This window comes from Apus apus, chromosome 4 (genome assembly GCF_020740795.1).
Source record: "Apus apus isolate bApuApu2 chromosome 4, bApuApu2.pri.cur, whole genome shotgun sequence".
NCBI lineage: Eukaryota > Metazoa > Chordata > Aves > Apodiformes > Apodidae > Apus > Apus apus.
In genome coordinates, this window is record NC_067285.1 from 42,673,426 (window position 1) to 43,826,858 (window position 1,153,433).

Consider the following 1,153,433-nt stretch of genomic DNA (forward strand, 5'->3'; position numbering starts at 1 on the left):
AAGCAGAGGTCATTGCAGGTGTTTTGTTAGGTTTGGTTTTACTTCCTCCAGGAAAAAAAAAAAATAGACAGGTAGCCACAATAGTAGTGATACGAGTTGCTGTTTGAATTAGTGTGGAATAAATGTGGGCGTCAGTTGTGTTTAATTTTCAGTTTTCTGTCTAGAAGGACACACTTTAAAATATTTACTGCTGCAGGGAAAGAAACAGGCCTAGTGGGTCCTTGTACCTTTCCTGATTTCTGTGCCGCTACGACCAAGTGATCATAGTAAAACCATAGACTGCAGTGTTACTTGAGTGTGTGTGAGAGCAGATAGAGAGCTGAATGCCAAGCCTTGACTGACACAATATGCTGCCTGGTGATGTTGTAGAGTCTCATTGCATTTGTTGGTTTTATTCTGATGGAAATGAAGATACCCGAGACCAAGAATACAAGCATAGCGATGTTGTGGCCTCCAGGCTTCTCAGTTCACTTGAGTGAGACACAAAATGTGAAGCTTTTAGTTGCAGGAGGTCAAACCAGGTCCCATTCTGTTACTCTGCATGGTTGTTGGAATGATAACATGGCATGGCATGTTGTCACAGCAGGCAGTGAGATGCCTGTTTCTTGCATTCACAAGCTGTAGTAATACCTTTATGAAGAGAATTTTCTCTATCCCTCTACTTCTTTTATTCTTGAGAAATATTTTCTCCTTCAGCAATTAGACAAAAAAGCTGATAGGGCTGTGAATGTATGAGAATATAGATATGAATGCATGAATACATTTTTGAAGTAGATGGATTGATGTTTTCTGGTCTGTGAGTGTTACATTGAAGTCTGCTAAAGACTGTGAGTTGATGCACTTGTAAAGGTGGCCAGGCTGTTTCTTCCCCCTTTTTACTTCTTAGCACTAATTCCTCAAAAAAACCTCTGAAGTTAAAGGAAGTATCTTGTCAGTGGAGTATTCTGTCCTTAGTTGAGGCCTAGACAGCTCTGTGAAGGGAAAAGTTTATGAAAACAGGCCAAGAAAATTGCTTGTCTGATTAAGGTTCTAAAGAAATCTGGAGGTTCTGGGAATTACTTGGGTACTGCATTTAGTCTGTGTAGGGGCACAACATCTGTTCCACCCTTCTCAAGTCCTGCATGTATATCTCCTCTGGAACTTGTGATATTTGAGTATAGTAGTGCTGAAACGTGTCAAGGTGATCTGCTGCTTCTGCCCTTTTAAGGAAGCTATATATTTAACTCAGCACTTCACTGAACCTGACCACCAGCTCTATGTCTAAGCAAGACACTTTTTGGATCAACCTATTTTTCTTAGTGAGAAGCATTCCCAATTAAATTTACAGGGTGACAAAAAAGACCTGATATATGACCAAAGTAAAAATTTCTGTGAAGCAAAATACCACTAATAGCACTATTAAGTACTCCAAATCTATAAATAACAATAGAATGTCATCCAGTGTGTGAATCATGAAGAGTTAGCTTGATTATGTCTTGTCTTGTTATTGGCAGCATGAAAATCAGTCTCAGTTTTGCAGTGGCTGGTAGACACCTTGATTTTCTGCTTCTTGAATTTTAAGATAAACCCCCACTGTATATCATCTGTGAAGCACTGAAGTGCAGTACTACTAGTTAAAAGCTAAAAGATGCATCATAAGACATTTTTTTTACTTCAAATTTTTTATCCATGAAAAAACATCAGGATTTTGTTATGTTAAATAAATATTTCAATACAGATGCTGGATATTGTCATTCCCTCCTCTCTTGACTCTGCTCTTTGTGGGGCTATTTTTTTTATTCACTGGGGTACAGATCAGCTTTTGTTTTACACAGATTCTCTCCAATCTCTTCCTGCCTCAACCCCCAGCAGTACCTTCTGCCTTATTTTGTTTCATTGACATGACAGGCTGTGAAGGTGGCTTGAAAATAAGGCTTCCAAATGTGTCTCTTGATCTCGGTAAGATTTCACCAAGAGCCACAGATGCAGCTGTGATAGCAAGATTGTAATTTGCCTGGCCACTTTTCAAGGTTATTTTAAAACTTGTCCCTGGGCTTTGGGATTTATTTAGTGTTGCCATATATCCTGTACTGTTTGTAAGCTCCTCAGAGCTAGCAAGGAAGTAGATTGAATGGTCATTTAAGCCTCAAGCACAAAAGGCAATTTAAGACCCTTTCTGTGTAGAGCAGGAGATAGTTGCTGATAAGGAAGGTCCAACAAAGATTTTGATTTGAAGGCTGTATGTTACAATCTGAATTTTGTGTTGTTCCTTTTCTTTTTTCTTTTAAAATCTCTAAGTGTACTTTTGCAAGGCTTACAATCCTTTATCTGTTTTGAGAGGAGGATATGCCCCTTACTATAAATATTCTTTATTTAAAAAAGAAAAAGATCTGTGAAAGACAGGCTGAGGTTGCAGCTAGATAATCTGAGGCTACTGTGTATATTGTTTTAGTTACCATGCATTTCTTTAAACAGATTTCTCCCAGAGTTTGTCAACCAAGTCATTAACACCAAGACTCTAACTTCAGTCACAATTCAAAATCTCAGCCAAAGCATTTTGGAATTATGGTGCAAAAACTGCCCTGATGTCTTAGGGCTGCTCTCGGGGAGGCTGAGTAGTCTTTTACAGATGGGACCCTTCAGTGAATCGACTTCTCCCATCTAACCCTGAGAAAGTCAGTGTGGAGAGTCCTGGTAATTCAAACAGGAGGCATGAAAGGTCTCTCCCATGAATCAGCTTTACAGCTCCCAGTTTATGAACTTCCAGCCATGTGTTGCCCTTGTGGCAAACAGAATCTTAAAATCATGTGATGTTGTCAAAGAAGCTCAATTCAAGATAATTTCTGATACGGATTTTCAGGTTCTTCTGGAAGTCTGAAAACACTGCATGTATCTTAAGGAAGTGTTTTTGAAAACTTCTGATTCTTTTAAGATCCAGTTTCTTCTCAAGCTCCGTTTCACCAAAACACCCCATGGCACAGAAGAATGATGTGTATGTCAAGTACAATAAAAGCAAATATTTCAAAGCGAATGCTGGAGAGTCAGAAAAAACCCTCAACAATCCAAACTCATGTGCATCTATAGTGGGTAACACTGACCAGTGACATAATGCACAAAAACATTTTTGAAAAAATCAATGTTTTCTGACAAGTCTGGCATGAGTGAGGTTCTACAGCTACAAAAAGGAAAAACCTCCTGAAAGGCTCAATCTTGGCTAGTCAAGGTTAAAGGACTGGAGATAGACCACAGAATCATTTAATCATCAGGCAGAAGTAAGTGACTACGAAGTGTCACCTCCATTTCATATTCATTCCATGGCAGTTTAATGAAGCTCCACATACCAGTCTCTGCAGTCACTGACAGTTGCAGGATTTACTGGCATTTCCTTAGATAGCAACTTGTTGAACCACCTGTAAAAAGGTCCAATAGGTTTCTTCCATGCTTGGTGGCAGACGAGAAGTTGAACTGCCTTGATGCTAACTGTGCAAATTGGTCCAAGCTCATTTTGGTCCCTGGACAGGAGAGTAAAAGGCAGGGTGGTGATTTATGGCTGTACCTTGCTCATCCTTTTAATTTCTTCAAGTTCAGGCCTGTCTGTAAGTGAAGTGATTTTCAACACTGATTAATGGTGACACTTTCCAGGATATCCCTGTCATGAATTGGAGTAGGGAAAAAAAAGAAAGATGTTTTCCTTATGGACATAGCAGTCCAGACACTGAGGGCTTGGAGTAAAGTGTGTTCTGTGGTCTGGGAAGAGAGAGAGAGGCTGCAAAGCTGCAGAATCTGGGACCTGGTTGTATAACTGGTCCTGTGAACCAGCTGTAAAAGTGACCTGTCCCAGTTTCACTCTGCTTCTGGTTTCCTCTCAGTTATGCCACCAAGCAATGCTGTGCACATTCTGTTCTTCCCCAGGAAGAGGAAACTCCTTTAGGTTCAAAGCAGAGATGCATGCTTGTTTCACCAGCAAGATTTAAGAGCTTGAATATAGAATTATTGTTTGGTTGAAATTAAGGAAATAAGTGATATAATTTATGTGCTTCATATTGTCAGATATTTTAAAGAACATACTATTTGCATTAATAAGTGCAGGATTATTGTATATCATACTGGAGAACAATACTGGGTTATGGTGTACTTCCACATTTCGTGATATGTTGAAGTTACAGAGTTGTGGAATTATAGAGTAGACTTTATTGGCTTCATGGGTAGACATTGAAGAAGATGGGACAGTTTATAAATTCAGCTAACAATTTCTCCCTCCCAGTTTGGCTCATGTCAACTAAGAAGGCTACAGGCTTCCTTAAGCCATTGCAGTATATTCTGAATTAATGAAGAATACTTGATTGTCTCAGTACCTGTGGAGCAGAATTAAAATACAGTGCTTTGTAAAAGAGCACTTGGTTTTGGATTTCTGGAATACTCAGAAGAATTCCAGGGAACTCTGGCCAAGTTTCAAACAGCCTGTGCAAAATGGTCAGTGAGTGTTTTGTTTCAAAGATGGAGCTTTTAAATGCATCTATGGTTTCAAAGAAATGAGAATACATAGGTTGGAATGTGGAATACATAGGTTTAGTTCACAGAAAGTTAATTGGTAAACATCTTTCTGAATACATTGTAGCTGGTAATGTGTTGACGGGGTTTCTTTGCTTTGTTTTTTTGCAACACAGCTGTAATTTAACAGTGTTGATATTTTAAAATGCTAACAAACTTTAAGAGACTTCTGTAATGTTTTTGAAAAGTATTGTCTGGAAAACCTGAAGCCCAGTCAAAACAATACATTTTAGCATTCCTACCTCCAGCCCTCAGTTCCTTGGCATACCCCACTCCATCCCATCCCTTCCTACCCCTTTCCATCCTATCTTGCACTCTGATCCCCTTCTCTGGGATGAGTCAGGTTGCTGTTAATCACAGCACTTAGTGCAAGGTGCTCTAACACTGCTGTGAATGACAGGCTCAGTGGCACTGAAAATATTTCAGGGGCTTGGAAGTCAGAAGAGTATCTAGTCTTCCTGCCTATTTCGAGTAAACATCTGTGCTTATTAGACGCTTGTTTGGGCTTTGCTATAGAATCTCTTTGAAAGTAAAATAAATGGGGAAAGTATTTTTTTAAAACAACACCCAAGTATCTCCAATCAAAATGTTTGTAATTGTTTGAAGCCTGAGGTTCTGAAAGCATCCTGTGCACACTAAAACAAATGTAACTACCCAACTATAAGCATAATTTTTAGATGTATATATACACCTCAGAGTAAGCAGATGTGATGCTTAAACATACACAAGGTTAGTTTTTCCAGAAGGGAACTTTGAAAGTTAATTTGCACATAACATTTTCTAGTGAAAGTATTCTCATTTTTTTTTAATTTAAAAATATTGAGCTCTCACTGCTTGTGATCTGAGCCAGAACAGAGTTTAGGCCTCAAAGAGTGCTGTGTCTTCAAAGAGCCCTAGAATCCAAAACATTCACATCTTACCTCTAAGAGCTATTGCTATTCTCAAAATTACCAAGGCTGAAACATCTGTATCCTTTCTTCTTTCCTGTGTGTTTTCTTCCCTGCAGTGTCACAGAAGAACTGACAGGCTTCTGAAGCAATGGCCTGTGTTGGGTGTTACATTCCTTTTTAAGGCTGATGAAGCTCACTCTTTAGCTGTTCCTGTTGCTAAAGCCTTTGCTCCTCTTGTCTCCATGTACTGACCCCTTTTGCCGTTGTCTTCTTTCTTTATACAGTGCTGAAGATGCAGGTGCTGCTTAGGTTTAATGCCATAATCTACTCTTTACTCCTTTCCTAATAATGCTGACTTTTTCCTAAGATTTTTGAGCGTTGGTGAACAGTGAGCTGATATTTTTGTGCAATTAGCTGTTATTACCTTCTGTTTCCTTCCTGAGCTGTCTCAGTGCAGCAACTGCCTTTATACACTTAGGTTGGGATTGTTTTTTCTTGTTTCACTTCACAGGGAATGTGACCTGCTCTTTTATTGCCTAGTCAGTGTCCTTCCCCCACTCAGTCATTCCTCAATATCTAGTTACATTTGCCAGTTATTGGCTGTAGTAATCAGCCTCCCACAGAAATGGAAGTTAATTGCAGCATGGGTTCCTTGTGCCTAAGCTATGCACATCTAGGTGGAGTCAGGAGTTTTGGGAAGAGTGGAGTCCCTCTCTACAAGAAAGACATGGAGGTGCTAGAAGATGTCCAGAAAAGTGTAATGAAACTGATGTGAGGTCTAGAGCATGAGCCTTATGAGAAGTATCTGAGTGAGCTGGGGTTGTTCAGCCTGGAGAAAAGGAGGCTGAGGGGAGACCTTATCACTCTCTGCAACTACCTGAAAGGAGGCTGTAGTGACCTGGGACTTGGTCTCTTCTCCCAAGCAGCAAGTGATAGAACAAGGGGAAATTGCCTCAAATTGTGCCAAGAAAGGTTTTGATTGGATATTAGGAAATTGTTTTCATTGAAAGGGTTGTGAGGCACTGGAACAGGCTGCCCAGGGCAGTGGTGGAGTCACCATCCCTAGAGGGATTTAAAAGACATGCAGATGTGGTGCTTTGGACATGCTTTAGTGGTGGACTTGGCCCAGTGTTAACATAATGGTTGTACCTGACAATCTTAAAGGTCTTTTCTAACCAAAATGATTCTATGATTCCAATATTCTTCAAATTTATCTCCTCATACTGTGCCTGGCATAACAGTGTATTTCTCTTCTTGGTGCTTTGCACACAGCTTTTGCTGTTCATTCTGTCACACAACAGGTATTCTGATAGCAGCGTGCACTCTAATTTAAGCCTTGATTAAAAAAATTGCACTTTCTAATGAGTCTTCAGTGGAGTTCCTCTTTAAGGAGGAAAGTAGAAGTGATAATGAACCCAGAAAGTTTTGATCCTTACGTATGTTCAGCAGTTTTACTTCACTCAAACATCCTAAGTATTCCTTAATGCATGACATGCATTTCCACCCATATTAAGATACATTTGTACTAACAGAATTAGGCACAGAGGTTTGGGGATAAGAGTGTTAGATGTATTAATTTTTTTTTATTATGCAGCTTGGTTCATGGGGAGAGTTGGATGCAATACAGTGCATGGAGTTAGCAACGTGTGAAGAGAAAGTAACAAAATAAGCCTCTTTCTCTGCCTCCTGGGGAATTCAGTCATGGTCACACAAATGTGTGGAAGTATGCTCTGACCCAAAGATGGGCTCCCCAGGTCAGAAAGTAATATCTGTCCTTTTGGTCACACCAACCACTACCAAATCGTATTTTAAGTTCAACTTGGAAATGTTTTTTATTCAAAATACATCTTTTAAATCGAACCAACAAAACCACAGAAATACCCCCAACAACAGAAACACAACTCGGAAGGAAAATGTTAACCAGCTGGTGTTTTTCTGTCTAACACATGTAAATCCATGCATTGAAATATTGTGAGGGTCTTCTCTGCTCCTACAACCTCATGTCTGGCAGTACAGGTGTTGTGGACAGATTTCCCAGCAGTGGGAAACATCCACGACTCGATTATGGACTCATACTTGAGGGAACAGTTCTAATGAGTACTAGTTGAGAGAACAGACCTAACAAGTACTCACGAGGCTGCCTAAGGAAGAAACACTCTGAATAGGAAGACTTGTGGGTTTGGATCTGTATGTAATGAAGTCTCAACATAGGGCTACAGTAACAACTTACAGTGCTGAGCTTGTCATAAATATGTTTGCTCTGTTTTTATTTTGGGTTAACGTTAAAGGTAGAAGCGAGATGCTCTACCAGGACAAGACTCTTAATCCAAGGTGTCTTGGCCTGCAGACACAGAGGGCAAACTGGGGACTTGTTCTTCTTCAGAAAACTCCTTCAAGCCAAATTTTTGTGTCTTGGTTTTCCAAGATTTTGATTTAGTGCGTCTGTGGACCTTTTTTTTTTCTTGTTCTCATTTGCTTACAGTTCTTCAAAAATGTGTGTACATATAAGTGTGTATAAAGTCAAATCACAAAGAGAAGGGCTGGTGAAGAACTTGATGTTTTTCTCTTGGTTTTTGTGCTTTTCCCTCCTCTGCCTAACTCCCTGTTCTACAGCTCTGCTTTCACTTTTCATCTGTTGCCTGGGATGTGACCAGGAGAACTGAGGAGTCTGTCAGGTTATCTGGTTTGTCTGTGTTCTGACAGGACTTGTGTGTTTTGATAGAAGGAAGACTTTAAATAAACCAACATATTCTGTTATGTAAATATCAACTCTGTTTCTTAAACCACCTCAGTCTGGGACTTGGCTATGGGGAAATCTCAGTTCCAGACACAAGGATTTATACACCCTTCAAACAGCCATGGCAGCAGTATCAAGTGGATTTTGCACCTTTCAACATTATTTATTATGATTTAATTACCACCGTGGCTTGCATTTGCTTCCTTTTTGCTATTAAATGTGAAGTTCCTAGAGGTAAAAATATGCACAGAAGAGTTAAACAAATATTCAATACTGTAGTTGAATGAATTCATAAATCAGTACCAAGATGACAGCAAATAGAACAGCATCCAAATACTCCAAAATGGGGTTTTTCAGGGAATCTAGGGACCCAGGTCTTACTAGCTTATTTGAAGAGCTCTTTGCACTTTGTGAGCTCCCAGGAGGTGGTTGGTAGCTCTCCTTAATACGGCTGAGTCTCTCTCTTACCTGCCTCTCATTCCCTGATGGTTAGTTAGAAGAAGACCTAAGTATCTAAGAAAGTGTTTGCCAGAGGTGACACTCATTTTTGTTGGCAGCAATACTTCCTTCTTTTCCTTCTTTCTCCAAAAGGATTTCCTTTTTTCCTACTTCTTACCTCTAAATAACTTCTCTGTGCAGGTATTGGCATATTTTGTCATCTTAGTAATTGCACTCAGATTTTTTGCAATATTTAACTATTTCCCTCTCAACCTTGTATTAGAAGTTGATTATATTTTAGAGCTAGCAAAAATAACATTCCCCAAACCCCAAGTGCTGGTTTTCTGTTTTAGTGACAGAATGTTTTTGAGCACTGAAGGGCTAATTAGAGCCAGTGCTCCCAGGTCTAGAACTGCTTTCAGAGAAGTGAAGCTACAGGCTTCAGAAGGATTCAACACACAGAGGGGGTAGGTTTTGGTCAAATCAAACAGCACCAGAAAAACGTAATTAAAGCAGTTTTATGGTGTTTTTCTTTCATAGCTTTATTTTTGATGCTTATAGGACAGGATATGACTCTTGACTTCTTCATGGAATTTAGGGTTTAATAGAAGCAGAGAGTCTGGGATCTCCACAGAGCAACTGTGATCACTGTGCAGTTAGATTTGCCACCATAAGACCCAGTGATGTCCTTTGGGAAAGTGCATAAAAAGAGGCAGTGAACTTAAAAAGGACATAGCTGTAAGCAATTGTCCTGAAGGAAATGGTTAAGAGCAAAATGAAGGGGAAAATGATTTCAGAAAAGGCAAAATGACAGGAAACTTTCAGAGCATCCTAATGGGAGTCACATTAAAACAGGAAGAAGTGTATTTCCCTGGCTAAAATAAAACAACTAATGGGTTTATATAAGGCAAATTAAATTAGCCTTTTAAAAATGGAATAGAATAGAACTGATTATTTCCATTGAAAGGGGCCTACAACGATCACCTAGTCCAACTCCACCAATTGTATACCAGCTACTGCAGACAGCTTCAAGTAGCTTATTGCAAGCCAACCTCATCACAGAGCAGAGTCTGGGACATCAGAAGTAGACATTGTACTGAATATACTGCATTTTGGTCACAGCAGCTCACTGCAGACTGAAGGGGGAAAACTGGCTCCTTTTGGCCTTTCCAGATGACATAAGTGATCCTCTGTTTAGGTTTCTTTTCTGTGCTTTGGTTACAATGTCCTAAATCCAGTATCTTTACAAGACCATCTAATAATTATAACAAGGTTTGAAAATTGGAACTTCAGTGTGTCAGAGAGAAGTCTTTCTTGGTATCATGCATTTCTTCTAGCTCAAATACCCTTGCTCACTTTCCTGTGAGTGTAACCACTTGTCTTTAACTTACTACTTGTGTGGATGACAGGTGGAAGGGAGTACTAAATTACTAGTACTTTGATCACCACTTGAGGATTTTGTTTTGGAGTAATACAAAGAAAAAAAACAAACAACAAAACCAGGAACAGTCATACTGGTAAATCTCCAAAATATAACCTCTGGTGGCAAGAACTCTGCTTGCTGGAGACGAAAGATTAGTGGGTTTTGCCATTTCTTTTAGTATGAGCTCTAGTTGTATTTGGGTGAAGTACCCATGAAGAACTTGCAGAATATGCAGAGGGAAAGGGTTCCATTTAGGGGAATGTGTAGTATGGCAGCTCAATCAAAAGTGAGCATCATGCAAAGGCAGGTCAAGTGACAGGACAGTCTTTGGCCAGAAAATGATGGTTTATTGTACAGGTATAGTGTGTGTGTCTTCCCCTTCCCTGCTTCCTTCCAGAAGATTTTTGTATAGCGAGCCCACTTGCAACTTAGGAAAGAACTCCTCATTTAATGACTTCCATATCTTTTTAGAGAACAATTCCTAGTTTTCAAATAGGAAAGGTGTTGGTTTGTTGCTATGAAGGAGGTGAGCCTGAGGGTGAAACTCCAGGAATCGTCGAACTAAACAACAGTGAGCACTAGCCTACAAAATGCCTGGGTTTTTAAAACACCAGATAATGCATCCTAATCCACCATCTCAGACATATTCAGAATTCAAAGAATGCTAGCAAATAAACCACGACCTCTTCTTGTTATGAAATTCTGAACACTTCAGCATTTTTCTCTGCTGTTCTTGAAAACTGGAAGAATGCTACATGTGATTTCACCTTGACACATTTTTAACAGCTTCATATCCCTATTGCATGTGCATACCTGCTTGCTATGAGAATAGATCACACACAATGCCTATAAAGCATTGAAAAGAAAGGGAATGTATCTTGTGAACCACCATGCCCTTAAATCCTGTCCTTAGAAGCTGCTACCTAGAATTTCAGGAACAAAATTATGCCTTTCAAGCTAAAAAAGCTTAATTCCATATCAAGGCTCATGGTCATTCCCTGTGCTTAACTCTAGCACTGAACTGGGGTCCAAATTCTGGGAGTCATCTCCCTTTATCAGCTATAGAGACAGAGTTGCTTGCAGAGGCAGTTGAGAGTACCTGAATTAACCTTCTCTACTCAGTTGTCCCTGGGAAGTTAGAAGAACAGTTAAAGAAATGAAGCATGAGTAGCTGCTCTAGCTGTTCTCATTGGGGCTGAACTTTAAGTGTATTAATTATGGGTGACACAAGCAGGCAAATGAAAGTAGATAAATTCTGTGTTTACTGATTTTTGCAGAAATACTTCTAGAGATCAGATTCCTCAAACTTAGTGCTTGTTTGGAAAATAATTGAATTGTGAATGTGGTAAAAGCTGAATCAGTAAAGCTTTCTGCTGGAGATGTGGCTTATGACAAGAACTTTGTTTTTCTTGCATAATGCATGGTAGGCACCCAAATGGAGCCAAAGTGAAATGATTTTAGTCAGGGCAATGTAGCTGACAGATGTGTGCCACTGCTTCAGAAAGGGAGAGTATTTACATGGACTTAGGCCAAAGAACTACCTTAGCTGGCTAAGGTAGTTGGGCAGACTTCTTAGGCTGCTTGTGTGGCAAATGAAGAGGGACCATGTTTTCTGAAATGCCACTCCAGATGACCCAAAATAGACAGTTACCTCAGTCCTGCCACTTCCTGAGATGAGTCTAGGGAAAGCAGCAAGATGAACATGGTAATTACCATATTCCTCTTAGAGCCTAATACATAATGGTGTTAAGTTCTGACTTTTTTGCCTCTTGAGTGCTTGATTTTGCAAGCTTAATATTGCTTAAGAGCGTGGCTTGTGTTGTGTTTGATTCTTTGATGCCATGCTAAATGAAAAGGGCAGTAATGATGCAAGGCTTCATATTTTAAGCAGATACAGCAACAAGAGAGAACACTTTATGGTAATCCTTAGCTTTCTAGATGAAATGCAAACCTGCTCAGGCAATCCTTAAAAGGCACCATTGCAAAGGGCGTGATGTGAGCATTGCCTTAACTTGAAATGTTCTGTTGAATGTGTACTGGAACTCTGTCAACATATCTTTCATGTTTCCTTGCCCGTTTGTTCTGCTGCTTCTTTTTAAAAATATATCAGGAACTAAAAAAATCATGTTTTATTATTGAAATGCATTTCCCTTCAGTTATTTTTCATATGCACATTTGCTTGTTGTTAAAGTATTTCTTCAAAAGTGCCAAGCATGTATCTAGGGATTTTTAGGGGACAAGAGGAGTTAGAAAGCATGTTTGGAAATATATAAGGAACTACAGCATAAATAGGTTTGCTTTGAAACATAAAAGAAGAAGTTGCAGACAAGGTGACAGACCCTACTCCTAGGACATGCTTAATCAAGTTCAACTTAGTTCTGCAGCTAAGGTGGTTTTGAAATAGATTTTGATTTTCTATTGTTGGAAAAAGGAAGGAAGTTCATATAAGTAGATAAGAAAGTGCCATGTTTAGCAAGGACATTTGTAAAATGTTCTTCATGAAAGAATATTATTTCTCCAACTAGGAAAAATATCTCCTCTTCTATTTTTGTACCCTTGTAGGGTACTGTTTCATTGTTGTAACGCTGTCCCTTTCATGATTCTGAACTGGTCATTGACACACCCCGATTCCTTCTATTTAGCTGTTTGGAAGAGAATCTGCATTTCCTGCCTTCTTACTACTAAATTGGAGAAAAATAATTTAAATGGGGGGGGGGAAATAACTAAAAGCCTACTATTAAGAAGAATCATAGAATGGTTTGGGTTGGAAGGGACCTTAAACATTATCTAGATCCAACCCCCCTGCATGGCCAGGGACACCTCCCAAAGACCAGGTTGCTCAGAGCCCCATCCAACCTGCCCTTCAACACTTCCAGGGCATCCACAACTTTCCTGGGTAACCTGGGCCAGTGTTTCACCACCACCATAGTGAAGAATTTCTTCCTAATGTCCAACATTCATCTCCCTTGTTCCAGTTTTGATCCATTATCCCTTGTTCTTTCACTACATGCCCTTGTAAGAAGTCTCTCCCCAGCATTCCAAGCTTTTCCAAGTACCAAGAAGGTACATTTGAAAATGTATGTCTTCTAAAAGAACAAGGTACATATATTTTAATCTCTTGGACCATAAAATTGGTCTTATTTTTTAAAAATAATGTCTTACAACGTGTATTTTAAACATCTTTTTAAATTGTAATGGAAGTTTAGGATTCTAGGTGCAAGTCATAACATAGCATCTGATACCTGTGTTCAAATATCTTGAGAACCTGAGGTTCACATTTGCACCTTTGGACTTGGAAGTGTTCATGCATTTTTCTGAAGAGATGGGTCACCTCCTAAGGTGCTGGATGTCAGTGAGGTGATAATGGGTTTGGTGAAGCTCAGAAGGGAAATCATGCATGATCTGTTCAGTTGTAAGGAGCTGTTGTTCTCCATGTCTGATGCCATTCTCTACCACATGGAGACCTTTAGGCCTTTGGTGAACACCTTGGAAGAAAAAAAAGCTCTCCTATAATTTTATTTATTTATTTATTTTAGCTAAGAGGGTGGTATTATTCAGTACAGGGGAAGAGTTGTCTTTTTTGAGAGATAAACAGGAATAATTTGCTCCTGGAAGAAAATGCAGACTTATATTGGTTGTGAATTTTCATCCTGTGTGACATTCATGTTGCATGGGCTTCATGTTGTCTTCTCCATAGTCATCAAGAGAAAATGAGAGCATGCATCACCTGACTGCTTCCATGCAGCATTATCATTTATAAATGTCAAGGTTTTGCAGTTCACTGGAGGTGAAAGGACATCAAGATAGTGATGGATGCCTTGAAACTTGGTATTTAACAGTTACCCATCATTTGACTCTGCTTGTTCCTGAGCATTACAGACAGCTTTTGGTTTTGTACTACAGACAAATAGCATGTTCCTCTGGCTCAGAACTCCCAAAGTATTTCCTTCCTTTGTCTGGAGAAAGAGACTGCCTCACCTGAGCAGTTGTTGTGAGACAAGGGTTGCCAGATTGGTTTTTGTACTACACCTGGAATGAGTTGTCTCTGCTGTGGCCCATGTGCAACACCCAGATGATGGGTAGAAAATATACCACTACCATCACTGAGCTGTAGCTCAATGGGAGAGGTGAATGTTCTATCCGTCATTGTGAGACTACCAAGTTGCAAGGCAGGAGGTTGATCCCACAGATCACACCATTTCTTCTGCAGAAATGATGCATAAACTTGAGTCTCCTGAATCTCAGCCAGCAGGCTTGGACCTGTTGCGTGGTGCTATGCATCTTGCCACCATTAAAATATTGCTCCTTGGTTTCTTTCTCCCCATCATGGCACGTTGGGGAATGTCTTTATTACCAAGTGTCAGTAATGATAATTTATCAGTCTTACTCGGGCAAAACAATTGCTGTGAGGTACAAGCTTCGAAGCACTTCATAAATATACCTTCCTCAAAATCATGTCCTTCCATACACCTCTTTCCCAGGACAACAGAAGGGAGGATAGTGTGCCAGGAATATAGAAAGTTGTCCTACGAGTTGTCATCTTTGTGTGTGCTGCTAGGGAGTGGTCTTGATGTAATTAAATATCCCAGGTCACCAGAGCATTATCACCCAATTGTGTGAATAAAACAAAATTCCTAGCAAAGTAATCCTTTTTTGAAAGGCAGAGAGTGAAAAGATAAACTGCAGTCCCAGGCCAATTACTTTGTTCACATTATTTCAGTCAATTATGAAGCCCAGTGCATATTCCAGATTAATTGAATATTTGCATCCTTAATTAGAGTCACTATTAGGGAGATTAAATGGCTCCGTTTTATACAAAGGACAAGAACATTTTAAACCTGCCTTTGAAACCACCTCTTATTCTTGACCTTGGGGAAAATGATAAACACATATACCATTCACAGCCTGTAGCTGACACAGAGCCCATGCAGGAGACAGGATGATGTGTTAAATATATTGGGGCCATGAAGGGAAGGTAGAAGTGCAGAAATGCAGAGACGAGGGTTTTTTTCTCTTCCTTTTGGTTCAGTGATCAAATAAACAACAACAAAAAACACCAGACCCCCACTCCCCCGAAACAAAACAAAACAAGACCAAAAACAACCCACAACAACCCACAAAAAAACCCCACCCCAAACCCAACAAACTAAGAGGAGGAGTTAGTTTTACCTGAACTGAAATAGTTATTTTTGGGGGACTTGGACTGAAGTAGGAGAAGAAATTACAGAAGAAACCATGTGTTGATCTGGAAAGTTCTGTTTAACTTAAACATAAAGATACTCAGCACCTTCAAAAAAGAAAATAAGTAGCTTTAGAATGAAAAAGTTAGACTTTTGGAAACCAAAATATCAAAAATAGATCTTATTCCAAAATCAGACAGCCTCTGTCAGTTTCTGACCTAGGCTTGAATTAGTGAGAAGAGGAAATGGCTCAGGTTTAGAAGATTCATGCAATGCTCCTTCCTGGCTGCCAGCAGTTTTTCCATCAGTGGCACTGTAAGGTTCCAAATTTCATGTGTGGTCCACAAGCACCCCTGGGAGAGCCATGCTGTCCATCTCAGACACTCTGTGTCCATCTCACTACCCACTTGACCTGGATGTTGATAGAAAGCTCTGTGCAACTGCACCCGTCAACCAGTCCCATTCTCCTGCTGCCAGTGATAAGGGACTTCTGCACCAGTTCCTGTCTTGTCCTGGAAAAAATCCTGGTTCTTTCAGAGAGCCCAAGGACAGGTCCTTGTGCAAAGTCCATCTTGACAATCACAGATTGAAGCCACTTTGTGTACTTTGCAGTACTTGGTCCTCCAAAAGGTTATTTCCCTCTACCACACCATCTTGAAGTTCAGGACTTGGGGATCAAGTGATTTCTTGTAAATGGTTATTTTGGTTTTGAAATCAAGCAGATTTCTAATTTTGTCATGAAGAACAAGCTTTTAAAGCATAATCTAAGCACTACCTCAAGGCATGAAGTTCTCCAAGCCATGATAAAGGAACATGTAAAAGAACATTTTTTTTTTATACATGGTTTGTGGAGGCAAACGGGTGATTTGCTCAAGTTTTATTTTGGGGAGTGTGTTGCTGGAAAGTCAGCAGGTAGAGAACAAAAGGACTTTTTTGACTGGTTGTTCACCAGCAGAGGAAGAAATAGATGCTACCAATACGGAAATCATCTTTGGATCATTTATCTGTACCTGGTTTTGATGTTCTTCATTAACTGCCATTTCAGTTATAAAATTGAATCAATGTGAAGTGATCATTAGTCGAGTCAGGCTACACCTGCCATAACTTCACTGTGAACATTAGGGTTGGGACCTAATACAAACTCCTGGAGAAGACTAGCTTGAAATAAGGTTTCTCTGGTTGAAAATGTTCCCACTTTCTTTTTCATGGTGCGTGGTATTTGGTAGATCTATCTTCATCAAGGAGTATTAGCTCAGGAAGAAAGGACAAGGAAAACTAGGCCAACACACTGATAGTCACAGGCACATGAAATCTTGTGGAAATACTCACTTTCCTTGCAGTTCAGCTGCAAACCAAACAAAAGCAACTGTCCCAGAAGTGTCTGTTCCTGCAGTTTGCTGCCATGGGGCAGGTTAAGCTGGAAAACAAGAATTTCCCTTCATCTCTTGCATCGACTGTGTTCTTGGAGGAATAAAGCAGACTTCAGGTGTTCTACAATCCCCTGACCAAAGTACAGATTTGGGGCCAGAAGAAAATATCTGAAAAATTACTGAATGAGCTCAAGGATAATTGAAGGGAAGATGATGACTGCGAATATATGTGTGTGTGTGTGTGTAGAAGGAGTATATTTTGGAGTGGTGCTACTGGTAAAGACATGAAGTGTCACAGATTTCATTGCTGTGAAGAAATGACATGGATAAATCGTGCTCTGAGCTTGAAAATGTATCAATACAAAAGGAGAAGTAGTCCTGTTTCCTTCAATTGCACCTGTGAAGCCAGACATGGCAGCTCTGATAAACCAGTGAGTTTGAGGCTGTGGTCACCATTAGCCTGTGCAGTGATTGGGTGGAATTCTGCCCACGTGGCAGTATTAGTCACACTGTTCTGATGATTGAAACTGTCAGAAAGGACACACTAAGCCAGCTGAGCGAAATATCCTCACCTTCTGCTATGCTTTTTGTCTCCTTTTGTCAGTATATTTGGGTAGCAACCATGCAGATGCCAGCAAACATGAGTGCATCACCCTCCCAGATGGCATGAGCCAGCTCCATTCCCTTGATGCCAAGAGTCCAGAGTAGATTTACCTGAGCACGGTGGCTGGTTTGCAGAACTTGTTGGTCCCCTGTGAGAATGTCTTGGAAAAAAAAAGTGTTTCAACAACTCAAAAATATTTTTAAGGAATAAGAGTTTTTTCTTTCAGCATGGATCTTAGGAAGGAGCATTTGATGAAAGGAAGAAGCTTAGGAGGAGTGTGAAGGGAAAAGTTCTTTTCACTGGAAGGAAAGGAACAGCTTCTAATTGTTCAAGAATAAATGAAAAAAAAAGTCACTTGGCTTTAAAAAGAATCTTGAAAAAAGTTTTGATGAAGAGGGTCCTTCCTTTTAATAGCTTTTAGGTGTTAAAAAGCTCAGACACTATGCTTTCCTTCCCCTCTACTATATGATCTTTACCCTCACCACTGTTAAGGATGCTCCTGAAGTATTGTGTCCAGTTCTGGGCTCCCCAATATAAGAGAGACAAGGGCACACTGGAGAGAGTCCAGTGAAGCTTTATAAAGATGATGAAGGGACTGAAGGATCTTTCCTGTGAGGAGAGGCTGAGAGAGCTGTTTAGCCTGTAGAAGGGAATGTTTAAAGAATGGATCTTCTCAATGTGTACAAATACATGATGGGACAGTGTAAACAAGACAGAGTGAGGCTTATTTCAGTGTTGCCCAGGACCAGAAGCAGTAGGCACAAACTGAAACACAGCAGAATCCTTCTCAATGTCAGGAAGCATTTTTTCACTGTGTAGGTGGCCAAGCAATGGCACAGTTTGACCAGAGAGGTTCTGATATCTCCATCCTCAGTTATTTAAAAGCTGTCTGGACATGGTTTTGGGGAACTGGCTCTAGCTGGCCCTGTTTGAGCAGGAGGGTTAAACAAGATGACCTCCAGATGTCCCTCTTAGCCTCAACCATTGTGTAATTCTGGGATTATTATTTCTGGCCCCCTCTCCTGTGTCTATTTTGCCACTCGCCAACTCCTTCTCTTGAAGCAGCAACAACCCGACACCAGAACAAATGAGAAACTGAGACAATGGGGTAACACAGACTTGCTGGGTATTTATTATCACACACATCACAATGCCACAGACACATGTACTATCTTAAGGGTGTCAACCTGTTCAAGATTAACCTATTTGTACTGTGGTTCACACATGTGAGAAGATAAAATTTTAGCCAGTTCTGGATTTTGGAAGGCTAGGTTCAGTAAGGGCTGGGACACAGGCTATATCCAGCTGCCACAAAAGCTTATTCTGTGTATGTTTCAGAAAAAAAAAAAAGGTAAAAGATGCTTTCTTTCCCCCTTAAAATCATAGCAGAGCATGAAAAAGTAACTTCTTAGCTATGTGAAAACCAAATCAAGTGGAATTCAGATCAGAGAGACACATTTTAACAAATGTACTTCAATATAGCTTTCAGGACTTCTTTCAGAGGCACTTAGGCTTCTTTGTTTTTCAAAGCAATAAGAGCAGCAAAAGAATCACAGTATTTATTGTATTAGAAACACCTGTCCCCCCACCCAGCTGCTTTAGCTGTAATGATGTGTCCTGGAGGGGGGATATAGTGAGTTGCTAGGATAAAAGACAAGAGCAAAGGAGATATATCCTGCTGGAGAAGGTAAGGAGCTCTTCTCTTAAAGCACCTCTCTTCCACATTGGGTGATGTTTTATTTCAAAAGCTTCAAAGGTCAGAATTGGATGGGTTGGCTTTCTGCTGTGCAGTTTTACCCTTCAGTGAGACAAGTCCTCCTGCAAAAGAACCCTAGGGATTTTTCACCTTCTCACAAGATTGGTTAAAGTCTTTGCAGCTCCTCAGCCCTGCTTTCCCCAAGCATCCAGTAGCAAAGTGACTCAATGGAATCCTAGCAGCAGTTCTGCAGGACTGAAGTGCTAGCCTCCATGAGGAGAAGTGAGCACTCAACCTGAAGCAGACAGACCCTCAGTGCCTTTGGAGACACCATTCTTCCTCTCTTCTACCTCACCTGGCTTCCAAAACAAAACCATTAAAACTTCCTGCTGGCAACTCACTGTGCTCTTTAGACCAGGCTGATGTGTAACATAGGTTTTTATGCTTAACCACTAACAATCATGAGGGGAAATGTGATTTAGAGCCCCAAGTCTTGCAGTTGCATCCCACATCTCTACAGATTTATACTTTGCTCTTTCCAGTCTCTGCATGTCTTGACTGCAGCATCATGGTAACAGCTGGTGGCAGTATTTTAGACACAGCATTACCAGTGCTGAGGCTACTGGAAGCAGCATGTCACAAGAGATCTGGCCTCCATTGTCATGCTGTATTTTATCACATTGTTCCTTGCTGGCATTAGATAGTATAAAAAAAAATTAGGTAGATATCATGGGAAGCAGAAATTTTAAAAGCCCTTATTTTTTTCATTTTATATTTATTTTGAATGAAAAGATAGAAAGGAATACAATTAATGATAAGTTTCACCCAACGTGAGATAAGTCAGGGAAGCTTTGATGCCCAGATTCATAGGTATGTGTCTTTCAAGGGCAGGACTTGGACAGTAGTTTTATAAAGAGGACAGCTCCTTGAAGATAAGAGAACAGCTAACAGCTTTCCCTCCTCACTGCTCCCTCAAGATAAGGAATTATCTTTCTCCTGATCATACACTTAAAACATGGGTGATGTAAAATAGAGGTAAGTTTGGCCTCTTTTACTAGAACAAAAATGCTGATGCAGTTTTGCTTTTCCAAGTGTTATCATGTGTCTTCCATTTACAAATGGTAAAGAGCAGAGAATGAAAACAAAAGGGTGTTCTATTTTGCAGTTCCAAAGAAAGATAATACTGCCCCACTAAGGCTTAAAAGGAAGGTCTTTTTAGTAAATGCTGCTTTTAAGTGGATTCTGAAAGAGCTGATTGGCTTTTTTTTTTAAAGGCCTGTTTTTGTACAAGCTGTAAGCTGAAGGCACTTTACTGCATTTACAGTTTTAGTTTTAAATCTTGAATAACTGTGTATGTACGAGGATGATTAATAAAGATTATGATTAAGTAATTTTTGCAAGCTTAAATCAAAATTGCTAGAATGTTGATCATACCGTGTTGAGTGCCATTGATTTCCTGTAAGTAAAATGTAGTCAAGGAAACTTAAGCTGTAAACAAGAAAAAAATACAGATATAAGTAGTTTTAAAATCTGTAAGAGGATGCAGAGACATCTTTGAATTACTTGCTGTTCAGACTTTCCCACTGTAAAGGGTACAGAGCATTCACTAAGAACTGGGTGTTAATTATGGTGAATTATAGGTAACTAGTTAAAAAACTTGGAAGAGGTTTTTATGTGCCTTTTAATTTTCACTAGAGGGACCTTGTGGAAGATGTTCTTTATTTCTTCCTTTCAAAACATAATCATGATGTACACTAACAAGGGCAGACAGGGCACCCTGTTCCTGCATCAAGAGATGAGATTTGAAGGGTAGATACATGATCCCTGCACTGCAGGGTACAAAGTGGTTGGTTTTAGTGCATTGCTAGAACTTTGGTTTCTTTTCTAAACCAAACAGGGAGGCAGCGGGCAACAAAACCCCTGATGGTCAGCACACCCACCAAGTTACACAGGGTCTTTCAAATGCTGGGGTCTGTAAATGATTTTTCTCTAGAATTTCCTTGCCATGCTGTGACTTCTTTTATTGGTTACGGTTTCTCTTTTTCATGTCACTCACTTGCCAAAGGGGTGGGGGTTGGAAAGGGGGGGAAAAAAAGTAAGATAAAACAGGGCAAACTGAGCTAGGCTAACATGAATGACAGCTGTTGAAATGTGAAACACTAGGGAGGGATCATCAGGGTGAAAGATGCTGTATAAAAGCAGCCTGATTTTTAGCTCAGCTGACAGCAGCTCTGGCTGCAGGAGCTAGGAGTGAGATAGGGAAACTAATATTTGTTTTGGGGGCTTTTTTTCTTTCTTTTTTTTTGTGGGTAAACTTATTCCCAGACAAGCAGTTGAAAGGTGATAGTCTTTTTCTATCCCTCTGGTTCATTTAGGCACAATACCATTTCTTGATTCTTTTGCCTCTGGTCCAGGATTTGCCATAGCCCAGTGCACCCCATCTCTTTGCACGTCAGTCCCCACGCTTCAGTCACACACCAATCACACCAGAGGATGGTTGTGCCTCTCAGCTTGTAACCTCTTCTGAACAACGTGGGGTTTCTGGACACTTTGCACATGTCCAGTGGTCACCTAACTCAAGTCCAGCCTTAAGACCCAACTTGCAGCCCTTTGCATTCTGACTTTGGTGGGTGGGTAGAAAGAAAGTGGCTGTGTCTCTCCATAACTACCAAATGGAGAGCACGTGCATCTAGGGAGGTTAGTGGCTCCCTTCTCTTTCTCCTTTTCTTTTACTCAGTAAAGCCCAGCACTGTCATCTGTGAGGAAGAACGTGTGTCTGAGTTTTCTTATACCCAGGAAATGTTCTCACATATTTCTATGATGCGTGTCTGTTTGGCAGAATATGATGTCATTGATTTGTCAGTCGTGCAAAAACTGCTATCTGGAAATTAGGGAGGAAATGAGATGAATTTTATACTGTTTCGTTTTCCACCTGGAAAATGGACCCAGAGGACTCTATGCAGGTGTTTGTCTTCTTCATGGCCAAATGCACTTGTTATCTTTGCTTTAAAGAGGGGTTTAGATATTTGGGTGCAAGTCACATTTGAAGATTTTGTCTTTTAACTTTACCCTAAACAGCAGGTTGTGGTTAGGAATGATGAACTCTGTTGCCTAGGCTTTTGCTCCTCTCTTCCATGACAACACAGTCTCTCAGCATCTTTCCTTTACCTGAATTCTAGGAGGTAAAAGACTTAAAATTCCTCTGATAAATCCCTACTTTAACAAACTGCCCTGACTGCCCCAAAAACCAAACTGTCTAGACTGACAAGAATGTTTATGACTAAAGTCCTTGGTGAATATGAATGAAGATTGAATCATTAATTATATTTGAATGACATTATTTAGCTCATTATAATTATACAACAAATGAGAAATTGGTTTAATGTAAATCTGCCCAGGGTAACATTTCCCAAATTTCTGGCAAATCTGGTTACTGTTAAATTTCAGTTACTGTGACAATATAAAAAGGCTCTTTTCACTCCCAACTTTTTTCCTAACTTGCTGATAGTTTTTGCTCAATTTAAAAAGTAAAAAGAGAACTTAATTGCAGTGAATATATTGTGAAAGCCCTGTGCCGTGAATACAGAAAGCATAAATCCCCAAGCATAAATCCCTCAACACTCAAAAATTCAGAAAAACCCTTGACCTTTCAGTACTTTTAAGTTGACACATCAGCTTTTCATCTTGAACATAGGTAGTTATTTTTGGATTTCTGCATTCCAATCATCCATGAGGCTTTCTCTCTGGTTTTGTTCATTTCTTAATAAATCTGACTCGTGAATTAAGTTCTGTGGGTTTTTTTGAAATACGAGCAGATTTTCCTGCCAGTTCTGAACAGAACAACAATTTTACATAAACTGATTTCTGAATTCTCAACTCCAGATGCTGTAAAGGAAGTTGCTCTTTCTTAATACTTGCTCTCTGCTCTTCTAAATATAAGACATCTTTGGATGCATCCAAGTATCAGTCTTTTTTAACATAAATTATCTGGGATGTAGGTTTGTCACCCTTCATAGCACAACCCAGTGCTCCTCAAATGTGACTTTCACCCTAATAACTAAACCCCAATATTCCAGATTAAGATAAAAACCAGGATTATGCATACGTTCAGATTTTCATATCTGTGGGCCCAATCAGTGACCTCTTTTAACAACCAGGATTTGTAGTATTCTTAGTTTTGTTTCTAGCTAGGATAGCAAGCTGCTGTTCTCCCTGCCTTGCTGGGTAAGATTTTTAAGTCTGTCAACCACTGTGGTTGCCAAATTTTGGCATAGATGTTATCTCATTTGTTCATCTAAGAGTTTACCCATGTACGTTTCTCTTCATAGTTTCAATTATATGTGAGAGACAGAGTGAACTGTTCTGTTGTTGGTAAATTCAGTGCTGAATAGCTAATTTTTAGCTAACAGGATGAGAGAGCATTCAGTGAAATCCTATCCTGCTACAACACGTATTTTTTGTCTCTCCCCTAAAATCATGTAGGAGCCATGTCTTCAGCTGAGTTTTATAATTTTAAAATGTCTTTTGTAGTAGAACAAAAGGTTTTCATGCAAATCTTCTGTTAAACGTGATGTCCCTCAAGTCGTGCTTTTAGAGTTGAAAAATCTATATATTTCATTTTTGAGGCTATGCTTTGTATTTTTTTATAAATAGAAAGAAAATGCTGAGATGACAAGTAATTACAAAATAGAGGATTAGAATGGTTTGCTCCACAAAGGTCAAAATAATGTGGTTTTGCCTATTTAAACATTTTTTTTCAACTTTCATTTCAAAATAGAATTTTCACAGAACGCTTTGCTTTCTACAAACTGTCCTTTTTATATAAAAAAGATATTGCATAAAAACCCAAACCTGAGTAAATGTGTGCAGCAGTAGAAAGAACTAAAATCTTCACTATTGTCAATCTGAAGATTTGCACTTATGGTTAAGGTCAAAAGAATCAATTAATGCCACTGAAGACAAAGAAGGGAACCACGTGAACGGATTGTTATCTTGGCAGTCATATACATGGGGAGAGGTGCAGACCTGAGGACAGGAGCTGTAGTGAAGTATCTTTGTTTTGAAGGCAGTTTTGAATTTTGAAAAAATAAGATGAAAGTGTTTGCTCTTTTCCATGTTAGCTTTATCTGTCAGGCTGGCAAGTTTAGGTGAGAAACAGCTGACTGATTCTTGCTGTTAGAGTGGCAGTAACTCCTTTATTTACAAGAGGTAGATAAAATGTTAATGTCTATAGCCTTGTTCTAAAATTGATTGGGGGAGCTGACCTAAATATTAAAGTGTCAGTGTGTGTGTGTGAAAGATCCAAGTCCCAATCCTGAATATATCAGATTTATTCTTTTTAGGGGTGGGAGGAGAGGCAGTGATACATAATACTGCTTGGGTGCCTCATTTCACAGTGGCTGTTGGAGAAACTCATAAGAAAGGAATCCTGCTGGACCACTTATACCAGCTGTGAGAGAAGTAGTTGGATCTGGGGACGTGGGCAGTAGTCAAGGAATATAAAAAAACCCCCAAACCCTCAGCTGTGAAAATCTGAGATCCAACAGAAAATATATTTATATATCTAGGCTTTAAAAAAAATTAGCTATACCCTGCATGAGTATTCCAAAAATTCTGGATTCTACTTAGACAAAGTTTTCAGATGTGAAAAAGTCTTTTATGCTGTGCCCAACCTTTTCATTTAGCTATTTAAATGCTATGTGAGGGCCTTCAGAAAACTCTAACACGCTCTAGTGTGATGATTCTCCAGGATCAAACTTGCTCTGAGTATCACCAGAAAACTGGAAACTCTACAGCAGCCTCAAATAACCAAAAAGGAGAAGATTCCCCAAGACTACTGACAGGAGCCATCTTATTCAATATCCACTTTTAGGTATTATTTAATATGAATCTTTTAAGGACTTCAGCCTTTTCATTTTCAGTGTAGGGTGGTGCAGACATTGATATTCAGGAGATATAACCTCACTGTGGAACTTATAGAGAAAATCCCTTGACGTTAGGACACTCAGAAGGGGGTGTATTTTTAAATTTTTGTCATCTGCAGAGTTGTGGGAGGTGATTTGCATTTACAAGATACACACTTTATCTGAATATTTTCACTTTTATAATTATTTGTTTATTGGTGATGGATGGAGCAGGTATCATGTTCCAGTGTTTTCCAGCTGGTTTGACATTTAGGAAAACAATAAATCAAGACAATATTCACATATTTTCATACCAAATATAAAGGGTTGATATGTTTTCGTTTTTTTGTTGATAAGCTTGCAAATGAGAAAGTGAAGCACCACTGTTTTCCTTAAGTTTTCCTTAAAAATATCTGAAATTTTGAGGAGAAAAAAACCAAACCAACAACAAGTATGTTTTGCAGCAGTTCCTGCAGCACAGTTGCAGTGTCTCTGTCTCTCAGCCAGTTTTTTCCAGTGAGATGTGGGCTGGACTGACATTGTACTGTAGGATGCTTTCCCCTGGATCATAGTAGTTTTTTAACAGGTATAAATCACCTTTCAGTGGAATTTTGCCAGCTGATACTAATTTATTTTCATCACTGTGAAGACCTTTTCAACTTGTTATAATTAAACATCCTCGATTCTGTTCATGTTTCCCTCTCTGCTCTGCCCTGAGGAGGCCTCACCTGGAGGCTTGGTGGCTTATGCCAGCTTTGTATTTTTCCATTAAAAAGAAACAGGAAAGGTTGTTAATTTACTCAGCTTATGGTTTGTGGGTTAGAGAGGTTTATTGTCCTCACTGTTTTGACATGTTTGTATATCCAATTTGTTTGATGTGCCTGGGGAGTTGTGACACTCTGCAAATCAAGGCAAATCAATCATATGCTTAGTTTTCATTATGAATTAATATTCCCAAAGATTATTACAACCTCATCTTTCCTTCTTCTCCCACACTATTTACAGCACCATTCTTGGTTGAGTGAGCTGATGTGCTTGAGAAAAACAAAAAGCTGCATGGCTTGAAATCAAGAATAAGAACCTGCAATAGCTGAGATGATGAAAGAAAAGAGTTTTGCCACTAAACAATTCAGAATTGCTATGAAGTGAGGTGAAACCTGTGGTGTATAGTTCAGATGTTGACAGTTTCATTAGGTGGCTTCCTGTTAAAAAGAGAAGTGCTTCAGCTGAGTGTTCATGCTAACAATCCTAAGGACACTTTTCTATTCCATTTAAACTCAACAAAATAGGGATTGTAGTGTATATTTATGGAAGCTACAACTGAAGGCAAGCATGGTGATCTGTTTTCCATTCTGGGAATTTTCAAGGTTTGCTTTCCAGTGCAATAAGATAACCTGCAGAGGTGGAATAGAAACATGAAACTCAGTTAAAAAATATTCAGTTTTTTAAGACTGTTCTGACTTCTGCTCTTAAAATGTGGGGCTTTTGGTTTGGGTTTATTTGGGTGAGTTAACTTCTTTGTGTCATTAATTTGTATCCTTGTGCTCTTTGAAATGCCTTTTCCAAGACTCCTTCCTTTCATTGGAAGGCAGGTATTTTTCTCACTGAGCAAAGACTGAACAGCTTTCCAAGTGGAAGCAGGTTGAAACTTTAAGTCCCAGATCCAGACACTCCCTCAACGCTGTGGTTAGTGAATATTTGAATATTCCTCTTGTAAAGGAACCTTCCATTTTTTATACATTGACCTCCAAGAGGCTTTTGAATGAAAAAAACACATCAATATGCCAGCTGGTTGGAATCTGTTCTTCAGAGAATTAGCATCTACGTTTGAGCATTAAATGACCCAATATAATGGGTTAGCATGATGCTCACTCTGTAGCAGTCCCAAGTCCTGCCAAGTCACAGCAAAAGTGAATTTGCAAAAAAAGGGCTGGTTTTGTTTGGTTCTCTGGCTTGATGGGATATCAGTTTTCCATGGCATTAGGTGGACTGTAGTAGAAAACAAGTTTTCCTCTCAGATTCTGTAGCTGTAGGAGACATCACAAAGGTGGTCTCTCATTACTGCTTTCTACAGAAAAAATCCATGTTGTGTATTCATAAGAGGTTATTCATATTGATTTTTCATTTTATAAACCACTTGAACATTGCAGCACCTTGACAAGCTTACACATTAAAGCACTATATATTAATATTTACTTGCTGCCCAAAAGTCACAAACAGCCTTTCCTTACTGCCTACTGATATTCAAACATGGATGAAAAGAGGTTAAAGAAAGTGACCTTTATAATGCAAATGCATCTGATTTACAGCCCTCAAATGGGAAATTATTGTAGTTGTTGCTATATTCTTTCACAAAAGCTGTCTCAAGTGGAGAGCAGCTTGGTCAGTAGAGACCCATTCTCTGAAATGGGAGAAGTCAGATGAGGGGTCCTTCAACATCCAGCCAGAAGGCAGCTATCACAACTTGGAAAAGATTCCTCAAGGTGTAGAGATTGGGAAGGAGAAGCTGTTTGAAGAGTGCAATTTGTTGTACACCCGTGGGGTGAGAGTAGGAAAAGGTCTTGTTCCCCAGATGTTTGCACGAGATGTGAGCTATGTCTGAAATAGCAGGAACCAGATTTTTTCCAGGGAGCTTGTACTTCACATCTTAGCTCTTGAAGATGAAACTTCACAGGTGCAGTGGGAGTTGGTGCACATAGGGAAGCCAGCCCCAAGAACTGAGGCTGGAAACCCTCTCCCATTATTTTCTGGGGAATCATCTGTCCCTCTCTGTTGGGGGCTGCAGGAGGTTGTTCAGTTTTTCCTTGCTCCGTGGCTTGAAAGATCATGCATTCCTGTCATCAGGTGGTTGTGGCCTGGTGAGTGGAGTGCTGTGGTCTCTTCCCTGCTCCCCAGGATGGAAGCATGGCAAAAATGTTGTCTTTTGCACCAGTGTGTGTGATGAGAACGTCTGCAGGGCCCAACTGTAGAGCTTTCCAAAAGCTTTTTTGGACACGGGCTCAAACTGTTGTTCCTGACCTGGCCACACGCTGCTATTTTAAAATTACTGGTGGACCTATAAGGTTTATTTTGACTCTGTGTTAATCCTTCTGTGAAATGAGTGCTTCACTTGCTGCTTAGAGTATTATGTATGTTCTGGGGAAATGTATGAGTTTATCTTTTTCAAGTATTTAAGGGGTGCAAATGAAGCAGTAGGATTGAGACACTGGTTTGGTCATTTGCAGCTATTTGTCTCCCTACGTTTTCCAAGATATCTGCTTCTTTGTTGATTTTTTTTTTTTAATCAGTATTTTTCCTTGTTTTGTATTCCTTTGTGTAAATGAATGAAAATGTAGTTTTAGTGAAACGGTGTAAATACTATTATGGTTGAGAGAACTGTAAAAGATGTTGGCTGAACTGAAGATAACATTCAGGGTTTGTCAGAGATCTGGAGTGTCTTGACACCCTCATGGTCTGTTAGGGATGGTCTCCCTGGGATCAGGGTTTTGTAAGCCCTTAGAATACTGCTCAAAAGGGGATAAAGCAGCTGGCCAGAGTGTAAGCTAAATCCTAGACAGAGTTGAGACATTCTTCCACACTTCCCTGAGATTAACCCTACCTGAAGCTCAGCTGTCTAAAATGCTAAGTGTAGCTGATGAATTAGAACAAGTTCTGTCCAGAATGCAGTTCCTCCTAACCATGCAAAGAAACTTGCTTTTCTAGAAAGTGAAGGAAACCTGCAAGCTGAAGCTCAGAGACAGGGAGCTTGTGCCACTAACTTGGAAAGCACTCTTGCAAGGCAGGAGGCTGGACAAGAAATAGGCAGTGCTTTTCACTTAAAAAGTCTTTTGTTTCCTTTAAAGCACTTCACAAAAATAGATTATTGTTTTATTTTAACATTCTATGTGCGTATGAAGACTAGAAGCAGTTTGTACAGAAGCTGTGTCATAGTGGATAAAATATGTCAATTAAATTGCAGATCAAGCTCCCATTACCAGTTCTCTCATATTTTTTGCTTCACTTTTGATGGGATGTTGGGGGCCACGTCCCCTGGGAAGGAGGACGTCCCACCAAGGCACTTAAATGAAGTGTTTAATGGTTGCTGCTCATTCCCTGGCAGACAGCAAGGATTTCTTTAGAAGTCTGCTCATGTCATTCTGCTTCCCAAGAAGCAATAAAGTGCTTGCTGACCTGTGGCCTTTCAACTTTTTCTTCTGCTATTCTGCTAGGAAAACAAAAATCTCTGTGGATGGGGACAGTGAGATTACAGGCTCTTATTCCTTCATTAATAGTTAGAGTCAGGTCCACAGGGTTCTCTTATTGAATAAATATTTATTTCTTTTAAATCACTGCAAATACAAGAGTCTTACTGTGAGTGCTGTCAGCACTTTTTCTTCTTCCTGGATGCCACAAACACTCTGATTTTTGTCACAAGTGTTTCAGTCCTGGTGTTTTTCCTTCTGAGAAGGAGATCTTATCCTCCAGCTGCTGAGAGAAGTTACTCTTGACTGTGTTCTGCAGTTACCTCTTTGATCACTAGAGGTTGTTGTGTACATGCAGGCTTAAAAACTGATTGCTCTTCAGAGATGCCATGGAATGCTAAGGAAATGAGGGGCTGAGGAAAGAGAGGAAAGGAATTTTGTTCATCTGGGCTGAGGAATCTTGGCCTCTGGGTGAATGGGTGGTAGTATATTCTGAATGTTGTATTCTTACCCTGGAAGATTGAGAATTCAAGCTCCTTGCCTCTTTGTACACACTTAACTGCATCAGAGCATGAAGAGACAAGTTACAAACTCAAAACTAGCATCCCTGGCACCAGAAGTCCCTGGATTTTTAGTAACTTTGTGGGTTTTGTGGCATTTTGTCTACCCTGCACCTTGGATTGTGGTGTTTCTTCTGAAAAGACTGAAAACATTCTTTACTAGCCACAATTTCTGTTTCATGTGCTGGCCCCCTCTGGACTCGCACGGATCAAGAACATAGATTTGCAGGATGGAAGTGTGTCATTTCTGACCAAAATGGCCATTTTTTTCTCTTAAATGGCCAGCACCTTGAAATGTAAATCCCAATTTGAATACAAACAAACTAGCAACAAATCCCAAGACCCCACCCAGCCTCGCATTCTCATCTCTCCACCCTCAAGTCTACCCCTGACACTCTTAGGAAGCATCTATCAAGCATCATTCTGTAATGGAAACCCACAGGTCAAAACTTAACAAGAGAAGAGGCCTGAATCCCTTAGCGCAGAGTGAAGACAGATGTTGTTAGGACCTGGCATGGGAGTGAGACATTTTCATTGAGATGACAGGTAGAACCTCTCCAACAGGGAGAGATCCAGGAGACAGGTGTATTATTATTGTCTCTTTGAGTGGATCCAATGACAACTTTGATGACCTGCTTACCACTGGTGCTGATGCTACACAGCCTGTGATACTGATTAGGTGAAAAGAAATGGGCTTACTTACCCCTGGTGTTATCTGATCTGTTTCCCTGCAAAATGAGGGGGAAATGCCACTCTTTTCCAAATCGTAGTATTCTTTGGTTCTGATAGTTTTGCTTTTGTGTGTCTCAGAGCTAGGATGCTAAAGACTTGAGGCAAATCTGACTGCAGTCTGTTTTGCACCCTGAGGACCATGCACCCATGGATGCACATGGTACACTTTGTGCTGTCCCACTGCCTGTGAAAGTTCCAGGAGGTTAGATGGAGAGATTCCCATTATAGCTGTCAATCTGGGTGTCTCATCTAATATTGATTGAGAGTGGTTTCATTTCTGAGAGCTCAGCTGCAGCCTCTCTGAAAGATTTTTTTTATTAGATAATAGTTTTGCTTTATGGTTTAATGTAACTAATTTGGATCAATATCTAATGGGGCTTCCTCTGGGTTTCTCCCTGTAAATACAGCTGTGACCCAGTCTGTATTTTGTCCCATCCCTTCTGAGCTGTTCACTTTACCATGTCAGCAAGTAAATTTGTATGCTGCCAGGTCAAACAAACAAAAAAACCCAACCAACCAAACTAAAAAAAACAAACTCCACAACAAAAACAAAGCCTTTAAAAAATTTAGAGAAATGACTAGTTCTTACCTTGGAAAGTGCCATCTCAGGAAAGACCTTTTGTAGTTCAGAAGAGCTGTGTTTGATCTTTCCATAAGCAGTTTTGTCTTGCTTAGTCAACAGGTGTATTTATTTTAATGTTTTAAAATATCTGTTAAAAAAAATACCAACCATCCCAACACTTTGCTATTACGTTTGCTATCAAAATAGAAGCTCCTTAAAGTTCTTTCTGCTTTTAGTCCCTTTATTGTAAGACTGTACCATGAAATGATTTTATAGAAATAAAGCTGGACACTTACGTGTCTGGCTAGCAGCTGAAGACATTTTGCAGCTCCTGCAAGGCACAGAAATGCAACTTTGTGGCCAGCTCGGAATAAGGAAGCCACCTACCTGTCACCAAGTAGTTTGCTTCTTGTAGTCCCTGGGAATGAGTTGAACAAGAATCAATCGTGAGCACCAAGTGTGGGAATTTAGAGAGCCTTTCTGTGGTAATTTTTACAGGAAGGGCAGTGTCTCTCCAGAAAGAACTCTACGTGATGTGCCTGGCTGTCCTTCACAAACTGTTACTGGAATGCCAGATCTGTTAACCTTCAAAATCAAAGAGGGTGCTTTCCAAAACTCTTGGTCTGCTCAGAGACAAAATGAGAGCATTCCATATTCACTGCCTTTTTCCCTCAGCATGGCTCGAGCAAAAACAAGCAGCAAGGCAGCTGTTCTCCCTGTATCTTCCTCTGCCTCCAGTCTTTCTCTGTGCCCACTTCCCCCTGGGTTAGGACAGAAATAGACTTGCAGCATAGACTTGCAGATCTTTCTTTGTAAAGCCCATCTTTGACTCTTGCAAGACTTCAAGGAATCGTGTTAGGGTGGCACAGAAAATCATCTTTCCCATGGTAGAATTACAGGTACTGGGTAACAGGAGGAGTAATCCTGAAGTGAATGATGACTGAAGAATGCCCAGAAAATGAAATAAATGTGGGAATGGAACAGAGGCGTAACTTTTGGTGCCTCCCTCTACCTGCCCTTGGTGAAGCTAAGAGGAAGGAAGAGGAGGCTAAATGGTACTAAGGGACAAAGTAAAATACTGTAGGTTTCAGGGGAGAGATGAGTTTCAACAGCACCCAACTGCTCATTAGGATGCTTGTTTGGAAAATGAACGGGCTGCCATGTGTCATTGTGTTACTTTGACCTTGGTCTGACCAATTGGAGGGAACCACTATGTAACGAAAGACAGATGTTTGCATTGTAAAGCAGTTTACAAACTTTCCCATTACTTTGGCTTTCCTTATAAAAGCCTATTCAGTAGGAGGATGACATGAAAAGCATGACACAATTTAAATGAAAATCCACAATAGTCCTTGTGGAGAAGTGTCTAGTGTCCCAATCTGAGTAGTAAACTACACTTCTAAATTAAGTAAATTCATAGTTAATGTAAAACTATGGGTGATCCTTTTTATTAATGCTCTGAATAAAAAATCCCTCATTTTAATATTTATTCTGTTAGTTCCTACTTGTTTACCATTTTAAACTTCACAGATCTTTTTTTGTGAGGTTTGCTTATATCACTGTGAAGTAGTCGGGTTTTATGTAATTATGAAGTGTTGTATTTCCTTAGAAAACTAGGACACAGATATCCTGAGAGGACTTGGCAAATAATTAAAACTTGAGGAAAAGAAAACACTACAGAAGCATCAACAAACAGGGTTACAGGTCTCTGATACTTGAAAGAGTTTTGATTTGGTTTGTTGCTAAGTATTTCAACTGAGGGATGTTCTCTACTCGACTGTGTGCTGCTCTGTTGGGGTCTGGAAAAGTAGATGCAAGAAGAATTGGACTCAGTGAGTTCTGTTCTGCATCTTCTGAGGTTACTATATGCTTACCTGCTTCACAGTTTGTCATCTGTCTTTTATTCCCTGTTGTTAATGTCTTTGTCCTCCATTTTCCATAAGGCAACCAATATACACTCCACTGTTTGATACCTTCAGTTTAGACAGGACTCAGGAGCCTTTTTCTTTTTAGTGGATGAATTTATTGCTCCTGTCATGGAAAAAGGAGTGTCCTTATCTGTAGCATTCAGGTAAGAATGCTGCTGGTCTTCTGGTTCAGCCATGAAATTTGTACCTGACCCTGTGTGTTACATCTTTTACTTGTCACTCTTCATTATACACTAACAAAATCCCATTTTTTAAAAGGTTTTTGTAGTACCCCAGGTAAGCATTGATGTAACAGCTTGAGTTAAATGTTTCCTATATCCTAATAGTCTTAGAGATTTCCTCCACACTAAATAAAAACCAGCTCATCTTGCTTCCATCCTGAATTACTAATCAATTCAGTGAAAGGCAAAATGGCTCCAACTTGTGTGGAAGGCTGCAGGGCTTTTTTATGCTGTAAGCAGAGTAGAGGGAAATCTGCTCCAGGGGCCTTATCAAATGAGTGCTGATTCACTGGTAGCTTTGATCTGTGGCTGGAAAGGCTGACTTACTCCTTGCAACCATTCTTTTTCATCTCCTTTATCACTCCATTCCTGAAAGTTTGGGTGTGAGTTCTCAACTGAACATAATTGAGTTGTGGTGACTTAAGAAATGTTTGCTTGCTGTGGCTGAGCCTTGATAACCAGCCGTGTGGTGGTTCTGACTTCTCTCCAGTTCCAGAGAAAAATATTATTAATCCTAATGACATCACTGTTTCTTGAGATAAGTATAGACTGAATGTAGGCTATTATTTCCTTCCTTTTGTGAGGACGTGTAACTACACGTATCCTGAGGCCTTCTTTTATGTGACAATAATTGAGAGGCTGTGCAGACCAGGATAAAGAAAGACCTGCTGAACTGCAGGGGGAAAAACACCACTGAGGATGCTTATGGGCTGTTAAGGCACAGAACAGGGTTCCAGTCACTTTCTGCCTCTGCTGGGGGTGGGGGGACATTTACTGCAAGATCCTCATCAGGATCAGGCTCAAAAAGGTTTGGAAAAGACATGGATGTTAATCTGCCTTTAGCACTCAAGGGGAAAAGCTATTGTGTGCTGTGAATAACTAAGAAATTGTCATAACATTGCCTTTTTATTTTTGTTTGCCTGATTTACTGAATCAGAGATGGAAGAGGGTGAAGAGGGTGTGCCAACCTTTTACTTAGCAGCATTCTGCAGAGCTGCTACCTGTACAGGGAGTTTCTTCTCATATATGCCGTTGGAGAGGTGTTTCAAGAGTCAGATTTATAAATCACACACACTGTCAGTGATTGTCTTCTGTAGCAAAGTAAATCTCCTAGAGTCTAGAAGAAATATTTATGAAAATGAAAGCTTTTCTGGAGTCAGAAATAGCTCGGGTAATATCTTCTATGAACCTCTCCACCTTTTGATTGCACAAAACTTGAGCCATTTTTCACCCCACCTGACTGGATTATTTTTTTTTGGAACTCTGCTTTCCCCACGGGCCTGAGCAGTGAAGTGTGTGCCACCTCAGCCCTGTGCAAGAACAATTCATCAAATACCACAAACTACCATTCAGTTACTGGGAACCTCTGTATATTAACTGTCTCCTGGTGTGTTAGCCAAGTCCTGTCAGCAGTGTTAAGCTTTTGGTCTATGTGAGGTTGCTTGTTTTGGGGTTGTCATATCTGTTCTAGCACTGCGAGACCATGAGGAATATATGATCTTGGAATATTTCTCATATGCAATTCAGGCCTGGCAGAATAACTGAGTAAGTAAAAAATACTACCACCACCACACCCTCCAAAGCAAATGTCAAAAAGGACAGGAGAGGAGGGAGGAAAAAATCCTGCAGTTTTGCAACAAAAAAATGTCAAATCTGGGATATTTGTTTGTGGGATCACTGGCTCCTGGAGGAAGAGTGCTGGGAGAAAACCTGCAGCTATTTGTCAACAAATGGCAGCACCTACTAGATTCTGATAGGATGTGGCACAGCTCTTGCTCCAATCAACTCTTTTGGGTTATCTGCATTGTAATGTTTCCATATAATTAGAGGGATGTAGGTCTTATCTTCCTGAGTAGGAAATTTGAGTGCCACAGGAGATGGAAATAGCTTTCTTTATTAAAAAGCTGGTGAGTAATGGTCAGTAGAATTCAGGTTTTGTTAGTGAATGCATTAGTGGAGACAACAGCAGTTTTCCATCTGGAAGAGGTGAGCTTGTCCAGGTATGGTGCAGAGCAGTATCATTTTTGAGGGCAGTGCAATTGACAGACTGGCTGTGAAACTTGCCGTGTCCCTGGCCTGTGGCTTTCAAAAAGGGTAAGGAAAAGCTGTAGCAGTTTCTTATCTCTTTTCTCCTCCTCCTTTGAAGACAGCAAGATAAATCTCTTCTTGCCAATCCCCTCACTCTCCAGAAGTTAGGTTACTCTTCGGTTTGCTTTGGTGCTGTCTGGTGTAGGAAGTAGACACTGGAAAATGGTAGATCTGAGGGAAAAAAATCACTGTGGCCTGAGTAGTGGAACTTAAACAAAAAAAAGGCAGATAAAAAGAAAAAGAAATAATCCAGATCATTGGCAGAAACAGCTGATATTTACTTTAATGCCCAGTGTTTTATCTTCTTGTTCTTGTCTTGTCATGTGGTGAAGACCTCACAGCTGGTCTAATATAATAATACTTCAAAATGGAAGCAGAAAGGGCAAAGAGAACTACAAAGAACAAGTCACCAAATTGTATTAAACTTTCTTAAACGTGTTAGGAAAAAGAAAACAGTCAGGAGTTTTTTATGTTACTTCAGAGACAGCTGAATGAGCAGGTACAGAAGAGGGGGTGGGTTGGTCTCAGCACCTGTTGAATTGGAGGTCCAGTGGCTTGCCTTGAGGAAAGGAAAATTTCAAGCTTTTCCTGCATTGTCTCCTGTTTCCCCTCTGAAGATCTTCATTGCCATTGCTTTTATTTCAAGAGTAGGGATTAAAAGCCTAATTACAGACAATAATGGCAAGTTTAAATATGTGGCAAAGCTCTGAGCAGTAGAAAATGCTACATTGTCATGTCCTTCTGTTGCAACCAGTTTGGAGCTTCAGCATCATGGCATTTGTGGAGGTTAAGATTCAAAGCAAGGCTTTCCACTTGGTTTAGAAAGGAAACTCTGGTCCTGCTGAGATTCACCAAAGCCATTTTGAATCTGTCCAGCAGGCAACAGTGGTGCTTGCAGGAGCATTGATAAATCCTGAGGGTAGTCACACACGGGAACCAGAGAGGTTGGGAAACACATGCCCTTCAAGGTGTCAAAATTTGACTGGACCATTTTTGAGCTACCTGTTTTCTGCAGGAGCTTGACTAGATGACCTCCTGAAGTTCCCTCCAACCCATATGACTGTATGATCTTGTGTGGTGTTTACTGTATTTTGGGGTGGCAGGGGGAAGCCTGGGTATTACATAAATGGGAGTAAAGGCTCAATTAAGGTATGGTCTCCAGAGCAGACAGAACTTAGCAGTGTTACCTCTGGTATCACAGAATGATAGGGACCTCTGTGGTTTTTAATTCTCATGTTTAAGCTTGATTGTAACTGGCTCCTTGTTGTGGTAACACCCTAAAATAAAGGACTTCTTTAGATCTGGCTAAACTGTTCAGGAGCATTCCATTCCAGGCTTGCAGACTGCTGGATGGGGTGAGGAGCCAGCCTTTGACATAGAAGCTTCTACCTTGTCTTTGTCTTCTCCCTTCTTCCCTTTAAGTAAAAACAGAGCAGCATGGCAATGAAAAGGCCAAGCAAACAAGTTCCTTATTTCTCTGCCAGACTAGGAAGGTGGTGATCATAATACAAACTGGCTGTCATATTGTGCCAACCCTGCTTGCACTAGAACTGTTACTGACCTTGCTATCCAATAGTACCTTGCCAGAAAGTGCAGATTCACTCTCCTTTAGAGTTTAAACATACTGTGAACACATTCTTTAACTTGTATTTTGGAGTTCATAAACCATCAGGTTATCCACATTCAGCTGCTGTGTTCCTTCTGTTCTCAGGCTGTCTTCTGCTCCTGTGACTTCCCTGTTCTCTTCTTCTCCTCACCAGTTATTAAATTTTCACCTTTGGTGTTTTTTTTTTTCTCTCCATAAAATATGTATAGTTGTCTACTCACCCTTGTCCCTGGACTCCTGCTTTACCTTGAGGCAGATACTAATGTGCATGTGTAATGCATCCCAGGGCTGAGGTTCCTACAGAGTTGACACTCACAGCTCAGCAGTGTGATTATATGGGGTGCTGACAACTTGATGAGTTCACTTCTGTTTGTGTTCCAAAGCAGTTGCTTAAAATGTGAATTTGACTTGTTTGCTCACAAATAAGTCCTTTTATTGTTTACATGAACCCCTTTTGGAACTTACTGCTACTCCCTCAATACAGGGTGTTTAATGTCTGTCACGGGTTTATTTGCTGTCAGAAAATATCAAAAGAAAGGTACCAGTTCCTTAAAATGACAGAAGCCAAGATTGCTCGTTTCCCACTGCACGTTGCAGCCCTACACTCCAGCTTTTCAGGCACACTTGTGCTTACAAACCTAAGTAATCTGGTTTCAAGGAGGCATTGCACAGGAAAATGACAGTGCACGTGTGGGTGTTGGCATGATTCGGGCTGTGATTAGGTATCTCTGCAACCAGTGTCATTTTATTCAGCTCCAGTTGCTGATGCTGCAGGGAATATGATCTGTTTGAAACCCAAGTAGAGTGGTAGCCGCACAAGGGCTACAGGCTTGTTGTGAAGCAGCACCCTTTACTGGATACCCTTCTTGTGCACTCACCACATTCAAGAGTTATGGAGTTTACCAAGGGCTGTGTGTTTAATACCATCAACAAAATCCCCCTGAAATCAAGGGAAATGATCCCCTGCTTAATGCCAGGTGGGCTGCATTTCCTTGAGTCTGGTACATTAAGGCTTCAAATGTCAACCCACCTTTCATTCAGCAATCAACCTTGGCCACATTGAACACAAGATCTCCCCATGTACCTTTGGTATTACCACGTTTATTATTGTGAATGGTACAGCTCTTTATCAGTAAGAATAATAGAATTGGGTATTTAGTGTTTCTTCTAAAAATAACAGAACAACCACTTTGCATTGTCAAATGTTCTTTGGTAGTTACTGCAAACCAAGCATCAGAAGTATTAAAATTAGGAAGATGAAGCAACATGATGTGAGTTATCCCAAGGCCACCTAATTGCCCCGTAGGACAGATAGTTGTAGAACTGAGGATGTATAGAATATATCCTCCATGAAAGCATTTAGATATTAAACTTGAGAGAATCTATCCCAGGAAACTACGTGTGGTGCACTCCTAAAATGGAACATACACTTCACTACATCTTGTTTTCCTGGCAATACAGAATAAAATGTTAAGATGTATGGGTACGTTTGCCCTCAATAACATCCTAAATGAGATTATAAAAGTAGAAACCTTCTAGAAAAGTGATTTTCCTCTCTAAGGTACAGGAATAAAAGAGTTGGATAGAAGAGTTTTGCTATAAGAGTTGATATTAGAGTTTGGCTGGCACTGTGCTGGTTTTTCTCTCTGCTCCGTATTTCCTTATAAATATTAAAGATTGAGATGGAGGGGGAGAGAGACCCTTGACAAAATCACCATGCTGGGTACAACTGGGGTCATGCAGAATCTGAGTTAAGGTTCCCAGAACTCTGAAAAAAATACCCATCCCTAACCTTGGATAAACTTACTGCTATGAAAATGGGAAAGGGTTAATTTGGTGTTGCTGCATTGGGTCAAATAAACATTGCCTTTCCACACTGCCAGACTCATTCTGAGTTGGATTCTGTGTATCTTTCAGCTAGTGTAAACTTAGCATAATATCTGAAATACTGGTTTGGCTAGCTAACGTCATACTTGGGGTGAATATGTCAGATCTAAATCAAAGGCACCTATTGGATTGTCACAATTACAAAAGGACAATCTGGGGATGGAAAGGATAAAATTGCTTGTTGGCAATATTAATATTTTTTTAAATTGAAAAACAGGTGATTAAATGACTCAGAAATGGCTGATGATGGGTTTAGGCCAGGTCCTAGAGGAATTAGTAAATGCACAGCTTTGAAGTCCTGGAATTATTCCCGTCCTGTCAAGGTACTGCCTCAGGGTGGGTGAAGTAGTTTTGATTCATAATATTTTCAGCATACTAAACACCAGGAACTTGCTGACCCTCAAGTTGGTGAAGGAAATCAGATAGAAACATATACAGTTGCCTGCATGCTCCCAAGTTACCCTGTGCTGCACTAGACAAGCCAGGACATCTCCTCCTGTGCTTTCACAGCCCCTTCACTGTTGAACACACTCTGTCCTGTGTTTTGATTATCCTGTTAGAGCTGTTTGTGCACCTATGTGAAAAACTAGACCCATGAAACAGATGTCAGTGAAGCACAGAATCATGGAATCCACCTGGTTAGAAGGGACCTTGAAGATTATCAAGTCCAGCCATAACCTAACTCCCCCTACCATAACCTAATTTACCCGTTCAGTGCTTAAATCATGTCCCTGAGCACTATATCAACATTTCTTTTAAAGAATTCCAGGGATGGTGACTCCACCACCTCCCTGGGCAGCCTGTTCCACTCTCCAGTGTTGGGTTTTTTTCTGTTTTGTGGGTTATTTTGTTGGTGTTTGTTTGTTTTTGTTGTTTTTTGTTTTACCTGGCTCCACTTTAGGAAACGTCAGCAACATTCCCAACCAAATGTGCAGGTATTTGAGACCACAGCTTTACTAGTTGACAGAATGAGAAACGAGGGGGTCCTAAATGTTTGATCAACTGGAAGTTGAAGATGACTTACAGTCTCTCAGCTCCAAACACTAATTGCTCAAAGCACTTTGCCTATAAAGCATAAAGGATTATTATTTGCTTAGAAAAGGTGACTGACAGGAGGTATTTTAATGACAGTAAACAATAGGAAGGTGATGTGTACACAAATGTAGCTGTTTATAGAAAGTGTACAGGGACCTCTTTAAGCTTCTTTTAGTCCCTCATTAACAGGAGGTAATGGCAGCTCATGCAGTGTTCACACAATGGAAGTGACCATTTGGAGGCAAGCTAAGTCACCTGCAGCTACCATCAACACTAAAAGCAAGCACTTTTTATTTTCTCCCTACTTCTAAAAGCTTAGCTTTAACTTGAGGGGGGAAGAGGTGATTTTGGAAGCTTGTTTAGCCTGCTTTATTTGTGGCTTGAGAGCTCAGATGCAAAGGAATGTGTCATTAAATCCTTGCTTGCAGGTCTTGCCAAATACCCAGGGACTTTAATGAACCTGAGGAGGAGATTACTTTACTTATGAATATGCTCTAATTTAAAAGTACAAACTGGCAGCAGAATTCTGAAGGCTGGGTGCACAACAGGGGGAAGGATCAAATGGTAGAGTACTGCTTCTATCCACAACTGAGGATATTTTTTATCCCTGGAAAGTTGTGCCTGTATGGAGACTTTGAACAGATAATTTTTTTTTTTCCACTGTGCTGCTCCTTGTTTTTTTTCCTGAATGCTGGAGTTAAAGGCTTGCTTTAGTGCTTCTCCATTTTTGTGTATGCTGAGTATTGGAGTCAGAGCACCTTAGGCAGTGTGTGCTTGGCTGCCAAAGCAATGGAAAGCAGAAGGAACTGTGGAAAAATCTGAAAAATAAAAATCACCTCTGGAAATTATCTGCCACATAAGGTTCTTCTTCCTTCTTCCTTGGGATAAAACTGAAATTCTAATCACCTCCTGAGACACAGAGCAAAACAGAGCACTCAATCCTTGCAAAGACACAGGCAGAATCCTGTTGGATTCTGGATTGGAGGCCCAGGGGTGGCTCCTGTGGGGAGCTGAAAAGCTCCCCCAGCTCCAAAGCAGCTGAGCAAGAGACATGAGAGAGACAACAGGGGCGTCTCTGTCATGAATATGTGGAAGAACTGAGATAAGACCTGAGAGCAGAGAGGGAGAAGCCAAGGTGGAGCCTTTACTGCAAGAACTTTTCAAGATTTATGTCACAATTTAGGCTAATGTGTAAATTCTTCCACTTTGATACAAAGAGCCAAGAATGAAAACTAAGTCCCTGATTGGCAGGTTTCATTAACCAGGTCAGAATTTTCAACTGGTCAGTGTTTCCCAGCTAGTTATGGAAGGGAGTGAGAAGACAAGATAAAATCTAAGACATGGATATGGCTTCAGTGACTGGAGAAAATTCAGCAGGACAAAAATCTGAGGTCTTGGAACAGACAATGAAGGAAAATGGGATGAAAGTGCAGCCCCTCTGCCAGAACTCGGTGCTTTTGGCTTAAATGAAGATTTAATTCATAAATGGATGCAATTATGTCTGTTTATTTGTGCATTTTGAAGGAGAATAATTTGGTTTCGAATTAAATAAATACTTTAAGTTTGAAAGGGACAGTGGATGATGCAGAGTATTTTTTAATCTAAACTAGCATAAAATAAGTGGTTATTAGTGTGTTGAGATAGATAAAAAGCTGTTACCAATGAGTGCAGGGAGGAACTGGGGAGCTCTGAATATTTTTTCAGAAGTTAATAAATAGTAAGCCCTTTACTTACTCCCTCTAAGCTATAATTTGAGGCACAAATGAACAAGTGAAGGCATTGGGGAGAAATCTTCATTTCGAGGGGCAAATGTTGTTTCTCAAAGAAGGCTGAAATAACTCTCACTCTATTAAAGTCAAGCATCCTTGGTGATCTTCAAAAGCAGGGCCACTTGCCCTCATCCTGCTGCTAATCATGTTCATGTTGTTTCTGGATTCTGGGCTGAGGAAGAAGTGGGATGTGGCAAAGCAGTACAGATGAAGAGCTGAGTTTTGCTGCTCTTCCATGAAGCATTTCCTTCTCTATGCAGGTCCCCAGGCAGTGTTGAGCAGCCAGAGCCTGGCCTTGATTTGCAGGGTCAAGGTGGCAGTCACCAGCAAGACTTGCTGAGGATGTGCACTTTTTGCAGCTGTTCAATGTTCAGTTTAGTGTTTTGACAACTGAAAGGAGACCCTCTGAATTTTAAGTTGCCTAGTGTAAAAACTGTTTAGGTTGCTACCTCTTTTCCTCAAAGCTAGTGCTAGTTTTTTTGCTTGTTGTTTTGTTCCCCCACCCCCCCTTCTACTTTTAATAGGAGAACATCTAAGTAGTTGCATCAACTGAGGAGAACCAAGATTAAATGAGCCAGGATCATCTGCAGAAGTTATTTCTCTGCAAATTTTCATCTGTTTGATTTCATTGTAGCTTCATTCATTCTCATGGAAAACTAATTCTGGTTTTTACAGTCAAACATCTTGGCTTCCAAGCATCCAGCTCAGGTTGAAAGGCATAACTGAAATCTGCAGTTGAAACATGCTGTGAAAGAAATGCAGACCCACTCAAATAACTCTAGGAAAACTGCCTTTACCAGCTGGAAAGCTTTCCAGTAAGGGCACTTAAGGATTCAGTAGCTGCAAATTCAAAGACAGACGTGAGAGCTGAACTATCTGTCTCCACATGCTTCATCTACAGCCTATTTCCTTTTGACATAGTACATTAGCATCTGAGGTTGCTAATTGTGCTTCAGAAGTGCACATTATAACTGACTTTCCAAAACCGAAGGTATTAATCTCTCTAATCTTCCCACTGGCTGTTTATGTTCCCAGAGTTGTACTGAATTTCAAATCAGCTATGTGTGGCCACAGGAAATGAGGGGATACAGACTTCCAGCAGGGAACTCTGATTTTTTATTATTTTTTTCAGAGGTGAGTAAATAAATAAACCAATCTTTTGTCTTTGAGAACAACTACTAAACCAATTACTGTTCCACAACTTTACTAAAGGATGAGTAGTAGGTTTTATTTCTGTTTTCAACCTCCTAATCTTTTATTCACTGCAAGAGTTGCATGATTTTTCACACAAGTTTATCTTATACTGAGATGGCAGGAAAAACACCTGGGAGTTGAGCATGGTGCTCATATTATCTGTTACTCAACACATGATGGTAGCAGAGTGACTAACATTAACATACTGGGCTGGTGTAATGTCTGCATTCCAATGAGTTTCATAGAATCATAGAGCAAATAATTTAGTTTGCAAGACTCTTTAGATCATTGAGTCCAACCATGAACCTAATACTGCCAAATCCACCACTAAACCATGTCCTTAAGCACCACGTCTACAGGTCTTTTAAATCCCTCCAGGGATGGTGATTCCACCTCTGCCCTGGGCAGCCTGTTCCAGTGCCTGGAACCCATTCAATGAAGAAATTTTCCATCTTTGGACATGCTCCCAGCCCCTCAATGTCCTTGTTGTAGTGTGGGACCCAGAACCGAACCCAGCACTCAAGGTGCAGCCTCACCAAGGCCGAGTACAGGGGCACAATCACTGCCCTGCTCCCAGTGGCCACATTATTGTTGGTAGAAGCCAGGATGCCACTGGCTATCTTGGCCACCTGGTTACACTGCTGGCTCATATTCAGCCAGCTGCTCACCAACACCCTCAGGTCCTTTCCTGCTGGGCAGCTTTCCAGCCACTCTTTCCCAAGCCTGTAGCTTTGCCTGGGGTTGTTGTGACCCAACAGGGGCAGGACCTGGTGCAGGACCTGGTACTTGGCCTTGTTGAACCTCATACAATTGGTCTTAAACTAGCCTATCCAGACCCTCCAGCAGATCAACACTCACTCACAACTTGGTGTAATCTGCAAACTTACTGAGGGTCCACTTGATTGCCTCATCCAGATCATTGATAAAGATTGATAAACAAAACTAACCCCAAAACTGAGCCTTTTCAATGCAAGACAATTGGTGATTCTAATACATGTTTTTAGAAAAGCCAACACACAGTTCTGAGTCACTAGCAACTTGTCCTCAGGATGTTAATTGAGGACTTTTGAAAGCCAAGCTGCTTCCCATTGCAAGTTGGGCTCCATGCCTGTTTGATGGTGGTGTGAGTGTCGAGATCTGCTGCTCCATGTGCTGAGGATGAGCAGAGCTGCAGCACTATAGTTTAGAGTGGGAAATTTCCCAGCATCTGCCAAGTACAGCAGGACCCCCTCCCCACCAAACTCTGTGCTTACAGATCCTGTTGTTTCAAGGATACTAAAGATGCTCACTTCCAGTTTTCATTCTTGTCTTGCAATACGTTGGCAGATTTTACCATGAATTTTTTTTTTCTCCTTGTTGGTTCTTTGACCTCACAGGATCAACCTATTCTACATCTCTCATGCAGGTATTATTTCTTTTTTCCCCACAACTGCTTTTTCCTCACCTAATTTAGAGATCTGCAGTACTAAGAGGCAAATGAAGGAGCTTATGCTGTTATGAGCTCATCTGGTCAGTGAGTATTTAATTCCACTGCTGGAGCTCTCTTTAATCTGCCCTGAATTATGAATACAGAAGTGCTCATGATAAAAATCTTCAACAAACCACAGACAGTTAAGTTTGAGGGCTGTTATGCCCATTTGTGGCATATCTCTATCAATTTATCTATGCTGAATACTTTTACACCTCAATTCAGTTGCACATGTCGTTGCACTCTCCTTTTTTTCCTGTGTATTTCCTTGCCCACCCTGGAATCTGCTTTGTATAAGAAAATATACAGTATCCAGGTCTGTAGTTGTTTAGTTCTTGCAGCATCAAAGAGTTTTTAAGACACTTGGGAACTGTGCAGTCTCTTCCTTTTGTACTAATGGCACAGATAATAAATATAGATGTACATCTTAGGTAAATCTAACCATAAAATGGTGTTCAAGTGGTATCAATAATATACAGGAACAGCCAGTTTTTAGGTGCAGCACACAGTTATATAGAATAAAGCTGCACTTACTGGAGTAATCATGTTTCTTGGTATGACTTAAACCAGGATTAGGGATTTTGAGTGGAGTTTCACGTAGGGGCAACAGTTCTATTAGCACACATTTATTGTGAGTAACTTCCTTAGTTGTAGATGCCTGGGATATCCTTGAGCCCATGTGTTCTGTGGATTTGTAAGGTGGTCAGGGCTGCCTGTGCTCAGACCTCACTTTGCTGTGTTCAATCTATTGCAGGAGAATGGTGTGGTTTGTAGGGTGTTTTGTGTTTTATTGGTGGGTGGTGGCTTGGGGACGTTGTTCTGTTTTTTGGGTTTATTTAGTATAGCCTAACAAAGTGAGGGTTCACCTTCCACCTCCTGAAAAAATGAAAAAATTCCAAGCTTTGCTTTCAAAAGATATTTTTGTTAGCTGCCTTTACAAGTCAGATTTAAGGCTTTATCCAACAGATGTTTCTTTATCGTTTATCTTGAGAACTGGAGGCAGTTTATTGCCTGCTTGTTTAAGAAAGAAAAAAACAATAAATTTAGGAATGTCATGATGTGGCCACTCAACCCAAAATGGGGCTCTGAACATTACTGCTGTTTTTCTGCTGTGTTTTGTAGGGATTGCTTCCATTTCTTTAGTCGTGAGGAGACACTAGTAGAATTTATTGTTCCTGTCTCTATTTTAGGTAGTTCCTTTCTGCAGCAGTTTTCCTTTGTCTTGTACCTGATTTGCAAAAAGCCTTGAACTCTTGTATCCTCTTGAACTTAGACACTAGGTAAATGCTTTGGTCCCTCCTCAGCTAGTTGTGTCAATCCTGCCTTCTAGAAGTTGTTTTTAGTATTTGGCTTCACCTGTTGTTGTGCTGCTTTTAGAGGTGAAAGTTGCTTGGGCAAACAGGGCAGCATTCATGGTGCTAAGCACAGATACCTTCTTACAGTCACTCTTCCCAAGTTCAACTAAATCATTGATGAAAAGTGAGCAACTTCTGAGTTGTAGAGAAGGGCAGCTTAGGGTTTCTAATCTAGGCAGCCAAATGTAGCATGTATAAGAACAGTAACAAAAGACTATATTGAATTCATGAAGAGATGTTATTAAATGGACATTTATCTTAAAAAGGCTGGATACTGAAGTACCATGTCTAATACTTTTCTAGCTAGCACCTGCTTGAAGGAGCCTGTTTGGAGATAGTGTTCTATAGAGTGCATGAAGAGCCTGGTCAAGGTCTAATTTTTTTCCCCAATGGGCAGTATATCTGCAGCTTGATTCTTTGTGGTGTGAGGGAATGAAAGAGATAGTATGTGTACTTTGAGATAGATGGTGTCCTTTGGCTTAGCTCTGACTTGGGAGCAAAAGTGTGGAAAAAGCTCCGACCTGTGACATTTGCTGCTGAAGCTCCTAGGGACTATTCACTGGTTGCTGGTAGTTAAAGGAATGGATCTTCTTGACCTAGGTGCTGCTAAATCAGTTGCAGTTAGTTGCACAGCATAATTAAAATGCAAAACCATATGGCACAGTGTAATTTGTGTGATGGAGGGAGCTTCTTTGGGACTCAGGTGGAAGGTGCTGAAAGTAAGCGCAGGTCTTGCCAAGAGTGAGGAAAGATCCTCAGTTTTCTTAAAGAATCCTGTACTTTGTAGCCAGATATTTCTGGCTGCTATGGGAATACCATCTGGTTCTGTTACCTTAAACTCCCCAGGGTCTTGATGTGAAAGATCAGCGACTTGTTTGAAGATCTTTACATACTCCTGAAGAGGCATGAGAACTGACGGAAGGAGCACTGGATTTCAGGATGGTTAAGATTAATTCCTACCCTTATTGCTGTCCTGCTGAGTACCCAGGTACCTCATCTTTACTTTATGATGCAGTTATCCCACCAAGACCACTGGCAGAGGCATTCTGTTTGTAGAAAGCCTTTGAATATCTCTTCAAAGAAGAGCACCTTCTCAACACCTTGTGTTGCATGCAGGTGATATTGAAGCTGCTCCTTGCATGAATCCTGGCTTGCTCCTGTGGTGTGAAGTCTTCTATGAAAGAGAATGTAGGTGCTCAAATGGGAGCACTGCAGAGCCCACTGTGAGGGCAAGTACAGGCATCTAATTCCAGGGTAGCCATGTTAAATAAGTCATACAGATTTACAGAATGGTTTCAGTTGGAAGGGACCTTAAAGATCATCTAGTTCCAACCTCCCTGCATGGGCAGGGACACCTCCCTCCTACCAGACCAGGTTGCTCCAGTTTATCTCCACTGAGTGGAAAGGATTCTAGAGGACTACAGCAATCATTCCCAAGGCTTTTTGCCAGTATCACCATTTGTATTTTCAATGAGACTTCCCCCTTGATCTAACACTAACACCACTTGTGGTAATTGTTACTGTAGAGCTTATTCCATCCTAACATGAAAGTCTTGCAATAGAACAGAATTCATGGAACTCTGTGCTTGAAGGATCAAAACCCTACCCCGTCCCCTTTTTAGGCTCTGACTCCTGCTGAAGGATAAACCAAATGTGAAGGAGAAATGTAAGATTTATCTTTTTTTAATAATTATTATTATTTTGGAAGGTTAAAGACCAAGCTCTAATAAAATACAGTCAAAAGTGTAATAGTATCTTAGTCTTGGAGGAGGGAATATTTTGCTGTTGTGGAAGTTTTACGTTAACGTGTCCTTAGAGATTTTTTCCTTGTTCATCAGTCCCTTAGAAACATGTGGAATGTAATTTTTGCAGAATGCTGTCTGATGAAAGATGGAGAATTGAGAATGTGTATCTGTGTATGGTCTCTAGGCTGTCGTCTGCCTACCCAGCCTTATGAATTAGTTGTCAAATGGTGCTGCTCTTTGCTGCCTTAGCTGACTTCATTAAGAGAACAGCAGTTCAGCAGACTTCAGTAGGAGCTGTGAATGTGTGTATCTCTGGGAAAATGTTGTCTCTGAGACTATCGGAATCCATTCTGTCATCTGCTCTGTCCTCAAACCAAAATAAGTAAGTGCATCAGGGGCAGTATATACAACAGTACTCCTTTGCTAAGTTTGTGCTCCTTTGCTCAAGTATGGGCTTCAGAAAGATATTACAATCAATTTCTTTAAGTATCTTTTTCAAGAGAGATACGGGTCTTGCATACAGAGATTTTGGGTTGTCTTTTCTAGTAGCTCTTTCTGTCATCACAAACTAGCATTGAAGTTTCTCCTAAATAACTTCAGTAGCTGATTTAAAGGCAATTTAGTAGGAGCTATATTACTAAGGTGGAATTTTTCCCAGCAGTATAATTTTAACTTCACCTGAAGCACAAGACTGCTCCCTTGGGCCTGCTGAAAGCAAATATTGCTATAGTGTTTACTGTTAAGAGAAAAGCAAAGAGAAAGGAAAAGAGAAGAAAGGGAAAAAGGGGAAGGGACCTCACATCAAAAAACCTCAACTTGCCTTTCAGTTAAGTCTTCAAGAAATAGTCTCTGATTTTTATGAAAGTCTGTTCACCTGTGAAGCTTGCTTCACTGCAGACCACTCCAGATGAATATATATTCATTTATAATAAAAAATAACATAAATTGTAACCTTCTCATCCAAATTCTAAGTGTGGATGAATGACAGAGTCTTCTTTCATTATGCCTTGGCTTTTGGTTTCTCATTTTCAAATAAATTTGACAAGGTTCTGTAAATTCAGCTTGCCACATTGCCCCCCACTGTTGACTTGCTGCTTTCTTGCTTGCATGTGATTGTTCTTGTGTCTAAGCTTGAAGATGTCAAGCATTTTCCTTGTTGAATAAACTGGTTTGCAACAACTTAATGAGCATCATCCTCTTACTGATGGTGCATTTGCTGTGTTCTGCTGCTGGACCTGAAGGGACAGATGAGTAGTAAGATAAGCACCATGAAATATCAACTGAAGGTGTTCACCAAGCGATAGTGTTCCTAGGGCTTCTGTTAGGTCATTGCATCAAGAAGTCTTGCTGCAAGCCTGTCCTTTAATGCATACTGAGCAACAGAGAGGTGTTTCTTCTGAAGCAATTTGACTTGGTGAGCAGCCATTGCCTGAACTTCTTAATGTTCAACTTGCATTGCAGAGCTGGGGTGAATGAGGAAGCTCTGACAGACCTAGTCTTGCTGTTAGACCTGGACCTGCAATATGAGAATGCCTATGTGATTACTTAGTGCAGGGTAGCTGGATAATGCTGTCTACAAGTTCATTTTCTTCAAAGGCTGAGAGAGCTGGGTCTGTTAACTTAGAGAAGAGGAGGCTGAGGGGGGATCTCATCAATTATTATAAATATCTAAAGGGGGGGTGTCAGGAACATGGGACTAGACTCTTCTCAGTGGTGTCCAGTGACAGAACAAGGAGCCATGGGCACAAAATGGTAAATAGGAGGTTTAACCTAAATACTCTGAGGGTACCAGAGCAGTGGAACAAGCTGCCTAGGGAAGCTGTGGAGTCTCCATCTCTGGAGACATTCCAAACCCACCTGGATGTGTTCCTGTGTGATCTGCTCTAGGGGTCTTGCTCTAGAGGTCCTGCTCTAGAGCAGGATTGGACTAGATGATCTCCAGAAGTCCCTTCCAACCGCCACCATTCTGTGATTCTGAGATGCCAATTAACAGGCAGCTGACAGGTTGAAGGTGACAGATAAACTGTCAGGGCTCCTGTAGTACTGTGTATGATCCTTAATTCTTAAAGAAAAGACAAAGGAGGTTGTTAATGGAGTTTTGTTGAAGATCCCCAGTGATAACTGTTCTTTCCCCTTTCATCTGTCTTTGGAGTTTACCAAAAAGAATGCAGCATTCCTCTAGCATGTGACAAAGCTAAATCAGGTCAATCTGAAATGGACAGCACTGTTAAGGTGGGAATGACTGCAAAGAACCAGGGCTTTCAGGAGCCATAAAGATACATACAGCAATGTAACTTTTTGCTTGCTGCAGACTCTGGCAAAACCATTTTTTCTAGCCACTGTAACAAACTTAACCCCAGCTTGTGGAGCTTTTCCCTAAGCAAATAGGGTGAATAAGTTTTATTGGGAGTAGCTGCATAATGGCTGTCAAAAGTGCACTGGCAGGTAGAAAGAGAAAAGGAAGGACTGTGCAAGAAAGCTGTTGAAGTAGAATTCTTTTACCTCACGTAGTAGAGTCTTGTTGGTTCTGCATGACCTCTGAGAGAAGAAGGAAGAGTCTTATGGAAGGGCAGGAGGCTGGGAAATCACAGCCTGGATCACAATACAGAGCAGATCAGCGGGGGAGCCTGGAGTGTAGTGGCTGCAGAGAGCAATGAAGGAAGGTTGCTCTGTGCTCTAGCCCTGTAGACATGGTCCACTTGTGGATGACTTTATACAAAGTTATGATCATCACTACCCACTTGCGTTAACGAGCGGGTGAAGCTTTCCTTATGCTTTGCCTTATGGTTTGTGTATTATTATTTATTTATTTTCTGTGATGTTAATGTAATTTCTGTAGGGATTTTAACAGTATGCACGCTTGGATTTTATTAGGGTAAAGGTAGACACTTGCAGGAACCATTCAGAAAGTTGAGGCATAAAAAAAAGCATTTAGAATAAGTCTAGAGATATACCACTTTTGTAAATGCTGGGAACCATCCCAGTCAGTCAAGAGAGACACAGTCCATGAGACAAGACCTTCTTTCAGTCACAGCATGTAACAGCAGCCTGTCATGTACAACGGTTGGCAAGGATGTTTTAGCACATTACTATCTAAAGCTTAAAATATAAGCCAGCTTTTTACTAGAATGACAAGAATACTTCTCATAGATAAGGCAGTAGCAGTGAATTTAGTGTCCTGAAAGAGCCTTACAGGCACAGGTGACTGCTTTCAAACTCACATGCACCATACAGCCTGGCACAGCTTCTTACCTCATCACCTTTCTTAGAAACTCCAGAACAAACATGTCACTAACTTATAGACCTGCTCTGAGGTCAGGGATGAAGTATATTTCATTTAGGACAGGTTCAAGAACCCGAAGTGAGGATTACCTCACTGGAAGGACCCATCAGACACCCCTTGCTCCTGTGAGTCTGAGGGCTGGTAGCTTAAATGCACCAGCAACTGCTGGTTGCTCTGGGACAGGAGGAGAAGAGAGGCAGTCTCCGTAAGAGAAGTAACATTGCTGATAGTGTTGTGTGAAACAGCCAGATGCCAAATGTACACGAGGATTCACTTGCTTTGCAGGTGTTAAGAGGGTGGTGCTTCTCAGTATTTTTTGTGCCGGTGATTCTGGCATTAACCAGCAAAGGAAATCATTTCACTTTTGTTAACCACGAGTCTCTTAACACATATAGATTTCATGTAGTCACTTGGGAAGTGGTGTTTGCAAAAAAGCCTGTATTCTGTGATTTATTTCCCCCTCCCCCCCTTGGAAAATGCCTGTACTTGCTGATTGTTGGTTCATGGTCAGAGATCATCTCTATATTATCTCTTCAATGAGCAAATACAGTTAAGTCCTTTAACTGCCTGCAAGTTTTATATGAGCCTGGATGGATTTTTGTGCAAAATCCTGCTGTGCTCTCAGAGCTAGTTACCTGCAGCAGGAGTTACTGGTTCCTATAGAAATAACTTCTTCTGAAATCTCAGTATTGGGAAAAGAATCATGGATTCATTAGAATAAGGTGATGCAACGTTGCCTTATGATAAAAACAACCCCAAACAAATAAACCCCCCCAAAAACCAATCTGGGATTCTATTTAAGAAACTGCTTGGGAAAATATGCTTTTTTTCCCAATGAATGAGAATCTTATGAATGCTAAGACTGAAGAGGAAGGAGGGACTTGCTTTAAAGTAACATTTTGAACAGAAGTTATTTTTGTTTGAGAAACTCAGATGTAAAAGCTTAACTTCACTCTCCTGTGTTTTACATTATGCTGCTTCTGAACTGTCAGGCTATCAGATGATAAATATTTTCCTTGCTGTGTGCAAGTTTATAGTCCAGAAGGATTTGGTTTTGTCTTTGGGTTGTTTTTAGGAATGTTGCTGACTGAATTGGATAATAAACTTAGATTGATACTGTAGCTTTATACAATCAAATATTGTCTTGCTGAGTAACTTGGGGTAAGAGTAAAAATGCAATAAGTTGTAGATTTCCTCTGGTTTTTGCTTTGTCACTAGGCTATGCTTGAACAAGTCCTGAAGCTCAGGCTGTGGTGTTTGACAGATTGCTTCTAAACCAGCAACTTGAATAAAACCATCCCAGACCTCTCAGTCAAAAAGAGCCCTGGCCACTGGGGGAAACTCTGCTCAGTAAACTGGATAATGTAATCTCACACTGTTCATTGGAGGAATTAGGGAGAGAAATTAGATACCTTCCTGTGTCAAACAGCTTTCCAAAGGGCATTAAAAGCTGTTTAACTGGTTATTGTTCTCTCTTTAGAAAACACGGCTCGATATTTATAACCTTATCACGAAATTCTCCATATTTTTAAGGGTTAGTTTCTCAGCTCTGCCTCCATGCACTGTTGAAGGAGCCATATGGTCAGTCTGGGAAGGCTTTTTGTTTGGGGTTACCATTCGTTGCTGGTATAAGAGATGAAAGAATCAGAGGTTGTAATTTAATCTATTTGTGACGCCAGGCCTTGGATGTACATTCATTTGGATATTCTTGGGAAGATACAGACTGCATCTAACCTAGCATATAAGAGGTTTGAGTCTCATGCAAAATGAATTTCTGCTGTGTTTCCAAATTCACTAATTACCTGCAGGCAAGCTCAGACAGGACTTGAAGGAAACCCAGAGAGAAACCATCAGAGAGGCTGTGTCATTCCAGCTAATGAGGGGTTTATTTCCCTTCTCTCCACTTCCTCTTGGCTGAATTGTGCTTTGTGAATAATGGTTTCAGAAGTGGACCTGTACTCAAGTATATCTTGCCAAAGCTAATCCCACTTAGTGTACATTAAATGCTACCTGTTTGGATGATTACATTTCTTTAGATGTACTCTTTGAAAGTGGAGCAATTACATATTTAACAATCAGCTACTGTTACCTGGCTGTAATTCTATAACTCACTGATGCTGTCCCCTTACATTGCCTGCCTACTTCCCAGCGTGTTACTTTAAGGCAGCATAGAAGACTAATTGATGAGAAAGTTGTTTGGAGTCTTTGATGCTCAAGTGGCACACAGAAAATTACCATAAATCTGTCATTGAAACAGGAACTTTTGCTTTATTTTTTATTTTTGTTTTCCAAAAAGATATCCAATGTTTTCTTGAATTAACTAGGTTTGATGCACTTATTTACTTGGTGGAACAGTTAGTTCCATCACCATTAGTGTTATTCAAAGCACTTTACTGACAATGAAGCAGTAATGTTTGTAGGACTCTGGTGCTAGGTGACTTGTGCATCAGCTGCACTTAGCACACACGCTATGAAATGGGAGCAGATAGGAGACTGTACTGCCTTCAGGGATGCTAGGCTGGAGAGGAGAGTCAATCTGAAGGGTGACCAAGTGCATGAAAACAGCTGTTGCATAATGCAACCGGAGAAAAAGAAGCAAGATGTTTCTTTGCATGTGCCCCAAAACACGGGCACAACATTTGTTCCCAGATCCCTCCTTTTTCTTTGACATCAGTTGACTTTTTCGTGTTTAAATGTCTCCATCACATCAGCTGAGCCTCTAGGCTACACTTTGCAGAAGGGTCCATCTGCTTAAATATCTCTGTCAGTCTGGGCTGTGGGAAACAGGCTACACCACCCCACCAGTTCATGCAGATGAGGCCAGGCATGAAGGGAACCAAGCATATCACTATCCTGATGTGGAGTCTAGGATGTCTGTTGCTGCAGGTACCACAGATGTATCCATGAGGAGGAGATCCCAAACACCCTAATACTTGTTGGCTGTACCTACCATGCAGTAATAATGGCCAGGCACATTTCTTCTTGTTTCTTATTTCCTCACAGACTGCATCCAGCGGCTCCAGCACTGATGGAGGAGTCTGGGAATGCAGCCTTTGTCCCAAACTTCCTTTGTGGCCTCAGGCCTGTCTTGGAGATCCAGATTCTTAAAGTATTTGGAGACTTACAGGCTTGGCAGAATTTTAACTCAGTCTTTGTTCACTTGGCCTCCAACCTGCACAACCAGCCATTGTCTCCCTTTACCTCTCTGGCACAGGTTCTGTGATGCTTACTACCCAGTGTAAACTGGAAGCTTTTCACTGAGGAGGACTCACAACACTTGCCATTCTCTTCTGCTTCCCAACAGACAGTAACTAATGCTGCTGGAGACTGTGCTTTTTCCTGTTGCCTTTGATATCTCCTCTGCCTGCAGTCCTGTGGCCTCCCCAAGGAGGACAACACACAGATGCATGTTGATTTAGCTTTGACTGCAGATTCAAGTAAAAGTTCAGATTACCTGCCTAGTTCCAGATGTAGTGGCTGCCTCCTATTAAAATATATAATCTGCAAATGATCAGTGTGGTATAGAATTGAGTGGGCTGGCTATCAGACAATATAACAGTATCTGCAGAGAAAAAAAAACAAATGAAGTTGTTTAAAGATATTCTGCGGTTGTTCTTACTCTGATATGCTCTGATTCAACTCATCTCTCATGAGGTGGCTGTGGAAACTCTGACCTTCTATTTCTTTAAGCAGATTTCAATAGATAACTGCATGAAAAAGCAGTGCAGAAGGTGGATGGTATTCCTTATTCTGTGTTGGGTCTAAGAAATCAAAAACAGCAGAACCTTTCCAACACATCTTCAGCTAAGAGAAATGGGAATAAAAATGCCCTAAGTTGCTAGGTCTGGAAATCTGGGAGGGATCTGGAGCACTGTTTCATCCCAGCTGACAAACTCAATGCTGAGGAGTAAATGGCCTCTTCTTTCCCTGACGTGAGCGTATGGAGTTTGTAATTCCAGCAGAAGCAGTGGTCAGCTCTTCAAAAGTCTGCAGCTGTATTTGATGATGGTGAGAATAATCTTGTTCTACATAATAGACTTGCCAGTCATATCCTTTTGGGGAGCAAGGAAGAGGACAAGTGTCTCATGCACCCCCACATTTTAGTGCAAAAGCAATATCCATGTAGTGATGTAGCTTTCACTGCTCTCTCCCTCTATCACCATCAGATCAGGTTGTATCTGGCCTTGTAATCTTGTAATGTCAAATGATGCCAGTCTATAAGCTGCTGAAGGGGTCTCACTTGTTTGCTTCCATACAATGCAAAATACTTGAAAATGCATGATTGATTTCTGTGGTCATCTGCTCAGATCCATGAGAAAACCTATAGTCTGGCAAGAAATAACCTTCTCTAGTGCTCAGAGACAGAGAAGGTTTTGCTTACTATGTCAACAACCCTGCTAAATTGTTTCCCACATACATGGAGCAACTGGCAAACTTGGTGGTTTGATGCTCAAAAGAAGTAACAGCCCAGAAGCCCTGTAAGAGTTAGGACTGGCCAGGTGCTCATTTAGAGTGGTTGGTCAAAATGTGACCTTCTTTAGAAATTATTCAGCAGAGAAGAGCACTGTTTCAGAGTATAAATGTAGTTTATTTCAAATCCAATTCTTTCCTTAAAGGAAAGAGAACTTTGTATGGTGTGCTAAAGGTACATTTGGATAATTATACAAATGTATTTTCATTAAATTGCACTGTGACTGAATTAAAAAAATATATATATTAAAAAAATGCCCCTCAGCTTTGTGAATTTAAAAAAAAAAGAATAATTCTTTATAGCATTTTTTAAAGGGCTTGAGGTGAGAGGTTGTGGATAATTAGCTTGATTGTTAACCTCATGTAAATGTTCTGTGGTCACATTGCTGTGCATGAGACAGGACAGGCAAAATCATGCCCTGGGATCACTGGGGGCCCTGGTGAAATGTTTCTATTAGATTTCTTAAATCTGAGTTGCCATTTTAGTCACCTTGGCTGCAGAGTGACACAGCACCATTAATTTCATGGAAGCCACTGAGATGCAAAATGAGAACAAAACAATGATGAATCAGAGCTATTATTCTAGCTAATCAAAGTTGGACTTGATAATGAGTTTAGGAGTTGGGATTTTTTGTTTGCTTGTTTTTTTGAAGGAGCTCAAGAAGTGAGCTCTTCTGGTTAGTCAGGGAAGAAACAAGAGAAGTTGCATCAGACTGTCCTTGTGAGGGTGGGTGGTCACATCTAAATGCAAATTTGAACTAAGGCAGCTATACTGGGCTAGAAAGAGGTGTCACTGAAGCAGTGCAACTCTGCTGTGTGAATAGTCTGAAGCCAGTTTTGAATGTCATCTTGTGATTTTGAGTTAGGCAGTCGGGGAAGGGACCCTTCAGCTGCATGGAATTATCTGTATGACCACGCACCCAGCCAGGGCTGCGTGGCTCAGTTCACTCTTAAAAACCTCGCTTCTTACTAGCAGTTAGTTTGCTTTCTTTGTCTTCTTTTTGTGGCTAAGAAAGCCAATGGCATCCTGGGGTGCATTAGAAAGGGTGTGGTTAGTAGGTCAAGAGAGGTTCTCCTCCCCCTCTATTCTGCATTGGTGAGGCCACATCTGGAGTATTGTGTCCAGTTCTGGGCCCCTCAGTTCAAGAAGGACAGGGAACTACTTGAAGAGTCCAGCACAGAGCCACAAAGATGATTAAGGGAGTGGAACATCTCTCTTATGAGGAAAGGCTGAGAGAGCTGGGTCTCTTTAGTTTGGAGAAAAGGAGACTGAGGGGTGACCTCATCAATGTTTACAAATATGTAAAGGGTGAGTGTCAAGAAGATGGAGTTAAGCTTTTTTCAGTGATGACCAGTGATAGAACAAGGAGTAATGGATACAAATTGGAGCACAGGAGGTTTAAGGTGAATATCAGAAAAAAATTTTTTACTGTGAGAGTGACAGAGCCCTGGAACAGGCTGCCCAGAGAGGTTGTGGAGTCTCCTTCTCTGGAGACATTCAAAACCCGCCTGGACGCCTTCCTGTGTGATGTACTCTAGGTGACCCTGCTCTGGCAGGGGGGTTGGACTAGATGATCTTTCGAGGTCCCTTCCAACCCCTATGATTCTATGATTCTATGAAGAAAAAGAATAACTACTCCTGCAGAATAGGTGTGAACTGAGGGCCTCTAACACTTGATTTGGGAGCCCAGGTATTGCACCTGAACTTTTTTCCCTTTTTATTGAAACTACACCACATCTTAAGCTGAGATAAACTGCCAACAACAGACGTTTAGATCTGGTGTCTATCTCCTGTCTTCTACAATCCTTGGACAGTGGGGTCATTAGGACAGGTTGTGTCTGAAGAGTCAACTGCTTGCTGGTACTTTGAATGGAGCCACCAGCACCCCTCTTCCCCAGCACAGCCCTCAAAAAAACATGGGATCATAATGACTTCACCTCACTAATAACCCTACCTGAATTTCAACCCAACACCCAAAGCTGAAAGGCTTCATAGGCTATTACAATTCACTGACCTATGTCATTTACACACTTAATTTTGCTTTAGTGCTCACACTTCCTGCTAAAAATGTTGACACTTGCTCTATTTATTTGGTTTTTAAGGTGAGTTTACTTAGAGTGGAAAAATATAGTCCAGCATAGGAAAATTGAAAGTCTTTCTGTAGCACTACTGGAAATCATCCCTGTGTTGCTGTCTGATTGGTTTTTAAGTAGGTTCACAAAAAGGCAATTTCTAGTAGTTTCCTTTGAACTGGGTTAGGCTTTGCACCCCAGTCACAGCTCATTAAGCTTGATGCTGCACGTTACAGAGTTTACATACCATTCCATGCCTTGCCATGTTGCTTTGCATGTTCGTAGGTTTTAATGCCTTTTTGGAGGAGGCAGGGTTTTTTTTATGGAATTGGTGGTATTGTAGCTGTCTCAGGACTTGAAAGGCTTGCTGATCTGAGGTGGTTCTGCATTATCACCAGTCCTGGTAAATAATTCAAGTACTTTCCTCTGTATGTACCAGTATGAAGGGGGCTTGATTACTTTCTTTCAGTGGTTTCATCCTGTGCTGTTCCTACCCTGCATTATTCATGTGCAACCTTGCAAATTGCTTCTGACTCTTACATCACTGTTAAAAATCATGGGGCCATTTTCTCTCATGGGTTTCAGCCTTAAACTCCACAGCTTGTTTTCAAATGAAAGCCATGTTCAATTATGGTGATTCGTTTGCTGCACAAAATGTGTCTCCTACTGCCATTTGTAGAGATGGAAAACTGAGATGATATAAACACAGCCTGAGTATTTCTTACTTTTTCTGCCTTCACCCTCCACCTATCACATTTCTAGCTGAGATACAGTCTGCTGGAAGAGGTGATGAGAGTGCTACCAGCAGTGTAGACTGTGATATGATCTGCTCTTGTAAATGACTATAACACACAGCCATGTCTTATTCTAGTCACAGAAGTGGAGAAAAGACACGAGTCTGGCTTATATCTAGCCTATAGAATTAGCAGCTATTCTGCATAGAAAGGAAGGTCATTAGGATCCTGTAATTAAACTTAATTATGTATTAGATATATAGAACTTCTATCTTTCTGTAGACAAGATAGGTATGAGCTTAGCCTATATGTTTCTGTTAAATTTCTGGGTTTGGATGAGCTGTCTTGTTTACATATATATGTATGAATATTATCTCTGTGGGTGTTGATAATCACTTTGTATTAATGTGACTAAAACTGCCAAGCTCCAGCCAGAGAGCTGGAGGAAAACATGTAGGGTGCTAGAGAGAGTTTTTAGAAAACTGAAGGGGTTTTCCATGCAGCTAATTGATACAATCAATTTGTGAGGGAAATAACAAGTCAGACACCATTAATATTTAATGTAGAGTAAAATATGTGGTTTATTATTAAAAAAAAACAGTTGGGTAAACATGTGTCTGCCACTAAACTTTGTTTTCATGGAAATCTTATAATTGCTGGGAAGTTGTTGTGCGTTGATGCCAACCAGCAAAACCACTGCTTGGGGTATCAATCCTGCATTAGTCACAACCTGCTGACACAGCACTACACAGGCTGTGAGGAAGGTTATTTCCCTTCCCAGCCAGAGGAGAAAAACACCTTCTTAAATACTGGGAACTCTTGATGAGCAAGGAATGGTTCTCCTGCACCACCACGTTGCATAACCCCCCACTTCTCAGTGGAACATAGCAGTAGATTGGCCCAAAGTAATTGCTGTCAAGGCAAGTTTCTAGGTTGAACAAAGAAGGAAGAGGGCTCTGGTTGGGCTTACAAACCAGCACTTTGGGTAGCTGATCACTCTAGTCAAGGGTAATGAGTCACCTTACCCTAGGGACACTGGTATGTTACCAGGCAGTGAAATCCAGCCAAAAAAAAAAAATCACACTTTTCCACCAGGATGGATTTAAAACTCAATTTTATCACTCAGATCCTCATCTTGAACAGCATGGAATGAAATTAATCAGTAGGCTGGCCTTCTGGGGAGTTACTGGTGATACAGCCTAATTTGGGGCTCCACTGAGCCCCTTCTCATCTGGGAATCCTGGCTTGACTATGAGGGCTGTGGTGTGCTTTCAGTACCAGAGGCCTCTGGGGGAACAGCAGCTACTCCCCCTGGGAACTGGGTCCTAAGTGGGAGCTTGGCCAGCTCAGAATTTCCCTAAGGAAAGGGAAAAACAGGCATTCCCATTTGATAATGGGAGATCAATATATGTTTGCCCCAGCATCCTGGGGAGATATTCAGCTTGCAAAAGGCGTATCTTAGCATGGAAGTCATGGGTGGGTTGTGGGGGTGAATTTAGAGCACTAAGAGTAGGCACTGTGGGGGAAGAGGTAATTGTGCTATTACTAGTGGAAGCTGGGGATCTGCTCTTCCTAAGCCTTCTGTCTTGTCAGGACACACAGGCTTTGTTTGGAGCCAACAGTTCATAGCAGGAGCCTAGCTCAGAGAGCATCTAAATTACCCACTGTAGGAGTTTTTCTCCCCTCAAGGAAGGAGACACTCTGCTAGGACCCAACTCAAGTGAAAAATCTGTGGTTTATTTGTATTGTGCTGGTTAGAAAGAAGTATTGTGTGGCTGCAGTATTTCCTTGAATATTTTGTGAGATCTCTGACAAAGACACAGCAGCCAGTGCTCCTGAGGGGGGTGTGTGTCTGTGTGGTTGGTTGGTTTTATGCAGTGTTAGTCTTTTCAGAGCCTTTTTTCAGAGAGAATAGTTTGTGAGCTCACTTGACACAATACTTACCTACAAGTGACATTTGGCTCTGGAACTTTATTTGTTAAAATAAGCATATTACTGGATAATAGTACATCTAAACTGAGGTATATTCTCCCTTCACAAAGCACTGATGTCTTCAGCTTTAGACAATTGCCTCTAAAACCAAAAATGTTTGAGTAGGTTCTTCTAATTGAAGGAAAACCCACTTGTCTACCTTCCAATTGGCTATAAAATTTTGCTTCTTTGTACTGAAACAATCACTTCTTGTTGTGTTTTGTGAGAACACTGTTCAGGAAGACACACCTCTATGTACATTATGCTTGTTCTTATATACGTAGTTTCTGAATAATCTCACTTTACTGACCAAGACAAAGACAAGCAGGTATTTCACCATGTCAGGAACTAACAGCTTTGGATTGAGCAAGGATGATAGTTATCTGACTCCATGATTTCAAGGCAGCACGGCTCTTGCATGCTTTCAAGGATTTGTGGTAAAAAATTGAACACAACCCATGTTCTTTAGAAAAATCTGGCCTGTTTCTAGCAGAGAATGCTGGAGACAATAGTTAAAATTCTGCAGTAAACTTTGGGGCTGGATTTTTAAAGGAGTTTAAGGTCAAAAAAAAAAAAGGATTTCCAAAATGTGCCAAAGGCTCAATCCTCTTAGAAAACGGGATGAAGTGCCTGAATGATTTTGGTTATACTGGTAAGTGTTTGAGGGTCTGAATGATTCTGGTATTACTGGTAAATGTTCTTTATCTTGCCCCATATGGTGGCTGGGCTTGCTTGATGTGAGTGCCCTGAAACACAGCAGGCTGTGTGATCAGGCTGCTGCAGTGTCTCCTGCCAAATGAGAACTGCAGTGTTTCTGCCAGGGCTTTGGCAGCCACTCCAGATGAGAGTTCTGCAGTCCTCTCTAACCTTGTCCAGAAAAACTGCCCCCAGGGCCCTCAGCAGATCCCTCAGCACAGTTCCTGTCCTACTGGTGTGACCCTGAACTGTCCTCAGGAAGCTAATGTGATAGGATGAGGGGCAAGGGATGAAAACTAGAACACAAGAAGTTCCTCAACATGAGGAAAAACTTCTTCACTGTAAAGGGTGACAGAGCAGTGGAACAGGCTACCTAGAAATGCTGTGGAGTCTCCTTCTCTGGAGACTTTCAAGACCCATCTGGATGCGTTTCTGGGTGACCTGCCTTAGGTGTGGCCCTGCTTTGGCAGAGGAGGTTGGACTCGACGATCTCCAGAGGTTCCTTCCAACCCCTAACAACCTGTGATTGTGTTATTTTGTGATTGTTGCTGTGAGGAACCATCTCGCCAAACCTCCTGCATTCTTACACGAGGTGGTTGCCGTTTTCAGGAGACACAATCCCCCCTTGCTATCAGCTCTCTTGCACATTCAAGTTCTTGTCAGCTGTTCTGCAGCAGGTCTCAAAGCATCCGTTGCCAAGGGGAGGTGAGGTCTGAACATGAGTCCATTCTCTGGGACTGGCCAAGGCAAGCCAAAATCAGCATGAGAAGGCCAGCTGAAGGAACAGCAGCTGGCAGCACTAGGCTGATGGCCCTGAAACAGCCAAAGCTAACAGCTTGGAAAGAACTTGCTATAGTCCAAAGGATGCAGAAACATCCCTGCACACAAATGCTTCTGGGATGTTTAATGCCATTATTCCACATCATCCTTCTAAGGAACAAAAATTAAAAAGGACCAGTCTAGGAGGGCTGCCAGAAAATTAACATAACGTTTCTGCTTCCTTTATGGAATAGTAACCAAGGGAATACCAGGAAGGCCTAGAAGACAATGGTGCCATTTGATGGCAAGTCCCATAGTGACAAGTTTGTGCCACAGAGCATCACACACTCTGGATCCAAGGCTGCCACAATTAAGAGAGGGATATTAAGGTCCGATCTATTTCTGCAGCACAGGTGGCTTCATGTCATGCCAGTTATGTTGTCATCAGATTTAGTTTCTCTCCAAGGGATGCCACTACGCAGTACACTGGGCCCATAAACACTTGTGAAAAGGTGCTCTACTTTTTTCCCCTCTGTTTTTCTTCCCACTGAGGTTCTGCTTGAGAGGCTGAGAGAGTGTTTACTTGATGGCTGCCTAAGGATACTGTTGTTCTCCTTGTAGACCTCACCGAAAACTGGAATCTTATGCCAGAACTATGAAAACAAATAATCTTCCTTTTATTATATTATAAAACAAATTGTACTAAACCCTTATTTCCTTTAAAAGAAAAGGTACTGTTCTTTATTGCATTTTCCTAGTAAAACCAACTTCGTTAGTTTTATTGCACCTTTTTTCCTCATTAAAATATAATAACATTTGTTGATGAAGCAACAGAAGCTAACTACATTTTTTTAATAATTCAGTGCTAACTTCCTCTAATATATGAAGTTGCTACATTGCTTTCTGGAACATTTTGAGCTGAATTCCTAAAGCTCCTCTTAGTAGACTCCCTTTCATTCTTTAGCTACCAGGTTTTATCCTTCATTTGAGCCTCCCTTTTTTGGTTGGAAGAGTCTTCAGAGGGAAAGGAAAAAGGAAAATGTTGAAGTTCTGTTCCTGTCTTTGTCCTGACTACAAATGCAAATGGATCTCTCCATATTGCTGAAGTGAGGAAGAACAGTAATATCCCCTTTTCTTGTATTAATTGATGAAGTGCTTGTTTCTGGTGATCCACATATTAAAATAATTATTTACAATGGAATTTACAGAGGAGGAGGAGGACACCAGCACATCTTGAACAAAGGAAGGGGTCTAATATCACCAAACCCCTCTTGTCCTGCAGCAGGTAGAATGAGAAGAAAGCTTTGGAAAGAAACAAAGTTTGGGTCCAGCAAGACTATCTGAAACTATTTTTGGCCTCTTTGAACTTCAGAGTTAATTGTTAAAGAAGGTTTGTACAGGTAGTCAGGACAAGGCCTGGAGTAAGAAATAAGAACATGTTCTCACGTGCTAAGGAAAATTTGACAGAACTTGGTTGTGATGGTGGTGGCTGTGCTTTTTGTCACCAAGTCATTTACACTGATCAGGATGTCTTCCTAGTAGAGAAACACTGGCCTCAAGGAGCATTTACAGACAGACTGTTTCATGGACTTTACCGAGGAAAGAGTATGTTGATTTTTCAGGGTGACACTAGGCTACTAACATTGTGTGACTGGAAAAAATGGCAGCTCGGGTGGTATGATCTGCCTATTGGAGAATTTGGTGGAACAGCTCTCCTCTGGAGAACAGCTGAGAGCGTTGGGGTACTTCAGCCTGGAGAACAGAAGGCTCTGGGAACACCTTATACAGCCTTTCAATACTTAAAGGGGACCTACAGGAAAGATGGCAATGGACTTCCTAGTGTGGCATGTTGTGGTAGGAAAAGGGGTAATGGGCTTAAAGTAAAAGAGAGTAGATTTAGACTTGATACAAGGAACTATTTTTCTATTCCTATGAGTGTGGTGAAACTCTGGAACAGGTTGCCCAGAGAGCTTAATAAATGCCCCATCCCTGGAAACATTCAAGGTCAGATTGAACTGAGCTCTGAGCAACCTGATCTAGTTAAAGAGGTCTCTTCTTATTGCAGGAGGTTGGACTAGATAACTCTTCGAGGTCCCTTCCAACCTATTTGATCATTTCTACCACAGCTTTGCTGATGTTAGCAGCTTTCTCACTGTTTTGCTCCACTGTTGCACACCATCTCCAGCAGTGATATTGCAGCCTCCAGATCACTGATTGACTGGCACTGTGGAGGCACTCCCATAATTATGGGCTTCTGTGGATGATAGCAGGTTTTGAAATGGTATCAAAGCAGAATGATTCAGCCAAACTCACCGGGATTTTATAGATAACCTGGGGTTAGAGATGGGTAGCAGGTGCTTTTATTTCAGCTCATTTTACTTTGCAGCAGTAACACAGATTCTACATTAAAGTATTGTTTCTTTCAACCAACCATTGGGACTTCTGGAGAACGTAGTTCATTTTCTCTCCTAGCTATCAAATGATGCAATGCTGGAATTGTGCAATTATTTGAAAGGACATAGATTGTCTACATACAGACTTTTTTAGACAATCACAGCATTAGCTGAGGTCCAAATTTACACTATTCTGGAGTGCAATTGATTATTTCTTATGCTTAAAAGGATTATGTGAAATTAAGCAAATAGCTTCTTAGGGATTTATCTTCTAGCTCTTTAAAGGAATTAAGTTATCTAAGAGAAATAAGAGTAGTTTCTCTACTAAGCATCTTCAAATAAGAAATTATGCACAAATACATCATATTGGTTTAAAAATGTTTTCAAAAATATCTAATTGTTAATTAACTCCCCTTATTAATTTTTTTCATTCATCAGCTGATAAGCCTTAAACTTCCCAACTTTGGCACTTGATGTTTACAACCTTTGCTTGTGTGTGCTGTTAGTTGCATCATACTCAGCTGTGGTGTCTGTTTACAGAACCTGGGTTGCAGTTTGGCAAGATTAGCACAGTGAGAAGTGTATTTTATTTTTTACTTGATGCAGAGCAAACAGGGATCAAAACTGATCCATGTGTGTTTGGATCTGGTTAATGAAGATGATGCTGTTTCAGCTTATCACAGTTATGTTGCAATACATTTGGCCCTGTCCTAACCCACTTACCATGTTTTCATTAGATGATAGCAATACAAAGCTGTTTTATGAACAGGCAAAATGGAGTCTATTTGCTGGGTCCAAAGTTAGTCCTTTAAATTCTGACAAACACTTCAAATTTACAGAAAATGAATTGGTAAAATTGTAAGAATTTAGAGAAACTTGAAGGCCTTCTGCTTATACTACTTAAAGCCAGTGACAAATTACCTTTCTGGCCTAGGAGATAAGTTCTAAGTACTGTGTTCTAGAGTACAGGTAACTCAGTGACTTTAATGAGTAGTTAACTTCATTTTCATGCAGACAGTGTTAGTCCTTCATCAGTGCTTTTGAATACACTCGTTATCTTCTATCTACTTAGATAAATCCAAAGTCTTGTGCACCTCAGCTCTGGCTATCCTGTAAGGATGGTGAAGTGACATTTTCATTTCCGTGAACACAAGTGTCTTTATTTAGCCTGTATGAGGGGGCAAACTGAAGCAATTTGCTGTCTCACCCAAAGACCCTTCCCCAGGTGAGAAGGTGAATCTGGAAGAGGAGAAAAGCCTCATGGGTTGAGATATAAACAGATGTAATGAAATAACAAAACTAATACAAACAGCAAGGTAATAGAGCTAAGTTTGTACCCAGCCTAGCCCTTGGAAGTGGCAGAGGGAGCAGCAGGACAAGGGGGAAGAGACCTAGGAAACAAAGCTCTCCACCTTGAGCATATCTTCCCATTTTACTATGAGCATGACTTAGGTGGTGTGGGTTACACCTGATACTCAACTTGGGGCAGTTGCCCTGACTTAATCTCACACCTGGCCTGGTGCTACTAATGGCCTGCCCTCCGTGGCTGGCCTGTGATTCTGTCCCAGTGAAACCTAGACAACAAGACATGTCAAAAGATCTATAGGTGGCAGTCACTTGCAGCCTAGAAGGGTCCTCCACAAAGCATCTTCAATGGAACGTAAAATATTAACAAAATTATGATGCTGGAATAGCTGTGACACCATAAAAATTGAAGAATTGCATCATAAACTCTATGGCTTTTACCTCAGGCTTTTCATTTTCATTATGAGGAGACCCCTTGAATTAAAATAGTTCTAAATGAACCTCTTCTATGTCCAGAGGAGTAGATCATCTGGAACTAATGACTACTAGTCTACTGGATATTGCTACTGCCAAACCTTTCAGTCTGAACTCTGGGTCTCTTCAGAGTGTATTTTATAGCTGACTGCTAATACGGTGATTGCTTTGCCTGTGGTCCAGATCCAGGGCTTTCTATTGAAATGTCCAACCAACCCTATAAAGGGCCTGCAGATGCGTTTGGTGGTGTTTCTTCCAAGCACAGCAGCACCTTCATATGTTGGCTTGATAGTGCAGAAAGGTTTTATTCAGCATTACTAATGAGAACAGGTATTTTGCCTGAGTTTCCTCTGTTTTCCTTTTGGTTAAGAACAACAATTCTTGTGAATCAGGAAATAAAGGGCTTATCTACATGGCTCTCCCAAAATGCCTGTAACCTGGCAAAAAAAAAAAAAAATCAAACTCTAAAGGTAAGGAAAGAATTTTATTTTTTTTTTTAGCATATATAGATATTTGTCACACAATTTGAAGGACATTTCTACAAAAGTGGTGTTGTCTTAATATTGCAAATCTATATGATCCTTTTCCAGAGGAAGTTGTAAATTGCAGCTTGTGTCTGAAAGCTTTGACAAGGAACCTAACACTTGAGTAAAGCTGAGTATCCTCATCTTAGAGCCAGATTTTTAAGTACAGGATGGTAAAATACCAGAGTGTCTAGGCACAAACCAGATAAAAAATGGGTTTCTTCTTCAGGGACCTTAACAGGTACCAAGTGCTGCTGGAAATGTGGCTCCACTGGGGTTAGTTAAAGCCAACCACATTTGGCCCCAGAGAGATATAGAAAGCCCCATGGGAGATGGGAAAGATAATTTTTTCTCCCTGTGTTTGGCTTTGGGTAAGTACCTGCATTGCTTAGTAATGTACTTCCCACCTGCAGAGCCAGGGCAGGGAGAGGGAAATGACAGTTCCTCCTAGGGATGCTGAGGAGGTGCAGGTGCTCTTGATCACTTGGTGTTTTGGTGCTGTGTCGAAGATGACCTGGGACTCATGACAGTCCAGCTGTAGTTTTGAAGTGTACTGGGCTCTCTGTGTTTTCTTCAGAGAGATGATGTCCTGCAGGGGAGGATGGGAACAAGTTTGAAGCTTGCTGAGCAATGACTCCTTGTGTCCTGTACACGCTGTTCAGGTTTTACTTGGTCTGCTGATTGCACTAGGGATGGACAGCAAAAGCAGCTGCGGCCTTTGACTCACTTGAGATGGGGCTTTAAAAGGAAAATAAGACACTGAGAGAAGGCAGCACCTTCAGTTTGTCTGTCAGGAAGGAGCTAGGAGAGCTTCTGTCAGTGCTTCAAAACATGCAGCGTAGAAGGATGGATACATGGTGAATGTGAATGGAGAGAGTTTGCTGCACTGTACCAGCAGGCTCTGCCAGTTTTGATCTGGAAAGTGCTGAGGACCTAGGCACTGCTGTGCAGGCATATATGAAAGATAAATGAGTGAAGCAAGCCCACTATTGGCAGTTGTTATACTCTGCAGCAATTTGCTTCTTCACTGGAAAAAGGTTGAAGGTTATGGCTGCAGCAGGTACTAGGCAGGCTGAGGAGGGGTCCTGGGCAGGGTCTGGCCTCTGCATGACTTGGTATCTCCACTGCAGACTTCTCATGGAGAGCCCTTACACAGACTATAGCACCCACGTTTTGAAAACCTAGCTTTGTGGCCCCTTCCCATTTCTTCCTCTTCAGAGCATTTGTGGGATTCATTTTCCCACCCTGCCCTGCTCCTCCCCAAACCCACCCCCGGGATTTACTGCCCTTTTAGCTCCTTCCCTGCACTTCTGGGGCCAAAAGTTCCTCGAGCAACTGTCACGGTTTAACGCTGGGCCAGCAATTAAATGAAGGACAGATTGTTCTCCGTTAACTATCCTCCCTCCCCAGAAAGGGAAGGGGGAGGGAATAAGGGAGGGACTCTTACGAGTCAGAAACTAAACTGCACAGCTTTATTGGAACAGTAGTGATGAAAAGGAAAATAAGGAATCGTATACAATCAATACAAAAACCATCACACCTCCCCAGTAACACTCACATCACCACCAAGGCTGCAGGGCAGGCCCTGGATAAATCCTGGACTCCTGGAGTCAGTGGCAGACAGAAGCTGGGTGCAGGAACACAGGGATTCAGGACCATATGAATCAGGATTAAAGGCAGACAGGTGGAATCCTTCCAGGATGTCAGCCGTGGCCATGGAAAAGGGCTTGACCTTGTGATCCCTGAAAAATTATACCAAGTATGACATGTATGAGAGGGAGCACTTCATTTGGTCAATTTTGGTCACCTCTCTGGTCCACTCCTCCCCACTCCTTTCTTGTTTTGGAGCATGAGATGCTTTACAAGACCCAAGCTGTGGGTTGGTTCTGCACACCTTTCTCTAGCTCAAACTATAAACATCAAGCCTTATCAGCCCCAGAAGCAGATGCTGGCTGAAAAATGTGGTTAATTTCAGCAACTGCAGCTCTTTAAAAGAGACTTAACTGAAAAGTAAAATCACTAGAAAGAAAACTGGGTCTATCCTGGCTCAAATCAGGACAACAACAATAGACAAATGTCAGCAAAAAGAGACTGAAAGCACCACAAACGGCTCAAGATAAAACAATTTACTTGTAGATTATTTAAATTACTCCCAAGAGCTCAGGCTGCAGTTGCACACCATTATACTTTATTTTTATTTTTTTTTTTAGTATTTAGACTTTTGTCGAGGGTAAATTTCGATGAAGTCCAGCTGTCCTTTCATCCTTGGAATATTTGGTATACTGGGAAGGTAAGACAGCTCAATGGGAAGTGCTTTACATGACCAGAAGGCACATGTATGAAGGCAATAAACGACCGATAGAAAAATTTTGTCCTTCCTTAATTTGGTCTGGGCACTGGAATATGTTCGGCTGAAAGCTTTTCACACTTTGCAAACCAGATTTTACTGGGAATAACATTTTATTTTTTTTTTATTTAATCTAATGACACGTTATTTGTACTCGAGAAAATTATTTCAGAGATGAGGAGGAGTTTTGGGAGGTGTTGTGTGTGTTTTACAGAGTCCTTATCTTGGCTATTCAAGGAAGTAAGTATTTCACCTGAAAGTGGCATCCTTGTGCTGCAGTATTTCCTAGGAGCTGTATTTCTTTTATGTTCTTTTTTTTTATTGATTCAGGCTTCCCCACAAGGCTGCTTTTTCTGTGTCTGTCTTTGATGCAAATGTCCCATCACTATGACTGGGACTCTGCCTGCAAGGGTCACCCAGGCAAAAGACTCTCCAGCCATCTTGGCTCATCAGATGCTATGTGGCACCTTTTTGAAATGACTGGTTCAATTTTCAAGCTATTTGAGGTTTCAAACTGTCACTGGGAAAAAGAAATCTCAGTTTTCAACGTGGAGAAGCAATAATTATTTTTTTTTTCCCAAATTGTTTTAGTGGTATGAAAGCTGCACAAGTAATTTTGACTGTGACTGCTGTAACTTTTAAAGAGCACTCTAGCTCTTATTGTAGGACCACTGTTTTTTTCTTCTTTTCTTTTCATTTCTTTTCTTTTTTTTTCCCACCTTTCAGAAGGTGTTCTTAACACTCTGTGGCAGTCTGGCTGTTCCAGACTCATCTCCAAGAGATCTTTTTATTTCCCCCTTTAACACAAGCTCATCATTAACTGCAGTCATTTAACATGAAATGCCAGTAGCAGGGTATTTTTCCCAGTTACCATAGCAACATGATAGGGGATCAGATGGTGTCAATAAACAAAAAATTCACTGAAACATATCTTACTTTTGAGCTGTGTCTATTCAGACAGCTTAGTTTATCTAGGATCAGGTGGTGGTGAGTTCAGCTTGTACTCTTGTTTCTTCATATGACATTTGGCACGTTTGTGTTTGTGTGGCCCATAGTGTCTATTGCCTGTCCCCACCTCCCCATCCTTCCCCCAAGGATGGCTGTGCTAAAGTGAGTTTGTAAAGACTTGTCAGTCCCCCTGCCTTTGGGCTGCCTGCAATCACTGCAGTTCCCGTGTCCAATGACAGGGAATGTCGTTGTGAGGGGGAGGGGACATCCAACATTCCTCTCTGCCACTTAATATTTTATATCTTATTTGAACTCAACTAGGAAGTAGCTATCTTTGGACTGCTCCATTCCTTGTATGTCATCAAGTATCCAGGACTCTTTGCCCTTATCCTGACTATGCTTGTCAGGCAGGTGCTCATTTTGGTGCAAGACAAGAGACCTGCTTTTCCTTCTGGCACGTGGAAGAGCAAAGATGAAAACACCTGTATAGTTGTCTATAGTTTTCTTCCCTGATGAGCTACCATCTGGAGGAGGTGAATGGAAATGGGCTATACCTTATTTCTTGGAAGGGTTTGGGACAAAATGTTTTCAGTCTAAGCCACCTGACAGCACGAGTTTCTATACTGGAAAAGCTGTGTAAACATTTACAGATGTGACCTCACTTCTGTCATGATTATCTTCCGTGCCCGTTGACCTGATCTCGTGATACTTAAGGTCCCATAGAAACAGAACTAATTAAAGCAACACTCACAAAAGCCATTATAAATGTCACCTTTCAATGCAAGCCTCTAGTACCTGGATACAAAACCACCTGCAGAACTTAGATTACTACAAAGAAACAGATTTAATTTTAAATTTCTGATATATACGATGCCTGGAAAGAAAATCACTAAGTAACTAAAAATGATATGTGAGTTCTTTATAAACACAACATGTTATTTAGAATAAAGGCTTTTCTTTCCACTGCCAGAGGAAATAATGATGCTCAGAAAACCTAACAGGCCATGAGGAAAACTCACTATAGTTCTGTGTCCACCTGCTCCGAGATATAAAGTAATTCAGTTGCAAAATTGTAATGCTGAGATCATTTCTACAGACTTTTCAACAGTAGTGCAAAACATTCAAATAACTGTGTAGAGTTCTGTCTTGTTTCCTATTTTTTCACTTTGTTTCCTATAATTTATTTATTATCATTTTCCCACCTGGTGTACTTAATTAGCTGTATTCTGAACGTCACATTTTCAGCTCATGTGAAATGTGTACCTTCTGTGTCCACTACCAGGTGTTCATATGCCTCTTGAATATATGGGATGGTGTGATCTCTGAGACAGGATTTATTTAACAGGATGTCTTCTTACTACCAAAATTTTAGCTCAAGATTTATTTTTGTTAAGTCCCCTGAAGTACTGCCTGAATGGGAAGGGTTTGTCCACTTGGAAAAACAAACAATCAGGTTTGTATGCCAGAAGCTGGTCTCAATCTGACACTGATATAAACAGGGAAGAGCTTAAACCGTTTCTCAAAAGCGTGCATAACTATCATAAAATGGGGCACAGCACACAACAATTCTAAAGAAATTCTCACACAGAAATTGGAAACAAATCCTAGTATTTATTGTTACTAAGTCTTGGGGTTAGAAATAATTTTTTTAAAAGCCCATTTTCCATGCTAGCCTCTGGATCCCCTGCGTGTGCTTCTTGTCTGTAGATGTATAAACAAGCTCCAACAGCAAGTAAATTATCATACTGATAAGGTGGTGTCAAAACCCTTTGTTACTGTATAATTTGATCCAGAGAAACGTTCTGAATTCAATGCAACTGGTCACAAGTTGTTTGTGTTTCAGCAGAGAAGTGCAACGTTATAAGCTCAGAAAGCCCCACTGCTGAAAGGCTGAAAAAAATCTGAATTCAGTTCATCGTCTCAATAAAACTCTGGGTAAAACACGAAACACGTTGTTCTTGCCACAGAAACATTAGAGCTGCCAGACTGTTTCTGCATAAGTAGGAACAGACTATCTGCTCAACAGAAGAAGAAATAAGTTCCATTTTTATCTAGGCCAGGACTGAAAGCTGAGCTTTAATTGTTGATGGAGTTAAAGGGACTGTAATTGAATAAAATGATTAGGAATCAATGGCCCACAAAATGCTTGAACGAGTGGTCAGTACCAGCCATGCAAAGATGTAGTAACTTTTTTGGCCAGGATTAGTCCTTCCTGGAGCAGTTAGTGTTTTCTGTGGGATTTACCTCAGTGGACTTGAAGATTTTAAGACTCTTATTTTTGTCGCTCAATCCTAGGTATTCATTTATAAAATTATACATAAATTCAGATAGGACCTTCTTTTAGAAACATGGTTTTAATTAGTGAGGCACCCAGAGATGAAGTTTCATGTTGTCTTGAAGTGATTTAAATAGTTACAAGAGCTTCAAAGGAAAAAGTTTAAGCATGAAAATAATCTCTTATCTAAATCTGCATGCTCTCATCATCAATATAAATGCCTAACTGGAGGTGAAGTGTAGAGTGGGTCGTTTTTCCTTGGCATGTAGAAAGACTTGCAGCATTGAGAGTCATTTGTTGGGGTTGTATCATATAGGTTTTGAGAAATTACCATATTCTGCTCAGGTAGATAGTTATCTTCTGGGCTTCTGGCTCCTCTTTTCAGAACCTCTTCCATCACTTTCTTTTTTTATTTATTTATTCTTTTTTTTCCTCCCAGTAGTTCAACCCAATTGAACGTGATTCCCTCCAAGAATATGATCTTCATATTATCTCAGTGCATTTAAGTAGGTTCAGAATAATTTTGTGAACCATTTATTTTTTCATGGCCTTGGGACATAGCATGAGAATACCTTGGCTCTTTTGAGCCCTGTTTCCTCACTGTGTCTGCTCCTTCTGGTGTGTTCTCCCTTCAGCAGACCTTTGTCACACTGTTCTGCAAGTTCATCCCAGCTGCTTCTAAAATTCATTACAACTTTTTCTGATGAGTAATCTGAGCATAGTGGTCCCATCTCATCATGTGATGTGACTATGATAAGCAATAACATTTCTACATGGACATTTAGTGTTAATTTTCTTGTTGGAGGAGGTGATCTAATGCTCGTGCATGACATGATGGGTGTTGGAGGAGGAGGATGGGGAGAATCTGGTCACTCTTTCTAATAAAGGAAGAGCTAATTTATATAGTGATTTTAAGATGAAAGAAAGGAAACAACTTTTTATGCACAACATATAGTTAATCAGTAGAACCCCTTCCATAATAGCTTAAGAATAAATTGGTCCAGAGCAGTGGATGACACATCCAGTGCCCACGAGCATGATGATCTGAGGCTTTGTCTCAGGATGATAAGAGAGGCTGAGATTACACAGGTGAGGAAGGGTCATTCTATGCTTAGCTTAAAGAGACCATACTGCATTGAACTGGCCTTTGATCTGAACTATGGGGGCTACTCTTGTGTTTTCCCAGCTCAACATGGGCATTCCTATTATTTCTCTCTACCTTGGTCACTGTCTTTTAAAATAGAGGAATGATTCTATGAAAGCAGTAGAGAGAACCACCTGCTGTTGTTTAAAAACACAATACCCCAAGCTATCAGATTTAGACATATAAGGCAACAATTTATTTCCTGCTTTGCATGTAATGTTGCAGAAAAGCCTCTGGATCATGATGCTGCAGGTCACCCATTGTTTAGCTTCCTGGATTGCTCAGGAAGTGCCACCTGCTGTCAGATCTCTAACCATTATGCTGATTGCAGAGATTTGTGTGAACATTAAGACAACAATATTACTCTTTTTGTGATGCAGAACTTTTCCAGGTTGTTATAAAGGATTTCACAGTCAAATAAGAAAGTCCAAGGGAAGACAGAGACTATACAAAACTTAGTTTTCCTATAGGAAGTGCCTTCATTTATTTTGCTAAGCTTATAGACAGTATCAAACTTGACAAAGAAAAGATTAGCCCATCTCTTCCTATCTTTTTTTCAGCCACTTTAGATGAGTGCTGAAATGAATAATTTCAAGAGGGAGACCATTGTGGCTGTTCAAAATTAATCTATGTAGACCTATAATTTACCTATAATTTAAACCTTACTCTGACAATGAATCTAGTTACACTATGTAATATAAAATAATAGTTTATGGTAGCCATAGGGATAGAACAGGATAAGAATGAATATTGTATAAGTAACAATTGCAGACTATGTACCTAAATCAATGTGACTAATTCTTAGCATAGCTCAAGTTATGAAATTACAAAACACCAGAGAGGCAGAGAGGAGTCAGGGACTTTCAGTGCAAAAAGTGGGAAGCAACACCATGGGTGTCTTTTAACCAATTAATCTAATCAACTGAGAATGGAATTATATTCCATTATTTATTACAGGCAACTTTTTGTTGTTGAAGGTAAGAGAGGCCTTACATTAAAGTGCATTTCCCACTTGCAGATGTCTGAACTGTTCCTGAAACTTAGCCATGGAGCCTAAATAGGTGAGGTGGGACTTGTGCTCTAATAGCTCTTCCCCCTGCTACTCTTCTGGATGTCATATTTCATCTTCATTGACTGTCTTTTATTTTCATTCTACATGGGCATGAGCATCATACACACCATGACCTCTCCATGCTGAACATACTCCACATACTGCATTATTCTGTAGTCACTGTATGGTATGATTAAATAAAATTTATCATTTTTGTCTATTATCACGAAGATCCAGTTTTCATGGGTAGTTTCCTTGAAACATCCTGAGTTTTCAGCTATAATATCTGTCCAGGTACTTTGCTATGGTCTATGTGAAAGTATTCCAACAGGTAGGTTAAATATGAATTTTAGGACCTGGAAATATGACTGTGGGTAGCTGTAGGCTCTGGTGGACTCATTCATTATGGTGTGGACCAGAGAGCCAACTTCTTTGGCCCAGAAGAAATATGCTTTGCTATAAGAAGCTCTAAATCTGAATGGAGGTGCCTTCTCTGCCTAAAGCCTCTGAACTCTGCCACATAGTAGCATAGATCTTAAACAAACAAGCAAAATTAAGCCCTGTAAGAAGCAACTATAGATGCTATCAAATGTTACCTCTTGTTGCCTCTAATAGGACACTTTGCTCTCAATACTTAGGTGACTGCTGTGACTCTGAGGCCAGGCACCTTGTGTTCTCTAAGTGGTTTCATTTCCATACTACTTGTGGGGCTCGACTGTCATAAATTCCTCTTTGTACATCTGGGAAGAAGCAGGCTGAGTAAGTTGCCTAAGATCAATGTAGGCTGATGGTGAAGAGAAAGGGCAAAGATTCAAACCCACATCTCAAGGTGTAAGCTGGAGCTTAAAGCATTCACACTTCTGTTTCCCCATTGAGAGCTACCACTTGCCTTTGAGGACAGTCTGAGTTGTATTGAGATTCACCTTTCTGGTTACCCTGGCAAAACATCACTCCTCCTCCATTTACAGCCCTTACATTCTCAGAGCAAAATGAACTTTGATAGAATTTACAACTAAGCCATTAATTAGTTTAGGACTGAAAATTAATTTTAAGTTATGTCTTTTAAGAAATATAGCATCTGTGCTGATAAATTTTTTTTATGTCCTGAAGGTTCTTAGAGAGTAACAAAACCTCTTCAAATTTTTCATGTCATTAAAATTAATTGAAAATGTGTGTGAAACTCATATTCGAGGAAATTAGTTTGCAATTAAGTGAAATTATTGATAATTTCTTGGCTCTGTGATGATGAGGTTTAAGAAATACATGTCTCAGTTATGGGATTTTGTTTGCTTCTAAGTTGCTCTTAGCACTATAACTGCTTTAGCTTTGTTTGTCTGGTAATTGGCACTAAGTGGAGAATTTGGAGTGTGTCATCCAACTGAATTTGCTCCTGATACTTCGTTCTCTGTCCCAGTCTCAGAAATGATTGCAGCACTTCTTTTGGGGTTTGGAGTAAAGCTGGGCTCATCTGCATAACGCTCCCTCCTGCCCTTTAATCCCCTAACCAGCCCTGTGCTGTGAAGCTCCAGGTTCTGCTGGATGTTGCTGTGGAAGCTACTGAATCATGGGCTGGATTTATTTCAAGTAGATTTAACAGCAAAATACACTGCTTCTTTCTGAGCATAAGCAGGGTGGATGACTTCCATGGCAGAGTCCACGGTCAGTGTGTTGATAGTTCTGCCTTGTCCTGCTGTGCATCCTTGGATTAGCTGCACAGAGCATTCAGAACCCTAAACTGAGTCCATATGGCCCCCTTGCACACTGTGCAAGCCAGGTCCTTTCAGCCTGGCATGCTGAAATGAAGGTGGTCTTTTATGGGTTCTTTTCTGAAGAACCTGCCACACAGAGAACAGAGTATGTCTGCTGGTGTGGTCTTCACAAGTCATCATTTGGAGAATACAAAAAAAAACAGGTTAGGAAGGGTCTGACTGTTCCAAATGAAAAGCTTGCAAGGAGTGAAGAGCCTTCTAGCATCTAGGAGGTACAGGTTGAAAGAAAATAAGAGGTGCTGCTCACTTGGGTCCCCCAGCACCATGGAAATATTTTCTCATGAGCTGGGGGCTATTAAGGGCACCAATTTCCTTTGAGAGTAGCAGGTTCAACTGGTTGGTATGGTTGACACTTAGTACCTTCTGCAAGCAATTCTGAGCACTGGCAACTATTTCCAGAATCACATCTGAACTTTACCTTTCCCAATCCACTCTTGTTTCCCCAAAATCTTAAATTATTTTCAGTAAAATCTGTTACAAAGGAATTCAATGAAAAACTTTTGTCAGACTATTTCCCTACAACTGTGTGATTTTGTGCTATATTCTTGATCCAACAACAGTGACACCTTTGAAATTATGACATCAGGTTAAAATCACCACATTAAGGCTATGAAAAATCTTTGTGTGTTGTGTCATATTCATGGAATGGTTTGGATTGGAAGGAACCTTAAATATCATCGAGTTCTAACTTAAATCCATTCTTACATGTCTTTTGTGTTTAGGATTCCTATTTTAAGGAAGCCTAGAAGTGTACATCTGAAATAAAGAAATAAGCCTGTCAAAGAAAGAAACCTGACAAGTTATCAAAGAGACTTCTAGAGCATTCCAAAAACCTCTAAATACTGCTAGACCTGCAATTAAACTGCCATAGGTAGTGACATGGGTTTAGCTTCTTCACTTGTGGTGGTGTTTCTATCAGGTGTCCTTGGCAGCTGTTTCATCTGACAGAGGGAATTTCTGCCACAGAAATGGCAAGTTATGAAAGCCCAGCATGGTAACTTTTGGATGTGAACCAGCTCAGAGCTTAGAGCTAGATGTCGTGATCTAAGTCAACATCAGGAAGATGGTACAAACAAAAGGGGTTTAGAAGAACAAAGCCACAAACAAAAGGAGGTTGCCCACAAGGTTGTCGGTACAGCTGAACTCGCATTTAACTTGCCCTGAAACCTTCTATTTTGGTACAAAGCTGAACCAGATTCAGTTTTGGTTTCACACAGCTAAGTCTGACTAAAGCTCACAAAAGCCAGATGGCCACGAACACTCCTCATTCTTGATATGGCAGAAATAACCTGGAGAAAAATATATTCTGGTATTAGAAACAGACGGCCATTTAAAAATATTTTCTATGCATTCTACCCTATAGAGGGTATTCTTAATAAAAACATGGGAAGTATCTTAGTGTGTAGGGGTTTTGACATGCTCCAGACTACTTTTTCATCTGGAATAAATCAATCTGGCTGCCCTAAATTCAGTACCACAAGCAGATGCAGAAGAGAGTCTTTTGATTCTTTACAGCAGGACATCAAGCTTTCTGTGTATGCTGGAGTGTAAATATATGACTGCATGGAAACGAGGGAATAGCAATGCCAAAATGAAAGGTGGTGTCAGTAATGGTCAATTTGACATCTTCAAGTGGTGTAGAGGTGTATGCAGCTGGCATTAGAGGTGCTTCTTATTTAGAAGCATCAACAATCATTTATTTGTGTAAGAGGGGCAGAAGATTGCTTAAAAATTGCTCAGGAAACTTAACAGAATCAAAGAACTCTTTCAGAAAAAGAAGTGGGTCAAGACTTCCAAGTATTGCAGACCTGAGCCTTAACTATTAAGAAAACACTTCTTTTTGTTGTCTGGATCTGAGTTTGCTGGTAGATCAACCTATGTGTCAAATTCAGTAGCTGGCTAAAAAAAACCCGTCAGTAGGTGGTGTGGGAAAATTTTCTAGAAACAACTAGATGTTGAACTCATTGTCAGGGTTATGATAAAGCTGGTCCTGGTGGTTCTGCTGCCAGATGTCTTCGCAGTGAAGCAAACTGTAAAAAGCTCATGCAAAAATAGGCATCTGAGCCCTTGGGCCTATGGTGAAAGAATTAAAAATAGATACTGAAGTGAATCATCTTCCTTTCAGAGCTGTGAGTGTACAGGTTTAGAATTCACTGATAAGTAATCAGTTTATCAGTAGGAGTGTTACTATTTTTTATTTTTTTTTTTTGGAGGTGTTAAGTTTGGTTCAAGGCTTTTGAAGTACAAGAGCTGGGCAAATAATTGATGCATGTAGACAATGTTCAACTTGTAACTCTTTCAGTGACAATAGTGAGGAAAAGTAATTTGGACTCACCACCAGGCTTTCCTAAGAAAGTGCCAAGAAACAGTGCCAGTTGATAAGTGAGTGTAGTAGCAGCTTCTGTGCTGCTTAAGAATTGTACTAGCTTTGAGAGAAGCAAACTGAGATAAAGCACATTTCTTCTTCTGTCATTCTGACTTCAACATGCAAAGAATATTTTCAGAAGAGATGGAGACTGTGTCGACTGCTTTATCATAAACTTAGTTTTCATGAAGGGTGAATCTGGAAGACAGTATAACATTTTCTAACATAGGACTTAGTTGGCTACCTTTGAACAGCTTTGCCATGTTGCTACAAGAAGTATTTTTCTATAGATGGTGTCCCTGCTATGGTGTGGCACTGTCCTGTGTAGATGACAGAGACAGAGATAAGTGCAGCTCTTTCTTTACTGAAGGAGTGGTCAAACACTGGAACAGGCTGCCTAGGGATGTGGCAGAGTCACCATCCCTGGAGGTGTTAAACAAACATGTAGACAGTTTAGTGGGCAGGCTGACGTTTTCTTGATGGTTGTACCTGATGATCTTGGAGGTCTTTTCCAACTTTCATGATTCTCTGGTTCTTTACATCCACAGGAACTACATTCATGTCAACCATGCAATCAGCCTTCCTGGGCAGTTAGCAGAGGCAAAACTCTTGGTAGGGGCCTTAAGTAATAATTGTCCTGGGAGATTAGACTCACCAGAGCAAAGGACAAGCAAGTATAGAGTGAAACATGGAAGAAGTCTTTGCTGTAATTGGAACAGTAAAATTGTCTTCCCAACCTTTCCCCTCTCCATCCCCTCTCTCCCACCATATCTTAAGGACACTAGAGAAAGGCACATTTTCAGAAGGTACTATGGATCTTGATTTGAAAGGATATCATGCCCTTAGGGGACAGAGACTTGAGTTCATTTGATGAGGTGGATATTTGTGTGTATGAGCTGGTCATCTGGACTTTGTGTAAAAGGTCCTTCTAGTGAATGATTTGATCTCAACAGAAACTAGACGTTTGAATTAGATCAGATGAGTGAAAAGCTAGAAATGTACATTTTTCTTCCCTGACAGCAAAAGCATCTAGATCAAAAGCAGGTATAACTACCTTTTAAACTTACCACATGAAGAAAGACAACTTTCAGCTGCTAAATTCCCTTTCTCTTGAAGGTCAGCATCGCCAGTAGGCCCTAGTGGACCTCAAACTAACCTTATGTTACATTACCAGAGAGGAAGATGAAAAAAAATATCAAAATTTGGACTAGTGTTTTCTAAAAATTACTTTCTGGGAACTTATGTTTGGGCTGTACTGCCACCATAGGAAGTTCTGGCACTGACTTTGCTGGGGTCATTCATTGTCTGTGTCTCTGGAGAGAGAACAAGTGGCCAGCCCTGTCTAATCCAGCTGCATTTAATCTAACTCAGTTTAGCACTGCCCTTTATCTGTTGCCCAACAGGAGTTCAATTCCATAGAGAACATGCAAATTTTATCTTTCACTCCAAAAACAGTAGACAGGGGTATCACACTCCAAGGCCAGACCTGCTCCCCTCCCAGTTTGTTATTATCAATGCTGTCAATATTTTCCAACACATAGTTTACCCGTCCCTGCTGAACTGGAATTAATTTAGAAGAAAAATGATACTTTATTTTTTTTTGTGTAATGAAGCAACTTCTCCAGCACTGCTAAAGCACAAAAAGCGTACAGGGGATTTGATAAAAAATATATCAAGACCAGCAAAACACTTTACTGGACTGAAGAATATGTCTGTGCAGTTTTCTTGGATCACTTCCTGAGTCCAGCAAGTCTAGTATTTTAGTATGGCCAGTCATGACTATTTCACTGTAGTCTCTAAAAGGTGGGGAAGGGCTTATCCCCTGATTGCTGATGGTTTTAATGCCTTGTATTTTTTTTCCTTTTCTGTCATTTGGCCTCACTTCCAATGTTAATTTCCATTCTTGTTCTCATTATAAATAGTGCTGGAATTGGAACTTCTTGTTATTAATACAGGGAAAATGAGCATTCGAATTTCTTCTGAGCAAGAAAAAGGTCCCATAAAGTCTGGCAGATGAGAAAAGAAGAAATTAAACTCCCTTGATAGTTTTTTAGTCAGGAACGGATCCGCCTTAACAGAGTCTCCAGCAAAAAAAGTTCTCAGCACCTCTCAGGAGTTCAGGGACTTGTTGTAATCCTTGTTTTGGAAATGGAAATTCACCTGTTGTTGAGTGGATGGAGAGATCTCTCTTACCTAGGCATGGCTGTCAGGTTTTCCTTCCACCCTACCTAATGAAATTTTAGTGGAAGACAGTGCTGTTTATCCAGTTCTCTTGACCTGGATGACTGTGTTGCCAACCCAGCGAAAACTGTATGGAAAGAATGGCTCTGGTTTCATAGAATTTATTGAGGCTGAGTTTTTAAAAGGAGTCTAATCTCCGGGGTGATTGTCTGGTGAACATAACAAGCAGTAGGGGAAGGAAGGAAGGAAGGAAGGAAGGAAGGAAGGAAGGAAGGAAGGAAGGAAGGAAGGAAGGAAGGAAGGAAGGAAGGAAAGGGAAAGAAGGAAGGAAAGGGAAAGAAGGAAGGAAAGGGAAAGAAGGAAGGAAGGAAAGAGGGAAAGAAGGAAAGGGAAAGAGGGAAAGAAGGAAAGGGAAAGAAGGAAGGAAGGAAGGAAAGGGAAAGAAGGAAAGGGAAAGAAGGAAGGAAGGAAAGGGAAAGAAGGAAAGGGAAAGAAGGAAGGAAGGAAGGAAAGGGAAAGAAGGAAAGGGAAAGAAGGAAGGAAGGAAAGGGAAAGAAGGAAGGAAGGAAAGGGGAAGAAGGAAGGAAGGAAAGGGAAAGAAGGAAAGGGGAAGAAGGAAGGAAGGAAAGGGAAAGAAGGAAAGGGGAAGAAGGAAGGAAGGAAAGGGAAAGAAGGAAAGAAGGAAAGGGGAAGGAGGGGAGGAAGGTGGGAGGAGGGATTAGGGAGGGAGGGATTTGGGAATATCAAAAAGAAGGATGCTTAACTGAGAGTCCTTTTGTCCTGCTTGGCAAAGCTGATCTCTTTCCATAAGCAGGTGACTCAGGGTCTAGAGCAGAGATCTTAGGAGGAGCAGCTGAGGGAATTGGGATTGTTTAGTCTGAAGAAGGCTGAGGGGAGACCTTATTGCTCTCTACAAGTACCTGAAAGGAGGTTGTAGTGAGGCTGGTGTTGGCCTCTTCTCCCAGGCAACCAGTGATATGGCAAAATGCAAAAACTTGGAGTTTCATGTGTAGGCTTCTGAAAAGATGATCCCCTTCTTGGGAAAGAGAGTGAATGTTGAATGAAGGTCTTTTTTGTCACCAAAACAGAAGTATTTTTTACAAGCTTTGTGCCTGTCTTTGGCCAAAAGGCTTTTATGGGTGTTTGTCTTGTTGGCAGCTGGTAAATAGGCTGAACATGGAGAATGCAATTCTGAATGTCTGCAGATCTAGTATTTCTTCCTGTTATTAAACTATTATTTTAGGTCAATTTAATGGAAACTTGATGTGATAAGAGTTTTGTGCTTGAAGATTAGTATTGTTAAACTGTTTGTGGTTTTCTTCTCTTTTTTTTTTTAGACGTTGCTCTTCAGCCAGAAAGACAGAGTTGAGTTAATTTAAACTAAGAGGAACCATAAATACACAGGGGTTATCACAGGTTAAAAGAAAAAGGTGGGGAGAAAAAGTTTTAGTAACTGCATCTACATTGGTGTTTTTTATTGTGCTCTGAAGTAACCCTTCCCAGTTCTACAAAAAGGAAAGAAAAAAAAAAAGGGAAGAGGAGCAACAACAGAGAAAGAAAGCAAGATAAACACAATGAGATACAAGCAAGCACAATTTCTCTAAAGCAAACTGCTGATTTAGATTATTTGCAGGCATCTAGGCATTGAGGCTATCAACACAAATATCATAATTACTTCCCCACAGCTCTTACAAACCACTGCTCCCTTGTTATCTACTTTTTCTTGAAGGCACCTTGTTGAACCTTTTCAAACCAATTTATTTTCTACCAGTTTGGAATTCTTCCCACTTCCCACTTCTAAAAGTAACTCCATTTCCTATAATCGCTTTGCGTTAGTCCAGCAAATCTTTTTTGTTCTCAGTTTAGTTGTTACTGGAGGGGGAGAAACTCATATTTATGTGGTCCCTTCATTAGTCTGAATAAATGAGAATGGTTTTTCTACAGGTGACATACTTGCAATTATTATTTTGTCTGCTTGGAGTTGTCAACAAATCACTGAAAGAACCAGCATGTTGATCATGCAGCCTTATTTCTCCTGCTGAATAAAGGGCTGAACAGAGGAAGTTCTGTTAGTTAAGACAAACCACCATAAAAGGGAAAAAAACACTCCAGTGGAGAAGTATATACATGAAATGTGACTGACACCTATTCTGTTTGCTTAACTGCTCTTCAGTTTTTGGGCCTTGGCTGTGCTGAGTTTGTCTAAAAAAATCTGGCTCCTTTTCTGAGATGAATACACAAGGAAAGATTTCAAAGGGATCTTGGAAGTGTTGTTCAAAATTGTGAAAAAAACATTGTGCTTATTTTGCTGTGTAACTGGAGTGGAATGCTAAAATTTGCTTTTCAGTGGGGCTGATTGAAAAAAATGTTAGCTGTTAATTATCTTTGTATTCACCTGTGTGGAGTCTGTTCTACATGTGAAGAATAACATGCCACATGAAATCCCTCCCCTTTTTTTTTTAACACATTTTTGTTTGGTGCCTTTTTTTGTGAGCAAAAGCAAAAATGTGAATATTGGGCAATAAAAATGGCCACATCCTCAAAAGCCAGAAGAAATTAATCATAATTGCTAGTGGAAACATTGCTCTCAGACTTTACATTAATATAAACATTCATTAAGACTAAACCTTCCTTTAAGATTAAACCTTCCTGCCTTATTCCAAAGTGATGGAAGGCAGTACAATGAAACTGCTGAGGAATGGCACAGCATTGCTTGTCTGTGTGTTGCTGTAGGAGGGGAAACACAAGAAACTTTGAAAGGTTCTAGTATATAAATGATGAATCAGGAAATGCATGTCCTTACAGTGAAATATTCAGAAAAGGCAGATGCAGGAGCTGACAGGAAAATGAGGAATTCTGTTAGAAGACCAAGTGTTTCAGTGCTTGTTTTCATCATAAACATGAGACAGAGATAGCAGAAATGTTGAAATGTTGAGAATGGTGTTATAAATACTTTTGAAACAGAAAAGAAATGACAGTGTTTGGTTTCAGGCAGATTGATATTAACCTAGAAAGGACGGTTTGGCTCCAGTATTTCAGATGGTCAGTAAAGCTGTCACAGTATTTTCTGGTTTTGTATTTGCCTGTTACTCCTTCTTGGTACTTTTTCATTCGTCCTTATTTTTTATTTTCCATTTTAAAATGAAAAAAAAAAAATCATTACAGGAAATAAAAAATTGAGAATGTGATTTCTAGGTGAACATAATATAAAGGCTTTTTTCAACAATTGAGGAGACTATAATACAAAGCTTGATCTTCCTGTCAACAGTTTAACTCTGGATACAGAAGTGTTTGCAGTGGAGTGTTGCGTGGTGAGGTGCTTCTTACCCAAGGCAGTGATATCATAATAAAACAGTGTTTTCATCAAATGAGGCTTTGTCCTAAAACTCAGTACTTTCCATGTGAACAGCAGCTCATAATGTGCATAAAGTATTTCAAACATACTTTGATTATCAAATTCTGTGGTGTTGAAGACCTTCTGTTCATTGAGCTGTGTTGCAACATCCACATCACTCAACACTGCTCTTACTTGGGTGGCAAGTGCAGTGGGTACAAGATTGTTCTTGATTCAACAGCAAGTGCAGTGGGCTGATACAGTCGAGCACTTCCTGCTCTTGCCTACTGGAGCAATGAGCTCAGACAATGGCCCCTGCTAGTCCTAGTGCAAATCCAGCCATTTGGGGTGACCAGGCACTCCCTAACACCACCTGGAACTCTCTTGTTTGCAGAACATACCTGAGACGCCTCCTGCCTGGAGCACAGGCACTCTCTCAGAGCTGCCAAAGATGACCTGACCCAAGTCATGGCTATCATGGAAAAACATAGACCAAAGTCAAACACCTTGAGACCCCATAAATGCTGGTTCTAAGAGGGAGACCCTTTGGAGCTCCGTGGGATCACATTGAGCTGCAGCCCTGCATCTCACATGCCTCATGAAGGAAGCTGGTTCACCCGGTTGGGAAGCGTGAGTACCTGGCCACTTCTCTTGAATACTGGGGAAAAGTCAAGTTACATTAATTTGACTCTGTGGGGTAATCAGGAGTATATTGCAACTTCTTTCAAGAAATTAGGATGCAAAAATTGAACACCTTAACAGGTTAATCTGTACCTCTGTGTGTGTGTATGTGAGCACAATTGAGTTTAGAAACTTCGTTAGACCTTTAATTGAAACTCTGCATTGATTACAACAGGTTTTTTTTGTTATTAAGTTGTTAGAAAACCACATAATCTAATTTTGTGATCTGTTATAATAGCATTAATCAGTCTTAATTTACTGCTATTTCAAATCACACCAGACCCATAGTTACATGTTAAAACACTACACTGAAATCCCTACGCTTAAACCCCTTAGTTGTAAACCATTGACCAAGTCTGGAACTAGGAGTGGATTCAGCTGCACCCAGAGTCTTCTCTGAGGAGTTTGGAAAGCAAAGGAGTCCACTCTGGACCTCAACTCAACAGGAAGGTCTTCCTCATTCTTTTTGCTGATTCATGTGCAACTCACTCCAACCTGTTCCTTACTCAGTCTCTCCTATCCCTGTGTAAATAATTTCCCCTGATCCCCATGCAAGTCACTCCCATTCAATTCCAATCCTTACACATCCCTTTCACATAGTAAGTAACAGAGAGAACCTTGCCATCGAATTCTGCCAAGTCACACTTCCAGAAGTCCATATTAAAATCACCCTTTCTTGATATTTTTGTAAGTGATCCTTTAAGGAACCTTAAGACCTTCCACTCCCATCTTCAACAATGGGTCTTGGCCAAATATAGGGGATTTTACTTTCACCTTCACAACAATTCTGTAACCTGAAAGGGAATGAACTTTAAAGCACTTAAGTCATGTAACCAGGATATGAGGTGGGGAACATCATGTGCATCTGAAACTTAGGTGACTGACTGTACTTCCAGGCACTCTCAGGGTACCTCGAGTAGAACTTTAGGCACAAGATGGTTCCCTTGCCTGTTGCAGCTTTACCTTACCCACATAGATGCAAATGCTTTCTTTGTTATCCCCCACCTTGTCACCCCTGCTCTGAAGGGCTGGTGCTGGGCACTTCAGGTCTCCCTTTCTTCCCACCTGGCCACCTAGGGGGTGTGGAGTGCAAGCCTAGGAGTTTCCACCTGAAAATAGGCTTATGAGGCATCCAGGAATGCCCAAGTGAATGGAGCAAAATTGGCACCTCTATGTCAGAAACAGGATCCTAAAGAGTGGTGCTCATGGTATGAAGAAAGTGGCAGAAGTGCAAGGTTGCTGCAATACCTAAACTTCTTGATAGCAATCTTCCAGGCTTGCGATGGTTTTTATCTCCAAAGTGTTTCACCCATCTGGCTTCTAAACAGAATTGTTACCGCTTTGAAACAGTTCATAGTAATATTCAAAGTTTGCTTCAATGTTTCCAAGCGTTAGAAGTACTTTGTTCAAAAATTTTGAGCCACCTTTTAGTGAAAAGAACTTCTTTTCAGTCCCAAACCATAACAGAGGCCAGTTGTGTTCACTCAAGAAATACTTTTGCCAAACTGTAAACAAACAAACCAACGCCTCCAAACCCAATTTTTCCAGAGCTGAATGACAGCCTTTTTACTTGTTCTCACTAAAAGAAGGCCTGTGGTTCCTGGGTGAATCCCAGCTCTGTTGTGTTGCTCTGTACATGGCACATCCAGCCCTGCAAAACATTTTTCCTACTTGGAAACTGCTTGGATGAGTAGCCTGCATCTCCTCTAACGCACTCAATGCCAATGTCCCACTAGCCCCTGGCATAATTACTGTAGATCAGAAGTGCTTTGAGAATGTTGTGTCCTATAACATTCACTCTGCCAAGGCTTTTGTAGATTCTGTTTGTGGCTTTCAGGCCACTCAGCAAAGGGGAAGAAACAAACTCCTGTTACACGGAGGACTTCTAGAGCCTTGTAGAGCAGAAGTGACTCCCTGGCTTGAAAGGACCCATTCTGCTGACAAAACCCCACCCTCCCATCATCACCGTTTTCCTACCACTACTATGGTGCTGATTTGACTTTTTTAAGCAACTCTTGTGTTCTTAGCATCCCGGACAGGGAATTGAATCAATGCAGTAGAGCAGTGCAAAGCAGCTGAAGTGGCCACAAGTGACTGTCTGGCTCCTAGATCTCTGTGGAGACAGGAGGAGATCCTCAGCAGCTTGTAAGCGGCTCATGATCATGATATCATGATCATCCTCAACAGCTGATGATCTTATCCCTTATGTTCATGTTTTGCCAAAGCGTCGGGCTGTGGGCAAACATGAAGTTTCAACATCAGCTGGTGCCATGTGAGCTCCTCATGTCTGAAGGAAAGCTGGAGCAAGGTTTAGCTGAGGGTTAACGTACAGACAATCCTCCTCAGACCAGAAATAAGGCAGCACTAACCGGGTGTGAACATGGTTGGTTTTGTTCAAATAGTTTGACCCTGTAAGCACAAATGTAATGCCAGATGTTGTGGTTTAGGCCCAGCTTGCAACAAAGAACCACGGGTCCACTTACCCTTCCTCCCACTGTGGGATAGGGAAGAGAAAATACGACTACAAGCTCATTAGTTGAGACAAGGACAGAGAGCATTTATCTCACCAGTTATGGTCAAGGTAAAACAGACTCAGCTTGGGGAAAGAATCAATTTAATTTACCACTAATGAAATTAAAACAGGACAAAGAGAAAACAAAAAGCAATACAGAATCACAGAATGGTCAGGGTTGGAAGGGACCTCTGGAGATCATCTAGTCCAACCCCCCTGCTAGAGCAGGATCCCCTAGAGCAGATCCCACAGGAACATGCCCAGGTGGGTTTGGAATGTCTCCAGGGATGGAGACTCCACAGCCTCCCTGGGCAGCTTGTTCCAGTGCTCTGGTACCCTCAGAGGAAAGAAGCATTTTCTCATATTCAGGCTAAACCTCCTGTGTTCCAGTTTGTGCCCGTTGCCCCTTGTCCTGTCCCTGGACACCACCGAGAAGAGTCTGGCCCCGTCCTCCTGACACGCCCTGGAGATATTTAGAAGCATTGATGAGCTCCCCCCTCAGCCTCCTTTTCTCCAAGCTGAACAGCCCCAGCTCTCTCAGCCTTCTCATAACAAGGCAGATGCTCCAGTCCCTTCAGCATCTCAGTGTCCCTGTGCTACCTCTCTCCAGAAGCTCCTTGTCCTTCTTTAACTGAGGAGCCCAGAACTGCCCCCAGGACTCCAGGTGAGGTCTCCCCAGGGCAGAGGAGAGGGGCAGGAGAACCTCCCTGACCTGCTGGCCACACTCTTTTTGATGCCCCCCAGGGTGGCATTGGCCCTCTTGGCTGCCAGGGCACATTGCTGGCTCAGGGTCAGCCTGTTGTCCACCAGGCCTCCCAGGTCTTTTTCCCTAGAGCTGCTTTCCAGAAGTTCAGCCCCTAACCTGTACTGGTGCACAGGGTTGTCCTTGCCCAGATGAAGTACTTTACACTTGCCCTTGTTGAATTTCATTAGCAATTAAGTGAAAACTACATTTCTGACCACTTTGTTAGTGTCACTGTCCCTTTGGTGCATCCCATAGACAGGAACATTTTGCAGCAGTGTGAAGTTCACGTTCTGGTATTACACCATCACTGATGAGAGCAGATGCAATGTGCTTCTCAGGAGACTGCTGTTCAGCTGGAGTTGATGAGCCCAAGAACAATTACAGCCTTCTGTGTCTTCACCATTTTCCTTGAGATTTTGTTTCCACAAAATACAAGAAGGTTGAACAGTCTTTCAGAATCCTTGCTCAGCTTCTGTCATCCCTCACTCTAACCAGGTATTTCAACAAAGACTATAATCAAGAAAATAGAGTTCATTTGCCTGCTGTAGCTTCTTGTATTATCACATCTCTTCTGTAGATAATAAATGCTGCCAGGGCCTACAGGCTGTTAGACCCCAGCTGTTTCTTTGCTCTCCCTTCTTAAATGGTGTTGGGGCTGATTACAAACCCTTCCCTGGGCTCAGATGAGTTCTCTCTCCTAGCAAAGTGTGAACCCCACAGAGGAAAGAATGTCTCCTGATGTTGCTCTTCAGTGCATCTTTCTTTACTGTTTTGCTGCAGTAAAACTAGTACAGCAGGTATCTGAAAGATAACAAGGTATAGGACAGTATCTACAGAATCTTTTCAAAATCAGCTGCATTGCTTACAGGGCAAGGGTGTGTAATGTTGTTCTTTTATGCTACAAAATCCTATAGGGCTTAGGTGCAATGCTTTTATTATTATTATTATTATTATTCCACCTATATGTTGTTTTGCTGTACAGACTGATTAATTCTCACAGAGGTGCAATTGTTTTCAGAGCAGGGTCCTGACATCAGTCCAGTTATTTTGCTTTGTTCTGGCCAGGATATGGCCTGTTGTTTCTGGGCAGGGGAAAGGAATTGCGTTTTGCACTGACTGGTAAAATTTGGCTTCACTCCAAAGCTGAGAATGTGGCCTGACAATTTTTCAAAGAAGATCTGAGAGTTTTTTGTGGAAAAAATGTAGTAGTTTATGCTTGTCTTACCATATTTTGCCAGCGGTGTCATTACAGTTTTGACTTATGACAAATTCATGTCTGACAAAGGAATCCAAATGAGACTTAAAAATCAATATTCCAATCAACAATTTTTCAGAATGTTTTCTCTCATCCAAAAGAACAAGAGATTGTTTTTTGCTGGATGTTGTTTCAGAAACCTGATGCCCACAGCCTCCTTGTTTTGTGGTTGAACTCTTGGATAGAGAGACGGTTCCACTTTCTGGGAAGTTGTCGTATTACGATTAGGAAGAACTTTCTTTACAGATCATTCCCACCCTCTCTGCCAGCAATGAACCCATACAGTTGGTTTTTGTTGTTGCTGAAGCAGAAGGACTGCAATTTACAGGATGATGCTCAGCTCATCCTGGCTCTGGAGTGGAACAACGTGGTTTCAACCAGGGAGCTCTTCAAATCACCCAGCAGCAGCAGGTGAAGTTCTGGTTGTGTGACTGAAATCTAATGGCCACACTCTGGGGTCTTTGGCTGGTTGGCTGTGTGGGTTTAATATGCTGTGGTCCCCTTTCCTGCAGAGTTTGTCCTCCTGCCTGGGAGTATTTATGTCACAATTTAGGCCAAGCTGGTAATAACCAAGCATCTGCTCATTCACCCACCCCTCCAGCAGTGCCCCCACTGTGGCATAGGGAGGAGAAAATCCAACTAGCAGCTTGTGAATTTATACCATTACAAAGAGGTGGGTTTTTTTTTAACCCTTACCAATTATGGCCATGAGCAAAATAGACTCAACTTGGGGGAAAAAAAATCCATTTATCAACAGCCAAATGAAAACAGGAGGAAGATAAAACAAAACCAGAGGTTAAATACATTCCCTCACCCCTCTTTTCTTCCTCTGCACCAGTGACTTCATTCCTGGTTTCTCTACCTCCTCCCCAACAGTGGCACAGCAGCACAGGGAATGGGTTTTATGGGCAGTTTGTCACACCTTTTCTGCTGCTCCTTCCTCCTCAGAGGGAGGACTCCTCTCAGCCTTCCCCTATTCCAGTACAGCGTGCTTCTCTTGGAAGTGTCCTTCAGGAACTCCTACGACATTAGGGACCTGGGGGTCCTGGTGGACAGGAGGATGACCATGAGCCAGCAATGTGCCCTTGTGGCTAAGAAGGCCAATGGCATCCTGGGGTGCATTAGAAAGGGTGTGGTTAGTAGATCAAGAGAGGTTCTCCTCCCCCTCTATTCCGCCTTGGTGAGGCCACATCTGGAATATTGTGTCCAGTTCTGGGCCCTTCAGTTCAAGAAGGACAGGGAACTGCTGGAAAGAGTCCAGCACAGAGCCACAAAGATGATTAAGGGAATGGAACATCTCCCTGATGAGGAAAGGCTGAGGGAGCTGGGTCTCTTTAGTTTGGAGAAAAGGAGACTGAGGGGTGACCTCATCAATGTTTACAAATACGTAAAGGGTGAGTGTCAAGAAGATGGAGTTCAGCTTTTTTCAGTGATGACCAGTGATAGGACAAGGAGTAATGGATACAAATTGGAGCATAGGAGGTTTAAGGTGAATATCAGAAAAAATTTTTTTACTGTGAGAGTGACAGAGCACTGGAACAGGCTGCCCAGAGAGGTTGTGGAGTCTCCTTCTCTGGAGACATTCAAAACCCGCCTGGACGCCTTCCTGTGTGATGTACTCTAGGTGACCCTGCTCTGGCAGGAGGGTTGGACTGGATGATCTTTCGAGGTCCCTTCCAACCCCTAGGATTCTATGATTCTATGATTCTATGACATGAGTCCTTCCCACAAAGTGCAGTCCCTGAGGAGCAGACTGTTCCAGCACAGGCTTTCTGGAGTCACAGGCTGCTTTGGGAGCAATCAGGTCCCCTGGCATGGGAACCTCTGTGGCTGTGGGTCCACATCTGCTCCACTATGGTCCTTCACAGGCTGCTCCACCATGCTTCTCCATGGGCTGCTGGGGAGTGTCTGCTTGGGCGCCTCCTCCCTCTTCTTCCTCAATGACATTTCTCTTTCTGCTGTGTTACTGCTTTCACCTTGCCCTCTCCTCTGCCCTGTAAGTTTTGTTTTCCCCTTCTTCTATATCTTCATCACAGAGGCTGATCCACCATCACTGATGGGCTTGGCCTTGACCAGAGCTGGGGCTGGATTTTTGGAGCCAGGGGAGCTCCTCACAGGAGCCACCCCTGTAGCCCCCCTTCCCACTACCAAAACCCCACCACATTAACCCAAAACAACATACTTTTGTGTTGTGCTTCCCAACCTATTGCTCCCACTTGGGCAGGACAAGGTAAGGGTTTAATCCCCTACAGTGTGAGCCACCACAGCATATCTGTGGGATCAGGGGATGACCAGCAGACCTACCTCTGCCTGCATTGGTTCTTTCCACCTCTGAAGCACCTGGTGTTGGTCATTCTTAAAAAGAAGGAACTAAGGTGCTAGATGAATGCAGCCTGTCCTGTGTTCCCAGCCAGAAACATTTTTTTAATGAACAAAGCAGGATATGCTGTTTGTTCACTTTTCACAATCCTTCATCATTTGAGGATGCATGTTTCATAGAGAAAAATATTGAGAGCACCTGAGGCATTTAGACAGGCTCAAAACTCCAAAGCAACCTTTTTACTTAGATGTTCTACTAGCTGAATCAAATAGAGTGATAGACATAGTAGATGTTAATTTATACCAGAGGGAGTCCATGAGAGGTTGCCTCCAGGTATTTGGAGAAGCATCAGACTGTTCAATTAAATGTAAACTTGTGTAGAGTCAATCCATACACCAGAATTCTGCAGAGGAGGAGTGAAAAGAAAAAGGGAGCACTTGACTGTGATTGAAGAAGACATGGTTCACTTTGTACATCCAGTGTGCTTTGGGATGTTGTGATGGAAGTGATAAAAGTCTTTAGAAAGAAAACTGACCCTCTCCTGACTTCATGTGAGGCTTTAGCACTCTTTATACTCCTCTGAATCAGGCACAAACCATATGAATCTGGTACATGCTCATACCAATGTTCTCAACAGCCCTGACATTCTAAAGCGCTTTAAGGAATCCCAGGGTTAAGTGAGGTTTGTTTGGAAACTGCAGAATCCACATCCCTGTGTAGCCTCCACCTGATGTTAGGTTAGAATGCTTGCTTGGAGTTTTACTGTCCCAAGGGGTTTTGGGAACTATGAGGCACGTTGGTAGCACAGGCCAGATCAAGATGCACTGGGGGAGCTACCTCCTCCTCCAGGATTTAAAGAAAGAAAGAAAGAAAAAAAAAATAGTCTTTATTGGTGGAGTGACTCATGATTTCTCTCCAGGTCCTAGGTCTGCAGCTTTATCTGTTATAAACAGTGGTAGACAGCTTCCAGTTGTCCATGGATGTGAAGATGGGTGACATGGATGGTTAAGGAGTGATGGTCTTACTTTCAGTCACTGTAAAGAGGTTCTGGTAACAGCAGTAAATACTGGTTTCTGGAGTCCTGCATTCCCAGATCAAGAGGGGGAGAAGGGATCATGCCTCTTGGGAGGTAAGTGCTTCTGTCCTATACACTCACCAGTTGGGTAAAAGGCTCCAAGCATAGAAATCAGAGAGGAGAATGTCCTCATCCTGGAGCTTGTTGACAAATGTGCTGGATGGGTTGGGCTGATTAGTGTGCATCACAGTCAGTTTGGGATCAAAGAGGAAAGACAGATGAAAAATGGAAGATCATCTCAGGGGGAAGTGATTGTTTTCATCTTGGTTTTCTAATTTGGCTTTATTACAGCAGAAGGTTTTACAGTTGTGTGCTGGCTTTCTCATAGTCTGTGAGAACATCTGGATGTTCTTAACCAAGTTCAGCATTTCTCTACAAGGATAAAAGAGCTGGGTTTTGCTACACATAACAACAGGATAGTGGAGATGCAAAGATAAGCAGCATTTTGGAGACAACTGCATGAGGAAAAGGAAGAGCAAGAACATAAGGGAGTGAAGTTTTTTGGACTGAAGCATTTTGCTATTAAAAATGAACAATTCAGCAACGTGGTACATGTAGATCTGGCCACCTTGCCAACTTGTCTTGGATAAAAAAGGATGTGACAAATCAAAATGTTATTTCAACATTGGTTGAACAGCAACTTTTTGGAGTTGTAATAGAGTTGAACCAATGATGATTCAGAGAAAATAGCAGCCAAATCAGTTAAACCTGTGGCACATAATTTGTGTGAAAATGGAAGCCCAGGTGCTGATTCCATTTAAGTATGGTTCTTCTTTGGGGAATCTGGGAAGGCCTGAGGGCCATATAAAAGAGCCCAGGAGTGCTAGGCTCTGGAAAGAGCTCTGAGTGGAGAAACAAACAGCTTAAGGAAAACACGCCAGGCTTCCAAAACTTTTGGTTCAGTATAGGCTACAGAAGAGTTTTGACTCACTTGAGAGTTATGAGAAAATATAAGGAAGAGACTGTGTGATCCTGGCAGAAACTGACTCCATACCTACCCTTTTCAGTAAGGACTCTTCCTCCTGTTCTACTCTTGCTAGCTAGATGATATTAAAAATACATCTATGCATAAGGAAACTTCTGTCTTCTTCTCTCAATATGAGAAACCTTGAAGCCCTGGAAAGGACATTTAATGTATTTTAGAAAATATTAAAAACCTTCCAAGGAACCTGAAGCAATTTTTAACTTGTCAGTGCCTACGGAAGGAGTAAATCTTCAGGTCTTGTTTTAGATTTCCTCAAAATTGCTATCTCCTTGCAGGTAGTCAGAGCTCCCAGCAGGATGAGAACCAAAGTTCAGGGTGATCAAAAGTTCAGGGTGTCATGAAGGGATGAATAGGGATGTTAGAGAGATGGTTAGGGATGATGGCTGATTGGCAATTATGACAATGATAGGGGATGGGTTAGCTGGAATGTAGAGACAGTGTTTCTACTCTCTGGCAAAATCTTGTGGGGCCATCTTCAATTAAATGCCACATAACAGCTGTTACTCCACATGTCTGGCTGACTCACTTTCTCAAGACTGAATTAAACAGCCCTTGGTCTGTGCTTCCCTTTCTAAAGAGCAAGAATATTTATGTTGCAGCTTTCAGACTTGTCTCCCAGAGCCTGTGGGCAGGCTCCCTTTTATGGAGGAGTACTCTTAATCCAAGCAGCAACTCCTGCACCGGGCAAAGAGCAGCCCCCCATGCTCAGGACTCTGCACTCAGGTGTAATCCAATCCTGCCAGCCATGGTAACCCCTCAGCATGTTTGTGCTGACGTGCCTTCTTACCTCAACAGCAGCATCTCCCCAGCCAGGTGCTTAAATCAGAATTTCAGGTAGGCGAGCTGCAGGTGACAACCTAGATAGTGAGGTATTTATGTGTGTGGTTTTTAGGAATACCTTTTGTATGATCCTGCTTGATATGTTGACAGGTTGTCTTTTACCACTGTGAGCTGTTTTTGCAGTGTTTTGTTTCAGCTGTTCTGTCATACCAAGAAGTTTTTTTCACCTGGCTCAAGAGAGACAGGAACTCTGTTTGAAACAATCTATGAGAAACATGCAAATAGCCAGATCCAGAGTTGGATATTGGGTTTCATTGCTCCAAAAGCAGTCTCCTTTCAAACTGAGGCTTTTGCTCTGTCCTTGAAAGAGACAGGAGGTAGCTGCAGAATGCAGATCTGTAGGAATGTTTTCAACATCCTGCTGTGTGATGGCCTATACCTTGGATTTAATTTCAGGTCACTTTCTAGCACTGGGTATTTAATTTCTAGTCTGTCCTACGAGTCCTACTTTACTGTACAACTGCTGATGCCTCTGAAAGCTCTTGCCAACAGTTTGCCATCTGCTTTAGAGTAAAACTATTTTGTTTATCTTGATGTGAGACAAAATTATCTGATAGGAAAATAACACAGTAGGTGGCTAACTTATGTTTGTTTAATGTACAGGAGAACTTACAAATTATATGCAGGGTCTTCATTGATGTTCTGCATCCACAGACCCTTCCAGAGAGTCTTATTTAAAGTTAAGTGCAGCCAGCTCCTAGGTAGATGTACAGGATTCCATCGACCTGGACCTGTGCAAAGTTTTTGACACTGTTCTTTGCAACATCCTGGTATTGAAACTGGAATGATAGGGATTTGCTGGATGGACCACTCGTTGGGTAAGGAACTGGCTGGATGGTCACACTCAAAGAGTGGTGATTAACATATTGATGTCCAGATGGAGGCCTTCCAGCATCTGAAGGGGGCCTACAGGAAAGCTGAGGAAGGACTGTTTTCAAGGGTTTACAGTGAGAGGACAAGGGATAATGGATCAAAACTGGAAGAGAGGTAAGATTTAGGTGAGACGTGAGGAGGAAATTCTGTAGTGTGAGGCTGGTGAGACCCTGGCCCAGGTTGCCCAGGGAAGCTGTGGCTGCCCCATCCCTAGAAGTGTTGAAGGGCAGGTTGGATGGGGCTTGGAGCAACCTGGGCTGGTGGGAGGTGTCCCTGGCCACGCAGGGGGGTTGGATCTAGATCATCTTGAAGGTCCCTTCCAACCCAAAGCATTTTATGATTACAGCTCCTTTTCAGCTCAAGAGATTGTTCTTTCATCATCACCACTGTTCATTTAAAGTACTTGTGAAACTGAGAAAACCTTGTTCTCTTGTTGGAACGGATTCTCAGATTTCTTAATTTGTGTGTCTTTAAAAGGTTTGTTCTTATGCTCTTGAATGTTCCTTGAGTGCACCTGGTATGAATTGAGAGGGAAATGACTGTTAACTAAGTCTCTTGCAGGAGGCAGGTGGAAAACAAGCAGAGAAAGGGGATTCATGTGAGTGGCACTCCTGACCAAAGCTGCACTAAAGAGTTTAGGAGGTTCATGTGGAGACAGGAAAAGTTAATGAGAAGTACACGGTGAGGGTTTCTGAGGCATAAAAACAGGTTGGAAAGCATATGAGAGAAAACATTGCTGCATGTTTGACTCAGTTGTGATATTCCTGCCTAGAATATCTCTTTTAGCCACTCCCAGGATCCTGAGTTCTTTGATCAGAGCTAGCAGGGGCTGGGGATGCAGGATGGGATGAAGGGGGGGAGGCACAGGATTGCCTGTGCTTGTGGATGGGCTGTGAACATCCCTGTTGGACGTGGCATGGAGGGCAGGCATTGATCCTGCTGCTGTAGACACAGTCTGCACTCTGCCTGTGCTGCCATCTGGGCCAAGAAAGATTTCATTTGGATGAACTGACAGTGGCTGCCATGTGACAAAGAAACCCTCTCCAAGCCTTCTTTGATTGAAAGCAGCCTCAGCTTTCAAAAGTGCCTTTCACTACTTCAGGCCATTTTTGTCAAATTGAGGATCTAAAATTGAGGCAACACTGATACACGTTTCAGTTGAGCCGAATCAGCTTGAAGCAACAGAGAAATCATTACTGGTACATCATAAAAGCTTAAAATCTGTGGGAACACTTTTCTGGTGGTGCTGGGTTTTAGCTGAAGCAGTGACTCACCATTTAAAGCACCAGGGGAAAAGAGCTCAGAGCAGATCCCAGTTCCATGCTGCTCAGAACTGTGGATCAAATAGAGGTGCTGAACAATAAATAGGTACCAAAACAAAAGCCCCAAAGTAGTATTGACAGGGTCTGCATTTGATGTCCATATAAAAGCACAACAGGAGTGTAATCTTATTCTCCTTTATCTTTTGCATGCTGATAGTCTGATTTCTCTTTCCTGCCTCAATTCAACTTTCATATTCTATTTAAACAACAATCAAAAAAATGTAGACAGGTGAGTCAGCGACTCACTAACAGTGGATTTGTTGGTTGGTTGGGCTGGGTGTTTTTGTTTCTTTTTCCCAAAGGAAATTTATTATTTTAGTTAGGAAAAACAATCAGAAACATCCAAAGCACCACAGCCCAAGCTGAAAATACAAGCAAGAAACAGAAGGCGCTCTGAAAAATAGACAAATAGCAAGGAAGTTGTCTCTGCATGACCCTTGCAATGCCTTGAATCCCAAGTTATCACTTCAAATTCCTGCAGCACCCATCCAAAAATGGCCATTCTTTGATATTGCACCTTACCTCATTAATTGAACATATTCTCACCTTCTATTTTTGTTCCTGGAATTACTTCTCTTTGTGGTATATTTGTCATTAATGGTCCAAAATATCATTTGATTTCTGTTCTTGGTTCATATACTAAAAGCTTTTTACACTCCTGAGATATTCTCTGTTGCTTAATGATGTTACCTGTTGTTTTTTTCTTTTTTTGAGCTGAAGTGAGTGACTAAACCCACTTTAGCATTACTTCTTCTTCCTCTTCAGAAATCAGAGTCTGAAATGAAAGCAGACCCTTCTTGGTGTAAGGAAATGATCCTTTAAACACTGTTCCACATTGCAAAGCTGTAAATGTTGATCATCCAGCTCACACTTTCTCTGAGAAGCTCCAGTTTCTCCCAGTGACCGATGCTACTGCAGCTGCAGCCAGTAGCACTGTCCTAACACCATGGATACTGTTATTGCACTGAATCACAGAATCATAGAATGCCAGGTTGGAAAGGATCTCAAGGATCATCTGGTCCAACCTTTCCAGGTAGTACTATAGTTTATATGAGGTGGCTCAACACTCTGGAAAAATATTCAAGAATGTATTTAGAAGTCCAACGAACAGGACTCTTTTCTTGTATCTCCCTTGCAACTGCTGTCCAGAAAACATATCTTCCAAGCAAGACTTCTTCCTTTGAAAGATCTTTTGGATCATGATGATGAATGTGCAGCTGAGATTACCACTTAAATGCCTGCTAAGACTATTTTCTCTATGTGTAAATTGAAGGAGCCAGTTCTGCAGTACCTTTTAATTCATTCTGCCATAGTAGCTACAAATGCTCTTTATGCAGTGGGCTTTAGATGAAATTTTTTCTAGCTAGGCACTCTGAAAGCAAAGTGGGATAAAGTAGGAGTGTCCTCAGGATGTGAAGTCCAGCTATTTGCTAACTGGATTTTCAAAGGCACAGCCTGTTCCCAGGCTCACCCACACTGGCCTTGGTATAACTTGTGCTGCACCTCTAAAGCTTGTTGTTTACAGCTGCCATGCCTGATCCCACTGCACACTCAGCATGGAAACAGCTTCCAGGAACACCCAAGCAAAACCCCTCCCATTTTCTCAGCAGAAGCACATTTTAAATAAACAGTTTTGCTGAGGGCATGTGATGAAATCCTTCTCACACTCATGCAACTATTCCTCCCTGGCCAACACCAAGATCATAAGGAGGGCTACATGGTTTTAAACATTAGGGGAGAAAAAACATGTGGGTCCATGAGCTTGAGCTGTGCTTTCTTGTGTCATTCATGACCCAAGATAGGTTTTTCAGAAATGCAGAGGGACTGTGGGTGGTGCTGGATATTCCACCCTTAGAAAACTCAGGTCATTTCTCCAAGATTTCCATGTGGTACTTAAGGAACCAAGTTTCAAGTAGTCTTTGGGATTAGTAGCAAAAATCCCCAGAATTTAGGAGGCTGGTCCTGGTCAGATGAAAGCGAAGCACATACTTGGATTTAATAGGATTGAAAACCCACTTGTGTCAACATGGATGCTTATTTTCATGCTTACATTTACAGAAACCTTCAAATAGTTCTTTTAAGTGAATTGTGATCCCATTAAGAAATAAAAGCTCTCCTTTTGGTAAGTGTGGTAAAAACCCCCTGTGTCTAGATGTTCTGCTAAGGGAGAGGAGTGTCTTTCTGCAGTGTCACTAGCTGGTTGACTGCTAAAAAGAACATGTAATCACTTTAATTTGTAAAATGTCTGTGAAAGCATTAGAGTGAAGACATGTGGGAGAGGAGGGTTTGCTTTTCTGATCAGATCAACACTCAGTTTTCACCTTTCAGAGAAGATGGAGCCAAACTCTTCTTAGAGATGTGCAGCATAAGGACAAGAAGCAAGGCTTACATGTTGCAGCACAGGCTAATTATTACTAGATGTAACAAAAAGGTCCTTGCAGTGAGAGCAGTCAAGCACTGGAACAGGATGTGGAGGCTCCATTCTTGGAGAATTTTGAAACTCATCGGGGCAAGACCCTGCAAAATCACCCTTAATGAAGCCCTGCTTTGAGCAAGTTTGAACTCGAGGCCTCCAGAGATGCCTTCCAGCCCGAGTTATTCTCTGACTGTGATATCAACATCAAACAAGGGAGAACTAAGTGCAGAAGTGTAAGATATTGCAGCAGGGGACACTATAATACCAGAGAAGGTGCCTTAAGTGTAGTGCATTGTTGAACACAGACTTCATTATTGAGGGAAGCATAAGACATCTGAAATTATTAGAGGGAGCTTTGTGAAGACTTTGGACTCCTGAAACTGCACAGTATATGCCAGGTGGGATTTTCTGAAGTACTTAGATGTCTACTGCTGGAATTCAGACCAAGAGGCCCTTTTGCATTTGGAGGCATTTTGAATGCCTTTAAATATATTTAGGAGTTATTATTCATGCAGGGACGTGAGGGAAGCAAATGCATTTTAAAGTCATCAGTCTTTCCCATCATACCATCTTTCTTTTTCCATTTGGAAGCATCTATCCCATCATTTGCTACCCCAATACACTGATGTTGGGCTGGCTGAACATTTTCCTTAAAACTCACTTTTTTTTTTTTAATCAGTCACAATCTCCTAAATAATGTCTCTGTAGAAAACCTGAGCCTGCAAACATAACCACCTTCGCTAGCATTTCTTACCTTCCTTGAAGTAGCTCAAAGCCCAACTTTGATGCAGAAAACCACCAGAGGTATTTTGAAAAATTCAGAATAAAATTTTCTTTGACCTTGTTCACATGCCTTTTTATCTGCTCCTCAGACATAAATCTATACAGATGTTCATAAGAAGCAGGTTTTTAAACAAATACATTTGGCTTGATAACCATCCCAATCTGAGGATAATTAATAATTATCTCATCATTCCATTGGGGAAACAGTATCTGAACGGTGTTACTGTGGTAACTGCTCTGGCTGTTTCACTACATATTTGGGCAATACCACATTTTTCAAATGGCCCTTTACTTCATTTGCAGCCCAAACAATCCTCTTCTCTCCAGTTTTAAAACAAGAAGGTTCTTAATGTAAATATGCCAAGAGAAAAGCTGATGCTACCCTTCTGAAGTGTTCTCCACATCACATCTGGTAGTCTTGGACAGAACTACAAGTGAATGCAAAGGAATGACATGCCAAAATCTTTCCCATCATTCCAAATCATGCCTTATGACAGTCTCTCACTCCCTGCCAGTATGAGCTGGCACACCCTGTGGATGGGGTTTGTTGTACTCTGGCACCTGAAAGAAACTGTCAGAAGATTTTGGAGATAAAAAAGGGAGAACAGGTGCACACCTCAGAAAAGAATTTACCAGCTCTGGGGTAACACTTCTAAGTGTGGTTTTGACAACAAAAATCAGTCTGTGCTCCAGGAGAGGATGGTAGCATTATCCAGAGAGGAGACAAAAATTCAGCTCCCAGACATTTCCCTGCCCTTATTTGTCTATGAGCAAATTTCTTCCTTTTTTCCCCCTCTACTTTACAGCAGTCCTTCCTCTTACTCAATTGCCCTGCAAATCCCTGGTCCTATCACTTATCCCTGCCATCCATCAATGGTGAAAAGAATCATGCCGAAGTCTCTAGAAATCCTATTGATTTTGAAACCAGATTCTTAGCAAACCCACATGCCTAGATGAAGTAGCCATGATCTGAATCATGCAGATAGAGTACTGAGCCTGAAAATCTGCTCATTTAAGTGGACAAACCAGGTGGCAGAGAGCAACAGAGCTGCTTAAAGTCAGGCTCAGACCTTGGATCAGAACTAACTCCTCTGGGGCCCTGATCCCTGTACTGCACAGTCCTGGGAGACAGTTCAGGCTTCAGGCCAAGCATGCTGCAAAGTTAAGCACCCTGCCTAGAAGTGGAGTTGGAGTTACTGAAGGGGAATCCACGCATGTGTTCAAGAAAAACCTTGATCTCCTTTTTGCTTTATATTGAGCTCTGTGCTTCATTTAGTGACAATGGTGTATCCTAGCTCTTGAGCAATAAGACAGCCTGAAGCCCTTGAAGGACCCTAGCATCACCTTCCACAAGGGCATGCTGAGCTTGAACTGTCTTAAGACTGAATACAAGGGCAACATGGTAACAAAGTATATTTGCCTTGCAAGCAAATGACTTTTTCTTACAGTGTAGCCTCCATGTGCACCAGAAACTATTAGTAGTTCCCATCAGTTGCATTCTAAAATCATAGAATGCTAGGGGTTGGAACGGACCTCTGGAGATCATCAAGTTCAACCCCCCTGCTAGAGCAGGATCATTTTGGGCAGGTCATTCAGAAAGGCATCCAGACAGGTCTTGAAAGTCTCCGGAGAAAGAGACTCCACAACATCTTTGGCCACCTGTCCCAGTGCTCTGTCACCCTTATAGTAGAGAAGTTTTTCCTCATGTTGAGTAAAAAGGCTGTCTTACTCGTTTCCACCACAGTCTCTGTCATAGGCAGGCTGGCTCATGCTGTGTGTGTGCTAGCACCTAAGCTTTAGCCCCCTGTAACTTTAGCTTCTGAGGAAATTGGAGGACAGACCCCTGTGTGGAGCAGTCCCCATTGGTACATGCCACCTTTGAAGCCCTGTGTGTGTTCAGAGGCATCTGCAGTTTCTCTTTCTCTAAAGCAGTGTCAGTTATTGTCACTGTCACAGGGGTAAGCCAGCACCAGTAGCAACATTCAGCCACTTCACTGCCACGGCAGCTCTGGGAGACTCCAATGAAGACCACGTTTTCCCTGACACTACCTTCCATCTCGCCTGGTTCAGGCCCCAATTCAGGAAGCACTCTCCAGTTAAAACAGCATATACATGTCATAGCCCGGGGCTTTCTAAATATAGATGCTAGCAGAGTAAAATTACAAAGGAAGAGGTAGTTAAACGTAAAAAAGGCCTTGTATGTATTTTGGCTCAGATCAAGTGGTTATAAAGGAGCATCAGCAGGCACAGATTCTTTCAAAAACAGTTTTTCTGCTTTATGTTTAATACCTGGCAGTGCAGGCACATGCATTTGTGAGGACCAGGTTCCCTGCTTGGCAGCTGTAAGACCTTAGGCAACTCATTTCACCTCTTAGTTTTGATCTATTGAGGGCAAAGATTTTCTTTCCGTCTGTGTTTTTGGAGTGCCTGAGGGACTGCAGGCTTGACCTTGTGCAGGACTGACATTCACACCTATGCAGTGTGTGACTGCTGTTCTGAGAGGAAAAGCTGTCTGGTGTCTTCTAAACCAAGCAGGCTTTCCCACACTAGTGCACCTGTATTAGCTTCTGTGGAAATGCCACAGGTTTCTGTGTGCAGAACAAACTGTGTTCCATTGTTTTTAGTAAGGTGATCAGCTCCTTGCAGTATTGCTTCCTAAAGTAACTAAAATTTTGCTCTCCAAATTGAAGCATCTAGTATGGCAACAGTGATTAGTTGGTTTAACCTCTGTCATGACTATAAGACAGTATGAGCTGTGTTTAAACGTTTTACACTTGATTCATGGTATGTAAGTTCTTAGGCTTGGTAAATAATTTGCTTTCAGTTTAAATTGCATCTCTGCTCATGATCTTGTTTCTCCTCTCTGACACTTTACCACTGATATTTTGCCTGTTGAGGCAAATTTGTCTCTTTCTGGCACTGCTCATCTTCAGCCTCGCTCCCCACGCTCACAGTCACTCAGTGCTGAGTTGCCCTGCGTGTAGACAATGTGTCTGCAACCCTGTTTATTGATGTATTTCTCTGATATGCTGATGATGTGTTATCTTTCTAGGCTGTGTCTATTATTCCAGCCTGTTCCCACAAGGATCGATGACAGCCAGAAACAGGGAATGTCTGCACTCAATCAGGAGAGTGCTGAAGTTAGTCTGTCACTTCACGTGGCTCTGACTCTTGGTGCTTTCTTCTTCATTGAGTATTGGCTTGGAAAACAGTTGCTCTTGACACCCATTGGTACAACAGATGTTACACCCCAACATCTCAAAGAAGGGATTCCAGTTCTGCCAGTTTCTAGCATATGACAGTTCATAGGGTCAAAAAAAAAAAGCTTTTGAAGTGAGGTTCTTTGCCTTCAGAACAGCTGTTGGCTGCAATGACCCTGATGCAATTTTGATCCTTGAGGAGTGTTTGTCCCACACAGCTATAATTTTGGGAACAAGACAAGCAAAGACCAAGCAAGTAGGAACACCCAAGGTGAGGATGTTGTGCTGGGAGAGATGAAGGCTGGCTTTGGTCCTTGTTCCAGGAACGTTCTTTGCAGTTTGAGTGAAGGTCTCTGGGTGAAATGCAGAAAAGGAAGGATTTTCCTGCCTTTAGGTTCAGGATCTCCAGGCTTTCAGTATGGCTCAGGTTCAGAGTCCAGATCATGGACTTGAATGCAGCATCACCCTGTAGGCTACTTCACTCCTACCTAAAGGCAGAAGCCAAGAAATGTTTGGCTCAGGCACCATGTGGATTAGGTGAGAGCTACACAAAGGTAGTTTGTCTGTTGCTAGTCACTAGAGATGGATGGACTTTAGGGAGAAGATTAATATCTGAGGGAAGCAAATCAATGAAGTAATTATAGGGACATTGTTCCTGGTTTTTAAAATCTTGGCATTGCTACTGTCTTCCATGTTTGATTTTGTTGTTTTTTTCCCAGAGTACCATTCTTGGGCATATTTGTTGTGCTGTAGAAGATTTGCTGTGTGGTGTTTCAGGCAGTGAGGCTGTTGTGGGCTGGTTTCCTGCATGCTCTGATGTGATTACTTGCAATGCTGAGCCTGAGGTTTGCAGGCTCTTTATCTGCTTGCCCTTATAGACCCTAGGTGTGTGGCATACGCCAAAGGAGACAGGGAAAAAGATATTTAACATTCTAACAGGCTGTGAAATTCACAGATAGCATGGAAGCAACAGCTCAGACTGAAAGCTCACAAAAACATTGTTCCTTGAAACATCTCACGACCCCACGTTTTTTTAAAAAATACCCTCTACCATTTCTTTAGAAATGATCCTCTGTGCTAGATGTGGACCCAGTCTGTGATAACTGAGTCACTTTTGTTGACTTCAGTCACAGAACAGAGTGTTCCCCTGAGCTCTGTTCTTGTTGCTTTCTGGGCCTCCCTCAGATCTGCAGGAATGCATTGAGACAAATGCATTTAGCTGAGTGTTCCCAGCCAGAGCATGTGGGAGTGTTTTAGCTCTTATTAACACAGGGTGTCATGTTCATCTTCACATAGATTTTCCTCAGCTAGAGAGAGATGAAAATAAAACGGTGGTATAAAGCCTGTACTGCTTTGAAATGCTTCTCTAGATGGTTGATGTTCATTCCATTATAACAGACCACAACCAGGCAATCGTGGTGGTAGCAATTTTCACTGCTTTTATAGAGATTGAAGATAGCTTGGCTTCTGCTCAGAAAAATGCTTCTCCAAACACAAACAGACATCAACTCTTATATTCTTGGTATCAAGAAATGTTCTACAACCTGCCATAAAATTGTAGCAGAGTAAGATTTTTGAGACACTCATTAGAAAGGGCTGTAGATTCGGGGGTAGGAGGTGTTTGGGTTTATTTTTTTTTTACACGTGCAGTGTGTCTTAATCATTAATTGAGTACAGGATTTCTTGGGTAGGGATCTGAAGAAAAGGCAACTAGATAGTGAAAGAAAGTTCTCTTTATGCTGACAGAGCATTAGAAACATGAGATAACTCACAAAAGTATCTATTAAGTCTATTAAGGGGTGACCTCATCAATGTTTACAAATACGTAAAGGGTGAGTGTCAAGAAGATGGAGTTAAGCTTTTTTCAGTGATGACCAGTGATAGGACAAGGAGTAATGGATACAAATTGGAGCATAGGAGGTTTAAGGTGAATATCAGAAAAATTTTTTTACTGTGAGAGTGACAGAGCCCTGGGACAGGCTGCCCAGAGAGGTTGTGGAGTCTCCTTCTCTGGAGACATTCAAAACCCGCCTGGACGCCTTCCTGTGTGATGTACTCTGGGTGACCCTGCTCTGGCAGGGGGGTTGGACTAGATGATCTTTCGAGGTCCCTTCCAACCCCTAGGATTCTATGATTCTATGAAATAATGTCAAGTGATTGTAGAGTCTTGAATTAGTAGAGAACCCAGCCTCCATGTGGCTTGGAGCAGTCCAGGCTCACTGGAACTTCATCTCCTCGTGTTAACTCACATCTACAGCTGCTCTGGGAATGTGAATGAGGGTTTATTTGGCAAGGTTTTGGTATATACTTGAAACATATTTGGAACATACTTGAAAAATATTTTGGTATATACTTGAAATAACTAACCTTGGTGAGGAAATTCTTGCAGCAGGAGGCCCTTTGGATAAGCCACTTGTGAAAACTCCACATCCCCTTCATTGGCTCCTGCTGCCATGGCCTGATGAGAAACCACCATATTTTTCCTATGCCCTTTTGTATTCTGCTTATGCAGTTTAGAACGTTTTGATTGTGTTCAAACCTGACCACATTTCCTCACCAAGTAAGCAAAAGACAATTGCAATTTGTAAAAAAGCTCAATTATAGCAAATTGCCTCTATTTTGCATTTGTTGCAAGTCAAATTGGCATGTTTTTACCTGCTATTATGTAATGCCTTTGTTTAATGAAGACTTTTTTTGTTGTTTATATAGGTGCATGAAAGTTGTCCATGAAAAGTGTCTGAATAAGAAGAAAAATCCGTGTCACAACTGCAAAGAATTAACTCTGGAGTAAATACAGGAATTTTACAGATGCAGATTAATACTCACTAGTACACAAAGCTCTTTGTTCCCAAGGCTGTAATGTGGATTAAGTCCAGAACCTGCTTTTACATCAGTGTATGTTCACATACAATCTGGTCAAGTTCCCACTGACTGGAAAAAGGGAACCATAACCCCCATTTTCAAAAAGGGAAAAAAGGAAGACCTGGGGAATTCCAGGCCAGTCAGCCTCACCTCTGTGCCCAGCAAGGTCATGAAGCAGATCCTTCTGAAGGATATGGAAGGTGAGGAGGTGGTTGGTAGCAAAAAGCCACTAACCAGCTACTCATGGCCCCAAATGGTATCATCAGTTTGTCTTGATTTTCTTGCTGTGTTCATGACACATTCCAAAACTGTGTGAGTAAACTGTGGCCATGACCTGGAGCCACTCCACCTAAACCTCCTGGTTTTGACTTTCTTGATGGCAGGGTGCAGGAGGGCTTTCATCATCAGCTTCCCAAACACACAGGTACCCAGGAATTAGTGGATGAGGCTTGGAAGCAGGCTGATTGGGAAATGGAGGGGTGACTGGGAGTTGTTCTAGCTGGCAGATTGGCCTTGTGTGACATGCTGTCACAAAAAATACCATCCCCCACCATTGTAAATGGGGAGCTTTAGGCTCTCGAGGACAAAGCAGCAGCTTTGGCCTCTTCTGGAGCAGCTCAAATACCTGCTACCTTCCGCTGAGGCCAGCTTCCTATTTATAACCTACTCAGTTCCTCACAAGGTTTGATTACAGTTTTCAGGGAGCAGTATTGAAAGACAGAGATGCTTTACATGAAAATTATCTATGTGCTGTGCTGGGAAGCTGGTTGCCATAGTCTGCTCTCTGACTTCTCAAAGTGGTTTTCTGATAAATTACAGAATCACAGAATTATTGAGGCTGGGAAAGACCTTTGAGATCATCAAGTCCAACCTATCACCTAACACAAATTATTGGTAAAGGTGGACATATTGAGTGATCATTTTACTTTTTTATGCCTTTAAAACAATTTTCAAAGGAAAAATAGTGTTCTGTTGTAACATAAGTTACTGAAGTCAAGTAATTGTGAATAGGATTCCAAACCTTTGGGTTCTGCTATACTTGTGTGTGTTTATATATATATACTGTGTGTGTTTAGTGATGCCACAGAGGACATTACTGCTGCAGAATGCTGTGCTATAAACCAGCATGGAAACGCATATAAAGATGTGAGTATATATGAAGGGAAAAAAAAATTAGGCTTGAAGCATTTTCATTTGTATTTAAGGTTTAAGAATAAAAGCTGAGAACCTCTCATTCCTCCCTAAGGTTTCAAGGCATCACATCTAGATTTACTGGACCTCAAGCTTTTATTCCCAGCAAGTTTCAATCACTATTGGTAACATACAGGCAAGTGGTGTTGACACATTACTAAGAAGGAGTATTTTTATGTCAGTGTTTTCTTCTAAACAAGCACCTGTTTCTAGACAAGAAACAAATCAACATATATCCACAATCTGGTGCACTGAGCTCCTCAAACTAAACAGAGATAAACCTGCATGACTGGGCCTCTTAACTTTTTCAAAAGCTCACACCAGTCACTCAGCTTCCTGTGAACTGAGACACTTCACAAAAACATTTCCTAACCTCTTGGAGGAATCAAAGGCCAGAGGGTGGGCACACAGCTTGAAAGGTATTAAGCAGGATGGACCATGGAGCAGGAAGTCATGGCAGAAAAAAATCTGCTTTCACCTGAAGGGAAAGCCTCCTAGAAACAAATCCTCTTCTGCACTCTTTAGGACACTCTGGTTTTGCCTAGTAAATTGCCAAAACATCCAGGAACCCTGAGACTGCAGCTTCTTTCCTGTGGCTAACGGCTTATTACTGTGGCTAGGGGATCAGGCCCTTTATCATGACCCTTGTGCATAGCTGCAACATGGCATATAGGCAGAGGAAGAACTGGGGGATCTTCCTGCTTAGCGTGTGCAAACACTAACGTATCTTTGCCAAACTTTCTGATTTCTTCATTTTTTTTAATGTTTCAAATTGCATTCTTAGCAGAACGTCAAGGTAAGTTCTTCAGGGATGAGCTCTGAATAAGAAATGCTCTTTTGGAAGGAAATTTCATTTTAAAGAGTACTGGAGGGAATCATTCCAAGACTGTGTTTCTTAAGGCTCTCTTCTGTTCTGCCAGCTCTGTCACAGCTTTGTGTGGCTGCCTCTTGCTGTTGAAGCCAACATCATTACGCCATCGAGTCCAAGTATCCTCAAATTGCCCCTTTGGTGGTAAGAACTGGCATTGACCCCCCCTTATGGAAATCCTTTGAACATATTTTTCTGCCAGCTGAAGTGAGACCTTTCTTACTTTATGCCCAAGGCACTTCCCACAATTATCTTCTGTTACCAGCCAAGACAGAGAGCAATTTTGACACTGTCATCCTGGTCACCTCCCAGCCTGTTTTGCTCGGTAGTCATTCTTGTGCCTTCATTAACATTCATTAGCAGATAATTGTTTCCAAACCAAAGGTGGGTACACTATAATTAAAATCTTTCAGTCAATGAAGATTTCATATCCTCTAATGAGTAGGTAGATATGTACACTGCTATGCTGCCTGCATAAGTATGAGTATTCCTGTCCTGCCACAACACAGGCCAATTAGTTTTGCTGTTGGTTTGGGGTGGGGTTTTTTTGGTGTATATGTGTCTGTTTTAATAATGAAGCCCCCTCCATGAATTCCTCATGATTTCACTTATTGGATGCATGTTTGCTATCATTTGGTTGTAAAACACTCCAGCCTTTATTCATTATCCTGCTGGTGATGCATTTTCCATCACACAATCTGATAGTGCCTCCCATGGTATCGCCATGGATCACACTGGGTAGTTCATGCTGCCTTAGCAAGTGACCAGTGTTTTATGCCACAGTAGGACAGGTGGGAGAGTCACCTTCTCACCTAGAGTCTTATTAGCTGATCCGGACCAGGACTGTGCAACCCAGGGATTTTCCATGTGTAAGAGAAGTGTGTGTGTGTTGCAACACATTCCTTCTCTCTGGCAACAACAAAACAGCCACATAGCAGTATGCTGTGCTCCTGAGCTCCTAAGCCTGAGCTCCTTTTCTTTGTGTCATCAGTACTGAGGGACATGAGGGACAGGAAGGTATTACTGAGTGACATTGTTCCAGCCACTTAAAAATCTGCAGAAACAAGTGGATACAACTTGATTTTTTAATGGGTGCCCCAATACCCTCACATCTAAGCTAGAAGTGGGATACATCATGTACTGGTGTGGCTTAAATTCCAGAAGTATGTTGGATGCCAGTTCAGCTGGTGGATTGAGGGCAGCTGATCCTTTTGAAACCATTCTCAGCACACAAGATCATAGCAGGAAGGCTAAAGTCAGTTTGTGCAGTGTACATAGATGGAGGTGACTTACAGGAAGAAACACTGGAACAGGGAAGCTGTGGCTGCCCCATCCCTGGAAGTGTTCAAGGGCAGGTTGGGTGGGACTTGGAGCAACCTGGTCTATTAAAAGGTGTCCTTGCCCATGGCAGGGGGTTTGGAACTAGGTGGTCTTTAAGGTCCCTTCCAACCCAGACAGTTCTATGCTTCTCTGATTCTGTGATCCTCATTCTTTTGAACAACTTTAAAAAGCCAGTGAAGGGGTGGAGAGGGAATCAGCCTCCTAGCACAGTAGATCCTTCTAGCACAATAGATCCTTCTAGCTACAGATATTCTTCTTCCAACAAAGCACCATCCTCAAGAAACCCAACTTCAGCAGTGACCCTAAGAATCTGTGCTAGGAAGATCTCCATAGGCTCAACGTGTATCAGCTTTGCAAGGCTGAAAAATTATGTTAAAACTTGGAGGAAAACTTCCACAAACTAATTCCCAACACCGCAATAGAACTGCCAGAAGTGAATATCCTTGGTTACGAGACCTTAAAACCCTATGGTTTTGAGTAGTTTAGGGAGAGACAAAGAAAGCAGCTACCTGTGAGAAAGACACCTGTACTTAAAGACGGCTGTAGTTTTGAGAGAGAAGAGTCCACTAAGCCCTAGTCAGATCAAGCAGAAAATTACGGTTGCTTTTTGGGCTCTAAAGGTCTCTTGTTTACAAGGCAAAGGCATTCTGGCTCCCTGCTGTAGCAGGGAACAGGGAATGTTTCCATGTAAAACCCTGCCCATCCCTTTCACTCCAGCACTGAGATCTGCAGCCAAGATCCCCCTCCTGATCTAATTACCTGCTTGTTTTGAACTACATCTGGTTTTGTGCAGGACAGAAAGCAAACAACCAAAGGTAGATGACCCCTCATGAAAGGAGCCAGGAGATCCTCTAGAAAGGCTGTATCAGCCCTATATTTAATCTTACAACTCACCCAGCCACGTCCGTGCTTTTCAACACTGTTGCTTTATTGCTCTTCCCAAGTTTACAATGACTCAGGGAATGTTCATTTCCTCACTGGCAGCACTTCTGGCTGGATTAAGAGACCTGTTTTATGTTCATTGCTTTTCTTTGTTAATTTTCTTTCTAAGTGTTTAAACACTTTATTGCATTAGGAACCAAACTCCACTCCTGCACAGAAAGTTGTCTCAAAGCTTTGGGCTGAAGTTCTAAATAATGAAACTTGTCTGCTTTTAGTGGTCAGGGTGAACCAAAACACAGAGGAGAGAATTGCTCTCTACTGCTTCCCCTCCCAGGGGAATAAGTAAAGGAGACTTGAAGGCTGGAAAGTAGAACTAGAACAGGTTTAATGGAACAAGGAAGGGATAGCAACAAATAGGAAAGTAATGAAAAATATACATATATATACACACACACACACATACACCCAGACACAAACCCCAATGTTAATAGTGTTAATAGAAGGTAATATAAGAGTTTGAAGGTCCCTTGTGGCAGAGCCAACATGGGGAAAAAGGGCCAGGATTCTTCTCAGCAACAAATGGAGTCAGATTCCATGGAGCATGTGGTGAGCTGGAGAAAGAGAGCCAGGAGCATCTTCTCAGGATGTCCACATAAAGAGTGAAAAGGAGCCAAAGGCCCCTTTCCTGTCCTTCTGGCATTTTATAAAGTACGGCAGAAAATGGCAGGGAATACTGGGGATCATCTGACCACTGTCTGTTCTGCCCCCTGGACCTCCCTGAGGTGCTCAGTAACACCTTCTGTCTCTCTTGGGCTCCTTGGCCATTGGAGGTCACTGCATCAATTCCATAACATGAGTTTCTGCTCCCTCAAACCATAATGCTTAATCTTTTCCAGCCTGGTGGGGTGGTCTCCAGGGAATAATGTAAACTGATGACCATTTGGATCACATAAGAAACCAAGCAGATGGATGAGACTGTATCCATCTTACTCTGCAGCTGTGACAAGCCACTGACCCTTAGATAAAGCTCATATATAGAAACATCTTCGTAGTTGTCTTTGTGTTGTTTCTTTGTTAGGGAGTTTTGATGAAAAGGAGCCTTGTAGCAATGCTATTTCTCTCCATCACTTTTTGCAGAAGAACTGAAGTTCTTTTGAAAGCCATTGACTTACAACATTGTTAAAAATTCAATAATTTTGCCAACCATCTTGTGCAGCCTCTGAATATTTTTTGCTGAAAAATAAATACCAGTAGCTCATTTTATGTCAGCTTTGGATTCTCTTGCCTTTTTCTGGAGAATCTAACAAAGGACAGGTGGTTAAAAAACAAGAATAAGTAGGTCTTGCTCATCAAAACAAAGTGAGACATATATAAAGGACTCTCTGTCAATGAAAACTGTTTGTGAAAAGTTTCCAAATCATCTTTGAACTATTCATTTTTCCTACTGTTGTGGTTCAACCCCAGTTGAGGTGGGGGAGAGAAACAGAAGAGTAAAAGTGAGAAAACTGATGGGATGAGATGGAGACTTTAATGGGTAAAACAAAAGCTGCATGCACCAGCAAAGCAAACCAAAGGCTTCATTCTCTACTTCCCCTCAGCAGGCAGATGTTCAGCCTTCTCCAGGAAAGCAGGGCTCTACCACATGGAACAGTTCCTTGGGAAGACAAATGCCAGCATACAGGAATGTCCCCCCCCTTCCTTCTTCTTCCCCCACCTTTATATGCTGAGCATGACCTCATATGGTGTGGAATAGCTCTTTGGACAGTTGGGGTCAGCTGTTCAGGCTGTGTCCCCTCCCAGCTTCTTGTGCATCCCCAGACTGCTCCCTGCTGGGGTGGGAAGCAAAGAAAGCCTTGACTGTGTAAGCACTGCTCAGATATTAAAAAAAAAAAAATCACTGGATTATCAACTCTTTTTTTATGTTTTCAGCACAAATCTGGAGCACAACCCCCATACTGGCTACTATGAAGAATATGAACTCCCAGCAAGACCAGCACACCTGAGATCAGCAGGTGAGAGTTAAAGATTTACAAACTGGGTGACCATGAGAACCTGTTTTGAAATCCACAACAATGACAATGGAGTTATAAACTCGGGTGGCCTCAAAAAAAATTTCATGCTAAAAATCACACCCCTTTGTGAATCATGAGCACACTAATCAGGTCATCTCCCTGCATGTTTTAAGTATGAGTTTAGATGCATATGGACAGTTAAGAGTGGTAGATGAATCATTGGTAACCGATCACGTATTTTGTTGTGATTTTCCTTTGTTACTGGTTTTTATACAAGACCCTACTTGTCTCCCAAAAGGCTGATTGCTAAATGCCCAGCAGTTAAATTCACCAGACTAGAGATGAAGACAAATATCTTAACTCTGTGTGTTGATTGGCTTACTGCACACGGGGTGAAGAACCCATTTTTGGTGACAAGACACTTAGTTGTCCTTTTTGACTATCCTTTTTACCCTTTTCTGCAGTCAGTGAACACACACCAGTGTCTCTCTTCTTTCTTTTAAGCAAAATAAGGAAGATTAATATTCTCAACATTTACCTGACTGATAGATCCTCAAAAGATCTACCTGTCCTGAAGTTTTTAATGCCTAATGTCTCGAGATGAAACAGTATGGAATTTGTTATGGAGTTTCAGGCCTGAAGTTACTAAATGGTCCACTTTTCCTTTATTTTCATATACCCCACAACAAACAGAAAAGAATTCCAAGGCAGAAGTTCTCCTAGATGTCACTGTGAATTACTGCAGATGAACACCACCAAATCCTGCCTGAAATCCATGTCCCTAGAACCAGAGGCAGAATCAGACCTGACTTCAGCCAGTGTTTAGCTCAGTGGGGCAGCCTTTTGCACATCCTACGAATCCCCATCACGTTTGTCAACAAATGATCTCAAAAAGGTTCAACCAGGAAAACCAGGTAAGAAAAGTGTAACTGTGATAGGCACTTACTACATGTTCTCTAGAAGCACTCATAAATTACCTCAAATAGAAAAGGTTTATCTTAGTTTTTTAAATATATATATATATATATATATATATATGTTTTTTGCATGTTTCATGGGCAGCCCTGTGAGTTGTTGGTTTTTTTGTCCACCTCAGAATTCCTAAATGCTAAATGTTTGCATGCAGCCCACTAGTAACTGCCAGGGATATAAGCAACTAGGGAAGCTTTGGTGACTGCCTTAAGAGATAAATTGTGACTCCTTCCTGTGCAGATCAGCAAAATGGCACTGAATTTCTTTGTAATAAGAAGAAATAGCTTGCTTTTTCTTCTCTTGTTTAAGAAGCAGAGGTACAATGCTAGTTTGATTTGTTACAGTCTGTAAACACTAAAAATGTCCACTTTTAACACATCAGTACCTCTCTAATGGCTCACTGTGGAAGGAACTAAATGTACCAATTCATCTTCCAGCAATTTGCTTTGTAAAAAGACAGTTTCTGAGGACTCCCAACAAAGTAGACAAGCTTGTCTTATAAAAGACAGCTGTTGTCCTCTTCCAACTTGCAGGCCAAGTATTTCCTACTGATGCATTTTTATAATTTTTATGACAGTATCGTTACCCTCTGGTGGCATCTTCACCTATTGTGTTCCTTGTTGAGAGTCTATGAAAGAAATAAAGGAGCCAGAAAGAGCCCTTCTCCTATTCAGTCATGGCCTTTTCCTGTTAGGGCTTTAAATAGCATCACCAATATGGAGTAACTGCAGCTCCAGGAGAGTGTTCCCAGGCTTTTGTAGTAATGTGTGTATACCAAGGTGGCACTCACTGCAAGAAAGACATTGAAGTGCTGGAACATGTCCAAATAAGAGCAACAAAGCCAGTGAGGGGTCCAGAGAGCAAGTCCTGTGAGGAGCAATTGAAGGAACTGGGGTTGCTTAATCTGGAGCAAGGAGGCTGAGAGGAGACCTTATTGCTCTCTAAAACTGCCTGAAAGGAGCTTGTAACAAGTTTGGTGCCAATCTCTTCTCTCAAGTAACAAGTGGTAGGATGAGAGGAAATTGCCTCAAGTTTGCACCAAGGGAGGTTTAGATAATTTGGAAAAAATACTTATCAGAAGCACTATTTATCAAGTACTGGATAAGGCTGCCCAGGGAAGTGTTTGAATCACCATCCCTGGAGGTATTTAAAAGATGTGTAGACGTGGTGCTTAGGGACATGGATTAGTGGACTTGGCAGTGTTAAGTTTATGGTTGGACTCAGTGATCTGGGAGGTCTTTTACCACCTAAATGGTTCTATAATTCTGTGATATGACTGTGCTATCTGCACTCGTGTGCTTTCCTGGGCAGGAACTGCCATCAGTTCACAACAGCCCTGACAGAAAGCCAGTTTGACTTAAGTTTTACCCCATGCTAGCTCAGTAGGAGATGCAAAACTAATCCACTGTATCTCACTGGCCTTTCTTCTGGGAACGTGCTGTTTGTCAGTGCTAGCTACAAAGATGGCAGTGTTCATTTCTTTGGGAGATGAGAGGAAGTTGGCATGTTCGTTTATTAAAAATCAGCTCACTCCATCTACTGCTGTAGCTCTATCACTTCATTAGGATTCACATTTTAAATGATCAAGGATCTAATAAGCCAGCAGGGCACCTCATTACCAAGGCTGTACCTTCAGGTCTCTACGTGATGGGAGACTCATGGATTTCTTCTACTTCATATCCCTCAGTTTAAGAACCTGCTGGCTTGCTTTATCTTTGCTTACTCGAAAGCTTCCAGTGGTGTGAATGCAGTTTCCAACTTAGCAAAATGCAAACCCAGAACATTCAGTTGATTCCAAATGGTATGCAAGGAGGAAGATGTGGGTTTAAGCAGCTCTGACTTGCTCAATGGAATCATTTCATGATTTAATTAGCCATTAATCATATATCTCCTTTTGATGACTGGAATCAGGAAGGAACGGAAGGCAAACAATGTTTTGTAGCTTATTCTGGAAATCAGTGGAAACACGTTTGATTCTATTCTTAAACAGCTGCAACAATGTTAGTTAAGGCTCAGATATGAGATGCTGAGAGCAACAGGGGAGGGTAGGACCCTACAATCCTTCTCTCTGTGGAAATCAGGTGCAGGACAATAACTAAGGCATGAAGTATCTTCCTGCTGCTTTCCAATCACCACTCAGCTAATAATGGCTTTCTAGATTCAATAGCAAGTTGCAGTTAAGTGCAACATAAAAGCAATACTGTTGTTTAAAGAAATTAGGTAAACTTATTCAATGAACCATAACATCTCATTCATATTAATCTCCAGCACAGACCTGGTTGTTCTAGTCACTGATTCAATCATTTGTTTAAGTGTTTTACTTCCCTCTCTGCATTTGCTTGCCTAAGTATTTTATTTCCCTCTGGGCATTCTCCATCACACTCTTCCTTTCATCATTCACTTCCTTCCTTGCAAATTTTCCCAAAGTTAAACCCCCAGCTCTCACCTCCCGTTCCTCACAGCAGCATTTGGGAGTGAAAGGGGTAAAGAAAGAAAAAAATAAAAATAAATAAATAAATGTGTACTTACACATACACACATACACATAGATTTATATTAAAAATATTTGCAATGTACCATTAACCTCTAATATCTCTATGTGGCAGAGCTACCCTGAGCTAACATCATGAAAACAGACAAGTACCAAGGCTGGGTGGATGACTGCTGTGTCTCCATGCTTCTCTTGTTAGTGTCTGTGCTTGTGTCCTTAGTGTCTTCAGTTAATGTACTGAGGAAATTTGGGCAGGACATCATCGTCTTCTGGTCAGACAGTAAGACTGGGTGCAACAACATGAGTCTTCTAAAAGGATCATATTCCTTTGAGCAACAAGCAGCCACCAAACTATGGCTCTGGAGGCTCAGTGATGGTGCAGCTCCTGTTAAGAAGCACCGTTAGTCAGTCTGTGCTGCCAACAAGGCTCTGAAATTGCAACTTCACACTCAGAGCAGTGGAAACATAAGAAACATCGACTGGTCATAGCTGTGAACCCCTTTCCTTTGCTGCCTGAGATACCTGGTTTGTATCTTTGAACTCTTGGCCACATGGGGATTTTAACTGCAGTCACAGGGTTGGGAAGATTGGTAATCCTGGGAACAGATATTGTTGAAATGTGAGTGCTTTGAGAAGAACCAGGAACTGTAAGAAAAAAAATATCTCTTTCTGTCCTCCTCCTTTTCACCTTTGTGTTTGTCATATAAACCAAAGAAGATTTTTATTTATTTTTTTCTTTCTAAGAGGAAAGAAATTATACACAAGAAGAAAGAATGACACTAAAATATCAAAGATAAAATATTGTGGGAAAATACAAAACAGGGAGAGAAAGAAATTGTGAGGAAACAGCATAAGAAAACCACCTCTTAGCCTCCTCAGATGCTTTGTGGGAGAAAACCTTCAATCAGAAAAGTGCTGATACTAAATTATCCTTGGATCTGATCTATCTCTAATAATTGAAAACTCCCACTGCTGGAACAGAACCAGCTTGCTGAATGACCATTAGTTTCTCAGACTGGATATTAAGTAGATAAAACTGTTTCATGTATCTGACCAGATTGGTATTTTTATTCCATGACACAGTATGTCCCACACTGTGCAATGATTTAAAATGATGGCAGCTTGCTCTGTGACACCTGCATTTTCTCTAGCACTGAAGCATCTTCTCTTCTGTCTTCACAGCTATAATTTAAAATTTTGAAAGCATATTTTCAGAAAGATGTCCAGATAAAGTAATTTGTTTTCTTATTGAATAACTTAATAAGATTTCCAGCCTCCAGATTTGGTAGTTCTGTGTCTGTAAGAGAACTCAGAGTGCTTTTGCAGGTAAGGCTTGTATATGAAGAAGAGCATTCTTTACTCTTTCTCTCCACTAAATTTTTCCAACATTTTCTCAGATCTTATAACTTATTCCTGGTGGACAGCAAGTTATCCATGGGTCAGCAGTGTGCCCTTGTGGCCAAGAAGGCCAGTGCCTGTCCAGCAAGTCAAGGGAGGTTCTCCTCCTCTTCTTCTCTGCCTTAGTGAGACTGTGTCTGGAGTATTGTGTCCAGTTCTGAGCTCCTCAGTTCAAGAGGGACAGGATTTACTTGAGGGAGTCCAATGGAGGCTACAAGCATGATTAAGGGACTGGAGCATCTCACTGATGAGGAGAGGCTGAGAGACCTGGGGCTGTTTAGTCTGGAGAAGACTGAGAGGGTATCTAATAATACCTGAAGGGTGAGTGGAAAGAAGGAGGGGCCAATCTCTTTTCAGTGGTGCCCTATGATAGTACAAGGGGCAATGGATGCAACCTAAAGCACAAGAAGTTCCACCTCAACATGAAGAAAAACTTCTTTACTGTAAGGTTTACACAGCACTGGAACAAGATGCCCAGAGAGGCTGTGGAGTCTTCTTCTTTGGAGACTTTCAAGACCCATCTGTATGCATTTCTCTCTGATCTGCCCTAGATTCTGCTCTAGGGGGGAGGGGTTGGACTAGATGATCTCCAGAGGGTCCCTTCCAACCCCTAACATTCTGTGAATTTGTGATTCCTTTTGAAGTCTTACTAACAGTTCTTACTCTACATAGTCCATTGTGGTTGTTGAAAATTGTCCAGCATCACCACAGAGAGCTGGATTTATCTCTTGTGTCCTGATTCAGGACACCCATACCAATGCAGATCAGCTTTAAGGTGAGTATTTAATTTTGAGCCTATATTTATGTGGACATCTGACACAGGGTTACCTTGTTGGATTACAATTTGAGGAGTGTAGATCCAATGACATTCTCTGTTAAACCACACATGTGAATCTGCACTGGAAAGAAGTGAGGGAAAGGTGGTGCCAAGAATTAGTGCAATTTACCAGAAGCTTAGAGCTCTATCTCAGTAATTAAGTTTCTGTTGTCTTCCACCAGGCAAAATTCTTCAGTGCTGTCTTACTGATTAACTGGTTCTCTGAGGTGAACCATGCACTTGCTGCTAATCTTACTAGTCTAAGTGGTTGAAACTGAGACTTTATCTCACAGTGCAGCAAGAAGCTCGTGTGATTATTCTTTAGGATCAAAGTTGTTTTCTAGTAAGAAATTATAAACAACAGCTCAAAGCACTGAAAAGGAAGAGTGTCTCTCTCCATGAACAAAAAGGATCTGCTCTTCACCTTGTGCTGTGGAAAAATCCATGCAGGGTCTGTCTGACACTGCACAAAAGTGGAGCTTCAAGCATCTGAAAGGATGTAAGGTTTTCTTTATATTTATGCTCATCTTTTTATTCTATCTTATTAAAACAGCTATTATGTTAAGCCAATTGTTATCAGGCTTTTCTTACTGAGATCCAGGAAAACCATCATCACCACAGAACAACAGGGAAGTTGTGTTTGGAGCACAGCAAATAATTCCTTCATGCTTTCTGGCTCACAGTAGAGATAAAATAAAATTTAACAATCAAATATACTTTTAAAAATAACTGTTACTTGCTACTAAACTTTTATGTCAACTTATACTCTCAAAGGAGTGATTTATGACTCCAAAGACAGCTTTCTGAATTTTTCCACCTGCTCTGCAAAAGCACGTAGTCTAAAATAAGTACCAGGCATAAAAATGGCACAAAGCATTAGCTCTTCTGCCCACAAAGCATGACCCTGTGGATAGGCTTGGGGGAACAGCAAGAATGAACGAGACGGAAGTTCAAGGAAGAGAGGGCATCTTCTTGGTATGACTGTTGCCAAGGAGACTGTGTCTATAGTGTGTCTATAGGGTGGTTGAGAGGTGCAAGAAGCCTTGTCCACTTGTACTGCCAGCCTGTACAGGGAGGCCTTTCTGGCCACGGCTAGTGCCAAACCAGGTTACCAAATGCAAAATGTATTTCCAATACCACCTGTACATCTCTGGGATGTAATGCAGTTCTGTCTGATGGTCAGTGGCTTGTGTGACTGGAAGCCTCTCTCACTGAAGCGTGATGCACAAAGAAGGCAGAGCACAAGGGCCAGATTGTGTATCTTCCATCTTGCCTGAATGCTTAACTCTGAAGATGAAAACATGGCAATGAGAGTAACGAACCTGTGTCTAAAATGTAGGTTCAGGTTATCCCTTTTTCTTGAGTGCAACGGGGATTGTGTTCAAGAGGCTTGTGAAAGTGCAGGACAACCCTTTATGCCGTGCCCTCCATCAGCTCTAGGGGCTTCCAGTGACATTGCAGTGTGTTTGAGCTGAGTCAGGTGGCAGGACAGGAAGATAAATGAGGATGTATACATCTTTCTTGGCTTGGAATTGAACTGAGATGGAGGAACAGCAGCAGGGTGTCAGAAAACTGAGCTGTTTCATCCTGTTCCCTTTTCTGCTCAGTAGACTAAATCTGCTCCATTTTCTATGGCCTCATGGCTGGATGACATGTAGATAATTATCCCTGCTATGAAACTAAAGTAGTCGTTTCAGTCCATACCTGAGGGACATGCTGAGGAAAGGGATAGTGTTGCAGTATGAGCTTCTCCTGTACTGTCAGAGGACAAGGAGGATTCAGAGCTTGAGGTGGTCTTGGACAGCTCAGGATGAGAACAGATGCATGCCTCCCAGGCTTGCCAAGATGGAAACTCTCCTTCTCTCTTATCGTGGTTCAGCCTTCCCCATATGTAACTTGCCAAGGCTGTTCAGTTGCCTGTTTGCCAGGTGGGAGAGGTGAGGCCATAATTCTCTTTCAATCTGTGAAGCCTGATCCAAGGTGTTTTACTTTGGCCAACAGGATGGTAATAGCACAGTCTTCCAGGACAGCTACCATCACAACTTGGTCCATCTGAGCAAAACCTGTTCTGTTTATGGCTCTGTTATGTGCACAAGTTCATGTGGACAGATAATAGGACTGTTTGATCAGCCTGGCTACCGTAGAATTAGCCAAAACAAGGGACTAGTGCAATGAGTCAATCCAGGCTGCAAGTTTTGAGAGATGCTCAACTCCTAATCTCATGTTATGTCTTAACACATGCATGGCCCCTGCTTCAGCTTTGTCCATTCTGCCTGATCCATAAGGTATGTTGGGTCACATTTCCTGTGAATGAGTAGCTAAGCAGGAGGCTAGATTTTTTGCTTCCTAGCAAGCTCCACAGCTCCAAGACAGCCTTCTGTGACTTTCACTCCAGAGATCTCCACTTGCTACAAGGCACGCCTGCCAACAAGCCTCTGTTCCTCCTCACAAAAGGTTTCAGCAGGGCCACAAGTGCTGATTGTTTCAGCTAAAATTAAAAAAATTTTGGAAATGCAAAGCCATTTGGAAATGCAAAACAATTTTCTTCACCCAATGTCTGTGAAGTGTTTAAGATAAAAAGTTTCAGTGATTTTTCTCTTCTATTATTGTCCCAAAAGCAGGTTCTGTTACCTGGTGTGTAAGAAGCACACGCAGTGGAGATATTTGCTTTAATATCTAGTTCTATGCAGAAAAGGGAGCAGGGTGGTATTCCACAAAGCAAGCTCAGTTTCCCAAAACACCAGTGCTACTTTTCCACCCAAAAACGTGAGAAAGAGCTTTATTTCTGACATTATTCTATCACTCACACACATGATCGGTCAACTCATTCCTTGCTCCCATGTAAAGCAGCAGAATTTCACTATGCATGCTCAGAGAGTAAGGGGGGCTTGTTGATAGTAGGGGTCCCTCTTGCTTGTGGGTATTTTGGTATGATAATGGCTCATTAATATATTAATATAGATATTTCAGTTATTCAGTTATTCAGTTAATCAAGAGGAGTTGTGGGGAGTGCTCCTTGCCATCCCCAGGTGTCCTGCAGGCCTGTCTCAAGGTTGGGCCATTGACTGCTTGGGGTATTTTTCTCTAACCACCATCTGGTTTGGGCCAATTCTTGCTGTTTCACTTTTATTTAAGCCCTGTTTTTATTCTATCTCTTTTTTTTTTTTTTCCTCTTTTATGTTTTTTTATCCCCAGCTGTGATTTTTCTCCCCAAAATTTGAATAACTGACATCACTATCAGCTGGAATTCGAACAAGATAAATTTAAAAAAATATTTGAAAAGCTCATTCTCGTACTCATTTTCATCTTGACTCTTCCAAAGGTTATTTACATCTTACATGCATTGTCAGTGTTAATTTTTCCTATGGTATTTTTGAACCATTGGTACCCATCTGTTTCTGGACACTGTTTCTCTAACATGACCTTTGATGTCATGCAGTCTAGTTATGGGAATTTAAGGGAACAAATCTCTGCCCCAAAGCAAGAAAATTAAACCCAAATAGCATTTTATTTTAAAAAACTGTCTTCATGTTCTCAACAAGCTATTCTGCTTATAACTGGGGACATGTTAGACCTGAAAAAGATCAGAATAACCTATTGCCAAATACTCCATGAAAAACGGTTCTTCTCAGGTTAACATATTGATTGAAGTACCAACATAGCTAATTGTGAGTTTGTTTTTATAAATTCAGAAAATTTAAGGTAAGAACTAAAGAAACAAACTCACCTTAGTGACCTTATCTAAGCAGACTTCCTGGACTCACTGATCTTCTGACATTCACTAGATTATCTGGAGAGCAGAGGCCTCAGGGCAACAACCAATCTTCTTCATGGTAGCAGCCCAATATTTAATACAACAGGATCCCATGCATTGCTACAGTATAAATGCAAGAATCAATTTATTACTAGTAATAATTCTTGTAATTATTGATATTACTATGACATGTATACTATAAATCTATCTCAAATGTCAAAGAAGAATTAAAAAGAAATCCTTCCTAATTCTACTGTGGAAACCAGTGAAAGCTACGAAGTGTTGCTTCCTAATCACTTTGAAAATTTCAGACCATATTCAAAAAGAAATCTTGATCACTACCCATGGAGTGAGAGCCCAGAGTTTTAAAACCATTTTGTTTGGGTTTTTTAAGCCCCTTTTTACACTGTAATAATATCTCTGTCTTTAAGTATCTAGGAGATCCCCAACTTGAAAAAAGACCTGCTAGTCCTTTAGAATGCCATGGGCTAGTGACATGAGTTAAAGCAATAATGTGTGGTGATCTGAAAAGTTTGTTTAATGTCAGGTCAGTTTTATATTTCTGTGTTCTACTTGCAACAAAGGATGAATAATTTTTTTGGAGCTTCAGAAATTTGCTTCCAGTGACAAAGGAGAAAAGAGAGTAAACAGGAACTGCAACATGTACATTGAAAAATTATCAGCATGAAAACACCAGAGATCTGTGTTAATCATGGCATTGTCATTTGCAATCAGGACTAACATCAGAATAGTGATAACAAGCAGGTGACAGTCATGTTTTGGTCCTAAATCAAGGGAGGTCTTTTCATGATCCACTGCCAATATTCAGGGTATGATAAGATTGCAAAACTCCATGGATTATTTCCTAGCGGGTTAAGCACTGTCCTGCAGGTGTTTACAGCTGCTAGGTATTCTCACACATCTTTAAACACTCCTGCAGTGCTTGCTTTGAGAAAAGGAGACAATGGTACACACAGAGACACACACCCACCACGTCCTGTTAGAAGGGTTAACTCAAGTGACCTGCATCTACAGGCTGACCTTGCTTCCCACCCCTGGGAGCAGGCTTTGTAACCACAAACACTGGAGTCTCAGAATCTCTGACCCTGATGTGATCCATCTAGAAACCCCTGGAAGTTAAACTGAAGAAGCACACCTCAGCAAACCTTGTTTCACTGGACAAGGAAGCCAAAGGAGACAGCTCTGTACATATTTTCCTGTTTACCTCCATTTTCACTCAACCTGCGTCGGCAACAGGTGACAAATCTCCCCAACAGACCCATGAAAACTAATCAGGATGCTCATTTGTTGCTTTTCAGGTATGTTCTGGCACATTTCCTTTGCAAGAACAATTTCCCAGCTAGGAGCTGAATACTGTAATCAATGTCATAATCAGTGAAAATCACTTGCTTTGAAAATAACAAAAAATGTTATTATAATTGTCAAAATGATGGTTCAGTAATTTAGGAATACTTGTTTTCTTGCCAGGAGTAAGTTGTGGGCCTGATCCAAAGGCCAGGAAGCTCAAGGAGAAGATTTCCAATGGCCTCAGCAGGTCTTGAAATGGGCCTCCCATTAGCATACAAGAAGAAAACAGCCATTGCTGGGATGATGTGCATCAATAAAGTACAAGTGCCAAGGTTAGTGAAGTGGTTCCTGGATGTAACATGTGAAGTGTCAGAGCATCCAAAATGGTACATCAACACAACATCATTACTCCAGCAATTGGCACCTGGGATTCTCAGGTATCTCTACCATTCACTGCATGTGCATTCTGCTTTCTGGTGGCATTTTAAGACTCATTAAATAGAATACTAAACTAATTGTGATAAACGAGAAGCCAGTTTTCATTGTATTCTGGTTAATTGCAAAATCATATCTATCTAGCCTTATAAAAAGCAAATTAGTTGAAATGCAAAGTGTCTTCGCTGAGAAGCCACGTAAGGAAAAAAGCTAAAGAAGAAAGGCAGGAATTAAATCACCTAGTCAGTACAAAAGGATTTAGGTTCACTCTTCTTGCTGTTCTCCAGAATAAAAATGCCTCACCCCCAATTATCAGGGGAATGTATCATCTCTACGTCTGAAACGAGCACTCATTTTTATACTGGGATTGGGTTTTATGACTGCATTTTAATCCAAGCAATTCCTGCAGTGTTGTTCTACTGATCTATGGCTGGACTGCTGTTTTTTTAGTGGAAAGGCATCCTCTTTGGAAATGGTTTTGTCCTACTTCTAAGGAAACAGCAGAAAAATCACACCAAAACCTTGGGGTTGTGGGTTTTTTTGTTTGTTTGGTTGTTGTTGGGTTTTTTTGTTGTTTGGGGAGTTTTTTGTTTGTTTTGGGTTTCTTGTTCTGTTTTGTGTTTTTATTTTCAATTACTTCCTACATATCTCCTCTGCTACTTCATAGAATTATAGCACCACAGACTACTTTGGGTTGGAAGGGACATTAAAGACCCCCAGGTTCCAACCCCCCTGCATGAGCAGGGACACCTCCCACTAGACCAGGTTGCTCAGAACCCCATCCAACCTGCCCTTGAACACTTCCAGGGATGGGGCTTCCACAGCTTCCCTGGGCAACCTGGGCCAGTGTCTCACACTCCTAATGTCTAACCTGACTCTCCTCTTCCAGTTTTAAGCCATTCCCCCTTGTCCTCTCACTACAAGCCCTTGCAAACCATCCCTCTCCAGCTTTTCTGGAGCCCCTTCAGGCACTGGAAGGTGCTCTAAGGTCTCCCTGGAGCCTTCTCTTCTCCAGGCTGAACAGCCCCAACTGTCTCAGCCTGTGTCCAGAGCAGAGCTGCTCCAGGTGTCTAATCATCTTCATGTTCCTCCTCTGGACTCAGTCCAAGAGCTCCATGTCCTTCCTGTGTCAGACCCTCCAGAACTGGACACAGTACTTCAGGTGGGGTGCAGGGGACCAGGTTTCTCAAAGTGAGTCCTGCAGTCTAGGTAACCAAAGCCCTGACTATGGCACCACTCCTGCAAACATTCATTGACTTCTCCAGGTTGGTTGGCCTTTTCCAGCCCTTTCCCTTTGACTGGAAGGATTGATGAGAATACTACCTGTGCTCCTGAGACTTTAACTCCCCCTCCCACTGCTCTACAATCTTTCTGTTATAGTTTTCAGGTTACTCATGTCTGTATCACTGGTACCCACTAGCCCACCTGACTAGCATTTACTGCAGAGTTTGCTTTTATTGAGTTTTATGTGCTGGGATTTTCAAAGTGGCTTAAGCCTATTGACTTTCAATAGGATTTGGGTAGCTAGTTGTCTTTTTCTTTGTACTTCCCAAATACCAGAAACAGCCCTCCTGTGACTTCATTTTAGTCTTTTAGGACTGAGTTTTCTGAAATGTTATAACCCTCTTGAAAGGAAACAAAGCTGAGTTCCCCAGATTTTTATTAATGTAAACCAAAGGAAACAGCTGTCCTTCCTTTAAGTGTCCAAAGCTCTTGGTCTCTTATCTAAGTTAAACAATACACAGGTCAAATGCATTAAGCCAAGTTTCCTTGAGATCTTGACTCCAGCCTGGCAGAGGATTTGAGTGATACAGACTTTCTCAGTTGCCCCTTCTCACTGTGTATCATACAGTGATGGTTTAAAACCTGTTCAAGGGGTCCAAATCCTGCAAATTCAGTAAATGCAATCTTTGGGCAACCCGTTCAGCCACTGTGCTTCTGACTAGAAACGTTGATTTAATTCTTTCACAGAACTTTCACTTCATTCTTTCACAGCCAGTCTGCACAGTTGTCTGCTGGTTGTCAGGTTGGGCAAGCAGCTTCGACCTCTAGCTGTCCAGAGTGTCTTGTCTTTTGTCTTGCTCCTGGTTAGCTATGAGTTAAACCCTGCTTATTGCCAGTCTCAGAGAGCAAAAAGCAAGAGACAGTACAAAACAGCAATAAATCATTCACCTAATGCAGTAGGTCTCTCCACTAACAATAAAGAAAGAAAAAATGAAGGTATTTTGTTATGGTAGCAGAAGTCTTTCAAAGGCATCCAGAAAGCCAGAACAAGGGACAGGAAGAGTTCATGAAAGGAACAAACTGCAGCATAAGCTTTTGTGAACCTCAACAAGTGAATCAGTCAGATGCACAACTGAGAGTTGCATGGAGAAAACAGGGGAAACCAGAAGTTGTAGGTGGTGGAGAAAATGCAGGAGGAGATGGAGAGAAGCCTCAGTCACAGGTGACAGCTTGCTCTTTTTCCATTTCATCTCTGTCTTTAATGACCATGTGGACTGTGCTCTGGCTTCAGGCAACTCCCAACACCTCAGCAAGGGGTGGGGATAACTGTACAGGTGTGCTGTAAACAGTTTGGAAAGTAGTTTGCACATGTCACTAGAAATGGAAAAGGAAAAATAGAAAAGGAAATAGAATATTCTGTTGCAGCTTTTTTTTTCTTTTTGCCCAGCACATTAGTGCTGTGTGACTGTCAGAGGAAACACTAGGACAAAGGCACCTCTGTTGGAATGATTTCAGTTCCTCCCAAAAGGTAATAAATGGAGCTAGCAATTTTGTATGGTCACATTTAGCTTTTGGAGGACTACATTTGCCTAATAAAAGAAGACTAGATTGCTATTCTGTTAATCAAATCACACAGAACCCCCAAGATGATTTTGTGTCAGCCTGGCTGTGTCAGTTTTAAGTTTCCCATTGTTTTACCTTCAAATCCATCTCCAGACACAGGGATCTGCAGAAAAGCTGGTGTACCTGAACCTGTGCAGAGTCAAGGGTATTACCTCTCCTATAACCCAGCTACCATGACAACGTCCCCAAAGGTTGGGTATGAACTGTTTATAGATAAGATTGATTCCAATACTGGCTCCATTTCTGATCCAGGATTCATTAAGTAACATGTCTCAGCAGTACCTGTCATAAAATTTGGAGCCAAAGTTGCTGCTTCTTAGCTTTCCCGGGCACAAGATGTGACTCTTGCTGACTCAGCTATCAAAGGAACTGCTTTAGAGTCTTATGGTTTCAAACCACTGTCACACAGGTTCAGGAAATCACCCTTATTCAGCAAAGCCCTGTAGCCCTTTCTGACTATGTACTTCTTTCTTGCAAAGGCTTAAAGGTGCATCTGCAGCAGGACTCTGTAGTTTGAAATAACAAGCCAACCTTTTTAGGCTGGATTATCACATACATGGAGCTTCTGTGAACTAAACTCTAAGAACATGTTAAATACACACTGAATAGCATTTTACAGACTGAAATTCCTCAGGGTGTTAGAAGCTCATCTAGAAAAACAAAACCAAAAGCCTCAGCAACGTCCCCCTTTACTGTGGCCAGCTGAAAAGTGCAGGCAGGACTGAAGGTGGTGGGGAGAACTCTACATGAGGGTTTTGTTTGGGAGGCTGAGGAGCAGGCAACTGTCACTGCAGGAAGGACCAGTGTAGTGCCACGACAGTGAGTGAGTGGTGTCTCATGGGAGGGGGAAGGGGGAGTGCCATCCAGCTTGTTCATGGCAGGGAAAAGCTTCAGCAATGTTTGGGAAACTCTTGCATTTCAGATAATCATCATGCACCAGCAGGACAGAAAGCTAATAATACATACAAGCACATTCCTTGGTTTTCTGCAGGACCATAATGAGCTATGAGACTAGAAGGAGCTGATCAGCACCTCCTGGTTTGTGCTCATAGCTTACCGTTCCACACAATGCCACTGAAAGTAGTTAATTTTACTAATGACATGACCAAGAGGCTTGTTCAGAGGAAACTACCATCCTTCATAGCCATCTCATCTGCTTCAGTAGCTCAGAGCAGCTCTTCCTGCAGTTTCACGTTGTCTCCTCATACCCATGACAGCTGGGGACAGAAAATACATCCCCACTAACACACTCAGTGGGTCCAGTGACTCCAGGCTGGTCCATATCTATATGTTGGACTATTCCACTGCAGAGCAAATCTGACTCTCAGCCAGTCTGGCTGACAGACAATAAAAGCCAAGGGCCTGAGTGAGTCTATCATCAGGTCTGGAGTCAGCCCAGCCTGCTTCCTTGGGCAGCTGTGCCAGATCCAGCAACTGCTTCTACCACAATTTATGACAGTTCTCCCTCTGTATGTGATCTCAGTATCTCTAACTCCCAGGTTCCAGCAAGTCCTGAAAGGGGCTTTGCATCTGTCCTCTGACTCCAATGGAAGTGTTAAGATGTGGTGAGAGAAGATAAATATTTATTAACAGAAGCTACTGTTTGTCACACTTCATGGTATGACATGAAGTTCAATCTAGGCTGCCTAGAGCTTACAAAATCTGGCATATCTTTAGTCCAACCTGCATTAAGTGAAGGAGAAATTTTGCATTTGTATCAAGTTCAGCCCACGGCCAAAGTGCAGAAGAGGTGACAAAAATTCCTACCATTGGCTAATAACCACATTTTACTTCATCAAAACATGGCTAAAAAGAAATGCATTAATAAATTCTCTCCTGTGTGTTTTCAGCACAAATCCAAAGCACAAACAACAAAATGAAAATCAACAGAATAGCAAATAAAATTTACTGTAGACAGATCTAAAGGGAAACAATCTTAGCCTCACACAGTGATGGCTCTAGGTTGACACCAGCCAGAAACAAGACATTAGACTTGTAGGAGGTAGATAATTCCATGAAAATGTCAGTCTGATCTTTTTTTTTTTTTCATGAAAAGAGCAAACAAGCTCAGCAGCAGTCAAATAAGCAAATCAGTTTTTAGGATTGTTTAGGAAAGCAGTAGAACAGGAAAGATAACTATGCCACCCTATGTATCCCTGGTTCTCATGCCTTTTTAGTACTGCATGAAACTTGTAAATGGAATAAGGTGTGAGGAAGGCATCAAGGGATATTGAGACTCTGGAGCAGCTGCCTGTGGAGAACCACCCATCTTCTCCCCCCAAATAAGGAATGACTGGGTAGATTACATTTCTGCATCCTAGGCAAAAGACAACTGAAGATAATTATTACAAAACCATCAATAACATGGAAAGGACAGAGAGGGACTGACTGATCACTCTTTTCTAGTACAAGCATCAAGAGTTATCAAACAAGGACAGCAAAAGCCACCTGCAGCACAAATTCAATTACCTGTTGCTTCAGGCCTACCTGTTCAACACCCTTCCAAAGACTTTGTGGATGAAAGGTTTGCATGAGTTCAAGGGGGGAATGAATTAAAGACCTGGAAGAAAGAACCATGAAGGCATTTCAAAACAGACCAACAAACAATGTCAGAAAATTCCCTCCTTTGCAAGTAGTCCCAGAGCAGGGAAGTATCATATATACTTTGCTGGAGACAGAACATGGGTCTAGATGGGACCTGTGAGCTGAACTAGTACAGCAGGTCTGTATGACATCATGTCTATTCTGCCCCTGGACAGCTGTCCTGATACAATCAAGGCTACCTGGACTGCTCTGTCTTCCTATCTCTGGCAGTGTGGGGACTAGAGGAGCTCTCTCTATGTTAAGTTTACACACATCAGAGGGGTTTAGGATTAGGTCTTTGTAGAGGTGAACCGTGTGGTTGTGAGTTCTGCATTTCCACTAGAAATTTCCTTTTTAGCTTGTGTGCATCTTTCCAGCAAAGTGTCTGATCTTCTCTGCTGTTCCCTTTTTTTTTCCCCTTGGTGGTGGCTCAAAGGCTCTTTCTGTCCATTTTTCTTTTCCTGTTGTCTTCTGGTTTGAACATACCCAGTCAGTTTTCAGCAAGGAACCCATGTCTGACAGTCCTGGCACATGTACTATTTTAAATTCCCTTTATTCTTCATAACACATAGAATTTCATTAGCCCTTATGGCAGATTAAACCTGGGTATGTTAGCAGAGGGTCATGGTCAAAAGGCATGTAAAGAAGTTTATGACTGACAGGACAATCTTTTATGATAAAATTTAGTCTTACACATCTGGTTGCCTTCCTGATACTGTATTTAAAGCTCAGATTAAGTATTGTATATCTCATTAAGAACTGGAAGCTGGTCATGTTCTGAAGGAATGTTGAGATTTAGGAGCTAATGATATCCATCTACTCTGTTTTCCCTCACTTTACACCACCAGTATCTTATGGTGTTCTTGCACCAAATCAAGCTTCTAGATCTGGAAAAACCATACTACTGAAAAGTTCTACTAATTCTTATGTTAAACTTGCAAAATGTGATAGAAATGTAGTTATTCATCAGAACTGATTCTAAGGGAAAACGAACAGCCATGACATTGCATCTCATTGATGTTCATCCTCGTCTTCTTATCCTGGCTCTTGGATTCAAGTGATTAGTTGGATATATTTTGTTTTATCTGTACAGTTTGTTTGGCATTCTGGTGACAAGATTAAATAAACAACCAGCCCACTGCCACCTAAAAGAGCCCCACCCCACTCCAAACATCAGAACAGAGAGACAATAGAGTCCCTAGTAGCTATTATCCAAAAACCTGATATGCATGGCAGTCATCTTCTGTAAAATGTCCCCAAAATTTACATGTTCTCACAACTTGAAGTGCTTCATCTGTTGTCTTCTGAAAATTTGATGTAGATAAAGTTGCACTTAAGGGGTTTTTTTTGCAAAAACTGTTCCTGTGGATTTTTCTGATGCCTACCTACAGTATTTGCAATGAAGAGAATTTTCTGTGGAGAGAAAAAAAAAGTGCCACCAGTTGTGATGGTGCCAGAATCTGACAACTGAACAGCACAGTGTTGCTTACAAGCCAAAGTTTTTGTAGAGATGGAAGAGTCTTTGATCAAGAAACGTGATGAATTGATTCCGTTGTGACACGTGGGCGGAGAGCGAAGCAGCACATTAGGCCATTAATGAAATGAGACTGTGGAGGTAGAGATGAGGTGGGAGAGAAGAGTAATGAAATCAGGGAAGTTAAAAAAAGGAGGAGGGTGGATGGAGGAAGAGAAGGAAGGACAAACTGTTGCTTACTCAAAAAGATATATGAAAAGAACGGAGGGGGGGGAAACACAAACAGACAACCACCAAAAAAAACCCCCACAAACCAAACCCAAAGGAATGAGGAGAAGGTAAACAGAAAAATAGAAGAGGAATTTACATAACCCAGGTATTATTCTTTTGTATACAATTGATTAAAGGTGACTGAAATTATCAGTTATTTACAATGGGAAATTATTGTTTGGGGAAGATGCTTTCTGCTAGTTCATGTAAAAGCTGAATGCACCTGCAAAAGGGAAGAAACCAGAGGCCTTTTAGTTCTCAAGAGTTTGGGGGTTTCTCGGGATTTTTTAAAAGATTTTGGGGATTTTTTTTTTTTTTTCTCATGGGGAAGTAATAGGAACTATGGGAGTATTTTCTAAAATAGGAGTGTACAAGTTGGAAGTCCCCAGCAGGTGAGGGCACACTTCCCCTGCTAGATGGGTGGACCTGGGGAAAATCAGTGTCCATCCCTCCAAGATGGGACACACTGAGGGACAGTGGCCTGAAACATTCTCAGCAGAGATCTGTTTGATTTCCAGTGAAGCATCTAAAGTGCAGAAGAGTGCTTGAAACACAAGGGCTTGACCCTCAACACAGTATGAAGGGTAATAAAAAGAGTTATGAGGGGATGAAAATTTTATTACAGTCTAAGCCGAGAGAATCTCCTTTCCTAGCTTAAAATAAAGGTCAGGATTTACCAAAGTCTTGAAATGTGTACAAATCAACTAGACAGCATTTATCTCTGTTATCTTTTCTATTTTGATAGTAAGATGGCTGAAAAAGAAAGAAAGCAACACAAAAAAGCTTCCAGAAGAAAAAAAAAAGCTGAGAAAGTCTTATCTATTAAATAGCTTACTGTGGAAATCTGCTCCTATAACTGAACTTATCACATGTGGTTGCATGAAAGCTTATATCTGCTCCATATTCATCAGAGAAATTAAGTCTGTGCTACACACCAATTCAGTGGAATCAAGGTACACAAACAAGACGAAACAGAGTTTCACATACTTTGCTGAATCAGGGCACAGTTTAGGTGTAAAGGAACAGTGGGTTTACTCCCTGTGAGCTTAGTAAATTCAATAGCAGCGTGCAGGTCTGCTCCCTTCCATGCCTCTCAGTCATCATCTGTGGGAATACCATGGTGTAGCTCTGTTCTCTTTACAGAGAACTAATGAATACTTCATGAGACTCTCAATTATTATTTAATCACAGCTTCTTTATGAGTTGGTGGAATTTGTGTTGACTTGATACAAAGAGAAAATGGCACAGCGCTTTCTGAAATAGAATAGTGAAAACAAAGCTAAAAATAAACCCCAAACATTACAAACATGAGAAATAATATGAGAAATATGGAAGAGAAATTGAAAGTGATGGTTGAAAACTAAGTGCAGACATTCTGAAAGACTTTAGCAGAAAGATCAATGCAAAAGCATAAGACCAAAGTGCTCTTTTCTATAGTATGACACTTCATATTCATGTAGATGATAAACTCCTTCCATCAACGTCCCATGAATTTCCCATTTAGTCAGGGCTAAAATGTAGAATGAATAAGAAAAACATGTTAAAATCGGGCCTGAATTGCCTAATATTTATATTTTTTTTAAGTCTATTTTTTCTCTAAGAATATTAGCAACACTATGGAAACTGTAGGTACTCAAAAATGTTTTGTTCTGGTGTTTTGCTTAATAAACTCCTACCATCAAAATGAACAGCCCAATCAAGCTGATAAACTCTAAGGTTAGCAACGTTAATAATTTAGCCATTTCAATTAATTGTATCCAAAATTTGTTCTTCCAGACCATTGTTATGGCCAATATGGATATTATGGTTCCATAATATCCATGTGCCAAGCCCCAATCCACTGTGCTCATACTGCATTATTGGAACTGTTGTAATAGTACCTGGTCTAAAGCCCTTTGAAGTCAATGAGAAGAGACTCCCACTGACTTCAAAGGACTTTGCATGAGATCCAGAGTATCTTCTTTGCAAGACTTTTGTACTTAATCATATCTGACTTGGTAGGGAAAGAAGGTGAGAGGTAAATTATTGGCAGTCCTAGGTCTTTTTCACAGAACTGCTGTGTGTACCTGAGTGTTTCAGGTCAGTCAGTGGTTAACCCAAAACGACAGTTAATTTAATTAGGTCCTGCTGAAGTAAACAAACAAAAATATGTGGCATTTCTTGGCATTTCTTTTGGGCAGCATGCTTAATTTGCTCCCCTCGTGGTAGTATTTTTTTATACTTTGTGCACTACTTAATTGTATGGATATTTTGTTTTATCCAAAAAAGTAATATTTAATGAAGACGAATGCTTTAAAGGCAAAAGTCTGAAAAATTTCATGTCAAGAGTGTCAGACTCAAATATTTTGGAAATAAAAAATTCACTTTGTAAAGACTGAAAAGTTTCAACTATTCAATGAAAATTCATCCCCAGATGTTTTTTACCTGTTTTTTTTTCCACAGGTTTTACTTGGATTTGTGCTAAAGTCTGACCTCCTGGAAACCATATTTCTATTAGTGAGTTTTTACTGAGTGCCAAATATGATGCTTGGCTATAACCAACAACCACAACTGCTGCTAATTTCAGTGGAAATCCAACTTGTCCAATTCAAAGGAACCCTTGCCCCTGTTAATCTTCCTGTCTATGATCAAGATTTTGCAATTGGTTTATTTATACCTGTGGAAGGTCCTGTGTATCAAAACTGAACTTTATAGGTCTGACAGTTCACAGTGAGTCCTCCTTTGAGGCCTTTAGGATGTATCTAGCTCCAGATCTTTGTCTTTTCCTTCCCTTCTTCTAAACTTATGAGCAGGAATGACAGCATATGCTGAAGTATTTGGCAGGTTGCAGCATGAGCTGGTAACTTTCCACCTTACCTCCTTTTTGCCTTATGTGTGGTAAGATTTGTGTCTTAGCAAGAATTAGTAATATTTTACTTCCTGTTTTTTATCCAGCTTGACCCTTCAGAATAATTTGGAGGAGGTTGTTTACCATGCAATCTTCATAAGGTTCTCAAGGACATCATTTTTCATCAGCAATTTTCAGGTCACCAACTTCTTTCCACAGCTGTGGGGATGTATTTTACTTTTTACATACAAAATCTCAAGCAGATGCACATCAGATCTTTCAACATCAGCACAAATAACTTTATCCCTTTAGGTGTGATTTATAATAAGCCTGTATGGTTTCTTTTATTTTACTTTCACTAGATAAATGCCTGAATGAGTCCCTAGTGTTTAGATTAAAGTGCTTCAGTTCAAAGGCTGTGATCCAAAGTGCACTGAAATCAATAAAAGTCTTTCAATTTATCAAAATGGGCTTTTGATCAGAATTTAGCACATCCAACAAATGAATTTCATTGACTGTCAATCTGATGCTATAGATCAAGTTCTCTGATGGGGAAGCTGTGAGCTAACTATTTCAGAGACCAGTTGTTCAATGATTTATGTATAGTTTAGACTGAAACCTTGAGTACAAGGCGTTCCCAACAGGAAGACTCATGGGAATGCAAGTCAAGAAAGAGATGTTGAGTACTTCCTAGACCTATAAAAATAATTGGGATATATTCCCCTGTTTTGCAGGCTCTGGATTCTTCTTCAGTAGTAGGTGCTGTCATTCAGATCAGATGGTTCAATAACCTCAGTAAGATTCCCTCTGGGATCAGGTCTTGATAGCTATATCTACATGGTCTATTTGTCTTGCTGCCTCTTCTGTGCTGCAGCCCTGTCCTCAGACTCTACTACATGAAGGGGCAAGGCTGCATCTCTGCAAAGTAAAATCAGTTCCTGCTTCTATTTATAGCTTTGTGGATCGTGCTGGTCAATTCACTCCATGTTCATGTTCTTTTTTTTCCCTTTTTGCAGTTTGAGGATGAACAGCTTTGGGATATTTGGCTGAAAAGAGCTGAACAACAATATAATCTTTGCCCCACATCTGTCTTGTTTGAATCTAATGTATTTACAGAAGACCAAGTGTCATCAAGGATCTCGGAAACCAACTGTCCATGTCTCTTCCTTCCTACCTCCTGTAGCTTATTGCTTGTGTCAATGTACCTGTAACTAAAGTGTTTGCTAATATTCAACAGTCTATTCTCTTGCTCGTTTATATTTTAAATACAGTTATCATTATTCCTTTTCCTACAGAATTTAGACTTTATCACTTCCATTCTTCCAGGTGCCTGGGATGTTTTTGAAGACATCCTGTCACCCTGTATTGTATCTTGTGTCTTTTTTGAAGAACAAAGTCCAAAACTAGAACAGCACTTAAACTAAGACCTTGCTGCTGCCAAGAAGAATGGAAGATTTACTGGGAATGTTTTCCCTATGACAGCCCTTCCTGGAAGTATCAGATTTCTCCTGCTGATAGGAGAACAAGGATGGAGAGCCTTCAAACTGCCTTGTGAAGGAGCTATGGTATCAGCATGCACCCATACTTTCACACACCTACAAGGTGGGTAGGATGTTAATTTTCTGAAAAAAAAAAAAAAAGGGAAGTTGAGCTGAAGTTGCTTCCCAAGCAGCATGAGTCACCTCTTTTTAAGATGATTCATCCCTCAGAATGTTATAATGAGCTGCACCTCAGTCAGTGCACAAATATAGATCAGCCATCACAGACATCTTAGTCCTTCTTGAAGGAAGGAATGCATTCATTATAAGGCAGAGGATCATCACCCTCTAGGTAGGCTAAGCAGATCAGCAGCAGAGAGCCCAGCCACACAAACGATGTCACACATTAATTCTGTTGTTGTCATAGAGACTACAAGGCTCCAGATAAGTGCAAAAATCATTGTGGGTAAAGACAATGAAGGCAGTGGTTAAAATAGATCAGAGCAGGAACGAGTGCTTGCTTGGTTAGGTGGCTGTTTTCAAAGAATTTCATGCCCAGTGGCAATGAAGCCTCACATCCCTCTGCAATGATACATGAAGATGAGACCCCAGCCATAAAAACAAGCTTGTCTCTGGGTGGGTACATGTATTCAGACATGAAGAACATAGGGAATTTTGGTGCTGATGTATTTTTATATTGTAATGATTTTACTTCATCATCCAACAAGCACTGGAATGTGCATCAAGAGAGAAACAGGAACAGAGTTAAGGAAGCAGCAGGAAGCTGGGCCTGGCTCTGTCAACTTGTAACACACCAAAAAGAGGTGTCTAGGCCAACTTGCTCACTTCCTTGAAAAGAGAATCCTGTAAACTTAATAGTCCACTGTATTTGAGTAGAAGAGGTATTAAGCAGTGCCTCGAGAGAGCTCTTGATATACGGGGGTCCAAAAAGAAAAAGCTTGATTTTTTTTTATTTTATTTTTTTTTAATATAGGCATCTTTAATTATTTTATTTATTTATTTTAAACCTCAGAGCTTTTTAACTTGATGGTGTTTCCTATCCTGGTTTTGGATAGGTTAGAACAACAATCTATTTAACACAAGTAATCCTCTCAGTAGGCATGAAAGGGACTTTGGATCAATCTGTAAATCACACCTGTACATCTCATTGTTTCTGTGCCTTCAAGGTGTGTCCAGCAGATCAATTATTTGCCATCTCTGACACCCCCACAGCTACTTTAATGAGATGACAGCAGCTGAGAAAACAGGTACAACATCATGGAGGAAAATGGCTTTATCTAAAGCTCATTGCAGGCTGTATCGATTTTGTACATCAAGAACCATGCAGGGAACCTTCAGTACTTTTCTCAAAACAGTGTTTCTTTTTTTCAGTCCTAGGTATTTCTAAGTATAGGTTTCTGAGTATAATAAAACTCTCTCAGTACATTTAAATAAACAAATTCCCTCAGTGACTCCTAAAATGCTACACTTTGGCATTACCATTACAAGCCAGTCCTTTGGTGTGCAATTTGATCTACCCTACACACAAACAGTTGAATGCAGAGACTTGGTAGCTTTAGGCTAGTGGTTGGTAGAGTTAGGTGATGGTTGAACTTGATGATCTGAAAGATCTTTTCTAACCAGAACAATTCTGTGATTCAAGAAAGGGCAAACTGTGCCTGACCATTCTGGTGGCCTTCTACATGGGAGTGACAAGGGAAAAGCTATAGATGTCCTCTACCTGGACTTCTGCAAGGCCTTTGAAATGGTGCCCCACAGCATTCTTACTTCTAAACTGGATAGATATGGTTTGATAGATGGACTGTTTGATGGATAAGGACTTGGCTGGATGGCTGCATCCAAAGAGTAGTGTTCCTCAAGGGTCCATACTGGGACCAGTACTATTTAGCCTCCTCATCGGCAGTGAGGTTAAGTGCATCCTTGGCAAGTTTGCAGACAAGACTGGAGGGAAGGGCCATTCAGGGAGACCTGGGCAGGTTTGAAGTGGGCTCATCTGAACCTCTTTAAGTTTTACAGGACCAAGTGCAAGGTTCTGCTTTTGGATCAGTGCAGACTGGGGGATGAATGGAGCAAAAGCAACCCTGCAGAGCTTGACTTAGGGACACCAGTAGATGTAAGATTGGATATAAGCTGGGAATGTGTGCTTGCAGCCCAGAAAACAAATTGTATACTTGCCTGCATTGAAAGAAATGTGGCCAGCAGGTTGAGGGAGGTGATTCTGCCCTTCTACTCCTCTCTCCTTAGACCCCACCTGGAGTACTGCTTTCAATTCTGGGGCCCCCAGCACAAGAAAGACATGGAACTCTTAGAGTAGGTCAAAAGGAGGGCCACAAAAATTATCAGAGGGTTGGAGCACCTCTCTTGTGAAGAAAGGCTGAGAGAGTTGGGGTTGTTCAGACTGGAGAAGAGAAGGCTGTGAGGAGGCCTTACTGCAGCCTTTCAATATATAAAATGGACTTAAAAGGAAGACAGAAGCTTTTTGGCAGGGCTTTTAGTGACAGGACAAGGGGCAACAGTTTTAAACTGAAGGAGGGTAGGATGGACTTAAGGAAGAAATTCTTGACAATAAGGGTGGTGAGACACTAGAACAGGTTGCCCAGAGAAGCTGTGGATGTCCAGTAACTGGAAGTGTTCAAGATCAGGTTGTCTGGGTCTTTGAGCAACCTGGTATAGCGGAAAGTATCCCTGCCCATGGCAGGTGGGTTGGAACTGGATGATCTTTGAATGTTTCCTTCCAACCCAAACCTTTTTTATGTGCACAAGTTTGATCTAGCCCAAGTTTTTATATATCACCTTTTGGAAAACTCCCACCTTCTGCTTCACCCAGATGTATTCTAAGGAACAGGATTTTTAATGAGAAGAACACAACTGACAGATTTGAGTTTGCACTAACCACTCCTCCTCCACAGTGGAGATGGGGACAGTATTTAAGTTACTTTTCTGCACCAATAATTTAGATTCCTGTAGCAGAAACTTAATTTGTCTCTGCTGAAAATAATCTGATACGTATTCCTGGATCCCAGCTGGATTAGCAACAGAGAAGAAAGAAGCAGCAGCACACCTAGATGAAGAAATAGAACACAGAGCTCTTCAAAAAGACAACAATGTATGAATCTAATCAGCTCCTGATGGCAAACATGTCCCTGTTGTGCTAAACATAATACAAGCAAAACTTGGAAGACAAAGAAAGGACAAATAAGTAGTGAGCAGAAATGAGCTATAATACAACACAGGACAGTACAGTGCTGTGCACGGAGAGTGGGTTGAACAGCAGAAGCAGTGTAGCTTTTCACCAAATTCTAGCAAGAATCTCTCCTCTCCTTTTTCATATTCTTATCCAAATACCTGCTGCTGAGCAGCAGCACACAGGATGAAAGCGAGATCAACCTGCTGGATGGATTTTCTGCTGTTGACCACTCTCATGTGTTAGTAAGACCATGTTTCCACTCAGGTGCAGAGCCATGTGTATATGAGTACTCTCCTTTTCTGAGCACAAGCTCAGTTGTCTCTGAATGGTCTTCCTGCTCCCTTCCCCCAGTATAAGTACCAGTCACAGTCACAGTCCAGCTTCTTTAAAAAAAAACAAAAACAAAACATAACTTAAAATATAATAAAATCACACTTGTACTGACAAAATTTGCACTTTAATCTTTTTACCTGAGTGTTGAATCCCAGGTTCAAAACAGGACTTGTACCTGTGAATGCTTATCTTGTTCTGCCAGTCAGAAGATAAATGTGAAGGCAGGATGCTTGGCATTTCTTATTCAAAGCTTGAGTACAAAGCTACAGCTGCTAATACCAGTGGCACACAATTCACTCCTGCAGTGATATCGCCTGATTAACCATCTGCTGCTGCATCAAGAAATTTGTACCTTGAGTTTAACCATGTCCTGTTTCCACTTGATCTGCACTTTGGTTTGTGAAGAAACGTTGTTCCAAAAGCACTAGTGGTTTTTAAAGCTGTTAAAACCAATTATAATTGCAGGAGGAAAGGAAAAAGACAAGTGAAAATATTTTCCTGTTGTCTGCTTTTTGAAAAGAAGAAGAATATTTTTAAAGGTGAAGGTTTCCTAACACCTTTACTTATATTTATCATTGTTTGGAAAGGGGAATTCCTGTTCTTAAAGAAGAGTGACTGAGGTTTCTGTCAAAATCAAGCAAGTTCAGGTATTGAGAAAGGAATTAATTTCGTTCTGATAATATTCAAAAAGGAATGCAGAATTCACACTAGCACACAAGTAAAGACCTTCTGGCAAGGAAATACAGCACAGCTAAAAGGAATCCAAAGAGAACAAGTAAAACTGCCCAGTCTTAAGGAACAGAAATATTAATGCCTACATCAGAGTGAAGTCAACCATTACCATTGGCAGTTTCAGCCATTCTCACATCTTCCTGCCCTTGTTAGACCCTACCTGGAGTCCTGTGCCCCATTCTGGAGACCCCAGCATGTACATGCAACTCCTGGAGGAGTCCACAGGAGGGCCACATGGGGCTGGAGCATCTCTCCTATGAAGACAGTTTGAGAGAGTTGGGGAAAAGAGAAGGCTCTGGGGACACCTTATAGCAGCCTTCCAGTACCTCAAGGGGCTACAGGAAAGCTGGGGAGGGACTTTTGCAAGAGTATGCTGTAGTAGGATGAGGGGCAATAACTTTAAACTGGAAGAGGGCAGATTTAGGCTAGACATTAGGAAGCAGCTCTTGACCTTGAGGGTGGTGAGACACCTGGGCAACAGGTTGCCCAGGGAAGCTGAGGATGACCCCTTGCTAGAAGCGTTCAAGGCCAGGTCTGAGCAACCTGGTCTTCTGGAAGGTGCTCCTGCCCATGGCAGGGGCCTGGAACTAGATGATCTTTAATGTCCCTTCCAACCCAAATAATTCTATGGTTCTACGATCATAGAGTCCAACCTGACACTGCCAAGTCTCCCACCTGAATGCTATTTCCACAGATATTTTAAATACCTCCAAGGATGGTGACTCAAAGAGTTCCCTGGCAGCCTGCTCCAATGCTTGATAACCCTTTTGGTGCAGAATTATTGCCTAATATCCAATCTAATCCTCTCCTGGAGCAACCTGAATCTGTTTCCTCTTGCCTTATCGCTTGTTGCTAGGCGGAAGGGACTGACACCCACCTTGCCACAACCTCCTTTCAGGTAGTTGTAGAGTGGTAAGGTCTCCCTTGACCCTTCTTTTTTTCAAACTAAACAACTCCTGTTCCCCCAGCCACCCCTTGTAAGACTTGTTCTCTAGATCTTTCACCAGTTTTGTGGTTCGTCTTTGGATGCTTGTTGAAGTTTTCAGAAAGGACAGGACCAAGCAACACTATTTGATAAGGCCAGTGCTATCTGAGCCAGTAGTACTTGAAAAATCACTTTGGCACAAGGAGCTCAATGGGCTGAGAAAGCTTTGTTTCAGTAAAGAAAAGAGAACAAAACCCATCAAATATATGTGCACAGGTTTGTGCCTATGCACACATGTTGGAGGTATCTTTGTCCAACACACTTGAAACACAGAGACTGTCTGGCCAGTTACAATTGTTACAAAGCCAATTCTTGATTCTTATTCTTACCACGCTGTCAAATTTTGTTTTTTTCAGTACCCTTGCTACACTGCATTTTTGAGCTCAAGAGAAAATATTTAGAAAAGAGGGACTGCACTGTCTGTGGATTTCCCCCCCCAGCTCTTATTGGTTAATATTCAGGGTTGAATTATTCTTGAGAAGCTGCTGTTAGCACAGAGATAAAATTCCTGGAGGAAAAGATTACCCTGCATGTTACTGGACAGTTCTCCTTCTTGAATTAGTAGTATGGCTTTAAATGAAGCACATTAGAGTACAAATAAGGAAAGCAGTGATTCTCTCTCCACCAGGAAGCCAACAGGCAAGACCCTGGGCTCTCTGCTATCCTTCTGAACACATTCAGACATTAAGTGTCTTCCCAACTTTTAAAAAGTCACAGCAAGTATTTTACAAGTCTCTTCAGCGTTGCTGGATTCCGTACAAGAGCATGGAAGGGGACTTTGCTATGGAGAGATTAAACCCACAGCAACCTGCAAAGATGATGAATTGTGGGATTCTTGTTTTAGTTTATCTTCAGCCCAGCTGAGTTTGGAACATGCAACGTTGAAAATTGAGAGAAGAGGAGTAGAAAGCTGAACAGGTGCAAGTAATCACAGTGAAATTCATGGATATAATTTTACTCTCAGCTAGACTTTCGCATCAACAATAGATTTCTACCAGTGCTGCTAAGCTAAGGTTAATACTATTGCTGGTATGGACTTTCTGGTGTGATCTTGTGAGTACTCACTACCAGTTTTACATAGTGATATTCAAATCCAGTACTAAAAGAAAAAGTCTGGGTCTGGTTTGTCTGGCATGGACAAAACAGATTTTTCAAGTGATATTGAGTATACTAGCAGTAATACCTGAAACCAGAATTACTTTGAACCACATTTCACCAGAAAGGACAGTAGTATTTTTTGACAATACATAGATCTTCTTTTTTTATTTTCTAATACCACCTGGATTTTTTTCTAGGCTAGCCCAAGGCATGAGAAAAATTAAAGCCTGAGCTCTACTTTTCTCGTGTCTCAGTGCAGTATCATAACAAATTATTCGACTGAATTAACAAACAGTCCTTTATTTTTCCCTCTTTGTCAGCTCTTCACAGCACACTGCAGGCATTTTCTCCTAGGCTTGTTGTTGCAAAGGAGGTAAAAGCTTCCTCTCCCAAAGCAAATGCTCATAGATCAGCAGAATATTTATCATGTGTTTTAGATTACAAAGGCATCTACAAAGGCCACTTCCCATATCTGAACTTCCTGGTAGGTATTCCATACAGTGTTGCAAGGAGACTTGCAGAATGCATTTTTAAGCTTTCTAAACTGGATGGCTAAATTCAGACAGTGTGATCCTTCCTCCTTTTCTTTCAACTTCCAGTGTTTACAATGTCATATTGTGATATGGGGAAATACATGGGGGTGTGCAGCCACCAGTGGAGGATCTGGTACAGCACTGAGAAGCAGACCAGCAGAATCAGATGTGGTGAGTCTGACAGTGAAATGTCTCCAGATGTCAGAGGAAGGAAGACCTTGCCTGTGAGAACGAACATACTTATGCACACAACAGTAGTAGCCAGGCTCAAATGTCTGCCTCAAATAGCATCTCTGAGCTACATGGACCATTGGTCTAAGCTAGTGAAACAATTCTTATAGGAATTCTATAGGCAAAAGGTAATAATCCCTAAAATGATAGCTACAAAAGATGAAGAACAAGTCAAAAATATTCTACTGGAAAAATCCAGGGATTTTGCAGTTCTTTTCCTTGAATGTGTGTAAACATATACTTGAGGCCTGTGAAAGATAAAAAAGGATATTTTGGAAGGGATTTATTAGAAACAATGTATTAGTTTGCAGCCACTGGAATTGAAAATTTAGTAAATGCTTATTAAACATAAGGAAAATTTGGTGGAAAGTCCACAAACCACCAAAAAAAATCATCAATAAATTGTTCATAAACTTTGCAAAAGGGCATTACCACTGTTCCTTAGGAGCCACACATTCATTATAGATAAAGATGTCCTCCTTTGCAGCAGGATTTTAGGGAATTGCTCAGATTCCCAGTCCATAAATATTTTAGCAAACACCTCTGTACTATTCCGAGGAGCAGATCACCTTTGAAAACACACAAACCCAGACCCTTACATAAAACATCCATGTGTATCTGATTTCATTTTTGCTTTAGAGGTTTTGGATGCCTGTTCTTGTTGTTTAACTATTTTGTGTACTACTTTCTACTAGACCAGAACATATTTCCTGAGAAAATATCCTTCTGTTCAATTTGACCATCAAATTTATCTTGATACTTTGGCTTGACTTTCTATTTGCAATGTTTGTCTTTCAAGTTACGTGTGAACAGTTAAAAACAAAGTTAAAAATCCTTTTTAAACCTGTAAGCTCAGGCACTGTACAAGAAAGTTTGTGCTTTTATATATGTTATACACTGGATTTCCAGTCATAATTGTTACCATTATATTCTCTGGGTACTTCATGAACATGAGTATATATATATATATATCTTTCACCAGAGATAACAGTAGGTGGCAGTCCTATGAAATTATAAGCCACAGACAACCTGTCTTCTGTGCCATCTTTCAGGACAACTTCATGATGTGAGATGCAAAGACAGACTGGTCCCACCAGGCTTTAAAAAGATGAATATATATCTTTTCTTGAAAAGACTGTCTTTACCTGGCCTGGTCGCTGGACTCTAAATCACATCAAGTCCTGGCAAAGAGAAAATGTGGGACTGAACTGTGTGGAGGCAAAATGCCAAAAGTCTGCTAAGCAGGTAAACGGATCCTTTTGCTGTTGATATTTTCCTCAGGTTCACCTAAATTGTGTTACCAGTTTCCAGGGTTAGAGAAAAATACTGTCCAAAAACTGGACGTTTCCAGCAGGAGAAAATTTCAGATTATTATGGTAGATGCCTTTCTATACTAAGAAGTAATTTACTGAATACATGAGCTATTTGTGTCTGGGTTTGGGGAAACAAATACTACAGTAAAGTGAAACTTCCATTTTACCTCCTCTCCTTGCACCCTCCAAAAAAAGTTGTTGAAGCCTCTGAAGGAGGCTGCTGTCTATCTGACAGTTACAGCTGTTCACTTTTTGACAAAATTGTTATGGGGAGGTTTTTGAAACTTCCTGAGTTTAGTGGAAACATAGTAAAAGTAATGGAATAGAGGAAATAGTTTGCTAAAACCTATTGTGATCCAGTTCTATTGAGCCCTTTCCTCCTTAGCCAATATTGCTTGATAAAAGTTCCATGGGCTGAAAATTAGGGTTGTTTCACTGAGTTGGCTTGGTAAAAAAATGAAAGAGAAAGTAGTTTCAGTCTTGAAAGATTACCTTCTTTTGAACCACAAGCCAGAACATTGCTGGAAGCAATGGTTCGGTTTTTCCTTTTAACATTTTCTGTGAAAAAAAATTGTGATAATTGTGACTACTTCTATAATGTACCCAGTTAATGCTTCTGCACATGGAGTACAGCAGAGTTATGCACTTACTGCAGAAATATCTGTATCATCTGTTACAGGACTTGTGGTCTGCCAGGTAAGAGAGGGCATTAGGCTGGGAAAACTGCAAGTTTCCTAGACATCAATCAAGAAAGACTGTCACTTCTAAAAAGACATCTATGCTGACTAGGAATAATAGCCATTTTAGCATAACTCAGACACTGCTCTACTACTGTCATGTCACAGAATCCTAGGGGTTGAAAGGGACTTCAAAGATCATCCAGTCCAACCCCCCTGCCAGAGCAGGGTCACCCAGAGCACATCACACAGGAACGTGTCCAGGCGGGTTTTGAATGTCTCCAGAGAAGGAGACTCCACAACCTCTCTGGGCAGCCTGTCCCAGGGCTCTGTCACTCTCACAGGAAATAAGTTCTTCCTGATATTCACATGGAACCTCCTATGCTCCAGTTTGCACCCATTGCCCCTTGTCCTATCACTGGACATCACTGAACAAAGCCTGGCTCTGTCCTCCTGACACTCACCCTTTACAGATTTGTAAACTCTGATGAGGTCGTCCCTCAGTCTCCTCTTCTCCAAGCTCAAGAGACCCAGCTCCCTCAGCCTTTCCTCATAAGGGAGATGTTCCACTACTTTCGTCATCTTTGTGGCTCTGTGCTGGACTCTTTCAAGCAGTTCCCTGTCCTTCTGGAACTGAGGGGCCTAGAATTGGACACAATATTCCAGATGTGGCCTCACCAATGCAGAAGAGAGGGGGAGGAGAACCTCTCTTGACCTACTAACCACACCCTTTCTAATGCACCCCAGGATGCCATTGGCCTTCTTGGCCACAAGGCACGTTGCTGGCTCATGGTCATCCTCCTGTCCACCAGGCCCCCCAGGTCCCTTTCTCCTACCCTGCTCTCCAGCAGCTCAGCCCCCAACTTGTACTGGTCCATGGGGTTGTCCTTCCCCAGATGCAAGACCCAACTCTTCCCTTTGGGAAACCATCTTTCATTCTCTGAAGGATCTTCACACCTCCTCTTTCCCAACACACTATACAAAATAATTTGGGCTTAACTGGAGTCATGAACATAACTCTCTTCTAGGAACAATCCCTCTTTTATCCTATTTGCTCAGTAGACTAAATTACTAACTTTCCGTTTTAGGCTCTGAATCAGTTCCCCCTCCTTTTTTGCTTTCTTCCCCACCTCTCCTCCTCCAGCTATCAAACACCTTTTTTTAAGGCTGTCACTGAGACAAAATTCCAAATAGAAAACACAGCTCCAAGATTTTAAGAAGTCACAGGAAGATAAACCACAGAGAACCTGATCAACTTTGTAGTTTAGTCTGAAGAGTCTCCTCTACTCTACATGGATCAGTTGATGAACTGTTACAGCTTTCTGAATGCCAGTTTCATTCTCAGCCAGTTCTGTTTCTATTAAGAGCAGACTAGCTCTAATACTCCATTTAGGTCCTCACTGAGGGGGAAGAGAGATTAAATCAAATCAAAATGTCTTCTTCTGTCCTCAGCTACCTGCTGGCTTAACCAAGATTAAGTACATAGAACTGATCCAGGACATCTAAGTCCTGGGCCATTAACAGCTGTCAGAAAATAAGGCACCTTGGATTCTGGTGATCCATAAATGCAGGACTCAACTTCAGTTCCTACCCTCCTACATTACAACCAGAAACACATATGAACCTTTAACAGCTGTAGACACCCACAAGTAAGGTCTGTAAGGAGAAATTGTACCAGCAGCACACGTTGGATACCACAGAAAGAAACGACGAGTGCCATCCCTAGGAGTTAAGCAGCAGAAGAAAAATCAACAAACTCTGCCACATAAGCAGACTCAAAAAATGTAAGTCATGCAACTTCAAAATAACTGAAGGCAAATCTACTGACAATATTTTTTTTTACATTAGAACATAGACTATGCCTCTGAAATAATCCCAGACTTGCAATTGAGTGGGAATTCTGAAGGACACTGACATTATAACCCATTCACACTGTCATATATGAAGAATTCTCTTAGAGCAGCTTGGGAATAATTTCCACCTTCAATCTTCAGACTCCCTTTGAGGCCTTTCAAACCAGGATCTGTCAACAGCTATCTGTCTTGAGCACTGAAGCACTTGTCTGAGACAAGAGGCATACACTGCAGCCATACAACTTGAAATCCTACTGGTACCTATTGTTTGCAAGGACTGAGGAGATACCTACATAAAGAAGGAGATTGTGAATACACCAGAAAGGAATTATTTTCATAGCAGATATTTGGAAGCGTATTAACTCTCAACTGAAGCAGAAATTTGGAGACCAGAAAAGAACCAAAAATATCTCACAATCATGTCTGTAGTGGTGCAGAGCAACATCAGATGGATTGTTATAAAAAAACCCAAAGAAGTCAACTTTAGATAAAGGGCAAGAGAGAATTGTACTCCTGCTGAAACCATAACAGACCATCTGTCTGTATTATTGATGAAATGAGTCTAGTCCAAAAAATAAATGGTGTTAACAAGACATTTGCAGAGCCTGCTGAATGTGCCTGGTCATTGGCACTACATGAAGATGTAGAAAGTCATACGACTGATGAATGATTCAGTGTTTGGAGAGAGGCATCAGTAAAGGTGCTTGGAGATACACCTGAGGACCTAACAAAAGTACTCATTCCAAGAATATGACAGGTCACAAGAGCCAGATTTCAGCTTGGCCCAACAATACACTCATCTCCACAAATGCATATCTGAAGAAAAAGAAACGAGAGAGGCTACGTGACAAATTTCTAGATGCCAAATGCAAGTTCCTTTACTGACATTTATTCAGGATCACCATGAGTAAAGTGACCTTCCTACATGATCTCATAAAAAGGACACGCTACTGGGTTTGCTGCCTACACCTCTGTAATGGCCACAGAAAAGTAAATCATGGTCATTGCAGAAGGTGCAGTTGCCCATGCCTCTATTACAGCTTTAGCTGGAGTGTGTTTTCCCAACACAACGTGTTACCTGGATAAGATTCACTAAAATTTATGAACAGCACCTTTCTTTGGGATATACCTATGCAAAATACTACGACTGCCATACGTTTTTGGGGTACAAAATGCCAGTTCTGAGGACAATAGAGAGAGCTGACACCCCTAGAACTCATGAAAATCCATTGTGCTTACCAGATATTGTTCAAACTGGGAAAAGAATAGGTAATTTCACAGGAACTCTTTCATACATTGTAGGAATTCACTTGCAATCTGTAATCCCATATGAGAACACCAACTGGTGTCACTGAATGACACTGTCAGTTCCACAAAGATGAAGAAGCTGGCTCTGATCAGCCCCCACCTTGCAAAGGCTGCATATTCTAGCATGTACCAACGCTGCACGCAAGTCATTCAGCGAGGATGCTCTGACATGCCCTGTCTCACAAGGTGTGGCTGGGTGATTCTTGCCAAAAAAAACCTGGATAATCAGCAGGCAGGGACCACCAGCACCTACAGCCATCCCAAAGCTTAACAGATGCAATTCATGTTGGAGCTATGAATAGAAATGTTTTGAAAAAGGGCCAGTGCGTGGCCTGTGAAAGCTACAAAATGGGGCTTGCCAAAATGTTGAGGTTAACTTCTTACCATAGCATATAAGGTCACTTCAATGAATGTTTTGAGGGAGAGATAAAAGAAAATTATTATGTAATGAAAAATAATCCAGATAGGCTGGAATTTATCTCCTTGAACTTGAACATTACACTGTCTTTACAGACAGAATGAGGCATCACCCCCCCAGATGATGATTCATCAAGTCTCTGTTGGGAGGCAATGAGTCAACCTCTGGTTTTAGTGCTCTCTCCACTGATTACAAAGAGGGTCTAGATGATTAGCTTATACTTACCACTCTTAATTACAGGTAAAATTAAATAAGGTGAGTCCTACTCGTTCGGTGTTCCAGATGCCATACAGTTCAGCCAATATTTTTTCAGAATGGAAGAATACTCTTAATCCATGTGAATGTTAGCTGCCTATTGCTAGATTGAAGCTCTCTGGGACAATAAATGTACACTTTAAGCAGTAAATAAGTAATTAAATAGATTTATTACCACATGAGCCTATAAAAATAGGTAACTCAAGATAGTCTCTATTAATTATTATTCTACAGAGTTTATTCTGGCTACTAGAGGTTAATATAGACAAAGCCTTTGAAGGCTTCATGATGGCTTCATCTCAGGTGGTACCAGCAGTTAATATTTTTGGCCTGGGATCACTGACTGCTGAAGCACATCAAATCAATAGTGTTTCATCCACACAGTGAATCTGGAAATCACGAAAGGTGCTTCATCCATAGTCATGGTTGCTGTCTTTCTGGAGGCCATCCTCCTCTTCTGTGTGTTTCATATTTAGAGTTCAAAGAGGGGTTAAATGGAAATATTTCCTGTAGGAAGCTGGCTAACAAGTCACCTGTATTGCTCACTGCAGTCAGAAAGAGAAGTGTGCCTTGGAGAAAAGCAAATTACTTTACCTAGGCAAATACCCATTGGAAAACACTTCTCTGATTTTTGTCGAGTTTCTTCTTCCCTGAGAGAATTGGTCCTATCTCAATATTTTCCATATTTATTCAATCAAGTGTTATTTTATCCAGATTTGTGGCAGGTAAATTAGGTATACTGAGCAGAGTGTGATTTTTTTTTTCCTCATGGCTCAAAGCATTGCTGATTTTTATTATATGCTCTGTATAAAACAATCATCTTTCCATTGTGAACGTACTCAAATACCAGCTTCTAGTTATTTCCATTTTTCTTCTGTAGTTTAGGATGTAGGTCCTCAAAATGGATGACATTAGTGTCTCCTCTTTTATTTTTCCACTCAACCACACCTTCCACAATGGAAATTTGAAACAGCACAGCAAGAAAATGAAGCACAATATCTTAAGTTTCCCTGCTACTTCACCTTTTGGGTGCCTCTCTAATTTCTTTACAAGTGGCAGGTCTTCTGCTCCATTGGTATTATTTAGTGGTTTGTACAGAACAGATTCATCATCTCTGAAATTTGTTCCCCCCAAAAGATATTATTTTTAAAAAACAAACAAAAACAAACAAACAAACAAACAAAAAACAGAAAAAGAAGAAAAAAGAAAAAAAGTCCTCCATTAAAAGCTTTTATATAATTGTTATTCTGTGAGACATCCTGGCACGTCAGTATTTAGGTAAAAACTTTGCCAGCTGTTCCAAAGCTAAAATAACATACTGCAATAGCTGCATCCTATTAAATTCACATGGCCTGAAAGAGGATTTAAAAAGAAATTTAAAAGGCCTAGTTTTGCAAGCAAGATGTGCCATGAAGGTGTTGAGGGAAGGTGGCCCCCACAGATCCTGAGCAATTCTGTTGGAGTTAATGGAGAGGGATCAGTAAAATCATATAAATTGTAATCATTTGAATGAAACAAGAAAAGCAGCAAAGACATGTCTGTTACCCAGCACAACCCAATTCAGTGTGCTAGGAACAGGGTATCCACCCAGTTGCACTTTGCAGCCAAGAATGAAGGTCCCAGGGCCTTATTTCCTATAATATGGTCATTCCTGCAGTTGTAACCCTGCAGTGCTGGATGTACTCTGGAAACCTCCCAAGAGCAGGGTGCAGACTTAACCTTGCTTGAAGATGCATAGACCCATGTTCTCCTTCACAGGTTCTGTTCCATTGGCCTGACAAGTTCAGGCACCTTTTGAAATAATTTGCCCTCAGGTGAGACCAGGAACACATTAGTCAGCAGAAAAGGAATGTTAAGCTTTCCCTCCCGTAGTGGAGGGAAATACTTCAAGCTATGCCTGTACTTTCTGGTCATCAGCATGATGTTGAGGCTGTGGTTCCTCCTCAAGAAGGAAGCTGAAGAAATGACGAGCATGGGCCAAAACACTGGTCGTGCAATATAGCAAGCCATAGCCAGATGGGCTTCAACAGTCCATGGTGAAAACTGGAACTTACTTTCCTAGAATAATTCAAGAACTAAGAGATTATGATGCATTTTCTTCCTGTAGTGGCAAAACTGCATTTCAGTACAAGAAGGAGATCCAATTTGAGTTGCTTGCTGTAGTGTGGATAAATGTGACCCTATGGGACAATAAAGGTTTGAGGCTAGTTCAACATGCCACGCAAGAAAGACATTTTAGGTACAGAACAGCAGTTTAAATAATCTTTAAGAAATCTGTAGAACTGGTCAATAATACCATTACAGAGGGAAGCAATGAATAAATAGCCAGGAGGAAAGAGAATTAGAAATATGTGAAAAAGAGCAAAATATAGATTTTTTTTCAGATAAGATTTAATGGAGACAGATAGGCAGCAAGATACAGACAAGAAGACAGTTAGAGGTAGCCAGTGAAACAAAGGAGAATACTCCAGCCAGAAGTATCCATACTTTTTTTTTCCTTTTACTGCACACCCCAGAATGTTTTTTTAAAGGCAAAAACATCATCACTGCCATTTTGCAGATGGACAAACTAAGGCAGAGTAATATGATGGTACTTGCCAAAAACTGATAAGCAGCTGAGACAGAAGTGAGAGATAGGTTTCCCTGCCTGATTCTTCTGCTGTCATCAAAGAAGAGTATAGTGGTAGGAACATCTGTGACATATGACCTCCCCTTGTCATCTAATTCTATATCTCAGTGCTCTTTTCTTGGACATTTCTCACTGTTGCTAGAAAATAGAAGATCCAGGGCTAAACAGATACTTGATCGGATCCAACTTCTCTTGGGCCATGCTAAGGTAAAGGGGCATTTTTCTACTGCTTTGAGAAATAGGTAGGATTCCTCCTAGACATATCCTTTTGAGAAGACAATCTTTTATTACTTCATAAATTAATGACTACAAATCTCAGAATCTTGAGACCCATCTGTACTGATTTCTGGGAGAATGCTAGTAATCAGCCTGAAGGAAAAAAAAGCACAACAAACTCCCCAGTTACATGAAAGCAAATGTAACCCAAATTTACAATAATCAGTTCCAGTAATGTGACATTTCTCCCTGTAGCTGTTTGTATCTTGTATAAAAGAAAAGGCAAAGAACATTTTTTTTTCTTTATTATTATTTTTTTAATCACCTGAAAATAATAGAGTACAGTCTGATTGTGAAAAGTACTCAATGGTGACAAGTGCCAAGGCACAATATTCTCCTATCAGTGCTGTCAGCCCGCACTTCCACTTTCTGGGGCAGCAGGTGTTGCTTGTTATAGGGATCTGAAACAACTGACCAATCTCTCTGGCCTCATTCAAAGCCTCTGGAATGCCCTCCTTAGTGTTGCTGGTACTTTTGAGCATCTTTTTCAAAGCTAATTTGACAGGTAGGACACTGGGGAGGAGGGAAAGGATCATGGAACTGGTCGTGCTGCTGTAGTAATCCAAGAATCTGACTTCCCCGTGCTACTGAACACCACTGAGTTCTTCTGAAGGAATCACATTTTCCTGAAGTCTTGAAATAGTTCTGAAGAAGCGAGTTCAAGCCTTGAATTGTTGTGGGCAGGTGCACAGCAATGTCTTCTTCAAGGAAATGCATCAATCTTTCAGCATTGAACTCCTAGAGGTGACAGACTCTAGGCTTTACAGAAGTCATGCAAGATACAGGTTCCTCAAGGGGGTTGCAACAAAGGGTTCAAGGCTCTTTCTTTTTCATTTCGGGAACATCTACTTGAAAGCTCTTCAGGTATAAGAAAGTTCTTCAATCCTTATCCCTCTGCCTTTTTAAGGGCCCTTCCAGCATTGCTTCTGAGCTGCTGCAGTACACCTCCCACCCTAAGGGTGGCAGAAAAACCCTACACTTCACTCCATCGACTGCCACCGAAACAGGCTGCATCAGGGGAAACCTAGCAAAGCACACCCTGCCATGGGTTGTTTTTTCTTAAAAAACCAACAAAACAAAGCAAAAAACCGACCAAACAAAATCCCCTCCGCAGCACCAGAAAACTATCAACGAAGTGAGAGGTGCTCATTTTAAGGGACAAGACTGCAGCTGTTCCATTTAGATATGAACTCAGTGCCTAAAAAGAGGCCTCATTTCTCATCACCCCCAAGTTCTAATAAGTGCCATAAAATTGTCAGGCAGTACGTTTGACATAGACAAAGGGGAGGAGGTGTGGTTGCTTGTCTTTTGTTTGTTTTAAACACAATTCTTTCATTAGCTTTGGAGCCCTTGTCGGACGACTTGGCGTTTTTAGCAAGATTAACAAGAAAACGGAGTTGGGATCTTTGTGGATGTCTCCCCATGGTCCATGGGGAATTAAATAAATGTGTTCATGTAACTGACTTAAAGGCAAAAGACTCGCTGTGCAAATACAAGTGTTTGCTTGAGAACCGAGTTAAAATTTGGGGAATATTGTTGAAAATTCACTTTCTTCTAGTAGCAAGTTAAAAAATTTCCTTGGCAAGGTCAGCTTCTGAGTCAACCAAAGCTAGTCATGAATCTCCTACACTCATCCTACGGTTACATTATACAATCTGACAAGTAAAACTAAACTGGAATCAAATCTGTCACCTGATCCTAAAACAGAACAAGCAGCAGTCACAAACTTAAGGTCTCACTACAATAAATCAAATACTTCATCCTGCATTCGTGGGGCCAGAAAAGACTTTGTTTTTCTAACAGAAAAAAAACCCCACAACCAAACAATAAAAACAATTCAACATAAGCAGCTCAGGGATCTGATTTTTTTTAGATCCACCTATGAAGAAATACCATCATCGTTAATTAATTCAAGTAATATTTGCATTCCTCCTGGTATATAAGTTTATACAGCTGTCAAATCAATTGATCCATTGCAGCAGTGACAGGAGCAGCACCGAATTTTCACATCATGGTCAAAATATACTGAGTGCTGATAACATACAAAATTTGATGCTAAGCTTGAGCTATTAAAAGTGTATCACTATAATTTATTCTTCAGAAATGCTGAAAATAAGGTAAAGGACAAACTATGCCAAACTGGTGCTCATTCACATCAGTAAGAGCAGTATGATGCTGCTGCTATAATCCCTGCGAAGACTCACAGGATTCACAAGTAAGATCAAGTTGAAATGTGTTAAACTGGGTGAAATGCAAAGACAGTGTGCAAAATAAATCCTTGTTTTCTTGGATGTGTGGTGCTGCCCTAATGCCCATGCAACAGCTACATGATATGATGAAACACAGACTCATCTAAGAAGTTAGTTGGGAAACAACTTCTGGAGGTTACCTAACCTGACATGCTAGAAATTCCAGGTCAGAATGTTATACTGATTAAGAGTCATATATTTTATTCCTTACAGTTCCTTTTCATCCAGATAATGGTTTCAAAAACATCATCTTCTCTCCTGTTTTTTCCTCCATCCTAGTTTTGACTGAGTTTCTACCTCCCTTTCCGTATCTTGGTTTTTTAAGACCAGAAAAAAAGTAAGCAATCCCTTGAAAATGGTATTATTAAAAAGCAGGTTTGTTAAGTTTATGGCAAGCAGAAGACAAAATTATTACCACAGACAGGAACAGTGGCAAGAAAAGAGCCAAAAGGACAAAACCCCTGGAAAATAAGCTAAAGCATACCTGCTACTGTACCTTGTTTTAGGATCACTGAATAGGAAATAGACATTTGTCTCCAGTCACGGCGGTGGACAGTAACAGCCCCCATGTAATGCCAAGAGCAGGAGAATGTAAAGCTGACATCAAAGAATGCCTCACCCGTGTCTGAAAGGTGCAGACAGAGGTCAGCTCTATTACTGCTGGAGGTGATTTAATACACATGTGGAACCGAAAACACAAATGGGAGCTTGTTTTGTTTGGCTTTAACAGGGTCCCTTTTGAGAATGGTACCGTGGGACTGGACAAAAAGGAATGACACTGATGAACCCTCTGAAGACAGTTACAGAATGGGACAGGGAAGCAAATACAATTTAAAAGGTTGGGACTTAGCTGTGGCAAGAGGCTAAGGGATGAGGATGACAAACAGACCATCAGAATAAGGAGTCATGAGAACAAACACTGCTTCATTTCCCTCACTGAACAACAGTCCAGGTGGAACTTACTTTCTATCCTTGCTGAATAAAGGAAACCTCTTGTGGAATGTCTTAAAATATATTAGAAACCAGTAAATGCACAAGTGCTGTGTTCTCAGCTGGTTGGCAGTGGTTTCAGGAGAAACAGGCTCCAGGAGAGTTTTCTTGCCAGGCTGTAGAAACTCAAGTGCTGCCTGGCAGAATCAGAACACCCAGCACGTGTTCCTGCTCCTGGGAGGTGGGCTGGCCTCTTACATGTAAGAATCCATAAAGCAGCCGACACAACGTGATCCTTAATAAAGTTTATCCTCATGTGCCAGGTACAAGATGTTAAATGCCTTAAGGTCTTAGGGTTTGGAAAAGTCCCATAGCTTTGACAATATGATGGTCCTTTAGAAGTGTCACTATAACTCCCGGTCTTTGCCTTCTTCATAAAGTGACCACTCTCCTTCTAGCCCTTGCTACGGCTGCTTTCAGCTTCTGATGGTCACGAGAAGCATAATCTAATTGCGCATGTTGTGCAGAAACATTCATTTTATCAGAGGGTTTATAGAGTTCTTAGTTCCTCCCTTGTAGAGCAGTTCATAATATTGTGGTTTAATCTTGTCACCTTTGATTGGTTTGGTCATTGATGTTGTTCAACTAAGACCAATGGCAGTTTCAGGAGTACTTTGAACTGCAGCAGTCTCACGCCTAATCTGTAAGCCTCAATTAATTCAACCTCCCTTTTTACAAGCAGTTTTCCACACTCCTATTCATTCTTGTTGAAGCTCAATTAATTCCTTCTTCAGATCAAGTACCCAGAACTGAACATAGCTTTTGAAGTAATGTTCAGCTACTTCTATAAAGAATGGCATCTATAATTGTTTCTGTATTATTCTTCATCCTCCACCATCCTCCTGTTTTGTTGCCTTCTCTTACCAGAGCTGCAAATCAAGCAAAAGACTGTATCGATCTACCAAAATATCTTTTGTTCAGTTGTTTTAAGAGCTCATCCTTCTAACTTTACCTCATAGCCTAAGGAAAAATCTTTGTGATTCTAAATTCTTAAAAGGCACCTAGACAGCACCCATATGTAATATTGCTGCAACATTTATCCAGAAGACAGTCAATAGGGCTGTAGAAGCTAACCACAACATTTTGAAATAGCATCCCTTGTTCCATATGACTGGTGTAGAGGCTGCCAAAGGAGAACAGAGTGTAGGAGGAAGATCTTCCAAAGCTGTTCGCTTTGGATTGAAATCCATAAAATCCTTCGGGAAGCTTTTACAACTAGAAAGTTCTCCGTGTCTATTGCAGGCTTCCAAGAGACTTGAAGAATTAACATGCTGGAAAAGGATTATTCCTCTCCTTGGATTCCTTCCTCTTTCAGGAGAGGGCTGCGTAAGGACAAACCATTTTCAAAATGGACGCTTAACTTGTACCTTCTCAAGGGACCATATACAAAAATGGTGCTTTCTGAAAAGATACTGCTAAAGTCTTCTTTGCTGAGAACTTGAAAGTGGCTGCATTTCAACATGAAGGCCTTCTCCTGCTTTTCCATGAGTGTGAATGTTTGTGTCATATCACTGGAGTACTCTGGAGGGGAAAAAGGGACAGGTGAGTCTTCGATTTATTAGCTTTCTCAAGAGGAGGGAATTCTTCACATTTAACTTCTAATGTGTTTCACTTTCTTTTGACTCATGCTTGAGCTGAATAAATCAAAGTGATGTCCACATTTCTTTACCCATGACAGGGTTTGGAGAAGAAACATCCTTCCCCCATCCCTACTAGGATTTAGTTTTGTAAGCCCATTTGTTTCTCCTGGAAGTTTGAATTTCCTTTTCTCTGCTATGAACTCTATGGTTGTGGTAAACCCTTCCAGTCCAGCATGAGGTTGGAAACTGTTGCTATCATAGTGCCAACTGCTAACTCACCAACGTTAGCACACATGCTTGGCATTCATTTATCAGACAGGGTGGGAATAGAATGTGACAAGATTTCCAACCACAGCCATCTACTGATCCCACCATCTGCTCTATCCCAGCTGCCTGTGCATCTATTCTTTCTCTGCAGCCATGCCATCAGTTTTTCCAGGTATCAGTGAGCCAAGATGGAAAACTTAAGTGCTAGGAAGCACTATGAGAAACCTGTACAACTGCACTTCTTCCTCTTTCCAGGCCCCTTTCCTTCCCCTGGTTCCCCAACAGTTATCCTCTGTTCCCTTCCCCAGCTCCCCTCTTCTCTCCACATTGACCAATAGAAGCCTGTAGGCTAGTTTCCCGCTTCCTAGGAGGAACAAATGAATCTCAGAAAGATACATGCACTGTGAAAAATCCCTATCCTGAAAATGAAAGCTCACTGAAAAAGCCAGCAGAAGGGATATTTCAATGCCTGTGATTCAAAAGCTCTCTGTTGGAAAAGCATAGTTTTCCACGTTTGGTGGATTTGGCCAAGGAAGACTGAAGTGAGTTACCTAGGTCAGAAAACAGCTTCGCATCACACACGAGCAGTTTAAATGGCTTGCAGATATTTCCTTATTGACAATGTAAAATGTTCTGTGCCTCAGAAGTGCCTGAAACTGACCTGTTTGGAAGAAATACCTGTGGTGTTCAGGGACTCTGGTCACATATTTTTCCTTCAAAGCAGCTCCTTTTAGTTCTTGATCATGATGCTCCAAATCCCAAGAGGGGCCTGCCACTGTGATTGTTATTAATTATTATTCATTCATCTCTTTACCATCTCTTGTCCTGATAAAATTGTGGCCCATTACTTGGTGAAAAGTTCAGATGACAGTGCAGTTTCCCAGACAGCCTAGATGATATAATAGTTACCTGAATGAATAATTTATGTACAGTTCCACCTATTTGTAGAATGTTTTGGAAAGCAGAAAGGAAGAAGACAGTTTCTTAATAAAAGACCAACACAAAACCAAACAAAAACTTCCCCACCATTAAAAAATACCACAACAAAGAGTAGCCCAACATATGTCCTCAAGTTCAAGATATTTCCTGTTATTACTATTGAAACAGTAGTAGGTTTGGTGAATTCTTCTGAGTACTTTTTATTCTGTAAACAGCCATTATGGTTATGTGCTAAATTTTGTGATACATTCCAATTAAACAGTCTCTCAGGGGAGTAAAGGGGACTCCATCTTCCTTGGAGGAAAAGAGAATCAGTAAACCAGATTGGAAGTCACATTATGAATCTCAAAGCAAAAATATTGTTTTAAAACCACCCACAATACATATTCCCTGTCTTGGGAGCAACAGCAAATTGAGAACTGTAAGAAATTCATAATATCCCAGAGAAACTGAGCCATTCCTGTGCGTATGTGTTTGACTGTTTTAACCCTATAGAACTAATGTTTAGTTCCTACAGGAGGAAAAAAAAAACAATTTCCAAGTGAAAAAAGGAAGAATTAAAATGCAGAAATGGCCATCATTCTGACTTATGTGATGAAAAACATGTTCATTACATGTCGAGGAGGTCAGTCTAGTGTGCAAGGTTTGGAATAATTGCAAATCTAGTGTACTGTCACTACCTGTAGGGCTAAGACAAAATGCAAGTGAAAAAACCCCTCTAATAAGGAATCTTCTAGCACTTTCTTTATATTACAGAAACAAATAAATGCCACACTAGTTCTCTTTGTAGTCATATTTGTTTGGCGGTGGGGTCAGCAATTGTTTTATTAGAATTTTATTATAGGGGTCCCTATTTTTTTAGTAGTTCACAGAAAAATACTAAAGTTACAAAGGAATTGAAGTATTGAACCCCGCTATAACCAACAGAAAGAGCATCAACATGTCAAGCAGCAATTCTTCCCCAAAGCAACAGTGCTTTGTATAGGAGACACTTCCTATTCAGGAATCGTTTGGACAGCATTTGGGATAATTCCCAAATATCAAAGACTACAAAGTAGGCAGAAGTTGGAGAAGACAGCCAAAACATTTCTCTCTCTTTAACTCTGAGAAAGAATCCTTTGAAAAGTGCCAGGGCAGATTCTGTTCATCCTGCTTATTTTGAATAATACTTTATTCCACTCACCTTACCCATTGAAGTGAAACTGGAAATACTAGGAATCTCCATCAACACTGTTTGGCAGAGGGGACTAAATATGGGAAGAAAGAAGGAAAATGAAAATGTTATAAGATTTAGAAAAGAACAAACACAAATAAGAAATGACTAGACCCAAGATATATAAATTACCTGCTAAAACAAAATTAAATCTTTTTTTTCCTTCTCATTTTTCTTTTCTCCACTTTCTGTATTAGCAGCAGAGGACTCTTTTCAACTCAGAAGTGCCTCTTTACAAAGAGGCACGTGATAATTGTCCAGACATGATTAGACAAGTGTTTTTCCCAACTTGATTTGCCTTTAGGTGGATTGCTATGAATCAGCACTCCTTGCCCCTCCCTTTCCACAGAGTTTCCCTGTGCTGCTTTCCCAAGGCCAAAAGGAATAATGTGAATGGCACTGGCCACACACCTGCCTTTGCTGAGGACCTTCCCACCCGCTGATGTGTGTACAGACTAGATGTATTTTTCTTCCTTTGGAGAAATTAGGACCTATTCAATATTAAAATATTTGGTAGGAGCTATACAAAACATTCTTTTAGTATTTAAAAACAACAGTAGAATTAACAGATTCCTAACAAGTATTTGGGATCATCACCTTGGGGCCTTAAGCAATGCAACCAAAACACAAACTGCAACACCCTAGGATGATAACATGCAATAGATGGAATATGAGAAGCAGAAAAAGAAATTAAAAGAGAGTAAAAACCTATGGAAGAATAAATAGGAGACTAGTGTGCCATGGACCTCCTTCTCATCCTTTTGCAGTACTGTCTCCCTACCAAAGTGGCACAGAAAGAAAGGTATGGGATGGATTTGTGGCATTTGTGAGTCTGCCCCATGAGTTATAGTTACATTAGAGAAACAATTCAGAGGATGGGACAAACAGAAGCAGAGGTGTCAGGTACAGTGGCAGAAGAGATTAAACATTTTAATGGAAAGGAGGGGAAGTAGAAAGCAGAAGAGGTGATTTTTCCTTGCAAAATTCATCTCTGGAACTTCCAGGGGGAAACAGTTTCACCCTACACAGGCTCAGCCAGCCAATGAAAGAACATGGGCTAGGTCTGCAAAGACACCAGAGGCAGAAATATATGCCATGGTCTGATTCTCTAAAAGGCTGAAATCAAATCTAGAGGAAGCTTGGGTCTTGGTTTGGATGACAGCTGACTGCTGCTCTCTTAGAAGCTCAGAGAAGAGCCCCAGGTCACATCCTACAAACTTCAGTGGGCAAGAAAATAAGGACTGTAGTGAGAAACACAGCCAAGCATGGGACAGGGTAGAACAAAATGAGAATAGTAGGGGAACAATACTAAAGGGGAAAGTTCTCAAAGAAAAGAGCAACCAATGTGCTGCCAGGCATCTGTAATGCTGAGGGCAGAAAGAGAGAAAAAAGCTGTGGGAGACCAGCTTCTGTAGAAGTAACAAAAGGCAGCAGCTAGAAGGGAAGAAAAGAGGAGGTATAAAGAGAGAAATGAAGTCTTTGAAATAATGAATTCAAGCTCGGCATGTTGATGTCATTGCTGAGGCCCATGTTACTGACAAAGGCCACAGAGAGGCATCTTTTAAAATGGATTTAGTTTTGTCAGGCTGAAGCTAGCATTAAAAAGCCCAAATATTTTATTTTCTTCCCTTTGTACAACATGATTCTTACCTTCTACTCAGCACTGCTAAGGTCACACCTGGAGTATTGCATCCAATTCTGGGCTCAGCAGCACAAGGAAGACAGGGAATGAGTGGGGACAATGTCCAGCAAAGGGACACAAGGATGGCTGAAGGACTGGAGCATCTCTCCTGAGGAAAGCTTGAGAGAGCAGGGATTGTTCATTCTGCAGAAGTGAATGTTCAGGGGCATCTCATCAATGCATACAAAGGGAGGGCACAAAGAAGATGGGCAAAGAGGTGGTGCCCAGTGACAGGACAAGAGGCGATGGACACAGGTGGAAATACAGGGGTTTTTTTCTCACCCTCTGAACATAAGAAAACATTTTTTCACTGTGGGGTGACACCACTGGCACAGGTAGCCCAGAGAGGTTGTGGAGTCTCCCTCTTTGAAGATATTAATGTCTGGATGTGGTCCTGGGGTGTAACGGATCAGATGACCTCCAGAGGTCCCTTCCAACCTCAACCATTCTGTGATTCTTTTATTCTGTCTTACTGTAATGAATAAACCAATGAAACAGTTATTAAATTTCATTTTAAAGGAAAAGTAGCAATGTTCTTAGAAGCTGTCTTCCTTGTCTCTTTAAGCATGATGTTACTGGACACAGGCTGCCTTAAAAACCATTAATACTGAAAAAAAGACACAAAAGAACGTGTTCAAAACAAGTGAATGTGCTAACACCAATATCCACCCCTGTAGCTCACTGCAATACCTTTTCACATGACAAATAATCTCCTTTGGTTTCACTCAGTATTGCAAAGAAAGTCATAAAGACTTTTGAAGGGTTAATAGTTGATTAGTAGATATATTAGGGTATGTTACCAACATGAGCAGCATAAGTAATAGATGTTTATGAAAATGTCAGCAGGAAATGTTATACACAATTATATACAAGCTATTGACTTCTTAGAACTTTAAAGAATATTTTAAACATCTGTGAGTAATTATTAATTTTAATATGTTGCCTTTTTGAACTCTTCTAGCTTGTAGATCTATCTAGACTTGAAATTTTATCCAACATCATCAGTGATATTATTAATCTCAGGAGTTGCATACTATAGGGATCTTCATAGTTTCACAGGCTGGGCACAGCAATAATTCAAACCTACACAGAATCACAGAATGGTCACAGGTGGAAAAGACCTCTGAGATCACCAAGTCCAATCCTCCACCCTGGGGAAAGGAAAAAAAAATAAAACCTCACACTCTAGAAAACCCACCATGCCCACTAGAGCACACCCTGAAGTGCCACATCTACACATTTCTTGAATACCTGAAGGGATGGGGACTCCACCCCCTCCCTGGGCAGCCTGTTCCAGTGCCTGGCCACTCTTTCAGTGAAGAAATTCTTTCTAATATCCAACCTAAGCCATCCCTGCTGCAACTTCAGGCCATTTCCTCTGGTCCTATCATTATTCACTTGGGAGAAGAGGCCAAACCCCACCTCCCTACAACCTCCTTTCAGGTAGTTGTAGAGACCAATGAGGTTTCCTCTCAGCCTCCTCTTCTCCAAACTAAACAACCCTCAGCTGCTCCTCACAGGACTTGTTCTTCAGACCCTTCACCAGCTTAATTGCTTTTCTCTGGACATGCTCCAGCCCCTCAATGTTCTTTCTGTAGTGAGGGGCCCAGAACTGAACACAGGACTTGAGTTGCAGCCTCACCAGTGCCAAGTACAGGGGCACGATGACCTCCCTTCTCCTGCTGGCCAGACCATTCCTGATGCAGGCCAGGATGGCATTGGCCATCTTGGCTACCTGGGCACACTGCTGGCTCACGTTAAAGCTTCTTTTATTTAGATGTGCTCTTCTTATTTCATGCAAGAGAGTTGAAAGAAGGGTTTCTAACTGGAAAAAGGAACGCCTAAACTGAAACTCTTTTCCCTTATTTCTTTTTTCAGACCTGGTAATCTTATGCTTCCAGGGCAGCCCCAAATCAAACATGACATCCTTGAAAAGTGAAACGCTGCGAGGAAGGAGCAACTGCCTATTACACTTAAGGACAACAGGAAAACATCATGGTAGGTCTTACTCAAATATCTTCTGCTTGGTCTTAAAGGTATATGTTAATTTAGCATGACAACATTGAGAGTTACTGAGATTTTAATGATGCTTCATTGTATTTAAAAAGCTGAGCAAAATGGAAGAGTGTTCAAGCTTTCTCTTTGGTGAACAAGTATCTTACCTGTATCAGCTTTGGAAGCAATAGACCTGTGATTTATTCAATTAACATCATTGGTAGTGACAGAACACAGGAATCTTTGGGGTTGGCCTCATTGATAAAGTGTGATGTTTAAGAGGAAATGACTTCTAATACATGCCATTAAAACCTATAATAGCTCTTTTTCTGTACTTTCTAATCCTGATAAGGACAATGTAATAAAGTGTTGTCTGACCTGTGTCAGGGAAAGGGTGACTGCTCAATACCAGCCCACACTGAGCTAAACACTTGAGCTTGATGTTAGGGTATCCTTGCATTATTGTATCCTGTTTCACATCACCAAAAGGCAGTGCAAGAGTAACTAACCAGAAGTTGCTGGACAAACAGACCAGAATACAGTTGGCACTGAAGAGGTGAAAAAGGAGGTGTGTGGAAGAGGGCAAGGTGAAAGACTGAATGAGTGATCAAATGGAGAGGTGGAAAGTGAATTCAAAGTGTCTGCAGCACATCCCTGTGGTCAAGCTGCACACGAAGCACCAGCTTTTACATGAAGGAAATTGTTAATCACATCGTTTTACGTAATGATATTAATACCACAAAGTTACTGCCTTTCTTGACCAAGCATTCCCAGCAACAGTTGTTCTGGTTTGGGGCACAGGAAAGGAGAACAGTAGTGACTTTGTTATTGCATATTTATTGGGATAGCTCTGCTAAGTCCATATAGCTAGAAGGCATCTCCCAAACTAGGCACTCACTGCCGTGGTTACTTCCTGGAAAAAGTTAAAAAAAAACCCAACAAAATCAAAGCACTGTTTTCAACAACTGATTTTTCTCCAGCAGCAATCAAAAGCCTGCAAGCAAATTCCAGGAGTACAGGGCTTCTCTCTGTTTCTCTACCAAGCAGCAGGCTGTCCTATACCAGCTGGACCTCTCAAAACTCAAAAGTAGATGACTCCTCTACTTCTTGCTCCATAACCAGTGAATGAAAATAAGACAGAAATCTTGTAGAGCAATTGAAAAAGCTTTTCATTGCTTCACATTTGCTCTAATTTTTTAAAAAAATAACTACAGTTTTACTTCTATGTTAATGAATGCTACATAGAGCCCATCCAAACTTTTTTGTAGTTATTTGTTAGATTAACCTAACAAAGAAATGAAACAAGCCAAAGTTCCAAATGGTCAGCTAGTCATCAGTTATCTAATATCCAGGTAGCTAGGGGAGAAGGGCAACATGGACAGATTTTATGCACAGAATCTAAACAGAATAAAACTGATCTAGGCATCATTTTGTGTATTACCATTTCATTCTTTCCTGGTGAGCAGGATAGCTAGAACTCCCTCCAAACTTTGCAAAATAGGACTGCTTCTTTTCTTCAGATATTCAGTACAGATGGAGGTACATGGGGAGAGATAGAGATACATAAATACATACATATATACATACAAACTCACAGAGATAATATGTGATGAAGTGGTGTGAACGTCTTTGATACTATCAGCTGTGATACATTCAGCTGCAGTCTGAGAAAAATATGTATCCTCTACATTTTAGACATCTTCAACTTTGTGACATCTTGCTAATAGGTAACTGTGTGAGCATACCAAAAGTGGTATCTTGGGTGCTGACAGGATCTAAATCATATGCAATGTACTGGTGTGTGGTATATGCTCCCACCACCAATCAGAAGTTCCTGCATTTAGGATTTTGGACTTGCCTCTGTTACTAGGCAAGCTGTGGGTTTTGCATATCCTGGGCCACAGGGAGGAAGGAGAGAAATTGGGTCAAGTAAAAGGAAACTGCATTAAAATTGCTGGGAGGGAAATAGGCTAGGTAGAGTTTAATGAGAAATGTTAAGTGCAATACTTAGTCTGGCCATCACTGTGCCACAGTTTCAGAGTCACACACACGTGCTCTAAACCATAAATGTAAACATGTGCCACATGTGGTTCTTAAAATTCAGCATAATTAGCATTATTCTTACTTTCAAAACTGTGTTAGAAATATTGATGTAGTAAAGATTGCAAAGCAGAGCATTGGAGAGGTCAGAATGGTCAGAACTTGCTGAGATTCATTTTACACGTGAGCAGGACAGTTCCTGCTTAGTACATAGAATCATAGAATGGTGAAGGTTGGAAGGGACCTCAAAGATCATCAGGGTTGCTATGAGCAGGGACACCTCCCAGGCTGCACAAGCCTCATCCAACCTGGCCTTGAACACCTCCAGGGAGGGGGAAGCCACAACCTCCCTGGGCAACCTGTTTCACTGCCTTCCTACCCTCACGGTGAAGAATTTCTCCCTAATGTCTAACCTGAATCTGCCCTGGCTCAGCTTAAAACCATTGCCCCTTGTCCTGTCACTACCCTCTCTAGTGTCAAGTTTCTCCCCATCTTTTCTTTAGCCCCTTCAGGCTGCTATAAGGTCTTCCCAAAGCCTTCTCTTCTCCAGGCTGAACAACCCCACTCTCTCAGCCTGTCCTCATAGCAGAGGTGCTCAACAACGTGTTTGCTAAAACAGCTTGCTAGTTTGCTGGGGAAAAATCACCACCTTTTGGGAAAGTATTGCTTTGTGAGGTGCTTTGTCTTCGGTCATTGAAAGACAGGTATATCAATTACTTATTTCTGCATCTCCCAGTTGTCCCTCCCCACGATCAAATCCGAAAAGTGGGGATGAAATTCCTCCCTGTTTCCCTGCTCGTTGCCGCAGCATCCCCAGGCAGCTCTGCAGAGGAGTAGTTGTGAAAACTGTTCAGCACTGCAATAGCAAGGTGCCTGTTTTGGGCCACTTAGAGGATGCCCTCACTCTCCCTTTATTCTTCCTGCCCCTGGGAGTGCCCAGCGTGTGCTCAGAGCACTGAAGAGTCCTCAAGTGATTTCAGTGCAGCACACAATCCAATCTCTATTAAGCTCTCATGAAAGTTGATTTGTCAGAGGCTTTGAACTTGGACACAACTTAAAATTTGCCTAGGGATGCTGAGACACATCTGTCTTAGAACAGACATCCATGCTGCGAGTTCCATTTGGAGGCAAAAACCCCCACTTTTTCAAGAAGTAGCTATGACTTTCCAGCCAAAAAAAAAAAAAAAAAGGCAAGAAAAAGAGAAAAAAGCCAAAGAATGAGTGCTCCTTAATTTAATTAATCGATTCAGATGAGACTTTAAAATAAGAAAAATGTAATAAAAACATCAGGCTGAGACAAACTGCCATGGAATATGTTGGCTAGAAGTATTAAAAGATGGCAAAGCTTCATGCAGCTGAATATAGACTGTGTTATGGTCTGAGGGAGCAGAAATTCATCTTATGGCATTGATGCAGTGACCTCCAAGGAGCCCAAGAGAGACAGAAGGTGTTACTGAGCACCTCAGGGAGGTCCAGGGGGCAGAACAGACAGTGGTCAGATGATCCCCAGTATTCCCTGCCATTTTCTGCCATACCTTATAAAATGCCAGAAGGGCAGGAAAGGGGCCTTGGCTCCTTTTCACTCTTTCTGTGGACATCTTGAGAAGAGGCTCCTGGCTCTCTTTCTCCAGCTCACCACATGCTCCATAGAATCTGATTCCATTTGTTGCTGAGAAGAATCCTGACCCTTTTTGCCCATGTTGGCTCTGCCACGAGGGATGTTTGACCCTTCTATCAGCTACCATAACCATCAGGTTTTGTGTGTGTATATATATAATATGTATTTCAATACTTTCCTACTATCCCTTCCCTATTCCTTTAAATCTGTTCTATTTCTGATTTCCAGCCATGAAGTCTTTCTTCCTTTTTCCTAGTTAATTTTCCTCTGGGAGCATGAAAGGGGGAAGTAATAGAGATCAATTCTGTTTTCTGTGTTTTGGTTCACCCTGACCACTAAAAGGACACCCAATATGGGGGTCAAATTAACATCAGAAGGCTAGAAACTAAAACTAAATTATGTTCATTGTGCCATTTCTGAGTGACATGTATCATGTTTTTCTGGACTATTCTTAAAAGTTACTGGTTGCAATGCTGTCCTGGCTCACATATACACTTACCATGTCTGGAGTCACAAGAGAGCCTCAAGAACTGACTGTACTGGAGGCTGAAATGAGCCTAAACAGGAATAACTGGAAGACACACCCTATAGTAACTGGTCCAGACGCTCTGTGCATCCTTGGTACAGACTTTCTTGAGAAAGGGAACTTCAAGGACCCAAAAGGGTAGAAGTGGGCCCCTGCTGCAGGAGCTGTGGAGACTGAGAGCACTAACCAGCTGTCTGTCTTGCCTGGCCTTTCAGATGACCCTTCCATGTGGGCCTGATGAGGGTTGAGGTACAACAGGAACCAGTTGCTTCTATTAAGATAAATCACCAGCAACACTGGACCAACAGAGACCCCCTGCTCCCCATGTCCAAACAGGACAGGAAATTAAAACTGTGCTCTACCCTTCAGCCAGGGATAATGGTCCTACCTGGAGCCTCTTTCACTGAGAGATTCTGCTATCCTGTAGGAAATCAGAGATGGAAAGCTGCTGTTTGGAGTGATACAAGATGAGTCATGGAAGCAACTGAGGGCGAAGGTGAATAGAGCCAATGTGCAGAGGTAAAAGTCATTCAGCTGTTCCTGGACATTGCTACAAGGACATGAGGCTGCTACAAGTGAAACTGTAAGCTAAACTGCTGCACTTGTTGTGTGTGTTTATGGCACCACTGCCATGCAGTATTTGGAATAGCTGTTTACTCTGCACTGTTACCCACAGCAGTCTTGGTTCCTGGAGGCCTCACAGAGAGGCTCTGTTTTGGTAAGAGTTGTGCAATGGCTGCGTGGGCACCTGCAGCCTTTCCAATCCTGAAATCTCTTGACAACAGTTCCAATGGAGCAAAGATATTATTATAAGTGAAAGGCTGGTTAAAAATATCTGGAGAGTGACAATCCTCCTTATACCAGCAGCATAGCAATCTCAAAACATGGGAGCTCCCAGTGAAGTAGAGATCTGCCCCATCAAAATGCATTTTTAACAGCTACAAATGCTAAATATCCCCAGCTGCCAGCCCTGCCCCAGTTATTGCCCAGTGGCCACTCCAGCTGTGCCAGCCCTGCCTGCAGCTGTCCCAGGTGCCACCAAGATGTCCCATCCAGCAGCCCAGCCCAAGTGCAGCTCAAAACTAACTGGGCAGAAGTCAGCAGGAGAGGGCTTTGCAGCAAAGTAGGACTCTGGTGGGTTTTTTTCCCCATCAGAGGAGAGTCGGACTTTAGGGCAGTTGTGCCAGATTCCTGCTAGGCTCATGGTCATCCCATCTTGGTGCTTGTGGGCTGGACAACACAGGCACAGGGAACTGGCCACAAGACATGAAGTGAAGGGCAGGAATAAATGGTTTCCTTGGGGAAGAGAGCTAACAGAGGGGAATGCTGGGGTGCTGTGCCAGGGTCAGTCTGACTTAATGCATTTGTTAATTTTCTGAGAAGCTGTGCTAAAGTGACAGGAAGGTTAAAAGCATGCTGAAGCAATTTAATGAAGAGACCAAACAAACTTCAAAGAGTCATTGTAATTATCTCCAACTTAGACATTTTAAATCCAGGAAATTCAGGAGTAAGGTTTAATTTAAAGTAAGTAGGTTGAGGTGTGGAAATGCCTTACACCAACAACATAGAAACTGACTGCTTTTACTGAAGCTGTGCTGTAATAATGCAGTGATGATAATGCATAATAGATTGTGTGACTTGAGATCAGAATACAATTACTTTAAGTGATACATTAGATTTTTTAAAGTTATAATTTTGCCTCATTTTCACTCTAGAGCTTTCAATGGAGTTGAATACATTGAACATTTGAAGAAACTGCATAGCAATATCTTTTCCTGGCTAAAAAAGTACCGAAGCTTAATGCTATAGCTCTAGAAAAAGGCAGTTTTAAATAAGTTTCATCTTCTAAATGTGTTATAAATATGTTTATACTTAGAATTTCATGTAAAGTTCATTCTTTGCCCAGTAAATGCTATCATTACAAAGAAGCAAGATGTAGTGTTCCTCAGTGAAGAGACCAAATCACTGCTTACCATGCAAAGTCATCTCACTGGAATATTCTCCTAAGGGAAGTGGTAGATTCCCCCACGCTGGACAGTTTTAAGTCTCAGCTTAACAGGGGTCTGAGCCGCATCATATAAGGTTGAAAGGTTGGACCAGATGATCCCTGAGGTCCCTTCCAACCTGGCCTTCTATGATGCTGTCATCTCACCTTAGTGAAGAATTGGGACTTATCTAAAATCTGATAAAAGGGATTGAACAGACACATTGAAAAAAGAAAAAAGGAGTTCACCTTCCACTGTCTAAGTCAGACTTTATCAGCAGTTTCAAAGAGACATAAACAAACTAGAAGAACAAGAAAAGCAATGACTAATGAATTTCAGTGTTGACAATGTAATGTAATGTATGCAGTAAGAATAATTTATAGTCTTACTAAGTTTAAAATTTGTTATTTAAACCTAAAAAAATAAAAAAGCTAGACTAATCCTCCTACCCAAGAAAAGCACGGCTACAAAAATTTTAAGATACTAAGGAACCCAAGGAACCTATTCTGAAAATGCTACAGCAGTGATGGTTCTTCAGCAAAGGGGTCACCGAGCACTACATGCCAAACACAGAAAGGGTTCCTAAGAATTAACTCAATGTCAGTTTGAGTTTTTAACTGTAGAAAACAAAAAAGCAAGGCCTGCCATGATAAGGGCACCCACAGAATTTAAGTGTGCTGTAAAGGGAAGCTACTCTTCTTCACAAGCAGAGACTGAAATCTAAAGATGGAAAATTGAAAGCTGATTATGGGAAAACCTTTCCCACCTTACACATTCCCTTGTGAAAATCATTGCTACAGAGTGTTGTTGGAATCAGGAACTCAGAAGCATTCCAAGTAGGATGTGTATGTGGTTAACTGCTCTTGGTTGTATGTGGTTAACTGGGTTTTATACTATATCAACGACTAAGTGTTTTAGGAGGGATACAGGCCTGACTATCTGGTCATTAGCCTTATCTCCCTCTGAAATATCAACTAAAAGCTGCTGTTGAGCTGACGTACAGGCCTGGATGGACAAATCATCAGATTCAGAGCCACAGGCTGGTGCTCACCCTGCCACTTACTCTTCTGCTGTGCTTCTGTGGCATAGTCACTGGTGGCCTTTTAAAAAAACATTCTCCTTGAAGTGTATTAACCTTCTCCCCATCCAAATTTACCTACATATGAGGCTTATCTCTCATATCAATTTCTTGGATTTTGAACATGAAGGCAACAAATCTTCTGTAGTCATCTTCCATCTAAATCATGGCTTTAATGGGATAATGTTTTTCTTGACATGCATTCTAATCACAAATCTGTTTATTTCTTAAGCAAGAAGAGACCATTAGATGATGTAGTGTTGCTTAACTTATTACACAGGCATTTAGCAACAGAAGGAACCTGTTTTGCAGTCCAGTTGTATTTTTTCTTTCCACTGATTGAGACAACTGTTTCACTTGTTCATACAAGAGATTAGCATCTTTGGATCTTGGTTTATATTAATAACAAGCATGTTTGGACAGTTCCTTTTCCTTTGATATCTGTTGACAATGCTCTTCTGAAAGTAATAACTTTGCTAAACAAAATCTATCCATATTTGGAGATTGCTTGTTATGAGGAACTTAGCAGAGCTTTCAATGCTGTGTATGAAAGAAACTTAAATGACTGTGAGAATAGGTACTTGTGTCCAGTTCTGGGCTCCCTAGTTCAAGAGGGACAGGGATTTACTTGAGGGAGTCCAATGGAGACTACAAGGATGATTGAGGGACTGGAACATCTGTCTGATGAGGAGAGGCTGAGACACCTGGGGCTGTTTAGTCTGGAGAAGACAGAGGGGGGATCTTATTAATGTATAAAAATATCTGAAGGGTGGGTGGCAAGAAGGAGGGGCCAATCTCTTTTCAGTCATGTCCTGTGTTAGGACAAGGGGCAGTGGATGCAAACTAGAACACAAGAAGTTCCACCTCAGCATGAGGAAAAACTTCTTTACTTTGATGGTGATGGAGCCCTGGGACAGGCTGCCCAGAGAGGTTGTGGAGTCTCCTTCTTTGGAGACTTTCAAGACCTGTCTGGATGCGTTTCTGAGTGACCTGCCCTATATTCTGGTGGTCCTGCTCTGGCAGGGGGGTTGGACTCAATGATCTCCAGAGGTCCCTTCCAATCCCTACCATTCTGTGTTTCTGTGATTCCCTGCTTTAAATGAAATAAGATTTCTTAGCTTGAGCTCAGAGTTATGCTAATGTGTTCATCTAATCCTCAAGAAGTCTTTCTCCAAGCATGGATCCTCTGAAGTTTTTAGACTAACTCCAAGGCAAATACCCAGTCTTTCACTGATGGTTTTCCCAAAGTCTCTTAGCTGAATGTCAATACCTGCAAAAAAACTGTTAAGCTGCCATTAAAGGGGGTCTCCTGGGAAAAGGCAAGACAAGGACCACAGCACAGCAGTGCCTGGAAAGAAGAGAAACATTACAGGTTTCTTGCCACAGCCTTGTTGACACAATACCTCCTTCTGAATGTCTGTTGGAGCACCCAGGGTTAGAATGAATCAGCACTGCAGCATCAACACCACAGGGCTCTCCCCATTAGTGAACACCTGTTGACAATTTAATAGCCTGAAGAACAGCTGAAAAATTAGACTCAGGCTGGCAGCCAGCACATTTCTTCAGCAGTAAATCTTACCTCTTCAGTGGTTACTCAAGGCATTTGCTCCTACACTTTTGTTTACAATGGTTTAAATCTGTTGATATTTGTGTGTTGAAAGAGCACAAGAATAGGAGGAAATACTTTGCCATCCTAGATAAGAGAAGGCTGCCCACATCCGTGGCATGTCAAAACTAAGATTAAACATACATATATAAAAAAAAAACAACACACAAACCACCCCAAAAAAAACCAACAACTTTGCAAAAATTGTTTCCGTTACAAAAATAAGTCCCTCAAAGATATTTTACATGCAGTACAGAGCCAAGAGGCAAAGCTAGGTACTTCCCATCAAAAGAAACAATGAAGAGCTGATCTAATCCCATTCTAGTCCCTGAGGAGATAAAAGTGGACATCTCTCTTCTACTGGGGCCTTGGATGAAAAGTTTTGAAAGGTCTCACTTCACTTCTAATGTGGAATGAGAGCATATATGAAATAATCTTCAGTTCCTTAGCAATATGGACATTCTGCTTATCAGTTTTCTAACCCTTCACTGATGGGTGAGTAGGGGCCAGAGAAAGGCATATCTTTGAACCATTTTTCAAACCTTTACCAAAGTCACAGTTCCAGTTTCCACTTACAAATCTCAGTAATTTGGGGGACAAATAGTAAAATTGCTAACAACATCATACTTCATGGGAAGCTTTCCACAAATTGTTGTGACACCTTCAGATACATCCCTCTTCATGCATTTCTCTTCGTGATAGAAAGTTTCTCATCCTCTATTCAGAGTATTTCTTTACTGTAGATAGAAGTTTTCCTGAAGTTCCTCATTCCCAAACACCTTTGGACTCTCTCTTTGCCTGTTTGTTCTCATGAAGCTTCTAAAAGGGCCACAAAAAAAAACCCAAAACAACAACAACAACATCAAGTAGTTCTTCTCTGGCCAGTTCTAATTTCAAAATAAGTTCAGCTTAGATTCAGATCCAAGAAAAAAGAATTTGCCTTGAAGGTACTGACAGCATGCACACATTTAAATATGTCTGGCAGTCACAGATGCACTTACAAGGCCATGGTTTTCAAACACAGTTTGCTAAGTTTTGGATTAGACATCTGAATATGTATTTTGTTCATCAAAGGAACAGACCCACAGATTTCACTGTAATGAGGAAGTTGAGAGCTTAAGACAAAGATTAAGTTAGGTAAGACACTCAGCTATGCAAGATCTCTAGAAAAGAAGCAACAGTTCCTTCTTCAGCATGTATCACTTAATACAACCTTTGGAGGTTAATAAAATAAAAAAGCAAGGAGAGAGACAGGGCAGTAGAGACACAGTGAAAAGTTTAAGTAATGAAACATGCAGTCCCTGGTTGACACTTGTAATCATATTTTGAAAGCCATCCAGAGCAGCATGTCTACTCAACTGTAACGAGACCTGATCGTTCAGCTTGGATATATCTAGGGATTATTTGTTGAATGTTTTACTCTGACACTGATGGAGTTATGTTTATTAATCAGTTTCTCCCATGACTAATCTTAGAGGAGGATTTGTGATTTTTTTTTTGTCTTTTTGTCTTTTAACTTGCTTTATTTTGTGTCACTGAATGCTCTAATTGGATGTGTTTCACTAAGTAATACAGAACTGAGTTAGGAATGGATCAGTCAGGGTGAAAATGCTGTGGTAGTCCAGGAAGAAGATCATAGAATCATAGGAGGGTTTGGGTTGGAAAGGACCTTCAAGATCATCTAGATCTAACCCTCTTGCATGGGCAGGGACACCTCCCACTAGATCAGGTTGCTCAAAGCCCCATCCAGGATGAAATAATAACAGCTCAATTTTAACATATTTATGGATATTTTAAAAGAAAAAATATCGTAAAAGTACATTGTAAATTGGTGTCCATCCACAAGATGAGATGGGCCACAGAACGGAGATGGGCCAGTTTTGATAAGTGGATTTTGCTCCTTTCTTTTCCTTCCATGAAGCCACGAAAAATTAGATGAAAATACTTGTCTGTCTTATTTAGCTAGAATTCTGTCCATGGAGTGTGTAAACAGCACTTGTGCCTGGTACCAGCGAATTGCCTGAAGCTACAAAATAAGATACTGTACGTTTTAGTTGGAAGCCAGATTTTTTTTGTAAATCCATGACTTCAGTGGATTCTTGGATCAGGCCACTTGCAAAGAAAGCACACAATTAGGCTGGACTATCTTTGTCTAAGCTAGAGTGAGCTCATTGTCTGCCATTACTTTAAACAGAAGCAAAGAGGAGAATTAGACTGGCAACCAAGAGCTTTTTCAAAGATCTCACTAGCTTTAGCATAATATATAATAAATCCAGATTTTTATAAAACACTGGCAAGTAATTGCTCTGTTTACTTCACAAAAGTAAATACTACAATTTTAAAAGTAACAGTTTAAAAATGCTTTAGAAGACTCTTCATGCAATCTTTGTTCCTTGAAGGTAGGATTCATCTCATCTAAGTTTCATCATCTGAAAACTGATGTTTTGTCTCAGGTGGACACCTGAAGGGTCAGGTAGACAAGGAATTTTGAAAATCCCAGAGGCTGTTCAGCCTACTGAGGTATGATGGATTGTCTGTAAACTATAAAGGGAATAACAGAGGGGAATAGTTGGATAACATGCCTAACATTTTAGACTAATCACGTTAAGCAAAAAGAACCCAGTTCTCCATACAGATGAGAAAAGTAGACTTTAAGGTGCCAAATAATTACCACTGCAGTGCTGTCTTACAGCTATGCAGTTACAGAGTGTCCTGGTTTCACAGGAACAGGATCACAGGTTAGTCATGGAAGGCAGACCCTTAGTAGCCCCGTTATTTTCCTTGACATATGCCTGTGAGGTTGGCTTGTTTGCCAAGTCTGCTCGAGCAGGTTAGGATATGGTGTTAGGATATGGATGCAAAACCAGATTTGAGCAACAAATTGGAGCGATTAGGACTCATCACATCTTCCCTTGACATGCCCAAGAGCAGAGAGTTGCTGGATGTCCTGCCTTTCTCTCATTTCCCTCCTCCCCTGCTGCAGCCAGATGCCTGTGAAGGGTAGACGTGGTCAGACAGAGAGGCTCCATGTGAGTCACAGTGGGAGATGCTCTCGGACTGGGCAATATTAAGGTGGTAGAGCAGGAAACAGAAACAGCAGCTTTAATGTAATCATAATCCCTACATTTTCCCTTGAAGCACGAGACTCTGATCATACTCAGTGATTGCTGAGCTTTCCGTTTCAGAGCACGTCAGGTTTATGGGAATCGCTGTCAGAGGGCAAGTTTAAATTGTGATAAGTAGCCTATATGTAAAAGCAGTATTCCTGCATCAAGTAATAATGCTGTGTTCCCTGGGAAATGGGCGGTTGAAATCCATCCTGTGTCACACAATGCACAATAAATGTAATTCTAAATCCATTACAATCCTGGCAAATACATTAAACAAAAATATACAGAGGATTTATTCACGAGAAGATTTACAGATTTCCTGAATAATACATCATTATCAGAGCTGTCAATTTGCAAATGAAAATTGTCAAACCATCACAGGAACATAATAAAAGCTGTGACAGAAATACACAATAGCTACTAAGTTTTCAACAAATAAAACCCTCAGAAAACCCACTTTACACACAATTGTCACCTCTGTAGACTGCTAAGGAAGCGGTAAAGTACTGAAGGACACTAAAATGACAAGTGTGGTATCTAACATACAGAATATCAGCACCACACCAATTAGTACATGTAAATGTAGTTGAACAGTAGACTGTTCGTAAAATCATAGAATGGTTTGGGTTGGAAGAGACCTTCAAGATCATCTAGTTCCAACACCCCCTGCATGGGCAGAGACACCTCCCACTAGACCAGGTTGCTCCAAGCTCCATGCAATCTGGCTTTGAACACTCACAGGGATGGGACTTACACAGCTTCCCTGGGCAACTTGTTTCAGTATCTCACAACCCTCACACTAAAGAATTTCTTCCTAATGTCTAGCATCAATCTCCCCTCTTCCAGTTTTGATGCATTCCCCCTGGTCCTCTCACTATAAGCCCTTGTAAAAATCCCCTCCCCAGCTTTCCTGGAGCCCCTTCAGATACTGGAAGGTGCTCTAAGGTCTCCCTGGAGCCTTCTCTTCTCCAGGCTGAACAGCCCCAACTGTCTCAGCCTGTGTCCAGAGCAGAGCTGCTCCAGCCCTCTGATCATCTTCATGGCCCTTCTCTGCACTCTCTCCATGATCTCCATGTCCTTTCTGTGTTGGGGGCTCCAGAACTGGACACAAGGCTAGGGCTATTGCTCCATGATTTTCTAGCAATTTAAGTACAACTTTCTCAGCTCCCAGATCTTGCAGGTTGTCTAGATTTATAAATTGACTCACCAAGGACATCTGGTAGTTGAAACCAAACAGGTACCATGCCCACATAAATGATTGTATACATCATTGATGTGGAATCTGATAATATTATATATATATAGTGTTGTCCTATTTCCCTCAGTTACTTCATCGTGCCTGGTCATTCTTGGAAGGCAGGTGAGGATTTCTGAAGGAGCCTAGGAGCATTCACTTTGACATAGCTTTTTCTCTGCATCGTGTAAGCTCTTTTTCCCAAGAAGCCCACTTACTGTTTTGTTCAATGGTTGAGTCAGGTCCACTTGCAACAAAAGCATGCCCCACTCTCCTTCCCAGAAGACTGAAGCCCCTTACTAAAGCCCCCTTTGCCATTACATTTCTAAAATGCTACACCAACTGCTGTTTACAAGGAAATTCTTCTCATGTAGACCTGGTCCCTTGCAGGGAAGATCTGTGCTATTACCATCTCATTGCTTCACTGGGCTTTTGCTTGTATGAGAGTCATTTACTCAATTATTATTAATGTTAATTACTTTACAACTCTTGGTAAAATATCAATGACCACAGAAGTAAAATATAACAGAGAAAGAGTTTACAATTTCAGACTTGGAAGCATAAAGAGAGATCTGAACAGGTGGTTTATTAACAAACTAGGAGGAGACATAATGAACCTTTCTGGCTGAGAGCTGAAGCAAAAGTATCCCAGATTAAAATGAGAGGAAAGTTAACCATTGAAGTAACTTGGCTAGGACTATGATTTCTGTGTTTGATTTGAAATGTGAAGAGCTGAAGGTCTGAAATCTTCATGATTGTGTTGGGTCGCTGTGGCTGGGCTTTGGTAGGGGGGTAGCAGCCACAGGAGAGGCTCCTGTGAGAAGCTGCTGGAAGCTCCCCTGGCTCCAAAGCTGGACTGGCCTGATAACATCTCTGTGATTAGCATATTGAAGAAGGGAAACTGCTAAAAGAGGAAAGGGGAAGATGAGAGCAATAGCTATGCAAATACCAAGGCCAGTGAAGAAGGAGGGGGAATAGGTGCTGGAGCAGAGGTTCTCCTGCAGCCTGACAATGAAAAACTTTCAAACTCCTAAAAGATCTGTGTTTGGCCCTCTTCTCAGGCTTGTACTCTGAAGCAGGCTGGACTGATTATCAGAATATTTCCTGGCTTAAAAAAGAGGAGCTTTACTTTATGGAGGAGTATGGTGGTGGTGTCATTGCAAAACTATTTCAGAGCAACTTGGTATTAGTTTATCATGTTACAACCTTGCAGAAAATCAACAGCAAAATATAGAGAACCATGTGGAGCTTTTCTATTAAACGACGGAGCAGACTGAAAGAAAATAAAGGGAATTCTGTTGGGTCAGTGTTTCTTTACGAGCTTGGAGATTTGGATGTAAGGGTCTTCACTTTGGAACCTAACAAAGGCAGCAGTTAAATTGAACACCTCCACTGAACACCCTGTGTTTGAGAACTGGAGTTTTGAAGTCAGTGCCTAAATCCACATGGGCTGAAATGAAACCTAGTGGAAAGTTTTAAGTATTGTGACACAAAACAGGGATAACTGCAGCAGAGCAAGTTCACTGTGGTTAATATTAATGCATTTTAGATAGTATTTGCTGGTGGCACAGGATGCTGCTGTAGTCAGTTCCTGTGGCTTAGCTGATGCACAGTTTGACACTAAGCTGCAGTAACTTATTTGTGCATCTTCATGCTAAGCTTTTCCCAGCTGTTGGTATATCCTGCCCTGCATATTATTAAACTGCAACAAGCCACCGTCTGTTTGGTTGCAACTTTATCCAGCTTTGTAAAACACTATATTTAGTCTCCTAATACTACATCTGGTTAATGGCTTCCTTTAACAGTGGTACTCTATAAACTGGTTTGGGTTGATGCCCAGAATGTCCTTAGCTGGCCTGGTTATTTATTCTTGCTGGACCTGTACCCCAGACATACATTCCTGTGTGTTTCACAGTTACCTTTACGATATCATCATTTATTATTGCCACTTTGCGGATGGTGAATTGAAGAAGTGGTAGTGAGTGGGACTTTGAAGAGCACAGCATACCTACTCCTGCTTCTAAAAGGAAAACTGAAGTAGGTCTGGTAACAGAATCAAACTCTCTCAAGCACAAACACCACCGAAGGCATGCAAGCCCCCTCACTTATGTTACTACTCTCTTCTGCACAGGAAAATACAAAAAGCTGAAACAATTTTTGCAGTAGCAACACAATTTGGCTTTATTTGCACATTGTTGTCCTATCACTTTTGGAATCCTGGCAGCCAGAGATAGGTGTCCTGCTTTGACTGTGGACATCTGGTCACCCTCGAATGGAGCCAGCAACACTAATTAATTCTAGCAGTACACAATGCCTTGTTCTGCACTGTCATAATTCACAGAAGGAAGTGAAAGCTCTACCCTTCTCTGTGAGGTTTCAAGCAAGCACGTGCTTGGAATTTTCCTCCATATGTATTTCACATTCTTCTTTAGCCCTGATTTACCTCAAAGGAAAGTTCAATTGCTCATAGTAGGGATAAACAGCAGGTTAATTTAGCTTGCTGAATAGACCTTTAACCAGAAGGAAATCTTAATGTTTACTGAAAACATCACCAATTTTGTTTATTGCATTTTAACTGCAAAATATTTTAAATAAACAAGTACCTTATCTTCACTTTCTTGACACCCACCCGTGCTCCAAAACCAGACAAACAAACAAAAATGAAAGCCAGTATCTTTCAGTTCTGGTAAGGTTTAACTGCCTAATAGCCTTAAGTGCCTTTTAAAATACCTGGTTTAATGGAAGCAGTGTTTTATTAAGAGGGGTAAGAAATACTTCACATCAGCAGAAAAACATAGTAATATAACAATTTCAATCTCTCTGTTTTAACAATCTTGGGGTAAAGTGACATTTTAAGTACAGATTCCAATTATTGAGGTATTCAGGTTCTTCCATCACTGGATTCATCCCCATTCCAGATTGTCACAAAGCATGGTTTTAAAAGAAAAGTGCAGCTGATGGAACCAAAAAAGCTGGATGGCAAGACTAAGATGGCAAAGGGAAAATATTATTTCAGTGACAAGAGTGATACACCAGAATGTTGTTGAAGGGGGTAGTGGGGAAGACAACAGGATGGACTCAGTAAATACACCCACAGTCTTAATTCATATCCACACATGATCATGTCATTAAAGCCAATTTACTGCTTTCTAAATTCTCCTGTTGGTGATCACCAAGTAACATGGAGGCAACAGCAAGAGAAGGGTGAGTAATAACTCAACAGTAATTTCCCTAGTGCCTGTAAATAACAAACATTGTTAGCAAATGAGTGATGGAGGTCAACGGGCCATACAGTTATGAGGTGGTTTAATAATATGCTGCAGGTTATCTCAGGGCACAGAGCACTAATGACATTCTCAGCCTTCCCTGCAGCAAATAACCTCTGCAACCTGAGACAAGCAGTCACATTGTACAATACAATACCGTAGCAATGGTCCCAACACGAAAATTTCTCTCTTGTTGGACATATAATGTGCCAGCATCCACCACCACTTGTCCTGAGAAGAGCACGGTCCTTAAATATGGTTTTGCTAACTAAGTAACTATTAAAGGGAAGAAACCAAATGCCCTTAGATGTTTGGCTTATGGGTAGAAAGATAATCAAGTCAGTTGGAGAGTACCTAGCATGTAGCATCTTGTTTTGTTTCCTGGCTGTCGCTTGGTCCTTGCAAAGTCATAGTCCAAGGAGAAAACCAGTATCTTCATACTCTGTGCTGGAGCTCCTCTTAAAAGATCATAGCAGACCCCATAATCTAAAACTCTTTGAGTTTATGAAAGCTGCTGCATCACTTGTCAATGGCAGGTTTTGGAGTAAGATGGTAACCTAAGTTAATCATAGCAGATTTGGCATCAGCACGTTAGGTTGGTATGAAATGGTAAAGTAACTTCAGTGCTACCCTGGACCTGAATGGAACCCAATAGGCCAGGTAGTTAGCCAGGATAGGGAAACACTGATTTTTTTTTCAGCCTGACACTAGCATCAGTAACACCCTACTGTGCACACAGACCCTGCTTTGCCTTGTGCAAACCACATTACAGCATTTTCTCTCTTACCTCTCCTGTGACAGGACTGAGAGGTGACAGTTCAGACCCTCAATTAATATGAATGGGATACAGTAAAACTAGAGCTGGAAGACCATGGAAAACCAAGTCATGAATGACACTATGGTGAAGAAGAGACAATGTATCCCAGACTTGGGGTTTCTCAGGAGAGACACTAACAATCAAAAAAAGACTCACTTGAATTCTTTCATGACAAGGATCTTAAGTACAGGCAGTACTACTATTGAATTGATTTCAAGTAAGTTCAGTGGTTTGATATTTTGTAAAACAGCCCACTGCACACTCCTGCACTCTCAGGATTAGGCTGCAGCACGGGAGGGACTCGAGCCTACCCTGATACTAAAGAGGGACTCAAAGCCCTTATGGTGTTTTCTCCAAATCTACTTAGGGCATTAGTTTGCTGTCATCATTTTTTCTCATACTAAAAAGACAAAACACAGCACTGTACCAACTACTAAGGAAGTTACTAAGAAAATGAACTCTATTGCAGCCTAAGGCTTCAGCAAAATTAGCTACTCATGCTACGTAAGCAAAGCTAAGCAAACAGCATAAATCACACAATATTATCACTCTTAAGTAACTTATAATTAAAACTTTTCTATTTAAGCTAAATTACTAGTGTCTCCCAAGACTGCAAGAGCCAAACGGTGTTTTCCACAGTTTTCCTGATGAACTATATGAGATATAATGGACAAAGTTGTAACACAGATCATCTATTTTTGATAAATGTTATGCTAGAACGTTGCTGGGAACACCCATGGTCCATTTTCCTGAGTTTCTAGAAAGAGGAATGGGGAAAGGAATCTGCACACCCAGCAACATTTTGAGCACACAGAATTCATGAGAGAAGTATAAAGATGACCAAAGTTTAAGTGGAATTTGACTTATAATATGGATCAGACTGATGCATTTGTCAGGCTTTTTGATGAGCAAGATTTCCAAAGGGCTCAGCACTCAATAGCTCTCGTTTAGAATAACTGGAACATTTCACCTTGGTGTTAAATAGTGCGATGAAGTTCTTGAAGATCTCACTGGATTCACTTGGTTTTAACTCTTCAAAAATTTCCTGAAAACCACAAACCCTGTATATATGGGGAGGTGCAAGTGTATGAGTCACACAGTTTGTAACACAAAAAATTAACAATTAGATGAAGGCAACTCAATGTAACAGGAGATATTTTCTAAAAGCAATGGTAAACAATGTGATTTTTAAAACATCAGAACAGTTTTTTGAGGTGATGTTCAGGAATGCCACATGGAAACGAGCTGTTTGGAATACTTTTGGCTGAGTTGCCCTTACCTCATCATTAATTTTTCATTTTTCATGTTTATACACACACAGTTTCCTTGCAAACATCAGAACAACCTGAGCAGAGCCACCTGCTCCCTGCAGTTCTGTTCACGCGGCTGAACCACCTCCACTTGCTGGTCCATGGCCAGTTGTCCCAGCAGAGAGTCAGCAGTGTGGATGTGTCCATTAGCCAGTTGGTGGCATTTAGTTGGCCGTGGCATTCAGATGGCCATGGCCAGTTGTCCCAGAGCCACACACAGATGCCACCAAGCTGCCCCTCACCACACCCCTCGCACACCTCTTCTCTGAGTTGTTTTTTTTTCTGTGGAGCTAACATTTCAGAGGCTTCCAGAGCCATGCCATGGCCTGGCATAGTGAGACTGTGCCTTTGACACCTCTGGGCAGTCAGGGGGGTTCACCTACAGCTGGTGAACACCACAGCAAAATGGACTGAGCCCTTGGAGTGCAAATAGATTGTTCTTATTTTAAAATTCTGTCCACAGCCCTAACGGTGTAGAACAGCCTAAGTTTTTATGAGGTCCAAATCCTGGACTTAACCTGAGTATTCAGCTCCTCTGACTGAAAGGAAAAGCCTTAGGTAGAAGCCTGGCAGAATACCACAAGCTTATCCTTATTGTGTTGCCTCCCTACAAAGCTGAGACCTGTCATATCTACAGACTTCCAGTTTATTCTATTTAATTACTTCCAAGTACCTGCTCTTATTGCTGGAAGAACCCTCTTGTCTCCCTCCTCTTTTTCTCATTAGCTAGATAAAGCATCAAGTGCAAGGCTTGTTTCAGCAAGGCAGATTCACATGATGTTCTGTCATTTTTCACACTTTGCAGGACACAAAGTGAAACCTATTGAAACAGCCATAGCCTGGTGAGAACAGACACAAAAGGGTTTTGTTTCCCAAGTAGATGGCAGCTGTCACTGTGAAAGGAAAGGAGAACAACCAGATGTGGATGACACGTGTATGAGGCAGTAATCCAGGTAGGGCCAACCATTAGATGGTCCTTCTAATGTGGGTGGGATTTGCTCCAATAATTTAATGTCCTGATCTGGAACTTGCTCAGGTTTTTATCAAAGCTTTCTTAGCTGCAGGGCTTAATTAACTGGAATTTTTATTTTGGAGGAGGAGGAGCATGAAGAATTGTCTCAAATGTGAGTCATTCCCTTTTAAAACCTCTCTTACTCTACAGCAATCAATCACATACTTATGTATAATACATTCTGATGTAACTCAACCTTTGGTCTGCACCACACAGGGGAAATTAACCAGCAGAGCTGCTCTGTAATAACTTCCACTATTGCTATTTTGATATAATTTAACTATTCTCTAATAACTCCCTGGTGCAGACATTCAGTTCCAGAATAAAAGTGGTTTTATTCCAGAATTATGTCTCTGCTTCTGAGGGAGAATAATTGTTCCAGAATAAAAGTGATTTTACTTCAGAATCATATATGCAGGGAGTTACCTGGGTGTAGCTCCCTAGTAAAGTCATTGTGGTGCCAGTCTTACTATGCTTACCTTTGTTTACATGTTAATCTGCATAAAATTAAGCTGTGCACATTTTCTTTTTTACCTCGCCTCACACACAGTTCAGGATTTTGTACTAAATACATATCTACTGTGGAGGAAATAAAATATACTTGAATATTTTAATCTATATCAAATTTATGATACGTATTCACTGGCGGTGCAATCTGAAGTTTATTTTCTACAGTTTACAAAAATAGTCAAACCAAGAAACAAGTGCACATGCACAAATGAAACTATTTGGGTTTGGGAATTGACTTGATAAATATGTAAAATTACTTCACAGGCAACTTTAAAGCAATTATATGGAACAGATCCTCCGAGAAGATCCTCCTAGAAGCTATCCTAAAGCACATGGAGAACAGGGAGGTGATTCGAGACAGACAAGGTGGCTTCATCAAGGGCAAGTCTTGCCTGACCAACCAGAGAGCTTTCTGTGGATGGAATGACTCCATCAGTGGACAAGGAAATTGCTACAGATGTCATCCAAGGACCACGGTGGAGCAGATGTGGGCGTGCAGCCCATGGAAGAGTCAACACTGAGCCTGAAGAAGACCATGGCTCTGTGGGAAGCCTATGCTGGAGCAGTCTGTTCCTGAAGGACTGCTCCTCATGACAGAGGAGTTTGTGAAGGACTGTCCTCCATGGGACTTTTTTATACCCAAATTGAGTCTGTTTTGTCCAGGACCACAGGTGGTAAGTGAACCCTCCATGGGACTTTTTTATCCCCAAATTGAGTCTGTTTTGTCCAGGACCACAGGTGGTAAGTAAACCCTCCATGTCCTTGTCTTTTCCCAGAAGCTTTTAATTATATCTTCTCCTCCCCATCCCACAGGGGGAGAGGTTTGAGGGAGCAGACCCTTGGGGCTTAGTTGCCAGCTGGGCCTCAACCACAAAGCTCAGCCAAATCCTGACTCTGGACCAAGATGCAAATTAAAAAGCACTGGGTGAGAATTTTTCAGTTCCCCTAGTTTCGGTGATGGGAAACTGGACATAAAAGCAAGCAAACAAACAAACATGTTACTTTAACAGATTTCTGTCCATAAATTCACAGTTTAAATTAAAAATAAATAAATAAAAAATCTTTTATATAGAAACAATATTGTTTTGTTTCAATCCAGATCAGAAAGCGAAGTTGGTAAACTAGTATTTGTTTGAGGTTAGAAATGTTCCTTCACAGTTATTCTGCTGTCTGTGAAAATCATGTATTTTGAGGACCATCCTGACAGCTTCTGAGCTGCTTCTGGCAGGCACTCAGCACCTGTCAGAAGCAAACCCTTGGGTACTTCTTTTTAAAACGTAGATTTATACGTATTCTGTGTTAAGGGAGCTGGCAGATAGATTAGTGTGTATTTTGAAGCAATAGTAGGTTGTTCTTCCACAGGGTAGTTATAGGCTGCTTTTCACTGTCATTAATCCCTATTTTAAATTTAATCCCTATTTTAAATATATCCAGTTATTTTCTTTTATTTCCATTGGAATGGTAGCTTTAAACTGAAAATTGCCCAGATCATGCTGAAAATGAATGAGAACTTTTCTGTGAAGTCTGAGGAAAGAATATCTAGGATTATTCTGGTATGATGTTAATAAATGTTGCCTGGATTTTGATCAGCTCTTTTCCAGTTCCTTCAAGTTTTCAGTACTATCACCTTGGGATGAGGTGGCTGTATTTGGAGTGCAGAGCTTATATTTAAATTAATTAAGGAGTTGAATTGTATTATCTTTTGGAGGACTTAGCCAATGAATTCAGGGGCATAATCTCAAGCTCTGTGTGTGATGCCTAACTTGTTTTTAAGTGTGTCAAGACACAGAGTACAGTGTTGTCACGTGACGATCTAAGTTGATTCAAAGCATAAAGTCAGTCTTGCTTTGCAGATTTGTCTGGAGTATATCTTCTGCACAACTTCCCATTCTGTGATTAGATTTATTAATTCAAAATCCATCTCAAAACGTCCCACCTGTGAGCCATGAGATATTAAGCTGTTAAAAACAAACACTTTACAAGACAAGGAGGTTTCCTCTACATAATCAGCCTAGTTACAAGAGTATGGAAGAATTTCTTTATGTGGGTATTTAAAACAATTTACACTCTAATCCATTTAATTCAGAGTTGTTTTCATTTAACAGATGGAGGCAGTTTTGCAAACAGTGTTTGCACCTGCAGGGTGAAGTAGCTCTTTTTGGCTATACATTTTGGTGACAGCAAACCTACAAAGTGATCTGCATGACATTGCTGGGCTCTTTCAAAAGTAACATTCTGAATATTAAAAATGAAAATTCTGACTGAAGAGCCTGCTAAAACAATATGATGAGCCACTCTCTTGCCAAGTTTTGTTTTCTGTTCTTCACAATGATGTCTGGAACTGGCACATTTATTCTGACTTTAGCTGTATCGTTCAAAAAATAGCCCATTTATTTTACCTTTTAACTGTTTGGGGTTGGTTTGTTTGTTTGTTTTGCCTGAGAATTTTGCACACCTAATTTCAAACCAGAATGACTTTTTCTATCCAAGATTTCAAAGTCAGCTTGATAAAATGTCATTGTTACTGTAACAATTTCACTTTAAAGCTGAACTACCATTCATTCAGTTTCATAAATCTTTATTTTATAAAGCTTGATGCTAGTTTGCTATACCAGTAAGACAGAGTAACAAAACTGCACATATTGGGTATGTGCTATTCACACAGTTCCCCCAGAATTTTAGGGCAAAATGACCCCCAAAAATCTACAGCCTGTTAAGGGATTTAGGGCTCATTTTAGATGTATGGGTGGTAACGGCCCACTCTGAATAGCGATCCTGTCGCCTGCAAACACATTCTTGCTCTCATGCCTGACACAACCAGTTCACAACTCCTCTCTTTCAGTAACTGGACTGGGATGTTCCTGTGCATTGCCAAAGGCAGCAGAATTGCTGCATCTACACTGCAGATCGTGGTCCTGAAGCGTGGTGCAGCAGTAGAGCAGCCACACATTTTCCTCCTGTGTTTCCTGGCTGGAAGTCACAGAATCACAGAATTGTCATGGTTTGAGAGGACCTCTAAGACGAAAGAGTCCAACCATCAACACAAAAAACACCCTGCCTCTGGGAGCTCTTGGAAGCATAAAGGCACCATAGGTTTCTATGAGTGGTTGACAAGGGAGCATTAAAGGTTGGACAATCCATAGCTTCTCCAGCCTCACCTCCAAAGCCCAGCTGGATACACTATGGGCTGAAAGATGAGGAAGATTCATCAGGTTTGGACACTGCACACTGGCTGTTGGCTTTTTTTCCCCCTTGTATTTTGAAAGGGATGTGCAGGAAGTAAACTGAGCAGCTGCCTGGAGCTACGTTATCCCAGCACTCGGAAACTCAGCACGGACCATCAGATTTTTGTGAACTCATGTCAGGCTTCCTGAAGTGCTGCATCATGTGTGCCTTGTGGGAATGCAGCCAATATTGTCTCAGCATCGCTGGAGCAAATATCAGAACAAAACCTGCTGATGGTTTCCTGTTTCATAATCCTTATCTGCCACCCTGTTGCCGGTGATTTCATACAAGATGAAATCCAGATGCACTGGAGATCTGATTTTGACTTCCTCGCAAGATGCCCTCGTTGCCTGAATCCGATAAATTGCCTGCATTTTCAGGGAGAATTTGGCTAGAATTCCACTCGTATGCATTAGGCATCCCTAAAAAAATGGGGCCTTACTGTGAAGAATTATATTTTTAGAGATTCTGGCCCTGTATAGTTAAAAAAATAGATGCCTCTGACTTGGAACAACCACCTCAAATTGTCCCTTTTCCTGCCTAGTGCAAGGACCTTCCTTTGCAGACTGTCATGCGTACAATGCACCTGCTCTTGCTTCACATCCTGCTTACCCTGGTGGAATTCAAATGCATAATTCCTTTTCTGTATTTCCTCTTAACCTCTCCCCTGCTGTGACACTGTGTCATACAAGTTGAAGTAGCAGCCTGTGTAACAGAGAGTGACACAGAATAATGTGTCATGTCAAATACATGAAGGATTTTAAGACATCACAGACCTGGAGGATTTCAGATAAAAGAAACATTTGTTTGAATCCTAAAAAAAAAAATTATAAAAATCCACAGGGAATCCTATATTTCTTACTGAGCTTCAGTGGTGCCTCTGATTTCTGTTTGATGTGGAGGCATGTGCACAGTTATGATTGCAAAGTTAAGGCTGTAGCAGCCATCAGCTTTTTAAAAGTGTTATTTTGAAAGCTCATACTTAATGCTGGGTGTTTGGGGGATTTTTTCACTCCTTTCTGTCCTATGGGCATTGATGATGGCAGCAGGCTTGAGCCAAAAGATATCACTATCTTCTGGTAATTGAGTCCCTGCAAACTGAGAGTGAAGAAGGATTTTCTTTGGTTTTCATGTCCCTTTAGAATCACAGAATCCTAGGGGTTGGAAGGGACCTCGAAAGATCATCTAGTCCAACCCCCCTGCCAGAGCAGGGTCACCTAGAGTACATCACACAGGAAGGCGTCCAGGCGGGTTTTGAATGTCTCCAGAGAAGGAGACTCCACAACCTCTCTGGGCAGCCTGTTCCAGTGCTCTGTCACTCTCACAGTAAAAAAAAAATTTCTGGTATTCACCTTAAACCTCCTATGCTCCAATTTGTATCCATTACTCCTTGTCCTATCACTGGTCATCACTGAGAAAAGCTTAACTCCATCTTCTTGACACTCACCCTTTACGTATTTGTAAACATTGATGAGGTCACCCCTCAGTCTCCTTTTCTCCAAACTAAAGAGACACAGCTTCATTGGCTCCCCTGATTTTGTGATGCTGTGGTAGCTGGGTACACTCAGTGCTGAGGGCTGGTCTGCAGAGGGGCTGTGAAAAGCTACAGAGAACCCCCTAAAGAAATGAAGGCCAAAGCCCACGTGTTGTGCTCTTAAGTTACAAGGATAGGCCAGAAACCTCCCACAATATCTTGCTCCTTCTTTTTGCCTGAAAATTTATTCCCAGCATGTGCTAATGACAGTAACGATGCTAATTAGGAGACAGAGCCACATTCTTACTCCTTTACATGTTGTTGGGTTTTTTTTTTCTGATTTTTCTAGTATTTAATCTGTTACTCTGCTGAAGACTCATTTTTATTGTGTGCTGAAACATAAAATTCACCTCAAAAGACTGCTGCCTAATTGTAAGAAAGAGAACCACTGGGAAGAAGGGAGTGAGCAGGGGCTCCAGCACAGCTGTAGAAGTCCAATAGCTGCTGAAGTATTTTAATTAATTGGTGTTTGAGATAAAAGGATGAACAAAGAGGACTTGTCAATTTAGCATGAGCAACGCAGTGTCACTGGGTTTGTTTAACAGCCTAGCTGAGGTACGTTAGACCTATTCTTTTTATCAGATGTGGGTCCCAAGATTTCCTGCATGACAAAAAAGAATACCAGCTTTGAGAGGTAAGTTTCATCCATTAAACCAGACAGAAGCAACAGTTTCAGCCTTTGTAAAGGTTCTGTGACTTTTTGGTCACACAAGCAATGTTTTTACAGGGAGGGAAGGTTTGCAACACTTGTAATTAAATGTTAGTTTCTGGAGGATTTCTAAGGAGTCGTATAGAAAAGACTGTTGGAAATTCTTGATTCAAGCTTAGGAAAAAAAATGTAAAATAATGTTAGTCTGCAGGATAGAGACAGATCAGTCTCAACATGTTGGAGAGAAAGCTGAGTGCTCAGTGGACTAGATTACCAAATCACACAGAGTCAAAGTAAAACTGAGAGAGAGTAAGGAACCTTAAAAATTTAGCCAAGACTAGAATAAGGAGCATGAGAGATTGCTTGCTTCCCGTTTTGAGCACCAGCACAGGTAGCATCCAATACTGGACAGAGCTAAAAAAAAAAAATGTTGAATAAAAGCCAAGATTGTTGTTTTTGGAGAAACTAGATGGAGGCTGCAAATATGCCTGAAACCAGGTTTCACAGAGATTAGAAGTCCTGTAGAGGGACAGAAGTCCACATTAAAAATTTAGATAGAAGAAAGCTGAATTAAATGTAAATCTGAAAATAATAAAGGAAAGACAATTTTCCAATATATATGCAAATTCCATGGGGAAAAGTCCTGGAGTAAATATTTTCAGCATAATTAAAATTTTGATTACAGGCAAGAAGGCAGAATGAAGAACACAACAGGATTTTGTACATATAACTGTGCTCAGGAGAACAAAAGATCCACGACCCAACATTGTCAGCGATTTGTATACGTTGCATGAGGATCCTGCAATGATATCCCATCTATCCAGAAAGAATGGTGCCAAGGTTCTGAGGCATGAAATGGGTATTTTCTAGGTAGTGCATATCAGTTATGATAATGTCAGCTAAAGGATTACAATCTTGACAGTTCTGAATCTAAGCATTTTGCAAGGCTTATTATTTTAAATGCATCATTAAAAGTTTAAGACAGCTAAAATCTAATATTAGGAAAATGATGTCTGAATATTTAAAGGATGCTTTTCCTAAAAGGCTGTAAAGCAGAGTTCCAGTCTAGATGACACTCTAGTTAGTCCTACCAAATCACTGGGCAGTAGCTTTGAAATGCACCCTGTCCCGTCCTGAGCTGCTGACAGACAGTTGAGAACTCAGGTAGGAGGTAAAACCATCACTTGTGTGACCATAAAGACTGTTGTTAAGTTTTATAAACAGAAAGAAGCAAGAAAAAAAAAAAATGCCTTTTGATGAAATGAACATGTGAGTTTTACCATGTACCAGCAGCTGGAGTGAAGCATAAGTGGGAATACAGGGACTTCTTCCAGGTATTTTCCTTCTTTGTAGGGGCTGCATTTAGTCCTAAGGAAGTATGTACATTAATCTCTGAAGAGAGGCACCTACCAAACGTCCTTGACAATAAAGGCAGCCTAAAGGACAGCTCAGATTATATGTCTGATATGAGGAAGGGTGGAATTAGCTGGGATGGATCCCATTGAGGAGCTGTGAAGATTCAAACCTCATGAAGTAAGCCAAAGTACCAAACAGCTTTGGCAGAGGCTGCTGACCAGAGAGCAGTACAGGACTAACCCCACAAGGTGCCTCAGGTATCTCCATGATGAAGGAGACCTATAGAGATGTGCTTAAGTGTTCTTAATACACTAAGCATATTGCTTGTGCGAGCTTTTCACTGCAAGGGGTAAGTGTAAAATCACTGCCCTGTTTAAGGCATGAAAGATTTGGGTTTGAGCTTGTAGCTGTCAAAGCTCCAATTTGTTTTACAGGCTCTACAATAAGTAGAGCAGCTGCTTAGTTATTATGAACAAGAACAAATGTCTTCAAACCCAGCAAATTCAGTGTTAAACAGAAAAAAGCTCAAAAACATTAAGACTTAGAAGTGCATACTCTTGGCACTAAAGACATTTTAATTCGTCCCTTTGGAATATCTTCCGATGTGAATGTGATTTCAATAAAAGCACTTGAATACCTTTGACTCAGGTGAAATGAAAATATTTGGTTAAAGACACAGTGGTTTATTTCCCTGCCTTCCACTGGCATCTGCAATCAGAGATTATCTTGCATGGCTGCTCTGATCACGCATGCCCACACCATGAAACTTCAGCTGTGTTTTAAGGAGTTCAGTTTAATTCATTAGAACATGTAAATTACTGGTTTGCTTGTAATGCCTTGCAAAATTAATCCTGTGCCTACAGCAGAAGTGCTATCAGCTTGCAGAGGTTACACTGTGGTTTTATAACCCCAGCCCTTTGTTAAGAACAAATCTCAGCTTTGCGATGCCATGAACAAAGAGCTCCAAAGACCACATGGTTTCTGTGGTCAGAGTCCATTGCTGTGCCTCCTCTCCAAGCCTAATCTGAAAGACTTTCTTTTACTGCTGTTGCCTGCCTGTGTTGTATCTTCATTTAGTAGCTGTGATTTCTGTCAAGTTTATTTACTTGCCCCTGCAGCTTTGAATGAAGAACCGCTTACATTTAATTACTTCTTAATGCAACTTCAATAGTAAATGTGCAGCTGCTAATTGATAGCTCCTTCTCAATGAGGCTTTGTATTTCAGCCTGGTCTGTCCTCTTGGGTGCTGTGGGTAACCTCATTGTGAAGGCTGCTGATTGAAATGGAAATGGCTACAGGAAATTCAGATTCACACTGCTGAGTGTAGCCTAGCAAACCTGATGCACTTCAAACTACCAGAGAGGTGTGTTCAGAGAGGAACAAACAACTGTGCTGAGGACAGAAGCATGTGGATTTTATGTCTAAGAGGCTAGGTTGTCATTGCCTACCCATCCCTTAAAGCCTAATCCTGGCTTAAAATAGGTATGGCTGAATTAACCAGAAGTTCAGCTGAAGACTGAAGCAGATACAGTCTCAACACTGGCCAGCAGGAAGAATATCAACTTTGCCACTAAATCTATTAAAAGTGAGCCCAGGTGCTGTGAACAGAACTGTGAAATGATTTTCCTTTTTTCTTTATTCAATATTAGGATAAACCCAGGCATGACTCCTCACCCAGGAAGCAAATGACTAGTGTTTCCTGCTCTCACCTGGAATGAGAGAGACTGAAATCTAAGGCTCTGTCCTGAATGAGGCCCTCTCAGACAACATGTTCCACTACCTAGAGGAGGGCCCTGACTATGCTGGACCTTAGACTGTTCAGGAGCAGACAACCATCCCAGCAATAGCTCTGGAGGGGGGAAGAACAGTACTGCTCAGACAGAAGGTAAGTAATAATTTAGGGCCCATACAGATGGCCAGCTTTTAGTCCAAAGTCAAATGATCTTGCCAAAACAGAAGTAACCATTATGTATTGTATAAATGGGAGCTCAATACCTGAAGAGAACATCTTTGCTGCAGCAAGCTTGGGGAGTTGTGCAGCAAGAAGCAGTGGCTACTGAGTGATGCTGCTGGTGCAGTCAGCACCCAGAGATTTGCATGAAAATATTCATATGAAATGCTAAAGAGTTGCACTGGGCAACTCTTAAGATACCGTTGACTGCTAAAACAATTTTTCCCTTTGGGAAAAACAAAAAAAAAGGCATATAGAAATTCCTGTACGTGTCACAGAGTGGCAAGAGTACATAGATTATGCTTTTAGTCTCAAGCTTTGCATTGAATATTGATAGGAATACTCTAGGAAAATCAGAAGTGCAACTATAAACCTTTCTAACTATTTCCAGATGGTTGAAGCAATCATTTCACATAGAAAGCCTATTATGAGCTCTTTGTGTTATTATTCCAAGAGATGTAAAATCAACATCATGCTAGGCACTACACTGGAAAGTATTTAAAGTCAATTGTCCAAAGTTACTTGGAGGTTTGGCATAAAAGGGAGGAAGAGAGAAAAGGAAAAAGCTTATTCTTTGTATCATAATATAAGGAGCAGTCTGGAAACGAGATCCTTATGATGTGATTGCAAGCTCCAAATCTATAGTAATATGCAGTTTTGGAATCTGATTCCTGTACTCTGGAAGTACATAGGGGTTTATGCAGCAACCTTTCTTGTTCTGTTTATATCATACAGCACTGCATGAAATATACATTTTTTTTTTAATTCTGGTAAACAAGAGGGAGCTTCTATTTGTATATCAGCATTTTCAGTCTTCTATGCTCCCACAGAGAATATTCTCACTGTATAAGGATTTAATCAGACAGCATTTCCAACCAAAAGCAGTAGCCACACATGCTTGCCAGAGATCGAGATCAGCCAGAAACACATGCACAATTTATGACCATCCTCTCTAAACTTTCTGCCAGTCAGATGACAAGCTGTTCTTCCAAACCTCTCTTTGCTTTGTAGTTTCAGTAGACCTACAACAATTGTGCAGGCACACATGTATTTCTGAATGTGCATCTGTGCTTCTCTAATCACTGTATTTATTTGGTTTATTCTTCCATTTTTTCCTATTTCTTTGCATATCTGCCCCCACTGCAATAGGAATGGCTGCACTTAAACTCTTGTCTTCTTGCCTTTCTCAGTTCATCCTTTTCAGATGACCTTGGCTTATTTTTTTCTCTGCTGCCATTCCTAATTATTTTTTTTCTTTCAAGTTCAACTTTTTTTCTTTTTTCTCCCATCATAATTTTTATGATTGTACACACCTCTTTCTGAGTGTAGGAAGGAGGGAATTGGCGTTGTTCAGCCTGGAGAAGAGAAGACTCTGGGGGGACCTTACAGCCACCTTCCAATACCTGAAAGGGACCTATAAGAAGGCTAGGGAAGAGCTATTCACAGAGCATGTAATGATAACACAAGGGGTGATGGTTTCAAACTAAAAAAGGGTAGATTGAGGTTGGACATTAAGAAAAAGTTATTTACTGTGAGGGTGGTGGATCACTGGAACAAGTTGCCTAGAGTTGTGGTGGAGGCCCCATCCCTGGAGACATTCAAGGTCAGGCTTGATGGGGCTCTGAGCAGTCTGGTCTAGTTGAAGATGTCCCTGCTTGTTGCTGGTGGGTTGGACTAGATGGCCTTTAGAGGTCCCTTCCAACCCAAGACACTCAATGATTCTATGATTCTAGGATCTTGCTACTTTTCTTGAAAATATAAAATGAAAATGCAATTCTGGCCATATAGACAGGAGCCTTTGCATCATTCAGCCCTTAAAGTTGAGGATTTTACAAGTCCTGCTGACAGCCTTTCCTCCAGCTCCTCTGATTTTCAGTCTCTGCTTTCTGGGCTGCTGTGATCACTCAGCCTTTTGTTTTATATTGAATATGCTAATAAGGGATTTCTTTCGTCAATGAATCTCAATCACAGTAAATCCCAGGCATAATCCAGTTGGTCAGAAAACACCTGAATTATGTGAATTCCTTCCACTAGCAAGTACCTTAATATAATGCATCATCAGCACTTGGAACTTAAGTTCTAAGATCACACTTTTTTTGGTTGCTTTCAAGGATCAGATCCGGGTAAATGTGACAGAACATTTTCACTGAATATTCAGTATTTGGAAGGGTGTCTTCTGGTTGTTTTCTGGCATGAATTTATTGGTGACTGATCATGAGAAATGGTGGAACATGGATTGGAGGGAAAACTAAGATTAAATTCATCTTATATTATGGGGTTTTTAATTAAATATTTCTATCTTTTCAGCCACTAGTGAGTTCAAATCATTGCTTGCCCTCCATTAAGACCCTGTTCTCCAAGTGAGCCCACTGGAGTGAATGGATAAATGCAATTCATGCCATGACACAATCCAAAGCAAGTCTGGGGTTCAGCCCCATGTAACACATCCACTCAAAGCAAAGTGCAGCTGCCTGAAGAGTAAATATTAACAAAGATTTTTAAAGAGCATTAATTCATTAATATAGTCCAGAATCTAAATGAATACTTTCTAGTAACCAACAGATCAAACATTACATTTTATAAACTGCTCCACTGCCTGAATGAGTCTTTAGATGGAATCATGCATGGTACTGTACTTCAGAAGCTCTTAACTTTCACAGTTTTATCCAGTGATTGTTTAATGTAAAAAAAAAAATAATACACCCTTAGCCAGGAAGCCTGTGCCCATTCCCCAGGTGCTGTACATTACTTAACATTAACTATACAGGGTGACTGCCCAAACCAGTAGGATGGGTCACACACCTGGTTTCACTCTTTTTCTGGCCAAAGGGTCCACTGCACAAAGCCAAAAAAAGAAGGAAGAAAGAAAAACATTTTTCCAAGGAGTAGAAAATGCTCTTTCACAGAGACTACCACTTTTCTGAAAAGCAGACAGCCTGCTGGCCATGCAGCTCTTTTGGGCAATAAAAGACATGATGCTGAACCCCAAGAGGCAGAACAGTAGTTTAATGTTCATCTACATCTTCTACACTTTGTAGTAACATAAAGACTTTACAGGCATCTGATACTCTGATGTAGTGTGGGGTTTCTTGGTGGACCTCCCCATGTGAACCTTTGTGGAATGTATACAGAGGAGTACCTGATTTCTGGATCAGGTGTGGTTATGAGAAGATAGGTGCCCCATTCTAACAAAATCCACCTTCACTTTCCATGTACTATTGTCCTCTTTTGATTTAGTCCCGCAGCAGCTCTCCAAAGTTCTGGGTTTCCTCCTTTCTTTCCACAGTGATTGGTATTTTCTGGTACGGGAGTTTTAATTGCTGTATTCTCCACTGTCCTGAATCTGCCTCGAGGACTAAAATTTCACCCTATCTACATTGGAAGACTCATTTACCCCAGTAGGGCTGTGCTGTTTTGTGCCAGGTAGGTCCTCATCCACCTGTTAGAAGTACAAGTTGACAGCAGGAACTCTTTTCAGAAAATACAATAAAAATGGCTTCTTTCATTGCTGCAACTGACACCTAAACGTTTAAATTCAACACCTAGTGCTAACACAGGTGGTGATACTAAAAGAAAGACTTTAAATACTCCAGGTAGTCCCTTGGCATAAATCCTTGAAGGCTCGGAGCTTTAATAAATGCAACTGATGTAAATGTATTCGTTCATAAATACTATTTATTGCATCTTTGCCCTCTGTTTGTTTTCCATCCTGTTCCCTGCATGCAGAAAAAGAAGTTCCCCTACAGCTGCTGCAAGCTTTGGTCTATTTTTGCTATAGCAAACTAAAATACTGGAAGAGGTTTGATAGCAGTACATTTTTCAGTTTTGTCTTTACAGTGACAACAAAAACCTTCTAATGAATAATCAAGTAAGCAGATATAAATAATTAAGAGATTTTCTTCTTATTTTTGGAACATGCTAATTCTGGCATATAGAAAAGAGAATGCTTTGTAAAATCCCCTGTTGCATAACAGAAATATTACTTTTCCTTCTCACTTGGCTTTCAGATTCCTATTCTCTCTTGAACTGCAACACAACAAAGTTCACCTACCACAGCAGGTTTTTAATCAATGACTAATTAACCATTCAGCTTCAATTTAAAACTAAATTGCTTCTCAAAATACATATATATTAAAAAAAAATAGATAAAATTCTGGATGAATTCTTCCTTTTACAAATAGGGGATTATTTAATTAAACACCACAGGTTTTGCTTTCCAGGTTTTTGTCATTTTTTTTTTGATATAGACTCACTTACTGTGGTAACTGGCAAGCAATCCTGCTACTGCAAATCAAAAAGTACAGCTAGGTGCCAAAAGAAAACACTTCCAATGTGGCTCTACTGTGTAGCCACATGATTTTAAATGATATTGACAAGCAGTACATTTTCTCTTGGGTGAGAAAATCTAGTTCCTATTGAATGACACACAAAAATGAAAAATAAATGAGAGTATTTTTCAAAAATAAATAGGAAAAAGAAATAAAAAAAAGAAAAAACACAACACTTTTACTTTAGAGCTCCCAAGGCTTTGGGGGTGACCTTTTTTCTACCTTCACACATTCTAACAAGAACACAAAGAGAAGCATTCACCGTTTCTGCCAAGAGGGTGCTGTGGGCAGGGCACATGATACTTAGCAATGCTGGACACTTAATTCTGAGCAACTGTGGTGACTTTCTTTTCAGACCACTGCAGGTCCTTCATTCGTGAGCACACTTTGGCAAAAACGAGATGGTTGAATATATGACATCATTGCTGCTAACCCCAGGAAACAGAAGAGGCACATTTGCATTACAAAGGTGGCTTTTCTGTAGCCCTGAAGAGAAGGAGGGTCATGGGTTCATTCCTCTGTTTGAAGGCCATGGATACAGCTAGAAGCTTACCAAGCTTTGTTCTGTGGGGCTGACAGTCAGAAAATACAGCGCTGGACCCACTGCTGACTACAAAAAGATTGTTATCCCCTGATAACCGTTGGGCTGGCTGGGACTTCTGCATGGCACTAGGAGTTCATTTCATGTTCAATGGCTCTCTGAGAGAAACACAAACCATTCTGCCTCTTCTTTGTATGGGCGACTGCTGCTGTCAGCTAGTCTTCCCCAGACAGCTGCTGAGTTAATTTGACCTCTTCATGGTAGCAAATGCAAAGCACAGGTTGTGCACTAATGAGTAGATCATAGAATCATAGAATGGTTTGGGTTGGAAGGGACCTTCAAGATCATCTAGTTCCAACACCCCCTGCATGGGCAGGGACACCTCCCACTAGACCAGGTTGCTCCAAGCTCCATGCAATCTGGCTTTGAACACTCACAGGGATGGGACTTACACAGCTTCCCTGGGCAACTTGTTTCAGTATCTCACAACCCTCACACTAAAGAATTTCTTCCTAATGTCTAGCATCAATCTCCCCTCTTCCAGTTTTGATGCATTCCCCCTGGTCCTCTCACTATAAGCCCTTGTAAAAAGCCCCTCCCCAGCTTTCCTGGAGCCCTTCAGGCACTGGAAGGTGCTCTAAGGTCTCCCTGGAGCCTTCTCTTCCCCAGGCTGAACAGCCCCAACTCTCTCAGCCTGTGTCCAGAGCAGAGCTGCTCCAGCCCTCTGATCATCTTCATGGCCCTTCTCTGGACTCTCTTCATGATCTCCATGTCCTTTCTGTGTTGGGGGCTCCAGAACTGGACACAGTATTCCAGGTGGGGTCTCATGAGAACAGAGTAGAGGGGGAGAATCCCCTCCCTTGCCCTGCTGGCCACAATTCTTTTGATGTGGCCCAGGACACAGTTGGTTTCTGGGCTGCAAACTCACATTGCCAGATCATGTTGAGCTTTTCATCAACCATCACCCCCAAATTCTTCTCCTCAGGCCTGTTGTCAACCTATTCTCCACCCAACCTGTGATTATGCTTGCCCTAGGACCTTGGGATTGTAAGACCTTGCACTTGGCCTTGTTGAACTTCATGAGGTTGGCACAGGCTCATCTGTCAAGCCTGTCAAGGTCAGTCTGGATGACATTCCTTCCCTTCAGCATGTCAGCCTCACCACACAGTTTGGTGTCATCAGCAAACTTGCTGAGGGTGGACTCGATCCCATTCTTCACATTGCTGGAAAAGATGTTAAACAGCACCAGTCCCGGTACTGACCCCTGAGGAACACCACTAGTCACTTGAAGTGTCCATTTGGTCATCAGGCTGTTGATCACTTCTTTTTGAGTGTGACCATCCAGCCAATTTCTTATCCACTGAGTGGTCCACTCATGGAATCCTTATCTTTTAGATACCAGGATGTCACGTGTGACAGTGCCAAAGGCTTTGCACAGGTTGAGGCAGGTGATGTGGGTTGCTCTCCCCTTCTCCACCAATGCTGTATCCCCATTGTAAAAGGCCACCAAATTTGTCAGGCAGGATTTACCCCTGGTAAAGCCATGTTGGTTGCCACCAACCACCTCCACATTTTCCATATGCCTTAGCAGAACCTTCAGGAGGATCTGCTCCATGATCTTGCTGCGGACAGACATGAGACTGATTGGCCTGGAGTTCCCCAGGTCTTCCTTTTCTTCCTTTTTGAAAATGGGGGTTAGGTTTCCCTTTTTCCAGTCAGTGGGAACTTCACCAGACCGCCACAACTTCTCAAATATGATGGAAAGCAGCTTTGCAACTTCACTGGCCGCTTCCTTCAGGAGCCACAAATGGATCTTGCCCAAAGGGATCAAGTCCCTTGGATTTGTGCACTTTCAGGTTCTTTAGATGGTCTTGAACCTGCTCTTCTCCTACAATAGGGGGATCTCTCTTCTCCCAGTCCCTGCCTTTGCCTTCTGCAACTTGGCTGCTGTGGCCAGAGACCTTGCCAGTGAAGACTAAGACAAATAGATGAGGCTTTGGATCACAGGAGCTCCTCATAATGTCACAAGAACCCCAAATCCAATTTGACATATTGCTTCCCACAGCTCCAGGGGCCCAAAGTATATACGACCCTACATCAACAGGGGACATTTTAGCAATGGAAACATTTCAGAAATCTTTAGTTTATTTGTGTATATTTCTTCTAATACAGAAGTCTTAGCTCATACAATAGTCTTGAAAAATACCTAGGAATTTGCTTTTGGTTTAAGAAAAGAAAAGGATCTGGGATGACAAAGTTATGGATTTCTGAAAATATTTTTGAGTGATTGCACAACAAGGTATTCTTAGCTTCAGAGAGAAAATGGGAAGTGTTCTGCTCCTTGTCATGACTTGTGTGTGCCTAGGATGGAGAGGAGCTCTTTTAGACATGCTCTGCATGCTCAGGAAGCACAATACCTGGTTCTGGAAATAAGCAGAATTTGTGCCATCCCATTCCCTTTCAGCAACATCACTGGATTCCCTGTTATACAAGGTATAGCAAAAGGAATAGGTGAAATTGCAAAGAGCTACATCCAGGCTTCTTCCATAAAGTGACATAGGTAACAGAACGAACGACAGATCCTTATGAGGTTATGGATAACTCCAGTGATATTTCTTTACATGGATATTGAATGGACAGGACTCTTTGAAGTTCAAATCAGGGAGCTTTAGACCATCAAAAGAGTTAGACTATTCTCTTCTTCCTGCCTACTCATACAAGCTGGCAATGTCAGCTTTTTTACTAGCTAGCTGAGCAGAGATCAGCCCAGATCTTGCTGCATCAGTAAAGTGCTCTGAAAGGGACATTGTCATCTTAAAACAAGAAAGGCTGTATCTAAATCAAGAGTCATTCTATTCTAGTGTCTCAATGAAATAAGATCAGTGACTCCTGCCTATGCACAAAAGTCCCAAACGGGCCACAAAATCCACTTGATTTATCACTGCACCTGAGGTGACCCTACCACAACAAACCAGCACATGTTATTGTTGCTGTAATCATAAGCACAGGACACCAAATGCTTCACAGAGCAGGATATTTATATACCTGATGTGTTCAACCGGCTGCTCAAAAGAGCAGCTGAGTACAGCATCAGAAAAGCACTGGGAGTGCTTGCATGATATGCCTGGGTATGTAGCTGACTCAAAACACTCTTCCTCACTTGAACTCAGGCAGTGGCCATGATTTATTTATCTATTATTTATTTAATTTGGCGGCTATTTGACATCCCTCCTCAAGCTTAGAAAAGAAAGCCTCCTGCTTCATCAGTCAGCTCTCTCCCTGCCATATGGTTGCTCTGATTCATCCCAGCCATCAGCTGGTGCAGTGCACAGTTCAGAGATCTTTTAAGTTTTACCATATTTCAGGGCAGGAGGATTGATATCTCGCTCAGCTTTTTTGACGTTCTGGACTCGGATGGGCCAACTCACAGCACTAATTACTGTTGGAATTGAGGCTCCGTTTTCTTCTCTCAGAAGAGCAGTCGATGTGGGAGATAGGAAGGAGAAAATGGACAAGCTCTTATTGATAGGCTGCTTTTGTAAAAGCACTTCAATTCCAATTCTCCTGTGTCCAAAGCTGTGAGACCTGTGGGTGTCGTGTGCCATACTCTCTCTGTCGCAAATTTCACCTGATTCCCTCACGGCAAGTGCAGCTGCATTAAGAAGGAATAGACCATGTTGTGTACGAGCGATTTCAGTTTCAACCGCTGGGGCTTGGTGTTATATTTACTCCCCAAAAAGTTTATCCAATTTTGAAATGTAGAAAACAGATTACATTAGACAGTATTATGCCCTGGCTGGCTCTGTAAGTACTGACAAATCATTCCAACACATAGCTCTACAAAGGGAAATGCAGGCAAGAGAAGCATTTTTATAAAGGGACAAGACAGGACGTTCCCACTGTGGAGCTTTGAAATTCACATTTTTTCCTGCTCCCCAGAGGCAAAAAAACACTCCTCTGCCAAGCCTCCCATCTTGAAGCCCAGAACTAATGCTACCACCAAGGCTAACAGCAGTATCCCCCAAGTAAACAGTAACTAGCAGATAGAACTGCTTTTGTATCCACAGCTGCTTCAGACAAACATTGTGCACACATCTGCCAGCCAGCAAATTCACTGAGAAATCAAAATATAGTCTACCCAATCCATTACACCAACATCAAGTCAGCCATACTGGAGTTTTGACCAGTCACTAAACAAACATCAGAGAAGAATAAGCTGGATCAGAACCAAACAAAGAAGTGCAAACAGTGGAAAAACAAGTGCACTTTCCCTCTTCTTAAAAGCAGAGGCCACAGTGTGCTTTATTCAACTTAACAAATTGTTTTCATGCTCAGAAATAGTTGCAAAGGGAAGAACCGTATTTTCCTTTGAATAAAAACTGTTTGAATGGTCTGACTGGTCACACTGTGTAAAATTTACACAATACTTTTTCATGCATAGAACACGTAAAAGATTTGAGTGTGTTAAATCGCATCATTCAGATATGGCCCTGCAAGCTTTATAAAATATATATAAAATACATGTAGGACAACAATTATCAGTGAATTTTATCTCCTTTAGCCTTTTGGACAGCAGTATAAATATTAACTTTATCATTATCTTTGCACCCTGTTTCAACTGCTGAGGTAAGATACGATTTTGGATGTTCCTACTTCAAAGGATAGAACCTTTTTCTTTCTTTGTCACTGTGTATCCAAACACAGTAAAGATCTCCAGTCTTTTACCATGAAGGATTTACCTTATATAATTGACTCTGTCAAAAAAAATAGGTTTCCTAAGCTAGGCAAGATTTGAAGGAGAGAGAGGTTGTGTTTTTTGGTGTTTGTTTGTTGTTTTTTAATTTCTGGGGTAGGCAAAACAGACAAGCTTTCAAGCATACAAAGTCTTTTTCGGGCTTGAAAGAGAAGCAGAGATCTTCGGAGTTAAATATTAGCTGAGAATAATCAATTTGAATTCGTTAATCAGTTAGATCATTTGAGAGAACAGGCAACTGGTACCTCAGAAACAATGACACCTGCAACAGAAGAGATTGTAAGATAGTTGTCTCCTGTGGGAAAAAGAGATGGGCAATTTATCATCAGTTGCACTTGTGGGAATTAATGGGTGCAGGGAAAAGAAGGCTTTACATGCTAGAAAATAAACATATCTCTACTCAATTCATCTTTTCTGGTACCCAGTAGCATTATGAATTTTAGTTCCCAGGTATTTGGTTTGAAAGTGTTTTGCAGGTTTCCCTTGAGGATAACAACTGCAAAGGTAAAAAATGAAACCCAAGTTTTGTGGAGAATATTCTTTCTCAGATCTTTAAGTGGGTCTGTTTTTCATCAGTTATTCCCTCATTATGCTTTGTAGTAGTAGTTTGGTTTCACACCTGTAATTTTCTTGCAGATAATTGATGTGCTTGTTGAAATAGGTTATATACAGAATGTGTAATGGTCCAGTGGAGGACAAGGTGTTGTAACAGTTAAAATGTGTTGGCATTTCTTACATTTGACGTTCAGCTGCTATTATGGGGGTTGGTTTAGTATGTATTGGTCTATAATAAGAGTGTGGCTATAGTGATATGTTTAGAAAAAATCCACACTGAGAGTTGGAGGGCTGTTGAAGGAGATGTCCCTAGGCAGGGGGACACATACTGAATTTGTAGTTGATTTCAGTGACAGACTTTAGGTGATAAAGGTTTCATTTATATAGTCTTAGGTACAGCATAAGTATTAGCATAAGCACGGTGGAATAGACATCTATCTTATTCAAGGTGGTTCATTAAAAGTTTGTGATATTGCAACACTTCTGTGGGATGTGCCCTCACTGTCAGATATGAAAGCTGTGAGGATGAAAAGAGGTAGGCTGATTAGAATTTCTGAGAAGTAGTCTCCACATGGTACATACTGGTAGTAGTGTTAGAAGCTTCCATGGTGTGAGTCTTCGTATGTGAACGAGTAACCTCTGTCACGAGTAGTTTAATCCTGGTAAATCGGGATTCTATTGTGTGGTTAATGAAGGAAGCCTGCTCTGATCTGCAGCAAGCACATCACTTTGGTGAGCACAGACTGGAGGAGGGCAGTAAGAGTGCAATGAGTGGGAATGCAAGGTTCTCTTGATGAAGTACTGGAGACAGTAAAGGAAATCCTCTGTGCTAGAGGAGACGCTACATAAGATGACAAGAGATGTAGCATCTTCTTCAAGTTTCACCAGCCTGGTGAGTGTAGTATTTGTGGATGAAGCTGTTACAGATCTTTGTTTGTCTGGTGGTTTAATCGCTATATAGGAGCAGTGTTTTGTGCACTGCGAAGGATTGTTTTCAGAAAGAGGTCGATACTGCTTTTTATGTTGGGTTTTTCAATGCTCATTCTTATCCTGAAGGGGTTACTACAACAGCCCAAGGTGGGTTTTTGTCTAGGCTTGTCAGTCAGGCTCTTTCTATAGACCATGGAGAAAAACATTTACCTGCAGAGGCAGAACCATGACATTCTGTCTAAAGCAGATGGGAAGTACCTCTTGGCAATACTTAGGTGCCTGTAGTTAATTGAAAAGACCCTGTTTTCTTATCAGACATTTGCTTTCCAGAGAGCTTCTTCATGAAAAACTGAACTGTTACTCCTTCACAGGTTGAGATTTACAGGGTTTTTTTTCCAACCCATTGCATAAAAATGTTTAATGGTAGCATCCTTCAAGCTTAAAGTATATGGTGTTTCACAAGGAAAGGCAACTCCTCCATAATTTTTTATAAACTAGCCCTTAACAGCCTTCCACCAGGAAGAGGACTGAAGATAAACACCCAGACACAAAATTATGCAGTAAATTCCTTAGGCTTAGCAGTTTCTGTGGGTCCAGAAGAGTAAATGTTTCCAATAGAACTCTTTGATGGGTTGGGCAATCCATCCCTGAACGTTTACTAAAGAAGTGTTAACTGACACTAGTGTTTGGAAGTCAGTCTCTATTCAGATGGTCTTGCTTCAGACATTGGAGCATGGCTGTTGAATTTCTCTTAATTTGCAGCAGCTAGAGTTGAGCTAGGGCAACAGAAGCTTTCTGCTCACTTTTACACCCAAGCTATCAATCCCTGGTCTTGCAGCCTTGGCTCAACTATTCCTTTTTCAGCATCTTCCCAGCCAAGAACTTCCTTTTGTCATGGTCTCTTGGGACTGAGTGACATTCATCTGGAGTGAGGGAGAAAAGGAATGGGCATCTAAGCACAAACAGCTCAATCACCACTCTGTTATCCATGACAGATTATGGCAGTCTGATTCCTGCGAAATACTGCAGCATATGCTGTCTAGCTCTGCCCTGTTATCTTGTCTGTGCAGGTTGGCTGACTGAAGCATTGTCTAGCAGTCCTCTTTGGCCATTATTTCAGGCTCTTTGCAGATTCAGACAGTATCTTGTATGACTAATCTCTATTTTTTAGACTTTCCTTCCAAAAACGACTGAAAAACCTGACTATTTCCTTTCAGTGGGAGCTGAGATGAAGACAGCCATGCAGCCTTAGGAGCTGGAAAATTTTTGAAGGCCCTACTGTCTACCTCAATCCATCTCTGCAGATCATTATCTCTTTTCATAAGTTTATAATCAACCATCACTATTCCTTTAAAAACCTTCTCCCTCCAATCTTGCTTTATATCATGGAAACAAATTATTTTCTCAAGTTCACAATTGAAAACCAAATTAGTTAGCTTTTATTCTCTGCAACCTTTCCTACAATCCTGCAATTGCACTTCTCAAGCAACATTCAGGGAAGATTCTGTGTACAAAATCCTGCCCATATAAAAGCTCAGTTTCCTTTGGGTCACTTTCATAGGACCTGGAAGGTAACATAACCTAAGATAAACCTCTGTGAAATTGCTCTACCTTCCTCCCTGTGCCTCCTGCTTTGTCTGCTCGTGTTAGAATTTAAGCCAGCCCCAAAAAAGGAACAGATACGGGCACAAAGAAGGAGACAAAGGGGAAACAAGCTTAGATGCTCGGGTGGTAGCAGTGTCAAAGAATCCTCAAACAACCTAATCTGTGTCAAGTGCTTACTAAATACCAATACTTTCCAAAGCAGAAAAAAATATACTGTACTGTTCTACATCTTCTGTTTTATATTAAAAAAGTGTATTATTGAAATATACCAGCAGCCAGTAGAAAAGAAAATACGGAAGTAGCTGATGAGCTCCTGACTGCCCCAGTAAACTGGACAGAGGTCTGTGTGGTGGTGAAAAAAGAAAGGTAACAAAACTGCCAGCCACAAACAAATTTTGTCAGTTTATCTCACTATCGGTGATCAAGCTGCTAGTACAACATGACACTTAAGTTAATTAGCAGCAAACATGATACTAATAAGTAACTTAGGCAATTAAAACAAGTGCTCTGTGGTATTGGGTTACCTGCGATCGGCACTTTGAAGGAGCTGGTGGGCATGTATTTCATGCAGTCCATGCAGTAGTGCCAATGATTTTGTTGGCTGCAAAATCCCGTCAGGTCTATGTAAAATTCTGCTGAACAAAGAAAAAAAGGTAGGTGTGTGTTGATAAGAATGGTTTGAAAGCCCGTTAATCTAAAACCCAGATGATTTTTATTCAAAAATTATATTAAAGAAGTAGTCTCAAAGCCAGCACCAGCTGTTAGAGTGAGTCCAGAGGACTCTCTACAACTACCAGAAAGGAGGTAGTAGTGAGGTGGGCATTGGACTCCTCTCCTAAGTGATTAACTAGAGGAAGTGGCCTTAAGTTGTGTCAAGGAAGGTTTAGATTGGATATTAGGAAGAATTCCTATACTGAAAGAGTGGTCAGGCACTGGAACAGGTGCCCCAGAGAGGTAGTGGAGTCACCATCCCTAGAGGTATTCAAGAAACATGTAGATGTGGCACTTCAGGGCATTCTCTAGTGGGCATTGTGGTTTTTTGTGGGTTGTGTGCTGGTGGTTTTTGTGGGGTGTGGGGTTGTGGAGGATTTTTTGTTTGTTTTAATTTGTTTGGTTTTTTTCCCATGGGTAGACGCTTGGACTCAGTGATTCAGAGGTCTTTTCCAACACGGATGATTCTGTGATTTTAAATTTTCTCTAGGAAATAATTGGCTTTGAGAAAAAAAAAAAAAAAATCAAGAAAAAGCAACTTACTGTTCACACATGTCCCTGTAAAGATGTGAAAAGAGCTGGCCTGGTTAACCTGTTTGAGTGGGCTGTAGGAAGTTTGAAACACAGCTCAGTCAATCTTTACATCAAGTGGAAAAGGACCAATTTGCAAAACTGCTTACATAGGTTGGTTGCTAGGGTGCATTCTTCACAGGACTCACATTACATAATGGATCTGTCCCATATGACCACATGGCTGATGGTATGTACTTTTGTACTTTTTCAATGTTGTGAAAAGCATGAGAGCCTAGACTTTGTTTGGTCAAAATGTCAAGACTGTTGTATTGTCTGCCCTTGAAAGGGAGAAAAAGATATTGTGACAGATACAAACACTTTTCTTATGCCCTTCTGTGGTGAGACACTCCTGACCTCGGGTATGGCATGGGGCAGTGGAAGGCACTGAAATGATGTACCTGCACTGCTTGCACAGCTGCACAGACCAACTCAGACAAAGAACCTTGTGATCAACTGCATATGACTATTTGCAGATCACCGTCATTTCTGAGACATGTCCAGCTTTGTATGTAAAGGAAAGTGTCTCTGTCAACCTTCAGTCAGACGACTGACCAGAGAAGGTGCAATCCCGTCAATAAGGCACACGGATGCTAACTTGGGGTAGCTCTCATTGGTTGGTCCAGAGATGGTGCTTGGAGAAGCAAGATGTGCTTATGTGACAGAGAGTATGAGAAGTCAACAATTTCCCTGACTGTTGCTCATCAGCAGCTATGATCAATCATTACAAGTGTTGTATCTTGCTTACACAGCAAGTGAGCTTTCCCCTTTTCCTTTTTGCTCATGCTTAAATTGCTTGCATTCCATTCAAGTTTAATTATACTAATTGATTGTCAACTTATATTATTATAATAAAGTCGGGTGGACTTTGTCCTCTGTTGCCATTTTATCATCCAATATCCAAGGAACCTTTTTTCATGTGACATGCTCCCAGGCTCCACAGGGTTTCTTCACTTCAGAGAAAGTCAGTTGCAGACCCACTCCCAGATTGTTGTCTTGGCAAAACCCAACAGCCCACATGACAGGCAGGCTGAAGGAATGGGATGCAGTAGAAAGCAGTTCTCTGCCCTTCCAGATGGAAAATTAAGCTTTATGTCAAATGCCTGCAATGCTAGCAAAGACTGTGACAGAGCATATGTGCCAAGTACCTGTTCACAGCAGGGAAGGGGACCCACTGTCCACTGAGGTTGAAAACATCTGTGGGGCATTTCAAGGCAGTTAGTGCTGTAAGAGCAAAATTAACTCAGCAGGCAAGAAACATCTGGATGTGGATATTTCCTATGCAATCCCATGTCACTTAGGATGTACATGAGACACTGTCATAGTGTCTGAAATCAGTGTGTTTAAGCAGCTTTCATCCAGGGTCACAAGATTTTAAGTGCAAGTTAGAAGGCCTGCATAGATGACTGGCTTGGCAAGCTGCTTCTTGCCGTTTGTTACTGGATTTATTTTTATAAGAACTGGTTCATTTGCTATTTCTACTAGTCTACCAGGCTTCCAAAAGTTAAATGTAAAATGCTTCTACAGATTTTAAAACATATTTACAAGGTGAATGCAAACTAGTTTCAGATTCCTGAGGTGATAAACTCTGTGAATCAATAAAAGCTCGGTTGCCTGTGCAGCTTTGCTTCATGGAAACTCAACAGTACCTCCATAATTATAAGTCTGCACCTGATTTAAGTAAGTAAATAAATAAATAAAAGGAAAGAGATGGTGTGGGTGGTAATGTGTACTCTTCTATTGAAACTGTTTCCAGGTTGTTGAGAAGGCAAAGTATTGTCTTATCTTGTCACATTATTTACATCACACCAGATACACAGACTCTTTTAATGGGTTTTATTCAGGGTTAAATTGCTTAGCTCTTGCAAATCAACAATTATGAGAAAAAGAAAATCACAGTATTGCACACTGCCTCATTCCATTCATCTGATTGAAGCTACAGTGAACAGATACACAGCATGTGTATATACAGGTCATATGATACTTATTTGAATGGGACACTTTCAACATGAAAACATTCCTCATGCAACAACATTATCACTGCTATAAGGAATGTGACTTATAGAAATGCAATTTACTTCTCTTTTTTTTTTTTAAACTAGGTACATTACCAAGTTGAGAAATCCTATTAAGCAATGTGGTACACACCATCAGCTGCCTAAATACTTGTGCACTGTGTTGTTCTGGTTCTTGAAAGGTATTGAAATGTCTAACTTGCAGTGACGTTGCTAGGACCAAGGTGCCCACATACCCGGGAAGGTTCAGGTTCCTGCAGTGTAAGGATAATATTTTCAAACCTGAGGCATACTTACTGCATACACCCTTTTAAAAAAGATTTGCTCTTCCATATCTGCTGCATTTCACAATGGCTTCTGTGCTTCTAATATTTGCCCCTAACTTAGGTGTAGATTTAACTACCAGTGAAATCAGTAAGGCTAAAACTCAGACCAAAGGTTAAATACATGCTAACCTATTCTGAATGAGAAGAGAGTACTGAGTTATGGCATTACAGAGGGATAACTACCTGGTATGGACTTTGTGGGTTTTCATTTTGCTTGGTGCATTGTCAGAGTGCCCCCTTTGAGAGCTCTGAAGAGCTCTCCTTTTTTTTTTTGCTCTCTTGTTCAAGCGATTGCTTTCATCAGTTCCTGCAGTCCTTTAAATTAAACGAGTGCCTCATTTTAATACATTTGACACAAGAATGCTCTGCAGCTGCACACAGAAGCCACAGTTAAACGAAGCACTGAATTAACAGGCCTCTGAAAACTTTCCAACTAAAAAAAAAAAAAGTAAAAAACCCCACAAAACCCTAATCAAATATCCATCAGTGCTTGATCTTGCATTTACGATACAGACCCAAACAGGTTTCGATTTTCAGTCATTCTGACTTTCTCAAAGGCATTTCATTGATATTTGACCCTTTAGACACACATTTAAAGGCACAAATTACCAAGATTTGGGACATTTCTAAACGACAGGTGAACAGCCCTATTAATGCTCACCCTCACACCTACTTGCCGACTACTCAGATACAGAGAAATAATTTTGGCATGTTAAACAAATAAAATTCACCTTCAGTCAAAACATGAGCCTATGCCAAGGTTGAGGTTCCAACTGAAGCAATATTCCTATATCTAAATATCCTCTTTTCTGTCACTTGAAAGATTGTATTTCTGACCTGAACTCTTCCACAGCTTTTTGTATGCTGCTAAAGATTTCTGAGGTATTTCCCAGTAATGCCTGATTACAGTAATGTCTGAGGTCCTTCAGGATGACAAGTGTGGTGGTATTACAGTAAGAAACTAATTTTTATACATTTTGCTTAAGGAATTGTGTGAGAAAAATTTTTTCAAATTAAAAAATAGATTTTCAGTTACATGGAAACTTGCATTAACTGTATTTTTAATGAAAATACATCAGATTTATGGTAAAAGCCTCACATGTTTCAATTGCAGTGGGCTATGAAAACAAAATAAATTGCTTTTGGTTAAGGCTTTTGAAGAGAAAAAAAAATTACCTTCTAGCTGTTTCTAAATTTGATCTAATATGGAACGTTCAAAAGAAACAAAAGCCAAGAGAATATAATATTTAGCCATTAATTATACACACACGGTGGCCCCACTGGAAGGAGAAATAACCAGAGAGATAAATGTTAGACTAACTTATGCATAAACTTCCCAGCTGTCCCATCAATGGGTGTAACATTCAAGCCCATGTCAGAAATCTTGCCACCCTTGCTGACAGCTGCAGCATTTTCATGCAATGTGCTAAATGAAATTTTATGCCCAGAAGATTCAGTTAACTTCTGAGCAGTGTAGCCTCAGCAATATTTAAAGCTTATTCTGAAAGTCTCCAGCTGACAGTTTCTTTCCTCTCACCAAATGTCTTTCTTTTCCCCATTTTAGGTCAATTTTTGCTTGTCTCTCTGCTGTGGCGGGTTGGAGCACAGGAATCTCTCTCCTTTCCTGACCTTTGCCTTCTGCACCTCCTACAGTACCTGCAGCTATCCCACCAGATACCTTCTCTCCCTTTCCTCTGGCAAATAACCCCTGCTCTGGAGGCCTTTTTCTTCCCAGGTATTGCATCAGTTCAGGAGTTTATTGCACTGTAAAGCAGATGTGGGGCAATGCCTCTGGCATATATTAGGAGGTATGACATGTTTGTACAAAGTCAGTGCTACCCTTGTTGTTGCTCCCCTAATGTGTAGTTTCCTTCATATCTACTTTGTTCATCTGTGTCATATTTGTTGCTGTACTCTTCAGCTACAGGATACTAGGTTATGAGGCACAGTGATAACAATTATCTATACTTCCATGCACATAAAATCTCAATTTCCTTTTGCTTTTCAGAGAGAAAAATTTGTGCCCTACTAGATGTGGGTTCAAATGCATTTCAGTCCCTAGAATCCATGGCTACCTACCCTGGCAGGGTCAATTCATGCCTTTATTCTGCAAATACAGGTAAAGAATGATGAAGGATCTGCCAGATAAGAGTTCAAAAAGTGACATGCTAGCCTCTTTGCATGGATATTAAACTTCTTGTTGAGAAAATAGCAAAGAATGGTTTGAAGTTCTTGCTCAAAGGCTCAAGGCTCAAGTGCAGCAACTGTTCAGCAACTCAGCAACTGATGTGTGCCAGAGTTGCCTGCCATTTTTTTTGCCAAGCAGAACCCCCTGATGCATTCACTTGTTCGGGCTATCCAGGCACTCCATGTAAAGCCTGAGCATATTTATACCGTTGGAAGATGTGGTGGAAGATGTTAAGTAAGTGTGCAACACTTGTGATGACAGTAATGCCTTTAAAATTCCTCTTTAGTTTCACATTTTCACAGGAAATTGATTCATTCCAACAAATGGACTGTAAGGCTGGGATTTTCAGAATAGCTTAGAATTGGCCTGTATCAGCTACCTGAACTCCAGTGGGAGACTTCTACTGATGTCAGTGCCAGCAGAGTCAGGACAGTGCTTTGAAAGACCACACGTACACACACATTCATTCAAACGTATTGTGTAAGGTTAAATTGAAGGTGCATGTATCAGAGGCTCTCAGCAGCCACAACTGGGAGCAGCTTCTTTACAGAATACAGTCCTTGTCTACAGAAATCAATTATCATGAATAATTGTTAGTGCTACTGGAGAATGTTGATGTTCTTTGCCACACCAAATCCTACCCAGTAGGCTCTGCCCGAGCCCTGTTAAAGGTAAAATAACTCCCCTAGCTCCAGTGGCTCAGAACTGCACTCAGAGAAAGACACAGTCTGTGACTCAAAAACCTGATCTAAATAAACAAGACACACAAAGCCTGGCTGAAAACAAATCTGTCAAACTTGTAGAGACACCCAGCACCTGCTGGCTTCTGTTCACTGAGCCAAGCTAAAACAGAGCTCTCATGTGACTACCTGAGTAACTGAACAAGAATTTAAGCAGGTGGCAGTGCATTTATATGAATTTTGTCTGCAGAGGCCCAGAAATATTGCATGTACTCACAAGCCATTAAAAATCATGTGCTAGATATTCCTGAGACATTATTGACCACTTTTATTAGATTGCTTTTGTTTCTTAATATTTTTATTTCAATCTAAGCCAAGCAAACTTGCTTCATCAGAGGCTCCATACAGAACATGCAACAACTGAACTTCTAAACAAAAGTTGTCTGACTGATGTAAGCCCAGCTGAACAGCAGTCTCAGAGCAAGAAAACAACTGTGGATTCTCCCCTATACAGAAATGTTCAACTTTTCAAACCTTAATAAGAAAACTCTCATCTTTTGTCTCTTCTCCCACTTCTCCTTCAGTTTTTTAAAAAATAATTTCTGAGTAAAGAAAGATACCAGAAGAAAATTCTGAGTGTGCACTAAAAGAGAAAAACAAAACAACAACAACAAATAAACCCTAACACAACAAATCTGGCACTGGAGAATGTCTCAGCAGGTGAGGTTTGCTATGAAAATCTAAACACAGAGAAACCAGTTCCTGGCTATTTTCCACATCTGAAGGATAACACACTTGCACTTTTTTGTTCCTCCTTGGGCTCAGGTGGAACAGTTTGACCACTGGTCCAAACCCAGAAATGTGTTTGAGCTTTCATCTTGTGAAAGGACACGTAGAAATATCTCCACTCCCACTTTCATTGTGTAGCAGGATGAGGGGTGGCAGAGGAGGTGAGGATTGGCAAGAAGTGCTGAGTTGGTACAAATCTCTGTTAATAGCTCTTGGTACATCTAGCAAGCTTCCCATTCTTATCACTCTTCTGCTGGCAATGGAAGGAGAGCAAGTCCCCTGAAGGACAGGTCAGGGCAACCGAGGTGAGAACTTGGTCCGAATTGTCCTTGGCAGGAGTCTCCATCTCAGAGACATCCATCCACAGCCCACAGAGGGAGGTGACAGACACTGTCCCTAAGTAGTGACTGTGAATATATTGCTCTCCTAACACTGAGTCCTCATTCAATACCCTCATGGGGTCCTGGGTTGGCTGGACTCACATGTGCCTCTGGCAAATCCCCAAGTCCTCATGAAATACAGACATTGCCAGGGAACTACATCAAGAGGAGAGCAGCAGATACTGGCATTGCACTGTTACTTCCACCTCTGTCTCAAGGCCCCTATGTTATACCAGATCAAATCAAGCTCTTCCTTGAGATAAACAGTCCTTACTAATTTGGTGATATGCACACACAAAAGCTCTGGATTCCTAAACAACTCCTCCAGTCCCCTCCTCATAAGCTGAATAATAACCATCTGTTGAAGTAATATTTTAAAAGTACAGATATGCCAGAATTTGCTTGGCAAGTTTTTAATCAAATTGAAGGAGGCAAACCCACAAACAACAGTCTCCTTCACTCCACAACCTGATTCATCCATAGACACCACCCCTCCTGTGCTCTGGAGGAGGCAGGTGTCCTGGGGAAAAAAAAAAGAACAAAACACCACAGTGTGTTGTCATGGTTTGGGCCTAACAACAAAGCTGGTTCAAGTTTTCCTAGTGAGTTTCAAATTTTTATCCAGTGAGTTTCCAGGAGAATATCAACTATTCAGATTTGGAATACAGATGTTTACATACAAAGTCTTTCTTTGATAGTTTCATTGACAGTCCCATGTGAAAAAGGATTGGTTTGATGCACTTTGGATCAGGTTGGAGAAGAAGCAGTGCCTCTACAAAACGTACACTGGCATCAAGGTCTTATCCCTTGGATTATCCTTGTGGCCCTCTGGACTCTCTCCAGGAATTCCATGTCCTTCTTGTGTTGGGGGCTCCAGGATTAGACACAGTACAACAGGTGGGCTCTCATTAGAGCAGAGTAGAGGGGAAGAATCCCCTCCCTTGCCCTGCTGGCCATGCTGCTTTTGATGCAGCACGGGACATGGTTGGTTTCTGGCCTGCAAACTCACATTGCCAGATCATGTTGAGCTTCCCCTCAACCATCACCCCCAAGTCCTTCTCAGGACTGTTCTCAGTCCAACCTGTAATTATGCTTGAGATTGCCCCAAAGCGGGTGCAGAATCTTGCACTTTCCCTTGTTGAATTTCATGCAGTTTGCACAAGCCCACTTCTCAAGCCTGTAAGATGCTCATATGGTTCCCAATCAACTTCAAAAGAGACAATGAGAGTGCACTCTGGATTTACTTAGCCCTCCAGAGCTGCTTCTACACTCACACAGGCAAGTGTCTGGATTCTTCAGGAATCTTGCCTAAGAACTAGATCCATCCAAGAACTGGAGCTGTTCTATGTTTGTGCAAAGGCCTAAGCATTCCATAAAGATCCTCTAGCCTGGATTGGGGGTTATAGCAATCATCCATCTTCAGTTCATCTGTTCCCTTTCCAGCCAGTATTTACACTACTACTACTGAATGATAGGAAGGCAGCATTCAGCAAATACAAGTGTTAGAAAAGATGTTGTGCTTGGCTGAAAGGCCAAGCCTTTGATATCTCTTTACCTTTTTATCAATTTGCCAGAGTCTGCGTTGTGAGGATTTTAATCTCTTCCCTACACAAGAGAAACAGTATTTAATGTAAGATAGAGGTCCTTCCATACCTCTCCCACAGTAGGGTGTTGATTTCAATGCTGCATGTTAGAATTAATCAATCTGGTTTTATTTCAAGGGTAGCTAAAGGAATTTTATTGCATTTGAGCAGAGAATTAATGTTGCAGAGCAGAAATAGTATATCCACTCAAAGCAAAAATGCTTTGGCCTCTGAAGTTAATGGAGAGCCCTCAGCAGTTGGTTTTCATTGACTGTTAGGAGTTGATTGAAAAATTTACTTCTTTGCCATAAGAAAACTTCTGCTGTGAACTGAAGCAATTACATTTAAGACGTTTTTCCATGGCGTAACTTGATTAGCATTAGTAGCAACATTTGCTGAAGCCTTAGGCAACAAGCTGATAACTTTCACCTAGGTATGTTGAACTTTGACCTGGTTAATTAAAAGAAGGCCCCAGAGCCAGTTCAAGCTGCAAGATAAGGAACCTACAATCATCAGCAGAAGCTGCAAGCTTAGAGATAGAAGAAACAGCCCACGTAGAGACAACGAAAGGACCTAACAAAGAATGGGAAGAGGTCAGACCCTAATGTTACTATTAGTCCAAACTGTCACGTAGGGGGTGGTGTATAACAGGGTGTAATTTCCCAGGGACTTCTTTGTTCAGGGTCCCTCTTTGGAGGCACCCAGCTCAAGCTGTAGTGCTAATAAAAGCGAACTTTATAGAAGAACTTCCTTTTTGACTTTATGGCATCAGTGGAAACCTAGAGTTGAACCTGGTTAGGGTGGCTGGCAGGCATGATTCCCATGACAAAACAGAGCTTCAGGCACTACTTCAGGAGCTGGCTGAACCACCAAGCTGTAATTGGTCTCTGGTTCAGTTGGAAGAATTGCAGTATTATATGCAGCATGTTAGCAATGACGTTTAAATCAGATTTCATAAATATGCACATTTAGTGTACTTAATTGACTGTAAAATATTTTTTCTGTGCTGTATAATTATGCTGTGGCAGGGGGCAAGGCTTCTAAACATCTCAAAGGCAAATGATTACAGGACCAGAATTAAGACATTTTTCTCTCCTAAAATATACTGTAAAGCAGCAAAAGTGTTTTATCTCTACAGTGAGATCTTTGAATCAGACTCGAGGCTGTATTAAGAAGATCTTCTTAATGTTTTCTTCCTCTCATTTTCTACCCTTCCTCATGCTATTTTAATTGAGCAATACAGATGGAAATACACATCAGACCATGAGCAGGAATGAGGATTAAAATCCCCGTATTGCATCAGTGGCTTCAGTTAGAATAGAATATCTAAAGCTTGTCATGTGAGAATTTCAGGTGGTCAAAGTAGGTATCTTCTGAGTGTTGGATGGTGAAGGTGGATGATGTGGCAATATCCCTTTGAACACTGAGCTGTGGACTCACCAGAGTCAAAAATTGCTTGCAGGGAAAACAAAGAATTCTCTTTTCCTCTTCGACAGTTTTAGCCTGAGGCAGCGGGGTTGGGAAGGGGTGTGAGGGTATGTGAGAGGGAGGAAAGATGGGATGGAGAAAGTCCTCTTTCCCTCAAGGCCTCTCACTGATTTGTCTTGCCTATGTACCATGGTGGCTTTCAGGTAAGTGGCTTCTCCTTGTGCTTGGACAGAAGCATTGCTAGGTCTTTTGGAACAGCAGCTGTGCTGCAGACTGAGTTGGGATATACAGGAGCACTTTATGCTCCTATCTACTTTTTGCTGGCTTAGAGCAGTCACTGTGTCATTAATCAAACTACAATTCCTGGTAAGGAGCTGTGCACTAGGGATCAGAGGAAATACACCGAGAATCAGAAAATAAGGTTGTCAAAAGCTTTTTTTGTTCTCCTTGCCTTATTCTCTCCTCCCAACCCCCAGCCCCAATTAGCAGAAATTGCATTTTTCTTTTAAATAGGTTCCTTCCCTTAAGGGAGAAAAGCCAACTGGGAACACCAAGCAAAGTCATCTTTCACAAAAAATGGGAAGGATTAGGAGCCTGATTTCCACAGCCCTCCTCCCTATCTGACACTGTTAGTTTATTGGCAAAAGCATCATCAATCCCAAGCAGTGTTTTTTCACTTAAGTGTTGCCATACTGACTTCTATAAAAGGTTCATCGGGTCTTATATCCTCTAAATGGATGCTTAGGGAGGACCACAGGATGTTGAACAACAGTCATAGTTTCAACTTGCTTTCCAGCAACAACAGGTACTGGGTCTTTCCAGCTGGAAATCTTCCATTGCCTCTGATAGTGTTTCCCAGGAGTCACATTCTATGGACCACATCATTCTTAATCCTGAAAGCTTTTTTTGATGTGATTCGACCTTCTTTCATCATACTGCAAGAAAGACCTGCCCTGTAAGTAACTAGTCTCATGTTCTGCCACCATGGAATTAGAACTGCTTCTGCTTATGATGGGTACATGAGCATCCACGTGCTTTCATCATGTTAAGAAGGCAAAATCAGCATATTGGGCAGTGGGGACAGCTATATTCTAGGTTAGTCTTATCATGATCATCTAGTACCTCTTTTTTTTCCACTCCTGAAAGGCTCGGGACACATCGGTTTATTAAAAGCACTGTTCCTCTGGGATACTCTGCAAAACAGTGTGCCATGAACTAGATGTGATGGAAACAATTATCCTTTTTTGCATTACAGACCACAGCTGGACGGAATTCTTTAGCATTGGACCTAGCATTTTAGTGAAGTCCTGTGTCTGATGTGCACTCAGCTTCCTTGTGCTTCTAGGTGCCTCATCACTGCACAAAAGAATATGACTTGCCTGGCCAAAAGGCCTTTTTTATTATTATTATTTGAGTTTTGGAAGTGGAATACGTTCTCAAAAAATGCAACATTGGGACTGAAGCCTTATTACCATGCAGCTTTCAGCCCTGAACCAGAGAGTGTCTGTCCCTTTTCTAGGGAGCTAGATGTAGAAGTGGTGAAAACTCTCTAAAACCCCTCAGGAGCAGAAACATCTGGAGTTCCATTAACAATGAGATGTGAGAACTGGTATATTAGCAATCCTTTTAAATAGACAAGGATTGCCATAGGAGAGGAAAACCTGATTTATTCTTTTGATTAATAATAAATCATGTTGCCCTTTCAGTAGACATCTTCAATGCTTAGTATTTGTCACATATCTTAGATAACAGAATACCCCAAATATAGCCCATTAGCTTTAAGTACTAGAGGACATTAGCAGAACATATGAAGAAAAAAACAGGAGACAGATTTGATAAATTGTTGGCCATGGAGAATTTGAGCAACCCATCTCCTCCCTTCTCCAAATGTAATATTTTTTTTAAGATCAGAATGTATGTCAAATGGAGTTCTTAAAGTGGAAAATGATGCTATTTACTTTCATCAAACCAAATGCTGTCAAAATTTATGGCTCTGCACCTCAGAAATCTGCTACTGTTTTGTGTAACACTTTAGCAACCCCAACTAATAGGGCTATAAACCAAGTCATGCCAGCAGAAGCTCATTTTTTAAAAAAAATATTAAAAATTAAAAATCCTAAATTCATACTTGGAAGAACTACTCCAACTTTTTACTACTGCAGAAGGTAAAATGGTGTAACTTTTCATAATTAGCAGAGATGGGAATTTTTCCTAAAGTCAGCTAAGAAATAGTACCTCTATCAGGACTGTCATACACCTTGGAATGAGAGATGATGACTTTAAGCATCTTAACATGCAGACACACATATGTAACAGTGACAGAATGGTCCTGTTTCAGTTTTGCCAACATGATATTGAATTGCACTGTACTGGTTGGATGTCTTCCAGAAATAATGAGAGCAGCAACATGTTCTGTATCTCTGTTTCAACTACATGGAGGCAAGCTGGGCATATTGAATCCCCTGGCAATAACCAAAGCTGCTTGGCAGTTACCATGATCTTCGTTCTTTAACTTCTGTTCTACTTGTCCACAACCATACCAATTACTAAAAAAGATGGATTTTAACAGGGGAACATCCAAAAAACCCCCTGCCTACTCAAAAAAGCATCCAGGTTCACCAGATGCAGTCTGTAATGTTATATTCAGTCCTGAAAACAGGCTTTAGAGACTGCTGTGGAAAAGTGCTCACAGCAAAGTGCAGTATTTATAGGTAGGGAATACTGTTCTCTAACTGCTCCTTTTTAAGGAAGCCACAAACTTTTATTCTCTTCTCTCTGAAGTCTGGAAATAGATATGTCTACTGCAGGTGTGCTTTGGCGTGAAGCTGGTTTGCCTCTCAGAAAAGCTTGGCTGCTCTTAGTAATAGCAGAAGCTATGAAATAATTCCCCTGTAAAGGGACAGATGCACAGTGGCAGCTCTCTCTGCATCTATCCACAGATCCCCTTATTGCAAATACTTTGCCTGGAAAACTCCAGCTTGAATACAGGTTCATCTAGTTAAAAATCCTAGGTGTAAGATAAATAACATTGTGGTTTATATTCTGATTTACCTTGATAGATGCAGCAGCCTGGTAAAACATCAGCAGAAGTCCCAGCTAAAAATCTGTGCCCTATATCAGCAGGGTGTCTTAAATATATAGTAATACATTTTTGTGAGGAGTTCAGCTGCAAAGATAGTCATGGCTCTTCTGTGTTTCCTTCTATGCTGTAAGGCAGCTGGACATCCTTGAAGAGCTAAATGATGAGTTGGCTGTTGTTATTACTACCTGACTCTCTGACTGTAGCTCCCATTTCACTCCTTCAATCTATAGTCAGAGTATCCACCCACCATGTCTATGTGAGCAAAAAGCACCAGGCTGGTTTCTGTGACCTGACTTTCTCACCAGTGATGTCTATTGATTTGCTGCAAACCCTGAAATGAACCACCATTTGGCCAAGAGGCAAGAGAAGGCAAACAGAGCAACTTGTACCAATGCAATAGCTTTTCAGTATAAAGCCTTGAGCAGAAGAGCTCCCCTTGAAGTTAAACAAGAACCAAAGCCAGTTAGAAAAAACATACTTTTTCTTTTTTTCCTTCCTCTTAGAACAGTTTGGACTGAGGCCCATTTTCTTTTTCTGTGCTCTAGCTAAGAATTCACAGCATTCTTGCTAGATGAAATACAGGACCTGCACTTGGTACTGCTGAAGAGTCTGGGGAGGGATGAGCCACCAGCTCCACCCACACATACCTACACAAATCCATCTTTAAACTCCCTGTTTAATTTGACTGGTAATCAGAGTGGGTAGCTACTGTCTGATAATTATATGGCATTGAGATGTTGTTAGCCAGATTTCTCCTATTTAAAGACACTTTGTAGAGTTGTGTGAGGACAGGCAAGAGATTACAGCCAATTGTGGGCCAGAGAGTGCATGACATGTCCTCAAAGTCTGACACTTATTGGCAACACAACAGGGAGCAGAACTTCCGATGGGAGCAAATAAGGTTGTGTCCGGAAAAAATGGGCCAGTGTGATGGAACAGCTCTCACATTTCATCAAACAGAATGCTGCCACTAATATTTACAGGTGGAAACTTGAGCTCCGTGGCTCAAGGAAGGACAGCAAATGTATTACTAATCAGAGAAAAGAGCTGTTCATAGTTATGCAAAAGAATCACAGAATCACAGAATCCTTGGGGTTGGAAGGGACCTCAAAAGGTCATCCAGTCCAACCCCCCTGCCAGAGCAGGGTCACCCAGAACACATCACACAGGAACATGTCCAGGCGGGTTTTGAATGTCTCCAGAGAAGGAGACTCCACAACCTCTCTGGGCAGCCTGTCCCAGGGCTCTGTCACTCTCACAGGAAATAAGTTCTTCCTGATATTCACATGGAACCTCCTATGTTTCGGTTTGCATCCATTGCCCCTTGTCCTATCACTGGACATCACTGAACAAAGCCTGGCTCTGTCCTCCTGACACTCACCCTTTACAGATTTGTAAACTCTGATGAGGTCGTCCCTCAGTCTCCTCTTCTCCAAGCTCAAGAGACCCAGCTCCCTCAGCCTTTCCTCATAAGGGAGATGTTCCACTACTTTCGTCATCTTTGTGGCTCTGTGCTGGACTCTTTCAAGCAGTTCCCTGTCCTTCTTGAACTGAGGGGCCTAGAATTGGACACAATATTCCAGATGTGGCCTCACCAATGCAGAAGAGAGGGGGAGGAGAAGGTCTCTTGACCTACTAACCACACCCTTTCTAATACACCCCGGGATGCCATTGGCTTTCTTGGCCACAAGGGCACATTGCTGGCTCATGGTCATCCTCCTGTCCACCAGGCCCCCCAGGTCCCTTTCTCCTACATTGCTCTCCAGCAGCTCAGCCCCCAACTTGTACTGGTCCATGGGGTTGTTCTTCCCCAGATGCAAGACTCTACCCTTGCCCTTCTTGAATTTCATCAAATTTCTCCCCACCCAACTCTCCAGCCTGTCCAGGTAGAAAAGTAAATGAAGTATCTTCCTGCCACCACAATCTTTGACAATAAATAATCATACTTAAGAACAGATATCCTCCAGGCCTTTGTAAACTAATGCTACATGCAGGAATTTTTTTAACAGCTTTTTGTAGTGGACTTTCTCAGGAGCACTAGAGACTAAGACAGGGAAAGACTCAAAGCTCAGCTTATCAGATTGTAACCATGAGAAGTAATTCAGGTCGCAGGGAGCCATTGGCTTGACCTGTACATACTTGGTCACAATGTGCTTCGTGTCCTTACCTGAGAAAACATCGGGAGTGTTTAACATACACCCTCATTTCTCAAATCCAAAGCCATCCATACTGAAGTCAGTGTGGCTATTGCCATATGAAAGCACTTGCACAGTTCAGGAACAGAAGAATGCTGTGATGGGTGTGCAAAACACTACTTGCTTACCTGATGCTTGTCCTGACCCACACAGCTCACCAGCAGACTACTGGCTATGGATGAAACTTCTCCTTGTAGGTCCAGGGTGTTTTCATCTGTACATCACACATTGTGAAACTCCACCCTTTCATATTATTAGTACACCTGCAGGAAATTATTTTTGCAATTAACATATGCTTCACATTCACTCTGACATTTAATCAACTATAAACACAGTTTATTGCTTGATGGGTTCAAGTGCCATGAACATTATCCTTTAAATAGCATGTCTTGTTTTATGGTTTCATTAGTTACTGTTAAAAGACATTCTCTTTTATCTGACCAATTATCTGTATTCATGCTTGTCTAGATTTTCTATTTGCTGAATTTTGGGGCAGAAGCTGGCAAATTGTTTTAAGGAAAAAATTGTAGGTTGCAACATCGAAGTATTTCAACGTATTCTAAAGTAAAGTCTTCCACTTTTCCTTTCTTAGGGCTGTTGATAATTCCAAATCCAAAAAAAAAGGAAAAAGTTGCTTGTGCAGGTGTTCAGAGAAATCAGGTACCAGAAACTGGGTATAACTCTGCAGACAATATGAGTCTGGGCAAATGAATGCAGAGGAAACACCTTTCTTCCTTCTTGCTTTAAATTTCCTCTGATACTAAAGAGAGTGAACCTCATCAATACCTTCAGAAAGCCCCAATGGCAAAGCCATGGGCTTCAAACCATAAACTCCTTCCTGTCTAGTGTCATTTACACAAGTTCACGAAAGATGTCTTCTGCTGATTAACTAGTTTATCACTTAAACCAGTCATTTCATAGTCCACAAAAGTCTGTGATAAAATGCTTTGCCTGAAACTATTGTAATTAGGCATATCTGTCATTTTAAATCTGATTCTGCATGCATCTCCAGAGATTTAATCATTCAAGGTAGATCACCAAGTGGCTGGTTAATTATTTGAATAATCTACAATGTAGAAACTTAATTTTATACGTAGATATTCCCATGTGTGCCTGCATTTTCTGCTCAGGTCCAGAGAGGCTTGGCAAAGCTACAGGGAGGTTTTGCTGTTGGTTGTAACAACAGCAGGTAGAGGCACTGTTAATCTGTCGCTGCTGTGGGTTCTTCCATCCTCTGCTAAAATGGGTTGGCATGAAGGTTGTGGGTCTGGGCAGCACAGAATCAAGGGATGAGAAGCTGAGGCCACCTAAAGTTGAACAATTAAGTTAAAACTTGTACTACCCCAGCTCTTCCTCACTACAGGGCAAACAGAGCATCTTTAAAGTTCTCACGTGTGAAAACGTATTTTTTAACAAGCATTTATTATACCATTTTTCCAAGTGCTGATGTGCAGCAGGCAGTCCTTTAAGAGGTATACTCACCGAATTGAGTGCTTTCTGCTTCCAGTTGAACTACAGTATCATTTAGCCAAAAGCCAGATGTGAACTTACAAAGCAAGGTACGTGGCATTTCCAGCACGTGCCGAGTCCTGCAGCACAAACCCAGAACTGTCTGCTGCAAGGCTGACATGAGCCTGGGAGAAGAACTCCAGCTTGAGCAGTTATGATTTCATTTTCACTGCCTCCTTATGCACTCCTGAGGCTGTGTAGACACATGACTCTGGCCAAAGGCAGGCTTTGCTATTGGTGATTTTACTTTTTCTTTCTTTTTTTGTTTGTTTTTTTTTTGCCAATAGAGGTAGGTTAAAAAAATACACATTTCACCTTCTGTTGAAGCCAGATGTTAAACCAGTTGCATACAGTTGTAAAGATGTGCATCTCTGAAGAGAAATATGAAGAGTAAACATACTGTTTAGCACAAAAAAAAGAGGCAGGAAAAAACAGTTTGAAAAATTATGGCTAAGTGGTAGTTTGAGGAAGTTTGTTGAGCCTGAAATGTTGACAGCACTCTCAGTTTAAAGCCCGATCCTAGGAAGGTGCATTCTTTACAACCACTATAGATCTATGGAAAACTTGTATTTTCTGTCCTAAGTGTGACTGGCTTCTTGTTGCATCTTTACATTTTCTTTCCACTAGGAAAGGGAAATAGAGACTCCAAGGCTGAGATTTTTAAAAAACAGCCAGGATGGGTCTATGTCTGATTCTGCAGAGGCAAATAAAAGCCCTACCTATGATTTGTGGAAAGGAGAAGAGTTACATTAGCATTACAGGGTTTAGAAAACACTACACTGCTGTTTTCGATCAGCTCTTTACAAAATGATTACCTGTATTTTCTGTTCTACTCCTTGTTTCACAGTCTTTGCAAAATGATCAGGAGTCTACCCTTGGAAAAAGCTGACTTGTTTCCAACACAGGAAAGAAATTTACCAAAATGTAGTATGTAAAAACTTAATAATATTTCACATTTCTGTTTGTCTGAGCAGTCAACTGATAGCTGGTCAGGCTCACTAAGTCAAGCACTTATTTGCACATCTGTCTCCCTGGCTAAATCTTCTCAAGCCAGCTTTCCAGGGTCCTTGCCTAAGGAGCTTGAGTCTTTTTCCTGCTTCCAGCAACAGTGACTCTCAGAATAAGCTCAAGGCATTTTTATTCTCCCTAAGTAATGTTTTCAAATTGACAGCCTAATGTCTTTGAAAAAAAAAAAGATTCTACCATATCCTTCAGAGCGCTTGCTCACATAGCCCTAGTCTCCCTAAAGTAGACAATATGTAAGTAAAGTATGTCATAAGCACTAACATTTATTTTGAGATACAGGAAAACTGCCAAGGAATAAAAAAATATTTCTTTGCTTCTGGTCAAGCACAAAACACCTGTTATGAACTTCCGCTTTTTATGTGTGCCAGGCTATTTTTTGATTCCAGTTTTGCCCTCAAAATTATGCATGCAATTCCCAAGAAATGCTAGAGAAAACTGTTGGCTCAACAGGAATCAATGGGCAAGGGAAAAACATCAACCTTTCTAAGAGCAAATGGTCTGATGGGATGAAATGCTGACTTTGTTTCTCAAAAAGGCCAAAAAGGAAACCAGTGTTAAAAAGAAAACTATGCAGAAGAACTAGCCCAGCCTTTGACACATCTTATTTTTTTGCCATCTCCCAAACCCAAACCAATCAACCAACCAACCAAACCAAAATTAACTAGTCAGCCAAATGAGGGATGTAAAAATCTGCAGAGTTTCTGTTGCTAAGAAACTTATCAGCACTAAAGCCAGGACAGTGCATTCATTGGGACCCTGCATTCATTAAGGCATCCTCCCAGTGTCCTGTGCTTTCTGTGCTCTTGTGAACTGGCTGGAGGTTGAAGATTATAAACTGGTTCCATGGTCTGAAGTGGCTGCAAACAGCAAACTGACCATTTCACCTCTTTGAAAGCTCCCAAGAACAGGGCTGGCTAAGTTAGCAAAGTAAAGCTTTAGCTTCTCATGATAGGGAATTTCATCCAAAGTGAACAGAATTGAAAAATACAAGCTAGTTATTTCAGTGTTCTTCAAAAAAACAGTCTTGCAGAATTGAAGTAGCTGTACAGAGGTCCATACAGTTCATTCAATCTAATAGAGAATGAATTTTTTTAAACTGCAGTACCAAATGCCAAAAATGTTGAAAAGAAAAAGCACAGAATGGGCTGTACAAAAGGGTCACTTAAAGGTAATATGATTTCCCCATATAGCACTGATTATTGTGGCACAGGTTCAAGGAGCTAAATGATGCATGCTTGAAGAAGTGACAGCTGATTTTTCCAGAGAGCAAGTGGGATACTAGGCTTTTAAGACTGGAGTGTTCACTTAGATAAATCTATAATTGGAGATAAGCACCAGGGGTTAGCAACCTGAGCACAGGACTGGTCACCAGGAGCACTTGATAAATGTATATTCACTGCACAGCTTTCCCTTAATTGAGGGGATAATCAAGACATTGTGAACAAAAACGCATTGAAAATAACGCATTTCAGCTCACGCAGAGTTTCCCAAGACATCAGTGATGTTATTAGAATGGCTGAAATTTAGACCCATTTCCAATTATTCCCTGCTGGTAAATGTATTGCATTTCTCTGAGGCTGACACACAATGACCTGTACTCCTGTCTCCACAGATGGTGTCCTTTTTTTCGGATAAACCCAACAGCAGCAGAACACCTTCTAACCGGTGTTCTTTGAATGCTAACAAGCAAAGAACATGCTATTAAGAAAATGCAAAATGTGAAAATCTGTCTGTCCTCAGTATGATGAATCTAGCCCATAATTCCTCAAATCAAATCCCTCTTTGAAAGCAACGGTTGTTCACAGATCGATTTGTCTGTGGATTCAGGGTTCATAAAAAATGAACTGCCCAGAAGCTAAACTTTGAGTCCATCTAAATTGAAAAAAACATTCCAGTTGCTAGGTCAGATTATTCACAAAGATTAAGTGCATGGCTTGCTTATGCCTACAGCTACGGATTGGAGTCACCATTTCTAAACACTGCAGCAGAAGGGAGTGCTTGGCACGGCTGGGAAAATTAACCATCACACAAGGAGTTTGCTGTGACCTTTGCTGTCTAGTCAGCTGCAGTCTCTGCGGGCCCCTTACAGCTTGCTCCTTCAGAGATTTCCTTGTAATGGGGTGATTTTCTCCCAGGCTGGGAAGACGACAAGATGGTGTTGCAGTGGTGGGGTCAAGATGCATGGGTGATGATGTTTTTTTCCGAAGGCTTTCCCTCTCCACCCCAGGAAAAACTTCGGATCCCAGGCATCCATACCTATGCTGCCTAAACAGTGCAAGAAGAAAGGTGTAAAACTGGAAGGAGAAAACAAAACAAAACAAAACAAAACACCTTTACAACTTTGCTGTTAGAATTAGCTAATGGGAAACAGTGCCCTGGGTTTGTTCCAGTAACTCTTTCATACAAAACTTAGAAATAACTCCATGATGACAGACAGGAGTTGCACCTTTAACCCCTGAGCACTCTATTATGCCACATTGTTCCCCACCTCTCCTGTGCTGGCTGGTCCCTGAGACTTGAATTCCCTCCTGCTAGATGGAAATCTTCAGCAGCTCAGCTACTCCAGCTCAGATACCCTCTTGTCAAGTGATGAGGAAATGTACCACAGGGTGAGCTTTCCTCTTCTGCATACCTTTATCAACAGCTCTAACCTCTACACTGTTCCAGGAATTATGAACTATGCCAAATTTTTGAAGGAAAGACTGAGCCCCACATGTTATCCTAAGCAGGGGATAGCTTTCCAGTCCATCCTAGCTTTTCAGATGCACCTGACTAAAAAAGCATTTTGCTGTCAGTCCCCTCTCTCCAGTATTTGGTATTAGGTTACATAAGCATTCCTCATCTACATTCTCTGTTGAAAATCCTGTATGAGACGTGCAGGGGTCTTGTCTCTGGATCCCATCTCAACATTGTGGGTGTCTGCTCCCAGGGCCTGGCTATTGAACATTGAGTTGTTATACAAATGAGCAACACAACATTGGAACTAATTTTTTTGTTTGGTTGGCTGGTTGGTTGTTGGTTGTTTTGCTTTGTTCTGTTCTTCTTCAGGATCATCCCTCTTTGAACTCTCGGAGAGGATTTGGTGCATCTTCACACTGCACTAGCCTGTGCAACACCTCTTTTGTCCTTGCTACAGCTGTGACTGAGCATGAACAAGCACCTTCTGGCAAATGTGAAGGCCCCAGATGATACCTGCCTGGGCCAGCTGAGGATCTAGCTCCAGATCTCCTATCTCCCACCTACAACAAATGCTGGGGCCTGAATAGTCCCAGCCAAGCCATGGCTCTTCCTCAGTGCAAGTGTACAACAGCCAGGGTTCAAGCTGAACTGTCACAGGGGAAGTCCTGTCCACTCGTGGTGGTGATTAGCCCCAGAATGATCTCTGGACTTTGTGATGCCTCTGGCACTTTTGAGCATGAAGGGAGGCTGGGAGGGAAGACCTGGCAAGAGGATGGGAAACAGCACTCTGCTTTCTCTATTTAATTGTGACCATATTTTGTTCATTTTTGTCTGCAGTAATCACTTGACTTAATAGGGATACACAGTTCCAAGCAAGAGGGACTCAGGCTTGTATTTCACAGCTCAGGAACCAGTGGAACTGAACACTTAACTTCATGAGGATTTCGCATTGTGCTTGCCAGAAACAAAGAGCAAGAGAACACCCAAAATGAAAAGTCAGTGTCCAATTCAGCCATTAAAATCAGGCAGAAGAGCAGATAAGTTTGTACTGCTAAAAATCAGCTCCTAGAGAAAAGAGAGTAAGGCAGGGGAAAGGAGAGCTGAGCCCTAAGAAGCAGCTTTCCAAGAGCCCAGTGCAACAAGAACACATTAAGGCATAACCTTTTACTAGAGCTAGTAAACAACAAACATGAGTGATGAGGGAAATGCAGGGATTGATAAAGAGAAGACTTGTGAATGAAGACACTAACCTTGTAGATGAAGCACTGGACCTTGTGTCAATCAGGGAGCACAAGGCAGAGCCTTAGAAAAGCACTAGTGAGAACAAAACCAGGACTGCACAAGCTCCAAAGAAAAATAAAAGCTCTTGCAGTAAAATAAAGTAGTAATCTTGCTGAGGGAACACTGTAGGCTTTGAAAGACAGGTCAAGCACACAGAACCAGGAAACTCAATGACTTCCTTGCATCTGTTCTCCCCAGGGAGATTGGAAGAAGTAGGAATAATTTTACTGCATGCAGTCAGGGAAGGAGAAAAATAACTAACAAGAGAGGAAGGTACCCAAAGAGTAAGAAAGGAGTTAGAACAGTCAAATAAACTTCAGATAGCTCTAGTAGGTGACAGAAAAGGATCTTAGGAGGAGTTAGAAACAAAGCACTTGCAGACATTTGTGATAATTTCATTGGTGCTAGCTAGGGACTAGAGAGAAACTAACCTGACACACCTTATTTAGGATGACAATGAGGGAGGAACCATGAAAGCAGAGCCCCTTTACAAAAAGGTTAAACAAGTTTTCCAGTGAAATAATTAGCTGATCTTGCTGTCTGCTGGATGGGAGACTGGCAGAGAGTGTTGCTTAGAGTGTTGATTATCAAAGACAAATTGAACTCTTTATTTTTGCTCTTAAAAATAAATTAAAAAAAAAACTAAAAACACCCCCCCAATAAAAAAATAAAATAAAATTTAAAAGTATAGAAGCTCTAGGTCCAAATGAAGTGATGTATTTTTATTTTTTTTTGCTCAACTGCCTGTCTGTTGTTATTTCAGAAAGCTGGCCTTTAATAAAGATCCTCACTGCTTTCAGCTGGAGGCTGCAGTGAAATCCCAAATCCATGAGGATGACATCAAATTGTTGCTACGGAAACAACAGCCCATGTCACAGATTCAATGCCAGCATTTTGCCAACATTCAGAAGAGCCCAATGAAGGCTGTAGAAATTCCAAATCATATTTGAAAGCATGCCCTTTGTAATCAAGTATATGAAACAACAGTTGCAAGAGAACACTGTCACTGTTAATTGGAGATTAAAATCTAGGTATTTTTAATCTTGATGTCTCACTAAAGTGTAGTAACTGCCTATGAAACATGACAGGGCCCTGGTTGGTCCCTTTGCTGGGGATCATGAACACCACCAAACTTGTGATTGTGCTACAAGGAGAATACGTTTTGCACATCAGATCTAAGATCAGATAGTGCATCTGACACACTGATGCCACTTTTTTGCACTTATGTTACCATATGTGAGATGCTACTTTAAAATTCAGTTCCTGGCAACAAGTGGTTGTATATTAAGATCATAAATTTTGCTTAAAATACGTCTCTGAGGACAAATTTGAAACTATGAACAAGCGTGCCCTGAAGGAAAATAAGGAGATGGAAACTTTAATTTTATGTTCTTTTTTTCAGGACAACAATTTTCTCTTTTAATTCAAGCTCATTTTCTCTAGGGCTAGTTTCTGACTTTTTCTTTGTTATTAACAAAACTGCCTGTGTGAATTCATGCAAAATAGAACTTGACCATTATAAATAAAATACCCACCCTGCTTACTTTCAGTCACCAAGAATAGAAGCTGACACTTCCTAATATAGTTGCTGTAATTGCTGCACACAACTTTGTTGCTTGGTTCTGTCCTGCTGTGTGACTGCTCTAACCTTGGTGGGTTTATATTTTATGTAAAAATGGATATATAAACCAAAAGAATAAAAAAAGCAACTTGGCATGCCACTGAGCAATAAGTACTGCTTTACTTGTAACTTCAGTAAGTAAAAAAAAAAACATCTACACATAGAATCATAGAAAGGTTTGGGCTGGAAGGGACCTGAAAGATCATCTAGTTCTGACCCTCCTGCATGGGCAGGGACACCTCCCACTTGACCAGGCTGGTCAAAGCCCCATCCAATATCACTGTTTACTTTAACCACAAGGACAAAGATTCAGAGGAAGAGTGAGCCTTAAGGTGCTGGTAGATAGCTTTTGTTTTCTTGCTTGCCTGGAGATGGCTGAGCTACCCTGGCCTGGCTTTTCTGCCTGATGTGGAACAACTTGAAAAAACACAGCACAGAGTTCAGCTGTGGATGGAAGTGATGCCGTTTTTAAGCTTTGTTTGCACCTTCCAACTTTTGGGGGCTGCCAGAGAAGCAGAGACAAGTCAGTGCAATTTGGATAGCCCTAGGGCCTCTTCTGAATTATACTGGCTTCCTCTGTAAGAATTTGCACCATCCAAAATCTCTGCAGCACTGCAAGAAGTCATCAGCTGTCTTCTGCAAAGCCTGTCCTGATGGACCCCATAGTGGTCCCACACAGGGTGGTGCAGAGCTACTTCCCACCACATCAGCATGCCTACCCAGGAATTAAGGCACGTTGAGGAGCTCTCCCCGCAAAACTTTAGGAGTGTTGAAGTGGAAAGAGTAATTATTTCATAACAGGTTTGTTATGGAGCTAGAAATACTCTGTGAATATTTGCTTTTTCAAGACTGATGTTCCTACCCTTTCTATCGTATCCTTTGCTGCCTCTGTAATGATGGAAGAGACTATAAAGCTTTACCTTCAGAAACACCAGGTAGCCATAAGTAGCCCTCTGGGAAGAACACCTTCTGGGTTCTAAACACTGCTGCTCCTATTTAAATATTTCAAGCCTTTTAGGAGTTTCAATAAGGATTTGGTGAGGAAGACAAAAGCCACCTACTGTAGCTACACCACACACAGAGCCTCATCCTTTCTCTCTTCTGCTACACCTTTCCAGCCTGGGTCACAAGGACTTCAGCAGTAAAGTCCAAGCCCATTGGGTTTCAACAGGCTGGACAAAGCCCAGGCTCTGATTGTTTTCATTTGTATGATAGTTGTTCTCCATTTCCAGCACTGATACTGCTGCACTGCCAGATACTATTGGCCAGTTAGGTTTGAACCTGTCCATGCCAGTAAATGGTCTAATCAGGATGGCAAGTGGCCATGTGGTCTCCAAGCACACTCTGTCCATAACAGTGCAATTTTCAAATAGACTCCACCTTGTTCCATATATATGGATTCTAATCAAAGCAACAGATTATTTACTCTAACAAGCTGTTATAAAATGCCAGTCTAATTAAGCTGAGGCAGAAAGATATTTTCTAAACTTATTAGACTTGTTTACCAGTTTATATATGGGGAAAAAAAAAAAAAAACACAACAAACTCAGTCTGAAGGCATCTTCTGCAGTTGCCAGTTCTGCCAACCATGCCACTGATGGATGTGCCAGGAATGTATTCCAGCTGTCTATCACTTTAATAAGAAAAAGGGCCCAGACCTGTGAGCTGAGGCTAGTATCTGGCTTTCCTCAGAGTTTATTTAAAAAATAACCTTTATTTGCTTTTCTTTTTAGAAAATATACTATTAGCCCTCAGATTTATTAATTACTGGCTCATCTAGTAGCTTAGACTTGCCAAAGTGAAAACTTTACTCACCAAACTGAAAGGATGTTTTGCAACATCCCTGGCTATGTGTAAAAAGAACAGGAAGACAAAACCTTTCTTTTCTTTTCTCCAAGATTACTTTGAAGAGTCAGCATCTTGACCAGCTTTGGAAGAGGTGCAAAACCAATCATGCACATCTATCAGAAGCTCTAGTCTGCCCCTCCAGCAGTGGCAAAACAGCCAGGCTCTGAATCCTGGAGAGGACTGCTCCATTACAGCCGAGCTGAAAGGATCACGTAAGAGCAAGTGTCAGATCTGTGGGAAAAGCAAAATCAACCAGTACTGACAGAATACAGCACACTGAAATGTGCTGAAACATTGTAACTATTAAATAAAAGGCATGTGCAATTTATTTGAAAATTTCATCTGTAGAAGGAGTGTTCAGCTGTACTAATTTCTCTCAAAGGTTTGCATTTAAGAGTATGTGTTTAACATTAAGTCAGATTTTCCAATGCCAAAGGCAAAAAGTGACATTGTTTCCAGATGTAGATTTTCATACATCATGTGTTGAATAATTAAGGGCTGTCAGATCCGAGCAGGCTAGTAATTGAAGCTGTATAGAATACAATTTATTGCCAAACAATCCCAGACTTTCAGTGAAAGTCTGTTTATTCTGGGAATGAGATGGGAGGTAGGGATTGAAAACATCAGCTTTTTCCTCCAAATGGAAAGGTGGAAACAAACAAAAAGCAGTTCTCAGGAACATTCTGTAGATGTGCTGTATTATGTGTCTTCCCACATTGCTGTGTTCGCTTGTTATTTTCTCTTGGAAGATGTGTACAAGTTGCACACTTTCTCAAACATACTCTACTTGGTCAGAGGAGACAGATCTGAACATTAGCTGTTTGTATTCAGCTCAGTGCTGCTTGAAATACTTTATAGTTGAGTATAAACTGAACTGTCAGGAATAGGATCTCAATCCTTTGAAATGTCAGCAGATCAAGTTCACTGCACAAGCAGGAGCTGAATTTTCAACCCAAAAGATTGCATCATTGTCAAAAGCTCAAGATTATTTAGGTGAGCTGATTTACTAATGCGGCAACTAACAAGATTTGTGCTCCAAAGTTTTATTTATCTTTTGGGTTCATCTTGTCAGACAGACTGTAAATAATATCTGCTAAGAGCAACATTTTAAATGGTCCATTTTCAGTTTGATCAGATGGCTCATAAGCCTGCTGTAAGGAATCCCAAACATCACACCTTAATTTTGCTTAGTTCTGGGCTGCCCTGTAAGGAAGGAAAAAAAGCTACTGGCAAATGGCACATCTGATCCAGCATCTGCAAAGGCTAAGCAGGTATCCCAGCTCAGAGTATCCTGCTTCACCTGCTCCAAGAGCTGGACAGGTCCCTGGTGGAGGGAAAGGACCAGAGCAGTGTCTGGTCTCCCCTTCTTCTCTGTATTGACACCTAGGAGCAGGAGTATCTAACTCTGGTATTGTGACTTCACTGAAGACAATGGCAAAATGATCTTCAGCTGCAGCAGGTCTTTGTTTTTACCCTAGGGAGAATAAAAAGCACATACCCTTCTCTTGGTCTGCCCTATGAAGAATGAAGTGACTTGGGCAACTTTGTCACATCAGTGCTGACCCTAAATCAGAGAGCAGAGAAAGGCAGAAAAGGACTCTTTCTTTTCAAATCCTCTCAGGCAGCTTGACAATGTTGTTCTTTCACATATTCATGGCTTTACTCTTTTATTGTTGACTAAATCTGAATATCACAATGAAAAAAAACAAGGAAGTGTTGAGATGAAGAACCCTTTGGGTTTGTCTTTTTCCTTTCATATTCTAACTCTAAAAGTTTTGAACGTTAATGAATTACTAAAATAGAAAAATAGAAACACATTTTAGAGGCAGTGCATTTTCATAAGGGTTTGGAAGTACAAGTTACAGTTCAGGTACATAACATGAGCTTAAAGTAATGATCTGCAGACAGCTTCCCACTGGGAAATCAGTGCTATATATAACAAAGCCAGTTTGTTATGTATTTGACAAGGTTTAATGCTGGGCCAGCTATTAAAAAAATGACAGATGCTCTCTATTAAGACCTTTTCGTTCCCAGAAAGGGAAGGGGAAGAGAAGAATGGAGAGAGACTCATGGGTTGGAAACTCAACTACACAGCTTTTGTGAAACAATAGTGATGAAAAAGAAAACACTGAAAGATGTTCAAATATATACATATATATATACACAACCACTGCTGCACTCCCCCCAGTAATGCTCACATCACCACTGAGACTGCTGGGCAGCCTTGGGGAAAGTCCCAGACTGGACCCCTGGACTCGGTGGAAAATGGGAGCTGGACTGAGGAACTCACAGATGTGGGAACACACGGATTGGGATCAAAGGCAGAAGAACAGACTGAGTCCTCCCAGGACACCAGACCTGGAGAAAGGAAAAAAAAACCTGACCCTCATGAGCCCTCAGCTTTATACTGAGTATGATACGGATCAGATGGAATACTTCATTTGGTCCATTCTGGGACACATGTCTGGTCTGCTCCTTCCTGCAGGATGGTTGCAGGTGTGACCCCTTTTCCTCTGCTTTGTTTCCAGCATATAAGAAGTTTAGCAGAACCCAGCAGTGACCTTGGTTTCTATAGGAATAAGTAAAAGCAAGAGCTTTCTCCACCAATAACTATAAACATCAAGCATTTTCAGTCAAAAGTGGACACTGACTGAAAACCATGCTCTTGATTTCCAATCACTTGTAAGAGATTTATTTGAAAAGCAAAATTACTAAAAAGAAAATTATTCTGGCCTGGCTCAAACCAGGACAGTAGCTTTCTGTCTTCAGCATGCTTGAATTATAGATGTTCATCAGGGCACAAGCAGAAAATGTAGTGAGGGCAGACAGAGCTAGGCAAAGGGCTGCATTAAAAGGCTGCATGCATGTCACAGGACCATGTATCCCACTTTCTTTTGGACTCAGAGGCTGACTGGGCTAAGCACAGGGTGTGTCTATGCTGCACTTTCATATCTGCACTGGAATCAAGCTCCCACAAAGAGACACCATGTTTATTCAGACGGTCGGCTTCATTGCAGCATCAAGCAAAGACAGGTCCTCCATGCAGCTCCTGGGTGCTGCTGAGATGCAGCAACCTAAGACAGGAGGAGCTGTGTCTCCTCTGAAGTTTGTTCCCGTGCAGTCAAAAGCAAAGCTGGGGCTCAGCATCCCAGCATCTGCCCTGCAGCATCCCCACATCCCAAAACAGCTTCCCTAGCAAACCACAAATCCCTAGCACAAAAGAGGCATTTTAATCTGTGGCATAGAAAGAGATTCTGCAGCTGAATTGACAACTCTTGCTCTTGAGTATTGATTGGATAGCCATTTGTGACAATGATTGCTAAAACAGTCAAGCAGATGCTACAAACACTGCTGTCTTGATTTATGAATGTGGAAACCTCTTTGTCTGCATGCTACAGAAGAATGCAGAGCTTCAGAGCTTTTGTTCCCCAAACAGTGAGGTGTCCATGTAGATTTAATTTTATTTTATTTTTTGACATATTTTTCCCTTTCCTTTTTGTGTTGGAAAAACAGAGTATTTTACAGATCTACAGTGAATTTGTGAAGCCTAATGAGATGGTGCCAAATGTCGACCCCAGATCTCCATCCCCAGTGCTAGGGAAGATAATGACTCTATAGCCTGTAATCCAGGATAGCTCAGCAGGTTTCCTAACTTACCATGTCAACAGAGAGTGTTTATCCTGCACATGTGGGATGGGTTTTTACCTCAAGCAGCTTGGCACAGAGGAGTTGATAAATTCACAGCATGTACTAAAACACTACTTTCAGCAGAGTATTTCCACTTTTATTCTGGGGATGCTCAGATCTGGCTGAAGAAATCTCCACAAGCAGAAGAGGAGACAGGACCATGAAGTGCACATTAAAACAAAATCCCAGCAGAATCATGCATGACCTTTCAGCTGCATCAAACATCAAGGGTCTGCTAATTGCACAGTAGAAGGAGGCAAATGAATGGGGCTGTTAACTTGGATAAAGTTTGGACAACAGTCATGATAATGACTATAACTAATAAAAGGAGGTAGCAGAAACACAAATAAGCAAATTAGCATGGCATTGCTCAAAGCAGCTTCAAAACAGTCCAAGAAAGAAGCATAAGGAAGAGAAAAACAGCATTTCATCATGCCAAACTGATAAAATTACCCCTAAAAACTGAATGTAGAGCTCTAATTGATGGAACTGAGAGAGACAGCGAAGATAATCTGAGTACATAATGACTGTGGTGGGAGCATCACAACTTAATTGTAATAGTGTGGGTTTTTTTTCCACAATGTATCATTGCAACATCTCTGTTGCTCTGAAACAAATACATTTATTTGAATTGAAGCATGTAGATTCTCAAATCCCTTTTTTTCAGGCCAAGACCTGTATGCCATCTCCTGTCATTCTGTCAAGGAGCTGCTGTTGTGTATAGCTGTGGCTGTAGCAGTGTTTGTTTTCAGCTCCATCTCTTATCTGTGCCCCCCAGATCAGGAATTTGCTCAGTCTGTTAACTTCTCTTACCTAGCCCAGGGAGAGCTATGAAGGATGTCCTGCAAGAAAGCATCATATTTCTTCCCCAAATCCAGCTCCCTCGTGTATAACAAAACTTCCTTAATTGAGATGCCTGGTGCCAAACCTCTTCAGTGAAGAGGGAAGCTGATTTTTTTCCCTTCATCATTTAAATGATTCATCTATCTTTTTCATTATGCTTAAAATGAAGACAATGCCTGTCTTCTTCCCAAAGCCATCACTTAGACCCAGATCACTGGCTTCCTCTAAGAGATTCCCCAGATTAAAGCAGAAATCCAGAAATGTATTATTATTTCACCACTATCAAGAAATTACACGCAGTCAGGAGGCAGAGACTGAGGAAGTAGGGGAGAAACAATACGCTTTTCCCTGGCATATTTTTTTTCTGTGCCATATTTTCTATACCTAGTCCTGTCTCTGTTAGACAGACAGCACTGTGCCTGCCATCACTGGTGAAGAGATGTGGTTGAAAAATACCTCGTTTTCTTTTAAGAGGGCTTTAAAAATAGATAGGTAGATAGGTAGATAGGTAGATAGGTAGATAGATAGATAGATAGATAGATAGATAGATAGATAGATAGATAGATAGATAGATAGATAGATAGATAGAGATAGATAGATAGATAGATAGATAGATAGATAGATAGATAGATAGATAGATAGTAAAAAAGAAGCAGACAAAAATGCTTAACCTGCTTTGCTGCCCACAAAGGTACTACTATTAAAATCAGTAGTATGTGTTTGTGATGATGCTTGCTATTTATCATTAGATCTGTGCATGCCTTGCAAACCTTTCCTGTGAATCAATGGTAGCTCCTTCTGACTTCTTCTATCAAATATTATGGGAAAATGGAATGGGATATTATGGGACCAGGAAGCCTCATGATGCCTACTTCATTAATTCCTGGAAAGAAATTATGTCAAAATAAGGACTTCCAGCAGAACAAAGGCATGAATAAACAGAAACAACTTATTTCCATGGAAACAACTCGTCTAAAACCTGGACAGAGGAAGCAGGTGTTTGACTACTTGACAATATGTCATCTTTACCATGAAGCTGAGGAGTTGAAGCATCCACTGATGGGATGTGGCTGGCTCCCCAGAGCAGGAGCACTGCAGTTCCCAGGCAAGGGCAAGCACTGGTGTATGGCCAAGTGTGCCAACATGGGTGGGTATCTCCACCCTAGTGTCCCAGGACTATAGAGGGTGGGAAATAATTTGCTGCTGTAAAATGGATGGTGGCACTAGGAGATTCAGGACAGGGCAGCATGCTTTAAAGATACATTAGTCACTGCAAATCTGCTGGGTGCTTTGCCATAACTATTTTATACAACTGATAGGGAAAGATGCAACTGTATTTATTGTTGCCAAGGCCCGGAGTGAAGATCACAAGAGCATTTGAATTATGTATTTCTTGCATTAGCACTTTTGTTGTTTCCCCCTGAATTGAACTTTTCTGGAAAGCAAGAGCAAACACGGAGCAAATACAATTCATATTGCAAACATGACTGCACGCTGTCTTTGAGACAGAAGGAATGCACTTCTCCTGGTCCTTAAAATAAACTTGAATTTTTAAGAGGTTTTATTGACAGTTTACAAGAGCTGCATACTGGCAGATCCCACTTGGCAAGGGAGGCAGGCTGTCCTATGAAGCCCCTGTGAGTGGCCTGATGAAAATGAGCTCAGATTTGGCCAAGTGACTGAGAACAGCATTTTGCATACATGAGGCATTTTTATTATTTTTTGTATGACAAAAGCATTTGGAATGATTGTGAGCTGTTCTCTGCATGCATGAGCAGCTGACAGGCAGTCGGAATGTTCATGTCTTCAGAGTTACATGCTGAATGAACTATATTCTTCCTTTATTCACTACTTAATAAAAAGCACATGAAGAGCCATATTGCTCCACTTGGATTCCTGCAATTATTCAAAAAAATGGGGTTAAGCAAGCATGGAGGGAGCACTGTCATGATTTAGATGTTGCTAGAGACCCAGAAATCTTAGAAGGCCCTGCTGCTTTCTCTCCAGATCTGCTAAATGCAAGCCTGCAGTCACCCCATACTAGGGCAAGCAGGAGGTGAGAATCCTCCTCCTCTTTAAAAGTAGAAAATAGCAGGAATACCCAAAATCTGGCCTCAAGACCATGGATTGCAGGATTCAAGGATGAACACAGTCACTATCTGGATTCTTCAGGTGGATTACAGAGATGACTGCCAAATGTAGAGGGCTTTAATAGCCTTTCTGTTAAAAAGACTGGGTTGTTGTTATTTTTTATTCCAGTTCTGTGCTGGATGTACCAGAATACAACTTAATCTTTATGAGATTAATACTGTATCACTGTGCTCTTGATTATGTAATTTGTCAAGAGTTACTGCTTAAGGAAAAGCAGGCACTTGGTACAGCTCCTCACCTCGCAGACTTCAGCAGCCAAATTCCCAATACACACATTGATTTTGTGTCAGCTGAAGGTGACCAAAAAAAAAAAGAGATACTTCCCACTTTTGTACTCAGTTTGAAGTGACCAAACTGGTTGCTTTGCAGCTGCCTTGTATTCAGTGGCCAGGCTGCAGATGATACCTGCATGGGGGAATAGGAGAGGAGGGATGATTCCCACAGGGAGGTGCTCCAGAAAGGAGGACTTATAGGTGCTGGACTGGTCTTTGTGTCACCACTTGAGGCTTCTTGGTTCATTGTGCCTAAGGACTTCTCAAGCACCCACAATCCAGATGAGTTTCATTTCTGAGTGCTGCAACCTTTTTTGTAGCAGGGAAGTCAAGAAGAACATAAGAATGGATCCCAGTGGGTGACAACACCTGACAGTGCTAGGACTCAGAAAAGGATGAAGAACTAGTACATTTGAAGGTCATTTCCCTAACTTACCCCAGGCTTTCATACACATCCTGAACAAGCAAGCTGTAGTGGAAAGTAAATGCTGAAAGATAGCATGTTTACTGTGTTTTACTTTCATAGGTTTCCAAGGACTTTTCAAAGAAGAGTGAGCATTGTGCCCATTTGACAAAGAATGTGGCTGGGGCACTTGGAGACTAAGTGGGTAATCCAAAGCATTAGCAGCTATTATTACTGCTTGTTTTCATATTGTATCAGTGTCAACAGAGACTGATTCCTGGGTCAGTTCCTGGTCAGTCCCTGCAGGGTTACAAAGCTAAATGACAGCTTATGCACAAATGAGCTCATAGCCCAAGTAAGGACATGTTTTAACAGATAATGTATTCAGAAAAGCCTTCTGTCTTTTCTGGTTAGCCAGGAAATGAGGCTTTTTTTCCCTCTGTCAAAGGCCTGGCAGGAGTCATCCTTCATTTGGACACATCCATAGCAAACAGCTCTCCCTGAGACTGACCACAGACAGAACTGCAAAAAATGAACCTGGCTGCAACATGGAAAGCTATTTTTGGGGTGCAGGGAAGCAGAGGCATCAGCCTACCATGCTTCTCAGCACTGGGGATGCCAGCAAGGGTTTTTTGAGCTCTAAATGTTGAGCTGCCTCAGGTTCTCCTCTGCTTTCACCTGCCCAGCCATGGTCAGGACAAGGCAAGGAAAAGCCAAAGGGATAGTTCCCTGCAGTGTCTGCAAACAGCATTGCATTGTTTTTTTCTGGAAGTTAGCAGCAAAACTCTTCATATAACTAAATATGCACGTAAGCGTAGGGAGAACGATATCTCAACGAATGTGTGTAATTCTGTCAAAAAGAGAGACAAAAAAGAAATCCCAGGTGGCCTTTAAATCACAGGGTGTGTGCTGCTGAGAGCTTTTAAATTCCTATGTAAAATACTTCACATCCGGAACAAATCCTGTCTAAAAATAGGCCCATGGAAGATACGTGATTGCACTATATGAGTTCACTGCAACACACATGAGAACCACCAAGCAAACTAAAGGTTTCATGCAAGATGCTCCCAGTCATTTAGGTTTTTATGGTTGATCCAAGTTCAGTTATGATCCTGGAAGGGAAAACATTGATAGATCCCACAGTAAAGCAAGTAAATGGAATCCAAACACGAAAATAAGATGGAAGACGTGTTTCCCAGAGCTATAGGCTCACCTAATTACAGCTCTCAGCTGCAGACTCCAGAGACTCTGAATGAATGAGGAATGATATATTACTAGAGGAGGTAAAATAACTCGAGCAGGAAGACAAAGCATAATTTTGTTCTAACAAATTACTTAAAGATATGGAGAGATTATACCCATAGTTACACGATCTGAAATTCTACCAGTGCAACCAGAAACATTTAAGACCACTGCTGTCCTGTCAAGGCCCTGTAAAATCACAGTGTTGCCAAATCACAGAATCACAGATTGGTCTGGGCTGGAAGGGACCTCTGGAGATCCACAAGGCCTGTTAGCTCATGGTCAGCCTGTTGTCCCCCAGGCCTCCCAGGTCTTTTTCCCTAGAGCTGCTTTCCAACAGGTCACTTATAACCTGTGCTGGTGCATGGGGTTGTTCTTCACTCTAGGCTTTGCCCTTGTTGGACTTCACTAGCAGTTAAGCAAAAGCTGCACTCCTGACCCCTTTGTTAGTGTCCCTGTCCCTTTGGTGCATCCCATAGACAGGAACGTTTTGCAGCAGTGTGAAGTTCACGTTCTGGTATTACACCATCACTGATGAGAGCAGATGCAATGTGCTTCTCAGGAGACTGCTGTTCAGCTGGAGTTGATGAGCTCAAGAACAATTACAGCCTTCTGTGTCTTTACCATTTTCCACACTTCTCAGCTCTGGCTGTAAGGAGGCCATGGGAGACAAGTGTCAAAAACCTCGGTGAGGAAGAGGCAGACCAGCCAACTGCCCTCCCCTCCTCTCTCCACCTAGTTCTGCCATCACAAAAGGCCACCAGGCCACCCAAGCCCATCTCCCCTTGCATAACCCACACTGGCTACTCCTGACATCCCCCCTCTCCCCAACTCTGTGGACAGATGGGGAAGAGGATGAGAGAGACTAAGAGCTCCCCTACCAGAACCACATTAGGGTTATTCACATTACTGGCAAAAAAGTCCACATGCCTACACAGCAAAGTTGGGGGGGTCAGCCAACGGTAATTCGAGTGGGTTCCAGGAGCAGGATGGACGTGTTGGTGTGGCACCTGGACCGGGCCCCATCAGGCAGCACTGGCCACCTTAAGGGCCTCTTCATGATGCTGCACTGGGTGATGCAGACATCTCCTAAATAATTTACCCAATGGGAATGAAGCCTAGAGCACAGAAGCTTCAATGTCTTGAAGAGAAGAGATGCCTTTTCATGATGACCTGCTTAATTTTCATGAGCACTCTGTTCATCTTCATCCCGTGGGCCTTTTTATGTCTGCCATCTCTAGCCTTTCCACAGTAACATTTGAACGTGTAGGCTGTTTTCAAGCAAGCATTGCAGAAGTTCAAAAGCTATATGAAAATGCCCATTTTTATTTTATTTTTCCATGCAGACAGAAGACCACCCCATAAGTGTCCTCTGCTGAGGACCACAACATGATCTCAGCCCTGTGATTAGGCACCGCAGGAACCAGGGCTTTGTGTTTTATCATAGAATCATAGAATCATAGAATCTGTTTTACACAGAATGTTTTACGTGTTTCTCCAGCAAAACTCAGAGAGCTGCTCTGAGAGAGATACTTACAATGGCTGCCTTGTGAGACTTCTCCAGCCTACCTTCCCCAACCTTCTAGTTATGCTGCAAAAGCAACAAACAACTTATCAGCCAAGACGATCTTGATAATGTTACAAAACACAGGTAGCAATGCAAAGAATGGCTCACCTGAAATCAATGTGAAATAAAAGTCCAACAAGAAAAACACAGAATAGACACTGATTTCTCCTGACAAGCAGCTAGCACTCAAAGTGGATGGAGTGCTGTCACACAAATAATTAAGAAAGGTATTTGCAGTACAAGGAGGGAGAAAGTAAGTAGATGGAGCTTTAGTCCATTTTAGAGGGATGACCTAAATAAAAAGAAGGGAAGGAAGGTAAATTAAGCTGAAGCTTAAGTCTAAGGGAGAAATGCTGACACTGATCTATAATTAATAGGCTAATACCTTTTAAAACCAAGAGAGACCAAACAGTCATCCAGTGTGATGTCCTGCTTTAGAGCTGCGAGGAGGACAAGATTTGAGACTTTTGACATGTGGCTTTTTTCCTGTTAAGACCTAAAGCTGACTATTTGAAAATTCTCCCTGAGAGAAAATGCTGAAAAGGTTTCTCTAAACTCAATAAAACTGATGAAAAAGAAATAAAATAATAAAATACTGGAAATTTGGGTTGATTCCCCAATTTTATTTGACGGGGGGGGGGGGGGGGGGGTGGGAAAAAGAAGTTCCCTTCCAACTCAAACTGTTCTATGATCCTGTGATCATAGAAGGTATAATGACATGCTTTTCAGAATGGAGAAGTGGGATTTAGCTTTGAAAACATCAGAATTATAAAATTCAGAGTTATGGGAGGTTTTTCCCCTATCACTGAGCATGTAAGAAATGAGCTTATTTGCAGAGCAGTTTGATTCTTATGAGAATAAATTTTCCCATAAAGAATGATACTACTCAGATTCTTCTAGTCCCCTATTTATCCCAAATAGTTCAGGCTAGAATATCCTGCCCAAAGCTCACATCTTTTGGCTGTGCAGAGGTAGACTTTTGAAAAAGATACCTGGTCAGGGCAGAAAAGCATCAAGAGAGACAGAATTCACCATATTCTCTGCATGACGCTGAAAGATTATGTACCAGGCACTTAGGAAACATGACAGGGGACCCAAATAGATTTAAAAAAACAAACCAAAAACTAACCAAAAAAGGGGCAAAATTGTATCAAAAGTCTGCATGCTTTTTAAGAATAAAAAAGACTTTGTAAAGGAAGTATCATGCAGAAGGAGGCAGACCTCATCACAAGGGTAGCACACAGTGAATTCTCCCAGGTGGTTGAGAAGATTGGTAGGCCACAGAGAGGTCTTCTAGTAGAAATGGTTTTGTTGATGGCTGGGCTTTGCTCTGTGTTGTTTCCAAAGTTATGCCAGAATAAGGCAGGGAGTACAGCCTCAGGATGGTGCAGAATTCCAGAAGGGGTAGGTTTGGTTTTTTGTTTTTCTTCTCTGTCAAAGGCCAGGAGTAATAACCCACCCACAAAGTTGTGGAGGTGACTGATGTTAAGTGCAGTTGAATCCCCAAAGCTGAAGCAGCAGGTGGTGGCAAGCAAAGTCAAGAATCACAGCACTGAGTGTCAAGTCATCTAAGGACCCGTTGTGTGAATGAGACACCTCAGGAAGAATCACTTGCAGCAGCAAAGCTAAAAAAAAAAGCTAACCCATTTTATTTTTCACATAAACGAGGAGCTCCCACCCTGGCAAGTCCTGCACCACAGAGAAGAGGGATTTTTAACTCCTAAACCCCTTGAATGAGTTCACAATTGCATACCCAACTGTGCACCCCACCTGCACTGGGTTTTCTGTAGATCTGGAAAGAGTATATGCCCTTTAAAAGCTTTTTTTGCATTCAGCCACTCTTCTAAGTTGCTTTAACACAATAACCAAATAACAACAAAACAAAACAAAACAAAACAAAAACCAACCAAAAAAAAGGCAAAAAAAGGCAAAAAAAAATTACATTTGCACATTGGAGAATTTAGAGGAGTGAAGGATTCTTTAGAGTTTGTTTTTAACCCATTTGATAATTAACTGCAGCACCAAATGTGCTCCAAAATAATTGCAATGGGGTTAGAAAATGTCGGTTGCTCACCTGTGCATCCTAAAGAAATGTCTGGGTTGTGCTTTTAAAGCTGCATGAAAGGAAGCTCAGCTAGAACCTTTTGCAATTCAAAATATTTAGACAAGAAAACTAATGCTTAGTTCACTTTTAGAGATTCTAAAAGATTTCTGACTATCCTGAATGTTCATGATTTTCTTCTGTTCTTTTAATGTAGTGCTACTCTGAAAAACGACTTTGTCAAAAATGTAGTAGAAGCTTTTAGAAGTGGGAAGTGGTTGTGGAGATGCAACCATAAATGCCTTGAAGAGATCTAATGTTTGCAGATGTTTGCTCTTCTCTTTCTCAATTCTACACCACTTGAGGGTGGCATCAAGTCTCATGTCCAAAACTTGAGGTGCTTAGTATCCTTTGGCTCTCTGGAAAACTGGAGCCAGCTTCTACTTGCTTGATGTATCTGTCCTTGATGCATATTTAGTTAAAATCAGAGGCTTATTTCAGACCCTGAAATAAGTTTTACTGCTCCCATTAGCTCCAGAGCCAGAGTGCAGTGGATATGCTGGCTTTAACATGGCAAAATAGATGAACTATTTCTGCTGTTGACTCTGGAGGATCCTGATCCTGCCCCTAGCATCAGCTGGGGCACCAGCTATCACATATCAACAGCAGAACTGCTAAACATCTGCTAAACCCAACAAAAATTTGCTGACATTGGCACTAATTTGTCTCCAGACCCAAAGGCCATATGTAAACTACAGGACCAGGAGCTCCAATCCTGAGAGAGATCAGGGTGGCAATAGCCTCTCATTTTGGCTCTGAATGTCAGAGCAAGGAAGCTAAAAAGTGTGATTGCAGAGGAAAGCAGGGAGTATCCTAAGCCTTAGGGAACCAGCACCTTAGGACATGCCACCAATCACATTCCCAAAGCAATCAGAAGCAGTCCATGAGACTGCTGGAAATTCATTACTACTGATGGTTGTGGGAAAAGGAACAAATTATTCACCTAGAACCAAGGGTGAAGCATCTAAGAGAAAGGAACCCTTTTACTTGTCAAGGGAGTACTTTAGAGACAGGATTAGTAAAATACAATAAACATAGCACTCCATAATGAGGTTTTGGCAGAGCCAATTTTTGGAACCAAATCACATGTTAAGTGGCATGCTTAAGCATATGATGGGTGAAATCAAATTAGGGATGAATTCAAATGGTGCTTTAAAATTATTTTAGTGGCTCTTATTGATGAGGAAATGTAATTTTATAGGATAACACTAGGTATAATCAAAATGCAGTCCTAAAGAAAAATGTCAGGAAATTAATGAGACATGGTCTTTTACCATTACAGTTGTAGCTCACTATAAAGAGTACAACTAAGCATCTTTTCCCAAGCGTGAGCTACTGCTTTCCCTTAATTTTAAGTTAGCAGGAAGATAATTTAATCAAATAACCAGCCTCTTCCCCTTGCTGTGTATATTTCTGATGATATTGCTGGGGAATTTCATGCTACTATCTTCAATATTTTTCTGATTTCATTTTAGTAGAGAGGTGCTAAATTCTGGGGTTTTTTTCACATCTTGCACTGAGCAGTCATATGCTGAATGTATTTGGCTTAACTGTATTAATTTTGAATAATTAACACCTCAAATCTGGGAGATTTCCCAGGTTACAATTCCACCTAATAGGTGCCTCAGCAAAGGTAGTTCTGATTCACAGGGACACGACAGGAATGGCATCACATAGGACAGATCCCTGTGCAACCCCTTTCTGCCTTTATGCTCACATACTCAGAATTTCAGCTGGCATTTCATAGATCCTATTTACCCACTGAAGAGGATGCCCATGTCCTCTGATGAGGGATTCCCAGGAATTAACCTGTTTTGGGACAAAATGCAGGAAAAACACAATCAGCTGTACATGCTGTGGGGTTCAAACAAGGGCAAGGGGTTCAAACTGGCCTAAGAAAGATGGTCCACCTTCTGTCAGCAGCACAACCAGTGATTTTTGCAGATTGCTAGCAAAAGAAAGGTCTCAGAGCAAAAATGCTGGTAAAAATTCATTCTAAACTTCCAGAAATTGTTCATCTAGATGGGTTCTACTTTGGTCCCTCAAGTAGTATGAAAACATCTAATTCAGTAAGGTGAAAATATTTCATTTTGATAATAGCTGAACTACGTTATTTATTATCAAAATGATATGCTGGGTACATGTAATAAAGGCGTTGTGTAAATTCGATATCATGCATATTTTATTATGCCATGCAAGTGGAAATGAACAAAACTGGAAAAGTTCACATTATTGAAATGAAACCTTCATGCCTTATCAAAACAAAACAAGAAAATAGAAATGGTTCATTGAAACATTCTCCTGTCAAAAAATAAACTGAAATTGACATCCTCCTGTGAAGTGTTTTGATTTTAAAAACACTTCCTTCTCTGCCTGGGAAAAGTGTTCTGCAAAAAATAAAAGAGTCTGCCTGCTCTCATTGCCAGATATGCACAATCTATCATTAATTATAATGTTTTCTAACACAGAGATGAGTCCTGATGTATATGACTTGTTCCAAGCCCCCCTGCTTCAATTTGGAGATGCAGGCTGAGGTGCCAGCAGCATCCCTGTGAGAGGTGATCCTTCAAATGTTGTATCTGAACTGGTCAGGCTGTGCACTGTTCTGGTTTGGTTTGGTGGGTTTTTTGGTAGCGGGGAAAGGGCCACAGGAGTGGCTCAGGTAAGAGGCTGAGAAGCTCCCTCTGCTTCTAAAACTGAGCTGAAGAACCATTAGAGGGACAATAGATTTGCCTCAGCGATTCATATACAAAAAAACAGCTATAACACCTGAGCAGAGAGGCACCTCGGGGGAGAAGAGCTGTGCTGGAGGAGCAGAGCAGTGCTGGGGAAGGAGAGCGGTGTTGGTGGTTGGTGAGGAAGAAGGGGAAGAAGATGCCCAAGCAGATATTTCTCTGCAAACCATGGCGAGATGGCAGCTGGTCCCCTGCACTCGTGGAGGAACGTGGTGGAACATTCCCTGAAGGTGCCAGGAGGGGTGAACTTGGCCACTGGACTTGGATTTTGTGGCCAGAGGATTTTCTGCCTGTGGACTCTGATTGCGCAGCTTTGGAAGACCCCGGTGCCAGGGGAGTTTGTTCCCGAAGCAGCCGGGACTCTGTGGGAAGCCCAGGCTGGAGCGGCTCTGGTCCTAGTGGGAAGGACTCATGAAGGAGAGGTTCGTGGAGGACTCTTTCCCATTGGAGGGACCCCGTGGGGAATCGGGGACCATGAGGAATCCTTCTTCTTAAGGAGGAAGGAGTGGCAAGAACCATCAGCCCATGAAGTGACTCTAAACCCCATCCCCCTGTGCCGCGGAGGGGAAGGAGGGAAAGAAACCGGGGACAAAGTGATTTGGGCGGGAAGAAGGGAGGGGTGGGGTAACATATGCAAACCCTGCTCTGTGTGTTGTCTGTGTCCTGTGTTTGATTAGTGTGAAATTAAATTGTTTTTTCCCCACATTGAGTCTGTTTTGCCCGGGACTTTGATTGGTGAGGAACCCTCCTTCTCCTTTGTCTCGACCCAGGAGCTTTGTCCTCCTCATCCCAGAGAGTGTGTGTGGCGGGAGTTGAGTGAGCGGCCACGGGGCTGCTCCTTTGCTGTCATGTTGGGCCCAAAAGCACGACAGCACCCAACAGGTCCTTTGTAAAAAGTACAACAAAAGATCTGAGCATGATGAAATGGTAAATTAAAATGACTGCAGGTGAAGAGCACAGGTGAACTGCTCTGGAACTCCCTGACACTAGTGAGCAGAAGATTTTAACATCCACTCCAAAACATGTTGCTTTCAAGTTAGGGAAAAATTGTAGGGCCTGATTCAAAGCTATTGGTCTGTTGGTTTCTATTTTCTGACTTAAAAGGACTTTTCAATCTAAGAAAACATGATAAAAACATCCATGGTTTTATGTGATGCTTGTACATCCCTCTGCTCTCTTGAAACTGCCTTTTCTCAGTCACATCCTATCAGCTTGATTTCCCCCTTTCCCTGACCCATTAACACCAGCTACTAACTATACTTGTCCAAACACCCAGGCTGAATATCTGAGACAAAAACTCACTTTTCTTACCCCGAGGGTAAATTTCTCCCAGATCTATCCAGAGAAATGTCGTCTGAATAAAAATAAGTAAGAGTACATCTGACAGGTCTTTGTATGAGCTCCATGAGTTGGTTTATTTCAGATCACTTAATGCACTTCAGGAACAGGAAAGACAAATGTGCTTTCCTATCCCTCTGACGGGGCTTGTAGCTACAATTATGAGGGTATTATTGCTGAAGTCTAATTACATTCTTTAAAGTGTGCTGATAAAAGCATGCAAAGAACTGTTTTAAAACTTGATTCCACCACTGGCTCTTTTATCCGTGCTAAACCCAGCCACCCAATAAACAAAATCTGGTGAAAGCAGATCTCAAATGATAGCCTTTTTACTGTTCTTCCCAGCAGGAAATGCAGTGGGAGGGAGGACTGGAGAAGAAGTAGGCAGAATTTTAGATGTGTTTTTGTGCAATTGGTGGTCTGTGTTTTGGGTTTTTTCCAGGTAAAGAGCTTTTTCATTTTAGTAACAGTTGTTTACATTTGTACAACACCCTCAGCAGATGCTACCTGGGTTCATTGCTTCCTAAGCCTCATCTGATGACTACTATTGACGTCCTCTTCGACCCTGCTTTTGTACCCACAAGCATGATCAGATCATGAGCAGTTTGAGACCAGGGCAGCAGGCCTCCTCACTGCCCTCTAGCAAGCAGCAGAAGAAGACTTCACTCTCTGCTCGAGGCTTCCAGCCACTATGAGAGTAGGTTAAGTAATTCACACAGCATTTGCCATCCAGATGGATGGTATTCTGCATGTACATTTGCTTCAGCACTGGTTATTTGCATGCATTTTTCTCACACATACCCAGGGAACGCACTGCAGTTTACCTGTTTTTTATCCCTTGTTTTTTTATTCTTGGGGTTTGTTTTGGTTTTTTGGGTTTTTTTCCTAATCAAGTATTTCTTTGACCTTTAAATACTAATGAAGGCAGATGACAGTGTGCTCAAAATGTTTGTCTTAATTGTTTTGGGTGATGTGGCTTCACTGTGAAACTTCTTCCAGAAGCTTAATTACTCCCAGTGCTGCATTTACAGCAAAGGGAAGGTATCAAATGAGACAATGAAGGGAGTTGAGTGGCTTTGATCTTATTTTCTGAAATCAGGCATTCTCACACTCTTGCCATTTATTAATACAGATCATTTCCTTCCATTTCTCACAATTGAATTGAGTTGCTGTTTGCATGCTGATGGGGCGAGTAAGTGGGGAGCTGCATTCGTTGCTGCCTTATAATGGATGAGAGCCATTCATTCAGAGACAGAGGCAGCTCCTCTGGAGGCTCTGTGATTTGCCAGAATATATTACATTTTTCCAAGATTATTGCACAGCAGATGATTAATCTTGCATGCTCAAATGGCCTTTTCAAGGACTGAGTAGGGGGTGGGAAGGACTAAGAGAGAGCCTCAGAAGACTAATTTCCTATCTGCACATTGTGATAGAAATGCGTAATGGCAAACAGCATTTTGTAACTTCCAGTGTACAAAAGGGAAGCTACTGAGCAATGTGTAGCCAGAGGGAATATATCTTCAGTTGACAAAACCATCAGAGCCCAGTTGAAATCAATGTGGCTCCTCCAGTTTGCATTAGCAAAGAATCTAGCCCAGGAAGCTTAGTAAGGTGAATAGGTAAAGCGGTAGTTTTAGCAGGATGGGGAAGTACAATCCCTAAATCAAGGGCAGCTTGTGGTGTGGACTCTACAGGAATATGCAGCTGGAAGAAGGATGCCTGAAAAAGTTAGGTGTCTGCTTTGCACTAGCAAAGGAGTGTGCTGCAACACAGTCTGAGTGGGAGAGATGAAGAAGAGCTGGGAGCTCTATGCCATGGGCTGTATGGAGTGGATGAAGGGCTTCAACAGTTTCAGGGCAGCTAATGTGAAATGTGTTAAAGATGTGCCTGAGGCTACACTGGCCTTCGTGGTCAGCAAAGAGCCCTGCAAAACCTGTAGCAGGGAGGATGTAATACCAGTGGAAATGCTTTAGTAGAGTTGAATGGTGTAGGTGTAAGAAAAAGCTGTGGAGAACATTTCTCAGCTCTTGCCTCTTGGCTGCAGCTCGGCTCACGTTTTGCCAGTGTTGGAAATCAAAGCTTTGTGCAAATACCCCCACATGACTGAGCAGGGTTTGGACGGACCTTGTATGGGCTCTGTGCTGTTTATGGCTACGGCAGCAACATTTTTATAGCATGTCTTCCACCTTTCAGGCACAAGAACTTGAACCAGATTCAGATGCGAGCCTAAGTAATGTGAGAAAATGTCTTAGCTTATTTACCTCCCCCTTCTTTAGCCTTTCCAGGAGCTGTGCTCTGAGCACTTTTGGCTAGCTGCATAAATCACGACTCAAAATCTGAGAAGCACATCCAAATGGGAACTGGTTCCCCTTCCTTCCCCTCGCATGTCCTCCCAGCTGTGCTAGCTGCAGGCAGGCTGTGCTGTGCCTGAGATGCACAAGTTTTTTATTCCACCTTGTTTTGTCCTCTGATTTCTATGTGTATTTGGCTTTTACTTTTTCCACTCCCTTAAATATGCATACTGCTCCAATGAAGGTTCCCTCTAGGACAATACTGCCAATGTTTTTCTGTCAGAGGGAGAGTGGAGGGGGAGTGGGGTGTGCACACTGTGCTGGTGGATACTTGGGTCTGCAACAAACAGATAAAAAGTTGCATACTACCCTTCAGAGATCAGCCAAAATCTGATCACACCTGGATGTGTGTACTTTCTTTACCAATTCCCTCCTAACCAGTTAGGGTCTGGTAACATCTAAGCATCACCAGTTATGGATTTCCTGTGCTGCCAGCTCTGAGCTGAATGTAAGGCCAGGGAAAATAGTTCAGCTCTCACAGTACTTTGTCCTGGCTTTTCAGTTATGAGTTGAAAAAGGGTTGAATTCTTTCTTGGCTGTGCAAGCAGATTCTTGTTGGGACTTTAGTTTGGCCAGTTTTGCACCCATTGCACACTAAGCGTATTTCTACAGGGTCCTGCCTAAATATGGCTCATATTCCCTCAGGCTTCATAAAAGCAGGCAGCCTAAGGCAAAAAAAGGTGCTCAAATATTTTTGTCAGTGAGGTCACCATACTTGTGAGAAGACTTGGAGGGAGGGTTGGTTTTTTTGGTTTTGGTTTATTCGTTTATTTATTTATTTATTTATTTATTTTATGCTGGGGGTCCTATTTTGTCGAAGAACTATTATTCTGGAAATCCATCTTTTTGTGATTGATTCTTAGCTTACTCATTAGTTCATTGCCCAGGAAGAATGCTGAAAACTTCAGACACTATAAAAAAGACCTAGGAAGTGCTTCTTGTGTTATATGAGTGAACAGTGAAAGTTAGTGTGGAAACCCACGTACCCTGGGACCTATGGCTTCCTGATATTGTTTCTGTATAGCTAAGTATAAAAAAAAAATTAAAAAATTTGGTTGTTTTTTAAAATTCCATGTGTGTAAATGGATCACTCTAAGGCTGTTGTGTTATATCAAGGGTATGATTGCAATCTGGCACAATGGTGGCTTACCTCCTCACCATCAATTACCTGGCAAATATTTGGGAACAGTGGACACTCTCAACAGAAGTTAGATGGGTGAATGGAGGTGGAAAAGGTTATGTCACAGACTATTTATCTGAATGAAAGAATTCAGCTACTTCATAAAACCACTTCTACATCTGGCCCTTTGATTGCTAAACTATTCATACTTTTTAAAGCAACCGAGAAATGCTTATTTGAAGAAACTAAATAAAGAGCTGCTACATTAGAGCAGAAGGCAGATAATTTAAACATGGAAAAGCTGTGATGTCATGGGAGATCATGTACAGAAGCTTTCCTTTGTCCTTCTCCCCATTGTGGGAACAAGCCAAGCCCTAGTTACAAATGTGTGAATTCAGTTTGTAAGGTAGCTCTCATAGGGCAGAGGTTTTCACTGTTGGGTGGGTGCCCCAGAATCAGGATTAAGTCAAAGAGATATTACCATAAAGGGAACACAATTTCCACAGTGATTCTGGTATGTGCAGATCAATAAAGAGACCTTGTTTTTGTCTTATCACTGATGCATGAGGGAGGAGTGTAGGTCCTCTTCTGACCTACACCAGTAAACTGTTTGTGAACAGCACACATTATTTTGTAGTGCGTTTACATAGCTTAATGGAGTTTTAAAAGGTCAAAATCCAAGCAGCATACTCTTTAGAGCTGTGAACTACATGAAATTGTGTTGCTGCATTCTTAATTGTGTCTTCAGGATGATGGGGATTTTTTCTTCTTTTTTTTTTTTTTTTTAACTATGGGGTTTTAGAGACAAGAACTGCTCCTTCTAAAATCTATGAGTTGCAAAGGGGACAACACGCTCCCTAGCTCATCTAGAAGAATGCTTTTAAATCTCTCTCCTTTGTTTGCAGAGGAGGTAGTCATAAATGAAGTGTTCGTCGCCCCAGTACTAATGAAGTTGTTTCAGAGTTTTAGGGTGCCTTTGTTTCAGCTGGGACTTAATTGAAATGGCTCAGGTGGATCTGGATGGGCAACATCAGGGTGAATTTTTTACAGCTTGGTGTGGCCATGGCTCCTCAGGCCATCAAGGAAGAGATGGCCTCATGGTTGTGTGGTGAACTTGACCATGGACACTATCACACAGGTTATCCATGAATGTGAAACGTGCTGCAGTCAAGCAAGCCAAGTAGTTAAAGCCTCTTTGGTATGGAGGATGATGGCTGAAATACAAGTCTGGAGAGGCCTGGCAGATTGATTATATCACACTCCCACAAACCGGCCAAGGCAAGTGCCATGGGCCTACAGTGGTGGAAGCAACCATTGTGTGGTTGGAAACATATCCCATGCCTGTGCCACCACCTGAAGCACTACTCTGGGCCTTGAAAAGCAAGTCTTATGTCAACATGGCACCCCAGAAAGAACTGAGTCAGAAAACGGCACTAATTCCTGAAACACCCTCATAAACACCTGGGCCAAAGAGCAGGGTATCAAGTGGATACATCACAGCCCCTATCATGCACCACCCTCTAGAAACATTGAACAGTTACACTGAGAGCAATGAGTGGTGGCACCTTCAACACTGGGATACACAATTAGCCATCTGCTTGGTCAACGCTAAAGGATCCCCCAGTTGTTCTGGCCCAGACCAATGAAATCTTTTATGTACTGTAGAAGGGGACAAAGACCCTGCAGTGCACATAAAAAATATCCTAGGGAAATCAGTCTGGGTTATTCCTGCCTCAAGAAAAGGCAAAGCCATTTGTGGGATTGCTTTTGCTCAAGGATCTGGGTGCGTTTGGTGGGTAATCTGGGAAGATCGGGAAGTCCAAAATCAAGGGGATTTGATTTTGGATGAGAATACATAAATGGTATAGGATAAGGGTGGATATTGTCCTGGTTTCAGCTGGTACAGAGTTAATTTTCTTCCTAGTGCCTGGTACAGTGGATTGGCTGGTAGAGTATTTTGGATTTGCTATGAGAATAATATTCATACCACACAGATGTTTTAGCTGTTGCTAAGTAGTGTTTATCGTGTCAAGGATTTTTCAGTTTCCCAGGCTCTGCAAGCCAGCAGGTGCACCAGAAGCTGGGAGGGAGCATGCCCAGGACAGTTGACCTGAAGTAGCCAAAGGAATTTTTCCATACCATTGGACATCATGTTCAGTATGTAAACTGGGGGGAGTTGGCCAGGAGGGACAGATGACTGTTAGAGGTCTGGCTGGGCATCGGTCAGCAGGTGGTGAGCAATTTGCACCACTTGGGTTTTCTTCTTTGGCTTTTACTTCTCTCTCTTTTTATTATCTTCTGTTTCATTACTACACCTATTGCTATTATTATTATATTTCAATATTAAAATGATCTAATCTCAACCACAAGCTGTTTTTTTTTTTTCCTCAATTCTCCACCCTGGGAGGTTGTGGAGTCTCCATCCCTGGAGACATTCCAGACCCGCCTGGTCATGTTCCTGTGTGATCTGCTCTTAAGGGATCCTGCTCTAGCAGGGGGGATTTGGACTAGATGTCCTCCAGACGTCCCTTCCAATCCCCCCCCATTCTGTAGTTCTGTGATCCCAGCAGTTCTCACAAGGGGATAAAGTGGTGGAGAGGATCACTTGTGCTGCTCATTCCCCTTCCAGCCATCTTCCACCCCCATGGGTTCCTGCCATGGTCAGAGCACAGGTTGCATATAAGTAGTTGGTGTTGTCTTTATCTGCTTAGCTATTTTTCAAGCAGGAATAAAGATATGTGCATGTTTTACCAGTTTCTCATCACTTGTTTCTTGCTGCCAGAGAATTGATTATCAGTGGGATTTCAGCTGTTTAAAATATCTGATCACTTAGGTCATTGACAAATTAAAAATTAATTTCAGCTGTAGGATTTTGATTTAGTTACTCAGATAACTGTGGGAGCAAAAGGCTGCTTCATCCTTGTTCAGGAAACAGAGGCTAGTTCCTCAGTTCAGGTCTTTGACAACTTATCCAAAATTTATATGGAGGATCTTTGGTATCCCTTGCAACTTTGAATGGCTCTGATGCAGAAAAGGGGCTTCTTCAAGTGTTTTTCCTCAGGGAGAAAATAGCTTGGGAGCAGTCACCGGAGAATAAGCAAGTTTTGCAACAAGTCTCAAGCAGCTCCATGGGAATAACCATCCGGCTTAATCTCATCATGCTCTTGGAGAGGTATGTGGCTTCCCAGCAGAGCTCATTGTGCATTTGCTATCTCAGGGCTCAGCCACACAAACCAGATAAAGCAGCTTATCAAGATACTGTGAATCAGATGAGGTGCAGTAGCTGTGTATGTAGCACCCACAGACCCTGCCAAAAGCAAAGTAATGTAGTTTAACTTAATTCTCATTCCTTGCAGGCTGAGTGAAATAATTTTATTGCATGGGCCATTTGCTAAAGCCATGCACACATGGAGCTCTGTCTGTACGTGGTGTCCTGTTAAGGGGTAGTAAGCTGAACTCTTGGTTAGATCCTCCCAAACTTCTACAGTATATTTTGCAACAGTCTTCACCAGGAAGGTTGCTCTGCAGCATGTAGGATTTCTTGATCTAATGTAACTCTGTAACTTCCTCCTCCAACCAAGTAATACCTGCATTTTACTTTTTAGAAGATGGTGGAGAGATGTCTCATGAACTTGCAGAGTGATCCAGGTGTTGATGAAATGTGTTGCTGTTTTTTAGTTGTGGGGTTGTTCAGTTTGTGTTGTTTTTGTGGGTTTTTTTGTGTTTTGTGGAGCAAAACGGAGCTGGCAAAACAAAATCAAAAGCAAAACACCAAAACAACAAGGGGCAGGAAGGAACTATAGCCATTCAAGTTTGTTTTTATGGGCTTTTTTAAAATACAGATGAAATGAGAAGTTAAGAAAGGATGACAAAGGAGGATAATAGGAGGCAAGAGGTCTGTGACCCTCTTATTCATTCCCCCCACCGGGCTCCCACCATCCAGGCTGCACTGGGAGTCCTAAAGGAGGCTGTAGCACTAGGACATGGCTTATGTGGTAAGAGGTGTTCAGCCTCTGTCCTATTCCTTCCTTCTTATGGGTGCACAGAAAGACCCTGCTGTAGCTCCTTCCTCCTCTTCCTCTTTTTCTTTCCTGCTGATAAGGTGATAATTTTGCCACAGTGAAGAAGTGATGTGCAGAATAACAGGCAGGTCACTCCTTCTGCTGTCTGACATCTAGGCTGGCTTTTGAACCAGGACTTCAAGGCACTTACTCCTGCTGAGTGCAACTCCCTTCTAGTTCTTCCCTTCCCAAATCAGGTGAAAGTCCTCCTCAACTAAGTAAGACCCAAGTGGTGCCAAGTGCCAAGAACTTTTCAAAGCACTCTCCTGTGCAGACCGTACTAGGGAACAAGGTTGTCACTTCAAAAAAAAGATGATTTTTTTTTCTGTTGTCAAGCTGCTGGAACTTCAAAGCTGTTTTTTACTCTCTGTGCTTTCATGCAGTTTGATGCCTGCGTGGTTTATACATTAATGCTGGTTTCAGGCAATCTGCCTGAAATATCTGGCTTAATTTGGTTCAAAAGACCATCTCACCAGGTGAGAGTAGAGAGATAATCAATTCCTTTGCTCCACGAGATGGCAGGAATTAAGAGAAGCTGCTCTTCTGTCCTGTGAAGTAGTCAACACAGCACCCAAGAGGGATAGGGGTAAGAAATGGTACTTTCTGACCTATTCTTAGGCAACAATTATTTTCTAAGCACAAAATAGAAAATGTATCTCTTGGTAGTTCTGAAAACAACTAGTGGAAGTCCTGAATGAATGCAACGTAACGAAGGACAACAGAGCTGTGAAACACATGTCCTCAGATCCCCTCTCAGGAACTTCTTGGAGATCCTAAAACGCTGAAGCTCCAGAGCTTCTTAATGGCAACTTCAGCTTCCAAACCATCTTTGTTTTGACACTTAAGATGTCCTTTTCCTGCTGTCATCTTGCTGTGACTGTGCCATGCCACCATGTCTGAAAGGAGGTGGCACGTTTCCTTTTAAAAGCTACTTTTTCTTTTTAATCCTATGATGTCTGATCAGAGCTGTTCAGAAGAAGCCTTATTTTTTACTCAATGTTTTGCTCTAAGGACAGAAGGAGCTTAAATAAGTGAATGCTCTTCTGCTTCTGGATGTCTCCATGTCATCTCCTCTGAAATAAAAGCAGTGGGTCTGCGTCATCCATGCAGTCTTCCAGTTTCATGCTGAAATCAATGGGGGTACACAGGATAAAAATGCAGCAGTGACTTATTTCAGCAAAAGCTTGGGGTTTGTAGCATCCACCTCTGCAGTGCTCCATGGAGTACATTGCTGATTAAAGTACAGGTGCCATTGCTGCCTTAGACCAGTTTTCAGAACTGCACAGGGGGACAGATTCCTCATGGTTTTCTTGGGATAGTGAGGAAGTGGAAGAGTAAACGTATGAGATTGTTGCAATTCATTTTAAATCTTCCCCCCTGTGATTTATTATCTGAGAAACAGGACTTTCCCCTGAGAGCTGAGATTCTTTGACGTGTCTGTTCAATATTGCTGTTTATTCGTTTAGACCAAGAGATCTGAGCTTTCTGTATCCAATGTTACATTGAAGTTCCTGCAGGCTCAGGGAGTTTGTGAAATGGAAATTCCTCCCCTGTTAAAAGAATTTTGCTTTCCTTGGAGAAAATGTCAGGAACATCTTAGCATCTTTGTTTTGTAAGCACCTTATTTTTATCAATGCCTGTTGAAAACTGTAATGTTTTCATATTCTGAATATTGTTTTTTCAGTCTGCAAAGGTTGAGGGAGCAATCAGGAGTTACCACATCACCAGAAGGTATTAAAAATGTAGAGGGTGATGAGAAGGACTCAGTGTAACTATGAGCAGCATATAAAAATGAATAATGTGCAGTTTAACAGCTTTGATGCTGTTTCCATTAGCCTTATCTATGAAAGCTACAGCAACTACCTGCCCTGCCAGTTAGTCCTCTCATCTACCCCGACTCACTGTTATTTGTCCTCTTGGCTTGTTTGCCCACAATATTCCCCAAAGTATCCTGACTTCCATGAAAAAGGGGGGAAAGAAAAAGAATAAAGGAAGAAAAAAAAAGAAAAAAAAGAAAAGAAAAAAAAGCCTAAAAGAACCCAAGAATGTGGGGAAACTGTTGGAGTTCCCTGTGCAATTCTCCAGCCTTGCAGAGAAATGAGGTTGTTTAGGAGCTTATGTACAGGCTGTGCTTGTTCAAAGATGCTCTGACACCCAGCCCAGGAAGCACATTGATCTAAATCTCTGCCTCTGAACAGCAGAGATGATAGAAATTTCAATGCAAAATGGTTGGCAAATGCAGCCAGATAGCACTTGTTGAATCATAAGTGCAATCCACCAGTATTGCAAGCCTATAGCAAAAGTGACTGGTGATATAATTTTTGTGCCATTTGAGAAAAACTGACTGTGGTACTAATAACATCTCCAAGTAAGTAGTCTTGAGATTGGTCAATATGGAAACAGAAAATGAGTGGTTCCTGGTGAAGTCTCTGCACTAAAATGGATTGCAGGGTGTCAGTAGGTGGCACAGAGCGTGCTGTCCTCATTGCTCAGCTTGAGAGACACAGAAGGTTACTTGAATTAGAAACCGGGTCAAGCCATCAAGCAAGGAGCTGGGAACAAGTGTTCAGTGCAGTCAAAACAAATCTAACCTACTAGAAATATGAGCAAGGTGAGCAGTGATCTTGTCCATTAGTTCAGTGCCCCTCATGGGAAAGAGACACTTCTGAAACCCTTTATCTCATCAAATAGATATTTAAAATATATATCTATATATATAATTATATATAAAGCAGAACCCAATCCTCTAAATACGTGCAAGTAGTTTTGCATTTGGGGAAGAAAAACACCATGTACCAGTACAGGTTGGGGGCTGTCCTGCTGGAGAGCAGTGTAGGTGAAAGGGTCCTGGTAGACAGGAGGATGACCATGAGCCAGCAATGTGCCTTGTGGCCAAGAAGGCCAATGGCATCCTGAGGTGTGTTAGAAAGGGTGTGGTTAGTAGGTCAAGGGAGGTTCTCTTCCCCCTCTATTCTGCATTGGTGAGGCCATATCTGGAATCTTGTGTCCAGTTCTGGGCTCCTCGGTTCAAGAAGGACAGGGAAGTGCTTGAAGAGTCCAGCACAGAGTCATGAAGATGATTAAGGGAATGGAACATCTCCCTGATGAGGAAAGGCTGAGGGAGCTGGGTCTCTTTAGTTTGGAGAAGAGGAGACTGAGGGGAGATTTCATCAGTGTTTACAAATACGTAAAGGGTGAGTGTCAGGAAGATGGAGTTAAGCTTTTTTCAGTGATGACCAATGATAGGACAAGGAGTAATGGATACAAATTGGAGCATAGGAGGTTTAAGGTGAATATCAGAAATTTTATTTTTACTGTGAGAGTGACAGAGCCCTGGGACAGGCTGCCCAGAGAGGTTGTGGAGTCTTCTTCCCTGGAAACATTCAAAACCTGCCTGGACTCATTCCTGTGTGATGTACTCTAGGTGACCCTGCTCTGGCAGGGGGGTTGGACTAGATGATCTTTCGAGGTCCCTTCCAACCCCTAGGATTCTATGATTCTAAACCCAGGTATTATATTGGGAAATGTTAAGAAACATTAACTGAGATAGAGATTTTTAGGGTGGAGCATTCTATACCTAGATGTAGACAACAAGAGTGACCAACAGTCCAAGTGTTACATAAAGCCTTATACTGTGTGTTAGTATGGGTTTTGGCAGTAGGGAAAATATAAATACTATCCCTCTCCCTGAGTAATGGGAACAAATTATTGTAAGCATGAGATTAAAGTTTTGGGTTTAATATTGTCGCAGGTGAGAGTCAAAGGTCTTAAGGTTCCTTAAAGAAAGACCAATGATGGTATCAAGAAAAGGTGATTTTAATCTAGATTTATGTAAGTGCAGCTTAACAAAATTCAATGGCAAGGTTCACTCTATTACTATGTGGAAGGGATGTGTATGGATTGGAATGGGATGGGAATGACTTACAAGGGGAAATTATACAGGGAGAGAAGAGACTGGGTCAGGAATGGGCTGGGATGATTCGCACGTGAATCAGCAAAAAGAATGAAGACCCTTCTGTTAGTCATGTGATTCAGAGTGGACCCCCTTGCTTTCTAAACTCTCAGAGAGGAGTCTGGGTGCAGCTGAATCCACTCCAAGTCCCAGACTTGGTCACTGGTTTACAACTAAGGGGTTTAAGCGTAGGGATTTCGGGGTAGTGTTTTAACCCAAACTATGGGTCTGGTGTGATTTGAATAGCATTAAATTAAGATTGATTAATGCTATTATAACAGATCACAAAATTAGATTATATGGTTTTCTAACAACTTAATAACCAAAACATTGTTATAATCAATACAGAGTTTCAATTAAAGGTCTAATGAAGTTTCTAAACTCAGTTGTGCTCACATACACACATACAGAGATACAGGTTAACCCGTTAAGGTGTTAAATTTTGGTACTTAATTGAGTGAAAACAGTTGCCATATATCCCCAGTTACCTCATGGAATCATTATAACAACCTAATATAATTTAACTTTTCTCTTGTATTCAAGAGAAGTTGCTGGGTACTCACTCTTCCCCAATTGGATGAACCAGCTTCCTTTGTGAGGTGCATGAGATGTGGGGCTGCAGCTCAGTGTGATTCCAGGGAGCTCCAAAGGGCCTCACACTTAGCAAAAATACTTATGAGGTGTGAAGATGGTTGACTTTGGTCAATATTTTTCCATGATAGCCATAATTCAGCTCAGGTCATCCTTGGCAACTCTCAGAGTGGACCATGACAAGTATGTTTTTGAGATATTATATTTTTTCTTGGAGGAGCCCTAGCTGTGTTTCTTGTTTTGTTGTGGGTTTTGTGGTGGTTTGTTTTTTTCTTTAATATAGCTGATGTTGCCAGTACTCTGAAAATGACCTGGAACAATTGAGTACAACCTGACTATTTTAATTTCTGAGTCAAACAAGAAACAATTTTTAATTGACTCCAAGTTACCTAGATTTTTTAAATATCTTTTTATTTGAATAATGCATTTGTTGTTAATGCTCATCATGGAGTTTCCTTTCAATTACATAGATTTGACTCTTTTCACCTGGGAGTTCCTTTGAATTCTTCAGTTTCAATTTGGCCGTCTTCATGTCTCTATTGAGGAACAAACATAATGACGAAAACAGGCTTTGCAGAACCTCTGGGTCTTGGTTTTCTGCCCAATGATACACTAGAGGACTTGGCAGTATGAATGTGTACGTTCTTGAAACATCAGAGATGAAAAGAAATGGAAATCAGCACGTTTAGAGGAGGTTTTTCTTCCCTTCAAAAATACTGCTGTAATTCGATCTCCATTTGTTATGATGCCAGTTGGTATGTGTAGGCTATGTCTAGTTTATTTCAGCTGGCAGATCTGAAGAAGACCTTGTACACTGGAGCTATCCAAGTTCAGCTCCTCAAATCTACAGTGAATCAAATGTAATGGATCAGTAATTTAATCTGATTTTGCAAACATTAACACTGGGGCCCTTTTAGATGCATCTTGAGCCAACATGTGCCTGACATGTTGAGGGTGGGGTCAACTCTGTAGATGGCATAGAGTAGAAGGCAGAGATGGAGTAGATAGCATAAACAGAGACTACTGGGTCAGTCCTTTGTGTTTTAAGATAGTTGTGTTGTTTTTTTTTTCCCCCACAGGATAAGAAAGAATCTTCACTTCAGTTATATTTTCTTTAAAAAGTCCCTCACAGCTTTAACATTAGAATTTTTCCTTTCTACCATCTTTTTGGCGTCCTTATATCTTTTTAAGTTTATCAACATATTGAAAGATGGAGGCTTTGAAGTGTTTGAAGGCTGAAACTACTTTCACTGCAGTTGCTGGGAGCTGGCTGACTAATTTTAGTTGGGAAAAGGAAGGTGAGCAATCCTTGCCAGCTGACATCAGACAGGGAGCTGAGTACCTTCACAATTGCTCATCTGTTGACAGTTCAAGAATATTTTGCCATCTTTAAATAGATCACATAAAGGTTGCTTCTAGACATGCCTCTGAAAACAGGAGGAAACTTGCAAAAAGTTCTCTTGGCTGCTCTGGTTTTGCTTCTTATGTTCTTGGAAAAACTAATCGCTGATTTCTAGTCTATTCTCTACCACTTCTGTCCCCATCCTTCACTCACATGGCTGTGTATGACTAAAGGTCTTTGATCCTCTGTGATCCAGCTCTTTAAACCACAGAAACATTGCATGGAAGGGACTTCTTGAGGTTATTCAGTCTCATCTCTCATTCAGTCTCTCTTTAAACAATATTTGTGCAAGAACCTTAGGAGTATCAATCTTCTTTACCAAGTGACAGCATCTGATGAAAAATTCAAGACATCTACAGCTACATGATCACTCCAATTTAAAGGCTGTTCCTCTTCCTCATCTCTGCTGCTTACCTGTTTCTACAGTAGGCTGCCAAGCCTTTCAGCTGGCCACTTCTACTTTGTTCTCTTCCTTTGTCCCTCTCTCCCTCCCCACTGAGTTGTCCAACTTTTTGTCAGTTTGAAAGACTTACTTCCTCTTGTCTGTCTCTTCTACAAGTTAGTTTGTTTTTTAGGCTTCATGCAGAGCATATATTTTTTTTTTTTTCAAACTGTGTACAAGACTGTTGGGCACACCTGGAAGAAGAGGATAACCAAGCACCATGGAAGATAGGAAGCAGTGCTTTGTTTGCCTTAATGCTGGAGCATTCTACAATAAAAAATAATCTCCTGAGTCATTCAGTACCTGGTCTTCCAGCAGCATATAACAGGATAGTGGCTGCACTGCCTGGTGATTATGGTAATAAAAATAGAGTAAGCAAGCTTACTTGTTCTTTCTACTCATCTCAGATAACAGGACAGTCATACCATGAGGGTTTTTTTACTTGAAATGGCTGCCTCTTTCCCTCAACTGAGGAAGATAAAGCCATGGAGATACTTCCTGGGTTATGTGGGAGGCAGAGAACCACAGGAACAAATGCACTTACTGCAGCTGATGCTGCTGCTGAGTTATTGATGCTGGACAAACACTGTTGAAGCAGGGACTTCAGGTACAGTAGACATGGAGAAAAATGGAGAGGGGGAGTGTGTGCTGAGGTAGTAGGCCTGGGTAAAGAGACTAAAGCAAAATGGACCGTGGGGTCTTTTCTGCCAAGGAGCTGTAGAGCTGCTGGTCTTCCAGACAGAGTGTGATGGCTAAGGCAGCAGCAGAAGCATTCATCAGAATGACCATTTTAGCTTTTTTAGACAATTAGCCTGATAATTATGCCACTTTTTTATTCTAATAGCCTGTAGTTAATGGGTGCTATACAAGAGAATTGATTACTCTGAACTGTTGTAGAAATACCCTGAATATGCCACATTTTGAAATAATAATGCAGAACGTCTGCCCAGTGTTCAAATAAGTTGCAGATTGCTGTGTCAGGGCACCCTGCTGTGCAGGCATGCTGACCACTATTTGAAAGCCATACCTCCTTCTCATCAAGTCAAACATGCATTCAGGAAAAACACTTCTTGCCATGGGGCTGAGAGCTGGAGCCCGAGGTTGCTGTGTGCACTCCCAGAGCAGGGATGCTTGTCAGCTCTGTAGCAAGTGGTGCACAGAGGTCAAGGCCCTGCTGCTGCCTTACTTCTGTCAGCAGCAGGGCAATACGTTGCCTGTCTCAGCCTTGGCTTTTGTTTGTGTCCTGCCTCTTTGTCACATGGAGATGGTGCCTTTGCCTACAGGCTGTGGCAGGCCTGTTGATGATCTGCTCAGCACAGACTGTCAGAGGTGGTTAAGATACCTTCACCCAAGGAAAAACTGGTATTCCCTTGTTATAAAATGAAGGTCATTTGGACTGAAAATACCTCTGTTCCTGGCCAAAGTGAGGGAGAGTTCTGTGTAACTGTCTGCTGAAGCAGGGCAATAGGAGTGGGAAGGGAGCAGAAGCTGGAAGCTAACACAGCTATCAGAGATCATGGTGACTGAGTTTGCATGGGTAATTCAAGGAGCATAGCTCTCCAACCCTTAGCCCAGGTTTCAGCTGCCTGATACAAGGATCCATTTGGTGCAGTACAGCTGTGTGACCTTGCCTGATTTCACTAATGGCCAGTAAGATGTGAAAAAGTCTGTGAGCTAGAAGATGTGCAATATGAGAGATAAGGAGTGTCAGCAGGTACAAGGGTTTCACAGGAGAAGTACAGACTTGATAAATATTTAAAATTCTAAGAAAAAAAAGCAGGGAAGAAGATGGCCATTTGGCAATGTCATTTATCAGCCTGTTCTCATGCAGCAACACAGAAAACACCTTCCCCAAGCACTGTGCTTGAAGTAGCTGCTTAGTTGGGGTGGTGAATGTGCTTGTGTTAACCCCTCCTGGACATACAGCAGCAGAGCTGCTTCAGCAGTTCCTCTACCCCCCCTGCCCTGCCTATACCTGGTAGTAATTTGAAAACACATTTGTTCCCATCTCCAGGTTCCTGTTCATGCTGAGACAGCAGAGAGTAATGAGTGGTCCAGTGGTGGCTGCTTCGTGCCACACTGCTCTTTTCAGAAACCCACAGCCTGCATTGAGTGCTGGAATGTCACATGAACCCACAGTAGCTTTATGGAGCTGAAGGTAGCTCTCAGCCAGGGTGGAGTTTTGGGATGGTGATTGTACAGCTTCTGTGGCCAAGCCAAGACTGAGGCAGGGATCTGTGAGTCCTAACTCCAACAGCTATGCTAGTACTCAGGTTATGCTCAGCAAACACTGGATGATTTGCACTGGTTTGTGTGGAGCAACTTGGCTCCTGGGCAGCTGTGCACCCAAAGCTGCAGTCTTTAATTTCTTCATCAACTGCCTTTATACCAAAGGGGCAGGATGGAAAGCACTTTTATGCATGCCTTGGTTTCGTGACATTGTGCTATATTTTGAAAGAGGGACAAGCTGTTCTGTTCTACAAAGCAGCACCTCCTGAATGAAAGGAACTAGCCAGGTACTTAAAATTAAGTGTGTATGCTTGCCTAATGGTGGCTGACCTCTAATGGACTGCAAACTGTGTAAACCTGACAAATCCAATAACATTAAGGTAATTATGCCTTCTGTACCAGGCATTTTTAAAACACGACAAGGCGTGTTCAGGAAGAATGAAGCTTCAGTGAAACTAGAGGGGAAATAATGACACCCTAGTACTCACAGGACTGTAACAAAATATTGTTTACACTGGTTGTGAACATATCTATAGTGACGAAAATGGATGCACTCTAAACCAAAGATTGCAGAACCATAAAACACGTATTATTATAGTTACAAGGCACATAAAATCTTATTGGATCTCTGATAAATATTTGTGCCTGAGCAATTTTGCTATTTTACACACTACTTTCTCTGGGGATGATTAAAGAATAGAAGGACAACCTATTTATCAATTTTAAAGGCTAGCAGTTCCCAAGACCTATTATGAGTGTGTAATGTACCTGTTTGCATAAATGTCCAATTAATTGTGTAGTTTTATATTAAAAATACTCTTTTTTGACTAAAGCTGCTATCAGGAGATAGATGTACCATCTCTCAGGCAGAATAAGTCCCTGAAGTGATTCTGTTTTGAAATTGAAACCATATATTTAAAAAAAACACCCACGGGGAATGAGGACCCAACAGTGCAGAGTTTAATGGAAACAGAGATGCTGCAGTCCAACACTTTTAGAAGATGTTTGTGAGACTTGGAAGAGGCTGTGCTGCACATTTAGAAAGTGTTTACCTAAAAATGCAGGCATGTACTTTGGTAGATTTGACATGAGGAAGGAGGGGATTTGAAGATAGATATAAGACTCCCTGAGGGGCAATGAAATATTTTCTCCAATCATGTATTTTCAACTCCATAACATCTTATCTCAAATAGTAATTTTTTTTTTTTCTTTTAATCTGGTCTTTTATGCATTTACACCAGGAATTGCTTAGGTATTTGCTCATTGATTGGTCCTGGGTTTAGCATTCCCCCTTCCCCCAAAAAAAAGTCCCCACATTTTATCATGTATGGAAGAAATTATAAATACTAAAACTAAAATAATTTCTGTAGATTACTTTCTCTTTTCCTACACCACTTTTAAATCTCAAGCTTGCTGCTAGCTCAGCTCTCCAAAAGAAGGCCTTACATCCACATTTCCCTAATAATATCTTACCTGCTGACTTCCAGGTTTTGTTCACTAACCAGTGTGAAGGGTTCATCCCTTGTTGTTGGAAACAAGTATTTTAATCGTTCCTCATAGAGATGCTTGCTAAGTTTTTTCAGGCCAAACAGTCTCTGGATGTGGCTTTGTGTGTTTGCATTGAGCTATCAGCGTGGTTTCTGAAAAACTCATTTGGAGGACAAAGTTCCCAAGTCAGCACATCTGATCTGCCACAATTATACTGGGAAGGGGGAAAACCTCTGAGCCTGGTGCAGATCTCTGTGCTGCTGGACACCTGGTTGACAGCACGTAAGAAAACAAAGATGAGTTAAAATGATGTCCATCAGTGTGCAGCTGCAGTGCAAGAGGTTTGGAGGACTGGTGCTGTGTGGTACAAAGAGGTATCAGTATTCCCATCTCTAAACAAGAGAAAACTTGTATCCACCTTCTGAGGAGAGAGCGAGGGAGGGAAGAAGGGAGGGAGTAATATTTTAAGGAACTGATATATCTGTGTGATTCCATGTTGGGTGGTGACAAGATCAGCAATATTTGAAGGAAAGTGTTTCCATATCAGGAGCAAAGCCGGCTGAAAATCTATCCAGAAATGTCACTGTAGCCTGTTGAACTCAGGACATACAGAGGGTTCAAGGATTGTACAGCCCTTTGTCAATTAGTTTAGTCAGATGAACATATATTCTCAAGGTAGCAGTCAGTAGCCAAATGTCTACAGAAGCAGGGAGCAGTGGGAGAGGCAGGCTGCCATGGGTCACTGGCAGAGGAGTTCCATACAACATATGTGTAAATGTTTGTTGCCATCTATGAGCTGTTGCTTGTCCCCCTGGAGCTCTTTTGGGCGTTCTAGCAGAATATTTTGTATTCCTGTGCCACCGCATGTATGTTCTGCCTCTTAATGCTGAAACTGGGCAAAGCAGCAAGTGGATTAAAGGAACCTACCCCTAGCCAAAATGATCAGCCGTAGATGATCCTTTTGACTAGGTTGCTTTTTGGCATCATTAATGGGCACAGCCTCACCAAGGCAGTTTGACCCCCCTGTTGCAGTCAGGTGATTTGGACAGTGAATATGTTTGGAGAGTTAAATGCCAGGGCAGGAAGCTCAGTGCCGTACAGCTGTAAGTAACTTCATGGTATCCCATCTGCTTAAGCATCATTAACTGCCTGATCATTTTCTATTGGTTATCTGGTCAGATCTGAGATTAAATTAAAGTCTTGCAATCCACTGGGACAGCTCTCACAACCACATGAACTTAGAACTCGTTTTTCCACCGGATCACTCTGTGCAGCTCACAGAGGCTGACAAGTACATTCAATTACCAGCTCTCTCACCCCTTTCACTTCTGGGACAAGACTTAATTAGACAAAGAAAAGCATCCGTTGGTAAAGCTGAAAGTCTGGATTTGACTGATCAGACCTGTAGCACATCGCATGGTGTTTATTTTGTGTTGTGCATCATCATTCTGAGCCAAAACAGAGTATTTATTATTTCCTTACTTGTATTGACACAACACCAGGGAAAGTCCTTCACAGAGTCACAGAATGGTAGGGCTGGTAAGGGACCTCTGGAGATAATGTAGTCCAATCCCCCTGCCAGAGCAGGTTCACCCAGAGCTGGTTGCGTAGCATGGCATCTAGACAGGTTTTCAATGTCTCCAGAGACAGGCTCTGAGCAGCCCATTCCAGTGCTTTGCCATTCTCAAAGTGAAGAAGATCCTCTTAAAGGTTAAATGGAACTTCCTACGTTCAAGTTTGTACCCGTCCTGTCTCTGGGCACCACTGAAAAAAGACTGTCCCCATCTTCCTGACACCCTCACTTTAAGTATTTATAAGCATTGATAAGATCCCTCCTCAGTCTTCTCCAGACTAACAAGACCCAAGTCCCTCAGCCTTTCCTTGTAAGAGAGATGTTCTAGTCTCCTCAACACCTTCTCGGTCCTTTGCTGTACCCTCTCCAGTAGTTCCTTGTCCTTTTAGAACCAGAGACCCCAGAACTGGACATAGTGCTCCAGATGGGGCCTCACCAGGGCGGTGTAGGTGGGGAGAAGAACCTCCCTCGACCTGCTGGCCACACTCTTCTTGATGGACCCCAGGATGGCATTGGCCCTCTTGGCTCGAGGGCACATTGTTGGTTCATGGTCAGCCTGTTGTCCACCAGGACTCCCAGATCTTCTTCCACAGGTCAGCCCCTAGCCTGTACTGATACATGGGGTTATTCCTTCCTAGGTGCAGTATCCTACATTTGCCCTTGTTGAATTTCATAAGGTTTCTCTCTGCACAGGTCTCCAGCCTGTTCAGGTCACACTGGATGGCAGCATAGCCCTCTGGAGTGTCAGCCACCCCTCTGCTTTGTGTCGTCAGGTCACTGATTAATATATTGGACAGGACTGAACCCAGCACTGACCCTGGGGAACACCACTTGTTACAGGCATCCAGCTAGACTTTGTGTCCCTAGTCTCAACACTCTAAGCTCTGTCTTTCAGCCAGCTTTCAATCCACCCCACTGTCCATTCATCTAACCCACACTTCTTAAGCTTGCCAGTGAGGATCCTGTGGGAGATGGCATCAAGCTGGAAGAACCATTATCCTCTCTGTTGTCCAGCTTCCCTTGCAGAGCTCTGTACCTATTATGCAGTGGCACCTGGGAAGGTGAAGTAGTTGCTGGGCAGACGTGCCTGTCACATCTGTCGTGCCAGGCAGGAACTTCTTGCCATTGCCCCCTGTCCTCCAAGCCACCACATTTAGTTGGGCAGAGAGAGGACAGGGAGTTCTCTGCAGCAGGGATTCTGTCTGCCTGCTGGGTTTCTCTCATGGGAGGCAGGGTGTGATTCCAAGCATCTATCTCTTTCAGAGAGCAGCCTCTAGCTGTTCTAGACAGATATTTAAAGGGAAAATTTTGCTACTACCTTCATAACCAGAAAAAAGGTAACCAGAAAGATAAACAACAACCATCACTCTCTGTTTCCAGGTCTCTAGTAGCCTGAGGAAACTGCATTTTCCATCATGTCCTGAAAGCCATGAGTCTGTAGCCACTAAGGAGTGATGCAAAATGCTGGGAGTCAGTGTCTATAGTGTCCAAGCTGGAAGATCCTGAAAATTGAAATCTGCATAAGGAAGCAGTTCCTTCCTACATCTCAGTTATCAGGAGCAGGGAGCAGGCTGGCCTCACTTCTCACAGGTTTAACTTGTGTCTGTAGTTCTGCTTTGTGGTATGTCTGTATTTCTTGCAGAGAAAAGCGTCACAATCTGAATTCCCTGAATTGCAGTGGGGTTTAATGTGTTTATTAATTCTGTTCCCTTTTTTTTAAAGGCAGTGGATATTAAGTTGTAAGCTCAAAGGAAAAAGTTGCTTTTCAATTTCAAGACATGCTTTGAGTCAAAATCAAAGACAGAGTGCTAGACCAGCCTTTCATCTGTACAAAATGTAGCAGGCCAGCTTAACTCCTTCCTTACTGTGTTTGATGCAGAGTTCCCTATGCATTGTTTTCAGCAGGAGAAGGCTGATTTTTTTTGCAGGGTGCAAAAAACAGCTTGCTTTTTGACCTGCAGTGGGCAAACAGGCATGTAGCAATCAGTTCTTCAGCTTCTAAAGTCAATAATCTGAATCGATTGATTCAGTAATGGAATACCTCAGGCTAGATCTTTGGTCTGTACCCGAGTTCCAATACAGTCAGTGAAGCAATGCAGATTGCTGTCAGGCAGGGACCTGGCCCCTACCCTTAAAGCTGTGTCAAGCCTAAAATTGAAATGCTGTGCTTAGCACTCCCACCCCTTCCTGCAGGAGGCTTCTTGCTCTTGTACCCTTGCTCATCTAGCATCTGTAGGACAGCATTGGGTACCAGTCCTGCCAACTATTTGCACACTCAGGGGGTGGGTTGCTGTCGTGTTCCCAGTACTGTCTGCAAAGCAGGGAATGTGTCTGCCAAAAATTGGGACAAATATGAGTGTCATATAAAGATGACCAGCTGCTGGAGCAATGCTATCCCATGCTATGTGTGCAACCCCAGCACAGGTGGTTGTTTGAGCTCAGGACATCTCCTGTAGCCCACACGCTCCCCTGGCCATATTGCAACTTTTTAGGCCACCAGGAGATCACCCATGCAAGCATTCATCAGGTCACATGGGCAAGCGAGAACAAAGGCAGGGCATCCAGTATGCCAAGAGGGGCATGTTTCTTCAACCCAAAAGGTGATCACCATGTTCTGGTGTCGTGAAGGTGCGAAATGCTGCTGGTCAGGAAGACATTACTTCAGAGACAGTGTAACTGTTGTCTTTCACCAAGCTTGCAGACAAAATGTCCCACAGGGCTCCAGATTATTGCTGAGATGATCATCAAAATTATATGGCTTCCTTGATGCTATCCCAGCACAACTTTTATTGCTTCCTCTACTCATGCTTTTTCCTACAGCTTTTGATAAAGGGAAGAGCAAACTAGAAAAAGCTAATGAACAGTAAATGATGTGGTTGTGACTATTGCTATCACAAACCCACATCTAGGTCTGTTTTGTTACCACTTTTCTGGGAAATTTCTTCAGCAAGTTAACTTAGTGGGCACTGTTATGGACAAGCTGATGGGAAATCTTGTCCTTAGCATTGCTCTTTCCTCGACAGAAGAAAAGAGTTGTATGGGAACACAGCAAGAAAGCATCTTGGATGCCAGGGACTGAAATTTCTTCCTTGTAGATTATCAGATGTTTCCATCAGTAATCATTAAGCAGAATGCAGGTTATTTTCCTTAATGCCTTGCAAAATAATCATCTGAGTTACCAGTGAGAATAAAGGACAGTCAGAGCCAACACCTACTAGAAGCATGGTGGAAAGATAGAAAACCTGCCACAAAGCCTCATGTAAGAGAGACAGGCCATGGTTAATCAAAGCTGACACAAAATCAAGACTTTTCAAGGCATTACTTGCAGTAAAAGATAAATATTCAGACAATGTCACTCTCTACAAACATCTCCCGGTGCCACCAGGTAAAAAAAAATTACCTATCAGCAATATGTGATTTTTATTCTACTGTACATGTCACCAAACAAGCCTTTCTGAAAACTCAGCAGCAGAAATTTCTGAGAAGAAGTGAATTATCCTGGTATTTTGGTTCCACAATATCCTCTCTGAGGAAAAACTACATGAAGGAGCAATAAGATTAGGAAGGGGGACACAGAAAAAGGCTGAGATACCAGAACATAATTTAGCAAGACAGACAAGGTCAGATTTTATCTTCTTTCTGAAACAGATGTTAACCCAATAGATTTCAGTAAAGCTGATAAAAAAGTGATCAAGAGAAGAATTTGTCCATAGTCCTGAAATATTTTTAAGTCAAAAGCAGGCTGTGGTGTCCAGGGAAGAAGCAGGCAACTCATCTGAAGACTCAACCCAGGAAATGTAAGCAGTCGTAGGCTGTTTGGGGCAGACATAAAATGACTCCTAGAAACTTTTTGCTTTTTGCTCCTGTGTCTCCCAAAGACACATCCTCAGTGCATTGGTGTTTCCTGATCACTGGGTTAAAATCGGCACATGGGCAGAGGGCCAGTTTGGGCAAACAAAGTGCTTGTTTTGTTCAAAATTCTTATTTTTTAAGCACTCTAATGTGTGTTTCACAGGCCACGTGGCTCCACCATTTTCAAAACCAAATCAAATAGACCAAACAAATCCCTTTTGGCTATGAAAAGAGCAGTCCATGTGACCACTCTAAATGCAACTGTGCTTTAGCTCTGTGCTGCTAGACTTATTACTTGGTGCTTTCTGCAAACTTCTCTTTGGCCAGTGCTGCTGTAGCCAAGCTGTTTGTTGGCATCTTTTCTTTAACAGCATGGTAGTGGCAGTCTTTAGCAGTGATTTCTCATGCCCACAGGCTAATTCAGGTTAAGTACATGACCACAATTGCTAGTGTTTTCAAATCACTTGGATAGCATATGCTTTGGGGTGAGGGGTGATCCCACCCTTTTCCCCTAAGATTTTAGGGAGATGACTCTGCCCTACTAAGCAACACAACAAATTGCCTGTGTAAGTGTTGTCTCCTCAAATGATGTCCTGGCTCAATGTCAATCTTAGAACACTTTACTTGTAAATGAAAGTCTTGGGATGTTGATCCTTTCATCAGCTGTGCACTGCTTCTGCTGCCTCTGCTACCTGGCAACTTTGTCCTGGTAGCTTCATCTTGGATCACCATGCATGCTCCTTTTCCAAGTTGGCACATTTTGTTGCAGGGCCTCACTTTGTTTTAGCAATTGCTGCTTGTCTTGCCTTTCCATAGTTGTCCACCAGTCACTGCTATTTGGAGTTATTTCTCAGGGATTTTTTTTTTCCCCAACAGTTTCTTCTTTAATATTAGAGCTTTCTTGCTCATAAACAATTCCCCCTTTTATTAGGGAACTGTTGAAATTTCCAAAGCTGGAAAGCTTCCTGCAAAGAACAGGCTTCTCAGCAATATTATGCAAGAAATTAGTGTCTGTTTTTTCTGTGCTTGCTTACTGTCTTGTTTCCTAGACAAACTCTGTCTGCTGTCTTCTTCAGCCTTGGGTCTAACATATAGGATCATCCTGCTGGCAAAACATTTTGGCAACTGCTCCCAAAAGAACAAGTTCAAACCCCTTCTCATGACATTTTGTCTCTGAAAAACAAAACAAAGCTAGAGTTAAGGAGGTTTTTTCCAGACTTTGTCTCTAGTTAGCTCTGCAGAATTGGAAGGTGTGGTGAAGGTGGCAGAGTCCAGCTGAATCTCATCAGAGACTATATATCCTTGTTCTCTTTATTAACCACATACACCTGAGTGGTAACCCCTAAGTCACAGAGTTTCTCAAATCCCCTTTGTTTTTATTAGCTCACTGATCGGGATATTAACGTGATCTTGCTTCTTGGAAAATAAAGTAGATAGATTTTGATTTTGGAATAAGCACTTTGTACGGCAAAAGGAGCTGATGCTTTTTATACTCTTCCTTCTAGGTAGCACTAGTTTTCTTTCCAAGTATCATGTTTGTTTCTCAAAAGGAACTTAAAGATTGTGTAGCATAAAATTCATGTGATTCACAAACATTTTGCATTTTCCAGCCTGAGTTGCTGAATCTGTGGGTGTGCTGGGGGGCATGCAACGAGTGACTTGTCTAATATTCAGATGTTAGGACTGTCATATCTTATGCTACTTGAGGAAAGAGGTATTTCAGTGGCCTGAGACCATCCTTTGAGAAAACAGATCTCTTTCATCAGCTGGAACAGGAACGTTGGTCATTTCTTTGCACACAGTTATAACCCAATTGACCTGGGATTTGTCCATGCAGTCTCTGCTTAGGGCTTCATTTTAGACCCAGCATCTTAGAAAGATTTAACATTTGTTCCTATTTTTTTTATCGCCACTAACTGGAAATCGTTACACAACACTTGACCCTGGAATGACAATGACCAATGCATTTGCCACACATTTCATCTTCCTTAGATACTTTACTGTGTTGTGGTTTTTTTACTTCAAAAAGTTTTTTGTACCATTTTCCTTCCTCAGGCCAGGTGTCTTATTTGTCTTCATGTTCTGAAAACATGAAGACAAAAAGCAACTTCAGAAATAGTGCAGAAACTGATTAACTACTTGTTTTTTAACAATTATCTCTAAATACCATTTAGAAGATGTAACATACATATTTACAAACAGCAGTGCTTCTGCTAATCGAGGTATTGCTCCATGACTGCCTGCTCAAGAGGAGAGCTGTAGACTTGTTAACAAAATTGGGTTGTGGGCTTGATGTTCTTTCTGTCTTGCCCACCTTTTGCTTTAGAGGAAGTTGTGCCCACATCCTTGCACATCAACAGACTGGAGAAATGTTATTTCCATTCCTCTGGGGAGGAAAAATCTTACAATGCAAAGCATGTATTAGTAATTTTTTTGTTATACAGCACAGCAGTTCTTGGCATGGAAGTCTTCATTGCTAGCCTGTGTCCTTGCTGTTCTTTATTTTGACCTAACACTATCTGGGAAAATACATGGCTTTCTAGTTGTGATCTAGTTCTCAAACAACTCAGAGTCCTATTTTTACTCTTCTCCATTGGTAAACTTGCTCCTACATCCCATGCCACATGCAGTGGCAGGAACTTGTCTGTAGACTTGTAACAAAATGCTGTATGGTGGTCCCTGGGGTGTCGTAAGCTGCTTTTGGCTCTGATTTCGTAATGTAGCTTTCAAATGAGAGCACAAGGGTTGTGATCCACAATCTAGCCCTCAGCCAGCTTCTAGACTTTCCCCTCCACCCCTAGCAGAGAGCATGCTGAAGCTGCGGGCTGTCAGACTGAATTATTTGCAATTAATAAGACCTGCATTTTTCCTAAAAAGAAGCCAGAACACCACCACCAAAAAAAATGCCACTAAGGTCACTTCTTCTTGCTTTAAAATTAGTTTCATGGAATTGGTCTCTCCCCAGGAGATGCGAGGCACTCCTGGAATTACTGCATAATCAGGTCATGTCTTCTCTGGGGACCACACTACTATGAAATCAAATAATGATGTAATCTCGATGTGAAAACCAACTTCAGCCAGCACCTTTGATCTCAGAGGTTTGAGAATGTCACTGAAAGAATGACTTTGAGCCTGATAGTCTTCTGATGAAATTGCAGCAAGCGTTGACTATGATCTCTCCCAAACTTGACCCAAGCAAGAAAGGGCCTGGGTAGGTCTTAATGAGAGGCCTTCAAAAACAGACTGGCATGACAAGAGAGAGGTATTTTAGGAACTGCTGTTTTCCTCAAGGGCTTTCCATAGTTGCAGCACTGCAGTGTGGTTCAGTAACTGCAGAGCTAAAGGGATTACCTATTCCACTGGTGCATGGAACTGAGGTCCAGACCATTTGTGCCTTACAGCAATCCCATGGCCTCATTGTGCTTTTTTTTATTGCTTTGGCCAGTCTTTTCTGTGTTCAGTTTCATTTTTCGTTGGTAACGAAGGCTGTTTTCACAGGCATTTTTTAAGATGAAAAAAAACTCCTATGAAAAATAACTGGTGTTTTTCAACTGCCTACGTATGAGAGTCCTATAAACTCTAACCCTGCAGCTGAGGCTATTAACACATTTTTGGTACCCTAGCAAAGCTGTGTTGAAATCAATAGAGCAGAACATCTTTGACAGCAAGAATGATTATGAGATCAGTGGCCAATTAGACAAAAAGAAAGCTCAAGACTGTTATGATACTGGGAATTAAAGCACCATCTTCTTAGGTAACAGAGATGCAGCACTGGAAAAGAATCCACACGGTTCTGTAGAACAGCACCAAATACCACTTATAGCACATTTCAGTGGCTTTTGTGGAAAAAATGTCTTTTTGACAACTTTTTGCAGTGGTTTCTGAAATTATTTTATCTAGAGAATAGAAATACACCAGGCTTTTTGTACTCAAGTTGATAATGGAATGAGAAAAATATTTGTTGCTCATCTCTGCCAGTTTTATTGCGTGCTATAATTGCCTCATGTGCTCTACCAAGGGACACATTCAGCCTGCCTTGCCAGCTAGCTTCCACTGAACTTATGGGAAGTTTTATTTGATTATCATACTAGACAAAAGAGAACATTTCCATCTAATGTCCAGAAGTGTTTCAGCTGCTTCCTTTTAAGTCTTTTTTCACAAGTGGTTAATAGCAGTTATCATTTGATAACTTTTTTTTTTCTATTTATATTTTAATGTAGAAAAAAAAAGGTGGTGAAATCACCCTGTTCATCTGTTTGTCTTGCTCCCCAACATTTCTGGACCTTTTTGACTCCTCTAAAGCAAATCTGACACTGGGCGGAGTTTTCCAAGCTTTTAATTTTTTTATAGTTGGTGGAAGGAAGCAACTGATCTCTCTGGAAATGGCGAAATGCAGGTGACTTGGGGAAGAGCTGACACAGATCAGGAGGGAGCCATTAGGAATCATCTGGCTGTATTAAAAACTGCCAGTTGCAACTTGTATTTTCTCGGGTAGCAAGGCCAGTTTGCTCTCAAATGCAGAAGCATTAAATGAGGCATGGGACTGCAGAGCCCACAGACAGGACAGCAAATGCTGACAGTATACAACCCATGGGAAAAGGGATCACACTGGGGTTTTGGACTCTCCTGGGCTACAACTGAAAGAGCAAATATCTTCCATGCATAGAGAAAAGAGAGCTTAGAAAGTGATCAGGAATTCATTAGAGGAAGTCTAAGTGTTATTAACTCTGAAGAAGTCATAATCTACTCACAAGACAGTCTGCAAGTACAAAGAGATGAAATATACCAGATATTTTATCTGTTTTATAGGAATCACTTTGTTCTATCCATTATTTTTGCTAAATAATTTGTTTATTTTAATTTTCCCTTTCATACCGTTTCATTCTTTTTAAGTTGACTTCATATCTGTCTTGTTGTTCTTATTGCATTATGTGCATGAAAAAAATGAATACTGAAATGCTTAAACAGCTTGTAATCCTCTGCCTGGGACAAAAATTGTCGTTCAACAGCTCAGAATACTGTAGCTTTATCAATCTCCTAAAAAGCTTGTAAATCACTCGTGTGGGCTGTCTTCAGTTTATTGTAGATCAGGTAAATCACAAACCAGATCTCTCAATGAAATTGTCCAGGCATGTTAACTGTCAGTACAGCTTCTGTCTTCACCCACTCCTGGGGTACAAAGTGTTTTCTCCATAAGTGCTGCTGCTGTGCATCCAGGTTGGAGTTTCACTGAATTACTGGAAGGGGAGAGCGAGGTTTTCCAAGACAGCATTTTATGCTTACAAATTTTATAGGTATCATCTTGTTTGTGAGATATATGCAGGTCTCCTACAATATCTGTGACATCCATATCCTGCCTTATAATCACACTATGCCACAACCATCACAATGATGAAAGGGATTTTTTTATTATTTTTTTTTTTCCTGTGTGGTGAGATTAGAAGAGTTTAGTTAAATGGGAGAAGGGCCATGAACTAGAGCAGTTATATATCATGATCAGTCTCAGGAGGAGATCTTTATAGGAGCCCTCCCTGTGCCCCTGAAGTCTTGAGGAGCAGCATTTCCAAGGCGTAAAGGAGAGTGGGCACCTGTCTCCCACTCTCTTTCTGGGAGAACCTAGTACTGTGTCCTGCTTTTGAAGCAGATCTCAGCCTGAAAAAAGCCTGCAGCTAGGCTGGAAAACCCATCAGATAGATGTGACACAGCTGCGAGGTGATAAAGAACTGGTTTGCTGGCTGCCCTGGGAGGGGCAGTGGCTGCGCCTCACTGTGGGATGGGACATTGTGCCCTGCCAGGAGGCTCTGTGGTAACACACCTCTCTCCATCCCCTTCCACCCGTCTGGCACCTTAGTTCCTGCCATCTAAGGGATGCTGTACCTTTGCTGCCGAACGCACAGCATTTTCTTTACTGTCCCCATTTCTACCCACCTTCCTGTGCTTGTGCTGGCTTTTCCTCTTCTTTGTGTCTGTTTGGTTTTAAACAGTGGTTCGATGGCATCATTTGGTTACAGTAAGACTTGATTGTTATTGTAGTGGAGACAAAAATACCCTTTGTGGATCTTCTACCTATAATTATTAAAACAGGAACTGGGGCTGACTCTGACTCTATAGAGAGAGCAGGGTGGTGGTAAAGATGCACAGCTGCAGGGCCAGACCTGGGCCTTATGGAAGTCTCAGTGACCTCCAGCAAGTCCATGGTTCTGCTGCATCCCTTTGTCTGAAACTGAGGGTTGAATGCACAGTTTACTGTGTGTCTCCTGGTCTGCTGCCCCACAGAAACTCTTCAGATAAGCTTGCAGCTCAAAAGTCACTCCATGTCAGCTTTGTGTATACCACAGCTTACAGACCCCAAATCACTAAAACATTTGTGGTTTGCTTGGAGAGAAAGGTGAAGGGAATAATTTGTGAATAATCCATGTCTATCTTCAAGGTTACCGGAGCACCCAAGACACATCCTTAAGCTCAGAGAGGAAATTCTGAATCACAAGTGCCACCTGGTCCTTAATGTGTCCTGTTTTTCCCAGGCACCAGTATATCCCCCATTAATGTGTGATAGGTGGAACAGATGGGCTGCAATGCTTGAGGAGGGAGGTGGGTTACAGGGAGGCTGCAAGGCTTTGACTTTGACTTAATACTGTTGGTGTTGCTCTAATGCCACCCCTTACCTGTCTGGTTTTGAAGGGCAGCAAGTCCTTGGAATAATGTTACATCCTAAAGTTCTGGACAAGGGGCAACTGCTACGTCGTCTTAGCACTTAGAAAAACATCGTAGCCCTCATAAATAAAGACAGAATGACCCATCCCCTGTTTTTTGCATGTCTGCAGCAGATGGGGATTGCTGAAATCACAGCATCCACTCCTTAAAATCCCTGTCTCACTTTTCTTTTCTGTAACCCTGGACTGGTAACAGCTTTCTGCCTATCAAGGGTGCTGCAAAGATGGATTAGACACTTGCCAGATTACAAGACAAGGTGAGGCATTATTTTTATTCTAAGTAGCACTATTTAAATGATAATGCCCCTGGGAAAAATGTAAGTGGCTCCCTACCATCTTGCATTCACTTTTAAGGTGACATTTACCATCTCACCCTTCTCCCCAGTGTTGCCAGGCAGATTGTAGCTGTGGTTTTCAAAAGCCAATCTCCCAGTCCTGTTGCTGGCCACAGCAAAGGGAAGGAATTTGGCAGGAAAGAGAGGGACCCTTCTCCACTTCCACTCTCCAGCCTCTTTTTCCCAGTTTCCCAGGCAGTTTTGCTGCCTAAACTCTATTATATCCCTTGCGCATACAGAGTGGGCTGCATTTTACATCCTCCTGCTAATGAGGATAGCAGAAAAACTTAGCTATTACCCCCCAGAGCTTTTGAAACAGGATTTGCAAAGCAGCTGTTCTTGAGGGTGGTGGCTCAGCGTTCTCCCTCTCCTGCATGTTGTAAACTTGAAAGCAGTTTCCTATCAGAGAATCACAGAACTACTCAGGTTGGAAAAGCCCCTGGGGATCCCCGAGTCCAACCATCATCCCTACTCTACCAAGTTCTCCCCTAAACCATCTCCACCAACACCACATCCAAATGACCCTTCAACACATCCAGGGATGGTGACTCCACCACCTCCCTGGGCAGCCTGTTCCAGTGTCTAACCACTCTTTCTGTGAATAGTTTTTTTTCCTACTATCCAGTCTAAACCTGCCCTGTTGCAGCTTGAAGCCCTTCCCTCTTGTTCTGTGATTACCTGTGAGAAGAGACCAGCACCAACCTCTCTACAATGACCTTTCAGGCAGCTGTAGAGACTGAGGAGGTCTCCCCTCAGCCTCCTCCTGCTGGCAGCAGGAAGGTTCTCTCTCATCACCAGCAATGCTTCGGCAAACTTCCCTTGGAATTGAAAGGAAGGTGGTTTTAACGTGTGCTTTCAACGACTCCTTTGCAACGAGGCCAAGTTCGGGCTCCGCGATCGTTTTCAGCTGCTCCAGCGCGTTGCCCAGTAGAGGGAGCAGGGGGAGCACCGTCTCTCCACCGACACGTCTGCAAGAGCTCTCAGAAAGCCTGCCCCGCTCCAAGCCATCCTGAAACGTCTCTCCACAGTCCCGCATGTGGGTCAGCGGGGGTTAGTTGTGCCACCAGCTGAGCCAGGCAGACACAGCGCCCAGGAAACAAACAGCCCTTGGGCCTCCCGCGTCCTGCACGGATGCAGCCAGAGAGGCAGAGCATCCACTGCTGGGGTCCACTGCTTTAACACCTTCATACCACCTTGTTTCAGTAATATGGTTGTATTTGAACGTAACATAATTTTACTGTATTAATTAGAATAACACAAAGGAATCGCTAATATATAGTCATTAATAATAGTAATTAATTTAAATTACATACAATAGTAACTGTCTTTTGACGAATTTAGGTTTGATTCACATGGGTCATAGAATCATAGAACGTTTTGGGTTGGAAGGGGCCCCAAACATCATCTAGTTCCAACCCACCTGCATGGGCAGGGACACCTCCCAGCAGCCCAGGCTGCTCCAAGCCCCATCCAACCTGCCCTTCAACACTGCCAGGGACAGGGCAGCCACAGCTTCTCTGGGCAACCTGGGCCAGTGTCTCACCAGCCTCACTACAGAATTTCTTCTTAATGTCTAATGTAAATCTCTCCTCTTCCAGCTTAAAATCATTCCCCGTTGTCACTACTTTTTTGTGAAAAGCCCCTCCCTATCTTTGCTGTAGCCCCTTCAGGTACTGGAAGGCTCCAGTCTGAGGTATCCCCGGAGCCTTCTCGTCTCCAGGCTGAACAGCCCCATCTTTCTCAGCCTGTCTCTATAGCAGAGCTGCTCCAGCCCTCAGATCCTCTTCGTGGCCTCCTCTGGACTCATTCCAACAGCTCATGTCCTTCTTGTGTTGGAGGCTCTAGAATTGGACACAGTATTCCAGGTGGGGTCTCACAAGAGCTGGGTAGAGGGGGAGAATCACCTAGAGAGCAAACAGTGCACATTGCATCATAACCTGCTAGAGCGTGTTTTCTTTTGATCCTAAGGACAATTTCCAGCCTGTTGTATTTAGTTCTGCACACTGGCCAAGGGCTTTCCTGTGCTGAGGCCCTGGTGCAGCTGGCACCTGAAAGCTTTTTCTGCCTGGAGGCTGGGCTTGCTCACTTGAGGTGGGATCACCATCAACAGCTTGCACTGCTCATGCTAGAATAATCCATGTGGAGTACAAAGGGGAACAGACAAAGCAAAAGTGTCAGTTTTGGAAGACAGCACATAATTTTCTGATTATACTTAGTGCACACCTGCCATTCACCAGCTTAGTTGTGACTGAGTAAGCCCATCTAGATTTGTTCTCTAATTAGATTGTGGAAGGTTATAAAGGCCACGAGATACCTATTCAGAATATGACTTTGTGCATTTTGCTAAATATGAGCACTAAAGACAGTATCATGTTTTTCTGTAAAGCAGGCTGGCCACACCAACAGAAACCCTCTCCTGTTGCAGTAATGCCACTAGTGCTATTGTATTTAGGTGAATCAATATGGTCTTTTTTTCTCTTCTTAAAATTTAAGACCATTAGATAATCAAAGGCCATAGTTCTCCTAAAAGAGTGTATGTCACAGTGAACTAAAAACAATTATTTCCTATTTTATGCAAAGACATTGAATTAGCCAAATATTTTTTTCTCACTTGCATCATTTTTGTGGCTTTAGTTTAAAGACATCCTTCCCACTAAAATGAAAATTCCCCCCAAAATTTCAGACTTGCATTTATTTGAAGCAACAAGGAGTGGATCATTTTTTACAAGTCTTTCAATGAGTCCCTTTTTACTTTGAGCGACAGCAAAAAAGAAAAGGTGCAATTAAAAATCTCCCTCACAACAAATATGGAACAAAAGTTTAAAGCCTCCCATTAGGTTCGAGTATCTTTGGATTAGTCCTCAGGGAACAGTCCCTGCTCTGACTTGCTTCTCTCTAATTCCAGAGTGATTTGAACTGGAGCTCCTTCATTCTCTGTAAACTTTAGTAAACAAGCTAATTAATCAGAGAACTAAACGTGGGCTTTTGTTGCTAATTTGCTTATTTCAGCCTAAATACCTGTACATGGTGCAAAGCACTGGACCAGAATAGTTCATGGAAGAGCATATAGAGGAGATAAGCTATGTTTCTATTTGGGTTCACCAGCAATACTTCAGGAGCTTTTCATACCAGAGGCATGCTTATAAATGAGTTACACAGGCTGAAGCAACTTTTGAAATCAATAGGAAGAGCAAGAAAAAAGTCCATGCTACTTCAATTCCAAGAATTACTGGAGAATTAGCCACCCTCTGAAAAAATGGTAGCACGATCGACACATTCCCAAGGTGTATTCTGATTTTAGGTAAGCCTTATCATCTGACAAAGAACCATTTTGTTGGAAATCTTCCTGTTTGTGCTTCGTGTTAGTGGGTGTTGTTTTTTTACTTCTTGTTTTTTTTAATACAGTGATTTATTTATTATTATTTTGCACACCGTGGTAGCTGGAATAGAAGCAAGCGTGTGTTATTCTTCAGGCAGTCATATCCCCTTCAGTGGCTTTCTTAAAGTAACAAGCCACTGTAGCAGTATGAATTAAAAGGCTACACACAGGCACCTCAGGTGGCTCTGATGATTTACAGGAGTGGTGGTTCACAATAGGTAGCTTGTTGCAGTGCCTCGAGACTGCCACAGTTACACTGAGACTAAAAGCAAATATATATGTGTGTGCATTTACAGTTCCTTAAAGATGTATTCGATTTGCAAGGGTTGGCTTCAGCTTTTCCACAAGTATCTGATGTAGGGAAAAAAAAAAATCCTTGTTGGCATCAATGGGAGTGGGGGTGCTTTTTAGTTTGGCTTTTTCCTGGTGCTTTTTGTTTGCAGCCATTTCAAGCCTTGAGTTGTCCCAAGTGTGATCTTGGGTGAGACACTTGGGTGCTCACCCTTGAGTTAATGATTACCTTGAAAAGCTCCACAGAGCTGCTGCCTAGAAAACGTAGAGTTATTAACAGCAATCTGAGATGTAAAAAAGAAGAAACAAAACAGCTCAGTGTAGCCACCAGAGCACTGGCCATTGGCTCAACCCAGGGGCTGAGCATGGGGGATGATCCTTCAGAAACTATGCTTTCTCTGTGGCACAGGGGATTGTTCGGGGCACACGAGACTACATGCACCGTGGAGCCCTGACCTTTACAATTGCAGGAGCTGGCTTCTTTTTTTCATGCTGCATGTGGTTTGCCTGTTCAGAATGTCTGGTGCCACAGATGCAGATGAAAGCTGGAGAGTTTTGCAACAGGGAGTTTTACTACTTGCAAAACACAAACTAGAAAGCTAATCAAGCATCATCAGCCTCCCTGCTTGCTTCAGAGGATGTTGAGCCTTTAGCAGAAATAAGCACTGTTCCTGAGAGTGTAATGGCAGATATTTGTGCAGCTAGAAAACCCTTGGGATCATGAAAACAACTTTGTGAAAATACAATTGCAAGCCTTGTTCTCTGCCATGCGGCTGCTGGGTGCTTCCTATTGTATTAACACACAGTAAAAACACATGTGCAGAAGTAGAACAGAAGGACACAAATAGAAATAAAAGACATGAAGTTACTCAGTGATGAGAACTAGCTCCTGAAGCCAACACACTAAGTTCTAGAAACTACTTGAGTCTTCAAAGCCTAAGCAAAAAAATAGCATAGAAGAGTCTACTGGGGTAGGAAAAGAGTAAATCTTGTAGTTGAGGCTTTGGCTGGTAGTGAGGTGTTTGCCCACAAAATCTTTATATCAAAAAAAAGGCTCTTTATATCAGAAAAATATAAGGAAATTACAGGTAGCAGGGGGAAAGCAAAGCAGCCAAGGGAATAAGATGTGTACTCAGTTTCCTTACGTATTTTTTTTGGAATGGAGGGAGCAAGCTGTCTCATCCAGATGTTCATGGATGCATACTGTTTCCATCAGTAGAGGTAGAGGAGAGCCTGGCAGACAAGCACTGGCAGAGCTTCTCTGCATGCTCACCTTTCCCAGGGGAAAACCCTTGGTCCTGGTCCCCATGCAGGAAACAGCCTCTGAGGCACTGTTGGGGTCGAAGCTCACAGCTCCTCTCTCTCTGAGCTGATACTTCTTCCTTGTTAGTCACAAAAATAATCAAAACCATGATTTCAAGCTTGACAGAGACCCCTGTGAAAACAAATCAGGCATCGTGAAAAACTTTCATTTATTTTTTTTTTCCCCCTCTTCCTCATCTCCTTCTAAATCGACTTCACCTTTCCAGGGGGATTAGGTACAGACAAGCATGTGTGTGATGCCTTGTGTAGTAGATGCAATGAATGTTTCTTTCCCCTCCTTTCCTCTTCATGCAAGCTCCATTAAAAAGCCCTGGAAGCATTACTTTATTAGTGTGATGACAGTTTAATTAGATCAAGACTGCAGCAAGGGGGGTAGCATTAGGATCAGAGGCCATTGTGGATTAGGGTCAGGGTGTTTTCTGCTCAGGCTTCTTCCAGCCCACCTACATAAGGGCAGCTTGGGGGCAGCAGCTGACAGTTTTCCCCACGGGTATTGTGTCCTTTCCAAAGGCTAGTGGTTAATCTCTATTAAATGGGGTCCCATCCTCAGTCATTTTTCCTTTGCTTTTCGTCTCTGAAGCTTATCATGCTAAGGTTTGTGCTCAGCATTATCTGAATGAGCCGTGAAGAATGATGTAAGCACAACCCAGTCATAATCCTAGCCTCACCAAAATTCACAGCAAGACTCCCACTGACTTCAGAGAAAGGCAAGCTCTCACCTTCAACTTCCCATGAGAGAAAGAAGGAAACCTTAAGTTAGGAGGGTTCTGTTTTAAGAACATTTATTCAGGTATGAACAAGGTGCCTTTCCCCACAAAGCCCGTGGCTCTTTAACTTGGAGTCTCAGTCTTTCTTGCAAGACAGATCCACCGTGGCTCTTCTACAGCTCTAACTATTATGATGGAAAGAAATTAAGCTGGTTGCTACAAGTAACATCAGAGAGTAAAGTTTAGGCACTTTGACTCCCAGTTTTCCCACGCATCTCAGATTTTATTTACCAAGAAATCAACAAGATACACTTGCTTTTCAGCACTAGTTTATGTATGAAGATGCACTGGTTCCACTTAAGAATCCCTGGTGGGAGACGTTCTACAGACCTTTTACCAATATCTTTTTAACATAGGCTACTTTTTCTCTGGTTATTTAGCAATCTCTTTTAATAAAACAGGCATTGGCTTATCTGATGCTTTATTTACCATTTGTTACCATTTGCTTAATTCATTTGCTTTACAGTATTCTCTGTTGTCCTGTATTTCTTTTCTAACATTTTGATACATGCATACCTAAAGATTTTTTTAAAGGGTTTGAGTCTGGAGAAAAATCAGAGACAATAACACCTTTTTGTCTGATGCCACCACCACCCACTGCATCATCTCTGCAACACAAGCCTCCCTCCTTGCTGTGCTCCATCTTCCAGAATAGGCATTAGCTAAAATCTTGTCCTGACTCTTGCATTAGAGAGGGAATATGGTACAGAGAAGCTTTTTTTGCACTTTCAGGATTTCCAGCCTTCTATATTTAGGTCACCTTTCACCTTAGCACTGGCTTGCCTGACCTGTAATGCATTGATTCTCAGGGCACCAATGTCAAGCAGAGAAATGCTATGTATTCCATGTTCCAGATGGACATCTAAGTTACAGAGACTCACTTAAGGTCACACAGAACTGCTTGTGGAAGATTAAGGACTTTAACCTGAGTCTTTCACACACCAGCAAACTACCTTCAGGATCAGATCCATCAGACACTTCAATTTGCTGCTGTCAAAGCCCTGCCTGACTCTTACACAACCTCTTCCCATGACATCTTCTGGAAAATGCCCAACTCAGTGCTTGAGGTCCCTCTACCTTCCTCACTAAACATATGGTTGGCCATTTTAAACATCAAGTACCAGAAGAAATCCAGGTGATTTGTGATGCAATTTGGATACTTTTTCAACTGAGACCAGCTGGATTTTCATGCATATATTTGATGTACGTGGCAGGGGGCTGCAGGGGTGGCTTATGTGAGAAGAATCAGGAGCTGCCCCCATATCAGACAGAGCCAGTTCCAGCTGTCTCTATGACAGGCTTGACACTGGTGAAAGCGGAATCCATTGGTAGGCTTGGGGCAATTAATTTCTCCAGACCAAGTCTGTTTTGCCCGTGGTGGTAACTGCTGAGTGGTCTCCCTGTCCTTTTCTTGACCCACGAGCTTTTCATCGTATTTTCTTCCCCTACCCAGCTGAGGTGAGGGAATGACAGAGTGACTTAGTGGGCACCTGGCAGCCAGCCAAGGTCAACACACTCCAGTGTAATTATCACTTGCTTTGGTGAGACTATCCATATTACTCCGTAGAGGTGCTATGGGTGTCTGGGCCAATAACTGCTCTTCTCTGAGAAAAGTTGAAGTCAATTCAATTAACTCATTTGCCACTTAAAAACTGCTAGAACTGAAAGGAGGGTATGGCCTGTTAAGCTGGTATGATTGTCACTTTTTGTCTTTATGCAGAGCTCTTGTTTCTACAAAATATCCCAGCAAAAAATGTAGCCTCAATTCATCTTAAACAGCATCTGTTTTTTAAACCCAAATAGACATGGCATAAAGCAGAGAAGGAAAGTGGGTTACCTACGTGAGTGCTCCAGAGGCATTGAACATCAAGTAGTTTGACTTTGGCACCTCTCTGCCACTGCAAGCCACCCAAATAAGCTTTCCTGTATCCCAGTTAATGATAAATGTGCAACTTTGAAAGAACAGCTTTCTATCTTTAGGCTTCAGCTATGCTTTTCCTTTGTGTGGATAGCCTATTTATGGAACTCTGCTGTTGAACTTGAATGCAAAACAGAAAAGCATTCTTGCCCAAATTGTCTATAAATACTTTCTGGAGGAGCTTAAGGGGTTTTACTGTCTGGGTTGTTGTGAAGCCCTCAGTGTGCTGCTTTGCTCAAGTATTTGTTTATTCCCCATGCAACATCCATCTTCTGTCTTCCAAAAGTGACCTCCTGAAGTGATATCCCATCTCTTGGGATGAGACTGCTATTTTTATATCATCATAAGAATGTCATTGCTGTATGGCCTCCTTGAGGCAGGAATCTACAGAAACATGCACATGAAATTTACCTTATTTGATGTACCAAGGCACAGATGGACATGCAGGTTTATTAGAAAACTAACGGAGGAAAGTATTTTAGTTGAAATAATGTTGTAAATTACTAGGCTGGATCAGGCTCATGTTTGCCTGGATGTATACGAGAATGATAGAAGAAAGTGCACAGTGGAAGTGTTGAAGGATTATCTGGACCTAGATAAAAATTCCTCACTTACTAGGCATCAGGGTTCATGTCCTCAAGCAGAAAGGTTTCAGGTGCTTTTAAAATCCTGGGCTTTGGGTTTGTTTTAGGTTACTTTTTTTGATTTGACATCCTTTGTAACCATCTCACCCTCTTCTTGCTGGGGTATCACATGTCAACAAGTTGTGCAGGCTGATCACTCAACAAATATGTAGATTCTTTCAAGAATTTTGATTCATCTGAGGACTCTTTGAACCTCTTTGGAGCTTGAGCTGGCAGTGGGAAGGAATGGACCCCTTTATGAAATGTATCACTCTGACTTCCCAGTGAATCCTTCACTATATCTTGAAGCAGAGAGGGGCAAGGAGAGTAATAAGACACCCTACAGAATTCAAACCAAGTTGGATAGGGCATTAGAATTGTGGCTGTGTTTCAGGATACTGCTTTTCAGCTACACTGAGGGTGTCACAGTTCTTCCAGAGCTCCCCTGGATACATGGGACAGGAAAGGCTCTCTGGAGTGGTCATCTTAGCTGAGCAGCCAAATCACGGAGTATAATCACCCAGTCTTGGGGCAAAACTGCAGATACTGGTTTTGTACAACACATGTGGAAATGCAAAATGATATTTATACCAATGCAAATGTATGTGCTTTTCCAGGAGGTATCCAAGTAGTGAAAAGCAAACTTTTAATAGACCGAGAGCAAAACAAATTTGCTTTCAAATTTAAGAGGACATTCAAGAGGAGAAACCTACAGCCTACACTGAATCTCATTTGACACTGGAAATATGAACATTGGCCATAGCTTTGGTAGCAGTAGTGCAATATATTTAAATTTGCTTGGGAAGCCAAGCAGAAAATTTCTAAACAGAAGTAGAAAATTGCAAGTTAAAATATGTTAAATTTAACTTTGAATTATCAACTAGCAGCCTTATTCACAGATGATTTACTCTTTTTATCTATTGTAAGCCAGTCAGTTGAAAACTCGAGTCAATACATGTCCTCTCTACAGGAATCTATGGCATGTTGACATTGGGGGGAACACCTAAAAATAAGAAAACTTTGCAACACAATATTTAGAGCTACTCGAGCAGTTTGAGATTTATTTTGGTAATATACAATATGTGTGTATCAATTCTTAATTTACATTTTTTTAAAGTTTTGTAATGTAAAACAGCTTTCAAGGAAATGTTCGTTGCAGGGAAGTTGAAACAAAACAGGATTTTGTCAGACACTAGCAGTGCTTGGACTGATGCAGCTTAAAGCAAAGCCTGAATAATCAGACATCAGCTCCCAAAATGAAATGCCAGTTTTATAAGAGACAGTGGGGAATATGCAATCCAGAAAACAATTCACCCAGTTTTAAAAAGACAAAAATGTTCTCTTATGAAATTGTGCAAGAAGCTAAACTGGTTGATAACACCATCTCTTGGGTAATATTACACTGTGGATTTGTCTGGCTTGGTTATTTTTCTCTTTACCCTACACAGCTCAAGTCCTGCAAGTACTAAATGCCTTGTGAATACTCTTGTTGCTGTGGCACTCAATTCTTCATAAAGTGGGAGGCTGTAAGAAGGGAGGGGGTGTGTGTATGTTACCCCTCTGGGATGCCCAGAATAGAGAAAGGCCAAGTCTACCCTGAGCAAAGGAGACAGTAAAAGTGAGGTTTTAACTGATTTTCACCACATTGTATTTCATGGGGTGCTTGCAAAGTTAGGCCAAAGCTCTTCCTGCTCATGCTTCCTTAGTAGAAGTAGTGGGTTCACAAGACAAATCCTGCCTTCCTTACAACAGTAGGGCTATGCAGGTATAAGTGAGAGCATAAGTAGACCCACTGCTAAATCCTCTGCACAAGTCAAAAGCCTAGTAGACTTTTTGCACAGTGTTTAAGCAAAAGACAGAGTCTTCTGGTTGGCAGTGGAAGTTGTCTGAAGCTTTGTTAATCCTCCCACCGAAAGTGATAATTTCTGGGAAGGAAATAAAGCATTGCATTTATATTCAGAACTCACCATTTTTAAATTCTGGAGGAAGCTCCAGGACTGGAGGACAAATAAACTAGTAGTAATAAATGAAAAGGTGGGGAAGAAAATTGGGGTGCTCGAAATAGCTCTGGGTGATATCAGAGCCTTAACAGTTTAGCTGCTTTCTAATGTGATTTAAATTAGCAGCAGAAGTCAGTCCATCATTTAGATTCAAGCAGCATGGCTGGTGCCCTCAGGCCCCAGTAGAGGTCACGCATTGAAATGCTCAGACAGACTTAGGTTGCCAACTCAAGACCAAGGAAACAAAACTCCTGTCTCGCAGTGGGTCTCTCAGGCGTTTTGTTACAACAAACTTGTTTGTTTTGTGTGAACTGCTTCATGGCTGAACGAGAGGAAGGACATAACCTTTTGGCAAAGGTGTGGATAAATGTATCAGGAACATTTATTTGTGTTTTCAGGGCAGGTGGAAACCAAAAGTCAGCTGCAACCCCTAGCCCCATGCATTTGTTCATCCCTCTTCCGCATATCTCTCTCCTCTCTGAAGTTGTTGGCCATGGTCTGCAGATGTTCTTTCAATGGTTTGATTTGTGCAATTAAGTGTACACTTCAATGTGCATAATCTGAGCAGTAGGATTGATTTAACTGACATCAGTGCAGGAGCATTAGCTTTCAGTTTTCATGGATTAGGTATGCTTGAATTCTGACCCTTAATGCTGTCCTAAGGTAGTTATTTGCATTTAATGACACAGCTAAGCTGGACAGGCCCACCACCTCCTAAACTCTTAAAAGTTTTGGCTCTTTGAGAACCTCTTGCCTAACATATGAACAACAGCTGGTAGGTTTCCCAGCTGAAATGCTGTAGGCTTGATCATGAAAACAGAAGAAACACAGTATCAACAAGATCTCATTCATCTTTTGTCACAGTTTTATGACCATTTCTTCATGTATTATACTCGCTGTATCTAGAGTTGTTGTGGTTTGGGCCTGACAACAAAGCACCAGCCACATGATCCCACTTCCCCCCTTCCACTGTGGGATGGGGAGGACAAGGCCAACTAGAACCTTGTGGGTTGAGAGAAAGGACAAGGAGCGTTAACTCCCCCGTTACAGTTATGGGCAAAACAGACTCAACATGGGAAAAGATCAATTTAATTTCTCACTAATCAAATGCAAATAGGACACAGAAAAAGACCAGAGATGAAATACATCACCCCACCCCTCCCTTCTTCCTGGGCCCAAATCACTTTGTTCCCATTTTCTCTCCCTCTGGTCTTCCCCCCAGCAGCACAGGGGGACAGGGGATGGGGCAGTTCACATTTTGTTGTTTCCTACCACTCCTTCCTCCTCAGGGAGAAGGATTCCTCACAGTCTTCCCCTGATTTCCCCACAGGGTCCCTCCCACATGCCTTCCCCTGCTCCAGCGTGGGGTCCTCCCACTGGAGAGAGTCCTTCACAAAGCTCTCTTCCATGAGTCCCTCCCATGAGGTGCAGTCCCTCGGGAGCTGCTCCAGCACGGGCTGCCTGCAGAGTCACAGGCTGCTTTGGGAAGAGTCACCTCCCCTGGTGCAGGGTCCTCCATGGCTGCAGGTCCAAGTCCACGGGCTGCAAGTCCACATCTGCCCCTCCAAACACCTTCAGGGGATGTTCCACCATGTTCCTCCATGGGATACAGAGGGACAACCTGCTGTCTTGCCATGGGCTGCAGGGGATCATCTGCTTGGGCACCTCCTTCCACTTCTCCTTTCACCAATCTTGGGGTCTCCTCTCCAGCACTGCTCTCACCTACTCTCCACCTTGGCTCCTCTCCTCCCCTCTGCTCTCAGGTCTTATCTCAGCTCTTTCATAGTGGCAGAGATGCACCTATTGTCTCTCTAATGTCTAGGCCTTGCCCTGCTGGTTTGGAGCAGGGGGAGCTTTTCAGCTTCTTACAGGAGCCACCCCTGGGGCCCCTCCCCTGCTACCAAAACCCTCCAAACCAAACCAGCACAAGAGTTTAATAAAAATTCAACAAGGTAAAATTATTTAGTGTTCATAGCAAAACATAAATGCAATAGGATGCATGACAGAATCACCAAGGAGATATCAGGAAGATCATCTTTATCCCAGGTTCTTTACATGTGGGGGTTTTTTTAATAAAATAAAAAACAATGTAGACAGATCTGAAGGAAGATTTCAGAAGCATTTGAAGCAGACTTGTTCTGACAGTGGGGTGCAGTTGAAGTTATCCCTGACTTTGAGGGGCAGACCCTAATGCCTTACATCAGCAGGGCCATTGGTTTCATCAGAACTGCTGCAAAGCAGGAGATGTTATTGCTAGAGGTTTTGGTGCATACAAGGAAAGGGTTGGCTAGTGATCAAGCTTTTGCCATGACATTTAGGGCTTGTGATGCCACAGTGGTTGCTCTCCTGAGGAGGCACAGGGAAGTGCTCACACTAATGCTATAGAAACTAATCTCCTGGGGTGGGAAGAAGGCCATCTCCAGGGAGCAAGGCAGAAATCACCAGTAACAAGGAGCTGAGATTGCTTTTTGGACATATAGCTCTCTCTTAAGGACCTGCAGAAGAAAACAAGGAAGCCTAGTCACCAGCAAGGCACAACAGTTCATTTCCTGGTGCTGCTTGGTGTGGTTGTGGGTATGGGAGTAAGTTCCCATCACCATCAGTACAGGCATCTAGCCAGATGTATATGGAAGCTTTGAAACAGTGGAATAATTTTTTGTCCCATTTAGTGTGTATGGAATCTGGCTTTTACAAATTTCTCTAATTCCAAGAGATTTAAAAATATGTAATTGAAAGAAAAACTAGTCATTTTAATACTATATAAGCATCATTTGCCAGTAGCTGTTCAGGACAACAATAGTAATTCTATTTCCCCTTCAAATTTTGATCTAAACATTTTCAGCTTTATGTCAAACTACTCAGGTCTTGTCTTTGGAAAGTCAGTATCAACAATTTCTTATTCTTAGAATAAGCAAAAAAATCTGGAAAATTTACTTACTTTTTAAAAATTACTTCAAATTAAACTAAACTTAAAAAAAACTTTTTCACACCAAAGGAGCTTTCAAAGTTCAAAAGTACACTGACCCCTGTTTTATGGGGTTTTTCAAGCTTTTGTAATGTCATCTTATTACTTGCAAAGCTGAGTTGCTTTTTAACTTCATAACCACCTGGAAGATCTAAATCTCTCGTAACAAAGAGAGAGATGTAGAGGTGTAAAATGGAAGAAGAAAATACAACTCTCAAACAAAGAATCTTTTGTTCCAGATGCTCTTACAAAGCCAGGATCACCTTTGTGTTTCAGCTACATAGTCCAAACTCCAGTATGAGACATGTTCAACCATAGGTTCATAAGGTGGAATCACATAAGTTAATGTAAATTAATATTTTGAAAGTACAAGACAGAAGATTTTTATGGTTTTTTGTTTGTTTTTTAATAACTGCTGCCACATTTCCTCTCCCCAGTTTCAGGAACTGGTTTTCCTGAGTTTGGAGGTAGTATAATTGCCTTGTGTTGAGTAAGAAGGACGTGGTCTCAGCAAGACAGAAAAACAGGACCAAAAGAGGAAATAAACCAAAGAAAAAGCAACCAAAATGGCAGGAGAGCTACTGAAAATAGCGACTACCTGCAGTCTGTTCACCAAAAGGCTTTGGTTTGCTAGGAACAGTGCATGAAGTGTTGGCACACAGGCAGTGTCAGAGGTCAGACTTTGACAATGATTGGGATTGTGCAATGATTGGGATTGAGAAGCTGCTTCATAAGGAGGCTGTGCATTTTTAAGGAGAAAACCTAGAATGACTGCCATTATTTCAGAGTACATTTTCTCACTCACTGAGTCAAGATTCCCAGGAGCTAGGAAAGGCAATCCTGCAGTTCTCAAGTGATTGGAAATGTCATTATGATGTAAAATGAAGAAAATTTAATCCTACTCATGTTTTCCACAACTGTTTTCCTGCCTGGACAGATGTTTCTTGCCAGCTTCTTGAAAAATATATGGACCATAATACAGGCTCACTGTGGTCACTGCTAACTAGTGGTGTTAGTCTAAGTATTAGTTAAAGGTCAGAACAGGAACGGGAAAACTTTTACTCTACAGATAAGAGTCTAGCTGTCCAAATTCAGCAGAGGGGTATTCTGAAAAACAGGAAACAAGTTAAAAAACATTCTCTGCATAACAGATTGTTCAGAGATGGCATTCAGAGATTATCACGGCCTTTGGAAGAAAGGGCTAAGACAGGGGGTGGGAAAAATAGAGCACTGAATCCCAGTGAAAGGGCCTCCAAAACCCTTCAGTGCTCATAGCAAGGAGCAGTCCAAAGAGCAGGGAAGAGCACAAGCTCCAGACGGGTTAAGAAAACACAAATCACTCTGGTTCAGTTTCTCCTTGGGATTTTAATTTGCTGGCCACAATCACCTTCACAAGGCTGCCTGAAGAGTGGAGCTTGGCATGATGATGTGTGTCATTTTGGCTGTAGTGCTGCTTCTGTGAAATTCTGCTCTTGTCTATTTGCTGCTCAAGTTTTTGCAAAATGCTCAGTTTTGGATATTCTCAATTTCCACCTAAGCCAGCCAAGTCTACCTTAAGAAAAAGAAAGAGTTAAGCCAAAAGCTGGTGTGACACCAGTCCCTCTCTTACAATCCTTACAAATCTGGGGTCATAGTGATCACCTCCCAATAATTTTTATATTTACCATTTTTTCAGTCCACTACTTGTCAGTCTTTACCAGGCAAGTGTTTGCTTTATTTTGAAGATAACAAATTAAACACCACTTGCCCTCAAGCTGGCCACAGGTATTTGTTGCCATACCCATTTTGTGACTCTCCTGCCTCATTTCTCGGGTTAATTCCTAACAATGCAAAGAAGTAGCTTTGTACAATCAGGACGATGAATTATTGTGTGTGGTGTGCATTTTAACTGCATTCATCAAAAGTCATTACCATCCTTGGACTAAGTCAAATAACTTGGGCTTACTCTAATTCTTAGACCACAGGTATTGACTTGTGGAAAAAATCCAAAGCACCACTTTCACAGAGCTCATCACCAAACTTCTCCTCAGAAAGCCCAGGAATGGGTGGCATGGGGAATTCATTTCCCTGCCTGATAAACTGTGGCTTCTTCTAGGTGCTGTGCCACTTTTGGGCAGGTGCAGGGAAGTGGGAAAGTTTGCAGGATTACTTGAGGATAAAGAGTTATTTGCTCTATGAAAAAAAAAGATATGCCTGTAAGTGAGGATCATGTTGCATAAAACAAGCCTGGCAACCTTCCAACCATTGAGGCTGAACCAGAAGTTGGGACAGTCTGCTACCACCTAAGCAATGGATTCATACATCAGGCAAGGTTCTGCCCTGTAATCTTTGGAAAGACTCCTAAAACTGACATGATTAGGATAATCTAATTTCTGACAGATTACATAAGTCTATAATAAATGTATATAAGGGTATGTATACATAGAAGTATAATAAAAATATAATTTCTGCAAGATAGAATTCCTGTAGTAACCCAAGTCTACTCTTCCCTTTGTCATTACAGCAGAGCTGATTTCTCCCATCTGGAATGAATCACTTCTGTGACAAGCCTGTGGCAACAAGCAGGCCTTTCCAAAAGGGAAAAGCAGAAGAAAGGGAAAAAAAAATAAGCGAATAAAAAATAGGAGCCTTTCTAACAACCGAACAAGTTGAAACCTGAATTCCAGACTTAGGGCATAATGAGACAATGTTCCAATTGTTTAAGTGCTACGGGAAGGGAGCGTGAATGAGGGCTACATATAGAGCCCAACCTGAACAAACCTTATAGATAAGGACTGATACATTTTCAGAAGTGATTGGTTGTGAAATGGCAAGAGAAGCAGATATCATCACAGATGGTCCACAGGGGAAACACACTTCTTTCCATTAGCCTCCCACAGAAAGATACTGTCTCGAGCTTGCTAATCTAGGTGTGCTCATGAATGCATTTATAATGTCTCGTTCCTTTAGGTGTCTTTATTTTGATGAATTAATCTTTTGCTGTTAGGCTAACTCTTGACATATTTTTCTCTCTAGTTATTTTTAGCAAGTCCTCAAATTAAAACAGTCTAAAGGGTTACCCTCCCCCCAGTAATTAATTGATGAAAAATTGGAGCTTCCATCCACCCAAGGCTATTCATGAGCCTGTGTCAATTCAGTGAACAGAAACAACTGAAAACATAGAGGAGAAACTTAAATGCAAGCTAGAGAACTAGGAGAAGATGGCAAAGATATCCCTTCTAGTCCAGTTCTCAGAGAATCCAGCATTTTGGTCCATCCACCATATAAACAATTTACCAATATGTAAGAATGTAAGAATCATATCCCAGGAGAACTATAGTGTAGAGGAACCAAAGAATAAGAAAATGCTGTAGCACTTCCACCCATCCCTTCAGTATCCTCCCTAGTGAAATACATGTGGGGCAAGCACAATGCCATGTTTCCTCAGAGCTCTCTCACAGATGCTGCACGGTACATGGCTAGACCTGGGATGTGTTCCTTGACATTTAACAACTCTTAAAGTGTTTCTTTTCTTTGAATGTGCCCCATTGCTTTTTCATGTGACTGTGTGTTGTCAGCAGCTACACCTCTCCATGGCTGTAAGTCTCCCTGTCTAATGCCCACCAGACCAGGTTGCTCCAAGCCCCATCCAATCTGCCCTTGAACACTTCCAGGGATGGGGCTTCCAGAACTTCCCTTGGGCAACCTGGGCCAGTGTCTTACCACCTTCACAATAAAAAATTTCTTCCTAATGTCTAACCTAAATCTCCATTCCTCCAGTTTTAAGCCATTGCTCCTTGTCCTCTCACTACAAGCCCTTGTAAACAGTCCCTCCCCAGCTTTCCTGTAGACTCTTCAGGTACTGAAGCAGAGTAGAGGGGCAGAATCCCCTCCTTGGCCCTGCTGGCCACACTTCTTTTGATGCAGCCCAGGACACGGTTAGTTTCGTGCTGCAAGTGCACAGTGCTGGCTCATGTTGAGCTTCTCATCAACCAACACCCCCAAGTCCTTCTTCGCCCAGCCTGTATTTGTGCTTGGGATTGCCCAAAGACCCACGTGCAGGACCTTGCACTTTGCCTTCTTGAATTTCAGGAGGTTGGCAGGGGCCCATCTTTTGTGCCAGCAAAACCGTCTTTGCTTGAGCTTGTAAAAAACTCCAGGAACACCAAATCACCTCTGTAAGTTAGATGGGGAGATGGGGCAAGAGTGACTATGCCACAGTGCTGTGAGGTGGACAGGAAGAGTTCGGCAAGTTTAAAAGACTACCAAAGAAAGAAAATAACTCTCATTTTATATGCACACACACACATATATATTAAACATATATACAGCTTAAAATATAAGATATAGTTTAAAACATACAGTTTGAAATATTGGAGTGATAGCAACATTAATGCTCCAACAACTTTTTGTCAACTGGGTTTGTCAGTGTGGTTCAAAACAAGCCTGTGCACTATAAGCACATGCACCCTGCTACTGGGGTCCTAAGGCTCCTGTGGTGGGTCACTGGTGTTTCCCTAAGGAGAAGGACTCCCTGCAGCAGTAGCTGTTTATTTTTTTGTGTCTTTTCCAGCAGTTCAGCTGCTTTTACCTGTTTTTGGTTTGTTTTTTTTTAAAGTGTCAGGAACTCCTAATGATTAAAAATACTGAAGGAGGACTAAAAATATTTAAAGGCAGTCTGATTCGAGGTCTGGTTAGCCCATCCACTAGGCTTAATGTAACTGCCTTGCTACTTGTATCACAACAGCTCTCCTGTTAAGGACTCCAGGTTTAAGCAAATAAGTGACTAATGAAAACTAGCAATGTCTTTGAAAATTTTCTTTAGTCATTAAAAACCGGACTCTCCTGGCTTTTCTGTTTCTACACCCTGTGTTTCTCAAAGCACAGTTCCCTTCCAGTTTCTTCACGTACATGATCAAATGCCAAGAATTTGGCATTCTCTGTGGCCAAGAAGAGCCTGGATGGGCTCTGAGACTCAAATGCAGGGGGGGGCAGAGGCAGTGTCTCACTGCCCTCTGCACTGACTAGCATTTAACCCTTTAGGCAGCCATACTGAAACCACTGTCAGAGTAAGCAGAGAGGACAATGTGAAGAAAAGCCCTCGTGCAGCTCGACGGGGAAGGATAAGGGTGGCTGTGGCCCTCCACACACCGAGTTAAGCACCTCACCACCAGCCTGTCAGCAGCCTGGGAGAATGGTTATTTGCACTTTGCCTGTGGTCCAGATCCCCAGCTGCATCCCAGCATGGTCTGCTGCAGAGGCTCAGTGAATCACACCCAGCATCCCTGTAAACATTTCCCTTCAACAACAGCCCTGCAGGTTGCCACCGTGTTTCTGCATTACTGTACAAATACTTGCTGTTGTGAACAATGTAAAAATCATTGCCCATTGTGTTTCAGCTCTTTTAGTGTCTTCTGAAAATGGAACTTACACTGAAGTACTGTAATGTTTTGCTTCAAGTCTGGGTTTGGGTTTTTGTTGTTGTTTGTTTTTTTCAGTTGGGATTTTTTCTGCTCCTTTTTGTGTGTGCTATTTTCATCTTTCAGTGATCTGGTGGGGAAGCATCTGTCACTGCATTGCAACCTTTTGTATTGATATTTCTGCTTCTTAGGCACTTGAAATGAAACATCATCTTCTTAGCAGAAGGCTGGATTTTAGCTACTGGCTGGGAGTCAGAAACTGTTCCACCTACCTGTGAGAGGCAGCCCTTCCTACAGGATAGCAGGGCCACTGATTAGCAGCATGTGACACTAGAGCACTAAAATAAAAATATTATATCAAACTGAAAGTGTGGGGTAAGTCCAGATGGGCTGAGTAGAATAGAGTTCAACCTGAGATTTGGTTTTCCCTGTGTGCCTTGTGTCAGTTTGAATCACAGTGACTTCAGATTTTTTGGTTCACTTAGGAACCAGCTTCCAATTTCACTTGTAATTTTTGTATCTGTATTACTGTAGAAACAAGGATTCCCTTTGGAAATTGTAGCTTCTGTTGCTAAAAATGTGACTGCTTGATAGCCACGTTCAACTCCTATGATGGTGTGTGTGGATTCGTCCCACTTACCCACTTCTACTGCAAAAATAAACCAATCCAGCTGCGTTAAAGCTGCACCTCAAAAAGAGGTATGAAAGCATCCCAGATGTTGCATAAAGGAGAGGCCTATAGAAGATGCAGCTTTGGTGGGATGACTCTGCTTCTCATCTTTGCTCCAAAAGTGCAAGGGGCGAGTAGGAGAACAACAAGCTCCACATGCATACTTATTAATATATCTGCATATATGTATGTATGCATGTATGTATATATATATATATGTATCTATAAGTATGTGTGTGTATATGCACAAATCTATGAGGAAACAGCACCCAGTTTGCATGAAGCAGGGGTCAGGCAGAGATGGAGCAGAAAACCTGCTGAAAAGCCTTGCCTTTCTGCTGCCAGAGCATGAGTTGATTATAAGAAACATGAAGGAGAAAAAAGGTTTCAAGGAAGAGTCCTGGGAACTAAGAAATGGATGGATAAATATTAGAGAAATACAGGCATATACAAATGACTGGCTCTGGATGATCTCAGGGTATTAAACTGATCTCCCTCCCACCTCCTCACTGAAGTAATACAAGAGGAAAAAGAAGCTAATGTAGTTTTTCTGCAAGGATCCTTGAAAAATACATGTTGTTTGATCATTTGAAATCAGCCTTCTAACAAGGACAAAACCATTGACAGAATCAATCCTTAATTTTTTTATGTAAGTAAAAAAAATCAGTTTTTACATGAGTATTTGAATTAAAACAAACCAACCAAAACCAAAACCCACAAAAACAAAACAAACCAACAAAACAAACCAGCCTGATTTTCTACTAGAGCACAGGAATTACTATGTAAAACTCAAAATCAACCAGGGACCCATCAGTAGATTAGTGAAAAGTGAATATGGTATTGATTTTGAGAAAGAAAACAAAAGAAAGAGGTGGAAGTGCTTCGTAGCAAAATAAATCCTTAAAAAAAGGATTGAGCAAATATCAACAGAGTTATCACTGAACACATAAAGGTAAAAGAAATGTAGTGTTTCTGACACATCTCATAAAGAATAAATCTCCATGGAGATATGTATGGGGGTCTGTGAGTGTGTAGATATACATATATATATATGTGTGTGTGTGTGTGTATATATATATATATATATATAAACAGAATGGTGAAATCAGTGAGTAAAATATATTTGGTACCATAAGATGTATTATTTTATGGGCTCCTATTTTAAAAATATAAACTGATTCACAAACCGTAGAGTTATGCACAGTACAGAAGCGAAATCAGTTCTCAAGCATTGACAGACACTTTTATTTTGTTCTTCTGAAATTGTCCTGCAAGATGCCTTTACTAGTTGAGCTTAGTAACAGTTTAATAAATGCTACCCTTTTGTCATGTTATGGTTTCCTTTATTGCTATTAAAATATCCACTTAATGCATAAGGGAGGTGAATCACATGACAGAAAGTATTAGTCTAGAATGTATGAATTAAATTTGCCAGCAACCCACATAATCAAACATGTTTGCATAAAGTGTTTCTTGAAAAATTGCAAGTAAGAAACGAATCAGTAACAATCAGACTGTTCGTATGTACTTCATGAAGGAAAATCAGAGGCATACTCATTAATAAATTATTCACCAGCTCTGCAAGTGTATTGAGAGCTGGCAAAAAGTCCAGGGCAAAGGGTAATGCTAAATAACAGCACATAAAATGGAGAGGTACTATCAGGTAGCATAACACAGAGATTAGTGGCAGGTCTTGACTTAGTCAACATCCTCCTTAATGATCCTAAAGTAAGAGTAAACAGAAACGTAATGAAATCTGTGGATAGCTGGAATGAACTGTGTATGCCAGCATCAAGGAAAGGGGAATAATACAAAAGAAATGAGATGCATGGAAGACAAACAAAATAACACTGCATGCTAAAAATCAAATGAAGACAAATATTCCATGCATGCTGAAGAGGAGAACCACAGGGGTGTCTCAGATTAATTTTCCAACCATCACTAGGAATGGAAAATCAGAGTAGCTCTACAGAAGTCAGTGGAACCACCACTGAAGACTGAGGCAAGCGAGGACCAACTTTCACCAACTGATGAGCACCTTCTTGTTAAGGACAGTGACAGAGAGAGCAAAATGAGGTCTTTGATGCTGCATATTGAGGTGCATTACTTTTGTTGTAGAGAGGCAGCAGCTCTTCTGACATAACCTACAGCCAGTCATAATCCTCTGTAAGCCACCCCATTGATGTTACTATAAGTACTTTAAAAAAAAATCTATAAAATTATCATTCAAAATGGTTAGAGGTGAGGGGAGTGAATAATACCAAAGATACTTTCATAAATCTGTAGACGTGGTGCACCTAAAGGTGACAAATGAGTAAATGACTCGCAGAATGCTGCTTGCCCTGTCTGTCCTGCACCACCTACTGAGAAAAACGTTGTTGCTGAGGCCTCAAAGTGCTGTTTTGCCTGCTGTTTTCATTAGAAGCCATTCATGTTTTATTTAGATGGCTTCAATCAATGTGGATCTCTGTTTTATTTTTCAGTGAAACCCTGCCAGCGTAATCAACCTCGTCTGCAAATTGTTCTGCGTTGTCAGTAAGTGACTGCCTTTCAGTATTGTAAACTTTATGGAGTTAATTGTTCTTAGAGAATAGGGAAATATTTCCTGATAGCAGAGTCATCATTTACATGACAAGCCAACGGGGCTGCGTTTACTTTGAATACAAAACTCATCTCATGCAGTTGGTTTTGGCGTTTTGGCTCTTTGGTGCCCTACAGGTTGTCCTAGTGGGCAAAGCACAGAGAGGGACACATCTGTTGTGATTCTTTGCAAGTAGATGAGGGATAAATGGGAATGATGGATTAATTTAGCTGAAAAAAAACTTGCTCTACTGAGGGCAGGTGCCTGCATATTTTATTGGTTGAAAGTAGAAAGAAAGTAGTAGGAGTTAATGGCTTTTCTCATTGTGGATGGAGCTCACTGATGGAGTTCCTAAAAGCTGTGTGCTAGGAGCTGTGCTGTTCAACATGCTAATAAACAGTCTGAAAAAAGCAAATAGCACCCACTGATAAAATGAAAAGGTCCAATAATTTAACAACCCTCCGCCGCCTCAAAAAAAAAAAATAAAGGACACAAAAAAAAAAGGGAGTGAAAACAAGGGTTGACTGAAGATTTAATACATTTTTTTGGAAGATGGAGAGGCTGGGTAGTAAAATAGCAGGTGAAACCAAGTGGGAGCAAATGTAAAGTGATGCATTTTGGAAAAAGTGATTCAAAGCTCATGAACAGGATGAGCTCTGAGCTGGCTGTAACTGTCAGTAGCGAGACCATGAAGACACCGGTTTAGTGTTTAAAAATGCTTAATAAAGTTGTAGGGGGCTTAGGGAACCGATAGAGAACCAACAGAAAATACTGTTAAACCCCAGTGCAAAACCATAGTTCAACCCCATGTGGAACATTGTATGCTGCTCTGGCCCCTTCACCTGCAAACAAAATGTGCTGAAAATTCAGAAGAGAGTGAGAGAGATTATGAAAGGTATGAGGCAGTTTCTCCATGCAAATGAAAAAGTGGGCTATGACTTTTGCTATGGGTCGGATATGACTGAGAGGAGACGGGTTAATCTCCAAGGACAACACTGGAAGGAGGAGCCAGGCAGAAGAAGCCCACAGGGGTGGGGGGGCTGCATCCTCACCGAGGCTTTTTGAGGGCTGCTTTTATGGGTGCTCAACATCTGCATGGCCTCAGGGGAGTAACAGCATCAGATTGTGCAGCAGAAATCCAGAGAGCATTACTAAATGTGGAAAACAGCTTCCATACATAACGAGAAAGTCCCTGAAATTAAAAATAGGTGGGACAGTGCTGGGGAGAAAGCACGGTGAGTGCTTGTGCTGTTCTTGCTCCTCCCTAGATGTTTGCTTAGGGGCACAGCTGGAGAGCATGTGTGGTGGTGGAGATGGTATGTAAGCTGTGTGCATCCAGAACATGAACCATATGCTGCTTTTAAATCTGTTGAAACTGATCAGCCTTGTCTCCCTGATCAGACCTGATCTTTCAAACGCTGACTGACTTCTGGGACTTCCTCCTGTGCTTGCTTCCTGCTTCTGTGAACCTGAACATGGCTCTTGGGGAGCATGGAGGATTGACAGCTTCAGCAACAACAACAAAAAAAATAGACATGATAATCACTGTCAGAGAATGACTGGAAAGAGAAACTGAGAGCTTAATTATGGCCACAAAGGAACGGGCTCTTTGCACGAGCAATGATAAGATAGAGGGAAGAAAGTACAAAGCATGGGAATTGCACTCAGGTTTTGGAGACTGTTAGCAGTTCTGTTTATGATCATACCAGTACTAAAGCTAAAGATTTTTAAAAGGTGCAGCCTAAAAGGCTGCCAAATTGTGCACCATGCATTCTTTGAGAGCCACAGAATACAAGAGCTTCAATACAATAGCAAGTGGGGATATGTTGCAGTCTTAGCTGAAGTGAGAAATATTAATTTATAAAAATATTGCTGAGATTAGGTGGTTTGGGGGTTTTGTTGTTGATTTTTTTTTTGCTGTTAATGGACATAAGGTACATGCTAACAGATTCAGCATGGCAGCCTTAGAAAGGCAGGAAGGAGACTGTACCATCATGGGCACTGCTTTTCCACTTCCTGAGACTGCCAGATTAAGAATGCCTAAGACAAACAGACATGATCATCAGTGACACAAGTTGCAATTACTTAAAAATTACTTGGGAAAACCGATGCAGTACTTGTACTTTAGAAACCTAAACCATGTCCCTTCCCAAAACCAAGTGTAAAACACAGTGACAGCATTCAGAACTCATTAACAGCTGTATCTGAATTGGATCTCCTGAAAACTTGGATAGCCACTGCAGAGACATCAGCTGAAGTTAGCTGAGGATCAAGCCCAGTGGCACGTTATTTTGGAAAAAAGGCTCATCTTTGTGGTTGTCCTCAGTTTTCAGAAGCAACTGTTCTCTTAAGAGGTCAGAACCTGCTAGCAGCTTGCCTAGGTTTTACTTTGATGACAGAACTGACACCATCTCCAACTCATTTGTAGCTCAGCAGTTGAGTGCTGAAACAGGAATTCGCAGCTTCTGTTTGTTCCTCCAACTGAATGTCTTCACAGGCTGCAGATCTCCACAATGTGAATACTGAAGAGCATAAAAGACAAATGAAAGGCAAATTCCCCATACCATTTTGTTTGGAAAATCAGAATTAACTTCATAGCATTTGGGTGTTTGGTTGTGACTGGTGAAAGAACCTGGTGATACAGGACACATCAATTCACCAGTCCACTTACAGCCACCTGGCATTGGATACAAATCTCCAAAAACTATATTGTTGTGTCACATCTGAAAAGCAATTCCAATGCTTGGACCTTATTCCCTTCCTACTGCTCAAAGCACCTCTTCAGTATAATGATATTCATACTCTCCAAATCACTATGCCGCTCTCATATTTGCTCACCGAGAAGCTCTTGTGTATACTAATCTGTGTGGTGTGTCCTATACATTAGGGTGTTTGGCTTAATTTGGAAATCTTCTTAAAATGCATATTTGAATTATTGACTGTACAGCTCAGAAGATGAAATGCGATAGGATGGATTTTAGAGTTATGAATAATAAAACCCTGCTCAGCCAAAGCTACCGAGTGATGAGTTCAAGCTTCAAGAGATGCTACCGCTATACATTTTATAATTATCAAGCTACCTACAGTCCTTGCTACATGTTTGCTGTTTTTCTAAATAGCCATGCAGAAGTAAGCTTTAGTACGTAAGGGATTTGGAAGCACAATTCCCTCTACCCTGTGGTGAGATTATGCACCTGAAAACCATTTTTGAAGTCTGCTCCCGTTATCGATTGCTGTCAGATTTCCATTTGGCTGAATACGTGTTTTGAAAGGTCCCTGACCCTCTTTTCTTGCTTGTTTGTTGATGACATTTTATAGACCAGCCTGTTATCCTTCATGCAAGACCTTAGGTACACCTTGCTTCCTCTTCTTTCCCTTTCAGGATTTGCTTCAGCAAACCTTTCTCAGCCTCTTTCTTCTCCAGCCTTAATGAGCACAAAAATAATTGGGTTCATCAATAACCGTGCTTATGAACATCCAAGACCATGCAGTACTTGAGCTGCCCTTTTTGCACTATTTTTGTGTTTGTACCTTGGTAATGGGGCACGCAGCATTTCCCACAGGACCCTCAGGTGTTGGTCCACTGGCCCTTTCTGCATTTCAGTCATCACTTCTGACTTGTTCTGTGCCTCTGCTGGTACATCTTTTGTTTGCTTTCTCTTGGGCTGCCAGACACTGCGCTGACTATGTGAAGATTAGATCTCCCATTTGTCCCTGATCATTTTCCTCTGACCCTATCAGAGGAAGCATTAAAAGATTTATAAAATGAATACTTGAAACAAGGATGTGCCAATCAACTCTACAGAAGGGGGGGAAAGCATTATTTCAGTGGCTGCTGATACGAGTTAAAAGAAAACTGAACTTAATAAAAAATCATTCTACTGATTTCTGAAATGGAGCCCAGGAGGCAGAAAGATCATGAAGATCAATTGCATGCCTCTGCACAACAACCTATTTCTTAAAGGCCTGATTTTTTTTGTATAATCCTTTTGGCTGTGTTTTGACCCAGTCTTATTAGATTTGATTTTTTTTTTTTTTTTTCTCATTAATTGTATGCATGAGGTATTCACTCAAGGCTTCACATTAGCCATGTTTCACCAAAGTGAGCTCCTGTTGCATTTGGTAGAAACCACTCTACCTGGTTTATTATTTGAAACCTTCAAAATTTGTCTTTGCATTATTGATTTCTATCTTTTTGGAACATGATTTACCCCTAACCATAGCATTTAGTCTTCAGAATAATAAGGATCAGTTTACCAGTGCAGTATAAGCTCAAGTGAGAAAGTTAATTTCCTCTTCAGTTTAGAGTTTCACCATTAATACCATGAATACTAAATTCATACCACTGGCTGAAGTCCTTGGAAAGCACCTTTAAAGCACCGACTTCTTAGCAGTGATCATTTCCTACTTTTGTTTCACAAATGGCTTTAAATCCTCTTAAAGTGTGGCAAGAAGAGTGGTGTATTCCCTTGGTTTCCTCTCTCAAAACTGCCTTGCAGGAGATAGGTGAGATAAGTGGTTACAGAGATATGAGCATTAGAGGATAGATGCCTAAGAGTACTGCAAAAGCACCATGCCCAGCAGTCCCTGAGGGGCAATACAGTATTTCTGCCAGCAGCTCAAATTTCTCTCAAGCCCAGCAAGCAGTGTAAACTGGAACCTTCCCCTTCTGGACAGCAGCATCATTTATCCTACACACTAACACTGTGATGGATGCCAGGGGTGGATTTTCTCCTCCTCTTTATGGGAGGATTTGGTTTCTTGGAGAGTGTAGAGGCTCCAAGGCCTTGGCTGATGGAGCCATGCTAAGTTGCAGCACCATGCAGCAGATGCCTTCAAGTGCTCTGTAGATTAAAGCCAATACATTGGTTTGCTAAGGAGTATGAACACCAAGTGTTACATGTTATTACGTTGGTTGTTTATGAACGTCATCTTATTTTACTGAATGCCAGAAGAATAAATCAACAAGCAGCCTGAAAATTACTGCCCACCTCTTTGGTCCTAAAAGTAATTCTGCCTCTTCTCCTTCTCAACCCCTGCCTTTGCTGTTTATTGGATTTCTCCTAGTTTCCCCAAAGTTTTCGGACTTTTACCAGCAGCTGCAACTAATAAACCCCCTTGCCTTCAAATGTGCTGCCAGTCCCAGGGAAACCTCTCTGGTGGCATGGCTTATTTTACTCTGCTATTTCTGCTTCCTGTTGTTTCAGCAATAATGATGTGGAGGGGCATTTAATTGCTCCCTCCATTTAGCCTGGCTGAAGCATACTCAGCACACTCATCTGCTTTACCGTGGCTTCTAGGTCAAAATCCCTCCTTTTCCAACAGCCAGTTACATCTTCCAGCCTAGCTTATCCACAAACAAATCAAGGCTTCAGCCTCATTTTGAAAATATAACCAGAACCAGCTCCGAGCATTCACAAGTTCAAATTAATAAGAAAAGAAAAAAAAAACCCAAGCTCTTTAAAGTGACATTCTAGTGACAACCTTTATTTTCTCTCATGTTATTTAAGCAGTGGAACAACAGAGACAGCTCAAGCTTTCCAAACAATTGAAATCACTTAAAATTGGACAAGAAGACTTTACTGTTAGGTTTCAACTAAGCTAAATTATTGATGATTTTTGTGACTAATTGCCTTACTACCTTGACTACAGACAGATTCAGGTCAGTAGTTCAGATAATTCTTGTGCAAGCCCGTTTTGCAATCCACGTTTAAGCCATGTTCACCAGCTCTCTGCAGGTTTGCACAACCTTCCCAGTAGCAATGGCATGGTGAGCAGGGTGGATCTGGACGTGCAAGAACAGCAGTTTGCTTGCCCTGAATACCACACTTTTCAGGGCAACACCCTATTTTCAGTCTTCCCATGTCCCTACTGCCTGCACTTCAGGAAGTATTGAAGCAGAAGCACTGCCTACCAAAAGAGGAATGCAGCAGGAGTATTCCTCCTATTGAGACCCTTCCTACTGACTGTGCAAGGCATTGGGCTGAATTATACAGGCTAAAAGGAAGTGTGTCAACTGCAAGTTAGGGACCAAATGCTCCACAGCACTTTCTGTCCTTCATGATGGTGCCAAGCTACCACAAACCTAGTTTAACCAGCCAGTGCCATGGCTTAACCTACCCCTTAATTGAAAAAGTATTTTTTGATGTTCCATGCTTTCAAAATAATGAAAATATAATTATTTATTCCATGTTGTATGTGATATGGGAGGGGGCTGTCACCACACACCCCTTTGTTTTCTATATGTCTCAGCAGAGCCTTCAGGAGGATCTGCTCCATGATCTTGCCAGGCACACAGGTGAGACTGGATGGCCTGTAGTTTCCTGGGTCTTCCTTTTTTCCCTTCTTGAAAACGGGGTTATGTTTCCCATTTTCCAGTCGGTGGGAACTTCACCAGGCTGCCATGACTTTTCAAATATGATGGACAGTGGCTTTGCAAACTCATCCACCAGTTCCCTCAGGAGCCGTGGATGGATCCTGTCGGGACTCGTGCACCATGCGAAAACATGAGGTGCTTCCCTGCTAGGGAGAGATCTCAGACTGCTCTCCTAAACCAGGGCTGCAGAGGAGATGATGAGGCAGAAGAAATAACACGGAATGTGGAGTCTGTCAGGGTCTAATTCAGCATGACTACCTATTGTTAGTTATTAAAGAAATCAGTGAGCTCCAATTGTAGGGATTTTATGATGGAAACAATGGTTTGGAAGAGATGAGTTTTGCTGGATCTACAGCAGGAAGACCATGCTGTTTATTTCTATCACTCCATAGCATTTGTTTTTTACAGCTGATGTATTTTTGTCATGACAATACTTCAAACTGGGAGAGTAAGGTGAACACCAAACAAGCCACATAAGACTTGATCATGAAGCAAAGAAAACATTCTGAAATATATTTAGTGTGGGAGAATGGGTGAAAAAAAAAAAAAAAGGAAGCTTGAAAAGCATAAATATATACCAAGGAAATGGACTAGATGACATGCATCTCTGAGAATAAGGTAATTCTTTACAGACTGAATCAGTGACAGTGGTTTATGGAAATTTGAGAGAAATCCAGAAATCAAACAGGACACAGATCTTCAGAAAAAGAAAAAGGAGGAAAAAAAGAAAAAAAAAAGAATCAGAATCACAGGCAATTGCAATTCACCAAATCTAATTTTAATCCATCATAAAATAATTAAATGATCATTAAAGCTCTGCATCTACCTGGGGGATAATGGAATAATGAACAGCAAACGTGATGTCTGGACGGTGTGTGTGACAAACCCTCCTGAAGAAGAAAATGGCTTGGGAACACAAATTCTGGGTGAACATGTTCAAATAATACAACTTGAAATGATGGTTTCTTTTTCTTTAGGGGAGAAAGTGTTCCAGAAACCTCCAGGGCTGCAGTTGGGTTCTGTTCTAAGTTCTGGTGTACACCACACTGAATGTGAAGGCCTGAGGGCTGGCTGCCTCTGCAAGCAAAAATACCTGAATGTCGGGGTGATGGATATGGAAAAGAATAGGAGCAGATTATAGAGAGTCTTACAAAATGATAGAGCAGCACAGCAAATCAATGCACGTTGGGGTTGCTGGCATGGGTAAGTTATATCCTTCCACTGCAGAGAAGAACTGCTCTTTATGTAATCACACCTGGAATATGGCATTAAATTGCAATACCCCATTCCCCATCCCTACAAAACACTGAAGATTTTGAGGCATTCAGACCCAAAGAAGAAAAATGATCAGACCCTTGGAAAGACTGATACAAGAGGAGAGATTAAGTAGCTTAAATATATAGCTTATCTAATCAATATTCGAGCAAGGAAAGGGTATAAGGTTTAAAAATATGTAAAAGAAAGGTAATTATTTTGGATGATGCATGGTCCCCATTCAGCACAGTGCTTAAACATGTGCACATGTCCATCAGCCCTGCAAAACACTGACACACACGATTTCAGTGGAGCTTAAGCACACCTAAATTTAAGCTTGCATTGAAATACTTTGATTAATTGGGGCCATAACCACAAGTAATGGGATGAAATGAAGAAACAGAAAAATGTAGGCTGAACAGCAGGAAAATCTTCCAAACAGCGAGATATATTAGACTGGGGAGTAATCACTCAGGGGAATTGGTAGAAACCTTATCCCTGGACAATTTTCAAGTTTCACTGGACAAAGAACTGGGCAAATATCCTTTGGGAATAATCTTGCTGTTGCCTCTGGAGACTGCAACTGCACAACGTAATGCAGCTTTTCTGTTTCTAAGTTTCTCTGGGCTGGCTCCTAGCTTTAAGCACGAGACATTATTTTCATGAGCAATGATAGTGCAACAGGCTGGTGGCCTTCCAAAGATTGGAAGACTGGAAAATTGCCTCCCCCCCCCCCCCCCAGTTCGTTGTGATTTTCCTTCTTCATGATATGTAACACTAGGAGAGAAAAAAACCCAAACAACCCACCACACTTTAAGCCTAGTGGTACTTCATCTTTTTCTTACTCACTGACTAAACATTGATTTCATTCGCACCTCTGCATTAAAATCTTAAAGATATATAGCAAATCTCATTTCAGCTTGTAGGGCTTCGTTTTGTTTCTAGAGAATGTGTTGATGTGTTATAAATTTCATCAAAGTATCTTGGAGAATCTAATCATCCCAGCAGACAATACTAAAGATCTAGGTGTGTTGATGGTTTCTTTCTGTTTTGGTTTGGTTTGTTGTGTTTTTTTTTTTTTTTCTCCATGCTGCCACTGAAAGAAGGGCTGTTGCAGACAAGGATTGTCCCAAGGATGGAGCAGTAGATTCTTTTAGGGCTTTTCTCACTGGGGAGAAAATTTCTGTGAGCCAAATGCAAGGCCTGAAACACAATGGCTTTTTAATTGCTTTAAAACTTACTTCTTCTTAAAGTAAACATTTGCACAAGGCTGTGCATCATTCACTTGGCCATTTGGGGGCATTTTCCAGCCTTGTGGGAAAGGCCAGGTGTTCTCTAACATGACTTTACGAGGTCTACTGGAAACAGAAATGGTAACAGCTTTTAGATTCCTTCCCTGTCCCCTGGATTTCATTGCAGTCAACAGTCTTCCTTTATTTTTGCAGTGTGAGTGAGATGGGCCCGGATTTTATTATTGGGGAAACAGTGTTTCTGTTTATTGGTCTTCATTTTCCATAGCACATCAATGCATCCAAACTACTGTTTCTTAACTTACAATAAACTTCCCTGTGCCTGTTGAACCAGTGATGCCACTAGGAATGCGTGTGAGCATAGCCCTGACTCATGGTCTGAGTTAACAAACAAGAGTAATTAATTCCTTTACCCACTGGAAAAAGATGGTCTTGCAAGGTCTCTGTCATTGGAGATCCTTAAGAGCTTGTTAAAGAAACAGATGGGCAGGAAAATAAATGGAGTAGGTCTTCCCTTGGGGTGGACCAGGTGGCCTCATTGAGGCCTTTCCAGGGCTTCTTGGCCCAGTTTTTTTTTTTATATTCCAAGCCAGGAGCACAGTGGTGTCACTCCACATGGGTCTGGTCACTGAGATAAAGTGTGGCATGTTGTATGTGTCAGCATTCAGGCAACTGGAAAACTGTTTGCATTGCTGTTTTGTTTTTTTTTTTTAAAGAAGGAAAGAAAAAAGAGTTTGATTTCTTTGGGTTCTTCTCTACCAAAACTAAAAGCAAATCGACCACGTGGTCTGGGAGAAAAGTGTTCATCAGATTCCGGCCAAGCACCATTATTTCCAGAGCTCCCTTGTAAGCACTGAACATCAAGAATGTTAAAACAAAGGTAGGCTTCTTGTCCCCTGTCCGGGATGTCCTTGGCTCTCTGCAGATGAGCAGATTCACATTTCCCACCTTCTGGGGGCCCCGGGTCAAGGGGCGGACTGTGTCCCCTTGGCCCCAGGCTGTCATGGGGCTTCCCTGTGCTGGGCAGCGGGGAGAGGGGCTGGGAGCAGCAGGCAGGCTGGGGACAACAGGCCGAGCAGCGACCGGGGAGGTGGGGAATCCAGTGGGGAACGTGTTCCGCGCTGGAAAACCAGGCAGCGATTTGCTCCCTGGGAAGGGAGAATTAGGCAGAGCAGCCAATCGGGAGGTGGGAAAGCAGCAGGTGCTGGGGCTGTGCTGGAAAGGCAGGTTGTGATTGGAAATAAAACCCAAACAGCCAATCAGAGGGGAGGGAATCCAGTGTGGAAGGGTTCCGATCCCGCTGCCCAGGATGCCATTGGCTGCCGAGGATGGCTGGCTGGCCAATGGGGCGCGGGGGGATCCTTTGGGTAGGGGGCTGCGGGGCAGGGGGTGGCGGGGTTGGGTGCCGGGGTTGCAGGGGGCCCGGGGGAAGGGGGTGATCGCGGCGCGCTGCGGGCTCGGGGGGCTCCGGGCGGTGCGGTGCGGTGCGATGCGATGCGGTGCGGACCGGCCGGCTGCCTGCTAGGTGGAGCCCGCGTCCGCGCAACCCAGATCCGGGCCCTCGCTGCTCCCCCGCCCCTCGCCTCACCGCCCACCCGGCTCCGTGCGGCCGCCGCCGGGCAGGGCAGCAGCGCCGCGCCGCCCGCCGCCTCCTCCTCCTCCTCCTCTTCCTCCTCCTTCTTCTCCTCCTCCTCCTCCTCCCGGGGCCGCCGCTCCGCGCTCGGCCCTGCGGCGGACGCGGGTGCTGCGGATCCTACCGCTCCCGTAGCACCTACCACAGCCCCTCCTGCCGTGCCGGGTGCGTGGTGTTGTTGTGCCGAGCCGTGCCGAGCCGAGCCGAGCCGAGCCGTGCCGGCGGGGCCAGCCCGCCCGCCCGCGGCCATGGAGCCCCCCCGCGCCCGCTAGGCACTGCGCGGGGCGCGCCCGCGGAGCCGCCCCCCCCCCCTCCCAGCCTCCCCCCTTCCAGCCTCCTCGCCGGCCTCCGCAGCAAGAGGAGGAGGAGGAAGAGGAGGAAGGATTTGGGGTGCCGGCGGAGCCTGGGGAGCTGAGGACCACCCGCCTCCCTCTGCCTTTGTGTCCCCCAACCCCCCCGGAGGAGCGAGGGGGGGGGGGCGGCGGGCGGGGGAGCGGATGCAAAGAGCGGCTGGTGTTGGAGGGGGAAGAGAAAAAAAAGGGGGATGGTGGAAGATTTCTCTCCCGGTGTTTTGGGGCTTTTTTTTGGTGGTCTCTTCGGCAGCGGCTGTTCTTCCCCAGCAGCGGCAGCAGCAGCAGCAGCAGCAGCACAGGCAATGACTCTGCCGCATCCGAATCGCCTGGCCGGTGGTGCCGGCTCCGGAGACATCACCTTGCTCTGAAGTTGCCCGCCTGGAGGAGGGAAATCGGAGCGGGGCTTTGGTCCGGAGGGATCGGCGACGACGGGGGAGAAGAGGGAGCGATCGCCTCCCCCATCCCCACACACCCTCCGTCCTCCGTGAGGCAGCCTGTGTAGCAGCAGATTACGGCAGAAAAGGAGAGACTTTTTCTTAGTCCTGGATTTTTTTTTTTCTTGGTTATTTTTATTTTTATTTTTTTTTTAATTAAAAAAATAATAATCATCATCTCCCCCCTCCCTCTTCCTCCCGGCTGGGGGCTTTGCTACTGTGGCCTGGTTTGCTTCCTACCCCCACCCGTGGTTTCAATGGCTGGATTGTGGCAGCAGCTCCCAGCTGCAGGTTGTTGAGGGACTGATGGAGACTTGCATCTCAGGAGGTGACTAAAGGTAACTAATCGCACCCCACGGATGGATATTCAGCAACCCTTGCCTGGCCGAGAGCCTCACCCCTGCCCGGTTGCGTTGGGCTGAAGGGTGCCGGCCACCCTGGGCACACGTTTGGATTGAATTATTTCCTCGTAAGGATAGTTCTCCTTCGGGGGGGGCTGGATCCAGGTAACGAGGGAGCGTCTCTCCGGGTATGTATGCTGGTGGGGAGAGGGGGAGGAGGGGTAGCAGTGGGTACAGGAGATCCGCTGCTGGTTGGGAAATGCCTTGCGGGCTCCAGTTGGGTTCGACCGTGGTGAAGGCAGCGGGTAGATGGAGGAGACCTGGTTGGTTTTGTTCTGGCTCTCTTTACCTTTCTGTGAAAGGCACCACGTTGTACCTGTGGGTTTGCTGGTGTTAACGCTGAGGCATTCCGGAGTTTCGTGTGTCCCCTCTGACCTCGTGCCCACCCCTTTGTGAACCTGTGTTTCTATTTCATTGCTGGAGGGTGCCTCGAGGAGCAGTAGCTTTTCTGAATAGCAGGAGGCAGAGGCTGGGCGGGGGGCATGGGTGGGGACGTTGTTGAATTGGGAGGGTGTGTTGAGGGTCGCGTGGGTATGGTTCTGGGGTGGTAGGGTCGAGGTTTGTGTCCAGCCCAGCGCCCCTGGGTTACAGGTAGGCAAAAACAGCTCTTTCCCTTGCAGCCAGAGGGGGAAACGTCTGGTCCAGGTAGATGCATTGCTGGAGATGTTCAGAGCTTCCCACCTCCTGCCTCTGAGATTGCCTTTGCAGGCTCTAACAGTACAGGGCTGGCATTCGCCAGAGGGATTTTTGATCAAGAGGGCCAGTATGTGTGCCTAGAAGAAGAAAAATGTTCTTTTAAAAAAAAATTCTTAAAAATAAATAAATATTTGAACTCTCGGTTTATTTGCTTGCTTAGTTATTTCTCTGCGTTCCCCTTGCAATCATCTTTTGACTGTTGAACTTGGAAATATGGTTGTAAGGCTGATGGTTGCTCCTCGCCAGCAGCCAGAGAGCAGCCCTCTCCTGTCTCCCAGTCTACAGAGCCTACCTCGAGCTGGTGCCCTTGATTGCTAATGAAGATGTAGGTACAGAGCCCCAAACTGTGCGCTGGGTATCCTGAGGGATTGGCTTCAGGGGCTAAGTCTGATCAGCAGCCTTGTGTCCAGTGTTGGCCACAGAAACAAGGTAGCACCCCTTATGCTTTTCGTTGGGTTTTTTTTTCCCTGCCTTTACGCTATAGGCAGGTGGGTGTTTAGTTTTGCGGGAAGGATGGGGAGGCAGGAAAGGAGTCTCTCTTTCCCTTTGCTGATGGGCGTTTGATTCTTCCCTGCGGTGGTTAAAACAACTTGTATACTGCCAAAAGCAATGGTCTGCCTGTAGCATTCCTCCCTTCAACCAAAACAAACCGTCTCTGTTGTATTTACCTTCTTGCTTAGATCACTTATTCTTCCCACTAGCAGTCCTGCTTCCAGGCAGCCAGCTGCTTAGGAGGAGGCTGAGATGCACCAAAAAAAAAAAAAAAAAAAAAGAAGAAAAAATGAAAAAATAAGAGTGAAAATGCTGTGTCTTGACATAAGGCAGATAGGTAGGCTGCTAGGTGCAGTGTCTGTGTTATAGCACTGATTATTCCAGAACATTAGATCAAGACTTTTAAAGCTGACCAAAATAAAAAAAAGAATCTCTTCCCTGGAGTTAAAAATAAATAAATGCCATTTTTGTTGTGGAATGCTGTCTCCTAAACAGCACAGCCAATGCTGCCTGCTTGCTATTGAGTAGCGTGTGTGTTGTAGGGCTCGTTTATCATTATTTCCAGGGGGTTGCAATATGAACAGGCTTCTACTGTGTATTCATTAGGAAAAAGCCTTCCATGGAGGTTTTTTTTTATGGGGCTATACCAGGTGTTGCAGGTTGACACAGGCTGCTGTCGGAAAGTCTGCAGTTGTCTCTTAAGAATACCAGACCGGGAAGGGAGAAAATCTGTGCGCCCCTGCCAGTGTTGGGTGACAAAGTTCAGGTTTGGGCTCTGCTGTAGAGCTGTGTTTTCTTCTAAAGGTAAAATAAACCCCCTCAGAAGGAAGGAATCAAGCCCCCTTGTTGTGGTTGAGGCTGCTGCTGTTTCCACATCTTAAAGAGTACTTTTTCCTTATTTAGGGTTGGAAAGTGACTTGTCTTGTTACCTGCCAGTAAAAAATACAGTGGATACAGATCTCTGGTATGTCTGTTATAAAAACTTCAGTTTTTTGCAAAAGTTAGTGTTGGCTCATAAGTCCTGTATGATTTTTATTATTCAATAAAATACGAATTTTCCCTTTTCTTCTGGAGGCTGTTAGGAAAAGATATGTTTAATTTTGCATTTGATTCCAGACAAAGCTAAATGGCAGTGCAGGCTGACGACAGTGAAAACACCGAGTGAAGCATTGAGACTTTATGTCAAGTTTAAGGTTAGCATGTCCTCACTTGGATGTTTTGTTTGACAAAAGTAGGAGCTGGGTTTTCATTTTCTCAGTGCCCTCCGGAGATGGTGGAGCAGCTTGTGTTTCAGCCTAGGAAATTCACCCCGGAATGTCTGCTGGGTTGTTCCCCCTCCTTTGTTTTCTGCAGTGCTTGGTTGTGGGTCCCAGAGGTTTGGATGCCATGGGGACCATGTCCCTCCCCACAGGGGGTGATCTGGCAGAGGTGCTTGGCTTGCCTGTTCTCGGTGTTAATTGCAGAGAAGAGTTTTTCTTCCCGCAGCAGAAAACAAATTGCCCTGCCTGTTGGTGTGAAAATGAAGCTGGTGCCCTTTTCTGGATGCCAGGGAAACGTAAGCAGGTTTGTAGGTAAAGATGCAGGCACATACTTTGAGCTGGCTGGCTGATGAGCTGGGTGTCTGCATGCTGCCCAGCACCACAGGGCTGTTATAAAACTAAGTAACTGAAGCTTTAGAGGCAGGTAAACCAAATGATCACCCAGGACTGGAGAGGTATGTGCATGGTCTTTAGCTTTGGTCAACACGTCAGTTGGAGGCCCTGATGCTGCTGTCAGGGTTTTCACATTCAGGGCATGAATGTATGCATCATCAACATGAGTAAATGAGATGCACACAGGAGAGTGAAGTCTTTGTAAATGGAGTAGTCTTGGGAACAGGTGATTTATTATTACAGATTTTAATACTAATAGTGTTGGGACTGGTGTAGATTGACTAGGAGACTATTTCATGCACAAAACATTATCAAGGATGGGCTGGAGATTGATGAAAGCAGTGAAATTCAGGGAGCAAGAATGGATCAGAGGAAAGCTGAAACATGGAGGATGGGCACAAGGCTTTTTATGCTTTTTTTTTTTTTCTTTTCTTTTTTTTTTTTTCTTTTAATTGTGTTACTTAGAGGTTGTGGAAACACCCCAATGCTGTGGCTGGAGTGTTTTTGAGAAAATTTCTTACACCGTGGAGCATTCTTGCACATCACTAGAGGTTTGGAAGAACAATTCAAGAATTACTGTTTTGGAAAGGTGGTGATCTGAGAGGCATCACAATATTGATGTACTGCTTGGGCTAATGTTGAGAAACCAGGATGGCCCTGTGAAATAACCAGTTTCCTGCTGCTTTTGATGATGGCTGCTTATTGGGGTGGGATACGCTTGGAGAGCATTCAGGTTTTGAAGAGGTGTTTACCCTAGTTCGTGTAGACTTCTAGTTTTTCCCTGCTGGTCCCTTTCTCATTCAGTAGATGCCCTCCTGCTGGGGTCGGTTTACTAGAAATTCACCAGGATGCCATACTCTGGAGTGTACACACACGCTTCAGTCTCTGCTGTGTCTGTAGGCAGTGGTTTCAGGTGTCTATAAGGTGGAGGGCTAGAAAATGTGTCATTCATACGAGTTCACTCTGCCCCAGGGTACTTCTAGGAATGTTAACTCTCCCAAGCAAGGCAGTCTGGCATGCTGGCCTCTGACTGTGTCATCTCCTGGGGTCGTATCTGCTTTGGCAAATCTTTGTCAAGATCCTCAGCAGCACTTGATATCAGGTTCTTTAATCCCTGTTTGGGATGTGTGTGAATATGTCCTTGTTTTTGTAGGTGCTGAGATGCTCCAGCACTCCCTGATATCATCCTTGTGCCTGCAGGCAGCAGAAGCTCCCAGAGCAGGCTGCTGAAGTAGGATGAGGAGGAATAACTTGCTTTTTAAGTATCTACTTTTAATTCCTGGCTACTTTAATGGCAAGGAAACAATCACTTACTCAAATCTGTGATGTGGCTCTAACAAACGCCTTATCCCGTTGCCTGTTTTTAGCCTCCAAGTTTGTGGTGCAGTGCTTGCTTTATGTTCCTCACTAGATAATCTCTACAGCACTCAGTCTGAAAAGCATGTGTCTCCTGGATGCAAACTAAGCATCCATTTTTAAGGTGGCTTCTCTAAGGACACCTTGGCACTATAATATTCACTTCAGTAGTCTTTTCAGAGAGCCTTCTGATTTTCTGTATAAGGTAGATGCGATTATTGGTCATTGCACCAAGCATCTGTAGCTGTAGCAAGGCAGCCAGTCTTTTCAGGCAATAAAAACTTCATTTTAATTGTGTTCTGGATTGCTGTGTTACTTACTAAGCAGTGCTTAACATGGGATTTTTAATTTTTTTTTTTCCTAGCCTGTCTGAAACCTGTTTTCCTTTGGCAGAGAAATGAAGACTAAACCGTTTTTAAATGGCCTTTTTCTTTGTCTTCCCCCCTCCTCCTCATTTCAAGTGTTTCATCTCTACTGCTTAGGGCCTCTCTTATTAAGGAGGTTATCAGTGCATCCGCACTGGGGTTCCCACTGTGGTCGATGGAGTGCTTCTGTTGGCTTCCCTGTGAGGGCAAGATGCTCAGGAAAGGCAGATGTGGTATCTCCTGGATACTCCAGAATCTCAGATGTGGTATCTTTTCAAAAACATTCCCCCGCTTCAGCATCATGTTTCTAATTGTGTTGCAATGTCTTTGCCAGAGGTGGCATTTCAGGCTGAACAAAGCTGTGTACGCAGGTGAGGACTTGAAATCCCTGCATGCTTCTAAAATCCTCTTAGGAAAACAGTTGAAAATTAAGATCAAGACACTTCCATTTGAGACATGACAGCTTTTTGGTTTCAAGGGTCACGAAATAGATGCTTTTCTGAAGGAAACGAAGAAGTGTTTGGAAGCTGTCCTAATTAGACAATATTAAGTTATATATTTCATTTAAATGCCTAATAGTAATACACTTTTATAGAGCATTCATAGATGTATAGCCTCACACTACTGGGATATTTTTAATTATTAGTATTTTTTAAAGCACCTTAGTCAACACGTAATTACATACAGAATTATTTCAGTGGTTACAGACCTAATGCTTCAGCAATCTGTAGCACAACTCCAGTTCATTGCAGTGGATACCTGACAGAGAACAGCTTTGAAATATTTTGCACAGTGTTTTGAGTAGGTTGGATCATAGCTTTGCTACTATTAATTGCAGTGGCTTTACTGACTTGATTGCAGTTGCATTGATTTATACCAGGTAAAGTAATTGGTTTTGAACATTGCAACAGAGCGATGTGTTTCCAAAACTTACAGTGAAACAGGCATAAATACAAGGGATCAACATGAATGTTTTCTTACAGCAATATGAAATAAAAGCCAAGTGAAATGGGACTCTCTGTGCTTCTGTAGAAGTGGCGCTTAAAATGTAATAATGAATCGCCCTACTAGAAAGTCCTGCACAAAAGTGCCAGTCCTGAACAGCCTGATTCTGAAAAGAGGCCTGATCTAAACCTTGTACCTTTGGACAAGACTCCAAGTGGTTTTATACCAGTGGCAAGTAGTTTGCTTGTCAGTCATCACAGTCAATACATACAAGTTTTTACAGTAAGTCCCTTTTCCGCTCCGTGGGAGCCAAGGATCTATTTGCAGAGGTGAGGATGCTGAATGAATGGACACTGTTTAGAGGGCATAGAGGGATAGAAACAGTATGACTAATGCAGTCTTAGTGTATCCTTTTATTAGATGCAGATATACATATACAGAGAGTTATAAGTAGCACAATTTGGTGAACAGTCGCCGTTCTGATTTTTTTGCGTCAAACTTGGGGAAGTGAAAAAGAGGTATTTAAGGATTGTACCTAGACCCACATCATACCTACTTGTGTGTGTATGTGTGTGCATATACATGGGTTTGTTTGTGAAATGATGCTGATGCACAGGTTTTTGGTTTTTTTTTTTAATTCTGTTGCTAGAAAACCTGTTTTCCCTATTGTTTTTCTGATTCTGAGTTTTTGAGCTGTAGGTGCAGTGATGGACAACAACAACAAAATACTTGGGCAAAGGCCTGCACTTTTAAAATTCTGAGTTGATCAGTTAGCAGTCCAACACAAAAATGAAATTGCCTCATTTTCAGATATACTGAGGACCCACTTGTTTATCAGCGTTGGTGCTGGTCCTTACCTGTTTGTAGCAGCCTGTTCTCAGTCTGGAGTTGCTAATCCCAAACCTGCCTTAAGAGATTTTTTCACTGCCCTCAGAGCACACAAGGGGAATGTCACTGTGGTGCAGAAGTGCTGTTTGTTGCTTTTTTGGGGATGCCAATATTTTCCTTTGAGAAGTGTACGTTAGAGACAGCTGCACTATCTAAGTTTGGGCTGATATAGGTTAGAAGAATTTAGCTCAAACGAGCCCAGCACCAGGAGCTGGGAAGCTATTGACTGGTTTGTGGTTTTTTCTTTTCCTAATGCAGCCACTCGTTGTGTTGGAAGACACTGGAAGAAAAAGGAAGCACTAAGCAGGAGTGACACCCCCGTTTTGTTTCATCGCGGGGGGGTCAGGGGTCTTGCTGTTTACCAGCCCTGCAGAGGCACTGTGCTGCCTTGCTGTTCAGCACCTTGTTGCAAACCAAGCCTTGGCTTAAGTCCGTGAGAATAAGGGAGGGACCCAAGCCCAGTTTTTGATGTTCTGCATGGGTGGGTACCCTGAATACTTAAATGCATTCCAGTGACAGCTGATCCTGTAAGGAGATTTTCAATAGCTCTCTGGGTTGATTTCCCACTTCCCCCCCCCCCCTTTTTCTTTTTTTTTCTTCCTCTTCTTTTTTTCCCCAAAGACTGCTGGGAAAGGGGGAAAAAGACTTGCACCTATCGTAGACATCTCTTTGAATAGGTTTCACTGTTGGAGAGAGTTGAGAATTTCAGGGATCATGTTAACTTGTTTTCTTTCACGCTGCCTTCGCGTGTGTGTTTGACTGACAGATAGGTTGCCCTTTCAGAATGGTGCAGATTCCCATCACTCACTTCAAAGGGGCCAGGTTTTTGGTGGGGTGGGTTTTTTTGCTATGTGCTGCAGGCTTTGTATCCAGAAATATCCACAATGTAGTGTGAATCCCCTTATTTCCCACTTTTGTCTATGTGTTCCTTTGCATCTTTTGGTTTCTGGTTGGTTTCCTCTCCCCCCCCTCCTTTTTTTTCCCCTGCAGTAACAAAAGGCTTTTGGATTCTGTCCTGAATGACTTTTTATGTTAAGGCTATCTGGAGGTACATAAAACTGGTCTGTAATCCTGTAGTAGATGGCTTATCCAGAGAACAGCCACGCTTGTTTCCAGCACACCACAGATTGCTATATTGGAAATTGCACCTCAGCTCAACCTCGTTGGAACTGTGTGCACGAGCTAAAATGTTATTACTTTGGATTTAGGATATTGCAATCAAGGCCTTTGGCAATTTGGAAACGTGGTGTATGTGTCCCGCTTCCTTCCAAGGGAAATTATGATATGACTACTGCGCTCTGCAATTCCCACAGCACAAACTCCTTCAAGAAAATGTCATTTTGGATTATCTTTAATGGGTGCAGGTGCGTGGAATGGCTGGATGTTCTTTTTCCCCTCCTGTCTTTTCCTTTTTTTTTTTTAATTTTTTATTTAACAAGGACAGTAATATTACAATCGCTGCTTGACTTGGTCCAACTCCAAAATGATGGATGTCTCCTTGTGTAAAATTCATCCTGGTAGGTATTTGAAACGTAGTCATTATGCTGCATAACGTGATAACTTGTGACCTTTTGACAAGCGTCCACAATTACAATAGTAATGCACTTTATAGATCTCCTTAAGTAGGTCACCAATTTGCAATGAGTCTTTCTAAAGTCTGTGCATTGCGTTTCTGTTGCAGGAGTGGGGAGTACTTCTCTAGCATGGCCAGTTTTTCCAAGGAAGGCTAAAATGTGACAAGGGAATGGCACCTGTGCGCATATCCTTGTTTTGATGAGAAATACAGGTGCATGTCACTGAGTGTGTGATGATATTCTCATCGGAGCAGCTCTGCCTTTGCAGTGGGGCTGAGATGTTGGGTAGAAATAGAGCACCTGTAGAAGGATGTTGGCCAGTAGACTCAAGCAGTTGTTTATGCCCAGCTGAACCAAAAAGTGCTAATTTTCCCGTTCAAGGGGAGAATCTGGACCTCAGCATTGTTCGTGGGGATGTTTGCTCCATGGAGAACAGGATATGGTGGGGAATATATCTTAAGAGCTGCCTCACTGTTTGTCTTCTTCAGCTTTGGGAGCAGCAGATGGGGGGTTGTCTTCTTCAATGCCTTTACGCTTGATCACTCCCTCATCCCTTGTGCACGAAGGGCAGACCAGCATAACCCATGGGCCCTGCTGTAAGGGGGAGGATGCCAGCTCTTGTTTGACCCTTTTCAAACTGTGAGCTTGAGCACAGCAAGGCTCCAAGGTTCCTCACAAGTTGATGTAATTTAGGGGCAAAGCCTATTGCAGCAGTAGTCATTGTGGTAAAGCTGGCAACTTCAACAAAGTAGTCAAAATTAATAGCCAAAGTATTAGGTAAAAGAGTGAAGAATATAATGAAAATCTGGCCTGTAGCAATATAGATGTATTTTGCAGTAGTAGCAATATAATACTGTTTGTTTGAGCTGGTTTCTCTTCTTACTACAATAAAATATATGGCAAAGCATATGTTGACTGAGGGGTGCAAAGTCCGCTCCTAATTTCAAACTCAAAGAGGCCTCGGCTGTGCTGCAGTAGGAGCTGTAGTCAAACACCAAGCAGATAATCACATATATATATATTTTTTTTCCTTGTAAATCACTGTTCCTTTTATACCATAGACATTTGTGTGGGTGGTTTCTCCTTGACCACAAAGATTTGTTTCTTGTTGTCTTTCATTTATGTTCTCTATTGAATTAGCCGAGTTAGGCAGTTTTGTCTGTCACACTTGGGTGGGATACTGCAATGATTTAATTTAAAATGAAAGAGAGATGTCTTCATTTTAGGAAAAACCACGACTAAGTGGTGAGAGTAAGCAGGTCTAGCCTTTACCAGAAACCCTAATTAAAAGAAATCCCATGTACGGTTGACCTTGACTATTGAGACAACCCTCAAAGAAGAAAGAGCACTAAAAATTAGTATGCTGCCAGCACTGCACTTTTATTATTTGGTGTTATTAAGCAAACTCAGTGTGTATTTCTTTTTTGAAGCATTTGATTAAATGTGTGATCTTATCTTGGTGAAATGGCCCGCTGGGTTGCAGACAGTGGTGATCAGAAATGAAATTTGTTTAGAGCCTCGGAACAGACATTTATTTAATGAGACCTTTCTTGAATAATAGATGTGACAGTGAGATAGCTGTGCACCATGTTTTGGGGGTTGGGCTTTTTTGTGTCTGTGTGTAGAGAGTTGCAGTGTGGTTGGGGGAGAAGATAACTTGAGTGCACAGGAGTGAGAATAGGGTGTATATGTAGGGAACTAGTAATATGTTGCAAAATCAGGCTCTGATTCTGCTAGGAGTTATTTTTGGGTCAAGCTTTGCGTGCTTTGGGACCTCCCTGTTGGCATATTGTTGGGCATATCAAGTGATGCACGTACATATCCAGCTCTGTATCAATGATCTTGTCCTTTAGATAGAGCTTTTAAGACATTTGTATTATGTGGAAATAAAAGAAAAACCCAGACAACCAACCAAAAAACCAACGAAACCACAAACAAAAAAAAACCCAGAGATGCATGGTAGTCGACTCTTGGGGTCAGTGCTGATGTTCTTTGGTTTATAATAGACACATTGAATCAGTGAGACTAAGGGAGAGAGGCTAGTCCATGCATGAGGAAGGCAGGCTTCACCAGAGGGTGTTCACCTCTTGTGTCCAGAGATGAGAAAATATGGAATGTAGGTAGACATTCTCATCTTCCTTGTTTTGTTCATTGGAAGTGCAGTACTTCCTTATTAGGCACAGCTGCCATGGGACCCTCCTCCAGGGAAAAAGTCCCCTAAATGGGGCTTCCAGTTTTGAAGCAATGTCAGAGATGCAATGGTAGGTAGATCTGTTTTTCCAGCAAGGCAGTCAACATCACTATAGTTTCCCATACAGCTCACAAGTGTAAGATTTCATTGAATGTGTGAACTGTACAGGATTTTCAACTGTTGACACATCATTACGTGCCTTCTTTTTCCCAAGGTGAAGCTGAAAGTGAACTTGAATACCTGAACGTGTTTTGGGTTTGTTGTGCTTTTTTCTGACTTTTTCAGCAGTGGACTTAGAAGAATATACTGTGGTGATCTCTGAGGGCAAGAGATGTGAATTTTCTGAGCAGCCCAGTCTTCCTCTGCAAAAGGGCCTTTTTCTATAGAAAGTTTGCTTTTGAATGAAAGGAGTCCCAGAGTACCTCTGTTGTAAAACTGTGTCCACATTTGCCCCACTGCTCCCCTGTAGTGTACGACATCCAGTTAGATGGTGACCTCAGGCACAAATACAGGATGAGGGAAGAATGGCTGGAGAGCAGTCCTGAGGAGAAGGACTTGGGGGTGGTAGTTGATGAGAAGATTGACATAAGCTTCCAGTGTGTGCTGGAGCCCAGAAAGTCAGTTGTGTCCTGGGCTGCATCAAAAGAAGTGTGGCCAGCAGGGCAAGGGAGGGGATTTTGCCCCTCTGCTCTGCTCTGGTGGAACCCCAACTGGAGTGCTGTGTCCAGTTCTGGTGCCCTCAGCACAAGAAAGATATAAACCTGTTGGAGAGGGTCCAGAGAAGGGCCACCAAGATGATCAGAGGGCTGGAGCAGCTCTGCTGTGAAGACACGCTGAGAGAGTTGGGGCTATTCAGCCTAGAGAAGAGAAGACTCCAGGGAGACCATAGAGCACCTTCCAGTGCCTGAAGGGGCTCCAGGAAAGCTGGGGAGGGGCTTTTCATCAGAGAAGATATTGATAGGACTAGGGGTAATGGTTTTAAACTGAGAGAGGGGAGATGTAGGTTAGATATTAGGAAGAAATTCTTCACCCTAAGGGTGGTGAGGAACTGGAATGGGTTGCCCAGGAAGGCTGTTGATGCCCCATCCTTGAAGGCTTTTAAGGCCAGGTTGGATGAGGTTTTGTGCAACCTGATCTAGTGGGAGGGTTCCCTGCTCATGGCAGGGGGGTTGGAGCTTGATGATCTTTAAAGGTCCCTTCCAACCTGAATGATTCTATGATTCTAACTGATGTTTCTAGGGGTAAACCCAAAACCTTCCCTTACAGGAGTTGGGAGAAGATGTGAGCTCCTTGCCTTAGTGGTAGGCCGAAGTGCCAACTTAGGAGTCCTCCAGCATTTGATGCTTCAGTTGCTCATCTTCCCCACTCTTTGGTTAATGTGGTTGTTTTTCTTAAAAGCTGTATGGCTCTTGGGATGTTCTGATAACTAACGCAGAGGTATTTTTCTTTTGTGGAGGACGGCTGATCCTACCAGATGCCAAATGTAAATTCATGAGGCTTGGCTACAAAGTGCAGGAATTCATGTGCCTGGGAGCCCTGAGTATTTTGTCATGGTGCTTGCTTGAGGCTGAGGGATAATTTCTGTTTGCAAGGTGATTTGTGTTTGTGGTATACTGAGGAAAACAGCCTGTAAACATGTAGCTCGCAGGCATCTTTTAAGTGGTTCTTCCCATAGGTCTGCAGCTGGATACAAATTGTCTTTGTAGCAGACACAGCAAACCCAAAGCCAGAGGTCAAAGATCAGCAAGCGTGATCCTCTTGAGCATCCTAGATGGCATCCCCAGGGCTGGTTTGGTGGTGAAGCTACCTGTCATGAAATCATCCCTGTGGGGTGGTGGTGGACAGCTGGCAGAGCGCAGGGGCAAAGAGAGCTGCGTTTATAACCACTGGGTTGCTTGTGCAAGGAAGGCAGGTGATTTTGGCTCTGGCATGAGTTCAGTGGGGTGCTCAGACATACGTCTCGTCTGGGTACCTGCATGGAAGCTAGGTTGTAATCCAGCCTGAAAAAAATCCCAAGTATTTAAAAATTACCCTTTCTGCAGCTGAGACTTGCACAGCCTGCTAGGAAAAGTCATGGTCCCATTATGATCTGCTTAAACTAGAAGTCAGTTGGGAAAATGAAGATGGAAAATTCACTGAAGTCTACTTGACATGTACTCTTCTAACAGAAGTAACTTGATTTAAGTAAATCCATATGCAGTGGTTTCTGAGCTGAGTCTGGTGACTTGTTTCTGAACTGAGAATGGTGACTTGGTATAATTTTTATTTACTTTTTTCTGTAAATGCTGCAGACTTCTGTGATTTCCCAGAATTTCAAACTCTTGATGGGACTCTGAAATGAGAAGAGAAATCCATCACAGATAAATTTCCAGGGTGATTGTTTAAAAATGGAGGTAGCATTTTTAACTAGCATTCTGTTGCTCATAAAGCTAAGCCAATGTTTTACAGAAAAACAAATAAGCACTTTGCACATGCTGGAGGTGCTGGTTGGGTTGGTGCACTCTGAGAAGGCACCACTGATACAAAGGTATATGAGAACAGTGCTGCTCCTGTACCAGGAGGTATTTTGTGGATCCATTTCCCTCTGTGGAAGTCATCGGTGCAGAACTTGAGGACCTTGTGCAGTTGTGTGGGATTTGGGGCTGCAGTTTCTGCTGAAGGCCCCACATGTGCCAGCGGTCTTGGTGGAAAAATTAATGCTATGCACATGCCTCAGGTTTCTCCTTACGACATCACCCTGGGACTGGAGTGAACCCATCCAGCCAGGTGTTACAGAAAACCTATGAGAAGGGGATAGTGCCTGTGCTGGAGACAGAACAAGGTGTCTTTATGCAGCAGATCTTAATTATTCCACTTGGCAACGTTGTGGACTTTGTCCTCATGTTGAAATTTTGCCCATTTTTTATCTAACACACCTAATTTTTGGTGTGTTAGGGAGTGAGGGACTAATCACAAACATGCAGTTTAACTTGAGTGTCCATGCAGTAATAAGGTTCAAAGGTGTAATTATGTTTCCAGCCTCCTTGCTAATTTTCTGCTGGTTGAGGAGAGGAATGACTATCCCTTTGTGCCCCGAGGAGTGCCTTCTCTTCCAGCAATGCAGGGACTGATGCCTGGCTACCCTAGCCTTTTCCCAGGTGTCAGTCTACTCTGTTTTGTTAGTTTCTCCATTTCCATTTCCAGACTCATTAAGTCAGACATCAAGGGTATGGAAATGTTACGGTGTGAGTAGAACTGGCAAATTTGTTGACACGTAGAAGAGGAACTAGAGAGAGGGTCTTTAGTACCCTGAAGGACCCAAGAGGGTCAGAACAGAGAGGGCTCATTATTCTCTTCCACTTCTTGCCATACTGTATAAAAGCCAGGAGAACTGGAAGCCAGCACCTTTTTCTCCTTCACCTTTCTTCCTATTTTCTCTGCTGTTTTCCCCTCAACTCGCCACGTGCTCTGGAGAATCCAACTCTGTCAGGTGCTGTGAGGAGCTGTGGACCCCTCTCCTGAGAGGCCTTGTCACAAGGCACCTCGTGGACCTGTTCTTGCCATCATCAAGATCGGTTTTGTATAAATCTGTATATAAGTTTATATATCTGTTCTTCACCCCACGTGCTACTCCCTTTTCTGTGTTACAGTAAACTTGTTCCAGTTTTGGTTTCCAACCTTGAAGTCTCTTTTCCTTATTCCCCTTTTATCTTCCCTTGCAACTCTGTCCTCTGGTTTGTCGTTCGCCCTGATCACTAAACCAAGAAAGTACTAAACCAAGATGATCTATGTGTATCTACTGATGCTGTTGTAACATGGAGCAATTATTGAAATTAAGGAAGAGGACATCTTTCATCAAAAGGGTGAGATAAAACAATATCAGGAGCTGGCAAGGCACTTCATCTGGAGGACATGCTGAGAGCCACAGATTAATCATGTCGCGATATCTTGATGTTGCCTTCCAGTGTTTGCTCCGTGGTGTTCAGCTCTGGTGCTGATGTTGCATCATGGCAAAAAAGAAACTGGCACGTGCTGGAGGAGGATGAGCAGATAGCCTTGCTGTTGCCTCCATTTTCAGGCTGCAAATAACTTAGAAAGGGAAATCTTATTTACGTTTTAGGATAGCAGGCCAATGAAAAATGTATTTCCTGGTTTTTCATATTGGTATGATTTTCTTGTCCTTATCTCTACACCGTTCTTGTCAGATAAGTGTGGAGCAAAGAGTCAGTTTTTGCTTTTAAACTGAGAAAGAGCTGTTTTTCCTTTACTAATTTGGCTTTGACCAGTGCTCTGAAATCTTCTAAGTGATATGGAAATGGCTCTTAGTTTGCATGCTTGGACGAAGGCCAGCAGAGGTTTTCTTGTGTGGGCTCACTTTGTTTGTTTTCCTCCAAAACTGTGTGTTAATTCAGGCCAGTGGCTGCTCATACAGACTTTGGATATAGTGTTGGGGGCTAATTAAAAATAGCTGCTAATTGAGTGCTGACTGTTGTGGACTTGATTTTTCCTGCACTTCAGCATGGATAAGAGTTTTCCTGTAAAAGTGAAGAGATGAATCTGCTCGAAGAGGCTTGCAGAGATCTGTTGTGTTCAATTTGGAGACACATTTGAGAAGTAACTTTGTCATGATTTGTAATATTGCTCAACCATGTGGGAAATTGAAGTTTCTTTAAAAAGTGCAATGTCTGGTCACTCGATTTAACCTATAAGTAAAAACTTGCAGGTTATTACTTACATATAATTAAGAGGGCCACTGCCTGCAGGTACCAGCAGCAAGGAGTACTGGGTTCAGTTGTTGGAGCATGGCTCTGTGTAACCCCCTTGTGCCACATGATCCATCTGCTGAGCTTCTTGCAGTCCCTGTGCTGACCTTTATCGTGGTGTGTCTTTTCTCTTTAGACAGCTCTGTGTTTGCCACAAATTGAAAACGGTGTTTGAACACTCAAGTGGGAATTTGCATTGTGTACAGTGACTTCACTGAAATCATGGTGTTTCCAGGCTTGGGAATTTTGGGGGTACCGTAGAATTTGTTGCCGTTTTAGAAATAACACCTAATATACATTGGATATGAAAGGAACAAAAGAGAGAAAGGTGTTTGTTTTTTTTTTTTTAATTAGTTTATGCAGAAGTAGTGTGTCCTTGCCCCTCGACATGAGGAGGAAATTCTTGAGTGTGAGGGTGGTGAGACACTGGCACAGGTTGTCCAGGGAAGCTGTGGAAGCCCCATCTCTGGAAGTGTTGAAGGGCAGGTTGGATGGGGCTCTGGGCGACTTGCTCTAGGGGAAGGTGTCCCTGCCAATGTAGGGGGGTTGGAACAAGATGATCTTTAAGGTCCCTTCCAACCCAAACTAGTCTGTGATTCTTTGATTCTGGGCTTGGATCCTACCTGTGTATGTTTTTATACCAGCAAATGCTTTGCTTTTCCTTATAACTGACCTTGGCTTCAAATTGCCTGAGCTGTTTTTTGATGATTATGGCATTCTTTTGAGTTTACCTTTTTTGTTTCTCCCTGAAATAACTGAACAAAATTGTTTGAGCCGGTCAAGTATCTAGAAAAGCATCCCAAAGAGCAGCCTGCCTGCTCTGCTGGTACCTGCCTGGTCACTGGGTTGGGCTGAGCCATGCAGAGAGAGATGCAGCTGGGGAGCATCCACTGGGGCATGTTTGGTGGTGGTTGGCTGGCGGCAGGCTGCTAGCAGATAAGTCTGGGATGGATAACAGGCTCATTAGCAAGCTTTTATTGTAGTGCTGAAGTGTGGTGCACAGGAAGCAGGGATTGTTCTGGCTTGTTTATTTAGCTAATTGTTATTTTTATTATGTGATTATTCTGCACCCCGCTTTTGCTGTGGGATTAGGGTGTGTGGCTTTTGTGGTGTTTTGATTTTGTGGGTGGTTTTTGAGTGTGTTTTGGGGTTTTTTCTGGCTTTTGTTTTTTAAAGGGAGAAGGATGAGGTAGGTTTAGTTTATCTGGCTGAACAGAGATATCTATATGTAAGCTAATATTTTAAACTGGTTTTCTAGCTAATAGAAAGAGGCAGGCACTTCTTGGGCATGATTCCTTTCCTTCTCATGTAGACATTAAAATAGGTCAGATGAATTGCACCCTAAAAAGCTTATTTGTCTCCTCTGACTGTAAAGGAAGCCTACGGTGACAAACTCAGAGCCATTTACATTGCAGATACCTTAAGATGGAGGAGGTGAATCCCACACTAGGAAATTACTCTCCTTAGCTTGCAGTGCTTTTCCAATTTAAATGTGAATCTGCATGATATGCTGCTGGTACCTGGTGCAGCAAAGCTGATCCAGCAGGAATTACATGGAGAGTAATTGAAATGGCCCCTGGTTTTCAGAGAGCTTGTGCCCAGGAGGAGCTGCTGCTTACTGCAAGGAGGACTGGCAAGAGTAGAATTGGTGTGAAGTGTGTACTTTAAATATCACAAAAATAAATGCAGGCATGGTGGAGTACGAGTGTTAGTTTTTGTGCAGCTCTGTATGTTGAGAGTGGGACTCCCACTGTGTGCTTTTGTACCTCTGTGGCTTTTTTTCCCTGAGAACATGTAGTTACCTGCAGACTTGAGCAATTACATGTCTACTCTCCCCTTTTATTTCAAGGACTGAAATGTAAAAGTTTATGAAGATGCTGAAAAGGCAGATGCTGGCAGATGCTGGCAGATGTGTCTGCCTTGGCTTGTATGGGAAGGCATCCCTCAGGTAGGTTCCCTGGGATACAGAGCCTGTTGGTGGGAGAGGGGCTTCCCAGACTGCAGCCCTAAACTCCTGGTCCCTGACAAATTAAGAGTTTATCTAATGAAGCGACTTCCTACAAATAGGGTGTTCATAGGTCCTACTAATCTCTTAAGAATAAATAGAAAATAAAAAATGTCTACCTTCCTTTCTTCATTCTCCCAAGAGCTGCAGTTTGGACAGATGTTTCAGTGCAAGTTTTGGCTGCTTCTCCTCCACCCCCAAATCAAACCCCTTCGTTTTGCCATCTGTTTCTGTGGTTGTATGGGGAACCAGGCTGGGAAATGAAGCTCTAATTTTAAAAACTATGTTGGGTTTGTAGCTCTTGCTGGGCTGTTTTTGCCTGGGATTGGTTTCCCGGCTGGTTTACAGCTGATTTTTTTGTGTAGCTGCGTGGTAGTAACACAAGCTTTGGGATACTGTGGGGAATGCAGAGCTGCTCAAAATGTGCGTGAGGTTTTCTCAGGGGTGTTGGTGGCTCTCCCTGCCTTCCCGTTTCCAACCACAGGTGTTCTGAAGGTTGCTCTCTGGTGTGTTGGCTGAGTCTCTTGCTCTGGGGAACACTGAACATTGCATATATTTATATATTTGTGTGTATATATACGTGTGTTACATGTTTGTGTGTATAGGAATGTGTACATATATACAATAAATATATAAATATAGATATATGTGTATATATACTCATGGTAAATTGCTAAACAAGGCATGTTCTGTTCTCTTCCCCCCCCCCCCCCCCTCTTTCTAATATACTCTAATAACACTAGGCAGGATTGAACCTCACCGTTGTGCAAACTCATTTTACAACTTGCACAGAACTTTGGAGAAAGACACGAGAGCAAACTGTGCCTTGCATCTTAAAAGCAGAGGTATATATGCAGAGCACATGCTCAAACCTATCAGTATTGCAGAAGCATAGCATGAAATTCACTCACCCCGTTCATAATAATTTTGTGCTGATTTCTTCTCTGCACTGTTGGTTTTAATTTTTTTTTAAACAAGTGACTGAATCCTTGAACAGCCCTTCATTTTTGGATCAGATGGAAGTGGGGATTTTTAGGACTGTACTATAGTAGTAACACGATGGTGGCTGGATTGGGTTCTGGTGGGTTTTTGTGTGTGGGTGGTGGTGGTCTTTTTTGGTTGGTTGGTTGGTTTTTTTACCAGCTGGTATAATTTCTGTGATGCCATTGTTTGGATGATTTTGCCCTCATTAGAGGACTAAGGGAAGATTTCTTTTTTCTTCAGTCTTGATGTAAAGTGGCACATGTTACTTTTTCTTAAAAAAAAAAGAGCTGATAGAAGGATTTAAATACAGAATGTCACCTAATGATGGAGCATTTAAAAATGTCTGTTGTTCTGAATAAGTTTAAACCCAAGATGAAAACAAAGCAGATATCACTGAGTGGTTTATTTCACTGCGGCTTAAGAATTCAATTTGTGCTTTACAATCATAATTGTCAGATCAAATTAAAAAATTGAAAGGAAGCCACATGGGGTTAAATCCAATAAAGGACTTTTATGACTCATTGCCTCAAAAAAGAAAAAAAAAAAAAGGATGGGGGGGGAATATTACTTGAAAATTTTAGCCTCCTTTGCTGGACATGACCAATTTTGATTCACGGGCTTGAGAATGTTCTCTTCAGTGTTACCTTGTAGCCCTCGGATTTATGAATTTTGTTTCAAGACACTGTGATGAAGCATCTTTTCTGCCCTACTTTGTCTTATGAAACCACGTGAGTGTTACATTACAATGATCTCTCTGAGATTTAGGACATTTTGTATAGTGTATTTGTGTCTGTTTATCATGTAGTCCTGTTGATTTTCTTTTATTCCAGTTGATGAGGCTTTATCAGTGCATCAAACATTTTTCCTTACTTTCAGGTTAGCATTATCCCCTAACTATAGTGACCGAGCCAAGTGCTGTGGCATAGACCTGTTCCTGAAAATTTCTTGAGGTCACAAAGACAACTGTTGGCATCAAATTAATTTGCCTTAAAAAACCCCAACAACTCTGAGCAATGAGAAGGCCATAACTTTGTAAAGAGATTTAAATGTGATATTTTAGTGATATCTTAGTTTAATCCTATTTTTAGTAATTTTCCTCACATTTTTCTCCTTTTATTGGAGAAAAGTAGGTTTCTGCTTACGGCTCGTGGTTCACTAGACGCTCTGGGCAAACTAGCTTTAGCATCTGCCTTTTGTAAGAGGGAGGTGATTGAGCCTAAATAGTATAGAGGTACAGCATTCAGACCAGCCTTTCTACTGAAAGGCACACTTGACTATACAAGTCCAAGCACCAGCTTCTTTCTGTATGTCATGTATTTCTGCAAATCTGCAAGTCTCTTGTGAGAACCTTAAATATTAATGTGTTCCTTCTGGTTTTACAGCATCTGCTAATACAAACTGTTCATGGAGCTGCTCTGACTTCTGTAGGGTTTGTTTTTTTAAATTATTATATCTTTAAACTTTTTTTTAAGTATGTACATTTGAAACTCCATCAGTAAAACTGGGGCATGGGGATTGGTTGGCATATGTTTGTGAAAGAACTGGCATAGCAAAGAACAAGCTTGTTTACAAAGCAATGAAAATTTAGAGGATGCACTTCAATAATTGGATCTTAGCAAGACATCAGTCTAATTTCTGTAGATTGCTAAGGTAGCGTTTTGGCAGCTTTTTTTGACAGATGCCTCTTGTTTAAACAGCTGAAATTCGGAGTATGGGCAGTCTCTAAGATTCATACTGCTAGAATACCTTGAATATTTTTAATATTTGGCCTTTATAGCTTATGTGTTTATGTGAACAGTGTTTTACACTGTTGAGGATTGTCACATGTGCTTGCTCTTTTCTTGCAGTGATTTATTTTTCGTATTTTCACTCTTCAGTTTAAAAACAAAATCCTTTTAGGATTATGATAATTACCGTTTATTAACCTTCATTTGCCATTAGTTGTATTGAAATCTGGCATCACAAATGCTGTGAGCATGAAGAAACGTTTTAATTAGGTCATTAGATCCTATGTGATTTAGTGATTGCCCAAAGAGAAATGATAACAGGAAGAGATGTAAACGGGCAGAGTCTTAATTCAACAAATTATTTAGGCAGATGCACTAATAGCGCTTAAATCCTTCCTTGCAGTTGAGCATAGGCTTTCCTGGGCTTGAGCCTAAAACAGGTTTCCACCTCAAATGGGGAGGGCTCAGCACCTTGGCAGAAGTTGCTGGTGCAGCAATAGCTGGTGAAGGTGGTGAGTTTTGGCTCCATGGGCACCGTTTCTGCGTTAGCTGGAAGTGGCATTGCACGTTGGGAATGTCTGCCTTGGTACTTCTCCTTTGCTGTGGACTCTTCATTGGGAGTATTGTTAGCCTGTTGGGGAGGAAAAAACAGGAAAAAAAGGAAAACAGAAAAGGGGGGGGGGAGAAGAAAAAGAGTAGGTAGTAAATGAGTAAATTCGCCTTCAGACTGGAAAACGACGTCTTGTTTCTCGCTGCCCTGAGATTCATTGGATGCTTTCACTATGGCAATGTGAGTATGTATTTTTACCAGTAGAACAGAGTCATTCTCTGTGCTGCTCTGTGTGCTGGGGGAAAAAAAAAAAAAAAAAAAAAAAAAAGATTAGTTTCCTGAAGGGTCTATTGACTGCCTGGATTTTCATGTCTTCCCAGTGAATGACTTGTAGCAGGAAATATTGGGCTAGGTTTCAGAAGTCTAAAAAAGCTTGACATTTGTTTGGGGGATGTTTCTTTAGCCTGCTTTAGTAAAAGGGAAAAGCTTCAACATACAAATTTTTAAGAGGTGTTTATGAGCCAGGAAATGTCATATCCTCTGCAATTTGATTTTAATTTTTTTCTTTTTTTTTTTTTTTTTTTTTTTTTTTTTTTAGAAGACAGTCAATGTGATTAATATTTTATCACATATTCTCTTCCCACCTTTAAAAGTGTCTTGCCAGGAAAGAAAGCTTATTTAATCATTGTATAGGTCGATGTGCCCTGTGTTGTGCCCTGCTAACTTTTGATCTTGTTGCTGAATATATGATTACCAGAGGAGGAGAGCTCTCCCATTATTTTCTTCAAGATCTGTGAAAGCTGGTGCCCAGGTTTTTGTAACCTTAGGTTTGTTTTTTGTTTTGTTTTTTACAAGTGGAGATCAGCGAGACCTGATCTTGAATGATGTATTGAGTCTGTGCTTATAGCACCTTCAGTGGGGCTGCAGTCTATTTATACCATCTGAAGTCTGGCTTTAATGGATCGATTTTTGTACCTTTTTAAGTGAACATAAATTATATGAACACTTTGCAGTCCAAAGTAATAAAAAATCTGAATTGTCACCATTTCTTCCTAATCGTACCACAAGACAGATTCCTGAGTGAAGTATGCACATAAACTTTTAGCCCATTGAAATATGCATATATAATTTAATTTGCATACATTAAATTCTTAGTTTCATTAATGATTTAAGATTCTTTTGCAGTTGGAAGGCTCTGTCACATTTTTTGCTTGATTGAATTGCCTATTCTATTTAAATCAGACATTGCTTGTGCGTTACAGAACGATAGTGGTAACTTTGTTAGACCTTTTATCAACATGACTAATTTATAAGTGGCCACAGTGTATTATTAGCCAGAGATATATTACAGTGTAAGACTTCCCCAGAGAGGAAATTTTCAAGTGCAAGTCAGATGACAATTGCAAGTGGTGTTAGCTGGGAAGGTGAAGAAACCTTGGCACCTTACATCAAAAGAGCATTTTCATATTAGCATTGTGAAAAAGGCAGTAAACTCAGTTTGTGGTTTCCTTATAAATATATTAACTACTATAGCAAATTGAAAGAGCTTTTTTTCTTTCCTGTTATGCTACAGGAAAACAGTAGGTGCAGATGATTTTAACTACATTTTCATCAGTAACATGCTAAGTGAGTGAAGAGCCTTATTTTGCTGTTGGCCCAATGCTGGCTTGGAAGCTGCTGTTGCTCATGGACTTTTTTTTTTTCCCTAGGATTGTTTCCTTCTTTTGGAAGTTTGTAGGAGTGTTGCCTCACTAAGACAAGCAGAGTTGGGTTTTTTTGTTTGTTTTTTTGAGGCAACTTCTTGTGCCTCTTGTTTACCAATAGGCATCCTTCTGGCACACAGTAAACATGATTTTTGAAAGGGAGCTGCTGCTGTTGGGATGCCTTTGGATTGCATCTTCTTTTCATCTGCTCAAAGTCTCCAGGTACTACCAGTTTATTTTCCTCTTCTTTGCAACTGGAGTAATCTGTCAGATTATCTGATAACTCAAAAATAGTACCTCTGGTAAAGGCCAGGAAGAGTTATAAAACTGCACGGGGCACATGCTGACCTCTGAATATGTTGTGGTGGGACATAGTCCCATTCAGAGTTGGCTTTCTCATGACAGTGCCTGGGTTTTGTGCTTTTTGGAACTCAGATGAACTTCTAGGAGCTCCTCACCCACCTTCACAACATCTGTGGAGTGAGGCTGGGCGAAGACAGAACTACTGCCAACACCTGCATCTCCTCCTTCACCAGGAAATGCAAATGTATTTCTCCAGAATGGAGCGGTTCTCATTATCCCCATCCAAAATTTAACACAGGGTGTTAGTGTCTGGTGGCCAAAAAAACCCAACAAACCAGGGAGAAAGGCAAGGCTGCAGAACAAACAGAAACGCCTACTTGTGCAACACTCGCCTTTCCAGAAAGAGGAGGAGCAGACTCCCATGTGTAAGAAGGTCCTTGTCTATTTAGAGCCACCCTATCTGTGGAGCACGTGTACCAGGGTTTCCAAACACTGAAGAAGCTAATTTAAGAAGAAACCAGCAGGCAGAGTCTTGGAGGTGGCAGCTCCTTTCATGGAGAAGCTGAAGCTGCCATACAGGAGGACTCTTCCAGGATGAATCGATAGAGGTGCTGGGCAATGGAAAATCTCTTGGAGGAAGAAAAGGACTGGGGACAAAATGTAAAACAACAGGGTTTGGGGTAGGAATGGGTGAACTGGGGAGCCCTGTGAGTGGCACCCAGGGATGTGCAGGCATAAAGCACCCCCAAATGGTGGGGTTTTATAATCTCAATATTTAATTAATGAGGTAAGTAGATTTTGCATCCAGGTTTGCATCCTCATTTTGATCCTTCTTCCCTACCTACTGCATGTACTAAAATGGGAAGCAAATCTGGACTGTCCTTTCTGAGAGGTGGTTGATAGTAAAGGATGTAAATAGGTTGTTATTGCCCATGAGGGCCCTGATCCTGGACATGCAGGTATTAGCTGTAGGAAAGGGTGGTCTCGTTACGCTGAAGTGGGACATCTTGGCTATTTAAATGTACACGTGTATATTAATGTGCTTATAGCTTGAGGTGTTGGTTAGGGCTGGTCCTGAGCTTCAGGGTTGCTGTGATTATAGAGAAGCAAGGATTAAAGAAGGAGTAAGAGAAAAGTGGGCAATTGCTGAGAACTGAGAAATCACACAGCACTGAGAAATTACCTTTTAATGAGTATCAGATTATTTCACAGAACGTACTGACACTTGCTCTTGAGTAGTCCCAGTTTGCACTTTGATATTAATTGAACCAAGGACTACAATTCCTGCTTTGTTGTTGATTGATTATTTTTTTCTTTAAACTGATGAATGTTTTCATTTGAGTAGCTTTGCTGACTCTGCAGAAGATGTGATCTTTTAATTAGCAGATGTCAGGATTAGCATTAGTGTTGAGCTGTAATTAGCATTTGTACGCGTAGCAAAAGAGCCAGGCTCAGCTTGGCAGCAAGGAGAATAAAATTATAGGTAGTGGTGTAACTTGGCACTTCTCTCCATCTCTGTAGTGTATTTTTCTGGAAAAGTGAAACCCACAAGTATTGTGATCAGGGCGTGAAATCTAGTGGATTCATTGCTGATAGAAAAATTACATATAAATTATTGGTATGTGTTCTACTAGTTGAATCGTAAGTTTTGTTGCCCTGACAGACTTTAATCTATCTAATTGTAATACACTGATGCTTTTAAACTGAAGGCTGCCAAGTGGGAATAGTTTCTTGGCTAGGTTGTCTCTGCAAATGTTTTTTTGGGAGTAGAGGAGGCCTGACTGAAGCAGGTGACATTTGGGGCTCTTAGAGCCCCACTTCAGATTATTTAAAGATAAGGCAGTTCAGGAATGGAGGTTTAGAGGTGGCAGTTCTGGTGCTTGGGGGAAAAAAAAAGCAACATTCTCTACAGCACATCTGCAGTAACGGTCATAATGTTGTTATACAAAATGAGTTCGTGGTGTTCCCAGGGCTGGATAGGAGAGCTGGATCCTATTCCCAGCTGGTGTGCACGGGTTGTTCTTTCTGTTTTGGTTTCCTCACTACATCTAAGCCCCATTGTATTGGGATTAATGATTCTGACTGCCTTTATCAAGTGCTCTGAAATTTATCGCTGAGAAGTGCTGTATTAGGCTGATGAGTTGTTTCTGGGTTGTGATTTTTAGACTCTTTATTAGAGATTAACAGGACAATGAAAAAGCCAAGTGTTATATGTATGTGAAGTTATGAATCGGTGCTTTAAAAACGAGAATCTTCTGGGAGAAAGCAGAGAGTTGAGCATCAAATCCCAGTTCCTTTTTTCCCCCTCCCACTTTAAATCAGGATGTGTGCAGGGAGCAAACATTTCAAATGCTTGTAGCTGATGACAGGCTGTTCCCCTCTTGCATTTCCACCAGAGAGATGCAGTAAAGATTTAGCTGTTGTCTTGCATATATCAATAATTTTTTTAGGTGTAGCCACCCCTATCCACCCAAACCAACCTCCTCTTGCATCCAAACCCCTGCTCATATCTGTGGAAACAGCCATGACTGATCCCAGGCACCTAACGTGTGCTGTTTTGGGTGGTTTTATGTGATTGCATTTGATTTTCCCTCTGGTGCTTTATTTTTGAAAGGAAAAAGAGATGGTGTCAAAGGCAGAGGCCTTTCAAGGTGTTGACCTTTCAGGGGAAGAGCCTGGTACGCGTGTAGCAGCGTAAACCCTCAGTGATCATTCAATAAAATAGCATTAAAAGGGATGGTGTGTCTGATTTGTCAAATGAAGAAGCAGTACATTGCACCTTCCAGCTGAATAAATACAGCTCATACTGGAGGGTAATACTGTCATCATAACGTAATTGAAATGATATTGTTCCAATGTACAATTCAATAAAACTAACCACAGTAGTGGAGTTATTGATTTAAACTCGGTTAAAAGCAGTTCACATATTCAGTTCAAAATATTTCTGATGAATATCAGCCCTGGTAATATGATTTCCTTAATTCAGTAGCAGAAAAAAAGAAGTTTTTATCAGCCTGAAAGATCAGATAAAATGTTACGAAAGAATCTGATTTTTGCTCCATTGGCCTGAGCAGACTGTCTCAGTTGTGAGAGCACTGAATTTTATTCAGTGTACACTTTGCTGGTGCATCCTCAGTTATTAGCATGTTTAAAAAAAAACCACACAAACACACACACACAAACACACACACAAAAAACCAAAACAAAAGAACCCCCCCAAAACAAAGATTACTTAATGACACATGTTCAAAGGTGATGGATCTTTCTTTGCTTGAAGCAGCCACCACTAGTTTTAGGCAGGATTATTAGTCATGTAGGTGTCTGGCTCTGACCTCTCCTGAACCAGAAGAGTCTGTGGTAATTACTTGGGTTTTTCCTAGTGTAATTAGCAAGTAATCTGCTGTGACAGCTGAGTACAACATAGGTAGTCAGCATGCAAGTAAACATGTTGTTCAGTGAATTGTAAAGCAATCTTGCCCTTTTTTTTTAAGCAGTGTTGCAGGAAAGCTTTTTGCATGCAGTGGCTCTCAAGGCTGTTTCCCAGATCCTTCTGCCATGTTCACAGAAGAGCAATGAAGCTGGTGATGGTTCTACAGCACAAGCCTTATGAGGAGTGGCTGAGGGAGCTGGGGTTGTTTAGCCTGGAGAAGAGGAGGCTGAGGGAAGACCTCATTGGTTCTCTACAACTGCCTGAAAGGAGGCTGTAGCTAGGTGGGGTTCAGTCTCTTCTTCCAGGTGACGAGTCTTAGGACAAGAGGAAATGGCCTCAAGTTGCTCCAGGAGAGGTTTAGTGTGGAAAAATGTATTAACTGAAAGGGTTGTCAAGCCTGTCAAGCCAAGGGTTGGAACAGGATCACCGTCCCTGGAGGTATTTAAGAGATGTCCAGATGTGGCATTTAGGGACGTGGTTTAGTGGTGGACTTGGCGGTGTTAGGTTTACAGTTGAACTCAATTGTCTTCAAGGTCTTTTCCAACCTGAATGACTATGATTCCACGATTCTAAAAGGTCATTAAAACATGAGGATGCAACAGCGTAGAAAATTTATGCAAGGGGAGGTGAAAATACACACTGTTGATTCAGGTTAGGAAAGGTAAAGCCCAGATGGAGTTAAATCTGCCCAGGGATATCAAGAGTAACAAGAAAAGCTTCTACATGAATGTTAGTGATCAAAGGAAGATGTGGTAAAATATGGGCCTTCTCCAGAAGGCAACTGGAGACCCTGTCATGAGAGATGTGGGGAAGGCTGAGGTAACTCAACAACTTTTTTTGGCTTAGTCTTCACTGGCTAGGGTCTGGCCACAGCACCCAAGTTGCAAAAGGCAAAGGCAGGGACTGGGAGAAGGAGTACCCAATCACTGCAGGAGAAGAGCGGGTCTGAGACCATCTAAAGAACTTCCAAGTGCACAAGTCCATGGGACCTGACAAGGTCCATCTGTGGCTTCTGAGGGAACTGGCAGAGGAAGTTGCCAAGCCACTTTCCATCATATTTAAATTCTTTCCTTGTGTTTTAAATCCCGTTTTCAGATGACAGTATGGCAATTAATACTTAGGAAGATTTAGATCTTGCAGTAAGTCTGCTGGCTTGTTAGTCCTCTCTTAGGCTCAGCTGTCACAAGAGTTACCAACTGATTGTTGGTAACAGCACTGCTCTCCTGTAGGAGAATGAGTCTCAGAAAAAATTGGACATGTCAAAGAAAAGAGGACCTAGTCTGCTTTCTCCCCCCCATTCTTTCAATAATTGTGCTTGCCTCTTTCCATGTTAGGTATCTTTTAATAAAACAAATATTCTAATTTTTTTTTCCCCCTCTGTGTGCTCTCAGTTAGTGCACCCTTGCTCACGCTGCCATACCTGTGCTGTGCTGACGTGCATCCTTCTGCTTTGTGGTGTTTCACAAAACCTCTTGTGGTAGGATTAAGTGAGCTCTGCGCAACCACCTGAGCCAGGCCAAGGTCCTTGCTCTGTCTGAGACTTGTCACCTGAGATGTAGGACATTCCACATTGTATCCAGATGTGATGGTCCTTGTATTTAACTAAACTTTTTTTTCCCCTGTTTGGTTTATTCATAGAGATGCAAACCATTATTATTTTTTTTTTCTTGCAGCAGCACATCTAATTGATTTCAGAGGAAGAAAATAAAGCTGGAGCTCAGGGTCATTATTATTCCTCCTTGAATTGTTCTGAATTCTTTAATTTATTATACTGTTCCAGTTATAAGGAGCGCAGTCCCCTGGAAAAAAACAACAACAAGAAATGAACAGTTTCTGTACCTTTTTATGGCAAGATCTTGTTCATCAGGCTACACCTCATTTTCTGTTATCTGTCATTGCATAAATACTAGCCTGCTTGGGTGAATGGTACCCTGCCTGTTCCAAATATAGCTGCTCCCCTGACTTGTTTGCTTTGCCTAAGTCAGGTAATGCTGTAAATGGCTTGTGGAAGGAGAATTGAAACAACTGAGATAAGGGTTGTCCAGGAGATTGCTCTTGGTTGGTGATTGAAGAGGTTCAAGCCCATCGTCAACGTTGTTCATTCAACTGGCTACGAATGTTAGTAACTTGCAGTTAAGTGTAACTTTGTTTATTTTTATGAATGGTATCTTTGAATAGACTGTTTTGGAAGAGAATCTGCAATTTCATACATGGTATCAGAGGCTGTTATAATTTTTTTACTCTAGGGAACCGTGAAAAAAAGCATTGGGGAATTTTTATGGTACCCCTTAAAGGCAAATTAAATGTATGTTTGTGCTTAAATATATATATATAAAATAATTGAAAATGGATTGGGCAGAGCTGCAGTATACAGTTTTACATGGAAGCTGCAAAGATGCATCAAAACCAAATTCCTTTTATACACTAGCCCCAGCACCAATCCTGAGAGCAGTTGCATGGGGTGGCTCACTCTGGCCTTGGGTCCATCCCCCAGTCCAGCTCTGCTGCCCTAAGGATGACCCTGAGCTGGGGGACCTGAGCACTCTCATTCCAGGATGGCTGCAGGACATACTGAGGCTCTTTCTTATCACCCAAGGAATATTCATTCGCTTACAAGGAGTCCTTCTGGCCCTGGCATTCCTGCTTCCAGCTAGTTTAATCCCTTCCTGTAGTTGGACCTTCTTGCTTTCTGTGCCAGGTCATTCCTTGGTCACAAATTACCACTGCTGAGCAGTTACAATTAGAATTTCATCTTCAAAAGCAACTCTTGCACAGTACTGAGCTGAAGGACCATTCATTTCTTGGGGGAGACCACACTCGATGCTCTACCATCAGTTTTCTTGCGTTCTTCTATCAGGAATGGAGTATAAGACATTGCAGTGAGCAGCCCCTTCATGAGCTGCTGCTTCTTGCCTCCTTCATCGTGGAAGTTGGTCTTTCTCAAATAGATTATTTTTTTTTTTTTTTTTAAGTAGGTTTCCTTTGCTCTTCTCCACTGTACAACCTCTCCTCACTCCTGCGTTAAGATTGGTTACAAATTCTGGAAGAACATTTTTGAAGAGCCTTCTGTGATGCTGCTGGAGGTACTTACCTGTGCAGAATCTCTTGCAAATGTTTCGGTGATTAAAACATACACTCATGGCTGTGCTCAAATGTTGCAAAGTTGCTGAATTTTGTGGAGCACAATTAATTTATTGTCACGTTGGTCAGAGTTTTCATGAAGATTTTTTGGTTTTTTATGAGTTTGAAATTTTAAAGAGTGCAGCTGATGTGCTCACATCTACTGAGCCTGACAACCACACAGTTTGAAAGACAAATGCCTGTCTAGCAGCATCCTTCTCAACCTCTTATGCAGTCATGCCATGATCATGCTGTGTAAAAGCATCCAGAAGCTGGAGCTTATTGAGGTGATAGCAGTAGAAGTCAAAACTGAATGAGTTGTACTGAGGAGAAGCCCTGCTGCAGAAGTAGCAGCACACTCCAGGGCTTCAATGGGTTATTTCAGTGTCCTCTCAGCTTGGTCTTACTTATTCATGTGGGTGTATGGAAACCAGTTTCAGTAAATGAGGGTGGTGAAGCTACTGGAACTGTCTTGGCTTGGAGATGGGATGTGTTGGGAGCAGAGAGCTTGCAGGTACTGTGCTACTGGTATTGTGCAATGTCTTCAGGCCTCCTGCAAGCCCAGGGATGAAAAAGCAGCAGAAATGAGACCTGCAAAAAGAAGCTTGTGTAGGGGAAGGAGAACGGTTCATTTGAGAGTTGATCAATGTGCAGAGGAATTAATGTATTGGACAAGATGAGCTAAGGTTCAGCTCTCAGGGGAGAAAAAAGCTGCAGTGATATAAACTGCATGTGTATAAGCTGCCAGGGTTTGGCTGTTTTCCTCTCCTGGGGCTCAGTTATTTGAGCAGGTGGTGCGAAGCAGCTCTACTTGTGGTGGGGGTGCATGTGCAAATTGATTAGCCTGAGAAAATAACCCCACCTTAATGATACTGGATCTGTATTTTTGAGGAGAAATGATGACCTTTCCTGCGTTTTGGTGTGCTGGCCCCCCTCATAAGAGTAGTCATCTGAAGGGGTGCTGCTCTGCTCTGCCCTGCCAGGCAAGGCTTGAAGGGCTCTTATCTTCTTCCTTCCGCCTCGGTAATAGCACTTGTCATCTTGCCGTGCGTGTGGATTTTTACACAGCTCAGCATGCTTTCTAGCAGACACCAAAATATTAATTATAATGATGTAAAAATTAATTGAAACACAGCATAATCTCTGTTAAGTAAGGTCACTGAAATTGTCTTAAAATAAACCCCTCAAGAAATTAGATGAAATCTCTCGACAGAGAAGCTTGGCAGATTTCCTGTGCCAGTCCTCTTGAGATGCTTCCTATTGCCATTAAAGTGCATTCAGGATTTCTGTACTTTCCCTCAGAGCACCTGCTATTTGGAGCAGCTTTCCTATCCTGCTTCTCTCTGCTAACCCATTCTAAGTTTTTTGGCCTCCCTTGCCCAGGCTGTGGTGCTAGGAGCCAAGCACTAACTGCTGGTATCTTTGTGTGAGCGTTAAATCCTTGGGAGAAGACGTGGACCCGTGGAGGACGTGGATAGAGATCCAGTCTGGTAGTTCTTTGATTCCCACCACAGAACTAATTAGGTTTTAGAGCAGAGTTGGCACAAAACATCTCGTTGTTAGTTACTACCCAGAGCCTAGGAAGCTGTTGTGGCAAATTAGATAGAAGAATATAATCCCACCAGCTTCCCAGTAACTCCAGTCCAACTGTTTTATGATTTTTAGAGATGGTGGCTGTGTCTTTTTCATCCCATTTCAAGCAAGCCAGTATTAAATCTGGTTACATTTGGAAGCAGAATGTATGTTTATGTTAGAGAATTTTCTTATTTCATTGAACTGGCTATAAGTTACACAAATATTATAAAATGGTATGTTTCAGAAAGACTTTTTCTTGCAAGTAGGTGGCTCCTAACTTCAGTACCACAGTGGGATGCAAGCTAGCATTTAAGGAGGTTGCCAGTGATGTTGTTGCTTTTAAGAAATTCAGACTCCCATGCAGTGCTTTAAGCCTTTACTTGCAGAGGCTGAGTGAATGGGATCTCTGACAGTTTGCAATTTTGGCTGAAACCTGCTACATTTCATTTTACTTTAAGGTCAAAGCTTTTCTGGAAAGGTAAAATCACCTCCTGCAGTCAGAGAAGATCTAACCAGACCAAGCAAGCTTCCCGACATGTAATAATAGCGTGACTTTTTTTCAGCTCTGGTTTTCTCTTTTAATGTTGTAAAGTCTTTTTCTCTGACCAGAGAAAAATGGCTGTGGAAATAGTGACCTCCTGTTGGAGGGAAAGAAAAATAAGAAAGAAAAGAAATGGGAGCTTCAGGTGAGCATGACGAGAGCATGGGTGAGGGAGCTGCTGTGTTGTCTGGATGCTGTGACATCCTGTGCTCCAAAGAGGAGCCAAGTCCTTTTCAACTGTGTGGTGGTGGGTTTTTTTTTTCTTTCCTGTTGACAGAATCTGTGGGGGAGAATATGTATTTGTGAGTTTCACTGTCCTAAAGCTAAAAGAAAGAGGTTGCTTGGCTATCACAGCTAGGTGAGAAAAAAGGCCCTGTGTTAGTGCTTCTAAGGTGCTGGCAGCTGCTTATTACAAAAGCACAGCTGGGAAGCAGCTGGAGAGAAAGGGCTTCTGTAGACAGGGCTAGGAAAGAAACATCCAGAGTTCTGCAGGACTGGAACCTGCATGTTTGAAGCAGAAGACCTGGAACACACCTTTAGCGTTTAAAGAGAAATGTAGTCAACTTAATTCATGTCCTTCTTCCTCTTCCCAGAGGGCTGTGAAGGGGCAAGGCTTCACCTGTGGGGAGTGCATCAGTGTACCACGGTGGGGCAAATGTCCTGTAAATGCTGGGAATGGTGATTAATAATGTTGGAAATGGTGATTAGTAGCCTGTGTCCCTTCTCATACAGAGCTGGCAGTAGGTAAAAGGTTATGGGGCTTTAATGGGGGGAGAAGGGAGCTCAGACCAGAGGCAGCCTGTGCTGGGGCTGGTCTCTGCCTTTTTTCTGCTTTTTTTTTTGCTTTTTTTTTTTTTTCAGTTAACATTGTAGTTTCAGAAGGAGCCTCCTAAGGGAGAGAGGATAGAAATGTTGTGTGTGAATTTTTAATTCACTCGTATGATAGAGCTTTAAGAAGAAAACCTGGATGGCTTAGCACTTAAATGTTTTTCTGTGATTTTGGTTGCTGTAACTTTTACGTAGTTTGCTCTCTAGGATGTCACAGCAGCAAGGGAAGAGAATATGTTGCAAATTGCAGCAATTAATCCCAGCAGTTTGTTAGGGTTTGAGGAGGCATGTCTTGCCGTGTAGAAGATGAAATATCCCATTGCAGGCGAAGTCTGAAAATGAGACATCAGCCTTCTCCTAGATTTGGCTTCACACAAGGTATCTGAATTGCCCTAGATCAATCTTGTTAAAATTTGTGGCTAAACTTGGCAAGACAAGAGTGATCAGACTTCATGGTATTGTGACACAGGGTGGATCCAGTCAGTGATTAGAGGCTCAGGTTGTCCCCTGCAACCTCCATGCTGTAAATATTCAGCCCTTCTCTTTACCCTGAAGCCAGCAGCCTATAACCCTTTTAGAGAAGGGATGCAATGAGGTTGTGAACCAGCAGACCATTTGGAAATGTATTCTTCCTCTGCAGTTGGGTGTTACAGCACTAAAAATAAATTAAAAGGCTCCATTGTAGGATATTATTACTAGCTTATGATGCAACTTAGCTGCTGATAGACAGTCTATTATAACCAGTCCTTCTGGCCACTGACAGCTCACCAGGTGCTTGGAAATGTCAGCTGCTGCCCCAGGTTATGTGAAGAGGATATGGTTTAATTCTGAGGTCTTCTATGCTCTCTGTGCGTGGAGAGTAGCAGAGAGTTGGCCCCAGGAGTCTCAGAACCAGTTTGTGTTTCACAGTGTTTCTTTAGCCTACTTGGACAGTGTTCTTGCAGACCTCATTGCTCCAGGAAACTGGTGGGTTTTGGGTGCATTATGGTCTCCTATGCTGGTAGTCCCTTTTTTTTTTTCCTTTATTGAATCAATTTCAATTTATTCATCTGCTGCCACTCCTTTATTTTTTATTTTTTATTTTCCTCTTAAGGAGGGGCCTGCTCAGCATTTGTGGCATGTTTGGTAACTGTGTAATTAGAAAGCTAAAAATAATAGACCGAGAAAGCAGTTTCACAGGAGACATCCCAATTTGGCAGTACTGGGCTCTGACTCACGTTTGTTTTGCTAGGCACCAAGCTGGTTTAAGACAGTGTTGGGTATTGGGCATTGCCTTTCTGAGCAGCTAGTGTTTGCCTCTGTGATACACTGGAGATGAGATCTGGCCATCTAGCCCCAGCTCTTGATAATGCCAGCGAGCTGTGGGTGGAGATTTATTGCACTGTGTGTTTATTTAGGATTTATTAACCCTGCCCAGCGCTCTGAAGTATCTTGGTGTGAGCAGCAATGACACAAATCAAAGAACAAACTTCCCCATCTCTGTCTGACAGCCAGCAGATCTCAGCTTTATCAGCAGTCATGCTTTTAGCCTTAAAGATAGTACTGCACACAGTATTCATTTGATATATTTTAAAAATTATGGCTTTGCTTCCTTCTCTTCAGTGACAGGCCATAAATTCGTCCTTCTCTTGTGCTGGTTCTTCATTATTTATGTGTAGTGTGCTAATTCCCAGAATCTGAACCCACATCAGGACCCCAGTAATACTGGGTCTTTACAGAGCCACCTAAGAAAGGAGCTCTCTGAATTACTGAGAGAGTCTGTTTTACAACCTTCCTTTATCCTTTGGGTATGTGCTGTTCTGGGATAGAGTCTGAATGAAGGAAAATGCAAATAATGAAATAAAGATTTCATAATATGAAATGTGCTGGGTGAAAATCCCCTTGTTGCCCATTTATTGTCATTTTTATTGTGTGTTTTCCAGTATGTGCTCTTTTTCATCAGGCCCCGTCTCTTAGATTTTTGTGGTCCTAAGAGAATCTCAGCATGTTGGCTGCTTCACCTTGTTACTGCCTGGAAAACTTAGTTATGGATCTTAAAAATGATGGCACCCAAATACAAGCAGAAAGACTCCCCGGGTTATTCTCTTGAATCGTCTGTTACTCTGTGAATCACTTGCCTGATCTTCTGGGGGCTGATTAGTGACTTCTAAGCACTGAACAGCTGAGATGCCATCAGGTGGGAAGTCAGGACTGGCTTTCTATCAATTTAAGTGCACAGAGAGCTCATAGGACTTAACTTATTTAGTTATTTATCCCCTTTGTTGTCATTTTAGTCCTCTTTTGGTGACCAAATTCGGTGAATTGCAGAGGAGGGGTAGCTACTTGAAAGTCTGTGTAGTTCTGAACAGTTTCTTTCAAACTTTATTTTGCCTCTTAGGTGAAATAGGGAATAAATTCACAGCTATGGTTTATGAGCCATGTGTAGCTCAAATAATAATAATAAAGAATCACTAAATGTGCTGCCATTGGCATTTGAAAGGAAGCAAAAGCAGCCCAGTACTGGGACCACTAAACTTCCAGCAACTGGTGAATACCAAATAGTGAATAAAAATGCACGAGAAGCAGATTTCAGCTGAATAGTTTTAACCTTCATTAGAAGTGCTTTTTAGAAACTGGTTGGCTTTATATGTAATGCTTTTGGCTATCTTCTTTTCCCATTGGATTGGTTGGTCCAAAGCACAGAAGATTTCAGGTGAGGCTGTAAGAGTAGCTGAGGCCCATCTGCCCACTGGACTGGATGTGGAGATACATCAGAATGTGTATGTACTTGCAGTGCAGGAGGTAGACGTGGACCTAAGCAAGCCCTAAACTGTGTCTGGTTTTGAGTTTGCACTCCAGTGTGACAATGACCCATGCCCTGACCTCCAGCACTGCTGGCTGTGTTGATCACGTGGATGGTGAAGTCAGTGGTGGGTTTTACCACAGGCTTAACAGTGCAAGACTGCACACTGATTTAGGAAAGGCTGGACCCCAAAATGGGGTTGGTCCAGCCTCTGCTATTGAGAATAGGCTGCAGAGCAAAGACCAGAGGCATACAGCTCAAACCCCAGAACCTGGCAGCCCCCTGGGTTGGCTGAGGATGTGGTGTGCAGTCCATGAGACTTTCCCTGCAGGGTGGTGTTGAAGTTGTGTTTTTCTCTGCATTTGGGGCTGAGCTTGCATAGTTACCTTGGAAGGCAAAGTGACTGTGTCTTATCTCAGCTTTAGGGAAGAAAAGGAGAGCTGCTGTGCTCAGTGGAGGTGCCCCAGTGGGCAGGGCTGGGTGCTTTGGATCACTGCACATAGATGAAAACTGGCATTTCTGGCCGTGCAATGGTTTGCCTTCAGTAAGAGGCAGGAGTCTGAATTTCTTCTTGTTGAGTCAGTGAAAGAGAAAATAGCTGGTTTTGGGAGGAAGGCAAAGACGCGTGTGTAGATTTATTTATTTGGGTGGCCATGGGTCACTTGGTTGCCAGAGTACAGGGTGGGTCTGTCATTTATTTATTTATTTGCTAAAAAAAAAAAGAAAAAAAAAGCTAAAAAATTGTAGAGGAAAGGCTGGGGACACTGATTTGGTATCCAGGTACCTTCCACATCCAAGCTGTGAGCAGACATATCCATCTTGTTATCCTGTTTCTAAATTCTGATCCACAATGCTGTAGATGAGATGTGGGATCATAACTGACATTTCAGCTGGCTTCATATTGTACTATTTTTAATCAGAAGCTAGTGCTCAATTTTAAATAAACATTGGTGAGTCAACTTCACTAGTCTCACTGAGGGGTAATAAGGATTGTGATTTTATTCTTGGCAGCATAATTAATCTCAAAGCCTGTAAGTGACATTTTGACCGTGAACTTTTGAGAGTATAAACTCATTTTTTGGACAGTTCTTGAGGAAAAAAAAAAATGACATCCGGAAGCATTTGTTTGTGTCCAGGATCATGTTTACAGGAACCAAATATTTCACTGCCCAGGCTATAGGTGAATTACTGACCTCACAGAAATCAGTGGGGTTTTTATGACTGATTTTGCAGTCTTTGGCCACGCTTGTCCTCCAGAGCCAGCAAGCTCCTTAGGAAGGAGGAAAACTTCAAAAGAAGGACGGTGTCATATCAGAGCTCTAATTACATTTCTAAAACTTGTCCTTCCTACCTTGTTTTACCAAGGAAATTTGTAACGAATCTTTTAGCAGAACACAAAATCTGCAGGCCACCTGCAAGATGGGGGGTTATTTCCATTGAATAATATTTTCTCAGCAGTGATACAAAAGAAATGCCCCGCAGAGTTTATTCTCAATGGATATTTGTGATTAACATGCAAAATGTTACATCAACAGTGTTCCTATGTACGCAGGGCTCCAAGCTCCCCTGCTATTAATGGTATGTGCAGAAGGCATGGTTGTGCAAAGGAATGAAGATGTTATATGCATATATATATATATATTTATATATACCCACCAACTGTATAACCTACATGCTAGACTTTACATAGCACTGTATCAGTTTCATCCTACTGCTGCCTGCAAGACTCCCCTGGACTTAATTACATGTTAGAGGATGTTTGCAGCATCAAGTGGTAAATACATTATTAAAAGGTTGGTAATGGCACAAGCTACAATCAAGGAGTACTAACTACAAAACACTGAGCAGCTACACGTCTTTCCCAAGCTTGCTTCCCACGTGTGCAGCCCAAACCACCCTGGCTGCAGGTGGAAACCCAGCTAGGTCATGGAAGGGAGGATGGATGTGACGCTGCCTTAAGTTTATTTAGATAATAAAGTGTTCCTAAATGGAAAGTCATCCTTAAAAGCTGAGTCCTGGGAGTTTCTTTAGAAGAGAACCTGCAGTTGTTTTTGCCCCCAGGAGCAAACCAATTTGCTTGTGAGAGCTGCTGAACAAGCTGCCTGCTGCTGGCTGTGAAGGAAGCAGCCCTTGGAATTGCTGGTGTTGAACTCTGAAAAAAAAAAAAAAATCACATTTTTTCGTGTCAGAGCTGGGTTTCTTGGATTAACTTTGGCACTGCAAAGCTGCTTTTGCCCCTCCTGCCCCCCCTCCCCCTTTATTCTATATAAAACAACACCCCCTCTGTGAAGGAGAAGAAAAATCACAGTAATGAAACCTCTTTGTTCAGACGTGTTTTTTGGGCTATTTTTTTTTTCCCTTTGCAGTTTTATAAACAGTCAGGCAGGAGCTCTGCTTTATGTGTGTCCTAGGTAGAGCTCTGTAGGTGTCTGCTTTACAGACAGGTGTACCTCTGGCAGTCTCACAGAGCTGCAAGTGTTCCTACATTTTTTTTGGATGCTTTTCTCTGCGAGAGGAGTTACCTGGGTTTGACTCCTCCGACGGAAGGGAAATGTCATGATCTAGCAACTTTGAATGCTTCGCTGCTCTGCTGGTGCAGAGAGTCAGCTCAGATCCCAGCATGGAGCACTGCAACCAGTGTTTGGCTTCCAGGCAGGAGAGAGGGGCCATCCAAATCATCCCACCACCTGCTCTGTGCTCCTGGCTGGCTGCATTTTTTCCCTTGTTGTTCAGCATTCATCAAAACACGGTGCCTGGAGGACGTGTTGTCCATGCTGTGTGAGAGCTTGCTTCAACCACGAAGGGCAGGAGCATCCTGCTCTGGCTCAGCCCTTGGAGGATGATTAGGCTGGAATGCCTGTCAGGGTGTGAGGATGGACCTTTACCTGACACTTTAGAGCCTGGACTCGATGCAGAGAATGTGCTGTCCACTTCACCAGCTTGGAGTGATCAAATTACTGTTTAGATACCTGGTTATAAGCGTTGCATGTGTGTGTGTGTGTGTTTGCAAAATCTGGGTGCCACCAAAACTGGTGTCTCCCTTCCTGGTAATAGCCCCAAATTTGCCTCTTTGCTTTGCAGGTCCCAGAGTGATAACTCAAGGCTATCTCACTTTCTGGGCAATTTGAAATGCTAATTTAAATCAAAAATTTTAAGTGGCTGCTTCTGGGCGAGAGACAGGATTCCAAAGTCAACATTTATCTCTTAAAGTCAATTTTAATTACAACAAAGCCACAGATTGTTCTGACCACATTTCCTTTTTTAAATTTAATTTATTGCTGGTTTATGTCTTTATAATGAACCACATTAATACTTATTTTGTAGAAAGTCTGTTTTCTAATAAATAGATACTGGATTATTTTTTTTTTTTTTGGGGGGGGAGAGGGTTTAGTTGTGCTCAAAATGGAAACCCAAATTCAAGCATAGTTTCTTTTTCTGGTTTTGTCAGTTTGTTTTTATTTTTTTGGTGCAGTCTAATCCTCTTTCTCTTTTTTGTCCAGAAATAAGAGCTTTTTCAGAGCACTGTGCCTGCTTGAAATGCTGTATCTACCAGCTTGACCAGATTCCTCTTCCCTGTCATCAGCACAGATGTCATACACCACCTTTCTCCTCCCTGGGTCCAAGGCTGCACTGATTTTAATGGGTTTAAAGACAACTTCAGCATTAATAACAGCAACATTAATTTCTTTCTATTGCTTCTGACAGGTTATGCAGATATTGCAGTTACTGTAATATTGTGGGTGCTTCAGATATCAGATGTCCTTTGATAATTTTACAAGATGTGTTTTGCCTAATTATTTAGTTCCTAATTAATTCAGGCTGTCCTTGACGTCAGGGCAGTGCAGGGTGCACATGCTGTGGATTCCTGGGAAGGGATTTAAATTCCTGAGCTTGCTGAGGCTTGCAGAAGTAACTTCTCATCACCTCCAATATAAAGCAGCAGCATCTCTGTCTTCTTTGCCCCAGCCAGTCCTGGGGTGTTCAGCTCCTACTCTTCCTGGCCTTGGTGGGGTGGTCCATCTGGCTTTCCCAGCCAGCCAGGAGCGACTCCAGGCAATGCCCTTCTCCCATCCCTGCTCTCCTGAGGTAAATCCTCAGCTTGTATTGCTGCAGGATTTCCCTTGAAACAGCTTGAGGAAGGGAAAAGGTTGTGAACAGACCAAAAAAGTCACCCTTCTAGGGGATTTAATGTGTTAACTGCAATCAGGAGTCAGGCTGTGTTACTCTTACTGCACTAGTTAGGTTATTCTTGTTTGATGCTAGCAAGCATGGTGCAAGTCCCTACATTCCATTTTTTTTTTTGTTGTCATGGGTTTTTTAAAATTATTTTTGTATTTGAGACTACGTAGAACATAGGTTTAATTTAAAATCTTTTAATTTAAAAATGCCAGCAGAAATAAGCAAAGAGTAGAAAATTAAATTAAAATGCAATGGGGGCAGAAGCTAAGAAATGAATCCATTCAAACAAAGGAATAATAAGGAACTTCTAATATTGTTTTTTATTATTGTTTTAGGTGCATAAGATTTAAAATACTGAAAGTGGGAATAGGCAGAAATAACTTCTAAGAAAAAAGCCTCTCCTTTCCAGTGAGGCCAGATGCCCCAGCTGTGCTCCTGGCAAGTTGCTCAGTTTTTCTGCAGGAGTAAAATCTCATGGAAAGTCTGGGCAGAGGGCAGCCTGGGGTCTTTTGGTTTCTTACACCCATGTGAGAAACAAGACTTGGAGCTCTATGGTAATTTCAGGACTGGGGAATGCAGACATGACAGCCAGGGTGTTGGTTTTGCACCAAGTTAGTTTGTAATTGTACAGTACTGGGTTTGCAGAGTAGAGATCATTTACAAGCCAGTTGTGCCTAGAAGCTTTCTGTAAGTCTGTGTTTGTGTTGGGCAGTGAACTGTGTATTTCTTATCTTCTGTATGAGGAACACACCTTTTGCAGGGGTGTTGGCTCCACAGGGAAGACAAGCTTTTCCAAAGCTCCTTCCTGCCATCACTGGCAAGGTGCTTTCATGGAGCAGTTCTGAAAAATCACTCATGCCTTTCACTGGTATCAATGTTGGCCTCTCCTCATTTTATCTTTTCACTGTGTCATCCCAAAAAGGGGCTGCTGCATGCCTCTGATGCCAGGCAGGCAATGAATTGCATGCAGAGGATGGAAAGTTTTGGGAATTTAGATATCTTGCTCCTTCTGGATAGAAAACCTACACTGGCAGGTGAAGGAGACCTAGGTTGGTACCTAGTGAATCTGAACAAGTTTTTTGGGGTGAATCTTGAGTTCAGCAAGACCCTTTGCAGCTTTTTGAACAAATGTAGCTCTTTTTCTGGAATACTGCAGAGTGACTTTTAGGTATATCCCACATTACAAGGTGGTGCAGCTGATGCTGTGGCATCCTTCACTCCTTTTTTTTTCCCCAGCAATCCAAAACTGTTTTTTTCTCAAGTTAGAGACAAGTTATGCCAGTTCTTTCTTGCCAGTAAATGGGTTTATGCTTTATGGTAGCATTAGATGTCACACAGTGTTGATGGTAAATAGCACCCCAAGTCGTGTCCCAGGAGCACTGTGCTTGGGGGGCTGAAGACATGGTGCTTGTTTGCAGCATCAAAAGAAGAATGTTTCTCTTTCTTGCTTCTCAGTTTGTTAGGTTTTGCTTCCATCTGAAGGCTCTGAGATAGGTTGGTGGCTTGGCTGTAAATGAAGTCTGGCTGGTAGGCTGTGCTCTTCAAGTTGCTCTTGAATTGAAGGACACGAGGGTGGTTGTGTGCAGAAACGTTATTTTACGACTAAAGAAAATTGTCCCAATCATACTTACCGAGTTTGTTGCTTTTTTTGGTCAACCTGAAGCACCATGTATCTTTTTAAAAGGCTGAAATTACTCAAAAAAACCCTGGATTGGTACTTTTGCAAATCAGTTGTAAAGTAATTTTGTGATCATTTTGCTGACTGAGACAGCAGCATGTTATATTTCTGCTCCTCTTGTCCTTTAAGACCTTCATAAAATAAGATCTTCTACCTCATGAGCCTGTCAAAATGACTGCATTTTAAAGTAAATATGAAGACACCAGTGAACATAATTTTCTTTGAGTTCAGTGCTGGCCTAATGGCTTTGACAGAACATCTAGTTAATTTTGCTCTAGGCTTCTCCTGCAATCTATCCTAAGGAAATTACCAGGGATGATCAGATTTCTTTGTGAGAGATGAATGCTGCGGGGTTGCTTGCTTGCTTCTTGCTGGTGTGACCAAAGACTGGGGTCAGCTTTCCAGAGAGCTTGCTGTGAGGTTGCACAGGAGTAGAATTCCTTCACAAGGAGGAAGGACACCTGTCCTGATGTCCTCCACCCAGGCTGGCATTGCAGGTGGGTTTAGCAAGACACGGGCTCTCTAAACGTGTGCTTCCTGGCCAGAAGCAGGTGCAATGCCTCAAAGACCTCTGTGAGTAGATTTGGGACTGGTTCCTCCTTGCTCAGCCAAAAAGCCTTTTATTCATCCTTCCAGTTCTTAGGCAACGAGCAGGGCACGTTGCTTTCCTTACCCTGAAATACCCCGTGGGTTAATATAACCCATTAATCATTATCCCGTGAGGCCAACCAGGTTTATCACCCCACAGGCTCATGTGTTGCGTGGTGGAAGGTCATTGTATTTTGCACCCTGGCAGTGCTTTATGTGAACCAGCAGGGAATCTGATGGTGGAGCTTTCCCACCCTGGAAATTTTGTCCAGCTCATGGTTAGGTGTTTTGTTAGGTTTTGCTTCTAACTGTTGGCAAATGGGTGAATGACTCAGTTGCCATGTTATAATTAATCCAAACTGGATTAATTCATTGACTAGCATTTCTGTGCTCTTGGGTGATGGTTTGAAATTTACAGTTTCCTTCAAAATAGTGTTTCCTTCAAAAGAATGTCTTAAACTAGAAGAAACAGGGAGAAAGATGCTTCTCTTAACCAAGCAGGTGTGCACCCAAGAAGCAAGAAAAGTGGAATATAAGGGGAAAGAAGAAATAAGGCAATATCCCTTGCTAACTGGGAGCAAGGCTCATGCAACAAATCCTGGCCAAGACAAATTCTCTTCCTCTTTTTCACTTTAACAAAGCAAAACATGCTGCCTTTTTCTCTCCCCACATTGGTCCTCCTGTGTGAGCTGTAGTCTTGCTCAGTACAGAACACAAATCTGTAAAATTATTCAGTGTTGGTAGGTTTGAAACAGTGTATTTAGAGTCAAAAAGAATATTCTGAATGAATCTGTATAGGGGCTTTGATCTGAAAATACCCTTGCATTTTAAAAGTGGTAATTTTAGATGTCACATCTCAATTCAGTCATAAAAGAAAGAAGTTGTTTAACCTTATAAGGAATAAAATGAAGCACAAGTTTACTACCTAACATCTAATATCTTTGCAGAAGACTTATGTTTTGCAATAAGTGTGGGGTTTTTAAGGTTTGTTTTATCATAAAATAGTCTTTTTCAGTAAATTGCTTAATCAGAAATGTTGGCAGTATAACCTAGATGAAATTTTCTCCAAAACAGATTATTTTATTATTTTTTTTTCCCCGAGAGTATTTATGGAAAAACTGCCAATTTTGTGTTTTCTGTGGAGAGAGGCTTGATAACTGGTTCAGTAAACTATTTCATGCTTTGATTATAGATACTGCTTTTTTAACATTTTAAAATGTTAGACTGAATTTTCTTAAAAATCCAGCAAACGTGGTCGGTTTCCCACAGAGGTAGGTTTACATATTCTCCAAGCTGGTACTTCCTTGCACTAAGCTGAGGAGGTTGAGTGCAACCTCAGCTATACCATTCCCAGATGACTCAAGGATGTTACTGGTGCTGGTCTGAGCCAGCTGGGCTTTTGCTGGGCTTTTGACCTTATCCATCTCCCCGCATATCCTCAGGGAAAGCATTCATCCAGGAATGCATCCCATTTTAGAAACAAAGCCCCTCCCTTCACACCCTCCTCCCCTGGATTTACTGCTGCCATTTCAAGAGCACCAGGTTGGTTTGCATCTGTATCAGACAATCACTCAAGCAGCCTTCCAGGAGTTGAAAGGCTTTCTCTTACTAGTTCTTGAGGTATTTGTTGCTGCAGTCAGTTGTTAGGCAGGATTTGTAGACAGTCCTGAGATGCCATCAGCTGATTTTAAGTCCTCGGGTGTAAATCACAGACTTATCATAAAACCATTCAGGTTGGAAAAGCCCCTTGGAATCCCCAAGCCCAACCATCATCCTTACTCTACCAAGTTCTTCCCTAAACCATCTCCACCAACACCACATCCAAACGACTCTTAAACACATCCGGGGATGGTGACTCCACCCCCTCCCTGGGCAGCCTATTCCAGTGTCTAACCATGCTTTCTGTGATTTTTTTTTTCCTAATGTCCAGTCTAAACCTTCCGTGTTGCAGCTTGAAGCCATTCCCTCTTGTTCTGTTGCTAATTACTTGTGAGAAGAGACCAGCACTTAACCATATAGGTTGTGCTGCCCAGCCAGGTACCTGAATCCTCTCCTGCCCCATTTAAACACTACGTGCTATGACCTGCAGAAATCATGCTTCACTCTCTTGATCTCAAAGAAAAATAAACCCAGCATCCTCTTTTTACGTCAATGTTTCCATTCCTTCTTTAGTGGTTGTGAAAGAGGATGGGAGTCTTGTGTTGTGGGTTTCTGTGTTAATGAGATCAAGTGAGGAAACCCTAGAATATGCAAATGATGGTGCTAGCAGAAATTTCACATGTAGATATTTTGCTAAGTATCTTAATGAGCTTCTTTGTTCTAATTTATCTTTCTGCTTTCACATGATTTTCAATACCATTCTGCAAATCAGTAATGTGAAGAAAAATATTGCTAGAAAAAGAGAAAAATTGGGGGTTTTTTTCCTTCATTTTGTATTATCATTTCCATCTTTTTATTTTCCCCTCATCCATTAAGTGACAGGAGCTGAGAAGACTGGTCATTTACAAATTTTGAAAAAGCCTCCTTTAAATAACATGAAAATTTGATTCTGCATTGCCTTTGGGGAATATTTTTGAGGGTCTGTGGCTAATTCTTGTTGATTTCAGGGGGAAACAGGAGCTTAAACACCTTTTGACAATCTCTTCTGGTAGCACATAGGGCACTTTACAAGTCAGTGGGTTTTGTGTGCTTATGTCATTGAAGCACTTCTGAAAATCCCATTTAACAGCTTTGGAGCCAGACCCACCACTGGACGCAGTGGAGATTTGTTTTACTAAGTTGCTTAGGTGCTGCTGATAAACTGAAATGATTACATGTTTCCTATTTAAAACAAGTTTAAATCCCCTTCCTTTGACCAGTGATCATTTTTCACTGCCTTTTCATGGTGGAAACCATGGAGGCCCTTTGTGTTTCCCAGAGAGGCAGAACACAGGAATCTGCTTTTCCCTGAAGTGATATAGAAATCTTAATTACAAAGAGCAGGGAGAAGAAAAGCATTGTACTGTTAATACAGCGTGTGTTATCACTCCTTAGGCAAGCAGGCAGATCAATTCTTATCTGACTTGGAAAATAAATTTGCACAGAGATTGATCCGTGGCTCTTCTGTGGGGCTGATCTCAGCCTGCTGGCTGCAGAAGGCCCAGCTCAGCTGCTTAAATTCCTGGGTCAGGGTATGTGTCTGCAAAGCCTGGCATGCAGAAGAATCTTCGTTTCAATTTTGGGTGGAGCTTCAAGTTTGACATGCATTTTTTTTCTCTCCTCTTTTTTTTTAAAAAAAAATTATTAGCTTCTTTTATTTGCATGAGCCGTTCTATTTGGAATAGGAAGAGCAGTAAATCTCAGAGCAGCGTGTTTGAGAAGGGTTTCCGTGGAGAAATGCTGGATGTACTTCTGGAAGAAGGAACAGTGCCTTGTATGGGGAACGTTTTCTCCTGAAGAACTGTTCTGGATGAAAGTTACTCCTTCCTAAAGCAAATCCTTATTTGTCCTCTCCTGTCTGCCCTCTGCATGCAACCTGCTTCGGTTACTGACGGGGTCCAGCCAGAGAAATCACTGGAGATTGGTTGTGTGGGAGATGGGTCTTTTGAAAATCTGCCCCTAATGCTAAAACACTTTAAAAAAATATATGTCTGAGAAGCTCTACCAGCTGTAAGTGGTGGTACAAAGCATGACTGCCATTTTCCTCCTCCATTCATTTTCCAATGGGGTTCATCAGGGTACTTCAAGCTAGGGTTACAGCCAGGCATGTGCCAACCCTACCTTGTGCCATTTCCTTGAATCACAGCCTTAGTGTGACAATGATTTACACCTTCCTAGAAGGCTCTGAGTACCTGTAATAAGATTTCTAAAGCATTGCTTTCCTGGAATACAGATGTACCAATGAGATACTGCCATTGGCTTCGTGTGGTGCATCCAGAGGGGGTGGTTTGCAATTAATAGAACTTCATAATAATAAATCCTGGAACAAACTGGGGGGGGGGTGGGGAAGAAAAAAGTGAAAGAAATGAAATGTGGAGAGCCTGCTTTGACTCCTAGAAGAATTTAAATAATTGTTACACCTGAAATTTAGGAATTAAGGTGGTGTTGTTTTTTCTTAATCCTGCTGCCAGCTAGCTAGCATGCTTGGGGATGCTGTAGGAAAGCCTAGGGATTCACCTGCTAAATTTAGCTCTTCTCCACTCCTCAAGACTTCTGCTCTGCTTCTCTCTGAAAGCATTTCTGAACAGTATTTCCTGCCTTAAAATGCAGAGCAATGTAGAACAGATAACATAACCTTCCTAAACGTGCATGCACACTTATCCCCCCTCTCACTGACACTATTTAGAGAGACCCTCCAGACCTCACCAGCCCCTCTGCAAGGTTTCTTCAAAGGGAAGAGCTCTCAGAGACTTAAATGCTTTCTTTGAAATGGTTGTAAAGATAGCAGCTTCTGGAGCAAAGCCCAGCTTTTGCAGGAGTCTGCCAGCCAGGTGTGAGAATCCATGGGCTGCTGGCCAGTGTCAACCCAATGTATTAGGTGTGCTGGCCAGTGTCAACCCAATAGAGCATCTCTGAGGTCTTGAAGCTTTAAAGTTTGGGGGAAATGTCCTGCCAGTCCCAAAGAAAGGGGCTCTAAAGGTGGAAAACCACCACAACTAGTTGAGGAAGATTCTCTGGCTTGATGTTTCAGTGTGGGATGCTGCCAGCATCTCTGTGGAGAGGCTGTTTGCTGCCACACTGAGGGCCCAGTTTTCTCTCTCAACTATTTTTAAGTTTCAAGTAAATGTTCAATGAGTGATTTTTTTTTATCATGCTTCTGGTTTATCTTCCAGACTGTCTGGTGGCTTGATTGCTATGAAATCTTGATTGATAGTGTAAACGTTTTTTAAAGTAGCAAAATGCCATGGAGTTTAATATGAGCATGAAGCTGTATTGGCAAGGGCTAAATTACATTCTGGCTTTAGAAACCAGGGCAGATGCCTGTTCTGGCGTGAATTGATCCCAAGCTGGTATAAATTCACGAGGCTGGCTAATGCTTTATTGGAAGGTGGGTGATGAGTTCACATGTCATCTGTCTTGCCCTGGCAGCCAAAGACAGTGTGTCCTCTGGGGGCTGGCTTCACTTCTTCCTCCCCTGCTTGGGGAGGAAGCTCTGGACCTGCACATGGACCCAGCATCTTTCCTGAGTTGGGATGGTATGGTTTGAGCTGAATCAGACTCCTGTATCAAAAACTATCACTGGCTATTCCTCCAGATTTTCTACAGCAAGGAGAATTTGCAAATCAGTCTGTTAATTTTGATGTACTGATGCCTTGCCTGTAGTGCCATGTGCTTTATTGAGTGAGGTTGCTTTGACCTTTCCAATGATTCTTCTTGTTGTCATTAGCCCATCTGGGTGAATGGAGGAGTTGGCAGCCTTGGCAGATCACTAGCTGTGCTTTCAGCTCCCTTTGGAGACAGAGATGCTTGCACCAGGGTGGCTTTTCGTTTTTGCTGTTCAACTTGCTTGGCACTCAGCTCTCCGAGTGCTGATCCAGCACATCTTTGCTTAGGTCTGTAGTTCTCTAAACTTGTGTGCCATGCTTAATCAGGGTAGTGCAAGAGCAATCTGTAAAAGGGTGCTCACTGTGCAGGTAAGCATTTCTTATTTGTCTCCACCATCCAAGTGCAGTATTTTCCTACATTTTCCATGAACACAAACCATCTTGTTGGATAAATAATGCAATTCCTCTTGTAATTTTCCCTGCTAAGAAGTAATGTAGGTCTTTGGTTTAAATACAGTCCTCCTTTGTGAGTAACTTGAGTATGACTTGACCCCATTTTTCTTACTCTGGTTTACTGTGAAAAGAGGTGGACACCTGAATTTTGGCATGTCTTGGGTTTGAAGCTTCATAATTTTCAGATAGTAGATGGTGATGGTTCTGCCAAAGCCTGTTAAAACTTGTTCATTCCTCAAAATGGAAACATGGACAGCTGCTCTTTTCTTGTTCGTGTCTGGCCAATTTTTTGTTCTGATTTATTAGCAGTTGTATGATCCCTGTCAAAATGTCTTATTATTTATAATTATTAATGCTAATAATTAGCATTATTATTTCTTCATTTCAGTTCAGTGTTTTATTCATGTTTCTGAATGGCCTGTCATCACTCTTGAAGTTTCAACAGAAAATTTGACTCATAACCAATGAGGAAATAATATTCCTCTGAAATAGAAGTGGGAGCATCCTTAGCTGTAGTAAGGGCCATTTCCTGTCTGCTTGCATATTTTGAACCTCTGTGCTGTCACAGCTGAGCACCTCACCAATTTTGGCATGGAAATCTTACAGTTGGGTTGTTTTACAGCTGGGGAGCAAGGACAAGGTGATGCACCAAGTCATGCAGTTGTCCTGAGTACATCAGATTATCTGTACTCCTTTCCCACTTGGCTGTGCACGCCCTGAGGCACAGAAATTGTGGCTGTAGTTGTATCAGGAATGTAATGTGGGTGCTGGTGGTGGAAGGTGTGTTTGTAAAGCAAAGCAGGAGCCCTGAAAAATTTATACTATAATTACTTGAGCTGGGTGAGTGTAAACTGAGAGCTTATTCCCCTTCCAAGAGTTGGGGAAATAACATGGAGAAATAACAAGAAGGAAAAGTAGTTTCTTGGTCCGTTCTTCTCCAAGGGCTGATAAAACACTTCAAAATGCTTCCACCATCTTCTCACTGATTTTTAGTCCCCTTGGCTTTCTAGGAAAGCTGTCTGCTGGTGTGCAGGTTGCCAGGTCCTTCTCATATCCCCAAGCCACCCCCTATGAAGACGTCTGATCATAGCTGTCCACGTGTGAAGAAGTTTTCTCAGAATTTTGCTTGCCAGTTAAATGTTTTACCTGCTGGATCTGATTTCTTCTTCTTAAAAATCCATTAATTTACTAATATCAAAAGGAAATGGTGTTGCAAGACAGGCATTTCCTAGTAGCATGGATTTTCTCATTTTGTGATGCTCAGGAAAATGAGTGAAAAAGCTGCTTAAGCTAGACCTGAAGTTTCCATCTGCATTAGAGTCCCATTTGCACAACCCTTGCAATGAAATCATTATGTTTTCCTTTGGTCATTTTTGTTCCTGCACATGGAAAAGATTAATAGATCATTGGGATTTCAGTAGTCCCTAAGGAAAGGAGAAAGTTATGGAGGCATAGGAATGAAATGGTATGATCTGAAGCATGCTTAACTGTTGAGCAGAACCTCCAAGTGAAGCTTTTGGTGACCTCCTTTGGCTGCTGGGAAAACAGCTTCTGCAGATATTTAGGGCATGCACCAAACCTACCGTGAGCCAGGAGGATGGGAAGGAGAGGAGGGACAGAGAGGATTTGTTCCCATAGCAGGGCAGCTTAATTACTGGGTAATGATGCTGTGTGGGTGAGCAATCTCGGTAAAGGAAGATCAAAGAAACCGGATTTTAAGGTCAGTGCCACTTTACCAGCTTGAAGCAAAAACCTCAGCACCAAGCAAGGGCTTCTGTTTTCAGGGCTGCCTGGGAAATACACTTTATTTTTCTCCCCTCCTGGTGATGGCAGAGCTGGTGGGTACTGGTGGAGGGTGAAATAAACTCTTCCCTCCTTTGCAGCTGCAGCATTTCTTAAACACATTTGTTCAAGCCCAGGTTGAAGGTAGTTTTGTTTGTTGAATAGTATTGTAAGCTCAGGTGCCTGAAGCTGAGTTAGAGAAGTCTGATATTTAATGTCTTCAGTAGGAATAATTTGTATCCAGAGAGAAAGTAGTCTAGAAATGCCTGTATTTAGGTCAGATACTAGTGAAATATTGATTGTGCTGATTGGACAAGACACCTAAATGCTTTCTACCTTGGAGATGTGCAAGGACTGACACCACTGTGTGTTCCAGGTTGGCTTTTTTGGTGGGTGCTTGAGATGACACAGAGGAAAGGAATACTTACTAGATAATTTTAAAGTTTTCAAGGCCTACGTGTATGTAGTTGTGCCGGGGGAGGTTTAGACTAGATATTAGGAAGACTTGAATGACCAAAAAGGTAGTCAGGCACTGGAATGGGCTGCCCAGGGAGGTGATGGAGTCACCATCCCTGGGGGTATTCACAAAACGTGTAGACATGGCACTCCAAGACATGTTCTAGTGTGCATGGTGGGTGGTGTTGTGGTGTTGGTTGTTTGGTGGTGTTCATTTGTTTGTTTTTTCCTCCTGGGTGGATGGTTGGGCTCTGTGATCTTAGAGCTCTATTCCAACTGTAACAATTTTGTGCTTCTGTGATAGCTGAGGCATCATTGCAATAAGAAACTTGAGAGTTTAAGAAGCACGATATATGTGTTTGTACAAGATGGACAAGTAGAAGCATTCATGTTTGCTGGCAAAAATTGTGTTGAGAATTTATCTTCTTGAGCTACCGTGGAAATTCGACATGTAGTTGTAAATGAAACATCTTTCTAAATGACCATTCCTGTTGCTAGTGGCAGGTCTTGTACAGCACCTGACTTGTTAGACGTAGAAGCTTTTAGTATCAAGTTACTGTTGCATTGCATTGTGTGGTCGTTGCCTCCTGGTGTATACATACCCATAGTGGTGTTTAATGTGACACTTTCACCATATTGACATTTCCATTTTAATGCACTCTACCTGCCTGGTGAGGCCACCTTTTAGTGTGCCCCATGAGCCTAAAAATCATCAGCAGAAAAAAACCCAACAAACCAGCCCACTTGAAGAAATTATAACTAATTTAGCATCGTATCACTTCTGGGGAAGTTTTATGCATGAACAAGTCAGAGCACACACCAAAGCTCAAAATGTGTTCTGCAGCCAGCGTAATAAAATGATGATTTGGCCATGGAAAAGATGCTGCTTCTCCCAGAGGGAGCATCACTCCTTATTCATTTAGGCTATGGCAGTTTTAAAGGAGATTCAGTCACAGGGTGCTGAGGTTAGATTATGCAGAGCCACCACTTAGGAGCTGAATGTCAGTCTTTTATTAAATTGGGTAGAATATCTTCAAGCTGAGATTGGGATAGAGAGGAGGGGAAGTGTCTGGAGATGCTAAGGGAATAAACCTAGAAAGGGCTTGGGGAATAAGGCTTCTGATACAGGGAAGTGGAGCAGAGTCCACAGTTTTCAGAAGGGAGCAGAGCTCATTTTGTTGCTGTTTTTTTTTATTTAGCTGTAAAATTTGAGAAGAGAGTGGGGAAAACCAGTGAGATTTACTTTTTTTTTTTTTAGTGCTCCTGAAGACTACAGAGAGAGTTCTAACTTGCAACACAAAATTTAATAGACTCCTAGTGCATAAGGTAAAATACCATCCTTGGATGTCTTGGAGAAATAAAATCATCCTGCCAGGGTTATTCCTTTGTGCCGAGCATCTATTTCTTTCCCTGCCCCGTGGGCACTGTGTTTGTGCACTGCAGTATGCAGATTAACTGGAGCTTCGTTTTGCTTGCAAAAAAACTGTCTGCATCCTCCTACAGAGCCCCGACAAAGTAAATTTATAACCTTTTTTCTTTTTTTTGTGAACCCAGAAGAAGCAGCGATTGTGCTGTGGTGAGTGTAAATAAGAAGTGACATGGCCGGCCGGAGCAGCTCTGAATCGTCCCTTGTCTCTCATTGTGTCCCTCGCCAATTAAAGGTCGTTTGCAGGGCACAGCAGCTGAGACATAAGGGCTAAGCCTATTGTCCACACATTAATGACCACTGAGATCAGAGGCAGCTCAAAAATTCAGGGGCTGAACCCAGTTCTTGTATGCTGGCGGGATGAGGGTAGGGCGATGCTGGGAAAGGCAGGCAAGCATTCCTGTCTAATGATACATGGTAGCCAGCACTGCCCAGCTCTGCCTGAGTTGTCCCCACGCTTCTGCTGGCTCTGTTACCTTCCTCTGTGTCTCATCAGTGGGATGCTGTCTGGGGCAGGGACTCCATCTTCCTGTTGGTATTGCTGTGCAGGTGGGATCCTGAAGGTGCTCGGATGATAAGAGCAGACCCAGTTTCTAATAGCACGTCACCCCACTTGTTTCTTCCACACAACATTCCTCTGGAAGATGTGAAAGGACTTCAAAGGCAGTTCTGGTTTGAAGGTTGTGGCATCCTTGTTGGAGGAACTGTTAGGGTCTTCATTATAGATCTGGCAGAACCAAGCGGAGACATGTTTTTGCTTCAGCACGTTGAAGTGTCTCTTCCAGATTTTGAGGTGGGTCTGCCAGTTTACAACGGGGGTGTGGTCCGAGTGATGCCCAGTGCCAAACTGTGTCTGTGCAGTGATCCCTAATAAATGCAGTATTTTGAGGGGTGCAGCGATTTACTTTGAGCTGGGAAGAGCGGCCCTCCTTGGGGGCATCTGCTCCCCTGCTATGCTCTTTTACTTGCTGTCCAATCCTTGCATGTTCAGTATTTCTAGTGTCGTTATTTCCCATTCTGGTGATGTTACAATGGAAACGATTAAAAATGTGTTCCTTTACCAGGGAACCCACATGCCTTTTTAGAGGCCAGATACATCAGGTGAATGGAAACCAGCAGCTGGAATACAATCGCTGCCATGTCGTGGATCTGGATCCATAAATTACCATCGCTGAAGGCAGAAGGCTAAACTGGGGTTCACGGGGAAGGATAACAGGTCTAGGACTGGAATTAAGAGTTTCTTTAAATGTAACATAGAGGTAGGTAGCAGAAGGCTTTCCTTTGGGTGTGTAGGAGGGGTGAACTCTGACTGCAGTGTTGCCATAGTTTAATGTCAGGCTTGGGTGCGATCTTTGGAATTTGTAGCCGAGACGGAAGAAGTAACGGTGCAAACGTGCCGGGCAGCAGAATTAATAACAGGTGTTAAACTGTATTTCAGGAGGCACCACTGCTCAGAAAGCATAATTCTCCCGCCTTTTCAAGCCTGCCTTGTTTTGTAAGGGCTGTATTTCATGTTGGGCATGACAATTTGATAGCAGATTTCTTCATCTTATATTCCCTAGGCAACTCCTCAGTGTTGCTGTCATATCTGGTGGGGTTTTTTTTTTTAAATCGTGAATCACATTGTTTGTTTTGTTTTCTTTTATAATTCTGGTACAGCTCCTGCTGCTGGAATATTTAGTTCTAATTTCAGCATTCATTAAAACAACTTTCAGCTAGAAAACCTAGCATCTAGTGTCAGGAAAAGTGACTAAAGCCTTTGCAAAGTTGTGCTTATGAATCTCTCTCATTCTCCAAGTGATACTACTGCCCAGGGGACTGAAGGAGGCCAAGAACTGAACATGCTCCTCAGCCACGGGTTCCTGCTGCCTTTTTCTTGTAGTGTAATCAGTGTTTACTCAAAGAGACAGGGTGAGCTGATGAGGCACCTATAGCAAGTAATGGAAGGGCAACTTTTTCTTTCAGGTTTGAGTTGCAACCCAAGGTGAAACCCTGATTCCTTTGAAGGGATTGCCAAATTCACGTTGACTCGAGGCAGCCAGGGGAGCACAAGCAGTTTTTATTGCACTGCTTGCAGTGACAGTGTTATAGCAGTTGGCAAAAGAAACACCCCAGGCAGTATTGACTTCGGCTGCTGCAGTAGGAAATGTGTGGTTTGATATAAAGAATGTCTAAATGCAGGACAAGATAACCAGCATAGTTTTCCTGCTCAGGAGCCCTTTAGGCTTGTCCCTACAAGTGTGTGTCAAGGCCAGGTTTTTGGCATAGCTGATCCTGTAGATGATAGAGCCTGCGTGGTGCTAAACGCTTGCCAGCACTTCAGGTGAGGGTCTCAGACAGGAGGAGAAAGGATTGAAGCTGGTGGTCCTTCGGTGGGTGTCAGTCCCTCTTCTGCTCACCCAGGAGTGCTGTCTTACTGATTTATGGTCCCACCTTCGGGTTCAGCATCAGCATTGCTTGGGTCTGCTGAGTAATTTCTCATGCTTGACAGGCTTCACGGGTGAGTTAGCTTTCTGCTCCTTCATCCAGCACACTTCTTGGTTTATTCCTCACACAAGAAAGTATTTTAATTAAATGTATATTTGTTTGGGTAGCACATGTCAGTGCAGCAGGAATCTTCTTCGGGTTCTCTCATATTTCCCTGATTTCTTGTGTAATCCCCATAGTAAGTGCTCCAAAGCTGGAAGGCTTGTTTCCCCTTGAGGGGAAAGGCAGCTGCTTTGGGACATGTTTTTTTTCCCCATGCCTATCCAGTGCCTTGCACCACCAAGCTCTTGCCCTGTACTGGGGATACCAGTAATAGGGTTGTGATTGTTTCTTTGTTTGTTTTTTTTCTTTTAATGCCAGTTGAATATTTACTTAATAGAAATGTACCTGTGGTTATTTTTAATACTGCTGAAGAAGTGAGATAGCTCAAGGGACCACGGCTGATGCAAACCCTGGGAGGAAAGGGGTTGCATAGTCAGATGCTTCCTCTCTTCACATCAGAGGACCAGAGTCTCCTATGGAATAAACAGCTCCCCCTCTTTCAGACTCTGGGCTGAAAGGCCTTAAGACCTTGAGAATTACTGACACAGGAAACATGGTAACAGTACTGGAAAAGGGATAAAAGAAACAGCACCGTAGTAATTCAGTTAACAATATATTTGACAGAATACATTAATAACTCTTTCTACTTGGGGACACAATTTGCTTGCTGTAGTATGCCAGTAGAGATAACCCTTAATTCCTTTCGTATCCTGTTTTTGAATCATTTTGTTAAACAAAGGCCTTTGAGTCCTTCTTTGTTGCAGAGAACAAATGGGGAGATTTTGGGGACTGTAGCTACTTTTGTTATTCACAAATTCCAGAGCCTTTCAAAATTCTTCATCATTCACATTCTGGGCTTCACCACACAATCATTCATTATGTCAGCAGCTGCCTGGGGAGTCTCACTTCAGCTCATTCAGCCAAATAATAAGCGCTGGGACAACTGCTTCTGCATTAAAATAATAATAAAATAATAAATAGAGGTCCTTGCATGTGCAGAACAACGTGGCTGTCTTCTGCTTTTTGACACATCCCTGCCTGGAAGTCAGTGATCGATTTTGCTCAGCATCTGTGTTGAAGTGAACTTGGGCGTTCAGGAAACTACCTTTTCTGAAAGATCTTTCGTTATGGAGAGATACTTAATTTCTGCCCGATTCCTGGATGCATTTTAAACATATTGTCTCACTCCTCAGACATCTTTTTTTTGCATGTTCGAGTTGTTTCACGGGAGGATTTGCAGTGCTCACCTGTCATGCCTTCGCAGGTATATTAGCATGTATGAATAGAGATGTGGCACTAACACAGCCCAGCAAGTGAAGTGGTTATTTGTGATGTGGAAGCAGGGGGACAAAGGAGTGACCGGCACCGTGAGTTTGTTTTTTGGTGCAGCTGTTTTACTTTTCCAACCGAGTGGATCGAAGGAGCTCATCCTAATGTTGGTGTGATGCTTCGTGCTTCTCTTTAATTAGGATAACGAACGTAATTTACAAAGTAAAGCAGGATTATTCCTTCCATCTCCCGTGCAAACAGTTTGTGCTGGCTTCCTGTGCAGATGTATGCAAATACAAGAGTCCGATCCGTGGCTCTATCCAGATACCACACTGTCCCCAAATCTGAAGTGATAGATCCTGCCTGCAGCATTGCCTCGTTCATCTAAGTGGGATTTGCAGCCTGGTTCAGCTGAGCAGAGGAAAGCTGCCTATGGCTTTTCAGGCACGTATAGCTTGCAGTGCATCAGCCAGGCTGCGTGCGACGTGGCCACCTTTTGCTGAACCCTTCCCTCTGCACAAAGAGTGCCACATGCAACTGAAAACGGCTATTGATTGTGTGGAAACAGCTCGCTCTGTTGGAGGAAGTCATTTGGATGTTTATGGGTGATGCACAGGAGAAAATTTACTAGTTCATCCCCTTATTTATGTATTTTTAAAGCCAGCATGGGGACTATACGGGAGTGAACAGATGTTCCCCAAAGGCCGACATTAGCCAGTTTTGTGAGACTGGGTCTGAAAAGGTTCAGTGAGGATTTTCTCTCTGACTACGAATACAAGGTCTGGACAAAGGGTTCTAGTTGTCTCACCCAGCTGGCCTCACTCCTTTTCCTAACTACATTAGGTAACAAAAAATGAAAAGGGAGAAGAAAAGCCTTAAAATTGTGTTTGGGGTTGCTGTTCTTCTTGCAAAGAGCTTCTGTTTTCAACTGACACAGTTTATTTCTTTTTAGGATTAGGCCAGCAACAGGATGCCCTTGTAACCTGCTGTCTCCTCTGTGCCTTGCAGAAAGAGGTGTTGCCTTTCCAACCTGACACCAAACTTTGATCTGCAGTCTCCACCATTTCTTACCACAACCATGCTGTGGCCACTTGATTTTTATGGTCAAGTCCTTTTTTATCCTGTGGTGTTTCTTGGTTTGTTTGTTTGTTTGTTTGTTTGTTTAAATAATGGGAGATATCTTCAACTGTTGCATCTCTGGAGGAAAGATTGAGTTTTCCTCTCTCCCTCAATTGCTTCTAGCCCAAAGGAACCTTTTCCTAGCAGGGCATCCTGTGTCAACACAACTATTAGTTATTTGCCTGCATGGCTTGATGGGGTTTTTCTGGGGGGTGGTGGTGGAGATGGGAGCTTCGTAAGCCCTTGTGCAACTCTGAATCCAGACAGCAGGCTTGTCCTAACCTCAAGAGCCTACATTCCTAGATTTTACGTAGCAAAAAGCCTTCTCTTCCCTCTTTCCACACTCTCTGTACTTCTCAGTTTGTCTCCTAGCCTTATCCCTTCTATTTCTACACCTCCCTGCTTAAACCTCTGCAGAGGAGACTCTCAGCCTGTGCCTTCATGTAGCTGAAGCACATTCAAGTGACCCGGGCCCCAGCCTCCATGTCCAGCAGCTCCAGCCTGGTTATTGATGAAGTAGCTCTTGGTCATTCCCTGGCTTTTTAGCCTCTTACTCATTTGTCTGCCCAGTCTGTTATAAGTGTTTTTTCTGCTCTCTTTGTGTTTGTGCCTTTACCGTCGTACTTGTGGGTGATGTGGGAAAATCCTCTTTTTTCCCCTGGCCCTTGCCAGGAGGTGTGTTAAAGAAGAGATGTGAGTGATAGCTGTTCTTGGATGAGATTAATGCTGGGCTTCACCAGTGGAGATAGGCAAAAGTCTCTTCCAACAGTTTGTCTTTCAGGTAGTCTTTGTGAATCTGCATAAAAATCCTCTCTTAACTTCTCCAGGACACCCAAGGCACAAGAAATATAACAACAAAAAAACCAAACCAAAAAACCCGACAAACCAACCCAAGTCAATACGTTCTGATGGGAAGAAGTTCCTTTGCAAGATTTTCCACTATTTTTTGTGTGTGTGTGGTTCTTGTTTTTGTTTGGGTTTTTTTTCCTCCAGGTTTTAGTTGTGAGCTTCCTAAAAAACTGAAATGAGGTCTGTCTGTGCCACGTCTTTCCAGACCTTGGCTTTGCAGAGCTGTGTGTGTACACTGTCTGCAGGGGCAGAGAGAGATATTCATATGCTGACATTCAATTCACATTTTCAAAGCTTGGCAGGCAGGCTGGGCTTGAAAAGTGAGGCCTGATCCCCTTTGTATTACTCCTGATTTCTGTGGCCCTCTTTCCAAAATTAAGCACAAGTCTGAGAAGATACATAATCACATCTTTATGCAATAGCTACAGAAGTTATGTAGAGGCTGTGAGGACAAGAGTAATTTGTGCTAGCCTGTCCACTGGGTAAGCAGTTTGCTTCTTGTACATGCTGGTGGACACCCCTTCTTAGGTCAGATGAATCCCTTTCTGGATTCTCCTGGCTATGTTGTCTCAACCTCTGCTGACTATAAAAGGAGCCTGATGAGAATTGAGGCTACTGATGGTTCTGTTTTAGCCACCAGCTGAATCTTTTGTCTAAGTTACATTAGCCTGGTAACCTCTGGGAAGAGGAACGGAGGGGACTACTCCAGCAGCCTGCAGCTGTGCCCCCCCAGGAGGTGGAGAGGCAGGTAGGCACAGGGATTGCAGCCACTGCCAACCCTCCTTGGGCTGCTCTGTGGAGCCAAGCTCCCTCCTTCAGCAGTTAACCTGCCCAATGGGAAGCTCACCCTGAAACCTGGACAGTGTACCCCAAAATTTGGTTTCCCATGGGCAAACCTACCTGTCAGGGCTGTGGCCACGGGTCATATAAGAAAGTTTCTCTATTCACCTACCTTCCAGGGTCCCCATCTTGGAGTTTGGGGCAGCTTTGCTCCTTGAGAGAGTCTGGAGTTACAACGATGTAACTCAAAAAATGTAAGAGTGGCAAAGTGCCAGGCTGCAGCAACTTCCCATGAGTTAAACTTGTTATGGGTGCAGGAGCAAATAGCATGTCTGTCAGTCCTGTTGCTAGAATGGGCATGCCATAAGCATGCAAGAAGTAGACTCTTTAAAGAGGTATAAAGGAGACTGCTTTAAATTCCATGCCTGTTCAGTGCACGATCTATCCTTTGAATTTCAGCAAGCTGAGAGCTCCCGGAGAAATGGTAGAGCACGAGGCAAGGAGTGGTTGGTAACATGTCCTCTGGTTTTCCTGTGCTCCAGCTTTTTTTTTCCTGAGGCAAGGAGTGGTTGGTAACATGTCCTCTGGTTTTCCTGTGCTCCAGCTTTTTTTCCTGACAATGGCAGCAGCTGCTCCTGCTGTGCACAGATGTGGCAAAGTCCTCCAGGTAGGAGAAAGCTGCCACTCTGAGGAGCAGCTGCTCTTAAATAGTTTCTTCTGGTACTTCCCCCAGTTCTGAATCTCACTGGTACCTCCTCATACAGTGTCTGCCTCTTCCAGCCTCCTCAGCATACTCCTTGCTTGTCGAACAGGCATTTCTATTTTCTTCTCCTTGGAAGAGGTGAGAGCTGAAGGCCTTGCTCTAATTTTTGGGACCCTCTCTGCAGTGTATGTGTCCTGTTTAATCTGTCCTTAATGTGCTGTGTGACCCATGAAACCAGGTATCCCCCTCTCTTTCCCAGTCCAGCCCCTTGTGTGGACACAATCTCTGAGCTGTCTGTCCAGATCTCCTGCATGTGATGCTTTTTGATTATTCCAGGGCATGTTTTTTTCATTTTAGTGGGGAAAAAAATGACAACCCTTTTATTCTTGTATTTTGCACTTTATTTACAAAAGTGACTGTTTTTCCTTGTTACCTGCCTTGGATCTAGATACCAGCTGAGACAAAAGGTGACTTCTTGACTTCTGCAGTTTGGTAAGGTGGGCTCTCTTTGGTTTCCTACATCTGCTTTTGCACTGGATTTATGCATGTCTCCTGTGGCTCAGCCATGACTTAGAAACTTCACCGTGGTTTAGGTGTGGATTAGTTTCCCTGTAGGTCTGCTTCTTGGCCATCAGGAAACCTCTTGACTTGGACAACTGGTGGTCTTTCATCCAGGGAGGAAAGGCATACGCTCGTTAATGTCTGGGTTAATCAAGCATCTTGGCAGTAATTCTGTTTTGACAGAGAGCACTATTTTGATGTAGCACATTCTGTATTGCTCATAATCTAGAAGCTGCTTGACAGGGCTTAAGCTTTTAGGTGGTGAAACCTTTCTAGGGCCTGCACCTTTGGTTTGTTCATCATACAAGTACCTGAACTCACTCATTCTCACTGGTTTTATAGATCTCACTCCAGTACCCTTTCACACATCTTTGCTTGATCCTAAAGTTATGATTACTGATGGTAGAATATCTATCTATTTATTTATTTATTTTTCAGAGAAAGGAAGGTGTTTGTTGTTTGGATTTTTTCCCTGAGAAATGTCTATTTTTTAAACGAGAGGTTTGGGGAGAGATAATTATTTCACTTCCTGTAAAATTTTGTCAAAATCTTCTCATTGTTGCAGCTTCAAAAAATACTGAAATCATCTTTCAGTAGTCAAGGAAAAAATGAGCCACTATATGGGTTAATATAATTTAAAACCTGAAAAAAGCAGTTTTACTTTCTTTGCATCCTGTAATACTTGCACCTATGGCTGTTGGAGTCCTGCGCAGGTTTGAGGGCACATCCTCCTTCAGAGATGCCTGATGTATCAGCCCTCTTATTTCACTGTCACCTATTTGAATTCCAGCATTTTTATTGTTTTAAGCAAAGGGCAAAACAGAATGAAAACATTTTTCAGACTGCTTTTTTTTTTTTCAGACCAGAGTGGAGCAGCTTCGGCCATAACTCACCAAGAAGGCATTTTGGTTTAGCTCCTTGTCTCAGTTTTCCTCGATAGAACACTGTAATGTAGGATTGAATTTTGGCAGTACTTTTGGTTCAACCACATTCCTTTTGCTGCTTCATTGTCCATCACCAGTGATCTCGGGATGTCCTCAGAGCCAATGCTGGGCCACCTTCACGGATCCCTGGCTCTTCAGGCTGCTTGCTTTCCTCTTAACCTGTTTTGAATCTGCAGAAAAGGAAGCTGAGGGGAGACCTCATCGCTCTCTACAATTGCCTGAAAGGAGACTGTAGTGAGATGGGTGTTGGCCTCTTCTCCCAAGTAAATAACAACAGGACCAGAGGAGATGGCCTCAAGTTGCGGCAGGGGAGGTTCAGATTGGATATTAGGAAGAATTTCTATACTGAAAGAGTGGTCAGGCACTGGAACAGGCTGCCCAGGGAGGTGGTGGTGTCACCATCCCTGGATGTATTCGAATGACTTGTAGTTTTGGTACTTCAGGACATGCTCTAGTGGCCAAGGTTGTTGGGCTTTTTGTGTTGACAGTAGGACTTGGTGATCTTAGAAGTCTTTTCCGACCACGATGGTTCTGTGATTCTGTGTGATTCGAGTTGTTCCCAAAACTCCGTGTGATCTCTGGGAGCTGCGGGGTACCATGGAAAGATGTTGTATGTCTGTTCTGTAGGACAGAAACCGTTTCTGAAAATGATCTATGCTCATTTGGCTGAATGAGAAAATACCCCTGCAGTGGTGGTCTTGAACCAGGCTAACGAGAGAGGAAGCAGAAATTACATGGATAGATTTCAAAGGAGCAAACCAACCCCACGCTCACAGTCTGCGGCACTTAACATCCTTACAGTTAACCTGCAGACCTGGATGGCCACATTTATTTAATCCACCTGCATCCAGGGATGGATGTACTGGCAGGGACTGTGATCTTTAGCTTTGCAATTAGCCCTGTCTCTTTGCCCTGACGAGATGCTGGCAGCACGTTCCCTTTCCTGGTGGCTGCATGGGTCATGAAGCTTTCTGGTGTCTCCCACCTGGAGGAGAAGCTGCCATGTTTTCCCCCATCTGTTTGATCCCTTGCCTCCTGCTGCCCCGTTTGATAATGTAGGTGGGATTTTATTCTGTGCCTGCAATAAAATCAGTTCACTGTGAGTGGAGGGCTCCCTCAGAGCTTTGTCAGCCCCTGGTTTATGATCCATAGTACTCAGAATAATATGACAGCAAGGACAAGGCAGAGAGAGCTACGAGAGCCACCAGAATGAAGCGGCTGGCTGGGTCAGGAGGTGGCCCTGACTGTGCAGAGCAGTACGTAAGACACACACCCAGGTTATCAATAACTAAAATTGTTTTGCATCTTGACTTTCAGTGGTGTATTTCTGTAAGAGAGGTGGTTGCTCTGAGTGCTCCCTGTTGGCCTGCATTCCTAATGAAGGCTACAGCTGGAATCACACCCTCACCCCGAGCTAATCATGGCACTTTTACTGCTGATTTCAGCATTAAGGTAGAGTGAGATAATTTTGCAAGCCCCATACGTAGCCACCAACACATCCTGAGTTTTACTACGCAAGGTGTATTTTTCGTTCTGATAAGCTTTCTACATGCAAACAAAACAAGCAGCAAATTCTTCCTTTCATTTTAACAGTATTTTTATTTGTGTGACTTTGTGTCTATCAGGGGGGAGGGAAATACCGTTTCTCCTATTTGTGCCACTTAGTGTGGAAAGGATGGGAAAGCATAGGCTGGTTTAATGCAGATATTGAAACCCAGTGTGAGAAAACTGCTCACAAAAGAACAATATATGAGGTCTTCAGAAAAGCAGGAGAATGCAAGCAGCAAAGTGTTTGAAAGGAAACTTTATTCTGCGCAGGGTAAAAATCATCAGTATTCTTTATAAGTTCCTCCTCTTGCAGTTTGTGGCTTTGTTTAGTATCAGATTGCCTTCATCTTGCAGGCTTTTGCAACTGGAGTTTTATCAGGATTGAGTGACATGAAAGTGTTTGCATATTCATAAATTAGTCTTTTTAAGACTTCCCTGTGGGACTCTTAACTATGCTTAGTCTGTTTATCCACTCAAACCCACTGTTACAGTGTTTTAAAACTTGAAATCATAACTGCATCTGAATTTCACTGTGAAATAAAATACTGTAAATGAGGACACATGTTAGCAATCAACACGAGGTCTTAAAAATGAACCCTTGTGCTGCAGGATGGGAGGCTGTTTCCAGGGAAGTATTGACAGACCCTTGATCAGTTGAAGCCTGGGGCACAGAAATCTGTCAGTAGGCATGGAGGTTAATGCAGAACAGGTTTTGGAGGGGTTCAGTGCTTCTCAGTGACGGACCAAATTATTTTGGTATCTTAACCGTAGCCGGCTGAGCTTCATCAGACTAGCCATAAATCATGTCATGGGGAAAGTGCAGAGGTAAAAACAAAAAGGGGAATCTGCTTAAATTGTGCATCTGGGGCTCTCCCAGCTTTTTCACGGTCTCCATATGCCTCTTGAGTGCTGGTGTTTTGACTGGCACCAAATTTTACGTGTAGAAGCAGGGGTCTTGTTGAATTGTGCCTCTTATCTTCCCCTTTCTCATTTTAATATGAGCCAATCTGTAGGATTGCTGATTGGATTTGTTCAATTAACAGAGACTTTCATGTTACAGAAATGAAAATTCTTGTGGTTTTACTTTTAATTTTATTTCTGGATGGCTGTACTGGCAAACTGAGGATGAACTTTTCAGAAGATAAGAAGCACTGGATTAAAGTTAGGAGTCATGACTGTGATTTTCCAGCAAACTAGAGATCTTGTGAGGCACACTTATTAGAAGTTCTACTTGGGGCTTTTTAAAAGAGGTTTCATTTTTAAAGGGCAAGTATGCAGCATTAAAAAAGTATTCTGATGGCAAATTGCAAGCTGAAAGGAGTAACTGTTTTTGAAACAAGCTGCTAGATGATTAAAGATACTTGTTATAGTACAAAGAAGTATAAAAATAAGAAGATTTGGTGCCTTACAAAAGTGGAGGGAACCCATGGGAAAAGTACTACACCATAACATAAAGCACTGCAGAAACAAAAGAAACAAAGGCAGAGAAAAACATGGTGGATTTGGCTGAGTTTAGAAAAGGAGGAACACCTTATCTGGTTTTGAGAGTCATAGAATGGTCTGGGTTGGAAAGGACCTTAAGGATCACCTAGATCCAACCCCCCTGCATGGGGAGGGATGCTTCCTACTAGATCAGGTTGCTCCAAGCCCCATCCAACCTGGCCTTGAACACTTCCAGGGATGGGGCTTCCACAGCTTCCCTGAGCAACTTCTTCCAGTGTCTCACCTCCCTCACAAAGGGCAGAAGGCAATGTAAGAAACTGGCAGGTAAAATTCTCGTTTAATATTTTTAGTACTTAATAGGAATTCTGTGATTTGTAAAGCTTCAGGCCATGTCTATATATATATATATATTTATATATATATATATATATATATTTTTTTTTTTAATTAAATTGAAATTATTTCTACTTCTAAGCTTCTAAGGAGTTCCTTAATTCATTTGACATGCCTTGGCCAATACAAGAGCGGAATAATAAGAGAGACATCTGATCCTGGTGTGGGCACATTATACTCTACTATATAGCAGCCTGCATTTTCTAGCAGTACTCTTATCTTCTTCTCCTTTAAATCAATACAATTTGACTTTGCAGGCCCTGTCATCCAGCAGTAATTTTCTGTCACTGTAGGATATCAGTCCCCTGTTTGCAACTCAGATGCATTTGAGCACTTTACCCTGTTAGCGTGCACCATTGTTTGAGGACTTATATAGATGAGGGATCCATAAGTTGAGTTTCTGAAGGCTCAATGCACTGTCTTGTTTGAAACATGCAGCACTATTTTTACCATGGTTACTTTATTTTGGTCCTTGTCTTATATTCTGTTGGTCGTTCTTGTCTTACAGCTAGGTTTGCATGGGATCATTTAATATGGTTTTCCCTAGACCACAAAATTGTTTCTTTTTTACCCATTGACCACCAAATTAGGTTTGATTTGATATTTAAAGAAGGTTGGAGAGAATGCAAAGAGGACTCAAAAACAGTTACAGTTGGGAAAAAAAATGTATTTAAGAGGATGTGAATAGCTTAATGAAAACGAGGAGAAAACAGAAAATAAGAGACTAAAGAAGCAGCAGAATCTTATGCAGAACTTTGAAGTGTTTGTGTGTGTGTAAGGTCCTGCTTTCTGCTTGTGGATGTGGGAAGTCAAGTCAGTACAGCTGTTGATTCGTGAGGGACCAGAATTTCACCTGTTGTAGCTGGGAGTTTCTCTTGGTGCATTGTTCTCCGTGGTAGGATTGTGTGTAGGCTGTGCCTTTTGGTTAGGGGAGCAGCTGGTTGGAAATCTGTGCCTTGTTGCTACACTGCAGCTTGTTGCAACATAGTGTTGTTATTCAATGACTGAGCAGTTTCATTGTTGCTGAGTTGACATTTCGTGTGGTTAGATGTGATTTTTCTTTTTTTTTTTTTTTTTTTTAGATGAACCGTTTTCGAGTTTGTCTTCCTTTTTAGAAGACACTTACTGTTCTTTGAGCCTTTTGGAAATTGCAAAATGGGTTCTGCAAGCAATAGATGTGTAAAAAAATACCCATTTAAAAAAAAGTCAAAACCTTCTGTTCTCCACAAGATTAAGCTCTCTGCTGTTGCACACCTGAAAAGTGGTCACCCTAGGCAGTGTAAATTTTCAGTGCAAACAGACCTCGTCCCACATATGTACCTGGCTGTCAATTTCACAGAATGACCAAGGCTGAAAAAGACCTCTGAGATCATCAAGTCCAGCCTATGACCAACACCACCACATCAGCCAGACCACGGCACTAAGTGCCACCTCCAGCCTTTCCTTGAACACATCCAGGGATGGCGCCTCTACCACTGCCCTGGGAAGTCCATCCCAATGTCTGATCACCCTCTCCATGAGGAAGTGCTTCCTAATATCCAACTTAAACCTCCCCTGGAGCAACTTGAGGCCATGCCCTCTTGTCTTGTTGCTAGTTGTCTGGGAAAAGAGCCTGACCCCACCTGACCACTACCTCCCTTCAGGTAGTTGAAGAGAGTGATGAGGTCCCCCCTGCATCTCCTCTTCTCCAGGCTAAACAGCCCCAGCTCCCTCAGCCTATCCCTGTAAGACTTTCCCTCCAGTCCCTTCACCAGCCTTGTTGTCTCCTCTGGACCTGCTCCAGCAGCTCAAGATCCTCCTTGCAGTGAGGGGCCCAGAACTGGACACAGGACTCATGGTGAGCCCTCACCAGTGCCCAGTACAGGGGGAGAATCACATCCCTGCTCCTGCTGGCCACACCATTCCTGATACAAGCCAGGATGCCATTGGCCTTCTGGGCCCCCTGGGCACACTGCTGGCTCATGTTCAACCGGTTGCCAACCAGTGCTCCCAGGTTCTTCTCTGCTGGGCTTCTCTCCAGCCCCTCTTCCCCCAGCCTGTAGCACTGCCTGGAGTTATTGTGGCCAAAGTGCAGGACCCTGCACTTGGTCTCGTTGAATTTCGTGCCCTTGACCTCGACCCATCGACCCAGCTCCCTGCAAGTGAATGGATGTTTTTCCAAGTCAAAACCCCCTGTTCCTAAGCTGACTTGTCAAGCCATGCATTTGCATAGCTTCTCTGTCTTCAACAAATTGTCCCATCTAGAGGGTGCTTGTGGAGATTTGGGAGTGTCTGTGCAAGGCTCCTTGTGTCTCTGTGCACCCTGCTCCCTCCCTGGACAGTGGCAGCGATGTGGGATCCCAGCATCTCACCTTGTGCGCTGAGGAGCCCAACTAGGCATTGTAGGCCAGAGAAGCAGAGGAGAAAACTGCTTTTTGGTGCAGGTTTCCTCAAGGAAAAGCTCTTTTCCTGGAAGTTGGCACCCGGCAGAGGGGCCTATGCAACTGTGTGTCCAAAAACGGACCTTCACCTTCTTTTCTTTGCCACAGAGTTGTGGCAGCTTGTATGGATAAAGCTCTGGTTCCTCTTTTCATGCTCTGAAGAACTGGTGATCCTGTAATATCCATGACAGTGAGCATAACTTGGAAAGGAATCCCTCCTGAACAGCCTTTTTTTTTCTTTTTCCTTTGACTGTTTTTAGGACATGTTGTATTTCCTCACCTCAAAGATTTTTTATTTTTTTTTTTTCCTAAAAAGTGTGAAGGGCTAGAATTGGGCAGCAGTGCATGGTAGCATGGGGTCCACAAGGAGCATAGCACCTCCAGCTCTTCTCCTTTTACAAAGGAGGTGGGGTCAGAGCTGAAAGCTGAGGTGCCTGGCATGGGTGGAGGTGAAGAAAAGCAGGAGAATGCTGGGACATGAGACACATGCAGCAGGAAGAGCAGTCGTTACCTGGCTCGAAAAAAATTTAATTAGAGAAATAACTGATCAAAGGAAGAGCTCTTTGAGTAAGTTGTCTTTTATTATTTTTAATTCAAAGAGCATCACCTGAAATAAATTTGGGGTGGAGGAATCAAATGGTAATTTTAGTGCTGCAGCAGAACATAATGATGAATTATAGTTCCTCAAAGGCACCGTTTCATCATAGTGTATACCTTTAAAAAAATGGGCTTCAGGGGGTAGAAATTGTAGTATCTGTCCATGTAGGTTTTTTTTTTGGTCGTGGTTGGGCAGGCCATTGAGTTCCTACTCCCTGCCTTTAGCTTAGCTGTGTACTATGTGTTCTCCACAATACTTGAAGCTGAAAATTGACCTCTGGTCAATACTGTGCGATGATTCAAGCCACTCCCATCATCAGTGCTGCTCGGTGGATGAAACTCATCAGAGGAAGCCTGATTGTTGTCTCCAACAGGACTGACTCGAGTGAAAGGGCTATCAGACTGTCTGAATTTGGACACTTTGGACAATTGCCATCAGGAATTACCCGTGCTCCCAGAAAGGGCTAAATTGAGCAGAGATGAAGTGCTAGTGTTTATTGATTCCTTTGCAAAAAAGCAAAACAACTAACCTTTTTGTTTGTTTTTTTTTTTTCTTTTCTTCCTCCAATTCTCCCAACCAGGTAGAGCAGAGGCAGCTTTAGCTGCATGCTCTGGGGGTCGAGACAGCACTGCTGCAGCAAAGATGAGTCTTTTCTGACCCCATGTCAAACTGTCTGCAGTGCACACTGGAAGACTTCAGGGCTGCTTTTTAGGAAAGACCATTTATCCACAATGCTATGACATGTAAAACAGCTTCATGGTTGTCTTGGCTATGCTGTGGTCAAGGTGAAACACAGAAGTGCCACAGATGGGGCTGATCACTTATCACTTATGGATCAGACACCATACACCAATTCTGGATCTGTGATTTCAGGGGAGAGGAGCTGAAGCCTTTGAGTGCCTAGTTAGAGAGGGGTTCACTGTGCAAATATGGTTTCTTTTAGGTTGCTAGTTGAGATACCCTCATCTTATGAATCTTTCTGGTGCTGTAGAAGCAAAAGGAATATATGACACCAGCACAATGAAGGGCTTATTAACAATGAATGGTATTTAAACACTGGACACTTGCTTCGATAATGTCTTTTTTTTTTTTTTTTCCCATCTTATCCTTTGTATAGGAGTACAAATTGTTTTTTCTCACCTCACTGGTGTGGAAATTTCAGTTACACTGATATCACCTACCCTGGGAAACCATGTTTCCTCCTAGAGGCATGCATGCCACTGATCTTCGTTCAAGTGTACTTAAAATAACAAGAACAAGCGAAGGAAAAGTATCAAAGCTGCATTTACTTCACAGAACATATTTAAAGTTTGTGTGGTTTAGGGGATGTCAATTTTAATCACAGAAAACGAAAGTGAAGCTCCTTGGTGAAACCACCACCATGCACTGTTGCCTGCTTACCCAAAGAGCTTTATGCAGTAACAGTGCATGGTCTAGGCTTGCTAATGGCACAGTTTGTCTCCCAGCAGCAACTCTTTTGCCTCTGACATGAGGACCTGCACTGAAATCTTAATTCACTGCAAAGCTCTCATTGACAGGTATGGACTTTGCTTCAGCTCCGTTTGATGGAGCACAGTGGAAGCTTTAAGGCATCCAGGCCAAAGTCTCTTCTCCAAGGGTGTTTTTCCTGTTTGTCAGAAGATAACCTCTAGTCTTTTAATAGAGTTCAAGCTTTGTGGGCAGGCTCTGCCCTTGCTTAATGCCATGACATTGTTCCCATTGGCTTCAAAAGGAGAAGGCACTTAGAGTGGGACTCACAAGGGTCCTTAGGAGGCTAAGTCCCATTCATTTCCTGATTTCAGTGGGACTTATAGTCCTAAATCCCTTTGTGAATCCAAGCTGTAATGCTCTACTATCTAGGCACAAGCATTAACAAGAGTTCTCTTTTTATCCTCTTAGCATGGTAAGCCTGGAAAGTGGAGCTCCTTATTATCTTCCCTGTGCTCCTGAAATAGGCTGAAAATATGTGTAGCTGTTTAAATATGGAAGTTATCTTCTTACTTCAGTCTGGATTATCTTCTCTTTTCCAGAACTACGAAAACAAACAAGTCTGGATGACCAAGCTCCTTTCTGAGCTAAAACTCCGCAGGATGGGTGTTGGGCTGGAGAATAGGTCACCTGGGTAAGAGAGAGGAGTACATCATCACTTTAACCCCTTTCTGTCCTTCCCCCTTCCACCCAGCTTGGTCCCTTGGGATGCACATGAAAATCATCTGTGTGCCAGACCCTTTCCCTGTTGGTAACCATGCTTTGGAAGAGCCCTGTGCCATAGCATGCACAAGAACTTGATCCAGACACCTTGTGTGGAAGCCAGGTACTCATTGGTGGGGGCACTGAATTCAAATCCTCAGCAAGAAAACCTTCACAATAGCCTCTTACTGTCATTCTTTCAATGCCAAATGAGTTTTTTTGCATCTGGCTGCTCATTTCCGAATCCATTGATGGTGGGCCTGGTGCTCAGCTGATGCAAATTAGCTTGGTGTCTCTGAAATCAGGTCAGTAGCTGTGTTGATCTGTCTCATCTGATAAGCTCTCTGGTTCTTCTGGTGTTAAAAACCTTTCCCTCTGCAGCCATCTTGGTCCATTCAAGAGCAATGTGAGTCTAGTAATGATTTTGAGTAAAAGAAAGAGCAGTGCAATGTGTTATGTCAAAAGTAAGTAATGTATGGGCTTACAGAGGATCTAATGATTAGATTGTTGGCATATATTCTTGATAGATTAGGAATCCTTATCCCATTATTGGGTCAGCTCTTAGCCTCTGTGATAAATAGCTTTGACTGACAGACAAGCAAAATGCTGAGATGTATTCTTTTTGCTATGATGATCCTAAGAAACACAGGATATTTAGTTCTGAAAAATCCTTTCACCAAAGTAAATACAATCGATGTGCAGTTAGCGCAGGCAGCTGCTCCAGAGGTGCTGCTCAAACCTCGCCGTTTACAGCAAAGTGTGCTTGCAGTAGGCAAGGCTTTAACTTAATGGGATTTTTTTTTTTGGTCAGGTTTCAAATCCATGGAATATAAGGACTCACCATCTTCCACCGTTTCGGAGAGAAACAGTGTAGTAATCGTTGTGAAGCTGATGGGAACAGGGAACGTAATGGCTTCCTGTGTTTAGGTGCCAGGGGTATTGCTCCTGGGCTTCATTCTTTTTTTCCTGGTGAGCCATCCTGCTGAGCTGGGATGAGCTTCTCCAGGGAGCTCTGTGTCTTTGAGCGTCTTTCTTCACTGGTTTTCATGGCTCGTGCCACACTTTTCTCTGCAAACGAGGCCTTTCCTGCTTTTAGGTAATTGATCTAAGAATGAGTGAATCCCGAGTGGTGCATGGAGTTTTGTAAGGGTTGAGGTATTGATGAGGGAGGTTATCAGAAGGGTTGGCATCCCTTAAGGGACATCTGTTCTCCATGCTTGTTATCTGTTTGGTTACCTCATATATCAGTTGGGTTCTAAAATCATCAGAGAGGCTCAGAGTGCAGCTCCAAAACACCTGGTGTTTTGCAGGGCGTTCGGAGGGTTGCTTTCTGTTTTCTTGCTGAGTTGCCAACTCACAATAGCAAAAAGCAGCATTCCAGGAGGATTCTTGGAGTACCTAACCACGGTGTTTAGCAGCGCTAGCCCAGATATCAGAGAGGGGGAGGCCTGGCCTTGGGGTGGCCTCCAGACTGCAATTCAGGTGACCTGTTCTTACTTGCCATTGATTTTTCAAGCTGGCCTTGCACAAGGTCCGTAACCTCCTCCTGCCCCACTTGGCCATCTGCACCACAGGGACAGCATCACTGCCTCTTTCGTGGTCTTTGTCTTCAGATATATTGAATATATCTTGTTCAGGGCAGAAGGGGTTTTATACAAGTCTGTAGTACTTAGCAGGCTGGAGCTTAGGACTCCACTGGGGTTTTTGAGTACTACGCTAGTAGTAAAATAATGAATGATTATTGCATGCTGCTCTCCTCCCACTTTATCACCATGGGCCTCCTGACCCTTTCTCTGCCTGCAAAACTACCCTATTGGCTTTGAAGCAGTCTCCCATGCCTATTAGTCTGTGCAGCAATTGGTGGGTGATATGTAGCTTATGCAACTGATGGGCATTTTGCATTTTTATTTCATTACCCGTTGCAGGTACCTTGATTTGGGAACAATCCCAGTCCATAAACTCATTATTTGCTCCAGCTGTATTAAAAATTCAACAGAGTAGCAAAAACACTGAGAGAAGAGTTGCCTGGCATGCTCTTGAGAAGTTTAAGGGGGTTGGACTAGATGATCTTTCGAGGTCCCTTCCAACCCCTAGGATTCTATGATGATTCTATTACACTATCAGGAATCGTTGTTGAGGTTTCTGCAAACTTAGTTGCATCCTGGCTGGAGCAGATATGCTGGAAAATCTATTACTAGGCTTGCTGAGGAATAGTTAGAGAATATATTAGAGTGAGTGGCTCTTAAAGTATTTTTTTCAAGCAAATGTATCTGGTTCTCAGAATTGCTTTCTGTACAATTGCCAGCTGCCCTGACCAACAGGGTTCTAGCGACTCTCAGGAATGTTATCATTTTAAAAGTGATTAGAGATTAATTAAACAGAGCTTCATCACCTGATGAAATAGCCAAATATACATTTACTTTATTGTAATTTGGCAGTAAAAAGGATGTATATGTTCTTGGTGGCCAAAGGCGCTGCTGCATTTAGTGAAGGCAACGTGCCACCCTGCTGACTCTTTGGCAGCTTCTTCAGCTCTTTGCTTCATGACTCTGGTGGTGAGGCAGGAGCATGACCTGGCTGGGTATTGCCTAAATGCTGTGGTTTCCACCCAGCAGGCAGCTGAACACTGCCCAGCCACTTGCTCCATCTCCCCAGCCCCATCTGGAGAGAACTGGAAAGGTAAAGAGGGTCGTATGTTGAAATAAAGACAAATTAATAATAATAATAAAAATAATCATAACAACAACAACAGCTATAGTATAATATATAAGCAAATGATGCACAGGGCAGTGGCTCACCACCTGCTGACCAGTGCCCAGGCTGTCTCTGGCTAGCAATCCCATAGTAGTGAGATTCTGAAACTGCAGTCCCAGAAGAGCGAGAACATCCTGGACAGCTCTCAAATGATGGTCCTTATGGTCCTTAATATGGTCCTTAACCATACATGTGTGGAAACTAAACATTTGAGAAGAGAAAATTCTGGACATACCTTATAGCAGCCTTTGAGTACCAGAAGGGGCTACAGGAAAGCTGGAGAAGGGCTTTTTACAAAGGCTTGTAGTGAGAGGATGAGAGGTAATGGCTTTAAACTGGAGGAGGGAAAATTTAGATTAGACCAATAATTAGGAAGAAACTCTTCACTGTGAGAGTGACGAGACACTGCTACAGGCTGACCAGGGAGGTTGTGGATGCCCCATCCCTGGAAGTGTTTGAGCAACCTTGTCAAGTGGGAGGTGTCCCTGCCCATGCAGGGGGGTTGGCACTAAATGATCTTTAAGGTCCCTTTCACCCCAAACCAGTCTATGATTCTATGATTCAATACATTGAGCATGATGTTGCACATTATGAAATATCCCATTGGCCAGTTTATATCTGTACTCTGGCTAAGCTTGTTGCAAAGGGAAGTTGCAAAGTCCTCAGTTTCTTAGCAAAAATGAAGAACATCAGTATATGATCAACATTTTTCTCATACCAAATCCCATACTAAATCCAAAACATAGTGCTATTCTAGTTACTAAAAAGAAAATTAAATCTCTTCCATCTGAAACCGAGATACTGGAGCATCAGGGACCTTTCACTCAGGAATGATCACAGTCCCAAAACTTTGGTTTTCTGTGGTTTCCTTGTGTAGCAGCTTCTTCTGGTAATGAGGAGCTCAAATGTGTTTATTTAATCCCAGAGTCTAAATGATGAAGCTTTTCTCTCCCAAATTAACATCAAAGGAAAAAAAAAAACCAAAAACCCACAAACAATGTTGCTTTCTGTGTATCTGTGTCTGACTTTCACTGGCAACTTCTTCAACTGTTGGTTGCTAAAATGTATGTTTATCGGGGGTGGAGAGCAGGGTTGTAAACACAAGATGTTCTTGAAACATCAAATCTGGTTTCCCCTCCTCCCCCCTCCTCAGATTTTACTTGTAACTTTTTTTTTTCTCTAACATCTTGGAAATAGTTTGAAAATCCCTGTTGTGTGCCTGTAAAGGGTAAGTAAAATTCTAAGTTCCTTTTGAGCTTGCTTAATTCAAAGTCTTTATGGCTCATATTCAGAACAGTGGTTTAGCACACACCTTCATTATTTTTTCTTTTTTTTTTTTTTCTTTTTTTTTTAAAGTAGATACTCTTATTCCACCTTCTCCAGGAATTAGCTGTGTCTTTGTCATTAGTGATCAAGATAATTCCAGGAACAAAAAATCACATGAATTTTTAAAATGCTTTCACTTCGTGCTTGCTTTATTCTTCTTCCCCTCTACCTCTCTCCTTCCCCTTTGTTGGAAAGATTATAAATGTATGAGAAAATGTATGGATATTGAGGTCAAATTATCCTTCAGCAACGATTTTTATGTTTTGAATCTTACTCTGATATCCTTATGTCAGAGTTTTGGAGGCTTGACTTTTCTGATCCTAACATCACTTCGTTTTTCGGCTGTAGGAGGCAATTGTAGCCTTCAAAGGACAGAAGCAGAGACAGTTTTTAAGGACAGGAAGAACAGCTGGGATGCTGTGTGCATGTTCAGGTTGCAAATTGTGTGCTGAGACAGGCAAAGCCACTGGATATAGCTCCACACCAACTGGCCAGCCTTCTTGATGCATCCTTGCTGGTACTATTCACCTTAGCTGGCTTGTTCCTGGAGTGTGAAGAACCTGTGTGTGGTCAGTAGTTGTGTACCATGCTTCTTGTCACTGCTCCTTCAAATAACCCACTGCCACCCAAAGCTCTACCACCTGCTGCATCAGGAAGGCTCCTTTTATCAAGGTGCTTCCCTTCTCCTTGGGCAAGGACAGCAGATAGCTGGACCACTTCCAGGTCTATTGTAAATCCTGTTGATAAAAAGGTGGAGAACCCTTGGTGGAAAGTTGTCTGGAGTCTTCTGCTGTAGCAGATAAGCATCATGTTGATCTCAGTTCTTACTGTATCCTCTTTTTTTTATTTAGATCTGAATAAGAAAATTGACTTTGGGTGGATGTAAGATGTTACTGTGCAGTTTATTTTTTCTGACCTACTAGAGTGTATCCTTGCCTGAGGCAATACAACATGCTGTCACATTGTTGGAGCAGAATTGTACCAAACAGAAAAAAGAAGGAAAAAATGCCACAACTTCATTTTTTTTTTTTTTTTTTTTTTTTTTTTCCCCTGGCCTTAAATGCAGCAAGATGGCAAAGAAATCAAGTGTAAACTTTTAGGCAGCCTGTGCCTTTATTTCAGGCTGTGAAAATAATCCAGCAAGCAAACATAATGAATGGTGAAATGCTCTGTTTCTCTTTAGTGAGCTCTCTGCAGCCTTCAAAGACAGATGAAATGACTGGTAGAAAGAGGATTTGTGTGTAGTCAAAGGGTCACCCTTTATCCTAAAAATTGCCTGATTATTTTTTTTTCCCTAACCAGCTGCTGTTATAAACAGCAACGTTGAATGGACTGGAAAGGTTGAAAGTGTATCTGTTTTTACATCACTAATTTTGTATTTCCCCTCTGTACTTTAAAGATTTGGTTTGTGGCTTTGCTTTTTTGCCTCTCCCTTGTTTTTTCCCTCCGAGCAATCACAAACCCCCAAACCAAGCAATTTTGTCGGGGGTATGAAAATCTAAGGGTCAACTTGCAGACTTGACAGTAGAACACCTAAAGCTTGTTCTGATTTCATTTTGTAGGATTGTACCTATCAAGTCAACAGGGCCTCCTTTTAAGAAAGCATTATGTCTACTAGTCCTGAGTGCATTGCATGCCAGGTGTTCTGTATATACATACATACATATATGTGCAGGTATGTGCATAGGTATATCCACTAGGAAATTTAAGCCCAGTTTTGTGGGGGGTCCTGACCTAGGGAAAAGGAGGGAGGTTTCATGTTTGCTTTCTGCTTTTCCTGGGATGGGGTCACCTGTAAGCCTCCTTTCTGCCCCATGGAAGGTGTTGTGTTGAAGACGTTCTGGGGGTTTGGGTGCATCAGTACCACACTCCAACTTGTGTTTGCAATATTTCCAAATAGTATATGGGGTTAAATGCAACCCTGTGTCTTGCTCTAACATGCAAGGAAGGGACGAAATAAGTTTCTCATCTGTACCAAACAGCTACCTGTAGAAAGGAGGCACCAGGGCTCTCCTACCCTGAGATCATTCCCACTCAGCAAGGTTAACTTTCTCAGTAGCTGAGGGTGAATTATTTCTGTAGACAAGTGCTCACGAAGTTTAAAAAAGACTGAAATCAGTGGGCTTTAGACTTCTCAACCCTGTCCCCTAGTACTTCTGCATTGCTGTGTTGCCTCACCTCTTGAACCCTGTTCCACTGGTCTAAGGAGGGGCAGCAGGTGTTCATTGAGCAGCTTCACAGTATTTCATATTCCTTCAGCTGTTGACCTCATGTTTTATTCCCTGTCAAGTATTGAAATGCTGAAGATACCAGTTATTAATATAGTTTTGACTCTTTTGTGCTCTTTGTCACAGATATGTCACTGTGCTTCTGAAGCATCAGTGATTTTTTTTTTTTTTTTTTTTTTTTCTCCCTATTAAAATATCTCTCTGTCTATTTACTTGGGTGGCTCTGCAGATGAAGAAGTCAAGGCAGGAGAACTCTACTGCAGATTTGGGGTCAGACCTAACCTGCATAGTGAACGTGTGCTGTGCTCTCTTTACTCAAAACATGGACTCCCCTGACTTCACTTGTGGTTTTACATGCACTAAACGTATGCACTTTTTGGACAATTTTTGTCTTTCTGGGAGTTGAACTCCCACTTCAGCTTCTTATATGCATTCCTGTTCGATGGTGACACACACACACAAACCAGAAAAGGGTGCTGTTGGTGACCAGGAAGGCATGAATGCTGCCAACGCTTTCTGCCTCAAGACAGCTCAATGTCTTCACAGAAACCTCTTGGAAACATTGAGCAGAAGGGAGCTATGCAGAGGGACTGGAATGGAAGGAGAAAAAGCATCTGGCAGCATCAGAAATAGCCAACATCCTTCTTACTGGAGCATCCAGTATGGGAAGGCCAGAGATAGGAATTAATTCCCTTTCCCAGGGGCTGGAGCAGAGAACCTGGTGACCTCCTGAAGTGCTGTTGGGCACCTGGTGCTTCCCAGTGCTTCCCTGCCATCATCTTGCTGGGTGCTGGTAGCTCAGCCTCCTGGGCTCTGCACACCTCCCTGCTCCACCATATTCTGCTGAATAGGCTTTTTCCTTGCGCAGCCAAGTTCATTTTCCTGCAGCAGAATCCCTTGTGAGGCTCCCTGCCTCAGGAATTCAGTTGTCAGCCTTCAGGAGATGATGCCTGCAGAATTCAAAAATAGCATCCAACCTTCTGCAAGGGACTCTGGGGTAAATGGAACAGCCCTGCCCCTTGGCTCCACCTGCTTCAGTGGCCAAGCATCACCTCTAGGCTCTTTTCTCTTCTCTACCTGTGTAAAATAAAAAAAATTAGCTGGCACTTGAGGCTCTTGGTTTCTCTAAAGCCTTAAGCTGCCTCTGGCTGAATTCCAGCCACAGCAGAGGAAGGGAAGCTTGGCCAAGCAGTGCCTGCTCACCCTGCCATGGTGACTTTCTCAGCAGAGGAAGGCGTGTTTTATTCCAGATGCAAACTGGCCCCACGCAGCTCGTTGGGGATGTGTTGCTGCCTCCCAGTAGAGCAGAGAAGTCGTGCAGATCCGATTTAGAGGAGCGCAATGCTGCTGCCTCCCCGTGCCAGTAAGTTCTTCCTCCCCGGGAAATGAGATGGCTAAAAGGAATAAAAAGTTTTGTGTGGACTTTGGATACAAGCCCCTGGTTTAAGGTTCTCTTTTCTGACTTACTGGTATTTATTTTTTTTTTCCTTTGCGGAGAAGTCGGAAGGAGGAGGAACGCTGCTGAAATGCTCAGTCCTTCCTCTTAAATATGTGTTCCCTGTGTTGTCTCATTTCCAGGCTTAGGCATAATGTAGCTATCAAAGCCTCCCCCTTGGCCTTATCGTGCAGGATAGCATATTTTTGCCCTTAAGCAAGGGAAACAGATGATAAGCTGAAGCTGGCTGTCCTTGGATTGCAAGAGCTGGAGCGGGGCCTGCACGCCCTGCGCTGCGGGTGCGCATCTGCTGCAGATGCTTCACTTCCCATTCATCTGGGAGGAATATAGGAATGTTGTCAGGGAATGTAGGGAGGCAACTAGGAAAGCTAAGGCCTCCTTGGAACTTAACCTTGCAAGTCGGGTTAAGGACAGTAGAAAGGGCTTTTTCAAATATATAGCCAACAAAGCTAATACCAGAGGCAATATAGGCCCGCTGCTGAATGAGGTGGGTGCCCTGGTGACAGAGGATATAAAGAAGGCAGAGGTGCTGAATGCCTTCTTTGCCTCTGTCTTTACTCCTGCAGGCTTTTCCCATGAGCCCCAGATTCATATAACCCCAGAAGTAGTCAAGATAGGTGAGGACATAGTAGATGAGGATTGGGTTAGGGATCAGTTGCATAATCTGGACATCCATAAATCGATGGGTCCGGATGAAATGCATCCAAGGGTGCTGAGGGAGCTGGCGGAGGTCATTGCTAGTCCACTCTCCATCATCTTCGGTAAGTCATGGGTAACTGGAGAGGTGCCTGAGGACTGGAGGATAGCAAATGTCACTCCAGTCTACAAGAAGGGCAAGAAGGAGGACCCAGGTAACTATAGACCGGTCAGCCTCACCTCCATCCCTGGAAAGGTAATGGAACAACTTGTCCTTGGCACTATCTCTAGACATATCAAGGAGATGGGGCTCATCAAGAGCAGTCAGCATGGTTTTACCAAGGGTAAGTCATGTTTGACTAACCTCATAGCCTTCTATGAGGAAATTACTAGGTGGATAGATGATGGTAGAGCGGTAGATGTGGTCTATCTTGATTTCAGTAAAGCATTTGACACCGTCTCCCACAGCATCCTTGTAGATAAGTTGATCAAGTATGGGTTTGATGATCAGGCAGTGAGGTGGATCAAGAACTGGTTGAAAGGAAGAAGTCAGAGAGTTGTAGTCAATGGGGCAGAATCTAGTTGGAAGCCTGTGACTAGTGGAGTCCCTCAGGGGTCGGTACTGGGACCGGTGTTGTTCAATATCTTCATCAACGACCTGGATGAGGGCACAGAATGTACCCTCAGCAAGTTTGCTGATGACACCAAGCTGGGAGGAGTGGCTGACACACCAGAAGGCTGTGCTGCCATTCAGAGAGACTTAGACAGGCTGGAGACTTGGGCGGGGAAAAACCTGATGAAGTTTAACAAGAGCAAGTGTAGAGTTTTGCATTTGGGGAAGAAAAACGCCATGCACCAGTACAGGTTGGGGGCTGACTTGCTGGAGAGCAGTGTAGGTGAAAGGGACCTGGGGGTCATGGTAGACAGGAGGATGACCATGAGTCAGCAGTGTGCCCTTGTGGCTAAGAAGGCCAATGGCATCCTGGGGTGTATTAGAAAGGGTGTGGTTAGTAGGTCAAGAGACGTTCTCCTCCCCCTCTATTCTGCATTGGTGAGGCCACATCTGGAATATTGTGTCCAGTTCTGGGCCCCTCAGTTCAAGAAGGACAGGGAACTGCTTGAAAGAGTCCAGCGCAGAGCCACAAGGATGATTAAGGGAGTGGAACATCTCCCTTATGAGGAAAGGCTGAGGGAGCTGGGTCTCTTTAGTTTGGAGAAGAGGAGACTGAGGGGGGACCTCATCAATGTTTACAAATATGTAAAGGGTGAGTGTCAAGACGATGGAGTTAAGCTTTTTTCGGTGATGACCAGTGATAGGACAAGGAGTAATGGATGCAAGTTGGAGCATAGGAGGTTTAAGATGAATATCAGGAAAAATTTTTTTACTGTAAGAGTGACAGAGCACTGGAACAGGCTGCCCAGAGAGGTTGTGGAGTCTCCTTCGCTGGAGACATTCAAAGCCCGCCTGGACGCCTTCCTGTGTGATGTACTCTAGGTGACCCTGCTCTGGCAGGGGGGTTGGACTAGATGATCTTTCGAGGTCCCTTCCAACCCCTAGGATTCTATGATTCTATGATTCTATGATTCTATGATCTGTGCCGTCCACCAGCTGCTTCTTTTCAAGGTGGTGCAGCATCCTAGGAAGCTGGTGTGCTGGGGAAGTGGTCAACACTCTCCTATTGCTGCCTCTGCAGTTGGGCAACGAGAAGCAAGGAGTGAAAGGCAAGCCAGGAGCAGCTTGTGGACCAAGAGGAAGCGACTGGGTACCTCATACTGAGAAATACCAACCAAGAGCAAATGCTTTAAAAGTAAAATGTGCTTTCTTCTCCAATTTAAGAGGCTAAAAGATCTTGATATCTGTGGAGAGCTCATGGTTCCCACTGGAAGGTGGGCACCCTTGAACCCTACCAGGTGTTCCTTCTCTGCCAGCCTCCCCTCTGGCAGGGAGGAGGCTCTACTGTGAAAGAATATTACTGTCCTCCCAAGGAATGGTTTATCAGTTCAGTTTGCAGGTAGGTGTCATGTTTTAAAGCTGTAGTAGAAGAAGACTTCGGCTGGTTTGGAGATCTGTGGTGTGGATTTGTTGCCTATGCTTGTACCTCACCTTGCAGGCATCCTACCAGTATGTCCTTTTGAAGCAAAGTGTTATTTGTCATTTCTTGTAGAGGTGAGAGATGGCTTTTTTCTTCTCATTGCTTGTATAGACACAGTTTTTGGGTTTCCTTTAGTTTTGATAGCAGGAAAGTGCTGGCTCATAGAAACAGATCCCTGCCTTTCCCATGGAAACGGGTGAAGACTTTGACTCTTGACTTCAGTGGGTTCTGAGCAGACTTGACAGGTGAGAATGCACAAGGTGTGGTGCAGGTCAGGGGAGGAAATGGGAGAAAATGAGCCTTGCTATATGATATCTGGAAATCCATGTTGAGAATTTTCTTTTGCCATTTGAGCATTCAGCCAAATAGCCTGCCTTCACCTCCTGTTCCCAAGAAAATAAGAAGGGGAGCCCGCTGCATTAGCCAAAGGTGATGTAGCTGCAGGAGGAGTGCTGAGTGCACCCACTGGTCTTGTCCCCTCGCGCCTCACGGTTGCTGGTTTGACATTTGGAGTTCTTGGAAAGCTGTCTGTGCTTGTACTCCTTGCTGAGGGTTGATGTTTGCAGGAGGCATGTGAAATCCTGCAGCGAGAACTTTAATGAGGACAGGTCATTGCTCAGAAGGTTTCTTGCCTTCTGTCAAAAATGCCAGACATCTTGATTGCCCTCCAAGGCCTACAGGCCTTGAAGCACTTTCAGGCTTCCCCACTGTCAAAATATTCTGCTTAATAAATATCCCAAAGACGACTTTAGAGCTGGGTGATGCTGAGGCTTTCAGTTCGTCTCACCGTTTGGTTATTTTTGGTGTTTTTCTAGAAACATGGGCCTGTGCCTCACCTGCCCTCCCCTCCAGTCCTTAATTCAAGTCCCATGGGAAACAATAGCAGCATAACTGCTTTCAGAAAGGCAGATGTGTCCTCCAGCTTGACAAAGTTCATGAAAACACATAAGACTTTCCTAAGGTCAATAGTGGTTGATTTTGTGATCCAATCTCCCATCCTAAGCAACTGGATTGAGTACCCAGATGGACATAGATTTATACACTATGTAGAGAGCAAAGGCAAATCTTGCCCCGACGTCAGTAACTGTGTGTTTCAGATACTAGATCCTCTTTCCTTATAAAGTAGCCACTGAGTTTCATTCATCCCTGATCATGAGCATTCTGGGCTGTATCCTTTTGCTGTATTCCTGTTGATGTAGGCAGCAATATGCAAAACAATTAAGATTATTTACTCTCCAAAGTGCTGTGACTAAAAGGCACAGCTGACTTGTAAACACCTTTGAGGATAAGCATAAGTCGTCCTCTGTTATTTGGGAAAGAAGAGGAGCTGCAAAAACTCCTGTAGAGAGCTCTTATCTGTAAAAAAAATTGCCTTCTCCCCGCCCCCCCCGCCCCTTTTTTTTTTTTTTTTCTTCTCTATTTAGCTGGATGGAACAGTATCTTGTGAATGGTGTGAACTAAATCTTGGCTGCAAATTGACGCTGACTTGGAAACAGCTATGAAGCACAGAGTTGAGCCAAAGGGAGATATTACTGTGTAGTGTCCAGAGCTGTCGTTGACCTGAAATGCTTGCAGCTTGCCAGTGCTCAGGTGGTGGGTGGTTCTCAGCTCACCAGGCTGCAGGACTCAAGTCAGGCTGGAGCACGTAGATACTCAGGAATTAGGGGATTGCAGATGTGCTGAGCAGGACCACAAATCATGCATTAGCTTGCATTTGCACAGTGCTCTGAGGGTCATGCTGTCTAAATGTTCACTTGAACTTCAGCATGAATTAAATCCAGTAGAAACTTAGTTTGGTCTTTGTTTTCAAAGCAGCATTTGTGGTGGTATTCTGGTTTTGTTCATTTAAATATTATGGAAAATATGGGAGAAAAGATTTCATTAAGAAAGAAATCTTAAGGTATTCAACTGACTCTCTTAATTTCCAGTGCTGTGGAATCCTGTAGATTCCTTTCCTTTTGTGACTAGAGTAAAACTCAGAAGGGTTATCAGAGTTATATGTAGTTCTTCCCTGAACCTTAAAAATTTTGTTTGTGACAGGAGTTACCTCTACTTTCCCACTTTCTGGAGCAGGTCACAGACTGAACAGCAATGACTGCACTCGGTATGGTCAAAGCAGTGAGCTGAAATCCTCTGCTTGTGTTACACAGAAACCCAGAGCAGCTGAGCCACCAGTCCCTCCCAGCCTGGAAAGAGGAGAATCTGGGCCAGGATTCAGGGGAATGCTGCCCAAAATTAGGCTTTTAAGCACAGCGTCCCGAATCTCAGGCATGCAAAGCCCCCAGTGGCTCCTGTGGATGCTGAAAGCTGGAAGCTTTGGCACGCCAGAGTGTGAAGCTGCTTGGTCCAGGTGACTGAAGACACTTGGCTTTAGGACTGATTCTAGGAATCTCAGCCTTTGTTCTTGGGGGGGTTTAGTCTTCTGGCAACCCAGACCAGTGTTTGGAGCAGTGAGGATGCTGCCTGCTTCATCACGGTCTGACATGCAAGGTCCTGTGGCCTTAGCAAATGATTAAAAAAAAGATTTTGTGTGGATTTTTGCTACTCCCACTGAGTCTTGCTGGCTAAGGCAGCCCTTCTAAGTTTAATTTCATTGTGCTCTTCATCCTACACTCTGGTGTGCAGAATCTCAGCCTTTAACATTTCTCACCTTATTGAATTCGCTGTGTATATTAGTAGAGTGATTGACTCATCTGGCGTATTCAAGTGCAAACCTTAGGAGAAGATAGCTCTAAAATTGCCTTTTCTACTCAAAGCTGATAAGCTCATTACATATGCAAAAAAGGATGCATATATCAGGCAAAGCCAATATGTGACTTGGTAGCAAAGACCAGTCAAATACAAAATATATGTAGCGATGAATTTAAACACCTTACTAAATCACAGCTGTGCCATTTTATTAGACATAGTTTCATAAACTATGAAAGCTTTAGCTATCATATAAATCTGTCTCTTAATAGGCAGCAGTTACATTTCTCTATAATTTATTTCTCTGATACTGCTCAGCAAAAACACACCTTCCTGGCAACTCCGTTTTTATGCTACATTTTGTTTATTACTACAAGCCCAAATTTCTTGCCATGCTCTCTCTGCTGGTGCCATGTGAGTAATAGAAATGCAATTTAGAGGTTGTCAACATAGGAGTTACAAAGAAGTCTCCGTGTTGCTGGCTCTGAGCAAGGGCTTGAGGTGGGCTTCTGCAAGCAGCTTCTTACATTTCTTAGCTGGTACATGCTTAGGGTTTGCTTGGCACTAGGGGCAGTGGGCCCTGTTACAGCAGTTCAGAATGAACATGGTAAATATACATCAGCCATAAGAGATTGCTGGTATCCCAGTTCAGACCAGTGTTGTGTGTTCTAGGAGACCCCAAAGGGCAAATAGCTAATAAGTTACAATTGGAATGTGCTGGACATGACTTGTGATGCTGGTCAGGCGTGCCTACGGGCTGCTGCTCAGGGTGATTCTCACTCCAGCTGTCACAGTCCCCTTGTCCCCCCCAGCTGTCTGGTGTAGAGCAGTGGTTGGCATCCAGGAGCAGCGATGGGTTTCTCCACCCTTCTTTTGTTTAGGTCTGACTGCCAGTTGCACTCAATCTAGAGAGTGGTAACTCCCAATCCTAGAGTATATCAAAGGTTTTTACATTTTTCTGTCCATGTTTTTTATTGATAAATCTAATACTGGATGAAAACATGATGCCTCTCAGTATTCTGCTAAATGGCTAGCTCTGTGAGGTTTTTTCATACTGTTTAAGCAATTATAGTCTCCCTTTGTCATCAGTTTGGTGTTTTTTCAACCAATATTCTTCCTCTGGTAAAATATTTTGAATATTAACTGTTTCTATGTTTATACTTCTCCATATCAATGAAGAAGCACTGGCAGGGATTTAATAGAGAGAGGATGTTTCACTCCCTGTATCATCTTTGTGGCTCTACACTGGATTCTTTCAAGCAGTTCCCTGTCCTTCTTGAACTGAGGGGCCCAGAACTGGACACAATACTCCAGATGCAGCCTCGTCAGGGAAGAGTGGAAGGGGAGGAGAACCTTTCTTGACCTACTAACCACACCCCTTCTAGTATACCCCAGGAGGCCATTGGCCTGCTTGGCCACAAGAGCACATTGCTGGCTCATGGTCATCCTTACATATCTGATGCCATCAACCTTTTTTTAGAAAAGTACAGCAAGACCCCAATCTGGCAGGGCCCTTCAGCACATATTATTTTTCATCTGCATTAGTTTTATGGGTGCTGTTAAGACTCCCTAATTATTGGAAGCTGGGGGCTGGCTTGTTTTCCTCTGCAGCAGTTATGCTAACGTTTAAGCCCTGTGTTAAGGGTGGCATGGCAGCATGGGCTGGTGAATCCTGGTATTTTAGAGCATATGTAGAGTCAAACATGCTTGAACCATAAAGTTGAATGCTTTGCAATGCTTAATAAATGTACCCATCAACTGAATGAAAGAGAAGAGCTACTTGGAGCATCCATGCTGCATGAGATTCAAGAAGAAGCCAGGAAAGTGGTGTTTTTGCTGTTTGGTCAGGTGTGTCAAATGCAAGCTGCATCTTTGCAATAGAAGGACTCCTCTGTCACGGATATTTAAGCAAGTTATTAAAACACTTATTCTTGTCCTTTCTTTGAAAAATTGTGATGAGTAGCTGAGAGATGATTTGCTTATGCTGGCTAACTGCAAACAAAACTTGTATTGTTTACCTTTTCAAAAATTCAAGGTGAAACCAAGCAAGGAAATGTAAAAAGTAAAAAAAAAACCCTAAAAATTAAGCTGTTGAAAAGCAGTGACCTTCTCAAACACATGAACACCAATGACAATGAAAATACATTTATCTGCTCTGAAGGGAAAATCAGAATTGATTTGATTCTTCATTACCCTTTTTATATCACAGCACACAAGTTGAAGCATTTCTTCTTAATTCCAGAAGTTTTCCTGAAAAGAAAGGATTATACTAATTGCTTGGCTGGGGTTGAGCAGATAGCAGTGCAGCATCTATTTTATTTGTGTACCCATGAGAAGAGCTTTCTGGATGGTCATGCTTCATGTGCATGAGATGGGGTGATGTAGGTGAAGGCTGGGCTTGAGTGTCTAAACCTTCATTAAAGCTCTTGGAGAGTGATGGAGAAAGATAGCTCCTGAGGATTGTAATGGGATTGCAGATGTGTTACAGATGTTAAGGGCACCATTAGAGGTGCAAGTGCCCCACATAGGAAAAGTTTCTTGCACACCTAGAGCAGCTCTTGCTTCCTTTTGGCTCAGGGCATGTTTGATACTTGATCCTGAAGCTGCTCAGAGCCAGGGTCTTTCTGTTTGCAATCTGTTCCACTTTCTAATGCAAAGAAGAAAACATTTTTAATGTGAAATCCATTTTAAAACAACTACCAAAAAAAGCCCCTACAGCTGTTTGAAAGCTGTTCAGAAGTATAACATATTAGAAATACTCCCAGCTGAAATGGATTAGCAGGCAGAGTTCAAGTAAGGAGGTCAAATGTGTACACTGAATGCAATTTATCTTGTGGCACTGCAGTTTATCACAGGGTTGCAGGAATAAATACCACACACATGCACATATTCACACCTAATAATTTAAGGATAACTGGCAAACGTCTTAAAAAACATTAAAAGGTTTCTGATGACATCATGCTATCTTGGTTAATAAGCCAAAGATGGTTGAAGTCAGTTCCAAAATAGCTGTACCCAGAATGGTGTTTATATGCCTTGTCTTTATATATGTATTTCACATCTCAGGTGAAAGTTATTGAACACTTGTGCTGCATGGAGAGACGCTGGTGAGATTTTTTTTCTTCTCATGGATTTAATGGTGCCACATCTGATTAATTAATTAATTACTTTTTACACTTACAGAAATCCTTTAGTATCTGATTTAGCTGCATTTGCAGATCTTTAATCGTGGGATGCTTTGCCTCTTAGAAGACCAAAAGACATTTTTGGCCTGGCGAGACTGTGCAGCATCCTCTCCTTTTGGGAAAGTTTGTTTTGTTTGTTTTGTTTTGTTGGGTTTTTTTTCTTTCTGCTTTAGGGAGAGCAGGAGGCTTTCTCTCCCCTCTTTTTAAAAATCATCTTCCTTAGCTGGAGAGCTTCTCCCTGAATTTGGTTTGCAGATTGTTGGATAGTTGAGTTCATGGGCATAGAGACCTGCTCCTTCTTTGGTGGCTTCAGGTTCTGGCCGTATGGGATTTCCAAAGCCCACATGTTGCCAGTGCTACAGTGGTGGTGTGATCCTTCCATGCGAGGGCACCATGTGCAGTGCTCTCATAGACAGGTTGCAAAGCTCAGAATATAAGCTCTTGGAAGCTCATTTAAAGGTCATGGAAGATACTAATGAAAATCTGGTCATCCTGGGACTTGTAGATTGGACTGCGTTGCCTTGAGACAATAGAGCCTGTTAATAACCTGTAGTTTTGTGATGGATACTCATCTCATCTAAGGTTGCCTCCGTGTGCTAACCATCCTGGGGTGTAGGGAAGTATTCCTGTGCACTTTGAAAGATGTTTACTGATGTCACCAAAACAGGAAAGGTGATGGGCCTCCTTATGAAGGAGGAGCTGTGACTGGTGAGCCACTTGGAATTAAAAGGTCAAGATAATTTTGCATTTCTGTCACATTGGATGCTAAGTTTAATGATGAGAACATTTATTGACGGATGCTTTAGGTGGTATAAACTCTAGTGAAGGATGTTAGTGTCGTATTAATACTAATTATTTAGAAGCGTGACAAGCTCACCTTGAGCAGCCTCTATTAGACACAGTCTTGGAATGAACTTTAAAGTAGAAGGTAATTTTTAGATGCAGTTTAAAACTTGTCAGAGTCCAGAAACAGTCACTTTCTCTCTCACTTTGATTGTAAGCACTGTAACCAAGTGGTTCAGCCTGCATTTTCCTGTCTGCAGCTTGAGCATGAGCAATCCTGATGCAGTTGCATTTCTAATCCATTAAGCTCTGGCATTGTTTTCAGAGGAAAAGTGCCCCAAACGTGCTTTCTGTGGTAGTATAAATAATAGATTTTAAACAAGTCCCTCAAATATCGGTGGTCCTTATTTCAGTGGTAATTGTTTCAAGACGTGATCCCTTTAGAAAACTACTGAGCTGGCATGTTTGCAACTTTTCCTTATCCTCGCATGCCAGTTGCTTGGGGAATAGTAACTGGAGCATGTAGCCCTCCTTCCAGCCTGCCGTCCTAGGCTGCATGTTTCTGAATGCCTTCTTTGCTGTTGCCCGCTTACCTTTTGTATTATTAAGGACCTTGATGCATGCAGGAAGTGCCTTGACAACAGCCTCAGGGCTTCTTTGGTTTTAGACCAAAAACCAATATACTTTGTTGTTGGTGCATCCCTGTCTAGCACCAAAGATGAATTTCTGTGTCCCCCCCCCCCCAAGTCTGGTTCTCCCACCTGGATTTTGAAGAGCTGTTCACCTCATTTCACGTTAACAAACGTGACCGTCTCTATCCTTTCTCCATGAGGTTCAGTGAGATCCCCGTAGGACTCTTCCTTTGCCAGTGTATTTCCCTGGTTCAGGATGCAGGTCATTGGGCTGCAAGATGTGATTGACCTTCACGAGTGTCTTCCCAACTGTGGTCAACAGTGACAGAGAAGTAGGGTTGGTGGCCTGCAGCTCCTGTTTTTGGTGACAAGTGTCAGGAAAGGGGCTACCTGGTGACTTGTAGTTCATCTTGAAAACCGGGCATGTCCCATCACCCAACATATCATTAAGCCAGTGATTTAGATTTTAAATAAAACCATTTTGGGAAAGGACAAAATTGAAGCTAACTATGGTTTGAATTATATGCACAGGAGAAAAGTTCCACTAACCCTCTTTTATACGTTGAGAAGCTCAACGTGGGCTGACAATGTGCACTTGCAGCCCAGAAGCCAACAGTGTCCTGGGCTGCATCAAAAGAGACGTGACCCCAGCACGGCCAGGGAGGTGATTTTACCCCTCTACTTTGCTCTGGTGAGATCCTACCTGCAATACTGTGTCCAGGTCTGGAGCCCCCAGCATAAAGAAGGACATGATGCTCCTGGAGAGATTCCAGAGGAGGGTCATGAAGATGAACAGAGAGCTGGAGCAGCTCCCCCATGAAGACAGGCTGAGAGAGTTGGGGTTTTTCAGCCTGGAGAAGAGAAGGCTCCCGCAAAACCTCCGAGCAGCCTTGTAGTACCTGAAGGGGCTACAGGAAAGCTGGGGAGGGATTTTGTACAAGGGTGTGTAGTGATAGGATGAGGGTGAATAGTTGGATGAAATCTGGAAGAGGGAAGATTTAGGTTAGACATTAGGAAGAAATTCTTTAGTGGATTTAGAGGCTGGTGAGACAATGGAACAGGTTGCCCAGGGAAATTGTGGATGCCCCTCCCTGGAAGTGTTCAAGGCCAGATGGGATGAGGCTTTGAGCAACATGGACTTAGCGGGTGGTATCCCTGCCTATGGCAGGAATGTTGAAACTAGATGAAGAACTCAGAATACTGATTTATCATGGAAAAAATTAAGCCAGTATGTCTTTGGGTGCTGATATGTAGTGGCATTTTTGCTTTGTATGTGTTGTTTTGGTAAAGACTAGAAGAGTTCTAGCTATGGTTTACCATCAGAAGGCATAAATGTCAGCCTATTGATGCATTATAAAGACACAAATGGAATGCAGCCTGGCAGACTGGTGCTGGCTTTGAGATTTAATAGTACATCTGTATCATTTATCCCAGTGGGAAATAACACAGGATGTTGCCTTGTAATTTTTTACTACTGTATAATAAAATGTAACCATAATAAATGGTGTTTAAGGAAGTAATGCAGCAGATTCTGGATTTCATCCAGTGTGTCTTTACCACTTATCTCAGGTTAACTTTGCCTCTCCCCCCCCCAGCTTGCCAGCAGGCCAAATGCATCCCACTTCTTAATTAGGTGGTGTTAGCAGCGTAATGGTTTGTTCCTCTTTAAATCACTCACATCCTAAGTTGAACTGTCCTTGAAAGGGTCTGTTCTGCATTTCTGCACTACAAGAATGTCTTTGCAGGTTGATTGCTTTCCCAAATGTCCTTACTGTAATACAGCCTTGTGTGCAAGTCTCCTTTTGATAGAAACTCGAGCAATGGTGTTTCATCAACGTGTTATCAGACTGATGCAAATTGAGAGCAGGGATTTGGTGGGTTTATGCTGATTTAATTTAACTCCTCATATATTCCCTGCCTGATGCTAACGGGGCATCTTGCACACCTTTCAGCCTGCTGGAGAGGTGCTGTGTCCTGCCTGGTGCTGGTCCGTCCCTAGCTGCAGTGTCTGGGCTGTCGCATTGCTGCAGGCTGTGATTTTTTATTAAAGCTGTGAGAGTTCTGAGAAAGGACTCAGCATCCACTTAGGCACTTCTGTGGGGGCCCAACATTGCAGAAGGGCTCTCTGTGTGCTTTCTAACATCTGGCCCGTGATGTTCCAAGTGAAGAAAAATATTAAATCATTGTTCTGTGAGTATGAGAGTACTGCATACTTGTGAAAAGACAATTAACATAGAAATGAGGGAGGCTTTTGATTCATCAAGTAGATTCAACAGACTGTGTCATTTCCTTGATTTTCGTTTTAATTAGGATTAATCAGTTTTATCTCCTAAGGTTTTTCAGGGAATTTACACGCAACAGAAGAGTTTGGCCAGTGGTGTGCTGGTGTAATAGCCCCTGCTTGAAGAAATCCAGCTGTGGCATGTATAGCCAGGATTAGATTTGGCAGAACTCCAGGCTCCCTTCTAGGCTCACATTAAATGCCTTGCTGTTGCAGGGAATCCTCTGGCTCTTCCAGTACTAGGACCTGGACTTCACATAGCTGCCTGGTTGCTTGCTTCTAAAACTGTTTGGGTCCAGAATATTGCTTGGAAAAAAAACAAAAACAAAACCCAGGGATACCAGCCTGAAAGAATCTCTGCTTTCTGCTCCAAAGACAGGCACAAAAAGTCTTGCTTAACCCCATCAGCCGTTGGTCCTGAGAACTAGGGGCTAGAGCCAGTCGAGAGAAAAAGAAGCTGACCTTTTTCTCCTCGAACTCAATATATTTTGCAGAAGCATATAGGTTTGGATATAGTTTTGGAGGTTCTGTTTGATATGTTAGAAGTGGAAAACGAGGGAAGGGAGCCAGGTAGTTGTATAGGAAGGAGGAGAGCATCCCAGTGGCCTCGTAGGGGAAGAAGTGAGGTTTAAGTGCGTGTTCTGCATGATACAGAGCAGAAGCATGACTCTACCATGCCTTAGGTGAGTGTTGCAATCCTAGCATTGGGCTGTCTTCACTTTTTCTTCTTTTTTTTTTTTTTTCCCCTTTTTTTCCATCTTTTTTAAAAGTCTCTTTGTGAGGAAAAAAAAAAAATCCTCAAAAACTGTTATAAAACCAAATTAATCCTTCTGGTTTATTTGCTAGATAGATTTATAAGCGGACAATTTCACCTTGGAAATTAGTGTAATTTGCAAACTTGATGAGCATTTTATTATTATTATTTTTCTGTACCTAAAATAGGTGTAGTGGTATGAAAATTTCCATATGACATATAGGTGGTAATTCATCTTGCACTTTGTTTCCTTAGTGGGAAGATAGAATTGTTCAGAATATATGAAACGTACATGTTTTCTTACTAATTATAGGAGGACTAAGTTTTATTCATGTGAGCCCTAAAATAGTAGGTATCAAAGGTAGACTTTAAACTTCTTGTACACTCACATAACAGATTTAAAAGCCATTAGGCATATGAAGAAGAAGAAAATGGAGACAGAAGACAAAAAATGCTGAAGGGAAAATCCTCCTGAAAGCCGACAAAGCATTTTCGAGCTTACAGAAATGACCTGCTCCATTCCTGTTAAACAGAAGTGTTAAAATGAGAGCAGGTGACCTCTCTCCCCCAAATAATTCATCTGTTATGTCTATGATGTATTTAGACTGAATCCTTTCCCAGATGCTGCAGATCTGTCATTTCCAGGGGAAATTAATGGGATTTTACCATGTGCTTTGAGGAAAAGTGGACTGGACTTTCTCCTGCTGTCTTTGGCAGGAAGGAGCGAGGAGCTTTCCTGTCTGCTCACTTTAAATATTGAGTCTTTTTCAGCTTTTTTTGCCAGATAACCTGATTTGTGTTACTGCAATATACCATGTTGGAAAATTGCAGAGGTTAATGTATGGCACTGTGATATACAGCCATAATGGTAGAGTTTAATGTTTTTTAAATGGTAAACCAAAAGCATTCGTAATACGAGTTGCAGTGAATTGCCTGCAGTTCTTGCCAGAGATTAGTTTAGCATTGCTTTTAATATTTTATGCACTGAAGTTGCTTGCAAAGACTAAAAGCTTCACTCATTTTGCATGCATTTGATTTGTTCTTTCCATATACAAAGTACACAAAAGAAGCTCTCACTGATGAATTTTATGGCAGGAAGTTTTATTAAATTCCAGTTATACCTTCTTGGAAAGATTTTTCTAGTAATCAGTGAGAACTGTTTCAGATTTATGGTGTCTGGGTAGTCGGACTGGACTGGGTAGTTAGAAATCTAACTGTTTGTAGTGTCACTAGTTGCATGTTAATATTTTTAAATAGCTAAACCATATACAGTGATGTGGGAGGTTTTGACATTTAATGTTACTATAGAGATTTGACCATACATAATCCCATTAAAATAGAGGAGTACAAAATAAAAATTATCCATTTGCAATTATAATAAGCATCTCATGATTGATCATTCCTTAAAAAATTAGAAATGCAAGGTGGAGAAGGGCACTTTAGCAATCATTCCTTGTTGAAAGCATTGATGGAAGAATAAAAAAAAATGAGGGTGATTGATTTGTCCGTCACGTGCACAAAAAAGTATGGGAAGCATTGCTTTGGAAGGTGAAGGGAAGGTAGCTCTTCTGTTGTCATGTTTAGCTTTGCTTGGAGTGCCACCACAAAAACAAGTGTGCAAACACACAGAGCAGCCAGTAACACTATGAACTACTTCACCTGCTTCTGGTAAATAAAAGTGTATTGGTGGATCAACTTAGTATTGAAGAGTCAGCATGGTCTTATGAGTGCTACCCAGAGGAGATGGGTTTTGTTCTAGCTTGGTCAGTGGTCCACTGTTTGACCTTGAAGCAACTGCTTTTTGTTACTGTGCCTTTCTTTCTGCTGTTCCTTGATTGCCTTGTCTTCTAGGAGGGTGAGCTCTCTGCGCGAGAGAGATTTCTTGGCTTTGTGTTCTGTGAACAATGAAGTTTGAGCCTAGCCTAAGCCTCTAGGGACATCTCTAACACAAATTATAATTGTTAGCTTTAATCACTTTCATCAAAAGAGCTTGGTAATGGAGGATGGCAATGTGCAGATTTGGGGAGATCTGTAGCGTGCATGTTAATTAAGTCGCTGTGGGGGAAAATTGCTGATTTGGTTTCATAGGGCTGATGCAGAGACACTAATGCCCAGGAGCAATGCTGTGCTGCTCCATATGGATCTTCATCTCTGAAAACACGGTGCTGGGTGCTCACTCCTCTACTTAGAGCCAGAAATGAGGGGCTTGGTACATTTTAGCAAACAAGACTTTTTTCCACAAGCCTCCTGCTGGTGGGAAGAGGCATCTCTCCACCAGGACACCCACACAGCCCTTTGTCATCTACCAGTCTGTTGCAAGTTGTCTTGGCATAGACATGTCCTGGCATAGAGCTGTCCTAGTCCCTCCTACTGTTTGCCTAAATCTTCTCTTGACACCAGCAGTCACATTAGTAAGAGAGATCTGTGCTGAAGGATCTATGTTTGTTTAGCAGCAATCTCTGCAGGTAGAGTTCCAGGGTAACATGGGATGGAGCAAGAAGAAGGCTGAGAGAGCTGGGTCTGTTTAGCTTATGAAAAAAGGAGGCTGAGGTGGGAACTCATCCATGTTCCTAAATATCTAAAGGGGGGTGTCAGGAGGATGGGAGCAGACTCTTCTCACTGGTGAGAACAAGGGGAAATGGTCCCAAACTGGTACACAGGAGGTTTAACCTAAACTCTCTGAGGGTACCAGAGTACTAGAGCAAGCTGCCCAGGGAGGTTCTGGAGTCTCCATCCCTGGAGACATTCAAAACCCACCTGGATGTGTTCCTGTGTGATCTGCTCTAGAGGTCCTGCTCTAGCAGGAGGGTTGGACTGGGTTATCTCCAGAGGTTCCTTCCAACCTCCACCCCTCTGTGATTCTGTGATTCCCTTGCACAGGGTGCAGGTGCTACCCTCCTGGGAGTATTCATAGAAGTCAAAGAATTGTCTCTTTCTTCAGTGTGTTTATTCTGTCTTTTAGGGCTACTGCCAAATCCCTGTAGTTCCTGCAGTGCCCCTGCTGCCAGGGAGCACTGATTCTCTAGCAAGCATTTTGCAAGATCTGTGCTGTGCAGGAATCTCTGGTTTGTTCCCTTCTTATTTTAATAAGAACAAGAATCCCACAAACTACATTTGAAACATGCCTGGAAATAGCATATGGCAGAGGCCAACTCAAGGTTATACATTTGGCATTTGGGGAGGGAAAGCAAGGAAGATTTCCCAGTCAGTACATTCACATTATGATAAAATAAAGGTGAGCTGGGAGGAGAGCATGTGCTGAATCCTAAAACAATACAGAAGAGCTATAAACCACTGTCTGTTGTGCTATCTCTAGCCCTTGATGCTCCAAGCAAAAGTGAAATCTAGGGTATCATAAATGGAACAAAGTTCTTATTTTAATTTCATTTAAGGAGCTGTTTTAATTTCATTTAAGAAGCTGTTTCAAGCTAATGGGATAACAAACATTAACTTGTTCAGAGGAGGCAAACCACTATTTCTCTGCTCTCTACTGCTGCCATCAAATCAGAGTTATTCTCCAAAAGCTTCTTGGAACCAGGTGCAGGTTTTGCTATAAAACAAAAGTGGAGTAGTCTAAACAAATGGCGTTTTTCCTAGAAATAAAGTATATGGATGCCCTCATGAGGTGTTGCCTGGTCTGCTCTGCACTTGTAAAAGTGTTTTTTCCTACTGAAACTGTATATATTTGATAAAAATCCAAGGCTGAAAACAGCTAACATCTGGAGACTTTTTCATTTGTGCAGTAAGAAATAATAGCTGGTCTTACCCTGAGTTTGCCTGTAAATTTCTTAGATGGTCCAAAACCTATTTACTGCTTACAGAGGCAATTTTGCTGACAGGAGACCTGGAGTAGGTCTCTTTTTCTTCCAGAGGGTCCATACTTGCCTATATAGAGAAAACACTCAAAAAGTGGCGTGGATGCTTGGACTCTCCAGCCTTGTTTTAAGTTTTAATTTACTTGTCTGACTTCCAAGGTTACTGAATGCAAGTGATTGCTCCTTTAGTACATAAAGATGAATTATGCATTGGGGACCAATACCTCAGCCTCCTCCTTTTCATACTCCCAGGGGAGTTCCTGCAGAGAAGTGCATAGAGCTGTGGTGAAACTTCCCTTTTTTGGTATTGGAGATTAAAGTAGGACTGTTCTGAATCAGCTGAGCTGTGGAACTGGAGCCTTAGGATCACTTTTTTTGGTCTGCAAAAGTATAGTATGGTCCATGATGTGAGACTACAGCAGCAGAGGGAAAGCTGTGTTGCAGTCCCTGTTGGGAAAGGCTTAGGGGCCTGCCACTTCAACTGGAGCAACTGGCCTCAGTTTAACACTGGATCCTGCTTTTATCAGGCTTTATATCTTTTCATTTTAATACTTCTTCCAAATGAGGTTGTATTATCCTCTACAGGCTGCAGAGAGTGAGCTGGGCCTGTAGTTAATTTTGGAAACTAAATTCAGGCAGGAGGACTCATTTCTGTTTCACTTGTATGTGGTGTTTGGGGTTTTTCTGTTTCTTTTATTTTCTAATAAATTAATTTGTACGGGTTTGGGTCCCAGGATTCTGTGCCATCAAACTTGACTCAGACAAAACTGATCCCACCAAAGTTTCATCTGTAGCAACCCCAAGTGTGAGGAGCAGTTTTTCCTGTGTAATTAATCCGAACAAACCCAAAACTTCCAGGAGGCTAACCTGGATCCATGCATTTCATGCTTTTATCAGTTATTGTTAGATTTAGCAACTAATGCTGGAGATACAATAAAACCCTGCAGGTGTAAGGGGACAGAGGAAATTTAAGATGTAACTGCTGAGCGACAGGAACTAACATCCTTACAGTTGTAATTTATTTTACTTTCTTTTCAAACTAGGTATTTCTTTATTATCCTGGTGCAGCCACCTCTCAAAATTTTTGATAAATCCTCTAGTATAACAATAGTTTATCCAGATCACACAGGAGTCTGTTACAGTGAAGAGATACTCACATACCTGCATGTGTGTTTAGTAACTACTTTTAACTGTGTTTTATTTTAAGAATTGAAGGTGATAGCTTCCACTGATTTTTCATCCACTTGCTGTTGGTTATGTGCTAGTACTGTCTTCCCATACAGAGATGTGTTTCACAGAGATTAAGTAATTATTACAGCTTTTAAGAAATCTGATCTGTTGACCAAAACCAGTTGTTCATTGCTGTATCCTCTGGTGCTTGCATAGCAGAAATTTGTGAGTGCCTACTAAGTCCTCAGAATCAAGTATAAAGGTTTTTAATTTACTTCTTTTTTTCTTTTTGTTTCCAGAAATGCTGAATTTGGTACTCTGCAACAAACAGTGTGTGGATTTTAGCACCTGAAGAACAAGAAAAGGTAATTATTGGACCTTACAGTCTAGCTTCATTTGTTAGCTGTGCTAAAATATTAAACTGCTTGACCTGATCACGTTGCATGTGCCTACAGCACTGTCTCTGCACGTGGGTTTGTTGGGGTTTCTTTTGTATTTTCAGTTACGCCTGCACTAGTTGTTTCTTGGCAATATTCCTTTATGGAAAAGGAGCAGGGGAACAAAAGCATCAGAGCATGAAAATGCTTAAGCGACATGGTGGGGAATAGCACACCGTGAGCTTTTTCAGCGCGTGTAGAAGTGAAAAAGCTGAAAGAGGTGTGTGTGGGGGAAATAATCCCAGTGTATATGTGCCAATAGAAAAGGCTGTAGAGTTCCCTGTGTTTGCAAGACATCCAAGCACAGCCTTGCAGCACTGAAGGAGGCTCAGTGTTCACCAGTGTTACAGCAGCCTCGTGTTGCATTGGCCGAGTAACTTGTGGGGTGGTGCACCCTGCTCCAGAGGTCATGAGCTCCTCTGCTGCCTGTGAGCCTGCCTCTTGCAATGAAGCCTCTCGATCCTCTTGGGTTGTGACATTTTGCTTGGGCAATGCAGCTCAACGGGGCTGTGGCTCAGTTGCTGGTGTTAAACAAAATGCTGTTCATCAAACTTTCATGAGCCACTTTGCCAGGGGCCGCGTCTTGAAAGACTAGGCTCCGAAAGGCAGTGAGGAAAGCTGTGCTGCTCCCTACTGCTGCCGTCTCCTGCCTTTTCTTCTGCCTTCTTTCCAAGGCTGAGAAGCGAGCACCCCTGTGAGATCTTGTGTGGTTTTGCACTTTGCTCCTTTCTGGAGGCAAGTGATGTAGAAGGAGGGCACGGCTGTGCTGAAAAGTGGCTGTCCTGCTTCAGCAGGTACATCCTTCCAGCTGGATGGTGATCCAGAGGGGGGATCAGGACCCAACATCTGCCTTAAAGCCTGTGCCTGGTTGCATTATTACTGTGGATAAACTGGAGGAATCTACATGAGCTGAGCCTTTCTTTTTTTTTTTTTTTTTTTTTTTTAATAATATAGTACCTTCAAACTGAGAAGAGATGCATGTAGGTGCCACGGTATGGAGAGCAAAAGGAAATACATAATGTGAAGGTCTGTGTGTTTAAAAATACAGATGTGAAGAGATACAGATAGGAGATGTTGCAGAGGTCAGGAAAGCTTCTGTATAAACATGTAACATGTTCTTATGAGACACTTCATTTCATGGCTTGGGTGTGAAAAATGCATGTGGGTGACATCTTGTGTTCACTCCATCTGCAGTGCCTTATTGCCAGTCATCAGCAGGTGCATTTCAGAGGCAGTACAGAAGTGGAGAGAAAAAAATCATAGGGTGGACCAATGCTTCCTTCTTTATTTATCAGCCTTACAATTTGCTGGAAGCCCATCTTCCTGCCCTACAAAGAGAGGTGCCATCTTAGTTCTCAGGAAGGATGCTGAAATGCACTGTGATGACTTAAATTTGCAAGTTGCTTTGATCCTTCTGTATTGTTTTTGGGGTTTTTTGGGTTTTGTGGGGGTTTTTTTGTTTGTTTATTGTTGGTTGTTTTGTTGTTTTTTCTTGTGGTAGACTCAGCATGCATCAATTTAATGCAAAAATATGGCAGGAGAGGAAAAATAGCAGACAGAGGGAGATGCCCTAGGAGCAAATAAATGCTTGATCAAAATGCATTAAGTTTTTAGAGAAACACTCTCCTGTAGTTTGGGTTTACAGTGTTTTGGATTACCTTTCATGTGCTAACAAATGGGATTTGTGTTGTTGGGTACATCCATTAGAATTTACAGTGTCATTTAAAACTCTGTCAAGCCTTGTTCCATCACTGCCAGCTCATTTCTCTGCACCTAATATGTATGGAAGATGTGGGATAACTTTACTGGGAAGTCAAGGAATTGGTGGCTTTCAGCATAAGTTGGTTTATCCGTGTCGAAAGAAAAAAAATAGTTCAAAAATCTGATTTCTTGAAAAGAATGAATTTCTGGAGCAGAATAACCAGTTGTTTGTACCTTTCACCCCTGAGTACCCTGCAGATTACAGAAAGATGTGATGTGTTGGCAAAGACTGTACTGAACTGTTGAGTTCCACTGGTATTTTGCTGCTCTTTTGCAAGAAGATTAAATATTAGTCAAAGTTATCTGTGTGATTTAAAATTATTTCAGCAAATCTGATTGTGTTTGTTTATGCTTTTGGTACAGTTACAGAGGCATTTTTTTTTTTGGGGGGGGAAAAAATAAATAAATCACTATTTCATTTTGCAAGTAAGAAACTAAAAATATCTGCTGATACATCATAGTTAAGTGCTTTCCAAGGACTTGAAACAAAACTACCCGCAGTTTAATGCAGTGTGGCTCAAACAGGGGAATTATTCCCACTGGATTTCTTAAAAGCTATAGACATTGTTTTAAAGTTTAAGCATAAGCAATATTGTGAGTAGATAAGGGTACGTCTGTAGCAAAGAATGGCCACTCACGTTGCTTTATTTGATCAATGTGTCATTTTTTATCAGCTTCTCCTGTTGTGTGAGGTCAGGGGTTGCACTAATTTATTTGTTTCTTTCAGTTGGTGAGTCCCACGGAGTTACTTAGCTCTGCTGACTGTAAAAGCAGGAGAGCCCCAAGCTCTGGAGTTCCTGCAGCCGTGTCCTGTCGGTCGGTGCCGGGGGACGCGAGGTTGTAGTGGGTGGCCTAGGGACGTGTCAGGCACATTACATTGCACTGAAGAGATGCCACCTTATGGAGGAGGTGACCTTGATGGGGGGCTCACCCCCAGGAAACCAGGGCTCTGTGCAGGTGGTGTGGATTTCATACTGTGCTGTTGTGGGCATCATGGAGTGGGGTCCTTTTTGAGACTGTACTTCTATTCCCTGCATATCCAGGCTGCAGTAAGAGATCCCAAGGCTCAAGGGCATGAGAAGCACTCTCTTCTTTTGTTCTTGGTGCCTTTTTTTTTTTTTTTTTTTTTTTTTTTTTGTAACTGGCTGGCCATGACATTAAGATTTCTAATTAATTTAGAAACCACAGGCAGTTGAAGAGAGTGAGCAATGTAATAACTGGGCCATGGGGCAGAGTAAAAGCACATCAATTATTCAGGCAGTTGCTGCTGCTTATTCCCTTCCCAGAGCAGGGCTGGCTGTCAGTGTGTGTCAGTGATGCTGCTAATGCCCTTCAGAATTTACATGCATAAACAGTGGCCTTTTAAAATCTGCATGAAGATAACTTCAGCATTTCCAATGATACCTGCCAGCAGCATGTGCTGTCTGGCAAGCTCTGAGGGCTTCAACCAGTATCTCGGGTGCCTAGTTCAAAGCTGGGATCTTGGCAGGGGCGTGCACTGGAAACCTCTGCTGTGGAGAAGTTGCTTCTCAAAGAGGTTAAGGGGCAGTCTTAGCCGTGGGAAGAAAGCAGCCATCCTGCTCTAAAGTGCAGATGGTGTCTGAAAGTGTTTTCTCCAGATGAATGAAGACCAGCATCTTTTATAATGTATCGTCCCCTCCTGCTATTTCCATGATGTCCCTGAAGGACATAGTGCAAGGATACCACAGATGCCACTGGGGCTGGACCTGCTGCAGTTGCTCTACAGAGATGCTGGAAGCATTCTCCTCCTTGCTGCAGTGCCTCCTTCCCATTCTGCACTTCCACTTAGCAGTGGGAAAGTTTGAAAACGAGGAAGCTTTTCCCACTGCCAAGAACTTGCTTCGTGGGCCTGTGGTGATTGTCTTACACAAGTCCACTGCAAAGTCTGATGGTAGGGATGCCCCAGCGAGCAGCAGTATTTCTGCACTGAACCAGCAAGGGGACTGACGACTGGGGAACCTGTTTGATTTTTCTACCATGGGGTACACACAGAGCACAAAGCCTTGTTTTCCTGACTGGCTGGCATGGTTATCCATACTGCTGGAGGCAGCCACCTTGCTTTTTAAGAAGTGAACTAATTTGTGAAGGCACCAAAATGAAATGAGCCTTGCTAATTATGTGCTGCGCCGGTGAAATGACCAGCTTTGGTTCAGAAAATGCTGGCTGTAATTAACAGTGAAAGGCTTTCTTCTCTGATCTTTGTAGCCATTTATGAATTACCTCTCCCCACGGAAACTTTTAAATCTGTCTCACTGGGGAGCCTGAGGAGGAACAGGTACAATGGATTCGCTTTAATAGCTGCGGTTGTAACTTAAACACTCAAAATGATATTAAGCATTTTTCTCCATTAGAATTTCATGTTGATCCTGATGATATACCAGCCAAGGCTAAGACAGGATCAGCGTTCATTAAATGGAAGAAACTAAACTCCACAGACAAATGGTTTGGCTAAATGAGGTCTTCATTGCACTGAGAACAAGAATGCAATTAGCTGAAATGTTTGTTTACAAAACCTAATTCCTGGGGAGCATCTTCTCGAATTGCCACTCTTGGGCTGGTTTTGTTGCCAGGTCTTGCAGATTGACAGATTTTGCAAAGCTTGGTTGTAGCATGTGTATAATGGATGGGTCAAACCCTGCATGGTAAAGCTGAATCCAGCTGAAGAGCAGAGGCTAAGCTGCAGATGTGCCAGAGTTTATTTGTGCATTCCCCTCATCTATTTTACAGTTTACTGTGAGGTGCAATTAAGAATAACTGTTAGGTGTACCAGATATTAAATGGTGAAGGCTGAAGAGAAGCTGGAGATCATGAAGTGTTGGGTGTTGTTCCTGTTACCCTTCTGCCCCCAACCTGGGGCCTAAACTTGGCAAATCAGAAACGGTTTCCAGCTTGGTGAGGATACATCTCTCCTGGGGTGCCTGCATGAAGAGTCTTGTCCTCCTGTTTGGTTGAGAAACAGGGACGTGTTCAGAAGGTGATTTCACCCATCTGTCATGTGAGTCATGCTCTGGAAATGCTGATTCTCCTCAGGTTACAGAAGGAACCAACAGGAATTCCTACTGAAATCCAGATACTAGGGTTGGAGGAGCTTTAAAAAATATTTTTGTGTGTCCTTTTTAATTTTATTTTTTTTTGCTAAACTAAGGCCAGTAATAGAGCGGAGGGGTTATATGTAGGTGAAGCAGGAGTCGGGGAAAAACTCTTGGAAGTAATTGTAAACATGGCTTGTGAGAGCTGCATAAGAAAACAGATGTTGACGAGGAAAACAGCTCATGCCACTTGTGATACCTACTGTGCATGAAGGGTGGGAGCTCAGGCACTTCATTCTGTGCTTTCGTGCAGGTGATGAAGTGCCAGACGTGGGGTTTGGTTTTTGTTGCTGCAGAGGGTTTGTGGAGTGTGAAGTGTCAGGCATTTTGTGTGTGTGTTGCTACCAACAAAATAGCAATAATTAATTTTAAAGCACATAATAAAACATGGTTTAGCATGCTAAGGTATGATTTATTAGCTTATTTTCCTCCCACTCTGTGTGGTCGCTCTGCTTTCTTTGCAGTTATTTCTTGTGGCTTCCTTGCAAATGAATAGGGTGACTGGACTTAACCATCAGGTGACATTGGGACAGTGAGCATTTCCTGGACACATTTGCCTCGTGTGTCTGGTGGCAAACATTAAACAGTTACCAGAATAATACAATTTCCTCTCCATTTGCTGAATGCAGGATATTACTGGAATAGTCCATATAATCTGTTTGATGATGGCTTGTGGTGATGATAAGGAACAGGGGACACACTAATGAAGATCATCCTGTTGATGAATAAGGGTTTCAATTTGCCAATTTATTGAAATAAAACAAAGCTCCTTTTGCCTAACCTGCAGGGCAGTAGGTGATGTGTGGGCATGTCTGTGCCTGTTGTGCTGAGTAGGGCAGCAAAATGAGGGGGCAAGCTCTGGACCTCAGTGGGAGGTTGGGATGGGATGAGATCACTGCAGAGGCTCTACACCTGGTGGCAAGAGATAAAATCTTAAAAGTCTTTCAGATGTCTTAGCCATGAACAACCCGATGGATCAGTACAGGTTGGGAGCTGGAGAGCAGCTCTAGGGAGAAGGAGCTCAGAGTCCTGCTGGACAATAAGCTAACCGTGAGCCAACAATGTGCCCTTGTGGCCAAGAGCAGCATTCTGGGGTGCTTTAGGAAGAGTGTGGCCAGTAGGTCAAGGAAGGTTTTCCTTCCCCTCTTTTCTGCCCTGGTGAGATCACATCTGGAGTACTGCATCCAATTCTGGGCTCACCAGTTCATAAAGGATAAGGAACTACTGGAGAGCACTGGGCCACGAAGATATTAGAGGACTGGAGCGTCTGCCCTTTGAGGAAAGGCTGAGAGAGCTGAGGCTGTTCAGCGTGAAGCAGACTGAGGGGGATCTCGTAAATGCTTATAAATATCTAAGGGTGTTGTCAGGAGGATGGGACCATTCTCTTTTTTGCAGTGTCCAGTGACAGGGTAAGGGACACTGGGCACAAGCTGGAGCACAGGAGGTTCAAGTTAAACAAAAGAAAAAACTTCTTTCCTGTGAGAGTAACAGGGCTGTGGGAACAGGCTGCCCAGAGAGGTTGTGGAGTCTCCTTCTCCGGAGACATTCAAAACGTGTCTGGACATGTTCCTGTGTGATCTGCTCTAGGGGATCCTGCTCTGGCAGGGGGGTTGGACTAGATGATCTCCAGAGATCCCTTCCAGCCCTGATGACTCTATGATTCTTTGACTCTGACTTTTTAACAGGCTCATGGCAGTGTTGTGGATCTTTCTGCATCCTCTCTTGGAAGTGATGCTCCCTGGCATCACTTCTCCTCTTTTAGGAAGCAAAAGGGCAATTGCAGGAGTTGATCCTTGAGTGGGACTGCCTGGGATTTGATAATAATGTAGCAGTTAAAATGCCACTTTTTCAGTATCAACACTGGGAGATGACAGGTACGTTCCTTGATTTGAGAGAAGTGTGTCCAGTGTTACATGCTTATATATGCATGAGATGCCCTTCTCAAGATGCTATATGGGCCTGTCTCCTATGAAAGTTAATTGCACTGTTATGGGAATAAACATCCAGCTACCTTAGTAAGATACATTTATTTGTGTTTTAAGAGGGATTTTTTGCTGAGGTGAAAGAAATCCTGAACAAATTGTATTGGAAGCGTATTGTTCATCCCTGTCCCCTCCTCTCTCCCCATGTCAAAACGGTTCTGGAAATTGAAAATATTTCATAAAATCAAGTCACACCAACGTAACTGAAGGCAGGCAGCACTTCACTGAGCTGTAGGGCAATTCATCATGCAGATGACTTGAGGCTTATTTTTTTTTCCTGAAAGAAAGTCAGTAGGAAGCAGCATTGCCAACAAGGCCATATACATTAAAGCTGTAGGAAGCTCAGGGGAAAGGAAAATGATCTCCCTTTGGCCCTGCTCCACTGTGATTTTACAGCCACCCCAGGTGCTATCAAGACACCTTTGGGACAGATCAAGGGATATATCATCCAGGTCTACCTTGGGGTGGAGGAGAGGTCCTTGTGCCAGGGTGACTGCATAGTTACACCACTTTTAGGAGCTGGGCTTTGAGGATTAGTACTAGTATGATTGGAATCAAGTTTAATTTAGACAAAAGTTTTAAGAGGTCTCTCCCATCCCTTCCATGCAAAATAGATTGTGTCTGTCTTGGAGGCATTTCCCTCTGGTTTATTGCTTTGCTGTTATTGATGGGCTGTGTTTGCTTTCACACAAACAGATTAATTTAAACTTGATGATTTGTTTTGCAGAAATCGTTTGCTTAGGGATGAGGGACGAATTAAAGGGGTTTTATGGGTTGGAAACTTTAGGTCTCCCAGGCTTCTTCAGATCTTGGTTCCACTCCCTGAGAAGTTTGCAGAGACTCGGGTGATTTTGGGCAAACTAAGAAGATGCAACCTGCCAAGTAGCTGTAGGGAGAGCAGGAGGATACATCAAATTACAGGTAGCTTTTGAAAAATTCAGAAATGGACCTTTTGAAAACTGTAAGGTGATTTGATTTTGCTTCTTAATTTCCAAAAATAAGACCAAATTAGAACAATCAATCCAATTATATTAAAATATGAAGATATGCTAAGTACAGCATTAGATATGTATTTTTTCACTATAAATACACCCCCAAGGAATTTTTCTATTTTTAAGATGAACCTGGTATTATGATAATGTGAAAGAAGTCTATAATTTATAATTCCAATGGTAGGTGAAGAAATTTAACATGTCAGCCTGTCTATTCATTACTTCAGCAGTCAAGACTAACAGACTGTTCCTTCACCTTTGCTGTCAATCATTTAGATAGACCAATTATGGATTCAGTTAAAAAAAAATATAACAAGAGAGAAAATGCAGCAGAAGAAGTTTGAACACTAATTTTAAAAAAACCCAACCACCTAGGTCTGTGAGGATACATTTAGTCTTAAGCTGTATGAGCTTCCTGGCCAAAACTAAGTTGGACTACGCTGAGAATTGTTTCTCCTGTGTTTTTGTGTTGGAAAAGAATTGGTGACAGCTGACAGTCACTTCTTGTAGCATTTGGAAAGATTTCCTGCCTGGCTGTTTTTTGTTTTGTTTTGTTTTTAAAATGGGAGGAGATGAAAGATGAAGTCCTACATAGGTATTTGGATCTTGATTGTGCGGAGACATTCATGGATGCTGAAAAAAACCAAATGCATTCTGACTGGGTTGAGTTTGCTGTTAATTTTAAGCATTAATTTTGGAGTTTTGAGCCTTGAAGTCTCCAGTGCAACACTTCTTTAGCACTGATTTTAGAGGGGACTGTTTCCTTTTAATATGTTGCATATAATTGCATTGACCTCTGTTCCACCAGTACTAAATATTCAGTGTGTTCCAAAAAAAAACAACCAACAAACCACCACAGAACTGCAAAATCAGATTCCTTATTGAGATGCATAAACATAGTCACAGGTCTAATAATCTTGTTTTAAAGCAGCAGCATTCCTTTGGGGTAAGTTTATTATGACAAAATATACATGGCCAAACTTAAATATAGTTAACCTAATATGTTCAGACTGATTTGGAGCAGAGGTAGGTCAACACTAAGTGCTTTTGAAAATCTCATCCTAGCTCTCTAGAGATTGAGGCTATGAGTGCAGATCATCAGCCTAAGTCATGCTGAAGAGGCAGAAGTGATGTTTCTCAGTGGAGAAGGTCTTCATTTGGAGTGCTGGAGCACGAAACAGACTGGAGGGGTAAGAAAGATCTGCAGCCTGATGGGGAAATATCCAGCTTTGCCCAAGGCACGAGGCTTGCAAGTTACCCTCCTTTTTTGCATCTGTGACTCTGCTACCAGCAGTGTGTGTATATGGGCAGACTCCCTATTTTTGGGTGGGTAGGGGCATCCTCTCCTCTCATGTTTTGAGCAGTACTGCTGTCCCAAGGGAGTACAGATGAAAAACTTCAGGTTGCCAGCCCCAGTTGTCTCTTTGGTGTTATTTTCTTTTTTTTTTTTAAAAAAAAAAAAGGTTGTTGAACAGGCAGTATCTTTGGGTATCTCACAGCATGGGAACTCATTTTTGGTGCAATGTTTTCATTGTAATACCTAAAAGTCCTTTACTATTTTAGGCATTTGAGTGACTAGTCTTGCTGTTGCACATGGGAAGAGACTTGAGGGTTTTCCTCGTGTCTCCGTGAATAGCGCATGTGGCTGGGTTAGTTAAGGAGTTGAAAGCATAAGGTCTGTCAAGGCCATGGGAAGAGCATCAACATCCTTTGCATCCTACTGAAATAACTGGAGCTGTGTTTCTGTGAAGTGAGTCTGAGTTTGGCTCCTAGATCATATGGATGCGATCAGAGATTTGACCGCATCCAAGCCACCCAGCACTGGTCGTTTTACAGTCAATGAGGTGACTCGTTCTAATGCCTTACCCTCAGGTGATCTTCCTCATTGCTACTGCTTTTAAAGTGCAGCAGCACCATGCCTTTTGGAAAAGCCACAGCTGCTTGAAGTCTAACTTGTGCGTGAGGTAAACCTCCTGAGTTGCTTTTTGTGATCAACTGTCCCTATTACATGGACATTACATGGACATAATGTCCATATTACATGCAGCCTGCAAAGGACTGGAAAGACATTTTGTCACCATCTGTGTATCCCTGGGCTGGGCCTGGCACCTGTCTAGAAGAAAAAAGCCCTGCAAGTGCTGAAGGCAGAGGATAGGAAAGAAGCAGCACATTGAGTAAACAGATGAGGCGAGCCAGTGTTAAAAGCAGTGGTTATGGTAGGTGTAATGTGCAGAAGTCACAGTACATCAGCTGGCTAATCAGTCCTGAATGATTTTAGGCATCTCAGCAGAGGTGAGTTTTCAGGAGGTTTGAAGGAGAACAGTGTCATGACTCTGCAGATTTGTACTCTTCATCTGCAGAAAGCAGGACTCTGAGAAAAGCATCGAGGTTGTCACTTCTGTGCTGCTTTTTCTACATCTTTTTATATATTATTTTTCTTATGTATTTCTCCTTCTCCCACCCCCCCTTCTTTTTTCTTCACATCCTCTACAGAGTTTGTAATGAGGCAGGGTGACTGTGGGCCCAGATGCTGTGCTGCAAATACCAGTTTTTAAACCAGCTGAGAATCTGGCCTGATATTTAGCAGTTGCTTAGTACTTTTATCTTCAAAGTGCTGTGCAAACATTAATTAATTCTGCTGGGGAGCACACTAGAAAGTGCTGCTGGAATAGTTACGCAGACTGCAAAGCCAGGAGAGATGGCAAGGACAGTGTTGCTGGGCTTGAGAGGGCTATACTCACATACATAATTCAGCAAAGGGCCCCACAACAAGTGGTTTCGTGAGAGAAAAATCTCCATTAAGTGCCTGTTTTTATCACTGAGTGGGTGCTTGGTGTTTCCAACAGAAGAGAGTATCTCCCTGTTTCTGCTGCCCTGCTTAGGGACATGGGTGATCTTGGATTTCTGTGCCCACAACCACCCTTTTAGATGGTTTCAAGCTTGCAGAGGCAGTAACCTCAACAGGCAGGCAAATACTCTGCAGTTGCTGAGTGCTGAGGTAGAGAGAGGCCATGCAGAGAAGCCAGGGCTGCAGCTGTGTGCTTTTCACTTGGAAGATGTGTGAGCTACTTGCAGCACAAGCACATTTGGAGATGCACAGGGCTCCAAGAGTGGCACGTGCAGCTCTTTGTGAAACCACTTTGCCCATGCAGCAGTTGGCTTTGGCAGGAATGCAGCCGAGATGCAAAAAGGACCATGAGAAAGCCTTGAATCTGCTCTTAAGGACAGTGTCAGCAGCCTTTAGTGTGGGCTGTGGTAACCTGTGCTGGAGTGGATGAGAAGTGCTTGTACATCCTCTGCAGGAGCATTTTGGGCTGGCCCGGTGCCTGATGTCTTGCAGCTGCACGCCCAACTCTGGCTGGCAGGAGGCCGTGAGCACTGCCCGTGCTTTGAGACTTGCCTGGAGGTACAACTCCACAATATTTAAACACTGAATCCACTAAACTAGTCATTAGAATATTAAAAAGACCTTCGAAATGGTCATGCCTACTGATGTGGAATTACTAGCGGTGAACCACAAGAGCCTTATGTGACTTGACTAATGCTCTGTCAGTCAATTCCAGGTCAAGATAGGCATCTGTGGGCAAGGAGGTATGGAATTTGTGAGTATTAGGAGGGTAAGTTGTAGTGGGAAATCGGATGGGACCAAAAGGGAAGGCAGAGGGATGCTTGATACCAGAAAAGAACGTGTCTCTAAAGAGATTTTACTCCTTGGATGTCTGTTGAGGATTGGATATGGATCTATGCTTTGGTTTGAAAGCTGGTGGTGGGACGTCTCTTCACATCGAGTGGAAACAGGTCTTTGAACAAAAAATATATTCAGATTGACAGGATGGGAGCTGGGTTTTGGCTTGACTTCACTGACCTTGCCCAGATGAGGAGGTGGGGGAAGCTTTAAACTTCTTGCAGGACTCATTTAATACCACCTACTGCAATGGCAATTTTTAGAAGCTGTGCAAGTGCATTTAGGAAGAGTATATTTCTTTTAGCTTTCACAAAATAGGTAGACAAAATGTTCCTGACTGCAGATTTGCATTCATTGAGATCCACAGGTGCCTACTGATAGTTTTCCAAATTTATTTTTCAAATTAGAGAGTTAAGTAGCTGAAGAAAGCAAGCTCAACGTGAGCCAGCACTGTGCACTTGCAGCTCAGAAAGCCAACCATGTCCTGGGCTGCATCAAAAGAAGCATGGCCAGCAGGGCCAGGGAGGGGATTCTGCCCCTCTACTCTGTTCTGATGAGACCCCACCTGGAGTGCTGTGTCCAGCTCTGGAGCTCCCAACCCAGGAAGGACCTGGAGCTCTTGGAGCAAGTGCGGAGAAGGGCCATGAAGATGATCAGAGGGCTGGAGCAGCTCTGCTCTGGAGACAGGCTGAGAGAGTTGGGGCTGTTCAGTCTGGAGAAGAGAAGGCTCTGGGAGACCTTAGAGCACCTTCCAGTGCTTGAAGGGGCTACAAGAAAGCTGGGGAGGGGCTTTTGACAAGGGCAGGGAGTGAGAGGACAAGGGGTGATGGATGAAAACTGGAAGAGGGGAGAATTAGGTTAGACATGAGGAAGAAATTACTTTCTGTGAGAGTGGTGTGACAGTGAAAGAGGTTGCCCAGGGAAGCTGTGGAAGCCCCATCCCTGGAAGTGTTGAAGGGCAGGTTGGATGGGCCTCTGAGCAGCCTGGTCTAGCGGGAGGTGTCCCTGCCCATGGCAGGGGGTTTGGATCTAGATGATCTTTCAGGTCCCTTCCAACCCAAACTGTTCTATGTTTCAATAAGCATGACCAAGGCAGTTATTATCCAGTGTTCATGGCCTTTGCATTTAAGGTAGTAAAATTGCATCTGGAGCTGTACAGCAATTAACATGCTCAGAAATATTTCTTTTTAATCTCAAGATATTACCATGCCTAGGTTTCCATGAAAGGCAAGGCTGGAGCTCTTGAGGCCTTCAAGCTGTAATCAGAGATATTTATATGAAACTTTAGTGTTCCATCATATCTTACCATCTCGGGAGTGAAAAAATAAACTTAATGAACCTAGATCAGACAGATTTGTGATGAAGTCCCAAAGAAGAGAGAGGACTTGCAAGTAGCTGTGATTTTCTTGTGTGATTTTAATTTTATGGGCCCCTGTTGTTCAACGTTTTCTTCAGAGTAACTTAGAGTTGCATTAAATATTAAACAAACGGTGTGGTGATTCATAAAGGGGGCTATGAGCTCCATATGTGAGTTAGAAATTTAATCTCCAGCTGGTTTCACTATAATCCATGTCATATGTCCAGGATCAGAGAACTCTGGGGTCTTCAAATAATTAGGTAATGATCAAAACAGAAAATAATAAAAAATCCATTGGAATAATTTTCTTTCAGCAAAGGCTGTTTCTTCAAAACAAAATTGCTTGTTAAAAGCTTATCAATTTTAATGGCTTTTTCTTTGGAGTGGAAGGAAGACAAAAAAACTCTGGAAAATGTCAGAATGTCTTCCTGATATTTGCAGAATTGATCATTTTTTTAGTATAAAATTATGTTCATTTAGGGTTGTAACTTACTCTGTTTTAATAGGAAAAGAAGAAAGAGAGCCTTTTTTCTTTTCATCAAAAGGAACTCACTGTAATTAGTGTAAAATTACTTTCTTTCCAGAATGTTTCACCAAAAATGAAAACTTCATTAGCTTTTTTTATTTTTTTAAAATATCTATATTTATTTTTAATACCAGTTCAGGTTAGGGGAAAATAAATAAATAAATAAAATGTCTTTGGATGAGAAAATTAATTTTTCCTGTATTTCCCTCTGGAGCCCTGGAAAAATACCTGTCAGTCATTCATCTCTGAGAGAAACAGGCTGAGGTTTTTTCCCAGGCCTTGCAGAGGTTGCATCCTCTTTTGCATGACAGGTGTAAGGCAATGCTGGGATTTACCAAATGAGTTAAAATCTTACCTGTCCTGTATAGTAGCTGCTCAGAAGAGACAGAAACACACACACACAAGCCCAGTGCTCATCCACAGTTTCCCAAGAGGTTTTCCTGTGCTGCCAGTGGCTTTCAGCCTGCACACAGATGCACCCGTTGAGTTTATGTGTTGACTCGGTTGCATCTTGACTTTGAGTTGTGGAAGATTTTTTGCTTGGTGCTTTTGGGGACTGATGTGTTGAATCTACACTCCAGAAATACCACAGGAAGTGCAGGTCCTGTTGCTGGGGGGTAGATTACTTCAGGCATGGCTCTAATTAAGGAGTGTTGCTATCACCTTTAGTTGATCAACTCATGAAGGAGGTCACAGCACATGCTTGATCTCAACAAGTGGGAATACGGGTGCACAGAGAGTTGAAGTTTGAATGCCCACTGTGTCTACAGACCTCTGAAAATACAGCTGGACTTTGTCTCTTAGGGATGAGGGCTGTCTGGCTTGGTGTGTGCTTTGGGTCTTACTGCTTTGTTCAGAAAGAAGTAAGGCATGATGTTGCTAGTCCCTATGGCAGGGTGTAGGATCTGGGAAGTATAAAAGAATTGGTGGGATAGGATCTGTGGGGTTACTGATCCGGTTTCCTAGTCAGGATAGGGCTGTTGTCTGTGTGAGACCAGCTCAGCAGTGGCTTTGGACAGCTGTAGCTTAAAAATCTCCAAGGTGGAGATAGTGCCATCTCTCTGACAACCTGTCCTGGGGTACTGAATGCTTAAAATAAGAGGAATGTGTAGAATTGACTAAGTTCTGGGGGTGAAAAGGCCCAATTAAAAGAAATAAATAATCTACTGAACTACATGAAAAGCATGCAATTAGGGAAACATGCAAATGGTTACGCAAGCAGAAATTTGCTATCTACTTGTAAATGAGATAGACAGCTGCAGGATATTGATAGCTGTATGGCAGGAATGCAGATAGTTTGCTAGCACTTCAGTGACATCCTGGAAAAGCTGTGTGTAAACTTTCTGAAGTGAAGGAAGAAAAGATAATTTCCCGGAAAAGAGAGTTTTGAGACAAACGGTCACGAATAAATAATCTGTGTCCCTCTGGAAAGTGTGAGTTTTATTTTGGCACTTGCTTAAAAAGCAGCTTCTGATCATACTGCACTTTTTCTGGTTGGGCTGATGGGCACCAAGCAAGCTGGAGGAGGCACTGGTTACATTCTGTAGCTGGAGCCACCATAGCTCCGAGCTAGTTTCTCTGTGGGACCTGCCTGCTGATTTTAGCATAACCTGCTAGCAGATAGCTTGTGTCTAGCAGGGTTTAGGGAAGATGACCAAGAGGAGGATAAACAGTTGAATAATTCAAGAAGGACTTTCAGATTCCAGAAGGTAAATTCATCTTTTAGTGGCCAAAACTCCTTATTCTTCCACCAATCTCGAATGCAAGACTTGCCTGCGTACCAGCTGTAGGGGTTGCTGCTACTTATAGCATCCTTTAAAATATTATCCAAGTGGAATGCAATACTGTGAGACACAAATTTTGGCTTATTTAGCAAGCCAGCAAAGCTGTCAAAATATTTAATGCTCTTTCTTTGATAGTTGGCCATCGTATGTTTTGCTTTGTATAAGGTGATACTATCAAGGCCATAAAAATTCCCAATCTAATGATAGCTCAAGTTTTTTCTCCTATAAGCTAAAAAGATATAACAGAAGAGTAAACTTTGAATAGAATGCTTGATTTCTGGATGGATGTCTATCTAGTGACTGCTTAAATAGTTCTTGTACAGTTTGCAGTGGGCCCAATTCTGGCCCTGTTGAGGGGCCAGTTTACTTTGTTGGGATTACATGTCTACCTTAGGGATGGATTTCAGTCCCATGGCTTGTTAGTTGTAATTTTAGTCAAAGTGCCAGACTTGGCAGCTTGATGTAATTTATTTATTTATTTTTTAAAAGACAGTTTCTGAAGGATGCACAGAAGCTTTTATGGAGATGAAGCAGTAAAAGGAGAGTGAAGAAAATCAAAGAAATTCAGACATCACTAATTTTCAAAAGTACATTTCACAAGGGAGTTTTCTTTAGCTGCCCTTCAAAGATGACATGATGGAAAATCCAGTTATTAAGCAATGGTGCTACCTCTCTGTTGGGTTCAAGAATATTTTTTTAAAAAATGAAGATTAACATCTGGTTCAGTCTGCAAAGAATTTTTAGAATTGTAAAACTTTAACCATAAATTACTTAGAGTGCTTGGTGGATTAACAGGGCAAGAAGAACACTTCAAGTGGTGTTCCTTAAGAGGTGAGTTTAGCCTGTATAGTCATAGAATTATGTCATTGGCATATCCTCACTGAATAATTGCACAAATATACTGCAAACCAGTCCCTGCAATCAGCTGACATACAAATATACTGTAGGGTGCTTTATTACAGCAGAGCTGGAAAATTGCAAAACCAGTTTTCCATAGAAGAATTACTTTAATATGATCTGAGTGCCATGATTTGGTTCATTTGAAATGCTGCAAGTCAAGCTGTTTGCTGATGTTCCTAGCAGGCCTCTGTAATTGTATATTTATTTATAAAGGCCTAATTTATAACAGAATTTATGCCCGGTGCTTGTAAATAAGAAATTGGAATGTTTCTTAGGGGGGGATGCATTTAACTAGGTAATTTTCCACTCATGAAGTAGGAAGAAGTGGCTGTTATCAACAGTCATTGCTTTTCAAAAGATACTCTGAAAGAGGAGAAGAGTTCTTTATTTTCTCCTTCAGTGCAGCACATTTCTGCTCTGGTTTGCAGCAAGCAGAGGACCTTGCAGTCCGCTCGTGGCCATGATGCTGTGGATGTGTTTTGTTGTTTTTTCCCCTTGACTGGACACTGGTATTTCAGGAGCCCTCAGCTGCTTTCTCAAAACACTCCTGTATTGGCATCTCCCTTAAAAAAGAAGTTGTTATGCCCCTGTTAGTTGTAGTGACACTTTAGCATTTTAATGGCAGGTCAGTGGTATTTTAATGACTCTGCAGCTCAGTTCTGCTCCTAATGAGTTTAGAGAACAATACGATGAAAAATCTCATCCATGTTTGAAATTATTTGCTATGGGAGAGGTACGTGGTAGCACTGGGTTGTTTCCAGACAGTTAAAACCTTGGATTCTGTGCTGAATGCTGGAAGCTAAATACATCATGACTGTAAGTGGATAAAATGTCTTTTCCTCTTCTGGAAAGACTGGGTAGCAGTGGGTTTCTCTGGGAAGGCTGGGTAAAAGTTCATATAGATGAAAGAAGCCTGATGCTTTCTTTCAGTCTTTTGAAGCTGAGAGCAACTATGTTATTTTCTACTGGGTGATTCTGTGCTTACAAGGCTAAACTGAGTACAGGGAGTGGTGGTGAATCAGACCTTAAAGGATTTTTAGGAGCACATTCCTAAAATACTAGAACCTACTTTTCACCTGCTACAGATGGATGGACCATTGATTCTTTGCATCCTCCATGGGCTTCCCTGGTGTGAGACTTGCCAGTCTTCCCGGTCTCTTGTTTTCCATCTCTGTGGATAACTGGGTCACTATCTCTTCTCCTCTCCCATCCCTAGCATCCTTCTCTTCAAATCCATCTCCTTCTTGAATCCCAGGTGTGACCAACGGGGGCAGCTCTGGGACAAAGGAAAAAAAAAAAAAAAAAAAGTTGTATTATGAGGTTTTGTTTGTTTGCTGTTTATTACTTGCCTGCTTTAAAGCCCTTTGAGGTGTTTTTCAGTGCTTCAGCCAAGTGTGTGGTCATTAGGTTCTTCTTTTGGCTTTCTCTTTCTCTTTCTTTCTGGTCTGACTCCCTTTTAGCCATGCCAAATGGCACCGTGTCACCCCAGAGCCCACAGGTCTTCTGTTCCTTCAGATCCTTCAGTGGCCTTGGTGAGGAAGGATGGTCACTGGCAGTGAGGTGAGATCTCTCTGCTGGGAGATGCTCATGTCTGCCTAAGCTCCAGCCATGTTCTCCTGGGGCTGCCCTAAGGCTTATGAGCTGAAACAAAAACCCTGGTGGCATTTTTGGTTTTGCTTAATACTTTTTCTTCTTGGACTTTCGATGAAATTTCAAAATTCATGGAGCTTTTCTGGCCAGCTCAGTTTTTGCCCTTCTGGAAAAACCAGAGCAGAAGTGAAAACGAAGTCAGAGGGCCTGTCTTGCCTTTTTGCAGAGCAGAGGCATCATTTCTAGCTAGAAGATTACAGTTTTAAAACTTTTTCAGAAGAGATTAGCATTCAGAGGCTCCTGTTATTCTTGCTTTATGTGGCACATTTTGAAAAATTAGCCCCAGCTGGAGAAGCTGGGAACTTTTAAAAACTTATCTCTGAATTATTCTACCTATTTTAAAAGCCTGGAGTTACTGTCTTGGATAATACACTAACCTGCTGAGAGAGAGGAAAATAAAATAAATTGGAAAATAAGTTCCTCCCCCCCTCCCCTTCCAGTGTATAACTCTGCAGCTCCAGCTCCTGCTGGCTGGTTGTCTTCATTAACTTATTTTCTGGATTGGTACAATTGAAGTTTGCATGTAAATTACATGCTTACTACGGTACATTTTTCATTCCCATTGTTTTGGATTGCCATGTTTCACTCTCTCACTTACTGAGGAAATCTCAGCTGTCTTTTCCACACTTACTCTCCATTTCAAAATGAAAATGTTACATGGTGAAGTTGAGCAGTTGGGAAGATTTTGATGCAAGAAGCAGTTTGCACTCAGATAACTTGCTCTTGTGTATAATTTATACATAATACTGAATTAGGTTTGGATTCTCAGGAAGCAGAAATAAATTGGATAGAGCCACATCCAATTATGTAATGAATTCCTCACGGTAAAATTTACGGCAGGGATGTTGCAAAGCGGGACGCCAATACAAGGTTTCCAAAAGATTTGTTGCAGTATCTCCCAATAAAAATAAACCTCTGTCCATTTTAGGCATAGAAAAGAGCCGTTTTGTTTCAAGCCATAAAATATTTAAAGGTGCATGGGGTTGTTTTTCATTGTAGCGTAAGTACTGGTGCACAGATCAAGGAGAAGAAATACTTGATGCAGCCTCACCGAACAGATGCTCTTTCCCAACATGTCAGAAGGAACCTGCAACATTACTCTTTTTTATGGCTCTGAAAGCACTTTACAGGCTGCATCTAACGAATTATATTTGGAGGAGCTATTTCCTGTTCCTAGACTTGACGTTTTTAAACTTGCTGCTGAACCCTGCCTTTCTGGGCAAAATGTGGCTCGTGAACTTTTCTAGCTTAAGCAAGCAACTGGTGGCACTGCAAGCAGCACTGGGGATTCCATGTGTGGCAAGGATTTCTTTTAGTAGCTTTTTGTTTTGCTTTTCCTTCCCCATGTTTCTTACTGTGCCTTGGCCTGTTGCTTCTGATTCACTTTTCAGTTGATACTCCAGTAGCCTGGGCTTGGGCTGCATTGTGCAGGTATTTTTCTGAGCAAGACACCTTTGCATATCGGTAGGAGCCAAAGAGTGAGCAAGTGGATACAGTCATGCTGTTTGAATGGAATAAATGTCCTTCCTATGCTGCAGCTCCTATTAGAAAAATTTCCTGACAGTGACCAATGACTTGCACCGTGTTGACATCAATAGCTATTAAGGGAACACTGTCTTTGCTTTGAATTTCCTGCCTCAGCGTATCTTGATGCTACTTTGCACCAAAAAAAACCACTGCTGGGAGCTGGCTTTGGCATGGGAAGCAGGACAGCAGCATCCCATGAGCTGTGCTTAAGCCTCATACTATCTGAGTTAGGTTTTATAAAACCAAGAGTCTGGAGATAGGCATTTGAATGAGGATGATGTTTTATTTTCCTAGATTATTAGAACAACTTAGCAGCTCCCGTGGCTTAATATAATTTAATTGATTAATTTATCTACTAGATTGACTACATGAAATGGAGCATACCCACGCGAGGGAGGAGCCTGAAACTTGGGCTTCTAATTCCTGCCATTTTTCAGAGTTTCCCATGGTGGTTTTAACGTTGCCGAATGCTTTAAGGGTAAAATCTTGGCCTGTTCTCAAGCTGATGATGGGAGATTTGCCATCATCTTCAACAGGCTGAGGATTTATAGTTGGATTTATAGATGGGTTATAGTTGTAGGCAACTCCTTTCTGAGGGGAACAGATAGTCCAATATACCAGACAGACCCTCCAGTTGGACATCTCTGCTACCTCCCGGGGGTCCAGGTTAAGGATGTTGCTAGGAAACTTATGGGCCTGGTGCAGCCCTCAGACTATTACCCACTACTGGTCTTTCATGTGGGCAGCAATGAAGCTGCAACATATAGTCCAGGAGTGATAAAAACTGATTTTAGGCCTTGGGATGGTTGGTGAGGGAAGCTGGGGATTGGTTTTAGATGATCTTTCAGGTCCCTTCCAACCCAAACCCTTCTGTGGTTTTCTGATATCCCTGAATGGGATTAAATGGATGTTGGGCTCTGCGAGAGTTCAAGGCCAAAGTTAGAAAGAAAACATTCTACGTTTACACAAAAGCAGCCTTAAACTCCTGGGTCAATAGCTTCTGCATGGCCTGAGGTCACATCTCCTGAGAACACCCACATGGTCCTGTGAAAGAGGGTGGTCGCTCTTGGGGGTCAGCCATTTCCACTGCCCAGGTCCCTACATGTCTATATGGAAAGATGCAGCAGGCATGGCTGGGACAACAACAGAGGAGGTTCCTGAACAGAGACCAGGGTCTAAGTAGTCGTTTAGGTGACCATAAGCTGTGGTTTGCATCAAGAGCATTATAACGGGAACTTCACCTAACCAAATAGTTGTCTTCTGGTGGGCTCTTCCAGATCTCAAAATGAATTATTCCATTCCTTTATGTTTCCTTTGGTGAAGACACAAGTCCAATTTTATCCCATCCCATCCAAGTGACCTTTGACAGGGCTGCTCTTTGTTATTAACCCCCATGCTAATCATATTGAATTTTGTACCAAGTGATTTCCAGCAGGGCGTGTCAGCGTGGAGCTGGCAGGAGTTGGATGCTCCATGAATGATTGTATTGGACATGAAAAGCCAAAACAAAGCCAAGCCTAGCTGTATAGCTCCTGTGAGTTCACTTTTTTCCCCATAGTCTTGGCTCAGCAAAACCTGGTTTTGTTTTTATGTGTTGTTTGTGGTGTTGTGTTTTTTTTTTTTTTTTTCCCCAGTGCAAATTCAAGCTGAGATGATAATTAGCATCTTGTTTGTTGGTTTATCACCTTGAAGGAAGAAAGGTCAAATATAGTCAGCCAGAGAACTACTTTGCCTTTCCCCCTTGAAGTGTTTAATTAGATTTTTCATGTAATGTAAAAGAGATAGTACTTTGACTACAGCAGTCAGAGCTTGCTGGAATGGCTTATCCATTGAAGACTTCTCTTTTTTCCTGCTTTTATTTCCTGGAGTCTTCATCGGCCAATTGGTAGTTTTTCTGAACAAGTGACAAGTTTAAGAACTTTAACCCTTCTTGCAGAGAATGGGCAGGGGGGGTTGTTTGTTTTTTTATTTCCTTTTTTAGAAAGGAAGGCTATAAATAAGCACAGAGTACAAATAGAACCCCTGCTGTACAAGACAATGAGATGCACTTTTAAAAATGCCCCAAATTCATTTCTTAGTGTTTATGAAAATTGACTATTTTTTTCTTGGTTTTTTCACCTCTCTCTCCTGGTTTGGGGGTTTCATTTATTTATTTATTTCCCCCCCTCCCAGAGGACAGGCTTGCTGGATAACTGGAACTGTACACATTACGCCGTGAGCTTGGTTCAGTGATTTTCATGATGGAAAGCAATTGCGAGGAGAAGAGAGGCAGCATGCATTGGTGGGTTACACACCAGCCTTGCTGCATGTCACAAGAGCTGAAAAACCCTGAATGTTAGTTGTTTGATTTTTTTTTTTCTTTCAGTCGTGTTGTGGTTCATTTGAGTTACAGCTGGGAGGATGCTTCCCTTATTCTCTCTCCTGTGGTGCAGTAATCCTGCACAGGGACAGCCACCGAGTTCTTTTAAAATCCCAAACCGACTCTTATCTGAGCCCAATGGAGTGAGCTACCCCGTGGGTATCTTTTACCTACACATATATAGTCATGCACTATTTCAGGTGTGCATTAAAGTGCACATTTAAACCCCCAAAAAGAGGATGCAACAGCAGAGTGGATTTGCAGTATTACCCGTGGCACGGTATTAAAGCTGGAATTTTTCCGACGTTTCTCTCCCGTGTGCTCTCCTGTCCGTTTTATCTCCCAGACAAACTGGAGTTTGTAACTGCTTCTAATCCAGGTCTTTCTGCTGTCATAACTTTTGCTAGGAATGCAAAGCCCCAGAGGGGATTAGCCAACCTGAACACTGCAAATTTTAAACTTCAGTAAGTCTTGAGTTCTAAGTAGGGAGAAAAAGCCTTTCTCAGTCATTTTCAAATCAACTTGTTATCTGCCCCACCATACCTTTCTGTCCTCCTGGATTTAAACAATATTTTTTTTTTTTTTTTTTTTTTTTTTTTTTTTTCTGAATGTAGAATGAAAACTCCTGAAGGAAAAAATCTAGCTCATCCTTCCAGGGTGTGGAAAGATAGTGAAGCCTAAAAAACGCTAAAGCCCTAAAAAAGGACACAAAAAGGATTTTTTCCAAGTCTCCTGCATGGAGAAATGCTCCTGTGGACCCTGGCCCTAACCAGCTTCTCGCAGTCACTAGTTGTACCTTCCTTTTAGGTTGGACACGTAACCCTATATAGGCTATAAAGGAGTGAGAGTTGATATACATCATAGAAGCCACTCTCAGAGTGGATACCTTTTTACATAGGTATGAAAATCCAACAGATCTCGTTGTTTGTAGCAAAAGCTGCTTGGTGGCAAGTCAAAGAAAAACTGCAGAGGCACACAGAACCTTTTGACTCCTTCCCAAAACCTTCCTCAGAAATGCAGTATTATTTGGTGTCAGAAAATAAGGCATGTACCTTAGCAAACGCCCCTGGGCTGCAGTCTGTAAAAATTAAGAGCCGAAGATAGATACAACGTTGCTCCTGGAATTAGAAAAAAACAACAAACAACAAGCAAATGACATTCTTAGGAATTGGGGAAGGCAATAATGGACTTGCTGCAGTCAAAATAGTGCCATAGGGTTGTTTGTTTTTTTTTTCAATGTTGGAAATATATCCAGTTTTTTTCTGCATAACACTTGTGTATTCATGCTGCTTAACCACACCATTAAAATAGCAATTCACGAGTCAGTATTATATTTAAATTTCAGACAATTGAGGTTTCAGTTATTTCTTAGCTAAAGGGCTCCAACTGAGGACATACTGGCCCACAATCACGTAGATGGGAATAGTCCATAATGGACAATTATGGACTAAATGGGCAGGATTATGTGGCGTTTATTTGTTTATTCAGAATTACTCAACACTTAAATCCCCCCTCCCCCCAAAAAAAAAACCACACTTAATGGGCAAATGACTTCTATAATCATTTTGTGTTTGCTGCCTGGTGATGTTTGCCTGTGTCTTTGCACTTTGTTTCCCTGCATAGTTCAGTTTAAAGTCACTGCATTTTGCAAAGGAAATTGAAGAAGATACCATAAGGTATTTGTAGTCATGAAAATTTTCTGCTAAAATGATGAAATGGTCAGCTGACTGTGGCTGGCTGGTTGTACCCGTATTTTAAATGATCTTCAGTAACTCCTCAGGTTAGTGAGGAGGACTAGTCTGTCTGGAGGGGGTACAAAGTAGTTAGAGGGGTATCTGGGTGATGTGGACTCACTGACTTGGTTGTGGAATAAAGTGTGTGTGTCACAGCCACCCTTCATCTGGCTTTGACACAGGTCTTGGTTCTACTACATCTTGTTCCAAGTGAGAGAATGAAGGAGTCTCATTTACTTGAGTAGGAGTAAGATATTTTAGTGAAGAGCTCTCTGCCTCATTAAAAGGAGCTCTGCATGTTCAAGAATATTCTATTTATTCTAGAGCAAAACGGAGTGTTGAGGAATTTCTCGGCTATATGTTAAAAAAAAAAAGGGGTAAGGGAGCTGAGCAATGGTCTTATACCATCCTTGGTTGTTAGTTCCAGTCAACCTAAAGTGTGCAGATTTAAAGCCAATTTCAGACGTGGTGTATCCTTAGAGGTGCAGCTGCAATTCATGTATGATACATTAAAAACCAGAAACACCTCAAGCTGCATTAGGTCGTGTTTGTTGATTGCCAGTTCCCTCCTGCATGAATACCACAAGATGCCTAAAGTTACAAATTGCTGTAATAACTTTCACAACTGATTGGTAATCACCCTGCAGTTAGTGAAACAGGGAAAGCACCTCTCACTAAATGCATTGTCTTCATTTCCTCCTGCATAATTTCCAAGGTGTAAAGATAATTTTCTACAAATCTCATGCTGGAAAGGTAATCTGTCAAATTTTACTCATATTCATGTTCCTATTTTCCTTTCTTGTTAAAAATGTATCCAAGTCAGTTTTCCCATGCCTTGTTGTCCACTATGGCTTTGTGCATACACTCCAGTGTTTGACTGCTGGTTACCTCCGAGGAGATCTTTGCAGCTCAGTGGAAGTGATGCTGAAGATGAGTTTGCCAGAGCTGTTCTTGCTGTGTCCCCATCCAGGCAGATGGAGGATGATGCTGTAAATTCCCTTAGCAGTGCCCTTAACAGCCTTATAAAACCACATGAGCTGGAGAATTGCATTGTTTGAATGAGGTTGTTGAGTTGTTTGTGGTCTTTTTGGTTTGTTTATTTTTTGTCCTCGCAAAGTGGTAAGAGTTACAAGGATTGTTCTCTGGAAAAGTCCCATAAAATTGTATCGTCGTTTAAGGATAAAATTAGTGGCCACTAGTTAATGATGCAGGAATTAAATACATGGCACTGAACGGAGCGCAACATTTTACCTCTTGCTGTTGCTACATTTCAGAGACATGAAAGTCCCTTAACAAACATCTGAAGGTAATTTTAAAGAGTGGGGGAGGTTAGGGAAAAGAGTGCAGTGGTGTTTTGTAGTTGAGATTGCCTATATATTAGACAGCTCTGACAGAGCGTGTAATTAATTTTTTAGGTGTTTATACTAAAGAATAAATAGCTAGTAATACATGAGGCCCATTATAAATGTTTCAAGTGCACTGCAGTTGGGCTGGGCTAGATGTTAAGCTGTCTTTGTTGTGGTTTTGAACAGAGTCAGCGTGGGTAAAATTGGCCGTTTAGGGTCAGCTTTTCTCAAGTGCACGCTTAAAAGTCTGACTAAGGTGGCCTGATTTTGGAAAAAAGTCTTGACACCCAGTCTGTGTATCAGCAAAATTTAGAAGTGTGGTGGTGGTTTCTGCCATCCTTGCTGTCTTCAAAAAAAAACAACCCAGCTGCTTTCTCCAGGAATCTCTCTGCACTCAGCATCTAAACCGGTGCTGAGTGCTTTTGAAACTCTGGTCCCTAGCTTTTTTTTTTATGATCTGTAATTTTATATGCAGTAAATCTGAAGAAGAGTATGTATGATTCATATACACATACAGGAACCAACACAGAGGGGTAATTTAAATATAAATCCCAGTGCTGTCTGTTTGTTATGTCCTGAAATGTTGCATAGAATAATTCAAATATTTATAGGTGGTAGTTTCAGCTGGTGCTTTGCTTGCAGCATTTGCCTTTTTTCCTGTTCCAGTTCAGCCGCTTCTTCCTTCCTTCCTTTGCACTGAAAACATCCCCTGTGCCCAGCACTGTCCTCCTGCTTAATCCTCTGGCAACTCAAGCCACGTAAAATACATCTTAGGGCCTGGGGTCCCATTTTCTGTCCTTGTCACAGAAGCCATTCCAGGGAGCAGGGCCGCATTGCTTTGCCACGTGCTCCATCAAGAACGGTGGAGTTTGCTCTCCTTTCTATGGAATGTGTCATTTTGGGGCTCCTAAGGTGGAGAGGAGTTTGTTTAAGGGCTCCTTGTATACAGAAAGTAAATGATGACTATGCTGGAAGTGAGGTTATTATTGGAAGGGTGTTAACATCTGCATTTTCATGCTGACCACACACAGTGTCTTGGCCTGGCAGTCCCGCTCTTGGGGGGTGCTTTGAAGCAGCTTCTTTGCACTGTCATAAAAAAGGGCTTTATTTTTATTATTATTTCTTTTATTTTACCAGGGAAGACACAAGTTTCCCCAAGAAACTCTTAGGTTTGAGACCTGCCTGGAAAGCAAGGCTGATCTACAGCTTCATGTCTATCATCAGCACTGGGGACGGGAGATTTAATCTACATGTATAAAGTTGCCTGTTTAGAGAGTTGCACAGTTTGTGTGTTTTTAGTTTTTACTTGTGCTTTAATTCTTCACTGCCTGGCTAGGAGGTAGAGAAGCAGTAAAGTTGTCAACCTTGAGAAACGTAGTATAATAGTAAAATGCTGGAGTTTCCATTGAACAGATGATAGTTATTTTAGTGGGTTTGCTGAGAATTGTGCTTACAAAGACTCTTAAATTATTGCAGTCTGTGCTGCTGGGATACGTAGGGGAAACAGCCCTTTTAATTAGCAAGATATGCTTGGTAATGAAAAGCCATTTTTTAAAGGGAATTTCCTTTGTGAATGTTTTGCTGACCGCTTGAATTTATTTACCACACAGACCTAACTATAAAAGAGGTATTTATTGGTTAGTTTTTAATTAGAAATAATGGCTGGTAGAGTCAAAGAGATTAATCGTCCATATATGCTGCAGTAATCCCAGTGAAAGACATTTGTATTGACAATTCAGAGAGTGTTCAAAACTGCATATTTTGCCCTTAGATAACACCACCAACGACACAATCATCTTTTGACTTGGAAGAGGAGAAATCAGGCTGCCTTGATCTAGTGAACTCCACATGCCTAAAGAAATAGCCAACAAAGCTAGGGTTTTGGCCTTCTGGATGTCACTGAGATCCATATATAAGAGCGGTTAAGCAAGTAGTTGAGTGATGTGACTTCATTTCTGCATGCAAATGGCACTTGGAGGGAGTCAACCAGTGATGACAGATTTATGGTGAGAGTATTCATAAGAGCAGGCTCGACCTGCTGAAACGCTTGGGCAGCTGCAAGTGAGCATTGTTTCAGCAAGGATCAGGCATCTTTAATCAGCCTTTTCTGTCTGTGTTGAGAACGTGGGGATAGAAATGACAGGAAAACCAACACAACAACTTGAATGGCCTCAACAGTAAGGGGGTAAGAGTTTGAGGAGCGCAGCACAAGGAAAATTTTGCATGTAATGCCAGTTAGCTTTATTAAGCTTAGCATGGAGTCCTACATTTCCTTTACTCCCTCTGCCCAAGGAGGTTTTTACTCCATATTTCAAAATGCAGCATGTAAGAAACAAGAGCTAGTGTCCAGTGCACTCTACATTTTAACCTGTAAGAAATAAAAGCCAGTGCACATGATTTTCTGGAAAGGAATGAAATGTCATGGCAAGTGCATGAAACAAATGTATGCACTAACTTGAGAAACCAATGTAGTGATAAAATTCAGCTTTCTATTAAAGAGTCTTTCCAGAACTCTACATCCAAGTGTAAGCTGCCTGACTGCAGCTAGTGGCTGTACCTATTTTTCACTCATTATCTTTACAAGAATCGAGGCACTTTCTTCCTTTTCAGTATCCATAGGAACCCACTGGGGATGAAAAAGCCTCACTTTTTTGATTTCCAGCTTTTACAGAATCCTAGAATAATTAAGGTTGGAAAAGACCTCCAAGATCATCGAGTCCAACCACCAACCCAACACCACCATGCCATGAAGTGCCATATCTACATGTTTTCTGAACACCTCCAGCAATGGTGACTCCACTGTCCTGATCTTGATCTGTTTCCCTAATCAAAAATCAAGGCATAATGGATGAAAAGAAATAATTTCATTCAGTCTTCTCATCATGTCAAGTTTTGTGATTAGCCTGAATGCAATTTATTAAATTATGCCTCTGAGTTTCCAGCATTGCTTCTTCAAGGGGAGAGCTGCAGCCCAACTTGTAATAATCACAGAATCCTAGAACGTGTGGGGTTGGAAGGGACCTTTAAAGGTCATCTAGCCCAGCCCCCCTGCAGTGCACAGGGGCCCTTTTAACTAGATCAGGTTGTTCAGAGCCTCCTCAAGCCTGACCTTGAATGTCTCCAGGGTTGGGGCTTCCACCACTGCTCTGGGCAACCTGTTCCAGTTCTTCACCACCTTCATTGTAAAGAACTTCTTCCTAATGTCTCATCTAAATCTACCCTGCTCTAATTTAAGACCATTGTCCCTTGTCCTCTCATTACAAACTCTTGTAAAAAGCCCCTCCCCAGCTTTTCTGTAGGACTTTCAGGCACTGGAAGGATGCTACAAGGTCTTCCTGGAGCCTTCTCCTCTCCAGGCTGAACAACCCCAACTCTCTCAGCATGTCTTCATATGAGAGGTCCTCCAGCCCTCGGATAATTTTTGTGGCCCTTCTCTGGACTTGTTCCAACAGGTCCATGTCCCTCTTGTGTAGAGGGCTCCAGAACTGGACTCGGTACTCCAGGTGAGGTCTTATGAGAGTGGAGTAGAGGGGCAGAATCCCTTCCCTTGACCTGTGTTTGCTCATGAACCGAGTGAGCTCGAAATTTCTCACTGCTCTGCCTAATTTCTGAGTTTGGTGCAGAAGCCAGATCTCTGCCTGCCTGTGTGTTCCCCCCTGCCCCATCCTAAAGATCTGAGCCCTCCTTTCTGATGTAGGCAAAAGAGAGGCAGAACTGCATCACAGGACTTGCTGATTTTGTTAACAAAACAGGCTTTGCAAAGGCGCTTCAATTCAATTTGCATTTGGAAAACAAAAACACTGCAGCACAGTCCCTGGGAGATTTTTCATGCCATGCAGGTACATTTTCAGTAGTGTTAATCAAGTCTTCTTGTGCCATACACAGGCACTTTCTGGTTTAGCTGTGGTCCTTTGGTTTAGTTTGAGATGAAAGTGCATTACTGTTGTGGCTTGCCCGTTGAAGAAGTCCATTCACAGGACAACCAAAATGGTAATCTGCTCTGAAAGTGTTATTTATTGGCTTGAAAACCAGTTGAAAGGCAGGTTTGTCATCCTCTAAAGCTTTGTATGGTGGTTCATGTGTAGGGCCAAAACCCCCTTGTCTCTCCCTGAGGGACACCTGCAGTAGTTGATGTGGAGTCCTGAGCCTGTGTGCAAGAGCTGCATCAACACTTAGGGCCTGAAAAGAGATTACCCCTTTGTTTCTCATTTCACTGCCTGCTCACTGGAAAAGAGCTGCTTTTTGACCAGAAGAAGTCCCTGGCATCAGGGTGAATGCACAAAATTTGGTGGGATAACTCAGTAGACATTAAAAGAAGTTTCTGGGTCCATCTAGGTACAACTTATTGCCTATAATGTTGCTAAGGTATTTATTTATTTTTCATATACCTAATGTTGTCTGTGTCTGCCTGTAATGTTATTTTCTTTTATTGTAGGTTGGGAACTTTTGATTTACCCTTGTAGAAACCTTCCCAGGTTCAATTTTCTGTCACTTCTTTGCTGTAAAAAGCCTTCTTCTTTTAAATAAAGCACCTTGAACGGTACTTTTGACTAGGGGATCCCTCATGACCAAAAGTGCAAGGTTTCTCCTCTCTTCCCCCCTGAGGGCACCCCTAACTCAGCACAGAGATGGTCATTGATTTGCTGGGGGGTGAAGGGCAGTTCTTGGTGGCTCTAACTGCTCCCATGCGTGTGGAGGAGGAACCACACTAGCTGTTTCCTTTTTAAAGGTCTTTAGAAAAAGCTGTGAGCAAGCCTTCATTTATTCTTTAGACAGAGACCCTATTTGATAGTTTACAACCAGTATGTATGAAGTAAGTATGGCTTTCATTAAGGAGGAGACATGTATTTTATCTCAGCTGAGGAGTGGGGAAACACGGGCCATAAAGCCAATATTGTAGTAGAGTCTCCCTTTTTAATAGCAACCCGTGCTGCACTTCTGAAAAGCTTGGAGTTCTGGGGGCAGAGCTGATCAGAGCTCAGCATGCTTTTTTATTTATTTTTTTTTCCTCCTGCCTTATAACCCTTGTTAACTTTTCAACTTGTCAAGTACGTGGTGGTTTATGAAATTTTAAAGCTGGGAGTATGCTGTGTGGGGATCACAGTGATCCGCTAGACTTCCGAGTGCATCCTGAGATGAATAAATCATGAAGTCACAGAAAGCTGCAATTAAAGAACCCAGTTGTGGATGCTCGAAATACTATACCTGAGTTTGTGTGTCTGTCAACAAGAATCAGGGCTGGAAGCAGTCCACACTCGAATTGGAGATCAGCAAAAAAATCAAGTATCTGTGGAACATGTGTTTCTTCCAGGGCAGCAGGCTGATATTTACTGACCTTTACTGGACTTCCTGCTGATGGAGTTGATTCCTTTCAGCTCAAACAGGTAGACATGATCCCACAGGAGATGGAAATTGCATGGTCTGGTTTCCTCCTGGAATGGCTTTCTTATCAATCAAGATAATCCTTCGTTTGATGCTTACTTAGTTAGTGACCTTCCTGTATTTTGCTGAGTCTCTGGAAAGACGCTGCAGGTTATATTCATTTTTTTCCTAGAATCCACTCCGGCTTTAGCAGCTATGTTGTGACTCTGGGTCAGGCAAGGGTTGCCTGAACGTTTCATCCTACTCCCAGCTCCACACTCACCTTTGAGATACTTCTGGTTTTCCACCGACTTGAGATGAGCAGCCGATGCGGCTCGTGCTTGCATTGCTGCTTATTTTAGCTTTCCCCTTGAAAACGTGTGGACAAAAAAAAAATAATCCCACCCTTATGGCTCCACCTTCCGAGGAGGTCTCCGTGGGAGTTGTGCTGTGTCTGTCAGTAGGGACACCCAGTGCTCCCCATCTTTGATTTCATGTCCACGAGTAATCTCCCCGACTTCAACAGGATTATGCAGGTGTTTAAAATAAGGCTGTGCTGTAAAGGTCTGCGGAATTATGAGCCCAGTAAGATTGGTTGTGTGACTAGTCGTTGAGATTTGCTTTTAATTTCTCCTTTTATGAGTTTGAAAAGTCAATAAAAATAATGCAAAACACATGCGTGATTAAGGCAGGGGCTTAGCTGCAGCTATGCCAGGAAGTTCACTTTTAGGGTTTCTAGAGGAACCCTCTGATGTTTTTATTTCCTTATGTGTTTGCACTATTAAAAAAAAAAAAAGAAAAGAAAAAGAAAAACAAGTGAAAAAGAAGTGTATTATGTATCTAAATGTATGGACTGATAACACTCCATCTAAGGTCATTTTTAAATGAAAGCAAATCTATTTGATCAACCTGGCCAGGTTGGGTGGACACACTGCTTTGCCTTTGTTTTGTGTGGCTTTGTTTTTCTCTCTTCTGTTGTTTCTTCAAATCTCTCTTATTGCTCCAGTTTCCAAATAGCTTCCAGCAGTGCACATCTGTATGTGCTCTTTCATCTGCTCCTCAGGGAAAGAAGGATGTGGAGTCAAGTGTTTTGGTTGGGCAGATTTATGCAATCATGTATGTGGGTAATGTATATGTACGTGTGATACTAGAAAAGGCAAGTGCAATATTACCCTTATACCCCATGCTGGAGATCTGTCCACCCAGAGCAGCTGCCAAGATACTTCTGCCTCTTCTGCAAGCAAAATTGACCTAACTGCAAAATTACATACCCCCATCACTCCCTGGGTCTCCTGGGGGAATCTTTATGACCCTAAGGACCACCAAGGACCTTTGTAATTAAGGAAAGGCAAAGTACCTGAGCTTGACTGTAACAGTTTTAATTTTCTGCAGGCTAAAAAAGGTTAAAAATCACGGGTTGGCCCATGTGTGTATAGAGTCCCAGATTTATTCATCCTGCAGTCCTCTGTACCCTTCTTCCAGGTTGTCTTCTGGCTCTGGTCTCCTTGTGATGCTATGCATGTTCTGCCACCATCCCTTCCCTTCGGATCCATTTGCAAGACTTTGCATGGGAAACTTTAGTACTGAGAAAAGCTAATTGGAAACAAAATAAACCCCCTATGTATGCGTATTTCATCCTAGTTTCTGAAAACTGTTTTGTTTGTTTGTTTTTGTTGTGTGGGTTTTTTTTTTTTCCCCAGTGAAACGTTTTTTAAATAGTATCGATATGAACCTGCTAACAGACTTTCTTGATTTCTGTGAAAACTCTTATTTGTCTTGGGGATGGGGGCTTATGCAGCTGAAAGATAATACAGAATTTGCATGTACCTAATTTCTGATTTAAAGAAGAAAAGCTGTTGGAACCAATTGTTAATCAAGTATGCTAGTGACAAGGGATATACGTATGTCTTAGATAGATGTCAGCTGGGAAGAAAGAAGAAGAAACATTTGGCATTTATCAGCAGTGAGGAGATGTGTGTGCAGTAGTGGCAAACACAAAATCCTCAGTAGGGATGTAGGAATAGTTCTCTCCCACACACAGCCCATATAGGAAAGGGAATGAAGGGGTCTAACTTCACATCTCTTCTTCCACGGTGTTTTTTGTCTCATTTTACTTCATAATCCGTTTGAGCTGGTTTCATCTCAGCGTTTCTTGAAGTGGGATAATGCGAGTGTTCAGTTGTTCTGCCCTTGTCTCCCCCTCCCCTCCGTGGCTTTTCAGTAATTGCATCCTGGTTCCTAAGAGACTTGGCAGGATGCAGAAGAGTTAAGGTGATTCTGCAGAAACAATAAAAACTAATCATTGTTACTGTTACATTTCTGTTGTTAAAACTTCTCTCACCCACTCTTGGTTTCTGAGATCCCTGTTTTTCCTTTGACAAAGGGATCTGATTTGATATACATAGGCAGTACTTTAGAATCCATCACTCACAGCCTTCCCAGCCTCCTATATATTAACAAGCAGATGTGTCATCCTGGAGGCTGCTCAATAATAGATCTTTTTAAGAACTGCTTTTCCTCTGTGGAGTTCAGGTACTCCAGAACTAGAATTAAGCACTGCTTTCACTTTATATAGAGGTATCAGGAGATACTCAGCTTAATGTAGAGTTGTATATTTGCATTTGGAGAACATTTTGTCTTCCTTTATTCTCTTTGCAGACAGAAGGTTTGGAATGCCAAATAGCTCATCCAGATATAGAGTGTACAAGGAGAAAATCATTTTAATGTCCAACTGTCTGGGTCTGTTGGGTGGGGTTTTTTGTATCTTCTTCCTTACATCACTTTCAAAGGAGCCTGAGGAACTCAGCAGTACATGGAGCCTAATGTTTCTTTTTGCTTTCCTGTAATTCCTGTTAATTTGACACAAAAAAATTGATAGAGCCATCCAACATGTGTCATCTCTGCTGTTAAATGTATAGAGAAATTACAGCAGCCTTCTGAGAAGGTGTAATTAAAAGAGCCTTGATGAGGTTAACCTTCTTTAAAAAATAATAAAACCCAATACATTTCTGTTCATTCAGCACATGTCTGGACAGTGGCTCATACATGCACACTCACTGCTGAATTCCAAGTCTTGAAGTTCCACAACTGACTGATCACCAGCAGGTTCAGCCTGGGGAGATGGGGCAAGCCCCAGTTTTCCCCTTGTCTGGATGCTGGATCCCTGGGGATACAGGAATGCTGCCCTGGCTGAAGCAATACTTGGGTCTCATGGGCTCACTCTAGCAAGCATCCCTGCAGTTTTGCTTTGCTGTTCTCCAAACCCTTATCACCCTGTTTCTCCTGTCCACACTGGCCAGAACCCTGCAGATTTTGATGAAAACCAGAAACCTACATGTTTTATATTAATTTGGACTCCTCCTGCCTTCTGCTGAAAATAAACAGGGCTGTGACCCGCAGGAGGTGACCCAGCTGGAAGAGGGCACGGATGTAAAAATGTGTTGAAGAGCAGGGAGAGGGCTGAGAGCTGCTGGGAATGCCAGCCTGATCCCACTCCAAGCCCTTCCCCTGGATCCTCCGTGATATCAAAGGAAATCAGGCTTTCTAGGACTCTTCCAAAATTGCTATGTAGAGATAGCAAGGGGCAAGCTGAGCTAAGACTTTAGGCATGCTGAGGACTGCAAAGGCACTGTCCTACAAACACAGAGCATATTATTCTTATTATCCAAATCTTATCCAGTTCCTGTAACATCTGGGAGACCCAGAGGTGGACTGGGACCAGATGTGCTAGATGAGCAGAGAGGGGCACCTGCCCCAGAGCCCCCTTCCATTGTAAGGTGTTGATATAGACAGGCTGTGGGAGGCAGTGGGACAGTGATCCACACCAGTTGTCAGCTTCAGCAGGCTGGAAAGAAAGATCTAATAAAATCCACTATATGAATGCACTACAGCTACAAGTAGAGCTGCATATGTTGATTTTAGTGGCAGTTAAAAGGCCAGGGATGTTTTTTATACCCTACTGAGTGCATCTCTGTGAGACTTCAAAAGGAGATTTGGGGGCTGTGTTCAGCATCGCAGCAAGGGAAGGGTTTAGGGAAGGACCAGAGAGAGGTTTTCAGCAATCATGGCTCTTCTCTGTGAGCCAGTGCAAGGAAAAGTGTGTTTCTTTGGTTTTTAAATGTAGAAACTCAGGGGGAAAAGTTGCTGTTAGTGACAGAGCAGAAGTACATCTCCTAGCAGTAAAGGTAATGTTCAAGTTGGAGATAAACCATGAAGAAAAAAAGAAAAAGAACATCCTTTTGGCTAAAAGCACAGTGTTTATTCTGGATGTGTCAAGTAGAGGTAGCTGGGAGGGAAAGAATAACATGGAAGTGGGATGTGGTCAAAGCAACAAAGTGCAGAAGGGATCTTCATGGCTGTGTTTTGAAAGAAAACAAGTGCATCAAGAAGATTTTCTGCAAGGCCCCAAGAGAGAATATTACAGTATCCAAAAGGTGAGTCCCTGGAGCAGAAGGGCTTAAGCTTTTTACAGAGCTGTGAGCTCCATGAAAACAAAAAAAGCTGTGAGTGCTTTCTTGGGCACAGCAAGGGTGCGTGTGGAGCCTGGCCTTCCTGTTTCAGGTGTACCCTGGATTTTGATGAGCTCGAATAACCTGCTAGTAACCATGTGTAAAGCAAGACCACAGCAGGGGCACGAGGAGGACAGCAGCGTCCCTTGGGAGTGGAGTGGGAGGAGATAGTGGGTGAGGGACAAAATGCCCCCCAGGCAGCTTCTTGCATCCTGGTTAATTTTTTTTGTAACAAAACATTACTGGAAGGAGGGAGGGTTGCACAGCTGAGCTCTCCAGCATCAGAACAGCATCATTTTGAGCTGCAAGTTCAGTTTTCTGAGTTGACTTCTGGCACTCAAACTGATTTTAATGTGAGATCTTGTGTGCAGCGTGTCATAGTTCCTGTTTTGTTTAATTCTGTTTGTTGTTGTTTTTTTTCCTTTTTGAGTGAAACATTAGCTTGTAGGTTTTTATTCCTTGTGTCTACTAATTAGTCACTCATTCACTTTCAAGCTGCATTTAACAGCTGAATTTTACTTGCCTTTCCCTAGGCAGCAGGCTGATGGCCATCTCTTCCTCTGTCCAGATGCCAGTATTCACAAGTAATGAAAAAAAATAATAAGTAATCAATTTCTCTTTCTACCCTTCTTTCAAATGTGATTGAAAGCAACCAGTGGGTTCAGAGGTACAGGGTGTGGAGGGAAGACAAATAAGAGAGACCAAAAATGGGTGGTTGTATTGCTGTAGTGTCCTTAGGAAACTGGGGTGTTTTCCACTTAATGTAAATGTGGTAGAACTTCTGCTGAGCCTTCAAGGTAATTAATTTTCTTATGCAGTCACAATATCTGTGAGGTGGTGGTTTTTAAAGCTGAAGGAGTGTTGTCCCTCTCCTGCAACTTGAAGGAAGCTTGCTTGCAGTTGCAAGGGGCGTGTAGGAAGCACCTGGCTTGGTGCAGAGCTGCAGTGGCAGAAAGACTTCTTGAAAATTCTTAATTGATTCTAAAACTGAACTAATCATGTAAATGCTTGTAATTCTGGGCAGTTCTGAGAAGCTTTATGAGGAGGAATGCAAGAGAGGGAATTAACCTGTGTGTAATTAGGCCTGGAGAGGTCCTGAGGAAAGGCTGCAAAGTGAAGGAGGGAGAGAGATGCTTCCTCTTCTTTTACCAGCTCTGTTCATGAGAAGCCATTTCAAGGGGCTTTCCTTCCTTTTTTATTATATTTTACAGGGGGATGCCTGAATATCTGGCACGACATTATACTTTTATTGTCTGCCATGACTCCCTGGCAAGGGTAGGACCATGTGGAGGTGTGCAGCCCATGCTGCATTATAGGGAAGCATTAGGGGCCTCTGTCTCCACCAGTAATGGCCAATTAATGAGCACTGAGATAAACTAAGGAGAAGTCAGGGCTACTTAAGAGTTTTCACTCATGATTTCCTGACCACCCACAGACAAAGAGACCATGATTTCTGTAGTTTTATTTAGTGTTTCAGGTGAGTACAGGACTTGCTTCACCCCCCGGGTGGGAGGGCTGCCTGAACATTTTGCTTCCAGCCTGCGAGATACCTTTATAAAATCACCTAACTGGGAAGACCGGCCCAGGTCTCGGAGGTGGCCGAAAGAAGTCAGCTCAGCAGCTGCTCAGCTGGGACAGGCAGTGAAGTTTCAGCTGTGCTTCTGTTGATGGCAAATTTGCTGTGCACAATGAGGCACAGATGATGCAGACTTGGCTCCCACAGAGCAGCATTCAATCCCCAAAAGCCCCATAGGTTTTGCTGGGCCAATTCGGTGAGACAATCAGAGAAATACAGAAGAAGGTGGCAGAAGAGGTCTGCTCTCATGTCTGTTGAGCATCAGATTTTCAAACCAGTAGTGAAGTGGGAAATTCTAATCAATTTTAATAAATAAATCCGAGAAGCAAGGACTTTAGGTAGTACCCTGGCTCCAGTTAAAGCTGTAGGTATGTTATAATTTAACGTCCCTACACCATGCATTGCATTCTGTCTGTTGGGTTTTTTGGGCTTTGCTAGGCACCTAGTCTTGTCTTAGAGCTGCATGTTTTATGACTGGTACTAATAAAAGTTATTGACCAGTCAGCATGACAGAAAGGAAGGCTTGGAAGGAGAAAAGGAGGCAGAAGAATCTCAGAAGAGTTAAGTCAACTGGGTTGGTCTGGACAGTCGATGCCATTAGCAATGAAGGGAGAAAGGTGAAGAAATCTAGATACTATTCCACTAAACTTAGTTGCCCTTTTCAATATAATAAATGCCCCAACCAGCAATTGCGGCTGGGACCTTCAGCAGCAAAAGCACAAGTCAGGGCAAATGTGGCACCTGAGAAAGCTCTTACAGCTGCTGGGATTCAACTCCTGACACCCCAGGTACTCAACTTGTGCTAACGAGGATAGTCCCTCACCTGCTGTTCTCCTACCTCCATTAGCAGTGATGGTCACGGCTGCTGGGACCCATCAGCAGTCCTGGGCAGAATGTGTCCTTTGTTTTAAGACTCCATCTCCCCTTGGTATTGCTTCCTCCTGCACAGCTTTGCACAATGCAACAGTGTGATCCCTCCCGGTTTTACTATATGGGCTTCCTTCGTCAGGGCTTGGGAAGGGGTTTATTAATGTGCTTTGCTGTGCAGCTGCTAAGCAGAGTGGTAGGAAAGGATAGGTGAATGCCTTTGTGTATTTCCCAGGCATCAAATACGAATGCTTTGTAATAACAAAAAGGAACAGACAGGGGAGCCCTTGTAAATACATTTAGAAGAAGCTATGGAGGTGATACAGAAACACGTTTATATTTGTGGCTTTGGGAAGGAAGGGCAAGTAAGTGTTTCCATTCAAGCCCCACACTGTTGCTCCCATTCCTGCATCCTGGGAGCCTTATTGGGTCTCCATGAACCCTTCAAACCCACACACAACATGCAGGCCACGGTTCCCCCAAAAGGAAAGGAAGGGTCAGGGACCAAGAAGTTATTTTGCTTTGGTGTCACAGCTGCAGGGAGGTTTCACTGGTCAGGCTGCCCATGTGTGCTGAATTCAGGCCCCCAGCCCTGACTTGTTCTCCTGGAATTAGGCTTTATGACTCCCAGCTGTGCACGAGGAGGATGAATTTAGCTCTGCTGCTGCCAGCAGGTTGCCAAGCTGGCTGCTGGAAGGAGTCCTGGTTGTTGGTGGTGAGTGGAGTCTGCTGGGTGGGTTGGGGTGGTGGTATGTGAGATGGTGGCTTAGTGGTTGCTGATGCTAAAAGCAAAAAGAGAAATTAGTTTTTTCAGGGCTGTGTTTGTGTGTTGTTTCAGGCTTTTTCCCCTCTGTGGGAATGGGGTTTGTGTTAAATGAAACTGGTGTGTTTGCAGTATGGCCCTGGGCCTTATGGTCCATTGGCCGCATGTTGCATGGATACCTTGCTGGTGCACTAGGGTTCACTGTGCTTCCCTCTGCTCCTTGATGCCTTCACTGCTCCTCATTTTGCCTAAAACACAAGTAATGCCTGCAAGAGTGTTATGAAGCCTTAATCTTGGTCCCAGGTATGCAGCCCAAAATTAGGCTGTGCTTAAAATGCTCTTAAATGAGAATTAATAGCTCTTAAAATGAGTGTCTCTGTACTTTTCCTCAACCAGAGATGGCAAGGAGAAATGGGAGCTGAAGATTGTGTTATTTGCTGCCTCATGTTATTGTTCTTTGAAAGGGTTTGTGGTGTTTTGGTTACTCAGGAAAAAAGCAGAGGCAGGACACAACCAGGCTGCAGATAGCTTTGTAGCTCTGAAGCCCTGCCTTCATTGTTATGCAGCGCAAGCAGTTGTTGGCACAAGGACAAATTTCACTGTAAATTATGCTTGATTTACATGAGAAGCTCATTAATTCTCTAACACCGGATTTAGATGGTTTCATTTGTAAAGGGTGTCATTTTAAACACTGCTCAAACATATTGCCTTCTATCTGCTGACTCAGAGTGTGTGCTGAAAGATGATAAACAATAAAGTGTGTAAGTGTTTATAAATACATGCACACAGACACATACACACACACTAAAAACTGGTATAAATTCAAAGGCACACTCTGTGTTTTGCAGTTGGCTGCCTGTTTCATTATTTTTCTTGCCTTAATGTTTGAACTTTACATAGCCCTTGCAGGTTTTTTGTGTTGCTTTTACCAATGTGGAGGTAGCACCTTTTCATTTTGGCTTTTAGTATTGACCCTGAATTGTAATACTTACTATCTGCTGCTATGGTCTTTGTTTTAAGGGCTTCTCCTTCCTGGGCCAGCCTTTGTGGTGGCTTGAGGAGCAGGAAGATGAAATCCTGAGTGAGCAGGACAGCTCTGCAGAGAGAGCAACAAGCAGATTGTCTTCTTTCTTTTTTCCCCCATATATTCCCTCTTTTCCCCAACTTTGCCATCATTTAGAACTTGTACTGCAAGAATGAATAGTCAAGGGAAAAAATAATCCCTCAGTGGAATTCCTTTTTTATGGGGGATCCTGTCTGCTGTTGCAGCTCATAGGTTGAGATAACGTAGTCCATGCTTTCATTTAACGTTGCTTTTGCATGAAGCAGTATGACCCTTCTGTGTGAGCTGGAAGAATGATATGCTCATTTTCAGCTTGTGCTTATTGTTTTAATTCAGCATCTGGAGCTACGTGTTCCCTGATATAGGGCTGATGCTGAAATTTGGACCGTGGTGTAAGTGTTTTATCCTACGTTCATGTGCCGTTCGGGTTTAGGTTGCAGCTTATAATTATTTTAAATGGGCAGCTGCTCTTTAGAAAAATCTTAGGCTTGACGCAAACAATAAATGTGAGACAAGCTGCCAGACTCACCTTTGAAGTCTCTGGCCTAAGGAAACTGTTCCTTGACATCTCATTACTTTCCTTCTTTTATTAGAAACAAATGTGGGCTTCCTACATGCAGATTAAATATGGCACGCGTTAAGAAAGCTGAGGTAGCAGCAGAAGAGGAGAAATGATGCTGCGCTCTGCTGCACTTCTGTTGATCAGGACATAAGTCTGAATTTATTATTTTTTATGACTTGTAGGTTAGCACAAGGAAAGAAAAAGGAATTTTCTTGTTGTTTTTTTTTTTCCTCCAGCTATCAATCGACCATTCCACACGCATTGAAACAATTTTGCCTCAGGGAAAAGAAAACGTGCCCATCTTAAGTAACCTGAACACTCACTGTGGATGCATTCGTCTGAACGTAGCAGGGTTTTCCTTGCTTTGGGTGACTTTGTTTTTTTTTCCCATCCATTGCCTGGAAAAAAGTGGTTTTGACTCCTAAGGCACAGGGAAGTGTAGAACAGGGTTTCGAAGGAGGAGAAGGGAAATCCTGTGGCTCTCTGCTTGACAACAGCATATGGCATATATTCCCTGACCTTTTTTTTTGGCCCTTAGGCAGAAGCCTTAACTCCCTGCACCACTTGCAAGGAGTGGATAAACAAGTCTTGAAAAGTCCAAATACTGACAAAACCTTTTTTTGCAACAGAACTTCCTGCACAGAAGCTCCTTATCTAAGTGATTTCAGGAAAGTTTCTGGGGTGGAGGGGAGGCGGGGTGGAGGATGGGGAAACACAACCCAAGAAATATTGTGGGTGTTTTGTTTTTTTGTCTTCAACAAATCCCTTATTGCAAAAGTGGTTAATGTGCCTCCCCCTCTCCACCCATATATTGAGCTCGAGATGTGTTTGGAAGGAGATAAGGTGGAATGCACGTGGTTATGGATTGCAAACAGCTGGAAACACTCTGCCTCGTGAAGTAGACACTCGGATGGACACCCTTAGGTGGTGCCACCCTGCATATGCTACATACAAGCCACTAACTGTGTTGCCTTGACTGTTTTTTTTCTGTAACATTTCTTTTTTTGGTGGCCCAGCTCCCTTGCAGACATAGTCAGAGTCCTCCTTAGGTGGTTGTTGGTTTAGCTTGGCTAAGCTCTAGGTCTGGAAAAGCATTTTGAAATTATTCCAGTTGTTGTTTTTTTTTTCTGGGGGAATGTGCATGGACCAGCTTTGTTTCAGCTGCCCCAAAATATTGTACTGTCAGAAGGCATTTGTGATTTTGGTAAGCTGCTCCCTTAAAAGCTGGGAAGTCTGGGGCAAATCTGTGCAACTATCGTGGAAAAATATTGGAGGAGAGGTGCCAAATGATATAACGTGAAAAGCTGGTCCCAGCTGTTAATGTTGCTCTTTATGCATCACAGAATGGTTTGGGTTGGAAGGGACCTCAAAGATCATCTATCTCCAACCTCCTGCCCATGGGCAGGGACACCTCCCACCAGACCAGGTTGCTCAGAGCCCCATCCAACCTGCTCTTGAACTGTTTCAGGGATGGGGCTTCCACAACTTTCCCGGGCAACCTGTGCCAGTGTCTCGCCACCCTCACAATCAAGTATTTCTTCCTAATGTCTAACCTAAATCTCCCCCCTTCAAGTTTCAAGCCATTACCCTGTCATCCTGTCACTACAAGCCCTTATAAAAAGTCCCTTCCTGGCTTTCCTGGAGGTCCCCTTCAGGTACTGTAAGGCTTCTATATGGTCTCCCCAGACCCTTCTCATCCACCAACACCCCCAAGTTCTTTTCAGGGCTGCTCTCAATCCCTTCATCCCCCAAACTCTGCTCTCCTGTGCTGCAGGATGGTGAGCTTGCTGCTTAAAGCAGCACATGACAGATGTTGTTGTTCCTTTGGTAGCTCCTCTCCTGCAGTTCACATCTTCTGGTCTGCCCATGCGGAGCAAGTTAATGTTTTATTTCTGAGTTAACAGGTATCTTTAGGATCAGACCTCTTGGGGGCTTTCCCAGTGAATTACAAGTAACTTTTGTTACTCTTTAAAATCTAGTTCCATTGAAGTCGAGAAAGGGCTGAAAATGATTATGGTAGAAATATGCTAGTTCTTAAACCCTACGAGTGGTGTTTCATACATTTCTCCCCTCCCACTCCCCCTTCCCACCTTTAATTCTTTAAGGATCACTAAATAGGAGTTTTTTACATCAAAGCAGTAAGGAGCCAAAAGTGTGGCACAGAGTTATGAGCCAGATGTCGGTTCTGGTAACGGAGGTGCCCCATTCTCTAACACCCACTCAGCTTTTCTTGTGGTGGTTCCCGAGAGAGGACCTGGGGGCTGGATGCAAGTTGTGTTCAGTCCCCAGGCTCTGGCATCTCATTGCTGAGGGCTGGAGCTGCGCATTGAATTGAAGTTGTGTGGACTGAGAAACAGAGATAAGGTGATGTTGGGAGCAAGCCTGGATCTTGGGAACGTATTGCTCAAGTGACCAGAAACTAGGTTGCTGTCCTTGTGCCAAACCAAAGTCAAAAGCCATGTGGCTTTCAGAGCATATATATTTTTTTTTAAGTGTTAAAGAGTAAGCTGGATTTTTTGATGGGTAACTTGTTGCTCTTGCCCTGTGATTTGTACTCTCGACTTGGACTCGTGCTTTACTCCCGAGGTCTTGCGTTATAGGGAGCTGAGTATGTGCAGCAAAGACATGAAAATTTGGCTGAGGTATCCATGTCTTGAAGTGCAAGACTCAGGTGTGTTTCTAGTACAAACAGTGCTGCCATGCTTTGTTGGCCCAGGGTAAAAAAGAGGGAGGAGGGATTTTCTCATAACAGTTACTTCTCTGGCTTTTCCCAAGTTTTGCTTGGGACCCTGACTGGGATAGCTTTGCATGTTGCATTAAGCATTTTAGTTGGGAACTGCATGTAGGTGCTGTTCCAAGTCTGTAGTTTGGTACAGAGGAAAATAAAGGAAAAATTGTATTGACCTTTTTTTAATTTCTGACCTGCAAGAAGGATGGTGAAGCTTTCCATGTACAGCAGAGGAGAGGGAAGCTGTATGTGGGAGAAGGCTGTGCTTTTATTATTATACTCCCAAGACTTTCCTTGCAAAAAAGAGAGAGGATGGTGGGGGTGGGCTTAATTCTGGGGCATCTGGCTCCAGTGAAGTTCTTTCTGGTGATTAGGTCCATCTTGAAATCAGCTTTTTCAGCAAACACCTAATTACTGGGGTTTCATACCTATATTGAATGGCTAACATATGATGTCTTTATATATGGTTTTTCTTGCAGCTCATTTTTTTTCTTGTAGTGTGACTGTGTAGGATTTATGTGTTCAGTTTGTGTTGTTGGTGTCTCACATGGCAGGTTTTGGTATAGAAAGGGTAAGGCTGCTTGTGAGACTCGTGAAGACAGAAAAAATTACACTTGAGCTCAACGTTAGTCATGCAAAGCTGTTTGCAGACTAATTTGGCACTAAATCTTGACTTTGTTTGTTAACTAGATGCCAACGTTTTAGGCAGCTCTACTTGTGCACCTTGCAATCGGGCTGATGAACCGGTCAAAAAAATTATGACACTGCAGGGCTTTTCCCCTCCAGATACCCTGCTTTCTGCTCTAAATGTGGGCAGGAGGACTGGAAAAAGCCAAGCAAGCAGAAAATGTAGATTGGCTTCATGCTGTTACTGGAGCAAATATCTTTCTATAGGGGGAAATCTGAGAAATTTAGAACATGCTGCCAAAGTTTGCATTAGAAATTCTGCATCTCCTTGCAGGAGGTGAAATAGTCCTCTCCTAAGGTGCCTGGCAAAGGTGATTGTGAAGAGTTATGTTGCACTTAGATTTCTTTTGATACTGTAACTGGATTTAAAAGGTAATAAATGTTACCAGACTTTGTCTCCGTGGATGGTTGGAAGATGTTCAGAGGTACTTCAGAGGACAGCATTGAAACTCAAGTTTTATCTGTCTCTTGAGCTCAAGCCCTCTTCAGGGAGATGGTTGTTCAGCTGTGTACGGAGGTGGGATCATTGGTTTCCTCATCTGCAGCTGTCTAGGTACTGTCACAGTCCTGGAGGGAATTGCTAGATTGCTTTTTCATAGTTATATTATTTTGTTATGAGCATGGTTCTCAGTCTGAATTTGGTGGAGCTGAAAACCACTGACGAGGCACACAGTGAGCAAACTTTCAAGGGAACTCATGGTCAACAGTGATGAAAGAAGTGGGCAGGAGTATATTTACAAGCCCTTACCCCTTAACTATTTTCATGAACCTAATAAAAGGTTTCTTTGATTTTTCTTTTACCTTTGCTGCTTGATACTCCAAGGAGTCATATAAAGCGAGAGAAAACTTCACCTATCCAGAAGTACTGCTATGGCTGAGAAGTTAATCCATGGCCCCCAGTTGTGAATTAGCAGCGTGGTTGGGTTTTTTTCTCAATTTTTATTTTTCCATTTTCCTCTCCATAGCTCAGCCTTATACCCATATGACTATGAAACCCATATTCAGCTTATGGGTATCCAGGAGAACAACATTTGACTTCTGCTCCCCTTCCTCATAAAGATCAGTTAAAGGTGTGTACAGCAACTAAAACAATCTGATTTATGACCATCCTGTGATTTTTTGCCCACCTCGCCTTATTTTTTTTGTAATGACATAAGATAGAAGAAAACATATTTCTCATTTTAATTTTTTCTACCTTCTAATTTTAAGAGTTATGACAAACTAGCATTTGCACTGGCCATGCACAAGGCCAGATGCCACGTGGACCTTGATGGGAAGTGCTTTTGATTACTTTAATGTGGGTGATATACACTCAGCTTCAGAAGACACTTCTCCTGATTGATATTTTTAATGAGCTAGGGGAGAGTATTAAAACTGCCTGCCCATCTACCTACAGGACCTCAGGGTAGAGAGCTAAGTCACTGTGAAATATTAGAGGTAGAAGAGATTATCTAACCAGGCATTTTCTAGGGAATACATGGTCTTAGTGAATGTGCATATCACACGTATTTATTTTGCCATTTTCTTACAAAGCAGCATGAATAACTGTGCTCCCATCAGCAAGTAACTTGTCTAGCCAACAATATAGCTCGGTTACCTTGCTGGTTTTGAGCCACTGAAGCAAATTCAGTCTCCTTTTTTTGAGTGTTGATGTGTGTGGGGACGTGGTTGTATGTGTGCCTCTTTTTTATGGCTGAAAAGTCTTTTTTTTGTATGGTCTGATAAATGTCCAGAATGGGGGCCTGGAAGGGATACCTGTGAGGAAGCTACTTTATGAAAAAATTAAACAGAAAACCTTGGGTCACAGAACGTGATGGAATCAAGGAAAATATTGGGATCTGGTTGCTGTCTCCAAGCTCTTTTCATCAGAATTCAAGTGGAATAATCAATATGTAGCTCTTTGGCTATTAACTCTTCAGATGTAGCTGAAATCACGTTAAACAGAATAGATTTTATTCCTGACTCAGGCAGAGAGGGTTATATTTAACTGAGCTCCCTGCAAGTCAACTATTTGGGAGCAGCCAGCTTCACAAAATGGTGGTGCCTGTAGGTGTAGCCAAACAAATCATGGTATCATTTCTTTGTCAGTACTGATACAGGCCCTGCTTTATAACCAACTAAATACCAGAAGCTCTGGTGACATGCACTGGGCTTGCACTTCTTAACTCCCCCATTGATTTCTTTGTCCACCTGGCCTCGGGCAAGCCTCATCATGCCTTTCCCATCCTAGGGTATCTTTGCAAGAAATTATCTTCCTACCATTTGATTTGAAAACTTCTGCTGTAGGCCACTGTTTCAGAAAGGTTGGGGTCTGGACTGAGTTTGCAGCTGGGGAGAGCATCTGTATCCCAGAGAGATGTCAGTGGGAGCAGATGTATTTACCACTGCTGCAGATGGTGCCAGGTGGCTTGAGGTTCAACACTCAAACCGAGTCAGCTTGTATTGGCAATCTACAGGTAAGAAGACTACAATAATTATTTCTGTTAATTACTGAAAAAGCTATTAACAGATGCACTTGGAAGACCTTGGAAGCCAATATTTCCTATTGCAAAACTTGTAAAAAATTACCTTTGGTTGTTGCAAAAAAATCCCCACCCCACAAACAAAACCCAAATGAGAAACCCTCTTCATTCTGGAGATGGTGTCACAAGAGAGGCCTTCTAGGTAGCATCTGTTCACACTTCCCACATATTGTGTATATATGTCTACCTCAAGTATTTCATCTTCCCAGAAGTCATACTTTGCTCTTTTCTTCAAACGAGAAAGCTGGAATCCTATCCGTCCTTACAAAGCCCACCTGTAGCTTGGCAGGCTACCAGCTTCAGGTTGTTTGGGTTGGGTTTCTTTTTACTTTTATTTTTTTGATAATGCTCCAATTCTAAATTTTGCATAAAAAGCTGTAAATGTTTCTGGAATTACAAATGATCTCATTTCCCCCTCTCCCCCATTACCCAGGAACATTCCTAATAAGTTACTCAGTTGCTCTCTCTTCTGAACAGGGAGAACTTCAGCCATAAATAAAGCAACACTTGAAACTGTAAATAATGTTTGGACAGCTTGCACGGAGGGATTCCCAAGGGGAAGGAATTATTTAGTCATGGCAGCATATCATGGGGCTGTCTGGTGTCATGCTGGAAGCTGATGGTGTTGCTTCAGAGCATGCTGTTAGGTGTGCAGGGTGCCTCCAAGTTCCTGCAAGTTGGGTCATGTTATTTTTTCCCCAAGGATTCCTGAAAAATTGGCTTAGGGTATATAGCACAGTAAATCACATTGATTAGAGGAGAGGAAGCAGGAAAAGGAAGAGGGAGAATTCAAGCCACCAAATACTAACCAGTGTTAAGAAATTCCAGGCTGAGGCTGAACCTGAAGCCTTATCTCAGGACTTGGTGGGGGGGGAAAAAAATAAATGGCAGGAACATATGTCAATGACAGATTGCCAACCTTAGAATTTAATTCCTGGCATTTTGTGGGCTTATAGGATTTGCTGAGAAAAAGATGAGGGGGAAGGGTTTGGAGGGGGTGTTAATTTCCTGAGTGGTGTTCTTGAAGGGAAAAATCTCAGCCCGTCTTCTTTTATTTGAATCTGTTGGAGGCAGCCTGAACAATTATAGTTTTTCATTAGATAAAATACCTTTGAGTTACGACACTTTCCTTTAAAAGCAGTATCCAAAGCATTGAAGAAGTATCCAAAATTAAATGCTTATCTGAACTTCATTAGGAGACAGTCTGGTTTTTTTTCTTCATGTGACACATCTGAGCTGTGTAGACGCTGAAAACGTGTGTTTACAAAGATGTGAACAGCACCAGTCTGCCTGTTTTGCAAAGGTGTGTAGCAAGCAACACACTGAAAACTTCTGAGAAGCACGACCGTGAGGATGGTAAAAAATTAAGCCCTATATTTCACCCAGATGCTCATTTAGAGACACACCCACCTCAGTGTGTAAAAATGCTGTGTGCTTCCTCTCTTCGCCTGTTTTTCCCTAAATCTCTATTTAAGTGATCTGAAAGCCTCTAACCTGCCTCAGACAGGGAACCATTTTAAGTGATGCAATTGTAAATCCTGCTGAACTCTTGGGGATTTTATCTGGATGGCTCTGAATATTACACACCAAGTGGACAACCTGTAGGAAGCTATTCAGACTTTTGCAGGAAAAACCTGAAACTATTTGAATATTGGGAAGAAGGTGAGGATTAGAGGGCTGTTTTTCCTTTGGTGGTACAACTTTTTTTCTCTCTTGACCAAGAAAATAGCTTGGGAAAAGGAGAGCACTGCTTTGATGGAGCAGGAGTTTGAAGGAGGGTTTGAAGCATTTTCAGAAAAGATTCTTTGATATAGAAAAGGTCTTTTAATATTCTCAAAGACCCTGTGTCTAAGCGTGCATCAATCTACTGCTGTTTTTCTCAGTGAGCATAAGAAAACTTCTTTTCTCATGGAAAAATACATGGAAACTTCTCTTAGGGGTGGGGTGCCAGAGTTTGCAAAGTGCTGGTTTGGAGGTTTTTTTCTCCTTTTGCATCAGCATCTAAGGAAAAGGCAAAGGGCTTATCTTTTGGCTGTGTGTCATCTCAGTATGTACTTTGGAAAGTTTGAGAGGTCCCTTGGCATTACAGAAGGAATGTATGAACATAATAGTTTTTCCTTCTTTTTTTCTGCTGCAAGTTTTGCGGACTGTAAACTCAGTGCTGGTTGCTGTGGGCTTTTCCTAACCTGTGCAAATCCGAGACTACAAAATGTGTCTGTGGCCCAGTTTGTCAGCGCACCCTGTAAACTCTGCAGGCGACACGCCCAGCAGAAATTAAAATACTCCGTGAGCCCTTTGTTTCGGGTTTTATTGAGCTAACTAACTGCTCTCACAAAATGGTATGTTTTATAATCTCCATGAGTTAGTTGTTCATTTCAGGGCTCATGAAATTTAAAAGCTAGGCAGGCCAGTCAGCAGTACTTGCAAAGCCTGTGACTCTGTCTTTGCAGGTTGAGAGACTTTAAAATCCCCAACAGAGTGTCCATGTCCGTTATAATCTTCAGGGATCTGCCGTGAAAGGACTGGAGGAGTTTGCAAAATGATCTGGTACACCAGAAGATCATATAAACACACATGGCGTGTGGTTATTGTTCTGGTATTCTGTTAAGAGTTTTAACATGCTGAAATCCATCCTTGTCAGGCTCATGGGTACTACAAAGCCTGTGGGGATGACAAGTAGTGTTTCTAATCTTGCTCTGAGGCTCCCTGACTCTATGTCCATGTGTGGCTGCCATCTTCTCTGCTCCATTTCATTTGGTTTCCCTGGCAAAGATTGATTTATTCTCATCAGTCTTTTCTCCTGTGGATTGGGTGACTCAAACCTGGTCCTTGATGAGATGTATTTCTTTGAGCAAGTAGAAACTCTAAACAGAGGAGGTGAAGATGCATGTCTCTTCTCTGAGCAGACCTTATAGCAGCCTTTTAGTACCTGAAGGAGGGTCTACATGAAAGCTGGAAAAGTACTTTTTTCAAGGACATGTAGTTATAGGACAAGGGGGAGCAGCTTCAAACTGGAAGAGGGGAGATTGAGGTTGGACATTAGGAAGAAATTCATTAGTGTGAGGGTAGTGAGACACTGGCACAGGTTGCTCAGGGAAGCTGCAGACACCTCATCCCTGGAAGTGTTCAAGGCAGGTTGGATGGGGCTTGGAGCAACCTGATCTAGTGTCCCTGTCCATGCAGAGGGGGTGGATCTAGATTATCTTTAAGATCCCTTCTAACCCATACCATTCCATGTTTCTTCTCTGTAAAACATGTTTGAATGTCACATAAGCACAGTCGGTGGTGCTGGTGCGTTCAGCCTCATGGCAGTAAGCGTGAGCAGAGAGAGAAAAGGGTAACTTATTGTGGTCTCCTGGACTTCAAGAAAGGCAGTAAAGAAATATTTGCTTGCTTAGCTCTGTTGCAAAACCAAGAAGTTGAGGGATCTGTCCCTTTTGGTACATGTAGGTAGAGGAGCTTGGGGGGTGATTACATGCCTGAATGGCATATCACAAGGTAAACTATCTCGTGATGCTTTCCTGAATGGGGCTTGTATTTAAGTCCCCAACTGCTAAGGAGTGGGCCTTTCACTATTTGGAGCAATGACAAGATAGAGTTGGTGCATAGATGGGCTCTAGTATATAGGTGTGTGGCTACTTGTGACTCTGGGGCAGAGGGATTTAAGCATTCCCAAACTTGATTCTCTCTTGGTATATAATGGTTGCTGTGTTCTTTCTGGAGAAACATCTGCCTGGATGAATTTTTTTTTGCCTGAGGGGCCTTTATTAGGAGTAGACCCATTTTGACTGTTGAGGACTGAGTCCAGACTCCTGTGGTGGGATTCTTCCCCTAAAAGAGTCTCTGACTTCTCTGGCTTGTGTGCGTGCACAGGCACATATGTACACGCATACCTTCTAAATTGTAAATTGTTCTAAATTGCTACCAGCTTTTGAACTGAAGGGGAGGATGGAAGGGCCAAGAAAACCAAAAGAGGAGAGGAAAAAAAAAAACAACCCACAACCCACTCTACCTTTCAAGTATCTCAGGATCTCTTAACAAAACCTGCATGCTTGCAGGGCTCATTTGGCATTAATGAAGCATTGACAAATATTTTTGCAGCTGGATTAGTGCTAAACCGTTAGTTTTGGAAGGACCCGTGTGTCGAATTATGTGTTGCTTAAGTTCAGGTCTCTGGATTGCTCAAGTCTGGGAGAGCATGTGGAGGGCTATGGCTCAATTTTTTGTCTGGACCTAATGCTCTCTGAGTGAGGCATCCACTCTAGGTGATGTTTGAAGATAACAGCATGACTAGACCTCCAGTGTGGCCTAGGATGGCTGTTTGAATGAAGAGTTAATAGATGTTTGAAAGTAGCTTTTTGTTTCCCTTGATGCTATTGTGGCTGAGGCCTTTCCTGTTCTCAGTTGAACAAAAAGATGAGAGTGTGAGAGAGCTGCAGGGGAGCAAGTGAGTTTTGTTTTCCAGTGTCCTGGTTTGAGCCAGGATGAAGCCAATCATCCAGCTTTGAGAACTGGTGGATAAACCCTGACCATCCTGCTGTAATCATGAAGGGTTTCACAGCAGCAGAACTGGGGTTTTAGAGGTCCTGGGAGTTAGGACTGAGGCAGCTTGTGACAATCCATGTTCTCGTTTGGTGGGCTTGAAGCCCAGTGCACTTGGGTTTGTATAATGGGGCTGGAGGAGGGAGAAAGAAGTGAAGGGCACAGTAGTCCCTCCTGAACACTGCTCAGCCGCTTAGTGTGAAACTCGTAATTCAACCTTGGTGCAAGTGTCCATGTTTACCCCTAAAAACTAATTTCTTGGTGAAACCAGCAAGCCAAGTACTTTTTCAGAGTGTGGCCCTGTGGTATCTCTGGACTGATACCGGCTCATACCAGGTGGTAGCAGGCTGTTTCTTTGGAAAGAAAACAACCAGGTTGGGAAAGCAGGGCTGTTTGGCTCCATCTCTTACATGCCCTGACTTTTGGTTTGTTGTACATTATAATTCATAGAGGGTTGTGGCTTCAAGTTTGCCCCTGTGCCCGGGAACTGCTCTATACCCCACCTGGACCATCTGCCTTAAAGGTGTTTCCTCTAAGGACACTGCCTGCCTTTATTTTAGGTTTTGTTCCTGTTATAACTCCTCTTCTAAGAGAATTATGCAGATAGTGTTTAATGGAACATAAGTTTTTTCCATATACATTTATTTTGAGGGACTAATGTAGCTATATCTAAGTAGGATGCTATTGTGCAAGAGCTGTGATGTACTTACGTATGTATATAATGTATTAGAATGTGGAGGGCTTGATTTATAACACTCAATAGTTAATGGGAATAAGTAATAAATTACAGTATTAAGCGTACTGGATCTTTGAGATCCCTGCTTATTTGTCTGTGGACAGAAAGATGGCAGGTCTGTTTTTTCCATATGAACTTTATGGGCTTTCATATGCTGGTTTTACATCATTACAGCAATTCAGTCAGGCAAAAGGAAATGTTTTTAATTTGCAGGTTTTGAGAACATGAGGAATAGGGCAATTTCTTTCCCTCTCTGTCTGTTCCTACCTTCTTGCTCTTTGTTTCTGAAGACAGCCCTGGTACCTGTGCCTGCAGAGTACTGCACTGGGGCTCCAGCTCTGGGACATTACTCACTGAGGGCAGCAGGACTTACTAGGTGAGGAGGTAGCTGGAATGGTCAGTAGGTTCACTTGCAAGTTGGAGAACTGTAATGTCTTTTTTTTTTCCTTAAAGGACAGTGTATTATGTGGGTTTCTTGTAAGGGTCTCTGCAGTGAGATCCACTGAAAAACGTGGAAGGTAGCTGTGAGCTATGCAGGGGAAGACTTATTCATTTATTCACTTTACATCTCAAGCAGTGTCTGCAAAATCAACATGCTTCTGATCTACAGAAGATCCCCCCCTATTGCCAAAGACAAGTAGGAAATGGGAGGGAAGACCCAGGTGCTAGCAGAGAGAGACTGCTCGGGCACTACCAGGCTGGCATTTCTTACACTCCTTTCCTGGGTACCAGTGGCAGCCCTGATGTTGGCATCTGGGGGATGAAAGGTGTCTTTGAAGTGTCATTTTGGGGATGGGAAAATAATGCTGCAAGATGACTTGAGAGTTTCTGGTTTATGGAAAATGAAATTGTTTGCTTCTGGTTCTGCTCCCCCGAATTGAATTTAAGACCCGGTAAATAAATAACCATGTCAATCATGTGTAAGTTATTGCCTCTAGAAGTAGAAAAGAAGTATTACAGCAAGGATGCTGAATACAGAATACAGGGATACAGTGATGAAAGACCACTGGGTGATCAGTAAGCCTTTGAACATGGGAGTAGTGTGTGCTATCTCCATAGATGATTTGCCTGGGCTAATTATTCCACAGATGAATTGGTGAGACACAATCAGGAGTTGTCAGAAAAGAAAGCATCCACCCCTGAACGGCAAAGCATAATTGTTACAGACACAATGGATAGTGGCCAGTATTGGACTCAAGCTAATGGCTGCTCGAACTGTTAGATTGACTTTTTTGACAGATTTCAGCTTTGGTCTGACAGCAGCAAACATCTTCTATCAAAGTGTTAGGTTTTCTTTTTATTATTATTCTTGCTCTTCCATACACCCCCACCTCCCGTCCCGCCCCCCCCACCCCCCCTTCCTGTTCTTTTTTAGTCATTTGACAATAATTTGCTACCTTGCTTAGCTTTTTAGTCCGTTGTCTCCCACTCTGGAAAGCCAAGGTTTCTTAAGTGTTTCTATGATGCCAAGTTAATTGCCCGAAAATAAATGCTTGAAGGTGGATCAAGTATTGTCTCATCAGCATTCAGCATCTCTGCCAGAGCAGGGAAGAAGGGAGGGAAGCAGCACCAGGAAGGTTTGAAGGAAAGAAATGAGGAACAAAGGAAAGCACAGTTGTCCTGCAAATGGCCCTAACTAGGGCGAGCCAGTAAAGCTCTCCTTAGATGTGACTGAATCTCTGCTGTGCTTGCAGGTTGTCTGGTGAAATGTCGTCAGCACTGCAGTGTGGACAAAAGTGGGACTGATCTACCCTCCCCAGAAATGAGAGGAAACTGTTCTTTTGGTTTGCCCTGGTCATGATTCTTTACTAGAGCCAAAAGTTGAAGCACGTACCTACCTGTTGAGGCAATTCTCGTGTTACCGCTGCCTCATTTTCTCTGCCTCTCTATAGAGCAAGGGGAGGAATTGATGTTCTTGACTTGTCATCATGGTGAGGATGATTTCTAGATAAATGAGCAGTCTCAGAGGCACGTGTAAAATGTGAAGGTGTACGAGAGTGATCATACAAGTCAGAATTGGGGAGAGCAGAGGAAAAACTACAGCTGGCATCTGCGTGTCAGCCTTGCTGCTGGTGTGTAATGCAGCCAAATGCAGCAAAAGACTGGATAGAACACAGCACCTTTTCTTTCTTTTATTGCCATGGGTGATATGCAAAAAAAATGAACAAGAGGCATAGCCACTGCAATGAAACCATGCTCCTTGTGAGAGCATGGATGTGTTTGGGGTACCCAGCTGCCCAGCCTTGCCTGTCAACTTGAGATCTCCCCAGATCTAAGGAGAGGAAGGGGTCTGCCACCCCTTCTACACTTGAGAGCATTGCTAGGGCTTTGCTTTATCCTACTTTGCCAAATACAGCCAGAGCTGCTGGCTTTAATTTAAGAAATCCTCTACCATCTCAAGGCCCCAGGGTATTGGCAGTACTCTTGACCCCTCCTGTCCCATTCTTCCTCTGATTACTTACACTTGGGTGTGTTGAGTTCTGCATCCCAAGGGATTTCTTGCAGTCCTGTATCTGGGACCCACGGGGCAGATTTGCCCTAATGGTGCACATATTTGTTCCAGCCCCGTTACTGGACCTCAGTGAGTTTCCACACCTTTTCCACTCTGCTTTTATCTGGGAGAGCTTCCCTGATCTGAAGAAGAAGCAGGCTTTTATTGTGGCTCCTACCTCATGGGTGGATTAGCTAACTAAGTCCTACATGGAAAATTTTTAATAAATACAATGTCAGCATTTTAGAGAACCTGCAGGACTTTCGTATCCCCCTGGCAGATCCTGCAGTCAGAAATGCTGTTCTTGCACTAGTAAATTTGATACAGGCATGTGAATATAGGTGTTGCCTATATTAGTCACTTTGGAGAATATACGCATTATTTTAAAACCTCTTCCACCTTTCAGCCCCCATCTTGAGATCAGAAACATTGCAGTCCTTCGCTTGATTAGGCAGCACTGAAGGTAAATAATTATAGTTGAAAAGCACTCTGAAAATATTGAATATGGCTTTAATAAGTGCTCTCCATCTGCATTTGTGCCTTTTGTCAGATGTGCAACCCTCGATTAACGTCTCAGCCTTTCTTTACCATTCATCTGTGAATGTTATCCCACTTATTGCTTGCATTTCTGAAGGACCTGTCACTGTCCTGTCTGTGCAGCTCTTCCATATCTCGTTCGCCAAACAGGTTGGGGCTGGCAATAACCAGAAAGGAGTGTAATGAGCCACAGAGAGCCCAGTACGCCTGGTGTGTATATTCAGCAGCATCCTAGGTGATAAATTCACATGTATACAGTAATGTCAGTTCAATAACATCCCTTCAGGACAGTAAGATGGATTTTACATTTATAATGAATGAGATAATTTGATTATTGTTGCTGGCAGCAAAGAGGTTTAGAGACAGTCCAGTTCTCAGCCCTGTGAGAAGCAGAAATGATGAAAGAAACTTTGCAGCATTCCTCAGCAGACATTTGTTCCATCAATCAGCCAGACTAAGTGTGCACTCCTAAACCTTTAGAGTGTGACATCTTCTCCTCAAACTTTTGAGTTTACTGACTTTAAAGCAGCAAGTCAATTAGGAAACCAAACCTAGGCTGAGAGGAGAGGGAGAGAATAAAAAACTCAATTAAAATACTAACTTGACATGCTTAGGTTTGTTTGATAGGCTAACAGACTGCTAATATTTAATTTAAAAAACCTGGATGCTGTCCAAAGCAAACTTATGAATAGCATAAGTCATATTAAAGCAAACTTTCATTAAGCAACAGCTTTCTCATAATTAGTTTCAGCAGAAGGATACGGTTTCAGAGACGCTGTGGCATTTCTTTATTTCGGTAACAGAGCTTTCTGCTAAAGGTTATTTCCAGAGGGTTACTCATCATGCAGTGTGATGAAATAAATGGGGGGCTGATAAATCTGGAAGAAAACGTAGACCAGGGGTCCAGCTCCTGTTCTCTTCCTGACAGTCCCTTGGATAGGAGCATGGCGATAAAATGTAACCTCTACGTTCAGTCACCAGGGGGTACCTCAGGGGTGAAGTGTGTCGGTCACAGTTCTCTGTTGGAAATGCCACTGTTAGTTACCCACTGAATGACGGGGCAGGAAGAAAAGTGCAAAGAAATGCAGGGTAGAGCGGTTCTGAAGTTAAATTTTCTGCTCAAGTGACAGGTCAGGGTAGTCAAATGGCTGCTTAAAGATTTGATGTGAGACGCTTGCGGCCCTTGTGTGTTTGAGCCTTGTCCTGTTGTCACACGAGTGTGGATGTGTCCACGCTGCCAGCTGCACTGAAAGTCATAAATCTTTGTTATCGGAGATTTTGGCCTGGTGTAGTATTTGTTTGTGATTTTCCTTTTGTAAACTGTATTAAATTAATTGCTGGTGAGGAGAGGAACATGCACAGAAATATCCAAAGGGAGTCAGGAGCCCAGATTCTCTTGCCCAAACAGTCCTTGATTCCTTAAATAGAAACACACGCATCCAGAAAGGCAAAATATATCCCAAAATCATTACACAGACATCATGAAGTGCAATTAGTGACTTTTTTCTTGTTATTATTGTAAAGCTTGTACGCTTTCCCAGTAGTTCCTGGTAAGGTCTCTGCAGTGATGGAGGAGCAAGGGAGGTTTTTATTACTCTTAGGCATGTGTTTATTGTCAATGTCTGTGGCTTAGAAACCATAATATGCACGTGTGACAAGTGTTTGTATTTCCTGGGTGAGAGGAATGAGTTGTGGGAGGTAAAGAGGTCAGTGGGTGGCGTCAGCAAGAAGCGTTGGAGGTGGCCCTCATCACGAGTCCTGCAGCTGCTCCGCAGAGGCACGGGAGTTCATGTTCTTGACAGCATCCCCTCCAAGGTCTTCAGATTGGCTCTTAATTGGCAAGCTCATTAGCAGGCTCACTAATAGGAGGGAGAGTGAGCCAAATTTGTATTCTGTCAGCACTTGCTGTGAGGAGTCAGTAATCAAATAGATTTTTTTTTTTTGGTAGTGTCTTCCATGGTACCTATTTCCGATGGCTCAGGTTTGTAGGCCTGGTATAAACCCCAATAAATATAACAGCCATTAATACCTGATTGAGCAAAGGGATTTATCTAATCATGGGATTACAGATGCTAATTCGTTTCTCCAGTCATGTTTCTGCATTTTATTGATTAGGGAACTGGCTGTAAAACTGATTTAAACTAATGGCATGACAGCGCAAGGGTAGGTTTAATGCTACTTAGATGCCAAAAGACTGCCTTGGGTTGAGTAATGCTTGGGCTGGTTTCACAAACAGTTCAAGAAGGAGATGGGGAATAGCTGAGTGTCCTGTGAGCAGCTTCTCTGGGATCTCCAGCCAGCTGACCAAGTAGTCACCTCAGAGGAGGTGGCCATACCACACTGGAGTTAAGTCTACCTCCTTGCTGTCTTGTCATGTGTGAGAGATGTACTCTACTTTGGATACTTATTTTTTCTTTGAATGTTGATGTCCAGAACCCTGTTATGTCTCATAATGCAGTTAGGCTGTTTGGACTTGGTGGTTCCAAATGGGAATGAAAGGGTTTTCCAGCTGGGGGGGTGGGATCCAGGGAAAAGAAAGAGGTGCTGCCCTTCTAGAAGGGAGACTGTATCTGGGCCACGGATGCTGGGTGGGATGGAGCTGCTGGGGCCATAGAGGAGTAACTGGTGCTGTGAGATGGTGGGACAACATGGCTGCTGGGGTGAGTGTGCACAGTGACGTACCCACTTGCAGGCTGACCTGGCTTGGCAGGAGAGGTCTGTCACCTATCACCGCATGTCACTGAGGCAAAGGGACCCTGGCAGATCACGACAACCACAGAATTACCTTGGTTGAAAAAGACTTTTGAGATCACCAAGTCCAACCCTCAACCTAACACTGACAAGTCCTTCACTAAACCGTATCCCTTAAGTACTATGTATGACACTTAAATCCCCCCAGGGATGGTGACTCCACCACTGCCCTGGGCAGCCTGTCCCAATGCACCACAACCCTTTCGGTCAAGAAATTCTTCCTGACATCCAATCTAAACCTCCCCTGGCACGAATTGAGGCTGTGACCTCTTGTCCTATCACTTGTAACTCCATTGAACAGAGTGATCCCCACCTCTTGACAACCTCCGTTCAGGTAGAGAACAGTAAGGTCTCTCCTCCTCCTCCTCCAGGTTAAATAACCCCAGTTCCCTCATCCACTCCTCAGAAGACAATCTGCTCCAAATGCTTCACCAGCTTCCTTGCCCTGCTCTGGACACTGTTCCAGTAGCTCCATGGGGCCCAGAACTGCACATATTTCCCTGCGGGGCCAGGTGCGGTGCGGGCAGGGAGCTGAGCCCTCCCGGCTCCAGAGGCCGGCTTAACTAGTGGTCGTCGCTCTCCCTGGGAGCGTTACCTATGGCTTCCACTTGGGCCAAAGCTCTTGCCACACAGACATGCAGCTGTCCAGGTCTCTGGCTGCAGGGAGTGCCTAGGTCGTTCGCAGCGGTGACAGCAGCTCTGTGAAATGCGACCGGGTAGGTGATCTGCTCAGCATGGTTGCAGAGCTGAAGGAGGAGGTGGAAAGGCTAAGGGGTGCCAGGGAGTGTGAGAGGGAGATAGATTGGTGGAGCCACATCCTGCTGTCCCTGAGGCAAAGGCAGCATCTGGAGGCTCCACAAGAACCAGAGATTCCAGTGCCCTCCTGCCACCAGGCAGAAGGAGGGGACCTGAGAGACAGAGTGGAATGGAAACAGGTCCATGCTTGTGGTGGCAGGTGAATCCCCCCTGGCCTCCCTCACCTTCCCGGTTATTGTTATATGACAGATATGGAGCTCTGGAAATTGAGGGCCAGGCCGATAAGAATATAGATGAAGGTCCAGTCTGTGTCACGACCACTAACAGGTATGAGGCAGTAACAACTCTAGTCACCCCCAAGCAATGTCCACAAGGAGCCATTGTACCCCCAGAACGCTATGGGTGTCACAAAAAGAAACGAGGTGTGCTTGTAGGGGCTGACTCTCCTAACAGGCACTGAGGCACCCATCCGGTGGCCTGACAGAGTCACGGGAGGCCTGCTGCCTTCCCGGAGCTAAAGCTTGGGGTGTTGCTGAACCGGTACCCAACTTGTTAAGAGCACAGGGTACTATCTGTTGTTACTTTTTTGAAGTGGGCACAAATGACACTGCAACTTGAGCAAAATCAAGAAAGACTTCAGAGCTCTGAGGCAACAAGCATAAAACTTTGGGGGCTAAGTTATCTGAGGTATTCGAGGGGTCCTCTACATAGGGACAGGAGTTGGACTGGGTGATTCTGGTGAGTCCCTTCCAGCTCAGCATATTCTATGATCCTTTTCTTCCTCTTTACTAGTTGGAGACATGGGGGCATCTAGAAACAGGCACATAGAGTGTATGAACCTCTGGCTACGTGACTGGTGTTGTTGCGAAGGTTTTGGGTTTTATGACAATGGGATGTTCTTTTCCAACTGTAACCTGTTAGGGAGGGATGGGGTCTGTCTGTCTGGAAGGGGCAAGGGAATCTTTGGCAGTAGGATGGCCAACTTAATTAAATGGGCTTTAAACTGAAGAACTTGGGAAGTGAGGGTCAAAACACTCAAGTTGTTACATGCGGCTGGGGAATCAGTTTGGCCAATCAGAGCAATAACAAGGGCTCCTCAGCTGTTTGCTGTGACTTGAGCAGGTGGCATTCCCCCCTTCTAGTGCAAAAGCTGTGCTCAACTCCCTCTGAAATGCCTGTACACCAACGGGTACAGCACGGGGAATAACCAGGAGGAACTGGAGATCTGTGTGTGGTCGAAGGGTCACAACTTGATTGCAAATGAATCCTGGTGGTAGAAAAGATGGGTTTGCTGAGCTTTAGATGTTCCTGTATTAGTAAAGAGGAATTACTGCAGGTTACAGAGGTGCTGTGAATAGGGATCCACAAGGCACTGTGAGGCAATGCCTACTGAGCTGCCTTGTTAGCTGCTAAAGATCTACAACTCAATGTAAAGCCATGAAAATGTAGGTTTGATAAACATGTATGTCAGCTCATCAATGCTTTAAGCAGGCTGTGGGAAGTGCCTCTACTAAACTGTCTTTTTTCCATCTTAAATGAAGTTAAGCTGCAAAAAAATGCTGAATAGAAAGCCTCAGATGGCCGTGGTCGACAGTCAGTGTTTGTAATGTGAAATGTGCTCTCAATTCCCAAGACAGAGGAGGAGGCAGGTGGTGCCACGTGTGCAATGCCAAATGCCCCTGCTACATCTAAAAGGTATCAAACCTAAAATCTCAGGAGTGGTGAGCATCTATCAGCTCTGTCAGGCAAAATTCTCTGTGGAAGTGGCTGCTGGGAGAAAAACAGACAGTGTGCAGAGAGGAAATGCTTTTTATCTGTGTTTCTGTGCTGGATGTTTTTCCCCAAGCTTAACTAATTATTTATTTATTCATCCTGGAAAAGCAGTACTGACAGCCACAGTTACTGTTGATATGAGGAAAACCCAAATAACATGTAGAAGTGAGCTTGCTGGGTTAATGTTTTTGGTGTCTCGTGCTGTGGTGCACAGAGCACAGCTTTTTTGTAAGAGCTGTGGATGCCATTTTCTGCCGTGCCCTTCTATTTGAGTCCCACAGGCATGGAAAGCCTTTGTCATCAAAACCCAGGAACCGTAGGCCTGTTGTGCTGTTTTGGTAGGCTTCAAGAAGCTTGGCCTTTCTAACGGCAAGGGTTTCTGCACAAGCTTTTGGCTGTTACTCCCACCCTGTTCCTTACCATAGTGTGTCTTCTTGTCTGGGGCTCGGGGCATGGGTGGGCACAGCTGAGGGGGAGCTCTTGATTCTCCAAAGGGAATGTTCCTTTGCTTCCTCAACAGCTCCACATTTTATAGCCCTCCTGGGGCTTAGTTGGTATGAACTGTAGTATCTCAACTTTGTCTGTTAATTATAATCTTCTTTTTTTCAATTTACCAACACTCAGAATTGTCTGTTAGGACTTAAATGTTGTATCTGGGCTCTCCTTCAGGGTACAGCATGAATGAGCAGCAGACACTGGATTAATGCCTTGTCCTAATCTCCTTTTGTTTGCAAATACCCAGTTTCTCGCAGATGGCTCTGAACAACAAAAAGCATACACGGGCTGCCTCTGGGGAAAATTAGGTTGTTTGTGGCAACTGCTGTCTGCATTCTAATTCCCCTTGGCAGTTCCTTCTTTTTTCCTCTCATCATCCTTTCACCAGTGCCATGACGAGGAGGTCAGTACAACCAGCTCATGTGAGCGTTTCTCCTTGTAGCACAAAATGCCTTCCCATGGCAATGGGCTGACTCTGGAGCTGATTTCAAGCCAGTCTGTTGGTTTTCCATCTCAAAGCTGTCCCCAGGCTTAGCTGATGTGTGGCAAGGCAGTGCTCATTTGTGACTTTACCCTCAACTTGTCAAAGCATGATATGAGAAATCAAATTAATTAAGGGTAGGTCTGGGCAATAACTCTGCTGGTGAAAGGTGGGGGGAAAAGCTGCTTATCAGGAGATAATTAATCATGAAAATCAAATGATCAGAATAATCTGTGTGGCCTGGCTGTGTCTCAAAGAGTGCTGACAGAAAAAATGCAAGAAGCTTCCAATAATAAACAGGGATTGCAGCAGGAGGAATGAGCCTGGGGTGTCGCGTATGAGCAGAGGTACTGGGTGGTACTGTTAAAATTGGTCACCCTTGGCTACGCAGTGAGAACATCTTACTGTAGATGTCAAGTCCGCCTTGTTAGCCCAAAGTGAAATGCTTTTTTGACTCACTATCTGAGAAGGCAGGATACTGGGGAAGATAATTAGCTACCAACAATATATGGATGCTGCCTAGGTAATCCAGGAGCCAGCCTGTTGTGGGGAGTTTTTCTGGTTGGTTGATCGGGGGTTTTTGTGTCGGTTTGTTCTGTTTTGTTAATGTGGGGTATTTCTGGACTATGCAGGAGATCTCCTTTCTTCCTATTCATTTGGTGGCACTACTGCCTGTGAGGCTGAGGTGACAGCTCTACCTGCAAGCCAGTCCCAAGGGCGTTGTAGCTCTCAGACCAGCGCATAGAGGCAAACCCTGAGCAGAAAACTGCAGTGGCTGCAGATAATTCCTGAGAGGATCTAATGTCTTTGCCTGTGAAGTTATCAAAGTCCCTTAGACCTTCAATTGGTGGCTGCCTACCTGTCAGGGCTGGTAGCTTCACTAAATATAATTGAAAATGAGTCTTCTCCATCGCTTGAACACTTTTAAAGGTGGCATTATTTAGGAAAATTGTTCTTGTAGCAGCTTAAATCATATTGAAAGTCTGTGAACTAGTATTGTAATTTGTAATTATAACTGTAGCATGAGAGACCTACTTTTGATCTTGTCTATCGTGGCAACAATAGCAGTGAAGCCATGGCAGGACAAGGCTCCCTTGTCATTCTTCCTGGCATTCAAGTCAGGGTGATTAAACATACAGTAGGTATGTCGACATGTGTTAGCTGCACCTTTGACAGAAATTAGAATGTGCCTTGAGGCTCCTGCATTTTTTCCAAGTATGTGTTATGCCTTATTTAAAGCCTAGAAATGGAAAACGTGTGCATCTTCTTCCCCCCTTTAGAAGCTGACAAAATCAGTCCAATATATGGGCCCTCTGCCATCAGTGCCTGCTCCACCAGGTACAGGCAGTGGTGGGACACAGCCTGACTCTGAAAGAAGTTCATTTCCATCAAGAGATGTTCAGGGTTTGAGTCATGACTTGAGTGCACCCTCAGCAAGTTTTCTGACAACACCAAACCATGTTGTGTAGTCAAGATGTTGGAGGGGAGGGAGGCCATCCAGAAGGACCTGGATAGGCTTTAAGGGTGGGCCCGTGCAAGCTGCATGAAGCTCATCTAGGCTAAGTGCAAGGTCCTGAACCAGGGTAGGGACAATTCAAGCACAATTCAAGGCTGTCTGGAAAATGGATTGACAGCAGCCCTGAGAAGGACTTGGGGGTGTTGATTGAGAAGCTGAGCATGAGCCAGCAGTGGGCACTAGAGCCCAGAAACCAACCATGTCCTGGTCTGCATCACAAGAAGCATGGCCAGCAGGGCGAGGGAGGGGATTCTTTCCCTCTACTCTGGTTTTGTGAGACCCCACCTGGAGTGCTGTGTCCAGTTCTAGGATCCCAACCTAAGAAGGACATTGAACTGTTGGAGTGAGTCCATAGGAGGGCCATGAAGATGATCCAGCAGCCTTCCAGTATGTGAAATAAGCCTACAAGAAAGATGGGGAGGGACTTTTAACAAGGGCATGTGGGGAATAGAATGAGGGAGAAGGGTTTTAAGCTAGAAGAGGGTGATTTAGGTTAGATGTCAGGAATAAATTCTTCACTGGTGAGACACTGGAACAGGTTGCCCAGGGAACTTGTGGCTTCTCCCTCCCTGGAAGTGTTCAAGGGCAGGTTGCATGGAGCTTTGAGCAACCTGGTCTAGTGGGAGGTGTCCCTACCCATGCAGGAAGGTTGGAATGGTCTGTCATGTCCCTTCCAACCCAAAGCAGTCTATGATTCTATGATTTTGTTCTGTTAAAGCTGCTTCCACTTTTTGTTGCTTTCTGATCCTTTCATCTTGTCATGGCAGGCTGCTGCAGGTGGCTCTGCTGACTTGAGGATGCTCTTGAAAGACATGTGGGGTTTTTGCAGTGTTTAACAGACTGTACTTCTCTCAACTTCCCTTCACCCACTTTTTAAAATACTGTGTTTGTGTCCCATTCCAGACACAACTCCAGCATTTACTCTGTTCTCTGAAATCAGGATGTCAAAGGATGCTTTGTGGGTTAAATGCCCTCCTGCATTTAATCCTACTGATTTTGAGCATTAAGACACGTCCCTGGGTGGAAAGAATATTGCAAACCATTTTGCATTGTGTCCAAGTGGGGGAAAAAGTTGAGCTTTGGAAGACAACACGTGCTTCTGCTGCAGGGTGGGGCCCAGTCCCTTCCTGAGGTCCAGCTGATGTCTTACAAGTTGATTTTGGGTGGCTGGGAAGCAAAGGAGGCCTACCTCGCTGTCAGGCCAGCTGGGGTGATGCCAGAAAGGGGATTGTCCCAAGGAGCTTGTCCCTAGACAATTTGCTGGAGGGCCAGCCATGGGCTGTGGCCCTGTGAGTGTCTTGCTCAAGCAGCCACTGTATTCATTGCTTTCTTTGGGACCATGCCTGGAAAGGGTCACTGCAGGCTCCTCCTTGATACTTTGGTGCAATCCCAGCTCTGCAAGTCCCAGGGCTCTTTTGGCATTCCAGCTGAGGGGTGCACGCTCATACTGACCAATGCTTAGGAACAGTACCTTGGCACTGGTTTGCTGTGTTTTTTTGGTTTGTTTTGGTTTTGTTTGTGGGTTGTTTGTTGTTTTTTTTTGAGCAGACTGCTGGTGCATAATAAAACCGAGGCTGATAAATCTGCAGTCCAACAGATCAAGGCAGTGCTGCATGCTCTAAGAATAATGCAATCTCCAAAGCACAGGGAGGACGATTAACTGGTTTTCCAGCAACCTGCTGCCATCTGTGCAAATGGTTTCCTAAAATATGCTGGTAAATGCCTGTGGGAAGAGGCAGGAGTCTGGCTGTGTTTGCAAACCAGGCCGTTAGTCACTGGTCCTGTGACTGCAAGGTTAGAAATTGCCAGCCTAGGTGTAAAGACAGTGATAGGAGCAGGGCAGGTACAGAGCGGGTGCATGGGGTAACACTGACTCGTTGGAGGTGGTGGTGAGTGTCAGAGAATTGGGGTGTTTTGAATCCTTGCTCAGCAGAAATGCCTCCCAGAGCATCAGTGTTATTAAGCAGAAGTTGGCCATCTTGGAGCAGTGTGGTGGTAGTTTTACTATTAAATGATCCCTGTAGAGAGGAGAAGCTGTTATTTCTATAAATTTATGTTCATCTAGATCCTGCAGTCTCTGCTTGCCTTCACCATCTTGGTGTTCTGAATCCCTTGGGTTTTGGTGGGAGCTATTGTGTGCTAAGCCCTGCTCAGCTGGAATATTGGTGGAATAATCTGGTCTTACTGCCCCAGGTGTTATTAAAACCCTGTAATTAAAAGGGGGAGAGGGATCTCCAAAGGGTTCTGCTTTTCATATAGTGATCTCACTCAATAAATGTATTTTTCTAAGGGAAGCCTTAGCACTGCAGTTGCATCTCCACAGAAGGAAAAACAGTTACTGACTCTGACATAAGCTGCATTCTTCCTTGAGGCCTGTGAGATAGCAGCATAAAATGTGACATTTAACATCAGCCCTTTCTAAAGGCTTCCAGATAATTGTGAAGGATCCCTTTGTTCAAACCAGTCACTTTTCACAGCTCTTCTGCAAAAACTCTGGAGGGGATGATCAAGAGCAAGAAAACCTCCCCTCTCATCTGGGAAACACTGCATTAAGAGGTCCGTTTTAGCATTTATCTTAGCTCAAAATTGATAAGGTTTCAGCTGTCTTGCTTGCTTTTGTGTGGGGTTTTTTGATGTTTGTTGTTGTAGTTTTTGGTAGAAACTGGTGAGTTAGTAAATTCAAAGCTGTTATACTGATGCTTGCTATACTTGAAATGATTTGGGTCTGTGAAGAGCCCGGTCCCACAAAATGATCCATTATTCTGATGACCTCTCCTCATGGAAAGGCAGGTTTAGCCACTATAGTTCATTTGGTGTCCTGTTGTCAGCTGTCAGTGTGAGCTCTTTGCAGTAGCAAGTGTCATTCTGGCTACTTGAAGCTATACCACCTAGGGCAGTGGGGCTCTGATCCAGGACTGAAGTCTTCATTCAGCTGAAATTATTCCAGAGAAAACATTGTGGTTGGACTCGATCTTCAAGGTCTTTTCCAACCTAAGTGATTCTATGGTTTTGGTTTACAACTGGAAGGCCCGAAAAAATCCAAACGTAGAATTGTAGAATGGTTTAGGTTGGAAGGGACCTTTAAAGATCATTTAGTTCCAACCTCCCTGCATGGGCAGGGTCATCTCCCACTAGAACAGGTTGCTCAGAGCCCCATCCCAGTTATGGTAATCCAGTTTTCTTTTAATGGTTCCAAATCCTTCACTGAAAGATCAGGGAACCAATTTGAGGCCTATAAGTGAACTAGAATATGCTGTCCATTGGAAGAGTGACCTTGAACCAAACATACGAGTTCTAGCAGGATAAGTGGTGAGAAGCACAAGTGTATCGGGATGGCTGGACAAGGCCATATCGTGGCGGGGTTGCAGAAGCAGAACACAGGTAACCAAGTCCCAGCTCCTTGCCTCGCCCCATGGGCCTTGCAGCTTCTCATCACCAAACATGATAAGAAGAAAACTTCACTTCCATCAAGGTATGACAAGCAGCTCCATTTGGAGTGAAGTTTAAATTAGAGAGAGGTTGAAGCTTGCATGTTCTTCCAGGTTTGGGATCATTTGCCCTCTGTGTTCCCTTGGTGGATGCCGAACTGCTGCTCTGAATGCTTTACGTGAACATCAGGTCTTGGGTTAAGGCTGTACAAAATCATCCATTTACATCTGGCTTCAAGTCAAAGTTGTAAATAGTTCTCTGGCACCATGAGAGAGAGGCAAGGGGGTTATCCCAATTCACAGCCCTCATTGGGATGGTGCTGACACTTCCCTGAACTTTTCTTGAGGACTTGAGCTGAATTTCAGATGGGTGGTGAAACCTGAATGCAGGTCAGCACAGTGCAGCCTCAGAAATGGGAACAAAAACCCTTCCTTGGTGCTATTTATAATCTTTTAATTTGTATTCTGGCCTGCTGAGCTCCCTAGGGGGGCTGAAATAATGGTGACCGTAACTCAGCCCCTAAGAATGAACCAGTTCCAGCAGGGTCACTCTCTTCTGTAGCTATTGAGTCCAAATGAAATGATCCTGTAGACCTGTCTTTCCCCCTCTCAGAGGGGCCTTATAACATGGCACAAATACAGGCAGTGCTTTTAATAACCCAAGCAGCACAAGTAGGAAGAAGTTTGGTGTAGCTGTGCTTCCCCCTGGAAGGTTCCCAAAGCCCGGGGTCTGGCAGCACTGATGTTCTCTTCTTGCTCCACAGACTGTTTTGTTGAAAATGATAAGATCTTGGGCAGCACATGTGTTGTGAGTGGCTTAAAGAAGGAGTGGAAATACTGGAAGGTAATCTGAACAAGGAATCAAAGTCAGGGCCCTGTGGAGTAAGGCGAGCTGTAATCTAGTGGATTACTTGAGAGCTGGTGGCTTCCTCTGTTGCTTGCTCCAAGTCCCTTACCTTTTCCCATGTTTCCATCTTCAAAACCGTTGTGTGCCTTTCTGGCTTGTTTTATAATATGTAATGGTTATAGGTTTATTTGCCTTGCATTTTGCATTTGGCTATTACAGGTTTTTTACAGCTAGGAGAGACTGTTAGATCATCTATTTTAATGTCCAGCATGTCACAATGTTTTATTTTCCAAGGTGTTTCTCCTGGATCCCTGTATCCTGAGTCTTAGGTAGTCGTACGTATTGCTGTTATCCCTACTCTTGCTCGTACTCATACAAGAATATGTTGTCATAACTCTTAATCTCTGAACAAATCCATGTCAAGGCATTCTTACCTTCTCCACTTTTCCAACAGTCCCTGTGCAAGCAGCACATCTGAGCATGGGCAGTACAGGGGTCTTGCTTCTCTGGCCATCATCCCTGCACTTCTTTACAAAAAATCTTCATGCATATGCTTTTGTTTGTTTGTTTTCCTTTTTATCTTTGGCATTGAACTTTCAGTGCTTTAAATGAGGTGCTTTGTCCACAAATTGCCCAGGGCTGCTTTTGATACTATGGCTAAAATGCAAACTTTTTGGATGCGTGGGATACAAGGCAGCAGTGTTTGCCTGCTCTGAGTATTCAACTCTCCTAAGCGAGTTTTAAATGTGATACTATATTATTTTTTTTTTAAAGGAAATAATAAGGTGCATGGCTGTTGTTTAGAATTTTTTTTTAATGTATTGGGAATCCATAATATTTTTATAGAACACTTTTATTAGTAGTAGTATGCAAAGGCTGCAGCTGATGAATGGCCAGATACTTATAAGCTGTTTGCTTCTCATCCAAGAAGCCAAAAATAAGCTGGGGAAGGAAGAAGAGTTGCAGGTGGCTGATTTAGGGTTTTGTACCACTCTTGCTTAGTGCAGTTCTTTATTCAGAACTTTAAGGTGTGCTTTCTCATGGAGAGATACTTGATTTATGCAAATTACTGTGAGATGCCATGTGCTGGTACATCATGGTCTATGGCCATATGTTTGCTATCGTCCTGCAGGAAATGCAAACTAATTTGGGATAGCTTGTTCTCCTGTGAGAGCTGTGTTCAGTTTACCACGGAATTAAACGTGTGCACAGATTTACTAGGGAACACCACACAAGATAACTTGTTTCAGGACCTGGTATTTGGGACAGTGCAGTGCTAAGACTGGGTTTATAGGCACATTGCTGTCCTGGGCAGCGTTGTCCTTCTGCTTGCAGGACATTTCTAGTGTTAATTTGGACTGATTCCCACAGTCTTCCTTTAATTACTGTAGAAGCGACTGGGTCTCAGGAAATAGGGCTTTATGGTTACAATTTATTATTCCAATTAAAAAACTGTGATGGCTGAGATAAAGTTAATGTTTTGTGTTTGCAGCTAGGCTTCAGTTCCTCATTTATTCATCTATCCATCAGTACTTCTGCATTGTGGCAGACTGCAGTTTGGATGAGGCCATAACACAGCACTTGAAAATGATGAAAGAACGTCTGCTTGGGCTAAATTCTTGCATGTCTCAAAGTTTTGTGGTCCTTGGGTGTATTGGCTGTTTTGGCCTTGAGCACAGTTTAATGAGCTGCTTCTTAAGAGAGCAGAAGGTTCCTCTGGCTTTGTTGGGCAAGCTCAGTCTCCCTTGGTCATATGCTGGCAAGAGGATGGCGACTGGGGAAAAGGAGTTGTGCCCTTATGCGTGGGAGAGATGTATGCTGGTGGCTTGAGCCACAGAAAATGGCTCTTTGGAATGGCATCTTCTGGCAGTTTTGTTGTGAAACTCTCTGTGTTTGGTATCTTTCTTGGAATCTCCACTCCTTCAGTTCCATTACTACCTGAGAATCTCGGGTTCAGATAATGGTCTCTGAGCTGTGGAGCGATGCAGAAAAAAAGATCAGGCAGCTCTTTGGTAAGGGGAAACATCTCCCTTTCCTCACACCTTAAAAAACTAACAGGTAAAGAACAATCCTGCTAGTCCTTAAGGGGGAGCTATGTGTGATTTTTTTTTTTTTTTTTTTCTCATTTAAAAAAATATCCAGTTTTTGAAGCAAAGAACAATAATATTGTAGAGCATCAGTCTGAAAGACAGAAGCAGCACTGGTAATGGCACTGTGGAGAATCAACAGAGAGTAAAGGTAACATAGGCTGCCCTTGCCCCACCATTTTATTGATATATTTTTATTATTATTTTGGCCTAGCATCAGGCATGGAGGTGCCAGCTCCTGGAACCTGGCCCTTTGATACGGCAAATTTTATTTTTCCTGCTCTGTTTTCATGCTTCTCTGTGCTAGTATAGTTCTAAGTAGGTGAGTGGAGGCATTGCAGCAGGTTATAAAAAGATAAGTAATGAAATGTGGTCTGCATTTCTTACCCAGTTGTTCCACATTGGGTGTAATACATGTTAGGTTCCTTTAAACCTGTATTAAAGAAATAGGAACTGAAAAAAAAATAAAATATGAAAAAAATGCATGTGTCCATGCACAGTGTTTAATGTTGGTCAGTAAACCCCAGGGAGAAGAGTTTCATCATCTGCTGACTGAGAGTTTAAAACCAACAAATCTCTCCCTTGTGGAGATAAAGCCCTTGTGAACAGTTCGTTATCATATTTTGTTTTGTTTTTAAGTTCTTCTTTCCTTCAGAGAAGCACCAGTTGAGGAACCCTCTTGTGTCAAAGGCCTTGGGAAGAACACTGCATATTTATGGGCTGTGCAGACAGTCGGGAGGAGAGGGAAGGGTCTATAGGTGCATAGGGTTGCTCAGGTTGCTCAGCGTGTCGCTGACCGTCCCCTCCACCTCTTGAACTGAGCTGCCCTGGGAGGTGACATGTTATTTCCTCTCTCTGTGCTAACTGAGAGCACCACTGTGTGCAGCAGGAAGATGGCAGTTTTCACTTGCCTGAAGTATCTGCATCCTCACAGGTGGCTGGGATTTGCATTCTGGGGGGAACAGCCATGGAATTATGCACAGGCAAAGAAGAATAATGTTTGTGTGCTTGACCTGCATTGCAGTGGTGCCTGGCAGTTTGCTTTTTCAGCTACTGCTTTGATGTGTATTTTCAGAGTGGCTGTGACACTGTGAATGAGGGACAGTGGCTGACCTGAATTTTGGTGGAAAAAGCAGGCAGGCAGTTCCATCAAGTGCCAGAGGAGCTAGACGATGGACTGGCAATGATGTTTTATCTTGAGAACCTCACAGCTCTTGTTTCCTTCAACTGCTAGCATAGCTTCCAGTGGTTTTAATCCTCCACTATAAATGATGAACTCTTCCAAGGAGGGAGGCAATAATTTTTATGTTGTAGAAAGTGCCAATGTACATTGGTACTTTTATAAAGAACGGTTGCTTCACCCTTTCCCCCCCCCCCCCCCTTCCTTTTTCTGGTTTTCCTACCCTTCTGACTTAATGAAGACTGTTTCTATAGAGGCAGCATTTTAATTATACTGTCTTCTACACCCATACTTGGATTGAGTAAACACTTAAAACCCTATAGCAGCAGTTGAGTGAAGACACTGGATAGGTTGCTTTGGTGAAAAGCAGCTTCTTTGCATCTCTGCTTAGAATCACTTAAATTGGAAAAGACCTTTAAGATTGAGTCCATCTGTAAACCTGACACTGCAAAGTCCACCATTCCACCGTGTCTTTTAAATACCTCCAGGGATGGTGACTCAGCCACTTCCTTGGACAACCTGTTCCAGTGCCTGACAGCCCTTTCAGTGAAGAACTTTTTCGTAATATCCATCGTAAACCTCCCCTGCTGCAACTTCAGGCCATTTCTTCTTGTTCTATCGCTTGGTACTTGAGAGAAGAGACCAAACTCCACCTCACTACACCTTCCTTTCAGGTAGTTACAGAGTGGTAACATTTCTCCTGAGCCTCCTTTTCTCCAGGCTAAACAATTCCATTTCCCTGAAGCATTCCTCTTGAGACTTGTTCTCCAGACGCTTTACCAGCTTTGTTGCTCTTCTCTTGACATGCTCCAGCACCTCAATATCTTTTTTTATAGTGAGAGGCCCAAAACTGAACACAGTACCTGAGGTGTGGCCTCACCAGGGCTGAGTAGAGGGTGACAGTCACTGCCCTAGTCCTGCTGGCCACACTATTCCTCATACAAACCAGGATGCTGTTGGCCTTCTTGGCCACCTGAGCACACTGCTGGCTCATGCTGGTGTTTGACCAACACCCCCAAGTCCTTTTCCTCTGAGCAGCTTTCCAGCCACTTCTCCCCAAGCCTGTAGCATTGCCTGGGGTTGTTGTGACCCAAGCGCGGGACCTGGCATTTAGCCTCATTGAATCTTACACAATTGGCCTCAGCCCATTGATCCATCCTGACCAGGTCATAGACCTGTGGGTAGCAAATCTGAGGAAAATGCTACCGGCTCCCTGCCCTTTTGTCAACTTACTCCATCAGCTGTTTCCTAAGATTTCTGTATTGTGAGTAGTGTTGCAAGATTCCCTCTAGAGCATGCTTTGCCGGGGAAAAGCAGTAGTTAGTTTCTCTCTTCTCCCTTGTCTCTGAATGTGATTTCACTCTTGCGATCCACCCAGTGCTCCGGTGAGGGTGGTGCCAGGATAGCTTCCCCTCAGCTTCACATTGGTTGGAGTTGGATGAATCTGACTTCATTTATCACCTCTGATGATGTTCCATACAGCGTGACAAGTTTTGGGCTTTGTGCCTATATGTGAGTTGGATTCTCACTTGAGCTTCCATCTTTAATTTCTGAGACGGCAGATTTCTGTGGCTGATGGCTGCTCCTCCACAGGAAATCTTGCTTACAGGATGCAAACTCCAAAAGCAGATTTGCTGTTGAGATTTTCTGAATTAGAAAGTCATCCAATTTTTATTATTTTTATTTCCAAGAATCCCATGGGCATTTAAGGCTCTCCCTGTTCCATAGGAAGTAAACTCCACGTTGAATCAAAAGGCAGCTCATGGGAGCTCTGCCTTTATGAAACACTTCTGGAAAGTGACTAGCTTCTGCAATAGCTTTTGTCATCTTATTCTAGCACGCACATCCATGTCCCCCTTGTAAAAACAGGGAGTCTTTTTGTTATGCGTTTGAGTGCTCCAAATTTCCACTTTCTCTCTTATGAGAAGGAAGCTTCTCTTTGGTGTAGCAGCTCTTCTTGAGCTTATATAGCTGCTCATCCCTGTGACATCCAGCCTTGTCCAGGGTCATAGACGGGTGTGCAAACCTGTACAGAGCCTGCCTAGCTACAGAGAGGGCTTCCATTCATCTCCTTTTCTGCTGCTGTCACCTTTTAGTCGTGTTCTGCCTTTGTAGGTTTTGCTTTATGTTTGGTATTTCAGACCAAGCACCGTGCCTTTTAATCAGGCTGCAAATCACTTGGTACTTTCTGAGAACTGTACAATAGTGATTTGCTGTCAACTTCTCAAAGCTGCAAAGAAAGTTAAAATAAATTATTACCAGAACAAAGGGTGATCACCTTTTGATGAATAAACTCGCAGGCAGTTAACATAGTAACTATAATGTCTCCAGACATCTGTCCTCTCTCTTTTGCCAGCTCTCCATATGGCACAGAGTTTGTAGGCAGAGAGTAAAAAGGAAATCCCCCATGAAATATGTTGCTGTGTTTCGCAGGACCATTCTTTCCCAACCCAGCTGCTGCCATGATCCAACCCTGAAATTGGCCCCTGTACATGCAGAATAAGGTGGTGCTTCTTCAAAACGAAAGCCCTGCGGGGCTTCAGAGCCCAGAAGGTACCTGCAGGTCACAGCAGCATCCAGTGTTCTGTGAAAGATAAAACTGGCTGTGAGTGCAACTTTGTCATAAGGAAGATTTTGCTAATCGTGGACAGAAGGTGCATGGTGGAGGACAGTTAAGATCTTCTGGGGATGAAGATAGCTGTTGTCATGCAGTAAGGGCACTGGGGATATTTATCAACGGTTTTGCCTTACAGTTTTGAGGCTTAGACATCCAGATAGTCTGAAGACTGATAAGAGATATGTTTGGCCTTGAACCCACTGTGTCTTCAAGAAGAAAAACAGTTTTGAAAGTCAATTTTACTTCAAATTTCTTCTTTCCAGGAAGGAAGTGTAAAAAAAATATATATCTAGAACTAACCAGGAAAGTAGATAGATAGCTGGTGGCATGGAGAGGGAGGGAGAAGAGGAATAAAGTAATAATAATAAGCTTGCTTATTTGTAGTAATTAACATAGAATAGAAGTTGTCTCTGATGTGCTATTGCTTGGATGATTTTGTCATAGGTTCCTCGGGGGATGATGGTAAAAACAAGTCAGAATATGTTTGCATCCATATTACCCACTTGCTGTTACAAAAAAATGTGAGAGTTCTTCTCTATATGACTTCCCTGTCTCATTTGCTTAGATCCTGAGCAGCAAAGACATTGCTAGGTTGTCTGATAAATGGTTCCAGGATAACTTGCTCCCAAGGATTTTGTGAGCTATTAAGGATCAGGGGTTGGGTTATAAATATCTGCTGTTCACAATTCTGTGAATTGGCTTCATCATCCTCTTGCAGCAGTGAGTTCTTTTGGGGGGGGCAGGAGGATTTTCATCAAGATGTTTTGATTTACTGCTTTCTTAACACTGCCACGTGACCCTTAATCTTACCTAGGGAAACAGTTGTCCTGGATACCTGAAGCTCCTTGCACATTGTGACTGAGACCCTTCACTGTTACTTTGGAAGTGGTGGTTACTCTAGGTGATGTGCTTCCATCATACACAGGATGTGTGGATGTGGAGAACCTCTAGTTGGCCCTGCTTTGAGCCTGAATCATTGGTTTCCTTTGCAGTACTGGGATAAGGAGACTGGATAGGTGCTGAGTTTTGTAGAAGCGAGGAGGCTTCTCAATAGCATGCAATGTGCTGCCCCTTTTGAGACTGTAAAACTGTCTGTTAAATTAGTGCCAACTACTGTCTAAAGGGGTGGTGGAGATTTAGGAGGCAAACTCTGCGTTTGTGGTCCTAAACAACGTGTTGGTTTTACACTGGCTTTTACAATCTGCAAAGAGAGTATTTGCCTGCTGATAAGCAAGTTAAAGCACTGGGGGGTGGGATGAGGGAGAAGCAAGGGACCATGGGAGTGGAAATAGGGGCAAGAAAAGGCAAACAAATGACTGTTGGCTGCATTATAACTGTACTCTTTCTGACCCAAACCTTCTGTATGTCCAAACGTCTAGAGTCCTTTCATATCTTTGAATAGGTCAGCAATATTGTCAGTTGAAATCCAGAAGATTACATTATTCAGCTGTGAGGGGGAAGTATTTGAGTCATGAGACTTTGAGCACAGCTCATTAGTGCAAAGAAGGGATGAAATAAATTGGGCAAGCCATTAACAACAATGATTAAATTTTATCATAGTGGTACCATAATTGGTACCTCAGCTGAGCAAGAACTGAAGTACTCCGAGCCAGTTGTATTAAGTGTTAATTTCTGAGAGGCTGACAAAGATTTATGGCTTCTTTTCCATAAGTCCCATTTAGTTTCTGTAACACTACATCTTTTACTGATGCACATAAGAAACAGTTACTGTTAATGGCTGGACTGTTTCTCTGATTATTTTGGAGGAGACGGAGAAGTGCTGTATCATGGAATTATCATAGTTGGAAGGGAGCTCTAGAGATGATCTCTAGTGCAACTCCCCTGCTAAAACAGGATCCCTTAGATCACGTTACTCAGGGCTGCATCCAGGTGGGTCTTGAATCTCTCCAGGGAAGGGGACTCCACAGCCTCCCTGGGCAGCCTGTCCCAGGGCTCTGTCACCCTCAGTGTAAAGAAGTTTTTCCTCATATTTAAATGGAACTTCCCCTGTTCCAGCTTGTGCCTTTTGCCCCTCGTCCTGTCACTGGGAGCTACTGACAAGTCTGGCTCCATCCTCCTTGCACCCACCCTTTAGATACTTCTAGGCATTGATAAGGTCTTCCCTCACCCTTCTCCGGGCTACAGGGTCCCCGCTCTCTCAGCCTTTCCTCATAAGAGAAGCTATGTCAGTGGGTCACTGTGGGGCCTGAGCTGGAGAAGGGGTTTGGGGGGGTGAGCAGAATTGCTGCTTGGGGGCCATCAAAGTGAGGCCTTGTGATCAAGTGTTGCCACAGGGCCCTGGGGACCCTGGTGATGGGACCTGGCGGGAGGCCATGGGGCAGGCTTCATACCACGTGGAGGCAGTGAGCCCCAGAGAGTCCTCTGAGTGCCCTGAGGTGGTGCTGCCCCCACCAGAGCCTCTTTCCTATCCCTCATGAGGGGAAGGAGCAGGGCCAGGAGCAGTGGCTGTGCTGACTGGGTAGGGGTACCCCTGAGATGCTGCTTGGGAAGCGTGTGGGGCCCATGCAGCCCCTTGCTACCCCTGCCGCTTCTGCCAAAAACTCGCAACTTGTTAAAGAAAAGCAGTTGGCGGCCTCCGGCGCAACACTGCAGGTGTCCTCCCCAACACTCTGTGGTAAGAATGCCCTAGTAGGCAAGGTAGCTCTTCATGTTCCAGGCCTTTTAAAAAATAATTTTAAATTAATGTAACAATTAGTAAAATCCTGTAGGGGGGATTTTACGTATGTGCAATATATATGCAACTTGCATATATATTTTAAGAAGGAGAAGTGCACTTGATCTGTTAGTACTTTCTGCTGCAGTGGTCTTTGAACTTGTGATCTTCCTAAAACATTTTCTGACTGCCACAGCTGTCTAGCTGGTATTTATTATTTTACCGATGTGTTTCTCCTGCAGCTGTTTTCCAATCCTGCCCCCATTTTCACCCTTGAGATCAGGAGAGCAGCAGGGAGGGAGGGGAAGATAAAGCAGGGTTCTCGGAAGTCTTTCACCCGGCTCGCAAGGAACGTGTGGGGTGCGAGTCTCCAGTGGGTTGACAGGCTTTTCTATCTGGACGCATGTTAAAATAAGCCTGTGCATTAATTTTACCTGCTTATTTCCCCCCACATAGTGATGTGCTTTGTCTGCACCCCTGTGTGCTCAGAAGCAGTTGTCAAGGCAGAGTGTGTCACAAACCCACACAGGTAGCCTCCCTGAGTTGCCTGAGGTTGTCAAAACTAAGTGTTCAGCCTGATAAATCCACAGCACAATCATTTAAAAACCAAATTTTGTTCTTAACATATTTTGAAAAACATGTAATGCAGAACAGGCTACAAGGCATTTTGTAATGATCTAAGTGCGGGTTCAGGTTTTTAGGAAGAAGTAGTAGTTAGGAGTTTCGATCTCCAGTTTTCCATTTTGCAAGGTGATAGAAATGTTTCAGAAGGTGAAGAGAACAGTGTAGAAGTATTAGCTCTGCAGAATCAATAGATTCACATTGCTGCTCCTTTGGTTAGTGGCTTACCAATATTGGCCCTGAACAGTATCGATTTTGTTTTCTCACCGTCACTACAGCATAGCTTTGCTTTACGCCACAGGGATACAAGTTGCGTGTTTTCAGTTTGCCATCGTTTTCGTACAGGCTGCCTTTGCCTGTGGTTTTCATCCATTGCTAGCCTCAAAGGCACAATTACTGCTTTTCTGAAGATCAGCTCTAGCTTTGGTGGTGATTCGTGCAATCATTTCTGTCCTGCCTCCGATAACCGTGCTGTGGTGTTCCTGATGATTCCTCTTTGTCCTTTTGATTAAGGTAGGAAAAGCTTTTCCAGTGCTGTTATTTAAGAAGAAAGAGGAACATGTTTTAAGGGTTGGGGCTTGCTGCATTTCATAGAATCATAGAATCATAGAATCATAGAATCCTAGGGGTTGGAAGGGACCTCGAAAGATCATCTAGTCCAACCCCCCTGCCAGAGCAGGGTCACCTAGAGTACTTCACAGGAACTTTGCCTGTTTAAAGTGCAGTGATGATATGTACAAGGAAGACTTACCCCTGGTGTAGTCTTGAAGCATGGACTGCAGGTATTTCCTGAAACTATGCATGACAATGGCTTCATGAGATAGGAGGAACCAGTCTGACTGTCACTTCCACTTAAACTGGATAAAATTCTGCTGCTGACTGGAAGATTAGTACACAAAAATGAATCAAATGGGCTGGCTGTTCTTGCAAGGAAAGGTAGTGTAATGCTGTGGAGAGGAAAGCACAGGCAAGTCCTATGGATCAAAACTATTATGCCAACTAATTCAGGATTCACCTTTCTAATTTTTTTTAACAGCTTTAATTCCCATTATTCCTGACATAGCTTTTTAGGTCTATAGTGTTCGCTTGGACGACACTGCCATACATTATAGGGAAGACTCTGGTATTGCCTCTGCAGCACCACTCATTTGTAGATGAGAATAGCAAGACCCAGATTAGGTCAGAGGAAGATCAGTGAAAGAACAACTCGCTTCTTTGAGAGCTAAACAGTAGTGAATGTGTTTGAAGGCAGATAGGAAACTAAAGTACGTAGTGAGAGCTGCAACACAAGAGAGCCTTGCAGAGGGAAGTGCTTGAACTGATTATGTGGCACTTGAGGGTGGTGATGCTGGAACGTGCTTCACTCGGTTCTCTTCCCTGTTTGCCACCTTTTTGCCTAAGTAATGCTGAAGTTGTTAGAGATGGATAAAAGAGAACTTTGCATTCGTTCTTGGTGTGCTCGGTACCAGTGAGCTTGCCAGCAGGGAGCAGGCTCACTGTTTGACTAGCTGTTCTTGTTTAATTGTGGCTAACTTCTAATTAATCAGGAGAATATAATTTTAGGGACATCTATGTTTTCAGGTGCTCTCAATCCACTAGCTTTCAGTCAGGGGCTGGTCCATACTTCTCCCTTCAGTGTTCTTTTTACCTACAGCAACAAAAGGCAGCGTTTCTGGGTAAAACAGCAGTGGGTTTTGGGCTGAGCGTAGTGGGATGGAGGTTCTGTGTGTTTAAGAGATATGAGAGGTATACAAGCTGAAGTATATTTGGAAGCAGTAAAAAATGTGCTTGAATATGTTTGTGGTTTTGTATCAGAGGAGGATGGGGGAGGAGGGACTTTCCCTTTGGTGAGGGTGTAACAGAAATATGCTGAGGAATTGCCATGGAGGGCCTTCCAGCACCAGTCTTCATTTGCAGTAGGATGGTGATTCCTCCTGGTTGTCCTCTCAGCTCATAATATGCTCCCCAGTGGTCTGACCATTTTATACAACAACGATCTGAGTCATCACATTGCACACATCCTTCCTACTGAGTAGAGAAAAAAGACTAAGCTACTGGGAATTTTCAACACAACAGAAACCTCGTCTCTTAAGAACCCCTTTTTAAGGAAAACTAAGTTCAGGAAAAAAATCAGAAAAATGTCATTTGGATCAGCAGTGCTGGGGTAAAAGCAAATCTATGTCTTCAGTTGTTTTGGAGGAGAATTTAATAAGTCTAATTCTTGAGGAAGAGATGAAGGTAACTTTTCTAGGATATCCTTGATACATGCAGGTTGACTGAGAAGTTCCTGCCATATCCCAGTCAGGTAAGCCAAGGGCTTCTGGTGCCTTAGAGTGAAAGTCATCTCTGCTGCTGGGTAGCCCTGGATGATTTCCTTGCCTCTGAGATGATTAACTCCTTCCTCTTCAGGTGATGGGGTTTGTAAAGACTTCAGGCTTTTAAAAGGACCTAATTCTCTTGTGTGGAGACTATGTGGACTATGTTTGACTCAAAATGGAGGGGTTTTTAAAAAAAGTTTGTTGTAAAAGGGATAGAGGTTCCTAGATGTTTCCCAACTGTATTGCCATTAAAAGATGTTTTTGTTGCTTGCTATCAGCATGTGTCTGTGACACTCCAGAAGTCTCCTCATAGCTGAAGACTTGATGTTAGTGGGCTTCTCTTTGCCAAGCAAGTATTGCTGTCTCCCCCCAGCTGTGACTGAAGCTGTGAGGCTTTCTCCCCCCACCCCCATCCTTCACTCTGCTGATCTGAGCCCCACATCGGTGGTTTTATTCCTCATATAGGAGGAAATCATGCATAAACTCCTTGATAAAATTATCGTAGCAAATTACGTCCCACTTGGGCTCTCCCTGCTCTCATCCTAAAGCCATCTACAGCCTGAAATGCACTGGCATGCAATGCTTTGGCTTGATACATGTAGATTTCTGAAGCGTGTGATGCTAAACCAATCCCGGTGATCACATGCAATTTACAAATGCTGTTTCTGTTTTTTTTCCATAATGAGACAGCCCTGGCTGGGATTTTGCTCTGCAGGCTTGTCTGTGATACACTGCTGAATTATGCTGGCTGCATTTGCATTCGATGTATGCTTGGGATAAAGGCAGAGTTACATTCTGCTGTTGGAGGGGACACCCATGTCAGGAAGCGACCTACCTCATCTTGCCCTCGGAAGATGCCTCTTCCCTCCCTTATTTCTATTACAGTCCAGGCAAAACTTGAACAGCAAAACATGACTTTGGAGAAAAATAATTGTAGGTTTTGCTCTTCTTGTCGGTGGTCAGTTTGGATCAACAGAAGGTCTTGACCTTCCTCTTAGCTGAAAGAGTTTTCTTTCAATTCAGGCTTTGCCTCTTTGGCTTCTCTTTGCTTTGGAAGTGAAACTTATGTAAATGTAAGGTAAGCAGTGGATGAAAGGATCTTAATGTTAGATTTTTAGCCATCAGTTGGCTCTGTTACATCTGATAGATTTCCCATCACAGGCGATCTGTGTTCTTGCTTGCTCAGATCTGCACTGGTGCCAAGTGCTAAACAATGACACTATCTATCTTTCTGCACAATTTGCCAATTTTGGTTACTTTTGAAGCCCAGTGTTCCTGCTTTACCCTTGTGAATCTCCCTTATAAGGAGAACAAAATGAATAAAAGAGTGATTGCTTTAGGAAAATGTTTAGGGCTGACTTCTCTTTATCATCTATACCCTTGTTTTATAAACTAGAATGTTTTCTCCTCTTAGAGTAAAATAAGTCAGAGTAAAGATGTAGTAAAAAAAAAATAAAAATCGCTGTTTGTTGGTTGAAAGGCTTTTCAGAGAATTGAGTGAAATCCTTTACTGCAGTTACACTTCCATCTATGGCCTTAAGAAACAGAGGTTTTATTTGCTGCTTTCTAAGCTTAGGGTGATGTTTTCAAAGGTCCTCTCTTGGTTGCGCTTTTTCCTGAAGAAATCAGTTGGATTTTGCCAGTGACCTCAGATGAGCTAGCATTAGAGCACTGCTTTTGAAATCCTTCTGCAAGAGGATGAGAAATAAAGTCTTTCTTTTGCAGGGAACATTTCAGGAGATACCAAAATTCTTGCATAACGGGCATAGATACATTTTGATATTTATGGAGTCCCTTGCAAAATATAACGAGGCATGTCCATACATCAGATTAATTATCTTGCCTTATAGGTGTCAGAGGTGCTTTAAGTTTCTTCTTTGGAACTGAATGTGATTTCTACAATTGAATGTTTATCCTTGATTCCTGAGGAGTCACTTTTTCTAGGTGGAAGCACTGCATTAAGAGTAAAACCAGAAGTGGACATGCATACTTTACATGTACCACCACAAATATGGGGGTTAGTGCAAATTTTACTATTATGCTTAGAACATATGGAAATTAGGCTGTTTACTGTTTCCTTAGAAATAATGACAACTGAGAAATTAAGTTCCTTGTAGAGTCTCAGTGGTACAGCCATCCCATTTTTGTCTGACTGTTTTTGGTGGTATTTTAATTTTGCTAGCTGCCTGTGACTGAGTTACATGTTTACATTGTTTTCTTGATTATTTTAAGTTCCATGTGTATTAAAAAAATGTAAAAGTACTAGAAGTTCATAAAGTCGTAGAATCACAGAATAGTTCAGGTTGGAAGGGACCTTTAAAGATCATCAGGTTCCAACCTCCCTGCTGTGAGCAGGGACACCTCCCACCAGACCAGGCTGCACAAGCCTCATCCAACCTGACCTTGAACACCTCCAGGGAGAGGCAGCCACAACCTCCCTGGGCAACTTGTTCCAGTGCCTCACTGCCCTCATGGTGAAGAGTTTCTTCCTAATGTCTAACCTACATCTACTCTCAGTTTAAAACTGTTAAGTTCATTGCTTCATTTTGGCAAACTGCAAGTGGGAGAATTGTTGTTGAATACGGTTGCTTCAATCCTGCAATCATTTATCTATTTTGATCCCTTGTTTTCAGGGGGCATCAAGTAGGAGTAGGCTTGCCTAGGGAAGAAGACACTGAGAAAATTTTAGGGTTTGTTTTTCTGGTGTGGGGTTTTTTTTGGGGGGGAGTGTTGGGGGGTTCCTGTTCCTTGCATTATGCTGCATTGTTTTCTGGAACTTTTTATCTTCTGTGATAAAAACAGCCTTCAATTTTCCTGTAGATCTTTTAGTGACTGTTACTCTGTAAACAGCCATTAAGAAGTGGTTGAAATTTACTGAGGCAGGCACATTTTAGACTAGCAAATTTCAAAACAGGTGTATTTTCTCTTTTGGCTGGTTACTACTGATCCCCAGCTATGAGGCATGAAAACAGGGCAAGTGGTCTCACATTCTTTATGCAGCTGCACAAGACAATTCTCTTAAAAAGCATGTTTGTCCTGATTGTCCTCACAATTAATTTCTGCAAGAAAGCACTAAAGGGATTAATTTTAGCCTTTCACCCACTCAAATATTTTATTGTTTACAAATTTTATAGAAAGTACCTGCGCTTCCTGGAGTTAGTAGCTTTTCTTTTGCAGAAAGCCAGTATTCTGGCTCTAAAAATACCTTTTGCAAGAACTAAGGAGCCAGTTCTTTTGAAGAAAAAGAGGTGGATGGATCTTGGCAATGCCAGGTCGTGATGCAAGAGTGGAGGCTTCAGCTGGGAGCTCCTGGTGAAATTCCAGCTGGGTTTAAATGTTCTGTTTAGTTAGGGTCCCTCTTGTAGTTTCAGCTGGAAATAACTGACCTTTGTTTCACTTGAAAAGGGAAAAGAGAAGTGTATGTGATCTGTATTGTATGAATATTTTACCTTTACAGTGTTTCTACTAGAAGATGTTTCCTCTGTAGTACCAAGAGAAATGCTGCCATGCAGCTGTAGTGCAGTGGCCCCCTTGGATTGCGAATAGAGGTTGTGTATAGCTGTGTGATGCTCCTCGTCAGGAAGGAGACCAAAGAAACTGCAGTCTCTCAGGCTGTGTTTGAGGGGGCTCTGTTGGCTTGGGCTGACACCAGGGTACCTTCACACACAGCCGAACCCTCGTGTTATCACTGGACAAGGGTTTAGCAACTTTTTATTCAGGACTGGCTGTCGTCTTGCCCTCCAGTGTTGTGCAAGCATTAAGAGGGATGCTGAGGATATTATCTGATTTCCATAAGCTTCAACAGGAACTTTGCTCTTCAGTTTACTGACTGAGCTTCAGTGCTGGAGTAGTAGCTTGGGAAGATACTAGGACCACCAATAACCTAAAAGACCTTCAGAGTATTCCTTTGGAGAGGGACAAAGCTAAGGCAACTGGAAATTACTGGGGTGGAAGAAAGGGCAGGGGGACTATTTTCATGAGAGATTGGGCAGGGTTCAGTTGCTGTCATGGGAAAGGCAGCTTCTGCCAGGGGTTAAGGAAATGTTGAGTATTTACCACTTGTTGGAAATAATCCACGTGCTGGAGGAAGCTTGGTTTCAGAGTTGAAGGGAATGCATGGAAATCACCAGCTGCTGTTTCTTGACACCTCTATTCTCTGCAAAAGAGTGTTTTCCTGACATTCTTTGTTGGCTGGATAATTTGAGGGAGGAAAGGGGAAGGAGGTATGGGAATGGCCAGGACCTTTCATAACTAGGCTTTGGGTTAGATGGTGCTCTCTGTTAGCAGAATATAAATAATAACAAAGTATCTATGCAGAAAATTAGTGCAATAATTAAATCCCTCTCTCTTTTTTTTCCCTTCCAAAGATCAGAGAGGCTGGACTCTCGATTAATGTACAACAGAAGTCATTAATGTGGTAAAATGTGGAAAAACATGCTCTTTATTATTAGTACACAGACATTTGCTGTAGGGAACTGTAAATACATTTTGTTCTGTTATTTGACCTATTGCTTTTTCTATCGTTCCTGTGTATGTAGCTCACTGGAAAATAGTACCCATAGAAATTTAGATGTAACATTTATCCTTCTGCATGCATCTCTTACTCTTTTATTATGCAGAATGCTGCTTCTGTGTTATTCTCTTGCTTTCACAGGCAAGTCTATGTACTGGTTTGCCTCGCTTGCCTGCTCTTTCTGTACTACATCAAGTATTGTTTGTATTTCCTCCTAGCAACCCAATGGGCTGCTCTATTCTTTCTGGGTCTAAGAGGATGATTTTTAGCTTTTTTCCCACTGTAAGTATGAATGCTTAAGGTTGACTGCTTGTGTTGAAAAATGAGGCCAAGTTACTAACCTTCTAATATTCATTTTTGAGAGTGCCCACAAATGAGCAGATTCTAGCTAAGATTTCACCAATGCAGCAAGGTCAGGAGCTTCTCATAGATTTTACTTCTATTCATACTCTTTCTTAATTTGCATAATTTGGTTGACTAATACAACTCTCCTAATATTTTCCAAGCCACTTAAACTTAACTAATCACAGTTACCTTCAGCATAAACCTCATTGATTTTTGTTTCTCACTGAAAACATCAGTTGTAGCAGATACGATCCTATTGGCTCACAGTCTATTAGAAAGAAAATTATATTAAACGGCTTGTGGGGTGTGAAGAGGTTAAGTCAAGGAGAGTTGTCCAAGAAAGTCATCTTGGTGTTAAAACATAAATCTGGTTTCTATTTAAACTACGTGTCACCCACCAGCCAAAAATAGGGATGATCATTAAAACCTACTTTGCTGCTAAACATTAATAGACGTTTATTGCATCATAACAGATCTGAAAGACAATTAAACCTAACTTTTTCCTAGATAACTTTCTTGTAAAAATGTGTAAAATGTGTTAAATGGCTTTTGCCATTTATCTTATTTGCCAGCAATTTTAGTTTCATTGGATCGTGTTCACGTGTGCACAGTCATGTGTAAAGGTGATCCCTTGTTGTTTTAATTCTTTCAAGAGCAGTACATTCTAAATGGGAAAAGCATTTAATCTTGCTTACACTGCCTGTTAATTTCCTAATTGGCAGAAAAAGTGAAGGAAATGACGTTTTCCTAGTGCAAAACAAGTAATATATGTTACCATCTATTTAAGAAAGTAATAGTAAGCAGGAGCAGAAGCAAAAGGCACTGGAGACACATTTTACAGATAGAAAATACGTCACAACTTTGCTGCTGTTTTCACTGCAATTGCTCAGTCAAGCGGTACTCTTTCCCTTTTTTAGTACTTTGTATAGTTATACATTTAAGTAGTGGCTGGAGCTGGAGTAAGTCTGGTGCTGAGGAGACCCCATGTTATCAGAAGTACTGCTTTGCACAGCAAATGCAGTTGTGACCCTGGGATTTCACTTGACACGTTGCTGTCTCTCAGGTCCCTGCTGCTGCAGGCCCTGTGAAACAAGCCACCGCGGAGGCCAGGCTTTCTGCTGCTGCTCACTTCTCTGTAGCTGCTGATGTCTTTACCTTTGCTGTTTAACCTTCATATCCAAAAAGCTCTTGGTTCAACTGGACTGAGAAGGAGTGTGCCAACAGATGGACATAAGGAAGTCCCTTTCCCCCTTTTCTGAATTGTAAGGTCCGCAAAAGAGTTCATCATCATCTTTGCAAGATTCTTCTCTGGCATGTGTCACTTCTGGGGAGCAAACAGCTCTGAAAGCCTGTATGCCATCCTCCTGTTCCTGGCTGATCTTTGGGCTCACCCATATGGGCTTTGGGCTGCCTTCTGATGAGATGCAGGCAAACAAGAAATGGCCCCCACTTGCATTCCCCTGTGCTCCCCCTGACCCCAAAACCCAACCTTGCTGTGATGGCAAATGATGCTAAACTCTTCTCTCCCCCTCTATCTGCTGGACAGTTTGGGGCAATGTAAGTTAAGGAAGGCCTTTCCTGCCAGGAACAGGAAAGGAAGAAAATTAGAGATGTTATGAAGGGGACAGAGAGAATGGGAAGGGAGGGACAGGGTGGATAAATGAATATTGAAAATTATTTTAAAGGCTGCATCCAGAGGCATTTAGGAGTTTTTGTCCTCTGGTCCCAATATCACACTTGACTTAAAGATGTCCTGTTTGAACTCTCTGGAATTTTCTGTCATCCCCTTCGGCTAATGTTCTCCTTGGAAGCTGTCACTTTCTCAGGTTTAAAGCAAGATCCAATGCAGAATCTGTGCTGTCACCATTACAGCCATGGTAGAACAATGGGATAAATGGGGCTGGGATGTACGGGAGAGGTGATGCCTCAAAATACAAGCACTGCTAATGGTAGCAAAGGGAAATAAAAATTGTGCTGACCTGCCTGATAGGCTTGACTCCATCTTTAGTGCATGCACCACACATGTTTTATTTGTCACAGAAGAATTGCCCAAGGCTTTGTGGAATGCAAATAAGCATTATGAGAGTATTGTCAGACCAAGGCTTTCAACTTCATGAATCCTTCACAGAAAAAAAAATATATATTTGATTAAAAGGCATGCAAATTTCAAATAAATGTGTTGCATTACATTTGTTTACCATCAGTTTACTAAGCCCCTGGGCTGCATTTGCATCCTGGTTTTCAGCTTTTCTCTATAAGGAGAAATTTACTTGAGATAAAAGCTGAAATGTTGATTATTGTGAGGAGCTGCCATGCACTGAGAGTTTTGCACTGAAATCCTAACAGCTTGCAGTTCTGTGAGCTATGTTGGCCTATGTATTATTTCCCTTCTCTAAAGATGTGCTACAAACAAAAACATTTGAGAAAAATGCCCTATAATGTAGGTAGAATAAATTTTCGAGAAAGATCTTAACACCTCCCTAGAAGCTTGGAGAACACTGTTGTAATAATTGCTGTGTATCATGATGAACTAGGGTTATTTCAGGTGGTCAGAAGTTTGTGGTGCTGTGCAGCTTGTGTGAAGAGCTGCCTAACTTTTCCCAAGATACAGAGGGTTTTTTCTTCTGATGGGATTTGAAGTGCTGGAGGGGCTGACTTGCTTCTTGCCAGCTGCAAGCTGCTTTAGCAGGTGGTGCTTAACCAGTGAGAGTACCAAGTTTTTCAGGATGAGTTTTTCTAATCAGTTTTCATAAAGCTTCCTGATCTGGGGGTGTTAATTCAAGAAAAAAAAAAATCTGCATATTTTATGACAGCTTCAGGTGATACCCTGCACCTTTTGAAGTGTTGCATGTTATCCTGTATTTGTATACATGTAGTGACCTTGTGAATGATGTACCTTCCTCATTTAAATATGTGATGAAGTATATTGCTGAGGGTGACTCAGGCACTGAAAGAAAGGCTGGAGCTTTCAGTAGCTGTGATATTCATGTGTACAATTTGGTACAGTCTTCCTAAGCTTCTGGATCGTGTTTCCAAGGCTCTTCCTTTTTCCTTCCCCTTGTCTTCCGATGTGAAGTCGCAAGATGTTTGAGTAGCTTCACTTTCAGTTTGTTTGTAATTTTTGTGCTGAAATTGCTTTGATCCTGGTTTGAATGGGAAAACCAGGAAACAGGTTATTACTTAATTTCCCCTTTTGACCTTTGGAAAAGAACAAAAGCCTCCCTTTCACCTACAAAGGGGAAAAAACCTACTGTATTCAGCTGGTCTGTATTCAGGTGTGCTCTTTTCAAATGTTCGATTAACCTGAAATGAATAAACTCAGTTAACATGTCAGAGTTATTTTGCAGTGAATCCCATAGTATGTCCACAGAGTTCTTTGTTGCTTTGAATTACAGCCTAAACAGGTGGTTGATGAGACTTGGTTTGAGCTTGGCCACTCCTCTCCAGGGAGCATAAGTAGCACTGCAGTGATACCTCAGAATCATAGAATGGTTTGAGTTGGAAGGGACCTTGAAGACCATCTAGTTCCAACCCCCCTCCACGGGCGGGGACACCTCCCACTAGACCAGGTTGCTCAGAGCCTCATCCAGCTTCATCTGGAACACTTCTGGGGATGAGGTGTCTGCAGCTTCCTTGGGCAACCTGTGCCAGTGTCTCGCCACCCTCACACCAGTTTCCGCCTAGTAATCTAACCTAAATCTCCCCTCTGCAAGTTTTGATCCATTACCTCTTGTCCTCTCACTACAAGCTCTTGTAAAAAGCAGCACCCCCTCCTGCCCCCTTCCTGCTTTCCTGGAGTCCCTTCAGGGCCCTGGAAGGCTATTACAAAGTCTCCCTGGAGCCTTCTCTTCTCCAGGCTGAACAACCCCAACTGTCTCAACCTGTCCTTGTAGAAGTGCTCCAGTTCTTAGGATCACCTGCAAACTTACTAGACGCTGTTGATGTTGTTACTTGCTGTTACAGTTTTAAAAATTACTTGGTATATCTTTGTGTAAGATAAAAATGAGGAGTAACGAGCAAGTTTTCAATCAACGTGGGTGGAATGAATGTTATTATGTAGGAACATGCAGTTAGGGCAGAGGTGCAAGTGCTTGTTTTAGGCTTTGCTTGGGGATAGGGACTTGGAAATACATGGAAGCTTGGAATACATCCTTGGAAGCTTTGTGCAAGTGGGGTAAGGAGTTGCCTTCTGAGTTAAGAGCCCAGTAGAGATGTGAGACACAATGGGAGCAGGATCAGTGGTACAGAAAAAGGACACAGACGTAAGCAGGTTGAACCACAAGCTGGTGCATCCATTTACCCTAAGAAGGCTCGCTGCGTCTCTCACAGCACATCACATCTAACAAATTAAAATGTGAAATGAAGAGCCCAAATCACGGGTGCTGTTTGACATGTTGAGAAACAAAAGCCTGTTTTCCTGAATGCTGTGGAAACTGACTTCATGAGGGTTTGTGGTATAGGATGAACCCTCTCCTGGGCCAAATGCAGGCACAGACAGAAATGTACAGACAGTTCAGTTTATGTATTTCAGAAATATGTTCCTGATTTCTTAAAAAGTGCTCATGGAAGTATCTTCCCATAAATGTCCCTGTCATGGTAACTTCAGTGAGTGGCTAGGAGCGAAAGTGCACGTGGTTCTAGTGAAATGGCAGGGGTGCAGCCTGCTCCTGTCCTGCTCCCCCTGGGTTAGACTGTCTGTCATGTCTGCATGACCTTTTACATGGCAGGTCATGTTGCTGCCACTGCAGAGTGGCCGTGCAGCCACGTCCTGAGCTCTTGACAGAGAAAAGGATTTGAAATAGGGGAAAGGTAGACAGAGATGGGAGAGGCAAAACTTTTTTTGAATTTTGTTTTTTTAGTGATGTTGCAAAAATAAATAAGTCCATGTGTGTTGCAGACTACTCATGACCATGGCAGCAATTCTTTTATTTAGCCATTCATAATAGGAGTGGCAGTACAGGTCATTCTTCTACCTAAAAAAATGTCTAGCATTAAATTCCAGTTAATTTACTTTTGCAGAGGGTGCATACTATCTTTTTCCTTGCTGGGGTTGTTTCTTTTCCTTCTCTTAGCAAAATTCTGAAAAAGTTGTCTGGACTAAGTTGTGTCAAGTAGCAGCTGCTGAGAATGGGGAGTTACATCTGTGGTTCCAGCTTGCCCCATCAGCTTCAAGGAGTTTCATTTCTTCCAAGCTTTTTCCCCTCCAAGTAGTGGACTTAATCAATATTTGTTGAAAACATGACACTGATTTTGTTCTTAGTAAGCAACTTCAGCTGAAGGAGGAGGTAAATGCAGGAGTATTTTCTGTTAAGCAGTATACAGTAGTCCTTGCATCACTGATTGGTGTATGCACATTTTCAGAGCTAGGGAGAAAATTGCTGCAAGTAAAACTGGATAAGAAAACCAGGGCATTTCTATCTGACTTGTGCTAATGACCCCCCTTGTAAAATACTCTTGCCCCTCCCATTTCCATCTAGATATCTGAGGAAGATAGGCATCTTTTGCCGTGTGAGAAAGGGAGTGTCCGGCTTTGTGCAGATGCAAATGCTCGTGTTCAGAGGAAGGCAGTAATTAAGTGAATTTCTGTCAGGTTTGGCTTGTGCTGCTCAAAATTGTACTTTGAATTCAGCCTATATGTTCACTCACCGGATGAACTGCTTTCCCTTTCATTTTCACTCTCCCTGTAGACCGTTGACAGATGAACTCAGAAAATGCTCCATGTGCTGCTTGACATCAACTGCTGAAGTACAGACTTGGGTAGATGTTGAGTTTGTCAGTGTACTTATAATGCTCTTTTATGAGTAATGCCTTGAGGGATACTTCACTGCTCATCTCTATACCATGAGGCCTTTCTTTCCTTTGGATTTCTCCTATTCTGTCAGTACCACTTTGAGTTGGATTTTGGGAGCTGCCAGCATGTAAATCAGGTTTGGGTGGTGCTTGGCAGCAGATCAGACATGAGGGTGTCAGGGAAAGCCCTACTGGGAGAAGGGTCCACGAGCAGAACTTTTCTTTAAATCACTGCAGGCTGCATCGTCTTCGTGGTTCAGGTCCAAACCCCTTAGGTCAAATGAAGCCATTAAATTTTTTCACTCTGATGTTGTGTCCCCTTCTTGCATCAATAAGTGTAACACTCTGCACTGAGCAGTTCACAGATGTGTGCTCGAGTTTCTCTCTTTTGGTGTAGTTTATCTGGAGGTAATCCAAAGATTAAGTGACTTTTGCTTTGCAGGCCTCTTTCTGCATCTCATAATGCTGCTTGGGAGGGGTTGTGTGACCATGAAGAAAAAGGCTTGCACCAGTGGTTTCCTATCTAGCTGTTCCCTGCAGATACCCCTCCAGTTCATAAACAAACTATGATGATTTGATTACACGAAATACAAAACCACCCAGAGTTCTGTGGTATTACAGTGTCTTTGGTTAATATAGGGCTGCCCTGTGTTGTTAAACAACATTTTTGCATTTCTCCAGACACAGCTGTGGATTTGTGAAGATTTTTGTATGGGGTTAAGCTTAAGGGGTTGAAGTCTTTGTAGAAGGGGGCTTAAGGGCAAGGTTGTGTCAGCCAGGCTGTGCAGACGCAACCCGACAGGCTGTGTCTCTGGCTTGTCCTGCTCTTGCGGGAAGGAAATACTGACCCGGAGTAATGGTGCATAATGGTGTTCTGCTCCTGTTGTCTCTGGTTTGCATACAAGCTTTGTGACTGGATAATGCTCTTTCCAGTAGCATAAAATGTGTATATGAGGTTCCGGTAGTTGCAAGACATGCGTTCCCAAAATTAGTGTTTACGCTCTGCAGAGAGCAGGTGAATCCTTTTGACCTTACTAAAAAATCCATGAATCCTATCATGCAGGAATATATAGACAGATAAAAATAAATAAAGGCCAGTGTGTAAACATTTTGTTGACAATTATCCTTTTGCTGGAATAGGTAGCATAATTACTTTGTGACTCCTTCAATTTACTCCCAAAAACCTTTTATTGCACCATAGTGTTATTTCTTCGGTGCCTGGCTGAGATTTTGCTTCAGGGAAGTGTACCTGAGCTCGGATAGCTTTTCCCCATCTCTCTGTACACCTTTTCAAATTTGGTAGCACTAGAAGCTTCTCACTTTTAAAGCTTTACAGAAGATGCAGTAGAAAAAGCATGCATAACTAATGGGCCAGTAGTGTGGTTTGATGTGCACTGGGTAGCCTCCTAAAATGTAAATGGCAAACCTGATCGTGATTTGGAATGTATGACTTAAAATATTCATAAGCCTTGTCCCCTTTTGGAAAAACAGGCTTTAAATATTAGAAATGACTGTCCTAAGTAGTCCCAGCTTGAGCAAACTTTTAATTTGTAAGATGTCTATAAAGAAGCCACTTGACCGCGTATCGTCCTTGAGCTTTTGAGTCATCCCAGTTCCAGAGCTGTGAAAAAGCTTTGGAAACTAAATGCCACATTTGAGTGAACAAATTGCAAGGGTAGACTGTGGAGGAGAGTGGAGTGGGAGAATAAAATCTTGGCAGTGCACACAGATATATTTATCAGAAAAAAATGCAGCTTCTTCGTAGACTTGGGTTGTGAACAATGTGGGGTTTGATTTAGTCGATCAGCCAAGATAGGAGGCACAACAAAGGCCACTTTGTCATGCTGGAGTTTCAGAAATACACTCGCATCACAATGGCATGTAGCACGGTTTTTTATATAGCTTTTTGGCTCAAACTGAGTTTTGGGTAAGAACAAAAGTTGGCAAAACCAGCTTCTTTGCTCAGAGAAGAATAACTTCTGTTGATCAGAGATTTCTTGGAGAGATTTTTAATTAGACCAGTGCTGTGAAGGCTGCAGAGTCTAGGGAGTTCAAAAACATAAATGCAAAGTACTTCTGAATTCCTCGTATTTTATCACATTTCGAAGTCAGTGGGGAGCAAAATCTCAACCTGATGCCATGGTTTAACTCTGTATACTTGTTTTTTTTTTCCTGCCAAGTTTGAGTCACTGTGGCCATCTAGCCCTTTTTTGAGAGATTTAAATGATGGGAAGCTGGAATACTTCAATTAAATGAGTGAATGTTCCTATTCAAGCATGGATTCAGATTTCCCCATGCTTTTCTTTAAGAGTGTGTGAGATGGATGAGACCATTATTTTTAATCTCGTAAGAAGTGACTGTGGTGCTTGACTAGAAGTGAGTGAGTGACTTGCTGGCAGTCACCATAGAAAGTAGCTATAGGGCAGGGGTGACTGAAGGCTCTACTTGGGTTCAAAGGCTGGTCCAGATTCAGTGATTAAAAGCCCTGCAGGACAACTCAGGTGGGGGAATTAAGTGGCTTTTGGGCATATCATGGGCAGACATACTCCCAAACCATGTTACTGATCCCGCTGCCTGGAATTTTGGTGTCAGCCTCGACAGCAGAGCCACGGGAGAAATGCAAAAGGATGTGAAAGGTGTTCACAGAAAAGAAGAGAGCAATACCTGAGTGCCTGGGGAAGCTCTGGGTTCAATTTCTGCTAAAATTGTTCAGGATGTGCAGCAGATGTTTGCATAGGTAGTTTTTGGCCAGCATGTCCACATACATTATATACTGTGCAGGGGGATAAAGAGAAAGTAGGATTGTTGTCTGGGTGTTTTATCCCTGACACTGGGACCCAGCTGAGCTGGTGTGGGTGTTTTTACATGTATTGAAAAAAGGTTTCTCTTGGAAAGGAAGGGGGAAGCAGGGCAGAGAGTGCAGCTCTGTTACAACTCTGAACCGCGTTTTCTCCTCAAGTACTGTGCTTCCCATGCCTGCTCACAGGGATGGCCTAAACCAAGTAGTGAAGTGACCTCTTTTGTTGGCAGCTGGTTGACTTGCCATCACACTGGCGAGTGGGCTCTTTCTAGGTCACTTATTCTTTGTCCCCCCTCTATCTGCTGGTTTTGGATGGAAAAGTGGCTGGGGTGGAAACTTGTTTCAGTTTAATAGATCAATACAGAGCCCAGGCACTAGTTAAACACTTTTCAGCTCTGAATTTCTGTTGACTTGTGATTTATAGACCACCAAATGTTTTCAGAAGAGTTGCAGCCTGTTTTAGAAGCCCCATGTATGTAGGATATGATGCAATACATATGGACTTGTTTTTTCTAGTCAACTTTCCAGTCTGTGGACTCTCTGGACCCGTGGGCATCATTGCTCAAAACTGCTGCCTTAAGCCTCATTTTGGGAGAGGAAGCAGAGTGTTAGTGAGGCAAAAACTGGCTCTCTCTGCACAGGGACAAGTTTAATTCCTATTGTATGTAGGAATGTGCATCTGAAGGGCAAAAGGGAAAGACACCTTTGCCTTTACAGCTGTTGGCAGCAAAGAAACACAGCGAGACTTGATTGAAAACACCTCTCTTATTGTTTCACTAACTGGATTTTTTTTTTCCTTTCTCATTTGCAGGTCTCGGACTCTGGATACTGGCTGTGGGATTTTTTTTTTCATTATTATTACTTTTTGTTGTTTTGGTTTTTTTTCCCCTTTTTGGATGTGAACCGAAGGCCGACAGCTGAAGTGTTGGAAGCAAGTGCAGGAGGACACTCACCTTGTTTTGTTTGGACTCACGTTTGCTGGGATACTTTCAAGCCTTCCTTCACAGTCATGTGGTCATCACAGCTGCTGTTCTTCACAATACTCTTAACACCGTTAGTCCATGGTGAGTGAGAGATGGTGTAAATTTGCCTGTGGGAAGACAGAACAGAAAATAGCAAGGATTTTGCCTGTGGCTTTTACCTAATGGTGTGGTTCTTTTCCAGGATGTTGATATCTTTTCACCACTTCCACCCCAGGTCTTTTGAATTCCCAGGCAACGTTACGACTAGTTAAGTCCTGGCAGAACAAACTCTGGTCATATATAAAGATTTCTATTCTCAGGTTTAGCTGCTACACTAAGGTAGACTTTCTTCCTCATGCCCAAACCTATTCTCTTGGCAATGTGTCACTGGGATTGTCTCTCCTGGCCTCTGCATGGAAATTAATTTCCCTTCTGTGAAGCTCAGTAAGGAGCTGCATGTTCCCCTTTAGACTGTGATTTCAACCATTGCAGTGAATGTTTCCATGCTCTGCTGAAAGACAACCCTGATCTTGAACCAGTAGAAGAACCCAAACCTTTAGCCTGGCGTGCTGTGTAACCCACCCAGCCATGTGGAGTCATGAGGTGTAGCACTGTGCTGCACAGCAAGGCTGTATCTGAGAACTGAGCTAATGCTCTCAGGCACAGCTGCTGTGCTGTGTGAGCTCGACCAGAAAAATACTGGTCGTTTTTATTAACCAGGAAAAATGTTAAGTGAAATCTGACACATTTAATTCTTTGGAGTAAGATTTTGAGGGCTAGAGTTGTTGTTTGCTTTTCTCCTATGAAAAACACAAAGGTAGGCCCCTGAGGTAAGTTGCCAGATCTCCTAAGTGCTGGAGGGTCAGGAGCTCCTATTTGCAGTGATGGTTGCTAAATGCTCAGAGTAGAGCTTTGAAAATCATTGGCTGCTTGATTTCCCTGATGCCTGAATGGAAGGTGAGCTCCACCAAGGATCTCATTTTAATTACAGGTCAGTGGCAGCATGTTAGTAAATAACATGACTCCCTGCATCTGGGCTGTGGTCTCCTGCCTGTAAAATATTCATCAGACTTTGTGTGCTTTACCTGCACTGTGTATGTGCTAAGACACTGGAGCAAAATTTTACAGCAAAGAAGGTGGTTAAAAAATGAAATGCACGTAATTGGCGGAACATATCTATTTATAGAGCACAACCTGTCTGCTCATATCACTTTTAACACCTTTGGGTGCAAAGGTTATCTGTACTACCATTCTTTAAGCAAAACTCCTCTCTGACTTGACAATTAAAAAGAATATTTAAACTGAGTTAAACAGTCGGGGTGGAGTGAAAGAGCTATTAGGTAAGGTGCTCTCCATTTTTCTTCAGGAAAGTTAAATGGTAGAGGTATTGTAAATCTTTATAATTAAACAATATTAATAGTTAAAGCAATTAGCAATTAAAATATGCCTTTGGCAGTTTGCAGTGCCACTGTAGCTGGAAAATCCTGCTTGATAGTCGCAGTAAATGAAAATGTCACAAGTATCCTAGGACTTGTATTATGCTGCTGAGGAGCAAACAGTAGATATTCAGAAACGAGGTGCTTGGAAATGTTTCTACCTTTTATGTTCTTCTGCAAACTGAAAGTACAGGGTGGCTGTTGTGGTTTTTGTAGCAATAAGTGATGGTAACTCTGGTCACCGCACATCTAACCAACTCATACGTGTTATCACGCCCCTATAAATTGCTAGTGAAAGTGCAGTAGAGGCTCACCACTACCTCTGAATAGTGGAAGGTGAAGACCTTTGGTTTGAGCCAAAGGACTTGGTTTGGTTCTCCCTGTTTTACCTCTCAGATTGGCCAGGATGCAGCTACCATCTCAAAACTTTGGCCAGTTGCCTTCCTTGAGGGAAGCAGGTTCTGAGGTGTCTGTGGTTGTTTGAGGGTGGTATGTTCTGATACTCGCTGGAAGGAGAAGACTGCTGCTTAGCTGTGTGAGGTGATGTTTGATGAGTATGCTTAGTGTCAGCTAGCACGGGGCAGTCTAACCCAGCCCGTCTCCCGTGGGGACCGAAGGACATGTGCATAAAAATCAGAGCTGTATCAAAAGTCAGAATAAAAAGTCTGATGGGGCTTCCAAAGCTTTGACATCAGATAGTGAATATCTGATGGCTTTTAGCTTCTCTTCCTTGCTGCCCCTCTCTCTGCAAGCACCTGCAGAAAGCAGCCTCGAGTGGAAGTAAAGCTGGTATCAATGCAGAAGTTCCTGCTAGCCCAAAGACAGTACATGTGTGTTTAAACACATGCCATAACCTCAGCTTGCATATAAAAATAGTCCAGTTAAGTCCTGCTTTCCCCCCCATCCCTCTGGCTTTTAATAATCCTCTTTCACTGCATGCAGAAAGCTTTCATGTTTTATGTTTAACAGGACTCAAGTATTTGAGTTTTTGTTTCATTGGCTGGAATGACTCCTGTCCTGTAGTGACTGCTGGAATTGAACTGACCTCACAGTATCTCAAGCCCTTTTTTGAGTTTTCTGACACAGTCCCTTCATCTGTAGTGGTAGCTACATTATAGACAAGTTTCTTAGGCCAGTGATCTCAGGAATTTGTTGGTTGGGTGTTTGGTTTTTTTGTTTGTTTGGGGTTTTTTTTTGGTTGGTTGGTTTGGTTGTTTTTTTGAGATTGGGTTTGTTTGGGGTTTTTTTAGCTCTCTCACGTCTTGGAGTATATTGTGTGTCTTGGTTGTGATGACAGACGTGGAGTCAAAGGGTGTATGACTTCACTGATTTGCAAGATGAAAAGTAATCTGCCAGGATACTGTCCTGATACAATATCATCTTGTTGATAAGCTCTAGAAATAATGAAGGGGGAAAAGTAATGAATCCTTGCAGGTTCTCAGGGATGATGTTAATCTGATGTATTCAAAATGCATGAGCACTGTACTGTGCGGTTTTGCTCAAACTGCTCTGAATTGGCTCACAAAAAAACTGAAACCATATGAAATACTTGAGATAATAGCAGGTTGGAATAGTAGATGCTTTCTTTACTGTTGCTCTTCACATGATTGGAAAATAGCTTTCAGCTTGCATAGACAACAGAAGTCAGACCCATGTGGAAGCCCCTGGAAAGCTACCCCCCTGTCAAAGCCTGCAAATCCAGCTTTTGGATAAAACTTAATCTGTTATGCAAAATTAGAGAATTAGCCAAGATAGAAAGCAACAACCCCAGGGGGGGGGAACCAACAACCCATCAGCAACAGCATCAACAAAAAGGCTTTTTCATCCTTTGCAAGGGCTGTGCTACAGACAGTGCTTTTGCAACACTGCATCCTTTTTTGCCCCTGTTGTCAAGTTTTTCCCAAAGCTGCTTTTTCTCCTTGATTTGCATCCCCCTATCACCTGAGCAAACTGATCCTCTTTGCCTCTAATGGGTGGATTTCCCAGAGGCATTCTCTGGAATGAGCAGCTGTTCTCATCTTCCTCAGCCTTCCTCCCCTTGACCCCAAACAAAGCAGATTTCTCTTCACCCACAAATGAACACTGTCAAAGTTCACCCAAAATGACATGGACGTGACAGGCAGCAGCTCTTGTTTTTGACCTTGGAGAGACATACATCTGCTGTGTCATATTGCTGTAATGCTCACGTGTGGCTGAGAGTGGAGATGTAATGTTTCTAGACTGATGGACAAAAATTAATAATAGAAGTAAAAAGATTCTGAGCTGCATGCTGTTAAGAGCAGGACAGGAAATTTTGTATGTCTCTAAACTTATTTTAGGCTTTGGAAAAGTGCTTCAGACCTGTTGTGTGCAAAGATCTTTATCATCCCATCAGATAGTTCTCAAATAAATAACAATAAAACAATTATTTTAAGGATTGTATTGTGTGCATAATTTCATGATGGGCAGTGAAGAATGATTATCTTTTTTGTTGTTGCTCTAGTCCTCTAACAGGATTATTAAAAAAAGTACAACCACTTACTATTACTTGGATTAAAGCAATCACCAAATTGCCCAGTTGCTGTTGGAGCTCATTATAAAGGCAACACCAATAAACAGACACAGTGATCTGCCTGTTTCCTCTGATGCTCAGCTCTCACCTTGCACTTGGGTTCTAAGAATGAACTGTCAACATCCTGGTGGTTCCTGCTTTGGCCAAGTGTGGTGTCAGTCATGGGCGTTAGTTCCTCCTTGGTCTTAAAGGGTTATTTTTTATATCTTCTAACTCTGTTAGTGGGTTGGCAAACTCTTCCCTCCTGGTCATCCATGGGCTTAGATAGTCATTGCTGTGTTTACTTAGGGGCTAGAACCACGTGCTTGTTCAAAGCTAATCAAGACTGAAGCCAGAACAATTCAGGCAATAATATAACCAAAACCCAGCTGAAATTAACAGAAAAAACAACAGGTATCAGACATTAGGGTAGTTTTGCTATCATAGCTACGAGAGGCTAGAGAAGAGTCATCTGATCACAGAGCGACTTGCAGGTGCAGAAAAGGTTTCTTAAATAAGTTTGGAGAGAGAGCTAAGTTTAAGCTAAAATAGGCTCTAGTACAGACAAAGCCTGACAAGTTTTGTGGCCTTGGCACTGGCAGGGCTACAGATACTTCTGGCCTCACTCTACACTTCCAAAAAACGTGTTGACTCCAAGAATTTGTTTATGCAAAGATGTGGCATAGCTGTAAAGTGACCATCCTGCATATAGGGACAGATGCCATTTGTCTCTCCATATGAGAATTAGTTCAAGATGAAGCTGAAGTAATTTATCATTCGCAGAGTGGAAAATGAGATTTGAAGTCCTTTCAAGTCATTGCAGCTGCAAGGAAGAGAGCTGCATCTGCTGTCCTGTTCTGATTCTCTGTGCTCTGTGCCATCTTCCCTGTGTCTCTGGGAGACAAAAGTGGCGAGGGAGGCCTGTCTCTTTGTGAAAAGATGGTGCTCAAAGGTCCAGCTGATCTCTCTGGGCATTACCAGGTCCAGATGCTGAGCCAGTTTCTGTGGGAACAGTGGAAATATTTATTACTGAACAGCACTGGTAGTTGCCTGGTGACAATGATTCTGTTAAAGCAAGCAGCATTATCTTTCTTGGGGGAATATATGATGCTAGCAATCTGGTGCCTGGTGACAGAGTGATGTTTAATGTGAGCTGAACATTTGCCTCACTACTATTTTAATACAGTGGCAATACTGTCGCTGCTTAAAATATATACCGTGTTTCCACTTGTACAAGTGTTACGATAACTAGGGAATGGTGGATAATTGCCTTTTACTACAATACTCTTCATATAGTCAAAATGTAATACAGGAGACATGTTTTATTAGTTGTGAAATAGCCAAGTTGACTTCCAGGCTTCTGCCGAACTTCATTGTTTTAAAAGATTAATCATCCTTGAAATATTTATCATATTTGCTATTCTTGGCAATTTGTATTACCTGCAGTCATGCCACCTTTTCTGTAGTGGAACAAGTGATCAAGGAAGGCTTTTCCTGATAAAAAGGGGTGGCTGTTCTGTGTGTGTGTGTGTATATATATATATATATATATTACAGTGCTTTTCTTAGCAGGAATGTGCTAAAATTGGGAGTATTAAGTTCCCCATCTGATGACTGACCAATCTATAAGCTGATAGAGGGTGAAATTCAACCTTGCAAAGATTCTATACACCATTTAATTCTCACTTAAGCCATTAAGCAATGCAGAGGTCTCTGCAGACACACTTCTTTGCATGTCTAAATTTCACACTAAATAAGGAAGGAGATTTTAAGGGGATTTTGTGATAATGTTGGTTTTTTTTTTTTTTTTTGATCTCCAGTGTTTGGCAAGTGTGCCTGCTTGTAGTATCTTCCTTTGTTATGGAGGGAAACAAGATCTTGGACTGTTTTCTTTTGCCATTCAAACCAAAGCACACTTTCCGTGGGACGTGCACAGCTCTAGTTGCAATGAAGCTGGACCTGTAGATTTTACCGATAGAAGAAGGCTGGTGGCTAGGGCCCAAATGAATGCATGGAAGGTACTCTCTCCTATAGGCCTCTAAATACCTATGACATAGAGCAGCAGGGCACGTGGTTTCTCTCTGAGCTACAGCAGCAGAAAATGTGCTTGCTCTCCCAGCAATATGAAGGGGGCAGTTGTGTTACCTCGCAGGCCTGTAACCTGTGATGCTTGTTTCATTTCTAACAGTTTCCAGACAAGACTGGTTTCTGATCTCTAGTGACCAACTCTCTGTGCTCTGATAGCTTTTTTTTTGTTAGCATTAATTAAGCTGTAAGATGTGGCAGCATGTGAATTACAGTGTCGTAATTCACGCCCGGCACATTCCAGCACAAAGATGAAGGCCAAATGGCTTCTGTGCAGCTGAGTGTGAATTATTGTACCATAATTTAATTCCCATTATACTTTACTGTGATTATAAAAATGTTTTTGTTAGTGATCTTCTTTCTGAAAAGTTACCTTATTGAAAACAGAACTGGGAAGTACAATACAGATCTTGTCACAAAGAGGGGTGAGTAGCCTTGGAAGATAAGGAGTTTTGTTAAACCCTGAAAATGTGTATTTGTCCAGTTACTCATCCTAGGTAATGAATGAGTGTTGTGGTGCAGACATCTGCTGTCTAAAAAATGGACCTAACTGTATTCATTTCTTATCAGCTGCTAGGTAGGATGGCTTGAGTTTATTTTTCCTGACCTCGTCTTGATTTGATCTGGAAACCTTAGCTCGCAACCAGTCTCTTGAGCCATCTAATCTGTTTCCTGTTCAGGCTATGCAAATGTGCATGTCAGATACTCTTATTATGGGCAGCTCAATTGTTGTTGGTCCTAGTGAGCACTGAGTGACTAGAGAAGGTGGGTTGGCTGTGGCTCTATGGAAGAGCACCAGCGGGACCAAGTTGGTATGCCTCTCTGCTGCCTGTTGGGAAAGATAATCCAACCTGGAAAGGGGCTGGGGTGGTAGTGGAGAGGAAAAACAAAAGGGCTCTGCATGCCTGAAAAGTCTTTCTCAGTATTTCTTTGTCTTTCTATAGACCTCTAATACTCTTCATTTTTGTTAAAGACAAAAGGCAAAGCTCATGCAGTTAAGTTTGCTTAAGGGTTACCAGGATAAAATCCTCTTCTCAATAAATTGTTTAATTCTCTTCCCAATAACTTGTTTTTTAAAAACATGAACATGTCTGGCTGTCTCTTTGTCTTGGGATTCAGCAGGTTGTTGAATTTATTCATCCACACTGATCCTGGTGTGTCTCCCCTGCAGCAGTCCCAGGCTATCAAGCACTGTTAGCTAGCCCTGTCCCCAACCAGTCCTTGTCGTAGCAAAGTGCAATTGCTGTTAAAAATGAGCTCTTCCAGGGGACTTGCTGTCACAGTAAGTTTTAGTCGTGCTCTCAGCAACTTGTAGCTGATCAGGGTATTGACAGTGCCAGAGCTGTTCCACTTCTGGTGGATATCTGGCCCAATTATATTATAGTGGCCCAATGAAAAGCCATGATAATTCCAAGCAATAAGTGCCTGTGTTGTGAGGTGCTGGAGGGTGCCTGAAGAAGGGTAACAAAGCTGGTGAAGAGTCTAGAGCACAAGTCTTATGAGAGAACTGGGGCTGTTCAGCCTGGAGAAGAGGAGGCCAAGGAGAGACTTTATTGCTCTCTACAACTGCCTGAAAGGAGGTTGTAATGGGGTGGGTAGTGGTCTCTTCTCCCAAGTAACAAGTGCTAGGATGAGAGGAAATAGCCTCAAGTTGCTCCAGGGGAGATTTAGATTGAATATTAGAATGAACTTCTTTATTGAAAGGGTAATGAAACACTGGAACAGGCTGCCCGGGGAGGTGGTTGAATCACCATCCCTGGAGATATTTGAAAGCCATGGAGATGCAGTGCTTAGGGATGTTGTTTAGCACCAGATACAGGAGAGTTAGGTTAGCGGTTGGACTCAATCATCTTCTAGGTATTTTGCATGAGATTCTAGTTGTTCTGGCTGTGTAAGGGGGTTTGATGGATGAGGCTGTGCATCTTTTCACTAAGACTTGGAGAAGTACAGCACCAGAAAACAGTTCCACAGCCAAAGTAGCTGCATAGTGCTGGGGCAGAGCCACCTTTTCCAGCACTGCAGCTGGGGAGCCATGGCCAGGTTTTGAAAGTGCAAAAACTTGATGTGTCTGTCCTTCCCAATGCCATTCTAACACCTCTTTTCTGGATGTGAATATGCCCCCAAACGGGATGTCGCTGGTGTTTCTTTTCCTAATAGCTTCAGCTAAGCTTAAACCATGTGAGTTGGAGAGGAAAAAAAAAAAATCGATGTACTTCTGAGCGTTGTCTGGCCCCAGTTCTCATATCAAAATAAGCTGGGCATGGTGAAGTACTTAAAGCTAAAATGAGAAAAGAGTGAGAGTGAAGAAATGTATTCTGGCCACCTTCATTCTCGCACCTCCTCCTCAGTTGCTGCTAACCTGCTCCCACAAGATCTGGGCAAATCTGCTGTTTTCCTCTGTTTCAAAGAGCACCCTTGGCCCAGCAAGAACTGCAAGCAGAAGCTCTTTATTGCAAGGGAAACTGCTGATTCCCTACAAGAAATCTCTTAACATCCATTTTTTCAGCTCCACAGTCATGTTAAATGAATCCTAGAACCATCTGACGTTTATTACACTGTGGCACGTTCACTGTTGTTCAGTTGATTCCTTTAGTGATCATGATTTCTTGAACTGGTTATTTTGTTTGGTAATGTGGTTTTATTTGAATTTGGAAGAGATTTCCTGCTGCTGAATGAGCAACTCATCTGGGAAAAACACTCTGGGAAGAAAAGAAATTGAAAGCATGTGGGAGAGTTCATAAGCTGCTTCCCATTTTGAATTTCCCCGATTCCAGGAAAATGTTTGGTGCTGGGCAGCTCCCACCCCCGAATATCCCTCCCAGTGCCTGGCAGGACCACGTCTGTTCTCTCATCCCACTCCAAGCTGTGGGTTGCTCGCTGGGTTTTTAGCCAACACCGTTCAGATGCTGCAGTCTGCCCATCACAGGCAGCATAGGACTGGCCTGGTGGGTTTTAATTATGGTGCAGCATTGAATGTGTACTGTGAACTTAGGGAATTGTTATCAGAGCAACATCTACTTTTATGTATTTCTATGTGCTTTGCCACGTTGAGCTGCTCTCTGCAGTGTTGTGTGCCTTGCTACACAGGTGTAGGTGAGGCGTGAGCTTGTTTCACATACAATTCATGGATGCTCAAGATCCTCCCCAATCAGTCTGTGCATTAGAGTGGGCAGAGGAAGAGGTGACGGCTGGAAATGTGTAATTCAGGTATCGTCACTCCCTCGTGTGCTGTAATCTGTAGAAACTAAGATGCCTGTTGGATTTTAGCAGCTCAGTCAAATTATTGTTTGTTCTTAAATCTCCAGAATGTGGAGCCATAAATAAATGGCATTTTAATGCTGAGTTTCTAGGGTCTGATCCAAATCCCATGACAAGTCGGTGATTCCCTGTAAATTCACTTTGAATCTGTTCTGCTCAGCCCAGAGCATTTCTTTTGGGGGAAGCTGAAGTGTAACATGGAAGAAATCATACCCTGGGCTTCTCTTTGTATAATCTTCTCTCCAATCTTAGTTCTTGCAGTCAGTTAACCAGGTTGCAGGCTGCTCCCCTGCCCCGAGAGCTGCAGTGTTGTGCTTAGTCCGAATTCTCTTGGGAGACCATTTTCCTTCAAGCTCTTCTAGGAACAATTAGCAGTCATCCGTGCTGCTGATTTAAATGAGGATTTATTTTTATTTTTCTCCCCTCTGCAGCTTTTGTCTCCAGTTTTTAATTTGCAGTGTTTTGTTTCTATTACTGAAATGCTGGAGGCTGCAGTAAGGCTTGATTTAGTATCAAGAGAGCAGATGACAAAAAGAAAACTTGCCTTGGTATGTCAGTCTTGTGAAATACTCCTCTCTCTAGTGGGGTGGAAGGGGAAATGTACATGTTGGTTTTTAAGCAAGACAGTTAGACTGGCTGTGCTAGTTCTGTCGAGCTGGAGTGGGTCAAACCCACGTGGCAGTGTCTCTGGAGGCAGGGAAACAGGAGTGGTGCTCCACAAAGCCAGGGGCTGATAGTAACCATGCCAGCTGCTGCTTGCCATCCGTGTCTCAAAATGCATCATCTCCCTTCCCTTCACATCTGCTCTTCTGCAGGAGGGAGGCATTTGGCACTTGTGCTGACAGGCATTCCTGCGAGCTGGTATCCCCTTTATTCCTCCAGTGGAGGAATGAAGACAGATTCATGGCCAATCCCTGTTTGTCACTTAAAACTGTATTTTGCCATCCTTGCTACTCCCTTCTGTGTGTATGTGAGCATGTAATAGTTGTAGGAAAACCCACAGACGAGTTTGTGTCTTGTCTGTGTGTTTTTTCTATGAGTGTGTGTGTGCTTTAAATAGTATTTTCATACTAAAAAAATCTATAGAGAGCTGGTCTTCCTAAACTTGAAAGAAGTCAAGGAACTTCACACATGCCTTTATTTCATTGCTGGGACTTGAAATCTAGCCTGTCATCAAAATTTATAATCTTTTAGGCATATGCAATTAAATAACTCGCTATTAGATATAACTCTGGGGGAATCCTGAGGACTGAGAAACCTAATCATGTTTAGTTGTTTTCCTTAATTTGACTGGAAAAAGTAAATAAATAATTTGGCTTCTTGGTCAGATGCCAAACATGTAATGAATTTGTATAATCAGCAGACACCTTAGTGTCTCTGAGCCCTGCTGATAAAAGTGCTTGGAAGTCATGTGTCACACTATCAGCCAGCCATAATATATAATTAATAGCTTACGTTTGTGTTTCTGTCTGCCAAAACAGGTGTGGACATAAATTTGGGGAAGTGAAGAGCTCTTATTTGTGAGAAGCTATTTTGGCATGTCCTTAGCATTTCTTCCTCCCTGGATGCAGAGCAGTCGCTGCGAGACAACACGGGGAGATCCTTGGGTCCCGGCAGCTGCAGTCCTGGTTTCAGATTGTGTACCTGAATTCACAGGAGCCTTAGGTTAAAGGGGTGGAAGACAATAAGATGGAGGAGCAGAGGCACAAAATGGATGAAGCTGTTATGCTTCCTTTAGTGTCGCTGGGATAAAAATGGGGGGCAGGAATCCTGTTTAGTAGAAACCAAAATGTTTTAGACTATTTGCTCTGTGCCGTGATTTGTGGCATTGGTGCCAGAAACTTCCCAGCAGGCCCCAGAAGGTGGGACCTGATGTGGATTCACATTTTTTTCCTGTGCTCTCTTTGCCCCAGTAATGCTGGCTGTCCCCCATGCACCTTACACAATGCTCAAGCTCTTCCTGCCTTTCTCTCACGAGGGTGTTGAATTGTGGTCTTTCTCCTCTGACCAGACAGCAGTTACTGCAAAGCATAGTAACTTAATTATTTAGGGTCTGCACCGATTAGCCTATCAGCTTGAGGCTAGGCAGACTCTTAGCTGTGGAACATCTGGTGACAACCCTGTTTCTTGGGGCCCAAGCTCTTGCACAAATACAGCCTCTTTCTTTTTGGATAGTAAATGTATGACAGATGTGAAATTCTCCAGCTTGCTCTTGGGGGAGTGCTGACATGTTGAGCTTGATTATCCCTTGTTGGCCAGTTGGCAAAATGCAATCAAGAATAACTTTTGAGGAGGGCTGGCGTATCCAATATCACTCTGGAACGCTCTTACAGGGAGAAGCTTAAAGAAGGATGAGCTTAGGGGTACAGAGAAGTTGATACAATGAGATAGGATCAGTCTGTCTGGCACTCATGAAAATGCGGTGCATGAATAAGAGTAAACCTTGAAGTCAGTTGGAGCTCTGAGGTACAGGACTTGCAACCAGTTTAGGTTCCAAGACCATTTCAGTACATTACAGCACACTGCATGATTTTTTTTTTTATGGTTTACACTGCGATATGGCTATCTGAATATCTTATGGAGGTGGTAACTGCAGAGCTGTCAAATGTTCTTTAGTTGTTATAAATACATTCATTGGTCATTACACAATAATAAGGCTTAAACAGTTTGTCATGGTTTGGGCATCAAAGCATCATGCAGCCACTCACTCACTCCTTCCCTGTGCTGGGATGGGGAGGAGAAAATATAATTAGAAGCTCATGGGTTGAGAAAGGATAGAGAGGGTTCGTTCACCAAACATGGTCATGGGCAAAATAGACTTGACTTGGGGAAAAAAAAAGAATTTTATTTGTCACCGATCAAATTGGAGCAGGAGAAAGAGAAAACAAAGACCAGATCTTAAACACCTGACCCCACCCATCCCTTCTCCCAGACCCCAGATTCCCCTTTTTCCAGAATTCTGTCCCTCCTTGCTCCTAGCTGCACAGAGGGAAAGGGAACGGGAGCTGTGGTGAGTTCATCACATGTTGTTTTCTGCTGCTCCTTCCTCCTCAGAGGGGAGGACTCCTCACACTCTTCCCCTGCTCCAGTGTGGGATCTTTCTTATGGGAGACAGTCCTTCATGAACCCCTCTGATGTGAGTCTCTCCCATGGACTGCAGTTCCTCATGAACTTCTCCAGCATGGGTCCCATCTATAGTCCTTCAGGAACACACTGCTCCAGTGCAAGGTTCCCACAGAGTAGCAGCCTTCTGTGAGTACAGCCACCTCCCTTGCCACGGCATTTTCCATCGCTCACGGGCTCGGCCTCTGCCAAAGGTGGGTCCAGCTTGGAGCTGAGGAAGCTTCTAGCAGCATCTCACAGGAATGAGATGCTAACCATGCCTTTAGCTCCTCTGCTGCTGCCAAAACCCTGCCGCACAGACCCAGCACACCACCACAGCATCATGTGTGAAGCCAAATAATGCACATGTAAGATGTATAGTAGCCAGATACACTACCTGGAGAGTAATAGTAATGCTAGTTAGAGCTGTGGGAAGAGTTAAAACAAAAGTAATTTTTGCTGGTGAAGACTTGGGGAATGTTTGTTTATGAAACTGACTATGTGGCTTTAACTACATAAAAAAAGAAAAATAGAAACCTGTCTTTTTTTCAGAGTTTGCTGTGATGTCTCAGGTGATTTCCAAATCCCAGGGCTTCATGTGTGTGCTCTCCGTTGGTTTCATTTCTTGTCTGAAATACACTTCCTGGGGTGACCCACCTTCCCTCAGCAGGCTAAGCCAGGAGGTGCCAGACTTGACCATTTCAGTGAAGCTGTTGAAAATTAAAGCTGTGTATGCAGGCACTACAAGGCACTACTAGTTCTTAAGCAAAGAGGTTGATGAAGTTCTGCTTTTATTCGAGTCCAGAGCCAAGTTTAGGAGAAAATCACGCAAAGAAAGCGAATGAACTATGAAAGCTGTGTACTTCAAGCCAGTAAAATGATGTTATTGTATAGCTGAGGGAGGGAAGGACTTTTCTCATTATAAAGATTCTTGGATAACTTAGAAACATTATCATCAGCTTTATTTTTCACTCCCTCACCTTCATTTCCTTCTTGCTTCCCAAACAAGGAGCAAAGAACACCCGTATCCCCCATCCACCCCCCTTGAAATACCAAACCCAGCAGATCATCATGTCTGCTGAGAGTTGTCACTGTTCCTCAGAGACTGTCTCCAGGGTAACTTTGTTTGCAATGTCCTCGAGGAGATGCTGCTGTTCAGACTTTGTTCTGGGAAACAAAGCTTTTGCCTTATGCCCTCAAATCCATTACATTATAACGCTTTGAATATATCTGAGCACTCACTTGAATCCTGCAGAATGCACAAGACTGTCATGCCAAAGTGAGGCAGGATTGAATAGGTGTCAACAGGATGTCTTGCTAGCACATGTAATGGCTTATGTATTAAAGTAGTCGTGCAGTGAAGCAAGACACTGGCTTGAATACAGAGCTATCTGCTTTAAAAGCACACTCCTTGTTTCAAGAGCTGAGCTGTTCAAAACCATTCCTCTCCTCATATCTTTCCTTGCTGTGTATTAATTGATGGCTAGTTAACTAACTGACTCCTTTTCACATAGAGAGCTGCAGTAAATAATTTATTACTTGACTAGGAATTTATGTGACAGCTGAGGTGGTTGGCGTAGCACACGCAATCTCTCCCTTTAGCAGGAATAAAGAAGCATAAGAAAGCATCTTACCTAAGTCTTCTCCTGCAGCTTTAGTGGACATCATACATTGACATCAGGAAAACTCTTCTTTTGACATACCTGTGACCAAAGCAAACAGACCTGAAAAGTCAGAGAACTTGTCTTTTGAGGAAATAGTCTGAAGAGATTTGTGTGGTGATCCTTGGGGGAGATGCTACTTGAACTTTGTCATTCTGAAAAGATAGCTTGTTTCATGGGCAAAGGAAAGAAAGGAGGCTGATTTCAGTTTTGGGTTATTTCCTTCACCGGAGAAGCTAGTAGGATTGGTCTCCACTGCCAGGCTGCCCACTTGCATGAAACTTGCAGAAGTTGAATTATTTATGCTTTGTTCAGATGGGGTTCCAAACAGACAACAGTCATGGTCTGCAAGCTCCTATGAGCTTCAATACCCTTGGAAAATGAGTCAAAACAAGAAAAAAAAATATTTAAAAAAATCATCTTTTCTTGTACGCAATTGGTTTGTCACTGCCTGCCACTTGCTTGTGTGGATGGCATCTGCTGGCCCAACTTCTTCCCCTCCTCTGCATTGTAGCAAAGCTGAGGAGGACCATAGAGGTCATAATTTCTCTTTGGCCTGTAATGTCAAAAGCCAGCAGTGAGGGAGGTGTAGGCTGTTGGTGTAACCACGTAGGTCCAGCCTAGCACTGCAGGGAGATCCAGCCACGTGCTTCATGTGGCCGTGGCAGCACGAGTTGTTCTCTAGTGCGAGTTGCTGGCTGCCTATCATCTGTCAGCAGTGCTCAGAGCAGGAGGAGGATACCGTGCAAAGTCTTCTCACGGAAGTGGGGGTCTATGAGGCAAATACTATGGCACTGTTGAACTTATGTAATGATGCTGTTGAAATGGAAACCTATAGGGTGCTGTTACCAATAGGGCTTATTTTAATAAAGTTTCTGGACTTGACACCGGTTTCCTTAATTTGACACGTTTTTGTTCAAACAGAATATCAAAATGGCACTTAAATTACACCGTGAGGGAAGAGCTTAATAATAACCATGCAGTGTAATGTGTTTAAGTTAAAGCACAGTGTTGTTTCAGTCTGGGGTTTCATATTTAACTTTCAAATGCGTTTCATCTCCGTATTGCAAATTTGACAGATGCCTTTTATTGAGAGAAGGTTATAGAGTCTATTTTCATTTACCTGACCTAAAGGACATAGAGTTTATTTGCGTTTGTGCAGGAGTTTGCAACACAGTCAATTAGCAGTAAACTGATACTTTAGTTCTTGTGTTTTTCAAGAATTATTCCTCTCAGGCTTTGCTTTTTTTAATTTATTTTTTTTTTTAAATACTATAATGTATTTATACACCACATATTTCTTTCAGACAAAGAAATCCCATTTTCTGTTCAGGAGCTCATCTGGAAATTTTCGCAGACTAGTTGGCAACACTCAAAAAAAATCTTAAAGAACATTATTCTGCTTCTATTTTGAGACTGCTTTTGTAATCCTTTCGGGTCATTACTTGAATGTTTTAAATTTCATGTGTGTAGAATGTATCAATGTTGATTTGTAACACAGGCACCTGGTGTACTGTGTACCTTATGGATATACTTGGTACTGTTAGTGTTTGTGTCCTATGCTATTTTTATTTTGTTCCACCTTTAATTCTGCTTGCAAGTACAATCTTAAATCTGAAAAGGTAGTATTGCAAAATTGGCAGGTGTTCCTATCTAAATGTCCTTGCTATGGTGAATCTGACTAAATGGCCCCACTGCTGAGGATGTATAACTTGATCACACTTGTATTTTAAAGTCTGAAGAGCCAAAGGCTTCTGGATAAATGTAGGGTACCCAGCACATCTTTGCAGGCTAGGTACTAATCTGATGTCTTTTCATGTTCCTTGTGCCAACATCTATTCCTTTCTGTCATTTGTTGCTATTTCTATCTGCTGCGTGGTGGTGGTGTGCTCAACTGTTTTATCTTCCCTGCAAACATTTATTAGATTTTTATGGATGCTGTGGTTTCCACTTGATGACTTCACACGGGGGATCAGACTGTGTCTGAAATGTGGGCAGGTCTCCTTTTTTGTTAACAATGTGTTATTCTTACATGGTATGTACTGAAATCTCAGTGTTGGTATTTTAAGAGGAGAAAACCGGAAGTCAGTGAAGATTTTGAGAAGGGAAAAGCCAAGTGTGTGTCTTAACACTCCTAACGTAGTAAATTTTTGCAGCTGTGGTTTCAGCTACGGTCTCTCCCAAAGGTCACTTAGCTGTGAGAGGGAAGCAAGGAATTGTCACAGCAATGCTGTACATCTGCCTTTGGGGATGCTGCCCAGCAGCAGCACCACAAACAGGCACTACACCAGAAGCTGGATGGGGATCTATTTCTAACACCTCATGGTGTGCTTTGTATGCGACCCTTTTCAGTCCCTGGGTGCTTTGTCCTTGGCCAATCTCCAGGTAGAAGAGAAGGCAAAGAACAACTGTAAAACTCTTGTGCCCTGACAATCTCGCCCCAATTTCACCGGGGCTTGGAGGGTTAATTCATTTGTTGATTAATCCATTTATTTTCAAAATGAGCTGCCTCTGTTCTCTGACTGGTCTTGGATGATGATAAATTGAGGAGGCAGTCTCTCTCAGAATAGCACTCTTTTTGGCATCCTTCCTTGCCCTAGGTGATACTTTTCTGCCTGGTGAAGAGAGTGGTGCTACAGAATGGTATTTTAAGAGGAGCAACAGCTGCTCTTTGTGCACAATCACTAGAGATGGGAGAGACATATGGCATTGGGGATAGTCTTCCCCAAGGAACTGAGGTAAAAATGGCTAAACCAAACCTTGTTGTTCGTTGCATCCTGAAGTCTGCTGAAGTCTAAGCTATCCCCTGCTCCTTTCACATCTCTGTGGAGAATGATCTTGGGGTATGCCCAAGAATATAATGCAGGAAAAATACTCTGCCCTTAAAGGTTCTTATTAAGTATTTGCCTAATTTTGGATCAGCTAACTTAATAGCAACCAGGGTTATCAACAGAAACAGTGTACGTGCATAGATCCCTGCTAAGCTGCAAATACTTTCTGAAATTCTTGACGTTAAAAACACTCTGTAAAAATGCTGAAAACTTTCATAGAGAGAATAAAATTCACTTGACTTTTTTTTTATTATTTCTTTTTTTTAAAGAAAAAGAAAAAAGATTCCCCATTTTGACGTTTGACATTTTTCCTACTGCAGCATGAGTCTTTCCATCAGAGCCAGCTGTGGGCTGAGTTTTGGTGGAGACATTCAATATGTGCTTTGTTAAGAAAATTGTGTGTCATTGTGGGGGCTTCTACAAACCTCTTATGTTTCATTTATGTTCAGTGGGTGGAGAAAAAGAAACCCACATGAAAAATGTGATTTTTATGTTTGATGGTCAGATCAGAAATTTGAGCAATGTAAGAAGAAAAATAGTGAACTCTCTTAAATTTGGGGCGAGGGTGTCAATTTTCTAACTGAAGGGAAACTTCTAACCAGGGGGAAAACTCTTTACTAAAACCAGCTCTGATTAAACTGTATTTTGTCATGAGTTCAAATGAAATGTTTTTGTTTTCCATTTTTAAAAGTAATGTTTCAGTCTAATATTCTCCTAGATTAATTCAAAATAAACTTCCAGAAGGTACTTGAAGACTTCAGAGCTATTTTTCGGTGGCTAGACTATTTAGATGATTTTTTTTTTTTCCATGTTAGGCAGAAAAAGCTTATCTCCTTCATCACTGAAGTCGGTATCATTGACTTACATCTTGTGGTATTTGGTGGCATGCACTGTGATATTTAGTGTTTTTTCTTAAAAGCCCTACTGTGTAGAAAGAAGTAATTACTTTGGACTTTCAGCTTCTGTTTAGAAAAAACCTGTATTGCCCTCCATCTTGTGCAGGGAGCCTTTTGAAGACATGACTTCAAGTTGCTGCCTCTCTAAGACAGAAAAGAATTTGACTTGGGTTAGTACAAATTGAGATATGTGTGTGTTTATGAAGTTCCCACGGTAGGCTTTGTTTTGCTTTGCTGTTTGTTTCTTCTGAGATTCATGCTGCCCTTTAACTTAATAAAAATTAGGGTTGTGGGCAGTGGAGAGAGACCGTTTTCTGGAGGCTCTGCCTGCATCTTTTTTTAGCCCAAGTTACATGAGTAAAGGTTTGGACAGTAAAGGACAGATGAGATTGATAGTGGGTACAATTAAGAAATAGGAAAATCTCGCTTACAAAGCTGGGAGGGCTGGGCTGTTGCACCACAAATCTTTAGCCTTGAGTTACTTTTCATCCGTTGCCACCTTCCTGCTCTTCTTCAGTGTGCTCCTTCCTCTCTTGGTAGCTGCTTGTCTGTCTTGCTGTTCCTTGAGGAACTGCTGGTACGTGAGCTGGGTCAGGGGGCTGGAGCAGCAAGGAAAAGTGATGTGCTTTGAGAGAGATTGCAGGGGTTTGAAATAAATTAAAATGAAATGAAATTGCCTGTTGTAGGAGCGCAAGGCAAATGCTTTCAACTTTAGACCTGTACTGATCTGGGCAACACTGGAGGGATACATTCAGTTGATTTGACATCATGGGGTAGTTTAGTAAATGAACGTCAACAACAACTTGTTTTGTTGATTCAGCATGTAGCAGGTTTTGGTGAGACACAGCAAAGGCAGCAGAATGTATAAATAACAAGTGGATGGAAGGCAACTTTTTGGTCAGCTTGGAGAATGCTACATGCTAGAACAAAATAAATAGAATAATTAAGGTTGGAAGGGACCTTAAAGATCATCAAGCTCCAACCCTCCTGCCGTGAGCTTGTAACTCGATGGTAACTAGGTCCAAATGCATCTGAGGAACAAAAGTGAATGCCTTTTTGCTTACAATGCAGATTGTTTTTCAGTCTTGGCTGCTGAGGCTATCATGTGCAGGAAGATAGGTTTTACAAGCTCAAGAACTGCTTGTGAGTTTTCAGACTTGTATGGCAAAGAGACAGCAAGCACTCAGGTGCCTCATCTCGTTGGGTTTGGCATTTTATGAGGTGATTTGCCCTTCGCTTTTTAATGTTCTCCTATGCCTGTTATAAGACAAAGTTGGTCAGAGAGACTTGGCCAGAAGAATGGATGGGAAGCAGTAGAGCACCCCAAAGACGTTGTTGTGTATGATTACCAAAGGCACACAAATGCATTCTTCCATGATGCATTCTTGGTAGCTTTGGCTGATGTGTCAACTGACAACCACTGGCATGTAAGCAATACAATTAAGCTGTGAACTTTAGAGAAATTAAAATCTGAATAGTAATAGATTTAAAAAAAATATTTTCTATACATTTTGCAGTACAACTGCCTGTACTTGTTTCAGTGTGTATCTGGATGCAGAACTGTGTTGTTGTTACTGATTTCCTCAGTCTTGAAATACCAGTAACCTCTTGATGTAGACTCCCAAACAGTGGGACAGTGTGGTGCAATCAGAAGACTCATGAAAAAAGGCAAGGTCTCAATGCAAACCAACTTGCAGGAAAAAGGGTAGGAAAGTGCCTTTATATGTACATCAGCATTGAGGAGAGATGCCAAAAAGGTAAAGGAGTGTGTTATGTGTGTATTTGTCAACATAGATGTCTGTAGAACTCTAATATTAATTAGAAAAGTGTTCCACTACAAATTATGAAAATTAGCAGGAGACTGATTTCAGTTACTCTCATTTGCTCTCGTTAACACTTTAGCATAATGTGCACTTCAGTCAAATAAAGAACGGAACCTTTTTTCTGCATTTTGAGAGTGCCTCCAAAAGGGCCTCGATTTATACTCTACTTTTTACCCTAATTAAAACTGATGATTAAAACATTCAAGTCCCTTAAGATGACTGTGCTGAAATAATTTCATTTTTTTTTTTTTAAGAAACTGAATAATGTTTTATGTTCAGGGTAAGATTGTCTGAAAATGGAATTACAGCATCTCATTATGTGTTGTATTTAAGCTGAAGTAATTAACATCAACACCAGCACTGATTGGTGCATATTATTGTGGAACATTATACACAGTTACTGAAATCACGTATCGATGACTGTTCAGAAACACACGGTCTTGGGCCTCACATTGCTGGTATCAAACAAGAGGGTGGCAGCCCTTGTCTCACCTCTCTCTTTCACCCAGGAGCTCATCAGGGCTGGCCACGTTCCTGCCACGCATTTTGGAGAGGCAGTTGCTCTGTGTGTGTGAGTGTAGAAGTCCCTGTCCTGACGGGGACGGGGTGGCTGACAAGGCACATATACACAGATCAAGATTCATTGCATATAACGCCAGAGTGTTAACTCCTTAAAGCAGAAGTCACAAGCACAGTCAAATTGTAGGGAAATTAGGAGACTGGAACAGAAGGTTGAAGTTTGAATGCAAAAGGTACTCTAAGAGTAAGATTTACTACTTGCAGTTAGATCAGACAATAAAGTTTAACCATTATTATCTTGGCAACTCATTATCAAGTTTTCTACTAGGCCTAGAACATGAATTATCAATTTTAAAGGATTCTATAATCTTAAAATTTAATGATGAAAATTACTTATTGTTAAGTTTGCTAATAAAGACAATAAAGGAGTTAATATCTCTCACTCTTGCTTGTCCCTGGGTGGGTCTTAGTTGTCTAGAATTCATCTCTCTGGCAGGCATCCCCGCTGGAGAGAAGGTCCAGCAACCTCCTGGGAAAGGGTACGGGAAGTTTGCAGATTAAAGATGGGACCAGGCTTTTAGAGAATAAAGTGGATTGACTGCTGGTATTTAACTATTTAGCCATACCTCCAACATCTCTCATTGGAGAATAAAACAGCAGAAAAGCCATGAAGGCCCTGATCTCACCAGGCAAACTCTTCTGTTTAACTGTTCATTCTTTCCTGATTTCCGTTCCGGCCTAGTTGGGGCTGGGCTCCGTGTTCTTCAACACCAGAGAGCAGCTGGTGCTATGTACATCAACTTGGCCTCTGTTTGTACCTGTCAAGGTTGTTACCAGCTCAGAGCTTGCTAGGCCTTTTCCTGTCTCATGAGAATCTTTCCATTCCAGACCTGGGCCTACAAAATTGAGAGGCAAAAGGCAGTTGGATCATAGAGGGAAACTGAGGCAGGCATATTGAGAGATGGAGCATCCTGCTGGAGTGCCCAGCTGAGCTTTATCTTTGTTGGTAGTGGTAGGAAGGAAGGACCTGCAACAGCAGACATTCAGTGTGACATCTTCTGGTTTTGGTGACTGGACCTTGTGCTATTTCAAGTTAACTGCCCGATTAGAGTCGCCCTTACGTGCTCGTGTTCTTGATGATGCTTCTGCTCCTCTAGTTTTAGAAATCTTAAACTTGCTATTGCTCTTTTTAAGATGCAGCCTTGTTTTTGTCCGCCTGCATTTGCTTTTGCTGCTTCCACTAGAGTGCAGAGGGTTTTACCCTGCATAAGCAAGGCTCACTTCCTCTTCTGCACGCTCGTAAGAGCTATTCTTTGCAGCCAGACTACGCAGAGGAGCAGAGGCTGGGCAGGAGAAGCTGAAATTTTAGTATGAAGGGGACTGACCATGTGCTGATCTTCAGCCTCCTTGAAAGCATTGTTTCCAGCACTTCTTGAGGGTGCAGATGGGGCTGTCCAGGTGTGTGGCATCTGTGGAGATATGTGTGTAGGGTGGCAGGAAACAGGCAGGACTTCATACGTGCTTTCCTCCATGCTGGCACTGTGGCATGCTGCAGAGGTCTGCAGGAATGTGCCCTGGGTAGCCAGTTCCCAACCTGTGGCTGTAGAACAGTGCAAAAATGTCTTTTAAACAGCTGCACCGGCACTCTTGCTTTTTATGGGCTGCTCTTGTATTATTTGAGATGAAGGGGTCTGTTGGGCTGTCACACTTAGACTACATGATTTGGTCTGATTTGATTTTGGGTAGCGATTTAGACAAACCCTATCACGTGGCTGAGAGACCAGGCAGAGCTCAGCCCTGCAAGGGGCTATAAAGCGCCCTTTGCCAGAAGCAGAGTAATCTCATTGCTGGATGGCTTGTATGGGAGCCCTGGGCAGCTGGATTCTCACAAGATCAAGCTCTGAGGATTACAGCCATTATTCCAAATTTTCAAGGCGTTGCTCTGGGTCACATTATCTGTGTGTAATGGGGGAAGTGGGTATAGTTTGTGCTTTGGGAAGCAGAGATAAACATTAACTCTGCTACCGTTTTATAGAACCTGCTGCAAACCGTCTCTCGCAAGAAACATGCGTGCACAAAGAGAGGCAACATGTGGTGGATTATTAGAGAGTCTGATGTCCACAGCATCTCCAGTGATGTGGCAAGGTCTGTATTTAACCCGATAAACAAGAGCAGTGATTTACTATTATCAAATTAGATCAAGAATTCACTAGGGGAATGAAACCTTAACCTTTCTCATTGCTTTACATGGGGTTCTTTGAAGGATTTTAAATGAGACCTGCTGAAAATAATTCCCTTGTATAAACAGAATATAAATGCTCTTAAGTTCATGGCTGTTGTAATCTTGAGGCTGCTTTAGCTTGTCTGCCTGCTTTACGGGCAACTGTGTTAAACCAGACCCTCAACAGTATCTCTTAGCGATTTCTGGGAGTAAAGGATCTAACTCATTCATTCTTGGGCAGGAGTGGTCAGAACCATTTTGAGGACAGCAAACCTGTTCTGTGCACTTCAGGGTCTTACCCTGCCTGGATGGTAGTATCCAAACACTTGGCAATATTGCAGGGGCCAGCTTGAGAGTCAGATGGGCTCTGCTCTTTACTCTGCAAATGAGCTGTAGTGACTGGACGCCTTGCTCCATTTTGGTTCTGTTAGTATTTTCCGTAGCTCTGAGATGGATGGTCTGGTCAGGCTGTACATACAAAGGTAACCTTCTGAAACAGGGTGGCTGCCTCCAGCTGACTTACAGAGTATGGTCCTTGGCCCATCTTTAGCCCTTACTAAGGTGTTGGGAGAAAGTTGTTGCTGAAGCTGAAACCAATGCCAGGAGCAGTGCTAACAGTGGATGAGCATGTGGCAGTGTTTGTGGCTGTGTCCTGGTCTTGCTTCATTTTCTAGTGTAACTGTAATCCCAGTGTTGGGACTGATCCATTGGTTGATTGATTTTTAGCAGGGTCTGCTCTGTCTTGCATACATTGTGTTCTCACATTGCCCTGCATTTGTATGTCAGAGGAGCGTGCCTTGGCTTGCACCAACTGGGGCGATTCACTGGGATAGACAATCCTGTGTCGGTTTGGAGGAGGAGGTCCTGCCACTGCACACAAAACACTTGTTTTTTACTCCAAAAAAACCTTGTCTGACCAATGGTATCTGGAGGTGGCTCTGCTTTGCTGTGCCCTGCCTGGGTGAGCTGTGCCCTGCAGCTGCGGATTGACAGCTGCTCTGAGGCCTCTGTGTCACGGTTGACACTCCATCTAGTGGCACCAAACCAAAATCCCCGCAGGAGACCAGGAAAGATGATCTGGAGAGCAACTGGTCGCTTGGGTCATATCTCCTACATAGCTACAAATGCCGTGGAGGTAGGACCCTGCTCCCTGTCCCCCTGGGCCCAGCTGGCATTCCTCCAAGGGTCTCACTCTTAGGGGGGCCCTGTCACCTTTTGGCTTTGCCAAATAAACTCTCCCTGTGGCACAGCTCCCACTGTCTCCCATGTCAGCACACCTGGGATGAGATGCATAGATGAGTTTGCTAATGGGCTCTTGGGTCATTGTTGAAATAGCTGATGCTGTTCTGCAATGCAGATTGGGGAGGAGGATGGAGTAGATGATACAATAAAAAGGCATGAAAATGCTAACGTGAGATTTTTTTAATTCTTTTTGGAGGTGTAACTTGTGTGTTTTCACAGGTCACTTGCGTGAAAGATACGAGGTTTTAGCCTTCTGTGCTTAATAGGTTGCAGTGAAATGTAGATGTAAGGTATCAAATGAAACCAAATTTCTGGTTTTGCTTATTGTCCTTGAACCAAATAATGTTTTTATGCCGGTTTATATCTAAAAGGAAATCATAATCCCTCATACATTGATCTCATGCGTAATAGCTTTTTGTTTCTGCTACTCTGTCTTCCTTCAAAGGGGAAATAGGTATTAATTCTGCTTCAATTTTTGCAGTTACCTAAAGTTTAACACCCCTTTGTACCTCGAGTGTTGGATTAGCTCAAAGCTCTGGGCTTCATTGTTTGGCACTTTGGAACATGGAAACATTGAATAGGTGTAAATAGCGGTTTATATGCACAGTAAGTGTCTGGAAGCCTGGATTACTGGGAGGCAGCTTCTGAAACATGCGGTTTGTTTGAGCTTTGTGGTAGAGAGCCCGTGTTGTGTCCGTGCATCCACATTGGCTGCTCCTTCTCATGACTGCCAGGGGTGAAGGAAGAAAACAGAAGGGGAGGTGTAAAATGCATGTCTTTGGTACTCTCTGGCTCAGCTTCCTTCACATGCTGTGTGGTGCTTTTGATTTTAATATGTGGGTCAGATCCCTGGAGGCAGTTCCTCAGTAGTGCTGCTGACCTCATCCTTTAGGACCAGGGATTATGGCTCTTTGTTGCCCTCTAAGAACTAGGGAGGTGCTGTTGCTGAGAGGACTCGGGCAGTGCAGGGAGACCTGGAGACAAGTTCAGTTTTGAAAGTGCTAGAAAATGCTTCTTACTCTTCTAATAATCTTGCTGTGTGCTTCTGAATATAATTAGTGCAACATTCATAGCTGAAGAAACAAGTATCTGATGAGAGATTGCTTTCTTTCCCTGTTTTGAAGAAGGCTAATGATTTAATTTTCCTTTCACTGTTCCTGTGCTTGGCAGTTAAATAATTTACTTGCTTTGCTTTCTTATTGGGAGAAGTCTCTGCTTTAAAAAAATGAGATCTGTTTTTACATTTTTTTCTCATATTGAAAGGAATGTGAAAGGAATTTTACCGAGTCAATGAAAAACAGCTCTATTACAATAGCTACTAAAGGTGAATCTTAAAATTTATTTTTAATGAAGTCGTGAAAGGCACTGGCAATATTAACAGTGTGCTTAGGTCTCTTTCTTTTTTTAATTAAAAATAAGTCTTCTGGTTGCATTTATGTTAATGTACTTAGTAAATACTTTGGTAAAGAAAGAGCTGCAGGGACAAAGCTTGGAATTAACAACCAGAAGGGGAATACAAGGGACTTGGTTTGTATTGTTTCTGAACGACTTTTTTTGTCTTCTAAGTGTTAGAAGCTTCTGGTCCTTTAAACAGATCTCCACACTCAAGGTCACTGTAAACCCTTTGTGCCAGAGGAGTTAAATGCTCTGAGACTGCCTTGACATTTTGAGTGAGACACACAAGGATGCTCTCCACGTTCCCAACGCTGGCTTCTTCTCATCAATCTCTTCACTGGCTTTCTTTTTCTTAATGCGTTTTGGTAGAGATTCTTATTTCCTCCTGCTTTATATGGCACTGAATCATTTCTTTCTTCTTCCTTACCTACTCCCCTCCTCTTTCCAGCTGCCCTTTGTGCAAAAAAAACCAACCCTGAATAACTTCTTTTTTCTCTCTACCTTTTTGCTCTGCCATCAGTCTCTTCCCTCATCTCCAGGGTGACCCCTTGCCCTCTTACGCTTGAACTGTTGCTCTTTGTCTCAAGATGTGTCAGAAATTAAGTTCTCTTGGGCATAGAGTGTGTCATCTGTGTCACCTTTATTTGATTGGGAAGAGGCCATGGACATTTATGGCAATGCAGTTTTAGTGTCAGTAATGGGGAAGGAGAATAGCTGAGTGGCCAAACTCCTCCTTTGCTGGAGCTTTGTCCTTTTCTGTGGTTTTGACAAAAGAGTCTGGGTTTAGGAGGAATACTGAAGGTCATGAAAAACCTGAAATGCTGTTCCTTGCATCCCTGCCTAACAAGATCTGATCCTATTGGCATTGTATCACTGGCAGGATGCTGGAGTGCCATATTAATGCCAAAAGCATTGAGATAAATGACAGCTACATTAATGGGGTAGCAATTTGGGCTCAACATTTTTTGTAGGTGTGCTTGGGGCAAGAGGGGAGGAGGGGATAGTGTGTTGAAAAGTTATTGGGCTCTGATATTAACCACCAGGTATGTAAATGTGAAGGCAAGCAGTGCTCTATCTGTAAAGCTGGCAATGCTGGAGAGGGAGTTTAGGGATGCTGCACACATAACCTGAAAGGAGATAGACTCTCTGCATATATCAGGTTTTTTCAGCTGCAGTCCCTTAGCACAAGGGGAGCTGTACACAGGCAGTATGAGCTGCCTACTGATCAGGCACACAACTCCTACTCAGGCAGGGAGTTTTAGGGCGTTTTAAGGGAGCTAGAGGCACTTCAGCTGACATAGAAATCTGTGGGAAGTTAAGAAGTAAATAAGGTGCTAGAACTTGAGTATTTTTGTTGATACCTATGTTCAGTGTTAAACAGAGCAAAAACTTGTTAAAAAAAATACCAGCTCTAAATTGTGCATGGGTTTGAGTTTTTCCTCTAATGTCAGTGTTGTCCCAGAGGTCATGATGCTGATGTTTTCTTTGAGCTCAGTAGTCTCAGCAGGTGACAGAGATGGTGGGTTCTGCCTCCAGGGGCAAGAAGGAAAAAAAGGCATGTTTTGCATCAACTGCCCAGCTCTTAGAGAGACTGCTCAGGAATTTGTTGGACAGAAATGCTCTTTTTGATGGTAATGAGTTCTCTTGCTTTGACTAAGTTAGAGTTCTGTAACCTCACCTTCCTGGTGACAACAATTTTGGTGTATTTATGTTTTAAATATTCCCACTAGCGAATTAGAGCTAAGAAAGATAGTTACTATTCCTTTGCTGTATAGGAAAAACTTTGTTGTTGGGACTGGCAGTAATGCATTGTTGTTCTTTGTTTTCATTTTGTGAAAGAACCCTGAAAAACTGCAGTCTGTGTGTGTGTGTGTGTGTATATATATATATATATGCTGTGCACATTTAATAGGGAAATTACAGAGACAATAAAATCCAAGCCCTTTCCCCCTCCCTAGGCTGAGCTGCTTGTCAGAGTTGAATCACACTTGCAAGCTTTTGCTGCAGCAGGGGAGGGAAATTGGTAAAGAACTGAAATTGCAGCTGGCTCTGAAGACGTTCAGGTTTTTGGAGATAAACGACATTAAAGGGACATTTATGGCCTATCTCATTTCCCACAAGTGGTAGCCAGGATATACTAATTTTAACATTTGTGCTTCAGATGATTTTATGTGCCAAGTAGATCCTGGATAAAGTTTGAAATCTGTTTGCGTTTTATTTGATTTAACAGGTTGCTGTTAATAAGATGGGGGAGTTTCTGGTTGTTCTGCCCTCTGCTCAGCTGACAGAAAGCAGCTGGACTTTGCCCCAGGCAAGGTGCAAACCAGGGAGGGCATTGCCATCCTATGAGGCAAAGCCTGAAGTAACGAGTGATCTCATTTCCCTGAGGAGATTGAAACTGTCTTTTCTCCCAACAGAAGGCAGGAGACTTGCTAGTACGGAGGAGTTATCTTGACCCGAGTGCTTTGGCACAGCTGGTATCATAGATTTGCAGCAGTCTCAGAGCTGGAGGGGATGTTGCTGAGCCAAAAGGGAGGTAACCAGCAGGAATAGCAAGCCCTGCATTTATTAAAAACAGCTTTAATGCCGTGCTCATCACATAAATAGCACTGACTGCTTCTTCAAACCAATCATAAAACCAGTAATGGCTGTGGGGGGAAGCACAGGGGCGATTTTATCAGCAGTAACATTAATAACCCAGGACTTAGGTTTTCAAGTTGTAATTAGGTGCTCAGCAGCTGTGACCTGCTGGAGTTGCCCATTACTGTCAATCTTGGGAGCTGACTCCCATGCCACAGCTCACTGATGTTGTCCACGCTGAAGGTCACCTGCAGAAACTCATCTTCAGATACTCACTATCAGCTCTTCTTGTGCCACGTCATGTTTCCTTATATTGAAAAAAGCAATAAATTGTTAATATGTCCATCATAAATCCAGCCAGGCTTTGTTAATCTGTGTGATAATCTAAGGGCTGGAGCAGCTCTGCTATGAAGACAGGCTGAGAGAGTTGAAGTTGTTCAGCCTGGGGAAGAGAAGGCTCCAGGGAGACCTTATAGTGGCATTCCAGTATCTGAAGGGGCTACAGGAAAGATGGGGAGGGGCTTTTTACAAGGGCTTGTTATGAGAGGACAAGGGATAATGGATTAAAACTGGAAGAGGGGAGATTTAGGTCAGGCATCGGGAAGAAATCCTTCACCATGAGGGTAGGAAGGTGCTGGAATAGGTTGCCCAGGAAGGTTGTGGATGCCCCCATCCAGGCTGGATGAGGCTTGTGCATCCTGGTCTAGTGGAAAGTGTCCCTGCTCATGGCAGGGAGGTTGGAACCTGATGATCTTTAAGGTCCCTTCCAACCTGAACTATTCTGGAATTCTCTGATCACTATGCTTCTGGGAACTCATGCTCCCCAAATTACAAACTTTTGAGGTGTGTTACAGTGTGCCCTGTCTTACAACTTCCCAACTAAGTGAGGTCCGAAAGCAGGAAGAAAGAATTAAACTGTTTCACATGATAAAAAACGTTCTGTAAGAAAGTCCTGAGAGTGCTATATTTTCTCCGTATGGTCCAGATGGAGAATGACCAGGTAGAAACTCGCATTTCAGATTTTCCCAGTTGAGTCAGAGTTTGATGGGAGCTGGAGAGGAAATTTTTTTTTTTTTTAGATGTCTCAAATGTTAGCAGCATGGGATGAAAATGACAGTGGTAATTTTAGCTCAGAGGAAAAAGGTTTTTGATGGTTTTGCTGCTGTAACTGCTTTGCCTGAGTGTCGATTTGTGTTGTGTTGCAGTTGTTGTCAGAGAAAAAATAAAATAAAATTGAGATCTGTCTTTCTATGCCACAACTATTTCCTGATATCTATGACTTGTGGGAAGATTTTGCCATGGGCAATGGGAGAATTTTTTCCTTATGTTCTCTAAGGAATTGAAATTTATTATAAGCTTAGTTGGTTTTCTTATACTATCTTATATTTTTCATCTTTAACATTCATTAGTGATGGTTTGTTCCATAAAATCCTAATCCTGAAGGAACTCAGCAGAGAATGGCATGACTGTGACAGTGCAGACTCCCTACCTACTGAGAAGAGGAGATCTATAAAGGCTTTTTTGATGATGCCAAAATAATTATGTGGGGAAAAGAAGGAAAATATTTTCCATTCTGATTGGGATCTTAGTCTCTCAGATTTAATCATTGTATAATTTGGGAGTAGGGAAAATGGCATGAGAACTCATCAGTGAAAATATTGGATTTACATTTGGAAGCACCGCATTTTAATGTCAACTTTTTAAAACTTGATTGAAAAAAAGATTAGTACAGGCTTGGAAATGAAAAAGTATTCAAGATTATTTTTAATCTCTTCATTGGGAGGATGTTTAAGTTGGACATGTTGACAATTTGGAGGTTTTTGTTTTATTTACGTTATTATTTTCCAAAAAAGAAAGGTTTCTTAGAATTTCCCCTCCTCCCATAACAAATTTAGTTTTGACAGATCTCTGTTTTCTGGTGGAAGAACAAGCTTTTTCATTACATTCTCATCCAGCTCTTCTTGGGGTCTACACATACTGAAAACCACCAAGCCAAGAAACACACTTTCTTAGTCCACATGTGTGTCTAGTAAAGCATAAAAATAGGTGCATGTTATGCTAGAATAAGATTGTAGCTTCTGTGGTATTTTTTCTAGCTAAGCAGACTTTTTTGTTAGTATCTTGTGTTTTCTGCAGTGGAACATATACTATGTTGGGCAACTCGTAAATTATTATCTTGTGGGGAAAGCGTTTGTACATGTGGCGTGTTTCTTTCAGAGAAGTTGCTGTTCTCCAAATGGAAATATTGGTGGCGTAGCCTGGAGTTTTCTTGCTTGCTTTTGAAGTCAGCTCTTGCAGTAGAGTGAAAATGAGCTGACTCTTGCTTGGAGATAGTATTTTAAAAGCTGGCTTTAAGTGACACCTTTTTTCCATCTAGAAGTAGGTATAATACGTTCCTTTGTAGTAGTGCAAAGAAGACATCACTTTAAAGGTGGTTTCTTCAGGTAGGTCTACAGGTTAAGTCAGCAGAAATACAGCCAGATGTGGTAACCCGCGGGTGTCTGTGGTGGGCTGATGCAGCATGTCTTAGCCTTAGTCCTGTTCTCCCATTTGCAGGTAGAAATAGAGGTGAAAGCTGATTTCCTAAAAGCATTGCTGCATCATCTTCTGCTTGTGGGCTTCAGACCCAGGCAGCAGTTGGAATTCCAACAAGTCCTGTTCCTGTGGCCGAAGGTGCTTTCTGCTCATGTTGGGCTGTGAGACCACCGGCTGTGCGAGGTGGTCTCCAGTGGCTGCATGCAGCTTGCTAGCCTAGGGACTACCTCAAGAAGGACATGGAGGTGCTGATACATGTCCAAAGAAGAGCAACAAAAGCTTGTGAAGGGTCTAGAGCACAAGCCTTACGAAGAGCTGCTGAGGGAACTAGGATTGTTTAGCTTGGAGAAAAGAAGTCTGAGGGGACACCTTTTCACTCACTGCAACTGCCTGAAAGGAGCTTGTAGCGAGGTGGGGGTCTGTGTCTTCTTCCAAATAACAAATGATAGGATGAGAGGAAATGGCTTCAAATGGGTCAGGGGAGGTTTAGACTGGATACTAGAAAAAAATTCTTCACTGAAAGGGTTATTAAATGCTGGAACAGGCTGTCCAGGGAAGCAGTTGGGTCACCATCTCTGGAGGTATTTAAAAGGCATGTAGATGTGTCACTTAAGAACATGGTTTAGTGGTGGACTTCGCAGTGCTAGGGTAGTGGTTGGACTCGATGATCTGCGAGGTCTTTTCCAACCTAAGTGGTTCTATGATGCTATCTCAGCAGGCAGTTACCCTGCCCTGAAAACGTGTGCAGTTTATTTCCACAAGATGCAGTGCACTCTTCAAATATGGTTGGCCTGTGGACTGGCAGTTTGCTGGCTTGAAACCACGGTGGGATAACTGCTACACCTTTGGTTGACTCCTTGTAGGCTGGGATTTTATACCCTAAATCATTTTGCTCTTGCCTTCACACAGTTGAGGCAGCTCCCGAGTGCTCGTCCTACAGGCAGCAAGGAGGTGAGAGTCATTCTGGTAACTTTTGCCCCTGAAGGGTAGGCAGAAATGGTCTGATAATTTGAGGTGCCTGGACTGAGAAATGCTGTCTTGGAGCAGGCTAGAAAGTCGTGGTTCTTTTGCTTTTGCTTCACCCCTTTTCATTTTTTTTTCTTTTACATTTTTATTACTATTCTCCACATGAATGTTTCAGAGATCATCTTTGTTATTTTTTAGAAGGCATACATTTTCAACACTCTAAGATACAATGTCACAGAAACTTCAAGCATCCTGAAAGCTGCAATTCCCATGTTCCTTAGGACAGGAGGAAGGGAAAAGGAGTAATGCAGTAACCAGTTCTTCAGGCCTAGATAGTATTTTCAGCTGGATGATGCTGTGTGTCATGATTTCAGGAACTGCTGCTAAGGAAAGTGACTCTTCCAAAGTTTCTTTGGCCTTATTTCCTTACTGCAATTAAACCTTTTTAAGGCAATAATCTATTGTTTTGCTGACTTTCTTCCCCTGATGGTTCTTCATTGGCTTTATTATTTGAGAACCTCAGCAGCTACTTTCTGAAATGGCCTTGTGGTTGCATCTGTCCAGGGTGTTACCATATTTCACTAGAGTTCTTCATTTTTAGTGTGTATTTTTATACAAATATTTAAAGCACGCAAAATAGCTTTCTAAATGCATGACACTTGGTGAGCTTTGCTAAGCTTTTCAAGTAGGCAAATCTTGAATGGCAGTGCACTGCACAAAATAATAACCTTGCTAGTTTTATGCAGCTTATAGTTTTGATCCAAGCATGATGGAAAAGTTTCTTTCCTATGCACGAGGGAGCGAATCATTGTGTGGATCTCACATGAGGCTTGTTGGGAGAAGCTGTAAAAGCTGACTGCTGTGTATTAATAGAACCATGCTAGAGATCATGGGCAAGTGTTTTATTATATTCCAGAAATATTGTCTAATTTTTTTATGGTGATTGAAAATGGCAAGAAGAAAATGAAGTCTTGAAATTAATTTGACTGTTAAAAAGTAATGTTGCCGTGAGCTTACAGGAGGACTGGTAGCACAATTAATTCTTCTTATGCACTGATAGAGCTGTTTGACAGCTGCACCACCTGGCTGCATGTGAGACAGACTGGATTTGATCAATATTTATTTTATAAATAATCCCTAGGATGCTGGCCCGCATCCAGGAGGAAAGGATTTAGAGACTGTTGGTTCCTGCAGGGTTGGAAGTTGAGGGTGAACTGGAAAAGCTTCTTTGGCGACTGGAAAGCAAAGCAGGATCCTGCTCTCGTGTGGACTGGCTCTTCTGTTCTGGTGAAATATCCTGAGACTTGAATTCAGTTTTTGAATTAACTAGACATAGCTCATTGCTATATGTGCCCACCTATGGGAGCTGGAAGATGGTAGTTCAGCAAAGTGCAGAGTGTGCTGGATTCCTGTTGTGCCTAGTATGGGCTGAGCTGAAACCACAGCTTCCTCTGTGTTAACGTGATTTCTCTCTTCTGCCTTGTGACTATTCTAACCAAACAGGTAGGAAGTTAATCATTATTGAAATGTCTTTTCCTTGACTTAAAAGTCAGTGATTTGGTGGGATGCACAAATACAGACTTGTACAGAACAATGTTGTACTGGTCACGCTGCCAATTGAAACCAGACTAACACTGAGCCAAAGCAGAGTATAAGGATAGCCTGGAGCTGAGGTCTTCAGCCAGCCCCCACTTCCACTGATTTTGTGCAAGTGATCAGCCTGGCCGTGCTCCTGTGAACACTTCACTTTGGCAAGTTGGTATCAGAGTGTTTGTGCTGTTTGAATCCTTAGACTTTAGTGATAGAGGCAGGCAATGTGTATTGGGTTCCTGTTGAATGTTTTCCTTAGGGATTTTTAACTTTAGTTGGAGAATTAGCATGTGAGATGTGTTACTGCCTCCCTTCTGTGCTGTCATGGAGCACAATGGGATTTTTAACATAGAGTTCAGGGAAGGTGGTGTTAAGCCAATAGAAGCTTTGGAAACGTATGCTTTAGGAAATAACTTCTTACACTGATGTAATGGTGTGTTGTTAAATAGAGCAATATGGTGCAGGGAAGAAGAGAATAACACGTTGTTCTTCAGGTTTTCTCTGCACGAGAGCTGGGTAGAAGTTGACTGATCTTAATTGGCTCTAATTTCCTGCTCTTTCTCCCAGTCACGCTCATTTTTGTTAGGGGGATGCTAGAAGAAACCTTACCTTACTCTGTGTTCCGTTCCAAGCAGTGAGAGCATCCCTGAGAAAAGCATTACTGAGTCAGGCTGAAGACTTGCAGACCTACTGTCTGATCTCCAGCAGTAATTAGCAGCAGGTGGGGTGAAGGGAAAAGTAGTATGAGAATAATGGCACATCTGCAATCGTTTTCCTGGCATACATTCTCTGTTTCTGGTGTGAAGACTTCCTAATGATGGAGATAACATCTGGGCTGTGAGGTTACAGCCACTGATGGACCTTGTGCTAGGTCAGTCTGTCTAGTACTTTTTGTATGTCTCTTGCTTCTGTGTTATCCTGTGGCAGTGAGTTCCCAAGGTCATTATAAGTTATGTACAAAAACAAATCATTATGCCTGTTTAAACTTGGCCTGAACTTGTCAGTAGTTTATTGGCTTCCCTTGTGTGTCTTATTATGAGAAGTACTGAACAATTATTTCCTATTTATCTTTTACCACTACTGATGTTGAGACATTTCAAACGTATCTCTCCGTTGTGTCTTTTCCAAGCTGAAGAAGCTGTTTCAGTATGTTCATATCGTGCTCGTAAGGAGGATATTTAGCTTTTGCTTGGGTGGAAGCCATCCCACCAAGGGGTGTGCTGTAGTTACAAGTTTCTGAGCGAAGACTAAATCAGGATGCTTCTGTCATGGACCACTTGCCACTGAGGAAGATGTGGCTTCTTGTTATACCTTCATCTCAGGCTGTAGCTTTTTTTCAGTGAAGAATTCATGCCTTGCATCTGCTCTACAGTGCTGAACCGCTTCACCTCTTCTTACCTGTCAATTCAATATCTGATCTTTTAGTGACCTTGCTGAAAGCTAGAGGATTTATTAGGAACTTCCTTTGTGTGTAGAGGCTTGCAAGTGACAATGCTTGGTAACAGGGCTTTGTGCTTTTGGACATATGCATGCAGGCTGCATACCTGCATGCCTTGCAGAAGAATGCTGCCTGTGTGCACTCTGACCAGTCCTGAGGGCTGTCAGAAGACAAGGGGAGATGCAGAGCAATTACTTGTCTTCCCCAAACATTTCCAGTGCTCTCAGCTGGCTAGCAGAAATAGCTAAGCTGAGGATCCTACTTTTGCTCAGTTTCCTTACGACTACCGTGGTAAGATTTGGGCTCATTTCCATGTGTTGAGAAGCCCACTGAGGTGGCTGATGAGTGGGAATTTGGTGCTTGCGTGCTGCTGTGGCAACAGTTAAGCTACCAGAGATGCTGACAGCATTGCCAAACTGAGGATTGTAGGGAAGATCCAGCAAGGGGTGAGCATTGGCATTTGACTGAAGTCTCACATCAATCCTGGCAGCAAGGCTCATGCCAGTTCTTGTGACCACCCCTTGGGGACCTGGCCTGCATACGAAGTGAGGACAGGAGTACTCCTCTGTCTCTCATTGCATGGCAGGCAGAAAAATGTGAAATACACTGACTCAAACACTGGGGGAACGAAGCATAAGTAAGCATGTAAAATAGCTTTGGCCAGGGACTATGCTTTGTCTTCAGACTCTAGTTAAGGTCCTTATGTTGATCTGTCAACGTATATGCTGGGAATAAGTCAAGATAACAAGGTCAATATCTAGAGAAATTGAAAACTCCAAGCAACCACCAGGTGCTGGTGTTTGAGAAGCTAAAACAAGGCATAATCTGGAAAACTGCAGCAATTGGTGTAGTTACAGCACCTGTTTTCTAATCTCTTTTAGAACTTGCTTTTCTCCCTCCTGTTAGTGTTTTGGTGATAGATGACTGCAGAATCTTTGAGCAGCCCTGAGTACTGCTGTGAATGGAGCTGCTGTAATTTGCCACTTTATTTTCTGTTTTTGTTTTGTTTGTTTGAATTTATTTTTTTCTTCTCCTTCCTGATTGCTTGTCTCTGTCTGTCTTGCCTACCAATTTATTTTGGTTTGAGAGCCACGTGGGCATCTTGGAGAAAACGTTGAAAGCCAGTACTGATCACTTGAGACATTCTCAACAACTCTTTGGAGGGGGGGGCGGTGTGTGTGTGAAGGTCTTAGGACTTTTCTGTCTAGTTGTTTTGACCACTGTGTTTCATGAGCTCGCTGTGCCCCCAATCCTGGAGCAGTCCAGGTTTACAGCCATAACAAAAAGAACACCCAAGTAGAGCCATAAGCCACCTAGAACATAGATGGGAAAGATGGATTGTAGCCTTTTTTGACAGGATTGCAGGACAGATTTTTATGGCATCCCCTGTAAGTACATAGGAGCATTTTCACTGGACAACATGATCACACCTTTGCTGACATGTAGGACAAGCTGTAAGACTAGAGCAAGGCATACATGGTGCTTCTTGCTAGCTCTTGCCCAACCACTGGCTGTTTTCAGCATCACCAGCCTGATGGGGCCCTATAAAATGTAGGGGTCCCCATTCTGTAGTGTGGAGCTGTGCTGTGTCAGTGTGGTCATACTGCCTTAACACCTTCCCTGTGTTTTCCCTGATTTGGGGCAGCTGGCTCCTAGCAAAGGCAGGTCTCATAAATGCAGTGCCAGTGGGATGGTCTGGGTAGAAATGAGTTTGTATGCGGGGAGGCTCTGTGCAGAGCTGCTGTCTGTGTGTTTCAGTTGCCACCACCAAGTCATTTAGCACCTCTTTGCATGTGTGTGTACACATCTGTGCCAACTCAGCCTCCTACAGAATCATGTGTTGCTGAGCTGCTGTTTCTGGGGTCTCCCAGCACTTCATAGAGTCCATGTAGCACGATGGGGAATGTGGCCTCACAACCCAAGTGTTTTGAGGCTCTGGTCTCTTCATCAGCTGCTTTCTAGGTGAAGATTTAGGGAAAACGGATTTATTAACACAAAAGGTATTGGACGGCTATGTTTTGTTGTGTTTTTCTCTTCTGTGCCCTTCTTAGTGTTTTGTGTTTCTTGTATCCCTTTTTGTTTCTGAAGGAATCTCCATAGCAATATCCGTGGTACAAGGAGGAAAGAATCCAAGCTAGGAGAAGCAAGAGAGAGGCAGTGTGTGGAAAAATCCAGGGCGTGTGTTGTAGTTGTAGCTCTACCCTTGCCGAGTATGTTCCTGAAGTAACTGTTCAGTTTTGGGTATTATCTAGAATACAAAGTACAATGGTGCCAATGAGACCTACAAGGGGCAGGAATTACAGCACTGCTGGTTCAGAGGAACCTCTGGAGATCTGTAGTCCAACTTCGCACTCAAAGCATGACTGTTCCCAAGAGTACATCAACACAAGAGAGTGATTAAAAGGAGAAGAAAAAAGAAAATCATCAAACTAAATTAAAGAGCTGTATGCAAGATCTCAAAGACATGAAAAAAACTTCAATTTTTGATCAAATTCCTTTGCAGGAGCTAGGTGATAGAGAAAGGAAGACATCAGTCTGTTCACAGACCTACCTGGAGGTAGACAACAACCATAAAATTTGCTTCCCAGCTTACGGGAGAGCGGTGACCCCAAGGCATGTTGGAGAAGCTGTTTCTGGGAGCACTGCCCAAGGCTGCCTAGGGTCTGTGAGTGTCCTTGCCCCAGACAGAGCAGTACTGCTTCTGTTGCCCAAAACTAAGACGTGGGAGAAGAAAAAGTTAACTCCATTAGAAAGCTGGCATCTCTGGCTCCAGCACATAATTTCTGGAGACACTGAAGTCTCCCTAACAGTGAATCCACATGATGCAGGCAGGTTAGCAGGAGGGAAGATGGCAAGAAAGCTAACTGAAGGACCTAGTGAAGGGCTGAAAACCTAATGCAGGAGTACATGTGGGCTGCAGGAACCCAGGGCACAGGAGGTACAGATCTGCCCTCTCTGTATGTGCTAGAGGAGGTTGCCAAACACTCAACTGCCATATTTGCAGCTATGCTGCAACTTCAGTTTGCTCTGGATTGCCAAGACAGCTGCTATGTAATCCCATCCACGTTGCTAAGTGGAAAATTTAAGCCTAGGGAAATATGACCAAGCCTTGGTGAGATAAAGTGCAATCATTCTGTGGCTAGTAGGCAAATGCAATTAATGTTGTGATAACAAGCCCATGCAAGAGGAGAGGTTTTTGCCTGGAGATTCCTACAGCTGCCATACAGTGATACCACTTGTGGCAGGGCATGGATGGAATCCTAGGACAACGCTGGAGAATATCTGGGAGCAAGGGGGCAAAGATATCTGGACCCAGTCCAGTGTTTGAATTTAATATGGGGATGCAACTGAGCAAGATCAATGTCTACAGGGCGAGGTGAAGTTAAAAATAAAAAGGAGCCTCTTCTCTTGACCTTGTCTCCTACTCCCTTCATCCGTGCAATACCTGTTTGACTTCTGAAGCACAAAGTACTGCTAATGCTGTTGGAGAAACCACTGCATCCCTTGAGACTGCTCCATCCTTGATGTTTTAGAAATACGGTGTTTTGTCATGCCCTTGCCTGCTACAACGTATGTGGTAATAAACTCTCAGTGTTTAACAGGTTAATTGTGCTCTGCGTGCATGAGCTGAGCAGGGGCAGTGATGCAGAAAAGATTCACAAAAATGGGAATTGTCCTCCAACTTAGGGTTCCTGGGCCAAAGCTGTGTCGTGAGGGTGTTGCCACTGTAGGGAAAGGATAATTTCTAGGATTGTCTCCGTGTGTGATGGATCCATTAACAGGATCAGTCAGAATAATGTAATATTTGATCTAGTTTACTTGTTGCCACTGGGGAATGAGGGTGGAAGCGGAAGAGGCTGCTTACAAAATGCCTCGTGGTTGTCAGCTGGGCCTTTGGAAGCTTTTTACTGTATTGCTTAAAAGGTGAGGCTTTTTTGGCAACATTTTTGGGCTGTCAAGGGCCCTACCTGTAGCCCAAAAGAGCCTTTGCCGGGTCTCTTCTGGATCTGTCAGGCTTTGTATCTGCTGGGATCAACTCTTGCACAGCACTGTGGAGGGTCCTCGAAGTCACCTCTGCAAAGAGAGAAACGATCAGGTGGCAACCAGGCAGGAAGGCTGACACGGTGTTTTCCCCTCATGCTCTTAGATTCAGGGGCATTGTAATGTGCTGCTGAAGCTCTCCTGTCTCCTTTGGTGTTGGAGCAAGGACCAGGACTGAGCTGGCTTCTAAATTTGGCTCACGCTGGGCATTCTTTGCGAGGCACGTGCTGGGAGCCATCCCTGTGTGGGACAGAAATGGAAGAGGAGGGGGTGAGCACTTTGCCTCCAGTTTAGAAACAGGACAACGGATGAAAAAAATCAGTTTGAAGTTGGTGTGACAGTGTGTGTTACAGCCAGGTTTTTGGGAGCTTATCTCTGACTTCTTAGATGGCTTATTTGTTCAATTTTAGTCAGCTCAGTGAGTTAAACTTTTTCGCTTCACCTCACTTAACTTGGTTGTGTGCAGAGGCCTTAGCAATTGATATGACTTTTGCTCTTTGTGGCTGTTATTTTCTCAGGCGTGTTTTTTATTACTATTGTGTCTATTGCAGTTGTTTGCTCTTCTGCAAAAAGGGGGCAAGACATTCCTACTCTGTATTTTACTTCTTCGTCCTCACATGCATCAATTAAAAAAGAAAATAAATGAAGAGGAAACAGAGAGAAGCTGGGGTTCCTCCTTGCAGACTTCTCTCCAAGGAGCTGAGTTCTCATCCATCATTTAACAGGCATTAAAAGCAGAAAAGCAATATATTGCTTAGGATTTACTCTGAAACTAGCTGATTTGGAGTTTGTAAGAATCATCTTATTGAGCAGCTGAAAAACTCTTGATACTTGTGATAGTGCATCCCTGTCATTTCTGTCCTCAGCTTTTGATACAAAGCCCAACTTGACCAAGAGTGGTATGTACTGTTGTGTTTGCATAATGTCAATCTGTAAGTTAACAATGTGGGATGGTTTCACCAAAGTAACTGTAACCTTAAACCCTTTTCCGCCTCGTTTCTGTCTGTAACAGTAACCAAACATTTTGGATTTGATTTGTATAACAATATTATGACATACCCATCTTATTGTAGGTTTCTCATGGAGTCTCCCTGAGAAAGCAGTTGGTGAGTTCTCTGCAGCCTGTTTATGGTGGTGTGGACTGATTTTTGTGCTGTCTTCTGGCATTAGTATTCATATCAGAGAAAGCTGTTTGTTTCACTTCCTGGTGGACAACTGCAGGAGTCAATCACCACTCCCTGATGTGAATGGCAACAAAGAAACTGTTGGTTGGTTCAGAGCAAAAGAGCCCAAGTGGGTGCTTTGATTTCAGAGAAACTCTGCCCTGTGAGGGATCTGGAAGGTTACTCTGACAGTGCTCTTTCAGATTGTGACTCCCAAAGCATTTTGGCAATAAAGAAGAGTGCAAGATAAACAGGCAGGCCTCATGGATAATTTTGCATTAATAGCAATGACTTATAAATGCCACTGTAAGACAAATTATTATACAGGGAGAGTCAGATCATCATTAAAATATCTAAGTCTGTAGAGGGACTACTCTCATGGTAAATAGGTTATTGACTTTCAGCTCCTATTTTAACTAAAACTACATGCAGGATGTAAGGACTCCAGCAAATCCCAGTGCCTAAGGTGGTAATGTATTCTGTAAATCAATAATATATTAGTAATAAAAATGACCAAAGCATGCATCCATTAAGGATTCATAATAGAAATTTGTTTGGGTTATATACCAAGCGCATTGATTGCTGCTATTTAAAGATGAAGTATGTCTTTCAGGCAGAGTGCTTTTATATGTAGCTGCCTACATTTTAAATCCATTTATTTTTAATATGAAGATGAACTTAACTAATATGGCAAAATATGGATGAATAGAAGTCACTATTCCATATTGTAAAACGTTATGGGAAAATAAGTGTGCTGACAAGCCACAAGTAGATGTCCAGTGTTGCACCTGAGCAAAATAATAAGCAATATATGTGCCAGTGATTGTTTGCAGCTCCAGGCTTCCAGGTTGCTTAAGTTTTTCTTGGCTTTGAGCCTTAACATTGCGTTGCTCTCCCTCCCATGTTGTGGTGTAGTGTATAATGGAACATGACATAATGCCGTAATACTGTGCCCTGCTTTGCCCATGTGGCAGGGACAGATTTGTGGTACAGAGCTGCCAGCAGAATGGACACCCTGCTTCTGTGCAGTGTTGCTGGTTCTGTGAAACCGTCCACGTCTGGCATGAGTTGCTGCACAATCAAAGAGGACTTAGGGGATCACGGCAGTGTTTGGGACACTTGCAGCACTGTGAAAGTGAGGTGAGGGAAATTAAAGCCCCCAACCCATCCCAGTAACATCAGACCAGGATGCTAAATGACTCTGAAGGTATCAACATATCTTTATTTGATGTGTGGTGTACACCACAAAGGCTTTACGTAGCTAATAGCACGTAGTGACCGGTTGATAAGTTTGCATGATTATAAGAATTTATTAGATAACCATATTGGAAGGCTGAATTAAAAAACGGAACAAACCCAACAACACTCCCCCCTAGCTCCCCACAAAACCCAAAGCAAACAAACCTACTGAAAACATAGTGCCATACTTGTGCCTTCATCCATCCTTCTCAGCTTTACTTGGCTGACTGGTCCAGGGTTCAGTGCTTCTTCAGCAATGAAGAGGCACCTCCTTCTGTAATGATGAATGGCTAAGAAAGCAATTCACATGCCATAGGTACAGTCTTTGTCTCTCTGCAGCAAATAAAAATCGTTTGAGATAACACAGATTATGGTTCATTATGGAAACAAAGCAAGCCTCTGACTGAAATCCCATCTGTTGGTTTGCATGAAGCAATTCCCTTTCTCCTCCTTGCCATCTTTAATTCCTAGGAATTCAAATAAGCTGTCCTGCAACAATTGTTGTCTATTTGTGACCAGTAGGTAAGGCAACATACAAACCTCTTTTGCGTGGATGAGCACAGCAGGTATCTGATCTGCATAAAAGCTGAGGTTTTTGTTTGTTGGGTTTTGGTTTGTTTTCATTTGGTTGTTGCTGGTTTACTGGTTTGTTTGTTTGTTTGTTTTACTCTAAGATAATAAATTCAGTGGTTTCCATGCTGCCAGATATCCCCCTTTTTTCCTGTTTTCTTTGTCTCAGATCTTTGTAGATCTTTAAAATACAAAGAGACTCCTATGATGAACAACCAGACTCGTTGCACGCTGGAGATCTAGCCCAGTAATTTGTGAATCAGGATCCCCTATCTTCTCTTTGAGCTCTAACATATCTTCCAGAAAAATACTCTGTGATGATTTAGGGACTTCAGCTGATAAAGAATACCTCATATACCGAAGTAAACTGTTCATTGGTAAATTACTTGCACTGTTAAAAATATGTACCTTATTTCTAACTGGAATTTATCTGGCTTCAACTTCCAGCTCTTGCATTTCACTCGCCGTTTTCTGCTAAAGAGCTCCCTGTTGTAAGAAATATCTTCTCCGTGGATACCTGCAGACTGCAGTGGTCTTTTGGACTAGTTAGACTAAGGAGCTTCGGTGTCTCCCTTGTAAAAGTGGCTTTCCAGACCCTACCTGATTAATTTTATTTTGTTTTAATTTTCTGAAGTCCTGTAGCAAACTCTTTCAAGTTTCCAGTCATGGACTCATTAATACCATATACAGGGCAATTTCATCTTCCCACTACTGCTTGTCATTCACCTCTTAATACTCCCAGAGATCATGTTTGCCCTTTGAGCCACTGTGTAGCATTCAAACTCTGATCAATCATGAGAATAGTTTTATTTCAGAGTGACTGCTTGCAAGGCTGTGGTCTCAGGTAATGAGAGCTTTTTGTATTCCTAGGTGGACTTGTATTTGTCTATATTAAAGCATGATCTGCTCAGATAGTGTATAGATCAATCTGCAAAGCCGACAAGGTCCATGTCATTACTTAACATTTCATCAGTTTTTGCACTGACTGCAAATTTGGCAAGCCTTGAGTTTATTTGCTTTCTGATCATCAAGAAGCGTGTTGAATGATATTGGACTGATGAGGTTCTTGCTGAACATCCAGAAACGGTTCAGCTGGGATGACAAGTCCACATTGACGTCACTTTTTGAGAAGCATCAACTAATGCATTTTTTTTCTGTGTGCAGTTGGACTTATGTTCTGGTTTTATAGCCTTGGTTTTGATTATTTTTTTTTAAACCTTGCTAGTAGCAATGCCTTTATCAAGTAGAAAAACACCAAAGGGTTTCTAACAGGGTTATAGGGTTGTTTTTTTCCAAACTCACAGATAAAAGTTGTCTAATTCTGCAGAATGAAAAAAAAAAAAAATGTTTGTTTGCTAGTATGTCTTTCCTAAATCTGATGGAACAAAAAGCATCTCTTTATCATTGTGAATAATGCATACATCTGTTTGCTTCCTTACAAACACAGCTTGGAGTGAGATATTGAATATTTGTAAGGGGTTGATTTCATGCTCGGTTGTCTTTGACCCATAAACCTTACTATTTTAAAAATACTGCTGCTTCTTTCAAATTTTTGCAAGCATAGTTTTTCTTAGTCTGATGGCCCACAGTTATTTCGTTTGTATTTTGAGCTTTTATCACTGCTTGTTCCTGTTCCCAGACTGTATTTTATACTTTTTAACTACATTGCTGTCTTGGCTTTTTTTTTTTTTTTCAAGTGAGAGTAACTTTTTCTCAGGATTGCAGAATTGGTGGTTTTGTCATCTGGAAACGGACTTCTCAGTTTAGTGTCTGCATTTTTAAGCTTAAATCTTTATTTCTGTGTAATTTTGTGTGAAATATGTGAAATATTTTAATCTGCGAAGTCTCACTGAAATTTTCTTGTTATGGTCAAAAGCAGGCATCAATACTTGATGGGTTTTGCCAGTCATGGTACAAGATTTCCAACACACATTTCCCTGATAGTCATGCACTGCAAAAATTGCAGAGTCGTGTACAGGAGCTGCTCTTCCTCATTCCTTATCTCTATTAAGGGCCTTAGGGCAACCCTCCACCAGCACAGCAGCCTGCGTGTCAGCACCTTCATCCAAAAGCAGTAAGGGCAAATATTGTAGTGCATCAAAAGCTACTTTATTTTTTTAGGGAGAACTGTCTCAAAACCACACCTGCTCAAGCGACCTTTTGTATTTTGCTCAGGCAGTTCCCCCAAGCCCTTACAAAACACTTTCTTAACCCTACACAGTTTCTGGTGCTTTATTGCAGAATAATAGGGGGGCATGGAGGAACTGTCAGTAGACAAGTCTGATTTATTTTATGAAGGTTCTTACTTGTGCTCCACAAGTGCCCTTGGAGGGCAATGACAGCAGTATGCGTTCCTGGAATATGGACAGCAAACACAAGATGGTGGAAATACACAAGTTTATTCTTAAAAACAAAAAAGGCAGAAAATTCTAGATGTGAAGTATAAATAATTCTAGATGTGAAGTATAAATAACTCTAGAAGAACTATGCTCGAAATAGGTACAGGAGGAAATGGGTATATAGGTACAGGAACAAGTGCTTCAAATGGATCCTTTGTTAGGTAAGTCTGTTTCTATTTAGAAAGCACTCATTAATGTACTGTAATATATTTACATTAGAAAGTTAACTAATCATCTCCCAGAAACAATTATCTGGAAACCTTTCTGCAGTGTTTTGTTTTTTTTTTTCAACTGGGGAGGAGTAGAAGGATTTGGCAACTGATGCAGGTTGATGCTGGCTGGGGGTCTGGGTTGCCTGCAGGCTGTCTGCCTCCCAGGCATTGTGCCCTCAAGTAGAGTATCTGCATCTGTTTGGTACCCATGCTGCATGGCTGTCCTTTTCTGTGCCACCATAGCTCCTGCCTCTAATCTGCACACATTTCCTTTCCTCTTCAAAGTGTCCTTTGGGGCACAGACCCACTTCTTTTTCAGTCACGCTACACTTTCCCCCAGGACAAGTAATAAATCATGATATTCAGGTCTGTGGGGACTTTTGTAAAACAGAGTTGCCTTTTAACTATGCTGGGTTGTTTTTTAATGAGCATAATGTGTCTGTGGATAATCACAGTTGTTACTGCTACTTTTTAAAATGCTTTTTAGACTGCTGTTAACCACTTTTGAAGGCGGAAGTGGATCCTGGTGTCCCTGGGTTACTTTAAACTGAAATTGTGGGGTATGGAAGGCAGGGTTCAGAGCATTTATTGCAGGTAAAAATGTCCTGAGTTTGGCCACACTGTCATGCCCAGCTGCCCTGGGTCTGCAATGGCAATCCTGGTGGTGCTGCAGGATAAGCATCACCTTCCTCATATGAAGCCCAAGACCTCGCAGCTCTGTTGCAGACTGTCCACCTGACTCATCAGGAAGCAGTCAGTCTGTTCAGTGTATTTCTGTGCACCTACAGGAAAGCATTATTTTAATGTCTCACCTTGAGACAGGGAGTATCGTGTGTTTATATGTATTTTATATATAGACACATATATATGTATACTGTATTTCTGGAGCAATATTTGCACAGGCTGCATTAGGTGGAAAAATAATTAACCACAGTGTTTGGTGTGAGCAGGTGGGGACGATGGGGAAACTTAATCACTCACAATTTTAGTTCTGTTTCCTAGTGAGTAAGCCATTTTATTGAGTTAATTTAATTAATTAGTTTTAGCATTTTGCTATTTTCCTCTGAGAGGATATCTCCAGGCAAAAATTAGTGATTTCCCTGAAAATCTGCTTTTACTTGGAATGTGTTTCCACGTGGAGCAAGAATGTGCACTTCAGCTCATTTCCCAGATTTAGTTCTGTTGTTCTATATTTTTAAGATTGCAGAGAAGTAAATCAAGTTGTCCACCCTTCAGATGAATGCATATACTTCTGCAAAGCTCTCTTTAACTGCTAGCGTATTTTGGGTGAAAACCTTGACCTTTTGAGGTCAGACAGAGAGGAGTTACGTCACAGACTTTGAGGAGAGTCATGGTTCTGAGGGCTGCCAAGAATGGCTTTCCACAGCCTGCTTTCAGGTCGGGTTAGCCTCTCTGCAAAACAGATCTCCTGCCTCTGTTTCTGAGATGGAGCTCATAAATCTCATGCTGTGGGAATCATCCTCCAGCAGCTGGTGACGGGGTTGTCTTTGTAGGTTACTCACTGATCTTGTTGATAAGCAACCACTGGTTTCTAAAAAACGATGGCCTTAAGGGTATGCTGAGTAGGGAACCCCAAATTTCATTTTACCATGTAGAAAACTATACTACTTATTTTTTTCTGTTTTATATATATATAATGCATTTATAGCAGTGTGTATGTGTACCTAAATAATAATAACAAAAATAATGTTATAATGGACTACAATTCTGGGAGGAGGCAAGATCTGAAAGCTGTCTCAGGCTTCTTTATAGAACTTCCACAGAGTTATGGCTAGTGGAAAGAACAAATTCTCAGTTGTTATTTATGACAGAGGCTCAAAGAAGATGTGATGACTAAAACACCAAGAAAAATCAGAGCTTTTTTTTTCATGATCTACAGTTTAGCCATATGACTTCCTGAAGGTGGCTAGTCTTCAAGGTCTGGGTAATTTCTTGTAAAATTAACTTTAAAGGAGTTATTCTTGGCCTTTGGTGATTTAGAGCAATTGGTTTAAATCACAAATATTTCAGGTCTCAGATTTTTATACAGATATTTGAATGACAGCCTCTAATAATTAGGGAGGAATTCTTTTACCTGCCTTTTTAATTTTTTTTCTCCTCTGGACAGTTCTGTGGATTTCACACAGTTCTCCTTTCTGGGCTATACAAACTTAAAAATAGACTTAATGCTCTGGTAAACAAGTCCATAAACAGCACAAAGTAATCTTCACTCATCTGTTCATCATTTCTTTAATAATGCAGATATTTCTACAAGAGCTTTAATGTTCCCCTTCAGAGGCTATTCAGGGAACTGTAAATCAAAATTTATCTTTGAGGAGGTGTTACTCAATAGGAATCTTATTATTTGCAGTCACTCTGCTCTTCAGCAAAGCTCCAGATACATCCAGCTTGTCTGGCTTGCATCAGCCTCAAAAGGATTTCTGAACCTGCCAAGCTCACTGGATCTCTTCCTGAATTCTGAGATTTTGTGCTTTTGTTGGGTATTTTTGTTGGCTTGTTTGATTAGTTTTGGTGTGTTTGGGCTTTTGTTTGTTTTGTTCTATTTGTTTTGTTTTCCTTTTTTTTCCTCCTCTGGTAAGATACAAGTCAGGTTTAGGGTGTTGCATGTGGCCATCCTCCGTGGTAGACTGTGTCTGACTTTGGAGGATGTATTTGGGTCTAGCTCAGGGCTAGAACCTCCCAGCTCACAGTGGTGGAAAAGAGCATGTCCTCAGCAGTTGGGCAGTATCAGTCTGGGGGCACCACTAAATTGTGCTGAAGCCCATTCTGATGACATACTTCAAAAAAACTCTGCTGGTAAGAGGGGAGTTAGTCCAGATTTGCTTTGTTTTAGCAAGGGTAGGAAATGAAGCTAGTGCTTTAAATGGAAACAATAATAAATTGTAATTTTAAGTGAACTTATGATTTAATACAGGATCTGAAAAAAAAGATAGGGATTCTTTCTCCTTCATGTTCTTAGGCTAAACCCTTGATACTCTTTTATATATAAATGCCTCTATGATTATATTTACTATGGTGCTTTATAAAAGTTTTTATCTGAGATGTAAAACTTAACTTTACTAAAGACTATAATAAAAAAGCTACAGTGGAGTAATTTAAAATGGGGTGAATTTTCTTATTACTCAAATTCTACTTGCTTCACCACATTAATTTGGACTGTATTAAATTTAAGACTTCAAGGTTGTTCAGCAATGTCAGAGTCAAAGCTTCCCTGTTTTGAATTGGGTTTTAGTTTTGGGTTCTTTGGGGGTTTTTTGAGACAGTTAAGTGTGTCTACTGTAATAGCAGTAACTTTGAATTGGGTGAGTATTAAATGCATGTTTTTCCTTCTTGCAAGTCCCGGCGGTGTGTGGATTTGTGAAAGGGGCTGGTCCCTGTGGCACAGAACCCAACACTTCCTTTATTGAGAACATGAATGTCTCAGTGTTATGGACCAAAATGTGAAACCCTGGTAGCTTTAAGTAAAGCCACTGTCAGGCTGGAGGGTAGGTTTAGCACGGGGATTGGTTATACATCTTAAGCACTGCACTGCAGGGCTTTAACCACAGGCACTTTCCCTATCTCTGCAGTGTTTTCCTACACTTGGAAATGAATTCATGTGAAGGAAGCTGTAAATTTAAAGAGCAGTCATATCCGAGTATATTCTTGTGCCTGTCTTTGATAAAATCACAGAATGGTTTGGGTTGGAAGGGACCTTCAAGATTATCTAGATCCAACCCCCCTGCATGGGCAGGGACACGTCCAAGCCCCATCCAACTTGAACACGTCCAGGGATGGGCATCCACAACCTCCTTGGGCAACCTGTTCCAGTGTCTCACCACCCTCACACTGAATAATTTCTTTGTTACAAATAAGGTGATCCTTTTGCAAAGCAAAAGATACTTGGGAATAGCTTTTTCCTGTGATAGGGCCTAAATATTAATGTACTTGCATTCAGCTTTCCCCTTAGAGACAGCATTTCATTTGTCTGTTCTCAACTTGTTGCTTCTGCTTTAATTAAATTTAAGTGACATTTTGTTCAGGCTGAGACTGTGCTTTTGACTTGTGATTTGAAGGTAGGTTGTCATGTTTTTTTTTTTTTAAAAGCACATTATATTCAGCCTTCTTTCCTTCCTTTCTGTGACCTTAGCTAACTTTTTCTGAACTGATTCAACTCCACCAGCCCAGCAGAAAACTCTCTTCCCCCTCTGCACTCCCATCCCCTGCCACTGGTTTGCTGGTTTAGTTTCTTGATGGACTACTGAGTTGACCTGCTTCATGAAGGGGTCCAGCGAGCACCAAAACTGGGTGTAGGTCCAACAGCTGAACCATGACTGGAGTTAGGGCTTGTTAGGTGGGAAGCAGAACCCACTCTCCCTTCAGAGGGAGTAACCTGTTAGGTTGGCATACCCCAGACAACTGTCTCTTTAGCAGCTTGGAGAGTGACCCTGGGTGATGCCTCTCCTCCAGTGTTCTCTGCTGTAGGTATTAGCTGCAGAGGCGTTCACCTCTCTGTAAGTGGGGGATTTGTGAAGATGAGGGCTTGTTGAAAGAAGGGTTTGTTGCAATTGTCAGACTATTTACCGTCACTCAGTAATGAGGCAGTGGCCCATCAAGTCCCAGAAAATGGGGATGGAGAAACAGAAAGCAATCATAGTACTGCTGTTGTGCTGCTTTCTCTCACAGGCCTGGTTCAGTTCAATGCCAGGTCTCCTTCGACCAGAGTGTCTTCTCGTGCCTTGCCCTTTGCATGTCCTCAGTGGCTTCCTACTGTCAGACTCCTCCATTCATAGTTACCATCTGATTTCTGTGGTGTTGCTCTTTTAGCACTTCATCTCCTTTCCTCATAGGGCTTTGCAGTTACCCGTTTATTTCCCTTGTGAACACCCATCCTTAGGTGCTCTTTAACCCTGTAGGAAGAGGGGGTAATCGAATACTTAAAGAGTCTAAAAGAATCCCATACTTTTTACTAATGAGGAAGGTTTCTCCATACCTTGAGCTAGGGAGAGTGAGGGGAGAGAGGGTATTTACCAGCTGAACACGGTAAGGGGATCAGGAATATCAATGTTAAGAAGTGTGAGCTTCAGAAGTGCCCCAGGATGTAGCTGCCTGGTGCTTCATCTTCTGTCTTAATCTGCTGTCCCTGGGTTTTCTGGGCATCCAAAAGATGGTTGAAAAGGCCATTTGTTTCTGCATCACCCTTTTGAGATCTGACTTGTAGGGTGTCTAGCAATATGGAAGAAGGAGATCTGCCCTAGAAACAAAAGGTACTTTCCAGGAGGTTGGTGTTTGGGATCAGAGGCTTGCATAGCAATGTGCTGTTTGGGACTTGTCTAGGCTTTTTCTTGGTCTCCCGTTTCCATCTTTGGCTGTGTCGCCTTGGAAAATGCACAGTCTGTGTGTGGGTTTGACAGGCCCTATAGAAAACCTCTATGTTTACTACACCCTTCTCCTGTGACTCCTCTTCATAGTGGGGGAGGATGTCAGAAATAAACATGCTGCTGATCATCTATTTTCTTTTCACTGACATAACCTGGGAGCAAATCCCTAACAAATGTCTCTTTAGTATAATCATGGAGGTAGATGAAGCAATTTATGGAATTGTAAGATAGTTGACCTCAACCTGCACATAAAATGCACAGGAAAGGCTGTAAGGGCTGTATTTTTTATTATTTTTTTTTTAGCTTTTCTTTGGCTCTGTAGTGGAGTGTTGCACAGCATTGTGTTTCTCTTCTGTCTTTTTTTGTATCCTCTATCACACCATAGAAGAGGATGCTCTTGCAGTTTGAGAAGTCTGTTCACAACTGGCTGTTTGCTGGCTAAGGGGATTCACTGTTTTTGGTGAAGGTGCCCACAGTAAAGTCCCAAATTGTTCTGGTATCTGCTATAAAATAGGGAAGCCTAAGACAGACTGGGGGGGATATGGGTATTTGATTCCCATGGGGAAACCGAAGCTGAAGCCACCTTCTTCACCTTCTGAGGAGCGTATCTACTTCTCTTCTTTCCTTCCCTAGCAGATTTTGGCATGCTTAATGAAGGAGATCAGATAATTTTCCTGTCTTTATGGATGAGACAGCAATCATGTGAGGCACAGAGAGGAGGGCCCGGAGTGAAGACCAGCACTGTCTCCCTCCAGCCTTATGCTGCTGATGGTTCCAGCCATTCAGCCACACGGGCTTCCTTCAGTCTTCCTTCTTCCCCAAGGGAACTGGAGATGGATGTTGCAAGTGATTGCTGCAATGCCTTGGCACCAGCCATCGACTGTAGGATGCACCTTTAACCCCTCAGCAGGGTTAGAATAACAGCAAGGCTTTTCTACCCTGTCCCCCCAAAAAGATACAGAGGTCTTTTTTATTTAATTTGTTGTCAGCATATGTAGAGAAAGTAGGGGAGAGAAAACAGTATTTCTGTAGACTAATCACAAGTTTTCAGAGAGCTTTGGACTAACCAGATCTTTTAAGCTTGTCAGAACTAGATTGATGTTTGTGAGCAAGGAATGGGAGTATTGTGCAGTGGAGAATTGCCTGTTGCCACTATCTTTAACCTGAGGATTTGCTTTCAGCTAATGCTGTTGTTGAGATCAGAGGCCAGGTATAATTTGGATTAAGGAAAAGGGAGACAGAGAAGAAGCACTGAGCAGTGTTTGCATGCTGCACATGAATGTGGTAATGAGACTTTAGAGAGAAAAGGAGGGCCTTGATTTAGAAAAGTATTTAAGGTATGTTCTTCTCTTCAAAGAGTGGCAGAGTCATATTGGTCTTTTGACTCAACAACTGAAAGGGATTTCAGCTCTTACCCATACCCATACCGTATTTTTTTTTCCCCACGGAGTCAGAGTGAACTGGAGGAATATTAAGTTCTGTGAAATTGCATTCCTCCGAATTAGTAGGAAACCTCTTCCCCCAGCATACTGTGTTTGCCTTTGGGAACAGTAAGGCAGGTGTTTAGTTGGGCAGACCAAATCTTGGACAGAGCTTGTGAAGACAATTCTCTCTCCGTTTCCAGCTTTTGTTTCACCGCTTTCAAGCATGCACTGAAATTTCACTCTGAAAATTCTGAGCTAAAAAATCATTTTGCTGGGAAAACTGCATATAAAATCTAATTAAGAGCGTAATTCCAGACTTTTCTTTTAAAAGTACATCTCTACCATCACGCCTTTAAATGAAACAGAGCTCAACAAGTCTCTAGCAGCCAAGACGACAGGTAATTTAAAGGCTATTTCAGCATTTGATTAAGCACACAGTGATAACTACAAGCTCATGCCCTGCAGGCATGACAAGAGGCAATTATGTTCTGAGGTCAAAAGTGAGGGGGAGAAAAAGCACAAGATTTTGATGACTTACTTAATTTTCCAACTCCTGAAATTAGCAGAGACAAAGAAGTTCTAAATCGCCCAGATAAAATCCTGTCATTTTCTGTTGCCGTTTCACCCTCTGCTCACACTTTGCCCTGCAGAAGCTCAGGATGATGGTTTTCCACAAAATGGCTGCATTTAGAAAACTCGAGTTGGCACACGTTTAAATGTTAAAAAGCATGGTTTTCAAAATCTTTAAGTTCTGCTGTCTGTTTCTAGATGGCTGCTGTCTGCACATAGGGTCCTGGAAAAAGACACCTGTTTCCCAAAGTAGCAAGCAGCCACCAGCTCCTCTTGACATCAAGCCAACAATTAGGTCACTTATTTAGGAGATCAAATAAGGAGCTTAGTGAGAGACTGCAAAAGAGAAGGAGCTGCTCAAAGGAAAGACAAGTGCATTAATTAATTAATACAATCGTGCTGTGTATTTCACAGATGGGCTTTGATGTTTTTATTTCGTGCCAAAAAGAAAAGAAATCTTTGCTCCTCACAGGAAAACCACTAAAAATGGTTAAGTAAGATTATCATATAGGGATGCAACATCAAGAAGCGTGCTTACAAGGAGATAAACAGCCAACCTTTCCTCTTCCTTTGGAGTATTTTTTGCAGATACCAGGGTAGAAAAAAAGCCACTAAGAGCAACTGAGCTGGTGGAGGGGTAGTTGGATGGAAAACATGCACAATTGCGTTCCCTAGTATTCAGCTACTCCTGCAGTTTGTCTAGGGTGTCACGTTTCTTTTATGCTGTATATCCAGGAAATAAATGTTGACACCATGATACAATGGTGAGGTGTGTAAATGAAAGCTGCCCTTCTAATGGCTAGCAGTTGAGTGATTATGTGAGGGGAAAAAAGTTGAATTCCAGTACACAGAAAATCACATCTAGAAATGCTGGCATCTGTCTAGAGGTTCTTAAATGGCAAGTGGATAATGAACTGTTATTTTGGGGAGAGGTGTTTGGTTTTGGCTTGGGAGTTCTTTGGGGTACCAGGGATTTGCGTTAATGCAATTTTAGTCAAATCGTGTGAAATCTTGTGTACAGGAGCAATGCCTAAGACATAAGAAATATGCTCTTATATCTGGTACAGAAACATATTGAATAGCTTTTACTAAACCTCTGTATTTTCATATTAACTGTGAAGTCCTCCCCCAGAAGCCTGAAGTTCTGCATCATTGCTGATAGAGCTGATGTGAGTTTAGGATGCTGTCTTTGCCCTCAGATAAACTTCTGTTTTAATAAAACCATATAGCTGCTAGCAGTTCCTAATGTCCTATTTCCAACAAAACAGAGGAGTTAAGATTAGCTGCATATGTGTAAGATTGCTGTTTGACAAATACACCGAGTTTGTATGAGTGAATTCCCACGGAGCTAATTTCAGTGATTTTTTTAAGCAAGGTTTTCCCCAACCATCACAAGTTGAGTGTCTGCTTTCTTTTACAATATATAGTAGTTACTGCAAAAAAAATGCATAGGAATTAACAACAAAAATATACTTGCTGAAGCATGTTGGTCGGAGGCTAGAGGTTTGTTTTTAATAGGGGGAACTGTAAAAAGTGAAATAGTATTAGCAAGTGTCTTCTCTGTTTCTGTACCCTACAGTAGCCTCCCAGAGAAAAGGATTCAAATTGCCCAAGAACCGGGCCAAACCACAACCCCAAACAGCTAATATTGACTGTAAACCTCATTTTGCCATTTTCTTGGCAGTTAGAAGGAGTCCTCTAAGCACATGGCAGGAGAAGGGAGTGCGCTTGGCTCCAGGGTTCTGCCAAAAGCTGCTAGAAACCTTCTGCCTCCCGCGTCGCCCATCTGCTCAGTTTTCATACAGAAGAGGCGAAAAGAGAGGTCACCACAGCTCTTTTCCAAGATCAGCAGCCTGGCATCAGAACTTTTCTGGTCAGCACTGGGCTTGTGAAAGCTAAAGGTAATGCAGGCAAATATAAACTCCCCCCCTGTTGTCACAGAGTCCGGTGTTCGGCAGAGCAGGGGCTGCTGCAGCTTCTGTGGACAGGTACTTTTAAGCTGACTTAATACTTCCTGATGTTGTTTGTAGGGCAGGCTAAAATTGCTGCACTTTGCCAACTCTACTGGGTGCTAGTGAGGTCACACCTCTAGTCCTGTGTTCAGTTCTGGGCCCCTCACTATAAGAAAGACGTTGAAGTGCTGGAGCATGTCCAGAGAAGAGCAACCACAAGCTGGTGAAGGGTCTAAAGAACAAGTCACATGAGGAGCGGCTGAGGGAACTGGGGATTTTTACTCTGAAGAAGAGGAGGCTGAGGGGAGACCTTATCACCCTCTATAACTGCCCGAAAGGAGCTTGTAGTGAGGTGTGGATTGGCCTCTTTTCTCAGGTAAATAACTACAGGATCAGAGGAGATGGCCTGAAGTTGTGGCAGGGGAGGTTTAGATTGGGTATTAGGAAGAATTTCTATACTGCAAGAGTGGTCAGGCTCTGGAACAGCTTGCCCAGGGAGGTGGTAGAGTCACCATCCCTGGAGGTATTTAAAAGCCGTGTAGATTTGGTACTTGAGAACATGCTCTGGTGGCCCAGGTTGTGGGTTTGGTTTTTGTTGTTGTTTTATTTTGTGATGGTCGGACTCGGTGATCTTAGAGGTTCTTTCCAACAATGACAATTCCATGATTCTGTGATTGCCTTTCTGATGGGCTTACCTCTTGAGTAAAATGTAGTCTCCGTCTGTCCCATCCTTCCTCCAGTCACATTGTCACTGATTAATGACATAAAGCCAAGTACAAGAACGAGGTATTGCATCTCAGAGGTTCACACTCGTCCTTCTGGCTTCCCTCCTTCTGTAACAGGATAACTTGGTCGCATCAAGAATTTACTGCATTACACAAATGTATGGTGCAATATGAGCTCTGGGCAAAGCTGTTTCTGAAATCCTGGCGAAAGAGAACACCTTACATGGTCCAAACCCTCAAGCTATGCTAATTGTAGGAGCTATTATTCAAGAAAAAAAATGCATATCTTTCTTGAGAGTTTGGCAATTAGTCCACGATTCTGGCACATGTGTAAGGATCTGCGTAACCGCTGCAAATTGACAGAAATGGGAATGCTTATCTGTGCAATAACACAAATCTAAATGAGACAGTTGAAGATAATAGAAGGCTTCATGGAAGTTATAGCAATGTGTTGTATTGCTGCTTGCCAGACAGGCATATAAAGCAGCCTTGATAGAGTTAAGGGAAGAAACCTCAGTACACTTTTATTTCCGTAAGGAAACTCAGTGTGTGTGTGTGTATGTATACCCTGTGGGAGTTTTATGGGACAAAGCAACAGTGCACTGGAAGGGATTTTTGGTTTTGAGGCTGGTATTTTGGTGTCTTTATAATGGGTTGAGTGTTGTTATGGTTGATGTTGAATTTTGTGGTTGGAAGTAGTACAAAATGGACCCAGAATGGCACATCATGTCTGCAGCTGGAAACCTTTTTGGTGTGCTGAGTTTTAGTTCTAATGGAATAAGGAAGGAAGGCAAGGGGTTGGCTTTTGTTTCAGTTTATGGCTGGCGTGCTCAGCTGGAAAACAAATATTTGTTTCCCAGCTTCCCTGTGGATTTCCCATGAGGTTTTCTGGAAGCTGCATAACCCTTCTGTGGCTCAGACGAGAACGATGACACATAGCGACTTCGTTTGGATACTTAGGAGATTAATCCATTCATGTTTGTCAAGCTGTTGAAGATCTTTGGATCAAAGAAGCTGTAAAGATGGGAAATATTATTGCTTGTTGTCATGTGAGTTTGTTTGCTAATACTTTAGGGGCTTTGTTTTCAAGGCATCTCAAAGCATGTTTCTTTTTTCTTTTGCAAACTGTAGCTTGGATTTCTTTTAAAACAGGTAAGATTTGAGTGCTCTTTAACTTGACAGGTATGTGCCAACATTCAACATGCAGGAAGATCCAATGCAAAACTGAGACTAAAATTTAATCACCCAGTGTCCCATATACTGGCCTTTCCATGAAATATATCACTGCAGGGCCCAAACTTTGATATGGCTGCCAGAACCCAAAGGCCATTCCCTGGCATGCTGCAGGCTACAGCAAAAGCCACTTGGCTCATGTTTTCTAAGGAACAAAAAAAGGACCGGGAGCAATGCAGATGTTATTACATCTGCAGTAGGACAGATGCAGTCCTGTTGAGCAGGTGGGATTGTGGTGCTTGGGTTGCTCGTTGTCAGAAAATTTCCCCTGATTGATCAGGTACAACACAGAGCCATAATTTTATGTATCGGTGCCAACTAGCTTGGTAAGCAGAAGAAATAACAACACCATAGTTCCTATTTACCTCTTTCAACAGGAGATTTCTAAAGCTCTGTATGAAAGGGTTCATTAGCATATTTTAGAGATGAGAAAATGAAGTCTGTGAGTGGAGAAGCAATTTCCCTGGGCAGCCAGCAAGCCAGGGATCAGACCCGGTTTCTCGAGACCATATTTCCATGGTACTGAAACTATTTCAGTGCAGCACAGGGATAAAACCTGCTGCTAAAAAATCATTCCGCTTTTAATCCTAGCCTCGGTGGAAAGTAAATGTTTTCTGTGTTTGTGTGTTAATCCTTGCAGCTTTCAGCAGAGCCCCGGTCCCCATGGCTGTGGTCCGAAGGGAGCTGTCCTGTGAGAGTTACCCCATCGAGCTTCGCTGCCCGGGAACAGATGTTATCATGATCGAAAGTGCCAACTACGGGAGGACCGACGATAAAATCTGTGACTCTGATCCTGCTCAGATGGAGAATATCCGCTGTTATCTGCCAGATGCCTACAAGATTATGACTCAAAGGTACGGTGTTTCATATTCTTTGTTTGCTGACTCTTGGTTTTCTAATCCGGACTGTACACACCAATTTGTGCGTGTGTTTGCCGGGGAAAATGCAGGTACTTAGCCTGGATGGATGTGCACAGAATTACAGCTATCGTTGCTAAACTGGGCTTAGCAGAGCGGGGTTAGCATCGCGCAATATAAATAACCTTTGCTGTAAGTACTGCTAATCAGTCATCTTGATGCTCTCTGCATCCCAGTTTCACCTCTGAAATTCCTAAATATCGAGGCTCTCACAGGACATAGAAGTGAAGTCTTTCTCAAGTGCACGTTCGCATTTTTTGGTCCTGCGTTCAAACGCGCGGCCGATCATCTTGAAACAACATTTTATGTGCAGAGTAACGTTTACGTTTTTCAACGTACAAAGAAAAGCCATCATTGGTCCTTGTATTGCCAGGCTTAGTTTTAGGGAGGATCTGAATTCCCAGTCAAGGACTCCTATTCACATTGGTGTATTCCAACCTAGAGGTATCCTGGTTATGGAAAAGCCTTTAACTGTTGCTGAATTTTTCAAGGTGTTTTCTGGCACAAGAGGTGGTGTGGGAACGATTTGTTAGTCAGAGTTCTTGACATGTGATTGCATTCAGAATAGTTCTTCTAATAACGACACATGAATAATTATTCAGTAAATTTGGGTGTTAATTAAATAGTAATAGAAATTGGTATTATTAATGTTAACATAGGCATAGTGTTCCTAATTGAAGTCATAACAACATTTGTGTGGGGACCTAATGGCCAAGGCAGTGAGAGTTTTTCACGGAGTATCTTGCTGTTGTTGGCTGAGACACTTTGCACTAGAAATAGAGTTGTGTGACCAACAGAAAAGAAAGCATGAGTTTCATCTGTGTTTGACTTGCGAGCAGCTATTTTTGAGCTCCATTTAGAATTGCTCCACATCAAGGATATAGGTCTCAAAATTCTGGGATGTCTGATGAATTATGTCCTTGTCCCTGTGTATGGCTCCTGCAGGCATGTTCTTGAAGTTGAACCTCCTCACACAGCTGCTTGATGTCCTGTTTGTAGGGCTGTGCCACTTACCTTTTCAAGACAAACAGAAAGGGTGACAATGTGCAGTCAGCCAGTCCCTTGAATTTGGCATGTGTTTTTAGTGGAATTACTGTAATTCTCCTGTTCAGGTTGTTAGTGGCTTCAAACAGAAACCCTTAATGCTCTGCATACTGGCAGAATAAAACCATGTCATCCCCTTCGTGGGCCGTTACAGAGTACAAAGTATTAATATTATATATATATAATGTGGTAGCATCCTCCAGGCACTAGCTTCCAAGCCAAATGCAGAGCTCTGCTATCTTCTGGTCAATCCCCACGTGTAACAAGCCTGCAATAAACGTTTGCCCTTTGGTCAGGGAGGGCACATAATCATGCTGTGTGCCCACAGCACTGGGCTGAGAACTCACACTGATTACTGTGCTCCAGATACCCTCACTGTGGGCTCAAATGGCTTAGCAAAGAATTAGAATGGCAAAGCATCTCTGTTTTCCCACTGGGACAAAAAGTGGTGCTGCAGAGGATGGCCACTGAGGGGGAGATTCCTTGCAAGGGAAAAGCAAATCTCTACTGGCTGAATATTAGTATCTGTGGGGTGTTTTGTGATGCTTTTTATCTGTGAGGAGGCTCAGGAAAGGGTGGTAGCTCTTTGCATTTAAGCCATTTGGTGATCAGTTTTCATGAAGAAGTGTAGTCTTGTTATTAATTGGATACTCTTGAGTTTATATAGCTTTATATAGTTAAGTATAACCTGGTGCTAGTTATAGAAGGTAGGTTAAAAAGGGGAAAAATAAGCTTTTGTGTAAGTCTGATTTTTTTAATCTTAGTTAATTCAAAGAGTTGAAACAGTTTAAAAATAAAACCATTAAAATGAAATATGTTCTTAAGATGCAAACCAGTCTGCCAGCTCACAGCTCTGAGTACACCTTATAGCTCAGCCTCTGAAAAAAGTAGCTTAAAAGGAAAATCATGACAGCTTAATAGTCGTGGCACTAACGATGACATTTTCTTCTGAAAGCCTCTACCAGCAAAATTATTCAATTCAGCAGTATTTGGGTGGTTTTGCAGATGAATGCAGGCTTTAATACAATGAGCTTGTCTTTGCTAACGCTGCGGGGTGGTGAAGCAGCTACTGGGAACTGAAGAACCTTGTGGCAATGTAACCTGCATGGTAATCGAAGCTGTCTGCCTATGGAAAGAAAAAGGGTATGAGCAGTGCGTGCTTATTATGCATTGATTAATTATTGCATTCATAAATGCTCAGTCCCCTTTTAGATTTTATAATAAGTTGTCTAACTGCTGGCAGTTTTTAATCAGCAATGCTGCACAGCTGACTTAGACACATGATGGCGTGGCTGTGGGGAGGGGGAGAGGGAAAGGCTGGAAGGAAAGCACGTGTGAGCCAGTTATATGTGAGCTTGGGCTGCAAGTGAGCAGATTTATGGCAGGTATTAGTGACTGCACCCCCAGCACAGCCACCCCCCGCTCCAAAAAATTGAGCTAGCATGTTCTTTTCTTCTGGATGTTAGTTCAAATTAATTTTGCAGACAAGTGCATGGGATTATTTTGAAAGGGAAAGGAATAAATCTGGTGGTGTGTTTGTGGAGCCCCCTGAGCAGAGGGAGCATAAGGAGTTCTTACCACAAGTGTTGCCCTGAAAATCCTGAAAATCTTCAGAGTATTGCTCTAAGTAAAGAACGTTTAAACAGCTTGTAGGGAGCTGTTCTATAGGAAATTAAATCTCTGTGGCCTATTTTTTTAATTTTTTTTAACTTCCCAGCTCTTCCTTCAAGCATTCAAGCAGCAGCTGCCCATAAAAGCTCAGAAAGAATGCTATATGGACTGAAGCTTTTCCGATATTATTAGAGAAAAATGTATTTCATACATTTTGCTTTGGAGAAATGACTTTTGGAGGGCTGTAACAAACAGATAAATTATAACCATGCCCGTTGTAAACTGTGTGCGCTATACCAGGGGAGACTTTGCTACATCCTCCCTTGAGCAACTGTGCCACAAAATTAACATCTCATCCGTTTAAACAGCTGGGGTTCTCTGTGAACAATAGGGAGAAGCAGCCTCCTATTCCCATAAGAGTTGCCTTTGTTTTTATAGTCTTAACACTGCCTCGTAGTCTATCAAAAAGCACCCTACAGAAGAAAAACAAAAAGCTTTCAGTGCGTTCTCTTGAGTTCCTTGTTGATGCTTTCCACCAAGGGAATGCCCAGCTCAGAAAGGCAAAATCTGTATGTAACTTTTTGCATGCTGGTGGTTTCACTACCAGTCAGTGGAGCTAGTTGTCTCATAGAAGTGCTACACAAATTTAAGGCTGCAACATGGGCAAGGGAATGAAACATTTAGTTGCCTTCTCCTTGACTCAGACAAACACACCAGTGCATGCATGTGGTTAATTGTTTTGTGGAATGAAGACCTCTCTGTGGACTTTCTTGGTTGAAACCAACAGAAGGCAGAAGATGGGTGGATCAGGTTTTGCATGTACATTCGCAGACTGTGCGCTGTCAGTACCACCTATTATGGTCTGTTTTACTCAGCTCTTAATCCTTTCCTATAGGCTTTAACCTTGAATGTTAAAATGAGGGGGGGAAAGTCGAGGTAGTAAAGGTATACATAGACAGAACAATTACATTTTTTGCATTAAAGGCAAGATCAAGGCTTTCCTTTTGCTCTGCAGATATCAGGAGTGAAGGGATCCTTGTCCACGCAACCACTGTCTGCTACTCTTAAAATGGAGGAAGAAAAGGAGGAGTAGAATAAGAAGACAAAACCAGCAGGTGTAAGAGAGGAGCTAGGGCAGCTGCTCGATGCTCCCAGATATCCATGTAGTTTCATCAGAGGGCCTGATCCTTTTACGTGAGGAGGAGCATTTGCAGCTCTCTCAGCAGTCAGAAGGATGAATGACAGGCACTTTGTACAGGGTGGACGAAAGGAAAGAATTAGTACGAGCCAGCTTGCATTACACTGCAGAGATTTTTCATCTCCCAAAGGGCTGGGTTTTGTTAATGTTTTTCGTTGATGATCTGGAACATGCAGGCATTTAAAACCAGTGCCATGATTATTGTAATAATATTGCATCTCGTGGTGTGCTGTTACTGATGTGATCAGCACCTCTGATTTTCAAGACTTCTTAAATGCCAGTGGACTCTTGTCTTGGGAGGTAGAGAGGCAGGGTTATCTGAATTTTACAGATAGGACAATTCACGTTAATATTCATGAAGTGGCCACTGGTTTGGATCATACCCATTTTGGGGTACTCTCCTGGAGTCTTTTATATTAACTAGCTTGTCCTGTTGCGTGTGGGGAGGATGCACAGGATGAGGAGAGCTGCAGACCTGTATGCTCTGTGATGGCAAGGCCAGGTGTAGGATTGAACGATCAGACTTCAGCTGAGTTGCAGCACACTTGTGTCAGGTTCTACAAAATTAATGGCATATTGCTCAGAAAACAGCCCCCTGCTTAGACCTCGTCATCACCTCTGACTCGGATGCTGAATGTCCCATTTGGTAGGAACCCCTCTGCCTTCCCCTGCATCCTGAATACGTTTTGTGAAGCCTGCCAAGATACTACTCATTTTTCTAAATTTGTTATCACGCAGATGGCGCGGGAAGTGCATCTTTGAAGGACTGAGATGTGGCAATGGAAAGCTAAGCTTTTATCTTTCTGCAAATCCGAAGTCTGGCACTTTGAAATCGCCACATGAAAAGCATAAATATGGAAAAATACTAATGTTTCAGTGAAACAGTAGTTTCTGTAACCAGTAAAAATGAACAGGCACTGCTGAAGCTCATGTTCCCTGGGTTGTAATTTTAAAGGCTAGAAAGCAAGCCTCGATACTTAGTTAAACTATCTGTTTTCTCACCATGCAGAATGATATTTTAAAATGAAGCAAAGTCTACTAATCTTATCTGAACCTTGACCCTGGGACAAGGGCACATAAATTATTACTAAGAGGGGCAAGAAATAAAAATAAAAACAAACAAACCTAACACAAACAACCCAGGAAGTGCTGGTGGAGCAGTCTGCCCTGAGCTGTTGAATCACTCTAAATTAAAGGTCACTACTTCTCAGTCTTTACAGGCTTAATTTATCCTACCTCTTCCTTTCCTGAAAATGCCATCAAACCCAAGCAGGAGAAGTAAATTCTGAAAGCAATAGCCCCCTGCAATTTCCCTGGTACCCCAGTAAATCAGGGCTTGTCAGCCCAAGCATCTCAGCTGATTGCAGCTGCCATAGTAACAGATGAGGAGGTGGCAGTAGTTTCTGAAGGTAATTAGGTTCCGAACTGTGGAAGGCTCTGTAGATCAAAAATAATGCTTTAGGCTTCCCCAGGTACTAATGGGTAGCTGTGGCCAGCTATAAAATACCCCACTTATTAAAATAAATAAATAAGAAGACAGTTGCATTGTGTTGCTGGGGTTGAGCTGCTGTTAGCGTGTCACTTCAATGCACTGTCATCTGAGAAGAGCCAGTGTGCAACTGGCGGCCTCCATGGCCAAAGGGAAAGGCTTCCATGAAGTGTGCAGGCTGGAGGAAGATGGGGGAATTCATCATTGCTGTTTGCGAAGACCATTTTAGTTTGTCAGCTATTTTGTTTTGTTTAATTTCTTCTCCCCTCCTCTTCCCCCTTCCCTCCCAATGTCCTTAACTGACAAAGAGAAGACATGGGATAATCTTTGGGAAAAATCATGTCTTGAAGCGTCCTCACATGATGTGCTGAAAACCATGCAGGAAAAATCCAGTTTTATTACTCCATCCATTACTTTACTAGTGTGGAAGTTGTCAGCTCCACCCTGTCAGAGGGACTCCCCAACCCTTGGCAGCTTGGTGTATGTACCTTTTGCCAGTGGGAGAAGACCTGTGTGAAACATGCTGCTGTCATGCGTTGTTTTCTGAATGTTTGAGGCTTGTTGAGAACAGCAGCGACTAATTTGTACCCAGGAAGGAAGTGTTAAGCCAAGATAGGGACGTTGCTGACAGCTGTGTCCACAGGTTGAAATGTTTTCTGCATGTGTTACTGTGTTGCAGGAGGTGTGTGCAAGCACATAGAAAGCCCTCCTGTAACTGCAAGGTGGGTGATCAGGGAAGATGCGTCTCTAGGCCCCAGGTACTGTTCTCTGCTTTGGCTGAAACAGGTTTTGTACCATGAAAAGCGTTACCCAAGGTCTCTGAATAAAGCCGGGCACCTGCATGCTGCTCATGTTGCCCACAGCACGTCCTGCCTGTTGCTTAAATTGCTGAAATGATGAACATCAAAGGTGGTTCTGCTCAGTCTTCCTGCATCTTCAGTCTGCCTGAATGTGACAGCCTTACAAAGCCATCACAGGTCTTCGTCTTCAGAAGCTTGGTGGTCTTGTTGTAAGACTGAAAGTGATGTCTAGCATTGCAAGTTAAGTGTGAAAGATTTATGCAGGCTAAATGCACTTACCCTATTGTAAGATAACAAATGAATAACTTGGTTTTAGTAGAAAGATACATACGTGTTCCTTCTCCAGTTAGTATTCCAGCTAGAAATAATAGCTAAGGGGCTGTGAGGTAAGATGACTTTGAAGTAATGCATCTGCATCAGTTTCTTTTGCTTTTTCTTTCTTCTTGTACAAAAGACCACAGTTAGTCTGTGTCTGAGGTCAAACCTGGGTTTTTACAGAGGGGATTGCCTATTCTCCAGGATGTTTCCAAGTTTCATTCAGCACATTTTGTACTGCATCGTTTGTGGAATCTTTGGAGCTTGAGCTCTATGTTCTATTCAAAGATGTGTAAAACCAGCTTTGTCTTGTACCACACCCTCTCTGTGGGTGTGCCTGGGTTTTCTGTACTTCTCTGCAGGGCTGGATCTTCTCTCTGTAGACCTCTCTCACCTTTGCATGCTTGCAGTTAGCATCCACAGCATAGCTTTGCATTTTGGGTGATCGCTCTGCTGCCACCAAATGCAAACAGGCAAAACATGGGGCTCTGGGCACGAATCATTCACTTGCCAGTGTGAGAAATAGGAACTGACATGGGCGATGTACCTGGATCATCAGTTAAACATGGCCCTTAAATTGAAGTGTGAGTTTTGTTAGTGCCATGATCTGAAGTTTATTTCAACTTGTTTGGGAAAAAGAGGGAACGAATGGCTGATGAGAAGCCAGTGACCCATGAAAAGGTTTTGCTGCCGTTATGATTCAGGAGAAGAATTTTATGGAGCAGTAAGTGGAGTACATAAGAGATACCATGCAGTATCTGTGATGTAAAGGAAGGGGAGGATATGGAATTTATTATTAGAGCCATCTTCTATGCATTATGCATAAGATAATATATTGGTGTCAGTTATATATACTGGAAGCCTTAATTCAGCTGGAGTCCTGCTGACATTGTAGGCTGGGAGACAGCAAGTAGTTTATGGGCAGTAGTAGAGCCTGTGGACTGAATTATGGCTTCAGCGTTCCGTCGGTTACCGAGAGTTGCAGTTTGTAGTAGGCAGTATATCATGTGCCTTTACCCAGAGTAGGACTGGTGACGAGGAGGGAAAAACTTTATTGCAGAGCTGCTGTCAGGAACGGGAGATGGAGTTATGGGCAAGAGAACTGTAGAAAACTGTAAAACTAGTTCAAGGGAAGATGCGAGGATTTGGAGCTGGCCGGAAGGAAAACACACCATAATGGGAATGAGGTTTCCCCATGGAGTCAGTCCTGCTCCTGTGCCCTGTCCTGCCCACCTCAGGACAGGGCACGACATCCCTTCATGGGCAAGGACTCTGCCACCCCCATTCCCTTTTTCATCCTGCCTCTTTGTAGAGATGGGTTTTCACCCCAGTGTCCAAGATGTGTAATATTCTTTCAGGATTTTCTTTGTTAGCATTGCTTGCAATTGCTGGATATTCTTGCTGTCCATATAAATGGCAACATACTTTCTAAATCTCATCAAGTCTTTAGTAACGATGACTTCCAGGAGCATTAAATCCAGCATAGTAGCTTATTATGTGAAAAACGATTGCTTTTTGTCCGGTTTTAATTTCATTGTCATCTCTTCTCAGACTCTGAAGACACAGGCATCCGAGATACCTTTTCAGTTTCTGTCCATTAGCTTGTATGCATTTGTCACACTGCTTCTAACTTATCTGCTGCCCAAGGGAGAAAGTTACAATCTTTCAGATATTTCTTCTTAAGGGAGCAGTTCTGGAGTTTTGTTGTACGTGTGTGAAGGTGCTTGTTGTTTTTCCCTGGATGCCCTTTAATTCTACATTGTCACATTTGAGACAAGATGACCAGTACCACGTTCCAGTTCAGGCTGCATCATCTACCTATGCTGAAGGTTTTCTTTGTTTTAAGCACAACCAAAAAGGCTGAGGAGGAAGAAAATAATTGTTAGTGATACATTTTGAGAGTTTGCTACCATTTCTGTTTGGAAAGCCTGCTTCCTTACTTCCTTTTCCCAAGTGGCTTTGAATAAAGCAGAGTGTCCCATTTAACTCAGGAGTATTATAAATCTCACAAATACAATTACATTCTTTCCCAAAACACCTGTTCTGTTTCTGAGAAATTATTAGCTCTTGAGGTCACTTGGAACAGATTCTTCCACTTAAAAGATTCCATTGGTGCCCAACTAGCACTGATGGTAAGTCAAATTTTGTTCTCAATGCTTATACTATCAAATACGTGGAGTAAAATATAAAAGCAACCCTTAGGTTGGAGGGAGCAAAGTTAGTGCTGGATAAAATTATAGTGCTTGTTGCAGGTCTGAATAATGCGTATCAGAGGCACGACCTGCTTGTCAGGGCTGTTTGTGGACTGGAGGTCTGCTCAAGTTGGTACCTTGGGTGATTTTCCCATGGATAAGGGTGAAATGCATGTACAAAGGCAGATGGGTAATCCTCACTGGGAGAGCTGGGGATAAAACTTTAGGATCCCTCCAAAATCTGCCTGTGCCAGAAGCGTTCCTTGGCACCCTTTTGAATTCCTGTCAAGGTTGCCAACAGCTGAACACAGGTATCTAATAGCTGAGACACCTTAAAAAAACCAAAACTGCTTCACTACACAAACACACAAAGAATATAGGTCACCTTCAGTGCAGTGGATTAGGCTGAGCTCTGGAAAACCAATTTCAGTTTATTAGTTGCACTTGTAGCTAGGTGTAAAGTGTTAAAGCTAGGCACCAAACAACACTAGTTGTTTGTGCTTGTCTTGTTGGGCTTTGATCCAGAGAACAGTTGGGTGCTTTTGTGATGCCATGCATGTGGCAGGGGCTGTCTGAAGCTGGCATGGAGGTAGAAGCATTCCAGGAGATCTCTGCAAACTTCTTTTTTGTGTCCTGAATGGTGTCCAGGCAGGAAAGCACCCAGTGAGTTATCTTAACAAGTTGCTGAAAGCCAAGAGGACTTAAGGGCCACCTAAGCAGCCACCTACTTTGTCACAAACTGTGGGCATGAGCGGGTCTGCAAGCCGAGGGTGGGCTGCATCCTGGTCACCACTTCTGCCATTTCTAATTACTTTAGTCTTCTGTGCCCAGACATGGATGAAATGAAACTGAAGTTGTAAACACTTGCCAATTATTCAAAAACCAGGAGCACTGTATGAAGAGCAAAGAGAGAGGAAAGAGGATGGAGATTTTGTTTTGGTGTGCTTAAGAGGCACCTAGTTGCGTCTTCTTAGAGATTCAGCGCCAATCGATACAGCATCCCTCAGAGGAGTTTTTTTGTCAGGAGACTTTGGGTGGGTGTAGAGACTTCCTTTAACTGAAGGAGGACCCACGTTTTTGTGCTAGTATTGGCAACAGGTGACTTAAATTCCTTTTTGTCTTAACAACCTTTCTCTGTAGCTTAAATTGCAAGGGTTTCAAGCACTTAAAAGCACCCACTGCAGGCAGGAGTATGACTCCTGCTGAACTAACATAAGTCTTGAATTCCCAATGTCCATAAATTTCTTTTGGAAATGGAAGTTCACTCTTAAATGGCTCTAGTGCCTTTTAATATTTTGCTCATGATCTAATTTGGATCTTAAGTATACCAATTTAGAAACAGCCTGCCTGACATCAAGCTCTGACTTTTAAAATTCATATGGTTTAATAAGATTAACTTTCTGCAGTTCTGATACCGTCTTCAGTGAAAGCTTATTCAAATTACGAATCAGTCAGAGGGGAAGTAGCCTCAAACATATAGTAGGAATGAGGTGATGCCAAAAATTGGGGCTCCAAGAGGCATTGTTGTCTCAACGTTCAGTGAGAGCAGAAATGTTTAGCTGCCAAATGAATGCACTAAGGGGGAAAAGAGCATAATTAAGAGATGAAGAACAAATAATTCCCCTTCTCAACTGTCTTCTTTGGAGATGTGCACAGATATGCAGGCATAGAAATAGATACATAGTTAAAAACTTTAAATTTTGAGACTCTAGAATTTATATTAAAATATGGGGGAACTGGGTACTTTCTTAAATGTCTGCTTCAATTATCAAGGATAATGTACAAAGTAGAGCATGGCCATTAAAATGAATGAGTGAGTTTGAGGAATATTCCTGCCAAGTCTCTGTTTTGGGGCTCTTTTGTGTAGGAGAATTAATTCATGGGTTTTAATCATGTTAGGTTCTTCCACCGTTTCCTTGCATTTAAGCAGCTGAACATCTCCACCATGAATTTAATTTCCTCACTGTTGGTGTGAGAAATCCTGATTTTTTAACCTCTTTTGACCCAAGGTTACGTCTTAATTCTGTTTGTCCCAGGAGGACACCCTCAAGTTTGGCAAGTATCATCATTTTCAAATGTGTACCATATTGATAACACATATATGGGAACAGGGCCCTTTTGGTTCTGATTTGAATTCTGAGCATATCAGGCATTTTTTTTTTTCCTTCTTCCACGAAGAACACAATTCTCAGCAGAGTTTCCATGCATAATTTCATTCCACTGTTTCAGTAGGAATAAGGCAGCTGTGAAAGAAGAATGGGAAATCAAGAGCACATCCCTTTTTGAATATTGCAAATTTTATTACGGGTGTTACAGGAAGGAGGAAATCTATAGGATAGATAGGGCTTTGGTCACAGTCTAGTGTTTCTCAGCTAGAAGAGAAACAAAGCCACAGTCTAATTTAAAGACATGCCTAACACTGGCTGCAGGAATGGCTGGAGTGCTTAGATGTGAGTATGAGGCCCTGGGGTAAGTGTTGAAGAATTTTGAAATCCCTGTGCGGTGACAAGAGCCATCACCAGATGTTGGTTACCCAGACCTGATCCAAGGGAGGACTTAACTAGAAGAAGTGGTACAAAAAATGTTTTGACCATACGGGAAAATAAAACATTTTGAGAGACTGAGATTTACAGGGGTAGATCCTTTCTAACAGCAATAAAAGTGTGCCTGTCCTGTCTTCTGCTGCATTTTAAATTATACTGAAAAGCAGGATGGTCCTCTGCTGAGGTTGGTTGCCATACAGTGAAGTGGGGGTGACTCTACAGATAAAGCTATTTGTAGTAATGGGTAATTTGCCTGCAGAGCAAAGAGTGGCTAGTAAATTTTCTTCCTGTGGATTGGCAGAAGTGTACAAAGTAGAGTTTGGTTGCATTAAGTATTTCTTCTATGCTTTTTTCCTCTTCCAGATGGCTATTGCCAAAACAGACCATAGACAGCATGATGTTTTAAATATATGCGTTTATTTAATGTGCAACATTTGGCGTGTTTGTATAAACATCTAGGTTGACTGCATATATGTAGAGAGGAATGTACATATGAGAAAGTACAGCAACATGTGCACAGAAAAAAAAGAAAATGACAGCCTTTTTTAAAGCGGAAATTTCACAATTCTTGCTTTTCACGTACACAGTGAGTAGAACAGATTTAAAATCAAGAAGGAAAGCAGAAGCAACTCACCATATTTTCAGAGAATTAAAACAAGTACCAACATCCAGAAAACCCCGAAGTTGTTGCAGCATACTAGCAAATCCAGATTGTTTTATGATATATATACGTATATTTGTTGGTCATCTGTTTTTCTTGGAAACTGCAAAGCAAGCAAGAAATTTACACTGCCTTGGATGTCTGTTAAGCCTGTGCTGCTTCACCACATATAATGTTAAAAAATTGCTTTCTTAATATCCCACACAGGTGTCATGACTTGCAGCTTGGCACTTCCAAACTTTTATGACTCCTAATCAATGAATTCACACTGTGAATGTATATCCATCTCTTGCCCATGGTGCATAAGACCGTGCAAGGCAAATGGAGTCCAAGGGACCTGGCTTCATAATATGCCCCAGAATTTAGCCTTTGACTTCCAACTGCTTAAATTTTTCCATCTTATCCAAGCTTTTTGCTTTATAATAATCTTTTTATCACTGGGCAGTGGAGAAAGCTGTAACTCTTGATTTACTACTTTCTTTTCTCCTGGCTTTATATCTGCTGATCTTTTTCTTTCTGGGAGCTTGTCAGCCTCCTTTTGCTCCCAGTTGATTACGGTCTTCTCTGTAACCGTGAAACCTGCGCTGGTTTTGTTTATTCCTCAGTAATCCTTACATCTTCTTTTATGTGATTGTAAGGACTGTTAATAGACTATGTGGAAGTCTAGGTCCTGAACTGCTCTAGGTGAGCTGCACTTTCCTGTTTGCAGTTGGAGCACCCTGATGCGCAAGTGCTGAGGATGAGCCAGGTGGCTGCACCAGCCTTCTGTGGTGATAGCACCACCAGGGTGGGCAGCATCATAATGGGAAGTGGATTGGTGGGCTGTCTTCACAGGCAGGTTTGGCAGTCAGCAGACCATCTGTGTCTTGGTGGGGTCATCACATAACTGGAGAAGGGGGGGATTTCTTTGGGGCCACATGGTCACCTGGTATGGAATTAACTTCGTATTTTGCAAGGCTTTTGTTCTGTGTCTGTGTTCAATCCCTTCAGCCTTCCCAGCTCCTAATGAGGTAGGGCCTCTGACTTTTGCTAGGCTGTACACGTGGCTCTGCCAGCTGTAGTGGATAAATCCTGTGTTCATATTCCTGGTCTCGGACTGTGCTCTAAGGTGGCGAAACCCCTGAGTATGGAGGCTCTTCCTGCCGTTTCAACTCAGCTTTGAGTCAACAGTCATGCTTTGCTGAGGCTCTGAATAACCTGGGATGGTGTGCAAAGTACTCTGAGCAGCAGAGCATGGTGTGAAGTGCAGGGCTGCGTGCACAGGGAGAAAAACCAGATGAGTTTGTAGCCTGGGAAGTGTTGGCTGCGGTCAGTGATGTTTCTAATGATTTTTTTGGAGCATTATGAGCCTGATTCTGGAGGGTGTGGGATAATTCAGTGCTGCTGTTTATTAGTGGCTCGGTTCAACCCTGAACACTTCTCTGAGGCACAGTGATCATCCCTGTGAGTAAATGTTGACAGGATCCGGCCTTTCCCTTTTGCAGGTTCCTTGCTGCGTATTGCAGGAGGCCGCAGAGAAAGAAGAGAAATATGCTGGGCAGTAGGAAGAATGAGGAACATTGGAGAGTGAAAACTTAATTTGAGGAATTGGATTTTTTCATCATGTAGTAAATTCATTAGTCATGTACAGCGAGGAAGTTGATTTATGGCTGTTAACTAGATTGAATTGACGAACGTAGCTTCTTGAAATTCCGTGGCCAAAATTAAGGCCTCTCCAGGCATTAATAGATTAGACCACTTAAAACAATTTAATTATTTATCCTGTGTAAATGGGATAGGATCTTTCTAGAGTGATGCCTGTATTCCTTTAGACATATTTTAGTATACATGTGATTAAAGCTCTGCTTGTAATTCCTACTAGCTGACTAATGGGACACGGTGGTGGCAGATGGAAAGGACATGGGCTGAGGCTTAAGAATTTCTAATTTTGGGGACTTTGGGAGGAAAAAAATTAAAAAAAGGAAAAAATCTCACTCTGATTTGAGCTAATGCTCTCTTCCTCTGCTTCCCATAAACCCTGTCAGCACCTGTTTGTGAAAGGGTTAAAGGAGTGCAAAAAAGGAGGCTATTAATAGCATAGTATGTCTGCATTGAAACACAGTATAATCCATATATACTGCTATTTTTATTGCTGCAATATGTGGATCGAGGGATGTCCCACTAGGATAAGGTTTGCAGATATGTCATTCCCCACCTTACCACATCAGTGTGTTTTTGGTGAGCCATCATGTCACTCGGTTGTGTCATCGCCAGAGGAAATGACTGTGCTGTAAGTGGCTCATCCTTGAGTGCTATCCTACCCAGAAAGAGAAGGAAATAATTAAGATTACATGAATTATGTAAAACAGGCTTGAATAAAGAGTGACAGAAGGGCTGGCTTTGGCAGCTGGATGTTAAATGAAATTTGTTTCTGTTGTTATAGATGCATAGACTGTTTTTAAATGTATAATTTATTTAGATTTATTTACGGGGTAGAGTAAAGAGACAAGAAATCCCTGATGTGGAGAATTGAAATAACGAGTTGTTACACACACATAAATAGTCATTACAAAATATTTTATTGGTCTATTTTTACTGTATTTATAAGGGCATTTTAAGACTCCTTGAGTCTGCATTTTACATGCACGCAAATACACGGCTGCATTTTACCCAGCAATCCTTATTGCATGCTTAATTGAGTTAATAGCAGAAAGATGTGAATACTCCTGACTGCTCCAGCTTGGCTCTGGGGAAAGAATGAATTTTTCATCTTTTCCAAAAGAGAATTTATCCTGAACAGCTTTCTCTCGGGCTGTTTTATTACTCATACCTTTAAGGAGGCCACAGCTGTAGGAGAGGGAAGGATTTCTATGCTAAGGTGCAAGCTATGAGGTTGAAACATCTACTGCTTAAGTTAGATTATAAGGGTGGAGGGAAACAAGAGTGAGGGGAAAAGGGCATTTCCAAAGAAAGCTTTCAGATGCTTGGCTGGGGTAGTATTCATCTTCTGGTTCATATCATACAGTGCTTTGTCAACGTGTCCAGCAACACTGCGGACCAAGGATTTATACAGGGAGGAGGGGAATTTCTTCTGGCCGAGTCATGTCAGAATTCATCTATTTCCTTGTGACTTTTCCACTTGCACTATATGCAGATGCACGCTACTGCCATAAATTTTAATGTTTATAAAGAAATTATTTTCAAAATCGGGAGTATTCAACCGTCCGTACTGATTTTATGGAGATGAAACTGGAGCAAAGATGCAAATAGTCCTGAAGCAGGCAATTGTGGTAAAATTTGCCTGGAGAGCAAATTCCTGCCTCCTCTCCTCTCTGTTCCTTGCTGTCACTGACTTACTAGGTTTCACCAGATATAATACTATGCATGTTGTTCACCTTAATATTGTGATAGAGCCCTTGGGGTAAGGGGCAGAGGTTTCTGTTCTCCTAACCGGCTGCCTTGCCATATTTTGCTTTGACTTTCTCAGTTCAAACACCTTCTGGGTTTCTTAAGGCTTATATATCAGTCTGATGTAGAGAGATATCTCTTTTTCTGCCTGTCTGTGGCATTTACTTTGCAGTAAGTTGCTTGGAATGAATTGATGTCACTGATTCTTCTGCCGGTCCTTTCTGTTGTAGATGCATTTGATGCCTTTAATCGCTGCTGACAGCAAGATTATCTGTAACTCTGGGTGATTGCTTAGTTGCCTCTATGACACCTGCAGTAATACGGTCAGGAATTGGTCACTTGGGTCCTAGAAAATCATAAAATACATGGTTTACTCAGAGGTATTTTGTGGCACTTCTGGAGAACCCCGCAGGGCTCCAGGGAGGACTGTGTTTCTACTTGTGAAATGCAGATGAGTTGGCTGAGATTTTGTCCACCAGTGCCCTTTCTCCACAAGTAAGTGCCTGCATTTGGGAGAAACATGGATCCTTTCCATGCCAGAGAGGATAAGTTTCTACTAGGTGATCACAGGGTAGGATATCACTGGCATTGACAACAGCTGTTCACAAGTGGCATAGTGCAAGGGGAGCTGCTTCTAGATCCTTGGCTGTGCCCTGTGGCTTCATCAAGGCAGCAGGAGAGTTTTGGCATCTTGACAGGAGGAGGGTTACTGAGACCAAACTGGACAGGAAGGCTGGATGTGCCAGGAACCTGCCACATCTTATGTAAAGTTGTAATTCGTCCCTTTTCTCTATAATTTAAAAGGCAACGGGGTTTAGACTTGATGGAATGGCAAGTATTGAATAAAGTAAGGACAGAGCAATTCCTCCTCTGCAAGCCATTTTAATATGTGCACTGGATCAACAGAAAGACTTAAAGGGTTGTCAATGCAGAAATTCTGGGAAGAATCTTGGGGAGCCTGACATCATAGATGCTAGAGCAATAAACTTCTCTCTTACCTCTCCAGAAGCTGCAAGACACCATGATTCAATTAACATAATAAAAAAAGTACCAGCAGGTTCCATTCACATTTCTGAAGACAGATGCCTCGTGTGTCCTGAATCAATGTTTATATGAGTGTTGTTAGCAGAGAGAAGTCCCCTGGATAGCCATTTGCAACTAGCACTGCCAGTAACCTCCCATTTCTGTTCAATTTTCTACTTAAAGGTTGTTTGATGTGGAAATAGTTGCCATATATTAATTTTAGCATTAATTTATATGGTATAGGCTACTTGTGAACACTAAGTAAAATTTTGTTTCTGAGAAGTATTAGACAAGTCCAGTGTTTGTGACATTCTTCTGTATGGTTACATCAGTAGATGCCAAAAGACTCCTTACTGGGTGATCTGTAAAGCTCACTTGGTATCCTTTCCACCACCATTAAAAGGTTAATAGGGAAGAATGGGAGTGTTTCTCTTAGCAGACTCTTAAGTTTAATTATATGTTGCATCTTTATATTGTTTGGTGAAGATCTTTTGTGCGTAAAGGTTTTCATCTTTATCAGATAGCTCTTTTGCTTGACATGTACTTTTGCCTCTTAGGGTAATTTTGATAGTTTGAAAAAGCCTACAAGATATTGTAAGCACCTTTGAGGGAGAAGAGAGGTGCACGAAAGGCTGCTGAATGACTGGGTCATCTGATACAGTGCTGGATGGTTTATTTTTGTTGGGGTTTTTTGGGGGGCTTTTTGTAGGGGAATGGGGAGGGGTTGCTGGTGTTGCCTGCCAAAAGCTGTGTCCTAGCAAACCGAATTTAGAGAATGATGAGAGAGCAAGGCATGCAGCAGGCACAGCCTCAAGGCAGGCAGATTTGGTCAATATTGAATGGGGAGTGGAAGTCTGCATGATGGTTGGGAGCTTTCTAGGAAAGTGTTTTGGGAAGGAGCCTGGAGAGACAATCTGAGGAAGAGGAGGGGGAAATCCTCTGGGTGAAGGTGGAAGAGCTCTCTGATTCAGATGCAAACCTTGATGTGGGTCGTCAGGCATCTGACTCGGTGATACTCTGCGTCCTCTGGGTCATGGAAGAAAAGAGAGGCCATCCCTTACTTCCATCACATCCCAAATGAGATTGTGCCCATAGAGGAGATGTAATTTAATTATCTCTTAGAACCTCAGAGTTGCTGAGACACTGGAGTAGCTTCACAAGCATCTCTATGACTTCACTGTGCATTCGTTATCCCAGGCTGCTCTCCTGTCACGCCTCCCATTTTCCAGTTGATAAGAGCCTCTGCCTTTCCATTTGGTCGATTAAATACTGTAAATTCTGCGATGAGGGGCAAAGCATTAAATTTCTCGAGCGCGTCTGCGTGTCTTATCGTGGAGCCGCTTCCATGTTGTTAACAATATTTGATTCATACTGAAAGAGAATTGATGACCTGAATCCTCCTCGCATAAGAGCTTCATTGTTAACATCTCTTGTTCTCATTCGTGTCCCGGCTCTCCCCCCCGCCCCCCTTTTTTTTTTTTTAAGCCTTCCCTTTCAATTTATCAAGCATGCTTTCAGCAATCAAAGGCTCAAAACCCACTTTCAGTATTGAAGAATATCTTCTGTGTCATTTTGTCGAGATGCAGAGCTCCTAACTCTCTGAAGAAAAGCTAAAGAAGCAGAGACTGTAGCTTAGCACCATCTCCCAAGTCACATTAACTGAGGGTTGTGGCCAAGGTGACAACAGACCATTCCTAGTAAAAGAAAGCTCCCTCACAGGCTCAAGGAGCCGTGGGTCAAATAACCTTTCTCATTGCATCATTGTTCAGTGCTGAAATGCACAGAGTCAGCTCTGGTGCATGGTAAAGTGATCAGGGAGAAGGCTTTGAAATGCCTGACTTTCAAGCAGTGGAAGGATTGTGTGTGGATTTAAAAGAATAACAAATATCAAGGGAGTCAATAGATGAAAGAAAAAAGGCAATTAAAACTGGTCAGATGGCATCAACCTGAGTTCACATAACCTCCTGCTTTGCAGAGGGCAGAATTTCAGGTGGATTTTGTAGCTTGAGCTGGCTGGCTCTGGGTGGATCGGCTGCTCTCCCCATTAGTACAAACTATATTTTGTTCATGCTTGTAAGTTGAATTCTAAATCTTTGCTATTGCTTAATACAACTAGTACTGGTTCCCTGATTTTGTAAACCCGGTGTTGAGACAAGCAGATTTAGGAAAACACACGAGTAGTTAGGGATGCAGTTAGCTGTGGAATGGACACACTTAATTTGAGGTGTATGCTTAAGTGTCTGGAGAGTTTGGTCCAGGAAACATGACAGGCATTATATAGTGCTGGGTATTTCAGATATACACAAGCAAGGTGCATGCAATTGCCATTTATTGTAAAGAGGACTGAAAAAAAAAATCAAACTTAATTGTAAAGATCTGTCTGCAGGTCACCATTTCAGTTTCAGTACAACTGGTAGGTCTGCCTGCTGGATGGCAACTGCAGTGCACAATGAAGAAGTAGGATGGTTAGTGATGCCAACAGAGTTATGCTAAGAAAGGGGGAGAGAAAAATAAGAAAGGAGGGGAAAAAAAAAAACACCTTGCTCTTCTAATTAAAGTACCTTTATTTATCCCTTGCTTGGCTGTTGTAACCTGACAGTTTTCAGTCTGTGGAAGCCATTGTCTTTGTAACACAGTCGCAGTTGAGATTTGTCTCTGGAGTTGTTGCTCTCACTGTCTGCGCTTGTCACTGCAGCCCTCTCAGAAAAGCAGGAGAAACCCGTTTAAGGAATTATCAGTCACTCTCTATGATCCACTCTAGCTTTGTCCAGCCTTTTTTTTTTTTTTCTTTTTTTTCTTTTCTTTCCCTCTTGAATGCCCTGGGTAGTTCATCCCCTAACCAGGAAATTCTCTGACATTAATCACCTCCGTTCTAGCCATTCCATCTGGTAGGTAGTATAAATAAATACTTGAAGGTGTATGGCATAAAACCCATTGGGAAATGGAAAAACAAACAAACAAAAAAAACCAAAAAACAACAGCAACAAAAAAAACCAACAAAAAACCCAAACAATAAGACCCCCACATTTGGTGGTTTTCCAGCTGGGATTTTTTGCTGCAGACCCTTCAGGTTTGCCATAGTGATTTTGGGACATTGCTTTCCTTCCCATTCACCAGTTTTGGCTTATACAATTTCTTACTGAAATTGTTTTGAGACACTAATTGCATTCAAAAGGGGGGGAGGAGGAGGGCAGAGCACAGAAGATCCTGAATGTCTTCCAGATGCAGTTAACAAGAGAGCAATCTTAAACTACCAACCTTTTCATTTATGTAATGTTTTAAATTAAAATAAACTGATGTTGAAGGTTTTCCAGTTAGTGTTTTCACCCTCTTTTGTTTTCTGATGGTCCTAACAGGTAACATATGCTCTGTCCATTAAGGTTTCTTTATTCTTGTTAGCGTTTTTAGATATTTCTTGGTAATTGTTGGTTGAGTGCTGGTGGAGCTCCCTGCAGAGTATCCCAGGATCCAGACTCTGATCCAACCCATGGCACTGGCTTGATTTAATTCCCTCCACACAACTCATTTATCTTTTGCTTACTATTTCCATGATATCCAAGCTAATTACTTGGAATGCCGGGGAGGAAGGGTGTGTTTGTTGTGCACTAGAGAGCACTTAAAATGGAATTGAGAAAATTTCTCCCAGCTTTTGTTGTCCATGTGCAGTATCACCTCTATCACAGGGCTCTTACTTTGAAGTCTTCTTGCAAACTTTGAGTCAGAACTCAACTATTCCCCATTTTCTGTGTGTGTTTGCCATGTGTTGTATGTACATACAGCCATATGTAGGCCATAAAGCCGCATTTTCAGGTGTGTTGTGTCCTGAAAGAGTCACTTAGTGTAGCAATGAATTGTCTTCACTGAATTAATTTTCACTCCAGTTGGGGTTTTCAAGAAAGGTTTACAGACACTATAGTTCAGGCAGGCAGCCAAGACAGAAGGGATTTCTGTTTGTATTTCTTTATTTCAGTGCCAAAGAAGGATTAGCTTGTGCTGAAAAGGGTAGAGAGGTGAGCTAGAAATGCTTGACCTGGTCTTCATTTGCTCATTATTTTCTTTTGAGCATTCTGCAAGTCCTTCTTCACACATATGGGCAAGAATAGGTTAAAAACCATGTAGACCTGTCAAAGCTTTACAAATCTCGTTATTAGCTTTATTAAACCAAGCTGAAAGAAGCCCCCTGTATCTTTTTCCCTTTTATTTCCCACCCCCCCACCTCATTCCTCCACCCACATGGGATTTTGAGCTTTTCTTTCCAACCCACGCATGTGTAAATGTCTCTTTGGTAGAGGAGGCACATTTTCATAGTCTGTTAGTTTTCCTTTCCAGTCCTGGCTTGTCAGTAGCCCCAACTCTGCAGTGTGTTCAGAGCTTTGTTGAGTTGCTTGTGATCATATTTGGGTGAGTGCTGCAAATTTTCTGTAACAAATCTGGTAATTTACTTGAATGTAGCACAAGTTGGAAGATGGCAAGGAGCCTTTGATCTCTGACATTGTGATATCAGCAGGGGAGAAAATAAAAAACGCTTCAGAGTCAAGATGTGTTAAATTAGTTGGAAAGTAAATTGACAGAGTTGGCAACAAATACAAGCTATAAAATTGCTAAACCTTTGAGTAAAGTATGGGTATTTTCCAGCAGTGGAAAGGAGTTTGCCCTAAAGCTTTTGTCCAAGAGAACTGACTAGTAATAGCAAGAGCAAAGGCTTAATGTTTCTGTTCTATATCCAAGAACTTCTTTGGGGATACCACAGCATTGTCTTAAGAAAGTTGTTAATTCAGCAAGAACCTCTTCACATCTTATGTGGAATCCTTAACTATTTATTTAAGCTGTATTTCCTATTAATATCCTCCCAGGCTGCTGTTTGTGCCAAAACCTCTCCATGTACCTCCTTTAGTAAGTCATTTTGGTTTCCTAATTCCCTTCCCCGAGCTGAATGGTGAATATAAAGTAGTTCATTTAACAACCAAAATATTGCAGTCTGACAGTGCTGCCAAATTGATTAACACAGGAAGATTTTTGAAATCTCCACAGTATGTTGATGTTGATGATAATACATAAAGCATAATCTACAAGCTACATTGGTCCAAAAAACTCCACCACCCCCCACATCCAAACAAAACAACCTGACATATTTCCATCAGTGAGGTGGGAATTCCCCTGCTTCACACTTTGGAGGAATGTGTGCATTGCTGAGATGGTAAAAAGATGGCCTTTTGTATTAGTCAGTGATTTAAATTCTATATCCACGGGCTTTTGTTGAAGTTTCTGAAATAGCTATTTAACAAGTGTGCATTGAAAACCTTTTGAATCTCTTCCTCGAAGCCTTCCTAGAATCCCTTTCCAGAAGTCTCTGGGCAGAGATGACATGTGGGCTAAATAACTTGCGTGCATATTTCTTCTGCACAAAATCTGACAGCATCTTTTTGGGAGCAGCAGTGGAAGGCATCGCGACAAGGAAACGTGGAACAAAGTGAGATCATTTAAATCTAGGCCAGGAAGCCAGAGCACATCAAGGAGCGGCTCTGAAGGAAGATGCACTGGCTGCAGAGGAGAGCAGCCAGAGGTGGGAGGCAGAAGGAAGATGGGAGTTAAACCACTTGATTAAGCTGTTTCATCAGAGAGAAGTATGTATAGGATAGGGCCATTCTCGACACACCCACTTGCAATTTACATGCACAGTTGCTTCTCAAACTGTAGGTGCTTGCTTGTTGTTTTTTTTTTTTTTCCCCAAGGATTCCTCTCTTTTTAATAAGCTCCAACTCAATTACTGAACTATGGACTTCCTTCCTTAAAACCCCATGTGCCTGGATTTCCCAGTAGTCTGACTGGAACACAAATACCTGAGTAGTTTAAACAGGTGGCCATTTGCAGCATAATTACTGTGGTTGTTAATGATAAATAACAGACTCAGCTTGCAAACCCCAAGAATATCTAATTTATTTTCCTGCCTATCTTGTGTGCAGAATACAGATGATCCTACTTTTACAAGCCATAAAAAGGAAATTATTTCAATTAATCCACCCTAGTCCTGGAAGCACTTTCAAGCTATTTGCAGGTTCAGGGCCATCATTTGCTTCTATGAGGGCAACTGGTATTTACCAGCTTTAATGATATCCCAGTTTTGCAGAGAGGAGAGAAAACCAGGAGCAGCTTTCTGAAATTTCCAATGTTAGTGATTTTGTTTTCACTTGTAGCAAACTGGCAATTTTTTCTCCTTAGTCTTTAGCTGTTGAAGACATGAAATATTTGCCCATTTTGATTTTTAAAACCACATGTTTACACCAGCTACTTAAAAATGCTTGTATTAGAGAGATTTGTGCTCAAAAATATCGCTATATCCCTTCTTTCTACATAGTTTTTTTTTGTTGGTTTTGGGGTTTTTTTTGTTGTCTTTTTTTCTTAAACCAATGCCATGCTTTTAAGGGAATGAACACATGATGTTTAACCATCTGTGGTTGGTGGTTTTACTCAGTAAGCAATCAGTCTAGGTTCTTCATAAGGAAAACATGATTAAAGTGCAACTTGTTTCCTTTTCTGCCATTTCAGTAAAAAAAACCCTTATGTCAGAATACTGAAATAATGTTTCAGTATTTGTACACTTGATAATCTCAAACTCTTCCTCCCATTCCCTGTATTTCTTAGGTATAATATATAACATGATGAAGAAAGGAAGAATTATTAGTACAATGAAGAAATAGCCCGGCAAAAATAGTATAATAAAGAGAACATCCCCACCTTACTGTTTATTTGGAGTTCAACCATGCATCTTTTCCCACTTAAGAATTCTGTATCTTTGGATGATTTACGTGGTTTACTACCTGCAAAAATTATGCAGAGTAAGTAGTGGGAAATGAATTTTTGTAACACTGTCTTGTTTAAATACGCAGACAATGAACCTTGGATTTTAATGCAGAGTTTGTTTTCTTATAAAGTCCTCCTTTAAAGTATGGCAGACCTTGGGCAAAAAAATATTACTACTTCTCACTGCTAATTAATCTGAGTTTATTTATCACATCATAGTACTAATCTTAGTAAGCATATGTTTTATGCAGTTGAGACCAATACTTCAATAAATGTAAAAGTATAAAGTATATATAAAACAATCCTGCAGGTTTTTTTGCAGTTCCCCTTTGTGTTTATTTAACTTCTAAATGCCACGAAGTCTTAAGTACACAAATGTACTTATTTATTTATTTGTTGGCATTAGGCATCTGAACAGTTAGTTAAGAAATGTAATAAAAGACACTGTCTTGATTTATATTCTTTACACCACTAAGTTTATAATATCATGGCTACTACAAACTTGCACGGGATTACACAAGCTTTGGTTCTAGATGGCAAGTTGACAGAAGGAGAGAGGAAGTTGGTTAGAACTGCATTTTTTAAGTATGCCAGCCCCCCCGAAAAAATATTATTCAATTGACCGTTATTAATATTTTGCTTTTCAGTGAAGGGCATTTCATCTATTTGATCTATGAAAGCTTATCTCCCAATAGATCCTCACAGCTGCCTTTTGGGGAGTTTTTTGGGGAGCTTGGAGTTGTAAACCTTTTGTCTGCCTAGAGATGTCTTAAAAAACCAAAAACATAAAGCAAGAGACCAGTAAAAAAGTAATGTACCTTAGCATGAAATAGCTGAGCATTCATATTAAATCTGCATATATCACAGAAAACGTGCCTTGCAGGAAATTTAATCTAATTTTTTTTAGGCAGTTAAAAGCATTTTTTGATATCCCGTTTGGTATATTGGCCATGCCAACAGCATCTTGTATTAGTTAATATAGTCTTTATTTTGAAACCTTTCTACTAGCTGGTGATGTTATTATTATTTGTTAGGAAGCTGTAGCGGATTGTTAGAGTTTCTGAGCAGTGAGAAATGTCACAGTGGACTTGTCAATAGAGTTGGTAATCCCACTTGGAGTAACTCATTATCAGCACGTTGGTGCAAGAAAGCAGTGTGTAAATGCCCTTGTGGAGAGTTATATTTTAGGTATTTTCATCTGCTTTATGTTACTTGACTAAACTCCCATTGTGGGTGAAATACGTATTTAAATTCACCTTGCTGTTAGAGACTGATGTCCTTCTGCTGCCTGTTGCTCTGCTTACAGATTCCAGGCTTCTCCTCACCATCCAAGATGTCTAAGTCAAGAATACTAATGATCTGGTATCCGTTGTAGCTGGAAAGCTTTATAGATAGTTATGCACTTATTAATTCTAGCTCCTTGTTGTTGTCTTTTTTCCACCTGAGGAGCGTGATATTCTCCACTTCCTTTGGTGACAACGATGCCACTGTGTCATAAGCCTGCAGGGTTTTACAGTCTCCTGCTCCATGCTGCTTACATATTACTGGCTACACACCCCATTTTAATAGTTCACTGAGTAAATCCATGTTCTGATTCTTTAGGACTAAGCTGATTTTAGTTCCGTCCAAGCAAACTGTCATTACAAGCTGCCGGAACTTGGACTACTTTGGTTGGACGTGTTTTGTAATGGCATAAGAGTTCTGGCACAGTGTGTTGTAGAGACTGATTTCAGTCACTGCTGTCTAAACACACTAGATGTGCCATCAATTACACTGATAGGTCTTTGACAGATTCTGCCAGTCTTTGGGTAAATGCTTCCCAATTCTTCATTTTGACAGCTGAAGGAGGAGAGGGAAATGAGAACTACTTTGCACAGAGTGTCCAGTATGGGGAGCTTATCAAAGTTTTCTTAATGGACTTTTTCCACATTTTAAAAAAGAATGTATGGTAGGTTTTGGTTGTAGTACAGGCTCTTCAGTTGCTTTGCATCAAAAATGTCCTAGTATTGTCAGTGATGCTAATATAACTTGATTAACTTTTTCTTCTTTTTGTTTGGTTCGTGTTTTGTTAGCTATTTTTAGATATATTTTAAATGGGTGGTGTATTGACTTCTATTTTCTCTTTAGTTCAACAGAGAGATTTTTGGCTGCATGAAAATGAAGGCACATGTAGCACCAGGGATTTCTTTGCCTTGAATCTTAGAGGTCCTGTGTTTCTGTCCAGGGCATCTTTGAAGCAGTGCTTCAGTGATACAGTGCACTGACCTTCCAGCTTCATGTCCGTGGCTGTCTGCTTGATTGTTTTCTGCTGAGAAAATCAGCTGGGTGCTCTGTGGAAGTGAGTGTTTAAATGTACACGACTTGCCTCCTTGCTTGTACCCTAAACCCAACATTTTCCTAAATGATTGGACCCTTTGTACATGTGCTGAGCAGTTTCACCAGTGCCTGTACAGTGCACAGCCAAGATTTCTGGACATAGAGAAGCTTCACGTGGGCTACCAGCTGTGCAGGCATCCCTGCATTCAACACTGTTGATGTACAGGTGGTCCTCAGTCATCCACACCAAGTTTATAGGAAACCTGCGCAAAAAAGCTGGTTTCAGTCATACTCAGAATCTTCTTTCATTTGTTGGGTGGCATCTTTGGGAATATATTAAACTTGTACAGTAGATATATGTGTGTGTGTCTTCTCTGTATGTATATATGTGTCTGAATTTTTGTAAGTAGATTTTGAAAAAGATGTGTGCATTTTTATATACATATACCCATAGGACAAGTATAGTTGTTCTTGAAACCAGAAAGTAGTATTAGCATATCCCTGTAAATATTATTCTGTGTGAATATGTACAGAATTAAATGCTATTATTAGGAATGTGATTTTATACAGATGTGATTAACATCTGTCCATATTGATTGAAGCCTTGTCCTTATCAAAATTATTAGCTGTCTGCCTATAGGCACTCAAGAATGATATTTCAATAAGCATATGTAAGTCATTCAAGGAACCAGGAACAATAATTAGGGAAAATAAACCTGATTTATTTTATCAAGGCTATTCTTTATTAGTTCCTAAAATAAACATGATTTTCGTTGGCTCACTTTATAGTTAAGAGACCACTGAAGAGAGGACTCTGAACTCATTTTAACATCCTAGGTCACTGGCAGCTTTCAGTGCTGCTGTTACTTGCTTTTATGTGAAGACAACAGTTAAGTATAGGTAAATTAATGGAACTGGAATGGTGTTGAAAATGCTTATGCCAAGTAGAAAGAGAGAGTTGGTTTTTTTTGGACTGGCCTGAAGAGCAATTTTTCTGCTTTTTAATGAAAGTCTAGTGCTAGGTCTAACCAAGTGCAGTTTAATGTGAGCTCCTGGTTCTGGACATTCTTTTGCATGTTGCAGCTCCCTGTGCCGTAGAGACCCAACTGCAAAAAGTAGTCTGCTAAATTGCCAGCTTGTGCAAAATGAGAGGTTAAGTCAGGCTTCACGCCTCTCTCTCCTATTTGCATTAGCCTTTGAGTGAGACCCCCTCACTGTCAGCTTGCTACACTGTCTTCTTTTGAGGGTGGCTGAGAGGCCAGGTTGGGCAGCCTGCCTGAGCCCCTGTGCTGCCTGGGCTCATCTCTCTGGGCCATGCTGTAGGACTCCTGAATCCCTAGTCCCTTTTGTAGCTCTTGGAAATCTGGGCTGAAGTTTGAGAGCCTGCTTCCTCCTGTAAGTTAATAAATTGTTGTTACTTTGTTTTCAATAACTGAGTGGCTTTGAGATTCTTTTTTTGGCAGGGAAGCTGAAAAGCGTCTCCCCCTCCTGCCTATCCTTTATTTTTAAAGTAATGTTTCCTTTGGGTTTAAATTTAGGTTAAGGAATTTGTATTGTGTGCAAGAGTTGCTTACAGGGAGGAAATTCTGTTTTAATCCCCTAGCTGTCACTAAACAGGGAAGGAGCTTGTTCTTTGAATTTGGTGCAGGGAAACATTAGTGATGATAAAAGGATATACTGTTTAAAATCAGCTCAGAAAAGCTGCTGTCTGCGTTGCTCCTTCCACCTTTCCTTATCTATGATGGGTGTAGGAGGAGCCTTTTCTTCCTCTTTGGGCATGGGGGACTTCATTGTGGCTGCCCTGTGAAGGGCAAGAAAATGGAGAGAGCAAAGAGGGGAGAGAGCTGCTAGCATCCTCTTTGGAGCCTGGTTAATGGCTCAATGGAAGGGCAGAATCCTGTGATGTACAAAGAGGTTAATGAATGAACTGCACACACAGAGCTGCAGCCCTGAAGTAGGATTTTCTGGTCGTGATTGTCCACAATCAAATTTTTTTTTTAATTACTTATTATAAGAAGAATGGCACTTCTCATTTGCTTCCTGCAAGCTTCCATCGTGCTATTAATACAGCTTCCTAAAGTATGTGCAAAAGCAGCCACGGTCAATAATTTAGCAATGCAGACCCACACTCGTGGCAATATTGAGCAACACCACGAGCATGCATTATAATGAATTATAATGAATTAAAAGGGCTAGAAGGATGAACCAGAACACAGTGGTATTTTCATATCTAAGCCTCCAGTCTTTGAATCAGGTTGATATTAGTAGATCCTGCTCATCTTTGGATAAGTTTTGGGAAGAGAAGTTTTCACAGATACAACTAAAGGCTGGGGCCTGATTTGCTGTTTCATCTATGTGAGCATGCTTAAGAAAATGGGTTTTGCATGTGGTCTCAAAATGGACTAAAGTAGTTGGAAAGGCTGTTACAGTTACTCTGACCATGTAGCACCAAGCCAGTGATGGCCAGAAATGAGTTCTCATGCCCTGTGGGTTGCTGATCGGCAGAAGAATAAAAGATTAAATGGAAATTATAGTCCATCTGGAAAGGATTTGTTATCACCCAGGTTGGACTGGAGTCAACAAGGGATTTTTCTTAATTCCATTTTAGTAATTCAATTAATAAAATCTTTTATCTCTTCCTGCTGAGGAAAAAAAAAATCATAATTAGATAAGGTGGCTGAAAAAGAAAGTGTCAGTGATGGGTTTACAGAGGTTCCTGCAATTTTACAGTCGTTTACTTGAATTAAACAGCATTCAAGCTTGCTTTCAGGGCACTAGTTCTCCCCTCCTCACCTCCCTTAATTTCAGGCTATAGCTGTAGACTTTTTTTTCTGGTCAGGCCTTGCCTCTGCCCCTGATTTGGACTATGTAGTGGCCACTTCTAGTATATGGTGTTTCTGACAGCGTGTTAGGGTGTTTGCCTCTGTGTGCCCTTGTCAGCTGCTTCCCCAGATTTAGAGCTCATCTCCTTCCAGGGTCCAGTCTGCCTTTCCTGCCTGCTAAATGCCTGTGGCTTGGACCTGGCTGGCTGTAGCCACTTGAATCTTACCAGAAGTATAAGACCCACATACTGGGTTTTTTAAGCACTCTGAAGATTTGTGCTTTCCTTTTACGTTGAGCTCGCTTCTTATCAGCAGGCACACACCAAACTATCTGGGAGTTGCATTAAGAAGTAGGTTTTAGGTGAAAGCTTTATTTGTTCCAGCTGTAATTAAGTGATTTGTTCCAAACTCATAAATCTCTCGTCTCTCTTTTGCCACAGACGAGCTCATCCTTTCAGCTTCCTGTCAGATATTCCACTCCCTGCTCCCTTTCCAGATCAAGTTTCGTTCATTGCCTCTTTTCTTCTTACACCTTCTGGGCTTTTTTTGCTTGTGGGTTTGATTGTTGTTTTTTTCCCAAACCACTCCTTGCGTTCCTCCTAGCAGCCTCCATTTCCACAGTCTTTTTATGAAGAAACTGGCCTGTTTTTGTCTCTCAGCTGAGCATCTTCCTGTCAAGTCAAAGCTCCTGATTTTTGTCTGGCTCCTGACCCCAGCATGATTTTGGCTCTCTTAGCTGCTTGTGGGTAGAATAGCTGGTTCTGCCTTCTCCTTGCAGTTCCTTTCCTTTCTACCTCTCACATGACCCCGATCAATCAGCTTGTGCCAGTCTGAGAGGCTGGCAGGAGAAGCTGGCACCTCCCGCTTCCCCTGTCCTCCCAGGGATCCCACTTTTGGACCATTCCTTTATCCCTGCCGGAAGGACTCGCAGCTTCTTTTTGTGCGCTTTGTGCTCTGCAGAGCTGGCCCACTCCCTCCTCCTGCCCTTAGTGCATCATCCTGCCCAGCAGCCAAGATGTTCTTCCCTGCTAACTGCATTGAGCTCTGCATAGGTGGTCTTCAGCCTCTCTGCTCTCTATGCCTTTCACTTTTTATTGCCTGACTCTCATTTCCTGCTCTAGTTCTCCTTTACATCTCTCCTATGCCCTCACTTCTTGCGAACGTTATTCTGATTCAGGTATGGTTGGAAAAAATACATTGAAGCTTCAGGGAGAAATCCAGACCCCTCAAAAGAGAAGACTTCCATTATGAGAATAAGTACTGGGAAGGGGAGAATGCTCGTGCTGGTGGAAGCAGGGAAATTAAAATAGCTTTGGAAATCTCAACCATCTCTCCAAAATGGGGCACAGAGGTAACAGTCCTGAAGATCTTGGTTGCCCTTCTCATCATAAATATTTAACTCTCACTCTACCTGGCTAGTGTTGTGGAAGAGCCCCATCCACTGATGGACCTGGCATTGCCACTGCCTTCTCATACCTTTATGCCACCCTTTCTGCAATCCCTAGCCAAGGAGGGGTTGTGCTTAGCAACGTCATCCAAGCAAGGCTGAGGCTCAGGGGAGCTCTCAGGACTTTGGATGCCATTTTTGTGCGTTGCAGTTTGGAGATAAGAGAAGGAAGAAGGCTTAGGCTCATATAGGCATTTGGAGATACACGTCTTAATTCTTAGCAAGTGCCATTAAGATCCTTGGAGATATGCTGCAAGCCCACCATCTCATAGGCCAATGTTAATGTGCTTTTTTTGCCCCATCACCCATGAATCTCTGTAGTAAGTAGTCTCCGGGTTTGTTTTGCTTTTTACTCCATCAGGGCCTGCTCCCTGTGTGCAGCCATTGGAATCAGCCTTGACTCTTGAGCAGCCTGACAGCCTTATCTATACCTTATTACAAATCTGCTCTTACAGTCTGGTTTTCCTTGCAGAATGTTAATTAATTTTCCAAGCCTCCATTGTTTGGAGGAATGGGACCACAGTGACAAGATAAAGATCTGGCTTCTTTTCCAGCTCTGTTACATCTCTGGTTTCCCATCCTCTTGCACACTAATCAACCCTGCAAATAGCTGAGGTGGGGATGTGAGCCAGCCCTTGGAGAAAGGCTCCTGCCTTTCTCCTCTCCATTTGATATTCTGTGTGTGTGTGTCTTGCCTTTATTTTGCATTCTCTTGCAATATATAATTGAGTCTTTATGAGGCCTCTGTTCTCCATTTCTTTCTTTGTAAAACTGTCAATGCTGTTCAGCATCCTTTTTCTGTGGCACAAGTCCTTGGGGTCAGCAGACTACCTCTGGGTTCATGTCCTCTCTCTCTCAGTACTCAAATCCTCCCCCACCCCCAGGGCAGTCTGTGAACCCTTCTGCCCACACAGCTGGCCTGCCCTGTCAGGTGTTGGGGTGTGCCCTTAGAGCCATGAGTTGGAGAAGGAAATCCCACAGCCTCTGTAAATTCTGCAGCTTGTCATGTTGTTTTTTCTCCTTGCACCTGCAAAACAGAGATAACTACTCTTAACCCATCTGTATTGGAACAGTGTTGAGAGATTTAATTAGCTGCTCTTCAGAGGGCTTTGAAGGTGTAAGGTACATCTGCAATGTTTTTCAAGGTACTACCAAGATTAGCCCTGCTGAGTTTTGCTCTCTTTTCCATGCAATTACCATGCAGATATATACAGTACTTGTACAGACATGAAACAGTTAAGAGCTCTTGTGTGTCCTCAGAAAAGACATCCCACTAAAACAAAACAACACATCAAAGATTAAGTCCTTTTGAAATAATCTTTCTTACTGTATGGGGTTAAGGCCCAGCTGAACCCTCTGAAAAGCCAAAGCAGGGAGTGAGAGAGGGAGAGGGGGAGAGAGAAAGACACTTATTTATGTTAAGCCTGTCCCTCTGTTTGACTTTGTACAGCCAGAAACTGAAAGAAAGGCTTTCCTAGTGTGTCCAAGTTTCTGGTGAATGGCTCCTTTGGGTGCGGAAGTGAGCGCCGCGGATCCTTTCAGCCGAAAGGAACAGCGAATGAGTGTTTCTCTGTTCTGTGCTGCTGGAATGAGACACATCCCTCTTTCTAGGTCACTAAGTTAATCAAGTCAAGGATTTCTGTCCATTGTCCTTCTTATCAGTCACAGCTGCATTTGCATTAGGAAGCTTTCTGTTTCTTTAAGCCTCATTCATGTACTGATTAAATCCCTTTCCAAGTCTGCAGAAGCAAATGTCTAATGTATTATATAGCCATCTCCCAACCCAAGTGGAAAAAACATACAGGAGAACGTGCTTAAAAGCAGATGTAAGGAAAAAAAAATAATTGCTTTGATTTATCTGCCCCTCGGTGATAAAACACAGGGACAAAACAGGCGAAAGCTTATATTTTTAGTGTTCTGTTTTTAACTTGCTGCTGAGTATCATCAATATCAGTGGGTACCCAAATAAGCAATCTCAGGTGGGAAGTAAAATTGCTCGTCTTGAATGTTTGAGGAGACATTGCTGTAGAATCTCATAAAAAGCAGTAGAAGCCTCTGCAACGTGTGGGTTAATACATTGTTCCTGGCAGCACATTTCCAGTTCACAAGGATGACTGAAGGGTAAACTTGAGACAAAAATGCAAAACCAGCTCCCATTGTAACCAAACAGTTGCAGCACTCCTGGCTACTTTGGTTTCCCCACTGATTTATAGTCTTGGTATTTGGAAGCATAAGCTAAAATGTCCATCCTATTGATTATTAGTACATTTTTGGCTAAAATAATAAAGATTCCCTTGTCCTTTTGTGGCTACTGCAGCCCTCCCATTCCCCAAAGGGGGCATCTCATTGCTTTCCTTTTTCCTTTGGATCTCCTGAGTAACTGGGTGATGTTGATGTTCATCTTCTGCCAGTACCATTCTTGTCTGTAATGGTGTAGGGAAAATGGCCTTGGTCATCTTCTTACCTTTCCTGTGGCCAATTGTCTGTTTTCCAAACCTTCTTTGACAAATTTTCTTTCACTGCTCTCAGACAAATATTCAGTTCCCCTCAGCCCTGCAGAACTGAAGTGCTGTGTCCTGATTGCCTGGACTGACTGGAAGGACAGCCAAATGAAGGCCAACAGTGCCATGAGGCAGTGACAGGAGCAGAGTAAACCTCAGAAGTGGCTGTCACAATACCAACACAAGCAAGATCTACATGGCAATGGCATTATGAGAGCTAAACTGGAAGTGTCCACAATTATGGACCAAGGAAGTGATGTGGCTGGGCCAGTGAGGTACTGAAGATTGTGGTTCTGCAGTAACTATCAAAGATGTATACGTTTGTTCTGAGGGACCATATAGTGATCTCGGGTCACTTTGAGGTAGCTTGCAAGCTGATGAAAGAAGACTGCATTTGCCGAGACCATGCTCAGCCACTGGAGAGCAACAATATGTTAAGTTAAAGGATGTGAAGTAAAAGAAGCAACTCTTGGAATTACTTAGAGACTGACTATTCTGCGCTGCAGAAACTTCTGCCATTATGGTGACAATGTAAACCAATTCTGAATCAACGCAGGATCAAACATCTGTGAATTGTCCAGAAAACTGATTTTTCTTTGAAGGAAATGTTTCTGTTCAATCGGTATGTTTTGCTTTTCAAAGCTACATAATCAATTCTAATGAGAACACATAAAATACGTTTTGAAGTGGAAAGCTTTTTCCTAACTGACAGTGTGAACCAACACATTCCTACACAACACTTTGATTCTGTAGTTCATAATTTTCCAAGGGAAAAAAAACCCTCAAAAATATTTGGTTGTGATAACTATTTGGATTCAAATGTGTTGATAAGAAACAACAGTTATTGTTCTGAGAGACGTGTGTGGGTGTCTAAAAAACCAGGGAGACTGGTGCAGCACAGCATTTGGAGGTAATAGCTCTACACTCATCAGGGACCAACACTAGCTCTTTGGAATCTTTATTGACTGAGACCTGCTGAGGATCCAGCTTGCTAAATATGCAAGATAAAACGGTCTCAAACCTCCAATGTACTTGGGAGATGATGACAGAAGAGCCACAGATTATTTGAGGGGTTTAATTATTCTTATCAGTTGTCCACATTAGCCTGTGGTTTCTAGAGCTGCACTTTTATTAAAATTCCTTGATTAAACAGGTGAGTTGACAAGACAAATCTTCCTCGTAGCCTTCTGCGTGGTATGGAATTATGAACCTGTTCCAGCTTTCTCTCCCACCCACAGCCAAGTGGATTTAGGATGAATCAATAAAGACCTAAACATCTTTTTGAGCAGTATCTCTTACGTGAGAAGCCATAGCAGCTATAAATGAAAGAGGGAGAGAAAGGAGTTCCTTAGTAGCTTTTACAGAAGATCGTTGTAATTTTATAATTGGTGAAATGGTTGCAGACTTCTTAGCTTTTTAACTGCTTGTTTAACATTGATAGCAAAAAAAAAAAAAAAAACAAAACACAAAAAGACAACAAGGGGAGGTCTTGATAAACACAAGCACTCAGTCTGTATGTTGTTGATGGTGTTCAGGCTGCATCTGAACAAAGATGTCCAATTCTCTTTGCATTGCTGTAATCAGGATTTGCCTGAAATCGAGGGCAGCGCAGGAAAAGGCAGGCAGTGTGAGAGAGGATTTGGAGCGGATGGGGAGGCAGACTCCAGCTTTGTGCCCTGGCAATCATGCTGTGAAGTAATGCGGAGGGATTGTCTTAAGAACAGATGTTTAAGGCTATATTGGCACCAGAGAAATCAAAGGCTGAATGGGATTTTCCTGACATGAGGGGCAAAGCATTTGAAAACAACACTGGACGGGGGGCTGCACTGGCTTCTCTTCGTTGGACCCTTTTGCCAGTGCAGTTGGTTAATAGCACAGGAAGTTGTGCCATGCCTCTAGGACTCAAAATTTAAACACAGACATGTTAGAATCATAGAATCCTAGGGGTTGGAAGGGACCTCGAAAGATCATCTAGTCCAACCCCCCCTGCCAGAGCAGGGTCACCTAGAGTACATCACACAGGAATGAGTCCAGGTGGGTCTTGAATGTTTCCAGAGAAGGAGACTCCACAACCTCTCTGGGCAGCCTGTTCCAGTGCTCTGTCACTCTCACAGTAAAAAAAAAAAATTCTGATATTCACCTTAAACCTCCTATGCTCCAATTTGTATCCATTACTCCTTGTCCTATCACTGGTCATCACTGAGAAAAGCTTAACTCCATCTTCTTGACACTCACCCTTTACGTATTTGTAAACATTGATGAGGTCACCCCTCAGTCTCCTTTTCTCCAAACTAAAGAGACCCAGCTCTCTCAGCCTTTCCTCATCAGGGAGATGTTCCACTCCCTTAATCATCTTTGTGGCTCTGCATTGGACTCTTTCCAGCAGTTCCCTGTCCTTCCTGAACTGAGGGGCCCAGAACTGGACACAATACTCCAGATGCGGCCTCACCAAGGCAGAATAGAGGGGGAGGAGAACCTCTCTTGACCTACTAACCACACCAGGGTAGCCAGTTTTACAGGGAAAATAAGGAAAGCCCTGCCAGCAAAAGCCTTCTCTTACCAGCTTTACTTACGGTGTTGTTGAGTTAGTTTAGTTTGGATATGGCTATGCCAAAAAGAGGTTTTTATGAGCAAGTGTTATTTTTATTAAATAGAAATGCTAAACCAGGTTGGTCATCGTTGGTGATACTTTTGACAGAGACACGTAGTGGTTTGCTGACATTGCTCCCTGTGCAGACCTTGGGCAGAGGCTGGCTCTTCCAGTCAAGGTCCTCCCTCTCCAGTAGCACAAAGATCCTGGATGCTTCCCTGATTTCACAGCATCATTTTTGAGCACCAAGGCTATTAAATAGTCTTCAGGCTAGACTGCAAACTCATCAGGTCAGGGATTATGTTTCAAAACCAGGGGGGGACTTAGTGTCCATTGGGGGTCTCTTATTGGACTGATGTAGTAAAAACAATCATCATCCTGCTGGAAACAGTTAGGTAATGAGATCTGGTCAGACTTGGTAAGTGTACAGATATAATAAAGTAGTGTAGTGATGTCAGACCACCAGTGCTGCTGAGCACATGTGCCATATGGTCCATTATTTACATTTTCCTCCTAAAATTTATAGGGAAAGGTTCACCATACAGGAGCAAAGAGCTTTCATTTTGCTGTGAGTGCTTCTCTGCTGTTTCACTTGATGTAACAAGTTACAGGTGAACAGGCAAAATTACTTTCATTCCCATGTTGGTTTTTTTTTTAGATGCAACCAGGTTTTAACACTTACATCATTACAAGAAAGTGCTGATCAAGAGTCACATCCAAGAGTTTCCCCTTTAAAGGGAAAAAAAGAATCCTAAGGCAGTCTATGACCCAGTTTCTTAGCACTGTGCATCCTGATACTCCTTAGCAGAAAGGTAATCAAAGGGGAGCAAAACCACAGTGGGTTTGGTTCACTGCAGTGTCCCACTGCTAGGGCACTGGAGTAACTGCCAAAATTGAAGCTACTAGTCCAGTGTCCAAACAGAGCCTTGCCCTGGTTAATTTCTTTCCTTGGAAACAAAGTGGACATGGATTTACTCACCTAGTCAGTAGTCCTCTTAATTTTACTCCTGTGAGTAACTGTTCTTGGCAGGGGTGTAACAGAATCTACACTTGTGGCCTGGAGAAATGTATTATGTTATTTCTGTAGAGCTATCTGCCTTCCCCTGCCCCCATTTCCAGTGATAACTGCCTTGTTTGTCACAGGTCATCCCACATCACTGCAGCTCACCAGCCAAATGGCAGTAATCCCACTACTTGGGTATGGGTGTCAGGCTTTTTTCTCCCTCTTATTTTGTGGCATAACTGATGTTACTTTGCTTTGTAGTAGGCAGTGGTTAAGAGGGCAGCATGAGTAAGACTGCAGCAGTGTGAGATGTAAATGTACCTTGGCTCTTGAAGGTTTAATATCATTCCAGGAGCAGGGTGGAAGTGCTTCGAAGTGGAGCAAAGGGAGTAGCAGGGAGGAAGGAGAAGCAGGGAAAGCAGGAGAGAGAGCAAAGTCAAAAGGCCAATGGCCTTTTATTTATTGATAAGATCCCCCCTCAGTCTTTTTTTCATCAGACTAAAAAGACCCAAGTCCCTCAGCCTTTCCTCATAAGAGTTCATATTCAAAGAGGAGTGAGACACAGGGTTTTGCTTGGTAGGCACATCGGGTCCTGTAAAAGACAGTACCATGGTGATGGATCCCTGTTCCAGCTGACTTAGAAGTGGCCTGTGTAAGTCCCAGGAGCAATTCCACAAAGCTTACTGTACACCAGGTGGGACTCATGAAGGCTGCAGTTATGGGTGCTTGAGTGGAAGGGGAAGGAAGGAAAAGGGTAACATTCTGTGGTGCATAGGGTGTCCCTAGAGCTTTTTAGCCCACTTTCCTTTCTTCCCCTCTTCCATCCATAGCATTGTTTGGAGTTAACTAGAGCTGTGGTTCTCAATTTGTGTAATTTACTCCTGTGTGGAGGCACATGTTGGTGTTTCAATGTGCCGTACTCGGTTTTATCATAAGGCAATTAGGAGCAGGTACAAACTAAACTGATTCTCTCACTCTTAACCAGGGACTTGTATCTGCTTAACTAAATAAGTCTGATTAAATCAAACACTACTACATTCCTCAAGCAGCCTCCCAAACAGGTGCCTGTGCTTGGGCATAGGTGTCCACAGAAGGTGCATGTGTGCTGGATGTGTGTGCCACCAGGTGCAAGCAGGCACCTTTCTCCATATCTGCCTGCATATCTGTCTGGGCATTTATAGGTTGACAATTGCTCTGATATTGCGTCTAATGGAGGGATGTAAATCCCCCTATAAACTCAGCTCGCTGCTTTGGTGGCTTTGCTGACAGACTAGTAAACAATTTTCATGCAGAGTGTGATTTTCTAGTTTAGGAATGGAGCCACTTAGAATAGAACTCGGGGTTTTAGTGAGAAATGTCTAAAACGTTTACATAACCTATTTACATATGAATACAAACATTTCAGGCTTTATATTAAGAGCCCTTGTTGTTGCTCATTACTATGCATAGAAAAAGACATCAGCATTTCTAGTAGCATCTACAAAATTATAAATATGTGATAGAGTAATTACTGATTTGAAAATCCAAATTATATTAAAATGATTGTAGCATCTGTGTCTCCAAAAACCTCTCCATTTGTCAATTCTAATCTTTTATTGCTTAGGCAATAAACATGAGTCTGGTGTCTGTTTACACAGTTCTTTATGAATCCCCAACCCCCTTGAAATTTAAAAAGAAAGTGGAGGAAGGAGAGTTTTGATATCAAGTTATCTGAAATTGGTCCACAGCTGTTTCTTTACCCCACACCCTCAAAAATACGAGAATTGATGGTAGCTCTTGCAGATTTATCTGCAAGGAGTTTCCAGGAAGACCATGCTAGAGCTGAAGAGGTTTTGCCCTCAGGGTAAAAACTACCAAGCAAGTTCCTTCCAGGAAAAAGAGGGATTGGTTCAGGGCTGATCCTTTACTCTTTTTACTGGAGACTGCCTAGAGTCAAATGGCTGTGAAGCTCGTGTAAGCCAGGGAAGCATTTAGTGTGTTCCAGTTAACAAGGGAATGAAACTCAAGCCATACTGTGGTGACTGTGATGTGAAGTGGAAACCAGGGACAGGTTATGATGCCTTTCATTGCAACGGTGCTTTACTTCCAGAAGAGATCCTGTAGGTCTCAGCAGGGTTGGGTAGCAGCAGTAATAAAAGTATTTTTTTTTATTTTTTTTTATTTTTTTATTTATTTTTTTTTTTTATCATGGGAGGCTATCAAATGACTTTTCAGGGAGGTCAGTATAATGTTTCCTGTTTTGCAGAAGAGCAGAGATGTCCCCCCAAGGTCACTCTGACTTGCAGCAGAAGTCACCATAGAGGCCCCTTCCCTGCTCTCTCTCTGGTCTTCTGGCCACAACAAGACACTGCTTACACAAGGCAGTGACTTCGAGGCCTGGATGTGCATGGTAGCAACGCTGTGAGATGAAATGCTGCTGTATAAATAGAGCATTCATCACACCTGCAAGGAAGGTTTGAATAAAACCCTGCATGGTTTTCTTGTGTGAGCAATGAAAGATCGGAAATGACAAACGGGTTGACAAATGGTGTGCAGTGCATAAACAGCATTATTTATTTCCTCAGTCATGTTGGAGTAAGTGAGATGAGGCTCACTGGCTTTTTGAGAGAGTTGTCAGAGTCTTTGGAAAGGCAGAAGCCACAGGATTAAGCCTGTGAGCCCTTGGCACTAGCAGGTAGGTAGCCATGATGATGCTCTCAGGCACATGGTGTGATTCTTGGGGTGCCCTACACAGGGACAGGAGTAGGACTCGATGATGCTGATGTGTCCCTTCCAAGTCAGCATATTCTATGATTCTGTGAAACTGAAGCATCTCTTTAGCAGTTTGTGCAGTTGCAGGGAGGGGCAGATAGGACGAGGCCAGTTGGGACAGAGGGCATTTCCTAGTTGGTCAATATTTTAGGGTTTGACTGTCAAGTTTCCAGGGTTTGTCTGGGCAGCTGGTGGGTGTTTTTGGCTGTTTACAGTTTGTTTGCTTTCATTACTTGCAAAAGGCTGGGGACAGATTTTTCTACTCAAAACTGGATCTTTGGTCAGTCAGAACAGGGGAGCTGTTGGTGTGAGGACAGAAGAGAAGGGCAAGGCAAGCATTTTAGGGGGGAGGGTGGTGTGGGTTTACTGTGCGGCTGATAATCCTGTAGAGAAGTTGGGCACAGTTACAATTTCTGAGTGTAGCTGAGAGTGGGTCACGTGTAGGGGGTGGTCCTTTTTATTAGCACAGTTTTAAAATCTTGATGTTCAAGAGTGGTTTTGGATGGATTGCTTGGGGAGTCTCTTTGGTGACGTGAACTGGTGAAACTGTGTTTTTCTTAATATGGGGTATCCTTGATTCTACCTTCCCACTACCCAGCTTAGACACAATGATCAGTAGGGCCTGTAAATGACTGCTCATCCATTTAATTTTTTTGGGGTTGTGGATCAGGCCTATAAGGGAGGGCAGCTATGTGGTCAGCAGTGTGTTTTTCTTTTCCAGGAACAGGTTGTCTTGCTTTTTTGCATCCTGCAGTGGAGTGAATAGTTGATGCTTTCTTCCTAGCAGAGCTGAAGTACTCATGACCTAGCCCATGAAGTGGTTGGGAGTAGACAATATTGCACAGGTGCAGTAAATCTCTTAAGGTGTCAGAGGCTACCTTGGTGGTAGCACAGCAAGCTGCTGCACCTCGAGGAGCATTAATGCATAAAAATATCCTGTCTTCTTATCCCTCAAATAGCAATGAGAAGGAATGTGATAGTGGGAGCCACACTCTCTTGGAAGGCCCCTCTTCCAGGTTTGAAAGCTTCACATGGCTGTAGATGCACAGCTCTAAAATGGGGGGGTTTATTTGCTTTCATTAAGTAACAGAAGCTTAATTAAGTTTCTCCTGGATGTAATAAAGCAATACAGCTGAATGTAGGTCACGCCCAAGTAATTGTTTCACTGCTGTAGCAGCTGTTTAACTGATGCTCAAGTGTTAAATAAGAAGGCTGAAAACTTTTTACTTTTTTTTTTCGTTTCCTTTTTAAGGGGGCTAAGTGGTCTCTTTCTCAGGGGACTGTGAGGTTAGCCTGGGCCCTTTGAACCTAATTAATCAATGGCAAGGCCCTCTGAGTACTGTCTGTGGAATGCTCTTTAATTGCTCACTTGGGCGGTCATTTGTTTTGTTTAACCTGCCGATGGATTAAGCTCTCTTACAGAGGTTCTTGCTTCTGTCGTGGAGCAACTCCAGCCACCAACACCAGGCTCTCCACTCGATTCCCAGCACCCCCCCAGGGTTATGGCAGGGAGAAAGACAAGGAGGACTCTCCTCTCTCCTCATTGCCACACCACCTGAACTTGCTGGCCTTGTCTCTGGGTCCCTCCCGTTGCTGTTGGTGAGCTTCCCAGGGTGGCTTTCTTGGCAAGGGGAATATCATTAGCTGCTAATATAACCCAAGAATTCTCCAGGTATCTCCCTCACTTTCTTTCATTCAACGTGAAACTTTAGAGACAGAAACTTTCCTGATTTCCTGTGCGTGTGGACGTGTACGATGCTGTGTGCTTCGCTGGGACCCCTCTGGCATCCCCCATCTCCCAACAGCTGTCAGGCAGCTCAGATTCTTTTCCAAACTGTCAATCTCCAAAAATATTTCCTCCTCTTCTCGAGTGTGGAATTTTTCCCCTGAGTCAGAGGGGCTACTCCAAGTGATGGCAGGATTCAGTGACAAAGTTAAGGCTGCCAAAACATTAGGGTCAGAAATAAGATCTTTTAAACCAGTTGGGGAGGATGGGGAGGAGCAGACCAGGACTGTGAATTTCCAGGCTGCAGCATGACTCTGCTTTAGCTTCCAGCCCTGGCGAATTGTTTTGAGACAGTGTGGTTTTGGTAATGCTTTCCATTAACATTCAGAAGAAAGCTTGATCATTTTAAGATGTTTCAAAAAGGGATGTTAAAATTTATCTCCCTTTTTATTAGATCCACTGCACCAAGGCACCCAGTGGCTTTAGAAATGTAAGTAATGAAAGGCAGAGAACAAATGTGAACTACAGAAATGATTTATGGAGACATCTGATGAATTTATCCTGCATCTTTACCCTTTCATCCATCTCCCTGGACTACAGCTAGTATGTCTGAACAGCATCAGTCACATATTTTAAAGTTGACTTGCAGGAGACATGTTCCATGCTCTGGAATGTGGATTTCCCAGTTTCTGCCCCACCTAAGGCTCCCAGCAATCCCAGGCAGGCGGGTTTTTTTTTTTTCCATAGAGCTATCTGGGTTGTATTACCAAAGTGGTTAGGCACTTTGTAACACAGGCTGTTGCCTGAAAAATGCTTAATTGCAGCTCCACTGCTCTCCATGAGAATCAAGGAGTCCCAGGACATGCTCAAACAGCTGGGCCTTTTTGAAGCACCTCCAAGAAGAACCAAGCTCTTCTGAAAAAAATTGGCTCCGGTGGGAGGCAGAGCCTCTCTGGAAGACTTGGCTTCCTCAAAGGAAGCTTGCTTAGGTACAACAAATATAATTCTGAGAGTACAGCATTAGGTGAGCTCTGTAGTATGAGCCAGTCCTCCACTAACAACGTACTTTCTGCATCTTCACAAAAAAAGACTTGAGGTATTGCAGACACCCTGTTGCTCCATTCCTACCAGTTGTCCCACAGATGTTCAGAGGCTGTTCTCCTACAAGACTTTTTCTCAGGATAGTATTTTTGGCTAAATCTGCATGTATTTATATGTATATAATATAAATATATTTATATTTTAAAGGCAGATAAGGTATGTAATGAGCAAGCTATGTCCCTTTCAGACTAGACAGCATAGGGCAGTAGAAGAGCCTCACCAGGGCAGGTGTAGCTGAAAACTGAGGGAGAGAGAGAGAGAGAGAGAGAGAGAGAGAGATAGATAGATATGCTGCAAACTGCCCCAGGAAGGACAAGGGAGGAAGGAATGGGATGGAGGGGAGGGCAGGAGCGTGAGAAAGCCTTGCTGGAGCTGCTTAACAGATGTTCTCAAAAATGCATTCTTACAGTCCCTGCCATGTTGCTGCATGCAGCCACAGAAAATTCAGTGCTATGTTTAGACATTTCGAGGAACTTCATAATGATGGTTTCAAGTAATAGATCGAAGATATCTAAGATTAGGCTATTTTCTTTTTCCTTACCATTTGCTTCCATATATGCTTTGGCTGGGCAAAACTGGGCTGGGAAACATATGATGCTGTGCTTTCTCTTGAGCTTAGAATCAAAGGCTGTTTTTATTCAAGCTTTGGGCTGAAGATAAAAGAGGAAGAATTGGCTACATTTGTATATAAAACAAAAAAAAAACCAAAACCTTTTGAATATCAAAAACATATTTACTTAATTTCAGGAGTATTTTTGAGAGAGTTTGGTTTGTTTCTGATTCTTGTTTGTACTGTTTTAATGCCTGAGACACAGAAAGGGGCCAAGACTCTTTTGCACAAGGTGCTGTACAAAATCGGGTGCCATTAACAGATGCTGTATTAATAGCATATGGCCTTAATAGGCTGTTTGTTTTACTAATATTATCCTTTTGTCTGAACAGATTTAGTCATGAGGCTAAAGGTATAACCTCTCACATGTTGATCCTACATCTCACTTGGCTGAGACGCTTCCTCTCAAGAGGCTCAGGAACAGTTGCTTCCTTTACTAAAATCTATGGACCTTTACTTAAAAATCACCTCAGTATCATGCCATTGGCATGAGTGATCAAGAGAGAGGTTGCTCTGGGTTTTAGAAACAGTGCTGCATGGATGCCTTTGGTTCACTCCTGAGTTCGTCAGGGAATTGCCCAGCTTTGACCTCCCACACTGTTTGGACACATTCATTTTTGTTTCGTTCAGTCATTCAATTATGATGTCAAATTTGAGGTGGAGTGCAGTACAAATCATTTTGGCCCCAAACCTTTATTTAGCCCTGTTCATAGAGGCGAAAGGCTAATACATTAAACCTACCAGCCCATGAATACAGATTACTTTAGCCCATTTAGAGACAATAATCTCTAATCTCAGTTTTCCCTTTTGCAGGAATCAGTCAGTGGCTGAGACAGGGATGTTGGGTGGTGACAGTAAATGGCAGCATTGTGGTCATTGTGGGCTGCCTAATTCCTTGTACTTTGAAAAAACGTGACAATTAGTGATTTTCCTTTAATGGGACAGAATATATATTTTTTATCATTATTTTGTTAATAGATTTAAAAGGTTTCTGAATCTTTGCATTCAGATTTGCTTCTAGCTCAGCCAGTGCTGAGCAGCAGGTTCATACCTCACAGGGCTGATGTCCAGCCCAGCATCAGCTCCCTGTGCCCTGGACACAGTAGATGGATAGTTAGTGGTAGACTAAGGGTCTGAACAGGCTTTAGAGCTGGTTTAGAGATAACAATCCTTTGCCACTTGCTATGACTTTTCTAGCTCTGGGTAGCTGCCCTAGAGAGAAAATGAGCTTTAACTCACATTGACTTGTGTTAAAATGGCAATGAAGACAAAGTAATTTGGAGTGCCAGCTGAAATTCAGACCAGACCTCCTCTAACCTTTAATTTCACCTCCTAACCCAAATTAAAAGCCCGATTATTTTCTATTCACAGTTATTTTAACTAGTGTTAACTGTGGCTAGACCGAGGAGCCTTTTTTATTGGTTGGTTTGTTTTAGATGTTTACTCTCCTCGCCAGATATCCTGTCAGTGTTTGGTAAAGTGGATTTTTATTAGAGTGCTACAGAAGTTTATGGAGTTGGAAGGAGCAGAGTACCTGTAAAAGGGCAGATGTAGTTCTTTAAAAGATGAGCTTTATAGCTTCAGTGCTTGCCAGCTTTGGTTTTCAGCCCTATGGACCGGTATCCAATAAAAGACGTCAGCCTACTTTGCAGACCTGGCCTTCTCTGTCTCCTCAGTTCCTTGCAGCTTGAGAAACACTATGACTGCTTTAGATGTGCTCAGTACAGACCTGTTTTCCATACTGACCCAAACCTTCTGCCCAAATATACCCAGTGGCCTGGACAGGTAGTAGTTTTGTTGTTCTTTCGCTGATGATGAGTGTTTCTTTCACCAGGCTTGCATTCAGGTTTCGTGTTGCCACAAGGATGCTGTAGCCAGGCATATTAGCACAAGGCATTTGGCAGGTTTTCATATTGGGGAACACATTAATTTCCTTTGATGACTTCATCTCCCCTCCTCACTGTGTTAATCACAAAGAGATGAGACAGAAAGAAATTCAAGGAAACCATAAAGCGTAAGAGACTTTACATGACGAAGCACAGAGGAAAAAGCTTTCATTGCTTGGGGAGGACCCTCCTTTGGAGAGTGCTGACAAGTCAGGGTATCCCCACTGTCAAGTCCTGCCCGACACCTCAGCTTCCCAAGCTGGGGAGTCCCTGGCAGTGCAGCAGTTGCACCATGTGCAAGGGTGCCCCAAATTGCCAATAAATCTGTTAAATCTTGTGAATTTGCTGTTAAATGCTTCTTGTTAAATTTTAAGGGCCTTATCAATGAGTTGAAACAGGGTAATTACTTTTTCTTTTTTTCTTTCTTTCCCTGTGTAAAAGTGTTATTTAAATTATTTCCAGGATCTGTTTTCCATCTTGCTCCCAGGCTTTCCATAATATATCAAGGTAGTCCCCCCGGTGACCTTTACAGCTTGGATTCAGTTTGGCTCTGGAGGATTTTTTCTGCTGTTTTGCTGGCTGGGGTTTTGGTGTGGTTTTGGTGGTTTGTTTTTCTTCAGCTTTGCTTTGCTCAATATAAAATAATAGAGGAACGAAATGAGTGGAGGCTGTAGAAAGAAGACTCTCTTTTCTCATCAAACGTTGTAAGATTTTGCAGTAACCATCACAGTTTAAATGTGTCTCATTGGAATATCCACGGAGGTGCTCGATGAGGCTTCAGTTAGAGTGCTCTGCCTCTCCTTGTGTTAGTTTGATGGCAAAAGAAGCAGCCTATCTGACATCTCTAGCACCTGGATAGATAATTAAAACTCGTCAATAAAACAACAAAATGCAGTGTGTAGTGGGACTTGTCTGTGCTAGCATTAAACACTGCAGATAATTATATTGCAACAGAGGTTGGAAAGCCAGCTTCTTCTCCGTGCTCTGAAAGATCAATAAAAGGGTCCATTCATAAGGAAGAAACTGGATTTTCATCTCCCTGTCATTAGATCCTTTGCTTTTAAGGTTTTGCAAAGGCAGAGAAAGATTCTGCTGAGGAATTATTTGTTTCTGGAATCTAAACAGACGGAGGATTTAGCTTTGCTTTTGTGCAGGATGTTATTGAAAGCAAATGTAGTGAACCAAAGGCTTTTCTCAAGGATTGTGGTTCTGTTCTCCCCTCTCCACCCTCCACTGCCTCTTTTTTATTTTTTTTTTTTCCTTTTCCCCCTTATTTGCAAACCATCACATTACCTCCACTTACAAGTGAAATTTCTCTTTGCTTCCTGTTTATTCTCTAGGGCATTCTTCTTTATATATGTATATATATATATTTTTTTTTCTTTTGACCCTTCCTAAAGGGTTGATTTAGAAATATCACATATTGACAGGGGAGAACACACTCTTGGCTGACTTATTTGCTCTGACAGCCTCTTTCTTAAAGCAGTCATCCAGAGAGGGTATTTTTGTGTTCCAGAGAAGGAAAAGGATGTCTTGCAGCGTTGCCATGAAGGATAATGAATTAAGTCTGTCTCTTACTGTATAACTGTTAGAAAAGTGTAATAGACTTTGAGAAAGAGTTTTTGATATGGACATCTTGGCTATATTAGCATGCCTAGGTTCATGATGGTTGCCTTTGTCTTTGCAGGAAAAAATAAAGTCTATGTAAAAAACGTGTTTTAGTTGAAGGGAAGGGAATTAGTATCTTTGGTTTTTGGCGACTGGTGCTCATGAACACAGGTGGGTCGATTTTGTTGGCACAGGTGGGAATTCATCCCATCTTATAAGTTACTGTAGGTGGAGGGTAGCACCAGCTACAAGCAGGATGTGTTAGTAGCAGCAAGGGATGGATATGGCAGCTCAGTGTTTAGTGAAAAAATCCAAATTTGTGGTCACACAGCCTGAGGTGTTTTTTTTTTTTATCTCCAGGGTAGTCCAGGCTAGCCCTGAACTCTGAGGGGTCTGATTGCAGATTCAATGGGAGCAGGTGGCTTCCCCATTTTTACTGTTTTCCAGTGCTCTCTTTTCACTGGAGCTCCTGGCCACAATGTTGCAGAAAGCATTGCTCCACCTCAGAAGAGCTTGTCTTTAGAGGATAAGGTCCAGGAGAAAGAAGGTATGTTGGGAATGAAATGGATGTTTGAGCCTCTAGGCTTGTGGACCTGTGCATGGATTTCTGGTTGCTCTTCTGGCATCCCTAGCACAACAGGTGCCTGCCCCCATGGTTTTGGCACTTGTTTTTCTTGTCTGGGGCAAGCAATCACCAACTAGACGGGGAGCTGGAGGACTTAGTTGTTTTGCACCTACAATGATTAATGCTGAAAGGCTTTTGTTTGGGATTGAGCTTTGATTTTGTGCTGCCTTTGCATTTTTGTACTGGCAAATGTATTGCCCCAGACGTGTCTAGCTTAATGCTGTTGACATGTCTGTGCTATTGAAGTTTCTGGAAAGGCCTAAATTAAACATCACCTGGCAAACTGTTCTTTCTTTCTTTCTTTCTCTTTTGGTAAATATATCAACAATGTTAGCACTGGAAAAAAAAACAACAAAGATGTCAGAGCAGGAATAAGCAGCTGTTTACGTCTTAAAGTGTTTCTGCCTCACTATCACAAGATGACCTTGTCACTTGAAAATCATAAAAATGTTCCAGGAATGGAAGTTTGCTGAAGGGAAGTAAAGTTTTGGTATTTGTTTTGGTTCTTGTTGTTTTTTTTAAAGTCTGAACTGAGTGTTAGGAGTGGAGTTGAGCCCTGCAGCTGGTTCTAAACTCAGATGCTTCCTTCAGTCCCACTGCTATAAATGCAAAACAAATGCCACATGAATTATTATTACCATTTCACGTTAATACCCTTGAAAGTGATTTTCCACTGCAACTGGGAGAAGTTCTGCAAAAATAATCCATGTTTTCTGTTGTAGTATATGTGTGTTATTCTGTATTGACACCTCTCAGGGTAAATATTTTTTCACATCTGCAAGACAAAACAACTACCTTAATAAGTAGGAATAAATGTAGCTGGAAAGAAGGCATAAAGAAGTGGGGTTTTTTTGTTTATTTTGGGGTTTTTGTTTGGTTTGGTTTGTTTTGTTTGGGTTTTGTTGTTGTTTTGGTTTGTGGTTTGTTTTTTGTGTTTTTTTTCTCTTGTGATTGGAACAATTTACACTTCTTCCAGGACACAATGTTTCCTCTCCAAACCATATATACGAATAATGTGGCCTTCTCTTTATAAGATGCTGGGTTCTTAAAGGCTGCTTTTTTGTAGGGTTTTTTGTAGGAGTTGGAGTACTCTCATTTCCTGAACTTACAGAAAAGTAAGTTGCTGTGAGTCTTTTAAGCTGGGATGAAAACGCAGATCTCAGGTTATGCTTTGGTTTCTGAACTCTTGGTTGGTGTTGGAAGGCCCCCCTTGGCAGAGCAGATGTGAGATACTGGCCTTTTCCCTGAGCACACTTCGTACCAAGTGTTTAGAGAGGCACCCAGGCACTGGCAAGTCACATTTTCCTTATCTTGCAAAACAAGAAAATGTAGGAGGCTTTTTGCCTTGTTAGCCTGAATGCCTTGGCAGCACAGTGACTTGTTTCTGTTGAGCTGTGTGGACTCCCTTGGTTCTGGCAAAGTGTCCACCAATCGCAGCAATTGTTGAGGTGGCCCCAGGTCTCTGAGAAGCAGGCTCTATCTTCACATGCCCACCTTGCACTTCAGGGAGCAACAGGGAAAGAAGAATGATTGCAGGTAAAAAGAAGGACTCAAAACAAACCAACCCTGAACAACAGGATGGCTATAAATTCCTTGTCAAATTTAATGATAAACGGTGATAAGGGGAACTAAAACCACTTTGGAAGCTCCTTTAATTCTTCTGTTTCTCCTGAACATTTGCCTTAAAATGTTATACAAACTAATAAAATGGACGCTGCTTTTTAATAGGCATAAAATTGTCAATCTGATGCCCCAAATTCACAGATTCCCCCCACAGTTCTCCTGTTCACTTGCCATCAGAGCATATGGAGAATGAGAAAATACCCCGAGAGGCCAGGAGTCATCTAGAAGAGCTGCAGCATGAGGGCAATGCTGGGAAAAGACAAGTAGTTTTGTTTGAAGGAGCTGATGAATCAACACTAGGAATGAGGTTCTCGTCAAAGGGTGGGTAATAAGAGGTATAGATGGGTGTAAAAGAAGCAACTGTAGGTTTGGGGTTTTTTTATGGTAAAGCCTGCAATGCAAATGTTTCCTACCTTGCTGGAGGGGAATCTGGCAAGATGCAGAGCTGCCATTTCTAGCATGAAGTTAAGTTTCTCTCGTTGCCTTATAGAAGAGACAGTCTTATAATTGAGCTGGTGCAGTGCTGGTTTTCACTGCAAGTTCTAACTCCAGTTCCTCCTCCAAGAAAGGGGGGGGAAGAGATAAAGGGAAAAACAAAACAACAACAACAACAACAAACCAAACAAAAAAATTAAAACCCAATCTCAAGATTGGTATAATCCTGTGATTTACAAAGGAGAGCTCATGGACTGGTTTGCTGGGAATGGAGTAAAACATGATTGCCTGGGTTTTTCCCCATCCGTTTTCAAGGCTACAGGTGCATCTTCTTCTATATGTGCCTGTCCCCTTCTGTGTGACTTCTTGTGTGTCACTTAGTGTCACAGGGGTCTTGAAACCTGGAAAGAAACGTGGCAAAACAGGAGCGACCAAGAAACTGTTGTGAAAGTGGGGAAAAAATATTATGAGCAAAAGCACAGCAACCAGAGCTTTAATAATGAGGGTTTTTTTACCTTTTTCTCCCCTTAAAATTTTTTAAGCCTGATGTCTGACAGGAATAGTTGATTAAACAGTTACTAGGTTTTTTCTAAGGTTTTTAGTCCAAATTGCCCTCATCCCCAGCCAGGGTGCTGGAATGGGAACCTGTGCGTTTCACCCTGGGGTGATAAAAGAAAACTCAAAATGCCAAGTGCTGGACACAGTTTTGCTGCCCAGATGAAATGAATGTGAAAAAGGGAGGAGGTTGTTTTTTTCTCATTTTGGTGGGGTTCTTTGTATGAGCCGTTTTTGCAAATTGTGTGAAGTCCTGACACTGCATAATATTTGAGCTTTTATTTGGGAGTTTTTCTTTTGCTTTTCTGTTGTTTCCCCCCCGGGGTGGCACTGTCAGTCTGATCTTGCTTTCTTTTGCAGTTTGTGCTTGGTAGGCTCAGTGCTGCTTCATCTTCTGATCCAGGGTTGTGAAAGGAGGCTTCAGGAGTTGCTAGAGTTTGGGGGAAAAGTCTAGATCAGCACCCTGCATTTCCCACTCAACCCCTTGAATCATGGCTCTTTTACTCCTTTGGTGATATTGCAGAAAGCAGCACTCGTTTGAGGAGGTTAAGGCTGGTGTTCATAGCATTCAGCTTCCAAACCAAGTTTTGAAATACTTGTTCTGAACCTGGAGCTTTCTAGTTTGCATGTTTATGTTTCTGGGTTTTTTTGTCTCCAAGTTCTCACTTAAAAAAAAAAAAGGCTGCAAGGAAATGCTTGGCCATTCAAAGCAAACTCTTCCTTACAGACAGAAAAATGAAACCACATGCAGATGAACCCTAAATGTGTCAAATCCTCTCCTTGCTTTAATCCCTCATAATTTTGGATCTGGACTTGTGATTTTGAAATGTCTCTTTGATCCATTGCTTTTATTCCATGTAACATGGCCAGGGCTGTCCCTGCAGCCAAAGAGACTATCGATTAGGCCAGTGCAATTGCTTTTTGAAAGGCACATTGAGCCCAGTAAAGGATTTTTGTTGAAAGTGAAAATTTGGATGATGTTCAAAGCCTCTTCTGGAAATCTGCCCACTTGGATGGTCCAAGCTACCTGTCTGTAAGCAGCAAAGATGAGGACAACAAAATTATGCTTTTGTTAATAAAGTTGGTTTTCTATGTGCATGATAAAACTATTTGCTTTCTGTGATAACTGTCATCTTTCAACTGGAAAACATGAGAATATCTCAGCCCTCTGGATTATCTGTTACCCAGCAAAACAGCCTGATGAGCAAGCGTATCAGCTCTTATTAATCTTCCCATAAAATTAAAGAAATTATGGAGCTTAAGGCAGTCATTAATGAATCAATTTTAATTTATTGGCTCAAATAAAATCCTCATTAATGCTGACAAACTGTAGCCTCAGGTAAATACGAAACATTTCCACTGCAGACCTAAATGAGTTCTGCACTGGATGCTGAGGTTGCTGCCAGAAGAGCAGGAAGGTCAGAGGTCCCATGTCATATCAGAGGAGGCAGCATCTTAGGGAAAGGAAATGCAGTGGTCTAGCCCTTAGGAGGTCTCTTTCTGGCATGCAAAAGCATAAAAATCAAAGACTAATTATATTTCTCTCTCTCTTTCATTTTTTTATTTTTTTTTCTTCTCTAAACAAACAAGAACAGGATTTTTCTCTGTAGAACTGCTGTTTGCTACATGATTTTGTATCCCCAACATGCACAAGATTTATACATCAAGGTGCTTGTACCACAAAAACAGAGGCAAATGTGGGTTTCCATGCATGCACAGTTCAGTCACCCACGGATGAGAGTCATTTGTGCCACAGAGAAAGCATCTCACAGGGACAAACCTCTGCTGAGCAGAATGATTGCATAAAACTAATGCCAGTGTGTTGCCTATGTAAGGAAAACTACTATTTTGGGTTTTAGCCAGCTTACTTGGTAATTGACTATTTTTTTTTTCATTCAAGTGTTTCCGTTTCTAGTCTTTGCATTAAACAGCATTATTCAATATGACTTTTTTTTGTGAGAACGCTTCATAAATATTTTGTACAACTTATTTGTAATGCCTGCTGTAAAATATACTACTCCTATTTTTGCCACAAATGGTGTTGGTTTAGTTTTTTTGCATTTTGTTTGATGGGGCTGGTGGTATTTAATGCTGAGGTCACTCAGAGTTTGAGTTTCCAGAATTAGTGGACCATGTACCTGTAATATATATATATCTTTTATATCTTCCTCTCAGTTTGGTTTTAAATAAATACCTCCTGGTTCTGTGAAAACTTCTTGGAGGGGAAGAGGTTGTGCCATCTTGCCTCTTCTCGTTTGGCAACAAGATGATGAAGACAGCGGTGTTTGCCATCAGCCCTTGTGAGCTGTCTGGCAAGTTTGCCCAGCTGATGCTGGAGTTCTGGCTTCTGCATCTTCACTCCTGTTGATGCTGGAGGGGCCACTCAGCCTCTTGACTTGTCCTTCTGTTTGGATTGTTTTCTGACTCTCTTTTTGCTTGCTTTTCAGGTGCAGTAATCGGACCCAATGTGCAGTTGTCGCCGGCCCTGATGTGTTTCCAGACCCTTGCCCTGGGACATACAAGTACCTGGAAGTGCAGTATGAATGTGTCCCTTACAGTATGTATCTTGACATATTTGCATTTGTTTCTTTAATAGAGATCCAATTTATTGTGGAGAGTGGGCCAGCCTTGAGCTTGTCTCTTGTTGCCTGGGGGCAAGTAAACTCTCGGTGACAAACTACGTATTAGGCTGAGCTGGTAAGATACGAAAGAATTGTCCTCTGTGCAAGGTTTGTGCTTAGGTTAAAAATATCTGAATAGTGCCCCATGTTTTCCTTGTTGTACAATGTAACGTTGACATACCACCTTTTGGAAAAGACTTGGGTAGCCCTGTTAGTGAAAGCAGACCAGAAGACTGAAGCACTGTTGCTACCTCATAGCTTCTCTCTGCAGAGTTTTATGCTTGTAATCCTGCAGCAGTGCATTTTGACCAGCCTGTGTCCATGGAACTGCTGACATTTGATAATTGCCTTAAATACCATATTGTATTGCTGAGGGGGCATAAAGCTAGTATTTTGGGAAATTCGGTGTTTGCTGGTAGAAATACTAATTTATAAGCTTCCAAAGTTATGAAGGCAAATGACAGGCAATCCATTTAGCCTGAATTTTTGAAGGCAGACAGACAGTCATCTGGGATTACAGCAGCATGTGCCAAACGGGAAATGTCAGAGCTACAAAAAGTGAAACGTACCTCAGAATTTGCTTTCTGTAGAAACCAAATTTGTTAGACATAGTTACAGTCCTACTGTCAAAAATGACAGACCTCAAAAAAGAAGAACAACAGCACTGCTAGGACTGTGCTTCTTATTAGCAGTTGTAAAGGGCTGATCCGTGCATAACAGCCCTGTTTCTAGGTTTCCAGGTGGAGGAGGCCAAAGCTCATAGCACACCTTTCAGAATAACAAAGCAGGTACAGGAATGGGTGCTTCTGAGTCCCTGAGTTGTGCTGAGAGAGCAGCAAGAGACTTCAATTTGCTGAAAACCAAGCTTTGGCTTAAGAACTAAGAACACCTTCTTCATCGCCTTGAGCAGGGGCTGCAGGAGAGCAAATGTGGCTGAGAAATGACAGGCATCCTGCCCGGAGGGCAAGTGAGAACTTGCAAAGCCTTGGGTGGTCCCTGTCCTTTGTGTGGGAGGTGGCTGCCTGCCTACAGCCACAACGTGTACAGGCTGTGCAGCGTTGTGCTTGTTGTGAAACCACAAGGTGAAGGAAGTACCTGAGATCACGTCTCTGAGCAAAGGGGACCTTCCTCTGAGGGACTCCCTCTCTGCTTCTGAGGGGCTCAGCGTGTCCATATTTGAGTTTTCTAAGCAAAAATGTGAAGCTTCTAAATGCAGTGATGGATTATTTTTTTATGGGGTGAGCGATTAAGCCCATGGAAAGAGTGACATCAGAAAGCTCATACCACATTACCATTTTGGAGGTATTCTACTCTCAATGAGGTCTTTCCTTTTTCAAACTGCATTGTTCTTAGGGAGGATGAGGGGAGACAGGTTTCTGCTTATTATAAGGGGTTGTATTTCCTTGTGATTTGCATGAGGTATGCCATTCCCTCTGGAGACTGGGCTGGGAAAGCAGTAGTCATTACCTAGTGCCCCTCTGTGGCCTTTGTTGCATACAAAACAAAGAGAAATAGTGGTACCTTGTGAGAAAGGTAATATGTGAATATTATGCTCCGAGTTGTTAATCGGCCCCATGTACAAGATGTAAAATAGCTCTTGTGAGAGGTTGCTTAGTACCAAATATACAGCAGGGATTGAGTATGTTTTAATGATCTGAATGTGGGGAGGAAAACAACAATGACAGCAAGCCACACTGTCTTTGCAATTAAGTTCATAGTTTGATGGCTGTTCCCACAGGGGGGTTGGATCTAGATCATCAGGAAGGTCCCTTCCAACCCAAACCATTCTATCATTCTATGAGCAGGGGGGGATGAGGGGAGAGCACATTGTAAAATAGGATGCCATCTGCTGGGCTGCTGTTCAGCACTGCCTGGAAATTTTGAGGCAAATCTTTCGTTGTGCTTCAGTGTAGCACTAGGGAAGTTGGTTGTGTTGGGGAAAACGGTGTCCCTTCATCTGCAGATGTGGAAAGGGAAACCTAGGGCTCCTTTGTATTGTTCTCCTTCCACAGTCTCTGTTTGGCTTTGTTGCTGCCTCCATTTCTTCCCTCTGAAAATTGTCAGCACAGCTTTGCTGGTGTTCCTTGCCTGTGCCCCGGGAGCACCCCATGAGTGAAAGCCATCCAAGCAACGGGGAAAGCATCAGTTTTGCACAAGGAGGTCAGCAAGGGTATGGTTGGACCCAAGCTATGCTTGGAAAATGAAGCATCTTTCCCTGTCTATGCCCTCAGTGATACCTCTGCCATTTGCTGTGGGTCATTTGGTCCCCCTGGATTCTTGTCACCAAGCCCACATGCTTCAGCCCCTCTCACTGAATTTGGGCTGTTGGCCCAGTCCTTTCAGGTCCAGCTTTCTTAGCATTGCTACCCACACCCAGCTGCCCTGTGTGATGCTTTGGTGGAGGAGGGCACTGGGCTCTATGGGCTCCCTGGTTCTGCTCACTGCTAGGAAATCTCTTCCTTGGCCACTAACATTCCTTGGTGCCTTCATGCACTGAGCCCTTGATGAGAGGTAGTGTCTGCTATAGAGCCATCTCCTAAAGAAATACAAGAGTTACATAGCAAAGGAATTAATATCTCAGCAGGCACTCGTGCAGTTCCAGTGTTCTTTGTCTGGTTGGATGGGGTTGCTCCTTATGGTTTCAGATTATTCCTTCTGGACAGAAAGAGACAGTTTACCTGAGCACTGGCTCAGCAGCAGAGAGGAATGTGTGTGTGTGTCTCAAGAAAACAGCGTTTAGGAGCCATCTTTAACAGATGTTGTTAGGACTGACCTTAGGCACTCTCACTCAATCTAGTGCTGGGGTGTACACTCTCTCAGAGAAAAATAATGGGAGATCTAAAACTCCACTGGGTAGCCTATTCCTCTTGCAAATTTATTTATTTATTTATTAGCTCTTTCACCACTAACTTGTATAATTTTCAAGAGGCAAGCATCCCCCTTTCCTCTCAGGAGGGGGGAAAAACATGCCTCTTATAGCTTCAGTAGCTCATATATTTAAAAATGTCCTTTATGTTGCCCTCCACACTGCATTCCTGTGTGTTCACTAGAGACTGTCCTAACAAAAAGAGTTCCACAAGGCTGTGTTTGCTCTCAACATGTGGGGAAGACAACAGACGGTTACACAGATAGTCTGGTCCTCTCCTCGTTTTCCTGATCCTGTAGGCAGTTTAGGTGCTGACAGATGCTGCCTTCAGAAATGGACAGTCGTTCCAAGGACCTCTTGACTTTTTTCACTGCCCTCTGACAATGAAAAGCAAGTGAAAAGCAGGTGATTTCAGCAGGTGAAAAGAGACCAGGCCTAATTTGACAGGCTATGGTGGAATCAGTTGTCCTGTTTTTCTGGTATCAGAGCAAGTCAACAAACTAATTTTGTCTTTCTCAAAGCAGGCCTTGGAATGTGGTGTTATTTCTCTGACACCTGATTTAAATACTGCCCCTTTTCTTCCAAAATACTGAAACTGCTACTCCGGTTTTCTTAAATTGAATTTTCTTGTAAGCGTTACTGACCAAGAGAGGTTTTACATGGCTTTCTGTTAATTTTGTACTACTGCAGACCTGCATTTTGCCATTGCCACAGCTGTGGACACATGGCACTTTACAGAGAGATGTCTACAACTGCAGTTTAGGCTGCATTATGTTGTAAGTATGAGAATCCTCAGTTTGTGAGGATCTCTTTGATCCAGCACTCTGGTTTTGTTTCCTGGTGCATCCCTTCCCTCTCTCCTACTCTCTTTACAGGGCAGTGTTAAGTGGGTAATGGAAACAGCAGTGGTGGAGGTGGTTTTGTGAAGCTGGGTCAACACTCTCACAGCAGAAACACTTTAGTATCTTCTTCTGGTGCTTATACAGTCCTGTTGTCATGGTGCCAGTACATCTAGGAATATGATTTTTCTTATTTCACCTTTGTAATGTGCTAAGGGACTTGCCATTTTCCTCACGATCCGAGGCAGAAAGCAGATGAGCCATTTCTCCAATGCTGTACACGAGAGCAGTGACAAGCAAGAGTTCAGTTTTGCAAGACCAGTGGTGGTGGGAGAGCTGCTGAACTAACTAGCTGTCATTATGAGCAGCTGGATTTTCTATGGATAATCTGATAAATCCAAAGCACGGTGTTGGTTTTCCCAATGCAAATACAGCCTTTGTATGCATGTCACACCTTAGGGCTCAACCCATTCGTGTTTTATTAGGTCTGCATGTATTTCTGAGGTGGATGAAGAGAAAGAACAACCTGCTTGAGGCTGACGAGCCTCCTTCCTTCCACTCTTCCCAATGTTCTGTGGGCCATGCCCTTGGAGGGTGACACCCCAGGTCAGAACAGAGAGAGGTATTCCAACAAATGAGCAACTATCACCCCCTGGCTTTGACTGAAATTTAGGGATTGTCTGTGTTTCAATTTCATTTTGGTCTTGAAAAAGGTGCAAGTTGAAAGCACAGACATATATTTGGAGTGCTTTTTCTGTTCAGTCCCCCCTAGAGACAACCATTCAGGCTCATGAGGATTCAGCATGGTGTTGGGAGGAGGATTTAGCTAGCTGAGTCAAATTCAGCTTTAGATTTTCCTGAGCTCTCAATTCCCTTAGGTTCTAGGTTTTGGAGTTCAGGAGAATAACTCGTGCACTGTTGTCCTTCTGAAACAGTCTAGTTATTAACAGAGACTTGGAAAATTTAAGTTACAGGGCAGGACAAAGTGGAGAAAAGGTGGGGATCAATGAAGAGAAGCCCATTGCTGATTGGATGGAAAGGATGACAGCAGCAGGAGGGAACAAGATGGGTGCCTCAGGCATGGCATTTCCCACTGGGATGATAGCTTGCTGCTCACCCAGGCAATGTGTCTTTTGTCAGCTTTTACTGTTGAGGAGATCTATTCAAAGGGCTGTTTCCTGAAAGGCAAAAAAACGTTTGTGGCTTCTGAGGAAGGATGAATCCTTCTTCCTTTCCATTCTTCTGGGTCAGTGGGCTAATAAATGTTACCGAGGCACCAAATATCTTTGATGCTTACAGAGATTTTCCTGCTTTGTTAATGCTAACAAGGTGAAGGAAAAAGAACACTTGACCATGGATCTCCTTTTCTTTTCTCAAGACTTTTTTCTTTGTAAACATGGAACCTGAAATCATATTTTCCCAATTGCTGTATTGATGGAAGGAAAGGTCATTTCTTTGCTAGAAATATTCCTTTTATTGCTGACAGAAGAGCAGATGGGCTCACATATCAATAAAAGTGAGGGAGGGTAAGTGTGATATGGGAACAGAATTCAATAAAGTTTTATTGTATCACAAGTGAACTGAAGTGCATTTAAAAACATTAAATGAAGGCTCAACAATATTTGCTCTGCTGGACCTTAAGGCCAGTGAATAGACAGATAATTGAATAATGACATTCTTAAGAAAATATAGGCGCTAGAAAGCAAACTGATATTTTCATTGCTCCAGGATTGTTGGTGGAAATGGAAAGAAGAGAGAGAAGCTGGAAGAAAATTGCAATCTGAAAACAATTTAATGAGACCACTTTCCCCAAGAATACAGCTCTTAATTATTTCTGGAGTGCTGCAAGACCATTATGTGGCCTCCAGGTTTTCCCTGTGTGCATTTTCTTGCCACCTTCCCTATCAGTTGAGAAGCAGTATTTGTCCACTGAGAGCAGTGCTGTGTTTTGTAAAACAAATGTACTTGTGGCTTCTCCAGTTTTCTTTCCTCCCAAGTTCTTCTGTGTTTTGTTGGGGTTTTCTTCTTGTTGTTGTTGTTATTTCCCAAGATAATTTGACCCCCCAAGGCCCACCAGTGAGAGTGGCAAATGTTGTCAAGGTATTAAACCCTACTTCTGGTGCTTTTGTCAGCAAAGAGTGAATTGCCCCTTGAAGGCAAGTGTCCCCTTTGTTTTATTTAGTTTAATAAATGATTTGTCTGAATAGGCAAAGAATGATAATTAAAAAAACCAAACCCAACACCAAACCCAAACATCAGATGTAACAACCCATTATTATTATTTCTGAGCAAAGAATCCTTACTTTGCATCCTGCTGACAAATTGCCTTTCTTCCAAGGCACACAATTCCTGGGCATTGCAGCCCAAATCCCCTGGTTTTGTATTTGCCAAAATGCCCAGCTTTGCTTGTTGATTCTGCCTCCATGGAGGCAGAAATGAAGGACATGTTACTTCCCCCAGCAGTTTCCTTTCACCATGTGTGTGTAGGGAGAGTGCATCTATACAACACCAAGTTGGAAAGCACCCTTAATTAGAATAACCTCATATTACAGGACTTTTCAAACCTGAAGGCTGAGTTATCTGCATAGGTATGTGCATAGTTTTCAAGAAGGGGAGGAAAAGTTGGTGCTGAGAGGTTGGGGAAATAAAGGTGTTTGAAAACTTGAAAGTAGCCTGAGATGAGGGAGAGAGGACATTTTTGTGAGCGATGGCAAAATGTGTGACAACGTGGTTCGTTTTTGAATGTGAGATGAATCCCTGGATGTGTTTAAGAGTCGTTTGGATGTGGTGTTGGTGGAGATGGCTTAGGGGAGAACTTTGTAGAGCAGGGATGATGGTTGTACTCTGGGATCCGAAGGGGCTTTTCCAACCTGAATTAATGGTTCTATGAGATTGGTTTAAAGGTAGCAGGTGATTTCAAGAGTGAGTTCCTGTCATGTATTCTGGTGTGAAGGTCTACTGTCCGCAGGAGCACTATGGATTTTCTTGTGGGGAGAAATTACATAGATGATAGACAATCTACATAGTATGAAGGCCACCACTACTTGTTCCATCTATAATTTCCAGCATGCTTCTGTGAAAAGTTAGCCCCTGCTGGCTCCTGTCACCTTGGTCCTTTTCTTTACCTTGTGGGACACTTCTTCATGTCTCCCCCTTGTGCCAGCATGAGTCCTTGTGTGAAAAGTAACCTTTTCTCTGTCTCACTCCTTTGAGTGTTTAGCTGTTTGTCTTCTGAACTAGCTCACCACTCCCCAGTCCCAGGCTTAAAATACTGAAATGCCTCTGTTCACTGATGCGTTCAATCTTTACACCATCCATTTGTTCTGAAAACCGTACCTCCATGCACAACAGGTTGTACTGCCACAGATCTTTGAGTTGCTCATACTGTCTTTATCAGAAAAGTCACCCCCGTGCTTCTGCTTAATTGTATTAGATCCGCAACGCTGCAAGGGGAAAGAGGTGGAATCTGTTATAGCCTGGGCACCTATGAACGTGTCAGCTGATCATGGAGTATTTTATTGCACATTTGCTGTCACAGCTGGTAAGGACATAATTTGATTGACATGTATTAATACCACTTACAAAAATAACGTGGTAGCTTACCAGCTGAGCAGGTTGTTATGGAAGAGTCATCGCGGTGAGTAAGTGTTAACTTCAGTCATGTGAACGTTTGAGAGTCACTTCTCTGCCTGTCGTATTTTAAACTTGCGCTCCTGATTAATCACTGAGGTGAGGTAAGCCTTCAGATGAGGTCTGACATTTAAACTGGACATCTGCAAGCTTCATAGTTGTCAAAGATCTTGCATTCAAGAACGGTGAAAAATCAAAGCGTTGCAAGAGGTGGCAGCGGAAAGTTTATTTTGCTTGCAAGTAGACAGAAGGATGCCCTTCACCCCTGTACACTCCTTTTTCTCAGTCCTATTTATAAGAATTCCATTACCTACAGACTTTTAATTCTTCACTTTGAAGAAAAATACTTTTCTTGCTATTTTTAACTGAAGGCTCAACTGACCCATTACATGATGAAGTATGAGTGGAGCAGGCAGCAGCGTGCTCTGCTGACAGGCATCTGAAGGGCCTGGCATGTGGGGCTACAGGGCATACAAATAAACACCCATGGTCTGAACACCGGGTCTTAGGGCGAGAGAGGTGTGGTTTTGTTTACTTTCTTCTCTTTATGTTTTGAGGCAAATTCAAAACTTCCTTTTCCATTCATTTGGAAGACACTGTGAGCGTCTTTCAGAGATGTTGGGCACGTTGCACGTAGGTGAGAGAAACGGCAGGAGTGGTGCCATTCTTCTGGCGTGGAAGTTTGGGTATTCTGGGGATAGAAGTAATTTTGGAGGAGATGAGTTTTTTCCCTTCCAATTAACACTTAAATGTGGAAAGTTAAATGGATACTGGTGACAAACTTGCAGACTGAAAGGAATGTGAGGAGGCATGGTCAGCATGACCGTGGTTTAATCTTGTGCTTTATTATTCTATATATTTTTTTAGCAAGTATGGCTGAGAGACTTCTTTCTCACTTCGTAGAATATGGAAAGGTTTCTGTGGTAGAGCAGCAGAGGCAATGTTCACTTATCAATCCCCATCATCACCTCACACTCACAAAGTTTACAGTGTGGAGATCCAGACTTTAAGTCACGGAATCGTCAAAGTTGGAAGGGACCTCTAGAGATCATCTAGTCCAACACCCCCACTAAAGCAGGATCCCCTAGAGCACATTACTCAGGGCTGCATCCAGGTGGGTCTTGAATATCTCCAGAGAAGGGGACTCCACAACCTCCTTGGGCAGCCTGTCCCAGTGCTCTGTCACCCTCACTGTAAAGAAGATTTTCCTCTTAAGTCAAAAACTTTACTGTAGATATCATAGAATCATAGAATGCCAGGTTTGAAGCAACCTCAAGGATCATCTGGTCCTACCTTTCTAGGTAGGAGCAAGGTTTAGATGAGATGGCCCAGCACCTTGTCAAGCTGAGTCTTAAAAGTGTCCAGTGTCGGGGATTCCACCACTTCCCTGGGGATATTACTGCAAAGTCCAACTGTTCTCATAATTTTTTTATTTGTTTTTTTCCTGGTGTCCAATTGAGATCCCCGCTAGGACCGACTTGCACCCATTACCCCTGATCTTTTCCATGCGACTCCTTGTAAAAAGGGAGTCTCCATCTTCTCAGTAGCCACCCATGAAGTACTGGAACATGGCAATAAGGTATCCCCTGAGCTTTCTTTTCTCCAGGCTGAACAAACCCAGTTCTCTGAGCCTTTCCTTGTACAGCAGCCTTCCTAGAATTATAGAATGGTTAGAGTTGGAAGGGACCTTAAAGATCATTGAGTTCCAGCTCCCCTGCATGGACAGGGACACCTCCCACTAGATCAGTCACTTCCCAGTCCTTTGATCATCTTTGTGACTCGGTTTTGTTTTTCTCACATTTGATGTTTTCCTTGATATAAAGCCCCATCACTTCTCCCTAGGGCCTCTATAATTGGTTTATTATTGAAGCTGAAGTTGGTAACCTGTGATGAGTAATGTGACTTATTTTATGAAGTTTATTAATATAAGGCAATAACTTAATTCCTTGTGTGACATCTGTGCACCATTTATTCCTTTTCAATCTTGTCCTACAGCTGCTGACTTTTTAGTGAGAAAGTGTATATTGTTGGTTTGGGTTTAGCTATTGCTTAACATCTTTCAATCAGTCGCTTGAATGCCTTTGAATGCTTGAGTCTGAATCAAAGGTCATTAAATCACAGGGAAACTTTGTTTCAGTCAGAAAACTTTTGGTCAGGTTCCCAGTAACCTGAGGCTGTCTGAAGTCATTAGCTTTTTTCAAGAAATTTGTCTTTGTCATACCCATTTTTAGCATGGTAAAGAACTGATATGGTCTACATTAAAATGGAAATGGTAACCAATACTGGGCAGAAGGAAGAATGAAATTCTGGTTAATTCCTCTCTCTCAGGTCTACTACTAGGGATTGGCCACCAGTTTTCTGCCTAAATACAACCCCATGCCTCTCAGTTGTCTCTGAACTATTCTGCCATCATTAGGAATGAAGACTATACTTATTTCCATCTGTAATAACCTGTTGTCTAAATTGTTCTATTAAGTCAAACACCCTCTGGAGACATTGATATGGATTTCATACATTTTCTAACAGATCTTCATGGAGATAATGTTTGTATTTCCAGATTTTATTCCTGTTATCCTTTCATTTCTCTCTCAAGAAGTACTGCAAAGTTTTCTTTCATTGATGCAAGCACTGTAAGGAGATTAAGACCATCCTTGCCAGGTGCTATTATAAATCCACAAAAGAAATGAAATACATTTATTGGTTTTTATTCTGGCCAATGGGGAAAACAGAATATATGTATCCAGTGGTTAAGTTAAGGACTGGAGTTCATTTCTTCTAGAACATGAGGGAGGAGGAGGGGGAGGGAAATTTGAGTGTATTAAGGCAAATCCCTTTAGTGTGTGAAATACGAAAACGCATCTTTCCAGATCTAAAAATACAACTTTTTTGGGTTTCTTTATATTAAAAGGGCTCCCAGGAAGAGAGCCAAATGCATCTGAATGTATTACTTTTTTTTACTCATTTCCTCCACTTTCCTTGCTAACAGCATTTCCAATTGACTTTTAATAACAACGTAGGCCTGGATGAAACCGCAGGAGTTGTATGTACCTCAGACTCTGGCAAAGGAGATAGAAACACAGACTGCAAAGCATTTGATTTTGGTTAGCTTCTGTCTCCCTTTCCAGGAGGAATCAAATGGGAGGAGGATTTATGGAAGACTGAGGCAAATGGGCCTTCCCCAGGGCAGGCGAGGAAAGGAAAAAGGAAAGGATGAAATCAGCTTACGCCTACACCTTTCCTATCCCAAACATCACCCAAAAAATGACATGGCATGTCATTTTCCTGGCCAGGCTATGCAGAAGTGTTCTGAAAGGGGTTTTGGGGTGTGTCTGGCTTTTAGTGGGGGCAAGGGAGCGGGGACGAGCAATTCAGATTAAAAAAATTTCTTCCAGTTGATTTCCCAGATGAATGTATTGCTGAGGGTCTAAGCTAATCTTCTCCTCCAGAGTCTTTTTCCCCTCCACGGCTAACTTAAATATGTCTAATGCAGTTATGAAATAAAAAACCCTGGTCTCATTTATCTTTAATTTCTCTGTTCTGCTCTACAGGCCCACTTAAAAGGATTTACACTGGGCATTTATCCCTTCTGATATCAAAAGCAAATTCCCTTCCAGATCTCACTTTTCACTGATAATCCTCAGAGAAGTATAATTTTAATTTACCTTGCAGGTGACATCTATCTGGTTTCTCTCTCTGCTTCTATGAAGGTATTATTCAACAGCACCTCATTAACTCTCTCTTTTTTTCCTCTCTTGTGTGTGTTGAATGGTGTCTATGAGTGAAACTATTGTCTTGTCCATTGCTGTAGAGCACACGCCAGCTCAGCAAAGGCTGGGGCTAGCACATCGCTGCATAATCCAGCGGAGTCCTTTCACTCTACCCAAGGAGAGGCGGCGTTGGGCCTTTGTCCTTTTTGCTTTAAAAATTAATAATCACATTTTGCAATTTAAGCTCTTCCGAAGGCTTGCGGGACCACACAGACGCACACTCAGGCATCTGAAAGCTTCCCGAACCTCACGCGTTCTGATTTGCAAAATAATGTTTCTGCTGAACAGAACAACAGCTACTGCACTCTCTGGGATTTGGAAAATGAACCCGTTATAGTTAGGTGTCCTAACGAAAACTAAACTCCCCTGGAAATCTGCCTTTAATGTCTGCATATGAAACACTCTGGAGTTACTCTACCTATGATACTGTTTAAAGGAGCAAATCATGCACTTAAGCTCTATTCTGAATGCAGCCTTGAAAGACAGTTGCATGTCTCTGCAGCCAAACTGAAGGGATGGGGGGAATGTAAAATCCACAAAGCAAATGCAGACTCGGTTGAAAATTTGACCTTCAGGAGAAGAAAAATCAGGAAACAATGCACAGGTGTTCTTGGAGACATTTTTTTATTGGTAAGACTTGGGACAAAACACTGAAATGATAAGATAAATTACTCTGATATTCTAGCCTCTCTTGGGAGAACAGAAAGGAGTGGCTGGTGGCTCTCTTCAGTATAAAATGACACTATATCCCTACTGGTGGTCTTTTTCTTACCCTAGTCTGAAATTAGTCCTGCTTCAAGTATAAATGCAGTTGTGTCCTGCTGCTGCTTTGGGTATTTATACTCGGATTGGCATTGCCTTAAAAAGGAGACTGTTAGACCATACTCAGTCTAGAGCTGAACACAGGAAGGCATCAGCTATTAAAATGCATGAGGGAAAATGTGGTGGTAGTTAAGTGCTGCCCCAGGTCTGACATGGTGGGTACACGTGTGAGGAGTGCCTGCAGTACATATAGGCACACCTGAGTCTGCTTTGATAAAGGCTATGAGATGAGATGCAGAGGCATGAGCTGTAATGCAGGAATACATTTACTACAAGCACATACGTGCAAGGCACAGTTGTACCCCCAGCTTCACTAGGGCTTTTCCCATTGGGATCTCTGGGATGCTTATACCTAGGCATGTGCCTCAAAGCTTGATGAATGTCAGCTTGCATGTGTCCATTCTATATATGCTACACACAAATAACAGAAGCCTGATTCTGGGGTCACTTGTATGTGCTGAGGCTGTATTTTCAAAGAAGGAACAAATGGGCCTTTGTCCATTTAAAGACTTGCTCAAAAGAGTGAGCATGTGCCATGTACATTTTCAGTGAAGTCCATAATTAAATATGTTCCAGATGTCTCTGGTGGGGGACGATATTAGTAATTATCTTAAAGTGACAAATCTACATTCTGTGGCTCATACTTGGAAAACAAAAAGTCAGTGTTTCAAATAGAATCCATTAAAAATATGTCATGGTTCAATTATCATTTTTAAGGTCTGAAGTTTTGCAGGGTTTTTTTTCCTGTTATTTTTTGGTTTGTTGTTGTTTTTTTAAACAGGTTTAGTAAAGGTATAGTAGATGTGTTTGAGCATGTTTTTGATGAAAGCCCACTGAAACGCATGGGAGTTTTCTTGTTGACTTGGAGGGAATTTGGATGCACATAGAGAAATTGGGCAGTACTGAAATCAGTGTAGCCTTGGTTATCAAACAGAGTGAGTCTGAACCTCTGGATTTGGGAGTGGAGACATTTGTGGTGATTGGAGGGAGAGGTATTTCCACTGCGAAAGAAAAGGCATTTCTTTCTCAAAGTGGACTGCTCTGTCTTCCACGATCCTCTCAGAGACAAAGACTCAAACCAGTTCTAGAGGACACAAACCAATCATTCCGATTTTTCCTTGATACAAGGCAGATGACAGAGCTGAGGTCTGCATATGCAGGAATAGGACAAGAAAGGCCGAAGCTCAATTGGAGTTGAAACTGGGTGGTGGTGTGTCAGATAACAAGTGCTATTTTAAGTACATTAATAGCAAGAGCAGGTCTAAAGAAAAGATGGGAGTGGTACTTGTTGAAGATAGTTATCTGACTAAAAGGGATTAAGAAAAAGCAGAGGCATTCAATGGGTTTTTTGGCTTTGTCTTTAATACTGGTAGACCTTGGGCTGCCCAGACCCTGAAGTCAGAGAACCACAAGTGTGGGAGTAGTGACTTTCCGTTTTCCAGCTGTATCAGCTGAATGTGCACAAGTCCATGGGGTCAGATGGGATTTAGACCAGAGTAGAGCTAGTGGATGTTATGGCAGGACCCCTCTTGATAGTCTGTCAAACGTCTTGAGAGTCTGGGGGTCCCTCCTGACATGATTCCCATTTGCAAGAGGACATGAAGGAAGACTCGGGGAACCACAGACCTGTTAGTCTAACTTCAGTTCCCGGAAAAAATATGGAGAAGATTATACTGGGCACTATTGAAAGGCATTTAAAGAATAATGCAGTTATCAGGCACAGTCATCATGGGTTCACAAAAGGGAAGTGTAAGTAAGTCGGTATCCTTATATGATAAGGTCAGTTGCCTTGTGGATGAAGGGAATGTGATGCATGTTGTTTTTCTGGATTTTAGTAGGGCTTTTAATACTGTCCCTCACATCATCCTTCTGGACAAGTTGTCCAACTGTGTGATGAGCTGTCCAACAGTGTGCTAGGTGAAGAATGGGCTGAAGGGCAGGGCTCCAAGGTTTGTGGTGAGTCGGACTACATCTGGCTGGTGACTAGTCACCAGCAGTGTTCCTCAGGGCTCACTTCTAGGGCCAGTTCAGTTCAATAAATTTGTCAAAGATCTGGATGCAGGAATTCAATAGACTATTAGCAAGTTTGCTGATGATATGAAACTGGGAAGTGCTGTTGACTCTCTTGAGGGACAAGAGGCCTTGCAGAGGGATCCTAGATAGATTGGAGCATTGAGCAATAATTAATGGGATTAAATTCAACAAGAACAATTGCCAGATTCTTTACCTGTGATGGAGTAAAGCCAGGCACAAGCATAAATGAGGAGAGTAGAATGGCTGGAGAGCAGCCCTGCAGAAGGAGATCTGGGCGTGCTGCTCAGCAGCAGCTCAGTATGAGCCAGCAGTGTGCCCTGGCAGCCAAGAGGGCAAACTGCATCTCAGGGTGCATCCGACACAGCACGACCTGCTGGTCGGAGGAGGTGATTATCCTGCTGTATTCAACATTGGTAAGGCCTCACCTTGAGCCCTGTGTGCAGTTCTGGGCCCCACCATTTAAGAAGGATGTTAAGGTACTTGAATGCATCCAGAGGAGGTGAACAAAGCTGGTGAAAGGGCTGGAAGGCATGTTCTATGAGGAGCAACTAACAACTTTGGGTTTGACTAGAGTCATGGTTTAGGCCTAACCAACAACAAAGAACCATGTGGCTACTCACTCACTCCCATCTCACCACAGGCTGCAGGGGAACCTCTGCTCAGGCACCTCCTCCACCTCCTTGTGACCTTGGTAGCTCTTCTCCAGCATTGCTCTCATTTTTGTTCTCCTTGCTCTCACCTTTGCTCTTCATCTTCCCCTCCTTTCATCTGTTAATTGCAGAGGTAAATCCATTGTCTCTGCTGGCTCGGCCTTGGCCAGTGTTGTGGCCGAAATTCTTTGGAGCCGGAAGAGCTGTCAGCAGCTTCTTACAGGAGCCACCCCTGGGGTCCTTCCCCTGTCACCAAAACCCATGCCAGACCAAGTCAGCATAACTAGTTTGGAGAAAAAGGAGGCTGAAGGGCAAACTCATGCCTTCTACAGCTTCCTGAGAAGTGTAAGTGGAGAGGGAGGTTCTTATCTCTCCTCTTTGATCTCCAGTGCTAAGATGCATGAGAATGGTTCAGAGCTGCACCAGGCGAGGTTTAGACTTGACATGAGGAAGTATTTGTATTTGATGGTGGTCAAACAGTGGAACAGGCTTCCTAGAGAAGTGGTTAATCCTCCAAGTCTGTCAATGTTTGAGAGGCATTTGGACAATGATCTCAGTATCATGCATTAACTTGGTGAGCCCTGAATTGGTCAGGCATTTGGACTAGGTGACCATTGTAGGTCCCTTCCAATTGAAAGTACTCTTCTCTCTCTTTCTCTCTCTTCTCCCTCTCTCTTTCTCTCTCTTCTCCCTCTCTCTTTCTCTCTCTTTCTCTCTCTCTCTTTCTCTCTCTTTCTCTCTCTCCTCTCTCTCCTCTCTCTCCCTCTCCCTCTCCCTCTTCTCTCTTTCTTCCTTGCTTCTTTACCTGCTAAAATATACCTGTGTATCCTTGCATTTTAATAGTACTGTTGACACAGTTAACTGCTCTGCACAGTCATGCAAACATCTGGCAAGTTTTTTATTAACTGTTTAAGGGAAACGGGGCCAAATTATCAAACTATTTTTTGCCACGGTGAGATGCTGACGCCTTGCAATGACTCAATCAGTGGGGCTTCCAGAGCACCACGTGTGTGCCCAGAGACCCTTGGCCATCCTTTGCTATGATGTATGGCAGGAGGAGCATCGATGAGTTGCTTTGCAGCCCTTCTTCATCTGCACATCGATACTCGTGTTGAAATGGATTTTCACAGTCCAACTCAGCCCAAATCTTATCAATTATGAATGGTTGCAACAGATGGTATGTATTATTGTTTTTAAGAATGAGTGATACATTTCAAATGAGAAACACATGTTGCTCAGCAGCTTTAGCTGCCGCTTATGAGGCGGCAACCAGCTCCCTGACCCCGTCTTCCCCTCCACTTGTTGGATAACATCCTATTTTAATAACCTGAAAATGAAGACCATGAAATACTGCATGATGGAAAACTGTGAGCAAACATTGATTCCGGTGTAAGAGGATCCTGCTCTTTTTCAGCTCGGCGGGAGCTGCACCTGTCTGAGCAAGGGTGAAATTTGTGTTTGCAGCACAAGTATCAGTCGGCCTTTCCCAAAGGAGCTTGGGAAGGGAAGTTCTGCAAAACTTCTTAACAAAGTTTCAAGAAGTTTGTACAGCGTTACTGCAAGGGGCCAGCAGGTAACTGAAGATCAAGGCGTGTCATGATGATGTTGATAGCTGCTTTGTCAGAAAATACTGTGTATTCCGTCAGTAAGCAAGTTTTCCTTTCAGCCTACATCTCTTGCATGGCTTCCTTTTAAAAATGAAAACCATTGCTCTAAATACAGCAGGTGAAATGTTGCTGTGGAACAGAAACCTGGCTCTTGAAAAGCAATCCAGGTGACAGCAATGCTGTAATTCATTTGCATCCAGATGACTGCAGCCCAGCAGTCATCAGAAACTGGACCAACAATCTCAGAGACTTCATTCTCTGAGTGTGGTCCTATTTTCTCTAGAGGCATAAAAGTCTGTGCACACGCCCTGTCTGGAAACCAATAAACTGTGTGAGCATCTGCAGGATCAGTGCTTAATTTGGTGGAGAAGAGGCCGTTAAAAATCTTCATCGCTTCTACAAAATACACTGCAAAAACGTTTGCTGGCTATGATACAAAATACATCATTAAGGCTCATATTGCCAGAACAAATGAGCCAGAGGTATTTTGTGATAGTAGCCATTCAAAAATAAAATCACAATCATTTGCTTACTTTCTGATTTATAAAATTGCTGCAGCGTCTTGGCTGAAACTGGGGAGTAGAAATTGTCTATGTTCTTCCTCTGGCCTTTTAAAATTCACATTTAACATTCATAACTCAGCAAAATATTCATTTCTGTGTCTTTAAAAGAAATCATATTACTTATTCCCCTACTGAATTTAGTGCTTATTCAAATGCACTCTCTGCTCTCCTTGAAAAGAAATTTTGGCTCCATTTCTTTAGCTCAAAGCCCTTCCTTAGTGCCTAGATAGCACAGTGTTACCTTATTCTGTAATGATTCACCATACAAAGCTATCTAAAACCCAAGGAAGCATGCCAAGAGACACTGGGCAAAAAGCCCTTATGTAAAGTTTGAACTTCTTTCCCTTAACAGTGCAGCATTTACACAGCCCTCTCCTCAGGCAAAGAAAATAAATAAATCAAAACAACGTTTGAAAGTTAACTGAGAAGTTTCTTCAGTGTTGCTTTTTGATTTTTTTTATTATTTTTTTTTAAATGGGAAAAATTCTGTGTTGTTTCACTTTTCTCAGGGCAAATTAGAGGAGCTCTGCAGTGCCCACTGATTGTGCCATTGGTCAAACCTGGGTGAGGAGAGCTTCCAGTGTAAAAGCCTATCTTTTGTGGTGGGATTTGATGCTCTACAAGTCCTGCCTTATCCTCTGGGGGAGTGTGGTGAGAGTCATGGTAAGCCTAAAGGATTGGCTTTTCCTTAGAGCTCAGGGCAAGAAAAGGCAGACTTAGATACCTAGGTGACCACCTTGGCAAGAGGTGCAGTTCCTGCTACCCACATCTTGCTGCTTGAAAATGCACTAGAGATGCATCTTTCTCCTTCTCTCTCACTTATGATCATCCTCCCCGTGATGCTTTTGGTCTAATGCTGAGCTACTGCTTGTGATGTGAAGTTGGTTATCTTTGCCATGCAGTCTGCAGGCTCCAGAAATCTAAGCAGGCTGACAGATGTCTTCACTGCAAATCAGGAGGTGTGGGAAGGAGCCCCAGGTACCAAATATTTGCTGTCTTTCTCATTATGTCATGGAAATTAGGTGTATGAATACCATTAATGTAGAGAAACAAGCTATCTGCAGAGAAATTATTTATTGCTTTCTTTTCCCTCTGCCTGAATTCAAGAAGGTTTTATTGAAAATTCACCTTTCCTCTCCCCATCTATTATCTTTCCACATCATTTCTTGCCTTCCTGCTTACTCTATCATAAATATACCTGCACAGCTGTGACTGTGGCTTTACAAGCTTCAGCCTCTTAAATCCAAATGCTGTTCTTTGCAGTCGACCTCGCCTTTCAGGAGGAGAGGCTTTCTTGGAAGACAAGGCTCTGGGAGGATATTGGCTTGTAGAGCACTGGATTTACTCTTGATCAGTCAACTCTGACTTTTCTCTCTCTCTTTTTTTTTTTTTTTTTTTATGGGGTGGAGGGAGGCAGGGGTGGTGGTTCTCCTCACACCAGCAGAGAGTCCCAAAATCTGTTCACTTCCAGGAATGCAGGATTATCCTAACTTAATGCTCTCATAGCTTCTATGATACCAATGGTGTGTTTTACTTTGGTCAGTGAATAGGGTGAAGAGGCAAGAGTTTGTCTGGTTTATATCAGTGTCTGCCTGAAGTCAAACAGGTAGCCAATTAAGTTTTCCAATATTGAACGAGGATAAAGCCATAGTGTCAACCCTTCTACAAATGGATATTAAATTACATGATGTAAAAGTGGCTAAAGATGATTCACAGCAATAATATGAGCCAGTTACGTGTTTATTGCATTTAAAGACAATTGAGGGTTGATTTCATTGCCAGCTGTGTGGTAGTTAACGATCAGTTAGGAAAGCATCAAACTGAGAGCTACTTCTGTGTCTAAATCCAGCCTGTCGTGTGGAATTTCAGAAGTTCCCAGAATGGATCTAAAAATAAAGAGAAATGTGCTTTTATTGGAGACTGCGTATTCACCATAAAGCTATTCTTAATCTACAAAGAAAAATCATACACAGAAATGATGGATCTGCTTCTAAATACATACAATAGCTGTGACGTACAGCTACATGACTCCTGAGTAACACTGGCCATCCATGAATGTCCTAATACAATTTTGAAACCTATGAAGTTAGCAGTAGAAACTAAAATTGTTACTTCCTCTTCAGGCCAACATTTTTACTGCAACCCTTAGCTTTAAAAGCATGAGGCAAGTTCTTCACTCAAGTTGTCTGACCAGTATCACTGTTTTAAAAATTCACGTCTGGAAACAATGGCATATCTTCAGGTAAGAAGGAGGGGAAAGGCCAACAAAGCAGACATCTTTCTGGGAGTCTGTTACAGATCACCCAGCCAGGATGAGGGGACAAAGTATTCTGTAGACATGTGAGAAAAGTCTCTCGACCCCTTGCCCTTGTCCTCATCAGGGACTTCAACTTCCCAGATGTCAGCCAGAAACATAATACAGCAGAGAGGGAACAGTCCCAGAGGTGTGTAGAGAATAACTTCCTGATGCAGCTGTGAGGGAGCCTACTAAGGAAGACAGCCTGCTGGACCTGCTGTTTGTCAACAGAGATGGGCTTGTGGAGGATGTGATGGTTGGAGGCTGTCTTGAGCATAGCAAGCATGTTTAAGTTCTCTACTCCTGAAGAAGGAAGGAGGAGCGTCAGCAGAACTGCCACCTTGGGCTTCCAGTGGGTAGATTTTCTCCTGTTTCGGAGACTGGTTGACAAGAGTCCCTTGGGAGACAATACTGAAGGGCAAAGGAGTCCAGGAAGGCTGGGCCTCGAGAATAAACGTCCTCAAGTTGCTCTAGAGGAGATTTAGATTGGGTATTAGAAGAAACTGTTTCACTGAAAGGGTAATTAAACACTGAAATAGGCTGCCCAGGGAGGTGATTAAGTCACCATCCCTGGAGGTATTTGAAAGCCATGGAGATGTGGTGTTGAGGAACATGGTTTAAGCACTGGAATTGGTAGAGTTAAGTTAATGGTTGGTGCAGTTAGGTCATGGTTGGACTTGTGCTTAACGGTCTCTTCCAACCAGGGTGACTCTGTGGTTCTATGAAATGATAAACACCAGTTTAAAAATGGAGTTTACTGTCTAAAGAATTTTGGGACACAGTTTTTCATAGCAGAAAATAAGTCAATTAGAGCCTTCTTTTCACAGCCTGCAGGTTTTCTTTGAAGTGTAATAGCAATGATTGTTTTTGGTTTATAAAAGCATCGGCATTAAAGTTCCAAAGAACTATGTGCTACAGAAAACATTGAATTTAAGGTACCTAAGAGAAAATGAATGTTCCAGGGTTTTTTTCCCTTTTATTTTAGGTTTTATTATGTACATTGTTGTTACTTCCATTTAAAGAAATGAACATGCAGGTATCTCTTGCTCTAAAGGATGTTTTATTTAAAAAAAAAACAAAACACAATTATTTCACACATTAATTAAAATATAGCAGCATCACAATGTCTCTCTTACCCAGTGCTGCAGCTGAGACTTTTCTGTGGTGATACGTGGCAGCTCTGCGTGGCAAATTAGGTGATGCTGTAGAAAACATGCAAAGAAAAATCTGGCTTTACTTCTTTGTCTTTCTAGTTGGGAAAGAGAGGGATATGGGGGCCTGAATTTTGGACTGGTGGATGCTCTTGTTGGGATTTCTGAGCAGGCTTGAAATGGGCAGAAAACAGAATTGAAGCACTGCTGCATCAACCTTTGAGCCATCCTTTTAGCTCAAATCCAAACAAAATTTGTTTTATTTTCTTAGGGAGGTGCCTGGTCTGTTATGCTTGTGCAGAGGCAAAGCCTCCTTAGTCATCCAGTGCCTAGTGAAAAAGCTTTTCCAAATTCATGGTCTGCCAGACCCCAAACCTAATTGACTGGGACTAGAAGTTTGATACCAAGGAATTGCTGGAAATATAAATCCACTGTTGTGTGTACCTGCAGCATGCAAACTAAAAGCTCCACATGTTTTGGGCTAGGCACACAGAAGTAGGTAAGAGTTTTTAAAAACCCAAACATGTCTCTTTAAGGTTTAGTTTGCAAGAGGTGATTGATGCAGCCTTCTTTGGTGCTTATCCTGCTAAAGGTGCTTTGCAGTGGACATCGTGTACTGCCTGCACTATTCCTGGCTTCTAAGGCAACTGAGTAATTGTAAAAAGATGAGTGAGAAAAATAGCAAGCTTGGCAGATGAACCTGGCGAGTGAAGTAATAGATGAAAAAAAAATAATAATCTTCTTCCATTTACTGTGAAGTCATGGTTATTTAGAAATTTTGGACACACTTTCTCTTTTTATTCCAAAAAGCTAATCCTTTACTGTTTCAATGCTAATGGAGCAACATTTACAAATCCTCTGTCAATGTAATTTGGGTGGAATTTTCCCAGATGTATTGATGTTAGGATCTCATTGTCTATAAGCAAATTGACCAAATGAAATAATGAGAAGTCTATTAGAGTGCAGGCCTGTGCATCTTTTGTGGTAAGTGTAGAAGTTGTAAACTGTTGGGATCTTCTCGCTGTAAATTGCTTTTAAAGGTTGGAATTATATCAGCTGAAAGACATAGAAAAAGAGCAACTAGATAGGATCTGATTGTCATTTCTCTGTGTCCCATAATTTCCTTCACTTCCTCTTGAATTCACTGCCAAACATCAAACTCATCAATATTGATGATTCTGCTTCAGGGAACGCCATGGGTTGCCATATGGTGTCCTAGGGCAAGGCAAGCAGCTTCTCCATGATCATGGAGGTCGTTTGGACCAGTTGCATCTAGATGTTTTATACTTCAGTTGGGAATGTTGCTATGTGCAGAGAACAAGACGTGCAGGGTTTTTCATCATTCCTGTTTTGCTCTTGTTAACGCCCTGACTCTCTCATGTTGGATTTCTATAGTCTGGAAGGAGACAAAGTCTTGGCCTTACAGTGTGATGTTGGTGTTACAGATTGCATTTCTGTTCCATAGTGACAAGATCTCCATTCCTCAATCTGCTGGATATTACTTGTAGAAAAACTAATAGATGTCCTCAACGTTGTTCCTATTTAAATTTACTTGATCATAAAGATGTGTCTTTGCTCTCTTCTCCTCCTTTCCCTCTTTAAAATGTCCAGTACAGGAATTTGTCTTGACATGAACTGAAGGTTTTGGATATCTCACCCATTTTTCCCATCTCCAACTCCAAGAAATAGAATTAATCTTGGGCAAGTTGAAAACTCTCTCTGCTCTTCCTTAGTTTGCCCTAAAACTGCAGGGAAATAGTGTATGATGGCTGTATATATGACTTTAATTTTGGTTTAGAGTTCCTGAATATGTACGTTGCTAGGATTTGTTACTTTTTTCTACTCTTAGCAAAGCATCATTTTTACACGTTTGCTTAAATGCACATGTGTTTGGGGGGGTGGGTAAAGCCTTTATTTTTAAAAGTCAAGCATTTAAAAAGTACTGGTTTTTATAAAATAAGATTTCTCTCTTTTCTGTTTTCCTTCAAAACGTGTGCTGAAAACTGCTGAGTGGCAATTCTCACATTCTTTGTATGGAAACTGTTCTGTACCGGAGACTTCATGTGTAACAGCGTTGAAAATCTAATCAGGAATGCTTCATGGAGCTGCAAAGTAGTTGCTGGATAAAACATTTTAGCAGGGAAGCCAAGTTGTAATTGCCAGAGAAGGTCACGATTGTAAACTCTGTCTTGATTGCCTGTGACTTGGATGAATCCCGATGGCCCAGAAGGAAACCCAGTTATGCCCTAACCTGTTGGCCGCTGTTTTCCATCCCCATATTCCTCCTGTGAAACGTAGTCGTTATTGGCTAAAGGTTGAAAGACAAAGCAGAAATTCTGATTACAGGCAACAAGCTCAGCATTCTGCACACTCAGGTCCCTGGCGTGATGATGCCGTGTACAGCAGTACCGTTTGCCGCTATCGACTTGGTGAGCAGGAGCCATCCCTGCCCTGCCCTGTAAATACAGTCCATGTTGCATGCAAAGCCCAAAGCCCCCTTTAGATTTATTAACAAAGAAAGCAACAAAAACCAGTGTGTTGAGCTGCTCCTAGAGCTCCTCCCCAAGGACTGCACTGTTCAGAGCTGAAGTCCTCTCTCTGCAGACGAAGTGCACTGCCATTTATCCACAGTGCAAGCAGGGTTAGCAAGATGTGCTTTGCAGAGCCATTTAACCCTCTCCTGGAAGGAACCACATCTCATGCTGTCTCTTGCGGTGGGTTTTGGCTCCCAAGACACTGTGTGCATGTCACACATGTCACTGTATTAGACTGCCCTTGCAGTGGTTTGCCAGGCAGAGTTCAGAGAGTAACAGAGGGCCGAACTGACTGCACCCCACCAGTCCCTGTCTAACTTGGCATTTATTTTCCTGAAGCACTTAAGCATCTCACTTTACTCCCCTGCTGTGAATGCCACCACTACATGGTCTTGCAGTGATCCTGAACTCCAGCTCCTACTGTCATGTTTTCCACTTTCTTATGGTTCTGGTCTGTTTTTTTTTTTGAAGGTGGCATCTTGGTGATCCTTGGCCTTCTCTGGCATTGCTAAGAAAGAAAACAGTAAGGCCTTTATTCAGAGCCACTGCAAACTCATGGAGCTGTAGTGATCAATATTAAGCATGTGTCCTTCCCCATTATCAAACTGGTATCCATCGGACTAGTGTAGTTCTATGGCATGTGCATACATGCAAAGCTGCTTCCCCTTTCACTTCACCTTGCAACTCGAGAGCTTTCTGCTGTGCAGACATCAAGGATGGGGGAAAAGGAGCATCAGTGAAAGCACAATATGCCCTGCTGCTCTGTTGTTAGAGACAGAAAGGGTAGTGGCACCCTTGGACCATTTGCCAAAGAGGCTGTGGCTCCAACACCATATTGCTTCCCTGTGCTCAATGCCCATCAAGCAGCATGCTCATTCCAGTCCCCAGCTGCCTCAGACCTCACTCACAATGGGTCACCAGTGGTGACCATCATAGCATCGTTGGCTGCTGGAGATGATGGCTGTCACCTCTTCGGCCATCCCCACTCCTGGGATGGGCACTGCCAACAAGTTTATGCAAAGACAGCTGCCCTGTCAATGGGGTGCTGGGGGGAGCTGTTTCTGAGCCTTTGCCAGCATCATCGTGGTTTGAAGTACATCCAGAAGGCAATTGGCACTGTCCAGAGTACAGACCATGGCCTTTCCTCTTGGGAGCTGACTTGAATAAGAGGAGCAGTTATGTTACACACCAGCTTTCATTTTCTGTTGGCTTTCCAAAGTGCAGCCTGTCTGAGAGTTTAATCTTGTAATGGCTGAGACTAGGCCCACTTGTCACAGGAAGAGAAACAGGCTTTTGACAAGCTGGAGCAGACAGAGGAGCATTTCTTAAAGTTTTGTCTTCCTTCTGCTGCTCAATGAATCCAACTGTAGATTTGGATCTATGGGGACACTGGCACTAGGAAGCTGGCAGGCTAGCACTTGAAAATGATGCTGTAAGGTAACAAACCTTCTCAGTTCCTTAGCCAGACATTCCCCACTCTCAACCAGGCTCTGCTGACAGCAGCCAACAGGAATCCAGGCAAGTAAGAAGACTGAGAGAAAATAGGTCTGAGTTGATTGAAAAAGCTTGAATGTACAAATCTGACCACTGCATCCTCTCTCCTGAGCAAACGTGATCCACAGGAGTTGACAACATTGAAGCTGTGGGACTAGAGTAACAGAAAAATTCTCTCTTATACCTGCTTGGTATAAGAGAGAGGTATATACCCCTCTCTAAAGGGAGGCCACCACTGCTGTGATTCCCCCAACCACCTTCAGAAGGACCTGAGCAAGGTATCCTTGCCAGGCTGCCCACAGCACACTGGAAGGAAGCTGGCAGCTGCATTCACAGTCATCATCCCTGCAAGCAAGCATCTGTATTTGCTTCTTGGGCTTGCAGGTTTTCATATTGGATTTTGGACTGTGGTTAAAGCACTGGAATTCAAATTTGGCACCTTTTCCCAGCTCTGCCATGGCCTTCTTGGATATCCTTGGGTGAAGCAGGTAATATGTCCCTGCCACTCTTCTCAAATGGGAATCTTAATCTTTAATTATCCCTGACTATTTTGATTGTTTAGCTTGCAAGCTCTTGGGAGAGCAGTCTTTTCCCATATTAGCAGTGGGGCCACTACCTGTTTCTGCTCTGGTCCTGGAATATTGGTATAGGATAAGACCCATCAGAAATAACAGGAGGTTTCCTCCCCTGGTATCTTTGCTGTTGTGGCAGTCACACCCTCAGTGGAAATGCTGTTGTTGGCTTATTGATCCACAATTTTGAATTCCAACATGCGGAACAGGAGCATTTAGAGAGGCCGTTTTGCAACATCTGTGAGGCTTGTGTTTAAAATAGGATTAAGAGGAATAAAACACGGTACATCCATGAAAAAAACCCCAGCTTTCTTCATGGAAAGAACAAAGGTTTTGGATATTTCTTAAATTCCATCTCGTGTCTGTGTTATTTTTCTAACTTTGAGCAAAATGTTTTTTATCTCTGCAGGCCTTTCCTTAAGAGAATCATCATGACAAGCTGACAATATGTATATGGTTTTAATATTAGTGGGTTGTTTTTTTTCCTGTGAATGTGAGTTGTTAAATGATTGTTTCACCCCTTTCTTCAGAAAAATGAGCCTTGTTCTTTTTGACTGGTATTTTCTATATATATGTGGTTGTGATGCAGTCAGAGATTATCAGAAGCAGTGACATAAGTTTTCTGAGGACTCAAAATTGTGATTCTGATCCAAAGCAGCATGTGGATTTCAGTGAACATCACAGATAATTTAAAAATATCTCTTGGGGAGGGGAGTGTTGTTTTGTTTGGTTTTGTTGTGTTTTTTTTACTTACACATAGTTCTCTTACAGCCCCCACTTCCCCAAAAAAACACGCAGAGAGAATAAGTGGAGACTTTAATGTGCTCTTGTTGTTTATTACGTAGATGCTTTCTCCTGGCTCCACTCATCCTTCAGGAAGGAATAAGATGTGTTTGGCAAATGGAAGTTTATTGTAGGACATCCAGATCTCTGAAGAGCTCTGACGTACTAGACTTGTCATCTCAGTTTTTCATTGAACATATTTCTCCTGTCCTTGCATTCATGCACAGCTGTGCATATGTCAAACATAGTTCCATCTCACTTAATTCACTACAGATTGTGCCACAAGCACCTGGTCCACTTTTCCTCTGACTTTCTTGCATGACTTGGAGCAAACTGTAAATATCCTGGTGGGTTTTTTTTTTTTTCCCTTTTGCTATCCTGAAAACTGGATTCATAATATTCCTAGAGAGTTTGTGATCTGAGAATTGCTGTAAGGTAATGGACAGTGAATTAAATACTTGACCAGCTGTGCCAAGTCACTGATCCTTGCTCTGCCAGGCTTTGAGGGTATTGGAATTTCTGTTGGCTTCCTTACCTGTAATACAGAGATATTACTTGTTCAGGTGGAGTTTGGAGGGAGGAGCCATGTAATACCTACTCTTTGCAATTGAAGAGATTATCCAGAAGCCATCAGTTGAAGCTGTTTTGCAGACTGTCAGAGAGGTCCACTAAAAGATCTGGAGGCCAGCAAAGCAGGTTGCTTCCAGCTTGCATTTCTTGCCCGTTGGCTATGAGAAGAGCAACACTGCAGCCTTGCCCAGAAGGTTCCCCATGGCTTAAAAACAGAGGCATCTGCTGGGGTTATGAACTGCTGGCAGCTTGGCTGCACAGTGGGGGTTCCTGTAAATCAATCAGGTCTGTCTTTACCTATAAATGTTGCAGCTGTCATGAGGAATGCTGTCTTGGCTGCACAGCTGTGGGTGTGAGAGCAGCAGAAACACTGGCTGGAAGAGATGGATATGTGGTCTTGTAAAGACAGGACAAGAAAGCATGGGTTGTTCATGCAAGAGGGATTTGGGGATTTTTTGCAGGGATAGGGATGGCTTTTCTTCGTTCTGTTGCACCCTGAACTGCCACGTGAAGTGGCATTTCTGTGCCCATATTGTATTCCTTCCCAGTGGCATGTTTCAAGGGCGTGTGTTCTGCTAATTGAAATAATGAATCCCAAAAAAGGTCCTAGTTGGGTCACTGGGCCGGCCTGGACCCTGCAGCCCAACAGCTGTCTCCTTTGGTGGGAGCCTGGCCCGGGGTCATCAAAACCTCAGTGAGTAGCAAAGGGCAGGATGTCCCTGCTTGCTGCTTCCTCCTCCCCCCACACCCATGTGTCAGCTGTGTCTCCCAGCTGCCTGCGAGCGTGCAGCACTGGAGCCATCCCATCCATCTACCTTTTTTGAGTGTGACACTGTGACACCAGAAAAAGCAGCACCAGCTGCCAAGAGCCCCTGGCACCCCCTCCTTGAGATTTCAGAGAAGGGCAGTCTCAGCTCAAGTAATACATACACTTCCATCCTTTCTCCATGTCTCTGGTCACACACATTAAGAACATTGGTGTTGAACCAAGATATGGGTGCTGTCATTAAACCAAACCCCTTTTTAAAAAATGGATTGGTCTTCTGCTAATCTATGTCTTTATACATCTTTAGATCAGGCTTTCCACCTCAGTCAACCCAGGGAGAGCTGTCTTGGAGACTTTCTTCTTGCTTCTTCTGTTTTGTGCATTAGCTCAATGAGAACACTGAAAGTTGTATAAATTTTTATAGACGTGTGCATTTGTGAAATATGTCCCATGAGTTAATTCTAGTAGTTGGGTAAGCTACCTACTTGAGGCATTGCTCTTGCCTTCAAGTTTTGATGGAGATACACAACATCCTAGGCTTTTATGAGCCTTTTGAAGCCAACAGTTGATGAAACCTTGGTTGGGTACTGCCTAAGTATGATCTGAACTTTATAATATGCTGTCACTGCCAGAAACATGTTATTATCATGTTGTTCTTTTGCTGGTCATCAGAAACCGCTGCCCGTCTCTGAGAGGTGAATGTGGAAAAAGCAAGCTGGGTTAGCAATGAGCTGTCGTGGTTACTAGTTGAGTTCTATGTTGTTGGGTCTCTGCTTCTCACCAGCCTTAGGTCACCTAATTGGGCTTAATTTAGGCTCAACAGTTCTCAAAAGCCCTTCCCTCCCACCCTAAAGCTATTTAGTGATTTGGTGGGCAGCTGAATCTTCAAAAGCCTCTCCCAGGAGATACTGTAAGCTATGGTGAGGCTGTTCCTGGGCTCAGCCAATGGCCCACTCCCATCAGATTTGTTAGATGAGGCTTCCTGAAGGCAGAAGAGAATGGCACACAATGCCAGGAGAGGGCCAGGTCCTCTACAATCTCAGCATGGCTCCATCAGTGGCCCCCTGGGACCCTCTGACAACGTAATAATTTGATTCTTGCAGTTTTGCCTCATCTGAATTGTCTGAAAGAGATTTCAGGAGAGGGAGAGCATTGATGTGAAGCAGGCATAGCCTTGGCATCTGGTTCTGTCCCCTCGGCCTCTCGGGATTCCTCTTAGACCTATTTCCTATTTTCAGATTACTAAAAGCTCCACTGAAAACTGAACCTCGCCCTTAATTCTTGTTGCATTTTGAAGTTAGCGAGATAAGTAAGTGTTGTTTTACATAAAAACTAAGGCTTGGCAAAGCAGACAGATTTATTGAATTACCTCATAGCAAAATGAGTATGTTTCATTGTCACATAATTTATTTTTTTTTAACTCTGGGAAGAATTATTTTTGCCATGGGGAAAATGCTGCCTTGGCTATGAAATAGAGAGAGGGCACCACACACTGACCACTCCAATAATGTGCACCAGGAAATACTGTGCAAGAGTTCAGGGATCCTAATTTTCAAATGTATAATATGTTAGAAGTTAAGCTGTTGCAAAAGCATACAAAAGGCTTCTCCAAACCTTCATAAATTCTTATGCTTTAAATTAGAAATAAAATGGTCTCTTTCTCACTAATGGTGAAAATGATAGGTCTTAGCAGTGCCTAATACTCAGTTCATTGCAAGTAGTACCAAATTTCTATGTATTCACCACATATATTTTATTGCTGTAATTTGTAGTTCTCCCAAGCAGAATAATATTTTTACTTCACTGAATATACCAGTGGAAGTTAAAGGTCTCAGATGTATTCCTTTAAAGTGACAGTTCATTCCAGCTAGGTCCCTGTTTTATATCAATACCTATTCATTAAAAAACAAGTAGAAAATAAATTGTCTTCCTTCTTAGTCCCAGATTCAAACAGTGGGGAGCTAAATCCTAAAACCCATAAAGTGTTCTCTGTTCACACTTGGAGCCAGAGTATGGATTTGCTGCAAGCTGCTCTCCCTTCATGGGTTTACCTGCGTGCTTGGTTAAATGAGCACACCCCAGCCCCAACCTGCCGAAGGTCCATGTGTGTGGCAGTCTCAGCTGGTGGCAGGCTGGCTGGCTGCAACCTTCCTGAGAGCACCACAGGGTCTCCTGGCTGTGGTTCTGCTCCTCAGTCAGCTCTGAGGGTTTTCTGCCCTGTTTGGTAGGCAGTGATTAATGGGTGCTTGGTGTGGCAGGGAGATGAGTGAAGCAGAGGTGAGGTAGATGCTTGTGCACAGCAGAGTGAGATTTTCTCTGCTGGGGTTTGAGGACTCCCTAGCATTCAGCAGAACTAGCACATTTAATGTTAACTTGTGCTCTGCCCCTTGCAAGGAGGCAGCTCTGCCTGGCTGGCTGGGCTGTGTAGATGTGCACACAAGCTCTCACACCCCCCCAGCACATCTGAAGCATGAGCTGATGAACTGGGGAAAAGGCATGGGAGCCTTTCACACTTTGGCAGGGCATGATCTCCTCTGGAACATCTGCCTCTCAGCTGAGATTTTGTTCACTCTCGGAGCTGGAGCAAAAGGGAAGAGGGAACGAAGGCTGCTGAGCAGTATTCTGCAATACTTGCTTTAGCAGGTTGTGGATGGGATCTGAGTGTCAGACTGCTGCAGAATTGTTGCTTGAGAGTGTTTTGGGAATGTGCCTCAAGGAGTAAGCTCTGCCAGTATCTTTGCATTGCACATGTGAGCGTGTGTGCGTGTAACACATGCTTGGGATCATTATTTAAATCTTCAACTGCTGGAAGACACTCCTCTCACGTGAGTGTGCATATGTGTGCACACACATTATTTAAACCTAACAATGCCAGCAGTCACGCCTTCATTCTTTTTTTTTTTTCCTCCTTGTTCTTTTTTTCAATAACAGATGTTGTTAAAATTTACACCAGACTGTAGAATCTTGTTCCAAAGGACCAGTTCCTGAAGAAATGTAACAACTCCTTGCCTTGCTCTTCCCTTGTTTTCCAAAGTGGTTGCAGTGAAATCCCACCTCTCCAGCTATTTCGTAGGTGTTCCCCCAATTCAGAGAGAAGAAAACAAATCTGTTGATTTGTTGCTTGGCTTTGTGTAAGTATTTTTCTGATGTTGGTAGGCATTTTACTTCAGCATACAGTTGGAGGCACTTAATAAGTACGATTGAGAGAGGCAATTGATGCAAAATCCTTCGTTACAGTCTTCTCAATAGCTACAAAGAAGCAGTGTTTCACCTACCAGAGCATTATTAAAGGAAACTCAGCCATAGCAGCCAGTGTCAGCAATATGCCTTGCAATCAAACAAGAAATATGGTAGATACTCTAAGACATGAGATAACTGCCAAGGCTTATTGCAGAGCAAAGAGCTTTTCAAAAAATGTTTTCTCTGAAGAGCATCAGATTTCACTCAATTCTCACAGCACAGACATGCCTTGGCAATCATGATTAGCCTCATTTGAGCCTGTGGAATCCATTATTTTATAGCTAGTCTCATAGCTGGCAGGATGACAAACAGTTTATTTCTCTTTGGAGAGAAATCACACCAAAAGACACAGAGCTTTAATTCAGTGTTCCCCCACATAAGACATTTTTCCCTTCCACCTTATTGCTTAAGGCAAGACACCTAATGTTTGCCTTGATGGCTCTGTCAGGCTCTTGACATCCCAAATTTATCTCATGCCTGGATGAGGACAAATCTTTAATGAACTTCAGGCCTTTGTTCCTTTTCAAGTCAGGCAAAGGGGGGTTACAGTTGCTCTGGCAAGGAAGATACAAAGAACTATGGAAATAGCTAATTAAGAATAATTGTTATGTTTGCCTGGTTGCCAAGTGATCTTTCTATGGGTGTTTGACATCCCAGGAGGAAGCAGTGGGGTTATCCAGGTCTGTTTGTTGGTTACATGTGGGGTGAATGACCAAGGGGAGTAAGACCTAGACTCAAACTTGCTTACTCAAGATCTCTCTGGGATTGCGTTTTACCAGGCTAAGTTATTGCCCAAACACCTGTTTTGTTGTGGGGTTTTTAACCATTCTGTTGGTCTTTGTCTCCGTGCCCTGTCTCTGAGCACTCCTGGGCTGAGCTGGCAGCACTGGGAATTGGGTATAACATAAGGTTCCTGCCCTGGAAAGCTGCAGTCAACAGTCCTGGAGGATCAAACCCTGCTGCCAGCACCTCTTTGTCAACCTCTACATTCACAGAAGTCTTTATTGATGGAGGGGAGCATCTTGGTACTCATTTTGCATCTAGACCTTTTCCACAGGGGCACCATTAAATAAACATTCTTGGCTTTATTTCTTTTTTCATTCTTTTTAGACCTGGAGCTGGAAGTAATGCACAGTAATGCCCATCTCCCCTTTTAGAAAGGAGCTCACAGCCTGGATGAGGCCTGTTGGAGGAAACAGATCTCCACATCTTGCTTGTGCTGGCCACAGGGCTGTGTTGCAAACGGCTGGTGGGTGCTCAGCAGCAGGCACTTCATCCTTACCAGGAGCCACCTACAGAGAAAGCACTGCAGAGGATCAGCCCTGCAGTGCTTTACCTCCCTTTCTGGATCTGTGCTTTCACTTTTTTCTTCCTTCTTTTTTTTTTTATTATTATTATGGCAGAATGATGTCCAGGTGGCTGATTCTGCTGTAATTTAATGGGAGCTCACTCATCTGCTGTTGTGCTGGAAACAAAAAAGAGGCCAACTGCCAAGGAAAGTTTGGCTGAATGACTTGTAGCTGTAATTGAATTTCACACAGTACTTGTAAGGTACTTTTTTCCCCCCCTTTCTCATGCTAGCTCATCTTGCTGCTGCTTTTTAATTGACAAATTGAAAAGGAAAATTCTGGTGAACAGCAGGTTGAAAGAGTTGCAGTAAATTAAGAATTTATTGCTGGTTTTTTGTATAAACCAGTGACAACAGGGGGATGTGCTACTGGCCACAGGATCACGGCAGAATTTTGCCCAGCTCATTTTTCTGCTTGTGATGGTTGTGAGCAGTGGCTACTGCTCTGGCAAACACTTTGACTAGCATAAAAAACCTTTCTGTTTCCCAAATTCAGTGATGAATTGGTTTTTCAGGTTGTCTTATCTCTGGAATGGTGCTCTAAACATAAAATCTCATCTACATTAGAGATTTATGCACATTAAAAAGTCAGATACTTCTTCTGAAGACGAGCTTTGAATATACCAATACTTGCTGCTTCTTTTTATTCCAGTGCAATATCTTTCAGGACTCATTATGCCTTAAGTGAATTATCTTTATTTGAGCAAAAAATATTTACCTCTTGGAATAATACATTTAGAAGTGCAGCACAATCACATTCAGCATCTTCTGGAGCTGATGAAGTCTGCCTCTGCAGAGAAGCCAGTTGTTGGGACTGCCACATGGAATAATAACAAGAGAGAGGCACAGGAAGAATAGAAATTGTTCACAGAATTTTGGGAAATCCAAATGTCTGCAAAACTGTTCAGAACCATCTCCCTGCTCTGTGCTCTGCACAGCACCATCAGCTCTTGCAAAGCTGGGCATGTACCAGGGATTTTACAGTTTAAGCCCTAAAGAATCCCAAAGTTTGACTGCCTTTCTGCAGGACTGATATATATATATACACATATATTATTTCCCCCCGCCCCTTAAAAAATATTTAAAGGCATAATTTTTTGTGTGCTCTGCTACCTAAAATTACAAAATGAGCTCATACTATTTAAGCTCCTAGAAAATTGGCCTCGAGGGGACAGTGCCTTGGAAAAGCATTTGTTATTTCTTGGATTTGGGGGAGAGTCCCATGTGAGGGCTCAGGCCTCTTGATGACTGTCATTCATTAGATGAATGTCTGATAAAAAAGATGGCTTCCTCCCAAATAGCCTGAAGTTTGATCTATAATACACAAGGAAATTTTGTAGGAAATCATAACTTTTTTCATCTCACAGAAACCTCTAATGAACAAGAGTTAATGTATGTTAGTGGTTTCCTGGGCCCTAATGACTGTAAGTTACACTGACGGGTGTTTTAATATTAATCATCCTTAGTATTATTTTAGTGAACATCTATTAAATTTAGTTATTATGTATTAAAATGCAGGCTGAAAGCACTGACATTTTAAGGAAGCCCAAATTAATGGTTTGAAAGGTTTCACAAATTTATCAGATGAATGGAAATATAGAGCAAAAAAAATCCACTTATGAAACACGACAGCTTTGATTTCTGCAAATCTATAGATACCATATTTAAGGATCTAATTTAGTTTGTGGTTCATGAAAGTGTTTATGGATTATTGACATTTCCAATCTCCATACTTCACAAAGAAATTAATTAGGAGGTGATAATTTTGGGAATGTGTCACATGAAAAGCCACTGTAATGCAAGGTGCTTGTAGAACATCTTCGTTTACTGATGCCAGAGTATGGTATGAAAAATGTAATTTGGAAACTGAGCAAGTGAGATTATTCCTCCCCTTTATTAAGGAAAGGATTAGCACTTCATTTGCTTTAAAAGGCAAGCATTTCTCTTCTGCAATATATCAAGATATTTATTTTTTTCCCAGCCTTAAGTGAAGGGGTATAATGTGCACACACAGGTATGTACAGTGGAGAAGGGGGAAGTAATCTCTTTACTGAAACCTTATATTTTCTTGGAAATACAGATACTGTTACATACTAGGTGAGTCCGAACCCATATGATAATTTAAACCTAAACAAACTTCAAAACTTAGTTTGCAGAATAGTTTGGGTCTGGTGCAGAACTGCAATGGAGAGGCTTGAAGCTGCGTGTGGTTCTTTCAAGGTAGAAACTGGCAGCCACAAGAAGGTTAATTCATGGCAATATAATTGATAAGAATAATTTATTCATTTGTCTGGCTGGAGAATGAAAGTCTGAGTGCTTTACATCCAAGTGTCAGGTTGCTCTTGGATTGCAAAGCTCTCTAAAGTTAGTGGGATCTGTTTCCCATCTAAACACGTGCGCTCTTGCCATTGGCACAAGTGAAGACCCCCAGGTAAAGCATTGGTGGGACACAGTGTGATCTGTTATGTGTTTATTGATTGTACATGGCCAGCAGAAGCTGACATTGTTCTTGCACTGGAAAGTGTAAAGGAAATGATGTCTGCAAAACCTCTCATGTTGAGGGCAGATAAAAATAATAAATTGTAATGAAGTGGGATCACATGGCAAAAATGGGAACGTAGCAACAGTATGGATTTGCAAAGTAGTATTAGAAGACCTCATTCTTGAATTCTCTGTGCTTGCTCCTGTGCCAAGACCCAAAAGGGCTTCTCCTGGGTCATGTTAAAACTCTTCACATTAGTAGCTTGTAAAATGAGTGTTTCACGATGGAATTAGAGATGAATTCTGGCTTGGGGGTAGCTTGATGTGGGTGATGGGGATGGAGGCTGGTCACAGTGTCTTCTGTAGTGAGGACAGTTTCAGTGAAGAAACTGAGACCAAAGACCACTGTATTGCTGTTGGTTTTCCTTTGCTTCAAGGCAAAATGTCATCTGACCTTTTGCTGGCTACAGCTTGCTGCAGTGGATGTCAGTGTGTTCCCATATTGAGGGCATTCAGGGTCCATCAACCACCCACCTGTGCTACAGTGGGACCCCAGGCTTTCCTAGAAGGAGCAGATGGATGAGAGAAATTATGGCATGTGCTTTGTTTGCAGCTGTGCTGCACGGAGTAAGCACTAAGCTTGGCTATGTGAACTCTTGTCATTTTAATTATGTGTCAGGAGAAGAAAATGAAGCAGAGATGGGTACTTCTGCAGCATTTTCAACTTGAGGTTGCCAAAACTGGTTGTGTCATGTAAGTGCTGAGCTAGCTCTAAGTGTTCTTCTAGCAAATGGTATGTGGGGGTTGAGCATGTTTAAGTGCAAATTAATAAAAGACTTTTCATATTTTGATTCCCTGGGTTTAGGTATGTGTACTTTAGATGTGCTGCTGCAGAGGACAGCTTTCCTCCAACTAACTCTGCTTCCCTGTTGTAATCTGTGTCCCCCTGTGCTTCCCAACAGTAGAGGAACCATGGGTTTAAAACACATGAGGGTGTGGTCCTCTTGAGCCGTGCTGACTGGGTGCTGGGATGAGGAGCTGAAGGGATGGGAGAGAAGCTAATTGCCCTCCTGCAGTATCTGTGCCCCACCCTGCTGTTGCCTCTGGCCTGTCAACTGCTGCATTTCCTCAGAGACCTCAACCCCTTTCTTAAATTTTAGATCTTGGGAAGAGAAACTGCTTAGGATCTCATGTGCCCTATTTCCATTCACGGGACTGGGAATACATCCTACCCAACAGCAGATTTTCCTACATCCTAGAGGACAGAGTTTCTCTAGCACTGACTCCAGGGTCCTGTCGTCAATGATCCGCCACGCTGGACGTGCTGTGAATCTGATGCCACCCTCGTCTGTATATTGCCTGGTTGCCTAGACTACTGCTTTCTCCTGTGATAGCTAAAAGGAAGTCTGTTATTGACATGTGCTTTGGTGCCCTGAATTTTGAACACATCTCTTGCTTACTTTAACCTTCTTTTAGTAGACGAACACCGAGACTCCAGGACCCAGCCATGTCTTCAAAAAAGAAGAGCACCTTCATCTGTGAGCAGGCTCTACATGGGTGGGCTTTGGGGTGCCTTAATAGGTTTGCAGCTTCCCAAACATGTTCAACCTAAACCCACTAATGGGTTGTGTATTTGTTGGACAGAAATACTTAAATTGGGAAAGCCTTCTGTGGGTACTATAGGGATACAGGAGTGCAGAGGTTGAGAGTTGTGGGTGCTTTGCTCTAGGCACAAGGCTGACCACAAAGGTTGGGGTCTTGGGATTAGAGAAAGAAAGGGAAAGACTGTAGATCCCAAGCCATCCTCCTGTGAGGAGCCCTGGTGCAAGGCACCTTCCAGACTTCACTTTGTTATTAGAATGAGCTCAGTGCTTGAGTCCAGTGCAACAGGAATCAAGGCCAAGTGGTGAGTCAGCTATGTGATGGTCACCATCTCACACCATAGGTCGTGTGTCAGGGCAGGGCATTTTCCAGGGATGTTTTGTCACTATATGATGCTGTGTATGAAATCAGTTCAATGTGTGAGGGACAGGAACAGGTAGAAGATGTTACTTATTCTGCTATTAAACATCTGTTCTGAAAAAAAACCCAACAAAACAGCTGGCAAACTACAGTGGACCACTTCTTACTTGCTTTTGCAATTGCCTTTTAACATGTCCCCTTGTTAGATTTATTTTTTTTTTCCAGTTTTGTGCTCCTGTTGTGGGTTTGAAGCAATGCCAGGGAGAGAACTCTCTACAAGACTCTGCCACCGTGTGCTTGTGCCTTAAATAGTTGAGTGCAACTCAACGTGGTGTTAGGAAAATGAGCAGTTAATGTTGTTCGAGTGTTAATTGTGCCAGAAATTAAGAGTGCATTTTCAGAGCCTCAACCCAGCAGTACTAAGAGCATTTAATTAATTTGTTTGTGCGATTTCTCGGAATGGGTGGCAGGAATCTGCCTGGATCAGTCAGCTCCAGGCACAGTGGGGGCAGGCTGTAGAAGCTGATGATTACACATTGGCTTTGTTTTGTTGTTTTTTTTTTTTCCATCTGAAGAAACGAGAGGAAATCAAAGTACGTGGAAAGTCTTGGTTGTAACTCCCCTCAGACCTGGCAAGTGGTTCTATATTTCCTTCAAGCCTCTGGCACCATTGAAGCCAATGGCACTGGCATGAAAACCATGTAGGAAGCTGAGATAAAATTGGTTCTTGCTCCAATGTAGCAATAGCAGGAGTGGAAGATCTCACTGCAAGAAAATTAACTGTGTATGTGTGCTTTTTCTGTAAATCCCTGAAGGAAGCTAAGGTGCCCTCTGTGCTATAATCAGGTGGGTTTTTAGAGAGACTGAGGGAGCTGGAGATGTTCATCCTAGAGAAGAGGAGGCTGAGGAGAGACCTCATTGCTCTCTACAACTACCTGAAAGAAGGCTGTAGTGAGGTGGGTGTTGGCCTTTTCTCCCTCATGACCAGAGATAGGAAAAGTGGAAATGGGGTCAAATTCTGCCAGGGGAGGTTCAGATTGGATGTTAGGAAAATTTATTCACTGAAAGAGTGGTGAGGCATTGGAACAGGCTACCCAGGGAGGTGGTGGAGGCACCATCCCTGCAGGTGTTCAAAAAACAGGTGGACATGGTGTTTTGGGAGATGGTTTAGTGGTCATAGGGGTGTAGGGCTGACAGCTGGACTTGATGATCTTGAAGATCTTTAATGATTCTACGATTCTATGATTTTTAAATTCTGTGGACTGAAACGGGCATTGCAGAGATGTAAAATTGTCTGTAATTGGGCAAAATTGTAAAAACTCTTCCAATACTTTATGAAGACAGTTTTGTGGTGATATGTTGAAGGGATAATCAGCCCCTAATTAGACCATTCCTTTTAATATTGCTCAATGAGCTAAATCCTCCAAGATTCCCACGCAACCGGTTTGAATAATATGATGTCCCAGTATAAGCTGAGTAATTACTGAAATTCAAAAGCATTAAGCCTTAAATCAGCAGGAGGAAGATACGTATTTGGGATACATATAATGGGCATCACTATGCAGGAGGTCACCAAAACACATACTGGGTCTGGAATTATAAGAGAGCTGGATATAGCACTGACCACTAATAACAAATACGAGCTCTTCAGGATAAGGGTAATCAATGCTTCAGGTCACTCAGCTCAGCTGGCCTTGCATATATTATCTCCTGCAGAAGCTTCTCTCTTCCTGCTTCACAAAATCACACCGTTGTTCGAGAGCATTACAAAAGCTTTTGCTCATTTGGAGACATAAATTACTACCTTCAGTGCAGCCAGAGGTACAGCATGCCATCAGCCAGAAGAATCAGTGGGAAGCCATGCATTTGGAAATCTGTCATGTCGCTTTTTTGCTTTTGCCAGGGACATTTAATGTTTTTTTGAATACCTCACTTAACTGTGGCCAGCCACAGCCTGGGACAGGGAGAGCAATTGCTGTGCAGGTTTCTCCAGTTGCCGAGTCTGATGCCTTTTAATCTTGCTGGCTCTTTCCCTTGCAAAACCAGGTGCTTGCACTGAAATGCGTCATCTCTGCTCCCTAGAGCCCTGACAGCCACATGGTGAAAACATTTGCCTTTAACTTTAACCTGTTAGGAGGTAGAAAGGAGCCTCAATCAGAGCCCAGGTAAAAACAAAAACAAAAAAACAAACAAAACTGGGAGCTGCAGTTGGCTCTGGATGGGCCTTCGCACACAGCGAAGTGCAGATCCACATGTCTAGCCAGTTAGTTTGCAGTCCGACTCTGAAATCATTCTTCCACTGAGCCTGCAGTTTCCCATCCAAATGAATGAGACTTACAAATGCAAAGGAGTTGCAATCCCAGCACCGAAGGACAGTCATTTGGCAAGTGTGTAGGCCTGGAAGGGGCCAGAGAGAACTCTGGGCAAGCAAAAACAAAGTGTGCGTGCATACTTTTGCATTCCTGTCTCGCTTCTCTGAACAGAGATCTCTCAGCTGTCAAAACCATACTGTTTTGCTGGCAAGTTCTCACTTCTCCCTCCGTGATATTTTATGGGGCCTGTCTTCTACACCTCTGCGGAAGAGGCCCTGCAGAAACAGCAAACCTCAGAGCTGGGGGTGCAGAAGATTTTTGGGGCCCCACCATGCTGGAATAAGAAGGGGCCTGTGCCACAACCTGGGGGGCTTTTGGCTGAGGGTCCCCGAGGCCTCTTGCAGGAGGTTATTAGCTACAGAAACTGGTGCAGAACGTTTAGCAATTAATAAGTGTGCTGCATTTATTTATTCTGACTGCAAGGGGCTTTGTCCAAAGGGACTCAGCCTCTTCAGCAGCCTCATTATGCATGGTGAATAATTCACATAAAAATATTCAGCAAGTTCTGGGGTTGGGTTTTTTAAATAGTGCTTAGATAATTTTAACTCCTTAACACTATAAGTCTTTGGGACCTTATAAATAATTGATGTATTGCAATATTTTATATGTCATTTCTTTCCAAGTCCTACTAAAGCTTGTTTCTCCAAGTCATAGGACAGGACTCTGCAAACATCCTCCAGTGTCCTTCATTTGACTCTCCTATGTTCTATATCCATGTCATGAGGGAATATTCTGCTGCTTAAAGTAGGGATCTCTGTTTTACAGGATTTGGGCAAAATAAATGAAGACGTATATTCTATAAAGTTTCTCCCTGGAATTCTTGCTCTATACATAAATCTGTATCAGTCATATTTCAGTGTATGGGTATTTCATTTTGTACTATGAAACTAGTCCAAGGCTTCTACTGACAAGGTACCTCAAATACTTCCAAGGGCTTGGTATGTCTCAAGTGTTGGGGATTTTTTTGTTTTCTTTTGAAAGACTTTTGTATAGTAAGAATTTATCTTTGTTTAGTTCAACTTGACTGCATATTACGCAGTGTATATCAGAGGAAAGGGTTTTTTAATATATATATATAAAATGTTCACATAGTAAATAAATTAATAAAGCTTCCTTTTCATATGAAAGAGGTAAAGAAAAGTACATGGCCAATACAGTACCATTAATCTATTCTCTTTTCTCCTTTCTCTCTTTACCTCTCTCTCTACAATAGAAGTGGAACAAAAAGGTAATTAAATACCTTTCAAATTATATATATATTACTTATGTATAGGCTAAGTTATTTAACAGTTTAACGTGTTAGTTGAAATAATTTGTCATTAATTCTCACTACTTTTTTGTTAAAATTTATTTAGTATCTCTGCTGCTCAACTTCACCAGATAACTCATTTATGCTGAAAAGTTTTTTACCAGTGCCACTTTTTTTTTTTTTTTTTTTTCCCCATTAAATTTCTATTCAAAGGTTTAGATAACTCATTATTCTCCTGCCCCAAAGAATTTGGAAATTGTGCATAAGTGTATCTAATTATACCGTAGAAGCCTCCTGGAAACGGCACTCCTTAATCAGCAAGTCTGGGTAGTTACTTAGACTCCAATAGAGCAATACACTTTTACGCCAGTTACTAAATACCATTTTCCTCCTGTCTCGCTCTCCAGAAGCTATTACCAGTTTCTGCATTTCTGAAAATAATTGGTTACACTCCAAGCAGGGAGCGGGAACGTGGGACACCATCCGCCAGCCCCGCACTCCCAGCAGCCTCTGGTGGGATCCCTCTCCACGCCTCCCCGCTGCCCATCCTGTCGCCTTGGTTCTTGCATTCCTCATGCTCACAGACATCAGCGCTGCAAATAACCAACAAATGTTCTCCCCCAAAGCCTGAACAGCACCTCCAGGCCCGGAGGGTGCTACCGGGGACAACAAGGGCTGAGCCAAACAGTTTTGCTCTGCAGCATCCCTGCTTCTGTCTCCCCGTCCAGCTGGCCAGCCTCTTGGTGTGGGTGTTCCCGTGATGCCAAGGTCAGGCGGGTGCCGGCCGAGCCTCCTCCCAGGCACTGGGTATTTCCTGGCCCCTCTCAGCCCCATCTGAAGTCTGAGCAGCAAAGCACCCCAGTTAGTCAAACCACTCCTCTGTACTCCTCTCATGTAACAATAGAAGGTATATGTTTTTAAGTTTGAATGACTACTATATTTAACAGGACATTTTTTTTTAACTGATTAAAATCTAGACCTTGGGTTCCTCTCCAGTGAACTTTATTCTTTTCCCTCCTTCTTTCCTTTCTTCCTTCCTTCCTTGTCTTTTCCTTTCAGCATCCATTCGTCATTTGTTTTTAATTGTGTGGACTGCATGTTGTGTGTGTCCTGTAGCAGCTTTGAAAGCCTCGTTTCTAGTGACGCTGCAGATGTGTAGACGGGTGTTGCCCCCTGCCCCCTTTGCTTTAAACACTCTCCTGAGTTGCTGAGGGATTCACCTCTGCTTTGCTATTGGTACCCTTTAAATATTTAATATTGCCTGGGCTGTAAGGATGGGAATTTCTTTCTCTTATTTCCATTTCTAGGCCACTTTTCTGTGGGCTGTTCAAATAAATATGTGAATCAATTCCCTGGGAGTTCACCCCTTCACCTGGTGGGTACAGACTCACTGCAGGATATAATCTGGAAATCCAAACCCAGAAATCCTTTAGGGGCACATGTTCATTTCAGAGTTTACCAAGGCGAGCGGTCCAAGTAAGTACACCTGTAAAAATAGATTTGAAAAGCAATAAGAAAATGAGCCACCACAGATAAAAAAGCAGGGCTGGGGAGGGGGAAAGAGTTCTGTGGAGCAAATCTTGTTCTAGAGACACGGCTGGCGAGAGGGCTGGTCTCCAGCTACAAGGCATTGCTCTTGGGTTTCGTCTGATCTCTAGTGTCCTCTGCTCTAGAACTAGAAGCTGTCGAGATGTTTGGGCCAACCACCTCTGCACTGTCATTAACTTTCTGTTATTTGTTTTAAATTCTTTTCCCCTCCGACAGTTTTTCTTTGCCCCGGCCTGCTGAAAGGAGTATACCAGAGCGAACACTTATTTGAATCTGACCACCAATCTGGTGCCTGGTGCAAGGACCCTCTGCAGGCATCTGACAAGATCTACTACATGCCCTGGACACCATACCGGACGGACACACTGACGGAATACTCCTCCAAGGATGACTTCATTGCTGGGAGGCCAACCACGACCTACAAACTCCCGCACCGGGTGGATGGCACGGGCTTCGTGGTCTACGACGGGGCTTTGTTCTTCAACAAGGAACGAACCAGGAACATAGTCAAATTTGACTTGAGGACAAGGATAAAAAGTGGGGAGGCTATCATAGCTAATGCAAATTACCATGACACCTCTCCCTACCGTTGGGGAGGCAAGTCTGATATAGACCTGGCTGTGGATGAGAACGGGCTGTGGGTAATCTATGCAACAGAACAAAATAATGGCAAAATAGTCATTAGCCAGTTAAACCCTTACACGTTAAGGATTGAAGGGACGTGGGATACTGCCTATGACAAGAGGTCAGCTTCTAACGCCTTCATGATCTGTGGGATTTTATATGTGGTGAAGTCTGTGTATGAAGATGACGACAATGAAGCCACAGGGAATAAAATAGACTACATATATAACACTGACCAAAGCAAGGATAGCATGGTGGATGTGCCCTTTCCAAACTCCTACCAGTACATTGCTGCTGTGGATTACAATCCCCGGGACAACCTGCTTTATGTATGGAACAACTACCATGTTGTGAAATATTCCTTGGATTTTGGCCCGCTGGACAGCAGAGCAGGTAAGGGTTTTAATACCAAGCCAAAATCTGAATTGGGCTTTCTGTTTTTCTTGCAAGTAGGATGTAAAAATGAAGTACATTCCTGTCTTACCGATCTGCCTGTGTTTCTGTAAATGAAACCCCACCGCAAAATCTGTGATGGATATTAAGTTATTAATATGTGGAGTGTATTTTGGTTTTAATCTTAGTTCAAAATTAAATGGAGCAAGGAATGTGCTAGCCATAACTAACCTGAAACAGTCTCCAAATGTCCACGCTCTTTTTCACATTGCAGGGTTAGAATTCTTTTCTCCCAGATTTAATTTTGCTCCATACATCAGATTATCTTCACTTCTGCAGGAATTCTGGCAAAAACAAAGCGTGGAAGATGCTGTCGCTGCAAACAGCCGGGGGAAATCTGCCAGCCAGTTAAAATTACTTTGTTCCATTAAGCTGGGGGAGTTTGGGCTATTTAGGGAAGTCACTGCTAATTGCCTATATGAGCGTGCACTCACGAGTGTGTGTCTGGAGTCAGGAGAGGAATCAACAACAAAATCCTCGGAACTGTTGGTTTCTTTTCTTTAAAGTTGTTTAATTTTTGTTGTTGTTGTTTTTCTAAAGCGTATAATGACTTTCTATGCTTTCTCTAAGAGAGGAACATGTGGCCCACGGAGGATTGCCTTTCTCTTGTGTTAGAAATTATGCCTGCAATTACTTAGCTGGGTTAGATTCCCTTAATTTTACCAACTTCTTCCTTGTTCTGCAAGTACTATGTTCACCATTGCCACTTGATTCGTCACAGGACTTAGCCTAGATTGTCCTCAAACTCATATGACAGTGCAAGAGTTTCCAAACAGCATTTGCTTAATCCTTTTCAAATGTACATGATGTGCACAATGTAGTCATAGTTACCATGTAGTTCCTGTGCTGGGTGGTGTACTTCAGAAGAGCTGAAAAAGTTAAGAGAAAGGCAGGATTAATATAATTTGGACAGTAAACTATTTGATTGGTTAGACAGCTATTCCCAAAATGTTCTTTTATGTTAATAAAAAAGCTCAGAAGTGGAGAAGTGGATTGGGGGCATCAGCTTGCAGAAGAGAAGTTGAGAGGTTTCTGTTGCTTAGCTTTTTTTTTTTTCTTTCTTTTTTTCTGTGGTTTTTCTTTTCCTGTTATTCATATAAAAATGGATGAAGAGATGCTGAAAGAAAAAGTGTGGATATGAAAATCTGGGGAAGGGTGGAATGAAAGTAGAAAGATGGCAGTGGATTTCTCATTTTTATATAATAATGCAAGGAAGAGGAGAAGAAAATCTTGAAGAGGCAGATGAACAAAACCAAGTGACTGTAAAGAGGGGAGCAGGGATGTTTTCAATGGTGTTGACCTCTGCAAGATCTCAGATGAGCAAAAAATGAAGTAATACTTCTCATTCTCCCAACTTAATGATGAGCATGTACTTTCTGAGTGGTGGAGTGAAGCAGAGCAATTTGTGAGCTATTGGTTATCCCTGAGGAGTGAAAATCAATTGCATCCCTTCTATTTCACAGTGTTTCTCTCATTTTCAGTGAATTATTTCCAGATATTATAGCAGACTCTCTGCTGCCACTTTTTCATGTGGTGACTGTTATCAGTAATAGCATCTTTAATAAAAAGAGGCCATAGTCAGTGAAAAACCTGAATTTTGTACTTTTCTGTGAAAAAGGAAATGGTTCTTCCCTTTTTCCCAGTCTGAACTGGTGAGATGGGACAGCAGGTGAACACTCTGCAGAGGGCTGAAAGTCTATGACGTGCAAGGATTTGGTTGGTCCTTTTGTCAGTCTGGTTTGAAGCCCTTTCATTTCCCTCCTGTTTGGATGTGGGTTTGGGTGGTGGACACGGGAGGGTTAATCTGGTGTCAGGGAATCTGGTGAGCCTTCTCTAGCATTCCTTTTGTGTTAATTTTTGATGGCTTTGTAATGGGGGCACAAAGCTGTATTTTACATGTGTTTCTCTTCTCTGAAAATTGCCAGGATTTCCTTTTTGGCAGAAATACACAAGGATCCCATTACTTCACTATTTTATGGGTTTAGAGAACTGCTCAGACAGCGAGTGAAATTCTCAATGAAACAGCTCGAATGGGCCAAGGCTTTTCAAACTGAGGGAAAGTACCTTTGCAAAGGGAGTTTACTGCCCCATTACCTGCACAGTCTGATTAGTAGAAATCTTCTGAGCCAGTCAAACAGAGGCACTGATTTTGAACTGAAAAGGTGAGCAAACACTTGCTTGACACCAGGGTGTTTTTTTGCAGAGAGCAGCTGGGAGATCAGGTCTGCATGACTCTCCCTCTTCCAGGTTCAGTGCAACACATCTTCTGGTTAGCACCAAGTTTCATGCTGTGTTGCTTGATGTATAATACTAAATATATGGATGGCTTAAACCCAGCTCCTCCACTCAAAAGCAGAACCAGGAGCAGATGCAGCACTCGGAAGGCAGTGAAGACCCAGGATATTTTCATTGGGTTCTTTAGTTATATATATTTTTATACAGAATCGATTGTGGATATTGTGTTTCCCAGCTTCTCTTCCAAAATCACCAGTGTTTCTCTGTTTAGAGCAAGGCAATGGTTGGTTCAGGCTGGAAATGAGAATGAATTTCTTTACTGAAAGAGTAAACGCGCTGCCCAGGGAGGTGGTGGAGTCACCATCCCTGGATGTATTTAAAAGAAATGTAGATATAGTGCTTAGTGACATGATTTAAGCACTGAACAGGTCAATTACTTTATGGTAGGGGGATTTAGGTTATGGTTGGACTTGACGATCTTCAAGGTCCCTTCTAACCAGGATGATTCTGTGATCCTATGGATGTTCAATGCAGCCATTTTCCGTGGGGTTACAGTTTGAGTAGCAAAATATGTAAACAATATCTGCTTAATTAGAAAATAAAAAGAAAGATTGTAAAATTAATGGGTCGAACAAATTGGCTGTTAAAAAACAATTAAGTGGGAAGTTTCAGAATTGCTCTTAAAACCAAAAATTGATCGTAACAAGAAAAGTGATATATTTACCTACTTAAATAGATAGGAACACATTTGCAGCATAAATGAAATATCTGGTATCATACTTTTCAAGGATACCTAAAATAAAAAGCAGGTGCTGGGGCCCCCAGTTTGCCTAGAATCAGACATTTTCAGTCTTTTCCCAAACTGTTCAGGGAAAGTGGGAGGAGGCAGCAGTTGCATAGCTTATAGAAAATGCAGGGATCATATCATCTTGCTCTTCACAGTAATTAAACATTTTTTTTGTGAATTTTAATTTAAGGTCTGTATATGTAGGTGTGGAACATATTTGAGATCTTCACTGTCACAGTGTTTCTCCCATCCACTGTCTTAAAAAAAAGGGCTTTTTTGAATAAATGAGGTCAAAACCTGGAGTTTGTGCTCAGCTTCTGTAGCAGCTGAAGGTAGCAGGGAAGACAAAATATTCTGAAGTCTTAGGTGAGGCACAAAGTGGATTCGACTGATCTACAAGCAGTTTGGGGCTCTTGATTGAATTAAAAACAATTCTTCATTTTTTGTCAGAAATGGGAAAAGCTGCTTTTTAAGGATTTGCCCTGCTCAGTTTCTCTTTCCTCTTGTCTGGGGTTGTTTTCATTTAGCTCAAAAGCGATTTTGAAAGCAAATGCTTCTCAGTGCCTGCAATTCCCAGGAAACCTGTCATTAGTATCTACCTTCAGGAAGTGAACTTGAGGATACCAAAAGCCTTTGAAGCATATTTTCTTTGAGCTGTTTGGCCTTAACATGAGTTTTTGGAGGATGCTTCTCCAAAAATGCTCCTCAGTTTTTGGCTTGTTTCTTTGTAGCTGATTTTGAGTTTGCTAATTTGAAGTGAAGGTGAGAATAGCTCCCCAACTTGAGCAATGTTTTCCATTGCATTCTTCAAAGACTTGAACCCAGAAAAGTGTTTGGATTCTTTTTTTACATGTCCCTTGAGACATGTGCAGAGAGAGAAACGAAAGGCTGTTTCAACAGAATGAATTTTTTTCTGCAACCTAATCAGTCTTAATATTCACCAGAGTTACCTGTTTTAATCATCACCCACTTGTGATACAGTCTGCATAAACAAATTCAAGAAAACATCAACAATTCCTCCTCTCCAGAAAGGTAAAGTGCTCCTATCCCCCTTCCTGGCGCCGTACTGCATACAAACATGCATCTCCTGGCTTTGTGTCTCAGCACCTCCCTGAGAGGTCCTGGCTTCTGGCTGGGCACCAGGTGGGTGTTCCTGGGCAGCAGCAGAGGGACCAGAAGAAGAAAGTTCTGTCTTCTAAATGCCAAAGGTGCCCCTCACCGGTGCCAACAGCTCTCACGCTGGGACTCAGGTTGTGCTGGCAGAGTGTTTAGAGCAGGGACCAGAGCTTGTCCTGAAGCTCTGCAGTGAAAAAGTCCAGGGAAGGCCCTTAACCAGAGTAAGGATCTCTCTGTGCATGTCTGGGACTCAGATGTCCTGGCAGCCATTCCCAGTCATATGGGAAATACAGACCTCCTACTTTTGAGGGGATGTTTGGAATTACAACCAGAAGAACCAGGCATTAAAATACGGAGAGTTTAATAGATGGATGAAGTTAATAAATAAACATGCCCAATACATAGAGACAGGGATACGATATAGGACTTCTCATACAGCCTCATAGTGCTCAAATGGCTTCCACAGATTGCATGTTAACACTGTGGGCTGTCAGTCTGGTAATCAAAGGTGATATGAAACTTCCATCCATATCTGTGATATTTTCAAAACCTCAGAGGGTGCCAGGTAAAAATTTTATCCTCCACATTTTTTTAAATATTGATGCTTCCTTGATGTGTAATTGCAACCATGTTATTCAGTGATTGTTTTGTGGGGTTTTTTATGTTGTTGTTTTGGATTTGTTTGTTGTGGTTTGTGTTTTTTTTAATTTCCTAAAGCAGTTTTACAATGCAGATAAGGTGAACCCTCTGTCCTTATAATATGCTAATTGAGTGCATTTTTGTCTTGGGTAAAAGATATGGCAGTATGGTGATGAATAAGAACTTTAAACACATATGACACCTCGTTAAAATGTAATTTTCACATCATAAATCTGAGGCCTTTCCTTTGACAGCTGAGTAATGTGGATAGTGGGCAGAGGATCTTGAACGCTTCAAAGCTGTCACGTGCTAATAGGTAGCTGAAAGCAGCTTCCTGTGCTGGCTGCCTTTAGCTCCCTACATCCTTGCCTGGGAAATGCATCAAAAGGGCTGCCAGGTCTTAAATCCCACTTGTGCACAGGATATGAATTGCCATCACTTTGAGATCCCATTGTGATAAGCCACCCTTCATGTCTCTGATGCTGAATTTGGGCCAGCTGAGCCTTTTTGATAAGCAGCTTCTCCCGGCAGACAAGGGCCATTTTTTTAGGGAGCTTCTGAGTGGTTACTTGTGACTTCTCCTGTGTTTTTATTTTCCAATTGCTTTCCTCCCATCTAGGAGCATCCTTAGCTCTCCCACTCCTGTTCCTCTTCATTGCTTACAGTGACAGCTGCTGGTTGCACAGTGTTGCTGGAGGTTTTCAGAGAGATCTGTGCTTCCTTTCAGCAGCCTCTGCTACACACCTATCTTGACTGGGGCCCTGACTTTTGTCCTCTCGTATTTCCCCTTATATGCATGTCCCATTTATTCTATAAATATTACAGTCCCTTTTTGCTATTCAAGATAGAAAGACATGCCTAAGTTTGGAGGTGAAGAAAGCACCAGAGAGATCCTTCAGCTTTGATAACAAGGCTGGCCTGTCAGCCTACATTTGCTGGCCAGCCAGTACCTTAAGTTCAGAAGGACAGGAGGATATCTCACCTACCCAGGGTATGCTGGGATCCAAAATTGTGTTTGATCCCCATTTTGAGGCCTGCTCTGTCTCCTCATTGGTATCCTGTTTTAAATTTTCCCTTTTTGTAAGCAGTGTTTGATTAAAAAATTATATCGTGCCACTGGACACTCTTCTGAAATTAGGGATTTCTGCTTTTTGTCAGAAAAGCTGGAGGGAGTTTGAGCTCTTTCCTCTACTTTTTCACGATAAATAAGTAAATACATAAAAAATCCTTTAAAAGTACAGGATTCCTTAGCTTCAAAACACTCTCTGGAGCAATTCATAAATATGAATACTGTTTGGTTAGCCAAGTGGGAGTACTTTCAGTGCCTCTCCAGTACCAAAAAAATACGATGTGGTTGGTCCCTCCTCCTAAATAAAAATATACTTCTCTCAGTAGGACCATGGAATAGGTGGTAGCCTTATCAGAGGTGGAGGAGCCCTCTTTTCCTTGTGTCACTGCTGCCACTATGAGCTGTGTGTTTGAGCCAGCCTTAGAAAATGGTACAGAAGATCTAACCCATCCAGGATAAGCCTGTGTCCTCTTTGGAGATCAGTCCTTACCATTGCAAACCAAATGGGAATCTGCTGGAAGACCATGAATGCCATAAAGTCACAGGCAGTATCCATGGGCTGGAGTCCTGTTCCTGTGGACTTGCAAGTGGGAGTGCTTGGGGTCTGGGCTGCTGCGCAGTCAGGGTGGTTGAAGCAGGGGAAGGGCAGCAAGAGACAAAACTATTAAGCCAAACTTCACTTTCAAGCTTCAAAACAAAAGGAGGCCAGAGACTTTGGCGCTTCATAATCCTGTCAAACGCCAGGAGGGGGAAAGCACCTTGCCAAGAACATGTCTGAAAAGCTGAGGCTGTTGTTCCTGGCAGCAAGCATGGGATGTACTGCTGAAGACAGCAGGGGGATTGCATAGGGAAAAAAAGCATTAACTGCATACGAAGGAAAGGAGCTTTTTCTCTTCTGCAGTGAGCTCTTTGACTTGAGGAATCAGCTTGGACTTGTGATTAATTGTCACTTCATTAAGTTCAAGACCACCGGGCTGTCATACTGACATCCACCACCGCAGCTTATCAGTCTGATGCAAATACTATGGACCAAACCCAGCCCTTTGGGTCTGAGCTGTTTGCCAGAAGCACGGAGCAAGAGGTGACATGTAGCAAATGTCTGAGACCACCTTTCTCAGGAGAAAGGGACCTGCAGGATATACTGGAGACAGCTTTTCAGCTGTGGATTTTTACATATGTTTTTTAGCAGCAAATGCGTGATTCACCCCTTGGCCAGCAGATTTGTGTGGCTTGTGTGCTGTGGTGAGGGAGTCCTCACAAGGTTGGGGGTTTTAGCCTGGCAAGAGGCTCATTTTTTGAGCTAGTTTTATCTGTCAGCTCCTCTTATCTCATGCCTAATCAGGATTATAATCTGCCAGGCTTCTTCTCAAGGCATTACTCTCTCATCTTTGTTTATATTTATGCACCTGATTCCTCGAGACTGACCCTCTGTGGTACAAACACCTTCTGCTCCCTGTGGCTCTGCTCTGGCCTGGCTGCAGAGTTGCTAGCCTGGCTTGAAATGTGGAATTCCAGATGCTGTCTCCATGTTCCAGCTTGGTTTTTTGCTACTATGTTTTAAAATGAGCAGCCTCTATTCCTGTTCCCCACTGAAAACGTCTCCACCACGGCAGCTCATGGGTCTGGATCGTTCTCGCTTGTCTGCCACTGATTGTGTTTGTTCTGGAAATGACTACTGTAATATTTTTAGCAGCACTTATTAAGACCTGTCTCCTGATGTCTAGTTCGATGTTGCTAATTAACTTCTTCGATGCCACCAGCACACTGCAGTGCTGCCACGCCAGGGTTGCTTTCTCTTTTTTAACCAGTAAAGCCAAGGAAGCAATGTGGATGCTCTGCCATATTGTACTTTAAAGTCAAAGCCAGCAGAAGACACGTTGGGTGTTCTTCATAACTGCTGGCCTTGACACTCAGGTTAAAAAGTAAAAAGCTCTTTAGGAGTAAGACACAAAATTACTGAACCTTTATGGGGAGGCTTTACAGAGCTTTGACTTCAGGAAGTTGTGGTGTTGCCCTTAATCTTTCACATGTGGCAGCAAGTTGACTTTCCAGACACCTAAGGTATAACTGCTGAAAATAAGTGCCCACAGTATACATGAGGAATGGAAAGGTCAGCCTTGTCCTCAGAAATCCAGATGAACTCTCTCAGTAGGGTTGGGCTTCTTGGGTTGCTTACAGCTAGGGAATTTAGGTTGAAAGAAAAGACTCTTGGTAGCTACTTTGAAGATCTCCATGTTCTGTAAGAAATGTGACCAGCCATGAAGGGCTGTGAAGTGCTGGTAGGTGATGCTGTCAACAACCTGACAGGGCAAGATGGGTAGATCTCAGAAAAAAAAAAAAAAAGGAATTTTGATGCACACCTTCTCAAGGTGCATTTTGGCATTAGTAACTATGCTAAATCAAGAGAGTTGAGTTGTGAAAAAACCAAGAATAAAACAGTGCCTGTTTCTGTCAAGTGAGTCTGGCAGATGTGCATGAGTAAAAGTTGATGTAATGACACAGTTTTTGGGACAAAATCCTGAAATTCCTGGAGAGTTTCAGCTCGGCAATTATTCAGACGAATCCTCTAAAGTTGGTGGGGGTTTGGACTAGGGGCTTCAGGATCAAGTTCACAGTGAATTTCTGTTTGCCCTTCAAAGAATTGCATTTTGGCAGCGAGAGGCTTTTTGGCCTTCTGATTTGTGTCTGAAGCATCCAAAGAGGATCTATAAATATAAATTGTAAGCTGGAACAAATAGTGAATATCCATATGAATTTGAGCAGTAATATCTGCCCTACATTTTTATGTTGAAAAGACTTTTTTTTAAGCATCTGCTCATGATTGGATGGCCAAGCATGTGATGAAGGCTTAAGTGAAAGAGATGTGCCCGTTAAAACTATGTAGTGATTGTTCACTGTAATGGGATTTCTTCGCTGTGAAAAGGATTTTTGCTTGATTAAAATGTACTGAGAGGAAACAGGACTTTAAGGCACATTTCACTGAAATGTGGGATTCAGTTTAGACTGGCACTGAATAAGCAAACGGGGTATTTCAAGTTATGTAGCTCCTGGGTTCTGTGTTCTCACAAAGTACCAGCTGCTTCAGACTCAAAAGGGAAGGGGAGGGAAAGAAAACAAAGAAACATCAGAGCTGAAAACTATAGAAGTTATATACTGGTCATGACAGAAGATGGGAAAATCAACTGCCTTTGTATCAGTCTGAGCTGGCTTACTGGGGTGCCATTCATGCTTCCCTCAAATAAACTGGAATAAATTAACACAGCCGCTGGAGCGAGGAGGCATTAGGCAGCTCTGCAATTCTTTTTCATCTGTTGATGGTTAGGATTGAGATGGGGAAAGGGCCATCTGTGTGCTGCAGGCAGAGAGAAAGAATAAAGGCGGCATCAAGAGTAGTTCTGCCAGCAGAGAAGTCCTTAGTCCATTCTCTGGGTCTTTCCAACATACCATGTGAAGAAGAGCTCTTGTAAGACAACGTCTCTTGGCCTCAAATTTGTTTGCCCCTCTGACTGTGTTAAATTATTCCTTCAAGGCATGCATGAAGGATGCTGTGGCTTGCTAAGCTCCATCAGCCTGAATTCATGTGATGTTTTGCACTCTTGTGCTGCTGAATGAAGCAAATGACTGGTGATGTTAATGTGAACACTGAGGCTCCAGTAGGAGCGAAGCACTGAAGGAAGGTTTTGGGGGGTTTTTGGTGGAGGAAAGAAAATACATTTGCTTGCTGGGAGTGTACGTATACACTGGAGGGGATAACAGCACTGACTGGTTTTGGCCTTCTCCACATAAATACTTGCTTTTCTCATTGGATCGTGACTGCCAAGTATTTTCTTGGTGCAATATTGTGTGTATTACAAGTTCTTCACAAGAAATATCCTTGGAGTGACTGGAACAGATTTTATTGATAAAAGCGTTGTGCTCAGCCAGTATCGGGATGAGTGAGGAACACCAGCACCCAAAACCCAAGCCAAGGTGCAAGGAGGTCTGGAAGGCTTCTGGTGGATTTGTATAGTTTTAGGGGCAGATTGATCCAGCATTTTGGTGGGAAAGGGGCCTCTGCCTGGTGCCTGGCTTGTAAATATAAGCTCTCTTTATGGATAAAAAGAGCCTCCTCCTGAGCTCGATGGGAAGTAAATGAAGCTTTTGGGTAACCTAAAAACCACATAGTCAGAACATGTTGTGTTGTGTTAAGCTGCTGTAGTATGTTCTTCTCATATAAATGAGTTTAAATTGACTCTGGTATGAAGAGTAGAACAGAGAATTGAATTAGATTAATAGATTTTTTTCAAGACCAAAAGGGACCATTAGCTCATTTAGCTTGACCTCTGTGATGCATTCAATTGGATTTCCTCTGCTTCCTCTTGTACTGAGCCTAATGACTTGACTTGTACTGAAGTATACCTTCCAGAAAGGCACCCAGACAATCAGTGTCCCACTTCACAGAGTGATTTGCTTGAGTGAATATTCTCTCCTATTGTTAAAGAGGAAAAATAATCTTTGCATTATGGATGTTTGGGTTGCACTGCCCAGTCAGCAATTCCTTCTTGTGCCTTTTTGCATCATACGTAGAAAGTCCAAAATGTGCTTCTTGAATTGCACTCTTTGCACCTTGCTCAGATGGTGCTCTGGAGATTGCCTTCTGTGGGACTTACTGGGAGGTCTGAGGTTTTTATTGGGTTTTTTTTACGGATGTTAAAAGCTTGTTATGTGAAGTGAGAAATTCCTGAATAAACCAAGAAAGCAAATAATTCACTAGCAATGAGAAAACACTTTTCTGGGCACTAAAACCAAGAACGCCTTCTACTTTCAGATGCTTACTTTATGATGAGTATCACTAAATGGGTCTATAAACTCTGCTTTTTAATTAGAAGAAATTACCAATCTGTAGAGCTTGCATACTGCTCTTTTAATGCCACTTCCATTTTTATTTGAATCAGAGTGACATTTAAACCTTGGAGTTTGTCGTCAGGTTCTAATTTCCCCATCGATGAGAACATCTGTCCATTGGAAGGGGAAAAAACTTGTTCCAGCAGGTTTTTTTTCCACAAGGTGTTGGAAGATTTAATTCCAAATGGATTTTCTGATTGTTGGTTTGGGGGTTTTGCCTTTTCTTTCTCACCCCTCTTTCTAAAGGAGCTTGCATTTAATCTGGTTAAAAACTAATGATGGTGCAAGGAAGTGAACTGTAGAGGATACAAGAAGCACTTTGGTAAATAACCATTAATTGTATCAAGGGCGTTGTTAGACAGGGTTTCCTGTGTCAAAACATACTGACAAACTCTGGGGGAAAGAGGTTGCAATTTTCTTCATATGCAAATATAAATGGGCTGCACTAAAAAATGTCTTAAAATTGAAATACTATGCTGTCAGAATGTATTTTTTCCTTCCAACACCATATTTTGAGAGATTTTGGGTAAACCTCACCATCAGGTTTTTGTTTATGGTCATTGATCACCTGAGAGAGGCTTTATCAAGGCTGTGGCTTCATTAGATTAAGCACTTGAGAGTAGATATGTTACCCTCTCCTCATTTTTACATTGGAGTGAAGAAACCTTCAAAATGGGCACATATCAAGGAAACCTGGGGAAGTCCTCCCTTCCTTTACAGCGCCATTTGTGACCACAATGATCTTGTGCCCCTTTGAAAGACATTGCCCCAACGTAGTTGACAGTGTACACATCAGCTGTAACCAAAGAACAAAGACTGAATCATCCAAAATTACTTCAGAATGTCTTTACCAGAGTTAACTGGTGTAGGGCAGTACCAGCGGGAGTTCTGCATTCTGAAGGCAGTAAGCACAGCCTTGCTGAACCATGGCTTTTACGTGTTTCATTAAATTTCCTCCTCATGATGACTTCTAGGTTGGTGAGAAATGATGTGAAAAGTTTCTTTCTACAGTTAGCTGATATTTATCGGTGACAAATGGCTTCGCTTTAGTGAGGTTCCTCTACTCTGCCCTAGTGAGACCTCACCTGGAATATTGCATCCAGTTCTGGGCTCCCCAGTTCAAGAGGGACAGGATTTACTGGAGAGAGTCCAACAAAGGGCTAGGAGGATGATTAAGGGACTGGAACACCTGTCTTACGAGCAAAGGCTGAGAGACATGGGGCTATTTAGTCTGGAGAGGAGAAGACTAAGAGGGGATCTAATTAATGTCTATAAATACATGAGGGCATCAAGAAGGAAGGGACAATCTCTTTTCACTTGTGCCCTGTGATAGGACGAGGGACAATGAATTCAAGCTAGAGCATAGGGTGTTCTGCTTCAACATGAGGAAGAACTTCTTTTCTGTGAGGGTGACAGAGCACTGGAGCAGGCTCTCCAGAGAAGTTGTGGAGTCTTCTTCTCTGGAGACTTTCAAGACCCATCTGGATGCATTTCTGAGTGACCTGCCCTGGATTTGGTCCTGCTCTGGCAGGGGGATTGGACTTGATGATCTCCAAAGGTCCCTTCCAACCCTTAATAATCTGTGATTCTGTGAGTAGATCCAGAGCTGTGGAAGTTGGTCCTCTCACAATACAGGTTTTGTTACAATGACCCGGCTGTCCTCTTCTTCCTCTGATTTGAAAGCTGACTTTAATTTGCAAAAGGAATAATGTTTAAAAAGCTTGCATTGGTGCATTTCTTTAATTCATCTTCCGTGGAAGCCTTGTGGATACAGAAGCAGCAGACATGGGCTTGTACATACCTGAGGTTTATCCACAACTTGTTGACATGATGTTTAAATGTGATTCTTGCTTCTGTGCATGGCCTGCAGAGACCTGTTTAGCATCATGGTGCCATCCCAATTCCTCCACATCACTTTGTGATGTGACCTCTTCCCTTGCTGGAGAAGCTCAGAGAAGCTTGTTGCACCTTCTTTGTCATGAGGGTGACGGAGGGAGCAGAGGGAACTGCTGTTTTGAGAGGTGATCTACTACCATGAAGCCAGGTCTGGCCAAGAATGCTTGTGCACCCCTATGGGTTCACCTTGTCACAGAGGTTGCCTGTTAGCCATTATGGGTTGTGTCAGAAAATGCCTGAGGCTTATGATATCAAACAGGGTACCAGAGAAAATACGAGTCTTGTGGCTGGCTGCAGGTGGAGGTCTTTGAACAGTAGTAGTTTGAAGATAGACCTAGCAAAGGGCCAGGGTCTCCAGGCTCTGTGTACTGGAGCTGCCAATGGTAATCGTATATCTGCTGGAGATCCTTGATTCATCTCCTCTCTGCTTTTCCAGCCAAACTTTTTCCTGATGGCCTCTTATAAGGAGAGATGACATCATGGGGAGAGGAGGGCACAGGCAGCCTTACTTTTCACTGGGAAACCACAGAGGAAAGACCATTATTTTTGCTTGAAGTTAGAAAAAAGTAGTTCTCAAGTTTTATGAAATCCCTGAACGTGCATGGCAGAGACTCTGCCTGTCACTAAAGGTGGTGCTTCCTAAAGCTCTCATTGAAGAGATATCTCTATGTCTGTTAGTAAAAATATTTGTTTGTTTAGAAACCTGTGAGGAAGTCCTCTGGATGTTTCCATATGGGATGTTGATGTTGTCTTGTCCCCTCAGTATCCTGATAAACTTCAGTTGTGATTTATCCTGTCTTAGGCCTGTCACTCTTCTACTACAAGACATTGATGGTTTATTTTTTTATTATTATTACTGCATACTTAACAATAAAAGTGAATGATCTTTTATTGCTAGCTGAGTCTCCAAGGAATGCAACTGTTTCTCATTCTAAAAGGGGAAAAAAAGTAATTAAATTTTAATTATTTTTCCCTTTTGCCCAAATATCTTCACCCGTTGCAAATTAAATAAAATTATTTAACCATGACAAGCACTTCTGCTGATTAATCCCAGAGAATGGAAGCTAGAAAATGTATGCCATATGCATGCAGGCAGTCACACACAGAGGCCTGGAAAAAATAAACCCAATGGAGTCTACGACAAGCATGAGTTAAGGAGCCCAACGGAGCCGTGAACGGGAGTTTAAGTGATAGTGACGTCAGTCCAAGCTGATCTGAGCTTTCTTCAGCTTCCCATCTGATACATCTTTTTCCCTTCTGGCTTAATAGCTCAAGATTAATTGAAGTTCAAGAACTCAGTATTTCTAGTAGCCTTTAGACTGAAATTTAAGATGGGTAATTTAACTTTGAATTTATTTTTTATTTTTTTTCCTTCAGTTTGAGCTTTTCATATGTGCATATTTTTATCTCAGCCGTGCTCGGGTTTCCTGGATTACAGGCAAGATCACAAGAGATATTCATTAGACAACTGTGTTTATTAAAAAGTACAAAGATTGTTGTACTGAATGCTTGAAAACTGGATTCAGTTATTAGGAAAGAAAATCTCTCGGGGAATTTGAAAGCATGAAAGAAAACATAATCTTGTCTATCTGGATGTCTGTCTGTCCATCTACTCAGCTCCTGTGAGACCCCACCTGTAGTACTGTGTCCAGTTCTCAACACAAGAGGGACATGGACCTGTTGGAACAAGTCTACAGAAGGGTCACAAAAGTGATCAGAGGGCTGGAGCAGCTCTCCTATGAAGACAGGCTGAGAGAGTTGGGGGTGTTCAGCCTGGAGAGGAGAAGGCTCCAGGGAGAGCTCGTAGTGGCCTGCCAGTACCTGAAGGGGCTACAGGAAAGGTGAGGAGGGGCTTTTTACAAGGGTCTGTAGCGATAGGACAGGAAACAATGTTCTTGAACTAGATCAGGGTAGATTTAGATTAGATATTAGGAAGAAGTTCTTTACGATGAGGGTGGTGAGACACTGGAACAGTTTGCCCAGAGAGGTGGTGAAGGCCCCATCCCTGGAGGCATTCAAGGTCAGGCTTGAGGAGGCTCAGAACCACCTCATCTAGTGAAAAAGGTCCCTGTGCACTATAGGGTGGGTCTGGACCTTTAAAGGTCCCTTCCAACCCCAGACATTCTAGGATTCTATGATTTTTATGTACCTGTTTTCATTATCTATTGGAAAAAAATGGGTGCTTTTTGTAAGGATAGTGCTTCAAGGTCAAAGTTAGCCCCATTTCAGAATTTCAACAGATTAAAAGTCCTACCTGACATCAGTGGCTGTGTCAGAGGGAAACCGCTCTCTCTTCTCCAGAAAAACCTTGTCTCACTTCTACAGGGAGGTTCTCAGGTGCAGGCCTGTGGAGGGCCCATGAGATGGTTGCTGGCCTGATAAAAGCTATACCTGCATCTCTGAGCTCTGTATTTGGGCCTATTTGGTATTCAGAGTTCACCTTTTAGCAGCTGAAATCAGACACTGAGCAGAGAGTCCTCTGAAGCTACTGCTGGAGAAAGTACTATTGACAGTAAGTCATGCACATTTTGGAGATATATATACACACACACACACAGACGTGTGTGCATATATAGATAGATATTTGTGCGTTGATTAGATATATTTGAAAAAGTAGAATTTCCAAGCTAGCTCAGCTGCCAAGGTGATTTAACTAAATACACATTCTCACGGAAGACAGGGATGTACTCGGTTGCTTCACAGTCAGAGGAGGGTTATTTTTTTCTCCTTGGATGAAGCTGTCCCAAGCAATGCACATATTCTGATAGATAGAAGCATTTGGTAGGCTTCCCTGACTCAACTCAGACATCAAGATGTTATGCAGACCTAATTAATTTGATTCCGCGTGTCACTCTAAATAAAATATAGGGAATTGATGCATTTCTATCCCATTACCTATTTTCCCTCATGCAGGCTTCTCTAGGCAAGACTGGTTGTGCTTTGGCAGAGTAGCAAAGGTCCTTGGCTCTGTGGGACGACATCAGATGGCCAATACTAAGCTTAAAAGGAAAGGAAAAAGACCTAAACCAAACCAAAGTGAGGCAGTAAGAATATGAGGGTATGGGCAGGTTTCCTGATTTGGGCAGGTTTCCTGATTTAGACACTTTTCCTACGGTTGCAGTGAAGCAAAGATTCAGTTGTAGCTTGGACACTATTGGACTGTCTTGATCAATGAGGCAGTGGTGTCCAACCTGTGATGTTCCTAAGCACAGTCACTGCTTAGAAGAGGAGAGAGAGCATCATAGATTCATAGAATCATAGAATGGTTTCAGTAGGAAGGGACCTTGAAGATCATCCAGTTCCAACCCCACTGCAAGGGTTTACACCCTTGTAAAAAGTCCCTCCCCTGTTTTCCTGTAGCCCCTTCAGGTACTGGAAGGCCACCATAAGGTCTCCCTAGAGCCTTCTCTTCTCCAGGCTGAACAGCCCCAATTCTCTTAGCCTGTCTCCACAGCAGAGATGCTCCAGGAGCTCCATGTCCTTCTTATGCTGAGGGCTTCAGAACTGGACACAGCTCTCCAGGTGGGGTCTTGAGAGCAGAATAGAGTGGCAGAATCCCCTCCCTGGCCCTGCTGCCCATGCTGCTTTTGATGCAGCCCAGGACAGGGTTGGTTTCTGGGCTCCAGCACATGTTGCTGGCTCATGCTGAGCTTCTCATCAACTAACACCCTCAGATCCTTCTCCTCAGGGCTATTCTCAATCCCTTCATCCCCCAGCCTGTATTTGTGCCTGGGTTTGCCCTGACCTCTCTCTTCAGGGTCTTGCCCTTGTTGAACTTCCTGAGGTTGGCATGGGCCCACCTCTCAAGCCTGTCCAGGTCCCTCTGGATGGCATCCCTTTCCACCAAGCAGTCATCCATCAAGACCATCTTGCTCTAGTTTAGACACAAGGATGCAAGGATGTCATAGAATCTTTTAATCATCCTGGTAAGAAAGGACCTTGAAGATAGATATTTTGTTGTTGGTGGAAAATGTCCTGTTGATATGACATCAAAATATTTTCTGGGAACTTGTCCTTTTTTGGCAGGAAAGTATCAAAACAAAACTTTGGGATGCTGCTGTTGACATCAGTAATGTTGAACTGTTATATTATTATTATTGTGTTGTTATGTTTAACATGAAGCATTTTAGTATTACCCGAGGGGGAAAAAAAAAATTATTTACGTGGAAAGGGGAGATTTGGTGACCCTTGAGTCAACAGTGTTTGAAAGTCCCAGTCCTTTATACATCTCAGCTTTTTGTTTCAGGTCTTATTACAGAAGATCCTTGCATATTCATAGTTTCCTTTACAGTGCAGCTTTCCCTGACCAGCGCTGGTCTGGACTCATGTCCCCTCAGCCCTGCCAGAGGAACATAAAGCCCTTGGTGTTGATTTGAGCCCTGTACCTTGGCCTCATTGCATTTTTAGACCAGGCAGTGAAACTATGGTGTAGGTACCTAGAGGGGGTCTGGCAAAGAGTATTCCTTGTCCTTTCTGGCTGCTCCTGTAGCTGTTTTGTGGCTGTTTCGTACTCTGAGCTTTTCAGTAGCTCACAACTTTCCCCTGCAGGTGGCAAATGCTGGAAAATCTCAGCAGCCTTTGCTGAACTGGCCAGGGAGAGTCTTAAGCTTGTTGATCACTGGCTGGGAAGATCAATCACACGTCCTGCGTTTTGCTTTGGGGGAAAAGGAGCAAGCGCGCCAAGCGAATTACCGGGTGATTTATTTATTTGCAGTTCTGGGATGGAATCTTTTATCTTCATAAATCTCATGTTAGGATAGGTATTGTAACCATGCCCAGTGGTGATATATTTGTCTATATAAAAATCAACACCTTAACTGTACATAGGAAGCAAATCTTCACGTTTTGCCCTAGCTGCCTTTGATATCCAAAGTTAATTGTCCAGTGTTTAATTACATACTAAGGTAACTTTGTGTATTTCATCTGTATTGCCAGATGCAAAGGCTGAGATTCAGCTTTAGGCTTGCATGCAGGGATTGGCATTTAGCAGGGGGTGCATCATGTGCCAGATTTTGTGATGGTTGGGTGCATTGTACTAACAACAAACCAACAAGGGGAGCTGAGACATGCATGATCTGATGGAAAATGTCAAATTCCAGGAGTAGAGGCATGTCCAGCAGAGCCAACTGTGAATATCCCCTTCTTTCTGAGGCCGTTGTTTGTTGCAGAGCTAAGCACAGATAACTTGGGCTAAAAGTTAGCCTCGGTGCCTTTCCAGGGTATCTCACTGATTGAGAGGCAAGGATGGATCCAGGCCCTGAGACTTCCTGAGCAGGGCTGAATTTCTTTCTGAATTTCCTGCCTTTCTAGGAGCACAGGCTTGCTTTTCTGCTTGATGTTGTGGGGTCCTCCTTCTCCAGCTGCAGTGTGTCCTGAATGCTCACTGTTCTCTAAAGTCATACTTTGTGTCCTCATACGATTGTGATATTTCCCCATGTAACTGCACCCCGCAGTAAGCTTATTGCCTGCTCTTTTCTGTCCATGTTAATGCTGCATTGGTAGTTTTTTAAATTGAATTCTGGACCTTTGGTCTGAAACTGGGAGATGTGGACCAGATTAAAAAGGGTTTGCTGACATCAGAGTGTGCCTACACAATCGCTGTCTGAATCCAGCCTAACCCTTTGGTTACACATACTGATCGGTTCCCATGTTTCCAATGCGTTGATTTGTCTGGAACAGTTTTCTCAGCTAAAATTTGAGTAGTAGAATTCTGACCTCAACTTACCCTAATTTCTTCATCTTGGAGTAGGAGGTCGTTATAGATGAGATCACTGAAATTTTAGTAGACAGTTGCCAGCTTTGGGAGACAAACGATAGAATTCTCCTTTGTCCTGCACCTACTGAAATTGTAAGATGCATCAGTTCACTGAATCATACTATTTCAGTACAGAAAAGCATCTGAACAGGCCACACTTTATAAACAGGGTCAAAGACCCTTACCAGCTTCTAATGGTCAAAGGGTAATGCCAAATATCTGCTCATCTTCCCACGTCTCTCTTTTTTCCCAGCTGCCCCTAATAAAGAAGCTTATCCACAACTGAGAGAGGAGGCTGACACATGAGAATTGTTGCTGGCAGCCTGTCACTGTGTTGCAAATCCCTGTATTGTATGCAAAATCACTATAGAGTGTCAGTTTTTGCCTCCCTGCACAATGGCTTCTTCCAAGCTGAATGCAGTTCATTACCATTATTGCCAGTCCTGTCTCAGGCTGGAGAAGGCTGGGTGCACTGCTCACGTGGAAGGATACTAGACATTCAAGGTCAGGCTTGATGGGGCTTTGAGCAATCTGTTCTAGTGTGAGATGTTCCTACTTATTGTAGGGGGGTTGGACTAGATGATCTTTAGAGGTCCCTTCCAACCCAAGACATTCTGTGATTCAGCCCCGCTGAAGGCAGTGAAGTTACATCCATTTGCACCACCTCAAGATCTGGCCATTTGTCTTGAAACGGGCTTATCATCTCTGCAACCCTAGGGCTTGTTGCTCCTTGCTTGCTTAATTGCCAGTTTAATCAAAACCTGACGTGCTGTTTCAAATATGATTTCTCTTGCTGAACAACTCAAGCTGTCACAGTGTTTCTGTGCATGTGTCTGGTGTACACCACAAATAGCTAAAACGTATGGCTCCAATTCCTGCTGCCATGAATTGAAGCAGACTTGAGTTGCCCAGGTACTATTACTGTTTAACAATGTTCCTGTTCCCAACTTATCATTAACCTCCTTGCAGGAGGTGATCCCCAGAGGAGCTGGTAGGAGAGAGCACATGAGTGCTCATCTGCTCCAGTGCAAAGTCCAACAGCCTGACTTTGTTACCAGATCACCAGGCATCTGGGACTATATTTTGCTTTCTTCATTTTCTAAATGTCCCCCAATACCTCCTACCTCCCCCATCTCCCAAAAAAAAAAACCAACAAAAAAAACCCCACACCACACAAATTTTCACAGAGACAGGTTTTACATTTTGCTCTCTGAAGTTAAACTCCAGGGCTGTCAACTCTAGTGACTGAGGTGTTGAGCTCAGTGATGCTTTTTCCAGAGCCTCAGCCTCTGTGATCGCAGGATTTTCAGTTCTGTTTAAAAGTACAAAGGCTTCTTGCATTTCTATCTGGAAAAAGAAGCTTTAAACACATGACTCAGAGGCACAGTGAGTAACAAAGCCTAAATTCATAATATTTATTATTTCTTGTGGGTTTTATTTGCTTTTATCTTAATAGTCATAGGACGTAATCTCAAAATTCAGGGATGTCTCCCCTGACTCGCACATGCTTGAGGTTGATAGTGAACTGTCTTCCCAGCACCAGCTTTTCAGCAATGTCATTTCAAGCACCTGAAAAACTGAGGCTTTTTCACAGGTTGTTTTTTTTTTCCTTGTTGTCTCAGGAGCCTTAAGCTTGTTCCAGTCATTTGTAACCTGTGCAATCAGCTTGACTGAGGTACCTGGGGAAAATCTGCTTCTCTGCTCATCTAGTTTGTAAACCAGAAAGTGTAGGTGTCTGCGCTCAATCCACAGCACAGATATTTTATTGCCCTCCACTTTTTCTTGCAGTTGCTCCCTTCTTTTGGTCTCGCCCCTTAATAAAATCTTCTAGTTTTTTTTTAAACCTCTGCTTATCCTGATCAGAAACTCACCTTTGTGTCAAATAACAGGCAGTTTGCAATCTGGCCTCTCATCTGTAGGAAAGTAATTGGAGATTTTTGGCTGGCTTCTTGTGAAGGAAAAGCTTGTTTCTTGAACATAGCAATATAGGATGGGGTGCCAGGGTCTCCAACCTGCTGGGAAGGTGAGTAAATCTTGTTGTTTTCATAGATGTGTCAGGGTTTATCTCTTCTTTTAGGGATTTCCTCCCACCCCTCCCTATTTACAGTCCTTCTTTGCTTCTGTGTGATTTGCCTGGTAATAACAACAGCATGATTCCTCAAATCCAGTAACTTAAGAAGAAACCCAATCTCTAATTAAGTCATCCCTGGAGAGAAGGATAATGAAAGCCTGAACTCCCACACAAAGAAGTCCCTGTGCAAAGGAGCTTAAGCTCACTTTGAAATGGTAGATTGGCACGGAGAGCAGCACAGCCACCTTGATCAGTGGTGTTCCACTCCATCTCCATGGGCAGTAGAAAGAAACTGGACTTTTGGCTGAGGCTTGCTCAGGGTTCAGCTGGTTTGCTTAAGGCTGGTTTTAGAAAGGTGAGCTTATGCTGCTGTGAAGGTGTTGCTGCCATGGTGGGGTCACAACTACTTCCACACAGGCAATTTTAATTTTTTTTTAATTTTTTTTTTTTTTTTTTTCTTAAAAGCAGATTGTGCTGCTCCAAGAATCCCTCTGCAGCTCATTTGTAATACAGGTTGCTGAAAGTGAAATACTGTCCTCTATCAGGTTCTGGTGTACATACAGTTCTTGCTGCAGTGGTCACTGAGCCGTGCAACTGATGTTACTTCAATTGAAACTATCATGTCAATCGGAACTGGAATGGCTGATATTATTGAGACTCTTTATTCAATCCCAAAGAGACAACCCAGAAATGATACCTCCCTTTGAGTGACACCAAAGCCACTCAGGTAAATTAGATACAACCCTAAATAAGAAGGATTAAACAGAGTTGCTCTCTCCTTTCCCTGATCCAGGGAAGATAAGCACGTATCCATCCTGGGCTCCTCAGCAGTGAGGTGGTCATTACCATTGCTCAGTGTGAAGCTAATTCTTTTAAAGTTCTGAATCCCAAGTTGTTCCAGTACCTAGGCAGAAACAGTGGCATCTCTTCTTCCTTGCTCGTGTTGCAGGAGGGTGAAGGAAGAGCCTCGTGTCACTGACAGAGGCCAGGTTGGCCAGAGAATTGCAGATTGAGTTTGTCAGTTCTTCAATCTAAAGGCTGTTTAGTACCCCAAATGGAAGGGTAAGGGTTAGCCTGTTAGAGCTTGAGATGATGGTCAGGACTAGCATGTATGAACATGTAAATCTGGACATTCATTAAAGCAATGGGTGAGTTGTAGCTCTAAAGGGAAAAAAAAGTACTTCCCTTGCCCTGACGTGCTGGGTGATCTTGTTTCAGAGGTGATGGAATATATGACTAATGACAATTTGAGTATTGTCTGTTGCAAAAGAAAATATTCAGAACTAAAGCTGTCTATTAATTTTATAGCAGCATATTTCACTGCGAAGAGCAGGAGCCTGAGGCAGAAGGAGCTGAAGGAGTTTTCAAGTGGGCTGAAACACACCATCTTTTGGGTGTACTTTTCAGACCCCTTAGTCTTATTTTCAGTCATGCCATAATCCCTTTTTGGGGCCAGACAGAGACATCAGAAACAGTGTAGTGTAACGTGTCTCTTGCCCCTGCATGGATGCAGCTAGATCAGAGGGATCAGGAAGTTTGTCGTGCCTCAGGACCCTTGTCCCAGTGCTGGCACGACAGAGCAGTGCCCTTGCAGACCTGTCTGCTGCCCTTGCACAGGGCAGACATCCCCCATGACTCATACAATGTGAAGGAGACTCAGGCAAGAATTAATATGGATTATTCAAGGAGCACCAATCAGGATCTTATTGTTCTAGGCAGTGTGCAGACTTACAATCAAAACTGTCACCCAAAGGCCTACAGAAACAGGATGGGAACCAAGATAAGAATAATTCAGAGACACGCTTGAAGGGTCTTAAAGGATTTAGGTTCCAAAACCAGAATATCTGATACTAAAAATGAGATTTCACCTTGTATGAAACATCTGGTTTGCAGAATGTGTTATGTATGGGCCTGTGTTCTGCTCTCAGTGTTATTTTGGAGTTAGTGGGCTCTTGCAGTCTCAGACCTATTGCAAACTTCTCAGTCACTGGCCCTGTAGAAAGAAATGAGTGTAGGACAGCAGCATGATGGGAACAGATGGTGGAACCTCCTGTGTCATTCCTGGCTTCATGAAGCAAGGAAAAGGGGCATGTTGAAGTTTCAAGTCTGGTAAGCTACAGACTCTTTGAGTCTAGAAATCTGCAATTCGGCTGCATGGGTCTTTAAAAAAATGTCTTAGAAATTTGCCACGTTGAGCATGGATTCCCCCAGCTGAGTTTACAGCAGGCAGGTAAAGAGGAGAAATAAACAGACATCACCGTGTTTTGACACTGAGCTAGAAAAAAACTGTGGAGAAAGACCCAACAAATGAGACAGCAGTCCCTGACTTGTAAAGCTGCGTTACACGCAGAGATGAAAAGAGCACAAAAACGACAGAGCCCCAGATGATCTTTCCAAGGCACTTTTGGGCTACTTGGCACTGCTTCAGCTTAGAGTAATGGAGATTTCTGGAGTTCCCAGTCGAGGTGATGGCAAGAGATGCTCTTCTACAGGCTGTTCCAGGAGCATGCTTAATCTTGGCTATAAAGCTGTAAGAGCGCTCCCAGGATTTGACCATCCAAAATTGTATTCACAGTTGTCACTGATGCGGAAAGGTTCCACATACATTCACAGCTAGGGACATGGTTTAAAAATGCTTAGAGTAATTGCATCATCTTTGGGCTGAAGGAGATGATTCCTAATGATTATTGAAAAAAATCCCAGTAAGGCGTTCTTTGGATGGCTGATCCAGCAGCTGGCCTGTTACTGCCGTTAAAGATAAACTCAGGCCTAAAAGCTCTACTTCCTATGTCATTACTGTGCACCTGAAACATTGACCCTGCCCTCACCAGCAGTCAGAAGGTCCATATGCAGTTGCTGTAAATGAGTTAGGGAAACTGGTGTGTCCAGATCCTCTTATCCATGTGCAACGGGGAGATGCAAGAGACTTTTGAGACCTTCCTGTCACAGGTTGCCCCATGCAGCTAGGTTAATGATGAAGAGAGAAGCAAAAGCAGGTGATCTTCTCTCTTCTCCTCCTTCTCTGAGATTGAACTGAAAACATGGCTTCTTCAGGAATGTCTTGATTGAGAGAAAAAAACTTGAAGGCAGAGAGGAAGTCTGTCGGAGTTGGATCAGTTTGCCCAAACAGTTCAGTTTTTCGGCTGACAGCACTTTAGCACTCAGAGGGGAGCTGTCAAAATCTCTCTACAGGCAGCCATGTCCTTCATGCTGAGACATACCTTATATTATCTCAAAAAGAAAAAAGAAGTAATGGAAAAAAAAAAAAAAAGAAGATGAAACGGCTTAGATTACTGTTCTTTTAGGTCATGAAGAAAATGCCAAACCTTATTTCATTTTTTTCATTAAATAGCTTAGTGTTACTCTCAGTTACAGCTTGATCACTTGCTTTGGGATGGAATCTATCCCCTTTTGCAGGGACTCTGCACCATAGCTGAAGGTGGGCAGCAGAGCCAAGCAGGCTGCACTGCCTATCTCAAGGCTCCCATTGCAGATCAAAAGAAGTGATTAATGAAATTAAGGTCCACTGACCCGCTTGCAAAACAAATTACTCATCTCTTTACGCTTTCTTAATGAGAGCAGTTGATAAAAATACCTGTAATGAAGAAGACTGGTTTAATGCTTTATTGTCTGTCGGTGCTTTCTGGGCTGCAGTCACACTCGGGAGTAGTCACAGAAACCCATGGAAGGTGGGAGTGAAGCTTTCTGTGATGTGTGATTGTGTGGCTATGGAAGATGGAGTTCATTAAGCTGGACAAGAGGATGCACGTTGGGAGCTAGAGAAGCAGGCTCGTGCACTGGACTTGTTTCTTGGAGACTTGCAGTCATGAGTTCCTGGGAACATAGAGGTGAGTGGAGGTGAGAAGGAGAGATGATCACAACAGAGGTATAGGCAGTACCAGGGAGGTAGGATGTAGGGATGGAGACCACGCCACACATGCAGAGAGATACAGGCTGGAAATTAAAGGCAGGATAGGAGGGGACATATGCTATAAGCTGTCACAAATGGAGGAGAGTACAAGTGACAAATTCTTGGACCACATCTCACAATATTTGAAACCACAAGACACTTACATTACTGTCTCCAGGCTGGTGACTCACAGATCTACCTGTCTGCTTTTGGACGTGTCTCCTACCATGTAATCCACCATCAGAGCTGGTTTCTCTGGCACACACCCCCCCCCCCAGATACTTTCCCACTAAAATTTAAGTGCAACATGGCAAGAGCTACTGCCTGATTTCTTCTTTTCCCAAAATGCTCCCCTTTCTGCATGAAAAGGAGTGGCACAAATAACAGAAAGACAGGGCTGTGTCCCAGCCCTGCCTGCGAGGAGTGAGCATGCTGTAATGCGTTCTGCTTTCATTGAAACCCTTGACCTGGAGTTACGAAACATAGCTCTCTAAATTATGCTGGCAGGTGGATTAGAAGCTGTCTGAAAGATGGTAAAGAAAGACTGCATTGGAGGGAGTCTCCCTGGGACAAGGAGAGTGTCTAGTGTGGGGACAGAGGGGACGTTCACATACAAAGCCACTACTGTTCCCAGGTGCAGTTTTATGTTACATTTAAACTGATAGCTGTTCCCGTCCCACCCCTGCCTCTCTTATTCTTGCCCTTTCCTTTGCATCAGATCTGGCACTGTTGCCATGGCAGCCTGAGTTGGTTCTGCTCAGTGAGCCAGTGGAAAACCAGTAATTATTGTTTTCCGTGGGTCGTTTTCCATCAGATCAGCTCTGTCTTGCTCTGTGCTTGCATTAATTGCCAGATCTTCTGCAAGGGAGGGGATAGAAATGCCTGGGTATGTCCCAGGGGAGGGAAGGCTGCTGTGGAATGGGTTAGCTGTAACACAAAGCTGCACCCTTGGTTAAGAGTGCCCAGCTGCAGGAGATGGGGGAGACAAGAAGCATGAGCAGCAGTAAAGGGCAGGCTCTGAAGGCAGAGTGCAGACAGGAGGAAAGAGCAAGTAATGTGGAAAAAAAAATCAAGCAGGCAGGGAGGCAGCAGGATTCCTCCCCTCCCCAGGAAAGGGAAAACAAAGATGAAATCTTTTGGTCGTGAGATCTGCTGCTCAGTCTCTGGGAGGGAACTGTGGGCAGCTCAGAGGAGATACCTTTCCAAACAACGTAAGGGACAATTTTGCTTCTACAGTAGGATGGACTGGATGGCTTTGGCTAGGTTTCACCACAAAAGCTCTTGCTAACTTCTCCATCTCAAGTCTTTTCAGCCTCATCTGAGGCAGAACAGTCTGGGCTTGACCCACTGAGGCAGTTTGAAATATCCTGTTTGACTTTAGGGACAAAAGCAGAGTAAGGATAGCAGGAGCTGGCACAGCTCTCCTCATCTAAGATTAAATCTTTGAGAGGTGGCCAAGAAAATCTCCATGGGCTTCACTGCATTCACCGTTGCTAAACCCACACTGGGTGGTTTGTGGTTGCCAATATTCGTCTTCTGTCCCAAGGCTCTGGGGACTCCATTGCTCTGAATCCCTCAATCCCCTCTGCATCAAAATCCCTCTTCTTCTTCCCTCTGTTTTCCAGTGCAGGTGACTGGTAAATTATATTTCATACCCCAGCGAGCACATCTGAGAGGGGAAGAATAAAACTGTGTGTCATGTTTTTTTAGCCTGCTGGGCAATCTTTGGGGGAGCAAAGCTCAGAAAACTTGAAGCTTTGCAGATCAGCTCCCTGCCTTAGGTGCTGGGGTAAAACCAGACCTCGATGCAGCTTTCCTCCATGTGGTGTTGTATGGGGGGAAGATAGGAGGTCTTTAACATTGTTTAATTATAATGGCAAGTGTGAAATATTTCCTGAGTTTTTTTATTTGCCCTCTTCTTCCTCCCTGGCCCTTATACCAGGGTCTCATATCAGAGGGTGAATGCTGGGACACACACTGGAGGATGCAGAAAATCACTGGAGCTAAGGTGCTGCTAAATCAAATGTTTAAAGTCCTTAGCAGAGGTGTGAGGTTCCTCTAAATCCAAAATACAATTCACCATGTTTGCACAACAAATGAGGAATCTCAGGGTGACCAGAAGGAACTTCTTCGCCTTTGACTTCAGCTGGGACATGAGTTTCTGAGTTCTAAACACTCCCTTTGAAAATATGCAAGTGCCACTAGGGAAAAGCCTCCAGTTGCCCCAGCTGCTATAATACTCCAGCAGTTTTAAACCCATTTGGGATTATTTTTGTCCTTATTTTTGCCTGTTGTTCAAATCTAGCCTTGGCCCTCCCGGGTACAGGCTGTCACACGAGGGACAGTTTGGTCATCAACAAAAGGCCATTTTGATTTCCTTCCTTTCGTGGTTAAGGCTGTTGTTTGTTGTGACAGATTCCAAGCAGGAACAGTACATCCTCGCAAAAGACTAGTCCATTTTATCACGCTTTCTGCTCACACAAGCACGCTGCCAGGCGCTGCTTTTGGATTTGCATTTGCTCTAAAAGACAAGATGCCAAATGTCTCCTCAGCTCACTTCTCTCCCTGCATCCTTTATCAAGCTTTCTTCCTCAACTTCCAAGGTTTTCTTTGCGTTTGGCAGCGTGTGGCTGATCCTGTGGGTTGCTTTGGTCAGTACTGGGGAGTTCGGCTGTAGCCTGGGTCAGGGAGGTGAGAACCCACCTCTTGCTTCCCATCTTCAAGTTGCTGCTGTGTGAGTTTTCCTGTTGGCTTCTCTATTCCGAAAGCAGAGAAGCAAAATGCACATATCAAAGCAGGTTTTTATTTAAAAGAAAAAAAAAAAAAAGTGCAGTCCTGCATCTCCTATGCTCAGGCTTTAAATTACAGCTGTAAGATAAGATGCATGAGCACAAAATATTGGCATTTGAAAGAGCTGCTATTATATACTTTTTATGACAGCTTCAGAAGCAGTGTATAGCTGAATGGAGTTGCAATATTCCTAATTTACTCCTGTCAGGAACAATGTGGCAGAAGAAGCATTTGCTTGTTGTGCTGGCTTTGCACAGGAGCCCTCTCCTCGGCCTGGATTGTAGGCTCTCTGTCAGGGCCCATTCAGACTGCTGGTTTCAGTAACCTCCATTTTCTGAAGGTGCCAGCAGTCCCTCTATGTGCAGCCAAGCTTGCAGGTACCCTACTTTTCCTACAACAGTTACTTTAGGCTTGTGATGGTTCCCAGTGTGAAATAAAAGAGGCAAAATGGCAAGAGAACAGAGTTAATGTAGCCTGAGAGTGCCCTTTGGAAAAGAGGGTTTTCTTGTATTCAGAGGCACGAACGGTTTCGAGAGGACAGGAAAATAACTGTGGGAGGGAGAGAAGAAGAGGGAGTGGATGAGTTGCTGCCACCCTAAGGAGTTAAAAGGGCAATGAAAGATGAAAGAGAGATGTACAGATGAAAGAGAGATACTCCATAAAAGTCCATTAATAAATGAAGCGGTGGACGGAATCAGCGCTAACTCTGACATGTATGAGGTAGAAAATGGCGTTATAAAAGCTTGATTTAAAAAGGAAGCTTTTAATGCAAAATGGAAGAGGGTGGGCAGAGAGGAAATTATGTTTTGTAAAGATAGTCAGTGATGAAAGGCAGAAAAAAAAGGGCTGCTGGGAGAAGTCTGAATATATGCTGAGTAATAGGTCCGAATGAAATTTGTTTAATGGCATGGCAAAAGAGTTTTTTTAGCAAACCTACCAGCTTTTTAATTTCTCTCTCCATATGTTTTTATATATGCCTACGTATTACGGATTTCAAAAAGACTCATGAGTGGATTAAAAAAAAAAAAGGACGGGAAAAAATTAATCATTTTGGAAATTAAAGGGGGTGAGAGTGATGATGCTGGAAACTGCTATCCAGGAAAATGGAGTGTAGTCCTCTAATATATTAGATTTTTGGAAAAAAATCAAACCTGTTAACAGAATATTTCAGAAATTTGGCAAAAAAAGTAATGTTGTTTTTTTAAAGATCAGCTCATCACAGATAAACTGGATCACTTTTTAAAATGGATTTTTTCAGTTACGTGGAAGGAAAGGCCACAGCATGCAGAGTATAATTTATCTGTAAAGATAGTAATAACATTCTCAGTATGTTTTCCAAGACTACTTCTTAGAGTTCAACATACTTAGTGTGTGCCCATCCCATTTTATTTAAAAAAAAAAAAAAAAAAAAAAAAAAAAAAAAAAAAAAAGTGAATAACTGAAATCACAGCCTCAGGAACTGATGTGCAGTTTCATGGTAATTAATTAACTCATTAGTGATCCAAGCTAGTAGGCAAACAGAATGAGAAATTAAGTCCATGGAGGTGGCTGCACTCAGAAATTCCGACCAGGGGCATAGGAGAGGCAGTGCACAGGAACACCAGGTTGCCAGACTTATCACCTCAAAATTAAATTAAAACCTCTGCATGAAAAGCTAGCTAAGCTGTGTAAGAAGGGTCTTGAAAACTGATGAGCCCATGGAAGACAAAAACATAACAAAAGAGGCTGAGAAACAGATGGAAAATTAAGCAAGAGGTGCAGTCTGACATGGCAGCAAAAAAAAAATATGTTGCAGTGATTGCCTCTGGATGGGGACAGTAAAGAAAGGGGACTCTGACCCCTTTGATGCATGTCTGTTTAAAAGTTGACTGCTGGTGTCTTCTCATTGCTGCTGCTAGAGCTGGGCCAGGCCTGGGGGAGAACAATACCGTGGGTGCTGAGCAAAGTAGCAACAGGGAAAAATGAGAACCAACCATTCTGGTGATTTTAGTTGTCTTCATGGCATGGCCAGAGCTTGAGGAGGCAAGTCATCAGATGTCAAGGAGGTGTCCGATCCCATGTTTTTAAAAGGCTTATTTTTAGTCTCGTAAATGTTGATGTTTGTTCTTTTTGCTTTTGGGTGTTTGAATCTTCCAGTCTTAAGTTTTCCCTGTGCACAGTAAAATCTCAGGGAGAAAATGAGCAAGGGCCAGGCAGAAAAGTTTCCTGCATGTATTCCTCAGAATAGTTGTGCTCTAGAAAAATCAAATGTCACAGGCACTGGAAAGTCAGCATGGCATCAGAAGTGTGCCACGTTAGATGCTACGTGGGTACCAGGCCAGTATTGCTTAGGTGCTACACAACAGTGGGTATGTTTCCAAAAAGGACTGAGGGAAAGTGTTTTTAACAGATGAACACATGAGACTGCTTTGTTGCCACTTTCCTTGGTTACTCCATGAATTCACGGATTTTCTTCTGTAGTTTTATATCATGGCAGCTGTAGACGACTGCATTGCTTAGGGGCAGGTTTTTGTAGATGTATGGATGTTTTATTTTCTGTGTGTATCCAGATCCCTTTAAAAAAAAATATTACAAAATGCTTTAGGCCAAGCTATTATGTTTCCTTCAGTCTTCACAAATCATTATCTTTGCTCCTCTAAGTTATTTGCGTCGTAAAATGTATTGCATCTCTTGTGTCTCAGGCTTGAAAATAATGACCAGCCAGGCACTTCATCCAATTCACAAACATCTCCCCCTTGTCCTCTATGTAAGGAAGACATGTCACCAGGTAGACTTTCAAGGTCATACCTATATTTCACTCCTAAAATTGCTGCTACCAAACAGGCTTCTTTTCCCATTGTCACAGCATGTGCACCTGGCCTGGCTACTATGAATGCCATATGCCCATCCTCGTTGAGAGAGGTGGCGTGAGCAGAAAACAAGGAGTTGGTGGCTAACCCGTGTCACATTTGCTTCTTTGCCCGGTCTCACCTGCTCTGGTTTTGACATTTATGCAGTGCTGGCCAGACTAAAATCCTTGTGGTGTGATACAAAAAAAGCAGACAAGGAGTGAAGCACTTTTGTTTTGTTTTGTTTTCCCCAGTATTAGCCCTTGTTGCCTGTTGCACCCTCTGCCATACTTCAGCTGCTCACAAGGAGCCGTGGCCATGAGCTGTGTCAGTGGCCACACCGTGCCATCAAGAGGACCAGGAGAAACGAGCCGCAGCCTTAGCGATTAGATACAAAATTGGCAACTTCATTGCATGTTACTTTGATGATTACATTTTATTGCTGTTTACTTTTTTTACCTGGGAGCTGGCTGCAGAAACACCAGATGGTTATAGTTAGGGAGGGATTTGGAGGCCATGGAAGCTGTTACAATATTGAGGCATGCCCAGCTTTCCATCAGCAACAGAGACATCTTGACCTTTGGTATTTTGTTAGAAGCTGGCTTTTTTGTCCTTTTTTTTTTTTTTTTTCTTTTTTTGATAAATTTGGGCATGACCTGACACCAGCCACTTCCTGTCTTACAGGCACAGGTACCAGGCCAGTATTAGTTAGCATGTGGGCAGCTCTTCAGGTCAAAGAGTGGTTGTTCAATTAGGATCATAGGTTAATAGATGTGCAGGTAGAAAACATAGAATCACAGGATGCTTAAGGTTGGAAGGGACCTTAAAGATCATCCCTTGCTATGAGCAGGGACACCTCACACTGGACCAGGCTGCACAAGCCTCATCCAACCTGGCCTTGAACAGCTCCAGGGAGGGGCCTTCCACAACCTCCCTGGGCAACCTATTTCAGTGCCTCACCTCATGGTGAAGAACTCCTTCCTAATATCTAACCTGAATCTACTCTCTTTCAGTTGAAAACCATTACCCCTTCTCCTATTACTACACTCTCTGGTGAAAAGTTTTCCCCCATCTTTCCTGTAGGCCCCCTTTAGGTATTGCAAGGCTGCTATAAGGTCTCCCTTGAGCCTTCTCTGCTGCAGGCTGAACAGCCCCAACTCCCTCAGCCTGTTTTCAAAGCAGAGGTGCTCCAGCCCCGTGATCATCTTCATGGCCTTCCTCGAAACCCTTTCCAGAAGGTCCATGTGTGCTGAGGTGTGACAGCTGGAGAGGTGGTCACACAGACAAGGGAGGCCATGTCCCACCTGCCAGTGCTGCACCTTTGTCAGCTGGGGCCCAAAACAGAGGTGCTGAACGTTTCTGCTGTCTCTCGTTTTGTTAAGGCTTTCACATTCCCCTTTTCAAGGGTTTTTCCCAATTTTATCGAAGTCACTGAGGCCAAGGGCTTGGGAGCGGAGGATGGCTTCAGGAAACCCTTCCTAAAGCAGCTAAAAGCAGAACCAGAGGCTCCCCAGCCCGTCCTCCCGAGGAGCGGGCGGGACGGGCCCCTCAGGCCCCGGCGCAGCCCCAGGGGACAGCAGAGGCAACACCTGTGTGCGCTGTGACCAGGTGAGTGATCTGCTCAGCCCGGTGGTGGAGCTTAAGGAGAAGGTGGAAAGATTCAGGACTGTCTGGAAATGTGAAAGGGAAGTAGACTGATGGAGTCACACCCTGCCATGCTGAAGGAAAAGGCAGCAGGTGGAGGCTCCGAGAAGTAGAGGATCCTCTGCCCTCTTGTCACCAGACAGAAGGAGGGGACCTAAGAGATGACAGGGGGATGGGAGCAGGTCCCTGCTCGGGGCAGCAGGCGAGTCCCCTCCAGGCCTCCCCCACCTTCCCAGCTGCCCTTATGGAACAGATATGGGGCTCTGGAAACGGAGGTCTAGGGAAATTAGGATGTTGATGAAGCCCCATCCGAGGAGTTGCTGAAGCAGTCAGCTTCACACTTTAATACTGCATCTGTGGAGCAGAGGTGGGTAATTGTTATAGGAGATTCCCTTTTGAAGGGAACTGAGGGTCCTGTATGCTGGGTGGACCCTTCCCACAGGGAAATCTGCTGCCTCCCTGGGGCACAGGTTAGGGATGTAACAAGAAAACTTCCTGGTCTGGTATGGCCCTCCAATTACTACCTGCTACTGGTCATGCAGGTGGGCAGTGACAAGATTGCCAAGGGCAGTCCCAAGGCAGTAAAAAGGGACTCCAGGGCACTGGGCCAAATGGTGGAGGCACTGGGGGCACAAGTGGTGTTTTAATTCTTTCAGGGGCAAGGAATGCTAAAAGGAACAGGAAAGGACAACTGGCTTAGAGGCTGGTGCCACTGGAGGAATTTGGATTCTCCAAAAATGAGGATGTTTACAGGGCATTGGGCCTGCTGGCCAAAGGTGGAGGGGAACTATCAGCAGAGGGGAAAAGGATTCTCAGCCAGGAGTTGGTAGGAGTCATTGAGAGGGCTTTAAACGAGGTGTGAAGGAGGAAAGGGGTAACACCAGGCCCACTATAGATGAGCCTAGAGGTGACAAGAGGGCAAGAGTTAGAGAGAATACTAAAACCCCAAATTTTATTTATTGTGAGAAGTGTACACTGATATTTTTTTGAAGTAGTGTGTTTTGCATCAGCAGCAAGTAGAGAAAACCTTTCTGCAACTTTTCAATTATCACAAGATAAGAGCGTTTGATGCTACTGCTTCCTGCATATTAGGTAAAAGCTTTTATAAAATGTTCATAACGTTCTGTAGTTATTACTGAATTGTAATGAATCTGTAAACAAACTCACAGATGGTTTGGGGTTTTCTATGTACTGTGTGTGTTTATTCTTTACTCCAGCCTAGCCCTTTAAGTTTTTAATAATTATTTTTTTGTATTTGAGATCTCTGAGCTACCCAGTACACAAGAGACAGGGACTTGCTGAAGCCAGTACAGCAAAGGGCCAAAGTCAATGGATAATGTGAATGACAGTTCACCTGTACCAGAGGTGTCACCAAGCTCAGAAAAACCTACCCCATATCACAACCATCTCCATGAAATGTATTTCCTTTCCGCCCAGGGAACTACAGGCAAGTCAGTCTCACCTCTGGGCCTGCAAGATCATGGAGCAGATCCTCTTGGAAACTATGTTAAGGCACATGAAAAATGAGCAGGTGATTGGTGACAGCCATCATGGCTTTATTAAGTGCAAATTGGTCCTGACAAATTTGATGGCTTTCTATGAGCATTGGCAGGCAGGGGAAGAGCAACTGATGTCATCTACCTGTACTTGTGCAATGCATTTGAAACTGTCCCAAACAACATCCTTGTCTCTAAGCTGGGAGGACATGGACTTGACAGATGGACCACTGAGTGGATAAGGAATTGGCTGGATGGTTGCACTCAAAGCAGACAACAGCTTGATATCCAAGCGGAGATCAGTAACAAGTGGCATTCCTCGGGGGTCAGTATTGGGACCGGTGCAATTCTGGGGCCCTATATGCAGGAAGGACCTGGACCTGTTGTTTTTCTTTTGTGGGTGGCCTAGCACTGGTACAGGATTCCCAGGGAGGTTGTGAGGTCTCCATCCTTGGAGGTACTAAAAATCAGACTTTCCATGGGCCCTTGTTGTCCTTGGGTTGGACTAGGTGATTGCCAGAGATCCCTGACAGTCAGTCTCAGCTTTTTTTGCATTTCAATGGTATGTTTGATGCAGCAAACGGGGGCTCTGCACATGGAGCAGCTTGGAGTGAGAGCAGACTATCTGCCTGGTGGTGCTGCAGAACTCGGCAGCTATTAAGTGATGACTTATGCTCACTGAGGACATCAAATGCATTTTTAACGTGTAAGCGAGAAGGGGAATGTGGGGTCACTCATGATTAGCTATGGTTTTGTCTGAAGCAGATTTCCCATGGTAAAAGCACTTAAAAGTAAATATAGAATTTATGATGTGTCAGTAGATTTTTAAACCTGAATAACATCCAGTTGTTGTAATGGCTAATAACGCAGATTATCCGAGTCAACCTCAGTGTAAGGCGGTAAATATAACCTGCCCCAATTCAGACACAATTCTTCCCCCCCCCTCCCTCTTTTCCATTAATATTTTATTCCCCTGAAGAGATGTTTTCAACATAGTATGTGCACCAGCATCCTGCGCTTGCGGCATTCCTGGATGTCATTGCAAAGCATCCCAGAGACTGCACCACTGCTCCACTGCCTGTGACGCTGGCTTGGAAATTGCTTGGAGCAACAACAGCAAGTGTCAACAGGGAGCTGTATTAATTATTTGGAATGTGTCTCATAAGAGGAATCAACTGCTTTTATGGCAGCACAAATATTACTTGAAAAGGGAAGGTTACTCTAACTGTTATCGTAATCTATGTGTCATTAACTTTCCATGTTTAGAAAAAGAGATTAACAACCCTGTAAATTGTTGGAGTAAATAGGTGAATTGCAACAACATGTTTTTATTATAAATAGAAGTTTCTCGATACAGTTCTTCTCCAAATTACTGGAGAAGATTTGAGTCTTTAGCCATTGGGAAACTGCACGGTGGTGTGGGGAGCCGAAAATCTTCCACCCAATGAAAGCAATTCTGGGCTCTGCAAATGGGAAGAGGATGGGGCCAGGCTCTTCTCAGTGATGTCCAGTGACAGGACAAGGGGTGATGGTCACAAACTGGTACACAGGAGGTTTAACCTGTATATGGGAAAATACTTCTTTACTCTGAGTGTAACAGAGCACTGGAACAAGCTGCCCAGACAGATTGTGGAGTCTCCATCTCTGCAGACACTGAAAACCCACCTGGACGTGTTCAGTGTTCCTGTGTGATTTGTTCTGGGGGATCTTGCTCTAGCAGGAGGGTTGGACTAGATCTCCAGAGCTCCCTTCCAAGCCCCCCATTCTGTGATTCAGTCAAACTGGTATCGGCATCTTCTGCAGATGGGAAAAACATGCAGCTGCACTTCATGCCATGCTTCCTTCAGAAATTACTGTGACACAGAAATGCTTGCTTCCCTCTTGGAGTGAGGTTAACAGATTGAATGGGCTTGTGTGGCATAGATTGTCTTCTGTGGCATATGGCCTTTTAAGAGAACGTAGTGCAAAATGTATGTGGTAGCGATAAAGCAGGTGTAACTGAAGTTCATCATGGTACCCGTGTCCGCATAGAAATAACAAAATAAATGGGAATGTTTTCAACTTTTCGTCCGGTGTCTCCACAAAATGGAAGTTCATTGTGAAAAATGCACAAGAAGCCAAAATACTTGCAAACCTGTTTTGAGTCGAGTACCAATCAAAATCCTGTATGTTTAATTATAGCCCTGATAGACCTCTGTAGGAAACAGTGGAACTAAAACACTTATTTGTCCACAGGGCAGGCTCACCATGGGCAGGTTTCCTACATTGCCCCACCGATCCACCTTGATTCGGATCTGGAGAGACCGCCATCCAAGGGTGAGTCAGTGACACAGTCTCCATGCTCATGTGTTGTGAACCAGCCGTGAGTGCATATCATTCATTTGTGCATAGAGCCTCCATGGTGAAGGTACCACCAAGGGCACTTATCCAAGGACACTCTCAGGAGCAGATCAGTTCCTTCAAGAGAGCTGTATGAAAGATGACCGTGTCCCATGGACCTCATTAAGTCACTTCGAACATACCATCTACTTCACAGCCTGTTTTGCTCTTCCCTCTAGTTTGTTTCTGGAGGGACAGGTATACCCTAGGTCCTGCCCTCTGCCTTCCCCCTTTCCCTCCTAATGACCAGGCACAGGCACAGCAGGCTGGTGGCAGGATGCAAAAAGGCAGATTGAGTAAAGGAGAGTTAAGGTAGAGAGGTGGTTGTGTGGTGGTTCAGGCTTGGATTCAATCTTCTTTTGCTGTTGCTTGAGGTTTTGTCTAGAGTCAGTGAGGAGACATGTTCACTCTAGAGGATGACTCAAATTTTAGGTGAGCTGATTGCTAGTAGCTTGTATGCATGGAGTGGGTCCAGGATAGACCTGCTAAGAGAGGTGCTTCTCTTTAATGGTGCAAGTTCAGTGATATGAATGTGACCCTTGGTTTCTCTGCCCCGTTTGGAGGATCATCCCCTGCCTGTGTTGTGATGAACCCACAGGGTTTGCCCCTGTGGCTTGGGGAAATGAGGCTGGCCCCAGAGGAAGCATCCATGCTGGTTCAGACCTCTAATACTTCCTTTTGCTCCTTTGAATAAAGCTGTCAATATTCAGGTAGGATATCAAAATGGCCAGCTTGTCCTTCTTGGAATGGATAATAGCAAAGCTAAAATCAGACAGGTATATGAGGGATTTCTTGGTCAGCTTCAGAAAAGTGTATGAACATCAAACACAGTGGATGTTGTAGAAGAAAAGGGGAGGGAGAGGACAGCTAAAGCGTGTTAGCAGGGGGATGCACTATAGATGAGATGTGGGGTTTTTCCTTTTTCCTCCCCTCCAAAGGATGCTACAGTGGCAGAAAGGGTACAGGATTGACCTTTGTAGTGATTGTCACCATTCTGCCCAACACCGTAAGACTGTGAGTGTTTGTGTGCACAGGTTTGTCTGTGTGCTCACGACTGAAACATGCAACATGTTAATAATGCAAGATCAATGTGCATAGGCACACTGTCAGTATGTGATCTAAAGAAAGCTGTTTTCCAGATCTCACTTTGTTTTCCATCTCGAATATTCTGGAAGACAGAAAAAGCTTTGTGTTGGTGAATTGCAGTTGCAACTGCAAGCCCTGCTCCTGAGTGACGGAGTGAATATTTGCTGGGTTTTTTCCCTTTGTAAGTGTGAATGTGGGTTTTCTTAGCTGATGCAGTGACAAAAACTAAGGGATTGACTCTTGTTGCACAGAAGCAGCCTCAGCACTATTATTCCCTGGTGGTTCCTCTTGCATCTCTGCAAGGCAGAATGGTGTGCTGGGTGACAGAACTTGGGTGTGAGCATGCTCTCATCACAGTCCTCTCTCCAAATCTGGTCATGTTGTGAGTTGGGCTGGTCACGTTACAATCTCCTGGCAGTCTACAACCTCCATTCAGCTTTGAGTGAACTACCCTGAAATTTGAGAAATTCATTTGAGACCATGAGCTTCTTCTAAGCCACTGGAAAACTTCCAGTTCACTCATAAAATTTGCTACCTTGCTTTCTCAGCAGAGCACTCCAGTAAGGCAGAGACAGTTTTGTCTTCCAGGACCTTCTTGCTCACGTCTGTCTTTGATGTTGGATGTGATGATTCAGAGCTTACTTAGAATAGGTCAAAGTAGATCCTTTCTGTGGCATCTGGAGCAGCCTTTGGAAGACTGAAGATAGCTCTGCATCTTCTGCCACCAGAATCAGGGCAAATTGGGTCAGGCAGAACAGTTGCAGCACTTGCAGAGAAGGTAAAATTGAGTTTATCCACCATAAACTGCTACATTAACAGCTTCCACACCTCCAGTTGAGAGATATTAAAGAAAGAGCTGTTCAGGGTGGAAGGACTGCTAATACTGCTGCTGTGTGCTGGTAAAAGGACTCAAATCCCTTAGAGCAACTTAAGAGGAGAGGACCAGGGGGGTAGCCAGCTCTGAAGGCAGCAGTCTATTAGCTGGTGGCTGGGGGTGTTAAAAATGTAGTAATTGGTACAGTTTCCTGGGGGAAGAGCAGGGCTTTCCTCTGGCCCTGGGATCTGGGATGTGTAACTATACTATGTGTCTGCTGCCTCTCCTCTAGTCTCAGTGCCCAAAATCCATTAGAGTGTCATAAGAACCATGAATTTCTATTTTTTTCCTTAAGTGTGTGAGCATTATGATGATTTTGTTGTTGCTTGGCTGCGTTTTCTGATACCTTGGGACGTGCTCAGGTCGTGTTCCAAGCTTCATCCTGTAACCACAGGAGCTGTTTTAAACAAAGAGGGCAAAAGTACCACTGTCCTGAAACTCTCATTGTTTCTTCTCATTTCCAGTAACTGGAACTCTAAAAAAAAAAAAAAAGGGCAGCATCATGACAGTCATGACCACTAATGCTTTGAGCTGTTGCTTTGATGCTCTTCATCTCTCTTCTTCATTGCCCCTCACACTGAGCTGAACACCAGGTGCAGGTCAGTGTTGCACTTACAGTAGCAAAAATAATCCACCGTGCAATTTTAATTGTAATAAATGGAAATAGAGCCAGGGTAGGGCTATAAAAGCATCTTTCCTTCCCTGTATTTTTAAGAAACAATACAGCTTTAGTGTTCCTGTGGGTCTATGCAGTTGCATTTCTCAGCTGGCAGATTTATTTGTAACTGCCTCTTCCTTCTCCTTTTTGAAAATTTTATCACTGGTGACATTTACACACATTATTTATGCATGCAGGGCATTTTTACCTGCCTTTCAGAGTCCTGATGCTAGGAGTGAATAGAGTATAAACTCCAGTAGTTTACTAGTACATTAATGTCATCATGCATTACAGGGCAATTACTCTGAGCCACTGCTCTGTACAGTAGCACAGTAATGATACTGTAAACCACTTAATAGAAATGAGGCCCTGAATCAGCATTTTTTGTCAATATACTTCTTATTCGCCACCTCCTTTTTAATTAGAGGGTGTTTTAAAATCAGTTCTGTATACAAAGCACAATTATTTTTACATCTTCTCTCAGCCTAATGATCCAGACGTGATCACAGGATTTTTACACCACTGTTTGCACCATCCATGTGCTGAATAATTCCAGGATTAGCTCAGCCCTCAGGTTGTGCTCTCACAGACTGAAGATTAAACCTGTGTTTAAAAATGGATCGCTCATTGTTGTCAGTAGCAAGGAGTTTCACAGATGAGGGTGATGCTGATACTCTGACTTAGAAAAGGATTTTATGGGATTATTGTATATAGCAATAAATTAAATTTGGCTTTTGGACTCAAATTCTTCCAGGTACTAAAACACAGCAAATAAGTGAATTAAACTCACTGAATTAACGCACTAAAATTCTTTATAAAGCTTTACAGAAGCAGATTTTAGCATATATGTGTAATCATATTAAATATGAAATATATGCTTGGTGTGTAAAACTGGGCAGTCTAGGCAGTCTGAGGATCTATACTCCCCTGTTGTGCTAGTGTTTTGCAAAATTTTCTTTTAAAGGTGAAGCTCAAGGAGTAGTTGTCTTGGAGTCTGATAGGCTTAAAGTTCAGTGTATTTCCAAAACATGAATTGATGAACAGAACTGTGTATTGTTCCCCAGTTCTAGAAATAATTAGCAAGTAAAGGAAGGACTGGAGTTTTTCACCCTTCTATGCAGGTTTCTTTAGCCAGGAAGGTTGTTTTGGCCCCATTTAAGGCACTGTGGGTTCTTCTCCCTCTAAACCTCAGTTGTGAGATTCAGCCTCAACAGAGGCAAAACCACTCTCTGCCCTTTCAGCAGCATATAAGGGAGACAGCCAGAGGTTTTTCTGGTTTTTCCCCCTTTCTTCTCCAGCTCAGTGCCATGTCCCATTGTGCTCTCTTCCTTCAGAAGCTGGATATGTTCTGCCATTTTTCTCCCCCTTTGCATGTAGAGCATCTGAGGAAGAACCATTCCTGAAGGTCAGAAGCACTGTCAAATCTTCCTGACAAAAATATAGCAGCTTTGTGGATGTACGTGTTCTGGGTGGGTTTTCTTGTTTGTTTTTTTTCCTCTCTCAAAGGTCCCAGAGAGAATTGATGGCTTTGCAGATGATGTGGGAGGATCTGACAGCCAGGCTCATTGCACAGCCCCTGTCCTCCTTCCCAGGTCCAGAGGGAGGAGAGCGCTGCCCAGCAAGGCCCAATGGCATTCTTTGCCTTAATGCAAGCTGACATGCAGGGTCATGCATTCTGTGCTCACCAGGCCCTGAGACACCAGTTCTTCTGCCTCTCCCTCCCTGGATCCAGTACTATGAGAGAGATGCTGTTCAGGTGTCCCTGCTCTGAGCCAGTTGTGGCCAGGCACCTCCTGTTTCCAGGCTTTTTCATTTTCTACTTGAGTCCCCCTGGAAAAGCTATTTCCTCAGCTCAAGATTTCTTTACAATGTCTCTTTGCTTCTGTCCAAGGTCCCACTTCTAGTTAAAGCTTCACATTTCCACCTTCTTAAGGCAATATTATTTTTCTGGCATCCTTCAGGCAGGAGAGCTCAGAGGAGAGGCTAAGTTAATGCCTTTGAGCCAAGAGAGGACTGTGCACTGGATGCTGACTGTGGTCCCACGTGCTCGGGACCCTTTTTGTCTATACAATGATGTGTCCTGCTCTTCCTTGGTCGTGCACAGGGATTTCCTCTTTGCTTTTGCTCGACTTTTTCTCCAAGTATGACTGCTCTCTGGGCTTCCCCTTCATGGCTGCCCTGAGCCCACAGAGGATCTCACTCCCTCCACCGTAGGGCGTGAGTGCTCTTTGCAGCAAGCCAGCCATACACATGCAATATTTTCTTATCTCATGTGGCTTTTCAGGCAATCAGAGTATATGAGGCATGCAGGTAACTGGTGTTGCACCAGCTGGATGGGAGATGACTGTACATCATGTGTGCATGGTCAGTGGAAAGGTTTCACAATGACTACAAGCTTCACATGGACTGTGAATTTTCAGCTGCCTTTTTTTGAAGAGGTCTGTGCAGGTGTGTTTGGTGGGTTGCTTTGCTGTTTATTTTTCATTTGAACTCCGCTTTTTGTCGTGATCGACAGGCTCATATTAAGCCCTCTGCCTCCAGGCTGTAGATGAGTCTTCAAATAGCTCAATGTGGCCACAGTAGATTTTGGGCAGTATGGTATATCTGGATGCAGGAATGCATGGCCAGGTATGGAGCTTGTTTGGGTTGTGAAAACAGCGGAGGGGTGACCTCTTATATTAGAGTGCACAACTTTTCTCAGTCCTATGCAGAGCTCTTCGAAATTCATAGAATCATAGAATGGTTTGGGTTGGAAAGAACCTTAAAGATCATCTAGCGTGGGCAGGGACACCTCTTACTCAACTAGATTGCTCAGAGTCCCGTCCAGCCTGACCTTGAGCATGTCCATAGGTCAGGCTTCCACAACTTCCCTGGACAACCTGTTCCAGTGTCTTACCACACTCACCCTAAATAATTTCTTCCTAATGTCTAACCTAAATCTCCTCTCTTTCAGTTTGAAACTGTTGCCCTATGTCCTACCACTAAATGTCCCTGTAAACAATTCCTCCCCAGCTTTCCTGTCTGCCGTTCAGGCACTGGAAGGCTGCTATGAGGTCTCTCCAGAGCCTTCTCTTCTCCAGGCTGAACAACCCCAACTCTCTCAGCCTGTCTCCAGAGCAGAGCTGCTCCAGCCCTCTGATCATCTTTGTGGCCCTCCTCTGGCCTCTCTCCAGGAGGTCTATGTTCTTTCTGTGTTGGGGGCTCCAGAACAGGACACAGCACACCAGGTGGGGTCTCACAAGAGCAGAGTTAGGGGGGCAGAATGCCCTCCCTGGCCCTGAGGGCCACGCTTCTTTTGATGCAGCCCAGAACATGGTTGGTTTCTGGGCTGCAAGTGCAGCCTGGACTAACCCGTTTTTCCTTGAAGCAGGCAGCTGCTTTGAACTGTGTTTATTAATTCCTCATTAGGTATCATGACTGGTGATAACTAATATAACTGGAGTAGCTAGAGCTCCTAGAAATCTTGGAACCAGCCTGTTTGCTTGTTAACATTATGGAGGACCTACTTTACATCCCATAGCTATCCATATTCAGAAAGAGTTAATGGCATGTCATTTGCTGTTTTCTTTTTTTACTAGGGAGTTGAACTGTTGCTCTTATTTCTTTGGAATGTGTGTTTTCCTTGCAGAGGGGCACCTCGGGGCTTTGCTGTTTATTTATAAGATAACGGCGCTCGCTCTAGCAGAAAGCTGGAGCTAACAAAGTCTCTCAAGGAGGAGTGCTAAATCCTGTATATGCTGGTGGGAACTGTTCCACGTATTTACACTTGAATATATTTAAGGGTTTTTTTGGGGGGAAGGAGGGGAACAGTGACTGATATTTAACACCTTTTCCATGATTCCTACTCATTAAAAAAAAGAAAAGAAAAAATGAAAAGAAAAAAGCACTTTTTAACTAGCTTTTTTAGCAGCTGACTGATGCCTTGTAAAGGAGTTTTGCTGTGGAAATCAGCATGAACTGTGATTTAAAGATGCCTTGCTATGTTATGTTATTCTTTGTAGGCTGTTTGCAGCTACCATACGACCTGGTAAGCTCCAAATGGACATAGACATCCACCCAGGAGATTCTTTTGACAGCAGGTTTCATTTTCCACTGTACTGAGTTGTGCCATTTACCATCAGTGGTGGAAGTTTCAACCCACCAGACAGTGGCAACAGCTGGAAAGCAGAGTCAGCTATGGTGGGGCACCCTCAAGCGTCACTAATCTAAAGTGAATGTCCTATTACCAGCTTGAAAAAAAGCTGTTGAACTATTTCAACATGGAAAAAAAGAGCACAGTGCTGCATACAGCACGAAACCCTTCTCATACTTCTTTCCCCGCCCCCCCCCCCTCTTTTCTGCCAGACTAATTTTTGGCTACACTTCTCTTTCTGAAGTATTTATAGGGCAAATAACTGTTTTAAATGAGCAGATTGGGGAGACATAAGACAAGCTGTTAAATTAATAAACATGTGTGGTGCTTTATCAGTGAGGGAGCCCATTTTGGCATTTCTTCTGGATGATTTGTATGGCCTATCACCATTGCACCTGGTGCAGGGACAAAAAATGGGCACTTAATAACCAAACAATGTGCAAACTCCTTCCATTATAACTTCATTATGTCAGATATAATCGTCTATAACTAGATGTCAAATACGTAATTTATGTCCAGCTCCTTCGTGGAATAGTGGCCATAAGAATGAATGGGCCCATTAATGGGAAGGAGCTTTTACTGTAACTTTTCCCCTCCTGGTACATGGTCTATTTTGTCATCTGGCATTAATTCTGAATCATTTCAGGGCTGCAGAGAAATGCCTGTTATATTTATATTTGTGTAATGGGAGAAGATGGCAAATAAATCATACGAGAGATCAAATTTCAGGTCCACTGATTTTGTAAGCCATACGACTGTTTAGAAGAGAATAGCAATTTGATTGAGAGGCATAACTGGCCTTCATTTTACCCATCCAGAAACATTAAAAAAAGCAGAGGGTGTGAGGTGAGACTTCCTAGGCGAGCCCTCTGCCACAGTCCAAGAGCTCAGCCCCTGGAAAGTCTTTCTCTGCCACTGCAGCCGTGCTGCTCGCATCCTTTGCTGCATGTTGTATCTTCTCCTGTGTTGCATCTTATGGTGCCTGCTGAACGTGCTCTGTGACATGAAGTGTGTCATCATCACCTGAAACTGTTGAGGTCAGAACGAGAGTGTTTTTCTAGAGGAATGATTCTAGGATTCTGTGAATCCTTTGGGAGCAGATGTGTGTGTTAGAGCAAGACATAGGATGCCAGTAGTTCTGTGCAGGGCCTGTGGATATTCACAAATGAAATCGGTACAAATTCAAAGGATCAGGTTGGTATGGATCCCTTTTAAAAATACTTTTTATACATTTTTATTTCGGTTATTGGTGGGTTTTTTGTTATATGTTTTTTGGGGGGGTTAAAATCCTGGTGGAGAGCAACTTGGTATGTCTGGGTAGGTGGCTTGTTAGTAATACAGTGAGGAAGCAGTCTCTGCTGTAGCTCTGTTGGTATATTTCTGGTGTATTCTGTGATTAGAATTAGAAAAGATATTGCTGTATTATGATTCTTTGCTATTGTTACTTAATGAGAAAACGTGGTTTATTCTGTGGCAGCTATAGGGGTAATAATTGTTTTATTCTTCCTCAAGTATAAATCTGGATAAAAAAATATCCAGTTGACACCATTTATATTAGTAGATGGTTTCTTAGTGCCTGATTGGTAGTTTCCCATCATCAGCATAAAATTATTTTAAGACTAGACCTAGACTTGTGACTTGGATTTCTGAGTGGTATGTATGCTGTTTGCAGTGGTGGAATACCATGTCACATCGGTAACGTCTTCTTCTGGAAAGGACATTTTTTTGGTTTTCATTTTTTTTTGTTTTATGTGGTTGCTGTTTTTCACTGTGTATATGTTATATTTAAAGAAAGCAGATCACCCTCACCAAAAATGGTTAAAAAAATGTAAGTTCTGGTTTAAGAAAAGTTAGGGAAAACAACTTATCAAGACCTAGGCTATTCAGTGGTGTAGTGTGGCTGCCTTCCAATAGAGTATCCAAGCATGTTTCTAGCCAGTGAGCAAGTTTAGCATGCTCTCGTTGAAGTTCATCAGAATCAAGGTGTGCACCTCTGGAAAGGCAGGCAGCTGATTTCCCACACAAGCAACTCACATCAGGCTCAGCCATGCTGCTGTTGACAGCACTGAGTCAAAGAGCTTTGTGTTCATTTGATGGCTCTTCAGCTGTGCAGTGAGGTTTTCTGTAGGTAAGCAGGTTTTTCACAGCATTTGGCTCCTGGAATCACCTTGGAAATTGTTGGAAATTCAAGATTTCCACCAGAGTCAGTGGTCTAATGTTTTCTAAAATGTTTGGGTTTAGAGCATGCTTGAATTTGCTTAAATCAGATTATTGAATTTTGATTATTCTCTTTGTGTGTTGTTAGTTGCAGAAGAATCCTAGCGATGTGATGTAATCCATTCAGAGGGAAATTTATGCCCGTGAATTAGGTACTTGACTATTGAAAGGCACTTTGGGAAATCCCAGACTTAATAAATGCATACTAAATACTGATTTACAGATAAGCATCATGGAGCCCCATTGCTAAGATTATAACTTGGCTCTCTCATGTGAGGTGTCATGATCTAAGTCTTTCAGCCAAGTAAGTTTGGCTTGTTAACGGCAATATTTGCAGAGAACACAAGGGCTGCTATCTTCTAGCTCCACATGATTTGTTACTGCTTTCAAATTGCCTTGATGTAGTACATTCTGCTTGAACACTTGCAAGAAGCTGTATTGAAAATCTCTTTATTGCCTTGGAGAAGAGATACTAAAGTTGGTTAAATACAAGGGTCAGAGGGCTAACGTGCATCAAGGTGCAAAAGCCATGGGGCTGCCGGCCAAGGAGATTTCAGGGATGGAGAGAACCAGCAGAACTCAGGGCAAGCAAAGGACTTTGCCCTTACCCAGCTGAGGATGCTCTTCTTTTTGCAGAGACAGTACTCGAGGAGTCTTGTAGAGGGTTCCAGATTAAGCATGTTAATTTGTAGCAAGTATATGCCTTGTTTCACTGCAGCTGGTTTTTGGAGAAAATTGCTTGTGCTTTCTTCATGAAAAAATGACCACAATGATGGATGTTCTCATGGCAGTCTCCCCTTTAGATTTTCTCTAGATCCTGGTTTTATCTTCCATTTCATTTTGAGTGCTGCTTTGCACGGAGGTGCATGTGTGTGTCTGTATTATGGCCACAAATTTAGTAGTAGACATGCAGCAAAATAATACTGAGTAAACAATTATGTTTCATTTTCTGGAATAAAAGGAAATGTGTCTCCATAAATCTTCTTCAAAATAATCTGTGTTGGAGAGTAAAAAGAGAATGAGGCCTCTGCGTTCATGAAGGACCTCCATAGTGGAATCTGTTGTGCCACTGAAGTGTAACAAGGTTATTTATATTTTATTGTGCTTCTTATGGGCTACATTCCCCTGACACTGTAGCTATTGCTAAGGAAAGAGGTACAGTATGTTGATATTTTGTGATCATAACTATGCAAGCTGGGTTCTGTACATGGAAGAAGTTAAGGAGGGGGAAAAGTTTTGGTTAGAACCTCCACAGATTGTCGCTCACATTTAGAGGCAAAAAGTAAGCTTGAAGTTGAGAAGAATTCACACAGAAAATGGGAGAAAACCAAATAATTGAAATAATTTGTTCACTGAACTTTAAAATTGCTCAGCAGTGGGGATCTGGAACTGCTACTGCTAAGAGGGAATCTGGCAGAAGCAAACTGAATGCTTTTAACAGACACATTCAGTGAAGAATTTCTCAGCCTTTTTGTGCCTTAATGTGTTTTGATCATGTAAACAGCATTCCTCCTTAATTCCTGTTTCCTGACCTTTCCAGTGCTGGTGTCTATTATGTGATTCCAGTACCTTCTGATGGATTCATTTAGGTTGATTCCCTAAGAACCTGCAATCAAGTAGTGGTCAGCACAATACATAGAGTAAAATGGCAACACGATGCATTAGCTTCAGTGTATGGAGTTGAAGAAAAGGCCAGAACCATGAGCAAGATACTGATGTCCATGCTGGTTATTTTAAAAAATACACTCTACAGACTGTATTGATGAGTATTATAAAACTGTTTACACAACAAGTAAAATAAACAAGGAACGATCTTGGCATTCCTTCTAAAGGAATGTTCTGAACTGCGTTTCCCCTTTCAAAACTGTTTTCTCATTAATGCTGCTGCCAAGCAACCACAGAGAGGGAGGACTGGATGGGTAGGAGCTCATCTCAATTCTGGCATGCCTTGTATCCAGCTGATTTGACCAGGACAGTGTCCTCAGGACTATCCAGAGTTATCCTGGCCGTGACACCTGAGAATAGGTCATTTTTGCCTCGTACTACTGCCGCTCCCATTTTCAAACATTCAGTGCACTGGCGCTGGGTTTGCACCTGGATCGGGTACAGTGAGGATTATCTCTTCTTAATCTCAGCTCCTAAATCAGGGGGTGGGAAGCAAGCAGCCCACCCAGCTGAGGTCAGTGCTGTTTCCCAGAGCTGTGGCAAGCAGCAGTCCTAAAGCAGAGCTGGGAAATTCGCTGGGGGCTTGCCAGCATCTTAACCACATTAGTGGTTGTTCACCATCAGCTTCAGCCTCTGACCCTGCCACGATGGGCAGAGCCACTTTTTTTTCCCCCTCTTCTCTCCCCTCCCTCCAGACTGCCTTTTTTGCTTAAACCTTGTACAATGGGTTCTTTGACCCTTAACAGGGCTTTAGGAAAAGTTAATACTACGTTTTCCCAGTCAAGGCTGTAATAATTCATGTTAAACCTCGTTGCGCTCACCTGGTCATAAAATCCATTGAGAAGCTAAGGTGCCCATCCTAGAAAGTGTTACTCACTTGGGCAAATTAAATATAGTGTGAGACCAGAGCAGGTTGCAGGGGTGGGAGGGAAAAGCGTAGTCATCCCTTGGAGACTGCAGGTCCTTCAGGCACTGAATGTATATATTGTAAAGAGGAAAACTGGAAGAATAAAGAGTGTTGATCTACCAAGACGTGGATTGAGGATGAGGTCAATGGGAGAGAAGTATCAGAATGTAAAGACTGGCTGCATTTAAATCATCTAGCTTTGGAGAGTTGAGGCTTTCACTGCCTCCAGCAATTATATACAGACTAATCACATAACTTTTACATTCCTGGTTTCCTACCCTAGGCACCCTTTCCTACCCACTTGCTTCTTACTAGCTTTTGCACCGAGTTGCTGCAGTTTAATAGCAAAAATCCAGATATTTCCTTGAGCATTATTAATCACTCCTAACCTGCCCTCTTGGCAGTGACATAGAGCTCGGCTCTAACGTCGAGAGCAGCCCAGTGTGCTCATCCATTTTTTGAATCTGTTGAAATCTCATTCTCAGCCTGGCCACCCAGATCTTCAGCTCCTGTCTTTTTCAAATCAGCATAGATGTTCAAGGTCTTTGGCCTCTCCATAATCCGCTCCTGGCTTTAAAAAGTGTGTGCCCCCTTATGGCTTAAGGTTTGTGCTTATCTTTAAAACACATTATTCCTCCACATTGTGTTTAGTTAAATAACTGCAGGTTGCTGTAGATATTTCTCATATAAAGTGACAGGGTTGATATTGTATTTTGCAATCATTTGTTTAATTAGCTGAAGCTCTCTGAGGAGAAGTTTCTGAAATGGCATACTCCCAAAGTCCAATTTAAATCAGTTCCCCCCCCCCCCCTTTTTTTTTTTCCTATGAAGGACTCACAATCCAAAGCATTAAAAAAAAGTCCAAGTGAATGGAAAGCAACAAAAACCCTTCGTTAATGGGCAGTACCTCAGTAACGAACTCTCCCAGATACAAAAAGGAAATTACATTGGGTAAAATGACCTACAAGAGGGGAAATTGAAATTAAGTCTGTGCAGCTGTCTTGTTGGGTTCTTTTTTTTTTTTTTTTTTAACCTGTACTTCCCCTCTGTTGTCTTTTAGTGCAGTGCTTAATTAAGCTTCTCCTTTGTTTGGATGTTAATTCCTTTTCTAATCTACAGCTGTTTTTACAAAGGTGTTCATTACTGGAGCGAACAAAGGCTGGAGACTAGAGAGTGGCAGGTGCTGAGCCTCGTTTAGTGGGGCTGGATTTTTTACACAAAAATCTTTTGGATGCAGGGCTTCTGTGTCAGCTTTCCTCTGCGTTCTGCTCCAGTGAAGTGGTTCCTGGGGAGCAGCAGAAGTTTCTGGTGTAGCACCAGGGCTGCGCTGTCCTCTGCGTTTACTTAATGCACTTATAGAGCCCCTTTTACTCCACAGATCCTTAAACTTCCACTGACTGTACATATAGACCACAGATGGACATTGAGGTGCTGGAGAGGGCGCAGAGAAGGGCAGCTAAGCTGATTAGGGATCTTGAGAAGCAGCCTTATGAGGAGAGGCTGAGGGAGCTGGGGCTGTTCATCCTGGAGAAGAGGAGACTGAGGAGAGACCTCATTGCCCTTTACAGCTACCTGAAAGGAGGTTGTGGTGAGGTGGGTGTTGGCCTCTTCTCCCTAGTGACCAGCGACAGGACAAGAGGAAATGGGGTCAAGTTGCACCAGGGGAGGTTCAGATTGGGTATTAGGAAAAAATTCTTCACAGAAAGAGCGGTGAGGCATTGGAACGGGCTGCCTATGGAGGTTGTAGAGGCACTGTCCCTGCAGGTGTTCAAAAAACGGGTTGACATGGTGTTTTGGGAGATGGTTTAGTGGTCAGGGGTTGTAGGGCGGATGGTTGGACTTTATGATCTTGAAGGTCTTTTCCAACCTTGATGATGATTCTGTGATTTTAAATATTTAAGGAGATCCAGCTTGAGCTTTGTGAGTCCCGAGTCCCATTGGAGCAGCAAGCTCCTGCACAAATGGTCACAGTGTGCCCTCATCACTCGAGCAAGGAGCTCCTGCTTGCTGACATAAGCAATGCTTGGAATAGTACCTCAAGTCTGATGTTTCGCTGCAGTATTTGTAGAACATGCAGGCACAAATTAATCATATAGAAGTATTTATATTGCAAGAAACTGGGGTAGTGATGCTACATTTTGCCACTGAGCTGCAGTGCAGGGAAGTGGGCAATGCTGATGGGGCAAAGGCTAGCTTGGCACACAGTTATCAGTCTGTCTCTCTTGCATGCCATGAATGTCCTGGCAAATGGAAGTGAACACAAGAGCAAGAGCTAAAACAGCTTTTAGAGAAATAAAGCCTGAGGAGAACCCAAATGAAAGAGAGAAGGCCACAGTAGTTAAAAGCAGAAACCCTCTTATTCAGCATACTTCATAGCTGGCTCAAAGCTACAAGTCTTGCAAAAACTCAGTAGAAGTGAAAAAAGCATAAAAACGTGGGAGGAAAGGCAACATAGGAGAAAACAAATAATTGCGTGAACAGCTAATTAGTGTCGTTAGCATTCAGAGATGCAAGAGGGGCTGGGAAGATACTGAGTATGTTGTATGAGTAGCGAGGATGGAAGAACGGAGGCGTGTGCTGAGCAGGTAGTTCTCCCTGGCTAGGTTCTTCCACCCACAAAAACTGCATCTTTGAGCATTTCCAAACATTAAGGTTGCTTTCCTGACGTGACCTTCCTGTCCAGATGCTTTCTCAGTGCTGGGCTGCTTTAAGAGACAGTAGTGCCTGTCCTTTCTGCTTTGGCAGGTCGGCATGGTAGCACCCCTCTGTGGTAGCTCAGAGTGCAGGTAGGTTCAGGCTAAATAGCTAAGTGGTTGTATTGCTGCAGGCACTGCTGTTTGGGACTCCAAGTGGACTTCGAACACATGTACAGACTCACACCTGGCATGCCTGGAAAAGGCTCTCCTTCAACCAGATAGTGCCAGATCAAAACACTGTCAAATACCCATCTCCTGACTGCACTTGAGCCCAAAGGTCAATGCAGTGTGAGGACAGGTTGCATCATCAGTTTCAACTCTGAGCACTTGGCCACTGTGCCTTGTGAAGGGACTGAGCTTTAGTTTCTGGCTACCTGGTGGTGTTTGAAGTGCATCCACCACCTGGCACCTCCCTATTTCAGGGGCAGCAGGGTGGGGTGAGACCAAGCATCCATCTACGGCTTGCTGGAAAAGGCAGAGTAGGAGGGCCTTCTGTTAAAGAGCTCAAACTACATTTACAGTCCTGGATTTTTTTTTTGTAGTCAAATCCCATCAGTGATGTGGAGGTATTTTGAGGCTGTTTTCCTGATCCACACTTCCAGCCCAATCCCCAACATACTGTCCATGTAGAGCCTCATCCCAGAGCCATTGACCACACCTGCAGTGTAGTGGCACAAGGGAGAGAGTGGTCTACAAACACTTCAGCCCCCAAGTTATTATTGGGATGTGTGGTAAAAGCAGCCTCTGCCCCAAAATCCTCACTCCAACAGGGCCCCAGTATATAAACCAGCATCTCTCTGACTCCAATGCCAAAGAGATCTAAGTAATGAGCAATGTTTATTGACTATAATTGCACTTGAATTAACTAGATGCCTGTGTCGTTGGTGGCTCCTGCAGCCTGACATCCCTCCTGCAGCACTGGAAACCTCATTGCTTTGCCTCACAACAGTTCCTGAGCCAGGAAGCTTCAGAGGGCACAGCTCTCTTGGCATAACTCTAAAGTAGCTTGGCCAGTAAGCTCCAGAGGCTTAAACTTTTGCCCCGGCTGGCGTACATAATGATCTAGCTACCTGCACTCTCTGATCTTCCCTTTGTTCTCAGATTTTCACGGAGTTGTTCACACACTCAAAGAAAAAAAGGAAGGGGGGGGGGGAAAGAGGGAAGCCCCCAAAAAAAGAGGAGGATTGGAAACACTTCCTGCAATTTGCAGGCAAGGCTGAGACGCAGCCTTGGCTCTGCTCTTTGTGTCCTCAGGGTGGTAGTGCAGCTACTGCTTCCCCATGCCGTGCAGGCTGTCAGGTAGGAGGAGGCACAGTGTAGATTTACATTGCAGCTTAGAGGTCTGTTTCAACCTGCGAGTTGTGAGGGGGTCATTTTTGTGATATGGTGCTACATGAGAGCATTCAGGGTGGACTAAAAGCTGCGGTCAGATCAGCAAAGTTTTAGTGCAAATGTCTTCTGCCACTCTGTTGTAGCCTCAGGAGACAGGGCAGCTGACCTGAAGCTGCACTGATGAAGAATAAAGAAAGAAAGATCCTGGGAACTTTTACTAGGTCCAGTGATAGTAAGATTTCTTTTCCTCTGTGTCCACTTAAAGACTGCTGCAGTTTATCAGAAATCTTTAAAGGAGCTAATATTGCTAACTGGATAGCTTTAAGTTTTCCATACGGCACTTCCCAAAGGACAAAAGTACTTCACCCAGCTACAGCAACATCCCCAAGCAAGGCTGAACACAGCCATCCTCAGCGTAGTTACCGAGGCTGTATCCCTCAGTGCTTCCTTTGTCCTTCAATTCCTTTTTGCTGGAGTTTGTTCCCAGGGCTGGTGTGCTGCTATTCTGAAAAGCATGGGATTACAGGAAGAGATAAGCACCTAGTGGGATTTTAAACTGTTGCAGAAGGGAGTGTGTAGTACGTGAGCCACTTAAAACTATGAGTGTAGCTAAAAGTTGCAGAATTTTACAGTGCACAGACTGTAACATACTGCAGGGCATTTATCTTTAGCAGGAGGAGGGGTTTGAATCTCTGGAGCTTTTCAGCCTTCATCGATGAAATCACTTTAGCGCTTGGCTTTTTCATTTGGCTTTCTACTCGATTTGATTGTGGCCATGTTTGAATAATGTCAGAGCGGAAATTGGTTTTATTGGACTTAATTTTGTCCACAGCGAGATGTAAGTTGCCTTGAAATATGATGTAATTCCCAAGCAGAAGGAGATAGGCTTCTCTTTGAGTCAGACCTCAGCTCTGGTGTCTTGGTTTTTAATACACCGGGCTGCAAAGTAGCAGGAAATGGTGGAAATTGCAGGGTGGAAGTGGGTTTAAATGGCAATAATCTCTACTCTTGCTTCAGGGAGAGTGCTGTAAATTGCTGCTCTATCTTGGCTCTTGACCTAATGCATGTTGTTGCTCTGCTTTTGTTTGCTGGTATTTCACCTTTTCTTTAGATGGACAAAGACAAAAAAATATAGGGAAAATAAAGTAATACAGCACTGGGGGGGGGGGGGGGAAAGGGTCCGTCCAAACACCTCATACGGTTGGATGTGGCTACTTCTCAGCTAGGAAGAACTCCTTCCAAGGGTGGATGCACACAGATGGCAATACTGGCTGTGGGTGACGGATAGCTGAAGTCTTTGGTTAAATGCAGTTGACTGGAAAAAAAAACAAACCAACATGGAGCAACAGCTCCCAAGGCCCTGAAATTCTACCTGCCTCATCCAGCAGCCGTGCTTCAGGTCGGAGCCTTCCAACCACCACACTTTTATCATAAATACCAAAGCAGGAGTCTCAGTCATGTGAAGAACTATTTAGCAACAACAACAAAAAAAAAGGCGTTGCTCACATTTTCTGGTTGCCATGGTTTTTGGGGACTGTGGTATTCACTGCCTTCTAGATATGAAATGCAGATATAGCTAATTTCACCTGCAGAAGTGGTGGGATTTTCTCTTCTTTGAAAGTGAAGATGTTCTCTCTGTGTTCTCTACCTAAAGTTTCGGGGGGGCTGCTTGTTTGGTAATGATGTTTGTGTGCATGCATGCAAAAATGACACCAAGTAAGATCAATAGTGAGTCTACTGGACTCAGCTTGATAATGCTGGGGATTAGCTGGAGTAGCTTCATAGTAACTCAGCTCAGTGAATGCCCATATCAAAGATAAAGGGTGGCGAGACAATTTTTGGCTAAGAGTCTCTGCTTTCTCAGCAGGCAAATTCAGCAGTTACAATGTGAGAGAGATCTAACAGTGATACAAACCCCAGAACCCCAGTTTTTGACCCAGGGTATTGTCCTGTTCCTGCAGCAGTCAGAGGAAATGATGCCACAGTGCCTGCTTGTTTTAAAGGTCTGCAAACCGGTGCAAGAAGTAGAATATACATTTCTATTTTTGAAGAGGGATGGTTTGTTCAAATGTGCATACTGTAATGGTATCGCACTGGGCTTCATTATCCTTGCTGGTTTGGTTGGAAATAAAATTCCCCATTTCCTCCTCTTAGTGATACTTGGGATTTGGTGCACTTTTGAGCTCTGGGTATATATTCAGCTTCAAAGAGATTTTGCATTTGTACATGGGAATAGCTGTCTGGTCATAGTGGTCAGTGGTCATGACTGTGGCCTTAAAACTTGCCATTAACTAAAATAAGATTTTCTCACAGCTGCCTCACATTTGTAGATGTTTCTTTTACCCTACACAGTGGAAAATTTTTTTGGGGGGAAAAAAAAAAGAAGAATATAACTAGGATCTGGAAGAGGCTGTGCAAGTCAGAAGCTGGTTTGTTCACTCTGTGTTCAGTCCCTCCTTGAGCCCAGCACAGTTCGTCACTAATCCTGCTGGATTTGAGCTGCAGGCTTTAATGTACCAAGAGAAATGCATAGTGGGGTTTAGGTCTTACGAGGTGAGAAATGTGAGAGAAAGAAGCTGTTTCAGCACAGAATTGCAGCTGGGACTGGTGGTCCTCCTGTTTTTCTCTAAAGAGATCCTGGTGGCTGCACACCAGTTTACATGGGGAAAATGTGGGGCAGGGGTGGAGAGAGAAACATGGTTTAGTGGAGACAAAGTAGTACATATCCTCATATGTTATCTGAGCTGGAGACAGCAGTGAGGATAACAAATTAACTTCATCTTTAGTTTTTCTATCTGAATATTCCCTTTTTTTCTGCTAAAAGACACATTTTCTTTTGACACCTGTAGCCATTTGCTGCGCCAGTAGAAATGGAGGGTAAAAATATCCCTGTGATAATTTGGTAGTACTTTACACCAACTGTGCTGTCACTTTGCACAGACATAAAAATGACTAGATGAGGTACAGAAAATGAGTCTGTAAATTTGTAAAAATCGTGGGCTTTCTGCATTTACTGATTTTCCATTGTCTGAGTTCATTAACAGAGAGCAAAATGGACGAATTAGTGCTCAGTTCCAGGCAGCTGTTCATCTCACTTCCCCAAGCTGCACATGCTGAGGATGTTTAGGATGTTTTCACTTGCAAAGAAATAAAAAAGTCCCCATCTTCTGTTATCTTTTCCACTTTCTGTGTAGCCTTTTGAGACTAGGGAGCCCACCGCTGTGTTTTGTGCTCCCCTGAAGCCTTGCTCTGATTGTGTGGCGGAACTCAAACAAAGATTTTGTTCTGAAGGGTGGCTTTTGCTGGGAATCCTTCACCTTCTCCAAATGGAGAACCACCAACTCTTGTGTTGGGACCTACATTTTCCATTAAGAGCAGCCTGGGGGGTGCTGAGCTCCACTTGCCATGTTGGTCCTGCTAGAACATGTGCAAAAGTAGTCTCTAGGTTGATGAAAGGGGATTTTTGAACTTTGAATAGCAGTGGGCAAAGCTTTGAACCCACTGTGGCAGCATAGTGAAAGGACTGTGACTTGCATCCACCAGTTACCAAGAGGAAGAAAGGCTTCATTTATTTTATGAAAAGCCCTGGTGCTCATCCTGCGTGTTTGCAATAATGGGGAAGGCTGTGGATTAGGCAGCTTTTGGCATGAGGTCTGTAAATTCACAGCCCATGGGGAGAAGGGATTTGGAGGAGGATTGGGGTTGTCCCACTGCCCAGGCACAGTTGGAGGAAGAAGCCAAGAGCCCAGGCAAAATCTGCCTCACACTCAAGGATCCGGTTTGTGCTGGAAGGAGGGCGGAAGGAAGCTGTACATGATTTCAAATGAAAGTGTTAGCCTTGCTCCTTTGGCCTAAAACACATTGAAGAGTAGCAAGACAAGCAGCCCTGCCAGCAGAGCCAGGCACAAGGGGCCATCTTGGGCAGGAGACTGAGGAGAAGCAGCCGGGAGAGGGGCAGCTGCTTGGATCTCCTTGGAAAACACAACTGAGTGATTTGGGAGAGAGTTGGCACGTCGGATAGAAAGGCTGAATAGATTATTAATACAGTGGGTGGCTTTCATGGGAAGGGGACTTCTTAAGCTGTTCCTTTTCTCCCTTTCTGTGGCTCGATGCTGCTGATTACAAGAGGAACGGAGGATTATTATAGATATTAGCTATTTAGACACTAGAGATAACTCACAATGCTGAAAACTGAACTTATCTCTGATTAAAATTTAATTGCTCCCAAGCTGCCACTAGTTACTCACATTAAGTTTCACACCATCGGAAAGTGCTCATCAGCCAGTGTTGGATTTAACAGGAATTTGGCAGATGTTAGTGAAGTGCTGGAGGAAATCCAAACCACAAGATCTGCGGCATATCGTGTGTTTGAAAATTGGTTGGTAGCTGAAAGAAAAATCACAAACCTGGAATCTGCAAGAACTGGACACAGATCTCATCAAACAGGGAAAAGGTTGGATCGTCACCTCCAGCACCTGAAAGACCAGCACAGGTCACGAAGGGCTGTGTGTCAGGTGTTTCAGTGAGGTGCAGATACTACATTATTGGCTTTTAGAGTTCTTTATGTGGAGAGCATTGGTATCTCCATGGAAATCTTCAGAAAACAAAACAAAACACAGAATTCTCTGTTCTGAGGCAATTTAGCAAATGAGCTATGTTTTCTAAAACTTTGGTTTTCATTGCAGATTTGCCTTCCTCTTGACAACATTTATTCAGAAACCGGGTCTTTCTTCACTAAGAGACTAATTTATTTGTTATGTTTTCCCTTCCTCTTGCTCTCTGTGGCATTGTAACCTTCAGCACTGCTTAGCTTTTTGTCACCAGCATCTGCTCCTGGTGCAAGGTGGGGACAAAAAGGAGTAGCTAATGAGGTTCAAGGAAGCTTTTTTGTAAGTATAGATAAAAAAAGCTCTTAGCTTTATAATGACATGTTGGTGTGTAGTATTATGGTATCCTCAACAGCTGTAGCACAGTGAGACTGCAGAGGGAGAAGATGCCTCTTTCAGACAAACGAGAGCTGAATTAGAATTTAGAATGGTACAAGGCCTTTTCAAAGAAATGCTTAGTTGTTTTTGAAAAGAAATATAACACATTTCATGATTTAGTATCTGTCATGTTTTAATGCATGCAAGTATCTCGACAGTGGTTGTGGTGGAGCTAGTATAGAAAAAGATAAATCTCACCTTAAGCCTTTTTCAATTGAAACAGTATTTGGTGGGGTTTGAGTGAAAGATTAAGTCTGATTCACCCCTTGCTGGGACTGAGCTGATGGGCACAGACATGGAGCAGGACCTGCCTTGTACTATTAGACCATTTGATCCCTTATATATGATTTCATTTGTTCTCTAGTATATAACAAAACATATTTCATAAGCTCTCAGCCTCTGTAATGCAACCTGGGGTTGACAGCTCTCTGTTGCTACATAGATGCTGCCTAGGAGAGATGTTGGATCCCTGTGTTAAACCTGCCTCACCCATTGGTGCTGATCTGGCTTTTTTTTAATCTCCTGTGGAAGATGTGAGCAAATGAGAGTTTAAAAGTTTGAGGCTGTGGCTGAGAAATTAGTTCAGCCCATCCTAGGCTCATAAGTGTTGGCTTAAATAGCCTTAAGCTTAGGCTTAAAAGCTGTACTGAACTGGGAACTGTAACCTGATGTGCTTTTGCCCTATGAGGTTAATTGGTAGCCTGTTTCCTTAAGTTATGTCTTATGTTATTAAGAATAATGAATACAGTTTTTATAGAAAAGAAAGGAAATCAAAATAATTCAAAAGGTACCAGTCCCTTCCAGTTCCAGATGCAAAACCCGTCAGTGCTCCATTTCACGTAGTATTTCCTGAAGGTTTAGAGTATTTTGTGCCAAGCAACTCAGAAATACATGGAAAGAAATTCTATTTCCAGCAGTGAAACTTGTGGAAAAGCTGATAAAAAAGGAGATTATTATTTATTTATTTTTTGAGCACCAAACGCGATTGATTTGCAACTTGAACAGTGACGTGGGAGGCAGAAGGTACACGTAGGCTGTCACAGGGCACTCTGCCAGCAAACAGGAAGAAATAGGGCAGCCCAGGCCCCCTTCAGGTTCTTTAAAGAAAATCTGAAGCAGATGTTCCTTAGCCCTGAGACACTGCTCTAACCAGGAGCACTAATTTAACCTGACCGTAATAAAGGCTGGCCCTGCTTCTAATTCTGTCCGGCAAATGCAAAGAGACATGTACAGAGGTAGCAAACCATGGGAGGGATTCTAGCCATCCTGAGCAAAGTGTGATGGGCTAGACCATCCACTGGGCTCTCTCTGACAACAAGGGAGAGGGGAACCCTGAGATTCAGAAGAGCACGTGCCAAAATTGAGCCTCATGTAGATATACAAAGAGGATGTTTGTGGTTTGCTGGAAGTTATAAGTGTTTGAGGTGTAATGTAACTATAGCAGTCAGGGCTTGGCAAGGTGCCCTCAAGATTTCCCAATTAGTCTGAGAAAAACAAGGGCCTTATTCTTGTTGAGTTTTCTTAGATCTGGCCTCACATGTGCAGCTTAAGTAGGTTGGATGCCCAAGCCTACTGAGCCTGTGTTATGGGAAGATGAAACTCAGAGGGAAAGTAAGACCCCTAAATAACCTGATACTCAAAAAGCCACTGCTTTTTTAAGGCACTGGGAGAAACTGCTTTCTTAGTACTTGTAAAATGAGGCCACTTGTTCAGAGACTAACATTGGGATCCTGTTTATGAAAGTCTTGACCTAAATGTCTTACCCGTTGAGTTTGCATTATTTTTTCCTATGGGGAAAAAAAAAAAAAAAGTGCAAAAATTAAGGGAAACAGAAGCCTGCAAAGTCCTTCTTCACCCAGCTGCAAGGCACAGGCTGCAAAGGACTCAGTTCCTACTGCCAGGCAGAGTCCATTCCTCTTGCATCCCTCCTGCCATTTTGCCATTTGTTTTTATAAATATTCAGTGCCCAAATAATTTCTTTTAGTTAGGACCCTAATATTTCAAAGGGGCTAGTTTCAAACAACAAGAGGGCCTAAACCTGTGCTTACTTCGTGAGCTCCTTCACTGACCCATGGAGCAGGAGTGCCCTGAGAAGCATGCATTTGACTCTTTCTCTCTCTCTTGGCACATCTTTGTCAGAACTTGATGTTCTCAGGATAACATTTGGATAGCTGCCCCACTTTTCAAGGGCTGTAACATGTTTCTAGCTCTCCATAGCTCTTTCCATCCCTCCTACCAGCCTGGGAGTAAAATGAACCTTTCTTTACCTGAGAGCTCTTGGAAGATGTGATACGTTGAGTGTGTGATGGAATCATCTTCCCCAACACCTCATGCTACTTCCAGCTCTATAAGACTGACATAAACATCCAGTTGTTCCTCCTACAACCTCAAGCTTCTCCAAGTGAATGCAGCAAGACAAATCCTTACCTGTGTCTCCCACTGACAGCCCAAATGATGGGCTGTGATCACAAAAGCATCATCTGTCATCGTTCATACCATTGCCATCTGTTGGCTGCTGCAGCTTGCTGAACCTTGGTCACCAAGGATGGTGTGGACTGAATGCAGATTTCACAGAGGAAACTGAGGATGCCCTGCAACAAGGAAGATTTAAGCAGGGTTTTGTTTTGCTCCCATCTTGCTGTGTGACTGGGTGGCAGGGAGAGACGGGCAGTGTGGGAGACTTTGCTGACACAGCTGTTTTATTGTCATCAATCAGTTGGAAAGTTTTGTTTGATGAAATATATTCCAGCCTATGAAGGATGCCCTTGGCTTCCAGTTGGTTTATTAGAGGACTGAATATTTCATAATTTACTCTTTTTCCTAGTATGCTTGGTTATTGTTGGCATAACCAGGTCTTTGTCTACAGTTCTGATAGAGCACACCTATCTTAAAGAAGCTCAAATCACAAATGTTTTTAAGGGTATCAATTTTGGTTTCACTTGTTCTGGTTGTAGGCCCAGGTGAGGACTAAGCATCACTTGACCACTTAGATATATTTATACATACATACACATATATAAAAAGCTCGTGGGTCAAGACAAGGACAGGGAGGGACTACTCTTCAGTTATGGTCATGGGTAAGACAGATTAGACTTCGAGGAAAAATCAATTTAATTGGTCACCAGTCAAATCAGAGTGGGATAAGGAGCTGTAAAACCAGCTCTTAAGAACAACTTCCCTCGCCCCTCCTTCTTCTTGGCCTCAAATTACTTCACTCGAGGTTTCTGCTGCTCTTTGCTCCTCAGTGGGGAGGACTCCTCACAGTCTTCTGCTTCAGCGTGGGGTCCCACCCATGCGAGACAGTCTCCCACAAACTTCTCTGACATGAGTCCTTCCCACAAGCTACAGTTCTCCACTAACCACTTCAGTGTGGATCCCTTCCGCAGGGTGTAGCCCTTCAGGACTTCCCATGGAGTCACAGACACCCATTCCCATTGAGCCCAGACACCTGCTCCAACATGCTGCATGCGCTGCAGGGGAATCTGCCCTCCAGTGTACCTCTTCCCCCTCCTTCTTCACGGACTTTAGCATCTGCAGAGGTGTTTCTTTCATATCCTGCTTTTCTCCCCTTTGCAGGTCTTTTAGCAATTTCCTGTTCCTCTTCTTAAATACATTATCACAGAGGTGCTGCCACCACTGGTGATGGGCTCGACGTTTGCCAGAGAAGGGTCTGACTTGGAGCTAAGGAGCTTCTAGCAGCTTCTCACAGGGAACATCCCTGAGGCTCCTCAGGGACCAAAATCCTGCCATACAGACCCAACACACTTGTCTTTTTTTTTTTTTTTTTAAATACTTTTAAAGAATACTAAGTATACTGAGACAGGTGTTTTGAGTGCAAAACTTCTATCCCATCCTTTTTCACGTGTGATTTGATCAGATGTGGTTAACTCTAATTGTAATTTGGTTTGTGGTGGAAGAAGACTGTATATGAATACATACACACAACACAGCTAGTTCATCTAGTGGTTCTGGATGAATGTTGTTTCCACCCTGCAATCAGATTTCAGCACTGTCCTGCTGGTTATGGCTCTTCAAAGGTGGAGAAAGTGGTAATTCAGTAAATATTACCAGCGGGTTATAGCACATCAGCCAGAAAGGAGCTTGTTTTTTCTCCCCTTCCTATACCCTGCTGCATTGGATTCTGCAGAAGGATCTCCTGCACAGAGGCACCTAAGAAAAGCAATTTATAAAAAACCCCATGACTCTTAACAGAGCAGTTGAGCTTCGGCATTCCTAAAGAAATCAAGCAGATGAGACATGAGACTTGGCTCAAACAGAAGATGCCACTGAAGCCAATCCAGGGCTTTGCTGGTCTGTTTCCAGGGCTGCCCTACAGCAGTAACAGCACTGGGGAATGAGTTGGTGGGTGAGCAATGATGTTGGTGAGCTCCTGCTGTGTTGAAGCCATGAAGCTGCTGCAGGTCTGTTCCATTGCTACCATGTCCTCTGGGCATGGTCACTGCAGAGCTATCAAGGAGCAAGCCCCTGCTCCTCTCAGGTCTAATTTTTCCTCTCTCCGATAGGATAACCCTAAGTAGTAACATTCTGCATCTCCAAGGTTCCCTTCATCCCAGGGTAATCCTTAAAATAAGTGACAAAGGAGAGCTGAAGGCACCACTGCACATTGTAAGTTGTGGCCACTGGACTTCTCCTTGAGGGGAGGTGGACAGGGTGAGGGTCAGATGCCAAGTCAAGGAGGTATTCAAAATTGGGAGTGTCCTTGGTTTCAGAGTTCAGGGAGCAGAGAGGCAGATGTGAGGCTGGAGAAAGCTCCAGGTTGGGATGTGTTTGTTGGTAGAGGCTCTTCTGGGAAAGGAAAACAAGGTGAAAACAAATGAGAAATCTAACAGGAAGGAGCAACTCCTTACTCAAGGAGCAGATGTAGAAGTGGTTTGTAGGCAATGGCAGGTAAGACAAGCAGGGGTAAGTTTTCAAACTGACCTGGGATGAGGAAAAGAGCTAAAAATAGTGATTTAAGATCCTGTTTAGTGGAAGGGAGCCAGAACCATGCCCTGAGAGCTATAATGCAGGTTACACATGAATGAGACTTTATTCAACGTGTAAAGAGAGAATTCTGGGGAAGAAGGAGACTGGGGGTTTTCTGAATGTGAGGCTGAAATTTCAGTAGGAATCCTAATGCCTGCAAGGGCTTCTGTTGGCTGATGAAGGCAATTGAACACTGCATTTCCCACCTGGAGGATCCATGCAGAGAAATTGTCTTTGTAGGAAAATGTTCAGTAACACAGGCTTAGCTTGTACTGCTTTCATCCACCAAGGCTGGGCTTAAAGATTTAGATACTATCAAAAAGGAAAAAACAATATTATTGTAGAAGGAAGGAATTGTTAAACCAGGTTCGTCTGTACACTTGGCTTCATTCTTTACATCCTCTGCATACTCTTTCCCTGTTCCCCAGCTCTGTCCCATCTCATTCACCAAGCTCTCAGGCTGGCCTGGGTCAGTTTTGTCACGGTTTAGTTTTTCATTTAGGCAAGCATCACAGCATGGACTTGCCTCAGCTTGACAGAAAGGGACACCTAATTTTCTGTTATGTTGTTATCAGAGTCCTGCATGCTTCAGCTGGCAAACAGATTGTCAAATATCCTTGAACAATATTTGCTCAGAGTGCAAGAGAGAAAGGAAATCTAATATCTGAGTTTAGATTCAGTTCCTTCCTTATGTGTTTTATTTGGTTTTCTTTGCACACACTTAAAATTTCCTTTCTATTAGACTATATTCATCCTATGTTGCTTTGTGAGATTTGTTATCCAGTGAGTGCTTGCTCATGTTTAAAAGCTGCCTGGATCAAGAGCCGAGTTTTCTCCTTAGGTCCACCCCTTTCCCTCAGTGGTGGTGGATGGCAGTGAATAGTAGCTCCTCTTGAGGATAAACATCCCCATCCTCACAGGAAAAAAAAGCAGCTGCCAGTGGGCTGAAAGCTGTGTGTGGCAAATAAATGTCATGTCAGCATGCCCTGGTAGGTATTGGTGTCTTGGAGACTGCTTTTGAGTCTCCTCAGTAGAAAATGCACGTTGCTGTTATGAAGGCAAAATCTCAACCAGGAAGCATAATTCGCATTGCTGCCCCTGGAGCTGGAAATGATGCATGTTGCTGAAAACCAAAAAAAGTTGCATCTCCCTTAGTTACAACCTGTTGTCTTGTTGGAGTCTGACCAGGCATCTCGGTGTCTATGAGATTTCTGTGTTCTCTGCTCCGAACAAGGGCTGCAGACAGTGATGGTTTAACTGAATCAGTGTTGCTGTTTTAGCTCAAATATGAAGCTTAATAAAGGCAAATAACAGCTTCATTTGGAAAGGCATCTTGTTGGCCAGGGACTGACCTTGTACAGGTGACTGCTTCCAAGAGGATTAGGGAGTTTTATGTTGTACTCAGAAATGTATTGTGGACATGCCGAACTTGGCGCAGAAGATGGAAAGAGTGGTCCCTTCGGTCCAATACCTTGTCTGAGCTTCAGACTTTGCAGCAGGAGATTCCTCAGGGAATAACCTGAATTGAGAGAATGGCTCATTCTTTTTCATTAGCCAGTAATTTCCTCCTACAATAACACAGGAGGATCAAAGCCTTCCCCATCCAACTCTTGTTTTACTATAATCCTCGGCAGGTCTCGGCACCTCCCAGGAGTGCGTTGTGGACTGTGATGTACAAAGTCCTCTGCAAGAGGAGAAGAATATAAGGACATCAGGTTGTCTGGCTGGGGTGGAGTTTTCCCCTGCCTCTCACCACCAGTCTGTTCTTAGCATCCATACTGTAGTTCTGGATTTTATGTTTATCCATGGAAAGGCTTAAGACTTTCCCAGCACCCAGTCAGCACCTCAAGGAAAGGTGAGCCAATAGTTGAGGGGCTTGCAGTGTCCTTTGTGCCCCAGAGATTTTCTGTAAGAGCCAATGCCTTTTTCAGGAGACAAAGTCAGAAGTTGCTTAGTGTTGGGTGGCATGATTTCCAGCCCAGGCTCAGGCTTGGAAATGTTGGTACAGTGAAGGAATGACATTGAAAGAACCTGCTGTCATTAGTGTTGTGAGGCACCTTCAAAGAGCACCTTGGATCTTGGGCAAATTGAGTGGCTTTTAATGATACCTTTGCCTGTCCATAGACTGGCTCATGTACATTCCTAAATCAGATCTCTCTCTTCTTCTCTCTTTTGAAGCAAAGTCACATTTTTCTCTGCCTAGGAACAATCTCCATGGCAGCTGAACAGAGTATCTAAGCCACTTGCCACTGCAGAGCTTGTAATTTCTGCTTTGCTGAGTGGCTTCAGGTTGGCATGCCCGTGAGCTCTGTGTCTTTGATCAAAGGTCATTCAGGCTCTAGCCTCTTAAAAAATAAAAGTGTAATATTTCTTTGAAGGCTTAAAAATTTCTTGACTTGCTTAGTGCTGACCATGAGGGTCTATCACAGATGACCTTCTTCCTCCTTTCCCATTTCAAGCCTGACCACCATAGTAGAAAGTCTGTTATTGCCTTCAATTCCAAATGAGTTCAATGTTATGCTCTGGGTTTTTTTTAGTATTCCTGGCCTGACAAATTTCCTCTCATTATAAATTATTCTGTCTGCTTCAGTTACATGCTTTTTCTCATTTACATTTAAGATAATGGAAGCAGAGTTGCTTTTCATGCCATAAGTGGGCTAGATTTTGGGTTAGCATTATTACAAGATGAGAGTTCTGGCTGGATAATGTAATATATTAGGGATTTTGAGTTTTTCAGAAACTGTGAAGCACTGCAATGACTAGAAAAACTAATACACTTCTTCCCTGCAAACTGATGAAACTTCTTGATGCAGCATGCAACGTGAAAGGCTCAAGGCTAGTCACATTGCATGTCTCAACCCACATACTAAAGGGTCTGCTGTAAAATATTTACAAAACAGAAACATTTTCAACGTATGTGATGCTGAAGAGAGGGGAAATTAATCACTGTGGACTGGTGCATTTATTTTATGTTACTTGGGAAAGCTGTAAAATGAGGTTTTGGCTGTGTGCTAGAAGCAAACAGCAGCTCTATACCCCCTATCATAGCAGTAGTTTGATCCTATACTTGAAGTAAAATCTGTAAGTACATAAGGGTCTCTGCTGTATTTCAGATTTGGATTCAAATTGCTTGACTACTTTTTTTTTTCCTTCTAGTTTTCTGTTAAGCTCTTGAATCTTGCAGCTGTATGAAGATACATTTTCATTTAGCTAGACAGCAGGCTAATTTTTAAGAAATGTGCATTGGACCAGGTGAGACTTTCTCTTGTCTCTCCTCTCTTTTCACATATTGAATATATGTATATATATATATTTTTTTCCTTATGAGAGACGTAATTCTTTTGTTTAAAGCATCACATTTATGCTTTGTAGTGACATCAGCTACATAATTTTATGGGTTCTTAGTATACAAAGGCAAGGAGATTACACAGCTTAAAAATCTCTAAAGAGTACAATTTACCTTTTTCGTTTCTGTGTCATTCCGTCTGCTTTTCTTAACCAGTTTTCAACTTCCTCAGATTCTGCTGGTGCTTGTGGGGATCCAAAATGCCTTTGTTGGTAGCCCAAGTGGTTTAGGTGCAGTTGAAGCTTGCAGGCCAAAAGTACATGATGGAATATCCCTATTCAGACACAGGAGAACTGGATGTTCCTCTGTGCATTTAGTGTCTCTGGTTTGGACCAGTAATTCCCTGGGCACATAAGCTTTAGCACCTGACTGCATGCAAAGCCACATGCTAAACCTGGGGAGGCAGACATACATCTTCACCCTAAAATATGTTGCTTTTCAGCACTATTATTAGCTTTCCGGTAGGTTTTGTTTTGGTGTGGTTTTGGGTTTTTTGTGCTAGTCTGAGCTAGCCATTGACAAGAATAATCTGAAATCTAACAGATGTAATGCTAGAAGTCAGTGTTGAAGGTTATTCCACCTTGGGTTTATGTATTATCATCTTGTCATCAACCCCTCAGGTGAGGGTTTGAAACTGTGTCTCGGCCAAAGCTGACTGCATGAGAGCTGGTAGCCCCTAATGGTACAGAACTAAACAAATTTGGATAAACCTTGTCTTCTGATTTTTTGGATGCTGTTGCTTCCTGTCTCTCAGCTTTCTGCTGTGACTTTTCAGCTGAGATGACTAGTCATGGCAATGCCTTCAGCCCTGGAGGCTTCAGGCTGGAGATCTCTGTCATCTCCTTGAGGCGTATCAATGCCTATTCACCATCACTACCAGCACTCTAGTGTCCTTCCTCTGCAGAAAAAGAGCCCTGGAACATGGATGAGGGATGCTTGCATGTCAAGCTTGTTAGGACATCAGTGTGGACTTCATAGTGTACCAAATTGCCTGTGCCCGTAAGTAGCAAAGTCTAGCATGAAAACAGGAAATAATTTAAAGTCTTACCAAGCTCATTTCACCTTCAAATGCTGTGTATATTGCATTCCAAAAGCAGATATGGCCAAGGCCATGCCTGCCCTCTGGTCTACAGGAAGTGTCTTGGCAGCACATCCACAATGAAGTGCACTAGAGCATGCTCAAAGGACAGCTTTTCTTAGCATTTCTCTGTTTCTGCTGGTTTCGATGCTCAACTCCATGGTTCAGTGTGACTTTCTCTTAGGAGTAAGATTAAATAGAAGAAATAGATAACATAGAAGCCAGTGCAGTCAGAGACTGAGTGGACTGAGTACCCTGTAGATAGAAATCCCTTGGTTAGCTTTGGAAAATGATTTGTTTTTTGGAATCAGGTTTAAAAGAACCAGAGGGTTGTAGCAAGAAGTGAAAATAGATGGGTTTGGTGAAAGACAAAAGGTGAGTTTTGCTGGCAGCTTCCTCATTCCTTTTGCTCTAGAGGATGCTAAAAGTACAGTATGAATATAATATCTACTGCAGAGACAGCAGGCCTTGCATTCAGGTCTCTGATTCATGTCTGGGTGTGCACTATGACCAGTATGCTAATGAAATCAATCCTAGCATGGGTTAGAGAAAGAAGAGTATAAGCAACCTTAACTCCACCTTTGATATTTTGTTTTATTCCTTTTCTCCTCTTTGATTTCAGCTGAGCAGCCACAGAGTCTGTTTGCACTTAAAACACTAGACATTGAAGCTGATTTGTAAGCCCAGCAATGGCACACAAAACCAGGAGAGACCTCAAATCCCAGGCCTCAGAGCAGCTGGGATTGAGGGACAGTGCACATGGTGTAAGGGAAGAGGTACAGTAAATGGGAAAAGCAGCCTTTGTGATTTCAATCTGCCAAACCCGACAGGAGGAAGCAGGGCTAGGCAGTTCCCCCCCCACTACTCCCCCCCCCCACCTCTTGGACACACATGTGCTGCAGGGCCGGGGAGCTGATTTCTTGTAGCTCCAGTGGATTGTCTCCTTGGGTTCAGTTGTATTATGCCCTCTTCTTCAAGATAACAGCATAATACAATCAGGTTTTAAATATTAATATGGAGAACACAGGAGTGTAGCTTGGAAGCACAGAATCGCTAAGAAAAGTCTAATCTGTCCTTTTGAAAGCTATTCAATTTGTTTTTTATTTACAGCATTTGAACCACTTCACAAATTGGAAATCAACAATCCAGCCATTTCACAGGCAGATTATGACATGTTTATAAAAGTCCAAGGCATTTATCTGAGTGCAATTGACCCTCTTGCTGACAAACATCTAGATTGGAGATATTACACACCGAAATGAACAGAAACAATTTGAAGATGATAGTTTTCTCTTTAATAAAAGTTGTGTTCTTAGCTTGCAACTGAAGAAATGTTTTGGATAGTGGTATAAGCTGACTGCCTTCAGCCCTTGGAAGAACTTGTTCTGTTGATTGGATAGATCAGAAAATTCTAGGGTGAGAATAGTCATTTTATGACTCCTTTGCTTGCTTCTGTTTATGGCAAATGCAGAGGTGGAGAATGGCTGGAAAAGAACTGGCTCCATCTGGCCCTGCCTCTGCAGAGTGCATGCAAGTTGTTCTATTAAAGATGCAGAAGTGCAGGCAAAAGGCAGGAAATATTAAAAGAAGCTACATCCCTTGCTAAACGGACAGGAAAAATTGGTTTTTCCCTCTTAGCAGCTACGCATGTGTTTCTTCTGCACAGAAACTATAAGATGTGTTTCAGTTTGCATGGATAAAACATCATATATGGTTTAATTCAATGGTAAAAAAGAAGAAAGATACAAACCTGGCAATCTCAGCCTCCAGTAAATCTGAAACCGTAAGCATAGTGCTCATGTGTCTGCACTCTAACGTGGTCTGAATGAAAAATTGACAGCACATGTTACTGAAATCAAAAGTGATTTCTCTAACAATGGGATACTGGGGAATTCCTACTGGGTTTCTCTTTAATAGAGTTTGAAGGATTTAGGTTGGAAGACTGTGCATAAGATCTGCACCACTGGCTCTGATGGATGTGAGTCACGTCGGGGGACAGAGATTATTTAGGAGGTTAGAAGTTCACTCCATACACTCAGTAATAATATGCAGCTGGTGTGCCCTTAAAAAGAGATTGTATGCATTTTTCTCCCCTGTGTGAAATAACATGTGGATTGGAAAAAAAAGCAAACATAGTAGTCAGGTTTTAGACGTTCAGATCCAGAAATTCAAAACAATGCAATCACATCTCTCAGTATTTTTGAGAACTGTGGTGATTTGAGGATAGATTGCCTAAAAATAGGTCTTGAACTGAACTTTCAAACCTATTAGATTAGTCCATTTATAATAAAACCTGATGTACTGTGTATTAGATCAGCTTTTCTGTAATCTTTTCCTGTTTACTAGGCCTCCTATGGACATAGTTCACCTGCATTCCTAAAAGCTTTACTGCATGATGTTGAGAAAAATGCTCAGTTTTTATGTCTTACAAATAACAGTCCAGAGAAATTTCTGCCTGAACGTTCAGAATCAGTTGCAAAGTCTGGAAAGAACAATGTGGTATTAATGCCTTCCTTGGATGAGTGCTGAAGGGTACAAGAGATTTACAAAGGTGGATCTGGCAGAGTTCCTGGATAGGAAAATAGAGTTCAGACTTTAAGAACTGTCTTCTAATAGTAGAGGACCATGGTGAAGACAACAGTGGATGTTCCTGTGCTCTGACACTTTCCTGGTATTGCTGGATGTGCCTGTGTGCTGTAACCCCATGCATATGACAGTTAAAACATTATCTGATGTCTCTGAAGTTACACATTTTAAGCAAGATCCAGTAATTTCTTGAAGAAGAATGGGTCAGAGAGGAAAAGAAGAAAAACGTAGCAGCGTTCAAATGATAACTAAACTGGGAGCCTGACAGAGCTGTTGGGAGCCAGAAAAAGTATTAAGCACTTATGCACACACAGAAGAAAGTCCCACAGAAGCACAGAAGTTGAGTCATAGAAGCCCAAAGAGTGGTGGTCAGTGGAGTCAAATCCAGTTGGCGGCCAGTCGCAAGTGTTGTTCCTCAGGGCTCAGTTCTAGGACTGTTTGTGTTTAACAACTTTATTGATGATCTTGATAAGGACAATAGAGTGTATTAGCAGTAAGTTTGCAGATGACACCAAGCTAGGCAGGAGTGTTGATCTGCATGAGGATAGGGAGGCTCTACAGAGAGACTTGGATAGATTGGATCCTTGGGCTAATGTCGATGGTCTGGGCTTCAGCAAGGCCAAGTGCCAGGTCCTGCACTTGGGCCACAACAACCCCAGGCAATGCTCCAGGCTTGGGGAAATGTGGCTGGAAAGTGTCTGGCAGAAAATGACCTGGGGGTTCTCATTGTCAAGCAGCTGAATATGAGCCAGCAGTGTGCCCAGGTGGCCAAGGAAGTCAATGGCATCCTGGCTTGTATTGAAATAGTGTGACCAGCAGAAGTAGAGAGGTGATTGTCCCCCTGTCCTCAGCACTGGTGAGGCCACACCTGGAGTGTTGTGTCCAGTTTTTGGCCCCTCAATTCAAGAGAGATATTGAGGTGTTGGAGCGAGGACAGAGGAGGGCAACGAAGCTGGTGAAGGGCCTGGAGAATCAATCTGATGAAGAAGGCTTGAAGGAGCTGGGAATGTTTAGTTTGAGAAAGAGGAGGCTGAGGGGAGACTTCATCAGTCTCTACAGCTGCCTGAAAGGTCGTTGTAGAGAGGTTGGTGCTGGTCTCTTCTCACAGGTCATTAGCCACAGAACAAGAGGGAATGGCTTCAAGCTGCAACAGGGCAGGTTCAGACTGGACAGTAGGAAAAATGTTTCCACAGAAAGAGTGGTTAGACACTGGAATAGGCTGCCCAGAGAGGTGGTGGAGTCACCATCCCTGGATGTGTTGAAGGGTCGTTTGGATGTGGTGTTGGTGGAGATGGCTTAGGGGAGAACTTTGTAGGGATGATGGTTGGACTCTGGGATCCCCAGGGGCTTTTCCAACCTGGGTAGTTCTATGATTCTGTTATTCTATGATTTCAGCAAAAAACAGCCAGGCTGCTTCTTGGGTTCTTATTTTTTCAGGCAAAACCTGGAAGTTTGCAATAATAGCTAGAATGTTTTTGACAGAGCAACCTTTCCAGAAAATGTAATGAACAGTTGATCTTTTTCAGAAATGTGAAGTTTTGATTCAAAATGGCTTTGGTAGACACATTTTTTGCTTGTTGTAAATTGGTCCCATGTGGTGGCTGCTTTGAATGTATTAATTGTCTTGCTGAGAGTTGTGGTGCAGTGAGAAAGGAAGAGTTGGGACAGATTGACTGAACTTGAGCCTGTCGGGGTGATTTTGCACACTTCAGCTCTCATTCTTTGTTCTTTGCTGTTAAATACTGAAACTGAGATTTGGAGGAAAAAAAAAACCCAGCGTGTTAAGTGATTCCAGCTTGAAGTGCATGGAAACAGCTGAGTTTGCACCATGTTTGGACCACAGCTGTACCCTTCCCCCTAGTACAGGGAACTCAGCATCTGGCCCAAATCATCTCAGCATCTGTCCAGGCCCAGCAGAGTAGTCACATGTGGGCAGAGGACCCTTGGGCACAAAATCTGATCCCATACTGGAAGAGGTAGAAAAAAACAAAACCAGAAAGGGTTTTCCCATTTGGCAGCAATTCGCAAGGAACAGACCTTTCCTCTCTCAAACGCAACATGGTCCTCCTCTGCTATTTCAGATGTTAAGTAAGAGGGATGAAAAAGAAGAGCTGTGTGTCCGTGTATCATACTTCATGTGCCTTTTCAGGGTCACAGAACTACATGCAGTTGTGTTGTTGAACACAACACGCTGTGTTGAACACACCGGGGCCATCGTCTATCTAATCTACCCACCAGTGTTTTTTGCAAGCCTTTTGTCAGTCTCAGTCCATAAAGCTCTTCATAACAAAAAGTAGCCCAACCCCTCCAAAAGCAGTATGTGAACTTTTATTCTGGCTCAGCTTCCCCAGATAAATGTATCTGTGAGCACAGGGAAGAACTCTTCCCATGTTTGGTGTGAGGCTTGCTCGGCCTTCGCCTGTGGTAAAAAGAAATCAGTTTCTCTCAAGCACAAGGAAGGAGCCGTACGTAATTTAGGAGCTAATCTCACCTTGTTGATTCTCCAGCCCACGGCCCCTGGGTGGCACCAGCATGTGGCTTTTGATCTTCCAGAAAACATCCAACACAAGATGTTGTTGCAGGGTGATGTCATTTGCGTCGTGGACTGGGTATAACATTGAAATCCCTCGGTGTGTTAACGACTGTGTCAGTGTGTACCTGCTTATGCAGCATTTAGGAATGATACTGGGTGTGCAAAGTTCCTTGACTTCAGTCATCCTTTTTGGTCATCTTGCAGGGAGTCTGGTGAAAAAATACCAAAGGAAAAAAAAAAGGCAAAAGAAAATGGGAATGTATTTATTTTAATATATTTGTTTTTTTCTAGGGAGTTTCAGAAAAACCTTGTGAAATGCATTTGAAAATGCCTGTAGAAAACTAATTCCCATTACATGGATTTATGTGACAGGGAAGAGAAAAACAGCTGTGATATAATCCTCCAACTGTATTAGGTTTGGGTTTTTTGTGCTGCTTCTTTCAAGACATGCCTAAACCCTCTTATTTGCTATGTAAATACAACTTGCACCATCTTTGAGTAGAAAAAGAAATTATAAAAGTAGATGCTGGAAGCAAAGGATGTGGTTGCCAAGTATGAAGAGAGCAAAACTAGCAGAGAGGGAGGGAGGAAGGAGCTTCAGGTTTTGTTTCTCACAGCCTTTCAGAAACCAGCAGTGCTGTTTGTCTCAGCGTGGCAGTGACATGCGTAGATAATTGTGAAGGCAGCCGAGACGTGCTTAAGAAGGCACACGGATTGCTGTAGCCTCCTGAAGATGTTGAATCCCTTGGATTAGTTGTACTTCAGTTGCTTGAGCATTGTACCAGCTGTGGCACAGGGATCAGGCACAAAATCTTGGCTGCCAGTAGGCCAGCATGTCTGCTGGAGCGTCAGGCCCAGGAAGGCAAAACTTGATGGAGAGTGAAGTCATCATGGTTTGCCTTGACCTTGCAGAAGAATCTGGAAGTGCAGCCTCTCCTTCCCATTTTGTGACCAAACAGTGGCTCACAGCACATAGCCCTAAGGCAAAACCTTTGGATTGCAACCTCCAGGGGAGAGCTTGACAGTTGTCTTCTATCACCTGATACCTAGGGAAGCCAGCGAACCCCACCCAGAAGATCTTGTCTTCAATTTCTGTTCCAGGAGCACCTAGTTATCTTCATTCGTGGGACAAAAACCACATGCCATCTCTTAAAAAGTCTTTTCAGTTATTGAGTACACCAGGATACTTAGATGCTGAAAGCAAAATGAGAGGAAAGGTAGCTTGGTAGTGATAACTATTTTGCTTGGAATCAAAGCTGCTTTTTGTGATAGGAAAACACTAATCAGAGTCACCTGGAAAAGCAGTATCCCATGTTTGGGAGCACCAGGAAGACTTGAATAGAGCAGAAGGTCAGATGCCATGCATGCCAGATTTTCCCAGTGGCAGATGGGAAGCACTGGTCTTAAGCCAGTTGTGTCTGTGTCATGTTAGGCCAGAAAAGAGGAAAAGAAGGAAATGGGAGGGGGGATGAAAAAAAAGACAGACAGACCCTTATTTATTTAAGACTTTTCCCTATGAGCAAATCTTTCCAATTAATTTCTTTCCACCAAGTAAAACTCCTCCTCCAGAGGCCTTGGCAAATAAAAGAAGAAAAGGGGGGAAAAAAAAAACACTCTTTCTTTTTCTTACTAGTCAGTGTGTTGGGAGTAGAGAGGGACTCCTGGGAGTTTCAAGTACTCCCTTGTGGATGCTGGAAATGTTTTGGTGTTGTCGTTTTTGTGTGTGTTTGTTTTTTTTTATATAGCTGCATTTCTAGTCTGAATGTTGGCAAGATTTAGTCTTCTGCTATTAGTGCCAGCTCTCTAGATAGAGCAGGAAAGAAAAAAGTGAAGGATCACTTTGGGGCGTTTCTAGGAAAGGGATGTTTCCACATCTACAATTTACTTTCTTGGAGCACTGCGAAAATACCAGTCCCAGTGCTGTGCTTCCTAGAAATGAACTCTGTACAGTCTTGGGTTTGAAGTCTAGGAGTAAAAACTGAGTCTTACCCAAAGGCTGTCTTTAAAGTTTTAATACAGGACAGCATGGTAAAAACAAGTGGTAAAAATAAAATAATCAAGATTATGCATTTCTAGTTTTAACAGTGTTGACAATTTTTAAAGATTACTGCTTATCTAAGAGCATTATTATGGATTATTATCTTAAGAATCTTTCTGTTAAAGTGATGCTGCAATGCTGCTTATGCCCAAGTTAAAAATTCACTTTATTGGCAGCCTGAGTTAATCTGGAGGTTTGATCTCTGTTCTGTGCTGTAGGACTTGGGTAATTTTGCACAGATTGCAGTCTCTTCCTGGTTTTGCTTGGATCTGAGAATAATTTATATGTAAATGTTCCTGATCTCTTGTTCTGTCCCTTCTTTCCAGTTCACTCTGTTTTAAAGCACACAGTTGTGTGAGCAAAATGGGTAGGCAGTGCTGCCTGGGGCTGATGAAACTGGGTGGTGTTAGCATGGTGATTGTGTTCACTGGAGCTCATTACCAGAGATTCCTTGAATAATCAGACCTTTGAACTGAGTTCAGTGATATCCCATCCATCTCACTCCGTTAGGCCACTTCAAGGCAGCTCTTTTCTGTCTTCTGATTTGTCCTGTGTAAATGGTGGAGGCGTTTATTTTTAAAAGCAGCAAGAAAGCCCAGCTGAACAAGAGAAAAGTTCGAAGAACAAGCCCTCAAAGAGATTTCGACACTAGTGCCAAGGGGTTTATGAAAGATAAAGCAACTCTTTTTTTTGATGGCTAAAGGAAAGTGCCATGAAATCCCTTGTGCCTGGCTGCTACAGTCAACTTGCCAGAGCTATTCCGGAAACAACACGCTGAGAGATACTCAATGTTTGTCAATGAAAACTAGGCTCAAAAATGCAGCACCCGTGTGTGTGGCTCAAGGGGAGCTCCTGAGATGCACAGTATATGTTTCTATACACTCACAAATGACTGTAGGAATTATTTTTAAGGGGGAGTTTGCTAGTTTTGGCTTTGACACTGAATCTGCTATGTCTACTCTGTGCCTGTAGTGCACGGCGTAGGTAATTTTGCAAATGGAAAAGAACTTGTTATTATTGCATGAGTACATGAGAAAATTTCTGCAGGTTGTTATCTACTGGGTTAATTGTTATTATGAAGAGATAAGTACTGATGGCAAGACCTGCTGCAGTAAAAATAGATAATTGCCAAGTTTTCTACAAATTTTAATCCTTCCTGTAATGTCCGAATGAAATCATTGCTTGGTGATCGAGCACAGCTTTGAGCAGAAACTAGAAGAAATTTGGCAATGTCTGCTGGATTTAGCTTTTTTTTGTTTGGTTTTGGTTTTGTTTTTTTTTTTGAGTGAATTCAAACTCAGGGCTCCTGAGTGGAAGGGAGGCAGCACAAGAAGGCTGGAAAATCTGATCAATGAGTTTGGGAGACCTGATTTCAGGTCAGTGTCGTGGTGCTGAGGTGGTTTAGTGCCTGTGGTGCTATTTCTCCCTCTTTGGAGGCTGGGAGAGAAGATAATCCTCTTTTCTGAGGGACAGTAGGATTTTTAAACTGAATGTTTTTTGTGAAAAATACTGATTTCCCAGAAAATTATACCTGTGATGCTGCGGAGTTTTAAAGTTTGAGGAGAGGGTGACTCAGTCTTGGAGTAAAATTACCTAAAACCAGAGCAAGCATGTGCTTCAGCTGCCATGTTATTGATTACTCTGGGGCAGGAGAATTCCTTGCAACACCATGGGCTTAAATTATTTAAATAACAACAACAAAAAAACACCTTTCAGAAAGGAAAAACTCCTATTTTAGACTAAAGGCAGGGATCTCTATGCTTGAAATAGGTTGACTTGAATGATCTCCAGTGACAACATTATAATTATGCATTAATAACTAATATTCCATGAATAGTGAGCATGGTCTGTTTCACTGGACCTAGAAGAGAGGACAGTCTCCTCTGTCAGGAGCTTGCAAGCTAAGCCTGCTCACGCAGCTGGATAGTTAAGCGGCTGCTCCTCAAGGCAACTGAGTGATTCTCACATTTCATTTTAATTTCTGGCTAGGCTGGCCTTCACACTTGACTGTCTTTAATGTAGAACCTCCTATTTGTGTTGCCAGACATAGCATCACTGTGATGCTGAAGGATTTTTGGATGCTGGAAGAGGTGGGATGGCAGGAAGATGTTGTGGCATGGGGATTAAAGAGAGAATGGAATGAGACAATGATCAGGCAAGCCTACTCACACGGTCTTATCTGCCTTTCCTGAACAGCCTCAGTGTTTCCCCAGGCAGGATTGAGGGGGTAGTTGTGAATGTCTGGCATTTAACTGGAATAAAAGTGTTATGTTGAAGCAGGAGGGTGCTCCTCTTTGGGAGAGGCAGAAGAAGCAAGCGTCTTCACAAGCTGTATGTCTCACAGCACAGCAGGGGCAATGGAGGAGCAATTAGAGGCAGCCTGCCTCAGTTTCCCCACTTGACATTTCTGGTCAAGCCATAAAAAAATCCACATGAAGCTCCAATCTGTGCAAGGATCTTGGTCTGAATAGAAGGCAAAATAAGCTAATTATAAGGTGGACATTCCTCAATAGTCACCACACACAGTACTTAGCGTAGCTATTGCAGGATGGAGGATGGGTTGATGCTTGTCTAAAGCACGGTCCACAACATTGTAGGTTTTAAATGAAAGAGCCTGTTGAGCACTAAACTTTAGATTATTTGACTGGGCTGACGTGCTCCTTTGCATCTGCCAGATGACCTGAACCTGGAGGGGCCAGGTGCTGCTGTTAGGATGAAGCACCAAGGCAGGAGCCTGAGAGAAAATAAATGGCTTGCTTCAGAGAACAGCCCTGTGCTCATCCCTCTGTTCACTGCTTCTTTTGGGATGGATTTGTGATGAGTTGGGTTTTTTATTACACCATGGAAAATGTTTTTCTGTCCAAACCATCTGGGTCTTCGGCAACACTAAAAAGTTAAAAGCATTTTTGTGCTAGGTGTTCACTAAAAGATGGAAAATAAGATTTTTACATTAAAATGCCAGGAAGAAAAATGTTGAGGGCATAAAGTACTGCTTTATTTTCATCAGATGCTAGTGCTTTTGGAAAATCGGTTGTGCTCCAGCAGTCATTACCCCCCTGTGTGCTTCCCTTGCTGTGCTCCAGCTTCTCATAGAATCAGAATCATAGAATGGTTTGGGTTGGGAGGGACCTTAAAGATCATCTAGTTCCAACCCCCCTGCATGGGCAGGGACACCTCCCACCAGACCAGGTTGCTCCAAGCCCCATCCAACCTGCCCTTGAGCACTTCCAGGGATGGGGCTTCCACAGCTTCCCTGAGCAACCTGTTTCCAGGTCTCACCACCTTCACACTAAAGAATTTTTTCCTAATGTCTGACCTAAATCTGCCCTCTTCCAATTTAAAGCCCTTGCCCTTTGTTCTGTCACTTCATGCCCTTGTAAACAGCCCCTCCCCAACTTTCCTGGAGCCCCTTCAGGTAGTGGAAGGTGCTCCAACGTCTCCCCAGAGCCTTGCCTTCTCCAGGCTGAACAACCCCAGTTCTCTCAGCCAGTCTCCACAGCAGAGGTGCTCCAGACCTCTGATCATCTTCATGGCCCTCCTCTAGACTCCATGTAGACTTCCAGGAGCTCTGTGTCCTTCTTATTCTGAGGGCTCCAGAACTCGACATAGTACTCCAGGTGGGGTCTCACAAGAGCCGATTAAAGGGAGAGAATCACCTCCCTTCTCTTGGAGAGGTGGCTGTTCAGCAAGCCTTGTGTTAGCTGTAGTTGCAGCTACACCCTGCAGGCCACTGCAGCTGGCAGAGAGAACGTCCTCAGGACCTAGGCTTGAGTCCCTTTCTTCCTTCCTGTTTTTTCCTTCCTCTCTTTAATGAGCTCTGCCTTTGTTTCAGGTGTATCGACGTCAGGGGCTCTGGGCCCAGGGAGCACCACCACCAGCACCACACCACGGGTGGCCACCAGCAGCACTGGCCGCCCCACCGCCACCTTGGCCTCAGGCAGGAGGAACAGGAGCACCAGCACACCATCACCCATGGCCGATGTCCCCGATGAAATGACCACACACCTCCCAGCTGCCTCCTCCCAGCTGCCGCCGGCCAGCGCAGAGAGCTGCGACCCCATGGAAGCCCGTGAAATTATGTGGTCTCGGACTCGGCAGGGCCAGGTGGCGAAGCAGCCCTGTCCCATGGGCTCCATAGGTGAGTTGGGGGCTGCAAGGATGTGGTGAACCATCTCCTTTTGGCCATGGGATGTAGTGAGTGTGAAGCCAGGTTGCCCACAGGCCCCTGTGGCACATATGCTTCCATCAGGGGAGCATGCGAAGGCTTTCTGCCAAGTCTGCGTTGCCTGGGTGAGGTATCGCAAGCAGCTCTCTGGGGACAAAGCCTCAACATGCTGAGCACGTTGTGCAGAATCTTTGGCATCCCGGGCTCTGGCCAAAGGAGAGCACAAGCTAACGACCTTGTGAGGATGAGCTTCATGCACTCTGCTTCCAGAAGTCTTGTACCATGCACCTGTTATCCTTGGTTTTGCCTGTATTTGTAGCCCCCTGGACTAATCGACTGATGTATTGATGGCCTGATGCTTTGCTTGTTTGAGGGGGTGAGGAGAAGCAAAAAGACTTAAACTTTGAATCTCGGTGCTGCAGTGTTTGCATTTGAAAGGCCTATCCAGCATTTCAGAGCACAGGTATTTTTCCCAGATCACATTCCTGAATCCCAGCGAGTGATTTTTCAAGCTGCAGCCTTAATCAGCTGGGAAGGTTGGGGAGAAAACAAAGCCAAATCTTTCAAAATGGTTTATTGTATTTTGCTCCTTTACTAAACTTCCCCTCAGTTGTTTTCTTCCAAATGATTAGTTTTGGAAATTCTCTGTCCAAATTAAAAGACATTCAAATGAATAATGGGTTTTGGCCTATGGTTCAGTTTGCTGTATTTTAATAAATAGAGTTTTACAAGGGTTTTTATTATTCAAACTAGTCTTGGTGTCCAGCCCTGAGAACCTGCTTGCCAAAAAATAATCAGAAGGTGGAGGAAATTGCCTGAAAATAAGGGCTAGAGGAAATGGCTTACAGAGGGGACTTTCTGTTAATTCTATGCTCTGTTGCCCTGGAGAACCGTTCACACCTTCGTATATGAGTATGACTGTCTCTTGAATTTGGTGAGATCAGAATGATAAAATACATGTTAAAGTATGAGGAGCATGGAAGGATGTCAGTGGTGAGAAAAAAGAACATTTTCTCTGTTTTTTCCAGCTGCACTTGGTAAAATTAATGCAAAAAGTGTGTGATTCTCAACGAGGGGAAGGATAGTCTGAACTGAAGCTGTGAAAAGGGGAAAAAAAAAGATGAAAAAGGAAAATGAAGGCTGGATGCAGGGAGCTCTTCTCTAAGCACAAGAGCTAAGGACTGGGTGAAGATAACTGAGACCCAAACAAAAACCAAAAAAGAAACCTGTTGATAGGGAATGGCAATAAGCCTTTCCCATCTCTAATTTCAGTGATTCATGCAACTTGTTAAAAGTTGTGCTACATTAGCAGTGGGTCTCTTCCAACTCCCACTGAAGGCACGAGCAAACTCTCACTGGTTTCAGTCGGCACCACCATGAGACCTAGCCTGTAATTCACTCCTCTGCTGAAAAGTTAAGCTCTGCAGAGCAGAGCACTTTCTAGAATATAGAGTCTTTAATCTACATGTAGTGGCTTGCTTTCTTTTTAACAAAATTTAACTGCTCCATTTTAGATGTATTTCTTTTTGTCTGAGAGGGCCTGAGGCGCTTTGCTGTCTTTTTGCAGCAGGGTTGTGGGTCACCCTTACAATCAAAACTTACCCTTAAAGTCCCTCTCTCAGTGGCTGGGGGTGGACAGTAAAGCCTTGGCATTTGTAGTGTTTTAACTTTTCTGTTTCCACCCGAATGGTTTAATGATGATTCAGAGCAGTAAAATCTGAGTAAAGCAGCAAGGAAGTCAAGGCACAGTGTCTGATCCCAAGGCACCAGCAGTGGAGCAAAGCACTCGAGGTGCTTGCTCTGTGTTTGAGATCCAGCTTCAATTTCTTAGTCCCTGGCAGATTTCCTGCTGGCTTAAGGCAAAGTCTTTTGTCTATAGTCTCCACTTGGCAGCATGGAGATTATATCCCTGCACTACCTCGTGGTTTTTTTGTGTCTTAGGGCATCTGAGCACTAAGATGATGGGTGACCAGGACACTGAGATGACTCCAAACTGTCCTACAAAGTCCTAAGACCAGGCTTTGCATGAGATGTCCATCATTGTGAAACAAAGCCTGTAACATGGAGTTCTGGGGGCAAAATGGAACTGATAAGGCTGAACACAGTGACTTTCCTCTTCCAGGTGTTGCAACTTTCCGGTGTCTTGCGCCAGATGGGATCTGGGAGCCCCAAGGACCTGATCTCAGCAACTGCTCTTCTCCCTGGATCAACCACATCACTCAGAAGGTAAAACCCTTCCCGTGTTTTGCCCATACTGAGTCTAAACAATGAGCTTCCCGAATTTTCTGGTTGTTCTCACAACAGGGAACCCAAAGAGATCAAAAGTCACACGTAAACATGAACCATGTGTAGTAGTCAGGAGCTGCAGGAAGAAAGCAAGGCTGTAAAAATCTGATGGAAATTAAGGCAAATAGGGTGAGAGAAAGGCAAAGGAGAGGGACTGGAGAGTGGAATTAAACTAGAGTGAATGACAGTTCTTGGTTTTGGCAAGAAAAAGAGGAAGAGGGAGGAGGACATTTGGAAAATACCAACTGATTGCAAAAGGAAGCCTTCCCGCATCCCCAAGGATTCTCTCATGCCACACAAGTACAAGATAAACTCTGTAGTTGAGAATTCTTTACCAAAGAAAGTCAGGCTCAGTATGAAAAGTTTGTGTCTCGCTTCTGACTTTCTGTTTTTAACTTATGCCCAAATTGTGCAAGAACTGATGGAATAGAAAACAATGCCTCAGTAATGCATATCTTTTGACTCTTAAGTCCCTTGATTAATGTTTTGTAGCACTTCATCATTTTTCAGTGTTAAAAGTGCATTAACATGTGACAACAGAAGTTCAAGACAAGCAGAGCTTATTTGGTAGCAATATGTTGAACGTTTTTTGTTATTAATGCCCAGTGGTGCTTTCAGCTGATTTCATTACAAACAGAGACCAGATGTGTGTTTACGCCAGAGTCTGTGGGCTGAATCTTTATTACAGCAATTTCTGGGGACTTACTTCTTTAGCCAGAGCAAGCGAGTCCCCGTGAGCTGTGCTGCTGCACACCCAGAGAGCCACTGGTGCTCGCTGGTGAACTGGATGGCGTGGCCCTACAGGCAAGATTCTTTGGCTTTCTCTTTACTGTCCCTCATATTAACTGAGGTTCAACAACCTGCAAATCGTTAGCATGTATGCCCCTGCTCCCCCCCATCTCACCCCATCTGTATTTATACCCATCCCTCCCCAAAGTGGAGGGAAGACTTCCATTAACATGGAGGCTGCTAGGCCATGGCACAGCCATTATAGAGCCCATGATCCTTCTGTCCCATGTGGAAGAGTGGGCAGCTCTCCTGCCATACGCTCAGCTAGCTGATTAATAAAGACCACTTTTGCTGGCATTAGCAGCTGTGCAGCTGGTGGTTTATGACCCACATACTTATCCTGGAGGGGTAATACATTACTTACTCTAGCAACAATTCACCCAGGCAGCTGGGAGACCTCTTGCTGCTTGGTGTAGATGACTAGGCCGTTAGCCATTAGCAAAGGGAAATAATAGGCTGCACTGATCAAATCTCCCTCAAGGTTAAGCTTATTTTATTTGAAACCCAGCTATCATTTGCATAACAAATTAGCCCCATTTAATTTGTTATAGGCTTTCAAAGCAGGCTAAAAATGAAGAGCCAGGTTTTCAGAAATGCCCAGCAGGTTGCTATTGGGACTGGATTTTTTTAATCTTATTGTTACTATTTTTCTGGATGAATTTAGTTCTGTTCAGCTTTGGGAATCTTCCCCAAGCTGGTGGAAAGACTAGGGGGATCTGCCAAGTTACTCTTGATCTAAACTTTTGAGGGCTCAGTGGCATTAGGATCTTGGGATATGTGGCCCAGCCTCTATGGAGAGATTTTACAAAACGTTAAGACTTTCCAGGAGTGATTTTTGAAGGGAGAACCCTGCCAAGCTTGGCTAGGGTCTTGTGTTGAGCTGTTCATTCAGTAAGATCCTTACAGCAAACACGGTTTTAATTTAGTTATGAAATAACCAACAGCTACTTGGTTTCCCTGCCCAAGCAAGAGTTTTGGAAATCATCACTGCCCTTAGAGATTGGGACTGATTTGCCCATAAATCAGGCACAGATTTTTCACATCCCCGCTGTGGACAGGACGCTTCCCTGGCCCAAGCTTGCAGATTTGCTCCAGCATTTCTCTAAAGCTATTAAAGCTGCTTCTTCTAAGCCAAGCCAGCTCCTTTTCTTGCTGCTGTGGGACCAGCTAGAGGAAGCACCAAGCCAGTCATGCCACAAGGACAGGGCATGGTTGCACCCTGCAGTTTAGCTCTCCTGCATCCCCAGCACTCAGATCCTCCTTGGCCACCCACCCCACAGCCAAGCCAGAGAGTAGGGAGATGCTGTGCTTGTGTTCATGTCTGAAGTAAGGATTATTACTTGCTTCTTTTCTTTCCTCTGCTGTGTTCAGATCATACATTGGATGTTTGCCTCCTTGCATCATGGTATTAGGTTTTACAACCCTTTCTTAGCTTCCATTAGAGTTATTGTGCTTGATGGAAGATCAGAACGAATGTCCACTTCAGCAATTCATTGGCCTCCTGACATTTACTTTAACTTTATTGTTGGTGCCTACCATGCCCTTGTAACGTAGCAGGGGAATAAACTTGCCAGGGTGATTGAATTATGCACTGCTACCTGGGTTGTTTCTAGAATCAAGCAGGAAAAGAAAGCAAAAAGGTCATCTTTGGATACATTGCATTGTCCTGATCATGAGGTCATACATTCAGTCTCAGCCTGTTTGTTTTACCTCTTGCTTTCATCAGTACCATCCTTGACACAGTGTGTGACTTGCCTGAAAATATATTTTCGTCACTGCAGCTTTCACTTGTGGGTGCTTCCTGGGTGGAGAGGCAACACTACACTCAGCTTCAAACCTCTGAAAGAGAGGAGGACTTCTTTTGTAGCAGAATACAAAGCTTTATGTTCTTCATGATTCTATGAAAAGCCTCAAACTGTCAACCTAAAGCACACACCACCCATGTTCATATTGTCCTCCTGAGTAGCCTAGATGATGTACTCACAAAAGGCAGATAAACCTTAGGGTTCAAAGTACCTTCACTGGGTCTTGTAGATCTGCTTAGGTGTGTCTGGAGTGGGGTTTTTGTGGACAACATCACCGTGTCATCACGTGCAGGCCCAAGGCTGAAGTTGCAGTCCTGATGGCACCATGATGAAATCCTTCATTCAGGTTGCTTTTTTCAGAGTGCCATCATGTACTGGATGGAGCAGTTGCTACGGTTGGCAGAGGACATTACATGTGGTTTAAGTTGTTTGAATACCATAGTTTCAAAACCACTTTTTCAGTGTTCTCCAGCTCTGCTGTACTGTATGGAGAGCAGCCATCCAAATCTCTGTTGCTTAACTGTTGTTTATAACTAGTTAGTTATATCCTTAGGTGTCATCTGATAAATGAAAAAAGTTGAATGGAAGGGGATGTTAATCTTCCAAAAAAAGAGGGTGTTACACATGCTCTGTTTTCTATGAATGGATTCATGTAGAATGAAACCTCTGCCATGACACACAGGCTTTCCAAGTTAGCCCACTGCCCTTGTTTCAGCCTTGCTACCTGACTGTGGCAGCTGATGGTGCCTGATGAAACTTGACAGGTGCTTGTCCCTCCAGAAAAAAAAAAGCAGCAACCCCCCCGGCATTTCCAGCTGAACAGTCCATCTATATGTCACTCTTTTTAAAAATTGGTTCAGTCTTTCATACCAACATTTCGGTTTTTTATGTCAGTCTGCCTCAGGCTGCAGGAAAATATCTTTGCCTTTATGACTGCTGGTGTTTTGGCACATTCGCTCCATTCCCAGCATCTTTCTTATTCTGAATTTTCTTCCCTAAATACTTCTTTTCTGAAATCTATCTCATTTTTATTCTGCTGTCCCTCGTCTGCAGTCAATCCCCTCTGAGAAAGGTAGGGCTGAAACAGGGAGTGATGCTGCAGGAGGGACATTGTTATTCTTTCCAGACAAAGCTCCCTGCTTCCGTTCCTTGGCATATATGAAACAGGCAGGAATATATGCCCTCTCCAACAACTATTATTTCACAGTCTTTTCAGTCATAAGAAGATGTGAGACAGTGGTACACACTTGGAAAATACTAGCAAAGTGTTGCACAGCATGATTTCAGGTATGCCAGTGCTCATTTGTAAATTCACCTGAATCCTGCCAGTATGCTCAAGTGGAAAAGAGGAACAATTTCTTTTGACAGAGGTAGAAAACTATGTTTTGTGTGTTGGCATTTTTGGCAGGAAACATTTTTTTCTCTCCTTCAGATTGGAATTCCAAGACTACATTTAACCAATTGGTAACGGGCAAAAAAAAAAAAAAAAAAAAAAATCACTCAAAGCAACCGGGAACCCAGTTTAGTTTGAACAGAGTGTTTTCTTTTCCCCAAAAATCCTTTTTGTTTTTTCAATTATTATTTTTTTTCATAATCAAGATGGAAAATTAAAAAAAAAAAATTAGTCTCAAATCAGAGAGAGTTTTATTATTTTTAATTTCCTTTGCTCTTCTTGAGTTACTTGTGCATTTTTTCCCGACTTCTTACTTGCCTGTAATGACAACCTGACCCTTGAAGATCCTCCAAGGATTGTTCCTGTGTTTCTGTGTGACTATTTGTTTGGGTTGAAGGCTATTACATGTTTTGGAAAGAATACCTCATGAAAAGTCAACTTCCACACAGCAATAATGAAAAGGAAGACGTGGAGAAGTGCTTTATAGAAGGGAAGTAAGTTAGTAACACGTTCCCCTTGGGTAGCAGTGAGCTTGGCTGAGCATTAAGTAGAATTAATAAAAAAAGGGGCTCAGTCCTGTGGTTGTAAGAGACCAGGCATACATTTTACACCTGATATATTCAGCCATCATTTGGGACTGAAAACAGAAGTTGAGTTTGACGGGACTGCATAGGATACACTTCAATTTCAGTGGAAAATGCTCAAAAGAATTGAGGAAATTAGCATTATTGTGTCATACAGCCATCATTTTGGATAGCCCTCATGTTATGCACACAGGCAGGATGGAAGGAACGTCTCAGTACTGTTGCAGTGACTTGTTGCTGCGTTTTCCAGGTGACAATGAATAGATTTGGAAATTAGTGTCAGTGCTAGGAAGTAGCTCCATCACCTGTCAAGCAGACACATTGTTCCAAGGGAATGACATATCTCTGTGTTCTCAGGAAATCTGGGTGTGTGAAATGAGTTAATACTCTATCCCAGGAGTTCCCAAATTTTAACTTTCTCTCAGGCATTTCTTCTATTGTTGCCTGTTTTGGGGTGTTTATTTGGTCATACTAGAACTCATCAGATTTGCAGTTTTTAGGCTCGCTCCAAGCTGAAAGGAAAGCAGTTTATTAGTGACCAACCCTCACCACTTTTGCAGATGGGTAGGAGCAATGACAGCTGCAGCTGAATGCAACAAGAGGCTTATTACAGGGAAAAAAACCTGTTGGCTTTGCTTTTCTGTCAGGTGAGCAATTGGCTCTGAGTGTGCCAGTTTGCATAGGTGTGTAGTCCCAGAGACAATGCACGCGTCAAAAGTTGGTAGCAGGGGTTTTTCTAATGTATCTGTAAAGAACTCTTGCATTCCTGCAGTTTTCTGCAAGGTTTAAGGAAACATGTTGTGTCATGATACTTACTAAGCCCCAGCAATGAACTGCAGGAAAATGTTGAAATTTATTTTTTATGTAAAGGGATTTGATGCAGTCTTTCTTTAAAGTTCTGGGTGCCAACAGAAGAGGTCAAAATTCAGCCTCTATGCTTTCTTCACCTGCTTAGGAGAGCAGACAGCTGTAAGAACAGGATCTGGTTTCTATGGCATTAGCCCTGTGTATAACAAGGAAGAAATAATTCAGGTTTTGAATATATGTTAGTATGCTCTAATGGGAAAAACAACACATTATCTCCTTTATTTGTCTTATCTATATCAACATATGCTTTAATTCTCTGAAGATGAGCATATGAACATCTTCAGTTGGATTTCATTAAATCAAATGGGCTGTTGCTGTCAAATTGATGGAAGTTATTAATTTATAACTCAGCCAATTGATTTACAGAGAGGTAGAAGTTCAGCCTGAACGCTTTCCCTAGAATCTCGCTTTTATAATAAGCACCAGAAATTGAGAGAATAAGAGAAATATCTGTTTTCTAACTGTTGGAAGATAAGACAACTGAAAATTTCATATGAAGAAGCAAGCAGAGTTGGTCGCTGAGCCTGAAAAAGTGGGAGCTTCATTTAAATGTCATCCTGTGTATTTTCTCCTTATGCTTAGCATATTCCTTATAGATATGCATTAATATCACAGAGTGGCAATTAATGGAAAAGGAACAGTAGCCTGCAACACTATTTTTTAGTGGGCTGCTTGTAGTAAGGAGATGGCACCTGGTACCCTGTCCCCAAAACCCATGGCATAGAAGAGGAATGAAGTGCTGGATAAGAAAAGCAAAACAGACCAAGAAAGGGGGAGAAAGCCACAGGGGAAAACAGAGTTTCCTAAATAACTGGCCACGGGAAAACTGGGGAGGGACTTCCTGCAAGGGCTTGTTGCAAGAGGATGAAGGGGGGGTGGCTTGAAACTGGAAAAGGGGAAATTTAGATGAGACATTAGGAAGAAATTCTTAAGTGTGCGGGTGGTGAGACACTGGCACAGGTTGCCCAGGGAAGCTGTGGAAGCCCAATCTGTGGAAGTGTTCAAGGGCAGGTTGGATGGGGCTCTGAGCAAACTGGTTTAGTAAGAGGTTTCCATCCCTGCAGGGAGGGTGGAAGTAGAAGATCTTTAAAGTTCCTTCCAACCCAAACCATTCTATGATTCTGTGAATTACAGAATTTCACTGCAGGTGATTCATGAGTTTTATGACTCAGCTACACAATACAAGTCTTTTAATAGAAGATCCAACCAAACAGCCTACATGGTGTTCCCTTCCAGCAGGCCTGTGCTTCAAGCCTTAAGCCTTTTGCTCCTGAGTTAGTATGTTTTATGTGCTGAGAATCACCAGCCTCATTACAGATGGTGTGGCTGGTGTGGGAAGGAGCACGTCTCCTGCCTGCAAATGCTAAGTGGTAGATTAGAAACTGATTTTTAAATTCACAAGATGGGATTTGTTATCTTTTTCCTCTTGTTTGTCTGGGTTATGTCACCTCTTTCATTTTTACAATGAACTTTTTTGAGCAGGATTTGTAACAAAAATCGTGTCCTCACTGTCAAATAATCTTACAGAATCAGAAATTCCTCCTTCTTGACAAGAGAAACTATTTACATGGTTTGTTGTTTTTCAAGTGGCATAGATAGGGCAATGGGACAAGCTAACTGAAGCCTTTCCTAGCATGGGCATCCCTTGCAAAGCAATGGCATCTTTGATTGCATCTGCTGCAGTGCGAAGAAGCAGCTGCCATTCCGTTCTAGCAGTGCCCTGTGAGATCAGAAATTGTTGTGTTGAAGCCAACATGGTGACCATATGAGGAAAAAACACATTTAAACATTACTCAAATGCTGTACATGATCCAACCTCGAAGATCCTTGCCATAATTTCCTTCTTGGGAAAGTCTTCTCTTCCTCTCTTCTTCTCTCATCTTTTTCTTCTTGCAGGGGTTTGACTCGCCTGACACCGTAATGTTGGAAGGGACTGGAGTAACAGCATAAAGTCATAGAATGGTTTGGGTTGGAAGGGATATTAAAGATCATCGAGTTCCAACACCCCTGTCATAGGCAGGAACACCTCCCACTAAGTCCAGGTTGCTCCAGGACCCATCCAACCTGGTCTTGAGTGGTTCCAGGGATGGGGCTTCCACAACTTCCCTGGGCAACCTGTGCCAGTGTCTCACCACCCTCACACTAAAGAATCAATGTCTAAACTAAATCTCCTCTCTTCCAGTTGTAAGAAATCCCCCCTCATCCTCTCACTCCAAGCCCTTGTAAAAAGTCACCCTCCAGCTTTCCTGTAGCCCCTTCAGGTACTAGAAAGACACTGTGAGCTCTCCCTGAAGCCTTCTCTTCTCCGGGCTGAACAACCTCCACTCTCTCAGCCTGTCTCCATAGCAGAGCTGCTTCAGCTCTCTGATCATCTTCATGGCCTCCTCTGGACTCACCCCAGGAGCGCCACGTCCTTCCTGTGTTGGGGACTCTAGAACAGGACACAGCACTCCAGCTGGAGTCTCAGGAGAACAAAGTAGAGGCGAGTAATGCCTTCCGTTGCCCTGCTGGCCACACTTCTTTTGATGCAGCCCAGGACACGGTTGGCTTTCTGGGCTGCAAGTGCATAGTGCTGGTTCATGCTGAGCTTCTCATCAACCAACACCCCCAAGTCCTTTTCCTCAAGGCTATATATCATACTAAGAGCCAGGGGCAACCTTTTCCTCTGCTTTCTGAATTGCAGATGAAGTCGGGGGAGATGGCTGCCAACGTTGCCCGGGAGCTTGCGGAGCACACAAAAAACCACTTGTATGCTGGTGACATCACGTACTCTGTGTCTGCCATGGTCCAGCTGGTGAACTTGCTTGACGTGCAGCTCCGAAACCTGACTCCAGGCGGGAAGGACAGTGCCGCACGCAGCTTAAATAAGGTAAAAACAAGGGAACTTGGGAAGGGACAGGAGGCAGAAGAAGGGTTTGGCTCTTTGGCTCTCCCTGGAGAGCTATTATAAATGTCTGTCCGAACGCCTGCCGTTTTAGGGCAGTGATTCTTTCCTAGTAGAGAAGAATACCTGGCAGGTTTTTGTTTACAGTGTATTTTATTCTGCTGAGAAATGAAACAGTTGTACATGGCAAGTGTACTGTCAGTGCTGGGAAATGTATACCCTTAAATGTGTAGATATATCAACTCCAAGTACTTCGTTGTGGTCTCAGCTCTCATAGCTCAGTATGAGAGGAACTCAGGTGATGCCATGGCTGTAATTTTGGACTCGTGCCAACATGAATGAGACCAGATTTTTGTCCAGTGTTTCCAGTGTTGAATCTGTCTGTGAAATGCCATGTAATATGATCCAGAAAATCTGAATATTTAAAGCCCCAAGTGACAGGGAGAGCCTAGATTCTTATTTTTTCATCTTGTAATGTTACAAGATGCTGATGTGAAGGTCAAATGAACACTTCTGTGCATGAATATACGCAAATGAAAGCAGACAGAAACATTTATTTACACTGGAGTTACATTTATGAAAAGCATGCAAGATCCCACCGCATTTACACTTAAGGTCTTCAGGATAATTTAGTGTTAGAGGACCTTTTTAGTGATAACTCATGACTTAGCCCAGAAGCACCTTACCGTATGATGATGCTAAAGTTTTGTGCTCCCTGATTGAGAAGAATTATTAGTCCTTTTGTCATTTCCAGAATTAAGTGGAATTGCTACATACTAAAGGTGCTGCTAAAAGTCGCCAGTCATGGGAGGAAATAAAGGCAGGCTGTGGACTCTGTAAGAATGGATTTTGAGTTGAAGGTTTCTTTGGTCCAAGGCCCTCTTCACTGAATCTCCTGTAAACACACGGGGTAGGACTAATGTAGGGTTCAGACTGTGAATTGTGCAGGCCTGGCCATCAGAACAAAGAGCAGCTGAACCCCGTGGCTACAAGCACGTGGCTATAGTGGCCACCCAGTTAAAAATTTTGTTCTCACCTGTGTATCTGGCTCTGGCAGCCCTGGCATCCATGTAAGTAAGAACAGAACTTGGTCCCAAGGTTATACAGGGAATAAATTATCCCAGCTAATCCTGAAATTTCCTGTGTGATGTACTTTTTCAGGGAAGTAACATTGTCTTTTTTCTTGTAAGTTATTATTGTAGACTTACTCTCTTTTAAATGCAAAGGGCTCCTGGATTGTTCAAGATTACAGCTACATGGGATTTGAGGTCCTGCATCTCATGTGCTTTGCATGTGCTGTGAATTGGATTATCCTGATGCTTTTAATTAGTTCTGCTTCCAACTGTTTTATAACAATGTAGGTAATAATTGTATTAACGGTTACATCGGCATAACATCCTTTTTTATAATCATACCATGTTTCTTTGTTTGAAATGATGGTGATGTCTGACAATATCAGGTAAAACCAGCAATTAATGTCACCTACTAACGGGTTTCATGGTTGTAGTCTGCTTGCTCTTCTGAGTATGCCCTAGCTACACCCAACATTATGTCACTTCAGCTTTGCAAGCACATATTTTTCATCTTTTTATGTCTCACCCTCCAGTACTTGTTTCGATTACATGAAAAAGGGTTGTATGATGGTGGCAGGTATGAGTTGCTGAGGGGAGGGAAAGACTGGGCAAGACAGAGCTCCTTGGCTCAGCTGTCACCCCTGGGGTCCCCTTGCAGGTTTTCCCCCCTGCCATCAGCTTTGCACAAGCAGCTCATACAAATCAATTGCACTCCGCATTAAAATTCTGGACCACATGGAGTCCTGCAAAACAGCAATGTGAGTCAGTGATCCAAATGACAGGCTTGGTAATTTACTTGCTCTCATTCCCCACTTAATTCTTTAGAAGAGCAACTGCTCTGTGTTCATTTAAGAATGCATGAATTCAACTTGGAAGTAGTATTGGGCAAACAAAAGGCAGCAGAGTTACTGCTCCATTTTCCCCTTCACTGATCAAGACTATTTAAAAAAAAAAAAAAAAAGTGGGGGGAAAAAGTCATTTGCAAAGAGTTTTGCTTAGTGCTGTTTAGTCAGAAAGAAGAAATAAAGTAAGGACTAGCCATTAAAAATTCTTTTAATCATTAAAGGTGGTGTGCTGGGGATTCTGAAAGTAATCACCTGTGCTGTTTTGTACTGGATTGCTTATCTTTTTACAAGCTGATGTAGAATGAATTTAAAAAATAAACTGACATAATCAGAATTTTTTAAGGCCATCATCTTTCAGGAGCCACTTTCCTGTCACTAAAAGCTTTATGCTTTCCACTGGATCAGACTTAATTAAGGTAATAATTGTTCTCTCGCAGACTGGCAAGGCCCCTGAGTGGATAGGTCTGCAATTTTTAGCAAGGCTTTCTTTGATCTTCATTTGTTTCTGTAAAGTCTTCTTACTGGCCGAGTTTACACAGAGGTAGATTTCTACTGTTACAAATTGATGAATTAGAAATTGAAATTAGGCATTATGTGATACCTGGGTGTATTTTGTTTATTTCAGAGCCTCAAAACTCCTGGGGACAAATTTGGCTCTCAGCTGTGCTAAATGGGATTGCACTGCTGTGAGTTGAGAGCACGTTACCTCAAATCTCTGTTGATGTGCAATATCCAACCCAGGTACATCAGCAAAAACAAACCCAGCTAAGCCAGTGGCTCTGCACGGCCACTGTTGCAACGTTTAGTTGCACCAAAGCAGAGCTCACCAATTCTGGCTTACTGCTGCAGACTGCCTTGCGAGGTCCTGGAGAGGTGATTAAGTGCCCGTTTGAATTTTCTGACACGCTAAAAGCAGTTATCAGGCGGGAGGCATGCAAGTGCCTAATGAAAGTACAGTCCTAAACGTGGCTTCTATGGGAAAAGTGAGATTCTTTGTAGAAAAGCTATTCAGTGTGTAAAGCTTTTAGGTCCAGGAATTACAAAGGAAAGCACAACTCGGTATGAGAGGAGTGGAAAATGCATTCCTGGAGAAGCAGTTTAATCCAAAGGAGAAAGAATAGCCTCAACTGGATTCCCATTTACATTGGATTCCCATTTCACTGTTACATTCTTTTCAGTGGATCTTTAGGCCATCAGGAGCCCTGGGCAGTGCTCTCTTCTTCAGTACAATGTGTTCTCACACTTGACATGTGCCTGAGCTGGCTTTAAGCAATCTCACAGCAGTGAAGCTGGACTGCTACAGGTTTTGCCTTGAGCCAAAGACCTGAGCAGGTGTGTCAGGATGGGTTTGTACAGGTCCATCCTCTATCAGGATGCAGTCCTGCACGCATCTTGCTCCCTGGAATTGGGCCTGCTCATCCAAAGATTGGTTGTGCCTCACTGTGTCGTTAGTGCTGTCTGACTGCAGAGCTCATGCTCCTAGTATGAAATAACCATCAGCCCTATCCTTTTCAAACTTGTTTGACATAGAAATATCATGTGTGATCTCCAAACTGTAATGACAACAGAATCTCTTGAGCATCTCTACTTGACTTCAGTGTCTCCTGCCATCTAACAGCTGCTCTTGCAAAGTTGCCAATCTGTGCTTTACTTCACTGAAAAAGGACTAACTCATATTTCTGGAGCCAGTCTTTCCAGCCTTCCACTGCTGCCTGACTCACATGCTTCCTTTGATTCAGTTGGTTTTCAGGAGCTGTTTAAGAGACAAATGAGGTTTGTTTTTTTCATAGGCTTTTTCTTCAGGTTTTTTTCCCCTTGTTCTCTCACTAACTTGTTTTTTCTATTCTGTCTTTAATCTGCTGTCTTTATGGACTCAGCTTCAGAAAAGGGAGCGCTCTTGCAGGGCCTATGTCCAGGTATTTCTTGTGTTTTTAATACATGTGTCAAGTTGTTTGACTGAATGACTGTGAGGTCTTGTCTCTGTGAATAATCTGATTATTACCATCTTTGTGGCAGCAAGTTCTAAGGCTAAGGTTACAGGATAATAATTTCATTCTTCATGTCTCCCTACCTGCCCAGTTGCTGTGAAACTGGACAAAAATTTTGGGAAAAAGCTCAGAACCAGAAAATGGGAAAAAACACAGGAGAGATATGAGAAGATTCACCAGGTCAGCGGAATAAGCAGGATAGTATGGATGCGTGCAAGTAATGGATGCAAAACTCCTGCTCATGGAGGTGTCTCCAGACCAGCTGGGTTTTGCTTATGGTGTGTCACTCATGTAATTGCCACCTACATTTCCTTAGTTTTCTTTCTTACACTTGCAAATTTAGAAACAATTTGAAATGGCAACACTCGGCATGAGGGAGGAGGTAGGATCCTGATGAATTGCAGAGTGTCCTCACTGAGGGATGTAGGAAGGAGGAGAGTGCTGCAAACTAAGTGTAGGTTTAGGAATGTAACATTTCTCAAAGTTCACCCAGCTGTGGCCTGACTTTTGTAGGCTTACATTGTGTTTTACATGAACGAAGTTCAGCCTCAGCATTTTGGAAAGACCTGCTTGTAGGCTTTTTTTAAGAGTGAGGCCTCAGGTTATGTTATTTATCCTGTACCTTGCCTTATAGCATTTGCTCCAGGGGCTTTTATATAAACCTGTTTGTACGCTATGGGTGAGTTAATGCTGCTTTAAGAAATATGAACATTTTCCCTCCTAATTTCTGTCTTGTGCTTATGGACACTGTTGTTGTACTTATGAGTGGTTGATCATTATTTATGTGTGTATGTATAACCTGCAGAGGTGTAAAACTGAACTCCATGTTTCTGGAGGGGTTATGTCTATACCTGAATTTTCCTGCAAAACTCAACCTCCTACAGATGGTATTGCCTTTATTTTGCGAGTGTATATTTCATTATCATGTGGGATTAGAGGGTTTAGATTTTTAGGACATCAGAAATAGAACACTACCCCTCTGTGCTGGTATGCTGTCTGTCTTCCCTTTGGATATCATCATGAGACAAAGTAACCTTTTCCCTTCCATATGTACTAATGGAGAAAGATAAATTATGGAGTTATACATCCCTTGCCTGGAGTGACTTCTCTTAATATACCAGAGAAGGTAACTAGCATTTGAAGGAATTTAGGGAAGTTTACAGTGCAACACTCACTCCCAAGCTAGCTATCTTGTCTAGTGGTACCACTGGAAGTGTGGGAAGGCTGGTCTGACCATGGACCACAGAATCCTGTTTGGGACCTTGGGTGCTATCCAGACCCATACTTGGCCTTTCCCCTGGCTGCACGGGCCTACTCAATGCATGCTTCTGGTCTTTTGGTCTTCTTTCAAACAGCAGTGAACAGTGAATTTAATATGCTTTACAGGAGGCTTGGCATCGACAGAATAAGGGCTGAATATTCTGCACAAACTTCAGCTTACCCTTAATTTCAAGGACTTCCTCCCTTTAAATTGGAAAGGCTACTTCTGTATTTAAAAATTAATCATGCATCTACCTCTTTAGTAGACAAAAAATGATGAAACCTCGTTGCTTGAGCAGCTTAGTACAAATATGGACAAAGCTAGTAAATGTATTGAAGAGGACAGTCCTGTAATGGAGTGCTTGCAGAATTAATTAGGTGACTTAATCAAACCTCTCCAGCTCTGCTTTGTATTATATGGGGGTAAAGTAATGTATCTGGATATACTTTCATACACTATGTTTGGAAAATCATGTAGCTAAAGTAATAAAAAAATCTAGTGAGGGACAGTTTGTCTATAATAGCAACTAAATAGGACTACAGATATTCCTGTTACAGGCCACTTTATCAGGCAGTGAAATGTCTGGAATATGGCAATTTAGCAGAGATTTTTCAACAAATCTTAAACGGTGAAATCTTGGACTTTGTGAAGTCAATGGGAGGTAGGAAGTCATATGAGAAATATGCCACTGAGGGCAAAGAAATAGCATTTTTGACCTTGGTGACATGATCACCTTGTGCTGGTTCCGTGGTTGTGAAGAGCACCCATGGCTGGATTCAATTTACTGGGCTGGAAGTGAACCTTCAGTCTTGTGCTCCCTAGACAAAGTCAAGTGAGATACCAAGTTTATGTGAGAGATGTCTGGCAATTGTAAATATCAAAAGTGCAATTGAGAAAAGGTGGATTTTGTGGAGGAGGAGAGGGTGATTTGAGAAGACAATAATTACTAAAATCAGCCCTGCTGTTTTCTTTGGTCTGACAAATTTAAGCAGTCATGACAGAGCCCCTGTAGCGATTGGAGCGTAAAATCCTTTTAAGCCCAAAACAAATGAATATAAATAAATGTGTAAAATGAATCTAGAAGTTTTGTAAGTTATTCAAATATGGGACTTGGAATGCTGCATCAGCTTCTCATCTCATCTCTCTGGGTAATTTTATAATTAAAACAAATAGTGGTTTAATTTGTGCAGTGTCACAGTTTTGGTTGAGTTAAAAGCTCAGGGATTTTATTTACCCGAGATAGATGTTTCCAGTGCTGTTCCTTTAGTTGCAAGTATGGTAAATTATTTTTTTTGTCTCAAAACTCCCAACATGAGCCAACAGGACAGGTGACGTGATAAATACATATATTAATATAAAGCCTGGACAATTTCTGGGAGATTTTCCTGTCATGGTCGTACTTCAGAAACTGCTACATGTGCTTTAATGCATGTTACTAAGAGTCAACTTTGGCCGAGCTGACAAAGGTGGATTTCCAAGATGGACAGGGTGAGTGGTTTTCCTAAGGTACCCCTTTACCTAAGCTGAGGTTGGTCCCGATGTGTGGCTTTTTGGAGAGCAGAGGCTGACAGCTCTCGTGCTCACCTTTCTGCAGTGCACTGCTCTTGCATTCTGTTTTGGGAAAGGGGAGGAAGAGTCATCTTGTGGGAGAAAGAGTCACAATGGGTGATGTGTTTGATGAGCATAGCTCCATTTGGTGACTGATGTGTGACACAACTGGGTATGAATTTTCTGTAATTTTTTCAGAATCTATATTTTTTAGTTCTCCAAAGGCATTTTTCCATCAACTGAAGCACTGGACTTGTAGAAAACACAGCATGTTTGTCTTTTGGGGGCTGTGAGACTTGGTTTGGTGTCACAGATTTTGTCCATGCTCTTCAGGAAGTGGCATGTGCTCACTGTTTCTCAGCTCCTCAACTTAAAATGCCATGGGTGCAGTTCACCTGGCCTCTGGGAATGGAGGTGGGATAGTGGGGGGTTGGAAAAAGGCTGAATACTCAGATATTGTAATAAATGAGGCCATATTTATGTAGAAAGCCTAAACATGGTGGGGAAAAAAACCAAGATTTTTGCCATAAGAGTTTCTGGGCGTGGGTGTCATCTGGGCCACAGATGAAGCTAGTGCTGAGCTGCTGGCAGGTTCCAGGTAGCAGACAGTGGTAGGTGGTTGCAGTCAGAGTTGTCCTTCTGGTTCTACTGGAAGTTTTCTGAATACTTGACATTTGCAACACGGGTTGTTTGAATTGCTGTACTATGCAAAAAATGAAAAGCTTTCCTCAGAGGATTGAAGGCATTAAGTTTAGATCTGAGCAGAAGAGACTTTTCCTTGCTAACCTAGTAGCTCTCAGTAGATAAAAGGTACATCTGGGACTTTGCCAGTACTATTTGAAGGGGATTAATTCTGTTGGCCCCACTTTTCTCTTGCTTGCATGGCTGGTCCCAACGTTTAGTGAGGACTAAACGAAAGTAACTTGTAGCTCTGAGAGGGAGCGTAAATTCAATTAGGCTGCGTTTACTTCTGTCTGCGACAAGAAAGACTGTAACCTCCATGTATATAGAAAGGGGCAAATTAATGAGGATTTTCAAGTTCCTTGTTTGGTCACTTAATTGGCTGTATGACAAAGAGCTCTGCAGTGCGTGTCAAACAACTTTCAGAGTCCTCTAATGGTTTGTGCATTGCTCAGCTCCTGGTGCTATTCTGCGCGGCCTGTCAGGCACAGTATCGTTAAAGTGGCTGGAATAAATTAGCTAGCAGTGTGCATACAATCTCATATATTAACTCTAGCTACAGGGAGTACTTCTAGCAGCCTTTTCAAGAGATCGAGATGTTTGCCCATCAGCATCAAAGCATCCCAAACTTTCATTTAATATCATTAAAAGGACGTCTGAAAGAAGTGTGACTCGCAGTGGGGTTCACTGGTTTGGTAGCCCTTTGTTAAAACTCTGTGAACTTAATATACTTCACAGCTTGAGAAATCTGCACTTGATTTGTGTCAGCAAGAGCAAAACTAAAAATCCCCACCCTGCATGTTTCTGCCACGGTGAACCCGTCGTTAGGGCAGAGGAGGATCAAAGCAGCAGCGTTGGGTTTGTCACCAAACTCCAAAATTCTTCATATAAGTATTAAAAAGGAAGATGGTCACATATTCTTCTACCTACAACTGAGCTACGGCTGTAGTTGTATGCCCACGTGTAACACCAAAACTGAGGAAAAAGTCTAGTATTTTCTGTGTTGCTATGTTCTTAGTCAGTCTGGAATCTGGTGGCACTAGTAAAAGTCTCAGTATAAATTGCCATGGAGGTCAGTGGGAGATGTCCCTTTGACTGGGAATGTTGTAGGCAAGGATAAGTCTCAGGGACTCCCTAGGAGTTCCTTGAAGGCCATGGAAATTCTGTCAAAGAGGCATTTATTTTTTCAAGCCGTTGTCCTTTGTTGCTACAGCTTTGCTCTCATCCCTAGTGCAATTACTCTAACAGTTGCTTATGTAGTCTCAAATCCCAAGCAGGGCAGTAGGGCAGCAAATACAAATGATTCATAAATGCAATTCTAATCTTATTCTGCAGGGACGATCTCATTAGATGAAATAGATCATATGTTCTTTCCTTCTTCCCAATCAATTCCTGTTATTTCAGTCCTACAGCTGCCTTCTGACCTTAAAATAGTATTCTTTATATACTAAGCACACCAAAACCATAACATGTAATTTGTAACCTTGTTCTGTTTCTCAGATCTCCGTGGTTTTCATGTGCTTCCATTATGATGCTCATGGGTAGTTCAAGGCCAGGATTGCAAACCTTGCATGCCTAGTGCAAGACCATTAGTTCCTTCATTAAGCATTTTGTAGATGTCCTAATTTTATTGAAGATCAGTGTCTTTCTTCTCACTGCAGTTAGTTCTCAGCACAGCTGAGATTCAGGCCATCTCTTGAGTCGGTACAGTTCCTGCAACCACTGCAAAAACATTTGCTGTAGAGTTGAAAAGAGAAGGTTACATGCTCTTTCTTGAGCAACTTGACTCTCAACCTATGGGGCAATTTTAGAAATTCCTCTGCAAGGTCAAGGGAAGATCTCTTGTCTTTGCTATGAGTTTTGGCTCAGCTCACCAAAACCGGTACCATCCATTGCCAATCATGCTTCTAGCTTAGTTTTGAAGGCAGAAGTGGAGATTAACGGAAGATATTCTAATGATTTATTTATTTTTAAGCACACATTGCAGTTCATCTGGTTTCGATCTAAATATACGTTTGTCCATTTCATTGAATATTGTAATTGTTTTGTCATGACCTTATTGATTTGTAAAAAGCCTTAGTGTCTGGGCTTCTCTGTAAGAAGAACTGAATTGTCTTCAGTGTTCTTCATTATGTTTTGACCAGAAAAAATTTTAATTTGGAATTAAAAGAACAAATGACAAGGTGAAAAAACATCTGAAGGTGGAGAGCCTTGTCAGACAGATTTGAGGGCACTTGGCAGCTGAGGAGTAGGATTTCCTGCCATCATTTCACCAAAATTAAATTTTCCTTGTTTAGGAAGCTGAAGAAATGATGTGCATCTCTTTTGATCTGAAGCCCCTCAGAGTGGATGACTGTTCTGATTGGTGACCCCTGTGTAGTGGGATTGGGGTGCCATTCATTTGTCATTTCCTGAGCAGGTCCTTTTTGATGCAGTAACCTTGCCAGAAGTGGCTCCTTGCATGACCAGATCCGTGCTTTCATGCTGGTGCTCTTTTCCAAAGGGCCTATTCTAGCTGCAGAGGGTATATTCAGAGTTAATAGGAGTTTCTCTTGTACTGGTGCTTTCCCTGGCCAGAGGCAAGAATCGCTCAACTTTCAGAAGAATTTGCTGTCAATGGCATTGATTGTGGCTTTAACTCAATTCATTTGAAGGCTTGAATATTGACAGCTTAAAAAAGGTTATCTTTTAGAACTGGATATTTCATATGAATACAGAGCAAAACCAGCTGGTTTTGATCAAGGAAGCAGATAAGCTTTTTTAAAGTACCACCATTTCCCAGTAGAAAAAAGGAAAAAGAGCTTGACGTTGTGATCATTGAACCATATCCACGTTTCAGTGCATCTGTTCTCTGACAGATTTTTCATTTTCACTGTGGACCTGAAAGGGTTTTTGTGCTTTTCTTCTCCACTGATTCACCGTAAAACCTCAAGCTGCTATTAAAAAGTCAGCTAGTTGTGTTTTCACACTTTGAATAGATGATGTTCTTGTTTTGGAGCAGTACCTGGAGACCTCAGAGAACCTGAGACCATAAACACAGCCTGAGCCTGTGTCTGTGTGATTGCACTCCACAATCTTAGCAGTGCTGTTCTCAGAAAGGGTGAGCAAACCTTTCTGATGTGGTTTAAGTCTGCCAATGCCAAGCACAGCCTGGTTGCTGTAGCTCCTTGTATCCTAATTTTTGAAAGTGATTTGCGTGAAATATTGCTATGAGATCAAGGAAGACAAGTGTTAGCAGTATGAGATAGAGCTTTGAAAGCTATAAAATGCAGATATTTCCGTTAGAGATGTCATTGCAAAAGTGGTGCTTTAATGCCCTGTGGTTTAATGCCCTCGTTCTCCCAAAGCAGCTATAGGAGGTAAGGCTTTGATTTAAGTTTGTGCAAAATAGTAGATGCAGTGTGGTCAGTCTCCTCTTAAGGAGGTGGTTCTTTGTAAGGAAGGAAAACCTGCATATCTGAAAATTACTCAGCAGAAAGATTCAAACAGTGTTGCTGTAGGGCCTGCTGGTATTCACTTGCCAGGAAGCAGTATTTTCTCCAGTCGTTAGTTTGTTGGTGGTTTTGTTCTCCCATCAGCTGCTTGGCGAGAGGGCAAAATGGACAGTAAAGGTTTAGAGAGGTCCTAACTCTAGGAGACCTGCTAGCTTTCTAAGCTTGTAGTTGTTGTCCTTAAGCACCATAGCACAATGCAGTCTTGTCCCAAATTTGGCAGAGAAGAGTACGTGTAACATCTCTTAGTGATTTCCAGCATTGAATCCCAGTTAAACATAGATTTTAAGTTACAGAAGCTCCTTTTCTCAAGGAGCAGTGCCTTGGATGTTGGTGCAGTGAAAGATAAATAAATGGATGTGGTATCACTGGGTATATACTCCCCTCCTAGGTTTAAACTGTGTGTTAAATAGCCAGTTACTCTCACCAGACATTTCTAGAGAGGGAGAATATAAAAATAAAGGAAGAGGCAAAAATTGGTTTTATGGAATGAAGCAGCTGTCACAAAGGAGATCAATGGGATATGTACAATTGGCCTTTTACTAATGTATAATTACTGTAAGACTCCTAATTAGTTGCCTTTTGACAATACAGTTTTTAATACCAATTTGTAAGTGTCTGAAAAGGAAGGTTTACATTTTGTTTTTGTTTTCTAACCTTAGGACGAGATGAAGAAACTGTCAGCATATGCCCTAATTTGGGGAAAAAAATATCCCTCTGCAATTTATTAACATTTGTTTACACTGAATGTAAAAATTGTGGTGCTATATAGCCACATAATGAAAAGGATCACCATCATGGGATTTGTCTTCTGTGCTTGGCATGTTCTTGCTCTTCTCTCGATGTCCAACTGTAGCCAGTGCTGGACATAGGAAAGGCCCACTGAGTCTAATAAGTCCCATCAGCCATGGCATTGGTTTGATGCCACGCCATGGGTGATGTTGAGGTATGTTTGGGCTACAAGCCTGACATCTTTCTTTGGCATGAGGCTCACAAGGGTACTTTGGAAATTGTTCACCCAGTTGAGGTGCATTTGAAGAGGTATCGGGCAGGAGAAGAGAAGAAAACCGCAGCAGAGGAGGTTCTTTAGCTTGGGAATCAAGGATCAGCATCCTTTAATAAGTGTTGGATTCTTCAGGGATAGCATTAATTTCATGTGACTTTGCACACCGAAATTGGGATCATACTTGCTGTAGTTCATTCTGCTCTCAGTGAGGAGAGAAACTAGAGAGCATCTGGGCTCCCAACTTGGCTGCATGTCAAATTCTTGAAGTGAAGTGATATGAAACTAGGTCAGAAGTTTCCTAGCTCCCTCTGAAAGTCACCAACTTTATCAGGATCACCAAGGGTCTCTGATAAAACCTCTCACACCTTCAGCTCCCAACCACTTCTTCATTTCAAAGGTCCTTTTTCAGGGCTAACCCTTCTTCTGCTGGTCACTGAGAGGCTTCCCTAGGAGCTTGGCACTGCTGCTGCTTCTCTGCTGGAGCTTCATCAGACCACAAAGTAATTGGAGCAGGTGCCAAACCCTCTTAAACCACGACAGCTTAAATGCAAAGACACAGGCTGATCCTTGTCCTGTGTGCTTGCCTCAGCACAGTTTCTGCTCCTCTGCCCAACTTTCCCCAGTTGGCATCTGTCTCAAGAAGACACTGTTGCTTTAACAGCTGGTTTGTTTCATTTAAACACCTACCTCAGCTCCTGTCCAAAATGCAAACATTTCATTAGCACCTCATCTCCTTGGCTTCAGCCTGTAGCACTCAGCCATAATGAAGTGCTGCACTCAGAAATATAATGGGGGGAACACTTGATTAATGCAGTGAGACAGGTGAGGGGAGTGACCCTCTGGGAAAAGCTGTGGACTAAATTCATCTCGGATGAATGCCAATGAAGACCATCTACCAGCTTTGTTCAAAGGCGTGCTGAGGACCTGACCCAAAGTCCTTGGAAATATTTCTGGAGCTTTTGCATCAGATTCCAGATCCAAAATGACGTGAAGTGGCTGGTTCCAGGTTAGTCCCTTCAAGAGGATGGGTGCTCATCAGCACCATGTCCACTGGGTCAGGAGAACTCGTGTGGGAAGCAGCATATTAGGCCTAATTGGTGTTCTCTCTTTAACTTTGTATGCATACATGCAAACACATTTTGAAAAACAAATTTAAAAATGCATTGGGATCATTCTTCTGGGGAAAAATCTTTGCAGCAGATGTTTCACTATATCACAAATATTTCAGCATCTGTTTCGTGTTTAGACAAATAGGCATTACCTTTCCATCCAGAGCCTGGAGCTGGATCTGCTGCAAAGACTCTTTCCAACATTTAGATATTGATAAACATATCCAGGAAGTTGTTTTAGCAGATATTTAAAGACACCATTAGTAGGTGAGCTAAATTGAAGTAAGGAAAATTATAGTCTGCGTGATAACATTGAAAGGGGAGAAAAATCCTCATTTTCTGCTTTCTGTGCATACAGGATCTTTGCAATAAAATACCATATTGTGTAGAACCTGCAGAGAAAAGTAGTCAGGCTTTTTGATCACTGGAAAGGAATACTTAATCCTTTTTTTTTTTTTTTTGTAAAGAGATAAGCTATCAAGGTAAACTAGAGGATCTTTTTAAGAGCTACAGAGATCAGGCTTCCAAAAAACCCCACACTTAAATGCTATGGATTTAAAATATTTTGTTTTTTACTATTAAAGCCAAACAGCTTTTCATGTGTGCATATTAAATATGTTAAGATGATTTTTAAACTGTTTAGGAAAATCAGTTCAGTGAAATTATCTACGTTTAATAAGTTCCACTTAACAACAAATGAGAAAGGGATTCCTGTCCTGGACTGTAAAGGCTTGATAGCAAAAAGATTTTTGCAGTAGCACTAGAGGACAAGATTTTGAGCCATTTTTATTTGCTTCGGTGGTTGAAGAATGGACTACTCCATACTTTGGGAAACCAAGCTGTGAGACTCAAGAGAAATGTCTCTTAATCAAGGGACTAGTGCAGTAGCTGCCAGGGAAGGGAGGACCTATTTAAGGTACAGGAGAGGTCTGGCACAACAACAAATGAATTAATTAGTAATAAATAAATACAGGTTGTAGAGTGGGAGCTTTGTATTGTCAGAGCAGCCTGGCTCAGTCTTCCAATAGGAACAGTGGTGATACGAGAAACTTGCCAACCTCAAGGACAGTTAGGACAAAGATGCACATGGCAATGTCCCCACAAGTTGTCTTCCCTAGGATTAAAAGCACCAGCAGTGGCAAGTCTGGCTGTCTTTGTTTCTCCTAGACCCTTGCTGTCATTTAACTTTTTATGAAGGTCGCCTGGAGATAGCAATAAAATCTAGTTCTGGTTTCTTCCAGTGCACATTTTTATCTGATGGTGACTGGTGAGTGAGTCAGGATGCCCTGCACTCTCTGTGCCATGTGTTGCCATTGTCACCCTCCTCCTGAGGGCCCAGCTGGAGAATGGGCCAGTGGGCCATGCTTTATCTTCTTTTCACATGTCATGTTGTACAGCTGGGTTTAGAAACACTGTCAGGAGTAAATACAGAAGTAGTTCCATGAAATTGAGCCCCTGGGAGATAATTTAGGCTTGCAACATATTGATATCCCAGGGGACTGTCCTTGCCTTGCAGAACAGCAGTATGGGTTTGATGCCTGTGTGCTCTGCATACAGAAGATTATTAAGAATGGCAACTTCATCTCAAAGGGAAGGTTGGTTTCTGCAGTCAGCATTAGCTGACAGTGGAGGCTTTTCTTTGTGGGGCAGGCCTGCCTGCTGGCTAGACACTAACCAGCAGAAGAAAGCACGATCAAAGTACCTTTTTTTTCCTCTTCTGCACAATCAGTTCTACCAACTGGTAGAGCTGATCTCATTAAAAAATGTTAGCTGGAAGGTAGTTGAGTCTGGTTAGTAACTAAGCAGGGGTTTTAAGCTGAGCAAAACCTTCAGTCTGGGTAGGCTCTCCTGCTGTAGTTTTTCAATCCTGAGGCCAGCATGGTTTTGTGTGATCCTGGATGCGCATCCAGATTAACCTGTGGGAAGCTCTCCATGGGAGTGCTCTTTGTGCCTGGCAACCCGGGGCAGAAGGTGCACCACAGGAGGCACTCAAGCTGTTACTGTGGGGCTGACTCCTTCCTGAATTGAGTGATTTGAAATGTAGTGTCTTAACTAAATCTCTTTAGGCACCTGCTGCTTCTCTGGATGAAGTGGTGTAACTCAACTAGCTCTGTGTCTTCATGACTCTCTGCCACAGGTTATGTGGTGGGAAAAACAGCAAGGAGCACAGCTATTGCAGATACTGAATGTATTCCTTGGGTGCCCTAGCCTGACTCTTGAATTCTGGTGCTGCATGTAGCAGCAACCTGTTTCACAGATGGGATTTGAAAGATATGTTCCTGCATGTTTCCTTAACTATTTCTTCATCTCCCTTCTGCTCCCCGACCCTTCCCAGCCCCCATTACCTAATTCCTTCTTAGTCCAAGCCCAGAGCTGCTGATCACAGAAGCAGAAAAGCACTATTCCCAGCCTGCGTTTAGAATAAAATGAACCTTTCCTCCCTCTCCCATGTGATGGGATAAATGATGCCTAGCTCCATGGCAGGCTGCCCCAATGGGTGGGGAAATGAGATGCTGTCCTCTCCCTATAAACCAGTCTGTGTGGAGGTTAGGACTGAGCCTATGTCCGAGGTTCTCAGTGGTGCTTTAGGTTCACTCGAGTCCTTTCTCACTCAAGCCTTCTCTCTTGCAGGCCATGGTGGAGACAGTGAACAACCTCCTGCAGCCACAGGCTCTGAATGCATGGAGGGACCTGAACGCAAGTGAACAGCAGCGTGCAGCCACCAAGTTACTTGACACCGTGGAGGACAGTGCCTTTGTGCTGGCTGATAACCTGCTGAAGACAGACATCGTCCGGGAAAACACTGACAACATCCGTAAGGGACAGCTCCCAGAAATGCCGAGAGCAGCAAGAGGGAGAGGAAAGGCTGGGAAACCTGCCTTTGGTCTTGGCCCCCAGATTAACTGGAGAGCAATTTGTTAGATATGTCTTGGCTCTTTGTCTGGAAGTTTTAAAAGTCTTTCCGAAAGAGCCTAAAGGAGGAACAAGGCAGCTCTCTACCTTTGAAATACGATGGAAAATGAGCACCTAACCAGCCTTTATTACTCCTGGCTTTGAGGGCAAAGTCGGTGGTGGAGCAGTGAGAGAACCGCTTCACAGGGAGATTGTTCCTCATCATGTAGTTGTTTCATTTCAAGCAAGTTTGTGTCTTTATTTGGCTGATTGTTGATTTTAATTAAAAAACAAGCATGATGGAAAGCACTAGCACTCCCGCTGTGCATATGTAAAATGAGAACAGCTCTTCTATTTCTATGAATACAGATCCTGGGCACTAATAACATTTACAGAAAGTACCAGTTGCCAGTGGCAGAGAACTAGCATTTTCAGATTTTAATTTTAACCATTGTCTTTAATATCCTGAGATTCTTGTTTACAAGAACTGGTGGTCTTTTGTCTTCTGCAGGAAGTAGAATTTATTTGCCCTTTTTTTTTTTTAATTAAATTTTAAACTTCTTTAGGGTAAAGATTTAAAAATAAACAGGATCCCACACAGAGTCTAACATGAAATATTAGACGTTGATTCCTCTGCACTCAGATGATCTGGAATTCCATTTAGTAGCTTTGAGGTATCATATTGAAGATTATTTCAGTAGAGATTTTGCTTAGTGTCAATCTCTCTTGCAAACAGAGCTGGAAGTTGCGAGACTAAGCACAGATGGGAATCTGGAGGATCTGAAGTTTCCCCAGAACGTGGGCCATGGGAGCTCCATTCAGCTGTCAGCAAATACCTTGAAACAGAATGGTCGAAATGGTAGGTCCAGCACCTCCAGCCACACTGGCCTCACAAATCTTTAAGCGTTGTTTTGTGTTTAATCAGTTGTACATTCAGTATTAATTGCTATGTTAATATTTAAATTAGTAGTAGCATCCGTTGCTCACGTCCTTGACTGCCAGCTAAGTTGGCTGACTGGGAATGTAGTATATTGCTAAGTGATTCACAGCCTTCAAAAGTGTTACGTGCTGGTAAAAATGCATCAGATCCTGTTGGGGCACAATGCTGAGTCCAGAGAAGTGCTTTTAACTGCTGTTTTCTCCAGTAGGAGGCTTCAGATGGAATAAGAGGTTTTTTTGAGTAAACTGCTTTACAGTGGGACACTATACAAATATCTGAAAAGGGAGAGGGAAGACGCAATGGTAGCAAATATTAATAATAAGCCAACATAGCAGAAAAGATTGATTAACTGTTATGAGTCTAAACCTTCAGTGCCTTTCTCTCTGAGGCTTATGGACCTCCTGATAAAGCATACATTAAAGATTATATGTGAATGGTCTCCATGCTGCCAAGCCATTTATTTCCAGGCCAGTAATTTAAGTAGACACATTTGTTGATCTCTACAGCCTCGTTATAGACCAACTTCAAGCTCCCAAGCTTTCTACTAATGGGCCTAACGTGCTCCTATTTCTGAGTTCCTTTAAAATTTAACCTGGATTCAGAGGGAAAGCACTCTACTACATGCTTTGATCACTGCAGGCAAAACATGGAGTGACAGGGCAATATTAGAGCCAGACCAGATGCATTAAAAGTGCATTAAAACTCAAGATGCTTAGCAAAACACCAGTGGGGCAGGAGTTTTGCTCCACTAGCAGGCTTTGAGATTTGTAGAGAGGAACTGTGTTGGCAGCAAGGAGGAAGTCTCTATTTCTAATTATGGTATCACCAGTGTTATAGCCAAATCAGGAGAGCTCCATCAATTTACACCAGCTTGGCACCCTCCTGGGCATCACCAAAGAGCAAGAACAAAAAAATATTGTAGAAGATTTCAGTTGGGAGGGGTCTTTGGAGTCATCAGTGTTTCACCTTCCTGAGAAGCTGGGGTGATTCCTATGGAAAGGGGAAAAAAAACCAACTTCCTGCAACATACACATATAAAGACAAACTAATCACATTCAGTTCTTACTTGTAGCCAGTGAAATGTGCAAAACAGAAGGCAAACTGGATGGTTTTGGTTAAAAAACAGATGCCTGGTAGGCTGAGTTTTCTGCGGGCTCCCTTAATAGTGGTTTTCTTTGTGGAACAGAGGATATCTGATTGGCAAATTAAGAAAATAAATAAATGAAATATCTACAGTCTATGTGCAATTGGATGTGTGCTGGACAGTTTTGGATTCCTTTGACTAGACTTATTCCCACACATTTCTGAGGTAGTCTTAATTAATTAATGGACTAAATCATAGTTTTGTACTGCATCTGTGTGAGAAGCCAGAACAAAACACGTTTCCCAAGCATAGCCTGAAGAATAGTGTTATGTCAGGTGGCAAATGGGCCACCTGGTCCCTTTTCTCTGGAGCCAGTTACACCCACTGACACCAAAAATAAGCCCACCTTCTCTGTCTTCTGCTAACCTGCTCGCTTATCAAAGTCTGTTTTGAGAGAGGCAGCTCTGCCCTTCTTCTCCATAGGCTGCTGGTTGTGTCATTGAGATTGGCAGGAGGAGGTGAGTTTTCATATGCCACTTCTTGATCCTTTCTCAGCCAAGTTTTAAGGTTGGTTCAGAGAAGGGGATTGTCATCTAAAACAAACCCAACCAAACCAAACAAACCAGTGCAATGACCTGCATCTCTTAATGCTCTTCTAGGTGAAATCAGGGTGGCTTTTGTGCTCTACAACAACCTGGGCACCTATCTCTCCACGGAGAATGCCAGCATGAAGTTGGGAACAGAAGCAATGTCAACTAATCACTCTGTCATTGTCAACTCCCCTGTCATCACGGCAGCAATAAACAAAGAGTTCAGCAATAAGGTTTACCTAGCTGATCCTGTGGTGTTTACTGTCAAGCACATCAAGGTGAGTGAGTTCAAATAGTGCTTCTTTTTTTTTTTTTTTTTTTTTTAATTTCTAAAACAAAGTGATGCAAAAGTTGGCTGATGCGAGGACTCCAGCAGTCCTTGATTAGATTTTGAATTATACATTTATTCCTTTGCACTTTGTGTTATTTATGGAGAACGTCTCTTTTATGTTGCATTAATAAAAGTAAATAAAGAGTCTCCTTTGTGCTGGTGCCCATTGCTCAGTTGCTGACACACGTCATTCTGTAATTAAAAACTGCCAATATATTAGAATAGACCATAATATTATTTTATCACGGTGGCAGGGGATATTAGAGGGAAGTGGAATTACAGTGAAAAAGGACAGCTAGTCCTCCTGTTAGCCAAGCACAATCATTGCAAAGGTTGATTACTTAAAGCAATTAATTTCTCTGCTCTGCAATGCAAATGAAGCAATCTGGTTTTGAAGAGCTGGATTTAGTCTATGGCTGAAATTAATCAAGAACAAAGAACTAAGTTTACATTAGCAAAGAGCAGCAACCATCTAAATTTCTCTGGTATCGGCAAGTAACACTTGACGTAGAAACCGCTGCTGATTGTTTATCCAAAATTAAAGGGTGAGTGTTACAAAATGCCTCTAGAAAATAAAATTTAAAAAAAATTAGAACTCTTTGAAACCCTATCATTTTTATTGCATTTATTCCTTTCTTCCCTACAGCAGTCAGAAGAAAATTTCAACCCAAACTGTTCGTTCTGGAGCTATACAAAGAGAACAATGACAGGGTTTTGGTCCACCCAAGGATGTCGCCTCCTGACAACTAACAAGACACACACCACGTGCTCCTGCAATCACCTAACCAACTTTGCTGTCCTGATGGCACACGTCGAAGTTAAGGTAGGGGTTGTAGATCCACAGATTGTCAATGCACTGGGCAGGGAGAGGGGCCAAGGTAAAACCCTTGTTTTTACTGCAAATGGAGCTGAGCACGGAAATCGCTGTGCAAGAGTAACAGCAGAAATCACCTGCTGTAAATCTTCCTTCTGCTCTATGGTGAAGCAGGAGATAGTCACAGCAATGCAGAGACTATCTTGAGCTCCTGGCATGGGCAGCTTTGAGCTGAGGATGATGAGTGAGAAGAACTGTTATCACATCCTTTTATTACTGGTGCAGAACATCTCCTGGCTGGGTTCTTGCCTGTGGGGTCCTTACTGTGCCGCCAGGGAGTAGCAAGCACCCTGGGTGGTGGGACAGAAGCATGCAGAGCCTGCCTCGTAGGGTTCAAGCTGTCTGTCCTGCTTGCAGGAGCTGCAGATACACTCACACATTTGTGTGAGGTGCGTGTGTGGTGCTGAAAGTGTTTTCCAGCTTCTGGCTAGGGCAAAAAGTTAGATTCTCTGCATCTCCCTATGTGACAGTGAGCTACACATAAAAAATAAGCTCCTTAAACCAGGCTGCATAGAATGTACATCTCCCTGATGCCAGTACACAATCAGTTAGTTCCCTTGCCTGCATTTAGGTCCGTGGTGTAAGTCTGGCTTCCGACATGACTATCCCCACTGAAGTTAAATAAGTTAACTCCTGAAAGTAGGTGTTCCTCATGGTAGCAGTGGCTTGGGGATTGAAGTGCACAGTTGGGATTTTATTCAACAATGTGTGAATGATTGATATAGTTTTCAGTGTTGCAGTGTCTCCAGTTCATGTGTCTGGCACTGCAGCAGAATCCATGGCTCTGAGCTAGATATGGGTCTGGCATCTTCCATGCCAGCAGAACACTTCAGAGCCACTTCCACGGCTGCATAACCACAAAATCCATTATGGTTTTAAAAGACCTTTTCTCAAATAGTCTTCTAGCTTCACTCCTTTGTATATTTTTTTTTCCACTCGATAATCTGAAGAGGAATGTGAAGACCTGCAATAAAAATATATATTAAAGCACCGTCATGCATGACCAAAGCTCTGCAAAAAAAGAAATGGGAGCCTGACAGCACATTTGCCACAACAGCTGAGTCCAGCTGAGAGGGTCAGGATAGATCTGTGGCTGCTGCAGGGTGACATATCCATTGTATTCTGCAGGAGTCACTACCATTCCAGGAGACATGCCATTAGATGGCTGTGGCATTATCCTGGGAGATGTCTGAAGAAATGACCCTTTCAGAGCATGTATTTACAGGCTGATGGCACTCTGCAGGCCAAGTCTGGTTTTGCCAGTTTTCTACAACTGCTTGAATTTTCAAAAGTGTGTTTGGCTCACTCTCACCTGTCTGGAGTTAACAGATACACCTGAGTCACTGAAGTCAGAGGTTGCACCTGGGAAATGGCAGTTGTGAATGAGGATGACCATGAGTCAGCAATGGGCCCTTGTGCCCAAGAAGGCCAATGGCATCCCGGGGTACATCAAGAAGAGTGTGGCCAGCAAGTTGAGGGAGGTTATCCTGCCCTAGTGAGGCCCCATTTGGATTGCTGTGTGCATTTCTGGGCACCCTGGTTCAAAAAGGACAAGGAACTACTGGAGAGTGTACAGCAAAGGGCTGCAAAGATGATGGAGGAGACTAGAACATCTCTCTTACATGGAAAGGCTGAGGGAATTGGGTCTTTTTAGTCTGGAGAAGAAAAGACTGAGGGGAGATCTTATCAATGCTTATAAATACATAAAGGGTGAGTGTCAGGAGGATGGGGCCAGTCTTTTTTTCAGTGGTGCGCAGGGATAGGACAAGAGGTAACAGACACAAACTCGAACATAGCAAGTTCCATCTAAACATGAGGAGGAACTTCTTTACTTTGAGAGTGGCAGAGCACTGGAACAGGCTGCCCAGAGTGGTTGTGGAGTCTCCATCTCTGGAGACATGAAAAACCTGCCTGGATGCCATCCTGTGCAGCCTGCTCTAGGTGAACCTGCTCTGGACAGGGGGGTTGGACTACGTGATCTCCAGAGGTATCTTCCTACCCCTAACGTTCTTTGATTCTGTGATCACTACTGCATGGTGCAGATACAGGCCAGTGCTGAACAAACCTCTGCCCAAACTTGTCCATGCTCAAACAACAGGCTGGAAAGTGCTACAGCTGGGAGCTTCCCCAGTGCCAAGCCAGTGTGCTATTAGCTGGTGGGTGTTTCTGGTCATCGTTCAGTGCCCCCAAGACTTTCAGGTCATGTTTTATCATTTGACTGCAGCCAAAGTATCATTGCTGTAAGAGGCAAATTGGCTCCACTTTACTGACTCTGATGCAAACGGACAGCTTCCTGGCGTGTCCACTTCAGCAGTCATTCCAGTCTGAGGGTGGTGTAGTCTAACCCCAGCCAGCAACTAAGCACAACACAGCCACTTGCTTATCCCTCCTGGTGGAGTGGAGGAGAGAATTGGAAGGGTGCGAGTGAGAAAACTCGTGGGATGAGATAAAAACAGTGTAATGGGTAAAGCAAAACCCGCACATACAAGCAAAGCAAAACAAGGAATTCATTCACTACTTCCCCTCAGCAGGCAGGTGTTCAGCCTTCTCCAGGAAAGCAGGGCTCTACCACATGGAACAGTTCCTTGGGAAGACAAATGCCATCATACAGGAATGTCCACCCCCTTCCTTCTTCTTCCCCCACCTTTATATGCTGAGCATGACCTCATATGGTGTGGAATAGCTCTTTGGACAGTTGGGGTCAGCCATTCAGGCTGTGTCCCCTCTCAGCTTCTTGTACATCCCCAGCCTACTTGCTGGTGTGGAGGGGGGAGAAGCAGAAGAGGCCTAGAGTGTGTAAGCACTGCTCAGCAATCACTAAAACATCCCTGTATTATCAACACTGTTTTCAGCATAAATCCAAAGCATACTAGCTACTACAAAGAAAATTAACTCTACCCCAGGCAAAAGCAGCACTGAGGGCAAAGACAGGTGCATACCTTTCAAACATCTGCCACTCTTCCATCCAGCTGCTCATCCCTGTCCTCTTCCTGGCAGTATTATCCTGCTCCAGACTGCTGGTGGACCTGGCCACATGGCTCCTGACAGATCTGGGAGGTTGTTTGTATGACATTCCTTGTGCTGTAGCAATGAGTTAATTTTAAAGTTTCAGCAGCAGAATACCTGCTAGTTTGGTAAGGTGGAGGTTGAAAAATTAATAGGGGTTGTTCATTGACATGCACTCATTTCTTGTAAGCATGGTTGTGAGCCATTTTGGTGTCCCATGTCTTGTACAAAAAGGCATTTCTTGCCTCAAAGGCTTTTCTGTCTTCTTGGAGGTGGAATGGTCCCTGGGGAAATGATGTTGTGTGCTTGTGCAGGACCTCTGACAGCAGTGTCCTTGAAGAGGACCTTAATAATATTCTTTAGGATCCCTGAAGAGGATACCTTAATAATATTCTATGAGTTTTGCAGCAGAGTCAGTTTTGTCCTGTAATTGGGATTTTTAGTTTACTGACTTGAGTTGGTCAGATTTAAACACCGGGCATCACGGGGAGCAGACATTGGAATCCTGCTCCTTAATCAAAAGCCAGCACCAATTTGACAAGTGTCATTTCTGGTCATGACTGACCTCCCTCCCTGGTAGCATGGCAGAGGAGCGTGTGCTCTGCAGGAGACCTCGGTGGCTGCTCTGCAAGTTACAGGCTGGGATTTAATTATTAGCAAAGTGTACGTGGCAAGGCGGAGCTGGAAGGTGGTGCTGCTCAGGAGGTGATTGATGGTTGTCTGGCTCTCTAGCATGAACCAGCAATATGTCTTTGTCTGAAGGGGCAGAAAATGACATTGGCTAACCATGGACACAGGGATATGTTGGTTTGCTTCAAGAGCAGAAGTTGTTCAGATCCGTTACAGTCTTAATGGGACAGTACCCAATTAAGAGGGGCAGATTTTAGTTTTAAGATGCTTTCTGCCTGTTAAAATTAGGCTCAGAGTTTCTTATTCACCTGAATATTCCAGTGGGGTGGATAGTGGTGCCCAAGAACAAGAGCCTGCCGTGCACAGGGACAAGAACAATTCATCTTCACCTGCAGGTGCTCCTCCAGGTGCTGTCAGAGCCTCAGCTAGCATGGGCAGAGAACAGTAAGACCATAATGACCTGTGAGCTAGACCTCACTGGTGCATCCTCCTGGCAAAGGGTGACCTTACAGACCTGCAGCTTTTGTTGCCCTTTCAGACAATTTACCAGGACAAATGAGAACTTCCCTTTTGAGAGAGGTTTTAAGACCTTGAAACAAATCACTGTTTTCATTAGCTAAGAAGCTCATTTGGCCTGTGTTATGAAGCAATTGTTACATTCTGATAGATACTTTGCTAAATTATAAGATAGGTTTAACATAGATGATAACTATGTTAAATATGTATCTTTTGTTTGAATTGGTAGGATATTTGTTATAGCCCTTAAATGCTATTAAAATATCATGGTTCCCATGCCAGGGGACAAAGCCCATAGTTAAGAAAGTCATTCTATGTATGTAATTGCTGCAGAATTATTCAAAATTGACGAGCTGTTTTTCATACAAGCTTGCACTTTGCATCCTGTTCATTATAGCAGATGCATCTTAAATGTACCATGGGAAAAATATGCAGCCGGAAAACAAGCTCAGAGCTGGTGGGAAAATGCAATTAAAAACAACACCCTAAAACACAATAAGCCAAGGTACCTCAGGGTAAACAATGTTGCTTATCAGAATGTAGTAAATGCCAGAGCTTACTCTTCTTTAAAAGTAAATAAATAACTAAAGCAAGAGAGAAAAGAGGGGGAAAAGGAGGTGTTTTAACTGTAGCAATTAATTGGAAGCTTTCAGATGTTATTCTATATCACAAACATGTTACACTGTGTTAATTATTTGGGGCATGGAAGCATAAGGCAAGCTAAGGAGAGAAAGGAATAAAAATATATGAAGTCTAAATGGAATGCAGTGGTCCATTGCCTAAAGCAATACAGCCATTTTGGATATAAAGAGCAAGCTGGAGTTATTGCAGTGCTGACTTATCCATATATTAGCACTTATGGGATTGAGCAGCAGTGAATGAAAGCTGAAGTGGGTGCAGGATTGCAAAAGCACCCCAACTGCAGAATTAAATTACTGAAACTGCTATGTAATGAATTTTGCAAGACAAATTGTTTTACCCTGATAAGGTGCAAAAGGAGTACAAAAGGTGTGCTTTATTTTTTCTCAAGAAAGATGATGTATTACATATTTCAAACGGTAACTTACTACAATTTGTTATTAAATGATAACTATTTTAATTAAGCAATTAAATGAGCTTGTATTAATTGAGTTTTTTAAAATTCAAAATACATCAGTATTTGAGTTTGTGTTAGGAACAGAAATCCGTGATGTCTAATAACTCAAAGAATGAGGAGTGGTAAAGAGCACATTTTGTTACCCCTTGGGTCAAATATACCTACTGGGTCAAGTAATCTATATCTGTGGGGTCAATTCAGAGCTATACCTGATAGCAGTTCTTGGGCTTTTTGTTTAGGTGGGCAGTAAGTCACTCCAGGTTGTTCCTTGACTTCCCCACCCTCAGTTGGACACGTTGTTTTGAGGTTGAGCCCCAGTTGTGTTGTGCTGTTTCTAGTTCAGCCAACTTGGACGTCTTGCTGGTCCTTATCCTCCCCTGGAGCAGTGACCCCAGTCTTGTCAAGTTTTGGGTGTTCAGCCTGAAATCATCTAGAGCCTGGCTTCCGAAAGATGTACTCCGAGCCCTTGAATTTCTAATTTCTTAGTTCAGCACTTAGAGGTGTCAGAAATGTGAGCACACAGCAGCCTATTAGCCAGTCCCATGTGTACCTACTTTCTTACCGTTGCCCTTCTTTACTCTCCGGTCTGCAAGCCAGGGCTAGTTACACAGTGAGGAGTTGTGCCACACAGCATGGGGCAGGGTTTCCTGATCCTCTGTCCTAAAATGTGCAGTTCAAGCAACTCCTGTTGGCCTTGCTCTGTTTCTTGCTACCCCCTTCCTTTCTAGCTGAGAGCAGGGTGAACAAGAGGATCAAAATGAAGGTAGTGGCCATGGTGTGATGGAGCGTGTCCCAGCTGAGTAAGACCATTGGTGCAACAGCAGAAGCTGAAGATGCTGTGATGACTTTTTTCCCAGGCACTCAAATTAACAAGCCAGCAGCTTGGCTGGTGTCTGTCATTTAATTGCCAGCCCCATGCTAAGCTTTGTAGATGTCTACACTGAGTTTGGCACAGCCAGCATAGCTCGTTTCTCAGGTTGGAGATGCCTTATGTGTAAGTATCCAGCCAGCACAGGAGAGCAGGATGGTGGATGCAGCTATTGTCCCAAACCTCTCTGCCTCTCCACAACTGCATCTCACTTCAACTGCATCTCGGTTGCAGTGGTGTTAGTGAGTACAGTGGAAATGCTGGGCTCCTGCCACACGGTGTATCCATAGTAGCTTTTGTAAAACATGATGAGGTGAGGTCTGTATCCATGTCTATGTGCACACTTGCCCCCATATTGCTGTATTCTGGCCATGGGGGTTTCTGTGGCTTGCACTGACTGCTGCTCCTGGCAGTCACTAGAAGGCTGTTGCATTTTGGGGAGAGGCTTGTGGGAAAGTGTTCTGCTAGGAGGCCTTCATCTTGCAAAGGAAGGCAGAGGAAGAAGGAAGACTGTCTGTGTGGCCTGTGCAGAATATGAAGACACCTTTGAGGACTAAGACAAGGAGAGGAAAGGTGGCTAAACCACCTCGCAGCAGTTCTTGGGGATATGAGCCTTATTTCAAATGACCATGGTCAGAAGACAGTGATGTTGCCCAGGGACTTCAGGTGTTAATTAAGCTCTCTTTATTTCTGGGTTAGAATCTAACGGTGCTCATGACAGCATCACCTTTGCAAAGCACAGGGGGGATAGGTACCAGGTCCATGGGTCTTGTGTCTGTTGTGGAGCAGAGTTACCTTCTTCCCTCAGTGCCTTCCTGGGGAAGAGGGAGAGAAAGGGTGCTAAAGCAGTGGGATGCCCCCAGCACATATCCTCCTTGGCCACAGTGGGGGGAAAGCCCCCTTGAAACCTCTCATGTCTGTATAGCCACAGCAGGCAATGACATTAGCCAGCTGTGGGAGCCCTTGGCATTTCCTCCCAGTCTGTGTAGCCCAGCTGATGCTTTTGGCACACGTACAAAACCATCTGCTTCTTAAGGAGTTCTTTGGACTTAGCCACAAAGCATTGCAGCCAGGTCATAGCAGTAATCTTCTCTCAACACCAGCGATGGGGGAAAAAGGGCAGAGGGAGCCCACACAGCCCCAGATAACTACAGATCTGAGGAGAAGCATCAGCAATGCCCAGGAGTTCAAATCTGTCCCACTTGGGTCTCTGCCCTGCCCAGCACACTGCCAGCTCCCACCAGGCACCAGGCAGTCGTATCTGAGCTAGTTGATGACACTGTGTTTTTATTTACTGCTTGCTTATGCCTCCACCCCCAGACATATTACTCTTTCCATTCCTGGAGGGACAGATTAGGCAAAGGCATGTGTCCTTTGCTGCTGGCAGCTTGGTTTGGCTTCTGTTTTCTTCTACTGATGTTTTTAATAAGGGAGGAAATGGCTGTTCATCTCAGGGAGAGCCATTCTGTCATAAGCTTACATTCCCTGGGATTTGTTTTTATTAGCTCAGCTCTGGTATACAGGCACTGCCAGAGCTGCTCATTGATTTTCCCAGTCTGGATAGTATCTATGTTGTCTGTTCACCCTGCTGTGGTTGCTACCAGGGGTCCTCTAACTCCTCCTGCACAGGTTTCCATCAGCACTCTCCTCCTGCCACTCTTATTCCCACTGGAGCAAAAGCAAGGCTTTATACCAAAGCCAGGGAAGTCTTCTTTCACTGGATTTTGGGTCAGGCTCATGCCTAAATCATACATGTAATACATATTCAATACAGAAACCCTTACCTTGGGCTGCATCAAAAGAAGCATAGCCAGCAGGTCAAGGGAGATGATTCTCCCCTATTCTGCTCTTGTGAGACCCCACCTGGAGTGCTGTGTCCAGTTCTGAAGTCCCCAACATGGGAAGAAGATGGAGCTCTTGTAGTGTGTCCAGAGGTGGGCCATTAAGATGATCAAAGGGCTGGAGCACCTCTCCTAACAAGACTGAGAGAGTTGGGGTTGTTCAGCCTGGAGAAGAGAAGGCTCCGAGGGGACCTTACAGTGGCCTTCCAGTACCTGAAGGGGCTCCAGGAAAGCTGGGGAGGGACTTTTTTACAGGGGCTTGTTACAAGTGAGAGGATGAGGGGCGATGGCTCAAAACTGGAAGAGGGGAGATTGAGGTGAGACATGAGGAGGAAATTCTTTAGTGTGAGAGTGGTGTGACACTGGCACAGGTTGCCCAGGGAAGTTGTGGAAGCCCCCTCCCTAGAAGTGCTCAAGGGCAGGTTGGATGGGGCTCTGAGCAACCTGTTCTAGTGTCCCTGCCCATGCAAGAGGGTTGGAACTAGATGATCTTTAATGTCCCTTCCAATCCAAACCATTCTATGATTCTATGATTATTTTTTTTCTTTCTATTAGTTGCTCCTGTTCTTAAAATAGTCTACAAGTCAGATTACCTGTGAAGCTAGCATAGCTAAGTGGTAGCAAACCTCAGTGGCTTGTATACTGGGCCAGGCAGCACCAGTCTTGAGAGCCAGAGCATTTGAGCAAGGAGGTGTTTGATGGATGCTGTTAGGAAATTATCCCTTGGACTGGTGTTTAGTATCTCCCATAGGCTCTCCTGATTGCTCAGGACTTTGGGGAGAATATCAAGAACCAAGAGTTGACTGTTAATAATACACTGGTGGTTTTGGATGTAATTTGCATGCCTTGGGGACCCTAGGGCTTGTGGGGTGCTGGAAGGTTACCAGTAGTGCACATGGCAGACCTATTTTATCCTCAGTCAGGGAGTGATTCAACAGTGCTGAGCACGGAAAGGATCAGCTGTCCACCACCAACTGTCCACTGCAACCTGCCCTGCTGGGACACCCCGTGACACTGCTCAGAGCCTCTGCTGATGTTCAAGGGCTTTTGGAGCTCCCTGTGCATGGAAAGGACTGGCAGCATGGTGCAGCATGCTGGGGAGGTCCTGCATGGTTCTGGGTCATGAGAAGGACTGGCTGTGTGTTGGAAAGAAGCAGTGCAGTGCCAGATGGTAGGGAGGACCACTGCAGGGAGGAGTGGCAGAGTGCTGTGCACCACCTGCCCTGACACATAGAGTTGTCCCAAGAGAGTGTCAACAGGGTAGAAGTGTCCAGTGGAGAGCTGGCGATGGACAAACAGGAGTGGGCCCTGGTGGGCAGTGTAAAGTGAAGATCTATTCCTCTTTTGTGTCTCTGTGGTTGAGGCACCAGGCTTGGAGGCTGCGACCCAGGTAGAGAATCTTGGTGTGCTGTTTATCATACTTAACCCTGGAACACCAAATAGGAACTGTGTAAAGCAGGTATGTTGCTCCTTTATTTGTCATGTAGCAGTCAGGTGATGGCAAGGATCATCTCATGGCACTGAGGAGTGAATGTCACTGTTATGACCACTATTATTCTGCTGTGTGGCCTGTGGCAGCTCAGTTTCAGTCTCCAGCCAAAAAATTCCCTTTTGTTGGACTTGCTAATGTAAAAGCTCTAGATGTGCCTGGCCTGGGACCAGTTGGCACTGCCATGGGAAGGATGCCACTGCTTAGCATCTCCTCCCTGACCTACTGCCTCTGTCATGGCACCTGAAACTGGGCATCCCAAACAGTGTGGAGCACACCCATCCTGTGAAATCCAGCTCACTTCTCTTAGACTTTACTAGAAAAGCTACAAATTCATTTTTTTTTTTTTTTCTTTCAAGGTGTTCTGAAATGGCTCTTGTTCCTAGTTTATTTCTATTAATCCTTTTTGTTTGTTCTTTTGTGAGTTTGTTGAGTTTGGGGAGGGAGTTTGTAATTATGGAGTTGTTTTTATGGTTGTTTCCCAGAACTCCAGGGATGGGTGTTATGTACATATGATCAGTATTTTCATTACGATTAATATTAAAATGAAGTGTAGTGAGAGTAATAATAATAATAATAATAATACCAACAGCAGTGAAGTCTGTGTTTCTTGGTTTGCATTTCTTGCTAAGCATGGTGAGCTTAGTGGCAAGCAACCCTCTCCTGAGGAAGAACATGAACCTAGATGTCAGGATCCCTCTCCAGGAGTGAAAGCCACCATGTTTTCATGATAGAGTTACAGGCGCTGAGACCTGTGAAATTCATCTCATATAGAGGAAGAAGCCCTCGGAGACCTTTCCCTCTGCCAGACTAACTTTCTTTTGGGGTAGATGAATCTGTGTCATTGGTGGCATTTGGATGGGAGAGATGCATCTGGCCAAAGTCTGCCTGATTTCCTCCTCCTTACATCTGCCCACACTAGCTGCCTTGTCCTGCTCACCCAGTCCCAGAGCTCTTGGTCACTTCAGCATGGCAGAATGACCTAATCAGCTGAGCTGGCAGGATTGTTCAGGGAAATGTTCTCCTGCCGTTCCCCAGCAGCCTCGGACAAAAGAAAGAATGATTTGCAAGGTGCAAGGTTTGCATTAACATTTTTTCTCACTGAGTTAAGAGGAATGGATGAGCTGGAATGACACTGAGATAAAGCAACGCACAGGCGCCAGGAAAATGACACGTGCTTCATCTTCTCATTTTTCTGGGTGCTGTTGGAGGAGCTGGCTGGAATAGGCATTTCTGTCATGATCTACAGTGAGCACAGAATGTTTTCTTGCATCTCTGTTGGATTTCTGACCCCTAGTTCCTTAGATATTGGGAATACTCAGGAAGAGTGGCAAGAACATTTGGGGAAAGAAGCCCTCGTGTCTCCTTCTCCAAATGTCACTGGAGAGAAAATTTCCCACATGGAAGAGATGGAGGGGAAAGTCTCTCCCCATCTTTCATTATCATTTGATGCCTATCACTCATGCTGCTAAACCCAAATAGCTGAAAGGTTTGAGTTGTTTCTCATGGGTGCTGACATAGCAGAGTGTATATCAAGAAAGGCTTGACATTTGATGTGGCTTTGTCACTGGCAAGCAGGCAAAGGAAATGGATAAATTAATCACCTTTTCCCCCCATTGGTCACAAGGCTTTATCCCATAGGGAGGAAAAGGTTTCCAGTTTGTCCTGGCTTTTTGAAGTGTGACACTGTTGTTTGCCAGCCTGCGTAACACCTAAGTCATCAAAATTCCAGAGGTGAAGGGGAATGTGAATACCAAAAATAATACAGCCTGGTGGATCACAAAGCTGGGTTTCAAGCCTCTCTGGTTTTTTTGAAAAGCCCCCAGAGATTTCCAGCCAATCTTTCCATCAGCTCATTGACTCTAACCACTTAGCCCTGAGCAACCGTCTCGTGACTCGATGCATATTTCTGATTTACTAAGTAATGATATCTCTACTCTGACCACATCTGATGGAAACTTGGGGAGTTAGGGGTGAGTTTTACAGCCTGAATAAGGAGTATGGACACGAGATGCCTTCAGTGTCAGGGTCCCAGCACCCCCTGCTCTTTCTGGGAAGGACGTGCAGTGTAAGCCCAGGAGCAATCCAGCAATGTTTTATCAGCAGAGCCAACACACACCTCTGCTGCCCATCACAAAACTTCATTACAGAGTTGCCTGACTTTGCCACTGCAATGGCCAAGTTTGCATGGCTTGAGGGTGAAGCCATGTTAGAAGTTCATCACAGGGAAGCACTCGCTTTCCAGTCTGTCTTCAAATCACTGTTGTGTTACAATTCAAAAGCAAATTCGTCTTAAAAGGTCTTTATTTTTTTCAGGGTAGCATTCCAATCTGACTTGCCAGGATTTTTAAAATAAAGCTCCGGGGCTTGAAAAATGAAAATCAAACTTTATTTCTCCTTCCCCCTTGAATAAAAACCACAAGACATTTAAGCGGTCTCTTTCTATCCAAAGCCTTCAAGCTCATACATCTCTATGAATGTTTAAAGAGAGCCTTTTTTCACTGTTGGTAAATGCTAGTAATGGACTTGTGGTTGTAATCTCCACAGTGTTGTTAGCATTACAGTATTTTTTAGACTTGAATCACGGTGTTCCATGGTTCTTTATGCTGTGTGTCTGTTCCTTTGCTGTGTTTTTGAAAATGAAGCCGCACACAAGACTTTGGAGTCTGTGTTTCAGGTTGCAGCTTTTTTGGTACAAGATTCAAGTCTAGGTCCATTTAGTCTTTTTGCTACTGGTCCCTTGCGTCACAGCTTGGTGAGTGAATGCAAATATTTGGGGAGAGGTCTCAGACAACCTCACTCTGTGTCTGGGGTGAATTAGAAGTCATGCAACATGCAACTGATGATTATTTTTTGTTGTGGTTTTATCTCCAGCACAGTGATGCAGTCCATGACCTGCTCCTGGACTTTATCACGTGGGTTGGCATCCTGCTCTCACTGGTCTGCCTCCTGATCTGCATCTTCACCTTCTGCTTCTTCCGTGGGCTGCAGAGTGACCGCAATACAATTCACAAGAACTTGTGCATCAGCCTCTTCGTGGCAGAACTCCTCTTCCTCATCGGCATCAACCGGACTGACCAGCCGGTAAGAGGCGAAGCTTTCTCTGCTCCCACCACAGGCTCTTGTCTCAGTGTGTGTGGGATGTCTGATCATGCAGTGAGATACATTCTAGAACAGCCTTAACTCCATGCATGAGACCTCACAAGATTTGGCCCTGTTTGTTAGCTGGGAGTCAAACGCTGATGCCTGCTGTGGTTTCAGAGGCTCTGTGCGCATTATTTGTAAATAAAGCATGTGTGCATGTCTAATAAGCAGGTTGTAAAAATGTGCTTATACTATGCACATCTTCATATGTTTCTTTGCCAGACTGTACGTACCTACCTTTGTATCTTTACACATAATATATATATGTAGAGATGTGTCTGTTTTAATATGGTTCACACACATTTTCCAAATTAAAACAATGTTCTTCCTTTGGAGAAGATCAGAACTCCCTCATTCTTATTAACCTCCCAGTAAGAGTAATCCTGACTGTTGCATTAATTCAGCATGGTACAAATCCCTTCTCTTGCTCTTTTCATGCAGATTGCCTGTGCTGTCTTTGCTGCCCTCCTGCACTTCTTCTTCCTGGCAGCTTTCACCTGGATGTTCCTGGAAGGGGTGCAGCTCTACATCATGCTGGTGGAGGTTTTTGAGAGTGAAAACTCCCGGAGGAAGTACTTCTATTTGGTGGGCTATGGCATGCCTGCCCTGATTGTGGCTGTATCAGCAGCAGTGGACTACCGGAGTTATGGCACAGATAAAGTGTGAGTGGGGCTTGGCACTGCTTGAGTCTGGTCAGGAGGGATGGGAGTGGGGACAACAAAGGGAAGTGAAGAGCCCAGAGACCTGGTGGGCAAAGGAAGTGCATGCAGTCAAAACTCAGCCAAGGAGCCTTGCCTTATCTCTGTGTCTCCGACACAATGTGTGGTGATACAGGACAAACTCCCCACACTGAAATGATTTGCAAAGATGTTTTCTTGGGGAAGTCAGTCCAGGAAAATTTCATCACCTCAGGAGAGGGGGCTGTCCCAAGTCTCGGTTTGGTACTGTATCAGAAAGGTAACCCTTTTCCTCTAAGCAAAGTTTGGATGATGAAACGCTGCTTTCTTCTTCCTCTTTTTAAAGTGTTCTATCAAATTAGCAGAGCCTGTAAGTAAAGTAGGTGGTAACAGTGGAATGCATTAGACTCTTTGCAAATCACAACAGCTACGTCACTTATCATTATGAATATATCCTAAACGTTTTCAACGATGCTGAAGCTGGTATCAAAGCACAATTTAAATGATCATGCGAGACCATCTAATGGAAAACAAAGGGAACATTGAGCCCTTGATTTTCTTTATCAGCTTTGTTGCAATTGCACTAACAGTGTGTTCTTATTGACTACTTTTTTTTTTGCTTGCTTTCCCTTGTCAGCCTGCCTTCCCCCTGTCATTTTAACTGAATTAAGGGCTCAATCTGAAGCTATGAGCCTTTGGCATTTTAAAAGCTCTTTTTTAGCATAGGTCAGGTCAGGCCACAGCAGCAGTTGATATTCTGTTAAATTCAACTGCAAAATTTTTGCCTGAAACCTTATTGTTATATATGAACCTGATTCTTTGTGGAAGGAAATCTGCAGAGCAGTAGAGCTGCTCGTGATCCATTACCATGCCAGCTGTTAGGCTTGCATCCCGACTGGATATTTGCATCACTTTCCTCCCATGAGGAGAAGAGTGACCTGAATTTGTAAAAATGTCATACTTCGTGGAAAGGAAATGGCCCACACAGATTAAGGTGAGAGGGAGTAAGTTTTCAAGGATCTCTACCAATTTATCCCAAGTAGTTTGACCAACTTTGACAGGCATAGGAGGCAAAGAAAAATAACACAACGGCTGATTACAGTTTCTGGAGAAGACTGTTTCCATCAGCTGCCACCTGTTTTCTGCCCCAACTAACTCTTCTCTTCACATCCCCCCTTGAACGATATATAAGCCCCCACTGAATCAGATACTGAAGCATTCTGCCTTGTCCCTTTAGACAAATTGATTCTTACTGTGGTGTGTCTACAGAGGACCTATCTCTTCACAGTGGGGCACACTGGACCTCAAACATGTTACAGCCCAAGGAGCTGCAAGCCTGGCTCCCTGGAAAGCCAGCTGAGATGCTCCCACACATCTGCCATCACTGGAGCTGTATCTCCACCAGTCCAGTACTCAGTCTGGTGTTTTAGTGGCTGCTCCCCCCAGCACGAAGTAGTATTTTTAGTGATTAAACGTGTATATATAATATTTTGCAAATAAATATTTACAGAGATTTGCAGAGCCTAAATATTTATTTATAATCTCTAATTCCAGAGTGCACATTTTTATCACATTCTCAAAGTGGAAAATAAAAAACATACAATATGTTTTGTATAACTATCGTGCTCCATCTGGTTGATAGATGATGATGTATTTTTCTGTATAATGTTATTAGAAGGGTAGAACTGATTAGAATTTGTAGTGAACTATATGCCAGGCATACATAATTTGATTGCAAGAAGTTGCTTGGTTTTGTCGGGCTTTGTAAAACATCCTCTGGAATATATTACTTGCCTCCCTCCATTATTTATTGCATTTGTTTAAGCAGGACTTATGGAGCTGTTAGTGTTATTTGTTTTTTGCCTGGCATGTGGTGCCACCATTCATACGTCTCACAATGATTTGCTTAGACACCCAAAGTAGGTTTTCTTGATTTCATTTTCCTTTCTAAATCCAACCTTCCTGTAACAAATGCCCAGATTACATAGCCAGGAAGAGACAGTTGTTTCTCTCTCTGTTTTTGCTCTTCACTTGCTGCTTTTGATTTTCTGAGGCATCCTATGTCCTAGTATTCACACTGGCATTTTGGAGTAGCTGCCCAGTAAAGATACTCTTCTACACTTAATCATTCCAAGGATTGGAATTGATCCTTTTTCATTTACTGGTTGTTTTGGGGTTTTTTGTTGCTGTTTCAGAGCAGGTCAAGCTACTCATATTAGGAGATTAATTTGCTTTTATAACCGAGCAGCAGGGTAGTGATTCCATGGAAAGATCATCCCATTCAGGCCAGCAGGGACTATTCATATGAGGAAGCTGAGCCATGTTTGGCCCTTTCCTCTAATAAATTAGAAGTGTTGCATCTCACCTTCTTCTGATTTTAATTTCTTTCATTTACTTTAAGTAAAGGTGGAAAGCAGGAAGCCCCACTGAAAGGACTGTGATTCCCCTAACATTGCCAAAGTGGTTCTGGCAATGCTCACGTGAACTTCCAAGACACCATTTCTTACAGGCCAGGTCTTCACCTGCTGAGTCTTAAATGGCCGTATCTCAAGTCTTCCTGCAAAAGAGAATATGCTGCATAATGGTTCAGTAGAAGCTAGATTAAGACTTTAGCAGCCTCCCTTTAAGAGGACTCATTCAAGTAGCAGGCTGCCCAAAATCGACAGCAAGAAGCTATTCCATATTCCCATACTGTCCTGGGTTTCATATCAATGCCTCTTAAAGATCTCAGAGGAAAGCAGCTGTGCTTTGAATGGTCCCATATATTTTAGAAAACAGACTTGCAGGTATATTCACTCATTGGTGATCAGATTCATCGTGACAGGAGTCTCTCTCTTGTTTCTCCCTCTCTCTGTGCCCTTTTGGGATGCTATAAAGCAGGCTATACATGGTAAGCCATCCAGCTGTCAGAAAGCAAAATGAAAGCCTGGTGTATGTACACAGCTTCCAAGTCCATCAGCCAGCTGCTGACATTTTATGCATGTTAATGTTCCTTGGAAAATAGCTTCTAACAATATGGCCTGTCTTGGGTGCCTTCACTGAACTAGTTTTATTTTCAGTGCTCGTGCTGGGTATTTGGAAGAGAAAGCATGAGCAATGTGGACGCTGGACTGCGTTGAGGAGAATCTGTATTGCACCCTTGAAAGGCATGTCTTGTGCAGACATTTCCAGTTACTGCACCCAGACAAGGAGGCTGAACAGCCACGTGAAACAAACTGCTGAGCTCCCGTGAACAACATGATATGTTTAGGGCTCTTCAAATGTTACGGTCCAATGGCAGCTAATGATTGTTTATTGGTTATATTTAATGCACACCAGGGATAGCTTAGTATTTGATTTCTCTTCATGCAGAAAATAGAGTAAACTCTTTGTAGTCTTTATTACTTGAGAAAAGCTTTAGGTGAATATAGTGACTTGTCACTGTGGAAGAGGAGGAAATTAAAAAATAAAGGAAAGCGGCGTCATGGAGCTCATTGCAAGCACTGAATAAGCTGGTGTAAGTCTTGGAAGAAGCAGTGGGGTTTTGAGCAGCATCCCCTGCATCCACAGGCTTTCAGATAATAGCTCTGCCTTGTACTGATTCCCGAAGCAGGGCATTTGCTTAATGGCAGCTGAGTCTAAACTTGTAACACAGTAAGTCTGTGTTCATGGTGCAGCTGCACGCGGGGGGCAGAAGTAACTCGGCAGCCCAAGATTAGCAACTTTGGGAAGTGAGTTGCCTGATTGCTTCCTTGTTTTGAGGAGCTCATTTATACAGCACATTGTGCATGTGGGTTTTTTGTATTTTAAGGAAAGAAAAGCTCAGTGTGGTACTTGCCTGATTAGCAATTTACAGCTCCTCAATGCAATTGGCGGGATGCCTGTGTTTTGATGGTTTGGTCTTCATTTGCATTTTTAACGAGGTATGACTTAAACAGGTTCAAAGTTGCATCCCTTCCTGATTACCACAAAAAATACCCTGGCTTTTTTAAGTCCCTCTGCAGCTTAGAGGCAGTCCTGCAGCTTTTCATTTAGTCACCCAAGACTGACTGTCATACACGATTTCACAGAAAGGTGATTTTTCTATTCAAAAAAATGAAAAATGACATCACGTTTTTAAAGTGTGTGGACAGGTCAAAAAAAAACCAACCAAACATTTTCTGGTTTTCACAAGCTGTACTCGTCCCTAAATGAAGCTGTCTGTCATTGAAAGAGAACCCTTTTGCTCCATGTCCCCCACATATCCTGAGGTCAGGACCCGGCTCTTTTTGTTTCCCATCCACGGCATCCATCTCTTGTCACTGAATTTTGTGGTCCACAACCAGAGACAGAATTTTTTAGGGGAATGGGGTGAAAATTTCATCCATTTTGTTGATTGGAAAGGAAACCACTTGCTTCACACTTCTTTGCTCAGCCCAACACAGCTTTTCCTTTTTGCTGTATTACAGTTTGCACCAATTTCCCCCGTGTCCCAGTCTATACCATTCAAAACCAGCTGCATCAGATGTGACCATGTGGCTGGCCAGAGTGCTTGAAGGAGTGAAGAGAGAGAGTTTATGTCTTTCCTCTTCCCTGGGCCTTCCAAGAGCCAGCTCCCTCTTTGTGCTGAAGGAAAAGCAAGTTGCTTGGCCATTAAAATACACTGTGTTCCCAACTCCTGTGCAGCAGGGGCTAGGGAATGTTTAGAATGCTAAGCTGGCAAAAAAGTTCAAAATATTGTAGTTTAAAATGAAACAAAACAACCCTGTGAGTCCTTTCCCACACACCAGCACTCTTATTATCAGCAGAAAAAAGTTGTGGAGCTGCGTATTCCCTGATTTATATGTGGCAGCTGAAGAATAAGCAGTAGTTACACATTTTTCCTAAGGGATGGTGTGGGTATAAAGTCTGAAATACCATGTAATGTGTGAGCTGCTGCTACACCAACACCTTTTTTCAGGGATGGGGAAGAGCACTTTTCACAGGGACTTCATTATCCTTGAAACGTCTGTTCCTCTGTCAAATCTAGTTGCAATTAGGTGACATTTCAGAAGTTATTACAAGTGATACACAGATGTCATGATAATATAAACCCTTTCCTATAGGAAAGCAAGACTCAAATAGTTTCTAGTCACTCATGTTTTTCTATTACCTGCTGCATGTAAATCACCTTGAACTTCAGCAGCCACAGAGGAAACAAGATTTCGCTCTGAAAGCCTCTGTTTGCCTCTTGCATTAAGACTTTGATGCTCTCACATGAAGATTTTGGATGAACAGCTGCAGAGGCAGTTCAGGAATGATGGTCATGGAAAGGACAGTATTTTAATTTGTGACAAATAGTGGTATGACCATATATATCTCCATACATCTTCAACACTGACAAGGCCTGAAATTTATATGGTCAGGGAGGGAAATGAGAAGCTTTATCTGCATCTTTGAATGTACTCATATCTTGGCTTCTCCTAGTCGTAGAAGTTCAGGGCATGTTTTATTTTCTTGGCAGGCAACTCCAGCTGAACTCTTCCATGGGGCTGCTGGCAAAGGCTTTGCCTGTTGCAAAGTCCATTGGAAGGGAGAAAAACATGCATCTTGTGCATTAGAGCTGTCATTTCTGAGAACTGTTATCTCTTCCACCATGATAAATTCATATATACGGTTCCTGTCGCTTGCCTCATTATGAAATTCCATTGGGTGTTTGGTATGAGAGTGGCTTTACGCTTTCTTTGTATTTCAAACATTATACAAAACTTTCTTGGAATTTATATTCGTCTGTCTTGTAGCCAGTCACTTCCATTTTATCTTCCTGTCGCCTAGAATGAACTAGGAATGGAAATGTAATTTCCCAGGGGCCTTAAAAAACGTGGGGAGTATTAAACGCGGTTGAAATTAAGTGATTAATAATTTAGTTTTAGGCCATGAATCAACTTCATGTGATAGCACAGACCATATGCAACCCTCGAAACATTAGTGAAAACAAAACACTCTAGAGGCTCAGGGAAATAAAACGCTCTAAAGGGGAAGTTGCTGAACCTAATTAAACCTCAGCCTTCTGTTACCCAAATCCTGCTTTCTGTTTGCACCAAATTTCCTCTGATCTGCTTGCTGGAGAAATGTCATCTCACTTGACAGTTGACAGACTGCTTGTGTTGCATCAGAGGGGGGGAGGAACTTAAAGAGGAAAGGGAGATCCAGGGATGCTCATCAGATCCCTTCCATAAAACTAAACAGGTTTAAGGCTTTTTTTCCAACAGATGCAGAAAGCCTTAGCAACTAGGCCTTGTGTCATTTTCTCCCTGCTTCCTCCAGAGGTAATTATCTTACTCCATCAATAGCGCTGTCAGAAATTGGGCACATAACTCAGCATTTAAATGAACAAGCAATGTAATATTTCCTGTCTCCCACCGACGTGTTTTGCAGTTCACATTCTTCTCTGTCACTCTCTCACTCTTGATGTATGTCCTGCGTGCAGTCCTTGAATGCCTTCTCTCCCCTGTGTTTCATTACAGATGTTGGCTCCGACTTGACACCTACTTCATCTGGAGCTTTATAGGACCAGCCACCCTGATAATTATGGTAAGAACTCCTCATTATCTACTCCATCTCTCAGGTCAAGAAATAAAACTTTTGCTGTCCCTTTACTCTTTATCTTTAATTTACAGAGATTAATTTGAGAAAGGCATGTTCTTCTTTGACCCTACCTGGTACAACCAATTAGACCCTCATTATGAGAGGCTCCTCTTGGCATCGCAAAATACTTGGTAAAAGTGGGCTGAGGAGCTTTGGAGTGGGTGCTTGCAGAGTTTGGTTTCTACTGTTGGATATTTAGAAGTGCCAAACTCTATTTTTGTGCCCCTCACTGCCTCGCTGCTTTTTTGAATTCAAAGGCTTTGCATTGATCATGCAAAAAAGGGAAGTCTGGGGAGGAAGGAATGAAATAAAGTCCAAACTGGAAGAGAGATTCAATGGGGATTTTTTCCTGCCCAGCAGAAGTTGCAGCTTGTGTGACTTCACAGTTAGCACATTGCCAGTGCATCAGCTAACACAGCACCAAGGTAGAGAACCCAACCTGAGAGGCAGCTGCAGTTTTCTTATACTTTAATCACTACAATATGGCTTAAATAAACCATTCTCAGTTTTGACTAGACTACAGTTTGGCTAACACAGCAAACCAGGAGGTCTCACTTCAATGCAGACCTTGTTCCTTCTTCTCCTGCTTGTCCTGCAGCTGGGGGCCATTCAAGAAGCCTTCCACATCAGGGAGGAGGCCATGCCACCAGCAACAGCTATTGGGGATTTTTTTTCCTACTTAAGCAATTAATTCATAACAAGATATCTTCCCTTTGAATAGATACCAAACTGTGGCCTAGGCTTTTGGAGGAACTCCATGCCAGGAATTGGCAGCCCTGTTAACACTGAGGGATTGAAACACCATTGCATCTTTTACAGAACACATGAAACTCTTTTTCCTTTCTGTTTTTCAATTTTGCATTCTGCTAAGCATCTTCAGCACTTGTAATTTCCCTGCCCATCTCCCCAGTTACACCATATTTAAAAGATATCTTAAAAGAAGTCTTTTTTGCTTTATTGCACCGGGGCTGGCTAAGCAACATGCTTGGAATGACTTTTTACCACTGTACACCTCTCAGACAAAGAAGAGCCATTATAGCAAATATTTTTAGCTTTCCAAAACATCATGTGAAGCACTGCAGTTGATGTTGGAACTAGCCAACATATGCAGTGCCGCAGCTTTGCTAACACTGTGGCATCACAAGTCCTGCAGTCTACAGGCCAGACCACCTTAGAAAATGCTTGACAATCTTCTGTGATTCAGTTGCTACAAAAGCATAGTGAGAGCTAGTTTCCTACAACAACTCCTGTTACAGAGAAGATGACTTTCTCCCCATCATGTTGTGCTGTGTCATGTAAACCCTTGGTTTTTCTCCTTCCTCCCCACTGCAGCTTAATGTCATCTTCCTTGGGATCGCTCTCTATAAAATGTTCCATCATACTGCCATACTGAAACCTGAATCTGGATGTCTTGATAATATCAAGTAAGTGGCTGGTTGTTTTTTTTTCTTTCATTCTCTCTGCATGTTTCTGTCTTTTGCTGTTTATGCTGCCTTTCCCCTCTGAGGAGAACAGAGGGGGACCAACTCCGCCAGCAGCAGTGGCAAGCAGGAGCAATACATTGGGTTAGGGCACTGCAGAATGGTTTCTAGTAGGTCCCAACAAGTGGCTGATGATGAAGCAGTGTCTTTATTAGGATTTGGCTGCCAGTGGTGGCATTTTCCATTCAATTTTGCATGAAGGAAGCAAAGCTGCATTAGCTGTCGTTGAAGCAGGTAACCTCCTAGTCCCCCTATGAAAAAGGAAATCATGCCCAACAATTACGGGCTAATTATTGCAGTCTCTACAGGGAAGGTGTTGAAGTAGTTGATCATTACTATTTCTCCTTGCTCTGAGGGCAACAGCCTTACTTCTCCTCTGTTTGTTTTGACCCTGACAGATTTAATGACCCCAGATTCTCCCCAGAACCTGATTAGTTTCAGCCAAGTTACCGCAAGTTTACCTGGGGGTGCCCACACCAGAGGATGTGCTTGCCAGCCAAGGCAGGTTTTGCCCTTGAACTTGGTTAACGTGAGCCTGGGCATCTTACTGCCTAGCAAGCTGCTTCATCACATTGATGGACTAGTAGTCACCATCATCAGTGCCTGTTTATTCAAATACCTCTGGCTTTAATTACTCGCTTCAAAAATCCAAGTGGGATTTCAGGTATGGATGGGATGGGAAGCCTGATAATTATTTAGAACCATCTAAAGAACCTCAGGAGGAGAAAGTTGTTGAGAGTCAGCCCACCCAGGAAAAGGAGCGTTGTGCTACACAGCTGGAAGTTGGTTCTCCCCTCTCTTCTGTGGTGGGAGCAGGAGAAGACGCATGGGGGGGTCATTAAGATATGACTGAGTTGCACAGTTGCAAGGCAGTTCTCAGCAAGGTTATTGTTCTTACCACTGAGCTGCTCTCACAGATAAGGCTTTAATTTAAAGCTTTGCCAGTCTTCCCTTGAAACACCTAGCAGGCAAGGCTTGCAATGCCGCTGGCCTACCACGACCTGGCATGGTCCTTTTGAGGGAAATTTCAGTTTCTTAGGTGCAGTTTCTTCTCTGAGGGTTGGGAGGAAAGGAGAGCTATGCTTGTACAAATGCAGGAGACCACAGTGTGCTCAGGGACTCTCAGGGCCCTCCTTCGCCATGCCTGTCCCTGTTCAGGTCGCTGACAAGCTTCTGTGCGGTGTGTTTCTCCTGCCGTCACTGAACTATAGGATGAAACTGGAGGAGCAGTCCCTCCTGGATGTCCAGGACCGATCCCACCATGATAGTCTTTCCTTTGGTCTCGAATGAGGTGTTAAAGGAATGGTACATTTAGTAACACTTATTAATGTGACTACTCGTCGTGCATTAGTGCTTGGGGATTGCTCACTGAGAACAGTCTTTCTAAGGTTACCCACACAAAATCTGTCTAGGAAGCCTTACAGTATGACATTTAAATTAAGAACTTGGGGGAGAAAAACAAACCCAAGCCCTTATAATTAAAGCAGAAATAGTAATTGCCTACTGAATAATCTTGCTTGTGCTAATCTCTACTACCCTTGTTTAAAATGCCAGGAATTTATACAACCCGTTACGTCAATTATAATGTCATTGTAAAATATTTTATAGGTTCTTTGGCAGATGAGTGTCTGTTCCTGATTTGAATTCATTAAAACGTTTTGAAAACACAAGCAATTAAATACTTTTACATTTGTTGCTGAAACCTTTCCAAACATGTTCCTTCATTACAAATGATATCTTATGCTTGAAAAAAAATAAGAGAAACATAATATGAACTTGGGAAGACCCCAGGCTCACCCTAGGAAGTTTATTAAAACAAGAACTTCTGAATACCTAAGTAGGAAAAGTTAAATCTCTAAGTCCAAGGCGTGTGTTGTCTCAATGCCAGATATGCTTGAGTTAGGAGAAGGTGCAGATTTTGAACAGAGAAGGGAATTCACCTTTGAGAAAACCTTCCGGGGGATGTGAGGGGCTTGCAAACTTTTTGGTCATCATGGTCATCTTCTAGGTAAAACTGTAATCATGTTCTCTGTAAGATCAGGGTCTTTTTCCAAAGTCGTTGTCTCTCAGTTGCAAAATGTGGGTGTTGTACAGCAGCTCTGGAATAAAAAGCCACTGACCACGTTATTTCACAGGTGACCAGGTGACTTTCTGAGCTTACCTCCATGGCTCCACACAGTTGGTGAAAAGACACTCAGATCTGTTTCTCAAGACCTGTGCTGCCTTTGCTGGCCCTCAGCATGGTCCCAGAGCCTTTCATCTTGTCCTACTGGTTTATATCTCAAAACCCAAACCAAAGCAAAGGCCTGGGTTGGAGGGCTGTTGCTGCCATCTGCATGTGACAGCTTTATGGCACTCAGGAAGCTGAATGGCAGTTTGTTCTCCCAGTTCATTTCCTAGCATTGCTCTATGTTAGGCTGTGGTGAAGCTCTCGCACCATAAATCCTGACCCTGTTCAACAGCAGCAAAATGCTTGATTCCCTATGGCAACGTTAAAATAAAGGCCATAAAATATTTTAATAGGCTGTTAATAAGTGCCCCTGCAATCTGGTGCTTTCCTATGTCACTTTAAAGGTTAAAAATACATTATGAAGTATAGAAAATAGAGAGCCAAATAACTCCACTTAAATTAATGAACTTGATAAGGCATCAGGTGTCACCTGGGATACCTTTAATTACTACACCAACAGAAAAGCCATTCAAAGGGCAGTGCCTGAACCAGATGCTGTGTGGCTGAAAGATTTGTAGGCACTGTGCAAAGTTGTAAAAATAAACTTCCCTAACCTTGAGGAACAGTCCCTGTATTATTGTGCCAGCCTAAGAGAATCTGACGTTCCCGCAGTGGAGCACTGGTTACCCAGGGCTTACCCAGCAAAAGATTTGATGACCTGTTGGGTTGGGTTTTTTTTACCCACAGTAACATTTGCAGCTTAGCTCAGCGCTTTCAAGAGGGAAGTGGGGTAGCCACATATGTGGGTCCTTCCCCCTGTGCCAAGAGCATCCTCCCTGTGTGTATGGCAGGTTGGTACTCAGCCAAATCAGTGAGTTGTGCCCTCTGAGACAGCGAGGTTCATGCTCTAGTCCTGCTTTTGAGGCACGTAGCCAGGAGATGTGAGTTTGTTTACGTGGGCTCTGTTGTTCAGAGCTGCAAGAGTTACTGTGTCTGCTGGTGGTGCCAGGAGAGCGCACTAGCTCCCATTTCCCAACAACTACCATCCCCAGGTGTAGCACACTTTTAGCTGGGACCTTTTGAAAAAGTTGAGTTGACCTCTGCCTTCAATATGTTTCAACAGAACTGTTACGGGTTCAATCAGGGTGAGGAGCTCTGCTGCCTTTTAAAGATCTCTTTAGTAAGAAGCAACACAGTCAAGGATGCTGAAAGAGCTGCCTCATAGGTGGTGTGTGTAGCTTCTGCCTATGCCTCCCCAAATGCAGGGCAGTCTTTTCCAATGGCTGTTTCTGGGTGCTCAAGGTCCACTTTGCCCATGACGCTTTCATTTCTTTGCAGCTTGTCAGCAAATGTAGGTGAGGAGAGATGGGCAGTGAGGAGAATCTTGTGTCTCTCCTGTGGCTGTCTGAGAGCATAGGGGGGAATCTAAAGGTGCACCAAGTAGCTCATGAGGACAAACCGATTCCCTATCAGTAAATGTACCCGGGAAGGCATAGTTCTGGAGGACTGATTCCCCCAGTTCTTATAAGCTTGCAAGGACAACAGATCTTTCAAGCCAGGGACTGTGCAACATTTTTGGATGGCAAAAGCCTTCTGTGTTTCTTGCATCTATAATCTGCAAGGTGGAGATTATAAGCATATCAGTGTGGTATTGATGCACTCTTGCTAGCAGACGGTTCCTCACAAGGATGGCAAAAGCCTTCTGTGTTTCTTGCATCTATAATCTGCAAGGTGGAGATTATAAGCATATCAGTGTGGTATTGATGCACTCTTGCTAGCAGACGGTTCCTCACAAGGATGTGTTACCAGCTGGAATACTTTAGAGCAGCTGTGAGACTGTTTTACTGGAGGTTGCTGCCAAGTGGAGTGATTTCTGGAGTCGAGCAGCTAGAAGTCTCTCCTTTGTGCTTTTCCATTGTGTGGGGTAGATGTTAGATGTGCAGAATGTCTCAGGCAGTCATACACAGGAGTACACCAGATCTTTTTTATATTCTCACTCCTGTAGGAAGCATTATGTGACAAAGGAAAATCCATCTGTATGTGAAAAATCCAGCACTGTTCTTCTGTTTTCCATCCATTAAATCTTTTCTGGGTGGTCAGACAGGTACTGTGGCTGCTTGTGGTCCTCACACAGCAGGTTTTCATCTGACCTGTGTCAGATGCTGCAGCATGACAGTCAATCCACGTTTCCCTAAGCTTGACCCCTATTCTGTGTGCAAAATGGAGGGCTTCAAAAGAACCCCCTGCCCAAATGCCTCTGTGTTGCGTGGCAGCACAGTGCTGCTTCTGCTGCCATTTGAATACTGCTCATTGGAGTCATCATGGCATTAGTAAAGAAAAAAAAAAAAACAGAGGGGCTAAAATCATGGTAATCCAAATGTGCTTTTCACCATATCTTCTGAGACCCCATCTCTGCTGTATGTTGTTTGTGCACAATATGGGGTGCATTACTTACTGACATGGAAAAATGGTAGAACATCAGGAGAGCAGTTAGAAAAGTCAAGTCCTATAAGCCGATAGAAAGGATTCATCAAAAGAGCCAAGCAGCTGCCACACCTGAACTTACACAGGGCATCTCCAAATGGCCAGAGGAGATAGGCTGAAACCTCCTTTCTCCTAACTGAGACAAGAAGCCATCCTTTCTCTTCCCCGTAGACATAACCTTTCCTTTGAAGTTCCTGCAGGCGCCTGTCCCCTCTCCTCCCAGCCCTGCCTGGCTGCGGTTGGGTTTGTTAGCATTTCTCCCCTGGCCAGACCAGACTTCCTGACATTCTTCTGTGCTGCAGTATGTGGCAATGAGATTTTATATTATTTACTTTGGAAAGGCCACACGTTGGGCTGTAGCTGCCAAGCGTGGTTGCAGACCCACTAGAAAGAAGGTAGGAGGCAAAGGGCTTTGTCGGCTTACTTCTCTTTTTGTCCCTTTTTATTGCAGTTTTGTTTGAGCCAAGGTATAGCTTAGCTTGTGCCATGGGCCTTTTGGATGCTTTTTAGAAGGCATAAATTGTGGGGACCTCTTCAAAGAGGAGCGTGTTGGGCTGTAGTCCTGGGTTTGCTGGAAAAGCTCATGCAGCGCCATAGAAATCCACTGAGAAGTCACATTGGAAATTTAATTTTCTTTCTTTCAGACAGAGAGATCCAGAGTTTTAGCTGGGATCTCCTTTTGTTGCTAAAGAGGCACTATTCATTAGGGGGGTTTAGGTAGTTTAATCGTGGAATTAATCACTATAGTTTTGTTGCACCTTTCTTCCCTCTTGCTCCCATCCCTTCTTCTGCAACAATAGAATAAGCTCCGTATCAAAAACCTGAAATTCCTTGGGGGAAAAAACTGTGTTTATTCCCAACATGTGGGAGAATATTTTTAGGTATTGTGGCCAGGTTCACAAGAACACATACTGAAATACCACTCACGGGGATGATGCAGAAATGTCCTGTGCTGCAGCCTTCAGAAACCAATCCCCAGATGACCAAAATGAGCCCCCCCTTAGCTTGTTGGCTTCCGTAGGAGCTTCAAATGGCCTGGGACTAGAGGCACATGGCCCTGATTTAATGGATAAATTAAAAAGTGTATGTTCTCTCAAGTTTCTGACTTGAAACAGAACTCACACCATACTCCTAGGTTTATTTATTTTTTCCATGAGAGTCTCTTGCTTACAGGCTGACAGAAGTAAATCTGAGAATGTGCAACCTAAAAACCAAAATGAGGAGCCAAATGCAAAGACTCAACATTGATTACGACTATATGAAACCTTGCAAAGCCTGGTCTGGGCTCTTTTAGGGAGTTTGGCCCAGGCTGGGGGAGGTGAGGGGCAAGGAGCATCAGGCACAAAACTTGAGAAGACCCTTTTGAAAATATGTCTTCTTTACAAACTGTTGCCATATCCAGCTTTCCCCATATGTTGTATGGGTGTAAGTGATTATCTGCTCATTTTCTTGCTTCAACATATGTATTTTATTTAAAGAGACATGACTAATCCCAGCCCCCAGATTAGCTTGTTGGTTCAGTCCTGTGGGTTTTCTTAAATCATAAAAAAAAAATAAAAAAATCCTCAGAGTTAGGTAGAAAATTGAACACAAAGGTTAAACAGAACTTCCAGAAATCCTCTGCGGAAATGTTTAAATTAAATCCTTGATTTAACACAGCGGTATTGTGCTGGCAGGAACAGAGGTTTGCCAGTCTAGTTTTATTTACTCAGTTGATTGAAATGCAGAAAAAGTAAACATCCTGGGTTTGGTGCAGTGAGGAACGAGTAAGACTTTTGAAAATGCAAGATTTCTTCTCGTTTGGTAGGAAGAGCTTAAATTACCGATGCAGAACAGCAATTTGTAGCAGATCTCCTTTTACTGAAGAAGATTAATTTGTGCTTTATGCTATCCATTTTAGAAACAATTGAAAGTAGGGAGACAGTGGTATTATTTCACCTTTTTCTATTGAGGTTTAAGGTCACCTATTGGTTTCTAGATCTTTTTTGTTTAATCATAGGACACTGCAATTTGGAAATTGTGATGCCAAAGGGCCTGGACTTGAATATTGTATTGGGTTCACACAGGGCACTTGACTTGGAAAACAGCAGCACTTTAATCCTTCATTATTTCTGGGTTGCTTGGGAGTGCACAGCAAGGACAGTTACAATGAAGGGTCCAGCTCTTGGGAGCATGCCCAGCACACCATCTGGGTGCAGAAGGCCCAGTCCTGTATCTTCAGCATTCTCAGTTCCTGGAGAAGTAATGGCCAAAAGTCAGTGGCAATGTGCCACTCCTGTGGAGCAGCAATTGAGGAGAGGAGGTGATGGGTACCCATACAGCTTCAAGGAGCGTACGTTGGCGTGAATGGTAGAAAGGATGAGGTACAAAGGGTTTGAAACACAGCTAGTGAATGCAAACACTTAGAGGAACCACAGTGAACCTTTGTTGAACATGATCCAAAATCCTCACTGACCATTGCGATGTTAAATAAAAGAGAAGTGCCTGTAAAGAATGAGCTTTCTGTTCAGATTTTCATACAACCCTCCTAAGAAACTAGAGAGACTGAGTGGGCTGTTCAGGAATAGGGCATTGAAAATCTCTCTTTCCCAGCCAGCTGTGTTATATGCAGCACTTTTGGACTCCTCTGACTTCTGGGGACAGAAGGTTCAGAACACAGCAGCTCCAGGAATGCCTGTTGGAGAGGAATCATCCCTGGATTCCCACCTCAGGAAAGAATCATCTGATCCTTGCAACAAAAAGAGTTCCCGAGATAGTGTTTGGGTGTGGACAAACTCAGATGAGAAATGAAGTGTGTGTTTTAACGGTGGCAGGGACACACAGGCAGCGCCCTCTCTGTCACCAGAAAACTTGACAGGAGTATTTTGCAAGGATGAACAAATAATCTGGGTATTCTGAAAATAAGGAATAGCTTTTATCTCTCACTTGGAAAATCCACCCCGGGGCAAAGTTGAGACCTTAGCTGTGGAGTATTGAGCTGGGCATTAAAAAGTGCCTGCCTGGCCTTCCTTGTACGTGAGCTCTGGCTGTGTGATCTTTGTGTCTCGTATGGCCTCAAGAGAGAGTTACCATGCCTTCAAAAGCCCAACTTGCATCTCCCTGGATCCTGTGTAAGGAAACACCATGCTTCCTAGTCCCCTGGGTAGCTCATTGCTACTCCTGTGTAGCCTTCCTCTGCATCTCTGCATGAGCACACTTTGAACAGGCAGCCTAAAGCAAAGGCAGAAAAATCACTTGCGAGTTGTCACAAAATGGAGCATTTACAAGCTTTCTACCGCAAAAATATACGGCATATTTCTCTTTTGCCAGAGTGCAGACGTTGTGAGCACCTTGGAGGCAGAAACCCTTACTATGCTGAAAAAATATTTAAGATAGCACTTCTGTCTGGGTGCCTTTTTCACCCAGAGATGTTGATGGCAGACGGCAATTTTGTTTGTTGCAATCTGCTGCTGTTTGAGTTTTTCACAGAAGGGTTTGGTTAGTATCTGAATGTTTTGGCTTTGCATTTTGCTTTTTTATCTATGCCTTTTGTGATGCCTGCATGAATGTTGAATGGTGATGGTAAAGCACTAATCTTCCCTCTGACAGGTGGCATCCTTTCTGAATTAAAAAAAAAAATAAAAAAAATCAATCAGCAGTTATTGATTTGAGAGAGTGTCCTGGAAGGTATTAAATACCTAAGGTCTTTCTGTGAACCCATAAATCATGATTATTGTTTTAAAAGGCCATACATTTTAAGTATTTTGTCAGCAAGCCTTTCTGGTGCTATTTGGATAATACAAATGTGTTTAAAGGCTTTGCTGAATCCCTATTGTGTGGCAACAATCAGATATGTGGTTACACATCAGGGTGGTTTGAGTAATCCTGCCATGCCTTTGCAAAGTTAGGAGGAATGAAATAAACAGGGAAAGCAATTCTGAGGGTAGTTAATTACTTAGAGGAAATGAGATGAGCTTAACAGAATTGCTCTTTCCAATTGCAATAATTAAGACCAAATCTCAGAAAGCAGGCCATGACTTCCCTGGATGAGTTGAGGAGGAAGAGAATGATGCTTTGCCTTTGGCAGAAAAAATCAGGCATAGAATGCCCCAAATACTGAGGTTGGGCGTCATGTTAGGCCAAGAAAGCTTTGTTCTCATTTGTCTGGATAAAATTTTCAGAGTTACTGGTGGAAGTTAGAAGTGGCTTTCCATCTACATGCAATTTCCCTTATGCCAGGAGGCAGGGTTTGTAAAGCATGGCGTTTCTTCTGCAAGTGAAGCATGAGGGGCCTAGTGACCCTCAAGATGGTTACAGAGGTCTTCAGAAGACCAGCCACCTCTTGTAAAAAAGGAGCTAGAAAATGAAGCTTGGAAATGATGGCTTGGAAAGCTGCATGATAAATGCCAGCAGCCTAAGGAAGGTGATTAGGAAGACAGTTGGCTTCATGCCATCGAGACGGTAACTTTGTCATGAAACGGGAAGGCAAAATCCTTTAAGCACTCTTTTATTGCTTGCAATTGATTTTTCTCCCCATGAAGATGCTCCTTCACTAATTAGCGATGAACCCGTTTGCTTTATGAGGGGAGTGCTGGACTTTCTAACTCCTTCCCATAGATTTTCAGCAGTTCGATAAATCAATCTTTCCTAATCCTTGAAACTTAAGGGAAAAAAAAAAAAAAAAAGGGAAAAGAAAACAAACATCCCTGCTGCCTCATCTTGGCAGGCAGTGGGGAGGCACCATAGCATGCTTTATTTTCTTCTGTCATTCTGTAGGTCTGGGTATCTCTTGTGCTTGCCTGCAGGAAATGTCTGTCTCTGCTTTATTTGTGCCATATTAAGATGAGTTCCTCCAAATGCTTTCAAGGATGCATCATCCATCTATTTTTATTTGGGTTTCATCACTTACAGCAGCTACTAAAGGTCCTGTGTCCTCACTCTGGCATTTTTGCTCACTAGCAAAACTGGGTTATTTTGGGGCCAAAGTACTGAGTCCATGTGCTTGGTGAGCTTTTTCCTGATATTGCAGAGATGGGAAAATACTCTGCATTGTCAAAAAAGTGAGCACTTCAAGTTTGGCAAAGTTAAAACAAAAGGGAATGAATAAAATTGTAACATCTGAAGTTGATTAGTTATGTAGGGTTTTATGAAAGGCCTAGTTTTATTCTAACTGTGGCTCAAAAACTACACTTTGTTAAATATAAGAAGAAAGTAAATTATTCTCAAAATGTAAGAAGACCAGACATTCTTTTTAAATGAGACCTGAATAGCTGCTTTTTGGTTACAGGCTTTCTCTGTTCAGCAGCATTTTAGGACTAATGTGTGTGTGAAGGTTAATTCTTGCCTTACTTTTCTTGCTGAAAAAAAAAAAAAGTGAAGGCTTTGGCAATCCAGGGTATTGCTCATCTACATACATGGAAGTGGTTTGCACCAAATAACTTAAGTTGCAGGTTGTATTTGCCTCTGGATTGGGCTCTCAGTGTGTATCTGGCAATTCAGATGCCTTGTATTAAAAAGGTGCATGGTGGAGTTTAAAAAGGATAGGTAGCACAAAAGGGAATTCAGGATGTATGGGATTGGAAGTTCCTTAAGCATCTAAACAAGGATAAAAGTAGCTAATTTTAGCAACTTTTTAAAAAAATACTGATCTGGAAATATCACAGGAATACAGAAGTATTATGAACAATCCTTTCTCATCATTGAAGGAGAAAGTACTCTTGGAAATTGAAAGACATCTTACTTAAGATTTTGAAGGAGTTTTATATGATGTGTAATTAACCTTAAGAAGTCTTTGCCCCAAGGTAAAGTCAGGGCTTTTTTTAAGATTAGAAAATGAATTAGGCATTTGTACGGATGGGTAGACCATCCACAATCCATCATCTGATCTGCAAAGAAACACAGGAGAGATGAGGTAAGATTTTGCAGGTAAAAGGAATAAGGCAACCACTAAAGATCAGCTTTTTAACTTGAGGTATTTGAAAGTGGAACTCCCCCCTAAGCCATCATTCAGGTTTCTTCTGCAGGCAGTAGAAAATTTCTTCCAGGAATGGCAAAGCCTCACCTACCTTAAATACCTGCTCCTGTATGGAATAAATTGCTCTTAGTCTCTTGTTAACTATGGAGGGATCAGAGTCACCTAGTATAAATTCAGTGGGCTGTATCCCTGACTGCCAGGAATTGGAAGAATTTATCCCAATCAGGAGAAAGCACTTTAGATCTAACATCTCAGGGTCTCTTAGCCTAGGTTTTCCAGTGATTTCCTCTTCAGCTATTACTTGTTTGTGCCACTAGTGAATATAATCTCAGTTTTCCGGTTAGCAGCTCCATTTTCCTGTCGGTTTGCAAGACTTTTGTCCAAGTGATGTGGGTTTTTTTAATGGATTGCAGGTAATTACTGCAATATAAAGCTGTATTACTGCAGCACCGATAGGTTTCACAGACTACCAGGGAGGGGAAAACCATTCTTGAGTAGTTTTTGTCAGACACCAATTGTTGCTAACACAAGCATTAGGCTTCTTGCAACACTTGAGTTGGTAAAATGAAAAGGAATTATCTGTATTTCGTGAGAGATATAAGAGAATTAAGTCCTATGGGGCCCTGTGCATAGAGATTGGAAGTGTTTGGGAGTTCAGCATCTTTGAAAATCTAACTTCTTTAGGCACCTTCTTGCTGTGGGCAGTTAGGCACATCCAGGTTGGAAATGGGGTGCAAACTGCTCAGGTGTTTTTGGTGGCTTTCTCCTGAGCTGCTTTGAACTGTTACCCTCAGGCCAAAAGGCAATCCAAGTTTACCAATTCTGCATTTGCTCTGAACAAAGATGAAGTGGAGCCTTCAGCTGCCTGGAAGAAAGGCTGTCACAGATCACTGAAAAACTTCGCAAGGGTCTGGATAGAAGCAAATGAGTAAAAAGTTTCCCTAATTCTCTCTTTTTATAAGCTATCACCAGCGACATTTCAACAGTAAAAACCTTACCATAAAACCCCACTGCTTGTGAACACAGTAATAGAAATTCCTGCCCATGTTGCTGGGCTGAGAACTCCAGACTGTCTCATGTCTTTGTTTAATTTCATCATAGCACGGGGGAGCTGCAGGTCCTGCAGTGCTAGACATGTCACGAGCACAATGGGAAGCTGCCCCAGGGATCTGGCAGGCTGAGTGGATGAGAGGGCAAAGAGAAGCAGAGGGATGTCATGGTTTAGATCCAGCTGGCAAGAAAGCACCAGGAGGCCACTCGCTCACTCCACTCCCCACCGTGGGGCTGGGAGGAGAAAATCCAGCAGTGGGTCGAGACAAGGACAGGGAGGGTTCACTCAACAATGATGGTCATGGGCAAAACAGACTCAACTCGGAGGAAAAACCAATTTATCACCAATCAAATGGGAGCAGGAGAAAGAGAAAACAAAGAGCAAAGGTTAAATACCTCACCCCACCCCTCCCTTCTTCCAGGGCCCAAATTACTTTGCTGTTGCATTCTCCACCTTCTTCTCCCCAGCAGCACAAGGGGGCAGGGGATGGGGTTTACGGTCAGTTCATCCCTTGTTGCTTTCTGCCACTGCTCCTTCCTCCTCAGAGAGAAAGATTCCTCACAGTCCTCCCCTGCTCCAACAAAGGGTCCGTCCCACAGGAGACAGTCCCTCACCAGCTTCTCTTCCATGAGACCCTCCCACGAGGTGCAGTCCCTCAGGAGCTGTTCCAGCACAGGCTGCCCTCAGACTGACAAGCTGCTTCGGAACAGTCACCTCCCCTGGTGTAGGGTCCTCCATGGCTGCAGGTCCAAGTCCACGGGCTGCAGGTCCACATCTGCCCCACCGAGGTCCTTCACAGGCTGTTCCATCGTGCTCCTCCAGAGGCTGCAGCAGAACAGCTGCCATCTCACCATGGGCCACAGGCAAATCTGCTCAGACACCTCCTTCCCCACCTTCTTCACTGACCTTGGTATCTCTGCTCCAGCATTGCTCTCACCTCCCCCTCTCCTCAGCCCTCCAAGTCTTATATGAGTTTTATTTTCCCCTTCTTGAATATGTTACTAGAAGAGGAGCATCCACTCTTGCTGATGGGCTCAGCCTTGGCCAGAGGCAGGGCTGGGTTTTGGAGCTGGAGGAGCTTCCAGCAGCTTTTCAAAAGGAGCCACCCTTGTAGCCCCTCCACCACTACAAAAACCCTGCCACACTGACGCAACAGAAGGGATTCGACCAACATCATGCTACACAGCTGGGATGGGTTGGAGATCCCTGTTGATGCAACTAAGAGGGGGGGGAGCTTTTTCACACCAGTGGCTTTTCTGTGTTCCTGGTACCTGCCCAGATGAACTGCAGATGCAGAGGCCACACTGATTCAGCCTGTGTTTTGTTAAGCCAAAGAAGCTGAGATTTCCTTGCTGTTTCTTCGAAGCAGAGACTCAGTTCTCTGCATCAAACCACCTCCTCTGCACTTTCTTCCTCCTTCCTCCTCCTTCTTAGGAAGAAATTCTTGACTGTGAGGGTGGTGAGACACTGGAACAGGTTGCCCAGAGAAGTTGTGGAAGCCCCATCCCTGCCAGTGTTCAAGGCCAGGCTAGATGAGGCTTTGTGCAGCCTGGTGTAGTGGGAGGTGCCCATGCAGGGGGATTGGATCTAGATCATCTTGAAGATCCCTTTCAACCTTAACCATTCTGTGATTCCTTCCTGATCCTGCTGTGTTTTGTGCTTCAGCTGTGCATTGTCTCGCTCATCCTGCCATTGAGTGCCCTAGGTAGCTAGCTCAGATGTCCTCTTGCAGCTGGCAGATGTGGCGCAAGATCTGAGGTGAACAGCTGTCAGGGTGGCAGCTGATGACCAGGGGGGATCTCTGCAGGGATGGCAGCCAGGGAAGCTGAAAGGAGTGGTTGGATGCTGGAGTGGAGCTGCAGGGAGGGACTTGGGGTTGGAGGCAGGGAGAGCTACAGTGATACTGTAGGTGCTCGAGCTGAGATAGCACAGTTTACCTGTCAGTGACATGGGGACAGCTACATTGTCCCCCGTGGTGTGTCCTCTACTTGCATCTTGCTGTTCAGAGTGGGGTTAGGGCAAGTATTATAAATATGGGCCATTTGACTACTGTTCCCTCCCGTTCCTAAAGATCCCAGGAGATCATGCCAAGGCAAAGCTGGGACTGGCAGCATTGCTGTCTTTACTGTCTCAGCCAAGGGCAAGATGGAGAGAAAGTGGGAATGTTTTGCATAATATACTGTGTGTAATCACCTTCCTCCCATGAGGACTAAATCCTGCTCCTTTTCATAGCCAGGTGGTCCCTCTATGGCTTTTAAGTGCATGTGAATGGTGCTGAAATGGTCCCTACGTGGCTTTAGCCTTTGTGAGGAGTAACCACAAAGCCTCATCTTGGACATACTTGGTATTCCTCTCAGTCAGAAGTTTCTGGTGAAAATCATTCAACCTTAAAACAGCTTCTTTCTAACTTGGGGTGAAGCAGGTCCTCTGCAAGCAGAGTGGTTTGTTTACCAGAGGGCATAACTTGGTAGGTTGCCAGTATTGACCAAAGGAGGTCTCAACAGGATGGACTGGCCTCAACAATGTTGGCTGTGGGATGTGAGATAAACACATTGAGCCACCCTCCACCTCTGGCACCCAGGGATCACAGGTTCAAGAGCTCCATGCCAGTGGGGAGAGAATGCCTGGGAGCTGGCCCTCCCTCCCCACGTGTTGCACATTACCTGCCACACAGGCAGAGTTAGGTGCAGAGCGTGTCCCAGGAGGTCAGGGAAACTGCCCTAGGAAAACAGCTATGACTAATCTTGTGTCCTCACAGTGGTAGAAGCTCATTTTGAGTGATCCATCTTGGCTGCTTCTTCACCACAGCAGGCTGCTTTGCACTCTTGCTTTTCAGAGTCCTTTCTCTGTCCTTCACCATGAAATGGGAATAAAATAGGTCAATGATTTCTGTCACCCAGGGCTTTAGAAGAGTCTAATGCCATTAACTCAAAAAGAAGATAACACTGCAGTCTGGCTTATAAGTTGGCAACTTGGGAGTTACTCTCATGAAAAAGTAAACAGCAATAAAGATGTTCCTGTAACACACTGCAGCACAGCAGAGAGTGCGGGAGGCACGGTGAAGTTTTGCTTTCTGAACACGTGACAGCCTTCTGGGGTGGCTATGCTGGAATCTCTGAACTTGTCTTCTCCAGAGAGACCCCTGATTTTTAAAAGAGGGTTCAAAGTCAACTGACAGTGGTGTGATTGGAGCCAGGAGATGCAGCTGCAGCTAACCATGGTTGCTCCTGCATCCTGGGTCGTGTTTCAGTTCCCTGGGGCAGTGAGCCAGGCTGGCTGGTGTGTACCACCTGAGAGTGGCCTGCCTTTGGTGATGGCTGGTGGGAGAAGGGAGGGGGACTAGCAGGAAGCTATATTCTCTATGTCATTATATTTCTAATGTTGGTGTTCTTGTCTTTATGTCTACGCATTCTTTAGCTATGAGGATAACAGACCCTTCATCAAGTAAGAATGACCTGAATGGCTGATAAATTTCATTTATCAGTGTGGTCTCATGAACCAGCTGTCAGATCAATATTGAAAAATCATTAAAGCTTCTGTCATTCACATTTGAGGCAGAAGAGCAAACTGTGCAGGAAAGCAGTTAGCATACAGCTAACATGCAGAGTAAATGTGCTGCATATGTATTGCCAACGAATGGTCACTGTATTGGCTTTATATTCTTTGATTGGACATTACTTGAATTCAAGGTGAACTTTCCCAAGTCAGTCCTGTGTAGTACAGACTTGTTATACCAGTAGCAACCATCTGGTCTACTGTGCTTTGCCACTGAGAGTGCTTTCTGGTAATATAAATATGGAATTTAATTTTCAGAAGGGTGCATGGGTGGTAGTCTCCATACTTTCTGTTCTAGTTAATGAAAGCAGTGCAAGCAAATCTCTCTGTGGTGCATTGGAGACTTCTCCTTACTCATTGGAGTACCTAATTGTCCATAATCGTCAATCTCTGATTTTCAATTACACCAAAACATGGATAATTTTCATTCTTTATTGGTATAAAATTGCACTGCGAAAAGAAAAACGGCGAAAAAGTAACAGGTCTGTACAAAAAGCAAACCAAACCCCACAAGCTGCATCAAAAAAACCCCACAAAACCTGCCAAGAAATAAAAAGATGACATGCCTTAGGGCATCTGTGTTTTTTTTCTCCTGCAACCAAAAAAAGTCATGCACAGTAGCACGAAATAGAAGCAAATCAGCTTTGAAGTAGACTTTCAGTTTGTTCTTCTGGTGAAGAGTCCTTTGTGTCCATTCTTCCAGCATCATTCCCATGGTCTCTTTCATGGCTTGTTTTTTTGTTCTTTTTCCTCTTTCTGTGGATACGGGATGGAGCTGTCAGAGTCATCTCCATGCCCTCTGTATCTCCAGGTCTGCGTGGTGAAGCACAACCCTGCACAGCCTGCTGTTTGCACTGTTGAGGGTCTTCTAACCCACAGATTCCTCTCCATCACTGAAAGCAGCCTGTTTCCACTAAGGAGCTGTTTCACTCCTGCACACCCTTTGCAACCAAAGGCTTTTTAGTTGGGTTCAAGAATTGTCTGTGATCCTGGGAATCATTTTTAAAAGATGCTGTAAATGCAGGAAGCTTCTGATCATGGAGGATAAGGCAAGGGGGGGGGGGAAGTGTTTTCCACTTCTTTCATTGTTCTTTTTTTTAAGGAAAAAAGGAAGTATTTGTATTTTTTAAATTAGCATGTAATTAAGATGATGATGCCCTCTCACTGATGGTGGAATCTCGGGGAGAAAAATATACCAACCGGCTAGAGCTGTACTCTTTATCTAGTGGCAACCTTTCTGAAGGATCTGGAGAGTGCATTTTCAATTTGCATCCTGCTAAATATTTATTAGTGGGATTGACTGGAGATGCTTCAAAGGAGCTGTTCTGGTCTGCTAGGTTCATAATAGTGATTTTTAAAGAACTGCCTTAATAAGCGGTTACCTCAGGGAGCTCTTCTGGTTGTGTGGTTAAATAATACATACTTTATAAACTTCAGTGGAAGACTTACTGCTGTATTTTTCTTCTAATACCTAAAAATAAAAAACAAACACACAACATAAAACATAAATACAACATCGTTGTGCTTCTGTTTAGTGACAAGCCCTGCTAAAAGGAAAATGATTCAAGCCTGCAGCTGATGTGGAGTTTCCAAAGTGGAGACTGCCTGCCTGACCTCTACAGGACTTAGTTTTCCCCTCAGCTGCTGCTGCTTCGTTTTCTCCTCCTTGTCCCATGCTTTGCTTAGCAAATGGAAGCCCAAATATGCCCAAACCCTACCCAAGTTTCTACAAGGCTCAGGTGGCTTAGAAACGTAGGCAGGTCTTTGTCCCTGTGTGCTCTTCTGCAGCACCCCAGGCTGCTTTGGGGCAGATAAGGAAGCAAAGGTGCTTTCTGGCTGCAAGCTTATCTGTTTGGGGAACAAAAGGATTAAACAGCAAGGAAGGGGTGCAAAGACTGAATATCAATGCATTCATTTTTCTGATGTTAGACCTAATGATATCAGGGAAAGGCAGAAGAAAACCAAGGCCTTGAGGGAAAGGGCAAAGGAATGCTCATGATGCTGCTTGCTATGCACCTTGTGCTGTGCTTCCCAGATACAAGTCGACTCCTTCCTGTGTGCAGCAGCACTTCCCTTAAAGTTACAGGTAGTTTAGCATGTGGAAAATAGGGAGATGGCTAGGAGCAGGACCTAGTTCCTGTCCTGCTTGTCTCACTTGATCTCATGTCCTGGTATTGGAAGATCAGTCTCAGAGAAGTTAGTTTATCAGGCAACTGTGTTATTTAGCACGGTAACATGGAGTACTTCTCCTGTCATCCCAGCAGAGCTTCTTGCTTTCCTGAAAGTGCACCAAGCAAACAAAAAAAAACTAACATGCAGCAGCCATCCCTGTCCCCAGCTCTGTCTGTCCAAGGAGAAAGTCGCTGAGAGAAAGCAAACAGAAACTACAGGCTGCCTATGTTTGTTTGAACAACATTCCCACTTCCCTCCTGGGGTGGAGCAAGTGAAAATCTTAGTTTTACAGCCAATTGGAAGAAGGCTTGCCCCTTCTTTTCTCCCAACAGAAGTGTGGCAGCAGCTACTGTTTTTAGCACATGTGGTGTCTGAGCGCCTGTCTGTGTGTGTGTATTTCCCCTCATTGCAGGGTGGAAGAAGCAGGAAGCAGCATCCCAGAGAGCCTCCTTGTGTGGAACCTCTCTGGCAAGTGGTGAGGGCTTGCCCACCTGCTTGCAGTTTATCTGGTTTTCAGGCATACGGCAGATGAGCTGAAGTGCAGCAATACGTGTGTCATGGTGTTCAGCACTCCTGGCCCAGTGAAACCACTGGACACTAAGAAAGTGACATTTACAGTTGTTGTTTTGGTTGGTTTCTTTTCTTTTCCTGTCATTTGCAGAATGAGCATCTCCATGTCATTTACATGCACACTGCTTTCAGATATTAAAAAAAGCAGCACTGGGGTTCCAAATATGCTTTGGTTATGATGAATTTCTATGCTCATAACATTTCCATTGCCATATAATCCTCAAGCCTGAAGATCTGTAAAGTGCATCCAGCTTGAAGACAAAGCTTCCTATAAGTCATTTTGATACACTGTTTACTTTTTACTAAAACCACAGGCAAAGTCTTCTTGCTTGTAGACATGTGCCTTCTTTTGTAGATGATAAACCAACCCCTTTTTTTGTTTGTTTGTTTGTTTTCTCCTAACAGGTCTTGGGTTATAGGTGCAATTGCCCTACTCTGCCTATTAGGACTGACCTGGGCGTTTGGACTCATGTATATTAATGAAAGCACAGTCATCATGGCCTATCTCTTCACCATATTCAATTCTCTGCAGGGAATGTTTATATTCATTTTCCATTGTGTCCTCCAGAAAAAGGTAAGAGATGGTTCCCGGCAGCAAAAGGAAGCGGTACCGGGGTGCTTTGTTGCCTGACAACCGCAGCGTAACATCATCTCTGTGCCCTGAATTTGTCTCGTGCAGATTTATCTCCACACTCCTAAATAAGGGTGGTATTCAGGCTGGGAATCAGCAAGATGCAGGGCAATGAGGTGATGATGAAAGTCAGTTGCAGTGGCAGCTCAGCAGCCGGGGCGCCGGTGACACGCACCTCGGAGGCAAGAGGCAGCTGAGGGTTTAGCAGGGCTTCATGGTAGCAAACCTGTAAAAGGGCTTTGCTTCTCCTTTCCCACATGCCAGTGTGAGAAGGGAATGACTCCTTCAGCATCCAGAGGGTCCTTGCGTGGCTGAGTACTTGCAGCCAAAAGGAACTTTGCCTCCTCATTTGCAGTCCCTTTTTGTAACAACACCTCTGGTTTGATGGTTATGTGGCAGGGGCTGCTTCCCCCACTTTTTTAAGAGCTGGAGGACCTGTGCTCTGCAACAGTTCATTAGCCATTGTATTGCTTGTTCTTAATGTGAGCTTTTAGAATTCTTCCTCAAAGCAAGCACAGTAAGTGGTGCTTGGTGGAACTTGAAATATACCCCAATTAATATTTGCAAGATAACAGCAGACTAAATTAGGTAAACTCTGAGGGAAAAAAAAAATACCAAAGTAAAAATCTCTGTGTGTATATGTAGATCAAACTTACAGCCTCTGACAATCAGTCATAAATATTTTTAAGAACCATCTTATTCTGCACTGAAGTGCAGTAGCTTTCCCAATTCTGTGCATGTCTGCTCATAATATTTTATGTACATCTTGGTTTCAAAGGAAAGTTTCTTTCTCAAATATAAACATAGGGAAGAGTTTATACTTGGATACATCTGGATCCCAGTTTCCCAGTTTAACCAGTGGCTTCTGGTGAACTGGTTTACTGGGTAAAGTCAGGGTCGTGTTGAGGTCTGGTCTTCATCTGAGAGCCCTGGGCTTGCATCTGTTTGACCCACATCTTCCTGGACAGGGGAGATCTGACCTATGAAAACATAAGCAAAATTCATATAGCAAATGAGCTCTGCGAGTGATGATGCCTCTGGAATGATCTGCAGAGCTGTGCAAACGTGTCATTCTTGAAACTAAAGGAAGACTTTTGGGGTTCAGAGTTTTGTCCTTGTGATTTCATTTCAAATATGTGCATCATAAGAAGCTTAAAAGCTTCATCAGGATGCCACTGCCTGCTGATTATCCCAAAACTTTCAGCAAGAAGGTTTCCAAGCAAGATGATAAGGATGTAGGAAGCATCACTGTCACTAATTAAACCTGCAGGTGCCTCTTTGATGAGGAGTTTGAATTCCTGCACCATTCTTACTTGGTCCATCCTTTTGCCTCCAATGCACCTCACAAAGGGTCAGTCCCTAACTGGGCATCCCAGCACAGCACTGCAGCCTTCTTGGCTGTCAGGGTGCTCACTCAGCGTGGAATAACTATTCTCTTTTCTGTCTCAAGCCACTCCTGATGCATAGAGGGGGAGGGAGAATGTAGCTGGTTCCTTGCTGTGGGGTGGATGCATCTCTCTGACCCAAAAGCTGAGGGAGGAATATTTGAGAGGAGAAAAAAGAAACAACAAAAACATCCTTTCCTATCTATCAAGGACCAGAAAATCAGCAAAAAGCTGCAGAGAGGCAAGCAGTGGGTGGCTAATTAAAGCAATTGAATTATTTTCTCTCAGCAAAGGATTGATTAGGCACTTGAGCATATTGGGCACTAGTGGTATTGTGTTTGTCTCAAGGCCTTAAGGAAGAGCCTAATGAAAAAGCTGTAATTTGCTATTTAAACAGTTGTTTCACAGAGTTTTGAAATGCTCGTAGATAGTCTGGCAAAATTTCACAGCTAGGCTGGTGTTTTGGAGATGCATGGGGTTTTTGAGGGTTTTTTTGGTCAACGAGCAATGTAACCTGCTATTGGCTTTTCAGTACAGGCTACTCATTTTCAGTCTTGTCCCATATGGTTCCTGGGTGTTGCTGTTCATCAGAAATCACACCTGAAGCTCAGACTTCAACCCTGCCTCGGCACAAGTCCATGTATTTCCCTTGAAGCAAAGGAGGTAGCACAGCTTTACTCCAGGCAGAGTTGGTCCAGTCTGACTACAACGCCCATTTAAAACATGACTGGTTTGCATGGTGGGAAAGCAGGGTACAGCCACCCCTGTGCACTGGGAATATAATCTCTAAGGCTGCTGGCTCTACAGTTTCCTCGAGTTCCAATTTAAAAAAGAAAAAAAGAAAAATCAATAGCTCTTATATGTTTCTTTTGGAATTTTTCTTCTTAGTCCCCTGCCAGAAGCAATAACTTTTAGTGCCTTGATGAGCCAATATGCTAGTTTATATCAAATCGATGAGGATATTAATTTCCAGTCATAAATAGTGTATCTGTAGTTTCTCCCATGCTCCTCTGATGTGCCCCAGAGGAAGCTACAACCAACTGGTGTCAACAAGCAACTTTGCTGCATAAAAACAGTCCCTTGTGCCATCATAAATGGTGAACTCACATAGGGAGAGCATTGAGCTGCAAGGTCTAATAGGCTTCTTTCCCACATACTGCAACAGCTACCATTTTAGTGAACCACTGAGGAAAAATCAGGGGCCGTGTTGAAAATCAGAAGGCCAGGAGCTGGAGGAGGAGCTGCCCACTAACCACTGTCACTCTTTCCTTGGCTAGGTACGGAAAGAGTACGGAAAATGCCTCCGCACGCATTGCTGTAGTGGGAAAAGTACAGAGAGCTCTATTGGCTCAGGAAAAACCTCGGGGTCACGGACACCTGGAAGATATTCCACAGGCTCACAGGTAACCCCTGCTCCTTGTCCATGCCCCGGGGCTTTGCAGCACTACACCAGTGCTGGGAGGAAGCTCCTCTCAGTACCAAGGGAGCTACCTGAGACCTCTCCCCAGTGCACTCAGGGAGATTTCCCTCCCTCATGCACCTGAATTTAGCCCAGTCACTTTCCTTGGGATGTGATGGCAGTTAGTGCCTCTCCAAGAACCTTCTAAGTCATTGTCATGAGAATAAAATGTCCAGATTTGCCTTCCAGGGGCAGGTGGGTGGTCATCACCTGAGCTATCCTGCCCACTCTCCATGGGAGTCAGGAGCTGGGAGCAAGTGCATCCTTTAATCATGAGCTGAAGGTTGTTGCTGTTGCCATGTGCAGGAATGATACTGTACTGATCACATTTTTTTTTTGCTAAAAACTACAAGAGTCTTGCAATAGCCTTCACAGTGAAGGGGCTTGCTCTCTGGCCTTCAGTGGCTTGATCAATTAATTGCCTCACTCAATTTACCTTAGTTTATAGACCTCTTAGGAGAATCCATTGGCATCAGATTATCTTACTAAGTGACTGCATTTGTTACGCTTTTGGTTACACAAAACTCAGGTTTTGTGTAGTTTGTGCACTTAGCAATTTTGAATGTACAGATGCAGATTTATGGACCAATAGTTTACATAAACTGAAGAAGCTTACTTCTTAATCAATAGAAACCAAACACAAATTTATTCAGTGTTACTAATGGTAGTAATTATACATGACAGTTCCACTATTAAATTATGAAAGACATGCAGTGAGTAACAGTTTTTAACCTCCCAGGAAAGCCTGTTTAGCAATTTATGTCTGGGAGCAAATAATTTTATATTTTCAGAGTTTTCCAAGATGCCACCCATCCAAGAGCTCCACTTTGGCATTTATGTGGGTCTGGATGTTTTGCAGGGGAGATAACAGCAACAGAATACGGAGCCTCTCTCCAATAGGCCATCAAATCCCACAGTGATCAATAATGTCCTGAATTCACTATGTACAGCAACATTTGAAAGGCTGATTTGAAAGCTTTTGCTTTTACATAACTTAGGTACTGGGTAGGTGTCCTCCTGTCTAAGAAAAGTTGGCTTTAATAGGCCTTCCCTCTTCGCAGTCTCAGCACAAGAAAACAAGCCCTTTGGAGGGTGAACTACGTCTCCTGGCAGCAGACCACTCATGACAGGCAAGCTTGGAGGTACCAAGGAATGTTATTTTGCCTGCAGAAGCTTGTCCTTGGAAAGATGGAAGTGCCTGAGACTTTTCATAGGCAGGAGAAACCTCACATGGGTGACAGAGAGTGGAGGGAGATCAGTCTGAATTGTTGAAAGCATCTGACTCCTAACTCCTGAATAGAGAAGGCCATGAGGAGGAAAACTCCTAAGATACTTTTTTTTTTTTTTTTTCTGAAAAGCACTTAGGAAACTGAATAAGTAATCCACAATGGATCATGTCAGAGAAAAACAATAGATTAAATGTCCAGGTGCAAAAGAATTGCTATAAAAGTGCATGGGCCTCATGCCATATTGTGCTTCCATTTATAGAGAGCTAATGCAGCTTAGGAGATGCTGTTACTACATAGTTAATAAGTAGACTAGAAGGCACTTTTCAGCTGTAATCATATGAGTAAGCCCTAAAAGATCTCACACGGCTAAGATCCCACTGCAGGAAGCCACTGGGGAACAGAAGTCATTCATTCCTGGGGGAGAGAACTTCTGTTAATTCAGGACACCAAGATGCCCATCAAGTCTTTGCACTTCACAAAAAGTAAGGCAGAGGCTATCTGAGATAGTACAGGAAGCGTGCCTGCTTCTGTGTTTAAGTTATTTTTCCATTATTTGGTGCTACGTTGGTAAATCTGTAGCTTGTACAGTTCTGGGTTTCATATATGGGTTCTATTGCTTTTTAAAATTAAGATATAAGGAATCCAGTGATGCAGTTCTCTGAAAGAGGTGTTTTGTGTTATCAAGTTAGGAAGGCAGGGTCTGGCATGCACGAGGTGGGTTACAGGAAAACAACAAACCCTTGCTTACATCTGGCTAGAAACAAGTCTCACCCTGAGCTAGACATGTCAACAGCCATCTTAGTGAGGCAGAAAGAAACCTTTCTGCAGCTGCTAACAATTCATTACCTACTGTGGTTCAATCCCTCTTCAGAGCCGGATTCGGAGGATGTGGAATGACACAGTTCGAAAGCAGTCTGAGTCTTCCTTTATTACTGGAGATATAAACAGTTCAGCTTCACTCAACAGAGGTAATTATGAACTATTTTTCGTATCTCTTAACTCTTGTGATGGCTTTAAGGAGTCTGAAATGTATTGCCCCTTTCCCCCTCTGCTCCTTCCTCCTCACCTCGAATGGCACTGGGCCCTACTGTCCCACGTAAGAAATGTTCCAGTGATAACTGGGAGGAGGTTTTGTGGTGGTTGTTGCCCTTTTTGCCTTTTCTTTCTTTATTTTTACACATGCATTTTCAAGAATTGTAATGTATGGAAGGGAGTTAGGAAAAGCAGAGAAGATAAATGGGAAGAAATTGAAATGAAATCCCCCCCTTTTCCCTCAGCAAACTGCTAGTGCCAGAAGCTGCTGAGGTGTCAGGTCTCATTGCTGACAGTGAAAATGGGCCATTGCAGCACTAGGCAGCCTATGTTAAGCATCACAGGAGTCCTGATTGTCCTGGGTATGTAACAATACTGTCACCTTTATAGAAGTAAAAATGAGCAGCAGAGCATAGACATACGACAAAAATGTGCTTGGAACAAAATTGTCGATGTGTTGATGATAATTTACTTACTTTGAAGAACAGACTGATATGAACTTTGTACATGTTTGCTGAGGAAAGTCTATCAGAGATGTATATGCCAAACAAAATGTGGTGCCTGGCACGGGAGGAAAACTGAATAGCTTTTTTTTTAAAAAAATCCACGTCTTTCTTCAGAGAGTTTCAGGAAGACAACGGTAAGAGAGTACTAGAAAAAGAGCTGCAGAGATTGGTTTCTTTCTCCTCCAGTACAACTACTTTATGGGTTAGCCTTGAGCGACCAGATGCCATATTCTGTTTTGTGTGTCTGCCCAGTTCATGATGGAATTAAGAGAGGGTAGAATTGGGATTTCTGGGCCCAGCTGTTCTCTCATGACAGTGAAAATCAAACATGGTTGGACGGCAGAGCTCAACTGAGATTTGAGTTGGGACTTTGGTTCTTATTCAGTCTTTATTCAGCCAGAATTCCCACTGATTTTAGGGTGAGTTTTGCCGGAGGACAAGCTTGAAGGATTTTGGCTGTGCCATTACTAATATTGACTACTGAGTGCTGGGGAACTAGAAATATATGCTTCAGTTCTCGGAGCATTATACATGTCACCCAGATCAGTGCAAAGGAGGAGTCAGTGTAGTTACATGGAGATGTGCTTTTCTCCCTCAACCCACTCAGGTGGTTTTTGTGCCAGGATACTGGCACTTTGCACTGAAGCTTTGTTGATAAGGTGGCTGTAAGATGGCATTACTGCAAATTTATCCACATGCATTGCCTTCTCTTCTCTTTCTGTCTTTGCATCAAAGAGCTACAGCCAGGCTTCTCCGGGGCTAATTAAGAGGGGGATCAGTTGTCACACAAAGGTTGCAGCAAGAACCACTGCTTCCCTTGACCATCCATTGCTCTGTCTTGGCAGCAAACCACAATGTTACGCGTGAAATGTTCGTTCATTTAGTTAGTGCAGGAGGTGACTTGGTCTCTGGTGCAGCCAAGGCTGCAAATAGAAGTGCTTTAGCAAACAGGATCTTCTGGGCTCGTTGACAGAAGAAAGACATCTCTCCTTTTTCAGTTTACATTTGTATTTTTGATATTTTTTTTTTTTCTGTGCAAAGAAGTGAGTATGACCATAAATGGGGAAAGCTGTGAAGAGGTTTCAAGTGGGCAATCTTCATCCCAGTATGGTGAGAGCCTGTTACTAGATGTGCCTGTTACTTATAGGTGAGTTGAGAAATGAACCAATGGGGGAGGCATCTTCAACGTGGATTTCATCCATCTGTTTTCCTTGTGTAACATTGGGTGAGATGTTACATCAGACCTGAAAGGCCTGAATCTCTCCTCTGACTACAGCAGCCTGATAACTGTCTCGGAAGAGAAGCTTTTTAGGTGGGACACTTAAGTGACTTGAATAAATTGTACTGTTATGCAGGAGCATCCTTCCTCTTTTGCAGGCAGGCAGGCACAATATTTGTTGTTGGTTTTGTTTTCTAGTGGACAGAAGTATCTGCAAAATGAAGGTTAAAACTTTTCTTTGGGATTTGGTAACTCCAAAGCAACAGATGGTCAGTTCTGCTAAGAAAACACACCTGACATCAACAGTAATGCCAACTGCATGGGGCCCCAGATATTTCACACTTTATCCTGTTTATTCCAGCTGAAAATAAACATTTGTGGTCTTAGGGATTTGCTTAGGGCATAATTTGTTTCTTCAATCTCTCCAGAGAGACCTGCAGCCTGAACAGACCAGTGAGGCAATGCAGGTTTCTCAGTTCTTGTCTTCCTCTTAATATTTTAATATATATCAAGCTTTAAAGAAGCTGTTTCATTAATGTTTTATTTATAAGTGTGCAATAAAAGCTCAGAGGAGTCAAGTATGAGCCTTGTGTTGTATGTTTAGTAGCTTTCCCTGCCTGAAGTTGATACAACAGGCTCATGTACCTGTTCAGAAGTCCCTCTCCAGCCCTCACAGCCTGAACACCCTTTGCATGGAAGTATTTGTGTTGTCCCAAAGTAAACAGTCTTTGTGCACCGGTATTTTTCCCAGAGCCTTCAAACAGCAGCCCCCTTTCTAAAACAGGGAGAAAAAGATCCTTTTTCCCCAGAATTTGCCCCATCCACCAGGTCCTGACCCAAATCCATTTCTCTGTGTCCTGGGCCAACACTGAGTTTTCATGTTTTTGTTGTGGGAACAGAAAGCAGTGAAACATCCTCCAGCTGAGGTGCTTTTATTTAAGCCTTTTTTCCCCTGGTCATATTCACAGTACTCACAGTCCTCTGTTGCTTGATGACATCTCAGGCAAGACTACTCTAGCTATCCATATTCCTCTATGATGACCTGCATCTCTATACCATCCTCTCTTCTTCCTCCATGAAGCTCCTGGGCATCAGTCAGGAATATGGTGTCTGTGTTAGTGTAGCCCTTTCGATATATAACTATGGGGGGGGGGTTTCTGATTCAGGAAATATCACACTGCTTATGGCTTTTTTCAACTCCAGATCCTCTGTTATCTTCTACTTACCCCACAGCCCCGCCCAAAGTAATTTGCCATCATGTTATTTTTCTTATTCTCATTTATCATATAAAGAATTTCAGGCATAACCCCAAACTTGCCTGATGTAACGTGTTCTATAATGAAAACTGTACTCACTCTTGACTCTTAAGACATACACGACCATTTCAGATATTTCCTGAAGGTAACATCTAATACTGATTACTTTGAAATGTTTCAGGCTTCATTTCCCTTTGCTGCTTATTATGTAGTAATAATGATGTGGATTTGGGGTTGTTATACCACTGAAGTCAGAAGGAAGGGAACAAAACCTGGCTGTGGATTTCCTCCTCTACCATCAAATGAAGAGCATGCCAGTCCACCCCATGGTCATGGACTCTGTTTCAGGATCCAGGGGAATTCCTCCTCCTTGCTCTCCCACTGCACAACCTTGCACAGTTTTTCCTGCCTGGGTCTGGCTGGATATTTCTGCCACTGATTTCACATCCATCCTGTGCTCTCCGTTTCTTTTCCCAGGGGTGTAAAAGGTGAACCTCGCTGATCACCTTGTACCTAGAAAAACACCTGCAGGTCACTCAGTGTAAGTGGTCATGATACAGGCACTTGGATGCACTGCTGAAAAATTGGACAAAAAGGAGGGGGTGTGGATGGTCTGTTTGCTAAAACTTACTTCTTTGAAGGCTGAAAAGTAGAAGGTATGAAGAGAAGGTTTTCCTTTGTGTTAGGCTCATAAGAAGAAAGCGGAGCAGATGACTGCTTGGTTGAAACAACAGATTTCTTTGTACTTGGGCTAAGGAGAGTTTTTTAAAAGAGCTAGCGATTAAAAGCAATTAACAGCATTACTGTTATTCCAATTCTGCTGTATTTATGCTTTGGTAATCCAATCATGGGCCTGTGCTGGAAGCACAGATGGAGCCAGCAAGGGAAATCAGGATGTCTGTCAGCACGGTGGTGATGGCAAGTGGAGCAGACTGAAGGGGCTGCTGTAAGCACGAGCCCACACTTTGAGTACATCCAAGTGGTCACCTCAGAAGCATGAGGGATAGGTCTGTTTGCACCTTGGGAATGCTGCTGTCCAAAAGCACTTGGTTAGCTCAGACAGCCTTGCAAACAAGCAGTCATAGCACCAAACAGCAATGCTTCTCCAGCCTATTTCTATACATCTCTTAGGTGAGGGGTAATGCAGTCCCTCTTTAGATGTGAGACAACTGGGATAACAAAAAATCATCATGAACTATATGGTACTTTGTTACCCTTTGGGTTTTCAAGTTGGCGTGGGGGGGGATTATTTATTTTTTTTTTTTCAGAGGAAAAGTGGAAGCTACTTGTTACAGAAAGGAGTTTTCCATGTTTTGGTCAGGCTCAAGAGCAGCAGAGAAGAGTTTGTCACTGGTATGAAGCAGCGCTAGGAAAAAGCACTAATGGAGGTGTGTATGTTCTGTGATTCAGTGATATCATAGGTGCAGGTTAGCAGATATATGTGCATTTGTGGCAAAACCTTGCTGTATCTTCATGGTGCTTCCTTCTTTGGGGAAATAAATGGGCTAGAGGTTTCTTTGAAAAGAGAAGCTACTCCAGAAGTCTGTTATGTTGGGTCAAGGGCTGTGCTCCTGCTGTAATGTTCTGAGTCTTGGCTTAACAAACTAGACAGCAAGTCTAATACTTTATTGAAAGAACAGTCTTGCTATACAAACAGGAGGATGTGCAACTCTTGTCTTTTGGTTTATGTGCACATCTGCTTTGTGTCTCCTCACCCCCAAAGCACTGCACACTGTCCCCATCACCTTCATCCGTGGAGGTCCCCAGGAGGGATTTCTTGGTGGTCTCCATTGCTATTCCACTTGTCTGAAGAAGAAACATCAAGGAGCTGTAAGAGCAGAGCTGTTTCAGGCGAGAGAAGATCTGGGAGCTGAGGGGGAGTCAAACACAAGCCATGACCTCACAGATGGGGCATGGTCCTGCTAGGGCTTAAGCCAGCAGGCAGAGCTGGGTGCTGGTAGTCCATCCACAGCCCTGGACAAGGTGAGGGGATTTGAAGCCAGGGTCTCTGGCAGCCCTCACTGCAGGATGGTGAGTCTTAAATATGGATTCATGCTTGTGGCCTTAAGGGTCGATTCATGAGGGGACACGCCCTTGCCAGCAATCATCACAAAGCCCTTAAATTCCCTAGAACTAGCACACCCGATATTCCAGGTTAGGAAAGCCATACTCACTCCCTGTTTGCTCCCATGCAAATGGACTGAAATGCAAAATGGAAACCAAAGTATTATTTGTCCCTGCCCCTTGCTTTTTCTTCTCAAATGCCTAAGTGTAATTTCATGTCTCAGCTTCTAAGTAGTGCTCCAGAATAAATACTTGATTTCCCTTTGCATTATTATTTCTCCCCTGCGTTTTTGTATCAACTACAAAGACTTGATCTGAAACGTACACAGGAAAAAGGGAAATTATTGCTACTGTTTTCAGAGATAATCAGTTTAATGTCAAATTCATGTGGATTTCTTCATAATGAACAGAACAAATTGAGCTCAAATTCAAACAGTGGGAATCTGAGTCAGAGAGGAAAATTAAAATGAAGAACATTAATATCCTGATTTCTAACCCAACAGAGACCTGATTGTTTCCTAAATGAAATCTCCCATCAAATTCCTCCCACCCACCCAAAAATATAATTAAGCTGTGATTTCCAGGCTGAAATTGTATCTGTGCTGTTAACTCAGCAGGGACGACTGTGTGTGTTGCAGGGAGGGTGCATGAAGTTTTATATTATCTTCAGGTGGCCACATTATCCTGCATTTTTAGGAAGCAGTTATTTAGAAAACACAGTAGAAAATTAAATTATTCCTTTAGTAGGAAGATGGGAGCTGCAGGTTAGTACTGGAGTACTGCAGTGAGTCAGGTTTGGGTTGTTCTCCCCACATCTTTCCTTTCTGCTCAGGGAGGAAGGTTCCCACATGTGTCTGAGTGTTGTAAGATGAAGATGCTTCAGTTTAGCTGTCTGCAGGCCTGGTGAGTGTCATGGTCTGCACATAACCTGGCCAAGAAAACAGGGTAGAGATTGATGTGATTAAAAGAAGAGGCAAGCAGAGGAGGAGGAAAAAAAAAGAAAGAAAAGGAAAGAGCAGTATGGAAAAAGGAAGATCAAGTTGAGATTCCCCTGGGGAATGGGCCACTACAAAGAGCAATAGCTGCTCATTGTAGCCCATTTGCAATGCTGACCCTTTGCTGCCAGTGCCTGGATAAAACAGAGAGCAGGTAGAAAATTGGACTATGGAAGCACTGCTGTTGTCATGCGTCAGTCTTTCTCAAGATGCTCGTTCACTCCTTGATGGATTGATGTGACTGGCGTGACAGTCAGATTTCTGCTGGATTTATGTTGCATATAAACCAAATAGCAAGCAGCCTAGCTCTGGGAGAGGTGGAAATGTCTCTCCTCCTCTTGATAGGATATTCAGAGGGCGCCATCAACTGATCTATCGTAGTTTGTCTAAACACTTCTTACCTGCTCTGAGTAGCACCTATGCCTCTTCTTGTGGCTTAAAGATATGGGAGGGTAAATACTTTCTCTGTTTTCTTTCCATTTGTTTTCTTTCTACAGTTGGCAGCAAACAGTGCCCCAGTTTCTCCTGTGAAGTCAGTCAGTTTTCATGTCATGTCTTTCAGAGAGACACTTTTATGATGTGGGGATTTTTTGCGTTTTAAATCAGTAAGTTGTGGCTGTGTGAACACGCAAGTTGGCAGACAGAGTTAGAGGTGACCACTGCAACTTTTAAACATGTTTTCGAATTGGCCAGATCCCTTTTTTCTTTTCTTCTTCTTCCTGTTGTGGTGCTGGTGTAAGCAGATTCAGCCCAGCAGGCTGCCAGGATCTCCAAGGTGCCTGCGGTTGTATTCCTTGTTCATGAATACACCTGCAGATGCCTAAGGGGAACTCACTGAAATATTCCTGAGTATAAAAATATTTCACTTTTTTTTTTTCCTTAGTGTGAAATAGTTCACAAATAATTGGATTAAAGTGTCAGTCTCCTGCAGACACTTTGCTCTTGTGGTTGCCATCGCTGTGTGACAGAGGTTGTGGCGTGGAGCAAGAGGTACGCCTGTTTAACTCTGAGCTCCTCCTGGAGATGCTTTAGATGCTTTGTGCTCAGGGTTTTCTGGACGTAGATGCTAGGAACTTCTTAAAGCTGAGTCTGGGATGGCCCTGGTAGGAGCAGCAGACTCTAACCATTCAGAGACCATCATCTGCCATTGCGCACTTTTCCCCAGAACAGGGCTGAGAGATGTCATTGCTTAACACTGTCCTTATTCATCACTGCTGAGGCCACGGGGGCAAGGTGCTGTATGAACCCGAGGGGTGCAGCAATCCTTACCCTCAAGCATGTCACTTCCTACTGGTTAGCAAAGCCCACCCAGTCCTGGGAAATTCAGTCTTTGTTTCAAGGAATTCATCCGCCCTGGAGCATGAAGTTTAGCCACAAAAGGCACCAGCAATGCCGCTTTCCTCCCACCTCTAGAGTATGATTACAAGCTCAGTTTCTTCTCTTTTGTAGCCGAGGCTGCCACTTGAAAAGGGGGAAATGGGTTTTGGAGGTACCTAAATGCCCCCTGGCTCTTTGGTGGAAATCAAGGGCTGAGAAGCAGAGTGAGAGTCCCTGGAGGCATCTTTCTGCTAATACAGAGCGAGCCTACAAGCTGTTTTCTAGCATCTTGTTCAGCCACCGTTTCTTGCGTGCTGCGGCTTCTGCTCTTCACCGGAGAGATCCGTGTTCAGGAATGCTTGCTGTCCCAGCACCACGTGTGCTCCTAGCAGTACTCACAACACTGGGCAGGGCCTGCAAAAGAAATAGCATGATGGATTTATGTTGGGCCTTTGAACTTTCCATTTTACCCAGTGTAGGAGGATGTTCCTTTACCTCCACATCTCACCGCCGCTGCCGCTTTCCTGATGAAGCTGTTTGCTTTCATCCCTTGTGCCTTTCTGCTTCTTCCTCTCTCTCTTTTAAATCTCACAGACTACACACATCCTCCCCGACCCCATGAATGGCCCCTTCCTGAGGCCATTGCCCAGATGGAAGGTTTATTTGGAGGGAGTAGTCCACATGCAGTTGCACCCCATCATCCAGGAGGGATTGCTGTCTGCAAGCTGTAAATCTCTGCAGCCCTGTTAAGTGAGTGTTGCTTTGGCTAAATGTTAAGCATCTGGCAAAATGACCCATCCTGGTAATCACATGAAGTAAAGAAACATTCCAGGTAGATGACAGCAGAGTAGTATTTTCTGTTTTGTGAGGGAAACTCAGCATCCTTTTGGACTAACAAATCACCTCAGCTGTTTTTAGTTCCTCCCCCTTCTTTTTCTTTTTCTTTTTTTTTTTTTTCAATCAGCCATATATTTTATGCCAGGAAAATTACCATTTTCTGCATTGACAATCAAAACTTAGGGAATTTAACTTCTAATTCTGCCTACGTGCAAAATGAATCCCACTGTTGATTGTCTTCTGGTTTATTTTGCCTTTCTGCTGCCTGGGACTGAGTTAGCTGAGATTTGTTGCAGTGATTTCAGTGAGTGGCATGACATTCTTCCTTTGGGAGATATTATGAACTGGCTTTGATTTTAGGATTGACAGCCATATAATTGGAAGTTCAGTCATTAGGTGGATCAGATTTAAGGAGGAAAAATAAGGGCAAGGCAATTTTTTTAAATCAAAGCAGGCTTTGGGGAGTATTAGATCCAGCAGAGTTTTGCTGCAGAGAAGTCTTAACACAATGACTGTGAAGGAGGAAGGAAGAAAGCGTGGCTGTTGATGTAGGTTTCTGTAAGTCAGGTCCCATTTCCACTATAGGCAAGGGTCTCTGCATATCTTTGGTAAGACCTCTGGTCTAATGAGCAATAAGCATAAACAAGAATCAGGAATCATGCATGTTTTTACAGTCAAGGTACAATGAGGTATAAACCCGTGGAAGAGGTAGTGGTGGTAAAAAGAAATGTCCCATCGTGGGACAACATTTCTTCTCCAGGCAGTTGAGAAGGCATCAGTGAGTGCTAAATATGTATAAATCAATGTAGACTAGCTGTGTGTCTCAAACATGGCCTGAAGATTGTAATCCAGCAGAGTTTTGTCATCTGAAATCGTTGCAGAAGAAAGGAAGAAAAAAAAAGAGGCAAAGAAATACTTTTCCTCCCCTGTCTCTGCATAAAAGCACAGGATGTTTCATTTGGCAGAAGATGGCCCAGAGCTTAACAACCTCATTTGCTGAAATTCCATTTCACTGCAGTCAGTATTAATAGCTTCTCAATGAATAGATTAGATGCTGCAAGTGACAACAAACCTATTTGAGAGAAATTTAATAGGGAGGTTTATTGAAGTTTATTAACTGAATCCTGTTGGCTATTGTAAGAACACAGCTCGATAAATCTAAACATCAGAGCATTTGTTGGAGGGAACCAGGAAAAATGCTGAAAATACCTGTTGTCCTCCAGCAAATATGTGTGATTTCACTTTTCACAATTGTATTCAGCTTTGGAATAAATTGCAAGTGACCACGTGGAAGACCAGGATTCTGTAAGTACTTAAAAAACTCTGCCTGTAACACAGAACAGAACACTGCTAAATGCTGGTAAAGAAAGTCACAAAGAAGAATAGATCTTTGACTCTGACAAACCCACTGGGAATGTATTTTCTTCCAGGGAGTAAAGTGGAGCAAGTTAGTTAATGCCAAGTGATATACAGAACCAGCCAGAATTTACAAACTGGAATGAGTGCATAGAGGCTATTTCAGTAACATTTGAGTTGAGGAGATGAGTTTAGTGTGGGGAGGGTAAGGCAACGTATGTTGAGGGGGCTTTTTAGTGGTCACTTAGAGAGAGGATTAATCTCTGACCATACCATTGGTGTCCATTCTGGACTCTGGTCCCTGATAGCTCAGGCACCACAACAACTTCAGGGAATGGTCCATGTTCTCTCTGGCTGTTGCTTATCTCTGAGTAATAAGGTGGTCTCGAGTCAAGTATATGAGGTGTGAGAGGTGGAAGGACTTGATTTGTGGTGGCTGTGAACAGCAAGGTAAGTTGGGTGCTTCGTGAAGCAGAGCAGGCAGGAGTACCAGCACTGTGCCCTAGCCCTGTGGGAAGGGAGCTGCATGGTTGACAAAACAGGAAGAAAACAGGAAGATTGAGGTTGACCAAAACCACAGCAATACATGTTTTTGGTATTGTTTCTTTCTTCTGAAGAGAAACAAAACAAATCCAAAAATCCCAAGAAGAAATGAATGTTAGGGGTGCTAGATCAGAAGCAATGAAACATTTTGTTAAGACTCACATGTATTTTTTTCTAAGATACTTATTTTTGTTTCTACTCTAATGAAAAGATGACATCATATGGAAAAGTCAAAGTCAGCTTTCATACAAACCACTTCTTTGGAACAAAAAGTGAAAACCCAAAGCAGTGCTGCTCGAGCCCTTTCAGCCTGGTAGAGCCACGATGAATGACATTATTTTTCAGAAAGTCTGGAGGAACAGTTTGATTCGTTTTCCCTTCCTGTTGAGTAGACCAGGCAGATGATTCAAGTTCAACTCAATCCTTTTGTATGGCTTTTTCAGCCAGCTGCCCACAAGAAATTATTCAAATTTTGGTCCTGAATGATGCAGTCTGGGGTCCAGCAACGTGTGCTTGTCATCATGCTTTTCATTGTTTGCTTACAGTGAGTGGGGAAATCATACTTGTGTTTCAGTTTTCCCTTCCAGTTGTAACACCAAACTCTCCCAAAAATTTCTTCTATGTTCAGTATAGCCCTGCGTCAAGGTCATAAATTTCTGTCTTAGAAAAGGAAAAAAAGGGTACCATTTGCTTGCATACTGTCATTAAGATAATGCCTGGTAGCTGTGTTTTGCACTCAATTTTAACCTTTGGTTGAATATCAGTGGAAACAAGGAGACTTGGGACTGTAGCTTTACACGGCTGTGGTCATAGGGAGTATTTTTGTAGATGAGAGCTACACTGTTAAATATGTTTGCTGGTTATGGTGGTTTCCTCACACTGAACAAAGAGATATTGGGTGAACCTGCAGGTGTGAAGCCCCATCTTTTTTCAACCCCCAAAATCATCCTTCCAGATGTACACAGCACAATAGGAGTTCAGAAATGGAGGGCATTTGCTTTCAGTAGGCTATCTTCAGCTTGCAGAACTGAAGGTGTTTAAACACAGCTGAGTTGAAGGCAGTCACCTTCACTAAAGCACATGAGCAGTGATGGCTGTGTGCTGGGCTTTGCTGCTCCGGGAGGCAGCAAAGGAGGCATTTGTATAGGGAATATAACATGGTATTGCCAAAATATAGGGAAGTAAGGATGACACAGGGCTGTGTGATTTGCTGGGAGAAATCGGTGTCACACCCCAGATGCTGAGAGTTGAGGAACCAGCCATAACTGAATAAATAAAAATAAACGATGAACATCTGCTGCTTGCTGAGGATATTAGGCTCATAGCCAACACAGAGTCGGAGAGCTGCCAAAGGTCAGGTCTCAAGACCAGTCTGCTGGGGAGGAGATTCAGGGCAGTCAACAGGTACCTGCAGGCCTGCTTTTCCTACTTTTTTTTCCTACTCTTTTTTTTCCTATTCTTTTTTTTTCCTACTCTTCCTGTCCCCAGATACACATTGACCTTTGCAGGTGCAGCCCTGGTGCCTGGACTTTGCTGCACACCCACCCACAGGGCTGCAAAATGAGCCTCTTTGCTCTCTCTCCTAGGAATTTGGAAGAACACGTTGCTTTGATCCCGTGCTTGCTTTTTATTGTGTTTTTGTTGGCTGTTTATTACCAAGTCTATTTTCATGCAAACGAGGTCAGAGGTTGGTAGTATACCTGCTCCTTCTGCTAGTGCCTCCTCTGCAGACTTAATCCACTCTTCCTAATAGCCCCATTGGTTGCTATAGCAATGCTACAGTGTTAGGAAAAAGGCAGGATGATACTTAAATGTATGGCCAGTATTACCTTTTTCTTTCTCCCTCCCAGGAAGGAGAAACCCAATAACAGGGATTTGTTTGTATTTGTTTTATCTAAAGCTTCAACTATAGGCTCTCTGGAACCTGAATGCAGTCCTTCTCTCCCAGCATTTAATAAATACAAGGTACATACCATTTTATTGTTAAGATGCCAGAGGTTACATTTACTATGACCTGCAAAGGGTGTGAAGTTTGCTGTGACCAGCCCTTCATGACAGGAACCTACTGCAGAGCTCTTAGCACTCAGTTGGGTATCTACAAGTACTGAAAGGTAGCTGAATGTGTTAGCAGTGGATTTGTTTTGGGTTTGCATCAGAATTACTAAGCACTGCCATCAGAAATGGCATTTTGATCAGTAAATTAAAAAATCTTAATGTCCTCAGCAATCAGTGGAGAGGAAGGCAGAAGATTTTTTGCTGAGTAGCTGCATACAGGAACAGGTAGCAGTTTTGTTGTACCAAGTTTCCCCTTTTAGATACCCAAGAGAGCAAAAATTACCAATTCTGTATGTTCAGCTTTCTGCCAAGTTGATAGTCAAAATCATGTATCTGCATTAAAAATTGCCAGAAACTAACTAGTTTGTCGTAGCCTGAAAGAGCCAGGTTTGTGTGAAATGAGCTCACTTTGGAGCCCACCACCCTGCTGAACATAGGTGAGCAAAGGGTTAAGTCCTGATACAGATCAGTCCTTCTTCTCTCTTGACATGCAGTGAGAGCATCCCCCATGCAGAACAGCTCAACCTCCCAGCCCTGGCAGGATAAGCTCGTTCCCACCTGCTAGGGATCACTAAACAAGATCAGACCAGGGATATATCGAGTGAGATGCCTTTCTGGCAGTTGCCATTTAAAGATGCCTCAAGCTAAAGCATTCCAAACCAAGCAGTGGGTATATTCTTCTCTGTATCAAATCTCCTAGGGACTGGGTTGGATATTGGGTTAAATCTCAAATGGAAGGATTATATCACTTCTGAATTTATGACTGACATTAACTCTGGACATTCCTGTTACCTGTATAAAAGTGAGTGCCTTTTTGAATCTTTTATGGCCTGGCTTGATTAAAAGTGGGACGAAACCAGAAACAATTTTAATGGACTTGGGACTTAACAGTTGTATGAAACTAGTGCAAGAAGAAAAGTGGTTCCTACAGTCCCTCATCCCAGATACACATGAGATTGATGGAAAATACATGACCAGAAAGAAAGAATTTACTCATGTACCTGTTAGTTACATTCAAGGTTGCTTAGTTAAGCGTTCATATAATGTTTTCTTACAGGAGACAGCTTTGTTTCCTTATTTCCAAACACAGCAGCTCATCTTGCTTTCCATCAGCATAGCCAAAAATATCAGGTGAGAGAAAACAAGTCTTTATTTTCCAGCTGCATGTGTCGAGGAGCCTCCCTGGCATGCAGCCCCCGTATAGCGCCGCCTTCTACTGTTGTCCTGTGCTCAAAGACTGATTAAGAGATCCACTGATGCCATACGTCTGGGGCTGGGAAGGGCTTGGGAGGACAAGGCAGAGGCAGGAGAGTGGTCTGCTCTCTCCTCTACCTGCTGAGACATGGAGAAATTCCATCCTGGGAAACGGAGCCAGGCCAGCCCAGCCTACGAGCACCACAGGAGGCAGTTCTGGAGGCCTCCACCTAGGCTTAGGTTTGGCCAGTTTCTGCTTTTTTTAAAAAATAATTAGTAGGTGTGAGTTTTCAGAGAGCTCATTGCTAAGGGCTTTTGTACCAGTCAGGGGCTCTTGGGGCTTATATATCCTCAGCAACTCCATCCAAAAAAAAAAAAAAAAAGAAAGAAAAAAAAAAAGAGAGAGAAGAAAAAAAAATGAAAACAAAATAAATCAGGTGAGAGTTGCAAAAAAGGCAGCATGCCCAGCACACCACGTGCCTCGCGAAGACTCACCATTCCGCGGGGCCACCTCCACCCCTAAAAGAGGCAAATGTGGTCTTCATGCCCCAGCTGCTGATGGAGGTATCCTTGCCAGAGTTGCTGGGTTTGGGAACTGGCTTTTTGGTCGCTTGTTTGTGTTGTGGTTATCAGATGCTGGTGACAGGCAGGTAACCTGAGCCTTCTGACAGCCCTGTCTTAGTAGCCCTGGAAGTGAAAAACATGATCTGTTCTTGAGTATTTCTGCTCTAGGTCTTTGCCAGTGACAGTGGGAATGACTTTGGGGGGCAAGATTTTGAGTCAGTTGTGTCTTTGGATCTCAGAGGAGACTTTGAGCAAGGGCTTAATGGGTTTTTTGATCCCGTAGGTCAGCTAAAACCGGGGGAAGGCTTTGCTTCATGGGTTGATGCCTGCAATAGGAATCAAGGTAGGTCTTGGCAGCTGCCTGCCAAGCCATGGTGATCCTGAAAAGCACACATCCAGAGGCTGGCACTCAAGGGATAGACAACTGCTGGCTAAGTGCTTGGAAACTACAGCGAAGAGGTCCAGGAGTTAGGAAACAAGGTCTTTGCAGGACAAACAGCTTTGAAACGTGGGTCTGTGTGGCCAAGCTCACTCTTGATAGAAACACCTGGTGGAGCCATGGTGCTCTTGCCTTCAAGGGTAGATTCGGGTGGTTCTGGATGTGCTTGATGACAGTACCAGAGCAGGAGCTGCAGTGAAACGTGCCATCTTAGACATGAGAAAACAGCTGTTCTCTGATCAGTGTCGAGAGCCTTTGGAAAGGCTGTCTACTCCATCCTTTCTTTTTAATTCTGCTTTGTTTGTTCTAGCTGTGTTGGAAAAGACTGGTAAAAGAGATCCTAGCCCACAGTGGGAGATGAATGTGCTGTTTTCTGTTAGTCATTATATTATTTTTTTTAATTCATTTGGCACTTACCAGAGAGTTTCCCCCGCCCCCCCACATTGCGTAGGCTGCCATCTTCCTTTCTTTCTTTGTAGCAAGCATGTGGGCATAGCCTTGCTTACACTCCAAGCGACTGGGAAACCACCATAAATGTAGCTTATCTGCTTTCTGATACATTTTCTTTTGCATTGGTTTGGATTTGTGCATTGTCAGTAACATCTGTTCTGCTTTAGCGGCATACAGTTTTTCTGAGTCTAATTAGCTGGCTGCTTGTAATCAGGACTATTTCAAACTGTTGTCATTCTTAATGTTCTTTCCCCCTTTTTTTTAAATACCACATTTGCCTGATTGACCTTTTTTGTTTTTGTTTTTCTCTGTCTTTCTATCGGGCTGCTCCAGGAGCCATGGCTAATCATCTTATAACCAATGCTCTGCTTCGTCCTCATGGCACTAACAACCCTTATAATACATTGCTCGGGGAATCGGCGGTCTATAACAACCCTTCCGTCAGCATGTACAACACACAAGGTGTGCTGGAGTTTCTCTCTAATTTTTCTAGTGAGAATTCCATTTTCTATGGCTTCTTTTGGCCCATTTCTTTCTTTCTTTTTCTTTTTTTTCTTCCCATTTTTTTTTTTTTCCCCTCCCCACGCACACACGCTTTTGGTTTTTTTGGAACTGGGCACAAAAAAACCCCCAACGATCCCCTCCTCTTCCTTTCATTTCAGTGCATCTTTCCATTTTCCAGAGGCTTTTTCTCCATGAGCAATCACTTCAAGAGACCCTCATCAGTTCAACTCAAAACATTCACAGTGGTTTTGATATTTATTTATTTATTTTTCTCCAGTCTTCTGGCTTTTTGTATTGTTTTGGTCTTGTGTGTGTATTTTGTCAGACATATCCATCCCTCTCGTTATTGTCAGCACATTTCCTTGTTGAACCATTCATTTCAGAAACAGGAACACCTCTGAAGGTAAGTGAAGGTAAAATGGCCTTTGCCAACAAAGCTGCTCTTGTTTGAAATGGCTTAGAGAAATGTGGTCAGTGGCACACCAGCTTTCCCAGGGAAAAAAAAAAAAAAGGCAAAATAAAGCAAAACTGCCCTGATTGCTAAGAAAAATGACAGCTGAAGCAAGGAACGTAGGTCAGCTCCTAAGAGCAGAGTTTAGATATTCTAATACATGTTTTGCCATTTGCATGAATATGTTTTATATGTGCTATTAGAAAGGAAAAAAAAACCAAACCAAAACAAAAAAACACCAAAGCCAATGACCAAACAAACAAAACAGAACAAAAAGGTGTAGGGAAATGAGAACCCTTTACATGTCCTCTTTTCGGCAATGGAAAAGAAACAGGTAGAGTCAGAGGTTTCCACTGTAGAAATCAGTCTCTTGTCACCTATGTGTTTGTCTCTGCTCCAGCTGTGGGAAAGGACCATGTTTGTAAGCTGATGTCCTGATGCTTCCATAAGGGAGAGGCAGAGGCTGGACCTGAGGAGGAGCTGGGGAGTGTGGAGCTCTGCCAACTCCTGTCTGTTGGTGGCTCTGTCCCACTCTGCCACTTCCATGGGATCATTTTTCTGGTTTTGAGCTTGCAAGATTGCTGAATCATTACAGAGGAACGCTGCATTCAGGCACAAGTGTGTCAACACTCTGTCAGCTTTCTGTTCCCAGTGAAGGTGTCCCTTTCCAGTAAAGGATCTTGAAGGAAGGGGAAATAATGATAGTGATAATGCAAGCAGGAGAATCCCCTTTGTACTGTAGGGCAGCATACTGTTTATGTTAGAAGTAGATGTTCAGCTGGATCACTAGGTTATTTTCATTCAAAGCACAAGGAAAGCACACGTGTTTGACCTTTTTGTTCTTCATTTCTTTCCTAAACTGTTCTAACTTCATGCAATAAACTTTCTTCCACAGATGCTTTTTTTTTTTTTCTTCTTTTTGAAGGGCTACTGTTAAACATGAAATGCTGTGAATTTTGAGAACTTCAGTGTACCATAAATGTCAAAATGAGCTTTGATGTTCTGTATAGTTTCTTGCATGATAACATTGAAGTTTGGGGGATTTTTAAATCAAGTGGCAGCAGGTAATTTTGGGATAGAGTGTCTCATAAGAGAGGTCCTGATGTTAGGGTCTAGGTGCCTCAACTGAACCCAAGTGATTTGGGCAGAAACGCGACAAAAAGTTTTTACGTGCATTTTAATGATCTTGTGTTCTTCTAATTTTTAAGACTAGATTCTGATACAGTTACCTGAGCTAACAACATTTTGTTCCACAAAAACAGTGTAACTGATTGCTAAATGCTGTTCAGTGCAACACAGCCAGATGCATAACAGCTACTCACCCAGGTTTCATCTGTGGGAGATGAAGAGGGTGGGACCACTACTGATCCCATTTAAGCCCCTGGAGACTTCAGAGGGAGCGGAAGCCAACCCGTTCTTTTCAGGAGGCTGGAAATGAATTAATGACCATAGAACTGATGTAGCTCTTGCTTTTCAAACTGGTTACTGTCCCTGAGCTATTACAAACTGAGTAATTGGAGATCCCACAGCAGAAATGAAGGCTGGCAAAGCCAACCAGGCCTAATGGCCTTAGCGTTTGTTTGGGGCTTAAGGATGCTGCACCACCAGGCATGCTAAAATGATGATGGTGCAATGTAAAAGTAGATGCTGTCACCATCTTTGAGTGTGCCTTGGCTGGATCACTGGGTGGTGAGGGCATTGCTAGCTAACATCATTCAACTAACTCATTTCACATCACTAAGGCTATGATTTTTATTATTTCTTTTTTGCATCTTCATATAGCACTTCTGGTGCTGGCCATTGACAGGGACAGGATGATGTAAGAAACGTGGGGCCTGATCTGGTTCACCCCTTCCTTTTCCCCTCCGCTGTTAAGTGTTTTAAAATGTCCTCTCTGCTCAAGCCAAAGCTGCCCCATCTGTGGTGGGGAATCACCAGGTGCCAGAGGCCTAAAAAAAACCCTTGGAAAGAGGCAGGCAATCAGAGCCTAAAAGGCCTTAGTCACATTTCCTGGTGGTGGAAGCAATTTCTTGGTGGGACACAGAGCGTAGAGGAAGGAGGATATGGTGGGTGAGGGTTCTGGCACCCCACAGCTGAGCACTCACCACCGTTGGCAGCTGATGGACCTAGGCTGCCTTGGTCTCTTGGGCACAGGAGTTTCTTGAAACAGCCTAAATGCTGTTGTGAGAGCTCATTTTAAGAAAAGGTGGCAACCTGATCACCGAGCTTTGGTTAAACCCCAGCATGTCACAGACAATGGCAACGTGGGAATCTGAGAGTTGTCACTGACTTATCATCTTCATCTCTGGCTCTTCTTCTTTAAACCTTTCTTCTCAATAGCTTCACTTAGCAACACCATCATTTAAACTACCGTTCCTCTTACACTTTTTTTTTTTTTTGCAAAGTCCATGTAGTTTGCCATGTGTTGGGTTAAAAACAGAGCAGAGATTGTAAACCCCAAAGTTTATAAAATGGCAGCAGCCCCATGATGAGCAAAACCATACTCTTACAAAGCACTGTTGGACAGGATGGACAGCAAAACGTTTTTAGCAAGGAAATGGATTTTGATTTCAACTGCCAGGGGTTATTATAACTAACAGTAAGTAAAGCCATTCCTTTTAAGACTTTGGAAGTGATGTTGATAGTGCCTGTCTTTTCAAGCTTACTGTTACCGGCTTTAGACTTTTCTTAAATTTCCAGGCATTATTTCTTGACTTGTGTTGCATGCTGAACATTTTATAATGGCATTGGAAAACATTTTAAATGTGATGATTTTTTTAAAAAAATAAAAATGGAGCATATTGAATACTGCGCGTAAAATATCTTTTTCTGTCTAAAATGTCAATATTTTTAACCTGAAATAAACCATGTAACAAATTCATGTATTCTGGGCAGTGGAAATTATTTCCGTTAACTCTCTTTTCTGCATATCATCAATTTGCTTTTGACTCATGTTTCTCCTACTGTCGCTGTAAGCTTACTTGTTGTTTTTTCTTTCCTTTTCTTCATGCTGTCGTTTAGAGCCCTACAGAGAGACAAGTATGGGAGTAAAGCTAAACATTGCATATCAAATGTAATTTTTTTTTAGTTCACTTTTATTGCATCACATATAGATGATGTAGTTAATAAAGGAAATTCATCTCACAGTTTTGGAATCGAAAGAATATGAATATACATATGTATATATAAGTGTATGCGTGTGTGTGTGTATATATGTGCATGTATATATATATGTGTGTGGACATATATATATATATATAGATGAGATTAGATGATGCTTTCTTTTATTTCTTGTTTTTGTGACATTGTTTACCCAGCCTGGTTTCTCATCTAACTGTGCGTATGATTATATTTTATTTTTTTAAACTTCACATTTTAATTTGCGAGGTCATGGCATTTTTATATGGCTGGTTTCATTGCAGACCCCATTCTGTCCTCACCTGTGATGCCTCCATTTTATTTCCCTGGCTCTATGCATTGGCAGCAGAAGCACCATGCTCAGCACCTCAATGCATACATTACCCAACGTGACCATCAGACAGATGCTGTTGTTCCCATCACCCATTACATACAGTCCTTCCCCCTAAAATGCTCACTTTTCATTTCTCCTCGGTCATGGCCACTCGATTGGAGACCTTCCACTGTGAAAATCAACAACTTTGCTCTATGTCTGTGATGGCTAGTTGATTGGTTTTTGGCACAGCTCCCTCATTTGTTGGGAAACTCAGGATACCAGCAGCACTCTCTAAGCTTCGTAGACCTAGAAGGTGACTGACACATTTGGGGCATTCACTCAAAAGCAAGAAGAAAGCCTGCAGCAGCACTTTCCAGCCCTTGACATGCAGCCACTTACTCCATCGCAGATATAGACCAAACCCTGTATTTTCAGGAAGTACCCATGCCATGTAACAAGCATGGCATGAGCAGCTCTTCATCTGAAACTGTCAACTAACGGCTCCTCTAATCCACCACAGATTGCTGGGAATTGCTTGCCATTTCTTGACAGTTGGCTGGAGCCCTTAGCTGAAAGGTCGATCTGATATTCCATGCATCCCTACACCTGCACTCCTTCCAAGGAGGCCAGTAATTCCAAAAAAAAAGAAAGCTTGGCAGCTTAAGTGCTGGGCTTGATTTTCTTCTCCCTTGCCCACTTGTGCAGCACTGCTCTCAAAGCGCTTCCCTGCCATCTCCTGTAGCCTGTTGGGAAAGAGCTGAGCTCCAGCCTTACATTGGCAGCGTTGAGACACCTACAGAGATGCAGTAGGGAGTTAGTTGGGAGGCACCCCGAGTTCCTGTTCCTCCTCACAGCTTCCCCCGAGCCCACCGTACCATGGAGGTGACAGTACTAGTCGTACCTTCCATTGAACCCTTGGCTTTTAACTTTGCAGGTGAAATGGGGGTATTTTTAAAGGCCTCAGAAGATGCCACAGCAGCTGCCTCCAACATCAATTGCATTAGAAAATCCCCACCTGGCTGTTGTGGAGTAAATAATTTTGGCCGTGCCCTTGTTCCAGGAGAGGTAGGGCATTAAGCCTTCTTCCAAAAAAGCCTGGGCCAGGAAGCACTTGGTGGCTCGGCCTTGATAATCCTTGAATCCCGCCATTCAGGCCTTATGCCTTTCTCATGGCAGCCTGCCCAGCAAAAGGGGACAGCTGATTTATTTTTTTTCCCTCCAGGAAGGATACACTCCCAAACAAAATTTGGGTAATTATTAACCTGGGCTGCCAATACTTTTCCCTCACTTGGGGGGAATTTCCCCCTTCTTCCAAAGAGCCTGGAGCCAGGGCAAGTGGGACCAGCACAGGGTACCTATTTCTTAGCTCCCCTGGGAATACCTAGAGCAAAGCACAAGAGCCAGAGGAGGTACCAGCTGGGAGAGGTTGTTGCTCCCCACCGGCTGTTGCTGCATCAAGTTGTACACTTGGTGGCACTTTCTCGTTTTTGGTGGGAAGATGCTAAGCTGGTTATAGCTGGAGCTGCACCCTCCTATTTTGGCCACGGTGCTGTCCTTGCTGCTGAGCCCCACCAGCCGTGGCAGCCTAGGAAGGGGGTTTGAGTGTGCACGTCCCGGGTGAGTGTCCTGTTTGTACAAGTCACCCTCTCTTGTGTAATGTTTTTCAGAGGGGCTTCTGAACAATGCCAGGGATACAAGTGTCACGGATACTCTACCACTGAATGGTAATCACGGCAACAGCTACAGCATTGCCAGCGGCGAGTACCTCAGCAACTGCGTGCAAATCCTTGACCGCGGGTACAACCACACCGAGAACGCCCTCGAGAAAAAGATCCTGAAGGAACTCACCTCCAACTACATCCCTTCCTACCTGAACAACCACGAGCGCTCCAGCGAGCAGAGCCGCAACCTGATGAACAAACTCGTCAACAACGTGGGCGGCGGGAGCGAGGACGACGCCATCGTGCTGGATGACGCCACCTCCTTCACCCAGGAGGAGAGCCTGGGCCTGGAGCTCATCCACGAGGAGTCGGATGCCCTGCTGCTGCCCTCCCGGGTATACTCAGCAGACAACCACCAGCCCCACCTCTACAGCCGGCGACGCATCCCGCAAGACAACAGCGAGAGCTTTTTCCCTTTGCTGACCAACGAGCACACGGACGACCTCCAGTCGCCCAACAGGGATTCTCTCTATACCAGCATGCCCGCGCTGGCTGGCATGCCCATGGCAGAGAGCGTCACCGCCAGCACCCAGACCGATCCCCCGGCGGCCAAAAGCGGCGCTGGCGACGCCGATGACGTGTACTACAAGAGCATGCCCAACCTTGGCTCCAGGAACCACGTCCATCAGCTACACACTTACTACCAGCTAGGTCGAGGCAGCAGCGATGGTTTTATAGTCCCGCCAAACAAAGAGGGAACCTCCCCGGACGGCAACGCAAAAGGACCCGCTCACTTGGTCACTAGTCTATAGAAGATTTCAGCAAAAATTCAGCTAAAGGGACAAGGAAAAGCCCCACCCGTAATGCTCGGTTTACTGTTTTGAGTTAATCCAAACAGTGGTAATATTGTGTGTACTCCTAAATCTTCATGCTGTTTGAAAGGAAAATCTCGGGACTTTTTTTACTGGAATTTTTAGGCCAGCCCGGAGAGAACAGTAACTGCTGCCCACCCCCCACCCCCACCCTTCCTCCCCTCATCCTCCTCCTCTCCAGACAGACTTCATTATGTTAATGAAAAGAGATAGATAACGGCACACTTTGTGGCCTTCTCAAGTTATGCCGTGTTTGTTTAAACAATCCTTGATGCTGTGTTGCTCTTACTACCGAGGACCTGATGTAAGACTGGGGGGTGGGGTGGGGGCGGGGGGACCAGGGGGGGGAGGAAGGCCAAAACAAAAACAACAAACAAAAAAAAGTAAATAAAAGGCCAAAAAACTAGTAGCAATGACGCATCTAGATGGGAGCGCTGCACAAAAAAAAAACAAACTTAGCAAAACTCTTTCTTACCAATTCAGATCACGTCATGGGTTTTGGTCACTCACAACTTGGTTTCCCCACAGCACCCTTCGCTGTGGGAGCAAACGAAACAAAAGCAAATTTAATGAGATGGAAGGGAATCCTAGAATTCCGTGCTAAAGACATATTTTACGTTTTGCTGTATTAACAGATGGAAAAAAAAAAATCAACAAAAAAAAAAAAACCACAAACAAAAAAACTAATGGCAGAAAAAGAGAAGCAAACAATTTCTATGTAATGTACAGATACTAGCATTGCACATATAGTCTGCTTTCTGTTCCTCCAGAACTTGCGTCCCTGTTAATGTAGTGGAAAAAAAAAAAAAAAAAAAAAAAAAAGGAACTTTTTTCTGTTGTGCTGGTCTTGTAAGTTTGTCTACCAGTAGGAGCAAGGCTTTTCATAACTCCTCTCTTTTTTCTTTTTCTTTTTTTTTTCTTTTAAATTTTGTTTTGCCTCTTCCACCACCCTTCCCCTCTTCATTCCCTCCCCATCTCAGTTAAAAAAAAAAAAAAAAATCTCACTGGGGGAAAAAAAAACAACAACAAACAAAAAGCAAACATCACTTTCTAAGGACCATTTTTAGCAATGCCATCACCATTTCTTTTCAGCCAAGGCAGCCTTTTTATTTCCTCACTGTATGACTTTTTTTTTTTTTTCAGCTGGCACATTGCAGGCAGACCTTTTGGCAGGCTAGAGAAGGGCAAACTTCCCCATTGCTAGTGCACAACTGATCATGATGATCCAGGAGCTGAGAGGTGGTTGGGTTTTATTCTTAGTAGTCGTCGTAGCGGGGCTTCTACAGGAAAACGGTCACAACCCTGGAGGAGTGAAGGGCCCTCGTGGTTCCCTCTGGTCCCTGGTTTAGGCACTTGTACTGCAGTGGTTAAGAAGAAAAGCGATTGACACGTAGAGAACTAAAAAAGTACTTTGCAGTGATTTACAAAAAAAAAAACTTAAAAAGTCTTCTGTTCATTATTTTTCCTAACAGGAAGTTTATTTATTTGACAGGATTTTTTAAGTAACATAAGTTTTCTGGAGGTAAATTAGCAGCACCGAGTATGAATTCTTCTTTTTTTTAATTATTTTTTTTTCTTCTTTTTTTTTTTTTTTTTTTAATTTATGATCCATTTTGTACGGTCCCAACAGTGGAATGACCTCATTACTAATATTTGTTGTAAAAGTGAAGCTTGTTTGCCAACCAATAAACAACTGATCACAATTTAGAAGATACTGTATGTATGTACTGTACAATCAATCTTTTGTTGTTGTTGTTGTTCCTCTCTCCATCACTGTCTTTGTTACGAGTCTCCGCTCCTTCACGGCATGGGTGAGCAGTGCCAAAGAAAGGAGGCCTAAGCTGAGCAATTTAAGCACAAAGGTTCTGCAGCTGTGGCTGACTAGGAACATCAGGCTAGTGGTACTTATTTAGGGGTGAGAACAACGCTGGTTAACATTTATTGCAGGTGGTTCTAGGTCTGTTTTGTGCCTACTGTATAAACTAGCCGACGACACGCGGGTGATTTGAGTGGAGTATTTCCTGTGTCGTATACCTTTTCATCATTGTAATGATTTTTAAAGTTTTTTTCATTTTTTTATTTTAATTTTTAATTTTATTTTGGTTCTTCTGAGATTAAAAACTGCTGGTAGCATGTCAAAGAGTAAAACAAGTCCCCGTTAGGCCTCCTCAGTCGTTGTTTGCTGTCTCTTTCTTTTCTTTCTCCGGGCATAAGCAAAGCGCCATCGCTGCCCTCGGCCACACCGCCCGTCCCATCTTGCCCCTGCCAGTGGCTGGTGCTTTGCCCCTCTCCTCCATTCTGACCCTTCAAATCCGTTGGGAGCAATTAGGATTCTTTTTCAGAATATAGTAGGCCACAAAATTGACTAGAAAGGTTGACAGGGAAAATAACCACCTCTGGACACGCTCAGTACCAGTTTTTTGGTATGGGATTTTTCACAAAGCTCTCCCATGCCTTGAGCTTTGAGGTCTGATGCTGCCTCTATCCAAGCTGCCTCCTTCCAATTCCCACCAAGCTGGGTAAAAGCCAAAAAGATTTGGAGCAGGCAGTGATGCCCATGTTAGACAAGCTACTCACAATGCTGGAGAATAAATACAGCAGTGGAGCAGCTCCGCTCCATCCCAGGGTGGTCCTTGCATGGAGTGATGCTGCTCGGTGCTGCTCAGCAGCGGGGGAGAACCAGGGAGTGGTGGTATTTGGTGGTATTCATGGCCTACAGAAGAGTCTCATTTGAGTCCTTCCTGCAACCAGACACTCAGGCCAAAACATCTTGGGGAGGAAACTTCATTTCTGACCAAGCAGTGATCACAGTCCTGCCTCTTGCTGGGTCTAGGTTTCAGCAAAGGAGCATTTCCCATCAGAAGATTTGGAATCACTGGGAATCACTTGGCTTCACAGCAAAACATCCACTCACCAGCTGGGTCACACTCTTGTTCTTGATGCTGCCTCCCTGTTTCATTTTATTTTTCATGCCAGCAGTGATGTAGCTGGGCAGTGTGTGGTAGACCTAAGCATGAAGGCAAAGCAAGTGTTTCTGACCCACCTGGTCATACCAATCCATGTAGCAGCCCAGCAGAGGCTGCCGAGGCTTCAAATACACAAGTACCTCTTATTTTGGAGAAAATAAAAACTTCTACTGTATTAGACTAAAAAAAAACCCAAACATATAAACAAACAAATAAGTAAATGAAGGTTTCCAGGGATATGGCGGGATTGAATGAATGCGCAGTGTGAGATTCACCACAGCAAATACAGTAATGATGAAAATGGGAGGCAGATGATCAACACAGCATTTGCCAGTGTGCCTGAAACTCTGCAAGAACAAACTGGTAGTGGATTTGCTATGGGTTTATGGGATCCCAGTAAAGATTCTTGGACTTTCTTTACTCTGAACGCTCATTCTTCCCCAGCCTTTCTGTGTATCTCGGATTTATCAATGGATAGGCTGTTTTTCCCCTCTTTTCTATCCCTTCTTGCATGAGCTTCTCTTCACCAGCCCATGCCTGTTAGCACTTTGATTGCAAAAAAAAAACCTGCTGGTTTTTTTCAGGCTGACTATTTCCATCCCCAGGCTGTTCTGGCACCACAGGATTCACTTTTGTTGCTTCTTACATCGTTGGAAACAGCTGAATCACAAAACAGAGAGGAAACAGATATTATTCTATTAAGCCAAAAATGGTTTAAGAATGTAATTTAGTTTGGCTGGTGGGGGAGCAGAATGCAGATTATTTTTGTCATTTTTTTTTTCCCCTTGAATACAGTCTTTTTTTGTGTCAAATAGCTGATTGTGGACATGGTGAAGGTTTCTGCTTGTTGATAAGTAGCTCAGTAGATATAATTATTAGGTGACTGGCAATGTAGCAGTGTCCTCTGTGCAGACTGTAGCACAGGAAACTCAAGTCCATGTTAAGTCCTCAGTGCCTAAAATGCTTCTGGGGTAGGTGAAAGAGCTATGAAACTTCTAAGTCGTTTCTTGATGCTAAGCCAAGGCAGAGATGTGAGAAAACCAACAGCTTGATCAAGAGGCAACGGCGATTATGGTATTAAATCCATAGCTATGCTTGAGGCATATAACTTTGCAAGCTGAGTTGAAGGGGATCTGGAGGGATCTTCTTTTTTAGAGCTTTGATTAACAAAAAGAAAAACAGGCAAAAAAGATTTGCCTTATAGGGAGAAGATTAAAGCTTCATTTTTCAACTGCAGTAAGCATCCTGCTTTCAATGAAAATCAAACAGAATAGGGCCGAACAGGCAGCGCTTGGTCCAATTAAAATATCTGGTGCACCCTGATACACAGACCCCCACTTTCTGAAACACAGGAACACCTCTGGAAGGTGTGGGTTGCCCAGCGTGTTTGGAGGGAGGATTGTCAATGTCGATCCCTTGCTTGAGGCATCTTTTCAGAAAGCCTTTCTTGCAGGCAGGAAGAGGTGGACGGAGAAGTGTGAGATTCTGTGCCTTGCGTTTTCCTGGAAATCACCTTGGGATGCTTTGCAAGTTGTCAATCCCTTTCCCCCTCTCCTTGGTCCTACTCTCCACAGGGTTGGGCTATTTTTCCTGTGTAATCCCTTCACAGACAACCAGCTGACACACTGCTTTACTGTGCAATTGCTGTGTTTTCTACTGCTTCGGGACACTTTGGCTCCGACAGGCACTGCCTGCTCATTTTCTGCAAGAGCCACAAGAGACTGTAAAGATCTCCCTGAAACACATGAAGGAGAGGCACAAGGGGAAAGATATGCTGAGAAAGCTTGTGTAGACTGGAGGGTTGCTGGGGATGTGGGGGTATTTGTCACAGCTTGGGAAGCACTGTGTAGACATTATTACTTATAGTTCTGCTCCTTTCCGCCTGTTAGTTGCGTTTAATTCCCTGAAATCTGTGGTTGCAAAACCAATGTTTTCCCTCCTCCCTGCCCCCAGGTAATGAGCAGTGAGATACTTCAGAGGGCCTGAGAAAACGGTGGCAGCAGGGGGAGGTGCTAAGCTCCAGGGAGGGGGTCCTTTTGTGTCTCTATGTTTGTCCCTGTTGCCTGCATCCCTCCTCTCTCTGCTGTGGCCAGCTGGCCTCTTTCTCACACACCCTCATATGCTTTTGATCTCACTGGTTTATAAAGAATATAATACCCTGCAGACTTGCCTAGACAAGAGGGATAAAAAGATAGCTCATCTTATTAAAAAGCTATCTCAGAAAAGCCTAAGAGCACGGCTTGGTCATCTGTCACACCCTGATCTCCTCCTTGCATGTAGAAATGCAAGTATTTTTAGCTACCTGCTGCATTCAGCTAGGCTCTATGCAAATTTTATTTAATGAATATTTTAGAGTTTAAATAGTCTGTGATCATGAACATGATATCGAAGTCATGTCGTCGTAGGCTCTCCAGGAACAGCCTGGAGGAAATCTTGCAGTGTAAAACTGAAACCAGATAAAATTGGGGATTAATGCTTGCAGGAAAGACAGTAGTCATATTAGTGGTGGCCATCCTTAGCAGGGACATTGGCAGCAAGACCTGAAGGTGTACCCCTGGAGGGCAGCATCACCCCCCTCCGTGCACTGAGAGTAATTTTGTTCAACACAGGGAGCTGATGTAGGGCCAGTTCTGCTCTTCCAAGGCCTTTGGCAAGCCCTAGGGATGCATGGATCATATACCAGACCATACATCACCCCAGTTTGGGAGAGATGATCTGTTTAATGTTCAAATATTAAGACCAGCCAGAGGAGCTTGGAAAGCTTCCTTTTTCCCATCAGAATTGCTTTTTACAGGTGCTTATTGTTTATTGTGTTGGGTATGCCAGACAGATGGTGATAGTCTTCCCCAGCAAAATGCCAACAACAACAACAAAAAAATCATCCTGACTGTTTGCTGTCTTTTTTTATTTCTTTATCCTCCACGCCTTTTCTTTTCTTACAGTTCTACTCCTTAAATGTGCTGTACCCATGTAAAAACCCAAGCTAAAAAAACCTCAATAAATGAAAACAAATATTGGTACACAGAGCAGTTCTTACGTGCTGGAAGCAAAGGCTTGATATTTTGACAGCATTGCTTAAAACCCCAAACAACAACTTAAAAGGCACAAACAAAGCTGCTGCACAACCTCCTCAGCTAGTGTGCATGGGAATACTTGTACGGGTGACCTGGTATCTCTGACTGCCACTTATAATCAACTGCATCTTATGTTGCAACTTTGGGAAGGTTATTTCTAGCAGCAGGATGCTTGATGGGTAAATTACGGCTATAATAAAACTGTTTTCAGCCTGTCTTCTCCCACTTCTCTCTGAGGCATCTCAGGCACAGTTTAATTTGGGTCCCTGTGGCAGGAAAGCTCGATGCAGGCATGAGCCCTGCAGCCTTCGTGTCCCACTGGCAGCAAAGGCTTCACCTTTCAGCAGGCATGAGCCTGCAGTAACATCTATTGGGAAATGATTTTGGGGGGATGAAAGCTGGAAAACAGCTGATCAACAAAAGGAGGGGAGGATTTCTGTGTGTGCAGCACCTCACCTTGGGCACTTGCTCAAAGGCTGCAAGGGTGGTGGAGAAATGGACTTTGGGCAGGGGGAAATCAAAGGAAGAGCCCCTAGTTTCTGGCAAGGCTTCATGCTTTTGACTGAAATGTGCCAAAAGGAGTTTCTCAGGTGCTTTCCATAGGCTTCCAGAGGGAAATGTGGAGTCCTACAGGATTAGCCCTCCTGTGATGGATGGCCAATTTGAGGCAGGCTGAAGCCTTGCTGTGGCTGTCAGGTGCCTGCTCTGACCTGCCCCTGCTTTCTTCACCTTAGAAAAAAAAAAAAGAGAGGAAAAAAAGGTTTTATGGTTTGCCAAGGACCTCACCAGCCCTTTTTTTTTTTTTTTTAACATTTTTGAGAGGGTCCCCACCTGATAAATAGATGAGCTGCTTTCAGTGCAAGCACCTCAGCTCTGCCCTTTGGTCAGAGCTCTGCCTCATCCTTCTCCTTGCTTGCATTGCTACCATTTGGATAAAAGGCTTCATTGCTTAAGCTGCTGTTGATATCAGCCAGAAAGAGAGCTTCATATTAAATAGGTGTGACTTTTTGTTTTGGTTTTTTTGTTGTGTTTGGTTTTTTTCCCAAGATACACTGTGCACCCAGGCATTTTTAGCTGCTAGGAGTTTGTGCTGCAATGCAAAGCAGCCTGCCAAGCTTGCAGCAGTGGAAACAAAAGGGAAAAACTTATTTCTACTGCTTGGAAAAAAACAAAAGAGCAAAAAAGAGAGATGAGCAACAAGGAAAGGATGAAAGTCTCTCCTCTCCAGAAAAACCTCAAAAGAACAGCCAAACCAGCCAAACTGGGAGATGCCTGAAAGGTTGCCAGCCCTGGCCTCCCATGCCTTCCCTGTGGTATTTGCTATGCTGCTGTGCAAGACAGATTTGCTGGCCCCAGGGTGGGGGGGAGGTGGGATTTAGGCTTACAAAATGGCTCCGGGACAACTCTTAATTCTTCCTTAGTGCATCTAGCCTGTATTAACCTCTCACTGAGATACTGTTTTTTGAAAAAGACTGTATGTGTTCACCCCAAATTGCACGTGGCTGCCTCTTCCCAACCTGAGTGTGTAAAAGGAGGCGTTTTCCTCCCCGGGGCTGCAGTGATTATAGAGGCAGCTGTAAAGCTGAGCACTCAGGATGTGAAGTGCCCTTCAGATAATGCCTGATAGCAAAACAAATCTGTTTACTCTGCAGTCATTTATACTAACTATTATTAAGGGGTGGAGTGGACCACAAAAAAAATGCAGTTTGCTCCAGCGAGCCCTGTTGGGCTGGTACAAGCTGTTGGTTGCAGCTCAGCTCTGGACTCTCCTTTCTTGACCTGAGCTAAACCCAGAGGAGCAAAGAGACACCTTAGTATCACCCTTCATCCAGAGAGCAGTGGACAGAACTAGCCAATGCAGCTGGTCCTCATACCATTTAACAAATAGCTGACTCAGGTGGAGACAAAGCCAGGCAAATGGGTACCACCAGCTTCAGCAGAAAGGGTAGGAGGAGGTTCCTGATGGGATGCTGGCCCATAAATACATTCACCTGCTCTGAGCAAGACTTTTCTTTCAAGGCAAGCCTACGCTTTGTTTGAGGGTGGAAATGGACTTTAAAATAGCAGATGGCTGCTGCAGTGTCCTGCTTTGGGGCTTTACCTGCTATCCCCTTGTTTTCCACAGAAAGCGGAAGGACGCCCAAGCAGGAGCCAGTCTTCAGGCGAGTCACCATGGAAGACAGTGTCATCTAGTGCCCGAGATACCTGACGAGCCTGCCCTGGTGAGCCCTAGCTGCTGCTCCTCCTCACCTCCTCTGTACCTCGATTTACATGTCCCTCACTTGGGACTGCACAACGGGAGAGGCTGGAGAAACCAGCCTTGACCAAAACCTTCAGCAAACCTTCGTGTCCCCAAGGAAGAAACAGCTGGGCTGAGATTCCCACTCCCCTGCTCCTGGCAGCACCCTGGGAAGTGATCCTGCTGCTTGGTCAGTCTTTTTTTTTTTTTCTTTCCTTTTTTTTTAAGATTAAAAAAACAGGCAAAAAATGTCTTTTGTAATAAGAAGTGAGTTTTGTCTGCACCAAACGTTGGCTTTGCAACTTGAAAACACTTGGAGATGGCTGAGTGTGCTCCAGCCCCCCATCCTGAGACCCTCTCTGTGCTTTCAAACTGGGCTGTGTAAGGGAGACCCTGCCAAATCCTGGTGCCTGTTGCAAATACAGACCTGGCTGTGTGGAGAGGTCCTGAGGGAAGAAGAAGAGGCACAAAGAAATCGTCCTTATGCCAGAAGAAGCTGAGCTTGCCAGCAGAACACTGCTGAGTGAGGCTGCCGCTTGTAAATAGGGACCAGCTCATATCCAGCAGCAGCCCCACTTGGCAAAAGGGGGTGGGGTGTGTGTGGAAAGCTGCTCAGATTTTATTGTCTTGTGTAAATATAGGTATTTTTTGGAAAAAAAAAAATGAGCCTTAGTATCTTGAAGATAGCGTTTTGCAATCAGCTCAGCTGGGGATGGATATCCAGGAAACTGTGGTGTCTGCCCAGTGGGGCCAAGCTGTGCTGCCACAACGGGGACAGGAGGCACCTGAAGAACAATGGACACAACTCAGAGGACTTGGCAGAACTTTCTCCTTTGTTCCTGTAAACAGGGTGGACTCACTGGGCCCACGGTCTCTGCTGGTGTAAATACTCAGCTGTGGCCCACAGAGGACTTGGGCTGCTTGGGGAAGGAATGTGGGGGAGTGGGGAGGGGCAGAAGTCACCACAGGGATGCAAACCCCATCAGTGTGGTTCCCCTGAGGCTTTCAGCATCAATTAAATAAATAAAGGAGGGATGTAGGGGTGGGGAAAGAAACCCTGAAGTCTTGTTAATGGTGTTGAGCCAACTGTTTGGCTGGATAAATGGAGGCATTCATCAACATCTGTGTTTGTGTCAGCCAGCACTTTTATGTGCAGCTCTTCTCGGCACGTGTGTGCAAGACTGTGCCCTGCCTGGGGGGCTGCCAGTCAGTGCAGGGCCCTGCCTCTGTGTAGCTGTGTCTGTGAAAGAAGAGAAGATATGAAAGTGTATGTTGTGGTCACTTTTATATGCCCTAAACACCTTTGAGAAGTCATCAGAGCTGCTGCCTGGTCTACCTTTGTTAGCATGAGTGCAGAGTAGTGCCTGCGTCTCTCCAGGGAACAAAGCAGCAGGCCTGGGGAGCAGGGTTAGCTGAGCAAAAGCTGCTAAATCTCTGCTCCAGGTTGAGTTGTCATCTGCTGTCCCCTGTGGTGACACAGCAGTGGCCAGCTGCCAAGGCTCCCAGGAGAGAAGGGCTGTGCTCGGGCACGGGTGTTTGCAGGATGTGGGCTGCTGCAGCGTGGTAGCGGGTGGGAGCAGGAGAGGAGCTTTGGGGTTTTCCCCTTCTCAACTCAAAGCTTACTTATGCCTTATTTACCCCTGGTCCATGTGGATTCATGCAACTGAGGGAAATTAGGGGGGGGGGGGGGGTGGAAAGCAGAACTAAACAAAAAAACAACTGGAATTAGAAATTGAAATTAGAAAAAAGAATAATTTGACAATGACCCAGAGTAACTTTATCTAGATGTAAAAGGTGGAAGTGTTCCCTCCCTGTTACAAAGCCAGATAGAGTAAACCAATTATTATGTTTAGCATAATATTGGGACCAAAGCTTCTATTCCTTTTCAAGAAAAGGGCAGGGAGCAAGCAACAGACATGGGAAGCTGTCTCAAAGCACTGAGGTGTTTGGGCATCACTTGCAGCAGTTCAAGTAAAGCTGCAGGGATGGTCTTTTCCTCTTGGTTACTTGAATGGCTCCTCTGTCATCCAGCTCTGTGGGGCTGCTGTTACTATGAACTCCTAACAACTGCCAGTGCCAAGAGACTGATTTGTTTATCAAACCAGAGACACCGTGGTTTCATCTGCCACACGTGGATGTCTCTTCCTTTGCCCACTTCTCCAGCCTTGTATGATATCCCCAGGAGAGGTGGCCATCATCCTGGGGAGACTCAGGTTTCCTCCCCCATGAAGGCTGTCAGCCTTTTTATTTTTTCAAGGCTGAAAATTAATGAAAAATACGACCCACCCACCCCATCTTGGTGCCAGAAATGTTCTGAAAATCAAACAGTACAGTAAGCAAAACAAATGCCTCCAAAAAGTTTGAAAGCTTGTGATTTTTCCCAGTCATGAGGGGACCATCCTCATGGTTTCTAGAGCCCCGAAGGGGCTAAATCCTGAGTCTGGGGCTTCCTGGCCCTGGGTAGCTCTGGGGTGCTACTTGGGATGAGAAGGGGGGGGCTGCTATTTCAGGAAAGCAGAAATTCCCTGTTTTTTCACTAGAATGCAGGTGAGCAGAAATCCCCTGGGTTGGGTTGGGTGTTGTGTTGTTTTTTTTTCATTAGAGCCCTCACTATTACTTTACCTAGACAATCCCATCATCCCGCACCTTAAGCCCTCGTCATTATGTCTAGAAGAGTTATTCTTGGAGGAATTTATGACAGCCTTCAATGTCTCTCCCTCTCTCTCTCCCTCTCTCCTACCCCAAAGAGGCTGACACCCAATAACTAATGGTGATGGTTGTAAAACTGAGCCAGACTGACCCCAGCTTCTAATAAAAATGATGAATCCCTTCTGCTGCCTCCGAATCGATGGTGCACAGGTTAAAATGGAGGTGATCTGACAAGGAGGGGGAGACAGAAACTCACCGAAGAGCATGTCCAGGGGGTGCTGTCACCAAACCTGGGTGACCCAGGGCAGAGTTTTGATTTAATCCAGCCCCAGCTCAATAGTGAGTGACATTTCACCTCATTTCCATACCTTAACTGGACTTCCTTACTCCTCAGGCATGGAACGAATCTGAATACATTGTAATTACTGTACCCCTGATGACGAACCGGTATGAAAAGCTATCACAGAGAGCATTAATAAAATGTACATTATGACAAAGAACTCAGCATTGTTTGAAATCAGTAACGCACCAGATTTTTCTCATCCACGCCTGCTCGTTACAGGCCTGCCCTTGAGTTTTTCTATTAAAATCACTTATTCAAACAACCTGTGGAGCTGTGTTCAGTTGTGTGTTGTAGGTCTCCATCCCAGCTGGAGGTACTGCATGAGGACTTGTCAATCTGTTGCATCTTTCAGGCATCGATTTTAGTGACATTTATGTAACGCTGGTGTGACTAAAATGAACTGATTGATTTATGCGTATAGATTAGTTTGCCTAAGAGTCTGAGTCTAGGTAGCTTTATCATGCCCTGGAATGCCAGAATTCATCACCGTATTATTTACAAGAGACTGAACTGGCTGCATCTCAATAACTGAAGAGATCTTCACTGTTTTATTTATGTATAAATGTTTACTTAATCAGCCACCAATTTTGCTTAGCAGAATTTGTTAGCAAACGGAAATTGTAAATGATAACATGGTTTCTATTTTAAAATTTATAGGCTTTCATCTATAGCACAACCCAAGATTTCCAAAGTGTCTTTGTCTACTGGCAATCAACAAGCTCTCTTGTATGTGCTTGCTGGTAATTGCAATTAGCTGCTGCAACATTTCACATAAAAAAGTAATACAGCCCTAATACAGGAGATCTGACTGGTAGTGTATCAAAGTCAACATCAATATCCCGACACTTAGAAACATGGCTGCAAGTTGAAGAAACCAACAAGGAGCCACTGGCCAGGCCAAAGGCAGGAGGTTGCCACCAACTGATGTCTAGGGACCACGAAACACCCATCTGCGAGGCCTGTCCCATGAATATTCCAGTATCATGTGTTTTGATGCCTTCTTTATGAGAAAAATCCCAATTCCAGATAAAATTCAGTGAGGTGAAGCTGCATCTCGATGGCATGGGCTGTGTCGTCTGCAATAGCTCGAGGAAAACCTGGTCAAAGGGGATGAGAAAAGCAGCTGCTCACTGTGCATTGCAGATGGGAAAGTAGCTGGGCTACAAGGTGGGTTTCAGGGAGTAACACTCCGAGAAGGCTTAATGCCAGGCTCTCAATCAATGGCACAGGTTACCTGTTTCTCCCAGGGACCAAGGAATAAAGAGACTAAAAGGATTTATTAAATGAAAGAGGAAACTTTCCTTTTAGGAGCCATTTAGAAATATTTTTAGTGTAGAGGCACATATGAAGTGACACGTTAGAGGCATATAAAATAATAAGTGGTGTCCAGAGAAGCTGAATTGAGTGCTGCAGTTCACTGTAGGTAATACAGCAAGTGGTGCTACATGAGGAAACGAGGAAGTGAAGTCTGAAATGTTGTTAAACACAATGCTTCATTACCCAGCATGGGATTAACCTATGGAATCCCTGACCTAAGACACCAGTACCCTGATGTACAATGAGCTTCAGTAAGATATTGTACCTTTTTACAGTCTGAAGACAGAAAAAATAAAAATAAAAATGCCTGGCATCTAGAGGTCTTGTTGCAGGGTCAGAAATAATTACTAGCTCCCTGAGGAACCAAAGAAACACCCCTGCTGGGTCTTCAGCCACACTTCACACTGCTGGGAATTTTTTTTTTTTAACCTTTTTTTTTTAGGTAAGAAATGGCAATAGAATGCCTGGGAAATCACTTACCAGCTAGCACCTTAGCTGCATGTTAGCACCCTGGGCTCACACGAGGGGGGTGCTGGGGTGTACGTGTGCCTGGTGGCCACAGAACTGATGACTGCAGAGCTGCTAAGAGTCAGCTCTCAACATGTGGGTTACATTGCTGAAGCTTTATTCCCATGGCCAGTGCATGGCTTGTAAAAGCAAACCCCACGTCTCTCCCATGAGCAAACCAAGAGGGGCCACAGCTATTCTGACTTGAATCCACTTTGTGCTCCAGCTGGTTAATATTTACAGCCAATTGGAAATTCATACTTTCAAAGGAAGGGATTTATGTGTTGGGGTTTTTTTTGTTTGATAGGAAACTTCATAGGTAGAGGTGTGGGGCCAAATCATGCTGCCTTGGTCAGTGGTGTGGAAATGTGGTGTGAGCAGCTGAGCCTCAGCAACCTCATCTCACCCAGGACTAGCACTTGTCCTTTCTTGGGGCACAGAACTACCCTGTTAGGCTCTTTTGTTGGACAGTCTGTGATTGCAAGGGACCCCAAATGGGGTTTTGTGGGTTTGGTTTTGGTTTTTTACACAGTGACACAAATAATAATTAAAAAAACATCAGCACAAACTAAAAAGTCAGTGATGCTTTATGAGCTATTTATGTAAGAGGCAGCTCACAGATGCATCAATTTTGTGGCTTTCAGGCTTTAGAACAGATGTTTAAACCCACCATCCTCAAGTATGCAGCTGGCTAATTTTGACCTGAGGCCACAGTGATGCACCAAACTACATCCCTGGAGCTGAGAGGCTTTAACCCCTCTGAGGAGGGCTGTAGCTGTTGGGTTAGACATTCCTTCGGGATGCTCACAGCCAGGGTCCCACCATTTTTCTTCTTGTGTAGTTTCTGTTTCTTAACTGTGACTTCCATAATCTACAGGGCTGTTCATCATTTATTTAGGGCAAGTAAGAGATGCACCTGACAAGGCTTAAAAAGAAAGTAACAACAAAAGTGTGTTGTATGAAGGTTAGGAGCTGCTTTAATCAGCTTTGTGCCCACCTGGAGGTTAACTCTAGTCCCTAGTCAGAGGGGTAGCAGCAGCATCTCTAGGTGTTGCTTGGAGTCCCCTTAGCAAGCCCTGGGGGATGCTGATGATAGAGTCCTCTATGCAGTCCAAAGTGATGAAGCTGATGGTGCTCGCAGAAAGTTTATAATGTCTTCATAACTTTATAACCTCTAAGAAGATGTTTCGAGGCCAACTGAAGTTTCTGAGGAACGAGGAGCCTGCTAGACCCCTTGGTAAGCCTCCCCACATGCTAACTGTTGCTGCTGATGTGCAAGTACTGCAGTTTGCCTCGTGTCTCAGCAGATAGATTTTATTCCTGTCTTATGCCCTGTTTATCCTTGCTAATATCTCTCCTAGATCTTTTTTTGGATAACACCTGCTGTGTAGGAAGGTAACAAATTTTAGGGAAGGCTGAAAATTTGTCATGGTAATGTCACCAAAACAGTCTCAACTAAAAGGGGTTGCTGCAGGAGTCTGATTTTTTTTTATTTTTTTTTTCTTCTCAAGCTTCCCTCCATGCATATGAGCTTTTAGTTAGTCATGCTTCAAAATGAAGGCATGTCTTGTTTTTTTCAAGCTGTAAAGCTAAAAATGAAGCTGTTATGTGTATGCTTCTTTCTGCTTGGATGCACTCGCTGGCATCTGCTGCTGTGGGAAGCTGAAGTCACTGGTGGTGAGGCTAAATTCAACCTCTCCAGTGTGTGTGTTGAGCGGTATACATTGACATGTGCAAGGAGGCATGTGGGGTAAGAGTCGCTGATCCTCATGCTGACACACTCTGCTTAGAGCTTTGCTGTCCAGGGGATGTAGCAGCTGCACGAAAAAGGTCTTAGAAAACCTAGTTTTCCTTGCAAGATCCCTTACCCTTACCTGTATTTTTTAGCATGGAGTCACAGGGGTTAAAAGCTCCAGAGTGCACTCTGAGGAACAGTGGCTGCCCGAATGCTCTGTACCTATGCTGAATATTAAGCAGCTTCCTAAGTACAATGCAGCTGTTACGGCTGCACAGCTTCACCATGTGCTGTCTGCACAGACATCTAGCAAAGAAATCAAAGGCATGATGTCACCAGCATTTCTTATCTAAAATTAAATATCTGTCTTAAGTCCCCAGACACGCAGGGACTTTGTATTAGAAACATATACTGAGAGTTCCAATTCTGAGACATCTCATATATATTTCACTCAAGCCAAGGGAATAGCAGAGAGGAGAGACATGCAAAAGAGCAATACTCTATCTAGCAAGACGAAGGAGAAAAAACTGCTCAGGGAAAATATCAGTGGGTTCATGAGCAAGAAATGCTGCCAGTGAAAGTGGGGGTCTGATGTTCTGTACCTTTGCAGCAAAGCTGCAATTTGCTGTGGAAAGCACAGTAGAATAGATAGGTCACCTCGTGCTCATGAACAGTGGAGACAGAGCAAGTGGCATTTAAAACAAGCCCATTCAGAGGGAAGGCAAAATAATTATTTATTCTGAAGTTGTAAAATGTTTGTGGTCACAATGAGCTTTTCAAGAGCAAGACTCAGCACCGTGCAGGGCTGCTGGTGGGGCAGGGTTAAGCCAAGCTTTGGCCAGGCCAAGGGCTCTGTTGCTGCTGCAGCTTCTGCTGCAGTGCTGGCTGATGCTCTGCCCTTTGCCAGCAGGTGCCACAAGAGTTTTGCTGTGGTTGTCAGGGGCTAAAAGAGATGGCATGATGCCAGAACTTATTTGTCCCCATCTGTGCTAAAGGGGTAAGTTGTGTCAGGCTCTGTGTCACCTGACTGGGACATCAGCGGCGGCACTCGGGCACAGTGAAGATCTCTGGATCAGGAAGACAGTTGCTCTAGGGAGGGGATATTCTGGGTGGTCAAGGGAGGGTTTTTAAGATGCCTCTCCCTTTTGTCTCTTTAGTATGTCTTTCCTGGCTGCTATTTAGCCCCCAGCTCCATGTTGGCTCATCCCGACCTCATGCAGTGCTGCACATTTGCTTCCCACATGGGCAAGTTCATGTGCTGTGGGCACATCCAAGCTCCTGAACAGTTTTCTCTGAGTGAGCTAGAGATGTTCCCTGGTTTTCTCCTAAGTTTCCATGCATTTCAGGCTGTTTATGTGCAGGGAGGAGCTGTGCCCTGGCTTTCCCTGGGATCTGGTGGTGCTGCCTGTACAGGAAGGCATGGGGCAGGAGGCAGCACAGGAGCATCTCTGGAGCCACAGGGGATAAAATCCCTGCCTTAGGCTCTTCTCCAACTCTTACTGGACTATAGCCCAGGCCTGAGGCCCAACAGATGTACTGTCAGATATGAAGTATTGGCCCAAGATTTGTGCTGGCTCTGTAATGAGTACTTACTCCCTTCGCTAATGCACAGTTGTTGTGTTGCATAAAAATCATTATCACACGTTGTGAAATCTAATTACATTATTGCACACTGTGTATACACTCTAATGAAGTCAGTGGATGCAACAACACTACCAGCAATACACCATTCCACCACATGTACTATTGCTGTCAATTTTACTTCCATTATTTTCTTGATTTACCCTGAAGAGCAAGGCTTTCAGTTCACTTGCTTTGGCAGGTGGATGAAGCGGAGAGACCTTACAAGGGTCACAGAACCCCACAGCTGCTATCACAGTTGAGAGCATGTGGGGCGGGGGGGGCACTACCATGGCCCCCATCTGATACCCAGTGTTGAGACACACCCCCCTCCCTGAGGGTTGCCAGTTCTGTCCTGAGATGGGTTAAAAACCAGCTGGGTTCAATTGCCCTTTGAAGTGCCCCTTATCTCCACTGATGGTAGATCCTTGGGCACCTGTGCTCTTAGATGTTTGAAACCAGAGCAGCTCAAATGCCTCCACCCCTCCTGCATTGTGGTGTGGAAGAGGATAGATGGTCCTTAAGCTTACTTTACAGGTATTTATTTCCATGTGACAATGTGAATTTGATTGCCCTGAGGTGGCTCTCACCAACACCAGAGCCTAGAAAATGGGACTCAGCTGAGGACACAAGGTAACTTCCCAATTAGACCAATGAGGAAAACAAACAAAAAACAGCAGGAAAAGCAGCAGAGCTGACTTTTGATGTTTTCAGCTGAGAGGGGTTTAGCTCTCAAAAAGTGAGTCGATTTCTCTGCTTCCCCACCACTAACTTTGCATTGTAAAGCTTATCTGAGAAATCCAAGCTACTGGTGCTGACCTGCTGGTCTCTTGCTCTCCTTGTAGGCTGCCACACAAATGCAGTACAAACTGTATTTAGTAGAGGAACTGATGAAGAGGGGGCCCTTAAACATCTCAGTATCTTTGAGGGGATAGGTGCAGAACTACCAGCCATGGCAATGCTATTTGCAATGTGCCCTGAATCCATCAGCTGAATAACTCGCGTTGGGAGCCAAGGACAGATAATTGTAAGGTTTGTGATGATCTTCTGAAGATCCCTTCTTTTCAAGTGTGGCTAATGAGCCCAGGGCTCAGCCCCTGGAGAAACAGGAATGAAAAGGGAAAGTTAAGCCACGGACTGAGAAAAAAAACACTTCCCTTTCCTAGACCATTCAGACACTGGAAGATGCTTTCCTGCTGTCTCCATCACAACCTCTTCAGAAGGAAAGGGCCTGCAGTGTTTCAATACGTCTTTATTTCTAAACAAAATGGGATGCTAAAAGTAAGCCCCTAAACAGCATTTATAGAAGAAGACTGCTTGAGTCTCCTGAAATGCCCATTTTCTGAGCCAAAGGTTGTCTGAGGTCCTGCTGCCAGAAGCCAAGCACAGTCGCTTCCCCTAACGTGCCAAGGCAGCTCCGTGTGAGGTTGGTCCCTGGCATGGGGTGGGCACAGTTTTGGCTTTTTCACGGTGTAGATCTTATTTTAAACTGGGTAGGACAGCATGCTCCTGGAACCGCCTTCCATAGGATCACTTCTCTCCTAGTCCAGTGTCCAAAGCCTCAAATGCATCATGCCAAGTCCCAGCTGCCACGCTGTCCCTCTCCCCGCCACATCTATCCACGTTTACCACTGAAGCATCTTGTAGAACAACAGTGATTCATCCAGTCTCCTCACAGCCTGCCTGGAAGTGGCCCATGTATTAGCTTTTGCCTGTCTGTCTTGTTCAAAGAAAATCTGCTTGGAGGCATGTATCTCTGTGAGGCACCTGTGGATCAAAATATGTGGTTCCCACCACAGTGCTCAGACTGCAGAGGAGATCCCTTTCCTTTAACACCTCAAACTGTATCTAGAGATGTGTTGGAAAAAAATATTATTTGTAGTAGCCAGTGGGGCATTAAATGCATTCTGGCTATAGATCTTTAGGCTTCCTACCCTGCTACAGGCTCCTTGTGGAGATAGCTTTGGGGGAGAAGAGGCAGCTGGAAAGTGGGTGCTGAGATGAAGGAAATTAAGAGGGACTATCAAGGGAGAAGAAAGTTTTTCTCTCTCCTGTAGGAATCCCACCATTCATCAAACTGCATCAGGAGACAGATACATGATCAGGTAAGCTTTAATTCTTCCAGACACTGAATACATGCTTTAATCACTATGAGCTTGTAGTAAGTTAATTAAAAATCTTGGTTAATTATTCAGTAGTCATCCACTGGGAAGATGTGCGTGAACTTAACTGCTCTTAACTGTCCCATGTTGTTATGAAGGATGCCACCACTTATTTTTCTGTGTCCTGCTAGGCTCAGAAAACATAGATCTGTCTTGCAGACCTGTCTTGCTGTCTAGCAATCCTTCCTTCAGGAGGCATTTGTCTTCTGGTCTCGTTTCCCCCTTCCTTCTCTTGGACAAAAGTCTGGAAAAAAGAGAAGGGCCAAAAACTGTACGTGTAAAATCTAAGGGAAGTTGGGAGGCAGTGAGGAGTGAGGTGGCAGATGAGGAGTAGGAAGAAAACACCATAAGCAATCCTATCTTCTTTGCCGTGGGCTAAGAAGGTCAAGCTTCCTCAGCACACAGTTGAGTGCTAGTTATAGCTGTCAAGTTTGTATTAAACCTACTACCTGATGTTTCCCTGTAGTGAATTACTGTGGAAGTCAACAGTATTTCTGCCTTTATTGCAGAATCATGGCTATCAGATACGGAGCAGTCAAAAGGGTCACCTTGATAAAGGCCTCTTCCTCACTGGAGTGATTTATGAGCAGTGTTAGCTTGTCAGGTCCTGTTGCAGCAGGAAGGAGTCTGGTTCCAGTCTCCCCTGGCCTACAACAGAGGTGTGAATACTGCTTGTGGACAAACAGGGTCTTCCTGAGCCTAACTCCCTAAATTATCTGGACTGGGACACGGCAGACAACACCAGTCCAAGCTGCAGATGTGAAGAGCAGAGAGGCTGCTGGATTCCTAGGGGCTGGGAAAGATCAGGAGACCTGTGGTCTCTGCCTTGCTGTGTGGCTGGTGTGCAATGCATGGCAAATCTAGCAGGCAGGTGTCTTTGTTTGTTTGTTTGTTTAATCACCTGTGGATTAATCTTGCTCCACCCTAAGGAATAATAATGCACCATTAGTGGAGATAAACTGCCCCACTCATGAGCAAGACTAGAGAGTTTGTGCACACCATAACCTTGCCAAATACCTTGTGCCCTACTTCACTACTGCATCCTGTAGTGATTGTGAGCTTTTCCATGTTAGGTTCTAGCCTTTTTTTTTTTTTTTTTTGTGGATCATTCCAATTAGTCTGCCATCCTGCAGGTGCAATTCAACCTTCATAGGAAGTCTGGTATCCTGCCAGTCCCAAAATTCAATGGCATCCTTCACTTACGTCCTGATGCTGAGGAGCAGTGACGTGCCAAAACTCTGGAAAAAGCCCTAGCTGCCAAGAAATGCTGGGACGTGGCAGGAGTGGCAAACCTCCTCCATTAACATCTGTTGCAACCTTTGGAGAAAAACCACAAAAAATCCAGGCCCCTGCTAGAAATGTGAGCCTACTGAGGGATTAATGAAATGTCGCCGTTTGGAGCCTCGCAGATGCCGTTCTGTTGGGCGCACGCCGAGGCTGCCATGAAATCCCCCTGGATAAGACTCAGTAAACATCTGGTACCTTTTTTTAAAAAATAAAAACTGTAATTGTCTTAGGCCTTGTTGCCTGCCCATGCTGGTAATTTGCCTGTGAGGTCTAATTAGTCGACAAGTGACAAAAGAGGCTACTCTAGTCTGGTTGCCATGATCGTTAGCTAGGCTGGGCCAGAGCCATAAGAGCTGGCAGGTTATGGATGCAGGAAAGGTGCATTATTCCCTGCTTTGTTACAGATGCAAGGACATGAGGAAACAAGGCAAACTGATAAACCAAAGGCTCAGCATTTTACTGTTCATCTTCTGTAAAATAAGATCTGCAGGCCTCTGGGAGTAGCACAGTTAGGTTCTTTAATAGCTGTCCACTGCAAAAAAAACCCCAACACCTTGACCTTCAGTCTCTCCTGAGTACCTCTCAATGCTTGTGAAAATAAGATGGAGAGGAGTTGTGCCTGAGTTTAGATTTGTAAAAACTCATGCACTGATGTGCACTGTATTCTTGTTTGCCATCAGTGATAAAAACCCCACGGGCAGTTAGCAAAAATGAAGTGGGTCAAGACAGAGGGGAGTCTCCTCTGGTTCTATAACTGAGTCTACATGACAGAATCCTTAGTTGTGGACAGCAAAAGCTGCCTACCTGTTTTGCTTGGGTCTTCTCCTTGAATTGTTTATTCCTACATTAATAAATGTATTATCTCTAGATATGTGTAGATATATTAAACATGTTGCCATATCCTTTCAGGCAAAGAAAAGATCTGGGCAGCTCAGAAAGGCCTTCACATCTGGTTCAGCTGGTACCTGCCTCTCCATCACTGTGATGACTATACTCTGACCATCTACACCAGGGCAGAGCTGACCTTATTGGCTACACAGGGACGACCAACACATGTGCAGCTGCAAGTTCATGTGCTGTGTGCCATCTCTTTGGGAGTGTGCCAGTCCCTGTGTTTGATTTTTCAGTACTGGATAGATAGCCTGGCTGAGCTCTGCTCGGCCCTTAGCTTAGTGATGATACTGGAGGCAGGCAGTGTTCATGTACAGATTTGAAAAAAAACCCGCCACCTTTTCAAGAAGCTTTTTAGCACTGCTTAACACATTACTGGAGATTTGTTTCAAGGAGTTACATCCACTCTGTTTGTCTTATCTCCTCTTGAACAGTTAACATCAAGGAGGCAACGAGATGAGTCTTGGGGACAGAGTAATGGGACTGTTTCTTGGCCTGTGTTTCCCAGCAATTATGCCAAGATTGCAATATTTGTTCCTGGTGTTCCTGTGCAAATCCACTGGTAGAGTCAGAGATTTTACAGCTCATGCCCACAGCAACATCTGGTTTACCATTGCTAGACTCCCCAGACCACGCTGCAGAAGTGGATTTGATTTGTGTTGAAGTCACCCTGAATCACAACTACTGCTAGGAAGAAGGTGCATAAAACCGGTCACAAATACAATGTGCAAAGAGGATCATCAGAAGTGAAGATGAGATAAATACCTGCCATCAAATTCAAAGTCAGTAGCTACATTTGTTTCCTCATATCTCCCCATTGTTTCATAAGGAGGACATGCTGTGGACAGAAAGGAAAATCCCACCAGAGACAGATAGGCAGCACCTTCCTCTCCTCCTGCACATCAGGAATAACCCCACTAAAATCAAGCAGATTTCTCCAGGGTAAAACTTTGTAAATTTTGTAATTTGAAAATTTGTAAATTTTCTCCTATCCAAGATACCACAAACTGAGCATTTTTTAAATTTAAAATGCTGCTGACCTTAAAACTCTAACATATGTGTCCAACATAAAAAAATAAACCAAATATATGTATATATACATAGAGAGAGAGAGAGAGAGAGAGAGAGAGACTCTCAAGTTCATGTTTTTGCAGCCAGTTAAGTGGCCTGATTTGCTTTTGGTCTGATAAATGGAGGCAAAAGAAACAATCTCCACACCATGACACTCAACTGCCTTTAATGCACTGGTCCCTTTATTCCTTTGGAAGCAGGAGAAATCCAAAGCCCAAACAAGGCAGCAGCATTACACTTGTTTGTTTGTTTGTTTTCTTACAACACAACACAATTGAAGGGCAGAACACTTAAATTTTGAATTTTTTGAATCACAGAAAATGAGGTGCCATCATCTTTACATTCCTTTACATCCTTACAACAAGGATGACAAAGGCAAAGTAGGAAATGCACTGTAAATGGGGGGGGGGGGGAGGAGGGAAGGGGGGGGGGGGGAAATTATCCTGGCACGACCTGCATGTTTCTACAGGTATATGTGTACATAAAGAAAGGAAAACCCGCTGAGTTATGGAATACAAATGGAACTGGCAAGAAGTGTTTTTCCCCAAGCCTTTGCATATTCCACAATCCTGTCACAAAAACGTCTTTCCTTCCACCTCTGGCTTTCTGTTGTTGCTTTGCAACCAAAACAAAGTGAAAGGAGATAGACAGAAAGATGGAAGAGGAAATGGGAAGTTATTTTTCAGTTGCAGTTTCTGTCTTTTGGGGTTTTTTTAATCATGAGCTGGCATGGTGACTAAAGGTACCACTGTGTGCCCAGGATGGTATCTGGTGATTTTTTTTTTTACTGTTTATCTTTTTGATGTTATCAAATAAGGGTGATATTTGTAACACAATAATGCCTCTTTCCCAATTTCAGGAGGTCACAGGAAGAAGAGCGAGAGAGAGAGAGGGAGCCAAAAAGTCCATTTTGGATCTTCTAGTCAGTACCAGAACTCCTTGAGCAGCCTTTGAAACGGGACGAGTAGCGAAAATGATGCTGTAAAATCAGTACAGGCATGAGATGAGCAACCCTAAATTTAAGCAAACTGCTCAGCCTGAGTTTGCTTGTGAATGCATATGGGTTATCCAGCTAAAGCCCTCACCAGTGCAGAATGAATCCCCTGTAATAGCAACTTCCAGTTTCTTGTCCACTGAGTTTTGCAAGCAGCACCTAAACCATGCATGTAATCTGCAAGCACACTACTTTGATTTCCTGTTGTTCTGGTGCATATTTTGTAAGCTGAACTTATTTTGGAAAAGTTTGCCCTAAATGGTGCTTTTCACTTTCACACATGTTGCTGCTGCAAATGCAGGCAGGGTTGTGCTCTGGAAGAAATGTTCTGCAAAATTGTTTAATATTATTGTTATTGTTGTTATTATTATTGTTATTGTTATTATTATTATTTTACACATGAGGAAAGAACTCTCTCATAGCTTTTTAATCTTTTCCCCCATATCTTCTAAGCAAACTCTTGCTCACTAAGGAGTGGCACAGCCTGATACACAGACAATTGTGCCACAGAAATACAGCTGTAGTTTCTTCTGCTTTGGTGTATGGTTTTGAAAAGCAGGTGTTTGCTCCTCCATGTGCTTGAGCTTTTTATGTGCAAATAGAGGCCATGGTTGACTCCCCCAAAGCCTAAAATCTCACAGAAATCAAGAGGGGAAGAGCATCCTTGAACTGAGGAGAGCAATTTCCTTAATGGCAGCTGCAGTTTCCAAGCTTTCTCAGCTATAAGCATCCATAAATTCACCCCCAGGACTCCACAGCTTTGGCCATTTGTGGTTTGAAACCTCGCCCTGGACATTCGTGGACTTCTGCATACAAAAGAAGGAGGCACTGGTGCTGCTTTGGGCTGTCCTTGTGACCCCACCACACGGCCTTCAGCGTTGGCTTGTGACAGGAGCTGCAGTCTCATGGAGCCTCCCCGAGCCACAACAGTCTCTGTATCTTCACCACCATGTTCCAAATCTAGCTCTTGCCCTTCCAACAGAGGCATTCAGGCAGAGAGCCTGGCTCCTTCCTCACGTATGTTTTGCTTTCTGGTCTGAAGCACACCAGCAGGCACATCAATACCACTGGGATCACCCCAGACTTGCCCACACTGATGTAAAAGGATTTGCAGGTTTGGAGCTGAGCTGCTGGAAAGCCTTGCTTTAGAGATTAAGCAATGATGGATCACTTGGATATGGAATCCAATGCAGGGCTCCCGGGATGGGGCGACAAGCCCACCTTTCTAAGGAGAAACCACCTCACTTTCTGCTAGTGTTGACCACAGAAACCCCAATTTCCACAGTTTTTCCTCAAAGAAATACAGCACATTCAATTAACAGCTTCAGTTCATCTGAGTATTACACATGTTCATGCCTTCAAGAATGTGTAATAGCATTTTATAACAATACATAATAAAGATTAGGCCTAGAAAAGAACTCTGAGTAATCCTGTTATGTAAGAGCAAGGGTATTTTGCAGGCTATAAATCAAATGCTCCCCACAATAAAAAACCTCCTTCATTCCTTTGTAAGCCAGGCAAACCTGCCAAAAAAAAAAAAGGCTGAACTGTAAGGTATATGTTGTGATAAATAACATACAGATCAAATTGTAATTGCCAGCAGCCTGCTCATTTGCTTGCAGTCCTGCAACCTCCCTTTCCTCCACAACAGAGCATGTGCAAAGCTCTTAGAAGCTCCATGCATTAAAAGTGCAATTATGGAAACAATTTATAATCAATACGTGGTTATTAGGGTAACCTGCATGTGTGAGATATTTTGTAGCAATTATAATCCCGACAGTCCTTTCTGAGAGCAAAATTTGCATCTTGTTTTTTTTTTTTTTTTTTTTTCCCCTTCAGGTTTCAGTCCCAGCAGTGCCACCTACTGCTGAGATGACTTCGAAAGCTGAGTTTATTTGTTTCCTTGGGGGAAGATTTTCGGGGACCATTTTCCGCAGGTGGAACTGCAACCTCATTGGCAAGAAAAAACAACACCAAACAAAACCCAACCAAACAACAACACAAAAATAAAACACAAATTCAGGTTAAAATGCATGAAGGTGGCACTTTTGGTGGTGTTTCTGATTTGCTCTTCTCCAGTGCCACATTCCCATAAAGACAGCTTGTGGCTTGGACTACCTCCCTCCCCCAGGATGCCCGTTTGGAAGCCAAAAGGCATGTTTGGCTCTGCTCCAAGAAGTTCATCGTGGCCAAGGAGCTTCAGCTGGGTGGAAGAAGGGGATAAAACGTTGTGTTGTACCTAAAGCTGAGGCTTGTGGTTGCTCACAGCAGGGCATTTATTACAGGGTAAGAAGGGGAAGGGAACAAGCTGAGGCTGACTGAGAATGTCATTTTTTGGAAACTGTTTTGTGAGTAAAATAAACCTGGAAATAGCACCACAACTCTGGGATTTATTTTTGTCTTCATTTAGGTGAAGAGAGATGTTTCTCCAGGGTTACCTTTGCAGGTGCTACAGGTAAAGTCAAGTCCTACTGAATGTGACAGATGCTCCTTGTTTAGGCTGGGGGAGTGAGCTGTATTTTGCAGTAAGATGGCTGTAAGAACGAGGCTGTGACCCAAAACAGGACTGAAAGGCTGGAGAGCTGGTAAGTGATTTGGGTGAAGAGGGTTAGGTGGAAGCTGATGGCAAATGCTGGGGAGTGGTCAGGGTTTGTCAGGGCTGTGTTATTTACAAGCAGATAGAGGCTGGGGAGAGAGCAGCAAAACTGAAAGCAGTGAGAAGACCACAGATAGTCTGACTGTGAGATGAAGTCAAGAGAGAGGATGCTGTGGGGTGAAGGGCTCGGTGAGGAAAATTTGGGAGGTTTTCAGAAACTCGTTTTCCTTCCTCTTATATCCTTATTGCCTGTCACAGAAGGAAAAGACAGGAAGAGATGGAGGGGGCCCAGCACCACCAGCGAAGCCCCTCCAGCTTTGCACAGGTTCTGCTGCCAGGCAAGAGGCAGAAGGCAGCAGGAAGGGAGGGGATTGCAGTGCGGGTGTGCAGGCAGGAAGGGAGGCTTCTGCTTGCAGGGATGGGCTGCGAAGAGAAAAGACACTGTTCTTCCTGTAAGAGCAGTAGGGTAAAAAAAGGGCAGGAGTTACTGTTGTTAGATACAGCTTAACACTGCAAGGCACACTGGCTGTCTTCATCCAGCCAAGCTGCTCCCCTGCTTATCAGAGCACTTGACTTTCAAACCCCCCTCCACTTTCCCTGTGTCTTTTCTGGGAGCCCTGCTCTGGTCTGTGGGATTAAATCTGGACGTTCTTAAATTCTGCTGGTTGGTGACAAGTGCCTTCAGAAAGCTGTGCTGAGCAGCTGCTTAATATTGTTTTTTTGTGGTGATAGGGAGGCCAACATCTTTTGCATTGGCTAGAAAAAGCAGTTTGTGTCGTTCCTGGAAGCACTTTATTGTGGCAATGCAGCTCGGAGTCATTCTTTACAAGCCGGTTGCCAAAACTTCAGCAGAAACAGAAAAGCTTGCTAATAATTAGCTAGACTGTCTGTAGCAGGTGTCACTTTGGAATTCATTGCTGATAATCCTCAAAGATTGCACAGAGGTGATCTGACCAAACAGGTTCACTATTTGCATATGCTTTTGCAAGCAGCCACTCTTCTCCCTAATGCATCAGCTCTGATAGGAAGCAGCTTGAGAAAAACATCTGCAATTTGAGCTACGGGGTAAAGAAAGAATAAATTGCTCTTTTTAACTTGGGGGAAGAAAAAAATATTCCCCCCCTGCTCCCAAACAAATCATTACAATGTCTTGAATTGAGAAAGGATGCTGTGCAATTGGAATACAGATCTTGCATGAAACCCTGATTCTAGCATGAGGTATTTAATACTTTCTGCCACAATAAAAGAAGAGAATTAATGGACTCGGTGGGAAATCTAGATGGCATTTAGTTCTGAATCAGACTATTATTTTACACTTGGCATTGATAGGAGTCAAAATGAGGCCTCAAGCTCAGGACTTTCTCAGCTTCTTGTGACTGCCAATTCCCTTTATATTCCCATGATCTCTGCTTGGAAGTTTCCTTTTCTCCAGCTCCCCATCACAGCAGCAAACTGAAGCAATAAATTATGAAGCCACTTCAGGCTAAATGTGGGTAAAAAATGCATGCATTTTCTCTTTTCTAATATGTGGCTATTGCACATACATGTAGGATGTTGCTGACAGATTACAGAACACATAACATAAAGGCAGATGTTTAGTACAGAAAATTTATTCTAGGAATACATACTTTATCAAAATGTATCGCTTGCCCTATGATGGAGGTTTTTTTTCTCACTACTCTAATTTTTAAGGCATGTATGTGTATTCAGGGTGAATTAAATGGGGACAAAATACCACCAGTTTTTTGCAATTTATTTTTTTTCCTTCCTTTCTCCAATATTAAAAGGGCCTGTAAGAAATGGAGCAGGTGAGGAAAGCTTATGAGTAAAAACAACAGGGGCAGGTCTCCAAATCCATCCTAGATTTTCTTTCCCAAGGGAGGATTTATTTGGAAGGCATCTTGATCATCAGCTGTCTCAGAAGCCATCTCAGAAGCAGTGGTCCTCAGGATGTATCAAATGGGTTATGTTGTTCTTGCTGTCCAAGCTCAGTGTTATGCTGACTGTAAACTGCATGTAGATGGACTTATTTGTAAATGTGTCTGAGGAGTCCTCATGAAACCTTCAAAAACGAATGTATGAAGTTCTTAATGTCTCATTCCAAGTCAAATGGCAAGTGAGGAGTAGAAATGAGGCTGGGATTCAAGAGCTTCCAGTTCCCACACCTTTCATACAAGTCCTGTCATAGAAAGATGGGGTGAGAGTGCAACGGCACAAAGAGGAAAACGTGGATGATGATCATCAGGTGCTGTGCACACATTCTGATGCTGTTCTGGAGGCCTCCCTCCAAGCAATCTGGCTTCCCTATTGGAAATACCTGAGGTTGACCTCAACATTTGCAAACCAAATTGTAGAGCAAATCAATGGCAATGTTCTCGCCAGATCCCACACAGCAAGGATATTTGGTTCAGTCAGTGGGGGTAAAAGGTACCCTCCAGAAAACCAGACGACAGGCAGTAGGAAAACAAGTAGGAACTCTACTACTGCAAGGGCTGCAAGTCTGCACTAGAGAACACGGTAGCATATGAGCAGCTCCTTGGCTTTGGGCTTGCTGACCAGTTTTATTACAGCCACATTTTTCCCTTTCACTACCTTGAAAACAGATGTCTAGAGAGAGAGATGAGAAAATCAGTTTGAGAAAGACTCAAGAGGGGTTTCTCTCTCCTTCCCCAGCGCAAACGCTAGTAACAGGAGATTGTTTTGTGATATTGCTGGAACTGCTGAGACGTTTCTAGACTGGGGAAATCCCATCTGAGTACCAAGAGGAATGGCTCAGCTGTAGGGCTCACATAACTTGGGGCAGGCTGACTCCTTTCAGATCTATGGTGTTTTATTTCAGAAGTCAATCACGTTCTGCAGAGGCTTGAGCTTAGCCTGGCAGAAGAAGAGTGCTTTTGTCCTCTCTATCTTCTGTCCAAGATGACCTTTAGCTTTATAATCTGATGGGCTCGAGAGTGTGATAATCTCGGATTTGTTGGTAGTGGGTATCATGTGTTGGCAATCCCTGAATTGTGCAGCCCCATTTTAAAAATAATTGTACTGAAGCAAAGATAAAGTTTTGTCTCCAAATCTAGGGTTTTAATAAAGCCAGTGTATGAAAAGGGTGAGGCTCCAAGGCAATTATAACCTAATAGACTCTTCTAAGCCTTCTTTCTTATCTGAAAACTCATTCTCTGCCAGTCAGTCTCATGGTATCTGTGACTTGGAGAGTGTAGTTTCTAATGACCTGTTATCTATAGCATTCCTGATCCAGATAAATAAACACAGGCATCCACCTCTAGATGAATGATTGATTTAATTACAGTGGTCATAATTGGTCAATTAGGGAGAAGCAGTCTGCTAGGGCCAGCAAAATGAACATGAGATGGAGGGAGGCTGAGCACAGGATTTACCTTGACAGAGGAAGCAATTTAAACTAAGGGAACCCAGTGTTGCCTATTTAATACTCCATGGAGTATGAAAAGGCTTTCCAGAAATAATTACTCTGTATATACTGTTGTAACAAGGAAAAATTAAGTCATTGGCAAACTGAAATGACCATTTTCCTGTAAGTTTAGATGGCTCATTTGGCATTTCATGTTGGAAACCTGAGAGCAGTGAAGGAAGGAGCATGCTGTGCTGAGGGGCTCAGGGCTGGGTGGCCAGCACTCATGCTGCCAGCACATCTTCCTGGCTGAATCAAAGAAGGAGCATCCAGCACCAGCACAGCTCCTTGTGGTTGTTGTTGTGTGTCCAGCTGTACTACACCAGGGTTTGGACAAGAGAGGAGGCTGGGAAGGTCCTGTGACATGATGAGGAATACTATAGAGCATCTCAGGCAGAGAGGGACTTGGAGAGGGTGGATTGATTCATCCAAAGGGCATACAGGGGCTTGGCTGGATACATGATGTGAATTCAGAAGAATAGATTTGCTTCTGAGTGGGAATACAAATGAGAAAACAAACTCCTACCACTTCCCTCTCTTACAAGACTGAAGCAGGACCCAGTGTGCTGCCCCACCAAAAAAAACAGGGCAGACCCAGCACAGCAACCAGGCTTTCTGGGTGCTTCAGGAAGACTATTCGACTTTCTTGCTGGTTTCTTCTCAAGAAGGTTGCCTCTGGATTTGCATTCCTCCTTCCCATGGGCTCTGCTGGTGCTGGGCAGCTGATTGGAATCACTGCCCTCAGCTGGCTGAAGCAAAGGTCTGCCTTTCCTTCAGACACAGCTGGTTTTGGGGTCAGGACTGCATCACAAGGAAGAGCCTTGCCTTCTGCCAATACTAATAACCCTAGCTGCTCACTCCAGCTTCCCTTGAGTCCCCTCCTGCATGTCCCACCCACAGCACTCATTTAAGTCCTGGCCCCAGGCCTGGCTGAGGGTGCTAGGAAGCAGGTGTGTGCTGGGGAATGGTTTATGGTGTCAACTGAGCTTGTGGGGGTGGTAAATATTAGTCTTCCCTGGGCATTATGCAGTTTGAGTGAGCCTCAATGTCAGTGACTGAGGTTAAAGAGCTGCTGCATTTGCTCCTGCTTGTGGTGGGACCAGGGCATGCAAGTCAATGCTGATAGCACAGTGCCTGAGCCTTTGCTGCTTGCAGAACACACAGACTCAAGTAGCAGCTTCTTTGACCTGGGTTTGTAGTGAGCAGTTGATTTGCTGATGAGTATCATCTGATATATTCTGGTATTTATGTGACTCACAAACCATCTGCAAGTGTTTGCTCAGTGGTCCAGTACTGGGGGGAAATCTGAGCCCCTTGGGGAAGCTACTTTTTTTCTGTCAGCCTTCTCTTGGACCCCTAGTTTGTTTCTGTTCCTTAAAATCCCTCGTTGAGGAGACATATCAGTCAATTCCCACAGTAAGGGAGCAAGGAACGGGGTGGCTCATTGCCCAGTTTGCATCTGCATTGCACTGCTCTGTAAAGCTGAAAATGTGCACCCCTTCTCTCCCAAGCCCAGCCTTGCCTTGCATTTGTTTCTCTCAATATTGCTGTACCGGATTTCCATGGTCCTGAAGCGATGTTCAGTGCTTTCAGCTGGGGTAACTGGCTACCAGGCTCCCTTGGGACAACCATTCCCTGCTGTTATGCAAGTCTGAGCTGCAATCTCAAGAGAGGATAAAGTGGTTTTTACTATGCAGGGGCTGAGATGAGAGCAGTTCCCTGCCTGTTGGACAATGATAGAAGATGAGGTGCAGTGATGGGAAATTAGGTTAGGAGGTAAAGCAAGGCAGCTGGGCATGGGGAGGCTTGCTGTCTAAAACAGGACATTTAAATTTTTATCCCTATAATGAAAAGTCTAGCCTGAAGCAGATGCTTTCCCAGAAGTTAGCAAAACGAGGTGGGTTTTCCAAGCTTTTGTTGTTGTTGTTTACCTGGATTTCTTACCATGAGCACTGAGCAGAGCTTACCCTTGTTTGTGCTCTCTGTGGGGATGGAGGCTGCTGGGCTGAATCAGGTTCCAGCTCTGCCCATCCCATGCTTGTCCCTCTGACTACCACCAGCTCTAGATGCTTCAGAGGAGCATGCAGTCAGCAGCTGGCGTTAGTCATGAGTAATCTTACTCCATGGGAGAGGAGGGGGAGAGGGAAGAATCTATTTGACAGAGGATAAAATAGAGCAACTTCTGCAGGAGGTTGTCCCAGACCAGGTCTGGCACAGAGGGAAAAGTAGCAAGGCAGCCCAGAAATCAAAGAGCAAGGAGCAGAGCAAATGTGTGTGTGTGTGTCAGGAGAGCCTTGGTGTTTCAAAAGAGTGCAGCTAACTAATGTATCATTCCCCTGCATATGTTTGTATTTGTTTAGCTACAAAAATAGAAGCAGTGACACACTATTTTCCCCATGGTGTGGCCCACCTGCAGTATTCAATAACACAGTATTACAGAAAAGCCTTTACTATGGTCTTTAATAAAATACCCTGACCTGGCAGGTAGGTTATTGACTATTATAAACCTGTTAGATTTAATATGAATCTTCCTGGCAATCCCTGGTATTCATCACATTTTTGTGAGTAGTGCACCGTTGTAGATACTGCCAGATGTGGTCTCAGGCTGAAGAGCAACTCAGATAAAAATTGCAAAAGCAGTTAAATGATGCATGGGCTGAAATCCCGCTTCCAATCAGACCCAGAGTATGCCATAAAAAGATTTAGCTACAGTGAGCTACCTCCCAGCAGTCTGAAAGTCTCCTGAATGGTTTCTCCAGCTGTCTTGGGAGAAACCAGAGTGGGCAGAAACTGGATAATCTGATTTTTATATTAATTTTATCACCAAGATTACTTTAAATCCTGGAGAAGGAGATTGTATAAACATGTAGTATTTACTGCTGCAACTCTGGAGGGACACACAAATGTCTGATCCTAGGACTCAGTGATTTGGTGGCTTGGTGAACATCTTACTGTCCCCAGCACCCTAACTCTTTGCACTGTATGACATGCTGCTTTGTTGCTCTGCCTTGGATTTTAGCATTTCCTAATCTTATTCTGTGTGATTTTGGAAAAATAATTCCTAGCTTCCCTTGTAGATAGTTTGGTCAGTCCCAACTGCTCTCCAGTAGAGGAGAGGGAAGGGCTTCTCTGAACTTCTCTTTTTTTTTGTAACTCCAGAGCTTCCAGCTCCAGTGCTCCAATTTTATTTTACATTTGTGCACAAAGATGTCCCCTGTGGAATTCCTGGCATCATTAGTCTAGGCACTCTACAAACACAAGCAGCAAACCCCCACGTCTACAGGAAAGGGAGCTGTGAGGCTCCTCAACTGAAGGGACGGATTTTCAGAGAGAGGATATGCTGAAAGAGCTGCACTGTTGTCTCCTGTGAAGACAGGCTGAGAGAGTTGGGGTTGTTCACCCTGGAGAAAAGAAGGCTCCAGGGAGACCTCCTAGTGGCCTGCCAGTATCTGAAGGGGCTACAGGAAAGCTGGGGAGGGACTTCTTACCAGGGCATGGAGTGATAGGATGAGGAGAAAAGGTTTCAGGCTGAAAAAGTGTAGATTTGGATTAGATATTAGGATGAAATTCTTCCCTGTGAGGGTGGTGAGACACTGGCACAGGTTGCCCAGGGAAGCTGTGGGAGCCCCATCCCTGGAAGTGTTGAAGGGCAGGTTGGATGGGGCTTGGAGCAACCTGGTCTGGTGGGAGGTGTCCCTGCCCATGCAGGGGGTTTGGATCTAGATGATCTTTCAAGTCCCTTCCAACCCAAACCAGTCTATGATTCTATGTACTCTTGCAAATCACAAAGCAAACACACTTTTAAAACAAAATAATATAGATAAGATACTAGTGCACAGCCTTCCTAGTGAGCATTCCTGTTGTCCAGGTTTGTGCTCCTGAGTTTTACCTTCACCAGTTGTCTTATGCACCCCATGTTTCCACACACCTACTGCAAGCTGTGATCACTTGCTGCCTCTTTCCAGGCTTCTGAGTCAGATCAGAAGGTCATTTGAGCAATGAGAGGAATGAACACACTTCGAATGAGATAAATAATTGATGACTTAAGCAGTCAAAGGTGTTTTCTGGCAAATTGGTGGTATTAGCCAAAAAACTTTGCTAACCAGACTAAGCTACTCTGACAAATAGTGCTGTCCTAAAGAAAACACCTAAATGTGCCACGTGGACAACATTAGGTCAACTTGAAAGAGGTAACATCTAATCGCAGATTTGGTTTCCTTGATTGACAGACAATTTTAAACAAGAGTGTGGTTTGCCAAGAAGTCATTCCCTTCTTCCAGAAATCTCTCTTTGAAACCAGGGCAGGCAATTTCCTGCCTGTGATGGCATTCAAGACACGAGATACCCTTGTCTTTGACAGCAAAGGACGCTGGTTTCATTTGAGCTTTTTCCCTTATCACTGACAACAATAAAATTGTCAAGTGTGTGAGTTGAAACATCAAATTCAGTATGAACTTTCTGTGTGAGCAAGGGACGTGGGACATAATAACTTTTTCCCTCTCATCTGTGCTGATATATGGGACAAACAAAGTGACAAATGACAAAGATTGCCTGATGTGTGTATGGGAACTTAGGCATAAACTATCAATTGACCAACAAGGTTATAATGAAGTAATATTTTGAATTTAATAGCAAATTTCCCTTTAGTCAGCATCAACCCAAGGTAATGATGTGATGCTTCTTAGAAGCATAGACAGAGGAAGATTTCACAGCTGAAGAAGTGCCCATTTTAATTGCAGGCTTGGAAATATTGTCTGTCAAATTGTAGCAGCATTATTTTATTTTTACGGAGAAGCTGGATGTGTTTCAACCTGACCCAAAACCCTAAAGCCATCTTTCTCCATCCAGAACAAATCAATCATACTGAACAACTGGTGATTTTGTGTATTTTAGCTTCTGAGTGCCTAAACAGTACGACTTGAAAGTCACCTGAAATTGTCTGGGTTTAGATTTGCTGATTTGAATGTAAGGTCTGTGTGTAACGTAGAGACAAACCAGATTCTGAGATATCCCTGCACATACTGGCCTCAAATTTCAAGTGCTGCAAGGTGTGGGTGAGCTGATTCATTGAGAGGAGAGTGGGCTTTGCCTTGTGACCCATGACTTCAGTGTCACTTATGTCAGATTGCTGGCCTTCCAGTGATGCATATCACTACATCACAGCTGTGGCTGGGTCAACAGTAACCTTTGGCTTTAACCCTGTGTTGAGCCTTTAAAAGGTTTTAGCTTGCAATGAGTATGACACACTTTTAAAAATTCAGGGTTTGTTTCCTTTTAGAAGTAAACAGGCATTGTCACACAACCACCCCTCATTATGTTTTGAGTCCTTAGTATGGGAAATACTTCAGACTCCAAGTGTTTGTAGACTGAGAGCATCCAGATCCTGAAGCCAAAGTCACTTGTCAGGAAGAGGGACATAACAAAAAGTGAAGAAGGAGCAGTGCTTATTTCAGCTACGTGAGACCCTAAAAAGCTCAGAGGAAAGCTAAATAGGTTTAAATGCAATAAGCTCATGGCAGTGCATGATATGTAACAGTAGTCACTCTCTATCCATGTGCTTTTAACTCTACGTGGGTACAATGCCCTGCTTTTTTACCTTTATCACTGGGGTCAAGTGCATTTGGTTGGTTATAGAGGTGGAACGTGGTCAGTTAGATAGGCAAAACTGGCTGCTGCTAACTTGTATTGGTATAACTCAGTTGCATTCAACAGTGTGCCCACACCCAAAGCTTGACCAAGGGCAACCAGAAGCACCAGAAGTTTAGTGGGTGACACTGTCTGTCTATGCTCAGCTGTTCCAAAAACCATGGGGTCCTATAGAAGTGACCCAGAAGTATCACTCATTTTTATGTTAGCAGGCAACAGACCTCAGCCCAGAAAAGTGTATCAGTTCTACCTTCCCAGTCCTGTTTCCACTCGTTACTACTACCACTAGTATCCAGAGAGCAAAAATGCATGGTGGTAAAATGTCCTTGTAAGAGCAATTTAACTTTTGGTGCTGAGTGGTAGTGTTCTCAGCTCAATTACAGGCAAAAACCTGCATCTAACAGGGTATTTATTTTGCTTAGCAAAAATTATCCAACAGTAAAAGTATAGTTGCTGCCATTGGAAACCTGACTATTTGAATCAAAGTTATGGTAACAGTAAGATTCAGCTATGGTATGTTAATTTGAATCTGCAGTGACTCTGTCAGGATTGCCAGTCAGTTTAAGAGCTAAAATACAATTGTTGTAAAACACTGAACTGCAATTTATATATATTTTTCCCAACCACTTGTGGCCTAGCAATATTTCAGTTCTATAATCACAATTTGAACCTTTTAAAAGGTTTTTTGTGTGTGTGTGTGTGTTGTGTTTTTTTTTTATATACCAGTCAGCAGAAGCAGTATTTTACTTCTCTTTGTGTGGGTTTCTTTGAATGCAATACGCTTTTGGGGAAGAAAATGGTCTAGGGATAAAAATCAGCAGAGAGTACCTTACACTTGCTTCTCTTTTCTGAGAGATAGACATGTCTGAGTGTGCCCTGAACAATTTGTCAATCAATTTGGAGCTCAATGAAAAAGGCTGTCAAAGGGGGGTTTTGTTAGTTAGAATTTCAGATGCCACTTGACCTTGCAGCCACGCTGCCTGTAATGGTGTTCTGTGATAACAGGTAGATACCATTTAAAACAAAAATAAAAAAAATCCATTAGTAACCTAAATATATTTTGAAGAATAAGCTCGCTTGTATAATTGAGTAGAAAAAAAAAAAATCCTGTAAGCTGCTTTCCACTTGATTGAATAATTAAATTAGTGTTTTGGACTGTCAGCTTTCAGTCCCAAACATCTTTGGGAGTGGTTTGCCATGACAGTCACCTTGACTGTTGTGTTTTTCAGAATTTGCTGCCCATCTTCTCAGACAAGCTGTGGTGGTCACTGAGAAGCAGAGAGGGGACAAGCTGCATCATGCTTTGAACATCTGGCTAATACTACAGTTAGGAAGTGATCCTCATATTATTGTCATCTGAGAGCAGGGCATGTATCTGAGGAGATGTGTATGAGCATCACCCTCCAGCAGAAACTCTAGGAGTGCCGTAGAAGAGGCTTTCATGCCAGCCCACCCTTCAGCAGATAAAGGGCTTAATGCCTCCTGAGGTGCATTCCCATTGAACTCATCTTTGGCTGGGTTTCCAAGAAGGAAAATTATTTGTACACTTCCTGCCACCCCAAAAATAACCCAAACAAACAAAAAAAAAACCCAACCCAAAGAAAAAAAAACCCACAACAATGCAGAAGGCATCTTTTGAAAACTGACCATTGGCCAATATACCTTAATAATACAAAAGAGATTGTCTGACAGCTTTTAGAACAAATGCATCAGCTTTGGGCAGAGAGATAAAGAATTAGATATTGTCCATTCAGAGGCAGGAGTTTCTGGAGAAAAGTCCCCAGGCACCAGGTGCCTTTTATGGTAGATAAACAACTCATCAGGCAAGGTTTATGGAGACTGCGGATTTTGGGTGAGCCCTTATGGGTTAGGGATGAAATCTGGGGCCTCAAGATCTCGTGTACTCTCTGCTCACACTTGCAGCTGGCACCTGAGAGGGGTTGTTGCTGAAGGCATGGTGTTGTCTTGAGTTCAGACCTGCAGGAGCTCCTTTGGAGGTGCCTTGGGAGCCACTTCAGGAAAAAGAGAAGGCAGCCTGATCATCTGTCCTTATTAGGAATTACTTTTCAAAAGCTCACAAAGCTTCACTGTTCCAGAGGAAAGCTACATCTGCTGATTGAAGAGAGCAGGGAAAATTCTAGTAAAATTTCTCAGTTAAGGTTAATGTAGCCTTTTGAGCTTTACAGCCAGATGAGTTGGAGAGATTAAAAGGACAGCAAAAAGGATGGTCCATGTGTTTAATAAAAGGATAAACACTCCTCATTGTTTTGCTACGTGCTTGCATTTTACTTCTTAAATTTCGGGGTTTTTTTAAAGCTTTGAGGGAAAGGGCACTTGGCAATTTTTTGGTAGATATTGGACAAGGCTGAATTAGTGCAGTGAGACCACTGGCCACCTATAGGGTGGATGGAGAAATTAGCCTGTCACAAAGGAGTTACGGTTCAAGCAGATAGGGGAAAACCACCTCAGAGTCAGGAGGGAAAGGGAAGCAGAAGCAAAGTGTGAAGCATAGAGTTCCAGTAGTGGTCCCTACTGACACCTTAACCAGATGAAGTTGTTTCTGAAATCCCAAGTGGAGATGATCCTCACCTCACTTTTAATATCACATTGTTCTTTCCCTGATGATGGAATTCCTCTCGTTTCAAGTCTAGCACCTGTAAATTTAGCAATTTACTCTCTCTACTGAGACCAGGAAGACTTTGCCTCTGGGCCCTGGCAGAGTACCAGGCATGTACAGTGGTCGTGCCAAGTGTGTCCCCTCCATCAGCAGAAAGGGCAGCTACCTGCAAGGACACGGGACACCTGTCTGCCTGCTGCCTGCTGGCAACTGCCTTTCTGATTGCATATCTTTTCCAAAGTAAGGATATTGGTGCATATAATGTGGTGGAGGGGAAATAAATAGAAAAACCCTTTCAAAAGCCTGTTGGATATGGTCTTTGGGTTTCAAAATCAAGACAGCACAAAACTTGCAAAAGAATCCTCTCTAGTTGCTATTTCCCTGTTACAAGAAGATGACAAGAAAGAAGAAAAGGTATTTTTGTGTGTGTGTGTATAGTCTCTCGGGCTTGCAAATACATTCTGCCATCTCCATGTTTTCTTTTGTCTGCATTGTGCTTGGCTTGGCAGGAGCCTGCTTTGTTATCCTTCCCCATCCCTCTTCCACTCCTGCTCCAAAGAAGAGTGAGGTGCAAGGGGTGCAGGTGTGCAGAGCCTTCTTCCTTGAGTACTCAGGCTGAGGAGAGAAAGCAAGCTGAGAGAGGCTGCAGTGCTGTATGCTCATACTTCATAGATGAAGAGCGAGATAGAGAGAGATGGGGCCCAGGGGCATTTAAGGGAAAGGAAAAACCTTCAGAAGACAGGGCATGTGTGTAATGACCACAGGAGACAGAGTCCCAGCAGGCAGTCACTGTTAAGAAAAGACTTTTAATGTCCTGAGCTGCAGACAGCAAGCAGGTTGTTAGTCACTGAGGGCTGCAGCAATAGGCTGACCTGTTGCCTCTTCCCCTGAGTGCTCTGGAAAAGCACACAACAGCAGCTGCCCTTTCTTGCCTTTTTTACTACTTTTTCTTACCATTTGCTTTTGCATCAGGCACAGCACTGCTTTCCATCCCACAGCTGCACAGGTGAAGGGCACTGGTGGGGCTGGAGGTGATAGAGCTGCTCACAGAGGAAGGCTGCCCAGTGGTGGGGGCTGCTCTGCCATCCCTATCCCAGTGCGCAGGAGCGATGCCTCCAGAAACCCTTTTCATGCCTGTTCAGCTGGACAGGGCAGGAGTAATTTCCCCTCTAAATATAGATCTGAGCATGTGGAGGAGCTGAGCTCCACGCTGGCATGGCAAAGCACAGGGAAAGCCAGATGGCTCATTCCTGCTGAAAGGCAGCAGGAGGGAGTAGAGAAGTCATGCGCTAACTTGGCACAGTTACCAGTTTCCTGGATGTCTTGGGGAGGGCATTTTCCTTTTCTCTCCAGCCTCTCCACTTGCCCATAGCTTTCCAAGTGTTTTTCAGATGGCAAGACCTACTTGTCAGGGGCTGTATCTTGCAAAAGGGGATAATCACTGCACACAAACTTTAGGCATGTAGTATACGAGATATTTAATCAAAGAAAAGCAGCAGGTTCATCCTCCTGGAAATCCAAATCATCCATCTCTGGCTATAGCAAGCCTTGGCAGATAAGTGTCGTGGTGACTTCACTAATTTGTACCAAATCTGTAGAATCTTCTTGCCTTATATAGGATTACATTTCCCTTAAATCAGATAGGGAACACGAGGCTGTGTTTATGCTGGTTTTATAGACAGGCAGCACCTGACCCAGCAAATAGTTGCATAGGTCAGAGCTTTCCCTCTGTGGTTTTGTGGGTTTTTTAGGGGGTGGGTTGTTTTGGTTTTGTGAGGGTGAACCAGCAAGTAGGCAGTTAATGACTCTGGGCTCAGTGCCATTTTTGACTGAGTAGTAAATAAAGGTTTTTCTTCCTGTGGAGCCGCAGGTCTGGAACACAGGTATTTCTCAGAGCAGATGCTGATATGGGTTTCCTGCTCCTAAACAGAATGAGTGGGTGGATTGGTCTCTGTTTAAGACTCAAAAAAATGTATATTTTATACTTGACTTTCCTCTGACCTTACCTGAGACCTCAGGCACTTCTCAGTCCTTCCTTTTCCATCCCCTCTGCCTGGAGGCAAGTTTCTGGACCACCTTCAGCCTGCCTGACAGGCTTTCTGTGTCCTGTGCTCCTCAAGCCAGGGGCTCTCTCCAGGTCCAAATGTGCAGATTGCCTGTCCTGCCTATGACTGCAGCTCCATTTCTTGAGCTGAAGCTTCTAGGAATTGCAGCCTAGTAATGTAGCTCTAATTACTCACTTATTGCAAAGTAAGCTAGGCTGCTGGTCTGTCCGTGGCTGCCTTAAAGGTGCTGGGGATGGGAGATGAGATTTGGAAGGGTGCAGTGACTGCTCACTGGATCTTCATATGATGGAAAGAGGGGGAGATGACACTTGGACAAGAGAGTCCCTTGGCACTTGAGATTTGTCCAGGTTGTTGTGTTTCCTAGGCCAAGTCCTCTGTCTTGGCATGCTGGCTGAGCTGCTGGAGTTGTTTAAGCCTGGACTAACTTTGGTGGGATTCGTGGTGTTAATAATGTACTTTCTGGGCAGTGAGAAAGAATCCTCTTGTCCTTCTTTCTTTGTTTTGGCATGGCTTTGCTTTACATCTGTTGAATATCATTATTTTGTGTCCAGTTTGTATTAATTTTTGCAAGCTGGTCCCTGTGGTAAGGGCCTGTATAAAAGTATGGTGCTGCATCCTCTAAGCCTGCCTCGATGTCCCTGCATTTATCTTTTGAAACTAATAATTAAAAGGGTGTGCTGGTTTGGTTCCTAAGAAGCTGAAAGGCTCCCCCTGCTACAAAACCAGTGAGGCCAAGGAGCCATTAGACAATAGATGAGTGTCTGCCATTCCAGACATGGAATGAGATGCTGAGGAATGGTTACTCTGAAGAACAGAACCTGCCTGAAGGATTCCAGCACAGGAAGAATGCAATTTTTTCACTCCAGCTTACCAGCAGTTTCATCTACCATGTTGTGTTGAATGAGACCTTTCTGCCTCCCTCAGGAGATGCGAAAGGGTCGTGTAGGTGCTGGTTTGGTTTGGCGGGCTTTTTGGTGGTGAGGGAAGGGCCTCACGGGTGGCTCAGGTAAGAAGCTGAGAAGCTTCCCCTGGTCCAAAACCAGCCAAGGAGCAATTAGAGGGACAATAGATGAGCTTCTGCCATTAACATAGGAAGACCTGAGGTAAGAGCTGAGCAGAGCAAGCAGGAGGAGCTGAGCTGGAGAGGCAGAGTGATGCTGCTGGTTGGTGAGGAAGAATGTGCCCAAGCAGAAGTTTCCCTGCAGCCTGTAGCGAGATGGCGGCTGTGCCCCTGCATCCATGGAGAAATGTGGTGGAACATTCCCTGGAGGAGCCAGGAAGGGTGGACTTCGATGATGCAGCTGTGAAAGAGCTCATGCTTGGAAAGAAAACTCAACAGCCCTGTGAAGCAATAAAGCAGGTTATACTTTATTGCAGCGCTGGGCACCTGGGGCACAGCTCCTGCCACGAACTCGCAGCCATCAAAATGGCAACCCTTTATAGAGTCAGGGCATAACCATTAACTGTCAATCACCGTGACTCTCTGGGAAGCCCACGCTGGAGCAGCCCGCTCCTGACCTCGGGGAAGGACTCATGAAGGAGAGTTTCATGGAGGATTCTCTTCTACAGGGGAGCAGGGCAGGACTGTGAGGAATCCTTCTTCCTGAGGAGGAAGGAGCAGCAGGAACCTCCAGCCTGTGAACTGACTCTAATCCCCATCCCCTGTGCCGCTGGGGGGAAGGAGGGAGAGAAGCCAGGAACAAAGGGATTTGGGCGGGAAGAAGGGAGAGGTGAGGTAAGGTGTGTGAGCCCTGCTCTGTGTGTTGTCTGTGGGCATCTGATTAGTGTGAAATGAAATGATGCTTTTTTTTTTTCCCCAAGTTGAGTCTGTTTTGCCTCAGTTGGTGAAGAACCTTCCTTGTCCTTTGTCTCGTCCCATGAGTTTCTACTTGGCCTTTGTCCTCCCCATCCCAGAGCCCGTGTGAGGGGGGAGCTGCGTGAGCAGCCACAGGGCTGGCTCCTTGTGGTCGTGTTGGGCCCGAGCCACGAGCAAGGGACACAAATGCTGTCTGTGGGTTCCTGTTGTTAGACCAGTTGAGTCCATGTTCTCTCTTGTAACTATCTGATCTGACTTGCACCCACAACAGATTGTGCTCGGGGGAGAAAAAATGTTGCTGCTTTTATTTCATGTCTGGCCTGATGAGAATAGTAATGAAGACAGCAAAGTAGTTGTATCCCCAGCTAGCAGGCAGGCAGAGTCCTCCGTGTACTGTCAATTCCACGCATTGTGTAGGCAATTAACATTGATGCCGAAGTAATTAATGATGATGAAAGGTCAAAGGGTTGGGTGCTTAGTTTGAGATAAGCACCAGAAGCTCAGATTGTTATTCAGGCTTGTCTAGGAGTTGCCCAAGTGGATCTTTTTAACCAGCTTTTTGATTCTCCCAACCACAAAAATGGTGGGGCTTCTACTTCAAGTTTCACGTTGGGGCCTCTAAGAAAATCTAGGAGATATTTTTTGTGGAGAATGCCCATTTCTCTTCCATTTAGAATGAGCTGTTTTGTAAGTATCTTGTCAAAAGGCTTACATTAGTTTTATTTTAGAGATGTGCTGCATGGGTTTATTTACAGTAGGTTATCAGCACAAGACCTGAATTTGTAAGGTGAGTATTGAGTTCTGTTAAGGGTGGTCTTTGGAGCAGGCAAAACTACAGGGGAACATGTTGGCAGTGATGCCACAAATAGAATTTGTCATCCAAGGCAGCCTGTTTTCTGGAATAGTGGCCATTGAGCCTGCCTTAACAGTAACTGCTTTTTTTTTGGGTGGATCAGAGAAACACCTGCAAATAAAATGTCCAGAGAAGAAAAACAAACAAACAAACAAACCCAAGCCCCAACAAAACAATCAAAAGCAAAACAAGATACCTAAACCACCACCACCAAAAAACACCAAAACACAACAACAAGAAAAAACCCCACTGAAACAAACTGAAGTTTAAAATCTGGCCTGGTTTGATCCCATCCACTGTTAGGTCCTTCTAGAGTAAAATATGGAGTGACCATGGTCAGTGCTGGAACTAGGTGCATTGATTGCCACTTTGCTACCTCCAGCTGCAGAGCTTAGAGAACCTTGTAAAGTCCCACCTGCCACAGGCCCACATGTCTTGGAGGACTCACGTGGTGGAGGACTCGAGTACTTCTAAAACTGAAGACCAAAACTGTGTGCATTTACTTATATTTAGCCTGACAAGTGTGCTTAGTTGCTTCAAATTAGAGCTACTTGGAAAAGCTGCTTGGGTTGTCTAATACACTTTTCCAGCACTGCGCCTTTTGCCTCTTGCTTTATTGGACTCCATCTGATGATCTTTGCAGCAGTGTTTTAGGTCCTGTACTACAATCATAAACATCTGGTTTTCCAATAGAGGAGCACAAGTCACTATGCTAATGACTGAACTGTCTGTCAAGTGTGAAAAGGGGTGGAAAACAGAAGTGAGCAGCATTAGAGTCACTTGGAGGGAAGTACGTCACAGTGGGTGCAGCGTGGCACCAAAATGCTGCTGGTGGGCCACCATGCAGATTTACTTCCTGTGTGTCTGCCCTCGGAATATAATTAGGTGTGTGCAACCACATGTGTGCTTTCAAATTTTTCCTCCTGGCAAGTTTTAAAATAAAAAAAATATGAACCGAAGAGAATGAAAGGAGTCAATGTTTTATTATCTAAAGAGAACTTTGATGTGGAAAAATTGCATACAACCCAAATAATTTAATTAATTCACCTCATCTGTGGCCTGCTTGGCTTCAGAGGCCTTTTACAAATAAAGTTTTAGAAGTTCTTGCATTATAGGTTGCATTTAAAAAATCATGACTTATTTATTTTTAATGACTACACATACCCCTTGCCTCTTCCTACGGTAGCAAACCAAGTATCTGGCTTTTAGGTTCAGTGATGCTTGGATCATGATCAAAGGGAAAGGTTGCCAATTAACCCCCCACGATCTCTCCACCATTTGTGTTTGATGCCATTTATTTTTATTATTTTTTTTTCCCATTTGATGTATTTCATCTTGATACTAAATCCCTTTACCAAATTCAGATTAGCCATGGTTTTCCCATTCTTCAGACAGAACATCAAAGCTCCAGGGGACCCAGAAGGTTAAATTAGCCACTGAGTCTCCACTGAGCTGCTCTGAGAGAGGTATATCTGTGTAAGGAATAAAGGGAATAGATGATATCTCTGTTCCAAAACTTTCAGAAAAGTTAAGTGGGTATAAGGTAAGACTGAGCAAAATTGAAACAAGAAGTATTGTGTAGAGAGGGAGTTGCATACAATGAAGAGGAGTTGAATGCTTTATTGAAAAATGGCTACACAATAAATAGCATCAAACTTCTGGAATAACTAGGTATCATTTCAGTATATATTTCAGCAAAATGGGATACAATAATTTACTTGCTATATGTACTAAAATAACAACTTCAGAAAAGCAGGGAGGAGCCACAAGGCACTGTTAAAACTACACTCTTGTCATTGGTGTTAACAATTATTAGTTACTTTTAAAGCAAAGGGGCAAACACTTTCTTAAATCTGTCTCCTGGAGCTACCTACTGCCAAGAGCATGCAGCATTGTAGCAGTTTGCATAGAAAGAGGAATATAAATTTAGCCCCTGGGGACTCAAAAGGCTTTGTCTGTGTATGAGACTGGCTTGACCTCACTAGGTCAATCAGACAACTGTACCATGATGGTGTCCCTTCACCCATCCTCACCCCCAAGGGTGAATTATTTGCTGTAATGAGGCTACACAAGCTGCTCACTGAGCTGTGAGGAGCACAAGTCAACAATAAACAAGCTTGATTTGGTCCCATGCCAGTCTAATTACAATCATGACAATAGCCAGTGGGCTGGGCAGGGCTTTGCTTTCACTACCTGGGGCAGCTCTCCACGTGTCCTCTGTGAAGACACAGGGTCTGATGCCTGTATAATTTAATGTAGTCTGTTTTATATGGTCAGTGTTGATTTGGTGCAAAATCTTGGGTTGAAAGATTAGGTTGATAATATATCAGTTGAAGTTAGCATTATATCCCAGGGGTTGATCAGAAGTCAAGGGAAATTGGTGCAAATCTTTGGACCTGTGCCACACATGGCTAGATGCATTTTTCAGTTTCTCCTTCAAATACAAGTGCCAACTCCTTGGTGAGCCAATTTATACTTTTTTCTATTCAGGAGATACCAGGCAGTCATTTCAGAAATGGAGCACAGTCTCAACACGAGGAGAAAAGAGTAAAGGAGGGAGCTGTGCTTTGCTGAAAGGCTGAGACAAGCTATGGAAGTTAGGAAGTCCTTTGGGACCTTGAGTAGGAGCTATATAGGATGGGAAGAATTATCTGTAACAGCAGTGTAGATTTATTAACTGTTGCTTGCAAAGGCAATTGTACAAAATAGCCAAGCGTGATAGAGGGCATTGGAAGGACTTTGGTGCTAGGCAGAGGCACAGGAATAGGTCTGAGCATTTAGAAAGTGTGGGAGTTGCCCTGTGTAGCCAGACAGGTTTCCCATGGCAAAGCTCTGAAGGCAGCATTAAAAGTTGCTTACACTTAAAGACACTATGCAGACACTTAGAGCTCAGTTTTCAAAATCAGGTTCTTAATTCAGCAATTAAACACCTGCACACTGATTAGTTATTCAGAAAGCCTATTGGCACTTGCCTCTTCCAGTGGGTGTCAAGTGCCAATTTTAGGTCTAAGTGCAGATGTAGGTGCATGAACAGAGATTTCAAGATTGGAACCCAGGCTCTTAACAACAACAGGTTCATCTGCCTGTGACTCCTCTGCACTGCACAGCAAAGTCAGCTGAACATAAAAAGGGGGAAGGCAAGGAATAAGGAGCATGGACCAGCTAATAGCTGCTGTTATGAAACTGTCAGATGATGACTTACTGCCTGACAAGGAAAATGCTGTCCTGCTGAACAGGGCAGCAGGCTCTTCAGCTCCAAATTTATGGCATTTCCTTGCTTTGCTTCCTTTTGGTTTCTGAGCTACTTTCCAGTGCCTTCACCTGCAGAGTGAGCATGTCAGTTAACAGAGTATGGCACCTTCTGAAACCAAGGAGGCTGGCCACTCTTCTTCTCCCGTGGGGTAGAGGAACCCCATGTTAAGAGGAACCAATGTACTCTACCTACCAAACGAGTGAACAAAAAGCCTGAACGCCACAGCCTGAATGAACAGAGGAAAAGTGTTAAGAAAAGACAGGCTGCTAAGTGAGACGTTAAAGGCAGCAGGGCAAACACAGCTCCTGTCATCAGGTTTCTCCCGGATCTGGGCACAGATGGCCCACCATTCCTAGCTCGTGCTTCAAGATCCCCTAGGAGATGCGATCATGTGTTTTCTTTAAATCCAGGCTCACGTGCTGATAGTGTGAGCTACGTGTATCACAGAACTGAGGTATGGATTTCTGCCTTACTCAACTTAAACCTGAGAAGAAAAGCAGCCTTGTCAGCCTGGCGTTAATATCTGCTGGAACATTTCTGGGGTGAAGGAAAGAAATCCATTTCAGGTTGTGAAGGGGGGGAGCTGTATTTCTGCACATAACCAGCCAGACGCTGACTGAGAAAAAGCAGCGATATTTACAGTTTGTAAGGCTCAGGGCAGGGAAAAAAAATGCCATATATTTGTGCAGTACCTCCTAGAGGAGGCAAAAGAAGAAAAAAAACCAACCAAAACAAACCACCAACAAAAGAGCTCAATCTGCTAAAAAGAGCCTTGAAAAGATGCTAAATTGGGATAGCGCCTCTCCATAGAGAATTCAGCTCTTTTTCAATGGAAGCTGCTTCTCAACCAGATCAGAGTTCCTCATTTGGATGAACAAAAGGCTGGGTTGTTGGTTTTTTTTGTCTGAAAAGCCAAATTTCCTGCAGTCTCGAAGGGCAGCACAGTGTCAAAAGTGGAAAGACCCCAGCCTCTCACTCTCGATGGGTGGGAGAAGGATGGGAAGAGTTAATGGGACTCCCAATAGCAAAGGGAGTGACACTGCCTCCCAAAAAATACTGTCACAGGCTGAAGTGGCATTTTAGAAAGCTGCCTGAGTTAGCCCTGGCCTCAGCAGAGCTGGCTCAGTTGTGGTGTGCTAGGAAGACTGCAGCATCACAAAGAAAGTGCTGCTTGGGCACTGCTGCTGGCTGCAGCACAGAACCTTGCCGCCTCTTCCGAGGATTGCAAAGGAGAAGACTTGTAGGGTCAAGATTTAGAGTTTTAATAGCTGAGATTCATCAGCATTTGTCAAAGCAACATCTAGCATGCAGAACCAGTCCATGCCAAGGTCAGCAGAGCTTCATTTTTTGTTTAGCAATCCTTTTCTCTTGCAGTGACAGGGGGAACAGAGGGAAATGAAACAGGAGAACAGGCTGTTTTATCTCTCCTTTGCTGTTAATTTGCTTGCTCTTCCCTACCCTCTGGTCTGCTCCTCACTTCTGCTTTGGATCTTGGTGTAGCTGCTTGGAAGAAGAAGGTGTGATATGGACAGCAGACACCCAGAGCTGATGGGGACCAAAATCCTGTTCTTAGCAAATATATGGGGAGGAACCACAGGCAGTTAGCTTGATGGAAAGAGGACTGTGATTATTATCAGTGTCTTAGCAATGCCAAAATTTACATGGTCAACAACAGAGCCCCACCATGCCTGGCACTGCTCCGTATCTGTTGTGGGAGCACTCCCTTTGTTCAGACAGCTTGTGCTCAAAGCAGGAAAGAGTGGGAGAAGAGATGGATTAATTTGTGAGTGATCACTGCAGGGTTAGAGCATTTGTTTCTATTAGAACTTAGGTGTCCTTTCTACAAATCATAAAACTTATCCCGAAAAAAGCATCACTTTCTTGTCCTGTGTTGTGCTGGTTTTGCTGAGCCTCGAGTGGATGCCCTTTCATTTGGGGCTGTTGGTGCAATAAAACTTTAATGATTTAGTTGCTGGGAATTTTTTTAAAAGCCCTCAGTTCTTAGACTGCTTGTTAAATCCCACCATAGCTAAATAACATCTGGCTTTCTATAAATACAGCAAGCCAGTCATTAACAGTGGGACTGTTCTCCCAGTTTGAAAAGAACCAAAATGCAAAATATTCATTGAAGTCTGCAGAGCATCTGCCTGCAACAGACTTTGGATAAACCCAGCCTTACACTCCAGCCAGCTCCCTATTCCAGTATTTGGATACCTTGTGTATGACCAGCTGTCTTATTGTCCAGAGTCGTGGACATGCTGCTGATGCAGGCAACATGGGAGTTTCTTAAATGAAATTCCTTGTGTGCAGAACAACCTTGGACCCCTGCTTCTATTTAGGTGTTTGCAGATGGTCCATCAGACCCAATCAGCCTTTTAACCAGGTAAATTCCTATGTTGGATCAGGACAAATAAATACAAGTTGTGCATTAGATCAAGGATTTCTTAGAAGCATCTTAGATATCATCAGACTACAAGTCTGAGCCTCTCAGTTCTGTGTGGAGAAAGTCAAGATGAGGTCCATGTGCAGAAGCAAGGATGTCCATCCACTGAGGTAGAGCATCTTTGTACTCCACAGGGCCTGTTGACCCACTGACACTGCTGTCCTTCCAGCAGTGGGCTGCCCAGCCAGACCATTACAGATTGGTGTATCAAACCAGGCTTTTTTTTGTATATGTTGGAAGTAAGGAAGCCTGGTTTCCCCTGCCTTTTTCTTGTGTAGATATGCTGATGCTTAACAAAGCTCATTAGATGTTTCCCCAAGGGCTAAGGACAGAGAGAGGAATTTTTCCCTACCTACAACCCAACCCAGTCACAGAGGCATAGGATCTAAGTGCCTGTGAGAGATCCATCTGTTGTGTTTAGATAAAAATTGCCAGAGGTTAAAAAGGAGCCTTTGGGTAGAAAGGAAAGTGTACACACAGTGAGATCCCATAACTATCCCTTGCAGAGAAAAATCAGACTGGAAGGGGCTGTTTGCAGCCAATGATAATAGTGCCTGGCACTGAGGCCCTGTTCCTGTGTGGTGAATCAACACTGGTTTCTCTCGCAGTGGGGCTGCTACATTAATGATATTTCACACAGAATCAGAGAATCTTAGGGATTGGAAGGGACCTTGAAAGATCATCTAGTCCAACCCCCCTGCCAGAGCAGGGTCACTCAGAGCACATCACACAGGAACGTGTCCAGGTGGGTTTGAATGTCTCCAGAGAAGGAGACTCCACAACCTCCCTGGGCAGCCTGTCCCAGGGCTCTGTCACTCTCACAGGAAAGAAGTTTTGTCTGATGTTTACGTGGAACCTCCTATGCTCCAGTTTGCACCCATTGCCCCTTGTCCTACCACTGGACATCACTGAACAAAGCCTGGCTCTGTCCTCCTGACATTTGCCCTTTACATATTTGTAAACATGGATGAGGTCGTCCCTCAGTCTCCTCTTGTCCAAGCTCAAGAGACCCAGCTCCCTCAGCCTTTCCTCATCAGGGAGATGTTCCACTCTCTTCATCATCTTAGTGGCTCTGTGCTGGACTCTTTCAAGCAGTTCCCTGTCCTTCTGGAACTGAGGGGCCCAGAACTGGACACAATATTCCAGATGCAGCCTCACCTCACTTATGTGGGGAAGAAAAGAACAGTTCCCCACACCAGGGCAGAGCAGAAGAGGAGGAGAACCTCCCTTGACCTACTAACCACACCCTTTCTAATGCACCCCAGGATGCCATTGGCCTTCTTGGCCACAAGGGCACATTGCTGGCTCATGGTCATCCTCCTGTCCACCAGGACCCCCAAGTCCCTTTCTCCTACACTGCTCTCCAGCAGGTCAGCCCTCAATCTGGTGGTTGTTCTTCCCCAGATGCAAGACTCTACACTTGCCCTTGTTCAATTTCATCAAGTTCCTTCCTGCCCAACAGTATATTCTATTATCTGGGCTGGACCAACATGGAAAAGAACCTGACAAAAATCAATTATCTCAACCCCCCAAAATAAGAATTCTAAGAGGGACTGTTTGAACTCTCCTGGAGCACAGCAGGCCGTGACTAGAATCTCCACTGTGCTGGGATTCAGGCACAAACTCCTCGAGGACTTTCTGCTGACAAAGCTGAAGGAAGGCCAGGATGAGGCTCAGGTTATCCCCTGGTGAGGAATGCTGATGCATTGGGAGTATTTAGTCCACACTCAGTGAGGGACCTTTCAACTACAGGCTTGCCTCCCATCCACCTCTTTTCCTAATATACACCTTTGCTTTCATGAGTGCAGATGTGCATGAATATATATATGTGTATATATACATTTGACTGGGCCCAAAAACCTCTATCTGGCTCTGTGTGTGCAAGCTTTATGCATAATACAGAGAATTTATGACCTTATAGTAAGTTAGTGTGAATCCTGTCATTCTTGAATCTGTAATTAAGCCAGTGGTTTGACGGTACTATATTCTGCTGAATCACTTGTGAATTGGTCAATCATTAAGTACTTGAAAAATTTAACCTTTCCTCTGCCTCACACCCTTGATAAATTTTGAATCACTGCTGAATTACAACCGTGTCAAAATACTTCATGCATGACAGGAGGAAAATGTGCTCACGATCCACACTTGTCTAGGCTGTGCTCTCTTCTCACACTGTGTCCAAGCAGACAAGCTGCAGTGCTGGCTGAACGCTTTGAAACTCAGCTCAGGAGCAGCAAGTGCTATAAAATATACACTACTTACATATTGTCAGTGAATCAAGAAAAGCTGTCAGAAATCAGTGTAACTTTTGATGTTTAAAACAGTAATGCTGGAATTTATTGCAGTTTTATGCATTTGAGAGGATGTTTTGCCTTTATTTTAATTTATTTATTGAGGTATTTAACTGCCAGTGTGCTCGATTATGGGAATTTTTTGTCATCTTTGAAGTATTACATGCTAAGGAAGATATATTTTAAATTAAACATGAAATTGGCATATAGTGATAAAAACCAGTAACAGAGGGTGTTTACGATGAGCTGCCTTCAGCCTGTGGGGTTACGTGCATGCAGTACACAAGCAAAATATCTTGTTGAAACCTTCATGCTGTACATCTAGCCCAGAGGGCAAGAGACAAGAAATCACCAAATGAGGAAAGAGGCAGTTTGCTTCCTCAAATTAGGAGAAAGAAGAACAATCTGGGTTTGAAATCTTCATGCCATTTTCCTTAAAGAAAGGGAGGATTTAAATACAAGGGGAGAGTATAATGCATTTTTAGGGCTGGAAGACACCCTTACAGCCCTTCTCCAGTATGACCTTCAAACTAACGCAGACTGGGGAGACTTTGGTGTTGAGTATAAATGAAGGTTTGCAGAAGTCATTGAAGGATTTGAGGAGCACAGGTCCCACCTGAAGAGAACAATATCCTGAGGCAGTAGCTGAGATGTAAATGTGCAGAGACCAAAGCCACAGCCCCGAGGCCCATCATCTTCACCAGCAAGAACATGCTGTGAAAATCAAAGCAGCAGCCACAACTCACTCTTCTCCGTGGACCGACACTCAACACCAGCTAAGATACAGTCCCCAAAGCACCTGCATCCTAAATCCCCAGGGAAGCTTGGTGCATTGGTTCTTTCCCAGAGACTGGTGGTACACTCCCAGCCTTGCTTGATTTAAATCTATGGCTGAAGTATTAACACAGATCAGGAGAGGAATGAAACAAAGCTTAGATAGAAGAGAAGGACACCTCGGGTCTTGCCTGCCTTGAGGCAGCATCTCCTTTGGGCTCCTGGGGGCACAAACCAGGGTCACACAGCCTGCTGTGTCCAAGTGGCATGCAAAAGTTGCACACACCTGCAGGACAAGACACAAACTTGCCTTTTCTGAGAGCTTCTTCCCCTCCTTGAGGCATGTCCCTGCTGTGTCACCCTCACAGAGGGACACAGCTGCTGCATGGGGATGCAAACTCCTCTGACTACACCATTAACTACATGCAATGAACTTGGAATAAAATTGACTAAATGCTGGACATCCTCCTGAGCTTAATAAATCCCTTTAAAACAGGGAAGCCCCGAAATGTATCTGATATACTGAGATATTGCAGGAAACACTCTTCAGTCTGAATTTAAAACATGGCCTGGAAGGAAGGCTTCATTTTACTGCTAGCATAAGCTCTGGAGTGACTTTAAAGTGCATTTTATCTAATTTTGCTATGATATAAACTTTTAATTAGTCATAATCAATGTAAGTGGGGACAAGTATGCCAGAGAACCACAACGTAAAATGAGAATTTGCATCCCTGATCTATGCCAGCCTTTGGGAAGAGATGACAGTGGCTGGTAAGTGGAGGTCTTGTCATACGAAGTAGCAAATTAAGTTATTAGTAATTATTGTTTCCAGTAAAGTACACCCTGAAATGGGTGCTTTATTGTGTTATTAAATTTTTGACTAGCTTTCCTCTGTAAATACTACAGCCTCACCATGTTGAGAGGCTTTCCCAGCCATAAAAAGGCAGGCTGAGCATGACATTGAGTCCCACCCTAGAGTGAGAACGTTTCTATCCAGGCAATCAGTTCCCATACTAAAGCCAGACTCCATTGTTTCACTCCTCCTGTAAAAACTTGCTGCAATGCAAAGCTGGTACTAAGCTGATTATTGATACATGAGCACAAACTTCCAGAGAAAAGACTCCATTTAACTTCCACATTACCTGGCAGGATGAGGTACTGGGCTTTTCTTCATGAGCCATAGAAACAAGATAAACATAAGTTATGAATGCAGCCCTCTGAAATTGTTGGAAGTTGCAAAATGCAAATACGCAGAACTGGGAGAAAAAAGATGTGACAAATGTGTGTGATAAACCAGTTTCCTCAGACACCTTTGTTCTTGAATTGCTGCCCTTTCCAAGAGAGGTGTTGAGGAAGAGAGAGAATTACAGAGACAGCAAACGGGGAGGGAAGAACATAGAATTGCAGAAGGGATTTATTATATTTATCAGCAATTCTGGGGGGGAGGAAGGTGCAGCAAGGATGAGAAGAGACAATTCTGGAAAGGTTTCAGTGTGTGCATTCATCATGATGTCTACGTGCACTTCTACCCATGTTGCTGAGCACCCTCTTGAGCCAAGGAGTTTGCATTGTCTTACAGCCCTTTCTGCATCACGTCTCTGCTGTGCAGGTTTTATGTTTTGAAGAGCCATGAGATCTAATGAGAACTTTTCCCATCTCTGGCATAGTGTGATTACTTATTGGAAGAGACGCAGTCAGGTATGAAATGACTGAATGATATAAGCAACTTTATTTAGCATGCTATTTCAGTTCTCATTCCCTTGAGACTTCCCATCATCCTGTGCTGGCTTTCCCCACTTGTCCCCTTGTAAAAAGGTTGATCTCAAAAGAGAAAATACCATTTTGAAAAACTTATCTGAAATTGCAACTGACTGGCAGGGAGACAATTTAATAATGGGAGATGAAACTGGGACCTTAGAGAAAAGAAATTAATAGGGGAGTTAGTCACATAGACAAAACAGGACTGAGATAGGCAGATGTAAAATAGCTCTTTGATTTCCCACAGAGCTTACTGGGGTGAACAACATCTTTTCTGCCTTCCAGTACCTGAAGGGGACCTACAGGAAAGCCAGGGAAGGACTTTTTACCAGGGTGTGTAGTGATAGGACAAGGGGTAATGGTTTTAAGCTGGAAGAGAGGAGATTTAGATGAGATATTAGGAAGAAAATCTTGAGTGTGAGGGTGGTGAGACAGTGGAACAGGTTGCCCAGGGAAGTTGTGGAAGCCCCATCCCTGGAAGTGTTCAAGACCAGGTTGGATAAGGCTTGGAGCAACCTGGTCTGGTGGGAGGTGTCCCTGCCCATGCAGAGGTGTTGGATCTAGGTGATCTCTAAGGTCCCTTCCAACCCAAACCAGCCTATGATTCTCTGATTTTCTGAAGGTCAGCAGGAATTCCTCCATGGCCAAAGCCTACTGATGACCATCTCAAATGTAGATTGCCACTGGCTCACAGGCTATATCATCTAGCTGGTTGGGGCTGGATAGAAATGCATTTATATACTCATGTCACTGACCTGTAGAGAGCTGCAGTATATTGGAGCCCACAAGAGCAGTGTCAGAGGATGATAAAAAATTAAAAAACCAACATAATTGTTTCACAGCAGAATTCAAGTATTAGTACCCTGCTGTCTTCTTTTTACAATACTTCTGGAAATAAACTTTTAGATGTGATCTTTGAGGGCACCATTGGTTTTATTGCAAGGGGTTGTGAGCACCATGTGCCTGTGCATATTTTAGCCAGTGTTGCATGGTTTAAACAACTTCAAGGAAGCAAAACATCTGCAGAATTAAGAAGTGAGACAGAGCACCTCTCAACCACTTGTATTTGCACAGAGAAAAAGTCTAGTGTTTTCCTGATCTGCTGGAGATTTGTTTTGTTCCTTCTCCTGGACCACTTGGAAATGGTACAAGCTGTTCCAGGATAGCTGGAAGTTTATTTCCAGATCTCCCATGGTAAGAGACAATTGCTCCAGTTCAACATCCCCAGTGAACACATGGCAGTGCAGTCTCTGTCAGCTCATTGCTGCAAGCAGCAAGTAGAAGCAGGGAGATGTTGACTATTAGAACACAAGGCACAAAACCACTCCAAGATGGCAAGGTCCAAAAAAACCAAACAAAATCAAGAAGTAAAGCAAGGGGGGGCCTAGACCTTCAAATCTGTAGATTAGAAATGAAGCACAACAGTAGGAATTACTGCCTGACAGCAGATGACTCTCTGAGGTCCTAAATCATCCAGTTATTTAGATGCCCAACTCCCATTCATTAATTTAAATTACTCAACAGGCTACCCTTTTATCTCTTTCTTTTTTTCATTAATTTCTCACCTGTGCAAAGAAGGAATAATAGCTTTCCTTTACAGGGGTGATGTGAGGATAAACGTTTTAAAAGCTGTGAGGCTTGTTTAGGGCACTGAGGAAAGGACAGAGCAAGATCATTGCACATCTACAAGCGTGTGAGCTGCCAAGCTGATTTTAGGGCAGAAATGTAAGGATCTAATCTGTCTGCAACTTTAGGAATATAACTTGGATCAATTTACATGAAATGTCAATCTGTTCACAGTTCAACCTAAACTTTAAAGTGTACACTGAAATATGAGCTAGCTGCTCATATTTTAAAATTTTTTCTTAATTTAGAGGTTAGTGTTTCTCATATGGCTTATCTTTATAGAATGGGCTGAGTTCTATAACATGCCTGTTAATAGGGACCCTGAAAATGTAAAACTCATTAAGAGGTATATTGCAGCTGTTTTTCATCTCTGAGAGTCAAACCCAGCACAAAATCAGTCCAGATTCACTACATGTGTGTCACTGAAGTCCTTCACCAGGTGCCATCACCAAGCTAATAAAAAACCCCCCTTCTTTTCCTCCTCGTGGCCATACAGAGAAAAGGCACTGGCAGAAGCCTCAGGTGTCACAAGTTTGGCAGTTTCAGTTGTTTTTCATAACCACTGATTAAAGTTGCTCTTCTGCTGAGGTCAGGCAGCACATCCATTTCTTCACACTGCAGTCAGCCCTGGATTCTGCCTGAGCTCTCAGGGAGCTACAGCACAGTGAACCCAGGAGAATGATGAGATGCAGAAACTTTCTCACATTGCAATATGCTTTTAAAGGTTTGCTCTTCCTCTACTTCCCAGGAATTAGGATTTATTTTTTTTATTGCTTTCAGGTACTTTTAGTATTTTCTGGGTGTTTCTGCCTTCTTTCAAAGCATTAGGTACTGGAGTCTGGTAAAGGCTGGTTATTGGCATCACTGGACCTCTGAATCAGGTATGACAAATTCTGCATGATGTAAAAGCAAACTGTACTGGGGTAGGGAATAAGATTATCTTTATTCTAGGCTTTGCACCTCTTTCTTCACTAGTTTTGTTTCACTGATCCCTGCATAGCTGCTCTTGATGCCTGTCCTTGTAGGAAGAGATTTGCTCTCTTTCTTTCTCCTTTGAGCTTTACGATGCCTAAGGAGTGATTCAGAGGCTACACTGGAAACTTTCAGTATCACTTATACCTTTACTGCTGAAATACAGCTGCCTGTGAATGGTAATAGACTTCTTTTTACTGCTAATAGGAAAAGAATCTCTTGTGGTTGTTAATTAACACTGCTCCAGATTTATCATTATTTCAACAGGATAGCCTCAGGAGGAATTTAACCCCTTGCTCTTCTGGAAGCAGCTTAAATTACTTACCCTTGTTCAAGTGGGTGCAATGAAGTGTTGGCTAGGATTTTTAAAAGGACAGGCCAGTTGGAGGAGGCTGGTGCCACTGAAATCCGATAGGATTTTGGTATGACTTGTCCCTGGGGTCAGACTCTGATTATCACAGTAATGGGTAGCAATTACCAGGCCTGCAGTAAGTTGCAGAGGTCTATCATCTGAGAGTCTTGATTGCCCCGAGCAAGAATGAATTGCATTTTTTGACCCATTAGTGATCTCTGATTTTATACAAAGTATTGCTGCTTAATTCATTTACTGAGGTTAATATTGAAAATCTTTGCTTACTTTGAATGCTTCTTAACATTTGCAATTAACACTGGTGCAGCAGGGAGGAAGGAAAGATCAATAAAGCCTCTCTTATCTTTTAATATCCACCTTGTCAGGTGAATTTCTGTTCCCTAAAAGGGCCACAGTGTTGGGTTCATTCTGGAGATGGATTTTTTTTTTTTTTGTGGCTGCTTGGCAATTTTCCATCACTTGTGTGTCAGGTTTGATCACTGATTCCTACCTATGCCAAAGGTTAATGGAGGGCTGTTATGTGTGTAATTGTGCCTCATTGAGGAAAGGGGTCAAGTAGGTTTATAGGGATGAATCTGTATTGATTGCTAGGAGTATTTAAAATAATTGGACTCAAGCAATCAGGTTATACAGTTATGACTATAAGATGGGGCTATGTGGAGTAACTTGCATGCCTGATGTAGATTGCAGCTGATCCAGGCCCCTTTTGTCTTGAATATGCTCAATTTGTACTCATTTCCTTGTTAAAGATGAGACCGATTAGAACAAGTTTTAGGCACTAATGTTCAAAACCAACTGAAAATTGATACAGTCAAATGCATCTCCCAGTGCATGCATAGAGAAGTATGCCTTCACTTACAAATGAGGGAGTAAACTGGGTGCTTTAAGGTGGCATTAATGACCTCCAAGTGTATCTCAAAAAAAGTTGCAGGTGTATCTCTGAGATACTCACAAGGTGTGAATCATCATTCTGTCCTCATAAGTATTTTCTGGAGAACTTAAAAAACAAAAGGATAATTATGAACCATCAAAGTCAAAGGAGCCAGATGCAGAAATAGCTTTACTGCTTGGAGAGCAGAAACCTACAGTAATACCCACCAGAGAACTTTTATAAATCTGTATCTCACTTAGGAATCCCTGTATGTTTCTGCAGTCATTCAAGAATAAGTGTGGTCAGGAGATAAGACCCAAAGCTTGTGAATCCTTCTAGCCAGGAGACTGCTGTTACACTGTAGGAAGGAAACTCCAAATTGTTGAGTCTCTTTCTCTGAAGGAGTAGAACTGTCTGGATGCCTTTCTGAGTGATCTGCCCTAGTTTTGGCCCTGCTCTGGCAGGGGGGTTGGACTTGGTGGTCTTCAGAGGTCCCTTCCAACCCCTCACATTCTGTGGTTCTGTGAAAGATCAATAATGCAGAGACCCCAAAATGCTTCGTTGTTTGTTTTGGTTTTAAATACCATGTCATTCCTGCCCTGTTTTCCTGAATCCATGAGGACCAGCTTGCTGTTTCAACACAAGCCATTCACAACTTCAAATTCCAGTGCTGTTGCTGCTGGGAAGTATTTAGGGCTACAGTTCTGGAGAAGCAAGCAAAACCCTCTTACTCTGCATTAACAAACAACACAAAAGTTCATCTTGCTAAGACTTCCAAACAAGTAGTCAAGTTGTTTTCATCAATACATCTAATTCTGTTTAAACTGTTCTTAAGGATTCCAAGATTCCTCTGTTTTGCCGGTTACACTACAACAAACATTTACTTTTATACACTTCTGAGAAGCTGCAGCTGTTACCCTGTAGTACAAAGTGAATGCATGTGTCATAATCAAAGACATTATGAACTGAAAAATCTCCTCAGCTAGTTAAAGGAAGGCAATAACACTTTGAGGAAGTTTGGAAAATGCTTTGAGCCAAATCAGCTGTCCAGTGATGTTTGTCCTGTATGTCTTGAGGAATGTGAGAATGGTCCTACTGGGACAGACAAGAAGTCCATCTGGCCCAATATTCTAATTTCAAAGCAGACAGGAAAAGAGGGTGAAGAGCAAAGCTTGTATGCTGTTGTCTTCCTAGTTAGTTCAGACCAAAAGCCAGAAGTTTCCTCAAGATCTCCAGGTTTAATAGCTGTAATTTGATGGTGGTCAATGCCATATGACAAAAGCTGGGTTGTTTTGCATGTGTGTTTCAAGGAGGTATTTTCACTACTGAGTGGAAGTAGAAAAACCTCACAGGCTGGCTGTGAGCCAGACTTCAAGTTCATTGCTATCAAAAAAAAAAAAGGCAGCATGAAGCAGTGTGGGCTTTTTGGGTCAGGAAAGAGAAAAAATAAGCTCCCTGTTGAATTTCTAACCTTGGCATTACTGTAATCAGTCCTGCTAGTACAATTTAGAGGTGAGTTGTTCACTTATCCCCACCATCCAAGCACTTTTTTTTTTTTTTCATAGTCCAGATCTGCAGAGTTCATTCTGACCTCCTTTCAAATGCATGGCTCGTGAGAGGAAACTGTGGCAACCCCAAGCTGCAGGCATGGGAGTGGGATGCTCTGCTTCAGGAAATAGTACTGAAAAGGTTAAAGCTGTTGATGCTTTACTGTTATTAATTAAGTTTTAAAAAGCTTTCAGACCATTAAAGTTCCTCTATCTGTTAGCACGGTTATTTCAGACCCCCTGTGGACTTAGAAAGTTAGCAATTTACACTGAGTTATCTTTATAGGCAGAAATACTTTCCTTAAGTGAAAGTTTTGATGCTGCAGCAACTGGGGTATACGTGGGGAGGTCTCAGCAATGTTTGGCTTCCCACATGCACAGGCCCAGTTGTCACCAGCCTTGTGGTCACCTCAGAAACAATAGTAAAAGCTGTAACAGGATAAGGAAAATCACACTTTGTCTGCTTCTCTCTCCTTTCTGTGCCTTGCAAAATGTCTTACCAACATTTGGAAATGACTTTGTTGATATAATCAAGGTTTAAGTGCTAGTTTTACAGCTGGGTGAATAAAGGGAAGGGATGGAGGGACACTTCCCAACCTCTTGCAGATCTGCTTCACCCCTTTTCAGCCCTGCTGATCAGCAGCCCAGCTGCTGGGTAGAGCTGAGAGGCTTCACTGGTGGTTTCTCAATGCATGCAGTTTTTCTTGCACAATATCTCAAGTTTTTGTTTGAGAAGCAGGTCACACCTGCACTGGCAATTAGACATTGATCTTCAAATCATCCATGAGCAGGGACTTGCCAACCCTTGTTAACGTGGCCTTGCCCAGCACTGCTGAGCTCCTGGGTTTCAGGGTGGCCTGTTCATTCCCATGCCCCACCACCAACCTCTTGTATAGTCTTTGGAGCTAATGAGGGAGAGAGGCTTGAGGGTTCCAGGGCTTAAGCCCCCTGAGTCAGCTGGCAGGCACCTTGCAATGCCCTTTTCGTCCTGCTTTGCCTGTGCAAGAAGGCAAACCTGGGGGAGAAGATGTGCTGTGCACAAAGCGGTTCCTTGAGGACCCCTGCAAAAGACCCTGGGATGTGAGCTAGTGCTGTGCTGAAAGGGAGCAGGGGAAGCCAAACCTGCACAGTGCAACTAGCTTTGGGGAGAACCACAGCAAGGGATGAAGGGGTACAGGTTTTTTGGAGGGAATACTGCAGCTGAAGGAGACCTCGTTGTGAGGCAAGATGACCTGAAGGTCTGCTGTGATGCTCTCATTCTCTCTGTGCTCACAAAGATGCTTCTGGCAAACCCCCATTGCTTCTGCTGGCATGGCTATAAGTAGTTTTTGACTGAGCAAGGCCCCTTTAGTCCTTTCACAGAATGGAGGTGTATTAGATCATACCATGGCTGTTTGCTTTATTACCTGAGAGCTGGTCAAAGATACCTTATCCAGAAGCCAGTTTTCCTGGGAAAAACTGCCTTTGCCTAAGGATAATCTCAACAGAAGCTACTATCTCAGTGATTCTGTGATTTGAGGGAATTTTAAGGAACAGAATAGAGAAATTAGGTGGAATCTCATTGTTTTTTAGAGCGCGTGGGGGAATATTCCCTAGGAAATAATGAAGGTGTATAAAAGAAAACCTGAAAATTATTCTGAAAGTTATCTGATCAAAAGGCCTCAGCTCCTCTGAAACATCCATGAAGCTTTCTCAGACATGTGTGTTACCCTCGATCCCTGGTGCCAGGGCTCAGAGCACCCGTTGTAGGGCAAGACCTCTGTCTGCTAAGTGCTGTTCAAAGGTAGAATAAAAGGAGAGTCTCTTCTGCAGTGAGTTTAAATCCTACACTCTTTATCTTCCTCTTGCTTGGTATATTGAGTCCTCTTGCTAGGTACGTTGTGGCAGATTTCATGACACAGACACTGTCAAGTTGCTGCCATTGAGACGTTTCTGCAGCAAACAGGCTTCTGTTCACAATGCTGTATTAATTGTGATTATGTTTTGCTTTCTGGTTGCAGCATGTCAGTAATCTGCTATTTACAGATGTCTGCTCCCTAGGGAGAAAATAAATTACAAGTATTTTTTGGAACCAATGCTGATTCAATACGTAGGAAATGCATTTAGTAATAATATTGGCTGTAATCCTTCTGAGAGAAATTAATTATAAACATGTAGCAAGGTAATTGGGAAGTGGCTCATGCTGTAACATTGAGCAAAGAACACCAAAGTGGGTGGAAATGTTGGATAGAATTTAAAAAAAAAGTGTGTAGTTTTTCCAGATGCCAAGTGGTGTTCAGTGCTATGTCAAGAGCCCTTGTTGTGGCTGGGGGGGAAGGTGAGTTGGCTTGGACAGAATAAGGTGCATGATCTTGTTATGATATGTCTGCTGATGTGCCAGTCCAAAGATACAGATCATTTCTGATAAGATGGTGGGGTGCTGCTCTTGAGCTGGGATGTATACATGTGCCTAAATGTCTGCTTGCTTGGGAGGATAAATTATCCTGGGTAATGAAAGAAAGCTAAACACCCCAAGGGCTAAAAGAGTGTCATGATCAAAAGTAATGTGTCATTGCACTGCCCCGATTGTGCAGCTGCCTCCTTGCTCTCATCTTTTCATTCATCCCTGGTACCTCACAGATCCCCATTCACTCCTACCACCTTTTCTTTGCATCTCTCCTCTCTTCTCCTCTCTTCTCCTCAAGCTTTCCTTACCAGGTAGTTGAAGAACTGAGGTTTTTGCCTTCTCTTGGGCCTTCCTTGCTCAGCATTTCCTAGCACTGTAACAGTAATTTATTCACCAATAAACCACGAATGTGGTTTTGTTGAAGCAATTTCCTATGCATGAGAAAAACCAAAACCAAACCCACAACTTTTGTGCTTTTATTCCTGTTTCTTTATTGTGATTGGGTTTGTTTTTTTTTTTTTATTACCAACTGGACCTACTCACATGTCTGGAGTATTAGAGGTATATCCATATATACTGGACTAATGGATTAAGGGAGGTATAGGAGGAATGCAGCTTATCCCATGATGCTGATTTACTCTGTCTCAGCCACTCAAGCACCAGGTATGGATCTCTGTGTTAAGAAGCACCACTGTTTAGCTAATCACAGGAACACATTATAGCCTGAGAAACTGAGAGATACAAGAGCCACTTGAAGATATGAGGGGGAAAATAAGAGCAACAGGTGCTAGGGTGTTTTTTCCACCCTTGCCTCTGCTTCCCAGTGGAGCAAGGTTCAGAGTATGATGGTAATGTTCACCTTCCAGGTGGTTACTGCAAGAGATCTAAGTTGCTCTGTACAACATTGAAGCCCTCACTTGAAGTTTCCAAATGTTTTTTCGGGGACCAGATGGTTTTTATATACATTGTCCGGATATTCTTGCTCTCAGTCTTAATATACAACTCTTCTTTTGCCTTATTCTTTTCCATCTCACTTCTGGGTAATTGCATCAATTGTTTTAAAATATCTCTTTTAAGATTAGAAGTGTGTAGGAGAAAGAAAAACGGTTCAAAGAGAAGGAAAGAATACCAAAATCAAGACACTGCTGTTGTCTTTCAAGCAAAGACAACATTGCAATTTTTTTTCCTTTATTTTTAAGAGATTAAAGCTGAAAGCACTGATGATGCAAAAGACTTGTATGCATTTAGTTTTCCTAAGTAGTCACATCAACATAATTTAAATCATTTCCACTCAGCATATTTGTGTTGCTTTTAAGTAGATCATTGTCCTTTGGAAAAATTACAGCATCTTGCATGGTTCATTTTTCCTCCCTATGGGAGGTCCCAGGTTTCCTTTGAAATACATTGTGGAATGAAAATTCGAGGCTAAAATCCTTCAAGACATGTAATTTCCTGTGGTCAAATGGCTGGCTTCAAATAAGATGACACCTCTTATGTCTCAAGTCAGTAATTTGGTAACACATGCCATCCTTGATCTCCAGGAAGTACCTGCTGAATGTGCTCCTCAGAGGATGGAAAAATTTCAAGGTCTGTGCTTTCAATGCAGGAGTAAAGATTTCACACTGGTGTTGCAAGGTGTTGGTCTCTACCTTTTAATTTAGAGGAGTCCCCAGCCTGCCAGGTCTCCCGGAAGGTCTGACATTGTCCCATCTTTTTTCTCATTTGAGGAGGTCTGGTTGCAAAGAATTTCCCCACACCTTTGTACCCTCTTTCTTTGTTTGAGCTCCCAAGTATTACCAAAGGGCTGGAGCCCACCAGGCATGCAAGGGAGGAGGCAGCAGAGTTGGAAGGCAGAACTGGAATGTGCTGGGATGCTGGTGGGTTCATGATTATTAGTTTTGTATCCCCATGAGCCTGCTTCCCGTTAATATTTGAGACATCCCAGGAAGGTCACTGCAGTTTGTTTACCCTCCATATGGCATTTCTGCATGTCCCTGTTCTGTGTGTGCATGCCTGTGGTTTTGATCCTTTAGCCTATGGCACTCGACCAGATCCTGCTCTTTCCCTGCCTGATTAATTCATGGGTGGAGGGGAGGGGCGGAGTGAGGGAGGAGAGATGGGGGGAGAAAATGAAAAGGAAGAGGTTTTATTATTCATCCCAGGTGAGAAGCTGTGTGTACTCTGAGCAAATCTCATGTTTTGTGCTTGTGTGTGAGTCATTATGGAAACCAATAACCCAGGAATGGGTTTCTGAAGGCCCTAGATGGCCTGTTTACACATCAGTGGGCTTTGCCAGTTGAGGCACAGAAGCTGAGTTAGGCTGGCAAGCCCCTGGAGGAGAAGTAGGCTTCTTCAGCAGGGACTCACTGGCCAGTACTGGTGGAAGTGGTTGCCTGGATGGAGCCCTGTTAAGCTTGCAAAAGGAGTTTTGTGGGGATAATTACCTCTATGTTTGTTTTTGGCTGGAGAAAACTGGCTCTGCAGGTGTACTCCCTGGCTCCTTGTGGTGCCAGCCTTGTTCTCTGCTTCCCTCTGCTCATTTGCACGGGGTCACGAAGGCAGAAAATACTTTCTGCCATCTTGGGAGGTATGGTCCAGAGTTGGCCAAGTGGCTGATGCCAGCCTGGGCTGCCTGGTGAATCTGCCTGAGTTGAAAATGAGGAACGTGCTTATGTTTATCTATGGGCTGGGAGCTTTCAGGGACACTGTTCTTCCCTCAGTTATATCCTTATCCTCCTTAAACCAGCTGTAACCACATCTGCATCTCTTAATAATCTGTTGACACAAGCTCTCCAGAGAAACATGATGCTCTGGTACAGTGCTTGGAACACTGCAGGTGTATAGAGATGAGAGAAAACATTTTGCCATTGTTTTTCTCTTCCCATCATCAGGTGTGTAAGGCAGAAGACACTGGGTATGGACTCTTAATAAACGGATAGTTTTAATAAATTTAAACATGCTCAGCAGATTTTCCCCTTTCTTCATCTTTGCAGGGAGTAAAGATGATTAACATGAGAATTTAGCTGGACAAAACAGATGGTGCAGCAAAAGGCTCGGAATCTTTTATGCGTTTCAAAACTGCTCTTATTTGGTGCTGAAGTGACTGTCATCTCCTTGTGTGTTAACTCTCCACTGATTCTGCAGCATCTTTTTGTGCCCTGCTCTCTCCCTTCCTTCCCCTCACCAGGAAAAGTGCTGCCCCCAGAGCACACTAGCTACTGTATGACAATCGCTGAATAAAACAAGATAGCCCCTAGTTTTTAATAGACATAATGATCTGCTGGTCTGCAGAATTAATGACCTGCTTTGTTTTCACTAACCTGGTTTTAGCACTTGGCCAAAGCCATGCCTTTCTCCTTAAGCGAGGATGGGGACCTGCATGTCTGTGCAAGACAGTTGGGGGGGGGGGGTGGTGGGGGGGTGCCAGCAGCAGCCACTCTCTAAAAGCAAGTTCTTCACTTGATGGTGTGCCTGAGATGGTGTTAGTTCTTTATCTTCTGCTTCATGTGTCTTTTTCATGTGTCTACTGCACCTCTAGTCCTGTGTTCAGTCAGGCCCTTCACTGTAAAAAGGACATTGAGGTGTTGGAGGGTGTCCAGAGAAAGGCAGTGAAGCTGGTGAAGGGTCTGGAGAACAAGCTGAGGGAACTGGGGTTGTTTAGTTTGAAGAAAAGAAAGCTGAGGGGAGACCTCGTTGCTCTCTACAACTGCCTGAAAGGAGGTTGTAATGAGGTGGGTGTTGGCCTCTTCTCCCAAGTAAATAGTGACACGACCAGAAGAAATGGCCTCAAGTTGCAACAGGGGAGGTTCAGATTGGATAGTAGGAAGAATTTCTATACTGAAAGAGTGGTCAGGCACTGGAACAGGCTGCCCAGGGAGAAGGAGTCACCATCCCTGGAGGTATTCACAAGCCGTGTAGATTCGGAACTTCAGAACATCCTCTAGTGGTCAAGGTTGTGGTGTTTGGTTGGTTTGTTTGTTTGTGTGTTGGCATTTGAACTTGGTGATCTGAGAGGTCCTTTCCAATCATGACAGTTCTGTGATTCTGATGCACCAGGTGTGTATGAAGCCCTCTGTTCCTGGTGTCAGCACAAGTCTTGTTATCTCTTCTCAGCAGATCTGGCTCATACCCTGGCCTGCTGCTGAAAACAATTCAGTGCTGGCCCCATGGGCCAGCCTCCAAACACACTGCCAGCTCCTGCAGCTGGCTCCCAGCAGTTAGCCCATCTGGACCCAGTAGCTCTGCCGAACCCCTGGCATGGAAACTGGTGGTGTCCTCTGCGCTGCAACATGCCAAAGCAATCCCACTGTTCCTTTCTCCTGCCTTGGGGAATCCTGGTTTTCCTCTTCCATAGCTGCCTAAATTTGGAGCAAAACTAAAAGGAGATGGAGGCACCGGCAGGATCTCCTCTGCTTCCTGTTCAAATGGCACCATGAGAAGAGTTGTGCCGTGTGCTAAAACAGCAACTTGGAGAGGAGTCCTCCCAGTGGATTGGTCTGGTCAAAATGCCCTTTGGGTCTCCAAATCATTGACCTGACACAATCAAGGTACTACAAAAAAAGTGTGTGTCGATATTAATGTATGTGAGGTGCTTGGATATACTTGTCATGCCCTGCTCTCTGGGAAGGCAGTAAAGATTTTTACCAGTGGTTTTAGTGGTAGAGAGAGCAACAAGATGCAAGTGCCTTTGAAAATCCTACCTTCAGTTTGCTTTTCAGTGCTAACATAGAAAAGATATACCCTCTGTGACAGCTAGTTTTTTTTTTAAAGGATGATAGATGATACAGAGATCAGATGTTGGGCTTTACAAAGACTTGGGGTTGTTTTCTTTTTTCCACACAATTACTCATTGTGAGCTGTTCACACTGGAGAGCAATGAATTCATATTTTTCCTCAAATTTCCTGCTGAACTAAATAAAAAACCAATTAAGTAGCAGGTGACAAGGTTAGATTTTTTTCTGACCAATGTTTGAACACTAGAAAGAATATTAGAGAAAATAATTATTCAATTCCAAAGTGTCCTTGTTTCTAGTATTTAATGAAGTGATGTTGTAAATGATATCATATCTTTACAGCAGAATAGGGTAGGGGAGAAAAAAAAGCTTTCTTTATTCACTGCTGTGAATATCTCTGCTAATTAGAGGAACAGTACTTTTATGTAGCAAGTATTATCTTGTGTTGTAGAAGCTTTTCCCTGTCTTAGATCTGGTGACAGGACAAAGAAATGTCTGGGTAAACAGGCAGGAATAGGCACAGAGGATCTGCTGCTGTGTATTTTCGTGCACAAGACATTGATCCATCCTACAACTCAACTCAGATACATGGTTTCTGAGTACTCATGGGGTTTTCTAACTCCACGAGTCCAAGCAGTGTTGCTGTGTGGTTTTTTGAGATTATTTTTTTTTAGGTTTTTTTGTGAGTTGGTTGCTTTTTAAAGATCTGTCAAATGGCAGTAACATTGGGGAGAGACAGTGAAAGGCAGCTCGTGCTTTTCCAGGCTGCTGCAAAATGAAGGGCCAAAATTGTCCCCCTTGGTGCAAAAAAGCACACCAAGATGCTGTGCTGAGGACTCCCTGTTCATTCTTGCCCAATGATGGCTTGTGCTGGTCTGAAAAGCTGTGTTGAGGGCTTGCTGGAGCCAGTGTGGGTTGCAGCTGGCAGAAGTTGCTAGGCCTAGGGATGTGTCAGTACAAGCCAGGCTGTGCCTGTGGTGACCAGAAGGGCCAGGAGAGGTGAGCCATGGAGCTATTGCTGTGTAAAGACCCTGCCATCCTGAGCCTCAGAATGTGCAGCTCAGGGCAGGTGCATTTTTCCAAACTTGTGCCATTAGCCGTGTCACTAATAAGTAAGATTTTAGTGCAGTATGTGACCACATCCTAGGGAACAAATAAAATATGTTTTTATTACTTTAGAATACCAATTGTAATTCACCCCATATGCTTTTGCTTGGCGGAATCCTCTAATGAGTCACTGTTCAAAACTCCTTGAAAGCAGTGGATGCAGACTAAAACAGATAAGCTGGCAGGCCAGGTCGAGCTGGGGATCTAGTGTTTGTGATACAGTCATTTGTGAGGGGTTGCTGGCAATAGCATCACCTCTTAGACCTAAACATGGACCTGGAGGCAAGTTGAGTTGTTGCTGGAGAAGCTCATCTGTGTGCTGCCCAGCTTAAGCGCTCATTCACAACTCCTCAATCTTATCCTGGAACTTTGTATGTCTGGATTACCTTAATGAATAGCTCTTGCCTGCAGCTGTTAGTCAGCAAGAGGACACTTGGCCTCACGTCACCCCCTTATGCACTGTAACTTTTCCCCAGATTTTTGTTTTAATCAACAAGACCATTTCCTCTAAATGTCACTTGGTTGGATGAGATTCCTCAGTGTGAATAATGGGTGAGAGTGGCAGTTGCTGTGCAAGCAGGCGTGCAGAGGGGTGTGGGGATGCTTCCCTTGGCTCCCCTCCTGCTGGGAAGGAACAGGACACAGACTCTCAGAGCCCCCAGAAGCTGCCGCTCAAGTAAGAAAGGAAGAGAGGAGAGTTTCAGGAAGGAAGGGAAGCTGGTGGTGACAGGATGTTGCATTTCCCACAAGGACTGCACAAATGTGCTCATCTGAGCTTTCCACAGAGGTTTTAAGTCAGGTCACAGCTAGCCAGTTTCATTATGACTTGAGATTTCTGGCTAGCAGGGAAGACCCTAAACTTTTGCAGGCTATCCCATCTCAAGATTGGCTTTGAAATGACTTGCAGAAGAGAGGGAAAGACAATAGTCTTGTTTCCTTGATTTTCAGGCAAGGCTGAATCTTTTCTATTCTCCTAGGTCATTGTCCCCCAAAAAAGTTTGTCAAGGGCATCCAGAATGTTGTCAAGCTGGAGCCTAAACAAATAGTAATAATAAAAAGGATTATGCAGACAATGATAATTCTTCACTCATATTTGATGAAAACTTTCTGCTTCATGGTTTTAAAGTTATTTTTTATCATTTTTTTAAAGTGCTAAGCAGATGCTCCACTGTAATCAGTGGAAACAGAAGTGGAAAATGAGGAGGCTTGTACTTAAACAAATGAACAGATGCAGGGAGTGAAGAACAACAAGGTAAACAAATTAATACTTTGAATAAACAACCTACAACGACTAGAAAAAAAGCCACAAACAGTCAGTCTGCACCAATCTGGAGCTGGGATTAATCACCTCCCCAAACTTTTCACATGTTTGTTTTTAAATGGTAGCTGAAAATGAACTTCTTTAGGAATTTTGCAGTGTACTTGTGTGTGGAAACCCCAGCCACTGCCCCAGTGCTAGTGTTTATCTCAGACCCCCAGACAGGGTTGCATTGATCCTCACTGTTGCCTTTCCCCTCCACCCTTACCAAGGGAAACTGAGGGCTGGGGAAGACAGGAGACGAGCTGAAGATGTAACCCAGACTCCCTAGAAAAGCCCAGCCAGGGACTCCAGATTCATTGGGTGCTCTGGTGGTTACTCCAAAAATGCAGCTTTGCTGCTAAGCTTATGAATGGGGAGACCCTCTGGAACCTATCTCATCTCTTATCCTAGCAGGCATCATTCACACATAGTGAATAACTCCCATACCTGTGTAGCTTTTCTAATCTGCATCATGTGCAAGGACTTATGCTGCACTCCACACAGACATGGAGCTTCTCCTGGTGTGCAGAGAAGGAGAGGGTGAGACCTGAAAGATGAAGGTGAATCTGGGCAACGCAATAAGGCAGTGAGACCATCGTACCTGGGTTGAGCCTGGTCCCATGAAGGAAAGTGGGAGATACAGAAGTCCTGTGTCAAACTGGGCAGGAAAGTCTAGATGAAGCTGGTGAGGGAAGGCAGCCTGCCTCTTGATAGCTGTTAAAAGCCCTGCTCTCAGTGCAAAATACCAAGCCTTGAGGGGTTTGTGGTTCACAGGGGCTGACACTGAGATGTGGCAGCCTTTCTCCCTGCTCCCCATATCAGCTGATGCAGATAGGTTTTCTTTCCTCTCCAGCCTCTGCTTGGCCTTTCCTCCTGTCTCTGCTTAAATGTGCACTGCATGGAACAGAGATAGACCCGAGGATTTTTTGCATCTGCTTTTCTGCAGAGCCACCCTCCTGGCTAACAGACACTGCTCTCCTCTAGTAAGGGGCTTTGTGTAGCAAGCAGACAGTATTTAGGGAAAACAAGCCCCAAACACAGCTGCTGGTGCATCTGAAGAGGGATCAGTGTTGAGCATCACACTACCAACTCCACTTTCTATTTCACCATGGAGGGAAGTCACCCCTGCCTGGTGTCTGTCTGTGCAGAGCTGGGACCCAGCTCCTTCTGGGCAGGCTGACCCTGACAGTGGCATGGCCACATCCTCTGCCTTGGTGGTAGCTGAGGGGCTAGCAAGTTGAGAGAAAGGGAATGGTGAGCACTTATCCATACCTTGGTGGGAGACTGGCAGCTGGTTAGCCCAGGGATGTGTGGCCTTTTCTGCTAGGAAATCCTTGAGTAAAGAGTACGTGTTGTAAGTCGCTGATGAATTTTGCTCCCTGACATTTCTGCGATAAGGAAAAGACAGGCAGCACCTGATTTCTGAAAAACATTTAGACATTCTTGCAAGCTCTTACATATTTTTAACTCGGTATCTCATTACCTGCTTTTGAGGAAGGTTATTATTCATTCTTTATAAGATCTCCTCCCCTCTCCCTGTCATCATTTATCCTTCTTAATTAACAAATGGCATCAATTAAAATGTCAAATATACTTTGCGGAGAACATGCCAAAGCCACGCTCTGTCGTGTGTTGAAATGAGAACGTCCCCTCGTGGCTCAGCAGGGACAAGGATAGAAGATCTTGTCTGAAACACAATTACTTGCAAGCCCTGTATCTAAGTAAGGATGGCATTTGTCTTGCACGGAGGACCTGACCTGGCAGCTGCAAAGCTTTCTTCTGAAGATCTTCCTGGTGTAGATGGTTGGCTGCTTGGAGTGGGAAAAAGCTCATCGCAGGGGATTTGTCTGACATTATTTTAGCCACCTGGCCCCAGGGTTGGTCAGTGCTGGGTATCCAGGCTCCCTTGAGAGTCATCTAGAGCTGAGGATGAGTGAAGAGCATTACCACAGTGTGATGTAAATCCCTGGTTTATGTGCCTATTTTAGGATAGGATGAATCACCCTCCCCTGCAGAGAGGCAGGTAGTGTCTGCCTGAGCCTCGACTGTCCCCAGAGTGCAGCCTACCCAGGCGACTGCTGTGACTAGGTAGTTAATTTTTTGACAGCTGAAATTAGCTGAGATGTTCCTGCAGTGCTTAGTGCAGCATGAGGGTCAGCTGACTCTTCATCAGAGGGCTCTTCAGGATGCTTAATCAAAATATATCGCCAAAAAAAGGGCATTTAAGGGACATGGCCATTATTTTCTAGGAACAAACACTACTTATCCACTTGGGCCTAATGGTACAAGCCCTTCACTGTGAACACTCTGCTTATTTCAGGTCAATTGTATGAGACAAACTGTAATTTTAGCTCATGCAGATGGAGGAGAAACACAATTTGTATAGCCCAGTTCTTCCCTCAAATACTAATCCATTATGTCAGGCTAAGCAAGTCCCTTATGCCACCTTACTCGTGCCCCTTCATTCCCAGGAAGTTTGCAGGAAAGCTTTACCAGCTTGGCAGGGACCTTTTGATTACCCATTAGGTCTTTGGATCACGATTTTTACCTAAGAGCCTAGATCAGGGACTCAGGTGCTGTTGTACTAGAGTCTGTAAAAACACAGTAAAAAACTAAAAAGAGGTATGAGAGGCTTTTGAAAATGAAGACACTATGCAAAACTGGTAAGATAGGTCAATAGTTGTTCAAACTAACACCTGTGTGACCCAATGCAGGCTGCCAGCTGGCAGTCACAGCAACACATTGGTGTTTGGCAAGGTTTTTGTGATCTCTCTGCCTACTGCTGTTGTACTGTGGCACCAGCACTTGGAAATCCTGCAGTGACAGGACGAGGCGCAATGGGCACGAGCTGGAACATGGGAAATTCCATTTAAATATGAGGAAAAACTTCTTCACAGTGAGGGTGACAGACCCCTGGGACAGGCTGCCCAGGGGGGTTGTGGAGTCCCCTTCTCTGCAGATATCCAAGATCTGCCTGGATGCAGTCCTGGGTAACACGCTCTAGGAGATCCTGCTTTAGTGGGGGAGTTGGACTAGATGATCTCTAGAGGTCCCTTCCAACTCTGATGATTCTGTGAAGACTCTTCCTGCTCTGTACTACAGCAAGTCCCAAAGCAGGGTGCAGTTTTCCATGTCCTGAGCAGTGAAATAAGACCAGGAAGAAGTACTTCCCCCAAAAAACCCCACAAACTGTCAGATGAAATGGCTCTCGCTTTTCCCAGCCAAAGGGCAGGCAGAACTGTGGGACAGTGTTTGGGCTTTAATATCAACTTATCAGAGAAAAATCTAAAGCTTTTTTTTTGTTTTTTCCTAAAACCACAAGTGCAGCTAATCTGATGTCCACACACCTCAGGGGCCTCCCAATAGCATTAAGCCAAGGTCAGAGAAGCTTTTTCAAGAGAGAGGCTGGTGTTATATCTTGATTCGAATTTGGTAATGGCAATGTGTACACCTGGTGGTGTGTCACTTACTGCCTTTGTCTGCAAGACCTCCCCTCAGCCTGTGTCTCTTGTTTAGTGAAGTTTGTCTCTGGGGAGGCACTGGTGTCTGGAGAAGAGGTGTAGGACAAATAAGGCAGCATTTACACTTGCTGACATAAAATAATTCTGATGGGTGACTCCAGCATCTGCGTAGTTCCTAAGCCATGCACACAGTCACCTCATTTCCAGCAGGTGAAAGCCTAGGATTTAGGAAATCTGGGTTTGTTCAGTTAATTTAGGAAATGTGGGTTTGTTGAGTTCATTCAATAATAGATTTGCTCGGGAAGGCACCTCCACTCGGCAAAATACAGAAGTTTATACTTAAATTCAAGCAAATGCTGAAATTCTGCTGAGGATAAAAGGGTTTGTTAGGTGAGTAATGGTAGTTTTGTGCTTAAATGTTTGGCTAACAAGAGTGGTATTAAGCAGATGCTTGTGTGGCTTTCTTGAATGGTGACCTGAGAGGGTGTTGCCATAGGGAAATACCATGAATCCAGGGGTGATAAGACATCTGGAGCACTTGATGGATGTGGATGTTTGTGAGTGGCTTCTGGTGTGTATCTGGCAGGGAAATACATGCTACAGATGACACTTTGCCACTTGGGCTGACTTAAAGCCCTTTTTTTTCATGCAGGGTGTGAAAAACCACCTTGGAAACAAGAGCCCTACATGTGGTAAAAGAACCCTTCAAACCTTTACACGTGTATGGGCTCTGAAGTGACTGCTGCCACTAAGGAAAGAGGTCTTGGAGCTTCAACATCTGCTCATTCCTCGTTAGTAGTTATGCTAAAAATAGGGAAAGAGAACAGAGAATGCCCCCAGGGTGCTGTTTAAATTCGTGATGTTTTTACATCTTCAGCACTGCATGCAATTCCAGTTGTCTAGCTCAAAAATGATCTAGCAGATCTGGGCAACATCCAAAGCAAGGCAATAAGGATTATCAGTAGCATGGAACAGCTTTCTGTGAGGGGTGATTAAATGGCCTAAGGCTCTTTGGTGTGGAAAAAAAAGAGGTATCTGGGAGGACTTTTGAGGAAAATCTATAGAAGTGTCAGTTTGGTGGAGAGGCAAAAGGCAATTGTTCTTATAACTCAGGAGCCGGGAACACCAAATGAAATTATTGAGTGGCAGATTCAGTAAAAAAAAGGCAACCTTTTTATGCTGCCAAATTCATAGCCAAAATGGAATTGGATCTTGCCTGGCCTTTCAAGCTTGGGAGCAAGCACAACAATTGTTCATAGGGAAGGATCCTTTAAACCAACAGAAAAGAACACAAAAACATCCTGAGGATACCTAAGGAAGATCTCTCTTAATTAGCAACTTGAGTCCATGCTGTCACATAAAGTGAATCTTCTCGTCATAGAATCATAGAATCCTAGGGGTTGGAATGGACCTCAAAAGATCATCTAGTCCAACCCCCCTGCCAGAGCAGGGTCACCCAGAGCACAGCACACAGGAACGCATCCAGGTGGGATGGCGTCTTTCCCAGAGATTTAGGGATTCCCCTATTAAAACTAGTTAACTTTTTCCTAACCTGCTCTTCTGACTGGAAATCTGCCATTGTTCTACATGAACCATCTGGTTGCCACCCTTAATTTATCATTACTTAAATACACTTGTTCTTGTACCAGCCTTAGTCCTCAGCTTGAAGGCTTTTCTTTCTCCCTGGTTTTTATTGCCCTCATGTATTTTGTAAAGTTGCAGAAAAACAGCATCGTAGGGAACAATTTATGGTTAATAGTCCCTATCCTCATCTCAAAGAAATTCAAAAGGGGAAATTAAAAAAAAGAATTAAAAAGCTTACTTGCTGGCCATCGATGCAAGACAAGAAGGAATACATAAAAGGAGGGTTAAAAAGGGTCCAGTTCTTGGATTATAGCATAAATGTTTGAAGTGAAAGCTCAGAGTAAATGTGTCTTCCCCATCAGAAAAAAAATTTAAAAAATCAAAAATTAAGGCATTACAGTCACAGTGTAGTAAAAGAAGCCACTAAGGAAATGCAGAAATGATGTTTCAACACACATGCAAACACACAGACATGCCCAAAATCTGCCAAGTTAAATGCTAGGCTATAATAAGAGCCAAAAAAAAAGATAAAGGAGATGGGGGGGTGGTGCAGGAAGTGTGGAGGGGAATGCTGAGTTTGCTAAATGCAAAACAATACTTTCCACCTCCCAAATGTATCAGAAATAGGGATATTGCCATCTACTCTGTAGGGAGAGCAAATGATTGAGGCACAACTGGGGGCACTCAGAGAAAATCAGACTATGTAATAAAAAGCCACTAAAGAAATTCATTTTCATGGAACAGAGGGAACTTTCCCACATTGCAACACTTCCTTCTGTGGTGCTTTTCTGGCAGTCTCTCTCAAATTTAAATTACTAGCAGAAAAGATTTCCAAATAAATTAACAAGAAGGATAGTAACCAACTGCTGAAGGTAACTAATGTTCACACAAGAGGTGTAAAAGTATTCAAGTATGAAAATGCTGACCTATCAGCTGTGTTGTTTTCACGTTCTCCTTAAATAGCTCTTAGTACCAGGAGAATGGCAAGTAGCAAATATAACATATGTTTTTGAAGTGAAGTCTGGGAGCATCTGGTGTAAACCATAATTAAGAAAGGAATGAGGAGACATTTGGATAAATATGATACAGTGGGGGAGGGAGGGGGAAAAATCTATGTAGTTTTTATAAAAGGAAGTTATTACCATACAAATCTATTGGAGGTCTCTGTAGCAACATACGTATTAATAAGAATAACCCAGTCACTACATAGCACTGGATTTTGAATATCTTTTGATGAAGATTCTTTCACCAAAGTATTTCAAAGCTATCATGAGATAAGAGAGAAGATTACTTAATTTATAGATACTGTTCTTATGTATTAATTATTTGTAATTCAATCCTAATACAGTGTTTTCTGCTGTTAAAAGATAAGTAATGAAGAATAAATGGCCAGTCTATACAATGGACATCCAGTAGTGATCAGTCCTAGGGCTTAGTATTTTCTGCATAGCCACTGTTGATTGTAAAAAGGGTTATAGGGAAGTGATACAATTCCCAGGTAGTTATATGCTATTCCAGAAACACAAAACTCAAATTGTCAGTGAAGTGTTGAAGACACCAAGTAACTGACTGACAGCAGACAGAATTCAGTGTCAATAAATGCAAAGTAATAGCATGGAGGATGGTGCGAAGTATGAGTACTTAACAAGGGGTTTAATTAACTCTTTTCCAGGAAAGAGATGCTGAAATTTTTATAGTTAGTTTAACGAAAACAAGATGCTTTATGCCTTCTCCCCCTCACCTTTTCCTGTTAAATGTTGCAATATCTTTCTTGGGGAGGCTATTGATCCAGCTAAGTTTCAAGCTCCTTCCTCCAATTTCTTCCACTTCATAAGGATGCAGACCTGTGGCAGCTTTAGTGCCCTTGTGTCTAGGACAGCCTTGCAGCTTCCTAATTCAAAATGCCAAGTTCTCCAATCCGTCTGACTTCCACAGTTTTTTTTCCCTGGCTTATTGAAATTTGCTGGTCCAGATCTGGAAACAGAAAGCTGTCCAAGTGAAAAGCTCCATCCGGGCACTGGAAGTGATTAACCACGGGCAAAGATTGCCTGAAGGTGAGAGCAGATTGTCCTACACATCGAGTTTTTTTGAGCAAGATTAAACTACTCCTGCTGGTAAGGTCAGTGTTGGCTCAGATTGGGACTATGGGCTTGACATTGGCTGAAGCCCTCAGCTCCACACTCCCTATCTCAGCTCTCCTTGTGCCACTTTCCTCAGCATCATGTCTACTGTACTTCTCCCCAGCGAAACACTGCACACAAAGTATTGCATTTACTAATTAGAACGGCAATTACTAATTAAGTTTAAATTTCAATGTACCAATCCAATTTTATTTCCTAATTGTTCTACATTATTGCTAATTAGAATAGCAGTTTTTACTTAATGGATTATATTTAAATTAAGATGTCTCCATCCAGTGTCTTTTCCTACTTACATTTTAACTAATTGGTGCTGCAATTATTATTATGTTACGTTTAAATTGAAATATATCAGGCTGGTAGGGAAACATATGATAGTTTGCTTACGTCTGTGTGATACAAGTAGGAATGATTAAGATACAGTCCAGTTAATTAGCTCTGGAATCAAAATAATTTCATAAGTGTTTGAATAAGGAGTGTGCATCCTACTCCCTTGCCACACTATTAAGAAGGGCCTTATTATCGATTCAGCAGAAACTTAACATGGTTATTGGTACTAATCAGCTCAGATTAAATCTACAAATATTTAGGCCCAGATTCAGGAGGGCATTTAAAGATGCCCTATATTTAAACACGTTCTTAGTGGTTGGCACACATTTCTGCATCAAAGCCTTTTGATTCCTGTGTTTCAACACTCCAGATATTTTTGTGATGGCTGATAGAAAAAAGCCTTTGAATATTTATTGATTGTGCTTTGCCCTGCTCTGCAAAACCATTCAAACAGATGCTGGTGAGGCTACACAAACACTAAGGCAATTGCCAAGTGCTGTTGATTAGCGAAGAGGTTGACAGCAGTTTTATCACAGATACGTATCAAGACCCAGCAGAGAGGCTTAGGGTCAAGCTAGCCAGAGCACAAGGTGGGGATCATTACTGGCTGAAGGAATTGTGTTCCTCTTTTCCGCTGATGGTGACCTTAACGTGGCATGGGAGGCAGAGCAGTTCAGATGACCTCAGGCTTTTAATGCCGCAGCCCTTCGGAGGAGTGGGAGCAGTATGCAAGCTTCAGGTCATGCTTGCCCTTCCTGACTGCGGGGTAACCCTCCTTGCTACCCCCACATCTGCTTGCTGAGAGTGCAAGACTCTGCACGTGTCAGCAGTTGGCATGGAGACGAGGAAGGATGCAGTGGAGGAGCTGCAGCCTTGCCAAATCCCAGTGTAATTCTTATTTTGGTGTCATTATGAACTTAAAAAGGAGTGGGGTAGTTTTTGATAGATACATATATATACATACCTGTATTTGCAGACATGTGCCAGATGCTGTGTCCATTCACACCCATGCATGCTGTGGTGCATGCAAAGACAGGAGCATGAGCAGATGAGTCACAGAATCACAGAGCGGTTGGGGTTGGAAGGGACCTCTGGAGATCATCTAGTCTAACCCCCCTGCTAGAGGAGGATCCCCTAGAGCAGATCACACAGGAATGCATCTAGGTGAGTTTGGAATATCTCCAGGGATGGAGACTCCACAACCTCTCTCGGCAGCTTGTTCCCGTGCTCTGGTACCTTCAGAGTGAAGAATTGTTTTCTCATACTCGAGTTAAACCTCCTGCATACCAGTTTGTGACCATTATCCCTTGTCCTGTCACTGAATACCACTGAGAAGAGTCTGGCCCCATCCTCCTGACACCCCCTTTAGATACTTAAGGCTGTTGATGAGATCCTCTCCTCAGCCTCCTTTTCTCCAAGCTGAACAGCCCCAGCTCTCTCAGCCTTTCCTCATAAGGGAGATGTTCATCTTATCTGCTGTGTTTGATAAAAATCAGTTTAGTGAAGATGCTAGGGAGATGTTATCCACATCATTTGCCCTAGGCACGCTGTCATCCAGGGTGAAAAATTGCCACAATTCAGACTGAGGGATAACAGAAAGAAGAATTTGTGCAGCCTTAATGAATGCTGTAGCCATAAGACTGCATGCAGGAAAAACTTATTTTTTTGTTAGTGGTTGTGGGGAGGAACCCAAAACTATGGGATTCAATTTTTGCAGAAAGTACCCAGTGGGGTTTGGTTGTGCTCCACACTGTGGCTCAAAAATTCCAGAGCTACCATGAAATACAAATAGGCTTGTTGTCTGGTCAGGTTTCTATTCAAATTGTTATCTAAATCTGATGTACAAGAGTGGACATATGTTCATTTCTAAACACATGGAAGGTGCAACTGAGCATTAACAGCATAAAATCAGTTGGGGGAAACATTACAGTAAAAGGCACTAAATGCAGAATTTGGGCTTTAATTTATTATTTTTGTTCTCAGTAATTTAAAATGTAAAAAATTACACAAAGCACCATGTGTGTGCACACGTGTGTGTTTATGTGTAACTCTGATAACTGACAAACTGGTTAACAAAACCGAGGAGCTGGTGCTTGTTAAGTTAGACAGACTGAATTTATATCAAATTTTATTTAGCTGTCATTCTGGTGGAGAAATGTCTTATTATCCCTCTCTGAAATGTCTTATTATCCCTCTCTGAAATTTCTCCAGTTTCTCCCACCCCCAGAGTTGCAAATTCATTTGCTAAAAGGAGAGTTGGCAGCAAAAACCATCCTGAGCTCTGTGGGCTGTGTCTCTTCAGGAGACAGGATTATTGCAAACACTCCCTCTGTGCTAAGGTATTTAAAGAGTCTTCCTGGCAATGCTAAAATTGTAAGGTGTGCATGATTATAAAATATAACTATACAGTGACTTTCACTCTTAAAAAGCAACAAAGTTTTTCCAGCTGCAGCAGCTGCTGTGTCAGACTATGATATGACACTAAGCATTTCTTTTTGGAGGCAAAAATATTCCTGCATCTGTTGCTCCCTCTTGAAAGCTTTCCCCTCCACAGCAGATGGGCTCTGTTTGGGGCAAGTATCCTTCCAGTGCCTGTTATCTCCCCCAACTCACTGAGAAATCCAGGCCCAGAAGGTACTAGTGAAAATCTTCCCTTTGCCTTCATGGGGAAGAGAAACGTTTGTAGGTATCCTGCACACCTGGAGGGCTGTTACTCAGTGTGCACTGTTACTATAAACTGGATTTCGTGGCAAAATCCAAAAAAGACAAAATCATGCAAAAGCTGCAATGTAGACAAAAATCTGCCAGGTGGTTTTGCTGAAGAGAAACATTCTTCATAGAAATGCAGCAAACATCTGCCAACTTCCCAACTGAGCAGCAAGCCATAAAGCAAGGACAGGGCAGAAAAGTGGAGGCATATATAAGTGTCAGAACGAGAGGTGAGAGATAAAACCAACTTTTATACATGTGGGGCTGGAAAACAGCTGAATAAAAACAAACTCAACATGACTGCCCTCATCTTTTTCTGCCCAGCAAAATGGAATGTATGGAGCAAAAGAAAATACCCTCACTGTTTTCCAAAGCTGGAAGACTATCCACCAGGAGAAGGAAAGTGAGTGGGGAGCAGCATCTACTGGATGCTGCTGAGCTCTTCCAGACAGGAAAGACTATGAGAAGATGCAGGACCAGAATAAGAGTACATTGTGGTGTGTTTGCCATCACTCAAAACTCAGTGGAGCAACAACATAATTCTGTGGATTGACATTCAACCAGAGCAACACAGCCTGGCCCTGATGGGTCATTTCCTTTCTTGTCATGAATAACCAGTATTGTGTCCAAAGTGGCCAGAAGCCACTTATGCCTTGATCTACAACACTCCAATACTTGAGAAAATAGAGACACCGGGAGGCTAAAGTGGGGTTAGTCTTGTACATTGGAAGTCTGATGTGACTTCTGTCCAGAACTAAGAGCAATTTCTCTTGGTTGCTCAATCCAATGCTTGGTTGTAGCTGCATTTGTGTAGATCCCTCTTCTTGCCTTCTGCTTCTGAAGGCTTGTTCTCTCTCGTGACTGGCTTACATGTGTGTTATTTTGGACTCAGTTATATTGTGGCTTCTTTTCATCAAGTTTAGCTTCTGAGTGTGTGCTTGCCTTGCTCCTTCTTTGATGGTCTTTGGACATCCCTGACCATCAGACCACCTTCAGGCCATTCTTCTTGCTCAGACCTGGGTCAAGGTACTGGGCTCTCTTCTGGGTTAGAAAGTCCCTCACTTGGCTACAGTCACTGGACTTTTCTCCCTATGTCTGCCTCACAATGAACTTTATTGCAACACTCTAGAAGCCGTATCAACTAAAATGGGTCAAAACAAGAGACCAGTGAAATCAGGGGAGTCTGCAGCAGTTAGAGATTAGATGAAAGGCCCATATGATCCAAGAAATCCACCCTCATACATTTCCTAGCAATCATTTTGAGAAATAGTTTGTGTTACTCTCAGCAGCCAAAAACCAGAGCATTTTTCTGTGTCATCCTCCGCTTGTTAATGCAATCAGTGTGACTTGGATGTTATGATTATTTATTATCAGACTAAGAATAACATTGCGTGTGTCTGTCAGACTTTCAGGAATTACTTGCACTCCTGCACATGCCTTTCCCTTACGCACAGTTTGGCACCTTTGAACACTTTAGTTTTGTCTGTGTTTATTTTAAACTGAGAAGCCTGAAGAAATGCACAGTCACAGGCAAAAAAAGGACTCCAGTTATTTGTAGTATGAAGCAGTTAAAACTTTCAGGATGGTTATGTTCTGTAGCAACCAGCACCCTAATCCTGCAAGCAGAACTTGCAGGATTGAAACTTTGAAATGTTAGGCAAGGGGTGCTCTTGGTCCAGTTTCAAGCCTGTTGTCAAGGTAATCCTTGAAAGGATGCTTGTGCTTAGAACAAACGTGTGAGCTGTAATCCTGGGCTTGGGAATTGCTGGATGTACCTCTGGGTCATCTAGGATCCATCTGAGTGCCTCAGCACAGCTGCCACCTTCATATGGTGCCAGGTTGTTGAGTCCATAAGGAGGAGAGAGAACCTTCTACGGGATAGACAGGACAGACAGACAAGACAGTCTGTGCAGTGCAGGACTATCTGCATTGCCTAAAGGTGTCTGTGTGGGGAAGTTTGCAGAAATGAGACTTAGCTGTGGGGGTACAAGGTTATACGGTGCTGCCAAAAAGCAAAATATTACAGGTAGCTTCTAAGTTTTGAAAAGAGGTTATCTGTCATAAGAAAAAACATCTACAGAGACTTCACAGTAAATGTTTACTAATTCTGCTGGATTGGTTATATTCTAGACACCAGGTTTCAGGTGTTGGGGTTTTTTTTCCTGTTTTTTTTCTGTTATTCCCCTTTCCTGTGAAAATTTGTCTTTTTTGATAAGAAATGTTTTACTAGGATGGTTTTTGGCAGCTCTACACATGTGTGCTGAAGGAGAAATACTGTTGAGCTAATCCTGTTAGTGCTATAAGGAAATACTGATGCTGACAGATACTTTGGTATGCTGAGCTAAATCCCAGTGGGCTCAGGTGCCAAGAAGAGCCCTGCAAGAACACGGCAGGCAGATAGTCATAATTGGCCAGATTTTTTGTTGTGATAAATCAATATTTGATTAGCAACAAGTATTTCCTCTGATCTCTCTCTTGCTTCATAAGACCAAAAAAAAAGGCAGGGTGGGATTTGTAAAAATTCACTGCACTAGTCTCATTAATCTTCTCATGAAGTATCCTGTAACACCAGTGGAAAGTAAATTATGCCAACAGTAAGGACTTTTAAAAGTCTATTAGCTATAAGTACTAGCACCATCTAGGACTTAGAGCTGGATTTTACCAGAGAGTGTCAGTTGTGACTTAATTTCACAGTACCATGAAAGTTGGGTTGAGTTTAATGCCAAACCAGCGTTGGGAAGTGCTGTTACCAGGATGGTAGAGTGAAAGTTGCTTCAGGTTTTCACAACATGTAATTATGCTTTTAGGCACATTTTAGCCCATGCTTGAGACCTAGAGATGTTCATCATTACATGAGTTAGCTGCAGCAAGTTTTCCTACTTGTCTCATGACGACATCATGAGCTGGCGGTCAGTCTCACAATGGACTCATCTCTAGGATGGTTTTTCCTGCACTGTGGCTTTAAAAGAGCAAATCCCAGAAACATCTTAAGGCTTTTATTCTCAGCATTTAGGCTTTGTTTGTCATGGAGCTACAACTGTTAGATTTTAAAAGACAAAATTCAAGAAACAAGGTTCCTAGGAGCATTTCTGTCCTGTATAGGGTGTCCTTGCAGAGGATTTCCTTTTTGACCAGCAACGTTTTGTTGCTTTCTGGTTGCAAAAAGAACTACAGGGTCCCTTTCTGTGTCTTCAAATATATATATTTTTTTTCTATCACTTCAGCATCTCCTGAACTCTCCATCACCCATGACTCAGCCTGTCAGTTCCTCTTTGCCCTGTGGCAACAACTCCTCACTGGCCATGCTCAGTGCTTTCCAGATGGGGAGGAAAGGCTCAGAGAACAGCAACTGCACCTGAGCAAAAGTGTGTCCCCCTCTCTGCTTTCCCGTATCAGCTTTTTGGAAGACTGAGAGTAATTAAAATGACCCTAATGAATGTTATCTATTGCAGCTCTACTCATGGTGAGCAACAGGTTTAACTGCCTTTGATTTAGTTTGTTTCTTCTTCAGTTATCTAGGAGAGACGGTGACTGCTTGAGAATTAATGGTTGTCACATATATGTGAAGATATTTCAGTCTAACTTCTGCCTTGTGACTAATGGTTCAAATATAGAACTAGCTGTTTCATGGTGTGATGAGTTCAATGGTGCCTCTTTTCTTCCCTATCTAGACAGATGCAATACTTTGAGTTAAGGCAAGGATGTAAATAAGTCTCATACAATCCCATATAATCACACAGTGCTTCTACCACAAATACTCATGCTTGCAAAAATGTTGACAGCATTCTTTTCTTCTGATATGTTGCTGAGCAACTTCTCTTTTGCATTAATAAACAACGGACACAAAAGTTTTAGAAGCAAATTTAGAGATTTATTCCAGCAAATATTAGCCCATCCTCTCTTTTTAAAATCCCTCTCCCCACCAAGTTCTAACCACAGTTCCCTGAGATGAAGCGGGCTGTTTTAAAATAATTAAAAGTTTCTGCCTTTGCATGACTTCTGTTGACACTACATCTGCTTGAGCGTGGTAGGAACCAACTCCAAGCCAATGAGAAGAAGACAGTTACATTGTACAGCTCCCTTCTCTCTTTAGTGAACTTTTGACCAAGAGGGCATTATACTGATGAATTTCACTTCTTCCTAACCTGCTTGTTCTTTACTTGGTAGCTTGGAGCTTTGCTCTCTTCTGCTTCAGCACCATGACCCTGCTCTTGAGAAAGCTGCTAGTTCGAAGCAAAGCAGAGATTTCCAGTTGTTACAAGAGGTTGAACACGCGGATCTCTTCTTGGCTGTCTGCAAGATGTTGCCTGGAAGTTGAGAAGGGCTCTCACCCCATGGAAGAAGAAATAGTAAGGCATTATTTCACAGCTTCTAAGGCAGCAACAAAGAAGTGGAGTTTCACTCAGCATTACATGGCTAAACAGTCTCAGTCCTTCAGGGTGAGCATACCGGAAGGAACAAACTAGCTATACCCAGGGATGGCATTAGTGAAAAAATACATGTGCTATGAACCTATTAAGAGCTGCCCTTCAGGCAGGTGCCCACGTGCTGGTCAGTCTAGTCAGAGATCCCTTTACTCTACACATAGAAAGAACAAAAGGTCATTTACTTAGGACTGTTCCTTTTTCTATTTCTGGGATGGCGCTGTAGGTATTTTTGCAGGGGTCTTGAGTTGCCAATATGCCAGCATTTATTTTTATGCCTGTTCTGTAAAGGTTTGTCTTGAGCAAAGTCTAGCAAACAGGACCAGAAGTGCAGGATGCACACTCTAGCCTCCTTGCTATTATGTTAGCCAGACAAAATTGATTTGCTTTTTATCCCTGTTATCAGATAATGAGCTTTGGTCAACAGACAGTGTTGGCCTCAAATAGATATTCCTTGGGCAACAGGGAAATGTTTCTTGCTTATTTTTGGTAGCACTTGGGTACTAGATGTTAATTAAGATATGCAACAACAGAACAGGGCCCCAGATCTCTTCTTATGAGCAAAAGATGATGCTAAGAGGAAAGCAGTTTACATAGCTTTCAGGAGAAAACCAGAGCAACAAAAACTGATGATCTTGAACAGAGCTACAAGGACAATCCTGACACCTGTATCTTCATATTGGAAAAGTCCTTCGCTGTTCAGAGAATGTACGTTCAGGATCCAAGTGACAGGTGGAAGTAACATTCTGAAACTAGTACACCACAGATTTCCATTTCCTTAGGACTTTAATATTTATCAAGTGGCTTAGCTTTGAATTGCTATGACAGTATTGCAGCATTAAAGGCTTGGCTGTCCTGATAATATAAACGTAACTACTTTTCCCAAGAGCATCTTTGACTAGTACCTGTTCCAGTCTATTTTAGTATTTTTGTAATCATGACATTCTCCACACATACAGAATGAGTCCTTGTGGCATGGAAAGGAAGTTAGCATGACCTTTACCAAATAAAAAAAATTGCATTGCTACTGTAGCAAAGAGTAAGTGTAGATGAAATACAGATACTTGTATTTCCATGACATCTGGAAGACAAATACTGACCAAATCTTTTTATCACCATTGCACCACTCCAAGTTAATTGGAAAGACAGAAGGACATCACAGAATCTCATCAAAGGGATTTAGAGATGTCAGTCTGAGTTTCTAAACTTACAGTGAATTTGGCACCTAATTTTTTTACCTAGTCTTTTGGAGTTTCTAGATAATAGAAAAGAAATAATGGAATGGATAGGATAATTTAGGAAGAGATTGTGTTTGAAGCCCTATTATCAAATAAATCACCCTCTGTGGGAGAAAACAATAGAGTGGGACCTTGGCTTTACCAGTTGGATAAAGATAAGTACTCAGACCGAGACAACTAAAGCTTAGGAAGATAATAGCTTGTCCATCAGGGGCAATGTTGCCAATTAATGTTAATAGCAGCATATAGATCTCAGTATTACCATTGGGCATGCTGGGAATATTGTTAACACCAGTGTGGCCATCTGTTATTAAGGAAGTGGAGGGGCAAAAGGAAATAAGAAAGAGCACATAAGAGGGAGGATCAACCTCTCACTGGAGATGAAATGGTTTCCTCTTATTTAATTAAGCAGCATTTTTTTTTCAGGTCCAAAACTGTACAAGTGTGTCCACATTGACTTCCTTTCTGCCTCCTCCACAAACATGCCACACTTTGAAGCTGAAGAGCAGAGAATATGTTTTGCTGACAGGAAGGCATCATTTATTCTCCCTAGCACACATGGCTTGAATAGTGTGTTCATGTTGCTGGTTCTTCCTTATAACTCCCTTTGTGTTTCAAGTAAAGATAACTGTATTTTCCTCACCTGGACGTCTCCATAAAAGTATGATGATGACACAGATTCTGTAGTCTGAGGAAAGCCTGGATTGTCTTAGCTCAGCTTAGTTTATCTGTTTGAAATGAAAGGAATAAGTCCTTCCACAATGTCATTTATTATAGGTAAGGGAAGATTGTGCCCAGAGCTAGGACTGATTGAAAAGTGGTGGGTTTTTTTGTTTGTTTATTTCCCAGCAGACATTATTTCCCCCCTGTGGAAATCTGAATATTAGACTATTCCAGTAGAAAAGATAAATATCTTTACTGACAGCCATAGAGACATTAATTTATAAATACTTCTACTTTGCATTATTGAAATTGCAATTCTAGGCTAAACATGAAATATCAGGCGCCCAAATTCCTGGACTCTGTCCATGTAGCCACTCTTGATGACTCTGGAGGGGGTGGACAGTGGCAGCATTGGGAGTCCTGAACCTTGACCCATCACAAAAGCTGGTTTACAGCCTTCTTTGCAGAAGATAATGACAACCCACAGCATCCAAACCATGGGGTGCCAAACTGTCTGTTTTCTCCATGAAAAATAAAAAAGGAAAGCAAAATTCAGGGGAAACTAGACACTATTTATGAGCAATAATATCTACTTTAGTCATTCAAGTGATATACATATGTGCTTTTGGGTTTCTTATTATCTGATCAAGGTAGAAATATCAAGGCAAGGCTAACAGAACATGCCTTGTATCAGTTCTATGTCAGCTGAAACAGTATTGCAAAAACTGGGGAAAGCTTTCGAGTGCTGTCAGTGAAGACTTTTCATCTCAAGTCTGGGCTCACAGGGACCTTCTCACCTATAGAACAATATTCTCAAAAGGCATCTCTGAAATAAGACTCAGGTTTCATGTTTTCTTGAAGCACTCGTGACTCCTGGTTTCAGTCCCCTCCCAAAATCAAGGTTAACAACCGAACAGACTTCCAGCTAAGAAATTTGAAGTGCTGTCAATGGTCCTGTGAAAATAAGCAAGTAGAGAAATAACAGCATGAATGCCATTTAGCCAAAGGTAAATGCATTGGCCTGACAGAATGGTGGCGAGAGATGCTCTCATTTCTAGCCTTGGTTTCAGTGCTTGCTCCTGGCCTTCAACATCCAGAAGTCAGGACTGGCTGGGGGGGAAGCTAGGAGTTTCTTTCTCTCCACAAGACCTTCCTCCTGCTACGCATGTGCCCCTGTGCAGATGGAGGCTTTGAGTGCAAGCAGAGGGTTTTGCAGAGGTGGCAGCAGATGTGGGTTTGTAGAGCTCCACGGCCTCGCTGTTCCTCTACTAGATCTGTCTAGTGATGGGTGGATTTGTGCAACCACAAGCAAAAGGCAAGGTCTATATTGATCAGGGCCTCTTCTTGATATATGTCCTTTTTAATAAGTCTTTAAAAGAAATTAATTTTGCAGGGTACTGATGGACCCTGACCACTCACACCACTAATGTGAGCAGCACCAATCAGCACCATGGCTAATTGGCTTCCCAGCTCATGTCTTGGCCTTCCTGGTAGGTAAGGCTCTCCTCCATCTTCCTGTTATTACCCTGTTCTGTATTTAATTTCTCAGCTCTGTGAATCCTTGGGAAGAAGGATTGCATTATTCTATCATAACAGCTAATTAAGAATGAAAACCCACTCAAATAAATTACAAAAAAAATCAAATTACTCTTAGGAGAAAAATGCAAGAATGAATATTGCAGTAAAATATACTAGAAACACCTCTTACCAGTTCAGTATTTATAGTGGCCAGCAGCCACTGTAAATTCCCCAGTACAACAGGAAACAAACAGCATGTGTGAAATGACCTCATCTCTTCAGGGTGCTGATTTTATGAGCAGTTCTTTTGGTGCTTATCTTCAGACATGAAGACAGATCTACTGAACGTGTCGGGTTTTAGTTCCTGAGACAGCAGGAAGAGAACCCTGAGTAAAAACAGAGGGGGGAGAAAAAAAGAATCAGGAAATTGACTGTATGAAAAGAAAAGAGCAATAAAGGGGGGGAAGATCCTTTGGGTTTGTGTTTTTCAGTTGTTTTGTTTTTTTCCCTTGTGAATGAAATACACTGGCCCAACCAGCACCATTTTTGCAAGCAAATTGTGTCCTGGGTCTTCTCTCCCTTGCTTGGGAATGGTGTGGAAGGCGGAAGGAGCCCATCAGCATGGAACAGTGCAAGGCAATATCCCTGTATAATACCATCAAGGCAACACCTGGGACTGAGAAAGGTCCCAACAAGGCTTGTGCAATGAGGGGAATGGACAAGCTCAGGCTTGAGAGGAAAATATATTTCTTTGAGAACAGTTGTCTATGATGGAGGAGACACAGCAGAGAGATTATAGAGAAGATGGGAATGCACCAGTGCTTTGATCCATAGGGATTGCTGGGCACAGTTAGTGTTGTCTCAGAAATGGGGTCTCTTTTACTTTACAGATCTTTGGGGGTAAAAAATTCCATCAATGGCCCGTTTTCAATTCTATGTGATTGCTGGTTTCTCAGCTGCTCCTCCTCTCAATGAAGAAAAGCCAAAGAAAGATGCAGAAGAGATGTGCAGAACTCCCTACAGTTAGGCAAGTTTGGGCAAAGGTGCAGGGGTGCAGGGAGAATGGGATGAAAGGAGCCTCCAGAAAAGGGACTGAGGTGGCAATGAAAAACCAGGGATGGCTGTAGGGTGCTCATAAATGCTGGTCCAGAAACATTGGGGTTTATACCTGCAGATACGATAATTGAATAAAAAAGGGTCACATTACCACAGGGAATTTCTGAAGCTTTTTACCAGGAGAGTGTTCTTAGCAGAACTGAAAATACTGCCAGACTGGAGCAAATGACAGCAAGTATAAATCAATGAAGGACAACTAATTAACAAAAGTGAGGGACTCAGTCCAGTGTTTCAGCTTTTGTAAGGTGCTATGGTTGTTCTAGTCAAGGAGGTTGAGACTTGGTGATGATTTGACACTCTTTTAAAGGTTTATTTGCTTTTCTTAGGATGTCTGCTGAGGTGGACTGGTCTGACCTCTCTGACAGTCTGTCTGAAGAGTGAATGGCTGTGTGGGAATATGCCTACGTGAGGGAAAAGAATCTTTCCCTGGAAAAGACTGGGTTTTTTAAGCCTGTGTGTTGAGGAAATGAGGTGAAGTTGGTATGAAGTTGCTTTCTATGTCTGACTGCCTCTTGTCCTTCCCTAGGAAGATCTGTCTGAACTGGCCAACTTCAGGCACATTTCAGCAAGGTGACAGATGCCTTAGGATACTGGTGAGATGAGACGTGGGGTCCAAGCAGAGGGAGAAGAGCGGTGTTGAGCTTTCCTTGAAGCATGTCAGATACCAAAGAATGAAGTAATGAGGTAAAGCCCTGCTGTCTCTCCTTCCCAGACACAAGCAAGGTCCCCTTTTCTCAAGGAAAAAAAAATGGGATAAAAATGAGTATACTAGAAAAGGTGTGGGTCATCTCTCCCCAGGTTTCTTCCCACAGCTGAGGTAGGGCGGGAAAAAATGCATGACTTTCCTTCAACAGTAATGCCTGGGAGTCTCAGGAGTATGGAGCCAGGCTTTTTTCAGTGATGTCCTGTGATAGGACAAGGAACAATGGGTGCAAACTGGAACACAGGAGGTTTCCACGTAAACATCAGAAAAAGCTTCTTTCCTGTGAGAGTGACAGAGCCCTGGGACAGGCTGCCCGGAGAGGTTGTGGAGTCTCCTTCTCTGGAGACATTCAAAACCCTCCTGGTGCCTGTGTGATGTGCTCTGGGTGACCCTGCTCTGGCTGGGAGGTTGGACTGGATGATCTTTCAAGGCCCCTTCCAACCCCTAAGATTCTGTGAATCTGTGAAATGTGATATATTCCTCCTATATTTAGATTAGGCTTAGCAACTACTAGGTTATTGCTTAAACTCTAGCTGATGCATCATTTCTTTGATTTTTCCAGCTATTTTGAAGGAATTGTTAAGGAATTGTTAAGAACTGTTAAGGAATTGTTAAGAACCTGCCAAGCGGGTTCACTGAGTTATTTTTGGGTCAACATCATTAGTTTTGGATGCAGGTACAATCAAGATCTCTGCATGAAAAGATGACTATATTTTGCAGACAACAAATAAATAGAGAGAAAGCTCATCTTGAGTGTAAACATTTCAAGGTAATTTGATAATAACTCTCTTTGCTAAAACAAACAAACAAGCCAACTCAGAAGATTGTATTACATGCAGGTTGGCTCTGTGTGATACCTTTAAGGAGAATAGGTTACTGAAGATTTTCCAGGCCTGCTCTATTAAGTACGGTTTGGGTTTCACTGATTATAAGACTGTTTTTCACAGATATTCTTTGCATTCATAACACCATTCATGTCTCTCAGGAGGTAAATATCCAGTACAAACTAAATGCCTGCACTGTTTGTTGGTACAGAATAAAAGCCTGAAGGTTTTCAGCATGCAGTGAATAGATCGATGTGTATGAGGAGCAGAAAGGGCCTCTCTGGTTTTATCCAGGCTCATCCCTGCAGGCTGTGAGTTGTGAGTGATTCAGTTACCTGTCCTTGTGGTTGAACTTATTTTTCCCCTCTCGCAATTAAGTCAGCATACAGGACTGTTTGGAAGCACAGTACTTTTTCACTGCTTTGTGGAGACAAATGCATGTAAGCTGAATGATGATGTGTTTGGGTAGCCTCCTCAGGCTGCAGATGCTGTGCACAGAGTTCAGAGTCTACCCTCTCCAGTGCTTTCTCTCACCAGGGCATCACTGTATCCTCTGCCCTGCTTCAACCAAGAGAAATATGGTTAGCAAAGGATTGGTATTCAAACTGTGCTTAGACACAGTATTGACTGGGACGGGCCAGGGAGTACTCATCCCCTGTGGGTGGCTCAGTTGACAGATCTGGAGGTTGGTAATTCGCAGCAGGGAGCAGCAGTGGCTGCCCTGATGGGGAGCAAGAGGGTAGGTGAAAGACTGCAACCTTTCCAGTGAGTCCCAGTGTCATTCGCCTTGTTCATCCTTCTTTTGAGGCAATTAACAGTGCATGCCCAATGCAAAGCAATTTTTCATATCAGCATATACAAATTGGCCAGGCAAGAGGACAAAGGCAAGCTTTCCCCAACAAATGTTTAGCTAGGAGCAGGATCTGCCTAAGGCACTGTTCTGCTCTTTCCAGAGAAGAATGCCTCCTGCCCAGGTAAATAAAATACAGGGTTAAATTCCCAGTGCAGTGCTTAGGCCACTGTTTAGATCTGACGCAGTTATTATTAGGCATTTGATCTGGACATGAAAATAGAGCTGCCCACTAAGAAACTCCAAACTCCTTGGCTTTCTATGTCCACCTCTTAAGAGAGAGAATAGCTTCCACCCACCAGCTTTCTAGTCCCTGGATATCCCTGTCTTCCATGTAAACTGGTTGAAATGTCAAGGTGCTGAAAACAAAGGAAGGATAGTTCTGCTGCTTGGCACAGGCTGTGGATTTCTGTCCAACTTAGACTTCGTGCTTCCAAGGGAAGTTGCATCAGGTATCCTTTGCCAGTGTGACGGAGAGCTGAGCTGCTCTTGGGACCACATGCATCCAATTGGAGCACTAAAATGAACCGGTTTTCCACCTCGTGCTCTCTGTACACAGCTCTCCCAATGCTGTAGAGAGAGCTTAAAGCTAGGCTAGATGAGCCAGGCTTTTGGAGAGCCAAGATTTCATGCTGAATCCAGCACGTTCGCTGCTCTGTAGCCCATTTCTAATTACTAGAGCCATTCATCTCTCCTAAGCTACTTATTAAAATAATTAGCTTAGAGCTCTTCTGTTACAGACTCGTCCTAGAAGGAGTATTTTCTTTGCAGTTGCTTAATATTAACAAATGAATTGCCTGTCCCTGCCCTTTGCAATGATAAACTAATGACAAGGGCAGTGCTTCCCATAAACTAGTTCCATGCTGGTTGCTTTCAGCAAGACTTGTCCCAGATGAAAAGATGAGATGAGGTTTTGCTCCATCAGCAGGAGGGGGAAACAGAAACGAGCTTGTAAACAATGAGCTATTATGCTGGGAGTTAACTTCCAAGGAGAGGATGGGCTTTTTCAGAATACGACCAGACAGAAATTAATGCCAAGCAAATGTAGAAAGTTTCTAACAACCACAGCCAAGTCAACCAGAATTTCTTGGTTTCCCTTGTCTGCTTTGCAGTTGAGCTGCAAGTTTGTACTTCTCTTCTAGCAAAAATTTGATGTGTCAAGTCCCTGCTAAGTATAAGCACATGGATTTTATGTCTTCATAGTATTGCTGTTGCTTTTTAAGAGTGGAGGAAAAAGGAAAATTGTGAAAAAGAAGGCTAATTAGAGAAAATGGGCTTAATTTGGAAGCCACAGGTACCTCTTTTATAAGCTTTTGTTGAGCTTTTGCCCACAGTAAATTTATACAAGTTTTGGGTAGATGGTAAATCTCTGTTATGGGCTGCTTTAAATGGGGAGCTTTCAGCACTGCTTTGCTGACAGCTAAGGGTACAGATGAGGTAATAAAACCAACAAGTCCTGGGAAATGCCCACCCATCTGGGAGAAGCATTTCCTCGGATCCCTTGCTTTTTTTGCATCCATGTAAAATAGTATTTATTGTTTCACTAAGATGCTTGATGGCTACTTCACCGTGGGTTTAAGATGGGTTGTTAGGAGGTTTGATCTTTTGTCAGTCTGGAGTTCCAGATCTCGTCCAAAAAGACTGGCACTTATTATCACAATTTCATCTCTCATGTCATGGCCGACCTACTTCTGGGAGGTTTCACTGAAGAGAAGTGGCAGCTGATTGAACTGAACCATCTGAATTGAATGAAGTGTGACCTGGATACATGGGAATTTGCTGTACCCATTCAATTGGATGGAAGTGACTTAGGTGAATTACTACTAAAAAAGTAAAAATCAAAGCAACTGAATCACATTTACAAGCTGTGGTTGTATTTGGTGAAGGTATCTAATTAGACAAACCTTGACATACCCACTTTTCAACAGGATCAGTTTCACACTGAGTGCAATGGGTGTATGGGGCCCTCTCTGGCACAGGCTCACCAAAGAGGGCTGCTCGTGGTGGGGCAAATCACGATGTCCCACTGCTGCTTGCTAGCAATAGAATGTGTGCTTTTACCCCATTGGGAACAGAAATCATCTGTCATCATCTCCAACCTCAAACCAAGGCTACATCTCCACCCACCCTGTCCAAACTACACAGCAAGGGCTTGACCTGAAGAGATGAGAAATACCTGTCACTTGCAGTGGCTTCAGCTAAATGGTAGATGGCCCAGCCAAGACCTCAAGTTTTTAGGAGAAAAGGTCTGCTAAAGCTGACACCAGTCAGTCTAGCAGGTCTGGCATTCACATTTAGGGAGCCTCAGCTAGGCCTCTGGTGTTACCCTAATCACTCACACAGTAGCAGCTCTGCAAATCCATGTGCAAAGCAATTACCTGCCTAAAAAGCCCTGTGAAAATCTGGTCATGTGCATTTTGTGTCACATACCCAAGAGCTAAGACACAATTAGTGAATGCTTGGTGTCTCTCCACCTCCTTACCATCACTGTGAAAAGTGGAGTAAGTTACACCTGTTGGATGAAGATACATGACTTGGTTAAAAAGGGAATGAGACCTCTGTGTGAAGGTTTGTGTGAAATTTGCTGTACCTCTTGCATGGAGGTCTTAGCAGTCTTGGTCTATGCAGTCTTGGCATAGGAGGGGGATGCCCTCCCATCTTGTGCTACTGAAGAACGGGAAAGTTGGTTCTGTCTGGAGAAATAACAAAACAACCAACAAAAAAACAAAACAAAGAAAAAAAAAATACACAAGAAAACCCCAAACATATTAACTGCTAAATACTGAACTCCACTGCCTCATCATGACAGTCATACCAGTCCCAGGTAAATTTGAATGCTCATGAAAACTTGGCTGCTGAACTTTAGCCCCCTGTGCTATGACAGAGCAAATTTCCTTTATGAACAACCAGAATGCCTGTGCTTCCATGAGACAAAGGAGATGACAGTCTTCCCCATGAAGAAAGCAGTTTTAGCATGGCACTTGTGGAGTTGAAATACTGTGCTCTTTCAAAAAGTCTGCAGGTCAGGCTTGAGCCTGTGAAGCAGATGTGGTAGACAGATAAATGAAACAGGGATAGTAAACAGCTCAACAGTAACAGATGGACTGAGCCCAGGCTCTGGAGGCAATTCAGGAGAAATACTCAGGTTGAAAAGTTGAATTAATGAAGACTTCTTGGAGATGCAGCCAAAACTAGAGTCAATCAATATTTGAGGAAATGTTTGTAAGGTCTCAACAGACTGGAGGAAAAATTGATTTTGAGAAATGGCAAATGCTTTTTAATCCAGGAAACTCTGGCCCTTTAATGAAATTACTTAAAGAGCAGCATAAGAAAAGATGATCAAAGGCAGATCCATTCTTAATAACTACAATTGTGGAGAAAAGATAAGAGCGAACAAGTGTCTGATTGCCTTTTACAATGAGATTATTACTCTGTGTGATCATTAGATATGAATGAGGACTTTTAATCACTGTAGCTAGGTCTGGTCACTGCCCATCAGGTGAATTTTAACAGATGTGTTAGTGTAATTTTTCTAATATTAATAACCAAATAACTCACTATGTGTTTTAGTTCACAGTCTTGGCAGAGCAATGGGATGATGATGATGTTTGTCAGCTTTTGGCCATTTCCTTTGGCTGGTGAATGAATGATGATGCCCTTGCCAATTTGAAACTTCTGGCAGAGCAGCCATTTACACTCCCCTCATTGAGCTACTTCTGAGCAAAACTCATCCTTTATCCTTCACTTTCTCTAATTGTGCTTTTGCTATAAGACAGTTTGTGAAAACCTGAATCCTGAGTCATGCCTGTATCCCAAGGGCCAGGCCCATGTTTGGAGTGAATAGTCCCAGCTTGTGGAGTCATGAGATTAGACTGCTGTTTCTGTTCAACTTTGAGGAGATAGAGGAAGTTTCCAGGTCTCATGTCAGTACTGGAAGCCTCAAAAAAAAAAAAGAAGAAAAAAAAGAAAGTAGCATGTAAATCAGTCAATTATTTCTTCCCAAGGCTGCAGATAACTTCAAACCATAACTCTGAAAGGGAAAATTTCCATCTGTATTTTTAATAACATCTCAAAACAATAATGGGGATATATTGGAGGAGAAGGAGGAGATGGGGCAGCTTCTTATCTTTAACACCTGAGATGGAAATATTAATCTGGGCAAAGAGATCATACTTAAGCCAGTGGAAGTAAAACTGGATACCAGGTATCTTTAAACTGACACCAAAGCGGCAGCTGGATTTCCAAGCTGCCAGCAGTGTGATCCAATGTGAAATGCAGATACAGGGACTTGATGTATTCCTTGTTGACTCAACTCAACCCCTGAAAGGCTGAGGTGTCTTTGGGCTTAATTTACCATTTATGGGCTGCTCTCTGTGGCTGGGCTCTGTCACAATGGTGACTTCTGGTCTCTCAGGGATTTCTAGGTGCTCTAAAGGTCCTGCCCCATTCTCACTTTTCCACTTTGCAGCTGCTCAGCTACTCTCTACAACTGGCTACTCCAGCATCAATTTGCACCATTCTATGTCAGTGTGCATCTCCATATCTGGACATTCCTGATGCATGTGACAACTTAAGTGTCTTGTGCAGCCCTCTCTTGGGTTTCTGATAGATGATAGACGTGCTGATTATTAATTTTTATCCAACTGCTACTCAGTTTCATTCTCAAATGCCTCATTACATCATTTGCACAGTCATATTAATGAAACATGATAGTTCTCATGGTTTCCAAGCATCACTTCAGCCTGCTTCACTTCACTTTCAGTGAAGTGAATCTCTTATCATGCCAATCTCACCACTGCCTTCCCTGCAACTACCTTCAGTATTTGCTGCACCCCTGGTGCTGATGAGGCACTTGAATCTACCTTTGTCCTATACTGGAAGTGAGAGATAAAATGGGCATTGTTTCTGTGTATTGGCATTTGACATTTTGTGATAATACCTCCCTCTGTCAGTTACCAGAAGGCACTGAATAATAATAGTGGAAAAAGAGCCATCCCCTCTGAAAACCTGCAAAATGATCCAGATAAAATCAGTAATGAGAACTAGTGTTAAAATAACACACATCCATCTCCTACACAGATAAAACGCAGACTTCCATTGACACAGTGGATGCCAAATTCATTCCATGCTGCAGTTTGAAGACTGACTTTAAAGAATTATCTGCCCCTTTTCTTAGTGCTCCTCATGTATTAATTCTTTTAAAGCACCAGCCCAGAAAGTGAAAACATTGTGAATTAAGTGCAATACATAAGTGCTCAGTTGATTTAAGGTGCAGAACATGGAAATTATGGGATTCTGGATACTACTTAATTAAAAAGCTACTGGCAGCAGTGTTTTCTGAGGAGGAATTTCCAATCTTAATTGAAAAATCAAGTGTACTGGTGGAGAGAAGGGTTTTTCTATCATAAAAACTAATAGCAGCTACCCTGCTTTATCTGACAGTTTGCTTCCTAAGATAGTTGTGTTATTTTGCATGCTTGTGCAGAGAGAGCTTCACTGCTGAGCACAAAGTTGCCATACAGATTTGCTAAGTACTCACAATATAAAATAGCTTTTATGGTAGAACCCTATTGATCATGTACCATAAATAATTTTATTCCCTTCAGATGAGAGTGGAAAGTAATTATTCTGGGAAGGGATACTGTGACTTCAGAGATCATAGCCATATTGCAGCATTTAGAACCAGGTTTTCTTTATGGTCACATTTTTCTCCCTGAAGTAAAAATAATTATATTTTAATTCATAAGTAATAGTTGTTTCCCCACTGATGATGTTTTAACATGTCATCTCTGAGCTACGTCCACTAAAGTAGACCTTGCAAATGCATTTAAGTGTAACAAGCATCTGCAATGTTAAAAGCTACAATCAACCAAACAAAAAAACTTGCTTTAACCATTTGACCTCACATAAAGTAGACTGCAGTAGAATTGAACTTCAGTACCTCAGGAGAGCTATTATTGAAGCCATCCAGGAAAGTCAGAGATCTAAATCCACCAGATAGTTTTGGAAGCGCCAAAGAATTTCAAAAATGCAAGGCTGAGTTTAGACCCAGCTCGGGGTTCTACGTTGTTCCTCCACTCATGGAGCAACCCCACTTTAGATGCACTGAGGTGGCTCTTTTGTGTATCAGCAGCAGGAACAGAAGCAGGGAGGGCTAAACCTGGGAGTTTCTGCACATGACCTGACAGGGTATGATGATGTAGCAATGCCATGGCCATTACGCAGGCCACAGAAGGTGACACTTCAGTGCAGGCTCTATAAAAAGATGGCAGAGAAAATTGTTTATGCTGTGATCTCTGCATATTACGGAGTTCAAAATGGGGAAGGCAATAGGACATGTGTTTCTAATCTTGAGTTTCTGTTGTATTAGTGTGTGTACTTTTGGGACAGCTCAAAGGAAAATAATCGGGGAAGTACTGTATGTGAATGCCGTCTGATACTGGGAAGCTGTTTTTATCCTCCCTCACTTCATGTGGTGATTCTCCCTTTGTTTCCTTCTACAAGGTTGATACATGCTGTTTTCACATCCTGCAATTTAGGTCTAGCTCAGGTATAAAAACCAATTCAAATTCTATTTCTTGATCAAGAATTTTAGTCATGTTCAGCTCTCAGTAACTGCTGTTCTTTCTAGTTGCATTTATTGTCATAACTAGATTTCTTCATATTTTCTAATGGGGTGGAAAGAAAGGTTTCTTATATTTCATTGTAAAACCCCTAAGAGGTGCAGCTTGAGTCTCTTTAAAATACATCAAAGAGAAAGCAGTTAATCTCTGGATGCAGCAGCCAACATAGTATGAAATTCAACTCTGTAATGGCAACGACGTAATTCCATAAAATTCCCTCTCTTTATATAGATAAGCTTTTTAGCTACAGTTCTGTTCTAGTCATGCCAAAATCATGTTGTTCTAATTTCTGTTAATGGAATAGATAACTTTCCAGTTGAGTTTTGGTTTTGTGAATAAAAATATGGCTGTAAGGTTTTTGAGCAGTAGGGCCTGGGAACTGCTGCAATAGCAGATAAAATTTTCTCTTCCTGATGAAGCACTGCTAATGCTTTACTTTTGGAGGAAGCTCACCCAACAAGAAGTGGCAGCAGTGAAATGAGTAAACCACATGAAACAAAATGAACCAAGTGAAATTAATGAATGAAAAGTAAAAGGTGAGAGGAAAACCACACTTTTTTATGTGGTTGTGAGGATGTCTGAAGCTTCCCTGTGGAGCTGTGAGCAAAAGGGGGTGGGGATGGACACCGAGGCTGGGAGTGCTGCTTTTGCAGGTGTGCTTGCTTCCCAAAGGCTACAGCTCATCCTTTTGTTATGCCTGGAAGATGCAAAGTCTCATTCCCAATCCGGCAGTATTTCCTGTTGGAATACAGAATGAAGTTTTCAATAATGTAAAAAGGAAATTAATTTCAGGTCATTTCAACTCAAAGCCAAACAAATGGAACCCTTAAGGAGTTGAGTACCTCTAGGAGAGCTTGTTTTTCCTGGAGTTATCCAGATAAAAAGGCTCATCAGATCTTCCATTGAAATTCTTATTTGTGGAGGGGTACCTTGGAATAAACAGTTTTGTGAGCAGTAGACCTGATGAAACTCTATTTCCTGTGATTTTATTTTATTTTTTTTTGTACCTCCTCTCAGGCTGCTCTGCATTATAAATAAGTTAATTTCCTTCCCATCCCTCTCAATGCCTTACCAGGCAAAGGCTATGATTCAGCTAGGGCATTGCCCCCACTGATTGCTTCACCTGATCTTGATGGTATTCAGCTGGTGTCAGTCATGACATGACATGACATGACATGAGTTTTCCTCTCCTCTACTTTAGCAAAAGCACCACATAGCTACTAGTTTTAGTGAAGTCTGGGAGTGCTGACCTGTTCTCAAATCTTATCTCCCTTTTTTTTTGTGCTGGAAATTAAATGTTGGTTGAGATGGGTAGGATAATTTCAGAAGTGTCACTAGTTTGCAAGTGTTACGAGGAGTTTGTAGTTATCCTTGTGAAAGGAGAAAATTCTGAATAGCTCTAACCCCGCTGCATAACACAGTGTAAGGTCTGTACTAGGGTTGAGACCAAAGTTCTCCTAGAGAAAAATCTCCTCAGTCTCTAAAACATGTAAAACTGCTCCCTCACCAGCTCTTTGTCTCCTGTGGACTTTCAGATGATCGGAATGATCTTTTTTGGTCTTCACCCAACACCACCAGGTAAGGTATAGATTTGTTTGTCCTCTCGAGTGCCGTCGTGCAGCACGCGCAGGACATCCCGGCCTAGTCAGCATGGATTTATGAAGGGCAGGTCCTGCCTGACAAACCTAATCCCTTCCTACGACAAGGTGAGGTATTTAGTGGATGAAGGAAAGGGTCTGGATCTTATTTACCCGGACCTTAGTAAACTCTTCAGCGCTGTTTCCCCACAGCATTCTCCTGGGAAATCTGGCTATGTCTGGCCTAGACTCTCCGCTGGGTAAAAAAAAAAACAGGCCAGCTGGCCAAGCCTAAAGAATTGCGGTGAATGGAATTAAATCCAGCAGGTGTCTGGACACGAGCGGTGCTCCCCAGGGCTCAGTGCTGGGGCCAGTTCTCTTTGCTATCTTTCTCGAGGGTCTGGGGTGCTCCCTCCGCCCGGTTGCGGGCGACACCCAACGGGGCGCTCGGGGCCGGTCAGGCTGCGCCTCAGGTGCTGCCTTCAGATCTGGGCCCCTCGCTGTGAGAAGGACATGGAGGGGCTGGAGCCGGTCGGAGAAAGGCAACAAAGCTGGTGAGGAGTCCAGGAGCGTCTGAGGGAGCTGGAGTTGTTGAGCTTGGCAAAGAGAAGGCTGAGGGGGAGGCCTCGCTGCTCCCTACGACTGCCTGAAAGGAGGTGGTAGCAAGGTGGGTGAGCAACAGGACACGGGGAAATGGTCTCAGGTTGTGCCAGGGGAGATTTAGACTGGATATGAGAATCATAGAATCCTAGGGGTTGGAAGGGACCTCAAAAGATCATCTAGTCCAACGCCCCTGCCACAGCAGGGTCACCCAGAGCACATCACACAGGAACGCATCCAGGTGGGGTTTGAATGTCTCCAGAGAAGGAGACTCCACAACCTCTCTGGGCAGCCTGTCCCAGGGCTCTGTCACTCTCACAGTAAAAAATGTTTTCGAATATTCACCTTGAACCTCCTATGCTCCAATTTGATCCCATTACCCCTTGTCCTATCACTGGTCAACACTGAGAAAAGCCTAACTCCATCTCCCTGATACTCACCCCTTACATATTTGTAAACATTGATGAGGTCCCCCCTCAGCCTCCTCTTCTCCAAGCTAAAGAGACCCAGCTCCCTCAGCCTTTCCTCATCAGGGAGATGATCCACTCCCTTAATCATCTTTGTAGCTCTGCCCTGGACTCTTTCGAACAGTTCCCTGTCCTTCCTGAACTGAGGGGCCCAGAACTGGACACAATATTCCAGATGCAGCCTCACCAATGCACAATAGACGGGGAGGAAAGAAGAAACTTTTTCACTGAAAGGGTAACTAAACACTGGAATAGGCTGCCTGGGGAAAGGTGGTTGAAGCACCATCCCTAGGGGTATTTTAAAAGATGTCTAGATGTGGTGCCTAGGAAGATGGTTTAAGCTTTGGACTTTTTAGATTTACGTTGATGGTTGGTAGAGTCATGTTTGGATTCAATGATCTTAAAGGCCTTTTCCAACCAGAATGTTTCTGTGGTATGAAGGAGGATATGTCTGAATTGACTCAGTAAATCTATTCAGCATCTGAAATGGGCTTACTCTGAAAGAAAACTAGGTATCTGTGCACTTAGCTGTTACTTGTAGTTGATAATAGTAATACATTGGATTTTTATGTCATTTCTGCATCCTGTAGTGGGATTTCTTGAGGTCTCTTCTGTGGTTTCTTGCCATTTGGTCTCTCCTAAGCTCAGCTTTTTGGCCCAGATAAAAGATTTGAAGGTCTCCAATATATGTGAACAGCAGTGCTATTGTACCTCCACACTTGAAAAGAGAGCCTGAAAGTTTAGCTTAACTTGAAGTCCTTTAATAATAGCCCCTCTACTGTTTTCTGTTAAAGTGACTGCTGTTGCCTCCAAGGCTAAAACATAGTTTCTAACTGGAGCTGGAAGTTGGAAAATATGAGGGACAGGTTTATTTGTTTCTCCCTAGACCTTTGTCTCCCCCAAAGTTTCTTTTGATGTCTTTGCTCACCTTCCACTGTATTTTGATCTCCCCATCACTTTGCTTGAAAGCTGTAGGTATTGTATCCCTCCTCTCAGAAGTTCAGCTTTCTTTACCCCAGCTACCAGGAGCTTATTGGAAGTCTGCTTTGACATTTAAAACTATTTCTGTTTCTTGGCCCTGACCGTATCTCTGATTTGTTGACTCATTCGTCTTCACAAGCTGTATGATCTAGTGATTAAGTGAAGGTAACTGCCACAGGCTTTAGCTCTATCTGTTTTACGGGGAGAGAGGTAAGGGCTGTTGGGCTCAAAAGGAGGATAAATGTACCTACAGCCTGAGATGAACTTCATCCAGAACATGATTTTTGTCATCTGTTACTGTGATAATTCAGTCTGTGAGCACTACTTGAGCTACCCACGCTGTCTGAAGTGGAGGAAAGCATTCCTGATCTCTGCCTATGTCAGAATCCCAGCTCAGCAGACTGGGAGAGCTATGAATACCAGGAGAGAGGCAAATAAATGTTCGTTCACTTGTGGGGCAGAGCCTTAGCAATGAGATGGCAATATGTGATGATGACTCACCTGTGAACCCCTAGAAGGCTCAGTGAACCTGAGCAAAGACAATGTGTCCATGAAGCCCAGGGAATAATGCAGGGTGTGACTGATCACAGCTGTTACAAAGAAAGCTGACTTCATCTCAACACAAGGGGGACTGGAGCATGGCCTTTGTTTTTGTTAAACAGCTATCAACATTTGAGTGCATGAATTGGAGGTGTAAGTGTTGCTCTGTCAGCTGATTAAAAGAGAGTGACTCTCTCCCTGAGTTAACCAGAAAAAGAGGGAGGAAGGTACTTGGTCTGGTGTTTGGTGTATTTCAGTTGTCATATTTTGCTAAGCATAACTCACATACGTAATACGTGTTCAGGATAGTGTGTATCACTCCACTAAATCAGAAGTCTCATGTAACATCAGCTATCTTCGAACAGGTAGATTTGAGAGGAAACATTATACCCTCCATGCTCCATGTATGGACTGTCTAAAAGAACTTCTGAAAGACGGTATTGAACTGTAACAGTGATGGGCAGACAACACTGTTATGAGAACTGAGAATTCAAGCTAATTCTTGCTTCTGCTCCTAAACTACTCTACAACCTTGGACATGTAATTTTGCTTCTCATCTTGTCCTTCTCGCTCTTAGTTTTGTCACAGGATTATTTTGGCAATGTCACAGATATCCCCCAAACCCACCTAACTAATTTAACTATACTTGTAATCTGCATACCTTAGGGTAACACAAATGTAATGGTGTAAAAGCATTTGTACCAGTGCAGCTACACCCACATGAGTGTTGTCCCCAAATGGGGTTATTTTTCTTGGTGTGCAAGCCAAGAGAGCAATTTACTAGCAGTTCTGAGTAGAAAAGGGGTATTACCACAAAGGCAGCACACACATCATTATAACAGTGGTACACTTATACTTGGTAAACTAATGTGTGTAGCACATTCATAGTTCACTAGGTTTTTACTGCTGCTTAAAATCCCTTATCTAAAAACTGATTGGTGTAGGGTATCCTTGTCTACATTTAAAGGTACAGTGTATTTTAATTATCAGTGGGTGAGGGTCTTCAAGCAGAGTCAGGTATCTTAACTTCTGGAGGTGTGGTTTTCATATTGTAATTAGCCAAGTTCACCTAAAGGACACATTTTTAGCCGATTCATGAAGTATAGCCAAGCTTCCTGGGCAACCAGCCCACTAAAGCTTCTTGTACCTGGTTTTAGGTCTCTATGTCCCTCCTATCCTGTTGTCTTGTCAAGAGGTGATTTACAAGGTTACTTATTTTTGTTTCTTAAGTTAATTGATAATTACATCTATAAAGATTTTGACATCATGAGGACTTATGCTAGTGTGGCTATGCAGGCAAAAGTTATATTTCTAGATGTTTTAGAAGTCCAGTCTTGGCTGTGTAGCAGTAGCTTCTAGGATAGTAACACTGAGTACAAATTGTTCATCACCAGCTAGATCACATGTTTTTTGTTTAGAGGGCTGTTCAGGTAGCAACAAGTCATATATGCTTCCCACTTAACGCCTCTGAACTTGTAGGTTGCTGCTGCCCTTGTACTCTGAAGCTTCCAAACCCTTCTCCATTGTCACCTTCTCTGAAAACAGGTGGATTTTCAGGTTGCCATTGGAGGTTATGAGCAAAGTCAGTATTGTGGTATTGCCTGTTGTTGAGACCTGCCAACGCAAAGGTCACTCCATCTGCTGTTTTCTTTCTGCCCATATGCCCTGCAAAGCAATAAGTTCACAGTGAGCTCATTCTGGAATGGTCTTGATTTCATACGGGAATGGATCAGTGCCAAAGTTGGTCTCTAACTGCATGAATCATGAGGTACAGAGAGCTTCCCTTTCTTCCCATGGGTGACAAGCTAAAAGGAGCCCATATCACGTGCAGGATGCCTAATTAGTTTAAGGTGGAAAGCTAAGCAGGGCTGTGTGTAGAGTGAAAGCAAGAGGCTTGTGTAGATGAGACTGGAAATGTGCATTCCTCGTGGTTAAAGATGGATCATCCCTTTAAGAACAGGCATACAATGTTAATTTAAGTACTCAAAGTGAGATTGTGTAAGTGGAAGGGCAAAAGGGTACCAAGTTCTCTTAGTCTTTGGATGATACAATATGGTATCTGGATATACCCTAGAAACTTATAATTAAAGCTATCTGCAGAATATATGAAGGTTCTGCTTGAGTTTCCTGCATAATTCTCAGTGAAAAGGGAGGAAAAATTCCTTTGAACATACATGAGCCGCTGAGTCTGTCCTTTCTGTGCGCTAAAGCTCCAGCAGAGCTGCCAAGGTCTGATGTCATTGAAGGGATGTAGTTCTTGAAGTACAGCATGATCAAATAAAATATGCAGAAACCAAGCCTGGCCTTAGGCTCATTTCATTTTAAGCAAACAAATAAAAAACTGGACGGGCTGATCAAGCTGTTGGAAATGGCACATGGAAAACAGCTAGGAGAAGAAAGCAAACCTTTGATCCAGGAATCTGAGGTACCCAGAGTAGCTTCTGTGGCAATGACAGGTTATGGATATCATTTGACCCAAACTTATGGACCACAGTCTGTGGTGGCCTCTCTTTTTGGGGGGCTGCAGAGCATGTTATCCAGAGCTATCCGCTCAGGCGACGCTCTTTCAAATCTTTCAGGATGGGTGGATCTGGGTGCTTGTAAAGAAGCTCTGTTGCAACTGTTAGGGCTGTTTGCAAATGTGGAGTTACTGTGTGCCTATGTTCATCCATTGTGAAGAAGGAACGTGTCCATTCACTGTCAATTAAGCTCCAGGGAGTCACTTGCATGTACCAGAACATCCCTAACTGTAACTATGAACTGATCTCCAGCATCAGTGCTGTACCAGTGGATGTGGCCTCTCTGACATTTTTGAGCTCAGAAGGGAAGCATGTGCTTCTGGTGGACCCTTTGGACAGCCTTTGTGATCCTTTGCCATCTTCCTGTGTCTTTCCTTTGTGTGTGCTTGCCATCCAGAAAGCAAATGTAGAAGGTACAGCTGGGGCTGTGGCAGTGATCAAAAAGGGTATCTTCACCAGGTGCAAACTGGTCTAATGGTTTGGGTTGTCTCCCCACCACACTCCTCAAGTTTGTGGCTTGAAAGAATTGCCTCTGCCTCTTAGTCTCTTTGCTTTGGTGAGCTTTCTTGTCCACCAGCCTTTCTGGGTCAGAACTTTGTCTTCGATCTTCAGCAGAAACTGCAGAGATTAATTAACATCTCAAAGCAAATAAGCTTCTTTTATTATTTTTTTTTTTCCCCCTAAGTCAGTTACTTGGAACTTTTACAGGAGCAGAAGCTCCACCAATCATTAACATAATTTTATGCTGATCAAGATTTCCTGTCTTTGTGTATAAGGATGCAGAGCTAGGAATAGAGCAAGACTGTTCTTGCTGTTGTCCCAAAATGGGGTCACCTGTTCCTTCTGTCGCATTGTCTTGTCAAGAGGTGATTTACATTGGTTACTTCTGTTTGTTTCTTAAGTTAATGAAGAAGTACATCCATAAATCTTTTGACATCACTACCAATTTGTTTGATCTTCTCTTTACCACACTGCCATTCAAAGACTTTCACCATTGCTGCATCTGGCTACAGTATAAAATCATTTACTGCTCACAACACTCTGCTACTCTTGCCCTGTTTTCCTGCATCTCTTTTCTAGAGACTCAGCAACAGGTAGAGTTGATTCAGCCCAGAAAGTTGCTGGGCTGGAAAACTAGATTAAAGAATTTATCTCATAAGGACATAAAGAGTGGGAACAGAAGGCCACGTAACCATAGGACAAGGGGTAACATTTTTAAGCTAGAAAAAGGTAGATTGAGGTTGGACATGAGGAAAAAGCTCTTCAGTTTGAGGTTGGTGTATCACTGGAATGGGTTACCTAGAGAGGTGATGGAGGCCCTGTCCCTGGAGATATTCAAGGTCAGGCTTGATGGAGCTCTGAACAATCTGGTCTGGTTGGAGATAGCCCTGCTTATTGTAGGAAGGTTGGACTATATGACCTTCCAACCCAAGACATTCTATGATTCTGTGATTTTTTTTTTTTTAATTTATTTTTTTTTCCCAAGCTTTTCATTTACTCTGTCTCTACCCTAGTTGATGATAAAGGACCAGACATAATGTCACATCCTGTTCCTATACAGAGGGGTTTTTTTCTGGAGCACAGCAACAGGCATTAGCCTAGCGAAGGCCTAGGAAAAGAGAAAAAAGAGAGAAAGCTGCTGGGAGCTACAGCAGTCCCCCATTGTGGTCCCTGTCTCTCAGGATTTTATGATGTCTCAGTAGTCGAAGGTCAGCTCAGTGTCCTGTCTTCTTAAGACAGGTGTTTCAGTGAGGCTCTGAGCTTTCATGATTAAACAAGACAGCCCTCCTAAATCCACATTTCCTGACCTGCTGACTGTGTAAGCAGTGATAAACCACGTTTTCCTGGTACCAAAGGACTTCAAAGCTACTGAGCATTTTTAAATCACGTGGTGCTGGTCCTCTTTCACTAAGTGAAATAGTTCCCTTTCCCCCTTTGTAGACAATGGGAGTCTTATCACTGCTGTGCTAAAAGCAGAGTTAGGCCAAAACTGAGCTGTTTTGAACATCCCTCCTTGAGCTCCCAAGCTTTCATCTCCTGGTCTTGCAAGTAATGCTCCATATGTACGTTCAGCCCCTTACTTTCTTTAAAATAAGTCATCCTTTTGAGTAAACTTGTGCCTCAAACATGAAGTGATACAGGGATGAATGGGGAGGGCTTACACAGACTCGGAAGTCACCCTTTCATTTTTTCATTGTATCGTCATAGCAACAACCATCTGCCCTTCATGTAGTAAAAAATTATCACTATGTGCTAACTATACTTTACAGAAAAGGATGTCACATTGTTTATCTGGAAGGATGACAAGGCATGAGAAATAATCGCAGCAACTTGAAAAATCAAAAGCGCAATTTTGTGCATGGTGCCACTTCTGGTTCGTATTTCATGCTGTACCAGTGGCAGGAGAAGAAGATGTAATTAATGCCATAAAGCATGGGCTTCCTATCTCTCGAGAAACACAGCAGCTCCTTGTAGAGTTTCAGTTGACAAGTTGATATTTAAAAGCAGCTATCTAGGATCCTGGAAGCCATGGTAACTCTTACTGTACAGAGATACTATAATGTAAAGCACCCCGTGATGGCTTGTTGACACCTGAGCTTGAATCTAGTCTTTGGCTATAAAGGTTTTTTTTTTGTGCAAGCAGATGAATCAGCCTCTACCTGTTGTCTAGTACAGATAGGCTCCAATTTGGACGAGGACAATATGTTATGCTTCTAAAGTGGCCATAGGTTGCTCATCTCAGGGGGAGAAGCAGTAGGCTTTGGGCAGTCTCATACTGCTGATCTGCAGCTGATGGCCTGTGAATTGCACCAGTGTTTTTCCTCACCACCAAGCTCCCAGAGCGTGGCTTTTTGAACGGGATATTTGCTCTGTCAGCTTTTAGAGATCCTGAGATAATCAAGAAGTTGTGATGTTTAACCTTCCCTGCTGGGAAGCACTTGTGATGTGAAAGGCTGTCAGGGGCAGATGGTTTTAGGTACCTGACTGTTTCTGTGCACCTGAGAATTACCTGTATTGCCCAGTGCTGCCCTGCTGCAAGGCTGCTATCACAGGGGTCAGTACCAGCTACTACTTGTGTAGCTTTGCTTGTGGAGGAAGATGCTCTGCCAGCTGATGCAACAGGGTGCAAATGTGGAGTCCTGCACTCTATGCCCAGCTCACCTGGAGGCTTACAGTGTTGTGTGGCTTTCTGCTCCCTGCGTGGCTCAGGATTGTATCCAACTGCACCAACTGAAAGGGACCAGGCTTTCAGCCCAAGGTTTGCAGCAGGAATTCGGTCTCAAGAGTGCTGTGCAAAAACTTACTGGGGCCCTGATCTTTCTTGGAGCTTCCAGATGCTAGAGAAGCATAAATGTTAGTAGTAATAACTTATCATGGACAGAGTAGCAATGCTTTTCCCACCAAAGGTCCTAGAAGGAATCCTCTCTGAGGTGTATTTGAGCAGCTTTACATACCTCTCCCTAATGCAGACCTGTATTTCCACACCAGTTTCCGGTGGATTTGAGCAATTAGTAAATGATTTTGGGTCCTTAAAGCCAGGATTGCCAGGCTATGCTGAGACTGAGACAAATGTCCTTCTGTAGCTTAAGAGAAAGCTGCTTTGTCCCAGTTGTGGTGTTTCTTGCCTCGGGAAAAGTGGGCTTTTAGTTTTCTTACAGTATTCAAACCAAGCTGAGTGGCATCAGTGGTTTTTTTGGTCACTTTTTCTAGTGAATGGATAAATGCATTGATTTCAGAGGTTGAAGCTTATACCTGTCTGAAGCTACAATGACAATACCAGAAAACCCCAATAGTTTTCCAAGCTTAGAGAGAAGCTACAGCTTAGTATTTCTGCATAGTCTGGTTGTTTGTTTTTTTTTCTGTTTACTTGTTTGTTTTAGACACATTAAAAATAGTTAGATGCTCCAAACAAATACAAATTGATCTATGAAGGTTTGGAAAACCTTCATGCTGGTGATCCAGTGATGGAAGAGATTGATGCTGTAAACCTTGTAGGGGATTTTTTTGCCTTCATTGGTCTCTTAAGATGCATATTTTACTGTGCAGGTAATCTGTATTTGTGTGCTGCTGTCATGGTTGCATAGATACAGACTTTCCCATTCTGGAACAGAGAGGGGAAAGTTAACAGCAAATCACTCACTGAGCAGGTATAATCACACAGGGACATGTGCCTGCTAACTCAGCAGGACCCTCTTCTCTTTTTCTTCCTGAGCCCTGTTTCCTTTGGTTCTGCACTGTCGTTTTAATCTGTGTTGCGCATTCCTTGTGAGGAGCTATTTACCACTGACCCAAGTATTGGTATCAGTAAGAGCATCATCACTGACATAAACAGAAGAGCCAGATCAGTGCACAGAGCTTTTGACAATCCACCTTGCATTTCCCACTCCATTTCAGAATAAATTTGTACATGGCTTTCCCAGTTGTTTTTTTCCCCCTTGCACCCTTATCAGTCTACTTTTCCTCTGCAATGTTTACCTCTGTGACTGTCTGGCCCTTTGACTTTCTTTCCTTTTCTTCTCTTCCCAGGGCACTTTACTGACTTTGTTCTTTCATTATGTTCATGTATGCTTTTATGGGGGGGATAGGTTGAGGAAGCACAGGCTGAGTCAGAAGGGGAAGAGGACAACTAAGGAAATGTGAAAGTCCTAGGCTGAACCTGGACCTCTAGAGGTGCAGATATAATTTCTGTTCTCATGATCCTGGGTGGTCTTGAGCAAACAGCTGAGGGTCAGTGAAGCAGCAGAGTCCTCTGTCACCATATATAAATCAATGACACAGTGAAGTAAGGCACTTGGTGAGTAATGGGGCTGTCAAGGATTTCTCTGTCTCAATTTCAGGCAATTTTGTTTTGGCTTTTTGTGACAAAATAAGTGTGGTTGTAGCAGGACCTAGAAAATGTGTAGTGGCCTGTGTTGACATAGGTAATGTAGACAGGAAAGATGCCCCAGCAAGGACACGATCAGCCAGGGTACAAAATATTGGAGTGGCCTGAGTATGTATTTTGGTGACTCAGGTGGCTGCCGCAGTGTGACTGGCCAGCAAGGCACTTACTGGTGTCTGAGACAACAAACTGGTTGCGCTCTGAAGCGAGCGAGGTTGCAACACTGCTGTGAAGGAGCAAGAGGTGGAGATTTAGAGCAAGTGCTGAAAGCTTTCCTGGTTTCTCTCACAAATTCATACCTGTTTAATGTGCCTAAGCCTACCTTGCTGCTATTGTCTCCCTGCTGTATGTCTCAAGGCAACACAGGGATGTTGACATTTTCTGTCATGGTTTCTCTGCTTTGCTGTGCAAATACATTTCTAATGTCTCTGGGGATGTATCACTTTAAGAGCTTGGTTTCCTTTGGGTTAGCAAAGCAAGTAATGGGAGTAACTGTCTCCCGCTGAGACTTTGAGGGGAATGGAGAGAGACAGAAAGCAATTATTCAAGTCAGAATGTGTGCAGAGCACTTTTATTATTGTTATTTATTGTTTTGTGGTCATGCAAGTTGTGCTGCACTTAGGAGGAGGCAAAGCAAGCGATTGGCACATCTCGTGTAAATCACTGCAGCTCCATGATACTGCTAGATTTACACCAGCTTGCTTTTGCTACATCCTGGCTCACAGTTTTGGCCTCACAAGATTGTTCTGTGCATTTTGCATGTGAAAAATTGAGACAGCAGGCATCATAAACAACAAAGAGGAGATGGGAAGGAAGCAAGCAGGCTTGCTGCCTCATGCAAGAAGTGATGCTGGATGGACAGGCAGAGCAAAGAGATAATCTCCTCTCCTCTCCTCTCTTTTTTGTATCTGAGAAGCTTTGGTAAACATTTTGATAGTATTCTGACTAATTCTTAAATTGTGAGAAGGAAATGCACTGCAAGGCAGGGTATGTTTTGAAAACTTTGAGGTGAAAATAATTTTAAATCTCCTGTTCGCATCAAAATAAAGTTTCTTCTCTGCCAGCTTCATGGCTAGGTATTTTATTTATTTGAAGGATGGGCTATTTGGTGGGTAGAAATGTTGTTGGTTTGTTTGTTTGTTTTAAATTACATTTACATCTTCCCTGTTGCAAGAGGTGGACCAAGTATCTCATTGTGCTGCTTTACACAAATGGCAGCTGTTGCAATATGTGTAGGTTCAATGCAAGACAACTTAACTGTGGTTTTGGGTTCAGCCACATTTTAGAAGCAAGCAGAGGGCAGTCAATATTAGCTTTTTCCTTTTGTCTTTATGAGCTGTATGAGCATAGCCTGGGAACCTTTGTTGTTGGTTTTGGTTTTCCCCATTCACATCTTAATGCTTGGGAGGGATATTTCACAGGGCAGGGAAGTGTAGCTATGAAAAATCATGGACATGCTGCTACAGAGAGGGTGAGCTGTGGTCTAAAAATAATATTTTTAGGGAGGGGGGATGTGTGTGGGCATTTCATGAATTATTTTATTTACTCTGTTTTGGGGGAATTGGGTGGGGTGTCTAATGTGTATCTAATCCACATTCATTTTCCTGGTTTTAAAATGAGGTTAACCTTTATAATTAGCAAATGAAGGCTTTTAATATTCATCACCCCAGAGAAAAGGGACTCATGAAGAAAAAACACAACAATGAAACCTCTAATCTTGCTTCTTTATATATTCAGCACTAACATCTTTTGCATATTTGGTTTCCTGCTTCATAAACAATACCTGGTGATGTGCCCTGCTCTACCATCGGGCAGTTTTCTCTTAGGAGGCTATTGTGTAAAATGCTTCTCTAAGGTCAGCAGCGTTGCTGTAAATCACCTTGTGGGTGCTTATCAGTGTGCTCACTGCCAAAACAAATCTGGCAAGCCTTCTAAACAACTCAGTTTAACAAGCTGTGATATCTGTATTTTCCACTCTGGCTGTTAACATACCATTGGAACGTGTTCGTTTAGCTTGGTTATTGTAACTTGTGCATTTGAGCTCATGCTGTATCTGTGCCTCTGCAGCCTCAATACTAACAATGAGGTAACTCTCCTAAGTCATGCTAAGCCTTCTCAGGCTTCAGATCTAAGAGTTATAGGCAAAGAAGCAGAAATGCTCCCAGAATTGCAAATTTCTTTCCTTCTCCCCCTCATCCCCAAAACCAACAAAAAAATAATTGGTCTGAATGGACACATTTATGTCCTTGAATTTTTTCTAAGCAGAAACTTCAGCCTTTCAAAGTTTATAAGAAAACTGGAGGAGGTATGAGATGGAACCATGTTTCAGTCAGTGGAAGGAAAGAGCAAATAATGCATTTTACCAAAGCCAAGATGAAATAATTATTAGGAGAGAGAAAAATATTTTGAAAAGAAATGTCAAAATACTCCATTTTTAAGTGGTTTATTTGACCACTCATGTCTACTTTTACCCATTCATACCTGTTGGATAAATTTAATTGGAGCTTGCCAATACTCCCAGACAAAGTCAATCTGTAGTTTAGACTTGTTTTTTCTTGGTAGTTGATTTTATATTCACATGAAGACTGCTGTCTAGCAATTATTAGCTTAACAGAGCTCAGGCATGACTTCCAGAAATACACTGTAAAACCGTGTATTTGCCGTGTATTTGAGCCATCTGTATTACCAAAATAAAGAGTTCCTCCCTAACCCTGGCTTCTTCCCCAGCCTCTTATTGTGAATGCTTCTGTCCAGGCATGAGTGCTGCATGGGTGCATGCACAGGACTAGGTACTGACACAGTGGACAGACCCTTTTTAGAATCACAGAATTGCAGAACAGTTGAGGCTGAAAGGACTTAGAAAGATCATCTGGTCCGTCCAGTGAGAGGACAAGGGGGAATGGATTAAAACTAGAAGAGAGGAGATTTAGGTTAGACATTAGGAGGAAATTCTTTAGTGTGAGGGTGGTGAGACACTGGCACAGGCTGCCCAGGGGAGCTGTGGAAGCCCCATCCCTGGAAGTGTTGAAGGGCAGGTTGGATGGAGCTCTGAGCAGCCTGGCCTAGTGGGAGGTGTCCCTGCCAATGCAGGGGGGTTGGATCTCTAGATGATCTTTAAGGTCCTTTCCTTAGTCTGTGATTCTATGATCCCTCTGTGGGAAAGGGAACCTAGATGAGATTATGTAGCAGGCTGTCCAGTTGTATCTTGCAGACCTCCAGTGATGGACACACTGTCATATCCCTGGGGAGGTTGTTTCAGTGATGGATTTTTTTTTTTTCCCTGTAAAAATGTCTTGTAGCAAGATGGAACCTCTCCCACTGCAACCTGTACCTATTGCCCCTTCTCCACGGTGCTTATATCAACATGCTTCAGGAACATGAGTGAGTTTTTGGGAAGGGAGGACAACTTAGGCACCACTTTGCATTAGTGCCACTGCTTCATCACATGGGCAGGATGGTGCAGGTCAGGGGTGAGTGGGTGGGAGGAGCCCCACTTGTATTTGGGGTCCATCTGTTACTTGTTGCTGGCTTGGTTCTCTTAGCTCCCTGTCCATTGCTTCCCACATTGCTTATAAGCACTTTGCCAGGCAGAGAGAATATTGTGAAATATTGCAGGCTGAGCTTATGGTTAGCATCATGGAGCTTGGATGACCCTATAGGAAGCCTAGAAAAAAAGGAAATAACTCGGGGAGAAGCAGAGATATTGAACCTTAGTTTCCTATGAGTTTGGGTCTTCAGGTGCATTTCTTGTGTAGGTTTGTTGGGGGTTGGCCAGGGGGAGCATCCATGGTACCGTCTTTTCCCCCATCCAGGGTCTTAAATGGGCTCTTTGATCACTCTGCTGCTGATTCCAGCAAGCAAACATAAATGATTTTGAGGCCTCTTACTTATTACCAAATGCACCTAAAATTAGTTAGTAATCTCAGAGTTAGCAGAGGGAGTTAAAAACCCACAATATAGACCATATAACTGGTTTGGAAACCAAACTACAAACCTAACCCTTGGTGAACATAATCATGTGGCATGAGGAGCTGGATTGACAAAGCATGTGGGAGGAGGGCAAGAAGGTTGTTGTCACAGAATCACAGAGTCTCCCTGGCTGGAAGAGACCTCCAAGACCATCCAGTCCAGCCTTAGACTTAACACTGCAAGCTAGCCACTAAACCATGTCCCTAAGCACCAGGTCCACATGCCGTTTAAATGCCTCCAGAGATGGTGACTCCACCCCTGTCCTGGGAAATCTATTCCAATGCCTGAAAACCCTTTCAGTGAAGAAATGCTTCCTAATATCTAACATAAACCTTCCCTGGTGCAACTTGCATCCATTCCCTCTGGTCTTATCTCATGTCACCAGGGAGAAGAGCCTGTCCCCCTGCTCACTCCAGCCTCCTCTCAGGTAGTTGTAAAGAGCAATGAGGTCTCCCCTCAGCCTCCTCTTCTCCAGACTAAACAACCCCAACTCCCTCAGCCACTCCTTGTGGGGCTTGTGCTCTAGGCCCTTCACAAGCTTTGTTGCCCTTTTTTGGACACACTCCAGCACTTTTATGTCTTTTTAATAGTGAGGAGCCCAGAACTGAACACAGTATTCAAGGTGTGGCCAAGGTTGTCCTAGTGTTGCATGTGGGTGCCTCATCCGTGGGATGGGAAACTCTTAAAATTCAGCTTTGTTTGGGAAGCTAAACCAGTTATTAGAAAAGAATTGTTATGCTAAAACTGCTTTGCTCCCTCTTGTATCCCATGGTATGACTAAGGGACCTTGCCAATTGAGAGGAAAATAGAGATTCTGACACTCGGATATTAAAAGTTCCCTGAGGCTGTCAGTGCTTCAGGGCCCTGAAGCCAGCAAGGCTTCCAAAGCGATTGAGAATTAAATTAAATAGAGGGAGGAGAGAGGAGGAGGCCTAAATATTTTCTCCTTGCTGGTTTGTTTTCCCCTCTCATACGTGAGCTAATAGGGTGGCAAGCAGTGCAGCTGAAAGGGGTATATTTGTTAGGAGCTGCGTGCTGTGTCACTCGGAGTCAGGGGTGGAAACTTCTCATTGGGCCAGTTCGTTCCCCCACCATGTACTCTAAGCAGTGATGGAGGGAAGGCAGCCCCTGGCTGTCTAATGAATGCACACCTAGTCAGGTAATGCACAGAGTGAGGGCCAAGTGCTGCACCTGTTTTTGCCATCATGTCTGTGGTTGAGCCTGCACCTGTAAAAGGGAGGGATGACATCTGTGCTGGGGGAAGGAACAACAAAAAGGCAGACTTCCAGCAGGATGCCTCATGGGATCTGTCACTTCCTTCAGGAAGCACGAAGGCTTGCAGGGTAGGTGCACCTCTGGAAAAGGCTTCATTCCATGCTTCTTATTTCACTGCCTGTTTGAGAAATTGTCTCTGTGTTGCACCTTTACCTCATCTCCAGTATGTTACCTCATGTTAGATATTGTAAAGCAGTTCTAGCTGTTAAGTGCCTTGTGTTTTCCCATGGTGTGCCTCTCCTGCAGAGACTGGCCTGTATGCTCTAAATGAAACTCTCATTTTGATGCATCTTCCATCTGCTTAAGTGTTGGCCATAAATAACAACATATTACAAAATTGCCTTCTTGTCAACGCACAGATTGTTTATGTGTCATTTCCTCTATCCTTTGTGTTGCTGTAACTTCCTAGGGAAGGAGGATTTATTGGTATAGCAACATTTGGGAATGAAACCAAAGCCTATGGGGGGATGAAATAAATATAGTCAATTTTTGGTACTACATTTTTATTTACTTTTTACAAAATGTCTTCTTTCCTTGACGGTTTTGTATCTTGCCATGTGGCATCCACTAGTTTTGCAATATCATCTGTTACTTAGGGTCTTATCTTTTCAGAGTATGTTTGCAAGCTGAGTGCAGAACTGTGAACTACAGTTACAAAGAATTTTTGGCTGAAAGCTGATCTTGATTTTCCACTTACCGTAAGCTAATCTTCAACTCCCACAGCTTCATTTTGGCATAATATTGAAAAAAAGGGCTCTATTAATATAAAATGGAGGTGGGAGGTTGGCCAAAAGTAATGTTAGGAAAAAGACAGAAGTTTCTGCTATCTGTTTTTTTGAAATAAAGTAGGCTATAAATAAGTACCCTTGTCTTAAGTACTGCATTTTCTGTGCCTGTAAATTGCTAAAGCCTTCTATTAAGCAGGTAGTGAGTTTTCTTGTGTGAATGCTCCCTTTCCTAGTGGCTGCTTGGGCCTGGCTATAGGCTCTGAACGGCCACTGCACGGAGTTGAAGTGCAGATTTTCACCAGAGCTCACAGTTCTCATGGCGGGCACTGTTGGGATTTTACTCCATCTTCTGAGATGCTGAAATACCTTATCAATGTTTGTCGAGGGCCTGTATTACTGTAGTGGTGAATGCTCCTGTCCCAGAAAGGTTTACTATAGACCAAGGGGTTACAATGTGGGTGCAGAGTTGGACCATTGGGATGGTGAAGGTGGAGAGCCTGGCCTCAGTGTAGTGGTAGTAGTAGTAGTCTCTCCTCATCACCTTTCCACATGCTCATTTTGTAAAAGCAAACTTTTGCTTACTGAGGATAAGTCTGTGTGTGCTCGAGCTCATCCTACATGTGGAAATGCATTTCCAAGCAGTTACTTCAAAACAGAAATCTTTGTGTTTCACGATCTTTACCCCTTTATTCTTTTTTATTTTTTTTCTTTTGTATTATTCCCCTGCCCCCAAGAAGAATAGGGTTGTGCTAAATAGGCTAGACATCTACTTTTTACAGAAAGAACCTCATCTGAACAGTGAATGCTCCTGGCTACAGACTACTGTGTTGGACCAGGAGTAATTTGATGATGATTCAAGAGCAAAAACTCTGCTGAGCGACGCCTGCTGCCATTTCTGTGTAGACATAAATCAACTCTGAGACACACTGCTAGCCATTTTACAACAACATATGTGACAAACTCCCAGAATCTGCTGCTGTACATTTTCCAGAGGGGCAGCATTTGGACTACTTGTTTGCCTTCAGGTTTATTAGATCCTTTGGAGTTTATTCTTTTGGAGAACTGACAGCATGAATAGATTTTTGTTTCCTTAATCTTCATTGAGCTTTTTTGGCTTTACTGATGCTATGTTTTACAGTTTCCACTGGTGAATTTTGTGATGTAAAGAGCAATGGCTTACCTCTCTTTCTGTTCAGACCTGCAGTAAAGCTCCCAGAAAATCCCACTCTTCATTTTCCTTACCTTGAGTCAGAGCTTGCTTATACAAATGTATACATAGTTTTACTTTTTCTAGCATGCATTAATTGGTCCCCTAAAAAAATGTGTTTTCCTTTGAGAGAAGGCTAGAAGGATCCAGGCTGCTGGGAAGATGGAAGGTGACCATAGGGCTCTACAAAAGGCTGGGAGGGTATGGACAATTTGGCCTCTGCTGTGACAAGTGCAGGCATTGTAGGGATCCCGAGGCTCATGTAGATTTTGCAAAGAGCCCTGGAGGTGTGGTTGAAATGCTCTGTGGAAGACATGCAGTGCAGGCAAAGCAAGCGTGGGTATTGTTTATGATCTGCCTCTCTTCAGGTTTTTTGAGGCTTTTTTTTTTTATTCCCTCTAATGAAGAAAATGACTGGCTCTGCTTATTTGTGGTGAAAATTTCGCCTTTGAGATTTAAAGATCTGTTCAAGCATCCCAAGATGTTTTGTCTTTCTGGGATGTTTGTTGTTAAAAGCAGAACAACTTCTGTTTGCAGTATAACATAGAATGGCTCTGTTTTATTCCTAGTATAAATTTATCTTTGTCTTATGGAAAGAGATTTCATAAGTGAGCTTATTCTGACCAGAATGTATTAGCATTAATAGTAAAAGGCAAAACCCTGATGTACAAATTTCTCTGTTAACAATAGTGAAAATATTGTAGTTGTAAATAGAGTTTGTTTGTTTGTTCCTAAAAATATCATTTCAGTGCCTGCTTCATCTTACATTAGGATTCTAGGGAGATGTATTACAATTGCTAGGCATATTTCTCCATTTAAAAGGTATTAGTGATTATCAAAATATCAGCATATTCAATAGCAGTGTCCTTTTAAGAAAGGGAGGAAAATCTCCATGTTTGTACAGGATGGCACAGAATTTGTAGGCTTATGTTTCTGGAGGAAAAAGTTAAGAGAAAACATTCCAACAGAAAAGGACAGTGGATTAGACTCTGCTCAGGATTTGAAGTCTCCATGCCTGGCTTTTAATTGCAGGTCAGGAATGACAGTCAAAACTGAGCCTGCCTTGAGGGGGTAGTTGGCTCTGTAACTTTTTGAAGTCTCTTCCATGCCTATGAGCATATGATAGCTACGTGCACAATGAGCATTCCTTCCTGCCAGCTCTTGGTTCTCATTGGATATAGGTGATTTTTATCTGCTTATAGAGAGAACAAGCTGTCTGCCTTGTAAGCAGAGGACCCACTTAAGGAGAGGGGGGAAAAAAAAAAAAGGATAAACTTTCCAAATCAAATGCTGAATACTTAGAAAGCTCTCTGATTATGGAGGTGTTCACACTGATCATTTGTCCTTTTCTACATTAATATTCTCATAGGGCCTCAGCTAGATGATTGTTTTTTGTTTTTCCTCTAGGATCCCTGTCTCGGCCTGAGCAGAGGGTGGCAGTGCTTGCAGAACTGGAAGCTGTATAGTGTTGGTTGTGCTTCATGCTCAGAATCAGTCACTGCACACTTTCTACTGCACACTGTATCTTGCTCTGAAGGTAAGGTATCTTTATTTTCCAATAGATATTCCCAGTGTTGCTTCCTACAGGAATACTAAATGCTCCATTAACTGAATTATCACTGTTTACCTCATTGTTATCAGCTTCAACCTGGAGCTGAGATGTAGTCAGAGAGAAGGACAAGCTAGAATCAGTACCAATGTCCATGTATTGTCTCAATTCAATTACTTGGCTGCTTAAACTCTCCTTTTCTTCTCTGGTGTCAAACTGTGGTCTCTGGACATCATCAGCAGTTTCATGTACTTGTTGCTCTTTGACAGGATGGTTCAGGCTGTGTATTGAGAAAATGAGGAACGCACTGTTAATGATCCCACCAAACATGATGATGGCCAAACATGATCAAGCCAGAAATTTAGTGTCCTGAGTCATTGCTTTCATACTTTCATGATGCAAAGGTCCTATTGGCCACAAAAAGAAGACCCAGGAGACTTTGCGGGTGCTGTTGTGCTTCTTTTTCCTTATAGTTCTAAAATGTAACTGGGGAAAAGGCTAGTGTTGCCATGTGCTACTTCTTGAGTGGATGTTTGTAGTCCCCACATCAGTACAGCAAAGTCACTCTGAAGCAAAGAGTGGAGAATGAAATTGAAATGTTTCCTTGTGTTACTAGTTTTCAGTACAACTAACGTTAGATTTGCTAAGGAGTCTCTGCCCAGAGTTCACTGCGTGTCTTTTTTATTATTAGCTACCCTCTGTTAGGTATTTGTCTCTACAGCAAACAGTGGTACTAGCATAGAGCCTTGTCCTGTGTAGTTCCAGAGTGCCCTTTCTGATGTGAGCTTGCAGATTCTCTTAGTGCTATTATGAGGTTCTGCTCAGCTGTCTCCTTGAGCAGAGCTTTTTTCCACAAGCTGTTGATCTGTGCTTATTTTCCCGTGTTGTGTTCACTGAGATTTCCCTCAGTGTATGTGGCACTCCTCGGCGGTTTGAGCTCCAACAACATAATGGGAAACAACCTAATTGCATTTTTCCTGCCTTGGGATGGAGGCAGAGACACTCTTCTGAAGTCCATTTTGAGCATATTCTATGTATAGCTCTGAAACAAGGGCTGCTAGAAACGGTGGAGCCGTCTCCAGTGCAGCAATTAACGATTTTAACTTGCTTATTTCTGTAAAACAATGAGTTATGACAGACTTTCACCTGGGTTTTGTTTGCTTTTTTGTTTGTTTTTCTTTAAATTCTTTCTGTCTCGGAGAAACCTATACAGAAGAGACATCTCCTTTACACTTGTCCACAGAGATGGCTCTTAACATGATGCAGATCATGCTGTTTCTTAGCACAAAATGTGTAGCACTCATAGATCTGTGTTTTATTGGAGTTTATTTAGGCCTTTGTAGTCCATTGCTATTCTGCATATGTGTTACTGGCTCAACCTGCTGCTTGCTAGCAGGTTCTCTCCTAACTCTGCATGCCTCACTGCCTTCCCACTAAGTGAAGTTACATTTCTGTATGATGCAGTGATGATAACTCTTCATGCGTGGTGTTTTTCATCAGCATGTGGTGGGCTGATTCACAAGAGAAGTCTGACTCCTAACTCACCCCTGTTCTGTGGAAAGCTGTATCATGGGGCTGTGAAATGCTTATTGTAAGGTCTGTCACGGTGTGACACAACTTGAGGTTTAACAAACAGCTTGGCTATGTGTCTGTGGAGTATACTGCATGGAGCCTTCTGCCAGTCTTGGTTATGCAAAATACAAATAAGTCCCCTGCTTTTTCTGAGTATCTGTCAACTAAAAGGATGGTTGGGTAGAAGCTCTTTAGAAAGGGCAGGCAGGGCAGAAGAGGAGTCACCCACTACATCAATGACCAGCTGGAGTCCATGGAGCTCCTCTTGAGGATGGATGAGGAATCAACAAAGACCTTATGGGTCAGGGTCAAGGGAAGACGGTGGCAGGGGAGAGATATCATAGTGAGGGTCTGCTGGGGGCCACACGACCAGGATGACCGAGCAGATGAGGCCCTCTATAGGCAGATGGGAGCAGCTTTGCTTTCACAGGCCCTGCTGCTGGAGGGACAACAGAGTAAGGCACTGGCAGTCCAGGATTCTCCCCCTCTACGCGGCTCTTGTGAGACCCCACCTGCAGTACCGTGTCCAGTTGTGGAGACAAGGCTGGGTGCATTGAGTACAAAGTAATCGTGACCAAAACCTATTTCTATTTCTGAATAGCCAAACAATTGACTTCAGAAAACTATTGCTGTCTCTTGACACTTCAGAAATGGCTTCACAAGAAACATTATCATTCAAGTGTTTGATAGAGGTATGATCTTCATTTGTGGGTTGCTGATGTGTACAATATGAAAGAGGAATTTTCTGCTCAGCCACTCCCCTGCTCACTGTGGTAGAAAATTGTGCTTAGTGTTACATTGTGCCTTCTGCTGTATATTATGTGTTATATTTCTAGTGCTTGAATTACAGTTACAAATTTCCAGAGTTATGCGATTACAGCATAACCTTGGAATTATTTTAAGACAGGATGGCAGGTAATAGAGGCCTCAACCTTATATTTGGTAATAAAAAAATAACCGCTATAAAATTTAATATGGATTTAGAAATATTATTATGACTTTGCAAATCATTGCAATGGAAAAAAAAAAATCCCTTCAAGGCTTTCTGTCCAAAGGCAATTCTTAGCAGGGCTGGTGTCCTCACTCAGGCTAAATGTGCCATTGTAGTTTTCCATCATACAAGGTGGTGGAAACAGGAGGAAGAGGTAAAAAAAAAAAAATAATTTGCCTTATATTGTTGGCTTAGTTTCAATAAAGAAGGAAGGCATTGATAACTGCAACTGCTTGAATTATTTCTAAGAAGCATCTCAGTGTATTTTTCACATGAATTATTTGACCATTTCCCTTGCTTATTGTTGTTTGGAATTGCAGCAGTGCCTAGAGGATCACATTGAGATGAGGGCCTCTGACTCTGTATGCTAAGATGTAGTTCTTTCCTAATAAAGAAGCTGCAGTCTAAGTTGCTGTGATGAAGTGAGGGGAAAGAAGAAGAGAGTTTGCTCAGAGTCATCATAATGCCACTGACAGAGCTGAGTTGACATCTTTTTTGAGTTTTACCCCAACTCCTTGTCTCTTGGGCCATAATTTATCTCATGTGATTTGTGCTCTCCCGCCCTTTTCAAGTATAATATGATATACGCTGTTGTGTATCTCTGCTTCTGCTTACATGTACCCCAGTCCTTAGTGCTGGAATGGCAGACTGGAGGTTTGTCTTTGATACCCAAAATAGTAGTACTCAATGATACTGAGGAGTCTACAAGAAGAAAATCCAGTTTCTGCCAATGGATACGAATCCATGAATGCTAGGATGCCAGGGTTATTTTAACAGCTTTTCCTGAAGCACGTGTCCCTTGTCATGACTTGACCCCAAAACCTGAACTCCAACTCTGTCATGTGAGGTGGTTCTTGGGCTGAATTAAAGAAAATTCAGTGTACATTTCAGATTCATTTGAGTGCTTTCCGTTGCCCTGAGAAGAACAGCTGTTGAAACTATAAAATTACACTTCTGTGTTTTATATTACTTACTGTAATTTTTTATCTTGACTTAGGTTATGTACAGTGTTTGCCATTGTAGCTGGAGTTTGAGAATTCAATAAATTATGAGATTGACTTATTCCCATTAAAAATATAGAAATTTCAAAATGGGATTGCTCCTCTGTAGTGCTGTAATTGCAGACTGAAACATAATGAGAGTGAGTGATTGTTCTTCTATGGATTTCAACATACATTTAAAAACAATGGAAAAAAAAAAACAACTTTCTGAAAACCACAGGCTCACTCACTCCATTTTAGTCTAACGGCAAGTTCAGAAAAATAGTTGTTCACTGAAATGGAGATGAGTGGCTTCAGTTGTGTTTAATACCAAAGGAAGAGAATGGTATTACAATATTTTAAGAATACAGTGATTTTCTTGAAGGTGTAATGTATTATTCTCTGCCTATTTGTGTTATAAAACTGTTCCCAGTTGCCTGCTGACTCAGCCAGACCAAGATCAAGATTCATGGTGCTTACATCTTTTGCTCGAAGACAGTGAACCAGGCTGTGGTAGTGGTCTTTGGGCAGAGCTAAGTGCCAGAAGCTGATTCAGCCTGCATGTTTTAGAAGGCAAAAAAATAATCCAAACTTTGGAGTAGCTTTTCTTTCTCCATTAGCATGTATGGAAAGTTCTTAAAAACCCACTACTACCTGAGATTCCACATCCCCCCAAAATAATCTATTTCAGTAGTCTCTGACACCTCGAAGTTCCTGTTGCAATTAGGAAGATGGTCTCAAGGCTATCAAGTTAACTTTCCTCTTTTTTCTGTGTGTGCAGATGTGCCAAGTTTTATACTTCAGAGTAGAGCCACCAGACTCTTAGGCTGTAAGGGATTACAGGAAGTGCTTTTCTGTATGTACAAGTAAGGATACTGCCTCATTCTTCTGAATACATCTCAGTGATTGGAGGATTAAAGCTCTGATGTGTGGTGTGTTGTTTGGTTTTGGTTTTGTTTTAAACATATTATTCTGACATCTGCCCATTCCTTGGCACATGACCAAGGTTTCTATGCTGCCTGTGGAGAAGGAGAGGCATGGATACGGGCGTATCAGTGCTTTTGAGGGGAATAACTCCCTTATTTTAGGCAGTGGTGGAGTCTCACATGCCTCTGTCTAGAACGGTTTGGCAGAGATTGGCCTGTAATTAGTAGGAATGCAAGGTGTGCCTTGAATCCTTTAAAAAGTGCATTAGGGCTGTGGCAGAATAAATACCAGTATCCTGTGGCAGGCCTGGAATTTGATGATCAGCCCTTGCAACAAAAGCACTCCAGTGAGCCTAAACCTTTATGGCACCTGGGTTTTATCCCATTAGGTTTCATTGCCTCTGTTGGTCACAGCTTTTCAGTCAGCTTAGTTGGACAGGTATGTTTTCCATTGCCCAGAGGAAAACTGGGCTGGCTGGGGATATGTTAATGAGTGACTTAGTTTACAGAGGTCACTAGGCAGTCTGGCTGTATATCAGGACATGTGTGACTTCTTGATTATCCCCAGGTTACCAATGTCTTGTGTCTGTTTATTTTCACTAAAACATCGTCGGTGCATGAAATTACTGCTAGGATCTCAAGAGGTTTCAGAGGAGAATGTTAATATTGTTAGGATCTAGCACTTCGAACAGGAAGCTGGGAAAAGGTACATAAAGCTAGGGAGGTGGGGTCTAATTAGAGGCCCAATTAAAGTATCTGAAGGAATACAAAGCATAGCCTTAGAGGTAACATAGACACAACAGAAAACAAATCTGTCTCTGGACTGTGGCTTCTGTGACAGAAAACAGGTTGTGCTCTGGTTTTACAAGGGCATTGAGATTCCTTAACGAGAATACTTGGGAAAAGAGAATGATATAAAGTAAACCCATTATAGAAGGTTTTTGTGTAATAACCAGCTGGGTGATGGAGGGATTGTGTGCACAAAGCAATAGCACAAAGGTTGGATTCTAGCTCCCCAGACCTCCCCCCAGCTCCACTCCCTAGGTCAGCAGGTCTTTACTTGGTCTTACCAGAGACAGTTATGTATGTGTAGAACCCTGAACGTCAGCCACTTGAGCTAAGATCAGACTTTAGAGCACTGAAAGGGTCAGACATGTTTTGAACAGATTAAACAGAGCAGAAGCTGCCTGTTTATGCATCTCAGCAGGTCAGGCTCAAGTTTAACACGATGTTTAATACATGTGCTTAAATCCATTCCTCTTCCACACACCAATGGCCACTCTAAACTATCCAGATATTGAGTGTATTGAGGCTTCAGAGCAGATGCTGCGCAGTTTGATGGCTTGCAGGCCATGCAACACCTGCATGATGTGTTTTGAGATGCACTTTTCCTTTCTTGCTGCATATCGGCGTGTTATTTACCATGCTGGTTTAACTTACCTTGTGGCATCAACCAGAACATCAGGATCTTGCCTGAGACTGAAGCTTGCTGCCTGTGACAGTCTGTAGATAAGGGCAGGCACTTCACAGCTGAACCTGACTGTTAACTTTCTGTTTGGAAAAGTTATTCAGCTAAGATGTCCCTAGATCTGGTGATTTGCTCTATTTATTTCTGTCCATGTCATAGAGGATCACGTATTCCAGGCATCCTTGTGTTCTCTTGTCTTTTTAGGAGGATTGTTTTTTAAATGTTGATCCAAGTATTAATGTTAAAGCTGGCACTGTTTTCATTCTCCTCTGTTTTCATTCATACAAATGCAGAGGGCAATGCAATATGAACTGTGACTTTATTTTTGTGTTATTTTATTGTACTCAGCTATCCTTTCAGCTCTGCAGGGGAGTAGACTTCTGGGCTGGAATGGAAGTTGTTCCTATGTGTATTTCAAGAGTGGAAATTTGCTTCCCAGAGCTTTTTTTGTTCTCCCTAGCCCTAGCTACTTTGCAGCAGATTCCACAGAGAAAAACAAGTTGTGGAACACAAATTGCTAGCACAAAAAGTAAAACTGCAGAATGTGTGGGTTAATATCTTCAAGGGAGAGGAAATAAAGCAAAGGAGGAAAGAGAACTAGAATGCTGGAAAAGATGAAAGAGGTGTTTTTCTAGGTAAAGGAAGCTGTTAAATGAGGCTATTCTCCTGGGTCAGCAGCCTATAACCATGTCTTTTCTTCTGGAATTGCCAGCTGCATTTGGAAGGTGGTTTGTTTTACTTAGTACTCTCCCTGACTTGGTGAACATGCACCTTTTTAGAAGTGTCCTGATTTTGTTTGTCCTTGGCAAGGTACAAGAACTGAACATTCAGTTGCTCCAAGTTTCACATGGAGAGCTAGTAACATTTATATTATAAGCCCATTTCAGGCATCTCTGTGAGGAAAACTACTCCACCTACATGAAACAGATCTCTGGACTTGTAGGGCTGAGTAGAGATTGCATCTATTAATCTCTTGGAGTCCTGCGATTGAAAGAGGAGGGGCAGAGGGAACTGGGGTTATTTAGCCTGGAGAAAAGGAGGCTGAGGAGAGACCTTATTGCTCTCTACAACTACCTGAAAGGAAGTTGTAGTGAGGTGGGTGTTGGTCTGTTCTCTCTAGTAACAAGGAACAGGACCAGAGGAAACTTTGGTTGAATCTCTGATCCTGGATGGTTTTTCATCCCTACTGACTGTTTTTGTACAAGATATTCCCATTCAAATAGGTTTAAATTTAGGAAAATCAGTTGCCAGAGGTCAGGCACAATAATTATTGAAGTACTTTTTGGCTTTGTTTACATTTCTCTGGGAACTTATGTAAATATTTTCAGGGTACGTTAAACATGAGAAAGACATAAAGACAAAAAGATTTGTGCTGGATGGAGTCCAGATTGAAAACTTCAGGACAATTATCCAATAGTAATAAGTGTATGTACCTGACACCAGGAAGTGTTTGTGGTAACCATATTATCTCAGTTCTTCAGCTGTGAAAGAAAATGTAGACTTTTCAAGAGTAAAACTTAGTTTGCGAATCAATAGGCAAGAGAGGTTTTCCATCCCTAAACTCCAGTAAAATGTCTTCACATCTACATTGTGTGCAAACTGATGACCTTGGCAAAAAGCTGATAACATAATAAACCCTGAAATAGGTGGGAAGAAAGTGATTCAGGAATTACAGGTCATTTGGAGATTATTTGAAAGCCTGTCTGTATTTTTCAAGTCAAGTCAAAAGCTTCGTGGTAACTGTTTAGTATTTATAACAGGTCAGTTTAAAAATAGTCTTAGGTAATTTCTTGATTTAACAGATTTTATTTTTTTTCAAAACCAAAGAAAACTTAACAGAAGCTGAAGATATTAGGTGCTATCAAGTGTCCTCTTAAAATCAAAGCCAGTCAACCAAACAAAAAGAACAAACAGTCCTTCTCTTACTACGGTTCCCTTGTGCTGAATCACTAGCGCTGGTTTTAAGAAAGGCAGACCTTTTTTGTTTGTTTGTTTTCTTCAGGGTTTTGAAAGCTTAAATTTACACTTACCTGTGAGTTTAGATAAAACTTGTAAAACTGCTTGATCAAGTGTCCTGTCAGATTTTATCAATAGGGAGTTAAGTGGCGTCTTGGTGTAGATCTCTCAAATAATTTCTCATGATGCATTTTCCAGGCCTGCAGATGTTTACATTCCTCTAGAAATTCTGATATTTCAGGTGGATAAGATGTTCTGGTTTCTATCACAGATGCTGAGCTTTCTAGCAACGGCTGGCTGCTTGCTACATGATAGCATGAGGTGGATGTGCAGAGCCTTTGTAGTGGGGGAATGTGGATCTGGTACTAGCTGATGCTGTTCAATTATCTTCCTTCTGCTATTCCAGTTTTATTTTCCATTTACAATAGGTCTGGTCTTTATTTTGAGAACTCCTGGGCTCAAAGATTTTTTTCACTAGTGTGTTTTTACAACAAAAGGATCTTCACTTACTTGGGTTCCCTGTGACCCCTTCAATGAAAACAGTAGTATAATCCAAGTTAAAGTGGGGGTTTGCAAAGATCAGCCACCTTGATAACATGCAGGTACCAAGCTGACTTTTCTGGGTGTTGTGCAGCCAGCAACACACATTTACAATTACCTGTGTGACATGATCAACTCTAGTCCTTAAAGAATAGGGTAGAGAAATCCCTCACTTTTTGGAATCTCTCACGGAAACAGATGGCTTTGGCTTGGGAGTTGACATGTTTGTTTAATGAAACAATTAAATGGTGAATATGAAGCATATCCATTTGCATTTCAAATACAGACGGAAACCAGCAGCATATCTTTAAGAGAAAATGAATTGCTGTGTTGAAAATGAGTCTTCTGACAGGCCACACGTTGAACTTGCATTGACAGTTGATCATGCAAGCCCAGCTGATTCGAGTCACAGTTTTTGTATCTAGTGCTGCATGCTGTCCATCTGTACAGATGGGTATTGTGCTGTCTGAACGCTATCTGCAGGCCTGCTGGAGAACTGGTTCTCTGAACACAGGTCCAGGGAGCTTTCTGGTCATCCTTGTCAGTTTATCCACTTGTCTGTACTATTATCTCAGCTTTGATAGTGACTGATGCTCTTTAAGTTTAAAAGAAATCCAGCCTCCAAAGTATTTGGCAAATCACGTCTATTTAAGGGGGCTAATAACCCACATCATTGTTTTGAAGTCCCAGAGTTACAGCTTTTAATAGTAATGACAAGAAGAATTTGACCCACCACTGTACTGTGTCTCTGATGAACATGGATTTATTTATGGGTTTGATATAGGAGATTACTAAGGGTAGGCTTAAAAGCACCTGTGTTGATATGATAATGGAGAATGACTCAATTGTGGACTTTTGAAAAGTCAGCCTGGGAAGCAGATGACCCTAATGAAGACCTCTAGCTTTTATGAAAACAGCTAAAAATGCCCTGACTAGATTGACAGAGCAGAGGTTGCGAGCTGTCCCTCAGCTCTGTCAGCCCTACTGGTTGCACCTGCAAGCAGCATCTAACACCAGTGGTTGTATCTGCTTGACAGCAGAGTGACAGTGAGATGAAGAGATTTAACTGAGAAATTAAGACAAAGAAACAGCTTTTTTCTTTTTTCTTTTTTTTTTTTTTTTTTTTGGTGGAGATTCAGGTTTGTCAAAGGGGAGATTAGGTCAGAGGTGCTGTTAAGGCATTCCTGGGTGTACTGGTATTTGTTTTGTATGTTTAACTGTGAAGTAATCCCATGAGGACTGAGGCTAAACCTGCCACCTTTTTATTTGCAGTCCTTCAAGAGCTGAGCTCTCGCAGCAGTTGTTACTGGTGGGATACCCAGAACCAAAGACTTTGACATAGAAAATGTGTATCCGTCCCTGGAAAGAGGAATAAATGTACAGTGCTCTAGGCAGCAGACAAAAAAGAGCATATTTGGCTCCTGTTGCAAGAAAGCATCACACAGTGCTTTGCAGCACTTCAAATGGCTCTTGGTTTGTGGGGACTTTAAGGTCTGCTGTTGAGGAGCACTTGAAATGAGGCAGAGGTGTGATGATCCAGAATTATTGTGCCCCTGATTTCTAGGCATCTAACTTTGGCTCAGCTGTAATGGTGCAGCCTGTAGCTGGGAGATGTATCAAGAATACAGCCCAGCAAACTGTTGCCAGTCCAAAATAGGTCTTTCAGTCACCAATGGGCTAAGACTGGCTTGTAGGAGAATTATTGTACCTGATTAGTGCCTGGTGGTCACATGCAGGAACATGAGGCCTAATCATAGTAGTTCTCATTGGCAAAGACTTTGTTAGGTGAGGAGAATATGGTTTGATCTGCATGTACAAGGCCATTCTGTGGCTTGTCTTGGTGTGCTGAGAGAAAACATGTTAAGTCAGTTGGCAAGTTGGTTGGGAGTTCCTGTTTACTCTGAGCTTTCATTGAAGCTGCTCTGCTTTGCCTGGAAGGAGTGCTGTGCTGTTATGCTGGATTTGGCCCTGTCCAGCCTGGCCATACATTCTTTACTCAGCCCTTTCAAGTTTCTGGAAAATAAATGTGTCTATTTCTGACATGCTATCTTAGTTTTCTTGATCTGGTCACTAGTGCTTTTCTCAGCTTTTTCTTGGGTTTGAAACCAATCTGCAGTATCAAAGTGTGAACTTTGCTAGTTTGCTTTGGCAAAGCTATGAAATAAAGCAGCAGGCAAATAGATAATGTTAGTTTATCTTTGTGTGTCTTTTGTATTTCTCTTTTCCCCATGAACTATGCTTGGCAGCTTGTTTTTGTCTGGGGAACAAGATGTTCAAAATGTAGACAAACTCAGTATTATGAGTGCCACAAGGTTATTTGGGCAACCAAGCCCTAATTTCTCTCTAAATTTAAGGAAAAATAGCTTATAATCTTTCTTCCCACATCACACCAGTAATGGGACTGTCTAGTCTAGTGTTTCTAGGAGTATACAGAAACTATTCTCTGTTTTCCTATAGTGGCACTGCCAATGTTTGCAAAATGACGCCTTGGGTAAATGAATGCTCAGTGGGTTAGAAAGAGTACGTTAGGAGACAGCATTGTCTCTCCTGCACTATCTCTGATTGAGGAGTGTTCAAGAAAGTTCTGAGTCCTCCTCTGTAGTGGTATCCATTGTGAGCTGGCTCTGCTCTCAGAATAATGAGAACTCTGGGAAATGTTTAGTGTATCTAAATTAGGGGAAGGAACTGGAATTTGCATAGAAATTAATTTCTCTAGTTTTCAGGTGATTCTTCTTGTTTAAGAAACGTGAGGAGAGGTGTTATGGTGGTGCACTGAAAGGTTGAATTTTGTCTTCTGTATGTCTTGCTTCCTAGGTTAGAAATCCACTCTCTCTTCTGGATTGGGCAAAGAATACAAATGTGGTCGGTGTTGTGGGTAGGTGTGTTTAGTTTTGTTTGGTTGCTTTTTTAAATGATATTTTGAGAGCTTTATTCTAGTCCTTGGGTAAGCTGAGCATCTGTAGCATAACTGCTACACAGCTCCAAGAAAATGCAATTTCCAGTTCATCCCACATGCAGGCAGATGTTTCAACTTTAGCTTTGTGTTCTTGCTTTTGAAGTTCTGGTAGTTTTAAGCTTGAAAGATACTTCTAGGTAAGCTCCATGGCCAAGTCAGAGATACAGGCAAGTATAAAGATATATACAGATAAAGTCAAATACCGTACTCCATAGCTCAGCATGAGATTGAGCTATCTGGGTCTGCAAACCAGATTCAAGAGTTAACTATGTGCACTGACTGGGAACCATCACTACTTGCTGTGTAGGGGTGGGAATTTTTGTGAACAGCTGCTCAGGAGGCTGGGTACCTTGAAAATGAACATTCACATTACTATTGTCACAGAATTACAGGAGCTGGAAGGGACCTCTAGAAATCATCTAGTCCGACTCTCTCACTGAAGTAGGATGACTTAGAGCACTTGATACAGGACTGTATCCAGGTGGGTTTTGAGTATCTCCAGAGATGGAGACTCCACACCCTCCCTGGGCAGCCTGTCCCAGTGTTCTGTCACCCTCACTGTAAGGAAGTTTTTCCTCATATTTAAATGGAACTTCCCAAGTTCCAGCTTGTGCCTGATGCCCCTCGTCCTGTCACTGGGAACTACTGAGAAGAACCTGTCTCCATCTTCTTTGCACCCACCCTTTAGATACTGATATACAATGATAAGGTCTCCCTTCAGCCTTCTGATCTCCAGGCTAGAGAGTCCCAGCTCCTTCAGCCTTTCCTCATAAGAGAGATGCTCCAATCCCCCTGTAATTTTCATCACTCTCCACTGGACTCTCTCCAGTAACTTTCTGTCCTCTAATTAGTACTTGGGCAGCAGCTACAGAGTCCACTGGTGTAGGCCCTACCATATGCAACAACAAAACAATACTTGTGCAGTGCGAAGTAGCTTATATATGGGTCAGGAAAGCCATTTGCCAGAGGCTGCACAGAAATTCAGTGCATCACTCGAAGGATGATCCTGGTTCTGGGGAACTGAAGAATGAATTTTAAAGGGATGTGACTGGAAGGAAAGGCACATCTTTCTTTGGCTGTTGCCCAGTTCTTGAGATTGAATGCTGGGCTCCAATACCAGGCATGGGAGTGACAGGCTTGTTTAGATTCTTCATTCTCATCTCTTCCTGTTTTTTGATATGGTATGCACTTACCCTTTGGAAATGAGTACTTACTACTCCATCCATGCATCAGGCATGGATTTATTCAAATCTAAAAATGTATTTTTGGTAGCCAACTAAGTTTTTCAACATACAGTTTTAATGCTTTGTTATGGCAGTGTGTGTGTGTGTTTTGGTTTTTTGTTTGCCTTTCTGTTTTTAAACTGAGCTAAGTGGATGGCAGAATGTTCTCAAAGCCTTTCAAAACTTGGGCAAGAAGGCTTCATTTTTGGGGGACCAAATTTATTTTCTAGAGTAAATGTACTGTACACTGACTGAGTGACATCTTTCTTCTAGTGGCAAGGAGATGAAGGGGTTAATTAGTAAGTGCCATGTAACTTAGAAGCAATCAGTGATCAGGAATGGTGGATTACAAATTACTGTACTTGTTGATATTTAAGATTGCATTCCCACAGGTAGGGTTTCTGCTCCCACCCCTGCTGGGTTTCTTAACTATGTATACCTCAGTGTCTCTTCTCTATGAGAACTAGAAAATGCTGGTTCTTTCTGTTATCACACTTCTGGAAACAGAGCTTGCAGAAAGCATGCTAATTAGGGCTGAAATAGGTTGGATACAGACCCGACCTACTGTGTGCTACACTCCTACCTGGGAAACTGCTACATGCATTAACAAACAATAACCAACCCCCTTCTGTTAGAAGACTTATGGATAAAATGATGATTGATATTTTGCATCTGCTTTGAGCTAAATCATTCAAGCACCTTACAATGGAGCACTGTTAAAATGTCTTCATTCTTCCATGTGTTCAGGTCCTGTCAATAGCAGTGAGACTGGTGCTGGATAGAGAAAGGCATGATTCTATTCTGGAGTCCTCAGCTAGCTGTAATTATCACTGTTGGTGATTATAACCTTATCACCCTGTGGTAATGCCTCAGGATACCTCGTATAGGATTTGTCATTAAGATAATGATGCTTCCCCTGGATAAGTTTATCTTCTGCTTGGCAATGGTATTGGGCAGTAAATTTTTGTATACAAAACACCTTCCACTCATTCTTAATTTAGCTAAAACCAAACCAGGGCTGAAGTGACCAAAACAATAATTCTTAGCTAGATTTTGTTCAGTGGTGTAGTCTATAAAATGAATTGTACCTGAGTGAGCTCTGAAAATACTAACTTGCCTCATTTTGGATCCTACAGTGGAAATTACATCTACTCCATGTGCAGATGGATCTGTTTGCAGTCCAGCCCCTACTAAGAGTTCCTGCAGCAGACTGTCTCGTGTCCTTTGGCACAGCCTGCCACGAAGCATGAGCACGTTAATGGACTAGCAACAGAAACAGACCCGTGAGGACTCTTATGTCCAGTCCTTCAGATCCAGTTCTCTAAGCCTTCCTAGCAGTCCTAGTCACTAGCAAATTATAGACTATGGAGCCTGTATCTTGAATTTCATCATCATTTGCTCATCCTGTGTGACTAATCCACACAGAAGTAGTCTTCCATCAACTTTGTGTAGTAGGAGAATGCCCAAGTCCACAGTAAGGTTTTCTTAAGCATAGTCATTTGGATACTATGGCTCTACTCCCCATCCTGCTCCTTGGGACAGATCAGATAGCTCCTTCAGTTATCCCTGTTATGGTGTTGATGGGGTCTTGCCTTTGAGGTTCATTAGAGACAAATTAGCCTTTAAATGCTCTGCATTATAATAATGAGGAGTCAAACTGTGTTATAGTGTTTCTTGCCTATCTTTTTTATTATTATCAGTGGTGATTGGGAGCCTAGATTGGAATTCTGATTTTAATGGTGTTCTGCTTAACTTTTGACATTAACATTTTTCAGGTAAGGCAGGACATTTTTCCAAATCTGCCCTGCAACCAGCACCTAACATTTAAGCCTTGATTTACCTTTCCCTTCTTAAGGAATTTGCACAGCACCTGCAGCCTGTTGTGGTGGTGTTTTGTTGTGGTTTTTTTTCTCTACTCCCATCAGTATAAATCAAGCCTTATAATTCAAGCTATAACTACAAGCCTTCTACCTGTGAATTTTACTTACAACAGACATAAGAGGCTTAAGGAGGTGAAACTGCTGTCACTTCAGCCATATAAACCTGCCTGGAACAGCACAGAGAGAATATCCAAGTCAAGAGGCAGCCTTGCTCTTGGAATTGATTTGTAAATAGACTTTCAGGGTGTAAACCTTCCACATACTATTGGAATAAGTTGGAAGACACTTGAGCTGCACCAAAAGGTGGCCTAGTGGTGATGGCCCTTCCCTGGGATATCAGTATTTGCCCTTGGTTTACCATGAATTCCTTATGACTGTGCAGGTGCATTGCTTGGGCTTTGTATGAGAAGCTCTCAGTAAGGGATGTGTGAGTAGCTGAGGAGTGAACAACTCTGTTAATTCTTCTGCAGAAAAACTACAGCATATGAAGACCTTTGCTTTTATGTCACCTGTCATTTCACAGAAGTTTTTAAAGATACTGACCATGCTATTAATTTCTATATCTGCTTGATCCTAACAGATTTTCCATTAGGGTTTTTTTGCTTGTTGCCTTTATATAAAAAAAGGCTAGTAGCAGTCAGTTGTTTCACAGGACCATCACAAAGGCAGATGCACAAAAAGCTGTTGCACATAGGAGTGTATGTTTTCCTGGTACAGCAAGATGAGGTGACAATGGATTTGGACAGGACCTGTCGCTCAGTCTCTCTGAGCCTTCCTAGCCAAGGATTCCTGTAGCTCTTTGTAGTGTTTCTGCTGCTAAGGTGGGAAATCAGAAATGTTGTGACTGGGAAAAGGTCTGTAACAGCCCTTGCTTTCTGAGCGTCCTGCCTTTAGAACTGCAGTGAAACTGGGAGTGCTGTGGTCTCTGCTCTGAGGAGGCTCCAATTGCTGCATTTTCAGTGGAGTAATGCAAGTTTGGACTGGACTGGGAATGCATCTGTTTTCCAGCAGTTTCTCTAGCTCCAAAGGGTGACAGGGCAGAGACTGCCAGATTATTGAATCTAGTTTGTCACTGAAAGCTAATAATCTCTTGTTCAAATATTTGGATTATATGTTTTGTCTCTAAATAAAGAATGTGTGTGTATGTTGTTGATACTTAGAAAAATCTCATAGGTCTTAAAACCCTAGATCAAATGAGTAATGCATTCTTCCAAATAAGGAGGAACTGTTGTGGACAATTTTTCAACACTTGACAGCTTCCCAGCCAATTTACTTGCTCTCAGCAGAATAAATGGAGCTAGTCTGACTCTAGTGGGTCTGCCAGCTATTTGATGCAGCTATCCCAACTATTCTCTAAATTGAGCCCAGAGAGAAATTGTTGCACTGTGGAAAAAGGGGACTGAAGGTGCAGGTAGCTAATTAAATTGCAAACATGGGATCTGTGAAGCCTTGGCTTCATCTCGGACAAGGAAGCGAGTTGTGTTTAGAAAACTTATTTCCATATTAGTCAACACATGTTTCCTGAGATCTGCTTCCGTGCATTGAGTGGACATATGGCAGATGTAAGAAAAGGTGAAAACTTGTCTGGTAGCTCTGGATCCTGTCTGAGACTGGAGCTGACAAGTGGTAAGAAGAAGTAGTCAACTAGGAGTGACACTGAGACAATCATTAGTTACAGGACTCCTTGTTAAAAGTTGCCTCAAGCCACACTGTTCAGAGACACTAGCTGTTTAGCTTAAATAAGTACGTTTTAAATAAAATGAATAAATTAGTTATTGAATCACTTAGAGTTATAATATGGTGTGATTTAGTAGACTGTTGCCTAGCTTTACTTACTCAGCATGAGTCACTAGATTTGCTGAAGCCTTAGGTTGCAATAGAATCCCAGAATCAGCGTGGTTGGATCACAGACTCCAAATATCAACAAAAAAACCTTAACCAAACAAACACAAACTACCACACACACTCCACCGGAAAACACCAACTTAAAAAAAACAACCACCCACAACCTTGGCCACTAGAGCACGCCCTGAAGTGCCACATCTACACGTTTCTTGAATACTTCCAGGGATGGTGACTCCACCACGTCTCTGGGCAACTTGTCCCAATGCCTGGCCACTCTTTCAGTATAGAAGTTCTTCCTAACATCCAGTCTGAACCTCGCCTGCAGCAACTTCAGCCCATTTCCTCTGATCCTGTCATGATTTCCTTGGGAGAAGTTAATTTCCTAGTAATTTTCCTAGTACCTGCTACAGTGCTGTGTTTTATCTGTTTAGTATGAGAAAAATGTTGATAACACAAATATTTTGGTCCTTGTTAAGAAATGTTCTTCCTAAGTTTGGGACTTTCCAGTTCCCTTTGTTCTACTAACAAGCACAGGTACAAAAGAAACCTAAACTGGAAGATAAGGAGGCTACAGCCATCAGCAGAGCCTGCAAATCAAGAAGATAAGAGCAGTCAACAGCCTGCCTGCCTAGGCACAGAATAAGAAAGCCAATAAAGTGTTAGAAGACCAAAAATCACCTTTAGACTAGATGAGGCATGAACAGTCTATGAGGGGCAGATGTATAATTCACAGGGGTAGAGAAGCGCAGGGATTGGTTTGTTTGGGGTCCTTCTCTGGAGGCACCCAGCTTGAACTGGCCCTGCTGCTGTACCTTTCAATTCAATTATTTATTTTTGTAACATCCAAAGGCTGGGACTATGCTGCAGGAAACTTAGGGTCGTGCCTGAAGGGGCATCAGTCCTAGCAGTTCAAGACTGGTGGTGTGTGTGAGACTCCTCGAATGGCTGTGTGTATGTTTGGGCAGCAGCTTCTCCTTTAACACCATCAATTCTTGCCATCAATTTTTTTCTAGTCTTTTTGGAATGTTCTGGTTTTGCTTTTTGCCTTGGCAAAGTGGTGAATTATACAGAACAAACACCAGAGGTCACAGAGAGGGTCTGAGCCTGAAGACATTCAGCCATTTGGTTTCTGTTCAGACATATGTGATCCCTTGGAATCTCTGTCAGCTTCAAAAAGGTTTGGGATACAGAGTGAGAACCAACTCTGGTGTATTGGGATGCATAAAGGCAACAAGGTGATGCCACTGCAGGAAATGCAGTCATTAATACTCTGTGATGTGTTCCTATGAGTTAATTCTATTAGGCAGGAGAGGTAGTTGTAGTTATTCTGCTGTATCTGACAAAAGTGAGAACCTAGTTAGATTACTGGTTTAAGCACTCCTGCAAGCACTGCAGGAAGGTGTAGATTCATCTTAGAGTCTCACAGTGGCTTGTATTTTTACCAAGAGCTCTAAGCTACAAATGTTACTGAATGTTACCCTTAAGAGAAGAAACTGCTTGTTCAATCTAAAAATGACATCTCTTCCAGTGTATAAGGTGCTCACAAGAGAAGAGCATTGAAGGATTATTTTTTTGCCTCTCTTTGAGGTTAAGATAAGAAGTAATTAATCTAATTGGAAGCACTAGACATATTATCTTGATCCTAGGAAAAGCCTCTTAGCTTTGAGCACTGAAAATATGTTGCCCATATAGCAGTGGAACTCTGGTAGAAGAGTACACTACAAACAAACAGGCAGAGCCTACCATATTTTAGCATGTGTACAGGTAAGGACACATGTCAGGACATATTTAGCTTGTGTCCAGACAAGGTAAACCTCTAAAGAAGGAATGCTTAGATCTGTTGAGTGAAACAACCTTTACTGGGAACCTTGAAAACAAACTTCCACACTGCTCAGCTAGTTTTTCTCTTCCACTTCAGTTTAGCATATTTCAGTTGCTGTGAGCTGTATGCCATCCAAGCAGTCCCCTCTGTATCTCTTACAAAATCATTTTGCTGGGCATCATTTCCAGAGCTTACATGAAATTGTACTGCATGCCACAGTCAGGCTTTTTCTCCACTTGATCTTCTGATCTCTCATCATCCCTGCTCTGCAGAGCTTTCTCAGACACCTTTAGGGGAGGAACATTCTGTCCTTTTCTGAACAGAAGGGGACAGCTCTGCGGAAAAGCAAAGCAAAACCTGTTTATTATATTAAACTGTGCAATAAAATGCGAGCAAGAAAATCTAACACTTCTACTCTTTGCTGTGTAGGAGGTGGGAGTGGTGACTTGCTGAGTTCCCTTTCAACTCTCTGCTTCCCCTTATGGATGAGCTCTGAGTCAGAGTGTTATACATCCAATTTGGACAACTACATAGGCAATCCTGCTAGTCACTTGTACTGTGTTCATCAAAATGATTGTAGCTCAGAAAACAGCAGTACACCGTGGTGTGCAGCTTATAGGCTGGCTGATAGATGTGTGTAGTTGTGTGCTCCACAGTTCTGGATAAATGGAGTGCTTACTTTAAAGACAAAGTGCAGGGCTCATGAACTTAAGCCTTTACAGTGTAAACAGGATGCAGTTCCTAGTCTCTGAGAGACACCAGCTCAGAAAGTTGCTGTGACAGCAGTGGGTAAGTGGCAAGTACATCATGGGTGCCTGCGTTCTAGTATTAAAGCACTGCAGGAAAGAAAAAAAAGCATTTCACGCTTCCTCTTTAATTTTGATAGAAGCAAAACCACTCCCAAAGTCAGACAACTTTATGTTGTTTTGACAGGTATGGGTCGAGGGGAGTAGCTAACATTTACATTGTGTGATGGGAGCCTAGGCTCCTGAGAAGTTGATTGCAGATAACAATAGTTTCTAATTAAGAGGTTGTAAATTACTCCTCTGAGTAGTTATGTAACTTACATGTACCCATGCTCTGATCTTTCTGGTGCTAATCCATCCTGTATGTGCTTATCTGTTGCTTGTCTTCAAGTTTTTTTTCTACAAATAAAAGGCATAATAGTTGTCCTCTTGAGTTGGTCTGAGTCCACGTGTACAGTGTCTTGTTTGTGCAGAGAGACGGCTCTAGAACACAATTGAGTGGGAGCTTCCACATAAAGGTGGTTTCTGAGGAGGCTTCAGAATGCTTCTGTAGAAAAACTTTGTCCTTTTTCAGGAAGTTATTCCCAGCTCTCTCCTCCCTTCCAATTGAAAAGCCTTAAGCAAGTCTATCAAAATCATGTTGGTCCCAAAATTATATGCCCATGGTCATACTGTATTCACTCCCAAGCGTGCATGGGAAAGATCATCAGTGATTGCTAGGAATTGTACAGTGTATTCCACAACTCAAGACTTTCTTTTTTATTCTCAGTGTACCATTTTGTTCTTTAATAAATGATAGAATTACTATAAGAACTCTGGGAGAAGGGGATGGTATGGAGGGTGTATGTGCATAATTCTGGTCTCTTCATCAAGGAAGGTGGACTCCAGAACAGGGACAAAGAGGTTAGAGGGAAAGCCCGTCTCATTTTAAGGAACTAGCAGAGGTGACTTTCTAGCTCAGAAATATTGTGAACTGGAGACAAAACAGGCTTGTCTTGAAATAGATGGAGTTAAATATTAGGAAAAAACATTAACGACTTGAGTCTTACCACAACACCTGGTAGCAAGGGGAAAGGCCATGAGTGACTGGAAATTTAGCTTAGACTGGAAACTGAGAGAGGTTTTGGTATAGCAGAGGAAGGGGACTGAGCTGGAACAGCTTCCCAGTGAGTATGTGTGTGTGTGACAGGAGCAAAAAGGACTCCTAAACAGCTCTTAAATGGAGCTAAATCACTTACTAGTAGCAATTGTGTGCTGCTGTGTTTACAGTGGTAGAAGGCTGGATTTGATGAGCCAGGAGAGAAGGTCCATGCAAATGCTGTTCTACCTCCACACAACCATATAAACATTAACAGATTTAATTCTTAGATCTCTTCAGGAGACAGGAACATCTTAAGTACATTTTGCAAGAATGTTTGCACCCCATGCTGTGGTTTAGGGCGTGATACCATTGAAGCTCTGCCACAATTAATGTAAATCATAGAACATGTGACTTTTACCCTGGTGGAATTATCATTTGTAATGCATCTCTAAGCTTCTGTTTGTTCAGGTGATTTGGACAGCTCTTAAGCAAATTGTTTGCCATAGTGACTGGAATGTTTATCACAGGAGGGCTGAGTTAGGTGACAAGCTATATCTCTTGCCCAGTTGCAGGTGCCTGGGTTTGCCTGGTGTGTTTGGTTTCATGGTCAGGTTAGCTCCTGTAAAAGTGCTGACTTGCCAGATTGCCTCATGCCCAGCAATTGCACTGCTCTTGCTGAGGTGGAACCAATGGGGAAATGTATGGTTTTTCAGAGCCTGGAGAGAAAGTTTCTAGTCCTCATGATGATGTCTACTCTGTATGACTGATTAAACACTCACTGGAGGGGGAATTGAGACGCAGGCAAGGTCTCTGCAACATCTGGCTGTGCATTTGCTTCTTAGCAAGTAGTTGAAGTACTTTACTTCAACTGTCACTGCTTCAAGAGGATGGGCTGACTTAGTTGATCTAAAATGGTTGTTAGGAGTAAACAAATCAAATAGCTAAACATCTTGGTTAGGTAAAACTGGAAACATTTCCTTTCCCCCCTCTTGCTTCTGTTCTGCTTACCTGACCTTTGTTGGATGCTGTATTTCTTATAAGAGTACTTGAGGCTATCATGACTGTGAATTAGTCTGTCATAGTGATTTGTAAAACAAAAATGATGTGCTGCTTCCCACCTCATTTTTTTTTTTTCCATGGGAATGGGTGTTTGTGCATGCAAAATATTTGAATCTTTACTTTTTCAGCACTGGTAAGAATCAGTTCAGGCCTCGGCATGGTGACTTCTGGGTTGAAATTCATGCAGTCATGTTCTATATTCTGAACCTAGCTAGGCTTGTCAGAAAAGGAAGATGTGGGATTTCAGGTCTGCAAAAGGTTAGAAGGGAGAACCTAGGCATGAGGACATGGCTGGAGTCTGCTGCCAGTTATTTCAGTGTGAGTCTCTGATGACTCTTAATTTCAGTGTGTCAACTAATTCCTTGAAATGTCTTTTGAACTTCAGCAGTGATCTCTGCTTCCAGAAGCTGGTTTTTCCACTGGAGATAGTTGTGTAGAATTGTCAGTGCTTGCAGTGGAACGAGATAAAGGCTCTTTTATGGCATCAAGACAAGACCTTTCTCTGTTGGCAGTTTTTATGTGACAGGCGACTTAGTTCCCTGTCTCTTCTGATGATGGTCCTTAAGGAGGCCCTATTTAAAACCCTGTGGCAACAGGATGGAGAAGAACCTATTAAATCACCAGAGTTAATAGGTCGGAGCTTGTGTTTTGTGGCGATGAATGCTGTAGTGTTGAGATTGTTTCCATTTAACGTGACTTGCCACTGCCCAGTTTATAAACTCAACTGGTGAACTTGGAACTGGGATGGCTTTTTGGGCAGACTAATGTCCCAGAGACTAAACAGCATTATTCACCACTTCTCATGAGCACAAATGCATCAGAAAAAAACCAAGCAATTTCTGATGCTTTTTTAATGAACTGTCTCAGAGCGGGAGTGAGAGAATAAAAACATGTGAATTCCTGACTTACATAGTAAAATCTTGGCTACAGAAGAGCCTGGATTTCCTTTGTGCTTGCTTCATAGTATGTAATATCTCTGGGATTGCATTTGGAACCTCTATAGCTAATACTGCAGCCTGTTAAACACAAAGACTGAATTTGGAAGCAGTTTTGTTGCAAACACTCAGAGAGAACAGAAGATAAACACAAGGAAATTGTTTCAGTATTGTGAGAATCAAGTTTGAGAGCTTCTGCACATTGATTCTCGACAGTTCAAGAGGTCAGATTACTGGAAGTGAAGGTTAGTGACAGGAAGAAGCAAACAAAATAGGAACCTAGCCCCCCAGCAAAATAATAATTACAAATGGAAGCCTACAGGAAAGACAGGGTTTTTCCAAGGTGCTGCAACAAGAATATGAGATTTCCATTTGTGTGGTCAGGGTGCACATGGGGCTTCATTAGGGCTTTTATGACTGCTGCTATTAACAAACCAATGATGTGTCCACTAAAACTGAACATCACCTGTCGAGTATCAGCATGGGAGCTATAAAAACATAATGGTAATTTCTCTACATCTGTCTTTTCTTCCTTGCATGTAATACCTAATTGCAATCTCTGGTTGTGGGTGTGGTTTTTTTAAGTGGTGACCTTCAATTAGGCTAAGGACAACTCATTCACACAACTGGCAAAGTGTATTAAAGTTTGACAAGTTGCATTTCCTGAGAATTTTGATGGTAACATCACCAAATGAAATATCAAAGTGATAAAAATCCTCAGTAGTTTTTCTGTCTTTGAGGTTAGTTTACTTGCTTTCTCCCAGAGGATGCTTCCACTGCTCTCCCTCTGCACCCCATTTATATAATAAGAAAATGATATTTTCTTATTGCATGGTGTTTTAGTTATATTCCACACACCAGTGTGTGATGCCAAGTCATTCTGGTGGTAAAAAAAGAGACATTATAGGGGAACAACACCCCCCCAAAAAAAAACCAACCAACCAACCAAAGAAGTTACAACTGAGGTAAAAATCTCCAAAGATCTTTGTTCCTTCCTATGTGTGCACCAAATGTGAGCAAATATCTTTTCAGAGTGGGCTGAGTTGCTAAGAAGCAACTGCTGTATCTTAGTACAAACTCTTTTGCATATCTCTGTGGCCGTCTCTTCAGTGTTATGTGCATGGATAGTGCTGCTTTGTATTAGTGTTGTTTTGTTCTCTCGTAGAAGACAAATGGGATTTTTTGGGGGGTTCTTCTTATAGCTTGGGGTTGTACTTACATGTTGTTATATTTCTTCCCTTGCTGTCCATAGGACTGAACTCAGTTCAGCAGAAAAGCTGTTGACAGATGCTGAGTACTCTCAGTCACTGCTTAGTCTCTGACAGCAAGGAGCTATGACCTTCTGCCAGGGGGACACAGGGAAGCAGTAGACTTACCTGTTTTGTTGAGCTGCTTAATTGTATGCCTTGGTCCTTGTGGATGCTGAATTTTAGTCAGAAAGGTATTCCTATATTGTCTTTTGAAGAATCTTGGTATATTAGGAGAAACAGGAACTTACGCTAAATGTGCAACTTTTAGATGCCTTGAAATAGAAGACTAAAGATACCTTTTTTTAGCTTTTTGTAATTAATTCTTACGTGTGCTTTTTTTCATATACCCTTTTCCCAATGCTAACCTTGAATTTACAGCAGGGAGAGTGAATCTGTATGTCTCATTGTGGTTCTCAAACAAGTGCACGTGTGCACATGCACGCAAAAACACATACACTCTTGTTTGTCAGCCTCTCTGCTCTTAAAGTTCTGTGTAATAGAGGCTCACACTTGAATTGGCAGCCTTTAGATTTGGGTCTGACAGCAGACAGGGGTGTTTACTCAGAGCTGCTGCCTGCACTGTGTCAAATTGTGGGTCAGTTGAGGAGAATGGCTGCAGCCCAGCACACAGTAAATGTTACAGAATTGCTCAGAACACCTCAGTGGTTTTCCTTTTTGAATAGTCAGGTGCTTGCTCTTGCAAAAAAGAAAGGAAACACTAAGCACTTTCAGAAAATACCTTAGCCTGAATGCTGTATCAAAGCATGGGGATGCAAGAGGAAGAATTGTAATTGAATGTTTTGCCCCACTGCCAAATCCAGATCAGTTCTTTAAAACAGTCTTCTTCTGGGCACTTGGCATTAAGGAAGAAAATAAAAATGAAGTCTGTAGCATGCTTTCCTGTACAATTTCAAAGAATGTGGAGCTTTGCATAGAAAAAAAATAGCTTTTCTCTCTTGATGTTGTAGAACTGGCTTTTAGAGTGAGCCCTGTTCCTTTACAAGAGCTCAGAACTATTTGTATGGTAGTCATCTTGGAACAAGATCTCCTGTCCCATTTTGCACTGGGTGGGAAAGAGTGGTCTGCATGTGAGATTGATCATGAAAAGAAGGCTGTGAATGTACTGCACAGAATGCTCCTGCTGTTATAAGTAGTGACGAAACCAGGCACCAAGGGCCTTCAGTGTGATGTCAAAAGTTTCAGTTAGTCATGCTGGCAAGTTGTTTGCCAAAAGACACTGTTCAGTGGTCTTTGTAGAAGCTAGCGGTCTTGAACTGTTTCCTTCTAGGTGGGTGAGTCATTCTTGATATGAATGGTTGCTGTGTAGTTGGCTTGTATTTCAGGGCTTAAAAATGAAGTAAATAAGGTAAGTTTATGTTACTGGTATGCCTGCTTGTACACGTGAGGTCTTCAGCCCACAAATCACCTTGGAAACTACAATACATTAGGTCCACGGGCTAGCAGGGAGCACAGCACAGCATGTTGTGTAGAAGGTTGCATTGGAGTTGTATTGCAATGTTCCTAAGCTAGAGAAGCTTAGCTCTAGAGAACAGAGCTCTTTGACTGCCAGAATGGTAAGACCTTTTTTGTTGTACCAGGATAACATAGCATTGTGGGTTCTGAGGCTTCTGAATCTAGCCCTACCAAGTTCTGGTCCTTAGAATTTCCCAGGGTAGGTTTGAAGTACAGGACTTGCCTACTTCTGCCTCCCCTTTAGGATGTTTTTGCCATTGTAATAAGTGATAGGTAATATGAAGGCACCAGGAGGGGTAAGCTTGGATTTGCTGCCTGTGGACTTGCATGATGCAGCTGTGGCAAAGCCCGGCACCAAGGGAGTTGGCTGCTCCTGAAGGAGCCTGTGACTCTGTGGGAAGCCCAGGCTGGAGCAGGTTCTGACCTCATGGGAAGGGCTCATGAAGGAGAGGTTCGTAGAGGACTCTCTCCCATGGGAGGGACCCCATGGGGAAGCAAGGGAGGACTGTAAGGAATCCTTCTTCCTGAGGAGTAAGGAGCAGCAGGAACCACCAGCCTGTGAACTGACTCTAAACCCCTTCCCCATCCCCTTGTGCCGCTGGGGGGAAGGAGGGAGAGAAGCCAGGAACAAAGGGATTTGGGCCCGGGAAGAAGGGGGTGTGGGGGGGTTAACATGTAATATGCAAGCCCTGCTCTGTGTGTTGTCTGTGTCCTGTGTGCATTTCATTAGTGAGAAATTATATTATGTTTTTTCCCCAAGTTGAGTCTGTTTTGTCCAGGACCTTAATTAGTGAAGAACCTTCCTTGTCCTTTGTGTCGACCCATGAGTTTCTAGTTGGCCTTTGTCCTCCCCATCTCAGTACAGGGGGGCAGCTGAGTGAGCAGCCACATGGCTAGTTCTTTGTTGTTGTGTTAGGCCCAAACCAGGACAATTCTGTTTTGTGTTTTCTCACCTAATAGGAACCCTTGGGAAGCAGCAGGGAGTAGCAACAGCAGCTGTTGCTCAGAGGAGAACAGAGCAATTCCTTGTTCAGCCATTGTTCCTGATGTGGCTGAGTAAGTGCACAAGGAGGAGAGAATTCTGCAGTTTGTGAGGTAGCTAAGAGGAGGAAACCTTCACACTCAGTATTGGAGAGGGTCATGATGCTGTTCCTGTAGTCCTAACAGTGGAGAACCTCTATCCATCCTCCTGTTTGAGTAGTTGATGAGAAATGTCTGTGCCTGATACTTCAACTAGGGAGGCTAGAAGGCATGTGGTGCTCACACTGGAGCTATTATGGATGGAGCAAAGGAGGCTGTAGTATGAGTCTCAACAGTTAACATGTGGTACTTAACGTCAGTCTTAACCTTTTGGGAATGAGACCATGGCGTGAGGTTAGCACGAAGGTAGTGGAACCCATAATACCTGCTACAGAAAGGAAAAGCTAGGTGTGGGTAAAGCCTAAATGTATAAATTCTGATTGGAGAATGCTAGAGAAGAATCCCGAAGGGTTGGTGGAAGGAGGGTGGTCGAGGGCAGGAACAAGCTCTCCAGCAAAATGGTCACAGTGCCAAGGCTGCCTGAGTTTAAGATGCGTTTGGATAATGCTCTCAGGCAGATGGTGTGATTCTCGGGGTGCCCTACCCAGGGATAAGAGTTGGACTCAATGATCCTGATGAGTCCCCTCCCAACTCAGCATATTCTATGATGCTAAAGAATTATCATGGTTTGTGTGTCTTGTCGTCTGTATAGTGCAATTATTAGCTAGGGGTCCTAGGAAAAATATGTCAGCTGAAATGATGCCAAGTGTTGCTTTGGTTATAGAGCACCTGTCACTTCAATCTTCAGAAAGGTTTTTCTTTTTTTAAAAAATCTATTTTGTTTTCGTTCCCATTGTGAATCAAGTGTTTAAGCATCTAAAATTGAGGTCATGTTGGCTAGCTGCAGCAGTCTTCAGCTGACTCCTACTTTACCTCTTCTGGTTCATCCTTTTATAGCACTAGTGGAGAAGTTCTGTGTTTTTTCCTTGATCAAAAATCCATCTTGTTTGTGGCTTTAAATACAGCTGGGAAATAGTGCCTTAAAAAAGCAGTTACATCCTTAGAATAAATTAAGAGCTTGATGTTTCTAATAATAATAAATTAGTGAGATGGTACATTTTCTGCTTGGTAACTGACTGGAAGGCAACAAGATTACTTACAGTATTTAGTTTCAAATATTAGTTTTCTCTTCCTTAAATTGCATTAGTTATATCTAATTATAGGTACAGTTTGTGGTAATCAATCTGAAGCATAACGATGTGAGTTACCTCTCTCTCTAAAGAATATATTTTGACTTGGAACATTAGAGGTATTTTGAATGCTGTGTGATTTTCATTTATGATTTGATTACACAGGTAATTGAAATGTGACAGACTCTGATAACATTTTGTTGGAACAAATTGGCGAGTTCAACTTGTTTCTCAGACTATTTTTTTTTGCCTTCATAAAGGCGAAAGAAATGAGTTTTCCCCTCCTTTTCGTGCAGTTATTTATGAAGCATTTAATCTTTTTGCACTGAGTCTTAATTTTTCTTTCCATTGTGATGTTCATTGGAAATAAAAAAACAAAACCAACAGACAAACCTCTCTCCACATTACTGCCCAATCACAGTAAACCAGACTGGGGCAAACTCTGGCAATTCAGATGTAGAGGATAATGAATTTGTCAACTCAAAACTGTGCCTTTGCCATGATGATATTCACAATTAAGTTATCTAACCATTGAATTCCTTCTCGATTATATGAATAACTAGGCAGTCACTGAATGACTCCAGAGCTGCTCAATATTTGGTAAACATAAGTAATGTTGTTGCAGCCTTTTCCGGTGCTGAAATTAAATGTCCAAACTTCTGTGAAATGTTAAACCAAATATTTTTGCTTGCATCTTGCAACATGTCTGGGAGCTTATTGGGCCACTGCACACAAGTCAGCTTTATTTGGAGAGAAACTCTTCAAAATACTGTAAATGCTGTATATGTAGAAGCTTCTACGTGCAATCAGATTGTACAAATCCAAATTTTTGTCTTGAGGAACCTGGTTTGAGACTCCAGTCATGCAAACGTACACACTTTGAGTTACTTATGAGTAGATTTGCTAACTGCAGCAACTTTTAATTTTACAATGAACTAAAGTGTGTGTATAAATTCTCTCAGCAGCAGGACATAAATATGTTGTGATCAATTGTTTTGTTGGAATGGGTAAAAACAAACAAAACCAGGCTAACCAGAAACTGTTTTCTTCTGGTGGAGAATCTGGGTAAGGATAAAGGGAGAGAGATTAAAATGAGAACTGTTCTTTAAGAGGTTGAAAATAAAAACTTGACTCTGAAACTTCCTGCAGAATACATATTTTCAGTAAGTTAATTCAGGAGAACTGATTGTTGTGGATTGTTGCGGAGACTATTGAAGTGTTTCGCTGCAAAAGTGTCTGAAATTGAATATAGATAATGTATTGAGAGACTTGTGCATAGGTATATGTGTAAATACACACATTGGTACACACTACACGTATGGGTGTCCTGCCTTATGTCGTATGACAGGTGTTCTTGCAATGCTGTGATTTGCAATATTTTTTCTTTCTTCTACTATTTGTAGATTGCTAAAATCTCTCTATGGGAGATGTGGAACCCTGTGTAGTATACTTAAGCTTCCTAAAAGTAAACCTGTTTTTCCTGGTGGTCTTAGAAATTGTCACAGATTTGTAGAGTCATTAGGTTAATGGTGGCTTTGACCTAGACTTGAACATCTTGCTAGTGGGTTTTTTCCTTTTCAATTCATTATCAGCAGTGTTTAAAAAAAACAACAACCAAAACCAAACCAAACCACAACAAATAATCTTTCTGATAATTTTTGGGTGAAAAGAATGTGATATAAGGTAATTTTTCCCAGGGCTTCCTAGTGTTTCCCTGTGCTCAAAATCAAAAGAGGTGTTTATTATTTGGTGTACGTGTCTGTGATGTTTTGTGTGAACAGGTTTAGAGTGATGAGCTTGCAGAGCTAGGCAGGAACGATGCCTACAGTTACGTGTTACCAGATGAACCATGGGCACTGGCTGAGGTGTTGTGTGGAAACTGATATTCTCACCACCCTTTTCTGGGGCAAAGTTAACCTGGCTCCTTCCAAAGGGTGTCCTTCCAGTGCCACCTCTTGGTAGGTTCATACAGCGGCATAGCTGCAGAGTTAATTTTCCTAAGTGAAGAGGTAAGCATACCCTTTAAACAGAAATAGCTTTCTGTCCTGTTAGCTGCCTGCTGAGCAAGCATTAACCTCGTCTAGTATCAGGAGATAGTTGAAGCCTGAGCTCCAAATTTATTTGTTAAGAATACAGTAGGCCTTCTTCAAAGCACAGGCTGGCTAATGCCAGGTTTAGTGATGTTTACATGCTTTTGGATTTATCCCAATAAATACAAAGCTGTATCACCAGCAGATTTTTATCAATTCAGTGTGCCCAGTTACCTGGATTATACTGCTGAGTGGTCAGCAGTTTTTACAGCTGATGTGAAAGGAGGTGTTCTTTGAGTGTATAAAAGGTTGCGTAATCTTATGTGCTATGAGGAGTAAAATCAAAGAGGGTGTTCTTTCAGAAATTCCCTCTTCCTGCTTCTCGCAAGATTCCCACAGTGCTTCAGATCTAAATAAGGAGTATTTTCAGGTGGATAATGGCAGTACACATTCAGACTCCTGCAGTAATATCCAAGAATGAAAGGCCAAAGTGAGGTTGGTACCTAGCACCTCTTCTCCAGATCTTTCAGTTTCTTCATTCTGTCTTGTTTTGAACCTTTTATCCTGTTTCAGGCTGTTGCTTAGGATTTCTCCCTTGATTTCCAAAGCAGTGTAACTGGTAAGTCTGCAGGTGAATGCTATTTGCTCATGAGCCTTTGCATGCATGGCCAGAGCTGAAGAAATAGCTTCAGAGAATACTCCATGAAGATGGTAATCAAATCTAATAATATAGATGGGAACAGATGAAGAAGAATTGTAAAGTGCTATTCAAATGCTGGACAATACCAAAGAAATCATCCTGCAAATGTGTCTTACAAGGATAATTAGGAAAGAAAACCACCTGTAACTGTGCATACTTCAGTGGAAACAGGGAGCTGAAAAGCTTTCATTATGTCAGTGGAGAAGTTAAAAAAGCTTAATTTTTTTTACAGGTTTACTCCGAAGGAAGTTGTGGATTATTGACTGACAGTTGAGCTCAAAATCCCAACTGCCAATCTCAGTAAGGGCGTTCTGACTCATTTCAGCAGCAGATACTGAATATTTAATCGCTTCAGCATTTCTGGTGGTTCTCTCCTTTCTTGTCTTGAAAGCCCTTTGTAATGCCTTCTGAAGGGCACACACAAGCACCATCTCTTTGTCTTGCCTCCACTTGCAATGCACAGGTCAGTAGGTACATAGGAAAAAAAACCAGAGTTTTCTCTGTAGCTGATCTTAAAGCTGTACAGATGCAGAGGTGTCTAAAATTCGTTTTGCGTGTGTGTGTGTTCTGTGTTTATTTGTGCCCTGGTTCGGACTTGCCTTCAAAAGAATCAAAATAATAGCAACAAAATCGACCCCTTTCAGAAGTTATGTCACTGCTCAGAAGAGAAAATATCAGGCTTCTTAATGGAGAGTTGCAAACTGCTCTTAATAGGATTTGGTTTGGTTTTGAGGTTGCTGAAAGTATTAACAAAGTTTGTTAAATCCAAAATGTTGATTTTTGTAAAGGCACATCATCTAAGTTAGTAGTCTGGGCTCTTTCTGTGACTGATTGAGATCTCTCTCAGTGCCGAAGACATTCAAAGTGGATGAAGTCAGTTGCCTTTTGGTGATGCCTCTCTTGGTTCCTAATGGAAGGCTTACTTGACTGGCCTTGACTGGGTAGCTAACTTCTAGCTGACTGAAAAGAGGTGAAATAAACCCTGCCAAGTTGCAGAGCTTATCCCAGGAGAGCAAACTTGCTGAAAGACTGAGCTAGGCCTAAACTTGTCATCCTAGTGGTCTGCTTGAATTTTTCTGATTGTACAGCCAGGCATTATGTTCTCACAAAGTGCTTTTCTCACTCAGACCACAGCCCCTGTGGCCTCTGTGCTGAAAAGACAAAGGCAGGGAGGGGGGAGTAGATAATGGGAGGAGGAAGAGAAAGACATGGAGAAAGTCTTGGCAGGCTGCTTAAGCCTTCTAACAGCACCACTAAATATAAGTGTGGTAGGAGCTAGAGACAAACCTCTGTGGATTGTAAACTGCTACACTTGGTAGAAACTCTGTCCTCAAAACTGAAACTGCACCATGCTGTCATGTGGCTTGCCAGAACTTCTGATGTGTTACCCTTGGCATAGGTTATGCTGTTTTCTTTCACACACTGCATCAAAATGGAATATGATATTGTCCAAAAGCTGGAACTGAAAAAGTTACTGTAGAGGTTATGTTTCAGAGAGGCTTTCTCATCTCCTGTAGTACCTAAATTAAACTAGGTAATTGGAATTGAGCAGTTTGTCAGTTAAATTCTGCACCAAATGAAACTAACGAGTAGCATTCTGGTCACACACTTTACAGATGATTTTAGCAGATACACCCATTATGGACAATAAGAAGATGATGCTTGGCTGTGCTGTTACTCTTTCACAAGATCTGCCTTTTGGCATCACACAATTTGGAAAGCTGCAACTAGTGAATGCTTTCTTACTTGAGTTCCCAAGTGAGTATCCAACCTAGGAGAAACAATAATACTGAGAAATGATTGCCCTGCTCAATCTTATGTTCTTTGAGTCTGGACCTAGTCTTCAAGGGTCGATGGGAATCAAACACTTAATCTCATTTTGGAAGGCTTGTGCTTAAAAGGCAAAGTACACCTGAGTGAGTGGTACAGAGGGGCCTAAGAACCCAGATCTTTCCATGTATTTGCATCCCTAGCTCCCATGATTTTCAGGTGGAAGCTGGGGTTCCTTAAGCAATTTGAGCTTCTGAAACGTTTACCGCTTCTTTATGTAGCAGGAGAGACAGCTGTAAGGTGGTATCCTTACCACCTCAGTGGTAGGTTGAAGTGTCATGTGGTCCTCTGAAACAGAAGTGTATTAGAGGAAACTGTTTGTCCCAGCAGTTGATTTATAGCATTTATAGAATGGTTTGAGTTGGAAGGGACCTTAGAGATCATCTAGTTCCAACCCCCCCACCATGGGCAGGGACACCTCCCACTAGACCGGGTTTCTCAGAGCCCCATCCAACCTGCCCTTCAACACTTCCAGGGATGGGGCAGCCACAGCTTCCCTGGGGAGCCTGTTCAAGTATCTTAAAAAGGTTGTCTGGGGGAGATTAGTCTGAATTGGGTTGTAGGGCTGTGTCCCACCTCACTGATTGGACTTGCTGGGTAAAGTTGGAGAATAATAGTGGGTGAACTAAACAACAGGTAACTGAATAATGCATTTGCTTAGTTTCATGAGAGCTTATTCACTCTCTCCTTTTGCTTTTGTGTGTCATCTGAGAATCCAGCGCTATTTACAGCTTATTCCACACTGAATTATTTCATCTGCTCGTTATTCCAAATAAGAACTTTCTGCAAGTCTCTATCACAGGTGAAGAAATCTAAATAAATTAAGCACATCTGCAAACAGAGCTGCTGCTGTATTTCTTGTGAACAAATAGACAAATGGCAGGAAAAATATTCTCGCCTCACTGCTGCGTCAATGTGTCAAATCTCATCAGGATTAACTTCCTGAGCCCCTGGGTATCTGCATATCTTTCTTCACAAACATTTGTCATTTCCTAGCACTGGTTACCTAGTCCATACCAACAGAGAGTCTTTTATGCAGAGATGAGTTACACAGATTGAGCAGAAACATTAGCACAGCAATTTGAAATTATTTATATGTGAAGTGCCTTGTCCGCAAAGCTGGTTTGTTTGCTACTTTTGACAAGGCAATTTAACCATGGAAAATTGTTGATAGTGATTAAAACAAATTGCAGGATGGAGATATGGTGGGTTTTTCAAACAGGATCTAAGTTGTGTAAGCCTGCTAGTTCTGCCAGAATCTAGGTACTTGGTATCCAAGTTTTTAAATTACTCAAAATGCTTTGGAAATACCACCTATAAAGAGAAACTTGAAAGAGTCACAAGATCTAGACTCCCTTTAATTCTTGCAAGGTAAGGTTTGAAAAATTACCCTGGCAGGGATGAGATTTGTGTATTTGTATATCTGCAGAGTTTGGTTCCAGAACTTTAAAGGCAGACAATGAAAGTGGACTCCAAAGACACAGAAGCATGCTTCAGTATTTTATCTCAAGATTTATTGTTGAAATCCATGGATTTGATATATAAAGAGAATGTTGTGCAGTGTACTAGATGGAAAATCCCCTTCTAAAGATCACTTGGTATTCCATATCTTAGTTCTCAGTTGCATCCAGTCTCTGGTTGACTTGTGCTGTTCTGGTGATCTGTGTAATGGTGGAGCTCTTCACCTGTTGTGTATACTTCCTTCTGCCATGCTTCAGTGCTCCTTGTAGATTTCTGTTCTCATTTTATTTCCTTGTATCCTGGTGGTGCTTGCATGGTTCAGCTCTCCCTAGATCTCCTTTTGAGCTTAATGATGAACAAGTGATCTAAAGGGATGAAAAACAGGAGCAGAGAGGCAACAAGATTTGGAAAGACCTGCCCAGAAATATAGTTGTGTTTCCTTTGGTCTTCCGTATTTTAGCCAGGGATGTGAAGGTCATGTCCATTGGTTTGGGTGGTTCTTCTTTGGTGGGAAATGTGTAATGGCACTAAAACAACATGAAAAGGGGATAACAACCCTAGTACCTGGCACTTCCACATTTTTCTCAGCTATACTGGGCTTCTGTCAACAAATGACTACACTTTTTTATTGTTGTTCAGCTTCAGATCACTCCCATGATTTCATCTTGCATGAGAGAGAAAAATCAAATTAGTTTCTCAAGAAAAAAAAAAAAAGGATTAAATCCTGTTTATGACAGCAGTCTGGCTTTACTCCCTTATCAGGATCACAGCCTGAGGAGTTCTACAGCCCCTTTGTTTTTATGGTAATCAGGTTGTTTCATCCTAGAATCCAATATGCTATTGAAGCATATTTAATAATACAGCCCTTCTGTTTGTCAAACAAATATTTGGGCTTTATCTAAGCTGGAAAACAAAATTATGTTATTTCTCCTGTTCCTCTGTTTGGCTGTCTGTCTGTCTTTACACATGTTGGTGAAGGAGTTTTCTTGAGCCCAAATACTGTGGTGAAAGGTGAAGTTATATCTCGCCAGTCACCTAACTTTGCTAGACACTTTAAGACACTGCAGAATGAGTGAGGAGAGCAAGAGATCCTGAATGCTACTTGATGACTGATGAAGATATGGGTAATGCTGTTGGAATTTTCCAAAGCATCCAGGATTGGCTGTAACCCTTTTGCTGTAAATTACTCTGGAGAATCCCATTTGCAAAATTATTTTAAAAAACAGGTTGGATGTAGAAGAGGAGCTCTGAATGTCAAGCACTGCTTTCTTGCCCAAAGCAAGAATGTCTAATGCAATATGGTGCAGTCTATGTACCTATCTTTTATAGACCTAATTATGAGGGTAACAAATTTTTTCTTAGTTGGTGTTTGCTTTTTTAGTGGCTTGTTTGTCTGTTTGTTTGTTTTACAAAACTGTCTTTAAAATCATAGACCTCCTTATTCACATAACAAGATAAGGACAATGTGCAGACAAAATGCCATAGATTATTAGGTGATAATGAAAAGCAAGATGTTCAGAAGACATATTATTTACATTTTTTTTAGAAAAAGGAAGTTAAATATATAAATCTTTTCTCATAAATTCTCCTTGAGTGGTCCTAGTTGGAAATGTGTCATGTAGAAGTGTTTTAGTTTCACAATTCATTTTTTTCCTACTCTACATCTTTTAAGTCAGAGATTGATGCCTGATTAAAGCCTCTCTCCCACACCAGAGAAATTTCCAATTAAAAAAATCCTTTGCAAACAAGAACATGTCAAGTTAGAAAAATCACAGCTACCTGCTCTGTGGATTTTCCACCCAATACTGACACCTGAGGTTTTCGTAGGGTACAAGAATAATTACTGTGCATTTGCAGAGGCTGGTGCCGAGTTCTTGCAAAGTGCAGGAAAGGATTAGCATGCTTATTCACAAACCTTGCATATTATACACTGGATTCTTGAAGTAGTTGTTGTCTCTTTCCCCCCTTCTCCCAGCTTTATTGTTGTATAATGTTTCTAGCCTGAAATTTTTAGAAAATTACTTTAAAACTAACCCTGCTGGAATTTATAGAGGGAAGCAAAATCGGATTATTAAGTAATTATTGACTCTGTCTGAATTGTTTCAGTGCTCTGTAAGTGTGGGGCCTGTGAGTATCGTAGCAGTTTTTCCAGCTGATTGAGGATGGTCTGGATTCTCCAAGGGTAAGCAGTTGACTCTAGCTGGGATCAAACATCAACCCACAGTTTGTGTCTTTTGCTAAAAATGACAGCTAGGAGCACCAGCTGGGATCAAGCTGTTGACTGTTGGGTTCTGTACACAGGGAAAGCATATTCAACACAAGAGCTGTGTGAACAAGACACTTAAAAAGGGAGAATGACAGCAGTGCTCTGAGAAGTTTCTTGCTCAATTCAGCCCTTCTCCATCTCCTAAGAGAAGTGGAACAGTTCTTGTGGGTTAGCTATGCAATTTATTTCTATGTAGACTGTTTGACTCCAAAAGTTCTACCCAGTGTAGCTTCTGCTCTTTCATTTGACAGGTTTTTCTGTTTCACCTTAAATAAGTAATATCCTGCTGTTGTTAAAGGGTGAGGATTTTCCTGCAAAGGGAGAATCAAGGAGAACTGTTTAAATGTTAGCAGGTTTAGGACAAGTAGTGATAGGCCTGAACTTCAGAAAGGATGCTTTAGAGAAGACATCTTAAGTGAGACTTCATAACAGTGAGACTAGTAAGAGCTGGGTCTGCCTGGTTATGATGTAGAGTGTCAAGGAGCTTGACATACTGAAGAAAAAGCCCGGATGCTCTTTTGCAGAGGATGGAAATGGCTCTAGGCAGCCTGCTAAAGTGCTTTTCAGTTCTGTGTTTCTACCTTTTCTCAGTCCTTCAAAGAGATGGTGCCATCTGAGAGACAAAGTGTAATGTCATAATTATTGTTCATTATTGAATTGTTTATTGTCAGTGGATAGAGCAGAGAAGGTCTGTATTTTCTTCCTAATACTACTACTATCTTGCTGCCTAAATTCATGACCCTGCTGATCAGAGAGACTGCAAGAACCTTCTGTTGTGTCAGTGTTACAGGGACAGGACACCACTCAGTTCTCTGAAATGTTAGAAATGCATGGTGAGCACTGCTTTTGGTGAACAACTGTCATGCTTAAAGCAATTCTGCAAGCTTGTGCACTGCATTGCAGAAAAAATGCTTTAAAATATTATTTTTATTTTTATTAGGGTGTGTACTGTCTTCCTTTTAATTGCTGTGACTTATTTTTGGGAACTAAAACTGCACATTAGCCTAGGCAAAGAAATTCTTATTACTTGGCTTGAAAGGCAATAAGGACTTAAAATAAATAAATGCATAAATGATTTGCTCAGCATTGGTGTGAATTGCACTCCTTTTGGCCATAAAGCTGTGCATTGCAAAAGTTATTTTTGATCCTGCAAATTGAAGAGATGTTGAGATTTTGGACAAGGCTTTTGAAAGAGCTGCTCTTGCTGAGAGCAATGGAGAAGAGCTCCTCCATTGAGAACAAAGGGAGATCTAAGGTGCTGGGCACATTTGAAACTCTTGCTGTACAGCTTGAGACTCTGCATTTTGTTCAGGATTCTTTCTGAAGGTTCCAGTAGAAAGACTTGGTTCCAGCAGGCAGTAGCACCAAGGGATTTGAATGGATGCTTAGTTTTCCCCAGTTGGGCAAGCTAGGGAGTACTGGAAAGTATGAGTCCAAGATTCCAGGCTCGGAAGAATAATTGTGTTTCCAGCCTGAAATTTTTTCTCTGCTGTTTAGTACAGGTCTGCTGCATTCATACCTGTATTTAAGCCTCAGTCTTCCACCTGTTTAGTGTTTCCCCTTAGTGTTTGCACTCACTTCCCTCTGGCAAGACAACCTTTGGACAATGAACCCTGCCTTCAGTTTCTCTTGGTCTCTCTCTTTCCAGGACTCTTCCTTCACAGAGGCTTTTGGGGCTGACTTTTTGGAAATATTGACCTTTTCACCCTGCTTTCTCACCAATAAATTCTTGTGCTTAAGCAGTAGATGCTTTTCAACTCTTAGTTTCCTGTGAGAACATTGAATGGTCATGGTTTAAAAACAGGTATCTGTGTTTCTTTGTTGCCTGTTAATGTCACAGTATCAGAGTGCTTCAGCACAGTCTCTCCTATCTCTGTGCAGCAGAAAAATACTTTCATATCTATTTTGCAGGAGAGATGTAGTACAGAGATGGTATTGCATGGCATTTTACTTAGGAAGCAGAAACAAGCAAAATCCATATTAAACTAACTAATACCTAATTGTAAATCTAGAATCATTGTAGCTGTACATGTGTGCTTAACAGGGACTTAGATGGTTTGGTGTTTGGCTCTGCCCGTATGACATTCATCAAGCACATCTAAAATCATCACTGATAAACTCTACAGATGACATGAAAGCTCAAAGAACAGCAAATATTAAAGAAGAGGTCGAAATCATTGCAGTCTGTGTGCAGCTTTTTAAAAACCTGCAAACCATATGAATTCCAACACCATCATGCAAAAAGGCAAAGAATGGTCACTGCACATGCTTGGGTGGGGGCTCTATCTGAGGACACCATGTCTCTAGAAAGGAGCTAGACATTATGATGGTTGCTGAATGGGATATTGAATGATGGATGGATGCCCTATGGTGCTTATGAGTCAAGAGACTTACCTGAATCCCAGATATATGGTAAAAGCAATGTACAATAGGAACACAATGTTTATACTGTGCTTTGGTGCTGTGGCAACCACGACTGGAATGCATCTTTAATTTTCATGTCTGTAGCTTGAGAAGTAGTGGGAAACCTAAGAGGAAGACTGCAAGTAGGATAACTGAGTTCCTGGAAATTGAGCCCCTGCTTATAAGCATATTTGCTTAGGTATTCTGTTTCTCCAAAGAAAAAGTAGATCAGTTTGATCACAGTTTAGCAATATTTAAAAGCTTGAAATCTGGTAACAGATGTTCAGCTATCAAACAAAGGCACAGCAACACATAGTGACTAAAAGTTGAAAGCTCAGCTGTATTTTGAATTATCAGGATAATTAATGACTGAAATTTTCAAGCATCATTGTGGATTCATTACATAATGAAGATGAAATAGGAAAACACTCCCAGTTTGTGTCACACCAGAGTTGAAGCTGGAAGGTTCAATTTCTTCTAGATGGCTGTATCATCTGAGTTTTGGGAAAGTACTTACCCCAGGGCTGGGGCTACCAGGTTTTTTGATTTTTTTCCCTCCCACATTTTCTTAAGCCTCCTGGATGTAACATGCAGGATGCTATTTCCAGCTCTACAAAACCGGACAAGTTCTAGTTAGTGCCTTCAAGACTAGGTCTGCTGCATCTGCTTTCCGAGACACGAGAATAGTAAGAAATATGGGGAATTCTAGTAGGAGACTGAGAGGCATCCTATTCCCAAAGTGTTACAAATTTACTTGTACATTAGATTTAGGTGGTAGCTTGCTACTTGGGTACCTCAGTACCATCCTCTTTCCTATTCGTTCACTACTACTTATCTAAAAGGTAATTCAAACTTGAAGAGTAAAATATAACCTTTTATGCTTGTTGCATTATATCTATCACTGAATCCACTAATTTCAATAAAATAAATCCAGAAGGGCACTGTGTCATTTTCCTGAACATTGCAGGAGGCATGTTAAAATGTATATGCTAATTGAATGTAGGAAAGCAGGATTTGAAGGTTATGAGCTCTCAATTTTCCTAGCTATTCTATATTGCCTTTATTTTCCTGTGAGTTCCCTGCCAGCTTCTTTCCTGTATGAAAGAATCATATTCAGGATTAGATTGTAGGATAGAAACAATAATAACAGATATATTTTTTATTTTTTTAAAATTTATTTTTATTACTGTTTATTTTTAAATAGCATTACATATAGCCAGGCTCCAAAAATTCTTGGAATATGACCATCATCTCATTTCTTTCCTGTTCTTTAACCATCACACATGCACTGAACGGAGGGACAGTCATTGCCAAGTACAGAATCTCACAAGGTCCAAAGGGCATTTTCACTTCTTTCATTAGCCAGGCTGAAGTGCTCATTGCAACCAGGGTAAGGCCCAATAATGTGCACATTGATGGGAAAAATGCAGAGCAAACAGAAGCACGGCAGCCTGTTGTGTTTGAGATTCAGCAGGCACACCAATCTGAAAGTGCCTCTTCTGCTTTGACATTATCTACAGGTTCAATCTACAATATGCTGATTCTATCATAATACAGGAAATTGGTTAATTCCCTCTGGAAATGTACAATAAAAATAATTCTCCCCTTGAACTGTTCTTGCTTCTTCCTTTGATTGGATGATGCTATCGCCTTGATTCTTGAGCGAGGGACAAAGACAGCATTTTTATAGCAAAGTATGTGCATTTATATAAAATCTGCACACTGTATGCACATACTTTATCCTTTCTCTACAAATATTAACAAGTGAAGATAATTAGTAAAACGTATTGCCAAGTCACCAAGACCTGTGCAAAACTTTATCATTTGTAAGTGGTTATCAAATTACTTGGTATTTCCTTCCTCTGTTGTGAAAAAGGATCTCCCACCTCATGTTTTGGCTTCTTCATTTCCTTGAATATTGTCCTCAGCCAGGGTGTTCAGCTCAGCACTGGAACTACAGTTCACTGTATGGACTGATATGATGATTGTACTGTCCCAATAGAAGCTGTTTTACTTGTTAAATGGATCTGTTTCATTGCCCCAAAAAAATCATTCTTAAAAATCGTAGGCTGGTTGTATAGTCCACAAAAGAAACCAGGTTCCTTGGCCTTACTTAAATTGTAGACTACTAATAGACTATTGAGCTTCACTGGCTTGCTTAGTTTCCCATGTAAGACAAAGAAGGGATCTGCTTTGTAAAACCTTGGTTTGGCTTTTTTCTCTTTTTAAATTTTTTATTTACTTATTTGCAAGAAGCCATTTTAGGAGCAATTATTTTTCTTTGCCCCAGGGTAATATTTTTGTTGCTGATATGGCTGATTTAGTCTTTAATTAGACTAAATTACAAAAGATCTGTCTAATTTCCAGAAGACTGAAGAAAAACCACATGCCTGCCAAAGATACACCATTTTCATAGGCACTTTGGTTTGATATTGGTTCAAGTTTAGCAAAAATGCAGGGAAGTGGCCAGAAAGAGTAGCTAGGAGAACTGCCATGGCCTTTGCATTTCCTTCCTTCACTCTTTCCTTCATTTCCCTCCTTCTGCCTCCATTTCCTTCCCATTCTAGATTTTGGGAAAACAATGCTAATGGGCCCCACCAAAGCCTAGATGGAGTCATAGCAAACTGCAGCTATTTTTGATGGGGAGAGGATAGCAGTAGGACCCTCAGAGCAATGTTCCCAATATCAGAAGCAGGAATAGCTGGCCTGGGTTTCCATTTCAGCTTTCTTTGGTAAGAATAGATCAGTCTCCTCCTGTGGCTGGCAGAGATGTGGTTTGGACATTTTCATGGGCTCCTGAGAAGTTGCATGATCAATCTGCAGTGAAAAACAGGTATTATATATCTGGGGGCAAGTGCTTAGCCCCCAGGGATAAGGAAAAGAGACCAAGACTCGTGATGTTCAGGCCTTTTTTCTTAGGTTTTCTGCTACTGGGAATGGTCTGCAGTATTTCTTCTTCCCCAAAAGGGGTGCAACATTTTCTGAGGTGGCTAGAGAGCTAAGCTGATAGAAATAAAAGGAAGGAAAGGATTTAGAAATATTTTGGTTGGTTGTGTTAAACAGAATTTAAATTTTTTTATTATTTTTTTTTATAATTTCAAAATGATCTAGAAAGAACAAAGCTTTCAGAAAAACAGTTAAAGAATCTTAAGGAAACCAAGATTTAGTTTAGCATTGAACTCTTTGCGTACATTCAAATTAAAATACTTTAAAAAAATGTTTCATAAATGTTAAAAACAATGTGGTTGCAAGCTGTTTTCCATCTTGGGACTTTTTATTTTTTTTTAATGACACAACTAAGCAACCTCTCATTTGTAGGGAAAGCTAACTAGAAGAGCTGTATCATCATGTCTGCAAAGTGGCCGACCATCATTTGAGGTAGCAAATTCCAGACAGTTTGTTACCTGCCAAATGAGTTTATGGTGAACAGTTGAGTTGAAGTGTCGTTCTTGTTTTTTCACTGCATCTGTATTATATTCCTGGAATAGTGATCTGCACTGTTACCTGCCATGACGACACATCCTGCAAATAACCTCATCCTTAATTCTGTATTTCTATTCCCTTGTGGTTATATAACAATGATGCACTTTCAGTTTTGTTTGAACATAACATTCAAGCACTGATAGAGCTTTTTTGAGAGAGCTGATTAAAACAATCCCACTTTCTTGAACAGGACAGGTTTGTATATCCGTTAGGTGTAATGTGGGATGGAGCCAACCAACTTTACTTAAAATTAGACAAGCTAGAATAGGGCATGTCAAGTGATGTTCTGGTATGCCCTTTGAAATGGACATATTTAAAAAAAGGCAAAAAGCAGGAAGTGGTACAGCTTATTTTGAATTGTTGCCTTCTGTTATGACAGAGGAAAGAAAATAGTTTTTTGAAAGAAGGTGAACTTGAGGTTCCTGACTGGTGATCCCCACTGCACAATATAGCAGGAGCCTTTGGATTGCACCACGTTCCCAAATTTTGGTCGTGCTGAGACATTGCAGGTGTTGCTTTCAGCAGCTGCAATTATTTTCAGTTGTCCCTCCTGATACGACATGTCACTTGATCCTTTAGTTAAGGTAGGTATGTCCAGTCAGTAGGAGATCACAGCTTTTACCAGTTAGTCCAAAATAACATGGATTGAGAAGGTTGTATTGGTTTGACTGCCTAGAGTGTTGGATGTTTTTTGAGGGGAGAGGACTGAAAAAAGGCAAAACAGGAATGACAATTTTATTAATGATAGGGAATGAATTGGAAAAAGAGTTCAGATACAATTTGGAAAGTTAGTCTTTGTTCAGACTCCAAATTCAGTATTTACTTGTTAAGAGTGAAGAAACATTAGTCCATTTTGACATTTGCAGTTCAGTATTTTTGTGAGTTGTCTCGTTGGACATGCTGGAGTTTCAAGTCCTGAGACAAACTGCTGTGTTTTGAGGCTTGCTTGCATCTTAGTGCTGTTTGCTCATTTTCCCTCATGAAATGAGAAAAAGAGCCCTGCTCCCTTCTTTTCTCTGTTGAACCCCAAAGCAATGGAAAGTAAAAAGTGTAGAAAGAAACAGAATGAAACAAAAATCCTGTATGTCTGTGTGATGAATGCTGAAGACACAGTTTTGGTAATTTGGTGCTGGTGCCACCAGTGTTAATGCAATAGGAGCCTCTTAATGATTAAATATCCTTCTCAACATCAGTAATAATTACTGTGTACACTTAAGCAATAAACTAATCCCTGACTCCAATCCCTTAACATTAAGTTTAATGGATTGATCTGTCTTTTGTGTCAGATAGGCCTAAATGTTGCCTAAAATTACAGGGAAAGTGGATATAATAAAAAGCTTTTGCAGAGATAATATAACGGTATCGTGATATTGTGTTTCTTTAAAATGGAAATATCTGCAGTTGACCAAAAGCACATACTTATTGAAGAGAAATGTAAATGAAACGCTGTAGTTGCATTTTAGCATGTTGCCTGCCTGCACCCCTTGCTTACAGAGGTTTGTTGAGCATTTTCAGAATTCCAACAAATATTTTGATCATGTGCTATACTCTCTTTTTAGCCCACTTTCTCATTCTTTCTGAGACTGTTGTAATGGGAAAGGAACTGGATGAATCGAGGAGTCATTAGTGAGCTGCATTTTCAAAGCTCTCAGTAATGACCTGATTCTGTTCATCGTTTGACATGAGAAGAAGCAGTATTAGGGCCAGCAGAAAGCTCCAAGGTAATATTGCAATTTGAGCTATTTTAGGGACTAGAAAAACATTTCCTTCTCATTCAGTTCTGCAGACTTGTTAATAATAATAATAATTAAAAAATATTCTGGACAGGATCCCATGGCAGAAAAGTTATTGCCCTAAGTTATGGCTTGTAATTGGTTAATCCTCAACATTCCAGACAGGCAGTAATATAAAGAAGCATTTCATTCAATCCAGACAGGTTCCTACATGTGTGTAGTACAAGCAGGTGCTGAAAGTTGTTGAGGGATGGAGAGGGATGCAGAAACATGTAATTTCTTCTTGTGCTATTGGTACCTGCTGTAAGAAGAAAGAAGTACCAAGAGCCTATGATTCCACTTCTATCTCTTTGATAGTTAATCTTGATGCAGAGTGATTTGGAATCGTGTTTTTGGCTCTGGAAAGCATGTTCTTTGGCTCTGCTGCTCATGTAAATGTGAAAATGTACCTCACTTGTGGTAAACTGGTGTCACTGGACTTTGGTGCAGACTGGCGTAGCCCCAGAGGACTGCCAAATCTGAAAAGGTCTGGGTGGTCTGTAGGTGTCGTGTGCCTAGATGTGCAATTTAATAGCTCTCTAGTGTCTTTAAGATGTCTGATGTTTGCTAGCATCCTTTTTTTCCTGAAAATTCTCTTAGGTAGACTGCCTTAAAAAAAATATATAAAAAAATTCTAACCTTTACACAATCCCCATTAAATGAAAAGGTTCAGTCATTTCAATCTCAATGGGAGATTTTTGTCTGATGCGGGGTTTAATGTGGTGCTCATTCATATCTGTAGGAATGTATTAAAAAAATCAGAATGACCCAATGTACTAAAATGAAGTGCATAAATCATATTATGTCATTAATCAGATTGCTTTACATGGTTGCCAGTCTCTGCTTAATTTGACTGAGATATATCAAAACATAATGGATCAAGTAAAAAGTATTTTTAAAAGGGATGAAAGTATCATGTACTCCATTACCATTTCTATTTTTTAAATTAATGATTAAATGGAAAAAGCTCATTTGCAATGGTGATGACTTGAGAACTTGGCAGCAGTGTTTCTGTGTTCTTCATGAAATAGAAGATGTGGAAGTCTACGTGTGCCTCAGGAACAACAGAGATTTGTGTCCATACATAAGTGTGTATACATATTCACATAATTTACATAATCCTTTTTAAAAGCCTTTTTCTAAATGGGGTAATGGAAAATGGCTTGGATGACACTTCTCTGGATATCCTCTGCACTTTCAGTGCAGTGAATTATGGAAAGGTCCAATGAATCAAGTATTTTATAAGGAGAAGTGCCTCTGAGTTTTCCACCCTTTATGCGTATGGGATTGAATGTGCAGTTTCCCTGACTCAGACAGAAAGCAATCACCACATCAGAAATTCACCTGCCACAGCCTGGGTTGCAACTGACTGTATGATTTTAAAGGTCTTTTTATGTGGCTTTCCTTTTTCCCTTCTGCATAATACTTCTTACTCCTGTCAAGATTTGTCAGCTTTATCACCAGTTTTATCAGAATTTCTCTATCTTTTATTTTTAAAGAGTGTTTTTTACTTCTGTCTGAGCTCGAGGTTCGTAACAACGAAAATCTAAAAATGTTACTGCTGCAGCTATGCTGGAAGTGGATATAATGCATGCTAATGAAGGGAATGCTTTTGTTATTTTAGTTTAAAAATAACAGATATGTTTTCTTGAGTTAAACCTGAAAAACAAATTTTGAGGTGCATCAGGGGAGGAGATAAGCAGAAGGAGATATTAATTCACAAGATAAACAACACTATTTCTTGTCATCTTTCTTCCTGTGGGCGTTTGAACTCTGGCAATTCCAGTCACCTTTTTGTGGAGCTTATATGAACTGCTTGAAAGTTTCTGTCATTGGTATCTCTTTCTCTCTTCATATTTTATGGAACTTGGATTGAAAATGCCAGCATTGTAAACAAATCACAAGCACTGAGTAAAATGTAAATATGAACTTCTAAGTTTGGGTGACAATTGTAATAAAAGCTTTAACTGTGAGAAGAAAGATAAAGCTAGTTACAGGTTTACTTTAGTGTCTGCCTCAGAATTGCTGATGTGATGTTTGAGGAGCTGAAATAAAATGGAGGCTTTTTTTTCTTTTCCTAAAATCCGTGTCATCATTGTGCTTATTTAAGATAACATTTCCTTTTACTGCTGTTTGTTGCTGCCAGTGCTTTTGATATAACTACTTCAGAAGGCCATTTTCCTGATGCTTCCAGATTACCTACTTGAAGCCATTTGCTTGTATGATCTGCAAAGGTTGCTTAGTGGCCTGATGAATGGGTGTTGATATGGTATGGGAAAGAAAAGGCACACAGTGGCTGCATTTCAGCTTCTTAGTTCACCTATAGTCAGAAAACAGATTTTCTGGTTTATAGAGAAGTGATCTCTCTGGTTCAGCTTAAGCTGTATGTGCAGATCAGTAGAGCCAGAATTGGCTCAGTTTCTGGCTGGGCTGTCCTTTCCCATCCAATCTCTGCTGCTTTCTTCTTGTGCTGCACCTGCTAAGCCTGATCTTACTCTGTATTAGGTGACTTTACTTCTCAGCTGTGTAAGTGGGCTCATGGCCTGCATCTCTAGGACCTCTGAATTTCAGACTTCACAGCGTAGGGTTAACTGCTGTATGCACTTTGCAGTGACAAATGGTTAGGAGTTTACGTTCTGTGCATGGTTATCCATCCCTCTCATGTTCTGTAACTGGCTCCGTGTTGCATTTCCATGGCTGTGGTTTTTGCACTGTTTTTGGTGTAGTTTTTCACTCAAAGTTGCTCCTTCAGGAGCAGGTTGGTTTTTTTTTTTCCTCAATATTGCTGCATGCCTTTTGCAAGAGATCCACAGGGGAGGTTATACACTCCCGTTCCTATCGTAGCCCATGCTGTTCCAGCTCAAAATTCAGAACTGGAAACCAGCCTTGCCTTGCTGATAGCTTTATAGTTCTGTTTCATGGGTTTCAACTAACATGAATACTTTGTGGTCTTACATGGCACGTAGTGAAATCACAGTCACCCAGTCTCTAGAGGCTAGGAGAGAAAATGGAGGAAAGGGAAGTGAAGGCCTCTGAGCTGACTGGTTCAGGGTTATATGGCAGTTCAGTCTTCAGAATTGTATCTCATTTTCTCAGTTGAGTTGTGTACAGAGTGGACCATGTTGCACTCTGGTGCTGTGCAGCTTTGTCTGCCTGTCAGTGGTACAAGTAACTTTCAGCTTGGCAGTTGCTTGATGTTGTTATTGATGCAATAAGCTTTCATGTGTGCATTCTTTACAAGTACATGTCCTTTGGCTGAACCTACCTCTGTTTCTTCTAGTTTTTAAATGTATATGCCACCTTAAAACCATCAATAGAATTTTCTGCTGGGAGATGGCACTCCGACCTGAGAAAGTGAATTATAAGTAATGAGTATAGTGGGAAGCAATGTGTAAGTAGAGAAGTTTTATCCTCTGAAATTTACTGTGGCATCGAAATCCCCAGATGAGTAAAAACAATGTGCCAACATTTCATCACAGACTCTTATCAAAACTTCAAATAGAATTTTTACATCCATACATTATCATGAAGCATTTATAATTATTGTGCCAGGAAATCTAGCCTATGATTCTCAGAAATCAAAGGATTAAAAATGGAAGAAACATAAATGCATAAATAATTACAGACTCTCTCTGTGCATTCTCTAAGCCCAGAGTGTCAAAGTTTTTCTGTAGCAGAAGCTGACTGACATTTTCAGTTGAGCACCCTAGGACAGAAACACAAAATAGGACAGAAACACAAAATGTGCCAGCAGAGGTGGGAAGGCTTTACTGTACAGAGCTCCAAGTGAAATCAGTAGGAGTGCTAGCTGCATAGCTTCATATCTGTGTCCTGGTAGTTAGGGGTAGGTATTTTCTTCAATATATTCTCTCAGAATGTGGCCCTTGCTCAGAGGGATGGTTATGTTTAGCTGCAGCACATAAACATTGTGACATGCATCCAGCATTGCTGCAGAAGGAAATAATTCTGAGTGAGGGCCTGGGCTTTCTTTGTAGGATGTAGAGACAACCAGGAGCAGATGAAAGCAGTTCTTGGAAACCATTGGGACACTCACCTCCTAGTGCTGTCAGTATGGAATGAAGGAGTAAGTGGAGGCCTCTAGCTAAGTGGCCGGGCCAATGCTTCTTTCTGTTTGGGGTATTGCATAGGGAGCAAGTCAGGCTGTAGGGAGACAGACACTGGTGGTGGAAGGCAGCAAAGTATCTTAGAGCAGCAAGATGGTGAGAGAGATGGGAAACACTCAGATCTGCCTAGTGCCATCAGCTTATTCCTTGGACTTGGGACATCCCCATCCGACAGTCTGGAAAGTAACCTAGGATTTGCCAGCTGAGATGACATAAGAAAGACATGAAGTGATTTCTGCTGAATTTTACCTGGAGCTGAGCAAGACCCGTGTGATCTCAATGACTGTGTGCTGAGCTGAAGGTAAAAACCCTTGCTGGGATACCCTAAATCCCTACCTACATGCTGGTCAGGTTATGGCAGGGTGAGACTGCATGTAAGTGATACTCTTTCTGCACAGAGATGTCTTCCTTTTTATGGAGTGCCACCTACTCATCGTGCTGATTGTTGAGAGTAGACTTGATGCTTAGTTCTAGCTGCCTCCAACTACCCATATGGAGATAAAGGGACTGACATTGCTTGTAGGAGGTGCTGAGTAACACAGAATGGATTGTTTGTGTGTTTTTTACTTGTTACATGTGTCTTACCTGGAATCAAAAGGATCTCAGTGGTCAAAAGAAGCTGTTTGCAGAAAATACGAAATAATTCACAGAAAGAAAAAAAGAAAAGAAAAAAGAAGAAAAATGAGAGAAAACAGGAGCACTTGAAAATCCTGGCCATGTCTCAATATCCTGAGCTAGCAAATTGCTTTACCCTAATAGCTGTCAGTTTTTAGGAAAGTATTCCTGATTCTTTTAAGGACTAGCTGGGCAGCATTATATCCTAACTGATGCATTTTTCAGCTTTTGGTGATAATATTGTGTGTGTTCAGTTGTTCTACTCGCACTGCAAAGTTGAATCCATCTGAGTGAGTGCCACAGTTAAATGCTGGATGATTTAGTGTGCCATCAAAAACTGCATAAACTACTTATTAGAAATGTATTAAACATTCAGCAGGAAACTGGCTGTTCACATATCTCCTTGCAGTAAGAAAGCCTAAATAATATATCAGTCATTTCCCAAATTATCTAAACTTGGTTAATTGCACAACAATTTGATGATTATGTTATGACTCATGATTTTGATTAATAGAGTGCAATAATAAAGTATGACAAATATATTTGAAAAGATGGGGCTGGGTTTCCATGAGCAAATGACAGGGAAATGTTTGCAATGGTGTTCCCTAATCCCCACCAGGATCTAGACTCTCAGACCTGTGACTTTTTCTATAGGAGATAGTTCTCCATTCTGATAATCACAATTCCAGCAGAACTTCAATGAAATAAATTTTGTGCACTTCACACTAATAGTGCTAATCTACTTTGCCAGATTTATGCCGAGGAGAGAAACCGTTTTTCAGATGTGTTAAATTTTTTCAACAGACCTGAAAGACCCCTTGAATCCCAGGGTAACAGTAAGTGTCCTGACAGTGATGCAGTTTCCTTTGTTGGCGGAGTAAATTCATGGGTTGTGTAATTACTGACACCCAAGAGTGGAAAAAATCCCAATAGTTAATTTGTACGTTACTCTCATGTTGTTATGAAATACTGGAGAGGAAGCCAAGTCTAATGGTTTAAGATGTGGTACAGTTTGTCATGGTGCACTAAAATGCCTGACACCATTTTGAAACAGATGTTGTCTTTCATACAGAATCATAGATGCATATAATGTTTAAGGTTGGAAGGGACCTTAAAGAATCATCAGGGTTCAACCTCCCTGCTATGGCCAAAATACTGAGAAAACCTGTACTTATCCTCTAGAATGAGGGGATCAGTACAAAGAGATGATGGGAAAAGGTGTCCATTCATTGGAAGATACCACTGGGATGTACTTCACCATAATTTGTACATTGGATGAGGCCACAAATAATAAGGCCAGAACAAACTGTCCTCATGGTATCTGGCATTTATAGGAAATGAAGTGGAATGTTGCCAAGACTCATCATTTCCATTTTAACTTCATTAGTCATCTAGAAGTCTGCATTTTCAGTGTATTTCTGTTCTGTCGTTTTGAAAATACAGAACACCTGGAAAACAGAAGGGATGGTTGGGAATGGGAAGCATGCTGGAGTTAAAATAAATGCAGAGGGTATTTAGAGGAGTTTATAACATCATAAGTTAATTAAATATTTGCCCTGTGACAGGGTTTAGTGCTGGGCTTGCAACTTAAATGAATGACAGATGCTCTTTATTAACCCCTCTCCCCTCCCAGAAAGGAAAAGAGAATAATAGAGAGAGATGTATGGGTTGGAAACTAAACTACAGAGCTTTAATGGAAAAATAATGATGGAAAAAAATAGGAAATATGTACATTTATGTACAAATATATACAAAACCACTATTGCAGTCCTCCCAGTAACACTCGTGTCACCACTGAGGCTCGAGGGCAGGCCTGGGTTAAGTCCCACAGTGGACCCCTGGAGTCAGCAGCAGATGAAAACTGGATTGAGGAACGTGTGGTTTCAGGAACACGTGGATCAGGATCAAATGTAGACAAGCAGACATAGTCCTCCCAGGACACTGCCCATGGAAGAAGCAAAAAAATATTTTCCCATCCTGTCTTCTCCTGGGAGTAATCAACATTAACCATAGAATCATAGAGTAGTTTTGGTTGGAAGCAACTTTCAAGATCCTCTAGTTCCAGCCCCCCTGCATGGGCAAGGACACCTCCCACTAGACCAGGTTGTTCGGAGCCCCATCCAGCCTGCCTTTGAACACTTCCAGGGAGGAGCATCCACAATTCCATTGGGCAACCTGTGACTGTATCTCACCACCTTTGTAGTGAAGAATTTCTAATATCTTACCTAAATCTACCCTCTTCCGGTTTAAAGCCATTACCCCTTATCCTAGTGCTACGTGTCTTTGTAAAAAAGTCCCCCCCCCCAGCTTTCATGTAGCCCCTTCAGGTACTGGAAGGCTGTTCTAAGGTGTCCCCAGAGCCTTCTCTTCTCCAGGCTGAACAACCCCAACTCTCTCAGCCTGTCTTCATAACAGGTGTTCCAGCCCTCGGATTGCTCCAAGAGCTCCATGTCTTTGTGTTGGGGGCTCCAGAAGTGGATGCAGTACTCTAGGTGGGGTGTCACAAGGGCAGAGTAGATGGGAAGAATCACCTCTCTTGAGCTGCTGGCCATGCTTCTTTTGGCCATGTTGTTGAAATGCAGGGATGTTTTATGACAAGTTTTCTGTGGTAGTCCTACATTGTAGACAAAAGATGAAATGTGTCCCGCTTTTTTTATTTTCTGTCTCTGTACTGCTCAGGCTTTTTCATCATCAGGGAAATGGAAGTGTTTAACTTTTAAACATGTTGTTGAAATATTAAACAAAGTTTTTCCTGCTGATTGTTAGTGCTGTATCAAAGCAGGTTTGAAACTGTTCCATAATCTCTTACATAATGCTGTCGTGCTGTTCATGTCACTGATGCTGTTTCATCCTGATATCTGCCACCGGTAGGAGGCTCAGAAATGTGATTGTAATCATCTCAAATGCATTTAAAATACATTTCACAGATCATTCTTGGGAAGATGCACTTTCTCATGTTACAGCATTTTAGATGGAAACTGAATGGAATGACTAAATCAGTCTCCTTGTCCGAGCATTGCAATACAGATAGTTCTTTTTTTCCTCCTCACATGTAGATCATCCTTAAAATAGATGCTTTTTGCTGGAGGAGGGTTAAGGATCTAAAACACAAACACTTCCCATGTATTCACCCCTTGCATATAAATAATTCAAGGAATCACTTGTGTGTGGTATCTTTCATTGCAGTTAAGTCTGGTGCAAAATAATTCTCTTGTACTCAGAGAGGAGTCTGATTGAAATCAAGGAGTGACCCCTGCTCCCTGAATTTCTGGTAGCTAATGAAGGGATTGATTCATGTCAGATTAGGAGATCCTGTTTCATCGGAGTTAGATCGATAAGTTGAATAACATCTTTCCTCTTGAGTGGCCGTGTGAGTGGTGAATGTGCCTAGATAGAGGAAGTCTGTGTTTCTTTGGAGGAAAAAGAATAACTCTTCAAAAAGAATCCAGCTCAGCCAGCTCTGGACTGGAATGCATACTGAAATAACAAATATTTTTTGCCAGTTAGAAGACTATCTTAGATATGGGCAGAAGAATTTTTATAGATCATATCTTTCAAACCTCTGTCTAAGAAAGTCACTGAAGCATATAATAATGTCTTTTGGGACAGGCACATGCTTGACTGCTTCCCTGAGTCACAATGGTTCCTGGAATTAGCCTTCAGGTAAATATACCTTCTGGCATGTTAATTTCTACTTGGAGATTCTGTGAGCCAACTGGTATTCACAGTCCTGGTACAAAATACTTGTGTTAGAAAGGTGCGTAGTCAGGGAAGGGAAAGAAAAGGAGAAGCAACACGAGGGACCTCAGTTCCCGTTTCCAATTTGGTAGTTTAAAAATGCAAATAATTTTAAATACTCATTTTTATATTTAAAATCCAAATTAAAATTATAAACCCTGAGATACTTGTGCTGCTGCTTAGTCAAGAAATTGCAATTGCTGTGCCTCGGGGCAGGGTCAGCCTCTTCGAGGAAATGCTGTCATGTTCCTTGAAAAGCAGTCGTCTTATTTCCTTAATCAAAATCTGTACAGACTGTTTTGCAGTGGTAGTGTGCAACTGGAGAGAGAAATGGTCCAGTCTGGGATGTCCTGGGAAATTTTGATCTAGGAAATAAATGAAAATGCTATGGTCTGATCTGCCAGAAAGGAAGTTCATAGGAAGCCCACAAATGCAGCAACAGGCAAGAAGAAGGAGGATTGAGAGACAGGGAACCTGTGTGTCTAGCTGGACTAATTAGAATTGTCTCCCTAGGGTCACAATAAAGACATTTATGTCAGAACTCTAATCAGAAAGCTTTGGCACTTGGTCTGCTTTTTTTGCATCTCTGTCAATACTTACTGGTTTTGGCAGATAGTTTTGATCCAGTGATTCAGCTGTACTAGGCATCTCCCAGAGTTAACAGTTAAGTCCAATCTGCTGACTATTAAGGAGGTCTTTCTTCTGACTTTGTAAGATGCTGGAACACGTTCCAGCTAGTCTAGACTGCTTGAAGGCTGTAGGTGTCTACACAGCTTGTAGAGCAAAGATGCAAGCTTATGTAAGAATATAGTCTTGTTACTTGGGTGTTGATCTTTTCTATAAAGTATTCTTTTTTCCTCTTGGCTACAGTGCTTTCCCAGCTTGGTTATTGCTTCATTGATGAAAGTATACTCAGCATTTGCAGTGCTAAACCTGTACCTAACTGGAATTCCAGTCATCTGAGAAAGAGAGGGGTATACTTACCCTAGGGGGATTTGATGGAAATGGGATTATCTGTGTTCCTGCTGCATGCAGAAGCATTGTTTTTAATTCACGCATGTGAATACAGCTTTATAGGATCAGGGCCTTTAGACTTGAGAAATGCTTTGAAAGATTTTTGGAAGGTATTCATCACAGCTAATTGTTGTTGATAACAACTCGCCTACATTAGCGACAGGAAGCTGACAAACCACATATTTCTCTTCCTGTTCTTTAAGGAGAAAAAAAAAACAACAACAACCAGGATCTTTAAAAGTAACAGCGAATTTTAAAATGTTTTAAACACTGCACAGATTATTCTGGCTGTCACGATACTTCAGAGCCTGATACTTGTTCTGATTTTTCCATCTTGATTTCAGCTTTTGCAGAGGAAATTCACAGAAGGGTTTTATTTATCCAAGGTTAGGATGGGCTTTCCAGCTTCCGCAGAATAGTGTTTCACTGCTAGCCCGCTGCTGATCAGCAGTGCACCTGCCAGCCTCACAGCTGACTCCTTTCTGCAAACTCACAGGGAAAGCACAAAAAGTTTCCATGCTTATTCCAGTTATGCTTATAAATCTGTCTGGAAAGGATTCTTCCCCTTCAGCAATCCTGGTGATTAATTAGCTAGCACAAGTCTCTGGAATGGCTCAATCACATCGAACAAGTGGCATCACGTTCCCTTCCAAAATGTGATTATTGCAGATGTCCATGATATAGCAGCAGGTTCCTTCATTGAGATCTTTTACTGCTGTAGAGATTACAGAGCATTTGCTGCTTTCATTTACTACCAGACACCAGAACACCTCAAACAATTTCAGCTGTAAAGCCAGGGAACACGGATATAGTTTTAGGATGTATTGGGAACTTACCTGAACCATTAAGGATTACAAAATCAAATACATGCAGGATCAAACTGGGCTTACAAGATAGATACTTTAGAGGTTATGTTTTATGACTGATAATTCAGTCTTCTTGAAAATGTGATTCCAGCACTTATTCTTGTCTACGACTCCTATTACACAGGGGAGATAATCCCCACAGATGCTTCTTGTGGCTTCCCCACTTTTTGGCACAGTTGACCCTTGCCTCACATCTAACTCTCCAAATGCTCCTACCTAGGGAGGAAGACATCCTGTCCAAGAACCTGTGGACTGAGAAAGCTGGGATTAATTATTGAGCAATGCAGTCAAATTATTAGCTCATAGGAATGTGACTGGTGTCATGCCTGAATTCTGAACTGGATGGCATGTCCTCTTTGTAGTTTCATCACGTACTGGGACTCGGCAGGATCACACCAACACCAGCGTTTACAAAAGAAATTGTGCCTAAAACCTTGGTTGTGGTGCTAGTACTTTAGAAAGTGGATTTTAGTGTCGATGTTTCCCTGTGTGTGTCTCCTACTGCTTCCTGGCTCAACATAACTTGCCAAGCACGGGAATAACCCTAGAAAGCCAAGTGCTTCTCTGTGGATGCAGATGAGTGACTTCCTGGTATTTTTCTGGCGTTGTGTCTCCACGATGCTTTACAAATTTTGTCTGTGGCAACCTGTCGCTGTACTTGATCACAGTGCCCTTTGGAAACCTCTGCTTACCTTTTAATCATATGGAGGACCATGGTAGAGGAACAAGAGACAAGGGAAGTATGCAACCCCAAGGCATGTGGTATGCTGGGATCAACACTGGGAAGAGAGCTGGGGTCCTGTGTATCCTAACCCAATATTTTCTTGAGTAAACTGCATTGCAAAAATGCAGCTCTGGTGTCTGACAGAGCTCAGCGTTGAAGGACAGAGAAAGGAAAGGAAAAATTATTTCCTCTGTTATAGTAAAAATCTCCCTAGATTTAACTGTTTCTTGGGTTATGTTCTGTTGCTAATACCTTTCTCTGTGGAAGATAGTGCAGGTTTTTTTACATGGTGATGTGTAGTAAAGATGCTCGGTTTTAGAATATTTTCAGCCTTTTCTGACTTGTATTGTTCTTCTTTGTTGGCTTTGAAGAAAGTTTCAAGTAAATTTCTGCTAATACTGTTTCCGTCCTGGAATTGTTGCTTGGTCATTACCTTTAAATCTATTTACTTCCTGATTCACAAATATCATACACTAAGAGTTATTAAAACTGGGCATAGGGTCTGAGCTGCCTAGCAAAGAAACCTGGAGTAGGTCAGCCTCTGTGAGCACAGTTCCAGGCTGGAATGCATAATTCAAATAAAGATAAGTGACAAAAAAAAAAAAAAAAAAAAAAAAAAAAAAAAAGAGATCAATTCTGTTTCAGTTCAGAGGCAGAACTCCTACTCCACATGACTCTAGGAAAGGATTTGTTGGTTAATCAGGAGAGGTGCATAGCAAGACCTCTCTCAGGAGCTGCTGTGAGCCTAGTGATACGACACCTTGCTTAGACACATGTGCCTTTGGTTGTCCGAGCTCAGTCAGTGAGACATTTCTGACAAGGTCCTGGTTGATAACCAGAGACCTCCAGGATTTGGTTGCTGCTCACACAGGGTGTGTTCCCCTCAAATATTTAGGGAGCAAGAAGTGCTTATATGTCATATGTTACCATTAGGATATGTAGAAGGGCTCTTCCTGAATTACTATGGGGCAAGGCACTGCTAGAGGAGGGGAACATGCAGTCATTCCTACTGTGCTGCTACAGATGTTTGGGAAGCATGTTTGAGTGCTGGTGTAGAGATCACCTGAGTATTATGGTCCCCTGTTGTAGTCTTGACTGTTATACTGAAATGTTCTTTAGCCTGCTTATCACCTTCTCTTTCAAACCTTGAATACTGCCACAGCTGGGATTTGTTCGTCTTGTTAGTTGTGGAGTGGATGTGCTTCTTTTGGCTGTTTACTCACCAGATGTCTTTAGACTCAAGAGGAAGGCTCTCAGGCCTCACATAGCTCTCTGCATTGGTGACAGAGAGCCTGATCAGCAAAAGCAACAGCAATCTCCACAAGATAGTTGAACTCTGGAGGGCCAAGACTGCTTGTGTTAAGGTGACTTGCATTGCAGATGAGACAAAGTAGTGTTTTCAGAAGCATGAGCAAACCCGGTCTCAAAAGTCAGGTATGCGTTTAAAGGTAAGCATAGGGAAGCCAACAGCATTCCTGGCAGCCCTAGACAGCTAAGGAAACCATTGCTTACCTTCTGGATACTGCCTATATCTTGAGGGATTTCAAACATCCTTACAGAAACTGGGCCATTAAATGACTTTGTTTTCTAGAATGCTGTTTCAGAAGTGAGTTGGGCATTTATTCTTCTAGGAGTAGACCAAAAGCCAGGGGGATCGTGGTTTTTAATGCCACCTCCTTTTGTAAATGCTACCAGTTATCCTTTCACCTCAGTTTCCACAGCTGAAGAAAGACTTTGATATACTAATGACTACCTTCTTCCTGTGAGGACTTGACTTTGCCAAGGCTAATTCATTCCTGTGTTCAAAGCACAGTGGGTTGCAAAATTATGATTATTAAAGCCAGCTATTAGAGAGTGTTGTCTCCTTTGAGAATATTGATTCAACCACATCTCGCATATTTAAAGTCTGAAGTGATGTGCAAAGATCAATTTATTCTGCTTGTATCTAATGAATACTATGGAGCCTTCTCTGTTCTCTCTGTAATGAAAAAAATAAATGGCTTTAGTTGGGAATGACAAGAAACTGTGCTTGGCAGAAGAGGTACATCAGACCATGCAACCTCAGCTTCTTTCTTTTCTTTTTCAGGTGTACTTTTTTCCTTCTTTTTTTTCTCCATCTATGTTCTAGTCAGTGCAGCACTTTTTTCCTGTCCACCAGCTTCTGTGGAAAAAGTGACTTTTTTTTACTTGGTACTTTTTTTTTTCCTAAAAAAAAAAAAAAGGGTTGGGGGGAACTACTGTAATTGTTATTCTTTCCTGAGGGACTACTACTTGAATTTAGAGTATGTTCTTTAAGGAGAATAGTGGTCAGAAGTTTGGTCCTTCTAAGTTAACTTCATAGTTTAATTTAATATTGATACTGCTCTGGTGTGATAGAAAAGTAGAACCATACTCCTGAGGAGGGCTACTGAAGGAACGTCTGCTAAGGGTCTTGTGGCTGTTTGTTTAAAGGCATCGTTGACCTTCATGAACCGTCAGGGATACAGCCCTAGAAAGTGTTCTGTTTAGGAAAATCAGTTTGTGTGGAGCGTGAGGTATGCCAGAGAGCTGCAGAGTAGCTGAAGATCAAAGTTCCTGAGCCTGGGGGTCAGAAACTCACCCTTTAGCTCACAGTCACCAAATCATCCATGCAGTAGTGAAGGTCCTGCATATGCATATGAGGCTCTTGTGGCTTTCCCTTGTGTTACCTGACTCCTCACTGAGGCTATTTGCTTGTGTATTGGTTAGAAAATTCCCTTTCTCTTGCTTTTGAGGAACTTGAATAAGTCTTCATGTTTCTGGCCTTCATTCCAGCAAGGAGAGTAGATGCATTGTTCTGTGTTGTGTTGCCCCTGTATAGGCTTTCATGTCACTGTGTTTGATACCATGTCCCAAAAGAAAAGACATTCATAAAAGAAGGGCATGTGTCCAGTTGAGCCCTCCCAGAGACTGTAAAGCTTCAGTTGCAGTGAAAACTAGTCTCCATGAGATTCTGATGTCCTTCTGGGACAAAAATTCCCAAATACTTATGGATGGCCTGGTTAGTAGGGGTGTAAAACCATTATCAGTAGGGCCTGACCTTTTCCTGCAAAGCCACTTCAAAACTCAGAGTGCAGACAAATGTTCTTGTTTGTTGTTGCTGGCTATGCTACCTTCTCTGTGTTTTATGGCTTAGGCTGAAAGCAGATGTACAAGAAAAAGAGAGCCTGCTTCTTTTGAGCTGTTTAGTTCTGAATCCAGGACTTCAGGGTACCCTGGGCAAAAGGTAGTCAGCTTTGAGAAAGGGCATCAGAACTCCGTGGAATTGATACAGCTGAGACACAAATTCGCAGCCCAGCCTGTGTTTGCCCATGGAACTGGAGCTGATGCAGGCATCTCTTTTTTCTAAGAGGAAGGTGAAGGAGTTTGTGTTCAGCTCAGGCTGAAACCAAATCTAAAAAAGAAACAGAAACTCACCAATTTTCTTTGCCTTCCAACACCAGCCCCACATTATCTCCTCAGCTGTCAACACTGTGTCGTCCAGCTTCCCTAACAAAATTTTTGATCCACCCCTTAAAGAGAAGATTTGAAGTATTTGAACTGCTCCTTTGGGAAATGAAAAATACTTTCAGGTCCAGTGAGAGCTGATTTGCTTTTATTAGACTCACTTCTCTGTTGAAATAAAGTAGGGCATGATGTTGCGAATTGCATGTTACAGTATTACCACCAATAATGTCAACACTATTAATATAATGTCTGCAATTCACTGCATCATGCCTCATTATTTCATCTCTGTAGATTCTTCTTGTTGTGAGTGTAATTGCTTTTATGTTGTATTAACTTAGCTCTCTAAGACATCCAGCACTCTATTATATTCACCAAAATAGAAGATACGCATACTAAGATATGCACTCTTTAAGGTGTTAGATTATTTTTATGCTGAAGGGATAGATTATCCATTGGAATGCTTCGTATTACATCAATCTTGCCTTTAAAATATTTCCATGGTATCACAATGGCTCCCTCAGATCTGTTGCTTTGTGCAGACCCTTTTGAGCAGGACACTCTTAAGTTTGGTTTTGTCCAAGTAGGAGTTTCTTTGTATCTTACCAAAGATCTGAAATAATTTTTACTTCTGCAGCCTGTTGGGTCTGTGTTAGCAAACTTGTTTGCCTTGTGTAAATTCACAGATGTGACCTGAAAGGTAGTTTTGGCTCCACTTGGAAATTCTGGAATGCTTATCTTTTACTCACTTTGTATTGTATGAATGTGTCCAACCTTAATTTAATACTCATTTCTTAACGTCGGGCAGCCCAAGTGAGTAGAGTATTGTGGGTACATGTTAAAGTTGCTGTTGAGAGGTTTGTACCTTAGCCAAATGCACTGCACATTGCAGTAGCAATGTAAGGCCACGTGTTTGGGAAGCTTTGGAACCAGGTGGTCTGGACATAGCTAGTGCTGGTCTGTGGCACCTTTCTGAAAAGATGAATGTAGTCCCTGTCCCAATGTTTCTGGCCCACAAAGCTCTTTAATTTGAAGATGGGGTTATTACTGAAGTTCAGAATAAATGGCACTTTTTTTAGCATTTATTTAATTTGAAATATAGTTGTGTATGTGTGACAGTGTACGTTTTCATCACTGTACCAAGGTCATGCAGGTGATGACACATTTTGGATCTAATAGAGGTTTCAAAATCCTGCCTACAATGTAGCTGAAATTCTTCTAAAGGACATGCATATTCAGCCTTTCCACCATACTCATTAGGCATACTCTTGACCTTTTCTCAGGAAAGGATTTTCCTGTAGGAAATTTCTCACCTACAAAATCTCATTGTTGCTGGGAATCTGTACTGGAACACAGAGCTCATCTCTTTACACCCTTCTCTGGGTGAAGGGCTGCTTTATCAGATGAGACTTGCTACACAAGCAACTGCAGAAAGGACAGAGGTGGTTAATTTCTGTCAGTACAATATTGTGAGACAGCCAGATTGGAGCCTCAGACCCAACTAATTCCCAGGTTTTCTCATGGGATTGCTGGAAAACCCTATTCATGGGAAAGTGGCATTTGTGTATTTTTTTTGTTTCCTCCTAAAACATTTAAAAATTAACATTTCAGTCTTCTTTCTTCTCATTAGATCTGGTTGGAATACAATTTTTTTTCTGCAAAGTTGCAACAAAAGTTCAGTTTTCACTTTCCCAAAGTTTTTTTTCTTCCTTTTTCTTTGGACATACCCTTTCCTATGCTACACCAATGTTTGTAACAACAAATTTCTTCTTTCTTCCTCATTTTCCTATTAAACTATTTGGGCTGCACATTAGACATTTGCCATTTTTGGTTTAAGCCATTTTTCTGATTATCAGAGAAGATACATGCTGAAAGTAGAAAGTATGCTCTGTGTTCCATGTAACATTGCATCTTAAACTGAACTCGGAGTTTCAATGGGACATGGCTTGCTAAGAGCTAGGGATGTCTTTGGTCTTTGACTTGTTTCTAGATTTGAAATGTAGGGAAGTCTGTCCCCTTTAATTCATATGAGTGCAAAACCCATAAACTTGTAAGATTTGAAACCTCTGCTTGACCCTTCTAAGTAGATAGAAGGTTACCCAAAAGCCTGTACTTATTAGTAGGTTTATGTGAATTATACGTACTCCTTCTCAAGTACAGGTTTTCTTTTGAAGACATAAAAGGCACTGTGGTAACCTGCTGCAACAGCTTTTAAACCACCAGCAGTATGTAAAAATCTGTTCTGAGCAGTGCTAGTGACAAATCAGATGAATTAATTTGAATCTTCTGAGAATGGCAGCAGGAGACCTGGAAAGCAGGAGAGAACAGCCTGCAACAATTGATGTCTATAACAACTTTTGGGTTCAAAGAGGTCAGTGAGACCATTCCTCATCTTCAGAAACTAGTACTTGAAGTTTCATTTACAACTTCATTTAATAATGAAACTTCCTGCAGTGTCTGTAACAAGCACAGAACTGGTAAAGTGCAGGAGAGAGCTCTAGCATTCAACCAACTAAATTAGTTTGTTCTTTGGAATTCACACTGGAGTCAGGAAGAAATGTTTATTTACTGCTCATTATAGATTATGCATACTGCATTTCTGTACATTTCTATGTAAAACAATCAATATTTCTTAGTCTTTTTCATCATGCTTGCAGGAGAAGGAGAGTTTCACTTGAATGACTAGAGCTACTGTGGAATATATCCCAAATACCTGAAATTGTTGCACTTGTTAGTTTTTAATAGCAAGCAGGACTGAGCTTATAAATAAATAGCAAGGTGACTGGAGAAGAGTTGCCAGTTAACTTCACTCCTCCCCATAGAGGAGTTTCTTCCTGTTTCAGTTTGGCTGTAACTGAGGCAAGAAACAGAAATGCTAATAACTTGCTGAACACAGAGAATATGGCAAGAAGTCTTCATCTGCAGGCGACTGTGTCTTGTAAAGGAAGTGCCATGATGGAAGGAATTTTTCCTTCTTTCATTTATGGTTTGATTTCTGTCATCCTTACTTGATAGTCAAAGGCATGGCTGGATGCCACTCCGGCTTTAAAAGCAAAAAGAAGTGAGCCTGAAGCAAATCACCTTGCACGCTGGGGAAGTTCAGAACTGACTTCTCACCAGGATTGCTGTTCAGTTTGGATGTAACCGGAGTTTCCCCCACAGGAAAAATTAAGTGTTTTGAGACTTCCTTTCAGCATATATCAGGATGAAAGTGAATCCCTTAACTCTACTCATTCCCCTTCCTCACCAGCCATGCTCTTTCCTACTTCCCTCACTGCTTCTCTGCATCAGTCACTGTCTTTCCCCCTTTGCTTTCAAACGTGTTGTCTCTCTCACGCTACTTTCTGAAACATCCCCTACATCCCATCTGCTTCCATCACTGTCACTTCTTCCCTTGTTCATGTCTCCCTCTGTGCTAGAGCTCCTTGAACAAACCGTGCCATAGCACACTTGATGTTCATTTCCATGAGTACATTGCATCTGTCCTTCACTTGATATGTGGACTCAACACTGGGCAGGTCCGTCCCAGCTGCTCTTTACATCTTGAACCTGGAATGCCTCAAGCACTAGGATAAAGGCCATGTTCCACAGCTTGGTTCCTCAGGAGCCTCTTACTGAAAGGATGGAGTTTCTGTTCATTAGAGATGGAGTTTACATCTCTTTAAGTCTGTAAGAGAGTAGAAAGTCAATACCTCCACCTTTCTCCTTGCTACACCGATCCAGGGATTAAGAAATGCCTCTGAAAGTCTTCACTTTTTTCCCATTGCAAGACTTATGTGAGTGTCCCAGAAGCACACAAGGCACAGAAGACCTCAAATAAATCTAAGAGGACTTACATAGACCCACTTTCCAATTACAAATTAAAAGTGACACAGGATGTAGATGCTCAACTGCATCTTTTCTACTCTTTTTTTTTAGGAATGTTGTCAATGTGGCTTTTTGTGTTTGTGCTGGGAAGGTAGCTGGTTGGTTTTGGTGCTGTCAAGTGCTCTGTGTTATGTTAGGTGGACAGTGTTTACAAGAGAAAGACACAGATGAGTCACAGTGTTTAATCCTCAGTCCCTAGATTTACGGGTGATGATTTCTAGTTGTACTGCTGGCTGCTCTTTGTGTGAGAGAGAAAATCACTAGAACAGCATAGCATGGCCAACTGAGGAGCAATGTGGAGTCCTGTCCTCCAGTGTACTGCAGACTCTCCTTCAAAATTGTTATTCACTCCAGAGGCTGAGACGGAGGAGTTCAACACCCAGCAACTCCTGGTCTTTGTCCATTCTTGTTCTCTCTGGTGTCTGTCTCGCCTTTAGCAGGAGGAACTTCAGTTCTCTCATTGATTTAGTTGTCCTTGAAGACTCTGCCATCTCGTGGTGGGCTTCTCTGTTGACTGCTCCTTTACTGGGACTTAATCTTTTGGTAGGGTAAACCCAAATTGTGTTTTGAGAGCCCCATGCAAGAAGGTAAGACCTAAGAAGCTAGAAGTTGGAGAAAGTTTGTATTATCCTCTCCATGGGGAAGTCAAGAAGCTGAACTGCAGGTAAATGAAATGACATACCTGCTTCTGCACAGTGAGGACTGGTCAGGAATGTGGACACAGCTGCCTCCTTTCAGATCTCAGCTTTAGCTTTTGTGCCCTTTCCTTCCCCTTTCTCCCTCTAACAGCTCAACTTATTTTCATAAAGAAGGAAATACTTTCTGCAGTGTTGCAATAACAGATATCTGAAATTTGAAGCAAGTCCATACCTGGCTTTTCCTGCCCAGTATTCTTGGCACTATGACATCGTAACCCCTGGGTATCCTGTCACTAAAACAAATGTATGAAACCATTTCACTTCTCCTCTTTAATTGGAACTTGCTCGTTTCAAGGAGCTGAAGAGGCAGACTACTCACAAAGGTTAGTGTAGAGAAATATATCATTGTCTTCCAGGATTTTCTAAGTGGGTCTCTTGAGCATCAAGGTCAAAGTTTATTTAGCAGCAAGTTCTACTGGTATGAATCATCAATATTGTTTCTTACACAATTTATCAATGCCTGGAAATTATACTTTATTCTCTGAAGAAATTCTACACTTTTTCTCAGGAAATGGTGCATATTTTAACCCTTCATTGTCTTTTCCAAGTATAGTTCTCTGTTTCTCTGATGAAGAAGAATGGATGTGAGCTAGCACCATGTGCTGTTGAGCAGGTTTTAGGTCAAAAGTAAGTTCTGTATCAAAACCAGGACTTCTTCAAAAGCAAAGTTGATGAGACATAATTAATTTTCAGTACTATCCTGTTTATGGTTTGGGTTTTTTTAATTTTATTTTCTGTTCTTTAAAAAACGTTCTTGGTGCAATAGAAAGTATAGTAGTTTTTTTAAATGGGGAAAAAACACCTTCTTTTATACTAGAAAATTAGACCTTTTTTTTTCAGCAGCTTAATCCATGCTTCAGTGAAATTGATGAACTAAGTATCTCTGAAAATTCAATATGTTTTTCATCAGTTTGGTGATTGAACCTCTGTTAACTGCCAGGCTAATTGTGACTTGGCTGCCTTGGCTGAAATGGCTCTGAAATCCCAGTTGCAGGAACCTGCTGTTTCTAGAAATGACCTAAAGCACTTGAACTGAGGATTGATGCAGTAAGTGCCAAACAGGGGCAATTGATCATGAACTCAAGCTCGCTGAGTAGCCAAGAGGTTTTTCTGCAGTTAAAGGAGTACTGAAAAACAGAGCAGGTAGTAAAGCTACTACCTGGATTTGGCACACCTGTAGTTACTTCCTGGACTGTAATTCACATCTCTCTAGAAAGATGCCACAAAACCAGGCAAACACCAAAAAAGCCACAACTCCCCAAAGTATCAGAGAAATAAACACCCACCCTTGCCCCATTGATTTCCGAGTAAGGGAGAGACACATTTTTTCAAGAAAATGTGTTGTTTCTTTGTACCAATAATACCCAGTCTCACTATCTTGACCTTTAGCTAGCCCTAGTACTTCTTTGTTACACACTGTGCCTATGAGACAATGCTCCCCTTTCTGAGAAAAGCTCAGATTCCCGTGTAGGTCTGTCTTCAGCGCAAGTGCTCAAGTTCACAAGATTCCCTGTCGCACCGTGGAGCACCTTTCCCAAGCTGTGCCTCGGGCTGCGGCTGAAGTTTTGATTCGAAGAAACCCGGTTGAGGCTCTGTTTGTGCCTGTCCATGCCTGCTTCATCAGTCAGTATGTCAGAATGATGGACTCAACCTGCCAGAGTGATGGATGATGATACAGCCTAAGGTGAAAAGTGCCCAGCGAAGAAGACTGTGAGCCTTCCTCCCAGAGACCCCTGCCCATGACCACCGAGAGGCCCTGTGCGTGCAGGGCATGGGTGTTAACTTTATGTTAATGATTTTGGGAAAACAATTTAAATATTATAATGAATCTTTGGATCTAATTGGTTTAATCCTGCCTATTTCTTTGTTAGGTAATGCATATGTATTTTTTAATGTAAATAAGTATGTGCTGTCTTTTTGTTGGTGGGCATGTTTGGAGGAGCGATCACCCGCACACCCAGTGCTGCAGTTAAGACCTAGAGCCTTAGAGTTTCCCAGGGCTATAGAATCTATTTCTTGAAATCAGTTTCCCCACTTTTTCTGTGAAGATGAGGAGTGCTGGAGGTTAGACTGTGTCTCTGTATGGTGGAAAGGCTCTAGGTCCCAGAGAGCTTATATAGTTGAGATGATCAGTGAAGGAAATGCAGGTATGTAAATACAAATGTGACTGTTGTGTTAGTGACAGAGCTACAGACTCCTACACATTGTGCCAGCCTTAAAGCTGGAAGTGACTGAAGAAGCTGTTGTGATGTGATGGGCGCACAGTGAGGGCAGAGCCAGCCTTCACACCTTTCTAACAGCATGGAGCTGAGAGGAGAGTTGAGCTGGGAGCAGAATACTCGGCCCTGCACTTAATGAGCTTCTTTATGTTCAGTACTAGCAGGGTGCTTTTCTGCCTTCTGATCTGTCCTCTGTTACATGGGTTTCAGAGGAGTGTTGCTAGACTTGGGTATTAAGTGCAGCAAGTCATCCAGGGCTGCGCTGTGGCTTGTGGTTTGGGGTAAGGAAGTCGCTTCCATATTCTGCATAAGCTGTGCAGATTATGGGGGGCTTTGTTGAGAAGTACATGGAGTGGGAATGGAAGATGCCAGGGGGCTGTGACTGTACTTCCCTAGTTATCCAGTGGGTAAATTTGTTTCTCTTACAAGCCACCAGGAAATAATAACCTCATCAGAACAAGAGGAAAGGGGGAGAGAGCTGAGTCACAGCAGTCCTAGGATTGACACATCTCTTCAATGTAGTCACTTCACTCAAATCAGCGCAGAGGAGAGTGTCCGTTCATGCATTTTGCTCAGAAGTGCCTTGTTTCACTTTAGAAGACACCTGCTTGGAGCTGATTTGTGAACTGTGCTTGTGGACACCCACATTTGTTGCACTCACTCGATTGAACAATGCAATATTTCATCAGAAGTAAAACCAAACTTAACTCTGAGTGTGTGTTGGCAGAAACTGGGCATGTCTTCTCTGTGCACAAGTTGTGAAGCAGAAATAAGGAGCTGGATTTGACAGACCTATCACCAAGTCTGGAGACGGTATAACCATGTCAGCATAGCACTAAACCTGGTGTAATTAGTCTGGCCAGAAGGCAGAGTTTATTTTCTTTGGCTCCGTGCCACACTGTCAGGGCAGTATTGAGCTAGCTATTGAGCTGGCATCTCCTCAGGGACTGTGTTGTGCAAGAGAATGTGTGCAAGTTGAGAGTTTAGTGGTGGGGGGGGTTGTTTTGTGGCTTTTTTGGTTGTGTTGCTGTTGTTCATTTATGAGGTTGTTGTTGGTTTTGGTGTGTTGTTGGGTTTTTTTGGTGTGTGTTTTTTTCATGTATTCCCATTGCTATAGCAGTAGGGACAAGTCTTTTCAGAGCTCTTGGCTTCTGAGCCAGCTATGGCCCTTGTTCTCTTCATTGGAACAGGGCAGCGTGTTCCGGCTTTGATAAGACCTAAGCTGCAGTTAATTTTTGGGGAAGGCTTGATGAGAAACCTAAAGTAATGCTTTTAACTTTCATGCAAGCCAAGGAGGCTGTGCAATGAGGAAAAAGCTTTTAAGAAGAGGAAAGAGCTGCACCTTTTGAGGTGATCACAGGATTTTTTATATAGAAATGGTAAAATGGTAAAAAATTGTTCTTCTAGAATGCTCCGGATACATGGAGTAGCCCCCTGTCTCCATCTCTGAAGGTACTGCAGGTGGCTTAAATGATATATTGAACAAGCAGAACTAACGCTACTGGGGAAGTAACAATGTACAGTTGTGGTGGATCAGGTGAACAAGGAACAGTGGACCAGAACAGAGGGAATCCTCCTAGTCTCCTGTCTTCTTTTTGATCAGCTTTGCTCCCTGATTACTAATAACTGCTTGAATGTGTTCCTCCTGCTCCGTAAAACTTCCTCTCTTGGCTCAGCTGCAGATTCACAAAATTCAGCATACTCTGAGCTACCATGGTTTCCACAGAGAAAATAAACTATCTGGGCAGATGTTTAATCCCAATGAAAATTCACCTTAAATGCAATTAATGGGCATCTGGAAGATCTTGTCTACTTCCTATGCACAAAATTTTATTCTCTAAGTTATTCTGTGGACAAGCTATTCCCATCACAGTTTTCACAGAGATTACAGCAGTGACAGCTCTCCTACAAAACTGGTACATGCTCTTTGTAGTAGGGAACTCAGATCTTCTGCCCTCTTCCACTGCTAAATCACTGAGCTTGCTAATTTAAGCTGTTCTTTTCTACTTTCAGTTTCCCCTTTAATCTGGGAAATTTATAGACTTAGATGTTGTTTCCTCCTCTCCTTCAAGACTGTTTTGTGAAATGCTGATAACACAAAATCCTTAATCTGTCTGGGGACACTGTGGGCTGGATTTTTTATGTTCATAGTGCCCTTGGTTTGCAGTGGAGTTCAGCTTCGTGGGCTATCACCTGTTTTTCTAGGTGTCTTTAGTCGAAACTGCATATTCAAATAGATTGCTTAAATAATTCAGAACCAAAAACCTAAATAAATACCCAAAGAGCTGGCAATCAGGTTCTTCAGTATTTTCTTTGCAGGCACAGAAAAACCTCTGCAAGCTTAAGTGTAGATGCTCCTGCATGACCAGCCAGCTACTCTAGGAGCAGCAAAATGAATGGAACCTGCTTTCCTATTGCTCTCACCTTTTTGAGTTCCCTGGCATGAATTTACTAGCCTTTCCTCAGTGGAACCATTAGTCCTGTTTTTTGCTTCTCTAGGGTCACAGACCTTGAAAATCTGTTTCTCTCTGGAGCCTCTCTCAGATCTTGTTTTAGTACATCCTATGGGCAAAGAAGTTACCTAGAGTATTAGGGCCAACCACTATGTTTGTACACTTCTCTGTTCCTCAGAATATGGAGCAAGAAAATTTATACATTGTAATGAGGTCAGTGCACCTCGTTGGCTCAGCCTGTACAAGTGGTACACACAGTACCTCTGTTATGGTGCCTTTACAAAAACATTTTTTAAATATTAGTATTATAAAACTGTAGAAGGAAAAAAGGCCTCATTTTGTTATTTGCCTGCTTCTTTTACGACATGCTGGTGTTAATGACTTGAATTCCTAAGGGGTGCACATTTTTATGATCATTTCTAATTCTACAGAAGCCCCAGGGGCCGTGCGTGGGAGATCATGGCTCTGGCATTACCTGTACAAGAAGCAGATCGAGTGTCAGAGCTCTAGGCTGAATTGCAGAAATGGAGCCTAGCTGACTTCTTCTCAAATGGAAGGTCTAGGGAGGTATAAGCACCTTTCAGCTGAGTTCACAGTGAGTTTTCCAGACTGATTCAGCCTTCAGGCCACTGTTTCCTTACCATTCTCAGGCACTGAGAATACACTGAAAATATACAATCTCTTCTTGAGCAGATAAGTAATTTCAATTTTGCATTCTTCTGCACAATGCAACACCTTGATTCATTGGTGAGGCTCTCAGTTTTAAAAAACATTTCTCTAGGGAGTTAAATTTGCGAGACACTGGACTTTTCTATTAGATTTTCTTTAAAATGAAATCATAAGATAAAGCTGTAAATATTGGCAGATTAATGTTTTGAATTCAGTCATCTGATTTTCTTGCTGTTGTTACTTTCTTTCTCCCTCTCTGTCTTTCTCTTCCATTTATTTATTTATTTATTTATTTATTTATTTATTTATAAAGAACCATCTTTATGGCTTACTCCAAAGAAATACTTTAACCATTTGTAACTAATCTCTTAATTAAATCTAGGTCACATCCTCTCCCTCCCATGGGTTTTTGCTGTCTGCAAAGCAAGCTGCATCTATGTTGTGTGCCTACTCTCTGGGTGCAGGCACACAGGAGAGAAGCCTTTTACTGTCCCTTATCCAAGGGTAAAGGATAACCTCCATCCTGTGGTAGAGCCATCCCTAGAGCAGCATGTCATGTGGATCTTTTTGGTGGATTGTTTCCAAGAGAGCTGCAACTGCTCTTGACTCTGATGGAATAGTGTATCTGCAGCAAAATGTTGGGAAATCTTCATAGCAAGGAAAACAGTGAAGCCTGACAGAGAGAGAGCTGTGAAAACAAGCCTATCCAGGTACCTGCATCTGTTCTAAGGCTTGCTATCTCCTGGAAATACAGGAAAACCACTAGTGTGGTCTGAGTCCTGAGCAGGAATCCATTGAACTGTTTCAGCCTTCTTGCTGATGCAGGTGAGGTCCCTGATCGCATAAACTAGGTCTGTTTGATCTATTCTTTCCTAAGCTTGACATCAGAGCAGTGTGACCCTGAGGGGCAATGGGAAAGCAGTCTCTTCAACTGTTGGACTGCAGGCATCGTTTACAAGCCTCCTGCCATGCTTATTTGGATAAATTTTATCTGGTGCTGTTTTATTTTCTTCTTGGTTGCTTCCTAGCATGCCTACAATTAATCTGTGAATGCAGACAATTAACCCTGTGTCATGACATTAAAAACATTTCAAGTGACTCTTTCCCACAGAGTATGTGAACACGTCCCGTGTCTTCAGTTCAGTGTGCTGTTATAGGACAGCAACTCCACACAGGAATTAAAGGGCTGGCTACTGGTGACAACAGACCCTGTCTTAGCAGCAAGTGCCATTTCAATCTGTCCCTCTTCCTCCTCACTTGCTTCTATTACTGCATCTGTTCAGTATCTAAACTAAACGTGGTATGTTAATGGAGTAGAAAAGGAATCGTACTATTCTGTGAGACACCAGAGATGTCTGAGCTTTAAGTAGAACCTTTTCATGGCTTTTTTAGACAGTAAAGAGGGCACCTCCTCTACACATTCAGGCTTGTCTGAAGTGAAAGTTTCTCTGGAAGACCATATCTTCCTGTTGTCTTTCAAGACCCTGGGAAGACTTGCCTTTCTGTATTGATGTTTGAGAGAGGATTTCCTCTATGCCAGCACTGCACATATCTTTCTTGGCACCCTTCTCCTGCAACCATGCCAAATCCTGCTTCTCATGGAACTGTGCTATGAATAGCTGCTGCACCCTAGATATTTTCAATCTGAATTCCAGACAGCTGACAACAGTGAAACATTAAGCACCATGATTTCTCTAAAGATACAGCTTAAGTAGTTATATAGTGGAAGTCAATTTCTCTGAAGATGGTGAAAATAAATGTTGAGGCAGAGGATGCTATTGTCACCTGTGAAGCTAGTGATATTTTGCAGTTTTTTGTGTTGATTCCATCAAGATTCTGCAATGGTCTTAGCTCATCTGTATCAATGGTTGGTATCAGACTCTCCTGCTATGCAGCATAAATCAGCAATATCTCTCCCTTCCAGGGAAAATGTGTAACAGTTTATTGCCTTGTAGAAGGAAAAACAAATTAACAGTGCTAACTGTAACTACAGTGAAACACGAGGGAAATCAGTTTGCCAAGAAAACATCTGTAAAGTAGTTATCTTGCTGAGAATCAGGTATAAGAGCTGCCGCTTTGGTACATGACTAGCTTAGATAAAAAGCTGAATTGCTGAGCTGGGTTTCTCATACTGTGGAGTAATATAACATAGGTCTAATGCAAACACGTTAGCTGAGGGCCAACTTAAAGAAGTCTAGAGTCCAGATTCTTGGATGCTTGCCTAAGCAGAGCTGAGCTTACCACATGCAGCAAAACTCCTGTGGTTATTAAGCAGACTTGCATTCTTTGTTACATCACAAGGGGAGGAGAGAGGAAGGCCTTTATATTTGAGGATTGGTGTGACTGTCTGACTTAAGAGGAACATGAAAGAGAATAGGTTGCAGTGCAAAGAAAGAAGACTAAGGTTGGCCCTGAGGAACCCTGAGGAACAAGTTTTCTTTCCTTTAGGCTGGTGGGGAAATCTAGAGCGGTTGTGCAGGACTTGCAATGCCACTGGGTCTGGTGGGGCAGTGCCCCTTGCTGAGGACCTCAGATGACTTTGAGCTTTGCTCCTGCTGAAAACCACCTGCAGCTGATCTACCTGTAAAAGGAGTAGCAAGGCATTTGGGGTGGGGGATGAAAGATGAGCTGTAATGCTGCTCAGATATCTCCTGTTTGTGTCATTGCTACGGAAATGGATATTATGCTTGCTAAACCAGTGGACAAAACAGGTGTGGGTAGACCTTTGACCTCTCTTAATTTCATATTTTTAAGCTACTGGAGTAAAGGCAGAGACAAAAATGTGTATAGGAGGAGGCCGTAAATAGGATATTGCTACCAGAGATGAGGCCAAAATGAAAAGTTGAAAGAGTTTAGTTGCACAAATGGACTGATTATTTTGAGCATACTGCAGCCTCCTATATCAAGCATCATTAAATCTCTGTAGGTTTGGCTTTTTTTTTTCCCCCTCCTTCCTGGGAAGAATTGCATATTGACACCATGTGGAAAAGGAGGGGTGGACACCCTAGTGCCCTTATGCATGCTTAGAGAGCCCCAGGGTGTTACAAGCTCAAATTTAAATGAGATGCAAGATTTCTCTGTAACATGGAGCCTGGTTCATTTCTAGAGTTACTTTAGTATTTCCATCTGACAAAGTCTCTGGTATTACAAGAATTTTAGAGATTCATAATCCCTCTTCTTTCAATGTCACATTCTCATTTCTGAGGTCTTGATGTGTTTCATACTGAAGGTCTTAATTTTTTTTAATATCCTGTTGAGAGAAATTTCCTAGCTTGTGAGATTTGGATGGGAAGGAGGGGAAGTCTGGACTGATTTCTGCTGTGGGCCCCGTTCAATTTGGGAAATATTATGCAGATGGTTGTGAAGAATTGGGCTTGGTATCTTAGGTGTGATGACCTTATGCTTCTGTGTAACTAATCCTGTTTCTGCACTGTGTGTGCATAAATATATAAAACACTGAATGCCCTCTCTGCCTAGAAAACCTGCACGTCCTTTCTCTAGGATGTAACTATGCAGAGTTACTCAACCCAAGCTCTTAGAATTGGTGGGTAGTGGTGTGACTTTGCATAAGGCTTTTTCTGATGGGAAATTATCTTTTAAATTCACTCTGAAGTTATCAGTTGTTAAAATAATTTTAAGTAATCATTAAGTGCTTCATTAGAGTGTTTTCTTCTTAAGATGCTTTAGTTCGATTAAAACTGAATTGTGCCTGTTTCTTATTATCCATTTTTACCTTCCTTTTTCCTAAATGGACTTTGGCTCATATATTTTTGAGGTTTAATATCAGTTCAACTGAATGCTCTTGAGCTGCTGAGTTAATTCAATCATTTTCTCTTAATGATCATGAAGAGTTTTGTTAAGCTAGGGTGCCATTAAACTCGAGCACTGTAGTATTTAGAGCCAGCAGTCACTGGAGGAGAGCCTGCAGGCAGAAGATAGGATTGGAAATTGAACAGAACATATCAGGGGTTCATTTGTTGTGAATCCATTGATAATCACCTGGAGGGTATGTGGTCCAAAGTGATCTAAAATCAGCAGTTTGCTGAAGGAGAGAATGCTAATTCCTTCAAGATATGTTTTCTAGTGATATCTACACTTTTGATCTGGGGCTCAGCTCTGCGTTTTCCTCTTGAAGTCTGATTAATACATCATCATCTGCTGCAAATAGAAATCTTAGATGCTGTGAATGTTTTCCATAGCTGCTGTTTAACTCAAGAAAGCTCAGATGAGCTCGACATCCTGACACATTCTCTTCCTCCTGATGTTGCAGAAAAAAGCCAGACAGTTGTGCTTTTTTTTTCATTGTCACATCTGTACCCATCAGAAAAGAAATTTCAAACTGAATGAAAGGGAGTAGTGTTTTTTTCAGGACAAATTACATTTTTGTCTTAAGATAACCTAAAACTAAATTGTTTATTTATGTTTTTTAAAGTGATTAAAAATAAAATTAAAGGACATTTGAAATGAAAAGCCATTGAAAACACAAGTTATTTCTTAAAAATTCCTCAAGATTATATTCTGTTCATCTTTTGCTTAAACACTTTTCTATGTGTTTTGACATCACCCAAGTGACATTTTCACAATGAAAAAAGCAAAACGTTCAACATATTAACCTAATTCTGGCTTAATTATTCTAGCTGAAACTATACTTTGTGGTTTCTCTGAACTGAGGAGAAAAAGTTCCTAGGTTGTATTGATTTCAGACTGGTAGGGATCACTCCTAAGAGGTGATGGTTTGTCTTTGTCACAACGAACCGTTTTGTACGTACTTGGACCAGGCAACATTTTCAGATGTGGCCGGCCTTGGGATTGCTTTCATGTCACTGAAATTCTTGGGATGAGGTGACCTGACAGGCTGCTGATGAGCACTTTGAGGAGCCCATGTACACCTGCTCTCAAAGTAGAACAGCTTCTTTCCATTTCTACCATCACATGGGGGTAAGGCAGGCAGTGCTGTAGAGAAGAAAGGATGGTCTTCATTCAAACTAATGAACTTCAATTAAAATCTTGGTCATGCCAGAGCAGTTTTTAATCTTCTGGTAGATGGGCAGGGTGAGTTAAAAACGAAGACAGCTAATACTTGTGAAAATTGTGGCTTGCTTTGCCTTCCTTTTAAATCTCAGCTATTTGTCTGGAGTTTAGAGGACCTGGGTTTGGGGGCTTTGGGAGGTTTTCTGTTTAGTTTGTTTGCTTTTCTAGTGAAAGTATGGCTTTTGCCCTTTAGGCTAAAAACAGGTGTTATATGCTGCCCCTTGGTCTTTCAGTTTTCAGGTTTTCTACCTGAGGCTTCACTCTCTGTCGGAGAACTTTCCTGGCTAATATAACTTGCCAGAATATGTTTTTTCTTTGAATGCCTAACCTGAAGTGAAACTACACAAAGAAGGTGATTACCTTAGCATTTTAACTTAGGTCAAGTTAAAGTCTAAAGGAAATGTGAGTATACTAATGAAATGCAAAATAGGCAAAGTCGATGTAAGTTATGTTTATAGTGGCAAAAGTGAAGAAAAGAAAAAAAAATACCATCTTTGAAAAGGACTTGTGGTAAATCTCTGTCTCTCCCTGCATCTGCTTGGCAAACAGGAGCCAATGCCAGACTACCCAGGGCTTGATCCTACTGTATGCTCTGACTTCTTCAGCAAAGATACTTTGCTAGAGCAGAAGAATAAGCTTGAGGGGCTCAAGTAACAGTTTGTTTAATTTACCATCTTCTGCTCCAGATTGTCATAGAATCAGAGTGGTTTAGGTTTGGAGAAATCTTAAAGATCATCTAGTTCCAACCCCCCTGCATGGGCCAGGGACACCTCCCACTATACCAGGTTGCTCAAAGCCCCATCCAACCTGCCCTTAAATACTTCCAGAGATAGGGCTTTCACAACTTCTCTCGGCAATCTATCCTTTTTCAGCACCTACTTTTGACTTCTTCCAATCTCTGTTACTACGTTTCCTTTTGCTTGGAAGGGTAACATATTGTCCTGGTTGCCCTAATATATACACGTCCTACACATGCCTGAACTACTAGGAAGGCGTTTGGCTGCTCTCTTCCGTTTCTAGAGCTGTGTGTATGAAATCTTTCCCTACCTTAAGCCATGTGATTCTCATTACAGTGAATCAACAGCTTCATTGTATGTAATGTTTATGGCACGTGAGGCTCACTCATGGCTTCTGAATGCCACTAGTCCCTGTGACAGCTCTTAGGCTGAAATGAGGAGGATTTGGAGAGAGAGGAGCTAACTCAAGATTTAAAGGCTACTACTTTAGAGTCCATTGACCATTTTGTACACAGGGCCTCCTCATACCACCATTTTCAAAACTTTTGACTAATAAATTGATCATACACTTAACTAGGAGAGATACGGAGCTTTCTGAACTTTTGTCACTTAACATCTTCTCCTTATGAGCTTTAAGAAAGGCCTAGCATCCCCTTTCTTCTTCTTGGCTGACACGTATATCTTTATAAAATGCAGGCAGAGAGCTACTTCAGCAAAGAGTGTCCATGCTTAACAAGATGCTGTGCACTTAACTGGTATACTTCAGCTTCCTTTGAAAACTTTGAAGTACAACAAGAGCTGCTTGAAGGTGGACAGCTATATATCACTGCAGCATTTTAGGACAGCATAAACACTATATATATAGTAGTAGAATAGATTCTGAACTTACTGCATAAACCTAGCAGTGCCTGGGTACTTTCACGTACTTTGAAGGTCAAGTCAGGGCTCCACATGCTCTGCTACCTGTAAAAGATACCCAGCCGTATCTTTTTGGACTGTATAGAGGCAGTGCTGTTCACTGGGCAGCATGGTACAGGAAAAATTCCTCTTTGCTGTAAAAGAGTTGTGCACCTCCTACTTCATCTCAAACCATGTGGGAATGGAGAAAGTCAACCAAGAAACAATAGTTAAAAGTTGGAGTATCCTGAACCAGTAATTGTGTTTTGCAATATGTGACATAACCCACTGGAGCTGCTGGTGGAAAACTGGTTGCTGTCAGTCTTAGGCAGACTTGCCTCCTGCTTTTCAAATGGGAAAATACCCTGACTGGTTCTTCAGGCTCTCAGCACCTTGTGACAGGTCTTTTCCTTACCGTCCACGCAACCCACCTCTTCTCTTGCTTTCCGTCTAAATCCATGGGCATAGCAGTGCCAGCCACGTTTGCATCACACGATTTAAACTGGCTTGAAGATTCTGGTGTTTTCTTGGGTCTCACACCACAGGCCAGTGGGATTGGTCACCCCAGACTATGTCTGCAAACATGCCAGGCCAGGGACTGATGCTGTCGGATGTGAGACAGTTTCATAGTGAGTTTTGGGGCAGATACTTTTTCTCCATGAGCCTTCTCCATGTGTCTCTAGGCTGTGCAAGCAGTTTGTGATGGAGGCTGCTGTTCCTGTTTGTGAACACAGCACTGGTGAATTGATGTCAATGGAATAAATGGGTCAGAGATACAGGTGCTGTACAGATACTCAACCTTGCTTGGTCCACAGGCAAGCACACTTGTAAGAAATGGTTGTTACCTTTCATTTACAAATGCAAGAAGCAAAGTTAAGAAAATATTGCAATGTTTGAAATGTAAAGGGTTAAATACAATATATTCAGCCAATATTACTTGTTTGCTTAATTTTTTTTCTTAGGAGTAATTGGGGGAATAAGACTTTTGAAGCCTTGGTTAGAAATTGAGATTGAAAAAGAGCACACAATAGGCAAGCTGGGCTAAATCTTCTGGCGTTCTTGTTCTTGAAGTGTGATCATGTCTCCTTGAAAGGAATTAGAAGTAAATGCCTCTTAAAGAGCTAAGCTAACAACAGCAAAATAAATGAAGCGAGTTTATGCACCTGGTGTTGATTTTAACCCATATCTTCGGTACTATAGAAACGAGCAGAGCTCATTGTCTGTCACCCAAAGATAGATCTGACTAGCTTGTACTAGTTTGTTCTGGAATGTTCAAAGTTTTTGATTTATAGAAATGCTGCAAAAGGTTCCACTTTGTTTGGACAGGCCATGTCTTTAATACACGAAGGAAAGGCAAGAGTGATAAGAAAGAGATGAAGGAGGAATGAAAGAACCTGGAAGAGAAGAACCTCTTTCTCTGTCTTGCTAGAGGATCAGAACCTCAGTGAGGCATCCATAACAGGACGAGTGGAAAAGTACAACAGTTAAGGTCTAAAAGGATGGTGGAAATTGTTCTCTTTCTGCCTTCCTCCCCTTTATCTCCTCTTGGCATCCTGCTTGAATTTTCCTTGTGACCTGTTCCACATGAGGGTTACTGGAAAGAGGTGATGATAAACGGAATCTGTTTCCACAGTTGTAGGTTCACTAGTTAAGACTAGGTTTGGCATATGCTTCTAGAACCTCTTTAACTTGAGAGTCCATGCTGTTCTCATTTGGTAACTGTTCTGTGCTCTAACACCATCTGAAGGTGGATGCATACAGCTTTTTTTCTTTCTTTTTTTTTTTTTTTTTAAAATTAATTGGGCATTTTATTTTTATGTAATATTTGGTGTCATGGGTTGGGTTGCATTCTTATCGCCGGGACACTTTAGAATACAGACATTTAACTAATAACCTCTGTAAATTTACCCTGCAAGTTACGTAAATAGCAATTACTGTTATTTAATAAGGAGCAATACATTCAACAGCTGGCATGTAAGCTAGTGAGTGTTGCAAAAATGAAGAAAATCCTGTAGCCATTTTGGCTCCATTTTTGGATAATGATTTAGTCTTTGGGCAAGATAGTGAGAGAGAGACAAAATTCTTCAGGATGATGTAGCAGCTGGTAGAGTCTCCATGGTTACACTGGGAAGAGATCTGGGAAACCACTGAGTAGTTCTTTGCTTTACAGTAAAACGTCCTAGGGGAATACGCTTGGTATCATCTGAAGATGATATTAAAGAGAAGCTTTAATTAAAAAAAGGTGGTTAGAGAAGAGGAAACAAGGTTTGCTTAGGGGAAAATGTCTACAATTAAATGCAGGCAATGACAAAGATATGTCTAGGACATCTTTGATTGCAGGTTTGTGACTGCAGTTTTTATGTGAGCTGTTTTCTCTGCTTATTTCATGTATTTGTGTGACCTGACAAGATCAGGGAAATAATCTTGCCTGAATGCAAACAAATTGCCACAGAGGTAGTAACTATCCAGGTAAGATTGTTCCCTCGTGTGTTGTGGGACATGAAAAGTCTCCTGCTTCATGCTCATGAATGGAAAGGTTCTGTGAGATCTCAAGACACTGGGTTTCTCAAAAAATTATAGCCTGTCTTAGAAATACCAGACTTAAGTAAAATGTTTTCCTAATTAAAAAGAAACCAATCAACCAAAACCAAAAAACTAAAAGCAAGCTACCACTGGTTTTAGGTGGGATGTGGTTCAGAATCTATGTAAGAATTTCTTTGTGAGAATGCTAATTAAAAATGGGAAGTGGCTTTTTAAAAGGCATGGTGATTTTTATCAGAATTGTGGCTAAAATTCAGTATAATGCAATACATTTCCTGTTTTCTTCTTTAATGCCTAAACTTTAAGAAAGTAATTTTAAGCATCACCTGCTTGAGTTTGACTTTCAGACAGAGCCCATGTCTATGCATCCAGATTAAATGTGTGTGTGTTGCAGCCCTGCTGCAGAGTTTCAAGGTCGAAGTCACAACCTCGTGCCACATGAGAGGAGTACTGAAGAGATCTTTCTTCCACAGGAGGTGTAAGCAGTGCTTAAAGACAATCTCACAGTTTGAGCAATCTGGGATGTTTTTGGTGAAACAGAAAATACTGATTTGCCCAAAATGATACTTCATTAGTTTGCCTACTTTGAAGTTTTTGAGAGATGAAGGTTTCTGAAACGTAGGACTGTCAAACTTCAACTTCAGAATATCAAGTGCTACGATGGGCTGATCTGATATTAGGGAGAGCCAAATTTTATATCAGGCATAACAGGAGGCTGAGCCTGGGATATGCTCATCCCACATGAGTCCCAAAATCACCGAGCAGCAGGCTATTTTAAGTATGAGTCTTTAGGTATTTCTTGTGAGAGCTGATCCCTCTTGGAGAACTGCAAATCGCTGGCTTACAGGGCCTGGCTTTGTATTTAGTGGTAAAACTTGCATTCATCTGGGACATGGGAGCCTGGCAGACCCTTCTTCCTAATGGAAAGAGGCCTCTTAGCTGCTTGACCCCATCACACATACACCTGTCATAGAGATGGCCAAAGGTCAGAGCTGGGAAAACTCTCAGTGAAGCAGTTGGAATCTCTTTTGTTGCAATTCTGGCACCTGGCTGACCTTGGGGAATTTAGACCTTCAGGAAGATGATGATGGGCTCCTCCATCAGCAGTGGCTCTACAGAGTTGCTCAGCCTGTTTCCTGTAGAACAGTTTCCAGATCACTAGGTTTCTACTGAAAGGCAGTAATACCCTTTTGCTAGAGCTAAGCTGATACAGAAATAATACTGTGCTTGTGCAGTGCTTGGAGGTGAATCAAATACCATCCTGGTAGCTAATTAAAAATAAATGGTGTTTTACTTTCATTAGTGTTTTACCTTTAAAAAGACATTTAGACCTTAACCAGGTCTCTCTTTCTGACCTTTATACGCTTCATTTACATGAAGCAATTCGATATTGTCTCTGAGACACGACCTGTTCATTTGTTTCTGTCAACTCAGTTAAAAAAAAAAAAAATGAAGACTCCATATATGTATTCCATCTTCAGATCAAATTCTGTGTGGCTGACTTGTGGAACCAGCAGTCATTAGTGTACTGACCTTTTCTTGAGGGTTACATGTGCCACATTCACTGTTTTCCTCTCCTCATCAGAGGGAATGACAGGAGAGGGAGCTGAAATGAGAAGGGAGGGATGTTCTCCTTTCCATCTCCTCTCTAGTCTGCCATATCCTCCACTGACTATGATTTCTCAGAGCCCAAAAAAGATTCCAGGGATTCCTGGGCTCAGAGGAATGACTTAGCCTTGGACTTGGTGGTGTCAGAAGGACAATAACCTGAGTAGGGTTTTATGAGATTAAGTAACACTTGACTTTGGATCCGCTTGCTCAGCTTCAAAGGCCCTGAGTTCAAGCTGGCCTAAATCTGGAAGAATCTGCTTGGTGTTGAGTGATGCTCTCTGCTGCCAACAGCTGAGGCTCTTCTCTTGGTGGTTAAGGCACTTCAGGTTTTTTGCTGTGAATTCTTTACTCACCACTGGTACATAATCAACAGAGAGGACTGGGATCATATACTTACTTTATTGTATGGTGCCTAGAGATGTGTGTGATGAGCACTTAACCATCACAAAGAATTTTCTGACCTAGGTTTAGACCTCCTCAGTAGTCATGATATATATAGCTAAAACCAGGGAGTTGTTATTTCTGTTACGGTTTGTACATATGCTTTTGTTTTGCAATGCCTGGGTAGTGGAAGGAAAATTCTGGTCTAGTTTCATCCTAGTTTTGTTGCTCTGAAACCCTTATATGCCATTACCTTTCCCACTGCACTTATCCAGGGCTCTTAGCTAAGCACTATATTTTCAAGTAGTGTAAGTATTCCCCTTGGAGTACTCAGTTCACCGAATGTTGCTGACAAGTTTGTTTCCTTGTGTTTTGTTGCCTTTCCTTTTCCTACCTAACAAATTACATGTGGGGCAGGCCTTTCTGTCTCCAAGCTGATAATTTAGCTCACAGAGCTCCTCATGTAGGACTGGGGATCAGAGGTTCTTTGATAGAGCAAACTAAAAAAAACATACGTGAACAATTTTTTTTTTTTTTTTCTGACTTTATCTTCAGAGCCTCATTCTGAATATCATTAAAGTGAAATGAAACCTCATATTTATTCTTTCTGTGACTCGGAGGGAATAATAATTTACACAGAAAAATATTCATCCCTTTCAATATTGGTAATGTCTCAGCTGAAGGCCAGTCCAGACTTTCTTTCCTCTGTAGAGTGGTATTTGATTCTGCTTGTCAAGGTCACTTGAGCATTTTCATTTAACAACTCCCCTGCTACTTCAGACATCTTAACTTTGGTGGATAGTTTTGACCTCTTTTGCTCTTTCTGCTGCATGCTGTAGTTGTTGAGGTCTTGCTTGTATCTGTGGAAAGGTTGCAAGTTTGCTGTGTGATGCTGGGGAGGATGGCTGTTGCTGCTGTTGTGGGCCTTCCTGGATTCATCAATGCAAATCATTTTATTGGTGACAGCTGTCCTAATATTGCTTTCCCCATTTCTGCTGTCTTGGATTCCTTTCAGGCCCAGAACCTGAACCCTCTGAGTGAGGTGATATGAGTGTGAGCGTTACTGGGGCTCATGAGAGCTATTCCCTCAGGAAACCTTAAGGGCAGATCCCTTAGCTGTTCTCTGCAGGAGAAGTAGAACTTTCCATACTGCCTGGGTATGAGCTTTTCATACCATTCTGGTAATGAGCTTTTCTCTGGAGCTGTCATAGCTTTCAGATTTGTTTTGGAGGGAACTGATTCACTTTTTCATTTGGCAGCAATGCCAAGGGCAATGGCCATTCCTTAGAGAACTGTTTTGGAAGGGCTGGCCACTAAATGATCCTGCTGCCCTTGCACAGCAAGGCCACTGTGAAGCTGTTTTCTGATGGGGATTTAGTGACACTTCAGTCACTTGACTTGCATCTTGTGGAAACCAAAGGTATTTTTTTTTCTCATTCCATGAGTCTGCAGACAGGTAAGGACTGCAGTCATTACCTTAGCAGAATTCCTGTTGAGTGAAGAAAAGTCAATTTCTGAAATAGAATGGGCAGAGGTACCTCATGCGTAGAAGACACAGGTGTTTGTGTATGAGCAGAGAGTATTTTGGATGTTGTTTCTGGAAGTGATCAACACAGAGCAGTTATGTTCTACTGTCAGCAGTGAGTATGTGTGTGCTGGGAAAGGGAAATGTTGAACAGACACTGCTTACTGCCCCTGCCTTTAGGGCAAACGCCAGAAGGGTTTACAAAAGGGAAAAAAGGGACTAAGCTTCTCCAGGCAGAATCTGGAGAACATGGCAGACTACACTATAGATTATCCTTTAACCATACCTTCCTTGTTTGAATAATTCAAATGGCTTACCTACGTTTTGAAAAGCCATTAATTTTTACGGTTGTTTAAAAAATTTCTGAAGTTATTAATAACAACTTGTCTGCTTTGCTTGTGTGCTGAAAGCTACTTATGTGGCAGTTGCACCAAAGCAAGAAAAACTAAACTGTGAGTTGGAAAGGCTTGCCTTGAACTCTAATGAGCAGCAGAGGCTTTTGGAGTACTGGCTCATTGAATGACGTTTTGCAAATGTTTGTTTTGATATCCCTAATTAGAATTAGCATATTATTGGCAGCAAATCCTATGTAACATTTGGAGCGTGATCACATAACTTCCCTTTGGTGTTTTGTTGTGCATCACGGGTAGGAGTTCTGCCAGGAAAAGAAGCAGCCTGAATTGAGAGTCAGTGTCTAATGTCTGCCTTGCATTTCTTCAGCCTTATAATTTCTTTGGGTGTTAATTCTTTTGCTGATGTCATGTAGTCAAGTCCATCTAGCAGAACGTACAGTACTGTCCTTGGTAGAGTTGGGTTGCTAGGCTGATGGGCAAGGAGTTTCTGTATGAGCAAGTGATACAGACAATATTTGGTGCTGTTTTATCAGTTCTTATGGGCTTTATTACAAAATGTTGTCCTGCTATATTAAAGCATTCTATCCCAGACCTGAGAAAAGACAAGACCTCATGGGACTAACACATAGGAACTTGGAAGGTTGCTATTTCAGTGCAATGCTGCAGTGTGTCTGGTTGGTTGTTGTTGTTTCTTTTTTTTTTTGCAAACATCTTTTCTGTCTCTCCCAGAAATTTTGTTTAAGTTGGGCAGGAAAGAGTTTAGGGTGTTCACATAGTGCTTCTGAGTGCTGAGCAGTTCAGGCCAGGTAGTTGTTTTAACTCAGCTGCTGCCTGCTGGAAATTGCACAGAAGTGGCTGCTGTGCCTATGCAGATCAGCTTTACAGTGCATATGCAGAAAGTCTGACCCTCCAGTTTCCCAGCCCAATTGGAGATTGTTGCACCACTTACCAAGCAGGCTGTCATTTGCTGAGTGAGGATCTGTGAATATGAACTACAAACATTTTAAGCCACTGTAACTGAAACTCCCACCTTACTCATGAGCCAGCCAAGTGCCCTAGCCACCAAGAAGGCCAATGGAATCCTGGGTTTCATAAGGAAGAGTGTGGCCAGTAGGTCGAGGGAGGCCACTCTGCCCCTCTGCTCTGCCCTGGTGAGGTCACATCTGGAAAACTGTATCCAGTTCTGGGCTCCACAGTTCAAGACAGACAGGGAACTACTAGGGAGAGTCCAGCAGAGGGGAACAAAGATGACTGGGGGATTGGAGCATCCCCCTTATGAGGAAAGGCTGAGGGAGCTGGGTCTCTTTAGCCTGGAGAAGGGAAGGCTGAGGGGAGATCTTAGTAATGTCTGTAAGTATCTACAGGGTGGGTGCGAGGAGGATGGAGCCAGACTCTTGTCAGTAGTTCCCAGTGACAGGACAAGGGGCAACAGGCACAAGCTGGAACGTGGGAAGTTCCATTTAAATATGAGGAAAAACTTCTTTACAGTGAGGGTGACAGAGGCCTGGGACAGGCTGCCCAGGGAGGCTGTGGAGTCCCCTTCTCTGGAGACATTCAAGACCCACCAGGATGCAGCCCTGAGTAATGTGCCCTAGGGGATCCTTCTTTAGCAGGGGAGTTGGACTAGATGATTTCTAGATGTCCCTTCCAACTCTGACAATTTTTTGAAAATATTTGTGTTAGGGCTTTGTAACATAAATCAACTGCAGCTCTGTCAATTTGGAATTAATCCTTAGCATGAAGCCTGTGGACATCTATGCTCAGGCGAGGTACATCTATAAATGTTCTGTTTTTTTTAGGGAAGGTCACTAATCTTTGGAGTCTCTACTAAGCCTTATGATGCTCAGGATATTTACAAACAACTTGGAAAAGCTGGTGAGCATTACAGAGATAAAACTGGCTGATGTATGAAATTATTTGGATTTGCAAGGACAAAGACTTGACTGAAGATCCACAGAATGATCTTGTAAAACTGGATGAATGGGCATTGAAATGGCAGGTGAAATTCAGTGTAGACAAGAGCAAGATTACACACTGGCCAAATACAGTACCATATATTCAATAATGGCCTCTGACTGAACTATTACTGTTAAGCAGCAGTCTGCAGGCTATGAAAGATAGTTGCATGAAAAACACCAGCTCAGAGCTGGGAAGTTGTGTGAGAGCAACACTTGGGCATTATGGGGAAAGAAATTGAGAGCAACACAGCATCATGCATTTTTGTCCCCTTGCCTCCAAAATTGTTTCTGAGATCTAGGAAAGTTACAAAGACACCAGAAAAAAGACCTAAGTGCAGGATTATGAATAAGAAATAGTTTACTCACCTCTGTGCTTTGAAAACAAAAATGTGGAGAATATACAGGAGGACTGCGTAACTTAGGCTTGAGGGTGGATACAGATGCCCTTTATTGCTTCTTCCCCTGGAAGAATGGGAGTCTATGAAATGGGATATGGTAGGGTCTATCTTCAGACAACCCAAATAAGAGGAGGTTCTTTGTGCAGTGCATAGAACTTTTGAATTTCTTGCCAAATCAAATTGGCACTGCCACGATTTCTTAAATATGACGAATAGTGGCTTAGCAGCTTCATCTGCCAGTTCCCTCAGAACCCACAGATGCATCTCATCAGGGCCCATGGACTTGAGTACTTTCAAGCTCCTTAAGTGGTCTTGAAACTGATCTTTTCCTGGGTGGTTCATTCTGAGTCTCTGCCTTTGCCTTCTGTCACTTGGGCAGTGTGGCTTGAGCACTTTCCAGTGAAGTCTGGGACATGAAAGTCCTTGAGTACCTCAGCCTTCTCCATATCCTGGTTTACCAAGTCTCCCAGTTCAGATCTCAATTCAAACATACCAACTTCATTATGTTTGGTCCTTACACATGCCACATGTAGTCTGGGATTTTTGAGAGGGGGTTATATATATATAAAAAAAGGACAAAAAAACCCAAATCAGCATTGGACATTCAGATGCAGTTGAACAATTAGTTATCTCAATTCTCTTCATATCAGTCTTCTGCCAGGCAACACTCAGCATTGGCAATACAGCTGAGTTACCTTTGCCATAGAGCTCCAAGCTACCACTTATTTGCTCTGGCATTTCTCAGTGTAACACAGATTATTCAAGCCTTTTGCTATTTTCTAAGTACCACCAGTCTACTTGCTGATTTATTATTTTATTTATTTATTTAATCAAATCAATTCGTTTCATAATCTCACATACAGGAAATGTGCATTTTTAGGAGTGATTGAGGTCCTGGGTTTTGATATGAAAGACTAGGTTGAATAACAGGGAGGATGGTTAAAGGAAACATGATGGGCACAAAATTTTCCAAGGAACGTGGAGGAGCTCTGAGCAGCATAATAATAGAGCCAAGTGGCCACTGTGGGATCTGTATGCACATGTAGCTGGCACATGGAACTTCTCCCAACAGACTGCTCCATAGCTACTCTTACCATACACAACAGAAATCCTATTTTTTTGTTGTGCTGGGAGAAACTGAAGAGACAGAGTAGATGAAGTGCCTAGATTTCAGTTCTAGATCTTTTTCTCCAAATCCACTCTTCCTTAGATTTTCTGGTGTCTTTACATGGCCTGTGAAAAGAGTTTGTGTTACAGGAAATGCAGATAAAGAACCTCTCTCATCATTCATGTAGCCAGTGTATGGATTGATGCAAAGTTAGCATGATTAACCTCATAGCTGACTCATGAGCACTCCAGAGTGATGTTGAAGGGTGTCCCATTAACCTTTGCTGCTAATTCAGTATCTTTCATTGAAACCAGTATTGAAATATAAAATGCTGTAGAACAAGGAAATTGTGCAGCATACTTCTCAGAATAGACTTTGTTGTCTTGCCCATTTGTTGAACTCATGATTTTGATGTCAAGTGGTTTAAGCCCCAACCCACAGTGAAAACAGAGCAAGAAGTGCTCTATTCCAGTCCTGGCCTAAGCAAACTTGTGCATTTATAGCTCAGTAATGAGTTTACTAAAAAAAGATGCTTAATATCAGTAAGTGGTGAGTTGGCAATTGTTTTTCTTAACTGACCTTAGCTAAAAGTAATTTGAATAGATACACATAATTTTAAGTTGGAGGATTTAATTTGGGTTGGAGTAATCATAGTGTGAGCACTCCATGTTGTCTTAATTCAAGTTACTAATATATTCCATATTCTCTTAAGGGCCTTGGACATAAAGTTTTGCTAACAGGTGTACTATACATCAAGTTGGGAACAATCTAAGAGTAGTCAAAAGAGCTGCTTTGATGGTAATTTATAAGAGGCATATAGTTTCAAATTAAAACATGTATAAGACTAGGTGACTTCTAATGGTTGGGATTCACAGGCAGTTACCACCAGTCCCCATTAATGGAAAATTATGATGATTTACATAATGCTAATATCTTTTCATTATTTAAATCCTTAATAGTGTGTGCAGCCGTGTGGTGCAGTAAAATAATAAAAGGATAATAATGCAGAAAGTAATGATTCTTGCCAGCAACTTGGAATTCAGGTGGCCATAACATTAAAAGAAAGATTAAAATAGTTGTGCCACGTCTCGTGGTCTTGTGATGGTTACTGGAAAGGGAAGGACTTTTCTTAATATTGCCTTAAGATTTGGGTCCTGGTTCTACTGCTGACTTTCGCAATATAGCTCCAGATCTCCATCTTGCTTCTCTTATTTGACATGAAGACTTTCTCAATCCCATATAAGAACTGTTTTTTCCTTCAAAAATCAAATCATAACTTGTTCTTCCCCTGTTAGAGCTGTCTACTCAGAGACTTCAAAAGTAAACTTGTAGGTTTTCCTGGTCTACAATTCTTTTTTGCTGCTACAGATTTTCTGAATGAACCTCACAGGCCACAGACTGTTCATTGCTGATCTGTTGTCATCTTTTGCATTATTTTAATGTGTATTTTATATATTTACATATCTATGATTATATAAGGTTGGTGATACTGTGAGCACTCACTCGCAATTGATCCCTTTACTATTTTTCTATTAATTGCTTCTTTTTTTATACAAATCTACATTGTACTAGAATTTTGACCTTGGTCCATACCTATGCTGAATTGTTGTATCAGCTGGAGCTTGAAAATTGAACTGTATTAATCCAAGTTGTATTTTGTGACAGCAGAGTTGAACTGACCAATGTTGGTTTATTGTGAGCGGTGGCTGGGTTTTGTTTGGGGTTTTTTTTGTGGTTTTTTTTTTGAGGGGTTATTTCCTGCTTTTGGATTTTTTGGGGGGTCATCAGGTCAGTTGTCAGGCAAGGATATTTCTGAGAACTATTACTGGAATAGTGATCTCATGCTAGATTAGTGCAGGGGTGCTGTTCCAGGACAAGAAACAGGAGACAGGATATTAAGATTGGATGGAGAATAAGAGCGCTCGCAGGCAAAGAGGATCGCTCAAGAGTTGCCAAGCACTTTTCAGCACTTCCATTTAACTCCTAAACATCTTAACAGGCAAATTTCTGCTTGTCAAATATTAACTCTCAAAGTCCTGTCCTCAGACACAAAGGTACTATTTTCATTAAGTGGATGAATAGCTTCCAGATTGCTAATGATACACAAAAGCGTTGTGTGATTGGTGCTGTCTTTAAAATTCAAGCGTCTGATACGTCACTGATGTTGAAAGGACAACTGCTGTTGGCATACCTGAAATGGGATCATTACCTTCTAATCTTGCTGCACAGCTGAGAAAGATGGATATGTGCCATTTTGTCATGCAGTTAGCTCCATTGGGCTTGTCCAGACTGGAAATTGCTGTTGGGACTCATTCTTCTCCACTTGTTCTAGAGGAACAAGTGTTGTACTGCAGTAGAGGAGGTCTCTGGCATCCTTTTGGTACCAAAATACGCAGTCTTTTGGGCAGGTGTCTTCAGTCTCTTCAGGACTCTTCTTTGGGCACTGAAATGGCCCAAGGGAAGATTTGGCTTTGCTAAAGCATTTCCAAGTACAAGCATTAATTTGATTGGGTGGTCCCAAACAGACAAGAAAGTTCTGCTGTTCAGTGGCAGGGGTTATCTCAGCAGGCTCTGTCTTTATACAAGGCTATTACCACAGGCAGGTACATTTGCTCAAAATGTACATGCAAGAAATTCTTGCTTTGCTATGCTGTGATTTAGGAACATATACTGTGGAAGGAAGATGTAGCAGTGGCACTTCTCTGTGACCTACCTCTGAACACCTCTGAGTGTGTGCCTGTCATAGGTTTAAGTTTAGCTGGCACTCCTAGATTCACCAGAGGTGTACAGGTTTTGCTCTTAACCTCAATGGGTCTGGATTAGGTCTCAAGATACAGGGATGGGTCACAAGTCTGTGCAGCATTACAGTAGACTGCAATGAACATCCTGACGAAAGTCTCTTTTTGGCTCCTGATGAGAAAGCAAGGCACAATATTTAGCCCCATCTCTCTGCTGCCTCTGGCCCCCACAACTGCAAATGGAGTCTTACTCACAGATGCCGATTCCTGGCAGGTATGGAAGCAGAAGTTGGGGCAAGACTTTCCAGAGACCCTGCAGAGTGTGGGAAAGTCATAGAATCTTCAAATCATCAAGGTTGGAAAAGACCTTCAAGATCATCCAGTCCAACCATCCACCCTACAACCCCTAGCCACTAAAAAGTCCTTTCCTCATAGTCCTTTTACAACGTTAATGCCATTAGCCACCATTTGTTCCTCTTGGATGGAGGCTGTGGCCACCAAAATTTTGTATGGGAGAATGCCCACATCTCTGTGTGTTTGCAAAAAAGCATCAGCTGGAAGCTCCAGTAAAGCTGTTTTAGCTAAGATTTCTTGTATGTGGTTTAAGTATCACAACTAAATCCCTCCTTACTCATTTTTAGAAGACAATCCACTGTTTAACCGTAGGTGATCACAGTCAGTACACGTTGATGTCTGCCCCAAGCAGTAAAGGCACAGAGTGTGTGTTTTGTCCTGTTTTATTCTCAAAGCTAGCAGAGTATTTTGCTTCTGTAGGACTGGTCTTCTGGGTGCTGTTGTCTTGTTAACAGCACTGATGGTTCTGAATGAGAATACACCACCCCTGGAAGTTTTCAAGGGTGTGACAGGTAAAAAGATACTGAAAGGGATGAAAATTTACCTTGTTTTATCTCAATGAAAGAAGTAGAAACACATGTCTAGAAATCTCTCCCACTCTGACAGCTTTATGGCTCTGTGCTTCTTGTGGGGCTGCATGAATAACCTATGAGTTGACCAAAAAGCTGGGTGGCAAGTACAGTATAAAGAACATATGTGATGTGTGTGCAATGCCCCTGCACAACATATAATGCAGATGCATTGCAGTTGAAAGGCTGATACATGCTGCAAGAGAACCCCCTGAATTCCTGTGACTGATCTTTTTGTGCTATGGCTGTTGTGTCTTTGACCATTTTTGGAGCCCTTCTGCAGTCACTTAGAGAAAGAAATGCCATAGAGAGGTTCCGTTGGTTTGATCACTTATCAGCTGGAAATTGAAAACACTGGACAATTCTCAATAGAAAATGGTCTGAGGTGCTTTAAGCCTGCCTGTCAAAATGGAACTTTCCAGTGAGAAAAGGAAAAAAGAAACTTACTGCAATAATGCTCTGAAGCTGTTCTCTGTGAGGTGAAAAACCCAGCATATGTATCCCTGCTGAAGTCTTATTAGGGAAGACTGCTTACAACTGGCTTGGTTGCAACAAATTTCCAGTGTATTTTCACAGAACCCTCTGCTTTATTACAGCTGCACAGGCTGCCAGAAAGCTTGACAGCAGATTTGATGACTGATATTGCTGTTTTATTCAAACATTTTATTTTATGCCTCCTCCAATCAGCCGTTGAGAAATGGATTAAGATTCAAGCACCATGGGATTGCTTGGATGGAAATAGATGTTCAATAAATGTCATCTTCTGTGGCACTAAATCGACTGTTTATAGGGCTAGGCCTTTGTTTCAACCCTTCATTGAACCTTGGATTCTGCTGATGGAAACCTTTGCTGAAGACTTAGTATAAAGAATGTATACAGTGTCTAAAGCTTTCTGATTGCCCAGGGCTATTTAGAAGCCTGTGTCCTAATTTGAAAAGGGATTTCTACACGAAGCTCTCTGAAGTCCTGATGTCCTTCATGGAGCTTTGAGCTGCCTTGTGTCACAGAAATAGCCTCCTAATATGTTTAGGTGCTGAAGGCAAAACTTAACAGCAAGTCAGGGATCAGAGCCTAAAAATGTAATTAGAAAAAGCTGCCAAGTGTGTGCAGGCACCCAAAGGTGTTTCCTCTTTAAGTACTGGCTCTGTTTTCCACCAAGCCTTCAAGGAAGTATAGCTGAGACTCATCTCTTGTCCAAGACTGACCCAGTTCAAGAAACCATCCTCTTAAGATTCTTTCTAACTTCACTTAGGGTTTCATGCACATAGCACTGACTGGGAGACCTAATCAATCCTTCCTTAGCTTGAGGAGGATTTAAATCCCTGGTTTTGTCACTCTGGAAAATGCCTTGATGAATTATCTGTTCTGTCTGAAGTTTCTTCACCTTCTGTGAAGGAAGTTATACTCCTAACCCAAGCCAAATAAAAATATTTTCCCCATTTTTTTTTTTTTTTTATTTTGTGTTGGGGAGTCCACCTCAAACATCCTGACAGACCAGTTGTTTGTACCAGCTTTCCCACAGATTTCTACTTTCTTTTTCCCCTTCTATTCTCTTTGCCACAGTGCACTTATGGAGGTTGAGGATTCTCAGCGTTGCCCCAGGGCATCATGCCTATTTCCATTGCAGCATAAGATGATTTCAAAGGTTATTTCACCATGATGCTGTGGCCTGCATTCTCCTCCAGGCATAAAGATAAGGAGTAAACAGTGAAGTCCATTTACAAGCCACTTAAGGTTACAGGACTCTTTATCTTCTGAGTGAGAGAGAAAAGGATAGTAACACTTCTGGCTGTAGATGTCAAAGAGAAGCTCCCTTTTCGTAAGGAGATATGGCCTTCCACATAGCAAGCCCTGAAGAGGAATGTACCATTTGTGCTTAATTTTTCACAGCCATTTACTGCAGAAGTGGAGAAAATAAGAAGGGGATTCTCTTACCAGAGTCTTACCCTAAGTCTCAGCTCCTGAGTTGTGGAGAAGAAAAAATATGTTGAGCCTTCATCATATACTGAGATTAGTCTAAGTCTTTCCATGAATATCTTGAGCCTTTATTTTTCCCCTGAGCTCTAAGGCTGAGGCTTTTGAGCTATTTGCTGCCTAAGTCCTCTGTGCCTCTGTGGTAAATTTAACATAGATGCTTTGAGGTAGCCAGATGCTAACGGTGCATTCTCTCTTACTGGGGTGCCCATGAAGGGTCAGGCAGGGAGTTGAATCCCATCCACTGCTTCACTCTTAACTGGGAGTGCTTTAGCTAGCAGTGGGAGTGCTTCTGCATTGATCCTGTTCATAGAGAGGAACAGGACATGAAAAGTAATTCAGATCTCTGGCCCCTCCAGAGGGTGATTCAGCACACCTTGTTTCCTCTTTCTCTGCATTGATTCTCACGTGTCTTTAACTAAGCACCTGAAGTTAAATGAATCAAGCCCAGGTCTCAGTGTCCTCTGTTCCATGTGACCACTCCACAGGATGCTTACACAAACAGGTCTTGCACTCCACTGGCCTTCTGTGCACCATCTAGAGTCCTGAGGCCTCCCCTCCAAAGTCCTAATTGCTTTCTCTGTTATCAGTCAGACTTATATTTCTTGCAATGTGTTATGTTCTGCTGAGTAGTCCTCATTTTACCTGTTGGCACAGGGAACATTCAGAATTGTCTGAAAAATGTTTGGCACCCTGATGATCAAAATTTGTAATGAGATTGTGGCTTCCACAGACAAACTGCTGTGAGATAAAGGTCTTGCACACTATTCACAGAACACAGCAAAGACAGGGTGCATAACTGGAATACCTGAACTACCTATACAAATGTTCTCTTCCATTGGTAAATCCAAAACTTCCACCAGGATCAGTGCTTTTATCTAAGTACCAAGAAAGCAAACATATTGCTTTTAATGGTGTTGGGCTTTTATGTCATCACACGAAACAATCAGAGGGTCCAGAGAGCATTCCTGTTGTGGTAATTGTAGGAAACCCATCCTATTCTTTCTCCTTGAGCTGCTGCCCTGCCTGCCTCCAAACCCATGTTTGCCTGTAGCAGTTCACCAGGGAAAATGGCAGACACTGATTTAAGAAACAAAGTATAGTTTATTCTGTATGTCACGGTGCGTGAATAAATATTTGAAACTGGAGCTCATAGTATTTCCTCTGAACATAAGTGTGAAGATGTGACACTTGGAAAAAAGTTGAACACAACTTTAAAACCAAACAAGTTAAAGTCTGGGGGAACTGGATCATCAGGATGCAAAGCATTCACATTACTTGAAGCTGTCTAAAAAAAACAGTGTCAGGAGCTTCTGTGCAAGCAAATAAAACACAGTGAGTAAATGCTGGAAAGATGTGGAGAGATGTATTTGTAGGGTGAGAAATGCACTGAATTGCCGTAAATGTTGGAAGGGTTAATTTGAGCTATACATAATATAAGGTTCTGTTTTGATTGTAATCACCTGAAGATGGGGACTGTTCAATTTCTCTAGTAAGAGATTTCTAGGAGATAAGCTTTTAAGTTCTTATTTAGGTACTTAAATATTTAACATGAAAATTGGTGAAAAAAATGGAGAAAATGCAGGAATCAACCACAAAAAAAAAAAAAGGAAATATGGACTGAGGGCTGGAGAAAATGGGGGGTGGTGAGAGATTTAAAGAGCTTGAAATGTTCAGCTTACAAAAATATTTTGAGGTCACCACCCGATTGCAGTTGAAGGACCTTTATGGGAAAAACTTGGGCAGTAAGAGGACTCTTGAATCTCACAGAATTGATCTCAGCGATATCTTCATCATATCTTCCCAGGACCATTAGGCAATAGAATTACAGCTGACTGGGAATTTCCAATGAAATGGTTTTGAATTGAAACTAGAAGGTACCGGTTTTAAATGTTTTTTTGATGGGAAAAGTTTCTCAAGCTCCGAATAGAGTTTCAAGCCAAAACCAGCAAGTGTGCAGGAGGGGAAATAGAATTAAGGTAGTTGTGTTGGGTGTGGAAAGCAAAGTCATGTGCTGTCTTTGCACATAATGCAGTTTTCCTACTGCCTTATGAAAGGGAAAATGCTCTTCTCTCCCTTTCCTTTTCCCTTTTTTTTCTTCCTCTTCTTTTCTACCATGACCTGTCCCTTCCCCTTTGCCATTAAAAACACCTTCTCACAAAAACAAGTTTACCCAAAACAAAAGCACCCTTTTAAAGTATCCGTGCTATCCAGATATAGGACAGAAGGTCCCTAAACTCAGGAGGATGCCAAGGTGGGGAAACTGATTCCCGCATAGCTGTAGAGAAATTGCCAAGGTTGGTTGTTGCATGGCATGGTTGTTCATGGTGGTTGCACTGTAGAGTAGCCAGTTTTCACCGCTCCTGATCCAGGCTGATGTCTGGGAGGCCTCTAATGTTATAATGCAGGGTAATGTTTGCCCAGTGATTTTTGTTAATGCAAACCACCAGTTGTACCTTACATGGAACAGTGTTTTTTAGAGAAAGATTTCCTATTCAGGCAGCTTCTTCAGCATTTTATTTGTACATCAATATTTCAGCAAACTTTTTACTTCTGCCACAGTGTAAATAAAACATTTTCCTTGTAAATAAAGTATTGATTGATCTAACAGAAAAGACTTGGGTGACTGTTGCATAGCAGCTCTAACCAAGAATACAATGTCTGTGAGAAGAGAAGTAAATAAAAAATTACATTGTATTTATAGAAAATAAAGGTATTCTGTGAAGAGCAAAGACCATCCTTGGGAGAAGACTGGAAGCAAATCTAGTTAATTAATTTATAAAACAGTGTATGCAAAACAGGACAGATCTGGATCTAAATATCAACTTAATGTCTCATTTCAGGAGAGTTTTGAGCAGTAATTCCTGTCATCTGAAAGCTAAGAGCTATCATAGGACAATTTTTTATGAGAATTTATGAATTATGGATTTTCCCTTTTTACACTGTGAGTTAGAACAGATTAATCCTCTTTCTTATTACAGTAAACAAGGAAGATTTTTTTCTCGGTTTTACAGGTTTCTCTGATGTACTGTAACTTTCTTCTCCCTATAGAAAGATGTGCCAAAAGGAAATATTTTTTTTTTGCTTGTTAGGGCACCTCAAAGTAAAAGAAGTTCCTGCTGTGTTTATAGCTTTGTTCTTGAAGCACACAGCATATCAAGGTTTTAGTCACTCTAATCTGGTGGAGCTAAAGCAAGGATGATGGCTCAAGACCAGTCTCAGCTAATCACCCACAAAGTTATCCTAGGTTCCCAGTGTTTTGCAATTTGCTGGAGAACTTTCAGTTCAGACAGTTCTGCTGCTAGCAAGGATCAGTTGCCAGTTTCTGCAAGCTTATACTTTTTGTTTTGCCCAGTTTGTAATCATGCTTCTCACACTCTAAAGGAGTGAAAGAAGGAGAGGGATTTCAGCAGAGCTACAGCATCGCGGTGAGACATGCCAATTGATCTGGATAAAGCACTGTGTGTTGGAATTTTCCAAGGAATCCAAGGGAATTGAGTGCCCAGTGGCTGCTGGAGAGCAGTAAAAGTAGGGTACTGCTGATCAAGACCTTTCAGAAGGTTTTGTTCAGGAGATTTTTCATTTCATCAAATGGGGCACATCTGTCCATAATGCTGAGCTCAGCTAGCTCAGCCCACAGGGGATTACTTTGCAAGACAAATGTGTTGGTCCTGCAGATAAAATAAATGCCAGTTTTGCCTCCAAAATGGATGTTATCATTACTGAACAGAGCATCACAGGAGCTTTTGTTTGGCAGCACAGAACAGGGACTAGAGTTGCTTCCAGTCTGCATCTTTCCAAAAGAGTCAGGGAAAAAAAATGCCCCCAGCTGCAGCCACTTAGGTCAACAATTAGAGGTTCAGGCTCCTGATTGGTCTGTGCCACTTAAGTGCTTAAATTGCAACAGGTGCAGCTCGGTGTCTTGTCTTCACCATCAAGAGGAGGAAGCTGCTTTGTTTTATCTTGTACTTCCTGCAGCCTACTGTCCTAGCCCAGTTTCCCCAGTCCAACTTGTTCAAGGTAAGTTGGTGGATCTGATTGCCCAGCTTTCTGTATATATATATTTATATATATGATATAAATCCTTTGTTATTGTTCAGTAGCGTCTGTAACCTTTGGTACTTAAAAGTCTGTAAATCCAGCTTCCTAATGCCCAGAGTTCCTTGATTCCCTGCCACGTTTATGCTTCAGGAAAGGGCTTGACCTAATTTATAAATGTCAGCTTGCATTCTTGACATCACGTGGGACTCTTCAGCATCTTTTTCCAAAGCAGTCAGGAATATTACTGCCTTGGCAAATCTGGCTTTACCACAGAAATGTGTTTCCTCCTGAGTGCCACTTTGAAGCTTGCATTTGAAGTTGCACAATGTAAGGTGTATATAAGGAGCTGCGTATCAGGCAGTCTAAGTGGGTTCAGCTCCAGTGCCTTGGTAAATTTATGTCTGTTTATCTTAAAATGAGAATTTAGGTCACAGATTGTAGCAGAACAATAGGATGTGGTGTTTTTTTTTTCTTGTTTGTTATTTGTTTTCAGTGCAAAGCAGCTCTAGAAACCATTCAGAAATAATTGCCTTTGCATCATCAGAAGTTCTGCATTTTGATTGTGTGTTAAAATAAACTTGCTTTGAGATCACAGGCCAGTTTAAAGGGAGCTTTGCATGTGAAATGAAATCTCTGGAGGGTGCTTTTTTGCCTTCTTTTTTTTTTTTTTTTTTTTTTAGTACCTGTGGTCTAGTTCTACTGGAATCACCCCTGGCATCTTTCTTATGATTAAGATTTTTTTTCTTTATTTCTTGTGCACACTTTGAAAGAATTTAAAGATGATTTCTCTTGGCATTGTTTTTTTTCTTGGGAGTGTAGTTCAAAGATGTAGCAGGAAATGTTGTTTATGCCTTAGTTGCAAACCTAGTTGCCTGAAGCCCTTTCTTTTATACCCATCTTGCTGTGGAAGCTTGTTGGTTTGGTTTTGGTTGCTTGTAAAGTATCCTTCCTTCTGAATGTCCAAACTAATCTCCTGTTCAAGTTTTTCAGCTTGACTTTAAAGAAGCAATCTCTGGAATTTCACTGGTTTTATGTGTTTAAAAAAAAAAGTTCCAATAAAACTTTTTTCAAAGATTTTGGAAAAGCAGTGTAGGAGGGATCTTTATGCTTTTCTAGCAGTTTTCTTTCACCTTCTGTCTCAGCATCATTTCTAAAGCTGATGATAATTGATTACAGTGTCTGTGTCTTAAACAGCCTTAAAAAAACATCATAGCGTCCCTGTGCCTCATTACAGGATTCACATCATGGCCTGGGTGACCTTACCAGCTTTGTCTATGTTACAGAGACATTCTAAACTGCCTTGGAGGCCAGAGCTGCACAGAATAGAAGGATGTCTCCTGGAGAGAATGCTTTAATCTTATGCTTTTCCATCTGTGGCCAGGAGTGGCGTGCTGGAAGGTCCTGTGGCCAGTGCAGCTGCCTTACCTGATTTGGGGCAAGTGGCTTAGGGAGGGAGTGTGCTACTGAGAGCTTTGGTATAGCTTGAATGACTGACTGGGTTTGGTTTGTTCCATGGTAGCTCCATGGGTGCCTCTTCTCTGTTTTGCACCATCCCCAAAATCAGGCGAGATCATACTACTTTATCAGACTTTTACAATAAATAGACTAAAAAGGGATTCTGAAGTACTGCTGTGATGGTCAATGGGTAGGATAGAGGACTGCATTTCATTTACATTTCAAACTCCTTTGGAAAGGAAGGTGGAAGGAGGCAGCAGAAAACTGAAGCCACCAGGTCCTCTTGTCTGGGATAAGATTTGCATCTCCAGAAAACAGACCTAGAGATTTACACAGGCTTGGGAATAGCAGCACTGAAGTACAGGTCTTATTCATGCTGTCAGGAGGGCAGTCTTTATTCTCTCTGGAGGTGATCTCAAGTCAGGTGGAGTCTCTTGCTACAATGAAAGATAGGACATGACAATTACTCTGGAAGGATATTTATAATTCTCTGCTTTTAAGGAGTATTGGGACTATGTCTGTTTTAGTGACTGTAGAGTGCTCAAATTCTCTGGTGATGAGGAGCAAGTAGCTGGAAAAACTAAATAGCACTTTGGAGCTCAGATCACAGAGGCTTTACAGCATAAAAAAATGACTATGCATTCTGAGTAAAAATGTCCTAAAGGTAGGTCAGATGTTTATCTTTCCTCTCTGGTGTCTGTATTTATGTCCTTTGCCTGACTGGAACAGCCTAAATTATAAGAAGAAACTCAGACAGTGCCAATGCCTGCATTGCAATGAACATTTACTGAAATGCTTAGAAAAATTCTGCATGGCTTTTGTGAGAGAGGATTTCTTTGGTCTCTCTTAAATGTCATGTTTTACTAGGTTCTCTTCTAAAAGCACTTCCTTTGAACTCCTCTTTTGTAACTTCTAATAGCATCCCAGCCCTGAGATGCACAGGCTCCTCTATCCCTATTGCCCCAGGCTGACCTGCATATGTCCAAAGCTGTCCATTCCTAAATGATCTGTACCTTTGGCTGGGGCAGGTTGTGGTGTGAGCATGTAGAAGCAGGCACTTTGTGAGGAAAAAGACTCTGTAATGACCACAGGGTAAATTTGCCTCCACTTGAGCTGGCACTGCTTTAGTTCTAATAACTTGTGTTCAGAGTTCACAGCATTTTAAAAACAAAAGCAGCTTGAGTTTTGAAAGGTTAATACATTAATATGTCCAGGACTTTCCATCCAGCCCTGCCTTCTCTCCTTTTCTGGCACCTTCTTAGAACTCACAAATGACTTGTCAAATGATTTTCTGGTTTTGCATGTTGAGAGAAAGGGAAGTCAACAGTTGTTTGTTTAGGTCTAGTGGAGGCTGCCTGTACATGTCTTATTTCCTTGCTGGTGGGCAATTATCTTTATTGCACAGGACTTCTCTCCAGCTGTGAAACATAATCCAAGCAAGGAAAATGGGGTATGATTCCTCCTGGTGTGTCAGCTGTTTCCTTTCTTTCCAGTAGCACGCTGGTTTCTAGGAAGGATTCTGTATTCATGCAGACCTGTTTTTAACAGTAAACCCAAGCTTCATGTTCTCCAAGCTGCTTTCTTCATAAGCCAATTTAATACCTATTTTGATTGTTGACAACTGCACATTATTTATTTGGAATACATCTAACCCATTAGAGTGGCAGTGTTGCTGAGGGGTGTCTTGAGGAACTCAGAACAGTCCTTTTGTGAGATCTGAAGCTTTTGGAATGCACTGGGAAGTATTATTAATGAAGTATTTTAATACAATAAGACTTGTAGTGTACATTTACTTAGGCTATAGTTTCTCTGGCATCCAGATTCTGGTGATAGTTCCATGCACAAAGTCAGGTTTAGAAAAGAAATTGCTTGGCATGTCAGAGATTCAGTGAGACCTGATGTCAGGGTCTGGGGATCAGTCAGCTTAGGAACCGTAGGGGAGCTTGGAAGTGGATAACTTCCATGAGTTATCCATGACAGCCTCTTGCTATTTGTATGGGGCATTGGGATGGTTTAGATACCTTTTTTTGTTTGTTTGTTCAGTTGGTTCACTGAAATATCTTTTCTGTCTCTCTGGCAATTGTTATTTTGGGTCCTTATCTTGTAAAACATGAAAACAGCAGACATCTAATGAAGCAGGAGGAATGTATCAAGGGCAGAAGGTGAGATCAACTGGATAAAAACTTGTTAATGAGGAGATAATGGTATTCTGGGAAAGGCTGAAAAATAAATTTGAGAAATTAAAGCTTCCTTTTGCTTTATGTACTAACTTGTAAATATTATTAATTTTCTTTTTTAAAGGCTCATGTAGGTTTTTTTTTTCAATCCAAGGCTTCTAAAGGCTCACAGTGACTTTCTAACTTAGGGCAGTTAGTCGTAGATTTGTGACGATCCTGGCAGACAAAAAATGGATTGCTCTGAGTGAGAGCATCCCCTCGGTGCTGGAACTCTAAAAAGCTTTGTGTTAATGGACTTTAAAAATTACAGAGATCTTTAAAGTATTTGAAGTAAGTTTTGTCTCTTGGCAATGTTTATTGTTTAGGCAGTGGAAGGATTTGTTTTCAACAGCATGTTGATTTTTTTAAGCTGAAGCATTGGATTGAAGCATCACTGTGAAGCAGTTTGGGTACAGCAGAACTCATGCCTCGTGTTGGTGTTTTTCTCTAAATTTCAGGTATTTGAGGCAAGGCAATAACTATTTAATTTTCAAAAATATTTCCAATAAAAATAAAATTTCTGGCTTTAGCTTCTAGAAAAACAGTAAATGTAGAACCAGAAAATGAAAAGCCATTAGGCTAGGATCATTTTAACACCAAGTTTGATCAGTGTTTTCCCCCTGTACTTTGATTAAGTACAAAAGGCCCCTTTTCCAACCTAATTATTGGCTAGTGAGGTAGAGACTGCAATGTAAAGGATACGAGAATCTTTGCTGTGTACCATAAATATCACGTAGTCATTGCTAGGTAAACCCCAGATAATTGCTGAGTCTCTTTAAGATCTGCATTTTAAGTGTCACTGTATTAACTGGGGAAGAGGAGAGCAGCCTGAGTTAGCAAAACTTTGTGGCAGAGGTGTTCCACCACTGCAGAAAAATTACGTAAAATAGTCGCCCTTGTGTATTGCTGCTATAAGAATAATATCATTAGGAGCAGTCATTCATCCAGAAGTGTTTCTGTAAGGAGTTATTTAACAAAGGTTGCAGAAGTGGCTAAAGGAAAAGAAAAGAATCCTTTGTTCGAATTAGGAACAGGCAGGCACTTACTTTTGTGATGCTGGTGAAACAACAATACTCTTAGAAAAAGAAGTGGATCTCGAAACAGATTTAATTTAAAAATAAACAAAAAGGAGATGAATTGCTAAGGTAGTAATTTTCCAGTTCTTCTGCTTCTAAAGGAAATCTCCTCCTTGCTGCAAGATAAAGCCTGCATGGATGCTGGCCTTGTAGTTGTAGGCAGTATACTTCATACTCATCCCTTTTTTGTTTTCCCAACAAGCCCTGAGGGCACTGGAGTAGCAAGCTGGATTGTGGTGGGTCAGGCTCCTGCTATGGCTTAGGATCAGCATGCAGTTGACTGATGGATATCACTCCTTTTCCCAAGGCACAGGTCAACTAAGGCAAATGGTGAGAAGGGAGGTAGCAGTAACTGCAAATGTGTCTTGGAAGCATCTGTTTTAGCTGTACATCTTTTGTGTGCAGAATGACACTGACATTCCAATGTCTTCAGCCTTTTTATTGCGGCCTGGTAGACATTGGACATGGCTGGATTGGACTGTTTTTAGAACAGCAGCTCAGCTGTCAAGTTGCTGGAGTGGAAGTTGTTATGCAGAGTGGCAGCGTACACCTGGACTTGCAACATATAGGTATTACACTTGTCCTGCTGTCCCTGGCTATTATGCCTCTCACCTTGAGGTTGCTGTGCTGCTGCAGAGAAGCTGTAGCTGCTGTGAAGCTACCTGAAAAGGTTGGATTTTACCATCTAGTGCATGAAAAAAATCAACACTGATACTCGTTTACCGTAACACACTGGGCTGCAAACCACTGTGGAGCTTCTCCTTGGGCAGCCCAGTAATTTCTGGAAGCAACATGTTCTGGCAGCAGTGGCAACAACTGCTCCAAACACCATCAGCATCTAACACTTACTCCTGCTAAATTTGCTGTGGTTGTGTATTTTTTAATTTTTTCTTTTGTAAAGGGAAGGTAAGAATCTTGAACTACTTCTAATGGGGAATTAAAAAGTCTGTTGAAGCAGGTACCCTGTGCATGCAGAAAAGCAGTCGGCACACTGTGGGGGAGTTGATACCTTAGGGTGTGTACCTGTACCACGGGTGTGTGAGGGGATAGCTGTGTGGTTTTACCAGCTCAGGATTAATTTCAGTGGAAGCAAAGATAATTGATTACTGTGTTCCCTAAAGAATGCACTCAGCCACAAGTCCGTGCTTTTATGTACCAAACTCTATAACGTGAAGCTCCCTCCCTCCTCTTACCTGTCTAGAGCCCTTCCTAGGCATTGTATTTTTGTTATTGACTGTTTTGCAGTGCTTTTTTGTTCTCTTTGGAGCAGGAAGGTTTTGTGGATTTCCTTTTTTTTAAAAAACAAAACCCAATGATGATTACTTATTTTTATTCTCTTCTTGCTAGGGTCCCCTTTAGCTGAGTTAACTCTCTCAAGTTTTATAGTGTGTTCCATCACTGTGTCTTGAGTTACACAACTCCCTGGTTCAAGAAGGACCAGGAACTACTGGAGAGAGTCCAGCACAGGGCCACCGAGATGATTAATGGACTGAAGCATCTACCATATGAGGAAAGACTTAGAGAAAAGGAGGCCGAGGGGGGATCTCATATCCATAAATATCTACAGGGGGTGTCAGGGCCAGACTCTTCTCAGTGGTGTCCAGTGACAGGACAAGAGGCAATGGTCACAAACTGGTACACGAGTGGTTTAACCTGAATATGAGAAAGTCCTCCTTTACTCTGAGGGTACCAGAGCACTGAGACGGGCTGCCCAGGGAGGTTGTGCAGTCTCCATCCCTGAGGACATTCCAAACCCACTTGGGGGTGTTCCTGTGTGATCTGCTCTAGGGGATCCTCCTCTGGCAGGGGGATTTGACTAGACAATCTCCACAGGTCCCTTTGAGCCCCCACTAATCTGTGGTTCTGTGAACTCTGCCAACACCATGGTGACAGGCAGTATGTCAAAGACATCACAAGTGATTTTTAACTATTAGGTCATACTTTGAATTTCTTTTACCCACTTTAAAAGCATTTGAGAGAGAACAGCACTGAAGCACAGAGAGCATCATTGAAAGTAAGCATTGGCCAGGATGTAGCACAAACACCACATTAAAAAAAAATAAATAAAATAATTTAGACGTTAGGAACAAATTCTGTAGTGGGAGAGCAGTGAGACACTGGCCCAGGTTGCCCAGGGAAGTTGTGGAAGCCCCCTCCCTGGAAGCGTTCAAGGCCCAGTTGGTTGGGGCTTGGAGCAACCTGATCTAGTGGGAGGTGTCCCTGCCCATGCAGGGGGGTTGGATCTAGATGATCTTGAAGGTCCCTGCCAACTTAAACCATTCTATGATTCTATGCATATTTTGAAAATGCTGTCTAAATGTGATAGTTCAGTGGCTGGGTGCCACAGCTGAATAGGATGTGACATGTTTTGTGAAAAGGTACCTAACAACTTAGAAGAGGAACAAGTTGCGCAGGAACCTAGTTCTCTGTCACCCACATCATTTCATCAGGATGAGGAAAGTGATCTGAAAAACATGCTGTTGTCCAGCATCAAAAAATGAAGGAATATTGGATTGGCCCAAGTATTCACGAGACAAAATGAAGTGGCCATAAATGTACTTTTTATTCTTCCCTTGCTTATCTCCCTTAAAAATGTGGTTCTGTATCTTCGGCTGGAGATTGAAATGGAAAAGTTTAGGAAAAACCTTTCCAGAGGACAAAATACTGATCTACTCATAAGCTCTGTGTACTTCCACATGCAAGATACACCCAGTTGATGGGGCACCCTTCCAGAAGCTGGCAGGCAAAATGGTCCAGGGGATCCTGCCATGATCATGGTGTTCTCGTTGGGCAAGAACAGACTGGCCTTCAATCAAGCCCTTCTCTCCTGCAGGTTTTGTGGTATCTTGCTGCTGTCCCTGCAGGAAAGAGCTCACAGTGCTGTCAGCAGGGTCTCATCTACCCCAGCCCAAGGCATTTCCTCGACATGGTCACAGCAAGATGAACCAGGGAAGGCTTCTAGAAGAGAAGCAGTTGGCAGACCTGTGTTGGCAGGAGGCTCCCAGGTGCGCTTGTGCTGAACGGGCTGCTGTGACTGCATGACATACACAGCTCCCTGGAACACTTTGTGTTGGCTGGCTTGGAGACTGCTGCCAGCCTCTTGCTCTCTGCTGCAGGGAGCTTTCCTTCACACTGCTGTTTTTCCTGTGATGTCCCTTCTTTAGCTAGAGCTCAATTGGCAGGCACTGAGATGTGGCTGCTGAGGCAGCGTGTTGTAGGAACCTGGCTGTCAGTAACTCAAAAGCATCAATTCACTGCAACAGAGAACTAGATTGAGATCAACCTCAGACATGTCACCACATCAGCTGTGGTATTCTAAGGTTTTCTTCTTTGAAGGAAGCATTGAAAATTCCTACCAGCACTTGGCAAAATCACTCATCTCTGGTTTTGAGGAGCAAAATAGGCATAAATTAGTGACAGCTTACACCCTGTGTTTCAGAGCTTTCCAAGCCTACTTTGTGAGGTAAGGACTATGTGTTTCATCTGGCATTTGAGAGGGTAGGAGGAGTTTGCTGCAGACTTTTACAGTGTAGTGCTTTTACCCCATCAACTATACCCATATTTAGCGATTTGTTCTATGAAGTATAATGATGCTTTCTGCAGCACTTTAATGCTTCTAGATGAGGCTTGGACTGTGCAATCAGACTGTCATTAGGTGTTTTACAGCTCAGAATCACAAGGACAGCTACAATGTTGTGGCTGCAGTGGCAGCAGCAAAGGCAGATCTCAGCAACTCCTTTTCTGACAGTGTGGTCTTGCAAACAAGCATCTGAACTTTGGCCAAAGACCTTGGTGGAAGAATTTGTGCACCTGGCTGTTGGCTTTGATACAGTCTATCTGTGACTGTGGGTGCTTGTCAGACTTGTATCTGTATCTTGCTCTATCACTTGGCATTTGGGTCCTCCTTTCTTGCATAACCTCTTAATCACCAAAAAGAGATTTCTTGGCCTGACAGCAGGATGAGTAAAGCCCTGTGAGTGCCCCCACCCTCCTCCCGTGCTGAAAACACCAGCAGATACAAGTTAGTAATTTCTTGCTTTGAAGAATACCACTCAGTAATTGAGTTCACTTTTTGTCCTGTTATCAGCAACATCAAAGGCAAGATTAATAGTAGCTTGACTACTTTCTTCCAGTTTTGCTATGAAAGACTATCCTCAAAATGTTAAGCTTGTAACATTAAAAATCAAGGATACACTTTCCATTCAGAGACTTGGGAGACACCCAATTAATGGTTGTTGTTAAAATTTTCACTTGATAATAATTTTTACTGTAGCTGGACAGTACAACTGATTCTCAAGGCTTCAGTAATGGTTTCCTGTTTCACTGGAATTTAGACAGAACCTTTGAAAAGGCTTTTTGGGAAATAGACTTCTGCCTCAAATTTCCTTTTTGGAATGAAAGTGTAAATTTTACCCTGGGTATTTTTTACTCTTGTTTTGGTTCTTTTTGCCAGGCAGTGATTGGGTGGGCTGAGGGAAGCACCTTGGACCTTCTCAGGCCTTTCAGTGAGTGTTCTTTCTTCTCTGGAAACTTGATTTAGCTCAAACTGATTATTTCTGGACAGACACATTTAATTGAAAATGTTCTTATGTGTTCTGCTGATTATCCCAAAATTAAAGGAAAAATGCAATGGTTTCAAGCGGTTCTTACTGTAACAACTCCAAAAAGTTGATTGAGTTCATGGAAGATCACCTGATAGTTTTACCCTGTGTACTCAGACCCAGTAGTCTTTGTGGAAGGAAGCTCTTAAACTAGGTAGACTCTTTACCCATGATGGCTCTAATTCACAGCAATATCCTAATGCTCTCATAAATGGGTTGTTTTATTGCACAGACTAGGGCAAAACAGTGTCATTGTTCAGTTATATTATTCCATTACAGCAGAACTACTGAAGATGCAAAGCAAGCAAAGCATGAGTTAATGCAAAGCCATTTATTATCACTCCACAAGTTTCTGTTAATGAAAAGATAAGCACATTCCCTTACATTTGCCATGGCTTAAAAGTATCACAGTTGCATTTGATACTGAGGGCCCATTTATAAATATTTTACTGCAGTTCAATAATTGATAAAGTGATTTACAGCCACCTTGATAATATATTAATGCTTGTGGAGTACATTATGCTAACCATATTAGCTGAAAATATGTTTTGTAATTGTAGTGGTTTGTCAGTGTATCATCTGTTAAGCTTTTATTGCCAAAGCCTTGTGATTGTTTCTTTGGTTTGTTATTTGAAATGGCTAACTACTTGCCTGAAGAATGCCTGGCCTTCCTGCCTTTTATTTTTTTTATTTTATTGGTGTGTGTGTGATAAAGGTGCTCCTAATAAATGCAAAGTAGCAAACTGCTACAATTTTTTCATAGTCGGGCATCACAGGTTTTGTTCATCATTAAAACATCTTGCTTCTCTATCTTTGGGAAAAAAAAAGTGATAAAAACCTGTGTAAGGCAGCATTTTTTTTTGTTCGTTTGTTTTTTTTACTTCTGCATTCTATTCACCTGTGAAACTAATTTCCTTGAAAAAACCTGTCAGGTGAAAATCTTACCAGCCCCATGGAGAAGGACCTTGTGGTCCTGGTGGACAACAGGTTATCCATGGGTCAATAATGTGCCCTCATGGCCAAGAGATACAGTAATATCCTTGGATGCGTTAACAATAGCACGTCCAACAGGTCAAAGGAGGTTCTCCTCCCCCTCTTCTGTGCCCCAGTAAGACCACACCTGAAGTATTGTATCCAGTTCTGGGCTCCCCAGTTCAAGAGGGTCAGGGATAAGCTGGAAAGAGTCCAAGGGAGGCTACAAGGATGATGAAGGGACTGGAACATCTGTTTGATGAGCAAAGGCTGAGAGACCTGGGACTGTTTAGTCTGGAGAAGAGAAGACTGAGAGGGGACCTTATTAATGTCTATAAATATCTGAAGGGTAGGTGTCCAGAATGGGCCAGTCTCTTCTCAGTGGTGCCCTGTAATAGGATGAGGGGAAATGGCACCAAGTTACAACACAGGAAGTTCCACCTCAACATGAGAAAAAAAACTTCATTACTGTGAGGGTTATGGAGCACTGGAACAGGCTGCCCAGAGAGGTTGTGTAGTCTCCTCTTTCAAGAGACTTTCAAGAACTGTCTGGATGTGTTTCTGAGTGACCTGCCCTAGATTCTGTGGTGGTCCTGCTCTGGAAGGGGGGTTGATCTTCAGAGGTCCCTTCCAACCCACATGATTCTATGATTCAAAGATAAACTGGTATATTACAGGGCTAACTATTTTGTGTACTGGCAAGAGAAAATACTAAACAAAGGAGGCTTTTGGAAGAGGTAAAATTATTTCTGCTGCAGGAATCACCATCTGTTTTTGCCAAGAAGATGCCATCCTATAGCTCTGTCAAAAAGACTTCCTTGCATCTTGTTTTGAGGTATGTGGCATTAGCTGCTGTCAGAGGTTGGGTATGAGACTCGGTGCTTGTGGTGTAACCCACTCCTGATATTTTTACCCAAGTCTTTGAGGCATATTGGCTATAATGCTATTCCATTCTGTGTCCCCTTGCCTTCACATGTATAGCCAGAAGGGGAATGTCTGATACATCCAAACAACTTACTGAAAAAGTGCATCTTGGCTAACACCATCAGTTTAAACCATAAAAGAACAGATGCACAGAGAGCTGGCTGTAGTAAAGAAGATATTACTACTACTACTACTAATACCTTCAGTGCAATTTAATTATCAAATTGATCACCATGATGTTCAGGCTGAGCAGGTTTTTGTAAAGTCAATCTAAACCAGCAGCAACTCTTTTTCTTCATCATGCTAATTTCAGTTCTTCTTGACAAACCTTCATCAATATCTTTACAGGAAAAAAGAAAAAACATTCAGACTTGACTGTTGTGGCTTTCCAAGGAGATCAGCTGGGTCTGTTGGGTGCTGAGCTAGTTTGAAGAGCGAATCCCTTGTAAAGTTTGATTTGACCTAATTTCAGGTCCTTTGTAAACCTGTGGCGTAGCATTAGTGTTCAATTGTGATGTTCAGCTTACATTTTCACTACTTACATTATCACCCTCTGTTTGCAGTGAAAGCCTTTACATTACACTAAACCCTTCCTTTAGCTTTCTGGCATTCATAGCTTCCAAAAACTGCTGTGGATTATCACCCCTCTCCTCCTTTTGTATTTTTGTCTTTCTTTTTAAGTTGGAAATACTCAGTTCAATGAGCATATTCTTATTTGGTGACTGTCTTTCCAGGCTGGTAACTCTTGGGGTTCTTTTTTCAGCCTGCTTATTTTTCAGGAGTGGTTCATTTGCTATCCATGCTTGAGTGAAGTTGCTTATGATTCTTACAGAGATAGCTGGAATCAAGACAGGAGAGGCGAATACTCTGCATACTGAGATGTCCTCAGGCTTTTCTTAATGTCCACCCTGGTCACACCTCTCAATGCGAAGCACGAGAGAGTCTTGTAATGCCTATTTGCAAACTGCTCTAGGAACTCCTCTTCAATATATGAGGCACTTAGCATGTGTTGTGAAGCTTGCAGTTGTTAATTTTGTAAGTTCAGGAAAGCTGCCTCTTATGTCCTAAAGCTTTCATTAAAATGTTTTGTATTTTCCATGTTGATTTGAGAAATGTGTGTCATGATGAACTTTTCCTCAAGGCCGCTAGGAAAGCACTTGACTTTTGCTAGTCATCTTAATCAGTTTGTGGTACCCAACATTAACCTCTGCAGGGTTAACCTATGAGATAGCTGAGTGGCTGGCTCCTACCTGTGCCACAGAATGTCTGAAGGGGTAGGGAAAATGAGCTTTTGGAAAAGACTTGTAAAAAGTCAAGGGTAAAAGCTTAAGTTAACAAAAATCCAATGGAACAACATAGAGGTGTCTTAATGGGTTTGTTCAAGAGATTACATGAAAGACCTCTTGAGGTTGTGTGAGACAACATCCTCTGTTTCTGGTACAGATAATCTGAAATGCTCATCCTAGAAAACTCTTGTTGATAGAAGACCTCATATGTTTTTGGAGAAATGTGTTGGTGTCTAAAACTGACTCAGCACTGGAATGTGATGGCCTTCAAGGCACACTGGCAATACCTTTCTAGGAATGACTGAATTGGAAAGGCCAAAAGTTACAAACATTGGTCAAGCCTACATTTTAGGACAGAGTAAAACAGACACCTACAAAACGATGTAGGTTAACCTAAAATGTTCAGAAGTGCTGGATGACTCCAGGACACAGCCTGTAGGAAATTTGGAAATCCTAATGCTTGTGGGTTCTGCTGCAAAATGTCTTTCTGGCTTTGTCTTAATGTTTCAGCTTCTTAATTGTCACTTGAAAAAATAATACGATTCAGCCTTATGCTTTTCAGAGGTCCTGGAGGAATGTTTGGGATTTGTAACAGAGTTTTTGTTATTTGAGTGGTCTTTGTTATCCAGAAAGGTGCAGGTCTCCCATAGGTTCTGTGTTACCTTTGTCAGCTCTGTGTAGCTGTCCTTGGTATCTAGGATGTGTTCTTATGGCAGACACCCACCTTAGGACCCTGAGTCCAAATGACACGAAGACTCAAGTTTATTCTAGAGCTCTGTGTGTAACACTGTTGGATGAAAATTATCAGTAGATTGCAAGGTAGGGAGGAGAAGGAAACCAGAAGCCTGTTGAGGTGTTAAAATCACATTAGCATAACACGAGAGCATTCAATTTACAAACCTGGATCTCTGAGGGTGTAAATGAACATCTGGTGCCAGTGCTAATTGTGGTGTTCTGAAGCAGGTGACTGTGATTTTTGGCAAGGAGAGATTAGCAAGGCCCTGCAGTAGTGCTATTGATGTCAGAAAGGGGTAATTTTAGAAGTGTTCCTCCTTGCATGCAAAGACATTTTGTGTCTATTAACTTTTAAATCAGCCAGCTTACTTGCAGGCTGTGCCTGCTCTCCAACTATTGACATGGCTTTGGTGTTTAAAATCTGCATTGCTCGAGGGACTATTGATTTTGGGTCCCTTTATGTTTTTTTTGATTGGCTAACCTGAAAAACCATCAAAACAATGATCCCAAATTTCTGAAAATGGAGTGCCCCCTTTAGGAAGCTTAGATCAGTTGCATCTACCCATCTGAAAGCTATTCAAATATGGCCAAAATAGTTCCTTTTTTAGGCCCCATGTGTTCTGATTCTATCCACCACTTTCTTAATAGTGTGTGTTTTGTCATGCTCAGTTTTACTGCAAAATAGATAATTCTACTCTTTTAGCAAGTAAGGAAGATCAGGTCCAAAAGACCTCTCTGGTGAAACAAATGTTTGTCTGTCATAAGAACCCCCCACTCCATGCCCTGCTCCAAAGTTCATCTTTTAATGAATCATGATGTGATTTCTAATTGAAGTTCCAATCTTACTGTATATGTTTATTTGAAAACTATTACCAGAGATGAGCCAGACTTCAAAAACTCTCTCTTCTTTGTGGTGTCCCAACAGATTTAAGAGGGAGTTGTATTACTTAAGTGTCTTATACTTTACAGAATAGTTGCGTTTTTGCCCAAGACTTGGAACTGAGCAATTGTTAGAAGAAGAGGTAAAGCTGGAGAGACAGTCTAGTTTATTGTGTCATCATTGGTAAGACTCATTATTTTGAAGAAAGAGGGTAAATGCACTATTGATTTCAAACTAAGTGGATGTGTGGTGGTTGCATCTACAGCCACATATTATTCAAGCAATATTTATGTCCTTTTCAAATACAGCAGGGAGCACAGAGTTGATTACTTTGTTGCTGTGGAAACCACAAATGTATGTAGAGCTAAGAAATTTTCATTTCTTTTTTCAAGGCCATGTGACATCCCTCCTAAGTGATGGATTTAGGAAGGGCAGCACACTTGCAGGAACGAAATCCTGTGAGGGGCACGTAGGGCTGGTGGTATGCAGGGAAGTAACAGGGCTGGGCAAAGTCATCTAATGAAAGTGGGTGAATTGTGGTTTTCTGTCTACCTAGTTACAGTGAAGCTACTTTATAAAGCACTAGTTATGGATTTGGTTCATCCAGGGCATTGGGTGACTGCCACAATCCTGAGTGGCATGTGCTTTATTGGTGGATGGGATGCACATTAAGACAGTGCTTAGCAGCTCATGGCCTTCAGAGTATTAGTGTCTCAGCTGATTTAGCTGGGATGAATGAGAGAAACTCAGAGAAATAGAAAAACCTGTGGAGGAGACTGGAAGGCAGCATGGAGCAGTCCAACCCTCACATGGCATGACTTTGAGATCCTCTGTTTGTGAGACTAAATCATGTTTCCTGACAAGAAGGCAGCAATATGAATGGGGAGAAAGACTGTCCAAGTAGCCATTGCTGTCTCCTTCCCTCTGCTTGGGATGGTGGTCTGATATCCCCATGTAATTTGGACACAGGCCCAGAGACATGCATATTAGCTGTTGGAAGGAGACGGGCTGTTGGGAATTTGGCTATAAGGGGTGTAGCTATTGAGGTGTTTGATGCCAGTGTGAGCTGTGCAAGGACTCACTTGATACATGTGTGGGCATGACAGGCACAGCCTTTACATCCTGTTGTAGTAGAGCTGCTAGTTGTGCTTTCTACATGCGTGTGCCCATCGCATGGAAGGGAGAAAGGGAAATAAATGAATGCAACAATAAGGTCTTAGGTAGTAGATTGGAGACAAGGGTCTATGTGGTAGTGTTCTCTGACATGCTACCACTGTCACATGCAAGGAATGGAGTTGCGGAATTTCAGCTGATGGCTCTAAAGAGCATAGCACAGGGGAAGGACATGATATCTGTTAAAAAACTGGGGGGAAACTGAATGGGTGGAGGCTGTATAAGGAGGGAGAACCATTATGAAAACAGCCAGGCAGTGCTGAAATTTAAAGTGAACCAAATAAAGAAAAATAATCTAAGGGAGTTTTAAAACCAAAGGCAGCAGAAAGTTAGGAAACGTAGATAAGTTGAGGGGAGATGCTGATGAGAGAAACATCTTTTCAGGGAGAAGGTAAGAAACTGTGATTGTAGATAAAATCAGGACACAAGTTGGTAAGACTGAGAGAAGGAATAACAAAAAAAGAGTTTGAAAAGTTGAAGTCTCAATTTATCAGGACATGGAGACACAACCAACCTGACCCCAACTTACATGCGGCCTTCCTGGGAAGACTAGGGAGTAACCAGGAGAAATGGGAATGTCTGTTATAATTGAAGACACAGATGTAACAGCTATTTTAGAAAGTTGGTGAAATGTTTGAAAAATGGGACACTGCTATCCTTAGGTATAAAATCTATAGAAATGATAGAGCAGATAATTCTTTGGAAGTGAAGTTACATGCCAAGGAAATCCCGCAGTGCAGGAAGCAAGTGATCAATAAGTATATTTATGGATTAAAATCCTCTTTGAGAGTGGAGAGAAATCCTTGTAAAGCTATTGTATCAGCTAATCAGAGTAACTGTGAGATACACAGATCAAGGAGCTTGTGAGGGGAGAAAGACCATGGTAATGGGAACCTACCCGGGTTACACGGGAAATGATAGCAAGACAGCATTTTTAGACTCTTAATAAATACCTGAAGCAACTACACTGCTGGATGTGAAGGGAGAAAACTCTTGATACAGCTCCATGTAGGGCACAGAATCTACTTGAAAGTATAAACTGTTAGAGCTTTATCTTGCAGTAGGGCTCATGATGTGTACTTGGAGGCAGCATCATGCAGTGGCCATTTTTCTATGGAAAAAAAAACCCAAGTAACAAAACAAGATTTCACCAATTTAGTGTTTAGCTTTTAAACAGAAATGAGAAAGCTTGTTAAAAGTGAATTTTCAAGACTGTCTCAAAAGCAGGTGCTATGTCTAGGTATGGGACCAAGGGATAGTACCAAAGTACAAGGCTTTTTACTGCTTGTGTTATCAAACTGTTTAGGAAACAAGGATGCCTTTTAGCCCGTGCTGTTTTTAAATACGTGTCAAAAAGCCATCTTCCATCCATCCTCAAACATTGATGGTTCAGGGGAAGAATACTAAGGAGAGAAGAATATTTTATAAGGAATTTTTTGGTTTTTAAATGAAATGAACATGTGGACTTCTTGGTAAAACTGGAGCTTGTACAGGGTTCAGTTATGGTAGAATATATCTATCATAGAAAATATATCCTTTAAAAAATAGCAGAGTTGCTAGCCATGGGAATGCTTCTCACCTTTGCTTGGTGAAGCATAAGTTCCAGAAAACTTTGTAAATTGTATTTACATTATAAATTGTAGCTGTATGAGAAAGGTCATGTTCAGACGTCGTTGTCGCGCTGCACTTGCTGTCTCATGATAGAGCTTATGATGCTCTGTTTGACATGAAACAAACCTGATAAATTGTCTCTTGCAAAGAAAGGAGAAAAGACTTGATGAAAGTGAACCCATAAAATGAAAGGAACGGACTCATTTCGTAGGCGTTGGTTTTCCCCATGCTAGTTGGGATGACACAGCTCTTCTGTCCATCAGTGATCCTGTATAGCTGACTTTTTGCTAAATTACCCAGAAGTGTAATTCTGAGCTGCAAGGTGTTATGTTCATTATAGTTGTTCTGAGTTTTTCCATCTAAATCATTTCTCTGAATAGATTTTGTACGATCAAGTGTCTTGTTTTCAAAGGATTTGTGTATCTTACTACAGGAGCTTGGGTGAGGAAGAGTCATGGTACCTCAGGCTGTGAAGATGGAGGCTCGGTGGTCTGAAGCTACAATCAGGCACACACTATGCTTCCCCCTGAAATGGTGTGTTTGGTTTTTAGGTTTGATTTTGTGTGTTTATGTTTGCCAGAGGTCAACTTTCCTCTGAAAAAGTGTTTCTAAAATGAAATTCAAAAGTTTAATGTGGAGGAAAGGTCAAGAATTGTTTTTTTTTGGGCTGTGCTGAGTCCAAGTAGCTCAGAGAAATAGGCTGAAAGAGAATTAAAGAAAATGTCAAGTGAGATTTCATAACAATAAGGTTCATTAGTCTCTCCAGGGAATGATAGGAACCCTGTGTTAAATCCTTTAGGCTAGAAATGAGGAAGGCATTTGGTCAGTGCTGCTTTTGCTTCTTTCAGTATCATTTGACACCATTCAATTGAGTTAGTTCTGTATGTAAGGGAAAAAACAGCAGCCCTGCCTTCTCTTCATACCATGGACTCCTTTAGGGGCTGAACTTGTGCTTCTCCAGCTGCAGATAACAGGAATTAAAATATAACATAGCTTTCCCATGTGGAGGAACAGAAGCCTTTGGAGGCAGTAAAACAGCAAATTAAAATAAGATTGCGTGTAGGTTAGCATTAAAAATAATAATTATTACAGATTCTGCAAACACAACTAGCAGGCATACAAGGTGAAAATAACAATTTCTGGCATTGCCAGGCTGCCTGGATATAGCACAGCTCTTTCCTTTGATGCACATTCCAAGGGACTTTGAACTGGCAGGGTTCACCCTGTTGGCCATGCCTGAAGTTTTGTGGTTGGTTAGGAACCAACTTGAGCATCTTGAGGGTGTGCAGCAAAAAAGACTGTAGCAAACCCACAAGTGGTTTGACAACTAAGGATATATATTTATTCTTCTTCTTGAGGTACACTTGGAATCCAAAGAGCAAAATTATATTCTCTGCTGTTTTTTGGGGGTTGTTTTTTGTTTGGGCTTTTGTTATGTTTGTGTTCTTTTTGCCTGATAATACTCATGTCCTTCTGTTGAAAGGTGAGTTTTGCAATAAGTTAAGAGGACAGCATAAAGATTACAGCAGACCCAGGAAGGAGGATGTCATGTCTTCATCCAGAGTTCTTTTGTCACGATTGATGTATGGAATGATCACATAGAGCAATCTTCCACTGAGGTCCACTGGTTGGTAACAGGTAACTTCCCCTTGACCACTAGTGGAACTTGTTAAGAGATTACTGCAAAAGAAGTACAGGAGTCATGTTTTGGGAACGAGGTAGTTTCCTGGTCTGTTTGCTTAAGAGGAGACTTAGGGAAGTGGAGGGAGAACATTGTACAATGGGCAAATGCAGATGGCATTTGATCCTCTTCTTTGGCTCAGACAAGGAGTGGATTTAAGTTGGCACATCTTCCTTAAAAGTCAGTGGAAAAAAAAGCTGATTTACATCTATGGAGAGCGTAATCCAGAATGTGTGTCTGGATTTGACATGGGTTTTTGGTGAGACGAAAGGAATTCTGAAGAGCATTCTGAATGTTTCTGCATTGCTTTTCTACTTGTGCTACTCTGAATGCCTTACAATATGATGTAACTAGGATTATGCCCTTGTGCTCTACCACTCCCTCATGTACGACACAGCCTGACTCCCCCACCATTGAAGGAAATACTACAAATTCTGATCCAAAGTGCCAAACGGGTTTACAAATCCATAATAATTAAGCTATCACCCCGCAACAAAGTAAAGGTAATTAACATTTTGTTACAGAAGAGCTTTAGCAGTGGAGGGTTTACCCAGCTATGATTTTTCTGAACATGGCTAAACTGAAGCAGGCAATTAATACCTGTTGTATGTAAAGGAATGACCCTTAAACAATAAATGCTACCAGGCTTGTGCAAAATTGCTTAATAAAAGTAGTACCCCTATATGATGATGCAGTGGTTTGGGCTGTTTCTCCAGGCATGCTTTTGTGTAAGGAAAAAGCTGGAAGTAAAAACTGGTGATTTTTAATATATCTCTCACTGGGTGAAATCTGATGCTACTTAAAGAGAATATATCTGGATTGTGACTGTAGCTTTTTCCTGAAAGACATATTTTAAGAGCAAGCAATGACATGAAAAAATATCTTTAGGTATGACATTGGATGTTAAATAGAGCCTCCTGAGTTTTCACTATATCCCTTTTTCTAATTACCAAGTGAGAAAGAATACCAGGGTTTGAAAGCTGGTGACCAGGTAGTCTAATGACCTTTGCATGGTCAGTGGGAAAACCCTTTTAGGCTTAAAGAAGTGATTCTGAGGACACAAATAAGGTAGTGAGCAGGAAGCAGCCTGGAGCCAGCCTACAGGCATCCTAGACTCAGAGTCTACCTAGAAACTTAGGTAGACTCTGAGTATCATCCTTCAGGACTCCAATTTGGATCCTAATGTAAAAATAAAGTCATATTTTCTAAATGAGCTAATATTTTTAGAGGTTTAGAAGACTTAGAAATAACACTTTAGTGAAAAATACTTTGATACAAAATCTGGATTATCCTGACAGGTATTTCTGCCAAATCCTACCCTAATGTAAGGGGTCTGGTGGTCAGGGATAGGTGTTCACAACGGGATGGAAGAAGTTAAGTATATTGTCAAGCATGAGGACCTGTGCTATGAGTAAGTTGTCTCTGTCCACCTTACCACACCCTGTCGCTACAGTTTCCATTGCTTCAGAAAGAGAAGCTACAGATGGCCTGAACTCCCTCGTATTTTCTTTCCTATATCTGGCAAATACTGTTAGTGGCATCTACCTGGATGCACTTATGTGTCTCTCTCAGCAGACTAAGCTTGGAAATGTTTTATTTAGGGAGGAGTTTCTATATAATGACAGAATGATCCCTATGTCTGTCCTGGCCATGATTCAGAGTGTTCCTTAGTCTTGCTGGGTTTCTGGGTAATATTACATCAATCATATCACTGTGTATAGCACTACCATTGCTGAAAACTAGACTCTGAAATGCCCATATGTCTTCTGGCTAAAATTATAGTATATGTTTATTAGCTTGCCAGGATTTATGCCCTATGTTCTGCAGAATGTTTTGTGTATGCCAGTATTACTCATTTGTGTATGAATATTTTAAAATGCTCCGCTCATATGAAAGGGCTGGGTGCTCATTAGCAAAATGAAGTGTGAAGGAGATGAGGTTAATGAAGCAGGAGCTATCTGAACTGGGAAATGGAGTGACTGCATGCTCAGATGGAGACACGTGGTCTAGGAAACTGTTAGAAATGCAGAAGGAAGCAGTAATCCTGGAACAAGCCCTGCATTTATTGGTAGGATATGAAGAAGCAAGGAAATCTAGCTTTGTATATATAGAAAGTGTGTACGTCTCTCTAAGGAATCCTTCACGTATTTGTAGGCAGAGAAATGAGGAGGATGTTATGTTTCTGAGAGAGAACAACAGATGGGGAATTCATATCTTTACTAGGACCTCCATAAGCCTGCAGCCTTGCACAAAGGTTCACCAGGGCTCCTTGTCCTCCTTACATCACCTGGTAATTCTTCCTTAACTTATGATACTGAATGGTTTAAGAGCACATGCTTAAGCATCTCAGGCCACTGGGACAAGAAAACCTCGTGTTTGTTACCCATGTTGGGAATGAGGAGGTGGAAAGGGAAAAGAACTATGGTCACTGAGCAAAAGCTCTTGAATTTTACCTCATGTTTTACATACTTAGTGGTTTGCCTCAGGGCTTTGGCTGACAGAACTAATACCTAGATGTTTATATTGTCCAAAATAAGTGATGGTTTCTCTCTCAGGGTGTATTTCTGAAGGTGCTGTATTCCCATTTGAGGCTGTGTCGTGATTACATCAGCACAGTCTAATGACCCACTTCTCCTAACAGATCCGGGGCAGTATTTTCATAACGAAGCACCCAAATACATGCTTCTGTATCCATGGTTATTTATCCGCATTGCACTGGTTCCATATGTGCTTGGCAGTTGAATGCTTTCATCGTTTTCTCCAGGCAGGTCCTTTGGTTTGAATTTACCAAGTCATAACTAAGAGCTCACTGCCATGAATCAGTCTTCCCCAGTTGAGCCTGACAGCAGAGACCGTAGACTGTAACTCACACCTTCATTTTCTAATCCTAGCCAGGTTGTGTTAGCAAGAGATGGAACATTTCTCCAAGAAAAGATGGAAAATAGCAATGTCAGACATGTTTCATGAACACCTCACTGCTTTATTTACAGTACAGGAAACTTACAGATCAACAGCAGAATCTGATCAGGCAGACCTTAACATAAAGGAGAAAAAATTAACAAGACTGTTGAGCAGTGGAAATGCAGTAAGTGTGCAAACAGGAAAGTCACAGGGCTGAATGGAAATAGGTATTCAGTCTTAAATTAGGTGGCCATTCAAATAAGGAGTAACAAATAGGTCTGTGAGTTCTCTGAGATAGCTTCTTCTCAGCTCATTATTTGTGTTTCCCCAGAGTAATTTACTTTCACTCGGAACTTGACAAACTGAAAAGGATCCTGCAGTTTAATGCTATCAGAGTTTAGATATTAAAAGAAAAACTGAACCTACAGTCCTAATTCAGAAAGCCTTTGTGTAATGATGGCTGCTCAGTACGTCTGCTGATCTCATTTGTATCAGTATAGGGACAGTGGCATCTAAAAGAAGAGTTTCATACATTTTTGTGGTTTGATTTTTGAGTGGATTCACTTAAGGAATATTATTTCTTGTTCAAGCTGTGCTTCATTTTGCGTACAGTAAAACGGAACAGGAGTTTGGGCCCAATTTGCTTGCCCCCTTGGTCTGCTAGCTTTTGGTTCTCTCTTGCAACTGGAGTCTTTTTTCTAAACTTTTGGAGTGGAATTTCTGGCTACTAAGTACTTTTAATTTACTTGTTGATCTTGTATTTTCCTTTGGGTTTGATATATCTACAGAGTGTTTTCTTGACCTTTCTTCTATGGATGTGGTAAATAGATTGTTCCCTACAGCAGTGGCCTTACGGTTCATATTCAGCCTTCCAGTCTTTCATGACCTGTTTCATAGTTACTTTTGTTGTACTCTGGCCACCTTCTGCTTTGTCTCTATCCTTTCTAAAAGTGCCAGACTGTGCTGAGTATTTCTGCTATGGCCTAGTTGTTGCTGAAACTAGGAGCACTCTACCCTTTCAGATACTGTCTCTTTACATCTCCTAGTGTAGCACTTGCCTTATTTGTGACTATTCCATATTTTGACTCATTTAGAGCTAATTTGGAGTCACCTTTTACTCCTGGTAGTGATTTTCTGTGGAATTGTGCAGAATTTCAGATGAGTACTTTGCATTCTGTTCTCCAGACTGTCAGAAATGGCACTGGATAATGCTGGAATAGGAAAGACCTTTCTGAGACTCTTCCTGATAGTCTGCCCCTTTGGATGGAAAGTGACACTGAAGAACTTGGAGTAGTTATCTGGAGTGAAATGTGGAACTTAGGAAGCTGAACAACACTTTTTGAGTATTTTAGGGATGCCTAAACATTGGTCTTAGGAAACTTCTCTGTATGTTGACTCTTTGCATCTTCAGAGAAAAACCGTATTAAATGTTTACTCACATTGTGCTGAAATTTACCTTGAAAGGTGATTTGAAACATTTCCTGAAAATGGAATCTTCTTTCCCAAATCATTTGTGTGCCTTGACAGGCAGCTTTATCATTAATGACAGGGCTGACCCAATATGCATTCTTTCAAAACAGTAAAGGAGATGAATATTAGGTGCAAACTCATTTACTAACTTGTATTGAAATTCCTGTAATATACTTCATGGCAATTAATGGACTCAGCCATCAATCTGCTTAAATCTTCAGTGAACAACTTGCTTGCAAATAATCAAATGTAAATATTGGTCACTATAGGGCTCTTTCTTGTGCCTGGTTTGGTCAGTTTATAAAGCAGTGTACAGAAGCCTAGTAATTAGTGGGGAAGTCAGATGCCAAAGAGAGAAAACTCCCTTCAGGGACAGCAGACCTTAGAGTGAGCAGTGTTCAGAATGCAGTCAGTGTTTTTAAAACTTCCCTCAGTTTGCTTTTATGAAAAAGTGGGTTCTTTAAACCTAAAAGTGACTTGCCATTCCTAACACTAAGATTTGAACTTCTGTGAAGAAAATGAATAACTGAAGGCCATGCTGGATGAGGCTTTGTGCAACCCGGTCTAGTGGGAAGTGTCCCTGCTTATAGCAATGGGGTTGGAAGCTGACAATCTTTAAGGTCCCTTCCAACCTGTAACCATTCTATGATTCTATGAGATGATTTACTTGAAAAGTACAGTGTTTTTTTTCAAGTGTGCTATTTGCGATTTCATCCATCAAGCAGAAAATCAGAAATCATTATGCAAAGACGTGTCCTGGCTGGGAAGAAACTGAGAGTTGAAATACTGTGTCTTTCTAGGTGGTAGTGCTCTGATTTAGGGACATGATGTGGAGCCCTGGTGCTTTAAGCCCCTGAACTTCTCACAGGAAATTGCAGCTCTGTCCTCATTTGGAGAATTCATTATTGCCACCTGCCTCAGGTGGGTATTACGTTGGCTGGGGATGGGACTAATATTTTGTTCCTCTGGATCTCTGGGATGTCTGAAGTATTTTCCCTGTCACTCAGATACTCCACACCGCTGAGAACTGCAAGTAACAAAAAGAATGTTTCATGGAAAATAATTATTTTGCAGTAAACTGGGAAAAACCGGGAATTTATTTTTGTACAATTGTTTTTGTCCCTGTAAAACTTAAGTGATCTTCCATTCTGTGCTCTGCTGACTATTTTTTCTTCTTTTCAATGTGTGTATATGTATTTTTTATAAGTTTGTTTAGGAAATCTGACCATAAAAAGGGGCTTCAAACTGAACTGCTACTACATAGTTGTTCTAGAATTATCTATGAGTCTAAATGGAGTCTTTTACCAAAGTACAAAGGAAAGAACATTTGACTGTGAATTTAGTCTTGATATCCTGGGAGAGATAAGAAAAAGCAGCCCTTTTAATGGGCTGCCTAATTTCACAAATCACCTTTCATATTAGCGACTGGCTCCGAATGAAGGAACATAAATTCCATGGAACTAAAAACCATGGATAATTTCAAAGTCGAGGAGTCTCTAAGGAATGTCAAATCTCGGTCTATTTCTTACCAGAAGGCTAAAAATGCTGAAAGTTGTTCACAGCACAACTTCATAAATGCATCTTTCATGCAAGTCCTCCAAACAATGGGGACAAAAGGAACCTGTTTTCATAAACTAATGGCACTCGTAGAATATAGTCCAAATTTGTCAGGAAAGCTTTGCTTCTTGGTTTTATTTTCATGTGCAGCAGCATTAAGGAGGGAAGCCTTAACACTGCTTTCATGCTTTGGCAGAAAAACACGTTTTCATCTTTCTCCCCTTAATGTCAAGTTTTCTGGGAGATTTTTTGACTGCACTTTTTTATTACAAATTGCTTCTCTTTGACCACGGTAGGGAAACGCAGTGCCATTTGACAGCTATCCATGATTTTGTGCCAATAAGGTGTCTGCTTCCAAAAAAAAAATGAAAGTTTTAAAAGTTTTTGAATTGTTGAACTCATAGTCTGAATTCCCTACTATTGCCAGCACAGATGAGAGGGAAAGAAGTCATCCAATTAATTAGGTTTCTGAAAGAGGGCAAGGGTTTGAGTGTAGTTCCTGCCTCCACAATCACCTTAAATGGCTTAATTTAAAAGCCTGATATGTTTGAGGCAGGATAATTTGGAAGTGCAGAAATAAGGAATAACACAGGAAGTGCCCACAAAAATCTCCCTGGGAGACCATAGTCTTCCTCTGTGTAAAACAAGGCAGGCCCAGCTCATTGTTCTGTAGTCAACCAATGTCTAATAAATGCTGACTACGGTACAGTAAAAGAGATCATCCCATCAGAGGGGACCTCAGCAGCACAAGTCCCTGCCAGAGCCCCTGAACTTTTCCAGGATACACAGAAGTGAATGCAGTTTCTCCCAGCTCCCAAGGAATTTCTGGAGTTTGAGGCCCATCTCCATCATCTACTATAAACTGAGAATATCCTGTTTTCCCCCCCCCCTCACCTTGCAATAATGAAGCAGTAGTACTTGGGCACCAGCAATTCAGGCTTTACTACTTTGATCAAATCTGTGTATTTCTTTTTACCTGGAGCCAGGACTATTTACCTCCCCGTGTCTGCATTGTCTAGCTATAGTTATTTTATGGATTTAACAAAGTGATAACACAGACCTTTAAAGCCTGGTGTTTAAAGATTAATGAAAACCCTACAGATTTTCTGTTCATTAATGAAGCTGGGCTTGGCCTGTGCAGCAACCTTGTAGGCACTTGATGGTTTTTAGATGCACTGAACTTCATGATATCTGGATGCAGAGGAAGGTATCTGCCATCTGCGTTTGCAGCTAAGGAGTCACAACTCTCAGACCACTGAAGGGTGTTTATTAACCTCTTCTAGTACCTTCAATCCCCCTAAGTAAAGCATGTGCTTAATTATAATCAGGGGAGCGTACAGTTCCTTTGCTGCTGTTAGCTGGAGGGCCAGATTTTTAAGCATACTTAGATGTTAAGGATGCACTAGTGCATCCTATCATAAGATCCCATCTCAAGAGGTGTTGGTCTCTGTCACTAGGCATCAAAGTTCTGTTTAGAAAAATCCCAAACCTGCCTTGGCTTCCTGAATCAGACCTAGAGCCCTTTTGTGCAACCCAGGGATAAGCACTACGTGCTCCCTTTTCACAATGCTTCAGCTTTGTAAAGAAAGAGGAATGTTGTAGTTAAATGGGCAAAACACAGTTTCTCTTATTTCATGCTGTAATACAGCAAGGCAACCTAATATAGCTGTATTGCAATTGTTGGCTCTCCTGTACAAGTAACTTTCAGCTGCAGTAAAACTCTCACCTTTTCTGCTCTGTTAGCAATTTTCTGAGGTCTCAAAAAGTATGCAGTGTTTGTTCTATGGGAAGATGTTTCTGTAGTCTAAAAAGAGAAGAAAATGACAAAGGAAATTTATTTTTAAAGGTGCCATTCTGCATTAATTAGATAAGTATTTATGCACCTGACTAAGGAAAAGAGTAGCTAAAGAAATACAGGAAAGAGTGACTTTTAGTAATTTTTCAATATCTGTTCAAGATCTAGCACAACTTGAGTTTTGATAATATTCACATAAGCCCCACTCAGTTCCCTTTCCTCCTTTCTATACACTCATTACTTACTTTTAGTACACTTAAATCTGCTCAAGTCAGCACCCTAGTCCTACAGATTTTCTCTCCTGTGTGAGAGGTGTCTTAATCGAGATGAATTTCTTCACATTTCAGTCCTTGTGCTTGTCAATCCACTTGACTTCACTGGTCTGTTTTGTTCATTTCTTAAAATGGACTCTTAGAAAATTGAAAGCCTTTACTGCTTTTTTGCTTATTTTTCTATTGAATTTAAACTAAATTAACTAGGTGCCTAACTGTATGTCTTTATGAAATGCTGTGTTTCCTTCTATAAATCAAATCTATTTATAATCTTAAATACCAAAAGGGGGATGGCAGAGCCCACAGAGGCTAGTTATGCTATTTTTAGCTTAAAACAAAACTGGTTTTAGCCCAGACAGATTAATTTTCCTAACTTCTACTCAGTTCAGAATTTTACAGGGACATTCCGAAGCACCTTGGGATAGACTGATTTGTTCTGAATTGCCTCTGGGAGAAGCTTGTCTTTATGGGCTCTTTATAGGGGGGGACCTAGGGAGACTAGCTAACCAAGCAGCAGAATATTTAACTTGGAACAGTTCTTCTTGGTGCTGTTAGTTGTCAAAGTAGTGGAGAGTGCAATCCTGAAGGCTTTGGGAAATGCAGAAGAAGGGGGTTTAGGCCTGGGGTGAAGGGGTTTGTGCAGCACAGCTAGGCTTCCTCTCTAGCTGGCTAAGAGTTTCTTTCAGTATTTCCCACTGGCGTGTGGTTGGGAAGGAAAGTTCTGTATGGGGAAACACTTCAGTCTCACTCTTTCTTGCTTTTGCTCTTTCTCTCCACCAGATTCTTCCAAAATGAGTTTTTCATCATGTGCATTGGTATGAATAGGAATGCACTGTCAAACAGGACATGGTTCCCACTCAAGTCCTTTCATCCATCTTTACTCATGCTGCTTTGGTGGAGCTGCTTGGGTTCCTATTTAAATATGTTGTACTGTGATAGTTCCCAAGCTTTGCCTGCTCCTATATTGCTTGTCTTCTCTCCTTATTTTTATTATTGGAACTGAGCATCATTACACCTCATTGGGAATTAAATAGCCTAAAATTAAGGTGTAAAAATGTCAGAGATAATGGAAGACAAAATTTAATTTCTGTTTAACTTTATGGAGAAGACCATGCTTTAGTGTAAGCTCAGCAGATGCCTGGCCAGGGTTTGCCACTCACCCTATGCTCCCTTAAGGGGTTAAATTCACCTTTTATCAGCAGGTGGGATGTGGCAACTGGGTCTCTCATTTGCCTTTTTGCTTTTTTAGCATGCAACTGCTAAGCTCTGAAATGAAATGAAAGGACATATATTGAGGGCATCAACTGTCAACATATGATTTTGTTTGGTTTTGTAGCATAGTTGTGTGTTCTCTTGTTATTTTGGTAGAACTTCACAGTAACTTCATGTGCCCGTGATTGAAATAATTGATTAAGGTAAATTCTTCTTTGTGGAAAATAAATGTATAAGTAAGTATTCTAGCAGGATCATATAATGATTGAGGTCAAAAAGGACCTTGAGTAGTCATCTGGTCCAACCTCCCCTACCCAAGCAGGACCACCTAGAACCAGTCTCTCAGGACTGCGTCCTTTGATGGGTTTTGAATATCTCCAAGGCTGGAGACACCACAACCTTTCTGGGCAACATGAGGCAGTGCTCAGTCACTTTCCCAGTGAAAAAGTGTTTCCTGATGTTGGACTCTTCTGAATCAGTAGGAATCTGAGCAATGTAGTGATGGATCTCATTGTCTTGGAAGGTATGAGTAATTAAATCCATATAAAAACAGCTGCAAATTTTCTCCTCATAGATGATTTCTAAAATAAAATGAAATGAGCGAATAAACCAAGGTTAATGATGATAAAAGATTTGTCCTACAGTTTTCTGGATGCTGTTCTTACCTAATGTGATGTGGAATGTTAGTGTTCCTGCACACTGCAGGAGTTCTATGTGGAGATGAAGCCAAAGGTTTATCTTTAACTCCTTGTTTGATTGACCATAAATTATCAAGCTGAGAAAAATATAATGTACAGACATTGAGCAGGTTTTCCAGATCTTGCTAAATGATATGGCAGAGATTTGTAGTCCAGCTTTTGCCTTTCAAGGCTTTCTGGCTGTCTGCGAGACATAGTGTGTTTTATGTCCAGCACTCTTGTGAAATCAATAACCTCCTGAAGAAGCTCCCTGAGATCAGAACCAAGTGAAGCAGGGTGCTGGCTTCAGAGATTACCTTAGCAGGCAAGATTTCTTTGGCTTTTACACGCGTGCTGATTTGTTATGTAAAGCCAGTTTTATGTCCTTAGTCAAAGAGTATCCGTGAATGACACAGAGAAAACAAAAGAGCAGGGATAAAAGTAGCACCTATTGCAAAGCTGGAGCATAGATAGGAGTAAGTCAAATTAAATCTGAAGCCTATCTAGTCTGGGTTGTTGACCATGACAATGGCTGTCACCAGATAGACCAAGGGGAGGTGTCTGTCCTCCTGCAAGATGTGGCTGTGGAATAACCTGCTCTTAATAGATCTGCTCTCTTATGGCTTAAGGCTTCAAGCAAGAATTTTAGTAACTTCACTACAACTGTTGTTCAGAGTTGGTTATTTTGTTTCTTGCTCCTCAAATAGAAGTAGTAGTGCACAGACTTGTAGTGATGTATATCCCCAGCGGGAAAACTTGCAACAGCAAGGGAAGCCTCTGACATCTGCCCTGACAGAGTTTCATTAGATATCCATGATCTAGACCTGACAAGATGCATTGTTTAGCATTGATGTGCTGTGATACTTAGAGTCCAAGGGCATGAGGATGATGAAGGGACTGGAACACCTGTCTTATGAGGAAAGGCTGAGAGACCTGGGGCTATTCAGTCTGGAGAAGAGAAGACTGAGAGGGGATCTTAGTAATATATATAAATATCTGAAGGATGGGTGTCAAGAAGGAAGGGCCAATCTCTTCTCAGTGGTGCCCTGTGATAGGACAAGGAGCATTGGATGCAAACTAGAGCACAGGAAGTTCCACCTATGGAGCATTGGAATAGGCTGCCCAGAGAGGTGGTGGAGTCGTCTCCTCTGGAGACTTTCAAGATCTGTTTAGATGCATTTCTGTGTCAACTGCTCTAGGTGATCCTGCTCTGGCATGGGGGTTGGACTCGTTGATCTCCAGAGGTCCCTTCCAACCCTTAACATTCCATGATTCTAAAGCCACTGGTGAAACCCAGGAGGATTTAAAGGCAGATGACCCTGCAGCAAGGCTTCCAGCCAGAGCTGGCTCAATCCTACATGGGTACATGTTTCTCCCCTCAGTCGCCGAGGTCTGTTTGGCTGGTCAGCCTACTGGAACAGGGCTGCTCTCTTGCTTAGGTGAATAATGTTTGGAGAGACTTGTCTCAATTATTTTTTTTCCTATTTATTTTGGTTTTTTTTCCTACACAGGTGTTTTTTTCCAGATTTGATTTTTCAGTCACCTCAATTTGCAGATCTCTGGAAATGTTACAATGCAGGTGTGGCCCCCAGTTGAGTAAATTTCAGCCTTTGAATCATGGGCTTTCTTTTCTTCATTATCTCTGCTGCCTTAATTAAGTATTTTTGTTTGGTACAAATGAAAAACCCTGAATGTTTTTATAGTTCCCAGCACCAGCAATGGTGGATGCAGCCTGTTCCTTTATGTGCAGTGCTGAGAACTATCTTAGGAGTGCGTGCTGCCCTGTCAAACAGAAAATATGTGCATTGTGTTTCCAGTGACAACATGATCTTCCCCTTTCAAATGGGGAGTGCTTATTCCAGAGAGGCTGGAGCAGGATTTTGATTGTATGTTTATTTCCTTCTGCAAGTCAGGGGATGCTGCAGGAGAAGCATGTGTAAAACATTTAGCATATACTTCAAATCCCTTCCAGGAATTTTTGCTAGTCATGTTTGCAGAGCAGAGCATAGGTAGGGAGTTCATTTGCAGCTGTATCTGATTGCTGCTACATACTTCCATGTCTAGGGGTACTCAGTCTGGAGTGGGTTCCTCTTGCTGCTATGACCATCCCAGCTGGGTGGGAGATGGAGAAATTGTGGCAGTGTTTGGAATTTCTCCACATATTATGCCTGACTGAGCCCTTAAACTGTTCCTTGAAGCCTCTGTCTGCCTAAAATGATTAGAAGATCAACTGGGCATTTTCATGTCAGAAGTCTAGTGCTCTTGCCCAGCCCTAGGAAATAGTTGATATATTTAGTTTCATCAGCTTTCTGCAAAAAGCATTTTATAGTTTCTGTGGATGTTCATCTGTTTTGTTGGGCGTCTCAAGTTTATCACAGGGTGATGGAGGGTATGTTCTCTACCCTGTGTCGTGTGAATTTATATAAAGAATATATTTTGAGGATTATTTCAGGTGAAGTGGCAATGCCAGTGTTGTCTGCAGTAACTGAGACAATCCTTCTTGTCCTATACCTGTTTATTATTTTTCGTGCTTGACAGTAATGGTAGCTCTGACCCAGCCATGCTTCCCAAGCCTACCCCCAGTTGTCTGTGGGGGGTAGCTGCATAGTGCAGAAACACTTCTCAGCTTCTGGGTATACTCCTGCTTTTAGACTTGGCTCTTCATGGTCTGAACAGTCATTCTTATATGCTTATTAGTTCTGAGAATCAAGGTCTTGCTGAGAAATATGCTCACTGGGGAAAGCTTCCTTTAGGTGATATTTTCTTTAGGGAAAAAATAAAAAAAGAAAATGTTACGGTTGAATTTGAAAAGAGTGTTTCTGGGACTGAGCTGTTCTGGTGCCATTCAGCTGCAGTCCTTAAAGCTCCTGTTCTTTCCTACAGCCTAGCTTATGGCTTGGCTCAAGTCTTCAATGCTTGCCATGGTGGCACACATTTTCTGTGGTGCTCCTAGAAGTTGTGTAGAACAGAAATAAGCTCTAATAGTGCCTTGCACAGGAGAGTGTAACAAGAGGGCCATATAGAGGTCACATGGAGAAGTTTAAAGTTCCACTGCTTAGATTTTGAGTGCTTAAGTCAAAAGTGTGGTTTTTTTTTTCATTTCCTCAGCTTTTATTATGATTATTTGTATCACAAGAACATACTGCAATTCCACAGTGCAGTGTTACACAGACATGGCTTGCTGGATTAACAGCACAGTCCTTTGCTGGTCATAGATGAGGAATGAGGAGATTCTGGAAAAGCAGACCCAGTTCCTGGTTCAGGGGATGTATGATGTTGGCATTCTCATAGCTAGTTTGCCCCCAGTTGTTCTTTCAGGCTGGTGCAATTTTCATAGCAGTCTTCCCTCCCTGTCCCTTGATTTCTCCTTATTACCCTAAGCTTGTTCAGTTCACCCATTTTTCTTTTTTGAGTCTTCCCATTAGAGCTGATTGCACCAGGTATCTTAGAATCACAGATTGGTTTGGGTTAGAAGGGACCTTAAAGATCATCTAGATCCAACCCCCCTGCATGTGCAGGGATACCTCCCACCAGACCAGGTTGCTCCAAGCCTCGTCTAACTTGGCCTCGAACACTTCCAGGGATGGGATATGCACAGCTTCCTTGGGCAGCCTGTGCCAGTGTCTCACCACCCTCACACTAAAGAATTTCTTCCTAATGTCTAACCCAACTCTCCCCTTTTCCAGTTTTGACCCATGATCTATTCTCCTTTCACTACAAGTCCTTGTAAACAGTCCCTCCCCAGCTTGCCTGTAGCTTCTTCTCCAGGCTGAACACACCCAGCTCTCTCAGCCTGTCTCCATAGGAGAGCGGCTCCAGCCCTCTGATCATCTTTGTGGCCCTCCTCTGGACCCTCTCCAAAAAGCTCTACATCCTTCTTAAGTTGGGGCCTCCAGGAGCTTCTCATCTAGTGCAAGTCTTTGCAAAGCTCATCTCTTCCTCTCTTGAGGTGCTAAATCCCATTCCTTTGCTATAGCCAGTCCCTGTTTCAGCTTTGCCTTCAGACAGTCTTTACTTCTGATGAATTAATCCCACTGCCAGTTCCTCTGTTTCACAAGATGCTAATGTTCAGTTGCTGATTTCCTAGAAGACTCAACCAAGCATGTGACACCATAGGATTATTATTTTTTTCCTGTGACATTATGAAAACTTCATCTCTTCTAAACTACCACTACGATATTATGAGGTCCAGTTCTACAACATTACCTCTGGTCAGCGAGAAAGCTGCTCAAAACTGATTTGCTCCTTCATTTTTGAAAGGGAGAAACAAATGTGTTTTCTGTAATAAAATCTGTTTCCAATTTTCTTTCACAATAGAACATTTTTTCCCAAGTCCCACTCCCAAAAAATCAAACCAAACCAAAGAAAAAGCCTGAGGTAGATAACTAGCAAAGGCAATTGCTGACAGAGCTGCAAATAATTGAGAACAAGGTCTTATAATGAGAAATGTCAGACAACTTTAAATGTTGGTGTCACTGCCAGTTCCATCTATATTATACAGCATTCCTTTCATGTTGCTCTGACCTTCTTCCTTTTTTACTGAATCCAGATTTTCCCCTTTCTTACTGGTAGGGTTTTTGAGTGTCAGAGAGTGAATGGTAATTTGAGAAACATTGAGTTGCCCCTATAAAAAAAAATTAAGTAAAAAAAAAATCATGGCTAAATCCTAATGTAAACAGAACCAGTTGGTACTGTACTGTTGTGTGCCTGTTTAGATGTGATAAACATATGGAAATTATTATACAGGCAGAGACCGTTGCCAAAATGTGCGGATAAAAGCAGATAAAAGCCTCACTCTGATTTCACAAACAGAACACATGCTTCTCCGTGTCTTTGCAGACAGAGGCTTGCATCTAGGTGTGGAGCCACCATTTCCAAAGGCCATTGCTCAGCTGTGCTTCAAGTTCCCTTTGTGATGCAGCCATAAGGAGAATTTTTTTCTTTTCACCTAATGAAACCATTTACTGGATTAGTGGCCCATTAATATTTTAGTACTGGTTTATAATTTCATGCTCTTCCAAAAGCTTTTGCATTTGTATGGGTTATAAGAATATGGTGACTTACCCTCTGAAGATGTTTTTCATATTCTTCAAGAGGGTTCTGTGATCTTTCTTCTCCCTTCTTGTGTTGGAGGAAGACATGACATTTAGAGACGTAGAGAAAGCAACCGACTGTGGGTGGTTCCAAACATCTAATTTGCTTTCCTGCTTACAAACCATTTCCCTTTTCTTATACCTTGGGGTCCCTTATTCATAGCATGGACTGGACTGCATTTTCTCAACTGCTTTAAGAATTGCTAATAAGAGGCAATGTGCAAGAATTTGCTGCACCTTCCTCTGAGGAACTTTTCCTTGGTATTTATCAGAAAAGTGATTTAGTATAAGCATCTGTTTACACTTTGAATAATGGATTTTCATTGGGCATATGCCCTTCATTGTTGAAATTTGTTTTTGGAGATTACTTCAGCACTTCTAGATCAAGATAAAGAGTTTTCCTGAGCCTATATTGTCAGCTTGGGTTATTTAACAGTCACTTGATCAGATAAAGCAGATGTAAGCCCAGAGAGTGAGATAGGAAACCTGTGCAGTAAATGCACTCTTTTCAACTTATCTAATCTATAAAGTACTAGTGTTGTTTCTCTGAGAGTGGGTATATTTGGCAGACTCTTCTGCTGAGTGTTACCTGATGTGTGTTTGCTGGCACAGTAAGCAGCAGTACCATCCTTCTGTGTCTCAGAGGTCACTTGGTGTTACTGGGCATCCCATCTTTTTGGTGACCATTCTCAAGGGCAACTGCTAGGGGAGGGATCCAAAGTGCTGTTTTTGTGAGGTGCTTGCCATCACGGGCCCAAGCAGAACTTGAGAGCAGCTGATTGCTCACTCAGAACAGAAGGGCAGGTGGTAGGCAGGTAGAAACGTAGGCAAACTGCACTGGTGTGTTTGGGAATTCAGGGGACTAAAGCTGACAAGTCTTTGGCTTTGTGGCTCAGGGAAAGAAAGGTTGGGAGCCTGTAGCCCACCAGTCCAGCTGATGCAGTGCCGAGAGACAATGTGGTTGTGGGATGTCTGTTACATGCTCAGAGACTGCTTAGGAGTAGCAATATCCACAGGGGGAGGAGGCCATTGATTTAGTACAGAGAAGGCTGAGGAGGGAAGGAATTGGGATCTTTTAGCTGGTTGAAGGTGGCAAGAGGATCAATGTTGTCATGACGTTTTAGACAATAGTTTGCATTTGGAAGAGTCCTGAGCACAGTGTTTTTCCAGTGCTGGTAGGAAAGCCTGGTCTTTGTGTACACTGTAACTTCTGACTGGGTTTGAACAGATGGTCTTTGTATTCCCAAGATGTTCTTTATGCCGAGATCCAGCTTCATGCAGAGCTTAGATACAGACTGGTTTTGAGGTGCTGCTGTTCCTCTGCCTCTTCTCTCCAACCTTGGTTTTCTGAGATATGTTTAATAACGTGAAAATTCCCATCAAAAGAGAGGAGTCATATACTTGGAGAGAGTTCAGTACATATGTAGGTATGGGGTGTGAGAAGCAGAGACAGCTGTACTTGTAGTTATTCTATTATTAGTACTTAGGGGATAAATACTTTTTTCCCCCAAGAAGACTGAAATTATACCAGTTTCCAAAGGCAGTTGGTTTATTTGCCTCACCCATTGCTTTGAATCAGATTCCAGAGACACACAAAGTCATGTACTTGATGAGTGTTTGGGGCAGGGGCTGGTTGTTAGGGTTTTTTTTGTTTTTCAAAGGACATCTCTCACAGGGTCTGCCATCAACTATGGGGGTCACTCCACGTGACTGCATTTAGAATCATAGAATGCCAGGTTGGAAGGGACCTCAAGGATCACCTGGTCCAACTTTTCTAGGTAATACTATAGTTTATATGAGACAGCTGAGCATTATCAGCTGAGTCTTAAACCTGTCCAACGTGGGGGAATCCACCACTTCCCTTGAGAGATGATTCCCATGTCTGACTGTCCTCCTGGTGAAAAATATTCCTTAGGAGCCCAATTGGAACCTCCCCAGGAGTAACTTGTACCATTGCCCCTTCTCTTCTACATCTGTCTCCTTATGAAAAGGGAGTGTTCATCTTCTTAGTAGCCACCTTTTATGTACTGGTACATAATAATAAGGTCTCCCCGAAGCCTTCTTTTCTCAAGGCTGAACAAACCCACTTCTCTCAGCCTCTCCTCATATGGCAGGTCCTCCAGTCCTCTGATCATCCTTGTGGCCCTTCTCTGGCCCCTCTCCAGCCTGTCTGCATCCTTTTTGTAGAGCAGGGACCAAAACTGAATGCAGTAGTCCAGGTGTGGTCTGACAAGCACTGAGAAGAGCAGGATGATGATTTCCTTATCTCTGCTGGTGATGCTCTTCCTGGTCTCTTGTGTATTGCATATTGCTTGCACAAGTAAACCCTGTGGATAGTGACAAGTGTGCTCTGGGCAGTCTGGACCTAAAGGTTCACTGTGCTGGGGGCTCCGTGCTATGCACAGTGCCCCTTCCATGGGTCTCTGACATGTGTTCTCTGTTTAGGTTCCTTGACCAGTGCAGGTAGAGGTTTTCAAGGTCAAGGCATACTGTGAGGAAACTACACTTCTGGGTAAGAGTAGTGTAAGGCCATAGCATGTTAAATAGCACGGATTTGAAAAACAAATCCAACCCCATTGCAGGCAGGGAACCCAACTGAGCAACTATCAAGCTTTATCACCTCACCGTACACTTTTTCAATCCTAAGAGCAAAACACTTTTGTTAAAGTACAGTGCAAATTTCGCTCTGTTTGGGTTTTGTTTCCTATAAATTCTACCATTACATGAAATCAAAGTATAAACTGGATGAATGAAATTATCTGGGTTTAGGAAGCTATTTATTGCCTTCAGCAAGTTTATAGGCTCCTCTGAGCAATGCGGTGACAAGCAGTGGCAGCTAGAAATTCCCAGCCATGAATCATCTAAAAGTTTCCTCTCCAGTGGCAAGCAGCATCTGCTCCAAGGCTTCCAAAATTTGGACCAGAAGAGTGGTGTGGAATAACTGGAAGGAGGGTGTCTCAGGGGATTTGTCAGCAGTCTTCTTATTTTTTTCCTTGTGTGTCACTGTGGGATATGCATGCCTCTGCCAGTAACTAGATTAACTTGCCAAAAAAAAAACAACAAACAACCTCTCCCATCCCTAGGCAGCAGGAAACATTTGGCAGGCAGAGTCTCTAACATCAAATGACTAAAGTGAAACCAGATTTTGGTGATGGTAGCAGCATGTCCTCAGCTGTGAGGCACGCTTGGTGGTCTCACGGAGTTCTTCCCTTTGCAGCCTTTATTTTGCAAGCTCTTTGTCACTGTCTGTACTCAGGTGAATAATGCCTGTGTTGCAGCGGGCTTTATCCTGCCAGCAGGAGTGACTGCCTACCTGGTTTGGGCCCTTCACGTGATATGTTTGGCCTGAGCTTGTTTCAGGACAGCACGTAGCTCAGCAGCACAGTGGGTTAGAGAGTTCCATCCTTACCGTGTTTGCCCCAGAGCGCTGTGGCTGGGATGTTGCAGGATAGCAGAGCTCTGCTGCCTGTGCTGGGTGGAGGAAGAAACATCAGGTCCTTTGCTTTCCATTTTGCAGAGCAAACTGGCAGAAGCAGGGAAAACCAGGAGATGTGGTTTTGCTTGGTGTCCCCTGCCTTGTTTTCTAAGGCAGCATGTGGATGACCACATCTCCAGGAGCATGGTGAAATTTTAGGCTGCTGATGTGGCTCTGTAAGCTGCAAAGATCTCTTGCTTCTCCCCTTAGGCAATGCAGATGACCTGAGGGAGAAAAAGACTCTAAGGAAGAGAAAGCTGTTACACAAACAGTAGCTAAAATCCTTCATGTTGTTTACTAGAGGGACTCAAAAATGCTTATATGCTGGAAAATACTGCTAGTTAATTGAGAAGAAGTTTTTGCAGTTTCCTACACTCTCGGCTGTGCTTCCCTTGTCTTCTGAAGAGAGAAATCATCTTTTTGCAGGACAAAGGAAAGAAGTGAGTGTAAAATTTGCAGAAGAGATCCTTTGTCAACAAGAGTTTTGTTTTTTTGTGGAAAATTTCAAATGTTCTGCCTCAAAGACTGAAACCAGCTCTTCAGCTCACAGTTAGTTTTGCAGATCCACTTGTTTATCATCCATTGGACTGAGCATTTTTTCTGCTAGACATCTTTAAGAGTGTTTTAGTGTCTAGCGGTGTTTTTTTCTTGGAAATTTTTTATTTCCATAATGAAACAAAATGGAATTGTCTTTGTTGTCTTCACGTTGGGTGTAGCAGTGCCTTGATTCCAGGCTTTTGATGTGACCTTCAAAGGAGCTGTTGGCTAAGACTGATTTCTGAGTGATACACAGCTTACACAACTAGTTGAAGGTACGAGTGACCTGGCAGGGGATTACGAGTGCTTGCCTTGTCAGTGTATTTTCTATCAGTTGTTGCACTTATCAAAAAGTCTACAAAGTCAGATTTCTGTAAAACCAGCTCATTTTTGTCCACTTGTATAACCCTTCCATAAGCACCCATTCATATGTTTTCAGTTAAGAACTGTCTGAAGGCCCATGATGTACCTGCTGTATCATACAGTGCTTGCAGAGCTTCATCCAAGTTTTTTCTTGTAGAGGTCCAGAGCAGGAGAAGATATCAGTAATAGAGATAGAAATGAGTGCTAAAATAAGATCTAAGGCTGAGAGACACCTAAGAGGTCTCACGCTGAACATTTTGCACTGTCATTGCAGGGGTATCATGTATTCCTGCTAAGAGGGGGAAGGCAAAGGAATTGTATGTTATCTCTACCTGTACAGCACTTCTTGGAGTGTGAACTGTTAGCTGATAGTAATAGTGCTCTGGAGTAAAGCTGGCAGGAGGAAGTTTTTCAGCTGTTCTGTCTTTCGGGTTTCTACCCTCCAAGTCTTTGCTGAGTGCCAGTGAATAGTTTGCGTTCTGATGGTTGACAAAGATTTGCTGCATCTTCCTCATGGGTTGCTGACCTGGTTTTGTGAAGCAAGAAGGATGCATCCCGCACCTCCTGGCTTCTACGTGCACGTGCACATCAATTTTTTTATGCACCATCAGACCAGTGTGCTTTGCTGAAGCAGCTGCTTGCATGTGCTGTCTCTGCACGGGGGCATGTAGAGCAGCGTGGCTGCATCGCTGCAGAATGAGGCAGTGAGCCCAGGTACCTGCACATTGAGTCATGTCATAAAAAAAAGTGTGTGTAACTAGTAAGTTGGGTTTCCAGTGTGGTGTTTTTCTGATGGCCTTATTCTGAAAGATAGTTTCAGTCTCTACTTCATCTGGGAGAACAAAGGTGGTGGATCAAAGCCTGGATGAGTTAAGTCAAAACCTAAGGACAGTGTGCTTTCGAAAAAGTTTTTGTTTGATGGTGTTTGTCAGAGACAGAGAAAAAGCTACAGGTTAGGCTTCAGGAGCTGTGGAGGTAAGAGGCTCTACTCCTACATAGAAGAAATTCAGATTATCCAAATTCTGAATTTCTTATGTCTGCAAGCCTGCTATAAAAAACAGTGGAGTTGTGGATGCTGTCTTTGAAAATTAGACTTCTTCCTGGGACGGTTAAGTCCAGGCAGCCAAATTTGAAGCACTCTGTAGCCATGGTAAAAAATATGACTGTAACTTTAAGCTGTATCCTTTATTAATTGTATGACAGCTTCAGAACTATTGTAGCACAAGTAGAAGAAAACTAGGCCCAGGAGACCTAATTAATGAGGTGCTTTGTTGCTTGACAAAAATAAATGAATTACAAGTATGTAAAAATAGATGTAGCAGTTTGCCATTTGATCCAGAAAAGTAGCCCTTTGGTTAACCGGGAAGCATATAAATGCAAAGACTTGTTAGGCTAAAATACATGTAGTCTAAGTTTTTCAAGATTGTTGTAGACTAAAAACTTTGACAAGACACTTGCCAAGTGAAGTTATCACAGTGTGACTGCCTGACTGTGTAGTGCTGCCACAGAAGTAATGCGTGTGATTGGTCAGTTGTTTAGTTAGAGAGGATACAAAAATGTGGTTTCAAGGTACGTGTTGTATGTGAGCTGGAAAAGGTTCTGAAAATGGGGAGGTGAAAGAAAAATCTGCTGGCATTTGTCTCTTGAGCACAGGCTTTGATGTGGGGCTCAGAAGAGCAGCTGAAACCCACGGCTGTGCTGGGTTGGACATCAGTGGGGATGAATTCAGGAGCAAAGCCCCTCTGGAACCCATGGTCTTTTCTGTAGAGTAGTGCACCACTTTGACACATTTTAAAGCCTCTCTGGTGGGATGGGGACTCCTGCTTTTGAGTACATGTTATGCCTGGTTTTCTTGCCTTTTTTCTCTGGTAGATTATTGGCTTGTCTCTTGTTCCTTCTCAGTCTCTCACAAGTGTTCTTGGCCAAGGTTAGAGTGTTTTCACATCTTGCTTTGAATCTCTTGTGGGGCAGGAGGTGGTTGGCATTTTGTTTATACCAGTGCTATTTTGTTACCTTTTGTTTGCTTGAGCCTCTTTTACAGCCAACAAAATTTACTGCCTACTCCTTGCTGCTATTTTCCTCTTTATTGGCTTCCCCTCCCCCAGTCCTTCCCCCATGGCTCTCCATTTTCCATTGTCTTTGTTCTTTATTTCCCCCCTGAAACAGCTCTGGGAAGATGAAGCATTCAATCTTATTTTCCATCTCCAGCTAGCACTTTATTAATAACCCATATTTATTTAGCATCTAGAGCCCTGCCAAATACACACATTCATACACACAAAGCCAATCACCAGTGTTTGCTGTCAGGATGTCTACCCGGAGGCTTACCTCCTTCTGCCAAGCCCAGCTAAATGGCTCTTTGTGGAAAGGAAAGAAAAGGCTGCTCTTGCTGAATGATGTTTATGCTCCAGCATCATCCTGAAGACAAATGAATGGAAGTCAGAAATTATCTTGAGCCTTGCTCTTCCTGCAGCAGTGTGCTGGTTGAGAGTATTGTATTTGCAAGTTCACCTTGAGGAGTTAGAGCTGGCTGCAGGGCTGAGATTGCAGGGTTCAGGACCACGGGCAGAGGCAGTGAAGTGTTCCCACGTAGTTCATGGACCATCCAGTTGCCTTAAGAGGTGTCTGAGTTGGGAAGCTTCTGGGTTGCCCCTGGAGATTCCCCAGAGGAGTGGGGGCGGGACACAGCTTTCCCTAGATTCCTACCCAAATCCGTACAAAAATCCAAGCGTGAGGAATCTGGGTGTCTGTGCTGTGGAAGTGGGGTCTTCTCGGTCTGTAGCAGACAATGGGGAAATTCCACAAACCCCACTTAGAGGCAACATTTGTGGGTGGCTAGGTCCAGCCTGGCACCAGCAAGGGCTACTATTACTGCAGAGTTGTGAGCGGGACCGACTACAGGCATATTGCGTGGGCTTTTGCTCTGACCTAGAGCCCAGTGGCTAAAACCTGCAACAGGCCAGTTTGCTTTCCCTGTGATTAAATAAACCAGGCCAGGATGTATTGCCTAGACATAAGGGCAGAGCGGAGCGACATGGCTCAGTTCACGACCAGTTTGCTAAACCTCCTTCTCTACAGATTTGATGGCTTCATCCAATCTACCAAATGGGAATAGGTCGTTATAATTCTGTAGTTGTGTCCTAATACTATTTAAGGCAGTCCTAACTGGCCTGGCCAAATCCATGCCCAAACTATTCCAATAGCTGCACTGTTTAGATGGTTGTCTGTGCTAGGGCTCTCGTTTTCTTCCCTTCTGTGACAGAGGTACTGCCACTGAGTCCTAGCTGCCCAGAGCAGAGACAGTGCCAAATCTTTGATGGAAGCTCCTCCCAGTAGGCCTTAGGGGGCTGGAGTTTCATTTCACAAGGAGAAGTCAGCCTGAGATGGTGTGCTGGTCATGCCTGCGGACAGCACAATGAGCCGTGTCATCCTCAAGTCGTTCCCCATCTGTGACAACTGCCTGTGCCTAGCAGAGCTCCAGCAGGAGGGTGTCTGAGCTGTGAGAGAGCTCGTAAGAAAAGAATAAGGGCAAAAAGATAGTCAAGCAGTTGACTTGATCTCTTGACATAGAATCATTTAGGTTGGAAAAGATCCTTAAAGATTGTGGAGTCCAAATGCAAACCAAACACTGACAAGTACACTACCTAACTGTCTTTTAAATACCTCCCTTGGTGACTCAACCACTTTCCTGGTCAGCCTGTTCCTGTGCTTAGTAACCTTTTTGGTGAATAATTTTTTTCCTAATATCCAATCTAAAACTCCCCTGGCACATCTTGAGGCCATTTCCTCTCATCCTATCACTTGTTACATGGGAAAAGAGACCAGTACCCCTTTATAGACCATATCTTCTCCATGGATCAGAGAAGTCTGTTTATGGAACTGCAAAATACAAAAACCTAATCTTGTGTGAGGTTTGAACATCTTTCAGTAATCCAACTAAATCCCACTGGCTTCAATAGGCTTTAAATGGTAGGCTGCAAAGCTGGTTGTTTTGTGAAGTTGAAGCCTGTTATTTTCCAAATGTCACTAAATACATGTTCTTTGCTGTCAATTACTGTTGAGAAATAGGGGTTAGAAATGTGTTCAGCCTTGCCAAAGGTTAGGGCTTCCCATTTCCTTTCTTTTCCATCTGATTTTTTGAGTGAGACACAAGTAATGGTGTTTTGCTTTATCATTTTGATTTTGAGTAACTTTAAGAGAGGGACAAAAAAAACCCCCAACAACTAGGGGAGGGAGAGAATTCAAACCTTGATTTGCAGTGGAATGTGCCAGGGAGGATTCTTTCAAGCCACCTTGATGATCCAAGGATCAGGCCAATCCTATTCTTAAATGGGAACCGTATTTCAGCAGGAATGAATGTGAACACTTTACACTCAATTTATTACAGAATTCACCAGACACCTGATTCAGGTTGATTTAAATTCTTTGGCAGGGACCTAGAAACCCAGAACTGCTGCTGCCTTTCTCATGGAAACTTGCTTTCTCTTGAAAGTACATTGGGTGTCTCCAGAGAACAATAAGGGTCGAAGCAGCAGAGAATAAGATGAACAAATAAGGTATGCAAACTGAATAAATGTTTTGTGAGCACACTTGTGCTGAAACAGAAGGACTTCCCACACAGCAAAGTCTTTGCTCTTAGTTCAGAGATAGGCCTGGCCCTATCTTGACCTGTGCTGAAGTCAGTGATGAATCTAAATGGAGAGGCAAGAAGTTAGATCAGGATGAAACTAACTCTTTTTCAAACCATGGCACACAGCAAAGGATTCTTCAAAGCAATGATACATGTATTTTTCATATGTTCCTGTCTGATACGTGGTATATGAGTTGCAAGAAATAATTCACGTTTTCTTGATTCTGTTGTCATTGAAAGATTCATCATAACAGCCTTATTTTCCTTTTAATAACCTTTATTTTCCTTATAATAATTATCTCATGGTAGTCCTAGTGGCAAGTGAGATAACATAAAATTATGGGGTAGCGTTTGTACTATCAATGCCTAAAATGCTTTTATCCACCAAAAAAAGAGCTTACAAGTTCTGTTCATATTACCACAGTCCTCTAACTGTTAAGAATACATGTGCCCTACAGCCTTATCCTCTGTTCCCTTGCATTAAGAGCTAAGCCTCACACTGGCTTCAGGGGGTGCCTGAGGGGACAGCCGTGTGCACCCTCAGAGTCTGAAACAGTCCTATTGTGAGATCCAGGGCTGTGCAGAGCCCAAATTTTAAGTCTCTTTGAGACACAAATGCTGAGTTACTGCGCTTTTCCTTTGTCCCATCCTTTAGTGCAGCTTCAGACCTTCCTTTGCCCATGAAGCCTTCAACTTTTTAGGAATTACTTTGTAACAAATGGTGCTGTTTTTTATGTAGTTTAAAACATGAGAAGTAATCAGCTATTTTTTTTCTGTGCAGGTATAGGATGTTAGTTCTCTGTAATGCACCCACATCTCTTCCATGCTTGCAAGCATCCTCGTTTTCAATACTCTGAGGAAATGCAGTCACAGGGCAGAAAAAAATCAGTTCAGTTAGTCTCTGTGTTGTAATTTTTTTTCTCTGCTCTTTGTATGGTTCACCCTTGCAGAAAGGAATCCTTAGAAAGTTGGTGCAGGACTTCAGAATGAATCCAACTGCAAACATTCAGCCAGCTTAGAAAACTGTATACAAACCTTACTAGAGTTACTGACTAGTGTTTTGGAGGATAGTTTTGTTAGTATAATTCTTATTGACACTGTTGCATCCAAATTAGCAGCTTCTTTAATGAAGCTGGTATCGCCTGTCAGTTCCTATTGTGTTGAGACTCTTCCTTAAGACTATATTGTTTTTCTGTCTTCTGAGATCTTGAAGCGGGTGGTTCTGTGAAGTGTCTCAAGAAGATTGAGCTGTTACTCTGGTTTTTTGAGGTACTGTAGTCAGCTGTTTCTGTTTTTCTTGTCAGTCCCTTGTTTAATTCAACCAAGGTGACCTTGGTAAGATTTCCAGCAGTGGAACAGCAATTAAAAAAGAAAGTAATAATCTCTTCAAGGACTATTTAAATTCACAGTGTTGCAGTTTGACTTACAGAAAGTCTGCATAAAGTTGGTGTTAGGAATGTAAAATATTTGATGAAACAAAGAAAAAAAAATCCTGGTTTTTAGCCAGGGGGACATTTCTGATTTTCTGCGGATGAGTTTACAACTCATCAGAGATCTATAAATGTTTCAGTTCTTGACAAAGCCTGACAAATTCAGGACTCAGACACGAGAAACATATTTAGGGAATGCATTTGTGACATCAATCATTTGCCACATACATAGAATGATAATGGTAGCACCATTTTTTACCTTTTGGAAAAGGTTTTTTCCATTTCTTCCTCACAGTCACTGATAAGAACCTGAGTTGGGTTTTCTGGGTGCTATTTGGGTTTGTTTGTGGGGTTGGTTTTGGTTTTGTTTTTGTGGGGTTTTATTGTTTGTTTTTTGGATTTTTTGTTGTTATTTTGTGTTTTTACTTAAAAAGCCCAACAGATATTAGAGGCATATACTTTTAAAGACAATTCAAGCACCCTATAGCAGACAAATGAAAGCAAACAGCACATCAGCACAATCAACCATCCAAGGTTCATTGAACACTCAGCAATGGAACTTTTCCTCAAGTTTTCTGAAAGAGATCAAATGATAAACAACTTTACAGTCTGTTAAAAGGAGCATTTAAGCTATTGTGATCTAATTAATGTTTGCTGTTCAGTGGAATTCAGTGCGTTTTGCGTCAACCCGGTTTCTGGTTCATTACCAGCTTTTCTAGCAGAGCAGAAGAGAGCAGGATCACATTCAGCTGGCAGAGCTGCCGTCATGGCTAGTTGGTGCTCCTGAAAGTGTTGCCAGCTGGAATTGTGGAGATGAAACATGAAAACTCATTCAAGGTTCAGGTCTGCCAGTATTCAGGGTGAGAAATCCAGGTTAGAAAAAGGGAGTGAGTTTGAGGAGTGAGGATGTTCAGCAGCAGAAGGACTTGTGGAAGGATGATGAAAGATTCTCCATTAGAATAGCATCTCAAATTAAGGCCAGGTGTTTTGTTGTTGTTTTGGGATTTGTTTTTGCACTAACGTATTTGACAGGAACAAAGCACTGGAACAGGCTGCCCAGGGACATTGTGGAGTCCCCTTCTCTGGAGACGTTCTAAACCCACCTGGATGCAGTCCTGTGGTTGTGCTCTGGCTGTGTCTTAGCGGAGGAGTTGGACTAAATCATCTCTAAAGGTCCCTTCCAACTCTGACAGTTCTCTGATTCTGTGATATTACTTGGTTGGTTAATACTTATGGGTTCAGTGAGTGAAATTCCGTGTTGTTACTCAGGGTAGTAGATCTAACGGCAGCCTTGAAATGTGAAGGTACATTTGCTCTCCCAGCTTCCTAAACAGATTGTTGCTGCACTGTTTTCCACAGGCGAGGTGTTGGCACTGCCTAACCCCCTTAGGGTGAGGGGTGCCTGATCACTCTCGAGGCAGCAGCTGCCTTACCAGCAGAGGGGAAAGTAGGGCTTGTAGCTGAGTGCTTTCCTCTTCTCTGTGGGAATCAGTTACAGATGTTATTCAAGGCTTTTAAATGGCTTTAAAGAGTATTCAGGAAGTACTAGAACCATTTTCTTCCTTGTCTTTGCATTTAAAACATCTTAGAAGGGAGCCTCGGAGCCATAGTTTGGTACCGTATCCCAGAGCTTTCCTTAAATTAAGAGAAATTAGAATCAGAGAGGAGGTCGGTACTGCTTGTTAGAGTCTGCTCATTCAGAGAATGAGAGTGACTGAGGTGATGAGCACTTGTACATTATGAATTCAGCAAGGACAGAATTTTGCCCCTTTATGGCATTTTGCTGCTCCTGTTTCTCATGTCTGGCCAGAACTCAAACCAGAAAAAGGACTGTGGGAGTGAGCACAGCTGATGAAACCAATTTGTCCTAGTTTTTGAAAATCATACTAAACCCAGACTGTGTTTAATTGGCAGTTTGGACAAAGTTTCTTTAGAAATCTATTCAGCTCTTCCTAATTAGAGTGTGATTTTTGTGTGAGTAGATTATCATTGAGGAACAGCTGTACCTGCTGCTTTCCCTCTTGAGATAGTGTGATGGTAAAACTGATGCTGTGTCACTTGACATAATAGCTTTTTGGGAGGCAGAGGATGAGTTTGATCTTCTAGCAACGGGGCTGTGTTTGTTTCTTATGTGTTTATATAAATAAAAGATGGTGCATCAGTAAGACAGGCCAAGGGATTTGCAAGGGCAGTTTTTTAAGGGCATGTAGCGATGGGAAAAGGAGGAATGGATTTAAGCTCGAAGAGGGTAAATTTAGATGAGACATGAGGAAGAAATCCTTCCTATAAGGACAGTGAGACACTGGCACAGGCTGCCCAGGGAAGCAAGTTGCCCCATCCCTGGCAATGTTCAAGGCCAGGCTGGATGGGGCTTGGAGAAACCTGGTCTAGTGGGAAGTGTCCTTGCCCGTGCAGGGGGGTTGGAACTAGATGAACTTGAAGGTCTCTTCCAACCCAAGCCATTCTATGATTCTATGAATATCCCTTCTTTTATGAGATCATTTAGGGAGCAAGGGTAAAAAGTAGGGACAAGTCTTGCAAAAAACAGCTGTACTAAGATTAGATTTCCAAAAATAGAATCCTGTTCAAACTGCGGATTTTTTTCCTTCCATACCTTTTTGTGATAAATTTCTGTAGGTGGGTTGGCAGTGGAGTAGGATTGTTCAGATTTTGGGTTCTACAGGGTGTGGTTCAAGAAACAGGCTGCCTTTGTTTTAGCAAAACTTCTCTCTGCTTTGTGTTTTGGAAATACAAGTGGCATTCTCCTAAAGAAATGGATTTCTAAGTAGCCCCTATTCTACTGAACACTTCTGCTAGAGTATTACGGTTTTATTAATCAGAAATCACAAAATTAGGTTTTTGTGTTCAGTGAGTGCTGTAGTTTGTACCAGAACATGGCACAGAAGTGCCTGGTTGAAATTTGTTGTAGTTTTCAGGTAAAACTTCCAGTCATTCTGTAAACCAACTACACTTTGTTTTGGGGGCTCTTGTTTTTCTGATGAAAATGCAAAATTACTTCTAAAAAACAGCCTTATTTAGCTTTCAAGTCAAGGAAAGGTGTCTTTCCACAACTCAGATTTTTTTTTTTTTAGCCAAGACCCACTTGGTTATGTGATCACTGCCTTCCTTATAGAGAAACACTCCAGGCACAGGGAGATTAAAATCTATTGCAGAGATGGGATTTTTGCACGTAGTACTTAAAGTGGTTGTTTCCAGAGTCCTGAGTCCTTTGATTATAAACACCTTGGTGCAGTTCTGCTAAAACCTGCTTAGCAGTGTGTGTGTGTCTGTGTGATTCTGCTCTAAAATCTTAGTATACAAATTGCTGAAACTTGTTTTTCTTCTGGAATGATGATTATAGGTGGTATCTGCTAAAAATATGAAATCTTAGACAGTTTTCCCTCGCAATCAAATAACTTTTCTGCTTTTGACTTTTGTTTTGACAGTTTCTTTTTCCTTTTACTAGCAGTTTGGCTACTTGATATCAGCTGTATGACCAGGCGATAAAAGAGCTTTCTTGAACAGCTTTGCTGTCATTTTCTGGTGCACTAACATCTACTGACAGAAAACTCAGATGTGTTTTATAATAACCTTTACATCACTATGCCTTAGTACGGCAAGAACTCACTTTTTTATCTTCTAGGAAGTGAGCTTTCTTTCCTCTGGCTCTTACCTCTGAACTCTGATTATACTGTCTTAAAACCTTTTCTGCCCACTTACTGAAGTTTGTTCAGTTTTCTCAACAGAAGCAAAAAGATTTGTTTGCTTACATTTTATGAAGTTGGCAGATATTCAGAGGCTTTTTAGTATGTGCAGTGGGTAGTTTAAAAACAACTAGAAAACTGCCCAGAGGAATTCAAGCCCAAGAAAGCAGCAGGTCTGACTCCTAAGTGGTTCCTTGTTTCTTCATTTGCTTACTGTTGTTTTGCTTCTGTTGACACAAGTCAAAGGGTTTTCATCATCATCCTTCTTTTCATGACAGTGTGATCGTGTTCTGCTGGTTTTCTTTATGGTGCCATACCACGCTTTTCAACTACAGGTGCAATGTAGACATGGTTTGACAGTAGATGCATCATACTAGAACTGAAGAAAATAAAAAGTTCCTTCATCTACCATAAATCTCCAGCATGACCCTTGGCAAATCAAATACACCTTGTGTGTATTTAGGAAGAATCTCGTGTAGCTACACCAAGTTGTGCCACTCCAGAAGATTTTGTGAGCTTTGTCCCAGCAAATTCCTTGGGGTCCAATGATCTTAAAGGCATTTTCCAACCTCAACGATTCTGTGATTTAGAAAGGTACCATTGGCAGCATACAAGGATTACACAGTATCTTCTGCTCACCACTTCTGGGTACAAAAAGCTGAGGTAGATAAAGTTTTGGTGTGTTGCTATAAATGTTGCTCCCACTTAAAATGATAGCTTTTGAGGGCAGAGTTTGTTGGTCATTATTATTTTTATTGTCATTAGTATTCCTTTGTTTGAGTCTTCTGTGCATCCTTTGGTATTACTGCATTAATAGTGCTTGGAGTGTGCTGAAACAGGAATTCCCACTTCAGGGAAAGTCTGTTAGTTTCATCTCAAGGACAAAGTTTCTTAACAGAATGAAAAATATTCTCTGAGAACCAAAAATCCTGAAATGGGACCTAGAAAAAATTAAACAGAAGCTGTTGGTTGCCTTTTTTTTCCCCAAGGACTTGATTAGCTGGTTGAGCAGCCTGCCAGGGAGCAGGAGCCTAGAGACCCTAATCCTTGCAGCTTCCCAAGAGCACACAGAAATGCACTGAGCATCTTCTTACTGATCCTTCTTCCGACAACGGAGGAAACCAAATCTAGTCCTTTAAATAGGGAAGATCTCAGTGTCTGGCTCAGTCTGCCTTTCTGGCATGTTACAGAGCTAACAGTGAGCAGATTGTCAGTTTTGAACAAATTACCATTCTGAATATCTTCTGTAGCGTGTGACCAGAGAAAATCTTGCAACCTAAGTCGTGAAGATTAGATTTGGAACCTTGTCTAATGCACAGCTTAAGAAAAGGAGGGGTGGATATTTGTTAATCACAGAGGGTAACTTTGCCTTCTACTGTTAACTCACCAGGCCCTTGCTACTTCTCGTGCCACAGTTGGAGGATTCCAGAGGTTATCTCTGAGGAGCCTGACACATCCAAACAACAGTGGCAAAAATACACTAGGACTGTGAGGGAAATCTTGTGTTCATCAGGTGTGCTCTTTGCAGGACCTCGAGTCACAGAAGGTGTTAGTGAGACACAGTCTTTCTAAGCATTTTTTTCTGCCTTCCCAGTTTTTTTCAGTGGGTCTGGCTAAATATGTTTGATTCCTTATGAAGGAGGAAAGTTTGCAGGCATGAAAAGCCTGCACCTAACTCAAATGGGTAGTGTGTGACAGTTTCATCCTTCTAGCCTATTGTTTTATGATATTACTATCTTTAATAACAGCTCTTCAGAGACTTATAATCTTTTGTGTGATTTACTGTGGTTATCCTGCATGCCACCTGTGCATGATATTAATTAAGACCTGGGGAGACAGTGCCGTAAAGCTGAAAAATTCACTTTGACAAAAGGTAGCGTGAGGAAAACCAGCAAAACTCCCACACGTAACCCTTTGAAAGTTCTCCTAAAACTGGTTTATTGCTTTTTTTTTTTCCTCCAGAGCTTGAAAAGGAATAGGGCATCTTAAAGATAAACTTCCAGGTTCAGTTGCCTGCTTAGATGTACGATCACGCATTTTTGTCCACTTGAATTAAATGTGCCTAAGGGACTGAGTTTATTTTCTGCATCCGTTCAAGCACAAGATTGAAATAAACAGCATGGTCCTAGCAACATAGCATGCTAGCTATTAATCCACTAAGTACCCTATTAGTACCTGTCACTTTGGATTAGCAGTGAGTTTTTTATGTTCATCGTGTATTTAAGTATACTGACTTTTGGATGGATTGAATCTCTCTTATTCAAGTAATTCCCAAAAAGCAGCCATCTGGAGAACTTTATGCCTTAGAAGTCTATTTCTCAGCAATAAGTCCAAATAAGATGGGCTTTATCATCCCAGAGAGTCACTCAGGATGAGGTAATGGGAATAATAATTGGTTTATAGGGTTTGAAGTTTTTGCTTCTAGAAACCTGCTCGTACATAAATCAAAGACAGATATTTCATTTCTGTCAAGCATTTAAATTGCTGAGCGATTGATTAAATGTCAGGCAACCTAATCATTAGTGTACCTGAGTGTCATTTCAAGTGTAAACTCTGGGGAGAGGGTTGTGTTGTTTTTTTTTTTTCTCCTTCCTTCTGTCTGTATAATCACCATCACAAGTCTCACAGTGCATTATTCAGGCTCTTTAACTGCTATCATAAAAGAAGCATCAATGTATGAAAAACTCCCCAAACTAATACCATATTCTCAAGTGATAATGGAAGCTCTACATCTCTGAGGCATGTCACTGTGCTGTTTTGAAATGGTGCTTAAAAGGGACAAATTTGGCTTATACGTTGCTAGGTTTTCTACCCTTTAGTCCTCATGTGTACTATATGTCTAGTGTATCTTGCCAAGGCTGATCACTTAACAACACCACTTGAGCAGTGTTACCCTTAAATTATTTTAATTATTGAGGTCAGTGATTTTTTATATTTTTTTTTAATTGGGAGGAGTGGAGTGTATGTGGTAGACATAAAATTAATACAGAGCTCACAACTGTTAACTTTACAGCATTGTCCAACAACAACTTCTTGTCAGAGGAAACTGTGGAACAGCAACCCTGCAGGCCCAAGCCCTGCTTTTCTACAGACCACAGAGACAAGGTGGGTTGTGCAAGGGAGAGTGAGGTGACTGGTGTAGGAGGCAGCTGTCTGCAAATCCAAGTGTTGTGGGTTAGCACCACACAGCTGCTCATTGCTCACCCCCGGGTGGGATGGAGAGGAGAAAATCCAACTAAAAGCTCATTAATTGAGACCAGGACAGGGAGGGTTCCCTCATCAGGTACAGTCACAGGCAAACTAGAGTTGACTTAAGGAGAAAAAAAATCAATTTATCACTAATCAGACGCAAACAGGAAAAAAAGAAAACAAAGACCAAAACTTAAATACCTCACCCCACCCTTCCCTTCTTCCTGGGCCTAAATTATGTTGTTCCTGATTTCTCCACCTCCTTCCCCCCAGCAGGACAGGGGACAGGGCATGGGGTTTAGAGATAGTTCGACAATTCAACACATTGTGTCCTGCCACTCCTCCCTCCTCAGGGGCAGAAGGATTTCTCCACAGCCTTCCCCTGCTCCAGTCTGGGGTCCTCCCACTGGAGAGAGTCCTTCATGGACCTCTCTGCCATGAGTCCTTCCCACGAGGTGCAGTCCATCAGGAGCTGCTCCAGCATGGGCTGCCCTCAGTCACGGACTGCTTTGGGAACAGTCAACCCCCCTGGCATGGGTCCTTCATGGCTGCAGGTCCACATCTGCTCCATAGTGGTCCTTCATGGCTGCAGGTCCACATCTGCTCCACTGTGGTCCTTCATGGGCTGCTCCACCATGCTCTTCCATGGGCTGCAGGGGAATCTCTGCTCTGGCATCTCCTCCTTCACCATCTTTGGTATCTCTGCTCTGGCATTGCTCTCACCTCCCCTTCTTCTCTGCCCTGAGGTCTCAGTTTGTTTCCCCTCCTTGAATATGTTACTCCCAGAGACACAGCCGTTGTCACTGATGGATTTTGATAGTATTTCCATAGGTGGTCTTAATAAGAGACATCCACCCATCAGTTTTCTCTGGTCAGCATCAAAGAGCCATTTCATAGCATTATTATACAAAAATCTGTGATTCAGAATCTCCCCAGCAAAATGAAGTTTTATTGCAAAGTGTTGATTTCTTAAGTTTGAAGCATTTTACAGTCACTGAAATGTGACTCTTCAAAGAGTCTATGAAAATAATCAATACCAGGAAGAATTTGTGGATGCTTTCCTCCCTATCCAATATTCTTTTAGCTACCCAGTGGAAAGTCCTGGTGTTTGTTTTGTGATTGGAATTAGTGGTAACAGGAAAATCCATTTTGCTAATCAAACGCAAGATCCTAGGGAGTTCCTACTTCGCTCAACACTTTTGCAATTTAGGCTTTGAGTTAATGAAATGGAAACATCATTTTGAAGAGAAAATATTTTCCAAAGAGTTTTGGACCAGTTGAAGTGACACTAGCAGACTGTGTGGTGGGATGAGAGATGGTGCAGCATGGTGATGGTGCTGGGTCTGCGACCTGCTCTGGTCTGCTGAAGTCTGAAACATGGTCTCTGTTGGCATTTTCCAGACCCTGTGTAACTCCAACAAAGCAAGGTGCCTTCACTGTGAGTCCTCTGGCCACTGATAAGAATCCATTAATCCAGAATAATAAGATTGCATTCTCCAAATTAGCTGTAACACCTACTCTAATTTAATTAAGCTTTTTTTTTTTTTTTTGTCAGTAACCTGAAGGCTTTAGGAAACTGGAAAAAAAAAACCCTGGTGTTTTCAGATTTCTTTCCAAAGATCTTCACAGACTGTTTTGTTGCTGCTTACATGACTGATAGGTCTGCATCAATGACACCCTCTGGGTTGCAATTTTGAGGGTCCTCAGAATTTCTATGTACCAAACAAGCTTTGTCTCCCCTATTTCATGTTTGCAGTTTCCTATAGTTTACCCATTGTAGTAAATGGGTAGTATACCCAGTCAAATGTAGTATACCCACTGTGTTCATTTGTAAGTGCTGAATTTTGGGGGAAATTTGCTACATGTATTTTCTCAGTCTCCAGGAGAACAGGCTTTCAGACAGTCTGAAAGCTAATTGTTCCCTCAGAAACACCAAAAGCAGTGCAGTATCTTCTTCTCTAGACAGTGTAAATTTCTACCATTTAGCTGGACTTTTTGTTAGGATAATAACAAATTCATGGTTGCCCTGTTGCTTAGCACAAACTCTCAACTTCTATTTTAATTTTTACAGAGAAAAAATATGCATTTGAACAAACCACCCTTTCTTAGACTGATGTGTCACACATGCTTTTCATGTCCTGTCACTGTTTGTATTCCATTCTTCTTCCCTCATGCTGTTCCTGCTAGGATTTTTAAAGGTATACATTTTTAAAGACAGAAATCACTTAATGAGAGGTGAATTGAATCAGAGATATAGGATGTGTTTTCCTTTCTGCTCTTTAGCTCTGTAGTTTGTAAGCTATCTGCATATGGCTCCACTTTCTTATGGATTTATGAAATGTCTAGCACCAATGGTAGCAGAAAATGTAGAAGTTTTTGGAATGTGACATTGTTCAAGCTAGCTGGTGGTTTCTGAACTTCCAGTTTGATTTATGGATGTACAAATATCTAAGCTCACATCTGGGACAAGTTTTGCCTTGTATTTCAAGATTAGTCCAGAAAGTGCATGAGAAACAATGTCCAATGAGGGATATAAATGCCTTAAAAGTTTGCCTGACATTTGGAATGGATTTGAGAATTATGAGCGAGGTGCCAGGGTTGCCTGAAGAGAAATAACTTGGTGACAGTTTTTTGTTATTTATATGACATCCTGGTGCATGAGCAGGTTGCCTTGGGACAGTGAAACTAATTATGTCCCTCCCTGTGCTGTCTTGGGCTGCCCTGGGAGCCTGAAACAGCACAGCTTCAGCTGCCAGGGAAAGGTTTCAGGCAAAAGAGGCAGGCAGTGACTGAACTGAGGCATCTCCTGGACTAGGTCCAAGTCAAGTAGTTACTTTTATTTTAACCTCAGTTACAGAATTAGGTAATTGTGCTGAGTCCCTAATTGTGCTCAAGTCCTTTCTTGGATGTAGTTCCAGGAAGGTCCTATGTCTCCTACTTCCCATGTGGTGTGATCAGGCTTTTTTTTTTTTTTCTCAAGGACCATACCTTTATTGTGTCTACTTTATGATCTGCTGTGGATCATACTTGTATTAAGTTGGATTATTACATATATTTTTGTTCTCAACACCTCCTTTCTGTCACTCACCTTGTAATCACTTGTGTAAGTCCAACTCTGTAGAAACCTGCAGAAATATTGTTAAGAGTTCTCTATGTCCAGTTCCTGAAGCCAGGGCAGGAGGAAAGTTCCCAGCATGTGTGTCAGCACAATTCATTTCTCCTCAGTAATCAGCACTGTAGTCTGGACATAAACCAGTCGTCTTCTCTGATGAGGCACTTCCTATTCTGTTTCTCTGTTAAGTCTCTACAATATGATTAATTTATCAGATCCTTTGTTTAGTCCCGAGACAGCTTGGAAAAGAGCTGTCTTGTGGTTTTTGTCTGTGTTACCATGGCTGTTTGTTGTTTCAGAGTTTAGGGAGAATTCCACAGGGTAGTGCTTAACTGGGCTGCTGGCATCAGTGAGATATTTGTGTATTTGAAAGATTCATTTACAAATGCAAGGGGAACTGCTCTGAAAGCTGTTTTAATCAGAACAAGATTGACAGGTATGAGAAACTTGTGGTGAATGTGAATGGGAGAACATGAGGTGGCCTCTTTACACATCAGTTGTGGAGATGATGCTGTCACACAGCCCAAGTTATTTTTTCTTTTCTGACAGCCTTGCATGTTTAAATTCCTGCAAGACAAGTGGATTATAATTTGTGCAAGTATGGAGAGGAGTATTTGGACTGCAAATAAAGTGATTTGATAATGGAAGGTGGCAGGAAGCTGGGGATGGTGTGAATTCTGTTGGATTTGGTCAGAGATCTCTGTCACATGTAAAGGAAGGAAGGCATCATGGCATGTTCAGACACAGCACGTAGGGGGCTGAAGTTTTGTGGAGATAATGGGTATTTGTTGCTCAGTTGCCAGGTGATAGTCCTGGGAAGCCTTGAGCATTGCCTGTTATCTTGCCCTGAGAGCTGTTTGCTGACATTGGAGGTGCCTCTTGCCTCTAGGCTGACTTGGAGAGGATGATGAAACTGCTTGAATTGCCTCCTTCTCGCCCTCATTATTTGTGCTTTCTGTGCTGTCAAAGATACTGTTTTTCAGTCAGACATTAGCTCGTGCCATCTTGCAAGCAGGAAATAGACTTCCAGCTCATTGAAGTAACTTGGAAAGCAGTCATCCTTACTTGTAGAAAAGAACTGAGTATCAGCTTCTGGCCCCTTACACGGTGGCTCTGTGGCACCAGCATATGCAGGTCTATCTCTCTTTCTTCCCTTTTCTGTCTCCTCTATTCAGCCTGTGTCTTTTTGGATCTGGAGTGCCCTCTCAGCATGTCAGCAAATCTCTGGCATAATTACATTCTCATTTGTACTGGGATCTTTAGATACTATTCGAGTAAAAATGTTTCTGTGTGTGCTTCTTTTCTGTCTGGTCACTTGGAAAGCTACAAGCCAATTTTTTCTCCCTGTTAATAAAAATAATTTGTAACCTTTCATCAATATGTATCAGCAGCAGCAGGAAAACACCAGTCTCACTCCAGCAAGGCCTGATCTTTCCTTGCAGCAAAAACAATCAGTTTGTTACCAGAATTGCTAATATTTGATAGCTATAATAACTACACTGAAGGAAGTGACTACACTAGTCACGTTTGATCTTTATGCTGAGTTTTTCTAAAGCAGAAGAAAATGAAAATACCAGTTCCCCTGGTCTGGTAGAGGCAGAGGCAGGAAAGAAGATAATTTCACAGGAAACTGTCAAACACCAAAGAAAATGGTGAAAGCCAATTAAAAGTTGGCTAGTATAGTATACTAAATAATATAGCACAGAGCAACAGGAACGCAGCAAAACCTTTTCTGTCTGGGGAGCAGCTCTTCTTAGGTCAACTAGGGAGGAATTATACCAGGCACTTGCCCCCGTGGGAGGGACTGAGCTTGTACCACAGTCTGCCCAGGCAGCAGTGGGCTCTGTCGCGAGCAGCTGAAGTAGTTTTGTGCAAGGCACCTCCATATCTGTCTGTAGATACACATTTGTGAAAAACCAGCCCAAATTAAAGCATTTACCTATCACAAAAAATCTTTCAAAATCTGGAACGTCCAGATGCCCATTGACTGCATCCAGCAGACAGAGAAGGGAAAGTGCTTTTACTTTCTTTCAAGCTCATTCACTAACTGTTGGTAGAGTCAGAGCACAAGAACAGAGCCAGACAATGGCAAGGAAGGACCAAAGCGTTGGCTGCTTTCACTGGTGCCCAGGATCCTGAATTGTCCTCTTAATAACTGGATGTGTCCTTTGGTTATGATATTTCCTGTTGTTTTGAAGACGTTTCCATGAGATCCTTCAGAAATCGAGTGCAAGTCACGTTTAATGTTGTTTTAGGAAGAAATTACTGTACAATGTAATAGCCCAGGTACACAGGAAACAACTGTTGAGAGATTTTGGCCCCAGTTAGGTACTGAGTTAATTTACTGTTTTCTCTTGGTTATACAAACCTGAAAAACCATGGACCTTGAAGTGCAGGAAAAAACCAGCAGTAAATCATAATAAAATCTTGACTGGAATTATGTACAATTCTGTTTTAACACCATCTACTATGCTATGGCCTGCTCCTGACTGGGAGTTTTGGGATACTGACTTAATCCTAATATGTGATAATAGTAATACAAGTCTTACTGAGGCAACAGTGACATTTAATTTTCCAAATATAGATCAAATAACGCTGGGTAAAAGAACCAGTGCACTTCATTTCATAAATACGTTTTCCAGCAGAAGATGGAGTTTTACTGTCTTTGTATGTACTTGAAGAAACCTAATGGCTTTTTAAATATTTAAATTGGCTTGAGATTTTAAAGGAAGGGAATTATTTTTTTTTTCTCCAAATATTAATGTCATTTTTATGAAGGTTAAGAAACTTCAACTTCAGTTAAAATAATCATACCAGTGCTTTGAAATCATTGTTTTTAGTTTTAAACCAATTTTTTTTCAGTTTCGCATGTTCTGAATGAAAACAAACCAAAGTGTTAATTTGTAAATTTTTCACAGAAAATACTTTTTTCCTGTACTGATTTTCCCCCTATATTCCTGTCGTGGCTCGGGCCCAACACGACCACAAGGAGCCAGCCCTGTGGCTGCTCACGCAGCTCCCCCCTCACACGGGCTCTGGGATGGGGAGGACAAAGGCCAACTAGAAACTCATGGGATGAGACACAGGACAAGGAAGGTTCTTCACCAACTGAGGCAAAACAGACTCAACTTGGGGAAAAAAAAAAAGCATCATTTCATTTCACACTAATCAGATGCCCACAGACAACACACAGAGCAGGGCTCACACACCTTACCTCACCTCTCCCTTCTTCCCGCCCAAATCCCTTTGTTCCCGGTTTCTCTCCCCCTTCCCCCCAGCGGCACAGGGGAAGGGGATTAGAGTCAGTTCACAGGCTGGTGGTTCCTGCTGCTCCTTCCTCCTCAGGAAGAAGGATTCCTCACAATCCTGCCCTGCTTCCCCACAGGGTCCCTCCCCATGGCAAAGAGTCCTCTATGAACCTCTCCTTCATGAGTCCTTCCCCCGAGGTCTGGAGCTGCTCCAGCCTGGGCTTCCCACAGTCACAGGCTGTCTTATGTGGGAGGAGAAGCCAGGCCGTTCACCACAAGCAGCTTCGGGAACAGTCACCTCCCCTGGCACTGGGGTCTTCCACAGATGCATCATCCAAGCCCACCAGCAGCAAATCCAAGTTCACCCCTTCTGGCTCCTCCAGGGAATGTTCCACCACGTTCCTCCATGGATGCAGGGGCACAGCTGCCATCTTGCTACAGGTTGCAGGGAAACTTCTCCTTGGGCACCTTCTTCCTCACCAACCACCAGCATCACTCTGCCTCTCGAGCTCAGCTCCTTCTCCGGCTTGCTCTGCTCAGCTCTTACCTCAGGTCTTTGTATATTAATGGCAGAAGCTCATCTATTGTCCCTCTAATGCTCCTTGGCTGGTTTTGGAGCTGGGAGCCACCCATGGGGCTCTTCCCCACTACCAAAAGACCCAAACCACCACACTTCCTTTAAGCTTATTAAAAAGAAAATATTTCAATACTTTATTTTAACTGGGCATATTTTGATTAATAACAGTTTTCATTGCAGCCAACAGAAAATTTCCCTGGCAGAACATACCTCTGATGGACAGCTGCATGTCCACCCTTGAAACTGTGAACATCATGAAACCCCATCCCAGAAGGACATTTTTCTGTCAGGTAGGCACATATCAGGATCTTCACTGTTACTGGAAAATCAAATGTCCATCAGTATTTTTCACTTTAGCTGACTTGTGTTTTGAATGGCAGTGAGCAGTGTCTTAGTCCTCTGCAGAAAATAAAAACTTTGCAGTGATTATTGACGTTTTAAGCTCTCAAATCAGAAAGTTTAGTTTCTAGGAAGAGTGAGTCCTGAGCAAACAGCAAACCACACACATTCAATGTAAAGGACCATGCCTGTGTCAGAAATGAGCCTTAGGCTTGTCAGCATCACACCTCCCATGAATAATGGAGAATATCCTATCCAATCTTCCACAATCTGTATTTGTCACATGCTTGCTGCTGGTAGTATTTTGATAAGGAATCTTGTGCTGTGTATACTTATGCACATTACTGATCTTTCCACTCCTCATGTTTTCCACTCCAGCCCAGATTTCTGGGAATCGAAATTATAATAAAGTTACCAAAACCGCATTTGCTAGCCTCAAGATGACAGAAATAGAAGATTTCACAGAACTCATTAAATATTTGCATGGCTGAACAAATATGAACCAAACATATTTTGCAGGGATAATTTTTTAGGGTTTTTTCCTATTACATTTTTTAGGAATGTTTTATTCATTTCCAAGAATCCTCCCTGCTAACAGGAAAAATATCTCATAGCTCAGAAGTGTCTGTACTCTGCTTCACTGCAGTCTGGCAGCCTTGTGTCTGAGGTTTCCTGTCTGAGCACCATTTTCTCCTTGTGCATTCCCTCATCTCACTGAAAATCTGAGTCTGAAATTCCAACCAGCTTCAGCAGGATGCGGAAGTTTTTAAAACTTCCCACTGACATTGCTAGATGATGTTTAACTGTCTCAATGTCTTTCCCATTGCTGTAAGTCAGGAAGGTACATGTAGAGAATGCCATGGCTCAAGAAGGGCCATGGAGAATTCTAGCAGCACCATGGACAGTAAGAAATCCCTGTGGAGCTCCAGTGAGCTCCAAAACCAAGGCTTCCAGTGTGATTCTTTTGGAGCCAAATTGGGCTTACATGTCTCTCATGACTAAACACCACCTCATTTCTTGTGGCATGCTTCTTTCATACTGTGCTGAGAGCAGCAAGAGAGTTCCCCACTGCCTTATCACCCAAGAACTCTTGCCACTGTCTGCCTCCTTTGTCTAGCTCCTCTGGGCCAAAGAGAAAAAGGACAGGATCTAAAAATGCTACCATCTCCTGCCAATCTTAGATAGGCAGAAAAAATCCTGAGTTTTCTGTGCAATATATCCATACCTGTTTGCTTCTGGGGTGGCGTTTTCAGAGGCTTGTAGTGACATTTGGCCTTACATTCTCCTTGAAAGCCAGTGGGAGCTGGTTGAGAGTTTAATTTATGCAGGTGTTTCAGTACAACTTAGCTTTTACTATTGTGTCTTAATAGCCTAAATGTGATGAACTAGTTATAGCCTGCACATCCTTCACATCTCCCGTCAGTGCTCTACAGCAGAGGCAGTTTCCTCTGTGCATTGGAATGGGGAAGCTGAGGGCTCAGAGTGGAAGGAATCTCCTGTGTCCTGGAGTCCAGGGAGAGAGGTGAGGCAGCACCAACCCAGGGCCTAGCTTGCTGCAGTACATCTCTGCCAAAAACCGTCAAGAAGTTGGAGCAGATGTCCTGGGATGTAGATGAATGAGGTACTAGATTCATAGCTGTGTAGGTAAAGGCAAAATTTTTTGCCCCAGGCAACTGGAGACTTGAATGCAACCTTCTGGAATCTGAGACCGTTACCTTCTACCTCCTCAGGCTGTAGGGAGTGGGAGGAGGTTGTGTAAAATTATGCAGAATGTATGTGGGCCCCAAAGTCTTCTACTCTTTCTGATACCTGGGAAGCTCAATGCTCAGAGCTATTGGGCTCCTCTGACTCTTGTTCATGCTTGTGTGTCTTAGGATTTTTAAAACACCAGTGTCGCTGACGTGACAGGAATTGGCTGCAGGGCTGGAAAAGCCCTAACAACTCTTATTTAATAAATTGCAGTTTTCCTGTGATGCAGAGAATCTTACAGTGCCATGAAATGCCTCCCTTATTGGTCTGCTAGTCATTAAATAATTCCTCCAACTCAGTTTATGTCTTTCTCCTGCCAGCTTGGAGACTTATATTGCTTTCTCAGTTAAATCATCGGCTCCTAATGATGCAGCTGAATTTTTATGCCCAACCTATTCCCCAGGAGACTTTTATATACACTGTAATGATACTGTTTGCTTGGGTGCTGGCAGTTAAGTGTTCTAGCACCTCATTTTACAGTCTTTGATACATTTCTGAGAAAGAAAATGCTTAGGCTGTTTATGAGAAACTGGAGTGGCAGTTGCGTTAAGGCTGCAAATGCAAAGCACATGATCAGCTTTATTTAGATGCTCCAAACTTCACCTGAAATTAAAATTCATTGTTCCTGCTGCATTAGTGATGTCTTTATTGCAAGCAGCACAAGTGAAGGGACTGCGAGTTGGGCAATGGCAGCTGGATGGCATTGGGGGTGTCTTGGCTTGCAGGGTCTTTGAGATGTCTCCCACAGCCTGCCTGTTGTTCTTGATGTTGCATTGATGATGAACTAAAGCAACCAAATAAGCAGTTTATTTAATTTATTTTTTGAAAAAACATGGTGCTCTGGACTGTCAGAAACAGAAATGTAAACATAAATTGAAACAAACAAACAAAAATCAATCAAACCCCACACAATCTGAATATTTTCAAAACAAAAGCGGGTGCCATTTTGTTTCACAATATTTTGATTTTAGCCTAAAGTGCCTTTTTTTTGTTTGTTTAAAAAGTAAACAAAGCAAGTTTTTGATGACGCACAGTACTTTACTTAGCGCATTAACAGTTGAGAAGAGACATTTTTAGGGCAAAACTAACAGTTTTGTTTAGGCCCAGCATCTTTCTGCACCCACTTGCACATACCAACATTTTCCAAGGTTTCCAGTCCACTTACTGAACCAAAAAATATCAATTACCAGTTAATCCCTTGCTAGGAGGCACCAGCAAACTGCTTGAGGTGAGAGCAGCTTTCATAGCTTTGCTTGTCTCTTTCTCTTCTTGCTTAGATCCTGGCTTGCACCTCGGCACCAGGTACCTGCTGTGGGAGCTCTGAGGCACTTCTGGGTACTTTGTCTTCCTGGCAGGGAATCTTTTACTTTTGCTGAATTGCTTATGAGACTTTATTCTTAGCATTGTTCCCTCTGACAGGCAGCACTGAGGTTACACATTGATTTCCCCTGCCACACTACCTGGTTGTCACTGCAGGTGTCTCGGGGCAAGTGACCCCAGTACACACCCCTGTGTGTCTGACCAAGGAGGGCTGGGCAGCAAGAAGCTGAGAACAGAAATCCAGTCAGGCAGCCAAAGTGTGGTGGGCTGGGTGTTCCTGTGTTGCTTGTGATGGTGTTAGAATCATTCAGGTTGGAAGGGACCTTAAAGATCATCAAGCTCCAACCCCCCTGCCGTGAGCAGGGAACCCAACCACTAGACCAGGTTGCACAAAACCTCATCCAACCTGGCCTTAAAAACCTCCAGGGATGGGGCATCAACAGCCTCTCTGGGCAACCCATTCCAGTTCCTCACCACCCTTATGGTGAAGAATTTCTTCCTAATATCTAACCTAAATCTCCCCTCTCTCAGTTTAAAACCATTACCCCTTGTCCTATCACTATCTTCTCTGATGAAAAGCCCTTCCCCAGCTTTCCTGGAGCCCCTTTCAAGTACTGGAAGTTTCTCTAAGGTCTCCCCAGAGCCTTATTCTCTCTAAGCTGAACAGCCCCAATTTTCTGAGCCTGTCTTCATAGCAGAGCTGCTCCAGGCCTTTGATCATCTTGGTGGCCCTTCTCTCCAACAAGTCTTTCTTGTGCTGAGGGTTGTGGCAATTGCATTTCTCCCCACTGTGATAGTGCCCTGCCAGCCTAGCCCAGGCACTGTTGGGTTTTGTTGAGTTTTCAGACAAGGCTCAACAGCTCCTGCATACAGCTGGAAACGTTTTTCTTGCACGCCAGTGGAATAAACCTGCAGGCTATAGTCTAGAATAGGTAGATAAGACAAAGCCTCATCCAGCCTGGCCTAAAGTGTTGTTCCTCTTTTTGATTTCAGGTGTCTCATTCATGTTTTGGGATGTACTATAGAAAGTTTTTTATTTTTTAAATTTTATTTCAAGTAATTGACATGACCCGCTTCGTCTGAATTCTGCATCTCTCTGAGCACTGGGATTATTGTACAAGCTAAATGTCTGTTTTGAAAGCTGGATTCCTGCACAGTGTGCCCAAATTTTGAGGACATGCTGAGGTGTGTCAGCTAAAGGTATTAACTGAGGAAGATGGCAAAGTTTCAGGGAGTGATGTTTTGTTTGAGGACAGGAACACGTATGCTGTGTGCATGTAAAACAGTAGTAATTGGTGTTCTCTGCAGGCAACAGGGCAAGATTTCTGTGAATAATTTAAATTTTGTCTTCAAACTCATTATTTCCCCTTTCCTTGTGTTATAGTTTGCATTCTTCATTTACTTGGTAGAGTTCCTTGGTGTTTTGAGAAATGCTGTATAAATAATAAGCTAATGATTCCTATTCATCTAGTCTTGTTCATGCTGTTTGAGGTCATTAGGTGGACACTGGGCCCCCTCCTACCCATGTCAAATTGCTGTGTGATTTCTAAATAATGATTTTGTGTCATGTAACTTAGGTTAACAAACTCCTGGACTGCAAATATAACACTGATACTTTGTATTTAGTATTGTAAACAAGTGTCATGAAAGCTTGTCTTAGGGGAGTGTCTCTCATATTGGATTTCCAGATCTTGCATGATTTGCAATTGCCAAATTACACCATCTAGGGCAAGATTTGCACAGCATCAGTGTCAAAATCCAAGGGAATTTTCCCACTGGTTCCATGTAAAGCAGCTGGGCAGCACCAAGCCGTAGGGTTGAAGGCACATCCTTCTAATCACAGTAACTCAATCAACCCCCTTAGTATTCTTGTTTGTTTACTTTTTGAATGGATACCACATGGAGCTGTGGGGGAAAGAGCCAAGCAAGTCAATTCCATCATCTCCTGGTACTGTTTGTAGTGACACAGCAGTTTATATTTATTGGCAGGAGAGGGACGTTTTAGGATGTGAAGTAATGCCCATCACAAAATCCCCTTGTAAGTAGAACAAAACAATGTATTAAGTTGAGTCCCTAAGTCATAAATGAATGGCTGTAACTGAGAAGCAACCAGAGGAGCTTATTCAGAGGCTTGCAATTGTATTTCTCCATCTGGAGTGAAGCAAGGTTGCAAGCTGAGTATGTGCAGTAAGCTTCATTCCTCTGGTTATTCACTTCACCTACAAGTAAACTTTCCAGGCTGAGTGGGCTTAGGCAGGGGAGAATTTTCCAGCCAGGGAAAGACTCGGAAAACAGTCTTTACGTTTTTTGGAGCTCCCCTTTCTTGGGAATTGCAAACCTGTGAAGAAGAGGCAGCTAAAAACTAGGAGCTCTTCTGTTTGAAAATGATTTAAGTGGACTTCTGCACATACACACAGTTTCATGCATGCAGATCTAAGTGAAAGAAAGAAAGATTTATTTCTTTAAAAATTTCTTACAAAAAGAAACAAATCTGTTTCTTAGGGCAACCCATGATATCTTACCAACTGCTGGCCAAGGTAACATGGCAGCCTGTGTCCATCTGCTCCTGTAGGTTCTATAACATATAAGAACATCCTGGCCAAAATTATACCTCCAGAAATTGGTACCACAGGCAGATGGGGCCTTGCCTGCTCCTTGCTTTCAGGAAGCCACGAGGAATATTGAAAGCCTGGTAGGGCCAAAGACCTGCTGTGAAAGCAGAAGATAGCTGGTTTGTTAAAGGATGTAAGCAGGTGATGGGAAGGCAGCAAGTCCCTCAGCCATGCTTATGAACAGTTTTCCAAGGATACAAAGCTCATGTGGTTGCCCAGGCTGTTTGTCCCTTTGCCCCTTCAGCAGCATTTGAATTTACTTGCCATTTAGAACCAAAGTTAGCTGAAGGGCAGGGACTGTGAAACAAAACATCCCTAAAACGTACCTGAGATCTCGTGACGTGGTGGAGGAGCATGGCATCCAAATTGATGCCTCCACAGTGGAAAAGAGGGTAGCAGGAGCCCAGCTACTTTAATTGGGCACTGGAGGATCTGTACGGGAGGACACTGCAGGAAACCATGCTTCGTAGTTCACAGACTACTTGTTATTAACACGGTAGCCTGCAGGGGCTCTGGGCTTGCAGTGAAAGTTTGTTTATAATGCAGAGCATTCTCCCTCTCTGTTGTAAAGGAAGTCTGGATGGGGCTTAGAAACCTGATTTAACTCTTTGCTGGGACTAGTCGAAGCTCAAAACAATCTATGCAGCAAAGCTGAGTCTCTGTTCCTCACCTAAACTTGCCTTCTTGCTCTTAGAGCATTTCCTTAGAAACGATAACCTACAAGTGGTGTGGGTCACACCTCCTCCTATGAATGATATTGGACTTTTGAAGCTGTCTTGTCAGGGAAAAAAGAGCTACTTTTGCTTGGAAAGCTTATGATCCCCAACCTGATGGGAAAAGATGGGGCAGCAAGATCTCCCTGCAGGTAAAAGATCCTGCTGCCCTAGGGTTTTAGAGCTATTTTATTTATATCTAAATGTGTGTGTGTGTGTATATATATATATATATATGAAGGATTTGTATGTGCAGAGGGTAATCAGCCATGCAGACATCCTTTTGGATGAGGCAAAATTAATTTTAATTTCCCACTGTTTGGAGGAGAGGGAGCAGTGGTATTTATGTGGCAGGTGTGTGGGCTTGCTCTCTCTGAAGCACGCAGTAAAACAAAGCATAACAAATCTGTATTTACAAATCTGAGGGAGCCTGCACTGCAGTCAACATCTGAAAGTTCTTTCAGCAGTTCAAGAGATGATTTGCATTGAGTGCCTTAGCCCAGGTTTACTGAGACTGAGAAAGGTGTTGACATAATAGGTGTTTGAAACATTGCTTATGCTTTCTCACACACAACTTCAGATGTTTTTTTCTAAGTTTCCCACCTGCCGAGCTGAATTAAAAAAAAAAAAAATTCCTTGTCAGATGTTTAGCTAGATGAGAGAAAAGGTAAGAAAACAAGTTAAATATTCAGAGGGCTGCATTCCATCCATTAAAATCTTAAGTTTACGGCCTCTTACTCACAAATTTAACTAGATGGAGAAGATCAATATCAGGACCCTGCTAGCAGCAGTAGTTGCTCTGTGCTCTGGGTAAGCATAATGTAATTTTGCAAAGCTCTGTGGGAGAAGTCAGGAGTTGGAGTTCAAAGAGCTCTTTATTAAGTGAAGGTTATATCATTTAAGACTTAGGGAATGCTGCTTAGAAGAAAGAGGTAATTAGAAAGCAGAAGTAAATGCCACCACTCCAATACTGTGGAATAATGTGAAACACCATTACTGGGTGCAGCAGGCTGCCAAATGAGCAAACCTGTACAGGAAATAATGCTTCAGAAAATCACTGTGTTAAGGGATAATGGAGGGAAAGGCTGCTCCACCCTCTTTTTCCTCATGATTTTGTCCGGAATAGGTCAATAGAAAGGGAGGTGAAAGAGAAGTGGTTGAAAGACCCTGTGTTCCCTTGTGGGTGGGGGGAAACAGGAGGAAGTTCCTTCTGAGCAGGGGACAGCATTTCCTCTTCTGCCTATCTGTTTTCTTTTCCTGGAATCTCTTCATTTAATCTTTGAATTGAGGTTGGATATTTTCCGTAAGATGTGCAGCAGCTCCTGTAGAGATGAGGGGTTGGTAAAGGCACAGAAGGCCTGTATCACTTGGCCAGATGAGATGTGCATGTTTGGTTTTTTTTCAAAATTTAATAGTTTTAAGTGAAAAAGTCTAGGGGAAAAAACCCTCCATAGATAAAGAAATAGTGCAGACTGTGCCCCCCTGTTCCTTTTAACTAGCACAACCAGTTTTTTGAGACTCAGTAGTTCCAACAACTGTAATTTTCTTCTAGAAGAGCGAGGCCCACAAAAATCACAATCCAATTGTTTGCAGAAGGGATGGAGCCGAGTCCCACCAGGACTCAGGGAGGACAGCAATGGTGTTGTCCACTCCACATCCCGAGATATAGGTCCTACGTAGACCATAGGAAGTGTTAAAATCAAGTGGGTTGGAGTGATGGTGGTGAGAGGATTCTCTAGTCTGAGAAAGCAGGGAGAAGGGATGACAGGTAGATGATGTTTGCTTCCCTGGTTCTATTGGCTTCCTGTTGTGCTAATTTCCACTGGAGCCAGGAGGCTGCAAAACAGGCTGGATATGGCTCCCCACAGCTCCCGTTGTCCAACAAATCAGTCCTAATGGAAAACAAGGACAGAAAGTTGTCTTAGTAATAGAGGCCTTCTCCTGGAGAGAAGGAGACAGTTTACAGACAGGTAGGAAAACAGCTAGAAAAGCTGCTGGCTTTTTGCCAGCCTTCCATACACTTGCTGATGAAGCCAGAATAAAGTGAATGAAACTAAGGAAGGGAGGCCAGAAAGCTGCCACACCTCTTAAGTTGGGTTCAGATCCAGCTCCCTAGACTAGCCCTTTCTAGCAAGAAAAATGTCTGTTTCTGCAAGGTGAGTCGCTACTTTTTTCTGCACTCAACACCAGAAAATGTAATAAGTGACAACAGAAAGAGGAAAACATGATCTGGACTAAGATTTGGGTGCTTGTTTCACATCCTCATGCTCATTTCCCACCATTTGTAAGGCCTCACTATTATACAATAAAGGCAAGTAGTGCCTGTATTTTCTCTCCCTATAGTGAACAATAGGATTGCCCCAGTGCCCTTGAGATTTCCCGGGTCTAACTAGACTTTTATGGGGAAGGAGAGACAGCCAAGCTTAGTGTCTTTGAAGAGCTCCTCCATCCAGACAACCTTTTGAATAAGGTCAGAGTTTGCTTTTTGGATCCCTCAATTTTAAATATCCTACATCGAAAGCTATGTGAAATTTACTGAGTACCATTTTGTGTGGTTTAATTGATTTGTTTTATTTTGGTCTAAGTTTAAATGTTCACAGGTGTTTAAATCACTTCACTTAAATCTCTTGCTGTGACTCCCAGGCAAATGTTTCTTTCGTGGAAATCTTCTCTTTTTAGCTCTTTGGCTAGACAGGTCACACAACAGACATAAAATTTGACACTGTTAGTCCAGCCCAGCTCTATCTCTTTTGGGTTTGTTAAGCCTGGCTGCCTCTGCTGAGCGACTTGACAGTGCTAAAAATGTGGGGTTTATTTATTTATATATATTTTTTCCCCAAGTTTCCCTTTCCAGAGTGAGATTCATAGCTTCTGTGAATCCTTTTGAGGACTGCATATTTATTGCAGTCCTTTTTATTTCCTTTTGGGTTGCACAAAGTACTGCAGCTTTACATTGTGCTATCACAGGTGACAGCTGAGCCTAATTCAGATGTAGGGGGAAGGTAAATAAACCTTTATATTTCAATAGAGTGAAAATTATGTTACTATTTTTCACAAATAGATGGGAAGAAAAGCACTGTTGTTGATGGCAGTGCAAAGGTACCTGTAGACGTTTACATCTGTTCTTCTGCAGCATGAGTGCTTATGTTGACTTGCCCTAATCCACTCTGAGGCCTTCTGTGTCAAAGCAGAGCATGCAAGTCACCTAACCTCCACCCCTGCAAGTGTGACTTCTAAGCCAGGTGTCTTAGCTTCCATGTTCAGCGGAGATCATTGCACTTTGCAGGCCTGTCTCTACAGAGATGTTCTGTGTGTTCTGGTTCAGGCATAAGACTGTTAAAAAAACAAGAGTTCTACTAGATGAAAGGGGTTGGGATTGTTTCATGACCTGTCACTGTAGATTTGAATATAGAGATTCAGTTTGCCTGGGGGTCTTGCCTTTCAAAGAAAGCTTTCTATAAAACATGCAAGCTTTCATGTTGGGTTTTTTACGTCAGAGGTAAGTGGGTTGTCTTGATGCACCAGGAAACAACCTCTGAAAGGGACACTAGTAGTGAGGCCTGAGAATACATATGCTCTCCCTGTTCAGAAAGAGCAATATAATTCAGAACAAATCAGTAAAACAGTCAGCTGTACTCTTGAATGTGATTGCAACCTAAGCTGCAAGAGGCAGTGGAAATCTAGTGGTTTTCTTTGCAAGGATCCACTAGAGTGGAGGTAGTGGGTATGTGACTGAGCCAGGATCAAGAAACTGCAGGACCTGAAACTTTGATCAGCCCTAAGGCTACGTGCAGAATAAGCTGTCTCTTGTAGATTCCAGTAGCAGGTAGGTGCCAGTTCAGGTGTACTGAGTAAAGCAGTATTCAGTGAGTCCAAGCAGCAGAAGCTGCCTGCTTTACCCTCGGTGCTTTTACTGTGGGGAGACTCTTGCTGGTAAATTTTCAGTGCTGAATGTCATGCTTGTGTTGTGTGCTTTCCAGCTTAGACACACAGCTCCTGTGTCCGAGGAAGAACTTCTCAGTCTTCCTGAGCTGCAGCCTAGTACTCTGAGCCTCTCTCTGGCCTGGGTAATAGTACGTGTCAGGTCTTGGGAGAGCAGATAGGTAGATGGTAAATTCAGCCAACAGCCCCAATAAAACTGTAGAGTAGCTTAACTATGATGAAAATTTAAAATATTCCTGTATCGCTTGGATGGATTCTTTTCATCTTGCATTTTGAAAATAACCTCTGATCTGTGGAAATTCACCTAGCATTTAAGTGGAGTTTACATCTTTCCCTTGGATGTCCAGTTTTGGTTAGGTCTTTCTGAAGAAAACTAAAAATCAGACAAAAGACCCTTAGGCTACCTTGCAGGCTTGGATTGTTGGCTGAATGAGGGCTGTCACCTTCCGCCTAGGGGTCATGGCCAAGTGATACCATGAGAATGAGAAGCAGACCTGTGCACCTGAATAATCTCATTTCACCAGCTGCTTGTGCTCATTTTTGTGAATGCATTGAATTATAAATCTGTAAGTAAAATTGTGGCCAGGAATGTTTCTGACCAACTGTCCAAGCTGAAGCAAGGCATTCCTTCACTTGGTTTCAATGTATTTTCAAGGAGTGATGTCCTGAAAGACTTCTTGCCATTTTGAGCACTTTCTGAATGCCAGGGAGAATCTGGAGTCATTGCAGAAATTATGATAAAGAAGATGAGCTTAAATGAAACAAATCTTGAGATGTTTCAAACTCCCCTATTAATTTAACCTTCCCCAAGTGGCATATGAGCTACCCATATGTTTCTGAAGTTAAGGAAAACACAAAAATGCTTTGGCATAGAATGAGAATTTTTCTCTATGCTGTATTTAAGCTAACTTTCAGCCTTGTTTTTTCAGTGCTGGTAATGCTGAACTAAATCTGTGCTCAGAAGATGAAATGTAATTGCCTCATGTTTCTGATTTTTTTGCCCCAGATTAGGTGCCAGAGTTGGTTTAAAGACTGGTTGGGCTGCTCAGAAGTAGCAACTGGAAATTCATTTTGGTGATGAGAAAACTGTCTCTGGAGAGATGATGCTATACATGTACTTGAACCCACCTTGATGTTTTGGTACCTGAGGCAGGCTTCTTGGTGTGTTGGTGCAGGAAAATATCTGTTGGAGCTTCCTAGTTGTGGTTTAGTCTTACTCGCATGCCTAGCTCTTCCTTTGAGTCCTGTCTTCCTTTACTGTGCACTTCCTCTTGTTTGCATCCAAGGTGGGCTTCTGCATATTCCCAAAGCAAGGCAGATGGACAGGGCACATGTTGAATGAGACCCGTGTTATTCTCCAACCGCCCTCCAAAACTTCCCTTCTCAGTAGCGCTGACCAGCACAGATAGCCTTGCTTCCTGATTTGGGGTTTTTCTCCCAAATAAACGATCCCCTATGCTTGTCCCCTGCAGTTTCCAACTCTCAGGAGTTTGCTGATGACTGAAGGAAACTTCAGAACCCTTTCATCTGCTTCAAGAATGAAGTGGGAGCCTCCCTGTCCTCCCCACCCTACCAGTGTTGCAGGGCATTTAGCCTGTGTGGTCTTAAAGCGGTAACCAGTAAGAAGATTTTTCTGTGCCCAGTATTGCTGGAAGTCTTGTAGTGCTGGGAGGTGGGAGACGTGTCCTCATGCTGAGGACAGAGTGAAATGCTGTGGTATCAGTTCACAGGAGCTACGGTCAAACCCTGCCTGGCTTCTTTCAGTTCAGACCTTGTCACTGTAGTTTTTTGTGGATGTTTTTGTTTTAGAAGTCAAACATTCAAGTAAATTCCTGTCCAGTCTGTCAGCTTGGCATTTTATTTGAAGCAAATGAAATAATAACAAGCATTTAACACATTTCCCTTCTTCACCAGGTTCATAGCTGGTTTTCAGTGACTTCAAACCTGGCTTGCCACAGGTTCCTGGTTAACTGGGAAGGCAGGAGCTGGAAGAGAGATGCCCGAACCAGGTGTGGGCAGCATCAGAAATCTGGGCAGCTTCAATAGGTGCTTCAGAGCTTTGGCCTTACAGGACAAACTGGGGAGTGAAAAAGTGATGGCATCTGTCTTTTGTCAAGACCCAAGGGCCTCTGTGGTGAATTAGGGGTCAGCCTAGAGTGCTTTCCATGTGTAAGGGACTTTAGTCAGCAGGCAAATTGGAGACTGGTTACAGAGAAGAGACTTCTGGAATTGGAGAAGAAGCATCTGAGGACAGGGAGCCAGGGATGGTTGTGTTTCTGCCCTTATTTTAGTGGCACATAATGGTAACCAGGGATTTAGTCTTGCTGAGCAATTTTTAATTTGCATGTCCTGATGCTTTGGGGAACAGCACATGAATGAGACTGTTCTCATCTTCTCTCACCCTGCCTGGTCTAGGACAGCAACCAAAGGCTTAGAGGCAGGCTCTAATGGCAAAGAATGACAGCATCTATGAAAAGCAGCTGCACTAATGTTGTGTTAAAGTCAAGGGTTTAGAGTTGCTCCTTCCAGCAGAAGTCAGGATGGTTTTTGCCTTTTGCAGAAGGATCTCTAGGCTCCTGCCGAGGTTCCCTGAGCACGTGTGATCTCGGGTGGGGAGAAGGGCTGGTGAGGTTGAAATCTTTGGAGAGTCTGGTCAAAATAAGACACGTTTAAATAAGTAGCTGATGGAAACTGCTTAAGGGTAATAAATTTGAGGCTGAACGATAAGGTAAGGAAAGAACTAGAAACTGGAAATAAGCTTTGTGGAGTTACCACGTAGGACCTCTCCCTGTGCATGTGAAGGAATTAACTAATAACTCAACTCTGTGTTACTGGCAAGCACCAGGTAAAAGATCCCACTGTTTTTTGGGACAACAATGGTAGAGTCTGGCACTCTGGCTACAACATGATGCTGAAGTTGTGAGCAGGGAAAGCTGAAGACAGAAGGAATCAGAGGAGAGGAAAAGGAGGTGAAAGCCAAGAGGCAGAGAAATACAACTAGAAAGGAGAGGTTAAGGTAAAAGCTACTGCTCACTCTCCTGTCACTCTCTGAAGGGCTTGCAGAGAGCAATTAGGAACTGGAAAGCCAACCTCTGTCCTGTTATAGTCTCAGCTTTTGCTGTCAGGTGCTGCAAGTAAAGGCAGGTGCTGCCACTTCATATTTAATTGCTGTTTGGTGGATAAGGTCTTAGTTTTTTGCTTTTTCCTTGTTGCAACCTTCAATGTCTGCAGGTGGAAGAGCCAGATGAAATAGCTTCAGAAGCTTCTAAAGTGACAGAGCTGCTAATAATTAATCTTGGGCATATTTGTTTTTCTTCTGCTGCCTTTGAAGGGAGAGGGTAAATATAGGAAAAAAATATGTGAAGATAAAGACAGACTCTTCTTTTGTTTTCCTAAAGGATTAGTGTGGACATTAGCTGTCTGATGGAAGAAAGGCTATAAATGGAGAGGGGAGGAATTACTTTGGAGCTATTTCTTTTAGGGGAACAAGAAAAAATGATTTTGAATGGTTCTTTGTGGTTTGGTCTTGGATGTCTTTCAAGGGAGTGGTGCAATTTTATAGTGCCAGATTATGCAGGCTCTTGAAGGAGTGTTTTTGTAATCAAAACAAAGCTTTCTTCAGTATTTACCAAGACTGCACAACATAAGAATCTAATAACAACTACATACAGGCACTTGCTGTGTTGCAGGTAGTCAGAAAACTTTTAATTTGCTGTATGGATTTGCATGGCTGTGTTGGATATTATTTCTATCTTCAGAGATGCAGTTAGTATGACTGTTCCCCTCCCCAGTATCTGATAGCATTAATGCCAAGATTAACTTTCTCTCTTCCTTCCTAACAAAAAAGAGATTGATGTAATAAAAAGCAAATTAATATAGGCTGCTAAATGGGAATAGCCAGCTATAAATATCCAAAGCACTTCCTTTTAATTACAGTTTTGAGGCTTGCCTTGAAATTTTCTGGTGTTCCTTGTAAAATATTAAAAAAGCTGACAGTGATGGGCTGGAAAAAGAAAACCTTAAGAAAGCTGCTTCTGCTTTTCATTAAGATAAGTATTTTTCAGTGTAAGATTTTTGGAGTTTAAAGATTCAGGAATTTAGATTCCATGGAGCCTGTGATATCTGGCCTCGCTCATTGATGAGGTGTAGGAGGAAAATCTGCCTAAAAAGTGAGTGTAAAAGGATTTAGCCAGTGAAAAAAATAGTAGTTTTGGAAGAAACAAATTATCTGTAGATGTTGAAAATATTATTAATCATGTAGAATTAGACTGGAAATTTGTGTGCTATGAAAATCACCCATCTCATTTGTTCCCAGAAGATACATTTAAGTATAGCTCTATTGTCTGGTATAGTTACCTGATAATTCAGAGTAGTGTCAGCAAGAGGACAATTGAACTAAATTTCTTTAGAGTAAGAAAGGGCAGAAGAATTTATGAAAAAATGTTTTTTTTTCAGATTTTTGTTAGGAAATTGCAGGCTCGCCTATCCATCCCAAATATAGCTATTTTAACTCGTGTATTTTTAATTTTTTTTTTTTACTTTATGGGGAAAGGAAACAAAAAAGCAAGACGTTTTATGTTGAAATTGGTAAAATACAGGGTGTCATGTCCCACCAGGTGACTATGGTTGGAGTTTCCCAGAGGTGGAGTCAACCTTCTCTTAGTTCATCTCTTTTAACAACCCATTCAGCAAGATTAAGCTCTGGAATTCTCTGCTCAGTTGTCTAAGAGTAAGACCATTACACAGGAGGGTTATAAAAATGTAACTTCAAATTGGGTAAGATGATAAACCTTGTCAAAAACACACCACATTGTCACTCTCAAAGCAACAGGTTACAACTAGCAGATCTTAGCAAAACTGTACTCTCAAAACAACAGGTTACAGCTGGGAAAACTTAGTAACATTAGAAATTGTCACTCTCATGTGCTGAGAATAAGGTTAGGAATGGAGAGAGAGAGAGAGAGAGAGAGAGATGAAGAAAAAGGAGATAGAAAAGGTCTCACCACCCTTGGATGCAGTGGTGATCTTGGCATGACACTTATGTCATGCTGCTTTCATGGCCCCTGGCCCTGCCTCTCCTGGGTGAGGCTTGCCTAGTTTGAGCAGACTCAGTGTTGGGTTTGGGAATGTTTTAGAAATGAGTTGGCAGGGAGTGGGGGTCCAGGTGGTCACGTGCAACGCTCACCCCCCCTCCCTCCCAACCAGGTTGACTGAGCAATGACCCTTATTTTCAGGCATGTGCTTAGTCCTTAAACAGGATAGAGGGCTTTGGCAAGGTGACACCAAGGTGGCACCCTGCCTCTGCTGAGCTCCTCTTACCTGCCACTGCTCCTTATCAAGCAAGGACAGTGCCCCATTTCTCAGGGTGTTTACCAAAGGAGGGTCTCTCCTTTCAAGGACACTGCCCCATTTATCAGAGTGGTCACCAAAAGAGGAGTTTCCCTTGAGAGAACAGGGTCCAGGTGGCTTATTGAGTGAAAACCCCACCCGAGCACAGTGTCCGGTTCATCAGGGCAGCTGTTTTGAGACAAGTATTCATTTTGGGATGCTACACAAGGTTTGCACACTTTGCTACTGCCTGAAAGGAACGATGGTTCCTTTTGAATCCTTCAAGATGGTGTGTGGATGGCACGACCAGAAACCCAGTGTAGCAAAGCAGAAGTCAAGAACTTCAGAACAGAAGTTATGGGGGAATTTGTGATCCTGTTAATGAGTGCAGGACAATTCCCAATACCTGCCTTTCATAAAATCATCTTCATCACCATTCTCTGGCTTGCCTCTCAGTGTAATGCAATGGGCTGCAACAGCACTGTACTGGGCTGCTCTTACTGTCACCTGAGGCAGAGGTTAACCTTGTTGTAACTGCAGCCATCTGTCCTGCTGCTGGTGCTTGTAGCACAGAGATTGGTTGGGAGTAGGATTTGCTTCAAGTTTGGTGTGAAAGAGCTGCTTGTACTATTTGAGTTGCTGAAGCTGAGGTACTTTATTTTAAGATGGCTCCAGAAACACAGGAAAGAGAGACGTCAGCCTTCCTGCCCTGTTTAATTCTTTGGCTTCATGCAATGTGTGCACAGGAGATAACGTGCTTTCTGTGTGGACTAAACACAACTGTTAAGCAGCAGGAGGAAGCCAAGCATCATGACTCTAAATTGTGGATTGTGTGAAAAATCTCCATAACCCTGGATGTGCTCCATACTGCTCTAGCTCTCTTGTCATCTCTCTTGAGTTAGGGGAGGAGGGTCAGTCTGAATATTTGTCTTTTGTGTTTTGGTCCTGTTTCACTGAAATGGTTTCATAGATGAGAATAATCTTTTCACTGCCCTTTGAAATAAATGCTCATATTTAGCCTGGCTTTTGTTTTATTACACAACACCTGATGACATGCTGCACTTTGAAATATCTTGAAGGACAGTACAGGAAGCAGAGAAAAGTTTTGTGCACGTGAGACAAAAGGCAGGTCTTTACTGAAGTTGCAGACAATCTCAGATATTTTCTGTTTCAGCTTATTCTAAGAAGTTTTGGGTGTGCACTGAGACGTGAGCGCATGACTTTGTGAACTTGATTTATTTTTACAAAAATTCCTTGTAGAGGCTTGAGTAAAGTTTCTATTTGTAGAATGTTCAATGAGAACTCAAACCTGAAAGCTTTTAAGAAAGCAGGGCAGTTATGGCATGCATACATGACCATTAATTTAGCAACACAAAGGGAACTTTTAAAAGGTATAAAACAGGGATAGGACTCTGTGATCTGTTTTCAGAGCAGCTTGCTGGTGGAGTTCCAAAGGGTTTGTGTTAGGATCAATGCTGATACTGATTCATATTCATATATTCATTCTCAATATATTCATAAATGGGCTGCAAAAGGATCCAAACTGCTATTAAGGGCATGAATTAGTGCCATCAGCAAACGTTATTCACAACAGTAAAGATGAAAGCTGACTGAAAAATTATGGAAAGACCTTATGAGACTCAGTGCCTGGGCAATAGATGAGCAGATCAAATTATGCATAGATAAATGTTAAGTGATGCAGAGGGGGAGAAACAATCCTAGCTTCACATATTATGTGATGGCTACTGGCCTGGCCATTAGTCCCTGGGAGGTACATCTGGGCTTATGACAGAGAGTTCCCTAAACACATCAGCTCAGAGGTCAAAAAGCAAAGCAGTATTGGGAATATTACAAGTAGAACAGAAAGGAATACTAAATGGTGGTGCTGTACAAAGCTGTGGCCTGCTTGCATATATGAAACTCTGTGGTTCTGCTCCCTTCATCCCTAAAAGTACATGGTGCAGCTTGGAAAAGATTCAGAATGGTGGTGGCCCAACAGAGGTGTCAAGGGAATATGATGATGGGTAACAACACTGAGTGCTATGGGAGGGGTGACAGTTAAGTACAGTTTGTTCCAATACAGGAATCTATGGGCCAGGTCCTAGAGAGACATAAAAATAGTTTTATTGTGAGGTTTAATTATACACTAGAAGTCTTTGTAACAAGATGTTATGAATGCTAAAAATGCTATGGTTTCTGTGGAAGACTAGATGAGTTTCTGAAGGAGCTAAATGGTTCCTGAGAACCCTGAGGAAGTTTGTTGATGGAGGGAAGTACCAAATATGACTGATCTGTTCTTACTCTTTTACCTAGGCATCTACTTTTGGCAGCTGTCAGTGAAAGGATACTGGCTCAGGTGAACCTTTGGCCTGACCTAGTGTGTTACATTTTGTATTGAACAGATGGACTACATAGTCTTCTCTGATATTTAGAAATCCTTATTGCCTTGGAAACTGAGTGCAAGAAACTTAACTGTCCTCTCTAACTTGGAGATATATGCATTTGATGGATAAGGAATTGGTTGGGTGGTCACATCCAGAGGGTAGTGGCCAAGTGACCAGATGGAGATGGGAGGTCCCTTGGGGGTCAGTACAGGGACTGGTGCTGCTTAATATTTTAATCAATGACAGAGACAGTGGGATTGAGTGCATCCTCAGCAAGTTTGCAGGTGACACCAAACTGAGTGGGGTGGCTGACAGGCCTGAGGGATGGGATGCCATCCAGAGGGACCTGGACGCCATCCAGAGGGACCTGGACAAGCTTGAGAGGTGGGCCCATGTGAACTGCATGGAGTTCAGCAAGGCCAAGTGCAAAGTCCTGCACCTGGGTTGGGCAATCCCCAACATCAATACAAGCTGAGGGATCAAGGGATTGAGGGCAGGCCTGTGGAGAAGGACTTGGGGGTGCTGATGGATTAAAAAGTGGACATGAGCCAGTAATGTGCACTCACAGCCTAGAAAGCCAGCTGTTATCTTGGGCTGCAAGCGTGACCAGCAAGTCGAGAGAGGTGATTCTGCCCCTCTACTCCACTCTTATAAGACTCCACCTAGAGTACTGCATCCAGCTCTGGAGTCCTCAGCACAGAAGATATGTTTTGTGGTGAGACCACTGTAACAGGTTGCCCAGAGATGCTGCAGATACCCCATCCCTGGAAACATTCAAGGTCAGGTTGGATAAGCTTTGAGAAACCTGTTCCAGTTAAAGAGGTCCCCACTCACTGTAACAGGGTTGGGCTACATGTTCTTTGAAGGTGCCTTCCAACCCATTCTATAAAATATGATTTCCATTTTTTTTTCCATCCTGTCCTTCCCAAAGGGTAACTGAACTGCTTAAAGGCTTCTAGTAAAGTTTGAGCTCTGCTGTGCTGATGTAACGTGTAGCTAAAGTGGCCGAGAGCTCTCATTGCTGACAGCCAGCAGACTGAGGCACAGGCCCTGGGAACACAGCTTAGCGAAGCTCTTCTCACCCAGTTGAGTTACTCTGCAGGTGTTTTTCCAGGGCTACCTTATGTCTGTTGTAACAAGAGAGTGTGTTTCATCTTCTCCTTGTACAAGGGGAGCTTGATGAAGCTTATGTCACACTGGAAAGCTGAAATCAAGTTAAGACATGGGTAAAAATCAGGGGACGCAACGTCAGGAGCAACTGGCATTCTTTAAAATCCATCTATGTTTCACCCTTGAGTTTGGAAAAAAAAGCAACCAAACAATCAACAAACCACCCATCTCTGACCTTTTCCTTTTGAAAATAATCCATAAATCGTCGTGGTGCTTTAGCCTATCGTGGAAGGTCATGGGGTGTTTAATTGTGTATATCATTTGCATGTGGCTGTGTTCTTGCTAGCCCTGGGTCTGCAGAAGTCCCTGGAAAGAGCTGAATAGGTATTTTACACTTTTAAATAGTGGGGAAAATGTTAAGGGATATTTCTTCTCTCCTCTGGCAGTGACTCTGAAGGAAGCCAGGAGGTAGTGGGAACAAAGGGCAGCCTCATACGTTTAACAAGATTTAAGACAAGTGGTAGTGGATTGTTAGGTTTTAATTTTACTCCTCTAATTAAAATCTTTAGCCTCAGAATGCTGAAGCTCGTTTAGAGAACCTCGTGGGAAAAACTGAAGTGAAACTCTGTCTTAGATTTCTTTTTGTTTATGACAAAGCATCAAGAACACCAGAGTCTGGGCAGAATTCTTCCTCCTGAGGTTGAGGTTGGCTTTACCTGGCTAATAGGCCAAAGCAAAGGCCTTCAGGGATCACCTGAAATGAGTTTTAGACCTGGAATGCATAGCAAGAACCCTCATTTAGCTGTGTTTCTCTGCATACTTTAATGCCATTATGGCACCCCTCCTATCTGATTTTGTCTGTATGATTACATCAAAATTGCCCTCCTGGTAAAGCACATTGCAAACTTTAATTGAATTCTGCTAAGTTTACCACATTCTCAAAGGCAGCAGGAGACTGTAGTGGCTTTTTTTGTGTGCAATGTAGTTACTGCTGTTTTCTGAATGCATTTGAAAAATTCGCAGATGTTAAGAGCAAGGGCAGAAGAACAACAGAACCTGCCCACATTGTGAAGTGCTTTTAAGATATTTGTAGATAAATTGTATCCTCAAATATGGTGTCTTTAGTTGTTTGATTTGAGAAAGTTCCCATACCTTCTGGCTGTGCCAAAAGCCATATACCACTATAAAAGGATAAGAAAATGAATGAGCAATGCCAGAAGCCCAGACCCCTGTGGATCTTCCCTGCTCCAAAAATATGTATGTAATCCAGGCGATGGAAAATGCCACCAGCTGCAAAAGAAGACAAGCCAAGTAATAATCTTTGCTGTTCTGTTCTGAGCAGGCAGCGACTCCAGACTTCATAAGCTGTTTAACCCTGAGTGTGAAAACAAGAGTGTGCAATGAAGGAAAAGGGAAAACTAGCAGGCTCCTGTGAAATTGAAAAGAGGGTATGTTTCTGGCTGGCAGTAAAGCCAACACTTGAGACTTGATATTAGGTACCCCAGATCTCACTAGCAGATTGCAATGGCTTTGGTGGCTTCCAGGCAGGAACAGGTCATGGCCTGTAGTGCACCAATCACAGACAGATAAAAGACAGTTTCTCATTAATACGGATAGAATGGAGCTTGTTATGGGTCTGTGATCTTGGGTGAAGCTGGGCTCCCTAGGGCCAGTTGTTTTATTTAGGAAAAACAAACAAACCCAAATGGCCTCAGAGAGCAAACCAACATAAGACAACAGTACAGGGAGCTGGTTGGGAGAGAGGTCACAAAGCTACCTTTAGCAAAGGTCTCATAATAGCTGACATCTCCTTGGTTCAATGCTCCTTCTCCAGACCAGTCTTTCCCTTTGTTTATTAAATCAAAGATCTACCTAACATTTCTACATAATTTCAGCCCCCATTTTCTTAAGCTGGTTTTAAGTTGTCATTCAGTAGAGGCTTATGTTGCCTTCTCTTTTTTAATGTTGGGCTTCAAAGTTTTATTTCCCCTCAGTTTGCTTGTTGAATTGGGGGACTTTGTTATGTGCTCTGTTCAGATCCTATGACACTTGTGACTGATGTGGTCAGGAGCCTGATCTTCTGATCTGCTTTGCATCTTGCATAGTGTTCCTCAGAGTGACCCCTCTCTGTTGTGACATACTAAATGATATTGCCTGTCTCTTTCTGGAAGTCCTATGGAGACTAGAGGTTAAATTTGATCTGTCTCCTTCAAAACTGACTTATTTTTTATTTATTTATAAGCCTGTATAAGCAATGACCCAGTAAATGATGTGCTGCCTTTTGAGTTTGGAAACCATTTATGTTCTCATTTGGTGTATTAATTTAAAATGAGGATCTGACTGTCCCATTTGGGTACCTCTATGTCCATAGTCTTGGATTCAACTCTCTGCCTAAAGATAGTTGAAAGTGTGATTTGATTGCATGTCCCTGATACAGCCAAGCAGAGTGACTTAGTATGTGTTGAAGGTGATCAAATCTGACTCTTATGAAACATGAATGTTGTTGAGCCTGTGAAAACATCGTTTGCCTTTCCAAATCTGCAGTGTTAAGGCAGGTTAAATATGCTAAAAAGTATTGGGCAGGTTTTTTTTTTTACAAGTTATTATAGAAAGCTGAGCTCAGCCATCCATGATGTATGAAAGATTCTGCATTCAGAATGAACAAGTTTGCAACAGAAAAGACAAATGTATTCTCTGCAGTCATAGCTACCTTTATCTTAGTACCATGTGTTAGAGGTAATCCTCATAAATCTTCAAGGACATGCAGATAATTGCACTCTGCTTAGCTTTGTTGGAGATACTGTGGACTTGCTCTGGAAGTTCAACCCTAGTTAGGATTTAGCAAAAACTCCTGGGCACGTGATGTCAGTGCTCCCCAATGAGGTGGCTGCTTACTTTGTGTTAAGCACACACATTATTCAGTAGGACATGGGTTGGTTTGCATCTTGCAGAAGTTAATTACTGCACTGTTGCTGATTATGCTTTTACTGTGCAACAAAGAAGAGAATTACCTACTTCAGCTGGAGGTGAGAAAAACTGTTCACTTCTGCCTTCTCTAAAATGAGAGGTAGAGAGGGGATGCTACCCAGTGAAAAGACAGGCAAATGTTGGAAGTTCTGGTTCCTTGTGATTTTGATGTCTAACTTGGACTGTGTTCTAGTCTACTTTCTGGCAATATTAGGGTGCATTTAGTTTCTTCCCAGATGTGTGTGCTGAAATGCTTGTGTGATTTGCTGTAGAGGGATGTTCATACTGCCCAATCTAAGGCAACTAGTTTAGTTTTCTCCGGCACAAATTAGGTTAATTTTTCTCCGTTGACTGTAAAGGGAGGTTTGGGAAACATACTCTGTATTGCTTTCTGCAAAAAAACTTTCTTCACTGGCTGTGTAAGAAGCTCAGAGAATCTAACTTCCTGAATTTGCTGGTTTATATGTGGAATGCTTGGCAGTGCACCCCTTCTTACTAGCACAGAAAAATCTGGGGGCTCCACATGGAGAAAGCCTCTATAATCTATGTAAAGCTGAAGTGCCCTTCTCTTTGTGCTTAAGCCTTGTCCTGAACAGTCATGTGCTTCTCCTTGCATTCTGTGCATGTTTCTTCCTAAGTCTTATGCTTTAACAATATTATATTAAGTAATGTATCTAGTATCTCACACTTATGGCTCATCTGTTCCTTGAGTAGAATTTAATGTACATGGGGGCTGGTTAGGACATTTTTATTCTCTTAAAAAGAACAAAACGGATGAGGGTTCACAGAAGGACTGTGTTCAGTCTCCAGCCAGCCAGAGTCCCCTCACACATGCCTTGCCCAGCTGAACCAGTGGCCTCAGTGGTGTTTGAAGAAGTTCAAGCTCCATGGGGAAGGTAGTGTTTGTGGATAGTGAATTGGCAGCAGAGCAAGGAATTAAAATCTCCCAGCCCAGGGAAAGCTTCAGCACACACCTTCTGTCTCATTAGCTGACACAATACCTGTGCAATTGATAATCTGAACGTAGCATTGCATTTCTTCTCAGATCTGAGAAAATGCCTTTCCCTGTATTACTTGTCACTCCCCCTCTCATACTGATTTTGCTTTACTCACCTGCACTTTCCACTGTGAAGTTGCCATGGTGCTCATTTCCATCAGCTGTTTCAATGAGCTTGTTTTCATTTAAGGAACAAACAAACAAGCAGAAAACAATCAGAAAAAAAGCTAGTTTGTCCCAAACTTGGGCAGCTGCTATGAGAAGGCCCTGAGGCTAAAATTGTCCTGACAGCTATTCTCTCTCTGATTGTGCCCTCTTCAAAGTAAAAGCAAAACCCAACCAGACAGTTGTCTCAGCTGCTTACCTGTACCTCACACCTTGCCACATGCATGTGTGCTGTCAGCTTCAGTTATTTCAGGAGATTGCAGTCTGTCTTTTCTAACATCAGAACAGTCAGTCTTGAGTTTTCTTCAGCAGGGAAACGAGAAGTTATCTGAGCATGAAGAATGAGTTCAAACTGTCTGCTTTTCAAAGGTCTGTGTGGTAACATTGGTATGTTTGCCTCCTAGATTTCCTAGCCTTTAAGAAATTCAGTTGTGAAAATAAGATAAAAAGCATAAAAATGCATGTGTTTTCCTGCTAGTTCTCTGTTTGCTGACATTTAATATGCGAAGAGAGAGGGATCAGTTTTGATGCCAAATGCATGAAGAGAAGATACTAAAATTTGTGTCGTTTAAGTGCAAAGCAGGTTTTTTTCACTCACAAGGTCAGCTTTCAAAGCAAAACCAAAAAATAAATGCTATAAAAACCTATAAAAACCATGTAGACTACAAAGCACTTAGTGGATAATAGGCAAAAATATTATTGTGAAACACAGATCCTTGCCCCTAATTCTGTCTTACAGAATTGCAGACTGTGATTCATGTTAGGTCTTGGTAGGATCTCCAAAACAAGCTAAAGGTGAAGAAAATTTTGACAGGAGGAACATGATTCATTGAACTCACTTGATTTCTGTTTATCTTGCAACTGGCTTTTTGATGTATTTAAACTTGGAATTGGTTTGTCCATTCTAACTACCATGTACCACAGGACATAAATCTGGATGTCCAGCACAGAAAAGAAACATTAGGAATAAAAGCTGTCTGTCTTTGCCTTGTGTATGCATCTTGGACCATGCTAGAAACTGCAGGAATTGAAAAACTACAGTGAGTCATGTCTAAAAATCCAAATAATTTAAAGAAATCTAAGAGTAATATTTTATTATAGAGGACATATGAGCTGTTTTAAAAATAGTGAAATAACTCTAGTGGTCACGTATTTAAGGTTTTATTTGCAACTGCCTCCCCCTGCTATGGTTCTAATATATCACATGGACTAACTTGCCTGGGTTCCCATGGAACTCTTGCCTCAATGTAAATTCTGAGGGTTTACAGGAGTGTTAAAGAAAAGACTGGAGAAATTTATGGGGCTAATATATGCATCTCTGACTCAGGATGTCTGAGTCACAGATTCTGTGAGACTGAGAGTGTGTTCTGGGGAATTTGGCTAGGGAAGAGTGTGAGCTGTGTCCAAGTTAACCTGGAGGGGAAGTGATGCATCCAGAAGTGACTTGAAAAATGTGGTGCTACTTTAGGCCTGCTTTTGAGTAGGAGCAGCTGACCTCTACTGGTCGTGCTGTCTGGGAACGTGTCCCCTCTCTCTTGGCTCTGTAAAGCTGAACAAATTAAAAATAGACCTGTGTTTTCTATTTTAATGCTCAGTCCTTGTTTCTTGTGCTCTGGGTAGGAGAGCAAAAAGCAAGAAAAGGCCCACTGCAGCATCTGTCTTCTGATTATTAGTGAGCTTTTCACTCGACCACAAAACAGATATTAAACCTCTTCTTATCCAGGAGAATGGATTAGATGGCAAGACAGAGAAACTGTGACAGCCCAAGGTTTAGGTAAATACTGCAGCAATTCCCATCACTGCGCCAACCCAGTGACAATGTTTTACATGAGAACTAGGAAGCTAGCCAGCACTAGCAGGCTTGTCTGCAGTTTGGAGATGCAGGTTGGACTCCACTCCGTGTCTTCATGTGGATGTGACCAAGTCATCCTGCCTGTGCTTTAAATGTTCGGTGGTAGCACAGGGATATGAGCACCAGGAGTCATGCAAGAAGCAGGTTAAAGACCAGAGGGTGACTCAATACTGTGCATTTAATAGGTATGTAAGTACCACAGGCATTACAGGGCAACAGGACAAGGCTCTTCTGTTCCTGGTAAGCTCAGTATCCTGTTTGATTCTGGGTGTGTTGGGTAGGGATAGTGTTCCTTATTGAACTCTCAGTAATTGCACTGACTAGGTTAGGGGCAACGGTTAGCAGTTGGGTTTAATTATGATAAATGAACATTGTTTTAGCCAGGTGGACTGTGACAATACTTAGCAGGTTTCACTGACAAGCCCAAAAGGGATTTTTTAGGGCATCTTGTAGCAATCAAAAGAAGGATTTCTGTCTAGTTTCTTGGCCAAACCTGAAGTCAGACTATAATTTCAGAAGATGTCAGTTATAAGTTCATTGCTTGACTGCCTGCTTTATTCCTTTTAATTTTGGGAACCTTATTTAATTTTTTTCCCCCTCAAAGATAGCTTTATATTTGGCATCCTTCCTGAACATGTTATGCTGACACACTATGGATGTGTCCACACACTCTGTTTTTACTCAGAGCTTTTAAGACAGCTGCTGTTCTCACTGGTGTTTGTAGTGGAACATAGATGTCCAGGTCCTGCTGTGGTCAATGTAATACAGGCACAGCCTGTGTCTGCCCAGCCTTTCAGTTATCATCTTGACAGCCACAGGAGCTTTCCTACGTCAGTCTACAGGGACTTTGTGTGGTATCAAGGTGTAATTTTTTTGTTCTTGGCTCCTTTTTCCTCCGCACTTCTGCATTACACTCTTTATTAATCCCTTCTCATCTTGAATGTTGAGGCTGTGTTTTGTGTTGTGGTCTCAAAGGTTCCCAGAAATCAGGACTGGAAGGAACTGCAAGAGTTCCTCTAGTCTTTGCACTGATGCAGTGCAAGGCCAGCTGAATCTATTGTACTTCAGAGCTGAAAAATAATAGGGGGGGATTTTTTCCCAAGTGTGGATATTGATTTTGAGATGTGTGACTGCAAACTTGATCATGTTCTTCTATTCTTAGACCACTGCAGATAAAGCAACATTATCATGATATCATTTAAGGACCCCTTAGGTCCCAAAACAATCTCTTCTTTGGCCTATCCAGAAGACTCAGTGGAACTTAAGCACTTGGGGATATTGCAGCTGCTTGGCTTTTGCCAGCTGACACCTACAGCTCATTTTCTGCAGTGAAGGCAGGAAGGTGCTACGTTTTGGGTACCACTCACTTAGATTGACACTGTTAAGCACTTGTAGAGGCAACTGCAGAAAGATAATTAATGTGAAGGGAGAAAACCTCAGTGTGAATAATTGTAGCTTTGCTGGTCTGAGTTGGTCTTGGTCTCTTGGCTTGGCTGTGAATCTGGGCTTGTGAGCATGACTGCTGTATATCTGCTGTATATATTTCTGAAGTATCGCAGTCTTTGTGTATAAGGTATTTTCTTTTCCCCGAAGTGTGCATGCAGGGTTTTGACGTTACTAGAGGTCACACACTCTTTCAGAAACTTCTGTTTCCGGTGGGGCAGTTTCCGAAATGGGCTTATCTTGGATGTAAACTTTTGGCAATATTGTGCTTGTAGAGATGGCTCTGATGATGTAGGTCATATTCATCCCCTCTGTTTTGCCATTCCAGGGATTAATACAGTGTTCTCTGCACAGAACACACAGAGGCTGTGTATATCATGCTAAGAGACAGTATTTGCAAAAGCTGTAATTCACATAGACAAAGTCACAGCAATGAATTAGTGCTTTTGGCATTTGGGAAGGAAAGCCTATTTGAAATCCAGCTGCTTGCCAGCTGTGGCTATTCATAGCAGTTATTACACTGGCTGCTTTTTTCACTCCAACTTTTCATTTAAAAAATGTAATGAATGATTTTTATTCCTGCCTTAAAAGTCTATCTATAATCCATTCATCTTGTGATGAATGTGTGTATCTGATTTTCGACCTCTCTTTAATACTGTACAAAGCAGAGTTAGTTTAAAGTTTTCTTGGCACAAATGTGAGACAATCACATTTCTTAGCAGCTTGAGTGACCTTAACTGTTCACTCCTGTACTTCTGAGATATGAGCTTCAATGGGCATTTAATATATAACTATTTCTTGCTAAGATTTTTTTCTCTACATTTTAGCCATCCCTACCTTTCACTGGGTAGCAATATCTGGGGAATGACTGAGAACACTTTGAGGTTTTGCAGTGTGGGCAGAATCTTTCTAATTCATTCTTTGAGACACCCACTGCAGCTTTTGATGCCTAGGTGTATCAAGTAAGGTATCTGATGGCCATATGGTCATGATACACTTGTTTTAAAGTTACTCATTCAGGCAGCTAGAATACTGATGACCACTTGACTGGAAAGAGACACCGTTTGTCAGCTGGTATTCTGGTCTGTCCTGCTGCAGCACCATAGCTGGCATTAGCCCAGAGCAGGTGATGGGAACAGTCAGAGATATTGCCATGCTGCTGGCCAGCCTGGAGCCTAGAGAAAGAGTGGCTAAGGCTTAAATGTCACAGATGGACAAGGAGGGCAGGGTAGATTCTTGAAGCATGTTCATGGGCCTGGGCACTAAGCTCTCAGGTGTCTCCTCATATAAATAGAGGCCAATTTTCTGTCTTGTGTTAGTGTAACAGCTGTGAACCCCCTTCTTGGCTGCCCTGTCCCAGTTTAACCCTCAGAAATTGGGAGATCTGGGCCTGTGACCTTGTTCGAAGACCAAATCTTCATAGACTGTAGCAGTATTTGTCATCCCATGCTCTTCCATGCTGGCTCTGCTGTCCTCTGATTTTCATAACAATTGTTGTTCTCTCCAGCCCTTCTGGAAAAAGAGGTCAAGATGCATTCTGAAAAAAATAAAAGCTAGAGATGACTCAGTCCTGAGGCCTGGCAGCCTTGGAACAAAGCCCATGGCCTGCTACTGGTAACCACATTTCCTGAGCTCCTGGGCTGCACTATGTGGGCAGCAGAGGAACAGGACTGCTGTGAGGAACATGGTGGAGCAGGAGCTGGATTTTTTTCCTGTCATCCTCCTTTGGAGGGGCCTCCCTGATGTTACTGCCTATATCGGAAGCCCAGCCTCCCAATCAGGGTGCTTGAAGGAAGGGCTAGTACAGCCTCCCTCCAGGGACAGCCGAACTGCAGTGTCTTTTGGATGTTGTCCTTTCTCCAAGAAAAACAAGCTGAAGGCTGTAGCACCTAACTGGTGGGAATTCATGCTTGAAGGTGCTGGCTCGAATTGTGAAAAGCACCTTTTTCATCATTGCCTACCTAAGTAATAAGAGAATTGCACCCATTTGCAAAGAGTAGTTGAAGGGGACAAGAGATAATTAAGCCAAGTTATTTATGACAGGAGAGATTTGAAGTACAGGAAAGGGATGTTAATCACAGCAAGTCAGGTACATATCTGTGCCTTGTGCAAGGGCACATGTTTCTGAGGGTAGTGGGTAAGATTCAAAGCTGACCTGGCAACTTGAGCCCTTGCATGCACTAGAAGGTGTAGAAAAATATGGTCTGTACTCATTTTTGTTCTCTTTGCTCCCTGATTTCCTCATAACTAGAGCTGGACCTGCACAGTCTTTCTTGGTGGTGTGGTGTGTTTGGGCTTGTTTTTTCCCTTTCTTTGTCTGCCTGTTTCTTTTTGATAGCAGAGTGTGAACCACAAAGAGCCTCTTCTGAGGTACCAAAATTCAAAGAAAGTTGCTCGTCCTTGCTTTTTTATTTCCATTCGTGACCAGAAGTATTTCTACATCTGGAAATTACTCTTTTTATGGCCAAGTGAATGTATCAATCCAGGTCTATCAAAGAGTGAAGTCTTAGGCACTGGGGAACACATATGGCTGTATGTCTCTTCAGTCTGGGTGACTTTGCTTTCCTCTCAAACTTCTGGTAGGACATGGACTGTCTAAGCAGAGTCAAATGGCCAACTTCTGTGTTACCCAAGAGATTGCAGGTGGTGACATCCCCAGCTCTCTGCATAACTAACTCCTACTGCATCAATCTTGTCTAGCTTCTTTCTCCCTTTGCTTGCTACATGTTGTATTTTACTGTTGTGACATGTTCTGTAGAGTAAGTTTCAAGCTTTCCAAAATGTTATTGTAACTGTACTCTGAGCTTTCTTTCATCTCTTGCTAAATAGGAAGAAGGAGAAATGGCCCGCTAAAGGTAGCATTACAGATAAGAAACTGGGAATTACTTGCATGTGATTCACCAAAGAACTAATGGATTGGAAAAAGAGCTACAAATACTTTTAAGCGTGTGAATGCTACTAATAAAAAAAGCAGTTGCTTGAGCTTCTACATGTACTGAACGTGATGTACAGCAGTTGGAGTCATTAGCTACATGAAGGGTTACTCATCACTCCTTTTGCAGGTGTTTTTTTCAGTCCTTCTGTGTCCTTAGCAGATGAGGCTCCATCCTGCACGGGCCTGTGCATGCACTTAGTTGAGGTGATGAGTGTGAGAGCTGCTTGCTTGAAGCTGAGCAAGCAAACCAGTCTGTGGGGCATCAAGAGGAATGTGATATATGCACTGTGCATTCTGGAGTTGGTTAAAAAGCAGAAATTAATATTGCTTTAGTATATCACTTAATGAACTTCCACTCTCCTTATACTGTGTTTCAAAATGACACAGGTTCCCCCTTCTCTGAAATTGGTTCCCAATGTGAATGGTATTTCTTGTCTTGAACTGAGATTGTCAAATCTCGTTTAGCATCCTTTTAAAAAAATGAAATGCTGTGTAAATCTTGAAGTAAGCTTGTATTTATAAATTATTCTGTATTTTCTAAAGGGCTTCAAATGCCCACATTTTTCTGAGCTGTTACCTTATTTTATGGTGTCCAATTTAGTGATGCTTTGATATTTGTATGTGATTCTGGTTCTTGTGGGCTGTTTCGTGTGGCTAAAAATTCCAAGTACCTTCATGCAGATTTAATCTCTTTGTGATATTTTTGTCCCAAGGTGCTTAGTACTTAGTGTCCAGTACTTAGAAATCTGATCACAGGATCTAAGGATAATATTGTTTAGAAAGACCTTTGCACCCTAGAAAGTTCTGTTAGTAATTGTTGTAAAATGAATATATGAGTTAGGAATATGTTTTTACTTTCTGATATGTAAAACAGACCATGAAATTAATATTCAGATATGGTAGAGTAGTAATTTTCATTACTTAAATGGGCTTAATTGGAGTTACAACAATTTTAAATGGCATACTAGCAGCACTATAAAAATTAGGTATGTGTTCCTATGAATAATACAACCGTTATCCAATTCCCCTTCTTCTTAATTTCATTCTCCTCCTTAAAAGAAGTTAAAGCATTTGTCATGTACTTGAGGCAAATTATATTTTGCTCTTAAAAAGGAAATAATATAAGGATAAATGGTGCCAAGCTGTAAGACAACAGCAGGAAAGGCAGCAGGAGAAGCAGTACAAGTCTTTTTGTCTTTTGTGGTAAAATGTGCCTTGAATTTGACTGCAGTTTCAGCATGATGAGAGCCTGTTATGTGCCATGACCTGCTACATTTAGCAGACAAAGGAGAGATTTCTAGTCAGCAACAGAACCTTTTTTTTTTCGTCTTTCTATTCATGTTCACATCTACTCCTGTGTTTTCTTTCCTTTGGGACTGAGCAAGAGACACCTGAACATGTCCCCTCATATGCATCTGTTGGATAAATATTTTCTGAAACAGCAACACAGCTCCTATAATATTACATTTACTGAAGTATTCCTCCCTGCCTGTGGATAGAGTGTTCTGTGGTGGGTTGGACTCTGTGAGTAACTTTTGAGGCAAAGGAGATGTGTTCTTAAGGTCAGCTAAATTTTTTATGGTTAGATGTTAGTGGTTTCATAAGTATTGCTCAATTAGCAGGTTTTCCAGAAGATGGGGAACCTAGACAAAAATTTAGCTAACTTTCAGATGGAGATGCCACTGGATTAAGTTTACTTGTAGTAGCAGTTCACTTAGACAGTGTTTTTAATAGGTGTTCTGGCGTTCCCGACCAGAGCAAAAAAGGCCGCCTTTGTCAGACTTTAGAAGACCCATCAAAAGTTTCCATATCAAATGAAAATATTTTTCACTATCTTATGGTTCAGAAAAAGCTTGAAACATTTCTAATTAAAATAGGAAATGTCCCTTAAAAGCTTCCAATTCCTTCCAAAATGCTTTTTGAAGAAGAGGAATCTGGAACAGCTGGGCAATTTAACTTTTCATTTGTATTTTATCCAGCTTCTCAAGAAGCAGGGGATGATTTTAGGACTCAAATGAGAATTAAGTTTGCAAAGCCTCTCAGATTTCACTGGAACTTGAATGTTTCTGTCTTTGTACCTTTTAAATATCCTCTTACAACAAAGATGCTTAATAAGCATATTCTTTCAGTTTGATTGAGGGCCAGATTTTAGAGTCAGAGTTATTTCTTTAATGGTCATTTTAGCTACTTTCCACTCTCGTAGTTACTCAGAAGTGTGCATGAAATGGAAATGGATTTGAATATTTGTCTTGCTTCCTTTTCCTATTACTTGCCATGCTTTTTGTAGGCTTAATTTTTCCTTCAGTATTTATGATCTATTCAGTTCAGTTTTGAGTAGCAGTTACAACTGAGACCTAATGAAGTTTTTTTAATGGTGAATATAGATGCATTCAAATGAAACATGTTATTGTACCAGATTCCAAAACTAACCAGTGTTATTAATTGCACTGGTAGAGATTCAAAAAGCAAACTGAATATTTTGCTTTTATGGCCTTATGATAAGATCTAAATAAATCATTGATAGGAAAGAAATGTAATGAAGCTGCTGAAATTTCACCTCATGGCTTATGTGGCAACACATTTGTGTTTTCTTTCCTGTATTCAGATGAACTTGTTCATAGATGTTCTTTCATGCATACACTTGAAGTGGTTCACAAATATTTTAAATGAATATTTCTAAGAGTATTTACTTGCACAGCAAGTTTTTCTCAGCAGTTGATTGCAAGTAACTGGCAATCAAAATGCAAGCAGTGCTGATTCATTCTTATTAGGCACATCACTTATAACAAGGTATTGTTTCTCTCCCCAGATGGAGGTACCAGTTCAGGAAAACATTAAACAAGAGATTCCAAAGGGACTTGAGAAAATGCTTAAAGGTAAGCATGGTCCTCAGCACTTTACTGAGACCAGAGTATAGTAAGAGTAATTCTTTAAAGCAAGTTTCTGCTATGTGCGGTTATGTTTATGAGTTTTCAAAGACACTGTGTAGGTTTTCTGATGTTAAATTAAAAATTACCTCTTCTATAGTGTCTGTGCCAGGAAATTCACTTGCCAGAAGTACCCGTAGAGAGGGAGCAGGAAAAGAATGCGAATACAACCATGGCAAATGATGGGTTTGTTTGAGTGAATTGTCAGGGGAACAGGAGGTGCAATTCCAGCCTAATTGCAGTCTGAACAATGCTTGTCATCCATGGAACTGAAGGATTTAGGATAAAGGCTTTTCTATGTACATTATCTAGCCACCCAAATATGGAATGAACTTGATTGTTGTTGTTTTCCCCCCTACAAATAGTCATACAAGACAAAAAGATGTTTAGTCTCAGGTTGTTTTCCTTCCCATCAGAACAAGAAATTTAAAAAATCAATGGGATTGAATAAAATGTACATACACATATTGACAGGTATGATCATCTGCCTTCCACACTGTCTGGTTTTGTCATGTAATTTAAGGAATGGAATCCACAGCACTGACAATGACATTTGTCAGCTGCCCTTGAAAGACAGTTTGTCATACAGAGGGGCTCAGACCTCATTAAAATCTCATTCCCAGCCAGAGTCTGGTGATGGAGGACTTGGTACAGGTAAGGAAAGTTCACTGTAGTGTGAGTGTCCTTAGCTTGAGGATGGGGATTGAATTTCTTCTGCCACTTGCTAGAGGATAGATCTGCTGTTGTGAAAGCAGGGATGTACGGTGGACCTTTTTTTCTGGACAGCACAGGGTAGAATCTGCCCAAGTTCAAGGCTGTGTTTAGTTTTCTAACCAGCAGATTGGCATCTTGGGCTGCCATCGCTAACTGAACTTGACAGCCACTTATCTCACTGCCATACAGAAACTTCATGCAGAACATTTTTAATAAGACTCTGATTTCAAGAATTGCTCTCACACACCTGTTTTCAGTGAGCTTTAAAATAAAAATAAAATTAAAATACTATGCACTTAACTGTATTCAAATCTAGTCTTATTTTACATGGTTTTCTCAGTTATCACTGGATAGTGAATTTTTGTTACCAAATGCCTGTTTGTTATGTGTATAGTGTGTGGATGATACATATTTTCAAAATAGCTGGAGGTATATTTGTAGTAGTGTGAGGTTTCAGTTGCAGAGTTGGAAATTGTAATCAACAAGCTGTTCCTTAATTTAAACAATGTAACCATATTGCACACAAGTATTAACCATTGTATCTTTCAAGGATACTTTAATGTAATAACAAAAGATTTGGAAGTAAATCACCAAAGCCATAAAACTAGTATATGCATGTCCCATGCTGATCATAACACAACTTGTTTACTAAGGAAAGTGGAGGACTTGCTTACCTAGCAGAAAGCAAGGAAATAAATAGCTTCTCTCTGTCATTTAGCAGTTATGTCTGTGCACAAACACATGAAGTATATCAATATACTGGTTTTGCTTTCCGATCACTGATAAGAGTCCAAGGGTGGATTTTGATTAATCATACAACAAACATCAGACGTAGCTTCTTCAGTGCAAAGCATTGTGGTTGGGCACACAAATAGGTGTCATTTACAAAGATACCTAAATACAGATGGATGTGGAACAGCGTAAGGACTTTGCAGCTTGTTCTCTGCAAGAACAAGAAGGAAGAAAAGTCAGTGAGGGTGCCAGTGGTTTGTTGCTAGGAGAGGACTGGGAGGCAGTCCTCTGCGCTCTCAGCTCTGCTACTGATCTGCTGCAGTTAGACATGAAATGCCTCTTTTTCTTTTGTTTTCTTAAGCCAGCCACAGCATCTTAGGGTCACCACGAGGCAGTAAGCTCAGCTGATCCCCACAGGTGTCCTCTTCAATAGAAATCTAGGAAAGCAACCTGCTGCTGCCCTGCCAGGTAATTGAGGGTAGGTCTATGCTGTCACTGGCTGTTTCCTACTTGTTCCTCCCGTGAAATAGAACCCACAACTTGAGTAGGAATAAAAAGACCATTGACTCTTCCTGGTTGTTCTGGGTTAAATAACTAACTGGTTCTGAATCATAGTTTTCTCTCCGGCACTGAGGGTCGGTAGGTTTTCTTCTTCGTTTTGCCTTTGCTTTGTATTCCTGCCTCCTGACAGTGGTCCTGGCTGTCTATGCATCAGGGCAGAGTAACCAGAACCTTATTTCCGAGTCAGTAAAGTCTGTAGACCTCATGGGTGCTGCAGGAATGTTGCCAGCCTGTTGCAAACCCACCTCCCCACCTCACCCCCCTGCCTAGCTCCCTCTGTACCTATTTTAGGCCCCTCAGTGAGGCTGCGTGCGTTAAACTGTGATATGTTTCAAGAACAGGCATGTGGTTAGGACAACAAAATTTTAAGAAGCTTTTTTGGGGGGGAGTTGGAGGAAGGTTGGAGAGAGTAAGTGTTGTAAATTTACCTGGGACAAGACTCTCCTCTGAAAATAGCAGGGGTTTAAGGAGGACGGTGTCTCTTGGACATTGCACCCTTGTAAGCATGGTTGCCACGGTTATTGGACATAGGCCAAGAAGTCTGCAGTTCTTGTTGGCTAATGGGAGGTGCTTTTTAGGGTTTGTTAATCTTCCCTGTGCTTTTCACACATAGCGGTTTGTGACAGAAGTGCACAGATCCCCCAAATGGTGTCTTTCAGGGTCTCAGTAGCTGTCACATCACAGCAGGCCAGAGCTCAGTATGGGCTAATTTCTCCTGGGAGCCTCACAGACTGAATTTGTGAGCCTGTGCTGATTATTGTTTCTCTGCTGCTCCTTATCATATCACAGCACATTGCTGACCCAGGAGTTCATGGCATGATGACATGTACTAGACCTTCAAACAGCATAATACACTCAGCACCTCTAGAGAGTGGTAGTTCAGCAGCAGCAAATGAAGTTGGTCTGTCAGTGACTCAGCTACGCACCCACAAATTGTCATTCCATTAGTTGCCATTATCTCTGGAAACCTATCAAGTTGCCCAGCAAATGGCTTTTGCGGAGGGCTTGGAGGGTCATCAAATTCAGCCTGCTTTACACAGATTATGTAACCCACCTCATTTAGGTCAACAGCAGGATTTGAACTGAGGCATTTCAGGGCATTTGGGAGCCATGAAAGGGCAGTGGTTGTTACTCTGAAGCAAAAACAGTGTCATAAGTGATTCAGGTCAGCCAACTAGTAGAGGAGGAAAGAGACCATCCCTTTCTGTGGTGTGGGCCACAAAACACAGAAGCTGTAAAGCAGTGGGGAAATGAGTGTGAAACCTTTTCCCCTTTACACCATGCCCTACTATCTCAAAATCCTTCCACAGTCACAAAGGAGATGGCCTTAGAGGTCTGCAGAGGTCAGCTCTCCACACCAGTCAGCCCTTGCACTCTTCAGCAGTTGGACTGGTGTTTTGGTGAGGTGAACTTTGCTCTGTGAAACATGTGCAAATAACCTCTATTAGTGTATTAACCTGGCTGAGCAGATGTTGAAAGGCTCCATGCTACTCTGAATTCCCTGAGAAGAGACTAATTTGACTTGGACTCCCTAGTTAGAGACTGAGAAATGAGAGAAGGGGAATTACAGGAGACTTTGAAATTCAGACAAGAGTGAAGAGGATGAATGGGAGTCTTCAGTTTGGGGCTTCATGCCAAGATAATAAGCATCAGGTTAAAGCAAATAAAAGAAGCCTTTCCCTAAGCCAACTATACGTGCAACTTGCTGCTTCAAGATCATATGGAATTGGCATTAGAGAAGTTTGTAGTCAGTCTGTGACCTGTGAACATCATGGTCCCCATGTAACCTCCAGCTGAGGAGATTTTTGAACTGTGCATGGTCATTATCAGGAAAAATCTCTCTAATAATCAGGTACTGCTCTCTTCTGCATTCCTAAGCATCAGTACTGGTTGTTGTCAGAGATGAGATCCTGGGCAGAATGCTTGGTTTAAATCTATATAGGTAATTTAATGCTTTTAAGCAGGCTTTGATCCATCTGTGAATAAAGACATGGATTCTGCAGCTTGGTACTTTGTAGCTTAAACCTATCAGTACAGAAGGCTCTAATGGGCTTAATTAACTAGTAGGCTGGCTGCAGGCTTATCGATGAGGAGTGGGACAAGTGATTTAAAGGAACTCATCCTAGAACTATCTGTTCTGATCTCCAATGTGTACATCCTTTTGCTATTGCAGCAGGATCTTCATGTGAAAATGGAAACATAGAATTTCATCTAAAGCTTTCATTCTCCCAGAGTAGTTTAAAGCAGGCATAATTTTATATTCACAACACAAAAACCTGATCCGTTCAGTATTTCACTTGAGCATGTCATTTATTTTCAATCTCCCTCTGAGCAGAGAAAGGTACTATGATAATAAATGAAAACATAAATTCCCTCAAATTGCTCTTCTCTTGCTTTTTACATTGCTGCTGAGATTTTTGCTAACCTTGGTTTCTCCTCCTGACCACCTTTCAGTCTATCCAGTGACATTTTTAATGGTTCCAGTTGGCTCTGAGAAAAGGAGAAAATCCTCTCTCAGATCCCAGCGTTTGGTGAGGCTCTGCATCAGAATTTTTCAAAACCAGGTTTACTTCAGACTGAAGAGATGTATTTCTGGATAGAGATGGCAAGAGAAAGCAGGCCCCTCTGCACAGCTAATTAGTTAGCATTCTTGGCCACAGTTGCCAGACATAAAGAACTGCTTAACATAACTGGGAAGAAGGGCTTGAATTTTTATTTATATATATATATATATATATATATTTAATTCCAATTCCTCTTATACAATCATAGAATCACAGAATGTTTTGGGTTGGAAGGGACCTTCAAGATCATCTGGTTCCGACCCCCCTGGCCATGGCCAAGGAAACCTCCCACTAGGCCAGGTTGCTGAGAGCTCCATCCAACCTGCCCTTGAACACATCCAGGGATGGGACATTCACAACCTGTTCCAGTGTTTCACCACCCTCACGCTAAGGATTTTCCTTTTAATATCTAACCTAAACCTACCCTCTTCCAGTTGAAAGCCCTTCCCCCTCGTCATTACTCCGTATCGTATCTCTACAAGCCCTTTTCAAAAGTCCCTCCCCAGCTTTCCTGTAGCCCCTTCAGGTACTCATAGGCTTTTGTAAGATCTTCCCAGAGCCTTCTCTTCTCCAGGCTGAACACCGTCAACTCTCTCAGCCTGTCTCCATAGGAGAGGTGCTCCAGCCCTCTGATCATCTTCTTGACACTCCTGGGCTCACTTTGGGCTCCAGGTAAGAGGTATCCAAGTGGTCACTACCTGACTGGTTTGCTTGTATCCACAGAACCTCACACCACTTAATCCCAGGCAAGAGGCCTGACACCTGTAACAAGACTAGCACAGAGCAAAAGCCTTTCAGATACCATCAGATGCTGCTACATCTCTTATGGTTTTACCATTGCTGTTCCAGTGAGCAGTTTTATGTTCTAGACAATGCTAATGGTGCATTGTCACAGCTGCTAGTGCTATTATGAGAAGAAAGAACTCACCTTCAATATCTAGTGCCTAGCTCTTTCAGTGGGTAGTGCACAGTTGACAGTTTCTTTTTTAAACTCCTTGAATACAATAAGTACTGAATTGACTCTTGATACTGAACAAGAAAGCTTGACTACTGAGAGATAAGTGCCTCTAATAACTGCCAACAACATTACATTGCTGTAATCCACAGTATGGCAAGCAAGTGAGGAGAACAGGCTTGTGCCATGGTGCACAAGTCAAAAGGGAAATAATGTTTTTCATGTGTTTTTGGGAAGCTGTGTTAAGATTCATCAAGTAATTTTTGGAGAAATGGCTGTACTCTTGCCATTTGAACTCCACAGAATGAATCAAATGGCTGTGTGTTATCTTTATCTTGCTAAGCTGAGTCAATCATGCTGAGTGCAAGAAGTGCGAGTCCTTGCAAGTCTTAGGAGATACATGAGAAGTCTTTAGACCAAAAGGTCATATTATGAATTAAGGGATGGTGCTGCACACCCTTTTTTTTCTTAGCTGAAGTTTCTGTGGTATTTCTTCTGGTAAATTATATCTTTCTTACAACTGAGGAGCCCTCGAGGGACAGGTCACAGTTGTAAATCCTGCTTATAAATTTTAATTAACCTTTATTTCAATAGATGCTGATTTCTACTAGGTCAACATGTACTTAGGGAACAGTAAGAGGTCTCTATACATTATGCTGCCTTATGCAGTACTTCTAATTAAGCATGTAATTTCCAGTGCTGTCAATCTGGCTTTATCAAAAAGCTCTCCTTGGTGTTTATCTTTTTGTTCAGTTTGGAGATGTCAGCAAAGTAGGATTGGAATTTTCATACCCTGCAATATTACCTGCAGATGAGTAAAAAGGAGGAGAGACATGAATATATACACCAAGGGCCAGATTTAAGACAGGAAAGAATCTACATGTCTTGTAGGCATGTAAATCTTTCTCAGGCTTTGAGCCAAACACCCTAAGTCTTTTTAAAAGCCATTGCCTCCTTAAGGCCAGATTTTTAGGGGTATTTGAAGAGAGTGTTGGGGGACTGTGAACTTCGATCAATTCAGCTTTAGCACTTCAAGATACAGATGTCTAGCTAGTCAGATTTTTAGGAGGATTTTCCTAACATTAGGTATTTAAGCATTTTTCAAAATCCTGCTACTGTCTGTATCTGCATCTTTAAGCCCTTAAATACTTCCATAAATCCAGACCTAACATCTTAGTACTGCATCTGGATGTTAGACTTCAACATTAAATTTTTTCTCCTGAAACTAGATGAATGTCCTACTTCTCAGAAGTCAGCAGGAGTTAGTCAGAACTTCTGAAGGTCAGGCTTTGATTACTGAAGTGCTGAGCTCCCTGAGGTTGGTTACTTGAGGCTTGTTACTAAGTTAGTCTTGAATAAAATTTGTCTGCTTTGAGGAGTTGCTGGTTACTAACATAGTAGAAATGGTAAAGCACAGTTATTAGAGCAGTTCTGGTTGCTCCTCTTGGGAACATGGTTGAGGCTGGACAAGCATGGTTCTCTCCTCAGTTGTGAGCTGGAAGGGTAGGTCTAGATACCTGCCCTGAACTAAACATTTGGATCAGTTGGCTTTGGAGAGGAAGAAGCTGCTGGGCATGTGCCCTAAGCGTGGTGGTGGTGGTGAACATATGAACCCATCTTTGTCCTGTATTGCCCAGCTCTGTGGACTGCAGTACACAGTTCCTTCCTGAGCAAATCTGTTGCAGAAAGCATGCAGAGGCATCTAATCTGGCTTGGCCAGGCAACTCAGCTCCCCATAATTGTCTCTGTACTCTCCTTGAAGCACAGGGCAGCTCCTAGTTTCAGAGCACCTTGGCCAAATGAACCAAAGACTGCCACGGCCCTACTGCTGCAACAATGGCATGTGGGGTTTTTTTAATCTCTTTCTGTATTTTCTCTTACTCTGAAATAGCTCTGTCAGCATAAAGGAGTGTGCAGGGCGTGCTGCTGTGGGGAGTGGGGGCAAAGATGAGGGAGAGACCATGGCTGTCTCTAATTAGGGCAGTTTGTGCTACTTGGCTTCAGTTCGAATAGTTACAGTGTGGGATACAGCCCTGCATTGGAACCCCAGGTTGCTGATGGCAAGGAGGTGTAGCAGGCCCAAATCCCACATTCTGTAGAGTGAGACCTGCAAATGTGCCCGTGTGTTCAGGTATTGTTAGTCTCTGCCCAGTTCCCACTTTGCAGGCATCAGCTGGGAATGACTGCAAGACTGGGAGGCATTAATGTGTTATGGTGGTCAAGGGGCGTGAGATTTGGGTGCATGTCACACTTTCAGAGAAAATTGCTGTGACTTCTTTTCTTCGTGATAGTGTGAGTGATAAGCCCCAAGGGATCATACTCTGATAGCAGCATCCAAGATCCTCCCCTCTGCTCTGAGGGCATTTCATTTCAGAGATATAGGGATAGTAATAAAAGTTTCCCTGTCCCTCCCCCCCCCCCGCCACTCTCCTCCCAAAGCAATTCCTCAGCTTATAGCTGCCTGTCCAAAGCTACGTCAGTAATACTCCAGTATTCAGCCCAATAAAAAATTTGTCAAGGAAGCATAAAGTTTCTGCCAGATCTTTTCCATTAAAAAGCATTTTTATAGCAGCAAGCTGTAACAAACAGCTACGGAGTGAGAGTGTGAAATGATGAGAAATTTGGACAGTGTTATCATCCAATGGGGTCTCAGTGGCAAGCCACTTAGAATGCCTTCAGTGGATGGAGTGTGACAACCAGAATATTTTTCACAACAGATTATAATGTAAGAAATTGATTACAGATCTCAGAGGGGAATCGCCCACGCCACTGATTCTCCTCCTTCCTCCCAGGTATATTACTCAGATAATATGAAGTCATAACTCCCTGTAAATTGTTTATAAGCCTGTACCACCATAGATTAAAAAAATGTTTCTGCTGGAGATTGGCAGGATTAGTATCTGGAGCCTTGTGTTTGATTTGTTAAAATGCACAGTTATTTCAGTAGTCAATGGGGAGGTGTACAGCACTTGCTTGGTTTGGTAGCTACTCAGTCATAGCTGGTTGTGAACTGATCAGAAACAGGACATGCAACCATGACAAGAACATGTAGATCTACTAGCAGAAAGCTGCTGTAGCCCGGGTGGAGTACATGTGTTTAGTGACAGAATCTGCCTCATGGTCACTGACTAAAGTTAAGCTGATTCACTGGATACGTCTGTTTGATGGATCATGACACCGAGAGCATCATCAACCAAACTTGGCATTCATCAGATGAATTCTGCCTTTTCTATCCTGAAGTCAGGAATGTTGATCTTTGTAGTAGACAGCAAAGCCTGCATAATAGATAATATGTGTCAACTAGCAGTTCTGGGTGTGATAATGCAGTAGTGAAGCAGCACACTATTCAAAAAGTAACTTAAGAAGACAGGTAGCCTGAGGTAGTGGCTTCCATTGTGAATGCAGAGGGTTGCCACAGCTGATGTGTGAATGAGATTGAGAGTAAAGAATGCATTCTGACCTGCACCAAAGTTTAAATTGTTGTAAATGAGAGAAAAAAATGTTGGAAAAGTAGTGGATTTTTAAAGTTATAAAAATAAAATGTGCAGAATTAATCACGGAAGGCTTGCTTGACCATGTGCTTCAAGGTTAAATGAATTATTAGGGTTAAGAACGAGAGTGTTTAACAGAACATAAATGTAGCCACACTTGTCTGCAGCAGTACACCTTCACTTCCCTCTGAACATGTTATGACTAGTCCTTATTAGACACAAGATGATGGGCTTGAGAGCACACTGGTCTTGCCCAATCTGTTTCTTGTTCTTTAAGCTACTTTCAAACAGCTTTGTACCACTTTCATTAATCATAGGTTACAAGCAGGGGATCAAAATGTCAAGGCAGACCAGCACGTGTCCTAGAGTCCCTCTTTCTTCTAATTGCAAGAAGATAGCTGAAGAAGTTCGTCCCTTCCATGGGTGTACTGGCTTGGGAGTTGTGTTGTTCCAAGGAGCAATGGGTGCCCTCATGTGCAGCAGTGGGGTGGTGGTACCGGTGGTACTGAGCCGTGGTTACAAGGCTTCTTATTACCTCTCCTGGGAAACAAAGTAATGCCATGAAAATCACGTCAATGCTGCACAAGTAAGGGAAGAGTAAAATTAGTAAATAAAAGCTTTCACTCCATCAAGGCTGTGCTTTTACTCTCTGATGACTTGTAAACCGTAACATCATTTGTTTGGAAAACAGAAAGAAAACTGATAAAAACCCGTTTCGGAGTGAAAGTTGACAGAATCCAAACCACCACTGCATGTGCCTGCTAGGTGATTTGTTAGCTGGCTAGATTATTTTCACATCCTGTGGGCTCATTTCCCTGTGTTATCTGCACCTCCCCCTTTCTGTGCTGCAACAGTCTATCATTTGTTGTCACATTCTGGGTTACAGGACCCTGAGGGAACCACTGAGGTGCTGACAGGACAAAGCAATGCAAGGTGTGTGTTTTTGGGACTGGCACCTCGTATCAACTTACTTGCCCAAGTGGTGACCTATGACCTAACTATAGCTAGATTTTACTGGGTTAAAAAGTAGTGCTACCCGAAACTCTTTCTGTGGATGATTTAATATTCATCGTTGTTGTATGAAAGAAGAAAAGAGGTATCCTAAGTGACTTGCAGCAACAGTAAAATTAAAGGAAGAAGTGATAAAGCAAGGTGTGGGAAACTGCACAGCATCTGAAGCTGAACAGTGTTCAAACTGCAGGAGGTTATCAGGTTAGAGGAGTTAGCTTGTGCTGTGGGTTGCTTGGGAGAAATTGGCTGATGTAAGTGTCTTTGGCATTGTTCATGATTCGTGAATTGTGTTTTGGTAAGATCTGGTACAGGTAGATATACTCTGTGTCAGTCTGTGCATCAAGAAACATGCATGATACAAAATGTAGAATATATGAATAATATCCAGGGTAGGAGGTGTTTAGTAGTGAGTTAGGGCAATGAGTTAAGTAAATAAATGAAAGTATATTTATCTTTGGACAAGTTGAATTGTTACTGTTTTGCTAGTCAACTACAGAATAAGGTGACAGGCTTAATAAAGAGATACTCTTTACCTGAGGAAAGGAAACCTTGTTCATTTTAATTAGGAAGAATGGACAGACTGTCCCATGAATGAGAAGACTCAAGCAGTCTGTACTGTAATCCCTAATGCTATCTTGATTCCTGAGTGAAGAAGAGAGGAGAAATTGAGTAGGAGGGCTACTAGCGCTCCCAGCAGGAGGGGTGTATTTAAGAGAGCTCCTCCTAGATTTTACCCAAAGCATAATGCAGTCATATGTGAGGACACATGTCTGGCAGGACAACAAATCAGTTGTTAAGGGAGATATATATATTTTTTTTATTTTATTTTTATTTAATAAAAATATTGAATATGATCATTTTTTCATCACTGATGTCCTTTACTATTCCCTGGTTCAATTTAGTACAGCTCTGACTGGAGAAGACGTTTCTCTTGGCTTTGCTAGAACTCTAAAGGGGTTCATCCACAAGCACCCAGCACTCCCCCTTTCCAACTAAAAAGTTCACCTGGAATCAGGGCAGGGAGTGGGTGCAGGCAAAAATATCTTTCTAACATGCTCTCAAGATATTGTGGTGCTTGCTTAAAACTGCTTAGCAAGGACATGAGGCTATAACAAACATTCAAGTTATGCTGTAGGACATAAGCATCCATCTGTGCTTTTCTTCAATCAGGTCAATGCACGCACTGCTGAAAGTGGGGCTGAGGCTTCAAACTAGAAAGAAACTGTTTTTCTTGCCCTCTTCCAAAGGAAGGTTTGAACCAAAGAGTTTCTTTTTACTGTAAATTGTGTTGTTTGATTTTTACATCCTGATCTATGGATTATTTCATCACTTGAACCTTGTGATGTATTGCTTTGAACTTTATCACAACCTTAATATGATCATCACATTGTTCCATCTTTAATTACCTTGGTAAAATTGTAGTATATTAGCTCAGTGATGTGCTAATTTAAGTGCCTCTTTGCTTGCTCATCCTCTTCAAGAAAATTCATTTTTAAAAGTCAACAGAACAGGTTTCATCTCTCAAATTTTGCGGTATCGCATTCAGTGGACTCAAATAACCTTCAGTAAAGAAGATTGCAAGTCAGTAGTTTCTGAGACCAACTTAATACCCAAGTCTCTTGGCTTGACCTGCAAAGATTAAAAGCATCTCTGTGTAGTGGGACAAGGAAAGGAAGCTATTCCTTAATAAGATTTAACAAACAGAACACCTGCAGAACTGCCCTTATGTTGTGATTTGTATGGATTTGGGGCCCTGTCCTAGAGCCAGTGAAGGAAAGGAGCAGGACTATTTCAGCGAATCATTTACAAGGCTTCAGAAATCAAGACTTCATTCATTGTGGCCCTATAAGCAACTTCCAGGTCATATCCCACTTGTGTGTTGCTTTCATTATGGGCAGAATCACAGAGAAGGAATTGTGGGAGACATTGCCTGGACTCCCAAATTCCTTCCCCTGTTAGAAGCTGCTTGACTAAAGCTACACTGCTTTAGGGTAGATGGGTCAGCTGAGGGTGGTAGGTCAGCCCCCCTCAGCTTGGTGCTGCTGGGAAAATGAAAGGAAGGAGGTGGAAGAGGAGGGGATACCTCTTGGCAGTGGGAGGCAGGAGATGATACTGCTGAGAGGAAAAAAGTAGGTTATACCTTCAGGGTGGCTAAGGGGATTCCAAAAACTGGATGCAACCGGCTTGACCAACAAGGAACAATTTCTCAGTAGACAGCTGTCTGGTCCTCAGACTAACAGCACCCATGTGTTCTGTTAATCATCCTGATGCTGCCCAGAGGTCTCTACCAGTTACTCTGCTTTCTGGTCCATAAGATAGTACAGGGATCTCTACAGCTGGAGAAACAGACCTGAAGAATTTTGAAGACGGGCCTTATGAAACCATGAAAAGCCACTGAGTTGAATGCAGGCACCCACAAATATGCAAAGAGAGGCACTATTTTCCTTGCACAGCTGAACACTAAGGCTACTCAAAACCAATAGCAAGTAAGAGGTGAAAAGCAACTCTTACAGAAAATCCAGTTGAAACTGCTCCAGACTGTAGGGCTTCACCAACCACCCTGTAGTGGCTGTGTGGACAGGATTTCAGCTTGCGTTGCTGCAGAAGCAATTGCAAAAAATACATGGGTTTTATGCTCTCTTGCATTTTCAAATTCCCTGCCCTGACCTATACCTCAAAGACAGGCAACACAGTTGCACGGGAGAAAGCAGTAGCTTACCCAGCAATGACACTGAAATCCAAACCTCTATTGTGACTATTAGAAGCAGTTTTCTTTGCATTTGTTCACTCTTTGTGTTTTCAACAGCATCATGTTCTACTGCAAGGATTTGTAGTGGTGTTCCATTAATATTTGTCTTTTCCCATAAACCAAGCTCAAGCTCATATGCTTATGGGCAGTTGCAGAGGTTTTAAATATATATATTAATGAGCCCACATTTATATGCAAAACATTGATTTTTTAATATTTTTTTTTATGCTCATGCTTATAGGAAAATGCATGTGCAAAAATAACTTGCAGGCTTTATACTAAAATACCTGTGGGGGTTATATCACTGACAGTGGTCTGTTGTACCTATTTTCAATGCAAGTTTTCCACACTTTTTGATTTTCATAACTTATTTTGGATTCACTGATATTGGTGAGTAGCTTTCTTGCAATATGGTACCTAAAAGCAGACACAGTGCTAAACTTAGTGTGGAGCAGGGGAGAAGGATGAAGTTTTGTACCAAATAAACTTGCCTCTTTTTTGTAAGTCTTAGACATTTGCCTTTTCCACAACAGCATTTTGCTGTTGACATGCTCAGCTTGTCATCTAGTCTGTGCTTATTAAAGGGCATTTTACACATATATGGAAGGCAGAATGAGGGAGGGAGTACTTAGAATTTGAAGTTATTTACCCAAAGTGGAATTTGGGTACAGCAGTCACTCTCCAGGCCAGGTTTTGAATCTGTCACTCCAACCGTAAATCATATATTCACAGAAGTGGAAAATCCAAATAGGCACCTGCTGTCTAATGGAAGAAGTTTTTTTTATTCCTGCTCTAACAACATTATTTGTAGCTTTTTACTAACTTGAAGTGAACAAGCTCCAGCTCTATTAAAGTCTTAGCAGAATTTGAATAGCTCCAAGTAGGTTAGAATTTTGTTAAACTTCATTTGAATGCTTATGCGTTATTTTTTTCCTGCTATGTTAAGTAGACCCTTTAATGGACTTTGATTAGTAATGCAGCCTGAAGTCTCATTACTTGAAAACTTTATAGTTACCAGAAGAAGGTGTTTGCAGGCTATGAAAAACGAGCTTTCTAGTTGGAGGCTGGTGTTTCCAAACTGAAAGATCAATAAATTGCCTCATCCTTTTACAACAGACCTGGAATTTCAGCTCTGTGTACCCCAAGTTGGTTTTTGTGGGTAATACTCCTTAAAGGATAATTTAACTGTTGGAATGGATGAGGTGTGGCTCCTGGTCTGCTACTGGGCACCTCAGCTTGGGCAGAACATGGAAGTGAGGCTATTTGTTGAGACAGAAAAAAACCTCAGCACTAATGTGTGGAAACTCTCACCCCCTCTTGCTTCTGCATGTCTGCTATATGTTCTTTGTAGTGCAGGCACTCATTGTGTCCTATTCTCCAAGAGCCTTCTTTTGTTCTTCTTTATCCTATTGTCTTCCCCTGTCCTACATAATTAACACAAAAGTCAGTTGAAGTCGATAGTTTAGCAAAGTGGGATCAAAGTGAAGTAGGATCATTTGCTGCTTTCTAACCAAAAGGAGAAAGGTGCTGTAAGCAAACAAGTGAGATGTCTGCTACTCAGTTCCTCAGGATTGCTGCTTTCAGAGGGACTGCCTTCTGCTGGGAGGCATCCAGTGATGCCCATAGTCAAGGCTGCCTCTTGGGAGAGAAGAAGTGGTCTTGATCAGGATGGTGCCAGCAAAATCATAATAATATGATGGATACAGTGTCTAGGTGACTTCAAATTGCTATGAAGTTGCCCTTCAATTATGTGCTCAGTGTCTGAGAAAAGCCTTAGTAGAACTGACTGTGTTGAAGAGAATAACTTCTGCGAAGTGTTTTGTTTTTTTCTTTTACTGAAGAACTTGGGGTTTGTGTCATGTTTTCAAAAGGATCAGTTGCCTGTTTTGTTCTGGATCTGTGCAACACAACTGAAAGCTTCTTGGAATTTGTGCTTGTGCATTGGTATAGTGAGAAAGTGCCATGCCAAGATGTTGCACCACTGTAGGGCCTGGATTCCTGCTGAGGGGAGCTGGAGGCCTTCAGGTTGTACTGGAATTTGTTGATGACAATATGTATTTCAAAACTCATGGTGTGTTGCTCTGCACCAGTTTGCAAGAGCTTCTTTAGATGTTTTTCATGCCTAGGAGAAGGTTATTCTGCACGTTACCACCTTGTCCCTAGAACAGTAATTATGCAACTTCTTCTTCTAGCCCAACCTGTCAAACCTTCTGTCTATCTCCGAGGCAAAATGGTCCTGCATCAGACCTGTGCTGCAGATGATGTAAGGGGGCTGTTGGCTGGTGAGCAGGGCATTAAGCCTCTGGTCTGTGCCTGTGAGTGGGTTGTAAGTGGTCAGGATGTTCATCAACCAGCACAGCTTAGTACAGAGTGGAGCTGTACTCATGGATGGAGCAAAGGGTCTAAGGATGGAGCTGGGCCTTTGCTGTCAAAAAAATGCTGCCTCTTCCACAGAGCAGACAGAAGGAGCTGCAGGTGCAGACTCTATGCTTACTGCAGAAATCGTGCGTGGTTCTTAAGTGTAGGTCATTAACAGACTGCCATCTACTGGTGCAAGGTGTCTTTATCGCCTGCATCCTCAAGACAAATGAAGTAAGTGCTGCAACTCACATGAAAAGGTTGTTAAGTGAGCCCTGAATGCAAGGTGCCAGCCTAGCTGCAATTCTTCAGCTGACCATAGCTTTTTTCCTTTCCCAGCCCTTACAAAGCCTATGGAAGGGAAGATTGAGGTTTGGACATTAGGAAAAAGTTCTTTACTATGAGGGTGGTGGATCACTGGAACAGGCTGCCCAGAGAGGTGGTGGAGGCCCCATCCCTGGAGACATTCAAGGTCAAGCTTGATGGGGCTCTGAGCAATCTGTTCTAGTATGAGATGTCCCTGCTTATTGCTGGGGGTTGGACTAGGTGGCCTTTAGATGTCCCTTCCAACCCAAGCCATTCTATGATTTTTTTGAAATACCCACATGGTCTCTGTGGCAGAGCTTATGGACTAGAGCCTAACCTTCTGCCACTTGAATGGATCGCTGGCATGTCTGGACAAAACAGGTCAATGGATACAGTTGAGAGACCCTGTTTAAGTGCTGTGGTATCTCACAGAAGGGTGTACACACCTAGCCAGCTTCTGCCTGAAGTGCTGCCTGTGCTGTCGCTCTTTGTCACGTGCTCAGGTGTCAGGTAGGCTCCCTTGGGTCTTGATAGCCTTGGGTGGAGAAGGTGGGAAATTGGTTGCAGCTCTGAAGGAATGAAGAACAGGAGGGTTTTGTTATTGCCATTGAATTGATTTTAAAATGTATTTAATGAAACAGGAGACATATCTGTGTAATCATCACCAGCAGGTCCCTCATTTGTTTATTTTTCATGCAGAGCAGGTTTCTGTGCAGCACACATGCAGTTTGGAAAGATGGCAGGGTCCAAGCCTTAGTAGGTGGCAGGCAGATCTTCTAGCACTTTGGAAGGGCAGGGTATGATCAGGCAATTTGTCACCCAGAGTTAAAGTAAAAAGACCCTGCATCTATTTTGTTCAGAAGAGAAAAGGTAACTTGCATTTATTCTGAGGGAGGGTGGAACTGGGACCTTTTAGATGCTTGCATGAACAGATGAAAACTGAAGTCCTCTGACAGAGCTTTGTAAGGAAAATTTGTCCTGCTACTTCCCTTGATTAGGAGAAAGTTTTTTCTGCCTTGCAAAAGTGTGTGACATTTGAAAGGACAAAAGCCCAAGTCACATGAATACTCTTCAATGAGGTCTTCCTCAGGAGTTCAGTATCCATCCACTCTACAGCAGGCTATTGAGAATCATGATGACAGCAGCTCTTCTCACAAAAGAATTTGTCATTTTTCTGCTGGGGCAATACATCTCCTAAAAGACTTCCAGCACACACTTTATTTAAACATCCAAAATATTGAAATAAGAAGCTGTTCACAGAACAATTGCCTTATCATGAAACACACCCTGCTAAGAACATGATTTCTGTTTCCATTTAATGTGAGACAGTGCTCCTCATTATTCTCTCTGCACATGGAGCTTCATCTAAATCAAATTGAACTGGAAAGGACAATAGTGCCATCGATTTCTGGTACTAAAAATAATGCATAATAACCTCACTGTATTGTCAAATCTCTTCAGTGAATGAAACTGCAATCACAGAAGATGTATCATTATTCATCAGCTTTATTATCCTTGCCACACAGGCTGGTGCCTTCATTCAGGTCATTTCTATGGAACTTGACTTCAGTAAGAAGGCCCAACACGACCTGCACTTCTTGCTCACCCATGCATATCCAGGAGGTGTTCAGACATCTTTATTCACATGAGGAGAGCATGGAGGTGCCTCCCTGCTGCATGTGTTAGTGAGGCTGACAGGGGTGGAAAACTGCAGCTGAGCTGAGAGCAAGCCTAGGAGGGGGAGTGTATTTGAATGTTTTCAGTCTGTGCCCAACTGTGCCAGGAGCAAAGGTTCCTGAATTAGAAAAATAGATAACAAGAAGATTAAAAGCACAACTGATTTGCTCTATGTTATCAACTAGGATAGGAGCTTTTTTCTTCTGGTTTAAAAATGAGTACTACAGAGGAAACCCTCCAGGACAGGGTGCCAAGAGTCGTGTTTTGGGATAGGGAGTCGCAGTTGTGTTGGAGATTCAGCTGGCATAAACTGACTTGGGTTCACAGATGGCACCTTTCTCTTCTCTGAAATGTGCTGTGACATGGCTGGATGCACGGGTGCATGCTGGTGATGAGTATTTTTTTAGATGATAACTGCCTGGTTATCATCTAAAAAAGCCCTAGGAGGGGCTTTGAGCAGTCTTGGGCGGTCCATGGCATCAGCAACATAAAAACTGTGACAGCATGACACACAAAGGAAAGTACTGGCAGGCTCAGACCAGGTTCTGATCAGACAGAACCATCAGCAAGTACTGACACCAGCAGCAGGGTTTGGGGCATTTGGGTTTATTTTGTTGTTGTTGTTTTAAGAAACACCCAACAAACAGAAGTCCAAAGCAAAGAGCCCTTCTTGCTTGTATCCTTCTCTTTCCACACATGTTTTTGTTTTGTTGTGGTTTTTTTGTTGTTTGTTCTGAACTATTGAGCAATTTGTGTTGGGACACACTTCCTCTCTTTGTGTTTGTGAAATGTCAAGTGCTCATTATGAAGAGTTCTTGATCTTATATGCCTCTCTAGACTGTGCTTTGTAATATTTGTGCTACCCTAGCCATTCTGTGCATCTATGATTTTCATCACTTGTGGCTGAATTCCAAAACTGCTGCCCTCCTCCTGGTTTTTATTTGTTGGTGTTTACATCCATGCTTCCAGGGGCTGGCTGGGACCTAGTGCAGAAGGGCACAAGTGCTGTGAGTGGGGCATATTTCACCGGTTTTCTGGTCTGGCTGCTGCTGGGAAATACTGACACTCTGACAAGAAAGCTTGTTCCCACGGTCATCTCAGCTTACTTTTCAAGTTCAGGCTGACTGCACAGTTCAAGGAAAGGGGCTTTAACTGAATCCAGCCTGCAAACTTACTTTAAGCTCACTGGGAAGGAAGTTTACACAAGGCTGAAGATCACTCTGTGTGTAGGCATCTAAAAACATCAGAAAAAAATTCTTCCTTTTTTGTGAGGTGCATTGGCTGACATTTCTCCCATAAAAGCCACTCATTTTTGTTCTTCTCTCCAAGCCTTCTTCTTCATCATCCTACTTGAGCTTACCTGGAGAGGAAGTGCATGTAAGAAAGAGTGGGAGGAACTGGCACACCTCTGGGGAGTTTGCCCACAGTGGAGCTTAGCTGGTGGTGATGGTGGGGCTGAGGACCAAAAGCTGTTGCCATTACCAAGGGAACCTCTCTTAGATGGCATTGCAGAAGGGTAGGAGCTCTTGGAAAGGTTGCAGAGCTTTAGCTAAATGGAAGGTCCAGGTGGTGCACAGCCCATTTAGAGGACTGCTCTCTAGCAAGAAATTTCTTCAGCTTGTCCTTCAACTAATTCAGCATTGAGCTGCCAGTTTGCTGTGTGGGACCTGTGACACCTGCTATGGAAATGAGCTTCCTACAGCAAGGCTACTAATAGCTCTTGTGAGCTCTTGGCCACCATCTGAGGCTGTATTTTTCTAATAACCTTAAAATATGTTTTGTTTTCATATACGCGTGGCTATTAGGTTGAACCTTTTCTACTGTCAGGGATTTCTGAAACCTTAATTGCTTTTCCAACTTAATCATCCCTGGAATGAGCTCAGGAATCTGCTTTTTGCTAATGGGGAAATATTTGAGCTGTTATGGTTTTGAGGCTATTATTTTTAGACCTAAATTAAGGTGGGGAAATGAGATGCAGATAACAATCAAGGTTTCAACTTTGTTACACTAGAATGCACCAGGAATTACAGGATTAAATACAGCCTAAAATTAGTCCAAGGACCTGTTCAAAATGAGTAGAATAGTCTAGAGATCATATGCCCGGGACATTCTCCTAACTACATGTCATCTTGATGTTATTGATCCTCATTTTAATGCAAAGGTCTTGTTGACAGCCCTCATTCCATTGATAATTTCACTGGCTTTATATGCTAAAAGGGCTGGCTTTATTGGAATAATACGGGAAACTTTTCAGGTTTGTGTCTCTCATCTTAAGGTAAAAATTGAGAAATTGAAGAATAACCTCATTGGTTTTAGCAGCTGCTCTGCCAGCATGTAGAGAAATCAGGCTACACGGTTGTCACTAGGGGACCTTAACCATTTTGGAGCACTTTAAAGCTCTCAGAAGCAATGCAGTAATGCCTCGCAGTACTTCTGAGGCATATGCAGAACACAAGTTTCAGCAGACACAGTTTAAAGCACAGCAGTTGCAAGAGTGGAAACTCAAGCGTAGCAAATTAGCAGTTTTATTTTATACCCAAGTCATTAGTCAAAGATGGAAAACTACGCTAGAAAAACACAGCGTGTGACAAAAACCAACCTTATTTTTATTCCTAGGAAGAAACCTTCACAGAATGGTTATTAGTGCTGCAAGTCTCATTACTTACTGATTTGTTTAAAGGAGACTTCTCATATGTGAGGGTCCCTCTGACAAGGCAAACCACAAAAAAAAACCCCAAGCAGATCCATCAGTCAAAAGGTCTTGCAGTTAAAGCTAATCAGTCTGCTTATGTAGGTCCCTCAATCAGTTCTCTACTAAGACCTTTCAATTTATGGGGCCTGCATAAGCTAGTATTTTGAGACCCTGTAGAAACATAACATATGGTTCTTTAATTAAAGGCTGTCAAAATGCATATGTGCAAGGGGACCTAACTAAGATAGCATTGGGGAAAAATTTCATTTGAACTTGAGTGGAAACAATTGTTTGTTTTGTTGAAACAAAGGGAAAATTCTCCATAGAACAGGCTCTAGCTCTTGTCTTGCTCTTTTCCTCTCTGGACTCTCCCTGTACAACAAGAATGTGGCTGTTTTCTGCTGGAGATGACAGAAATCCTTCAGACGTTCTAGGAGAAGAGATACAAACATTCAGCTCAGAGGCAGGAGTTTAGCTGGACCATCCTGGGCCAAAAAAAAAGGTCAATTTGGAGCCCTGCTCTTTTTTAAAATAGAGGATGGGGGAAGAAATGAAAGATCAGGTACTGACTGAGTTGTTCCTGTATCTGAGACCTGCCAGCAAGGTGGTGAACCTAGTAAAAAGGGGAGGGGACACACTCCCACTGTGGAATATATACATGCTCATGCACATCTTGAGTTTACTTGGAAATGTCAAATCAGTTCCATCAAACTGATGCTGCTACAAAGCAGAAGTGGGGACTAGCCAATATGTGGAGGTATTCTCCAGGCCTGTTGGAGAAGCCATGATTTGCATTGCAGTCACCACGGGAATGTGCTTCTGTTCGGCTGATCCATCTCCAGGAATTTTCCCCATTCAAGCAGATGGCGATGTTCTGAGTTCCTGGTAATGGTTGTCTGGCAGAATTGGACCTTTTAGCAATCTCCCACCCTCACCTTCCATGATTAGAGGCAGACCACTCATGGGTCCGCTCCCCTGTGTATTGAGGGTGCAATTATTCTCTTCTGCTGTCAGCGTGTTCCCAAATGAACATAGCATTGCACAAAACCAGTGCTAACTGCTTCAGGCTCCATAATGAGATACTGGTTGTGCTGGCAAGACACCACTTCCATCTCCAAAGGATAAGTAACATCATTTCTGGGAAGTGTGAGAGCTCAAGTATATCTGGCTCTGACAGGGGCAATCAGATTTATATAATTTTCTGACACACAGTTAAGCTTAAAGCTGTACAATCTGGAAATATACTGTCAAGTAAAGGTAATATTTTAGAAGCCCAAGATTTTATGAGGCTAAGCACAGACCTCTTTTCTTACAAAGATGCTGCTGCTTTCTCCTGTCTTCAGAAGCCCCTTGCTGCCATCAGACAAGACCCCTCACATGCATAAATCTGATCCCTATTCATGATAATAAAAAGAGCATTTTAATGAAGGGTGTGTTTGGGGTAGAGTCTAAGGTGACTTAGAGGCTTCAGTGTTTATGTGACAAGTGGCAGCACCAGTTCTCCTCCTTGATTACAGCTGGAACAATAAATATGCTTTAGACTCACCTAATGCAGGGGAGATGATAAGACATTAGTTAGAAGCTGAGATTGGGTCATGCTTTTCCAGCCAGCACAATGCCCGGAAGGTGTCCAGAACCATTTAGACAGTTCCTTATTGCAGTTTTATGCTGTTTCAGTAGAATAATTTTATTAGTTTCTTGTATTTTGGCACGATGTCTCAAACCTAAGTTTTAACTAGTCCATGTAGCTACCCAAGCCAGGAGGGACATGTGGGCTGACCTTACTCTGTTACAAATAATTCTTGCAGCCCTGACCCTCTCTGTCTTGTTAGGGGGGTGGGTTGTTTTACACTCGTTAGCTCTGTGTTGCAAGTTGCAGAATGGAATGGTGGAATACATTCGTAAAAGAGAATATATGTGAAAGTGACAGCACCAAACTCAGGTTTGTGCTGTGGAAACCCCTGTCAATGATGTGGGTTCTGCTTCATGCATCAGGACACCATGCACCGCTTCTGGGCAGACTGCGCCTTAGAAATACACATGGCACTGGTGAGTCCAGAGCTTTAGGGGCCCAAACTGGCATGTTTTAATGGGGCCTGACATGAATCGAGTCACAATTTGACAACACCTGCTTGTGCAATGCATTTTGGTGAGATGTCACCAAACCAAAAGGATCTGGAGATTCAAAACTGCCCTGAGACGCTTGATGCGCTCGTTAATCGTTTTATTGCTCCTGAGATTATGAAGTATCAACACATTTCTGTGGGTGAAGTGGGTTTGTCACACAAGTCGTGCAGGATCCGAACAAGCAGGCTTTTGCTGCACATGCTCTGCTCTTGTATTGTCTCAAACCCAAGGGACACTCATACTTTTCCCCCTGCTTGAGTATGATGACGACAAAATCTTGAAGGGGACAGTCTCTATCTGGATGAAGAATGCAAATAATTATGCCTTTATTTAAAATCTAGAAAGCAAAGCTGTTCTCAGTAGTACAGCTTGTGCTCCAACTGTAATTCTTCGAAAATTGCACTACTTTAGGATCTCTTTTTTTTTGCTGAAGGCAGGCCTTCAATCTGATCTTTCCCATTTCTTATTCTTGCAAAGTAATTGTAGCTGCTTATTTTCCATTCAAGTGACTCTTCAGTGTAAAGATTTAACCCGAGATGGTGGTAGCAAACTCGTTTAAAGATGACACATGTAATTTCCTCCTGCAAACACAATCTACTGTTTTTTTTTTAAATGAAGTAGTCGTGAAACCGGAATGTCTCCTTAATGCCTTCATGTTTCTTTCATTTTTATAGCATACTAAACAAATGAAACAAGTAGGGAGGAAATCAGCAAAGGAGGTAGTAAAATGAGGAAGATGACAACTACATTATCAAAAATACTTAAAAAAAACCCAACCCTTTCTGCCTTCAGATATGGATTTGCCACATGTCTAGTCCATGTTTATCCATCCAACAGGAACAGACTGCAACTCATCATTTTAGAGGCTGGGCCATTTGGATTAGGTGCCCTCATGCACTGTGTTTTGCTGAGAAATGGGACTAGATAGATTCCTGTAGAGAAAAAGGTGGTTCCCAGAGCTGTGTTGCTCTTCTAGGAGATGGTTTAGGGAGAGGAGCCAATAAACCAGAAACACAAACAGATTACAGAAGGAAGATGAGCAAATGAAAACCTCAAAACAAGGTTTTCTGTGATTTTACAGTACAGCATAATTGTGGTTTCATTAAAATGCTCTTCCCTTTATTATTCTTGCATTTATTGCAGTAGGGGTTTTGTTTGATGTTGTGATGATTTATGAGGGCTTGAGAAATGACAGAGAAAGCAGAATTTTGGTGAAAAGAGAGATGAATGACTGTCCTTAAAAGTCCAAGGGATTTGTAACAGTAGTAAAGCTATTGGCAATACTTTCCTAATTTGTAGAGCACTAGTGTTTTTATAGTCTTTTTGTGTTATACAAATCTGTGATCACCTCTGTGCTGAATGTATGTTTATCTGGGTAAAAATTTTGCTTCACTTTCAGATACATTTTTGGTTGGGTTTTTTTACTTGGTGGGGTGGTTTTATTCATCCCAGAAATTAGTGATTTCAACATGTTACATGGTGAAGATGAGATGACATTGTGTCTGGATGGAATCCACAGAGCTAGTATACAGAAAACTGTGGTGTTAGTGGAGCTACATCAGCTTAGATCAGGGAAAAAAATTCTGCTTGGCCCAAGTGGAGCCTAGTTGCCTTACAGGAATTTTTTATCAGCTCTTTTATCCATAAATTTTCTGTCTACTGTTGATTTAGAGATATAACCCTCTGTGTATAAGCTGCTTGCTTGCATTTTTTTATGGGCACTTGAGTAAGTCCTTTTGATCTTGGATCTCATACTGCTTTACAGAAAAAAATAAAAATCACAATTCCCTTTCCATTATGCAGTTATTGGGTATTTTTACCTCTAAGGTACATACAGTCTCCATGGATTCCATCAGAAATTGCAGGAGGTCATAAGGTTTCAATATAGCCCACTCTTAGTTGTAAGAGATGGATCTGAGTGTTAGGAAGTAACTGAACTCTCTGTTTGGACCTATTTTGTTCATACTGATGACAAGCTTGCTCTCCTATTCTTACTATCCAGAAAATGCAGGCTTCCAAAGTCTGAATCCAGGTGCTAAGCATGTAGGTTGGCCCTTGCCTACTACTGTCTATCACACTGCAATAGCAGAAGCTCTTCAATTATTACTTGATGAGATTCCCCATGTGAACCTGGCATGAGTATATTTAACACTTCCTACTTCTAATTACCAATATTTTGCCATGTGTTATAAATAGCCCAGAGTCTTTGGCCCTGGGTGCCCTCTAGCACATTAAGCCTTGTTTAGGCTTACTGCAACACTGTAATCAGAGTTCTTGCCACCTGAGGGAATTTTCTCATGTTTCATAATTTAATTAAACATTTCCCATTAAGTTTAATTATACGTGGAGATGGATAATTCCTCCTGACCCCACAACAATAAGGGTTTACAAACTGAAGTACAGTTTTCAATGTTTTTCTTCTGGGATGTTGTCTTGTATGGTAGAGTCAATAATTTAACAGAGATTTTAAAATTCTGAGGTTTTGTGAAATCTGTTCCTATTTATCCCCTCTCAGCTCTTTGGAAGCAAACAAGAGACAGGTCTTCATAATGCACAGTTCTCTTTAATATCTTTATCAACGATCTGAACAAGGGGATTGAGTGCAGATGACACCAAGTTGGACAGTAGTGTTGATCTGCTTGAGGTTATGAAGGCTCTGCAGAGGGACCTGGCCAGACTGGATCCATGGGCTGAGGCCAATGTATGAGGTTCAACAAGGCCAAGTGCTGGGTCCTGCACTTAGGTCACAACAATCCCATACAATGCTACAGGCTTGGGTATGTATGTAGCCTGTAGGGTTGGAAAGCTCCATGGTAGAGAAGGACCTGGGGGTGCTGGTTGACAGCGGCTGAATATGAGCCAGCAGTGTGCCCAAGTGGCCAAGAAGGCCAGTGGCAACCTGGCTTGTATCAGGAATAGTGTGGCCAGCAGGAACAGTGCAGTGATTATCCCCCTGTGTGGGCCCTGGTGAGGCTGCACCTCGAGTCCTGTGTTCAGTTCTGGGCCCCTCATGGCAGGAAGGACATTGAGAGGCTGGAACGAGTCCAGAGAAGGGACAACAAAGCTGGTGAAGGGTCTAGAGCACAAGCCTCATGAGAGAACTGGGGTTGTTGAGCCTGGAGAAAAGGAGGCTGAGGGGAGACCTTATTGCTCTCTACAACTGCCTGAAAGAAGGTTGTAGCGAGGTGGGTGCTGGCCACAAGAGGAAATGGCCTCAAGTTGTGTCAAGGGAGGTTTAGATTGGATATTAGAAGAAAATTATTCACTGAAAGGGTTATTAAACACTGGAACAGGCTGCCCAGGAGGTAGTTAATCACCATCCCTGGAGTAATTTAAAAGATATGTAGATGTGGTGCTTAGGAACATGGCTTAAGCACTGGACTTGTTAGAGTTAGGTTGATCATAGAATCATAGAATCATAGAATCCTAGGGGTTGGAAGGGACCTCGAAAGATCATCTAGTCCAACCCCCCTGCCAGAGCAGGGTCACCTAGAGTACATCACACAGGAAGGCGTCCAGGCGGGTTTTGAATGTCTCCAGAGAAGGAGACTCCACAACCTCTCTGGGCAGCCTGTTCCAGTGCTCTGTCACTCTCACAGTAAAAAAATTTTTCCTGATATTCATCTTAAACCTCCTATGCTCCAACTTGTATCCATTACTCCTTGTCCTATCACTGGTCTTCACTGAAAAAAGCTTAACTCCATCGTCTTGACACTCACCCTTTACATATTTGTAAACATTGATGAGGTCCCCCCTCAGTCTCCTTTTCTCCAAACTAAAGAGACCCAGCTCCCTCAGCCTTTCCTCATAAGGGAGATGCTCAACTCCCTTAATCATCCTTGTGGCTCTGCGCTGGACTCTTTCAAGCACTTCCCTGTCCTTCTTGAACTGAGGGGCCCAGAACTGGACACAATATTCCAGATGTGGCCTCACCAATGCAGAATAGAGGGGGAGGAGAACCTCTCTTGACCTACTAACCACACCCTTTCTAATACACCCCAGGATGCCATTGGCCTTCTTAGCCACAAGGGCACACTGCTGACTCATGGTCATCCTCCTGTCTACCAGGACCCCCAGATCCCTTTCACCTACACTGCTCTCCAGCAGGTCAGCCCCCAACCTGTACTGGTGCATGGCGTTTTTCTTCCCCAAATGCAAAACTCTACACTTGCTCTTGTTAAACTTCATCAGGTTTTTCCCCGCCCAAGTCTCCAGCCTGTCTAAGTCTCTCTGAATGGCAGCACAGCCTTCTGGTGTGTCAGCCACTCCTCCCAGCTTGGTGTCATCAGCAAACTTGCTGAGGGTACATTCTGTGCCCTCATCCAGGTCGTTGATGAAGATATTGAACAACACCGGTCCAAGTACCGACCCCTGAGGGACTCCACTAGTCACAGGCCTCCAACTAGATTCTGCCCCATTGACTACAACTCTCTGACTTCTTCCTTTCAACCAGTTCTTGATCCACCTCACTGCCTGATCATCAAACCCATACCTGATCAACTTATCTACAAGGATGCTGTGGGAGACGGTGTCAAATGCTTTACTGAAATCAAGATAGACCACATCTACCGCTCTACCATCATCTATCCACCTAGTAATTTCCTCATAGAAGGCTATGAGGTTAGTCAAACATGACTTACCCTTGGTAAAACCATGTTGACTGCTCTTGATGACCCCCATCTCCTTGATATGTCTAGAGATAGTGCCAAGGACAAGTTGTTCCATCACCTTTCCAGGGATGGAGGTGAGGCTGACCGGTCTATAGTTACCCGGGTCCTCCTTCTTGCCCTTCTTGTAGAATGATGGTTGGTAGAGTTAGGTTGTGGTGGGACTCCATGATTTTAAAGGTCTTTTCCAACTAGAACAAAAATGTGATTCTGTGATTATTAGAAACAGGAACCACGTCCACATAGTCTGCGCTTATTGAGCAGTGCTAAGTTTGCATCCGTGCTGTGCCCACATAAACGTGCTGGCAGGTAATCCCTTTTTTGGGAATTTTCTGTTCTGTCTTGAGGCCACGTTAATCAGACTGTGGTGAGCTTGTCGCATCTCTGTGCACTGACAACACTGGACAATCTGACTCTCTGTTGGGACCTTTAAGTACCGTGTATTATAAATAGTTGTGCAGGTAGCTACGCTTATCTTAATTAAAATGATGAAGTATCATATGAAGGCTCTGTTGGTGTCTTGAGAGTGTGCTGTTGCAGATATTTCACCAATAATGGAGGTATTTCCATATTTCTACTCGGTGGGATTACACTTTATGTGAAGGTGATTGAAACTGAAGATTGCTCATTGATCCTTTGGGCAGAAGTTATTTCCTACTGTTTTTCAAAGCTTTGCATCTCTTGGGGCTTTTGTGTGTGTGTTACAAAGAGTTTGCTATTAAAAAAAAAAAAAGGAAGAAGAAAGAAAAGCAGAAATGTGGCACAAGAACTGAACATCCCACATGCTAAACACAAGCATGCTGAAGGAATCTCATGAAGGCTTTTTTTTTTAGTTTCCCAGCTGGCTAAGATAGCAAAACATGAAATTCTAGAAAGAGCAGAGTCCCATCAACATCACATCTGTTCAAATCACTTGCTTTTTAGCTTTCATACTGAAGTTCATAAATATGAAAGAGAAGAAGGCTCATGGTTCTGCCTGATATGCAGCACATTTTATAGCATAAAAAATGTGCTGTAACTATTTTAGTCAAATATATTTTTCTGGTATGACCTGGATATATACACAGTCAATATACCTGTTCTATAAACTGCTTTCACATAAAAAAAATGTTGAGTTTACAGTATTTCTATGCATAGAAAAGTCTGCTATAAAAGGTAAGATCCCAGCTGTGTGGATTTCACACAGGTTTTACTATAAATTGCCTTTAAAAAGCAAGGAGGCTTGGAGCCATCCCACCCTGCTTTCTCTCCCCAGGCCATCTGCCCAAAGCAGGAAGGGAGGTATTCAGAGGCCATTTGAAAGCCAGTTGTCCCTGTGGACTTGCTGTTTCTTCTCCATGGTCTGCTGGGTGTATTGAACCTGGACTGATGATTTTAGGCATTACATTTCAGTGGAAGGCTGAACCATGGACCTGATTGTCTCTGCAGCATCATTTAGGGGTGAGAAATACCAGACCAGGCCTTTATCTTGAAAAGTGATCTGAGCTCTTTGAGTGATTTTTCACAGACCACATCACAGGAGCAGGTTTGCTTTACAAAGCCTGCCTGTGCTTTGAAAGTTACTCGTTCGGTGCTGTACTTAAATACAGCTTTCAGGAGCAGCAGATCAGAGCTTCTTTGGGTCTACAGTGCTCTGAGCACAGCGTTCCCATCTCTTGTGAATATGTCATGGTTCTTGTGATACTTTCTCTCCTGTGATCTCGTGTTCCTGAATAAAGTCAATGAAGTCTGTAGCACCCAAAGAGAGGCTTGGAAATCAACTTTAATTGAGTATACAGATATTTATTTTATTTTTAAAAAAGGTAAGAAAGAAAGATACTTCCTTTCTTTTATCATTTCCTTTAAAACATCTTTTTTTGTCTCTGTGTACGAAGCCAGTCTCTTAATTTTACAGCCTAACTTGTAATTTTGGAATAGTTACAGTCGGCAACATGGGGATGAATAGAAAAATACAAAGGATTCATGTGATTCCAGGAAAGAATAGTTAGTTCATTCCCAGGGAGCTGTGCCAGTAGTTATCAGAGAATACTGATGAAAAGTCAATGAGCAGGTGTGTCTGAAGACACAAGGTGAACTCATGTGTTGAACAAGAAGATTCTGATTTTGTGTGGTCATTTTCCAGGGCAAATCCGCCTCCGAGGCTCTTGCATGGGTCTGTTCTGCCTTTAGCTGCTGTGCTTCAGAGGGATAAACAGTGAGTCATGCCTGTTGGTGTTTGGAGTTGCAGTTTAGGAAGAACTGATAACAACAGATGTAACTTCCCCTCCCTCCTACTTAGCACAGAAGCAAATGCAGCAATAAGTTACACATTATATATGTGTTTTGATTAAAAATAAAGATGACGAGGGGAAATCATGTTTGGCTAACCTGATAGCCTTCTGTGGTGTTGTGACTGATGGGTAGATGCTGGGAGAGCAGTGCATGTTGCATACCTTGACCTTAGCAAGGCTTTTGACACCATCTCCCATAACATCCTTGTGAGCAAGATCACAACGTGTAGGGTGGAAGAGTGGACAGTGAGGTGGGTTGAGAACTGGCTAAAGAATAGAGCCCAGAGGGTAGTGATCAGTGCTGCAGAGTCCAGCTGGACACCTGTAACTAGTGGAGTCCCCCAGGCATCAGTGCTGGGTCCAGTCCTGTTCAACATTTTCTTCAAGGACCTGGGTGAGGGGGCAGTGTATCCTCAGCAAGTTTCCTGATGATACCAAACTGGTATGAATCACCAGAAGGCTGTGCAGCCATTCAGCAAGATTTCGACAGGTGGGAGAACTGGACAAAGAGGAACTTAACGAGGTTCAACGAGAGTAAGTGTGGAGTCCAGCACCTGGGGAGGAATAACAACATGCACCAGTACAGGTTAGGAGCTGGCCTGCTAGAAAGCAGCTCTGTGGAGAAAGACCTCGGAGTCCTGGTGGACAGCAAGTTATCCGTGGGGCAGCAATGTGCCCTTGTGGCCAAGAAGGACAATGGTGTGTTAAGAAAGGTGTGCCCAGCAGGTTAAAGGAGGTTCTCTTCCCCCTCTGCCCTGGGGAGACCACACATGGAGTATTGTGTCCAGTTCTGGGCTCCCCAGTTCAAGAGGGACAGGGATTTACTTGAGAGTCCAATGGAGGCTACAAGGATGATTAAGGGACTGGAACTTGAGTGTTTCTTCCCGTAAGGCAGGAACTCCTGCCTTATGAGGAGAGGCTGAGAGACCTGGGGATTTTCAGTCTAGAAAGGAGAAGACTGAGAGGGGATCTTAGTAATGTTTATAAATATCTGAAGGGTGGGTGTCAAGAAGGAGGGGCCAATCTCTTGACACTTGTGCCTTGTCATAGGACAAGGGGCAATGGATGCAAACTAGAGCACAGGAAGTTCCACCTCAACATGAGGAAAAACTTATTTACTGTGAGGGTTACAGAGCACTGGAATAAGCTCCCCAGGGAGGTTGTGGACTCTCCTTCTCTTGAAAGTCAAGAGGCTCTCAAGACCCATTTGGATGTGTTTCTGAGTGACCTGCAATAGGTGATCCTGCTCTGGCAAAGGTTTGGACTTGATGATCTCCAGAGGTCCCTTCCAACCCCTAACATTCTGTGATACTATGAACGAAAAGAAGTGGCACTGGAGAAAGGACATGATGCCAGAAGTGCATGCAGTGTCTAGTAAATGTCCGCATTTTCTTATGATCATGGAGTATCTCCACCATCTGTGTTAGGAATCCACTTGAGATATGATTCAGTCTTCCTAAAGATGTGGAGTGGTCTTTGCACCCTGGCTAACTCCAGAGGCCTGTGGACCTCAGGAAACATGCAATGATCCCTGCTCCTTCTCAGTGTTGTAGAGCAGATGAAAACCATACATAATTGTATAGAAAGGCTGGCCAGTGCATCACAGGACAAGCCCAGCAGCAGGGAGGAGCACAGAGGAGGAAGAACAGGGGTGAGCTGAGGACAGATTGAGTAGGATCAAGAGCAGGTTTCCTGAAGCAGCAGTGAGGGATTTCCATTAAAGACACTAGATGGGCAGGATAGTGCATTGTAGAGAGGACTTCGAGTTGGCAGGACCCAGCTCATAGCTCAACAGCTCTGTAAGGTCGCAGTCAGCTTTGTGCCTTGCTTTGCATGTCAGAGAGCCCATCGGCAGGGGAGAGGGGCCTGTAATAAATATTGAACAGGTAGCAGCCAGTGTAAGAGGCTTACAACATTATCTCCTTCAAGGAAACTTTAAGGGATTACTTCTTAAGCAGCAAAGGCAGGCAAGTTTCACATCATTGCTCCTGTGTTTGTTTTTTTTTTTAACTGCCACAAACCTTAAGCAGGGAACTATGAGGGGTTAAGGCAGGGATGTGTGGCATGCTGATCAGAGCAGAAACATCCCTCCGGCCTGCTTCGTTCAGCAGTGAGGCTGTAAACATTGAAAAGACATTTAGAGGTGAGACGTGCAACCAGTTACACTGCCTGCGATTCTTCGCCCACTGAGCCAAGCTTTTTTATAGTTGTTAATTTTACAAAGGGTGCTAGTAGCCATTATTTCCCCATCTGTATAAGCAGAGAGTGTTGAAAGAGTTAGGTCTGTGTCTGAAAGTGCAGGCAGTCAGTACCTACCCAGGAAAAGATTGTTGGCTCTCAGAGGGGTTGAAAATTGAGAAGGTGCTTTGCTAAATGTTTCAGACAGAGGAGCCGAACTGTGTTGTGCTGAGGCATCAATTTTCCAGCATCCCTCCTCTCTGCTGGCTTTTTTTTTTAGTTATTTTTGAGCCGTTTTGTTAGCTGCAATTAAAAACTTATGACAAAGAACTTTCCTGAGAAGGAGCCTTGGAGAACTGTTTGAAAATTGGTGTCTCAAACCTATAGGACCAATACTTGAAGTGGTTTCTTGAAAGTGGTGAAATCAAATTAACTACCCATTTGCTTAGGATTTTCAAGTGGGGGAAAACAAAAAACAGGCACTCCTGGTTTCTTCTGTGATCACTGCCTTGAAGATAAATGACTTTACTCCTCGCTGCAGGCCAGTGTACATAGCCTTAGACACTATACAATTTTTTTTGTTTGTTTTGTAATTGATTTTTTTATTAGACTTTTTCAGAACAATTTCAATCCCAAATATTTTCCCTCTGCCCTTTTATTTCTTACTTGCTCCCTGGCTGATTTGGTTGTCAGTGTAGTGCACTGACAAATAAATCATTGTCAGGGCTCAGTCCCCCAGTGCTCAGAAGTCATGAGTCCCAAACTAAGCCTGCAGACTGCAAAGGTCTTTACTTCACAGCTTCATTAAAGCTCGCTGACTTTGCAGCATCCCGTGGTGAAGGCAAATGCATGATGTGAAAGATACTCTCTTCTGTACACAAAAAAGGCTAGAAACAAGGTGCCATACTATTACAATACTTACCACAGGCAATGTGACTTCTTTTGCAAGGCAGGTGGCCTGGTGGGTGGGTGCAAGGAGGTTGGAGCCAGACTTGTCAGTAGTTCCCAGTGACAGGATGAGGGGCAAAAGGCACAAGCTGGAACATGGCAAGTGCCATTCAAATACCAGGAAAAACTTCTTTACAGTGAGGGTGACAGAGCCCTGGGACAGGCTGCCCAGGGAGGCTGTGGAGTCCCCTTCTGTGGAGAGATTAAAGACACACCTGGATGCAGCCCTGAGTAATGTGCTCTAGGGGATCCTGCCTTGGCAGGGGAGTTGCACTAGATGATCTCTAGTGTGTTGCTTCCAACTCTGACAATTCCATGATTTTGTGATCTTGAGTGAGCAGATTTCTGTCTATCATCATGGCTCAGTATCCATTCCCATCTCACAGTGCAGTTGCTACATGGAATGAAGAGCAAGCTCTCAGTATTGGGCTTTCCTACCTCTCTGATTTCATGCAAATAGCAGTAAGAGTGCAAACATGTTGGAAAAAACACACTTTTCCTGGCAGTCTCAGGGCTAATTTATGTCGCTTAGTGCTTGCCCTCAGAGCACTGGGAGGATAGAATTTGTATTGCATCTCAGAACTCCACTGAGAGTCTTTAAGGGTTTTGTTAGAACCACAGAAGACATTAGTTTATTGCTCAAAATTTTGCTATTGAACATTTTCACAAACCTTGAAATTTCAAACCTCACACTCTGCAGAGGAAAGTTTATAAATACCAACATGTGTTGTGAAAGTAGATGAAAACCTGCAAAGCCTGAAGCTCAGCTTTAGCTGATCATGTGGTACAAAACCAAATGAGTATTTGAGAATTTTGTGTGATGCTCTTTCAGTTGGAGCATGCTAGTGCTGCTTTGCTGGGCTTTGTGGGGCCCTGTGTGATGTAACCATTTGATGTTTGTAACTTCTTGCTGTACAGCAGAAGGCATCAGGTGCAGGACAGTGAACTTTTGAACTGCTGCTAGAGCAAAAGGTGCTAAAATGTAGAGTGAAAGGTGATGCCACAAGCAGCCTTGGAAATTTCACTTGATTTGTTTCTTTTAAAGGATAAGAAACAGATGAGAGAGAGCCTCTTTTTTTTTTTTTTCTTTTTCCCCAAGTTACTTTCCTTAATGAGGAAAATAGTAAATTCACCTTTCAAGACAAATTAGAAACCAATTCTAGCCGCTAGCTCAAGGAAGGCCAAAGAACAAACACACAAACATTAGAAGTGTAGAAAAGCATGCTCATATGACTGCAAGTTTGCAGAAAGGTAATTAAAAAAAAGCAAGAGAGGATAGAGAGACAGTTGTGAAAATGCAATCAACCTTCAGAGGGTCTTTCTAACAGATATTATGTTTACATTGTTAAAAAAGGGGAAACCAATATTTGTCCACATTATCAGTGAATGAGAGTTTTAATAATAAATTATCTGTGTGATTCCTGCTTTCTTTCCTCTGCAAGGAGAGCAGCTCTAAAAAAGAAAATCCAAGTTTCTGTAAGCAGGGTGTTATACTAGTGGAAAGCAAACAGAAATGAGTCTGGATTTACTATTTTATTTAATTTTGTGTGGTGTTGGATCTTTATGGATGTTGTTTAGATTTTTGGGGATGGGGGTTTCTGTAAGGGTAAGGTGAACTGCTGTCTCATGGTGTAATAGTCTGCATTTGGCACTCATCCTGCAGCAGCACAGTTGCTGTCATGTTAGCAGATCAGGCAGCAGTGGGGTTTGGAGTCAAACTGTAATCTCCTAATCCAAGGCATTAGCTGGGTCAAAATCAGTGGGGTGGCAGATGATGAGTGTCACCAAGTCAGTGGTGTGTGACATGTTCATATTTCTGTATCTTCTGTGACTGAATGCAGTTCTCCAAAAGAAGGATGAGTGTCTCTACTGCATGGTGCCTTTCAGTACCCTTCTGATCACCCATGCTTGGGAAGGTATGAGTCTCTTGGCTCCCCTGCTGCCCAGGTCTCTCTTTGAGGACAGTCAGGATATGTGCCTCAGAAGTGGAATACACATGTGATCTGTGAAAATTGCTAGGAGAGCCGTGAAAAGAACGGGGGTGCTAGCATGACTGGAAGATGGCAACACTCATGTCAAGTTTGGTGAAAGAAAAATGCTGCAAATTCAAAACAGAAGGATGTGCCTGAGGGGCACAAGCCCCGTTTTGCTGGCAGTGCTGTTTCTGTCGGACGTTTTTGAAAGTTTTGCCTAGAGGTACACAATTAAGTGCCTGAAAAGAGTTTTTAGGCATCTGATCTTAGGTTGTGATTGACATTTTATGCTTATGGGCACTTAGGAAAGGACACATGCCTTGGGATGTATTTCTTTTTAGGCTAACTATCCGTGCGTGTTTGTCATCTCACTTCTGAGTCTCATCCCCCTCCAAGAGTGAGCATGAGCTCCTTGCTTCCCTGTAGGGAGAGAGAGCTGAGCAGACGTGTAAATGAACCTTCTGTAACTCTTGCACAGGATTTCATCGTCTGTCACAAAGGAGCAATCGTCTGTCACTTTAATATGGTTCTTATTACAGTATTTATGTCAAAACCCCTGTCTTCCATCATTTTCATTAGCAGGAAAAGTAAGGTTTTAACAACTATGGTAATAGGTAATAATGTAGCATTAGAGCATAAATCTAGTGACGATACAGATACCCATGGAATGACAGGGAGATGTTACAATTTGCTTCCAGCACTTACTTTGGGGACAGATTTGTGTAGGGGGCTTAGTTTTCAATAAGTATTGACTGTAATTATCAAAACTAACAGGAACACTTGACGAAGAGGAAAAAGAAATCTTTGGATTGTAATTAAAGACGAGAGCTAGCAGTTACAGCTACAAACGACCAGCTTTCCAGTGGTGCTTGGCACACATTCCCTTCCCAATTCGGCCTGATGTATGTCTAAATGTTATAGTTACAGAATGGATTGTTGCCAGAATCTGTGACCTTGGTAAAGGAATAACACTTTCAAACCAGTGTGTGTTCACATGCACAGGTGGCCTAAACTTTCACTGAAATGAACCAGACCTTTGAGTTACATACTTTGTTAGAATATGCTTTATTACTGCCAGAACTGTGATGCACTTTGCAAAGTCGTTAAACCCCCCCTTAAATAAGCAGATGAGAAATTGCTCGGTCATGAAAATTTAGCTAAATAGATGAGGTGAAGGCAACCATTATTTGACACCACAGGACAGTTCAGTGGAACTGTGTAAGGTAGGGAAAATACAGAAAGGGACAATATCCCTACACAGGAAGGAAAGCAAAAGGTCTTTAGCTCCCTAAACTAGCACTTAAACACAGCGTTACAGTTAATTTGTGATGTACTGGAGTGTCTAATGGCTTTCAGTGGTCAGGAAGTTGGTTTTAGAAAGAGTTCAGGACACAGTTTTCAAGGCATCCAAGTGATTTACAGCCTTTGTAGACTACACAGCGTGTTGTGGTGCTGAGAAGCCTCACACCACCCTGGCCTGCTCTGGTGCCAGAGCTGAATGCAAAGCTGAGGTCTCTTGGCAGTGCTGCTGCAGATCTAGAGATCCCCGAGTCCCTTCACCCCTTGAACACTTATTAGGAGGCTGAAAACTGTCTTGAGGACTGGAGGCAGCCCTGCATTGCTTTCCACAAGAATAGCCTCTTTGCTTTGGGCATGGTGATTGTTTTTACCCTGTAGCACCCTCTTCTCTGACTGAGCTCTGAGACCAAGCACTGCAATACTTGTACTTCTGGTCATGCCACAGGCCTGTGACCAACTTGTCCATGATTACATAACACTTCTCTCTGGGACTCGAGCCCTGGTTTTTGGATCCTTCTGATATAGGTGGCGATGGGATTTTGCTTTCGCTGCTGACCTGATGCTTTCAGAGGGCCATTGTGTCTTCTCCCATGGCTTTCCACATTGTGGTCTGGGAGCAGGCTCCAAACCCATTTTCCTGCATCTTTAAGATTTTCCTGGTCACAGCTTCCACATACTGAAATATGTTGTGCCTTCTTGGGAAAGAAGCTGGCAGCATGAGGTCTAGCTGCATGAAGGTGGTGTGGCTCCATAAAGCAGGATGTGAATTTCTTCTGTGCTGACCTTGTGCGCTCACTTTCCCTGGGCAAATCCCTACACCAGGCAGAAGTAGGCTGCCTGCCACGGTGAGCAGCTGGCCAGTAGGTTCAGCAACTGTCCTGGGATTTTGGGCTCCATCTCAGTGCACTGAACTGTTCCAGCAGACCTCTGGTTAGTGACAAGGTATATTTGTCAACTGCAGCCCCGTTTTCCTGCTCGTTAGTTAATCGGTCATTGTCGCTTGCGTAACTGAGATGATTGTTCCTGCTGTTGAAGTGTGATGCAGAACTTTTTGTCTGGTAGAGATCAGAGCAATCCACAGCAGGTGGTGAATGCTCTCATCCCCATTTAACTGATGGGAAAATAGCAATGAGAAGCAATTTCTGAAAAGCAGCAGAGCAGATAGCCATTGGGAATCAAA

At 42.4% G+C, this 1,153,433-nt stretch overlaps 1 protein-coding gene across 1 annotated transcript; it reads left to right on the forward strand.

Moving 5' to 3' along the window:
- Window positions 1–307,633: 307,633 nt before the first annotated feature.
- Window positions 307,634–817,196, forward strand: ADGRL3 (adhesion G protein-coupled receptor L3). Its single transcript, XM_051618348.1, has 27 exons — window positions 307,634–308,421; window positions 401,994–402,059; window positions 493,590–493,842; window positions 548,656–548,676; window positions 549,398–549,611; window positions 600,785–600,894; window positions 642,319–643,119; window positions 678,535–678,615; window positions 719,630–719,935; window positions 722,085–722,188; window positions 730,370–730,555; window positions 734,366–734,404; window positions 746,204–746,387; window positions 747,201–747,323; window positions 749,148–749,356; window positions 750,056–750,232; window positions 762,604–762,813; window positions 763,315–763,535; window positions 770,015–770,081; window positions 771,468–771,559; window positions 786,692–786,718; window positions 789,977–790,145; window positions 792,865–792,990; window positions 795,147–795,243; window positions 810,436–810,564; window positions 814,079–814,096; window positions 816,179–817,196. The coding sequence occupies exons 3-27, from the start codon at window positions 493,788–493,790 to the stop codon at window positions 816,982–816,984; spliced, it is 4,572 nt and encodes a 1,523-aa protein (XP_051474308.1). The 5' UTR covers window positions 307,634–308,421; window positions 401,994–402,059; window positions 493,590–493,787; the 3' UTR covers window positions 816,985–817,196.
- Window positions 817,197–1,153,433: the final 336,237 nt, after the last annotated feature.

What these genes read in the sequence shown, in the direction of transcription:
- ADGRL3 (XM_051618348.1), top strand. Translation starts at nt 493,788, where the DNA reads ATGTGGTCATCACAGCTGCTGTTCTTCACAATACTCTTAACACCGTTA. An exon ending in CCGCACGCAGCTTAAATAAG is followed by an intron (nt 730,556 to 734,365) that starts GTAAAAACAAGG and finishes TTATGGACTCAG; the next exon opens with CTTCAGAAAAGGGAGCGCTC. An exon ending in TGGCACACGTCGAAGTTAAG is followed by an intron (nt 750,233 to 762,603) that starts GTAGGGGTTGTA and finishes TTTTATCTCCAG; the next exon opens with CACAGTGATGCAGTCCATGA.